Source organism: Sciurus carolinensis, chromosome 12 (assembly GCF_902686445.1).
Source record: "Sciurus carolinensis chromosome 12, mSciCar1.2, whole genome shotgun sequence".
Classification (NCBI taxonomy): Eukaryota; Metazoa; Chordata; class Mammalia; order Rodentia; family Sciuridae; genus Sciurus; species Sciurus carolinensis.
The window spans coordinates 111,467,315-112,620,747 of NC_062224.1; the positions used below are offsets into that span (position 1 = coordinate 111,467,315).

At 43.4% G+C, this 1,153,433-nt stretch overlaps 15 protein-coding genes and 2 long non-coding RNA genes across 48 annotated transcripts in view; 6 read left to right on the forward strand and 11 right to left on the reverse strand.

Moving 5' to 3' along the window:
• Faslg (Fas ligand) overlaps positions 1–5,649 on the reverse strand; it is a 7,702-nt gene extending 2,053 nt beyond the window's left edge. The window contains exons 1-3 of the mRNA XM_047521096.1: positions 5,063–5,649; positions 4,455–4,500; positions 372–428 (exon numbers count right to left, since the gene is read on the reverse strand). Coding sequence (XP_047377052.1) covers positions 372–428; positions 4,455–4,500; positions 5,063–5,398 — 439 coding nt within the window. The 5' untranslated portion in view covers positions 5,399–5,649. The remainder of the gene's footprint in view (positions 1–371; positions 429–4,454; positions 4,501–5,062) is intronic.
• Positions 5,650–34,561: 28,912 nt separating this feature from the next.
• Suco (SUN domain containing ossification factor) lies at positions 34,562–101,096 on the reverse strand. Its single transcript, XM_047520374.1, is given in 26 exon segments — positions 34,562–36,575; positions 37,671–37,726; positions 45,356–45,447; positions 45,943–46,097; positions 47,575–47,679; positions 50,517–50,604; positions 51,827–52,990; positions 55,564–55,654; positions 56,419–56,487; positions 63,199–63,264; positions 64,011–64,102; positions 64,540–64,595; positions 64,796–64,816; positions 66,760–66,865; positions 68,783–68,891; positions 71,973–72,039; positions 72,500–72,624; positions 73,425–73,548; positions 75,724–75,877; positions 76,096–76,109; positions 76,111–76,234; positions 77,890–77,986; positions 77,989–78,043; positions 80,121–80,231; positions 81,756–81,870; positions 100,902–101,096. Coding segments are annotated over 26 exon segments (3,762 nt in total). The 5' UTR covers positions 100,964–101,096; the 3' UTR covers positions 34,562–36,131.
• A 52,769-nt stretch (positions 101,097–153,865) lies between these two features.
• C12H1orf105 (chromosome 12 C1orf105 homolog) lies at positions 153,866–176,600 on the reverse strand. Its single transcript, XM_047520819.1, has 7 exons — positions 175,738–176,600; positions 175,479–175,564; positions 172,105–172,195; positions 164,864–164,938; positions 157,999–158,066; positions 156,879–156,946; positions 153,866–154,011 (listed from the first exon to the last, which is right to left on the reverse strand). The coding sequence occupies exons 1-7, from the start codon at positions 175,741–175,743 to the stop codon at positions 153,866–153,868; spliced, it is 540 nt and encodes a 179-aa protein (XP_047376775.1). The 5' UTR covers positions 175,744–176,600.
• Positions 170,398–178,879, forward strand: Pigc (phosphatidylinositol glycan anchor biosynthesis class C). 5 transcript variants are annotated; one of them, XM_047520818.1, is made up of 2 exons: positions 170,398–170,625; positions 177,477–178,879. In XM_047520818.1, exon 2 carries the CDS (start codon positions 177,696–177,698, stop codon positions 178,587–178,589), a length of 894 nt encoding a protein of 297 aa, XP_047376774.1. In that variant the 5' UTR covers positions 170,398–170,625; positions 177,477–177,695; the 3' UTR covers positions 178,590–178,879. The 5 variants fall into 5 exon arrangements, with proteins under 5 accessions (XP_047376774.1, XP_047376770.1, XP_047376772.1 ...); XM_047520814.1 differs by having other exon boundaries at positions 177,493–178,879; XM_047520816.1 differs by lacking the exon at positions 170,398–170,625 and adding an exon at positions 176,387–176,514 and having other exon boundaries at positions 177,493–178,879.
• Positions 178,880–188,751: 9,872 nt separating this feature from the next.
• Dnm3 (dynamin 3) lies at positions 188,752–661,005 on the reverse strand. Of its 7 annotated transcripts, none has more exons than XM_047520009.1 (22): positions 660,679–661,005; positions 593,450–593,523; positions 530,448–530,597; positions 529,121–529,324; positions 491,515–491,613; positions 490,793–490,953; positions 486,317–486,459; positions 482,282–482,417; positions 480,198–480,265; positions 478,268–478,406; positions 465,593–465,679; positions 460,577–460,647; positions 450,537–450,588; positions 449,675–449,704; positions 421,225–421,338; positions 327,358–327,467; positions 285,714–285,825; positions 279,396–279,407; positions 224,613–224,777; positions 216,817–217,043; positions 216,047–216,283; positions 188,752–188,895 (listed from the first exon to the last, which is right to left on the reverse strand). In XM_047520009.1, exons 1-22 carry the CDS (start codon positions 660,837–660,839, stop codon positions 188,859–188,861), a joined length of 2,589 nt encoding a protein of 862 aa, XP_047375965.1. In that variant the 5' UTR covers positions 660,840–661,005; the 3' UTR covers positions 188,752–188,858. The 7 variants fall into 7 exon arrangements, with proteins under 7 accessions (XP_047375965.1, XP_047375962.1, XP_047375964.1 ...); XM_047520006.1 differs by lacking the exon at positions 188,752–188,895 and adding an exon at positions 193,132–197,861; XM_047520010.1 differs by lacking the exon at positions 188,752–188,895 and adding an exon at positions 211,057–211,350.
• Positions 203,290–221,518, forward strand: LOC124961469 (uncharacterized). Its single transcript, XR_007104248.1, has 4 exons — positions 203,290–203,367; positions 211,088–211,141; positions 220,682–220,806; positions 221,300–221,518. It is a non-coding gene; the product is annotated as an uncharacterized LOC124961469 (long non-coding RNA).
• A 40,504-nt stretch (positions 661,006–701,509) lies between the features above and the next one.
• Mettl13 (methyltransferase 13, eEF1A lysine and N-terminal methyltransferase) lies at positions 701,510–714,808 on the reverse strand. 3 transcript variants are annotated; one of them, XR_007104480.1, is made up of 9 exons: positions 714,382–714,808; positions 712,559–713,318; positions 711,083–711,282; positions 709,457–709,652; positions 707,929–708,096; positions 706,674–706,889; positions 705,108–705,240; positions 704,436–704,567; positions 701,836–701,973 (listed from the first exon to the last, which is right to left on the reverse strand). XR_007104480.1 is itself a non-coding variant. In XM_047521807.1 (8 exons), exons 1-8 carry the CDS (start codon positions 714,532–714,534, stop codon positions 701,699–701,701), a joined length of 1,632 nt encoding a protein of 543 aa, XP_047377763.1. In that variant the 5' UTR covers positions 714,535–714,808; the 3' UTR covers positions 701,510–701,698. The 3 variants fall into 3 exon arrangements, 2 of the variants coding, with proteins under 2 accessions (XP_047377763.1, XP_047377762.1); XM_047521807.1 differs by lacking the exon at positions 705,108–705,240 and having other exon boundaries at positions 701,510–701,973; positions 711,083–711,274; positions 713,019–713,318; XM_047521806.1 differs by lacking the exon at positions 705,108–705,240 and having other exon boundaries at positions 701,510–701,973.
• A 17,468-nt stretch (positions 714,809–732,276) lies between these two features.
• Positions 732,277–764,296, forward strand: Vamp4 (vesicle associated membrane protein 4). Of its 3 annotated transcripts, none has more exons than XM_047520591.1 (8): positions 732,277–732,295; positions 735,831–735,949; positions 741,323–741,369; positions 746,754–746,804; positions 754,437–754,537; positions 755,681–755,760; positions 758,249–758,300; positions 760,226–764,296. In XM_047520591.1, exons 2-8 carry the CDS (start codon positions 735,884–735,886, stop codon positions 760,252–760,254), a joined length of 426 nt encoding a protein of 141 aa, XP_047376547.1. In that variant the 5' UTR covers positions 732,277–732,295; positions 735,831–735,883; the 3' UTR covers positions 760,255–764,296. The 3 variants fall into 3 exon arrangements, with proteins under 3 accessions (XP_047376547.1, XP_047376545.1, XP_047376546.1); XM_047520589.1 differs by lacking the exon at positions 732,277–732,295 and adding an exon at positions 732,661–732,817; XM_047520590.1 differs by lacking the exon at positions 732,277–732,295 and adding an exon at positions 733,181–733,482.
• Positions 764,297–796,253: 31,957 nt separating this feature from the next.
• On the forward strand, positions 796,254–807,489 carry Myoc (myocilin). The gene is made up of 3 exons (XM_047520759.1): positions 796,254–796,942; positions 804,702–804,824; positions 806,202–807,489. The coding sequence occupies exons 1-3, from the start codon at positions 796,381–796,383 to the stop codon at positions 806,984–806,986; spliced, it is 1,470 nt and encodes a 489-aa protein (XP_047376715.1). The 5' UTR covers positions 796,254–796,380; the 3' UTR covers positions 806,987–807,489.
• A 13,809-nt stretch (positions 807,490–821,298) lies between these two features.
• Positions 821,299–906,298, reverse strand: Prrc2c (proline rich coiled-coil 2C). Of its 14 annotated transcripts, XM_047520278.1 has the most exons (36): positions 906,108–906,297; positions 881,036–881,201; positions 879,871–880,048; positions 877,994–878,103; positions 876,832–876,957; positions 875,102–875,325; positions 872,410–872,492; positions 871,254–871,387; positions 871,085–871,172; positions 869,938–870,082; positions 867,493–867,546; positions 864,361–864,976; positions 861,800–861,969; positions 860,850–861,099; positions 859,614–859,824; positions 856,024–858,270; positions 853,941–854,149; positions 850,015–850,169; positions 848,241–849,075; positions 847,773–847,858; positions 843,468–843,656; positions 843,074–843,325; positions 841,559–841,651; positions 838,189–838,290; positions 835,025–835,226; positions 833,060–833,263; positions 831,724–831,836; positions 831,223–831,359; positions 828,792–829,023; positions 828,428–828,550; positions 826,817–827,035; positions 826,301–826,404; positions 825,558–825,684; positions 824,440–824,676; positions 822,868–822,920; positions 822,215–822,431 (listed from the first exon to the last, which is right to left on the reverse strand). In XM_047520278.1, exons 2-36 carry the CDS (start codon positions 881,145–881,147, stop codon positions 822,359–822,361), a joined length of 8,493 nt encoding a protein of 2,830 aa, XP_047376234.1. In that variant the 5' UTR covers positions 881,148–881,201; positions 906,108–906,297; the 3' UTR covers positions 822,215–822,358. The 14 variants fall into 14 exon arrangements, with proteins under 14 accessions (XP_047376227.1, XP_047376230.1, XP_047376226.1 ...); XM_047520271.1 differs by lacking the exon at positions 822,868–822,920 and having other exon boundaries at positions 821,299–822,431; positions 860,850–861,093; positions 906,108–906,298; XM_047520274.1 differs by lacking the exon at positions 822,868–822,920 and having other exon boundaries at positions 821,299–822,431; positions 828,443–828,550; positions 879,871–880,042.
• On the forward strand, positions 833,648–834,014 carry LOC124961558 (40S ribosomal protein S26-like). The gene has a single exon (XM_047520284.1). The coding sequence runs from the start codon at positions 833,667–833,669 to the stop codon at positions 834,012–834,014; it is 348 nt and encodes a 115-aa protein (XP_047376240.1). The 5' UTR covers positions 833,648–833,666.
• Positions 906,299–979,462: 73,164 nt separating the features above from the next.
• Fmo4 (flavin containing dimethylaniline monoxygenase 4) lies at positions 979,463–1,008,665 on the reverse strand. 4 transcript variants are annotated; one of them, XM_047520540.1, is made up of 12 exons: positions 1,008,391–1,008,665; positions 1,001,226–1,001,368; positions 999,109–999,297; positions 998,381–998,543; positions 991,364–991,506; positions 989,996–990,195; positions 987,993–988,342; positions 985,564–985,633; positions 983,453–983,916; positions 982,483–982,660; positions 980,504–980,616; positions 979,489–979,812 (listed from the first exon to the last, which is right to left on the reverse strand). In XM_047520540.1, exons 2-11 carry the CDS (start codon positions 1,001,355–1,001,357, stop codon positions 980,535–980,537), a joined length of 1,971 nt encoding a protein of 656 aa, XP_047376496.1. In that variant the 5' UTR covers positions 1,001,358–1,001,368; positions 1,008,391–1,008,665; the 3' UTR covers positions 979,489–979,812; positions 980,504–980,534. The 4 variants fall into 4 exon arrangements, 3 of the variants coding, with proteins under 3 accessions (XP_047376497.1, XP_047376496.1, XP_047376495.1); XR_007104320.1 differs by lacking the exon at positions 982,483–982,660 and having other exon boundaries at positions 1,008,391–1,008,664; XM_047520541.1 differs by lacking the exon at positions 982,483–982,660 and having other exon boundaries at positions 979,463–980,616; positions 1,008,391–1,008,664.
• Positions 1,008,666–1,027,809: 19,144 nt separating this feature from the next.
• Fmo1 (flavin containing dimethylaniline monoxygenase 1) lies at positions 1,027,810–1,064,903 on the reverse strand. The gene is made up of 10 exons (XM_047520492.1): positions 1,064,768–1,064,903; positions 1,059,278–1,059,362; positions 1,053,134–1,053,271; positions 1,043,377–1,043,565; positions 1,036,315–1,036,477; positions 1,033,243–1,033,385; positions 1,031,469–1,031,668; positions 1,029,706–1,030,061; positions 1,028,668–1,028,740; positions 1,027,810–1,028,335 (listed from the first exon to the last, which is right to left on the reverse strand). Exons 3-10 carry the CDS (start codon positions 1,053,263–1,053,265, stop codon positions 1,027,993–1,027,995), a joined length of 1,599 nt encoding a protein of 532 aa, XP_047376448.1. The 5' UTR covers positions 1,053,266–1,053,271; positions 1,059,278–1,059,362; positions 1,064,768–1,064,903; the 3' UTR covers positions 1,027,810–1,027,992.
• Positions 1,064,904–1,066,324: 1,421 nt separating this feature from the next.
• Positions 1,066,325–1,088,184, reverse strand: Fmo2 (flavin containing dimethylaniline monoxygenase 2). Its single transcript, XM_047520489.1, has 9 exons — positions 1,088,024–1,088,184; positions 1,087,560–1,087,697; positions 1,079,160–1,079,348; positions 1,075,890–1,076,052; positions 1,074,933–1,075,075; positions 1,071,783–1,071,982; positions 1,070,195–1,070,550; positions 1,068,522–1,068,594; positions 1,066,325–1,067,579 (listed from the first exon to the last, which is right to left on the reverse strand). The coding sequence occupies exons 2-9, from the start codon at positions 1,087,692–1,087,694 to the stop codon at positions 1,067,234–1,067,236; spliced, it is 1,605 nt and encodes a 534-aa protein (XP_047376445.1). The 5' UTR covers positions 1,087,695–1,087,697; positions 1,088,024–1,088,184; the 3' UTR covers positions 1,066,325–1,067,233.
• Positions 1,077,613–1,099,627, forward strand: LOC124961644 (uncharacterized). Its single transcript, XR_007104316.1, has 3 exons — positions 1,077,613–1,077,659; positions 1,079,828–1,084,523; positions 1,098,692–1,099,627. It is a non-coding gene; the product is annotated as an uncharacterized LOC124961644 (long non-coding RNA).
• Positions 1,099,628–1,109,872: 10,245 nt separating this feature from the next.
• On the reverse strand, positions 1,109,873–1,135,090 carry LOC124961642 (putative dimethylaniline monooxygenase [N-oxide-forming] 6). 2 transcript variants are annotated; one of them, XM_047520490.1, is made up of 9 exons: positions 1,134,866–1,135,089; positions 1,134,319–1,134,556; positions 1,124,838–1,125,026; positions 1,122,007–1,122,169; positions 1,120,809–1,120,951; positions 1,118,827–1,119,026; positions 1,115,768–1,116,123; positions 1,113,035–1,113,107; positions 1,109,873–1,111,619 (listed from the first exon to the last, which is right to left on the reverse strand). In XM_047520490.1, the coding sequence occupies exons 2-9, from the start codon at positions 1,134,448–1,134,450 to the stop codon at positions 1,111,274–1,111,276; spliced, it is 1,602 nt and encodes a 533-aa protein (XP_047376446.1). In that variant the 5' UTR covers positions 1,134,451–1,134,556; positions 1,134,866–1,135,089; the 3' UTR covers positions 1,109,873–1,111,273. The 2 variants fall into 2 exon arrangements, with proteins under 2 accessions (XP_047376446.1, XP_047376447.1); XM_047520491.1 differs by having other exon boundaries at positions 1,111,481–1,111,619; positions 1,115,764–1,116,123; positions 1,134,866–1,135,090.
• A 14,376-nt stretch (positions 1,135,091–1,149,466) lies between these two features.
• Positions 1,149,467–1,153,433, reverse strand: part of LOC124961814 (dimethylaniline monooxygenase [N-oxide-forming] 3-like) — a 19,958-nt gene continuing 15,991 nt past the window's right edge. Inside the window, exons 8-9 of the mRNA XM_047520831.1 lie at positions 1,151,904–1,151,976; positions 1,149,467–1,151,231 (exon numbers count right to left, since the gene is read on the reverse strand). Coding sequence (XP_047376787.1) covers positions 1,150,889–1,151,231; positions 1,151,904–1,151,976 — 416 coding nt within the window. The 3' untranslated portion in view covers positions 1,149,467–1,150,888. The remainder of the gene's footprint in view (positions 1,151,232–1,151,903; positions 1,151,977–1,153,433) is intronic.

The following is a 1,153,433-nucleotide window of genomic DNA, read 5'->3' on the forward strand; positions in this document are numbered from 1 at the left end:
AAGCCCAGGCCTGGACTGAGTCTGGCTTCTCACTCTACTTCTCCTCTTGGACAAGCAGAGAGAAACCCTTGCAGAAAACCAGGGAAGCACTGCAGTAATCCATCACTCACTCCTCACTCTCCTCTGGGGAAGAATCCCCCCAGGGTCTTTGAAACGGTTGGAGAGTGAGCTCCTTTCAGGCTCCTTTGCTCCCCAGCTCCAGTTTAGGACTTGCCCAGAGCAGGGGATGGGATGGAGCTGACGGGAAGGTTGTTCTTCGGTTCCAAATACCGTCACTGGAAAATGCTTGTCCCCGAGAGCTGGTCATGGAAACCAGTTTGTGTTTTGCCAAAGGCCTTCCCAGCCCCCGCCTGTGGCTTCTAGGTACAGACCTGTTAAATGGGCCACTCTCCTCAGTGCCTTTTTCTCAGAGGGTGAACTGGGGTGGCCTGTATCACAGAGAGAAAAACATACGTCAAAATGAGGTGCCAGCTACCACTACAGTGGGACGCAGTCCCACCTCTGAATAACAGATTTCAGAAGCATAGGTGGCGATATTCTGGTGTGTTCTCACCATGCTAGTCCTAACTGCAAGACTCAGCAGCAGTCTGCATTTCAGACCAAGCCGAATGGGGACAGACAGACATATTCATTATAATGTTACATTGTTGCATAAAGCTGGTGTATCAGTTCCTTCATTTAGAACTTTCCACAACTGTTTGAGGTAGGGATCATTGTCCTGATTTGTCATTGACAAAGTGAGCTTGGAAAATGGGTGACTAGTCCAAAAAGACTTAGCCAAGCAGAGTCACAGGTGGGACAGATGCTCCAGTCTCCTGCCCTAAATCCAGGGCTCTGTTCACTCTGGTTGTGCTGCCCCAAGAACAGGGACTGAAGAAGACTGCTAATGTGTCTCCTGGCTGCCGGGTTTTTTCCTATTGGCTTTACAGTCTGTCCCCACATTAATTATTCTAAGTCCTCAAACAGTCACCCCATGTCACTCTGTGGCTCCCCCTCAGGTGGTCTCGGCCTCACCTCCTCTGCTCGCTCACACTGGACACTACCCCTCGTCCTCTGCCTGAGCCTTCGCTCATGTTGTGCCGTCTGCCTGGATGCCATCCCCGGGGAGATTTCTGTGCCCAACTCCAATCCATTCTCGAAGCTCTATCGAAAACGCCTCCTTCTTTGGGAAACCTTCCAAGACTTAAAGATATGATCTTTCTCTCTTTGGAAACCCAAGACCCCTCCATTTTTACCTATCCTGTCAGTTCCGAATCCCCTTTTCTGAGGGGATACCCCCAATCGATCTCAGTGAAAACTTTTGAGACAATTTAACTCTCTGAAACAAAGATTTTATGATCTTTAGAACTAGAAGCAACACTGCTAAGCTCTGTGGTCCTTCCTTGAAAGGAAAAGCCAAATCCAAGGAATTCTAAAGTTGAGTAGACCTTAGGGATCCTTGCTTAACTGTAAAAATTGTCTTATTTCTCCCTCCCTCAGATAAATGGCAAGTTTCTTACTGTCTGCTAACCTCACCAGAGTAGGCCCCCCAGTCTGTAGCAGAAGGCGTGCCTTCGGGAAATGCTGACCATATTAAAACAAAGGACAATATTTATATTTTCCCAACTAGACACTACTTCTCTGACCTCAAATACTTCAGCCCAGGTAGAAAGTTGCTGTTTACCTAGCGGGTTCAGCTAAGGAAGACATTCAGGAACAACTCACAGGAGAGATGCTTTTCCATCTCAGGCTTGTGATTAACCAATGAAGGTCCCTCCAGGTGTGAAAACAGCCCTGTCCCCTGAAAACATTACCTGAGCAATCGTGATCTCTTAGCCCCCAAGACAAACCACCTGAAGGAGGCACAAGTGAGCAGGAAAGGCAAAACCGAGTCTCCTCTGCATCCCCTTACCTCAGCCTCCATGCAGCCCTGCGGGCATGTGGCCACACACTAACAGGAAATGGAACCGAAAACCACATGTTCGCATCGTTATATCCGCACAGAGCCTGGTATGACGCTGTTCTCATAAAAGGTACTCACGCTAAATATCTGCTGGATAAATTCTAGAAATGTCCCCCGACCTTGGTGGTGACTCCTCCCTGCCCAGGGCTTCGCACACGCCATTGCCAGGGTGGAAGGCCCTCCCCCACCTCGCTCCACACACCGGCACAGCTCCGCACTTGGTGGGCTCCCCATCCCTCAGGCGTTGGCAAAAAATACCCTCACAGGGTCTCTCCGGAGCCCTCCACCTTGGGTCATCCTTAGCGCAGTAAGGAAGCCTGCTTTTTGCTTGCTTTTGTCTACTCCCCAACTTTGCTAAAAGCGCCAGGGGGACAGACCTGCTCTCCTCTCCTATCCTTGATCACCACCCCAGTGCCCAGCCTGACACCCAGGAGGCACGGCAAGACCCTCTGTGGGTGAGCTAGCAGAAAAATGGAAAATGGAAAAAGCAAATGGAGCGTAAATAATCCATTACAGAAGCCCCAGAGAAAGTCGCTGTTAACACACGGGGGTGTAAAACTGTTTAGTTCTTTTCTGAGAATGTAAAAATATGCACAGAAGCTTAAATAGTCAGTATTAAACTAAACACACCCTCAGCATCTTGTCTTTTCACCTAATACAGAGAGATGCCCTCCTCCTCTATCTGCGATCCCCAGGACATCAAGTGTCCCCCTGACCCATGGTCATCCGTTGCTGTGGACTATGTTCTCATCTGAATACACCACAAGGTTTTTAACTAACCTCCTATGAGGCATTTAGGCTTCTTCTGAATGTTTCTTATAAACAGCCTTATGAAAAGGTGATGAATAACCTTGTAAACAAATCTTTGGGTCTAAGTTTGATTATTCCTAAGATAAATTTTCAGTGATGGGATTACAAGGTAAACTAATAGCTTCAGGTCTGTGATCTATATATTCCAAACTGTTCTTCAGCAAAATTCTAGTAATTTCCATGCATGCTGGCTGAAACTAATATTTAAGCTGCTCTCAATCTCTCTTGTCTTTGCATCTTTTACATCTCTTATTAGTAAAGTTACTAATTTGATTTCCATGTGATAATTCACTGATTTCTGGTCCGTCTGGGTTGATTTAGGGAAGATAACTGTTTACTGGGGTAGGCAGACCTGACTCATTTTTTCATTTGACTTTGAAACACCAAAATAACGCCATGAAGTGGGTGAGAGATGAATAACTAGATACTCATTTCACAAGCCACATTCCACTGATTTTCAAAGTGGCCGTACTTTAGAAATCTCCCAAAGTCGTCACTTTTAGCAGATGGTTCCACCCTGCTTGTATGCATCTGGGCTCTCTGACATTTAGGGACTTGGACCCAAACTAGGGACCAGAGCATCCCAATGATGGGGAGCTGATCTGGGTCACGTGCAGAGAGCACATTCTGAGTCTCCACCAGCTGCACTGAATGAAGATGGCCAGGTTCCCTGTTGCCTTCTTTCTGCTAAGTTTCTAAGGGTACGATCTGCCTCTCATCTTTGCAGAGGAATCCTGCTTGGCATCTTTTCCCCAATCCATGGGAATTTCTCTATTTCAGGAGGAGCCGGATCACATCCTGGGAGTAACAAACCATCAGGAGATTTTCATCTAGGCCCAGTTCCATGTCGATAGTCTTGGGCACATTATCTAATTCATTTGTTGCTTCTCCTCTGAAAAATAAGATTATGTAGACCAGAAAAGCTCTCTTCTAACTCAAACCAAATCTAAAACTTCAGTGAATCTGTGTTTACGACAAATGAAGCACATCCTAAACTTCATCCGTCCACAGCTTCCTAAACTCTGCCCTAAAATCTCATGAGGTCGGTGTGTCATCTTCTTCCTGTCCTCAAGGTCATGCAGAGGATTTTCCTTTATTGTCAAAGGTGGCTCATGAGTCCTCTGTGGGTGAAGCTGAACTGTCCTCTGAAGTCTACCCTTGGTCCCCTGGTGACTTCAAAAGAACCACTATTGTAGGCAACTGATTGTCCTCTTTTTAAAATATTCGTTACGTCCTGTAAAATACTTTAAACGAAGCCTAGCTCTAATCACGTCTAGAGAGTTGAAAAGAGGGGAGGGCGTTCCCAGAAACCCCTGTGCCTCCCCATCTCCCTTTCTCTCTCAAGGAGTCACACCCGCGGTCACCTGTGCCAGAACCAGAACACCTGAGGCAGGGCCAGGCCTGGGGCCAGGGTCTGGAGCTGGGGGCAAAGGTCCAGGTCCATTTCTCTTTTCAAAGCGAAGTGGAAGTTAGTTTGAATTATGTGCAGTGCTCAGCTACACTGATTTTGAGCAACTAAATTCACTTAGTATTTTAAAATAGTTCAAGAAACCATATCGACCAGAGCTTCAAAATTAGCCAGAATTCCTCTCACAGTATTCGTAAACCTAAGAATGGGACAAAATTCAAGACATTCCACCAACTTCATTCAGTTCTGAGGATCATCTTTGGGAACTCAAGGTACTTATATAAAAGGACTCACCTATTTGCTTCTCCAAAGATGATTTGGTATCTCTTTGACTGGTGGACTAGCAAAAGAGAAAGAGAAAAGTTGTAGAATAAGTTATTGAAGCAAACGAGGCAGAATTGTCAAATAAATCAAGTCCTGGAAAGAGAATTCAGATACTCAAATTCTTGCCTACCTTAGACTTCAGCCAAGCAATTGTGCCTCCGTGTCCCTCAGTTTTGTGATTTGGAATGGTACCAAGATTGTAAAAAATCTTTCAAGGAAATTTAGTTTGGTCTATGAGTAAATTCACTTCTAAGTAAGACTCGAAATTATTTTAATTCCTTGGATCACTAGGTATGAGGCAGTAAATGACTCAAGAGACTGCCTGACAACTGAGAAAGGAAGAACTGCCTGCCTCTGGCTCCACAAGAAAACATTCCCTTCACTTGTAGAAGCCAACGTCCCCTCGCCATAGAACAGTGACTATGGCCATCCCTTCGCAGACAGGAGAGGAAGGTTGAAAAGCACCTCACAGGTGGTGCAGGGCTCCATCCCTGTGGAGCATAGCCGCCTGCCACCCGCACCGCAGCAGAGCCATCTCGCCGTGACTCCTGGGCACAGCAGCCCACATCCAGGCTTACCTCGCGGAGTTCCGCCAGCTCCTTCTGCAGGTGGAAGAGCTGATACATTCCCAGGCCCAGTCCAACTAGGGCCACCAGCACCATGAAAAATATCACAAGGAGCCACAAGCCTGTGTTGTGGTCCCTGCTCTTCTTTAGGGGCGGTGGCGGCAGTGGGGGCAGCGGTGGCAATGGTGGAGGTGGCAGTGGAGGTGGGGGTGGGGGCCTCCGTTGACCAGGTCTTCTGGGCACAGAGGATGGACAGGCAAACACAGACTCTGGAGGGGCCCAGGGAGAGCTGGCACTGCTGTCCACCCAGTAGATCTGGGGATATGGGTAGTTCAAAGGCTGCTGCATGGCAGCCAGTGGCTCGGGCCAGCCCCAGGGAAGGGTTTTGCTTCTCTCAATCCTGCGGAGGCTGAAGTGTCGAGGTCGGGACTCCTGTTGCTGACTGCTCAGGAGAAGGGAAGCCAGCTCTCTTTATAGCGTTTCCATAACTGAGGGAAACACCTCTCTCTCTTTCTCTTTCTGCTTCTCTGAGAGACACCCACTCGCTTTGCATCTGAAGCTGAAAAGCCTCAAGAAGCTCAGAGTAAACCCCTGGAAGTTTCCGCCCACAAGTTTCTGATGAAAGCCATCAAAGCTCCGCTGCTGTCACCACCTGAGGAGGCTGGGAGGCAAAGCTCGCTCACGGTGCTCGGGTCCAACAGACCCTGAGGGGTGGGACCATGGCGTCACAGCTGGAGAAGCCACTGCACATCTGCACCTTTAGCGCGAGGACATCGCCCCCCCCCCTTTGCTTTCCCACACCTGACACTGCACGTCACCATAATTGACAGGCTAAAACCTGCCCTGCCCACTTCAGAGGCCAGGTCAGAGGTGGTCAGAGGGTCAGGTGGTCAGCTGCCCACAGGCTTTGAGAAGTCCCAGAACTGCTTTGCTTACACTACAGTTTTTTTCTTTCATGAGTCACCCACTTTTAAAACTGACACTGTACACATTAAAATATATTTTTCTATCCTGTTTTGAAATATGAGAATATTGGACAATCTCAAGACCATCTCTGCAAATCCAGGAAGCTGCCCCAGGAATGAGATACAGGTCCTCTGGGTCGCCCTCAGCCATACCACCACCCCACCGTCCTCATGCAGTGGCCTTCCAGGTCCCTGTAGGCATTTCTGTTCACAGCCCTGTTACAGCGGCCAGATGAAATTCATGATGCCCAGTTAACTGAATTTCAGATAAACAATAAATAATTTTTAGGACAAGAATGTCCTAAGCATTGCATGGAATATACTAAAAATTATTCATTGTATATTACAAATTCAAACTTCACTGCGTGTCCTAGTTCTTGCTTTTGACTAAAGCTGGCAATCCTCTTGGGGTAAACCTCGCCCTTTCCTCTGGCCTCACATAACCTTATATGCCAGTAACTTCCAAGTATTCAACCTCAGTTCCAATCAGACTCCCATAGAAACTATGAAGCTCCCATCAATTCTTACTTTCTACTTTATTGGAGAGTTCTTCTTTTGAAATTTCATTAGTTTTTATATGATTTAGGATTTCTCTGGTGTTCATTCTGGCTTTCTCACCTGCAGCAAACCAACACAGGGCCTATTATTTCCCTGCCATGTTCCGCACTCCCAACACAACCCACCTCTCCCGAGGTCATGCCCTCTGGGGACAACTCCAGCTCTTCTCTCTTCCTCTGCCTCAGCATGGGGCTGGCTTCTCAGGTCTGCTGATTTTACAAGTTTCGTGTACCTCCCACTCCCATTTTTCCAACTGCTGTAGCCTCTACTTCAGGCTGGTACCTGCCTGGTTTTCTACGTGCAACTTCCACAGAAACTTCTAGTACTCTCCAATAAGAATGATGCTGTATTTCCTCATCTTCCTCTGCCCTGTGCTTCCTACTGATTCATTCTGTGAGAGAGGAAGCAGAAGCCCCTACCTCCCATGGAGGAGTGGAATTGAAATAGAGACAACCCGGGCAACTTGAAACACTGTCCCCGAGCTTGGTAATGCCAATAAACATCATGTTGGCAAAGTCATGGAATGAACACTCCGACGAACACTAACAGGGGCCCATCACCTTTTGGGGATACCAAAACCTTATTAGGAGACATAATGGTTCAAAATACACCTCAGCTCTGTGATTACTGAGTTTAAGAGATTTGTCCTCAAGAGACACACTTAACAGATGAGCCAAGTAATCAATCAATCAAGGCACCAAGAGGCTGGCACTGGCCCACCACATCCCACACCTGAAAAGCTCAACTCGAGTTCTTCTCCCAGCCCCTCTCCCCTCTTATCTACACCTGCATCTCTCAGATTCCAGAATCAGAGTTCCTGAGGAAGGTAGGAAAAGGATTCACAGCTGCCCATCTGTTTCAGGAGAAGGAAAGTAAGGGCTTACCAGTTGCAGAGAGTCTCAGGGAGCAAATTTTAGTGCAAGACCAAACCAAACTGAATTTCAGATAAACAATAAATAATTTTTATTTATATTTTTATTTATCTATACCTCCTGGTATAGGTTGGTACGACTTCTTAAGTATCTTTTTGCTAGAGGAAAATTCAGATTATTTTTCACTGTGGTCCCTCTAACATTGTAATGTTTCCTTCAGAAATTGTCCTAACCCTCTAGAAACAGGGTTGAAGCATGCTCCCATGGTTTTGTGCGTGAGTCACAGGGAGGCCGGAAGGTCAGAGTAGTGAAGAGAAGGGGTTGCTCTTTCTGTCTGTCAGCCCTGGCAGGGAAGCTGACTCAGCAGACAGTAGGCCAGGCCCCAGGGTTGCTGGGCTGGAGCAGAGTGGCACATCCCCAAAGAGCTGCTGCAAACCCCGCGGACCTGAGAAGACTCCCAAGGGCAGCTGCCAGGTCAGCAGAAAGGCCGGGCCCTGCAGTTGCCTCAGAAGTGAGCAGAGGCCCCAGTGCACTCTGAGCTGCTGTTTGTTTGCAAATGTGAACCCGCAGATTCAATTTCACCAAGTCCTTCCGAGATGCTCATCTGTGTGGTCGACCCCTTGACACCAGCAGCTGCGTGAGGCCTGTCCTGCCCGGTCTTCATCGGCTTCCTGCTGTCCACCTTTCCAGATTTTGCTGAGCATCATGGCTGCAAAGCCCTACCTCTAGGTCTCCTAAACGTCTTCCCTGGGGGTTGTCGTGAGTTTGAAAATCTGGCCATATCCTTGTTGGGCATTCGAGCTTTCCTTCCGTGTCTATTTCCAGTTCATACATCATACCCCTTTTTAAATTTCTCCTTTGTGCTGATTTGGGGAATCTCCTCCTACTTTGTATTTTAGATATAAATCCATAGCCAACTTTGGATATTGAAAATATCTTCTCCCGCACCACTGCACAGTCCCTGTTTAGGTCTTAGTCCCTCTGGAGTTAGCCTTAGCTCATGTGATGAGCAGGAGTGCTTTATTATTTCCCACGTATGAACCAGTTTTCCCAACACAGCCCATCTCTCCTCCACTGAATTCCAGTGGCATATTTATCACCTCTCCAGATTCCACTTAGAGCCGAACCACTTTGCAGACCCTTGTTTCTGTTTCATGCCTGTTTTCTCTATTCTGGTACCAGGGTGGCATAGTCCTTGTAGTTATGGATTGAAAGAACGTCTTGAGAGTTGGCTTGACAAAAATCTTCCCATCTTTGCTCTTCTCCTTTTTAAATTCACTTAGCTATATGGGTATATTTAATGTCCAATATATATTAGAACAAAAAGCTAACCTATTTCTAAAACATTCTGCTGAACGTTTAACTGTAGCTGCAATTGTTAGAGGGCAGTGTCATTACAATGTTTGGTCCTATCTACTTCATATCTGTTTTGTGATCTTTAATTTTTTTCTTCAGAGTGATCTCATACATTCCTAGAGTCGACGCTTGATGCCCTGTAATTTTGTTGTGATTATAAGTGGTGTCTTATTTTCTGGGCCAGGCCCCTCCAAGATGACTCCCACAATCCACCCCCAGTCTCCGTGCACGGGGCTAGACCTACTGACCAGTTTCTAACCAAAAGAAACAGCAGAAGTGATGGGGCATGCTCCTGAGGTTGAGATCCAGGTAGTCATGGCCTCCCTCTCTCCCACAGTCCCCGCCAGGGGAAGCAGGCCTCCGTGCTGTGAGCGGCTGGGCATTGGTTTCTAGGATGAGTTTCCTGTCTTGAGATTCACTGTTGGGCACACCTCTGTGCACAATGTGAGCATGATCATAAAACCAGGATGCTCAAGACCCGCCTGTGAGCAGAAGCCCGGGGAGAGCGGAAGGGCCCACAGCCTGCAGGGCAGTGGGACGTGGGGCACAGCCCAGACACCATCAGCAGGGCTGGAGTGCCTGGCTCTTGTGGGCAGCCCTTTCCGAGCTTGAACTGCTTCACTGCAAAAACACATGTCATGGTGAGTGTGGGAAAGCAGATCCACCCGGGTGCCTTAAATGTCAAAGTCGTTGCTTTTTGTCACCCACTGTTTCCTTTGGTGCCTTTGGTGCCTAGCAGACGCTGGTCAGGGGCATGCAGCTGGATGCCTCGGGAGACTTCTATCCCAGGGTTCCATGAGAAGGCACTGTTAGGCACACTCTGAGTCTGAGGTGTGGCTTGCGGTTTGTCACAGGTCTTGGGACAACAGGAAAAGTATGACCTCAGTCAGTGACTGAGAAGAGCCACAGCTCTTTGCTTCTTTGTCATTTCGTGAGGAAGCTCTCCCCCCAGAGCCTCATTTGCAAACCAGCTACAACACCCTGTCTTCGTCTGCTCTGCTGCCATTCAAGCAATCGTGGAGGCTGGGGGTCTGAGGTCAGGTGTCAGCATGGCGGGGTTCGGCTGAGGACCCGCCTCCTATCTTGCAGTGACCGTCCTCTCTCTGGGTGCTCCCGTGCTGGAGGGGAGCAGGCCTGTCAGACTCAGACCCCACCCTTAGGACCTCCCTGCTTAATTTAATCACCACCTTGAAACTTAGGCTTCCACACGCGAACCTGGGAGGGGACGGTTCCGTCCACAGCCACCCCGTCTACCTGGAAGCTAACATGGCTCTCGAATCCTGACCTTAGATAACGGGGGATCACAGCACCGACACATCCAGCCCTCTCCCTACTTCATGGTTGTAGGCACTGAGCTTCCAGGAGGTGAGCGGGTCCTCCGGCACCACCAATGGAAGAGCTAGGAGGAAGGCCTGGCCTGGCTCCTAGTGCTGCCCACTGCATCCTGAGTGTCTGGAATCGAAACCCGCAGGTTCTGTCTCTGTTCAAGTCCATCCACACGCGTCTTTGGCAGCCAGTGTGCACAGGCATCCGGAGGATGCGAGGATGCGAACCCGTCAGTCACGACTCCTGGAGGAGTCTGGGTCCCGTCCCTGTTGCCTTCACAGTCCCTCAAGTCCACCCACACTGTCTGTCCCTCATAATCAAACCCAGTTCAGTTTTCCTTTGGGATGGGTGGGAAGGAAAGGGGGACAGAAAGATGCATCTGTTGAGTGCCTGCTGGATGCCAGGCACTGTGCACAGATGTTGCTTCCGTTATCTTATGTGGCTCTCAGGCAGCCTTCTAAGGTTAAGTGCTATTCATTATCATTCCCTCTTCACAAGCGGTCCAGAGAAGTTGAGGAATCCCTGAAGAGGCTGAGCCTGGATAAGCTTGGATGTGAGTGGGGTCTCTCCACCAGGCCACACTGCCACTCTTCACATTTTTCCCTCTGCTCACAGCTGCTCTCTCCTCCCTGCTAATTCTCATGTGTCCTTGGGATGCTTTTGACAAATAAGATTCCCTCAACACATAACATCAGAATCCCTACTTACCCTTCCAGAGAACGTGAATTCCAAATTGAAGTTTCTTTCCCACCTTCGGCGCCCCGTTCCTACCCACTCTTCCATGTCTGCTGCTTATTTTCATAAAGAAAACCCAGAGCCACACTCTCAACCACTAGCCACATCTACTGCCCCACATTGACTCTATTCCAAGCACTGAGCTCCCCTCCCCAGCAACAAGACAACCCGGCACCGCTGATTCCTCAGGAGTCTCTGCCCCCCAGCAGGAACCCCAAGAGGAGACCCCAGGGCCACCCTGGGGATCTCGCTCCCCGACCTCACTGCACCACACTGAGTGCTTCCTTCCTGTCCCTGTCCTTTCCATTTCCTCGGGGTCCCACCACAGTTCAAGTCCAGTTCTTGGTTCATCCCCACTGCTCAGAGTGACCCCTGTTTTATTTTATTCTACCTTCCTGGTTTGGACCCCACAACTCCTCAAACCAAAAAGTCTCTTCCTCTTCCAGGCAAACTCTCTCTTTCTAACTCAGCTCCGATGTTACCTCCCCTTGAAGGAGGTTCCCTGTCTCCTAGAATGCCTGCTTACCACGCACCTGGAATCGAAACCCACCAGTTCTGTCTCTGTTCAAGTCCATCCACACGCATCTTTGGCACCTGGTGTGCACAAGGCACCCTGAGGAAGTGAGGATGCAAACCCGTCAGGCACGGCTCCCGGAGGAGTCTGGGGCTCCGAGATTCCAAGTCACTGGAAATCTCTCCTGCTTCCTAAACTCAACCACCTTAACACAGACAATTTCTCACTAATTCTGGAAACTGCAATGTCCAGCCCAAAGGCCTGCACACAGCAAGTGCTCAGTAGGAGTTTGCTGAGCATTCTGGGCCTTGCAGACCTTCCATAGAACTAGAACCCAAGAGTAAATGTTCAGCACCCCTGATTCAGAAAGAGACCTAATGCCATCCCACCCAAGCTGGGATCAAAGCCAACTGACAAAACCAACTCCTCACAGGAAAACCAGGACAAGCCCTCGCTGGCCTGCCCACCTGGGCCCTCTCCCCGTGCTGCAGCCTCCTCAGTTCTGAGTCAACACCCCAGATCTTCAGGCTCCAAATAGCAAAACCTTCAAGGGGAGCCCACCCCTCTGTGGTGACCCATCTCCACACAGCCAACTCTCTCCTTCCCCCAAAACCCACCACACACTACAAGGGGCACCCCTGCAGACCCAGAGCCCCAGCACTGGGACCTGTGTAACTCCCAGGAAGGGGAGGCAGGAGCCCCGAGGCGAGACCACCTTCGCCGTCAGTCCTGGTCCAACCTCATCAATGGCAACCACCCGGTGCCCTGGGAATGTTCACAAGGTCACAGGAGTGCTGGTGTTTCCAGCGCACCCACCATGTCCAGATACGGAATCGCAGCCTTCATACGGATCATCACGTTAGTGCTCAAAATAATCCAGTGGGAGATGTGCTGGAAGTGACCTTCTTAGCAGAAGAGAAGACTGGCTCGGAGAGGTGAAGTAATTTGTTCAAAATTACACACAACTTTCAGGTGACAGCCCAGATCTGAACCCAGGCTGTCCAGCCTCAGGGCCCCAAGCACACTGCCACCCTGGGTGGACTCGTGTTCCCCGTCCAGCTGGTTGGCTGCCACCTGCCTTCCCTCGGAGCCAGGACCTGCCTTCCCCTGCAGTCCTCCCAAGTCCTCCTCCGCCCCAGAATCTCCCTCTCGTGCTGCCTGAGTTCCCTGAGGCAGCCCCCTGACGGATGCCCTGACCCCTCCCAGACACCTTCCTGGCTGTCCTGTCACCTGCCCTGCCGGTGGAGGCAGCCTGCCTGGGTATTGCCACCCTTGGAAACCCACCCCCAGCAGTGAGCCTTCGCCTCCACTGTCCGCGTCTGGTCCACCCTCCCTGGAGCACTCGTTGAGGCCACTCGACCACAAAGAAGGGAGGCCTCAGTCCTGGGCCCCTGGCACTGCTCTGGCGCCAGAGGGAGCAGGAGTGCAGGGCTCCCTCCGTCCCTGAACAGCCCTCCTGGTGGCTCTGCCATTTACTTTTTCCTGCCGGCAAGCACTTCTCTCACACCTGTGTCGCGTGCGCCTGTGTGTGTCCTCCTGCTCCGTCTCCCTGGGCTCAGTGGACCCGCACTGTGTGCCGAGCCACGGAGGGTTGGAGAGGATCAGCAGGCGGAGAAGGAAGACCCGCCACGGACCCAGTTTCCCTGAGCCTCCTCCGGGTGGGTCTGCTCCAGCTCCAGCTCCATGAGCGGGCGTACTGAGGGGTACTGAGGAAGTGGTCAGAGGGGCAGGGGCACTGCCTCTCACGGAAGCCTGTGAGGCCAGAAGCCAAGTGTCATGACCTCTTGGTTGAAAAGTCCCTTCTCCTGCACATGCCCCTTTCCTGGTTCACGGACACCCCTTTTCCGTGCTCTCGATTTTTCCTCGCCTCCCCACCTGCGACGGCTTTCCTTCTGTGTTCAGAACTGGAAGTCCTCCCAGGACTCAGGCAGGTGTCCGCCCTCCATTCGCTTCCTCTCTCTGCAGCCATCATGCACCCCTGGGCAGGCCATGGATGCTGCTCAGCGCAGCCTGGTCACCCGCTCTAACTTTCTCCCCGCCAGGGAATCTGAGCGGCAATGGCCTTCCCAAACCATACTGAGCACCATGGCGGGCAGGTGGCCCGGCACTTCCAACGCTGTCCCGGAACAAATGGGAAAAGATGAAATGTTAAACCTGACGGGTGTAGAGCTTCCATGCACAGGTAGGTCTCCTACCCACCTCGTGTTCTCTGTGCTCCCAGAATTCAGGGGGACAGGACCGTGGCTGGAGGGCAGCTTCATGTCACAAGGTCAGCAGATACTCACAACTGGTGGACAATGCCTCAGAAACTGAGTGTGGGCCACACTGGATCTGAAGACATCACAACGTCCCAGTGACATGTGTTTTTTTTTGGGGGGGGGGGTGCAGGGGATTGAACCTAGGGCTTTGTGCTTGACAGGCAAGCACTCTAAGAACTGAGTTCTATCCCCAGCCCCAGTGACATCTCTTGTCCTGAAGAAAGGGTTAAATGTTATTGTCTCTCGTAATCTCCTCCCTGAGTCAAGTGGAAAGTTGTTGTTTTTTTTTTTTCTTTTTACATTTTACTTAATCCTATGTCACCCAAGCCTCCCCCACCTATGAATGTGGTGGAGCTGAGGCGCAACCCAGATGAGTATGGGTTTTGAGTGTCTGATAAAGATCTAACTGTTTAGAGAGGCCGTGGACGACACAGAGGAGAGTACTGAGACCAAAACATAATACTGAAGATGGGAAAGCTGAGACCCAGAGGAAAGAAGTAGGTTCCTGAGACTCACCCGCCTGCCTGTGTGCTACCACCTCAGCACCCACCCCATCACCACTGCAGGCGAGCCAGGTGGTGCCTGCGGGGCAGAGCGAAACCTCCGTGCCCAGCACTGGCTTGGCCCAGGGCCCCACGGCAGCTCCGAGGACCCTGACGATCCGGAGGTGGGGCCCAAGCCACCTGGAAGTTGGCTTCCCTTCAGGTGACTCTACCTTGTCTTGTCCCCAGCTGACTGGCGGTAGAAACTTTACCTCTGTCCTCAACTGAGGAACAGAGATTGTGCTTCTTGATTTTTCTGGACTGGGGGGAAAAATTAAATGGCATTTGTCCTCTTGATGATTTCCACTGATGACTCTTCAGTGTGAGACTATGAAACTGTTTTTCATGAGGTTTAACCTCTCTGACTCCCACAATGCTTTCCAGGTCCCCAGAAAAAACTGAAGTTAGAGGCACCCCAAAGTGCCTGAATTGGGTTTCTTCACCAGCCACATTTCTCTATTGCTAAACTTTGAGTTTCCTCCGTCTGTAATGGATATCTAGGGCTACACAAGAGAATATTCTATTTTAAAAACAGAACTGGGGGCTGGGGATATAGCTCAGTTGGTAGAGTTCTTGCCTCGCATGCACAAGGCCCTGGGTCCGACTCTCAGCACCACATGGAAATAAATTAACAATAATAATAATAATAAAGGTCCATTGCCAACTAAAAAATGTTTAAAAAAAAAAAAGACCAAAACAAAACCAGCACTGCTTCTATGCAGTATGGAGAGGTGGAAAGCCAGTTTCAGGAGCCCAGCCTTAAACTGAGGTGGAGAGAAGAGTGCGGCCGGAGGACTCTCAGACGCCTCATGGAGTTTCTGTGCCTGCTCATTGTTTTGGGTCATGATGGCTCAGTTGTCTTTGAAGAGCCACTTGTCCTCCCTCTCTGCCCAGGTGGGGTTACAACTAACCCCACATGGACTCCCTCCTACTCAGGCATGGGCAAAGGCCCCTGTGGTTCATTAATGCTATGAACCTTACTAGCCCCGGCGACAGAGTTACAGAAGGCAAGCACCCCAAGCGTGACCATTACCGAGTAGCTCTGGGGCCTCTGCTGCAGCTACTGGGAAACAAGTGTTCTTGTTCCGCTGGGTTTGATAAAAGCAGAGGGGAGCCCCGAACTGCCGTCCATTCACCTATGTGGGAGTGTCTGCAGGTAGCAGAGCTGAGAGACGGGCGAAGATGGGCTCTTGTGGATCTCATCTGGGCATCTGATTCCGACTGGGCTTTAATCTGGGAAATACATCCCTGAATTTTATAAATTGTGCAAATCATACTATTTTCTGTCGGTTTTTCAGTGTAAGCCCGTTCAAGTTGGGTTTTCATTGTCTGCAATCAAGAGACCCACCACAGGGATACTGAGTGGATGCCAAAAGAGAACAAGGGTTTCCATGAAAGAGCAGTGACAATATTTTGGGCAGCTGTCATGAGTTCTGCTGGCTCCCGAGAATAGGAAGGTCGACCCCACCCGAAGGGGTCCTGGCCTAGGCAGGGTGCTCTAGAGGCAGGCAGAGCTCCCTGGAGGGAGAGCTTGTCCTGGGCTGAAGTGCAGTCCCCACCCACCCAACATTCCACTGAGTTTCGGTGGGAAAATATGAAACTGCTTTTGATGAGGTTTTGTCTCTCTGACTCCCACAGTGCTTTCCAGGTCCCCAGAATAAAACTTAATTTAGAGGCACCCCAAAATGCCTCAAATGGGAGTTCTTCAGCCACATTTCTCTATTGCTAAAATCTGAGTTTCCTCCATCTGTAATGGACATCCGGGGCTCAGAGTCCTTCCTTCTCTTTGACGACACTGAAGCTAAGATCTAATGTAACAGCAACTACACCCCAAGACCAACTGTGAAAAACACTTCAGAAGCCTCCAAATTAGACTTGGGTTGAAGAGAAAGCATATTTGGACTGAGGCTAGAGGAATGGACAGAATTGAGAGCTGGGGAAGTATTTCATGGAAGAGGTGGAATTTGAGATGGGGCTTAAAGAATCATGATCTTCATTTATTTTAATTTTATGTCTAAATAAACAGAGAGAAAGACTTTGGCCCATTCCATTGAGAAAAAAAAGTCATATGAAGCAAATAATCGAGTCAAGAGAAGTTGTAAATCTGAAAAGTGACCTGGATTCTCCTTGCTAAATTTGCTCAGAACCTCTGGACACTCCTGACAGCCTGGGTTAGCCCGCTGGCTGGACGGGCCCCCTCTCAGGAGGTAAGACCCACACGGCCATGCCCGTTGGCCGCCATTTCTCCTGGGCCATCTTCCAGGGCACCTCCCAGGCACTCGCTCTTGCCTGAAGCGGCTCCTCTCCTCAAGCAGGGTCAACCCTGGTCACTTTCTTTCAGGGAGGTTCTGACACAGCCTGAAAGTCAGGGTTTCCAGAGATGAGACAGATCAGTGGCTGATCTGCCCACAGCACCTTGTGGTCTGGCTTGAGCGCTCAGGCGTTCCATGCGCAGTGGAAACGTGTGCACTCTGCAGGCAACAGAAAGTCAGCCTCAGCTTGTTCCGCAGGGCGGTGGCACGCGGGCCATGAAGCCCAGCCCCAGGGCTTCTAGAAAACCCTGCCAGGCTCTTGGTATACCCACCAGGGTCCGCAGCACATCAGACGGGGAGGTTTTAGCCAGTGGAAATGCAGACAAGAACCACAGCGCACGAAAGTCAGATGCTGGGCAGAGATAGGGCCGCCTTGGGAGCAGCTTTCCCGTCTGCTGCCTGTCGGTTATAAACCTGTACCCTGCCTGCCACCTGTAGTCACAGAGGACACAGTGAGCATGTGTATGAGGTGTCTGTATAGTCTAGAGAGACTATGTCACTGTCTCACCACCAGGCGAACGTGGTCTGGGCTCCTTTGACAACAAGACAATATTTCACACTCATTAAGAACCTGCCCCCAAAGCGGAGGACACTCACAATGGCCCTCAACCTGGTTTTCCAAATAACCTCATGCACAATTCTGAATTTTGACAGAAAGGGAAAGAACCTTTCTTACTGCAGAAAAGAAAGAAGAAAACTGCCCAGGAGAATTTCTCCCCCACAAGCAGGTCTCTCCCCGAACATCTTCACAAAGAGGATTTTCCTTTGATCAATAAGGATTCACAGAAAACAAGGAAAAACAGAGGCCCTTAAATCACTCGCTGTCTAGTGACAGGAACTTGGAGAACAGTTATGTCCACGTGGGACCAGCAGGCACAAACACCTGGAAAGCAAGAGGAGGGTCACAGATCCCACACTGGAAGAATGAGGCGGGGCAAGACAATATTTCAGAGGTTGTGACACTAAAGTCAAATCCTAAGTGGCAGGTTGGAGGTGGCAACCCGGAAAGGAGAGATTCACTCAAGGTAGGCTGAAGAGCATGGCAGCAAGGATTGCCTGCCACCTGCCACGCTGGAGCTCAGCCTGCTTTGACGTTTTGTTTGACTTTGTTTCATTCTACTATATCTCCAGTACCTAGAACATTCGTGGCACATAGGAGAAATCAACAAATACTTGCCAAATGTATGCATGGTGGATAGACCTGAGAAACGAGGCTGGGTGGTCAGGCAGGAGGGCCCCTGCCGGCCATGAGGGCCCTGTGTCCTGTGCCAAGGAGTGAAGGCATCACCTTAGAGATCTAGAACAGTGCTCACACCCCGGCAGCACGCGGGTCAAACACAGGGGTGTCCTGCCTTAGATTTTCTTACTCATATCACCTGCCTGTTCCAGGTGTGTACATGAGTTTGCAACCTGAAGCCTGCATTCAGGATGTCTGGCTTGAAAACTCACCAAGATAGTGGCCTCCAAAACACCCTCCCAATGAGCCAGGCCTTCAGCATATGTTTATATCCTCCCATGTGAAGCCGAGCTCTTTGTGGTCACCCACTTGCAAGGGAAGGGACAAGGATAGCTCACAAGAAGCCAACTATCACATAAAAAGTCTGACTGCCCTGGGACGTCCATGCTGTAGTGAGGCCCAGGCTACTCATGTGGACAGCCACATACAGAAAAAACATGATGCCCGCTGGTTCCCAAGTGTCTGGCCATTTCATCGATGTCCTGCATGTGAGGCCATCTTGGACACACAGGCCAGTTTCTATCTAACTGCTGCCATATGCAGTTATGGTAGGAGATTCCAAGAGAGGCCTATTCAGCTGAGCAATTGAACCCACGGAACTATGATAAGTAGTAATAAATTGTTTTAAAGCGCTGCATTTTGGGTGACTTGTTAAATAACAGCAGATAACCAAAACACCTACAAACTTAAGATGCATTATGTAGCACCTTTAAGCCTCAATTTCCTCACCTTTCAAATAAGGATAACAATAGAACTGACCATAGGGAGTATTGAAATTCATATTAGATCCCGAATGGAATATACATAGTCTTGAAACTGGAATAAGTACTACAGATAAATCCTAAGTGCTCAATAATTGCTAATCATCATTTAGCTTTGGTTCTCATGATTGTGGTTAAAGCTGGTCCAATGTGTGCATGTCTCAAAATTAAGATGCAGAAAAGGGAGAAGAGGAGAAAATTTCAGGAGAGGTACTGAGGAGCAGATCAGGCTTAAGGGAAGTATACGTGGAGAATTAGGGTCTCAGTGTGGTGTGAATGTCTCAATAGCCCAACTTGGGGTGCCAGGCACTGGCTGTTTACTCCATCTTAGTGCTCTGCACTAAGGATTCTGGAAGTTCCTACCAAGACACAATTTCTTATTTCATAAATCACTCAAAATAGGTATGGAACACAGACTGCATATGGCAGACATTGTTCTATGTGCCAGAGACGAAGCGGCAAATAAAGATCCCTGCCCTCAAGGTGGCTTCATTCTAGTGCTGGGGAAGAGAAAACAAATAATTAAAATATATATTCTGGTGGATGGTGATAAGAATGGTAGAAAAAATAAGCAAGACTGATGGCGAGTGTGGGGTGGAGGAAACTGGTTTGCAATTTATAAGTAGGTCTAGGAATTTCTGTCTGACCTGGCAGAAAGGAAGAGGCACCTGCGTGGGGAAGGATCACTGAGAATGTGCAGGGGAGACCCCAAACGGGAAGGAAGCGGGTACATCGTGAGGCACAAGTACTGGCTCCAGAGCACCCTGAGGGATGGATGTTTCTTCCAGGGACTCTGTAAGGCAAATGCTGTCGTGCAGTATCTTTTTATCCTACTGTGCTCTATTTCTCTATAAGCTACTTTAAATTATTTCGAGAACAAGGCAAGACAACACATTAATTAAACTATGTGAAGTAATAGTGCCAGCATCTCCTGTTTAACCTAGTGAGGTTGTACCTGTTGTTGACCTGGGGTCCATGGTGGCCGGTCTCTGCAGCACCTTCACTCAGGGGCCTGGCTGACTGAGGCCTCCCCACCCCCACAGCCAGTCACTGAAGCAGGGAAGAGGAAGAGGGAAAGTTGGTACCAGCTCTTAAATGTTTCTGGAAGGGACACAAATCACCATCTCTCCTCATATTTCATTAGTTGAACAGGTGTGTGTGATCCTCCCACATCCCTGGAAGAAAGAGGAAGTAGATGTCCACCATGAGGAGGCAGGTGGATAAATAGAAATGATTGACAGATAATAGTAGATGATAGAAAACTGGCTGCAGAAGACAGATAATCAGTAGGTGGTAGATGAGTAGATGAACTGAGGCTTAGACATAGTATATAATTTTCCATTTAACCAGCCATATGTCAAAAGTATTTGAAAACAAAAATTGTGTGAGCATCTGCGGATTTGGGGGTTCTGAAATGAAACATGCAGATCTGGGAACGACTGCACTTCTATTTACCGGTTAATGTATTATAATGTCCTAAAGGATGCATCGTGACATTCCTGGTGAGCAGCCAGAAGAAGTGGTCCAAAGCTGAGGACTGAAAGTGTTCCCAGGGCAGAAGCTCCTGTCCCATGAGGCAGAAGTGCCTCACCCTGGGGCATGCGGATGCTGTCGGCACCTTGTCCTTTAGGGGTTTGATGGGTGTTGCACTACTTAGGCCTCATTGACTACACCATTGGCCATGCACTCCACCACCTCCAGCTCCTCTCCCTCCCCAGCACCTGCTGTCGGACCTTGGTGCTCCTGGCAAACAGACCCCACCCCGAAGTCATCCTGGGCCCAGGTACCAGTCATCTTATCAGCACCCAAGAGACACTCCTCACTCTGGAGATGGCAAAGGGTTTCAGGAGTTGTGTGCTGTGGACCAGGAAAAGATCAAATGTTTATTTCATTACATCACACTTACCTTTCTCAGGCTACCTTTATTCTAGAGTATCCAAAACTTTCAGCTCAATGTGGAGACGACGATTAAATTTCAAGAACTAGAGACTAAAGGGAATATGTGACATCTGAAAAAAAAACACATGTCCTCAAAATTTTGAAAGTTGTGCAACTGAATCGATTCTGGATATTGAAACTGATCATCAACATCTGAATGACTTTTTAAAATTTTGCTTTTTGTTTCACAGAGCTGGGACTTAAACCCAGGACATTGTGCATGCTGGGTAAACACTACTGATTTATAACCCAAGCCCTGAATGATTTTTTAACAGGTGGTGTGTGCATGGTTTTACTTTTGTGAGTTGTACAGATCTGCATTATACATAAATACACAGATCTATATATGTACATACACAGATTATGTATATATGGTACAGACCTGTAATCTCTCTTTCAAAAAGATCTGAGAACTGAGTTTTTCATAACTCATTCAACAGCAAAACCTAAATTTATGTACAGTGTTTAAATGGGGGTATTTAGAGTATTTTTTCCCAATAGCATAAATATTTACACAACAGTCAAAATGGGAATTTTGATAGAATATCAGTTTGATTATAGTTTATCCAGATGGGGGGTATCATACCATAGGCAAGACAGATAAAATAAACTGAATGTTTGTGTTCTGACCCAAATTCATATTTTGAAGCCATTCTTAGATCATGAGAGCAGAGCCCTCACGAAGGGATCAGAGACCTGCTAGCTCACCTGCTTGCCACGTGAGAACACAGCAATGAATCTGCTTCAACAACCGGGAACCGAACCCTGCTAGTCAACTGACTGGCAGAACCTTGAGAAGTATATTTGTTGTGTAAGCCCTCCACTTTGTGGTATTTTGTTACAGAAGTCTTGGCTAAGACATCACTTTGTGTATCAATTGAAACCCAGCAAATGCAGAAGGAAAAAGGACTTTATTCAGGGTCTTGGGAATTGCAATTTGAAAGCCACTGGTTCAGTGAATTCTGAATTGGTTTTCCAAGGAAGTCAGAGAAAGTGGGAGCTTAGGTAGGAAAGTGATTTATGGTAAAAATTCCTTTGTAAGAAACTTCTATTGCAATGTTGAGGAAGAACAGTGTCTAACTGGGTGCTGTGGGGCACACCTGTAATTCCAGTGCCTCAGAGGCAGAGGCAGGGGGATCACGAGTTCAAAGCCAACCTCAGCAATTTAGCAAGGCCCTAAGCAACTCAGCGAGATCCTGTCTCTAAATAAATAAGGTTAAAAAAGGGGAAGCTGGGGACGTGGCTCAGTGGTTCAGTGCCCCTGGGTTTAATCCCTAGTACCAAAAACAAAACAAAACAATCTCTAGTGACTAATAGAAGCAAAAGAATGTATAAACAAAATGGAAATATCCAGGAACCAACCGAGAGTCCGAGAGCCTCTTGACACGTCCCCGGAGCCTCTGGGCACAATGCATTTGGGTCATTTGGTCTTTCCAGATGGCCGTGGTAAAAGCGCCCTTCCAGGCAGAAGCTGGTGACTGCTTCCTGGCGTCCCCCACTTTCAGAAGCTCTTTAATGCTGCTTTTATCATGATTTTTTCTTTGTTTTCACAACCTACCTGAAATGAAAACGATCTAAATGTTTTAAAATTCTGAAACACATTTGGCTCTGGAGGTTTGAATCAGACATCGTGACCTAGATTTTTATCATCTTTCCTGCTGATAAAATTATTCAGACACTGAGGGCTGGAGAGCCACCCCTCCCCTGGTGATGACGTCCTCCTTCCCTCCCAGCCTGAGATGGGGTCTTGACTTTCCCCAATGTCCTTGTCTTTACTCGTTCAGGTTGCTCTAGAGAGAAAGAGGCCCTTGAGGTTAGAGCTACATCCTGGCAAGCTTGGCCTCCTGTTGGCTTTCCTCTGCCCTCGGCCTCTAACACACTCCGTTTGGGGATGAAAGCTCCTGCCTCTGTGCAGTTCTGTTTGCACCTGAGCCAGTGTAGAAATGTGGGCCTCTATAGGTGTCTCCCCATTTCCTCCTCCTTCGGACCATTTGTAATTTATTGCCAGAGTTTTGAAAACAGTCAGATGAGAGGGCTTTGGCTGCTCTCTTCCTGCCTGCAGATCCCTCTTTAAGCACATCGGAAGGAAGCCAGGATTCACAGCACAGTGCATTAAACTGAGGGTCTGAAACCTGTTTGGGAGTGACAAAGCACTTGGCAAAATTGAAGAAAGACTGACCACCATAAGATTCTTAGAAAAGCCTCTAAGAAAAATAAGAATAAATTCAAAATTGTGCATATTATTTCAAGTTTCTCAGTATTTCCTGCCATCCCGGACTCGTGATTCTCAAAGGGGCCCTGGGAGGCCCAGCAGATCCTTGGGTGTTCTCCTCCCAGGTGAGCCCCAGGCACCATCGTCCGAGAAGGCTTCTGACTGGAAGAAATGGGTTCCAAGTGTGCACACTTCCCCACGTGGCAACTCTTTGATCTGAAACCTCTTTTTCTGTAGGAGAGAGTCATTAAAAAAAGAGGGACTTTTCTTAAGATGAATACCTATCAAGACTGATCTTGTGATCCAGATTTCTGAACCCAAACACTCTGGCCATTTCTGACTTTAGTTTTCTCCATGTCTATCTTATTGAAAGCTGAGTTCTTGTATTAACTTTGGATCTTTTTCTGTATGCTCTATGGAGAAAAGCAGTGCAGACAGCCAGGTGGAGATCCACTTCCCTGCATTCCTTGCCCACAGGGGACTGAAATCCCTTGGGTGCCTTTACACTTTAGGAACAGAAGTGAATTCAGCAGATTAGCCCAGGAGAGAATCCACAACCGTGGCCCAAGAGCCGTCCCACACCTACGCCTATGAGGAAGGAGCTAGAGAGCAGACCCCACACCTACTAACCTCTATAAGCAGAAGAGCTCACGATGACAGCTCAGCAGCAGGGGCAGCATATGATGACGGGAAACCAAGAGGACAGGAAAAGTCTGACGACCTCTGCCTGGGTAAGAAACTGAAATCCATCTGGTCAACAGCCAGCTGTCACCCTGCACTTGGTACCTCTGGCCTTCTTTGGGCTCCTTCTAGATAAAATGTCCTCCCAACTCCTACCCTTCCCTGACAATATCCACCACCACAGGTAATGGACTGCCTGGTGAACTCCTACTCACTCATCCTTCAAGACTCAGCTCAAAAGGCAATTCCTCTGTGAATCTGCCCTTCCCAGGAGAATTAAACCCTCCTTGCTTCTTAGACTTGAATCTGGCCACTACTAGAACACTTAAGCATGATACTATATTAGTGGCTGTTTATTTACGTGTCTTAGTCCCCCTCACTAGGCTATGAGGGTCCTAAGATTAGGGACTCTTTAATCTTGTAACCTAACACTCACCAGCTCTGTCTGAAGCATCTGCCTCTGTCTGGGGGAAATGCTGAGGTTTCAACAGAGACCTTAACCAGGACTCATGGGTCAGGAGTTTTAGCTGAACTCTGCACATCTTTTGGCATAATTCTCAGCCTTCACTCTCTCAGGACCCTCCCAGGACTAGTGGGGAGGGGGAGAGACAGACCTTTGAGCAAGCTGTTGTCATTAAAACAGTACAATTAAATGCGACCATAGAGGCACATTTGGGTGGTGCAGAGGATTGGAACGTTTTTCATAAATGTGCTTTAGACAGTCTTTGAAAGTCATGGGCTACCTTCTTGCAAGTCACACCCACATACACAGGCGTGTGTCTGCAAGGACTGGGGAGCAGTGCAAGTGGGGGTGGAAACCGTCTGACCAAGGCTGGGTGGCAGGCGGGCTTGAGTGGCCCATCTCAGGCTGCATCCTGAGGGAAATGGATGAGACCTGACACACCCAGCATGGCCCCCAAGCGCTCTTTACCCCAAGGGCAATTAGGACTCTGTTCTATTGGCCTATGAAGATTTTAAAGGACTGGGGGGTTGAGTGACTGTGGAAAAGTTTTGCAATGGGTCAGGCGAAAAAAGGTTTTCTCTTGAGCACTTTTTTGAACTTGGGGCAATGAGTCAGCTGCCAACAGTTGACAATTATTATTCGATTCCATAGAGAAAGAGCCCTGGAACCTATATGACACATAGTGAAAGTCACCAGATTACAGATGTGGGGAGAATTAACTCACCTAATTAGCAGTGGAAGTTTGTGCACCTGAAATTCCTTAGAGAGTTTTGAAATGTTGTGAGCCATTGATGTTCCTTGGTGAAAATACTGGAGACAATAAATCATTTTGTTAAGCTCCATTTGATGGACACTCTTTTAGCTATACTTACCTTCTTCCATAAATATTGCAGAATGGAAATAAAAATGCACAGCCACTTTTCAAACATGAAAGAATGGGTGATTTCTTTGTCAGAAATAACCATCTGTGAATCACTGTACGCAGTCACCATAAGATCCACTAAAGGTTGCTGAGTTAGCCCCAGGCTTACTTCTGGAAACATGAAAAGACTAAATGTTCACAAATAGCCAGCGAAAGTGGCTCTAAAGGAATCTGCACAAATTAAAGAAAATAAATATTGTAAAATGCCCAGTTTTATTTGATACGACTGTACTCAGGGAGACAACAATGTGCTAGGCCCAGCCTGGGGTAGGCAATATGGGGGTGTGGTCAATTTTTCAGTTATTTCTCAGCAACTTGATAAGCTGAGTCGCTCTGAGCACTGAGACAGGCAGGCCAGATTTAATGAACCCTGAGTGGGCTCCTGGGACTCTTGTGAATGGTGCTTTGGGGCTTTGGGGGGAGATCAGAGAGGAGGAGAAGAGCCACAGCTTCCGTTTTCTGCCGGGGCTGCTAGTTGTTTTTTTAGGGTACAGCCTCTTTGATCTGGTGCATATTAGCATTTCATACTCCCTCAAATCAATATTCTTTTTCATGTGGGGATTCTGAGTCATTTTTGTACTTCCTCTTTTAAAGTTCCATAAACCCCAATAAATATGAATTCTGATTGCCTGCTTCTGGGGAGAGCCAACTTCACTGCTAATATAAAAACTGCTCACTTCTGGCTACTGCCTGGTTCCTAGAATCTGCTGGTGCAGACTTCCTGACCCTTGAGGTTAGGAGAGGTGGCAGCCCACGACCCACCATCCTGTCCGTGAAATACCTGTTTACCTCACTGGACAAAACTCCTGTTTGAAAAGAGGGCCCACACCCTCACCCAAGGACTCCCCACTCCACATGCTCTTGGCACTTTTTTCTAAATTGGATGTCTTTTCCTGAAGAACGTTCTTCAGACTCCCAATTCCCCACACTAGACCTTTTTCTTCTTTTAAAATTTTCCATGAAGAAATTTGGTTCTTTATTGTGTGGCCATTGTTATGTACAACAACAATACACCCATGAAAAATGTGGAAAAAAAAAAAGAAAAAAGAAATTTGGTTCCCATAATTTGTTCAAAGAGCATCCCCCCCTCCAAAGCATGACTAGGAAATAGAGACTTTTTGAACTTTTCTGGTAATTAATTTTTTAAAAAAATAATGCTCAGTACAACAAGAAAGCATGGAGTGTACGTTTAGTGCATTTCTGAGTGCTAGCTCTCACCGGGCTCTTATTTTGACTACAAACTAAGGACTTTATGGGACAAGTTCCTCTAGACCTAATGCCAGAAAGGTGCTGCAAATGGTCCCCCTGAGGAATTCAGGAATGCGGTGACTGGACTCTGAATACTACCCAGAACACTTGAAAGTTGAGAGAAAGGCTGCTCATCACTCTGAGGGCACGAGCAGAGTTGTTACCGTGTCAGGACTGAGTCGCATTCCCCAGGGTTTGTGGGCCAAAGACACATGTTCTCTGGAAACACGGGCCACACAGGTGAACCTTCTGCAGGGGTTGGCTCCAGCGCCCTCCAGGAGCAGTCAGGACTCTTGCACAAGAAGCTGGAGGCCTCGCTGGATCCAGGGAGCTGGGAAAGAACAAGGGATTAGCCAGGACTTTGTTTAGGGAAGACAGGTGAGAAACACCCAGCAGAAGCTTCCTACCGAAACCCTCAACAGTAGCCATCAGAGAAAAAGGAACGCAAATCATCTTGAACTGTCTGCCAGACTCAGCCTGAAGCCCTCTTAAGACACCACCAGGCAAGGAAGAATTTTGTGTCCTTTGTCTTTTCCCCCTAATCCTGCTCCAGAGGTGTCTGAAGCTTAATTAGCAAGTGAGGGAGCAGGACTGGAGAAGGAGAGGTGCCAGCCCCTGCCTGTCACCAGGCTCCTAACTTGCCTCAGGCCTCCCGTGGGAATAGAGTAGCTCAGCACTTAAAGGAAATGGGAGGTTCTGCTTATTATCTGGGACAGAGCATTCTAAATGGTAGCTAGGGACTGTCTGTAACTTACAGCAGGCAGAGCAATAGGAAGCCAGCCTACATTTTTTTAGTCTAGAAGCCAGGGCAGAACTAGTCCCACTGAGGGACTAGTAAACAAATTTGCTGTTCTGATTGCACGTTTAGTCCTGCTTGTTAAGTATACTACCTAAACATAAGAATTCACAATTTTCATAAGAGATGACAGCTAAGAACTTCAAAACTTCCTTCAGTCGCTTAAATAAGCCAGTTCATTGCTACTTCCAGAAAAGGGGTCCCTTTGTGACAGTTGGGACTTAATTCCTTGACAGTTATGAAGGTGAGTGGCCTCCAGAGGACAGTCCCAGAGGTAGCATTTCCCAACTTTTTACTAAAATACCTATAAAGTTATAGGAAAATGTGTGTGTGTGTGTGTGCGTGTGTATATATACGTACACACATGTATCTCTCCCTGGAGTCCAGCATCAGCTTATCTGCTATCTCAGTAACAAATGTATGTTATCTATACACAGAGTCCCCTTACCAGCATCCGCATGGATAGGAATCATTGAAACCCAGATACATGGAGGGAAGGAAGTGGTTGTAATATCTTATAACTCACTCATTTTGTGTGCCCGGCTCAGGTAGAGTCAACACTCTCTGGGCAATAGGACAGGCACCTTTGTCATGCAGGCTGCTTTTTGAGATTGCCAACGACCTTCACACATCTGTTAGAGCACAGAAAACAACTGGACGTGAAGCCCATGATACAGTCCATTCTGGGAGGTAGAGACAGGGAGAGAGCAGGGACAGGAAAACTCTGCAAACGGCGAGTAGTGGAAATGATATTTTTCTCATACTCCATTGGTTCAGAATAATCAGTAGACTTAGGTAACAGAATAAGGAAAGATCCTGTTCAGAGGAAAGCACCAGGTGAACGAGTAATGGGAAAAGGCACAGGCCTGGGAGGTAAGCCCAGCTGTAATTGTAAAAAAAGAATTCAATACCAATAGACAGAAAGAAAGGCCTAACACAATATTAACACTCGAAATGTTAAAATAACTGATTCTGAGTCTATCTTCTCACTTAACGAGAGTTAAGCGGAGTTTCTAATGCTCTGCAGAGGAAGGTAAGGAAAGAGTATCATGAAGATGCATATACAAAATACATCTGTGGAAATCAGGCTGGAAACAATGTCTCCGGAAATTGCACAATACACCCTGGTTTCCATATTGAAACACCCTGCTGACATAAAAAGACAGGCCAAGACGAGGGAGGACCCAAGGAACCTGTAGAGACGACGACGTGCTTATCATGTTCCCTGGCAAGACGGGAGACTGTTTTCCAGATTCTCTTACATTTTGTTGGGACAATGTTACTAACTTTAGCATTGAAATGTGAGTATCAATCATGTGTCCTTCCATATTTGAGGTAGTTAAAACAAGGGAGCCTTTCCTTCTCTCTCTTCCCTTTTCGTGAGGGTCGTGAGCCCATGTTTCCAGATGGCATACATCTTAAGACTACTGAGAAGGGCCAGCAGCTGACATCAGACTTCATGCAAGTGAGAAATAGATTTCATCGCGTTACTCCACCAAGCCTTCAGATTTGATTCCTCATCGAAACACAGTCGATCTAGGCTGACTAATACAAAACCAAAACAATAGCTGATTTGAAAACCAATTGATTTGTTCAAAGAATGCAATCAACAATGGCTGAATATTAGACAATCTATCTTGTGCAACAAAAACTCTTACGTAATTCATTACACAAGACAGATAACAGGAAAATTGCTAACTTGGTAGATGCTCAAAAGGCATTTGATAAAATCCAACAGATTCCAGACTAAGGAAAAAAATTTTAGTAAAATAATTAAAATATCTATCTTAAACAAATAGCTATTACTCTTAATAATGAACCATTGTAACATTTCCTATATTTACAGTCACAACAAGAAAAGGATGCTTGCTAATACCACTAAAACTCAACATTGTGATGGAAGCCCTGGTAGACATAAAAAGAAAAGTGAACGGAACCAGGGGTGTGAGTACAGAAATGAGGATAACAATAACAATAAATATGAGAGATAAACAACACAAGTGACAGCCCCTCAAAGAAGAGGCTTTTAAAACTTCAAAAGTGCCAGACAGTGGCACACACCTGCAATCCCAGACAGGAGGATAGCAAGTTCAAGGCCAGCCTCAGCAACTGAGTGAGGCCCTGTCTCAAAATTTAAAAAAAAAGGGGTGGGGGGGCTGAAGGTGTAACTCAGTGGGAGAGGCATCCCTGGGTTCAACCCTCAGTGCTCGAAAAAAAAAAAAAAGACTTTGGTAAGTGGAGACATATCATAGTCCTGGATAAAAAGATTCAAAATTGTAACAAACATTTCTCCACATACTGATTTGTATAAGGTAAAAGCAAAAATCCAAAGGCAAGCCTGGGGAATTAGACAAGATAATTCTCAATATATTCATACTGACAGAGACTATGTTGAAGAAGGATCCAATTATTAACATACCTGATTCCATCTTGTCTCTCTCTGACCTGTTCCTTTCTGAGTTGATCTTTCCCTCAGTTTATCTTTAACTCGAGGATCACAGGTCTGAAAGATAAACATTCTGCAAACCCATGCCCCAGCAGCAGAAATTTCCTTGTGTCTTTGAGACTGTGTGACCAGGACAATGACCAACCTGATTACCACCTGACCGGGATCTCTGACTACGCAAGCCCCTTCAACTCTCAACTTGTCCTTCCAAGAGTAACCTCAAGGAAACTGCAGAGCCCACCCAAGACAGTTCTTAGCTCTGTCTTCCCAGTTGTGGACTGGGAAGCTGGGCTCTGCTTTGAGAAGAGTTTCAGGCTGTGCCAATCCCCAAGTTACTGCATTTTGTAAAGCACTAGTTTGGCAAGAGTTACTCCATTTTTAGTACAAATGCCACAGTACAATGACTCTATACCTTGTTCATTCAAGTAAACAGCCACCGTCTTTCCAGCATAACCATAAGACACAAATTGATAAATAACTTTTTGTGCCAACTTAGCGAACTAAATCAGGAACACCTGGACACATGGCCATTCCATATCAGAAACACCAGACACAGGAGTCTATCAACCTCCCAGAAATAAACCCCTCACTTAAGACCCGTAAAAATGAGACCCCCAAGAATGGACATAGTAGCACCTAATCCCATCGTCTGGCCACTCATCACAAGCCTTGCCCAGGAAAACCACCACAAGGAAGAGCCTCCAATGACCTCCGGCTTCGGCTCTGGGCAGTTCCTCCTATCCATGATGACATGCATAGCCCACTCCAAACTGACACCTCGAGTTGGCACTCTGACACTGCTGCGTGTCTGGACCCTCACCATGGCAACTCTGCAGAGCTGGTGGGTGTAAACCCTTATCTATCTGCCTTTTGTCCTTGGCACAGCATCTTGTGAACTTGAGACCACCTTAACCCTTTTCTAAGGCTTTCCGCAGACTACATATGCCATTGTGTTAAGTATGATGTGTGGCTTGAGTGTTATAGAAATTAGAATTTAAGATTGCAACGGAACAAAAGAACTTGGCATTTTCCAGTTTACAACTATCAGCTAACCCATCAATAATTGGTGAATAGTGAGCAGGGAAAGTGGTATAGCTTGTGAATTCAATAAACTCTGACGTTGTGGAAAGACACAAACTTGTTTGGTCTATTAATAATATCAGTTGTTTACATCAGGGTGTACCAGAGTGAGAATAAATTCCTTTCCTACCATCAATTTTTCTGTCCTCTTTTCTTATGGGGCAAGTGGCCAAATCTAGTCTGTTGTAACCCCAAGAGTCATTAGGCCTCTGGCATAAAACTTCAGTAACACCATTTTTGAGGAGATAATCAAATGTAGACTTTAAAGAGTGAGCATTGGCTCAGAAAAAGATGGAATAGAAGAGAAAACCTGGAAACTGAGCTATAAAAATGGGAGCAATCAGCATGGAACAGAGTTCCTACAATTGAGCCCTGGGGCACTCCTACATTAAGAGGAGATAAGAACAAAACAGCTAAAGGGAATCACCACTGAACAAGGTAACTGCAGTGTCCCAGAAGCCAAGTACAGACAGTGCAGGTGACCCTTAAACAACATGAGTTTGAAGTGGGGATTTGTTTTTGACATTTGCCATACTTTGAAAAAACTCCCAGATGAACTGCATAGTCTGGAAATATTGAAAAAAAAAAAAAAAAAAAAAAAAAACCCAAAACTTAGGTATGTGACAAGTACAAAACATGTATACAGACAGTGGTCTATTTTATCATTTATTGCCATAAAATATACAAGTATCATAAAAAGTTAAAATTTATCAAAACATACACATGCACGGACACTTACAAACTGTACATGCTGCCAACAGCAGCTGAGTGAAATGTAAACAGGTGTACAGAGGCAGCATTAAATCCTAACGGTATAAAATGAACTGCAGGACCTGTTGTGCTACTGCAATAATTTTGTAGCCACCTCTGGTTGTATTAAAATGCCGAGATGCTAAAATGATCTCTGTGTGAGCAGGGAGGTGGGAGAATGAAATTGGTCACATCATGTTATGTGTATGTGTGAATGTGCCACAATGAAACCTGCTATTGTGTCACTATTATGCACCAATAAAATAGTGATCTCTCACAGTCCTCACATATATTTCACTACAATTACGTATAAAATGTTTATGTTATCAGTAAGGCTTTTGGTCAACAGTAGGCTATCAGTAGTTAAGTTTTGGGGGAATCAAAAGCTAGAGGTGGGCTTTCCACTGTGAGCAGGTTCAGTGCCCCAGCCCGTGTTGCTCAGAGGTCAATTATGCTGCACCAGGCAAACAGTCAGCTGAGTTCAGCGCTCCTGATGGGTCAAGTAAGGGGAGAATGGAGAACTGTTGACCGGTTTTGATGGTCTTCCCAGGAAGTTTCCGTATATTCAGTATTGCCTGACTGGAGTGAGTTCAAGAAAGCATGGCGAGAAAATGGAGATGGACGGGGTGGACGTCTCTTTCAGAGTTTTGCTCTAAAGTGGACACATACATAGGGAGCTAGAGAGGTGGGGTCAGAAGGGTTGGTGATGGGAGGCAGCAATAGCGTATTAGGACCTCCTGGAAGCGGGTCAGGGAAGCAGTTCCAATTACAAGGAGGTGAAGGGGAAGTTAAAGATTTCAAGAAACTTTACTGATTAAAATTAATTTTGAATTCCAGAGGGCACAGTGGAAATGTTTGAGGAATGTAGGGAAGAAGATACATGAATCCAGAAAGGAAGATGTTACAAGCCTAAGAGCTTTAGAATTGGCTCAGAGGCAGAGCACTTGCCTAGCATGTACAAGGCCCTGGGTTTGAACCCCAGCGCTGCTAAATACATAAAACAGGAATCGAATCATATGAAAAGCACCTTCAGGATTTTGAAGCATAATAAAGGTGTGGCGAGGTCTTCCCAAAGCCCCACAGAGTTCTAAGAAGCCCTATTCTTGAGATGGAAACACTAAAGGGTGATCTTTCTCAGAGCACATCTGGCTCAAAGCTCCATGCTGACCTTTCACAGGGGTGTCCACTAAGACTGGAGACAAGGTCTTCCACCACACATAACGAGTCCCTGTCAGGACTGCAGCTGGCAGACGTGTGGAAGCCAGGGATGAGAATCCTGAGCACCCAGACGTAATGCCAAACATGAGCTGGCACTGCATATAGGGATGAGTTATTAGTTCACTGCATCCTCAGAGCCTCTGAAGGTGAGAAACCTGAAGCTCAATGGGATTTCTATTTGTCCAATGCCACACCCAGCAAAAGGCAGAAAGCAAAAATGAAAGTAGGCAGTGTGACTTCTAAGTACGTGCTCTTCAATGGCATCATCAACCACCTCCTAGGTAAATGGCTATTTTGAACCATTCAGGGGCTAAAATTTTCTTTTTATCCCCTATTTATTTTTAAAAAATCACAAAAATTTGCTCAAAAAGGTTTCATAGATGGCACATTTGAATTTTACTATTTAATCTACTTGTCAAAAAAAGAAAAATGAAAGATTTGGTAGTCCAGAGTATATGACTTCAAACCACAAGTGATACTGTCTTGCAAATATTCTGAAGACTAATTTTGAAAGTAATGCTTTAAGTAGAATATAATGCAGGCCATGAACATATGCCTCAACAGGGTATTTTTAAATGTCTCAATGTATACATGAGTACATGTGGTTTGGGATAAAATCTATAGTGATATCACAGCTCACTTAGAAAAGTTTACTTTGGCAGCTCACACAGTGAAACTGAAATGGTTCAGATAAGACAAATGGTTCACGGGAAGACAATGTAGTCATGAAGCAGTCTGCTTTCTAACTGGACTCTGGACCAAAAAAAACAAAACAAAAAGAACACCTATATGTAAGGGCAACTGGGGAAATTTGATTACGAACTACATATCAGATATTATGTAATTATTAATTTTCTTAGGTGTGATACTGGTATTATGGTATTTTCATCATGTAGATGAAAATCCTTTTCCTATATGAAAACACACACTGAAGTATTTAGGGTGCTAAGTCATGATTGTCTCCCAGCTTTCTTTCAACTGGTTCACTCCAAAATGTGCACTACACACACACAAATACGTATTTATGTAATATATAGACACAGGCACACATTTAGACATACATATACACACATGGAAAACAAAGTTAACTGGTGAATCTGGGTTAAGGAACATGAGTTCAAATGCTCTATGGATTTGAAATTTCTTAAATTGGAGAAAGGTATGTGAAGTTTTTAGTAACTATCATTATGAAATATAGTTAAAGAAGCCCTATTACTGAATATACTGATTTTAAGCAGATTTATTTAAGTAGGTTAGCAAATACAAGTTTGTATCTATTTCAAGTTTGTGCCTATATACTGGAATTAGGCCCACATCTAAAACTGGAAAATTGATAAGCAGCATTAAAGGTAAACACAGAATTAAGAGATGCAGAATTGAAAGTGGCTGCTGCTAGGGAGCAAGGAACACTTGGTGGGGCAGGCAGTGGGGGGACGTGGGTAATGTGCAAGGGCACAGAGTGAAGAAGGGCTGTTTTGCAGAACAAGCCTTGTACAACCTCTTTGGGATGCATGTAGATCCTCTAAAACCCCAATTAAAAGAACCGTTTTACTTTGCATCCTACCCTTTCTAATTCTTCAGTTTGGGAAATTTAATGTTGTTTTAAAGCTTTACCTAACATTGAAGAAATAAACAAACGAGGTTGGCCATCAGGGGACACTGAAAACCCATTACACACACACATACACACACACACACACACACACACACACACACACACACACAGGTTGAGTACCCCTTACCAAAAAACTCACAACCAGAAATGATTCAGATTTTAGAGATTTTCAGATTCTGTAACATTTACATGCTTACTGAGTGGACATCCCTAACCTAAAAATCCCAAAAACCAAAGGCTCCAAAAACTGTGCTGTGCTCCAAAATTCTGGATTTTGGTTTAGAGACACTCAACCTATATAGTTTTGTTTCTTGCCAGAAACAAATTTACTATTGGTATAAATTTTCTCTCAAGTTGTTTTATTCCCCCCCTCATGTAGTTATATTCTGAGAGGAAAAAAATAAACCCCAAATTGCAAAATGTTCTGCAACAGAGAAAAGTTAAAACTAGTAGTCTGCACCTAATAAACACACACACATATATTCTACTGAAGATTCAAAACTGTCATTTCAGTGTTTGAAAGGTAAGACTGGGGTTGCCTGGGAACAGATGCTTATGTGAAGAATGATCTGCAGTGGCTGCCATGTGAGCAACAGTTAAAGGATGTTGTTATAATTCACTTTAAAAGTGTCAAAAACCTACAACTATGTTCAGAACTTAGTAACAAATTTGAGCATTTTCTTTCGAAGGATGGAAGAGCCAGTAATTAATAAAGACAAGTGTTCAGATTTATTTGGAAATTCACAGTTTCTAATGGCACTACAGCTCCGTAGTTACAAACTGAAAAGTCCTCTTTCCACAACACAGACGGTGTGACTTCCCACTCTGCCTCTGTTCTCATCTGGACCTTTTTTCAAGGGCTTCTACACAATCTGGCCCTCTTGCTCTGAATGGCTACTTGTGCAGACTGGACAAAAACAATTTAATCTCCTAAAACATACTGATAACGTAAAGCAGCAACTTAAACAAACAAAAAAGGCTTTAAATAAGTCACATTACAAACAATACCCCAAGAAAAAGGTATCAGACGAGTTTAAAAACAGTTATTACTAAAAGTGCTCAATAAGTTATAACTTAAATCTCAAAACACAAATGGTCAATTCTCTCCTTTCAAAAAGAAATGTGTTCCACTTTCACTCATTACTATACAATCACACACTATGAAATCACTTTATTCAAATACAGTCACTGCCAATTATTTTTTAAAGGAAAAAAACACAAATGAAGACAAACATTTTGACATAACATAAACGTATCTCTGCACCTGTGGCCAACACAAAGCAAACATCAAAGAATGACAATCCCCTAGACTTGACCAGCCAGCCCCAGCGGGACAAACCCACTGGCAGCACTGCATGTGTGCGTAGGTGTGCGCACAGTGACTTCATGCCCTAATGCACTTGAATTCAGCTGCCCAATCTGTAATTTCTCATATGTTTGTACAAGTAGAAAACAGTGATGTGAAAATTTGGAGGATTAGTGTTACTGTAATATAGCTAATGAAATCTTCACAAGTAGTTGTGTTTAAAGGCAAATTTATAAAAACATTTGCAAATGCCAGTCATTTGCATGAAAAGAACTTCTTGTTTTTTTCCCTCATTGAGTTAGTAACTAAGGAAAAAATAATCCAGTCCAAATAAGTTAAATGAAAATAACGTCAAGAGCATCACTATTTACCTAAAAGAACAGACTTAAAAGTTCCAGCAAGTGTTTATTTCCAGTGAGTTTGCTAAACAGACCTAGCTGGCAAGTCTTTTAGGCTCTTCACACTGTCTGACCCACATGGCTGAGCTTCAGGCACAGATCACCTTAAAACCTTGTAGTGTTTGCAGCTTCAAAAACCTAAAAAGTTATAAAAGAAATCAAATGACAGAAAAAGTTCTCCCTCCTCTTCCAGTGGCATCATAAATAGACAAAAGGCACATAAATATGGGGAAGGTGCAAGAAATAGGAACGAAGCTAGAGGAAGAGGCTTAGGTTTCATTCCTATCCCACCCAACCAACTGGGCCTCCAAACTGATTTTGTCCCAGTAATTAGTCTGTGAAAAACATCTTTATAAAATGTCTACCATTGTCCTTGTAGGAAGTGATCAGCCTTGTAAAACTGTAGCTCACTAACAAAGATTGACACAATCCCATCTAGTTTTTAAAAAGGCAGAAACCATAATTTCTGAATACTTTTCCCAAGAATATTTCCTCCCCCCAACCCTTCAAATACCACAGACTGTTCCTGAAAGAACAACAAAAAAGTCTTCAGTATGAAAAGTTTGATTAATTTAGATATGTCCCGAAACTGCTGTAACCCCAAATGTTCCCACGGCGAGCTCCTTGTTTCCTTTGATTATGTCGTGAAGGCTCGGCAATGATCCCGACTTAGTCTGTATGAGAGTTTTTATCAATTTCCCTTGGTCTTGGACTTTAGACCGCCTTCGTTTTAAAGCCCTCTTCTCAGTTTTTGTCTTTTGGGACTGTCCATTGCACAGACTTGTACAAGCTGAAATGCCACAAAAATAGGACTCTTCTGACTGTGATGAAGTTTCTGAGCTTCCCTCAGAAGGAGGGCCCTTATAAGAAGAGTGATAAACTTCTCCCATATTAGAAAAATCTCTCTGGTTCGTAAAGGGCCTTCTTCCTTTTATGTCTCCATTGGCTATAGGATGTAATGGATCTGCAGGCTTTATGGTCTCAATTTTTTCAGTTTTGTACTTGCAGCGTTTCTTCTATAACACAAATGAAAGGATAGGAATTAGACCTCCAACAGTTACTGTATTAACACTAGAAGAGTTGAGTTACTGGGGGAAAGTGCCACCACCTGGTGAAAAGTAAAACAGTATTTTACACACACACACATGTTGTGTACAGATACTATCATTACCTTCCCATTCTATTTATACTACTCAAACTTTTAATTGCTTATCTGTCACCTGTGAATACAGATTTAGGGAGTGACAACTAAGATCTGAATATATACTATATGCCAGATATTTTATGTATACCTAATTTATTTGTTTATCCTTGGGTTCCTAAATGAGAAAACCTGCTCAGAGATTTGGCGCCTGCCCAAGTTACACAGTGGCATATGCCCAAGTTAGAACTGAATCTTAAGCTATTTGAGTCTAAAGTCCAAGTTCTTTTACCCAGGGCCAATATTGTCAATTAAAATGAGTATAACCTAATTTGAGACACAGAACGGAAAAGAAGACTTTCTAACCAAAAAATTCTAAGTGCATTCCGAGTTTTGCATCTGAGAAAGACAAAACCTCTTCAATTTGTTTTCTCACTTAGAAGATGGGGGTAATGGTCTGGGAATACGGCTCACTGGTAGTGCTTATCTAGCGTGCTCAAGGCCCTGGGTTCCATCCCCAGCACCAACAACACAACACAAAACAACCCAGTGATATTACCATCTTCACGGTGTTGTGGGGATGGAGGACCAACTGTGCCTGACACGCATTCAATGCTCAGGAAACAATGTCTACCATACAGGGAGTGGCAAACCTTTCCTTTAAAATTTTAAGCTTTGCAAGACACATCACCTCTCTTGCATATTCTTCTTTGTTTTATTTTATAGTTCTTTAAAAATGAGAAAATGCTTCTTGGCTCCCCACTTACACAAAACAGGCCACAATGGCCTGAAGTACATTCAAGGCCACAGAGAGTTTGCTGACCTCTGTAAACATTTATTTACACCATTACCATAAATGAAAATAATCATTAAGTTAAGGACCACCTAAAGGTTCTGTTAAACCTTACATTCTATTTCTTTATTTCCTATCACAAAGATCAACAATAAACTTCAAAAGAAACAATATTACCTTTTTTTCTGGAGAGAACTTGAGGGGCTCTACAATGTACAAATCATTTGGGTCCACTACAAGTAAGAAAAAAAAGCAGTTATAAAATTAAAAAGTAGGTTATCCATGATTAAACCCTAAAAGTATATCATTCCTTAGTGATTATTTTACTAGTAGAATGAGTAGATTTATATTTACACAGCATTTAAAAATCAGTAAATCACAAGAAGCAAGGTAGGAGACGGTACCATTCTTATTGTGGATGTGGTCAAAGTTATTTGAAGGTACCAGACTTCAAATTAAGTTTTTAATTAATAATTTGTTATCAACCAGCAAAGAAAGGATACTCTCTGGGGCCAGCCCCTCTAACCTGATAAAAAATATAACTTAAGGGGTAGGCTAACACCAGGACTATAGGGCATTTTAAACTTTCCTCAAAAGACTAAACTACTGTGTTACACAGGTAGGTTAAAAATGTGCAACAAGCAATTGTGACCACATGCAGAAGCTAGTTAGAGGAATTGATACACAAAAAGAGAGTCAAGAAATACTGTTCTAATTATTACTATGATCACAACTACTAACTCCAAACTTAAAAACAGCTTGCAAAATATATAACACCAAGCAATGAATAAACACTTCTAGCATAGTGAGAAAATTAGATCCAAGTTTTAGACTGAAGTTTGTAAAATTTACTCAAAGCACATTCAAAACACTCCTAATCCACCTCTATAGTGATAAGCATATCTAGAAAAGGGGTTATAAGAAGTTAGTCCTATTCAACCTGTTAAACCATGTTAGGATCTGACAGAGGCAGAACTAAGTTTGTAAGTAGCAAACTTATAACTATAAATCTTCACTTAACAGAAATATATTAACTACATGCAGTAATAACACAGGTCAAATTTACTACATTATTTCCTAGAGATTTGAGACAGTCATTGAAAATGTAAAAATATCCAAACATTCCTCGCAATAGCCATTGCTATCAGACCACTGAACTGATTCAAGGGAAAGTAAAGAGCCCAGACAGCCAAGTGGAATACAAGTCATTTTTGTCCTGAGGCATTTGCCAATGTAAAAATACATAAACTTTGGTTCCCATGGTATCACAAACAAATGAAATCAAGATTCCTGGACCAAATGGAAGTAGTAGTCATGCGGTACCCTCTTCCACTGAGTAGTAGGCTGGGAATAAAAAGTACCATATCTTCAGTTAAAGAATGAACTTGCAGTTTGGATGGCAAGTTCTCAATACCTGGTAGCCCAACAAAACTCAAGCCATGAATGTAAAGTAAACACATGCTACCCCTTAAATTAGCCTGACAAAATCATTTTTCAAAGTGTAGTAGTAGCACACAAAAATAACCAAATACGTGATCAAGACCCTACAAAGTCACTGTGATCAAGAGCCTACAAAGACAACTTAATGAACAGATTCCTAAAGAGTTAATATTAGAATTAGCACACACAGATGATAAAGATTATGCTTACTATATTTAAATAAAAGGGCCACAGGAAATATAAAACAAGAAAATAAGACATATTTTTTAACAAAAGCACTAGAAGAACTCCTAGAAAAATGCAAATGTAGTCACAGAAATTAAAAACCCAATAGAAGAATTTAATAACATTAGATATAACTTAAGACTGTGTGGCCTGCAAGACACATCAGGAAAAAACCCAACCAAAATACAGCTAAAAAGGCAAAAAGATGGATAATTTACATGACAGAAGGTGCAGGGAGAAGTCCTAACACATTTAATTAAATCTGAGAATAAAAGAATGGGGTAGAGGTAATATTTGAGGGGGGGGATTAAAATAATGACTGAGAACTTTCCAACACTGATAAAGGATACCAGTTCAGAGAAACAAAGAGCCCACTAAATCTCAAACAGGATTAAAGGGAAAAAAATGGAGAATAATATTTCAGAGGTTTAAGGGAAAATAATGATAAATGAAAGATCTTAGGCAAAAAGGAGTGAAATTTAAAAAACTTAGAAAATATGTATGTAAATTTAAATGTATATTAAATGTAAAATGCACCAATAACAACTTTAGTTAAAATGGAATTAAAATACTCAAAAATAAACATAAATCAAGTTGGAGATAAATAAGTTTCACAATCTTAGTACTGTTCAGAATGAGTTAAAGATGTTAATTACAGACTATGGTATCTGTAAATACTAGGGCAACCAATAAAGAACAAAAACTGTACAATTTCCAACCTAATGGCAGTAAAAGGGACACAGTCTGCTTCCTCCTCAACATGATGCCATAATGAAGAAGGGCAGCGAAAAGAACAGGTAACAGGTAAAAGAGGGAACACCTCCACGCTCATGCATTTTCATATTTAGAATAAATGGGACAGATTCTCCAAATCTGTAATTCAGAGTGACAAAAAAACCCTAATTCCTATAATGTGAGCTGAAGCCCCAAACTATTCTTAACAAAGAAAATTCTAGAACCACATAACTTTACTGATTCAAAAAGAAATACTTTTAATCCTAAAATCCTGAGAACAGAGCCTTACCCATCTAATGTTTATAAGCCTTACATACCAAAATCCAGCATGAAAAATAAGAAATTACATGTTCATCTTATTCATGAGTAATTGGTGCAAAATCCCAAGTTTCAAATGAAATGATGCTAACTTAACATTACAAAAGTCATATACATATATTCATGGTCAAAGTTGTTTAAGAATGCAAAGTAAGTTCAACATTAGAAAAATCAATTAATATAATCAATGCAATGTCATTTTCATAACCATAAAAAAAGGATCATCTTAAAGGGTGGTAGAAAAAGATACTTGGCAAAAGTAAGCCGAAATTCATAGGGAGGGGAACTACTGGCCAACCAGGAGTAGAGAGGAACTTCCTTAGATAAAGGGCACCTACAAAGCATCTATGATAAATATAATATTTAGTAGTAAATGCTGAAAGCTTTCCTTGGGAACAGGTAAAGATGCCTGCCAACCACTTTCACTTAACACTGCTGCAAATGCCAGCTCCTTAGCCAGGGAAGCAAAGGAAGTGAAGCCAGGAGGACAGTGTGAGGAAACATAATGGTCCTTATTCCCAGAAGATGCACCTGTATTCCCAGAAAACCTATAATAACCTACAGATGAACTATTCTAGCAAAACAACATTGCCATATATAAAAATCAATATATAAAGCCAGGCGTGGTGGCGCACCCCCGTAATTCCAGTTTCTCAGGAGGCTGAGGCAGGAAGATCGCGAGTTCAAAGCCAGTCTCAGCAAATTTGAGGTGCTAAGCAACTCAGTAAGACCCTGCCTCTAAATAAAATACAAAATAGGGCTGGGGATGTGGCTCAGTGGGTTGAGTGCTCTGAGTTCAATCCCTGTTACCAAAAAGAGACAGAGAGAGAAAAAAAATCAGTATAAAAATCTAGGGAACTTTGGTTTCTGGTCCAGCATATAAGAAGCTCAGATGCCACCACTCTGTCCTAACAAGTAAAAAGTTGAACAAATTGAAAAGCCAACAAGTCTTCTTAGATCTGTCAGTGGTCTGAGGTCAGGGAGCAAACAGTACACCCAAACTGGAGAGACAGACAACTAGCCAGAAAAAAGCCTGGGAGCAGAAAGCTCTGAGAATCACTGCAGGGCTATGCATGAAAACTTCAACTGTAACTGATGAACTGCTGAGGGTCTGCTGCAGATAAAACTGAGCTGAGAATTCTAGGAAGTCCCAGTTATGGAGGGGCTCTTACATGTTTATGAATTTTACCTCCAGAAACACTACCAGGTCCTCACCATTTAAAATATACCAGAATATTCAGTATTTCTTACAAGGCCTGCCCAGGAGAAAGTTGTTTTGTTTTGTTTCTGGAGCCTAATCTGTTTTAAGAGAGCCAGACCAAGGAGGAGAGAAGTGGAATCATAAAATACTCAATTAAAACCACAAAGGACAGAAATAGTGTAAAAGACAAAAATGGGAAGAAAGGAAAGGGTAACAATTAGAAAGCAGTAACAAATAATGTAACTTATTAGTTCAATTTTATCAATAATAATTTTAAAAATCAACAGTTTAAATACACTTGTTAAAAAATAAAGTGCATAAGAAAACAAGATTGAACTACATGTCACTTACAAAAAAAGCTCACTTTAAATACAAATCAAAAGAAAGCAAGAGTATGAATTTTACACAGAGCAGACTTTAGACAAAGGTAATGCCTTCCTTTCCCAGGAATAAAGAACATTACATAATGACAAATAGGTCCATACAGAAAGATCCTTTGTGCAAATACACTCAATGACAGAGTATCAAAAGATGTGAGACAAAACTGATAGAAATGCAAAGATAAATTTAAAAATCCACTATTTTAGTAAGAGACTTTAACACACCATTATCAGAAACAGATTTGGCATACATAAGTTTTGTAAGGACATAATAGAACTCAACTGCACCAAAACCTTTTATTTCTATCTACCTACAATGCACACACAGATACCAACAGAGATGCACTGTTGGTTCCCAAAGTGATCTATAGAGCTAAATGAATATCCACATAAAATTTTAAATTGGTACCACTACACCAAACACAAAATACTATTTTCAGGTGAATTAAAGATCTAAAAATCAAAGACAAACATTTAGAACCTTAGACATGAAGTTTAAAAATGTTCAAATAAGAGATGAAGAAGTTACTACCACAGGGAAAAAAAATGAGATTTGATTATAATAAAATTTAAGAGCTTCCTGTCTCTATATTTAAAGACATCATATAAACAAGAGTAAAAAAAAAAATGTGGCACACGCCTGTAATGCCAGCTACTTAGAAGGATGAGGCAAAAGGATCAAAAGTTTGAGGCCAGGCTGGGCAACTCAGACGCTGTCTCAAAATTCAAAACAAAGTGGGGCAGGAACAAGATAAGTCTCGGAATAAAATAAGATACCTACACTACTTATCTGACTGACCAATACAGAGGATCCAAATCCTAAAAACGAATAAAAGCTTGTGAGAAAAAAAAAAAAAAAAATCCAGTAAAAGAATAGGTAAAAATTTTAAAAGGTCCAAGAAAACCAAATGTTGAAAAGGCTCAACTTCTTCAGTGAGATCAGGTAAAAGCAAATTGCAACTGCAATGAAGTTAACAATCACTTTAAAACTTGACAATTTCAAGTGTTAGCAAGAATGTAAAACAACAAAAACTCTCTGTACTGGTAAAAGCATAAACTAACAGAATCACTTTAGAAAAATCTGCCATTATCTCATAACTTGCCAAGAAACACACACTACAACCCAGTCATTTACATCTAGGTAGTATTCCCTAGAGAAACTCGAGCAACTGCATTCCAGTATGCAAACAAAGAAAGGTTTAACAGCAGCATTACCTGTAGCAGTCCAAACCACACACAATGGATACCCTGTGATTTAATTAGTTACTGAAATACTAAATATTATCAGAAAAGGAATGCAACTGTATATATGCAGTAGAGAAATACAATGCAGAATGAAGGAGACAAAAAAAATATAAAAGAGTACACATGATATAATTCTATTTATCAAAACATAGCTCTATGGCAGAGTGCTTTCCTAGACCATGGGAGGCCTTGGACTTGATCCCCAGGGGTGACAGATAGATAGATATTAAAAAAAAAAAAAAAAAAAAAAAAAAAAAACCCTCAAAGCCAGGCAAAGAGCAAATTGTTAAGGAATCCAAAATGTTGATGGTAAAGCTATTAAGAAAATCAAGAATACAGTTATTTCAAAAGTCAAGATACTAGTTACCTCTGGAAGAAGGAATACCAAGGATAGCCATGTGCTATTTCTTGATCAGTATTAGTTACACTTTATAATGTTCACTTTATAATTACTCAGTTGTGCATGTTAGTTTTATGAACTTTTATGTATTTCTCATATTTCCCAATAAAAATGTGGTTTGAAATAAAAATAACTTTGGTTGTTAAGGCTGGGTCAACAAAAGAACCAGTTAAAAATCAAAGTGTAAATTTGCAGAAAACAAAAAAAAAGGGCCCTAAGAGGTTTTATTCAAACAGGTCAAGTAATACGTGATTAATCAATAGCAGATTCAGGATTAAAGTCAGTCTCCCACCTACTCAATTCGACTTTTTTTAAGCCAAGATAACATCACTGTTAAAAACAGAAGTAATTTTAGTATCAGAAGCAAAGGCTCCTCTATTTGGCTTTAAAGAATTAGATATAGAGAAAAAACATGGCCACAGTTTCACTTAATTTAAAATGAGTTTATTCAAAAGACAAAGAAGGAAAATAGCACAATGTATTCCCTAAATGCATGAATACACCTCAAATTTGCAGGAATTCCCACCAGAATGGCTACAAGACACAAATTAATAAACATTTACTAGAATATGAACAAAGGGAAAAGGGAGGAAAAAGGGAAATGGTAGGGAAAGGGAGATGGTAGGGAAAATTAACAAAACACTCTGGAAGACTGTGTGGAAGTATTTACTAAAGCTGAAGACACACATACCACACGACCCACCACTCCCATTTCCAGGTATATACACAGCAGAAATGTATACATGTGTTCACCAAAAGATATATAACAGCCTCAAAATGTAAATGAAAATGTGTGGTCCATTTGTAAAATGGAATACCTCACAGGAATGAGAATAAACAACTACACTCAATGGCACAGTCAAGCTCATAATAGTCAGAAGTCAAATGCTGGCAACCTGGGGCAGAAGAACATAAAGAAGGCTTTGAGGTGCTGGACAATGCTCTGCCTTTTAATCTCATAAGGTTTACACAGGTGTGTTGAATTTATGAAAATACATTAAGCTTTACACATAATTATACTTTCTTATATGTAATATTTCAACTAAAATTTTTACTTAAAAAAAGACATATGAACCACAAAAAGAAAAAAAAAGGCGGGGGTGGGGGGAGCAAGTATGAAGAAGGAAGAGATTTACTAGCCCTAAGTAAAAATACACACAATGGTTAAGCCTGGAAAGCTTTATCAAAACAATAAACTAGTAAAGCTCATGAAGGAGTACTTGAATGAGTCAAACAACTGAAACATGCTGCTCAGTCACTAAAATCTTAAAGAAAGTCATAACAGCCAATGATTAAGAAAGCACTCCTAACTGAAATATATAATTAACTGGTTATTTAATATTGGTATGAAGACAAGTTTCTAAGTTTCTTAATAAGCACTAAATTATAAAGCTAATGAAACAGGAAAACAGCCACTCAGTACACATCCATTCACTTAAACATAAGTACTGAATGTTAGAACCAATTACAAACTCAGGCTATACAGAGAGAGAGAGATCAGCTTTTCTTTTAGAAAGTGCCTCACAGTCCTAAACTAGAGACAAAAGGGGTCCTACCTGTACAGGAAGAGAGGCAGATAAGCACAGGATGCTATGGGAGCACATTCTGGTTTCCATATCTGTTGAACTTTCTCAAACATCCCTTTCTAAAAAGAAATACTTCTAAACAGGAGCATGTGCAAACAAAACTACCAATCGCTAATTAAATAAACTAAACCCCCGCTCCCCACCCTTTGGGCTTTTAAAGGAACGAAGAGACACATGAAAGTGATAAAGTGGTTTTGACACAGCACAAACACAAAGGTTACTCATATTCATTTTTGGTTGCAGGTGGTCATGGACACACTGACATTATATTTATGCCAGAAGTAGCTAGTCTCATGTTTATATATATATAGTACAGATCCACAAAAATCTACCTTCTTTGCCAGTTAACTGCAGAGACTTGGATCTGATGAGTGGAAATGAAGTTCTTCTTTTCAAATTCATATCATCATAGGAAGAGAAACACCTAATACATTAAGAAAAATTAATATTGGGCTCAATGAGTATACTACATACATATAATTTACTCTGTAGTTGAGGTTAAATGGAAGTTACTGAGAACTGCACATACTACATCAGACTAAGTCTAAATTAATATACCAAGTATTGCTAATACAGGTTAAAAATTCTTGTCTTTTAAAAGTTATTATATTAAAAAGAAATAAAGACAAGTTTTAAAAAGAAGTTATATTGAAATATCTAGTCTTCTCCTTTGAATTCCACATCTGAACATTCTTCTTAACCAAAATATTTCAAGGGTTTTATGCATTTACTATTAGTGTTTTTCTCCATTATATTCAGGCACAGGACCATCTCAATACCCTCAATGAGGTTTTCAACATTTCGGTTTCAAGATGATCATGTGGGGAAAGGAATTACCCCAGGGGTCCTTCATTTGCTCAAAATTTCTCAAAAAAATAAAAAATGCAAAGAAAATTGTGAAATATAATGCTGATATTACCTTTTAGGGCTTGGATATTGATTACTTTTAGGAAGTTTTGAAATATAATCTCCATCAAATTGAGAAGTATTTCGACAGCGTTGCATACAAAGCATCAGTCCCAAGACAACACAGAGAACCAAAGATATGACAAGATAGCTTTGTCGATCTGAAACCTGAGATGAGAAGAGGGTTAAAGAATAATAATTACAATAATAAACTATATTATGAAAAATATGGTATAAAATTCAAAGAAGAAATCATTCTTTTCAATGTGCTTCAAAATGATGAACTTTATCTGAAAATGAACTATTACAACAATGGCAGTTCGTTTCTGCTTTCTCCCCACCCAATTCTTTGTCTGAAAATGTAAACCTGTGGTGTAGTTTTTAAAAAAGTATGTACGCTTTCCATCTATATTCAATTATCATTAGCATTTTATTACATTTGGTTTATCCATTTGCATTATCTCTTTCTCAGGGAAGGAAAAAAGACGTGTTTTAATCCAGTCTTTCCCATCATATAAAACGGAATCAGGTATTTAAGTTCAAAATCTAGAAATCATCCTGAATTCCTCTTCCCCACATACCAGTATTTCAGCAAGGTTAATTACTTTTATACATCTTAAATATAGCCTGAATTCAATAACGACACGTTCTTCTCTACATCAAGCCAACATCACCTCTCTCCTTATTGAGACTGGCTCTTAACTGGTTTCCTCCCTGTTCTGCCCCTGCTGTCCTTCAACAGGCAAATGTCCACACTGCAACAAGTGGAGAGTTTCTTTGACATGTCAAGTAACGATCATTGCCATTTCTTTACTCACTACCTTCCAATGAACTGCAATGATTACAATAAAATTTAAACTCTAACTTACCTAAAAAGTTTTACATGACCAGGTTCCTGCCAACATCCTGAATCCATTTCTTAGCCTTGCTTTCCTCAGTCACTCTGCTCCAGCCACACCAGCTTTCTTTATGCCTTTGAATATATCGCACTGTTTCTAATTGTGGGTTCTTTACCCTACTTCTACTAGTACACACTGCTAAGTCTCTTGAGCTCTCAGTTCTAAGGCCACTTCCTTGGATAAGACTTCCAAGAACACCCCAGCTAAAGCAGCGCACCCTGTGACTACCGACTACCACCAGCCCACGCTCCTAAATTTCACTGGCTTCACAGCACTTGTCACAGAGATCCATCACCTGTTTACATACTGACTACACGCATTCTATTCCTTTCCTAGAGAGCAAACCCCGTGAGGCCAGGAACTATTGCACCAACCCAGCACTGTGCAGCACATGCTGTTTACGTATACTGATCACTCAATAAATACCTGTTAAATCAATGAAGATTTTGCTTTATATTAAGCAACTTCATAAACCTTTTTGAAGTATGTGTTGTGACTCATTTTTACAAAATGCCTGCTAGAATAGCACTACACCTATGTTACTGGTAAGATCTAAATCACAAAAGCGATGTTTTACAAGATTATGATAACTAATGTATTCCTAAAACTTTAAATGCTATACTTTGATGTTTTGAAAAAGCTCTCTGTGACAGTTTTGTTATCACATTTATCATGTTTATAAGTCTGTCTTTATTATAACATCCACATGGTGCACTGTGTCTTATAAGACCAACAACAATAATTACCTCCCGTTTTAATTCTGCTACTGTTGTTGATAAATTGGAAACAAGTTGTGTCATGTTGGTCAGTTGTGCCTGTAGCAACTGGATGGCTTCAGTTTGCCGCTGATCCTATGATAAAATATTAAGTATTATTTTTCCTAGTTTGTAATTAACTAACTAAAAATTCAAATAAAACTTGTAATCTGGAAAAAACACCAAGTTCTTAAAAAACATATTAAGAATATCTTAATAAATATTATAAACTTTAACCATAAATTTAAAACAGAACACTTCAAGAATCTGAAACTGTGTTGGACCATCCCCCTCAAAACCCCTTTTGTCACTCACTGCTGCAATGTAGCCTACTGTGTAACAGACATTAACAATCACTTTTCAACCCATGTGGGTTCCTTAAAAGCAGCACATAATAGAAACTGTCACTGCCAAGTGTATTTTTTAGCAAAAAGGTAGCAGAAAGACATGTTGAAATTTTTCTGAAGAAATGTTTCTGTTTTTTTTTTTTTGTTTTGGGGGGGGTGCGGTGATGGTACCAGGGATTGAACTCAGGGGCACTCAACCACTGAGCCACATCCTCAGTCCTATTTTGTATTTTATGTAGAGAAAGGGTCTTGCTGAGTTCCTTAGTGTCTTGTTTTTGCTGAGGCTGGCTCTGAACTCAAAATCTCTTGCCTCAGCCTCCAGAGCCACTGGGATTACAGAAGTGCACCACCACATCTGGCTGAAGAATGTTTCTGGATACAGAGTAAACTCAATACCAAAAGGATTTTTAAATTTCCTTAGATCACACCAATGAAAAGAAGTTCTCAAAATTACCTATCTTTCCATTTTTCAGGCAGTTCCAAATTTAAAAAACTTTTATTATTAACAAGCATGTCCTTAATAAAATATTATCTGCAAGCAAATTTTAGGGAATTATGTATCACATAGTTATGAACCTTTGCTAGGCAGACTACATACAAAATTTGAAGCTATTAAGAATTTGGGGAGGAGGAAAAGAAGGCAGGAAGAAATCAAGGAAATCTAAAACTCTAATTTAATGTCTAATGTATCTATATAACCATACATTATTCTAGACCTTAAGTTTTTCAAATTGATTTTAAGTCTTAGCTGTATATGTGGGGGAGAGGAACATCAAACTACAGGTTTTGGTTTCTTTGCTGTGATCCTACTTTTTTCTTTTTTAAATACTAAACTGATTCATTTAAATAATTTCTTTTGAATTCTGACTCACATATGACACTCATAAGTTCAAGACAGTTATAAACATTTAAAGGTCAAACTCTTTAAATTTAATAAGGTAATTAACAGTTCAAAGCAAGACTTACTTCCAACAGTGTCAATAACACTAAAATCACTAAGACGTACTTATGTAAGTCTTTGAGATACAAGATATAGATGATACATATTAAGCAAAGAGAAAATGGCAGAGGAGGAGAAATCATCATATTACAATTAATGAATACCTAAGGAAATACTGTGTTCATGGGTCAGAGACCTAAGGTTATGATGTCAATTCTCTAGCTGGGTGCAGTGGCACATGTCTAATCCCAGTGATGAGGAAGGTTGAGAAAGGAGGATTGCAAGTTCAAGGTCAGCCTTAGCAACTTAGTGAGGCCCACTAAGGCCCTTAGTGAGACTTAGTGAGAATGTCTCAAAAAATAAATAGGGTTGGGCATACAGCTTAGTGGTAAATGAAAAAAAGTCAATTCTCCAAGTTAATCTATATATTCAACACAATTCCAGTCAAAATCCAGTTTGTTTTGATTTTATCCACATGGAAATATAAAAAAAAAAAATCTGAAACAGTTAACACAATCTCAGAAGAGAAAAAAAATTGGTATAAACATAAAGACAGACAATGGATCAATGGAACAGGAACAAAAACAAGAAAGTAACCTGCATATATATGGTAAATTGATTTCTATCAAAAGTACAAAAAAAATTCAGTGTAGAAAGGACAGACATTTCAGCAAATGCTGCTGGAATAAATGGATATTCATATGTTTTTCTATTCCATCCCCTTTCCCAAAAGAACTTGCAACACATAAAAATTAACTCAAAATGAATCATAAACACAATGTAAAACTAAAAGTATCAAACTTCTAGATGGGAAAGAAATCGTGACTTTGCCTTAGGCAAAGATTTCATAGAGAAACATGAAAACTGATAAATTAGGGTTCAACAAATCAAAACTTCTGCTCCTCAAACCACACTGTACAGAGAATGAGAAGACTAATAACAGGTTTGGAAAGATATTTGCAAAGCACATCTCTGACAAAGAATTTGTAATCAGATGTAAAAATGCTCAAACCTCAATAAGGGGAAAACAAACCAATAAGGGAAGACCACAATTACACTGTTCTGTGAAGAGAGGGCAAAAAGCAAGTGACTAAACTGCAGCCTGCAATCTCCTCGCCTCACCATCCCTCAGTCCCAATCCCTTGGAAGTGAAGTTTTCTAAGTATCACACTTCTTTACTGTGGTAACACACACATCATACTTGAAGGCACGACAGTGTATCCCCTTAAAAATCAACGTTATAGGGAAGTGACCACCATCACCAGTCCTACTCTATTACTATATAGCTCTAGCCAAGAGAGAAGAAAAACATAAAACAGTACGTGAACTAAAAGAAGAAATAAAGCTGTTTTTCTCTGTAGTCAGTAAGATTATCTATATGGAAAACCATGAACCATTTTACAGAGTTTAACAAAGTTGCAGAACAGCTCACTGGACACACAAAATGTAATATGCTACACTCAAGGATACTTTCTCCACAGGAGATAATGATTCTAATGCCCAGATACCTCCCCAAATGCAACATCACATCCAGGCTTAATAGGGAAAGTAAACCAACACTACTTATGCTTTTTACCGGTTATAGGCTATACAAATTCAATGGGTGTTTATATAAAAAGTAAATACAAGATGAAGAAGAAACCAACCTGTTCCTCTGCTATTCTTGAAGTATTCTGAAGTTTTACTATGGTTTTATTGAAAGCCTTCTGCATTTCTTCCATCTGTTTTCGGTATCTACAGAGTAAGAATTGGTTTAAATTTAATTTCTTCTTTAATACTGAAAAGATGCTTCTAATTTTGATAAATGAGATAAATCCATTTTTCTTAAAACAACTCTTTCCTGTCCAGTACAGGAAAACTTACAAAGGTATAATAAAGAGGTTCTCCGAGGTACTGAAGGACTCCCTAAACATCAAATAATTCATATGAATCTCATTGCTAAGTAACATTTAATGATTTCTGTGGTTCCCTTGGGGTGCAGCACTCACGAAGTAACTCCACACACAATATTTGTCATTGATTATATATATATAAATTAGGGAGAATCCTCCTTTAGGATACAAGGACCACTTCACCAACTCTCATCAGTAGCAATTCAATTTAATAGGAACAAGAAAATGTGGTATTTCAAGAACTCTGGACCCTTGGTGCCAAGGTGAGTGTATAATGTTAGAGGAGAAGCCCTGAGGACATTGAACACTTAAGGGATAGAAAAGAGAAACAGTCTGAAAACATGGAGACTGTGCCTGAGTCTTAATCACTGTACAAGTATATTGGCACTGCCTCTGACCCTTACAAGTACAGGGGCATAAATTATTATAATTAGAACTGGTATTCTATGAGCTGTATAAAAGAGTACCAATTGCAAATGTGGCCTAATCATCCAGTTCAGTCCACTTTTGTGTTATGTAAACTCTTAAATTATACCTGGTCAAGTTCCACTAAGGGGTTTAAGGCCTACATATTTTTTTCCATGTAATCTTTGGAAATCAAACAGTAAAAGTTGATGAAGTTAAGCAGTGGAAGAAAGGAGAAAGTGAACTTAGGTGTAGTGATGTGTGTCTGTAGTCCCAGCCACTCAGGAGGTTAAGGCTGAAGAATCACTTGAGTTCAGGAGTTCCAGATTAGCATGGAAAAATAGTAAGACTCTGTCCTCATAAAAAAGAAAGAAAAAAGAAGAGTACACATATATAAAGGAGAAAGTGAATACAGATGACAGAAACTTGTTACCAGCCTAATAATAAAGGTGTTGTTGTCATTGACTATTAATTATAAAACTTAATAAAATCAATTAGGTCACTGATCAGTATCCAAGCAGATTTCTCTCTCCAACTAAAATTGTGTTTACTACTATTATATCATGAGATAATTAAAGACCCTCATGTAACCACAGATCAGACTCTGCTACTAAATTTAACATGTGAAATGGGTCATGCTAATTCACAATAAAGCTTACCTTTGGCTAAGCTCTTCCAGATAGCGACCACTGAGAGACATGTTAACTTCTAAGGCTTTAATACGATTATTAAGTCTCATAAATACTGATTCCTTTTGGTTTGACCCATGTACAAGATTTCCATTAGCATATCCTAGATCTGTAGAATTTTGCAGTTCAGCATAGAAATCTGTAGCTGTCCTCTGTAACCCTCTCAAAAGGGCATCTTCTGGAGACTGTTCTTCCTCTTTTACTTCAGGCAACGAAGAAGAATCTATAACGGGAGTCAAAGTTTGCTTTGGTGTGTCAGCTATGTTCACTTTGTTTTCCCCATCTTCACTGTCAGGCACAATGGCTGTGTTTATAGGTGGTACTATTGTTTCAGATAGCTTTGTGATAATTTGCAAGGAAGCCATGTCTTCTTTTACAATATTATCCATTACCTCATTAACTTTGTTTGCTTCATAGCTAATAGATGACTTTTCTATGTTACTAAAGCTGTCAGACTTCTTTTCTGCTTCATTATCAACCTCAACAGAACTCTCTTGGGGAATCACTTGTGATGGTGTGTGCCCTGCCTCATGTTTAACAGACTCAGATATTTCCATTTTCGATAATGGATTGATTTCTGGAGTAATATCTAAGAGAAGAGACTGAGAAAGAGTTTGAGGATGGCTTGGTTCAAGTTCAATCACACCCACAGTGTGATTCACCAGATCCCCTTGCTGTATACTACTTAAGTCATCAAGAACAGCAGCTTCAACTTCCCTTTCCACACTCTTGGTGTCCAAGTCTCCAGGTGGGGGCTGCAATACTGAAACATCTACTGATTCTTCAGGAAGCAGGAATGATGGTGGGGCTGACATAAGATAATCTTTTCCTCTGCTCACCGCAGTTCTGCTGCGCTGCCGATAAAGCGCAATTCCAACTGAACACCATTTATATACATATTCCGAAAAACTAGAAATACAACAAATTGTGGTAAGTTCACTACAAAATATTTGTGTCTCTGACTCAAACCAGGGTGATGATTCATCCTCTTGTTCACCACTGCCCAGAAGGGTCACTGTGGATGGACTTGTCTCCTCTTCTTCCTCTTGAACTAGTTGTACAATGGGACTCTCTTTTGGAGTTTCAGGTGTTGATGGCTCCGTGTCATATACATGTACTTCAGTAATTACATACCTAGAAATAGATAGAGAATGATTACAAATCACTTTAATTAGAAATCTAAAGCTAAAGTATATTTAAGGAACACAGATGTAACAGACATAATATAAAGGGAAGAAATTCAAACATTTGGATTAAATTTTTTCCTTTAAATAATTTCATTATAAAAAATATTACTCGGAAATGATTACAGCCTACTTATCAAGTGACCAGCCAGGTGACTCAAGTCATCATATTACACTTGACTTTTTAAATCTGTTTAACAACTTTCTGTAAGCACTTCTATTACCTGAATGTACAGTGTACCTTTCTTCCCATAAAAGTTGACAAAATCTTTACAAACCTCGCTACTCTTTACAGATGAGAAATTAAGCTACCCAAAACTATAATCCAGAATTCTTAATATTTACAAATGCACTTTAGGTTTATTTTCAAAAGATGTCAAATTTCTCACAGATATTTTTTCTGTAGATGATATAAGAAATCCACTCACATATGATTATCTGTTTTAGGGAAAAGAAATAGATACTCCCAGGCAAAATAATATCATCTGGACAAATTTTCTATTATTAAAAGCCAAAGGCAAATAATCATTTAATAAAAGTACTGGCTTACCATAAACTAATATAAACACTAGAGTACTGTTAACTTATGTTCATCATTGGGCTCTGGAGTATGTCTGTGGTGTAGGGGGCAGGGAAACAAAGTTGGTGAAAACAGGGTTATAAGCTATAATACCTATGGTTCCTTCCAAGATAAAAATAATTATTTTCTGGGTGCAGCAGCACAGTACAAATGGCACATTCTGAAAAGAATAAGGTAATATGAACAAACCCCCACCCAAAAAAAGAAAAAAAACAATTACTTTCACACACAAATTTTCCTACTTTAAAAAATTATTACCATACCAAACTCCAAATAAAGACTAAGGCCATAATAGCAAAGGTAGAATAAGGTACTAAAATAGGCATTAAAATAGCTAAAAAGTGGATTTCCACTTTGCTGACAGTGAAACAGTAAATGGATCAAACTAAAACATCATTAGGCTAGGCTTCTCTAAATACAAAGATATTTATGGTCAAACACACACGCACAAAGTCACTAATAAATAAGATTTCTTACATATTCACGTGACATACTGCCTATTATCTCCAAAATAAATTGTGACAGAAAGAGGAATTTCTGAAGGGAAAGAAAACCAGAGCAAATCTGGTAAAAATGTATTGTTATATACTACTATATACTCTTATTAGAGTTATACTTAAAAAAAAAAAAAAAAAAAAAAAAAAACAACTTACTCAAACTCAGAAAGTGAGTCAGTTTTTCAAAATGACTTTATAGTAACATCCTATCATGGAATCTTTCATTTTCATCAAAGGATTGCTATATAATCATTAAAAATAATTTAAGATAAACATACATGAGGAAATATTAAGTAAAAAATATAAGGCAAAGATATCTACTAGAAAACTCTGTAACAAAGTAAAACCACTATACTAGCCCAATGTAATTACATTTTCAATAAATATTCTCCGGGTGTATATATAAATGGAATATGATTTAGTTTTGAAAAATAGGACATACATATGTTATTAACTGAAGAAGGCTAGTTACAAAATCAAGAATAGCAATCACAGCTTGACATACTTAGAAACAAACAAGAAATATCAAGATGCCTTAGGTCCTTCTAGGAATCAGTAATACATATGCTATATTTTCTTTCTAACACCCAATAAGCATCTTCAGTTGCTTTCAGGATTAACTCAGGAGAAAGTAAATTTCTCACTATGCTCTTTAAAGTGCAAACATCTTACTTCTGAATCAGTATGGTACTTAAGACTTCAAAGCACACTCAGTGCAGTTCTCATTACCTACTACCTAAACTATTTCAAGTACAAATCTTGTCTTAAGTAGAGAGGCAAAGAGCAAAAGGATTTTCAAAGTTTTATAGGGAGTATATTTTAAAAAATACACATAAATTAAATCTACAATAACCACACCAAATTATCCAAATCAATAAAATCTCACTACCTATTATGGATAAGTAGAAGTATCAAAAAATGTAATCTCTAGTAGAAAAACTAAAAATTGAATATATTTTGTTACCTCTGTATACATCCCTGCCCAAAGTGTCCCACCACAACCTGGGGAAAGACCTGTATAATTCAATTCGTGCAACAAATACATAATTCAAGAACCATTGCTCTAGGTATTTTGTAGCTTTCTAGTGACACCACATATACATAATCATTCTTTTAACAAAAACAGGCCTTCAAAATTTATCCTCAAAGCCTACACTTGCATAGTTATTTGCACTAAGGAAGTATCATTTTCTCAATAAAGAAAAGACTCAACGTGAATAACAAAAGTAATATGTCAAAGCAACAAGCGTATGGTCTGGAATGAAGTGTATTTCTAGTACACGCAAACAATATGACAAGAAGGAATGTAACATGCCACGTTCTAAGTGGCTGCAGAACATCTGTTCTACGGCCCCTTTCACACACAAATCATGAGCCGCGTTCTCTGTAACAGTTCACTTAGCTCTCCATTTTAACAGACGCTATCCATGTTGCAGGAGGACTTACTCAGGTGACGGAACAGGAGCTGAGACAGGAGCTGAGCCAGGCATTTTAGGTGCAGCTGTGGCAGTGGCATTCTCAGATATACTTTTATTTCCTATTTTAAGAAAGATGCCCATGTTGAGTTCAACTTTTAAAAGCTGTACCAAGAAAATATTTTACTTTAACAAATAAAGAACTTGAGTTTCTCAGAGAAGGAAAAAAAGTCAAATACGTTTGCTATTGCAGAATTTTTTTTTTTTTATAAAAATTTCTTTTAGAAATGATCATGTAAGATCACAACTGTAAGTAAAAGCATATTATTTAACTTCTTAGGTAATTAAAGCAAATCAGATAATTGTGAATTTTATATGATCTTGATTAATATGCCTTATCTAATCTGAAAGAGTTATTAAAGTATCTAAAAAGAAAGAAATGGGCCATTTTTAGCATTTGGAGCTAAGCAGTTTTTAAAAAACAGGAAAGCACGATTGCTTCTGCTTGCTAATAATATTCTTACTTGCTATTCCATAAGGAAAAAATGACTTTCTATATATGATACATAAAAGAGAAGCAAACCTGAACTGCTAAGAGGGCATCGAAATCTCAGTGAAGAGATGGGATAAAACCACAGCTGGGACATCAAAAAACAAAATCAAAACACCAACAATTAATGAATTCTGTACAGACAAGATTCTTTTGTAAAAAAGACCTTGTGAAATTCAAATAAACAATGAATAATAACAAGATTTTTAAGTTCCTTAGGATCATTTCTGTATTTCTATAGGAAAATTCAAAATTTCTTGGCTTATTACTTGATTTTCCTACTAGAAGGAACCCAAAGTGCCAGCTATTTCAAAGATCCATAAAATGATTAGGTACCTTCTGTCATGTCTTCAGTTTTTGCTCCCAGAATATTAGCGGCAATATTCACCATATTTAGAATGGCATCTAAAACAAAATTCAATCAGAAAAAAATACCAATACACCTATGTATTCTCATGTAAATCAGTATCAAATAATTAAGGAACCATTAAAATGGTCTTTTGCTTTTTATTTTTTCCTTAACTAGTTACCTTTTATTTACCTGTTTAAGTCCAATGTAGGACCCAAATAAATTTCAGCTATAAACATATGCACAAATCTGAATTTTGATATTCAGGAAGAATTTAAAATTTAAATCGTTATAGAGCCTCCTCACACCTTTTACCAAACACTTAAAACACTTCTTTGGCACATTACAAAATCTGAGTATGATTCAATATAAATTCTACACTGAGACAGGTAGGAAATGCAATGATCAAAGTTCATATTTCAAAATTCAAAATTTGTTTTCTTTAAATGGGTTCTATACTTTTAAGAACAAAAACAAACAAACAAAACTTAATCAAAGGCTTTTCCTGAATGGGTGGTTATCACAGGTAAAAACGAAATGGGGAGATTATTATCCAAAGAAAAGTGGGAAATTTTTATTATTTTTAGCTATGCATGTAATGGCTATTGGTAATATGGTTAAATTCCAAATTGACACTTTATAGAATCAAATTTCTTTGATGACTTAAAAACCCAATGGCCAGAATAACAATGATTTATGTATAATAAAGCACACACTTTTTAAAAAAAATATTTGTGATTAGAATGGGGCAAGTTAATTAGAAGTCAAAGTTATAAGACTGAGTGTTGCAGGTGAACCAAGTTACATACTCGGTAATTCTGCTTTTTTCCAGGGCAGACATTTAGATAATGAAAGAAAGTGGCACAAACCTCCATCTCAATATATTTAGATATATTTAAACATGAGGACCACAAAATGGCAGAACTCCAAAACATGGTGGTACTGTAAACAGGGAGGCTTCCTTCAAGTAATGTGACCTAATTTCAAGGAAAATTAACTTCTACCCCAATCTAATCTTTGAAATTCTATTAGAAGTCAATTCTTCAGTATCAGGTATTTCTTTCCTATTAAAATGCTAAAATCTGACAGGGTCTATACATCAAGTCTCCTAAGTTATTTCCATCTTATTTGGTCTTCTTTCCTAAAAGAAATTCATAGGGTTTTCATCACACTTTCAAAGGAAACCAGAGATGTCACTCGCCTGTAATCATCTCAGTGACTCAGGAGAAGACCCAGTCTCAAAATAGAAAATAAAAAGGGTTGGGGATGTGGCTCAGTAGTAAAACACACCTGCGTTCAAACCCCAGTACCATCCACAATAATAAAAAAACCCCAAAGATGTGAAAAGTAGGAAAGGATGTAAGGGAAGAAAATCTACCCCATGAAGAAGGCTGGGAACAATCTACACACTGTAACATGGACCTGATGATTCTGTTAAATAAAAGCTATAGGGTGAGAGAAAAGTAGTAAGAGATCTTAGATTTAATAAAAGATAACTACTACAGCTGGGGTTGTAAGTTCAGTGGTAGAGCGCTTGCCTAGCACATGTGAGGCCCTGGGTTCGATCCTCAACACCACATAAAAGTAAATAAATGAAATAAAGGTGTTGTGTACATCTGCAACTAAAAAAATTTTTTAGAAGATGATTACTAGTAGACAATTATAATTTTGCTCTTAACAATGACTGTGATTCTATAATATAAAAGACCACAAAGTAGAGATATGTATTTCCAATTATTAGTATAACACAAAAGTTTGACATTTGCCATTTTTAAATGTCTTGCCTTTCAACCTGGCAAAATGGTAAACAGAAAATAGTCCCAGTTCTTACTTGGGCTGAGGAAATGCCTCAGCATGACATAATGATGGGAATGAAAACTCCATATCTCCTCACAAAGAAGAGTAAGAAATGGGAACTTACTCCCTTTCCCTTATAAACCCACTGTTTTCCCCCATTTTTTTTTTTTAAAATTTGTTCCCTTTAGATATACATAACTTCCTATTCTTGTGGTTTTACCTGATGTGGAGTTACAGTTACACTGATCGTGTATTAATATATGAATATAGGAAAATTATGCCCAATTCATTCTGTCTCTTTCCTATTCCCATCTCCCCTCCCTTCCCCTTCATTCCCTTTTGTCTAATCCAAAGAACTTCTACTCTCCACGCCCCCTCACCCCTTATTGTTATGTTAGCATCTGCCTATCAGAGAGAACATTCAGCTTTTGGTATAAACTCACTTTTAATGCCAATCGAAACTGTGCTACCAGATATGATACCTTACTCACACTGCTGCCTGAAGTTCTGTCAAAGCTAACTGCTTTATAAAACCAAATATTGGAATAAGTCTATCCTCACTCTCCTGTGTTTCAAAGTAAGACCTTACCCGAAGATTTCAAATTGGGGGCCCATATTTAAAAATGTAATAAAAGAAAACAGGTTTTAGTCTAATCTGTGTAAAGAAATTAGCTTTGGGGTATTATTTTTTAACTTAAATTTTAATACGAGTCCTATAATAAAGAATATTTACACTATCCACCCTTTAGAATATTATCTCAGGGGATCACTGGTAACAAAAGAAAAATTTGGGAAATTTTTACTTTCTCAGTCTATTTAACCTAAAGAAATAATTTACCTATGTTCACAGAATACTGCCTAACAGTCTTTTTGTTGGTTTGTTTTGTTTTGGTCTTTTTTCAAAGAAAGCAGGATTAGGAATATTCTATTCTGACCATTATCAACTTGGAGCCAAATGCACAACAGCTTGTCATCAAAGTCTTTAGAGTAGACTACAGTAGAAACTTCAGACTGTTAAACTGCATAACTAGCCCCAATTTCTCTTGGAATAGTCAACTCCACTTTGTTGGGCAACTTATTAATTCTCTCTTTCCTCTAGGAATAAAACTCTCGTAGGGATGTTTGTATCTTAACCATTACTCAGTCTCCAGCATATAAAGAAAGACTCGGATAAAGAAAACAATCTCTTGTCCAAGATGCTGAGGCTAAAGAGTTTATATCTATGCTACAACACAAGTCAAACCAACAAAAAAATCTACTAATACATGTAGTTATTATTTGTACTCATCTCCCTCTAAAGTCTACTTCCATTTTTTCTTTTCCTTATAGAATTCTCTACATGTAGTTCTAGAATATATATGTATGAATTCCTAGAAAAAAACCCATATATATATATATATATATATATTCATAAAAAATTATTAAAAAATTCTCTGACTTAAAGCAAAAACTACATTTTGTCTTAATCGCATACCTAGAAATTTCTATCTTTAGCAGAAAGGGCAATTTTAACAAAATGCAGACCACATATCTAAGAGAAAAGGCAGACTTTCATCAAAGTAGAAGTCAGCTGGCAAAACCACATGACAAAGCACCAAGGAAAGCAGAGTATTATGGAGAATTCTTATTGATGTAAAAGATTTAAAGTTTTAGTTCAAGAATGTAAACAAAAGAATCAGACAGAGGAGTTGACAAAATTGGCATATACACAAGCAAGAATGCTTGCTCTAAGATATAGTAGTTACTCCATTTTAGCAGTTAATAACGTAATATCCAGAATATTTAAATATACAGTACATAGGCTCTTTGATAACATCTCATCAGAAGCAAATATATATCTAATGACATATATTTCCTAAAAGATTGAGCATTCCTAATTCAAAAATCTGAAATTCAAAATAATCCAAAATTTTTGAGTACTGACAGGATGCCACAAACAGAAAATTTCACACATAACTTCATGTGATGGGTCTTAATCAAAACATGGGTGCCCTACAAATATTATATATAATTACCTTCAGAATATGTGTATAAGGTACATAGGAAACAAACGTATTTTGGCTTTAATTTGGAACCCATCCCCAAGATATCTCATTATACACATGCAAATATTCCAAATCTATATTCTGAAACACTTTAAGCCCCACAAAGGGATACTCAACCTCCTAAACTCACAACAGAATGAAAAAGGAGTTTCTGAATGTGGTACAGATATACCATGGAATATTAGTCAGCCACAAGGAAGAATAAAATTACGGCATTTGCCAGTAAACAGATGGAACTGGAGACTATCATGCTAAGTGAAATAAGTCAATCCAAAAAAACCAAAGGTTGAATGTTCTCTCTGACAGGTGGATGCTAACACAAAGGAGGGAGGGGATAGAGGTTCACTGGATTAGACAAAGGAAATGAAGGGGAGCATGGGTGGGAAAAGGAAAGACAATGAATTGGACATAACTTTCCTATGTTCACATATGAATACATGACCAGTATAACTTCGCATCAACCACAAGAATGGGAAGTTATACTCCATGTATGTATAATATGTAAAAATACATTCTATTGTCATGTAAACTTTAAAAGAATTTTTTAAAAAAGGAGTTTCTATTAAGATCAAAGTTACAGAGTTCTATCTTGTAGAAATCATACACATGTTAAAAACAAGGAGAAGTTTCAAAACAGGCCCATTTCACCAGGCATGGTGGTGCACACCTCTAATCCCAGCAACTCGGGAGGCTGAGGCAGGAGGATCTCAAGTTCAAAGCCAGCCTCAGCAACTTATCAAGGCCCTAAGAAACTCAGTGAGATCCTACCTCTAAATAAAATATAAAAAGGTCTGGGGACGTGGCTCAATAGTTAAGCATCTCTGGGTTCAATCCCTGGCACCAAACAACAAAAAAAACAAAACAAAACAAAAAACCCACCAGGTCCATTTCAAGCTAATACAGCAATACAGAACTTGGACATTTTAGTGCCAGAGACCAGCTCTTTGGCCTGAGTCCAAGCTTATTATTTACCCACTAAGTGATACCACCTAGAAGGCTGTAGTTAATTTAGGCTCGGAACAGTCCCAAGTTCTTCAGAGATTATAAAGACACAAGTGTAGAAGGCAGAAGTGCAAGTCAGAGTGTGACAGTTTCATAAAAACAAAGTCTTAATACTCAAGTTCCCATTCCTTCTCTTGCTCTGAACCTTCAAGAGATGGAGATCATTTTTAAATCCCATTTTTCATGCTTATGCTCAGCTAACAACCTGCCGCTCATCTGTCTCACTACACAAATGCTTTCAACCATAGGGCACAGGAAGGTCAATGGACTGACTTTACAGAGATCCATTTTTTTAAAAAAAGTGTTACTAAGAAACACACCAACAAAGAGAAAGATTTGAAGAGTAGGATCTAAATAAGATTCTGTTTAATTAATTAAAATAATACATTGGTCAGAGAAGTAATTACAAATAGGGCAATGTCTTCCAATGACATATAGATAGGTATTAATAACATCCAGGATTTAATCTCATAGGAAGAAAGAAAATTAAAACTCAGAATATCAACATATTTTTGGGATGGGACCCAAGTCTACCTCAGGGAGGTAAATAATCCTAAGGTACTCTTCTCCTTTCTGGTAACCACCAGAAGCTAAAGATCTTTTAGATTAGTGCTATTTTCTAACTCATTAAAAAATGATAATTATTCAGTGACTTTAGCATCATTAATTTACTCATAACAGAAAAATGACTGTTATGAAAATTATGACGAACTTAAGAATGCAAAAAAACAATATTAATGTCCAGACAGATAATATAGCATTTTTCATTCCTAAAAACATTACATAGCAATAAAAGAGATACTTATTTTTATATCATCAAACAGATAGCTAGGGATCCTATTTAAAAGTAGTTGCTAAGATCTAAAAAGTCAGAACACTAACAATAAAGTATACTAAAGAGATCTGAAACAAAGTTAACCTAACATGTAATATTTAACCTTCTCCTCTAAGTGTATTTAACATGGCTATCCCCATGCCTCAACAAATTCCAATAACATCCACAATCCTCCATGGAAGAGAAGGAAGAGATGGGAAGAAAAGGAAAAAAGATGAAAAGAAAGAAAAATGACCCTAACTACATACACACGGCTGTGTAAAATATCTACCCACACATATGCACTGGTGATTGAGTATCTAAAGAGTTTTAAAGTCAGTGTTGACACCAAGTTGAGTATTTAAGCCACTCAGCTCGCTAAAGAGTAAAAAAGGAGCTAGTCCTCTATTTTACTAAAAGTTATTTTTATTAAATTCAATTATTAATCTCCAATAGAAAACTCCTTCCAGTTAGTTTTATACTCTTCAAGAATAACCAAAACTAACATTAGACTATACCTACCCACATTCTAACAATAACATAAAATGCCATCTGGGTAAAGGCCTTTCAGTAATCTCCTTAGGCAGCCTATCACTAGGTCCTCATTTTATTTTGGAATGAAACAGTCTAAACCACTAGTTATCTTAGTCATTTCTCTGATTTACAAAAAATAATAATTATTGTTACTTATTATTAAAATGAATATGAACAGCCTTTATATTTTGTAATTAAATAGGAAACTAATCATACCCACAGATCAACAAATCCTCCTCATTCACTAGAACCTCACTGACACACTACCTCTAATGATCCCCCCCCCACAAAATTCATAGCCCTTTCTCCACAGCAAGGAATCTTCCTAAAAATAAGTGCTTGAGTAGAAAAATACCTTTACTATGCTTGCATTTTTAAATCTCCTTTCTTTTCGTCCATTCCTCCTATTTTAAACCACTTTTCAAAAGCTAGTGTCTTCGATTTCAACTTAAAAGTTCAGAATTCAGAGTAGAAAAAACGTAAACTATACCAGAACAGAATGATCTATGTCAGAATGAAAAAAAAAAATTAAGAAATACTTTAACAGAATAAATAAGAAACCCCAAAATACTCACTTGTAGCAGAACCAAGAAGATTTTTTGAAGATTTATCCTCCACAGTATTATAATCCAATGGGTAATCTGTTAAAGAGAAAATGAAAGTAATTATGCTGAGAATGAGTTACATATTTAAAAACTAGTATTATGTTCTGCTAAAATAAATGGACATTTAAAACATTCCATAATATTCTGATTATATATCTTAAACATTCAGAAAACAAAAATGAGATTCAGAAGGCAATTAACAATGTAAGCCAAGGAAAATAGTAGTAATGCCTACCAAATTTTCATTCTTTATAAGACTTTCATTTGAGTTTTCAATATATTTTACCAACCCTTACTTTCTTTTATGGGAAAATGATAGAAGAGAAGATTTACATTATTCAAGTTATGGTTTAAGACACCTTAAAATAAGGAATTGATAAAGCAGAACTGGAGGGGTCAAAGCACTCTCCTCTACTCTCACACCTTCAGGTGTTTCTTAAAGTCTCAGTCTTTAGGATCAGGGCAAATCAAAGGACTTAATGATCATTTGAACTGTTTAAATTACCTGGTGATTTTAACATGTTATGGGCCTGGCAAAAAGATATAATCATAATTTATAGCACTGATGTTCTGAAAGGGAACAACTGACTGATAAACTTGGAAAAGAACATGATTTATAAAGCAATCATAATAGAAGACAGGTTTACGATAAAATTATTAGGGCTAAAACAAAAAGAAAAACTAGTGACACCTGTCACTGATTTAAGTAACATCACCCATGACTGTTAGATTATAAAAAGTAAAAAGATATTCCTAATAGTCACCTATTTAAAACCACCTACCATAGTCCTCATCAAACAGTTCTTGACGTTCTGACTGATACTGGGAATCAGCAATTTCTTCATATTCTTCCACCATGCTAGTGCCAAATACCCTAATAACAATTTCATTAAAATTTTTCATTAAAACAAGTTATTAAGACTCATCTCTTCACAATCTATGATAAACAGCAACTCAGGTAATGTTTCACAGTCCACTTTTGGGTTCTAAAATAATGGCTATTTCTTACATTTCAGTCATCAATTACTTCCATTAAAATGAAAACTGATCTATTTTAGGTACTTAGAAACACAGTGTTCAAGTTTTTCATCATGGTAAAATAACAAGCAAGCTAAATTAAGCATGTAAATGAAGCTTATTTTTTAACAAATTTGACATTTTTCCAAAACGCATTCAAGATAAAGGTTAACTGTTTTTATTTCTATGATAACTTTCATGAGAAAATTATTTCTTCGCTTTAAATATAATAAGATTTTTATAGATCACTTAAAAAGAAACAACACTTAGTAAATGTGTTTTGTTCTGCCTTACCTTATAAGGCTTAATGGACAAAAGTGCTCTGACCCAAAATGTGATACCAACTCAACCTAAAAAATAAAAGCACATGAAATGGGAAGCCAGCAGAGTCCTTTAAGAGTAACAATACACTCAGTTTTTTCATTATAACATTTCTAAATATAAAGTCCTCATTTCCCCAAAATCAATACTTTTAAAGTTTTGATTTTTTTGTAATGCATTAATATGTCATGCCTTGTTATTCAATATTGCAAAAGAGAAGGTTGCTAACCTTTATGTACTTGATGAACATCTGAAGCAAGAGAAAGGAAAAGAAAAAGAAATCAGTTCCAAAGTCCAGATAACATGCTATAAAGCAACTGCAAGTATTTGTAAATCATACTGTATAATTAAAGTATAGAAAGCAATGTACTGTGATGGATAACATTGTAGTACTCTTAATTCTTTGCAGAAATCAAAGCAATGATTTAAATTTTTACCATCACAACTAGAAACTATAATCTTACATAGTAATAAAATTAACTTTAAGCTGATCAAGTTAAATAACCTTTGCTGCTATTTTGTTAAAAGTATTATAAAACGATTAATACTCTAAAAGTCTTATATTACTACAAATATTATCTTATGTCACTTCAAATATTAAAGCTATGTATCATGTATATATCTACGGGTGAATTTACATATTGATACATAGATTAGTATATCATGAAATGTTATTTTTTACTTGTACAATACCATATATAAGACGTTTTAGGGAAAAAGCATTAGATATTCTGTTATTTCAAGTATAACTTATGGAAGTAGAACATATGTATCAATTCAGTTTTTTTTCTTTTATTATTTATTTTTTAATTTTTTACAGACTATATTTGATTCATTGTACACAGATGGGGTACATCATTTCATTTCCATGGTTGTACACAATGTAGATCAAGTCACTTTTAAAATATAAGTTATTAAAAAAGTAATTTGTAGAATTGGGTTTAGTTTTTCTAGGATAAGGGGAAAATTAGATAAACATGTATAACTATATAATGAGAATCAGAGTAAATTTTGATTGCCTGAAACATATCTATCAAACATTTTTTGTAACATGAATCATCAAAATGCTCTGTAGTCTCCTGTCATACAGGGAATGAAGCAGGGAGTTATACGTGGTACTTTTAATGCCACCAATAAATTATTCTATTATTAACAAAATAGATGTTATAAAGAATGATTCTCAGACAATCTGATAACATTTTTAACATCTTTACTTCCAAAATTAAATATAATTCTACCACCTGGCAAATGATTTTTCACATTTTTTTTACAGCATAAAATGTGTGTTATATAAGAAGGTCATTAAATAATCATTTCAGTACTCATTTTAAAAAGAATTGAAAGTGTTCATTTTTCTGAACTCTTAAATTATTAACTGGAAATATCAACTGTATTTTCAAAATAGAATTTAGCAACTTTTATACTGAAACTAGGAATACTACAAGTTTACCCATTTTATAGACATCAACTTGATACAGGTTTTAAAAAGAGACAGTAAAATCCCAGAAGACAAAATTAAGTAGGTGTAAGTTCTCATATTTAAAGAAGAAAGGATAGGAATTAGAACTGCTGCCATTCAAAGGTCATATTATTAACACAATGGTATTTTAAGGTATGGCCATTTTAAAGGAAAAGGGGGCAGGAAGGAAAGGAAAGGAAAAGAAATATCCCCTATTTTGTCCCAATCCAGTTTAAGTGTGATGATTCTACTTGATCAGTTGTTGGAGGAAGCAGTGGGAACACTGTGTTAGCAAGTTTTATTTGAAACTGGTGTCTGCACGTAGAATGTTTCACTTGAATATACCAAAAATGCAAAAGCCATAATGATGTCAAATGATTGGTTATTAAAACTGAAATAATCTAAGAATCATATTCCAAAAAGAAATTAAATTTGCTTTGAAGACTTTAGTGACAGCAATTGATTTGAACTTCTAAACAGAATACTCTGAAGATGACATTTTATATAGAGTCAAAAGAAATTAAGAGTCATGACTTAAAATATTTTAAGGACCACAGATAGAAAGTTGGTCTGGGTTTCCAGTAATACAAAAGGAATGTAGTAGCATTTGTCTCATAAAACAAAACTATTTTCCAAGTAAAACTATTTTATTAAATGGTATACAGCAGTAAATAAAATATGACTAGCACAAATATTTTCATTATAGAACACAAACTTATATGCATAAACATTACCTTCACATATTTTGCATACATCTGTTCATCTAAAGGGAAACTCTGGACATTCCGCTCATCTCTACCATGAAAAGTACCCAGCTTAATCCATTTATTTGTGGGATATCTAGAAAACACAAAATAAATATATCCTGTACTTTTTCTTCCTCTCTAGTTGAATATACAAACATAATATAGTTTAAATACTTTTCCCCCCAACACAATTAATGGGTTCTTTTAGTAGAAAAGAGTAACATACATACATACATACATACATACATACATACATACATACATACATAAATCGATCACCCTACTGACAAATAGAAAGGAAGACAAGGAAAGACAAAAGCAGACAATGACCACTTATTAGGGCTTGGGAGGGTTGTCTGAGGTTTTAAAACAGAAAGTAGCAAAGAGTTTGTCTTAGAAGAAGGAGGCATGACTCTTCACATACTGCGTAATGATGTGAAGTACTGATGAGAGAAAGCAAATCAGGAAAGAAAAAAAAAATATATATATATATTTAAAAATTTTTTTTCATAGATGTTAACAGACCTTTATTTTATTCATTTATTTATATGAGGTGCTGAGAATCAAACCCAGTGCCTCACACATGCTAGGCAAACACTCTACCATTGAGCTACAACCCCAGCCCTTAGTATAATATTTGAATTTGACATCCTAAGTAGCTGAACCTTTTAAAAGGAAATCTAATATAAAAAGTATAAAAGTATTTTTTGTTTGCAGCATTTAGAATCCTCAAATAATGATTTCTCTCTTTCTCTCTCTCTCTCTCTTTTTTTTGTGTGGTACTGGGGATTGAATCCAGGGCCTTGTGCAAGGCAAAGCAAGCACTCTACCAACTGAACTGAATCCCCAGCTCAATTTCTCTCTTTTCCCCTTTAAAAAGAACATACTTTGTAAGAGCTGTATATGTCCATCTGACATATAATAAAACTGCAGTTTAGAGAAAAAGAAGTAATGTGAGCAAGTTTAAGAGCAGAACAACAGACAGAATTCCCAAAAGGTTTTGAGGATTGATTTCAAAAAGTGTGTACATGCAATGCTGAGGGTGAGGTAAGGGAAGAAATGCCATGCAAAATCTTTAATGATCAATGAGAGAAGAATAAATAATAAATGATAGCACCTTACATATCATGGGCACTCAAATGTATTTATGGAATTGCTACCTTCACTGAGGGGAAAATACTAGTACTCATTAAAAATAGTATGTTTAAAAGAAAAGATATTCTCGGGATGTAAGAAGTAAAAAGTAAATATATTTTTAGAATAAATAAATGCATAGAAAAGACTGAAAAGAATATGTTAAAATGCTAACAATAGTTATCTTTGCTTGTGAGAGAATGCTGTTATTTTCCAAATTTTTTATAAAGTTACATCTTTTAATTACACAAACATAAAAAAGGTTTTAGCTGGGTGCAATGTAACATGCCAGTAATTCCAGCTACTTGAGAAGTTGAGGCAAGAGGATCAAAAGTCCAAGGCTAGCCTGGGAAACACAGTGAGACTATGTCTCAATTATTTTTTCCTTTCCTTTTTTAAAGGAACTGCAGAAATATTTGAGTGTAAAGCACCTGCCTAGAATGTACAAGGTCCTGGGTTCAATCCCCAGTATTCACCCCCAACCCCATATACAAAAGGTTTAAAAACATAAAAGAAAGATACTCTCTAAAAACATTTAAAGAAATTCTTGAAATCAATGGAGCATAATGATTCAAAGTAAAGTCTTTAAAGTCACAGAGTCCTAGGTTTGAGTCTTGGTTCTCCAATTAACAAGCCATGCAGCCTGGGCGAGCTACTTAAAACTCCCCTAGTCTTTTTCCTCACCTTATAAGGGAATAATCTGGCTGTGATGTAAGCATTGTATGAGCTAATAAAAGGAATGTGATTAAGAAGAGCTACAACTATTACTACAAACTGACATTAAAAACAAAATGACTAGAGTCAAAAGTGACCCATTTTAAAATTTTTACTCCAGAGATCCAACACAGACCCTATAGAAACCAGCTCTAGAATTTACCTGTCACTGATAGAAACCAGAAAGTCTTTAGGAGTAGAAGAAAATAATTCATAATTTGCAATATCAAGCTGTTTTACTTGAATTGGCTCACAAAGTTCAATAACAAACCTTCAAAAAGAACACAAGACAATTATTTAAACAGTTAAAATATTAGTTCATATTAAACATGGCATAACATTTTTCATAAAACTAGATATCCATTAAAAGTTAGTATAACATAATGAAGGAGTATGTTTTATAATTCAAGTTATCTTTAAGGGAATGCCTCTTTACCAAGCATATCAGTAGTAGGGGGAAAAAAACCATAAAAACAAGACACTGATTTTATCCCATCATATTTTAAGAAATTTTTTAATGACAAAACACATTCTTGGAGAAGGAATGACTTCTATGAACTGTCAGTGATTGCATAAACTGACTAGTCTAGAGGATAATTTGACATACACTGTCTGAAAGGTATCAAAGCCTTGATTTAGCAATACCCTCATAAAATCCTAACTCAATGAGTTTTCAATTCTGTGAATATGTCAACAAAATCAACACAGGTACAATAAAATAGGTTGGAAATCATAACCTAGAGCTTATATACATTTTATATATTTTTCTGTATATATATATATATGTAATACAATACATATATTTTCTGGTACTCTATTTATTACATCAAAAGGATAGAATTAAAAAAAAAACCAATATTATTTAAAAAGTTATCATAAATGGTATATTTCTTACTCAACTTGAGTTTTTATGTGTTCCAGACCTGGGAAGATGAACCTAATAGGTTAAGATCACAAGGCTCCAGATGTCTGTCCTTGTATATATATTTTGCTGATCAAAATTAGGTTTGTAAGAGCAGAGGCAGGTGGGATAAGTCAATGTATCTGGCTCCCAAACCTGAACAATTTCCATAGCACAACAATATCACAGAATGGTTTCATTGATTAACACAAATTAACATAAATGATGGTCTACCCAGACAAAGAAATAGCCAGTATCCGTTAAGACCAGTTAGAAATTATGCATTTCTACAAAATGTAAACTAATTTATAGTAACAGAGGCCTGGCCTATAATTGTGAGAAAAGATGGTTTGAGAAGGAGAAATTGTAAGAAATGTGAGAAAACTTTTGGGAGTGATGAATGTGTTCATTATTTTTACTGTGGTGATATTTTCACAGATGTATAAATGTCAAAATTCATCAAAATACACACTTTGAGATGTTGCACTATATGTCAACTAAATCTCAATTATGCTGTTTTTTAAAGTGATGCTAGTATAGCTTAGTCACAGAGCATGTGCTTAGCATGTGCAAAGCCCTAGGGTTCAATTCCCAGTACTGAATGATGCTAGAGACTGACTGACATGGAAAGATGCCATAAATATTACTGCTAATGAAGAGAGTACAAATATGACTCCATATGCATAAAATAAAACTGCACATAGCATGGTACTTGGGGAAGAGAAATACTTGTGACATTTAGTATTTTATTTTCCTTTAATAAACCATGTATTTGGCTCTAGAACTGGAACATTTTCCACAGCACCATAATATCATATGATGAAGGAAGAGCAAATGGAAATCAGATTCAGACTTTTATTATTTACAATGGGTAAAATAAATCTATACTGAGAAGAAAACAAAAAGAATTGTCTTCTGCTTCTTATTTATTTTTTACATACAATGTTCCTCATTTTTAGGAAGACACATAAAAAATAAGCATTCAGATAAACACATGACCAAGTACAATTTTGATTCACTTGGAACACAAAAGAATTCTAAAATTTGTATGCAACCAATAAATAGCCTCAAAGTATGTAAACAGTAATATAAAAGAAATTACTCTGCATTAAAATTGATTTTAAAATGCCTTTCAATATATCTTTATCCTCATCTCACATGTTTTCTTAGAAACAGAACACAGTATGAAATCAGTAGAACTTTGTATGAAATTAATGTTAAACAATTTCAATATATTTAACTATTTATGAATCAGGAATTTTAAAAGATCATTAAATTTACAGATTTGACTATACCAAGAACCTTGATAAAACACCATGAATCAAAATTTAAGATACAATTAAGGCAGGGCACGGTGGACCATTCCTGTATCCCAGTGGCTCCTGGGAGGCTGAGATAGGAGGATCCAAGTTCAAAGTCAGCCTCAGCAAAAGCAAGCTACTATCTCTAAATAAAAATACAAAATAGGGCTGGGGACGTGGCCAGTAGTTGAGTGCCCCTGAGTTCAATCCCTGGTACCTCCCCAAAAAAATAAAAAGTGCAAGAAGAAAGAAATCAGTTTAAAAATCTTCCCAATTATTTTCAAACAAGTATTAAGACAGTGTATGCATAAGCTCACTAATACTGCTTGCAAAAGATCATAAACAACCCAAATATCCAACAAATGGGGCCTAGTTAAATCTCAGTAAAACCATAAAAATGATTTAATTGGTGCATTATAATTTTATATAATAGTGTGATTCCCTGTGACGTATTTGTAGCACACACACAAAAAATTTAATTTGGTCAATTTTGTTTCCCAGTACTTCCCCCCTCTACTTTCTCTCCTCTCCCCCCTGTCCCTTCTTCTACTAATCTTCCTTCTATTTTAATGTCAGCCCCACCAAGCTCCCCACTTGTTTTTTCCTGGCTTTTTTCTCTCTACCTTCCATGTGAGACAAACTACAACCCTTGACTTTCTGAGTTTGGCTCATTTTCCTACTTGAGGAAAATAACCACCATAATTCTGATCTATTAAAATGAATGAATGAATGATGTGTGTGTATATATATGTATTTAATTTTAGGAGACACTTCTCAAACGCTGAAGATAATATTTTGCTTCTATGTAGTCACTCAGAAGAAATATGCTTCTTTTAAAGCACTGTGACTCTTTGATCTGCCATTTCCTATGAATCATTCCTCTTCCAAGAAGCTAGCCCCCTTGCAGCTACACATCTTCTAATACCCTTTCAGCAATACATTTTATACCAGTTCTTAACTGTTTAACCAAATCTGTCACTGTTTGCTTTTTTTTCCACCTCCTTAAAAGGAAAGGCATTTTGTCCTCAAATTTGACAGTACCAACACTAATCATAAATATTTATTAAAGTAAGATTATAAGTCGATTTAACCTTGATAAAAAAGATTAACATATATAGAAGTTACTTTTAAAAATTTTGTATTCCTTACCAAAATTTTAGTGCTGCAAGGATTCAACATATAAAGGTCCATATTTTCTATGAGAATAGCAGATGTGCTCTATTTCAAAATAGGGAAAGGGAATATATTACTGAAGGAAAAATCATTTCAAAAAAGTATTTCAACTCTAAAGTGTTCTGGTGTTTGTACATTTTTAGATCTCACAATATACCTAAGACTGAAACACACATTTGGGAAGGAAAAGCATAAAACTGACTAAAATTTACTAGTTAAGGCCATAGCATTATATTTATAACAAACCATTTAAAATTCAATGTCTATTACTACAAAGGAAAAATAAATTAGTTATTTTCTTTTAAAATTTCATATAGTTAAAATTTCATAAAGTTAAAATACAACTAATAATTCATAGAAGGCATAATCCTACATTATTAGTGAATCAGGGAAAAAGTTCTCACTAAAATGTAGTCCCCAGCATACTAATACTAATGCCTATTATTTTATTAATAAAGTGAGGAGTCTTTTATATTTATAAAAAAGAAAATTTATACTTAAGTACCTTGGCTTCTGGATTAGCTGCCAAAATTTTGGCACCACATTCTACTGAGGCATAATTATTTCGGTTTTTCTGGACTTTTTTGGTGGCATGTGGCCCTCCATTGGAAGATGGATGCAATGACTGACCTATGGACAAACCTTATTAGAAACATATATATGATGATTATGAATGAAAACACCCCCAGCCAATACAATGATCTCAAAGAAATAGACTGTCTTCTAGAGGACAGGTTTTAATGCTTAAAAGAATCCTTAAGAAATTCAAAATAGCTTTAAAATGTCCCAATAGCTTTAAAAAATAACAGCAGTAAACAAATTAACTACAAAATCTGTGTGTTACTTGATTTATCTCTAAATAATATAACTCAGAAAATGGGCTAGGATTGTGGATCAGTGATACAGCACTTGCCTAGCATGTATGAGGCACTGGGTTGGATTCTCAGAACCACATACAAATAAATATGTTTTAGGTTCATCAATGACTAATAAAAATATTTTAAAAAAAGAAAAAGAAAATGAAGTATGTCCATCAGAATAAAGCTTCTGGCATATATATTTTATTCTACTGAGGATGTAACAATTTTTAACTGAGATTTAATCTACAAAAGCAAGGGGAAAAAAAAGTAAAAGTAATACTTTGCATACATGGTTTAAAGTTTTCTCACTCTGAACTTCCTATGTCTCGATTTTTCTCTTGAAAATTGAGATGAAAATCACTGTTCCTTATCTTATTTAATCCTCAGTTAATAATTTACAAGAATGGATTTTAATTAAGATTAACACTGTTCATAGTTGTACTCAGGGAAATGACATGGTAGCAGCAATTTTGTAAATTTCTCCTTTAAAATGTTTTCAAAAATGTTTTATTTTGCCAATTAAAAAGAAAAAAGCATATTTAAAACAAAAGAATTTCAGTTATTCCTTACTTTTTTCTTTTTCTACTTCCATAACTTTCTTCTTCCATTCATCAAATGTTGGTATATCTTCTGGATCTTTGGGATTTGCTACAGATGTAGGGTCAGTTTCTCCTGGTTTTGTATAATCAGAACTCTATAAGAAATATCAAAATATAAACAGACTTCAACCTTCAAAGACTAGATTAATAAATACAAAGAAAAAACAAATGTTTCTGTCAAAGGCCTAACTTTATAATGAATGCCCCAATAGAAAAGTTTGTGTTTATTTAAAAGCTGAATTTCTCTTGAAAGAACTGTAATTATTTCTAAGTACCATAAGATGTATTCCTTCACATGTTAGTGATATAAGCATAGGTTTTTTTCTTTTATAAAACTGTAATATATCCTGAGCAATTACACACAAACTGTAGAAATAAATTTATACCAGTGTGCATATATCTTAAAATCCAAGCTAAAACACTCATTAAAGGAAGCTACTATCAGATGTAGTATATAGTTTCTACAAAATTTATAACAAGCACCTTCTAGTCCAAAAATTTTAAGACAAAAATCTAAATTAAAAAAAAAAAGATTTCACAATTTAAAAGTAGAGAAAACATCTTTTTGATTCAGGTTGGTAAAAATATTTCACATGATGCAGAATGCATTTTTTAAAAGCTGACACATTTGACTAGATCAAAAATTTAAGAATTTAAAAACATCTTAAGACCATAAATTACATGAAACAATAAGCCACAGACTGAGAGAAGTATGTGCAACACATTCAGCCAACAAAGGGTCACTGCCAACTCCTAAGAATGTGCACAAATCAATAAAAGATTGAATCTCAAAAATCGTGTTAAATAAAATGCTACTTAGGGCAAGAATGATGTTCTATATTATTTCAAAATATGCCAAAAAATAATATGTACTGTTTATGGCTGATTAGAAAGCTCTAAAATAAAATTTCAAAAATCCAACAAATTCAAGATAGTGGTTCCATCAGACTAGAAGGATTTTAACTGGAAAGGGCATATGATCTGTGACTTTTTTTTTTTTTTTTTTTAAACTGAACAATGGATATTATAGCTGTTTGTTATTCAATCCTTTATACCTGGAAGTCTTCAGGTGAAGTATAGTAAGTTGTAAATGCAAATTCACTGAAAATTTATGAAAAGATAAGGTGGAAAAAAGAATGCCTGAAATTAAAAAGATGGGATGTGCAACGTTTGAATTGCTCTTTAACTGCATTTGTTTTAAGTTTATGAAGAAATCTTCTCTTTTACTTAGTTCTTTCTCACCTGAGGGGAGCCTCATCTTCACACTTCTTAAAGAAATGTTATACTGGCCTGTAACTGAAGTCATGGAGATCTCAGAAGGAAAAAGAAAACTGGCTCCACTGTGATAAACTCTCTTATTCTAAGAAGAGTATTCTGAAACGTAGTTGGTCTAACTGTACTTTGCATATAAATAACAAAAAGTAATATGTCTCTTGAAAATAATTCTAGTTGAAGAATATAGTTTGTTTAACCTTTTGTTATTGTGTTAACTGACCATTCTGAAGATTCTCAATTTTTTTTGGTTCCAGGGATTGAACCCTGGGGGTGCTTTATCACTGAGCCACATCCCTAACCTTTTTTATTTGTGAGACAGGATCTCGCTAAATTTCTTAGGGCAAGTTGCTAAGTTGTTGAATCTTGCAATCCTGGATCTTGCAATCCTCCTGCCTCAGCCTCCTGAGTGGTTGGGATTATAGGTATATGCCACCATGCCTGGCTGAAGATTCTTAAATTTAATAGCTATAACTTATAATAGCTCTCTGAGAAACTGGTTAATAAGGTCTTTATGTACATGGCAACAAAGAGTTGATGGTGGCAGAAAAATCATTTAATTATACATAACCAGAGTCCACACACAGAATAACTTAATGTATAAATACCGTACTGGAGCCAGGCATGGTGGCAAAAGCCTTCAAACATAGCTATGCAGGAGGTTGGGACAGGAGGATTCCAAGTTTGAGGCCAGCCTGAGCAACTTAGCAAAACTCCTTCTTAAAAAAGAAGGGTTGGGGATATAGTTTGGTGGTAGAGTGCCCCTAGGTTCAATCCCCAGAACGGCAAAAAAAAAAAAAAAAACAACTGTACTAGAAGTAGCACCATGAAATAACCACTTGCTCTCAGGAAGCACAGTTCCTGTTCCGCTCCACAACTGTCATTAACTACTTGATCTCCCTAATTTGAAACAAATTATGGTTAGCAAATTACTACAAGAGTGGCTAATAACAAGAATACACTTTGTAATAAAGTAAGAGATAGTGAAAGTTATATACCAACCTCGTTTTTAAATTATCTGAAGCACTTAATGGAGATTTTGGATCATCGCTACCCTGTTCTTTTGGTGAAACTTTTGATTCAAATTCCGATTTTGTTATTTTTCCTTTGCCATGTGAAGATGACACATTTTCTATGTGTTGGCCAACAAGGCTATTTGAAACAAACAAACAAACAAAATATATATATATGGATAACCAGTTTTAAACAATCGAAATTGCTATAATTACCGCATTCAAACCAAGAAAAGAACACAAAGATATCAGCTCTCTTTCAGTCATAAAGTAAAAGTAAACATGCACCAAAGTCCATTCAGACATAGCACTGTCATCATTACAGTCATACCAAGGCAAACAAATGCTCATGCCTACCTTTCAGGTGGACCTGACAAAGGAAGGCTGTTCCGCTGTTGCATCTGCATCCAGGGCCTCACCAACTTCACAGTCGGTTTCAGACTGCTCGGTTTCACTTGCCTTGGCTATAGGGTTAGTACCAGCTTTGTCTATTTCACTGTAAGAACACCAACCAGGACAATTTAGTAATTTAATGAACCTAACGAAAGTAAGTTAAAAAAGCTACAAGTGAACCCCAAAACATAATCTAATGTGAAAAAAGAACTTTACAGTTCTGCAGAATGTTTCCAAGAATTGATTTAAGTCATGTAACATCAACTACTAATAAATGTTCCCAACTTAAAAAACTAGTTACCTAATTTTAAAGCAAAACATTACAGGTTAGTATTTGGTGTTATAAAAAATAAGACTTTCACACCTGTAATGCCAGCAGGGCTTGGGAGGTTAAAGCAGGAGGATGGTGAGTTCAAAGCCAGCCTCAGCAAAAGTGAGGCATTAAGCAACTCAGTGAGACCCTGCTTCTAAATAAAACACAAAATGGGGCTGGGGATGTGGCTTAGTGGTCAAGTGCCCCTGAGTTCAATCCCCAGTACCAGCCATCAAACAAAAATATTTTAAAAATTATTTACTCTAAATGTTTTCTCTTTCAAGTTAAATTTGCCCGTTCAGTATGTTAATTCTACTAACATTTCCTGTTACTGTATTAATTCTACTAACATTAGCCTACACTATCAAAATCATCTATTAACTCAAGATAGTTCACTAGAGTTCTAAGGCATTTTTAGAATTTCACTTTAAAAATATATACCCTAATATTTCTCCTGCCTCATCTCCATTTCACTAGAGTCATGCCCAATACATCAGAAAAAGAGGATGCACTATTCAGGCACACGCTATCTAGCCTAAAGTTGTTTCTGAATTAAGAACTTAAAGTTCTTAATTTGAGAATTTATGTAAATGTTCTATTTCTCAACATGTTTTCTGTTCCCTTGTGCCTTACTGGGGAAAGTCACTAAACAATAACTGTAACATCTCTCTGTGTACAACTCCCTGGGCCTGTCCCTTGCATTCCTGAGGAAGACAGGTGTTTTTTTTTTTTTTTGGTACTAGGGACTGAACCCAGGGGCACTCAACCACTGAGCCACATCCCCAGCCCTTTTTGTATTTAATGTAGAGGCAGAGTATTGCTGAGTTGCTAAGTGCCTCACTAAGTTACTGGCTTTAAACTCTTGATCCTCCTGCCTCAGCCTCCCAAGCACCACTGCACCCAGTCAGAAGATGGGTATTTTTAAAGTGCCTGCAACAAAAAATAGTAGTGATGATGATGATAATAATATTATCTGAAAAGTTTATTCTTACTATGTTTCAGACATTCCTCAATATCAATTGATTTGATAAAGAAAATGCTTAATGAAGTATAAAGAGAAGGGCATTGTGTATTGTTCTTGGAGTACTGCTGGAAGGAGTTAGAAGGAATATAATATATAACTGATGTTTAAATTAAGGATCACTTATGCTTAAATATTCTGAGTATTTAATAAGCACTGTGTTTCCTAAGTATAACCTCACTTTGCCTACATTACGTGGAGGTTTCATGGCTGGAATCTAATCTACTTCACTGCATTATGCAACCAAATAAACAAATTTATTATAAATAGTTATATTCAAAACAAACACAAAACACAGGTATTAAAAATTCATTCTGCTAAACAGTCTAAACTTCAAACTGGAGTATCAAGTTGCCATATCCTATTAAATGACCTTTCTAAATTAACTAAGGAGATTTTTCTTTTCTTCTTTACAATGACTTACTCAAGCTTTGAGACTGGAGTGATTTCTGAGGTAGATGAGCTGGAAATATTTTCAGCGTCTTCACTGTTCCCAACTGAACTGGAAGTATCTTCATGTAATCAACTGCAGGGAGTGTCTCAACCACAGGTGGGTTTAACTTTCCTGACTCTGTATGCTGTTTAAAAAAGCCAGTTACATTAAATGTTGAGATTAATAAATTATCTCTTTTGCTGGACAAGAGTGTACAGAAACAAAAAGCAAAAAAATAACCATGTAGGTGTTCACTAAAAAAGTACTTTTATAAAAATAATTCTTCCAACATTACAACACTATGGAATATATTTTATATTAAAATACGGGTTCAACACCACACATTTTCATAAACGAGTATAAAGAGCTTATCTCTTTCTCTGTTCCTACTTCCAATTTCCATTAGGACCTACAAATATTTCCTCTTAACTGTAATTAATGAATGCTAGCAACAACTAAAAAATCATTTTTAAACATACAAAACATTAAAACAAAAAGTTCTTGTCCCCAAGCAGTTTAATAACTAGTGTCTTATCAATAAACAACAATGTGACTACACAAATAACATTACAAAGCAACAAATGATTCTTGCTGTTCCTTCACAGTCCTAAATGCCTTAGGTCAACCACCAGTCCAAAACAAAATCTGAAATATACCCACTACCTGATCATATTTGAAAACTTCTACAGCACTTCTTCTCCTACCCCCACCCTAAAAAGAATTAGCCTTTCCTTTGCTCATACTACCACTGTTTCCTGTAGAGTCTTTACCACAGTATCTGCAAGATCTCAAGTGCCATTATTTATTCTCCCTCTTCTTCAACTATACCGTAAATGCCTGTGTAAGGACCATACTCTCTTGATATTCACATTCCCAGCATTAAAGTATCTAGCACAGTTTGCTTCAAATGCTCGATAAGTGATTAACAAATGAGGAATGCATACTCAATTCAAGGAAAAGAAAACTATGGACTAAAAAGGATTAGAAGATATTGGTCTTTAAGAAAAGGAAAGTACAGGAGGAAAACACAAGACAGAGTCAGGAGAATACAAAGTATAATCATTTGGGTAATTACAAGGAAAAATTCAAAGGAATACAAATGGTTTTGCAATTTACAGTTGAAAAAAGGACTATTACATTAATATCAAACATTGATTATCATTTCAACATGCATTCAGTATTTTAAAAATGAGATATTTCACATTCTTTTTTTCCAACCTAAGCCTTCAAAATTCAATGTGTATTTTTTAAGCTTTAGTAAATCTCAATACGAACTAGTCACATTTCAAGTGCACAAAAGTCACATGTGGGTAACAACTATTGTACTTAAATAGAACAGGTACAGAAGATTTCAAAGTATTTGGGTAAGAGCACATCATGATAAAGACTCCAGAAAACCAATAATGGCAAGACTGTTGAGGACAGTCATACAAATGGAAGGGCTACAAGTAACACTTTTTCTCTTACTCCTTTTCACAAACCTTTGTCAATGTCTTCCAAAATCCAATAAATTGTAACTCACTTATCTCCTTTATATAACCCAGTAAATTTTAAGAGCCCTGGTTAATATTAACAAAAAGGAATTTTCCCACATTCTGAGTTGAAAGTATTCCTTTTTTAAATATGAGAGTTTTTCCTGAGTCCTTCCGCCTTCAGAACAAACAGTCCTGGTTCCTACAACCATTACTGATACTAAGTAATTTCCAGCTGCCTCGAAATTCTGATAGGCCTACAGTGTGTTCACTCCAGCTTTAATATCTTTCATAAAGTCTGATGGAATGGAATGGATTACTCAATGAGATAAAATGAGAAAAACACAATCTAAAACATTTTGTTCATATTCCACATAAATGAAAACATGGGTGTCAAAATACTATGTTCTATACACAATTACTTTCTTTTGTAGTAAATGAAGCAGTTTAGGAAAAAAATATGATATATGAAAATCTGAAAAGACACTATAGACATATTATAATGAACCAATATGGAGCCTAAGAAGAAATGAGGAATTATACTCAAACTTCTACTTCAAAGAGACTAGTCACATTTATTAAATCTGTAAACTTCATTTTCTCAAAAGCAGTATTATTAGCAGTTAAGTAACATTAAGTTCCATTACACAGTACTTCGAAATGAAAAAAATAACACTATAAATATGGTGACCAGAGGTACATTATCTTCTGAATAGGCATATTATTAAAAATCAAAGCAACATGGCTTACTTGTACATCCACAATATAGTCATCTTTGAATTTATTTTCTTCTGGAGGAATGGGTAAATTTGAACCCAATTTTCCCAATAATTCTGCATTTGTAGGTCCCTCTCTTTCATCCTATCACACAACAAAGAAAAACAGACTGATAAGATTGCTTCATTCAACAGTCCTAATGCATATCAAAGACCATCCCTTTCTATATGCTAAACCAAAAGACTGCCTTGTATGCATTTGACACTGCTGTGTACATTCCTGTATCCCCCGTCTCGCCAATACACTTAAAATGTACAATACATGAGTTGAAGACCCTCACTTGATTGCTTGATAAGCACTTTAGTCCTACCACCCAGTGCGGTTAGGCACATAGTAACAGAAATACCTGACAAATGTATGCACCTATAGCTTTTTGTCTCTCTTTTTACTCACATTCAAGTTAGGACTTCCAATACCTTTATGTCTTTAAATGTATTCTCTGCAGTATGAATTTCAAAAAGGTAAAAGCTCATACTCACCTCTGATTATCTGAGTCAATTTGGCACAAATATCTAAATGTTTGCTGTAAGAGTATGTTTCCCCCCCTCAGTGCTGTGATTAAATTCATTTTTATGATATTTTGTCTATAAATATTCCATCATTAAGAAATTAGTCTTAAGTCTTATAAGACTGTGGGAAAAAGAGTAAAATTATAGTTTCTTTTGAGAAGTACTTAGAAAGTCTTCAAAATTTTAAATGTTCATCCAGAAATACATTCTACATAATTCAAAAACTTAATATGTTTCAAATATCATGCCAAAAAGGCCCTAGGCATGTAAATGTAACTGTAAATCTGTGTGTTGACAGACACAAGCACTGTGCATGAGTGCACACATGCACATATGGCTGGGCAACAATGCAGAAACCCATCAGTAAGGAAATGATTAATAGAGTATGGTCTACCTGTGTGACAGAATGAAAATGCAGTCATTCAGAAGAACATGTCAACATGAAAAGGTGACATGTGAAGGAGGATGCAAGTCAATTTGCAGAACATTTACACGACACTTTAATGGAAATAAAAATACTAGCTTTGTGCACATATAAAGATATATCTATATAACAGAAAAAACCTGAACATTTCATGAGAAACAGTCAACTGTAGTTCCTTCGGGGAAAAGAATGATATGTAAACATGAATATTCAGTAGTTAGTATAAATTTAAAATAAATACACTGAAGTTGAGGCAAAAGTCAAATAGTCAATATTCATCTTTTATCATTTAATGAAACAATAAGTGATTTCAAGACCATAAGGGTTTTTTTTTGATTCTATCTATTCACTGTACCCCTAACTACAGAAAAGAAACTACAAAGTTACCAACTTCAAATTGTCTTGTTATACTTATTTCTGACAGTTTTTCATTTATAAGATTGGGGTGTCTTTATAAAACCTTTTAGTATTTAGGGCAGTAAAGAGAGAACACTAGTTTTCAGTTCTCTGAACATGCAGTATTTTTTCTCCTTACTATAGGACCAAGGATGTTTATGAAATTCCAAATACAAGCAACAAATATACATAAATATCTCTGAGCTACCGTAATTTAAAATGTTTGGAGGCAGTCTTAGCTGAACACACAAATTATAATGTCAACTTTACTTAAAGTACCTTTTTCTGGAATTGTACATCTTCATTTTCTAGTGCACAATTGTCATCTTGAGAGTAGTATGATGACGCTGAAGCTGAAGAACTCTCTTTACAACATACATGCCAGCTGGGAAGCCTGGAAAAACATTCAACAAAAGCAACATCAACAACGACAAAAAAAAAAAAAAGAGAGAGAGAGAGAAAAGGAAAAATTAAATCCACATGAAGTTAACAATAGTCCCTATGTAGGGTAAATTTAAGGCAATAAATAGGTTCCTATCCCAACACCCTTAAGATCTCAACAATTTAAAGATGATATTTAATGCCCTAGGAAAAATACGAATAGTATTATCAACATCCCAAGTAACATGCCACGAATCCTATGAAGGTACAAAAGAAGACTTTACAGAAGCAATATCTGATAATTATCATCCTATCAAGGAAGGAACAGAGAAAGTTATCAAAGAATTAACCTACTCAGAAAGTACCAGGTGCCAATATTATTCTAAATTCTGCCAGATATTTAAGAACACATAACTCTAAAAGTTATCTAAACTGTTTCAAATCATAGAAGGAACGCTTACAAATTAATTTTACATAGAGAACAGTGTTTTGAAATTTAATAGTGCACACAGAATACTACACATTTACAGTACCTATGAAATAAAATGCAAAACTTCTAAAGAAAACAATTAAAAAGTCTCTGGGAATATACCAAAGAAGGAATATACCATTGCTGGATCAAGTAGTTTAGCTCTGATATTCAAAACTGGTTTGATATAATAAAATCTGTTTATTTAGTTTGCCATGTATATCAAGGAGAATGTCTTGTGATAAAAATGTCTTGTGATAAATCCACTCCTGTATATCCATCAAGTCTTTAAATCAATAATAAATATATATTTAAGATGGGAAATATGCATAATACATAATCCTAAAAGTCAATATAATATTTAGTGAAGAAACCTAAAAATGCACCTATACAGCTCTAAAACAAGACAAGAATATTCATCATCACTAGTATTACATAGTACAAGAATAAAAGGGATGTAAAATGGAAAGGTATAGGGTAAAATTATTATGAATTACAAATAATGAGTTTATCTGCATTAGTTGCAGATAATGAATTTATAGAAGTGGAAAATTCAAAACACTCTCATACTTAAGGAAGTTCTAAATGTACAGAATTAATACACTAACAAACTCTCAGTACAAACATTACCATCAATTATAAAGTGTAATATAAGAAAGTCTCCATTTACAACAGGAACAATAAAATATCAAGATACAAACAGCAAGAAATCTTCTACTACAAAAAACTGTTTGAAATTGCCAGTACTTGAAAGTTGTTTTACTCAGAAAAAATGTCAATGTCACACAATTCAAAATGGTAATATATAAGGAAATTTTAAAAACCACAGACTGAAGATATAAAGGGAAATGTTATAAAAAGCAAGCCAGATATAGTCAAGAAGATTCTGATATGAGGGAACTAGAACCTACAAGAAACAATAATAATTACAGCATGTGGTACTGAGATGAGAGAGAAATGTAGAGGGCTCGGAATCAGACCTTTTACTTTTAGAACTACAACTTTTAAAACTATGAACAAATTAAAACTAAAAATAACAAAGGGAAAGAGTAAGCCACACATTAATATAGTGAAATGCTACAATGTGTACATTTGTACGTACATAAGTTTCTCTGGAAGAATCTTTTTTTTAAAGTACCACGTTGCCTACATCCAGGGAAAAAACTTGGTGAATGTGTGGTAAGGGAAATAAAATTTTAAATTTTTACTGAATTTTTTATACTATAATATTTACAATATTAATAGGACACAAGATTTGTACATATAGTATCATTTTAAAATACAGTAGTCCTCATCTGTTGTTTCACTTTTGGCAGTATGTTACCCACAGTTAACTGCAGTCCAGAAATATCAAATGGAAAATTCCAGAAATAGTTCATGAGTTTTAAATTACACAACATTCTGAGTAGCATAAGTTGATATCAGTGTGTCCACCCAGAATGTGAATCATCCCTCCGTCTATAGTACTCATCTATATACTCTACCTGCCCATCAGTCACTTAGTAGTCTTCTGAGTCAATCAGATCCACTGTGACGGGAATTCAGTGCTTGGGTTCAAAGAACGCTTATCTTATTTAATAATGGCCCCAAAATGCAAGAGTAATGATGCCAGCAATCTTGGACATGCCCAAGAAAAGCTGTAAGCTTCCTTTAAGCAAACAGGTGAAAGTACAGTTAAGATATTTTGAGAGAAATCACATTTACATAAATTTTATTATAGTATGTTGTTACAACTGTTCTATTCAAAACTATCCAGTTTCAGGCATCCACTGGAGAGTTTTGAACCATATCCCCTATGTATAAGAAGGGAGTACTATACATGTAGTTCAAAAGCAAAATCTGAGTTTTTAGAAATAAACATTTAATTATTGCCATTACTCCAGGTATTTTAGAGGTATCCCTACTGGAAAGGGCAACTTAGCAATTTTCCCTGAGAAAAATAACTTGATATTTATCAATTTTTTGTCCAATTTCTATTTAAGGATAGATGTTAATCAAAGCAAGTACCATTGGTACCATTGTGGGTTTTTTTGTTTTGTTTTGTTTTGTTTTTGCGGGGGGGGGCTTGTTTTTGTTCATTTGTTTAGGTTTAAAAAAAAAGAATCTCCACAGAAGATTTAAAGCTATATAAGATTGTCCTCAAGGGTATCAATTAGGCTCCTGAATGGTATCTATAAGAGAATCCTAACATTCCACATAAGAAAAAATCTTTCATCAACTAATAACAATAAAGAACTTCAAAAAACATCTACAAGCAATCAACACACATATGAAAAAATGTTCACCATCTTTAGTAATAAGAGAAATGTAAATCAAAACTACACTAAGATTCCATCTCACCCCAATTAGAATGGTGATTATCAAGAATACAAACAACAATAGGTGTTGGCGAGGATGTGGGGAAAAAGGTACACTCATACATTGCTGATGGGACTGCAAATTAGTGCAGTCACTCTGGAAAGCAGTGTGGAGATTCCTTAGAAAACTTAGAATGGACCTACCATTTGACCCAGCTATCCCACTCCTCGTCCTATACCCAAAGAACTTAAAATCAGCATACTACAGAGATACAGCCACATCAATGTTCATAGCTGCTCAATTCACAATAGCCAGACTGTGGAACCAACCTAGATGCCCTTCAATTGATGAATGGATAAAGAAACTGTGGTATATATATACAATGGAATATTACTCAGGCATAAAGAATAATAAAATTATGGCATTTGCAGGCAAATGGATGAAATTGGAGAATATCATGTTAAGTGAGATAAGCCAATCTCAAAAATCCAAAAGACGAATGATCCCACTGATAAGCAGATGATGACACAAAATGGGGGGTGGGAGGGGGGCAAGAATGGAGGAAGGAGGGACTGTGTAGAGGGAAAAGAGAAGTGGGAGGGGTGGGGGGGAGAAAAAATAACGGAATGAATCAAACATCATTACCCTATGTAAATGTATGATTATGCAAATGGTATGCTGTTACTCCATGTACAAACAGAAACAACATGTATCCCATTTGTTTACAATAAAAATAAATTAAAAAAAAAAAGAACTTCAAAAAAGTAAAATGAAATATCTCTAACACACTCCAACTCTCCCAATCAAGAATGAATCTCTATCAATGGCTCTTTACTTTTAAAAAGTCCACCTGAGGGAATCAGATATGCACTTCCTGGTTAAGAACCAGAAGATTACAGTATAATAACTTAATGGCACTTTGTTGCATCAAGTCCACAATAAACAGGCCAGATTCCATGATATTTAATCAACTTTCTAAATAGTAGTATGAAAATCCTAAGCCTAATGAAATGAGTTCCTTTCCAGATCTGTGAGCAACTCAGCACCAGAAATTACATCAAGATAAATGGCAGTCTGTGAGCCCCTGACATCTTCCTCTGATTCAAAATAAGTGGCAAGTCCAATGTGACTTACTATTCTTAAATTGATTTGTGCATATACATTCTTTCTTGTACTTAAAAAGTAAATTCCTTGAGAACCAATTCGTAACCAATGTATCACTCCCTAAATAAATCAAAACCTGCAAAGACACCATGCAGAATAAATATAAAATAAATAAGAGTTTTCTGTGGGGAACTGTCCTGTAGCACACAGCAGGAAAGAAATTCAACCATCCTTTTTCCTCTCCCATCATTATCACCACCACTACCACTACTACTCTCCCGGCTCCCCACCATACCCCCTCCCACATGCAAATAAATTTAAAAAGAAAAAGAATCTGGGAGCTAAGAGAATATTTATCCTTTTTATCAACTCTTCCTCATAAATGTGGCATGGATTCACCATTCATACAGAAAGGTGTTAACTTATAGAATATCTGTAACAAAATGTCTTATTTTAAAAATTACATCTGAATACCATTTAGGATACCAAACTTTCACACTTTTTGGTTGAAACAAGTCACTTTCCATCAGGATCATGATTATAGAGATAAGGCAAAGACCTCAAGAGGTCTGACGTTACAATACATTCAATCATGACAATTTACTAGGTGGCCTAGCAAGACAATTAAAAGAATGAGGACTAGAGTTAAACAATCTGTACATTCTTAGTCAAGTTCATTAAACAAACATTTCTATGTGTCTATTTCCTAGCAATAATATCTACTTCATGGAACTGTTCTGAGGATTTGCTGAGACAGCTTAAAATTGCTTAGAACTGTGGACAGCACATAGTAAACACAAAACATTAGCCACTGTAATGCTTATTGAAAAGAAAACATTTTGGATGTTAAGAGAAGGGAAAACTCAGGTGATACTTTTTCCTGAGAACACAGTACAGTGAGAATTATCAACTTAAGTAGACTACTTTGAGTTAAAATAGACTATTTTCTGCAGCACTTTTAGGTTCACAGCAAAACTGTACACAAGGTAAAGACACTTTTCATATGCAGCCTTCCCCATGATCAATATTCTCTACCAGAGTAGTCTATCTGCTACAAGTGATGAACATACATGGATACATCATCATCACCAGGTGTCTATAGTTTAGATCAGGGTTCTCTCTTAGTGTACATTCCTATGACTTTGAAGAATGTATAATGATATATATTTACCATCACAGTATCACACATAATAGTTTACCTGCCCTAAAAGTCCTCTGTGCTCCAACCTTGATCTTTTACTGTCTCCATAGTTTCACCTTTTCCAGATTGTTAAAGAGTTACAATCATATATGTGTAGTATTCTCAAATTGTATTCTTTCGCTTAGCAATAGGCGTTTACATTTCCTCTATGTCTTTTCATGGCTACACAGCTCATTTCTATTTAGCACTGAATAATATTCCATTGTCTGATATACTTTGAAATTAAGTTTAACTTCAAAACTATCCTTGAAGTATTCACTCATCCTCTCACCCACATAAAATTATTGTAAAAAGTCTCTGATACTCAGATTGTACCTTCCTAAAACTTCTACAACATTGAACAAACAGTTCATTTAAAATTTCCTTGTGGATGATTTTTATCTATTTGTACTTGATTACTAGATCAATTGATTATCTTTGCTGAATATTGGGTTTTGGTCTTGGCATGAACAGAAATACACTAAAGAATTTAATTCAGCTGGGTAGTTAGGATAGTACCCTGTACATGGAATTGGCTCTTTCCTCTTCTCCCTCCCGCTCCCCTCTCCTTCCTTCTGGGCCACTAGGAGCTAAGCAGTTTTCCTTCCCCTTGCTCCTCCATCATGATTTTCTGCTTCATCTTAGACCCTGAGCAATGAGACTGGTCAACCATGGACTGAATTTTTAAAACCATGAGACCTAAATAAACTTCCTCTAAGCTGTTCTTGTCAGGTATTTTGGCCACAGTGACAAAAAGCTTAACAAATCAAACATACCACTTATGATTTGTTATCAACTTTAGTAAATGTCAGAATGTCACAATATTTTACTATACCTTTTCTATTGTGATTTTTGTCCATTAACCCAATCATGTTCTTTACAGAATCCTCTTTCCTCCAGTGCAGAACTGAGTTTAGGATCATACCCTGGATTTTTGTGTCTCTTCAACATTGTTGGAACAGTTTGTGCTTATTTTATGTGATCCTCACATTTTTCAAAGATACAGTCCCTTTTCTTCTTAAATAGTATGGTTCTAATATGCAGATGGATGTTTCACCATGACTAGATTAAGGTTATCTACTTTGGGCCAGAGTCCTTCCATAAGTAATGCGTCTTTCTCAGGTCATTATATCCAAAACCATATGATATCCACCTTAGAAGCTGCAATTCCACTTTAAGGTACTTCTCAAGAGAAATGAAAACTGTCCACAAAACATTTGTAGTCTAATAGCCAAAAACTAGAGCAGGCAGTGTATAAATAAACTGCAGTATATTTCTAGAATGTACCACTGTTTGGTAATAAAAAGAAACTAATGACAAAGGAAATGAGAATAAATTCTCAGAAACATTACAATAAACAGAAGTCGTCAAACATGAGGAAAGACCATATTTCATTTAGATGTAGTTCCAGAACTGGCAAAATTAATGGATGGCGATAGAAATCAGATCACTGGCTGCCTTCAGATTTGCTAGAAAAGGGATATAAGAGAACATACTTGCGTGATAAGATGTTCTACATCTTGGTGTGTAGGTTATACTCCCCTGCATTTTCAAAATGGATCAACCTTCTGGTGAAGAAAAGAGCATTATACTGTATGCACATTATCTTAACTTAAAGATATAGGAAACCAAAGTCGATATCAAATATAACTATCAAAATATATGCAGCACCCTACTGGTCTAAATATTATATGAAAAAAATGGTTCAAGAAGAAAAGAACAACAACAACAACAACAAAGGCATGTGATACAACCCTGCCAGATAATTAAGATTACAACCATTCTAATTAGACAATCATAACAGGATAGCAAGACAGACAGCTGGAACATAGTATTTCCAACTGAAAATTGGCAAAAAGACTTTCCTTTGAGGCAGCCTACCTGCCTCGGCAAATACCTTCTGAATGAATGGACGGATGAATGATATCAAGTCTTTCTGAAGGCATATGACAGTTCACTGACTGCTCAGAATTAACTTTGATAATTACATAATTATTTCAGAAACTAAAGGAAAAAAATGTGTTAAGTGGAAGAAAGGAAAAAGGATGAAATTAACAGTAACAGCAGTAGTCTCTCCTTAAGCACCATTTTGCTTTCCACAACTTCAATTGTGCAAGGTCAACCACTGTCTGAAAATATTAAACGAAAAGTTCCAGAAATAAACAATTCATAAATTTTAAGTTGTTCATCATTCTGAGTAGCATGATGAAATCAAATACTGTCTCTTCTCTGTTCTGGACAGATAAGAATCACTCCATGTCCAGAGTGTGCACAATATATACTCCTTCAGCCCTACCGCCCTAAGAGTCATTGGTTTCAATGTGGTAGGAGCTCAGGGCTCCTGTTCAAATAACTTGTTTTACTTAACAATGGCCCCAAGTGCCAAGTGCTAAAGAGAAGCTGTGAAGTGCTGCCTTTAAGTGAAGAAGTGAAAGTTCTCCAATGGAAAGAAAAAACTAACTTGCATTTGCTAACATCTATAGTTAAGAACAAATCTTCTAACCATGAAACTGTGAAGCAAAAGAAATTTTTGCTAGTTAAGCTGTTGCATTTCAAACTACAAATATTACAGACATAATGTAGTAAAAGTTCTTAGTTAAGATGAAAAAAGCATTAAATTATAGGGTTCAGCAGTATCAGAAGTTTTAGGCTTCTACTGAAGTCTTGGAACTTACTGCCACAGACAAGCGATGACTACTATAAATTTGTGTAAAACTGAAAACATAAAACATATTTTCAAAGAAAACATACATCTGAATAAATGCATGGAAGGTGACTAGAAGAACACTCACCATATATAACCAAGTCTAAAAGGCTAAGATGAGAATAGAAGAGTAAGATTTAAGATAGGAAGATAAGAGTGGTTAACAGAAAACAGCAAAAAAGGGAACTCACACAGAAGGCACTGTGGTCCACTTTTACAAATAAAGAAACTAAAGCTCAGAAGTAACTTGCCCAAAATCACCCAATCTTTGCACACTTAGATCTCTCTCTTTCCGTATTGCTCTACTCCAAGTTTAATAATTTTTCAACAGATAAAAGCGAGGAAAACAACACTAATCCATTCACTCAAGAATTGATGATATTAGTAAAGGCCAGTTACAGTGTAATACAAAATTACAAGAACTATCTCACAAAGGAAGAGTGGTGATGTACAAAAATCATGAAGTAGTGCTTTATGACTTTGACAGTGGAAGTGATAATATGAAGGCTGTATAGTATTGTGGCTAGGGGTATAGACTTCAGAGTCAAAAGACTCAAGTTTCATTTTCGAGTTCCCCTCTTATTGTTTATATGGTCTTGATCTAGTTATATGATCTTTAAGAAGTTATAATGTCAATATGCTGCAATATAGATGATGTAAAATGGAGTTACTGTGAGGAAATTAAATAAATGCAAGTGCTCTGCTTAGCCTGGCACAGAATATGCACTCCAGTGTTTGTTGTTTTCAGCCATGATCCCTTCTATCTACTTTCACTTACCAAATTTCAGAACAGTATGTAATTGTAGTCTCAACTTCTTCATTTTCTAACTTAGTGCTCAACCTGCTGAAATCTGATTTCTGCCCTCATCATAATGAAGAAATGTATATGGTAAGGCAAAAATCTACCCTTTTTTTTTATTTCCCAGCTGCATGTGACACCTCTGACTACTGCTTCCACTTGAAATCACCTCTTTCTTTGGCACGTCAAATAATATACCTCTACTTCTCATATCTCTCTCTTGATCTGCTGCTTCTGTTCACTATTTAAATTCTGATGTTCCTGAGTTCTGTTCCGAGTCTTGTCTTTATAATCTACACGAGGGATCCAGCTCTCACAGTTCTTAGCTGATGGCTATCAAAACTTTTGTCTTTAGCCCTTATTATCTTCTCTAGAACAATCCATTTCTTCAAACCCTTTGATGAAAGGCCTATATTCCTGTAGAGAATGAATAAATTTCATTTAAAGGTTGGATTTCTTTCTTCATGTTTCAAGACACGTCAAAAATCTCAAAGACAACCAAATCCAAAATTGAACAAATAATCTCGTTTTTTCCAAATCTCCTCCAACACATGCTATTCATTCAGTTTTCAAATTAGAAACCTGAAAAACATCTGATTACTCCTTTTCCTTCAACTCATTTCAAATTTAATCAATTTCTCAAACTTCATTATGACCACCTAAGCTCAAATCCTCACTTCTTACCTATAGCAATCTTCTAACAGATCTAATTCCTATCTTGTACCTCTTCAAATCAATTCTTCACACCACTGCCAAAAGTCTAATACTGAATAACCAGACTGTCATTCCCCTGCTTAAGAACTTTTATACACTCCATGATCTACATGACAAAATTGAAGCTTCTCTCCATGTGATATTTAAAACTCTCTAAACTTCTGCAACCATGTTAGGGGGGCTTTGTATTTCCTGTCCCTCTGTGTCCTTACTGAACGAATCAATGATGCAGAACCACTGGTAGCTCCATCTTGAACACAAACCCCACCGTCTGATGCTTCCAAACCTCTGGTTCATGCTGTTCCCTCTTCTAAGAATGTTCTGCTCCTGTTCCAGTCTCCACCCTTCAAAACCTGATTAAATCCTTATCGTTTTTCTTTTCTTTGAAGGCAGGTACTGGTGAAGGATGAGGAAACATTTCTGATTTCAACAAGTTGGGGTTTGGTACCCCACCCCCTTCAAATTTTCACAGCTATTCAACTTTCTCTATCTGAGTACTTACTACATACTGTGAACTGAAATTAACTTTATTTTTGTCTCTCACACAAGACTGAGCACCTTTAAGACAATGAATTTTCTGCCCTGTTCTCAGCAGTAATCCACTGTTTTTTGACTATGGATTCGAACAACTTCTGTTAACAGCTTAGAAAAGGAAAAGCCCAGTAATCAGAAGACTTCATGAGAAAGGAACTAAACTGGGCAATGAAGAATTGCTTAAGCATAAATCCAGATCTAATCCCTGTACAGAAACATAGAGTCAGCCATTCAATTAGGGAAGTGTGTCTAAAGAAAATTACAGTTTTTTGAACATTATTGCTTACAAACTTGAAAAAAATCACAGTAATTCTACAGATACGGAGAGACCTATGAGAAACAGGTGAAAAATATGGAAGCCACTTTGGTCAAACATCGATAATAAAGCAAGACCAAGAGATGACTGGGCCTCCGGTACCTTTGCTTAATAAACTTGCTTTTTCTTTCAATCATGATGTTTTTTAAAAGAAGATATTCTTAACCCAGTAACAGTCTATGACTTTCCTGCCTCACCCTCCTGGAACTGAGGATTGAATCTAGGGGTGCTCTACCACTGAGCTGTATTTCCAGCCCTTTTTAATTTTTATTTTGAGACAGGGTCTTGCTAAGTGGCCAAGACTGCCTTGAACTTATGATTCTCTTGCCTCAGCCGCCCAAGTCACTGGGATTACCAGCATGGGCCACCATGCCTGGCAGTTTAGGGGTTCTTTTAAAGTTATTTCTCTTCTGCTTATCTACCTGCTACTAGCTAGGTAAGAGTGCTATGGGTCTCTTTCTCCTTTTATCTTTTATTCTATTACACTGTCTCAGCAATCTAGAGTTAAATCACATGGAACGTACAGCTTAGCTAAAAAAAAAAAACTCTTCTAATACTTGCTTCTAATCAAACCTTTGAATTTCACTCCTTAATATTCACTCTAATGTGGGACTGGTTTTGGACTTTTTATTTTTATTTATTTTCTTGGTACCAGGGACTGAACACAGGGGCACTCAACCACTGAGCCACATCCTCAGTTCTCTTTCATATACTATTCAGAGACAGGGTCTCATTGAGTTGCTGAGGCTGGCTTTGAACTTAGGATCCTTCTGGTTTTGGATTCTCTTAGTTTAAATATTCTATGTTGGGCTGGGGTTGTAGCTCAATGGTAGAGCGCTTACCTAGCATGTGTGAGGCACTGGGTTTGATCCTCGCCACCACATAAAAATAAGTGAATAAAATAAAGGCATTGTGTCCATTCACAACTAAAAATATTTTAAAATAAATAAATAAATATTCTATGTATCAAATTCAATGAGAGAACTGATCACTAAATTGGCCTATAATTTCAATAACATAAGATGCAGAAGCACTTACTGAACAATGTAGTATGCTCTGTTTTTATAACTTACCCTATCATTAAAATTTTGGCCAATACAATTTGTCCCCAAAGCTGCTAGAAATAATCACATACTAAATTTTCTTGAAATGTTATATTTTAATAAACTATGTAAGGTGTATTTATTCCATAAAACTCAAGTCAAAACACTTTTGCTATGTTAATTTTCAATTCAAAACTACAAAGACAGTCCCCAGTAAATTAGTACCAGGTTAATAGGTTAACCAGGCTAACACAGGAAATCTGTAAAAGGAAAAGTGGAAAATACAGACTGCAGGTCTTTAACATCAGGGTTTACATTCTCATTCTTTAGGAAAAAGGGAGTCTTTGAAAAATGTTTCTCAAGGGAATGACATAATTAAAGTTGGGTGTTATTAAGACAAATCTTGTAACCCTATAAAGAAGTACACAACTATGAGGCTACTGTAGTCACTTACCTTTTTTAAATTCCAGTATCCTTTCTCTCTCCTGACTGCCACACAAATATGTGAGAACTCATGCCTACCAGCTCTCCAAAGATCTTTTATTTTCACTCTCAATCAATAACTTCCCTTTCGGAACACAAGATTATTTTACTCAGTTTTCAAGTTCTTCAGCCTTAGTTAACATTTCTATATTGATATTTCTATACTGATGACATTTAAATGACCTCCTAAAACCTCCTTCCATCTGTGTTTTCAGTTTCTGCCTTCCCTTCAGGGCTTTATTTCGCTTGGCACTTTATTTCAATTATCTGCAGAAGTTCAATGTTCTGTCTCGGAAGTCAACATTCTATTTCAAAATGACATCCTCTATTAACACAACTCCAACCCAAATCATATCTGTACACAGGCCTGCATTTGTAAATGTCTATATGATGACTCACCTCCAATTAACAGACCTTCCAGTATCAAATCCTTTGTGCCAACTCTTAAAATTCTTTTTTAACTCAACCTAAATTCTTATAGTTACACAAGTCAGAAACACACAGACTTTTCTTCCTTCTTTAAACTTATTTCACAAATTCCTGATTTTAGATCCTAGGATTTAGTATCTCAACTACAGTATACTCCAAAAAAGCAGCTTCACTTTCTTTTGTCAACCAGAATCCTGCACAGGATGCAACACACAGAAGTTTCAGTAAAAATCCCTTGACACTGAACTGAATGTCAGCACATGCTGAATAAGAGCTGGTTAGAGACAAACTAAAACCCAGTTCTTTTGAATTCTAGCCCAATGCTAGTATCAAGTACACCACATTCAAGATCATTTACTTCCTTAAAATCTCTGCTTGATGCACCTTCCTCATTCCTACTGTTAAGTCCATGTTACAACAAATTTAAATTATGCCAACTGCTTTTAAACATCATTCCTGTAAGTCTCCTCTGAAATACACCTGCACAATGAGGTCAAAACACTACTTCTCTTGCTGGATCTTGATCACCCAGCTCTATGAATTACCTTACAGAATCCATCATAATGTCCAAAATACATCTCTTACTTTCTCCTCAGGCTTGTCTGTTTACTACCACTCCCATGCAGATCAAGTACTTATCTCTCATTCAGACCTTTCTTTCTCATTGACAATTAAGGGCCATCTGCCCATGCAGGCATGTATGCACACACAAATACCCGTTATTCATAATAGCAGCACCAGTACATCGTATTTTAGCTTACAAAGCACTTGCTCTCACAGAAGCAGAGTTTATGAACCATATCATTTCTCTTAAAAAACAAGTCCAGCCCTAATTTTTCCTTTCTTTAAATACCTACCATACAATTCAGCTTTTTGTATCATTCCCTAACATCCTAATTAAATCTTTCAGAATGATGTATAAAAATGGTCTGAGTTCATTTAATAATATACACATTTATGGATTCATATTTCTAAATTCTGACACCTAGGCCATCCTACTTCTACAACGAACTACCAAAGTACCCAGAGTGAATGAATGAGACCTTATAAAACAGCACCTGCTTAAGCAAGGCTTCATTCTAAGCCCTTTATATATTTTCTCCCAATAGATTTCAAATACTATATAACGATACAAAATTAGCTTTGGACCAATGAGCCATGTTAATGCTTTAAAACATTTTCTAACAAAACTAGGTGTCACTTTTATATAAAATAGGAAATCATTTTAATTATCAAGGCATTATAAAAATAAAGTCCTGGGACTGGAGGTATATGTAGTTCAGTGGTACAGTACTTGCCTAGAATGTGGGAGGCCCTGGATTCAATTGTCAGTAAATGGAAGGGAAGGGAGGAAGGAAGGAGAAAAGAAGGAAGGCAAGTCCTAAAAGAAAACAAAACCTTCTTTCAAAAAAAAAAAAAAAAAAGTCTTTAAGAAGCACATCCCATGGGATTAACATTCTTACACTGCAAACACTCAAAACAACTTCCAATTCCCTTGTGACAATTGTAATTTTACTTTTTGAAATTCTTTAAAATATTATCTTGAAAAGCAAAACAAGCAACACACAAACGGCACTAAAGAACAATCTAAAAGATGTAAACAATTAAATATCAAATACACAGCATTTTGTTTCTTCCTAGTTACATATAAACCACTAAAGAGAGTTTAGGATACACATAAATGTTTCTACCAGAAGACAAATTTCTCCTCTTTTCATTAAGTACAAAAATATTAGTTACAGTATCAACTCATTTCTCTACCCAAATTGAGAAAAGCGAAAGAACAATTTACACATCAGGAACCCCCCAAAAATTAAAAAAACAATTCTCAAAAATAAGTTATGAACTGAATCTTTTTTCTTTTTCATTATCTGCCAACCCTATACCTGCTTTCATTCCAATATATCTTCAAATGTTTAATAATCTAAAGGAGCAATATGGACTGCATCCAGCACTTTTAAAAATAATTCAAAAGTTATTATAAAAAACTGTCACCCTTTTTTGGACACAAGTGCAAAAGTTTTACAGGAAGATGTCCTGCCTTTCACAGACTGTTTCCCACGAAGGCAGGCTGACTTCATCTAACTTATCTGAAGGGATCTGACATGCTTCTCTGTGATCCACCACCTCCTGTAAGTACCAAATGCTTTCTTTAGAATGTATATCTTGGTAAACTTTTTTCCAAGGTCTTTCAACATTAAGTTCCACCAAAAAGAAAGAGAGAGAGAGAGTAAAAGAGAGAGAGGGGCCCACGAACCATTTACATTAAAAAGGTCATCAGATGATTTTAAGGTTATTTTATTCTTTTGAATAGTTATTAATTTATTCAGAAAATAGGTTTGTCTTTTAAAAGCAAAATATTTCTCCAGATTTATGACAGAATAAGAATTTTAAATTTTCTATTCATCAAGAAAACTCACATATATTTCTAGTTTCTGATTTTTCTGCTCATTTATACATATTAACAAAACAAGAGACCAGCAAAATTATCAGAGGATAAAGCAAAACAAAGGGGTATAGAACTATAATCACAAACCAAGAAATAAACCTTTTAGTCAGCAGTCAGAAGAAAACATACTTCTAAGGTCAAAAAGGTCAACATCTTGAAATATCTGTCAACCCTGGTATGACCGCCTCCTAGAGTTCCCTGCCCTCAAAATCTGTCCCTTCCAATCCAATCTACCCTCCACAGTAATCTAATTAAATGATCACTGTGACCCCCATTCTCTTCCTCTGTTCATTCTCTGCCAGGTTAAAATCAGAGTTCATCTATAAGAGATACAAATCCCTTTAAAACCTAATTCTAGCCTCCCTTCCATCTCTCTCCAGTGCTGCTATACTCTAGATAACATCACAACACGAATACTCCCTCCGCATGAAACAAAATTCTACCATTTTGAACTGTCCACTCTGAAAACCATTTATGGATGAGAACTGAGGCTCACAGAAATACCTTGTACAAAGGCATACAAACAGTGATAAAACCATAGTTAGAGTACAAATTCTTCCTTTGATGTCCCTTAAGTCCTTGTAAAAGTACTTCTATTATATTTTCAAGCGTGAACTGTTTTAATGTCAAGCTCTTCGCATTAGTGTAAGTATAAATTTCTCCAAGATGATCCTTTGGGGTGCAAGATTCATTTAGTCTAAAAAAATTAATTAAGCTTTACTGAGATTAGTATAAAGATCCATACTTGGTCTGAAGGTCAGCTGCACACACATCAGGAACAGCAGGGACTACAATAAGAAACCCCAGGCAGAGTAGAAGCTCCACAAGCTATGGGTTTACTTCTAGCACGCCAGATTCATCATGGTTTGTGTGTGCCCATGCAAGTGGATTTCGGGATTATTTAGTTTTAACCAAACTGATCCTCATAAATTTCCTGCAATGGTTGCAAAGATATAATAAAACAAGCATAAGCCAAGGAGAAAACAAGGCTTGATGCCTAGCCTGTACAAGTTATTCCTCATCTACCTTATGACTGTAGGTCAATCACATAGCACTCACTAAAAATTATTTCTACTTTGGGTTTAGGGGTGTAGCTCCGTGGTACAGCACTGACCTGACACCTGTTTAATCCCCAGTCACATATACACAAGTCACAACTTTAACGAAAACAAAAGGTACTTTAACAGAAGGTATTCTTTTCTCTCACCTTTCTTAAACATCTAACCTGTGTAGTTTACTATACTAATGTATGGTCATATTAGCACAAGTATGTAATAGATAAACAATTAAGCACACTAAAGTTACACATAGGTTTTACTAACTAGAGGACACACTCAGAATATCAGCTGACTAAAGCATGGATCATGTCTTTTTCCTTTTCATGGTCATGACCAACCTTTCTAGTCTGCCCAAGAATGAGGGAGTATGCAGAATAATGGCCCCCAAAGATGTCCGCATCCCAATCCCTAAATATAGTACATAACACAGTAAAAGAGATTTTGCAGATGTCATTAAAATAAGGATTCTGAGATGGGGAGAGCCAATGTAATCCCAAGAGTCCTTATAAGAGGGAGAGGCAAATCATCAGTCAGTAGACATAAGAACTGAAGCAAGAGGTTGAAGCTGTGTAAGGAAAGAGACAAGAAGCTGAAAAAGTCAAAATAATTCTCTCCTTAGAGTTTCCAGAATAAGCCAGCTCTGTCAACAACTTAACTTTAGCCTGGTTAAATAGTTGGACTTCTGATCCCAGAACTATAAAATAATATGTGTTGTTTTGAGTCTCTAAATTTAAAGTAATTTGTTATAGCAGTAATAGAAAACTAATGGAGGATTACTGGAATATGGGACTTTCTGTATTTAAATCAAGATGATCTGGCCACTCTATCTTTAGGTTTTCAATGATCTTAACATTTGATACACAGTAAGTATGAAAAAAAACTTTGTTGAATGACTTTATAATGAAATAATATATTTTCACTGTTTTACAAAGATCTATTATATGTGTTACCTCATTTCCTTCCCTGTGTAGCATGAATGGCATTCTGAGGATTTAAGAACGATAGTTTGAAGGAGTTATGTAACATGTCCAAGAGCACTTATCTAGTAAGTAATGGCATCATATCTGCAACACAGACCTTCTGATCTATGGTCAAAAGACCACAGCAGTCAGGAGCCTGTACAATGAGTCAGGTTGCTTAGATTCAAATCTAAGCTACAAAATGTAATGGCTACTTAACCCTAACCAAGTTACTTCTCTACTTGCTCATCTGTAAAATGCAAAATGAAGTAAATAAAACCTACCTTATAGGGTTGTTGTAAAGATTAAAGATGCTAAGATACACATCACATGCCTGACCGAGACAGCTATCATTCCTCTACGCTGCAGCTGTAGTGCATTTTTATTTAGAATACTCTATTACAAATTAAGAATCACATCAAGTATACAAAAGAAAAAATAGCAACTGGAATGAATAATGAGATAGAAGTCTGATTTTTCTGTGAAGGCAATCTAAGATGGATAGACAAAAGCAGAAGGGAGACAAATGATCTATTCACTTATGACAAAATAACAAAATACAGTAAAAGTGGTAGATAAGGGAGAAACCTTAGAAACTAGAATATTGTAGTACAAACACAAAATTTTAGGACAATTTCTGAATGACAAAACTGGCTACAAAGAAGAGTTCATCAGGGCTGGGGACTGGCTCAGTGGCAGAGCGCTTGCCTAGCATGTGTGAGGCACTGTGTTCAATCCTCAGCACCACATAAAAATAAATACAAAAAGGTTCATCAACAACTAAAAAAAAAAAAAAAAAAAAGAGCTCATCAACTTTTCTCTAACCTTACAAAAGTACCTATTTCCATCAGGAAGGATATGGATGTTGAGAAATCACAAACCAGACCAAGACTGTAGCAAAAGTTAGACCTCTGGTTAAGTCAGTGGCATAATTTCAATTTTTCAAGGAAAAAGGGTTTAAAAAGAATGAAACGGACCCTTACCAATCATCACCATACAACACCCCTTACTCAATCTCATCATCACCCTTACAAAAAACTCAAGCCTAAATATCCTACTTCAATGCCTTTAAACAGCTTCGCTAAGGAAAAATTAAAATGTCTTTTGATTGGCAAACAAATCCCAAAATATATTAACCCAACTGTTTCTTCAGCTAAAGTTTGTTAAACTTTTCACACTCTTTACTTGAACCCTCAACATCCATTTTTCATTTTGGGAGTTGACAAACTTTACAGATCTCTCTGAATACTAGGCTAACTGATCTTTTCCCCTGACAGGTAGGTCATGACCTCCTCACTACTGCTAATGAATAAAGATGAAATGCATGAGATTAGATTAAACTAAGATAGCAAGAAGTCCCCAACAATATAAGCACGGTTAATTTCAATTTACAAATGATTTCAAGAACCACATTCTAATGTTTGATTTCATTTCCACCATCTAATTGGAAAAAAACCAGGGACGCTTCAAATGAAAAGTGTACCCTCTAACTTTATCAGTCATTTCAGGAAATGCTGGTGAAGTAAAACACGGTCTAAACATGGGCATGATCAAGGACAAAGCTGTTTGCAGAAACAAGCAAGCAATCCCCAGAAAGAGGTGGAAACAAACACAAGGTTCAGTATCTCACCCACAGATCTAAAATTCGTAAAGGGGATTCATCTCTTAGAGACACCTCTTGGTATCCAACATATTAAAAAGGAGAAAAACGAGGGGAATGGCACTGGTTTCACTAAAGGGTAATATGAAAGACGAGGCCAGCCTTATTGTTCTCTAAAACTTGCACCGTCTTTCCAATCAAAACTCAGGCCGGCCAGGGTTCTCAGGAGAGCAACAGCTCTCCACCTCAGTGCTCTGGACTCCATCCGGCACCGACACAATGAGAACACCGCCGCTCTGCAGAGGACGTGAACGGCCAGTCCATGTGGACTTCGGTAAGAGAGCAGATTCCCGCGACTGAGACACCACCTTTGCAGCCACGAAAAGCCGCGCTTCCCTCGAAAATGACAATCCCCTGGGAGACTCTCTTCCAGCACCCTGATGGCAACACTCCCCCGGATGCCAGGTGTTGCCGAGCGGCACAGAAGCTCCGCAAAGCTCGGGGACAAAGCGCGCTCCCTCCCACTGCCGCCGACACGGCGGGACGCGCGACAGCCGAGGCAGCCGCGCCGCCGAGCCAACTGAGGAAGCGCCCCAAAGTTTCCGAGCGGCGGCCCCACGTGCGAGGCGGCCGAAGCGGGAGGACGGGTCCGCCTAGGGCCTGGGGACCGCACGTCGCACCCGCACACCTGACGCGCTCACGCCCTCCGCGGCCGCGCGCCGCCCACCGGGCCTCCCCGCTCCGGCTCCACCGAGGCTCGGCACCCGGCGCCGCCCGCCGCGCGGGGCAAGGCGCGGGGCTCGGCCTGTCCCCGGCCGCGGGCTCCGGAGACCCGCGCCCCGAGGCCCGGGGGTGTGACCGGGCCGCCCCCTCCCACGAAGCTCGGCGCGGCCGCGGCTCCTCACCAGACCAGGGAGCACAGGGAGAGGCAGGAGGCCAGGGCCAGGGCCCGCTGGTACTTCTTCATCTTCTCCTCCTTCTTCCCCCGGCCAGAAGGCGGCACATCCTCCCGGCAGCCGCCACTGCCGAGGCCAAGATGGAGGAGCCGGAGCAGCAGCGCGAGCACGGGCGCGAGAGCGCGAAGGGCCGCGGCGCCGGGGGAGCGTCTGCGCGGCGGCTCGCGTCCCCTCCGAGGGGCCCGCGGCGGCGCCAAGTGGCGTGCTTCACAGGCGGACTCCGGCGACTGCCGCTGCTGCCGCTGCTGCGGCCGACGGCTCGCCCGCGCCCGCCCTCTCCAGCCGCCGCCGCCGCCACCGCCGCCCCATAGCCCCCCCGCCCGCCCCGGCCGGCGCTCCGTGCTGCCGGCGACCAACGGCCGCCGCGTAGTCGCCGCTCAACAGCCAATCGCTGGCGGGGCCGCGACACCTCACACTCCGCTGAGCTGGAAGGAGACGCGTCACCCACGTCCCGCGGAGCCCGCACCCCCACCAGCCTCCGCGCGGGCCACGCCCCCTCGCCGGCGGGCCGCGCAGCCCGAAGGCGAGGACACAAAGCTGAGTCGCCGCCCCCCGCCCCTCCTCCCCCCTCCCCGCGTCGGGTCTCGCCCACTCGCTGGCCGGCGTTCAGGAAGTCCCGTGACGCTCGGCCTGCCGCCTCGCGGCGCCCGCCCCCTCACACTCGCGCTCCTGTCCGCGCAAGGCCTCCTGGGAGTTGTAGTCTGCCTTCCAGAACCCTCCGGTCCCCGTCCCTCCTGGAATCCACGACTTCGATACGGGAATCTACAGTTTCGCTTCTCACAGTTTTGGAAGTGCTCTGCTCGGTTTTCCTTTTTTGGGCACATTTCGTGGATCGGCCTGGAACGACTCGGGGAGGGGCAGAAGAACGCGGCACTAATGAAATTTAAAAGGCGGTTTCCCGGTGTCAAGGGGCCGGCCCCCAAGTCAAGTGCTGATTGGTAGATGTAAGGGGGCGTGGCGGGATCGCCTCTGATCTGATTGGCCGGGGCGGAGAGGCCGGCTTTTCCTCAGAGCCTCCGCGAAAATTCGCCTCCCGCCGGTTGAGGCCGATAGGGCTGCTGGGGTGGTCTTCGTTCTGCAGGTTTCGAGCTTCGGGCTCGCTACCGTGGGACCAAGGGCAGCGGCGGTCCCTGCCAGGGAGCGAGGTAACCTCACACGCTCCAGTTCTGGGGTTCACCCAATGCGATCGGGTGCACCCAAAGAGGGAGCGCTGCTCAGAACTCGGTAGCCTGCTGCGTGCCCACCGCAGTCCTGTACGGCGGGGGTCCCTGCAGAACCTCGCGAAGCTAGACCTGGAGTCCGAAACTCCGGTGGGACCTCTGCTCTGCCCAGGCGCCTCCCACGTACCTTCCTGCTCTCGGAAGGTCGCTGCCGGAGAGCCCCGGGCTCTGCCTTCCACTCGGGAGACGCCGCTTGGCCTCCGGCTAGGGTGCTGCTTCTGCAGAAGCGGTGGCATTCGGCGCAGACCCCGACACGAAGAGGAAAGTCGGTCGTTCCCGCGACATGTTCCTTTTCTTAGCTAGTTCACAAGCATAGCTCTGTGATGCTTCCCTTTTTGTTTCTGTTGTTGGGAGACTCAGAACTACCCGCGCTAGAACTTCTCCAGACAAGCTGGGAGGAAGAGGCCACGGCTATTGTGCCTTGGAACATGCCATAATGTTTAGTGTGAAACATGTCTAACGAGGGTGTCCTTGTTCGTTGGGGGTGGAAAACCCTTCCTTGAAATGCCATAACACAATTTTGAGTCACGGAATTTCTTCATGTACTTTCTGTTACTTATATTCCCAGGGAACTGAAGGGTTTGACCTACTCTGTAATTCTTGGAAGTAAGTCAACTGGATGCTAGAGAAATTCTACGAAGGATGGTAATTTTGGTTTTAGAGGAGTTCACCCTAACCTACTTTTTCTGTCAATGATTAGATAACAGTTCCAATTATCTGTTGATGCCACTCTTAACATGTGACAGCAAAAAACTTCCATCTCTGTTCCCCACTGTAGGAGTCAAGTATGTACCTCAAGAGCGGTATCAAATGATTAATATGCAAGTTAAAAAGCAGGTAGGAGTAAAGAAAGGATGAGAATTACTAGACATTTGCTATCACGTTGGGTATCCTCTTCTTTGTCTTCCAGGAACTGTGCTATTCAGGATAGGGAACAGGTGAGTCCCAGCTAATCCTCAGTAGTTCACTGCCAAAGAAGTTCTGTTAGAATTCATGTGCATCTCAAGCCTGAAAAGTTGTCAAGTTTCCTCTCCCATCTCCTATCCTCATCCCAAATTCACAAGCCCATCAAATTTTTTAAAAAATAGATTTTTATTTTGGATCGACGCAGTAATTGTACATATTTACGGGATACAGTATGCATTTCACTACATGCATACAACATGTAATGATCAGATTGGGGTTACTAATATATCTATCATTGTTTCTTTGTGTTAGGAACATTCAAAGTTCTTTCTACTAGCTAATGTTCAATTAATTGTTGTTGACCATGATTATCCTACTGTGCTATGGAAACACAAGTGATTCCTCATATCCAGCCACATTCTTCTCTATCCCTCCTTCCATCACACCCTTCCCAGGCTCTGGTAACCACTATTCAAAACTTAGAGATCTTTTTAACTTTCACATGTAAGTGAGAAGAACATGTGGTATTTGTGCCTGATTTATTTCACTTAACATAATTTCTTCCAGTTCCATTGATGTTGCTGCAGATGACAGAATTTCATTCGTTTTTGTGACTGAATGGTGCTCCATTATGTGTATATACCATGTTTTCTTTATCCACTTGTCTGCTGATGGACACATACATTGATTTTGTATCTTGACTCTCATGAATACAGCTGCAATAAACTTACAAATTCAGATTCTCTTCAACGTATTGATTTCAATTCCTTTGGATGTATGCTCAGTAGGAAATTGCTGGATCATATAGTAATTTTATTTCTATTATTTTGAGGAAGCTATACACTGTTTTCCTTAATAACTATTAATCTACATTACCACCAACAGTATATGAGGTTCCATTTCTCAGATCCTCACCATATTATTTATTTTTTGTTCCTTGATCCTTTTTAAATTTTTTTTTTCTTAGTTGTAGATGGACACAATACCTTTGTTTTATTTATTTTTATGTGGTGCTGAGGATCAAACCCAGTGCCTCATGCGTGCTAGGCAAGTACTCTACAAGTGAGCTACAACCCCAGCCCCTATTTCTTGATCGTTTTGATAACAGCCATTTTACCTGGAGTGTGAGTGTATATTATTGTAGTTTTGGTTTGCATTTCCCTGATGATTAATGATATTGAGCAATTTTGTATACTTGTTGGACATTTGTATATTCTCTTTTGAGAAATGTCTATTCAGGTCTTTTGCCAATTTTTAATTGGATTACTTGGGGATTTTTTTGTTTGTTGGGGATTGGATTGTTTGAGCTCTTTGTAGGTTCTGGAAATTAATCCCTTGTCAGATAAATAGTTTGCAAATATTTTTTCCCATTCTAAAGGTTGGCTCAATCAACTCTGTTGATGGTTTCCTTTGCTGTACAGAAGCTATTTAGTTTGATGTAATTCTATTTGTCAATTTTTGCTTTTGTTGCCAGTGCTTTAGGGTCATATCTTTTTTTTTTTTTTTTTTTTTTTTTTTTGCGGTGCTGGGGATTGAACCCAGGGCCTTGTACTTGCTGGGCCATATCCCCAGTCCCAGGTCATATCTTTTATAAAAAGAAATCTTTGCTCAGACCAATGACCTGAAGCATTTCTCCTATATTTTTTGCCTGTACTTTCAGGTCTTGGACCCATTTTGAATATCCTACTCCATTCTCTTCAACCAAGTCCCTGAAATGGTTTTTTGGATCATATAACTAGTAGATAAAATTTTATTTATTTATTTTTCTTCTTTCTTAGATTTTTTTCTGTATTTGGAGGGTTTTGTTGCTGTTTGTAGATGGAGCTTTATTAGCACCCCCTGGTACAGTTGCCATTCAATTTTAGCTTTCTCTGTTTCAATCAGTAAATATCATTTATTTTTTATTTTTGCTAGTTTCACATTTATGGTTCCATGTTAAGGTTTAATCCTTTAGTCCTCTAAACTTTTTCATTTTTCTCTTGGGTACTTTAAAATTTCAGTTCTCAACTCTACTGCTGGTTCCCAGGTCTCTATTCCACCTCTTTTCAAGTAGTTCCTGAATACATCTCTTACTTATTCTACTAACACTTGCAACTTTACCTGCATAAAATAAAACTTAACTCCCTTGTAAATTAGTTTCATCACCTGGTTTTCTATTGTCTTCATTCTTCCTTGTTCTAAGACTTCACATAGTGAGAATAGGACAAGTTCCATTGAGCTGACCTTCAAAACTGGTAGAAAAATATCTGTTTTCTCCACATGGCTCATAAAATACAGGAAAAATTAAGAAGGAAAATTGTGGTATAATTCAATAGATAAATATTGTAAGAATTGTACAAATTTAGTATAGATAAATACCACCATACTTAAAAGTAAAACATATACCAAAGAATGGCAAGAAAGAATGTAAAAAAATTAAAACAGGCATAATCTTCAAGACTGAGGCTAAATAACCACCATCTACCACCTCATAACTATTCTATAGTGATTCTCAATGTAGGGCAGTGTGTCCCTCCAGGCTGTATCTACTATGTCTGGACAGTTTAGTTGTCTCACCTGGGCAGTGTCTCTGGCATCTAGTGGGTGGAGATCAGTGATGTCATTCTACATTGTATGGTGCACAAGGCAGTTATGCACAAGGACAAAAAACCATTTGACCCCAAAAGCCAAAAGTGTCAAGGTCAAGACACTCTACCACAATGGAATCTCTCAATTCAATAAAATCTACAACCACTGACCACACACATGATAATTCATGTTCCATCCTTGGGCTATTCTGGAAGTCACAAAGAACTCAACTGCATAATGAATGTGAGTCCTCCCATTCCTAAAAGGTTAACTATACAGAAACTCTGGGCAGCTCAAGTCCCTTCCCTGATAAAGATCAGAAACTAGTTTTGCAGACGGTGAAAAAGAATAAACAGATCTCAGAAAAAGAGCCAACACCTGCTGGCCATCTCCTTTATCCTTTATCTCATATACAAATTATAGTTTTAAAACAACAATAAAAAAAAAACTCTTTGTCTTAGGTAAGTTGGTATTTATTAAGCAAGGTTTGGTAAATTTTGATTTAGTTGAAAAATTACCTGCTCCTTTCAAAATTACAAAATACTGAGATAGTACAAATCTAAGAAGGATTTTAGACATAGCTGTTGCCCAGTGACATGAAGTGTTTCCAAAGCAAAACCCAGTTAGAACAGAAATTCCCTGGAAATCAGTGTGTGTGTGGGGGGGGATATTATGAAACAGAAGAGACTAACAGATGAAGAGAGGGAACGTGGCAGTCAGCACTGAGAATTTTGACTACATAAAAATATAGTATAAACAGAACTTTCTATTTTTCCCACCTCATTTTTTCTCTATTGATAGGTAAATATGAACATAGAATAATTTACACATATGTGTATAGAATAGACACTCTTTTCCTTAAAGCAGCCTAAATTGCCTTGCCAGGCTATGAGCATAGTCCCTTAGGGACAGAGGCTTCACAGAGCACCATGCTGGCTTATACAGTTCTGTTTATATTGCAAATAACAAGAGGTAGGATTTCTGCTTAACAATGTATTTTGTAATCCAAAATCTAATCTTCTCTCATGGGGTTAGAATACAAGTATTTTGAAGATATCTGAATTTAGTAAGCCTGTAATGGAACCAACTAGAGGAAAGGAATGATTGCCTGAGGGTGATGGAGAAGGAAAAATCAAAGATGGTCCAATTTCCAGACGCGTATCATTACATGAATAGCAAAGTCAGGAGTTGCAGGTGTTTTAGTTCACTTTGTAATACCATAGCAGAATACCAAATATGGGTGTTTTATAAACTAAAGAGATTTCTTTTTTTACAGTTCTAGAGGTTCGGAAGTCTGAGACTAAGGGGTACAATCCCTTGCTATGTCATAACATGGTGGAAGAAATTACATGAAGGGAGGGAGGAATGAAGTGGGGGGAAAACTCATCCTCTCATCAGAAACCCACTTTTGCAACCACCTTTTAAAGGTCCCATCCCTCAATACCATTTCACCCTGGATTACGTCTCCAACACATGAACCTTAAACCATATAGCACTGGGTTTGCCGGGAAGAATACTAGTTTGATTTTAGAAACATAGTATTAAGTTTCTGGTGGATGTCCCTAGCAAGAATTGACAAATATAAGACTTCAAATAGGGAGAGAGAAAAGTAGCGATTGAAGACGATATATTGGGTTTTCTGTTATGTCATTTTATCCTTTAGTACCCTCTGTATAGTGACCTCGGGCAAAGCTTCCTCACACATTACCTGTATCTTGTCTTGCTTCAATGCAGAAATCTCCTAGGGGCCTTAAGGATTTATTGAATAAAAGTCCTGCCTCCTTGGGCTGGCACTCATAGCCTTTCATCTTCCAACCCAGCTGATGGTTCAAGCATTCGCCACTGTTTTTTCCTTTCATGACTCAACCTTCTCAGCACGACACATCGCTTGCCATGCCCTGAAATATCTATGCCCTTCTGATGATATTTTCACTTAATGTTCATTGGTTTTTGTTCTGATTCCCCAAGTGGAGTATAGATTCCTTATGAGAAAGGGCATGTGTTTTATATGTAACAGTGCTTTTTTTTCATTTCAGGAACCCAAGAAATGATTTTTTACTCAACTATTCATTTGACTTGTCTAATCATACTGGACTAGAATCTGCTTTGTAGACTTAAATTTCTAGGAATCGCAAGCCCTCAAGATGCAGCAAGTACATGCCATTGATCAGTTTCAAGTCCTAGCCAACTACCACTTTGTCTACAAATTGCCAATTTCACTTTTTAGCACAACACTCTTTTGATTTGTGTCTGACCAGATTTTTCTGGGTTCCAGTTGCCCTTGTGTAACTTGGAGAAATAAAACTGTTCAACAAATATTTATTGAGCCTTTCTTGTATGTGAGGTGCTGAGTCAGATATTTCCCTTCAGGAAATTTTCAATGTTTTGATCTCCCATACTGCACCCTTTTGATAGTCTAGTGAAGCCTGAGGATTCCTTCCCAGAATGTTTCTAAAAGTAGGAAATGAATTATACTGAAATACGCTTATTAAAATATTTCAAAGCAAATTTGTGATATAGTAATTGGACTTTATATGAATGCATAAATAACAGAATCTAGCATCAAGTCTGATAACTCCAAATATTCCAAAGTAGTGATGCTTATAAAGTATATTTCAGGATATCTACAATATGTTTAAAGCTATATGAAAATATCTGTGATTTCTATTGGCAAGAAAGTTATAGATACTGCTAGTACTACCACAGTTTGTAGCTACATTCAAAATAAAATGAAACTCTAAATTCCAGTAAGAAATTAATGAAAATAAAGATGTAACTATTTTTTCACTCAAGTTCATGGGCCAGTAAATCATCTCCAAGATCCCAGATTAAGAAGTTCCACACTGGAGCAATGGTTTTTAATCTGTGGGTCACAATTCACTAGAGATCAGTTTTCAGGGAGTCCAGCAGCACTTTTAAAATGTAAGAGGCTCCGGACACGGTTTCACATGCCCATGATCCAGCCACTCAGGAGCCTGGGGCAGGAGAATCCAAGTTCCAGGGCAACCCCAACAACTTAGTGAGGCCCTAAAAAATAAAAAATAAAAAGCTCTAGGGGTGTAGCTAAGTAGCAAAGCACCGGTGGGTTAAATCCGCAGTACCAAAACTTAATCAAAAGTAAAGACCATCATTATAAACCTCAAAGTATGTGTCAGTAAAGGGAAGTACTTTTCTTTTTTTCAGTGTGTGTGTGTGTGTGTGTGTACTCTATTATATATGTACAAGCAGCTGGGTTGCAGTTTAAAATATCTGTCACAATGTGAGTTGCACTGCACTAGGAGAAATGAGATACATCAGACATATGGAATAAATGTCACCAATGATATAAATAGTGGATGTTACAAAATTTTAGAGGAAAAGGAAATTACTTTTTCTGAGAAAATTATCAGGAAAGATTTAAAGGTGGAAATATCTTTGAGGTGGTCTTTCAAAGATGAACAGGATTTTCAGAGATAAGAGGAAAATCTTTCTTAGGTACAGGGAACTGCACACCCTAGAATCTAATTCAGACCTATTTTAACAATCCACACCACACACCTTCTAATTTTGGTTTGCCTGTTACCTCCCTCATATTCTGTGTTTGAAATAAGCAATGATGGTGTACTCTAATCAAATAAGCAGGTATTTTTGAGTACTCACATAAAATACTTCACCTCAGGTCATGAGAAGATTGGAAAGTCTTAGAGATACCATCCTCTATGAAGCAAGGCACTCAAGGATGTCAAAATAACAAATGCACAAGCACAAAGCAATCCTGGTGAGTTAAAAATAATTAAATTCGGATGATGATAATACATTCGTTTCACATGTGCAATTACTTTTACAAAACCCATAAAACAATAGGAGAGTCTCATTTTTTTTCTTTTAAAGGATGGAAGATCAGATGTGGAACTATAAGAACAAAACCTTGAAACTGAAAGCAGCTAGGAAATGATTCCCTAAAGTGACAATCCTGATTTACCCCTATTAATAATCCTGACACAATCAATAATAGTGCCAACTTTGACTCTTGGTTTGCACAATAAATGATATGTCATGCTCAGCATAGCAGATGTGAGAAAACCGAACACTAGTTCAGCAATAGGAAATGGCAAACTTCGACCCAATGTGGAACAGCATTCCCACCAACCGCATTCAGGATGTAGCACGGTACAGATTAAAGGGTATTTGGTGCTAGTGGTAGTGGGAGGGAATTGCAAATTGAGAAATAGCCAGGTACCCTCCCTCACTCTGCATAGTTAGGCAACTGCCCCTTCCCCACCCCAGTGGAAGTCTAACTTTATTATTAAGGTGAAGATAAGGCCTGGACAGGACACCTGACAAGTTTAAGGTAGAAGTGCCACCAAAAATAACGTCATTTTTATGACACTTAGGGAAACTTGAATGAGGACTGAGTATCAAATGAGAAAAATCATTGTCATTTTTCTTATCTTTAATAATAGCACACGTGGCTCTGTAGGAAATATCCTTAGTCTGAGGAGTTATATGCTGAAAGATTCGACGATACCTTACCCCCAAGGTTCAGAGAGAAAGAGAACAAACATGCAAACTGCTGTTTAACTATTGTTGAATCTAGATGGAAGGGACACAGGTAGCCATTGCACTCATTTTTCTACTTTTCTGTATGTGTGAAATTTTTCGATAGTAAGTTGAAGGGAGGAAATGAATGAACATGTGTTTGATGCTGAGACCCCAGCCATCTTCCTACATCAGCGTCTAGGTAGGAGATTTGGAAGCGTCCTCTGGGAAATCTGATCATTCCAAGAGAAAGAAATGAAAGATGCTGAGTTTTGACTTTTTCCAACCAGTTCATCCTACAGGGAAGATCATGCTCAGTTCCACCATGTACTCAGAGCTTCACTTAGCATTTTCATGCCCAAGTCTTAAAAAGGAGCAGGTAACTAATGAAGACCAGGCAGAAGAAAATGTTCTTACATTAAAAAGACAAAAAAAAAAAAAAAAAGAGAGAGAGAGAGAGAGAGAGCACGAGAGAGAAAATAAAAAACAACAAAAAATAACCAAAAACCCTTGGTGTAGTGGGGAAAGGAAAGGCTGTACAGTAAGAAGAAAACAACGACACTTTTTTTTTTTGTTTAAATCTGAGATTTCTCAATACTGTCACCATAAAATTGAAGCAGGATATAAGAAATGAATCTGTCAAGAACAATAACAATGACAAAAAAGATTTCTTATAAAGCTATGAAAGCAGAAATTTAAAATCTCAATAGAAGAATTAGGATATAAAGTAGAAGAAATTATCCAGAAAGTAGACAAAAAGTCAAAGGACCAATCCAGGAACCCTGCTGTACTTACACTAGAAAGAGAGGGGAGAAAACAGGTGAGGGAATGGACATCTTTCAGGACATCTTCCTAGAGGTGAGGGACATGAGTTCCTAAATTAAAAGTGTCCTCACCTAAAATGCCAGCACAGTGGATAAAAAATGACCAACACTAAGGTACATCACTATGAAATTTGAGAACCCTGGAAGCAAAGACAAGATCACACACATTTTAGAGGTAGGAGAAATACTAGAACATACACAAATATCAGGAATCTGAATGGTTTCAGATTTCTCAACACTTACCCAGGAAATTGAAGGACAGTGGAGCAACATCTCACAAACCCTAAAGAAAGATGATTTCTAACCAAGAACTCTGTGGTCAACCAAACTATCAGTCAAATGTCAGGGAGAAGAAGGACATTGTCAGACAGGCGAGACCTCAAGAATTTTACCTGCTGTGGACCATTCCCCATGAAAGGATATTTTACTCTACCAAAGCAAGGGAGAAAACCAAAAAAGAGGAAGCTGTGTGACACAGGAAACAGGTAGTCCAGCACAGGAAAGAGGTAAAGAGAACACCTCGTGGTCAGCTGTGTCCCGGCCAGCTTGAGGAGTAATTTAGAGAATTGTGAAAAGTTAGAACTACTGAAAAGCACTGTCTTAGTTTGGGCTACTATAACAGAATTGTTATGGGGCGCAACTTAAGAACGGACCGATCACCACTGAGAAGTCCAAATTTGAGTCTTTATTAAGCCGGCCGCTGACTGTCTCACACAATGCCCCAAAAATGGCTATTGGGAGAACAGCCCCGTACATAGGGTTGTAGGAGTTCTTATACCAAAAATCACATTAATCATAAGTGTCTGTTGTTATGATTTGAAATTACACATTAACATCATGAGATCATCGACAGAGGGGGAAGTGGGTCAAAATGACCCTTACCTAGGTACAAACTAAAGAATGGTTGCTAATATCCACACAATCACCATTCACATGGTACATTGTTTAGGAGCAATAGGAATCAAAAGAGAGCAATTCTTTACTACATAGGAGTTGCCATTGCATATTATTAAACATGTCACACCAGGTAACTGATGATGGGCACAGAGGCGGGGTGTTCCCATGGGAGAAGCTTATTTCCTACATAACATGGAGTCTCAGAGCAAAATGGAGTCTGTTTAGTCATTTCCCTTAGAGTCTGGCCTAGAACATTCTCATGGAGTCAGATCTGTCAGCCCATCACAAGAATACCATAAGGTGGGTGGCTTATGAATATAATAGCATCTTCTTGCTGTATCTTCACATGGTGGAAGAAATTATCTCTCTTGGACCTCTTATAAGGGCACTAATCCCAGTCATGACCTAATTACCTCCCAGTGACCCAACTCCAAATATCATCCTCCTTGAAAAGTAGGAGTAAAATATATAATGTATATTAAATTTCAATTTAAATTTGGGGGAGACACAAGCAGTCAGACCATAGCAGAAGCCACTTAGAAAAAAAAAATTTGGAAACAGCTATTCAGGAAAGGTTCATCTGTGAATAGCATTTATATACTCTTATAAATCCTCATATGGTATAGAAAGGATTCTAGGTGTCTATTGGAGGTTATCAGTCAGGGGAAAGGAAAAAGAGCAATTCCTTAGTTTCCATTGCAGAAAGTCAACAATGCCTAAAATGTGAAAAAGTGAAACCAGGAACAATAATGCCTGCTTTTAGAACAGAAGTAAATATCAAAATAACTGACTGTAAGAGTTGGAAGCCGCCATTTTTTAAACAGGGAGAAACGGAAGGACAATGGTAGGAAGCTTTTTCATAAACTTGTTAGAATCATTTGATTTTTATATGTGCATATAACTTTAAACTTTAACTTTTCATTTAAAATGGTATACCTATCAAGATGCTTTTGATCCGTGGCATAATAGATTCATACTTTTCATGGTTTTCCCTGCTTCATTCTGTACCTTGATAGTGAATACGTGGAGCAAGGAAACTATCTGCTATGATGTATAGATTTTGCAATTCTTCCATTAGTCCCTTGACTTCGAAATCTGAAGAGAATGTAAGAAAATAATATACAGCCTTTTGAAAAAGAAGTAGAGATGTGAATCAAATGGAGAGCATTTTGCTAAAGATTATTTTCTATTTTAGAATATCAAAGTGTTATTAAGATGCTCCCTGCAGTACTTATACTCAGAACCATTTATTTAACATTGAAAATGTAAAATTGCCTAAAAATTTCTCCTTCCCTCTGTTATTTATATGTCTAAGTCAGAACTGTTTAATGGTTCTATAAAGTTAAGCATTTACCTGGATAATTGAGGAAAATGTACTTTGCCTTAGTTTATCAGTCAATATCCTGTCCTGAGGCCTGAGTTGTGAAGATCATTATATGGATCAAGTAATTTCTTCTCTTCATTTTGCCCAGGAGATAATGTGATATTCAAGGGTGTCACTCTATAAATTTTTAAAGAATCTGTGTGAGTAGATATTCAAGGTCAACTGGTATGACAGGCCATTACAGTTGCCTTCCATTATACAGCTTTCATTTAGGTATACTTAAATGACTCAAACAATAGAATTGAACTCTTCGGTTTCCACAGGAAAACATTAAGCATTAATTATCTGACATCACCAAATAATTAAAAAGAGAAACAACGGTGCCTCTGGGAGGTGGGTTGTTAACTGTTAAAAATGAAGCAATTTTATAGAAAGTTTTGCAGGTCAGCTCAAAAGCCACTTTCTCCACTGGGTCTTTTCTTCCAGCAGAGGCTCCCCACAAGCCCTCCACTCTGTGAACGTCTGTAACATTTCCTCATCCCACACAGCATTTGGCATTGTCCCTGGCATGAAAGGGGCATTCAACCAAGCCCACCCGTGAGGAGGGTATTGGTGATGGTGGTGATTTATGAAATAGCATGTTTCAATTTCTTGAGCTTCTTCTGTATATGGAGTTAGGGTTTTATGTGCATTCTTTCAGTTCAAAGTTAAAAAAATACTACAGGTGAGCAATATAATCTTCATAATGTTATTTGTGAGATACTAGCATTAAAATCTGACTTTTGAAACATTTTGGCCTTCATTAGGACTGTCAGTAGTTATAGTTCCATTTTCCAAGTTAAAATTGAAAAGCAAAATTGCACTCTAGTTTGGAAGAAAAATGAAATACTTACTTTTGAAGAATAGGGAAGGGAAAGAAAGCAACTTTTAATATCTCAGCAGAATTTAAACTTTGAATCCTAGATTATCTTTAAAATAATTTTGGATAATTTTAAACATTGCATGTTTTTGATTTCACCTTTACAAAAAGCCTAATTATAGGCTGAAAAATGTAATACAATTCATTTGTCTGTATAATTGCAATTAACTATATCCACTTTTCAGTCATAGATTCACATTTGCTGGAAATATCTTGATAAATGGGCAGAATATTTTGAATGAGTTTACTTTTTATCATATTTATCTGCAATGTTGCCAAAGTAGATTTAATGTGTGAGAGGTACATGAAGCATCTAATTTGCTGCGCTTATTGTTTTTTTCCTTTTACTTGTACAAGTAATTTGTGTATTTTCATTCCTCCTTTGTCAATAGAAAATTCTCCTACATTTTCCCAAATTTGTCTTAAAATAGGATTCCCTGTAAAACATAGTTTTCTAAGTCTACCCTATAGAACCACAGAATCAGCATCTCCAGGAGAATGACTCCAGAATCTGTACTTAATTAACAGTGGATTTTCTTATTGGATAAGTTTACAAACTATTGTACAACACTCTTTCCTAGCTCCTAAATCCATTCATATTACAAGAGGAAATAAAACAAGTGTGACTGCAGAGAAACTTGGTAAATAGCATTTCTATTCTAATTTCACACATTTAAGTTCTATCACCATTTTGGTTGACTGACAATTCATATTCTCATTTTAGAGTGAAAAAGTAAAACATATCATGAATTTCATTCTGGGAATTATAACGTCTGATATATTATAACAACTAGAATATCTATTATAGATGCCATAAAGTGATATATCAGATGTTATTGTATCTACTGTGTTTTATTTGTTTGTTTGGGGTTTTTTTTGTTTTTTGTTTTGGTACCAGGACTTGAACGCAGGGGTGCTAACTACTGAGCCACATCCCCAGTCCTTTTTATTTTTTATTTTGAGACAAAGTCTCACCAAGTTGCTTAGGGCCTCGTTAAGTTGCTAAGAGTGAACTTGTGATCCTCCTGTCTCAGCCTCCCAAGCCTCTGGGAATAACAGGCATGAGTCACCACGAATGGTATACTCATTGTATCTTAATGATGATAATATCCAGTTATTCTGCTATGACTCCATCCCTCATCAAGTACATTCTCTGAGGTCAGATTCACACTTTTTATTTCATCTCTGCTTCTCATAGACCTTTAACAGGTGCATAACATGTATAAAATATATATTATGAAATATAATATGATCGAAATAAATCAAACTGAATCACTGACAAAGCCGAAGGTTAATGAGGATTATGTGTGCACAGTCCTTCATTCTGTTATTGTTCCATCTTTAGTCTACCCATCTATTGTCGCTCAGTATTTCTCACTTGCAAAGATGAATGGAAGAAGTTACAAAAGCTCTTTCCACCAACCCTCTCTCCCTCCGTACTCACATTTCTTCTTTGTTCTTTTTCCAAGTTCCCTCGGTTGGCTCTGTTTTTTGCCCTCCACATCCAACTAACGGCTTTTTTCCATATTCATAAAAGGTAATCTAGAATGTAAACTTCAGCGAGGCAGAGACTCTCTCAGCAGAACTTTCTGGTCTTGGTCAGAACATTCGTGAAATGAACAGCAGCTTGCAGGCTCTAAACTGGACCATTTCAATAGTAAAGGGGGGCCTTTCTTTCTCTCGCGGGGAAGCAACCTGCTGCAGATACTTGGCATTACTCATCAAGGGACCATTCTCTACCATCCAAGGTAGCTCTGGGCCTAAAAGCCTGTCGCTCATCAGGCCCTACAGTATCTAATACATATGTAGCCAATTCCAGTATTTGTTCAAAGAAAGGAAAACTGGGAGACAAAGAAGGGAAGAAAGGAAGGAAAGAAGGGAGGGAGGAAGAGGAAGTTTTAATTTCTAATATTTACAATGTTTATGTGAAAGTTCTTTAATCTCCAAACCACAAGTTAACAGTTATCACAAAACTGATAGTTTTGGGTTATAAATCTACATAAGCATGAATATATTAATATCTTTAGAATTTTTATTGCAAGGCCTATAGATTTTCTATGATCACAAAGAAGAAAAATTTCATTTTTCTTTGCTCTTTCAATTTTCTTTCACATTTTATTTGTAGTATATTATGGCTACACTGTAGGCACATGTATATACATGATTAGAATCAAGGTTAAAAAAGAAATAAGTGCACTCGGGGTTGTGTTTGCTATTTGAAGGCTTTGGTGTTTCGCAGAATGCAGGAGACAGGGACTCAATCATGGAGATCTAACATCAAGAACTTAGACCTTTTAGTAAAAGGTGAGGTGGGATGGGAGAAGAGTGTGAGGTACTCCACTTTCTGTTTTGGTCAGGAGGGTACAATATGCAGCACATAAGGGGTCAAAATTAATTTAGCACGTGCTCTCATTTGGATCTGGAATGTGCCTCCGGGGCCTGTGTGTCAAAGGCTGGGTCCTCAGCTTAGCACTATTGGAAGGCAGTGGAAACCTTTAAGAAGTAGAGTCTCATGGGAGACCTTATGTCACAGAGGCCCTCCAAGGGGATATTAGAACCCTGGGCACTCCTCTTCCTTTCTCTTTGCTTCCCAGTTGTCAGGAGGCGAGCAGTTTGCCTCCCATCACGTACTCTGTGTCTTTCCACAGGCCCAAAGAAACAAGGCCTCCCAACGGTGGATGGAGACTTTGGAAACCATGAGCCGAAACAAACCCTTTCAATTTTTAAGTTGATTATCTGAGGTGGTTTGTTATAGTAATGGAAAGTTGACTGACAACAGTGGACATTTTAGCATTTTGAGCATAGGGTGTGTGTGTGTGTGTGTGTGTGTGTGTGTGTGTGTGTGTGTTTGTGTGTGTAGAGGTTTCTCTAAATTGAAAGAAATGTTCTTAAAATAGTGAATTAGAGCTTGAGAGGTCTTGGCAAGTTTCAGCAAGACTAATGGCTGCAGGATAAAAACCGAACAGAGCGAAAGATAATCAGCTGGGGTTGTGGCTCAGTGGTGGAGCACTTGCCTTGCTGTGTGAGGCACTGGATTTGATCCTCAGCACCACATAATAATGAATAAATAAAATAAAGGTATAAAGAAAAGAAAACCAGTGAAAATGGGCTTCTCTAAGATACACGCTCGGGACTGGAAGGTGACACTTCATTTTCATCCCTTCTCTCCAGTGCTCTCTCTATCTGTCACCCGCTCAGCCCCTCTCAGCCCCTCTCAGCCACGCTGTCTTTGGCTTCTTTACCAAGACATGCACGCACACATGAGACTTTCTCAAAGTCTGCTAAACTTCACCAAGAGCATCACATCTGATTTCAGTGCTGGTGTGTCTTCATGGTGGAGATGAACTCTTGCCTGACACAAGGCAAGTGCCACAGGTGTTCAGAAGACACAGGGAGGAGTGGAAGAAGCTGAGCTGCTTCAGGAGAGTCAAGGTGGGCCAGGGACTGGATCCTAAAGGACAGTGTGTTGTCCCTCCAGCAACAAGCACCTGGTGCTTGTTGAGTTGAAGGCCATGGGAGGCTCCCAAACCACTGTGAAGCAGGCCCCATTGACGGTGGGAATAGAAGGCAAATCCATTGGCCTGGAGAAGAGGTTACACAAGTATCTGGGGGTTGTAGAGGTGGGGCTGAAAAAAATAATTGGGGCAGGTTTACAGAAGACCTTGAAAGTCCTGTTAGGATCCCTGGCTCTGTCCCTGTCCCCACCCCCACTAGGACCCCTCTCCTCCCTATGCTGGGACGACACCCCTTCTCCAGCAGGGAACCAGTCCAGATTCTCAGCTTGAATCTTGAGAAAAACACCAATTAATTTCTCACCTCATGAAGCCTAATGGGTGATGACTACACCGGAGAAGAGCTGGTTTGCCTGATAGATGAACAGTTTACTCTTGGAGAAGAAATTAGTCATCAGAGAGCCAGAAAACCTAAAGGAGGCTTCCTCTAAGGTTGTCAGAACGCTTGGATGTCATTTCTTTAATCTTAATATTCTTGTAATATTAGAATCCTGTCCGGATAAAAGGATCTTGGCTGAGAGGGAAGGAGGGAGAATGTGAACAGGGATGGGGAGAGAGAAAAAAGGAGGGGAGGTGGCGGGGAGCGGGGAACACGGGGACTGAACGAGGACGGAGGCCAGGTCCTAGCTCTGTGTCCTGGTATCTCCTGCAGCCACCTGGTCTTCGGGTCAGTCCTAAGGAAAACAACCTCTGAAGGGCCCACCAGTGGTGGAAGGAAGCCTGAACAGAGGACGAGAGAGCAGATCTTTATCCATTTTCATCGCTTTTAGAGGAGCAATGGTTGTAGTTTTTGGTGTAAACTTTTATTCTTTTTTTTTTTTTTTCTTAAGAAAAGGATTCATTTAAAATGTAAAAGCTAGAAACTGAACTGTAATGGAAGCAGAGGGCTGATAAAAACAATGCATCATAGAAACAAGACCAATCCCAGGCCTTCCCGTTGAGGTGGCTTCAGAAACTGAAAATGCACATCAGGAAACCGACCCTGGGTTCTTCCTTTTGCACCAGAAATGGCTGGGGAGAGCTACGGCTAGAGAGAAACACTTCTTCCTTAGCACAGTGCCTTGTTCTTTGTGTGTTTGCTTCACCATCCCAGCACCATCCTGGAGAGCGTGAAAGGACAAACATACCCTGCAATTATACTGCAGGGGGCTACGGTCTGCACAAGAAAGGGCCAGGTCCTCACTAAAACTCCTGCAGACTGCACTGATCTAAGCGATGGACTCTAAAGACACTGCTGTCCCCAGGAAGGGAACACACAAAAGGGAACTTAGCTTTATTATTTGGACAATGTGTTTAGAGATCATTGATTTTTTAAAATTTTTGCTCTTTAATCACTTGATACTTCTATTTTCATTTTCGCTTAAAAATACCAATACGTTTTCATCCTACTTTGACAATCCTTGAAAGAACCTCTCCATTGGTTGAAAGGATATTTTGTAGGCAGCTGGCAAGTAGCCTACCGATCAGGATAGGCTGTGCAGAAGAGACCTTTATCTTTAGGTTGCACTTGGCTACAGGACCTCTGGTATCACCAGCACACAGAGCTTCTCCCAAACACAGCTGCCTTCAAACATGCTATTTAGGGCTTTCAGTGAGCAAATAAAATTCCTGGGGCAGAGAGCCAGTCCACAGTACAGACCCTGCAATTCAAACCTGCTACCTTTTACCTTTCAGTAATGCAGTGATCTTGCTTATACTGCAAAACCCAAACTTTCACATGGGAACGGCCGACACACCAACATGGGAAGGAGCAGGAGACTTGTGTCAGGTTTCATGACTACTCACACTAAGGATTGCTTCATTCTCTATTACTTCTAGACAAGTTACTTAATTTTTGTTTATAAAATTAGAATTAACAAAGAAAGAATATTTTTCTTCCCACCCTCAACCCCACCTCTAAATGTCACTGCTCATTAATGGATGCAGGGGAAGGAACATAGACCATGGTGTCAGAAAAGACCTGGACTGGAATCCTAGAAAGCCAGCTTCCACTCTCCTCTGGTGTCATCTGGGGAAGGTTCTTAATCCCTCAAGTCTGCAAAATGAGTCTGCCAGCGCTCCGGAGATGAACTGAGGCCCAAATGAGGGAAGAGCAGAACTGAGCAGAGGCCCGAATGCAAAGCAGGCCTCTAGCGAGCCGGAGCTAAAACACTGGGCAAGAGAACAGGAGGACACTTGAAAAATATCCACAAGGACTATTTTTAGTCCTAAAAGCAGTTCTGCTCATTGAAGACTGTGTTTGGTGTTTGTGCCTATTAGTCTGGAGATTAGTAGTTAAGTTCCCATGTAGGTTTTTCTCAGCAATGAGTGTTTCAGATATTCCTGAGATCCACACACAACATTAGACATAAATATTATGCTTTGAGTCCAGATTTCCCTCCTTCCATGTACACATGTCTAAGACCTCTCCCTATAATATACGTTCTGATTTACTCCTAAGCATTCAGTAATTACCTTTCCGAATTCCATTAATGAGGAGAAAAATATACTTAAGTTGTGCAAACTCTGGCCATACCTTTAAAATACTTAACGATGAGAGATACCAGTTGAACCTATGATACCTGTATTTTAGAATGTTTAAGCGTCTAACTTCTCCCCTGGGGCACTAGAGGAAGCAAGTCCTCACTTCATGTCAACCATGAGAGATGAGATGATAGTGCGAGGCAGGTTGGGGCCCAGGTGAAGCTGAGGTTCCCTCCTGCTCAGCCCACTCGCTATGACTCTGCAGGTGGGGTTCTCATTGAGGTCACTATGAATCACCCAGATGAAGACAGGCCTGCGGCGAGCAAAGTCTTGCTGGCCCAAGACACATCTGAGTATTCTCCACATGTGAAGAAGGTGGAAACTGAATCTTGAAGATACACCCAGAAGTTTTCTTGAAGATACACTCAGAAGCATGAGCTTCTCATCACACACTTCTGTTTGTCTGCAAAGACAGGAACTGGAGAACAGCAATAATCACACTGAAAGTCAAATCCAATTTTTTTTTTTTTTTTTTTTTTTGCGGTGCTGGGGTTCGAACCCAGGGACTTGTGCTTACAAGGCAATCATTCTACCAACTAAGCTATCTCCCCAGTCCCAAATCCAATTTTTAACACAAAAGTTAGAATCATTTAGCACTGAAACTGGGCAAAGGATCCGTGTCTATCATCAACTCTGATTCCAGATGTACAAGTGATGATGTTTTTGAAGTAGGTTTTCAATATTTGTTTCTGTCCATCACCAGTTTTCCCAGGACGGGTGACCCCACATCCTTCCTGAAGTGTGTCTGTGTTTTTAGTTTTTACCTAAATGTGTTCAAGTTGAGATTCTGACCCTTGAAATTAAAGAATTCCAATTTACAACAGAAGACGAATCCCTCCGAGAAAGGAGCACCATGGATATTTTACATAATCGAGATGGATAAATTGTTTTCATTATCTAATCAGTTTCTAGAAAATAATTAGAAATGACAAGCAATGCTGTTGTTGACTCAACTTGACAGGCTGCATAATCTCATGAAAGGAATGACTGACTCTGTTAGCAACTCACTTCCTATGTGAAATCTAAGTTTTAAAGCTATTTCAAACACAATTATTTCCTAGTCATCAAATCCAGTGACCATTTTCTTCCCTTTCTTCGGTTGCAAGTGAATTTCCCCTGCCTTGTTTGTAATGAGAGCCCTTTCTGTTCCTCGGGAGATTTTATCCCATCAACTGCAAGTTCCCATCAATTAGAACTCATCTTTTTGTGTCTTCCACCTCCATCTCCTCTGCTGTCTTCCCTTTGCTCACACAATATCCTTTTTTCTTCCCTGTTTAATAGGAAAAAGGAGGGAATGGAAAGCTCCCTCAAACCTCATTGTTCTCATGAAACAAAGATAAAACTATTTCCATCCTCTGAAATAAACCTTTCAAAAGAACGAGAGGCACAATAACATAGCCACCAAGAACAGAGCAGATCTGCACTTATGGGTTCCAGTGATGCAATGCAGTGAATTGATGTATGTAATCTACTATCCAGTTTGTGCTACAATTTGCTCCTCTGTAAAACGGAAATAACAATACACTTATTTAATATGGTCCCAGTGAGGAGATTATATATGCCCATGTTTAGCAGAATATTAGATACACAGCTGACTTCCTCAGGAGCGTTATCTACTATCTTTCATCATTGTTATTACAACCCTATCTCCATTTCTTGCTGGCTACCTTTATCCTCAACATACTGTACTCTGTCTCTTCTCATCTCACTCTGCAACTCACCAATTCTAAACAGTTAACCGGATTCTTCTCAGTTCTCTGATGCTGTCTTCAGCATTTGGCTTAGCAGTTCGCCACCTTCATTTTGAATCTCCCTCTTCCTTTGACTTTCCTGGTTCCCTTCCTAACTCTCTGCATCCTTCCTTGTCTACTGACTATTTCTTTTTTCTTCTTTCATGGGGGGCTTTAGTGCAGTTGACTCAATTCTCTTCCTCGGTGGAGAGTAGGGGAATGAAGCAAAGGAATCAGAACCCAAGTGTGGACGGTGTGTATTGGGCAGAGGGAGGTCTGGGTCACAGCTCCTCATCAAAGAAGCCAGCTTCTGCTTGGTGCTCAATGTCACAGAGTGAAGGGATAAATGGAGTCAGAGAAGAAGAAAAGGAGAAGTCTTCACCCATTCAATATTCAATATTATCAGAATTACTCTTGGGCCAAATTACAATTAGATGCTATAAAGATTTCAATTTGATAATGTATTGATTAAAACTTGAGATGCACCTAAGTGTTAGATTCTTACAATCTTTTATTTAGGTTACTTTGACACAATAGTAATTAGTAACATAATTGCTGCAAACTGGATACACAGCTTATTTCTTGAGTCCGTGCCATGACCTGCCATCTTTCTTGCATTACAAATTGCCCTTCTGTTGCCCATTGTTTCTGTTATTTTCCAGAGATCTCTCTGTAATTTTATTTTCATGTATAGTTTATCACAACCTTGATTATTATCTCCCTAAAATCCTTTGAAATCAGAACATGAAAAACCCCACATCTGAGAGTATGCCCAAAGCAGGCAAGGATCTCCACCCTTCTGGGTGGTCTGTAGTTTGACTCTGGAGGAATGAGGCTTGAAGCATCTTGCCCGATGATGAATTATTCAGCTTTTGTTCAAACTTGCCTTGTGATGTTTCTGAATTAATCTTGATCCTGAAACAGTTAACTGATAAAGATCACCTATCCTCCATGGTCCTTTGTGTGAACTCTTCCTTCCTGAAACACCTCCTAAGGGGTCAGTCATCTGCCTTCTGTAATCTTCCTTGAGAGCAAGAACTATGCTGTTTTCATTTTTGAAGCCCAAGGTCTTTTATGAGGTAGATCCTTAATAAAGGTTTGATGTTCTAGGCAGAAGCAGGGAAAAAATGCTATGGGATTCTGGGAGGGGTAAAAGCAAAAAGACAAAAGAATGCTTCTATTGTAACGTAGGCTAGTGGTCCACTGGGGGTCAGGTGTAGGGGGATTGTGAGCCAAAAAAACCTTGAATAATCTCTTCTTCCTCTTCAGTTCAGCAATTCACCTGAGCAAACACCTCCTTCTCCTCACTTCCTCTCCCTGCCCGTGCACTCTGTGCACTGGGATTTGGAAAGTGAACTTGCAATGTTGGGGTATCAGATAAAGACACTACATTCTCAATTCTCATTATCTCATTTGAACACTTATACCACCCAGCGAGACAGTTAAAGTAGATATAACCCCATAACAAAACAAGAAAATTAAAAATGTAAACAGTTCAGCAAAAGTCCACAAGATTTTTTTTGGCCGTAGTTGAAAACTGGTTGGCAGTTAGTCTCCAGATTCATATCAAATCATGTGAAATTGCCACTGTCATAGATTTTTAGGGTATTACTCTATGTTAGATGTAACAATAACAACAGCTGTGTTTTCCTTTCACAAATGTAAAGGTACTTTTGTGTATATTATCTACTTTCAAAACAGGAATAAATTCCAGACCACCAACTCTACTGCTAAGAAACAAGTTTTCTGGTAAGTAGATATGCTTACCTGGTGCATTTATTCCACATCTCAACAATTGCCTCATGGTTTTCCTAAAATTTTAGGTTAACCTGTTTTAATAATGTATTTGCATCCAAACTGCACAGTAGCAATTTGATTCCCCAAGTAGGTAACCTCATGGTTGAATGTATTCTGGTTTGGAATTCCCACTTGAACAACATAGACCTTGCCGGTAGGCTATACCCAGCTCCTTGTGGGTACAGAAATGTCTTATGTGTCTACATCCTTAGCTCCCTTGCACTCTGCCCAGCACAAGTTGCATATTAAATATGTGTTGAATGAATGAATGAGAGAATGAATGATTTCAGTCTTTTACAGAGATCTGTTCTCCATATATCCACCTGCTATCTACCTAATCAACTCCAAGCTTGGAGTTTTATTGCTGCCTATAATCCAGGAGTCCAAAGATAAGATAATCATAATTTACCACAGAAAAGCCCAAGGGAGAATCAGTGGCAAATTTGGGGGTACTAGAGTAGAACACTAGGAAAATTTCGATCTCTAACAAAGCTCATGGCCACAGACACCTTAGGCCCAACTTTGACTAGACACCATGAAATACATCTAAAGTCAAAAATAATCTAGGGATGTACCCATTGATAGGGAAAAATGAAAGAAAAGACAGGCCTACAGCAACTGGCAGCCTCTGAGATGGCTATGTATTTTTCTTCCAGAAAATAATTAGGTGGAAAGCTTAGAGAAGATTTTGGTTCCTTGGAGGCTGTCTTCTAATGTGAGAACCACTGCCTGAGAGACAAGGAGATCTCTGAATTGGCAGCTCTAGTTCAGATTCTACCCCTATAAGCTAGTGGCCAGGGATGGGTTAATAACCTCTTCTCAGGTTTAACTTTTCATCAAAAGCATCCTGTTCTTTCCTCTTACCTCAGCAGAAAACTGCTTCCGACTTGTCCTGAGTCCAGACCTGCTTTCCTGCAATCCCTGCCTGTCTGGGAAGCTTAGCTCAGACTGGGACCACTTGTTTCTGGTGCAAACAGGGCCAAGCTATTTGTCCAAACAAGCCTAGTGGAATGGCCAACTCTGTTAAGCCCTTGGGTGGTGGAGGGCAGGGAGGTTGTTACTGGGAGAAAATATAATTTATCTACATCCATTTCTTCAATGTTTGCTTGACCTGCTTTATATAGTTATTTCACCCAGTAATTCAGCCTCATCTAATCACGCCTAATATTTTTACGACCAAGTTATGAAACATTCTCTTGCAGTTGCCCTTGAATTGTCTTTATACTTCAGGCTGAACTAATCTTCTCAGATGACTATTTTGACCCGAGAAAGAGATACTGAGATTATTGTGTCTGGTTTCAAGCTGGTTGGGATGGCTTCATGGCCATGCATTTATTGATTTATCAAACACATTGTTGAGCACCTACCAGCAGCTCCCACATGCTAGGCACCATGGTAGACATAAGATACAGAGTTGAAGGTGTGGCCCTGCCTTTGAGCTGTACAGCTCATGGGAGTCTGCAGGATGAGTCTGCAGTGGTGAGACCCACAGACTATACTTCAACCCTGCCCCTGCACCCCCAAAACACGTGCAAATGCTAAGCTTCATGTCTCACACCTATGAAAGGGAAATAATAGTCCTACTTCCCAAATGCGGTGTGAGAATGAATGAGGCATGGTACTTGGGACAGGGTGAGTACTCAACAGAGGACATCTGTTGCTGATGTCGTCATCATCCTGGGGGAGTGAGCAGGTGTGACCGTGTTAGATGTGACGTGTGAGGGTGGAGAAGGTATTATGAGAGCACAGTCTGGGGTGCTGAGGAGGAGGAGGACTGACAGGAGGAGGGATGGATACCAAACTGGCCCAAGAAATCAGCCAAAGTCAGAGCTGGGGCAGGCCTTGTACAGAGAGAAAAATCGCATGTGCGAAAGTCAGGGGTGAGAAGCAACGGGCGCCGAAAAGTTGTAGGTAGTTCAGTACGTCTGGGCCTTGGGACACTGTGGGGAAGCCGTGGGACAGCTGGAGGCCCTGTCCTGCTACACTTGCCTGCTGTCTTCCCCATCTAAGTAACCGATGGTCCCATGGCCCTTTGGGCCACCTCCAAGATCAACCTTAGGTTTTAGAGCAATTGGCCGTTTCTTTCAGTTCTCTGTTTCTTCTCACGCCAGCCACTGTAGGCGTGCGAAGAGAGGAGCACACGTGCCTCTGAGGTCATCCTCAGGAGTCTCACAAGAAATGTGACCCTCCTCCACCAGTAGGCCAGTGTGTGAGTTCATTCGACTCCAGAGTTTTCCTACAGGTACAAGGAGGTCCACAGGAGGTCTCGAGGAGAGTTAGAAGAGGAAGGAAGCAGCCTTCAGTGTTCAACTACTGCAGGACCCATCCCTGTGGCTAGTCCCTCTCTTCTCTCTCTCTCTTTCTCTCTCTCTTTCTTTTCCAGTAATGACGTTGACCTATCTTGGAAGGAGAAGCTTTAAACTTGCTGCTGTGTCCTGTAGGCAGTTTCAGTCAAATCAAAGTTGGTAAATGCTGTCAGATGCAGTGGCACACATCTGTAATCCCAGTGACTTTGGAGGATGAGGCAGGAGGATCACAAGTTTGAGGCCAGCCTCAGCAAGTTAGCAAGAACCTATCTCAAAAAAAAAAAAAAAAAAAAAAAAAAAAAAGGCGGGGGGCGGGGGAGTGGGAGTAGTGGTAGAATGGTAGAGTGTCCCTAGGTTCAATCCCCAGTAACAAAAAAAATTTTTTTTTAAGTTGGTAGGTATATTTTGAACATGTATTTTGCATTAACGACTGAAAACCAAGGACTCTAGAGTGCATGCTCTTTCTGATTCATGTCTCTTTGGTGTTACGCCTGGTCAATCTGACTCAGAAGACTACAAGCCATGGGTGGGCATGATGTCACTCCACTTGTGAACTTAATTCACAGCCGATGCTGAAGGGGTCAAAGGTTGCACTCTGGGCATATCAGGAAAACCCCGACCTGCCCTCAGGGTAGGCGAGATGGTCTTCCCGGAGCTCTTAGGAAGGAGATGCAGTCAGCCACATGGGCTGAGAAGAGTCAAAGGCGATAGCTGGGAGTTGAGGGGTTCGCAGGCCATTTGGTTTTTTTCTTTCATAAGATTAGCCAATCAGCGTCTGGGATGAAGTGTCATGTCATACTGATGTTGGGGATGGGGTGAACACGACACAGAGAAAAATTAGTAAGATTGCAAATCAGAAGATTTCAATAGATGCATAGAACAAACCGAAAAATTCACTTTAAGATCCATGTCTCATTTGACTCTGTTACCTTTAGACACAAAGATTTCATTTTAGACATCAATGAGAAAAATCTATAACACTAAAAGAATATACAACTAGCCTATCTTACCAAGAGATAAGGTGGAAAAGTGGTTTTAAACCCAGTCATCGCTGGTTGCCTGGAAGAAATAGGCATCTAAGAGTTCTGCAGACTGAGAACTGGACACTCTGTATACATTAACAAGGAGATTAGCCCAGAAGAGGAAGCCAAAGTGCATCGGCAGCCCTTCAGACCAAGTGCCCCACTCCTCACTTCAGGGATGTGGGGCCAACCACGCCTGCTCTGTAATGGAGAAGCTGCTGCTTCATATACCTGCCTCACAGAATTTCTGAGAAGATGACAACTACATTTTCAACATGCTTCAAGACCTTTGAGGGCTGTGGCTCAGTGGTGGACCACTTGCCTATCACGCGTGAGGCCCTGCATTCCATCCCCAGCACCACATAAAAAACTCAATAAACAAAATAAAGGTATTGTGTCCATCTACAACTAAAAGTGTTTTTTTTTTTTTTTTAAAGACCTTTGAAAGATGCCTGTAAGTGCTGAGCACGATTTTATCATGATCATTGTTGGCTTACCACCTTATCATTACAGGAAAATTGTACTTAGAGAAGTTTTCTGGTCATTTTGATATTAACTTCTGGTCAAGCTCTTTCCATGTGGAGAGGTATTAAGTCAACCTCACCATCCACTCTCTGTCCCTAGTGTAACTTGAGCACCCTGACATTTGATTCTGCTCGTGTTATGCCCCTTTCCAATCTGGCTTTTTCCCTTCCTCCCCATTTCTCCAAATCTGACCCTTTGGTAAGGCCTAACTCAGGCTTCCCCTGCCCTGTGAAGTGACCGCCTCTCCTTCTTACCGGGCACACACCACATCTACAGTATCTGTTGAGATCCTACATAGAGGTAGGCACTGTGGATACAGTCCTGGAAAAGGACACAGTCCCCGTTTTGAGAAGAACATGGCCTAATTCGGTAGGTTTCATAATTTCTTGGAGGTGAAAAAGTAAGAAATGCACTCTATGTCACCATCCATTACACACATCCATTTGTGTGTGCCTGTTTAAAATTACATGTGCATAAAAGTTTCATGATATTTTCCACCTCATTGTAAATAATGCTGGTGTGACTCACTGCTATGATTTCACAATCCACACCAAGTCTTGCCTTACAATTAAAATACTGGTCTTGCTGAGTCGGACAGGGAACAGTCCTGTAAATGTCATCGCACCTTTGTGCTAGAAGCATATACAGTTTTCCTTTCATTGTCCACCACTGTATCTGTAGGGCTCAGGTTACCTCCAGTGAAGGCTCCCTGACCTGTGTTGCTTCGTACCCTTTCTCTGACTCTGATACCGGGCCCGCCACAGAGAATGAAATAAATATATTATTGTTGATGAATAAAAACATGTAACTCTCAATAATTGTGCCAGTTCAGGCCTCCGAGGAGCAGATGTGGGAAAGGATTAGATACGTGAGAGATGTATGGGGTCGATGCCTGCAAAGGACAGCGGGGCCGGAAGAGGGGGAGGTAGGGAGAGCTCGCAGACCACGATGCGGCCCGATGGCTGTGAAGGGCCAGGAGGGGAAGGAGAAAGGGGTCGAAAGGGCCTCGGCCTGCGGCACTGCTGACGAACTGGAAGGATGTCCTCAAGACCAAAGTCGCCTGTTGGAAATGCCCTGTCTTACAGGAACGCCCTGCCTTAATATCCCCCCACGGTTCCGCCTGGGAGCAGCCTGTAGGGAGTGCGATGGGGACTCAGAAGGGCAGCAGCTGGGCTGTCCATTAAAACAGCTCCCTCAGAGGTCTGGTGGCTCACGTTCAAGGCCATCACCCAAACGATAACAGTGCTGTCATAGGCTAGGTTTTCCTTTCAACCAGAAGCCCGTGTTAAAATAGAATAACAGTAATGAAATCCTAGATGAGCATATGTCATTTTTCTGTTTTACCGTGGTGGTTCTTCCCTGGTGACCCTGGTAGGCGGGAAGGATCAGGTCCTCTCCGGCAGACATCATTCCATATCTAGCTGTCCTGCCAGGGGAGAAGCTTCAGGAGTTCCTTTGACATCATTATTCCAGGGCGAGGGGTTCGTGCTCAAGAAAGTAGGTAAAGAACAACCCTTGAGAAAAACTAATACCAGCGAGTCCTACACAAAGAGTGCTATCGTGTGACAACCACCGGAAGTTGGAGGCATTGGGAGGTGGTGGGAACTTTAAGAGGTGGGGCCTAGGGAGAGGTCTTTAAGTTACTGGAGGCTGTGCTTTTGAAGGAGAGTGGGACCCCAGCTTCCCACCCCCACTCTCTATCTTTTGCTTCCTGGTAGTTAGATGAGCACTTTGGTTTTGGCATGTGCTCCCACCATGATGTGCTGTGGGACCAATCAATAAGGAACTGGAACCTCTGAACCTGGAACCTCTCTTTTTAAGTTGATTGTCATAGGTATTTGTTGTAGTAATAGAGAGCTGACTAACACAAAGAAGTTAGCTCCACACCCAGAGACTTAAAATGAATTATTTTCTACTAGTGACTCAATTTCCTTCCTCCTCTTCTTCCCCTCTTTTAAATCTACTGAAGAACAAGCCTGCTAGTGATAAGACCTCTTAATGATCTGAACTTAAATATGGCATAGTTTATATACTCCTCCTCAGAATGTATCCAAAATAATTAAAACCAGCATACTTTAGAGATAGACGTTTATCACAGCATAATTCACAATAGCCAAGTTATGTCACCAAGTTATGTTGGTATCTGTCAACAGGTGAATGGATCAAGAAAATGTGGCCTATCCACAGTGGAGTCTTATGCAGTCATAATGCAATTTTGTCATTTGCAGGAAAATGGATGGGACTGAAGAGCATCATGTGAAGCTGATAAGTCAGACTCACAAAGGGAAGCATGTTTTCCCTCATATATGGAAGCTAGAGAGAAAAAAAAGAAAGAAAGAAAAGGCTGGGTGTCATAAAAGTCAAAGGGAGGCCACTAGAGTAAAGGAAGGAGGCCAGAGGAGGGGAGCACGGGAAGGCAAGGGGAAGTGTTGGAAAGTGAGAGTGATCCAATTATGTCTTATGCGTGTGTGGATATGCCACAGTGAAATCACTCTTCCATATAATTAATGTGCACCAATAAAAATGGCAAGAGGGCACATGGCATAGCTGATTCAGGATGGCCAGAGCAGACTGGCAGGGTCTACATCTGTGACTACTCTTGTGGGCCAGAGGAGCACCTTTGCCTGTTGTGACCCGATGGCTCACAGCTCTTCCCGCTCAGCCTCGTTCTCATGATGTGGCTCCTCACATGTGACCGTTGGGTTGGTCAGCTTACATAACGATGACTCTCCGTGCTCCCTACTCTACTTAGTGGAAACTCTAGCCCTGAACAAGCACGATACCAGTGACTCTCACTACAGTCCTTGAAAAGAGTTGATATGTATAATTTGCTAGTTTGGAGAACGATGACGCTTGCAAATGAAGACAAAATTGCTCAATCAAATGGTGACTTATTGCTAGTTTCATGTAGCACCTGAGAAAAGAGAGGTAGAGCCTCCAAGTGCATCCCACTCAGGCTCCATCTGACTGGCAACTGCTAGACTTTGCTTCAGGTCATTTCCAACATGATCAAACTGAAATATAACCCATACACTCTTCAACTTGCTTTTGATAGAGGATGACTTCCTGTCTTGCTATCTCTGTGCATGAGTCAGAACTGAAACCGCACATAACATGTGCATCATTTTAATCATGATGGGTGACTTTGGGGACATCAGACTTCAGAAGAAGGGTTGATCTTTTGGATATGGGTCAAAGCTGCTTCAGAGTGGAGAGGTTACCTGGAACACCTCTTTCCTGAAGTTGGCCAATACCCTGGTTCACAGTAACTCAAGCAGTCTGCAAGGACCTGTTTTAGTTCAATATGATTAAATATCAACTTGGATTTATGGGAAATAAAGGAATTTAACATTAGTGGGGTGAGAGGCTCTATTCTATTATTCTCTTCTTAAAGTTAGCTTTCCAGTTAATAGTCATTGACTTCCTATAAGAAAAAAAATCCCCGATTTCTAGGAGATTTTCTAGCCTTCTCTCTACACAGGCTGCACCATGCCAGGGGCTTCCCCAGCAGCACCCTCCAGGGCCCCCGGCCCTCATGACCTGTCTCACACCATCCTCTGGGGATCTGTGATTTGGTTCAGGCTCCAGGATGTGGGAACTCTCTTTGGCTTTGCCCACATGTCCGTGAAGCTTCTATGTCTCATCATCTGCACCTGCCCTTCCTCCCCAACCTTTGGGGCCTGACATGGCTGGTGAGGTGATCTTAGACTCTGTTTGGGGGTGGGCTGTGTGGTCGTTTCAGTCACCTTCAAAAGAAGGAGCTTGTGTCTCTGTGTTCATCCTCCTGAAAGGTGCCTCACACCTGTCTGTCACATTCAGAGGAAATCTGCAGCCATTACCCAGAAATGCTAAGAAAGGGTCCCTTCAGCCCACTTTGTATCAAGGACAGATGCAAGTGCTCTTGCATTGGGGAACACCAAGATGTCAGGGGGCCTTCTGGGGTCCATTCTCACTGACATTCCCTCCAGTAACTTAGGAAGCAGTCCTCTGAAAAGACAGGCATCAAGACACGTGAACGAAGTTTAGGCCTTATGACCACATTCTACAGAGGCCTTGGTTTTCTGTCACAGATGGAGAGCATAGATTTGGTACCTGGATTTGGGGGATGGTTACTGACTCCCCTCCTTTCCTCCATCTGCTGAAAGTATAGTTTAAGGAACACAGAGACTAATGAGAAAGTGGCCAAATGGACTGCCCCATTTGGGGGTTTGGGGTGGGGTAGGCTGAGGTAGGCCAAGGCCACTGGAGCTTTAGGAACAGGGTGAGGGGAAATAGCAACAAAGTCAGCAAACAATCCTGTGGTTTCATGAAGAAAGTTAAAATGTAACAGAATTTCCTCAAGAAAAGGGAAGGGGAAGCTGTGGCCCCACGGTGTAACCAAACTGGCTGAACGACTTTCTTTAGCAACTTAATATTCCATGATGTTTCCCCCTGGCTCAGCCTGCAACTTTCCAGAGAGCTATAAGGAGCATTTTCTGTTACTAATGCTGCCATTTATCCAGCATTGCCTGTGCCAGGCACCACTCAGTTGCCTGTATTAATTCTTTCAATTCTCATAGATCTCAGGAATCTTTATTTTCATCCTCCTATTATAGACGATTGAAGGGAATTGAAGCAAAGAAGTAAGTAATTTGCTAAAGGACAAAGAACTACCAAGTGGCGGAGTTGGTTAGAACCCAGACACTGTTTTTACGGAGCAGTCTGCACAGTGCATTTCTGCCCCTTTGGCAGAGTTTGTGTCCCAGGAAAGGAGAGAGTGGCAGGAAGAAAATGATCAAAACACAAGGGCTTCAGATGGCCCCAGGGCCAGAGTGACTCCCCAGCTCTGCCTCAGCCAAGCAGTGCCACATCAGTCTTCTGGACTGGAGTTTGGCACCTCCTGCTTGCTCACCCATCAGGTGACAGTGATACATTCAGGCCTTTGCCAGTCGGCATCCTGACACAGGCACCAAAGTCCAGGCTTCCAGCACTGTGTCACACCAGCTGATGGAGATCAGAGCGCAAGGGGCCCTCGGTTCCTGAAGAGCGTCCCTGGCCACGAGGAGTTGGGCTCTGGCCCTGGCTGCCTCTCCTCCCAGGAGAACACAGGCAGAAGCATGACCCCCTGGCTTGAGCAGGGACGTGGTGCTTCCTGACCGCCTTTTCAGCTGAGGAGGCCAGGTTGGCGGTGTGACTGGTTGTCCCCACCTGTTCCTCCCTTCTCTAGCACACTACAGGAGAATGCCACCAACTCTCCTTCGGGGCATTTCACAAAGGGAGGGAGGACCTTTCTGGCTCTATGGGAGAAGGACATTAAAAGCCCACAGGCTTCCCAGACTTCACAGACTGCTGGCGTATGCCAAAGTTGCCAGGAAGCTGCCAGCTCACCTCTTCTGACAAGTGACCACAGATCATCAAGACAGGGTGGTGCGACTGAAAGCGAATGACCTCGTTTTAAGGAACACAAGGTGTTCCGAGGTGAGGTCAGGTCTCCTTCCTTCCGCAGGTGTGGGCTGTGGGGAGCAAGCCTGGACTCTCACACCTATTTTACAGAGTAGGAAAATTGGATCACCCCTTTCAGGGGAGTTGACTCCTTGAGATGACCTGGGAGCTTGCGGTGAGCACAGGACCGATGACCCTCAACCCTTGAGTACTGTGGATGCTTCTGAACAATGGGGACCCCAACCATGGATCAACTCCATCACCAGGCAATGCTCAGACTTCAATGTCTCTCAGCAGCACGTGCTTTGTCTTCCAGTTTGAAGCCAATTTTAAACATAAATGTGTAGAGCAAAATCATGCTTTTTCCTGTTAGTCAAAAAAAAAAAAAAAAAAAAAAAAAAAAAACCTGGTAAGGATACAAGGGGCCCTTGTTACCCAGACCAAGGTCTGAGGAAACTCTCCTCACCCAGAAGAGGACTCTGGAATCAATGGTCCCCTTTACCAGGACTGCCAGTCTTGGTGAGGGATAGGAAAACTCATAAAAACCCAGGGCTCCTCAGAGTCAGTGCTGTCTTCCAAAGCAAGACCGAGAGCAGCCAAGGTTTCTACTGGCTGTTTCTGCAGCCAGCCTTGTGCTAAGCCCCTGGCAAACTTCCGTCACCAACGTGAGTGAGGGATGTGTGAAGAAAGTCATGTGAAGCACGTGGGAGCCAGGTTCGTGTGAGGCCTCGGTGGACCGCAGGAGAGGAGAGCTGAAAGTCCACACCAGGGCTTCTGGCAACAGGTGTGCCTCAGGGTCACCTGGTCTCACCCCAGAGTTGCCAATTCAGGAGGTCCACAATGGTGTCCAGCTACGTGTACGTCTAACAAGTTCCTAAGAAATGCCGAGGATATTGTGGTAGGAAGCACGTTAAGAGAACCGCCGGCTTACACAAGCCAGAGGGTTCCCTAACTTCTCTCAAGCAACCCCAGAGTCCCTGTTCCTTGTTCCTCCTCAGTTCTTTTGTGGAGTAGAGCAGCTGGGCAGAGAAGGCGCTGCTGGGGTATCTGGAGTTAGTGCCTGGATTTGACTCTTGGCCTCATTTTACAGCTATGTGGTCTTGGTCAAATTACTTAACCTCTCTGCTCAGAGTTTCCACCATAACAAATACTAACATTTCTGAGAGCTCACTCTGTAGTAGGCATGGTTCCAAAGTATTTACTACTTACTCATTGGTCCCCATAAGGTTATGAGGTAGGTATTATTATCCCCAATTTACAGATGAGGAAATTGAGGCAGAGAGGGAGATAATAATGGGAAATACTTCATACGCTTATTGTGGGGATTAAATGAAATGATCCACACTACACATTAGTTTAAGCATCTGTCATTTGCTTTTTTGTGAAAACAAGGACCTGAAGAAGGCCCTCTTCCTTCTATTGAGACTTTGAAGGATGTTCCTAAAAGGATGAGCCATGCTTTCTTCTGAGTTCTATGGGAGGATCCCAGCTACTGCGTAGGCTGAGGCAGGAGGATCACAACTTCAAGACCAACCTTAGCACCTTAGTGAAACCTTGTCTCAAAATAGAAAATAAAATCAATGGGACTATAACTCAGAGGTAGAGCACACCTGAGTTCAATTCCCAGTATTTAAAAAAAAGAAAAGAAAAGAAAAGCCCTCCTACAAGAGATGGGCTCCTCTCTTGCAAACTTTCTGTCTCCAAAGAGTTGCTACAAGTTGCTACAAGGATGCGGGCAGCATGGGAAGACGGCACAATAGCCGTGGTGTTCTTGCGCTTGGTTAAGCAGGGCATCCTGTATGAGACCTGACGGGCAGCTCAAGAGAATGCAGGCAGTTTGCAAGCTCACCAGACCAAAAGAGGAGAGGAGAGAGCTGAGAGAGTGCCCCCAACCCCCAAGCTGTGCCAGCACATTCCAGCGTGACTGACACTTGCCAACGGCCTTTGTTTTTCTACCAGAGCTGGCAAGTAAGGGATAGGGACTAGGCCACAGCTTTTTCTGACCTTGACATATTTTAAGCTTTCTTTTCACAGATGAGAGCAGAGCGTTGGTAAACCTAGGTTGAATGTGGATACTAATTAGTATTTAATCACCATCATTAAACGGAGTGAAAAGCTGATGATTAAACCTTCAGAACTTTCTGGCTATAACTAAAGTATTCTGAGATGCAGGAATCTTCATCCAGTTCCAACCCAGGCTTTCTGTCACTCACGCTGGCTCTGAGCCTCTGTGGTCCCACACCCTGCCCTAGCTCTGAATCAGCAAACACTGTTCAAGCCCTGCTATGCAACCTCCCTTGCTGATGTTCCTTGATTACCCTCCCAACTCCAGCCCTCACCAAGGCTGGATTAGGTGTCCTAGAACCAGCCTCATGGCCCAGTTCCCACGCTGTTTCAGGATGTCTTGTTTAGCTGTCTGCCTCCTCCCTCCAGCAAGAAGTCATAAGCATCTTACTCATCTTTGATTTTCAATGCAAGCACGGTGGCAGGCTGCCCAGAGGCCATCACGACATCGTCCCTGATCGATATGTTGTGCATGCCCACACCCCCTTCTCCCTTCTGTTGACGGCTCTGGGCCTCCACACATGCTAGACCTGATTTCTACACTCAAAGGGAACAGAGGGAGGCAGGAGAAACTCACGGCATCCTTCAGCTTAGCTGTGGTAAACCCTGGGATGAAAGCATATTTGACATGGTCCAACTTAAGCCAGGGGTGAGTTGAGTGAACAAACAAGAGATGTGTACGAAGCGCGAACTGGTCCAGAGTGGGTGGATGAATGAGGTGGGCCTGACCAGAGCTGAAGAGCACGTCTTACCCAGAGGGCCAGCTGCCCTTCTAGAGTCAAGGCAGGAAGGGGCGGGGCCTTTCTTCACCCACCCCAAGGATCATGGCTGATCTCCCACAATAAAGGCAGGTTAACAAGAGAAAGACATGACAAATTTGTGTAGCAAAAGTTGTAAGTGAAATGAGAGCCTGCAGAAATAAGGACCCAAAGCCCAAGAAAATCGCCTGTTTTTATGCTTAGATTTGATAAACAACGGACGGCTGTGTGGACAAGGGATCAGACAAAAGTGGTGTCACCAGACGGTCATAGACTAGGGAGAAACTCTGCACAGTCTGTCTGCTCTGAGTCTTCCTGGCCTTTTTGTGTGACCCTCCTTTCTTCAAGGCATATTCAACTTTTCTGGAATAAGGACCTTAAATCTATCAGATTTGGTGAATAAGAGTTTTATTTTTTTTAATGGTCAACTCATACAGAAATGTAGGGAAAAATCCAAGTAATATTTACACATTTTATGGATGGCTTTGGGGGAGAGGATTTCTAGTTTCTGTGATCTGCTTTGGGAAAAAGAGAATTCTTATTTCTATGCCCTGCCTTGGGGGAGAATAGGGAGCAGCAGGAAGAAGGGCAGGAAAAGGGCAGAAAGAGCCTTTGCTTCTGAGGTCCTTCCAGCGTCCTTCAGTTTGAAGTACTTGGCATGCCAGAGTGCCACGCTTTGTGTATCATTTCCTGATCCCCCATACAGGACACCTCATCCCTTCCAGAGTAACAACTCCCATGAGATAAGCAGGTGCTCTGGAAGACCCGCTTTCCAGAGAGCTTCGCCTTTAGGAGCGTCGGGGCTGGCTAGGCTGTGCATCCAGGGACTTGCCACTGCCCAGAGGTGAGAGCCATTCTAGTCCAAATCTGATCCTCAGAGATCTGGGTTAGAACCCTCCCGCAGCAAACCTCTCTGCACCTGTTTCTCAGTCCTCATAATCGCAGCCTTTCTCTTGTACTCCCATTTATTGGTCCCCAAATGTATAACATTCATAAGGGAACGAGGATCAAGAACTCTCTGGGTGGACAGGGGCATGTTTCCTTGCAAATGGACGAACACCTCAAAGGACCTATTCCAACAGGTCGGTGGGGCCTTTTTCTGTATCAGACAGGCCATGAAGATAATGTTCTAGGTCTGGAAAGCAGAGTCATTTGCCCCGGGGTGAGGGTGCTTACTGTGCCTATGGTAGAGGACTCGGTCACCTCAGAACTCCTGGTGACCACCAGTGCTGTCTGATCCAGTCGCTTCATGTTCCCCCTTCACGGCTGCTGCTGTGCGGATATAGTCTTCTTACAGTGGAGATGTGCTCCTTCAGGGTAGGCTGTGTTCTCTGGAGCAGGCTTTGTTTTAGCACAATTGGAGGCTTGGGGTGAAGGAGAGGGGAAGAAACACTGGCTGAAATGATAGAAACTTCAAGAAAGAAACTGGGCACAAAGATTCATGCCCATCCATTGCACCCAAATTTAGGAGCAGTGCCTTTAAATTTAGTCTCCTGCTCTTATTATTTTATGTACTAAACTTTTAAATGACTATGTGTGCAAAACCTCTGTAACATAGAAATGGCTAGAACAACAGCAGTGAGTTCAATCTGCTGTGGAAACACATAAAATCTTTCCAAGACTGCTGGGAATTCTCCCCTTCCTCTTCCCAAAGACTGCAGAGTTAAGCAAGGTCAGAGCTCCCTCATTATTTTGGAGTGAAATTTGGTCTTCCAGGCATTACTCCTCGGTGAGCAAGACAGCACAAGGGAATCTCACCCCAGGGCCCAGTTCCTTTTTTAAATGCAAACACTAAAATCAGCTTCATTTACCTTTAACTCTTCTAGCTAGAGATCTGACATCCTGAAGCAAATCTCATTATTGTCACAGAAGAACAAATGACAAACTTTTACATTGGACAGGACGGCTGGTGCTGCCTGTTCCTCCTGGGGAGGGGCAGCAGAGCGGAGGCCATGGAGGCTGTTTCACGTCCATGTTGGAAGCATCTTTCCACCAGTTCTAGCCAATGATCTGCTTTTGGGGTTAGTGAGTTCCTCACACTGCAGGCATTTTCAGAATACATAACTTTTCTTTTCTTTATATGTATTTATGTATTTATTTTTTGTACTGTGAATCCAGGGGCGCTCAACCACTGAGCCATATCCCCAATCCTTTTAATTTTTTTTTTTTTTTTTTTTTTTGAGACATGTCCTCACTAAATTGCTGAGGTTGACTTTGAACTTGGGATCCTCCTGCCTTGGCCTCCAAAATTGCTGGGATTACACGCATGCACCACCATGCCGGACTATAACTTACTTTTTAAACAGATCATAACATGCATGGGGACGATATATATTAGTTGTAGGTGGACACGATACCTTTATTATATTTTTATCTGGGGCTGAGGATCGAACCCAGTGCCTCACCTGTGCTAGGTGAGCCCTCTACCACTGAGCCACAATCCCAGCTCAGGGATGATATTTAAAAAGAACACAAAGATATATTATGAAAAGTTTCTCTCCTTCCCACTCCTTCTTTTTGTTCCTGACACTGTTTTTTCTTCCGAAGAGATGACTTTGTTTTCTGGTATTTGATCAAAGACCAAACATCTCTGAGGAACACAGCAGAGGTCCTTGATGAGGACCCTCCCACTCTTCTCTCTCCTCCTTTAAACTTGCAGGTCATAATTCTCCGGATTTTTTCTTTCCACTTTGATCACAAAATGCACATTTTCTGCTCAAGGATTGGGCTGAGGACTGATAACATGACTGGAAATCTCAGGGTGCTCTGAGCAGCCCTGGTGGCCACAGGCAGGTTGCCACAGTCCCAGGCTGAATACCGGAGGGAGCTGGAGAACAGACCCCATGGGAAGTGCATGGGAACCTTTTGCCACAGGGGTCCTCCTCCCCATCTTAAGCTAAAGACGGGAAGAGAGGCAGGGTGACTGGGACCAGAGTTGGGGAAGGAGGTGGGGGACAGGGGGAGGCTGGCTGGGGATGAAGTGGAATGCAAGGGCGAATTGGGGGCTGCTGGGAGGTGATGACAGTGGTCGCTCTGGACAGTGGCCTTTCTCGCCCACTGGGAACCCCTAGCGCCCCTCCTGGTCTTTATCCCCAGCTGCTTCCGCCTTCTTCAGGCTTCTCGATTGCTTCTAATGTCTGTTGTCAAAGAGTCCGAAAGCATGGCTCATCCCCTGCTATGCAGGGTGACACAGGACGGTGTCAACAGGGCCTCCTTCCATGTTGGAACGTTCAAGGGCACATTTGACCTTGAAGGGAAGCTCAAGCCTCTGATCCTGCCAGATGAGTTTGGTCACAGCCTTCAAGGGCACCCAGACCCGACAAATCCTGGTGGCGTCCACCCTATTTCAGAAACATGATTCTTCCCCAGCACAAACGGAGGGAAGTGAAAAGACAGGGCTTTCAAGCAGGAGCCCAAGCTGTCTAGATATGAGAGGTACGAGAGGCCATCTTGCCCATCTCTGGTTCAGCTGTTTAGAGGGAAAATAAACAATAAAACCACTTCATTCCCATCACCATTTCAATGGCCCTTGTTCATTTTAAAGGCCAAGAAGTCAATAGTTATCAAACATAAGTTGAAGAAATGATCTATATTTTCATATCAGCAGTAATAGCAAAGCCTACGGCAAGCAGAATCACAAAGGCCTTAAGGATTTTCTTACCCAAGGCTGACTTGCTGGACATCTCAAGGGGCAGATGACCATGCAGTGCTAGGGCTGGGGCAGGCTTAGCATCTTGTCACATGTGAAACACTTCTCAATGCTCAGTTTAGGGACCTTGGCCATGGGTATCTCTGGAGGTGGAGCCAGCTGGAACTGGCATTGTGGGCATCGCTCAAGGTACCTGACACAAGAGTATACCAGGGTGCGCCTCGGCTGCTAACACCCATTAGAGTATCAAGGACAACATAATGCTGTGAAGAGCTAACATGGTACGTGCCTGCCACAGAGACCTTTGCTAGGAACAAGGCACGTGTGCTTCTATTTTCACCTCAACACTCATAAAATAGGAGCTCAGCAAGCTCGTTTTGCAGATGAGGAAGCTGAGGTTTGGAGAGGTTGACCACTTTCTTAAGGTCATGCAGCCAGCGAGTGGCGGTGGGGGGAGGGTGGTCAGGGTTCAAGGCACAGACCCAGACCACCAAACTTCTCTGATGCTGCTGTTAACTCTTGCTGAACGATAAGAAGTCAATCTAGAGGAAGACAGGGAAACGCGGTAGGGGGATTCCAAAGAATGAGTTTAGAAAAGAAGACAGGGAACAATTGGCAAAGTCAATGGCAGGGAAATGAAATGGAAGCTCAAGTGACATCAAAAGTCAGTTGAGGGGAGTGAACAGAACTAACCCTACAACTGGAGAAACACCCGAGACCTGCTCTCGCCTGAGGCCTCTTCTGTGGCAGAGCAGGGGTGCGCCTTAGAACCTGGCGGCCTGGGCACTTCCCTCCCCCAGCAAGGCTCCCTCCCTGGACAGGGCACAGCTGAGGAGGTCTACGTGCTGGGTGTGGAACCAGGCCCCAGGCAGTCCTGCAACCCTCAACCTGAACCCTGTGGGTCAGGCTCTGTGTCTGCCCACAGGGTATCATGAGTCCATTGTCTGTGTCCAGAATGGAAACTACAGAAAAGCCAGAGAGGTGGACCTAAGTTACATGGCCCCACTGCCCCTGCTGCGGGAGCCGGAGTCAACTCCTGCTCTGCCACTGATCTGCTCAATGACCTTGAGCTATCACTTTCCTAATCAATGGGTAGCAGGATGCTGTTTCCACCCACAGGGCACTTAGAGGATTAACTGGGGCCCACTAGGATACTTAGAAAAGACAGGACAATCGGTTATTATTAATCCCGGGCTGGGCTGCTCCAACAGGCCCGGCATTGTCTCGGGGATGGAAAGCCTTGGATCGTTTACCTTTAAGAATCCTAATCAGCTCTAGAGGGCCTGAGCCTGTGCCTGCTCAGTTTCCTGCTGAGGATCAGGGAGTGCTGTGGTGGCTCACAGGAAAGAAAGCAGGCTCAGGTAACAGCCTCAAAGACTTGGGCCACCAGAGGGGGTGACTCCTGACGTTCTCTTATAGGGAACCTGGAAGCGGAAAATGGAAAGGAAGTGGACTCAGTCCTTCAACGTGAGCGAAGGGGAGGGGGCTCCTCTGTTCCCCTGCATCTCGGGCTTCGGTGGGCTCCTCTGCTGCTCCTTACAGGACACCTCATTCTTAAGCCTCCTGAGTCTTTCTTTTAAAGCTTTTTAAACGTTCCAAGCATTTTTGAAACATGTGCTCTGTGATAACACTGGGGAAACGTTGGAGAAAAAGACGACTTCCTCCCTAAAAGCGTGGCTGTCCAGGAGGGGACAGAGAAGGAACGCACGTCAGTATGTGTCACAGCCAACCCAGCGCGAGGGCCACAGGTGAGAGCCAAGCCGGCCCATCAGCGGGAGCTTCCAGGGAGAGGGGGCATCGCGGCTCGTTGAGGGACAGATGGGTACAGCCAGGCGGCTGAGTGCGGAAGGGTTATTTCCGGCAGAGGGAAGTGAGCGTGCACAGATGGAAGAGAAGGGGCCCTTCCAAGAGCTCTGCGTAGAGCCGCGTTAGAGAGGACTGCCAGGAGAGGAGTAAGAGGCCAGCCCTGGGTGGACCTATGGGCCAGGCTAGGTAGCCCGGTGGACTGGGGAAACAGGAGCCAGGGAGGAGTTTTGAGCAGGGGATGGACTTATTAGAACTGTGATTTGGGGCTGGGGCTGTAGCCCAGTGGCAGAGCGCTTGCCTCGCATGTGAGGCACTGCGCTCGAGCCTCAGCACCACATAAGTAATTAAATGAAGGTATTGTGTCCATCTACAACTAAAGATTAAAAAAAAATTTAAAAAGAATTGTGATTTCAATAACATTTAAGATAATAGTAATAGTGTGTAAGTCAGCTTTTTGTCACTATGACCAAAATGTCTGACAAGAAGAGCCGAGAGGAGGAAAAGTTTATTTTGGCTCAAGGTTTCAGAGATTTAGTCCACAGTGGGCCAACTCCATTGTTCTGGGCCCCGAGTGAGGTAGTACATTATGGCAGAGGGGCACACTGAAGAGCCTGCTCCATTCATGGGGACCAGATGCAGGGGACAGGGGGCGGGGAGGGTGAGGCATCAGGGGAGACGTGCCTTCCAGGACAGCCTCCAGTGACCCACTTCCTCCAGGCGTGCCCCACCTGCCTGCAGTTACCACCCAGACAGTCCATTCAAACTAGGACAGGCCGATTAGGTTACAGCTCTCCGTCCAATCATTTCACCTCGGAATATTCCAGCTTTAACACAGGAGCTCTTGGGGGACAACTCATATCTGCACCACAACAAACAGTAAGATGAAGCTGGGGCGGTGGCACATGCTTGTAATCCCAGTGACTCCGGAGGCTGAGGCAGGAGGATAGTGAGTTCAAAGCCAGCCTCAGCAAAAAGTGAGACCCTGTCTCTAAATAAAATACGAAATAGGACTGGGGATGTGGCTCAGTGGTCGAGTGACCCTGTACCCAATCAATCCCCAGTACCCAAAACAAACAAATAGCAAGATGAGTTAATATTTGTGAGCATTTATTATAAACCAGGCATGTTTTTAGCACTTTCCTTGATATAACATGTTTTGGTCTCACAATAACCTCGCCCCAAAGCCATGTGGTATAGGAAGACATAGGGCCAGGGTAAAAACCCCATTAGGCTGCCACTAGGGGACTTGTGCTCAGTCACTAAGCTATAAACATATCTTACATTGTTCTTTCTCAGTAGTAAATACTAACTCTTGTTGCTTATCTTTTCCTTATTAGTTTTTTTCTTTTTTTGGGGGGAAGGGGTACTAGAAATTAACCCAGGGAGCTTTACCACTGAACTACATCCCTAGCCCTTTTTATTTTTTTTATTTTGAGGCAAGGTCTCACTAATTTGCTGAGGCTGGCCTTGAACTTGTGATCCTCCTACCTCAGCCTCCTTAGCCGCTGGGAGTGTAGGTGTATACCACTGCACCCTGCTCCTTATTGATTTTCAATTTTAAATCAGTGTGCTCTGGCAATTCTCACAGACGAGCTCTGACTTAGTGAAAAACTCTGGATTTCAATTAAATAAGGCCTAGGGGTTTATAAACTACAAAAAATGCAAAAAAAAAAATTCCATATGGATTAGACTTTGGTTTTGCCTTTATGTAACAGTTGTGTGGTCCCTCAATGAAGATAACTGCCAGGGATTTTCCTTTGTTTCAGTCCTGACCTCTGTTTGGAGTCTACGGCAATCCCTAATTTTTAGATGCTGGAATGAGCTATTTCTCCTTCAAAGGGCTATGAGACAGTAAAATAACTTCATCTCTCTTATAGGTAGTTGTTTTGAATCAAATTCCCAGTTAACAGGAAACACAATTCAGAAAAATCAAATCTGAGTTAAATGAAGAATCTTTTAAAAAATTAAAGGTTTCTTTCATTCTTAGCAAAACTTACGTCTTCAGGAAGCTCTAGATGTACATAGCTCCTGAGATATGCTCACAAATATCAATTATCACTTTTATTCAATCAACTAAAATTAACTGAACACCTGCTATGTGCCAGATGCCATACTAGTTAGTGACAGAGACGAATTAAGTTTTAGTTTCTCCCTTCAAGCCTAGTGGAGGAGCTCAACATCACTGATATTCTTTCAATACAAGTGTTTCTTGTCATCTCTTTGGACGTCTCTATTTCCCCCTGACTCTCTGCTTATCGGTAATTCTATAACACTTTTCCCCCTGAAATCCTCAGGTCTGGGAAAGTCCCTCTGATTCAGGGAAAGGAGGTGGCTCCTGACCTGGCTGCTTGGTCAAGCCAGTTCGACTCACTTCCTCACTTCCTCCTGCTTTCCCATTTGACTAACAAACGAGGAGCCATCCTCTGGCCTGTGTTGTAATAAGCCCATTGGGGAGTTAGTGAACTGACCATTTTCTAAGTGAAAAAGTGAGGAATTTTTATTTCAAACCAGGAAAAAATCATTATTACACTAAGGATGGAAAACAGAAATATATGTAAAAGAAATGTGAGTTTTTTCTATTTGGCCACGAGCCAATTCAAGCCCTTCTCCAAGTCTCCTAGTTCTGCCTTAGGATGGTGTAGGTTGTAGAAACCCAAATAATGCTTGAGGACCAGCTGTCACGGAGACAGAGCAAGACGCCCTTCCAACTCGTCATTGCTGTTGCGGGGGAGGTGAGCAGACACGGCCACTGAAGAAAGGATCCAACTGCGACCAGAAAGACCTGGGCCAAGAGCCTTGTCCCTCTGGTGTTTGTCAGGAGCGTCCCTATTTCTCATCTCTAGGTGGAGAACTATGAGGCATAGGGGGTGGAGTTCAAGTTTACATGACCTTCTCTGACTCTGCTCTGCTCTCTCCTCTCTTCTCTGCCTTCCTCCATCTGCTCCTCTCGTTTCTTAACCTCGTCCTGCTCACCTCCAGTGCTGTTACACTGACCTCTTTTCCGGGAGCTGAGAAACCGGTTGTTGCACGTCACCTTCACCTCCACAGTCATCACTAACCCAAGTGACAAGTCAACCTCTTGGACTGGAAAGACAGGATGTGCCTGTGGCTTTTACAAAGAAAACAAGGGCAGCCTTTTCGAAGAGAGCTGCCATTCACAGTTGCTCCTCCAAACAGCAACTCATCCAGACTTTCTGAGATGGACGTTTGCGGCATTTTTATGTAGGGCAGCATGCGGACACCTTGATTCTGTAGGATGAAGGTTTAGTCATCGGCGTCTCACCAGGCCCAACAGGGGCCCGGTCTCAATGCCTATAGGTGGCATTGCCTGCTCAGCCTGCCCACTTTGACAACTGTGTCTCTCCTTGCCACTGCCCTGCCATTATGAAGGCCTTATTTATGCTGTCTGAATGGTCATGACTGGTTGCTTATTGATAGAGCGTGTCAGATGCCTTCTCCTGGATTTTTGGATCTGGAATCAAAAGTGGCCAAAGGCCATAGGGCTTAAAGCTTGGAAGGTGCCTGTGTCAGGTTTTTTACCTTGTGAAACGGGCATCACCAACAGGAGAAAGAGAAAGACACACCCATGCTGGGCACCACATGGGGACGCCTATAATCCCAGCTACGCAGGAGGCAGGGCTGAGGCAGAAGGAACGCAAGTCACAGGCCAGCCTGGGCAATTCACCAAGACCATGTCTCAAAGTAAAGTAAGAAAAGGGCTGGAGCCATTTCTTGGTGGTAGGGTACCTGCCGTGAGCACGTTCAAGGCCCTGAGCTCAATGCCCAGCTAAATACTGAAAAACAAATAAATAAATAAACAGAAGTAAAAGGCAGTGACGGGAAAGAGGGAGACAGACTCCTTCTGGCTCCAGTGGTTCCTGGATCCTGCTGCCTCCCACACTTCTTGTGCATCCTTCCATCTCACGCTTGTTGTTTCCTTAAGGTATGAATTGTGTTCCTGTCCTAGGCGCCCAAGGGATTTCCGACTATTCCTAGTAAATGTTCACAGAACAACGAATGAGTGGTTTTTTCAGAGGCTAACAGACGTTGGAAAGGCCATGTGACTTACCCCTCATTCCAGAGAGTTCCAGCAGCCAAGGAGAAAGTGCCCTTGTCCTTAACGCCCTCTGCAAGGTTTTCTAACCTCCTTTGGTTACTTACCAAAGAAGAGGAGAAAAACATGGAAATTGTAACATCTTGAATCTCTCCTCCCTTAAAAGTCCTGCTGCTTGCTCTTCCTGGTTTTGATGATTTTCCATTTTTCGTGTAAAAAAAGTTTTGAATCTTTACCTCTCATCTCTTTCTATATTTCACATTATCTAAAATCTATTTCTATTTCTCAAGTTTTGGGGGTTTTTTCTTAATATTGCATGTGTCATTGTCCCCTAAAGGTAAGCCTGATCACTTTCTGGAGCACTGGAGAGGCTCACTGTGAAAGGGTGTATAGAGGAGGTACCTTCTTTTATCCAGCAACATTTACTGAGAGCGTGGTGAACGGAGCCTTGTGGTAGGTGCTCAGAGCCGTGACTCAGAAGCGTCAGAGGTGATGGCTCACACAGGGAAGGCCCAGTCTAAACTCACCGTGAGATTTCATTTGTCTGAAATTGAAATGAGCCTCTATATTTTTTCATTGATTCATTCTCTGTTCACTTGTTCAACAAATATTTTTGAGTTTCTGTTTTGGGTCAGGCCCTGCTCTGCTCTGGGTTTACAGAGTTAAAGTCCCTGTTTTCTTGTGGGTGAAGACAGAGAAAAGCTAGTTAACAATTAACTAATAGTTTCGAGCCGTTTTAAACAGTGACAACCACTGAGACTGCTAGATAGAAAAGCCTAGAATTCTACCCTCCCTCACCACCTAGTTCGTATTTTACTATAGTTCCTGTGTTCCTCTTGAGACCTTTACCAGCTTCTGCAATTTCCAGTTAGGGGACTCAGAATCAGTCTAGGAACTCTAGGGAGGTCGGGTCATTACTCAGGACTGATGGCTCTAGCAGCTGACACCTGTATGTAGGAGTGCCATCATGGCACTCAATGAAGCTGCGGTCCAGGAAGGATGAGCCTGAGACGAGATGTTAAACAGAGAGGTTCTGATCTTTCCAGGGAAAAGAAACGGCTCCTGGGAGCAGTCGGTGAGCATCCCAGGGCTGTCTATGGTGAATTTGCTTGAGTATAAGCCTACTTTCTCCACCTGAAGTTTTGGAGTAATCACAGTGCACAATATTGCCCTGATAGTTTAAAACCACAGAAAAGAGCCCATCATCAGCGTCAGCCTCCCTCCACACTGGAGTCTGCAGACAACTAGTGTCTCCTGATTTTATTAGGAATGTCTGAGTTTGATTATTGCTGGGGTATGGGGACATCACTTGGGCAGTGTGGACCTTTGTTCTGAGGATTTATGTTAGCTTCTGCTGGTCACCCTGAGATCATTTCAAATGAACTTCTCAGGTTGAAGAGATTTGCACCACACTGATGGCACGAGCTTAGACCGCCTATGTGAGTGACAGCTTCCTTTTTTATTTTCTGCTTTTCTTCTTTTTTGCAGTGCCAGGGATTGAACTCAGGGTCTCACTCATGCTAGGTATGACCTCTAGTACTGAGCTACACCTTCAGCCTGTGAAAGCCAGCTCCAAGGAACATTTTCCCTTCTCTCGTCACCGGTGCCACAAGGAGCCCTGCAAGGCATTTTGTTTTGTTTTGTTTTCCTGTCCCTCTCTGTGTGGTGGGTTTATTTCTTGTTTGCTTTTGCAGCAAGGCTGCAGCTCTCTGGTGCCTTAGCTTTGTGTAAGGATATCCTGCTAGTTCCTCATCTTGGGTACTTTTCTTCATTACTTCATACTATAATGGCACATGTTTTTGGTGGCATGTTAGATTAGGGATACATGGTGATCAAATGGGGGGCATGGTGCCTTGGGCATGGAGTGCTAGGGGTGATGGAACAGGTACCTCAGCAGGGGAGAAAAGCCACTGAAAAGGGATTGGGAAGCAAAGAGGCGAAATCCAAGTCAGTCAAAAAAGAATAAGGACCTGAGTTGAATGATAAACATCCTAATTATTATAGGTTGCAGGGAGATTTAGAGTCTGAATGGAGACAAGATGGGGTATTACTAGCAAGACCTGTACCTTAGGGTAACACATCAAAACCCCAAACCAGGAGTGGTTCTGGGAGTTTATAAAATGCAACTGAGCTTCAGTGATGTGGCTTCCTGCTCTTTCCCTGGAAAGGAGGGCATCTGGAGTCTTTGCCCACCTTTTTTTTTTTTTGTCTCCCTTACTATGTGTAAATTCCTTAAAGGGACTTTGGTCTCCTTCACAATGTCTTCCAGTGCCTATAACTATCCCTGACTTAAAGCAGAGAATGCTAAGCGGCAGGTCCCAGGGCAGTGCCTCAGCCATGAAGGGGTGCCTCTGGCCTGAGTTTGCAGAGCTGAGGTGATCCTGTTATGAAGCCCAAAAAAATAGTCTGAGGCTCCAGAGCCACTAGAAGTAGGAGCCATCTCAGTGGTGAAGCCAAGTGGGTCAGGAATGAGGGAGCTGCTGTGTCAGGAGGACTGGTCAGGCAGAGGAAAGGAACCTGGAGGAACACCCGGGCCAGGAAGCAACCTTCACTTCAGTCCTCCTGGGTCACTGCAGCCTCTGGTGTGGCCCTGCTGAAGGCAGGGAAAGAGCCAGTGTGAAGTGAGCAGAGAGGTTTCGGGTCACGTGAACAGATGCATTTTTAAAATGCTGTCAAAGGGATTCTTATACCACAAAAATATTTTACAGAACTTCCTAACTGGAAAGCAACTCATAGAAATGGAGCCAGTTTCTAGGCCCTCTGCCCTGAATACATCATTTTAGATGAGTGCTTGGATCTTGACATAAAAAGAGGACCTTATGTGATCCGTCTCCTCTTCTTGGAAGTCACCATCCCACTGGTGCCTACCTGGGAAACTAGAAAGTTAGCTCTTTCATGAGGTAGTCGCTTGTTGTACAGTCAGTTTCTGTCATACTTGGGAGGGTGCCCAAAACATTTTGCACATACCTCTGCTATGACACTTCTCATAGCATAGTGGTATAATGCATTATTTGTCTCTGTCATTAGACTGTGAAAAGTTTTATGTAGAACTCAGCTTTGTAATCTCACCATAAAGCATAGTAGCTGGTATATATGAGGAGCTAAAATATTGATTGAATGAATAAATACGCAAATGCACGAATGAATGAGAGCAAATGTTCAGTCTGGCTGAAAGCTTCTTGCTAATCATGAACTTCTTCTAAAAAGAGAATTTTTAAATTGTTTCTGATTTTAAAAATGATTTCAAACTCATTTCTAACTTGTTAGTCCTTAATAAGTCGCCCTGTTGACGCTAGTCTAATGGTCTACCAGATGTCCAATATGAACTTCTGCCCTTGATGCTTCCAAGTACCCCTGTTCCACCTGTGCTCCTCCACATTGTATGGGCTCCAGGTGCTTACCAGAGCTCCAGAACTGAGGGGTATAAGACATGATCACTGGCCTTGCCTTCCAACCCTCCACCCCATCTCCCAAGCCTTGTCTATCCTCATGGTGAGTATTAAGCCAACCCTCCACTTCCTCCAACCCCTCCCTGAATTCTCATTGCAAAGACATGACACATTCCAATGGGAGTAGCTAACAGGTTGAGAGAACAGAGGCTCTGCCTGCAGCAAGCATGTGGTATTTCCCAGCCTGGGAAAACTCAACACAAGGAATCTCAGTTTTGGTTTGTGACCAGCTTTATCCCTCAGACAGTAGAGGATCCCCAAGTGGGAATTGCTACTTTGGACTTTAACAAGGATGAAGTGATTGGTCAATATAAAGTCTTAGATATTGTATTGTTCCCAAGAAGTGGGTATTCGCAATCAGAGAGGCAAAGTAAGGTAGTGGTAGGAGCTCTAGCTACATATTCAGAAGCACCTAAGTTCACTTCCCAACTCAGGTTGAACCTGGGAAAGGTATTTAACCTTTTGGAGATCTGCTGTCCTGGCTCATATTATAGGAATGATGATACCTATTTTGTAGGGTTATTATAAGGACAGCATGTGAATTGATTAACAGTGTTGGACTAGAGAGCACAGGAAATGAAGACCCTTCAAGGTTAAGTAACAGGAACAAAGCTACATAGTTGTAAAACATTGTGATTTTGGTTTTATCCCTGTGATTGAGTCAACTAATGTGGTAATAGTGTTATCTCTTATTTATCAGAAGCTCTAATTAATAGTTACACATGACTTTATAATTCAAAAGGAAAATTAACAAATGACCCTTATTTGACAAATGACCCTTATTTCATAGCAATATTTAAAATTAACAACATGAAGTGAAGAGGCCTTTGGAATTCTGCAGAAGTTATCTTAGTCTCTTTACCAGTTAATGCCAAAGAAAGTTGAGGTACAATTCTAGAATAAAGGAGGCAAAAACATATTGTGTCAACTTTAACTTGATTTGGCTTTGAACAAGCTGGTCATGTTTGAATGGTGATAACAAACAGAATTGTTATTATTATTAGGGAAGATAATGGCATTATCTATTAAAGTATTTTTGGAGCTATATATTTAACTATTTAGTATAAAATGTCAGAATGCTTTTATTAAAAAAAAATATTTAGCAAAGCAATACAGGTGGAGGAACCATGGTGATGGATTGAGAAGTTTGACTCTGGTGGGAGGATACACAGGAGTTTTGTGCTATTTTTCTACTTTGTATATGTAAATGTTTTCATAATAAAGTATAGTTTACAGATGAGATCTTTGGGAATCCCTGCTCTAAAGAAGGGGCTCTGGAGTTGAGCCATGGGGTCTGCCTCCTGATCCCATTCTTCCCAACAACTGGGTCGAAGACTGAGAGAAAGACAGAAGATCAGGTGATCAAACATGGAAGGACCAGTGAATGTCAGGATCTGGATTCAGAAAGATGGTGGCTGTCTGGAATGCAGCTAGAGGACCCTAACAAAGACATAAGGTCATGCCTAGGGTTTTCAAAGAAGCTTAGCAGCAGGAGGGAAGTTGTCAGAAAGGAAATCCTCACCACAATGATAAGCAGTCTTAGCTGGTTGCAGGTCAATGTGGGAGAATGGGTGGGACTCGGCTGCTGAAAAGGAATGCCGCCTCAGCCCTGTTCAGGCAGTAGGAGATCCAGAACCTGGAGGTTGAGAGTCCCAGGGCCACATCTGGCCAGGTTACATTTGGAGTTTCAGATTTCACTCTAGGTGCCATGTGGGACTGGCTTCAAAGAGGATGACTAGAGCACTGGCCAAAGAACCAAAGAACAAAAACACCATCATCAAGGATTTTGTGCAAGAGGCGCTAGTCCCACAGGCAGCACTATCAAAAAGAAAGCGCTGTGCTGTCCAATAAAATGAAGAATTTTTTCAGAAGTGCCCCAGGGAAGGATTGCAGGCGTCAGATGGAAAGCACCCTGTGAAACATTGTTGCTATCATTTAATGGCAGGAGAACAATGGTACAATTGATGCAGAGAGAGGGGGAAAGAAAGTGAAAGGGCTTTGAAAGTGTGCAGTGCTACAAAAGCAGGAAAGGCTTGTTACTAGGAGCGGGTGCTAGCACTGCAGTGGCAAGACTCCCAAGGGCCAGAGATAAAATGTATGCTTGGGACTGGACACTTGCCTGAACTTTGTAGTAATCAAGGACCACGGTCCTCTGAGTGTCAGGAAGACAGTTACATTGACAGTTTATTGGGTTTCCATTTCCAAAGCTAGATTAGCTTTCTGGCAACTTTTTAAAAAGTTTCTGTTTCATCTTGTTCTGTGTTTGAGTCAGTGAAACATTCAAGGGGTTCAAAATTCAAAGAGCAAGTTAGGGAAGACTGCAAAATCCTCTCTCTGCCAGTTTCTGTGCCACTCTTCAGAGCCAACAAGGGTTACCAAGATCTCTTTCTCGTTTTTATACACATCTTACGCTTTATGCATTTTTATCAAGGTGAGAAACTAGGAAGTCAGGGTTTCCTGACTTTCGAGCTATGTGACATCCCCACAGGATAATCCCTGTTACAGAGGACTAAGTCGAGGGTGACCCCGAGAGGGTTAGGGAGACATTCACCTTGAAACAGCAGACACATGTCTGAGACCAGTTTTGCTTTCCTGCCCTTTGATGGCCAGGTAGTTCAATGTCTTGTTGAAGGCTTTGTAAAGAACAAGAGAAAACATTCTGTGTGGGTAAACATAGCTCTTTCCCCTCTGACCATTTTTCCTGACAAGGTTGCACAATTGCTTCTTTGTTTCTGTCCAGAGAGTTGGAATGTTAGTGATATGGAAAGTGTCACCTCTGTAGTCACCAGTGTTCATTTTGTAACTCATGACTAGTTGCTGTGTGTGTGTGCGTGTGCACACGCACACACATGCAGTTATCCTTCAACTGAAATGACGTCCTTAATGGTAGACTCCTAATATGTCTTAAATAAGCCCTTTGTAGCCTCACAGTCCCAAATTCAGGGATCTTGGTTTGTCGTTTTTCATACTGCTTGGTAAGTCTAAGAATGGACCATTCTTCATTTTAAATGTCTCTCAAGTACAAGCTGGGTGTCTCCTACAGGTTATGGTGTCAGGATGAGATATGGTTCTTGTTCTCATTAAGTTATACTTTTTTTCTTTCCTCAAGAGTTAAAAGTTAACATGCATGAAACGGGGACAGTATTTAATAAAGTGCTAAATTAAGATGGCTTTCAGAGGAACACGGTTGAAATAGGATTTGCCATCCCAGTTTTCTCTAGGGGTTGGTTTAATATCACCCATTCCTATGGTTCCTAATTTAACTTGATTCTTAAGGAATTTGTTTATGGGTTTATTAATAGAAACAGGCCCGGGCTGCTGCTTTCTCTTGGAAATCTCGCATACACTGTTGGGCAAGGCCCTTCTCCTCCCTAAGACCTCCCTCAACCTCAGCAGCTACACCTGAATAAGACATTCTAAACAGGACATTCCTTAGAAAGAAATGGCTCTGGGGAACTTAATGCACTTAGGTTACATGAAGTTGTGCAGTTTCTAGACATATTCAGGATAATGGGAAGCTCCAGTGTGGAACAGCACTGGGCCCGGAGCAACGGGCCGTCAACAGGCCTCTCCTGAGCCTCCCCTGAGTCTCCCTCCCTCCTTCTGTCTTCTTTCTTTTTCTGGAAAGTTGCAGCATGGCTTTCTCCAAACACAGTCTTTCTGTCCATTCCTAACAGTAAAGAGTGACTGACCTAACCTCTCCCTACTCCACCTCCTAAAGGTTCCACCATGTCCCAATAGTGCCACAGGCTGGGCACCATGCCTTCAAACCGCGCTTTGGGAGACATTTAAGAGCTGAACTGTAACACTCCACCATCATACTAGAAAACACCAGGACTTTATTCTTTTTGATGAGATGTTGGAAATTCCTGGTGCACTAGAGGAAACCATCTTAGTGAGATTTAGGAAGCATTCTATCTTACTATGCACATAATAATATTTAGCTTACTGCAAAAGCTCCAAATAGTTGTGTCTGAGGCACGTATTCTCCTTAATGCATGGATCCATACTCCAAATTCATTCACTGGATATATCAATTTGTAAAAACAAATGAAAAAAAAAATCTCAGAAAAAGAAAGAAAGAAACACTGCTAGCTGAGCTATGTCTGTGTCCAGTGATCTGACACAATTTCAGAGTCTGTGGGCCCTGTTGATGGACACCAGCTGAACTGAAAGCAAGAATCAGCCCACCAGGAACATGGGCAATGAAACAAGTTTTCTGCTTTGGTTGGTTTGTTTTTGTGCAAGAATTGAGGTCAATTTAGGCATCAGGTCATTTGTTTAGGATTTCTGAAGTCCATTCTTCAAGTACAGTGGGCACAGAGGTTGATTCTCATGTGTTGGTCCAGCATCCATATAGTCAGGTTTGGGATTTCACAAGGCCATTGCCTCCTAAGGGACGGAAGAGACCTTTTACACAGGAACCTCCTGAAGCTTGGCAGGGAACATGTAAAATCTGTAAGCCTAGAGTTGCTTCTGTCTCTGACACTGCAGACACAGTGACCAGGATAGACATAGACACACACGTGCCCAAATCAAAGTAACCAAATCATAAACCACAGTCCTTGGGGTGGACTTGACAGACAGAGAGTACCTGGACAGCTGATGTCTGCGGCACTGCCGGTGATGTGAGGAGGGCCAGGCCAGGAGTGGCTCTGGGAGCGAGGGCCACAACTGCCAATCGTCGACATTCTCTAGTGATTGCCTCATAGTATCCACTACCATCCATCAGAGCTAACTGATAGAAATAAGGACAGAAGGGCGACTTCCCTTTTTCTCCTTTGTTCTTAATACATAAACTCACAAGGGCCCGAAGAAAGGGGCAAAGGCACTTCCACAGAAAATCCATGTCTTAGAAACACCAGGATGTCATCTATTAAAACAAGACAAGATTCAAACAAAAGGAGAGATCCTCACCAAGTTCTACTTTAATCATTGAATCTTTATAATCCTATACTGTTGTGTCAGTAGGAGAAGTGAGCAAGAAAGGGGCAAGAGCTGACATACCAGCAATTCTTAGGAAGGAAAAGTTGAGTCTTGCTGTTGTTGTTGGAGATAGGAGGGAGGAGGGGGCACCAGGTGGGAGTCTGGCAGTCGAGTCAGGCCAGGAGCGCCCAACACTCACTGTGTCACTGTCCTGCCCCAGGGTGCCTTTCTGGGCACGAAGGAATGTTGATTCTCCTGAAGAGCTTGGTAGGCATCTGACAGCAGATCGTGGAAGACAGCTGTCCTGGGGCCCAGAATGGGCAGTCTGTAGCGAATGCTCTCTGGAGGTTAGTGCAAGGGGGAGGAAGAGCAGAGTTGCTTAGATTCTGTTCTTAAGGAAACTCAAAATAACCAAGGGTCACCAAGAACTTCTGCAACCTTATGAGACAGATTCAACGTGCATATGTTTTGGATTGAATCTGTTTTTTTTTTTTTTTTTTTTAAATGGAACTATCTTATATCTCCAACAACATTTAAGATTTTACAAATCTTGTCAAAGAAGCCAAAAGTAAAAATAAAATCCAAGTGTTAGGAGTCATTGTCAATTAAATTAAAAACGGAAGATAAAACATATCTAGAGCTATAATATTAGTCAAAGGGAAAAGAGCTTTTGATTGTCAGGAGACTTTTCAGGGACCCATGGATAGTTCTGTTCTCTGAAAAAATAACCATGATCTTACAAAAAGGCTACAGTAGGGAGAGAAAGTATTCTGCAGTTCCAAAGGAGACTCCATTTGTAGCATAAGTTATTTTTAGAGCCCTTTGAAATCCTTACATCCTGACCTCTTCTCCAAATATGATTTACTTTATGAAAGTTGGTTAGCATTCAACTTCACATTGCCTGGAGGAAACCATGTCAATGCAAGAAATAACACCTTGCCTCTGGGAATCACTGAATCACCTGCAGAACTGGAGCCCAGAATTCTCTGGAACAAGCTCCTTAGTCAATGCGAGCTAGACATATCACAGGGTCACAAATCTAGGATCCAGTCGAGTCTCATCTTGGAGTGAAGAGGAAGCAGTGTCCAGGGTGACAGGCACAGATGGGCTAAGGACCAGGTCTTAATTCTGCCTCAGTGCTCTTTGTATCATATCACACCACTGTGCCAGATGGTAGGTGTAAATCAGGCAGTTGACATCAATGCTGATGTTTATCAAGATCCAGAGCCTTTGATGTCATGGGACTCTGGTTAAGCCAGAGAAAAATGCACCCAGTAGGAAAGCCACAGCACTTTTGAGATATGTTCTTTCAATCTATTTAGTTCTCAATAAGAGGCACTGATAATATATAAGTTTGGGTCATTCAGAAAAAAGGAGTTAGACAACCCCCGGCACACTATCCACTGGACAAGCTAGCCACCCAGTGTCTGTGGCATGTGCACAGGGAGCACAGCAAGGTGGGTGACAGCCCCGGCAGCCATCCACAGTGCTGTAGCACTGAGGTCCAAGTCGAGTGACACAGGGGGTGGGGGCGGTGCCAGCAGGTTTTCTGGGTTGGTCAAAGGTAAAGGTTTCTGGTGTTGTCTAGCTCTCAGCGGGACAAGAAGCTGTTCTGGTTTTGTGAGAAGGAACATGGAGACCAAACCCACACAGCAAGCCTAGGATCCAGACCCAGGGCCTGGATCCAGACTCTGCTCTGAGGCTCCTGCTAATGCCATGACTTCAGAGAGCACATCAGGATCACAAAAGTCACAGCTAGAGCTGACCGGAGGTCCACAAGTTCCGGGTTTCAGCCAATTCTGCACCCGCTCTCCCTGCAACTCCACCTCCCAGGCTGCTGTCCTGCGTTGCACTCTGGGCAAGAACCAGATCTGCTCGAGAACATAGCAGGCTGGTCCCTGGCACTCCACAGCTAGCCCTTATGTTGCTAATTGAAGTCCACCCTCAGGGCTAATAATTGGTGAAAGCATCTTGTTACATTGTCCTCTAAGGTCAGAAAATAAATATTCTTGCTGAAGGAAGGGCAAGGGGTGTGTGTGTGTGATTTATTCCTTTGTAAGGCAGGTCTGAAAAAATTCCAGGACCAAAGGAACCCCTGAATGAGGGTGTGATTGATGCAGATAACCCTGAAATTACTCTAGCTAGCTGCACACACTCATCACCTGGTGTCCTCTTTATGAGGTGGTCACAGTCCAGAAAACAGCTGAGTGGGGAGTTTCTGGTGGCTGGATGTTCTCAGCTCTAGGTGCTCGGTTCCACTTTGGCTAAATAAGGGCCAGGAACTCAGCCAATGTTTCTGGACACATAAGCAGTGGTTCAGAGGGTCTGGCAGCCTTGCACTGTGCTAGAAGGCAGTGAACTTCGCCAAACACGTCAGCTCTTATTGGGTCTCTGGTCCTCCTTTTTGGCATCCCATTAAGAAATCCCTTTGATCCTCCAATTTCCTTTCTAGATGGTTTCTCAGTTCAGTTCTGCCTCTGGATCCCTGGCAACCTCCCAGGATAGAGCTTAGACGTTCTCTTCTGCATAAAGTAACCTCAGTTTTCCTTACTTCATGTGTCTAGTGGAAGTACAGCTTCAGGTGGTCTAATTTGGGAGTTCACTTGGGAGTAGAGAGCTTGGGCTGCTCCAAATCCTTGAAATATGCTGCCCCCGAGAACAGCCCACGCTGCCTTCACCAGCCCAGTGCTGGTTTTTCCAAAGGATGAGACTTAGGTCAAGGCTGAAGTTGGAGAATTGACAATAAGCAAACATTGGGGAACACTGGGGAGCTCTGGGAGAAGTGGATGTTCAGGGAGGCTGTGGGACAAAATTTGCAGGGCCTTTGTGGGGCCATTTGAGGGCTGTTGGAGACGTGGTTCCCTGTCCACTTAGACTAGTACCCTCAGGACTGCCATGGAGGGACTTACTATGGAACCTACTGTGGAAGTTCTTAAGCAAAGGAATATTGGTCAGAGTCACGTGGTGTGGAGAAGCGTGGGGAAGACCATGATGTAGGGGAGGGCAGGTGAAGTCTGAGGAAGAGACAGGTGGGGTGAAGTGAGAGGAGGAGGCAACCTTCTTCTAGGGCAGCACAAGGCAACAAGTGACAGAGAAAGGGATAGAGGATGTTCAGAAAATGTAGAAATCATCTTAGGAATTAAGCCTTCCATCCTGCCACCCTGGCACACTATGTCTCACCCTGCAAGTTCTCTGAAAAGAGACTAACCTGTTGCGATGTCCTCACGGGAAGGCTTAGGTGCAGTCTGGGCTCTGCGTTGATGAGGGCCCATCATTCTGATTGGAAGAAGCAAGAATGCACATGAGCCACCGGGCAGGGCGCGGTGAGCAGGAGTGTGTCCTTGTGCCTCTTAAACCAGATGGCCTCTGATCCCAGCACCTGTTAGCCTGCTGCTCAAACTGCTTTGCAGCAGCGTGAGGCGCCTGGGTGAAGACCAGCCATTCTCCAGGTCTTTTACTTAGTGATATTTTCACAGGTTTTGAGAAAACTTTCATTTAAAAATATTTCATTCCACTGTCAAAACTCATATAGTCTGAAAATAGAAAGGATTGAGGAAAGGATCCTCCAATCTCCAGAGAAAAAGTAACATTTAAAGATCACAAATTTACCCTTAAACAGCAAAACTGAGAGAACCTTTTGGTTAGAACCTTCTGAATGAACCTTCTGAACCTTCTCTGTATGAGGGGAGAAATTAGATATCGCCACATAGCACATTTAGCTCTCCACTTGTTTGAATGTAAGGGAGCTCTCTGCCGACATCCCAGCCATCTACCCCAAGGCAGTCAACGACGAGGTTTTCAGTAAAATAAAAACTGAATCCTTCTTCATTGTCCAATAATCAAATACAAAAAAAAAATTTTTTTAAACCAACAAACTAGAATTCTGACCGGATGTCATTTCTGTTGTATTTGGTGGTGTTAAGAAAGCAGCAAATTACAACCAAACAGACATAAGAGATCTTAGTTACCAAAAAGTAGCACACTCAGGACAGATTGGGCGTGATCTCCCGTATCTTCTGAATCAGATGTGTTGTCTACACGGAGATTTTATATTGAGTTCTGCCTGAGTTCTCGAAGAACTCTCCTATCCTGTTTTTTAGACTTTTCTAGGGAAGATGTAAAGAAGATCATATTTTCCACAATAGTTTCAATAATTGTCCAAGTGGAAAAAAAAAAGGTGAAATAATGTTATTTAGTCTGGTTTAACAAGAAAATGAAACCAGTTGAGAAGTCTATTCCCTAAACATCCGATTACTCTGCTTTTTAATCCATAGTCCTGTTTCCCAAACGAATACAACCAGAACTAAAGCCACATCTCAAGGTCTTACCTTTGACTCACAAAATTTTCTAAGGATAGTTTCAGATAATCTGGGACCATCACAGTTCTTGTTTGTACCTAAAGAAGAAAGTACCATTTAGAACACTGGCCAGAACTACATTCCGACTGAAATGAACGAAGTGCCCCTTTGGCAAACGAGTTGTATTTGACATCGAAATTGAATTATGCATCATTTCATGGGATGCACACCTGTCCTCGTCTTGGTTCTTTCCTGGTTATGAGACTTGGCAGTTAGATTCCTCAAGATTAGTAAGGCTTCCAAATCTGTGGTTCACACCACCGTTGCACATTCTTCAGGTCTCAGGGGAGCTGGTACTTTCTCAGAGACCACTGGCTCCTAGACTGCTCTGCGTTCTCTTCTCAGGGCTTCCTCGATCAGATGCTCATGAAAGTTTTATTGTATTTATTGTCTGGCTGTCCTGATAGAATTTCAGCTTCAAAGGAGAGAGAACACATCTCTATTTTTGTATTTTAATAGCTTCCAAACTGCTCCTTTAAAACATTTTTGACCAGATTAGTGAACAAATCAGCCCACTTTGAAGCACACTTGAAAATTTTAAGTGTGCCCTTCACACAGGCTAAATCCAATGTGAAATTATGGCATTCCTGGCTAAGAAGCATCTTTCAGTTTTTTTTTTTTTTTTTTTTTTTTTTTTTTTCAAATTTATGACTAACACTAGGTGTTGGTTCTCTTTCAGGGCATGTGTTTTCATTAAGAAGCATTTTTTTCAATATTTCTCCAAAGGGATTGTGGCTATGACAATAATATGATCATCACAAAATGTGGGTGTAGGTGTTCAGCTGGCCGACTCACTGAGTGACCTGCACCAAGTGACTTGAGATTTAAACTTGTGATGCATTGCAAATTACAATGTGTCAAGGAACTCTAGAGGTGCTTGAAAGTAGCAAAAACCTGAATGTCAAGTATACACAAACTCTAATCACCTACTGTATTTAGTCAGAATGTTTTCCTAACTCAATAGCTCAGGGGAGGATGGGGGGCGGGCAGCAAAGGCTTCAGTGAGAACCTAGGGACAGTTTCTAGATAATTCTACATAAAAGGCTAGAGAATATGCCAAAGACAGATTTAGTCATTTCCCAAAATTTCACCTACAGTTGGCTCTGCTTCACGGAAAGATGCAGGCAGCTCCCTCCCTCCTGCTGGATAGCGTGGTCCCTGTGGAAAGCCCCTGAATCCTGCTGGGCACTGCATGCATGACGTGGGCCGCAGGGGCGGAGCCAGGACGAAGCTGCCTAAGATGGGATTTTTGTTTCTGGGAAAAAAAGTGTGTTGTGGGCATTCCTATCTCTTCTTCCACCCATATTGATTTTTTTTCATTTTAACTGTACAAATTTATGGGTCACGTGTCATAATTGTGACTATCGGGTGTAATGATCAAATCAGGGTAGTTAACATTTCCCTCCCCTTAAAAATTAAAAAGATTACTAACATCTAATAATTGTACTCATTTATGTAGTACTGCGTGATGGTTCAACACGGGTAGGCAATAGACCCTGATAGGAGCAGGGTACTAGCGGTCCCTTCTCCTACCGTTCCTTTGGAGCCTTCCAGTGATGGCTGCAGGCACCGACCGTGCTCTAGAGCACTGGAGCTTATTACTTCTGAGTGTGTTTTGGTATCTGTCATCCACCCTCTCACCCTCTAGTCGTTTCTATTATATATTCTAATCAATGTTTTAAAAACAGCCATATACAAGAGACAACTTGTCTTTCTATGACTCACTCATTTCACTGAACACAAAGAACTCCACTTTCACACATTTTTCTGCAAATGGCAGGGTATCATCTTTTTATGGCAGAGTAATATTCCACGGTGTTTATGTGCCACCCTTTCTTTATCCTTTCATCCTTTATGAGCACCAGGGTTGATCCCACATCTTGGCTATTGTGAACAGTACAGTAATAAGCATGGGTGCAGGGTCTCTTTGGTGTGCTGATATCGTTTCTTTTGGATCCACAGCCAGAAGAGGGACAGCTGGATCATTTGGTGGTTCTATTTTTGGTTTTCCGAGGAACCCACATAGTGCTCTCCATAATGGCTGTTCTAGTTTACACTCCCAGCAAGAGTGTATGGACGTGCCCTCTTCTCTACATCCTTGCTGACATTTACCCTTTTTTGACTTTGCAAATGCCATTCAAACTGGAGCAAGGTGATATTTGTGGTGCTTCTGACTTGCATTTCTTTGACAGCTAATGAATTTGAACATTTTCTTCACAAATTTGTTGGCCTTTTGAATATTTTGAGAAGTGATTATTCACATCCTTTGCCTATTTTTAGTTGGATTATTATAATTTTTAGAAGTTTTTTATGTATTCTTGATATTAACCCTTTGTCAGATGAATAGCTTACAGACTTTCCTCCCATTCTGCAGTTTTCTCTTCCCTCTGTTGATTGTACCCTGTGCTGTGTAGATGCTTCTTTGTTAGATATACTGTTGTTTTGTTCCTGTGCTTTTGGGGTCTTGTCCAGATAATCACTGCTTGTACGAACGTCTTAAAGTGGTTCCCCTATGTTTTCTTTAGTAATTTCAGTTTCGTGTCTTACTTTTGGTTCTCTGATCTGCTCTGTTTATTTTTTGTGGACTGAGAGAAGGGTCAAGTTTCAGTCTCCAGCATGTGCGTATCCAGTTTCCCTGGCACCACCCCTGAAGAGACTATCTTTTCTCTAATGCATATTTTCTGTATCTTTGTGGCTAATCAGTTGGATGTAAATTCATGGGTTACTCTATTCTTTTCTATTGGTCTGTGCTTCTCTTCTTATGCCAATATCATGCCGTTTAGATTACTGTAGCTTTGTGGCATGTTTCGAAGTCAGGTAGTATGAGATCTCTAACTTCTGTTTTTGTGGGTGTGTTCTCTTTCTTTCATCACAGTTTGTTATTTCATTGTAGATATCTTTTGCTTCCTTGGTTAAATTTATTTCTGGGCATTTTTTTGTGGCTATTGTGAATGAAATTCCTTTCATGATTTATTTTTCAGCAACCCCATTATTGATGCATAAAGTGCTTCTGATATTTGTATGCTTCTGATGTTGTATCCTGCAACTTCACTGAATTCATTTTTCAGTTCTAATAATCTTTTGATGGAATTTTTAAGGGGTGTGTGTGTCATTTACGAACAGGGACAACCTGACTTCTTCCTCTGTTTGCATGTCCTTTCTTCTTCCGCTGGCCTGACTGCTCTGCTAGGAGTTCAGTAGGATGACGGGAGCGAGCAATGGCGTGGTGTCCTGCCTCACCAGACCTCACAGGAACTGTCCCAGCGGCTGCCCTCAGCACGAGGGCTCTGGGTTTGTCACACTTGGCCTTCATTATGGGGTGCCTTCCTTTATACCTTTGTTCAGAGTTTTTGTCATGAAAGGATGTTGCGTTTTTATCAAGTGCTTTTCTGTACCTCTTGAGATAATCATGTGATTTTTTTCCTTCATTTTGTCCATGTGATGTATCATACTAATGGATTTACATATGTTGAACCGTCCTTGCATCACGGGGATAAATTCAGTTTGATCATGATGAATGGTCTTTTTGACATGCCGTTGGATTCAAATTGCTAGTGTTTTGTTGAGAATTTTTCATTTATATTCATTAGAAGTATTGACCTGTAGTTTTTTTGTTTGTTGTTGCTGTTGTGTGTGTGTGTGTGTGTGTGTGTGTGTCCTTGTTTGATTTCAGTATCAGGCTACACTGGTCTCATAGAAAGAGTGAAGAATTCCCTCAGTTCCAGTTTTCTGGAATAGTCTAAGACGTATTGATATTAGCTCTTAAAAGTCTGGTATGATTTGTAGCACTGAAGGCATCTGGTCCTGGACTCTTCTTTATGGGATACTTTTTATTTCTGATTCAGTCTCATCACTCATTACTGGTCTGTTTGCTCTTTGTATTCGTGGTTCAATTCATACCTGGATGTCCATATCTTTCCAAAGGTTAGGGAAATTCTCATTGACTAGGTGAGGGACTATAGCACCTTGCCTCTTCTCAGTCCCCTGGGCTGCCTATGCCTTAGGTCTCAGAGGAAAATGCCTTTGTACCACCCCCCCCCCCATTTTAAAACACCTATCCCCTATACTTCAGGGGCTTGGGTGCTGGGATCACTTTTGCTCAACTAGGTCAAATTGCATTTGTGAGGTTGCAGTCCCTGTGCTGGTAGGCAGGCATGTCTGCGACTGGGACATGCAAAGATTTCTTACCCTTAGGGCAGTATGAATTCCACAATAATTCCCTTTTCAAGATGGTGCCTGGTATGGAAAGCTGTAGTGCAGACTTAGGATCACTCCCTTAACTGACCTGCAAACCCGTGATGCCTGTGGAACTTTCCCATCGCTCGGATTGCTGGTGGCTGTGCTGGGGCTTGTGGGGCTCTTCAGTTCACCCTCTCCCTTGCTGAGGGGGTGCCCTCCCTGGCTCCGGCCAGGTGTGCTCTGCTCCTCTTTCTATGCTGCTCTCAGGTCTCTGGGCCTTAGAAGTTCTGGTTCCTCCTTGCTGAATTTCAGCGCTCTCCCAGGGTCAGTCACCTTGGAGTGTAGCTGTCCATCTGTTGTTCTGGCTCTTTCTGAGGGAGGAGTTGGTGAGTTCTGGGCACCTCTGTTTGAACATCATGCAATCTATTCATTCCAGAAAATGCTGAGTAGTCTGTTTCTTCCAGGAAAATGTCCCTGATGTTTACTTCCTCTTTACTCCCAACAGGTCTATTCTATTTCTATTCATCATATTTTGTGGTCAACATTTGTTCATCTCTTGGCTTCATAAAGACAGGGCTAATGACTTGTTTTTTTTCTTCATTGTACTTGAGAAAGTAAGAAAGCACCTACTTTGTTCTTCTGTTTCAAGACAGTTTTGGCTATTCTGTGTCTATTGCATTTTATTATGAATTTTAAGATCTGCTTGACAATTTCTGCAAAAGAAAAAAATGGCATCTGCGATTTTGAGAGGGATGACACTGAATCTATAGACAGGTCGGGGAGTATTGCCATCTTTATACCATTAAGTGTTCCAATCCATGAACGTGGGGTCTTTCCATTTATTTAGGTCTTATCTTTCTATGATGTTTTGTTGTTTTTGATATATAGATCTTGTACTTCTTTTGTTAATCTTATTCCTAAGTATTTTCCTATGCTAATGTAAATGAGATTATTTTCTTAATTTCACTTTGGATTGTTCATTGTTAGGATGGAGAAATAAATCAATGTTTGTATATTAATCTTGTATCCTGCAACTCTACTGTGCTCATCTATCGGCTCTGACAGTGTGTGTTATTCCAGGACATTCTGGATATGGGACCACGTCATCAGCAATAGAGACCATTTTCTCCCTCTCCCCCTCCCTCCCTCTCTTAATTGCTCCAGTAGAATGCACAGTACAATGTTGACTAGAAATGGCAAGTGTAGATATCCTTGCCTTGTTCCCGGTCTTAGGGGAAATTATCCAGACTTTCACTATTAAGATCCCTTTTGTTAGGTTGAGGAAGTTCCCTTCTCACCCTGGGGTTTTTTATGCCTTCCCCACACTGCTAAGAAAGGGAGGTGCTGCTGGTTACAGCAACTCAGTTGTCCTGATCCCGAAAGATGCTGAAGAGCCACTGTTTGGCAAGGCAATGGTGCTTCATGCGTGTTTTCTAACACTCTGAGGCTTCCACCAGGTCCCAACAGCAGTGGGAAGTGTCCCTGAGCATCTCTGTGTCTGGAGACCTTCCTTGTGGAAGCTGCAGCAAATGGAGCATTATTTCTGGTATGTGTGTGGTGCTGCTCCTGTCAGGCTGGCAAGGGCAAAGGTCTGAGACGAGGTCTTGAGAAAGAGGACAGCTGCCGAGGCCCCATGCGTGCCCGCTGACCCAGCTGGCGTGGGCCTGGGGTCAGCACATTCTAAATGTGATTCCAGGAACAAGCCCAGGAGCGCCTGTCCAGACTCCAGTCGAGGCTCACATCGGACACTGTGGTCCCATCACAGAAGCGACACAGACTGCAACATTGGCAGCCTCGCAGCCGCGTCAGTTGAACTTCCAGTTCCCACACAACACTCCCGTGAACTGCTGCTCTCTTGCCTGTCCTGCTGGCCTGAGGCACTTTTGCCATGAACTTGGGGAAGGGGCCTCTCTGAAACTCCTGTTTCTTCCATCCCTTTCTCTTCCTCTGACCACACCTGTGGTCCTGCTTTCCTCCCAGGTCCAAGGAGAATTACAGGATATCAGAGCTGAAGAAATCCTTCTCTGCCCGCTGCCCTAAACTTAACCAGGCAGCAAGATTACCTGCAATCCAAGTATATTCCTGCCCCTAACACTAACCCTACCCCTTAAATCAACCCAAGTCCTCACTCTGACCTGGTGTAACTTCCCTTCCGAAACAGGCCTCTTTCTTCAGCAACTCTGACAGGTGGCAGAGGTTTGTCCTTGTTCCCTCCACACCCTCTTGATGTCCTTTTTTCTTTTCCTAATACTCCTCCCCCACCACCAGCTACAGATACAGTGTGAAGGGACATCCCCACTATCTAGAAACTACTGTAGAATCTCCCTGGCTTTTCTTTCGAGGTTCTGGCTAGATTCATGATAAACCCAAAGATTAAGCTGCTTGTTTCATGATCTTCAAGGTGGAAGAGGATTTTGGGTGTGTGTGTGTGTGGTGTGTTGTGTTTGGGAGATGTTAAGAGGGGAGAAGCCCCCATAACCTCTGTAACCACGTGGTGACTTAAAGCCCAAATCAAACTGGCTTATCTCATCAGCTCATCTCTTTCCCCTGGTCCACCTACCTTGGCTCACCTATGGCTTGTTGCAATGCGGAAGGTTTAGCATACTGTGTGACCCCCTTTACACATGCCCATTTCTGTCCCTTGCCCCTTGCCTACCAATTTTATTTCTTGACATGTGGAGCACAGCCTCTTATTTTTGAATGCCATGAGGTCACTCTGGTTCTTCCTGGCCTGGGGGAGAGAAGTAGAGGTAAGTTAATGGTGAGGTACCTGGGGCAGCACAGGAGTGGGAATGGGGCAGAGAGGCAAGAGAAGTAACAGCTTTTCCTTCCATGAAACAGAGCTGGGTGCCCTGGTCTCAGCCCTCCAAGGTAGTTGCTGACATTTGGTAGGCTCAGAGGGCGTGGCCCCAGGTCGGGAGGTGGCCTTGGGCCTGCTAGAGTGGTACAGGCATAAGGACAGTTGGCCCAGGGGCTGGGGCTAGGGGTCTGTTCTCTCCAACCTGAACACCTGTGGCCGAGGAATTGCTTTCTTTATGGGCAGCTCATGCACCCCAGTTTACACGGATTCTCCACCAAATGTTCAGCTGAGGACCTCTTGTCACAGTTTGGATCTGGAAAGCCCCCAAAGTCTCACGTGTTGAGGGCACGGTCCCCGGGGCAGCAATGTTTAGAGTTGGGGCTTCTGAAAGTGATTGGACAAATGGCAGCTCTCACCTCATCCATGAACTAGTTCACTGCGGGATCCAGGGTTGCAGGACTCCCGGGAGGTGGAAGGTAGGAGGTAGGGCCCAGTTGGAGGAAGTGGGAGCTTCCTTTCTCTCTCTCTCCGTGCCCTGGCTGCCATGAGGAAAGCAGCTCTGTTCCAGCTCTGTTCCTGCCCTGATGTTCTGTCTCTCCACAGGCCCAGGATCAGGGTCGCCGAGTGAGCATGGACTGCCACCTCTGAAACTGAGCCTGAACAAATCCTCCCTCCTTCCGTCTTCTCAGGTATTTCGTCACAGCAATGAAAAGCCGACTAACGTACCACTGATGACCTAAGAATGATGGAGACTTCTTTTCTGCGAACCTCCTCACACCAGCCCTTCCCAAGCAGCCTCTACTTTCCTCAGGCCTTACCCCTGGCTCAGTATCAGCTCTCCAGCATCCGTGGCCCAGCCACGTGGGCCATGCTACACCTGCTACATCTCCTGAAAGCCATGCGTTAAGCCACCAGCAGAACCGGAGCTGGCATGTATGACCTGCACCCTCTCACTCCTGGGTGGGAGAGGCTGCTCCAGCCCTGGCAAAGGTGGGGCGCCCTGTCTGCTCACTGCAACCCTTCCTTTCTTTCTGCCTTCATCTCTGTAAGAGGGTGAGAGACAGGACTGTGGGGCATTGGTACCATGAAGCTCTCATTTGCATCTCTGGCAAGAGGTTTGGTTAGGGAGCAAATGGGAACTTGAGGCTAAAGTTACGTTTGGAGCTTCTCTCTCACCCTTCCTCACAGGCATGGACTCGAAAGTTGTGTGGTGGTACATTTCTAGAAGATATAGAATCCAGGAGAGAGGAGGCCACAGTGACAAACAGAGAGTGACAATCACCTGAAGCCTTCTCCTTCCCATCCACCAGCTTGTTGGTCTGTCAGTACATGTGTGCCCTGACCCGTTCCTGCTGCCCTGCGAGGTGTGGCAAACAGGAAGAGGAGGGACATATCTGTGCATCTGGGGGGTGCCTGGGTGTGCTCCAGAGGTGACCTTTGCTAGATTGGTCTGCAAGTAGCTTCATTCTGTGAAAGATAAATGGCACTTGGGGTTTAAGGACTGAACACTCTTGTCAACATTGGGTTCTTTGGATAAATATTTAAAATATGCTTCGTTTTTATAGGGCATTTGAAAAGAATCAACCCAGTATTGCAGTCTTGTGGGTTGGCATGTGAAAGTGTGAGCGCGCATGACTAGATCCATTCATTCAGGAACAAACAAGGCTTGTGAGCCACCCTGTGGAGGGCGCGGCGATGGGGCCACAGGGATGGATAAGACAGTTTCTGGCCCCAAAGACGACAAGAGAATAATATGAATTCACTCAGTACCCTGGGATCAAGAAGACATAGCTTCTGGCCTCCCGCGGTCACCGTCTAGCATCTGTGTGCCTGGAAGTATGAAAGGGTTGAAGGTGCTGTGACAGAAGTATGTGGAGACCACAGTGAGGCTGCCAGCAGGAGCCAGCTCACCTGGGAGCAGGGCAGAGGGAAGGGTCAAGAGAACAGGCGATGCTTGGGTAGGTATGTGCTGGGAGAGGGGAAGGCATTCCGTCTAGGAAACAGAATAACCAGGTCGACCAGCTTCGGGCACCAGAAGGCGGGTTGCATTGGCCAGCAGGTCTGGTGGGAGAAGCAGGGTGTGAAGGGGGCTGGGGAGGGGTCTGTGTGGATGACTCCTCTACTTTGGGCTGATTCAACTCCCTGCCAGGTCTTCCCTGACACTGTGGGGTGGTATCCCTTGCAGCTCAGGCTCCTCCATCCACCCCTCACAGTTTTGAGGTCGGACGCTAAGATACCTCTCTAAAGCTGCCGCCCAAGCAGGAAGCACTAGACAGCTCAGAAGGGGTGACTTGCCTCTGGGCCCTCAGAAAGCAGGGAGACCACTTCTGATTGGAGGACTCAGGAAAGCGCTACTAGAAATGGCACTTATACTTGGTCTGAAAGGACAAGGAAGACCTGGATAGGGTGAGGTGGCCATGGGAGAGTCATCGGATGCACTTGTTTTCGTAGTTATAAGTAGATTGTCATCTTCCCTGCAATTAGTTCCTTCACCATTTCCAGACTCCTGCTTCTGTCTAAAAATACTACTACACCCTGCTGGGCTCAGAGTCAGAGAGTTCACTGCAACCAAGCAATAAACATATTTGCAAGATATTCAAGGTGCACGGCAGGACCTTGCTGTTCGATGACAGCTCTGTGACCACAGACTCCCACAGCCATGCTGGCTTCGTCTCTCGGAACTTACAGGATGAAATGCTTTGCACATTGTCCTCTCTGGCCTTATTGAGTCCTTATCCTTTAAACACAGCCCAGCATTGCTTTCTCAGAAAACCTATCTCCTGCCCCTGCTATCATTTATTACCACTGAACCACAATGCCAGCCCTACTGTAAATTTGTTCCCTCCATCAGGCTGAGAGTTATTTAAAAGCAAGAACCATGCCTTGCACATCTTTGAATTCCTACAACCTGTTGTGGAATCTGGCACACAATAAGTATTCAACAATGCTGGGTGAATGAATGAGTCACTGTAAGCACTTTAAATTAACAGGTATAAATATAGACATAATCAAGATCATGTGTATGTGTGTGTGTACCTAAGGCACAACATGCATATGTGTGCAAAAATCACTTACTATGCCGTCTTCAGAGAAACATTTCGGGACATTGGTGCTGTGGTACAATAAACCCATTCTGGATACGGAGCTGGGGAAGAGCCCTGGCCGGGAGCCCAAGGGCTGCATTCCAGACCTGGCTTTCAGAGTAACTTCAGTGACTTGTCAACAATGCAAATTCTTCGGGCCTCCTCTTCCCTTCAGATGATGCTGGCTGTGGCCCAAAGAGACAGAGGCAGGCCACAATTTGGCTCACTTTTGCAAGTAGAGTGGAAACTAGTCTGATCTGTGGTGCACTCCAGCTCAGCCCTACCCCCAAGAGCAGATACTCCACCCCTGTTTGGAGAGGAGGATGAGGGCCCTGGGGAGCCGAGGAAGGAGCTGTGACAGGCAGGTCCAAGCCTGATGCAAATGGCTTGGGATTCACATTCCATAGGCCTCATTTCCTCATTCTGTCCTTTGCTCCTACCCTGAAGCCTGGTCTGCACCATTCCCATCTCACGCTTGGCTTCCTGAACTGGCTCAGCACCTGCAGCAGCAGTATGGACAGTGAGTGGTCAGGGTCACAGCACAACCTCCTGGCTATGGCGTCTCTCACTTCCCAAGACGGCAGACAGCAGATGCGACGGGAGAGTGGAGGTCCCCTGTTCATGGCCCAGCCCAGGCATGTCATAGGCTGTGGCCAGTCCCCAGAAGGCAAGCCTCGCCCCACTTTCACCACTGGAAATACCCCAGTATTGTGGGACAGTATTTGCTGAGGTTCCTCAGGGCCCACTTGGCCCACGACCTTGGCTTTCTTAAATCCTAGGTGAAGAAGCAGAGACACATTCCTCTCCCTCTCCTTCTCCCTCTCCTATACACACCTGTTCACATAACAAAAACTGAGAATGTAAGCACCAGATGGTGATTTTAAAAATAGGCACCACAGTCGACCGAGGAGCACTGACGATTCGCCCTTGGGCCCTTTATTCCTTGTCTCCTTCCTCCTCCTGACTGAACTGCAAGATTTCACAGGTCGCCTGGTTCAAACCCTCTTGGTGAATCCAACAAGGAAATTATGGCTCAGAAAAGTTAAGAGATTTGTCCAATAACACCTCCATTAAGTTTTAGTCAGTGGGAAAGAAAGTTTTCTGAATAAAAGGGTCAAAGAGATTATCTTTTCTCAGAGGAAGACTGGACTCTTAGAACACATTTGGAGACACAATTATTCTTATACCCCTTAGAGCCAAAAGGTAGTGGTCGAAGAACTATCTTTAATCCTCCAAAAAAATCCTCATAATAAACCTTTCCATCCTATCTGAAAATACCAGTCATTTAATTTAAGAATTAAGAATTCAGCTGAATACAGTTTCAATAATGCTTACTATTTATTCAGAAAAATTTTAAGCATACCCCAATAGTGGACTACCACGCGAGCTCATCAAACCTAGCTCTTACCTCTATCAGCCAATGGTGTTCATTATTCTCTATTAAAATTGCACGTGTAATTATTATGTGTTTGATTAATACAGACAGGAGTATATGAGGTAGTTTCCTTGGCAGTCATGAGCTTTCAAAATGTGGAGTCAGTGAGAGAAATAAGGAAAGAGTTCAACAGGAGGTTGCTGTCCTGTTTTCCAGCGGGACCTCTACTACACCACCTTTTCAGCCAAGGGTTTTGACAAAACCCCTCAAAAAGCACAATAGAAATGTTCTCATCTTTACTCTGACTCATCAGACTGGGACAACAAAGGCTGACCAAAGGGAGCAGACAGTGTGGGGCAGGAGGTGGAAGGGCTGGGACTCCCATCCCCAGCCAGCGGGAGCAGGGGTTGAGGCCCGGCTGCAGGCCTGCAGGTCACCACAGGATTCGGTTCCGCTGCTGGGCATGGCTAAGTCACCTCCTGGCACATGCACCCGACTCACACCTTGCGCCTTCCCATTCTGAGTCAACAGTCGATGCCTGGAAATGGCAGGTAATGACAAAGGTCTAATGGTGTCATTAGTCATGGTGACTAATGACAAAGGTCTCCCCAGTGAAGGTTTAAACCAGATGTTTAGGCTTCATTCAGAATTGTCTTGTTATCTCCGCCTCTCATTTTTTCTCTTTTTTGCCTCCCCACCTCTCTGCAGGTGTCCCTCTTGCTGTCTGTCTCGCTCTTCCTGTCGCTCTCCCTGTTGCTGGGCCTCAGCCTGTTTCCTCTGTGTGCCCCTGAGTGTGCCAGCTGCTCTGGGCACACTGTACCTGGCCCTGCCGCAGGGCAGGAATGCCACTTGGAATGTGAATGTTCAAAGTTCTGCCCTTTGACCGGTGACGTGAAGAGGCAGCGAGCCAGGTGGCAGGGCCTTTGCGCCTGTACTCAGGGTCCAGGGCTCCTGGTGGCCGCAGGGCTGCCCTCGGCTTCTGCCAGGTCCCTGATTCCAAGATAAAGGAAGAGATAGCGTGTTCCGCGGTCCACTCCCGTGAGACCCAGCGTGGTTTCTTCCTAGAAAGGAGAAGCTGCAGGCCGAGCGGGGCTGACCTCGCAGCACGCGCGGGCAGGGGTTCAAGTTCACGGCAGCCTCTGGGTCTTGCCTTGCGACAGGTAAGGCCTGGTCGAGGAATCTGCCCGGTGCCCAACAGAACGGGGATCCCACGTTCCCTTCTTGCTCTTCGGATCTGCAAGAGGGACTCACGCAGAAACCCGCGGCAGGCCGGCCGGGCGAAGAGCCTGCGGGCTGGGCACCCGGCGCGGTGGCCTCCCGCGCGCCGCTCTTGGCCGCCGCCTGGTGGCCGGCCGCGAGTACTGCGGCCGCCGCCCGCGTCCCGCCCTCGGCAGGTGCGCTGGGCCTCGGCCCCTGGGCTCCCGCGCTGCACCGCGACCCCAGCACCGCTGGACCCGCGGCAGAGAGCCTGACGAGCGGGACGCTCAGGGCCGGCGGACTGGACACCTTCTCGCGGCGTCTGCGGCTGCGCCCGGCCAGCCGCCCCTCTAGCTCGGCTCCCGGCTCGGCCCTTGGCCCTCTTGCCTATCCAGGTTGTGGGGGTCTAGCGAGGGGACCTGAGGCACCGCGTGGGCTCCGCTGCCGCGCTGGCTTTCGGTTCTCGGCCCGGGCTGGGCTCACCCGTCCCCTGCTCCGCCGCGCCGTCCCGGACCTCGGGAGCCCGTCCTCGCTGGTCTCCTCCCCTGGACCCGTAGTCTTCTGCTCGCCCTGCGCCCTGGCTCTTCCCTCCCTGGTTAAATCTGGGCTTCCAGACCCGGCGCGGGTCCCCTCCTCCCGTCGCGCCCCTCTGCCTCTCTGCTCGGCCTCCACCTGGAGGTGCCTCCGCCCACCTTCCCCACCTGGGCGGCGCGCTCCTGGCTGTGGCATTTGTCCCACCGCTGGTCGCCACCTCTGCTGAATTAAAGCATCTACGGGCCAAAGCCGGGGGCTCCTCAGTCACGGTCCACATCCTCCGGGCCGGGCGTCCTGGAGGGAGCACCACGCACAGCCTGCGGGGGCCAGCGGGTTTTCAGAAGAACTGCTTTTAGCGTCACATGCTGTCTGTCCACCCCAGGAGGTGCTGCCCCCACGTACCGTACCCCAGAACCACGGCTCCTATGCCTGTTCCCAAGCACCCCAGTACCCGGCCCCCGGGTGCCCTACGGTGCCCCCAGCAGCCGCGGTTGATACCTGCGAGGTGGAGGGAAAAGGAGGAATTTTCCAGGTAAAATTCCACAGGGACTTGTTTGTGGAAGGCATAAGTAATTCGCGGGGAGAGACGTTAGAGACTCAGAAACTAAGATCACCCAGGTGCAGGCTGAGAGCAGCCCGTGACGGGCTTTGGGCAGATTCCTCCATCTCTATTCTGATTTCCCTTTTTGATGTTTCTAACCTATTTCTTTACTCTTAGTTCTGGTGGACTAGGTGCTAAGGCACTTGGGACAGGGTGAGAGGCAGTGCCCATTTGTTCAGCTAGCGCTGACCCAACACTCATAATGTACCGGGTACAGGGCTGTGCTAAGAAGATAGGAAACATGTCCCCATTCCATGATATTCTAGAATTACTGTTGGTTTCCTCTCAGTTTTAAAAACATGAATACCTTAGATGAGACTCCTGGCACTTGAAACAAAACTGGCAGATCCACATCCTTCCAGGCCGAAGTCAGAAAAGTAGTAGAGGAATAAGGAGATCTAAGGAATCAAAACGAGACTAAGTTAGAAAGGCGGTCCCTGGTTTGGAGAGCCAAGCCCTTGGTTGCTTCAGAGAGGACACAGGGACTGTGTCCCTGTGGAGCCACTTAGTGCCCAGTTCTGGAGCATCCTGCCCACTAAGGAGCTCCCAGGAGACGCTTTGCCCCCTAAGGCACTTTACCTTCCCTTTTTTTAAAAAAAAAAAATATTTTTTTTCAGTTATAGATGGACACAGTATCTTTATTTATTTATTTTTATGTGGTACTGAGAATGGAACCCAGTGCCTCACACGTGCTAGGCAAGTGCTCTACCACTGAGTCACAACCCCAGCCCCTGTCCCTTTTGTTTTGAACTAACCAATGATAGTTCTCGAATGTCAGACAGTGTACAAATAAGGCAGGAAAAAGATTATTCATAAAAGCAGAACTGAAAGGAGCGAAATGCACCCCAGGTCTCCTGGAAAGAGTCTGAGCTAATGTTTTCAACATTTAACAAGTGATGGTCTGGCCTGATTTCCTGCAGCTTATGTCTCTGCATGCTGAAATGACAGACTTGCTTCTTCCTACTGAACATCTTCTCCCTTCAACCCTACTTCCTCTGGAACATCCTTTCCAGTTAGAAAGTTACACAGGGATGCTAGTGCCAATACTAGTTCTCTTGCCGGGTGACGCACCTCACTTGCCATCAAAATTCATTTTATCACAGGATAAGGAGCCAATGCCTCGGAGTGGGGGTTGGGCTGGCAGTTGCAAACCGTCCTGTGGGCAGCACTGTGCCTGCCCCTCACATCCAAGAAATGGGAACTTGGAATGCTGGTAGTTTTGCCAAGAACATCTCTCCTCTCTAATGAGAAAAGATTTCATTGTTCATTTAAAGCAAAGGCATGTGAAAGGAGTTTGAGGTTCGTGAAGCATTTACTGTTTCATTTCTCCTCCTCACTTTCCTGGACCCTGTGAGACCCTGGAGGTTTGTCTGACTTGAGCTTTTTTCGGACTATGTGTTAGATATGGGAATAGGCTGCCTTGAACTTGTCACCCAAATGCTGACCAACAGAGACCAGAAGACCAGTTTAGAACTGCTCAGGCATGCAACCTCACACAAACCACTTCAGTTTGACCTCAGGGGCTTTGGAGGCTGTGAGGAGTGTGGCTTCATGGAAGTCAGCCCAACCTGGAAATGGCCTTAGAGGAAGTAGGTCTGGTGCTTTCCATCAGAGCTTGGCTCCACCTCTTCCAACCCCTGGGTATTTCCAGAGCTCAGTGCAGGGTGCCTGCAGCACACTTCACTAAATGTTCTTTTAACTTTTGCAGAACATTCTGTTGGAACTGCTCGCCCAAGACTATGTAATACTCAGGGTACATTGAGAACTGTCCCCAAAGTTCCAAGGCTTTTGCCAAAATGAACAGCTTGGAACCTAGAGCTTTGACCAGATGAGGAGTTTCTAACCCTTAAGAACCGCTGACACATCACCTGTTCTTTCCCTTCAAAAGGCTCTGCATTCCTGTCTTGTCCCCTGAGAGCTCGGACAACCTCCCAGGTACTGTCCATCATCTTAGAATTCCTGGGAAGCGAACAGGCTCTCTACTTGCCTAAACAGGCTGAGATTGCTCCCAATCCTCCCAGCACAGACCTTAGCAGAGCTTTGCTGCCTACTGTAGGGAATCTCTCCTTGCCACTAGGCTTGTTTGGCCAGTGGAAGGAAAAACCACCCCCTCCTTTCCAGCTGGCTGATGATAAACTGTTCTGACACTCAAGGACTTGGCTGTGAAAGTCAACAGGTGGTGTTCTGGACCTGCCTTTCTCAAGTCCTGCCCTGCCCCGGTTCCCCACCTTCTACCAAAGGCTTGTATAATTGGAGAACAAGGGAGTTGGAGTTGGGAGAACCAGACACAGGGATGCTTTGCTCCTGGCTGCAGGGACAGGTCTCACGGGCGTGGGGTTAGCATGGGATGGTGGGAGATTAGCCTATTAGATGTCAAACACTAGCAACTTCACATTTAAAGAATCCAAATTTCTACTTAGAAAATGCAGCAGATTTGGTCACTGGACTCACATACCTTCAGGTGACACTGAATGGAATGGAGGGCAGGCTGTCATCTTTGGTCAGGGGATGATCTCCTATTCATTGCCGTCTTCAATGGCCAGTTCTACTCTTTATGCCACCCCTACTCATTATGTGAGTTTGTGCCTGATACCCAACTGAAAAATGCTAAACTGCCATTACTCACACTGACCTTAATAAGAACTGTATTACATAACACTTTTATTTCCTAAGCAAGCTTCTGGGTTAAATGTACCTTTGACTGCCTATTTTGTATATATTTGAAGTCATATAAAAATAACAGACCCGAGCAATATGCACTTGTGTACTTGCTCTGAAAATACATAAAACTGCTTGCTAAGAATGTGGTGTTTTAAAGCGCAGCAAAGCAAAGGCATGTGCTATTGAGGCTGGGATGTGGAGAGAGTGACAGGATATCCCTCGTGGAAAGTCGCTTATCTGTGGGCAGGATGGTGCATGACATTTACCAACAAGAGTGACATCTCTTTTGGAGAATTTGATCCTTCTGGCTAGCTGCTCCCCATGCCAGGGAGCCAGCCCTGTTTAGTCTGTGATGTGCATGTTAATTGCCTCTGGGCTGCCTTTCCCTGCTTTCTCTCATTTACTCCACATCATCTCACCCACCCTTCCATGTCCCCAGAGCTGGGCTGGATCCCATAACTAGGAACCATTGCAGCAAAATGAGGGAAGAATGAGGAATCCCAGTTATTTCAAGTAGAAGCTGAAATTCTCCCTACACACAAATTCCCCTATGTTGTAAAACACAAATATGCGTTCTGTATCAGTTTGATCAGAAGAGGTGGGGCTGATAAGTTTGGAGGAGTCACTCGCAGTATAAATCCAGGCAGATGCTATTCTAAAAAGATAGGAAATGGTAGTTCTAGACTTCTGAGGTTTAATCTGAAAATTTCAAACTAAAGCAGAGAAGAAGAAAGTGGGGGTGATGAGGAAGATGGGAGGTAGTGTCTAGGGCACACTTCTCTTGCATGTTGAGTGTGGTGATAGAGAAGGAAGTTATTCCAGGTCTCATCTCCTCCACTCAGGCCGATACCCAAACTTCACTTTTGTCTGAGAAATTCAGGGCATTTCTGTTTGTTAAGCACTTGACTTAGTTTCTTGACTGAACAGATGCACCCTTCTGATAATTCTTCCCCCTCCCTGAAAAAAATACATCTGGTGAGACCTTTCTGGAAACCTTTGCCTCAGGTGCTGAGTAGTTACCTTTTGGGGAGGCTGAGCACTAATGGCTTATTCATGAGGCTGGTCTCACTAAGCCAAGGAACTTTATCAAATTTTGGAACAGAAACCTAAAGAGAAACAAAAAAAGATCATTTTGAAGTTTATCAGTTGACCACAGGTGTCATGACAATGGCCAAAGTAAGCTAACAGCGGCCATGTAGCGGTCCACAGTTTACATTTTTATATTTTGTATTTGACTCTCTCGACCATCCCATAAAGTAGAAGAGCAAATAAGTGTCACCTTCATTTTACAGATGAAGACGTAGTCAAAGCTCAGAGAGTGTAAAGTGCCCTGAGTCAGCAGCTAGTAAATGGGTTCATGTTTTCTGACTTGTGTCCACTTTGTATCCCTTTGCTTTGTTCCTATTCCCATCTGTTTAAGAATTCTTCCAAGAAGTCGGCTGAATATGAACAATCTCTTGTGTGGCTATGTTTTCGGACACAGGACTCTCTGCTGTCGTCCCTTTCAGAAGGCCAGGCTTAGGGGAGAACCACGCTTTGAAGCCATATACAACTGAGCATTACTGATCTCGGTTCGTCCACTTCAGCAGCCAGGCTTTGGACAAATCAAAGCCTTTGGTCACCGCAAAGGTGAATGCACAAGAAAGCAAGCCCTGTGGGCGCGGGGATTTTTATCTGTGCGGATCACTGCTGTATCCTCTGCACCAAAACCAGGGCTTGACACCTGCGGGTACTGGATGTCTATCAAGGCAGACGTGGGTGCGCGGGAAATCCCAGGGCGCGGTCCGGACACCAACCGGAGTCGGACTGGTCATTCCCTCTGCACCAGCCCAGCCTCTGCCTCTGGGCTCGGATTCGGCCGCCGGAGGCCCGAGCTTCCGAATTTCCGCGGGTCTCCGGAAAGGAGCAGCAGCCTGGCGGCGCGGGGCGGAGCGCTCTGGCGGCGGGACCGACGAAACCCGGAAGTGCTCGCCGTAGCGCTAGGCGGCGCCCCGGAAGGGGAAGCCGATGGGCGGCCGCCCGACCCGGCCGCGCACCCCTAGGGACGCGCCGGCAGGTGGGTTCCGCGCGGGCTTCCTGCTTTGCGGTCCGCCGCAGGCCCGAGGCGGGGATGCCTGGAGGTGAGCGGGGCGGCCCCGGGGGCACCCCTTCCCACCCTGCACGGCCCTGCGGACCCCTCGGCCCCGCTGCGGTGAGGGGGTCCTGGGTGTCTGGCTTGCGAGGCAAAACCTGTCGTGGTCTTCGCGGCGAAAGTGAGATCCGGCAGTGAGCGCGTCCGGGCTTTGTGAGGAGGCGGTGCTGCCGGGTTTCCCGGCCACAGGGTCTTGCTGGGGCCGCGGAGCCCGCTGCAGAGGAGGGATGAGGGCCCTCCAAGGGGTGCCGCGCCGCGTCAGCGGAGGAGGTTCTGGCTGCCTGCAGGCTGTGCTGGGCAGCGCACTGCGGGGCGCGTGCCTTCCCGGGTGCCCCTCAGGGTCATGCCCCTGACGTACAGCGGGTGCCCCTGCCAACCCGGGAAAAGCCACGCGTGCATTCTGCCCCTGCAAATTGCATTCTGTCCCTGCAAATGTGCATACATTGCACTTACAGGCGTGCAGTGGCACACGCCTGGGTATATGAACCCCTGGGTTAAGGCTGGTGTCCGGGAGGCGATGGGCCGAGGCACTTTGGGGTCAGACTTTGATTTCAGTCCTGGCACCACTGTTTACCGCTCTTGTTACTCTGGGCCATAAATGCCCGAGTGATTTGAATCTCCTGTTTTACTGAAAAGTGGTACTAACACCTTGTGAAGAGTAAGTAAAAGAAGATGCATAAGGCACTTAGCACAGAGTAGGCACTCCAAGCGATGACTAGCTGGTGAATATTATCCAGGGAGTTACAATTTAAAAATCTGAAATGCAGTTTTAATATCCCAGATTATAAAATGGCCACATTCATTTTATGTCGACCTATAGTAAATTGAGTTGGCTTGATTTTATCTCAGTCCTATTCTTCCCTTAGACAACTTTCATATTTTCACAGGTCTCTTTTTTTCTAGGAATTTGACCATGTTGTCCTGTCTCAGAGAACAAACACATCTATTGTGGGCCTAGCCTGGGTTCCTGCCTTTGAAAATAAGGAAAGGTCAGTAGATAACAGCAGAAGAGAAGTCTAATTTCAAGATTTTATGAACAACAAGAACCACATGGACTTCTCTGAGGAAGATTGAACTGGCCTGAGTTTAAGGGAAAGGATCAGGTAATGTGTGCCCAACCTGTAACTAACACCAAGGAGGTCAGGTGGCAGAAGGTCTTGTATGAACGGCAGCCCTTCCCTGATAACTATGTGGACCGGCGGTTCCTGGAAGAGCTCCGGAAAAACATCTATGCCCGAAAATACCAATATTGGGCTGTGGTGTTTGAGTCCAGTGTGGTGATACAACAGCTGTGCAGTGTCTGTGTTTTTGTGGTCATCTGGTGGTATATGGATGAGGGTCTTCTGGCCCCTCACTGGCTCTTTGGAACTGCCCTGGCATCTTCACTGGTGGGTTACATCTTGTTCGATCTTATTGATGGAGGCGAAGGGCGGAGGAAGAGCGGGCGGACCCGGTGGGCTGACCTGAAGAGTGCCCTGGTCTTCATTGCTTTCACTTACGGCTTTTCCCCAGTGCTGAAGACCCTGACAGAGTCCGTTAGCACTGACACCATCTATGCCATGTCAGTCTTCATGCTGTTGGGCCACCTCATCTTCTTCGACTATGGGGCCAATGCCGCCATTGTATCCAGTACACTGTCCTTGAACATGGCCATCTTCGCTTCTGTCTGCCTGGCTTCGCGTCTTCCCCGGTCTGTGCATGCCTTTGTCATGGTGACATTTGCCATCCAGATTTTTGCACTGTGGCCTATGTTACAGAAGAAACTGAAGGCCTGTACTCCCCGCAGCTACGTGGGCGTCACGCTGCTCTTTGCGTTTTCAGCCTTGGGAGGCCTGCTGTCCATCAGTGCTGTGGGAGCCATACTCTTTGCTCTGCTGCTGGTTTCCATCTCATGTCTCTGCCCTTTCTACCTCATTCGCCTGCAGCTTTTCAAAGAAAACATTCATGGACCTTGGGATGAAGCCGAAATCAAAGAAGACTTGTCCAGGTTCCTCAGCTAAGTTAGGGACCCCCGTTACACTATTAAGGCAAGCTGACAGACTGGCATCCTAACCAACATAAAGTTGGAAGGCAGAGCCCATTCTGGAAGCAGCAGCCTGATGATGTGGATGAGAACAGATCAGAAGAAAAATTCAACAAAGGCGTGGGTGGTGAAGGTGCTACCCTTTCTGCCATTTTATGATGAAAACGTTTCCTGGTGCCCTCTTGAATTATTGCCTCTCATCTGTTAGTCACTATAACAGATGAAGTGATATAGTCATTATTAAAAACGTAACAACACATCCATCAAGTTGTCTCATGAATTTTCTGAAAGCAGGAGGAGGATGAAGAGAAAAAAATGTGTGTGTGTGAAGTCATTTCTCTTTAGCTTTTTCAGGGTGCTCATGTTGGTTTTTCTAGTGCTCAAATCCTAGGGCTTGGGATACTGTCCAGATTTGTTGCCCAAGATCACAGAAGTGGTCATTAACCTGGACTCAGAGTTTCTACTTAGTTTTTAATGAGGCATGTGCACTACACTAAGGGAGAGTGAGATTGTCATAATGAACAAAAGAGGCTGGAGGGAAGTTTACCTGTAATTGGAAATACTTACGAGCAGTGGTATCATTTAAACAGTCTCACATGTGAAACTGTCTCACATGTGAAACTTTCACATGCAAAATTATTTTAAAATGTTGTACAAGATGGCCTTCAGGCTATGTGTATAAGGTGTATGTGAGACTAATTTCATGTTTAGACTTGGGTCCCATTCCAAGAACTTACTTATGTTAATAGTCCAAACTGTGAAAATATCAGAACCCAATGCATTTCTAGTCCCAAGCATTTGGTATAAGGGATGCTCTGCTTTTGTTACTGTTACTAAGTTGATGTGCAGGGAAATAGGACAGAGGCCAGGTGCAAAGCGCATCAGGTGCCTGCAGAAGAGCTGGTGCCCTGGAAGTTCCTGTACAGCTGGAATCAATTCAGAATTTTCATCAGGAAGGTGTTATCCTAAGAAGAACTATTTCTATTTTTCTTAACCTAAGATTTTTCAAAAATGAATTGAACAGGATTTTGAACTAGTGTCTTCAGCTGTGTCATCTCAAATTCTTTTTCTGATTTTTTTCTTTAGACAGATGAATATTGTGTTTCAGGATAAAAATGGGCAGTTTTCCCAGAGGTTACTGAAGTCGCTTTCACAAACCCAGCAGCACTGGTGATGGACAGAAGGGACTCAGGTTTATGCAACTGCATCCACATCAGCAGAAAGTTCCCCAAATTTGAATCACTGTCAAGAATAGTTCCTCGGTGGGATGAATGACAGTGCCTGCTGTCATTTTCAGCTCTTTCCTGTCTTCCTGTGTGGCACTGGACGCCACAGTGCCTGGTCTCACTTAGTTTGGAGATTGTACATATTGGGTGTGGAGGCAGATATGAGGGAGAGGCAGCACCCCATCTGGATGGCGAAGTGGTGGCTGTGGGGAGAAGGATCCCCAGCCAGAGGAAACGTACTGCATGAGCCAGAGCACAGGTGAGAGCAGCACAGGGTGAGTCCAGGACGGAGCCGGGGGTCTCTGCCACGTTGCTGTGTTACTGTGCCCTGCAGTCAAATTGAGGGGATGTGCTAAGCGATTACTTGTTTGAAAAACTTTATAAGTATGGACTGAACTAGAGGCTGAGCCAGGAGATCTCTTGTGGCAAAAATGGTGACAAAGGAGGATCTGGATGGGGTGGGGGGCAGTGGCCTGGGGATGAGCATCCTGATGAGGTTTTCAGAGACATTGGCAGCCATGGAGAGAGGAGGAAGAGTAGAGGCCTTCAGCCTGAGTGGGCTCGTTTCCTGTAACTGGTGGGAACAGCAGGTGGCAACCCAGGGGCTTGAGGCTCTGCATGCAGGTGAGGTGTTCCTGTGCAGCCTCTGGGGACGATGGCTCACTCCTCCAAGCGAGATTTAGTAGGGTATTGAGATATAATTAGCACCCAGTGCTTTCGAGCTTGTGTTCTTTGTGTGGAATTGCTTGCCCCACAACTAGGCTGTAATGGAATTAAAATAGGTCACAGAAATGGTAGAAATCAGAGGCTGCCCTATAACGTGGATTCCAGAAGGGAACATAGCCTAGAAGGAAAGCTCAGGGGAGAAAATTTCCCAAGGGTAGGGCTGGGGTGTGGCCCAGTAGTAGAGCATTTGTCTGGCATGTGTGAGACCCTAAGTTAAGTCCCCAGGACAAGGGGAGAAAAAGTTGTAAGGGAGAGAAGAAATATTTGTTTCTTCACCAAAGCATGCCTTATGGGAGAAGACACTGTGAAATTTGAGCAGGATAAGTTTAAGGCAAATATAATTTTATACTTTTTCTGCATGTAACTCCGTGAATTTATAGAGGCCAGGAATATAACTGGAAAAATTGCAAATAAAAAGAAATCATAGTGTTTCGTTAAGACTGTGTTAAGAAATCCTGAGCCCGTGAGTTTCTGTGAGGATGGTGGGCTCGCCCGTGCTTGCCCTGTGGGTTGCTGCTGGCATGGGAATTCAGACCTAGAAAACGATTGGTGTGACCAGGTGAGACAGTGCTGGGAAACCACTCATTCCTAAAGACAATGATCTGGTCAGTCTCTTAAATTGAAGCCACTCTGGAGGAGTGCAAGTAGAATACTAATGATTTAGATTTCTAAAGAACTTTATGGGGTGTGTGTGGGGGGTGGCAGGAAGAAGTCACAGTAATTACATCCTAACCTGCTTGCGTAAGGAGCTGTCGACCCTTCTCTCTGCACCCCCCTCCCCTCACTCTATGGTATGAGTGAGGCTGGAGACTGTGTTGTCCTTAATCTCCAAATCTAACAGTCTCCTGAAGGCCCATGTGTGTAAGCGCCCGTCCCCAGCCTGTGGCACTACTGGCAGGTGGTGGAACTTTTAGGACGTGGCGCCTAGTGGAAGGAAGTTAGGTTAGGAGACATGCCCCGAAGGGGGCACTGAGACCCTGACCCTGTCCGTGCTGCCCGGCTGACTTGAGATGAGTAGCTTCTGGCAGGATGTGCGGCCTTGCCACAGCCTGGAAAGCACCAGAGCCAGCCCACCGTAGCCTGAAGCCTCCAGGACTCTTGAACCAAAAAAAAATCTTTCCTCCTCCACGTTTTATCTCAGGTATTTTGTCAGCGACGGAAAGCTGACTGACATGGGTGCCAAGGGTTGAAATCGCCATGGGGAGGTGTGGAGAGGGAGAGCTTGGGCCCGTGTGTGCCTTGGTGTGCTGACTTCCGATCGGCACGTATCTAAAAGGCGTGTGCATGTCAGCGTGGCCAAGGGAATGGCCTCTGCAGGAGGTCACACAGGTAGCAGGGATGCACCAGGACTGTAAGCCTGAGACGGCCTTCAGGCGGCTGCGGGTTTACACATTCACACATTGCACCTGTGAGGATGCACGTGGAGCCGTCGTTGACCTCTTACAAGCCAGTCTCCAGAACAAGAAAATGGAAAGTCAGCAGAGGGCCTCAGTTGCACAGTGACACGTTTCAAACCACGGAGGCCAGGGAAGCAGGTCTGCGACACAGTGCCATCGTGTGGACATCATTGTATTCCTTGTTAGAATGACATTCAGTAGGAGATTGAAATTCTTGCTGAATTGTGGTTTGGGAAATAACTGTACTGTCTGAGGTCTCCATAAATTCAGGAAGCAAATAGCACCCCGGGGTTGGTAAGTAATAGTCCTTACATCTAAGACACCCAGTGTGCCCCGGGCACTGTGCTTTGCACGTTATACAGACAGTATTTACTTCTCACAGTGATCCTGGGACAGGCATCCTTTCCAGTTTACAGTGGAGGAGATCCACTCCGAGGGGGTGAGGAACTTCGCTCAGGCTGATTGATAGGTCGGACTGATGAAGCTCTGCTTTTTTTGACAGATGGATTTCGTCAAGGGCTACAGACCACTGGGAGGCAGTTGGCTTTTAATGCTTCGTCAAATCCTTCCACATCCACTTTATTCCTATGTTCTCATCCTCAACATCCAACAAAATAGTGTCCGCTCAGACCTACCACTGCTCACTTTCTGCCCTTTGTGCTTGAGCATGTTTGGTTTCAGGAGTTCATTCAGTCAACAAGTGTTTATGGAGCATTTATCATATGACGCATTGTTCTATGTATTTGGGATATATCTATGAATAAAAAGGGTCCAGGTCCTCGACCGGTGGAGCTTACATCCTAGCAGGAGGAGGCAGATGAAAAATACAAATGGAAGGTAAGAGATGCTGTGAAAGAAAAAAGTGGCATAGTAAGACATAAGGAGTTCAGGACAGGCCTCATGGAAGAGATAACCTTTGACCAAGGAGGGAAGGAAGTGAGGGAATAATCCAGAAGCCCTGGAAGAGCATTCCAGGCGGGCCAGAGCTGCCGAAAAGACCTGAGAGTGCTTGACAAGTGTGGGGTTGGCAAGGAATGCCTGCAGTGCGGTGAGGTCAGAGTAACGTGGGAGGTGGTTGGCATCCTGTGACATCGTAGGCTTCCTGAAGGACACTGGCCTCTACTCTGAGACTGCAGCCTCTGGAGAGCTGGGGAGAAAAAGAGGGACATGATCCAACACACTTTGAAAGGATTGTTCCAGTCGCTGTGGGGTAAGAGTAGATTCCGGAAGGAGCACTGAGACACCCTTGCACTAGTCCAGGCAAGAGATGACAGCGGCTCAGAACAGCCTGATGATAGAGGAAGTGGAGACACAGTCACATCCTGGATATAATTTAAGTCCACAGGGCTTCCTGATGTAGTAGACGTAGGATGTGGAAGAGAGAGTTATAAATGAAGATTTTGGACTGGGTGAATTGAAATGTGGATATGCCATCAACTGAGATGGAAGCAGAGACAATGAATGTGGCTGGGAGGTTTTGGGGAGAGAATCTCGAGTTCAGTTTGGGGCATGCGGGGCACGGGAGGTCGTGAGGACATCCGGACTGAGACATTGGGTGGGGAGCAGGATGTGAGTCTGGTGTTTGAGTGTGATCTACGGGATGGAGACGTAAACTTGGAATTTGTTGGTAATAGAAAAGATACCCAATGCTGTGAGACTGAATGAGGTCATGGAGGAAGACAAGAGGAGGATGGACGACTCCAGAGAACAAAGGTCCTGACAGTAAACCACTGAAGCATGAGGAAACCAAGAGTTGCATCCTGGATGTGAGGTGGAGGGTGACCCATGGCAAAGGGGGTGATCAGCTGGGGTCAGATCCAAGTGTAAGTCGAGCAGGACGAAGACAGAACTGACCATTGGATTTCAGAGGAGGAGGTCACTGGCATCCTTGAAAAGAGCAGGTCGTGGTGCAGTGGTGGGAACGACCTACTGCAGAGGGTTTCAGGGAGAACAGAGAGGAACTGGAGCAGCTACTACAGGCAGCTTTCAGGAAGCTTTGCTTCGAGGGGAGCTGGGATAGAGTACAGAAAATGGAAGGAAAGTGGAGGATAAAAACTGGTAGCATGCTTCCGCGGATGGACATGATGAAATGCAGAGTAACAGCTGGTGGTGGGCGAGGAGAGAGTCACTGGGGCGGGGAGAAGCCCAGCGGGAGGGGGATCCAGCGGCGGGGACGGTGGACAGGCAGGGGTGGCTCACTGGGGGGCAACGGGGGACGGAGTGTGTGGCTGAGGTGGGTAAGTGGGTAGATGAGGCCGTGGACTCTGGAAGTTCCCTTCTGATGGCTTCAGTCGTCTCAGGGAAGTGGAGGCAAGGAGTCAGGTGAGGATGACGGGGTGGTGCCGAGCAGAGAGGTGTGAGGAGTTCAGGATGCTGGGAGGAAGCTCCAGACTGCAGGGGAGCGTGCGGGCGGGGTCTGGGCCTTCTCTTCACCTTGAAGGAGTCGTGGCCTGGGAGGAGGGTCTCCCCGCCCCTCGGGTCATCAGGACCACGTGTGGACGGTGCACTAACAGGAGGAGCGTGCCCTTCTGGGTGGTGTGCCTTTCACAATGGCCCTGTGGCGGGAATGAAGCAAACTCGTGGAGAACTGTGCAGGCTCCCACAGCAGGTTCCAGCAAGGTCCGTGGAAGGTGGCCTGAGCAGCACACTCCTTTAGCCACGGGGAGGGCACCTGTTGGGGAGCTAGGTTACACTGGCCACCGGTTGGGCTTTTGTGTTTTTCTCTCACAATTCATGTTGGTTTGTTTACCTTGGGAAATGGCAGCAACTGCCAACAGACCCAACACATTCCCCTTCCAGGGGTGTTGCAGTGACTGCTGGTGGAGGGTCCAGGAGGCCGCCGCTGCCAGCATTGTGACCCACGGGCTGCAACCCTCTTGGCCCTGCCTCCTCCTGCCTGCAGGGTTGCGCAGGAAGGGGCTGGGGAAGCATCCGGGTGGGTCACAGGAGCCCCAGGATCAGCCCGTGGCTTCCTGTCCTAAACCGACTGGCCCTATAGCTGTGTGACCAGGATGCCGGCAGGATGATGAGCAGACTGATTGCAGCAGTGCTGGGGGTCAGGGGAGCATGGTCCCGGGGCCCCTGAGAAAGCTGGCTCAGAGGCTCTGCTTTGCTTTCCCAAGCTCGGCTGGCTCACCCCTGGCCACTCCAGGGTGGGTCTGTGCCCAAGTCACATTTGGACTCTGGTAAGGAGAACACTGTGGACCTCCTGCTGATTTTAAATTGCCACATGTACAGATCTTTTAGGCCTGAGGAAGCGTTTGAGAATGCAGCTGGGAGCATTTTGTCTTTAAAAGGGAAAAGGCAGGCAAGAGCACCGTCCCTGGCTCTCACTTGCCCTCCACTGCCTTCTGAAATATGCCGAGTGAAGAGAGTGGGGCCCGCGGAGCCCGGACCAGGGGGCTCGGCAGTATCACAGCAGCTTCCAGACGCTGCCCCGTCAGCAGCTGTTTTGAGAGGCAGAACCCGGGCCGATGCCTCCTTCGTCACCCTTTGCAGGGTCCTTGGGTCTCTTGCCTCCTGGAGTTTGTGAACTTTTCTTTTTTTTGCTCGGGAGGCACGTTCAGGAGTTTCACTGAACACGTGAACCAGAGCCGAAAACCAGGCCCGATGTAAAGTAGCATGAAATGTGACTAAGAACTGAGGGTGGAGGAAGCAGTTTGTCACCCTGACTATTCCAGTAACCTGCCTGGCACCTGGTCTGATCTCAATGCGTTGGCCATACTGCGACTTACCAGTGAGTCACCTGGAGCCTTAAAGACGTCATCAATAATAAATACGAAACAAGTTGTACCCCATTCGTTTACAACGAATCAAAATAAGTAAATTAAAAAAAATAATAAAGGGCCGGCTGCCCTTCAACAGGAGCACAGTGCTTACTGTCCACAAGTTCAGTGGATTCACTCAGGTGTAGACTCTCATAGTAAGAGAGTTTCAGAAATTGTTTTCTTTTCCAACAATCTTAAATTTCTATGAGTTTCATTAAAAAAAAAAAATGGATTCGTAGTTGGGAAGGTTTAGTTCAGAACACCAGGAAACTGGACTAAAGAATCCGATATCTGTTATCTGAGGAGATTTTCCTATCATACCTAATGTTGAGTTATAGACAAAGTGGCAAGTAGGACATTGTTTCAAACCGCAGGTAAAGATCATTGTGCTGCAAACCCAGTCAAGTCTGCTTGCCTGTAACGAGCAGCAGGTCCTTCCCTACCTGCTCTGGTTTCCAACTTCTAGGGTATGGACAGCAGTCCCCAAGGCTCACAGACGTGTTACCTACCAGGGAAGTCCTGTGAAGAATGGACTGGACATTGTGTTTTTCCTACCTTTAGTTCCCTCTTCTCCATCTCCTCAATGTTCTGGGTTTTTCCAGCTATGGAATGGGGAGCACCAACTCCCCTCCCTGCTGCCAGTGGAAGATGAATCCAGAGTTGCCTTCTTAAATCCAAAGCCTCTTGGTTGGGAGCCAGGGCAAGTTGGCAGACCACGTCACGGTTTGAATAAAATTTTGCCTTTTCCTGAACCAACACCTGTGGGTTTAGAGCCTTTCATTATATATTCTATTAGGAATGGGAAATTTGGTTTTTGACTGGCTGGAATGAGTTCCATTATTTCTTTCTTCATCAGAAGTCACAATCACCATGTTCTGGAACATGAGCCTGTTAGGTCAAGTAGGTCATAAGGCTCTAGAACTCAACAGCTGTGTCAGGGCTGGAGTCAGGAACAGTCCTCCCAGAAAGACCATAGCACTCGGCTGTAATTACTTGTTATTATTTTTTAAATATTATTTTAGTTGTATACAGACACAATACCTTTATTTCTTTTTTTTTTTTTTTAACATAGTGCTGAGGATGGAACCCAGTGGCTCCCACGTGTGAGACAAGTTCTCTACCATTGAGCTACAACCCCAGCCCCTGTAAATACTTTTTAACCCATTTTATAAGATACTTTTATCCTTTAACTTCACTGATATTCCTGGTGACTAGGGCATTATGAGACTTCAAGAATGACAATATTTAGAGACTATTATTTATTCCTTAAAGGTGTAACAGTTCAGTTCTTCCTGACCAGAGTTCTGATCAGCTCTGAAGAATGCAGTACCTTTCCAGTTCTCTGTCACATACAGAGGGTGGAGTGGAAGACAGGGACACCAAGTCACTGGTCGGAGAAGGGCACACTATGAAGCACAGGGACACTACTGGCAACAAACGTGTTGACAAACCTTAGCATAAAGTGTACTGCAGGCTGCTCCCACCTCCTCGATCCCCTTTCTTTTCTTGTCTATAAAATGTGAGGAAGGGAGGCTGGGGGGGTCATCATTTTGTTCTGCTCTGCCTGGAGTTTTCTCATGGTCCGTTAGGTCAGTTTAACTGTGGAAACATCTGAACTGGGCAACACTGCAGAAAAATCAGTCCAAGTTTTAGACAAAGTGTAAAAGTACCAAGCACTTAAAAAGGAGGAATTGGAAAACCCGTCCCCTTGCCAACCCGTTTTTGTGTAGGGAGGTGGTAGGAACGAGCCTGGAAATGCCTTGTGTTGGGGTGAGCACTACGTCTGGTGGGCTGCCTCCCGGGAAGAATGATGATTGAAAACCAAATACCTGGACCGAGGTGGGGCGGGCAAGGGACGGCACGCTGTGCCTCCAGATGCACCGGAGTCAGCTAAGTGCCTTGCTTTGGACCCTTTGAATTTTGACCCTGACGCTACCGGGTCACCACTGAGCCTGAGATACAGTAAATAGGATGTAACATGTGATAGGAAACTTTTAGCCCGAGAAACTGGTTTCACATTCTTGAGTAGAGAATTCAGTTCTCATAAAAATTTTCTAGGTCCAGAGCAAGAGCACAGTTAGTGAGGGGGTCTCCATTTCCCAGCTGGGCGGTCCCACCTACACATCCTCCTGTCTTTCCTTGCCAGAGCTCATGAGGTCAAACATGGATGCAATAAATGCCAGGGATGAATGACTTTTTGACTCTCTTGATGTCAAAAGTGATTTCATCCTAGAAAGTTTACTTTTAAATTCTAATCTGGGCCATGTAAGTCTTTAAGCAGAAAATTTTTATTTCCATTAAAAACCTTTGGGAAGTCTGTTATGTATTTGACAGGTTGGACTGTGTTGTCTTAATGATAAACATTTTATTTGGACAAATATTTGGGACACTTTAATGGCCTAAAATTTCAACGTCAGAATTATCACTTGAGGACTGAGGCATAAAATTGTTTCCTTCCCTCTCACTGTGTAGATTCTGTTTTCCAGTACTTGACTGACGTGGCAAAGCATTCTCAAGATGCCCAACATCCCTCACCTCGTACTTGCATGTGGTTTCTTTACCCATGAATTTGCCAAATAGAATTTGTGAGGTTGTGTGTTTCAGGCCTACAGTTTCTTCCATGATCTTCCATATTTTATCTCCTTCTCTAAGAGTGTTTAGAAAAAATAATAAAAATAAAAAAATATTTTTGGTGCAATATGAATAATGGGAGTCTTGGAGGCAACTAAAATCATTCAGTCTTTGTCTTCTCTAGGCACCTAGAATTTTCCTTCATCCTTTTACTCTTGTGTTGAAGGGGCATTTCAATTGAAGATAATTATTATTCTCTGGCAAGGAGCATCTTAAATCACAGTGTTCCAACAACTTAAATATTACGTTTCTTAAAATATCAAACTATGCAGTCTTCACCTTACCTGCTTTTTGTTGAGACAAAGTCTCATTCTAATTTGAGTTCTTCTTTAGAAAAACAGAACACTTTTCATTTTTTATATAGAATAAAATTTTTTATTATAGACATGGATCAAAAATAAAAGTTTTTATGTACATATGACATACAGTGCAAACAAAAGACTTTTAAATACCATGGATGGATATGTTGTTGGAAACAAAAGGAGATGAATGATGGGGGTTAGGATGGTCGTCCAGGAACAGCAGGAGGGGGTCGCCTAGTGAAAACAAAACAAAGCAAATAACAAAAAGAAAACACAGATGCAGGGGGAGAAAACAATGTTTAAATTATGAAATAAAATAACAGCATGCGGAAATATCCCCCCAAAAAGCCAAATTCAAATCAGACAGAAAACAGGCGGACATGCAGGGACATGTAAGAATGTCCCATGGCCAAGTTAGCAGTTCCCAGAACTCTCCCCGGCTAGAGCAGCGTGCGAGGGGCCAGCCATTGCGCCTGATCCAAAATCTTATTGTTTTGCACCAGAGACCCACAAATCCATGCAATTATATTTAGGAGAACTAAGAAGAGTACCTGGGCTAAATACCTTTATAACTTGTGTATTTGATCCCCAGTCCTGACTTTGTGATGCTATTTCCAAAGACTTAAATGGATACTGGGAAATCTCCGCAGAGGCAGAGGCAGAGGCACTTGATAGAGAAAAACGGCAGGTGAAATTTTTTCTAAAGTGAGGGAAATAGTAAGGTTTTAGGAAATCAAGTGAACTATGCAATCGCAATGCAGAAGAAGTCAGGGGTTAATCTCACAGAAAAGGATTTAGTAACAAGGAGTTGCTGCAGGTGAAGAGTCCTGATGTACGAGAGCCTGGAATCAAGCCTCAGGACACGAGTAGCAGTGACCACAGGGTTTTGTAAATTTCCCGCTGAGAGCTAGGTGCAACTCATATTCGGAGTTATTCTCAAGTGGGTTGGGTCAATCTGGGTTTCTGGATCTTTCTGCACATCCTTAACCTGTCCTGCATCTCATCAGTCCCAGGGATTTTTGAAGTCAGAGTTGTGCTTCATCTTGACGTTGGCCTCTATTTGCCGGGAAGGTGATTTGTAGCAACTGAAGCTACGGTAACCTCTACATTGCAACAAACAGCTCTGTCATGGAGCAGCAAGCAGGCCAAGTAGAGCTTCCCACTGACTTCCAGCAGAAGTCTACTTGTTAGGAGGTCTCTTTCTGACAGAATCGGCAAGGAAGTCAACATTACAGCAAGCCAGAGCACTCTGGGCTATCTCACACCCCACCCTGGGACTTGGCTGTGGCTGCTCATCCAGGTGCAAAAGGCTTCCACCTCAATTTACAAAATGCCAGTGAGTGAGGTGATGAGGTCAATAAAAACAAAACCAAAACAAAAAGTTTTTTTTTTTTTTTTTTTTTTTTTTTTATCTTCTCTGAGATGTTTATAATAGAGTCCAACTGACCAGGCTATTTCTGAGCAGTGATAAAGTCCAAGGCCAATTTTTCTTTGGTCCAATGTAAGCTGGTTATACTGAGGCCTCCATCCATTTCAGTGACGAAGAGCTTGTTAGTAGCACTCACCTTTCAACTGCGGGGGTCGGTAAGCCTTTGGCTGGCGAGGTGCAGGGGATGGGTATCCCTGGTTCTTTCATGAAGAAAGTATAATTGAATTTCTGTCAGGCTCAATGAGATTTATCACCTGCCCAGCAAACAAACTATTCTGGGGCTCTGAAGGGGCTTCAGAACAGTTTAATGACCTCAGCAGGGTGGGGAGGTGAGCCATGAGGCCCGACAGCAAGTCCACAGTGCTGAAGGGACATCAGGGAGCAAGCGCCAGGAGGCTCGCCCGGGGCAGCGGCTGGTGTTCCAATGCAGAGTCGGGATCAGAAACTTGGGGTCTTGAAGTGCATCTCACCAACAGCTGGAATACTTGCTGCAAATTTCAGAGTGACGCCCATCCCCGGGGCTCCTTCCTTTCCACCTTCACTTGCATCTAGCTTTCCTCTCGCTGCCAAAATGCTGTCAGGGTTAACAGAACTTGACCTGTCAGAGTGAGCTGCATCCTGGACCTGGGCAATGAGTCTTTGCTGTCTCTTTTCCAGAATTCTGGATATATTATTTGGATGCAAGAGCTGAGCGTATTTGGGCTCTCCTACATGGAGAGCCACAGAGGTGCCCCTGCTTTCACGCTGTTGCCCCCTGACCCCCTACCCCGCCCTGGCAGCAAGGAAACTGGAAACTGAGTGGCCACGCATCAAACTAGGGTTTGCCATATAAGCAAATCAATCTAATCAAGGTTATAATTTCAAGTTATATTTTCTTAAACATCCTGAAAAATAACTTCATAAGAACTGTTTGGCCAAAGCATCAAGGAGAACCTGTATATGGAGCATGGGCATAATTTATATTTGAGTCGATTTTGAATAAGAATGACAAATTACCCATTATTTTCTCCGGTCTATCTCAACGCTGTGGTTTAGTCTGATGGTGACATTTCCTTTGGCAAGATTCCTGGAACGCTTTTTCCTTTTCTGTGAAAAACCTCACATTTTCTGCTTTCTTTGTTTAGGTAACTTTAAATCCCAGGACAGCGCATGAGCCTGAAGGTTTGGGCAGGTGAGGAAAGAAAGGCAAAAGTGATAGGCATTCTTCTTTGATGATCTTGAACCTTAAATCAGCCTGGATCCTGCCTTCACAATAATCTCATGAAGGTACTGTGACTGATTTAACATTGCTCTTTTGTGGAACATGGGGGAGAATAAGGTAGAAAACTGTCGGAATTCTGTGTGAGGCTCATTAAGGCTTGCCGCATGGATCTCTAGTCTGCTTCCAAGTTTCCTGGACCTGCCTTCTAGGGACTCAGACACAACGGTGATTAGGCACCAGAGGTCCAAGAGGACCGTCCTGACTTGGAAGCTCCTGAGGCCCTTAGACTTGATTTTGTCACTCAGTTGTTTTGGGTAGCCATCCACACTGGGACAGTCACACCCAATGACTTTTTCTCTTGCCTAAAGTCACAGAAGCAGTGTTTCCTACAGCACATACCTCAGAACACTAGTTCTCTGAGATGTTTTATGAATAAAGCTTTTATAGTTAGAAGAGAAACATGGAGACACCACCCCTTCCTTGGATATTCACAATGGGCTCTGATATTTTTTTTTTCCTTCCAGTAAAAATCCATTTAACTTGTAGTCATCATCTCCCAGAGCATATGTGACCAAAGATCTCTCTTGCTGTATGTGTGTGTGAAACTTTAAAAATCTCTTGGGACGCACTTTGGGAAACTTTGAATGAAGGATGTAGTTTCAGCTGCTATCTCTTGCACATGTTCCAATTGTTAGGCTCCCTATGGTGAAAGAACACCCGTATATAACTGAAAAGCTGAGAGCCAGGTGTGCCGGAGTACAGGGGAGCCCGGGCTGAGGCCAACTGACCCAATGCCAGATACGATTCTCAACATGAAATTTAAAGATTCCTGCAGAAGAACCAGAATCTCGAATACAAACCAAGCAGAGATTTATACCATGCCAGAACTGTTTTTAAAAACGCAAATGGAATTTTGCCAAATAAGGCTCTTAGCTTTTGATAAGCTTCCTTAGAAACTTTTCTGCACGTCTCGTCAGCGTACTTTGGATTCGTGCAGTTGAAACACAGTGTGCAGCACGGTTCTCCTCAGAACCCCTCTCCCAGGTGACGCTGTGCCTGAAGGCAGGGGAGCTACATCATGGAAGCAGATGGAACATCATGGAAAGAGACGAGGAATCACCACAGGGTAGGAGGCCCACACCACTGTCTGACTCCTCCACAGCACACGCCTGACTGTGGAGTGAAGATAAGCCACAGCTCCTCCCACCTGTCCCTTCTTGTCCTCTGCATTTGGACAGCACAGGCTGTGGCTGTGTGTGCTGATACAGAACCCATCCTCAAAATTCACAGCAGAGAGCCTTCTCTCTTCTCTGGAAGCTTGATTAGGATCACCTGGGTGGAACTATGGGTCTCAGCACGAGGGAAGTCAGAAGGTAGGTATCCCCCTCTGCCCAGTGAGCCATCAGGCAGGCCGGCTGGTGGCCAGGAGCTCACTGCCTGCTGCAGGGAGTGCCTTGAGCTGACCTAACGTTTAGCCAGAGCATCATCCCTCCTTCAACTCTCCAGGCTCTACACACTAGCAACTGTCTCGGTGCTTCCTGCCAAATGTCATATCATACACTGGAACTGTCTAAAGCTTGGGACCTTCAATCTATTCCAACAATTTCTTCAAATTAGGAAAAAATATATCTCACTCTCCTGCCTTTCCTTTGCCCAACTTGTTTCAATTAAAAATCTCCTTTTCCCCCAAATTAATGACCAAAAAGCAAAATGTTCTTATTCTCCACTTTGGTAATTCTGAACCAACTGGACCAAAACAGCTGTCAGTTGTTAAAAGCCTTGGGTATTACTGAAATGTATAGATGTGATTCCAAGATATGCAAGAATTAGGAAAGAGGAGGTCCTTCAAATGTTATAATTTATTTCAGGTTCAGAAATACAGCTTCACATTTTCACAATAGGTACATGTGACCTTCAAGAATGATACAGGCTTTAGAAATTCATTCACAAATTCCATTCAGAGTCCATATATCAGCAGTAAGAAATCCTGAAAGTGTCAAGGAGACAGTGGAAAGTATTCTGGCTCATGTTAATTAAAGAATCAACAGAGAAAATAAGATTTGCTTTTGTACACTTCATAAAAGAGCAAAACGAGGAAATTGATTCAGAAAAGGGAGAGAGCATGAACGCAGACAAGCAAAGCAAAGGCTGCACACATGAAATAAAACACAAATCGAGTTAACAGGGTGGGATTCCTGGTTGGGAGAAATAATTTTTACAGATTGGCAGCAGTCAATGAAAGAGGGCAGAGTAATCTGGGTCATAATTTTAAAAACATTACAAAATGAGCAAAGTTGAAGGAATTTAAGGGTAAAGGTAAAGAAAAAAAAAATTGACACCTTGAGCTGAGTCACATGTGAATCCCTCTACCAGAGTGAAGTCTCACCAACACACCAGCGTGGGAAGGTCTGAGGACAACAGGGGGCTCCTCCTTGCATTTCCACTCTTGCTCCCTCACACATATCTTGTATATATGCATACACACACACACACACACACACACACACACACACACAAATAGCAAGGCATATGCTAGCACACTTCAAAAATAGACTTAAAGTTTCATACACAGAGCATCACATAATTGTAACCATTTCAGCTAGACAGAAGGACTAAGATCATCGAGGAGAATGTGTGAGCTCTTTAGAAAGGACTGGGTGATCTGGTGACCTATCCATTGCTTCTCTAAGGTCACCTGCCCCGTTCCACACCAAGCTGAGCTCACGACTGGCAATCCTCTTGGTGGAACGATACAAAAGTCAGGGCTCAAGTCTCGTGTGTAATTTTCTTTCAATGAATTCAGCTCAGAAACCTAATTTTTAGATTTTATTCTTAATCATAAGGAGATTCCTGACAATTTTAAGTAATTACACCATTTGCCAAAGGTAAAATGTTTACCTGGGAAAGTGGATCACCTGCCTCCAAGGAATTAAGTAACTTCTTCCCTGCTTTTTTGTTTTTGCAATTTTACTTAGAAAAATCCACTACTTTTATTATGTTGCTGAATAGTGTATAAAAGAGCGGGCTGCATAGAACAACTTATCTTTTTAAGATTCAGCTCAGCAATCCAGAATGAACTTGAAATTTTAACTAGAGATCTAAAGGGAATGTGTCCAGATTTTTCTTTTGAGACTACACTGCTAAAGGTCATTTCTTCTTTGGCAGCGGCGCTGTGGGTTTGCTACAGCTGCCTGTTCTGCTCGTCTGCCTCACTGTGAGCTCCGGGCCTCTTGGAAGGAATGCGGTCTGCAGTCAGGACATTTGGCATACAGCAAACCAGTGTTACCACCTGTGATGGCAGATCCCCCAAACGCCTCTCTTGGATAAGCACGATTTAAAAAATATATTCCTATCCACACATACAGAGCACGTTTATATAGATATTTACACCTGCACATATACACATATGTACAATACACGGAACAGTCACATCCATGCTTGCGGCATTTTGACGAGTGCTTTTAAACCTACTTATTCAAAGGGACACGAAATACATGTACTCACAGAAATTTACTATGCATATACTGTATACGTAGAGACACATGCATAGAAAATGTGTTTGTACACAGACAACATTAACATTTTCACATACTGGTGTTAGGTCCCATTTCATATTTAAGAATTATGGCTACAGTCTACACTAAATAGTCACAAGTCAATCTGTGTGACTACTTTGTAATTCTAAATCCAGAAGGCTTATAATCATATCACAGGAACTGGTTTCCTTATGTTTGGGGGTAGAATGACTTTGCATCTGAACAAAGAGCAAATTTGCTAATAAATAGACCCTACCGCTCTTCTATGTTATGAAACACAGCTAAAAGCAATATTCAGAAGGGTATTATTGGCCAGTGATTTTTGGAAATGTAATATACCTGATCTAAATCAATACTATCTTAATAATCTGTCCACAATTGAGTAAATGATTATTCCAAATGGTCAAGGTGCATGCGAGATTTAGCATGTGACAGTAAAAACTAGATGTACTTATGAAATAAACATACACAGTTCATTTTTTAAAATCCTAAAACCACTGATTCTTAAGATTATGCTAGACAAGATGTAGTTGCGTCTACTGTGTTGACAGCATCAGAGCCCTCGGGAGGAAGTTATGCAACAGATCGGAAAGGGAACAGGAAGCACACCGCTCCTGGGAGTCCAAGTCCCACCCAGGGCCTGATGCACGTGCTGCACCCAGGACCACGAATGTGGCAGAGTCCTTCTCAGTGGCATCTCCCAGCCGATGCAGCAAACTGAGCATATTTTTCAATGTGACTGCTGCAATTCCACGGGGACTGGATTCTATTAGACATAACGTAGGACGGAAAAAGAATACGAATGCGCCCACAAAGGGAGACAACTGGGACAGCGCATACGTGGGACTACAATCTAAAGCAAACACCATTGTTTATGACTGTCTAAGATCAGTGGAAGGAGATTTGGAAAAAAAATCCCCAACTTTCTTTGACATGGTTTGTGCTGATCTGAGAACACACCAGTGGTTGCCCACAATATTTTCCTCTAACAGAAGGAAATTTTTGAAATACGGCAAAATGCAAAACCACATTTAGCACAAAGCCAAACCCTGAAGTGTATGATTCGTTAGCTGCCTGTTTTAGAGAATTCAAAGGAAGAAGCAAAGGGAATCCTAAAAAGAGGGAGTTTTATGAAAAGATCTCACTGCAGATTATTTTACCATGTCTATTTACTTAACATTTTCCCACTTATCTGGGACACTATTTTAAAAATACTACATGTATCTTGCACATTGGTTCCATTCGCAGAAAAAATAAGATACGAGAGGATGAAGGGTGGTAATGTTTTTTCTACAATCACTTGTAATCTTAAAAGTTGAAATGTCCTCTTTGTAAACCTTGCATTCTTTAACTTTTGCCAATTATAAGTAGACTAGCTATAACCCTTAAGGATACATTCAATATAATGCCATTCAACTTGGCAAGTCCTCTTTTTAATAATGGTTAAAAGTCTTAACTTCATACTTTATGGGTATCTGCTTTGGGTATAAACTACACAGGAAATTAAAGTTAAGTTAACATACAAATCATGTCTGCTGCTTTCAAAGGGAGACATTTCAGTTAGTACAACCTGATTTACTTCCGTAGAATATGAAATAATGTCACGGGACGCCACAAGTCAGTGAATACTTGCTCTGCTGTCCGGGAACAGTTAGCAGACAAAATTCCAGTTGGCTTTTGGCTGATTCCTACATGTTAATCATCTGGTTGTAGGTAGTTCAAAACTGAGCCTCAAGACTGAACTATTAACCTCCCGGCTACGCTGCTCTTGTCAATTTTAGAAATTGCAAATTTGCTTTGGATCTGGATGTTTTGGTTCCGTTTTCTGGAATGGTTTGGACAGGGACCCTGGAGTACACCTGTAGAAGGGTGAGCTCTGCCTCACGCCTTGGCCTCACTCGCCAACTTTTCTTTCCATCCCAGGTACCCATCTGCCAATGTGCCTATCTCACAGAAGCCCTCGGGGTTTGTTAAGAAAGCTTAGAGTGAACAGGGCCCTAAACCCGGTTTAAAGGTATTCTTACCAGATTATTAATATGTAAATAATATAAGGGAATTGCAAATTAGCATGGAGAGAAATTTTTTGCTCCAACCAGAGTAACAATAATACACTGGAGTTCATGTAAAAGTATAGTTAGCTATACCCAAAATTAGATCCTCTGGAAAAATCGAACATTTGCCATGTCAGTGTTCATTGTAACCTACCAGGAGACGGTGAATGATGTGAACAAAGAAATTATATTTTTGAGACATCTTTCGAGATGTGGTTTTTTGCTTCTTCCATGAATTCTGAAACTAGTCAAATCTACTAACTGATAATCCCCAAACAGGTTTGATTCGCTGTTGCACATGATTCAAGTGCGAAGCAGAACGCGTGGGCACCAGGTGAAGCTCTCTAGAACAAACAGTGCAGACTTTCCTTTGCAAGGTACTTTGTGCTTCTGGAAAAGCTTTCTTCTTAAGGAATCCTGCAGTCTTATGAAATAAATAAAGGAAGAGGAGCTGACTATTGGGTAGGTGATAGCAGTAATAATATACAAGAAGATTTCTGCCATCCTACATGGGGCGTGGGAAAAGAAGTATGTATGGCTTAGTTCAAGCGCACTATCTCATTTCCGTTAGGAATCATACTTCATGTGCCACCTGGTAGATCGCCTGCAAAACTTGTCGGAAGCCATTTCAAATGGATGTCAGGCTAGGCAAATGGTACCCAAAGTAGGGGACTGCCACACAAACCTACCTTGGTCAGTGTGACAAAGCCTCTCCAGGCAGCAGTTGCGGAGGGTCAAACCCTAGAGGTTTGCCGTACCTTGAGCAACGAGGGTGAGTGACGAGCGCATTAGTAAAACTGGTGACTTGCCTACTGATGTCCACATGCGACTACTCGTGGTTTGCTGCAGCAGCTATCAAGTATGTTGCTTTCGCGTGATCGTTAGTGACTAATTGCCATGCCAGACACTTCATTTAGTCTAACAGGGAGGATTCTAATGGACGGATTATAGTGGGGCGAGTTGGCGATGGGGGTGGTCTCCGGCTAGAAAGAGAGAAAGAGACAGGTAAAGAAACAAGGGGAGCTGAGCGCTGCTCCCAAGGACACCGAGAGAGTGCCACCATGCACATGCTCATGCAGTACATGCCAGAGGGGAGCCACAGCAGGCAAGGACTTTCCTCGCTGCTGCCCGTCATCTGATGGCAGCTCTCCATGAGAATCGGGTATGTTTTCATATTCGAAGATTTCTCAACACCAAAGCCGTCCCTTCCAATGCTGTGAAAACAGGAACCCATCTGAAACACGCTGCACCTTCTCAGGCGACAGCGTAGATTGTGTGGCGAGAGCCGAGCCGGGCTACGCCCGCTCCCGGAACTAACAGGTACAGAGTCGCAGGTAAGGTGTTTGGAAATTTTATGTGAGTTTTTCTTCCTCCCTAGCTCTCTGTCAGGATGTTGGTTCCCACTTCTCACGGCCTGTAGCTGCTCTATATTTTGCTTCTAATTTTCAGGGCACTAGAAAATCAGAAAGTCCAGTTCTCGACAAGCTTTACCAGGCCCAGTGCGAGTGCCTGAGCAAACTGCAGGAGCTGGCTTCCTGTTGGGGGCCCTGCAGGCTTTGCTATTGGTGGAGGTAGTATTGACTGCTTTCTGGTTGGCACTGGGGTTTCTGAGAGCTGAACGTGCTGAGTGAACACATCCCAGATAACTAGATATTACTGCACTTGAAGCTCAACATCATCGAGTAAAGTTATTTGTCCTCTGAACTCCTACGTCTGTTTGCCACGTGTACCGGGTGTGGACCTGGAGAAACTCACGTGCAGAACACTGGGAGTGGCTTTCATGACCCACTCCCCCAATTCAACATATTCTACAAACTGAAACCTTTCTTCTTGATTTTTCCAAAAGACCCCTTCCAGAGTTAAAGTCATGTACCTGTTTTTCTGTCCTTCCTTGGATATGGAGAAGTGAAATAATTATGAAATAGCATTTAAAAATCACATCCCTGCTGTCTAGTGGTTGGAACTGGCGCTGTCTCTGCCATGGCCCAAGCTGACTTGTGTCCTGGTCAGGCACCCACCCCCCACAATCACACACTATAAAGCAGAACTAGATGGCCAAGGAAAAATCAAAGCAGGAGAGAGACTGCTGATCAATGGTGAACACCTGACTGCTTGGCCAGTCTCAGAAGTATCAGTGGGGTTCCTTTTGCCTCCCATCCTTGAAAAACGTCTCAGAGGCTTTAAAGTAAACTTTTTCCACGAAGACATGTTCCAATTTAACATCCTTAAATAGACACTCACGTTTTCATTATTAAATACACACTCAATTTTTAAAAAGAGTGCTTAGAGATATTTTACAGGCACAGTAAAACCTACTTTGGTTACTACTGGTTGTTTAATTTAGTATTGGAACAAGTCCTCTTCCTGCATGAAGGCTACCGTGACCACCTGAAAGGTTTTGGCAACTGGAAAAATCCTCTCATGACTTCCTTTTTATTCACAACTATCCAAAACACCTGCTCTTTTGCTAGTATATGGATCGCTTTGGTTTAAGGTGGCCCTACTTCCTTAACTTGGGTCCTGAATCTTGAACCCATGTGGTTTTCTCACCACGTGGCTTGTTTCGCTGGGGCTCAGCATGGTGTTAGGCTCGATGTATTCTCGGCATCCTTCCTGTTCACCCTCAGGACTCACCTTGGTGAAGCCTGCTTTGTCCTGGTACAGGTGCTTCTGTGGGATCTCAGCATGTCTCGGTCACTAACCATCACCTGGAATTCTGAGTCGGGTTACATGTCTGTCCTCGCTGGTTAGAAAGAGGCTGTGTCTTATTCATCATCAGGTCACTGCAGCGTTTGACTCGCTGTTTATCATTCAGTGAAAGTTTGACAATGGAATGAATGAAAGTCACCTCTGGAGGTCAGGCACCACTTAGGAACGCTCATGATGTTTATTGGTCTTACCATGACACAAAGGTGTTGTTAGTAAGTCAACTACGGGGGAAAAGCAAAAGTAGCATGCAGGGCTGAGACTCTTGGAAATACTACCTATAAAGTATTTGCTCGATTCTTCAGTAGGTGTTTGCATAAATACTGAATAATAGGGCCCCTTGCCCTCGGGGAGTTTGAAAAATAACCAGGTAACCTCTGGAGATACATTCCTAGTGATTAAGCAGTTATGGGGGTAGACAGTTGGCCAGAATTTGACCTTGAAACAGGGAAACTCTACCAGATATTAATAAAATTAATAGACTATTTCATTTGGAAAAAGTAGATCTCAGGCTAGAAATTAGCAAGAGGCAGACTACACTATGGCGTGGTAAACTGGAAATTGTTTTATGCAATGTGACAACTTAGACCAAGGTTTGTCACTGGATAAATGGATGCACATGGGTTCTCTTTTGGTCCTTTTGTTTTGGCTTAAATGTCATTCCTGTCCCTCCAGACCAGCCTGTGATTCCCCACCTCCTCCCACCCATCATGTCATAGGGTAATTTCATAGCATTTAACTCTGCGATCATATATTTAATCATCATTACCTGTGCTCCCCAAAAGGTTCAAGTCCCTTGAGACACCTGTGTTGCATTGGTTATGTATATTAGCATTTAGTACAACGTGGTTAGAGGGCAGCTGACAAATACTTGTTGAATAATGAAGGACTGAGAAGTGCCTAATCAAGACGTGTATCCAGGCTAGCACAGAGGCTAGGTCAAGGTGAGCAGGCCCAAAGAGGCCGGGGATATGACCCTGCCCAGGCAACCATCAGGGCTTACATTGGAGACAGCATGTTTACACAGAAGTCCTGGACTTCAGTAGGAGGATGTGGGTTCTAACTCCGATTGGCAAATTGTGTAGTCATGAACCCAAAACATATCGGTAGGCCTCCGTTTTCTCACCTATAGCACAGGGAACCCAGCCAGATGAGGTCACAGGACTCCTAGTCACATTGCAGGAATGACTCATGGAGCACATGCTATGTGGGCTGCATCGTGCTGGATGGTTTTAAGCAGCTCAGGATCCATTCAGAATGGCGGATGAGTGGAATAAGGCGAATGTGCAAGTGATCTTGCAACAGCACTGCATTTCAATAAGGGAATAATGGGGGCCAGTTCTCTAATCCAGGTCCGAGAGTGTACTCTGAGAAACTTGAAAATAGAATAATGTCCTTAACACAAGGGCGAACATGATTTTGAATGCTGCATATAAAAGTTGGAAGTCGTAAGGGAATGGAGGTCTACGAGTGAAAGAAACTGGAAATGCAGGGACGAGACTGAAAGGGAGGGTTCAATGGTGGGATGGAGAATGGAGAAGCTCAACGCTCTGGTGGCACAGTACATCCTCATCAGCCTCCCGCCAGTCCTGGGCCACACCGATGGGATCACGGCCAACACAGCTGGGGGCTGCGGAAGGCAGAGGACCAGGAGAGTACCCGCTCCTGTTCCTGCCGGGTCTGCTGCTGGCTCTGCTCACCACCCAGAACTTAGCAGGGTCCTTGATTCATAGTAATTTCCCCCCCAAATAAATAAACCAGGAAAATCTCTTCATTTTTGAGTTCTTGAAGGGTGTCCCTAGGGCCTTGTGTTGAAAAAAGGTTCTGATAGCTATCGGGCAACTAAAGACTGGAAGATAAGACAGTTTCCATACTGTTCTCTCAAAATGATGAAGACATCTTTGAAATATGCTGCTTAAGGTTAAAGAACCCACATATGTAATTAGTAGTTAAAAATCCTAAAGAGCCCCCAGCTCGCCCTTCTGGAAGGAATGAGCATTATTTTGTTTCTAAAACAAAAACAGTGATCTATGTGTAAAACTCTACTAGGAAGCAGCTCAAGAGAAGCATTAAGAGGTTCAGGGTGAATTGCCTTAATAAGTAATGCCGAGATGTTTGCCAACTGCAATACCAGAAAAACATTTAAGGTTCACTTTCAAGTTCATTTCATTGGTCCAGCTCTTAACCATTCAAAGAGTTTCCAAAGACAGTCACCTCACAAGACAGTCTGTTTTGGGCAAAGCAAAGTTATTTGTTTTGTACCAAATTTTCCTCAGTTGCTTTGTTTAGTGATGGGCTTCGTTAAGAAAGCCATTATATTACAGTGGAGCATCTTGTATCATTTAGTATTTATTGAAATGCTGTGTTGTGTGTGGGCGGTTTATGGTTACGATAGAAGAGCCCTATTTCTGCTTCCAAATCAAAGGGATAGATGTAATACTGGGAGTTGCATTTGTAGCTGCAGGGATGGACCATTTGGACAGTGACAAATACTCACACAGGGTGGGTGGCATTGTGGGGCAGAAAGTGGCTTCACTGATAAGAGAGAAGTCATCGTTTGCTTTCTTCTCTCATTTTATTGTCTTTAAGAACAGAAGAAGTAAAATTTTCTCTGCTCTTCTTTGGGTTAGTGGGTCTAGAGTGCTCGTGCTATGCGGCCAGTTCCCACAGGGGCTGGGGAAACTTCCATAGGGCAAAGGGCTGTTGGTGCCTCAGCCCGTGGAAGGGCTGGGAACAGCTGTGTGTTTGGTGTCTCCCTTCTGCATTCCAGGTAGCACAACATGGATTTCCAAAATAGCTTGGTCTTTCTGCAGCTGTCTTTATGTCCTCTTAGGATAAGACACGAGAATCATCTGGCTGGGGAATGTGAGGCAGACCACTGCCTACGTGGCTTGGTCACCCTCCCGGGTCTCGTGGCCCACAGGCCAGGATTCATTCTCTCAGGCAGTTCTAGTGGAATGGTTGCGGTGGTGGTTCTCAAAGTGCACCGTGCCTGGGGATTCCCTGGAGGGCTTCTTAAAGCGAGGCTGCTGGGTGCCATCCTGAGTTGCTAAGGGGTGGGACATTTCTGATAAGTTCCCAGCTGACGCTGACGCTGCTGGTCCTGGGACTCTTTTGAGAACCACAGTGGTTTATGAAAACAGTATATACGGCGAGCATGCCTAAGTGTGCGTTTCAGTTCTCACCTTTGGGGGGTATGTTTGAAGCCCAACCTAATTAGTTGACCCCCCCCCCCAATTCAAAGAAGATGCACAAAGGTTGACAATTCCAGAGATGTCTGCCTGAGAGGGCAGTTATTTGTATAAAAAAGATACACAACAGGTTTCTTTTATACAAGTTCTGCTTATTAAATGTGCTCAAAGCTCTAAAATATAACTGTCTCAAAAATTAAAATCAGATTTAATTACACCTAGGATGGTGGGAGAGTTTTACATCCCAGGTTTCTAAACAGCTACTAGAATCTGTTATCGATTGTTCCAATGGGTAGTGAAGAGTTTTCTACTGAACCACTAGAAGTAAGGCACCTCCTTTCTTTTGGCTACATCTGGAGTTTCTTTAAAACCAAAAAACAAACACTAAGTAAAAGTTCCTTGAATTTCAGAAATCAAAAGCCCTCGCTTCTCCATGATTCCTGTGAATTATTTACCCTTGGCACTGTTTTCAAAGTCGGAGGCAAGCATGCATATCTCACCATGCGAACAAGAGTCTGAGCCTGTGTGAACTGAGGCTGCTCCTTACACTGGGTCTTCCCCAGCACCTGCTGAGACCCCTGCCGACCTGCAGGTCAGCGAATGTGCATGAGTGGATGGGCCATGGGTCAGCCGGGCGGGAGCACACCTCTGGGGACAGGGAAAGGTGGCGGAGGCCCACGACTCCTAACTCCTCTTTTGAACGTCTTCTCCAGGAGAACTGGTCACTGTGCTTGTACTTTGCTTCTTATTTTGAGCATTTATTATTTATTGAGCTATGCAAAGAGCTTTTACATATCTAGAAGGCATGAGGTTAAATTCAGAAAAATGGTGATAGTCATGATTTTGTCCATATGGAATATAATATAACTTATTATCGAAAATACATAAGGATGACTTTTGGGGCTTAAGTAATGCCTTCTAAGCCAATGCTTCCCTAGAATATTTTGCAGTAGATGATGGAAAGAATGCAAGGCTTGGAGTCCATTTAAAGGATTGAAGGAATTCTCTACTATGATTCTTGCTGCATATTAAGAGCTGAAATTTCTTTCCTCTGTGAGAATGTACCTCTGATTTTATATTGTACGTCACTGGGAAAATATGAATCAATTCATGGAATTTTAAATAACATAATATGCCATGTCACCTTTTCTTTACTTCATCCTAAATACCCGACCTGCATTTCCCCCAAAGGTAGGGGGACCAGCAGAGCCCGCTTCTGCGACTGGGGCAAAAGGCAGCTTCTGGGGTGATGTGCCACATAAACGCTGCTCAGTTCATGATTTGTAAAAAGAATTTTGCGGTGACATTCGGTCAGGCAAAGTTTTCAATGGAAAAAGAAACGTGTTCACATTGGTGCACGAAGCGTTGGGGCTGAGGCAGAGATAGATTCTGCTTAGCCCTGCAGGTTAGCTAACCCATTTTGTGTCCTTCCTTCCCTCAGGAAGCCTGCACCGTGCTAAGGGTTAGGCAGGCCCTGTCCTGAGGCTGGGGAGAGACAGGTGGGCCGTGGCTCAGGTGGGCCTGTGCTGCGGGAGCGGCAGGCACCCCAGCCTGGAGGGGGAAGGAGGCTGGGCTTACAGGAAGCAGGGGAAGCCACCGGGACTGGCACTCCAGGAAGAGCAGAGGCGTGTGGGGAGGAAAGGAAGAGCAAGGAAAAGCAGGCGCAGTTTGGAAACCCAAATGCTGTGTGTTCTTTTATCTTGAGTACCAACTGACTCTCTTGTCCCAAGTCCTAAAGGAGTCACAGAACAGATAACGGAGAGGACGTTCAGCTGTATGAAAATGGGTGCCGAAAGGTGTTTCTTTGGAGATGTTTTATCTTTTGTCCTCTGCATTGGTGATGGATCGGCTGAGAAAGGACCGAGGGGAAGCAAAGCGGTGGAGGCCAGTGCAGCTGAGAGGACCAGAGAGGGTTTAAAGGGCTTTACCAATTAAGTTAGGCAGTACTCCTTCCAACGGATTTGCTTTCCTCTCTCCTCCTCCCTTCCGGCAGTCCTTCCTGCCTCACCCTCTTTCCTTCTTGCATTCCCTCCTTTCCCCGCAGCTTCTCCCCCGACCCCAGAAGGCCTCTGAGAATTCAAGAGCCACAGACACGAGCTCCCATTGATGGCGGGGGTGGGAGGGCGAGACTTTTTGCTCCTCCTCATCCTCCCCCTCTCCTCCCTTGCTGCCCTCCCATAGGGACCCAGGGAGCGGGTGGCAGAGGCTACCACACCAGGAAGAAGGGCTGAGACCTGTTCCTGGGCAGCTTCCCTTCCAGACGCGCATCCCTTGGTCATCTCAAAGTCAGGAGAAGAAAAGGCGAAGGAGGGAGGAGAAAGGGAACACTCTGAATGTCTGTCAAATGTCTTTGTCATCCCTGTTCCAGGCAGGCACCCTTCAGGCATGAGTGTGTGACTGAGGGCTCACCTCCAGAGGGTAACTGTGTCTACAAATACTGCGAGAAAAGTTAATTCTCCAATTCTTAAAATAAATGAATAAATAAAAATAAAAACACTTGTTTAAAAACCAATTAGAAAAGAGCATGAGGACTTTGAGCACCTGGAGGGGCTGTCTCCCTGGGTTGACTCAGTCCTGCCTGACCCGACTCCTGCTGAACGCGAGGCCAGTTTTAACTGCACCACAGGGTAGTCTTCTCGCCATGTCTATCACTCCAAGTGGCAGAAATGGAGACAAAGAATTACCATGGACTAATCACCATCCAGTGATGAAAAAAAAAAAAAAAAACCAGCAGGAGGAGCTCTAACATGCTTTAGAGCTCAAATTTTAAAAACAAAAAATTTGAAAGCAAACAGGGAAACAGAGAGAGGCGCTGCGCTTGCAACCTGCCAAGTCTGTGAACAAATAAACAACTGAGTCCAACTAGACACTTAGCAAGGAGCCAAGTGACGGTCCCGGTGGGGACTCAGAGCCCCGTTTCTCCCTCCTGGGTCTCCTGCCCTGATGCAGTTCAGCTGGGGCTGGGGCTGCAGAGTTAGCCCTCACAAGAGGGAGCAAAGGCTGGTTTCTGGGCATGACTAGAAGGAATTCTTTTCCTCTGAAAGGATCATATTGTTTCTGAACGAGTCTTTGACACTGGCTCAAAAACCACATCTTAAAACGGAATTTCCATTGTTGGTTCAAGGCACTCTGAAACTCCTAACCGTTAAGTCTCTTTTACTTGGTGGCTTGTTGGGCGCTTTTTTAAAATGAGAAAAATGCTGTGTTTGTAAAAATTGGTGCTAAAAGGGCAAGAAATCATACGTCCCTTGGGCTGTGTAAAGAGTCTGCAAAGAGAATTAGAGCTTTCTAAAACACACCCCCCAACACACACACTCACGCACACAGACTGGGACACAAGAATTTACTCAGAACAACAGTAAGGAATGTATGAATTTAGCAGTTACCGGGTTTTTAGGGCGTGCCTTTCTCTCCACTTTGGACAGCGTTGTGGGGGTGGAGTGGATGAGCGGGCATAGGAGATGATCACAATCACTTAACCTGAAGGAAATTTTCAACCAATCCCTTTTAATCTCTCGCCAATAAGAAGTCAAACTTTTTGCCTTACACCTCAGTGGTATGCCCACATTTTAAGTTTTTATACAAGCTCCTGCCCAAGCTTTAACTAGACCAATTCAGACTAAAAGTCACTAAATAAAGCTAGTCTAGACGGAAAATCTATGGAAACCATATGTCCTTCAGGCATGTGTCTTACAAAGACTGCTGTCGCCCTGGAGAAATCGCTCACAAAATATGCTTTCAGGAAAACACTGTGCCTGCGACCAGGCTGGACTCGGGGAGGCCGGGCCAGAAGATTTGTCCCTGGAAGGCTCCCATCTCCACACACATCCAGCAGTCTGCGAGCAGCTCTGAAAGGGTAGGCTGGGGCAGATATCATTTATGTTTCCATTATTCTAGAAGGGATCAAACACCTTTCCCGTTTTGCTCCTCCAGACTCCTCCAGAACCGTTAGATGGAGGTTTCTCAGAACAACTCTCTTCTCACCCACAGTGAACTGTTTTGAATAATGTTGTCCGTGGATGAGGCCCAAGAACCAGAACGTTTTCTTCTGATTATTACCTCATCCTGCTGCCTGCCAAACACAGCGAGAAGGCAGGTGTCCGACATAAGTAACTTGAGGAAGACTGCTTTCTATACTATAGGGTGCAGGGCCCAGCCAAGCGACAGAGGAACTCAGAAGGATGGGGTACCCAGGAGGGGTGCAGCGCAGTATCAATAAAGGGGGATATTCTAAAATCTTGGTTCCTAACACTGCTCTCTGGAGACAAAAGTGGTATTTTCGTTATTCTAGCTACATATTTTTATATCAAAAACGTTCTTTTACAAGTGGTATGAAATCTATAGGAAAGAACACAGAAATGCAAACTTCAATGACAAAAATAGTAACATTTTCAGTGAAAACTGCAAAACAGTCCATGGAGATTTTGAAAGTATTTATAAATTGCAATGCTTTCAATGTATTTACTCAAACGCCTTGCTCTGTAGGGAAGGGAACTTTGGGAAAATACAGTAGCAATGGTTATTGGCACAAGTGCCCCATGTTGTCCAGTCACTTAGAAGACCAGGAATGACCAATAGATGTGAAAGGAGGAGGACAGAGAAGAAGGAAAAAAAAAAAGGCAAGGAAATCTATAAGATGTAATCATACACCCAAGTTTTAAGCAAAAACAAAGCATGGCTTTAGTGTTTTTATTCAAATAGCGTGCTTAAAAATTAACTTTCAATATATTTACTGGTTTTTGGGCATTAAATATTAAGATGGTGACAGACTAATTTAGAGTGTTGGAAATATTAAAACAAATCAAGCAATTATGTAACATCTTTCATTACAGATTCCTAAAGTGAGCTATAGAAATTTAAATAAGTTCTAAGTCTCCTGGGATTTTTCTGTTCAAGTAATTTCAGTGGTAGGGGCCACTATTAGAGCTAAAATTATAAATCTGCTTTCATGCAAATAATTTGCAGAGCATGGATTTTATTTTGACTTCAGAACTAGATGTTCGGAGGAAAATTACTGCAATGGTTTCTCTAGTTAACACATCCACTAATGTTTCCTTATTTTTTCCACCCGAGAGGCAATAATTAAGATATTATAGAACCTACCTCACATGAAGTGTTATTATTTTAGTTATTAAAATATTTTCCAATACTACTGAGAAGTAAAAAGGAACTCAAGTTATTTTTAAAAAATCAGTAGGCGTCTGCCCAGTTTTTATGACTTTCCCTCAGTGAATGGTGTTCTAATGACAGGGCAGTGGGTAGGTTTTGCATGTCCTTGAGCATAGTACTTAAAGAAAGATTTGCTTGAGGGAAAGGTAGTATTCACTCTTAACACTGCCTTTGAGAACAATCCTAATATAAACTTGAAAAAATACACATGCCACAGAATGTATCTTATATAAATCTTATATAACTATCTATTCCCAAGTGCAATAATTTCATAGTAGACCACCCTCGGGACAGCCCAGCACCTTTAAAAGTGTTTTTGTCATCTCCCGCTCTCATAACGGTCTCGTTCTGTTTGAGAAGCCCCGTAAGCTCTGAGAGAAATGAAATTCTACAAATGCATATTGCGTGTCAGTAAGCAGGTGGAGGACAAAGGGGATCACACCGCCTCACAGAAACCTGAGACCCGCTGCATGCAGCGTTCACAGCCTGGAGGCAAAGCGTGCATTTGACTCCAAAATGCAACCATTTTCCAAATCCTACTCAAAGCTTAAAAGTTGGGGTACTCCTGTGCTGCTGCTTCTGGCCTGTGGTTACCCAGTCTTTCCCTGATTCTCTCAGTGGGTGCGTTAGCCTTTCCAAACAAACAAGAAACAGAGACCCCCACCAAACCCTGGAAAGGAAGGGAACTTATTTAACCTGAGCATTTGCCATTTCCTGGGCTCCTCTGGGGTCAGTGAGAAGAACATTTGCACCTTGTCCTGAGTTCTAGTGTTTAAGTGAATTCTGGGGGGAGGAAGGGGGACTTCATGAAGATCTGGGATCCTCCGAGTCTCTGAAGTTCGGAGGCCCTGACTCGCCACTGATTGTGAGCAGCCGAGTGGTTTGCTGCTTGCCGTTTGGATTAAACATTTTTCCTGGTCCTTGGATGGAATGTGTTCTTCTACGATTCATGTGAGCTGATAATTCTGACTGGAAAACAGGAGTGGACGCTTCTTAGTGCTTATGGGAATAGTTAAAAATAAGAAATCGGAGCACTTGGTATTTGTGGTTTGGCCTGTCACGTGGCCCTGATGCCTGCGAAGCAGCCAGAAAGAAAGGAAAGGGTCACGCTGTGGTGAGGCGGCCTGGGTACCGCATGGTTTTGGACATTGCCCTGTGCAGGAATTCTATTTTGGTCAGAGTTGCCATGTGATCTACACTTCATCTAAATACTTCAGAAATGTGGCATCAATAAACACGCAGATTCCCTCAAACACAAGGCCTCTCCAACACTGCTCTGCGTCGAGAATACTGGCCAGACCGAGTGTCCTGTTATTTTGGCTCCAGTGTTTGGTAGGCCAGATGGAGCTCATTTGGCAACTAAAGGGTGTAAGCGTGTGATGGGTTTAGAGGAGTGGATCCCTCAGACAGTGCTCAAGCTAGGCTGGCACGAGTGAGCTCAAGGATTTCAATGTCGGGCATTTTAAAACTCTGCATTAAAGCCACAATAAAATTATGAATGCAGGCCAAAGTCATCAAACCGTCAGCTGAATGCACATCTTTCTTATATTTCCGGAGGTCGGAATGTATGGCACCTTCTCAGGGAGATATGCAACATTTACATTTTCAGTTTTCATTTCCTGACTTTTGGTGGCGAAGGCCAGTCCAATAACCATGATTTAAATGTCACTTTTAATCTTTCAGAGAAGCTGAGAAGTCAGAGGTAGGGAAAAAGCCCCCTGCAGCCCATTCTTACGATTTGCCACTTGGATTAATTTAAAGGTGAAAGAGCTGGGAATCAGGTGCCACGGACCTCTGAAGCCCCTGAAAGCACCCGTGGAACCAGAACGATCTGACTGTGTGGGTTCCCTATAAAATCAATTTTTTTTTTTTTTTTTTTTTTTTTTTTTTTTTTTTTACAGTGAGGGAAATAACAGATCTCAGTGATGAAATAGAGGTCCTTAGCCTGTGTGTCTACTGGTCTGGGTGTCTGCTTACACTGGTCAATATATATTTTTCCCCCCTTTCTTTGAGCTGACATCAAGCTGTATATAGGAACATTCAGCAGATTCCAACTGGTGACAATTTGCTGCTGACTGCCCACAAGAAGAATAATAGTCATTAGCTGTGCAGTTTTTCGCCAGCTGGTGGCTGCTCTGCCAGACTCCTGCCTTGGCTTTCTTCCCCCATCAATCAGGTGAGAAGGGGCAGGCTGGATACCCTGAAAGCAAAAAGGCTGTCCCTGTAGGGGCTGAGGCCGAACAATTTGGAGCCCCGAAGAGAACAATGACGGAGCTATTTGCTGTTATTTGTCATGGGATGTGAAGCAGTTGTGTTTGGTTAACTTACCGCCAGTTAGCCCTGAGCTAACGGCAGCTCCATGTTAGAGTTACTGCCGTCTGTTTGCATTTCTTTTTGCCTTATGTAGATCCTTTCTCGTTTTCTTCCTTTTCCCTCCTGCAACCTTGGAGGGTTGGAAGAATAAGAGAGGGAAACCCTGACAGCAGAAGGCACACTGGGGTCTCACTTGACCCTGGGCAGCCTCCGCTCCCTCTGACCTTCAGCACACTTGCATTCCGTGTCTGGGCCTCACCCAGACAGGCTGCCAGTCCCCTGGCTGGGGCAGGAGGGAGATGTTTGTGTAGAGGAGACTTAAGTTTGCTAGATCCAAGAGGGAAACCACCAAACTTGTTTTACTTTCACTTAAACCAGATTGAAACCAAGACTGAAGAATGAAAAACTTTGACCTTAACCATGGATTCACCTCAGTGAAGTATTGCATCGCAACCCGAATCACTGTGGAATTGAAATGAGGTTTTGATGGGCTTTCTAATTGAGGGGCTTAAATTAAATGCGACCTTTTCTTCCATGAACAGCATGTGGACAAAATTCCATTTTCACTAAAGTATATTAAGCATCCTGACAGCTCATGTTAAATCTGAAACAAATTATTAATTTGGGGGTTTCAGTGACAAATTTTGTAACATGGTTGCCTCCGAGATGCCTTAAAGTTTTAAGAATCAAGAAGAACAACTCAAAGCTCTTCCCAATTACACTTTTTGAAAAAAATTTTTTTCCTTGATTTTAAATCCAGTTGCCAAAAATAAAAACTGTTCTCTGAAAAATCAGAGTATCTAATTATAGACTTTATTTGTTCTTTAAAGGGGAAGGAGGGCGAGGAAAACAGAGAGCTTGCATCTGACATCATAGATCACAAGGTGAGTTCATCATTTGTTCAAATGACACTCAGCTGGCTAAAAGAAGTCAGGCTTTTAGAGGGCTGCTGTGGAGGGAGACAGGCAGGACGTTTCCAGTACGTGACTGCAGGGCAATCAGACCCAGGCTAGTCACACCGGTTGCTTAATCTCCATGTACACTTAGCCCAGGACTTCAAGGCTCAGCAGCTTCATCCTTCACGGTACCAAACCTTGATATGAGGGATGCAAAGACATACTCATAAGAATGGTGGGTTTGTCCTTACTCAAAATCAGGGGGACTGACTGAAAAAGTGAAAAAACAAGGAGACCTTATTCCCACGTGGAAGGGCATCTGTGTTAACTGTCAATCACATCGACATATAAAATATGTAAAAGAGACCTGACACTGCACACCATCAAGGTCAACATTTTAAACAAAATTGAACTGGATTATAAGGAGAACTAAATGGCTTTTATCTTTGTAAAGAAAAGAACAAGTGCATTGATTGTCTATGAAGAGGAACATGGGAATCTTCGGGTGTGACTGATTTGGTCTAAGTGTTGTAACGTGGGATTGGGACACGACTTCTCACATGTGCCTGTACAGTTGAGAGGTGGACCCAAGTGGGAACTGCTGGGAGAGTCCTGATGCTACCTGGGGGCTCCATACAGTGTGGGGACATCAACCTTCTCCTGGGGCTCACCAGAGACTCTTTCGGTGGGCATTTTATTGGTTTCTATCGGTTTCCATCAGGTAGATGAGTTGGAATAAAAGCCAAATGCTCTTGAATGATTCAATTTTGCCATTTTTAAAAGATGCCATTTGACTTGGTGAACAAGGGTGATTAAAAGAAAGTGCTTCTATTTTTGAACTTCTTTTTGTGTTTTTGGATGGAAGATAGATGAAGTAAATGAAGTTTATTCCTCCTTGGATAGAGACCCTGCCCTCCCACCCTTATTCCCCTTTGACCGTTGCAAAATAACTTTGTCCAAAGAAAGGGGAGAAGACAAATGAGTGAAACAATGCCAGAGTCAGCTACTGCCAGGAAAAACACACTCTGTTTCAGTTAATTTGTTCAGTTAATGTCAAAGACTGTGATTTCCAATTAACTAATTTTAAGAAGCTGTAACTGAAAATAGATACATCAGCTCTAAAGCTAATGTCTGATGAAAATTAGGATCTTCAATTATGAGAACAGGGACCCTAGAGAGGGGTAGAAATGTCTGCTTAAGATCATCTTGCTAAACAAATGCATACCTGGCATGAATTTTCAAACAGGGTTTAGCCCCTTCAGAGAAACTGAATGGAAGTAAGAGGGGAGGGGACCATACAGATATTTTGGCAATAGGCAGCGTTCCACAAATCACAGATCTGTGTATACTCAATTTACAAATGGCAGAAGCATCTATACTAGTGGAACTCTTTGGGCTGGAGATGCTTCTCTGGTTCAGGTGGAATTAATTAAAACAGGCATGCAGTTTGCAATACTGCCTGCCCCTTCCTGAAAGGCTCCGTGCACATAAACCAGAACATCCTGAGCAGCTGAGAAGAGCTGAGCCAACAATGACTCCACCATCTCTCTCCTTTCTCTCCCTGTACATTGGAATGGAAAGACAGAATAATGCTTTCATAAAAGGCAGAACATGGTTTCTGTACAATTGTAAGGGTTTTGATTACTTTTGAACAGGGTTAAAATAAAAGTATATGTGCTCTTCAAAATCAAGATCATAACTTGCTAACAAAGTCACAAAGTATCCAGAAGAAACCTAAGTCTGGGCACACGCTGACTGGCAGAATCTCTGCCTCTAACAGTTCAGTCACTGCCTTTGTAATATTAAAGCTCAATGGGGGGCTGGCGGGACACCTTTTGTGCTGTCTTGTCATGTTATGAGTTTCTGGTTTCAGATAAAAGAGGGGAAAGGTCTCTTAAGAAAGCAAAGAACTTAGAAAAAGAAAATTAAACTCCCTTCTTGGAAAGCCAAGGGTTGTTTTCTTGGAGTTGATGGATAATGACATTTCAACGATTTTAGTTCTTAATAGAGAAAATGGAGCAAATCATGAAAAGAAACAAATGTATAAACAGAAGGAGGTGGCATTTCAATAAGAGCTTTCTTCATCCCCCCATCTTTCTCCCTCTTTTTCTTTCTTTCTTTCTTTCCTTTTTTTTTTTTTTTTTTTTTTTGAAATTTTAAACCACATTTCTGGCTTGCATTTGGTAGGATTCCTGATCTGGGTTTTATTAAAAACAGACTTTATGTGGTCAGAATTCTCCATCTACAGCTAAACTTTAATAGGCATAGGGATCCTGACAGTCTTTCTTGCTTTCTCTCAGGTGACCCCCTGCCAGAGGGATTTCCCTCCCAATGTGCTGAACTGGCACCAAAACTTGAAGGCTCAGCATAGAACCGCCACCGACTTTCTTCTTTGACGCTCTACTCTCATTTGCTTTAAATTTGGGACTCTTTGCAAGGCCAGATCAAGTTAAATCTGGCTCTCACTTGAGAGTATTCTAGAAATTTTGAATAGTGCCACTGTTGCCTTACGAACTTCCCCACTCAGTCTCCCTCAAAGCCCAGGGGTCCCCTATCCAGCGCTGCCACTCAGGTCCGGCCACTGCTTGGGCTGCTGATTCCCGCCTGGCTGCCATATGCGTGTGAGCTCAAAAATACCAAGGGCAACTCCACCCTGCTTAACAAAGCAGCGGAGCAGCCAAAAGCTGATTTTCTAAAGGGTACCGGCAAGCTAGCTTATCTGAAACCAAGAGGCAAAGCAGTCAAGCGAGCAGACATAGCATGCGCAGCCACTCCCAAGGACAGTACACCAGGTTGCTCTGGTTCCTTCTCGTAGTTAATTAGACAAAATAGCAGATTTGGAGGCTTCCCTCCCTCACAATGGCCTCCATACCTTCCTGGCATAATTTCCCAGCCAATTTGAGGTTCACTAAAACAATCATCTTGATCTTGATTCCAGCACGGTTCAATGATGAAATTGGGGTTTGATATGTGGAAGGGAATTTCTCTGGAATACCGTAGTGCAGTGGTTCTTGCGTGGTGCGGAGGGTCTTTGCCCCTCAAAGGGATGCTGGCAATGTGTAAAGCTATTTTCATTGGTCACAACTAGGGGAGTGCACCTGGCAGCTAGTGGGCAGAGGCCAGGGATGATCAACATCACACACTGTATGGACAGCCAGACACAGCAAGGCTGTTAGCAGTGCTGAGGTCGAGACCTCTGGCGTCTTGGCTGAGAACCTGGCTCTGGAATCAAACTCCCTTAGGACCTAAGTGGCCTTGGGCAAGTTTCTTAAACTTGGTGCTTATTTGCCTTTAAAAAAAAATTTTTTTTTTAAATTTTTACACAGGGGCACTTAACCACTGAGCCACATCCTCAGTTCTTTTTATTTTGAGACCAGGTCTCTCTAAGTTGCTGAGGCTGGCCTCCAACTTGTGATCCTCCTGCCTCAGCCTTCTGTGTTGCTGGGATTACAGGTGTGCACCACCCCGCCAAGTCTCAGTGTCTATCTGTAAGAATAATAACTTATCTCACTGGGATGAGCTTGAGACAAAATGTACATGCAAAGTCTTTACGACAATGCCTAACACATATCAAGGGCACTGGTACCACTATCACTAGAACTTCAGCTCAGTTCCAAATAAATTATAAGCCCAGTCTACTGAATTTAGAGAAGAAAATTATAGGACTGAGATTACACACGTGTACTCTTCGATTAGGACCAACATGGTGATCACACCCGTCACAGCCGTAGTTCCTGAAGTTCATTAGGCTTTCAAGGCCTGGCCGCACTGGATCTTGGCCACACTGCTGTTGTTGAATTCCCTTGTCTCATGGATGAGGAGCTCCTGTCTCTGAGTTAAATGAGCCACCCAGGACCTGTGGCAACCTAGGTCTTCTGACTCCAAAGCTCCCACTGTTCCTGCCACAGCCCTGCCTACAAGCTTAGGGTCCCCCTTCTTCTCATCATTACCCCCAACTACCTGAGGACCACAAAGAAATGTAAGTGGCATAATCAGAGGGTGAAGTGACAGCCCTCTGTGGGAGGCAGAAGTCACTTACAGTGAGGCTTTCCCTTATGCAGCCTATGAATATTCTGAGTTTTTCAAAAATCAATTTTACGTATGACCTACTTTTCTTTCCCTTTAAAATTCCTGACTGTGGGGTGGGGAGATCCAGTCATGACTTATTCTTTCAAAATCTCTAATTCTATCCACTGTATCTAGTTTGACTATAAATGTATGAAAGGGAAAATATAATTTAACTCTACAGGTTTCAAGTTCTATTACTGATCAGTCATATTGTTTCAGAGGCCTGAGAATCTGCTTATAATTGTCAAAATGTATTCTTCAAATATATGGTTCTGGCTCATATAGAGTCAGTGAGTGCACACAGCTCTCATTATGTCTGTGTTAAAATGCGTGTGTAGCTTTTAAAACACAATGCAAACCAATCGGCTGCGTTGTACTAATGTTAGCCATGTGACGGTGAGGGTCACAGTTCTGAGGGCGGACAGACCAAGTTCCTCAGGGTGGTGGTTTTCTGGAGTTCTTCTGGTAACAGAGGAGGAGAGGCCTTAGCCCATGAAGTGCTCCGGACCTGTGGAGCACACACTCGCCCTGACCCAGCCACAAAGCCCTGCCACGGTCCGCCAGCAGCTGCCTGAAGGCCATTCGCTGGGACCTGGTTTTCTTTGGTCCCATTCATCTGTGCCAGTTGGCAAGTAGGAGGTTTTAAGGCTGCGTACCGCTTCGGAAAGGGCGTGATAGGCCCAGAAGTTTCCGTGTGCCCTCGCACCCCTGAGCGTGTGCAACATATGGTAATTGTTCACACTTTTCTTTTCAAATGAATTTTGTCTGCTGTACTATGAGAAGAGAACCAAGGAGCATCCCTCCCGGCTTCTGCTAGCGTCTTACCTTGGGACACTGGGCGGGGCCCTCGTGGGCCGCGACGGGACTTGCGGAGGGGCTCCAAATGCGTCGCTGCTGCTGGGGAAAGGAGGTAGGGGGCCTGGACGGAAGGGGACAGGAGGGGCCCCCGAGTGGGGGCCTGGAGAGGGAATGGCGGGAGCCGGGCCTCGGCCAGACGTGGGCCTCGCGAGGGGTGTGCTGAGAGTCGGCCTCCTCTGCGTTGTGGGGCTTGGCGGAGGCGACCTGAGGAGAGACGGAGCATGGTTTGCCCACTCTGATTTTCAGTCTGAATTTATCTTTAAAAAAGTATTATAACTCTATACTTTTTGACCCTGTGGAGATACATTTTATGTAAGTCAAAAGGCTTAAAAGGATACATGGTGACGAGTAGGCTTCCTGCCACTCTGCTCCATGGAGACCACCAGCAGCAGTTACCCCGGTGTCCTGCAAGCTATGTTCTACTGCGGAGCAAGTGTCTGTCTCCTCTCTGTGTACAGGTTGCTTTGTGTACTTCACATTCTGCAACCTCCTTTTGCTAGCTGAACGCTAGCGTGATGATCTTTCCATTTCAGGACTCGGGGGACCTGCCCTTTTTCATGATTGTGGTGAGGTTGCGCCGTGCTGCTTTTGGGAGGAGCTGGTAGAACCTGGCCCTCGCTCCTGCATTTGAGAGCTGGTCCCCTTTTCCTGTAGGGGCACTGATTTGAGGAAGCATTCTCAGAGATGATTCTGGACCAGCCCAAGAGCCCTCGGGTGCTGCAGGGCCAACCCCCTACCTGCGAGAGTGCTGTATCCAGGAGTCATCCACGGGCGGAGGGGCCGGCGTGGACACTGTGGCTGTGTTGATGTCGCCGATGATCACAAGAGCTTCTTTCAGGGCTTGGTACATTCGAAGCATCTCGTCTCGGCGCTGAGCCTGCTCGGCGGATTCCTCCATTAGGGTGTTCTGGTCCTCTGAAGAGTACAGCTGTGCGAGGAGCTCGGAGTTTATGAAGTCCTTCACCTAACCCGCCATCGGAGAGGAAGCAAAGTGGGAATGAACCAAGGCTGGGGGGATGGCATGGCCGTGGCAGCCAGGGGCTGGGCGAGGCCCACAGGGGTCCAGGAGGGGAGGCCCCGTGTCTGTACACTCCTACTTTACTCTTATTCTTATCATTATCCTCCTTCCGCAGCACTAGTCCCAGAAACCCTCTCCCCTCTGTCTTCTGGCTGTCAACTCTGAAGGACAGTCTAGTGGAGAAGAGGCCAAACCCTGCCACCACCAGAACAGGGCCCGGCCCCGCACAGACACTCCACAGCAGTAGCTGATCTGCTTGGCTTGTCGGATGGGGTGGGGTCATAAGCTAAGCAGAAGACTGTGGTGTAGCGGCCTGGGTAGCAACTCAAGTTTTCCATTCCTTGACACTCCCCATCCTTTAGACAGATTTTACCAAACTCACTGGAAAATTAGGATTCTAACTTTTAACATTGTCTCAAAAGGAGACCCAGTACCAATACGGGGACATTGATAAATCTAGACCTATAAATATAACTATGCATTGGTATATAACTATGCAAGTCCATTTTTGTAAAAGAGAAGCATTCTTTTTTTTTTCTAGAAGTTTATGGTAAAGGCCAGTTAACAGGGATGAGGACTGGCATGAGGCTTCAAGTTATAATAGATACGTAAAAACAAACTAAATTATGAATGATACGTATGATTCTCAGGGGAGGGGTGTTTTGTGGAAGGATGAAAGTGGAGAGGGTGTTTATGTCTCACAATCCTAAAGGAAAGACCTGACCATCACATTTCATCAAATCTAGACATCAGCTATTTTAAGATACAACTATTTTGTGTGACACTAAGAAAGAAAGAAAGAAAACAATTAAATCTGAGCAGAATATCAAGATGCTTTAGAATGTAAGGTGTATCATCATCCCAGAAATATTAAAAGTAAAAAAAGTAAATGTGAGAATCAATGAAATATGGTATATTCTGGGGTCTTCATGGGTTTTATGCTTTAATTCTTACCACACGATGATGAAAATGGATTATTCCAAGTTTACAGATGCAGAAACAAGTTCAGAAGTTTAAGTAATTTGTCCAGGTCACATAGCACTACTTTAGATCTACAATCTTCGAACTTAAAGAAGCTCATTCAACATACCCATTCTCTTACTGTGACAGCAAAGACAATTTATGTTTAAGCATCATGATTGTTATTTTTGGTGCTATGGATGGAACCCAGGGCCTTGTGCATGCTAAGCACACACTCTGCCACTGAGCTGTATCCTCAACCTAAGCATCCTAGTTACAGTGTGGCAGCAAGTATGTTAATTAACTTGAACCTACAAAAATAAACAGTCAGAGGCTTTCAGTTTCTCTGTTACATGAGAAGACTAAATCTTATCTAGGGTCACTGGATATAGCCCAGAAAAGCCCAAATCAAGCATATTTAATCATTTTTAAGTTCAGACAGACAACAGAACACCTGTTGGGTGCTCAAGGCTCCTGGGTTAAAGTTATATTTTCAATGCAGAGATGATAAGTGTCTAAAACACAAAGTTTCGTTATTTTTAAGTGCACCAAACATATAAATATTTCTACGAATCAAAAATTCAACTCCACTGTGGCAAAACTAAAAGCGTGCTCCTCACACGCGTTCCGTCAACCAGGAATGATTCAACTGTCAAGTGACCTCATCAACACTGTGCACTCGGGGAACTCTGGTGGGGTAGAGGGTGGTGCAGTGCGGTGGGTCCATTTGGTCAGTGGGGCAGGATGTGAGGCAGTAAGACTAAGGAAGGGGGGGAACTTTACCCAGCTGGCAGCAGGGGTAACGAGAGGCAAGCAAGTGGAACAAGAAAAGAGGGTCTTTGGGAAGTTAACTGGTTATGATGAAAAGGATTCACAAGGGCAGTAGAGAGTAGTAATCCATTAAAAGACTATTGTAGAGCATTATTCATGAGATAGGAGCTTTGGGAAAATAGAAAACCAAATGGAACCCAAGAAAGGCACATTTAGAGGAAAGGCAGTACATTTGGCTTCAGGAATATTTCATTCCCCTGCTGGAAGATTTATTCACTTCTGAACATGCGTGCAGGTACCCAAGGAGGTACAGACTTGCACAAGCCTTCCATTGTTGGGTGTGTGTGCACACTTGGAAACACAGTACAGCTTAGAACTCCAAACCAGACAATTTTCCTGGCATGGACCATCAGTTGGGTTAAGCTCTTTTGAAGCTTTACATCGTGCTGGAATATCACTTAGGATCTATTAAATACAAACGAAAAGAAGATCCTTCCAAGAACAGATTTAAAGCAGATCTGAATTAAGAATCAACTGTCAAACCATGAAATAAAACAGTAAGGGGCTGTTTCAGTGTTCTCATCAAAGATCTGCTTTGAATCTTCCACATCAACATGTTACACACTGAAATTTGCCTACTATCCAAAAGCTTTTGCAATGCCCTGAACGGATGTGTTATTAGCACGAGAGAAAATGGCAATGCAGCACGCGGGTTAAGCCACAGGCTCTGGAAGGAGACAGGTCTGGATGTGCATCCCAGAGCCAATACCTATGGATCTTTGAAACTCAGGTTCATCACCTATAAAAGAGGATTGTGGTAACATCTGCTTTAAGCACTGTGAGGTTGAGGTGAAGAATGTTAAGGTGCCTAGCGGGATGCCTAGCAAACAGTTAGTGCTCAGTAAACAGGAGCCATTATTCTTTTCCTTATGTAGACTAAACGGGCATCAGGTGTGTAAGGGCAGGAGCATGAGAGGACCGGGCAACCATGCCCACATGGAGTCATGGTTAAACACAGCACAGGGGGACATTTTAGTTTGCAGTTAGGCAACATTTTAGAAAGACTCTTCTCTCTTCCTGGTAGCCTAGCTTTGTGATGCTGCAACTGGAGTTTGGAATGAAGACCCGGGTGGGGAGACTTCGGGGAGTTTCCAGACACTTCAGGGACTTTCTGAGTAGTTTGTGTGTCAGTGGTACAAATATTTGGACCAAGGGTTCTGCAAGACAGTCAGAGGCCAAATAGATCCTTTCAGGCGACAGCATTTAGAAGAGACCTCTGAACATAACAAACTAATTGTTCCTTGGATGTGAGGTTTCAAATAATATTTATGCTTTTAATTATAATACCTTATAACCTATACTTCTTTGCATGGCTTGCCAAAGTTCTCACACGAGAAACCTCACTCCAGCTCCGTCGCTGGGCTGGGTAAATAGGCCTCCTGGCACCCGGTCCCACTGCCCAGTGGCCAGGAACGTGAGGTCATTAACAACGCTTTCCTGCTGTAACCCTCCTCTAGCCACCTGTCCTGCGCTGCATCTCGAACCCTCTTTTTATGATGGAGCCCATTTTAACACATTTGCAGAGGAGACATTTCCAGGGGTTGCATACAGATCAGCTGCCAGGGAGACCGGTTCCTTCAAATCTCTGTTTCTGGATGGGCGGGTCACAGTTCTGAGACTGGTGACATCTCTGACATCTCTCACTCACGTAACACACATATAAAAATTTCACTGAGAAGCTTAATTTTGTCCAGTTCCAGGGGCGGGGGGAGGGAGTTGGCTAGACTTTTGTAACTCTTTTGAGATCTCACTCTTCCCCCCATGTCTACTTAACCCTCCTCTCTTTTCTCCAGGGATTCAGCTCTGGTAACTACCAAGGAAGTTTTCCTTCTTTAAAGAGTAGCCTCTGTTGACTCACAAACCTTCTGTGGAGCAACAGAAGAAGCAATGAGTTCAATGATCTGAAGTTCAGAAGCAGGTAAAGCTAGTCTAGGGCATAAGAAATCCAGACAGTGTTACCCTCAGAGGGGACAGGGGGGCACCTGGGCCTTGTCCTGATCTGGTGGTGGACACTTGGCCTGAGGAAACAGATCGGTGGTATAAATACCAGAATAAAGTTCTGGTATTTAAGACGTGTTTTCCACTCAAATAATGAACATTAAAAATAACACTTTATACACATTAAAGTTACAGTAAGTTTTGAAACTAGGACACATGTTACCAATTTTCCACCAAAGTGCCAATGGCCCTGGAGAGGGGATGTGGACCTCCAGGGGTCCCAGGGCACAGGCTGCCCCGTGCATTCCAAGTGCGAAATGCCTCCAGGTTTCATATCTGGGTTTTAAAAAGAATCCATAAAAGCTTTTTACGTTCTACTTTGTATTCTCTGGGTTTATTTGAATGTGAAACAATGTTTTCGATCTTGGAGCATTGTTTCTCATACTCAAACAAATCCTAATTAAATCTTCCAGTGTAACTTCGCCTCTGGGAAGACGGCCCTGTGGAAATGTCCTGTGGGGGCAGATGCCCCAGACTTGAGGGATGAGCTTTCCTGACCTTGTTCTGCATCGTGAGGCCATGAAATGGCACTAGCGCTGGGATGTGAGAGAGAAGACCTGGATTTCAATCTTGACTTCGCCATCCCCCGCTGTTGACCTCTTAGGGACTCAATTTCTTCATGGATAAGCTGGGAAGGTAACAGGTATCCAGGGGTGGCTGTGCCCCTTGGTCATGCACATTTTAGAATAAAGTTGGATTCACTCCCTTGGTCATCTGATGGAGTATTAGAGGCAAGGCCATCAGAAGGGTCTCACTGGGGGTGCCGTGTGTGTGTGTGTGTGTGTGTGTGTGTGTGTGTGTGTGTGTGTGTCGTGTACTTTAGGGTCCTGAACCACTCTGCTGCTGTGGCTGTAGCCTCTCTGGAATGACTGCCCATCATAAACTTGCTATTTCTTTGTGCCTCTGTTACCTGGCATGCTTAAGTAATGAAACAGCTGCTGCATTTCAGTAGACAAAGGCTTACAGTATGTCTGAAGCCAGGCATTTATTGCTGGGCTTTAAACTTCTTAAACAATCCCAGCTGGAGAACTGAGTGGCAGAACGCTTAATGTAAACTTTCAAAGGAAACTGCCCACCAAATTCTGAACCTTATGAAAGCTGGCTGAAACACATTCTTTCTCGGAAGGCTGGGCAGCCATTCCCATTTGGAAGAGGAAAGACCAGAGCTCCGCTTTAGGTAGACAGGAAGAAACAGGGACCCCATTTTAGGTGCTTCCTGGTTCTGGAGGAATAGCTAACTTTCCCACCCAAAGCTGTTTATAGAAGCGCTGGGTTCAGGGGTGGAATTAAGAATGAGCCGTGGAACTAAACTTTCTGGTGATTCTGTTACTGACCCTCTCCTGTGAGGATCTCAATGCAAACGCCCAGCACTACGCAGTGCAGACGTGCTGGGTTTGCTGCGTTTGTCTCCTTGGACTCAATCGGGCACAAATGGAATGAACAAAAAGGCTTCTGCAGAATAAGATGCTGCGAGAATATGAGTGCATTTTCAGAAAGACAAATATAGGTATGGATATAGGTAAATACAGAATTACATATATAATTAAAAATATGGAAAGTATATTAAAGAGATGAAATCACAAATATATTTTTTAAAGCAGGTAAAATAATAGTCATTCTACATACCTAAAACTCATCTCTGGTAGCTATAAAAAGTTATATTTCAAACAGAGACAACCATGATTTCTTAAGAATTCAGCATTACATGATGTTTTAGTCTTTTCCGCATTCTGGTTAGTCTCTGCTTCAAGGTTTGACCTCAGAGATCAGGTCTTAATTGAAGTCTCCTTTCTCATGACTTCTCTGAGGTCTCTCTCAAGACAACTAGCAATGCTCCCCGCTACCCCAGGGCTAATAATCTCCAGGTGAGGTTTGGGCCAGTCCATCAAAGCAAGCACCCTGCAGTGGGGCGGGAGGCCCTGCCTCTCGCTCTGTGTGTGTATGCGGGGTGCCTGTTGTTCTTGAGGAGGTGAAAGGAGAATAGATTTGCTGTAGGATTTCTTTTCCCTTTTAGCTAATTTGCGTCAAGCTGCTCCGCACAGCTCTCGACAGGAAGTGCCATTTCCTGTGCTGATGATTTAATACAGCACAGAGCGAAGCTGCGTTTGAACTGATGGCTGTACTAATGATTCTCCATGAAACAGTGAAAAAGATAAATGATTCTTAATCAGGACAATGTTTAAATAAGCAAGTGCCTGGATGTACCACAACAAAACAACCAAATTCACTTAAGCAAAGCTAAGAGGGTAATTTTAAAAATACACAGACTGTTGGTTTAATGCTTAGATTTTTCTAAATGGCTTATAGTCACTTTTTTTTTTTTTAAATTCTTTATCAGGTCTGTGCAGTACCTCAGTGTTCTGACTGAAGTTTAGAAGTGACTGAGTCCAACTTGGAGGGGCTGAATGATTTGCTTCAGGTCCCACACAGGCCACTGACCAAACCTAACAGTACAACTCATCGTTTCCACATTTCCCGTTGATTGCTCACCTGCTGCTCAGACTTCAAAGCCTCCTGCTAACCTTGCTTGAACACACAAAATGTACGTCAAAATAGCTAAAAGTGAGGGTGTTCACACAAGTGCTGGGGGCTTCTGAAGTCAAGGAATGTAGAGATCATGGTCAATGAATGGATTGTCAGACTCAGACATAACATTTTGAAATGAATCTTGAAACAGGGGTAAGAAGTATTTATAGTCCTTAAACAGCAGCCCTGTATTCATATGCATTGTATTCACATGCACTGCCTTCTGCAGCGATCTCCACATAGGCGATAGCTCCCACGATCAGTATTTTACACGTGGAGGAGACAGGCCAACAGCAGGGACCTGCCTTAGGCCCACGAAGGCTGCAGCAGAAACAGGCCACGAGCCAGGGCCCTCCTGAGCTCTAGTGTGAGGTTCTTTTCACTACCTTACCATCTGATCTTGGTCTCTCTCTAGAAATGCTCCTCTTCTTGGTTTAAATAAAAAGATATCCTTAGAAGACAAGTGTGAGTAAAATTACTGATGCCTTATTGTCAAGATTCAGAAAGTCTGCTACAAAACACCTCATGGTAACCTCCTGTTCTAAAAGATAAATTATCTGATAATTTGTATTATTTGTACTTTAAAAAGTTAACTACTGAAAAAACCAAACTGAACCACATAATTTAAGTATTACCTCCAGGTTGCTAGAAATAACCAGAAAAGCAGAGGTAGGCATTGTCCTTAGAAAAGCAGATCTGAATGACTTTGTATCCAAGGGATAGGGAAAGAAGTCCTTTTCTAGGTTAAAATAGCATTCCATGGTTTATAGAAGATGAAATAATCACACTAACGTGGAGCTACGCACATTGAGAATATACAGGGAAAATTATTTCCTTTGCCTTTGAGAAATTTCCTTTGCCAGGTTAAGAAGCCAGGGCACCTGGTCTCCTTACTGCCTTTGCAATTAATTTATACCATGACCAGGAATATAGTATTTTTGCTCTGCTTTATTATGAGCAAATTCATACCCTTCTAGAAGAGAACCAATGAAGAACTTCTTGGTACTGCAGCTAAAGTTTTAAATTTTCACTCCTAAGTTCTATTCCATTGCTTACCATTTGTAAAGGCAAAAATTACTGACCTGGGCAATGGGTGTTTCAATTATCCAGATAATGTCACAAAGAAACTCAAGAAGTGGTGCTCAGTTTCCAAGGGAGGATGGGTTAGAGGTTAAAAAGAGATGGCTCAGAGTCACTTACATTATTGATCATAAGGTGCATTATCGTCTTTGGAATTAGATCTCGGATGCACTTGTTGATAATGGACATGTAGGAGTCTACGAGGTTGCGAATGGTCTCCACTTGCCTCTCCAGTTGTGGGTCCATGGAAAAGTTCTCTGCTTGGCCATTCTCATCATTTTCGGTCTGGCAGAAAAGAAACAAAACATTAATTGCCTCACATTTGCTCAGAAGAATAAAAACACCAGACATTATCAAATGACCAACTTCTGCTTAGTATGTTTGGAATTTATAGCATTATATGGAAACATCTTTATCTCGCCATTCATCAATTAATTCTGAAAAAGAGATCAGTTACTTTTTAGTCTGCCATGTTTAGAAAGAACAAGTATTCTAATTCTGAATGAATGTTGAGCTGAATAACCAAAATGAACAGTCACCTAACAACATACTTTTAGCAAACAGTCTAATCTTAAGCCACTGGCAAGTTGGCCAAAGAAATGACGCCAAACATAGGATGCAATGTAATCTCCAGGGATGCTACACATTAGAAATAACCTTGATGCTGTTCTGGCACTTCTAGGTCTGCTCTGCATTGGATCAGCATTTGGATCAACCCAGATTCAAAACTAAACCTCCTAGGACTGGCCTGGAGCCAAAATAAGAGATATAGAAGGTGATTCATTCGTCCATGCACTTGCTGGAATTTGTTATGTAAATCCACACTTCTGTCATCACAGCTGAAGGCTGACTCCATTGTGGAAAACTTACCATTTTCACTTCCAACTTGTTATTCTTTGAATAAAACAGAACACATCTATACACAAAGAATTTATTTGTGCAACATGAGAGAAGCATCTGTTTTCTATACTAGAGGAGTTGAGCTAATTAATTTTGGCTTATCCACCAGAGGCTGGGGTGGAATGGCATCTTCGTCATTAAGGGTTGACCTATGGGCTTGGCATTGAAATCAATTTAGAACAAATGGTCTCCATTTCAAGTCAGGTTGAACCGTCTAAGCCCCAAAACATGATACAGATATTGTTTGTGGTCTGGCTACTTTCTAGTATTTGGAAAGATTTAATTATGAATGTAAAAGGGGAGAATAATTTATTGCTTCCAATGTGGACATGAAGGTTTTTTTTTTTTTTTTTTAAATACACACACTTTGATCTGCCAGGTTTTTAACCAACCAATCAGTTCTAGGCAAAACCGTGTGTTAAATGGCTTAACTCGACCTGTATAAGCCTTTCTTTGGAATCAATATGTATGTGTGAAAGACAGTTCACAAAATCAATAACAATACAGAGATTTATAATCATTTATAAGGTTTCTCTCACTCAGAAAGATCTAATACTTTAAAAACATTTAATATATGCTAACTCTTAAAGAACAGTTGCCATTTTTCAAGCTCAAGGGTCTGACCCCGTGCTTCGGGACAGAACAAGGCATTTCTGAGGCCCTGGACTGCTGCAAGAGCCGAGAGAGGATTGGAAGAGTCAAATGACAGCTGTCACCTATCCCACGGGCTTGCATCACTCAAGGAAAGAGTTGAATCAGGTGTCCTGTCATTATTCATTTTTGACAGTTTGTGATGCAGGCACAACAGGGCCTGGGATAGGTAAGCAGAAACTAAGGCCACAGAATGGTAAAGCCATAGAGGAAAGGTCAATCACAGTAATGAAAAAAGCCACTGTGCTCCCAGACTTCTGTGACACAGATGCCACTCCACGTCTGCAAATGGCCTCTGTGCCGCACCCAAATCCTCAAGAGGCAATGGTAATTGCAATGTCATTTTATCTTTTTTTTTTTTTTTTTTTTTTTTGCGGTGCTGGGGATGGAACCCAGGGCCTTGTAGCTTGCAAGGCAAGCTCTCTACCAACTGAGCTATCTCCCCAGCCCAGTGCAATGTCATTTTAAGGATGTTGTACGTGAACATGGAAGTTTTAGGTTCAGATCCAGGCTCTATCACACTGGGTGTGTGGTCACAGTAAGTCACCATTGTGACTGACCCAGCTTCCATATCTTTAAAATGGGGACACACTGACCTGGAAAACTTATGGTAGCTGAATGACACAATGGATACCATACAGCCTGGCCGAGGGCCGCAGAGGTGCTCGATAAATGTGAAGTGTCTTTCCTTTCTGAAAATTCATGTACTAACTGAGAGCGGCTTGACTCTCAACACACATTATGAACTTTAAAGATAAAAGGTTGAAGCATAAAACATGCTTAATTCAAATCTTATTTTAAAAGGCCAAACTACATCTATTTTATACCTCCACGTTTTCTGAAAACAAACCCCCTTGCCTGGGGCCCTCTCTTCTCTCCACACTGCCCACTGTGAAGATCTGTCATCTTTCAAACCTGCTCCACTAACACCTCTCCCCATGCCACAGGGGCCCTTCCCTGCCCCACCCCTCTTACACTTCACCCCCACACTGGCTTTTATTATTTAACGTCCAGCTTAGTCTATGCTTTGCCGCCTACTAGACTCTAAGATCTCCTTTATCTCCCCTTCCTAGAACCTAGCATAGAACTTGGTACTGGGAGGAGGAGAAGGGGGCAGAGTCAATACCACAAGTGGGTTTACCAAAGTCAAGTGCGCCTCAGGGCGTCCAGGAGTGCCTACTTGTTAGAAGAACAGAGACCAGAGAAACCTCAAGTTGATGGATTAGGATCCACCTCTGCTTGAAATAACTAAATAAACTATGAAATAGTTTATTAAATAACTATGAAAACTCTGTCTATACACAAGAATAGATGACCTACAGCTTTGTGAAGAAAATATTTTCTATATAAAGCAATCTAAACTTCTATAATGACTCCTATACAATTCTGTTTATCCCTCTGACCTGAAACATTCTTGAACTTTGCTGTTATGTTCTATAGTAGGGGGTGGTGGAACAATCTACTTCTCCCAGGAACACTTATTGAGCACCTACTGTGTTCATGCTAAACATTTCATATAGAAGATCTGCCCATGATCTTAGGAGGTGGGCATCATGTTCCTGTCAATCTATAGAAAAACACACTGAGGCTCTGAGGTTGAAATTGCTCAACAAATTTGAAATGAATATGAATTTAACCTAATTCCTTTTTTTCTTTAGGTATCAAAAACAGGAAGCCTGAAGTAATGAAATACTTATACATTGAGTCAGGTTTATATATAAAATAAATAAATGTAAAAAGCGTTTCTAGGAGAAAGATGGCACTGAAGTATTGATATTTGCAAGAAGTAAATGCCTGAGCTAAAAGAGAAAAGCAGCATAAATAGAGTATCCCAAATAAACTTCCAGGAAGATGAAGCACCAGGAAAACTGAATCGCCACTCACACTGTTAGATGGAAACACTGAATTTCCCCATTTTACATGACATTGCCTTATTTTTTTGCATATCAAAATGTGCAAGACACTGGCTTTCGCTTTTTGAAATCAGAAGCAACTGAAAAGCAGTGTTGGAGTGAATAAAGAACACTGACTTGATTCTCAACATAAAAAAGAAGATATTTCCAAAATAATGAATAAAACAATTTGAAATTGTCTTTTGCTTTGGGAAATGTTAGCAGACATATGGTCACATGCAGATCTTAACTCTTCTGATATTACAGTGGACATAAATAGGGGGTCACTGAATTCAAAATGCAAATTTGATTTCTGATTTTAGAAAGAAAAAAGCAATAATTGCCCCTTCTAATATGTCTAAGATGAGTGGGGGAAATGTATATAGAAGAAATTTTTCTTTTAACTGAGTAATTGCAGAGAGCTAATGTTCCCTTTTCTCTAACCCCAGCCCTAACCAGATTCTCCATCATGTTCCCTTCTGAATGTATCCTGTGTATGACTATGTATTTTTTCTTTGTTTAAATTATAGGATTGCAATAGGATTCTTTGCAGTCAAAGCACTGAAGTGACAGCTGTTTATCATTATCCTCATCAAGGGAATGTAAAATAAAAATAGTAATTTGTCTCTGATCTTTGAGGCAAAAAAGAATGGTCTGCAAACATTTAACCTTTTATGTGCAGGTTCATTGATGCTGTTTACAAAATGTGAATAATATTGTAGAAACCAGATTTCTTTTGAAAAATACAATGGACAGGCCTTGCAATTATTTTTTTCCTAAATAGCCTTTGAGAAATCTAATTCAATTTCTGCAATAAAAAACAACACTGTAAATGTGAAGTTGTTTATTAAAATGACTACAGCCTTCTTATGAAATTCTGTGCACACTCTTTAAGCATGTACTACTTTAACAGGTGAGGGAATGAAAGGGTCAATTATCAAGCTTGGGTTTGACTGAAAGGCCTCTTTTTTCATGTGTTTCCTTTTGCCTTTTCCCTTTCCTGAGCAAGAAAAATCTCTTATTTAATTATGTCACAGGCTTATTTGAGGACCATGGGAACCATTTTGAATAAGACCGGCGACTTCAGCTCTTTAAAGGTGGGATAATGGAAAGCAAGCAGATCCTGGTGGCAACAAGTACATTAAATGCCTGCAGAACCAAGGGTTCCTTTGCTGCCTCTGCTCCAACCAATGGGGGGCATCAGGCAATAACTACAGGTCTGCTCAAGAGATGTTTCCAGATAACTAACTCTTCCCTGCTTTTAGCCACCTATTATCATTACACAGAATTCTAAAACATAATGTAAAAAAATGCCATTTGGCTTTTTCTTAGCGAGTCTGGTGACCATTATGAAAACACTGTGACTGTGGTAACCCACCTTTGGGCTTTCCGGCTCCATCCCATGGAGAATGTTTTCACTGCAAACCTTTCCCCACTCCCAATCATTCGTTTCTAATTTGCTGAGGCCGGAGAGGTCCACAGCCAACCTGGAAAAGCTGCGTGAGAACCGCGGCCACCAAGCCTCTGCGGGTGGTCCGGGCTGCAGTCTGCACCCCGTGCCAGGTATTTCCCCGATCAACTCAGCAAATATTTATGTAGCGTCTGATGCGGTCTGTGAACGCCACAGAGGAAGTCTAGCAACGCAGGCCTCGCGCTGAGCTTCTGCAGCAGGACGCAAGGGAGACAGGGGTCGGTGAGTTTCAGATGTGCTGAGGGAGCTTTGGGCATGGTGGGCCTGCGGGCACCCTCGGGATGGGGACACGTGAAAAGGACCCTGGAAGTAGGGCGGCATTCAGAAGAAAGACTGGGGCGGGGGACACCTCAGGAGTTTCCCTTAGCACGGGCCCACATACAGTCGGGGCTTAATCCATGTGGTGGGACCAAAGAAGCAGACAAGCAGCACAGGCCATTTCCGGAGGGTTGGCTTTTGTTTCGGAGGGAAGACTGAGCTCCAGAAAGCCCGAGTCTGCTATGAGGGCATGAGGATGATCAGATGCCTCCCGAGACTTTAGCGCTCCTTAGAGGCTATTTTGTTTGTTTTTGTTTTATTCCGCCTTCTTTTTGGCTTGGGTGTAGCAAATGATCACTGCATTCAGCACCACACTTTGATAAAACGATCGTGATGACTAGGCCTGATCATTACTATAGCTTCGAGCTGTGACTGCCGTCAAAATGATGGGCAGCCAGGGGGACATGCACGTGATGAAGCATCCGTGACACAGGAAAAGCCCGGAGTCTGACCTGAGCCAGGCTGCTCGGGGGGACCCTGAGTTCACAGGCGGGACTGAACCTTGTCTGCCTGTGCTGAGTTCAGATCTGCTCTTCCGTGCCCCTCCCCCTTGTCCTTTTATTCTCCATATAACTTTTCATCTTTTTTCTCTAAGTAGCATCATAATTAGCATTATAAAACTATATGATTACTACAAAATTAAGCAGCCATGAAGTCTCAGAATTTTTAAAATGTTGACTTGAATAAAAAAAAAAAACTTTCTCAATTCTGATGTAGTTCTGTATTTTTCTTTTTAACTCTCTTTCAACCCAAAAGCTTCCTAGTGTTCTCTGTTTCTGTGTGGTACCAGCATATATCTAAATTCCTAATAAGTAACTTGGGTGATGACAATGTGAATAACTGAAGTTTGGGAGACAGAAGGGGTGGGGGGCTGGTCTCATATAAACCAGAGTTCATACAATTGCATCTGCATTTAAGATACAATAAAACAATTGCTTTCATCTGAGACATAAAAAATGTGGATATGAGATTTTTTTTAAAAGAAATGTCTGAAAAACTTGTGTCTCCTATCCTGCACTGCTCTTTTAATCTCTCTTAAAGGCCTCTATGTATTGTTTATAGGAATATGAAAAATTCATGTCAAGTGTTTTCAGCACAATATAAGAATATGGCTATTTAAATAATCTTACTGTCAATTTTTTTAAAAATTGTAAATATTTGGGGAAAAATCTCAATCTTTATATACTGAATTGCTTTTCATAAAGAAACAGCCTTTCATCTAAACAGTATATACTTGAAACAAAATAATTTACATAGTTCCTTTAAAAACAACCACTCCTCCATTCTTAGGGTGAAGCTGATGCTCACTCTACACTCAAGAGAGTCTGCAAACACTGCCAGAGAAGGAGGTGTTTCCAAATGTGACCAGGACAGCCACATACGTATGGCCCATGAGAGCAGAACAGCTCTTCAACGTGTTGATCACCATGAAGCTCTTTTGGAGTGATTCCTTTGCTGCTACTAATCTTTAACATCGCCATCACCACAAATCTTCACATATGCAAATAATCAAATATTATTATCACAAGAAAATCTACTGAGGGCACTGAAGCTGATACCGAGAGTGAGAACGACTGGATGAAGATTCTAATTCTCAGGGAATAACCATGCTGTCTGGTTTACTTTCTTCTTGTTACTTCTGCTACGGTTTGAATGTGGTCCCTAAAGTTCATATGTTGGAAACTTCATCCCTAGTGCCACAGTGCTGGGAGGTGGGCCCAAAAGGAGATGGACAGTTGGGGAGGCCCCGTCCTGGTGAACAGATTGAGGTGCTTCGCACAGGAGTGAGTGAGTTATGGAAGGTGGATCTTCAGGAGAGCACGTCTGGCCCCGTCTTGCTCCTTGACCTTGCCCTCCCTTGCCCTCCTTCCTTCTATCATGGGATGATGCAGCACAAGGCCCCCACCAGAGGCCAGCACCAAGCCCTTGGACTTCCCAGTCTCCAGAACCATGAGCCCAATAATTTGTGTTCATTATAAATCTCCCAGCCTCTGACTTAAAATTCTTTGGACATATGCCCAGGAGTGGGATAACTGAGTCAAATGGTAGTTCCACTCCTAGTTTTTTTTTTTTTTTTTTTTTTTGAGGAATCTGCATATTGCTTTCCAGAGAGGTTACACCAACATGCAGTCTCACCAACAGTACATGAGCATTCTCTTTTCCTCAATCCTCACCAACATTTATTTTTACCTTGTTTTCTTGATAACTGCCATTCTGACTGGAGTGAGATGAAATCCAGTGTAGTTTTAATTTGTATTTCTCTAATTGCTATAATGCTGAACATTTTTCATATATTTGTTGACCATTCACATTTCTTCTTTTAAGAGGGGTCTGTTCAGTTCCTTTGTCCATTTATTGATTTTTTTTTTCTGTTAAGTTTTTTTGAATTCTTTGTATATCCTGGAAATTTAAAATCAGCATACTATAATGATGCAGACACATCAATGATTATAGCAGCTCAATTCACAAGAGCTAAGCTATGGAACCAACTAAGATGGCCACCAACAGATGAATGGATAAAGAAACTGTGATATACATGATAACTGTGATAATATACACGGAATATTACTCAGTCATAAAGCTGAATGACTTTATGACATTTGCCAGTAAATGGATGGATCTGGAGAATATCATGCTAAGTGAAATAAGCCAATTCCAAAAAACCAAAGGTGGAATGTTTTCACTGATAAGTGGAAGCAAAACCACAACAAAGTGGTGGTGAGGGGAAGAAGAGAAGTTCAGTAGATTAGACAAAGGGGAATGAAAGGAAGGGAGGGAGATAGGGAGAGGAAAGACAGTAGAGTAAGGCTAACATAATTTTCCTGTGCACATATATGAAAATACCTAAGTGAATCCCACCATGGTGTCCACACAGAAAAAGGGGTCCTAATTAGAATAAGATATTTTCCATGCTTGTATAATTTTATCAAAACAGAGTCTACTGACATGTATAACTAAGAGGAACCAATTTAAAAAAGAGAAAGAAATCCAACTTTAAAAAAATGACCCAGCCTCAGGTATTTTGTTACAGCAATAGGAAACAGATTAAGACATACCTCCTATCCCTCTTTTGAAACTATTTGTGTGTGTGCACACGGGTACTGCCTACTCAACAGTATGGAGACATGAAGTCCAGAAACAAAACTGTCTTTTTGTCACCTTAATGCTGATGTTTGCTTTGGCTATCAAATTTTTCTACAACTTCTCAAGAGTGGTAAAAGTTAAGTGAGGTGACATTGCTTAAAGATCAGGGACTCATAGCTGCATATGTAATATAAATTAAAACTATTTTATAGTACATTTTATAAAAACAAGCAACTATTGTTTGAAAAAAATTCTGTATTGTTTTAAAATATGTAGTACATGAGACTGTCCTGAAGATTGTATTAAGACTTATAAGTAAGACTTGAGGTACAGGAGAGAAAGTTAGTGTAGATTCTTAAAGGCGTTCTTCCCTAGATTGTTTTAAAAATAGTTTAGCAGCAGAAATAAGATTACAACTACTAATATCATATTATAACTACAAATTATGAGTTTGTAATTCTAAATGATCTCTTTTATGACCAGTGTCAAGATTTTGTTTTACAGTCACAAGGTAACTTTAAAGATGAAAATGTTAAGAAAACGCATTACTGCATGTATTCACATTTTTCTCCCCAAGTTTCTCTTTTTCCTTACCATGACTAAAGTTCCTGGATATGTTACTTACTAGTGAATCCTATGGTTTTCCCTCTGCTTATTGTTTGTGTTTATTGAGAACCTATAAATAGTTTCAACTTAGACAAAATCGTTTCTGAATTAGAGAATTTTTTAGTTAAATGAGAGACTTAATAGACTCACTTTTCTTAGAAATTCTCACCACAAAATTTCATAGTACGTTGGCAGTCAAATGAATCAGAGAGACCTGACAACGTGATCTAATTCAATATAATTCCTAGCCGTGTTCCTCACCCACAGCTGGGAATGTGTCTAAAATAGGAAACGCCTCCATCAGATGCATGTCCGCAGTATCCCTGAAGTGCAAGATCAAAACCCACCTGGCTCAGGCGGGACACCTCAAGTGCCCAAGCCCACCTGTCTGAGTGGGATGTAGAAGCTGAGAGAAGGAACAATGGAATCAGACAACATTTATTTACTTCTTGGCCTGGTCACTGCCTAGCTTTGTGAACGTTACGAGTTCACGTTAGGAAGTCACACAGCTCTCCTAGGCCCTGATTCTTGTGCCAGCATGAGAAGCACCTTCTGGTCACATGAGGAAATGTGCAAAGGCACTCACCACGTGCCCACCTGTCCTGGGTGCTCAGGAGACATTAACCATTTTCATCATTTGAGATAAATGATATAAATCTGAGTTTATAAAATTCATAAATATGAGCTTGGGTTAAAAATAAAGAACCCCAAAAGGACCCATTTCCTCCCATCCGTGGGGAGCTGGGAAAGGTCCGGCCTCATCTGAAGCTCCAGGAAAAAGGCTACTGGCAGCCCCAGACCCCACGCCACCTGCACTCACCCACGGGAACCAGGGAGGGTCTCCTCCCCAATCCACAGTCTTGGGACTATGCCTTCTGTTGCCAAAATCCTAGTATCACCTTGCCTGCCCCTTGGGACTTGGGAAGGTCCCAATTGCTTCCCGCAGCTCTAGAAATACACCTACCAGTGCTTCAAACCCTGGGTTTCCTCCCAGGCCATAGCCTTTGGACTCCAGCTGCTGGTGCAAGAAGTCCTGGCTTCTCCTGCACCTATCTTGTGGGTCCTGTGGAAGTTCTGCCCATGCCGTGCAGCTCCAGGACACAGCTACCTGTGCCCCAAATCCAACACTGCCTGCATTTGCCCCACAGGAAAGAGGAAAAGTCTCCTTCCTGGCTCACAGCCTTGGAACTCGAATTTCTGGTGCAGAAAGTTCTGGCATCACCCCAGCTTGTCCCTGGGGACCAGGGGAACGTCCCACCCATATCCTGCTCTTCCAGGACTGTAGGTACCAAGACCACAAGCCCCAGTGCCATCTGTTCTTGACCCGAGAGGCCTAGGGAAGGTCTCCTCCCCAGCCCACAGACTTGGACCACAGTTGCTGATGCCCAAGGTCCGGGCATCACTTGGACTTGTCCTCGGGACTGGAAAGGTATAGCCTGGGTCCCACAGCTCCAGGAAAATGACTGCCAGCTACAAACTCCAGCACCATCTGAAGACCTCATGGTACTAAGGAAGTTCCCCTCTGCATCCCACAAGCTTGAGTATGTGGTCACCAGTGCCACACACCTCAGCACCACCTGTGACTCCAAAACCGTGGCTGCTGGTGCCACAGGCCCGGGCATCTCCAAAGTCCATCCCGAGGGTCCTGGGGAAGGTTCTCTTCACATCTATGGCTCAGGGACTGTGGCTGCTGGTGACACAAAACTTTGGTGTCACCTGTGCTTAGTCCAAAGGACATTGGGACAGCCTTTTCTACATCCTGGGTCACAAACGCTGTGGCAGTTACGTCGCAAGCCCAGTTTCACCGGTGTGTGACTCTGTGGAGCCCTACCACACGTACGTGTGGAAGCGCGTGTCCACTGCGGGCACACAACACTGTCATGGAGACCACAGAGGCACTCACGCTACGCAGATCAAGGAGAGGCAACGAAATCACCCTAACCAAAGTCAAAGTGCCCACCCACCTGACACACTGCATCTCATCTAAATAAAAAATCTTGTCCTATGAAAGCTACTTCATAAAACTGGAAGAGGTGACTGTTGTACGAGATGCACAGATGCTGATGTAGGGAGGCCAGAAACACCACACCTCCAAGGAAACAGTAATGTTCCAGAAAAGGACCCCATCTGAATGAAACGTATGAAAGGACTGAAAAGGAATTTAAAACAGTTATCCTGTGGAAACCCTAAAACAAAAGGACACAGGTAATACACAGAAATGAGAAAAACAATTCAGGATATGAATGAGAAATTCAAAATAGAGTTAGAAATCATAAAAAAAGAACCAATTAGAAATCTTGGAGCTAAAAACTTCAATTAATAAAACCAAAAACACAATGGATGGCTTCAGTAACAGACCAGAATAAGCAGAACAATTTCTGAACAGGGGTTTAGGTCATTAACTAAGAATAAAAACAACAATAGCAACAACAACAAAACCCCAAACCATGAACACAGAAAACAAAACAACAACAACAACAAAAGAATTTAAAAGAGTAAAGAAAGCCTACGAGGCATGGAATACCATTGAGTGAACAAACGTTCACATTATGTGAATCCTAGAAGGTGAAGAAAAGAGTAAAGGCATAGAAAACCTGTCTTAGAAAATAAGCAGAAAATGGCTCAGATCTTACAAATCGATGTGGCCATCCAGATATGAAAACTGCAAAGGACCTCAACTTGATTCTGCCAAAAAGACTGTCACCAAGGCACATTACAGTTGAAATGTCGAAAGCTTAAGACAAGGAGAGAAATCTAGAAACAGCAAGAGAAAGCATCAATTCACATCTAAAGGAATGACCACTAGACACAGCATGTTCCTCAGCAGCAACCTTAGAGGCCAGAGGAGGGTGGGATGAGAGAGCCAAATCCCGAAAGAACAAAGCAGCCAAGAGAGAACACTACAAAGGGCAAAGCAAGCCTTTCCTAGATACGCAGAAGCAGGGAACTCGCCACTACCAGAGCAGTCTTGAAAAAATACTTAAGTCCTACATCAGAAACAAAAGGACAGAAGCCGCCATCATGAAAACACAAAAATGCACGAAGCTCACTAGGAGAACACGCACATGAAGGAAAAAGAAAACTAAACTTTAATGTGACCAAAAACTACCAAATCACAAAGCTAAATAAGAGAGAGGTGGAAAGGAACAAAGAATATTCAAAACTAACAGAAAAGAACTAAAGGATAGGAAGAAGTTCATATCTATCAGTGATGACCTTGAACGTAAGTGGATTAAATTATCAAATACTTTCACTCTCATGTTTTCTGCAGCATTATTCACAATAGCCAAAATATGAAATCTCTATCAGTGGGTGAATGGATCAAGAGAAGGTGCATTATATACACACTGAAACATTAGTCAGCCATAAAAAAGGACGCAGTCCTGTTATTTTTAGTGACATGGATTCAGAAATAAGAATTAAGAGAAATAAGGCAGACACATGTTCTCTTCTGTTTTGGGAAACTTAAAAGTCAATATTGTAGAAGAATGGACTGGAATGAAATAGTGGTCACTAGAAACTGGGAAGGACAGTGGGGAGGGAGATGGCAAGAAACTCAAAACAGGGCACCAAAACACAGAGAGGAGTTGGCTCTGTTTTCCTACAGCCCAGGAGAGTCGCTGCAAGTTAAAATAGTCTATGATACATTTCAAAATAACTTGAACATGAAATCCCCATGGGTCAAGAGGACTAGTGTCTGAGGAGATGGAAGTGTCTGTTACCCTGATCTGACACATTGTGGACATGTACTGAATTACCATAATGCATCCCATAAAGATGTGCAAATACTATGCCTCAAGAAAAAAATAAATGAAACTCAAAAGGGTTTCTTTTAGGTGTTTTCTAAATTAGACAACAAAACTGGGCTATGAACGTACTGATAAATATTCGTGAGGTATTATAACAAATGCATCAGACGCTTTACTGCCTGAGCATGAAAGCATGGCCTTACTCTTTGGAGGCCCTTAGCTCTGACTATAAGAAAAGGAAGGTGTATTTAAGTGCAGTGTAAACAGTCAGAGTTGTTCAGAATGGCATGTGGAAGGAGCCCTTGCTCACTGTGTGCATGTAATTTGCTCTCCATTGTAGAAGAACCCCGAGTGCCGACAAGTGGGAGGGTGGGCTGGGTGAATGGTTTCTGCCAATTCCCCTAGAGATACAGTGTGTCAAACCAGATGCATTTGTGTATTTTAGCTCTGAAATTACCAGGCTGTCAAGGAACATAGATTTGCTGGTCAAAAAGGAAAAATAATGACTTTATTTGTAATAATTCTAGGAACACATCAACTAAACAAACAAGAGATGAAGCTGAAGAGCCTCACACATGATATCTCAGTGGATCCTCGCAGCAGTCTTTGGAAACAGAAGTACAGCGAAGGATAGATCCTGTGGTGTGAAGGTAGACCAGTTGATTCTGCTACACACTAACTGGTTTAATTTAAGTTCTGCGTCCTTCAGTTTTCTATTGAGGAAGCCTACCTGCTACCATAACTACCCATCAAAGGGTAGTTACCTGGCACACAGCAATCAGTCAATAAATGTCAGCCATGATTCTTCTCTCCGTTTTAGGAAGAAGAAATTCAAATACTAGGGAAGGGAGGTCCAAATTGGAGGCTGATCTAATTTTCCTTGGGCATATTTTATGCTTTTTCTCATTAGCATGGGCTCAATAAAACTGAATACTAAAAGGGAAATTAAGTAAAAAGTGACAAATTTATTTACAGTGAGAACTTTTTCTTACTTGTCAACAAGTGATGATACAGTGTTTCAGAATTCCAAGTCTAGCTCTCTCCCATGGAAGATGATGCCAGCCACATTTTTAGCAGCCCATTGAAAAGCAAAAGAGTTGAAGTTCCTTTTCATAACAATTTAAGTGAGTGCATTAAAAATGCTATCATTTCAGCAGTTAACATGGTGCCTCCTCTGAAGTCATACACTAAGCCCTAACCCCAGCCCTTCCACCTGTGCTGTTTGCAGATGGGGTTTTAGCGAGGTCATTAAGTTAAAATGAGGTCTTCGGGCGGACCTTAACCCAGTGCCACTGATACTTGTTACATGAAGAGCAACGTGAACACAGGCACCCAGAGGTGAGGCCAGGGGATGGCACAGGAGGAAAGGGCTCTCCAGGAGCTACGGAGGGAGGACTCAGAAGAAAGCACCCAGTTGCTACCGCATCCTAGACTTCCAGCTTTGAGAATTGTGAGAATACACATTTTATCTTGCTTAAGCCGCTTGGTCCACGGTAATTTGTTCTGGTAATCCTCATACACTAAGGCAACATGCAATCAATGAATCAATATAAAATTATTAATGAGATATTTTACCTCTTTGTTTTAGTACTGAGATTTAAAATCCAGTATGTATTTTACACTCACAGCATGTGGGGAATCTGGGCCACATTCCAAGTGCTCAGTAACCATTTGCAGCTAGTGGCTACCACAGGACCCTCGAGGTACACACCCCAGGATGATTCTTTTTAAAGTTCTAAAGAAATACATGCTCATTACAAAAAAAAAAAAAAGACACCAATAAAGAAAAAGCCACGCTAGGAAAAATGAATTAATTGATGACTTACGAACAATCTTACTCTTAAATTCAAATTCTATCACTAAACAACATTGCTGAATCATTTCAATTAAAAAAATTGCATTAGTTTGATATTCTCCACACAACTACCTGATAAATCCAAGGTTCTCTGGGTGAATGTGCCAAGTTTAATTTCCTGTTGGTTGCAGTGTCCAAATGAGACTTCGAGAGAATATAAAAAGGTGCCGTTAACTTAATCAGTCATGCAGTTCATTTGAACATCTATTGAAATACTGTCAGTAAGAAGATAAAGTCCAAGGAGCATTTATGGTTTTAAGAGGACAGGAGGGAGCAATATACTTTACAGAAATCCACTCAAAATGGGGATGGTGTTGGTGCCGCACTGGTTTCTGGGTCATCCACGAGTGACTTTCCCACTTGGGTTTTTTCGCCCTCCCTGGGTTCCAACATTCATTTACTGCCCCTTCTGTTGGCCATCAGTATCTGCATCATGGACACACTCCTCTCCCACGTCAGATGCATTTGCTAACAATCAATGTTCTGTTGAACAGGCTGTCAGACAGCGAAGGCTGAACTTCCTGATCAAGCTGATGTTGGGAAAGGCCTGCCAGTTTTCGTGTGTTTCTTGGGTTTCTGTTTTGCTGTGTCTCAGCCTGTGGAAGCTTGTTTTACACCTGTCCACTGATGGCTGATGTTCACTGGAATGTGACCAAAACGTTCTTAAAGCCACTACTCTCGTGACAAGCCCTGTGTTTGAGCCCTGTGACCATTCATCGTCAGCACCTCTTCTGGGTGCTCTCCTCCACAGGATGTACAGCTTCGCCTCTCTAGACAACCCTTTAAGGACAGGCGAAGCGCAGGGCAGTCTGCATGACCCACTCAAGGTCTGTTTCTCAATTGGGGGTCCGTGGATGTATTCCTAGGGATAGGAAAAATTTTCAATGACGATTTTCAATGTTTTAAAATTTGCTAAATCTTTTAAACATGTAATGCCCTCAGTGACTACATTGTTACCATTTTATACTTTATCAATTGGTATTTCTTAGACTCCTTTTCAAAAATCATAACCATAACATGATCGTCATGCCGAGAATATTTAACACGAACTGCTTAACATCAATGACCACTTATAAAAATCTTTTTATTTCAGAAATTTAAAATATACGTAAAAGAAGAGTAGAGAGAAGAGCATAAATTAGCCTCTAGGTGCTGCTGACTCAGCTTTTAAAATTCACTGCATGTTCAGCCTTGTTTCCATGTACCCTCCTAAACTCCTGTGAGGCAAACCCCAGATTATCCAGTATCACATGACAGTATTTCAGTAGTGAGTCTGAAAAGGTAAAAGACCTTAGAAAACAGTCACAATACTGCTGTCACTAGATGTCATTAATCCATCTTAAAGTATTGATAGTGATTTTTAACTTTATCACATATTCAGTGTCCTCACTATCTTTCCCCAATTAGCTTTGGAAAAGGTGTTTTTGAGTTTATGTTTACACTGGGATCCAAATAAGTTCATATGCTGTGATTCTAGGTATCTCTCGGGTCTCTTTTAACCTGCAGACGTCTCCCCCATATCTTTCTCTCTCGCTCTCTCTAATTTGTTGTTAAAAAACGCAATCATTTGTCCTGTAGATCACGCCACCTCCCTGCTCCAGCCTGGGTTTGCCTAACAGTCTCCCCAGCTAGCCTCTACTGTGCTCTGAGAGCCTCTGTATTTTCTCTAAGTTGGAGTTTGGGTCTGGAGGCTCAAGGACTTTTTGAGTTAGGAAAAGGGATCTATGTCAAAACTGACAGGCAGACTAGATCCCAGTGTTGTAGAGCAGAAAACGGTCCCCTTACAGACGGACAGCACAGACATGGTTTCCTGCTGTAGAGTCCACCTTGGCCTAAACCAGTTAAGCACCAGATAGTGATTACAGTGAGCCTGTCCTACAACCATCTAACGCCTGATGAGAAAGGTCCTGGGCCCCCCGGAGGTTGAGAGGAATTTGCGCTCCTGGGAAGGTGACCACCTGTTGGGGGAGGAGCTGGTCAACAGGCAGGAGCCACGTGTCCCAGAGACGCTGTGTGGAGAGTTCGGGGCAGTGTGGGAAGGCGTTCTGTGTGGCTGGCTTTGCAGGAGCCCGGAGCCTGGCGGAGGCGGGGCTCCGTGGAGGAGGGGTGAGCCATCTTGGTCGCACTGGGGCATGCAGACACCCAGAAGTCTCCGGGCAAGGGGAACAATGGCATGCGCTGGCCCTGGCCGGTGTGCTTGGGGAAACGCCGGACAAGCCAGGGGAGTCGGGAGACGGGGTGAAGTGTGAAATGAGTGGTTAAGAGGTGAGATGGGACTTGGGGCTGGCGAGGCCACTAGAAAGGATGTGCTCAAGTGACAGTTTAGGAAGTCAGCCTGGCAGCTGTTTTTAGGCTGCACTTATTTAAGGAGGATCCGGCCGGAATTAAGGAGACCAGTTGAGACTTCATTAATTCAGGCAAATAAAGTGAGGCAGGGAAGTCAATTTTCATGGAATTGTTTTTTAAGCCGATTTTGAGTGCAGACCTAGGACATGTAGAATTGCAGACTGCGGGGCCCGAGGTTTCAGCAGGAAGTGTAGAGTTGGAAACCTTTCATAGACGGTAGCGGGAGGGAGCAATAACAATAGAAAATTCACCTAAAAACAACGAGTGTCCAGAGGGCCCAGTTCATCTTTGTGTTTAGCAAGGTCCCTGGCAGAGGCCCGTGGTCAGAGGATGTTTTCTGGGTGAAGAATGAAAAACACGGGAGGGAGGAAAGAGCTTTGGGGGCGGCCGCGGTCAAGGAGAAGTGCTAGGAAGGAGGCCAGGTGGAGGCCAAGAGCAGGGGGGAGGCTGAAGGCCAGGCAGCCGCAGGTGAGAGACTTCCCAGGACCAGGTCAGTGGCGCCAGGCGCCAAGGGCAGTGTGGCCTGGCCAAGGGTCTGTTCTGAAAAGTGTGGGGATCCCTGAGAGAGCTGTCTGTGAACTGAGTAGGGGTCTGGGGGAGAGGCCTGAAGCTGATTGGGGGTCAGGTGGAGAGTGTGGAAAGGGAAGGAGAAGCATCTATAAATCACACTCTGAGAGAAGGCAGGGGCCTGGCATGAGGCCTGTCATGTGTTAGGGCAGGAGAGAGTTGCATACCTGAAGTTGAAAAGGAGCCAGGAGACAGAAGACAGAGCAGCCCGGTAAAAGACAGATGAGGTTCCAAGGACTGGGAAGGAAGAAATCTTGGCAAGCGTCTCCTTCCATGCCGCCTTCAGTCACACAGGCCACCCTCTATTCCAGATCAGACTACCCACATCACAACCTGTGGCCCCTTTGAATTCAAAAAACCCTTTGCCTAATAACTGCTAAAATTTTCCCATCAGTCAAGCCCTAGCCCACATGTCACCGCCGCTGTGATAATCTACTCTAGTTTGATAAATCAGAATTGGTTTCTCCTTCTGATGTACTTAAAGCTTATTAAATTTTTTTCTATCCTTAAGAATTAAAAAAAATTTCCATGCTAATCTCTTCATAAAGATTTTTTCCACTGAATTCGAATGCCCTGCACACTGCTAGTATTTGTCTCAGTCAATTTTCTGATGCTGTAACTGAATACCATGGATGGGGTAATTTATAAAGAAGAGAGGTTTACTTAGTTCAAGGTTCTGGAGGCTGGGAAGTTGGAGAGCATGGTGCTGGCATCTGGTGGGGGCCTTCTGGGTATGTCCCCACCTGACAGAGGTCATCACGTGGAAAGAGAGAGCAGGCACGCTGGCCCATTCTCTCTTCCTCTTCTTAAGAAGCCACGGTGCCATCACGGGCCCCAGCCTCAGGAATTCGTCTAACCCTAACCTGACCCAAAGCCCACCCCCACATAGAAACTTAGAAAGCGGGGATGAAGTTTGGGAAATGTTGGGAGACGCACTGAGACCACAGAGCACGCGACAGTGTGTAATAGGTGCACTTTTTCTTCACAAAGGCCCGGGAAGGGTACCGGAGGATGGTGCGAGGGCACCGGGCAGCTCTTCTGCGTGGCTTGGATATGCTCCCGGGAGGTGACGTGCTTGCCTGGAGGGGCAGTAAGGGTCAGCGGTGGAGGGAGAGCCCTTTGCAGCAGGTGCCGGGCAGGCGGCAGGCGGTGAGCAGGACCCAGGGCAGGTGCGTGAGTGACGGTGTCGTCAGCCGCAATGGCTGGTTTTCAGAGCATGCTTGGTTTTACTGTGTGTCCAGCTGGAGGGACAGGAAAGCAGCCTGGCTGGTGCGGGGAGTCACCACAGTCACTGAGGAACTGTCAGCGTGGGCTGGGCAGGCGTCGCAGAGATGCTGCAGGCAGCGCAGACGCCAGGCAGGGAGCTCGGGTCAAGGGAGACCAGGGCGACCCGCTCTCCACGGCTGCCCGGACAGTCACCTGGGTGGTTTTAAGGAATAAGATACCCAGGTCCTGTTTGCAGGGACTGTGACTTAATTGGTCTGGGTGGGGCCTGGGGCACTGCAGTGTGTGAAGTGGGACAGGTTGAGACGGCCTGTGGCAAGGAGGCTGAGGCCTGTGGCAAGGAGGCTGAGGCCTGTAGCAAGGAGGTTGAGGCCTGTGACAAGGAGGCTGAGGCCTGTGGCAAGGAGGCTGAGGCCTGTGACAAGGAGGCTGAGGCCTGTGGCAAGGAGGCTGAGGCCTGTGACAAGGAGGCTGAGGCCTGTGGCAAGGAGGCTGAGGCCTGTAGCAAGGAGGCTGAGGCCTGTGGCAAGGAGGCTGAGGCCTGTAGCAAGGAGGTTGAGGCCTGTGACAAGGAGGCTGAGGCCTGTAGCAAGGAGGCTGAGGCCTGTGGCAAGGAGGTTGAGGCCTGTGACAAGGAGGCTGAGGCCTGTGGCAAGGAGGCTGAGGCCTGTGGCAAGGAGGCTGAGAAGAGTGGAGTGGGAAAGTGCCTGCCGGCCCCCTGGGAGAGAGGGCAATGGCACAGAAATGCTATCCATGGCCTCAGACCTGAAAATTCCTAGGGGAAAAAACAAGGGTCTGACTTCACCTAAGAGAAGGCATCTGCTTTAAGCTCCAAAGGGGATCTCAGCTGATTTCCACTGGAAGACGTCACCTTTCACTGACGGTCGCGATTGGTACTATGGTGGGCAGATGGGTGAGCAAGAAAGGAAGAGTTAACGGACTCTCTTGTTTTTAAAAAGAACGTTGTCAAGCACAAGGCCCTGGGTTCAATCCCTAGCACGGCAAAAAAAAAAAAAAAAAAGAAGGTTGTCTATCCCAGGACAGGCTCGGGGGTCTTCCTGAGACTCAGTGAGACCGAGGGCAAGCAGAGAGGGGACGCAGAATGCTCGGGAAAGTCCGCTGAGAGCCAGACCCCCCTCCAGAGAGGCCCGGGGGCGGGCGAGGAGCAGTCCTCCGACTCCTGGTGTAAAAGTGAGGCACAGCCCTGGTTTGCTCAGCAGCCATTTATGGTTCTCATTCATAAATTTGGCTAAAAGGTTTCTGAATCCATTTATTTCTCCTGCCAGCACCACCTTTCAGGACTAATGAGTTCCACAAGTTTATAACCCGCTGTGTGAAGTAGATTTCCTTTCATTTGCCCTAAACTTACTTCACTCTGTTTTAAAGAGTGCCCTCCTTGTCCAAGGAAGAAAAAGAAAACAGGATTGGGAGATGAGGACATATTGGCTGAAGTAAGCAGGGCAGAAAAAGAGCCAGGTGTCACAAGGAACCGCAAACTACCTTCAGTCCATGGTATAGTTTAAAAGGCTGGAATGTACGACCTGGAGGGAGCTGGGTGCTGCACACAATGGCTCTGTTGTTCTCCTGCTGGACCCTTCCAGGGGCTCTGCATCCTGTTTGGGGCTCTGCTCGAATGAAAGGGAGAGCTTGAATGTTGAGCAGATATCAAGAAAACTGACGAAACACTGACAGCAGAGCCCAGGAGAAAAATTAAACACATTTGGAATTTTTGTTTCTGATTCCACAAATTCACTCCATACAAAAATATCTAGGAATCTACATATAAAATGGAAAAGAGTTGTTTTACCCCTGAATTAAAAGACAAAGCAAAGAAGTCCAAATCCATCAGGTGGTGATTAAGTTTTGGCATAAGAAAGAACTTTCTGACCCTCACGATTATATATCACACGGAGTGTAGACAAAGAGGTATGCATTTCATTTTTTTTGAAATGAAAGGCCATATTTCCAAAATGATTTGGGGTTCATCCTGCCTTTGTCCATGCTCCAGGGGAATATAAATATGGCTGAGGGAGTGACTCACTCAGCGGGGTATGACCGGACTAGGTGAAGGAATGGAACCCATGACCTGAGCGTCTTACAAAAGAAAGGGTTTGTGATCAAAATGTTCACGTGTGCAATTCTGAAAACTATAAGGAAACAACAAACAGCTTAAAAACATATTAATTTTAGTGGCTGAGTTATGGGACTGAAGTGTCTGCTGCATTTTTTCCTCCACAGTCATAGTATAAAGTTGATTATAGGAAAGTCTTGTGTTTTAATGGAAAATAGGGCAAAGGTTATGTGCAACAGGAATCCAGCCATGTGGAGCTTGCAGAACGCAGGTTAGGCTCATAAAACTGCTCATTAAAATGCTCTGTTCTGAAGCAAAAGCAAATAAATGAGCTCAGGCAAAAGAGCCACAGAAATTGTCTAGAAATATTTCCATGAAAGACTGTGAAAATAGTCCTCCCCAGTCACAAGAAACGTGCAGTTACTGCCTGTACAAATAGCCCACACTTAAAGGACTTTTTAAATACCTTCCCTGCAATGCTGGTTTTGACCTTCTGCCAAAAGCTACTTACTGTTTCTTTCAAAAAAAAAAAAAAAAATCTGAATAGACTGTATGATGAGCAAAAAAACCAAAGGCAGAAACACCAGGAGTTTTTAGAACAGCAAGAAAATGGCTTGGTTATTAACCCCCACCCCAAATTCTAAGTTCAACAGCACATTCCCAAGTCCTACACGGGTTTCAAACACCAATCCCAAATTACAGAGAGGAAGACCAAGAACACATCTTGATGATTTACAGGGTGACAATTCTCTACCCGTCACTATCTTACTATACAGAAAGTAGAACTTGAAGAATTTAAAACTAATAATAGTAATGGCAATATAAGGAGCAGCAATCGGACGTGAAGAAGGCAGCTGGCCCCAGAGCATCCAGACAGACTGCTTACACAGCGCCGGGCCCTTCCACACGGCCACAAGCCAAAAGCAACATCAACAGCCAGCAGCGCCCATCACCTAGAGTGGGAACCGCACAGCTCGGTGCTGATGAAGGATGAGTGTGTGTGTGTGTGTGTGTGTGTGTGTGTGTGTGTGTGTGTGTGTGTCCAGGCCCCGCCCCACGTTAACATAGCTCCAGTGATGCCCCTGGCCCCGTCCGAGGGGCAGCCTGGTGGAGTGGCCCGAGTGGAGCCGAGGGATGCCTGGAGTGGATCTGGCTGGTAGAAAGGAACTGCTTGGGGACACAGTGCCAGCAGCATGGGTCATGTGGTCTGAGCTCACACCCTAGGGCTCCATCTGAGGCTTTTCCTTTCACCATTTCCACAGAGCCCTAGAATGGCGATGAGGGACCAGGGAGGATGTGAGCGTGGAAATGTCTGCTTTTTAAAGTAGGAGGAATTACAGATGGTTGTGTCCCTTTTTGCTTCTTCGGCTTATTTTATCTTAAGAAAAGCAGTCTGGAGCTCGCTTGTGAGAAGCAATGAATCAAACCAAGAGAGACTGCTGCTAAAAGCCACAGGCTTCCTGCCCACGTTTACCCTGCTGCCTGGGGCGGGCGGGTTCCTCCTGGTGGCTGCCCTTCCTGCGTGGGGGGAGGGAACTGACTGGGAGCCTTGCAGAGATTTGGCCAACATCAACATACGGGGCTCTTCGCAAAGCTGGACCCACTCTCACATCCTGTGAGATAGCGGAGACGTTTGACAAACATCTTGGCAACACCAGCTCATCTTCTTGCGAGCTAGCTGTAACAGGGCATTTCCTCATTCACCAGCCTGAGCGAAAATCCCCGTCTCCTCTCGCCCACCGCCCTTTAACAGGCCGTGTTCAGGAGCACGGCCTCCTTTACGTGCTAGATTTCTTGAAGGCTAGCATTGTGCTTTCCAGTTCACACTCACACCCCCTCCCTCTTTCACATTCTCCCCACCCCCACCAGCAGTTAGCAAGATTTAAAGCCTCTCATTTTTTATTCTCGAAGTCCCGTAAGGGAGAGTGCCATTCAGGTGCCAAGGAACACAGCCATTCCTTACTGTTTTTCCTTTCTTTCTCGCTTGTCCCCTCCCTAGGGGAATAAAGACAGTCTGGGCTGTGGGCTAAGAAGGCAGAGGGAGAAGGGGAGCAGGAGGGAGAAAGAGACGGCCTTTGAACAGCCCCTCACAGAGTCCCTGCGGCAGAGACTTGGGCTTCAGACCCAGCCACTTCCTCCCTGTTAAGCCTCCACTTGGCCCATTCTCCCAGAGCCTCACATGGAGGTCCCTGCATAGAACTGGAGAGGAAGGAGGGAACCCGTCAACGGCTTTCAGAGCGAGGCAGGAAGGGGAGGCCTTGGGGAAACATCACAACCCTATCCTTCATGTGCAGAAAAGAAAACTTCAGCCTTATAAAGAGTGTGCAAAGTTAACACAAAGAATTCCCGTGGATCCTTCACCTGCGTTCCCCAGGTGTGGACACCTTCAGAACTACACAGCCGCAGTGGGGATCAGGAGGTGGACTTCCGGGATCCCACCCTGGGCCACCCTTGGCTCTCAGCTGCTCTGCCTCTGTGGCCTCCTAAAGGTGGAGAGACCCCTCTGTCTCACTCCATCTTTCATTACCTCAACACTTTTGAAGAATGCTGACTATTTGTTTCATACAGAGTCCCTCGTTTGAGTTTAATTGATGTTATTGATGTTGCCTTAGTACTAATTTACAGTGTTTTTTTTTTTTTTGCAAGAAAACTACAAAAATGATGTGTCACTCTCAATGCTTTGTACTAAAACATGATGCCGATCTGTCCCATTACTAGTAAATGGGTCATATGGTTAAGATGGCATCTATAAAGTCTGTTTTTTCCCATGTGGAACTGATCAGTAGCTTGTGGGTGATATTTGGAGGCTATGCAAATTTTTTTTTTCTCATTATACTTACACCTACTCATCTTCACATCCATTGATGATTTTTAAGAGAAATAATTATTACTGTGATGCTTTTGCAAACAGTGATTTAATCACTTTTTGTCCTAAATATACTGACTGGGACTATATTGTGAGGAGGAGCTTTGCCTTCACTTTCACTTAATATTTTATTCACTTATTTGCATCAGTATGGTTTCTCATTTTATCCTGTGGATTATAATCCATCATGATCATTATTTCATTGCTAAAATCGTCCTAGATTTAGTCCCTGGGAACCTCCTTCCAGTTGCTTCTTGTGAGCTTTCCACATGCTTCCCATAATTTTCTGAGCACTTCCTTACTTTCTGGCACCAGGAGAAATCCCAGGCTCATCTTGTACGACTCTGTTCCACTCCTGGAAAGCCTCCAAGGACCTTAGTTTCTTTTATTGGAAAGTAACATAAAATAACCTTATCTTCTTCTGTGAGTCACAGGGAGTGCATGACTTTCTGGTGGTAAGAAGTCACCAGCATGTGGGTTGGGAGAAATATGGGCCACGGACTTGCAGTGTCTCCAGGTAAACATTTTCATAATCATAAATTCAAACAAAATACATCTTTCCCACTCACCCTATGCTGGGAATCTCTGCTACATAATGACCTAGAATCACATAATTGAATGTTCAAGATCAATAAGGGAAAGAAGAAACAAAACAAAACCAAGATATCGCTGGATTTTTCAAATTAAAAGCCCACTTAAGTTTTTAATCTTTATCAAAGTGTAACTGGATTAAAATGAGTACATCTTATATTGAAGCATTTAATGTTTTCCCTGATTGCTTTATGAGTCATCAAACGAAAGACGATTACAGCCCTTAAGTGGTGATATTATTGAATTAAATGAATGATAAGCTATTCAGTATTTGTGAGAAAACCGAGTTCCCTGCTCCTAATGCCACTGGTCACCAGGTGGGCATTGCTGCTCTCAGTGTTGCTCAGTTGTGTGAATGTTGACCCATTTCTTTGCCCGCACTCCTTCTGGATCACTTTCCTCTTTCCCAAAGTTCACTTTCTTCTTTCCTTCCTTTTACCTTCAGTGGTGAGACGTCTGTTTTTGTTGCCTGAAAAGGTCTTCATTGGGCCCTCAGCTGAACATGATGAGCTGGACGGCCAGGTCTAGCACGTGCCTCTCTGCACTGAGGATCATTCCATCGTTTCCAGGTTCCACTCTTGCTCTGAAGAGTTGCTCTGCAGTACAGCATCTTTTTCCTCTGGATGCTTGGAAGGCTGTCTGGCTTTGGTGTCCTGCAGTTTCATTACAACGTGTATCTGCATGCTCTGGAGCTCCTGGATCTTAGGATTTACGGTTTTTTATCAATTTTGGAAACATTTTCATCATTCTCCTATTCTCTTCCAGAAAGATGATTAAACACACTGGACCTTCATATCCCATCATTCCTGTCTCATATGCATTTCCCTCTGTTTCTCCACATTGCGTTCTGAGCTGTTTATTTAATAATACATCTAATCTTGTGCAGGAGTTGACTTATCCCACCTCACAGGAACCATCTCTTCCCAATTCTGTGTTCACTGACATTGACCAGCAACTTGAACTCAGTCATAGTGGGTTTATTTATACCATGGAAATTGGCATCTGCTACAAATGGGGCTCTTTCTTCCTCCTGGAGAGCTGGTTAGGAAACCTCCATCTGTGCATCCCTGTGCAGAACCCATTTTACTTAGCCTTTCTTCTGTTGTTAAAAGTTTTAATTTTAATAATTGCATTTTTCATTTCTGAAAGCTCTATTTGGTTATTTAAAACATATGCCTTGTCTTTAAAACAGATAGTGTTCTTAACTCATATTTGTGATTTGTTCTTTTATAGCTTTAAACATTTTAAGCACAGTTCAAAATATTTTCTACTATTTGTTGTTCTCTTGACTTACGATGATTTCTTCGCATTCCTTTGAATGTTGCCTTGTATAAAGCTGCACTTTATTAGTGCCAGTCCTCTCAGGTCGGACCCGAGGGGGCTCGTGCAGAGAGTATTCAGGTTTCTACAGGCTCTCAGACTGCTTCCAGTCCTGTCCCTTTGAAGTCGCTTTCTCAGCTTTAGTCTGCTTGACCATACAAGTGGTATGGAGCTGAAACCCAAATTACACGAGAGACCTATAAAAATGGATTCTCAAGGGCTGAGGCACATGACCTTGGTCCCTTTATCTCCAAGTGGATTTTTCTTTATCTACCATTTTCACTGAAGGTGGGGCCCTGTGAGGGTCCTGGCTTCCTGGAAGGGTCTTTGGTTGCAATTTCTCAACTAGTTCTGGCTGATTCCTTTTCTCTACCCCTATGACTGTGAACCCACAGCTCTTGTATACGGTGGCAGCAAATGTGCCCAGTTCATCTGTGGCTTAGCCCTCTGTTTTCCAGCTCCTCCTTAATTTCCTCGCCCGGGGATATCACATCTTCCATCAGAGATTTGAAAGAGCACTGTCATACTGTCCTCAGTTTTGCTAGGTATTTTGAAGTCAAGAGAGCTAGTCTAAAAACAACCAAGTCTGCGTGTCTTTGGGAATGTCTATGGTTTAGAATAACATTGACTTGGGAACTCTTATGAATATTTTGCCTCTTCTTTTTCTTCAGATACACTAAGTTAAAAATTTCTCATAACACAAACATTTATGTACTGAGAACTACTTGGCATTAGCACTGTTATTAGTTAATTCATAATGGTTATTGATCCTTATAAAACACATTGTAAACCATGAATAAGTGGAATCAGAAGTTGAAGCAGAAAGCAATTTACATCCTAACCACCATTTTGTGGCCAAATCTAATTTGGGTTTCATATACTACAGACTTCTAATTTCCTTTGTTGCCCATAATAATACTGAACACTGCTCATATAAATATACACTTTGTATAAAAGTGGAGGAATACAGTTTTTGTATTATTTTACTAATATAATTTGTTTTGAGGTTTAGACCTACTTTGTGACACAGGTAGAATTAATATTTCATTTTTTAGAAACTTAGAGTCAAAAAATTGCACAATTTTCCCAAGGCCATAATAGTGGAAGAACTAGAATTGAAATTCAGGTTTCCAGACTCTAAGTTCAGTGATCAAGAATACACATTAATCAGGAAGATTGGGCCATTATATCTGGAAGACAGTCCTATTGGAATACAAAAATTTATAAATTACGTCAGGGGGCCATATGGATACATTTCAGTTAGCAGCTCCTCTGTGTAGATTTTGGCTTTCTTTCTTTTTTTTTTTTTTTTTTTTTTTTTGCAACAGATAAAATAAATAAAGCTCAGAAGAAGAAAACTCCTTAGCTTCCTGAATTCTTTAAGTACTTGCCATATAGTTTTAGTCCCTAAATCTTAATTTGTTAATGAGACAGAGACAAGACTGGCATGAGCCTTTGGAATTCTGGGAAAAATGAAGACCGATTGATTATTACTGCTTTATTCTAAAAACTGGTCTTCATTTTGTCTAGAAATAGATTGAGATGGGAATTCAAAAAGAACAGAGTCTCACTTAAGAGGCTCCTCCACTCTGCTGAGTAGGCACACATGGAGCATTTTCAGGGAAGAAAAATGATCAGCTCACTATTGTGTCACTGGTATCTATTGGAAAGGATTTCTGAGACAATTTGGTCTGCATTTATTTAAGTCCTACAAAATACGTGAGTCACTCAAGGTTCAGAGCACAGATAGTACAAAAAGGCCTTCAAGAGTGAGGCAGGAGCAGGTACCTTAGAAGCCAAAGGTGCCAGGTGTTGATGGTTTCTGGCTGTGTCTTCTGAGGGTGCCCCAGAATCACTAAATGAAGGAAGCAATAATTTTCCCTTACCACTGTAACTACAGGAGCTGAGCTCCTTGGTATTTCTACAACCAGAGGTGTATTACCAGCAGCATTCAAATATGGAAAAAGCATTCAATATGCCCAACCTAGCAAACATCACGATTTCCCACCCAGCTCACTCTTTTATCATGAGAGTGACTGGGAGCTGCAGCTTGCTGCAGCTTGCTTCCCCTGCCACAGATCACAGGACGGTATCACACTGCGTATTTCTAACCTGGGAAAACATCAAAATTCAAAGTGTGTTTTCTACTGAATGCATTATCACTCTTGCACCACAGTGAAGTGGAAAATATCATAAGGTCAGACCATGGTTTGGGGGATCCTCAGTTGTCAGCTGTAAATATCAGGACTTTATTCACTGAAATGATTTTTCCATCTTGAACGCATTGGCAATTTTAAGACACAAGCTTTCTGTCTTCCCAGGCACATCCCTGTAAAAAGATAAACTGGAATGCTTCATGAATTCTTACACTCACAGTGACATTCGTAGTGACAGCTTTAGGTTCAAAAGTGCATTCCCGTTCTAAGTGGACTACACAGAATCGACCGTGGATTGAGGTCCAGTATGGCGCACACAGCTGCGCTCTGAGAAGTAATTTTAGACATCAGGGTAATGTACGTCGAGCTGTGCAAAACCACAACCCACCAGTGGATCATGAGGCCTTCTGGCAAACTGCTGTTTGTTGTATTAGTCTCTTCTGGCCTTATGATGATCTGGGAAGCTGAAGGATTGGAATTTGTCACTTAAGCCGTTCATCCTCAGCTGCCAAGAGGTGGACACATTCTGACCTCCGGCATTAAAGCTGGGCAGAGTTCCAGAGACCATCCTCCTAGGAATGCGGTCCTATAGCTCTGATAAAGACATCCTGTTTCAGAAGTACAGTGTGAAGAAAAGTTCTGCACTATGAGATTGTTTAGATATTTCCTGTCCATCTATCTCTCTTCATGGGGCAGAAGTCCACTCTCCTTTTACCCATGTACAAAGTGAAAGGCTGTATTGAAGCTGTATATTAGAACTTTTTTTCCCCAACAGCACTAACTTGAAAACACCAGAACTTATTTTCCTGAATACACAGAAAGACTCCTAAGCTGAGACCTGACATATCGAGTTTCAGCCTGAAGAATTTTTCTGAGCTGATGGTTTATGCTGAAAACGCTGACAGATGCCGAACAGCCACCCAACACAATCCGCCAGAGAGCCCTGGGCGGGCACCATGTGGCTGCTTTGAAAGTGCTAAATTCTCGCTGCCAAACGATTTTCCTTTTAACAAATCCTACCCTTCGTTGTATTAAAATCTTAACAGCTATTTGGAGAACGCCATCCATTACTCTGTAGCTAAGTTTTGGAACTCATTCTTTCCCATTTTGCCTTTCCCTGGAACACAAGAAATTTGATTAGGTTTATTATTCTACAAGGTCAGGTAAGAGCCAGACTTCAGGAATGATGGCCTTCAAAGAATAAGGTAGCCACATAGATTTTATAAACTGTCGTAGGAAGTCCCTGAAACCAAGGGAATCTAGGTGGTAAACATTTGATATATTTCTAGCAGTGAGCTTCCTTTGCTGGGATGCTAAAATATGAATGGGGGATAGAAACAAGACAGGTCTGAGGAACAACTGAACGTTTCTAAGGGGTCTGTGGGGTTGCAGACTTCCCCAGGAGGGTAATAATTTTAAAGGATGTCAGTGGATGCAAATGAATTTCAGTCATAAGAAGGAAGAAGAGGTAAATGGTACTTTTGTCTCTGAGAGACTTTCAATTTTAGACAGGCTCCACTCTGGATAATTCTATTTAGCCTGCCTACATTTCCTAGTGTTGTTTCAGTTGGGAATGAGAGAACGATACTCCCTGTCTCTGCCTTCTGGGCTGCTCAGGGTTCTGTTAACAGCCGCCAGCCTCCACCTATATGCAGATGAACCAGTCTCCTGCTGATATGAAAAAATTTTATGAATTGTGCAAAATCTTTTCACAAACTAGGTATATGAGTAAGAGCTGAAGCCCTTTGTCTTCTCTAGTCTCCTGTAGTCTCAGATATTCCAAAAGTTCTCCAGATAGTTTACTGCATTGGTGAGTTCCTTGGAGAACTGTTTTATGTTACTTTTTCTCCAAAGCTAGCTACTTCCTTTCTTCCTCTCTAGCAGTCACACGTTAGTTAAGCAGTCTTCCAAAAGCCTGAATGCTACATAAATTATCAAGTGGCACAGAGTGGTGGTTTGCAAAAGAAAAAAAAGGAATCCAGCTCCCTAGGTTCACCAGCATATTAATGTGAGCGACTTCCCGATGTTTTTACTGCACCAAAAAGACCTGAAGGATTGAAAGTCCAGGTCAGGGGCCGCTAACCACCCAGAAGGAAGCCTTCCCAGGTAGCTTTAATTTATGCATGTCTTTGTTTTAAATTTAAAAAATAGTTGAAAGGTAGAACATGGCATATTATAAAAATTCCTGCCTATTAGGTCTGTCAAGTGCTACCACTGGAGTAAGAATAGCCACTTCTGTTCTCTGAGGTCTGTCCCCACCCACCCAGCCTCTGCACACACTCCAGGGCACTCGCCACAGGGTGCCAGGGAGTACTGGCTGGGGATGCTTCTTCCGCCGCTTCTCCCCCTTCTTTTGGCCTCAGGTTGAGATGTCTATGGTCAAGAGGATTTGGTGCTTTGGTGTTGCTAAGCCCCTGGCACTACAGCAATCCTCCTGATGTAACACTGTATCATTAAAATGACTTTTTACATAATCACGGAACTCAAAGTACTACATCCCGAGGGCAAAAATACTCTGGTCAAGCTGACCCATTAACACGTTGATTTTAGAAACTTTTGTCTTCATTTTATTCCATCCTAGCAAACTGAACTCAGGGGTGAAAGTTTGAGAATTTAAAAAAAAAATTTCATTCTAGAAAATGAGAATATTTTGTAATGAATTGCTATATTCCTATTGCTGGATATGAAAGTCAGAACATATCACTATTTTCCTCTTAAAATGAGTTAAAATCAATGATAACTATGTCCAAGACTACATCAGACCACAACCAATGGACTAAATAAATCTAGTATTCATTAGGCAAACGAGGAGACACCAGCAAACACCCCTGGCTGTAGGAGCTCTCTACACCTGTAAAGAGTCTAGGAATGGCAGCAGCGTCACAGAGAACTAAGTGCCAGGGACTCAGCTCAGAGCTTTACTGATCACACTGTCTCATTTAATCATTTCAAGGATCCTTGACGGGTGGGTAGTTATCCCAGTTTGCATGTAAGGAAACTGAGGCTCGAACAGCTGTGGTGATTGGTCTAGTAAGTGAACCAGCAAGGATTCAAAACCCCTATAGTATTAGAAAGCGACCAACATCCTTTAAATGGCGGATCAGACCTGGGGTGGAGAAACTGGTAGAGTATCCAAGTGGGAAAGAGGTCTTGAGGCATGGGAAGGATGGGATGATGCTCCTGGTCTGGGCTCTGGGACCCCTGTCAGTGGTATCAGAAGGCTACCACCAAGTGTTCTATCCAGGGGTCACTTAGGCAATATCAATTACATCACCCACTTATTGAGAGTGTCACGGGGAAGATGGTGGGTCAGGCAGTACTGACCGTCTCTCTTCAGAACTTGAATTCACCATTTACCAGCTCTATAAAGTTGGGTTCATTATCCAACCTCCCTCAGCCTGGATCTCTCCTACCACAAAACAGAAATAACGACTTCAACCCATAAATATTTGCTGCAAGAACCGTCTGAGATTTCAAAAGCACCAGCACTACATTTGGCACATATTTAGGAATTAACCAAATGTTAGTTCCCTTGTTTCTTCTGTACCTAAATAAGTTATACTGAATTTTTCTTCTGATATGTTAAACAGATCGCTGCTAACTTTTCTTCCAGCTTTCCAAATTATTGGGCTCCCTCTCATTTTTCTGGTTTGCATTCATTTTAGTGCACAAAATACTCTGTATGTGGATGTGGGATAATATTCGGTGGAATGTTAGAAAGTATATGGGCATAGGAATCAGAAGACAGGGAATGGAGTCCTGGTTCTACCGCTGATCCATTGATTGATCTTATGCAGTTTAACTGATCAACAGTCTAATTCCACTCCTTTGTCAATAATCTATTTTTCTGGCTTCTTTTAAGATCTCATTTTCTCTGGTGTTCTGTAGTTTTTACTCTGATGTGTCTGGATATATCTTCTTGTTATTATTTTAATCTGATTTGGGATTTATTGTGTTTCCTGATTCTGGGAAATGATAGACTTCAGCATTTTTAGAAAACTCTCAGACTTTCTCTTCTACCTCTTCTGTGTACTTCCAGCATACAAAATCAGATTGATCATAACTCTTGATCCTGGCACGCTTTCATCGTTGATCAATGTATGCACCAGGTTTATTTATGTTTTTTAATCATAGTTTTAATATAGATCTGTGAATTCAGTATCAAAAATGAAAGCTTGACCTTTTTGCTGTTGTTGTTTTTTCAGTGCTGGGGATTGGATCCAGGGCCATGGGCATGCACTCTGCCACTGAGCTACACCCCCAGCCCAAGGCCTTTAAAAATAACTTGCATCTACTCCTATGCTATCACCACCACTCCCTGCCTCACCTCTCCCAACCAAGGTGGCCCTCAGAGACAGCGACCGTCTTTCCCTTGTCTTCCCATTACTGTTTCATTTCATTTCTATGTAAACAGTCATTGTGGATTTCATAAAGAGGACACATCATATGCAGTCCTATTAATTTGTATTGCTGTTCATATTCATTGCTGCATGTACTGGCAGTTGTTTGGAATTCTGCATAAAACTCCTGTGTATAAATATGCAATGATTTGTTCATTTGTCCTTCCATGGATGACAGTTTAGGCTAGTGCCAGATTTTCACTGTTATGAGCAGTCCTCTTACAAACATTCTGTTCCTTTTTGAACACTGTCTTTCTTCATTCTTTCTCAAATTTCTTTCTAGAACTCAGATTACAAATGTTGGCCCTCCTTTAACTCAACCCAAGATCTGAATCTATTTCTTCCTCTCTTTTATTCTGGTCTTTCCTGTGGCCAGTGCATTCATATTACTATAGATTTTCCAGTTCATTAATCCTTTATTCATTCATTAAATCTTTGTCAATGCCTCTCCTGAGGGATGTTTTCATTTCAATCTGCCTGCTCTTTCTTGCTTATACTTTGAAGATCCCTTATTTATGTACATAGTAAACATTTTAATTTTATTTCTGTACCTAACATTTCTAACATCTTATCTTCAGAGGTCTGGCTTCACAGTCTATTGCTTCTCCTAGTCTCAGTAGTGACTTGTCTCCTGATGTCCTTCCTTCCTTTGTTTCTTCTTAGATACTCATGTCTTCTGAACTCTATCTGGGAGAGAGAGCGGCCAGGGGTCAGAGAGGGTTTATGTTTGCTTCTGCTAGTTCTTCTGGAGGTACTGCTAACCCAGGAGAATTAAATTCTGCACCTGAGGTGTGAATCCTGACCTTAAACTCAAATGAGGGCAGATTTGCTGTGAAGTTAGACAGAACAGCCAACATGCCCACTCCACGTAGTGCCAAGGTCAGTACCAGGCGATTTCCTCAGCGCAGCCTTCTGGCCGTGGAGTCTATTTGTAACATATTCTTAGACTCAGGTATGATTTGTTTTTTGTTTGTTTATTTGTTTTTTGTATGAAGCTTGTGTTACAGTCTCCTCTTAGTCCCTTTGGAAGTGTCCTGAGCCGTCTACCTGTTTCTGGGCAGCCTTTGGCCGCCATGATGGAGACTCAGTATTTCTAGAGTTAGGGTGAGTTTCTCAGGAGGAAAGTCAATACAGGAAATCACTCCCGCCCCAGGTCTCCTGCTTTATCTTAATTTTCTGTTCCCTGTGGATTCTTCCCACAAACTCATTTTGGCAATACATTTAAAACAATGTTTTCATATTTAATTCAGAATTTTAACTATAGTGGTGGGTGGGGTCTGAGGGCATCCCGTCATTCTGTTGAAGACAGGAGTCTGTCTGTCCCCAGCAACTTTTTGGTCCTTAGTCCCACCCACATCCTTACATATCTGCTCATTCTTAGTGTAACACTCTACCAACATGTAAAGATGTTCACATGTGCTCAGTGGCTCCACAGTTCCCTTAGGATGCCATCTTTTGCCCATCGTACGCAAGGCCCAGCAAGATTAGTTCCTCCTCTGCCTTCCCTGCCACTCGGGCAGTCCTCATCCACACTCCACACAGCCACAGTCACCTCCCCTCAGGTCTCCAAACTTTTACATAGTGTTCCTCTGCCTGGGATCCCCTCCCTGTTCCTCAGACTTCTTCCTGCTTCTTAGACCCTTCAAAAGCCATCTCAAAAGTCCCTTCCTCTCCAAAGCATTTTCTGATCCACATCTTTACTTGCAAGGAAAATACAATTAGATATGTCTCATCTCTATTTCCTAACATAAATATCATCAAAATTATCATTTAAGGTGATGTTAAATGATGTTCTTATCAGTCTATCCTAGTAGGCTGGGAATCTTTTGAGAACGGGGTCTATTTCAGACTGCTTGCTCAGAATCAAACACTGGGCTAGGCACAAAGAAGATGTTAACCAAATGTCTGCAGAGTTAATAAGTGAGCCAAGCAGCACAATTACACGTAAAATTTTGGTAAATATGAGTAAGATATTTATTCTAATGGTTAACTGTGTGCTTTGTGTGTTTTAGATGAGATGAGCTGCTTTTCAAAATCATGCAATTTCCTGACTTCCCATCCATAAAGAAAACCAAGAGCTAATAGAAATTCACTGTCCTATAGATTTTGAAATACTTGACTTTTTATCACCCCACCCCAAATGACTCTGGAGCCAAATTAATAGTGAGAAAAGCGATTAGTTAACTTATGACCTACAGCTGACTGAGAAGTGTTTTGCTTTCTAACATCATTTTCTCTAGCATAATTTCCCTTTCTGAAGGAACTTTAAGAAAGAAAGCAAGATGCAGCTGAGAAAATATGTCTGAAGAAATAAGCATTTTAAAATTTGTGATGAGACTCAAGTTTTCCATTTAATGCTCTCCCATGAAACAGAAAGATAGCTATCAGGATATCAATCTGAGGCCTCCAAATCTTTTAGAAAGACAACTCCGATTTCCTCTAGGAATATAAGTATGTTCCTTTTCCAAGTTATACTTTAAAAAGATGAATTTAACCAAAATTCTGGGCACGTCTTTTTTGGACACGAGACCCTGCACATTAGTTACCAACAGACAACAGAAGAAACGTTGCTTTAAATGTGAAGTATTTCGAAAGCTTCGGTGTGAGTGCACTCAGCGGAACATAATGCAGAGAATGCTAGCACCCCAGGAAACCTGGCGTGGGGTGGGCACGGCACCCTTCTGAGAGCACAGGCATGGGTGTGGGCCCTGCACGCAGAATCGGACGGCCACTTTTCTCAGGATTGGACGCTTCAGCCGTTAGTGTTTTGAAGTCATTCCTCGCTCCTTTCCAGTCTGAGCTGAGTCTCATCATAAAAACACTGAGGGAAAGGAAACAAACTGCATAGATTCCTTCTGGCAAATCAGGGGCCTCCAGATCTGCCTGTGGTTCAGCCTCTGGCGCCATCAGTTGGGCAACTACTCCAAAGCTGTGGAAGGAGGTAATTAGCAGGGACGCTGAGCACTCAGCTGGCAGCGGCAGGCTCCTTAGAGCCACTGGGAAGGTGGGTGGGAGGGGTTCAGAAATGTTCTCTAAAACAACATTTCCACTTCAGGGTGAAGGTGGCAATTACAGGGCTTTTTCATGGAGGAGAGAGGGAAAAAAAAAAACAAAAACAAAAACAAACCTTTAACATTCACGTTGACACATTTGTTAAGGTGTCGGCATTTGATTAGAAAGTTCAGGCCCTACCAAGGACACTCCATTCAGCTTCTTGCTCCATGAGAGGACGAGAGGAGAAAACAGCACTTTCGCCCCACCCGCAAGGGTAACAGGGCAACATAACCTGGGCCTGGTGACCACCGACAATCTTGGCAAAGAAAGGGTGCAATTTCCCACCCCATTAATAGCAGCAGAAATTAAACCGAGGAGACACACTTTGCCAAGGCAATGAAAATGTAATTATGTAGGTCAGATTCAGAGGATGGAGTCTTCTGGATCTTGCCTGGCCACGCTGGTGATTTCGTAAACTTGAGCATTAAACGGAAAGAAATTGGCTACCTTCAAGCTGCTCGATTTAGCTATAGACAGGATCACTTACAGATGAAGGCGAAGCTGTCTCAAAGCGAAGAGAAGATGAGAAGATTGTGTTCCAGATTGACCAGCTGAAGGAAAGTTTATATTTTAAGAAAACAATCACTTGGTCAGTGACTCATAGGGAAAGAATTCTTAAACTTTCTTCAGGGAAACCCCAGTAAATAACATGTATAATAAAATGGAGATGGTGTTGTCTGTTTTGTTGGGGCTGTTTAGTCCGCATAATAAACCTTTTGGCAAAAAAAGGAACATTCTGAACACGAGCATTCTCTCTGGGAAATCCCCACACAGCAAGAACTACTGTGGCTTCCTTACAATTTTACAGAATATTTTGCATCTCAGACTCACATGTGAAATAACAGCTTGGAAGAAATATGGAAAAAGTCTGCTTTTTGTTATAGAGTGGAGGACTTTTCAATCAGTTGCTTCCATGATTCACACTGCACTCCATTCCTGTGAAACTCAAAGCCACGTATCATAAGAAGCAACCATGGCTGGAGTTAATTCTTCCTGCTTAGTCCCTGGGAGAACCACGGGTCCCCCTGTGCCCCACATGACATAGAGAAATGAATGGACCGTTCTTGGCCTGCATTAATTTACTGGAATATGGTGCAAATCACATACTTTCAAAGAGATCTGTTGTTCTATTTTTTTTTTTTTTAATGTGGGGCTGAACAGACATAATCTATAACAGTTTCAGTTCCTCTCTTTTTAATTAGCAAAAGCTTGTGGAATTTTGTTGTTTTTGGTCTCTAAGAACATCATGCAAGGAAAAAAAAAGTTTGAGCATAATAAAACGTACTCTAAATGATTAAAGAAAGCCTTGCTTGCTGGGGATGGGAATGGTCAGAGGCTCCTCCACTCCCCCCAGCCCATAATGCTTTGCTCAAGCCTCACGGTGTCTAATCAGCATGTCTTTAGATTGTATTATGTTAATTAGAATTATGGTTAGTCTCAGAGGTTAATGTATACATGTGCAGGTGGCTTCAAAGACTTCCCAAATTACTGGCTGAGCTACCTTGTCTTGGGCAGAACTGATCTGTGATAAAACTGACCACATTAAACCCCAGTTATTACTGTGGAAGTTTTTTTGTTTTTTGTTTTAAACTCAATGGATAAAACATATTTGCAGGTTTCTGTAAGAATTTCCCAGTTTAAAATATTCTCTCAGAATTCCCAAAAGAAGGTTTAAAAAAAAAAAGAAGAAATTTGAAAGGAACAAAGGAACAGACATATGTCAGATAAAACAGCCTCACAAATTACCGAGAGGCAGTAGATGAGGCACAAACGAGACTATGAATCGTGACTCCTACAAGACGCTTGCTTTTTTAACTGCAGAAACATTGCAATGCGCTGTTTTAATGAGAGCAAATCTCATCCCACAATGAAAAATGGCTAATATGATTTGTTCTAATATATTCTGGTTTATTATTTATTTGTACCATCACACTATAAAGCTCACAGGGAATGCTTGCTATGGTTTCTGTGAGTGTCCCTTGAAAATCCACACATAGGCTTAGTCCCCAGGGTGGTGTTAGGGAGAGGTACTGTGGACCTTTAAGAGGTGGGGCCTAGTGGGAGGGCCTTAGGTCACTAGGGGGTGTGCCCTCAAAGGGATTGTAGGACCCTGGCTCCTCTCTCTCTCTCTCTCTCTCTCTCTCTCTCTCTGTCTCTCTCTCTCTCTCTCTGCCTCCTGGCTGGAAATGTTAGCATTCCTACTGTGCTCCTGCCATTGTCAATCCACTGCCCTCATCAGAGATCAAACCAATGGGCTGCCTGATCTTGAATTTGAATCTCCAAACAGTGAGCTAAGTAAACCCTTTCTCTTTACAAATTAATTTCCTCTGGCATCTCACGAGAGTAACATGAAGCTGTCTAATACAATGCTCCACTATTGTCAGTGGCTATGATCAGGAGAGCTCCAAAGAGTGGTCGGCGTAAACCTCCCATGGTGATAGCATCCGAGCAGTCTTGTAGGACTGGAGTAGGGGCCAGTCTTCGAGATAGGAACAAACAGCAATGGTAATAGAGTGGTTCTTTTCCTGTGGAGGAGAGGCTGTCAACCCGCAATTTATAATGTAGGAGTCTTCCTTATCCCTAGGGGAAATGTTTTAAGGCCTTCTGTGAGTACCTGAAATCAGACAGTACTGAAGCCCATATATACTATGTTTTTCTAATACATACATATGCATACATCAGGCATAGTAAGAAAGTTAACAAAAACCAGTAACAAAATATAACAATTATAACAAATACTATAATAAAAATTATTTAAAGCTTATAAATTATTTATTTCTGGAAATTTCCATTTAATATTTGAACTTCAGTTGAATACAGGTAACTGAAATCGCAGAGAGTAAACCTGCAAACAAGGGGGAGCTACTGTGCAAACGTGCCAACCCAACAGAACCTGACCCAAAAAAGAGGGGAGAGGAACATTTTCCATACGCATCGTCTGTTCCTTGGTTCAGGCCCTCACAGCCTCTGACTTTACAGGATGGTTCCTGGCTCCCATGAGTCCACTTTTCATGCAGCTACTAGACTGATGATCTCAATGCTACGCTAATTGCTTGTGGCTTCTGGAAGGCACAGAATACACTACTTTGGGTGACTTGAACCTGTTTATTGCCCCGGCATGTGTCCCATCATACCTGTCCCCAAGAGGTCACATGATATCCACTGGGATGCCTTTGGCCCATTCCCAGAGCTGCTAGGTAGGTGCTCCTCCTTTATGAGCTACTGAACCCCCAAAACACCTTTTATCACCTCCTGGTGTAAGCTGCTGTTGATTGTTCCTTAAGAACAGAAATCAGGACTGATTTAGTAATCTCTGTGCTCTTAGCACATAATAGGCACTCAGTAAAAACCTGTTGAACTGTGCTGGTGTAAGGCGAGACAAGCATTAAGTGACGTCAGAATCCAAGAGACAGGGTAAGCAGAAGTGATGTCTGAGAGGAGGTGAGCTGTCAGCTGCCTTTACCTGTCAGGCTAGGGAGGCTACCTGGAGAGCCTAGCAAGCACACTGAATCCCCCCACTGGGGGAAGTTTCAGGAATCTGTTACCCTAAAATATGACTGAGTACCCAGTGTTGGCTGCACTGCTGGGTGCTTTTGTCTGTAAGCAAAACGTGACAAAATATGGATCAAACTGCACTGTTTTGGTAGAGTAGATGCCTGAGGCCATCATACCATTGGCTCTAGAGGTGTCTCATGCTAATTCCAAGGGTGGGGCAAGGGTGATTGGCAGAGATGAGATTGCTCAGGTAACCTGGGTTAACTAACGTGCATGTCCTGGAAATAGACGGGTGGAAAAACAGTCAAAGCAGTTTGGGTAAAAGTGTTCAAGAACAGTGTCCTTACCCTGTCCTCTTCCCCAAGGGGCAGAAAATACTGTCAATACTGTCAGAAATCAAGATGAAAATTTAGATAGCTGTGGGTTCTAAAATCATTCTTAGAAAAGTCTCTGACACGTTGAAAAGGAATGACAACACACTGAAAGGTGACCAGATACCTTTGCCTCCCCCTCCAAAGGAATCAAACTTTGTTTTCACTTAGAAAAACAAATGTCAATGAACACCATGGTCAAACCTGGCAGGGTGAAAAAAGCATGGTAATTATATGAGAGAGAGAGAGAGAGAGAGAAGAGAGAGAAAGAAAAGATGAGTTTTTTTTTTTAACAAGTTAGTATTATTCAGTAGAATGATTCCAAAAGGCAAAGAGGTGGAAAGAAAACTCAAACTAGCCATCTGCACAAATGAACTCTCTCCTTATTTACACATGTTGAGTTCAGATGCATGCTCATCCTGGGTTTAAAACCACAGTGCAGTGCTGGTCATGCACTCTGGCCCATCTGAACAACTCCCTGGAAGTTTTCAGAGCGCTTTAGTAGCAGAGTACAAAGAGATATGGTAATGACTTCCCTGAACAAACAAATACTCAGGCAGGACAGAGCTGGCCTGGGTGCCCAGGACACACCCGGTGGCCTGCGGCTGCTCTGATCCTGTGCTGCGAGGAGCTGTGTGAGCCTCCCTGGGTCATCTTCCCAGCCCAGGGACTGCGGCAGACCGTGTCCAGTGATGCAGCGGAACGAGTCCCCACCACCCGTGCTGGGCTGTGAACACAGCCCACTCGCTGGCTCTGGGCTGCTGGCAGAACCATTTGCTACTGCTCATGGCTGACAGGGACGCGGTATGGATGCGATTCAGAAATGATTTTTGATAAGCAGAGACTGAGGGCATGATTTTTACCATCACATCAGTCTGCTGCACAGTAAAAGAAAGGGTTTAAGTCAAATGGGTTCATACTCTTCCTCGCTGGGGGCCGAGGGGACTCCTCGCAGTGTCTGTGACTCTGGCTGCCGTGGGTACCTACAGTAGGAGTTCCAAAGCCTTAGAGATCATAAGAATTACCCTGGAAGCCTGTTTAAAATTCATTTTCTCAGGGGCTATTTCCAGATGTTTGAATTCGTGAGACTTGGGCGTGCCCGGGAGTCTGCATTTTTAACTAGCAATGTGGGTGTATCTGGTGCCAGTACGTGGGCACTTTGAGAAATCCTGATGAGAGGTAGCTTGAGGGCCTCCTGCCTGCTCTGCAAGAGTGCTCCCCTCAACATGCTGACACTGCAAAGTGGGGACAGGTGTTGTTAAAGAAAAGGGGGGTGCAGGGGGCGTCATTTGATGAGTTCAAGAACTGCAGCGTTAAAAAACGTTCATGTTTCTTTATTCCAATACTTTTCAAATTCCTTAAACTGCTCAATATACCGTCTCACCAGAAGGGAGATGTAGAACATGGAGTAACTCAGAGAGTGAGCTGGGCATGCTGCAAACTTCGGGGAAAATCTCTTACCTCCTAGAAAAGTAGAGCGCGGCCAAGGAGGGCAGTCATACGTGATCCCCAGATGGAAACGCCTTGGCTGCACAGGATCTGCCACCCCCACCCAGGGAAGGCGGCAGCAAGGACGCCAGGCTGGGGACAGACTTTGAACATAAAAGCCGCAGCAGCTCAGCAACGCACCGCCTGGTGGAGGCTTCTCAGGCCTAGGCGGACAGTGAGGCCTTGGGGAACAGCAGGTGTGGAGGACAGGTGAAGACGCCGCCCTGGACAGCCAGAGCAGTGACCGAGTTCAGACTCACGGGTGGCACCTTCAGAAGGCTCAAAAGATCATGTAAGGATTAAAAAACAAAAACAAAAACAAAAACCCAAACCCCATGATGTAGAGGATAACCAATGCCATTCTTAACGCCTTTGTTTCTGGCACTATTTTGCGTATTTCACACGTATTAACTCATTCAGTCTCTGTGAGGTACGGGAGGTCTTCAGGACCCACTTAATGGGTGCAGGGAGGGGCTCAGAGGAACTTGCACAGAGTCATCTGGGTACAGGGGCAGAGACGGGCTCTGGCTCAGACTGGCCCTTTAAAACCCTGTGTTCCTTTGTTCCTCTGATGGGACGGGTCTGCAGGTTCCTAGTTAAGGAAGATGACCTCACTGCAGGGACTTTGAAAGGGAAAGGCACATTAGTGAACCAGTGAGAGTTACATAAGAAGGTAAAAGACAGAGTCGCTGAAGGCCACAGTGAGGACTGGGAGCTGGCTTCGGCCCCAAGGAGTCACAGAAGCAAAGCCCACATAGTCAGCACTGATGATCTTAAGAATCACAATTATATAAATTATGGATATAACTATAAACACCCTGTAATTGCTCATTCACTTTGATACGTTCCACTTCTATACATATATCCCAGGGAAATAATCAGAAATGTAGATGAGGAATGATGCACAGAGATGTTCGTTCTGTAGATGACAGTAATCAGACTGAAAGCGAGCGAGTGCGTGGGCATTGTATCCATGCACACGCTTTCCAGAAAACGCAGGCCCTCCAACCTGGGTTTACATGAAATCCTGACGCCGTGGCCTCTGTGATAAGAGACCTTCGGCAGGCTTGCCCAGGTGACCGGCCTCAGGTTCCTTGTTTCTGCACGGAGGCAGTGAGGTCTGCCCTCCTGCACTGCCCTCGCCTCTCCGGGCAGGATCGTTCTTGGCCCTGCGGGGTCGTCCTGTGCTTTCTGGGAGGTTCAGCATCAGCCCCAACCCAATTGCGACGCCAGCCACATCTCCTGATGCTGCCGAATGTTCCTACTGGAGACAAGGCCCCCTGGCGTTGTGGTGAGAATCAAATGAGCTAATTTAAAGATATTTGGTGGAAAAGAAAAAGGAATAAACTATTTATTTAACGGGAAAGCCCGAGAGCATGGAAAGGGGAAATAACCAACAAAGCAGACTCTTAAATCCACCCTGAAGGGCTGACCCAGGAATAGGGCGACCGTGCCTTCCCCTGAGAGCGCAGAGAAGGGATGAAGAAGCAAAAGGATCCCCACGAGTTTTCTCTTTAAGATAATGTTATCCCGATTTTAAGAAAAATAAAATTAAGACATGAGAAGTTTGTTTACCCATGGTATAAAATATATTGATTGGGCTGGGAACAAAGGTCAACAGATTTAGGCTACTCATACTGAAAAAACAAGAAGCTAGTGCCTAGACCTGAGGGACGCGCTAATAGCCTGGCAAGGTAAGAATTCAGGTGTGTGCCAGGAGCTGGCTGGAGTGACTTCAGGTGAATCCATCATGCTGAGCAGGCTAATGGCTGAAGATTCTGGAAGCTACCTCTGTCTCACTGTCACCGCCTTTTCCTTCTCCTTGCTGACTCTTCCTGACCTCTCCTCTGTATGACCACCCATTTGTACCCTCAAAGCTGGGGCTATGTTCTCCATCTGCAGCTCAAGGTTTCTATTATTTGTATCCCTTCTTTGAACTGTTCTGGATATTCCCATTCAATCCCAAGTTCTAGGGACATAACCAGTTAAATTTAGGGGCATCTACTTAGTCTTCAAAGAGTCTCAAGAACAGTTAAGCAGACAGTAAACCAATTACAAACCAATAAATGTAACGCATAGTAGAATAATACACAAATCACCAACACGAAAGATCCCATTATCTGCCAAATCTACTGCTCACATTCCTTGGCTGGCACTCAACTTTTAAATGCTGCCTTCTCACTATCTGGGAGACCTTCCTATTTGTTGAGCAGTTGCAATACGTGGTGTTGTTAAGGACCTATTCTTGGACCACAACTGCCATGCATTTTATAGAACTTATGTTGACATTTAGATGTCGACCTCTTGCAGCCTATAAATCTATACTGCTATAAATTTTATACTTCTGTTCTTCTGCAACTCATCATAATCATGATCCTCTCAGCACTTCACATAAATTGGAAATGTGACATTGTTAATAGCCTTTATAAGACTTGGCTCCTCGAACTGACTTCAGTAATGCTATCTCATTTGAAAGAAATCAAAGTATCAAGGTTTTCACTTCTGTGCTTGAAGTGAGTTGAGCAAGTGGATGTGGGCAGCTTTACCTCTGGGCCTAGCTTCAACCGTCCTGGCTATAATAGAGAGACTTGAAAAAAAATCTTGATAGGCAGACAATATGTCCCATATCTTAGTGAAGCAAGTTTTCTGTGTGACGATTCCTGAGTTGAACTGTTGGGCAATACAGAAAACGGAGAAGTTAACGTTGGAAAACTGGCAACTTGTTTCTTGATAAAGACTCAGACTTCAACCATGCCTTAGAGAGTCTACTTCCCTATCTGGTTCTAATGCTCAAATACCGAAATATTTTATTTTCATGGAAATATTATTTTCATGGAATACCAAATTTTGAGATAGACTTTTAGTGGAAGAACATAAGTTACTGAAATTTACAAAAAATTCAGATCTTCTCACTTAATGAAAGTCATTGGTTCATAAAGAGCCTTGGTAAAGGCAACATTTGGAGTCCTTGACCCTGACCCCTTGCCCAAGTATGTAAGCCTGAGCAGGCAAATCTTTATGGTTACCGTTGTACTTCCCAAGCCAGCAAGTCCAGGGGCAGGGAGTTTTCTCATGGGAAACACATACTGCTCAAGTGCGGTGGGGAATGTGGGCTGTGTATGGTGAACTGGGATTGTTGGTGAGGGTCACAGATCAAACCACAGAGGCTGGGTCTAGGTGGGGAGATCTTGCATACTCCTTCAGGCTAGGCAACGTTTACCAGCTTAACACTAGCAATGCATTCGACCAGATAATTCTTTGCTGTTCAGGATGTCCTGTAAATCATGGGATGTTCAGTAGCATCTCTGACTTCTACCTGCTAGATCCCAATAGTAACTCCCAGTCCCAGTCTGAAAACTGAAAATCTCTCCAGACAGTACCAAATGTTCTCTGGGGACCAAAATTACCCCTGGTTGAGAATAACTGATATCAGTGTGTGCACGTGTGGTGATTTTACACACACAAACATAAACACACGAAACTGATTATATGTATATATATTCAAGTCTTTTGAGGGATTCATTAGAGTGATAGAAGGATTTTAAGCTGATCTTTTCTTTAAAATTCTATTTTGCTCTTTGTATCAAGTTAGTATTTATATAAAACACTTCTTGTCTAATCTCTTAAAGTGTCACCAATCCTATTTGAGGCCAGTGAATGTAAAAATGAGAAATTTTATACAACTAATGGACAATTGCTTCAAAGATGAAAATAAAAATGTCCCAATCAGAACCTTTCTTCAGCTTGGTCAGTAAAAATATTTTATGCTAATAACTATGTGTTGTCATTATGAAAATTGGTCTTCAAAATTCCATTTTGTTTTGTAACCAGATATTCCTAAATTACATTAGCCTTTTCTATTTTAGGACTGAGTCAATGAGTTGGCATGGAACTGAATATGTTTTCTTTTTCTTTTTTTCTTTTTTTGGTACTGGGAATTGAACCCAGGGGTACTTACCCACTGAGCCACATCTCCAGTCCTTTTTATTTTTTTATTTTGAGAAAGGTCTCACTGGGTTGCTTAGACCTCACTAAATTGTTGAACCTGGCTTTGAACCTGTAATCCTCCAACCTCAGCCTCTGGAGCCGCTGGAATTAAGGGCGTACACCACTGTGCCTGGTCTGAACAAGTTTTCTAAGCCCCTATTTCCACTCTTCTGTTTTCTTTTTGCAAATTTGTTTACTAGACTCTCCTTATCCTGATAATTCAGAGAAATACATTCCTAACTCTAGACTAAACCTGTGCATCAGGTTGAGCCAACAAAATGAAAAAGCTTCAGAGAAAGAGCACACTATTAAGATAAAATATGCTAGTCTTCTTGCCTGTAGTTTCTTTTAAAAAATAAAAGCCTAAATAAGTGACGTACTTTAGGCTTCATTCTGAGACCCTGGCTCCTGCCCTGCTCAGATCATTTACTTCCAATGTGCAGGTGTGTGGCCTGTGTTGGTAATTACCACCTCCACCCAAGTTCAGGTGTGTGCCCGTGTGGTCTCAGAGCTTCGCACAAAGTGCCTGGCACTCCCCTAGCCTCCTGAAACATTACTGCTCGCCACCTCCCGACACATCTGTTACATAAACATTTCCCTTACCCTCCTGGATCTCTAAGTTCATAAAAATAATGCACAGCAAGAAATAAATTAATGGATGTCTGGAGAAATTCAAAGTAACCCCTAATTCTACACACCCATTTCCCACACCTTTTTGTATGTTGGTCAAGTGAAACACACACGCGTGAGCATACGCACACACACACACACAGGCACACACGACTGTTCTTCCTCTGCTGTTTCTCCTCTCCTACTGTGATTTTTCAGGATAGAGCATTCTGTCTTGAGCTCTCTTCTTTGGGGTCCCTACGTTTTCTCTTTAGGTGCCAAGATCTTAAATACCCAGAAACTTCCAAAAGTCTGTCTGTAGACTTCTCCCTGGAATTCTAGATTTACATATTTAACTCCCAAGAAGATACTGGCATTTGAATACTAAGATAGTTATGCAGCTATCTGCTTCCTCTTCAGGGCCTTTGGTAAGGCCGTGTCTTCTGTTGATTTGAATTCATGTGTAGACATGTGACTTACTTTACGCAATGAGAGGAGTGTGGAAACGACAGACCACCTTCAGACAGAAGCATTAAGAGCATTAAGTGATCTCTGTCACTGTCCTCTGCCTCAGTGATTGGACAATGATACTATGACCTGGAGGTGAGGATAACTAGGGTCCCAGTCACACAGATGGGTCTGCAGCTCGAGCAAGAAATGAACCTCATAGTTTGGTGTTCCTGAGATGTGGGGGGTTGTTCGTCACAGCAGTTTAACTTCACCTGTCCTGACAACACTACTGTTAGTGGACATCCCAAATTTACCACGGTGAAAACAAAACGATCCATTCTATTTTTTTCCTTTTCTTATCTTATTCATCTAATTAAATGGCACTAATATTCACCAATTGTCCAAGGCCCAAGAATCTTCTTAAATTTTACTCTTTCTCTCACCATATCTAGTCAATCAGTAAATCAAAGAATGGGCTCTAGGACCAAAATATATCCTGAACCCAACTGCTGCAATTGCCAGGTCTGACGTTAACCCAGTTACCATCTACATACTGCTCCCCCCCTTTTTTTTATGTCTTTCTTAATGATTCATAAGTTATTATTTAAACTTTGACAAAAGTAAGATATGTCTGAATATGGGTTGCAAATGTTCTCTTCGAGTGCAACTTTTTTCTTTATGAACCCTGTTTATTGTTGAGAAGTAGCATAAGTCCCTGGCTTTTACGGCCACCGACTGTAATCTTTTGTGCTTAAATACAGACCCCAGGGACCAGACACTGCATATGTCTAAGCGTCCACCCGATGATTCTGACTGGAGGTGTCTGGTGGGGTGCCTAGCATACACACAGGAAGTGGGGCTCAAGGCGAACTTCCTGAAACCAAAAGGAATTCTTCCCTCTAGAGACACATTTCTTAGTAAGACCCCTAATTCTCATCTCGGTACTTCGACTGCCACCCTGCTCTTCAGCTTTCAGGGTTCACAGTATTTTTGCACGAATGGATGGGTTCAAGGGAATGCATCCAAAGTCAAAGTTAAATTTTACAGAATGTAGCCTAACATTATGTTACTGTCTCTAGAGCTCAGTGAAAACTGTAAAGGAGAGGAAGATCAAATGCCAGAAATTAGGCCACAAAAGGGCTTTCTAATAATCCTTGGATAACATGCACTTTACGTAAGATGCAGTTTTTGTGCTTAATGTGCAACACGGTCATGGTGGGTGCAAAGCTGGAATGAAGGAAGTGAGTGGTTCAGGAAGACGGGGGTGGGGGGGGTGCCTGCCACGGACTGTGAGCACTTGAAACAAAGGTGCTATTGAGAGCCCTCGGCCACGAGGGAGTGTGACCACGCAGACTCAGCCTCGTGCCCTTCAGCAGTGCACAAGGCAGCGAGGAAAAGAGCACATTTGCAGAGGCCAGATAAAGGGAAAGGAGTTAAATAGGCGTGACCATTACAAAAATCAAAATAATCAGCATTACATAATCATGAATATTTGTAGAGTCTGAAATGCATAATTTCTACTTCATTTCCACAACTAGCTTCGGCTTTCCAGTAAAAGTTAATCTGTTTTCTTATAAATATTAATCTGTTTCTATGTTACACATTTCCCTCTTGGACATTCAGTTTTCATCTTTTTATGTTTCTACTTCTTTCTCACATCCTTCATTTAAATATTTTCTTCTTTTTCATTTTTTTGGTACATGTTAAAAACTTATTGTAAAAAGTTGCACAGAAGATGAGAAAATGATACAAGAAAGAAGTTTTAAACTTCCCACACTGTTTACATTTTGGCATATATCTTCCCAGAATTTCTTCTTTCTTTTTTGGTACTGGGAATTAAGGTAAGAAGCCAGGGGCACTTTGCCACCAAGTTATATCCTTAGCCCTTTTAAAAAATTTTACTCAGAGACAGGATTTTGCTTAGGTTGGACTTGAACTTGTGACCCTCCTGCCTCGTCTACCAAGTAGTTGGGATTACAGGTGTGTGCCACCATGCACAGCTATCTTCTCAAAATTTCTATATGCAAAAATACATGCATATATTCCAAATAAAATATTTTAAGCAAAATAGGATTATGCTAACCATGGTGGGCAGGTTTTTTTCCCAGTTAATTTCTCATGAAAATTTCTAGTTCGGTTTATATATGCATTTATATATTTATTAATTTACTTCATGGCATTTCATTTCACCAATGATCTATGACAGACATTGATGCTATTTTGAAATACTGGTGATTAGGAACAATGTTTCAAAGTCATTTCCAAACAAATTCCTTTGCACAATTATTGAAGCGGTGGATAAACTGAACTGCCGGACCCCAGGGTCTGCAAATAGACATTGAACACACATAACCAAACGGACCCCAGGGAGGCTGCACACATCTGGCCTCTTGAGTCTCCAAGGCAACCTCCTCCTCCCCATGCCCATTCCTGCCCATTTCTCCTGACCTGAAGGCTCACTGACGACATCTGGTTACCTGTTATGGAGGATTCTTGGTTCCCAGTGAAACTGATACACTTTGTCACACATTTATTACTCCTTTGCATTTTATTGGTCTTAAATGAATGTCCTATTAATTTCATCAGCTTTCTTTTTTCCTAATAGGCAGGACTTTTTTTTTTTCTTTTAAATTTGTTTGGTTTTTTGCTTTTTTTAAATTTAAATTTTAATTTTTTAAATTTAAAAAATTTTATTTTTAATTTTGTTTTTTTGTTTTTAAACAGTGAAATGAAATAATTTTATTTTAAAGATATTTGGTCTCTTGTCATGTATGCTGCAAATATTTTATTAAATTGTCTTTTGCCTTTTAACTGTTTACTATCATCTGTCCCACACAAAAGTTTTAAGTTTGTGGTACTGGGAACTGAACTCAGAGGTAGGTGCTCTACCAGTAGAGCTATACCCCAGCCCTTTTAAGTTTTTTTTTTTTTTAATTTTGAGGCTGGCCTTGAACTTGCAATTCTCTTCCCTCAACCTTCTTCTGAGTCACTGGGATTAGAGGTCTGTGCTACTACACCTGGCCTAAAAGCTTTCAATTTGTATGCAGTTTAAACCTTCATATTTTCTTCTACTATTTTCCAATTAATTAATTTTTACTTTGATCATTATTTTCTTTCTTTCTTTCGAGAGTTTTAGTTGCTCTCTTTCCTCTTCCAATTAATTTACTTCCATTAAAAATAATAATTCCAGGGCTGGGGTTGTAGCTCAGTGGCAGAGTGCTTGCCTAGCATGCGTGAGGCACTGGGTTTGAGTCTCAGCACTGCATATAAATAAATTAAAAAAAAAAAAAGATCCATTGACAACTAAAAAAATATTTTAAAAATTCCATTTAAAATTAATTTTCCTTTCAGCACAGTGCTGCAGTGGTCTGGAACTGAACCTGCATCATCTCTGAGGTGCATCTTTAATCTCTAGTTTTCTATATTTATTAGTTATTTAATATTTTATCTTTCCAGTGCCTCCTTATCCACAGGGGATACATTCTAGGAACCCCAGTGGATACCAGAAATTATAGACAGTATCAAGTCTTATATAGATATTTTTCCTATACATACATACCTATGATAAAGTTTAAGTTATAAGTTAAGCACAGTAAGAAATTAATAACAATAATAAAGTAAGAAAATTGTAACAAAAAATACAGTACAAGTTGTGTGACTGTGGTCTTTCTCTAAGTGTCTTATTATACTGACACTCCCACTTAAAGGGAGCAGTTTATGACTTTTCTTTGGTTTATTTGAATTCCCAGCACCACTACTCTTGTACTTGGAGGCCATTACTAAGTAAAATAAGGGTTACTGGAACAGAAGGATTGCAATATCCCACCAGTTGGTATGATAACTGAGATGGTTACTACATGACTAACGGGCGGGTAGGGTATACCATGTGGATACACTGGAAGAAAGGCTGATTCATGTCCCAGGTAGGACAGAGAATGACTGAATGAGATTTCATCCTGCTTCACAAAAGGGCATGTAATTTAGAAGCTATGAAATGTTTCTGGAATTTTCCATTTTATATTTTTGAACTGTGGTTGATTGAAAATAGTTGACCCTATTGATAAAGGGCCATGATTGATTTTATAACAAGAATTAGTTTTTTATACCAGTCACATCCTTTTGCCTTTTCCCCAGTTGATCATCTGAAGATAGGAGGATTTTAGGCTCTCACTGTTGCTGTGATTCCATATGATTTCACTGTACAGTATTGTAACCACACATAAGTAAGTTCCTACCTTTTGATTAAAATGTTCTCTAAGGGCTTAAGTTTCAAAACAAAGTTTATCAAAATGTAACTTCTAAAATCATATCTAATGATAACAAATTTTCAAAGCAGGTATGAAGAATTGCTTTTATTTTGAGAGCACTGATAGAGCAATTCCATTTAAAAGGACTGTGAAGCATACAAAAAGGAGATTTCTGCAATACCATGAAAGAAAATATGTCAAGACAGCTACATTGCGTTCAGCATCAGGTCTCACTAATGAGAGAGAAGTCACCTCATGTTGGACACACAAAGAAAATAAAAATGCAGAACCAGCCCTAATTTCCCTTCAGAAGCCTCTGTACCATCCACCCTCTCTGAGCCTTCTGGGTAGCAGATCCGTTCTCGCCTACCTACACAGTATCTGGCCATGCCAATCAATTTGGGAACAAAACATAGATTCCAACTCATTTCTCACAGTTTTCCAGACCCAGTTGAAATGTCCTTTCCTCCAAGTGGTTATGATTCAAGTCAGGGGTTCAAAATCCAGGCGTCCCCGATGCTCTTTTTAATGTTGGTTTGCCAAAGAGAACCAAAGACTTTCTGGTGTGGCAGTGGCTGAAAGTGACAATTCAGTCTTAAATACACATGCAACTCGAATAACACTTGGAGGCCGGTGAGGTTCCACCCTTTTAACCTTGATGATGTTCTTCATTGGTCTATGCATAAAGTCAGTCACCCGGATGGGGACTTTCCTCAAGTCCCAGGGAAATACACACAGCTTCTCTAAGAAATTCAGAGAACAGCTTCACAGGATTAAAAAAAAAAAAAAGAAAAAAAAATCCTAATTGCGCTGACCCTACCTAAACTACTCAGCATGCCCCGCCGCTGAGTCACGCTTTCAAACACTCCAGAGGAAGTGCACATTATGACACTGAGCTCTGCCCCTTTCACCAAGCAGGGTCAGGACGAGCATCACCGGTCAGTCGTTTCCAAGGTGGGAGGACGGGCGTTCAGGGCTGCTGCTCCCGTCTCTCACGACCCAGGAGAGTAACGTAAGGTTTGGCGTGAAAAGGCCTAACGAGCATGGATTTAACATCTGTGCTCCTCAAGAGACATTTTGGGCCATTTGTTTTGGCAAACTCTGCCTCTGCAATGACTGCTAGAATCTAGAGGGTGACCAGGAGGAATATTCCAGGTGAAAACCTCCTCTGCTTCCCCCAGATGGAGGCCAACGGGCTCACCGGCCCTGATGAATATGCTGAGAAATCACTAGACAAAGTGTTTAAATGGTGTAAGATCAGAGCTTCAAATCTGATTTTCCTTTCCTTCTTCCCTGAAATATGAAGGCCTTCTAATATTGTAAAATTATTGCATTTAACCTGACTAGATAAAGACTAGTAATTTTACAATTCTGTTTCAGCTTGTTTCTGTTTTATTTCTCCTGTTCAAATGATCCTTCTCTTGAAGCAATCTAGTCAATCTTATACTTCTATGGAGGAAAATATGAGAATCCTCTAATTTAAAAAGAGGAAAAGAGAGTTAAGGGAAAAAACTGTTAAGGAAAGTGTAAATTTCTCTTTCCAAAGATAAAAAAACTAAAGGAAGAGATTAAATGTAGGTTCTTCTATAATTTCAACTTTTTGAAGCATTAATTTTTGATTAGGATTCTTCTTAGTTTTCATTTGTGTCCTGATATCACCATCATTAAGAAATTTGAGAACTTTTGTTACAGAATTTTATCCTGGACTGAGGATGTAGCTCAATGGTAGAGTGCCTACCTAGTGGGTGCGAGGCCCTGGGTTTGATCTCCAACACGTCCAAAAAAGAAACCATGAAAAGGAGGAATTTTATTCCCCGTGTTTTAAGTTTTTCTCTACATTAAATTCGCCTAATCTAACAAAGATATTTAACCAAAACTATTTAATAAAGAAATAAAATTAAAAGTCTATTACATCTCTAGGAAAGTCCACCAGACAGGTCATTCAATTCAAGAAGGAAATTAAAAGGCTTACCTAGGATAAAACATGGAGATTAATTTTTACCTGAAGTTCTCCGGTCTGAAGGAAACACTCTGATTTACACTTGCACTCAAGAAATTAAAAACAAAACCACCTCTCTGTCACTGCATGTATTCGTTCACATTCCCCAAACTGACTCAGGATGTCTGAATTCTGGACTTCTTAATGAAGACCTTGACTTCCATGGCCCACGGAAACCCATCCAAGGAGGAGACAGACTCTATCCCAAGCAATTTCAAATATCACTATGCCAACAGGGAAAGAAAAAAAAAAAAAAACATTTTCAAAAGGAAAAATAAGTAATAGGCCTGAAAGGAAAAATTTCCCTGAGTCACTGTGATTTCCTTACAAGAGGAAAACTTTAAGAAGAAAATGTACATGATAATGTGAGGAGGAATGTGAGCCTTGATACTTTGTCCACCATATGTTCACAATGTGAATCTAAATGTGCATCTATTGTGGAGTTTGTTTTCTTGGGGTGCAGAGGATCGGCTCCCAATCCTGAGAATGACCTAAAGATGGTTTAAGCAGATCAGTGTGGCTATCGAGGAGTAAAGGAGCAGTAGTGGTGGTGTACACACCACAGAGCGTCTACGTGCATCACGGACATGCTGCGTACTAGGGGATGTGGGAAGAGGAAGCCGTCCTGCTCATCCAAGCACACGAGACTTGAGCAGACCACACTTTCTTCGGAGACCGGTTAATATCATAAATAATAAACTTCCATGCGCTGAATGAACAATTAGGCTTTGGAAGTCTGGGATGAGTCATGGTTTACAGCTGGTTCACGTACGTGGCAGGCCACGAGTCAGGTGTGCTGCCTTGGGGACAACTGGGAACACTCATTCCAGCGTGAGAGGGAAGAATGAACCTCGTATTCTCCTCCTGAAGAATCCAGATCTATACTCTGGAGACAGCACAGCTTGTATTCCAGTGTTTTCCATTTATGCTGAAACTCGAAGCTACAGGAAAATAGCACGCAGATGTGATGTTTGTGATTGAGGAGACTTTTTCATGCCAGAGTCTGTGGTCAGCACAATGATCACATTTTATAGTTTTAGCCTTATATTTTCCCACAAACTATCACTTGTGCATAACATAAACAATTAAAAATAAGGCACAGGACGATAAATATCAGCCACTCCTAAGTATCCACTCTTCTATTAAAAATCAGAACAGTAAATGCTCGCACCCTTGAGGCCTTTGACGAGCCAGAGCCCGAGATCCGTCAGCACAGGCGCCAGGTGTTCCTGATGCAGATGGTGACTCTGGGGCCCAGCACCCCAGAGGGCATTCTGCAGCTTCCTGGAAGTGGCCTTGATGAGCCACAGGTTAGGACTTTAGAGTTCTATTGCTTGTTGTGTTTAAACATTTGAAAATCAGTAAACTACACTGAACTGAACATTTTATTACCCAGAACAACTCGATCGAGCAAAACACAACAAACAGACGGCTTCTGCCATGGCAACGTGTTTTCTCTGGGAATTTTATAAATGCTCCTAAGTCAGCAGTGAATCACTAGAGAAAGAGACAAATCACAAATGCCACCCCCCCAGCAGTCTGAGTCAGCACCTCCCGAACGTCAGCAGCTAGTTGCCGGACCTCTCATCTGAACAGGCTTCCTATTAATGCACTCAAAATTAGCCCAGGAAACTTTTTAAGTGTTTATGAGTTTTTCCTGTTTGTTTGTTTTTGTTCTTTACAAACAAGAAATGTAGCACATGAAATTCCAGAGATTCAGTGTAAAGCACATGACCGGTATTAGACATATTTACTATTCAAGAATTGAAATATACTTTAAAAGAACTAAAATACAAGTTTTTATAGCTTATTCAAATGTTTTACCCAAAAGTGGTTGTATGAGCTAGAAACATTATCTTTTACTTTGTAGAAGAAATTTTAGTCATTTTCATGTGACCTGATTTTTTAAGACAATGTACCGTAAGTGGTCTAAGTTCACCTTTTTACTCCTTCACAAACGCCTGTTTGTGCTTTCTGGGTACAGTTTACCTTTTTTAAGTATTACTACCTGGGTCGTAAGCAGTTGGATCAAGATATAAATTTATAAAGTGACACGTTTTCAGGACCAACCATCTCTGTCACTCTACTCCATAACAGCACATTCCATCAGAGTACACTGCAAAGGGCTCCCCACATTTGTTTTCCATTCTATACGTATGGCTTATGAATAGCAACGTTGATGGGTTCCAGCTGGTTTAAACATGCAGGCCAACTCTTAGACAACAGATTCTTTTCAATTCTTATTGTATTTGCTGAGACCCATTCTGAGTGGGCCACCTGGTAGGATAAAGCACTAATATATCTCTGCACAAAAAAATAAGAGAACAAATCACCCTGCCAAACTTAAGACCATCTTCCCCAACTTTATCCCTATTATATTTCCAGCATAAGTGAGGTCTAGTCTTTTGGAAAAGTAGAATTAAAATTTAACCGAACTAGCAACCCTAGGAACTACTAAAATGCTCATTTATCTATTGTAACGACAACGTTAAAATAATTCCCACCACTCACGTGTGTTGCCTGTTTTCATAAACACATTGCGCACGGTTCGCCTCCCCCGCCCCGCACCCTCCCGCTCCATCCAGCTGGAACACATCAAGGGCACAGGAGCCCAGTCAAACGCTGACCCCACCCTCCTCCACTTTAAGGCACCTTCAAAGCTCAGCGCTGATCGAGCTCAGTTGCGCCAACAGAGTCAGCCATGCTTCCATTTAAGACTCCAGCTTGGGGTTTCTATAACTGCAATGTTAACGTGGGGGTTTTGATTCTTTGGTCAAAAACTTCAGCTGTACTGAGTTTCATCAGATGGTTGAACCCTCGCTGTGGAAGGGTCCTCATTATTTAACCTTGGAAATCTTGGCTCTCAGTGCCAGTCTCCTTCTTTATGAGACCGACCTCTCCAAACGGCCCAAGAGCCGACCCTGAGAGCGTCATATATTTCCCTCCCAAAAGGTTGAAACAGAACAGCCACAATGGTCGTCCACACACACACACCTCCCCCCACTGTGCAAACCAGGTAGCTCATGCTGTCACAGACGACGCGTTCCTACGTGCACAGAAACACTCTTGTCAAGACGCATGCAGGAGCAGAGCGGGGGCTGGGGAGGCGGGATCTGCGACAGCACAAAGAACTTACTTTGTTGTTCCCCTGTGCACGTAGCCGCAAGGAGAAAAAAAAAAGGAATATGTTAAACATAAGTTTATTTTAAAATTATGAGGTTTTTCTTACTAGAGCAAAAGCAACACAAATAATTTAACTATTCACATCCAATAGCGTACACCCAGCATCCAGAGCTCGTGGACGAGTCAAAGAATCACTTAGGTTAAGTGAAATCACACGTTTACAACTGCAGGAAGTTACAACGGAGGTTCCCCCTTTCTTTCTGCTGGGAAAACTCGGGGCACGAGTTTGAACTGGCGCAGAGTGTGGCCTGCTCTCCCCTGAAGGCCGGCTGAGGGCCACTTGCCCTCTCCAGCAGCCCCTCCTCCGACACGCCAGGCCCTGGAAAACACCGTCCAGAGCATTTTTAAACCAACACTGCAGTCTTGGTTTCAAACAAGGTGGAATTAAAAAGAAGGGGAAGAGAGCAGAGGAAGGTGCAGGCAGGTCCGGGAGGCAGTGCGCACAAACCAGGCTGCGGCCTCCCTCCACGCACCGTTCCTTTATTTTGTAAATGATGATGAGTTTTGTCCTGGGTTGGCATGGGAAGTGAAGGCTGTGGATCGGGGCTGCTGCCAAAAGCAACACTGGTCCTCGTTCAAGAAAATGGGCCTGGAAAGGTTAGTCACAAAAGTGCAGTCATTTCTGAAAGCCACGCTCTGGATGGAGGTGGAGCAGCCAGCAGCAGTCGGCGGGCAAATGGCTTTCCTGTTTCAAACTGGAGCTGGAGAGTATGATTTATATCTAACAATTTAACTCGCATATGGCTTAAAAAAATAAAATGGTGATTCATCGCTCTCGGGGCAGCCCAAGTCCTCCTGAGGTCAGATCCTGGGGGGAGACGTGAGCAGCTGGGGGCCGGGAACAGATCTGAACTTGCCTTGCGGGGACCCACCAGGAATTCCTCTCAAAGATGCCGGCTGCAGAGCCAGAGCGAAGCGCATGTCTCTGTGGGAGGGACAGCAGAGCACAGCACCGAGGAGCCCGGCCCGAGGCCTGGCCTCGAGCTTTAAGTGAGGCACGGAGGGGAAGGGTGCACAGGGGATGTTCTGGAAGGGCAGCAAGGCCACGGCCCCAGGAGAGAGTTCTGGAAGACAGTACCAACTCTGGGGAAATGCCTCTCCCAGGGGCCATCCTGGCCATCATATTTAAAAGAAAGCCCAAAGGTGCTGATAAACCAGTGTGGAGAAGCTTCTTGACACTGTGACTTGCCAAAATATAACCGTTAACACACCAGTTTATCTGAGACATAAATAATGGTCCAAGAATGAATGAAGTAAAAAAAAAAAAGTGTCCTTTCTAAAGACTATGCCAACTGTTCAATAAGGCAATAAAGATTCCTGCTGGGAATTTTATCATGAGTAAAGGTCTATTTTAGAGAATAATGGGACCTTGGTTCTCCCAAGAAGTGCAATATTGCTGAAAATACCTCAACCAGATGGAGTTTATTGCATTCCACGGCAGTGCAGCTTTTGATCTACCAAATAAGTTTCAGGAGTTCAACCAAGTGTTTTTGCACACGAGGGAATGACTGGCTTCCCCACTCCATGGCAGATGGTTCTGTTTGTAGTGGCAACAGTGATGTCACAGAGTAGGAGGCCGTCATCCCTAAATTCAGGAAACACACAGCCGGGACGTGGTGTGGCCTGGCCACTCCTGGTTTCATTCAGTCCTTTCCCGAGTGTCTGTTCTGCGGGAGGCACAGGCAGCCGTGAATGGGACCCGGGATGGCTCGACGACTGCCTCCCTTCCTCTGGGTGACAGATCTACGACTGACACCCTGAAAGCACTTCCACTGGGGACTGGCTATGACTCCCCAGCTGGCCTTGGAGAGTCTGCGCCGTGCGTGAGGCACTGCTGAAAAAGCTGAGGGTGAGCCTGGTGCAGGGCCGGGGGACGGCCACGTCAGCCTCGTGTGGGCTCCTGGGTGGGCTTTCTGTGAGTGGCCTCCGCCACATCACTGAGCACCCGGAGGCCCACGGCCATCCGCCTCTCCTCCTGGAATGACAGAGTCCCATTCCCCTGTGTTTTATTTGACACAGAGGAAAGTACAGAGGCCAAAGTCCAGAAGGACCTTATTGTAAGATGGTTTCCAACCTGCAAAGCAGTCCCAGAAGGCTCCATGATGGCTGGGAGAGCCTGAGCACCGAGGAAAAGTGAAGTTCCAGTGTCTCCCTTTTTACTCTCTTGCTGTGTGTTTTGCTTTTTGGGGTGCTGGGTTTGAACCCAGAGTTTCACACATGCTAGCAAGTGCTCTACCCTGGACTATGTCTCCAGCCACATGTCATTTAAATCTCTTAATCAATACGCCATCGAGGTACGTATACAGAACATATGAATCTCTTAAAGCCTCACCTGTCTACATACACCTCTTACAAAGTTCTCGGGTGTCTCACTCGCCCAACACGTGAAACTGAATTGATACCAATTTGGGTCCAGGGCATGTGGCAGCCTCAGGTTCCTTCTTTCAGGAAGGTGAGAGCCCGCCTGCCCCTTGGCTCACTTCAGCCTGACCCACGCTGCCTCCAAGGCTGGCTGGTCTCCTCAGGCAGCATCAGGACCTCCTTAGTCAACACGTGGGAAAATGCTCACATGCACAAACCCAACTGATAGTTTCCAAAGAAAAGATAGGGACTAGACTGGGAACAAGAGCTACGGACACTAGTGACTGAATAATAACAATGGCTGTGCGGCATCGAGCACTTGGCCCAGCTGAAGGCTCTGAGCTAGATGTGATGCATGAGGACCTCGGCTAATCCTATCAAATCATGCTGAGGAAGACACTGTTATTTTGAGTTCAGAGAATAAATAACTGGGAGAGTAAATACAAAGGCTGAGCCACATGGCTAATAGATGGCAAGGTCAGGATTTAAAATAGTGAGTGCATTTGACTTAGTCTACCTCATTCCACTGCACACGTTATGTTTCAAAGAATTTGAATTTGGAATTCCTTGGTGTTTATGTATAAATCATGTTGTAAACCAACCTGTGTCAAAAAAGTCTGCTGTTTGTTCTATCACGTTCTTTAGATAATTAATCTAATTCATATTTATTTGTAATCTCATTTACAGGAACAATCTATGTATATGTCAGTAAACAAATCTTTTAACAATTCAATAGTAGCCTCTAACTACACACACACACACACACACACACACACACACACACACACAGATACACAAGTTTGCAGAACATATCACAGAATAAGTCAGGACTTGGAGGTGTCAGTGATTAGGTTAATTTCTTCAAATTTTTCTAAATCGGGAATGACCTAAAACTGTCCTCCCAAATGTGAGAGCATTCACAAAATGGAACCTGTAGGAAAGCATTCTATTTAACTGATTTTAACAGTTAGCTACCATTAAATATCTGCAAACCAAGGAAGCCTTTAATATGTCCCATAAGCCTACATTGTGCATAAAATGCAAATATTGTGTATGATGGAAACCAAGAAAAGCAGTGTTCATGGCACACTGCCAAGTTTAATTTCCTGTCTTGTCTTTGGTATGCAGTAAAAACCTCTGTCTCCTTCTTCAGGCAAGTGTACCAAATGTGTGTTTATAAACAAATGAAAACGTGAAAAGAATCAAAACAGACTGTGGAGGACGTCTCTATATTTGCTTAAAAGTGAATATTCTGATTAAAAACAAAATATTTCTGATTGTCTTCTTGATGTAGAGCTGTCGAAGCATGAAAACCCAGATTTACGAAAACTGGTGCTGGGAAATTTTGCTTTTCCATGATGGTTCTTCTTGCACAAAAAAAACACATTACAAAATTTCTTGAGCAAAAAAAATACATTACAAAATTTCTTAAATAGCAAATTGTTCTAGTGCACTTAAAACAGATTTAGTTTACAAAAGTGATTTAAAACATTTTCATACAACTCTAGCTGCATGTAAGAAAGACACACACACATACACACACACACACGCCATGGATACCCCCCCAACACTGAAATCCTATATCTCTCAAGCATATTTGGAAGATAGAAAAATCGCATAAAGTATTTACAATCCCACTGGGCTACATTTATAATTATTTCTAGCTGTTAAAGTGCTGGAAATGAGTCATGATCATTATCATCACACATGAAACCGGAGTGCTCACTGGGTTGCTCTGCTCAGTCCTTGCACACGTTATCACACTGGACCCCATCAACCACCCGCTAGGGACTGTCATTGTCTTTCTTAAGCGATGAGAACTGTAAAATCTAAGTGGCTAGGGCACCTGCCCAGGGTCTCGCAGCTTGTAAGCAAGCACCTGGGATTCGGCACTACAGCCTGTGCTTGGACCCAGAGGTGCTGCTGCTTCTCATCAGACCCGGCCATCGGGTCTTTCAAGAATGAAAATCTTATCCCGTCAACTAACTGGAGACACCCTTCATTGGTGCTCCCTCCCTCACGATAAAATGCAAAACGCTCACAGGTCCTTTAAAGGCCAGCATCATCTGGTCCTCACCATCCTGGAGACCCTGCAAGTCTGTCCTGCCTCATGGTGCTCCAGACAGACCTTGTTGCTGCTCTGAGATGCTGCATGTGGCTTTGCACTTGCTCTGCCTCTGCTAAAAATCCCCTTCTTCAGACAGTCATAGCATTTAATCCTTCCTTTCTTTGAGAAGCCCGCTCCAAGGCCTGTTACTCAAAGGGGTCTCCTTTGGTTCCCTTTCAAAAAATAAAGCTTACCTGCCCCTCACTCTTGCTGTCCCTTTAACTTATTTAAGTGGGACTTTCCATTATCTTAATGTTGTGTGATGACTGTTACATATGCTCTTGCCCAGTGTCTGTTTTGTGGAGCAGGACCTTGCTCACCTGTCTGATGGTGCTGAGGATGCTAAAAAGCACATGCCCAGAAGGTTACTGTGGAATCGATGAATAAAATATTAAGTATATGTGCATTTTAATATGGAATGTTTGTGGAAGTAAGCACACCACCATCAATGGATACAGAAGAGTAATAAGTAATAATTAGAACTGAAAGCTAAAGTAGAAGTGATACTCCAATTTTTAAAATGATTTCTCCATAGTCTCTAGAGGGGTGTGTTTCTATGCAAATCTGTGCCCACAACAGGATAAAGACTGGATAGCAGTTATGAAAATCATAGATGTGTCTGTACCTTGGTATCACCAGGCAAGTGTCAGGTGTAAGTCCTATGACAGGGCTCATGGCATGATGTGGGAGACTCATTGTTTTAGGTGCCACCGAGACATGTGTAGGATGGAAGGGGGTTAAGGGGTCCAGGTGTGAGCTAAAATAGCAGCAGAAAGAACATTTTGATTCAAATCCTTAACCCTTTAACTCCAAGAACTCTGTTAATTTCCAATGTAAGCCCAGGGATGTGGCCAGGCCTGAAGTTCCACAGAAATGCTACACTTTCCCCACATTGTACCCAACTCTCAGATTTAGCCTGGAAAGACTCTGTTCCTACTGTGAGCCTAGATCAGTACACGATCAGTCCTGTGAACTGATTGAGAGCCAAGTAAGCAGCACAAGGGTCAAACTGGACAAGACCCAGTTGGGCTCTACTTTGATGCTTCCATACTGGGGAGAAACCTGGGTGGGTACAGAGATCACCGAGATCCATTCATCTAGAGCGTGTGTAACGGCACGTGCACAAGACGGGCAGGACTGCTGGAGCGTAAATCCAGATGAGCCTGTGCAATATCACAGTTTCTAAAGCACACAAGGAGAAGGTCTGTTTATTAACTTCAGCGAGAGAAGGGTCTCCAGGACACTCGAAGTGTGATAATAAAGATGAGTGGAATAAGCAACACTGCTTTTTGTTCTTTCACACTCCCAGTGACAATAGCCAGAGTTCAAATACAGATACAACTATGGGTACAAGTAGCACAGACACAAGGAAAGGAGAGAGATTTATGAAAACGAGTATTTTTTAAAGTATGAAATAGTGGTCTTACTACTGATGATATGTTACTTGTATTAATACCGTGGAATAACACAGAGAAAACGTACAATACTTTGGAATAACATATGGGGGAAAATAACATTTTAAAACAAAATCTTTATCTTGGTCTGAGAAAGTGCAGCTCATGTTTTGTGACGGGGAGGGCATTTGCTTCAACAAATACACTGATTAGCTTCTTAATGCAGAAGTCTGATGGAGAAATGCATCATAAAAAGCAATATAAAAAGAACAAAGTATCAGCCAAGAGTATGCCAGATTAGCTAAGTCAGTAAGAAAACTAGTTTCTCTAGCACATGGAATATAGAACTAGCATACTTTCTTAAACCCAGGTAATAATAATTGTTAAATAAGAGAAAGAGCCAACTTACTAAGGACTTATCAGGATACACCCCGGCTCTTAGGAGAGAAGCCTTCCAGCTGTCCACGTCTTCCTGAGAGTCACATGCCAGCTCAAGGAAACGATAGTCTTTGTACACATTCCTGGAGTTAAAAAATAATAATAATAAATAAATAAAAAATCATACTTCTAAACCAAATCAAAAGGGATTCTATGTCCCTGCAGACAGTGACGATATAGATGACAATCCAAGTGGAAAGTTCTCAATCACTAGAGAAAAACAAAACAACCCATTGTATTTAAAAATAATTAGCAAATCGAGATATGTGTTTATGACACAATTATTTCTAAGAACCTCAGAGGAATGAGTTCATTTTATCTGTGCTACTGAGCAATCAAAGGGCAAAGGATACACACACTCCATGCAATGCCCTGGATGACAGCCCACTGGGGGACCCTGAGAAGGAATTTGTGACTCCCCAGTAAGAAAATCGATTTCTAAAGCCAATTTACAAGTCTCATTGACTAAGCAGCTCATAAAAGCTTTAAATGCAGGGGAATAATCTTACAAACCTAAGAGACTGTTTAGATTCAGAACAGAAAGTCTCGTCAAATTGTAAAGGGGAAAGAGAATCAGAGTTTAATAGGGCACGATACCTATAATGTGTCATCTAAAACAGGGATGATACTATGATTTTCCTGATAATAAAAGTACACACAATATAAGAAACCCATGTTGAAAAATTGGAAACCAAATAAAAATATAAAAGCAGCTGTCACACAGGTATCGGTGGTGACAGTAACCTAGGTTCATATACTCTTGTTCCATGTATGTTCATACAGTTTAAACTCCTTCCTGCACCTCCTTTTCTCTCTAGTTCTCTTATTAATTTTATGTCCTGCTTTTTCATTTACTGTTATCACATGACCATTTACTTATACTATTAGATTTTATAAACATAATGGCAGAATAACCATTAATATAAATGATAGTCATTTGCTTAACTTCCTAATATTAATTTCCTTTTTGTTATTCCTATCATAAATCGTACTAAAATGGACAGTATGCATGCATGTTTGCCACATTAACTATTATTATTTTATGAGGAAATATTTCTATAAATAGTTCCAGGATCAAAACTTATGATCATTTTTTAAGACAATGATATACAGTCCCATTGCCTTGGTGTGGGAGGAACCAGTCCAGTTTAGGTAGATGCCAACAGCGTACAAGATCAACGGTCGCCCTCCTCACTCTTCCCCGGGTGTTCTCGCTGGTTCCCAGCAGCTCGGCTTCTGCCCAACCGCAGAGGCTCCTGTGTTCGTCTCCGTGTGACCCGCCCAGAGCCAGGCTGCCGCTTCAGTGGGGGATGCACCGGATGAGAACCGTGAACTGGTGATTTCCAGCTCGGTGGTCTTCCACTGTTCCGGTTTCCCGTTTCGCCGGCGGTGGTGTGCCCTGGATATTCTGGGGTATTTCTGACACTTTTCACTCGTCCCCAACCCTCCTCCGTTTGGTGCCACGATCTTGTCATGGAAGCCTCTCATGGTGTCCCAACATCCCAGCTCCCGTTCCGCTGGTGCTCTGCACTGAATCCTCATGATCTGAGAATGTGACCCAGTCTGAGCCCAGTGGCAACCTGCTTCAGGACCACAGCCACCACCACGGCCTGCAGTCCCGCAGTGCAGCTGGCCATGACCTTCGGCTCTGGCTGCCTCTCACACGTGGCTCCGTCTGCTCCAGCCACACGGCCGACCTCTAGTTCCCAGGTGAGCCCGGTGCCTCGCGGGGCTGCTCGCTGCCTGGCAGTGCTTCCGTTCCCCTCTGCAGTTAGCTCCTCCGGGTGATGGCTTCCCCCAAAGCCTCCCCTGACTTCCCTCCAGGCCAGCTCCTCTCTCCTCCCTTGTTCCCATTGCTATTGACCTTTTCTTCACACCTCTGATCAAGTTGTGATTTCATAATTACCTATGCGTTTCCTTTCTCTGCCCCTTTGCCTTCTCTTCCCCTTCTCTCCCTCCCTCTGTTCTCGCTCGTGCCCCCACCGCCCCCTCATCTATTTGGATGCCTTTACAGTCAGCGGACACACTCCACCAAGACAGTGCACGGATCAAGTATGTGCCCGGGGGATTCTGGGATGACAGTGGCTTAACTGCACTTCCCGCTCAGGTTAATCACACCTTCATTCTCAAAGAAGGCGGACTCAGGATTGGTATCCAGGACCCAGGTAGAGGGTGTGAGTGTCGCAGCTGTAGTACTTCCTTGCTCTGGGTTGGACACGAGCCGTGTGGCCACAGGAGAGTCCTAGGACAGGGCCCAGCATGTGGCACACCCCTGTCAGACTTCCCTCAATGACCACAGGACCCTTTACCGTGCCTGATCCTCTGCCCTCGGGAGGCATGAAGAGACTGAGTTTTTTCCACGCTAATGCAGATGAAAGGCTCCCTCCTGGTGCTTCCATAGGAAAATGGCAACTTGCTGTTGGTGATCCATAATGGCTGAGAGGACTGTGGCTTCCCGTGTGGTGGGACTAGCTGCTTAAAGGGCCAAGTAACTGGAACTAGGCCGTAATGAACAAACAAAAATAAAAGGACACTTAAAGAGGCCGAGCAGCCAGAGAGAGAAAGAACGGAGACAGTAATCACCAAGGCCGTCAATGTGGGAGAACTCAGGGGAGAAGCGGACCAAGACACCCTGGAAGAGCTGCTCGTGCAGGCTTCCGGGAACTAAAACGTCAGATTGTCAAACTCCAACATGGAGTAGACAGGAAGAAAAGTGATCATTGTCAAGAACAGAATTAGCAGCACTGAAGATGCAATAGGAAAAGTGGAAAATACAGAAGGAGAAATAAGAGAAGAAAGACCGAGAACACCTAACTTGAAAATATCTGGGGTCCTAGGAAAAGAAGATGAGAGGGGAAAAAAGAATCATTAAAGAAAAACTATCTTATTTATTTATTTATTTTTTAAAGGAGACTTTCTCTGGGTTTTGCAGAGATAACTCAAATGTGTTCCAGGAGGAACTGATGAGAAAGGATACCACTAGGCATGTAAGTTCTGAAACAAACAGTAAGTTACTTACAAAAGAGGATTAACTGGCTTTCACTGGACTGGACATTCAAAAGGCAGAAGGCTGTGAAATGATACCCATGCACTCTCACCAGGGCTGTGGAGTTGGAGCCCATGGCCATCAGGATGTGATCCCCACACTCAGACTGAGGGGAACCCAGAAGCTGCCTCAGGGCTATTGCAGCACCAAGTGACCCTGCGGAGAGGCCCCGGGGTGAGGAGAGATGAAGAGAGAAAATGGGCCAGCGATAAAACGAGTACCATCCAGAGCCTCATCAAAACAAGTGCGGGAGACCAAGAGTGTACATCATGCGGGCCAGACGTGGACTCTGCATGCACAGGACATACCACACACCCAAAAGAAGTGTTGATCTGGAAGGGGCTGGAAGGCAGCAGAAATGTACCAAGATCTCCTCTGGCAAGTGGAGGGGTGGAGAGAGGGGACACAGAAATAAAGGGATCTTGAAGGTCTTGGGTCCTTGCAGGAAGTGGGTTGGGGAGGAGGAGGAGAAATACCTCTCTCATCTGAGAAATAATTATTGACTTGTCTCATGGAATAACAGGACTATGTATTGACTATGTATTGATAGTAACACATCATTACATATTAAGGAAATAAAAAGTAAAATGGAACTCTAAAATTAAAAGAGAGAAATCAATCTTTTGAGCAAATCAACCAAAAGAGAAAAAGGATAAAATCAGAAAAAGAAAGAAATAAGATGACAGAATAAAATCAAATATATTAAATATTAAATTCATGCAAAGGGACTGAATCCTCTAAACTCAGGCGATTTAGGTTAAAAAACAAAACCCGGTTAGGTATTTATAAAAATAAGAGATGCAAAGAGATGTCAGATAAGAACAAAATAAAGAAAATTTTAAAGTATAAATGGCAATATTAACAGCAGGCAACAGAATTTTAAAGTATGAAACAGAATAAATGATATGAAAAAATGAATAGAAATATTCTGTAATAATATAAAGTATATTTTGTGAAGATTAGAAAATACTCATAAAGCTGTACCAAATAACACAGTAGATAAGTAAATGAAGCAGGTGCTACAAAAATACAACATGAACTCAATTAATTGAAATAGAAGCGCTGGTAATTTTTAGTGCATTAATAGCTATGCATAACAGTGGTGCTTATTTTGCCAAGTTCATAAATGCACGTGACATGGCTTTCTCCATTTCAATCCACAGTGCTTCCTCTTTCCCTCCCCCTTCCCACCAGTACCCTTCCTCTACTAGTGTAGTTACATTTTAATATAACTCTTATCAAATTGGATGGTTATAATGAACAAAAATAAAACACATAAAAGAAATAAGTAGTACAAAGAAGTTCTTCTAATAGAATTTTTATTCCTTGAATAGAAAATTTTTAAAATTATGCACAAAATGTTTATAAAAATCCATTATCCATGTAGGCCAACACTTATGTGCAATATTATCCTTACTGAGCTTTAAAAAGGAGATTATCTACATTATATTCATTGATAATAAAGCAAACAAAAAAGAAGAAAATAATTTCTTAAACAAAAGCGGTAAAAGAAAAACTTGAGAAACACACTCCTAGATAACCCTCGTTTCATGGCAAAATACAAAAGTGCAAATTATTTAGAAAGACAGAAATACAAACTCTTCATATCCCATGGAACAGAGGAAAGGCTGTAGGAAAATGAATGGCTTACATATGTTTACCTCTCAGGGAAGAGGGTAAAAGCCAATGTTTATCTAGAGAAATCATAGATTGATTTATGAAATGAAAAGAGAATTAATGTAGATTAAAACCATAATTAGTGAAATAGGAGATACAAAAATAACATAACAGATAAGCTTACCCACAATGTTTTCCCCTGACCAATACATAATTCACAATTAAAGGGGAGGATGGGAGATGAAAATATATATATGATTACAAATGGGAAAGGATATATAATCACAAACAGAGGAGAGACTGAAAAAATAAAATCGTATATTATACATGAGGCAAGAGTAAAAACCAAGAGTTCAGAAGAAATTAATATCCAAATTATCAAAATTAACTCAAATAATTGGAAAATTCAAGTGCTTGACAAAACACCTCTAGAATTAGTAAGATACTGGGGTTAAAGTGTTAATATTAACGGCATGACCCACAAACTTGGCTGCCTTTCTCAATACTGCCTATATCATAGAAATGGGAAATATCCCATTCACATTAGCAACAAAGTCTATAGAAACAAATGTTTTTGATTAGGAAACAACAAAATCTTCTCGAATAGCATGATCTTAATAAACAGAAAGGCATATTTGGATGAGTGGACTTATTATACTGTACCCGTAGGTCTGACAAAGTGACCAGCACCAGCCGATACACAATATTTATTGAATAATGACTGTTACACTCATATTGAGTATCATTTTTAAAGAAGCTTTAATTTTATAACAAAGTGGTTCTTTAACGTTTTTGTGCACTAAAGACTTCAACATTTTTGTGCTCATTGAAATGATGTTGTTTGTCCTGATTTCATGAACTACAATATTTTTCATACATTAATTCAGTGGCTCCTCTTATTTGTATTTACCTGACATATTTTTGTCTCTTATCTTTTTTTTTACTTTTAACTATTTTACTTTTTGAAAGACCTATGTTATAAGCACCAACAGCATGGCTGGATCTTATATTTATTTTCAATCTAAAAATCATCACCTATGAGTAGGAATGTTTCAATAATGTTTATTTCCTGCCATAGTTATAAGTTTGGTCTTAGTTTTGTCATTCTGAAATGTGCTTTTGTGTATTTTTGGTACTGGTGATTGAACCCAGGTGCGTTTAAGCACTGAGCCATGTCCCCAGCTCCTATTTTGAGACAGGGTCTCACCAAGTTGCTTAGGTCCTCACTAAGTTGCTGAGGCTGGCCTCGAACTTGTGATTCCCCCTGCCTCAGTTTCCCAGGTTGCTGGGATTACAGGCACACACTGCAGCGCCTGACTTGCTTTTATTATTTTTAGTGCTTTTTACGATTTCCTTTGAGAATGAACTGCCTCTTTGACTTCTATGCTTTTCAGTTTATCTTCAAGCTCTTCAAATCATTCTTGAATTCATATCTTGTATGCTCACTTCTTGAACTGAGAAGAATTTGCTTTCTGCCACTTGATCATCAAAACTTGATCATATGAACTTTGTTCATAGATGCAGACATACTGACCCAGATTATTTCTGAATTATGGTTTTCACATCTCTTTTAAGAATTTCCTTGTTTCTTTTTTAAACTTTTGAATTCAATTTTGTTCAAGAAATTATTTGGAAGGAACTCTCTCTGTTTATCTTGAATAAATATTTATCATCAGGCATTTTCATTCTGGATTTCCCCACTTGCGAATTCTCACTTGGATTCTTGTTTGAGTTGGCCTCACTGGAGAGAGCTGGCCATCTGGGTTTTTGGTTGGCACAGCATCTGCTTTCTCAAGGCGACACTGGCGAGATGCAGAAGCAGCTTCTGGTTGTCTTCTTGCTTGCTCTACTTCCAGTAGCCAGGGTGAAGGGTGCCCTGGGCACGGGGGGTTTTCAGTCCAGTTCACTGAGTTACAAACGGTAGACGGACATCCCCACTTTCCAGGGTTGCTGAGACATTCCATGTGCGCCGCGTATGTGAATTCAGGGGTTCAGCAGGGATGTTGAAAGGTGAAAGAGAAACTTTTAACCCTCTTAGAAGAGAAATCATCTGATTAAATCTGCACAGAAACCTTGCAAAGTTGGTAGTTGAGTTATTTCACAGACGAAGAAACAGATTGGAGATTAGGGGACTTTCCCAAGATCGCATGACCAAGAAATGGCACAATTGGGGCTTACCACTGTCCTTGACATATGGCCTCCGTAAAAGCAACAGCTATGAATGGAAGCAAGCAAGAATGAATGAATGAGCCACACAAGGGAATGCAGGGTGCTGATTAACCTGTGACCGGGTCCTTCGCTTCTTGCAGAAGGCCTAAGATATAAAAGCGTCACAAATAGTTGACCGACAGACCACAACAGCACAAAGAATCATTTTAAATAAACAGGTACATATTTAAAGGACATAGTCTCCAAGCATGAGAGTTTACTGCTGGGAATCTGGAAGGGTCACACCTTTGCTGCGGTGCCGAAGGGCTGATGGATCACCTTGACAGAATAGAAACTCGCCAGTCTCTACTTATCTAGTTAGTTCTCTACCAGCTCCCAGCTACCAACCACTTGGGCCGTCCTGGGGCGGCGTCTCCACCGCACAGAACGAGCTCCCGATGAGGTGGAGGTGTGGGGACGGCAAAGCTGGCCCGAGGCCCGGCAGCTGCTGGCCAGCTGGAAAGCTGGAAGAACGAGACGGTGCAGACTTTCCACATTCTCGGAGCAGATCTGAAGAATCCAGCATTGGCCTGTTCCCACTGACCGTTCTCCAGAGTGTTTGCTTTCAGGGGCTCTTCACATGGAAAATCTTAATTTTTTTCCCCTTAAAGGAGAGCCAAATTCTTGAGAGGGAAAATAATTATCTGGTTGAAACATTAGGAGAGGGTCAAAGGCTTCTGGTGGCTTTGGCTGCTTCGTTTCTACCCATTTTCGAAGCCTCCTCTTGGGCTGCGTCTAGACATCAGAGGGAGTTGGATGCAGGTCTAAGACACTGAACTGACTGATTTACTGGAAGTCTCACAGATTCTGTCGATGGAGCTTCCAGGTTCTCACCACACGCTGTGGCCGTGCAGATAACCCGCAGCAATTTGTACTGACTGCATCTTTTTGTTTAGTCTATTTCAGCTGCAATCATGTAGATAGGAGCTTCTGAAGGATTGCTCTGCAAAACCAGACTGACTGGGTTTCACAGTTTGAAGTTTGAATGGCAGTGCTACCCGACAGAAGCAGGCAGGAGGGATTTTGATCCCCGAGGTATAGGACTTTCAGGTTTTTCACTGAAGAGAATAAGACCAGGTGATGAACCCATGTCCTGGTTTTTATGGGTAAATATTGTTCATGTGTAAAAAGCATGCTCTCAGCTGTTAAAAATAGGAAGTTCAATTTCCCTACCTACCATGTCCTCGAACATCTGAAACCAGATACTAAATGATTACGAACAATTTTTCAAAATAATCTTCCAATTCTTCTGTTCCGTTTGTCAAATCACTAGACAAAAATAAATTTTTAGGAGAGGAACCGCTGGGCCACAAGGACTGCACGTGACCATGACATTGAACCAAATGGGCCCAGGGAGGCTGCACACATCTGCCACCTGAGTCTGAGTCCCCAGTACCATCCACGCCCCTTCCTTCTCATGTCTCCTGCTCTGAAAGTTCAGTGTCTGACTGGCTGTTTTCATTGACAAGTCTTGGTTCCTAGTGAAACTGAGCTGTTTCAGATATTTGTTAGGTATTTATTGTTTTTTTTTTTTTTTTTTGCTCCTAAGTGAATGTTCATAAGATATGCATTACGAAATTTCTTTAAATTGCAAACTTGCTGTTTTAGTTAGCTTTTTCACTGCTGTGACTAAATGCTCTGATCAGCACAATCACAGAGGAGGAAAGGTTTATTTGAGGGCTCGTGGTTTCAGAGGTCTTAGTCTATAGAAGGCCGGCTCCATTCCTCGGGGCTCATGGTGAGGCAGAACATCATGGCACAAGAGGGTGGCAGAGGGAAGCAGATCACATCATCAGGAAGCAGAGAGAATCTCCACTCTCCAGTTATAAAATATATGTGCCAAAGCCACGCCCCAATTCCAATCTCCTCCAGCCACACCCTATCACTTCAATTAATCCCATCAGGGATTAATTCACTGGTTGGGTTGACTCTTACAACCCAATCATTTCTCCTTTTGAAACTTCCTGCATTGTCTCACATGTGAGCTTTTGGGGAACACCTCACATCTAAACACTTGCCTATAGGATTTTTAAATAGTCTTAATTTGCAATTAAAAAAATGTCTTGATAAAAATTTTCACAAACGTTATAGATACATGTTAGGAAAATTGTGTGTGTGTGTGTGTGTGTGTGTGTGTGTGTGTGTGTGTGGTCTCTAAGCCAACTCTTCAGCCAGTATCTTCAAATGTTTCTCATGAAGAATTTTCTAGATTTTACAGTTCCTTCTTGGCCTCCCAAGTGTTTGTTCTATTTTAAAAGGATTTTCTGAAAATGAAATGCTAGCAGCTGATTACAAATCTACAGATGTAATATTACACAACTGCAAGGAAAGAGTGTGATGGGATGTTTGCCTTCTTCAAGGAGAGTAAACTTCCACTGACCTAAGCCAAGGAGGATGGAGTGGAGCTCGGTAGAGCAGGACGTCATCAAGGCCATGGAGACCTTGTGCACTCCCCTGCGCACGGATGTTTTACACAATGTTGGGTAAGGCAACCTCCCTGAATCTCTTTATTCATCCATAGAATAAAAATAATGTCTTCCTCAGGCTAACTAGGGTGAAAAACAAGGTTACATTTGGAAGAGCTTGCTTAGCAAATGGTCAGCATAAGGAGAATAAATATATAAGCAAAATACAGAAAATTCTAAAAAAATTATGCATTATTGCCACTACCTGTAGGTCTTCTATATGAGGCTGCGTATAAAACAGGGATTCTTCTGAACTGAATGCATGCGGTCCTTTTTAAACAAGAGACTAAAATTCACAACTAGTAGGTTTTATCTGGCTGGTTTGGGCCCATCATTCCAGCTTGCTGGGGTGTCTGAATGCTGATTCTGGCAGTAGTATCTCCACAACTCTTCCAGTTTGGCTTGGTGAGTATATCTAACGACAGTGTTCTCCTGCCCTCATCAGAGTCGCTGGCAATCCTGCCGTGGCCTACAGCATGATCCATGGCAGAGTCACTTGTTCCTTTCACCTGCTCTCATTGGGCATCAGAAAGATTCACGTAAAGGCACTATGTAGTCATGTTCTTCTGTTTGCCTTCAGATGTATTCCAAAAGACTTCATAAGGTTCAAGGATATTATATTTGCTTAATTCTATTAAAAATTGGAGTTAGTATAGTTCAACTTGTTCTTCATGATTCAAAACAAGTTCCTATTGGCTGTTGATTTACTAAGTAATTAAAAACTTTTTTTTTTATTCATTGATATACCAAGGCATTGGTGATAAAGTCATTTATGACAATTTCCATTTTGTTCTCCTTTTTGAAAATCTGGACAAGGACAACTGCACTGTGGATCCCTGCTGATCACTGATTCCCCAGATTCCCACCCGTCATCTCCCACCTGCATCTCCTCTTCTGTGTGCGTTCAGTAGATCATGTAACCACAACCTCCAGGACTTTACCTCCCTTTCCCCTCTTTCCCTTCACCATTTTACTTGCCTAATAAAACTCCAATTCAGCAATTTTCTTACTCCTCCATCTAAGTTGCTAAAGAATGCAAGAGAAAAAGTCAGACAATTGGTCTGCGGGCATTCACACCACATTTACAATTGCAAATATCAAGCGGCACTCCATGTCTCCAGACCGCCACGCTGTCATCGCGAAGTTCACGTGCTCTTTCACTGGACCCGATGACTCTCAGCTCATACCTTTTCTTCCCTCCAATTTCCAACACTCCCTTGGCCACTGTCACTTGACCAATAATGCTCCATTCTTCACAATGAAAACGCAGAGGAGAATAATCCAGCTCCTTTCCAACGAATCCACCAGATCTACACTTGCAGCCACACACACTGCCTTTCCCGTGAACAATCAAAGGTCAAACCCCAGCTCATATGCTGGGTTCCATTTCTTCTAATGTCCTCATGAACTTCCTTCCTATAATTATTCTTTTTCCCTCTACTTAATAACTTCTCTCTTTGGGTTGTCTGCAGGACAAACCAGCATCTTAACACACACACACACACACAACCCCTCTCTACTCCTAAGAACTCCCATTTCCATTTTCTTTTATAGGAAGACTCCTGAGTCATTGTGACCATCCAGCCTCTCCCCTCTGTGTTCTCCTCAGTGCCCTCCAGTGAGGATGGTGGTCCTGCTACTCCATCACACAACTCTTAGCATTGGCACTGCTGACCTCTGTGACTGCTATCCTGACTCCTGTTTGTCACCAGTGGCTTCGGCTTCTTAACCTCCTTGTCTGTCTCCTCCTCCTTTGTTAAACCTCTGAATTCTGGGATACCCAGGGCTGGGTCCAGGGTCTACCTCTCTACCTTTCCTTAGTGGTCGTCTCTACGTGATGGCCTTAGATATCATTCAAATGTGGATGAGCTACAGATCCCCACGTCCCAGTCGCCGTCCTTTCCCGGGGGATCACTGCAGCTCCTAACCTCTCCTTGATACTCTTCCTGCTCCACTCTCCACCAGGAAGCCACGGTGGTCTTATGTTACCTCGCCACCCTGCTCAGTGTCCTCCAGCGAGCGGGAAGAGTCCAGGCTCTGGGGACACCGACCTGCCTGCCTGCCTGCTTCCGCCCTCTGCTTGCTCGCTCTGCGTGGCCGCACTGGCCTTTCCTGTCTCCAGTCTCTTGCCAGCAGGCTAAGCTCGCTTCCGCCGCAGGGTTTTGCAGTTCCTCCTCTTCTGGCTGGAGCGAAGTTCCACCTCATCACTTGCATCCCTGATTCACAGCCATCCCCCAGGGAAGCCTTGGGCCCAACTGCTGAATCCTACCCTCCCTCACCCCTTCCCATTCATTTCATTTTTGTGTTTTCTCCAAAGCACTTATCTGTATCAAAAATCACATCTGTTAACGATCTGTTGTCTCCTGCCAATTGCAATGTAAATTCACTGAGGGGGGCTTTGAATGTTCGCCAATAGGCCCCCCATATTTACATAAAATAGTAGCTACTCATTAGCATGTTTTTGCCTGACTGACCACTCTCATTGGTCTTTTCTTGGTATCAAACTTCTTCAAAGATTCTCTCCAATGAATGATACAAAGATCCTACATTGCTCTAAATTAAGAATCAAACCTGTAATTTCATTCATATAAATTTAATGAGCTAGCATAATTTTTTATCTTTATATTCCTGATTTCATATATCTATGGTAACAAAACAGAAGTGCAATAAAACTAAATTATGATAAAAAACCAAGCAGAAAAGAACCACCAAACCACTTCAAATAATATAAAACTCCAAAAAAACTTGTGTCAAATAGCAACTCAAAACTATAATCACAGTATTTACAAAACAAACAGAATGGCATTAAACACAGGACTGAAGTTCTGGACATGCAGCCAAAACTCCATTCAGAGACAAAAAAAAAAAAAAAAAAAAATCACACAGCCCTGTATGCCTTATCATAAAAACCAAAAAGCTAAAGCACACACTGTCAGCATTGGATTTAACAAGTTGGAAAATTATAAAACTAAGCTAAGAAGAATACAGGGTTGTATAAAGTCAGGAATTAATTATGGAAAACCAAATATATCATGGTTAAATTTAAGAGCTTGTTCTTTGATGAATCAGACAATGAGACAACACTGTAATATAAGCAATGGGAAAGCAAACAAAATTAGAAACCAGACATATGATTTAACAGGCAGGAGATGAAACTGTCCTAAGAGAGGCTAAGTATACTTTTATGATAGTAAATTTCTAAGTATCAATTATGGATAAAATTTCTAGGAAATACACATAAAATCAAATCGTAAAATCTCTATAGATACCAATATCCACAGGAAAAATAGGAAAAATTTTTATTCAAAATAGTTCTGGTTTCAGTGAGTTTTATAGGTCTTCCCCCCCCCAGATTTTCAGGAAAAGCCTCTTTGTGCAGGAACTCTCGGGAGCATTAAGAGACTAATGCATCTTGTAAATCTCCACTGTGAAGATGCTATGTGGGCTTCTGAGGCTGTTCCATCCCAGAGTCTGTTCCCTTTAAACTTCTCTTAGGACTAGTACCAAAAGGGCCACCCTTCAGATTCCTCACCACAAACCAATGTCACCCATGAGTAAAGCTGCAGAACTCCTAGGAACATATTAGAAAACTGAATTCATGGGAAACGTAGAAGATCCAGTCCTCACCTCCATGTGAGGCTTTGGCTTGCAGATTCTCTGTGCCAGGCCGTCAGGAGGCTGCTGCTTTCAGTGCCATGGGGAGCTGACCACCCCCACACACCAGTCTCCTCCAAGCAACAGTGGTGTTCTTGGTATCTCCAACTTCAACTCCCCACTTCCTCTCAAGTCTCCTCCTCCAAAGTCCCCTCAGGGATGCCTGGGCGTGGTTCTCCACACCTCTCTCTTCCCACCTCGTTTCCCATCGTTCCGTCAACACAGCTCCTTCACCAACCCCTGGCCACTCTGCTGCTCCATCTCCCTAGTCCAGGGGTCATCGCCTCTCATCTGGGTCACAAGGAAAACCTCCTAACTCCAGTAACTGCCCAGCCTACTCTTTATTCTGCAGCCAAGCCTGACGACATGGGAGCCAACAAAGCAACCTCGACGTAGCTTACGGGGTGGCAAACAGCCTGGTCCCTGACTCTTGCTCATCAGGCCCCAGACATCTGCTGCATGAACACACGGAGCTTCTTTCCACCTCAGAACCTTGGGACATGCTGCTCCTCTTTCTAGAATAACCTTCCCCTCCCCTTCACTGAGTCTCTTTCTGCATGTTCCCAAACAACTCCCCAAACAGGTCACCCTGCTGTAAAATTTCACGGATACTGCAGCAAACAGTTTTAATCTCTGCTGGCTGAGAGACTCCCTTGCCCTCCTGCACATTCTGCAAGAGTAGGGGATGACTCTCTTGTTCACAGAACCGAGGCACAGTTCTGATGCTCTGGAAACAATTTTCAACGACTAAATGAGAGACCGAAGCAATCACCAATGACAAAGTTTGCGTGGACCCCCTCATCTCTTAAAACTTTTTTCCTTGTATTCCAAGATCGCCCTCAAAGATCAAGCCAACAATCTTGCACTGGACCCTGCTCATGGCCTTTGACTGACTCAAAGTAGATGATTCACTAACAAAGGGGCAAATTCTTGGGCCTGAGTTGATTTGATACTCAACCTATGCTATTTCCTTTCCTTGAGATAGCAAATTTTTTTTTTTTTTTAAAGAGTGAATCAAAGTTTAAAATAAAATAATTTAAAAAATTGTAGAAACATATTTTAAAATCAAAGTGCCTTGCAAAACACATTTAATGTAAGTGCAGCTGCAGGTGGCTGAGCCGCCAGTCACCCTGACCTGCTGCGACTGCCAAGGCTGTGGTGCCAGGTCTGTGTCAGCATTAATCACGGTCACCAGGAAGAGCTGGAAGCATGAGTTTGTGTTCTAACTGTGGGCCCGTGTTGACCAAGGAAAAGGCCAAGAAGAAGGTGGAGCAGGCCTTCACGGGGGGAGGTCCTCCCAGCGTGGACGGCATGCTTCCTACCTGACACTCTTCCTTGCCCCCACCTGCTGATGTCATCTGATGTCACATGGATGGAGAAGGCATGGAAATGAAAATAAGAAAACCCGGGACTGGTGAGTGAGTGGGAACTTGATCTCCTGGCGTCTAGAAGGTTCTTCGGCTTTTGGCCCCTGTCTGGGGCCTGCGTTGTTTCCTCCCCATGAGGAAGGAGCTTGACTGACTGGATTGGTGAGCTGTGGAGGGGAGGTTGAGCAAGCTCTCCTGCAGCACACAGCCTTGTCCCAGAAGTCCTGCTGAGCCCTGCCCTTGGTCAGGCTCGTGGAGGCTCAGCTGTGGTGGTGAGAGCTGGGAGCTGAAGTCTGAGCAAGACGCTGGCCCCGCTCCCTCCATTTGTCTCAGGCCTTATCTGTTTGTTTCCTAAAAACGGCAACAACTTTAACTAGTAGGGAGAAGAGGGTGTGAGGAAGAAGCACCCCAAGCTCCGAGGTTGGCCTTGAGCCAGTGGGCAAGGGCCAGTGGGCTTCAGAGGGTTAAAGAGGAAGCCACATGGACTTCCAGTGAAAATACCCGATAGGGACTGGAGGTGCAGGGCCGGCGTCTCAGGATGATACACAAGAGCCCCGCTGCATGTGGCTGTGATGCTGGGTGCCATGTGAATTTGTTTATTTTATTTTAATGCAGCTTATTAGCTTCGTTAAGTTATTTTCCCAGAGGAGGACAAGCCAAACAGCCACAGGTCATGTGTCTACTTGGGCATAACCAATAGCAGGCAAATTAGCCAATATTACAATGTCATTAAAAAAAAAGTTGTTGTTGCAATCCAAACTTCATTTAGCCCAAAGCCATGAGAGACTTTAGAAGGGAATAAAAGGCAACTGTGAAGAAAGCGGAGAGAGAACCACAATTATTCTCATCTGTCTCATTTATTAACCTCTCATAAGAGGTTGTGGTAATGGCCTGCTTCAGCTCAGCAGTTTCAGAATCTGAGGAATAAATATGGAGCGGACTTAGGCTGATGCATGCCACGCTTTATCACCTGTGGGGACAAAGTGCCACCCCATCCACTCACCTGGCTGCTTCCCTTTCTCATTCATATGACCTGGGGTCTCTCACTGGAGTTAATGACAAGTAACAATCATGATATTATGTAAATTCAAAATAAAGATTCATTAAAAAGTTCTGAAGACTAAGGTTTATAAAGAACTGCCAAAAAAGGGGAAGCAGTATCTATTCCAGAGGTAGAGCTGATCAAGCCAACAAAACAAAACAAGACCAATCTTGAAGCCACACACAGGTTTGGACAGTAGTGCCTTCCGTCAGACCCGGACACCTAGAGAGAGTTAGATGCGGATCCTCAGAGTCTGGGACTCTGTGAGGATGTCTGTGAGTTTATTGAAATTGAGAGATGGTAAAAAAGCAGGGCAGAGGAACATTTTAAAAGCAGGAGAGGGGCTGGCAGGGTCATTGTGTCCATGGCTTCATACAACGGCTCCCCACAAAATTAGCCTTTCAAATCGTTTTCAAATTATTACGTCAATATTGCTGTTATTTAAAATCATGTCAAGTCCTATCAAAGTCAGCTGCATGAACTCATTTTAGAAGGCTTTTTTTTCTTATGAAAGTTTTTATTACATGGAAAATCAGTCTCCATGACACTGACCTGCCTGAGGCCACAGATGTCCCAGGTGAAATCTGGGCCTTTGCGAACGCACTGCGTGAAGTGTGCTCTAGCCCATATGCCGCAGCCCCACCCAGTGGGTCACCTCCACCTCGGCTCTGCGGCACCGTGGGCCTTTGGCAAGACACCACGGAGTGAACTGCACACACAGGCCTGCAGGAGGGCTGGCTGTCGGGGATGCACGCGCAGAAGCCGCTTCAGGTGCACCCACCTTCTCCACACGAGGGGTGGCTGACTGGGGAAGGAAGTAAACCACACTGTCCGTTTCTGAAAAACCAAGCCCTCCCACGGCAACCTCTGATTTGCACATCAGGGATATTTCAGCAGAGACGATGGTGGTGGTGGCAATGCCTGTGGCCAGGAGCCCCATGACAAGCCCTTTAATCCCTCTGGGCCTGCGTGTGTTCTGCTCCCTCAGCGCCCTGACTCACCCCCCGGGGCACAGCCTCTTCCAGGAGCCACGTCCTCTCTCCCCGGGGCTCCCCAGAGCCTCACTCACACAGCACGGAGCTGAACTCTGACTACTTCTTACTTACAGAATTTATTGCCCCAAGAGTCAGAAAAACAATAGAGCTGATTTACATTAAGCTGTGGATGCAAGACCCTAAATGGACCAACAAAAGCAGCAGACTTTTGAGGTCCGTCTTCGACCTCAGAGTTCCTCTTGGAAGAAGCTTCTGTGCCAGGGTCTCTAGGAGAGGCCAGGAGGACAGACGCAGCGTGCATCTGACTGAGGGGCTCGTCTCCTGTGTGCTGGTTCTTATGGCATCCATCTCATTGACTTGTTTAATAAACATCTGTTGAGAAGCTGCGTGCTGTGGCCTGGTGCTAGGTCCTGAGGGATACGTGTGAATAAGACCGGCCAGGCCCCTATTCTCATAAAGCGTATATTCCGGCATCATGCAGAACAAAATGATGTGAATGGAAAGCCAAGACACAATCATTTATGTAGACCTCGCTGCCAAGGTACCAAGTAAACCCCAGCATCCCCATGACATTTCCCTCTTCCCCAAACAAAACAAAGAACAGACATCTGGTTTATTCCAGTAAGTTTCATCATTTTAACAACTACTCAAAAGTCTGAAAATAATTCATAACCCAGATAAAGGAAATCTTTACAAAGCTCCTAGTGGTTTTTAAAAACTGTTGTTTAAAAATGTACACTACAAAGGAGTTTTTGACTGGACAGCTGTTTCAAAAAACAATGATTTCATGTTTTAAGACTAACTTTAAAAATTGAGATGTCTTTGCCTTCCAGGAAAATTTAGCAGCTGTGAGATTATTTCACTTCTCTTTCTTTCACATTTTGCTGGATTTAATTTTAAGTAAAAAAAATTATAAAAGAGAAAATTTGTATGCAACGCAGAACAAAACCTATTGCAAAACAAGCAACTGCACATTTTTAACCACAAGAACACAAAGGCAGCCTCTTGTAAAAACTCGGCTGAGGAAGGAGCCTGCATAGCACTTTCCCAGTGACATGTACCTCTTCCCTGCCAAGCTTAGAAAATGACCCTCCTACATCTCAATAAAATCAGCACTGTGTTTTCCACAGGCATGCGTGTGCTTAAGGAATGGGTGAGCAAAGCTTCAGGAGGCCGCAACGGGGAATCGGTCACAGATGAAGAACATAAGGAAGCTGCTGGCTTGTGCCCTATCTTGGTCAAGTCCTGACAACCACTGTACCCAGATCTGGGACCCAAATAAAGAGGTGGTGCACATGCCCAGGTAACTGAAGAGGGGACAGATGAGCTAAGAGGTCAGGAGAGGCGGCCTTCAAGCTGCAAGCACCATCTACGGCAGCAGGAAACCCTCGACCACTGGGAGGAAAAACAGGAGGAAGCTGACAAGGTGGCAAAAGGTGTGAAGAGGAACATTCTGGTAACACAAATGCACCTCTGGAACACAGAACTGGGGGACAGTCAGAGCGGCAGCATCAAGCAAGGAAGGATCTGCCGTGGCTGGAATCTGGGAGGCAGAGGCTCTGGAGGGAGGCAGGTGCAGATTGAGGCTGTCCTGGCGGCTGGCTGAAGGCGAGTGAACCTAAGCGGATCCTCAAGTCCAACGCGGTCCCATACGCTGCCCAGGGCCCTGAGCTGGAAAAGTTTATTTTCCTTCTCTCCTCTTATCAGGGATGCAGACGTGTTTCCATAATAGGATGTGTTACCAAAGAAGAGCCACGGACAGTACTGACAAAGTTGGGCTCTGAGATTAACCCAGGGAAGTCCAGCCCAGCACCATGGCGCCCAACAAAGGGGGCCTCTTGGCAGAGTCGGAGCAGCTTGGTGATAGTGCAGGATGTACGTTCCCTCCACCAGGAACGCCCCTGTCTGCCATCCATGTCTCCCCAGCCAGTGGAGGAGCGAACTGGTTATTTCTGGTCATTCCATCCTTCTAAGTCTCGAGAGCTTTTTGTTTCTACAGGAATCAGCTTGAGCTGGTCGAAGGCACATAGGCCTTGACGTCAGAACATTTAAACTTAGTCCTCATTAATTAAGTGTGTTAGTCAGTGGCACTGGGTCCAGTGACTCACATTCTGAGGAGCTCCATTTGCTGTAAAGTGGGGATGATATTAAGAATTGCTTTAACGACTTGAAGTAATACTTGAAAAGCTCTTAGCACGGTGTCTGGTAGTGGCTATTATTAAACTGCAAATGTCCCTGGAGAAAGTCGTTAGCTCACAGGACTGATTTCCAAATGATGGAGCTAACTGAGAAAAGACGATCAAAGGAGGCGGGCAGGAGGAGCAGGAGGACCGGCAGGCAAAGCCGACACACTCTGCTGCCCCGCCCTCGGTGGAGACGCAGGGACGACCAGCCTGGGGAGCAGACACACCAGGCGCCCATCTTGCGAAAATAATTTAGATACGGTTTTGCCTACAGGCGGAACATGACCTCTCTCGGCTCCTTTCGGTCACATAGGTCATACAATTCTGGGATTTCAGGGCCAACAAATGGATCATCAAAAAGTATATATCAAAGGTTTCCAAGTGTCAGTGAGAAAGAAACAAAATACTGTCCAACAAAGAAGCTAACTTTTAAGAACAGAATTATTAATTATAGATTGGGGTCTGTAAAGCAGGTCAAGCCATAAAGAAGATCCTAAAACCAAGTTTGCTACATTTTAAAAACTAGTAGTTACTTATATTAAATGCAGTAGTTATTCATGAAGCAATTTCCAGTGCGAAACGAGGTGTGTTGGTGCACCCGGGGTGCTCCAGGACCCTGCGGGGGACCGGCAGCCTTCTCTCAGCAGGCCTCCGGCACCTTTCCACCACGGAAAGCGAGGTGCGGCTCACAGGCCACCTGGTCTCCACGGAGGTGGCACTGTCCTCCACAGAAGGCCGGTGCAATGATTCATTAGTGGGCCGTGGAGGAAAGAGACGGCTTTCAGGTGGATGGTGCATCTGGAACCCCGCCACCTTCCCATCTCCCGTTACCTGTCTGCAGCCCCAGGGCTCCTCTGTGGCCCCTCACCTCCTGTCAGTGCGCACGGTGTTTCATTAAAAGCACATTCCTCTCCACAGAACGGTCAGCTGCCCTCTGAAGATCCGGAGCCTTGTACCCAGCTTCAAATTTCCCATAACTCCCCGCTGAGCCTCACTTTCCCCAAAGCCTCTCTCACAAGCGCGCGCGCACACACACACTCTCTCTGTCCCTCTCTCTCTCTCTCTCTCTCTCTCTCTATCACATTCAGTTGTCATGACTTGCTGTTGGAAATAGTCTCCGTCCATCAAAGCAAAATGTGCTCTTCCATGAATACAGTTTTCTCCCTTTGGGCCTGAGTTCCCACATTTCAGCCTCCGGATGTGGATTCCACTTCAATCTAGTCCTATCACCCCCTCCACGGTAATATTCAGAAGAGTTTAACTAACACGCCTGACTTGAGCTAATTCTTGTGTGTGCGTGTGCATGCGTGCACACAAAACTTGGATACTACTAATTTTCATAATTGTGAATTTCAGTGACTTTCCTTATAAAATTTTGAGTATTTTTCTCATTCCATCCTATTATTAGCCCAAGATTCCTTTGGATGGTTTCTTTAACACACAGCAAAAATAAAATACGCAAAAGCAGAATGTAAAGTATGAGGTGCTATGTAATGTTCACTACTATTTTTTATATCCTCAGAGAACATGCCGTTATTGTTAAATAAATGTTGGCTAAGACTTAAGATGGGGGGAAAACACACACACACACACACACATACACACACACACACACAGCAAGAAGCAAGGTCCAGGAGAGCTTTAAGCAATACCAAATGCGTCCTCTCACCCGCTCACTCATTTAGTTCTGAACGGCACAACAAGCCAGGTCGACCTCCAGGCACCGGGGACCCAGCAGTGAACAAGTGGGATTTAATTCCTGCCTTCCTCGAACTTATACTCCAATGGAGAAGATAGAAAACAAGCAAAAATGAATAAAAATACCAATAAGTAGTAAGTACACGGACAACATAGAGCAGGATAAAGGGACAGAATGATGGCAGTACCTCTTCAGACAGGGCAGCCAGAAAATCGGGTGCTGACATTCAGAAAGATGTGCACTGAGGGGAGAAGAGGCACAACTCACGAAGAACATTCCTAGCATATGCAAAGGCCCTGAGACAGGGGCAAGCTCGACAGGTTGGAGAAAGAGTGACTAGGCTGGGTGAACAATGGAGAGCGCAGGGAAAGGGACTCAGGGAGCAGCCAGGAGCCAGCTAGCAGAGGGTCATGTAGACTGTGGTAATAGAGTGGCTCTTTCCCTAGCATGAAGGAATTTGAGCAGAGGTGTGAGACACACTTTAGAAATACCTTTTAGTTGCTCTAGAGTGACAAGAACAGAAAGAGGAGACCAAGGAGGAGCAGCCAGGTGAGCGATGAGGATCTGGTGGTGGGCGAGAGATCAAAGAGGCAGAATTCCAAATGCTCCTCCGGGAAGAGCTGTGCATCTCCCGGAGAGCAGTGGTGGACAGAGAGCGTCAGTGTGGACTGAGGGTGGTGCCAGAGCTGGTGGGGGCACCTGGGAAGCTGCAGGAGGATGGCGTCTGGTGGGGATTGAGAGCTCAGGTTCACACCGGGCTAGAGAAGGGAGCGCGGGCACGGTTCAGCTCAGGAGGCCAGAGCGGGAGGTGCTCATCCCACGGCCAGCTTGTAGGGGGAGGGAGTGCAGGCTCTCCAGACTTCCACGGTGACACTGTTGACCGCAGTGCTTAGGTCTCACCAAAAACCAAGACCAAGGCAAGCCTGGAAAATCAAGATCGACAACCGCAATGGAAAGCACCCAAGCTGGTGTGTTTGCTGCTGAGCTTGTGCTGACGTGGGATTACCAGCGGCAGGCACCCGTGCACTGGACACTCTGCCCACACAGACCCACGAGAAGACCTTGCACTGGGCAGACCAGTCTACCAGCCAAATCTACTCAATGAGATGTGTTTGAATTGTGTGTTTCAAATGAATAGCTCTTACCAAAAACATCTGCGTATTAAAAGGAATTTTAAGTGTCCCCAATCGATTTGCCGTCCAACATATAATCACCATTCCCACAAATGCTCAGCACCCCTGAAGGTGGGAACGCATCACCAATCTGCACAACGCACTCTCTCGCTTCCCACGGCCAGAGGAGGAAAACGACCACAGTCTGGCAGGACTCTGTTTATAAAGCTGGACTGCTAACGAAAATAAGCAAAGCAAACTTCAGCAACAGAAAAAAAATCTAAAAAACCCCAGCCTAGCTCCCCGGGTTCAACATGGGGATACTGATGTCATATCCCCAGGAAAGTCACAGTTATGACAGAAACTACAGAAGGGACATTCGAACCTCCCATTAATTCACTGCTGGGTTCCGCACTGGTCAGCACATGCTGGGTTTGCGTGGAAACGAGCAGAGCTGACATTGGGGTACCACCAGACATAGGCTGATGCTCCTGGCTGTTAAGGAGACAAGAGAACGCAGACTGCTCAGGAGAAGGGGTTGGTGAGTCCCAGGGCTCCTCGGAGCATGCAAGGGAGGCTTCCCTGAAGGAGGCTGTAGGCACTGCCTGCCGGGAAGCACTAAGCACTACTCTGCAAGTATCTACCATGAGCAATACTTGGCATTAGTAAAATCAAGAATATGCATATACTATGAACACAGACTTTGGATAAGAAAGGAAGTATTTACACATCATTCCCCATAAGCACGCTGCCATTTAAATTCTTGGGTACTTTGAAAACACTACAAAAATAGTACAATTCTGGGTCCAATCTAGGGTTCACCTTGACTGTATTCCACACACCTGGGAGAAAACAGGCAACACCAGGAAAAGCAAGGAGGTTTTCATTGCAATCATTCTCTGAAATCAGAGAAGCTTTCCTCAGGAAGAGTCTACTTTGTAATACAGTCATAATTTTACATAAATTGCTTGGGAAGTATCTGTACCACCTGTACACCCAGAGCTAATGTCATCTAAGTCTATAATTCACAGAACTTCAGTGCAGCCTGTATTTTCTTTTCTAGGAGTTTACAGTTTTGCGGGGTTGGGGAACCATAGTCGCACAATCTAATGATGTTAACCTGAAAAATCTCTCTCATCTTTTCAGGAGACAAGCCTAATCTTTTCATTATGATCACAAAAAGTTAATTCTCTTATTTTGTCAATTATTTTAATAATAATGTATTGGATCTTTTCTTGCAATTGACTGAAGTTTTTAACAGGCAAGGTTCTAGGTTACAAAACACCACGATTTCATATAAAAGTAGGAGATGCTTTCTATTCTCGATGTTTACTTGACCACATCAACACATTGCACAGATTCTTTCAGGACTAGTCTACAGAGACTCCAAGGTCCTTTTCACACACTGCACTTGACCAGAATCCAAGAGTCTATAAAAAGAGTTTGGATCATTTTCCTCTAAATTTACATGACACTTCGTGTTTTCCCACATTGCAAGTACTCTGCCATTTTTCTGATCTCTCCTCAAGTTCCATGAACTCTTCTAAAGATTATCTTTTCACTGCCCATAGGAACCTGATTTACAAGGCTCGAGTTTTGCAGTGTAGCTTGCTTATTCATATAGATATTAAGACTGGTTTGAGCACTGGGACTCCAGGAAATTAGGATCCTGATGAAACTCATGTGTTATCTTATCCCACTGACAGCAATATCCATTCCTTCCAGTACACAGCAAGAGTCATGAATTCAGAGAAAAGGAGCACTTGTGTACACTCTACCCTACCAAAGACCCTGACACGTGCTCATAGGCTGGGTAGTTCCCATCTTCAACCCGCCTTCTCCAAGGCAGTTTCCTCGCCACTTTTTCTAAAAACAGAAAACACATGGATGTTTTTCAATTCCACAATTCAGATTTGCTAACAAACCTTACAGTAAAACTTTGCCAATTGTAGTTTACCCACTGATCATTCTTTATTGTCACACATATTTAACATCCCAAGTGACCTGTAGAGGAGTCAGGCGTGCTTTTCCTCCAGTGAAACCATCCAGCCTTTTGTACAATTTTTAGTTCTCACGTCCTTTATTATACCTGACACCAGCTCACCCAATAGCACAGTGAGATTCTCCATTCCCGATTCTGGAAATACTCTGATCATTCAGTCCACAGGTAGAATCCCAGAGGCAAGGTGAGAATAATAAATAGTGGTATCGCATTCAAGACTGAAAACTTACAATTAACATGACCTCTCAATCATGGAGGCCAGATGGGAACTGGGTATACACACACACCCCCACACCCCACAAGTGTGTTAAAAGGTGTTTTCTGTGTTTAATTATTGCAAGATAATTTCCATGTTACAAGATTCAAAGGAATTAAAACACAATTTACATGTAAATCTTACCAAGCATAATTTAAAATTCAATGCTTAAAAATTCATTTTGGACTTCACCCGGATTAGGGAACTATAGCAAAATAAGAATCATGAGGAAGTAGCTGTACATAAAGCAAATTTTATATAATCGAGTGGGTATGTACCATAGAGGCCACCTAAGCCAAGATCCCCCACGAGGCAGGGTTCTCCCCGACATCACTCACAGTAGGACTGATCCTTCATCTCTTTTTGCCCATGCAGTCCTGGTTTATTGCCAATTGCAATCCCAGAACAATTATTATTAGTTCCAGTTTCCTCTTGGGAATAATGAATTATGATCACCCTCCTGGAAAGTGGTCTAGTGATGGGAGGCTGGCTAACTTGCAAGCTGCTGACTTCACACTGACTGACTGACTGATCAATTGATTGGTTGCAGTACTGGGATGAACACTATAGCCTTCTACCATTGGGCCCCAGCCACAAGCTGTTTTAAAATTTTAACACAGGGACTAGCTAAGTTATTGAGGCTGGCCTCAAACTTGCCATCATTCTGCCTCAGCCTCCTGAGTCACTGGGATTTCAGGTGTGTGCCGCCATGCCTGGCTGCCTATTTCACTTTGAAAAAGATAAAATGGAAATATAAAACATATAACATGTAGTATGTAAAACACCAAAAGGCTCTTTCTGATGAGTTGATATCTTTTTCTGAGTCCCTTTTATGCTTATGAATTATGACTAATTCACTGAATCAATACAGAGGGGGGTCCTTCCAATTCTGTAAGACAACTTTCAAGCCTTGTGGATTCACCTGATTAAATGCAAGGTGGTTCACTAAGGAAACATCCCTTAAGAAGGATGTAGGGAAATTAAAGTTGCAACACTAGATGATTTTAAGTAACTATGTTGCAGATGTCCACTTGGGAGCCAGGTGACCCAAAGGAGTGAGGGTACCCAGCAGCTTACTGGCTGAGGTCTTCAGGCTGGAGTGTGCTCACTGGATTTCCTTGGGATGGAAAGCAGTATTTGTTTCAAAGAGTTATAGACCAGTCAAGCTGTGCAGAAGGAAAAACGAGCAGTCCTTGGGAAGAGTAAATGGAAGTCATCAGGGCAAGTTAGTTTTAGAAAAGTAGAGCTGAGTTATCAGTTGCTTTTTTCTCAGTAATGATTCAGGGACACACAGAACACTCCAAAGGGTAGACACAGATCATGGCAGTAAAATTCAAATATTTTCCAGGTAGTAGAAGAAAATTAGATTAAGCTGAAAATAATAAGGATAAAATAATTTTAGTGATAGATTGTGAGTCTGCATGTTCTTTATTCTATGAATGCTCATGCAACTGATGGTCTCTTAAACAGAGATGGAGTTAGGTGCAATTCCATCTATCCAATAACTTAATATCATTTGGTGTTTTGTAGGAAAAGACGAAGGTTCTGGATCGTGAGCACTAGCCGGTGAGATGTGAATGGCGTGCAGTTTGAACGATTCTACTGGCTGATCCCCCTCAACTGTAACCAGGTTACTTAGTATCTCAGCCATACTGCCTAGGAATATTTAACCTTGACCCACCCCCTCCACATGTCTGGCAAACTCTGCCTTGTATTTGTGATGGCCAACATCAGAGCAGGGCTTCTGGGTCCAGAACTGTTTGTCAATGGTGTAGAGTGAGCAGTTGGGAGCTATGGAGCAGTGGACCCTGCCATGATATCTGAGCCACCATCGGGGGAACAGCTTTGTGTGGCATGGCTTGGCCGGGTTTGGGTGGCATTGAACTCAAGGCGATCACAGGCAGCACGTGCTGCCCACCACACATGGTGCATTAAGGCCACGTGTTGGTCTGTGAGAGACTGAAAATTAAAAAACCATCCTTCGCTGCAGGTGGCTTGAAGAGCAGAGCTTTGGGAGAATTCTGCTTTAACTTTCTGAAGACTTTGATTCACAAGGAAGGACAGGAAGCAAATAAGCCCTTGCAGGGGTGGAATTTGGCATAAACCTCCTCACCGGAGCTCGTGCTTCTGCTTTGCACCACTTCCTAGACATGGCAGAGGAGGGAAGGAAGGATATGGGGGCATCTTTACCCCAACTATCAAAGTGGCTCTCTCATTTGGGACCAAGGCCTGTTCCCTTCCCCTTTGCACAGAATAAAGAGCAGGGAATGTGTCTATATCCCCAGGGACACGACAACCCTTTGCAGTCGCACCTTCATTTCCACACATGCATCTCAGAAATCGGCCCTTTCCCAGCACCTCCGTCTCCTCCTTCACCCTGAGCTCTTTGGTGATGTCCCTTGCTGGCACCTCACTGCCCAGGGGTAGATGGGGAGGCAAACTCGCTTTGCGAAGCCCACCGCTGTCTGGGTTTTTATTTGGGGGAGGGTGGGAGGGGAATGAGTGGCATGGGTCTGGACAGGTTCCTCTTATGAAATGGGTGATTTCCCAGATGGGCTGGCTTTACCATCTTCTTCAAGGCCATGCATAGGGGACATAGAAAAGTCCAATTTGGTCATCAACGGATTCCTAATGTTTCAAAACTAAGAGAAACAAAAATGGACTCCAGGATGGCATGAAAATCATCCCCAACAAGCTGATGTCACACCCCTAGGGCAGGGCAGGGCATCTTGTGCTGCCCAATTGCCTCTTCATGTCAGCATGGACCAGTGTCCTCAAAGTATGGGACACCTGGGTCCTCGGGGCTCCTCTGAATCTCCAAAACCCTTTCAGGGGCTCTCAGGGTCAAAACTGTTTTCACACACTCGTCTGCCTTTGTTTTCATTCCGTTATGAATGTCCAGGGGCATTTTCCAAAAGCTAAAAGACAGTGGTGACATGATCAGGTGGGCAAATTAATGGAAGGTGATCTTTGTCCTCTTGTGTGTTCTAGGATTTTCAAAAATAGGTGTGTGCATTTTCAGAGATTAGCTCATTCATTCTCAGTACTTCTGCTGGGCTCTTAGTAGCTGTTTTGGTTTGTACTTGGTATGGACTTTGTAACCTCATAATCATTCAGTAAAGGATTATTTGAAATCTTAGTTTTGCTTGTATCCATTTGGAAACACAAAAAGCAATTGAGCTTTCTTGTTTTGCACTACTTCAATTAATTAGTTAATTAATTAATTAGAGAAAAAGTCTAAATTTAAATTTTTTACCTAATACATATTATTTTAGAATTCAGTGATTTTTATTCATTTTGTACAGAGGATTGGACCCAGGGGTGCTTAACCATGGAGTCACATCCCTAGCCCTTTCTTATTTTTACTTTTTAAATTTTAAAACAGCCTCACTAAGTTGCTGAGGCTGATCTTAAAATTTGATCCTCCTGCCTCAGTCTTCCAAGTTGCTGGAATTATAGGTGTGCACCATCGTGCCTGGAAAGAATTTAGTAATTTTAAAATAAAAACTTATTTGGGATATGTTTCTTATGTTTAAGGAGTGCTCATTGGCTTGCAAAAGGAAGATATGAAGATCAACCTTCTCTCTTCTGAGCTATAACAGCTGCATCCAACAATGTGAAGAAGACAAGACAGACATGTCCAAGGAGGACAGGATCTAGGGCACAGAAATGGGACTAATCTATAAATACAAAACAAACGTGGGATGAAGGTTAGCCATCTTGCTCTTGTTTATCCTTGTCTTTAATTTACCTTAGTATCATATGCAACTGAACACTTTTGAATAGCATTATAATGCCAGTTAAAGTATCATTTTGAGACTAATCATTGGACAATTTTTCTAATATTTGAAACATATATATGTTAATGTAAAGACAAACATTGTTTGTTAGAGCTTTTTTTTGGAAATGGAAAAGCCCTGGAAACACCTACAGGGTAAGTCCCTGTGGGGTGTTGCCTGGGGAAATTTGAACAGCAGTTCCCGGGCTAAGGAAGCTCTGTGCAGACTACATTGCCGAGGGTCTGCTGCATGAAAAGATCAGTAAAGAAATTTCCAGTACTTTCTAGTAAACAACTGTTCATTGTCTTAATAAAGATTTAGCTTTCACTATGAAATGTGCATTAATTCCTGCAGAATTGTACTCTGTCTTAAAATGAACAAATCTAAAGAATGACTATGCTCATTTTGATGGTGTTTGTTATCAGTACTAACTTTGAAAATCTTTCTTTATGTGAATGCTTATAAAAAAAACAAGGATCACTGAAATACTCAAAGTACAGAATGATTTTTTTTTTATTTCATAGGGTATTGTATGAGTGTGTTAGCATTTACACTGATGGTGTAAAATCCATGGTGGGTACCACAGCATGAATCAAGGCAATGACACACAGCTGTACCGATGGTCCTTGCTACTCACCGTCCAAAAAAAGGTCAGTCTCACTTAGGGGTATCCTGATGAAAATTTCAATACTATTAGACCCATATATTAAATTTTAATACAGATTGTTATAATCTAGATTATAATTCTCTATGCAAAACATAAATTATTATTATATCCTAGACTGATAAACTGCCATTCTACAGATTAACTTTAATATTCTATGTCGCAGAGTGGGACCTACCACAAGTCCACTTGCTGCAGCCTGAGGGCCATCTCCAGAGAGACCCTGTGAAACTGAACCATTGACTGGACTAGCTAGTTTTTTCATGGGATTCCATTTTCACTTGAAAGACTAATAGTCAATCTGTGGTTATTAAAACTTGAGTTTGGGGCAGATAATTTCTCAAAAATAAACAACATGAGCCTGTCACTTAAAGGAAAACAAATGACACTACTCTTGGTCAATGATAAATTTTGGCACTAAAATTCGGGAAAACTCACATCTACCACCATGGGCTTGACAGCTCCCCTTGTTCTGGTGAGACTTGTGGTGATAGCACTGAATGCGATTTTAAAACACAGTATAATGAAATGTGTAAGCATTTGGAAGATACATAGAAGACTGTCAATCAATATTTTCTAAGTAACAAATGTGTGGTGTTACAAAAATCACTGAGCAAAATATCCACTTAAAGTGTACAACAGAGCACTGGAATAATGCAACCAAATATGAAAAACTCCTTGATGTGATTTCAGATTCCATATTGCAATTAACCTTTAGGAAACTATCCCATGTCAAGTTTTGGTGAGGAAGGAAATCCCACAATGACCTGAAAAAGTTATTCAAAGGGTCTTCTGTTTTCCAACTACCTACTTGTGTGAGGCCAGATTTTCTTCTACATTTCAACCAAAGCAACATATTGCAACAGAGTGAAAACAGGAGCAGATGTGAGAACCCAGCTATTAAGCCACACATTAAAGAGATTTGCAAAACTGTAAACACAACATCACTGTTCTGATTTTTTAAATATTTTTCCATTGAAAAATATACTTCTTACAATAGGAAGTGAGGCTATTCCTGTTCTTTTAAAGTGAATTTAATAAATGAATGCTTTGAATTTTTCTCATTTTTAATCTCTAACAATGGAGATCATTGGTGGAGTACTTTCTTCCTTCTAGAAAGGAAAAGAGATATTTATAGTATTTGCCGTGGTAGATATGCTCTCACTTTGGTCAATTTCAAGCAACAACATGAAGTCAGAAGGCTCATGAAATTCCTGAAACAGTTCACACAAAAGCCCACTGGGGTCTTCAACCATTGGTAGGGGTGGAAAGGGGTCATCAGAGCTGCCCCCCTGCAAATGAGAGCCATTAGCATAGATCTTAGGTGGCCCCATTATTTTTATCTTTATAATGTGGTCATCAAAATGCAGAAATACACTGAAAGAACAACCAAATTGCAGGCCCTGGTCCATTTTCTAAAGTAAATTCATTTTATAATATTAAAGGAGTTCAGGTTCATATCAAATAGTCTAAAACACACAGCATGATGCTTTTGCCTAGAACGTTTCCGTGAGATGTGGATTTGCAGAGGGCAGGGGCAGAACTTGTCTGAACAGTGGAAACTTCTCTTTATATGCCCAGTGCTTTCCCAGATTCCAGGACATAAATATAGGAAGTTCCAACATTAGAAAAAGGAAAGGGGAAAGCTCACTAGACAGACTTCACAAATATTTTCTTTATAAAACCGAGCATCTGCTCAGAGTTAGTTGCAGAGGGTGACTAACATTTTCTACCCAAGCTTGTACTGTGCTGGGTCCCTTTGCTAAGGTTGTGTGTGTTAATTAAAATTAATTACACATGCCAGTAAAAAGTCTCCCTCTGAAGGCAGCAGACTGGAGCAGAATAACGTTTGCAAGGTGTGTAGTTCAAACTTCATAGTTTCTCTCTGCAGGTACAGTCTCTAAGGTCAGCCTTTATGAATAAGTTAGTTCCACCATAACTCTACTGAAGGAAGATAAAATAGATTACACTGGTGTGATAAACCAGGCACACACAAAATCCTGATTAGTAAACCCGTATTTTTCAAAGACAGACTTTCAATGAATGTTCTGGATTGCGTGATATGGGGGAGCCCCATGACCTGCACCCAGCATTCAATATCCAAGTATTTTTCTTTTCAAACTGGAGAAGTCCTGGGCAGGTGCCACTGTTTTAGTCGTGTCGGGATTGTATACGGTGACACCGGGAATAATGGAAAACACCAGGCCTGCCCGAGCGCCAGGGCCACCTTAGTCAATTGTAACTAGATGTGAATCCGCAACCGACGGGAAGAATGACCCTGTTTGTTCTACTGTGTTGTCATTTTTTGATTCAGCCAGCAGATTGTTTTAGAACGTTCTACAGGTCATCTCCAAAACCTCCATCTTTCCAGTAGCCGTTGGCTCCTGCCCTGGTTCCCTCGAGTGTTGTTCGTGGGAGGCCCCTTGGACCGCCAGGGGCATTCGGGTGTCTGGAAGCTCCCTCTCGGCCAGCCCCCCCGAGGGAATTTTCACGGCCCTGCTTCTTCGCCTCTCCCAGTTTGCTGACTGAAACACCTGAATCCCTGGCCCGCTCTCTGCCGGCTCCAGCCTGGGGTTCTCATGCTGTCACAAAGTCAGGTTCGCCAGAAGGAAGCGGCAGCACACAGCTCACTTGATTCCGTCCTCATCACATATAACTAGAATGTAAATTCAGTCTTTAAAAAGCCCGAGACGAGCCAGTTGTAATTTGCATCCACCTTTTTAGAACAACTAATTTTCAGAAAGCTACACTTATAACCAGAACTAGCAACACGACCTTATCTATAGAGCGTCGCATGTTTGACGCCATCGGGCCGTTGGCACCGTCTCTCAAGGTGGAGATACCACCTGTCAGACTCCTTGCCAGCTCTCCACGGCCTCTCCTCTAAGGGCTGTAGAGGACAACGCCTTCGCTTTCCTGCCCTGTGTCTGCTCCCCTGTCGCCAACGAGCAGCACTCTGGCCCCCCAGTGGGGGCACGCTCAGGTCCCAAGGCTCTGTCTGAGGAGGGGAGTGGTGGAAGGGCTGCCCGTCAGCAAAGGCTGTTCCGGGAAATGGGTGGGGAGAGGGCAACACGTTCTGAAATCTGAGAGGAAAAGTAAGCCCGCTGTGAAGGACAGGACTTCTTTTTGGTCTTGAACTTCACACAACCGTGCCCGGCTCATAATCAACACAGTTTTTAGACCAAAACTGCCTGGATATTAATGCCTCAAACACTCAAAATCCTGCTGGCACAGCTGATGGCTAAAGATACAACTCCAGCTTACATCCTTGGGGGAGAGGAACTCAGTCTCAGTTGCTGAGTCTACTCTGCGAATCCCTTGGTTTGAAATAAGGCTCCCAAGGAGAGCAATGCCTAAGTCCCCCACAAAAACAGATATGGATCTGGGTTATGCATAGGTGTTTTAAGCATGAAGAATTCTTCCAAAGCTTTTAATGACATTTGAAAAAGCTGAAAAGCACACACTTGCTATTATTTTTGCCTTCAGAAAAGGCAGAAACAGTCACCCAAGTAGAACACCATATTCCTATTTCATTTCAGAGTTTAATTTCAAAACCAATAAGAGCAGTATTTAAATGGATTGCTTCTAGCCACAGGCATTTCATACCCAGGCAACTATGTGGCCTTTCCTGAGAATTTATCTTAGCTGTGAAATCAATTGTCACAGACTTGGTTTGCAAAAATATCACCAAATCATACTTGATTTCTGTCAGAGTGTATGTAGTTAATGAGTCCAATAAATCAAGTGGGCAGACAATCCTGCTTCTCCATTCCTCCCTCCAGACTCCCCTTTGAAAACATCCCCTCCAGCCCCCGGTGTACCTAGGGTTTCCTAACGAGGCTATTTCACAACCAGAGTGACGCTCACCCAGGGCCGAGATCAGGAGCAGACATTGGGCAACTATTGTAACACTCGGGATCAGAACCATATGGCAGCAAATGTGTGTGCAGGGAGAGGGACAAAGGGCCAGGGCAGACACCAACACAGAGATGTTCTTTTATTGACTGGCTAAATCGGTACTCCCATCCAGCTCCTCGGTAAGGGGAAAGGCAGGGTTTACCTGTGCAGGTGTAGAGAGGGAATAAACGTTACTGTCATGCTGTGAACTCACAACAATAACTCCTCAGAAATCCTCAAATCTCTGTTGACACCATGTGAACTTAATAGTTCTAGAAGAAAACAGAAGGTGAAACTCGGGAAAGGAGAATCAAAATCCTGCCTCTGGCTCCCCTTCTCCCTAACTTTTAAAAGTTCTACAAACAGCAGGAAACCTGAAGTTCGCTACTTCTTTATTTGAGCTAAACAAGTGAAGATTCGGGACGCCAGGCAGAGGGAGCGCTTCTCAATAGCACAAGAGAAAGGACGGGGGCAAGGCTGAGGCCACGCGCAGGGCGACTCCTAAAGACAGGTCGCAGGATTCTGTCCTTTTTAATTCAGACAACTTCCATTTATACAGTTTGTGTAAAACTGAAAGCTCTCAAGTTCTTTGTAAAGGAAAGACTTCCCTTCATTCTCGAATTCTTTCCTCCAAGGGTTCGAATCTTCATTTCCATTCTCACCCCACTTGGATCTGGGCTCTTACGCTTCCAGAGTTGAGCTGCAGAAGGCTTTCCACTAGCGACTGGCTTTCCAGGCACCTTCTCCCTAGGACGGGGCAAGCAGAGCCTCCTTCCATTCACTTGCTCCTGCGGTGGAGCCGCAACTCTCCAGGAACTGGGTTAGGCCCTGGGGATGAAGGAGGGACGGAGCAGTCCCTCCTCATGGGAAGCAGCCTTGCAGCAGAGACCAAGTTCATAATCACAAGTTCATTATATCGTTTTCTTAAAACCAGAAAGAAGTCACGTGCCTAGTAAACACACATGCCTAGTAATCCCCGTTCCTTTTAAGAACACACTGTTCAGGAGATTCTCCCAGAACAATGCTGGCACCGATCACCACCAGTCCACGGATGGTCTCCCCCGTCAGGTGGCCCCATATCTAGAGGAATTCTTGCAATATATACTAGGAATAAAGCCTGAGGAAAACCGAACCTTTGCATCAGACATGGAGTTACAGAAATGGCACAAAGAGCTATGCAGGAGGGCAGGGCAGAGTGTGCACTCTCCAGCAGAGGATCTCCTTCCTTGGAGGGCATCACCAGCACCTGCACCGGGAAGAAGCAGGTGACATAGCATGGCTCAGCCTGCGGGCAGGCTGGTGACCACTGGATCTTCATCTGACCCAGAAAAGCCTTCCTAGATCAGAGTGTCCGCAAGTGGACAATCCCCAGTATCCTAGGAAGCAAGAAACGATGTCTTCAACACTGTTTCAACAAAACATTCCCTAGGAGTCCCGCTTACGCTCCCGACGCAAGCTTGAGGGCACCGTTTGGAATACTGTGCTCATTCCCTAGTCCAGAACACCACATGCCTTCACCTGCTGAAGTCCCGAGAAACACAGGCCCCTGCGCTCCCCATCTGTGGAAGCGGGACTGCTTCCTTTTTAATATAGACTTGACACCCAGCCGCACCCAGCCGAGACACGACCTTTCGGAAAGGCACTGTGCACTACCTTTGGCCCAGCATATTTGTCTAATTAAACACTTTAACAAACAGCTGAAACTCAAGGCGTGTCTCAATATAGAAACATGGCCATAAAGACATATAAAGTGAAAGCCTGATGCCAATTTCTTTCCGACTAATGAGTGGAAAAATACACCGCCCAACAATGAGGATAAAGAGCCATTCTTCTCAGAACACCTAAAGAGCGCACACTAGCTACACTGCGGCACTAGTTGACATTTATTGAGTGTCAGCAAGGTGCTGGGAACAGAGCAGAGTGGTAGAACATCCTAAAATCCCTTTCTATAGGAAAGGGTGGGGGTGAACTGGAACACTTGGTAATGTTGATAAACCGTAGCCTGAACCGAAGGTACGAAGCAGTGTCAAAGAAAGAGAGCTTTATTGTAAAAGAAAACAAAGCCTGGCAACCCCAAGGAGTGCTCAGAAAGCACCATGTGGCTCCCCACAACCCCCCGCACTCGGATCTCTGCCGGCTACCAGGACTGACATACCTGGGACCAAATGGGCCTTAGCATGACCTTCAAACTGAAGGCCTGCCTGGGGAGGGCAGAGACCAGCACAGAGGGCCATTATCTACACAGGCTTCCACCAGAGAGGACGTGGCATTCCTAACAAAATGGAATGGAACAAAAACCTGGGTTCCGGAACATTCCAATCTTTAGACCACACCATGGAGTAGTTCAGGAAATCTTTTAACTTGGATTTAACTTTTAACTTCTAGTGATAGAACAAAGGTAAGAACAAAGCATGGCAACGAGACTGGACCGGTCCCCCCAGGTATCTAAGATGCCATCTTGGGAAGGCCCGGAGGAGGACCCAGAAGTCAGATCCTTACCTGGAGTTCACGTAGGCTGACTCAGCCTGGTGTGAAGTTCACTCTCCCTAAGACTGAGATCGCTGTACTTAGTAACAAATTCTTCCACTTGTAAAAATCTTAGCTCTGAAACACTGTTCAGAATAGCTCAAAAATCTGGTCGCCAGACTTGTAAAGATCATATTTACTCACCAGGACACTGAAGGCTTTTAAAAGAGGATGCTGAATGTACCAAGCCCCGCACACCTGATGGTGGGTGACCACAGTGACCGTCTTTAACTTTACAGTGGAAAGCTGGAACCCGCTGAGCAACAGTGCTGCCGCACACGAAGCAGGTGCAAGAGCAGTTTTTCGGGAACCCTAGCAGGAGCTGGTCAGTTCCATGCAGGGCTTTAAAAATGAGACCAAAAGCATTCCACAGAGATTTGTAAGACCCGACAGTAAACTGAAATGCCCATGCAAGAAGCTAAAAATCTCTTCACTGCCACAAAGATCAGGAGCAATTCCAATTAAATGGAATCCTGCACATTTAATCTTTGCCCATTTAATATTTAGGCCAAGGTATCAGAAGCAGCCCTGCCTCAGGAGGCATTAGGTGTGGGTTCTAGCTCTGACTCTGGTGTGTCTGGGGTCCCAGTGAGCCCTGGAAAACCGTGAGCCCTGGAAAACCGTGAGCCCTGCACCTACGTTGGTGCCAACAGTGAAGTTCTCACAGGAACTCTTGGTCCCAAGTTCATGCACCTCACATGGGCCTGTCAAATGGAAAAATGAACTGATTCAATTGTCATCAGGATAGAAATGAAAAATACAAAGCAACAGGGACATTAAGAAAATTTCTTCTAAATTAACCCATGATAAGTTCCCAGCAAGGGCAGAGAACCCTCTTATTCTTGTGAGATCTTGTCTCAGAAGAAAGAAATATTAGGCAATGACCTAAGAATCAATGTTTAAGTGGTGAAAAGAATATGACTTAAGAATAGTTGATAGAAATATGCTAAGCATATGGACTTTGGAGAGATGCACAGTTTCCTTTTACAAAGAGTATTAAAATGCATAAATTTACATGTGTACATGCAGTTCAATAAACCCCATAGAAACAAAAGAGAAAGTTTTAGTTCTGTCATGAGGGCTCCTTTTGCCTTTGACATTAGCTTCCTCTTATCAAGAAGAGGCTGGCTGCACATGTAGCCACATCGCCCGTTATTTGCTTTGACGGACACCAGACCCTCTGGGTGTGGACCCCCATCTTTCCACACCGTGACCCAATGAGAGTCGCCCACTATGATGCCAACTCTCTTGCTGCAGATGGCTCCTCTGCTCTCTGGAATGGGGTACACCATCACAGAATCCGGGGGAATGTTACGCTACACAGTGTAACATTTGTGTTGTGTATGGCCATCTCCTAACGAGACTCCATTTTTTTCTCTCTTTTATTTCTTCATTGATTTAATTTTCTGTTAAGATCAGAGAAAAATGGATTTGTAGGATGCTCACTGGTGACTACCAATGTCATCAGAATAAAATCGCGTCTTACGTGTGGTGTAGGGCACCAACGCTGATGGGCAGGTTGATGAGGAAGACGTGCTTTGCAGGCACTGTGCAGTGGAGAGCAGGGCAGGTATTCACTGAGAGAAGAAGTGAGGCAACGAGAGGATGGCCATTCTCAATGGCGTGTGGGACACCGTGTCTGACATACCCTGAACCCCAGGCTGGCCCTCCAGGTTCACAGTCTCACCATCCTCATCCCTGGCAGAAGCCAGGAACACAGCTTCATGTCTCTCTGACCTAATGGCAATGAAATGCAGTTTCCTTTCAACTGAAATGGCAAAAGGAAAATATTTAAAACTCCCTCCTACAGACAGCAAGAGTTGACAGGCTTAATTTTAAATATCTCAGCTCTTTTCACAATGAAAGAAATGCCGAGTCTCCCCTCCTCACTCACTCCATCAATAAGTACATCTTCTGTCATTTTTGCCCCTGGATGGCATCAGTTTCAGTAACCATAGACTTAGATTTTAACACCCACAAGAAACAAAATCTTGAAACTGATGTGTGAGTGAGGACCCTCCAAAGGTCATATATTTAGAAAAAGGATAGACTGAAAAAATGTGTCCTGTAACAAAGAGAAATGACTGGCAAGTTTATCCCAGACTGGTCAAATAGGAACAGGATATATTTATGTACTGGGAGATCTTACTAAGAAAATAATCCAAAATGAAGCCATATATATATATATATATATATATATATATATATATATGTGTGTGTGTGTGTGTGTGTGTGTGTGTGTGTGTATATATGTATGGACTAAATATATGAAGAACAGGATAAAAAAATGGTCTAGTATACATCAAACAGGAATTTTAGAAAGAGAACAAGAAAGAGCAGAAAACTAAAGTCAATTTTTTTTTTCAAATTTATGAAAATCATGAATCCTCAGGACTAAGAAGCACAATGAATCCGAAGCAGGACACATGAAGTAACACACACACACATACACAGTTCATGTTGAAGCTTCAAAGACCAAAGAGACCTTAAAATTGGTGACAAAGTACAGATTATCTTTAAAAGGAGCAACAATTAGTCTGAACTGACTTCTCAAGTAGAACTGAAGCCAGGATACAGGAGGAATAAGAACTTCCACACCATGAGGTTAAACAATGATCAATCTATAATTTAACATTCAGTTAAAGCACTATAAGAAAATTAGGACAAAAATAAAATGTTTTCAGGAAAACACACCAAACTGAGAATTAAAACCAAATAGCAATCACTGACGGGATTTCTACTTTAGTGTGAAGAAAATGAACCAAAATCAAATACCATGATGTGAGAAGAAAAGTGAACAAAGAAACTGGTAATCACACCAGTAAATGTAAATAATTAATGCTCATATGAGTTATAATATTGACTAAGGTGGTCAAAAATTGAGATGGGATTCAAATATTCATAACAATAATATGGAAATCAGGAGGAGGTCACTGAAGTTCAAGTGTCTTAGGTCATTTTGGAAAGACTAGAAAGACTGTCTTCCAATTTTAAATCAAGTATGAATGTCACATTAAAATGAAGCCTAAAAGAATAAGAATAGAGTATATAACTACTGACCTAAGGAAAAAATAAACTGAATTAAAGCAAAGAAAGACAGGAATCAAGGGAGGGCAGAAGCAAGTATAGAAAAGGCAAGACCGATGAAGGCTAAAACATGTTAAAATTAAGTTTGAATAAATCAGTAATAAAAAACGCAAATGGGCAAAACTCACTAATCAAAAGAAAAAGAGATCACATTAGTTTAAAACCAAACAAATCCAACCATATGCTATTAGAAGAGAAACACTCAACAAAAAATAAAGGAAGGTTGATAACAAAAAGGAAATAAAAAGATAAAGAGAAAATATAAACCAGAAGACAGTGTAGCTCCATTAACATCGGGAGGGACAGACTCGACGGCAGAGAACGTTACCAGGAATCAAGGGGGTTGTCCAAAAAATCACCCTTTAAAAAATCACCAGGAATTCTAAATTTTTATGAATCTAAAAACACAGATTGGCTTCCAAACATAGACAGCAAAAACTGATAGACTTGCTAGAATATTTAAGCTCATCATCATAAAGAGATATTTTTAACACCTCTCCGATAAAGTAAGATTCTTCATGATTTTTTTCTTTTTTTTCTTTTTCTTTTTTTTGTGGTGCTGGGGATCAAACCCAGGGCCTTGTGCATGACTTTTTAATCTATCTCCACACGAAGGCCCTTCTCTGCAACGTAATCTATAATGTTTGATCTTTTTTGTCTACTTTATTCACAGACATATTTTAAAAACAGAGCATTGCCTAACACACAGCAGTGGCCAGATACCTACTTGTTAAATGTCAAGATGGAAAAAGAGTAACAACAGATCAGATAACACAATTAACAAGCGCAATCAAATTCAGTATCATGGAACCTGCACTCCCAAATTAGCAAATGTGCATTCTTCTCAAACATAAATGGGGTATTTATGAGAATCAGCAGAAACTCTATGCACGATAAAATGCAAAATACACTTCTAAGTAACTCTAAGGTGGGGTGGGGGGACCACAACAAAAATAGGAAACAGAATTGAATGGTAATGAAAATATAACATTTCAAAAATTGTAAACATCTAAAGACTATTTAGAAGGAACCCTACAGATTTATATGCATATATATGCAAAAGGATAAAAAGTGATGAACTGCACATCTAAAGTAAGAATTTTTAAAAACCCAACAAAGTAAACACAAATAAAATACAAGGAAATGAAGAAGATAATAGAAATTAGTGAAATACAAAAAAATACACAGTGAAGGACCAAGAAGCCAAAGCTACTTCTTTGAAAATAGACAAAACTCTGGCAAGAGTGTTCATGGAAAAAAAAAAAAAAAAAAGACAATATTAGGAATAAAACAGGGTCAAATTTCAGATACAGTAAGATTTTTAAAAATAGAATGAGAAATCCTTGATACTAATATAACTAAAAACAAAATGAACAATTTCCTAGAAAAAATATAATTAATCCAAACTGAATCCTGGAAAAATAGAAAATCTGAATAAATCTTTAATCATGAAATACTTCCTAAAAGTCTATTCATCAGTGCTGGGGTTGTGGCTCAGCAGTAGTGCGCTCACCGAGCATGTGTGAGGCACTGGGTTTGATCCTCAGCACCGCATATGAATAAATAAAAGTATTGTGTCCACCTACAACTGAAAAATATATTTCAAAAAAGAGTCAATTCATTAAAAATTGCTTCCAGGCCAGATGATCTTGCTGACGACTTCCGCCAAACATTCAATTAACGGTCCATCTCTGTTTTACATAAACATTTCATAGAAAAAGGAGGATTTATTCCCACCTCTCTTTATGAAGTTAAGAGAACCTGATATTAAAACTAGAGAGAGAGTCCACAGAAGGGTATTTCTATGAGCCAACCTCTGTAATGAACATAAATGCAAAAGCCTGAATAAAATGCTAGCGCACTCACTTAAGCCAGGAATGCATAATAAATAATATTACATCACCAACTAACTGGCTTTCATCCCAGGAGATCAGCTATGGCTTCATATGGGAAGATCCATCCATGTATTTCACCATGTGAACGGATTAAAGAAAAACAGATTTTCTAGATGCAGGTATTGATAAAAGTCAATATGTGTCTATGATTTGGAAATGAAAACAGAAACCTCAGTAACTGGAAGCACGGTGGATCTTCTTTACCTGACATCAGGTAACTATTTAACAGAGTTTAAATTTTAAATGAATCCCCCTTAAAATAAAAAACTGGACAGAGATGTATTCACTACTGAGCCGGAGCACCCAGATGGTACGAACACAATTTAAAGGAATCCAGATTTCAAAGGAAAAAGCTATGGCAATTATGTCTGTGGGGACATACATGTCTCTCGGAGGTCTCAAGAAGCAGCAGAAGAATCCCATACGTCTATGGAAGCCTAGAATTCCAGAACATCTTGAGTTTTCTCATTGTGGTGACTTTCACCCTTTTTAAAATCCACAGGTGTATTTCATCTAAAAAGATGTGCTACCACGGTCTTATCTACTGTACCAAATCTTTTTATAATCTGGACTCTCTGGGTGAATTAGGATTCAACGTAGTCTGACTTCCTTTTTGGAACTTTCCTGTGAGAGTCGACATCCGGGCAAGAAGGCTGACAGTCACCATCTCCTGATCCTCTGCTCCAGGACCTTGTGAACTGTCCTGAGCTTGGCCATAGATGACAGACAGAATCACTACTGCTCTAGGAAGCACTTCTATTTGTCGTTTTTCCATTTTTCTTTCTTTCTTTCTTTCTTTTTTTTTTTTTTTACAAGTTACTCTCAATACTATTTTCTAAAGATTCCATTTCAGTATTTGGTAGAGGAGGAGGAGTTAATTTTCTTTTCCTTGACTCTTTAAATGGCTTGCTCTTGTGGTTTTTCTAAGTATTTTTGTATTATGAGTCACTCTGAGCAACTGACTGGGAATGTAGGAGAAGTCTTCTTCTTTTGCTATTTTGATTAACTGTGTGATTGACCCTGGGCCAGTCATTGAACCTAATCAAGTAACTGTATTCATTGCTAAATAAAGATAAAACACAGCTTGGAAACATGGGTTAAAATTAGACCTTGCCACCTAATGACTCACTCTCTTAATAACTTACTCACATGAATTAGATTTTTCCTGTAACATTTCCACTTGGAAACAACCTCCTTTATGCTGTTTGCCTAGCCGTAGACTAATTGGCTTTCCTATTCTGTTACCGCCCCCTCCCCATTTGCTTGTTTAGCTTGCTGATCAGTCTCCCGTGAACAACCATGACACTCCATGATGATCAGGCCCAACCCAAGGTTTGATATTGAATCTGAGCAACAAAATGACTACAAGAAATATGAGCGGAAGGAAAAGTGGAATCCCGATTCAAGTTCCAGTTCCCCCATGTATTAGTTTTGTGATCTTGGGAAAGTCGGAGAACTTCTCTGAACCTACGCTTACTAATGTGTAAAATGGCAACCGCGCTGCTCCTTTTTATTTATTTATTTTTTAACCTCACAGGCAACTGTTACAAAAACCAGTCAACTAATGTGGACCGAGCTTTAAAAAACTGTAATGTATATTTGGATATTTTAATTCACCTTCCCTGAATAATTCCTTTCACTGAACTTAGTCACAGTTCAGTCTCAAGAAAACTTTAAGGGCTATCCATCCATGTTAGACAGATATGACTTAAAATTATGTTTAATTACTGAGCAATTTGTAAGTGTACACACAGTAAGTCAGGATGGCTTTTTTTTTTTTTTTGCAGTGCTGGGGATTGAACCCAGGGCCTTGTGCACCAACTGAGCTGTATCCCCAGCCCCCAGGAAGGCTTTTAAGGTAATACAATAGAGCTTTAAGATTCTGGTGCCTGCTAGGAAACGAGGAGATAAACTAATTAATACTTGAAGATCTTTTCTATTCCACGTTTTAATGTTTTGAAACCATAACCCAGGGTGAAAGTTAAAACATACAAAATAAATGAGGGAAAGCTGAAGAGCTGGCAAAATTCAAGATGTGAACAAAGGAACCATTGATCTCTGGGTCATGCAGAAATTCAAGGGGGAAAAAATCTGAAGACAGAAAGGACTTCATTTTCTTACCTTTGCTCTGTATTAAAGAGGGCAAAGATGTGCTTGCTAGACATGAAGCTCTTTTCCACATCCCGAACTTTCAGGTTGTCCAAGGGAAGCATGTACTTCTTCTCTTTTTCCTATTTTAACAGAGACAGAGGGGGGACTTTAATAAAAGATCTTGCAGCATGACAATGGCATCACATATCCAGAGTTGATAACACTTCTTGATAACACTATCTCAATACCATCGAACACTATTTTGATACCAGCTACAAAGGAACAGAAGTTGCCTGACACAGGGGACTCAGAGATTCTCAGCACATGGGTTGGAAAAGCAGGGGTGGGGGAGGGGAAGTACACAGGAAGGACTCCAAGATGGAGAAAACACATGGTCCTCGGTCCTTCCCCCTCTCCTGGGTCCCCTTAGATGTTTTTAAATGTTAGTTTGATATTAAGAATTTAGCCATCTGTTAATATTTAGCAAAAATGTTCTGGTCCTAATTCAATGAGAAATGCCAGATGGATTTCATTTCATGTTTTATTTGCAGCCTAAGCAGTTTTGATAGCCAGTGTTGGCAGGGGAGTGGAAGCACAAGGACCCCCGTACGAAACACCCCCGATAAACTACGGTAAAGTACAGAAAATACCTCCCCTAGTTGGGTCTAGAATAAAATTTAAGTCCAGAACAAGAATCATGCCATAATTTCACAGAATTGTTGAGTTCTTTGGGGGAAAAAAGAACCCCTTAGAAGTAGGCTGATATCGACTAGAACAAGTTCTCTTTTAAAACTAACAATTCTTTAGGAAGAGTAGGGACATTGGAGAAGTAGGGCCTGCCAATGGGACCAGACCGACATTAGGAACATGTCGCATACCAAAGAATTACTGGAAACACTGACTTTTAGGGACTGGCCCAAGGGCAATATCATATGTGCAAATGCCTAACAACCAGAACAATAGGAGAGAGCCAAAACTCAGCTTAAGAAACCTAGTAAATACCTATCACCACGGGCATGTTAGCAGAGTCCCTGTTAAATAGCAGTGCTCTGTGTGAGAAGGAGCAGCAGCCGACTCCAGAGGGAAAAGCATGGAGACTCGGCTGTGACTTTTAATGAACAACTATTAACACCAGTGGGAAATATGCCCACCATACAGAAATGTTTGACATGAGCCGTGTTGCTCCTGCACCATGCAGACCACTTCCGTGGAGTCTGTGGCCAGGCTCAGTGGCACCCAGCAAACTCCCTGGTTCCAGTGCCAGGTTGTGGGGGCCACGTTGTGTTTCCGGGAGCATCACTGGCTTTGCCGTTACTTACTCTTAAATTAGTCAGGGAAAAGTCAGGCCAGCAAGCCGGATGAGCGAGAAGCGGGTACTCTACCTGACCACAAAAATAAGGCAGAGTGAAGCAGATGACTTCCTTCCCGTTGGGGGAAGCTGGTTGGGGAACAAAATGGCTGAGCTGGCAGACAAGGTCTTCAAAGAAAAGAAATAAGGAAAAGAAACCAAGTGGGATCAGAGGAACCAAGGAAAAACACAGAGAGCAAGCACTGTGCGAGATCTGCCATATTTCCTCTACGAAAATAATTTATTCACAAACGCAAGGATATTCTAAATGGCAAAATACATAGTTTAAGAACTGAAGTGTCGCAGTTGAGTCCAACTTGCTTAGAACACTTGTGAACCTATTTTAGAGCAGAATTCTAAGAGGCGGGAGTCTAGATTGAATGCAAACCTATCCAATACATAATCAAATGAAAATGTTTGAGACCCAGGGAACATTTTTTTCTTATTGGACGTTTTTCAATGCCCTAAATTTAAGCAGCTGGACTTTTTAAAAGCACCATCCTCTTCAACCTTTTGAAATGATGGATTTGCCTTTTAATGGGAAATCTGCATTTCATTGTAAAGATGGAACACAATGTCCTTGGCTTGTTTTCTGTAGAAGTAGGCTCTTTTTTTGTACTGCATTTTTTAGTGTATAGGGAAGACCCAAAATCCAGCAAGCTTACATCAGATCTTAAACAGGGGAGAAAAAACATCCATCTGTAGACAGGGGCACATGAAAGATGCAGTCTTCATTTCCCAAGTACTAAATGTCATTTAGCCAAGGTTTTTGAGGACACGTTGCTAAATTATTTCATAATCCCAAGTTTCAAGACTGACAAAGAGAGAAAAAAAAATACTCAGAATGATTTGTTCAATTAAAGTTGTAAGTCAAACAGAGAATTAAACCAAGCGGCAGCAACTTCAAGCAAGGGAACAATATATCATGGATATTTCTAAAAATCTTGGTGGTTTTGGAAAAGAATGATTTCCTGCTGAAAAAAGGAAAAATATCTTGAATCTGAAATAACTAAAATAAAAGGCACAGAAAAGGAGGCAGGATATACAGAATTATAATTTCCAAATCGCATTGAGTTTTAGCACCAGCTAAATAAATAAATTTGCTAAATAATCTTTGACAGTTCTATGAACCAGTCTAATAGTGTGATGTCCAACGTGGGAGTCACAGCCACAGGCAGTGACCGAGCACCTGGAACGCAGTCAGTTGGGATACGTGGAATGTAAAATATACACCTAATTGTAAATATTTAGTATTAAACATGAATATAAACTCTCATTAATACTTTTTATATTGATTAGGTGTTGAAAGGATACTCTTTTGAACATGCTGTGGTTAAGTATTACTGAACATAATCTCTCCTCTCTACCTTTTTACCCATTTGAAGTGACTGCTAGACAATTTCCAATGACCATCTCTGGCATGCAGTCCTCCCTGGCCTCCTGTATGACATCCAGACCATGTCACACTGTCTGAAGCAGGTCCTGGCTCTCCTGTTTGAGCCTCCCTCCACATTACTGCAGGTCCTGGCACCTCCCACGCATGATATCACCAGTGGTCTCCTATCTTGTCTTTTAGTCTTCTAAGTTCTCTAGTCTCACCAAAGAGGGCAATACTTTAAAACCATCTGACAAACCCATTATATATATTCAAAGCTTTCAGTAGCTTTATTTATGAAATAAAATCCACTCAACTCCATAATGTGACACTTACAAACACCCATGAACTGGCCCAGTCCTGATTTATCAATAGCTCCCTTTCTCCTCCATAAGGACTCTCCATGTGCACCAAGCCCACCTCTGCCCACGCTCCTTACCCAGCCTGAGTTGCCGTCCAATTCCTCCCTGCCACAATACTGTTACAGTCCAGGCAAGTTCTACTTCCCATTCAAAAATTTTTCTAAGCTTATAAACTGTCTGTCACCTCTCCATCTCTCTTCTATCAATTCATACAATAGGTATTATTTATTCTATTCATTTTGAACAGGTACATCTAGATATCCTCATTTGTGAATGCATTACATTAAAAAATTTTGTGTGAAGGTTATTCACTTGGAACTCAGAATATTCAGTCAATTCTATTGTTCAGGTAGGTTACCTATGCAAAGACAAACAAAAAAGCAGAGAACGGTTTTTTGCAATAAACAAGACACAAGATTTGATATTTTGAACATCCATTTTGGAAGGAGCATGGGTAAAATTCTAGAGTAAGATTTTTTTAATGGTGATTCAAAAAGGTGCTTCTGCTTATTTTGAAAAGCTGCGGAGATGGATGAAACGGTCTGACGCCATTGCTTTGTTTTGTTTTGTTTCCCATATTTAAGTACAATACTCTTCTCAGTAAATGGTGTACAAGAAGCATCCAGGATAACAGAAATTCCTTGACAATCTTTTTTTTTTATTGTAAACAAATGGGATACATGTTGTTTCTGTTTGTACATGGCGTAAAGGCATACCATTTGTGTAATCATAAATTTACATAGGGTAATGCTGTTTGATTCATTCTGTTATTTTTTCCCTTCCCCCACCCCTCCCACCCTCTTTTCCCTCTATACAGTTCCTCCTTCCTCCATTCTTGCCCCCCTCCCTAACCCTAACTCTAACCCTAACACTACCCCTCCCACCCCCATTATGTGTCATCATCCACTTGTTAGCGATATCATTCGCTTGACAATCTTTACTGACATTCAGCTTGCCTCTTCAAGTAGATCGGAAGCTCCTTGAGGTCCAAGATCACAGCCTAATTCTTCTGTGGTTACAGGTAGACACTCACCACAGTGATGCATATACAGCAGGTGCTGATCAAACAGGTCACAAATAGAATTCCAACACAGCCAGTCTACCTATTCCATTATGTTAAAGATGATCCAAACAGGTGTGATATAAAAATTTATTTTTAATGCTTCAAAGATTGATTTTAAATTAATTCATACCATTTTCTTAGTATCATGTAATTTATTAGATGTTTTACTAACCTAGACCAACATAACCTCATGACTTAAACATAAATAGGCTATGACAATCCAATATACTTAAAACAATGTAGACACACAACCATGCAGATCCTGCTCTTCAGCAGATGAATGTGTCAAAAGGTTTTTAAAATGGTAGAACATAAAGATTAAGTTAGAACAAAACTACATGAAAAAGCCAATAATACAAATATAATCAAATATATTTTTAAAATATATTTTATATGCACCAAACACTTTTTAAATATGTGCTGTTTGGTAGATTTTTTTTCGCTGGCTTGCTCAAACATCCTAAAACATTAGAACAACATTTCTTGGGCTTATAAATCATAAGATTAGAAACGGGTCCCATGACAGACGAATGGTGGATCACTACGCTGCCGAGAACAGCTGCGCTCCGTGGGAATGAGGAGTTCGGTCAAAACCAAAGTCGCTCCTCTTCTCACACGTCACAACATCCCACGTGCATTCGCTGCCACTGCGTTTGCCGCATTCTACTTTGCTGAATGCCTCTTCTCCTACTGAGAAACCGATACGTATTTGTCTTCTCTCGGTGCTGCGCCACCGTGCTGGCAACGAATAGCACGTTCCTCAGACAGGCACACAGTGTGTGGACCACATGCGCGGCAGCACGGTGCCAGCCAAAGGAGGAGCGGTTGGATGATTGTCCCACTGAGAACGTGATCCAACGGCAGGGCGGTAGCTCCTAGAATTGTCCAAGTTGCAAGATGCCTCATCCAGGGGCTAGGAATGTCTTTGCAGAATTCTGAAAACTCATGAGATACCAATGGGTATTACATTTTTTTTTTTTTTTTTTTTTTTTTGCTTGTTGCTCAAGAGATGATATTGATCAATATTTTTAAAATAATGTTTTCTTTTTTATCTTGTTGCACTTTGGCCAGAACGTCTGCAAGCAGAGCAACCTGAAGCGTCACCCTGGGTTTCTGGGGGGGACCAGGGCTCCCACACATTCATCCCAGCCTCTCGGTCCTCAGGTGATTGGCACGCAAGTTCTGCTCCGCATGCACACGCAAGCTCCCCAGTCCTACCCTCATTTTTTCAGAGACGCTGTATTTCCTGTCAGAAGAAACTCAAGCTCTTCAGTGTGCCCAGTGCCAGCTGCAGGACCGTTCCGGTCAAGCCTGTGCATTTTCACACAGACACACCCCATCATTTATTCTTACGTCGTCCCCACTTTTTTCTCCACTATAAGTGCTACTCAGCTTCCCTCTGCCTTACAGTTCCGGCAATAGATGATCCCACTGAGTTTATACTTCATTGACATTTAAAAAACAATATTATAGATCTTAAGTTTGTCTTTTCTTTGCCCATCTCACTATAGACTTTTTTTTTTTTCCAAAGAGTGGAATCCTTTAAAGAAAAAGATTCTAACACAGAATCCAATATACTAAGTAGATCTACAAGCAGGGCTCCTCCTGCTGAAGCAAGCGGGGCCCGGAGGAAACCTCCGAGACCTCTCGCCTCTGGGACAGTCTTGAAGTGCCCCGAACGCCTCAGATGACTACGAGCCCTGGATTCCCAGGTGCCCCTTCCAGTCAGGCCACCTGCCGCCTCACTCCCAGTGCCCCCATCTGCCTGGGACCTGCTTTGCCTCTTCTCACGAGGCCCCGCACGCTCGGTAGTTCCATCTGGCTGCCTGGGACCCACAACCAAGCAAACGTGCCCAAGGCCCTCAGGTGAGATCACTCAACACTCCAGCTCACGCTACCCGCAATGCCCTGCCTGCCACCTGACTGGGCACTTGGACATGCTCATGGAAAACTCAAAGAGCACGCAGCTCTCGAGGCCATGGAAGCCACCGAGGTCCCAGGCGCTGTGCTGGGTCTCCTCTCCAGAATCCCCCACTGGCCATCTGACCCCTCGGCAGCCCCTGTGCCCGTGATCTGAACCTCAGTACTTGGTACTTTTGTGTTATTTTCTAAGTGTCCAGATGTTTAGCCTCAGTGTGTGTGTGCTCTGCCCTTCCAGCTAGGAGGTAGCTCCTAAGGGCATGAGCAAATCTGTGCGCGCTACCGACACCACTGCCGACAGTCTTTGTGCCTTATTCCCCTTCACTTGGACTCTGCTGCCAGACCTTCAGCACTGACGGAAGAAACGGCTTCCTTGTTAGTCTTGGCTCCACAGCAGACATTCTGCACACCCTTGCTGAATGAACATAGGAACAGTCCCCTCACGGTCTGGCATAGTATTCGGCCTAGATTAAGGACTCAGATGATGACTGACTTACAAAATAATCAAAGTATCAAAGAAAGAAAGAGAGGCTATAAAAATATTGAGAATACCAGAATACTAGTTCCACATGCTGTTGAAAACTGAAATCTGGTGTTTATTGCTAGTAAGAAGTTACAACTAAGGGAGATGCGCAAGTATGAAGCTCGTAATATAAACTACCCATCTTTTTATTTGGACTTTCATTCCCCGCTTTAATCAGAACTACATTGCATGGTAAACAGCATCTGTCAACCAGCAGGTTGCTAGTAAGTGGTACTGCGTCAGAGTTTCTCTTGGGCACTGAAGAAACTGCTCTCCCAATAGATCCAAGGAAACCCTGTGGCTTCCAGATCATGAGCTTTGTGGTCACCACGGTCCTGACCCATGTCCCTGAAGAGAACTGCTCGAGGCACCTCTCCACGGGGCAGGAGAACTGGTCACACTTGCCACTCCCCCACGGGGAGAATGCCCTTTGCCAGACTCCCGCTCTCACGGCAGAGTCCACCTCCTCCTGGAAGCCCATGTGACCATGAGAGGGCCCCCCTTCTGTTTTCACGGCATTCTTGGTCAACATGACATTTTTTCCCACTTAGCATTAGTATTCTCAGGTACATCTAATATCCTCAAATGTCCCCACCAAAAAAAAGTAGTTTATAATTGAAAGTGAGAACAAATAGATTTTGTCCCCAAATCTTTGTTTAATCTCTATATTAATCCTCATACTTAAAAAAATATTCGCATGTATTTGTACATACAAAATGGGTCATGCACATTGGTAATCAAAAGTACATGACTTGATCATCAGAAGTACATGAAAGAAGCAATTGCTAAGGATGGCAGATTGGCCACATGCATACATCTCATTTCCTCACCCCAAGCCCACTGTGTTCACAGTACGTAAATAGGAGAGGATATTACCTTACAAGGAGAAAGGCAATGGGAGAGGAGCTAACAGTGGACAGGCAATTTTCAAAATGCTTTGGAAGAAAGAAGGCAGACGGTAGAATGTGTGCTGACCTAGCATAAAGAATGGGGTTGTTCCCAGGTACCCTTGGAGGGTGGGAACAGGGAGAAGTCACCCCTTTGGGTTCAGTCCTTGTGTACCTGGTACCCGCACTGGTGAGTGCAGCTGTGGATTGAGGCAGCAGGATCATGCAGAGCAGCTGGTGGGACAGGGTCCTCTCTTTACCCACAGCATCCCACTCTTCCCCCAGCAGGAGATGGAAAACTTCTCTCCCGAGAAATCCTACCAAGGAAGTTCCAGACTTGGAGACCCCAGGCAAGGTGGACAGAAAAGGTGGAGTAAAAACAAGAGAACTTAGTGAAAATCTGCTTTCCCAGAAGTTGTCCCAAAGTCCCCTTTCCGGCTCTGCCCCAAATCACCAGAAGCCAGGTGGATTCTTCTACCCCTACCAGGCAGGACAGTGGACTGGAGAACTCACAGACCAGAGAAAATGCCCCACGTAACAGGAGTTTAATGAAAAAGCCAGCCTGCTGCCTGATCACCTTCCAGGAGGTCCCGTATCTCACAGGCTGCTTCAACACAGAACTTCCAAGGAGCTAAATGGCACCGATTCTTAACACAGAAGATGTGTCAGCACTGTTAGTACTGGAGTGGATTCTGAGGATCCAACACTCGCCCAGCCACCCTGCAATGTGTGAGTTCAAATCAAACTCCCTTTCCCACCCTAATCTTGCTCTTTTGTAGCTCGGGCTCCAGAAGAGAGAGAACTTCAGCCAATCTGATATGCCCTTGCCAGACTTCAATTCTGAAACGAGTCACGAGGGACACGGGCAGGGTGTGCTGCACTTGTTCCGCTGGCCTGGACCTTGGTGGAGGTGGTGTGGCTGTAGATCCTGGGGCAGCTTCTTGAAATGGAGCCTCCAGGTTGGGGCAGCCCCCGTCTAGAATTCAGTTTGGGGAATCATTCCCAGAAACTCAACCTAGTTTTATAATTCTGCCTTCTCAATGGTTCTTGGAACAACTGATCTCCCTTAAAAAATTATTTTCTCTGTAAAGAAGAGTCCAGCACTAGCAATTAAGAACTCTGAGCAGGGCGTGGTGGCACACACCTGTAATCCCAGCAGCTCTGGAGGCTGAGGCAGGAGGATCCACAAGTTCCAGGCCAGCCTCAACAACTTAATGAGACCCTGTCTCAAAACAAAAAATAGAAAGGGCTGGGGATGTGGCTCAGTTAAGCTCAGGGTTAAGCATCCCAGGCAGTGGCAGTATCTGGTCAACTTACTGTCTCAGTAAAAATATATGGATTAAAAAAAGTAGAAAAGCAGCATTCACCAGCAACATTTCATAAACAACTATTAAAAACTTGCATAAAGCAATTATTAGTACTCCTGTTATGTTTACATAGTCTTGAATTTACTGAACTGTTCAAAGAAAGAATTTAACCAGGAAAAACATTATATAAAAATAAACAATATGTATGTGAAATTTTAAATTGCAAATTAAATGTGTGGGTAAGAGGGAGAGTGTTAGAGCAGCTTTGCAAGAAATAAACCAACAGATGAGTGTAGGACAGAAGAATGTCTGGCGGCATACGTGTTCACAGACACACTGCTTCTGTAAGAATGTACTTTGGGGATTAAATTTTCTTTAACAGTAAGCTGAGTACTAAGATTTACTTTGTATTTTGTACCTTTTCAGTTATGAGGCCGAAAGAAAGCTTACTCAGCATGGTGAGGCTGCAAGCACTTTAAGTGAGCATTTTTCAAATGCATATTGGTCACATTTTTTTTTCTTTCTTTGTTCTGAGGCAATGTAACTTATATTTTTAAAGGAGAAACTTTCAAATTTGGAATAGTGACTGGCTTACTTGAAAAGGTGTGTGATTTGATACAGATTCCTGTTATTAAAATGCAAAGAAGAATATCCTTCACCTTTGACTTCTTTGACTGCACATGAAATTACAAAGTGAATTTAAAAGACCTCACACATTGAAATTATGCTTATGTTATAACAGCTTTAAACTGCATATTAATCAAAAAAATTCCACATGCATAGCCCTTTGGGTGTACTTATATTTAAAAGTGTTATTTTGCCTAAGTATACCATACATTTGTAGAAGTTCAACTTAATAAAAGTGCCCTGTTTACAAATGCAGCATAATTTTTACTTCTCTGAGAAAATGGGGGTCAGGAAGGCATTGGACAAATAAAATCCTCTGACAATTCCCAGACCTCGGTAGATGAATGGTTTAAAATATCCCTCCCCCATCATTTGTCACCAAGCTGCAAACAAAAATCAAAGCTGAACTCTCCCTTCTCCCCTGCTATCGTTTCAGCCCGGAAACGCTGAAGAGCAAGCAGCACTGCGGGAAGCCAAGGTCCTGAGCATTGGGCCAAAGTCGCGGCTTTCCCAAAGGACTTCGTGGTGACTGCTGAGCTGCGCTGGTCACTGGCTTTCTTTCTTTTCTCAGTCTGCTGACCTTAACCTATTTCAGAGGTTCCTTCTGAGAGGGGAAAGCAGAGCAGAGAGCCACATCCCTTGGACTCTAGTGAACAGCCCTCCACCCCGAATTCCAGGTTCTGCAGACTCCCAGGAAGGGACAGGGTGGGTGGGGGTCGGGGGGGCCTCCAGGAGCCTTCTGAGACTCAACCCTGGACTCAGGTGACATTTGTTTGGACTGCTCCAAGCACAGCTGGTGGTCTGTGCACCACTTTGACCCAAACATGTCCCCATGAAGAAACAGGGCTCTGGATGAGGGCAAAGGGACTCGAGGTTTCTCCATCAATCCCCATCACGCCATCAATTCTCACACTCACCCACTGCCTCTGGAGAAGTGTGAAACGCATAAAGAACAAGCCAGGGCGGCAGGAGAAAGGAAGGTGCCGGGAAGGAGGGGAGAGCCGGGTGCCTGGTGGGGAGGGATTAAAAGCGCCCAGGACCACGAGTGCTCTGCTTTCCACGCAGGACCAGGTGTCCCATCCATCCTCAGCTTCTGAGAGACAATGGCCACTGGAAAGGACCCTTCTGAGGGGCCGTGCAGTAAGAGGAGGTGGTTTGGAGTTAACCTGCAAGGGGTTCACATCAGAGCTGGGCCTGTGTGAATCTCTGCAAGCTGCTCCCTGCTCTTGTCCCTGAAAGGTGATCACCTGTGCTTTGTAGAAGGACTGAGGATTAAATGAGGTCCCACAGAAGGCTCCCGATAAATATTAGCGGATCCACCATCTCCCCACCCGTAAAACACAGTGAAACCTTCTCCTTCAACATAGTGACAACAGCGGCTTTCTACTTGTGAGCTAAGGAAATACAACAGAGAGCTACGCATCCAGCAGGTAAGCACACACTGGACAGGAACCACCTCAGGCCAGGAGGATGCCAAGCAGCAAAATGACTGCAAACAACGAATTTGAGGCAGGTATGCAAGAAACCAGGAGCTGGGGGACTGTGTGCCGCAGGCTGAGGGGTGGCCTTGCCTACGGTACCCTGTGCAGAAGGATCAGGGAAAGTCCTCAGCGCCGGTGGGAGACAAGGTCCAGAAGAAAAATAAAAATCACATGAGAATCATTTACCTTTTGTGACAGAGATGCTCTTACACTTCAGAAATATATGTAAGCCAGGCTCTCAAGACTGACCAGGAGGCTCCGAAGTGGAAGGGTGTTTCCCACCCCCACCCACTCCCATTCAGGCAGCCTGACTTTTTGCTGCCCACAAAGCCCTCTGGCTTCTTCTCTCATTCCACAGACTCCGCATTGGCGACGGGGACAGTGGGGACCGTGTGTAGATTCCTGACACTAGTAGACACTAATGCACATTGATTTAGGACGATACCCACGCTCTCCTCTGTCTTGTTCCTGGGCTCTGTTTCATGCGTACTTGCAGTTATAATAGATTGATGACTGCAGGAGAATCGGCCACCAATCCTTACTCTTCCCAGGTTAATATACGTATTTAATTTGGGTCCTTCAACTCTTCCTCCTAAACATGACTGTCACTCAAGTGCTTCAGCCAGCTGGTGGGGGAGGCCTTGGCCTGGGCTGCCCTTACAGCCCACCAGCAGTAGCTGCCCAGCCCCGGCTGGACCTGAAAACCCTACTTCTCCAAGTCTTAGATAAAGAGAGACGTTTAGGGCAGTGTTTCTTCAGCTGCAGTCTCCTGGTTCCCAGACTCTGAGTTCTTGTGAGAATTAGAAAGACATTTTGTTTTGGTATTTAACAAAATTAGTTTAAAGGATTTTCTGAATTGTCTGGAGGACCACTTTCTAATTGAACACTAGCGTTTGGTTTCAGTGCCTGTGTTTGTATTTGTGCTAGGCAGCAGAGATTTATTTATCGCATGCTAATGAGAAAGGAGCAGAGACAGACATTGATACGTAGGTTTTGCAGTTTCCTCCACGGCATCCCGGTGGATGGAACTTTCATTCCAGTGCGATAAAGTGGCAAAAGAATAGGGTCACCCAGCCCAGGGCAGTCGGGGCATGGCCGGCTCCAAAGAGCCTCTGCCTGGCAGGCAGGACACATTCCTACTGATTGGCTGATGTTTCCTAGAACACCATTGTTCACATTGATGTTGCTGATCAGCTCCAGTTTCTCGGTAACATGGCTTTGCTTGAATTTGACCTGAGTTCTGGTTTGCTTTTTTGACATAGAACAATGAGCATTCAGTGTTTTTATGTTTGTAGGTCTGTGAAATATATTGATCTAATACATATTTAAGTAATATTATGAATAAAAATAATTTATCTACACAGAATCCCTTCCTCTAAAGGGTATTTGCATATTACCCAAGTTTGAGGAATACTGGGTTAGGAACACTCTATCTGAAATTCTCTTGAAAGGGTGGATGGGTTGAAAATAGGTGTAAGCAAGTGGCTTGACTCAGGCGACTTGGATAGGAGCCTAGGAACTCCTCAGTCTCTCACTGCCCTCAGCAAGACCAGGAGGACAGTGCCCACCCAGCCCGCCGCACCTGGGAGGCCCCGGCTGGTGGGAGCTTGCACTGGGTGTCCTTGGGGTGGGGGACTCTTCCTGCCTGTGCTTCAGTCGCACCATATGTAAAGCAGGGATAATACCCCCTAACCTTGATCCTTAAATTGAAAAAAGAAAACAAATAAACCTGACTTCATGAAACAAAGAGGCTATAGATGTTAAAGCGTTTTCGTCTTTCTAGGGGAAAAAGGGGACTGTTTAAAAGAGGAACTCTTGAAAGCATCTCCACAACATGTGCCTAATTCACACTGACACGTGTAATTGAACCTGTGCTTAATTTTTGCTGCAAATTATCTGCTTCCTTTAAGAGGCCAGATCTGTAAAATGCCGAGTTGTGTGGCTGAAAAACAGATCTGGCAGACTCTGGGACATGGGGGCTTGGGGCTCAACAAGGTCGGGCCTTCCTAAAAGGAGAGACAGGGAGTGAAACGGCAAGAAGAGGGGAGAACTTCTAGAGAACGGTGGTGCCGAGTGCAGAGGAAGGGGCGCCACACCCACGGAGCTTCCGGAAGGGCTGGATGGAGGGAGGGAGAGAGGAACGGAGGAGTCTGCTGAGCTGGGCTGACTGCCCGCTCTTTATCCCAGCCAGTTGCTCCCTCCAGGGCCCCTCACCTTATCTCTGCTGTTGCACTTGGTTCACTATCAGATTCATCTACTTTTATGTCCATCCTCCTCCTTTTCTAATTTTAAGAAAAATATTCCCAGCACCCTCTTTGTACAAGACCCAGGCCCCAAGGTTACTGAGTGAATGGACTGGTGATATGTCTAACTCATTTTCAGTAGTGCTGGGAACAGCAACTGGCTAATGAATAGAAATGGCAATCACTTTTCTTTTTAGGGTTGAAGACTTTAATCAACCTTTCTTCAGCCCGTCTGTTCCCTACCACAACCCTATATGTTTGTCTTGGAGGAAGCTTCAATTATAAATTGCCATCACCAGAATTTACGTTTTATGTTGATCACCTTACATATGGAACTCCATGCATCTCCGTCTTGTAGAAAGGTTGAAGCCATCCTTTTGGGAGGATGATTAGAACAAGAAGGACAAGGTGAACAGAGAGATTCGAAGGCGGGACGTCATGAAAAGTAAAGATGATGAGATGAGAAAGCCTGGGTCTTCGAAGGGCACTCGGGGCAGCTGGCCTGGGAGGGGTGAGAGAAATAAAGGGATCCAGAGTGGACTTTCGGTCTTCAGTCTCCTGTAGAGACGTGATTGAGGCAAAGACGGCATGCGACTTGCAGGTGGAGTTCTGTTTCAAAAAGTCCAGTCTGAGATGCCCACCGGACATCCCAACACACATGCCTGCCGGGCACACAGATGTGGGCACGTGGCAGCTGGCAGCCCGGCTGGCCTTTGGAGCCGAAGATCAGCAGTGGTATTGTGTGAACACGGAACACAGACGGCACTGCGTGCCAGAGAACCGATGAGTTTGGGGACTGTGAGAAGAGGAGGAGGAGGAGGCCTCCCCAACATTTAGAGGTACATGAGAACGGGGAAGAGCTAGACAGTGGAAACCGAGGCAGCAGAGTGAGGAGAACACATGTGCAGGAAGCCAAGGGCAGAGGGTGCCCTGGGACGGAGGGAGCTGCCAGTCACACTTCCACATCTAAGAGACACACGAGGACGCACGTGGAAAGGTCACCGCTGTGTGCACCGTTCGGAGCACAGCCTGGGGCAGGAGAAGCATCCGGATCCTGCCTCACTGGGGTAAAGAGAGAACCAGAGAAAGCGGGGGAAGAGCAAGGACATGGATAGGAAAGAAACCCCCGTGGAGCATTCGACCCTCAGGCCCCAATGAAAACACAGCATGTAAGAAAACAACGTGCACTTAAAGGAGCAGTCTTTTGAAGACACTGCTGATACATTTATTTTTCCTAATTTTCAAACAGTATGTGTCCTCCACGACAGTGGGTGTGGAGTGGGCCAAGGGGTCTTTCCGGAGGTTGACAACCCGGGAGCTCCAGGCAAGCCAGTCGGCCCCTGATGCAGTATCCAAGCTTTTGCAAGCACACGGAGGAGGCGAGAGGCCAGTGTTGGTCAGATTCTCAACGTCTCCTGGTTAAACAGTAACACTATGGACTCCCGCTGTGATGAGGAGGACAGGGCAGAGATTTAGTGGAATTTTCTGTAAGTTACCACATCCATGATTTGACCCAATACAGAAAAACCAGTTTTTAAACTTGTGTCCAAATCAGGAGCTTTTTCCACACAAAATGACAGCCCTGGCTCCTTCTTACGCTGGGCAGAGCGCTGCATGCAGAGGTTCCAGAGTACAGACCAGACCAACACGCCCCGACACAGGGAGCCATCGCCAGAGGAATGGGTTAAACAGGAAGGGGCGGCTTCAGCTCCCGTGTGGAGGAATCGAAAACAAAACTCTTCAGGAGCACGGGAGAGGGAGCTGCCAACCAGAGGGAAAGCAAAACAGCAGAGTTTTCTGCGCGCTGAGATTATGAACTTGCCTAAGAATACTCCCCTGGCAAACGCCTGCAGAGGACGGAATGCAGAGCAGTCACCAGCTCAAGGATGGGAGGAAGCACAGCCTCCGCCCTCTCACTGTGGAGAAGCTACAAGTTCTGGAACTCCAACCTGCGTGCACGGTGTGCGTGTGCGTGTGCGTGTTGTTATAATCCATCTTACTGTAACATAAGTATTGTAGCAACATAATGAAAAGGATGTAGTTTTTATACTCCATGCCATGAACTCCATCTTTCTTCCCAAGTATCTGTTCAGAGTCTAAAAGCTACTGCCAGAGTTACAGCCTGTGCATAGGGTAGATCTAACCTGACGACGAGAGATGTTTCCACAGGTGGAGTGGGAAGAGTTTAAACCAGCCGTGCAGACGCGTGTTTGGCTGGGTTTGCCTGTGGCTAGAGTGCACGTGTGCTGTGCCATGGTGGCATGGACTAGTTCCCTTGGTGCTGCTGATGCAGACGGCCCCCACCTCCCTCTCATTGGGTATTTAATTGCCATTGCGTTGTGAGTTCTTACTGGCTTTGTCGGGTTTAACTGGTTCATAACACGTTCTGATCATCTGTTTCCATATCCGTCTCTCCTTCTAGACATCGAGTCGCTTGGAGTAGGGAGATACTTCTGGTTCTGGGATGCTGAACATAGGAGGTCTCCGTTATTCACTTGTCGAGAACTGTGCTTAGTAGTGTCGACTGGATCTAGATTTGTGTTAACCCCACTGAGTTTGAACACCCACTGATTCCCCAGTTGTGCTTCTTCATTAGGTAAGAGTAGGAAAATAATGAAAGCCCAACTCTCTGGATCATTTACAGCAAGATCTTGGCCAAGCCAGCTTTTTGTGGAGACCACACATAGGTGAGATGTCACCGGGGAATGAGCTGTTGTTACAGGATTCTGTGGTGCAGCTGGAGCTGAGCTGCTTGGGAAAGTTGCGTTCCATCTTGGACGCGGCAGCAGAGGAGGTCTCCAGTGACAACTGTTGATGGAAGATTCTTAGAAATTTATATTCACACTGCAGACTCAACTTGTAGTGTTGTACTCCAAATGGATCATTAAATGATGTAAGGTATTCACTAAAAAATACCTGGGAATAAGCCTAACAGGAAATGGGTAGTGCCTGTAATGAATAAATTCCTAAAAATTATACTGAGAAACAAAACAGAACTGAAATGGAGGAACAGATCTTAGATGGAGTTCTAATATTGAAAAAGTTTCTAATTCTTTTTAGATTAAACAAATAGAATTTCAGGAAGAAAAAAATCAAGATGATTTTGTGAGAGGTAACTTAACAAAAGGATTCAGACTTTCATAAGTAGGTGAGACTAGCCAGGAAAAATATAAAACATAAACAAAAACAACAAAAGCAATCTGGGGGAGTGCACCCTTCAAATAGTGACGCTTGAAGATCACACGGTGTCAGACCTCACGAGCCTGGTATAAAACTCCCCTGGTAGATCCGCCGAATGAACAGGTACAGGAAGAGTGGAACGAGCCCAGAACTGAATCTGTGGTGAAGGCGGGTCACAAGTCAAGTTTTGACAAATTAACTTTAGGACAACTAGTTTCTCAGCTGCTTTCACACCAAAAAAGAAACTGGAGATGAGGCAAAACTCAAAGGCCCCCAGAGTAGAATGGGAGCAACCATTTTGGTAAGACTGTGGATTTTTTTTTCCAACAAAAAAGCTTTTGCAATTTTTACACAAAACATAAAACTACAAAAAGAGTCATGCGAATGAGATGCTTCTTCATGGCAAAACATGGACAAAATTGGACAGATGACAATTTGAGAAAAATTACTGGCAACATCCATGACTGAAAGTTGACAGGTGCCACACTGGGAAAGCCTCTAAAAGTCTGCTTAAATAAAGAGGACCCGGTTTTAGCAGGTCTCAGAAAATGAAGGAGGACGGTCCAAGAACACTGCAGTTACTGAACATCACCAACCAAGAAATGCTCAATAAAACCACAGACCTATGAGACTGATGATGTCGGACGTTGACCAACTGTGGGGAAATGGGTGTTTTCACACGTACTTGGGTTGGAATATTACTTGGCACAGTCTCTCAGAGGAGGGAAGATGTGAAGACATCAAAATTTAAAATATGTTTCTCCTTTGACTCAGTAATTCCCTTTGTAGGAATCCGGACTAAGGAAATATTTTCATGAGTTTAGATATGTAAAATAGTATTTACTCATCACTGTAAAAAACTGAAATGCATGTCTATCAACTGAGGATGAGTCTAAAAAGCATGGTATATAGTAATAATAGCTGATATTTACTAAGAGCTTACTATGCTAAGCATTTTCCCACACACTGGGTCATTTAATCCTCCCACGATATTATGCAGTAGGTACTACCATCATCGCAGTTTTAAGATGAAGGGAATAAGGCAGAGAGGCCAAATGGCACTGGAGGGCATGTGCCCAGTGGCAGGAAGCCAGCTCCTGGGTCCTGGGTTCAGCCATCCTGATCCACTTCCTGTTGTCTGTGTGCACAACACTCTGCAGTGACTAAGGGGATGAGGTGGAGCCACAGGCCTGGTGTGGGAATGTGTCAGGGTCGGGTGCCCAGTTAAAAGTCACGGCTAAGCACGTGAGCCTGTAATCGACTGTCATCAGAGAGAGCACGTATGTTTGTAGATTGATATTGTGCTAAAGGTGTGAAGTCCAGGCGGGGAGTGTTTTGGAGACTGTCTTAATAGTCAGGGAGCCAGAGGAGACTCTGGGACTTGTCCATGTTTTGTTTCAAGCTTTTATTTGTAAGAAGTACTCATTAGAGATATTTTAATTTAAAACCAAGACATCTATGGATCCAGCAATTTCTCTTGTAATCATTTATACTGAGGAGATAATAAAATGCAGGATGTGTGTGCAGTGACATTCACTATGGCATTTTAAAAATAACAGTTAAAACTGGAAATTATCTAAATAATCCTTGATAGAGGGCTCATTAAATTATGATGAATTAACACAAAATAACATCACTTAACAATGAAACAGAGTGACTTATTTGGTAAAAGGACACCATGATTTTTCTTGACTGAAAGCACCAAATTGAAGAACAGTGTGATTCTATTTGTTACATTATGTAAATGTATGCATTCCTATTCTTGATTTTCTTTTTCCATAAAAATATCCTTAAGGTGAAGTAGTTTTCCTCTGGGAAACGTGTAGTTGATAAGCTTTCTGACGTTATAACAAGTGAGCAATTTGGCTCCCAGACTTTAAAAGTCCTGTTCCTGGCAGATCCAAGATGGCGGACTGGAGGGAGGCTGTGTTCCTTGTCGCTCCGTAACTCCGGTTTCAAGCAGAGGATATCTGTTTCTTGGTAAGGCAGTTTTTGCTGCTTATCGATCCCCTGCTGTTTACCCCATTTGTCTGCTGTGATCACCTGCAGTCTGCCAGCATATCGACGCCTTTTTTGAGTGCAGATTGCTCACTGTCAGGCGCCTATCATCCACCATTTGCCTGCCTCTCGCCTGTCCATCGCTTGCCTTACACCTATCCATCACCCAATGCATGAGGGTCACCTCCTGATCGTCTGACAATAGTCAGCAAACTGATCATCGACCACCAGTGGAGCACCAGTTGCCTGCTGTTGCCTGGAAGTTCACTGTGACAGTGCCTGCGGGTTTGATTACACGTGACTGCTGCCATTTTGAGACAACAGCCAGGCCCCACAGGACCCCTGTCGGACTGACTGAGCCCCGTCTCCAGGATCCCTCAGCCCGATCGATCACTCCCTGCCTCTGGGGCCCTCACATCCACTGACTGGTCCCTGCCGCCAGGACCCCCAGACCAATTGACTGCGCCCTATCACCAAGACCCCAGACCGACTGATTGCACCCAGCCTCCAGGATCCCACAACCACACCAAACACACCCGACCTCCAGGACCCCTGCCTGACCAACCACATCCCGTCCCCAGGACCTCCAGCTGACCACGTCCACCCCTGAGCTGCAGCTCCCCATTTGCCAACACATTTCAAAGCCAGAGCGGCCATGTTGGATAATCCTGGAAGCCGGAGCTCCCATCTTTAGGTGGGGCAAATCCCATCCTGAGACGCCTGCTGGAGGCTTGAAGCTCATTGTCAGGTACCTCTCATGCATCAGGCCACTGAACTCTGGGAGGTTTCATTACTATATGACTGTTATACTGTAGATTTTCTTTTTTCTCCTTATTAAAAGTCCTGTTCATCTCCCCTCTTTTTAATTGTGCCTATTCTAGCCTCAAGACGTCATTCTGAGCCTTTTCCTCTTATTTGCCTGTATGGTCCTCAGTTCCCCTGGAGGCCAGGCTGAAACCAAGCCGTCCGGTCTCCAAGTGTTCATGCACATTGGGAGTTAGAGCAGAGAATATGGGGCCTTGGCATTAGCTCTGAGAAGTTCAGAGGGGTTCAGAAAGCCTTTCTGTTCCTGTGTCCTGACACTGAAGAAGAGTTCAGACCAGGGTGAGGTGACCAGGAGAAGGCACCTGCCACTCAGACAGCGGCAGGGAGTACGGAGGAGCTTGGCTGGGAAGGTGGGGAGTCCAGTCCCTCCCCTGGCCTCCCCGGCCTGTGCTGGGATTCTTTGGTGCTCTGTTCCTGCCCTGAACCTGCGTCTTCCCATCAGGAACGGGTGGGTGTCCAGATCCCCGAGTTTGAAACCGAGATCACCAGCACTGTAGGGTCCCTCCAGAGGGGCTTCAGGGGTCGCCACGAAGCTGGGGAGCCCTGAGGCAAGAGAGCTGGGCCCCGGGTGCCCACCCTGCCTTCACCAAGGCAACCCCAGGGTTCTTTCTTCATGTAATGGGATTTCATGGGAGATTTTGATTCAATAAAGGCTTCTAATGCTTAAAAACAAAAACGGAGAGAGGAAAGCTTGAAAACCGCAAACTAAGCTGAAGTCTGAGGCTCCTTATAGCTTTAAGTTCTTGTTTTGAAATTAATCTGTGCCTCAAAATGTATGTGAGTGAGCAGAGCAAAGGCAGTTGCCCTGGAGAGAATTTCCAAGTCACTGAGCACCGACCGCGAGGCGACTCTGCTGCTAACATGTGGCGTGCTCTTTTTTGCTTCCCTCGGGTTAATTTACCATCTGCCTCATCTTCATCAAAACATTAATTTCAGCTTAATCCCCTTTCTTCCTCTCTGGTGGTAAAAGGACCCGGCTCACTTTGAAATAAAACAAATAGAGAAGGGCTATGCTTCCACATGCGTGTGGTTTCCACTTGATTATCACGGAACTCGAGAGTACAGAAAGGAATTCCGGGACTCGGCCCTTCTCTCAGACTCAATGTCTGAAAAACCCACTCGGAGAGAACGTACAGATTCGTGAAATGTACTGGGGAGTTAACAATATGCACGGGAGGGAGCAGGGTGCGTCTGGTAAGTGACCGACACAGGGGCATCTGCCTTCTAGAAGGAGGGGAAGCTCCCCTGTGAGTCTCCAGGACAGCAAGGCATCCTGGGGCCCAGGGGAGGTCAGGAGAGGCTCCAGGGTCTTGCGGGCTGGGCAGGATGTCTGCAGACACAGGTATGGGGAGAGGGTATTTCTGGCGAAGAGAATCCTAAACTAAGAAGTTTGGATTTGATTCAGTAGGTGACTAAGAAGGTGGGAAGATGCAGGGAATGGCCTTTATGACGAGGAAGCTGGAATTACAATACCATGCAAGTAGAAGATGGCAGAGACGGCAGGCTGAGAAGACGACCTGAGTGCCAGGGTGGTGAGGCCAGGGAACAGCGGCGAGCTGGGCGCTGGCCGTGGGGTGGGGGCCGCACTAGGGCGGCTCCGAGGGCGTGGAGACTGGCCAGAACTGCTATGGTCAGGGACGAAGGCCAGGAAGGGGAGGCAGGTGTGAAAACGAGGTAGAAGGTCAAAGTGACGGAGTGAGGGGAGGACAGACGAGGGCGAGGCTCACCCAGAGGAAGCCCAGGGGACACCTGTCCCGGGTGTCCGTTTTGGCTACTGTGAGTCTGAAGCACACGAGTAATAGTGATGGGGAAAGAAGCAGCATGGCGGATGTGGATGTGAGGCTGGGACCTTCTCAGAGGGTGTCACGAGGCACTGGTGAAGGTACAGGCCAGGAATTCCCCGCCCTCAACAGTCTGCCACCGGCCTTGCCTGTCCTCCTGGAAAGGTGGCTCAACGTACAGGAGGAGGTGTCTGTAGGTTCAGCTGATGACTAAACGGAAAGGCAGCTGATACTTACTACGAGGGAACAAGGGAAAGTACATCCCTCCCGAGGTTCTGTGCCTGTGCCGGTCTCAGCCAGTGAGATTTCTGGCGGGTAGAATTTTCTCCCGTGTTGGTGTGTTTAGAACTCCAGTCAGTTCGAGTGGTTCTTTGGCGCCATTGTCAATAATAAAATTCAACAAAACCAAACCCTAAATACGGCTTTGTTTTTCTCTTTTTAAACATAGCTGGTTCTCAGCCCAAACTGAGACCCGGTTATTTCTTCTTATGTGGGAGACGAGCATAAGTGGCTGCCCACCGTTGAAGTCACGTGGCCGGGAGACCCTGTCCTCTTCCTAACCCCCTCTCCGCTCAGCCTCCCACGGCCCTTCCCTCTGCTGTTGGCAGTCACCTTCCTTGATGTGCACCTCTGACCTTTTGCCAAAGTCCTCCTATGTTCTCCTCCTTTTCCAGGGGCAGAGCCCGGAAATCTGTATTTTTAACTAGTGAGCCAAGTTTTTTTTTGAGATTGGGCAAATTTGAGAGAATCGGTGCAGGGCTTCTTCAGGACGCCTGTAGGGGAAGGAGAAAAGCTAGCTGGGCGTGTCCCTTTACCCACCTCCCCAGACTCGGCCAGCAACACGCTCTCTTGCTATGTGGCTTTACAGAAGTTTTGATCCAAAACAATGTCTCTACGTCTCGAGGCTGCAAATCCGTGGCTTTTTCTGACTTTCTTGGTTTGTCTGTCTATCCCCACTCCAATAACCTGCTCACAAACAGCCTAGAATCCCTCAGCCGCTTGATGGTTAAGGATGGAACATTATCGAGGGCCTACTATGTGGTAAGGTCTATTCCACGTGTTGAATGAAACCTACAAAATCGCCGCTCTCATCTGACTTTCCAATGAGGCATTTAAATCATGAACAGGTGAATTTTTTTAGAATTTTAGAAAGCGATGAGCATTCGAGAAAAGTAAAGTCTGAAATGCAGCTGGGGTGACTGGAAGGGACTGCGTATGGTACACGGACGCACACTTTTAAATAGGAAAGCGGGGCTCTCCGGGTGCCCACTGACTGAAGACTTCCAAGAAGCAAGAGGTGCATACCGGACATCTTGGGAGAGGAGCATTTCAGATCCAGGAAATCACGGTTGGCATCCTTTAGGGTGAGGAGAATGAGTGGATGAGAGCATGGGAATGCCGAGCCAAGGTCATTTTGTGCTCTTGGGGCCCTCTTTTCCTCCCATTGTGACCACGATGTCACTTGCTTTAACTAGAATTACCACCTTGACGGTGGTATTCAAATCAAGAACATCCCTCAGGGACAGGGGCAGGACAGACCCAGAACTCGGGTCTTCGGAGTGCCGGCTTCAAGGTCTTTGGTGAAAACATCATCAACACATCGACCAGGCACTGACGGAACGCTCTCCTTACACAAACGCTTCCTTAGTGAGTTCAGACTTACAGAATAACGGCGTGATCGATTCCCATAATAAATTCTTGTACTTTGAATACTACTGTTGAGTTCACACAGCATCGTCAAGGTGAGGACACAAGGGAAGAGAAAGGAAGGGATGAGGAGAGAATGAGTGAAGAGCAACGCGAGGTGATCAGTCGACTCTCACAGAATCCCAACCCCCCTCAACCTCAGTCCTTTCCAATACATTGGAGAATATTTCCAACCTCCCACCAAGAAATGGAATCGTGTACGCATCCGGGAGTGAGAAGTCTGATTTTTCTCGTGCTCTGTGACACAGTGTTACTAAGAGATAAAGGACACACCCGCCCTCATCAACAGTGCAGCTCCAGGTTTGCTGCCTGTGTACCACAGTCCCCCAAACTGGAGACCCCAATCCCACCAGGTCATCCGTCCAGTCTCACTTAAGATACATGCTGTCCCTTCCCATCTTATTGGGAAATGTGATCCTGGTCTCCTCCGCTATTTAATCTTCCCTGGGAAGCGCTGCTGCGTCTGCCATCTGCTCCCTTCCCACCCACCTCTGTGAACTGAGATAAAGACAAGTTTTCAAAAACTACAGAACTCATCTGTCAACTTCTGCCACCTGTCAGGCCTCACTGCCTCTCCCACGGGTACAGTTAACTCTACACTGCCTGGAAGCAGGGCCCGTTGAGCTCTTTGGGAAGTCTCTTCCCTTCTCCGTATTTTTCCCTATTAACTTTTCATGCCTTGCGTTTATTCCCGATGAGTCTGGTCCCTCCCCTCCGCAATCACCGTACCTACAGTCCCATGCCATCACTTTTGCCGTATCAAAAGCCTGCTTTTCAAGAAGCTTCTATCGAGCCCTGGAACACACAGGCTCAACTTTGGGGCTTAACCTATAATCTGGGTGTTTGAAGAGATGCGCCAGCTGCCAGGAGGAGCAGGAAGCAAACCTGGCCTCAACCTGCGTGCTCAGCCCTTCAGGTGCTCGGGTTGGATCAGGGCAGTGCATCCTGGGCACAGGGCTCCCCGGAAACCACCCGTGAGAGACCGAGCCAGCTCGCCTCCTGCAGACGACTCCTGTTTCCCTTTGTGCATTTCGTTCACAGTTGGAAGTCAGCATCACACCCAAGGTCTTTCAAGTGTGGCCTGCTCACAGGCATTCTCTCCTGGTCCTCCACGCTGAGAGTAAAATCAAGACCTGTTTCCCGTGTGACGTGCATCTTGTCTTCTTCCAGCTCTTAACGCCCCCTCTCCGCAGAGACCACCTCTGATGCCTCTGGTTTGCCAGGAAGGCAGGTTGCTTTTCCCCAGCTACAAGGGGGGAACGTGGAAAACTGCGGCTGGCCCGTGGCTTTGCCTCCATCTCCACCTTCCCCTTTCCTGTCTTGGGCTGAGGCCTTTGGGTTCTAACAGGGTCTGCGTTCCGTGAAGACCCGGACTGACCTGCCTCCCCACTGGGGACGGGCCCCACCCACCGCACACACACTTCCTCTCAGGTGGAAGCAGCCGCCACTCCTCTCTCACGAAGCCCGACAGCGCTTCCTGTCTTGTCCTACTCATGGTTCGCTGTTTGCAAATCTATTTTCCCTATCAGAGCTCCTGGAAGTTTTAGGTTTTACATTTCTGGACACACACTAAATAAAATCAAGGTAAATTTGTTGCAATAATTGAAAAGAGGATGGTGAGAAGCAAGCCTCCCACATGCCACCCCTTTGTACTTCAAGACGAAATTTCCTTGAATTTCTCTAGATTTTCTGGTCCACAGCCCTGCAATATACTTGCACCTTTACTTCTTGATTCAACCACTTTAGTGGACACCTACTGGCTCTCCCAATGGAAGAGCAGCCTCTTGGAGTTCTCCTCCCAGAGGTGACAGTTACACAGTTCCATGATTCCTTACCTGAAGTGCCTAGAACTACACTGGCTTCCAAATTTGGAACTTTTTGGCATTTGCAAAGGTAATATTGTGTCTTGTGCTGCAAGACACTTACATAATAGAACATGTGAAAAGTCCCATCAGTGGGCTTTACAGAGATGATTAACACCGCACACTAGTGAAAAATCAGGCTTCAGCAACAAAGAACTTGTCGAGGGTAGCCCTCTACAGCTGGTTCCAACAAACCCATGAGTAGCATCAACAGCTCTGCCCCGCTCCCCTTCCTTGGGTTATGTTAAAATTACCAGAGTAGCAACATTTATAACTCCTTTGCTTTCAGAAGCACTTCTTCATCGACATAATCCAAACCCAAACCACCCAATTACACAGTTTCTGTCAGTCCCACTCTTAGGACTGGGCCGCACAGCTATTTTCTTAGTTGCTTCTATGTGGAAAGAGTCTGACTCATGGGCTAGTGTCCTTCTTCCTCTCTTCCTACCTGATCACGATGTGCCACTGGGAAGCAATCTGCAGGTCAGGGAGAAGTCTTACAAGTGAAAGTACGCCGAACTTTCACATGTAAGTTCCGGGAAGTGAAAGTTCCCGGAACATGCGGGGAAGCATGTTACGGATCAGCAGAAACCCGGATATTACAGCACAGGATCTGTGTCAGCAGGAATAAAAACACTGGAGAAACTTTCCCTGTCTAATTATTCTCAAATATGCTGAGAAAACACAAAATGTTATTCATTACAAAACTAGCAGGTAAGCATTTGGGAAGACCCAGCTGTCGATCACTCTGGTTTAAGACGTGATGGCAGATAGGAAGACAGGTAGTTGGTGTATTTTTTTTTAAAATAAACTCATTGTGATCCTCCCACCTCACCGCCACCATCCCATTCATTTCTTCAAAGAGTTTTGTCTCCTTTTCAGTCTTTTTTTTTTTTTTTTTTTTCTAGAGGGACGTCGACTACAGAATAGTTTGGTTGACGGGCTGTGGGTTGAAAAGCAAGGGAAGAATGGATACTACCTGGCATATAGTTTATAGTACAATGAGATGGATTTCCAGAAATAAAATCAGAAGACGGAAAGAAGGAGAATAGAACCAGCCAATGATGTACCAAGAGGTGGTGAGCAGAACACAGTGTGACACAGTGTGTCCAGGGGGAGGACAGCTCGAGTCCCTTAGGAGCCTGTCCCCTGGAGTCTCCACTCACTACACAGAAGGAGCCATGGGAGCTTTCGCCACCTCGGTGGGCAGCGCCAGGAACACGGGCTTTCGTGGCCCAAACATCCCAGTGCACCGCCTCCAGACGCCATCCTGGCTCGGGAGCTCTCTGAGCACCTTCCCTGGGCTCCCTGAGAGAAGCCAGTGGCCTTCCCAAGCTCCGAGAGACCTCTACCTCTCCCTGAGGGCATGGGGGTGCAGTTAGGGTGGGGTGTGAGGAGGAAGGAGATAATCAGAGCACCCCGAGTTTCACCACCCTGTGGCCGTTGTGGGCTCCAACTCTAGTCCACATGTTATTTTTCTAACCAGCTTTCCATTTCCACTGTAAGACGTAACCATAGTCAATAAGGGGAGATTCTCGCGGAGCTTGCAAATGGCCAAGTGAAGAAAATCAGAGATTATGATTTGCTGACAAGTGAAATCCAAGTTTAAAGTCATCTCCAGGACTCACTGCTACGTGTGTTCAATTACAGAGGGGAAACATGTAGGCATGGAAGCAGGCCTCTCAACCTTGAAACCTCAGTATAAACAAAGGTCACAGAACATCCAACGGATTCTCACAAAGACGTTTACACTCACAGGACATGACGTGTGTCCAATACACTCCCTGCCTGTGCACTGCTCTTCCACACTTGCCTAACAGGGCTTTGACAATCACAGAGAGAAAAACGTTGCACTTCCCAAGGAGTAAATTCTGTTCTTAAGAAAGGAACATATATTAGAAGGGATTAATCATTTTCTCCAATTTGACCTCGAGTATCTCTGGGTAACTTTAACCTTTTGAAAAATTTAGAGACCAACAAGTAGTTATGGTTTCCAGTGTCATCCTGATTCATGGAGGCCTTTCGTTCAGACGTGACTTTAGCAGCCATAACAAATGAGGGAGCCAGGTTTCTGGTTTTGCTCTTTTTAAATGGGAGGGGGCTTTTCCAGAACCAATGCATCAATGCCCAGCGGTTAACACGCCCAATAATCACTGCTGCGGTAGCTCAGGTCTGAGATAAAGTCACTGATGAAGAGTCAGCACACTTAAAGTCTTATGATTTTCTCCAAATATTCTTAGGAATAAATTGTATAAAATATGCATGAATTGTCCAAGGGAATTATATCTTTGGAGAAGTTACTTTGGAATGTGACTTCCCAGTGAATTAAGAGATGATATTCAGATAAGGTCAGGAATTCTGCATCTAGTTTTATAACAAAATGGCTATTTTTCTTGATTCCATTCAGGGTTTCTTATGACTCTGATTTCACTGATAGGTTTGAAAAGTATATGTATGCAACTTTCTGCTCCTACTGACCTCGCCCCTTCTTTCTTACTTTTTGAATATTAGATACCAATTATCAATTGAGTTCTAACATATTTTAGACAAAGTTACTCAAGGTTTCTCATCAAGAGCCAATGCTGTTAAAAATTGGAAGCAAGTCCTGGGATACAGGTTTTGACAAGGCACTTACCTGGTTCAGACTTACAAGCACCTATAGGGACTGAATCCTAGTTCCAGCAAAAGATGACCAATCATTGAGCCCATCTGGTGGGTATGAACAATCTGAAGGGACATTTAGAGATCTGCCTTTCTTTAAAATGTTGATTGTTTTTTTGCTGTCCCATTTGGCTTTATTTCATTTTTGAATCTTCTAAATTTTGCTCTGGTAAAATGAAGTGTCCCTGATGATCAGTTTCTGAATTGCTTCCTAATCTAAAATTCACATAATTAATGAAGACAGAAACTCGAAAACTTTCTTGGGTTTATGTCAGTCTTTGGGTTTATGCACATTCTGAAATCATTCTATTGCCATTAAGCGTGCCTTACATTCTGTACACAATGATGTGTCCACGTGAACCCTGGGACAAACACACATACTACTAATCACTAAGCATTTAAGTTTGCACTCCAAAGAGAAGTTTCCAGACCCAGAATCTCCAGAAGGCATTACAATTTCACATATTCCAAAATCCAATATGGCATTCGAGCTATTACTGAAAGAACAGCACACACAGCCCCTGCCCAATCTGCTCGGGAACGATTACTACCAAAAGAGTCTATGTACCTGTTGCAATAGCACAGTGATCCCAGCAACTTGGGAGGCTGAGGTAGGAGGATTGCAAGTTTGAGGCCAGTCTCAGCAACTCAGTGAGGGCCTAAGCAACTTATCAAGACCTGTCTCAAAATTAGAAAATAAAGGACTAGGGGTGTGGCTCAATGGTAAAGCACCCCTGGTGTCAACCCCTAGTTCAATCCCCAATTCCTAGGTGACCTTGGGCAGCTTAGTTAACCTTTCTAGTCCTTAGTTTCCTTTATCTATGAAAACAGTGGTTACCTATATGCTCTCTAAGGTTTGTTCCAATGCTAAAATGAATGACTTCATACAAAAGGGTGTACAGAAGACAGAGAGGTGTCAGGTCCCAGGAAGCAAACCCTCTGCCCTTCTGCCCTGGTGCACAACTAGACTAGTTTCTCTTTCAGAACCATGTGTTCAGCATTGAGTCAGAATGACCCGCCCGCCCCTGCTGACGGACTCAGGACAGGTGGTGGTGGTTGAGAGCGAATTTCTAAGGCCCGTCAGTTGAAAGGCACACCCTACTTCCTTTTATTCCCTGGCACAAGGGAAAGGACTGTTCTCCTCGAATGGCGCACGCACTTCCTCCTGGGTCCTCGGATACCCGTGAGTGAGGTGCTGTCACTCACGCGTGAACCGCAAAGTGCTCAGGAAATGGAACGTGCTGCCTCCGAATGAGTGGACCGCCCCTGAGGAAGCCCAGTTCAAGGACCAGGAATGGGTTAAGTTTTCTGCAAAGCCCTTTTCCATCACGTGAAATGTGTTCAGTGACTGCACAACAGTAAAAATATACATCAGCTTCTATTTAAGAACTTCTGACAACGGCTCGTATGACTCAGAGTCAGGACGAAGTCTTCCAGCAGCACCCACTGGCCTCGATTTAATGTCCAGCTAGGTGTGACGGAGACCAGGGGCCGAGCAACTTTCCACTTGAAAGCGCTCTGAAAGCAGAACCGGGAACCTCGTAATCAACGTTCCTTCTGTTCTTTCTTTACTCTGATGGTAACATCTGTCCTGCACTTTCCCTTTTCTGATTCGTGACACTTTTCCTACCCGACATTAGAACAGGCCTGGCCATAGCTCTGCTACAATTATTTGTGTTAGGTAGATAAATAAAACCGATCCATTGCCATCAGCTCCAAAGTTCACCCTTTGCTACAGGGCAATGTATAGATGGTGTAATGAACTCGAACAATTTGCTCGTGATTAGGAAAAAGCAAGCCCTTCAACACCCCCCCATCCATCCTCCTCAGGCCTTTTTCTTTCACACTTCCATCTGTCTGTGAAAAGTCATTTCTTCACAGCTATTCTCCCATCTTCCATCAGTTTCTGTAGCAGCAGGAAAACCGGAGCAGAACTCAGGTCTTAGTAATCAGTTTACAGTTCCGTACGTGCAACCTCAGAGATGCAGGGTGTTCCTTCTGCCCTCACCTGACCATCCACTAGATCAAATGTTTTCAACAGGCCACTGCATATCAAACCCGAGAGTTGGAGCCCTCTCCGGTCACATTTAGTCCACAGGAGATAGTTAAGGATGTAATAAAACATAAGAAAAGCATATTTGAGCTGCCTGCTATTTTGAAAAGAAAGGGGGAAAATCCTTTCAGACAGCGCTCAGTTTCACTGTGGTAGAGACTTCTGCAAAATGCATTAAGAAGTTCACGCCTGTGGCAACACTCGCTGCACATATTTTGGAATGTCTCCCAGACTATAAGACTTTTTCCAGACGTCCAGGAGGGACTTCACTGTGACAGAGATCCTGTTCTAGGTCTTAAAAAAATTGCAGAAGGAAAACTTTTTAAGGTTCAGTTTCAGCTGGATTTTGTTTCTTAGACAGCCGAGCTGCCTAGGTTATGGAAAATACTAGTAATTATGGAATGCCGGTAATCAGAAAAGTTCCCCCTTGGTCCTTTCTTTTCTTTTTTTTTTTAATTTAAAGCCTTAATTAATTAGTGAAGGTATTGGTTAAGCAGTAATGCTACTTCGCTTCCTAAATATGTTTATGTGTGGGTAGATTCAATCCGACCTCAGATACTGAAATGGCCAAAAGAACCGTGTATTTTTTGAACATTGGAAAACAATAAAATGTATCTGTTTACTCAACTCCCCTTTGTTGCAACAGCATCTTAAATTTGTTCACAAATTGTGCCCTGAGCAGGGCCAGGGTGGATAGCTGAACTCACTAGATTTAACCATTTCCTTCTCTGTCCTGTGTAGGTGTGAAGTCTTCCTGCCCGTGTGGCTTTTGCTGTGGTTACAGATGAGATCTGAGTATAGAAACCAACTCACTTGTTATCTTAAGGGACGTGCTAATGCCTGTCGGAGCCTTGGATTATCCACCACACACACCATCTGCTTTCTCCGTTCTCAAAGCATAACTTTTTCTGGACATATTTTGCCTCTGTAAGTCTAATTCATCCCACAAATGAAAAAAAATGAGGTTTTCCTAGTCTTCTTGTTTCATATTATATCTGGATTCCCTTTACAGCTCTTCTGATTTGTTCAGCTGTAACTCCATACTCTATTATTCTTTTATTGACTTGATATTCCCTCTTCACTTTTCAGACATCTTCAGCTGCAGCTAGACTTCCGTTTGGTGCCCAATCTATCCAGCTGCCGGAGTTAGGAATGCCGTGCTCCTGGACTCCCCCCATCCCAGTCCTCCTGCAAGGGCTGAAAGTCAGGGGTCCTTCAGGGATGCAAATGCATTGCCCTTAGCTTACAGATTCTGTCACTGCTTTGTTTAGAAAATACCGAAGGAAAAAAAGGCATGTTCTCTCACTGTGTGGGTATACGTACATACATACGTGTGAGTATATATATATGTGTGTGTGTGTATATATATATATATATATAATGTAGATGCACAATATATTCTATGTCCTTTACAAGAGAAGTGGTATAGAAAGAGGACTGGCTTAGGAATCTAAAGAACTAAATTATACTTCACACTTCCAGTTACCAGGGAGTGACTGAGAAATCACTCAACTGTTCTAAGCCTGTTTTCTCATCTGCAAAATGGGGATCGTTCCTGCCTTGCCTAACTCACATTTTTGTAACCAGAGTCAAATGAGAGAATCCATGTCGGAACGGTTCTAGGTGAACGTTGGGAAAGAGCTCTAAGGAAGGGTGTGCGACTCGGGAACACTGCAGTAGCCCTGCCTCATCTGTGGCTTCACTCTTCATGGTCTCAGCTACTCGCTGTCACCACAGTCCATGAATATAAGATGGAAAATTCGAGAAGTAAGTGGCCTGTAAGTTTTAAAGGGTATGCCATTCTAAACAGCATGAGGAGATCTCACACAGTGCCGCTCCGCCCTGCCCCATCCCTCTGCCCAGCGTATCCACGCAGTATACACTACCTGCCTGCTCTTCACCTCCGAGTCCTCTGGGGTGTCAGGTTAACTGTCACAGGATCACAGGGCTTGTGCCTCAGGAACCCTCACAAGATCACCTAACACTGTCACAGCGCCTGCATCCTCCACCTGACTTCCTCTCACCATGCAGGCGTGGGTTCATCTCACACTGGTCACAACACAACAGGCAAGCACACTACAGTGTGAAAGTCAAGAGAGGAAAACCACATAACTGTTACTGCAGCACATTGTTATAACTGCTGTTTTATATTGCTAATTTCTTACTGTGCCTAATTTATAAATTATCATAGTTATATATATGTAGAAAAAACCCTCATAGTACTCTGTGCAGTTTCAGGCTTCCATTGGGGGTCTTGGAACGCATCTGCCACAGATGAAGGGGACTGCTGTGTATTTTTATTGTGTGACTATTCCTGCTAAAACAGCAAACATTGAACACGTAAGGAATCGCTGGCTGGTGTATTTTTGAGGTTACATCATACCGTCTCATAATTTGAAGCCCCTTTAAAAATAATTTCACAAACCATTCAGCTATTTAAACCCAGACATCAGTAACCACATTTCCAGGTGATGGTAAAAGAACTGGCCTGGGGGTGTTTGGCTGAAGCATCGCTGCGCCGTCTGAAAGTCGTCAGTGCCATCCGGCTGGCTGGGGCCTGAGCTGAGCTGGGGTCCCAGTGTAGTTTCCGAGGCTCACGTTGAATTGCAACCGCAGAGGTCGGGAGGTGGGCCTTCATGAGATGGTCAGGACAACCCCCTTCTCCTGGATGGAAGCAGCTCCCTGGAGAGGGGCTGTTGCAAAGCCCCTTTCTGCTTCCTCCATGAGTCGAAGCAGCACCAGCCCCTCCCAGAGGCCAAGCAGACGCCAGCACCGTGCGCTTCAACTCTCAGTTTCCAGAGTCATAAGCCAAAATCAATCTTTATTTGTTATAAATCTCTGGTGTCAGGCATTCTGTTACAGCAACAGAAAGCCCTCTAAGACGAGACGACTTCCTGGAGTGGCAGCGGTGGACTGGCAGGGAACAAGGCAGGAGCGCCCCAGACACGGTCCCACCGATGAAGGCTCTGGGGAGAGGCAGGAGCGTCTCCTCACTGCTTTAAGGCGAATAGCAATAATCACCCTGGCCTCTTTTAGGCTAGGTGGAGGACAGATCACTGGTGTGGCTTCTGGGTGAAAAGAATTATCCAACCCACCAAAATCCTATCCAGCTATTGCGACCTGTTACTTCGTAAGACTATCATCATGAAGTGCCACGGAACCAGGTGATGTCAACAACAGAAATTCTCACGACTTTGGAGATTAAAGTCTGGGATCCGGTTGTCAGCAGGCCTCCTTCCCGGTCTGAGGGTGGCCATCTTCTTGCTGTGACCTCGGAGGTCTCTCCTCTGTGTGTGAAGCCCTGTGTCTCTCTGTCCAGACTTCCTCTTCTCATGAGGACACCAGTCACACAGTATTTGGGCCCACCATAATGGCCTCATTTAAATGTACTCACCGCTTCAAAGGCCCTGTCTCTACATACAGGCACATTCTCGGGTCCCGAGGGTGGGGCTTCACCGTGTGAACCTGGGGAGGCACAGGTCAGTCCCCAGCAGGGTCTTCCTTCCTTCTCTCTCGCTTCCTTTCTGGGTCCACTGTAGCTGAACACAGTTACTCTGCCCTGTGGATCGGTAACATCCTTATTCTGAATACTTCTACAGAAATGATTGGTCATGCACAAAGCTGCAGGTGATTTTGAAATCTGGACTGTGATCTTAGAATGTTACTTATTATGCCCTCTACAGTGTCCAGCAATTAGATTGCTCAGCAATCTCCAGAATGGCAGAGCCAACAGGGTTTGCATACTGGAAGAGATTTATGCTAAAAAAAAAAAAAAAAACTGGCTTATGTGATTGCAGAGGCTGGCCATTCCAAAACCCGCATGGGGGGCCGAAAAGCTGGAGGCCCCAGGAAAGCTGATGCTTCAGGTTCAGAGCTGGAGTCTGAAAGGAGTCAGAGACAGAGTGGTCTCTTTCCTGGGGAGCTCAGTCTGAGCCTTCAGCTGACGGGAGGAGGCCTACCCTCACTGCGGAGAGTTCTTTGCTTAAGTCTGCTGATTTAAATGTTAATCTCATCCAAGGAAATACCTTTACATGACATGTGGCCTGAGCCAAGTGACAGGTGAAATCAAACCATTGCACCAGCATCACGAGATCTAGGTAACAGTGAGGACTAGCTGTGGAAAGACTGGAGGTCCAGGGAGGCCACCTTGAAACCAAACCTCCACTGCTTTGGGCCTTTTCTTCTCAGCCTTGGGAAAGAACTGCAGGTTGCAATGTAGAGCCATTCTCCATTGGAATTCTCACTTGGAACTGTATCAACATTTTTGTACTTGGTCTATCCTTGGACAAGCAAGGATTTTGTTTTTCACTTTCTGCATAAAGCTATACTTAGAAATATTATGGTGTAACTCTGAATAAAAATAAATACAGAGTTTATATTTTTAAAGGTAGGTCACACTAAAAGAAGTGCTTATTTTCTTTGCATCCTGAAATGCCTGAGTCCAATGCAAAGTTTATAATCAATGTTGAGCTACTATGCTATATACTATAAATGATATAACAATGGAGGTGATTTTTTTTTAATTCTAAAAGTCTTGATCTGAACCAAATAACCACCTCAAAACTGCTTTAAACTCTGGAGTGAGGGACACATTCAATGGAAACATCTAGGACAATGTTTATAATCTGTTTTCATCACTAAACCATTCCTTTAAAAGCAAAGAAACAAACAAACAACAACAACAACAAAAAACATTTAACTCTCAAATGTCCAGTAATAAGCAATAAATCTAAAGAGTAAACCCAAATGCCTTCTCCTATTTATCCACTCCATCGACTCGAAGGCAAAGTCCATGTGCTGCCTACCTTTGTATCCTCAGCACCTGCTGCACAGCAAATGCTAAATAAATATTTCTTGGGTAGAAATGGAAACTGAAAAAATATTCAAATAAGGCCTTGTCAACATTATTTAATATGAAACTAGTAGCTGCAAGGGCATCTGCAGTTAGGGCAGAGTTAGCTAACCAACCCCGAGATTTGGGCTGAAGAGTTGGAGGGCATTCTCCACATGCCTGCTGAACAGAAGTGACTTTAGTGCTGTCCCCAACAATGTCGTGAGATCAGTGTCTTAACGCAGCACCACGACCCTAAACACCAGATCAGTACTTCCCAATGCTTGTGTCTGGCATCAAAGAAATGTGAGAAGAACGTCCCTGGCTTGCTGGGAAGACGGAGGTGGAAATTATTCCCCTCCTACCTGGTGGCAGACCCAGGGAGTGACAAAAGCTAGGATATGTAAGTAGAGCAGACACACTGCTATGCTTAATGAATCCTGATCTAGCAGGCACTGAGGGGGTGGCAGAGGAATAACACTCAGCCCCAAACAGGAGAGCCTAACAGAGGAAGGGAAACAGGATGAGGACTATAGTCACAGCAATTCAGAGGGGCAGGGCATTTGAGCTGGGTCTTAGAAAGTGGGTTCCGAGAAGGTACTTGAGGTCTGCAGTTCTCCAAGCGTGGCGCAGATTCCCCGGGGATCAGCAAGAGCTTTTCCCAGGACCCACATGAAAGGCCCATATAAAGATATTTTATAATGATGCTAGTGCACTACTGCCGCTCTCATTGGGTGCATGTTTATACTCAAGGTGCAGAAGTCACGGTGGGTAAAACTGCTGGCGCCTTAGGATGAACCGAGAAAGCAGTGGCATCAAACAGTATTTGTAGCCAGTCTGTGATGCCACGTACTCGTGGTAAAAGAGAAAAAAACCAGTGTTGCCTTGATCAAGCAGCAAAAATGAGTCCTTAACAGTCTGGACCCGTTAGTATGTGCCTCTTGAATATGGGGTGTGCGTAAAGGGGAGCTCACATAGCACTTCTCCGTGTCCAAGTTCAATGGACAGCACCACTTTTAATTGAAAGACTGAAACCTGGTCACTCAAATGTTTCATGTGCCATCAGGCCACTGTTCTACCACCCCGATTCAGTTCTAGTGCACGTCAGGGGAAACGGCTTGACGGTATTGGTTACCCGTTGCAAAGTACAACTTTTAAGTGAAAATTGGAATTCTGTAAAACTTGGCATCTGCCCTAGTTTCAGGCTTACATTACAAATAACCTTTAAGAAACTACCACTTGTTGAGTTTTGGTGTAATATTAAGAAAGAATGTCTATACAATTATTTGAAAGGTTTATCAAAATACTCAATCACTTTCTGACTCCATATCTATTATAGGCTGAATTTTCTTCATTTGCTTCAGCCAAGTTAACATATCACAACAGACTGGATGCAGAGGAAGTTATAAAAATCTGTCTTCTATTAAGCCAGACATTAAAAAGAACTACAAAAGTATAAACTGTCACTCTTCCCAAATTTTTTGTTTGCTTTGGAAAACATACATGTTTTTCGCAAAAAAATATATTACTTAGAATAACATAATGAGTGTATTGTTATCTTAAATAGATTAACAAATATTTGTTAAAACTCCCCATTTTAGTTTCTAGTATGTTACATATCAATGGATATAGTCTACAGTCACAGTCGCATAAACAAAGTCCCTTTGTGGGCTTTCAATACCTTTTAAGAATTAAAAAGACCCTGAGACTGAAAAGTTTGAAAACCGCTAGTTCCATTTAGAGAAACAACCTTGTGTGAAAGCAAAGTTCATACAAGGGAAATATCGTTAGTTCTTACAGTGGAAACAGAGCTAGGCTTCTCTGCATAGTAATAGCTTCTCTGAGAGCAAAAGTTTATCCTGCAATTTGTAAGCCAATCTGCTCTATGTCATGGAGAATGTTTTGCCCACAGAAGAGACATGACTGCATTTGTGCTTTGCAGAGTTGGAACACGGTAAGGGGTGGAACAAGTGGGAGACTGTTCCAGTGGCCCAGAGGAATTCTGGTAAGAATGTAATCTGGGTGGGGGTGGGGGGAGACTTACTCAGAAGAGAAAGGACAATTGTGGTGTGAATATAAGTCGAATGCAGTGTTTTTAGGAAGAGAAAGCCCAATGGCAGAGGAAGCATAACTCAGGAGAGCGATGTGGCTGCTGAGGCCATTGGAGAAGGTGGACCAGGCAGGATCGCAGGCGTGGAGGGGCAGGGAAGGCCAACTGAGCTCTGGTGAGTTTTGGATGGTCAGGGCTTCAGAAGCCTACAAGTTACCCCAGGAGTTCATGTCCATGAAGGGAAAAGAAACTGGAGTCTATTAGGGTGGCTGGAATTCAAGTCTGAAGCAGTCATCTTGGTTCTCCTCACTGACATTTTAGGAAAATTATATTAGTCCTTTTAGTCTGATATTAACACTAGAAAGTGTCTTCTTTTTGAACACAAATAATATACTGTTTATGTAAGTCACATATAGTTCATGCAAAATAGCCAGTGTCCTAGAAGAATTGGTATAACTGAAAACAATGAGGCAATAACAACGACAAAAGACCACATTCCAGTTCTGAGTTTCAAAACAAATTCACAAAGGCCATTCGCTGTGGCATCTCCTCAACATGGCTCAGCTGCACACAAAAGGCAGCACATACATCCTTGTCAGGACGGACCACAGCACCGGGAGATGCTACCTACGACTCAGCAAGCCTTTCTCTTGACAATGAAACCTCAGCGTGCAGAGGGATATAAATACTTCACAAGCGAGAAGTGTTACAGTCACTTCTTTTTGTGCAGAGATCCAGGAGGAAGAACGCAAATGTCCCTAACACGTGAGTGTTAAAGTCAGAGCATTCAGAACGTAGGACACGAACCGCATGCAATTAGTGTCTTTTGAAATGCTCTCACGTCAGACTTAACCTATCATCACTAAATATGTGTTTGATGACAACAGAACACTTGGTACAAGCCATCCTACCTGAAATATAGCATTGATCATTATTTCTATTAAAAGTGTGGCATACAGTTTTTTTTAAATTTTATAATGATGAAATTCAAGAATCAAATTGGTTAAGCAGTCTTGCAAATACCACACACTACACAGATAACCAATTTAGCCATCAAAATTATACTTGAATTTATCCCTTATACCCTGTAGACTTGCAACTAAGGAACCAGAGGCATTTTATTCTGGTACCAACCCATATAGAACACTATTCTCGAATAAAACACTGAGCCAGAACATCTTTTAAGATGTCTGTCTGCAAAAGTGAGGTGCTAAGCAACTCAGTGAGCCCATGTCTCTAAGTAAAACACAAAATAGGGCTGGGGATGTGGCTCAGGGGTTGAGAGCCCCTGAGTTCAATTCTGGTCCCTCCCCTCCAAAAAAACTTAAAGTTAAATGGAAGATGCCTGGTAATGTTATTGTATTATGTATTTTTAAAAACATGCTATTATACAAAAGCAAACTTCATATGTTTCACAAAAGAAATTCAGATAAAAAAATGTGATAAATTCTATGAGAAATAACACAAGAGTCAACTTTACAAGGAAATGGGTTGTTTACTGTAATCACCACAAATCTCGAAAATAGATCCCTATAGTGTTAAACACATGCAGGATGTCTGGGAACAGATATCCTATAAACAGCTTGCTGCTGCTGCTAAAATGTTGTTCCCTAAACCTGGTTGGGCACTTCAGAGACCAAAAGCCGCTCCCGACCTGGACTTCACAGCACATGTTTATGCTTCAGTTTCTCTGAGCAAAGGAGCCCGAACACATCAATGAAAGGCAACACCGAACCTCAGCGGATGTAGCACTTGAGGACTTGGGGAATCTAAACACAAGGTCTGGAGAAAGCAGCTTGCATGTGGCTCATCCTTGGGGGAACACAAGGTACCTCAATTACACAAGAGCAGTTAGCAGATCAGAGCAGAGATTAAAGAGACCCTCCAGCTCATTCTTTTCCCTGAACATGATATTTAATCATAGCCAAAGACTAAGCGCAAGTTTAAATTACAAGTCTAACTTCCTGTTGTGATTTTAATGATCAGGTCACCCCAGTGGAGCTCGGCTATGTGGTTATGGTGTCTATTCAGGTGTGCTCTGTTCTAGGCAACAAATAATTTCTAGAAACTGAGAAGGGGATGAATCACCTTTTTATAATTCTATCAATACTTCCTCCAGTGATAGATGTCATCATTTTGGATTAAATACCCCTGTGAAATTCTATTTCCCTGACTTACTATCAGTCAGCCTTCTCTCACACAAGAATTGCCTGTAGTTCAACGTTAAAATGTGCCCTAGCACCAAACCAGTGGGAAGGTCTCAGTAGTCCCTTGTAAAGTGAAAAAGTTTAGAATGCAAATAATCTCGTGTTCTTCTTATAGTTGTGATATTCTCAGCGTCTTTATTATATCCTGATGATATTTTGGAGCAATTCACTTCTTTTCATTCAATATTCATAGAAATTCCCCAGTCAGTGTGCTAAGTCTTAGGGATACAAAGTTTAAAAATAAGGCCTATACCCCACAAGAATCCCACACTTTAGCAGAAGAAAATGCATATAATAATGCATAAGTAATAGAAGCAATGAACTGTTAAAAATACTATACAAAAAGTAGACACATGGTTCAGAAGTAGAATATTTGAAACAGTGAGTAACCAATTTCTTGAAAGACAAAATCTATCAAAACTTGCACAAATAGAAAAATAATTTGAATAGGCCTCTATTAAATAAAATGAATCAATAATTAATAACACTCAAAAAATAAAGCACCAGGTCCACATGGTTTCATGGATGGATTCTACCAAATATTTAAGGAAGAAGTTATACCAGTTATTTACAATATCCCCGAGAAAATAGAAGCTAAAGGAATGTTCCTTACTTCTTTCTATGAAATGATTTGAGAATGGACTGAATCAAAACCAGCATTAATTTAAACTCAAAACCAGATAAGTTATTACCAAAAAAAGGGGGGGGGGGAGATTGAAGACCACTTTATTCACTGACATAGAGGCAAAAATCCTCAACACAATATTATCAAGTCACATCCAAGAACATATATAGAGGGTTATATACCATGACCAAGCAGGGTGTATTCCAGGTATGCAAGGCTGGCTCATCATGTGAAAATCAATGTAGTCCTTCACATGAACAAGTGAAAAAGCATAAGATCATATCAACAGATGAAGAAAAAGCATTTAACAAAATCCAATAGATATTCATCACAAAAATTCTCAGAGAACTAGAAATAGAAGGAAATTTCAACTTAATAACAAACATCTATCAAAAACATCTAAATCTAACATCACACTTAATGGTGAAAAACTAAATGTTTTCCCCTAAGATTAGAAATGAAGCAAGGATACCCACTCAAAATTCCTATTCATTATCACACTGGAAATCCCAGCTAATGCAATAAGACAAGAAAAGGAAATACAAGGCATATTCAAAAATGAATTTGAATGGATCATAAATTCACATATAAAAATGTAAAATATAAATAAACTTTAGGAAATAACTGAGGAAAAATCTCTAGGTAAACTTGGGGTTGGTAATGAGTTTTTAGATATACCACTAAAAATCACAATCTATGAAAATTGATTTTAGATTTTGTTAAATTAAAACTTATGCTCTGTGAAAGACAATGTAAACAGAATGAAAAGATGAATTGCAGACTAAGGGAAGACATTTGCAAAACACAAATATAATCAAGGACTGGTACTCTTTGCCTTAACCATAAGAAATCAAACAACCCAGTTTAAAAATAGGGTAAAGATCTGAACAGACACCTCACAAAAGAAGATAATACAAATGGCAACTGATCATGTGAATGAAGCTCCACATCATATGTTCAGGAATTTCAAACAAAAACAACAATGAGATACCACTGCATACCTATTAGAATGGCTAAAATCTTAAAAACTGACAATACCAAATATAGAGGATGATGTAGAGCAAAAGGATCACACATTCATTGCTGTCTGGAATGCAAAATGGTACTGCCACTTCTGAAGACAGTCTGGCAGTTACTCACAAAGCTAAACAGTCTTACCACACAACCAAGCAATTGCAGTACTACATACTTACTCAAATGACTTAAAAACTTAAGTGTACACACACAAAAGGCACACAAATGTTTATAGCAGTTGTGTTTGAAATTTCCAAAAAATGGAAACAATCAAGATATCCCTGTATAGGTGACTGGATAAACAAACCATGATACATTCAGACAATGAAATGCTATTCGGTGATAAAAAGAAATAAGCTGCCGCCTCAAGAAGACATTGCTAGTGAAAGCAATTAATCTGACTACATACCATAGGACTCCAACTACTGACACTCTGAAAGGGTGGGACTATCAAGATGGTAACAAGATTTGTGATTGTCAGGGGGAGTGGAAAGACAAGAAAGGATGAATAGGCGGGGCGCGGGGAGTGTGCGGCCACGGAACTCTTCTGTATGGTACTGGACGGTGTGGGCTTTAGTTAATAACAATCGTTGAATGGAACAGATAATCCACAGTAATGCAAGTTGCTAAACTAGGGGCTCTGCAAGAGGTAACGTGTGTGTATGGAAAGTCCATACCATCTGCTCAATTTTCCTATAGATGTAAAACATTCCTAAAATGTTAATGAATTTTTTAAGAACTGTAAATACATGGCTCAGCAGAAGATTCACAAGAGTTATTGGGGTGTGGAGCTCAACAACACAGCGAGACTAACAGAGGCTCCTGAGCAGGATTCTGAAGGGTGAATCAGAGTTTGCTATTCAAGTGGAAAGAATAACAATTGGGCTTTACAATTGAGTAATTACTCCTAAATTTAAAACAACATTTGAAGAAAATTCTGGAACCTTAATGGAAAGCACACCAATGGCAAGTGCCCCTCTACCGCTTATGAGCTGAGTGATTTTAGGTACATTGCTTACCCTCCCTATGTACCGGTTCCCTCATCTGTGAAGATATTAGTTTGTGCCTCAGATTACAATGGTGAGTTAAATTAGTTAAAGTCCTTGGACCTGCACCTGACACATGGTAAGTGCTATAAAAATGAGATATGATCCTTGTCATTATTACTCACATTAATGACTAGCCCTGATTGGGAGTGATCTTTAACCTTCTCAATTTGGGTAACTACACCTATGAGCTACTCTGAGGAGTTGACAGAAGAATTAGTGCCAATCTACCGTGCCCCAAACAACGTCTAGCCCTTCTGCGAGGTTAGCGACCGCTATGCTGAATATCATACTGCAATAGTGCATCTCGGTGGAGCCAGAGGATGCAGCTGATGGTGAAGATGAGTGGAGTTTTTATGCAAAGAAAGCAGGAAGAAAAGCCAGCTCACACCCAAGTCCTGTCTGGAGGAAAACCAGCGGTACCAGGTTGGGAAGTCCCTCTGGGGAGGTGTCCTGACACCTGCGAGGGGAGCACCTGAAGGGAAGAGACTGTTTGCTCTCTACATCAAGGTGACATGGCCAAGGCAGTTTCTCACCTGAAGGCAACAATCTGGGTGGTGATGTTCTCAGAGCTTAGGGACAAGGACATTTGGGGTGATGGTTTGGAGCCAGGATTCAGGAACTGTGCTTAGGGACGAGGACCTTGAGAAATCATTGTGCACGCATGCAGCTCTGGGGAGAAGGCGCGCACTCTTAGGACACTCTCAGGTGCTTACGCAGCTCCCAAGGTGCAGACAGAAAGAGAGTGCCTGGGATTTCCAAAGAACGCCCTCGGGAACTCCCATCAGTAATGATTCTGAGTCTGTCAGCTGGGTTGGCCCTCACTGCAGGGCAAGCAGTCTCCTGGATAAGCAAGAGGTGGCAACTTCAGCTCAAAAGTGGCTGCATGGTCTGCAACCCGACCTCTCCGAAACGGCGACACCGTGCCAATCCCTGTGTCATCTTCATAAAAGGGGGGGGTGGGGCACCGTCCTTCTACATTATTTCCCAGAAAAAAAAAAAAAGTGGAAGAAAATACATTTCATTCTATCTGCAATTGGTATTACCTTAAGGTGCTCAGGAAAGTAAAAAATGTACTTCATCCCAACGAAGTTTTAAAAAAAAACAAAACCCAGGCAGATGTGGGGTGAGCGACGGAGGCTGCATTCCCAAAGCCTCGCTCAGCTCTCTAGGTCGTGTTGTCTTTCTGGTTTGTATCTCCACATTTCTTGGAATTTGTAACCGACACTGAATTAACTCTTAGGCACTCTGCACTTTGAGGTAAAGTCGGTTGTAAGCAAAAACAACTTCAAAAGTCTGCAGTCCTTACTCCCTTTTGGACCCTCTGTGCTCAAAAGACATTTGGTCATCCCCCAACCCTGGAATGTCTTCCCGGAAAGTGAATTTAAGTGACATTTCTGCTTATTCCTGTTTTCACTGTAATTACTGATCATCAACATTTTGTTTCTTGCCTCTTGTGGGTTCTTTTTCCTTTTGCCTTTTTGCCCTGCAAATGAATTTTATTAAGCGGCGGAGCCAATTATAAAATGATGTAAAATTTAACAACTGTTTATAATAAGACTGCTTGGAATTAAAGAACAATTTTTATTTAAGGATGGGCCAAATTCCTCAGACAAAAACATCAAAATACAGCTCCTAAGACATTTCTCAAAGCTTATTAAGATGGTGGAACTAATCAATAAACCTTTCCACGTTATTTTATTTCCAGTTTCAAAACTGGCTATAAAATCAACTTATTTCACTTGATGGAATTATATAGTAGTCTCTCCTATCTAGCCATGAAGCGGTGTTTTGAATACACGTACAATAAAATCTCCTGAAATGGCTCAACAATTACAGAATTCTACAAGAATGATTCCTAAGTGCAGGAACACATGAAAACCTCTTTGTGCAGGCCAGGTTGCTACAGAACTGAGTGCGGTGCGACCTTGCTTCCCTCTGAGACCCTTTGGAATTTGGCTCTCGTTTCCGCCTCTGCTGTGCCAAGCATATAGAATGAATTAGGTGAAGCTGTGCTACACACACGCCCCACCCACGATGCTTTCCAACAGAGGGGTGAGCGCTTTAAACCCACAGCTCGACTCAGACGTAAAAACGGTTCTGCTTTCAAAATTCAGCCCTGCTTCCCTTTGCCTTGGGCTCTCCCCTATTTCCCCTCCATTCCAGTTTTACTTTCCAGTGGAAGAGTGAAATTGGAACAAGTATAAACAGGAAGCTTAGAGTAAACAATCTAAGTGCATATTTGTAGTCTTTTAATTTCAGGTATTTACACACGGAGGGGAGCTCCGTTCAATCTCACGGCCGATGCAAATACTTTTGAAGGCAGTAGGAGCTTCCTGGGATTTTATTTTAGTTTTGTCCACCAAAGACTCTGGAGTACAGAAGAAAACCTGCTGCTTGGCAGGGTCCAGGCCGCTGGGCACAGAGAAGCGGCCCTGCGTGTGGACTGGCAAGGCTGCCCAGCCTCTGCTTTCTGCTCCTGGTCCCTCTCCTACTTCTAGATGCTTAGTGCTCCTGCTGTGCTGGTGCTCGGCTGTCAGGAGCAGAGCAGCTCATCCATTTACTTACTCTCAGGTGTAGTGTGTGCCAGGGAGAGGTCACGGGTTTGCAGGCAGACCACCTGGGGAAAGTCACAAAGCCCTTCCTATAACCGAACACTGCATTTGTACCACAGTGACAACAAGCAAGGAGGATGCACGCAGTGAGTCCACAGCTCGGACCCGCAGTCAATAAATTCTAGGAGGACTTCTCCACGCTCACCTCAGTGCCCAGAAGAATCTGTCTTTTAAAGTAGACAACGAGAAGAGAACCACACCTAACAGAAGCAATGCACTTCCAGAAAAGGGATGCCTAGGCCTCATCACCTGGCCTGGGGAGATGCTTTGGGTACGGCCACGCTCTCCCCATCTGGATGCTGAATACTGGAGAGGGCGACTGTTGAGAAGGGCGAGTGAAACTTTCTCAACTTCTAAACAAAAGTAGCTCTAAGTTCCTCTGTTTCAATCACCAGCTTCCCAACTGCAGAAAAACGGCTGCACCTCTGCAGATGGGTTTTATTTTACGTAGTAGGTATGTATGTCCTAGAAAAGCTGCGGCAATTACATGATTGAAAACCTAAGATTTATTATAGACGTTTCATGACAATTTCCTTTACATTTTTAGTAACTGAGATTGTCTGATGCTAAGTTTAGATGACATATCCAGATTTCATGTCGGCCTGCTCGGGATTGAATTCTTAGACGTTCTTAACGTCCTTTAAAGGGAGGCTCCGAAGATTTTGCAGAGCCACGCAAGTTGCTGGCTCGCTGTGGACGCTTTACGAAGAGACTTGCGCTCTGTTGCTCTGACCCCTGCCCACGACTGCATGGTGTTAGGCCTCAGCACGCCTCCCGGCACTCAGCCTTCTTCTGTCCACTGTACAGGTGCCAGACAGCATTCACTAAGGAGGACGCATTTTCTCTCTCACGGGACAGAACCACCTAGGTAGGAATTTTATACAGACGTGGACAAACACAGATGAATGTACACAAAGAAAGAGAAGATGGCAAGAAAGCCTAGTGCACTTAGGGAGCTTTCTGGTTTCATGGCTGCTTCTCCTCTCCATGCATGAAGGTGCGCCTGTCTACACCAGAGTGAGAGCAGTAATAACGTCCTGGAGTGTTAATGCTCCTTCCAGCCAAGAGATTCTTTAGTCATGACATTGCTTTCCTATGAGTTCTTGAAACATAAATTATTTTCCTTGATCTTTAGAGTCGTTTTTAAAACTCTCTCTGAGCAATGGAATGATTCCAAGCAATGCTTGTTCATGTTTCTTTCTCATTAAGTGGCTGTCAGCTCACTGAGACTGGGGACCAGGGGAAAATGAGCTCGGCCTTCCCAGCACTTGGCACGGTGCCATCCAGCGCTTCTGCGAGCCAGGCTTTATGTGTGTGTCTCCCGAGTCAGTGGTGAACAATAGGAGCCAGCTCCTGGCCTCCTGGGCCTCAGCAGGGAAGATACCCAAACAAATAGGTGACTGTGTCCTGGAGCAAGCTGCCTGCGAGGGAAAGAAGGTGCCGTGAGAGAGGACGGCGAGAGCGGGTTTCTGTCCAGAAGGGGAAGTCGCAAAAACTCACCTCAAAAACACTACATTTTTGTAGGATCCTAAGCTGCGAGGGGAGTAGGCCCTAGAGGAGAAAAGAGCTGGCCAGCGGGAAGGGGCCGGACCTCGGGGGCCCGAGGGAAGACGTGGTCGGTATCCTCAGGGCAGCTAGAGCTGCTGGCAGGTTTCAGGCTTGGGGACAACAAGATCTGACTTATCCTTTTAAAGGACGAGGCCCTGAGGGAAAGAGGGGATGGGGGACGGTGAAAGGACCCTGCTGCCAGAAGATTGCCTGCCTGGGCTGGGAGACGCAAGACTGGGAGAGGGACTGGAAGGTGAGAAATGAGGAGAGGACAAAGATGACCCGTAGGTGTCTGACTTGCATAAAAACACAGGTAACGGTGGGGTTTTGTGTTCTCAGCTGGAAAAGACTTGGGCAGCAGCCACTTTGGGAGAGAGTGGAAGGGACAGGTGGGGGACTTTGGCCTCCAGGGAGGCGATGATAAACATGATGACCTCCACAGCTCGCCAGGTGAGCTGGTCAGAGACCCTGATCCTGCTTCACAGAGAGAGAACCGATCCAAGGCAAACTACCACCAAGTGGCACAACGGTGCCGAGAAGGGGTTTGGCTGTCCCCGCTGTGGTGGCGATGGTTCTGGCCACCACGGCGCTGCTCCTTCTCCCACAAGAAAATGTCTGAATGCATTTGCCAAATAACTGGCAATACTTTTAAGCAGCTGATTAACGTGTCTTGTCATCAGCCATACCGAGCCTACCTCTTGCAGAGTCCCTAGTTTAGCAACTTGCATTATTGTGGATTATCTGTTCCATTCAACGATTGTTATTAACTAAAGCCCACACCGTCCAGTACCATACAGAAGAGTTCCGTGGCCGCACACTCCCCGCGCCCCGCCTATTCATCCTTTGTCTTTCCACTCCCCCTGACAATCACGAATCTTGATAGTCCCACCCCTTCCAGAGAGTCAGAAGGTGGAGTCCTAAGGTCTGTCGTCGGACTAACTGCTTTCCCCTAGCGATGCTGCACTTTGGTTTACACCATGTCTCCTTGGGGTGTAGCAACTTATTTCTTTATTTGTTAATTTTTAGTTGTAGATGAACACATACCTTTATTTTGTTTTTATCTCAGTGTTCGACGTGGCGCTGGGGATCCAACGCAGGCCTCATGCTAGGCCAGCACTCTACCACTGAGCCACAACCCAGCCCCAGCAACTTACGTCTTTGTACACTGAATAGCATTCAAAAAGTCCATGACGCTTCACTGTATTTGGGTTACAAAACCCAGAATCACTGTTTCTCCTTCAAGGCTGAACAAGTCATTCTAGGTCTTTATTTACCAAGTCTTCACTTACAACACCAGCACTGGACTTATGTTAACTGGATTTTTAAAAACACATTGGATAATGTGGACTGTTTTCAATATCAGCATATTCTATCTTCATAAGACATGTAAAACTAATATATTTAATTTTCCTAGAAATTGTGTTTGAAACACAAATGAGCTAACTGAAATATGGCTCTTTGGGGTAATACATGGAGACAACACGGAGACTACCAGGCAGGGCAGAGCTGGTGCTTTGTGGGCGTGTATGAGCCGGTGATCTTCCCGTTCCTTTCCCCTCTCTGGATCCACCCCTCCCTGCACCCTTGACTCCTGGCACAGGACAGACATTTCCCACCCAGTTACCTTAGGCTAAAATAATTCCCTCTTTATCAGTTCTTGGTGAAGGAAATAAGAAAATGTACCCATTCCTTTGGTTGATTTATAGTCATATTAAAATTAAGCTTTAAATCAAGTTACCTACACAACTGAATGGTGCTAAATAGTCACTGATTTTCCTCAAAACACAGAGGTGACACTGTTCTAACACTGAAGTTTTATGAGAGGAATCTGCCACCAACTGTAGGAACGTTAAGGATCTGCAGTCCTTAAATAGGATGAAAGACTGGGCATTCGATTTTTTTCTACTATTGTTTTCTCTCTATAAATAAAAACAGAAATCCATTCTTAGGATTCTGTGCTAATGAAACTCAGAGTTGGAATTCCCAGAAGTCTCTGGGGAGAGCGCAGGCAGGGCGGAGGGAGGGGCGGGCGGCCCGGCGGTCCTCGAGGTCCACATCGGACTGCTTTCAAGCAGGTTCATTGCGATTTCATTTCACCTTTATTTTTGTTCTTATATAGAACAAGAGAAAAGCAAGTTTGCGAAGAAAATTCCTTTACTGAAATGAGTTGGATTTACTGTTGGACTTGCTGGTCCTGTTTGTGAGGACATATTTCCTGGCCCTTAAGAAGGGGAAAGTGTGTCTTTACTTTCCTCTGGCACCTTTCAGGTACACATGATGGTTGAACAAGAACAACCTGCAAAGGTTCTTGCTCAGACCCTCCAGTTTCTCATGGTCAGTGATGCCAGATGAGAAACTCACTTCACGTAAACAGTGTCAACATCATTACCTCCATTTTTGTTTTACTAGTGAGTTAAGCAACGAAAAGAGAAATCTTTTTCCCTCTCCCTAGCTCCCTGGGCTGGTCTGGGATGACTAAAGCAAAACCAAACCAAACAAACCCCATAAAATGCTCTCATGTTCCTTTTTCCTCTTGACTAGAGACCTCACTCCTCATCCTAATGCCTCCCTCTAAACTAGACAATGTAATGCTGCCCATTTCTAACAGTACGACATCATAGCTCATGACAAGCCCAAACTCCAAGACATCAGCACTCACTCTTAAAACTCCTACAGACTCTTTTTCACACGAGGGCTGAAGTTGTGGCCACAGCCACCGAGACGCGCATGAGCAGATCCATCCATCAGCACCCAGTGAGTTAATTAAGGGACAAAGGCACCAGGAAACACAGCGATGGCCAGCCTGGCTTTGCTCACTCAGTTCAGAGACCACAACTCCTTTCAAATAACTCCAGTTTATTTTTGAAAAGAAAGGAAGAAAGGAAGAAAGAGAAAGAAAGAAAGAAAGAAAGAAAGAAAGAAAGAAAGAAAGAAAGAAAGAAAGAAAGAAAGAAAGAAAGAAAGAAAGAAAGAAAGAAAGAAAGAGAATCCCGTCTTCAGACAGGACCGGGGAAGGAGTCAGGGTGATGCTTTACATATGTACATCTGGACGCGGTCCAGTTATTTGCCTTAAACATTCCCCAGTTGTTTCCATTTTGCTCCATGCTTTGGCATTCATAAATTTGTGAGATTAACTGTGTGTCAGCAGTCTGCAGGCCCAGAGCTGGGCACCACTTAAACGGCAAGGCCACTACAGAGCAGCTCTGTGGAGAAATACGTTCACATTTTCTAAAAAGGAAAGCACAGTCACATGGTTCACTTCTGTTTAATATCATGCCAGTGACATCGTGCATAAAGAAGGTAGTGTAATCTTTATATACACCCTACTGGCAAAGTGTGTGTGTGTGTGTGTGTGTGTGTGTGTGTGTGTGTATTATGCTTTTAAAGCATAAGAGAGGATTCATACAGAGGTGCAAGGGAGAATTTGTGCTCCTTGTTTTACTCGAATCATTTTTGAGAAATGTCGACGGGCTGCGTTCTTTGTTCTGGACACGTGCCAAAAATTAAATCACCTTTGCTGAAAAACAAATTTACCTTAAAAGTCGTGGGAAAGGATCTGCGTTTTAAACTATGTTGAGAGGTCTTCACTTTCCAAGCTCCTACATAAAACGGGAAACTCGATGCCACTTGCCCTGATGTTTAGACCCCACAGTCCAGCTCAGGAGTCCAGTTGGGGAAGAGCTCTGTTCCAGAACCCACAAAGTAGCTGCACTGGTACGTGCTCAGTCAATGCTACCTGACAATCACAGAACTGTTTTCTAAATGCTGGTAACCAGAAGACTGATTCTCATTTTAGGTTATCTTTGCATTATATTCACAACTAAAAAACTAGTATCAGATGTCATGACATTTTCCCAAGTAAATGCAACATCCCAAAGTAAGGTAACAGGGAGGGGAGATTTTTTCATGCATGTCCATAACCAAGCTGAGGCTTCTAGATTAAAGTTCTAGGACAAGGAACATCATGATGGGAAAGAACCTGCAGCATCTCCAAGAACCCGCTGCAAAAACACAAAAACATACAGCTGTTGGAAAAGAGTTGAGCGTTCCTTGAGGAAATAATCAGGGTTCAAGTACACGGTACTAACCTTGCAGAACAAGGGCGGGTGGAGCTTCAGAATCTCTTGCTTTTCTTCCTACATGCTGAAAGCTTCACCTAAATCAAACTATAACCTAGCACTAAGTTCCTGGTTACACAAACAACAGGTGATACAGTGATTATTCTTTGAATCCACCTGTTATTGAGCTGTTTATGTATCAGGATCTATTTTAGGTAGAGGTACTGAAGGTTGCCTCAGTCTCCTCTTCTGTAAAATAAGGTAAATAATATCAGCTCCATGGACTCTGCAGGGTGATGGAGAGGATCAAATGAGTGAGAGAAAGTCAAAGCAACCGGTCAACTTAGCACAGGAAACTGGACTCCATGAGATTGCTAATCATTTTATAATCTGCCCATGCTTCCACATGGAAAAGCCCAAGTACAAAAGAATAGCTTATTCTCTACATAATTCACTGATCTGGAGACTAACTGGAATAATGGTAACAAATCCACACAGACTGGACTGATTCCTATGTGGCAAGGCGCCACGCGTCCATGCTAAAGTGAGCCAAGAGCAGCCCGGCAGGGGAAGGCCACGCCGCTGCAGTCAGCACGGGCTGAGCCGGAGAAGAGGCATTTGAAACATGCAAATCGATTTTCATTCTGAGCTCATTCTCTGTTAAAGCTGGCGCTCCCCTCTGCAGATCCAAACCCCTGCTGTGTACGCCTGGGGCAAAGGGAATCCATCTCCACAGCCTCAGTTCCTAAAATACAGAAGGGTGACAACACCTCTGACGAAGTCTCTGTGAAGCTCTGGATGAGATGCATAGTGGCCGCCCGGTACTTACAGGTCGTACCAGATCCCCAAAACTAGGCTGGGCGAAGTCCAGAATTAAATAAGGCTGTAAAGCCCCAACCCCGTCAATCTATCCCCGGGTCCACACTGAAAGCTGCCTGCCATTTCTGCCTTGACCTTCAGAGTGCTTCCCGGGTCTCAAGTAGAAGATCACACACATCCTCTGGTTTTAGGGACTGGGACATAAAGTGACGTAGTCATTCCTTGGAGCTGGAATGACTCTGATTCTACCTCATCTCTCCAAGCGCATGCCTTCACCTCTGCCATCCAGCTTCTGTCCTTCCAGTTAAGTCAACAATGGAATCCTGAAGATGGGGTGAGGGACTCATGCCCAGACCCATGACTAGGACCTGACTTCCTCTCACTGAACCTCTGGATGGGTGTGAAGCTGCCATGAATCAGGTTTGTCCCTCTCCCCATCTTGACCACCACAGCACATAGTGCCATGTCCCCAAAGGCCCCACCTCTCATCCCCACCTCCTTCCTGTGAGTCCCCTTCCAATCATAGCCGCCCGCCCCCCGCCATCTTCACTTGAGCAGGATGTAGATATTATCCACTCTCCCAGAGTTTCACACAGACCCAACACACAGTCAACTAATCAATACATACTGTAAAGTTAGTGACCAAACGATTCCCAACAGAAATACCAACCTCTGGATCTTTCTCGAGGTCTTGGCTTATGTGTCATCACCATTGCTTTGGGCCTGGAACTGGATTTCCATCCGACTATCACATCCACAGAGCACGCTCAGAAACATGGCCCTCCCCCTCCCCCAAGGGAAACCCTAGGCAGCTAATGAGGGCATTTACCAAAGCGCAAAGCCGGGGACACGACACGTGTACGTGGTAGGAAGGGCCAGGGGGCCACTTCTCTCAGGCTGCATCTTTCAGAACCCAAACCACATACCTGTGGGCTTTTCCTCCAGGCTGGCCGCAAGCGCACTCGGAGTCCAAGTGCAGCGAGCTTCACAGCATCCACCCCAGACCTCCAGCGCTGCCCTTCCGCTCTCACCGTCCCTTGCTCAACTCCAACTCTCACTTAAGCCCCCACAGGGCAGATACTGACATCTTTTATCCTCAAGTTCTCTTTAAGCATTTCACTTATCCAACTCCATTTCAGAAAGTAGAAGAAGTCTTTAAAAACAGATTCTACCTGTAAATATCCCATTATCAGAATTATCAGAATTTTTGTTTTCTCTCCAACTTAAAACACACCATCTTTGGCTTTTCATTTTCCCTTTCCTTTGAGTCCATTCAATCCCAAAGTCCTGCTGAGTGTGGGTTGATGGTGTGGGAAGTGTGGGGCCGGAATTCACCTTAAAATCCCTTCAACAGAATAGGACCTTAGTTTCGAGAATATCTCAGCTCCCCTCTCCTCCATGGGCCCTTCTTCCTCCTCCTGGCCCTTGGAGGATTCTTCCTCCTCCTGCCTTTTATCTGTCCTCCCTGTTTACACCACTCACTTTGCCTCACGTCACATGGGCTCCCTATAGACAGGGAAGGTCAAAACGTGAAGGTTCCTCATGCCACACCACGTGGCTCCATGAGGTCCCCACCCATGCGGGACACGCCTCACACCCTCTGCTTTTCCCCAGCCACACACGTAACCATGGTAATGCTCAATCACTGTCAGTCAATACACCATCACCAGCAGGGTTCAAGGCACTAAAATATACGCTTTCCCTGCTACATGGATTTATTTGCAATTGCTCCTAAATATTAAAGAGGAAGTTTGAGGCGCCAATCCAGTGAATTTAGGAGGGCTGCCATTTGAAAATCCCCTGTGATCCAGCAGGAGGGTTGCCTTTTGCTATTCTTGCGGAAGTGGAGGTACCCCTCTGCTGACCCATTCGCCATCCTTGCCCCAACTCAGGAGCCGGTGTGGCAATGAAACGGCAGACTGATGGCAAAAGCAAAATTCCCCCTGCTTGTCTTAGTAGAGAGCTACGTCTGCTTTCACCAGCCAGACTCCACGCAGAGCCGGAAAAATCTTGTATCCATAGTTTAGTGGCCATCCTGCCATGAGAGTGTTTCTTCTTGAAAGATGGAGACGCCTAGGTGAATTAAGGAGTCTTTCCAAACCAACTTGCAAGATCCCATTCAGAGAACGTTCACTGACATTCCCAACAGACTGATTAAAAGCGGCTTTCATGTTAGGGATAAAGCTGAAACCCAGCACCACCCTCGCCATTTGTGAAAACACCTAACAAGAAACAGGATCTCTCACCCTGCACGAGATTCTACTCACAATGGATCAAGGGCCTAGGAATCAGACCAGAGACCCTGCACTAACAGAAGAAAAAGTAGGTCCAAATCTTCATCAATTCAGCTTAGGACCAGACTTCCTTAACATGACTTCCAAAGCACAAGAAATAAAAGCAGGAATCAATAATTGGGATAGATTCGAACTAAAACACTTTTTCTCAGCAAAGGAAACAATCAACAGTGTGAAGAGAGAGCTGACAGAGTGGGAGAAAATCTTTGCCACACACACACTTCAGATAGAGCACTCATCTCCAGAATCTATAAAGAACTCAAAAAACTTCATACCAAGAATACAAATAACCCAATCGATACATGGGCTAAGGAAATGAGCAGATACTTCACAGAAGATCTACAAGCAATCAACAGATATATGAAAAAATGTTCACCATCTCTAGTAATAAGAGAAATGCAAATCAAAACTACCCTAAGATTCCTCCTCACCCCAATTAGAATGGTGATTATCAAGAATACAAGCAACAATAGGTGTTGGCAAGGATGTGGGAAAAAAGGTACACTCATACATTGATGCTGGGGTTGCAAATTGGTGCAGCCACTCTGGAAAGCAGTATGGAGATGCCTTAGAAAACTTAGAATGGAACCACCATTTGACCCAGCTATCCCACTCATTGGCCTATATCCAAAGGACTTAAAATCAGCATATTACAGTGATGCAGCTACATCAATGTTTATAGCAGCTCAATTCACAATAGCTAGATTGTGGAACCAACCTAGATGCCCTTCAGTAGATGAATGGATAAAGAAACTGTGGTATATATATACAATGGAAAATTATTCAGTCATAAAGAAGGATACAATTATGGCATTTGCAGGTAAATGGATGGAGTTGGAGAGTATCATGCTAAGTGAAATAAGCCAATCCCCAAAAAAATAAAGGCCGAATGATTTCTCTGATAAGTGGATGATGATACATAATGGGGGTGGGGAAGAAGTAAGGGAAGAACGGGAGAAGGATGGATTGTGTAGGGGGAAGGAAAGATAATAGAATGAGACAAACATCATTCCCCATGTACACGTATGGTTACGCAAATGGTGTGACTCTACTTCATGTACAACCAGAGAAGTGATAGTTGTGCTCCATTTGTGTACAATGAATCAAAACGAAAATAAATAAAAATAATTTTAAAAATAAAAAATGGCCTTTTGATTTGTGAGAGTCCCACCCAGTCCTGCCTCATGAGACCTGCTGGTACCAGATCCTTCCAAACTCTTGGAAGTAACAAGTAGAACTAAGCAGTAAGCGGAGGAGACACAGACCACCACATGGACTCCAAGCACAACACAAAGGCCTTGGCTCAGCACAGCCAGCCAGGGAAGAGAAGCCCAGGAGCAGCTTGTCCTCACTCCTGACCCCATGGCGGAGATCAAAAGTGGCTACCCGTGTCTCAGATGCCACCAAAGGCAGGAGTCCTTTTTTGTTCTGAAATCTACTGTGATCGCTTATGGACACATTTATTTAAGAACAGAGAACACTCACAGTAGACCCGGAGTTACACAGGAAAGGAACGTAAGCCTTATATCTAAAACTTAAACTTCCCGAAACTCCACTGATTTACATTTGCCCTGACTTGATGGACTCAAACTCAGGAAAAAAGAATTCTTATACTCAAACATCAAATTTGTTTAAGGTCCAACTACAGTAGTTTTAAGAAATATTCCCTAATACTTGAGAGCATAATAGTCTCCATTTTGCAGAAAGCATGTTTTATAAAGCATTGCATCGTTTTAGAGTATTTCTAGTCAGTGAAGGTGACAGAACTAGTTTTCATAGAACACACATCATGGTATCGCCATTGCCTCATCTTGATTTCAAGTTCAACACCTAAGGTGTCAATTTCCTCTCAGGTGTGCAGCCTCCAAATACCCCTGTGCTGGCCTCGTCCTGATCCAGGACCGGCAGACTTGCACTGTAGGTATCTCCGGTTAAGGATAATAAGTTTTATATTCATCTTGTAAATATAAAATTGGAGGCCCAGTAAAATGAATGAATAGCACACTTTTCAAAGGCAAATACAAATGCAACGAATTATCTAAACTGTTAATGCTAAACTTCAATACTTGAAACCACAAGTGTGACGCTAGTTTTATTTCCTTTTTAAATCACACTGAGATCATTCTTTGGACACAGACCTCTCCCTGGCTAGTGGCAGGATTTAAAGCTTTCTTTGGGGCTACATTCTGTTTTCAACTGGACACCTCTGCCTGGAGGGCTCCCGTGTGTGAATCTCAAGCGATCTCAACCTGAAATCACTGGGACCCTGGAAGTCCTCCCCCGGCACCTTCTCCTGGGCTCCCTGGTTGGATTCTGATGCCGCCATTCTGCCCACTTACTTGAACAGACCTGGGCCACCCCTGACTCTTCTCCCTCCCCGTCCCAGTGAGTGCTCGTGGAGTTGGGTCCTGCCCCCTGCACGGCCTCCTTCCCTCCCCCGGGCCTTGGTCCTCAGCACTTGAGTTCTAGCATCCGTCTCCTTTCATACAAGGCACAGCCTCTTCTGCAACGTCCTCCCTGCTCCGGGGGTCAAGCCATCCTGCACCGCTGCACCTGGACCCCATCCCGAGAGCCAGCCTGACACAGCACTCCTCCCTGCTCAACCCCGAGAGCTCTTCACCACTGCAACGGTGAATCGACAGCCTGGCTAATAAGTAGAATGATGAGAGGAAAATTAGTTAAAGTGCCAAGTTTGGAAAAGCTGAAAATGTCTCTGCACTCTTCCACCAGTGGCTCCTGGGCACTGCGTCCCTCCCTACTGAAGAAGGAACACTTTCACCCAAATGGGCCACCTTGCTGACTCGGGTCGTCAGCTCCTCTGATGACCCCTAAATTCTATCCTCCTCCTTTGGTGGTTGGCTTGGCGTTAACAACGCATCTTTCTTCTTACCTCTGGGTTCCAGGGAGCTGTGCCCTTCTCGGTGGGTCATGGAATCCACCAACTGTGGAAGCTCACACCACTGTGTGTGTTTGCTGATGTAACAAAAATGCAGACGTGAAGCCAGCTTCCTCCCTGGGCAGCAGCACCCAGTGAACCACTTATCAGAAGGAGGGCTTCAGCTCTGTGGCAGGCTCTCCCTCTGCTCCCTCCCCAGCCATTCACACCCCAATACAGCTCCCCATGCTTCTCATGGCATCCCGTTTACTCCTTTAACAGTCAATGAACCATAAACCACGAGAATTTCATTCGCCAGGTTCCAGGTCCAGGTACCACACCGTACTCTTCGTGTCTGGGATCCAATTCCTTATCCCCCAATTTCGTCCTTCCTCTATAACTCAAGGACTGCCTGAGTCTTGGGATTGTAACTCAATGGTAGGGCTGCTTGCCTAGAACACACAAGGCCCTGGGTTGGATCCCCACCACCATGAAAGGAAAAAACGAACTGCTGTTTGCAGGACTTGGGGGCACTGTCCTATTTATTTATATCTACCATGGGAGAAGTCAGCACTACACAAGATGCCTACCGGACAAACGGTGGTTAAGTCAACTCAACAAGCACCGCTAGATACTCTCATCAGCCTGACGCTCGTGTCTGAGGTTGACATCACTCACGTGCCAAAGCATCTCTTCACCGGCCACCAGGGCACTGAGGTCCGACAGCTCCTCAACACAACTGTTTTGAGTGGAGAATGCCAAGTGAATCAAAGTTTTAGGTGTAACACACATCCATCCATTTCCCTAAGTACGCAGGTGCCGTCGTGGCTCTGGAAGACAAAGCTTCCCTCAGGAACTTCAGTCTTTCATTCCACTCACTTATTTCTATCGCATGACATTCAATTCTACTTTTTAAATAAAAGGTAATAAATGATTCCACGACTAGATCACAAGGATCAGAAAGAAACCATTCTATTGTTATGTGTTCCCAGAACAACAAAATGGCTGAACTTGAATACAGAAGTTAATACAGAGGATATACGGAAGTAAATGCAAGAGGGGAGAGCTCCCATCGGTAGTGAATCCACACCCGTTATTAACCCTCTTCTGTGTGAAAGCACATGCTGCTCCTCACAGCTTCCTTTAGACTCTAATAGAGCAATTGGAGGTATGTCCTTTGAGGCAAAAAACGAATCAATCTCTATTTTTCAGAAATTATGTTGAAAAGGAATAGAAATACCAGACCAGGATACAGAAAGAGATGATGAATTCAAGAATGTGCAGAAGTTAAAAACACCAGGCTGATGAAAAATAGCTTCACTGTTCCCCAAAGCACAGAAATACCTAATCTGAGTTTTTCCCCCTAATTTTGATTTAGTATAAAATGAAGAGAGAGTTGGCAGGATCCCGCTCTCAGAAACTCAGAAATGCAGTCTTCCTTCTTCATGATTGGTTACAAAAAGGTACAACGCACTAGCCGGTGCAAAGGGCCAACTAGAGGAGGTCACGTGGACAGTGTCCACTCGAATGTTCCCCAGCCCTCCCGGCCAGAAAAACAAAACAAACAAATAATAACCATTCATAAACTCCAAACAAGCGACCCAGATGTGACTGCTTTAGGAAGCACTTTAGGACACCGGTGAACATGGAAGTCTTACTGTATCCCGTTTGCTAAGCTAAGGGCTTTACATACTTTGGAACCCTACTTTCACGCACATTTTACAGACGTGAAACCGAGGGGTCCCTGGGAGATGAAAACCCCGTTTCACAGCTGGTCAGAAGTGGCCTGGCCCCCAAGTCCGCCTAACTCACCCCTGTCCAGTGGTTAAGAGCCCGAGACCCACCCAGCTGTGTTCAAACAGCAGCTTCGCCCTTTGTTAGCTGTGAGACATGGAGTAACTGATGTCTCAAGTCTGTTTCCTTGTCCACCAAATGCCAATGTTAACAGCACCTCCACCGGACTGTGCAGGACTTGAATCTGAACACATCTGACATATGAAAAATGCTCAGTGTAAATGAATTCAAAACATAAACACACAGAACAAAACCCTCTAGTTCTCTTCTTGGGATCCTTCACCTCTGGAAGTGTCGCTGTGGAGGCGAGTGCAGGCCGCAGTGCACAGACTTCTGATTCCTTTCAAGTCTGCTTCCTGAGCACACTTGGCAAAGCCACAGCCTGCGTGTCAGTGGAGCAGAGAAGGACTCCTCACACGCTGCAAAGTCCAACACTCTGCCCTCAGGTCTTTGATGGAATTAAAGCGGAAAGTCAAAATTCACTTCAAATCACAGTCATTTCACAGTTACAGAATCTTGTGTTCGTTTCAACGATATCAACTTCCCCAACAGCGCCCATTCAGCGAAGGGAAACCGCCTACGTCATATTAGCTGCAGAACCACTCTTTCCACTGAGCCGGTCTTATTTGTGAAGTTTCCTCTAAAATCACTAGATCCTTCTCAGGTTTCCTCCTACCTGCAAATTCAGGGACTCAAGTTAATTGGATATTTTTTAGGAGAATCTGATCAAGGCTCGGTGGCATGAGGGGTCACATTTGGAGTTACCAGACACCAGAAAGTCAGGGAAGAGCTCAACCATTTGAAAACTAAATACCTGTAAGGAAAGTCGCTTTCCCTGACACTTAAAGCCCAGAGGAAAAGATTATGATTTCATGGCGATTATAAAATGAATATTTTCCTTCTGAGAAGCGGCAGTCACAGAGATGTGGCCGGGAAGACAAGGCTTGAAGCTTTCAGGAGCTGGAGCGGCAGGTAAGGGAGGGTTTGGAGCATCTGCGTTCAGCTTGCTCGGAATGATGGAAAATTGGAGAAAAGCTTTCTTTTAAAAGTGTCTGGGGGTGGGTGTGTCTTAATAATAGGGCCCTTGCCCAGCACATGTTTGGCCCTGGGTTCAATCCCCAGCACCACCCAAAATAAAAAGGTCTCTAGAGTGAAGGATATGCCACTGGAAGTAGAATTCCATCCCCAACAAACTGTGGGAACAGGGGAGGAGGCTAGGAGGCTAGGAGACTGGGAGGCCGTCTCATCCCAGGAGCTGCAGTGAGGAGAACTGAGGAAGATCGACTACGGCCTTGTTAGAGGAAACCGGAACCGTGTGAATAATCATTTCCAAGACAAAAGCTAATGCATGTATCCAAAGGTGGCAACTACTGCCACCACCCGTAACTTTCTCTCAGTCACTTTGTAAATATTCATGCCTTTGAAAATTCAAATGCAAATAACCATGTTCATCCCCAAATGCCTGCCAAGTTTCATCTCTTGGAACAATTATAAGTTCCTTCTTTGTGGATTCACCCACCTTTGTTTTCGCATTTGGAAGGTAGAACCTGAAACCGTACCTGGTTTTAAATGTTGGAGTCCTCATCAGGGCAAGTTCTCACAAGCAGTAAGACTGCGCGAGGGGCCTGCCTCACGTGGACGGCCCAGGCCACCTCACAAACCCCAGGCCTGACTGAGGGCTTCCTGTGCAGAGACCTGCTGTGCACTTAATACTTGCACTGAGGCAGAGAAAGCAAGAACAGGAAGAGCATACTTTCAACTCAGTCATGTCTCTCAGGGATCCACATACTTCAATTGCCTGGTGGAGCCGAGCCAGGGCGTTTGGTTGCTCATGAGCAATGCTAATCACTCCAGCACCCTGTGTGATCCAGACACATACTTGGAGTTTTTCCAGAGAGCTGTTCTCAATCAGGCAATTGTCTCCATCACAGAACAACTGCAGACTCAGCCCTATTGAAAGCATCTATCCGGCTATGACCACTAAGCCTTTTGCTACAATATATGAACTTCCCTTTTATCTTCAGTATCAGCACATACAGGAAGAAATAAGGGACCATAAGGAGGAAATAGAAGGTGTGCTTCCTTAATTTTCTATTGCAGGGCAGTTAACATTTAAAAAAAACAAAACAAAACAAAAAAAAAAAAACAGAAGAAACGGCAGGTCCGCTGTACTGAACCACTAACAACCAAAGGACGTTCATCATTAAGCCAGTGTCTACCTGGCACCCACCGCAAGCCATCGCAGAGTGAATTATGACCCAGGAAGCTAAGAACACAAGGCCATGCTTGTTTCATTCCGAAACAGAGCAGAGCTGTGCTAATGTCCAGGGAAACGGCGTAATATCCATGAAATGTAAAAAGTATAATTACTGCCGGAGATGGAATGTCCATGTTTCCCCGTTGGAGAAACGTTGGGTCTGAAAGACCCAAACCCTCAAAGCATCAGGAATTAATCTCCACTTTGCAGGAAATTGCCCTTGAAAACAAACAAACAAACAAAACCACCTTGCTGTGGTACTATGACAATTTAAAAACAGAGTTGCTCCACTTCAGCTTCTTAAGATGATACTTGGGAGTAATGTGAGCTAATAATCATAGCTGAATTTAAATTTTCAATACACTGGTTTTGATTAATTCTTTGAAGGTAAATTATATGTACCTGCTTGTTCCAAATAAATAAGGATCCCACTTATGTTTAAAAAAAAACATGAGTTTTTCTAGGTTGGTAAGAATAAGCAATTTTCAGTTCAGTAAGAACACGCTCCTTTGCCATTTACATAGACCTGAAAGCGAACTTCTGGGTGACGTAAGTCGTTGTTGCTCCGCTTTAGCCTCAAGTTCCACTTTTGCCACGTCAGGATTTCAGAGCACAAAGGCAAAGGGGAGAGGCAGGAAATTCAAATCAGTGAGTTCTATTTTTTAGCGGCTCTGATAAAAACAAAAGAGATTTAGAAGAGTAGGGAAAAAAGAAGATGTGGGTGGGGAGGGGAACTGCAACCACTCACATTTTCAATTCCATAAACATTTATTGAGTATATATTATATTCCAGGTACCTTACTTGTGCTAGATACTTGGGATTCAGAAGTGGATTAAAACCCACGTTGGATTATTTGTCTTCAAGGAATTCAGTTCAAATGCTGATGATACCTGTGGCTAGAGGTGACAGAGTTGGCAGCACACATGCATTCCTAGAATTCAAAGTACTCTTGAAGACATACGTGTAGTACCTGCATGTACAGGAAGCACTGCCATGACACATGAACTCACGTCACGGCGTATGTGACAAATGTGTGCGTCACACTGGTAACAGAAAAGGCGGTGAAGACCCCACGTGATGGGAACCCAGAAGAAGAAGAAGAGAGGCCTTCCTAAGAAATCCTGCGTTCTGCTTCATAGCTCCAGCACTTAGTACAGTGCCTGGTACAGAAAAGGGGGTTCCGTGGTGGAGCGCTTGCCTGGCACCTGTGAGGCACTGGGCTCCATCCTCAGCACCACATAAAAATAGATAAGGAAAATAAAGGCACTGTGTCCGTCTACAACTAAAATTTTTTTTTTTTTTTTTTAGAAAAAGGAAACTGTTAAAGGTTTGTGGAATTAATATGTATTTTAGGCAATGTGAAGAATTCAAATAACACATAAGGTCCTAAATTGGAGTAACTTAAATCTCTAGTAGAGAAAAGAGGCAAAAACACATTAAATGGATATTAAAAATAGGGGGTTCTGATAAATACAAGTGCTGGAGGCTTAGACGCAATATTTGCTTTAAGAAGACAGGGAACGAGCTAAGGAAGGTGTCATGGAGAAAGGGGAATCTGAGGCCCTCTTGCAGGGTGGCTGTAGAGTCCCTTAAGATGGATGGAGGGGATCCCATAGGGAGACCCTGTCGCTGGCTGGTGGAGGCCAGTTTGGCTAGAATTTGGAGCAGGGTAATAGGAACCCCGAGAACTGGAAGGGTAGACTGGGACTCACTTAAGAGATTTTAAATTCCAAGGTTAGTGAATTTGAACTGTGCTTCATAAAGTACAGGAAGTCACTAAGTTTTAGGGCCGTGGGGCAGTATCATGTGTACACACACACACACGCATACACGCACGCACACACTGTATATTCAACATTTAGGGAGATCTTTATTCCCTTAAAGACATACACTCTCACACTTTTTTGAAAGAGATTATCATCTTGGTCTTTAAAAAAAAATTCTTATGGGGACACTTTAAGACCTTCCAAAAATTAGGAAAATAGCACCGGGCATTCCTGTCTGCTCCTCACCCAAGAAAGCGGTATTTTTGGAAGACTGACCAGTTAGGTCTTTAACACATACATAAGTACTATGAGATTTGCCAAGATTGCCTCTTTAGATTGAAAACGGATAATCGCTGACACTGGGTCCCGAGGAAGCCTTGTAAGCGTGGCCTGAGGGACAGGGCTGCACCTTTGCTGAGCTCTCAGCCTCGGGACAGAGTTGCAAGAGGGAGGAGGGACGTGCTCTGGGCTCTGAAACCAGCCTAGTGAAACCGCAGTGCAGCTGCAAGCCCTGGGTCCCGGGAGAAAGTGTCCGTCAAGAGCACTCTCCCCGCCTCCCAGAAGAGGAGGTGGCAGGGCGTGGGGGACCACAGGGTTAACAGATCACTCCACAGGCCTGGGGCTCACTCGGGTCCCCTAGGCCCGGACACCGCACTCTCTCGAGTCCTCCTTACGTGTGGCCAGAGTGTGACGAGATGCTGAAGCACAGTCGCGGACCTCGGAATGGAGGGGCCTCCTCTGGCCTGCAGCGATGCAGGCCTGGCTGCTCAGAAGATGCTCGGGACGGGTGGTCTGGTCCCGCCCTCCAGGGTTCCTTGCCCTGGGGTTCGGGGCCAAACACCCAGAAAATGATGAGGTGTTATTCTGCTTTTCTTTTCCACTTTTCCTTCCTCAAAACCACAGGGGGAGTGCTAGCTGTGGACTTGAGGGGACTTGGGTATCTCTGGTCCTCTGGCCATATAATAACTGAGTCATGGCACCCTAATCTGAACACCACCCTTAACACCACCTTTGCCTTAAGTGGTATTTTGTAATCTTGATTTATAGCAAGGTCTACAAAAAGAGGAAGAGGGAAAAAAGCTAATTGTCTCCATTTTCCCTTTATTACTATCAGAACACACAGGGAACTACTGATCAGTAACAGATCGTGCTGATCTCTGGGACTACAGAGTGTGGGATTCGACATGAGGGTGAACTCAGACACCCTCCCACCCATCGGTCTGTTTTTAGCCTTCTTAGTCTCTCTCACCGTGGGATGCCCTCTGTCCTGTTATGATGCAGCAGAAAGCCCCACTAGATGCTGCCCCTCAATCTTGGGCTTACCCAGAATGTAGAATTTTGAGCTAAGTAAACTTTTATTGTTTATGAATTCCCCAGTCGGGAGCATTTTGTTATAGAGGCACAAAAATGGACTAAACACTAACTACTCTTGGCTTATTTGAAAAGCTCCATGAGTTGTTAGTTCACCATAAAGTCCACATCCAGGGCTCCCTGCACCACTCCTCATGGCAGCCAGGCTGGGGAGCATTTCAAGTGTCTGTGGACAGACGGGTGGATAAAGAACACGGCAGGCATTCCACACAGTGGAATATTAGCCAGTCTTCAAAAGGAGGAAATCTTGTCATTCAGGACCACTCGGGCAAACCTTGAGGACAGCAGGCTGAGTGACACATGCCAGACCTAGAGAGACAAACGCTGCCTGCCTGACCTCACTCCTGTTATGGAACGTAAAAGAATTGAACCTACGAAGAAAGAGATCAGAAAGAATTGTTGCCAGGGGTCAGGGGAAAGGAGTGGGAACATAGGGAGATGTGGGTCAAAGGGCACAAACTTTATAAGATGAAGTGAATTCTGGAGACTAATGTAAAGCATGGTGGTGATATTTAATCCTGTGTTGGATACCCGAAATTTGCTGTTTGCCAGGAAAGTAGCCCTCAAGTATGCTCACACACACACACGTGCGCGCGAGGTGATACGTATGGTAAGTAGCTTCGTAGTGGTCACAATTTCACATGGAAGGCTCACAGTAAAACATCATGGTATAAGACATCATTTGTACAATTTTAATTTGTCAACTCTGTGTCGATAAAGCTGGACAAAAGTCAGTCTCAAGGACACCTGCTTTCACGAATAGGCAGACTTCTACCAAACACTTCTGTGGGGTCCTTGAGAAGACGTCGGCTTCCGTACTGATGAGATACAGGGGAGATCTGCGGGACCCTCGTTCTCCAAACACCCCCTGCCCCACTGCTGGCGTCGCCCCATGAGAAACCCCAAAACAGAGTAAAGAGGAACGCTCTCCTGTGATGCTCTGTGTGGAGGTTTGAATGCATTGACTTATGCTGGGAAGTCTGCTTTTTGTTTCAGTTCTAAAAAAGAATTTGTAAATCATTTTGCTTACAAAAACAAACCTGAAGTGATTTTTAAAAGCTTTTCATATGATAATGTAATATTTAAAAACCAGCAATACATGCATCCAGTTCAAAATCCCAAAACTATAAAAAGGTGTGCAAGGGAAAATCATCTTCCTTACTCCTGGATGTCATCTCCCCCTGTTTTAAGAATCTGGTTTGCATGTTTACTTGTGTTTGAGTAATCATCACCATAGCAACACCTGACACTAAGCTACCTCACATTAATCAGAATCGGCTCAGAATTTATTGCCAAATGTCTGGAAAGCAGCCCTTTGTGTATTATTGGGCCCCAAATGATGTTTTCTGACCTTATAAATCATGAGTTCTCAAAGTTGATAATCAAGCAAAAACAATAGATATGCACTAGATTTGGAGGATTTTCATTATATATAACTCCACATAAATAATCAGCAGCAGAGGTCAGGCAAGAAATTATGCATTGTTTTTCAATGGCAGTAATCACACATTGCTATGGTTCCTACCATCATAAAAACATTTACTAATGTAAGTGTGTGTCCAACACATATTTGCTGAACAAATGCCTTAAAGACACAAACACCATGGAATTTAACAAAACAATAAAACTAATTTTTCAATTCCATTAGAAATAGACTTTAGAGAATCACTCTGGTACAAACTAAGATGACCAATCGTCTGAGCCTGATGGATAAATTGCATTTTTTAAGATAATCACTGAGAGAAAGTCCACGGCTTCAGAGATGGCACCTCCTGGCGCTGAACAGCAAGTGGTTTCAGAGTTCTTCTTCTCACTCTTAGTCTGGCAGTGATTTACACTCATTTGTTTTGTTTACTTTGCTTTGGAAGATGAACTAGGGCTGAGCATCCTTCTTACACTGAAATGTAATTTACTTAAAGGGGGTTCCGTCCACGTTAAGCTTCTTCCCCAATCAGAACACCTCTTGCTTCAAATCCCCTGTCACCTCTCCCCACCGCTCACGCGGCCAGGTTCTGGATCCTGTATTGTCTTAGCCATTCACCTGTGAAATACCTCCCCCATTTTTCATAGTTCTCTTAAAATCTGGATGTTAAAAGAGGACCCCATCTCGTTAAGTGAATATGAACAATGCCGAGCAGAAGGGGGCTCGTTCTGGATTGATCCAAAGCACACCCTCTGCTCACCCCCGCAAAGCCTTATCAAATTATCTCACGTCCCAATTGTGTGTTGTGATAAAGTTTTAATAAGAGCCCCACAATGCCAAATGGGGTTAAGCCGAGAAACGGGCTGTGATGAAACAGGTTCGGATCTTGCTTTGCTCTCTTGTTCTTCTGAGCTGCTTTCTATTTCAGATCTCCTGTCTGACTGGAGGGCAGGCAGCACATGGACTCTGGTTAATCCCACTGCCTAATCGAGTGCCACCCAAAGACAAAACACACCTACTCCGACGGCTGTCATAGAAATTACTGAAGGAAAGAATCAACAACCCAGGCCCCCAAGCAAAGCTAGTACGTCCACAGTGTTTTAAATAGTATGGCTCAGCCTATTACCAGGGCAAGCGTTAAGATTTTTTAAGCAACTCACATTTCATAGCACAAACTGGATTAATCACTTTGTATGGTCTTTTAGTGAAAATCTATCGTAGGCATTAGCCGATATTTTGCGTCTATTTCATGGAGATACTCAGGAAACTTGGCAACAGAGGGAGCACACACATTGCCAAATTCCTGTTACAAAATAATAATGAAGCCAGGAATAGAATCGAAAGCTTCCTAACATTCTATCCTGTATCACCATTGATGATCACATCATCTGCTTCCTAAAATAGATTTCATTAAAGCCAACTTAGCACTGAATCTCATTCACTTTGGAAGGTTAAGAAACATTTATACAACTTGCTCAATTTCTAAGCAGGACTAATCTATATCTAAAAAAGAAAAAGTTCAGTTCTGTTTGGGGCAGGCTAGGTTCACCAGGGTAGTCTTTGAAAATAACTCCCTCAGAAACGGACTTACTGTAGCAGAAACAGCTATGCAGGTTGTTTTGTGATGCAAACTTATTTTCAAGGGACAGCCCTTCTTCTGAAGAGATCACACTGAGCAAAGCATGGGCCCAGGAGGGCATCTGAATCCTGACAACCCATGGCTGCCGTCTCGTGGTTCTCCACACTTGCCTCTTCTCCATCCTAGTTTGGTTTTGAAGGGAAAGTTCGAGGCAGAAATTAATCAGTAGTGCTGATGAGCCTCAAGTAGCAAGACAATTTTCCGAAGGAAGGGTGTGGCCCTTTTTTTAGCCTGACTGCCTCACTCTGTACCACCTCTGTGAGCGGCGGCCACAGGGATCGACCAGCAGGCAAAACAACCCTCGTGTGTAAGGCCCGGTGCTGGGTGCGAAGAGGGGCACCCACCAGGACCAGACTCCCAGCATGCCTTTACCAACACCAGGGCCGCTCCTACGGCAGCTTATGATTTAATATTCAAAGCAACATCTATTTTATGAAACCAGGATGCTGGCAGAGCAGAGGGTCAGGAAAACTGTAGTAGTAAACACTTTAAAAAAAAAAAAAAACAAGTATCAGTGTTTTTTCATTGGACGTCAAAATTGCCAACTAATTTTTAATTTACTTCTCTCTGGAAACAAACCTCACAGGATCCTACGGATATGGGCACTTTAAAGGTGGACTTTTAAGATTTTATCATTGGTTTGCTTCTATTGACCAGAAACAGTTACTTTTTAACCAGTAGAAATCAAAACTGCCGAGCTCTAGAGGCCGGCCTTCAGCCAATCCCACTGTTTATCCGGCCCTGCCGGCCTCCTCCCCACGTCCTCTGCTCAGACAGGCAGTCCTGGGTGCTCTCAGGGTCCGTCTCTTGAGAACCACGCTCTTCCCATTGACAGGAACGTCCCCCTTTTCCATGTGCCTCTCCGTGGCCTAACCATTTTCAAGGTTTGCCCTCCCCGCTGAGAAGCCTCTGCTAGTGCGTCCTGGCCCATCTCCATGCCCATCACTGCACCACCCAGGTCACAAGCAGGTCCCTGACTCGGTCCCCACCTCTCCCCATCTCCTCACTTCCTCCATCCTCACTGGCCTCCTGGCAGTCCTCTCTCAGGGCCTTTACATCTGCCTTTCCCCTGCCCTCGCTGCCTGCAAATATCGCCTCAAATATCACTTTTCCTAACTGTCCACCTGCCAGTGAACCCCATTCGGAGATTCCCTATTCCCTGTCCTCGCAATATTTTTTTGTGTGTGCCAGCAGGGATTTCTGTTTTATTCACTGCTGGGTTCCACATGCCTAGAATACTGTCTGGCACTCGGTGCACATTCTAAATAAATAAATTAATTGATTGAACATCCACTGCATCCTAAATGCTCAGTAAGCATCGACGGTTAAATGATTTCACCGAAATGTGTCTCCTAAGTGCTTCATAGGCTGTCTGATCCTCACAACACCCTGAGAGGAAGGGTGGATTATCACTGACATACTGACGTGGCAGATGGTGAAACGCAGCAGAGTGAGTTGACCACCTTTTAGTAAGTGGCAGTGGTGGGAACCAACTCTTGTGGCAATAAAAAGAAGTATCGTTAGTACCTCATGTCCTTTAACTCCCTAAATGCTCTTCTATCCTTACACCAAATAATTGCCCAATTACTGCAAAGAGTGAATTTATTTATAGTGTGTAATCTCTTTTTAAAAAGAATTTGAGATGATTAACTTCAGATACTATTTTTTTTCCTCTTACCAGAAGAAAGAGGAGAATGAATGAATGAGTGAAAGAGTGAGTAGAGGGAGGGAAGAGAAAAAGGAAAAGAAAGCCTACTTTATAACAAGTACCACCCAGCATTAGGGAGAAGAAACAGAAAACCAAGGCTTGGTTCTAGTGCCTTAGTAGAGGCCATTAGTCAAGAGAGACCCTGGATGGCCTAGAACATGGACGTAAGTCTATACTGAGTCTCGGTGCTTAAAACTACCAAGGTTTTTAAAATGCATATTGCAAGCATCTGAAAGCACAGGCTCTGTGAGTTGGATCCTGGCCCAGAGTCTGGGGTCCTGAGATGGGATCGGGTGAGGCATAAGCTGGGGGCAGTTTTCAGAGGCAGTGTGGTCACGTCAGAGTCAGAGAGCCAACCGCAGCACTGCTGGCTCCCCTGTTGTCCTGCAGGTTAACCACCTTGCAAACCATCCCTGGGGCCAGCGTCTACTGCACCACTAACACACACAGGCACTGTGCTGAAGCTCCGCAGGCCGGTCCACAGAATGCTCTTTTTCAGGTGAAAGTCACATGTGACAAGCAGCAAAGGAGGCACAAGAGCTGCCACGCGCCCAGGTCCTCTGGCTCAAATGCACTCCCCACCTGACTTCTGTCCCCCACTGCCTAACAATGGGCCGAGCTTTGCTCGTTTAAACAAAGGCAGCAGCGTTCTCTTTAGATAAACCTGAACATTTGTGCACATTCACATTTATCCAAAAGATCAAGATCTTTATCTCCGTAATCCCAACCAAGCTCCCCGAAGGCATGGAATTCACTTCTGTCTCCCCAGCAGAGTCCCAGTGGTGGGAGGAGTCTGGTAAGGACCCTGGTGTGAGTGAAAGAATAAACGATGGGGTGACTGGAGTTTTATTTTCACATCTCATCTGAAAAATGGTATTTTCCAAAGACCGCAGACCCCTAGACTATGGCTACAGATGTAGACAAATATTATGCATCAATTATTAAATGCAGTCAGCTAAATGTTTCATGTTAGAAATTAAAATAGTAAAAATTAAACAGTCACAAAGTCACCAGACTAAGTAAGAGTACAGACATAATAAGAATACAATGTCCCAGGGGACATTCATCTAAAAAGTTCCTCCTTGAGTGATTTTTAAGCAAGATGGCATCTATTGTTCAGTTTCTCGATCCAGGGAGGAAAAGTTTCAATCTACTTAAGCATATGCTCGATTTTATAATCTTCACAATCTCACTTTTCAAAACATGAGGCCCTCCTGAATTCAGGAACACATGTCTGTCCATCACTCCTAAACATGGGTGTGTGTGATGTGATCGTGTTTACGGAGGGAAAACCACAGTGTGAGAGACGGGCCTTTGTGTTTCAAATGCTCACATTTTTTATTGGTTGCAATGCATTTTATCTTAACGGGGTGTATTCCACTTTAAATGTCAGCCTATGGCATATTTAAACTATATAAGGGCCATTAAACAGTAAACTAAAAAAGAACCTCCAGAATATTTTTCTGAAAATAAAAACAGTTCAACCCTTCTTCTTCCATCTACTCCACCCATACACTTTTTCTTATACAGAGTTTTAAATAGTTATATTAAAATGCTAGGTGAAATTCTCCTATCCCTGAAGGATGATCTAAAAGTCAGGACAAAAAAGCAGGGGGGGGGGTGGGTTTCTGGCTTCCTTTCCTGTCCTTATTCTCAAAATACTGTCTGCCTTCAAAAACCAGAATGGGACTTTCGTTTTAATTTCCACAGAAGCGAACGTTAGGCTTGTGAGCTGGACATCAACAGGAAGCAGGATTACTCAGCCATTCCACGGCGACATCGAAGCATTTGCTTCCTTCTTAAAGGGTCCTGTGTGGGGAGATGAGATCTCACAAGTTCCAGAACACGTTTGTGATACAGGGTTTCTCAGTCGCCTCCGTGGGCCGCTGGCTTCAGTTTACGTGGTGGGTTCAGCTCCTTCCAAGCAGCACGGAACGCAGCGCAGAAATGGAAAGCAGATTTCTTTAAGCAACGAGTCCACGCAGTTTCCACGCTGCTCCTGGCAGCGTTTCCCAGCAGACATTCATCTAAAATTCCTCTTCGAGTGACTTTTAAGTTACAATGGCATCTGGGGCATTTTGTGGCACATTCTAAGCAAACTTGCCAAGGCACCACAGGTGGCCCACACCTCCGAGTGTCCTATGTTGAGGTTTTAGTCTTTATAAAGGTAAATGGAGGTGATGTCACGTCATCTAAATGGAGACGTTGTTTGAGTGGCCTTGATTCTTACTGAAGAAGGAATCGCCTTTGACTTTCCATTCAGGAACATCTCAGAGTGAGAAATTTGTGTTCATTTACCAGATTCCGTTTTGGAACCCGGAAACCTACGCAGAAATCATAGGCATGGCCCCTGTCCTCAAGGAGCTGATAATCAAGTTGGAAGGATAGGATGCAAAACAAGCCCAGCAGCAGTGTAAGAAGAATCTGCCGAATGTGGGCAACAAACTACTGAATGAGTGGAACAGACAGTAAGATCAATAAGAGTTATCTGGAAACATTTGGTATGAAAAAATGATTTCAAATAAAACAGTGCGATCAGCATACACCTCCACCATCCTCTCTTCTCCCTTCTGAAAACATTTAATGTTTTCTTAAAAAGTAAAATAAAAATCCAGGGACTCGTACAGAATCGCTGTGAAGGTCACGTGCAAGGAAGCAACCCAATGTCACACGGGAGCTCTTTGTGTTTAAGCAATGTGTGCCCAGCCTTGAATGTATGTGAGTGAAAATGTAAGGAGAATAAACGAATCTTGAAGACTCTAGCACACACTTTTACTGATAAGTCCATGTTCTGAAGAAGAAATAGAAGGAAAGGGGCTGGGGAAAGAGGGGTGAGCTGCACAGTCTCTCAGCAAGGGGAGGAAACATGGAGAAGGAAGATAGAATGGCGGAAGAGGAGAGCAAAAAGGGAACGAAAGGCATCAATAAGCCTGTCTTCCTGAAGGCCTCTGATCCCCTAGCTGAAGCACAGCGTGGGAAATTCACATCTCTGCCTTTTGACAAAATAACTAGGTGGATTCACATCCTCTGCTCCTCCTCTCTGTGAATGTTCTGGGGGACCACAAGAGTCATCATAGCCACCTGCCCTGAGGTAGTGCCCCAACAATTCTCCAAACTGTTGCCATGAGAATCTTCCAAAGTCTTCTGGCTTGTTTTGTGTGTGTCAATAATCAGGCCTGGGTGTCTTTTTTTTTTTTTTTTATTGTAAACAAATGGGATACATGATGTTTCTCTGTTTGTACATGGCGTAAAGGCATAAGGCCTGGGTGTCTTTACACCACCGAACCATGGAGAAAATGGCGGAGCTGAACTGGGGCCAGTTGATTCTGTCTCTCCTTCTCTACATCTCAGTCGAATCCCCAGAAAGCAGAAGTCTCATTCAGCTTCGCGTAAGTGGAATTTGTTCAAGAAAGATGGGAATTTAAAATTAAATGTAAGCAACTAAATCTGTACAAATACTGAGTCATCAAATGCCTTCAAACAACCAACACACTTGGCTTTACTGTGTTCACTGTGAATGCTAATTCAGAACTTCTAGTTCACGGTCATGCTATACGCTGGCAAGCAAAGGAAGTATGTTATGGAAATTATCCTACATTCTTAAAACAGTTTGTAATGTATCCTTTCTAGACAGTTTCTGCACAAAAAGTCACTGACACTCGCCTATATTGAATGTGAAGGAAACGTGCACCGTGGGAACGGTGGCTTTAAGTGGAGAACTTGATCCGCTCGGTAAGCCCTGCATGTACACACACAGGACAAAGGCACGGAAACCGATATGGCCCAGGAATGCAGCACAAGTGGCAGTCATCTCAGCTCATCTACAAATCAATCCAAACACATCACATTAGACAACAGTAAACCCGGGGGGGCGCGAACTCACACCGGATCCCATCTAACCAGTGTTCCATCCTGGAGTGACCAGCGCCAACTACTTCATGATGCAAAGACTAATGTGGAACTACACTTAAGGCTGATATACCAAACAGGGCAGAATTTATGGGAAAAATCAACTCCCACTAGCTTTCCTACTCTTTGTTAAAGTTTAAAAAAAAAAATGATGGGCTCAACTTCTCAAAAATTAACCAATTGAAATGTGGTTCTGAAAATCTCACAGACTGGTGTCATGAGAAAGGGGAGGGAAGCCCAGGATCCCCAAGGTGACTTTGCTCCTGGAAAAGGCAGGTACTTCTGGAAAAGTCAAAGGATTCCTCTTACACCACTTATCCTTGCTCTTGTTTTCCTTCAGAAAACTTGAAAATAAACAAACAGCAATTAGTGAGTTTCTCAGGAACTGCTTCAAGAGACCCTGGAAAAAACACCAGCGCGGTCAAGCTGGACCTACTCCAGGGCCGGTGGGCCTGGGCCACCCTCAACAATGACCGTGGAGTACAGAGCCTGTAAGGGGAAAAAATTAAACCTGCTAGTTTCTCCAGTTTAAACAAACAAACATAAAACTACAGCAGCAAAAAGCCCTTTATTTCAAGAGCAACCATGATCGATTCTGGTCAATGAAATCCAAGACTAGGACTCTCTTTCAAAACTAAAGGTAAAAAGGAAACGAAGTTAATCACACCAGAGAAAGACATCTTGCTTCAGGGCAGAGACTGTGAGGAAAGGGAGCACTCCCCAAACAGAGCAGGAAGCGTATGTGCGGGTTTGGTGCGCAGTTGGCCACAGCGTCACCTTTGTGGAAACTGATTCCCCTTAAATTGTTGCATTTGCAAAGTTACAAGGGGCTTCTCACCTGGGAAGGTCACCTGTTGACCTTCACCCGCACTGGAAAGCTCCGACAGGCTTTAAAAAAAAAAAAAAAAAAAACTGAAATGTGCACACTAATGAGACTACACAAACACGGCAAAAGTTCTAGACTTTAAAGATCTTACTTTAAAAAGCAAAGGGAATTGATTTTGATGATGCTGATTCTCATACAGAAATGATGTGGCTTACTCTATAAGCGTGCCTGCACTTTCATATGCATATGTATCTTATAAATCTTTGTGATTAATACTCATTTGCAACATTACTATTTTATGCATTTTATATTAGATATATAATGAAAGCAGGTTACTTGACTTTTTAAAGATTCTCCCAAGGGTTGTCCTGAGAAGCCAACTTTCAGAGTGTTTTTAGGGCACCCCTGCTGTCTCTCAGAATCAAGCACCTCCTTCTGGTCTCTTTTTTGCACACCTATGATTTACACCGCAAGCCAATCAACACCCAGGAAAACACCACACTTTCTTCCTGAACAGTGGAACTTGCTTCTGTGGCTGCTGGGGCTGCGGAGTCACAGGACTCGGGTTGGTGACTGGGGGTGGGTACTGGCACAATCTCACAGCAGCACCCCACCTGCACGAGGCCTAACTCTGGGCTTTTCTCACATAGGACTCATTTAATCCTCTGAAAAACCCATTGTGCAGATGAGGAAGCCAGAGCTCAGAAGTGGTAATTTGCCAAGCAGGAACTTGAACTCGTTGTGGTGTGGCCTTGGGACCTCCCACTCTGTGACCTCACTGAACTGCTGTTGCTTCTGTCACCACGGGGAAGTCCTGCCTTTCACGGATGCTGGACTAAATCCCGTCACTGTGCAACGTACTCAGTGTGACACACGAGTATTAAAGAAACAGAACAAACCTCTAACGGTGGAACATAAAGGATTTCTTCTCCTACTGCTTTTGTACTGTACTCCTGAGTGGCAATGAAGTCATATAATCTGATTCCACATGACAAACTGAAGCCATTTTGGGTGGATTAACACTCAAATAATATATGTGCTTATAGAGAGATGTGATTAATACTCACCTACAACATGTAAATAATCTTTGAGCAAGAACGAATCTGCATACCAAGTGCTCTTTTGGTTTATAGAAGTAAAGCAAGTTTTCATGGTGACATGAATAAAAGCATTTCAATATGGTCTCACATGGCCCTGGAAGCTTGAAGAAATTCTCTGGGGACTGAGCAGCATTGAGCAGCCAAGGAACGTGGCTACATGTACACAACTGAACAGATTTACTTTGGGTCAAATCCTTTCAGAAATTCATATAGCTTGTGTTCCCCTCCTGCATATGGCAGAGGATCATAAACCCTAAAACAAAGACATCATACCATGTTGTCTACAAATATGCTTATCATTGCTTAAAGACTTGGAGCTTCTCAAATGGGCCATGCATACGTGCAGATACCCCAAGTAAAGCAGAAAGCTTCCCTTCGCACACAGTTCTTTGCACCCCAGTCTCAGAGAAGGCACTTTCTCTACTGCTGCAGAAAAGTGGTTTCTGGGTCCTTTATGGGATGCACACGCAGATACATTTTCCTTGGGGATGCCAGACTGAGTTGCACTAAGAAAAGAAAATACCAGTGATACCAAAACATATCAGGAGTCAATACCCTAAAATGGTCAGTGACCCCAGAACACCACGTGTCTCTTGTCCAGGCGAGCCAGCGTGCATTGCAAAGTCTGGGTAAGGCGGACTTGACGGGAGTTCACAGCACGTGGCCTTCACAGGAGGGCTGCGTGGGCCCCACTGCGTTCCCCGCACACTCCCACTTAAAACCTGCAGAAAAGGTCAGCAGCGGTCTTCCAGCCTCCCATCTGCCTTCTCCTAAAGATTTTGGGACGATGCTCCAGATCCCGGGGAGTCATAAAGCATGGATCTACCTTCGTGTGAAGGCTCTCCCCACAGCCAGGGCCTCCCGGCCGTCTGCTGGCTGTGTCAGGGTCCTGAAATGGGGGGCGGATGGCGTGCCTGCCAGGGGTGATTGAAACTTGGAGCTGGAGCATCAGCTTTCTCAACTGATGTGAGGAAAGAATGCTCATAAAACATATACTGCTTTTGGTTAGGGGCTGATTTCCAAATAAACAGACTCAGCAAGGGAAATTCTAGAAACAGGGAAAAACAAAACAGGCATTCAGAAAGGTGCGCTTTAAAACTGACCCCCTCACCATCTCCGCCTTTTGCAAGCTTTTCGATGATTGTAAAATCAGTCGCATTTAGTTTAGGTTTGAGGGCTCATTTGACTTCTCTTTAGCTATTGAAAGTGAACCTTAACTTCTCTGGGGTAGCCCTGCTCTATCTAACAGACAACGTGCTTGTCCGCCTGGGAAGGCACTTCGCTGTGGTCATCAGCAGGTAGACATTTGCTTCCAAGTCAGACAGAGGAAGAAAAGTGGAAAGCTTTGCTGTGACAGACCTCATTGCCCTTTGGGCCCTGACAAAACAGGAAATGCTGGGGATCGGAGCACCGGAGCACCGTGCTGCCTCCACGACCAAAAGAGTGCTAATCCGCACACCGCAGTCCGACAGAGTGGGGCTATCTTCCCTAATTTGCAACGAACTGAGGTCAACTAGATTTTTATCTCAGCTGCAAACTGGGAAGGAGAAAACAGCAAGAAAGGAAACACCACCACTTGGTTAGATCCTGCTTTTAACACAAGATTGTATGACCGATTACTGCACAGGATGCTTCCAGAAGATTAGAAGGCCAAAAATAAGCAGGGAAACACGGTTGGCCCTGGCACTCACACTTTTTCAAAAGGAATAGTGCAATCTGGCAGAGAGCCAGGATACACATGTATAAATGTTAAAAATCGCACAATGTTTTCCATTTAGCTTTAATTCTCGAGTGACTTTCAGGATAAAGGTTTGATCAGAAAGCACACAGACACGGTGCGGCTCGTACTTGCTGCTGAAAGGACTAGAGTGGGCAAGTCGAACAAAACAGACCATCTCTACCTTCAGCTAGCTCACATTCTCTCTGGGGGAAAGTCCCAAATATGTGAAATAGCAAACAGCACAGGTAATACTCCAGTACAAAAGTATGCTAGTGCAGCAGACAGTTGACACTTCGATAACAGAAAATATAAGTGCTATAAGAATTCAGTAGGGCAAAGATAGTCTTGGTGAACTGATAATATGAAGTGGGGGAAAATTTTTGAGTTTTGGCACTTACTGTAATTGAGAAGTAATCTACTTAACCTCTCTGAACCTCTCTGAATATCAACAACAAAATGATTATAATCATTATAATACTATAAACACCATATGGTTATCATAGGAACTAATGCATTGTATGTGAAAGGATTCTGTACACTGTAAGAAGCTGTAATATGACCATTGAGAAGCTAGTGAAAGATATCTCACCATTGATTTGGGAAGACAGAAAGGGTGAGAAGGTCAGAAGAGATGGTGATTAGCTTTTGTTTGCACACCTCTCTATTGCTGTAACTTTTGTAATGTTTGTGCATTAATTTTATATCAAAATCATTTTAAAGCTGTATAAATATTAGCAGAAGTATGCATATCTGGATATCACAACAGAACCATAAACCCTAGTACTGGCTCCTCTACAGTCCATAGAAACAAGATTCAGTCCTTGTTTCAATTTGAGAATTTCTAAAGTCACAAAAATTTGCCAAGTTTGGGAATGTCAAATGACTGAAACATTTTCCTTCCCATAATATTTTAAAAATAGAGCCAATTTTGTAGTCACCCAAATGATCCATTGATTCCAGAAAACACTCAATAGCTTTTGAAATTCACAAATTAAGCAGCTTTAGTTCCTCCAGTCTAGTCTTGGTCATGTCTAACTTTGCTTTCTAGGGCCCAACACATTTCAGGCCATCGACTGATAACTGCTTGGACACAGAAAAAGTCTTCAAGCCAATTCCAAGTCCAAAGACTTTCCATAATGGCATGACAAGCTTTAAAGCTTGAACTTGGTCATGAACTAACATTCCTAACTACACCTGCCGAGTCCTTGATGTTGTGACCAGCACAGTGAGTGGACAAGAACAAATACTTCCTGAGCTCTCTGAAGGAAAGACAACCCTAAAGCCCTTCGGTCACCTGAAAACCTGAGGAAACAGGCGTATATGAAACATGGTCTCTACAGTTGTTCCTGGAGAAAATCACTTCAGATGCCCCAGGTGCCTCAAAGATAGGTGTAAATTTAAGTCACTTGATCAAAACTTCATAAAATCTGTATGTGTGCAGGTAGAACCATTTGAGAGGATATCAGTGTATGAAACAAGATGAAATCATAGAGTAGTCGGATCAGAACCACCTTTCATCTGCCTTAATAAAAATTTCCAAGGCCGGTTCCATTGTTGGGAACAGACGTGGGCAGAAGAAAGGCTTTCGGTATTTGTAGCAGAAACCGGGCTATGCCTGGGATGCTGGGTTCCTGGTGGACCACTGGCTGGCTGGCTCATGGCTCAGTGATGCATCAATGTGAGTGAACACGGGGGCTCTTCAAGGAGGATGAAGCTGTATCCACATGCCATAGGCCCGTGGGCCGAAGTTAGTCACTTCACTTCACTTCACTTCCGCGCAACAGTGACAGGAAGTCACTCCAGCCTTGCTCAAACGGTAGGGACAGGGAGCGATTCCTCTGACTTCCAGGGATGGTTCAGCTCTCTGTGAACAGGACACCTAGAGCTGACCTCTTAGTCCAGTCTGAAGCTTCTAGGTGATTCGTTTGTATCCTATTTGACCTCCTTCACAGGTAACCAGGGGTGCCACCACTTTTCAACACTTGGTGGTATGGTTTTTAAGAGACGCCATTCTGTGTAAAGGATCCTTTGTGGCACTTCTCACTTGAAGCATTCTGAAACCTTCAACCCAAATATAGTAAAGATGTATATTTTTCTACCTCTAAGAAGTATCACAGAAGGTCAGGAGAAATTAATTCCTTTGATTATAATTCTTTAAACAGTGCTATGATTCTCAGTTTGGTCAGTCAGATTAAATTTGGAAACTAGGTAGAAATTTTCTCGCATTGTGATCTCTGGAAGGCCAATTAATCAAAATCTGGGGTCAACTCCAACATTAATCAGAATTCTTTGGAAGGAAAGTCAGAGAACTCCATATTCAACAGTATATGTAATTAAAAACAGTAACACAGAGGAAGAAAAGTAGATGGCCTGATATCTTGTAACCTTTGGTCAAGCGATACTTGGCAAATTTCAACAGATTCGCTTAACCAGCGGGTAAAGCTGAGTAGCAGAATACCATGCAAACAAAAGTATTAAGACAGAATCAGGAATTATCAGTGAAAAGCAGTGTTATCCCTAACAGCATGGGTCTCCCAGACACAGCAGGTTAGAAGACCAGAGTCCGTGCATTGTGGATGCCTGCAATGGAAACTTGAAGTCTCCCTAGGTAAAGCTATAGTGCAGCACTCCGAGAGCCAGCCAGCATGGCTGAGGGAAGAGGGAAGGCCACATGTGGAACTCATTACTCACGGAGAGGCCATGACAAAGAACATTTCTCCAGACTTTTCATGGGGCTTCACTTTCAGGAAGTTGCTATAATTACTGCTCAAGTCTAGAGCAGGCTGCAAGCCGCTGACAGATCTAACAGACGAGGAGGAGGAGGGAGAGAGAGGGGGGGAAAAAAACTTATCTGCCCTTTTTGACGAGTGAAATGCCAGAAAATAAAGTACCACAGGAAAGCTCAAAAAAGGTTTCCAAATGAGCACTGCCTTCCTCCCAGCGTCTGACTCTCTGTTTACTATTTTATCTACTCTCTATCTTCAAATTACTTCTCCAGCCTGGATCGGACAGTAAATTTGTACTTCTACTCTTAACTCACTTTCAGTTGGCCACAGCAGAACTGTACATCTTGACTCTTTTTTTTTTTTTTTTTTTTTTTTACAGCTTTTCCATACTGGGGCCCACTTCCTGCCCAGTGGAGGAAAAAAATCTGGCCTGAAGATGAAATGACTGCTTAACGTTACACGAGAACATCTGGTACCATTTTATGCACAGACCCATGTCTGAGAGCAGGCGATTCCAGCGGTCTCTCCAGCGGCACAGCGCATACCCGAACCTCCCCAGGGTGACATCATCCCATATATGGACTCTCCAGCCCAGCCCTCCCCCTTTTCCTGGTCCTAAATTCATTGCCAGTTCCCTAGTCTGCAGCAAATGTGCCACGTCAAGACTGGAAAACACAGCCCTCGAGTGTGTCTCGGTGCGGACGGCAGAAGGCAGGGGAAGCCGAATGCAGCCCCTGGCCCAGGAGGGGAGGCTCTTCCCAGGACTGGGAGAGGATTTTAAGTACATAGATGGAAGCTTCTGGAGATCCTGCTCCGTCGCCCCAGTGTTCAGACTACCTGTTCAGGACAATGCCGTTGTACAGTAGTCTGCACATTGGTTAGACTGGGCAAGGGACAGCAACGCCATGGACTGCTGGGGACCAGATTCGCTGTTTCCAAGGCGAAGACATCCGTTTGCTCCTTTGTTGAATCTCATATCCAGTGTTTTTCTTCACAGGTTTTGCACACTAGGGACCCAAGAATCCCTCGGGGACACTGCTGAGAAAGGACCGCTCCAGGGAAGACGAGCGGGTAAGGCCTTGGTGACTGCTCACCTGGTCTGTGACCACGGGAACCTAGGTAGGGATGCCTCGATTTGCATGGACGTGCGGGGGGGACAGGTATGCGTGCGGCCGAGGGCCATGTGTCTAAGAGAACAATGCCGTGTGGTGGGTAGCGACTCACTGTGTGGTTTCTGAGTTCTAAAGTTTGATAATTCAAGTGTTTTCTTAAATGTAAAGGTATTCCCACTTCGAAATGAAATGTGAAAAAACTCCAGACACTTAAGAATAACGTACTGAGCCTAGTTTTGAATTGTTGAAGTCAAAGATTCAGAGACTTACCACTCCCGTGAGTGGGGGCTGCACGCAAAACTTCTAACGTCCCAGGAGGGAGCGCAGTTCTTGCCCTAAAGAATACTTGCTATTTTCAAAATCCCATGCGAAGAGAGCTCTTTTGAATATTCATTCATATCATAAAAATCCCAGGAATAATAGTACCTAACAACAAAGGAAGAGCGTGTCAAGGTTTGGCACACCAGACAATGCGGGTGGGACTCTGCCCCGAGATGAGGGCCAGCCCACAACCCACTGAGTTGGCCCCGAGTCGCTCGGGGCCTAGAAACTTCTGTCTAGAGATAGCCCAACTTATGCCTCTGAATTAAATGTCTTTAAATGCAAGAATGGTTGATAACTGCTGAGCCCTCCTGCCTGCATTTCACAAGGCTCTAGTTCTTCCAGCATTTAAGATGATAAGGCACTTTGTCTCGAAACCCCCTGATAAAAAAGGAATTTGTAAACGAAGGCCCAAGTTTTCCTTGGTCAGCTTCCAGCTGTCCTGGAGGTGACAGAGGGTGGGAGAGGGGGAAGAAGGTGGGAGGGAAAGCAGCCCTCGAGCTGAATGAAATCCTAATAGAGAAAATAATGGAGAAGGCTGAGTTACAGTCACTCTGTGCTGGCTTTAGCAGTGGGTCCCTTAAAGAAAGTTCTGGAAAAATGTTACTGACTCACCCCTAATGCCTCAACTCCCCCAAGACAAGTGTGTGCAACGAAAATGTCTGTTCTTCTGTAGGTCTTTATGCAGTGACTATAATCTCTTCCTTAAAGTTACAGGGGCTTCTGAACAAATCCTTCTTTAAGTTCACACATTTTGCAACGATTCGGGAATTGACACAAGTTTCCTCTTTTCTAAAACACTTTGCTACAAAAGGTTCTCCAAGTGTCTCTTTGGTCAAAACAATTTATCTAAAAAATTATCCTCTGGCCCTCTCTAAACTGGTGGTACTGAACCTCTAAATTTTCTCATCTGTTCATAATTTTTCATTAAAATACAAATAGCAAGGAGAAACTGAGTTCCTTTTCATTTAGATGACATGGGAAGTCATCCTTTCATTTTCTATTGTGACTTGGAGATTGCCATAGCAATTATTTTTAATAGAACAATTGAGGTTTTAAAAGTCTGTGTAGTTTCTTTTATGTAGAAAAGCTAAAATAAAAACTCTTAAGTGATTTATGGGTTCTTATTTTTTTTAAGAAATGTATTTTTACTAGTTGATTAAATTATTAAAGAGGAAAGACCTACAAGCTACATTTGGCAATGTTTAATAAGAGTTCTCAAATTTTGTAATATTTTTGATGTATAAATGATTGGATTTCATCATTTGCCTTCATTTAATGTATACTTAATTTAAATTTCATCCTTCACATTAAATGACCTTTTTGTCTCAAAGAAACTAACCCTCAATGGTGTATCACCTATTTTCTGCCTGGGGATGACTTTTAGTCTGGAGATGGAAGGACATAATGGTGTCCTTGGCCTAAGTCCAAGGTAAAACGTAAGGACTGCTTTGTAGAGGACAACAGAGGAGTCCCCGCATGTACTCAGCAGAGTCCTAACCACCCGTTTTCCAGGCAAACTTTTAACAAATGAAAAGAAATTATGTTTAATTTCAAATTGCCCCAGTTAATTAAAAAGTAAAAGGTCGCTTTACAAACATGCTGAGCGACGGCAGCATGGCCGTCTGCACGCGGGTTCACTTGCCAACACCGACATACGCACAGTCACAGAAAGTAGCTGCCTTCATTCCAGGATGATTAGGGTGATGCTTAATTATATTTTGATATTACTTTATAAGGAGATATACAAATATTTTAGGGATTGTGCAGTCTAATCCAGAGGAAACTAACCAACAGTGAGCATCTTCAACTAAATCTGTCCTTGGCTGCCGTGGTAAGCATTACAATTGAACACTGCACGTGCTCGTAAAGAGGAAAATGCATGCAGGGTCTGTCCAAACTGTGCTTTACAGAACTTTCATAGTTATTTTCCATTTTGGAGTGTGATGATCGATAAATTAGACTAGGTACTGGGTTGAAAGAATTTCTCAGCCATCTAAGAGAAAGGAAATTCAGTCTCAGCTTCAACACCATCACTGTAATTAATTTGGAAGAGGATCACCATAACATAAAACAGTCTACTAAAGTTTTTAAACCTGTTTTTCTTAAGCCCTAGATCTCAAAATCAAAGCAAGTTTGTTTAGAGTGGGACGGAGTTTCACACTGATGACTTTCCTGCAATTAGTCAATAGGCTTAATATCTTTCCTGCCTGGCATGGTGCTTTGGCCCCAGACAACATGTTTATGTTTTCAAAAGGCCAAAATATACTATCTGCCCCCACCTCTCGCCTGCGGACCACCCAAGCACTTCACTCTGTGGGAAAGAGTTTAGGCATAAAAATCCTAATGAAAGAAGTACCCCCCCCCACCCGTCCTTTTGTTGAAGTCTTAAGCTGTTATAGGAAATGAAAAGAAAGTACAACTTGGTAAAGTAAAAAAAGTCACTCGTCCAAAAATGTCCCTGCTCACTAAAGAGAAGCCAGTATTTTCAGTTACTCCATAAGGGATCTGCTCATTTAAAAAACCAAAAACCAAAAACCAAAAAACGTATTTTACTCTAAAGAGAACACAGCCCACCCATCATAATAACATCCAAATAAAAACTAAGAGACCATCACTCAGAAATCCCAGCTTAAAATAACTGGAAGGTCAGACTTTAACCTGAGACAGGAAATTCCTGAGTTGAGTCTGAGTCTTTCTTACTTCAAATCCCTTTTTAAAATCTTTGGTGTCCTGCAAGTTATATAGCTATAAACATTTAACTCTTTTTCAAAGTCCTCTTATTTAGAATTTTTATCAGTTTTAATAAATAGGGATAATGAAGTAAATTAAGAAAACTAGTTAAATCTTCATTTTCAATTTTCTCACTTCTTGTGAGAGCCAGTTGACTGGAGTTGCTCTGGCTTATCTTTGCTGCCTAAGATTTAGAAGACAATTCTTTTCTTGCATCTTTTTCTTAAGAAATAGGAGACAAAAAGGAAATAAAATGAAATGGCCACACCAAAAAAAATCACACGGCCTGCTAATAATGTAATAGTTCTTTTATAGTTTGACTAGGATTTTAAGTAATAATAATCTAACATACACCCTATAGTTTGGGAGACAGGAAAAAAGTGTTCCATATTTTTAACAAGTTTTGGGGCAGGTTCATCGTAACTATGAAATATGCATATGCCACATGTTTACTGTGACTGTGTCTTAAAAATCTTTCGGAAATAGAAAAAGCCTTATGAATAGAGCAATCATTTTTCTCATTTTTCAGCAAGATGTTTTTCCTCTGAAAAACTGCTATGATATTTCGGACTCAAAAATTTTTAGCTATCTTGGTTTAATAAAACTGTTTCACATTGAAGGATAACGTATGAACTCACAAATATTTCTTTTTATTTTTTCAGGTTGCATGCATCATTCCTTTAATTGAGCAGAGTAAACTGGATCAAATTATTTATGGGAGAGAGGGAAAGCTATACAGAATCATAGTAATTTTTCATTTCTAGCAGGATACTCTTTGTGAGTGAATCACTCTATAATTACTTTCTATTGCACTGAATGCAGGCAACAATAGCAAAATGATACTTTAAGGTCCTTATTTTTCATGTACTCTACCCTTGTACTATTTAAATAGCAGTCAAGTTTATTGATGTTTTTGATTCTGTCAAGACAAAAAAAAAGTTCTGATCTGAAGTGATGGACAGAAACAGAATCAGACATTGATTTCTTGAAGTTAAACACACGCACAGAAAATTGTACTCATCAATTTTTGTTCAAACTTTGGTTGCTACATAAAAGTTTAGAATTGTTGAAAACTGCCATTTTATTTTTCAGTCTCTGAAAAGCATTTTGCTCTCCATAAAGTTTGTTTGTTATTTTCTCAGAATTTTACAATTAAAGGTAAATATCACACTATTTGCTTTCTTTAAAATTCTTTGAAAAAAATCTTAACTATACACTCCTTGGACAATGATGTGGTTATTTGTTGTTGTTAAGTCTCACTTATTAGAATTTTGACTATCTGGATATTTTGCTCTTCAAAGGGGATGGAAGTGGTTACATAGGAATTGATAATTTGTACTATAATAGCCAGAATTATTCTTAACTTGCCAGAATTATATTTTATATCTATATCCATTAATTCTTTCTTATACAAATTGCAAGAAAATCCCAAAGGGTCTGGTTTTAATTTTTGGAAATGAAATGAATTTTCCTCTCCTGTGTTTAAGGTGCTATTTTGTAACCACATTGCACACAGTCTGAGCTTCACTGTAGGTCACACCTCCCTCCGTGTGTGCCCTGGATTCGTGGCATGACCCTGGAGTTAATTAAGAGGTGCATAATTTGAGCCCATGACTGCCTTTTATTTACCTTTCACAACCATACTAAGAAAGTTTGCATTTAAAAGGAAAATGAGAAATTTAAATAAATTCCTGTTGTTTAATATGGTATTGGTAAAAATACACTCCCTTGTAAAAGTCCATTATCAAAGCATCAGATACCAACGTGCATTCTGCCAAATACATTAGGCTCGTGAATTATTTTGAGAATGGCTGCTGTTACCATGTAGATGACAATTTTCTTTTTCACAGGCAAGGTTATGGTACTTATCTACTACAAGAAACATGTATAAACATGGTCTTTATCTTTAACTTCAGCATTAAAATATGCAGAGTTTTCATGAAGAGGAAAAACATCTGGTTCAATTACTCTGAACTCTGACTGCATGTGGGCCAGTAATAATAGGAATTGGATTTAAGAATAAACCTTGTGTTTAATCTTTTTTTTCTTCCTTAAAATTTTAATGTGAGTTTTCTGTTATGCCAATTATCCCTGTTAGCACATTTGGAACAAATGTATATAAGTGTACTTTCTGAATAAAGTCCAAAGTCTAACTTGTTTTTAGTTCCATAATGTTTTAATGTTTAATTCTATTGTGTGTTTTTCTCCCTCCCCCTTTACCCTCCCAAATCACCCAATCTGGAAAACAGGCTGATTGTGTCTGTCCATGAGCAAAGGACACCTGAAGGAACCAAGGGCCTGGCTGGACAGAGTTGTCACGTGTCTGCCTGTCTACACTTGCTGTGCAGAACATCCGCTCACCTGTACAGCAGGCACAGACAGGCAGTCACATGACAACCCAGCCTGAGTGACAACCAGCCATTGAGAGCAAGCAGCCCTCACACCATAGCATCTACACCAAGAGCTGCAACCAAAATGAGGGGCTCGGGCCTGGGGTTTTAATCTGTTGGCTTAATTAATACTTAACTCGTATGTATAATTATTTTATTATTATTATTATTATTTTATTTTGATTCATATATTAAAACCCACCAAAAGTAAAGTGAGTGGTGCCTATGAAATATAATAAAACCCATTTCTGAAAATGTTCCTGTGCTTCCTATAGTTCTCTTTTCCTAACTGTTGTCAGTAAATCACCACCCTTGACACTTATTATACATATCTTTGCAGCATCCCATAAGCAGCATAAAAAAATCAATATATTGGAACAACATAACTTCAGTTTGACGTTTGGCAAAGAATACCTTATTCTAATACTGCTAACCCATAAACTAAGTATTGTTTTCATTTTCTATATCCTATCTTTTTCTTCAGGGGGAGCTGGGGCATGGAGAGGAGAGAAAGGAAAAAAAGGGTAATATTCCAGAGGAGCAAGTATTCTGAATTAAGAAACGGTTACTCTGGTCTGGGAAGGGATAGTGACAAAAAAAAAAAAAAAAAAATTTCCAACATCATTTTCAAATTCATTAAAATAATTGCTTCTCCTCTTGATACATGGAATATCGAAATTGAAACTTCAATATTTACAAGTATTGCGATGCATATAGATCTACTACTGTGTCATTGTTTAGCCAAGAAGCCGCTCACACTACATTCCAGGAGTAGAATAATTCACAGGCCATCCCACTCACTTGGAACACGAGTCTTCCATTCACTCTGAACTCTCTCTCTCTCGAGATGGTTGGGAAATTCGGTATTTTCAAAAGCACAAGGGATAAGGTTGTCGGGTGTGTATTGCTGTTCTCTCATATCTTTTGAGGAGATATCCAACTTCCGTTTATGCACTGTTAACTGGGCAGGCTTTTATACAGGAATAGTTCTAACACTTCAGGGCAAAGAGTGGGAAGATGGGTACAATTCAAAATCTGTCAACTTTGATTTGGTTCATCAAAATGTTTTAGCTTTCAGAATTTAATCTTTCAAGCTTAAATACATCACAAGGCTACTCCAAATTTTCTCTTTTTAAAAATGTAATAATCAAACATTTTAAGTATATATTTTGAAAACTATTTTCCATTCAGATGTTTCATTTTTAAAGTGAAAAGATTTGGTGTGAAGGCTAAAAGCCTCATAAGGTTCAAAATTTCTGAATGTATGACATTTGAATCAAAACTGACAATATAATTTGAGGGAAAAAAATTTTTTAAACCCTGAGTGATAGGCAAAAACAGGACAGAAAGCTAATGTCTTGCATTTAAACAATCTGCACTTAGAGAAACACACCATCTGCTAAAATCCACTGTGCTTTTCCAAGACTCCTTGTCAAGGCAGGATTTTACCTTAAATAAAATGCCCATGACTGGCAGATAAAATCTCAAACAATACTTCACAAAACGTAAAATATAAACAGAAAGACAATGTAAAAGTGCCCCAAGATTTACACAACTCCACCTGATTTTAAATGTAAACATTGCCTACACAAGTTCACACATTGTCATTCTACCGTGCCCTGCAAGGCAGTCCCAGGACATAGCCGGAACACCCTCGACACGACAACCCATGCAGAACCTTAGGAGCCTGCTCCAGACCACCACAACCCACGGAGGGTGGGGAACAGATTTAGCTCAAAGTGAGGCGCTTCTGTATAACGACTTAAGCATTTTTTCCCCTGTGAAACATGAAGTAATATCTTTCTGAAAAGCTTTTTTTAAACTTAGATCTCAAAAAAAAAAAAAAAGAAACTTAAAATAATGTTTCATATACGTTTTAAATTCATTAAGGCACATTTAATTTTTTTTTACTCTTCTGGGAAAGGATACTATAAAAGGTAATAGGGTCCTTCCAGTCTAAACTTTGGAACAAAACAAACAATGCAGATAGAGGAGTGGGTTTGGATCTAAATGCATTTTTAATAAAGTTTAAACAGTATTGGTCATTATGGTTTATTAAATAATACTTTTTTTTCAAAATTGCAAAACTTGGGGTAATACCAGAATGTAGAAATGTTTGCATGAATAATCTGGCATTAAAAAGCATAACACAAGATCGTTTGTGAAAAAAGACAACTATGAAGAATTTTAAGTAATATAAATGAATTAAGTTCAGTATTTATTTGGATTTTTTTTAAATACCTAAATTTGGGCTAAGTAAAACATCTGGAGGAGCAGGAGCATATTCACAGGGAGAAGCTGACCTCCTGCATCCCCGAACACACAGGCCTAGGGGAAGCAGGCACCACCTGGAGAGCTCGTGAAGTCGGGGAGGGGAGAGCCACGTCTCCAAGTCTCGGCCTCAGAACCTGGACCATCCAGGGACAGGGTTCTCACTTTGTTTCCCGTCACTGAAGCAACATTTGTCATCTGTTACACACACAATAAAAACAATACTAAGTAAATCTCCCTATAAGGGAATTATATAATCTCCTTATCAAGCCATCCAAACATTTTGACCCACAAAAATGAGGCCTGCAATTTAAGAGTCCAAAGAATGTCTTATTTTGGTGAAGGTTGTGGATTTTCTTCAATAGTGGAAGGTTAGTACATTCCATGGGAGGCACTTCTGGTCCTTTCTACTCTCTAAGGACTGTTCCAGTATGATCTTAATCTTTACATTAGACCTGGAAAATAGAATATTGACTAAGTGCCTTTATTATGCAAACATTAGCAGTCCCTTCTCTTCGGATATTTTAACTGGTACAATTACACACACACACACACACACACACACACGTATGCATATATTTTATACTCAATTTTTGTTAGATGTTAAAATTTAAGACCCAGGCATGGTGATGCATGCCTGTAAATCAAGTGGTTCAGGAGACTGAGGCAGAAGGATTGCAAGTTCAAAGCCACCCTCAGCAACTTAGCCACGCCCTAAGAAACTTAGCAAGACCCTGTCTCAAAATAGAATATAAAAAGAGTTGGGAATTGGCTCAGTGGTCAAGCACCACTATTATAATCCCTGGTACCAAAAAAAAAAAAAAAAAAAAAAAAAATTAAAGCTCATTTTTCCTTGAATCAAAGTAGCCTATTCCCCTAAAATTTATATTTTAGACCTATTTTTGAAGACAGGCCATTGCTTTGCTCCAATTTTTTGTGTTAAAATATTAATGAAAATTATCCAGACCAAAGATTCTTTTGAAACAACAGGCTCTATTTTATTCCCATGCTTGGCCCTTCTCTAAATTTTCCCCAAGAACTGTGCAACATAGATTTATGTGGGAAAATAACACTGAGAAATTTATTTTTTACTTAAATGATCTTCAATCCAAGAAGTCACATTGATGTAGTCAGAGAAGAAGAAAAAAAAAAAAATCCATCAACCTTCTGTGATGAGAATTAACATGATTCTAAGACAACCTGCTCCAGTGGTAACTCTGCCCAGAATTTGAGATTCAATTCAGGCACTTCACTTGCTAACCGTCTGCGTCTGCTCACCCACGTCTCCACCTCACCTTTACTAGTCAGTATTTACCCACTGTGGGTCCAGGTGCACCAAACCGGCGCTCCTGGGCCCATGAGACTTGCCTTCTGCGCATGTGAAGGATTGTCCTGGAAAACCTGAGTCCCGCCCATTGCAGTCGATTTCCCTGGACTGGCCCCGCCCAACCATCATGGCGGTTTACCAGTAGGTCTGGCGACAGCTTTCATCCAGTTTTGCCCTCTTCATTCAGTTCTCCACGAGACAACCAAGGGAGTCTGTAAAAACTTCAAGTCCGATCATGAGACTCTTCCACTTTAAAAGCTGGAACAGCTCCCCCTCACTCTGGAGTTTAAGTCCTTCATTTCTAGGCCCTGTCTCTCTCTGCTGCAGTCACTCTGGGTTGAATCCAGGTCATCAAGGTCAATCCTGCCCTGGGACACGAACACAAACATTCTCTGACCACTCATCCCGTGATCCCCACCCCAGACATTCTCTGGCTTTATTTTATCTACAGCCTGTAATCAGCCTGATGGATTTTACTGATTTCTGTGCTTTTCCTAATGGAAAACATCCCTCACAAGGGTAGGTACCATGAAATCCTTACTGCCCATTTTATCTTGGGATGAGGATAGGCTGCTACACATAAAATGATTATTGGGAAGTGTTCAGGCAATTAAGAGCATAGCACTGGCACTCGGCTGGCTGAGTCACCCACTCTCTTTGAATTTCTAGAATGGCGAATGTAAATGAAGGACTACCTTAGCTCAGTGCCTGTTAAACTATGAACACTCAAGACTCATGAACTGTTACGAAGACAACCATAGTCCTCACGATCATTGGGCTGAAAGCTGGCCTTCTTGAGTTGTGGAAGTTACAGGGGAAATGCCATTTATGACCACGGCTCTGACCTAGGGGCTTCCTGTCACCTGGAAGGCCATTTGACTTGGTTGAACATTTTTATCTGTTGGGAGTCTGCAGTCAGTGCTGGACGACATGTTGGCAGGTGAGCTGATTTTACATGTATTCATGGAGGAGCCCCTTGAGTGTGGGACTTTCCAGATGGACAGCACTGAGGAGGCAGAGGGGCGGTGAAGAGAAAAACAGAAGTGAGGCTAAAGCTACCAGTGACACACCCAAGTGGGTCCCCACTGGCTAAAGCTGCCATGCAGAGGGGCATATGTTCTAGTGAGGTCATCTGTACTGCTGGGCCTCTCCCTCAACTCCTGGCACAAACATCTTAGGTTATTTACTAGAAATCAAAAGAGCTAAGTACCACCCGCCTCAGCTCAGAGGGGAGACTCATGGACAGGAGGCTGCATGTCTAAGCTCTGTCCTCAACCCACCCTACAGACCCCTTGGGGTACACATACTGGCACTGTGACCTGGGGAAGATGAACCAGAAAGAGACCATGTAACCCCTGGAAATGGGCTCAGAGCCATTTGTGCAGGGATTTTCCAGGTCTGGGGTTCTGCCACATGATCTAGAAATATAACAAGCTTAGATAAATCCTCTCAGTCATCGCTAACCAACTGTTTAACCCTGTGAAAGATGGTGTGCTTCTTTTTGTATTATGGAAAACTCCAATCTTGCAGTAATGTTAAGAGAACAAGAAATAGTCAAGTAGCTAAATTATAGCAATTCTACCTACACTGTGTCATGAAGACAACATGTGAACACTTTCCATCGCCTGGGACGCAGGTAGAAACCTTTCCATTAAGGTCACCTATCACTAACATAACAAATAAGTCAGTGTGTTGTAGAGTACTCAAAACGTCCAGTCCAGATTCTACAAGGGGTTCATGCATTCATCCAAAACTCGAGAGTAGGGTAGATAGATCCAGTCCAGATGGGAAGAGATCAGAAAGATGCTGAGACCTTACCATTACACTCATGCCAATTTTAACTTAAAATTATTACACAGGGTTACCACACCAGCTGCCAGCTTAGGAACAAATGTTAAGATCAGGAGGGGAGACAAGATGGAAAGTCTCAGTGAAAACGTGGGAGCCAAGCTCCCTCCTGTTATGTGACCTTACATCTCCCTGATAAGGAAATCCATATCCTATGCATCCTATCTCACAAAACGAAATGACAACAGTTTGGAAATTGGAAGACACTTGAGTTACGTGGGAGAAGAGCGAGGTGCTACTTTTATGGCAAGAATAAATATACCAGTGTGATACTGGGATGGTTTAGATATGAGGTGCCCCAAAACTCACGTGCAAGAATGTTCAGAGGTGAATGATTAGGTGATGCGAGCCTTCATCTAATCTCCAGATTAGTCCTCTCATTACTGATTGACCAGCTGGCAGCTGTAGGCAGGTAGGGCGTGGCTAGAGGAGGGAGGTCACTGGGGCCCCCTGGGGATTTATATTCTGCCCTGGTCACTAGAGCTCTCTCTCGATCTGCTTCCTGGAGGACATGTCCTGAGCTCTTCCCTCTGTTATGTCCTCCTGCCAGGATGGTCTGTCTCACTTTAGGCCCAGAGCTATGGAGTCAGTCAGCCCCGAACTGAGCCTCTGAAACCCTGAGCCCAAACAAGATTTTCCTCCTCCAAGTTGTTCTTTGTCAGGCCTTTTAGTCATAGTGACACAAAAGTGCACAAAAACAGATGCCAAGAGCACTTATTAACACACGATCGCTCCAAGTCCTACACAGTCCCTTTGGGACATTCTGGTGAGCAGTGGTCAGGGACAACGAAAAGACCTGACCCAGCGCTGGAGCTACTCAGAGTCAACCCACATCCACCAGCACCTTCCTCTCTCCACAGCACTGAAGGACGGTCTCCCGGGTCTGTGTTCAACTGAAGTCATCCTGAAAAACAGTTTGAGCTATCGTTTCTTAATCACCAATGTATTTCATAAGTCATTTATATTTTTCAAAAACCTGTTATAAGCCAAATAAAGCCATATAATTTGTGTGATATGCTGTTTATTAAGAAGCCATTTAGATTTTAATGAAAAGATACCAGTCTAATTACATAAGAGCAAGAGAATGGAACATATAAAAATATTAAAGCACACTATGAGAATTTGAATATAAATTTATCATTGAGTAAATGAACAAGTCTACACCTAACTTAATGACATTTTCCACATCACCTTACTTGACTAATCAACGTAAACTGTCACGTACCAGGATTTCCATTGTGTGAGTGCCCTGGGCACACAGGGACAAAGTATGAACCCTCAACTTACCAAGAAATCAGTTCCCAAAGTGCAATTAGGACTCTGGCTTATTTTCACAATGCAATATTTTAAATTGGGGGTTTTAAAGGTGGTCCACAGAACCATGAGCAATCCACACGCCATGGACTGCAGCAGCAAGACCTTTGTGGAATCCAAGCATCGTTTACTGCTGCCCACGAGCAAGTGTCGCGTGAATTTGAGGCCAGGCAAGGGTCCCTCCTCCACGCTGCCCCGGGACCTCCTGCTGGACTCCTCTCCGGGGCTGGCTCCTGGCAGACCCTCAGAACCGCATGGTGAACCTGGACTCCCCCTCTGCCCGGGCGGCGGGCTCAGAGATGGTCTGCAGGGGCAGGAGAAGCGAACCTTGCAGGGTAGAGAAGGACAGTGGTGGCCACCAAGGAGGGGCGAGCGGGGACTGAGTGTGCCGACGCTGGAGGGCACCGTCACTCTGGAGCCGGGTGCTTGGTTGTGAGACATCCCTGTGCTGTTCCTGGAGCAGACTTCTGAATGTGTGCCTGCCGCTGATGGGCGGAGGCAGCTGTAGGTGTGGCACCCGGAGGGGGAGCGCTGCCGCCTTCTCCACACACACCCCACCCTGCCCACGGCACGGCCCAGCCGCCTCCCGGGTGGATCCCGTCATGTCACGCCCAGCTGGAGCAGGCCGCAGGCCCTGGATCATCCCCGGAATAAAACCCAGGTCCTCTCATGCACTGTCAGCCCCACCTCCAGGGTTTCCAAACTCACTCTTCCCGCTTCTGGAATGTTCCTCAGCAGAACCTGCACGGCTCCCCATGGCGCTCTCACAGACGTTGTCCCTGCAGTCACCCACCTGAAGGCTCTTCCCCTCACTCTCTCCCTCCTTGCCCTGTTTTATTTCTTCCGAGCTCTTAACGTCTGATGCAGCATTATTAGTCTCCGGGTTGTTAGATCCACACAGAAGCAATCTCGTCTGTCATTTCCTCCTTCCTGCCAGGACCTAAATGGAGACAGCGCCCTTCCCTAGAGGGTCTTCATGTAGATCACCCGGTGCTGTGCCAAGGGTCCCCCTCTCCTCCTGTGGCCCTGCCTCCCTCCCCACACACCTACTTATGATAAAGTGCTAGCGGGCACTTGGGCAACGGTACCGCTCCACACGCTCGCCTTTTGTTTGTGGAGTCAGGTAGTGCGAGGGAGGCTCAGTTGCAGCCACTTTGTAGAAGCTGTCCTGCATCTTCAGAGGGGAGGACGAGTGCCCCGAGCTCACCAAGCCCCGGGCTTCCTCCTTCCCCACGGGGAGCGCAGGGCACCTGCCCACAGGCTCTTCCCAGGACCCAGGTGGCCAGACGAGAGCCCTATAGCTGCACTCCTACTGCACTGCCGCCTGGTCCTTGCAGGGCCTGGTGGGAACGCCCAGAACCAGAGGACTCTGAGACACCTGGAGGAGGAACCCCGGGTCTTGGGGGTGAGGCCAACATGGACAGCCCCAGGCAGCTCGGGCTTCTCACCCACCGTGAGGGTCGAGGGCCTAGACTTGCCACCAACTAGGCCTGTGACCTTGGGAAGTGAGCGATCCTTGCCACACTAAATGTTCCACCACGGGAGAAGCTGAGGCCGTAGAGACCACTTCACATAAGGCTGGGTCTGGGGTTCTTCTGTGTTGGTGGTGATGTTTTTGGTTTTGTTTTAGTTTTCTCATTTGAAAAATAGCAGTGATAACAGTACATATCCTCGGGTTAGAATACAGGTTAAATTAATTAATTAATATACACGCAACAAAAACTATTGCTATGATTCCTTACTAACACCTTTTTCTTTTCCTTGGGTAATGGAGAAAGACTCAAGACTGATGATGTATTTAAATGTACACAGACATCGGTCCAAATTGTCGGGGGGAAGTGTATCTAAAAGAACACACCTCAGAGCGACTGAAGAGCAAAGAAGAGAATCTATTACCAATTTCTCCATCTGGGAAATGTCTTAGAACTCCTCAGGCTGTGATCTTTAAAACTAGAGCTTCCCGAAGAATCACAAAATCCCAAAGAATCTCCTGGATGGGAAGCATCCAGGAGGCGGGAGAAGTCACTGTCTGTCCTCACTGCCACCCAGGCCAGTTCCCTTCTCACCGAGATCAGTGACATAAAAATTTGAAGCTAAGGTTTTGAATAGCAATTTTGTTTTCATATGCTATAGAATTTGGGTTACTTTACTGGAGGAAACTTAGGGGCAATTCACTAATCGTCCAGTATTTTCTCAATACACGATTGCACACGAAACCCTTAAAACTTCCCCTCCAAGCACTGACAAAGGTACTGTAAAATATTTTCAAAAGACCCCAAGTCAAGGTAGGAAGGGATTTTAATTCTGAAAGGCAAGCCCTTTATAACCAAATGAAACTGAGGTAACTTCACCTTTATGTGGTTTTGCTATCTGAGTATTCTTAAAAAATGTTTGCTTGCTACAGTATAAAACCAAACCTTCTCCAGTCAGACCAGAGCTATTAAAATTTCCAAAACAGTTTAATTTCCATTCATGCCCTCCCAAATTTAGCTGTATCATTTTATAGCACTTTAGTGGTTCTGTAAGGCTAACACAACATTTCCCTCCTCTATAGTAAGTCACAGGATCAAAATTATTAACATTCAACATGAGCCAGAACACAATTACCATAATTTATCCTTTCACAGAGATATCAAATTCTCAGAGAACGAAATGTGTATAAACAGTGATCAGGAACTCACTTAGAGACTAGTGATGTGAACAAATTCAAAATCTCTTCATTTGAGACAGATGTCAAAGCATCAGCTCCCAAATACTTTACCAACTCTGCGTCGGTGTGAACTGCACTCTTAAGATGTTTCTTGTCTTAGATCTTTCCAACACATTATAAAGAAAACTGCTTTCACGTACATACCGGTGCCTTGAAATTATCATAAAGAAGGAAGTTTCCAATTCCTGACCCCTAGCTGTGTTTCTTCACGTGAGCAAGATATGACCGCACCAAAGAAATAAACAGGAAAAGAAGTCTGAGGAAAACACTGCAGGATTAAAGATCTATGTAGGGAAAACAGTGTGTCTTTAAATAAACATTCCAAGCTAAATCTCACTGAAAGAGAACCTCTGGGGCTGGAAACCGTATGGATCACAATAGCGACTGATTGAAAATCAAACATGCGTTAATAGGAAAACTCCATTCCTCTCGCCAGTGTCGCTTACCTCGTCATCTTTGTACCATGACAGGCTCTCTGCAGTAAGCACGAACCAGTAGCCCTTGGAACCTCCTTTCATGATGCCGATGTTGCTGATGGTGAGCCAGCCCTTCCGGATCACCTGCAGGAGGGCAGACACCAGCACAGGCTTTTAGCGGAACATTGTCAACAGAGGTCAGACTCAGAGAAGTTAGAAACGAGAGAGAAATGGCAGTAAGAGCAGCACTGTTCTCCCAAAGCTCAACTCTACTTGACCACTGGACAGAACTGATCTTCCTCATGTGCAGATGACCAGAGGGAAATCTCCTTCGTGAGTGAATGAAATAAAAATCTCGGGCTCATCTGGATGGCGGGAACAGAGGGACTGAGACAGACGGGAATGGAGTGGGGCCACACGGCAGATGTGCGCCAGGCCTACTCATGGCCCCGCTGCCGCAGCTCATGCTGTGTGGCTGCCGGGATGAATGACAGACTCTCTGTGCCCACTGTACTTCTCCCCTGCAGCCTACCACTCATTTGACTGCCTAGTTTGCAGCTCATTCGGATACACAGCAGAGACTGGCAGCCAGTGGGTGAGAAGCAGAAACAAGCCAACCCATTAGCCCTTTTTAACAGCCGTGAACAGGCTGAGTGAAGGAGAAAGCTGGAATTGCAAACTACAATGGAAAGTGGGGTTGGGTCTATTCATCAACTTCTACTTATTCCCCATGCACAGAACATGTGGCCTCTTCCGAATAATCTTTAAGCAGCTTTCAGATTTTAAGACATTAGCAACCTGGACTACCCACTGGATGGAAAGTGTAAGTGGCATTTAAGGGAAATGCATTTCACAGGGGTTAAAATTTCTTCCCATGTGGCATGGTGCGCCATACCCTCTGCTAGGTAAATTCTGCTGTCAGAGAACCAGAAATGCGATTCTGCATGGAACTGTATGTTGTTGTTCTAAATGTCAATAACTGTCCTGTGCCAAAATCTCCTCAGTATCCTAGAGATCCTGAAATGTCAAAAATTACTTACGGAATGCCAGCTCCTAAAAGATGCAATACTCTTGCGCTCAGACCTTATTGTTACCTTTCTATCAGGTTTCCTAGTGGGGGAGGAAGGCAATCCTGGGGGAAAGGTGGACTCGGCGAGGCACTCTGCCCATCTTCCACACCCCAGGCTCCCAGGCTGCCACCCACGACTCGCTGTTCCAGCACCTCCTGGATACCTGTCCTCTCTAGTGCTCCGTTGCTTTAAAAGACCCCAAAGGACATCCCTCTCAGGTCCAGACTAGGAAGTTTCCTCTGTGGGTGAAAACTGCCCTTCTCGCTCTCTGCTGCGGGAAGAATGAGGTGACGTATTTCAGGGCTACATCTCAAGTGACCTACCTCTATAAAAGTGCAGGTCCCTGGGCCATCGACCACTCCGAATGCACCAGGACATATACATATGAAGCCCAGGAATTTACACCTGAGCTCATTCCCAAGGGGATTCCCACCCACGCTGGAGCTGAAGACCACCAACCACAGGAGCACATCCGACACGTACCAACACAACGTCGCTCCCCTCAAGGCAACCGGTCCCCTCTATGTTTTCAGTCGGAAGGAGACAGTCCAGCTATGTCACACCAGGTAGTCCCCACACGGCCAGAGCTTAATGTCGCGTGTTAATCACAGTGCTCAGGGGAGGCGTGGTAACTATTTGTTTCAATGGCGTCTTTGGATGCACAGGTCTTCCAAGTTCTCCACCGGCGTTTCACCTGCTGCTAGCACAGGTGGGCCCCAGCAAGAGCAGCCAGGGACTGCACCCAAAACCAGTTCCCGGAACCTGCCACCTGTCGTGGTGAGAAGAGCTGATGGCGGTGCTGCCGCCGCCCAGGCTCCCAGAACTCCGGAGGCGGGGCGTGACTCAGTGCAGTCCCACAGGAAGAGCCGGGCGCAAAGGGGGAGGGCGCTCTGCTGTGGTTTGGATGTGAGGTGGCCCCCAGAAGCTCAGTGCAGGAAGGTTCAGAGGAGAAATGGTTGGGTTGTGAGAGTCTTGACCCATCAGTGGGTTGATCCCTGATGGCACTGAGTGGTACCTGAAGTGCTGGGTGTGGCTGGAGGAGGTGGGAACTGGGGTGTGGCTTTGGGGTATGTATTTTGTATCTGGAGAGTGGAGACTGTCTCTCTGTGCTTCCTGATGATGCAAGATGCTTCCCTCTGCCACGCTCTCCAGCCGTGATGCTCTGCCTCACCTCAAGCCCTGAGGAATGGAGCCGGCCTTCTATGGACTAGGACCTCTGACACAGGAGCCCTCAAATACACCTTTCCTCCTCTGTAATCGTGCTGCTCCGAGCATTTACTCACTGCAGCACAAAAGCTGACGAAGACACACCTGCACCAGGTGGGAAGTGGCGACGGACCTGCCTCCAGGAGGTGAGGCCCAAGAGCCTGGAAGAGGCGCAGAGTTTCTCGGGGCATGGAGTCCACCTCTTTGCTTTCCACAGAGGAGGACAAAACAAGAACGAAACATGAAGGAGCCACTCGAGCAGAAATGTGTGGAGGGAGGAAGTGGGGGAGGGCTGGGTGAAAGCCGTGGATCCGTCAGCGAGCCCCTGAAGTGCCATTGCTACAGTCTCAGGTACGCGTTCACCTGTGCTTTACCCGCACAGCGTGAGGACGAAAGTCACCATGCTCTAAAGAGGTTAAAGAGAAATGAGTCTACGGCACATACAGCCGACAGGACTTGGGATGGGACGAGACGGGGGCCATGGAAGGGAAGACCTCCTGGAACAGCGGTGGCCTCCATCCACCAGCCCAATGACCGCGTCCAACGAGATGCATGACAGAAAAAATGCACATTGAATATTGAGACCAAATACAAAATATTTTAAATATCTGATTAATATTTTAATGTGGCTACCAGAAAATTTTCACTTACATACACGGATCACATTTCATTTTTATTGGACAGTGAGGCGTTTCAGAATGATTCTGAGTCTCCCGTCTTCTAGAACCAACCACTCTAAAGCTCCGAAGGAATAAAGGAGGAGGACCACATTTCAGAAAGAAGGAGAGTTGGTGAGGAACTGGCCCCAGGCCACGGTGAATTTGAAGTACCCGCAGGAGACGCAACTCGCCGTGGCCTGACCGCTAGCAAAACAGTCCTTAGGGCTGGAGGTGCAGCTTGGGAGCTCTCAGCATGTGTATGGGGGCAAGGAAAGCTCTCGGCAAACAGCAGAGGCACATGCTGGAGGCCTGGGGACACCAACAGTTAGAAAGAACCCTCAAGAGACTGAAAAGCAGTCAGAGAAATAAGAGCAGCGAGGTCACGGGCTTGCTTTGCTCACCAGGTACTCGAACCAGAGTTCACTGAGAGGCTGTAAGTGACTATCGTCCTCAAGTTGACAGACTGATTTTGGTGATTTTAAATGTGAATACGAATTTGACGTCATATCCTTCTCTGTGAGGGGATTCTGCCGCTGATCCCAATGACTTCCATTATTTTCAATTTTTATTTAGTCTCTCCTATCTCCCCGCTTACTTTCCGTTGTTTTCTTTGATTCCCTCTGAGTCCTTACCTTGGGTTCTAACCATTCTTGCTAATGGTCTGACTTTTCCTCTCATTCCACTGTTTTACCTTCATTTCATGGTTTCTTGCTCCCTCAATCCCCAAGAGGAAAAGTACATCAGGAATAGTTTTGCCTAATTCTTACTTTAAGCCAACTGTCACAGGGGAAAGTTGTCTGTGGCGTGTTTTTCCTCTATTGTAAAAGGAAGGATCAGAGCTTCTTAAACTTGTCACAACAGCATCTCAATTACTGGCAGTGGTCAGGGCCGCACGCATTTCCACGGATGCCCTTGAGGAGGAGGGACAAGAGCACCCTAACATGGAGACATGATGCTCGTCTTTCCCTCTCCACGTTCGATGTCACAAGGTCTGTTGGAGTGCAGAGGTCTATGAGGTCCTAAGGATAATCATGAACCCACTCTAATTCTTTTAATGAAAATCCTTCATAAATATTTCTTTTTCGATGCTGAAGATCAGACCCAGGCCCTTGCACATGGAGGCAACTAACCAGCACATGGAGGCAACTAACCAGCACTTGTTCTAGTTAGTTTTCTGCACACCATGAGAAAGAACGCGTGTCAGGATCTAAGAAATCTGTAAGTTAAGGGCGAATTCAGACTCCAATATCTGGTCAGAACACTGCATCATAAAACTAATACACAGACAAGGGATAAAATTATGGGAAGAAAAACCGTACATTTGGAAAAGTTCCAGCGTGGTCGAGGACTTGAACTTTCTTTGTAAGCAAGGGGTTTTGACCTTGGTCTTGCTTATGGTAGACATGCACATTTTTTTTTCAGCTATGAAGCTGGCTTTTAATTGTGGCAGCCTGAGAGGAGGCTGAAAACCAGAGGCCATTTCATAGTTTGACCTTGGGAGATGATAAAAACTTACTCATGGATTTTCTCAACAGATGAGCAGCTGCTTCTATAAAGACGGTTCACACATTGAAGGGCCTACCTGGGTCAATGCTGGGGAGCTGCAGTCCATCAGAGGCACAGGCCAGGCCTGTCACCCAGGTGAGACCTACCACTGAAAGCAAGACATCCTCAGCACACAAGCCGCCTGTCCTTGAATTTGGCCGCAGAGGTTTTTCCAAGCAGGATGCTTTGAGGCCAGGATTCAGTTACGTGGAGGCTAGTGGGCCTCAGAGGTGAAACTAGATCTAGTACTTTCCTAGCTGAGGTCTGAGGATCTGGGAGCATAAATGGGGCCTGGGACAATTGCTCTAAAGACCAGAGGATCAACTTGTTCCACTGCTTCTGCGGCCAGTGCTGGGACCACCTTTCCTGTCCTGGAGTTGGCTCTATTTATGAAACAAGTGCTGTGGTTTGTAAAAGTGTCCTCCAAAGGTGCCTGTGATAAAGGCTTGGTCCCCAGGGTGGCACCATGGGGAGGTGGTGGGGCCTGGTGGGAGGTCCTTGGATCACAGAAGGAGGGCACCTGACGGAGAATGTGGGACCCCAGCCTCTTCCTCTCCTCTGTTGCTTCCTGGCTCATGAAGCAGATGACCGGCTCTGCATGTGCTCTCATCATGATATGTCCCCTCACCAGAAAACCCAAAGTGTGGGGCTGATCCATCCTGGGCTGGAACCATCAGAATCAGGAGACCGACTTTTCCTATATGAACTGCCTCAAGTATTCTGGTACAGTGCTGAGAATCTGGCTAATGCAGCAAGGAACCAGCGACTACTTCCACATCACAAGCCCAGAAGGAACGTGTTCTGCAGGCCAGTTCAGGGCAGCTGCTGACGGAATCCCAGTGCCATGTGGACAAGAGACCCTCCCTGGCTGCCGCTGTCAGGAGCACAGGTCCTGCGGGACGACGTCCTCTGATGTTCCTCAAGGGCTGAGACCCTGCCAACTCCTTTGCAATTATGATCTTTGGGTTTTAATTCCTGGGAACTTCATAGCCAGAAGGGGTTTATATTCACATGTCTCTTTTGTTGACATTTGGTGATATGATTTTTTAAATAAATTATGTCATCTGAGCATTGCATAATCTCTGATGGGCAACAGAAACAACCTGGCTGAACATCATTTGAAACAAGAAATTAGGGTCCAACGTTTAACCTTAGTCCTGACTGGCCTCAGGGTGGACTTGACCAATGTGCTCTCTGGCCTTTTTCAGAGCCTTCCGTCCACTAATGGTCCCAGCAGATGTGCAGAGGAGCCTTAGCTAGCTTTGGAGGAGTGACTTCAAGAAGAAAGGAGCAGGACTGAGAGATTCCTGATCTCCTCCCCGAAAGGGGCCAGCCAGCAGATGGGCAGTGACGTCCAAGGGAATCACAAGCAGGAGGCTGAGGAAAACCACCCGGGCTGGGGGACAGGGGGGCCTCTCATCACTCCTCACTCATCCCACCCCAAGTGGACACAGACAAGGTGCCTATACAGACCGGAAGGTGCGGACACACAGGGAAGTGCCGTCCAGGGGCATCGTCTCCCACAATCTCACCCATGAGGATAGGAGCGTCAGCCTGTGGCTGCCAGGGACAGGTTCCTCTGAGCGTGTGAAAGTCCTTCTCACCCACAGTACTTGGTGAGTCAGCTGGCCAGCATTTCCTAAGTGCCTGCAATGGACCAGGCACTGTACCAGAGGCGTTGCCCTGGCGATTCCAGGTGAGGGCTGCCATGTCCAGCTGTGTCTTATCAGTGACTTGATATAATGTAAATGATGATGTTTCACATCCAACAAGTTAATTTTATGACTGGGGAAAAGGTGGAGTGAAAGTGAGAAAATCAGGTGAAAGCAAACAGAAAGGTTTAAGGAACCCTCAGAAGAAGATGCTAAATGATCACGTGTTTGAAGAGATGCTTTGCTTTTTCCCCAGACACTGTAAAATCTTTGACTTCTGCTAAGGGTCTGGCTAGGTGACATCTGTGTGTTTGGATTCTCTTCACGGCTTTAACTTCCCAGGAAAACAGTCTCAAAAGTATCCAGAGGAGGCAAGGCTAAGGGTGTAATTTGATTCCTTTTCTAGGAATTCAGGGGTGACAGGGTAGCTGCATTTACTCTGTCCAGGCATTGTGCTACGAATGCCACACACAGTCTTTCCGTCCCTGTGATGGTCCTATGAGGGAGGTGCTGTTTTCCTTATGGGACAGAAGAGGACCTGGAAACCAGGTTCCTGCCTGACAGCCAAGCCCACGAGTGAGCAGCTGAGGCCTCCTCCCGGGAGCTCCCACGCTGGCTGCCATTTTGCTCCACCAGGCCAAGTACCCTGGGAGAATTCAGCCTCTGGGGATTTGAATGAAATAAAATCTCCCTGGTGGCAGCTCCAGCCCTCAACCCACAGCACATATAAGGATGCTGGATTCAGCTTGGTTTCTAATAGCAAGCCACTGGAACGACTTGTTTGTCGAACCGCAAAGCTGGTGAACGGGTCATGCTACAGTCCCACGAGGTTAAGGTCAGCAAAAATACCCAACACAGGACGTGAGCAGAGCATTTTTGCCAGGTGTGCTGACGCTGGGCAGGGCCCTGGAGTCGACTGGGAGTGTCTCCTCACTCCGCACTGGCTACCTGGGCGGCACTGAGGGTCACGCAATCTCCCTTTCCACTATTTCTTCATTTGTAACTTGAGATAATAATAAAACCTGTAACAGCTGCTGTGAGAATCGTGAGTTAAAATGTGGAAAGGACTTAGATCAGTACCTGTGGTTATTATGCATGGTACTCTTTCAGTTATATTTGTCAATGGAAGAGTAGGGGGAAAAAAAAGAGTATAAGAGTATGAAAATGTTCACCATGACTGAAAGTCGGTGGCAAGGTACAAAGTCATGTTTATTTTTTCAATTCCCTGTCCTTTCCCCTACCTTCCTATAATACTGTTATTAAAAACCAAGCTGGCACCATATAATGGCTTGTTTAAAATAGGCAGTTTCTTGAGGCCTCCTGTAACGTGTAGTGAACGACAGTGTTAGAAAACTGAGGCAGATGACTGCCCAGCTGATGGTGAACGAAAGGAGTAACTCTGGAGCAGGCTCTAGGCCTCACCGTGATGGAGGAGGCTGGACTGTTTAAACAAGGAACACATTTGACTGACTGAAACCAGGACAACTGTGCGCCATAAAAGCTGATTGAAAATAAGGAAGCGATATTGAATATTCATATCAAATCTGCTGCCAAAAAGATAACTTTCTGACTTCTCCATAAAAAATTGAACCTGTAATAATACTGGTACAAGTTTAATGGTAGCCACGAAGTTTTGTGAGTTGGAACTCCAAGTTGCTGTTCCCGAGGCAACCTCACCGTGTAACCAAGGCATCCCTGCCCACGATTTCCAGACTCGGAGGACCTCGGAGGACCACCACTAGGGCCCATGGAGGCTCCGATGCCCTTCCTGCTGAGTCTCTTCCAGAACACCAGCCCTTGCTTGCGTAGGGAAGGCAGGTGGCAGGTTTCATGCCTCTGTGGCTCACAAGGCTTTTGTACTATCTCATTTCTCAAGATTATCACCAAACGATTTCTTCCCTTTCTCACTGTGTCCCAGGATTCGCTCAACTGCCGGTTGACACCTTCTCCCTGCCAGATGCACAGCTTTCTGCTGAGGGCACTGAGGGAGCTGTTCCTTCTCAGCGTCTACTCACCTCAACCTCAACAAGATCCAGGCCACTAACCATGATGAAAATCAGCGCTCGCCTTTTTTTTTTTTCCACTTTTTCTCCTGTATCTTTTCCATGTGCAAAGCCTCCTTTGAAGTCAAAGGGCCCTCCATGTGGAAGAGATTGCAAGTGATACAAAACAGAATGAGAGCTAAGCCCGTCATCTATTTCTCACATTCAAGGACAATAATACACATACACAGAGGAAAATATACCCCACAGTCACCAAAGCCTGGATAAAATTTGTATATTTCCCTGAAAAATAATCCAGACAGCTTCTCTGAGACAGAGAGACAGACAGACAGTCAGAGGAAACTAAAAATTAGTTTAATAGAAAATTAGCACCATATATAAATGGTGTAGACTATATATGCACATATATATTTATATATGCATACATATGTACATATATGTGTGTGTGTGTGTGTATGTGTGTGTGTGTGAATGCACACACTGGCAACACAAGAATAAACCAAAACCAAAACCAAAACCAAAACCAAACACAGCCTCCATGGAGCTTACAGATCAAGGGGGAAGAGACACTAAACAAAGGCTCACACAGAGACGTGTAAACTCATGTCGATCCATCTTGGTGCTGCCACAGAACCACTCAGGCTGGGCACTCCGACCGGCTCAGGCCATGAGAAGCGGTACAGAGGGTGCTGGGAGGGCTTTGGGGATGGGGGTTGGCACAGTGTGACCAGGCACGTGCGGCAAAAATGAGCCTCGGGCAAGACCAGTCTGGAAGGGAGGCAAACCAGGCCTGGCCGGGTCACTTATGCCAAGAAATGTGGTCTTCACCCTGGGAGGAATGGAAACCTTTGAAGGGTTTAAAGTAGGGCAGCAGCTAAGATCTGCACCAGGAAAAGCTCTGCTAGCTCTGGTTTGGTGAAGAGATTGGAAAGAGGAGAAAGGATCCAGGGAGATCCGATGGTGGCTGTGGCAGAGTCCCAACCTTCGCCTGGTGACAGCCGGGATGGGAGCGGTGGAAAGGCACACGTGGAGGAGCTGATGGACCCGGGGACCATTCAGGAAGAGAAGTCAGCATGAGGGTAATAAACTGGAGGCGTCAAGATGACTCCCGACCTCTGAGGTCCTGAAACAGATGGCTCGTGCTGGCCTGTGCACAGAGACGCAGTGCCACGCTTAGGAGGGTTCAAGTCCCGAGTCCAGCCTGGACGTGTCCAAGGGAACCTGAGGGGCAGACAGTGGCTCTACAGCAGTCTAGCTCAGACACACGTCTGTGAACTGTTGATGGGAGGTGATGGATAAGAAGAGAGGAGGACCCAGCGCCAAGCCTGGAGGAAAAGCTGTGTGGGCGGGCCGGCTGGCGGCAACCAGCGTGCGGGGGCGGCGGCGCAGGGCTGCGCGCTGAGAGCGCAGAAGTCAGTGGACAGCAGACACAGCTGCCGAGAAGCTCCGAGCACCAGGGCCACCCTGTGTCCTACCCCCGCCAGCTGGCTGAGCAGCCCTCCAGGGCTCATTTCTGCGTCCTGACCATGAGGGGAACAGAGCTGAAGTTTCCCCCAGCTGCTCTGATTGCAGTCAATCAATTCTTTTCCAAAATCTCTTCTAGATGAAAAACAAATTCTTCCAAAAGAAAAGCACCAACTGCCAATAAATAAAACATATATAAAACAGAGGGTCTGTTTTAAAGAAGTTCCTGGAAATTTAGGCCCCTAAAGGCAAGCAACAAGATGTGCTGCCAATCATTCAGGCTAAACCCATAAATCAATTTATCAATGTCCAACGAGGCTTGCCAACATATTTCCAGGTTTTGGGTTTCGATGAGAGTCTAGAAAGATCTACTTATCCTACAGCTCCTCTGAAGCAGAGTACTAATGGTGTTACTAAGGAAACGCTCAACATACTCAGCTGTTAATAAATGTTTTCTATGGAAAAATGTATTCACAGGTCCGAAGTGGAAACCCGGCTTTGAACCTGTTCTGACGGAAGGGAATCAGGCAAGTTGCTTCCTCACGTTTTGGGTGACTGATGGGTCTGTGGGTTTTGGCAGTGCAGGCTGGGGGGACGTCAGCCATCAGTGAGCAGGGATTCCTCCTTGGGAAAAACCAGTCAGCCTGGCTACTCCGTCCCCCAGCCCCGGGTCGCAAGGGCCTCACCACTGCCCCTCTTGGGCACCAGTCTCTTACTCTGACCAGCTGTCTGTCCACCCGTCTGTCCTACAGGGCAGAGATCGCCTCTCACCTCCCTGCCTTGCTTCTCAGAATTCTCTCTTGAGCATTTCTAAGGACATTCCTGCTAGTAATTATGAGGACAGGAACAACCTCTTCCTCCTCCCTTCATTCCACTCTGTGGCTTCCAAAGAAAGACCAAAGATGATACTCGTGGGACTCCAAGTCACAAAAACCAAATGTAAAAGCCACGTACCGATTGAGGAAAATGTCACCATTCCACTGCTGTAAAAAAGAGGGGACAGGCCTCAGGAAGACCTGGAAGCAGGGGACACGGTTAACGTGGGGCTTCCCAAAGTACGTTCTCAGGACCACCGGTGCAGGCAGACACCCACCAAGGCAATTTAAACAACTAGAAGAGTCTTGGGATTCCTGCAATGCCCTGTCCTCTTTTCTCAAGAACAACACATTCTCATATTAAAAATGTCAAGGTGAGCCAGGTCTGTGGCTTTTGGCAGTGCAGGCTGGCCTATAATCCCAGCGGCTCAGGAGGCTGAAGTAGAAGGATCACGAGTTCAAAGCGAGCCTCAACAACTTAGCAAGGCCCTAAGCAACTCAGTGAGGCCCTAAGCAACTCAGTGAGACCCTGTCTCTAAATAAAAGACAAAATTGGACTGGGGATGTGGCTCAGTGGTTAAGCACCCCTGGGTTCAATCCCTGGTACCAAAAAAAAAAAAAAAAAAAACCCTAAGGTGAATGTCCCCCAACATCTGACAAAAACGGTCCAACCTCCAAGAATTGATCTTTAATATACAGTATTAAAAATTTATTTATGAAACAAGTGCTAATTTTCCAGAGCCAAAGACAAGTTGAGTCTAGACTCAGCTAGAGATAGAAGAGCCATCCATCCACGTGTCCACTGAGGAGACAGGGGGAGACTGCTCACTATGTAGAGTACCTGCTATGCGTCTCCAGATGCTAGAACTTATGTCCACATGGTGGGGGTGGGTTGGGGTGGGTGTGGAAGTCAGTAACAGACACTAAACATAATTAAAGTTAAGTGGGATCGAGAATGCTGCAGTTGGTGGGGGAGGAGGATTTTTCATTTGACCAGAAATTTCCTCTGATAAAGTCCTGTTTCAATAGAGACCTAAAGAGACCAGGTGGATATTATTGGGGTGGGGTGGAGAGGGAGGTGGGGAACAATTCCAGCAGGAGGGAACAAGTACCATGATCCTAAGGCAGGACTGGCAAGGAAGCCTGCCGCCTGAGCCACAGTGAGGACCTGGGGCCAGAGATGCCAGGGGGCATAGGCCTAAGTGGGGACAGCAGTGCCTCCTGCTGGAGGGAAAGAGGAAGAGCGCTGATGATGAGCGCCATTTGTATAGGATTAAATGGAGGAGGAAGGAGCTGGCTGTCTTATTCCATCTGTTCTCTTGGCAGACGCCTACATATGTATAGTCCTAGAGATTCTGGCAAGGAGAGAAGCTTACAGGAGCCTGGAAGAGGTGAAAGGAGTCACTAGATCTCGAGGCTCCCGAGGACTCGGCCTGGCCTCCCTCCTCTCCTCTGACCCTGCGCTGTGCTGCGCCAGCCTCTCTTCAGTCTCCACACCCACAGCTCTTCCCAGCAGGCTGGCTTCCTGACCACCACGGGGGCTAACTGGGTCTTGTTCTGAACCCATCTACCTGCTCCCTCCCCAGGGGCCCAGTGTGCCCCTCACCTCCACTCTGCTCACATCAGCCTGCGTTCATTCTCTGCATCCAAAAGCAGACACTTTTTTTCTTGCTCACATGTCTTTCTGTTGTCTGTTTCCTGTCTTAACACAACTAGAATATCAGCCACTTGAGAGCAAGAACATATCGTCTTATCTGCCACTCTAACCCCAGAGGACTGCCTGGCCTGGATCCAAACCACGGGAAATCAAATAGGCAAATAATGCCAAAATCCCTCCAGAAGGCTGTAGTATTTGCCTCTTGACAGAACTAGTGAAGAAGAAAAGATGCCAAGAAATTATTTTTGATTGACATAGATCTATTAGGGAATTAAAATGTGATTAACACCACAAAGCGGATCATTCCCAGGTGTCTCCGCACAACACAGGATGCACTATATGACTTTGTAAAAGCTCTGGACACTTTTTTCAGTGCAAATATTTGATACAAAGGAGGTAAATGTTAACAAAGCATGGACTTGCTGAGTTTCCCTGAGTGCATCTGTTTCTCGATTGTGAGGAGGGAAAGAGGTAGTAAGAGTAGGTACCCTTGTTGTAAAAATTAAATGGGGTGTTCCATGGGACAATACCTGACAGAGAGGGCAGTTAAAGAAATCACTAGCTGGCCTACCATGTGGTTTGGATAAAATTTAAAATAAAATTTGTAGGTTTTAGAGCTTAATTTTGTCTTCTTTCCACATCTCAATAAAACAATTCCTTTGCTAGGGAAACCTTTTCCCCGCTTACTCATCCAACTGCACACTCAGTAAGTACCTCGCATTCTGTGAATGAGTAGTTCATACCCAGGGCACCACTTCACACGCGAGTATTATTAGAGGAGCCAAGGGAAAAACTGACTCAGTTTAAAAGTTTTGTGATAAAATTTTAGGAATTCAAAAGGACAACTTTATTAATTATAATAAAAAAGACTGCTAACTCTTAATATTTGCTGTGAAGAGTGCACTTTACAGGGGTCACCTCACTAGTCTTGCCAGTGACCCTGAGGTGCGTGCAGCTGTTCTTCTGATTCTGCCTTCACGCTGTGAGGCACAGAGACACTGGATTGTGTGATGGAACTCTTCCAACGACTAAGTGGGGACCGAACGCTTCTTGGGTTCCAAGTCGAGGCTCTTAACCTCCCTATTCAAAAACCAAAAGAGAGACATTGCTATCCATCTGCTTTCTCATCGAATAAAAGCTGATCTTCAACCCGTGGGAATTCATCACATTTTCTTAAATTGCCCCCGTGAGGAAACAGGAAGCCTGCAGAGGTTCAGGGCCAGAGCTGCTCTGACGAGCCACTCAGATTTCAAATTCCAACCTGCACGAGGCCAGGACTGCGCAGCTGACTCCCAGCTCCACACCAGGCTTGGGGGAACCCCGAAGCCCCTGGGCCTGTTTGTGGGAAGCCAGCAGTGTGGCTGCCCGGCTGCAGGGCAGGCCTGCCTGGGTTCACATGCTGGATACGTCACCTGGGGCAGGCTACTGAACCTCTCTGTGCCCCTCACAGAAATGCTGCTCTCCAGGCTACAAGAACAACGCGAGGTTAAAGAAATAACAAAGGTCAAGCGTGTGGAAGACATTCTTAATACATATTAGCGATCTTTAATGTTATCCATCGAAATGGAGAGAATGGTGTGTACCCTGCAAGGGGGTTTTGAAGGGCAAAGCACCTACCACCCTGAACAAGACACACTCTTGAGCTGTTATTATGACCATGAGTATTAAAAATAAAACACTCTGGAGAACGATGTCAACACGGCTAGCAGTTTCTGGGGCATGGAGCCGTCTTCAGTGATGCTATTTTCAGGAATTATAAAGGTGCTCCAGTGGCCCGTGTGGCCTTCCCTGCACTCAGCGTCCGCTGCTCTCTGCTCCTGCATCATCTTGTTCTAACTTACTTGTAAGCCTGTGTGCTGGGCCCTACTCGGCTGGCTGGAAGCATGACCCTTCTGTGTCTGCCATTTCCTTGCTCAGTGAACTTGGGGAAATTATGTCACCTAGCCAAGCTTTTTTTTTTTTTTTTAATCTGAGAATTGGAACTAATAATCCTGTCTTCAAATAGATGTTCTGAGCAGACAGTGTAATGGACATACATGAAGTACTCAGTAAAGTGCCTGGCGTCTGGTGAGTGCTCAGTAAATCACAGGTATCACTGTCCAGCAAAGGCCAACTCTGCTTCATGCTCCTTTGGAATTCTAATATCTTCCCTAGTGCGCGGGGTTGGCCACAGACTTGTCGGTGCGATGGTTCTAGACCAGAACATAGCGACACCAAGGGTCACTGGCGAAGGTGCAGCAGGTACATGGCAGGTCACCAAGTCTGAGTGGGGGCCAGCCCTCCCAGCTAAAACACGTGGCACGTCACCATGTCTGAGTGGGGGCCAGCCCTCCCAGCTAAAACGACAGGCTTAAACCAGTTTCACTGGACACTGGAATTTACTAGACGCAGAGTCACATTTTCAGAGCTACACACAATGACCCCTGGAGTGATGTGTTTCGGTGGGAAACTCAGTCACCATAAGCAAGCTTAAAATGACGACTGTGGGTAACAATTAATTTCAAAAATCAATTTGTTTCCTCTGGATGAAAGAACAATGGTGAGAACTAATAAGCAGTTCGATGGCGTTCTAGACCTTCCCTGGTCGATGCTGGCATTGCCGTCATTTTACAGACATTAATTCCATTTAATTCCAGATTTTACATCAGGCCAGTTCAGTCCAGATTTTAAAATCCTTACTTCACTCATTCTACAGTTACGTGGTGGCTATTCGTTATGAGCAGATTCTACATGAGGCGTCGAGGACAGAGCGGTGGAAGTGGCGCTGCTGGTCCTGATCTTACAGAGCACGCAGAAAGTGCGAGGGAGACGGACAGGAAGCGAGGAGCTACCTAAGACTGGGGTGAAGAAGGCACAGGATCCCGTGGGAACTCAGGGGAGGGCTGCCAATAGTACAGACATCGGGAAAGGACCCCTGAAGATTTGCCATTTCAAATGAGACACTGACTCAGATGCTGTTCAGGTAAAAACAGAAACAAGCACTCCAGAAAGGAGCACACGAAAATCCCAGCGGAGGCCGGGCACAGGGGCCCACGCTTGCAATTCCAGCAACTCAGGAGGCTGAGGCAGGAGGACCGTGAGTTCCAAGCCAGTGTCGGCAACTTTGCGACAAAATCAAATAAAATATAAAGGGTGAAGGAGTGTAGTGCAGCGGCAGAGCACATGCCCAGCATATGTGAAGCCCTGGATTCCATCCCCAGTACTGCAAAAAAATAAAGAGCAATTAAAAAAAAAAAGAATCCCAGCCGGGAAAAGGCTTGCACCACTGAAGAAGCTGCTGGAGCACAGAACCCAGAAGTTCTGGGGCACGGGAAGGAACAGGAAGCAGTCAGGGAAGCGGGGTGGGGGGTGGGGGTGGGGCGGCAGATGTTAAGAAACTGGACTTCACCCCAAAACTGGAGAAACGTTTCTGAATGATTGAAGCCAAGGAGTACCACGTTGATGTCTTTGTTTGTATCAAAACAAAGCAAAATGCATCAGATGTTCCCCTCGTCTGTGATTTTAGCAAAAGCCTTTTAGGGGAGAGTGTTGGAACTTCTGGTTAAACTCAGTCTTTCAATTACTTGAGGATTTTAATCACCCATATCCTTCCTGACCTCCTTAATCATTGTTAATTGAAAACTGGCTGTAACTCAAGAGACTCCATGAGGAAACTGAACAAAGCACGTAGCAGATGAAGTCTTGGTTTCCACTGAAGGCTGAAGAACACATAAGTAACAGGCATTCTGATTTCTCTGGGAAATGGAGAGGCCCTGGTAAATATCCGTCATCCAGAGCAGCTATTTTGTTAATCCCCTAAACTAGTTGCAGATGTTGGCTCCAACAGCTAGGCTTTGCATCTGTAATTTTAAAATTGTCTCGTATTTCTAAAACCTGACTCCGCATGCACCGGAAATCAGTGACATGAATTATGACCTTCAGGAAGAAATTCCAGAAGTGATGGGAGAGAATATTCAGACTGTGATCGGCTCTGTGCACAGGACGGGTGAAGGATGACACGGGTCTTCCTCCAGGACACGGACCTGCACCAAGCATTTGAAAACGAAACCCTGCAAGGGGCTGTACCCAGCAAGAGGAAGTCATTTATAGATAGTCGGGTTCTCGAAAACAAATCCTCCTTTCCCGGTCCCCTCCTACTTTCCAGCGGGTCAACAGGAAGACCAGAGTGCCGGAAAAGGAAAAGACTTTGGAAGAAGGAGATAAAAAAACGAGACACAAATGTACACTAAAAATTCCTTACCTTAATTAAGAAGATCATTTTTAGTAAACTGGGGCAGGAGGCAAGAAAATGACTTGCTATTAAACTGATGTTCTAGTTACGATTGTGCTTTTTCATAAAAGATGCGAGTCATTAGAGACTCAAATGAACACTTAAAAAAGTGGCTGGAGAGGATAGAACCCCACGGTTAAAGAATTATATTGCAAACAAGAGTGATCATAGGCATTAAAAATAATTTAAGTTATGATGATGGCTGTATTTAGTCTCAATATTTGTATTTCTCAAGCTCATAGCTGTGTGCACTGTTTTCAAAGGATTCCTCCATCCATCCAGGCAGTACAAATGGCAGCACATCGAATACTCTGCTCACAGGGGCCATCCATCACAGGCTGTGTGTAAATAACCTCACTGGGAACCAGGGCACAAACTCCAGCCAATTATTTGGTAAGAAGGAGCACAGCACAAAGCTTCAAGGAACTGAGACTCGATTATGAAACCAGGACACTCATTTCCTGGATGGGAAACATTCATCCTGTAGAATTCAGCTAATGGAATTCCCTGTGGTGGGGAAGGGTCTGGTTGCTGAGTCAAAGAAATTGCCTAGTAACTTTAGGGATAATTTTTGCAGTAACTTTAGGGATTCATTCCTTAGTCCAGCTAAAGCTCTACATGTTCACATTTTGTTCTAAAGATTATCTTTAAGTTTTTATTTTTTGTACTTATATAATTGGGCAATACATACTTTCAGGCAAATAAGCCACTTTGAATGTTTCAGATAAATTTGAGAACAGCATTATCTCTTTCGCTCTATGAAGACTATTCCAATTAAATAAAAAATCTTGCTGGACTACTCCAAAAAAAAAAAAAAAGTCTTGCAAACTACTCCCAAGAGAAAGTAAAAATGATTCCATAGAAACTATGAGGGACTTGTATATCTGGGGCAAGGAGAGAAGAAGGGCCTCCACACAGGGGTGGGGATTATAGCAAATAGGATTTTAAGCTGCCGTGTACAGCAACTCTCTGGGGCATCAAAAGCCCTAAGATTAGAATATACATACCTTATCTGAGGGTAAAAAATTGCATTGCTTTCAAACGAGATTATCCAAGTAGGAATAACATTTTAAAATTTATGACAAAGTGTCCAAACAACTTACACTAATGCCAGCATCAGTGCACTGATATTTTAGGGACCTTGACCCTGACATAGCACAGAGCACTGGACCCCAGCTAAGTGAAGTCCACAGCACTAACCTCCGGATCCCACGCCTGGCTGGGATGCTCAGCACGAGCTTTCTTCTCTATGAACATCGACTGCAGGATTCTCATTAAAACATTAAGGATATATAAAGATGTCTCTGTTTTGAGCATTCTAAGTTAAACATTCTGACTCAGGAGAAGTTTCTATGATGTTATTTTCCTGGGTACAAAGAAATCCGTGCCCCAGGGACAGAAACTGCAATTTGCCTTGGTCATGGTGAATTTGGGACATATTCATGATCTATGGATTTGATTTCAATATGGGCAGCAATAAACAAAATGAATAAAAGAGCTCTACAGGAGATAAATATAAGAATGTCTCAGCTCCAAATGACATTTATTTTCACTGTGGTAATAAACTAGGGGCATCCTTTCGGAAGGACCTTCCGGTACAGAATATGGACATCACCCCTGAAAGAGATCCCATAGCACCTTTATAGTCAATGAGACCTTATAATTTGTCCTTTGTCAACCCCACGCATTGCTAAATTGAAAGGACCTGGGTCCTCTGAGGATAATAGAGAAACTGGCCCCCCTGTGGAGGAGTCTGCCTGTGCCCTGGTGACCCAGCACCAGAAAAGCCTCCTGCTTCCTTTTCGCTCCGCTGGACACCACCCTGGGTTTCAGTCTTCTCAGGGCCTCCGTTCAACGCTTACTCCCCGCAGCAAGTCAGCCAGCCCTGTCCTGCCCAGCAAACGGAGACAGATAATCCGGCATAAAGTGCACGGTTTCTGTGACATTTCTCGTCTAGTGAGAAATGTAATAGCATTCCATATTTATTCTTTTTTTTTGTTTTTTGCGGTGCTGGGGCTTGAACCCAGGGCCTTGTGCTTGAGAGGCAAGCACTCTACCAACTGAGCTATCTCCCCAGCCCTTATTCTTCTATTTACAAAGAAAAAATTCATTTCAAGGGCAAAGTAAATGAACTTTTCTAATTGAACTTGAACAATTAGAAAATTCATTCAATGGCAAAACATTTACCGCCAATAGCCAAAGAGGGCTGATGCCAGAAGAGCCAGGACTGTTAATAAATATGACAACGAATTTCAGTCTGCTCAGTAGGTAAGACCGAGAACATGTCAATGAACTTACGTTCAAGCAACGGGGGTCTCCCGTGAAGAATATCTTTATCGCAACAAATACATTTTAACTCAAAACCCAACAACAAAACTAGGCTAAAAACATTCTCATTAAAATAAAAAACAACTACAAAAATCCATTTTATACTGACTCAAAAGGAATAATATGTGAAAGTAGAAATAGAAGATGCAACTACGCCAAGAGTTCAGAAAAAAAATTATAATTACATAGAAAACTACTAAAGAATCCAATAAATTCCACTGATACAAATTCCTAAAACCAAAAGTTTTCACATAGCAATAAGTAGTCAGAAAACATATGAAAAAGACATTCAATTTGCAATTACAACATAAGGGTATTTCTAGTTATTTTATATGAGTTTAAGAAAGTTAGGTGAACACCTAGGAAATCATAATAAATGGAATGAACAACTGTCTGGATGGGAAAGCAGGATATGAAAAGATGAAACATCCTTCCAGATGTATAAAATATCGACTGAAATAGAAATAAAGCTCACCGCAATATGACAAGATTTTAATCTTCAACTAAAAGAAGGAGTGATCTATAAATGCCAAAGGCATTTTTATAAAAGAAGGGTAATGAAAGAAAACAGCCTAGCCGACCTTCACAGGTGTTAGCACGGTCATCCAACAGTGTGTCATCCAACAGGAGGGGAAGGGCGCAGCAACCGCAGTACACGCCCTGGGTTCAGAACTCAGCTGGACCGGGACTGGGCCCGAACCCTGCCACCTCCCCACTGAGAGACCCGGGGTGAACTGCTTGGCTTCACTAAGCGTCAGTTACATCACTAGCAAAGCAGGAGAAACCGTGGAGTGATTTCATAGGGTGGGTGTGGAACCCCGGGCAGCAGCGAGCCACGGTGCAAGCGTTTAAGGAAGGCGAGTGGCCATGGTCGTTACCCACTTGCAGCTGAGATTCCTGTATGATGAAGCATTGCAAAGCCTGTGTATGACTGTACTCATACATTCGCTCCTTTGGATGATGACGAGGACGACGATGATGATGAACGGCCAAGGGAACCGAGCAGCTACATGTGCACTGCGTGGGTCCCTGTGCCTTCGTAACCGAAGGGGTTCCATCCTCACAACAGCCCTAAGACTCAGACACTATCGCCACATCTCTTCTGCAAATAAAGAAGCAGTGGCACAGAGGTGCCAACAGCTTTCCCGTGGCTGGCAAGGGGCGGAGCCAGACGCTGCAGGCTGGCAGGCAGGGCCCAGATTCCAGGCTCCTAAGCTTCATGCTCAGCTTCCCAGGTCAGGCCTCGCTTCGCACCCTGTGCCCTGATCAATCCTAGATGGACCCTGGAGACAGGCGCCAATGCTCACCTCGTGGACATGGTAGAGACACAGGGGCAGACACTGAGCTGCTCTGGAGGCAGGCCCACCCTTCTACACGTAAATGTGGTGGAAGGAGCCAGAGCAAAGGAGCGGTGCTCAAACTGACCTCAAAGCAGGAGAGGACGGAACAGTGGTACCCAGAAGGCTGCGGGGAAGGTGTGAAGGAGGGAGGATGGCCAGCGGCGCAGGCACAGCTGGACAGGAGGAGTGATGCTCTGCAGCAGCGGAGGGCGGCTGCGGCTGACAACAGGCCATCATCTCAAAACAGCTAACGGGAGTATTTTGAGTGTTCCCAAGAAAAGCAACCGTCTATGTCTAGGTGAAAAATGTGCCCATGTTGCCCGCCTGGTCGCTACACAATGTACACCCGCACTGGTCTCCACACTGTGCCCCTCGATGTGTGTGATCACGACGTGGCAGTTACCATGGAAAAACACTGGAAAATTTACCTCATGAACCTTACCAATAAAATTATACATAAGAAAGTGAGGAAAAGACTTGCTAGGGAATATGACAAAAGATCAATAACATCATTACATCAATATTCTGCTATGGACCAACACAAGTAAAAAATTCCAGGAAGAATATGGATAAAGGCATGAATAGTTCATTCAGAAAAGGTGTCAATAAGCAAGAAAAAGGCTCCTCCTTATTAGAAAATTATAAGTGACTACCGCTGAGAGGACAGAAGTATGTGAAAGGCAGCGAAATGACCTTATTTTCCCATCAGTGATTTTTAAAATCCATAAAAATGATTGGAAGAATATAAAATATAAATGCCACAAATTTTTTAATTGTCTAAATCAACAAAATTAGAACCTTTTGTCTTATGATATACAATAAAATAAACAGATGAGCAGAAAATGTTAATTTTATATATAATACCCACAAAATACAGGATATTAAGAAATCCTCAAACACAACACTCCCCTACAATTGGGCAAAAGACACATCAGACTGTCCATAGGAGAGGGAATACACACTTTTATAAATACATGTAAGGCTGCTCCATAATTTGCAGTAAGCTAAATGCAAATAAAAACAGCAGTGGACATTCTCTGCATTAGATTACCAAAAATTATGTAAAACACAACTCTCAGTGCTGGGAACTAAGGTACTTACACATGCAGCTGCTGGTCTGTACACTGGTTCAACCACTTTGGAAAGGAAGGAAACAACACAAGCATGAATCCGCAGAGGGATGTTAAATGGCTGGTACATCACACCTTGGGACACGGTCACACTGCCGCCACCAGAGAGGCTTGTTCATCTTCTGCGTGTTTTGCAGGGAAAGATGGCTAAGATCCAGCATCGGGCGGACACAGTGAGTTTGTCCTCAGGTATGTTTACTGAGCACCTACTAAACATCAGGTTAGGGATAGATGAGTGAGCACAAGATACGAAATCCTTGCCTTTGTGGTGCCTCCAACTCTGCATAAATGTGCACACTAAGTACCCATTTATAGTTTTTTGGAATCCCAAAGGCAGTATCTTTGCATGTCTGTATGCATACATGTTTCTGCATGTGTACGTGTGTGCGTGTGATAACAGTGGTGATACCCACAGGGTGAGTGGGACCGGGTGTGGGTCAAGGCTCTGCTTATCTGCATTACTGTTTTACAATGAAAATGTGTTCAATTATTTCTTGTGTAACTTAAATGAAAATTACAGCCTCAAAATTACTTGTTGCATTGATAATCTGTGCTGAAAGGAGCTACACCTTGCCCCAAAGGGTGCAGGGTGACTTCTGCTTTTCCTAGGGTAGCAAACCTCATAACAAGTCTCTGCAGACAAGGACGACGGAGAACAAGAGAGTTGGTGAGGGAAGGGGATGCTAGGGATCCCACCACCTGGAGGTTGCAGGTGCCTGGGTGGCCAGCAGCACTCCCCCTGGACAGAGCAGTTGGGGTAGGTGAGGTTGGAGGAGCCTCCTCAGAGGGAGAGGGCACCCTAGGCAGGGTCGGAGACAGGTAAATCCCCACGTCCATAGTCACAAACAGAAAGATGTCAGAATGTCACTGGCCTACTAGTTCAGGTCTCGAATTACAGAGATCAATAAAATAATAGCTTCTCTAGTGAGAGATGCTAAACGTTAAAAATGGTGTAAAAATTCTGGAGAATTTTTGAACCAGTGGCCTTCCACTTACTTGAGATCAAACATTGTAGAAATAAAAAGCACACTTCTGGAAATAAAGGTACAATCACAGAGGACAGCAAAGGCAGGAAGGGGTGCTGCAGACACAGGACAGAGCCGGGAGAGAACCTGTGCTGAGCCAGTGGCTCTTCCCCAGGTCAGCAGAGACAGGAAGACCACAGCTGAGGCGGGGGGCGGGGTTCTGCCTTGAGAGCGTTCTCGAGGCAATCTCCAATACGTAGGATCTGTCTCCTCGCTGATTCATAAGCTCTAACCCATCAATTAAGGTGCAACTTGGCTATAAAAATAGTACACACATCTGTATAATTTCTGGAACACAAAACAGAAGTGGCATACAGGAAGTGCTATTCCAAATCAAACTTCAGATTTCTAAGATGCAGACCAAACCTCAGGCTATACCTTGACTACGCGTGGCTTTTATGGGCTCCATTCTCTATTTTAATGAAATAATGATTGCTCCGTTTTATAAGCTATCAATTGGCCCCTTTGGAGATATCGTCATAGAATTAAGGGATAAAAGAGAAACAAATTCAATCAGCTAGTATCATCTTGTGCTGTTAAGTAGAATAACTGATATAAACCTAACTTATTCTTTTCAGAAACTGAGAGCACTGGTGTAAGAAAAATTTTAAGAACGTAATTATAACAAAAGCAAGTGAGTTTAAATGATGTCACTTGCCATAATTGAGGCTATGAAATAAACTAACCACAACATTTATAAGGAATTAAGCATGTCACACGTGGAAGAATCCTGTCATCCACATTCAATGGTTCTCTCTTCCAGCACCTGTCCTGACTTTCAACAACTCCAGCAGGTGGACAGGGCCCATCCCCACTTGTGGGCCATGTGATCTGGTGAGGGGCCGGCCGTGCCCAGCTGGATCTGGTCTAAGCCCATCAGGATGCCCGTCTTCCAGCCGTGGTGACTGACTGCAGGAGCATGTGACCGAAGCCAGGCCAATCACTGTAACCTCAGAGTTCTCCTCAAAGTCCTGGGCAGGCAGCCTTATTTCTATGGGGTTCAAACAGGGAAGGAAAGTCCCCGGGGAGTGATGGACATTGTCCTGCAATGCTCTGTGGCTTGAGAACAGCCCACCAGCAAAGGGGCAGAGACGGAAAAGTGCAAGGAAGGGAACCAGCGCATCGAGGCAGTTTGAGCCAGGGACTGAACGGTGTTCGTTCCACTCCTGAAGTCCTCAGTGACAAACTAACGGGTTCCCTTTTTTCCCCAAGGTCACTGGAGTTTTCTGAAATTTATGTCTGAAAGAATACTGGTACCAGGGAGTCAGGTGAGGGTGGCGCTCAAAGGAGCTCCTGGCTGAGGTAGCAGAGGCGCAGCAGGCGCTGCCAGGAGCCCTCTCCTTCATTAGGAGGCGGGCAGTGCCGATAACCCCTGGTGCCCTCAAACAACTGATTAACCTCTCACCACTATCAACCCTGACCTGAAGCACGCATTCGCCAGGGCTGAAGAACCAGGGGACCCGGTGGGAAATTCTCAGGATGCTGGGGACACTGATGATTTTCTGAGACCCACAGGTGCTTCTGTCTCTTCTAAAACGATTTTTCAGAATGAAAGGCGGGAGAATCCCTGCTGAGACAGGAAGGAAGGACCCTTTCTGCCTGCAGCCTACACCTCGGAAGGTTGGGACCCCAGTCACTGGGAGATCCGCAGGCCTGGGAAAGCCACATCTCCCACTCTGGTCAGTCATGGGCACTGATGGCAGACGTACAGACGTGCAGGGGCTCGTGCAAGCACCTGGGGACAGTCTACTCGGACACCCCACCGCAGTGGAGGCTGAAGGAACGAACACTCAGTCACGCAAATGCCACGTAGATCCTCCTCACCCAACACACTCACCCGTTTCCCTCCAGCCACCCACACCTTCTGCAAAAAAAATACCTGCCGCCCTCATGCCGGCTCCTCCTGCACGTCTGTGCTCATCCTGTGACCCCGCTGGCCTCCAGGAGGCACGCCTGGCCTCTCAAACCTTCAGAGACTGACAGCTCACCACCGCAGCCTCCCTTCCCTCTCCTCACCCTGCACACGTCTTCTCTGACTTCCCGAAACCCCCAGGGCCCTGGCTCATCTATTTCAACTTTCAGTCAACACCGTCTTCTGTCTCCTCTTCGTTCTGTCTGCCTGGCAGTTAGGGAAATGCACATGGCGGAGCTCTGGTCAGGGAATGTAAACGGAGTGATGTGGGCCACTCGGACTGATCTCTAAAAATCTCCCCCACCCAGGCTTCCCATGTACTAAAAGGCAGGGCAGGACTCAGCCTGCCACTGAAGCAGGGTGCTCCTCTCTGGACTGGTAGAATAGGGAGGACTCAACCTTGACTGTGCTCAGGGACGGAACTCTGGGGTGCTCTCTGGTGGGCCTGTCCTGACTTACGTGAGGGTCAGACCCGTTCAGATTTGAACAGGCCTTTCCCCAACTCTCTCTCTTCAGTCTGCTGTGCTCTGGGTTGGATGCTGCCTTCCAGTCATGGGCTACAAGAGCAGTCCCCGGACCCAGAGGTCACTGTCAGTGGACCTCGGACGGTCCCCAACACCACACAGAACCGCCCCGGTCCAACCCCTGGACACTTTGCCCAAGTTTCTTGAGCTTGAGAAACACCTACTACTGACCATGCCCTCCTTGAAACGTCCTCCCTGCTGGTTTTTCGTTCAACCCCTCTCCAAGTTGTCCCTCCTCTTTTGTCACGTCTTGGTCTCCATTTCAGTTCCTCAAACTTCTCCAGTCCTTTCTCCATCGTCCGTTAAACCCTGTACTTCCATCCGTGTTCGTTGGAACACTGTGTTAATCTGCCCTGAGGCTTTGACAAACACTGCACAACAGACAACCGGAAAACTCACGTGCTTAATCTATACGGACCAGAACCTCAAACCCCAGGGATGTTTCCAAGGTGCAAACACATCAGCGCCTTCTTCTCCCGTCCTCCCTGACGCTGCTGCTTTCCTCCTCTTCTCCCTTTGTCCGTGGATCCCCGTGGCATAAGCCTGGAATGATGACTCAATGCTCCAACAACCACCTATAACCCAATGCTAGGCCCTACGTGTGTTTTTAATCTGTCCCTTCTACAAACTTATGGATTCCAACATTTGTAATCTTCTCACCTGAATTACTTAAAAAAATCCTCATCAGTTTCCTTATCTGTATTTTCTCTCCTTCACTCCATTCCATATGGTTGACATGCAGAGCTTCCCATGGTAAAATCAGTAGGTGTCCCTTCCCTACTGGAACCTTCACTGGCTCTCCAACACCTGAGAAATAGTTCTGTCTCTTCTGAACACGAGAATGCTTTATCTCACTTCCCACTAGATATTTTACTGTCATCTCCCACAGCCACTCACACTCAAAGCCACTCTTCCCAACTCTAGACCCAAATTTGACCTCTTCCCTCTGTTCCTAACTCCATGAAAAGCACAAGCACCATCTTTCCTGTGCCTAAAACAGTCTCTGGCCCTCTCCCAGCATCCAGCTCAACGCAGAGCCTTAATCTCTCTCAAGTTCATCAGCCTCTCCTCACAGCCTCCCAATGTCTGAACCCAGACCACCACAATATCTTATCCACAGCAGCCTCCTAACCAGTCTCCTTTCCATGTCTTGTCTCTCCTTCAAAGTCTCTCTCCATTTCACAGGCAGAATGATCCTTCCAAAATGTTGACAGGCTTGAGCTTAAAAGCTTGCAATGATAGTCTGCTGCCTTCAGCAACACAAAAGTACCTTTGATGGGACCAAAATCCTCATAAAGGAAGACAAAAAATAATAAATACGTAAGACTGTTTCAAATAATAAAATATGATGGTGTAAGACTGGGAAAGTGGGGTAACCAGATCCAGTGGTCAGCCTCTTGCCCTGACAGACCAAAGCTGCTGGCCTTGGTAAGGAGGTGAAGCGGTTTCCATGTGCTGGCTCACCAGCACCCACACCGGGCTGAGAGCTCCCAGGTGCCCAGGACTGGATCACTGACTGCTCTCGACAGCACCATGGACTCAGCACACCCAGGACTGGATCACTGACTGCTCTCGACAGCACCATGGACTCAGCACACCCAGGACTGGATCACTGACTGCTCTCGACACCACCATGGACTTCGCACACCCAGGTGTGAACTACATGTGTGATGAGGACAGGGCTGAGTGAAGTTAAACTTCAGATCTGAAGAGTCCAACTTTAGATGAATTGGGTGCTCGTTTTGGCATGCATGCGTTTGGTGGCGTCAACTTGTGGCGCTATTAAAATTTCTAGGCAGAAAACAAGGAGTGGGATTTGGACTCTGAAGAGGAGTTTTTCACTTTCCTTAAGTCCTTCCAAAACATTTCAGAAAAGATGCTACACAGGAATCTCTTACAACCAGGAGACCTAAGAGGACAGAAGAATAGGTGGCTCACTTGCTAGGCTCCCACGGGGCTTTTAGCTTTACCAGCTGTAATCGCCAGCACCGATCCGAGGCTGGGCTCCGCCGGGGTTTCCGGGCTTTGAGCCTCTTGACAGGCACAACCATTTTCACTCAACCCTAGGTTAACATTAGATATTCAGATTCACAAAGAAAACAATTCCAAGTCATTATGGGTCATTTCAACTAAATAGAAAAACTATAAAATACCCCCCAAAATGTATGCTAATGTGTGTAAATTATTGGCTTTGATTCTGGAAGATAAGATATTTAGATTCATAATCCCATAGTTGAAAATTGGCAGATTTTTAAACAAATTAGCAGTCAAATCTGACCTGATATAAGAGGATTTGTATCTTTCATTGGGTCTGCTTGGTGTGACTCTTCATTTGTTTCACTTTAGAAATAGAACGTTTGACTTCAGGGCACTGTCTTAACCCCACAGGGATGCTGGGCAGTATATGACATAGGAAATGCATGGTTTTCCTAAAGTGCAAATGATTCTGACCTTCAATCCTCTCTGGTCCCAAGGATTTTGGAAAAGGGATCTATACTCTGTGCTAACACCCACCAAAATTCCACTGTCTTGGATTAGAAAGCTTCCACAACGTGTGAAGTACTCAGCAAAAGCAAAATCGCAGACACACAGTTTGTGTAACTTTAGCATTTTGAAGTTCCATGACAGAAAGCTGCTCTGAGTTTCCTTGCAGATCTGATTTAAAGCACACAGGAGCCGTTACACTACTGCCTGTCCTACATGTGCATCATTTGTGAGCTAGAGATGCTTCTGACCACGAGGAGACCTTTACAGTAAAGCCTTTACACCACACCCAGTTATAATCCAGGAATCGTGGGCAGCAGAATAATTTGTCATACCTTCTAATTTTTCCCAGTATTCCAGTTTTCTCCTTTTATAACTCTCAAGAGTTTTTGTACATTTAATATTTTTTCTCCTGGAAGTTCCAAGAAGCAGTACCTACCTCCAGGGAGCAAATTTTCCATTCTTTATAGGGCAGAGTTGGTAATGGCTGCAACTTCATTGCATATATTTCTGATTCTCACAATCACCCTGCAGAGGCATTTTCTACTCTTCCTATGACACAAGTCAACAAACTCAGGCTCAATTCATCCAAAGCTACATGGCTCCTAAGTAGTAGAATGGAAGTTGAACCCAGGAATGTCTAGGTCCAAAGCTCGTGTCTTCCAAAGCACCAAGGGACAAATAACTGACCCATGTTCCAATCTCATTCTCAACTTGTACTGAGTGGGAGGGGTAAGTCGGCTTCATCCACAGAAGAAAATGGGAGGTAATTTTATTCTAAATTCCTATGCTAATCACTTGAAAGTATCTTTGTCATTCCAGAAAATAAAGATAGAGGACACGTTTTAAAAGATTCAACTCTAGAGTCACATAAATTTCAATGTAGTTTTCATTTTGTTATTTAAAAAACAAATAATTGGAAACATAAAGGCTTATTGGCAAATACAGCAAAAATCAGATGTTCGATTTTCACCCACCTTTTAGAAGCATCATCTATATTTATTGAAAGTATTATCACACAGGGATAGAGCAAGGCTTGTGCCTCAAACAACAAAGCATGGAAGGACAGAGGTGAAGATCATTAATGATTTTAATCATTTTAAGGCCCATTAAAATTAGAGAAATATCAAAGCACCCACGATGTTAAGGGTTTATGATTACAGCATTTTAGAGTCTACTAGTTCATACCTTTCAATCACAGCAAGTCATTAGCAGTGAAGGGATGAACCCTCTGAAGAGGATCTTTATCTCAGTGATAGGGTGTTATGAACAAGACAACCTGAGTTTAAAAAAATTAGTAGCAAGCGCTAGTTTAGTTAATCAGTTAAAGACAAACTGTGCCCTTGGAAAGCTAAATGAAAAAGCAACAGTAAAGCTTACAGAACTTAGCTCGTACAATTTGCCTTGAAGGCGGAAGATTGGTTCCCTGAAATAGCAAAGAATTATATGCTTTAGTTCAGAAAAAAAGTTTTTAAAATAAAGTCTGTTATTACCTCTTCTCCGTTCAAAACAATGGAAAAAAAAATCTAGAGCAGAGGTTTCAATTTGTTCAATAATTGCACCTCTGAATTTAAAAAAAAAAAAAACAACTAAAAAAATCATCATTGTTTTGACTTGAAAAGAAATAACAATGCAAATATTCATTATCACATAAAACATAAAGAAACAGCAAACTGTGGGAGTTAATACAATCTCTGCAGAGCGCTATTAGTCAGAGACAGCTGGTCAGCCCCCAAACACAAAAACTCAAAAGATCAGATCTCCTTGGAATTCACGTCTCCGTTTACCAACAGGAATTTAGGGTGGCAGAGATCGAACCCAGCCACTGCCTTCTCTATGAGCTGTCCCTTCACTGTTTCCAAGCTGTGCGAACGTGTGAACTAGTCGGCAGCACCAGAAAGCTCATGCAGTTATTCACCAAGTCTCAACCTTGAACCAACCCACAAATCCAATGTTAAGTTTCAGGGTAATGTAAGCAAGCAAAAGGAGGATGGAAAGAGTCAAAATTGAAACGCAGAGCGAGTAGCAGGAAAGTTATTTAAAATAAATCCATACGGTTAACTGCGTAAAATAGCCAAAAAGAAGTGCGATTCACTCCAAAACTTTTAGAAGCAGAAGTCAAACAAAACAAAAAGCTGCATTTCAAGCAAAACTTGCACGATTAATTTGCACTTAAAAAAAACCATCAATCAAGCGATTTAGTTCAAATTCCTGGGGTGGGGGGCGTGCATGCACTGATTCTCTTGCACAATTCCTACCTGATTCCCAATTGTGGTTTTCTTGTGGACCTGACTGCTCCTCTGCTGAGCACTGAGAAAAGCAAAGGAAAGCAGCGCTGAAGAAACGCAGGTTTTCTGAACAGTAACGACACTACAATAAACACAGGCTGCAAAATAAACAGGACAACCGAGGCAGAGCTGGTATGGAATATCCAGGTCAGTGTAGTTCCGGAAGCAAAATCAAATCAATGGACTTCTAACGGCAATTAACAATCATGAGTCTCCAGCTGGCAAAACCTTCATTGTGTTCCTGACAATGTGAGTTGATGCGTGTGTGACATCCCACAGGTAGGAAGAAGCGTGTAACGAAAATTAAGTGAATGCTTGTTGAGTGCACACATGTCCTAAGTGCTTTATGGACAATAGTGATTTAAAGTCGTACAACAACCCTGCAAGGTACTCACTCTTACTATGCTTGCTTGACAGACAGGAAGTCTAACCCCTGCCCCTGCCTCTTTAGCTCATGTCCTCCCTCCCTGGAGAGTTCCAGGCCTCTGGACCCTGCTCTCTGCCCCCACACTCCCACCCCAGAGGCTTGGGTAGGCGTGCGACCTTGGGGCTGCTTCCGGGGCATCTGCACAGCCCTGTTGGGAAGGGCGTCCGCCCTCTCCTCCTGGACCCTCACCCCTCGCTCCGCTCTGTTTTTCTCCGTGCCACACTCTCACCGCCAAGCTTGCTCTACAGTTTCCTTGGGGACTTGTTGGCCCACCTCCCTCCATCAGATTGCAAGCCGCTGGGAGTGTTGTGTCACTGCTGTGCCCCCAGGCCACAGAGGACCTGGCAGACAGCTGCTTCAACACACACCGAGTGGAAGGAAGGGCCGAGGAGGCTGATGCCATGGCCCCCACCTGACCCGCAGGCTCAGGGGTCGAAAGCCAGACTGACTTGGTCGTTTACCCCAAAGCTCACAGGTGGGTACGTCACTTCATCCCTCAAAAGAATGCAGGCTTTCCCTCGGTGGACCCATGGATCTACCTAAGGACATAAGGACCCAACACGGGCTCTTCGGGAACACTAGCCATACTCAACCCTGGGTCCGTCCTCTGGGAAGCCCTCTGGCTTAATAGTTGACAGTAGCTGTTTTGGAGAACAATGGGGGTGGGGGGTGATGGACTCTGGCCATCAGGAAGCCTCTAGAGGGACGATGTCACACAGGAGAGCAGCCCTCCCGCCGCTGGGCTGTAGGCAGGGCATCTCTCCTCCTCTCCCTTGCCTGGACTCCAACTCCCGGGAGCCCAGGGCGCTCAGGTGAGGGTGCGTGGTGGCAGTGCGACCACTCTGCTTGGTTGCTAGAGAGGTTTCCTGTGATTTGGGTGGTTCAGATTCTAATCTACTAAGGCCACCTTCTTCCTTCCTTGTCACTTGTCAGAGTTCTAAGTTTTTAAAAGCTTAATTCCCTGCATCACTATGAAATCCATCTCTTCAGTCTTCCCTCTGCATGATCTAATTCTACAGTTCTGGGGTTTTTTAGGTGAGGGCGGCCGGAGGCCAAGCTTCTGCCTGGCCAGCCTCTCGTTCGCCCACCCGCCTGGCTGTCCGTGACGCCCAGGCACAGCCAGAGGCTCAGCAGCGACCCTCCAGGCCCTGGGTTCCTTTCCAGAGTGCTCCAGAATTGCTCTCCTCCAGGGATAACTGGGAAAACGACTTTATAATGTGACCGGCTTCTCCAGGGCCACTGGGCCTCTTCACGGCACCGTGACTGTTTCAGGGTTTCTTTAAGGGGAAGTGTTTTCAAAAATCCCTGATTTGTGGTGATAAATTCAAAATGCCTAAGAGACCCAAGGGTCTTTATTTTGGACCATTTATGGGGTCCTGCATAAGGCAAAAGCAGCTGAACACGGGCCCAGAGCACGGTGCCTCCGTATGCAGAGGCAGTCTGACCAGAGGAACCCCACTTTCCTGGCTGCAAAGTGTGTGGGGGCCGGGGCGGGTAAGAGAGGGACAGAGAAGGCAGGAGGAAGCGGCGGGGCTGCACCGCTGTGTCCTGGGCTTTCTTTCAGTACTGGGACAGAACCCAGGGCTTCACGCCTGTGAGGCAAGCAGGCTGCCCCTGAGCTGCTCCCAGCCCTTAGGTTCCTTCCAGGTCCAAGACTCCCTGATCGGCCACTTGTAAGACCGTGCCGAAAGAAAATGATTTATTTTGTGCGCCAATCTCAAATATTAAAACAAACACTAAACTGCCATTATTTTCCACCTAAAGAATCATCTTTTGGCAGCAACTGGCCCATATGTTCAAACATAAGGTTGTTAGTGGCGTATTTAGGTACCTAACGTTATTTTGGAAATCACTTAATGAGCTGTCTACTTAGAAAATATTCTTTATCATAATTCTTCTGTATACTATGATAACTGAACAAAAATTATTCTGAAGTACTTATTTAAGAACGTGTTCATGAGAAAAGCTGTAAGTTAATTTAAGCCCTTGGACATATTCTTGGATGTAGGTAATTAACTGGTTACTTAGCAATATTATAAAATATACCAAGGCATAATGTTTTAATTTGAAATAAGTCCAAAATTTTAGTGCAACAACTTAGAAGAAGATGGAAACATGAACAATATCTACTCCTTGTAATCACAGGTCCACAAGTTATCTAGTACAGGTAAAGACATAGACACAAAACACAAAGAGCAAACAGAGGTTAAAACTATTAAATCAAAGGTGAGGATGTAATAGAAAGAAAAAAGGTACTTTGTTTCAAATATAGGATTATAGTTATCTTCATGGGTGTGTTTAAGTTTCTACTGTGTACAAGTTATCATGGAAGAGACCATGATCAACAGGAGAACACAAAACCAAAATAGGTTTATGCTTAGAACATGGTGATTCTGAAAGTATACAACAGGAAGTTCAAAATTTTTATAAAAATAAGAGTACATTATTTTGCTTAGCATGATATCCTCCAGTTCCATCCATTTACCAGCAAATTCCATAATTTCTTTCTTTAAGACTGAGTAGTATTCCATTGTGTATATATACCACATGATTTTTAATCCATTCATCTGTTGAAGGTCACCTAAGTTGGTTCCATAGTTTAGCTATTGTGAATTGAGCTGCTATAAACATTGATGTGGCTGCACTAATGTAATATGCTGATTTTAAGTCCTTTGGGTATAAACTGAGAAGTGGGATAGCTGGGTCAAATGGTGGTTCCATTCCAAGCTTTCTGAGGAATCTCCATACTGCTTTCCACAATGACTGCACCAATTTGCATTCCCACCAGCAATGTATAAGTGTTCCTTTTTCCCCACATCCTCGCCAACACTTATTGTTGTTTGTATTCTTGGTAACTGCCAGTCTGACTGGGGTGAGATGAAATCTTAGAGTAATTATCATTGGCATTTCTCTAATTGCTAAAGATGTTGAATATTTTTCCTTATATTTGTAGATCAATTGTAGGCTAATTCACAATGGGAGGCTAGGGAAGAATAGTTATTTTTAGATTAGGTAGAGGGGACTGAAGGGAGGGAAGGGGATATGATGATATGAAAAATTGTAAAATGAATCAGACATTATCACCTGTGTATATATATAACTATATGATTCTGGGATTCTACATCATGTATAACAAGAATGAGAAATTATACTCCATTGTGTATGATGTATCAAAGTGCATTCGATTATAATATATAACTAACTGAAGCAAATAAAAACTTTAAAAAGAATAAGAGCACATTAATAGACAGTCCAAGAAAAAGTCACAATGCTAACTATGCTCAATTTTTTTTGCATATTCTCTTCTATCCTTTCCTATGTGCATCTATAATAAAAGGCACAGAAAACAAACAAAAAAGCGTGCCAAGGAGAACGTGTGGTCATTTATCAACAAGTCCTGTACATAGTACAGAAGCAGCTGCTTTGACTGTTCAAACACAAAAAATTCCATTTCAGTTTGATGTGACCTGAGATTTTTACAGAAAACTTATAAGATAAATTTTAATAGAAGACAACAAACAGCTGAATTTAAAAAGACTGATATTCATGCAGTCGGAAGATGAGGCATGTAGGGAATTTGTGGAGAGCGAAACCACAGAGGCAGAACCACGTCACCACGGGCAGGGCTGTCAGTGACATCACAGCCATTGAACACAGCAAGGGTGTGCGGGGCCAAGGAACAGAATCCGGCCGGGTGGCCGACAGCACGCTATCAGAGCTCACCTGCCAAGGAAAGTTGGAGGAGTTGGAGAGGGCGGGGCGGGGTGCTGAGGCAGGGGCATGCTGTTTAAGGATCAGGTACGAGTGGGATGCAGTGGACGGAGGGCGATGAAGGGGCTGAGGAGGCCGGCAGGGGCACTCGGGCCAGGAAGTCCTGTCCAGGAGTTTACTCTAGAAGCAATAAGGCATCCGGAAGGAAGGAGAAAGGACGTGCCAGGAGCAAGACCGTGCAGCACGCGGAGGGAGAGGACCGACTTTGGTGGAGCCCACGATGACATAAAGAACACACTCCAGAAGTGTGACGGAGAAGGGATCGAAGGACCCAGTGAAGACGAAGGGAGGGGTGGGCAAAGGAGAGCAGAGCGACATCCGGCTTCGGCTCTGGGCCCCGGGAGGTACCGTCTGCGGAGTGGAAACCAGGGAAGAGAGGGGGTGCCAAAGCAGGCGGTAACTGATCTGGCAACGCTGGGCAGAGGCTTCTGCAGATGCACAACAGAGAGGCCCGTGGGCAGCTGACTGCGGTGCAGAGTCCGGGAGCAAGGTCTGGGATGGAGAGCCAGCCCCAGAGGTGTCAGAGAGGGGTGAGGCTGGCCAGGCAGGGAGCCGGGAGTGAGGAAGAAGGGCCCAGGAGGATGCGATGAACACCACCCTTCAGCAGAGGACGAGGGGCTCCAGGAGGAGCCTGCCGAGTGGAGGCCACAGAGCAAAGGAGACCCAGGAAGAGCAGAGGCTGCTGACACGAGGCCCAGACCCCTTCAACAAGCGTGGCTGACAGGCCAAGGAAGGGCTCAGCTGTCCGCTGGTCAACTCTCTTTCCTGGACAGAAGATCTCAGCAGAGGGGCGTGGGGGAAACTGGACTCGCAGGCTGCAGGTAGGAGAGGCGGGAGAGGCGGGAGCAGGCTTTCGGCCGCTCCAAGGGGCTCGACGGACCGTGGAAACAGCCCGAGACGCAGATTTCACAGCAAACATCAGGGTCTGCTCCTCCCTCCACCACTGCGCCTCCTTTGGACAGGAGACTTGGAAACGGCAGAAACTTCAGTAAAACCATGGTGGAGAAAATACCAGCAAAACAGCAACTTGCAACCCGAGGGACGGGGCAGAGGGAGGAAAAGGCCCATCCTGCACTGCACCTAAAGGGTGACCGTGCATCCGTGAGAGCTGGGCTTGGGCCGCAGGAGTGAGAGACCCTGCTCCATTTCCTCTTGCAGAGGCCCGGCTGTAGGTCGCAGACCCAGGGCCCTCTAGGGAAGGACCCTGAGCAGCCACCTGCAGTCACCACCCTGCAGAGCCATGCTGGCCCACAGAGCATGACACCCGGGTGTAGCAACTAATTTGAGACTTTGGTTGACTTAAACTGAAGACTCACAGCCTCCACTTCACCAGCCACATTTCAGTCACTCCCTCGCCAAATGCAGCCTGTGGCGCGGGTTATGAAGTATTTCCATTATTTCAAAAAGTTCTACTGGGTATAGTTGATCAGAGTAAAGAACTCTTTAGGAAAGTTCTCTTTTATTACCCCAAGAAAGATGAACTCTTGAGGACCCCAAGAACACAACCCATCACAGGCAGGTCTACCCCCATCCTATCAAACTGCAACAAAGAGGGAAGAAGTTAGGGAAGTCTTGGGCTAAACACTATGAGAGAAGACCTCACGGGACCGGAGGCCTATGAAGAAAGGATCTCTCGGCTCTGCAGACTCATTTTAAGCATGAGGTGTGAAGGTGGGCGTCTGTTTGTTTTAGAATGGTGCTTGGAACTTTGGAATTCATAACTTGGACAAGTGATACCAGTATGTCCTTTCAGGCTGCTGGTGCCTGTATCGCTACCTGGTAACAATCCTGGTAAGCAACCGTGCATGTAATTCCTAAATGTGGATGGGTCAAAAGAAGGATCCTGTATACTCTAATGCCCAAGTTTCTATTTCATAAGAGAGAGAAGAGCCTCATGTATGAAAAGAGCTACCAATGCCATTATGATAGAATATCATTTTGTGTCAGGGAAATATTAAAGAAGAATGTAAAGGGGGAAATCAAGTTTGCTCTGGAATTTGGTGGCAAGGTTCAAATACATGACCTTTGGTGAAAGGGCAACAGAGGCATTCCGGAGGATCAGGGGGAGAATACTTGTATGAACACTATCCCCCCAGCATTTTCATGGTGCTCGCATAACAAGAACTGAAATATGCGCGCTGTATCATTTCCACTGTGAGAAAACAGGTGTGGAGACCTACTCAGCAGACCTCAGCCCGCCGCTCATGGGGTTAGAGGTTTATTTTAAGAGCTCAAAGTTGGGGCCCCTCTTGCTTCTAAACCACTGGACAGCACACACTCGGTAATTCAGGAGGCAAACAGTGTCATGCACAAATGAAGAAGAGCATCGGAATTTGAAATTTCACTTCCCAAGGCACTTAGCTAATGAGCTCTGCCCTTCTGCCCAAAGAGCAGCACTGCTGAGAGACTCTGGGAAGTGGATGAAGGAATAATCGGACCACTTATTTTCTTAAATCACAAATATATTGTGTCAGAAAATATGATGTAGGGATTTTCTTCTCAATAAGAAGGAATGGCAATGCCCTTAAGTCGTGAGGCAAGTTCATTTTTTTTCCCCAAAATAATAGACTTATTTACATTCATACTATAGGTGAAAGGTCAAGTTTAGAAGCCAGGAAATTCCAAAGCAAGCCTACCCCAGACCCTGCTTGGACACGGTACACATGGTACCTATTTTACGGTTCATGTTTAACAAACAACTGGGAGATGGAAAAGAAGTCCCATATATTCAACATGGCAGAATAAATTCACAATAGTAGGAAGAAGAATTTTGAGATGCTCTGAATACTACTCTGAAACTAAATATTCTATTAACCTAAGTTTAGAAATTTATTTTCCTTCCTGAAAAAAATTTAGTACAAAAAAAGTCAGGAAGTTGAAAAAAAATTACATGTGTGAAATACTCTGTAGGGCACCATCCTATAAATAAATCTGAGGGGTGGCCCCCGCTTTTTAGGCAACTCCCTAAAAATCTCATGAAACAAATGCTGTTTTCTCAACCCCAGACCTTAATTTTCTATCTTTGGAACTTGAAAATACTTACATAATTGTCTTCAAATATGGCTTGACTTCTCTTCCTTGATGGAAACAGCATCTCTGCCAACTTTAAAATTTATAGCTACAACCATATTTTTTTAATTTTTAAAAGCACAGAAAATACCACAACCCCTCAAAGTGATTTTGAAATGAACATTTCTTCATCTTTGTAATTATTCCACGTCACACTGAAACGTACGCCAAGTCAGCGCACAAATGGAAAGAACATTCACCTCCGAGTCTCAATGGACAACCCTGCCCCTGGTAAGGGACCATGAGGGGCATGGGGCCAGATTGGAGCAATATTTGCTGTTTGCACAGCTGAAATGCCCCAATGATCCCCCATTAAAATGCACAACTGATACATGTTAATGAAAAATAAGACACTGTCTTTGGAAACAATGGTATTAGCAACTAGAAAATATTTCAGTGGCAACCACACCTGAGTCACCATAGAATTCATTACAATACAAAATGGAAATCCAGGGATGGGATTCACATGGGGGGAAAGAATTTCCACGTCACTCATTAATTTGATCTTCTAACAGTCTTAAAAGGTATACAACACAGGGATTGTTTATTATTCCATTTGATGGATCAGTAAACTGAGGCACAGAAAGGCTCCAAGGGCCTTGTCAAACCCTGGAGGTGCAGCCAGGACTGCTGACGCTCAGGCAGAGCCTTTAAAAGAAGATCTAGGGGAAACGAGAACTATGCAAATTTGCCAGATTTTAACAAAGCGGTTTTAACAAAGCAGCTTTCTCTCTCCCCAACATTATAAAGGTTCACAATCTTCTCGTTGCCGGGGGAAAAAAAATCACCTGAATTGCAGAGAGGCTTGAAAGTGCTTGAAAGTATCAAATTTGAAAAATTATATGCCTTTGGTGACTTAGAAATCAACATAACATTGAAATACAACTAACTGCCTTTGAGGTCGAAAATACCAAAAATCAATAGGAAGAAATTAGTGGGAAGAAATTCTTTTTCTTTCTTTCAAAACAGATGGGTTACAAAGAAAAAGAAGAGATAATCTAGGGGAAAAAAGTTTCAAGAATAATATAGGGGTGAAATTTAAATTATAGCAATGGTTGCGTAATACCTTCAAAACCTGAATCTTTCCAAAGGTGTGTGACCCCCCCGGCTCCCCTGGGTCCAAGCTGCCACCAGGATGCACAGCAAGGTCCTCTTCCCTGTCCAGCTACCTTGTCGAGTTCGCATTCCCATCCGCTATGCTTCTATTAGAACCTAGCTGGCACTTGTCATCTGTAACAATCAACATTAAAGGCAGCAGTCTTCTTCCAAATGACTTGAGGACTTGTCTTTTAAACTCCTCAAAGCAGCAAGTGAAGAAAATGGAGAACGTGCCAATTCAAATTTTCACACGTGTTCAGGCTGACTCCTGAAAAGCACCAACTTTTTTGTTTTTTCTCTTTCTTTACTTTCCCCCATTGAACCCTGGGAGTCTGCTGACCATGAGGAGACCTGGGGGAAATTCTCAGCTGCACCTTGCAGACTTGGGAACAAGGATGCTGACAGTTGGGTGACTGCAGAAGTGCCCAGGGTGTGAGCTTAGGGACAGAGCTCTGTGAAATGGCTGTGTAGGAAACGCCCATGTAGAGCCAGGGGCGGGCAGTGTGGCTGGAAAGACCACTGGACCAGAAAACACACTTCTGGCCACACTTCTAGCAAGTTCACCCACATTACATAGAGAAACTAATTACCACTCCATAGTCATCGCCGCTGGATGCAAAATATATTTACCCATTAGCTAGACCATCCTAACTGCAGGCTGAATTTTCAAATGGGGTAATTTCCTGTTGGGTAACTGGGAATTTTCTCCCTAAAACATGCCTGTAAATTTCTCAGGCCCCTGTTTAGTTCAGGTCACATGGTCTGTGTCTTCCAAGTCAGGGTGTAATAAAATAAATTAGTTTGACATTATGTTGTGTTTTATTTTTTATTTGTCCCTGTTCTTGAACATGCAGTTCAAGTAAAAGGACATAGACTTTTATTTTACATTTTATATAAAAATGGGAGTGTTTTATATACTTGAATTTGGAACCACTTGATGTCATGAACATATTTTAGAGTTAGAATCAAAGTTCTTTAAATCAAATGAAAACTAAATCTATTAATAAGCAAGAATAAACAGTGAATTCTGGGTCTTAAAAGTATTACATGATGAATAGTCAGCCCTGGGTAATTAACCATACTGTCCACACAACAGCAATTTACAGACATGCATGTGTAAATTATATATATTATATAAAAAAAATAAAGAATGTTCATCCAACTCAGATCATGTCTAAGTTCCCAAAGAACAGTTGTGCAGGTGTTTTGTTGTTGCTGTTATTTTTTTTTTTAAGAAAAGACCTCTATATTTTATTTAGGGAATTCCAAATAGTTTGCATCCTGTGACTTTTAGTTGATATTTCAAACTAAAGTGAGGAAGTGTTTCCAAATTTTAAATGTGCATCTGTTATGGCTTACCTATGGGAATTCAAGGAAAACCTGCAGGCCATCATCCAAAAATGATGAACAACTAAAATACACATGAATTCTGATTCTGCATAACAGAGTCCACTACAGTACTTGATAGTAGAGCAGTATACACCCCTGCTCATGGACCTCAGCCCTCCTAAGTAGGTGGGCCCAGAGGGCATCTTGATACAGACTATACTCTCAAAGGTGAGGAGCTGCAGTGGAAATTCACAGTGTGTGCTCTGGCCAAATCAGCAGGAAAACCAGGTGACAACCACATGTTTTACTCACGTACTTTGCGAAGCCAATGAAGTCTTCATGGTTGGTGTTGATGTAGGAGACTTGGATGTCAATTAATAGCAGTACCTGCAAATCAAAAGGGAAACACGTCAGTGGAACCAAGCCCCCAAACTCTCATATGTTAAATTCAATTATTGCCTGCCATTTATTTGTCCGTATTGAATTTTTAAAGGAACCTTTCAATGAGAGAGGAATGGTACATTAATTTTTTTCACTTGACTCATAATTTTGCAAGGTAAAAATCTACATTAAGGAAATGGGAAGGGAGACCAACAGAGTAGAAGAAGGGGCTGGAGGGTGGGGGACATGGGGGAGAATTGGGGAAGGAAGTCGACCAAAGTTTGCTGCGTCCATGCATGAATGCGCCACCATGAACCTACTTACATATGGTTATAATGCACATCCAAATACCAATAATGGAAGGGAGATCAGTGGAGGAGAACAAGCAGGTGGGGAGGGAGGGAGGAGGGAGAGAAAAGGTGCTGGGGAATGAGGCTGAGCAATCTGGGCTCTGTGCGTGCAAGAGTACGGCACAACGAATCCCTGCTTTGGCATGATGTGGGATCTACCTGAAAGGGTCCCGAGTAGCACTGGAAGAGAGTGACATAAAGTTCAGACATGTGCCTTCTGCTACCTTAACAGACTAGAACTGTTCTAGTCCCTGAACTAGGCACAATGGAGAGAAGAAAGGCAAGTGTGTGTCCACCACTCCACCTCTGGGTCTTTCTCTTCTTCAAACTCCCTCTAGGTGATCAGAAGTATGTCTTCAACCAACTCAGAAGGGCTATAATATCCAGGTAAACCCACAGCCTCTTGGAGGTCAACAGGCTTCATGATCAAACCCAAGTGCCAGCCAGGCCTCTGCCACACTATCTCCCATGGCGGGTCTTCTCTGCCCTTTCCACCTGAACTGCACTCTTTGCACCCTGTCTTTGCTGTGCCCCATCTTATTTTCCTCCGTAGCATTACCACCAGCTGTCAGCGGGTTTTCCTGTATTTGGTATGCAGACCTCAGCTGCTGGTGCATCCCCTAGGTCTAGGTCAACATCTGCAACATCCAGTGACCCATCAGCATGTGTGAGGGACCTACTGAAGTAGGACCCAGGAAACACGAACACACTCTGATCCTAAGACCCATCAGTTCTCAGTCAGAGATGTGAAAGGTCCTCCGTGGGCAGACAAGGACCAACAGAGAACCACAGGGAAACGGAGGAACTGGAAACCGTCAGCGGGAGGGCATGCTGGTTAACAGGGGAACACGTAGCAACCCCAACCAGGCACCTCCAGAGCTCCCGGAGCTTGTGCAAGCTGCCTCCTTTCCTGAAGGGCGCCCGCGCAGGCATGGGGTGACGGTTCTCTCTACAGAATGCTCCGGAGAATGCTCCAGGGGCCGTTCCCAGGGCGTCTTCCCTGCTCCTTCCCAAGACCTCTGCCTCTCCGTCACACACCCCAGTTAAGTAAGACACATGTAGGCTGCCCCCTGTGCTCTCTATTTTTGGTATTTACCAAAATGTGATTAATTACTTACACATTTCTTGGTTCCATGCATGTCTTCCCCACAGGACCATAAGCACCATACAAACAGGAATTATGTTGGTCTTTTTCACTATGTTAATCCTAAACCTAGCGTGATATGTGCAATAGGTGCCCAATAAATGTTTGTGGCTTTAGTTTCATAGTTATCCACCAAGACTGAAGAACAGTTTGTTTTGAAGGGAGCAATTTATTCCCATATAATTAGTATGTGGCTACTTCCTACTGCTTCCAACTCTGCACCCAGTGTATGGGCTCTGAGGCTTTGCCTTTGTAATGAATCTCAGTTGGTCATCTGACCAAATCCTACTAGAATTATAAGGGATCTGCCAAAAACAGATGAAAAGATTACTCTGAATCCACTCCCAATGCTAAAAAATAAAGTCAAGGCACAGGATTGATCAATAACCTCACACATGTATGAAAAAGCTTCATATCATTGGATATAGTTTTGTTTTATCCCTTGAAGAAAATTGAAGAGTTAGGAGGAAATAAGCCAATCCCCAAAATCCAAAGGCCGAATGTTTTCCCTGATAAATGCATGATGATAGATAGTGGGGGATGGGGGGACAGTAAGAGAAGAATGGAGGAACTTTGGATTATGTAGAGGGAAATGGGGAGAGAGGGGGTCAGGGAAGGAAAGATTGTGGACTGAGACAGACGTCACTACCCTATGCACACGTATGCACACGAATGGTGTGAATCTACATTGTGTACAACCAAAGAAATGAAAAGTTGCACTCCATTTGTGTATAATGAATCAAAATACAGTCTGTAAAAAATAAAAATTAAATTTTTTTTTAAAAAATAGGAGGAACAGTTATTACATTAAGTCTAGTATTGCCTCAGAGTCTGTGAAATATCATATTCCCAAACCTGTTTGGCAATAAGTAGTATTATTTAAGGGCAAATAAGTCACTGTCACCCTAAGGAACAAATACCTATGCAATTCTCAACACAACCAAAGGCTGCCATGAGCGTCTTGGACTTTCACACACACCGACTTGGACAGCAGTGTAGGAAAAAAGTGGAAAACATAAAAGCTATGAATGTTCTCATCCATATTCCTGGAAACTGGGAATCTGTGTTCAGCCCAGGGAAAGGGCCAGGTTGCATGTGGGGGAGGAAAAGGAAAACTGAATTTTTTTCTCATTTTTTCACTTTCTCCAAGTTTCTCACTGTGCCTCCCCCCGCAGTTATTGAAGGTCTCGCTGAAGAAGTGGAGTGACTCCCGTGGGAGCAGCCACCACAAACTCCAGTGCTGCCACAGGCGGCTGCCCACGGGGAGACCCCAGCGTAGCTGGCACATATCGGGCTGCCCAAAACCTTCGCTTAGGAAAACACCTCACGGAAGAACTCGTGGTTTCCATCTGCTTGCTTTTGAAGATTTTCCCCCACAAATGTTCCCGAATAGAGGTAGTTAATCATTTTATTTAAAAATTAAAAAAAAGACAGAAAGAAAACTGTACAAGTGCCTCAACGTAATTCAGGTGCAGAGGCTGCAGGAAACAGGCCACTCTCTGTCCACTACTTCAAAAGAACACATGGCCCAACGCCACATGGAGTCCCGAATTCAAAAAGTCCACCCACCCCTGCCTGGCTCTGGTACTAGCTTCAGACAAGCCGGTGCCTCCTGTCACTTTTGTCCTGACTGTACAAGCGCCCTTCCTCTGACCCAGGTCACAGGGATCCACCTGGTCTTGCTGACACCTGGACCACAAGTCATCTGTCCCTAAGTTCGCTCTGGACCATGCTTGGTGCAACCCTGCCACCTCTCTCTTCCATCTCATGGCACCTGGGGACCACTTCTTGTGCCCTGGGATCTGGCTGTTCCAAGAAAAAATGCTACATTTGAGGATGTTGTTTTAGTAAAAGGAAACCTCGGAAACACAAAACAAGAAGTAGTCAAGGATGGACACTTAGTTGTGATCTTGAAGAGGGTTAAAATAATAACTGCACTCTTTCCTCAATATTCCTTGTACATAGGGTCTCTGAATTATAATATACCCTTAAGTGGGATATATTATAATTTGAATATTGTAGACTAAAGATATTAAATTTCAACAGGTATATAGTTGCTTTTTAAGCACTCAAGGTTTCTTGGTCCAGCAGTGGCCAAGACATGAAATGGGGGCAGGGGACAGAACCTCTAGCAGGGGTTATAAGTTGGGTGCCATGCTTGATCTCACCAACTTATAGGATAGCGACTTGGTCACCTCCAGGAAGTGGCACGACCTATCCTGCTCACGCTGGGCTACTGCAGCCGCCTAACAGTGTGGAAGGTGGTTAATGAACTTTCAAAGCACAGTGATGGAAGGGCAGCCGCGGGTCCCCCAGCTCAAGCAGAGAACCGGTGCTCAGGGGCTCCCCCAGGGACCCCGCGCCTTCCCCGCCTAAGCGCCCCAGGCCCTGCCTGTGCCCTGCTTCCTATTTTGCCTGCTCCCTTTCCCCAGTCCTCCTCTCCTCCTTCCAACTCACCTAAAAGCCACAACGCCTTGCACTGCTAACTTACAGAGGTGTCCAGAGACCACACAGACCCCAGACCAGCACCCCGCGCCCTACGTGGAGGCGCCAGGGAAGGGCTTGCAGAAGGCGCGCTGGGGAAGACGGACTGCCCCGCAGGTGCCAGCAGGCGCACCTGCCACTGCGCATGCGGGGAAAGGTGTTGAACCCTCGGATTCCCCTTTATATCATGTTATGAATCACTAAGAACCCATTTAATCTTGAAGATTTTTTTCCCCACAAAGTTTCCTGAGCAGAGGTAGTTAGTAATTCTATTTTTTTTTCCAAACAGAACTTGTTATTTTCATATAGTCCTTCACTGTCTTAAGGCTGAAAAACTACCTTTCCAAATCACAGAGCTCGGAGTAGAAGACAATTTCAAGGTCACTCCTGACAAACCATATTCATTTACAAATAGTTAGAAATGTCTAAAAGAGCAGTTCTTAAATGTTTTATTCTTTTCCAATCATAGTTTCCATGGGTAAATTGATAAAAAGCCAAGACTATTCTTGGTTTAAAAAAAAAATGAATATTTGGCATCATACCTTAGACATTTATGAATATCCTGGGGCCCGTCTGTGGGTCCACTCAGAACTAAGAAACTCTGTCTCAAAAAAAAAAAAAAAAAAAAAAATGTGGTACATTCTGCACTAGTGGTTTTCAGAGTGGGATGTGTATGTCCCTGGGATGCCCATGACCATCACTGAGTGCTGAGGGGCAAAAAGAGCAACTCCTATTACTGTTTTCAAATTTCTTTCTTCTGCAGTCATTATATTTGCTTATATTTTTAACATGCTTAAGATACGAGTAGAGTTAAAACTTGTATAAAATTCACAATAGAAATAAATATCACGAGGCTAGGCGCACTACTGCTTTTCCCGTCACAGCTAGGCCAGCTGTCAGAGACCCCCAGACAACTGGGCAGAGGCCCTGCGCTCCCACAGGGCCCTGCCCACCACCGTAGGCTTCTCCTCACCTGGTCTTTCGTCTTCCCTTCTCGCTCGCGGATGTGGTTAGCAACGATCCTCTCTGTTTCCTCACAAAGTCTGGGGAAGTTCGCCAGCTGTCACGAGAAACAAGTCGGGGTGTTAATACAGTCCTCGAGAAGCCATGCCACCAAAACAGTAGAGGGAGGTGAGGCCGTCTTTGAGAGAGATGCTCATTTCGGATTCTGGAAGCAACAGTGAAATAGCATGATCCCTGCAGAAGAAAGGCACAGCCACAGAAGAGGCCCCGCAAACCACAACGGGAGGCCACCGGGGCATCAGAGAGCACAGAGTCCAGCCATTTCCTAGAGAGAAGGCAGAAGCCTAGACACTAGCTTGCACTGTGCCCTGCAGAGGTGGATGAAGAGGACAGAAGAGAAGAGGAAAAGGACAATGGCTAACATCTCCCCAGTGCTCACCACACACCAGGCTCCGTGCTGAGCATTTCAATGGTCAGAATGACCTTAAGAAACAGATCAAATTCTTAGGTCCGTCATGTAGAGGAGGAAAATGAAGCACGGAGAGGTTAAGTAACTGACCCAAGACCAAAACAGTGGGTCCAGGGTTTCAACTCAAGTCACCAGAGTTTTATATTTTTGTCCATTAACTTTGAATAGCAGAGAGACTTTAACTTAAAAACTATAAAAAAAATTCTCCCCTAATATATGTGCATGTGTGCATAGATTTTTGTAAAACTGCAGAAATAATGCATGTCAATCACTTACATCATCTAAATTATGCAGGTCAGTTGTTCAAAGGACAGTTTTCAAAGGCAAATCTATTTTTTTTTATTGTAAACAAATGGAATATATGTTGTTTCTCTGTACATGGAGGAAAGGCATACCATTTGTGTAATCATACATTTACATAGGGTAATGTTGTTTGATTCATTCTGTTACTTTTTCCCTTCCCCCACCCCTCCCACCCCTCTTTTCCCTCTATACAGTTCCTCCTTCCTCCATTCTTGCCCCCCTCTCACCCCCCATTATGTGTCATCATCCACTTATCAGCAAGATCATTCGTCCTTTGGTTTTTTGAGATTGGCTTATCTCACTTAGCACGATATTCTCCAATTTCATCCATTTGCCTGCAAATGCCATAATTTTATCATTCTTCATGGTGGAGTAATATTCCATTGTATATATATATATATATACCACAGTTTCTTTATCCATTCATCAATTGAAGGACATCTAGGTTGGTTCCACAATCTAGCTATTGTGAATTGAGCAGCTATGAACATTGATGTGGTTGTATCTCTGTAGTATGCTGATTTTAAGTCCTTTGGGTATAGGCCAAGGAGTGGGATAGCTGGGTCAAATGGTGGTTCCATTCCAGGCTTTCTGAGGAACCTCCATACTGCTTTCCAGAGTGGCTGCACTAATTTGCAACCCTACCAGCAATGTATGAGTGTACCTTTTTCCCCAAATCCTCTCCAACACCTATTGTTGCTTGTGTTCTTGATAATTGCCATTCTAATTGGGGTGAGATGGAATCTTAGGGTAGTTTTGATTTGCATTTCTCTTATTACTAGAGATGTTGAACATTTTTTCATATATCTGTTGATTGCTTGTAGATCTTCTTCTGTGAAGTGTCTGTTCATATCCTCAGCCCATTTGTTGATTGGGTTATTTGTATTCTTGGTATAGAGTTTTTTGAGTTCTTCATATATTCTGAAAATTGGTACTCTATCTGAAGTATGAGTGGCAAAGAAGGCAAATCTATTAATTATGGTTTTCAATATAAGAAAGAGATGTTTAAGGAGCTCTGATCTAGAAGGAGGGCTGGACCAGGCCAAGGTGTGTGAAGCAGAGTTCAGATGGAGCTTGCCAGGCACAGGAACAGGCATGAAGCCATGGGGACAAAGAGGGAGGGAAGTAGAGGCAGGGTACAAGGAGACTGGGGCCAACCAGGCAGCTCACTGCAGGCCTGTTAGGAACTCTGGCTAGTGGATCAAGGCAAGCAGGAAATGAGGGTGGATGGAGATGGCAACCTTGGAAATAGAGAAAAATGGGCACAAGTGTGGCTTATGCTAGGCAAGTGATCAGTTCCAACTGTGATAAGAAAGCGTGTGCATGCCAATACCACTAACATCTCCATAACACAGGCAAGAATATGACTTACTAAGAATGTGAAGGTCAATAAGAAGAAAACCCAAAGCTGCACAAGTGATCAAAGTCACACAAAGAAAGTCACTATGAGGTTGGCACCTTGCTGCTGTTCCTTTCAAGAGGTCTGCTACAGGTGAAGGTACACTAAAACTACAAGTTTCAACCGGCTGAGGGAACGTCTATGAGAATAACCTGGAAAGCAATCTGTCAATATGTGTCAATCATCTCAAACACAAGCGGGGCTACAGCTCAGGGGTAGAGTGCTTGCCCAGCAGGTCTAAGGCCCGGGGTTCAATCCTTAGAACCACAAAGGAAAAAAATCTTGACTCCCCAACACACACACACACTACACACACACACACACACTTCAACTTATGGACATTTATCACAGCATTAGTTAGAATAGCAACAATAAGAAACAAAAACTACAAACCACGTAAGTATCTGGTGATGTTAAACTAAGGTAGATCCATTTATGAAAATTCCGGAATGTGGCCATTTCAAATATTTTGAATGATATCAAATGATTACATATCCATACACACAAACACACCTTACCACGCACCCTCCATCTTTTTCAAAAATACAGCCCCCAAACCTGGCAACCCTAAAGGTCTTGAGCAATACTGGAGCACACATTTCCCAAAATTTCAAGAGGTTAGAATTGGGCCTCTCGGCAAGACAACAAACTGCAGAACTCCACAGAAAAGTCGCCATAGCAAGATCACCTGATCTACCAGTGCTGCAAATCTGTTGTCTGTGCACAGAAAAATATCTGCACAAGTTCCACAAAACGTTAACAGTGACAACTCTTTGAAGTACGCACACTCGTAGTCCTCGCTGTTTCTCAAGTGGCTGTCAAGTACCTCCCTAGTAATGCCATGAACACACAAAAACCCAGCTGTCTGGGAGGCCCCAGCCCCTCACCCTAAGATGACAGCTGGCTGAGAGCTGAATCCTGCCACGCGTACTCACTGGGGACTTTATTTCATGAATTATCACAAAATGCAAATTCTGGAAGCACTCCCCAGAAAAATCCTGCCACCTCAGACCTCTTTTGGTGCTCTGAGCATCCTGCAGATGATCTTCTGTGGGGCCTGGGAAAGTCCTCGGGGTGAGGGAGGCGACCGATCGACACTAGTCCGTCTTGCCGAGTGCAGGCCTGAGTGGCACATCGGACACCAACCGTCAGCCTGCTGGGGCCCCAGGGCAGCGGCTGCTCCTCTGCACTCGGATGCCATTCCAGGTGTTCCTGGGACGCCTGCGCTTCAGTAATAGCCGCACTGTTACGGAGTCGCGGGGAAGTAAGTACCTGAGGAGCACAATCCACTGAGGAGCCGGTACCTTCGATACTTAGGAACTGGACTGCAGAAGGCTCTTATTAAAACCGCCAAAGAGCGGCAGTGTGAACACCTATGCAGAGACCATAGTTGACAACCGAAGGACCCCAGGCCAGAACATCAACCTCATTAAGTCAGGAAAGGCCAAAAGGACAGGGGTGTCCCATGAAGTAGTCACTAAGAATGCCTCCAGCCTCCTGGGATTGATGTGTGAGTGTGTGTGTGTGTGTGTGTGTGTGTGTGCACGCACGTGCATGTGTGTACAAGTGCACACACACACACACACACACACACACACACACACCTCCTCTTCTCTGCAAGTTTAAGACCCATGGACTCAGTTTCACCAGGAAAAGAATCTGCCCAAGTCCATAATTCTGTACTTCCCACTGAACAATTTAAAGTCGGTAAATCTAAATTCTAAGAGGAGCAACAGAGAGAAGAGACCAGAACTGCCCTCGTGGAGGACGAACACCCAAGACGACCCGAGGTCATGTGAGACGTGGCATCGCTGAAAGGCAGCCAGGGAGCTGTATGGACCTTGCTGTCTGCTCTGGAAAGGCTCATGGGAGGGTAAAATTCAAAAACGCTGGTTTTGATGGCTGGCTGTCAAGCATGAAGCCCAATTCTTCTTAAGACACACACAGGAAGAGGGGTGAGGGTCCCACTGACAGGCACGGGCTTCCTGCCACTTGTTTCAGTAGTTTCTTCGACAGGAGGCCCTGCTCACCTGTGCGGCTTTGCTGTTGGTTACGGTGGTTTTTATTCCTAAATTTATAGCCCACCAGTCACTCACTGGGTAACTGCTACCGGCCAGCTCTAGGCTCAAGTATGTCACATAACCTGATATTAAAATAAATGGTGGAGTGAGACAGACATCACGACCCTATGTACATGTATGATTACATGAACGGTGTGAACCTACATCGTGCACAACCACAGAAACGAACTGATGTTCCCCATTTGTGTACAATGACTCAAAATGGAGTCTGTAAAAATTAAAAAATTAAAAATAAATTAAAAATATATAAAATGCTACGTACAACAATAAATAAATAAATAAAAGGAAAATAGTAGAATAAAAGAAGGGAATTAGTGAGGGAATGAAATGGAGCAAGTTGTTATATATATCTATGAATATGTTACAGTGAACCACACTATTATGTAAAACTATGATGCACTATTAAAAACATGTAAAAATTAAAAATTAAAAAAAATTTTAAAAGCCTTACAGGATTGAACAGCATATGGATTATTCAGATGAATAGTCATACACGAGAAGTAGATTTTCGAAAAACTCAAGAAATGAATGGCTAAACCTGCCCCAAGAAGGCCTGGTGGGATTTATGCTCACCCAGTGATTGAGACAGGCTCAAACTGTATATCTGTTAAATGGAAAAATTACTTCTAAAAAGTTTATTGTTTGAATCACTTGAATATTCTTAAATAATGAGGAAGATTCAATGGTGAAGCAATGTAATACATATGACTTTTGGAGTCACAACCCTAAATATTTAATTCTGGGAGGAAAATTTAATGATGTATATTCTGAGAGAAGGCAACACTGTAACAAATGTTAATTATGTTCAATATTTTAAGTGTTACTGAGGGTAGAGTAGAATTATTTCGGTGGGACTTCAATATAAAAATTGAAGCATGACCACATTTTTCCATGGAGAAAAAACAGTTACTTCAAAGATATTTCTATCCAATAAAACAAAATTTACACACTTTTAAAATATACTATTAATTGAATCATAAGAGCCAAGCTATTAGGTTTCTCCTGGAACAGGCCTGAGCCCAGGCAAGATTTCCTCAGCTTCCAGAGTAACGAGTTCAGTGCCTCAAGCAACCACTCAGGCAAGCAGGTCACCTCTGCTCATAGGTCAACACCAGATGTCACTGAGAGAGGGGACTACAACCAGGACAAAACTGCTGCCAGTCACCAGACCTAGTGTGACTGGCCTGGCTAACCTGAAGACAGGGGCTGTTTCAGCAGAAAGCTGTAAATCTTCCAGTGTTGCCTACTTGCTGCCAACTGAGTGACAATGCCTGTAACGCTCTTACAGGCATACAAGTGATTTTATTCCTCTTGCCGTGAACTGGAGCCTCCCAGACCCCCAGGAATTGCTCGTGTGGGGGCGTGACGCTGGGTTTCTTCAGGAGATGAGAAAACACTCACTGGGCAAAGCACTTCTGCCACAAATAGGAAGCACACGTGCACCAGGTTCACCGGGGTGATGGCGGGCAAGGAGCCTCAGCCCAGCGCCAGCCACAGTGGCGCATTCTGAATCACACAGGGGTGGCGTGGGGTGCCCGAGAGACCTTGGTGAGGTCGGCAGAGAGCGGGGAGCCAGGTCCCTGCGAGACAGGCTTGGGTAAAGGAAGAAAGAATGTCAGTCCTCCTCCTCCAAGTGGCAAATCCCAAACCTCCAAACCTCGGATCTTTTCTACAACTGCTGGGAGGAGACGAGGCACATGATGGAAAAACTTATAAACGGTCATGAAGAGAGCCTGGTACTGCTCAGCACGTGCTGAGGAGGAAAAACAAAGAGTCCAGCTTCGGGTGAAACAAAACCGAGAGCTGGTCACAGGGGGCAGTCTCTTCTTAGGTGATTCAGAAAGCATCCAGAGAGGTTAGGGTGGCTCGACACTGGCCAGAACAGCACCTGGAGGCCCTGGCCAGGTTTCCACCTCCTCTCCCTTCCCAAGGGACCTCTGGTAGACACATTAATGGGCAGTCAGAATGGAAAAAGACAAATCCAAACAGAGGGTAGGAAGAAAAACAGAGGCCATGGTGCATTATAAATTAAGAATTAATTATACAGCCCTTTAATGAACTGTGAGATTAAAAGGTGAGACTTAAAGTTCCTTTCAAGTCAAGTCCCGGGCCTAAATTTCTGGCAGTACCCAATAAAAAGCTCAAATATTAATAAGCAGCCTGATTTACAGGCTCTGACATGAGGCAGTGACTGCACACAAAGCGAGCCCAGCACCCAGCCCGTCTGACTAGGCAGCATGGTGGGTTGTGGGGGGCACATCCTATGAAAGTCACCTCTTAGTGAAGAGCCAGCACTTCAACGAGGACCTTCCAACAGAGCCTATCTGAGCAGATGCGAGGCGGCCATCCTCTGTCCCTCGCCCCACACTCACTGCCGAGTCAATGAGACCAGAGTCACAGAGGCTCTCAACTGCTCATTCAGTCATCAACCTTGAACACCGGGCCCTTCGGGGGTGCAGAGAGCGCCCCGAGCTTAACGAGCCAACCCCTCCTTTCTGGGAGCTGACCCCCTCCCAGTCCCTGTCCTGTCCAGCAGCAACGGCGGCAAGAGAGACATAGGATCGTGCACAGAGCCCAACAGGCCACAAAGAAAAGTCCAGTTTGGCGAGTAGATGGAGCGTGGTCTGCTCGTGTGGGTTTGGGGAGAGGGGCAGGTGACTTCCGGTGGAAGTGAGAGGACTCAGATGGGGGGCACCCGAGCAGGGACCTGAAGGAAGCAAGGGGGTAGCCCTGCTGGCATCTTCCAGCACTACAGAAGAGGAGTGTGGATTTCTCCTGCAGTGCCTTTCCCGTGGAAGAAGCAAGGACAGCAGCGCAGTTGGAACGCACGGGAGGGAGGGAGGAGGAAGAGACAGGAGAGAAGAGGCGGGAGCTCACGGGGCCCTGAAAGTCACGCGGGGATCTGGACCGGCTTGCTTGCTGGGTGTATCCAGGGCGACTTCTACGAAACAGCATTCCCTCTAGCAGCTCTTTTTAATAGAAAATCCTTGCCTGTATTTCTAAGAGCTAAGGTATCTTTATTTTTTTTTTCCTTGCAAAACTTTTTTTTTTTTTCTAAGCAGGGGGAAAAATATTAATTAATTGGTATCACTGCAGTCCATGAATGTGGTTTCCCAAGAGGCCAATAAATGGCACAGTTGCTAAACTGTGGTTAAAAAAAAAAAAAAAAGATGCTCCTCCCTGTGCTTCCTTAAAGGAACTTCAGGACCCTGTGATGATGTACTGGAGAAGAGGACGTAAAGAAAAGCAGCTGAAAACTGATGCCCACCAGAAAAATTCCAAAGTCGAGATGTCCCTGAAGTGAAGCCAAAGAGCTCGTAAAGCTCTAACCCTCGTGTCCTGTCCTCCAGCACCCCAGAGACAGCAGTGAGAAAACGTCTGAGAAGAAATGCATTCCCCCGGGTTAGAAGTCTCGCTTTGTGCTTTGTTATTTGAACACACATAAATCCCATATGTTTTTCCCTGATGTTTATTTATATGGCTTAAGGAAAAAAACATTTAAAGATTTTACACATAAGGCATTCAACATGAGCTGTAAATCAAAACAATGTTTCAACTACGTGTGTGTGATTGTATGTGTGTTTGTATGTTTGTGAGAGAGAGAGAGAGAAATTACAATACAGCTGGAATAATCATACATTTTCCCATTGCCTGGGGAAGTCTTGATTTACTCTTCTTATGCCAGTGAAAGTATTAATAGCACTCCCTTTAAGTGTCAAAAAATGTTGCCTTGGACAACAAATTGTATGATCACCTTCTCTATGGACTGTCCAGAAAATGTCAAATAATGAACCTTGCCATCCTCAACACTAATCAGAATATTTTGCTTTGCAAAACATTTTCATTAGACCAGTTTTAAAAGTTAAAGGTTGCCTTGGTGAGGCCCAAACCAAGAACCTCAAAATGAGGAATAAGAAATGGCAGATGCCTAGAGGAGAATTTGCCTCAACGTTACTGTTATTGAGTGACTAAAGTACTCTTTAAAACCAAGTGGGTGCTGCTTTGGCATCAGGGTAGCTCAGGACACTATGCCCCCTACGCGGGGCTGGTCCTGTGCCGGGAGCTGGGGTGAGAAGGTCAAAGCCTCGGCTCTTCTTTGAAGGGAGCTTATGATAAGCTGAAGGAGGCACACAAAGAGGCCAACACGGTGACAGCCACGCCCCAGAGTGAGACAGACAGTACGATTGCAGCGCAGAGAAGGGAGGACGAGCAGAGAGCAGGCAGGGCGCACAGAGGAAAAGATGGCAACCGCCCCTCGGCTTTCAAAATGAGACTGGATGGCAGGGGACGACAGGAGGGAAGGGACACCCTCCAAAGGGGAGTCACGCGTGCAAATGCAACAGGCATGGAAATTGGGGAGCCCAGAGTTTAGAGGGAGGTAAGAGAGGACAACCTCTAGGACAAAGTGGAGGTGTCATCAAGAAAAAAAGAGCTGACCAAGGGAATACTGAGAGTTCCCGAGGGATGTGCAGATCAGGAACTGACTGAGCTTGGCCAAAATGACTTCCATAAAGTGATGGACCGACTGGAGGCCAGGTTACGGTTGAGGAGTTAACTGGAGAAGGGGCCGTGAAGACAGCAGGTGCTGTGGTTTGGATATGGACCGACCCCGAAGGCTGGTGACGCTCAGAGGTGGGACTTGGGAAGGGCCTGATCACGCGGGCTCTGACCTGGTCGGGATTAATCCGCTGAGCGCTGAATGAACTACAGGGAGATGGCAGAAACGGTGGGTGGTGGGGCATGACTGGAGGAAGCAGCTCGCTGGGGGCATACCCTGGAAGGGTATTTCCTGTCCCCAGTCCCTTGCTGTCTGTCTCACGGCTGCCGTGGATGGAGCAGCTTTCCTCGGCCACACCCTCCCACATGGTGTTTCTGCCTCGGAGCCAGCCAACCCCGGACGGCAGCCTCTCAAACCGTGAGGCAGAATACATCTTCCCCAGCAAGCTGCTTTTCTCGGGTCCTCTGCCTCAGTGATGCACAGCTGACAGCAAGCATGAACTACTTTTTCCCCCAAGAAGTCTGTCCATGCAAAGGGAAGGCATGGGCGACAGACAGGGGTCTGGTCATTGTTTCTCTTTAAATAAGGAGAGGCATAAATAAATTTAAATGCTCGTTGTTAAAATGGGACTAGAGTTCAGTGGCATAGCACTTGCCGAGCACACAAGAGACCACACACGGGATGGAGGAGGCAACAAGGCAGGAAATGGAAGGACCAAAAGGGTAAGTTATTGAAGGAAGTGGGAATACAGGATGGAGTCCGTCGTGGTCAGGGATACGGAAAGGGAATCTCAGGGATCAGAAGACAAGACATTAATGTGCCCACTTTCAGTCAATGAAGCCATGACCAAGAGAGGAGGAAAGTTATAAGTGACTTGAAGAGAAAATTGAAAGTTTAGCATTACCATGGTGAAGAACAGAGGAAGTCCTTAATTACTAGTACCTTGAACAGTGGAGCCGGCAGATCCAGGGAGAGGGAGGGAAGGTACTTGGGAATGAGAGCTATCCGGCGATGTGTGCATGTACAAATACGGCAGGATGAACCCCACCACGATGGATGATTATAAGGCACCCCAGAAATAACACACTGCAGCATCACTGAGCAGCCCCTAAGATTAGACTAAGGTCGACTGTGGGTACACTGTGGCACCAATCCACACAAATGCGATCATTAGCCTCGATTCTTCAGGCATCTGGGGGAAAGACAAAAGAAATGACAAGTTTTACCACTCTCAGTGTTTCAACAGGTGGCCAAGTTAATTCAAGCAGATGGAAATACTAGATCAGGAAAGTAAAGGTGCTCCCCCCTCCAACTCTCTCCACCGTGGTGGGCTCTAAGGTTCGCTCCTGGAAGAAGCAAATCCCAGTGTCAGGTGGGCACTAAAGTTCAAACTTCCTCTGGGTTCTTCCATCAATTGTCCAATCAGCTTCAACTCCAAAGAAGGCAGGAAGGAGTGGTGAGCCACCTGCGAACCCGAGGTCCAGAGTCTACCACTTCTGGGTAAAACGTGCTGATAAGGACAAGGGCCAGAAGAGGTCATGGACGTGCACTGCAACGTGGACTGAAGAGAGACCACGAGAGTCAAAGATCTCCAAGAGTGGCGCCGGGTGCGATCTCTCCATGGGCACTGACGTCTTCCATACTGAAGGTGAACTTGGGACGGAGAGGGAAAACGCAAGCCAGGTTCTAAACATCCTGAGGGACACGTAGAATAGCCAGGATTGATGGAGACAGGGCAGCTGAAGGAAAGGGGTGGAGGAGCTGGTGCCAACCAGGCCTCAGGGAAGACTTTGTCAAGAAGCTGATGAAATTACATTTGGAGTCCACAGAAGGAGAAGTAGCAAATGTTTTGCCTGATTCAGACTCTTAAATGTTTTAGGTCTGGGCCTTCGATGAAGGAAGTTACAGGGTAAACAATAATCTGAGAGAAAGTTAGGTTTTACTTTATTTAGGGCAGACTATAGAGTGTTTTGAGAAAACAGAAAAAATATTCAGGAGGTTGATCCAGAAAGAATAATGGAAAGGGGAGTTCAAAGGCTGGAGAGCAAGAACAAAGCCGTTAGTGTCCAGGAACAGGCTGTCACAACCCATGCCGACTGCTGATTTTCCAGTAAGTCGGATAAAATAGGAAATGATAAAAAAAAAAAAGATTCATACATACCATAAACACTTTAATATAACTTAAAACATAAATGTACACACATGTGCCAATCTTTTGATGTAAGGCCAGGGCCTGTTCTCTGCACATGGGCCGCTGTTTGGAGTTATGCATCTTCTGTCTTACATGAACCACAGCCTTCATCTAGGATTCCCAGTCCTGCTTTCTTTAAAGTAGGAGAACCGCAACAAACTGATGAAATAAGCTGAATGCAAAACCTACCTGGATTTTTATAACCGCCAACTTATTCTTTTACCATTATCCTGCCTTTGCCTGACTAATAATGAAGTTTTATAGCGAACATTTATCAAGACTTTCCAAAGCAAAGTTTTGTTTTCCTAGAATCAAAACTCAGCCTTTTTTTTTTTTTTTTTGCATTTGATCACTTTATTCACTGTTCATTTAAAGTACATAACTAAAATAAATAGAGCTGGCTAACTAGGTTTGAGAACAAACTCAATACGATCGACCCTTGGAAAGAAGGCAGGTTAACTGCTGGAAGCAAGCGTACACAGACAACCTGGAGGCTTCTGTCTGAACATGTCTGTGGGCCACAGGTGACAGTCCCTGTGGTCTCTGGAAAGCAGCACTGGTCGATCCTACAAATCGGTTAAGAGAGCAACAGAGAGAGCTTTAAAGACGCAGGAGACAGGACAGGTTGCATTTTGCAGAGTGGGCAAAAAGCAAGGAGTGGGGTGCGGCTGACTTCTGGTTTCCAAACCAAGTGCCGGATAGAGTGCTTTTCTCTCCCGTGTGCTCTCTCCTGCCTGCTGCCTCCCTCAGTCCCTTATCTCCTGGGGCTTTTCCTATTTTGGGAAAGAGAGGCTGGGAGTTGAGAAGCATGAGCAAGGGCAGTCAGAGCTCCAGGGCAGGAATCTGAACCTCCAGAGTTGCCCGTGAGTCCCAGCCTCCCGCCATGTCCTCCTTCTCCTTCAGCCTCCACACCTGGGAATTCAGCCTGCCTGCCTCTCCCCTGAGCTTTTCAGTCCAGTTACAGGACCAATGTTCATGTTCACGTGGTCATTTGTTCTCTTCCTCTTTCTTCCCGCTAGTTTTTCAGGGCGGTGACTCCCAGTAACCATATAAGGGAAGGTAACAAAAGGAGCGAGAACAGCTGGGAGAGGTGGTGCATCCTGTATCCCCAGTGGCTCAGGAGACGGAGGCAGGAGGATTGCGAGTTCACAGCCAGCCTCAGCAACTTAGCCAGAGTAGGTGTCCGTAGGTTTCAGGCATCACCTCCTCAGTCCTCGCTCAGGTGACATTATCAAGGTAAACCCAGTCCACAGATAAATGAGCAAGACCAGAGGGGTTAAGAATGATGCCTGAGGTCACAGAGAACCTAGGTAAGTGGGCCTCAAAGGCGAACCGTAAACACACTGCCCCTTCTCAAATGCCCAGCTCAAGTGGAATCATTCGTGATATACAAGCGTTTTCTTACTGATACGCAATATCAATGATTCCACCACTTACAATTACCTCCTGCCACACACCATAGTGAAATCAGTGTAGGGCCCTCATCCCTTTGTTCTGATGTGCTGCTCGCCTGTTCAAGACAATGTAGGAAAATGAGCTGACTCAAGTGCACTCCTTGCGCCTGACCGGCCTTTGGAATGGGCTGAGAGAAGCAAGCATCTGCTCATCGCCAAAGCCCTTCCCACTCAACACCTGCCACAGTCCCTCCATGGACAGACACAAAATGTCCATGACAAAGTAGGGGGGGAGGTCGGGGAGTGAGACCATGCAACGGAATAGGAGCAGTGGGTAAGCCCCAACTCACTTTCTTGGTGCACTTCTTGACAGTGTTGATCAACTCCTGCATCACCAGGTCTACGCTCTTCAACGAGGGCCCTTTCAGCTTCACGATCTGCTTCTTGACAATCGCCTCAAATGCCATGTCTGGAGTAAACAGCCCTGTCCTGCAGGCAGGGAAGAAAGGAGCGCATTAGATCTCAGCACTGGATGTGGTGCCCAGTCATCTTGGAGGGGTGTTTAAGTTGACATGTCACTTAAAGTAAGCACGTGTTAGACCACCTTAGAAGTCATGTAGCAGTTTGTTCTATCCACAGCACCACTACAATAACGTCTTTAATAGCACTAAACCATAATCAGTGCCAATCTACAGGAGATTAACAATGACCTAAAAACAAGGCTTAAGGGCTGGGGACATAGCTCAATGGAACAGCACTTGCCCAGGACATGACACCGCATAGCACGTGCGCACGCACACACACGCCCAATGCTTTCACGACTTAACATGTGAGCTTTAACTAATGTTTAAGGGTCATGTGGGCCCTTCATGTTGCCAGATTACACCTGTGTAGATTCAATAGTTGCTAACTGAAAATATTCAGAGAAAAATTACATCTCTACTGAGCATGTACATACTTATTTCTTGTCACCTGTCTAAAAACTACAATGATTTACATAGCATTTACATAGAATTAGGTATTATAAGTCATCTAGATCTAAAATACAGGGAGGCTGTGTTGTATTACCTTGAATTCAGGTTGCTTCTATTTAACTCATGCTCATTAAATTATGCTTAGCCTTTGTACAAGAACTCCAGAAATGTGTCTCAAAATACTTTCGTAGTTCTTCGAAGAAAGTGCTGAGGACTGAATGTATGTGTCCCCTAGAAATTCTTCCTCAGTGGGACGGTGTCAGGAGGTGGAGCTTCTGGGAGGCACTAGGTCACTAAGCGTGGAATCCTAATGGATGGGATCAGTGCCTTATGGGAGGGGTCGTGGAGCCAGCCAGCTCTTTCTTCCAGGTGAGGACACGGGGAAGCTGGCAGCCTGCAAACCAGAGGAAGGCTCTCCCAGGGGCCCCTGTGCTGGAACCCTGAGCTTGGACTTCCACCCTGCACAACTGTGAGACATTGATTGTCACTGGTTGTAAGTCACTCAATTTACGATAATTTGTTATATTAGCCTAAAAAAAACCAAAGAAAGTAACTTAGAACATTCTCACTCTACACATGGGAAATTCAGGCCCAAGGCCACCCCACACACCCTGCCAGCTCCAGGCCCTCTGCTCTCCAATCCACCTTCCTCAGACCAGCCACATGTGAAGCCTTTGCCCCTGAAACCTGCTGCACCTTCCTAACTCTGCCCTCATCTGGCACTGCTTCCTCTGGGAGCCCTTCCCACCCTCCAGCCTGGGCCACCCCAGGCCCTCTGCAGCTCCAGTACCGCACAGTCACTAGCAGATGTCCACCTCACGTGCAGACACAAGCAAACGTCTGCACACAGGGCCCCTTGGCTGCCTGACATCGTCCTCGGAACAGGCAGGGTTCCACTCAGAAGTGTCTCTCATCCTCTTTCCCAGTCTTTCTCCACAACTCAGTTAAAATGAACCAGGGTCTTTTCTGTGTGGGTGACATGTGCTTAGGAGCTCACGGGGCCTCCTTCACCGAAACCCGGGGCTGTCGAGAGCAGGGTCTTAGCCATCTTTGCATCTCCCACTGTGCGGAGCACAGGCCACCAGTGCGGAAGGTAGCTTTGCTTTGTTTCATTTTGTTTTCATTGGAAAAAACTGGCTGACACTATAGGACATTACCCCGGGCCCAGACCAGGATGCCTGTTTCTTCCTCTACCTCTGCACCCGCCTCTGTCCAGAGGATGGGAAGCCTGCGTCTCTAGCCCTCCACAAACACTCCCTTTCTTTTGGAAGCTTGAACTGAACACAGGCAAACGCCAGTCACTTGCCTGATCCCGTGTATGTTTTTGATTGCATAGCTGATTTCCCTTCGCAGTTCCTTCTCATTGAACTCCATCTGCAGATGCAAAATGAGCCACAGTTATGACACTTAATGCCTTTGAATAATAATACTGTTGAATATTGCAGAATGAAAATAACTCAACGGAGTTATTAATAAATGGATATTCATGTCTCTCCTAAGCTAAACCCAGATGGTCAAAACATCTGCTTATGTAAAGTTCAAGGCAACATAGAACACGAGGGATTTCTGGGAGTTATAGTGCAGCAGATTTTAACTTCATTATATATAAGCAGTGCTTGGGCATAAAGGATGACTTTTTAGAAATTAAGCTGGCCACTCGTTGGAAGTGTCATTCCTCATTCCTCATTCTGCATCGAGTGACTCTGAGGGCATGGTGGGTGCGTAAAGGAGAGTGTCGTCTGCCGGGCAGCAGCATAGCTGACCCGAGGTTAACGATGGCTTCTTTTCCCCCTGGTGACTTCAACCACCTGCACTCAAGGCCTCTTTATAAAAGGAAATTAATAATATTTTGCCAAGCCAACATAGGACAGATTGCTGTATAAACATTTCCCAGAAGTCCTGGGTACCATAAATCTACTTGGAAGCAGGATCAAAGTGTCACAGAGCTGAGCCCTGGGAGGGAGATCCAGAGAACACAGGCTCACCCATCTCTGGGATTCGGCCTCTCCGGTCCTGCTTCCTGTCCATTCCTCCCTCCTGCTTTATGCCCTGGCCCAATGACTTGCCTAGGTCTCCACCAAACCCTGTGGCCACACGGCTGGGAGCCTTTGTCCTCCCCGCGGCCCCCTGCCACCTCCATCTAGCTGCCCATCCTGCCATGCTCTGCTCAGAAGCCTGGTTGCTTCTTGAGGACCTGGGCTGGGATCCACATCTGGGGCCGTTTCTGGAGCACCCTGTGCTGAAGCTTATCACTCGGCACATTTTAATAAAACTATCCACTTACCCATCTGCTTCCCACAGCAAGACAGAGGCACCCACCTCTTTGGATGTGAGCAAGTAGCTCAGTCCCGGAAATGACTTAGCTGCCTTCCAGGTGTTTCTCACTTGGCTAGTGCACAACAGAACCCGATGCACGCCTCCAAGCTGGGCACCATCGCTCAGCTTGAAAGCCAAAGCCCCAGCGTCCTATCAAGTCTTCCTTGTCTTCCAGCCCCCATGTCAATCCAAGCCCTACCGACCTCACCACTAAAATACCAAAAGGCATCCATTATCCCTCTATCCTGTCTTGCCAGGTCATTGACTGGGACACTAGAGAAATTTTAAGTTCTAGAGTCTCCCGTGCACAGACCTCTTCCAATACGCTGTGCCTCGCTGTGTGTTTATGACTTCACATCTTTCTTGAGGGGCCTCTGGGATGGTGGACAGTGGACCCACCTTTGGCCTGGCCCCTCTTTTCCTTACCTTACCTATCTCTTGCCCTTTACAGGCCAGCAGGTCCAGTGTTCTTCTAGAATCATCAGACAAAGCAGTCACACCCCAGCTCACATCCCCCCACGGCCTCCCCTATTAGGTGTGGACACCTTACTCCACCCTGGGAGGCCTGTGTGAACTGGGCACCTTCCTCCCCTGGTCCTCCTCTGCCAGCTCTTCACCTCCACGGGGCTTTGCTCCTTGTGGTTCTGGCTGTGGTTTAATGTCCCTCATCAAAGAGAACTTGCCTGAATGTCCCATTGAAAGTGGTCAAAGTACCACTTTTTTCCTGCTGTGTGTTTTGTCTGTTTTCTGTCCTTCCCCATTAGACCAATTAAAATGTCCTCTGTCATCGCTGGCCCCTAGAACTTGGACTCATACCAGGGGCCTGAGAAATACTTATTTATTTGGACAACATCTCAACCAGTTTTATTGAAATGATTTGGAATGTCGTTAAATTTCCAATACATAAAATCAGAAAGAAAAAAAAATTCTCTCCCGAGTGTCATGACCTGAGTACGAAGGTTTTGTTCCAAGAACTCCCCTGACCCGCACCCCTCAGGTAGTGTGGCCGCAAGAGGTTTGTGAAACAGAAGGTGGAGGGGAAGCAGCTCAAGGGGAAAGGGCGGCAGTACCGACCTTCACGATCTCAAAAGGGAAGCGCTCGTGGAAAATGCGGTTGATCTTAGCGCCACCGGAGAGCTCCAGGGTGTCCACTTGGTCCCCCGACCCTTCGATTCTCTTCTCAAAGTCCACGGCGAACTGCTGAACCATCCTAGAGTCATCAAAGAGACAGTGGCAGAGTCACAGGCGCCTGGCTTCGAGCCCTCCCGACTCTGCGGGCCTGCCGGCCTCTCCCGGGGTTCTTAGTGGCGCCTCCTGGTGCAGTCACGGGCGCTTCGTTGGGCTTTCTGAACTTTATCACCCGAAACACACGTCGTTAAGATTTATTTTAGACAATTAACTAGAGTACACATCTTAAATATCTTTGCCGTTAAATGCATTCTGTCCACTTGGCTGCAACGGTGAAATGATATTGAAAGAATACCTGACATGAAAATTCAAGTTACACAGTAAAACTTGGACAGTCCAGTGGAGCTCGGCGCCTGTGACCTCCCCCTTGCCAGAGTCCCAGCTGCTCCGCTAAACCCTCACACGGGTGAGCTACTCTCCCTTCCTCCAGTATCGCAGCCTCCTCATGCTCTAAATTTGTCCCAGATGATCTTGAGGGTGGCCATAGCTTCAAGGGTTATCAAGAAACTAGTTTCTCCAACCCTCAGGGCTAGCCCCTGCTTCCTGGGGGTCACTGGCCCATACACCCAACTGCCTGCTGGACAATGATTATCTCTCGGCTGCCCTGAACTCAATGCAACTAAAACTTGAATTGCTCAGCATCTCTCACTCCCAACTGCTGATTCTCCTGCTCTGACTTTCTCCTCGGTGGAAGGCATCAGCCTCAAGGCAGGGACGTGGGGCACCTGGACCACTCCCACCTGGCCTTTCCAGGTAGCCACCAACTGTTGATCACTCTAGCTCCTTCCATCCCACAGACAAGAGACTCTTCCTCTTCACACCTGACCCTGCCTGGGTTCAGCCCTCAGCAACTCTGCCCAGGGTTCCCGAAGCCACTCTAGATGACCGTCCTGCGTCTAGGTGTATCTTTGTCAAGACAGACCTCGCCCTGCCACAAGAGCACAAATCAGACCATCAGGCCCTGCCACAACTAACCTGGTCTTGTTTGTCAACATTTTGATATTAAGATTGTTGTGGAGTGGACGCACAGAGTCCCCCAAAAGCTCCCGTGTTAATGTGGAATATTCAGAGGTGCACGACTGGGTTGTGGTTTGACTGACTGACTGGAGGTAACTGGAGCAGGAGGGGCACGGGTGGAGCAGGAGGGGCACGGGTAGAGCAGGAGGTGGGTCGCTGGGGCACGCACTGGCGAGGTGCATCGTCCCCGCGACCCCTTCCTCTGCTTCCTGGTCGCCACGTGCCGAGCACCTTGCCTGGGCCACACCCTTCCGCCATGGTGTGCTGCCCAACATCAGGCTTGGAGTGATGGAACCCGCCAGCCAAGAACTGAGACCTCTGAACCGGTGAGCTCAGAAGTTTTCCTTCTCGAAGTCGTTCTGGTTACATATCATAGTCACCAGCAATGAAATGCTGGCTCACACAAAAATCAGAACTCCTTAGCCGGACGCCCAAGATTCTTCATGGTCTGGCTCTGGCCGCCCCTCGAGCGGTCTCCCGCCGCTCCTCCATGCTTACCTTCTAAACCCCAGGGAGGACACTGCCAGCAGTGCCCACACCTCCTCACCCACCAGGCCAGGCCCCTCCTCCACTCCCCGGCCTGTTTCCAGCACAGCAGGGAGTGGCCCACCCCGCCACGGCCTGTCCATCCATCCGCCCCTCTCCTCAGGGCCCAGGCTGTGCATTCCATCTATCTCCCTGCACCTCAGCACATTACGGATATTCAGCAAATATTTGTTCATTGAAGGAATGAATGATCTTAAGGTGGCTGGTTAAAACGAAGAAGAAAGATGGGGCTGGGGTTGTGGCTCAGCGGTAGAGCGCTCGCCTACCATGTGTGAGGCCCTGGGTTCGATCCTCAGCACCACATAAAAGTAAAATAAAGGTATCGTGTCCACCCACAACTAAAATATATATATATATGTATACATATATATATATAAAAAGAAAGAGGAAACAACTCTTTCTAGATCACTAAGTTTAGAAAGTCTAATTTTGATATATTAGAACTACGTAAAAATCTAATGAAAAATTCAAAATCCAAGAGGAAAAAAAATACATCTAAAACTTATATCTTTTAATTCTCTTTCATCAATACTGTGGGTGAATTAAATAACCACAAATTCTTTCAGCCAGAAAAACTAGAACATGATTGGGCTTAGCTCTGTTCATGCACGTGCTATTACTTTTCAAACACCTAGAAAGGTATAATGTGACATGTGCTTTCAAACACTGGAGAACATTAGAAAATTCATCTGTGGCTACTCTTTGCCCACCTGGGCCACTGGCCGATCCTAGACCACGTTGTGCCGAAGTTCACATATCTCTGGCCTCCTCCTTCTCTGGACAACTTCTCTCCTACTTCAGGGTCTCAAGTACTATTTTCTCTGTGAGCTCACGCCTTTCCTCAAGTGTAACCGCTTCCTTGCATGGGCTCCTAACATTTCACACTTCCCAGAAACACAGCATTATCAGCTTCTATGTCCACAGGATTAATAGCTTCTATGTCTGTATCCCGCGCTCCATGCAGACCTCTTCTGGAGAGCAACAGAGGTATTCATTGTTGAATCCCTGGTGGACAACGCAGAGCCAGACTCTGAGCGCAGCACACAGAGAGATCAGAGGAAGGAGGGAGGAAAAGAGGCAGGAAGGCAGGAGGGAGGGAGGGAGGGAAGAAATAGGCCAGCAGATAGAGGCCTCCGGAGGCAAGAGGCACTCAGTCCGCCTCCCCAAGTCAACCAGACAGCTGGGAAATGCTGTAACCTGAGCCCCAGGAAGTCAGAGGCAAGACCCAGAATTTGCATCCTAGTTTCAGTGGCGTGATAAGCAAATGACCAGCGCCTGAGCAGAAATGGCTTTCCAAGTTCTTAACCAAACCCAAGAATAAACAGCAAGAGTATTAGGGAAGAACTAGAGCTTATCAACTTTTAAATGAGGAAACAGGAAGCATTTAAGATGGTATTTAAGTCATTTACACATTTGAAAATCTCCCCTCAAAGAAAGGAATTCTACTGTGCGTTTTAAATGCCAAATTAAGGGTGTTTTGATTTCGAGACTGCAATGGGGATAATAGTGCCATAGAGGTGTCCAACGGCATCTTGGAGAGGACCTCAGGGTCCCAGGCTGTAAGTTCAGTGGAGAGGGACCTGACCGAGTAGTGCACAGGGATGAGGGAACAGAGGGGCCAGAAGTCGTCAAGAGAGAGGATCCTGGGCGAGACGCAGCGCCTGGCGATGCTCCTGCAACTGACACCTGCCCTGGGCAGCTCCGGTAAGTCTGCCAGCCGCAGGGTAAGATGGGAGGACTGCGCAGGAGCAGAAGAGGCTGGGAAGTTTGCACATTTGTATTGTTAAAATGCTACATTAAAATTATTATCAGAAAGGAAAATAACTAAAATGTGACCTTATTATCTGTGTGTGTGTGTGTATATATATACATATATATATATATATATATATATATATATATATATATTTTTTTTTTTTTTTTAGGTAACTTCCAGGTTCTTATCCCACTGAAAAGTGCACACAGATAAATCACATGAAATAAGGGAAATAAAAAGACAACATGGACAATGGACATCGATGTCTGCAGTTAGTTGTAAAAGGCAGGTAACATTTTCATTTGTATTCACTCATTTCTAAGACTAAGGACAAAAGTAGCCTGTGGGTTATCACTACTGGCTTTACCCCTGAATTCTGTGTCAGAAAGATAACCGGGGATGCACCGTTGGTTAAATTCGTAACAACAGAATTAGATGAAAAATTATTTCCAGAAAACATAAAAGCTCAAGGGCCACAATGTAACACAGAGCCTCGGCCCACTTAGTTGCTCCTGTTAAACCTAAAAAACAATGTGAAATAGACCCTGGCCAAGAACCCGGGGACCTGAGCTTCAGGTGAGCAAGGGAGGAGGGCCACCTACTGCAGCAGGGCCTTGGTCTTCCGGGTGGGGTCTTCGGGCTTGAAGTTCCTGTAGGCTTCCACTTCATGCTCGATGGACAGCAGCTGCCCCTGCAGCTTGTTCCTGAAGTTTGGCAGGGTATCTCGAATGTGGTTCGTAAGTTGCTAAAGGAAACAAAACAAAATCATGCATGTACACAGAAGATGGAGAAGATTAACTCACAAAACAAAAACCAGCCTCCACTGTTTTTTTTTTATGCGCTCCACCACTGAGCCACATCCTCAGTTCTTTTTAATTTTTTTATTTTTACAGACTGCATTTTGATTCATTGTTCACAAATGGGGTGCAACTTTTTGTATCTATGGTTGTATGTGATGTAGAACACACCATTTGTGTAATCATACCTGTACATAGGGTAGTGATGTCTGTCTCATTCCACCATCTTTCATACCACCGCCCCCTCCCACCTCTCAGTTCCCGCACATAATCCAAAGTTCTTCCATTCTTCTCTCTCCCCCCACCCCCATTATCATCATCCACTTATCAGGGAAAATATTCAGCCTTTGGTTTTTTAGGATTGCCTTATTTCACTTAGCATGATATTCTCCAATTCCAATCATTTGCCTGCAGATGCCATAATTTTATTCTTCTTTATGGCTGAATAATATTCCATTGTGAATATATACCACAGTTTCTTTATCCATTCCTTCATCTATTGAAGGACATCTAGATTGGTTCCACAATCTAGCTATTGTGAAGTGAGCTGCTCTAAACATTGTTGTGGCTGCATCACTGTAGTATGCTGATTTTAAGTCCTTTGTGTATAAACCAATGAATGTTGGTGTGGATGTAGGGGGAAAGGCACACTCATACATTCCTGGTGGAGTTGCAAATTGGTGCAGCCACTCTGGAAAGCAGTGTGGAGATTTCTCAGAAAACTTGGAATGGATCCACCATTTGACCCAGTTATTCTACTGTTTTCCTGATCATTCACAACCTTAGAAATGACACAGACATCAGAGGTCACATAGGTAGAGCGAGACAAAGCACCAACTCTTTCCTCCACTGCCCTTGGAGATGCTGATTCCTCCGTTGAGCGTCACTCCTTTGGTTATCTCTGTTAACACATAGTGCTACGGTTGCGCTGCCTGATAACATGGCCACCTGGACGACCCATCGCATCGCCTGCCTCATAGAAAGGAACCTAACGTCAGGCCGTGGTGGAAATGACGCCAGCCACGGGCTGCAGGTGCTGCCGAAGCTTCCAAGGCCAAATGGTCCAGCGCCCTGGGGAGCTCAGGTGGCCAGGGAGCCAGGCTTTTCTGCACTCTGCAGCTCAGGCGGCGCTTCCTGGCTCCTCTACCTCTAGGCCCCGGGCAGCTCTGGTTGGTGCCTTCAAGAGACTGAGCATAAAATTCCATGACTGAGGGAGGGAAAGCTCTCTGCTGTTGACAAGTCCACCTGAATGGTGAATGGCATTTCCTCTGGGCTCAGCTGCCATCTCAAACTCAATACAGTGAAAACTTCTCCAAGAAACTGTCTGAGCATGAGTCGTAAAGAACCAAGTTGGGACAGGGTGGACAGGGTGGGGTGGCACACACCTATAATCCCAGCAACTCAGGAGGCTGGGGCAGGAGGATGGCAAGCTGGAGGCCAGTCTGGCAACTTCATGAGACCCTCAGCAACTGAGAGAGACCCTGTCTCAAAATAAAAAGTAAAAAGGCCTGGGGATGTAGCTCACTGGTACAGCACCCCTGCATTCAATCTCTAATATGGAAAAAAAAATAGGAGGAAGAAGAAAAAAGATTGTTCAGCTCTCTGTCTTATGTTCTCTCTGTAATGCAGTGACAGAAAATTCTGAAAACAATGATCTTCCTGATCTGCTTAGTAATAAACTTAGAATTGAAAGAGATGAACTTCACAGAAATGCAGCAAAAGTCATTCAAAGGGAAAATCAGTACACCCAGACAGACTAGAGAAATGACTTTAAATCAGCATAAAGATGACTTAGGTGCATCGAGTTTACCTGAATACACCTATTCAATAAGCCTGCAGTTAATTAGCCATCGATACTCTGTACCGGTCCTCCGCCCACAGTACGGCTTGCTGCTGCTGCAGCTGTGAATCAGGAAACCAGAGAACAGAGGACTGGATTCCCAGCAGCAATGTCCAAAGACACAGGACCCAAATCCAAGAGTACCAGCCACCACAAAAGCCAGCGAGGGCCAATGGCCGTGTGAGCTGGGACATGATAAAGACCCTGGGTTTCCACTCTGCTGCTCAGACACCTCCCTGGTCGGGCAAGACCGTGGCCCGTTCTTCACCTGCTAGAATACTTCCTCCTTTAACGCCTCCTGCTCCTTGCAGGCCTGGGAGCATTAAAATTCCTCAAACCCGGGTCTGAGGCCTCCTCTAGCTCCCTGCCCGCCCTCCTGCAGCAATCTCAATCTCATCCACCTGTGGCTCCAGTAAGCCCACAAACACCTGCCGCTGCTGCAGAGTTAACTCGCAGCAGGACTCACCTCTGCTGCGGGCATGCTCCTGACCACCGAGTGACTTCTCCTCTGGGCGTGTCAGTGACACCTCAGCCTCAGCTTGTCCCCAGGGAGCCCCTGATCTCTCCTCGGGGGCTCCCTACAGTGCTGCCTGCAGATCAGCATGGAAGCTGGCAGGTTGTCCTCCACTCCTTACCTCTGTCACCCATAGTGCTAATCTGTCACCAAGGTCTCAATTTTCCTAAGCACTCCTCAAATCTCCCTCAGTCACTTCCGGCTGGTCCTACGTGAGACCGAGCTACTGTAACTTTCATCATTTTTAGTTACCTGCCCCTCCTGGTTTTACTCCTCACTGGCTGCTCTCCTCCTCCTCATCCCACACAGTACCATATTCTTTTCTAAAAATCGCGGATCTGATCCTGTCGTCCCGCCTCAGAGCTCCAAAATAACTCCCCACGGCCCCTCGGGTGACAGCCAGATCTTTAATTTGATCTAAGAACATTCCAGGACCCCACCACTGCCCACTCTCCTCGGGCCCCCATCACGGCTGGCCCGTCCTTCTCTGCCTTGTAGCCACGGTGGTGTTTCCTTCAGTTCCTCACAATTTTTATAGCTTTGTCCAGATTGTCCACAGAAATGGGACCTCAGGGTCAGAAGCACTGGTTCACATAGAATTAGCAATAAAGTTATTCTAGTTTCAAATATAATATGGAAACCTTGGAAACAAAGTGATTATGCAGAAGAGATGTTCAGTATTAAACGCATTCAACCTTCGGTCGGCACAATCCAGTTGTGTCAAAACTTGGGGACCACCTGTATGACATATTGGTCAATCATCTCCTATTTTTTTAAAATGCAAAATCTAATTTATTTCCAACTTTCTCTTTCTAATCATATTAGTGATTTTCCTGTAAGATTTTTACAGGTTGAAAGCAGTAGTCTCACAGAAGCTTTACCGTGCTGACTGTGGTGTGAGAATATCACGGTTCTTGTATGACAAACCACGGGTCCTTCTCAACTGCATTCATATTCTTAAAATGATACTACCAAGTGCTGCCTCTGAGCTTCCAAGTGCTCTTTGAGCCCTAAGTAAAAGTACGAACTTCACGGAAGTCTGTACTGTGTCACTTCACGTACAAGCATACCTCTGCTTTCTATTTTCTAAAACCTCCTCAGTTTTATCTCAATGGTTGAGATGCAACGTCCTTACCTGTGGGCACCTCCGCTTACCCTTGGAGAAGCTGACGTCCATCACTGCCTGACCATGCTCAGAGATAAAGGAGGAAAGCGTAACTAATGGGCATGCTTGTGAGGAAAGCTGCTCATCATAAAAGTCACTGTCATCAAAACTCAGGAAGGGCAACCCAGGCACAAGGGAACTGGTCATGGTGCTCGACCACAGCAGGGGAAGTAACCTCTGCCCCGGAGGAAGTGCGCTGAGGCTTTATGGAAGAAGTGTGTGCGGTGGGGCGGGGCAGGGAGTCAGAGGCCCAGTCAGATCCTGTTTACTTGGGGAAAATGGGTTATCTGGGAAAGTGTTTTAGATTAGTGGCAATCAATGATAACTTCATCAGGATTTGTTGTTTTGAAGATTTTAAATAAAGGAACAAATCAATCCCAAACAAAACCATGAAGAAAGTCTAACCTAACCATCACATCTTGGAACTCCACAAACAGATCACAGGAGATCCACTTTTCAGAGCTACACAAGTCTAACTGCTCAGGGGAACTACACGTGGGGAGAGAACGCATGCTCAAATGTACACTGGGTGCCCCATTCCTCAACAGGCATGTGTTTCTGTTGGAGCACAGCCCCTTGACAGTCCCTCCGCTACGGTGAGCTCAGCTCCCTGGGACAGTAGCACTCTCAGTCACTATCTAAACTCCTACCATTTAAAGTGGAGGTCTTGCTTTGAACAGAGAAATTTAAAAGTAAGAAATATGTATCTCAATGGTCTACACATTTCATAATGTTTCTTGTTGCTTAAAAGAATTTCCTTACCTGATTCAGGACCTTCTGAAGGTGTGGGGTCCCCATACGATCAGCAATATGTCTGTAAGCCGGATGTGAAAGAAAAAATTTCCTTTCTGCCAACATGGCTGCTTTAATGTCCTTCTTCCCGTCTATGTCCTTCTGGCTTCTGTTGACCACCCCCACGTAACCTGAAACAAAACACCACAACACAGCCCTATGGGGCTTGGCACCCTCCTGTAACTATTCTCGGGAGATGTCAGGGCTCCCAAACAGGCTGAGTAAGAAGGCAGAATGGGTGAGGGGCCTGAAAACAGGGTCCCTTTACAAAACTGAGTCTGAGACGATTGCATTTTAACAAAGACCATTAACTTGACTAAAGATGATTTTTGACATCAATAGAATAATACCCCTCACATTTAAAAGTGTTGTACATTTTAAGAGAGAATGTCTCTTAGTTATGTCGTGTTGCAGGAACATAAATACCACACTTAACAACAGAATGGTATATACTTGTGTAGTCTGTGGTGAATACTCACTCTCCTCTAAACCCCTTCTTTTTCCTGCTTTCTTACCCCTGTTATTTTGAGAAACAGTTCTCCTTTTGGACCATTTTTAATACATCCTATGGGAATACACTGCCATTCCATAAAAAGTAGAGTTGATAATAAATCCATGCCTTAGGACAGGGAAGCCACTAAAACCACGCTGACATAATGTCAAGAAAGTCCCGTGTAGACCAAGTACATTACCCCTGCGAAGAGGCAGCAGCTTGTTCTCCAGAACATCCCGGGCATCTGTTCCTTCATCCATAAGATCCAGTTTGGTGATGACTCCAATGGTTCTCAGGCCTGCATCGTAAATAAACCCGTTAGGACACCATCTGAAGACCAGCCAACTTCAGAGGCCACGTGTCTCCACACAGAGGGGGTGGCTCTTATTCTCAGTCCTTTATTCTTAGTCTTCTTACTTACTTCTATCCACTGCCACCCCAGTCTGGTCAATTTCTACATGAGGAAGGGAGTTTTGAAATCAACCATCTGTATCCATAAGATGACTTTCCATTGAAGAGAAAAATAGCCACACCACATGGATACTTCCAACAGTCACACATCACTTAACCATGGGGACATTTTCTGAGAAATGCACCCTTACTAGGTGTCACCACTGTGCGAACACCACAGGGTGTACCTGCTTAAACCTGAATCACGTAGGTCCCTCTGCATATGATCTCTCAATGCTTTCAGGTGAACGTGAGAGATGGAAGGGACACCAGTGGAGGCCAGCAGACTGTATTACAGTCAACTTTTTATGGTTGTGGTATCCTCTTAAAATAGTACATAAATAAGCTAGTAACACATTTATCATCAAGTGCTACACTTTCGTACCAGCAGCACGGTAGGTTTGTTTACACCAACATCACAACAACACGGGAGCACACGTTGCCTACAGTGTTATGAGAGCTGTGACATCACCAGGCAATATGAACTTCCAGCTCCATTACAGCCTTATCGGACCACGGCTATATATCCAGTCTGTCACTGGCCAAAATGTCATTATGCAGCACATGACCCTATATGAATTTATTTTTGAACCATGCATGAATGGAAACCACACATTTTAGCTTTCTGCCCAAGTATCCCACCTGATGTGGATTTTTAAAAATTTATTCTTATTAATAAACAAATAGGCTATGGATGAACCAGTGATGAGCGTGTGCTGTAAACCAAGACCATCACTGATCCAGTTCTGAGCACTTGCTGTTAAAGAAATAAAAATTAAAGAGGCGGACTGGGCTGTGGCCCAGGGGTGGAGCGCTTGCCTAGCATGTGTGAGGCACTGGGTTCCATCCTCAGCACCACATATAAGTAAATAAAATAAAGGTGAGCTGACAGAAGAAAAAATGAGAAAGTCAAAGAAAATCGGGTACAGAATAGTGATATCACCAAAACACTGACAAGTCACACAGCACTGTTTCTTAGAAAAGGCAATACGATTAAATGGAAAGAAGACTGAACCGGAAATCGTGAGGCTTGGGTTTTAGCCTGAAGGCAAGTCACTACTCTCTCCAGTCTTAGTTTTCCTCATTTGTAAAACAGAGTTGGAGAATGTGATCTCTAAGGTTCCCTCCAGTGAGCACTCAGGACCCAGAGATTTTCCCAGCACATCAGATGCGTGGCATTTCTTCATGGTGTGGACACTACCTGCCCAACAATTCGTATTAAGTTTGCTTCTCTGGGTTTCCAGTTACACGTGGTTACTCGGGACACACAGATTTCTTTTACTTGAAACTACTCCAAAATAATAATGGCTAGTATTTATTAAGCCAGCTATGGATTTAAATGGCTCATTTATCTTAAATCTTCTAATTCTTAAAAAAAAAAAAAAGAAAACCCACCTACAGATTTTTGAAGATGAGGAAAAGAAAGCAGAAAGCGAGAGCGACTCACCTGGCAATGAGTCCAAGCGTCTGGGTTGAGAGCCCACGTGCCAGCAGGTGAGAGACCAGAGGAAGCCCAGAGCGTGACTGCTGGCTCAACAGACCAGCAAACGCAGGAAACGCAATTCAAGAAAACCAACAGCAGGAGAAGGCCAGAGCTGACCGTTTATTCTACAGCATTTGAGAAAGCCTCAAGACTGAGAGGTCCACAGCTCTGAAGATAGTGGAGAGGGGCTGACAGGTGGGCTGAAAATAGGAGCCATGGACAAATGAGGGCAGATTTTCACAGCTGATGAGGCTTGGGAGCAGCCCCGTCTACGCTAGCAGGACTCTGTAGGTTGTTCTCTGGGAAGAATGAGTGAGAGAGGCCTCTGCATTCAAGGCACTTGGGGGATCAGGTATTGAAAGAAGGTCATTAACTGAGTCTCTACATACCGAATGGTAAGATCTGCTCTCCCCAGTCCAGCTCCCTAGTCTGGCTCCAAGAAAGAGCAGGATGGCAGAAAATCAAAGAAGGTGAGGAACATTCCAGAAAAGCAAAGAAGGTGAGGAACATTCCAGAAAACCAATGAAAAAGAAGAATAGAAAAAACATCTTTAAAAGCTAAAGAGATGATTATAATATTGGATGATTATTCCAATATATGAATAACTGGCATGGCAGGAAGAAAAGATCAAATAGAAAAAGTGACAAGGAAGGAGAGATCCTACTCAGAAAATATTCTGCAAGTCAAAGATATAAACCGAATGAACTCAGCAGGCCTCTGATACAATATAAACACACACACAGCTCTTTACATCAGTACGAAAGTTCACAACACTAGGAACGGGTAAAAGATGCTAGAGAGCTCCCAGATACATTTTAAAAACCGATCAATGTTTTCAAAATTCCAAGGGAGGTTTTTTCCTCCTGCATCCGCCATTGCTGCCATTCCACACTAGGATTCACTTTCACTTTTGTAATCCCTGGTTGCTCTGCTGTGGTGGTGCCGTAGATCCCCAGGGAGCAGGCCTGGTTTTTGAGCCCCAGGAAATGGGGCGGGCCAAGATGGCGGCCTAGAGGGCGGCTGCATTTCACGTTGCTCCAGGACGCAAGATTCAAAAGAGGAGATAGTGAGAGACTTGGGACCAACTCAAAGCCGCCGGGTGAGTCTCTCCCGTTGGGGAGGCGTCCCGGATGGGGCAGTAGCCCCGGAACGCAGGGAATCTGTGAAGTGGAGTTGCTCGGCGAGATGCCCCTCCCCCCGCTGGAGCGGTGAACACGGACAACTGGGATCATCGTAGAGGCGGCGGCTCAGCACAGCGCTTGGACTCGAGCAGCCACTGGGGCTCCGGGCAGCTGCCTGAGGAGGAGCTGCGTGGCGAGCTGTTTAGACCCAGAACGACCGCTTCTGAACACCGGGGGGTTGCCCAGAGGAAGAGGAGAAGCTCGGCGGGTCACTTGGTCTAGGAGTGACTGCATCAGAGCCACAGGCGGTTGCCAGAGGAGGAGCTGTGTGGTGAGCTGTTTGAACTCAGAGCGAGCGCTCCTGAACACCGGGGGACTGCCCGGAGGAAGAGGAGGAGCACGGCGGGACGCTTGGTCTAGGAGTGACTGCATCAGAGCCACAGGCAGTTGCCAGAGGTGGAGCTGCGTGGCGAGCTGTTTGATCTCAGAACAACTGCTCCAGAACACTGGTGGCCTGCCTGGAGGAGGAGAGCGATGGGACACTTGGTCTAGGAGTGACTGCATCAGAGCCATAGGTGGTTGCCAGAGGAGGAGGAGAGTGGTGAGTTCATTGGACTAAAAGCAACCACTCCTGAACACCGGTGGCCTGCCTGGAGGAGGAGCATGGTGAGTCACTTGGTCTCGGAGCCACCGCTCCTGAACACCCGGGGGGCTACCCCAAGGAGGAGGAGGAGGAACAGGGCGGGTCACTTGGACTTGGAGTGACTGCCTAGGGCTACGGGTGGTTGGCGGGAGGAGGAGACCCGAAGTGAGTTGCTTGGACTCCTAGTGACTGCGTCGGAAACCGGGCGGCTGTTCGGAGGAGGAGGTGTGTGGCGGGTCTCTGGGTCTCGGAGCTATTGTACGGGGCTCCAGGTGGTGGCTCAGAGGAGGGGCTGCATAGCCAGGCGATTGGTGCAGAGCAGGGTCCCAGGAGCTAGGTGGCTTCTTGCTGGAAGAGCCGCACAGAGACACGCCTAGGGGCGGAGCGAAGTTTCCAGGGCTGTGGGCAGATTCTCTGGGAGAGGCAGCCTAAGGAGACTCGCCTGCGAAGGGTGAGGCTCCCAGGCCCAGACATAGGTCCGGGCCCCTGGGATCGTTGCAGAGGAAGACAGCCCAGCCCAGGTGGTAGTTGTAGATTGAGGGGAACCTCTAGGAGGGCAACTGACCAGCGAGACGTCCCCACCGAGTGAGTCTTCCCGGCCGGGGAAGGTTTTCCCACAGGGACGGTAAAACCAGAGACACAGGCACAAACAGGCCTTGCTTCAGCCCGCAGTCTAGTTCCCCATTGGATGACCATTGGTCAACAAGTGGAGGCACCTCTGCTCACTAGCAGGGAATATACGCCACCTGAGGGTCGCCACCCGTAGAGAGGCAGCTTCCTCGTGGAGCTCTGCATTATCAACCTCCTCCAAGACTTCAGGCTACTGAAGGATAAGAGGGGATATACTAGCAATCTTCAGGGACATTATAAGTTGATAGAGGAAATCTGCAATATCTTAATGACCCACTGACTCCTGAACAATATGAGAAAACAAGGGAAGAAAATGCCCCAAACAAATCTAGATGTTACATCAATAAAACCCAACGACAGCATGGCAGAAGACATGACAGAAAGGGAGTTCAGAATGTACATAATTAAAATGATTAGGGAAGCAAACGATGAGATGAAAGAGCAAATGCAGGCATTGAACGATCACACCAATCGACAGTTAACAGAGCAAATTCAGGAAGCAAAAGAGCATTTCAATAAAGAGTTAGAGATATTGAAAAAAAAACCAAACAGAAATCCTTGAAATGAAGGAAACAATAAACCAAATTAAGAACTCTATAGAAAGCATAACCAATAGGATAGAACAGCTGGAAGACAGAACTTCAGATATTGAAGACAAAATATTTAACCTCGAAAACAAAGTTGAACAAACAGAGAAGATGGTGAGAAATCATGAACAGAATCTCCAAGAACTATGGGATATCATGAAAAGGCCAAATTTGAGAATTATTGGGATTGAGGAAGGCTTAGAGAAACAAACCAAAGGAATGAACAATCTATTTGAAGAAATAATATCAGAAAATTTCCCAAATCTGAAGAATGAAATGGAAAATCAAGTCCAAGAGGCTTATAGGACTCCAAATATACAAAATTACAACAGACCCACACCAAGGCACATTATAATGAAAATACCTAACATACAAAATAAAGACAGAATTTTAAAGGCTGTGAGAGAAAAGAACCAAATTACATTCAGGGGGAAGCCAATACGGGTATCAGCAGATTTTTCAATCCAGACCCTAAAAGCTAGAAGGGCCTGGAACAACATTTTTCAAGCTCTGAAAGAAAATGGATGCCAACCAAGAATCTTATACCCAGCAAAACTTACCTTCAAATTTGACAATGAAATAAAATCATTCCATGATAAACAAAAGCTAAAAGAATTTACAAAAAGAAAGCCAGCATTACAGAACATTCTCGGCAAAATATTTCATGAGGAAGAGATAAAAAACAAAGAAGCAAATCAGCAAAGGGAGGAATTATCCTAAAGGAACTGTCAAATAAAGGAGGAACCAAGATGTGTCAAAAATTTTAAATATGAACCAAATGACTGGGAATACAAATCATATCTCAATAATAACCCTGAATGTTATGGCCTGAATTCATCAATCAAAAGACATAGACTGGCAGATTGGATTAAAAAGAAAGATCCAATAATATGTTGCCTGCAAGAGACTCACCTCATAGAAAGAGATACCCATAGACTAAAGGTGAAAGGATGGGGAAAAACATACCATGCACATGGAGTCAGCAAAAAAGCTGGAGTATCCATCCTCATTTCAGATAATGTGGACTTCAAGCCAATGTCAGTCAGAAGGGATAAAGAAGGACATTTCATACTGCTTAAGGGAAGCATAAATCAGCAAGATATAACAATCATAAACATCTATGCCCCAAACAGTGGCTCATCCATGTATGTTAAACAAATCCTTCTCAATTTTAGAAACCAAATAGACCATAACACAATAATACTAGGTGATTTCAACACGCCTCTTTCACCACTGGACAGATCTTCCAAACAAAAATTGAACAAAGAAACCATAGATCTCAATAACACTATCAATAATTTAGACTTAACAGACATTTATAGAATATACCATCCAACCAAGAGCGAATACACTTTCTTCTCAGCAGCACCTGGATCCTTCTCTAAAATAGACCATATATTATGCCACAAAGCTAATGTCAGCAAATACAAGAAGATAGAGACACTACCTTGTATTCTATCAGATCATAATGGATTGAAGTTACAAATTAATGAAAGAGTAAAAAACAGAAACTACTCCAACACCTGGAGATTAAACAATATGCTACTATATGATGAATGGATAACAGAAGATATTAGGAAGGAAATTAAAAAATTCTTAGAGGTAAACGAGAACAAAGAAACATCATATCAAAATCTCTGGGACACTATGAAAGCAGTACTTAGAGGAAGATTTATTTCATGGAGCGCATTTAATAAAAGAAGTACAACTCAAAAAATAAATGACCTAACACTACAGCTCAAAGCCCTAGAAAAAGAAGAACAGACCAACACCAAAAGTAGTAGAAGACAGGAAATAGTTAAACTCAGAGCTGAAATCAACGAAATTGAAACGAAAGAAACAATACAAAAAATTGACAAAATAAATAGTTGGTTCTTCGAAAAAATAAACAAAATTGATAAACCTTTAGCCACACTAACAAAGAGAAGACTAGAGAAAACCCAAATCACTAAAATTCGGAATGAACAAGGAAATATCACAACAGACATGACTGAAATACAAAACATAATTAGAAGCTATTTTGAAAATCTATACTCCAACAAAATAGAAAATTTCGAAGACATCAACAGGTTTCTAGAGACATATGAATTGCCTAAACTGAACGAGGAGGACATACACAATTTAAATAGACCAATTTCAAGTAATGAAATAGAAGAAGTCATCAAAAGCCTTCCAACAAAGAAAAGTCCAGGACCAGATGGGTTCTCAGCCGAGTTCTACAAAACTTTTAAAGAAGAGCTCATTCCAATACTTCTCAAAGTATTCCAGAAAATAGAAGAGGAGGGAACCCTCCCAAACTCATTCTATGAAGCCAATATTACCCTGATTCCTAAACCAGACAGAGACACATCAAGGAAAGAAAATTTCAGACCAATATCCTTAATGAACATCGACGCAAAAATTCTCAACAAAATTTTAGCAAATCGCATACAAAAACATATTAAAAAGATAGTGCACCATGATCAAGTGGGTTTCATCCCAGGGATGCAAGGTTGGTTCAACATCAGGAAATCAATAAATGTAATTCACCATATCAATAGACTTAAAGTCAAGAATCACATGATTATTTCGATAGACGCAGAAAAAGCATTTGATAAAATACAGCACCCCTTCATGCTCAAAACACTAGAAAAAATAGGGATAGTGGGAACATTCCTTAACATTGTAAAGGCCATCTACACTAAGCCCATGGCTAATATCATTCTAAATGGTGAAAAACTGAAAGCATTCCCTCTAAAAACTGGAACAAGGCAGGGATGCCCTCTTTCACCACTTCTATTCAGTATCGTCCTTGAAACTCTAGCCAGAGCAATTAGACAGACCAAAAAAATTAAAGGGATACGAATAGGAAAAGAAGAACTCAAACTATCCCTATTTGCTGATGATATGATGGTATACTTAGAGGAACCAGGAAATTCCACCAGAAAACTTTTAGATCTCATAAGTGAATTCAGTAAAGTAGCGGGATATAAGATCAATGCACATAAATCTAAGGCATCTTTATACATAAGCGATGAATCTTCAGAAAGAGAAATCAGGAAAACTACCCCATTCACAATAGCTTCGAAAAAAATAAAATACTTGGGAATCAATCTCACAAAAGAGGTGAAAGACCTCTACAATGAGAACTACAGAACACTAAAGAAAGAAATTCAAGAAAACCTTAGAAGATGGAAAGATCTCCCATGTTCTTGGATGGGAAGAATTAATATTGTCAAAATGGCCATACTACCAAAAGTGCTATACAGATTCAATGCAATTCCAATGAAAATCCCAATGATGTACCTTACAGAAATAGAGCAAGCAATTATGAAATTCATCTGGAAGAATAAAAAACCCAGAATAGCTAAAGCAATCCTTGGCACAAAGAGTGAAGCAGGGGGTATCGCAATACTAGATCTTCAACTCTACTACAAAGCAATAGTAACAAAAACGGCATGGTATTGGTACCAAAATAGAAAGGTGGATCAATGGTACAGAATAGAGGACACGGACACAAACCCAAATAAATACAATTTTCTCATACTAGACAAAGGGGCCAAAAATATGCAATGGAGAAAAGATAGCCTCTTCAACAAATGGTGCTGGGAGAATTGGAAATCCATATGCAACAGAATGAAACTAAACCCATATCTCTCACCATGCACGAAACTAAACTCAAAATGGATCAAGGACCTCGGAATCAGACCAGAGACCTTGCATCTTATAGAAGAAAAAGTAGGTCCAGAGCTTCAACATGTCGGCTTAGGACCAGACTTCCTCAACAGGACTCCCATAGCACAAGAAATAAAAGCAAGAATCAATAACTGGGATAGATTCAAACTAAAAAGCTTTCTCTCAGCAAAGGAAACTATCAGCAATGCGAAGAAAGAGCCTACAGAGTGGGAGAAAATCTTTGCCAATCATACTTCAGATAGAGCGCTAATCTCCAGAATCTATAAAGAACTCAAAAAACTCTACACCAAGAATGTAAATAATCCAATTGACAAATGGGCTAAAGAAATGAATAGACACTTCACAGAAGAGGATATACAAGCAATCAACAAACATATGGAAAAATGTTCAACATCTCTAGTAATAAGAGAAATGCAAATCAAAACCACTCTAAGATTCCATCTCACCCCAATTAGAATGGCGATTATCAAGAATACAAGCAACAACAGGTGTTGGCGAGGATGTGGGGAGAAAGGTACACTCTTACATTGCTGGTGGGGCTGCAAATTAGTGCAGCCACTCTGGAAAGCAGTGTGGAGATTCCTTAGAAAACTTGGAATGGAACCACCATTTGATCCAGCTATCCCACTCCTTGGCCTATACCCAAAGGACTTAAAATCAGCATATTACAGAGATACAGCCACATCAATGTTCATAGCTGCTCAATTCACAATAGCCAGATTGTGGAACCAACCTAGATGTCCTTCAATTGATGAATGGATAAAGAAAATGTGGTATATATATACAATGGAATATTACTCAGCCATAAAGAATGATAAAATTATGGCATTTGCAGGCAAATGGATGAAACTGGAGAATATCATGCTAAGTGAGATAAGCCAATCTCAAAAAAACCAAAGGAAGAATGATATCACTAATAAGTGGATGATGACACATAATGGGGGGTGGGAAGGGTTAGTGTTGGGGTTGAAGTTGGGTTTAGGGAGGGGGGCAGGAATGGAGGAAGGAAGGACTGTATAGATGGAGGGGAGGGGTGGGAGGGGTGGGGGGGAAGGGAAAAAATGGCAGAAAGAATCAAACAACATTACCCTATGTAAATTTATGATTACACAAATGGTATGCCTTTACGCCATGTACAGACAGAGAAACAACATGTATCCTATTTGTTTACAATAAAAAAATAAATTAATTAATTAAAAAAAAAATTCCAAGGGAAAAAAAAAGAATTATAAATTATCAATAAATGTGACAGTAGAAAAAGATACTTTCAGATTTGCAAGATCCCAAAAGGTGTTACCTCCCTTTCTCATTTTCTTTGGTGGAGATTAAAAGATGTGTCCACAAAACAAAGGAATAAATCAACAAAGAGGAAGACGTGCGCTCCGGAATCAGGATACGACTAGAACAGGGGGTGCGCAGGATGCTGCAGACCCCAGAAGGAAGCCCAGGAGGCAGCCGGCACAGCTGCACGGAGAGCACGGCGTCTGAGGCGGACGCCTTCCACAGCCTGGCACACGTCCGTGATGCCCCATGAACCGAGAGACTGGTCGGCTGTCGGTGAGGCTGGAAAGCTGGATTCTAGAGACCATGCAAACGAGCAGAGGCGATCATCCAGCTCAAGACAGCATCATGCAAGAAATGGAGACCTAATCAATGCACCCCACGGCTCTGCCATGAATTACGTTTTCAGAATAAAGAATATTCTCTGAATGTGAGGATGCCATCCTGTCAGAATGGAGGATGTCGAATGCCCACGTGTGTGTAAGTACGGGAAAGGGAAGCAGGAAGCAGGACAGCTAATGCCCCTCCACACCAGGGACTCAAACACAACCAGTAAAATCAAGAAAGAGCAACGCATCACATAGACACAGAGCAGTAGATCCCAGAAGAAAGAGCTGAAGACTTGACGGTGGCTGGTCGGGATCAGGCACCAGAAGCCAGGAGGGATGGGCAGGGGACTGACGGTCTTTACTAAAAGGCTTTGGGACTGACTTTTTAAGAGGTTATATGTAGTTATGGCTTTAATACAAATAAAAGCTGACTCTGCCTGTGTTCTCCTTACCGCTCCCTCACTTCTGAGAAGGCAGCCGATCCACGCTCAGTGGGGCACGAGAAATGGGGAAGAGGACTATTTTCTTTTTCACATTTAGTTACACGAATAGGCAACTTAAAATAATCACTGACCTCCCTGCTGGCAGACTCTGGAGCCGCCTCAACGGACCTCAGAAAGTCACTGTCAGAAGGGATCTCAAAGCTCTGAGAGTCCCCTGGAAACAGAAGACCTGGACAACTCAGAGCACATCGCTGAGCCCTGATTATACGCCAGCCTCATTAAGGACCCAAATGAAAACCAGATGAGGTAGGTACTTTTATTTTTTCGATTATACATATTGAGAAAAGTGAGTGTTGGGAAGGAAAAACACACTCGCCTCAGGGGAAACAGCCTGTGCAGCACGAGCTGGCGCTCAGACCCAGCAACCACGCCATCCTTAATCGCTGCGTTTTCCAGCCCGGCCCCACGTTAGAGTCCATAGGTGATTAACTGTCTCCTTGGCAGCCTAGTCACATCGTCGAGGCCGGTTCGGCCACAGAACTAAAAGTTTGCTGGACATCTCTTTCTAGTCCAGAATTTGGGAAGGGCAACCACATCCGGATTTAAAGGTGGTTATGGACACCAATAATTAGGGAAGAACTTACCTCTCTACTAAAGGGAAAATACGAGCAATTAACGAAAAGTTGACTAAAATTATGATAATGTGCTTTGTGTTCCTCCTCAGTGAAGAAACGCCACAAGGTTGAGCATCAACGAACCCTGGTTGATGGAAGACTTCAATACAACACACAAGCACTTCCACCATCTGACACTACACAGCAGGGGTAAGTGCAGACCATGCCCCTGAGGAGTGCTGACACTAGTTTCCTCCCTGGTAGGAAACGGCCTCCATGGGGTAAGCACATCACAGTCATGCTTGCTGTCCTGGGATAATGATTAACCATATTCCCTTTAACTCTCAAAAGAATGCCTTTCTGAGGGACAAATCATATGCTCACTATAACTCATTAAGAAAATAACACGGCTTTGATTTAAAATTGAATGGCAGGACTCTAGTCTGGCGTGTAAGGAGCTTGGATGTCACCACTCCATCCTAACAACATGTAAAAAGATGGGCAAACCAAAAACCCAACAGCTCTTTGTAGATCAGTCAGAGAAATGAGCTCACAGGGTAAACTGCTACCAAAAAATGATTTGGAGAGATGGGTGAATGCAGAGGATCACAACTTACCAGAGCAGAAGTCCATGAGCAGAAACTTCTATGTCAATGCCAAAGTAGAAAAATGTATTTGGCATTGCTGGAGGTAATCAATCTGCCCTACGAAAAGGCAATCTTCTGAGGGTTCAAGGGAGGCACTAATTATCACCTCAGGACAGCAAACACACACTGTGGTAGATGGTGGTCCCACTCTGTGGTTTCCTCCTGAGGAAGCTAACGCCTCGATGTTGGGGTAGGAAAATCTAAATTACAGTTGCTGGATAAACTGCCAAAGGCTCAGTGTGAACAACTCAGAGAGTTAAACCCAGGTTTTTTTGGGAGTCCCCACATTTTTCTGAGTTTTGCTTCCAGAAGCTCAAGCAGGTTCTCATAGTGAATACTGGAGAAAAGAACTCCTCATGTTTCTGGCACTGAGAGGAGAAAAGTGACCAGTTTGAAATATGCCAATGCATTCTGTTCCTTGAAATATGGTCTGCACTCAGGAGAAACTAGTTAGCCAGGCCCCAATCTATGAGGGTCTCTTCAAGGCTAACCAAATCTGAGGGAAGGATTAGCCTTCTCTAGACTCCCACGTGAAGAAAGAGAAATACCCAACTCCAGCACATTCTAGCCATTCTGTCTTGTCTAAGGGTGGGCAGTGGAGACTTTGAGCTACACTCCAAAGGCACAGGCTCCCTAAAATGCTGTGACCTACTCATAGGACTACAGAATGCTTCCTCCCACTCCATACCTTCCCACCACAGTACTGAAGGTCTATTTTCCATAGTTCCTTATGTACAGCACATCACATATTGAGAAAAATATTACAAGGCATACTAAAAGGCAAAACTAAATAAATAAAATATAAAAAAGGAAGAAACTCAGATATAGCCAGGGTATTGAAATTATCAGACTGGGAATTTAAAACAACTGTGATTAATATCCTAAGGGCTATAATGAATGATATATATAGCTTCCAAGAACAGATGGGCAATGAAAACAGGGAGGTCAAGTGCTAAGAAAAAAAATCAGAGAAGGGCTCAAGATCAAAAACACTGTAACAGAAATGAAGAATGCCTTGGATAGATTCAATAGGAGACTGGACACAGCTGAGGAAAGAATAACTGAGCTTGAGGATACCTCTTCAGAAACTTCCAAAATGGAAAAACAAAGGAAAATTCAAATTAAAAAAAAAAAGCAGAATAGAATATGCAAGAGCTTGGGACATCTACAAAAGGTGCAATATTTGCATAACAGGAATACTAGAAGGAGAAGAAAGGGAGAAAGGAACAGATAATTGAAGCAATGATGACCAATATTTACCCCAAAATGAATGTCAGAACCAAATCTCAGACCTAGGAAACTTAGAAGACACTTAGCAGTATAAGTGCACCAAAAACCTATACGTTATCTAGACATATTTTGTTCAAATGTGAGAAAAGAAGAATCTTGAAACGGCCAGAGGGAGTAAAAACAAAACAAACAAAACAAAAAAAACTATGGATGATTAAAAATAAGAAATACATCCAACTTCTCCTCAAAAACTATGCAAGCAAGATAACAGTGGAGTGAAATATTCTAAATGCTGAGAGAGAGAGAGAGAGAAAACCCACCCACCTAGAATTATGTATCCTGTGAAAGTATCCCTCAAAAGTTGAGAAATAAAAACTTTCTCAGACTAACAAAAATTGAGGAACTGTGTCGCCAGTAAATCTGCTATTCAAGAAATGTTTAAAGAAATTCTTTAGCGGGAAAATGATGTAAGTCAGAAACTTGCATTTCCATAAAGAAAGGAATAGCACTGGAGAAAGAAGGTGGTAAAATTTTGTTATTCTTAATTGATCTAACAGGTAACAGTTTGTTTAAAATAATAGCAATAATCTATTTGATTATTATTCTTATTCAAATGCTTGTATAATAACAGTGAAACAAGAGTTAGAGAAGAATTAGGATTATTATGTTATTACAAGGTACTCACATTACTCATAAAGCAGTATCGCAGATTTGAAAGTGGATTTGAATTGGTTATAAGTATACACTGCAAACTCTAGAGCAATCACTTAAAAGGTTTTTAAAAAGTACAATTGATACATTAAAAGAAGACAGAAAATCAAATCATAAAATGCTGAATTAAAAGAAAAACTGGCACAAAAAGAGTGGAAAACAAAAACAGAACCAAGAGGACTGGGGTTGTAGCTCAGAGGCAGAGTGCTTGCCTAGCATGTATGAGGCACTGGGTTTGATTCTCAGCACTGTATATAAATAAATGAATATAATAAAGGTCTATTAACAACTTTAAAAGTTTTTTTAAAAAATAGAACAAAGAACAAAGAAATAGAAAACAATAAAAAATGATAGATATTAACCAAATTATACCAGTGGTCACTCTGAAGCCAATGGTCAATGTACCAATTAAAAGATGGATTGTAGCCAGGCATGATGGTGCACCCCTATAATACCAGAGACTCAGGAGTCTGAGGCAGGAGGATTGTAAGTTCAAAGCCAGCCTCAGCAAAAGTAAGGCACTAAGCAACTCAGTGAGACCCTGTCTCTAAATAAAATACAAAATAGGACTGTGGCTGTGACTCAGGGGTCAAGTGCCCCAGAATTTAATCCCTTGTACCCACCCCAAATAAAAGAGATTGTCAGAGTAGATTTTAAAAGACCCTTTAAAAAAAGACACAATGATAATGTTATCTACAAAATTCTACTTGAAATGTAAGAACACACATAGATTAAAATAATGGACATGTATCATGCTAGCATTAATCAAAAAAATTGGAGTAGCTCTAACTTTGCACAGGTATAAAAGTTCTGCTCAGCAAAAAACAATACTAAGAAAGACAAGTCACAGAAATGAAAACAATATTTCTCATGCATGCACATCTGATAAAGGATTGTTATCCAAAATATAGGAAGAACTCTTAAAACTCAAGAGGAAAACAAACAACTGAATTAAAAAATTGGGAAAACCCCTGAACAGATTCCTCAGTAACAGAGATAAGCATATTGCAATGAGTGTGTGGAAAGGTGTTCAACATCACATGTCATTAGGAAACAACCATGACAGTGAGACACCACCACATACCTATCAGAATGACCAAAATCCACAAGCCAGCACCACCAAATGTTGGCAAGGAAACAAAGGACAGAACCCTCTGCCATCATTGGTGGGAATGGAAAATGGTACAGCAACTTTGGAAGATGGTTTGGTGGTTTCAAGCAAAACTAAACATGTCATTACCACATGATCTGGCAATTGTGCTCCTTTGTATTTACTTAAGTGAGTTGAAAACTTTGGTCCACACAAAAACCTACACGTAGATGTTTATAACAGATTTATTTATAATTGCCAAAATTTGGAAGCAATGAAGATGTCCATCACAGGTGAATGGATGAACTATACTGCATCAGACAATGGGATATTATTTAGTGCTAAAAAGAAAAGAGTCATAAAAAGACACGGAGCAAACATACATTACTAAGTGAAGAAGCCATTCTAAGAAAGGTTACATACTGTGCAATTTCAACTACATGTCATTCTAGAGAAGGTAAAACTTGAACTGGGGAGATAGCTCAGCTGGTAGAGTGCTTGCTTTGCAAGCACAAGGCCCTGAGTTCGATCCCCAGTACCGAAAAAAAAAAAGAAAAGGCGAAACTATGTCAACAGTAAGATCAGTAACCCACCAGTGGTTGCAGGGGGGAATGAAGAGGCAGAAGACAGAGAATTTTCAAGGCATAAAACAATCCTATGCAACACTACAATGGCAGATGTATGTCATTACACACTTGTTGAAACCCACTGACTGTACAACACCCAGAGGGAACCCTAGCATGAACCATGGGCTCTGGGTGAGGATGAGGTCCACATAAGTTCAGTACCACTCTGGTGTGAGAGTGGGAAGGCTACACCTGGTATGGATGGGACTATATGGAAACTCTCTGTACCTTTTGTTTAATTTTGCTGTGTACCTAAAACTACTCTAAAAATAAAGTTTGTAAATTTTAAATTAAGTAACACAGCACCTGTGAAGTACATGAAGCATAAAACCACTCAGTAAGTGAAGGTTGTGACCTCGCCAGTCCGTTTCTCACCAACACCTACATCCTGCCCTGACTCTAACCCCCGCCAAGCCCCTGACTTCCAGTTTTCCATGTGACCTTTATTCTGGTCCCCCCACCTTCGCCATGCTGCCCGTGAGCTTCACACAACCTGACCTTCTGTTCTTTACTTGGTTGACCTCTATCCATCCTCAGGAACTCATCTCAGGCCCTCCTGCGGGCACTGGACTAGGCTCCCACAGGTGTAACCCGGGGCCCTTTCTCTGGATCCCCAAAGCTCCACATGTACACCAAAAGCATAGCTCTTACACAACACTGGAGTATGCTTATATGTCTGTCTTGCCCGTTAGGCCGTGACGTCTTCAAGGACAGGACCTACATATAATCTACTTACTCTAAGTCATTCACATAGGTGCCAAACACAGTGGGAATTCAGTAAATGCTTATTTATTAAGTGATTAAAGGAATGAAAAATATAAGCTTATGTGTTTTTCTTAGGAAATCACAAGACTTGAAATCCAAATTCCAGAGGAGATGCATGATCTCGCTCTTCCACATTACCTGGGCCTTCCGTTGGTACACAGTGATTTTCTTATAAGAACTCTGCCATTTCTTCCATTTCTATGTGCAACTAAATTATAAGTAGTGTGTTTTTTCCTCTAATTAAGAAATGGGGCAAATCCAAGCCATGAACCACGTTATCAGTTGCCAGAAAAGTAATCTGGAACACTGTACACACTGAAACAACAGCAGCAAAAAAAATCAGTGTAGACTTAATGTGAAAATATATACATGAAATTAAAAACAGACTTAGGAAATTAGATGTCCTTCAGCTAATGCGTTTTTTTGTTTTGGGTTCTGGTGGGATGGGGGATTTGAAGTAAATGTTATTCTTTCTGTTTGGCAAAGATTATGGAATGTTTTATTTCTGAAAGCAATCAGTGACAAATACAAAGAGTTTCGTCTTTTTTTCCTATAGGTTTTCCATGAATATTACTTACTTGTTACCTCCAACTATTCTGTTTGTTCTTGCTTTTTGGTACTGGGAATTGATTGAACCCAGTTACCTCCAACTATTCTGAATAACACAGTTTTTATCTTCAAAATCATCAGGTAGTATAATTTCCTGTGATGCTAAGTAAAATATTAAGTAAATAAAAGAGAATGCAAAAGTTACAGTCACTAAGGCAGCAGAGACTATTTTGCTCACTAATATATCCAGAGTCTAGCAAAGTACTTGGAAGATGTGATATTTGTGAAAGGAGGGAGGGAAAGAAAAGGGAAGAGAAGGAGGCAAGAAGAGAAAGAATTACTTCAAAAATAAAAAAACCTAGGCATAAAGTGGGTCTTCACTAAAAAATCAAACTCCAAATGAGACTAAGGTATGAAGACACAAAAGGAAAAAAGATCCACATGCTTGTCTCTGGAACCATTTCCCTCTTTGGCACCCAGCTAAATCAGACTTCCAATCTCATTTACAACCGAGTGAGCCTAACATCGTGCCTGAGGTTGAGTTCCAGCCAGCGGAACAGGCGCACGAGCGACAGGTGCTGCGCCCAGGGTTGGACTCAGTGTCTTCCCACACCTGATCCTGCACACACCTTTGCCCTCCACTTGCCGGATCTAACCAGAGTGAGTCCCTCAGAGGACAGGGGAAGGAGCCTGGGCGTCTGAATGACATCACAGAGAAGCAGCTGCACACCACCTGGGACTGCTGTGTGCACCACTGCATGTTTGAGCCCCTTACTGCTATACATTAACAAACAGCGGCTGTTTGAAAGAGGGAGCTGCCATAGTGAGAAGCTGGCACAGCAAGGTTAATTGGCAAGGAAGCAAATTCCGTGAGTTAGAAAGATGGATCATGTAACACACATTGCTTATTTTGTAAACCTGAGGCATACGATCATTTTGAAGGTAACCAAGTATCTGCTAAAAGGAAAATCTGTTAGAGAGTCACAATTTTAGTTTATTGTAATTGTTCTTTGCTGCAAAGTAGTTCAGAAACATTTTAGTTCATACAAAAATCTTACCATTTTTTAAGTTATAAGAAATTTGAATCTATTCATCTTGAAAAAGCCAACTGTTCTTATGACTCAAACTATAGAAAAGACTTGAAAAGGTTCTAAGCAACAAAGTCCACTAATAATTTTCCCCCAATGGCAAAGGATTCAGTAATTTCTCTTCAAGCAATAAGAGAGTAACAGAATTTGGACATAAATTTCTTCTGTAAGCTCCTAGAAAAGTGGGTGTGAAATATGAAATAATTGTTTTCTAACATTAAACAACAGGTCACACAAGACTATGAAAAGTGAAAGACAAGGAACAATTTAAGTAAGCTGTGCAATTGCCCACTTTATGTTTGGAGACAAATTTCTGGACTACAGTGTAAGGAGGAAAATTTCAAGATAACACCAGTCATGCTGAGTTGAGAAGAGAAAGATTTAGAATTGAGCAGAGTGCAGTGGCACATGCCCGTAATCCCAGCAGCTTGAAAGGCTGAGGCAGGAGGATTTCAAGTTCAAAGTCAGTCTCAGCAACTTAGCAAGGCCCTAAACAACTCAGTGAGACCCTGTCTTAAAAAATTAATTAATTAATTAATTAAAATATAAAAAAGGGTTGGGGATATTACTCAGTGGTTATGCATCCCTCAGTTTAATATTCAGTACTAAAAAAAAAAAAAAAAAGATGAGAGTTGAAGGAGACCAAGGCACTAGATTTTGCAGAATAATGTATTAGATAAAAGGGAGTCAAGAAAAGAAAGGGCCCCAGAAATTTTCACAGGGGTCTATGAGTCTTTGAATACGTCCACACATAAAATAAAATGCCACACAGTAGTCAAGACAACTTCCAGGTTACTTTAAGTCAAATAATACCCAGAGTTCACATAGTAATGGGAATCATTAAAGTTCCCACCAACTAGAATAGAGGAGAGTTGTTGAATATGGAATATTTATTAGGAACATCAGAAGAGTCAAATCTGAGTAAACCCCTACTGCAAACCCACCCTTTAGAAAAAAAAATAAAAATGCACATTAAAAAAAAATCAAACTTACCTTCAAATTATGTTACTAGGTGCAAAGACAAAATCATCACTTTTTTTCAAAGAATATAGTAAAATTCAGAATATCCAATATTTAGACAAAAACCACTAGATACATGAAGTAGAAAGAAAATCTGACTCACAGTTGATAAAAAAGAAGAAATCTGTCAATAGACTCTCACCTAAAATCAATAAAATTCAAAAATAGCATTAAAACATTACTAAAAATATGCACAAAATGGTCAAGGATATAAAAGAAACATGAACATAGAAAGTAAATATAAAAAATAACTAAAAGATGTAGTTGATGAAAACTATGATTTACATACATCCTAAAGCTCAAATAGCATCAACCACATGAAGATCACATGAAGCCATATTAAACTGCTGATACCAGTGACTTTTGTCACTGGTGTATTAAATGCAGTTCCAAAGTCACATAGAGTGAGATCAATTAAAAACAGAAGATACAATGATCAACTGTAGACTTCTCATCTAAAACTATGAAATAAAGAGAACATTAGAAGATATATTTTAAGTGCTAACAGAAAATAATAAAAACTGTAACTTGAAAATCTATATCCAGTAAAAATACCTTTCAAATGATGATTTTTTTTTCAAAGAAACAAGAGCCAAGATAATTTATTGCTGTAAGAACTGTAGTATAAGAAATATAAATGAAGTTCAGCTTGAAAAACTTAAGAACCTAAATTCTTCATCTACCTGAAGAACTGAAGGAAAGTAATAGAAGCTAAAAACTTAGATATACACAAAGGTATAAGAATCTCTGGAAATGTTAAGTACAGAATATTTCTCATCTTTAAATCTTTAAAAAATAATCAGTTAAAATAATGATGCATGCACTCTGGGTGTCATTTATAACGTATAGAAAGTTTATAGTGTGTCACAGACAAATAGCAAGACAACTTAAATGCAAAGATATTGAAGGTTATAGTTTATGAAAATGACCTAGATACTACAATTAAAAGGCAGAGATTGGAAATGTAGATTTAAAAAAAAAAAAAAACTTTACTAGAACTAAAGGGAGAAATTGATGAACCCACAAATGCCAATGGAGGTATCAGTTATTGAAAGAATAAATAGAAAAAAAGACCAAGAGATACAAGATGTAAATAATAAGATCAACAAATGATGCCTAAAGTATATTTATAGAACACATCACTCAATAACAAGAGCATATACATTTTTTCCAAGTACATATTGGTCATTCATCAAGGTGGAACATTTATAGGACCCCCATACAAATCTCAATAAATTAAAAGGAGTAAAATCACACAAAAATTAACATCACAAAGTTACCTGTAAAATCTCAAAGTATTTGGAAATCAAAGAACATATATCTAAATAACCACAGATCAAAAAGGAAGTCAGAGGGAAATTTTAAAATACAAACAGTCTTCAACCTACTGTAGTTCAATGTATGCTTTTCAACTTTATGATGGTGGAGAAGCAATATGCAGTTAGTGGAAATCATACCCTTTGAACTTTGACCTTTTCTTGGACTACCAAGATATGGTCCAATATACTCTCTTATGATGCTGGGCAGCAGCAGTAAGGCAGAGCCCAGGATAGCCGCGCAATTCCAGCAGTAAACAACAGACACTTCACGGCATAGGGTACTGCTAAACTAGGACGTTGGTTGACTCTTGTATTAAATGCAGTGCCAACTTAAGATATTTTCAATTTACAATGGGCCTATCAGGACATAACACCAACATACATCAAAGAACATCTGCATTTTAATCTGAATAAAATAAAAGTTCACCATATCAAAAATGTGTGGTGTACAGCTAAACGGCTTACAATGAAAGACATAGGCTGGGTGTGGTGGCATGTCTGTAATCCCAGGGACTCAGAAGGTTGAGGTAGGAGGATTGCAAGTTTGAGACCAGCCTCAGCAACTTAGTAGGGTCCTAAAGCAATTTATGGAGACTCTGTCTCTAAAAAAGGGCTGGGGATGTTGTTGCTCAGTGGTTAAGGGCATCTGGGTTGGTTCAATCCTCGGGACCAAAAGAACAAAACAAACAAAAAACAAACAAAAAAAAAAAAACAGAGGAGGAAGAAAAGTGTAACTTTAATATGCTGTTATGCTGTTACCAGATTAGAAAGAGTTAAAACCAATGATCTCAGCTTCCATCTTAAGCACAAGAGAGAGAATAACAAATCAAATCCAAAGTAGTATAAATAATAGCGGTTGTGAATGAGATAGAATACGAATAAGCAACAGATACAAAAATTAAGCCAATTAATTATTCTTTGAAAAGATTGATATAATTATCTACTCTCACTCATTAACTCAACTTTATACTGGAAATTCTTGACCAAGCAAGAAAAATAAATCAAATGGATATTGTAAAGAAAAGAGTAAATCTTTCTAAACCTAAAACACATAATTATGTGTGTAGAATATTTCGAAGAACCTACAAAAGGCTACCAGAACTAATGCACGAGTTTACTAAGGTCATAGAATATAAGGCCAAAATACAAAAATAAATTCAAATACTGGCAACAAACAAGTAGAAATCAAAATTTTTCTTATAATAATATTTATAATCACATATAAAAAATGTAAAATACACAGGATACATTTAATAAAGTACATGCAAGATACATAAACTGGAAACTTAAAACACACTGGAAATGGAAAGAAATTAAATAAATGGAAAGAAATACCATGTTCATCGACTGGATCATTTATACTGTGAAGTCAGTTCTACAAATTGATCTACAGTAGTGCTGTCAAATATAACTTATTGCAACAAGGGGAATCCAATGCACATAAGCTTTCCCATGCATGTTTAATGTACATTATATCTATATTTAATAATATGGTGACCGTGACTTCGAAATGTTTTAATTAAATTAATTCAAATTTTAATGGCCACATGTGGATGCAGGTTAGCATACTGAGCAATAAGAGGCATAGATTTAATGTAATTCCAAACAAAATTTCATTAAGCTTCTCAAGTTGACTAAAATCTTTAAATAAAAAGACAAGAATATCTATTATAAGTAATAATGAAAAAACAAATACACTGTGTTTCAAGACTTACTCTAAAGCTATAGTAATTAAGACAATATGGTATAGGCATAGGGATATAGAACAATGGAACAAAATAGTGAGTCCAAAATTATAAATATAGATATAATGTATATTAAACATAACATAAATATGCACACACATTCACAGATAGCTGGTTCTAGATAAAGATGCCCATGTAATTCAATGAAGAGAGGGGAGTCCATCCAAAATAAGTGGTTTAGGAATAACTGCATCTTCAAATATAAAACAGTGAATTCCACCTCTTCAGCACATGCCCAGAAGGATCACAGACCTAAATGTGGAGCTAAAACTACAACACTCCTGGGTGAAAGCAACGTATCTTCCCAACTTGGATTAGGCAAAGACTTCTAAGAGGATTTGAAAAAAGAAAAAAAAAGGAACTATGTAAGCAAAGTTGATAAAATGGACATCACTGGAATTAAAACTTAATTCTTCAAAAGATATGGTTAAAGAATATGAGAAAATAAGCTATAAACTGAGAAAATATTAGCAATATATATCAAAAGACAAGAATATATTTTTAAAGACTCATAACTTAACACTAAGAAGTTAAGCAACACAACTGAAAACAGGCAAAGGGGGCTGGGGGTGCAGCTCAGTGGTAGAGAGCTGAGCACATTCAAGGCCCTTTAGGTTTGATCACCAGCACTGCGCACACGTATGCACAGTAATGATAATGATGATGATGATGATGATCACGAAGTCAGCAAAAGTTTCCAGTCGACATTTCAGAAAGGACTCACCAGCAATGCAAAGGAACACCACCATACAGACAAAGTAAAACCAACCATGCAAGTGCTGGTGAGCACGCATACAGCTGAACACTCACAAGCCCCTTCTGAGTCTCATACCACCACGGTGGAGAACGGTTTACTAATTCCTTCAAAAATTTTAACCTGCATTTGCCCAGGAGTTCCACTCTGAGGTATATTTCCAAGTGGAATAAAACATGAAGATAGAAAACTGATACACTATTACATATGGCACCTTTATTTGTAATAAACTCAAACTGGAAATAAACTAAAGATCTATCAAGAGGTAAAGAGATTGACATAACCCAGCATATTCACACAATGAAGCAGAGGTCACCAGTTTCAAAGAATGAGCGGCTAAAGCACACAGCAGTAACCGTGGATCTCAGAGGCGAGCCGAGCTAAAGACGCCAGGCACAAAGAGTGCCTATGTGTGGCTCCATTTCCATGACACTCTAGAAAAGACAAATCTAATTTATCGTGACAGAAAACAGTTCAGTGTTCTCCTGGAGCCAGGAGTGGGGTAGGGGGTAGGCCCTGCCTGGGAGGCAGCACAAGGGGGCCTTTATGGGTGACGCAAACTTTCTGCTCCTTGCTGTGGTGGTGGTGCACGGACGTACATTTGTCAAAACTCATCACACTCTCTGCCTGTGATGTGTGCCCCCAATCCCAGGCTCCGGTTTCCAGTGGCCTCAACATAACCACCCAAGTCAGAAAGGAGCCGGGTGGGGGAGGGTACTGGTTGCAGGGAAACAAGGAAATAAAAGACTGAAGACGTGTGTCTAGGAAAAACCTCTGGGTGCAGTTGTTTATACGTGGAAGTAACTAGCAGATAGTTGAGAAGCTGATGGAGTTTCTAGAGTAATTGAATTTACAAAGAAACAAAGAGTCTGACCTGGAAAAATCCTTTGAGTCTTACAACCACTTTCAGGACCCCGAGTTTTTACAAGAAAAAAAGCAGACTTTGAAAGCCGTTGCTCTCAAGGAGGCCATGACCCCCACTTCTCCTTCAGATGTGGCCCAGAGGGTAGATAATGGACAAGGAAGACTCCTCCAGAGGCTGGAGCTCGGGAAGAACGTGGGCAGCAGGCCAGGGTGTCCCTCCCAGACAGCACACTCAGCCTTCACATGCGCAGAGCCCGCCGCTGCTGGGCCCTGGGCTGCCAAGCCTTCCCACACCGACTCCTCACACCGAGGTCCACAGTGCAGACAATCACTAAGCACTCTCCGCACACTGCAATCTGTTTGGAATCCGGAACGGATACCCAGTCTACTGCCTGCTGACCACAAAATACCCTTGCCCAGAACACCATGCAAGGACTCTGTCAGGAACAGCAGGAAAACTCCTTTAACTAGTTTCAGCTGGTTAACTTGTGACTAGTTGATGCCACCAGATCTCTCTCTCTCAATATCATACTTTACTTCCAAACTAAATCCAAGCTCCTCAGGTCACTTGTGCTTCCCCGAGAGGAATATCTCTGACAGGAGAAGTTTCCATCAAGTCAAGTCAGGCTCTGCTGGAACCTACTCAACAGAGGACATGATTTGCACTATGCAGAGCACGACAGGCACCATGACCAGAAACTGCCTTTAAAAAAGTCAGCACACACACACACACACACACACACACATGCACACACACTTGCACAGGTATACAACTGCCTTCTGAAAGGTGACTCTGGTCTTGTGCGTAAGAATGGGTCACATAGGTGATACCCCATCAGTGTGCAAGGAGTTTTGCACTGGTGATGGTGTTGGCAGCCCTAAGAAAGAAGGAAATATAGAACAAAGGTTAACTTTGCTGGGACTAAAGTTTAATAGCTATGTGCTTCCTGAAACTGTAATTACTACGTTTTTAAAAGTCTTTATAACCGAAATCCCTGCTGGAAAAATCTGAAACCCGGAGCCACAAGTCTGAAACCCGGAGCCACAAACCCACTTTCCACCCAACGGAGCTGATCATTTTTATGTGACACTCTTACATAGCTCAAGCGCTGAGCACTTTTCTAAGTACTTGGCAGACACTAGTTCATTTAATATCATAAATGATCCCATAAGGAAGGGGTTATTTTACCCCCATTTTATAGATGAGGAAACTGAGGTACAGAAAGATTAAGAAATTTGCCAAAGATCACATAGCTAGTAAGTGGTAGAGCCACACTTCAAACTCTGGCAGTGTGGCTCCAGCGTTTATGCTATTAATCACTAGGCTGCACTGTTTCCAAATGTGATATTCACGTTTGGGGTTTTATGAATGTAAATTCTTACACGGGCAGTGCTACTTGGGCAAGTTTTCCCCTCTTTTCAGCAGAACAGCTTGTCCTTCTCTCCACCGGGCTGCCTGCTTCCCCTCGTGCCCGTCTGCCAATCGTTTCTACTGTGCCATCTGCAATCACCCTTATTGTCACCAGACTACTCCAACACTCCCATGCTCTGGTCTCAATAAGGACACTCACTTCCTTGCTTCACTTAAACCCCGTTCTCTTCTTCAGGCCACAGAGTTGTATTATAGCCCAGGGGTCCCCAAACCAAAACCTTCCACCTCCCCATGACAAACTTGCTCTGGAGCCTGACGTCATGCGGTGGTTGCAGCCTCCCGTGTTCCTCTTCAGTGCTGCCCTCTACCGAATGTGGCGCACGCGCACACGCACACACACATACACACACACACACACACACACACAAGCAGGGTGTCCTCACCGCCCGAGGTCCACCATTATCAGGCAGCATCAGTGTGAAAGAGGAGGAAGGACCAGTCCCCAGCTCTTCCGTTCCTGTCCCTTCCAGCCAGTGACTTTTCACCTGCGTGCCCGCTCGCAATTTCCTCCATGGCCACATCCTGGACGTGGAGAACCCGGACTTGCTTGTTCTAGCTGTAGGTTACAAACTCTAATATTCTACTCTCCACCACAAATTCCTACTCTCCGATTCCTCTGTTTTCTTCATAAAACTCTTCAGCCTCATCGAGAGCCCCAGCCCGGAAGCCTCCCACTTCCCCCAAACTCACAAGTCCTTCTTGGCTTTGCTTTCTTCCTTCTGAGGACTTCCCAGGCCACCTTTCTGGTTATTCTGCCTCAACTCTTTTGCCCGCTTAGACGTCCATCCCACCTACCATGCAAAACCCTGCCCCAAGGCAGTCGGCTCTTGGCATCCCTGACGCCCCCAAGCCAGTGTTTCTGGGAATCACAGTCACAATGCTGGTGCAGCTGGGCTCTGGTCAACATCCTCCAGCAATGCCCAGTCTCTCCTGCCTCCCTCCACAGTGGCTCTTCAAAATACACTTCTCGAACATCTACACCCCGGCCCCTCTCTCCTCCTCTTTACCCTCTTCCACCCCCAGTTCTTTCTCAACTGATAGCCTCGCTTCGGTTACCAGGAACAAAACCCCGATCAACAGGCAGTCAGTTCTTCCAAGGCCTCTCCAGGTCGGGTGGCCGCCAAGAGGTCCCTGCCCATGTGCTCACTGTCTTACTTCACTCTTGTCTCCGTGGAAGAACGAGTTTCGCTTCTATCCAAGGTACGAGGCAAGCTCTCAAGACAGGTGGGACAGAAGGACAGGAGAGAGGAGAGAGGGAGGGAGGAGGACAGTGAAGGAGGAGGAAAGAAAGGGATCCGAAAGGCAGCCGGGAAATGCAGACATGTAGGAGCGTCTGTGTGTTGCTTCTGTAGTAGACATGCTTTATTTATACTGCCCACAAAATAACTGTGGATGGAGTTTGGTTTTACACTCTGGAGATGGCCGGCAGAGAGTTTTCACAGCGACCCTAGAAGCTCACGGTCATGCTGGAACCCAACAGTGAGGCTTAATTGCACAGGCAGCTATTAATTACGTTTTAAATTTGAATTTTGGAGAAGGAATGAGAATTACTTAAACTAAAGCCATTTGAAAGAAACACTTTGACCTTGACTAGTACAGCCACGCTTACTCATATTAATATACACTTAGTTCCTGGGGAAATATTCATAGTAATTCGCAATTAAATTCACAGAGCAAGAAGTGCTTTATGCTTTCTTACTTTTTAAAATTTCCCCATGAATAGTGTTTCTCTCCTACATGAAATTTCTAACCTCAAACTCCACAAAAAGCAACTCCAGGAAGGGTTGAGCTTGTTCGAGCGGCGTCTTCACAGTGACCCCCAGTGGCAAAGGGAAAGAACGTGTTTCAGTAGCACTGTGGCCTTCCAAGTTCCATCCTATGGCACATTCACTGTCAGAGGGCCTTGACCCGAGCCTCTTCTGTTTCTGTTTAAAGGGTAATCCCGATCTCAGCCGCAGACACACACAGCCACGTTCACACCACGTTCCAGGCATGCTCTTTGTTCTTGCATAGGCACTACTAAGACGGCCACCTTACCACTTAAAGTAGCAGAGCCAGGAGCCCCTGCCTTTAGTACAAGCTTTTCAGGTGAATATTTTATTTTTGCTTTCACATTTCAGATTTAAATAAGACTCAACTTTCTCTTTCAAAGTTTGCGATGGAAGTTCTTCACTCCCCTTGGGCAAGCCTATTTACCCAGGTACTCTCTCTGCAGATGGGCTGATTTATAACATATAATTTAACTTATATGAGTTGTACATGCACAGAAACTTTAAAATGTACAAATATAAATACAAAAGCTGTGTGCATCTGAAACATAAGTGTGATGCCCAGACTCAGGAAGTCACACACCTCTTGTCAAGTTGTAGGCACAGGGGACTGAAGGACATGCACACCTGTGACCCTTTCTTTACAGTGCACACCTACCTCTTTCCCCGTTCAATTCGACACCCAATTTAAGAATTGAAATGAGAAGTTGAACAGAACTGACAAAAACAATTTTCCCAGGGACCATGACTCTCTTAACTTTAGCCACTGTTCTTAGCACGTTCTTCATTGGAAAAAGGAAAACGCACCGTTGATTTTATGGGTCTCACTCATATTAGATGTAAGCTCAAAATCACATAACAAGGAGTCAAAACATAGCTTACATGAGTCGCACACTAAATTGCTCTCCAATAGGATATTTTCATGCAATTAACTGATTCAGTGAACAGCAAGCACACTAATGGATACACACTCTTGATAAATTATTTAACATCTATTAAGTTTCTTAATTCAGTCAAATACTAAGCTAATAATTTCAAGGAAAAACAGGAATCCCACTGGAGTGAAGGACAAGCACAGAAGCTACGTAGTGCCCAGAAAGCAGGTCTCCTCCACAAACTGCCCGGTTGGCAGGCTGTAGCTCATTCACTCCTTCCTGAGTGGTGGCTGAATGGATGCAGGGAACTGAGGAGCCCCTCTCTCTGACCAGAGAGAGGCTTCATGAGCCCAGGGGCAGGGAGCCTCAGTTAACATCACCCTGGGACGCTGACTTTTCCAGATTAAAGAGGGACACATCAAAAGGCAAAAGCTGGAGGAGGCAGCAGGGACGCACCTCCACCAACTCAGGTCCCCCCAGCTTCGGGCCCCCTGTCCTCTGTCTCCAGAGGAAATGGTGCCCTTTCCCAGCCAGAGGTCTCACATTCCTCGGGGGGCGATTTTGTCCTCCAGGAAGACCTCTGGTCACGCTAGCTTTAGAAATGAAATTCATTTGCTGTGAAATAAATCACCGTGAAAGGAATTTCCAGACACATGTGCCTCCCTAGTGAGGCCTTTGAAAGCGCCCTCTGTGGCAGACAAGTTCAAGGGTAATGCTAAAACACTAGGAGGAAAGGCTCAGAGGCAGACAACACGCCCACACAGCCACAGCCTCCGCGTTCCCTGCAGACAAAGCGAGTGTCTCTGTGTGACAAACTGCTCGGCTAAGGCAGAACACATCTGTAGAGCACGCAGACTCAGCTCGGAACACCCCACAGGCAGTGTGATCACTGCAGGAGCACCGGAGCCTGTCGGGATACGTGTGCACAGAGCCATCAGAAACACACTCACCGTGACAGAGGGCATTTCCCCACCAACCGACCAGTGGCTAGCCTCATCCATATCCATTTCCTCTGGTTTCCTGTTGTCAAAATCAAGAATAATAAAATCCTGTCCATGGTCTGGGCCCAGACAAGGAGTCTGCCTGATCCCCAGTCCCGAGTCAAGGCTTTTTCTCATTGATTCGGACTTTATCCTGCTCTGCACTTATCCCATCTCTGTCGTCTGTCACTAACTTCGTCTCTCTTCTAGATCATTCCCATCAACACATATCCATGTTTGAACAGCTCCCATCTTTCAAAAGGATTTTCCTAATCCTACAATTGCAGTGCCCCATATCCCTGCCCCTCTCTACAGGCAAACTCCACAATGCTGTCTGGAATCCTGTCCCTATTTCTGCCAAACCCTCTGATCAAAGTCACTGGTGACTTTCGTGTGCCACTCTTGTCTCCATTGGATGATCACCTAAGATCTGGTTTAGGTACAGAGACTGGAGGCGATGACAACTCAAACCCAGTTCACTCTTACTCTCCTCCTCCTCCATACCACTGGGTCCTCTGCCAGGGGGTCCCCGGGTGAGAATGCCAGTGAGCCCAAGTTCGCAGAGGAACCCGAGTTTGAAATTGAACAAAGCCAGCGAGGAACAGAGAAAGTCATCAACCCATAGGAGCAAAGGAACGTGGGTGCATTCTGTCACGCTGTAAGGGCAGTCTCACTACCCAGCAGTCACCACCTGCCCTGTTCATGGCTGTTTGGGCTTCCTCAGTTTCCACAGCAGGCCTGGTGACCGTCCATGCCCCCGTCTTCCTCTCGGCAGCACCTGGCAGAGCCAACGGCAGCGTCCTCCTGGAAGCCCTCTTGTCTCTGGGTTCCTGAAACACCACCCTCACCTGGTTCTCCGTGGCTTCTCCACCAGCTCTGCTTTCTCTCCACCCCAGGCTCCTTCTCTTTCCTGATTCATTCCTGAGGGCTGCTGTAGGGAACCGCTGGCTGGCTTAGAGTCCGGTAGAGTCCGGCAGCCAGCTGTCCACACCCAGGGTGTCCACCCCAGGGTGTCCACACCTCCACCCCAAGGGCTCTGGGGAGGACCTTTCTGGTCTCTCCCAAGTTCTGGGGCTCGGGTATTCTGTCCTGTGGCATCGTGACGCTGATCTCACCTCCATCTTCACATGGCCTCTGCCCATGTCACTCCGTGTCTCAAATAGCCCTCTCCCTTCCCTCATGAGAGGCGATGGCTGGATTCCAGGGCCCACTCTCAATCCAGGATCACCTCATCTCAAGACCCTTGATTACATCTGCAGAGATTCTGTTTCCAAATAAGGACATATTCACAGGTACAGGAGGCAGGGTGGAGGCCTTAGACGGATCTTTTAAGGGAATACAATTCAACTCACCACACCACTAAAGGCTGACAGCTCCCCGATCCAGAACTCCAGCCTGGAACTCTCCCCTGAACACCAGTCTCATATCTAACATCGTCACTGAGGTCTAACAAGCATCTCAAAGTCTGCATGTTTAAAATAAACTCATGATCCCTGCTAAGCAGCTTCCTCTCTTAACGTTCCAAACAGCAGTAAGCGACATCACCGTGGAATCTGTTCCTTTGGTTAAAACCCTTGGCATCATCCTTGACTTCTTTCTTTTATACACAAAGCAAGCCACCAGTCAACTCTGTTGGCTCCACTCTCAAAATACACCTTGACCCTGACAAGCTCCCGCACACCACCACTCTCTCATTCAAACCACATCTCTCTGCCCGTCAGAACCCTCTGACAGAACCACCCGTGGGTCTCCTTGCTTCTGCCTTCGTCCCTCTTCAGTCTTGTCTTCTCACAGAAGCCACACTGACCTGTGAACACACATCGGATCTTGTCTCTCTGCACACAAAGCCCTTCAGTAGCTGCCCATCCCACTGTGGACAAAGGACAAAGCCCCTGTCGTGGCGGGGAGGGCCCCACCTGATCTGGGCTCTGAACCTCTCTGATGGCAGAACCTGCCACTTCCTTCAGCTCACTGAGCTCCAGCCCTGCTGGTCTCTCGATTTCTCCCACTGTCCATCTAGTTCCAGTCCTTGTCTTGCTGTCCCCTTTGCCTGTCCACTCCAGACACTCACCAGACTTGTTCCCTGACCTCATCAGTTCCTCTTTGAAGGCTGCCTCCTCAGACCTCCTGTGTTCCCAGTCACTCTTAGTGACTCAGGGCACCTGACACTGCACTTATCCTTTATCGGTTCTCTGTCTGCTTCCCCCATTCCAGTAAGACCCCCAGAAGGTCAAGAATGTTGTTTTGTCCACCACTATATTCATGACATCGGGAACGGTACCTGGCACTTAGGAGGCACTCCTTTGTTAGTTGCCTAATAAATAACTAGATTTTTTAAAAACTAGATAAAGCAGTATATCCATATTATAAACTGATATACAAATTTTCAAATCATACTAAACCAATAGAAGATAGTACTCCTGAGCATTTGGGACACAATCAAGAGGCATTCCTGTAAGAATGTCATTATGAATTCTTCTAACCCAACGAGTTTTCCAGCACTGACAATACCTGCTCTAGAAGTTGTCAAAGGATCTGTTTCTTACGCAGATGTGTGTAGGGATATTCTGATGCACTGCGCCTCACAAGAGAACAGTGGCAAAGCAGAGCCCCCATACTGTAACTGACGGCGCTTCACCAAACTGAGTCCCACAGAATTTCACTCAGCTTCACCAAGACTTTTTAAAATTCTAAAATGTTTTCAGGATTATCCCCAAATAAAGTGTTCAAAACAGAGTTGGTGTGAGAGAGAAGATGTAAGGTACAGAATTGGCACCACTGGCATCTGAGACATGGGGCTCATATTAGACTCCCATCACTTACCAGTGGGAGCAAATTCCCCGAGCTCTCTAAGCTCAGCTCCACATACATAAACTGGGGTGAGACCCCCTGGTTGGCAGGATACTTGCGATTATAAGATACGACACAGCTCATTTCCCTTGAATTAATGTAAGCTATAGGCCAAATCGCAATCCCCTAAAAAATGAAAATGTTCATCTCATAAAGCTGATTGTCTGGGGTCTTCTATGGCCTCACACATCAGAAAAGATGACATATTAACAAAGGGCTTATTTTTTCAAATGGGGAAGAGTCAAGAAAATAATTAAATATGTACTGAGCTCCAATCTAATCTAGTGTCTTTCTAGGTAGTTCAGCAGATAGAATTAATGCTACTTACTGAAGTACTTACTTACTTACCATGAACATTTTGCTGGTTCAACAAATGCCTGATAACTGTCTATTGAACAGCAAATTAATGAACTGGCTAACAAAAGGAGTGGTTGAATTATTAGTGTATAGGAGTAGGAATTCTAAATAGCTAGAGGACTTATTCTTTGACAAAGCACTCAATGTCATCTGCGTGGTGAGACTGTGCCTCCCTCACGCCAAACCTCTGACCAGCCACCAGCACAAGGCCTAAAACACATCAAGCCAAGATGAGGACACTTCCTTCCAGCCTCCCCCGGCCCCAACCCACCTGAGGCCGTTAATCTACAATGTGCAGATGAATCTGAAATCATTTTAATTTTTATCACACATTACTAAAACATTCAAAATGAATCCCATTATAGTTCTATGTTTAAGTGTTATCAAGCCTGATTAATTTGAATTGGCATGGGTACCAGTTTGGATTACACAAGTTTACGAAACTATGAATTATGTACAATAAATAAAATCTAACCGGTAGAATTCCCTTTGAATCTTTTTAAGAGGAAGATAATTGCTGGCATTTGTCAGCCAGTTCTAATTAGAGATGTATTTATTCTTATATTTATAAAGATTTATCTCATTTAATGATCACAACAACCTGCTGAGGTAAGTTTTACCATAATCTCACTTAATTTTAGAGATGAGGGAACATGGCTCCAAGAAGTCGACACACAACCAGGATGTAAACCGTGTGCTTCCCAACCCTGAACTCCTCCATCTGAATCACTTAATAAGGAAACTAACAGAGGAGGGCCTGCTGATGTAGCAGGAGCCAGAGACCAGGAGGGAAGGGCTGCTGGTAACAGGGTTTGTATGGAGCTTCTTGGCTCCTGTGTCCTTATGAAAGAAGAATTCAAGCAACACATACAATACAGTGAAAGTACAGCAAAGTTCCTTAGAGGATAGAGGAAAATACTCTCAAGGCAGAGAGTGGGTCATCTCAGAGAGGAGACTGACCCTGCACTCCTTTTGTCCCTGGTTTTACTGAGATTTTAGGGAAGTTCCTAGAGTCCCACCTAGGTACTACCGCTTGACTTTTGATAAATAGCAGGATTACACTAGATGTCAAGCCCTTACTGAGCACCCAATCGAAACCCACAGGAGGAGAAAATTTACAAATACAATGAGATTAAAATGACATGCTAAAGATCTAAAGGTAACCCTTGGTCACCTTGGGCCCCTCTGTCTGGTTCTAACTAGAACTTGTTTTTACAGATTTTTATGGCCGGTGGCCTTTGCTACTAATTATCCCATTTTTCTAAGTCTTGGAATGTGTGGTCTGTGTACAGGTCAGAAAGGTCCCCTTTTCATCTTGATAGGACCCAGGTCAGGGTAACTTGAGTTTTTACTGGTAGAGGAGTCTCTAGACTTGCATTCCACATCACTGAGGATAACACTACCACACACACACACACACACACACACACACACACACACACAATGTGTTTGCCAAATTGTGTAAGAGCATTTTGAAAAGATCAATATATAGAGAAAAATATATGAAAATCTTATACAATTCTGATGACTTGGTGTTTGACTTTCAAATAGTATAGCCATTTCCCTTGACACTTTACTACAAATTCTCATTTACTCAGTAAAAACAATCTTCACAAATGATACAGAAGCTTGAGTCTTGTCTAGCCTAAAGTTTGTAACATTTTACATGTATTGGATAAGTAACTTCATCAAGAAACTAATTTGAATATAAACATAAATTAATATATCCCAGCATAATAGTAATATTTTTAATATTATGCACAACATTTATAATTAACTTATCAACATAAACTTCCTCCCCAGGAATACATTCAAAGACACTCAAGTCCTGCTTAGGTAAAAATGGGCTACCAGTGTCAAAGAGGCTTAATTTAGTACAAAGTAGCCACTGCCTAAAATAGACTACCCCTCAGAAAACTGTATAATTATGTACCTTGGTAGATAAGATTCTAATTCAGATACCTTAAATAAAGAATAGTCCTCTGATCTAAATAGGTCATCTCCTTTAGCCAAGGGCAATACTTCAGGAAAAATGTACACGAGGTGAGAAGAGCCCCTTACATAGCCAGCCAAATCAATCCTGAAACCAACAGGGTAACAGATGTCACAACCAGATTGCCCTCACCATCCCAATTCAAATGACTTCCACGTGGCAAGTCCCTGGTTATTACAGTGCTATGAGAACAGGATGAGAAATGTCAGTGGGAACGCTAGAAGGAGCACCTCGGAAAGGTCCTCTTCTCCATAAAGGCAATCAAGAAAGAACACAGCAAAAAATAGTCAAAGTCAACTTTTCCAGAGCTATGGAATTAACCAAAACTTGCAAAGATCTTTAGGGAATTTATCCAAGAAAAACAGTTGAATCTGACTTGGAACAATAAGTCATATGGTGTCTGAATTTGCACTATTTCCATCCCCCTAGCTCTACCATAGTCTCGAAAACTGAAAATCCCACAACCGTGGTGAAAGTGTACAACCTAGTAACCTTGAAGAGAACAGGATGAGGTTGGGGAACACCAAAACCACCATTTCCAAAGAATTATCTAACCTGTCGTGTGGTTCCCTAAAAGCCCCTATACATGGAGTTTTTCTTTATTTGACCTGACAGAGCTTACTTGGTGTGAACAGCCTCTTTCTTGAGAAAGCATTTGTCAGAAACAATCAGTGGCAATTGTTTAACATTGCTGCTACCTCGGGCAACGAGAACAATGGGGACAAAAAACACAAGTTGACCAAAAGAAACCTTAAAAAGAAAAGCTTGGGACTGACCATGAAGATCTTTGACAATTTTGTATGTATGTGCAATCTGGAATCTTAAGACTCACATTCTGAGCTTTGTGTATGCTCAGAAGACCAGGAAAAGCCCCGGATTTCCACCTCTAGATAACCCCAAGCTTCAGCATACACAGAAGGTGAAGGTTAAGGCATAGTTGCAAATTATCTGCCTGACCTGAGTGTAGAAGCCATGGCCCAAACGCACAGGGAGACCATAGGTCAATGCTGAGAGATTACAGCGCTCTGGTATTGAAGGGAATCTCTGTCTAACCATTAGTCAACCACTAAGTGGCAACACCCACTTTATAGACTTTATAGAATTGGTTCAGGAAAACTACTAAGCAAATAGCAGTAACAACTATAAACAGCAACAAAACAAGCCATGTGGGGGAGCAGAATCTGATTTCCAGTGTTGTCATTCTGTGTTACTTAAATGTCCAATTGTTCATGAAAAATCACAAGACATGCAAAGAATTACCAACCAAACACAAGAAAATAAGCAATCAACGGACATTATCCCTGAAGAAGCCCAGGCATTAAAATTTGTAGACAGAGACTTTACACATTCAACAAACTCAAGAAACTCCCAGTAAGATAAACTCAACTAAAAAGTTTCTTCTCCACAAAGGAAATAATCAATAACACGAAGAGAGAGCCTACAGAGTGGGAGAAAATCTTTGCCACGAATAGAGCACTAACCTCCAGAATATATATAAAGAACTCAAAAGACAACACCAAACAAATAAAACCCGAATAACCTAATCAATAAATAGGCAAAGGAATTGAACAGACACTTCACATGACAAAGAAATACAATTGCTCAATATACATATAAAAAAGTGTTCACCATCTCTAGCAATTAGAAAAATGCAAATCAAAACTACTCTAAGCTTTCATCTCACTCCACACAGAATGGTAATTATCAAGAATACAAGCAATAAGAAGTGTTGGCGAGGATGTGGAGAAAAAGGTACACTCATACAGACTGCAGTGGGACTACAGATTGGAGCAACCACTAAGGAAAGCCGTATGAAAGATTCCTCAGAAAACTTGGAATGGAACCACCATTTGACCCAGCTGTCCCACCCTCAGTTTATACTCAAAGGACCTAAAATCAGCATACTGATGTGACACAGCCACATCAATGTTTATAGAAGCTCAATTCACAATAGTGAAACTATGGAACCAATGTAGATGTCCTTCAACAGATGAATGGATAAAGAAAATATGGTACATATATACACAATGGGATATTACTCAGCCTTAATGAAGAATGAAATTATGGCATTTGGAGGTAAACGGATGAAACTAGAGAATGTCATACTAAGCGAAAGAAGCCAATCCCCAAAAAACCAAAGGCTGAATGTTTGTTCCCATAAGCAGATGCCGATCCATGGTTAAGGGGATTTGGGAAGGACAGTAAAATAAGACTGACATTATTACCCTATATACATGTATGGTTACACTATCAGTATGACTCATAATACAGCTAGAGGAATGAGAAGTTATGCTCCATTTGTGTACAATGTGTCAAAAGGCATTCTACTGTCATGTACAACTAATTCGAAATGATAAAAAATAAATTTTTAAAAAGCGTACATACTGAAGAGTGAGAACCGTCCCTCCCTACACCCACCAAGTCCATTCTTTCTCTTGGTTCCGAGAGGAACAAGTCTGGACATCAGACTTCTACCAGAGACGCTCAAGAAGAAATATTCATAGAATGCAGCAGCTGAGGAAGCCTGGTAAAACCGCCAGCGCCCAACCCAGCAGCCTGCGGGAAGCCCACCGGCCAGTGAAGCCCAGCCACGCACATGCTTGGGCTTCTTACTGCTCCAGCCTCATCTATGCACAAGCAGTGAAAGGTCATCGGACATTTGCAAAAAGGCCTTTACCATCAAAGGCACAGGCTAAACAACCAACCAGTAAGGAACAAGTCCAGAAACAAGGTACATCTCAAAAGGGAAGCCTCCGGAAGCCCTGGGGACCACCTCGCAGAAGACGCTGCCATTGGGAAACCGGAGCAGTGTGCCATCTTAAGAAATAAAAATCACACCACCAAAATTTTAAAAAATTCTGTTGGCATTTAAAAAACGATATCAGAAATGAAAAACTAGGCTTCAGAATGTAGCTCAGTGGTAGAGCACGTGTCTAGCATGTGGGAGACCCTGGGTTCAATCCCCAGCACTGCAAGCAAACAAATCAGTAACTCAATACCAAGAGAAAATTCAACATGCAGTACAAAGTTACAAAGAGAAGAAAAGTGGCTGTGAATCACTATACAAAGTAAAACTGCGAACTGAAGAGCAGGCATGTCATATTGAAAGAATGCCTCGCTGAGGGTCCCTCCAGAGTTAATTCAGACGGACACACTGAGGCCCCTCACTGGGCCTCTGCACCAGGAGGAGACTTTTCTGGTTTCTGACATGCCACTGACAGATAAACCCATGATCTTATTTTTTATGAATTGTACATATAAATGAACATATATATGAATTATATATGTGAATAAAATAATTACAAGCTAAATAATATCTTTAAGACATTAAAAGAGCTTTTTTAAAATATAAAGAAACAAAGCAAAAAACACAGGAAGGCACCTCTTTGAGAGTACATTCAGTTAACTGTTTTTTTTTAAGTTGGTGATGGACCTTTATTTTATTTATTTATTTATTTATTTATTTATTTATTTATTTATTTATATGCAGTGCTGAGAATTGAACCCAGTGCTTCACACATGCTAGGCAAGTGCTCTACCACTGACATACAACCCCAGTCCCTCAGTGAACTCTTATAATAACCAACTAGACTGTCTGAATTCTGCTATTAGCAGTTTATTTCATTGACTTTATAAATAAGTAGTCCATGAGTCTTGTGTTTATTTTCTTAGATCTCAGTTACCTCACATTTATGTATATGGAATTTTGCTATATTCGCTGGTGATTTTTCCTTTAGTCGCATAATACAAAAAAATTTACCAACATTAATCACGTTGTATTTTATTAACGATGCAATCAAGTCACGAGAATGTGTCACCTTTAAATATACCCAAACTCCTGACATCTTAAAATGATCCCTGTCATCTGAAGGGCCACACGCTCACCTTGAGGATCAACTTCTTTGGCTAGCTTCAGTGCGTCTGAGTTGGCCAGGTCAGTATTGGCTGGAGTGACCGCCAGAACCAGGCAGTTCTCCCTGGTGATGAACTGCATGATCATCTCTCGGATCTGATGCTCGATGTCTGGGGGCTGGTCTCCCACAGGCACCTTCGTTATTCCAGGTAGGTCGATGAGGGTCAGGTTCAACACTGCGTGGAAAGGGAAAGAGTCTCACCAGTACCTTCAATGCTCAAAGACATCCACAATGCAGAACCAGCTGTGCCTTAAGTCAGCGTTCTGCACTGTGCCTCTGAACGACTCCAGCCCAAGCATGTAGGAAGAAAAGCACAGAAAGGAAAATGGTTTTGCTCATTTTCTCTATTTTTGTATGATTGTGCTGAGCCAGATGATCATTTTCACATCATTTGAAAGGCACTGATCTGCATGCCGAACAGTTTGCTCAGGGAGCTGCCACTGCCTGGCTGTGTAACTCGGGGGCTGTAATTAAAACACTGAACAATAGATGCATATGCTGTCTGCCAGTCTGGTACCTCGCCTACGAGTTGTGCAGAAACTCCCAGGGTAAGGCTGGCCCTTCCCTTCGAGAGCCTCCGATGTTCTTCACGGAAGGTCAGCCCTGTGGCCTGCAGGGAAGCTGTCAGCCATCTGTGGCGCCCTGCATGCCTCCAGCGGGCCGGGCAAGCAGTCAGCGGCAACGGGACTCCAGCCCAGCCTGGCCATCGTCCGCCCCCTGGGTGCCAGCACCAAGTCCCTGTGGGAAGTCACAACTGACACTCTGCTCTAAAGGGAGCAGAGCTAGGTAGAGAGAGAGAAATGAAGATTGGTTCCCTCTAAAAGTTTATTCAGAACAGAGGCTATTTCCCATCACTTATCATGAACTGGTTATCTAAATTTTAAGTTTCTGCTGACAGTCTGGGGATAAAAATCAGTTTATTCCTCAGGAAGAAAACAGAAATAGCCACAGCTCCACAGAAACCAACAGGGAAGACTCGGCCATGACACCACACACTCCAAAGATTTTTGCAAATACCAAAGATAATAAAAATGGAAGTTTTCACATATATCTCTTTCAAATTCTGAAATTTCATCATGAAAATAAAGAAAAAGTATAAATGCCTAGCTCAATTCTCATCTCTAAAAGATCATCTCCTCTTGCCTCGCTAAAAATCTTCTGAGTCTCTGAGCCATACCAGTTACAGCAGCATCTGAAAATGCTAGAAAATCAGCACTGTGTGTATCTTCCACACAAATAATGCATGTTACTTAATGTATTAAAAATTGAGGAGAAGAATTTGAAATTTTAATACTTACCATGTGGAGAATAGACTCGTAAATTAATGGGTATAGGGGAAATGCCTTTATTCATTCCAGTCACTCGATCTGTTTCTGCTTCAATTTCATGGCGAACTTCATCGAAATCTATAAATTTTTTTCCTTTGCAATGTAGGAATTCAGCATATTCTAAAAAAAAAAAAAACCCCACAAATTAATACAACCTCAAAGTATACATTCTTGACCACAATTATAAGGAAATATTTCCTTAATTACAAGTCAAAATATTCAATGTTGTCTCCTTGGCCATCATATGGCAGAGAACACTATGTTTACAAAGAATCACAGATAAGATTCTAGAAATATCAAATAGTAGACATGCTGTGGTTGCTGAATATGATCATTTTAGGTAAGCAATTGAGCTCTACAAACCCCTGAACCATCCAGCATATCTTGGCTGTCTGAATGACGAAACAAAAACCAGCACCAGATAAAGAAATTAGATCTGGAGCTGCATCTCCTAATCCTGCCAGGGTCTCCCGTCTCAACAGTAAGCTAAGTTATCGAAACGCATTTTCCCAAGGTAAGGCAATTTAGAAACAAAATTTGCTTAATTCTTTAAAAATCAATAACATGTCGAATACTTTAGTTTAAGAACATACTGCTCAAAATACGAACTGTATATCAACTTGTATAGACATTTTCTCGGGGAGAGAAAGAGTATCACATTAAAGAAAATATTTACCTTCAATATAAATTTAAAAAAATCAGTACCCAGGCAGAAAGACTAATCCTAAAACAACTAATAACCAAAACAACTTTTTAAAAAATTTCAGTAACATCTTACCAACTCTTGTGCCATCAGTTTCCATACCAATTTCCAGAGATACTAGGTAAGTGAAAAATAACACAACTCAGAAGGGAATCTAGCTACTATTCGATTTAAAAAAATGATTATAGTTTTGACAAGGGAACAAAGCTTAACAAATATTTTGGTTTCTCTAGTATCCAACTCAAGAACAGCTACACCCAACTCAGACCAAGGCTAAGCACCTTGGGCAGAGATGCCAGCTGAAGCATCCATCAGTAGCCTTTGCACCTTCCCCACCAAAACAGTCTCCACCCATGACGATGATGGGGGTGAGGTGGGGGCAGACCCGAGACACAGCCCACCTCCAAGGAGCTCAGCACTGACTGAGGAGCTCCAGATGTCTCACAGGGGAAAAGAAAGTTAACAGAGACAGCCTGAAATAAGCACCGATCTGCACTTAAATGACAGGAAAGGCAGATGGAAGAGGTGGTATCCAGCCTCCAGGGCCGAACAGAAAGTGGAGTCTGGAGGAGTACTGGACTGTGGGGAGGCAGACAGGCCTTTCAGAGAACCAGAGGATCCTGGGAACTTCCAGGAACCCTGGCAGCGTGACGTCCAGGCTCTGCTCCTGTCCATCCACTGATGGGGAACTCTCCTTGGGAAAAAAACGCCTGCTGCAAAGTGCTTCGTGTTGGTATGAGATCTGCTTTCTCCTCTTACATTGGCCCCGCTGTCGCCCTCTGCTACTACTTTGTCTTCTCCCACACAAAAGGCTGGGACCGATCTGCATGTGAGCACCAGAGTTCCTCTCCCGTGGACCTTCTCCCCACCTCCTTTACTCAGGTCTCCTGGGAGCAGACAGAGATTCCCAGCTCCACCTATCTGCTGGGGACTGGAAAGGTCAGAGACCCCAGCGTGGACCTACCAGTTTCTGCTTAAATGCACTCAGGTACTGAAATGACCGAGCTTTTCCAGTTTTAGAACAGTAGTCCAAGACAGACAATTTGTCTTTCCTGCCAGCATGCGTGGACATGGATATTTGTCTTCGCTTCTCCACACGATGACCTGTGCCCCTTCCCGGAAAACGGCCTGCTAAGTCTTCTGCCTTCATTCCTCTGATGGAGGTGTGCACACAAACCCCAAAGGTTCCACAGGCTCCAGGAGAAGTTCCTGCTCTTCCACGGCTGCCCTAGTTGGAGCAAGACAGAGCCTCATCTCGTCAACTACTCCTCAATCCCTCGGCTGGCACCATGGGACTGAAAGGGTTCAAAGGTGGAGAACAAAACAGTCCTTACAATGGAGAGCAAGGAAGGGAGTCAGATCCCAGGAAGAAAACAGGAATTAGCAAGTAGAGCGAGCCAGGAGTAGCTGAGAAGCAGAACTTCGCGCTGCTCCATTCGTCTCTTCTGAGGACCTGGGCTCTCCTATGACCCCGCTCGCAGAGTTGAAGCTCCTGGACCTAGGGCTGGTCTCCAGTGTCCTCAGTACAGATGTGGGCTTCTGTTACCACTAGATGGCGCCTGGTTGCTTTCTCTGTAGGAAACGAACGTCCTTCCTGAAGGTTGAAACATCAAGGCAATCTTCATATTTAATTCAGTTCCTGGACTCCTGAACGTGCTTCCGTGTTGGAACCAAGAGCTCCTAACTGTGCAGGACCATTTCAGACCTCTGGGTCTTTTCAAGGATAGGGTTCCCTAGATGAGATTCAGAGAAGTCTGTATCCATTTGGTGTTCCACTGGCATTTATTGAGATCCCACAGGATTGTCAAGGACTGTTTGAAAATTTGGGATGTAATCAAGGGGAAGAAAGAAGCCCCCTGCCTTACAAGGTTAAGCCTCAATGAAGCAGAACAGTGAGCAGCGTGTGCCCATCACCAGTGCGATGGAGACAGTAAAACGGGGGTCAGAGGCTGGGGGTGGTCTTACTAGTTTGCGGAGGAAGGCTTCTCTGATGTGCTGAAGTGACAGTTACACCGGGAGCGAGCCATGCTCCCTGTTACTGCAGCCGGCAGAGCGCCCAAGCACATGCACGCGGGCGCGCTGGGGGAGCCAGACCAGCAACGTGGCTGGGGAGGCGGCCAGGCCTGGGTGGAGGGCTGTGGGCCAAGTTAAGGAGTCTGACTTTTCCCCTAAGTCGGCCGACTACCTGAAGGGTTTGGGGTAGAGGGCAAACTAGGCGACTGAATCTGAGACGAATGATCCCAGCCGCTCCGTTGAGACAGACAATGGAGAGGGAAGGTAGACTGACATGGAAATCATCTGGTGGGACTTGGACCAGGGTGGCCACGCTGAGGTACTGAGAAGTGGCTGAATTCATCATGTGTTTACTTATTTATGGTGTTGGGGTTGGAACTCAGGGCGCCACACATGCGAGGCGAGCCCTCTGCCCCTGAGCTCTGTTCCCAGCTCCCAAATTCTAATGTATTTTGAAGGAAAAACACACAGGATTTGTGATGGATCCAAAGCGGAGTGTGGGAGAGGGGTGTCAAGGATAAATTTAAGGAGCCTCATGCCTCATTAAACAGAAGAATTCTGAAATAAAACTGGGACGGGGTGGGATGGGGGCTGGGAAGAGGGGTTCGGTTGGGGACCACAGGACTGCACGCTGCTGATACCTCAGCTGGGCATCATCTGAGAGCCATCTGCTCACTCTGAAAACCTTCCAGAAGATGGCAGTCAAGTGCCTGCACAGAGGGCAGGAGAGAGGCCGTGGGCTTGACGCAGGGCCTTCAGTCCAGGGGGCCGTCCAAGCTGGAGAAGCAGTGAGATGCTCCGAAATCCCCACCAAGTGGGAGAGTAGGATGGGGAAGGCTCAGGCCAGAAGGCCCTGGACGGAGAAGCAAAGCCAAGACTGAGGAGGTTCAGAACCCAGGAGAGAGAGGCAGGCCAGAGTCGCCCCAATGGCCCAGCAGGTCTGAGGACTGATCAGACTCCAGCACCTCAGGGACCTGCAGGAGCTGGTGAGAGCGGCCTGGGACAGGTGGCAAGGGAGTGAGAAGAGGGGAAGCAAGACTGGCCGCAGACCCGTCTTCTAAGGGTCCCCTCGTGGAGGAAGGGAGACGGGTGGAGGCAGCTAGAGACAGAGAGCTTTGTAAACAAAAGCAGAACTGCTGGCATGTTTGCCTGCTGAAGCTGAGGACTCAGCGGGCGCAGCAGAAGCTGAGGACTCAGCAGGCGCAGCAGAAGCGAGGACCAGTGCTGAGGCACAGGGATGGGAGGCCGAAGAGGAGGGCAGCCTGCCCGAGCACCCAGGGGAGTGGCAGGGAGCACGGCAGTGAGACGGGACAGCACAAACAGGGCTGAGGGCGGCCGAGTGTGGGGGATCCACCAGGGACAGGGGGTTCTGCAGGTTTGTCTGAAGTCATTTCCTATCTTAAAAAAGTGTTTGTGTATGTCCTCACTGTTTAAAGCACGCACGCAAAGCCTCCTGGAGACTCGGGAGGCTGAGGCAGGAGGAGTGAGTTCAAAGCAAGCCTGGGTAACCTGGCAACACCCTCTCGAAAAGGGAAAAATGTTTCAAATGGAGCTGGGAATGCAACTCAGTGGTAAAGCCTCCCTGGGTTCCATCCCCTGACACAGAACGGTCCTAAATGAGTGACTGAAGAGTAGCCACAGCAGGGACATCGACTTGGGTTTAAGCGATTTCCACTGCTGGCACTCAGACCTGCCCAGCACGTCAGGCAAACTAGTGGGGAAGGGGCCGTAGGGTGCTTCTTCTTATGGGGCCAAAGAGCTTTGTGAGAAGGAACTGATGCTACAGGACAGAATATTCAGGAAGACCAGCTGACTTGCATGGTCAGAGAGGGCTACTGACCATCTGTCCTGAACTACCCTGGAGCCTTACAGGTCTGGGGCCCTTCATGTCTAACAGCACATGATGATGGTCAGGCCAGGCATCCGACTCATTAGGAAAACATGGCACCCGTAACTGCAATTCAGCACCACAGGAGATAAGCTGACTGCTAATAAGCTGAGTCCCACTGGCCACAGGTATGCCCTGTGGTCCTGCTACCGGCTGCCTGCACCCCCGCGGGCCAACATGGATAGATGGCATGGGAGTTTTTATATGGCAGCTGAGCAGAATCATCAGTGGGCTTGCATCACACAATCCTGAATAAGCCCTTGTCAGCGAGGCTGGGTTCTGAGGACCACGGCTTTAGCTCCCCATGGTATGGTATGGGTGGGAGTCCTGGCAAGAACCATCACCAGTCCACGTGTTTCTGACCACACCCACCTCTGGGACAGAGGCACTGCCTGGGTCCAGCCACGAAGGAAATTCCAACATCCAAGCCAAACTGCACAGAACAGGTTCTGTGGGCCACTCGATGGCTAGACTTCGGAAGGCCTGCTAAATGCACCTCTTCTGAGACTTTCATACCATGGGGAAACTAAGATGCCCGAATGTGTGCAGAGCTCGTCTAAGGGTTGAAATAGTCTTTATGATTTCTAGTCACATGAGCTCTTGACATGTCCTTAGCGTTCCTTTCATTCCAAGTGCTGTTCCATGAAACGGTCTGCTTCTCAAAGCCAGGCTCCAGCCCAGGATGGATCTGGACAGACAGCACATTCAAGCTCCTGACCATGAGCTCCCCCTGGGACCGGGGTCACCTGTGTGTAAAAGCAAGCATGGAGCCCTGACAACGGATCCATGGAACTCCACTTTGTGGCTGTACAACCTGTCTTGCTGACACTGGTACATGTTTTCATTTCACAAAATGAAACTCCTAGTTTAAATGTCTTTCCTGTTTTCTCATTGTTAAAAATAACCTACATTGGAGGCAAAGGTTAAGATACATTTTTATATTAAACCAAGATGGGGGAAAAGAATATTCAGATAACAGAACTTATAACCACTTTATTTGTATTTCCCTGTAAAACATTTTAGCACTGTCATTTCTACTGGTCATGAAAAACAAATTATGCTAGGTTAAGCAACTGACAAATTGTTTGGGAGAAGGATGAGATGGTTTATGCCTGGGCAACCTTCCAAATATTGGTAAAAAGCACAGCATGACAATAAGAATTTATTTCCAATATGCCCCTTCCATGGGGAAAAGATGCATATGTTTCCTCTAATCGAGGTCAAGTAGAAAGCAAGAATTAGGGAATACTAGCCTATAACTGCTTGCCAGTTTTTATCCTAAGGTCTGTGGTCCTCAATATTTTAGCTGAAGTCTTGCTCTAAAATGTCTCAAAAGTGGTATTTTGTGAGCACAGGGCTCCAGCGAAAATAGGCACAAGGATCACAGAAGCGAGGAACAGTTTTCAGTGCAACCAGCCGAATCCGCCGATTGCAAAGAGCATCTTCCTATGGCTATATTTAACAACATATTTCCTCAAAGCCAGAGGGCTTCATTTTATACTTCTGTGTTTCTCCCATGCCTATGATATTTAGGGTACAGAATATCTGTAGATTTCTTTCTTCCTTAAAGCAGTCTACTTTGCACATACCATTGAGTAATGCCAGTTTAAAAAGCATTGCTTCCGTCCAATCTTGAAGTAATTCCAAATTGAAGGCAAGATCCTAGAGTGGTAGTTTAGTTAGAAATAAATTAAATAGGACCCAGAAATAAAGTAGGACTCAATTTTATTGTTACGGTAATCAGGGAAAGTCTAGCAAACAGGGAAAAAATAATCTCAAGAAGCAAACCATCTCCGTGGTGGGTGAAAGGCAGAGGTCTCAGCAGACTACAGACAATGGGGTAGGGGAGTAACAGGGGCCCAACTTTCATGGCAGAAAAACCTGGGGACCAAGCTGGTATCAGGGAGCAGACACAGAGACTGGGGTTTGGGGTCCAGCTTCAGGACTCTCAGAGGCAGAGGAAGAAATGGAAATAGAACCCCAGGCCCAAACGAGCCAGATGGTACCAGGCAGAAGACCAAGATGTGAACTCAGTCATGACATGGAAGGCAAAGCTTTTCTCCCAAGATAGGAAGCCAGCTGCAGGGTACTCAGGATCAAGAGAGATCAGCATCAAGTGCCTTGACAAGTATGCTTTAAAGGGACCTCTACAGCTCTCTGCCTGAGGGCTGGCTGTCCTGGAGCCTGGGTGGGGCCGAGACAAACAATCAGATAATGGGCAGTTTATACCCACTCTCTGAGTTGAGCTCTGTGTTTTTCCAAAGAAGTTTAAAGCAGACAACAAAAATCAACTCTATTTCAGACTCACAGTATCCATGTAAAACACAAAAGACAAACTATGTTCCAAATACAGAAACCAAATAAGCACACCAAGCAACTGGACCAAAATCACAAAGTAGACAGTTGTTCTAAGCCACAACAGCATCCGGCAAGATTTTCCTCCTCTAACTTGAAACATTCTCCACTGACTTTCATTTTCCCACGTTCCTGGCTTTCCTCCTCCTTCCCTGATGGCTCCTTCTCCGCATCCTTCACCCACATACCTTCTCTTCCGTGCTGCCAAGTACGGGGATCCCAGGCCTCCCCCAGAACTTCTTCTATTCTTTGTCATCTCTATCCTCTCTCTAGGTGACCTCATGACCTTCACATTTTTTAAATATCCCCAAATCCACGTTTCAGGTCCTCATCCTCCTCTGAACTCTAGGCATGACTATATCTAATTCTAATGTTTGACGCTTCCACTTGAATGTCTAACGTAAAAGTATTTCTCAAAATTGGCCAAGTGGACTTTTGAGCCACCAGAAGAATGGATCTGGAGTTTAGCACAGGATAGCAATGCTTTGCTTCCTCAGAGGAGACACATGGAGGAATGAAGAGAAGGAATACCAGGAATACTTGGCAGCATGGTAGAGAAACCAAAGGAAAGGAGTAAATTTCAAGGTAAGAAGCAGCTGTGGAAAGGCTGCTAAAAGGACAAGCAAAGTAGAGCTTAGCACTGGAGTTGACAGAAACTGAGCATGTTAGTTTCCTATGTCCTTGAAAACGTTCCAGGCACACTTGCAACATTTACTATTTTAATTAGTTTTGCCACAGATTACTTTTTAGTTGTAGATGGACACAATTCCTTTATTTTATTTATTTTTACATGGCGCTGAGGGTCGAACCCAGGGCCTCACATGTGCTAAGCAAGGGCTGTACCACTGAGCCACAATACCAGCCCCATAGATTGCTTTTTTTTTGCCTAAAAATTGTTTAAGGTGCTTATTTTATGCAACTTTACCCCTCGTTTCTCATCCTTTGCTTTTTGGGGTTATATACCTGTTACTTCTTGCCGTGGGATATAGTTCAGTTTTTTAAGTGTTACTCCCAATCTAACATAGAGCTTGTTATTTTACTCTAGGTTGAGAAATCCAGTAACCCCGTATTTGGTCTGAATCTGAAATAAGAACTGGGAAGTCCAGAGTAAGAACAAGGTCCTAAAACTCATGGGCGTTAGGTCCCAGACTCTGCAATACCACCTTTAGCTCCGAATGGCTCTTCTTGTTCTTCCTCTTGATAGTCGGCTAAGCTTGGAAATGGAAAATACCAAAAAGAGGCTCTGAACACGTTATTACAGTGCTATTTAAGAATAATCCAATGTATGAATTCAGAAGCAGCAAGTGAGTCAATGTCATTCCTTGTCTGAATAACACAAAAATTAAAATGATCTGCCAAGCAAAAACGTATAAAGTAATTAAAAGTGAAGTAAGACTTTGCCATGAAAATTTAATTGGCCTTCAATACAGAAAATACCATAGAAAATCTAAGATGAAAATATTATTTCCCCACCAAATCTTAGATGTGAATGAAGTTCAAAAATGAGATTTAAATAGTAATCATATCAGAACTATATTATATAAATATGTAACCAAAACCTACTTTCAAGGAAAACAGTTACAGTATGCTGGATACAGTATTGGTGGATATATTAGATACAGTATACAGTATTGGTGGATATATTAGAATATCTCAACTGCTTGAAAAACTAAATAAATAAAACCATGAGTATGCACTTCAATGCACAAATTGCCACCATTATTTCATCTAAATATCTAGAGATCTTCAGCACAGTTGATTAGCTCCTCAGATGTCTTCATGATAACTTCCTGGAAGTTGTTATGAGCTGGAAATAAAGTCAACTTCATTTCTGCAACTCGTGAAAGCTATGGAGGAAGCTCATTTTTGTAAATGTCTCCCCTTTCCCAGGACCATTTGTTGGAAAGTCCAGTATTTTCTCCCTGATCACCTTTGCACCCTTGGTTGAATGTCTGCTGTCTAGAATTCCATGGATCTACTTATGTTTATGCCAATGTCTTTGATTACTATAGTTTTATTAGTCGTGAAATCAGGTAGTGTTCATTTTCCAACTTTGATGTTAATTATCAAAGTTGTTTTGGCTATTCTGGGTCCTTTGCATTTCCATGTGAATTTTAGAATCATCTTGTCAATTTCTACAAAACAACTGTATTTTTGAATCTTTGTCTACAGCATCCTCTGTAATATCATTTGGAAAAAGTTCCTCTGCCCCAAGGTTACACACACAGCATGTTTAGACAAAAGTGTAAGAATTTCTTCATGAACGCTCGCTCTGATAAGCGCATCAGACTTTAACAAAAAGTAAAGATCCTTATAACTCCTCCAAACTCTGTCCCAAAGAGCAATCACGGCAGTGTCGCCGAGGCTTCCAAAAACGATCATCATCCATCGTGGACAAGCACCATCCAACCAGTCAGTATGGCACGACTTGGTAAAGAGAGAACATACTTTTAAAATAAAAAGTGGAAACACAGATTTTATCTTGTGAATGGCATAGAAATTCTTAAGCATGATAGTCACAAGTGATCATGGACAACTGAAATGCTGAGCAACTTCCTCAGACAAAATGCATTTGCTTCTGACTCAGACAAGAGACTCAGCCTATTTCTGAAAAAGTTTTAAAAAAAGGAAAAAAAACACTAAATATTGTCCCAATTAGAGGAGATAAATAAAATATGTTAAGGTCTCCCTTCGTTCTTTTTTCTAAGCGAATCTTGTAAGAATATCCCACACTTAGAAAAATCTATAGTGAGGCATCTAAAAAAAAGAAAATACTTGTGATCTGAAATGCAGTATTGTGTTTTTTTTTTAATCTCAATCTGCATGTAAATTAGTCCATAGCTTCAATAGTCACCAATTTTCTTATCAGAAGCCTAATTAATAGAAAACTCTCACAAGGACACTCACCTCCTTTAAAAGGGACCCAAAAGTAGAAAGTAATCCATTTTGTAAAATAGAAAAAATTATGGGAGTTGGAAAAAGGGGAAAGTGGAAAATATATGAGAAAAAAAAGTCACCTTGTTTGAAAAACGAGTGTCTCCTGTGTCACAAGGCAAAATGCCCCCTGGATGAGAAGGAGGCTCCCGTGGGGTCATCTGCTGGGTCGCGTGCCAACACCTGGGCTGAAGACACTCTCCTACTTCACGACCCCTCTCAGCAGCTGAACGAGGCTGGCAAGAGCCCTTCCTCCACCTTCCACCACCCGCGCTCCACACATGGGTCCCGGGAAGTCCCCCTTCAAGGAGGGCCTTCCCCTGCTGACGCTGGCACAGCCGGCCACGCCCTGTCCCCCCTCCTGAGTCGCGAGTGCCCGCTCCGGGCTCCGCAGTCAGGCCTGTATTGGAAGGTCTCCCTTCCTCCTCACAGGACTTGGGAAGTCACTCCACTCCCCGCCCACAGTCCCTCCTCTGCAGAATGAGGGGTCTCTCCAGGGCTGTGTGAGCACCAGACGGCGGCCACGTCTGCCTCCCCACCAGTTATCCCAGAGACTAGTCAAGCAGCCTCACTAGGTATCCCAGAGACTAGTCAAGCAGCCTCACTAGGTATCCCAGAGACTAGTCAAGCAGGCTCACTAGTTACCCCAGCACTAGTCAAGTGAGCTTACCAGTTACCACAGCAACTAGTCAAGCAGGCTCATCAGTCACCACAGCAACTAGTCAAGCGGGTTCATCAGTTATCCCAGCGACTAGTCAAGTGGGCTGGAGAAATTTGTATCACACCCAACAATAAATGATTGGAGACACTTAACGCAGTAAACCCTTACCTTTAAAAAAAGAAATTTTAAATGAACATGGAACCATCTGGGTAGCGAGGACCTCACTTAGTCACTTGCGCCTGAGGTGGCGCAAGGAAGGGTGGCCCCCAAGGTTCCAATCCAGACAGACCGACTCCACCCCACGCTTCCCCCCACCTTCAAGCTCTGCCCTGGATGAGCTCTGAAGCCCCAGCTCCTCGCAACTTCTCTCCTCTCCACTGTTCTACCTTCTACCCGCCAGTCCTCCTCCAAACAGGGACGTTTCCCAGGGTGCGGATGGCGGCTGCTTCCCTCTGCACCATGGCGCATGCTCCTAGGTCATGGACCACTGAGACCAGGCCGTGGAACTTCCCCCCAAGGAAATGTACAAACAATTTCAGGGTGTTCACAGATGATTCCACTCCACCAGCTTCCCTGCAGGAATATATCATTATCACGATTGTAATCCGTGCCTATCAAAATATAACCTAATGAGGGCCCACTCAGATATCATTTCCACCCAAGGACTTTCTCTGATCACCCACTGTGAGTAACGCTTTTCTGCTCTATTTTTTAGGGCCTCGTAAATGTACTACTTCTGTGATTAGGTAGCCGAAGTCTCTAACAAAGCCAATGCTCTCGTTTTATAGATAAGGAAATCAAAGCCCAGAAGGCCGAGTAGCAGATCAAAAATATTCATATAACATGTGTGACACATTCCACAGCAGCCACGTGCACAGGTCCTGTTGCCGATGTGGTAATGAACGTGTTCACAGGGTCGGACTGACTTTCCCACATCAACTCAGCACTCCTGAGGGGTCTGGGAAGGGCCAAGGGAGTAGGAGGGTGAATGATTCCAAGCTAAAGCTGGACTGCTTCTTCCAGTTGAGATGCTGAGGTCTCAAATGCTCCTCCAGTGTTCCACAAATGCTCCTCCAGTGTTCCACAACTGCCTTTGTTTCTCTTGCCATGTGAAACAAGGTCATTTTCTGAGACCTTCCTTTAAGAGGCCTTTTTCAGGATCTTTTCACGAGCCCCCTCTCCCCTTCAGGTCTAATCAGTTGTAGAGACTAGCTCAGGATAAGGCTCTCGTACGCCATGTCTCCTGGACCTCATTTTAGTAAAAAGCTCAATGCCACAAACATATTGTCAGTCTTCCCGAACCTGTCCCGGCTTCTGCAATAAGATTATCTATTTCTTTGGTGAGTAAGCCTTCAATCACGCACCGTGCTTCTTAGGGTACAAAATTCAGACACCCTCCGTTCCGTAATATAAAGCATCGTTTCAGAAGAGTCAAGTGTTCTGGCCAAATGCAAAAGCACCAAAAAGAAATAGTAAAAGGGAATCGGGTACAAACCAACCAGGTAAACAGCAATATCCAACCTAAAAACTGTGTTTGGGGGATGAATGACTGAGAGCACAAAACATTTACAGAGGAATGCAAGAGGACGCACCCTCTGTGGCTGAATGTTATGAGATAACGCATCTACATAATCAGCACGTGTTCTCATAGGAAGAACATAAAAATGTAGATTGTTGTTTATGAACGATCAACATAAAAGTAATGGCTGAAAGTTGACAAGAACTTCATTTTGTTTTTAAAACCTGTTTTGAAAAAGATTTCCACAAAAAACAAAACCGAATTCTGATAAGAGCTACTTGATTCTTCTCTATCAGCACTAAAGAGCTAATTAGGGGTTGTGGGTAGAGCTCAGTGGTACAGTGCTTGCCAGCATGCAGGAGGCCCTGGGTTCAAACCTTAAGAAAGGAAGGAGAAGCTAATTGATGGCTACTGCCAAACAAAGGCCAGTGGAAAGTCAGAAAGAACGACAGTTATACACACGACTTCATCTGTGCAATACAGCCCTGTGGCCCCAACGTGGAATGTGACTATACCTCCGATTTTAAAATACAGTACCTACGTAAGATAAAACTGTATGTATGTGAAAATGTATATCCAACCCAAAGATCATTTTGAGGGTAATTTATGTTTTACCAAAACTCTTTTCATTTTTCATATTTCAAATCAAACTGGAATCCAAAAACATTTTATACACATATTCTTTTTCTGTGACATATTTTGTGGCATAGGTCAGAATATAAATTAACACATATTAGTTCCTTTCAATGCTCACCAAAACCTTGGAAAATAACTATTATTGTCCTGGTTAATGTATAACTTCTCTGTGCCCCAGTTTCTGTGTAAAATGGGAATCCTTAATAATTTCTCAAATAGCTAATAAAGTCGAGGTTTCCTAAAAGTATTATCTTTAAATTTTTGATTATATATATAGTCTTACCTTTATTACGCTAATAATTTTGAGCTTGCCATTGGATTACTTAAAAATTATTTCAAGGAAAGATTTCTTTTGTGATTTACAATTGTTCATCAATAAAGCGAGTCTAGGAGGAGGCAGAAGAAATGATCTATGCTAAGGGCTTATTTTTATCTGTTTTCACACAAACCCGTGACTTTGTCCAAATGCAAGTTCCAAAGTCAGCTGACTTCTACAATTACTGACTCTTCACCTTTAGAGTAAATTTAAAATGACTTGAAATCTTTTACACACCAGGCTTTTATTCACAGACACATTACCTCATGCTAAGACCCACAGAAACCCTGAGGGGTGGGTGCTGTTTACTATCCTGGGTCAACGGTAGCTTTACTATGCCTGTTGCTCTGGGTCAAACAAGACAAACAGCAGCAAGGCTAAGGTCACCTCCCTCAGGACCGCTGTCACCTACACAGAGACAAGGGTCTGCCTGGAGTTAACCATGATGGCAGCAACGGAGACTACCAGGCTTTTCCAGAAGCGAAGCAGCACATCCGCTCCATCGAGGGCAGACTTGGAGACACTCCAGCAGCGCCGGCTGCCACCGGCAAGGCTCACAGGCAGACAACACAGCAGCCCGGCTGCATGTGGTCTTTGAAATTGACCTCGATGTTGTGACCTTTTTATTTGTTCCAACGGGGGAAAAAATCAAAAACTATAAACTTACTCCCATTTTTAACTCAGTACAGTTCAGGAAACAAACATGATATAAGAAAAGACTTCCTTCCACCCCTGTTAAAAAAAATCCCTGGAGACCAACATGTGCAGCGTCGGGACCAAAAAGGCGAGCTCTGGGCTTCTGCGGTCACGAAATGACACTTCCACAGCAGAGGAAGCCTCTGTGAGCTCTGCCCACGGGTTCAGCCTTCACTGGACCACTGCCCTCCATCTTCAAACCACTTCAGGGAGAGGGATCGTCAAGGAGAAGACATGATTTCTCCACAAAGTCACAAGGCCAGGAGGTGGCAACGTGGGAACTCAGGACTGCACCGGGCCAAGCTGCCTCCTCAGGGAACCCTCGTACAGACGTAGCAAGGAAACGCCTCGGGACCCCTACTGTGCACATCCTGGCCCCCTCACACTGCACATAGCGATGAAAGGCTCAGCACCACAGTGTTTCTGGCTGTTCTTCAAAGTCACAGCCTCCTGCCCTCCAGCTCTGCCTTCTCACCAGCATCTTCGTCTCTCCTCCCTGGCACCATTATCCCTCCATCTCGTCCTCCAAGCAAAGCCCCAACGGTAGAAGTCACTTTTCTTTTCTATGATACTCATGAGTCTCAGTGCTATCTAGAGATATCTCCCATCAGTGGAGCCGATTTTCAGTACGAATTAACAGTTTCCATTCCAAACTCAGCTGGGTCCTGGGCACCAAATGTCAATTATAGGTGGTGTCTGGTCAGCTTCCTGATCCTCAGTAACTATTCCAAACCTTTACTCCTACTTCTTACTCAACTTTCTGTCTACGCTCATCCTTGGCAGACCTTACCTTTTAAAAGAAAATTAATGTCATATAAGAAGCTCTTTCTTAACTTTCTATTCTCTTACCTGCTAACTTGACTGTTGTCTCACCCCACCTTGTCTTCTCTCTTCCCACCAGAGTAAAAGCCAAGTAACTCTGGCTGGGCTTTCGAGTTCCTGTGCTCTTGGGGCCTCCAGAATCCTGCTCCACCAAACTTTCTCCTTTAGCTCATCTTTCCCATTCTCCCAACTCCTTCCCTTATCCTGGAAATGTACTAAGTCTCGACTGTCCTACAAAAAGTGGAGCTCGCTCTTTACCTGACCACACGCTAGCTGTCATTTGTCATGTTCCGTTTCCTGGGTCTCCCATAACAAATATTTCAGTCTGGGTGGCTTCAAACAACACATTCCATTCTCACAGCTCTGCAGTCTAGAAGTCCCAGGTCAAGGTGCTAGCTGGACCTCCCTCTCTCTGAAGGCTTTCGGGAACAATCTATGCCACACTGTCCCCTCGCCTCCGGCTGGTCGCCAGCAGTTCCTGGTGTCCTGTGGCTTATGGCACATCACTCCGGTCTCTGCCTCTGCAGTCACATGGCACTCTCCCTGTGTCTGTATCACGTGGCACTCCCCCTGTGTCTGTGCCCCATCTGCAGTCACGTGACACTCTCCCCGTGTCTGTGTCCCATCTGCGGTCACGTGACACTCTCCCTGTGTCTGTGTCCCACCTGCAGTCACGTGGCACTCTCCCTGTATCTGTATCAGGTGACACTCTCCCTGTGTCTGTGTCCCATCTGCGGTCACGTGGCACTCTCCCTGTGTCTGTGTCCCATCTGCGGTCACGTGACACTCTCCCTGTGTCAGTGTCCCACCTGTGGTCACGTGGCACTCTCCCTGTGTCTGTATCACGTGGCACTCTCCCCGTGTCTGTGCCCCATCTGCGGTCACGTGACAATCTCCCCGTGTCTGTGCCCCATCTGCGGTCACGTGACACTCTCCCTGTGTTGTGTCCCATCTGTGGTCACGTGACACTCTCCCTGTGTCTGTGTCCCATCTGTGGTCACGTGACACTCTCCCTGTGTTGTGTCCCATCTGCAGTCACATGACACTCTCCCTGTGTCTGTGTCCCATCTGTGGTCACGTGACACTCTCCCTGTGTTGTGTCCCATCTGTGGTCACGTGGCACTCTCCCCGTGTCTGTGTCCCATCTGTGGTCACGTGACACTCTCCCTGTGTCTGTGTCCCATCTGTGGTCACGTGACACTCTCCCTGTGTCGTGTCCCATCTGTGGTCACGTGGCACTCTCCCTGTGTTGTGTCCCATCTGTGGTCATGTGACACTCTCCCTGTGTCTGTGTTCCATCTGCAGTCACGTGACACTCTCCCCGTATCTCTGTCCCATCTGTGGTCACGTGGCATTCTCCCTGTGTTGTGTCCCATCTGTGGTCACGTGACACTCTCCCTGTGTCTGTGTCCCATCTGTGGTCACGTGACACTCTCCCTGTGTTGTGTCCCATCTGCAGTCACGTGGCACTCTCCCTGTGTTGTGTCCCATCTGTGGTCACGTGACACTCTCCCTGTGTTGTGTCCCATCTGCAGTCACGTGGCACTCTCCCTGTGTTGTGTCCCATCTGTGGTCACGTGACACTCTCCCTGTGTCTGTGTCCCATCTGTGGTCACGTGGCACTCTCCCTGTGTTGTGTCCCATCTGTGGTCACGTGACACTCTCCCCGTGTCTGTGCCCCATCTGCGGTCACGTGACACTCTCCCTGTGTTGTGTCCCATCTGCAGTCACGTGACACTCTCCCTGTGTTGTGTCCCATCTGTGGTCACGTGACACTCTCCCTGTGTTGTGTCCCATCTGCAGTCACGTGGCACTCTCCCTGTGTTGTGTCCCATCTGTGGTCACGTGACACTCTCCCTGTGTTGTGTCCCATCTGTGGTCATGTGGCACTCTCCCTGTGTCTGTGTCCCATCTGTGGTCACGTGACACTCTCCCTGTGTTGTGTCCCATCTGCAGTCACGTGACACTCTCCCTGTGTCTGTGTCCCATCTGCGGTCATGTGGCACTCTCCCTGTGTCTGTGTCCCATCTGTGGTCACGTGACACTCTCCCTGTGTTGTGTCCCATCTGCGGTCATGTGACACTCTCCCTGTGTTGTGTCCCATCTGCAGTCACGTGGCACTCTCCCTGTGTTGTGTCCCATCTGTGGTCACGTGACACTCTCCCTGTGTTGTGTCCCATCTGTGGTCACGTGACACTCTCCCTGTGTTGTGTCCCATCTGTGGTCACATGACACTCTCCCTGTGTTGTGTCCCATCTGTGGTCACATGACACTCTCCCTGTGTTGTGTCCCATCTGCAGTCACGTGGCACTCTCCCCGTGTCTGTGTCCCATCTGCGGTCACGTGACACTCTCCCCGTGTCTGTGTCCCATCTGTGGTCACGTGACACTCTCCCTGTGTCTGTGTCCCATCTGTGGTCACATGACACTCTCCCTGTGTCTGTGTCCCATCTGTGGTCACGTGACACTCTCCCTGTGTCTGTGTCCCATCTGCAGTCACGTGACACTCTCCCTGTGTTGTGTCCCATCTGTGGTCACGTGACAATCTCCCTATGTTGTGTCCCATCTGTGGTCACGTGACACTCTCCCTGTGTTGTGTCCCATCTGTGGTCACATGACACTCTCCCTGTGTTGTGTCCCATCTGTGGTCACGTGACACTCTCCCTATGTTGTGTCCCATCTGTGGTCACGTGACACTCTCCCTGTGTCTGTGTCCCATCTGTGGTCACATGACACTCGCCCTGTGTCTGTGTCCCATCTGTGGTCACGTGACACTCTCCCTGTGTTGTGTCCCATCTGTGGTCACGTGACACTCTCCCTGTGTTGTGTCCCATCTGTGGTCACGTGGCACTCTCCCTGTGTCTGTGTCCCATCTGTGGTCACGTGACACTCTCCCCGTGTCTGTGTCCCATCTGTGGTCACATGACACTCTCCCTGTGTCTGTGTCCCATCTGTGGTCACGTGACACTCTCCCTGTGTTGTGTCCCATCTGCAGTCACGTGACACTCTCCCTGTGTTGTGTCCCATCTGCAGTCACATGACACTCTCCCTGTGTCTGTGTCCCATCTGTGGTCACGTGGCACTCTCCCTGTGTCTGTGTCCCATCTGTGGTCACGTGGCACTCTCCCTGTGTCTGTGTCCCATCTGTGGTCACGTGACACTCTCCCTGTGTCTGTGTCCCATCTGTGGTCACGTGACACTCTCCCTGTGTCTGTGTCCCATCTGTGGTCACGTGACACTCTCCCTGTGTCTGTGTCCCATCTGTGGTCACGTGACACTCTCCCTGTGTTGTGTCCCATCTGTGGTCACGTGACACTCTCCCTGTGTCTGTGTCCCATCTGTGGTCACGTGGCACTCTCCCCGTGTCTGTGTCCCATCTGCGGTCACGTGACACTCTCCCCGTGTCTGTGTCCCATCTGTGGTCACGTGACACTCTCCCTGTGTCTGTGTCCCATCTGTGGTCACGTGACACTCTCCCTGTGTTGTGTCCCATCTGTGGTCATGTGACACTCTCCCTGTGTTGTGTCCCATCTGCAGTCACGTGACACTCTCCCTGTGTCTGTGTCCCATCTGCGGTCATGTGACACTCTCCCTGTGTTGTGTCCCATCTGTGGTCACGTGACACTCTCCCTGTGTTGTGTCCCATCTGTGGTCACGTGACACTCTCCCTGTGTTGTGTCCCATCTGCGGTCACGTGACACTCTCCCTGTGTTGTGTCCCATCTGTGGTCACGTGACAATCTCCCTGTGTTGTGTCCCATCTGTGGTCACGTGGCACTCTCCCTGTGTTGTGTCCCATCTGTGGTCACATGACACTCTCCCTGTGTTGTGTCCCATCTGTGGTCAAATGACACTCTCCCTGTGTTGTGTCCCATCTGCAGTCACGTGACACTCTCCCTGTGTTGTGTCCCACCTGTGGTCCCGTGACACTCTCCCTATGTTGTGTCCCATCTGTGGTCACGTGACACTCTCCCTGTGTTGTGTCCCATCTGTGGTCACGTGACACTCTCCCTGTGTCTGTGTCCCATCTGCGGTCACGTGACACTCTCCCTGTGTCTGTGTCCCATCTGCAGTCACGTGACACTCTCCCTGTGTCTGTGTCCCATCTGTGGTCACGTGACACTCTCCCTATGTTGTGTCCCATCTGCGGTCACGTGACACTCTCCCTGTGTTGTGTCCCATCTGCGGTCACGTGACACTCTCCCTGTGTCTGTGTCCCATCTGTGGTCACGTGACACTCTCCCTGTGTTGTGTCCCATCTGTGGTCACGTGACACTCTCCCTGTGTCTGTGTCCCATCTGTGGTCACGTGACACTCTCCCTGTGTCTGTGTCCCATCTGTGGTCACGTGACACTCTCCCTCTGTCTGTGTGCCATCTGTGGTCACGTGACACTCTCCCTGTGTCTGTGTCCCATCTGTGGTCACGTGACACTCTCCCTGTGTTGTGTCCCATCTGTGGTCACATGACACTCTCCCCATGTTGTGTCCCATCTGTGGTCACGTGGCACTCTCCCTGTGTCTGTGTCCCATCTGTGGTCACGTGACACTCTCCCTGTGTCTGTGTCCCATCTGTGGTCATGTGACACTCTCCCTGTGTTGTGTCCCATCTGTGGTCCCGTGACACTCTCCCTGTGTCTGTGTCCCATCTGTGGTCACGTGACACTCTCCCTGTGTCTGTGTCCCATCTGTGGTCACGTGACACTCTCCCTGTGTCTGTGTCCCATCTGTGGTCACGTGACACTCTCCCTGTGTTGTGTCCCATCTGTGGTCACATGACACTCTCCCTGTGTTGTGTCCCATCTGCAGTCACGTGACACTCTCCCTGTGTTGTGTCCCATCTGTGGTCCCGTGACACTCTCCCTATGTTGTGTCCCATCTGTGGTCACGTGACACTCTCCCTGTGTTGTGTCCCATCTGTGGTCACGTGACACTCTCCCTGTGTCTGTGTCCCATCTGCGGTCACGTGACACTCTCCCTGTGTCTGTGTCCCATCTGCAGTCACGTGACACTCTCCCTGTGTCTGTGTCCCATCTGTGGTCACGTGACACTCTCCCTATGTTGTGTCCCATCTGTGGTCACGTGACACTCTCCCTGTGTTGTGTCCCATCTGCGGTCACGTGACACTCTCCCTGTGTCTGTGTCCCATCTGTGGTCACGTGACACTCTCCCTGTGTTGTGTCCCATCTGTGGTCACGTGACACTCTCCCTGTGTCTGTGTCCCATCTGTGGTCACGTGACACTCTCCCTGTGTCTGTGTCCCATCTGTGGTCACGTGACACTCTCCCTCTGTCTGTGTGCCATCTGTGGTCACGTGACACTCTCCCTGTGTCTGTGTCCCATCTGTGGTCACGTGACACTCTCCCTGTGTTGTGTCCCATCTGTGGTCACATGACACTCTCCCCATGTTGTGTCCCATCTGTGGTCACGTGGCACTCTCCCTGTGTCTGTGTCCCATCTGTGGTCACGTGACACTCTCCCTGTGTCTGTGTCCCATCTGTGGTCATGTGACACTCTCCCTGTGTCTGTGTCCCATCTGTGGTCCCGTGACACTCTCCCTGTGTCTGTGTCCCATCTGTGGTCACGTGACACTCTCCCTGTGTCTGTGTGCCATCTGTGGTCACGTGGCACTCTCCCTGTGTTGTGTCCCATCTGTGGTCACATGACACTCTCCCCATGTTGTGTCCCATCTGTGGTCACGTGACACTCTCCCTGTGTCTGTGTCCCATCTGTGGTCACATGACACTCTCCCTGTGTCTGTGTCCCATCTGTGGTCACATGACACTCTCCCTGTGTTGTGTCCCATCTGTGGTCACGTGGCACTCTCCCTATGTTGTGTCCCATCTGTGGTCACGTGACACTCTCCCTGTGTTGTGTCCCATCTGTGGTCACATGACACTCTCCCTGTGTCTGTGTCCCATCTGTGGTCACGTGACACTCTCCCTGTGTTGTGTCCCATCTGTGGTCACGTGACACTCTCCCTGTGTTGTGTCCCATCTGTGGTCACGTGACACTCTCCCTGTGTTGTGTCCCATCTGTGGTCACGTGACACTCTCCCTGTGTTGTGTCCCATCTGCGGTCACGTGACACTCTCCCTGTGTTGTGTCCCATCTGCAGTCACGTGACACTCTCCCTGTGTCTGTGTCCCATCTGTGGTCACGTGACACTCTCCCTGTGTCTGTGTCCCATCTGCAGTCACGTGACACTCTCCCTGTGTTGTGTCCCATCTGTGGTCACGTGACACTCTCCCTGTGTTGTGTCCCATCTGTGGTCACGTGACACTCTCCCTGTGTTGTGTCCCATCTGCGGTCACGTGACACTCTCCCTGTGTTGTGTCCCATCTGCAGTCACGTGACACTCTCCCTGTGTCTGTGTCCCATCTGTGGTCACGTGACACTCTCCCTGTGTCTGTGTCCCATCTGTGGTCACGTGACACTCTCCCTGTGTTGTGTCCCATCTGTGGTCACTGACACTCTCCCTGTGTTGTGTCCCATCTGTGGTCACGTGACACTCTCCCTGTGTTGTGTCCCATCTGTGGTCACGTGACATTCTCCCTGTGTTGTGTCCCATCTGTGGTCACGTGACACTCTCCCTGTGTTGTGTCCCACCTGTGGTCACGTGACACTCTCCCTGTGTTGTGTCCCACCTGTGGTCACGTGGCACTCTCCCTGTGTTGTGTCCCACCTGTGGTCACGTGGCACTCTCCCTGTGTCTGTGTCCCATCTGTGGTCACGTGACACTCTCCCTGTGTCTGTGTCCCATCTGTGGTCACGTGACACTCTCCCTGTGTTGTGTCCCATCTGTGGTCACGTGACACTCTCCCTGTGTCTGTGTCCCATCTGTGGTCACGTGACACTCTCCCTGTGTTGTGTCCCATCTGTGGTCACGTGACACTCTCCCTGTGTCTGTGTCCCATCTGCAGTCACGTGGCACTCTCCCTGTGTTGTGTCCCATCTGTGGTCACGTGACACTCTCCCTGTGTTGTGTCCCATCTGTGGTCACGTGACACTCTCCCTGTGTTGTGTCCCATCTGTGGTCACGTGGCACTCTCCCTGTGTCTGTGTCCCATCTGTGGTCACGTGACACTCTCCCTGTGTTGTGTCCCATCTGTGGTCACATGACACTCTCCCTATGTTGTGTCCCATCTGCAGTCACGTGACACTCTCCCTGTGTCTGTGTCCCACCTGTGGTCACGTGACACTCTCCCTGTGCTGTGTCCCATCTGCGGTCACGTGACACTCTCCCTGTGTTGTGTCCCATCTGCAGTCACGTGACACTCTCCCTGTGTTGTGTCCCATCTGTGGTCACGTGACACTCTCCCTATGTTGTGTCCCACCTGTGGTCATGTGACACTCTCCCTGTGTTGTGTCCCACCTGTGGTCACGTGACACTCTCCCTGTGTTGTGTCCCATCTGTGGTCACGTGACACTCTCCATGTGTTGTGTCCCATCTGTGGTCACGTGACACTCTCCCTATGTTGTGTCCCATCTGTGGTCATGTGACACTCTCCCTGTGTTGTGTCCCACCTGTGGTCACGTGACACTCTCCCTGTGTTGTGTCCCATCTGTGGTCACGTGACACTCTCCCTGTGTTGTGTCCCATCTGCAGTCACGTGACACTCTCCCTGTGTCTGTGTCCCATCTGTGGTCACGTGACACTCTCCCTGTGTCTGTGTCCCATCTGTGGTCACGTGACACTCTCCCTGTGTTGTGTCCCATCTGTGGTCACGTGACACTCTCCCTGTGTTGTGTCCCATCTGTGGTCACGTGACACTCTCCCTATGTTGTGTCCCATCTGTGGTCACGTGACACTCTCCCTGTGTTGTGTCCCACCTGTGGTCACGTGACACTCTCCCTGTGTTGTGTCCCACCTGTGGTCACGTGGCACTCTCCCTGTGTTGTGTCCCACCTGTGGTCACGTGGCACTCTCCCTGTGTCTGTGTCCCATCTGTGGTCACGTGACACTCTCCCTGTGTCTGTGTCCCATCTGTGGTCACGTGACACTCTCCCTGTGTTGTGTCCCATCTGTGGTCACGTGACACTCTCCCTGTGTTGTGTCCCATCTGTGGTCACGTGACACTCTCCCTGTGTTGTGTCCCATCTGTGGTCACGTGACACTCTCCCTGTGTTGTGTCCCATCTGTGGTCACGTGACACTCTCCCTGTGTTGTGTCCCATCTGCAGTCACGTGACACTCTCCCTATGTTGTGTCCCATCTGCAGTCACGTGACACTCTCCCTGTGTCTGTGTCCCATCTGTGGTCACGTGACACTCTCCCTGTGTCTGTGTCCCATCTGCAGTCACGTGACACTCTCCCTGTGTTGTGTCCCATCTGCGGTCACGTGACACTCTCCCTGTGTTGTGTCCCATCTGTGGTCACATGACACTCTCCCTATGTTGTGTCCCATCTGTGGACACATGGCACTCTCCCTATGTTGTGTCCCATCTGTGGTCACGTGACACTCTCCCTGTGTTGTGTCCCATCTGTGGTCACGTGACACTCTCCCTGTGTTGTGTCCCATCTGCGGTCACGTGACACTCTCCCTGTGTTGTGTCCCATCTGCGGTCACGTGACACTCTCCCTGTGTCTGTGTCCCATCTGTGGTCACGTGACACTCTCCCTGTGTCTGTGTCCCATCTGTGGTCACGTGGCACTCTCCCTGTGTTGTGTCCCATCTGTGGTCACTGACACTCTCCCTGTGTTGTGTCCCATCTGTGGTCACGTGACACTCTCCCTGTGTTGTGTCCCATCTGTGGTCACGTGACACTCTCCCTGTGTTGTGTCCCATCTGTGGTCACGTGACACTCTCCCTGTGTTGTGTCCCACCTGTGGTCACGTGGCACTCTCCCTGTGTTGTGTCCCACCTGTGGTCACGTGGCACTCTCCCTGTGTCTGTGTCCCATCTGTGGTCACGTGACACTCTCCCTGTGTCTGTGTCCCATCTGTGGTCACGTGACACTCTCCCTGTGTTGTGTCCCATCTGTGGTCACGTGACACTCTCCCTGTGTCTGTGTCCCATCTGTGGTCACGTGACACTCTCCCTGTGTTGTGTCCCATCTGTGGTCACGTGACACTCTCCCTGTGTCTGTGTCCCATCTGCAGTCACGTGGCACTCTCCCTGTGTTGTGTCCCATCTGTGGTCACGTGACACTCTCCCTGTGTTGTGTCCCATCTGTGGTCACGTGACACTCTCCCTGTGTTGTGTCCCATCTGTGGTCACGTGGCACTCTCCCTGTGTCTGTGTCCCATCTGTGGTCACGTGACACTCTCCCTGTGTTGTGTCCCATCTGCAGTCACGTGACACTCTCCCTGTGTCTGTGTCCCATCTGTGGTCACGTGACACTCTCCCTGTGTTGTGTCCCATCTGCAGTCACGTGACACTCTCCCTGTGTCTGTGTCCCATCTGCAGTCACGTGACACTCTCCCTATGTTGTGTCCCATCTGTGGTCACGTGGCACTCTCCCCATGTTGTGTCCCATCTGTGGTCACGTGGCACTCTCCCTGTGTCTGTGTCCCATCTGTGGTCACGTGACACTCTCCCTATGTTGTGTCCCATCTGTGGTCACGTGACACTCTCCCTGTGTTGTGTCCCATCTGCGGTCACGTGACACTCTCCCTGTGTTGTGTCCCATCTGCGGTCACGTGACACTCTCCCTGTGTCTGTGTCCCATCTGTGGTCACGTGACACTCTCCCTGTGTCTGTGTCCCATCTGTGGTCACGTGACACTCTCCCTGTGTTGTGTCCCATCTGTGGTCACTGACACTCTCCCTGTGTTGTGTCCCATCTGTGGTCACGTGACACTCTCCCTGTGTTGTGTCCCATCTGTGGTCACGTGACACTCTCCCTGTGTTGTGTCCCATCTGTGGTCACGTGACACTCTCCCTGTGTTGTGTCCCACCTGTGGTCACGTGACACTCTCCCTGTGTTGTGTCCCACCTGTGGTCACGTGGCACTCTCCCTGTGTTGTGTCCCACCTGTGGTCACGTGGCACTCTCCCTGTGTCTGTGTCCCATCTGTGGTCACGTGACACTCTCCCTGTGTCTGTGTCCCATCTGTGGTCACGTGACACTCTCCCTGTGTTGTGTCCCATCTGTGGTCACGTGACACTCTCCCTGTGTCTGTGTCCCATCTGTGGTCACGTGACACTCTCCCTGTGTTGTGTCCCATCTGTGGTCACGTGACACTCTCCCTGTGTCTGTGTCCCATCTGCAGTCACGTGGCACTCTCCCTGTGTTGTGTCCCATCTGTGGTCACGTGACACTCTCCCTGTGTTGTGTCCCATCTGTGGTCACGTGACACTCTCCCTGTGTTGTGTCCCATCTGTGGTCACGTGGCACTCTCCCTGTGTCTGTGTCCCATCTGTGGTCACGTGACACTCTCCCTGTGTTGTGTCCCATCTGTGGTCACATGACACTCTCCCTATGTTGTGTCCCATCTGCAGTCACGTGACACTCTCCCTGTGTCTGTGTCCCACCTGTGGTCACGTGACACTCTCCCTGTGCTGTGTCCCATCTGCGGTCACGTGACACTCTCCCTGTGTTGTGTCCAATCTGCGGTCACGTGACACTCTCCCTGTGTTGTGTCCCATCTGTGGTCACGTGACACTCTCCCTATGTTGTGTCCCACCTGTGGTCATGTGACACTCTCCCTGTGTTGTGTCCCACCTGTGGTCACGTGACACTCTCCCTGTGTTGTGTCCCATCTGTGGTCACGTGACACTCTCCATGTGTTGTGTCCCATCTGTGGTCACGTGACACTCTCCCTATGTTGTGTCCCATCTGTGGTCATGTGACACTCTCCCTGTGTTGTGTCCCACCTGTGGTCACGTGACACTCTCCCTGTGTTGTGTCCCATCTGTGGTCACGTGACACTCTCCCTGTGTTGTGTCCCATCTGCAGTCACGTGACACTCTCCCTGTGTCTGTGTCCCATCTGTGGTCACGTGACACTCTCCCTGTGTCTGTGTCCCATCTGTGGTCACGTGACACTCTCCCTGTGTTGTGTCCCATCTGTGGTCACGTGACACTCTCCCTGTGTTGTGTCCCATCTGTGGTCACGTGACACTCTCCCTATGTTGTGTCCCATCTGTGGTCACGTGACACTCTCCCTGTGTTGTGTCCCATCTGTGGTCACGTGACACTCTCCCTGTGTTGTGTCCCACCTGTGGTCACGTGGCACTCTCCCTGTGTTGTGTCCCACCTGTGGTCACGTGGCACTCTCCCTGTGTCTGTGTCCCATCTGTGGTCACGTGACACTCTCCCTGTGTCTGTGTCCCATCTGTGGTCACGTGACACTCTCCCTGTGTTGTGTCCCATCTGTGGTCACGTGACACTCTCCCTGTGTTGTGTCCCATCTGTGGTCACGTGACACTCTCCCTGTGTTGTGTCCCATCTGTGGTCACGTGACACTCTCCCTGTGTTGTGTCCCATCTGCAGTCACGTGACACTCTCCCTATGTTGTGTCCCATCTGCAGTCACGTGACACTCTCCCTGTGTCTGTGTCCCATCTGTGGTCACGTGACACTCTCCCTGTGTCTGTGTCCCATCTGCAGTCACGTGACACTCTCCCTGTGTTGTGTCCCATCTGCGGTCACGTGACACTCTCCCTGTGTTGTGTCCCATCTGTGGTCACATGACACTCTCCCTATGTTGTGTCCCATCTGTGGACACATGGCACTCTCCCTATGTTGTGTCCCATCTGTGGTCACGTGACACTCTCCCTGTGTTGTGTCCCATCTGTGGTCACGTGACACTCTCCCTGTGTTGTGTCCCATCTGCGGTCACGTGACACTCTCCCTGTGTTGTGTCCCATCTGCGGTCACGTGACACTCTCCCTGTGTCTGTGTCCCATCTGTGGTCACGTGACACTCTCCCTGTGTCTGTGTCCCATCTGTGGTCACGTGGCACTCTCCCTGTGTTGTGTCCCATCTGTGGTCACTGACACTCTCCCTGTGTTGTGTCCCATCTGTGGTCACGTGACACTCTCCCTGTGTTGTGTCCCATCTGTGGTCACGTGACACTCTCCCTGTGTTGTGTCCCATCTGTGGTCACGTGACACTCTCCCTGTGTTGTGTCCCACCTGTGGTCACGTGGCACTCTCCCTGTGTTGTGTCCCACCTGTGGTCACGTGGCACTCTCCCTGTGTCTGTGTCCCATCTGTGGTCACGTGACACTCTCCCTGTGTCTGTGTCCCATCTGTGGTCACGTGACACTCTCCCTGTGTTGTGTCCCATCTGTGGTCACGTGACACTCTCCCTGTGTCTGTGTCCCATCTGTGGTCACGTGACACTCTCCCTGTGTTGTGTCCCATCTGTGGTCACGTGACACTCTCCCTGTGTCTGTGTCCCATCTGCAGTCACGTGGCACTCTCCCTGTGTTGTGTCCCATCAGTGGTCACGTGACACTCTCCCTGTGTTGTGTCCCATCTGTGGTCACGTGACACTCTCCCTGTGTTGTGTCCCATCTGTGGTCACGTGGCACTCTCCCTGTGTCTGTGTCCCATCTGTGGTCACGTGACACTCTCCCTGTGTTGTGTCCCATCTGCAGTCACGTGACACTCTCCCTGTGTCTGTGTCCCATCTGTGGTCACGTGACACTCTCCCTGTGTTGTGTCCCATCTGCAGTCACGTGACACTCTCCCTGTGTCTGTGTCCCATCTGCAGTCACGTGACACTCTCCCTATGTTGTGTCCCATCTGTGGTCACGTGGCACTCTCCCCATGTTGTGTCCCATCTGTGGTCACGTGGCACTCTCCCTGTGTCTGTGTCCCATCTGTGGTCACGTGACACTCTCCCTATGTTGTGTCCCATCTGTGGTCACGTGACACTCTCCCTGTGTTGTGTCCCATCTGTGGTCACGTGACACTCTCCCTGTGTTGTGTCCCACCTGTGGTCACGTGGCACTCTCCCTGTGTTGTGTCCCACCTGTGGTCACGTGGCACTCTCCCTGTGTCTGTGTCCCATCTGTGGTCACGTGACACTCTCCCTGTGTCTGTGTCCCATCTGTGGTCACGTGACACTCTCCCTGTGTTGTGTCCCATCTGTGGTCACGTGACACTCTCCCTGTGTTGTGTCCCATCTGTGGACACATGGCACTCTCCCTATGTTGTGTCCCATCTGTGGTCACGTGACACTCTCCCTGTGTTGTGTCCCATCTGTGGTCACGTGACACTCTCCCTGTGTTGTGTCCCATCTGCGGTCACGTGACACTCTCCCTGTGTTGTGTCCCATCTGCGGTCACGTGACACTCTCCCTGTGTCTGTGTCCCATCTGTGGTCACGTGACACTCTCCCTGTGTCTGTGTCCCATCTGTGGTCACGTGGCACTCTCCCTGTGTTGTGTCCCATCTGTGGTCACTGACACTCTCCCTGTGTTGTGTCCCATCTGTGGTCACGTGACACTCTCCCTGTGTTGTGTCCCATCTGTGGTCACGTGACACTCTCCCTGTGTTGTGTCCCATCTGTGGTCACGTGACACTCTCCCTGTGTTGTGTCCCACCTGTGGTCACGTGGCACTCTCCCTGTGTTGTGTCCCACCTGTGGTCACGTGGCACTCTCCCTGTGTCTGTGTCCCATCTGTGGTCACGTGACACTCTCCCTGTGTCTGTGTCCCATCTGTGGTCACGTGACACTCTCCCTGTGTTGTGTCCCATCTGTGGTCACGTGACACTCTCCCTGTGTCTGTGTCCCATCTGTGGTCACGTGACACTCTCCCTGTGTTGTGTCCCATCTGTGGTCACGTGACACTCTCCCTGTGTCTGTGTCCCATCTGCAGTCACGTGGCACTCTCCCTGTGTTGTGTCCCATCTGTGGTCACGTGACACTCTCCCTGTGTTGTGTCCCATCTGTGGTCACGTGACACTCTCCCTGTGTTGTGTCCCATCTGTGGTCACGTGGCACTCTCCCTGTGTCTGTGTCCCATCTGTGGTCACGTGACACTCTCCCTGTGTTGTGTCCCATCTGCAGTCACGTGACACTCTCCCTGTGTCTGTGTCCCATCTGTGGTCACGTGACACTCTCCCTGTGTTGTGTCCCATCTGCAGTCACGTGACACTCTCCCTGTGTCTGTGTCCCATCTGCAGTCACGTGACACTCTCCCTATGTTGTGTCCCATCTGTGGTCACGTGGCACTCTCCCCATGTTGTGTCCCATCTGTGGTCACGTGGCACTCTCCCTGTGTCTGTGTCCCATCTGTGGTCACGTGACACTCTCCCTATGTTGTGTCCCATCTGTGGTCACGTGACACTCTCCCTGTGTTGTGTCCCATCTGTGGTCACGTGACACTCTCCCTGTGTTGTGTCCCACCTGTGGTCACGTGGCACTCTCCCTGTGTTGTGTCCCACCTGTGGTCACGTGGCACTCTCCCTGTGTCTGTGTCCCATCTGTGGTCACGTGACACTCTCCCTGTGTCTGTGTCCCATCTGTGGTCACGTGACACTCTCCCTGTGTTGTGTCCCATCTGTGGTCACGTGACACTCTCCCTGTGTTGTGTCCCATCTGTGGTCACGTGACACTCTCCCTGTGTCTGTGTCCCATCTGTGGTCACGTGACACTCTCCCTATGTTGTGTCCCATCTGTGGTCACGTGACACTCTCCCTGTGTTGTGTCCCATCTGTGGTCACGTGACACTCTCCCTATGTTGTGTCCCATCTGTGGTCACGTGACACTCTCCCTGTGTTGTGTCCCATCTGTGGTCACGTGACACTCTCCCTGTGTTGTGTCCCATCTGTGGTCACGTGGCACTCTCCCTATGTTGTGTCCCATCTGTGGTCACGTGGCACTCTCCCTGTGTTGTGTCCCATCTGTGGTCACGTGGCACTCTCCCTGTGTCTGTGTCCCATCTGCAGTCACGTGGCACTCTCCCTGTGTTGTGTCCCATCTGCTGTCACGTGACACTCTCCCTGTGTCTGTGTCCCATCTGTGGTCACGTGACACTCTCCCTGTGTCTGTGTCCCATCTGTGGTCACATGACACTCTCCCTGTGTCTGTGTCCCATCTGTGGTCACGTGACACTCTCCCTGTGTTGTGTCCCATCTGCAGTCACGTGACACTCTCCCTGTGTCTGTGTCCCATCTGTGGTCACGTGACACTCTCCCTGTGTCTGTGTCCCATCTGTGGTCACGTGACACTCTCCCTGTGTCTGTGTCCCATCTGTGGTCACGTGACACTCTCCCTGTGTCTGTGTCCCATCTGTGGTCATGTGGCACTCTCCCTATGTTGTGTCCCATCTGTGGTCACGTGGCACTCTCCCTGTGTAGGGTCCCATCTCACTTTGTTGGGAGGATCCCTGCCAATCGATGTATTTGGACCCAAAGGTATCTGGTCTTGATTCCTCATCTTAACTTGATACCTTCCAAGACCCTATTTCCAAACGAGGTCCGATTCTGATGTGCCAGGAGGACAGCAACTTGGGGAAGACACTGTTCCACCGGCACACTTACCTCTGCAAACGTGCCTTCCACTCTCTGCACCCAGGGTCCCGCTTTCCAGCTCACCTCTGCCACTTGTCTCTGGCCCCACTGCACAGAAAGGAGTTCCCCAAAGTCGGGGCGAGCTCCCCAACTCCAGGTCTCACTTTGCTAGATGGTCCGCTGCGTCTGACATGGTCACCAGAGCTCTTGGGGAAAGTCCGCCCCTCCTCTCCTCTCCTCTCCTTCGATGCTGCTCTCAGTTTTCCTCCTGCCTTTCTGTCCATCCCTCCTCTGCGTGGGTTTCTCTCCTCGCACTTCGGAGCTGGTTTTCCCCAAGATTTCCATGGCGGCTTCGTTTTCGTGCATTCCTGCTGCTGACCTTCACCCCCTCGCTGGTCTGAGGGACAACTGTATTTTCATGACTTCGCGATCTGCATTTCCAGCCTAGATTTCCCTGCAAGTTGCCGGCTTGCATAACCATCTGCTTGGCTGCACTGCCAGCGCTTCAAGCACCTCAACGCATCCTTATCCCCCAAGAACCTTCAGATTTCTCTTTTTAATAAACACCCATCTAGCAACCCGAGCTAGAAAGTAGGGTGTGGTTTGCCCTCATTTCTACTTGTTTTCCTTGATTTTCTTTTTAAGATAGTTAATAACACGAAGGAGTACATTGGTACACACAATGAATCATGGCAAGACCAGCCCCAGGAACGCAGCACAAACACGAGAACCGTCCCATCCACTGCGGTCTCCCTCCTCTGATCTCTCCCTCACCTCCCTTTCCATGGTGGTTAGCCACCTCCTCAACGCTGATTCCATGATCTCCTTTTCAGTACTCTTACTGCCTGTGCCTCTACACAGCTCATTGTCTTGGTTCGCCCCTTCTTGGACCGTATGAAACGAAGTCCTTCTCCTGGGCTTTGCTGTGACCGCTCAGCATTTCACTTCTAAGACGCATCTCTGTGGGGGCACAATTCTACGGCTATGTGACATGCCACCACGAGAAAACCACTGCAAAACCATTGTTAAAAAATATAATCTGAAGTATTAAGAGAAACCAGGTAGTACCTAGAAACAAGCATAGTCAACAATATATAAGACAGGTCTATCTGTCTGGACTTGGCTTTCTAAAACCTCCTCCACTCCCTCTGACTCTCCACCAAGGCCCCGGCGCGCTCCGAGGCTATCACCCCACAGTCACGTCCTGGGTCTGGCTCTGTTCCATCTGTCCTCCCAGTTGTCATCACAGTCACCCACCAGTACACGAAGACAACTATGCCACCCCTTGCTCCCACACCGTGGATGGCCTCCTGGCCCCTGGGGATTGCCTGCCCCACTGTGCGTCCACCAGACAAGCCACATGCTCCAGGCCTCACCTGCAAGCTTTTAGCTCTACTCACTTCCAGGAATATCCCTTCCATTTTTCCTATTCTCCCAAACACAGAGACACCAACACACACGCGTGCGCACGCGTGCACACGCACACACACACGCCCTGATCTGGCTAACTTCTACTCATTAAGATTCAACTTCCGGAGCTCCTCGGCAGGAACTTCACCTCACCTACAGCCCTGCTCTCTCCTCCGCGGTCCGTCACAGATGCAGCTACAACTATGGTTATCATGTTTCTCGCCATGGGAACGTGCACGGGTGTGCGCATGGAGGCGCAGTGACCCCAAGTCTGCGACGGCCCCTCTGGCCTATGAGCTCCTCCAGGGTCAACAGCATCTCGTGTTCCCCTCTGATTCCCAGGTACCTGCACTGCACTCAAGACTCAGAACACACCTGATAAACACTGGAAGAAAGTCACTCCATCGTTGCTCTAGGCAACCAGGAAGGGTAGGACCTCATTTTAGAAAGGGGTGTGTTTTGACACGATCGGGTTCATGTTTGATGAGTGGATACTCGTCACGCCTGCTGGACACAGCTGCACACGGCCCTCGTGCAGGCAGCACGTTATGGGACCCCTGTCTGGCTACACTGATTCATGAGAGGGGGAGAGGCCAGAGCCACCGTCTGGAACCCAAGGTCGACAGCGGCTATCTCACTGCGGTACCTCCCATGGAATTACCTCGAGTTTTTAGTTTAACTTGCTGAGCCCGGTGTTTTTTTAAAAAGGCAGTATCAGTTTAAGCTGTTCGAGTGGAACTTCTCTACCTTCAAAACTGTGGTGACATTAGTAAGTTAAATATCCCTCATCAGAGCAGAACTGCTTAGCATCAAACCACTGTAATTCACTAATTCTCTGCTGAAGACGTATTTTTAGCTTTCCCAGGAAAATTACATAACGAAGTGCTGACCCAGTTTCCTCAGCTCCATCACCGTACTGGAAATGTCACCACGCGAACATGCGTCCGTGACAGATCACCCATCCTGGGGTGGTGCTGTCTGTGGGTGTGGCCGGCAGTTTCTGGACTCCCCACGGAGGACTGAGCCTCCCCCTGCAGGGATGAGCAGGCGCGCTAACGGAAGTGGAATGTGATCCGATGCAAGGTGCCACTGCCCCAGACGGAACTGCGTGTCACCGTGCGGACTGGGCCTCGGAGCCCAAGCACTGGGGCTGACAACCACTTTGCTGTCTCAGTAGGATTTCATTTTCCTTGTGACATCAATGTCCCACGCACCCAGAAATCAAAGAAGGGGGAAAATGTGAGAGAATGGAGAGCGTCTTCCTGCTGCTCAGAAGCCCCTGGCCCGTCAGCCCAGCAAATGGGACCAGGTTAGGTGGTGAGTTTATTATAACTACAAAGGAGGAACTGCAAAGAAGTGGGAAAAGAGAATCAGGACCACAATTATCTCAACAGGGTGGAAAATCATTCCAATTTAACTAATCTCAGTAAATTTAGCATTAACTATGCTCACAAAAGCAAAGTCTCATTTTTTAATAACACTGGTAAAGGATCTAGGCAAGGTACAAAATGAAAAAAGACCTGGCCGTCTCAGTTGGCCACAAGTTCATTATAAACCAATAATAAACTACAATGACTGAAAAGCTAATGGGACGGGCGGCCTCACTGACTGCAGGTTGATGTCAGAACACAAGGGACAGTGGCCCTCTGAGTTACGCACTGGGAGCAGCCCACGTGGTTGGCATGCAGTTTTGGATGGCATGCTAGAGGAGCTCTGCTGACAAACCTGGAGTATGTGAGAAAGGACAATGGGGACAAGAGAGGACACTCATCCCACATCCCATACTTGGCTAACGCACAGTAAAAGCATAATGGGGGGGACTCTACCCTGCTTCAGTCTGAAGACATTAACCTTCCTCTTCATTCCTGTTAGCAATCCCCTGGTTGAAAATGCTTAATTAAAAACGAAAAATGATGCAGGAAGTTCCTGTAAATAAAACTGAAGCACATCCTGAGTGCTTCCCCACGTCTCATCTCCTACAGCTCCAACACCTGGCGTCACTGGAAGTGCAAGACACTTGTGCCCAGCTTTCTAAAACCATAGGTGATTGTCACAACTGAATGTGTATGTGGCATTTAATTACTGAAGGAAACCTAACAGCCGAGTTGTGACCTGTCGATGACAGCAAATACCACACCCGGCTAGCACATGGGGTTTGAAGGGAAAAGATCTGCAGGAACGAGACATGAGCATGAAGACATAAATATCTGATTCCTCTAGCTACCTTCATTTAATACAGATTAAATAAGCAGGTCATCTTTTATGTGAAAAGCTTCTATCAGTATTTCTAGTTTATAGAATAACTGTACATATGTGTAGGCTGCAGAGTCACAGTGTGCACATACAACGTGTAATGATCCAGAAAGGGTCATCTGCATTTCCAGCTCCTTAAACACTTATCATGTCTTTGTGTTGAGAACCTTCAAACTCCTCTCTTCTAGCTCTTCATAAAATACATAACAAGTGCTTATAACTACAGTCACCCTGAGGTGCTGTGAAATATTAGCACTTATTCCTAGCTAACTGGGTTTTGGTACCCCTTATCCAGCATCCTTCTATCCCTACCCCCATGTGAAAATTTTTAGTCGATTACAATTTGAGTATTTTAAAGTTCTGAAGTCCTTCCTCTCCTCATAAAAAAGTTATCATGTAAATGCCCAGAATCATCAACCTCTCTTACCAAAACTATGATATAATAACTGAGATATAAAAACAATGTAAAAGGGAGAGTTTTATTCATATGTTGGCAGTAAAATCAGTGCTATTATTAAAGAGAAATACCAATTACCAGCTCTCTAAGAGCGACATTACTTGAAAATTTGAAGGTACTACTTTTTCCAGTCATAGAAAGCCCTTTGATCCCTACAGCAACATAGAAGCAGCTGTGTAAGTCATTTGATGATTCACATTGTAAAATGACTGTTTTTAAAAATAGCCAATAAATTCACTAGTCCATCCCTTTAAGTTCTATGTGAAATTTCCATGCCATTCAATTTTCATGGAATATAAATGTCCACTACACTTGCACTCGGTGAAGTTCAAACAGGGCAGGATTTCCAAAGATCTCAAACGCTGCCCTTGTGGGGGGGTCTGGGGAGGGACCCATTCATTCAAGCAAGAAGTATTTCTACAAATGCTTACGGTTCTCCCAAGGTACACCTTACAGCAGGGCCCTGCCCTCCAGCAGCTCACAGACTTGTAGAAGAAAGGACTGGACCAAGACCTACATACCCCGAGACAGGTGGCAGAGAAGCCTGCAGCAAGCACCCTGGAGCACCCTGAAGGACACAGGGTGAGGAGACATCAGAGGCCTGCAGCCCAGGTGTGTCGGGGACAGAGGGAATTTCGGACGGAGAGAGAAGCCTGAGAAGTGCCACATTTGCTGCTGCTAAGATCAAGGGTCAACTGGAGGTACCAGCAAGGAACAAGTCAGAGGATCCTCTGGGGAAAGTACTGCCTGTGGATTCAAACCGTCAGATCACGGCGCTTCGCTTAGTCTTCTGGCGCCTGGATTTCAAAGAACAGAAAACACACGCGGCGTACGCCAGGCACTGGCCAGGCTGCCCCGTAAACGGCAGCACCGTTTCCTTGTGCTCAGCTTCGCAGTCTGAGCAGATCTGCCTCTTCTAACATACTATTCGGAGATAAATTAAACCTTTAAAAAATGAAAATGCTTTTGCCAACTAAAGCACAGTTGGGAACAAAAAGGTGCACAAAAAATAAAGCTTGTCTGGTGCAAAGCAGCACGTGTAACGGATTTCCGAGTCTGGCTTCTACTTGGGCACTCATGCTACCGGATAGCCAAGCAGGCTCCAAGTCCTACGCTCACCAAGGGGAAGCTCCGGAAAGGAGATTGGCAATATGTGCCCACTCTGAGATCAAAATGTGAATTCTATCAAAGCTACGATCAGGCTGTAATCAGAGAACAGGGCACATCGACCACCAGGACCACTAGAACGGATCCTTTACCGGGTTTTCTTATTTGAACTAAGGGCCCAACAAAGCAGCAGCTAGTGGAGATGACAACATCTTTGAGAGAACTTAACCTCAGGAAAATGTGTATGTGACTTGTCGTGAGTTTATGACCTACTGTCTTTGGCAAACCCAGACTATAGACACCGAAGCATCACCGAGCGGATGATGCAGCACTCCATCCCCTCTCCAAAAACACTGATGTGCTTTCCACAAATTTCATTTTCTAGAATTCTACATGAAACTAAGCATATGACATGCACTTTTTTATTGTTTATTTAGTGTACATGACAGCAGAATGCATTTTGATTCATTGTACACAAATGGAGTACAACTTTTCATTTCTCTGGTTTTACATGATGTAGAGTCACACCATTCGTGTAATCATACATGTACACGGAGTAGTGATGTCTGTCTCATTCTACCCTCTTACCCATCCCCTCCCCCCCCATTTCCCTGAGCACAATACAAAGTTCCTCCATTCTTCCCATCCCCCCACCCAACTCCTGTTATATATCAGCATCCACTTATCAGAGAAAACATTTGACCTTTGGTTTTTGGGGGATTGGCTTATCTCACTTAGCATGATATTCTCCAACTCCATCCATTTACCTGTAAAGGTTGTAATTTCATTCTTCTTCATGGCTGAGGAATAATCCATTGTGGTACATGTATATATACCACAGTTTCTTTATCCATTCATCTATTGAAGGGCAACTAGGTTCCATAGTTTGGTTATCGTGAGTTGATTGATGTGGCTGTGTAATTAAAATATGCTGATTTTAAGTCCTTTGGGTATAAACCGAGGAGTGGGATAGCTGGGTCAAATGATGGTTCCCTTCCAAGCTTTCAGAGGAACCTCCATACCACTTTCCATAATGGTCACCATCAATCTGCATTCCCACCAGCAATGCATGAGTGCACCTTCTCCCCACATCCTCACCAACATCTATGGTTGCTTGTATTCTTGATAATTGCCATTCTAATTGGAGTGAGATGAAATCTTAGGGTAGGTTTGATTTGAGCATACACTTTTTTAAAAAATCTGGCTTCTTTCAATCTGCACAATCATTTTGAATCTATCAACTCATTGACACTATCTTCCTTTTTACATTTTTCATTTGTTTTTAATTTTTTTCTTTTTGCAGTACTGGGGATTGGATCAAGGCCTCATGCATGTTAGGCAGACATCCCCAGTCTTATTTTGAGACAGGGTCTTACTCAGCTGCCCAGGCTGGCCTCAGTCTTGTGATCCTCCTGCTTCGGCCTCCCAGTTCCTGGGGATTCGAGGTGTGCATCACAGCACTCGGCTCAGTCATTATTACCAAGGGGTGTTCCATGGTGTGGATGTTCCACGATTTGCTGTCCATCCCCCTGCTGATGATCATTTGGGTTGTTTGCAGTCAGGGCTATTTGCATATAAGGTTTTGTGAGGGCAAATGCATCCGTTTCTCTTGGGTAAATACCCAGAAGTGGACAGGTGAGGGCCGGTGGTAGGAATACATGTAGCTTTTTAAGAAAGTGCCAAGCTGCTTTCCAAAGTGGTGGTGCTGCTGCCCCCTGATGCCAACCATGGATGTGTTGCCATTCCTCCACGTTCTAGCCCAAACTTGCTGTGATCCGGCCTCCTCACCTTAGACCTTCCAGGAGGGGCATGGTAAGAGCACTGTGGTTTGCGTTTCCCGAAATCCCACCCACGTCCAGCACCTTCTACTGTGCTCGGTGCCATCCTCCCCAGCTCCGCCTCCCCACCCTACCCCTGGTGCCCTCCTGACCCTAGAGAACACTCCTAACGTTCCCACTCATACATTTAGCTGGAACTAGAAGCTGACACTAGTAGGATGAGATGTCTCCATTTCTGGAACATTAATTAATAATACTTTACCTAAAATATTTGAAATATGCTCCACATTTTCCCATATTAGCAACACTATTTTAACAACGGGGAAGCTTTTTATTATATGATCAGTAAATTCCTAAGGTTTCACTGTAATTCAAAAAATACATACGATTCCATTTTTTAATAATGTTGATGTTTTGGAAAATCATAATAGATAAGACTATTCTTTTAATCTGAAAATCAGATGAAATCTGAGCCAGTCATATTTTCATTTCCTAGCCAATATAGCTAAACAAATCACATCATCGAGGAAGTCACATAATTGCTCTCCTTTCAGAACCCTTGCATATCTGAATACTAGGAAATAGAATGGTTTCCATGATTTAACGGGAGCCCACAGATCTTGACCTTGGGACTTCCTCTATCTGGATGCCGCTTGGACCGCCGGAGTCCTCTGGCCAGGCTGCATTTAGGAGTTGGCTCCTCCAGGAAACTGCTGTGCGAGGAAGCGTGTCAGCGGGTCCCCGCGGAACCAGCGGGTGCTGCTTGTTTTCCCTGGCAGAGCTTCTATCCATGGCGTCTTATCAGAGAAGCGCCGCCTTCCTTTCTCTCCAAGGTGATCTGATCAGTGAGGGGCTCACCCATCTGCAAAAATGCCAATGCCGGCCTCGGCCACGCTGCTGACTCTAGATCCCCTCTTCCATGCTCAAGCACCCAGGCCCCAAAATTAAAATAACGCCTGAACTCCCTCCGACACTCACAAACCAGCATCCTCAAGCCAGCTCATTCTTCCAACACCTCAGTACTAGCTCCTCCTGCTTTCCTTATCCATTATAAATTAGAACCGCGATTAAAAATTTAGTGAAACTACTCGAATTGTCAGGTCTTAAGCAATTTACCAAAAAAACACTTCCATTTGTATAATGCATTGATACTTCTCAACGTGTTTTTCAAATATGTTATTTTTCTTCTCTAAATGTTGCATCGGTCTCATCGACTGTCAGACAGACTGGATTGCTATCTGTTCAATGCAAGCAGAGTGCTTTAAAGATCAGAAATAATTTATAAAGCACTCTGAACTTAGAGAAGATGGAATTACCAGAGGCGCTAAGCTTGGGCAGAAGCAGAACTACCGCCACCTAAGTGGTGTGATTTGAGGAGCATGAAAAAGCTCCTCGAATTAAAAACAGATGAGTGACACTTAGAATCCCCATCCCAACAGAAAACTCCACTGGGAGAGATCAGTCTCTAGGTATGCGAGGCTTCTCATTTGCTTCTGCTAAAATGCAAAGAGGTTCGGGATAGAAACACTTTAACCCATATCAGTTACTTGTATCTGCGTGTAAATGAACTTCTCAGACGCTCTGGCAAAGGCCGGCAAGGTGCACAGGGAACAGGAAGCCCTGGGCGCCTGGAGCGAGGACAGACGGAGAGGAAGCAGGGGGCAGAAACAGCAGGTTAGGGTCCAAGGAAACACACTCATCTGCTTAACCTCTTTATTACTTTCCTTAATCCTGAAGTTCTCCAACAATACGAAGGGACACTGTTGCTACTAATATTCCTAAAATCATTATTGATAAACTTTTGAGAGTGAAGTAAAACAACTTGAGTATTTGCTGTGAAGGACTCACCCGCCGCCCCCTGGCCTGTTGGGATGAAACTGTAAAACTTTAAACTACGAGTAGTATTTTTTAAAAATATCGAAGTCCTGTCCAGTTAGAAACCTTGATGAATACGGCACACCCCCTTCCTCATCAGACAGCAACACGAAACCTGCCTAGGAAAGCCGCCCAGGGACAGCACGTCCACGGAGTCGTCCCACCAATAAACAATGCCTCTGCAACTGGAGGTGAGTCCAGAGGCACACAGAGAGGGTGAAGCCTGGGAGGTGAGTCCAGAGGCACACAGAGAGGGCGGAGCCTGGGAGGTGAGTCCAGAGGCACACAGCGAGGGCGGAGCCTGGGAGGTGAGTCCAGAGGCACACAGCGAGGGCGGAGCCTGGGAGGTGAGTCCAGAGGCACACAGCGAGGGCGGAGCCTGGGGGGTGAGTCCAGAGGCACACAGCGAGGGCGGAGCCTGGGGGGGTGAGTCCAGAGGCACACAGCGAGGGCGGAGCCTGGGGGGTGAGTCCAGAGGCACACAGCGAGGGCGGAGCCTGGGGGGTGAGTCCAGAGGCACACAGCGAGGGCGGAGCCTGGGGGGGTGAGTCCAGAGGCACACAGCGAGGGCGGAGCCTGGGGGGTGAGTCCAGAGGCACACAGCGAGGGCGGAGCCTGGGGGGTGAGTCCAGAGGCACACAGCGAGGGCGGAGCCTGGGGGGGTGAGTCCAGAGGCACACAGCGAGGGCGGAGCCTCGGAGGTGAGTCCAGAGGCACACAGCGAGGGCGGAGCCTGGGGGGTGAGTCCAGAGGCACACAGCGAGGGCGGAGCCTGGATCCACGCAGGAGCCCAACTGACACCCCACTGCCCCGCACGGCGCGGCCGCCAGAGCAACCGCCCTCTTCCCGTCTCACTTCAGACAGCCGCCACTGGATTGTCATCTCACCCCTGCCACCAATTGAAAGGGACCTGTGACGAGAGTCCACCAAACTGCACAGCGTTGAGCAAGATCAAACCCGCACGAGTCTCAAGCTCAGAATCAGTGTCATCCAGCCAGTGACAAGTCACCAGGGACAGTCGGCCCCAGCTCAGGGACCCCAGTCCCCTTCCACCGCGTGGAGGCGCAGGGCAGGAGCCTCAGGCATCAGGGACACTCCTGGGTGCTCTTGTCAGACTCAAAGGCCACCCTCTTGCTCCCTTGGCTAGTTGGTTATTTAGTTAAAGATACTTAAAATCATTGAACGTTAAACCTGAAATCCTAGGTCTAAACCACAGATTCACATAAAGGGTTTGCGCCTTTAGACAACTACTCATGTGAGATGCTCAGCCCTGACGGTGTCCAACACGGAGCATTTACCCCAAGTAGAAAAACTGAGGGCAAGGCTATCGTTCCAGGAATATGTACGCCTACAGAGAGAAGAAGGAACGGTGAACTCATCTAGGTTTTTCTGCCACTGCTGCCATTATTCCTTGGAAGACCAGTGTTGGAATGGGCTCTCCAATGGCTCCAGTCTGACAAAGCAATGATAAATAGACCTGAGAGTCCTCCAGCCTGATCTCCCACCACCCCCGGTCACCACCCTGGACGGGTGAGGTAGATCCTACGGTGGGGCTCTAAACTTGACAGCTACAAACCCAGGTCCTCTTTCAACTCAGAGCCTCTGTTGATCAACCTCCAGAAGCACCCCTAGAGTTGGCTAATCTGACATTTCAAACTTGGAGAAAATGATTCACACATCTGGCATTCTGTGGTGCTTTGGAAGCATCTAGAAGTGAATATATTACCCCCATATACACAGGACGAAAACAGAGGAGGAGAAGCAGTGACAAACAACTCAAAGTACATTCTTTACCTGAGAAGAATAATTATATGATTTTCTTCATCATCTCAGCACAAACCAATGTCCAAAAATGGCCCTTGCAACATTTTCATGAGGGGTGAAAACCAACACGTTCCTCAGTGTTGATCATTAACAGTGTTAAAGGTTAACTGAATCTCACCGCCACTTTCAGCATGGTGAACTGTCAGAAATGGGGGCATCTACCCGCTCATCCTAAATCATTACCAGACAGGACTGGATACACAAAAGATCAGTGTTCAGGCAAGGGACAACAGGTGACGCAAGACAGCAACTCCTGAAAGAAGGAAAACCTGGTGGCGACTTCTGCTCCAGCTCACGCCTGGACACATGTCAGTGTCGCAGTGCAGGAAGAGAGCACCCAGCAGACCCCAGGCATCGTGTGCAGAGGAGGAGGTGGGCTTCAAAGAGGACAAGACAGCCAGGATGCAACAAAATGAAGAAAAGGGAGCTGTCCGCAGAGGAGGCTCCAGAGACCAGCACAGGGGTCCCCTGAGCACCCATCTGCATGCAGAGAGTGCGCCTGAGGCTGGGAAAGGACCCCTAGGAAGGGGTCAGAGGAACAGTCCCAGAGAAGGCTTAGAATGGCCGGTGTTCCGATGAGCCACGAAGAAGTATCTGCTAATACAGGGGCTTCGAAAACAGAGTCAACATGGTCAAAGTTGCCCTCAAGGAAAAACTGCTCTTAGGAATTTCAGAAGTTGTTCTTAAAGAGATCAAACTGATGCCTGTTAACTGCATTTCAGAGAAATGATTAAAATAAAATCCAGCACAATGTAGAATTCACAATGTCTAATATCTAATCAAAATCACCAGGGTTCAAAGGAGGGAAGTATGACCTATAGCCATGATATAACTCAATCGGGAGGAACCCACACAGAAACTACAGAGGAAGTAATTAGCACACAAGAATTTTTTTAAAAAACTGTTTTATATATATACACACACACCAGTGCAGCACATAAAGACACTTTGGTCAATGACAGACTACATGTAGAAGGTAGTCCCACGAGATTACATCATAGGTGACACACAGGCATCTCATTATATATGTGGGTGCACTCAATGATGTTCACACGACCATGAAATAACCTAATATGCACTTTTCAAAGTACCAAGCGACACATCACTAGAGATGCATACACACATACATACACATTTTTTCAAGAAAAAGGACAAAATTACAAAATTGGTGAGAGAAAAAATGGAAGATACAAAGAAAACACAAATTGAACTACCAGGGATTACAAATACAGTATACATAGGAAAAGACTCAGCAGATTAGACACTATAATGGAAAAGATCAATTGTCAGGGACCAAGAAGTTCTCATTCTGAGAACATTCTGACCTTTACAATAAGCAGCAGCGCCCCTCCCCCCTCCTGGCTGATAATTCTGACAGTATGGCGCCTATGGTGCCGTCCCTGCTTCTCTTCCGGGACTTCACCTTCCCGCCGTTGCGAACCTCACCTTCCCGCCGGCGCAAACTTGCAGCCTATCAGGAGCCCAATAGAAGAACACAGCCAACCAGGCTGCACCTCGTCATACCCCTCATTCCCTGAGCATATAAATACCCCTGTGTGAACAATAAAAATTTGCAGCTTGATCAGAATTCCTGTCTTGCTGCCTCTCCCTGCGTCTCTTGTCCCTTCATTCCTTCTCTCTTAGGTTTGCCGTTCCGCGTTGATGTCCCGCGGGTCGGGACAATCAATGAACTTGAAAACATAGAAATAGAAAACATTCCAAATAAAACAAAGTAAAAAAGTACTTTGATAACACATATGAAAATACAAAACTCAAATAGTATGTATATATATATATATATGTGTGTGTATATATATATATATGAAATACATGAAAGAAGTGAGTGTGAACAGGAAAATATATGAAGAAATAATGGCTAAAATTTTTCCAAATTTGACTAGCCCTATAAATCAACAGGTCTTTCTGCTTTCACTTGGGTGAAGGAGTCCACAACCTACCACCGTAGCATAAAAGTTACCTGGGGAAGATGGCATTTGAGTTTCTAAAATCTCTTTTGTCTGTACAAAAGCAAAGCCTCTGAAAAGAACGCAAAAAACTCAATTATCATATTTCTCCTTCCTGGGAATAATCAGGGAAGATGATTCTTAACACAAGGGATGAGAAGTCTCCACATCATACTCAAATAAACACTGCCACTAAAACCATCTTATTTCCCAAAGGCTCATTCATCTTCCCCAAAAGTCATTTGTCCTCCCACGAGCACCCAAGTTCTAACCTCCCCTTAAGCCCCATTTTGTGTGAACTGCCATACATACATGGATAAAACATCTTTTCTCTTGCTGACTTATGTCAGTTTAATATACAGGCCCCCATCACTAGACCTAAGAGATTAAAAGAAGAGTTTCCCTTACCAACAGTTACTTCCTTACAATACAGTCTTTGCAAAGCAGAGAAATCCACTTAAAATGTAAATCAGTGTATGCCGGAGTTTGCTTTAGGTCCTTGAGAGAAAAAAATTTAAACTCAAATCTTACAAGATATTCCACCGCTTTCTCCCCAGTCCCCAAAGATGCCTCACACCTTTATTCTCACTAGGACCAGTTATCTGGGCCTTCTTTAGGTTCCTACAGCAAGCTAAGCTCTGTCATACCTTTGGACATCTACGCTTGCCAATTCCCTCTCTTTAGAACATTCTTTCCCACTGTCTTGGTGATTACTACTTTTAATTGTTATGATTAGACCCTAAATGCCAACTCCTTAGATAATATTTTATTGATACATAATTATACATATTTTATTGGGCATAATGTGACCATTTGATACGTGTATAGAGTGTGTAACGATCAAGTTGGGGTAGTTAGCATTAAGTAATTAAACATTTATCATTTCTTTGTGTTGGGAACCCTCAAACGTCTCAGAAAGGACTTTTGGTCACCTTAAGTGAAGAAGTTGTCTGCCATCTCACTGCCAATCCCCATTATTATCGTCTTATTTCAAAGCAACAGGAAAACAAAAATTTTAGGAGCATATTTTTTAGGAACTATCTAACCACTAAAAACCTCAGTCCATCAACTCAACTCTTACCAGTTCTTCCTCTTTGCCTCTTCTGTTGACTTCCTCCATTTCCCCTTTGTTGAAAAAGGTACACGACAGATTTACTATTTTTTGAGGTAACCTCTCATAATTACTTGCTAAGCAAAGTATTTAAGAAATCAGCCTCTTTTAAAAATTATTTTTATTTGTTCTAATTATGAGTTGCAAAAAACATGGTTATGTTTCACTTTCTCAAATTCTCCTTTATGAAACATTTGAATTTGTCATTTTATCAGATTGACCACTTTCTCCAATAATTAATTCTTCTCCTGAACTCTATGCTGTGTATTATCTATTCAACAAACTCTTACTTAAGTGAAACCCTAAGAACCAAGAAATGCAAATAAAAATGCATATTTTCTCAATTTTGCATCATTCATTTTGAAAAATATGTGTATGTATAAATATACATATATACAGTAATAAAACATACTCTTAGGAGATTAGAACTTTAATATACAATAATAAGTGACTCTTGGCTTAATATTCTCAGGCACTGTAAAATACTGTATTATTTGTGAATTAATAAAATTGTGTTTTAAACCAAGGGTTGGTAAATTATGCTCTCAGGGCCAAATTTAACCCATCATCTGTTTCTGTACAACCCCTAAATTGAGAATGCTTTCCAGTTTTGAAATGACCAAGTTCCCACTGGTAGCATATCATTGAGTCTTGTTTTTGTATCCTTTAAGTTTATATCTCGATTGAGGAATCTAGTCCATCTACATTCAAGGTTATTACTGATAATACTATTGATAATATTAGGACTTCTGTTGTTTTTGTCAAATTTTTTCATTTGTTTTGGATATCATTTGCTCTATTCCTCTTCTGTTCATCTTTGCTGTCTGGTGGCTTATTGTATTGATAAAGTTTGATCGTTTCCTTTTTCTCTTTTGTGTCTACTTTACTAGTGGGTTTTATACTTTCGTGTGTCTTCAATATAATAGTTTTGTTTTGGTTTCTGGATACAGGACTCCGTTAAACACCTTTTGTAAAACCATTCTCAAGGTGGGGAATTTCCATCAGTTTTCTATTGTCTTGAGAAGCCTTTATTTCTTCTTTATTTCTCAAGGAGAGCTTTGTTGGGAAAAGTATCTGTGGTTATTTTCTTTCAGATTTTGGAACATGTCATTCTATTTTCTTCTGGCCTGTAAGGTTTCTTCTGATAAATCTGTTGTTAATCTAATAAGGGTTCCTTTAATGCAACTTTGTGTTTTCTCTTTCAGTTTGTCTTGTATATTTTAGAGTTTGATTATAATAAGATAAAGTGAAGATCTTTTCTGGTCATGTTCATTTGGGGTCCTATGGAACTCCTCTACCTGGGTAGCCATATTTTTCTCAAGATTAGAAAAGTTTTCAGCTATTATTTTACTGAATAAGTTTTCTATACCTTTCCCTTTTTCTTCTCCCTTCTCCCTTGAGTGCCACAAAAATAAGTGTGAATACTTGTTCACTTATTGGTGTCCCAAAGGTCTCAGAGCTGTCTCCATTTTTTTTTTAAGTTCAGATCTTCTTTTGCTTGATTTGGTCTGTTATTGAAGATGTCAACTGTGGAGTCATATAGAATAAGAAATATATCCCCATTGGTGCAAAATACAAAACTCTCAAATGATTGGTGGTTCTAGGAGACTAAATGATTGGTGACTTCGAGTGGTGTGACACGCTGATTGACGCGCTGATTGGATAGGTACTCAATAAAAGAAGAAGAAGCTTCTGCAGTAAAGGAGTCAGCAGCTACAAGCTCACCTGCTCTTACCTGGCTCCGGTGTCTGTGTGGTTATTGATACTGCACCCTTCACCCCCCATTACATGAGCCCCAGTGGTATACAATAGTCAATTGTACTTTTATTTGACTTATTTAGTTCTTCATTTCCAAGATTTCTGTTTGGTTCTTTCTTGCTGAATTTCATATTCATATTATATGCTATTTTCCTGATTTCATGCCTGACTGTATTCTCTTGAATCTGAGTTTCTTTACAGTAATTCTTTTATTTTTATTGAGCATTTCATCACATTGTTTTCTTTGGGACCTATTGCTAGAGTTATTGTGTTTCATAGGTGCTGTAGTTTAGATCTATAAATGCTTCCTGGAAAGCTTATGTTTTGGAAGCATGGTCCCCAACACAGCAAGGATCAGAGGTGGGACTTTGAGGTAATGATGAGACCTAACCCACATAATTAGTAATTTGAAAGAACTAGTGTACTGGATGCTCATCTTAGGCAGGAGGGGTATGGCTAGAGGACCTGTCACTGGGAACATGCCCTTGGGGACTGTATTTTGTCCCTGGGCCCTTGCTTACGTGAACATGTATTCTCTCCCTCTCTTCTTTCCTCTACCACAGCCTTCTGCCATGATGAGCCACCTCCCCTTTGGCCCAGAGCAATGCAGTCAGCCAACTATGGACTGAGTCTCTCAGACTGTGAGCCCCAAATAAACTTTTCTGCCTATAAGGTGTTTTTGTCAGATATTCTGACCACAGTGACACAAAGCTAACACATGAGGTGTCATGTTATCTTGTTCTTTCATGTCTCTTGTGCTCCAATGTTGAAATTTATGCATCTGGTTCATCAGTTATTTCTAGTACTTAGGCACAGAAAGATAAGGGCCGCGTAATCTCGCTCATGTGGAATATAAAAACATTGATCATACCAAAGTTGAACCTGGAACAGTGGTTACCAGAGTCTGGGGAGGGGGAGGGAACTATTCATTAGTGGATACTAAGTTCCAGTTAGATGGGAGTGGGCAGCTCAGGTGTACTACTGCACAGTAGGTTGACTATAGAAAACAATTATGCAGTATATATCTTAAAAAGCTAGGAGAAAGGTTATTGAATGTTTTCACTATAAAGAGATAATAGATGACTGAGAATACATATATGTTTAACCTAACTTAATTACACAATATAACAGGCATCAAAACATCACAGATATCCCAGTAATATGTGTTTGATTTTATCAGTTTAAAAAAAACCTAATAAAATGACTGACAATATTTTTTAAAGAATAGTATTTCTTAGCATATAAAGACTGCATGAAATTCAAATTTAATAGTCCATCAAGTTTATCGTAACTTCCCTGTACTCTTATATACACATATTGCCTATAACTGCTTTCACAGTACAACAGAGAGGAGTAGTTGGGACAGGGAACACATGTCCTGCAAAGCCTAAAACATTTGACACTTTACAGAAAAAGCTTGATACTCCTGTTTTTAATCATGTTTTCTTAAAATATACTTTATTGAAATTTTTCTTTGAAAAAAATCAACAATACATTTATGAAACATGTATTTTGCTCCCTGTTATTGCTCCCTGTTAGCCAATATAATCACAATACTCTAAACTTCAATCATTGCATATGAAAACAAGAATTTCCTACGATTACCAGCAGGTCACACTGGTCTCCCTGCTTTCCCTCGGTGAGTCGGTCATAGAACACCTCGGGGCTCCTGCTTCAACCGAGAACGCTCTTCCTCAAGATACCCACTCGGATGGAACTCTCAGCGCCTCAAGAACCACCTCATGATGCCACCTGGCACTCCAGTCCCTACTCTGATCTTTTTTACTGCATATCACTTAACACAATCTAATATACCATGTAAATTACTGAGTCTTGTTTATTGTGTGTCTTACCCCATAAAATCACTTTTGCCCATTTTGATCATCATGTAGCTGTCCACAGAAGTTCCCAATAAATATCTGTAGAATGAACAAAATCTTCAACTAACCTCTAACTACCCAGTATCTCCCCTTGCCTTGGTGCCACTGTCATTTCTTTGAGGATGTATTGTTTAAATAAGTGTTTTAGCTTTGCACTTTGTTTGTCCAATTGTTGGCTGGATACTTCTACCACTTTCATTTGGCAACTAATGACCAGGACCTGACATGTGGCTCCTGGAAGAGGCTTTAACTCCATGCCAGCAACTGGAGGGCAGGCACGTGCAGACCACAGCAGAGGTCCTACTGCAAACAAAAGTGCTGTCAGCTGACTCGAGCCCTTTAAAGCAAAACAAAACAACATCAAGCGAGCAGCATTTCAAAGTATTTTGGACCAAAGGCACCAAATATCTTTCCCTAACAGCTTACTCAAAAATTATGCAAGCCGCTTTTGCTAAATGCACTGTGTGTTTATTCTGTTGATCTTCTACCTATCCCTCCTCCACTCAAACATACAGATAAAACACAAACACACAGCCACCCAAGAAATACAAGGAAACATGTCCCTGCCAATGTAAAGGAAAGCAAAATGCAAATTACAGTAAATGAGCCCTAAACATAAAATCCCCCCTTTTGCAAAAATGTGTGTAGGTAAGTATTCATTTCTATAGACTTCCTCTAACCACAGAAACTCAGTTTTGCTATACATACATATGACAAGTCACTGACCCTGGAGATAGAAGAAGACAGCCTGACAGGAGGAGGGGAATGTGGGTTGGTGAGGGATTCGCTCAACAGAGTCATTTTGCTTCCTGAATCACATGTGGGCAAAACAAAGAACGCACCAGGTCCAGCTGCTATGAATGAGGATGTCCAGCGCCACACGGTGGGTCTCTGCCCTGGAGAGGAGATACCCGATGGGACGGACACAGCTCCACCAGCAAAGGGTTCCCTGAAGTGCCCTCTGATGGACAGCTAGGTCAGGGCTGGAGCCACAGTCAGGAGGGGAGCGGCGGCCTGCCTTTCCTGGGGAGCTGTCTCTGAGCCCTGCACGCACCTCCATGGTGCAACTGCCGAAGAGTGTCTTCCACAGCCAGATTCCTTCATGTCCCTCTGTGGCTTTTACACTCTGCTATTTTATTATTAAGGAAGCATTTAAGGGTGTGGCAAACCACAAAAAGAACTAATCCGTAGCATCCAATGTATTAAAAAAAAAATTACCCAAGCCACCTTGGCTAAGTCCATGGTGCTTAAGTCCATGGTGTCTGGTGAGTCCTTTCCCATCCTCCTCAATTCAAAACTTCCTCCCGTGTTGGAGACTAGGTATAACCCTTTTAGTGCAGGGTCTGTGCCCTGTATGTATGGATGCACAGCCTCAAATAGCTAGAGAAATAGTTTCTGCATGAGTAAAGATCATCAGTGCACATCTCTTAAAGGCTCTCTATGTATTTACCTTGATGAACACCCCAAACCTCAATAGTACAATACAAAATAATTGGAAGATTTACTCAAAAAGCAAACAAGGACTGAGGACATAGTTCAGTGGTGGAGCACTTGCCCACTATGCATAAGGCCCTATGTTTGAGCCCTCAGGATGCAAAAAATAAAATAATAAACAAAAATGTAGACAATAATGAACAATTTAGACAACTTTTCAAGACTACGTGTACCTTGTAAGTAAAAATTGTATTATATTTAAATTTATTTCTTCATTATGAATTCTCCACTAATACCTAATCAATGAAAAGCCTACAGAAAATATTAAAATAGTATAATGACCAAGAGTAAGATATATTGTACATAAGTCAAGAAAAAGTATTTGGAAGGCAAGGAAAAACAAAGGAAAGTAAAAATGGAAATCAGAGTTGGCATGCTTTCCTTTAAAGTCCCTCCCAAGAACAGACTCTCAGCTTGCATTTGTCTCGCCTTAGAGAAATGTTCTCCCTAAGTCCTATTTCTTATAATGCTTATTAAGTATTGCATAACCCCCATTCCTATATAATGGAACAATAAAAATGGAAGCTAAGGAGACAATGCTATCCAGGGTGTTACTGAGGTAGAGGTGTTGAAAACAATTCAGTCTCGTGTACAATGAGTCAAAAATAATAATAAAAAAATAAAGTAGAAACAATTCAGTCTCTTTAACTATTAACCAAGATGAAATAATAGGAAAACAACTGAAACTTGGCTTGGGGGACATAAGCTGGCAACTTCTCTGCAGCATGGCACACTGCACACATTCAAACTCTGTTCGTGAACAAATGAATGAGTAAGTGAATGAATGAAGTCAAAAGCATTAAGATAAAAATTATAAAACACACATACTTTGGGAAAACAGTGAGAAAAAAAATTCCACCAGGCTTGTAGGAGACAGTTAATATTAAACATAATTAGGTGAAAAGTACTGAATATGAATAGTTCCTTTGAAAAATAAACACCCGAATTAGTAAAAAACTACCTTGCAAACCAACAGAATAACTGAACTGCAGTCTGCTCTTAAATTGTTCAGACAACCTAACAATCAGTTGCTTAAACCTGCAGCCCATCATTCAGCAGCAGGTGAAATGACTATGTGCAGGTCAAGTGACTATGGTCAGGGTTTCATGGGGAGGAAGGTGCAGCTGTGACAGCAGAAAGGTAAGATTCCCCTCCCCCAAGAAAGGCAAGGCCAAGAAAATGCACTTCAGACTACTCCAACACAGCCCCCAAACAAATACAGGGGACATTCGTGATCTATGATGTCTGCGTTGGAGACCCAAGGAGAAATGAGAGTGGGACGGAAGAGGCAGCAATAATGATTGTTGGCCGACTGTGGTCACAGCACTGATGTAAGACAAGACTATTCATCTTCTTACTATCAGAAAACCACCTCCCAGGTTTACACAGACCTTAACAGCACTGCAATTGCTTATTCAGTCCTCTTCAATATCAATTATTTCAAGACAAAGTATTTTAGAGAGGGAGCAAAGGAAAGGTTACCAAGAAGGAGAAGTCCTAAATTTAGGACTTGCAGCCAACCCTTCAAGAATTCTGGAGGAAACAATACATGGATCAAAGGGGTCCACCACCAGAGACATGTAATTCACCTTGAGTTTGGAAGCTCAAGGTGGCTACAAACCTCAGCGCCTTCCCCCACGATAGAGTAGGCCAACAGACCCAGGAACAACTCAACACCAGCTGCAGAGCTGCCTCAACCTCAACCATGAGCTGTGGTTCCACGAAATATACGATGCCTTCATTTTCTTTGGAGGGAATGTAGTACCTCTGGTCATTTCCTCATAAATGAAAATGCAAGTTTTATAGGGAAGTCATCTAGATGTAAAGAAATAAAATTCATATTGATGTCTCATAATGACCTTTGAGAAAATTTCAAGAGCTGAGTGAATATTGCTTTTGATTTTATCTTGCAAGGTACACAGCTGAGCTGCTAGAGATTCTAAGTCTATCATCAGTGTAGAGCCAATGCTTCGGCCAAGAAAAACTGGTGACAAGAGAGAGTGGGGGGAGTAACAGTGTCAGACTGTCGCTGGAAGCAAAGGAAAGGAAGAGAGTCAGTAATCCACAGGGGGATTCTAAGCACGAACTAAAGTCAAGTTGAATTTCTTCAGTTACACACATGTGCAAAGAGCAGTGACCTGGAAATCACTATTGAACCACATCTGCATGAGAGGCCCACAGAGCACCAACTACCTTTTCCATTTCAAAAACAAGGCTCGTTAGAGTGCTGAAAGAGAACGTTTTTGACCTCTCTGTGAAGTAGGTTGTAAATGAGAAAACATTTGGATAAAGTCTTACCTTAGTATATGTGTAGCGTTTGTGCCTCTATCCAGTTAACAAGCATGTTGTTCTACCTAGGACCTTTGGAAGTTCATTATCACACTGCATCCAATGTTCAAGGGGGAAAAAAAGCCCAAATCAGCCCCTGGAAAACTGAATACCTTTGACCCCTTCGATGCCAGTGACCCTCCAATCTTTTGCAAAATCCAACATTCCATTTGTCAATGCCCCACCAACACCAGAAATTTTCTAATTAATTTTTGTTATTTCCACTTCCCAGAATTTAAGTTGTGTGTTTGGTAACTCTGACATTCCATGGCGTCACTGGACCTGTCACTATCGAGGAGGAGAAGCCCTTCTGCATTAATGCCTGGAAGGCGAATTCTTTATGTACCAAACAAAAGTTGGTGTTATTAGAATCTCCACCTGCGGTAGTCAGCTGAGATCCTCAGGCTCTTGAAATACTGGGGCCAGGGCACTGGAGTCTGAGCTAGAAGACCACCCAGCTGGGGGGCAAACTGCAGGAAAGGATGAGTGCCTGGTGTGCTCCGGACTCCTCAACAGACTCCGTGACCAGACACAATTACTGGTCATATCCCAACAGAAAGATCCTGTTAAGAGGAAGAGGGAAAAGCTTCTAGAAAAGGAAAGATGACAGAGTGGAAGAATTAGAGGAGACTATTGTTGATGCTTCTCAAAATGTGATTCAAAGACCCACATCCTGGGCTGGGGAGATAGCTCAGTCGGTAGAGTGCTTGCCTTGCAAGCACAAGGCCCTGGGTTCGATCCCCAGCACCGCAAAAAAAAAAAAAAAAAAAAAAAAAGACCCACATCCTTCAAAGCACCTGGCAGTAGATGCCTGGGCCTACCCATACCCAATGCAGCCAATCAAATCTATGAGTGATGCCCAGGATCCTTCATCTTTACGACATCACAGCACAGGGTATCCCATCACATTAAGATTTAAGAGTAACTATATTCAAGGGACTTCAAACTACCAATCTATAACCTGCACTTTACATGGAAAACAACAGGGAACGTGCACGGAAGCAGAACAAGGTCAAAGCTAAGAAAGAATGTTTTCACAAACACATTTGTTTTTGTCATGAGGTTACTTTGTTATAGTGAAAATAAAACAAACATTTAAACGATTGCAAAAGCAGACTGCAATGAAATATGAATTTTATTAACTTCAGGTATTTAAATGTAAATCAAAATGACATGTAGTTTTAAAATGTTTTCAGTGTTGTTATGCAAAATAATAGGGGAAGGGAAAGTGGCAGTATGAAGGATTGAAATGGAGCAAATTATATTCCATGCATGTATGAATACATAAAAATGAACTCCATTATTATGCATAACTATGATGCACTAGTAAAAATATTTTTTTAAAAGAAAGAATTTGTATTTTAAAAATCTTCCAAGCTGGGTACAGTGGTGCATGCCTGTAATCCCAGTGACTTAGGAGGTTGAGCCAGGAGGATTACAAGTTCAAGGCCAGCCTCAGCAATTTCAAAAGGCCCTCAGCAACTTAGTGAGATCGTGTCTCAAAATAAAAAATAATAGCTCAATTATAAAGCACCCCTGGATTAAATCCCCAGTATCAATAATAAAAAATAAAAATCTTCTGAAAATGAAAATGGAAACAACATATCAAAACCTATTGAAAAACAATATCTGACTATTTCCAGCCAGCAGCAACCTAGTTTATGAAACCAGAAAACAAGTTTGTTGTACAAAAGTCAGGATTTCAAGTCTAGTCTCCACAGGTCTTTAAAATATCTTATCTGTAAAAAGTGGAGCTTTATCTCTCAGTCAAGGTTACTGTACCCAGCAAAGTTCAGTTTAAAATTCAAGGGGGAAATAAAAAACTTTCCATGGCAAGAATAAACTAAAAGAATTCATGAGCACCAAGCCAGCACTACTAAGAATACTCAGTGATGCACTGTATGCTGAGGACTAAGAAATTCCAAAGCTCCCAAATAGAGGAAGATCAATAGAAGAGTAATCCCTGAGCAAAAATCAAGATGATATTAAGTTTAGCAAAACATCAAAATGGCAGGAAACCACACACATCCATACTAACACAATGTTAATGGTCTCAACTCCCCAATTAAAAGGCATAGCAGAATGGATTCATTAGCAGGATGAATTAAAATACAAGATTCACTATATGCTGTTTACAAAAGACTCTTAGGTATAGACACCTACAGGCTGAAAGTAAATGTATGGAAAAAATATTACAAGCAAATGGACTCCAAAAGCAAGCATGAGTAGGTATTTTTCTATCTGACATAGCAGATTTCAAGCCTAAATTCGAAGAAATAAAGAAGACCACTGCATCCTGATAAAGGGAACATCCACTGAGAAGATATAATGATGCTAAATATTTATCTGCCCCAATGTCAGCACACCGAATTACATTAAAAAAATACTCCATGACATTAAATTCCAGATAGACCCAACACAATAATACTAGGTGATTTCAACACATCCTTATTACCAATAGACAGGTCATCAAAACATAAAATCAATAAAGATACTTCCACCTTAAAGTCCTATAAGTCAAATGGATCTAATAGAGTCTACAGAATATTTCACCCCAAAATAGCTGTATTATCTTCTTATCAGCAGTTCATGGAACTTTTGCAAAAAAAGACCATATTCTAGGTCATGAAGTAATCTTAGCAAATATAAAATAATTAATATAATTCCACATATCCTGTCAGCTCATAATGGAATAAACCAGAAATTAGCATCAAGAAAAATAATAAAACCATATAACCACATGGAGAATGAATACTCTCAAATAAAGAATGGATCAAAAAAGAAATGAGAATAGAAATCAAGTACTTCTTAAAAATGAAGGAGAACAGATACAACATATCAAAACCTCTAGTACAGTATGACATTATTCTTAAGAGGAAAATTTATACCTCTGAGCGCCTACATTAAATATCAGAGAGATCCCAAATAAATAAGCTTATGCTCCACCTCTAGGTCTTAGAAAAAGAACACACTAACTCAAAAACCAGCGGAAGACAGGAAATAATTAAGATCAGAGCCAAAATTAATGAAATTGGAAATTTAAAAAATACATGGGATCAGTGCTATGGAGAGTTTGTTCTTAGAAAACATAAAAACAAATGAGCTTTTTCCCTAGACTTCGCTAGGGAATGCAGATTCCACCTTCACATTCCTGGGGTGTCTTCAATCTGCTGCTGCCTGAACTCTGTCTCTGTTGGGGGCTACGCCATGCGAACTCGCCGAAGATGGCACCTGGCAGCCAGCCAGAAGCTGTTTTGATCACATTGGAGGTACCTGTGCACAGGTGTTCTCAAGTGCTCCTGCTTGCGCCTGCTCCTGATTGGGCAGCTGGCTCCCCGCCTGATCTCAACTGGAGTGGCTCCGCCCTCCGCCTCTTGGAGGGAATATAAGTGGACAGTAGGTAAGGGTAAAGAACAGCAGCGAGTAAGGAGCCACAGTAAGAGCAGCTAGCGGGAAAGAAGCAGAGAAGCCATTAGCAGAAAGGAAGAAGAAGCAGATAGAAACAGCGAGTAGGAGCAGTGGCGGAAGGCAGATCACAGAGCGGAGAACTGAGAACACATCTTTAGGTTGCAGATCACAGATCGCAGTACACGGGATACATCACTAAAGCACCTTAGGTAGACGCACCCTTAGTTCACAGGATGCAGGACGCACCTTTAAGAAGAAGCAGCAGAACTAAGAAGATAAGATTTCTGAAAGTGTAGTCTCTCTCTCTTAAGCAAAGTCTCTTTCTCTCCGATAAGCAAAGCCTCTCTCTCTCTCTCTCTCTCTCTCTCCTCTCAAAGCAAGTAAACCTCATTTCCTCTATCCTCCATAAACAAGCAAGCAAGGAAGGAAGTAGCTCAGAGATAGAGGTAGCTCAGTTTCCAGTCCACCACCTATAGAGACCCGTGCAAAGTGTTGCTGCAGGCGGTGACAAATACCTGTGGAATTGGCACCGCAAAGAGCCAGCGACATGTCTCCACATCAGCTTGTTAGTTAACTAGTGCCTCCAAAACAGTTCTTTTGATTTCTGTTACTAGGTATCTTTCTTCATTAAAATGATCATTTATAACAACTCTTACAAAGAATTCAAAATACTGAATGATAAACACGAATGAATCACAAGTCATCTACAATTTTTTCAAACACAGACACTTGACATTATGCAGTAGATGCAGCATGAAGGCTGGTAAATTCTGATGAATTAATAACATACTTGGCATGCACGGAAGCAGGAAGCAGCAAGGAAACCTTTCACAAAACAGAATGTTCTGTACTTTGAACCACTGCTCTTAACCATTTTGCAATTTCTTATTTTAAGTATCTTCCTTTCTTATACTAATTTCACTGAAATAAATCAGAGTAAACAACATAATAGTATTTTGAGAAATATTTTAAAATTGAAAAGTTCTCCAGAAGACAAGATCATTCATCTTCAACCATGACCTACAGGATTTGTTTCATCGGTACCGAAGAGTAACTTTTAGCCCAGGTACAGTGGCACACGTCTGTAATCCCTTCAAGAGGATAAGGCAGAAGGATCACAAGTTCAAAGCCAGCCTCAGCAACCTAGCAAGGCCCTGAGCACCTTAGCGAGATCCTGACTCAAAATAAAATATAAAAGGGCTGGGGATTGGCTCAGTGGTTGAACACCCTTGGATTCAATTCCCAGTACCAAAAAAAAAAAAAAAGTAGTAATTTTTAATGCAGAATGATTTGAATTCCAATGTCATCTTAAAAAATCTTCTTTTTCAGGGGGCACATCAACTTCCAAATAATTCATTTATTAAGCAATAATTTAATATGTTGATCAAATAAATATCATACTCAGATATATTTGTTTCCTGTTGACATTTGATTTAACCAGTAAACAGATCGAGTGTTGAGGAGACCAGTCGTGCACTGGTAAGAGCTCAGGAACTGGTGCCCTAGAGGGGGAGAAGTCCGGGTTTGCAGCACTGGACAATTTCCATAGCACAAACCCTCCCAGCTAGACCAGCTTGCAGCTACCACCACCACCTCACTGAACACAGGGGTAAGAAGAGAAGCACATAGTCAGACCTTGGGAGCCGGCGTCAGGCAGTTCAGCATGACACTGGAAGGAGCCACCAAGCTGTCCCATGGACTCACAGTGACCTCTGCCTGCTCCCTGGCTCTGAGCACTGCAGTCCTCGCCCAATGCCTCTGCAGTGCTTTGTCCAGCTCTGTCCTCCCACGCCACATCAGCAGGAACCCACAAGCCTATCAATTGTTTTCCTTTGCAAATGAGAGGAATAAGAGAGGTAGTGATTTTTCTCACCTTCCTCACAATACCACATGGTTTCTTGGAATGCTCCTCTGTGGTGAGCACAAAATGTCCTAAAACGAATCATATAGATTAAGGCTCAGGGCCTCTCACTGGCTCCTTGGTTAAGTAACTAATACAGCAGCAGGTGGAGACCATCACTACATGGACATTATGCTGGAAATTAGATGGCAATTATGAACTAGGCCCGTAACTCCTAGATTTGCTATTCACATATTTAAAATTTACATATTAAAAAGACCCTATAAAATGTACATTATGTTCTGCAATATAAAAGCAAGCGGAAAGAGGTGCCTATTTTACAAATACAGTATCCTACACACACCGGTAACAATCTCCACTCCTGCCAACAGTGTGGCTTTGGACAAATTGCTTTGCTTTGCTAGGTCTCTTTCTAAAGTGAGAACCATGGTAGGTACCTCAGAATTCTGAGAAGGACTAAATGAAAACACCATCGGCTATCCCATGCTGAGTGCTGCTTAGCGTCCACAGGACAGTAGCTACTTGTCTTTATCGTTTCTACCTGTGCTGCGCCCACCTAGCCCTTCATAAGGGTTTCCATTGCTGGGGTGGGAAAACTGCTGACTGGGACACAGGGAGCCCCGCGGTTCGGAGTGCCCCCAGGTGCTCTACCGCCCCACGCTCTGGGCCCAGGACCAGCAGAGCCCTGAGTCCGCCCTGCCTTACCCTCTCACTGCCTGTGGTTGCTTGCTGAACCCCAGGCAAGGCGAGGATCCCCAGCCTCAGGCTCTGTCCTTTCTGTGGCATTTGGTGGCACCCACCCAGCCCAGCTCCCTGTGCCACACCACCTGCTGACCAGCGCTGTTTGCAACACCAGCTGTCCCCCACGCCCTCTCCTCTTCACTCGCTGCACCTCAGCCCTGCTGGTCTCCTGGTCTGACTTCAAAGCTGACATAAGCAGCTCCCACCCTCCCAGCTTCGACCTTCCCTCTTCCCACACGCTTAGCAGCCTGTCACAAACGCTCACCGTCCTGATCACCTAATATCCCATGTGCTCATTTTGCTTCTTTTGTGGTTGCTCCCCAGCTACAGAGTAAGCTCTCCAATGACTGACATTTGCCTGGCACGCAGCAAGTCCTCCCTTAACAAATATTTGCTGACTGAATCCATCAAGAGAAAGCTGTATTTTTGGAATTGGCCCCAATTAAGACCTGGAGGCACCAGTGAACCACATGAGCAGTGGCCATGTGTTATGCCTTAAATATTAGGTGTCCTCCAAAAGCTTATGCGTGAGACAACGCAAGAAAGTGTAGAGGCAAAATGATTGTGTTATGAGCACCTTAATCCAATCAGTGCATTGATCCTCTCAGATGGGTTAGCTGAGAGGTCACTGGAGGCAGGTGGAGTACGGCTGGAGGAGGCAGGCACTGCAGACGTGCCTTTGGGGTGTATATACTTTGGTTCTGGTGAGGAAAGCCATCTCTGCTTCCTGAGCTGCTTTCCACACCCTTCCCCATGATGACCTGCATCACCTTGGGCCCAGAGCAATGGAGTCGGCCTACTATAGACAGACCTCTGGGCACCAGATAAACTTTTCCTCCTCTAGTTGTTCCTATCAGGTCTTTTGCTTACAGTGATGGAAAAGCTGACTAAAACAACGCATCCCTGCCTGCTCCTTCCCAGCACTGGTGAGCCCTCCACCAATCGAAGCCTGTGGTCACACAAGATCACCCTATGAATACGTAGGGTGAAATAAAAATGGAGCCTGGTTCTCAGCTGGTACCAGCTGGAGAAGAGCAGCCCAGAAGCTCCCCTTGGGGTCCATGAGGGGAGCAATGTCTAGTTCATTTTGCACCAACAGAGACATGGAGTGGGTGGTGCAGTACAGTCCTCACTGAACAGCGGGGCCAAGGAAAGAACAGTCAGAACCTGGAGGGATGGGGGGAGTGGTAGCAGAAGGGTGGGTGAGAGGCCCGTGCTGCCCTTCGGAGGATCTGTGGTGGGAGATGATTTCCCCTTCTCGATGCTCACAGGGGATCCCCAGAGGTAGGGAAGCTTGTTTATATTCTGGTCAGTAGGGGTCTTTTCTCAGCCTAAGAAGTATTAAGTAAATTCAAAATGTAGATTAAATATGTTGGTATATAGCCAGCATATCTGAGAATCAATTAAAAATATTTTCATCTATAGCCAACTGTATACTAAGATGGTTAATTTAAAAATTGAAATTAACAAAGCATCAGCTTTTACACAGATCAGCAAATGGGCATTTAAAAATATAATCGGAAAAAATATTTAAACCTTGAGAGCAACAAAAAGTAAATATGAATCCCTAACTGGAAATACATGGACACTATGCAAAGACCATCGAAAAAATTTTCTAATACAAAAGAAGCTTTGAGGAAACAAAAGCATATGTAGCATCACCCTTGGATTAGAAAAAAAACATAAGGAATATCTCTGATGTATCAATTATTCCCTAATGAATCTATTGGTTTAAAACAATTCTAGCAACATTAGGTTTGTGTTCACAAAATTTTCTAGACCTTGCCACACAAATAGAAAAGAACTCCTAAACATAAATAAGAAATGGGGGAGGGCCATCCCTGACAGATGATATGAAAGCAAGTCATAAACCCACAAGAAGAAACCCCTGACGCTGGCACAATGACGCAGAAACGGAGGGAGCCACTACAAGAATGCAGTCACCCTGGGAGCCTGGGGAATTATTTCAATATACGTGAAAGTAAATTTAAGACAAAGAACTAATAATTTCAAAAAATAAACAGTATGGAATGGGCTGGGGTGTGGCTCAGGGGCAGAGCACGTGCTGGCAGGGCCCGAAGCCTGGGTTCTATTCCCAGTACCGAAAACAGAACATAAAAATGAAGAAAACTGCACCAAATATAAACTTTTCTTTAAATATAAGTATATTAACTGGAAAGTCAGTCACCAGAAGAATGGGGAGACTCGCTCACTACTCCATCTTCAGAGCCTCCAATGCAGCCTAGAACACGGTGAGTTTGCAAGAAATTCACTTTTTTGAAATGATAGCAGTTGAGTCCATTCCTTTGAATCAAACCTCATAAACAGTTTTTAAACATTAAAAAAGGTTCAAATCCTTACCAAGCAGTCAACGGGGATTTTTTTTGACAAGGACTGAATAGAGTTCATTGGTCTATTTGGGGAGTATTTCCATTTAACATTGTTAAATCTTCCCATCAATGAACATGGGGTGATTTCCCAATTTTTTTAGATCTGCTCTAATTTCTTTCAATAACACCTTGTAGTCCATTCTGCATTTCTTTGGTTAAATTTATTCCTAACCAGTGTATTCTTTTTGATGTTGTTGTAAATGGAATCATTTTCTGAATTCCATTTTCAGACTGTTCATTGCAAGTACATTGAAATACAACTGATCTTTATATATTGATCTTGTACGCTGCCATCGTTCTGAAATCGTTTACTGGTTCTGGTAGTCTCTGAGTGAATTCCTTCAGTTTCTCTATCTGCATAAACATGCTACCTGCAACTGACGCTTAGGACAACGGGAAGAGCAGCCAGAAGAGCAGACATGCTTGTTCTGCTCCTGATCTTGGAGGGAGAGCGTCCGGCCTCTCGCCACCCCGTGTGCTAGCGGGCTTTTCGTATCGCCCTCCGTCAGGCTGAGGACCTTCCCCTCCCTTCCAAGTGCACTACAAGTTTTCATCAGGAATGGGTGTGGGATCTTGTGAAAAGTTTTTTTGGTTTTTTTTGTTTTGTTTTTGTGAGATAACTGTGACTTTTGTTTTTCACTCCGTTAATATAATTGTGTTAGCTTTCATTGCTGTGACAAAACGCCCAATGAGAACAATTCAGAGGAGGAAAAGTTTATTTTCACTAATGGTTTCAGAGGTTTGGTCCAGGGTGAGCTGAATCCATTACCCAAGGTGAGGTAAAATATCGATGGTGGAAGGGCGTGGTGGAGGAAACCACTCTGGTCAAGGCAGCCAGGAAGCAGGGAGGGTTGCGGGGCCTACAGGGAAGGAGAACCCTTCCAGGACACACCCCCAGCGACCAGCCATGCCCCACTGCCTGCTATTACCACCAGGGAGTCCATTCAAACTAGGATGGGCTGATTAGGTCATAGTTCTCTGAACCCATTCATTTCACCTCTGAACTATATTCCACGCATGTATAGTTATATCAAAATGAACCCCTCTAATATGCATACCTACAGTCCACTAATATTATTTTTAATTAACTCAAAATGGATCAAAGGCCTAAATGTAAAAGCAAAATCATAAAACTTTTAGAAGAAAACATAAGGCAAACCTTTAGGACCTCAATTTTGGCAAAGGAGTCTTAGATATCACACCAAAAGCATGAGCAATGGATAAAAAAAACAATTATTGGAATTTACAAAAATTTTCAAAAACTTTGTGCTTCAAAGGACACTATCAAGTGAAACGACAGTCCCTTAGAATAGGAGCGATCTTGGCAAATCACATCTGATAAGGGACTTGGATCTAGAATATATAAAGAATTCTTCAACTCAACAACACAAAGACAATCCAATTTTAAAATGAGATGAACAGACATTTCTCCAGTCAAAATACACGAATGACCAATAAGCCTGCGAAAAGATACTCAGCATGATTAGTGATTAGAGATCACATGTCAGACATCAAAATGAAATAGGGTTCACAGCACGGGGCTAGCAGGGATGCGGGGGAGCCAGGGCCCTCGTGCACGACTGGAGGGGAGGGGAGGTGGAGCAGCAGCTTTGGTCAACAGCCTGTCGATTCTGTGAGTTACCACATAACCCAACCACATACACTCCCAGGTGTATTTCCAAGAGAAATGGAAACACATGTCCTCATCAAAATGTGTACCTGAGGGTTTATGGCAGCATTCCTCCTAAAGGCCAAAGGACAGAAGCAACTTATGAATGAATAATCAAAATATGGTAGGGTCCATGCCCATACAATGGAATATTACTGAGTCATAAAAAAGGAATGAAGTCCTAACACATGCTACAGGACAGAAGAAGCAATCACAAAAGATACTGTGTATCTGCTTTCATATGCAATGTCCCGAGTAGGAGACAGAGGGAGCAGAGATAAGTAGTTGCTTAGGGCTCGGGTGGTTGAGAAAAGGTGGGAGGTAAGGTGTGAGGGTTGCTAAATTCAGGGTTTCTTCTGAGAGACGAAACTGCTCTGCCATTGTGATGAGGGTTACAGATCCTCGAACCCTGGAATTGGCAGAATTATGCGGTATGTGAGCCACGTCTCAAAGAAGCTCTTAAAATTATGTGCAGTTTGAGACATGATGCTTGTGACTGCTTAAATTTTAAGATATTGATAGGAAAACAGTAAAATCCTCCAAAAGATAGGCAAAATGATTAAAAGTAGCCAATTCACAATGAAGGAAATGCAGATGGCAAATGACGATAAAAGGTCACCATTACTAGTTTCTGAAATAAAATGAAAACGAGTAACAAAAACAAAAACAAGCCATCATTTGTCTATCGAGCTATCAGGGTGTTAAGGAGAGGGGCAGGCACAGCACCTCACGTGTAGATACAGGCACAGAAATGAATATAGTCACACACAGCGCTATTGGAGAGTTGAATTCTGTGACACCCCACACACATATAGCAGAAAGGAAGTACACCACAGGAGCACTTGTTATTGTACTGTACTATGGGACCACAAAGGTGGATTATGATGGGCTGTGGGGAACTGTCTGTGTCTAGCAGAATCTGGCTTGGCTGGACCATGGGATACGGAAGCCTGACTCCCAGGAACTGGAGGTCATGGGAGACTGTTCCAGACCCCGGGGGAGTAGGTGACCCTATGTGGGAGTGGCTTACCAGCTGGGGATGTGCTAATTCCCTAAGCAAATGGCTTCCCTAGCTCCACCCCATCCTGTTCCTCACAAAAGAAGCCCCTCCTGCTCTGGGCCCCTTTACCTGTGTAACTGTAAACAAAAGTGAAGGTGGGGTTCTCCATCTTGTTAGAGGCCAGATCTGGTATGGCCCAATCGGTGACGCCCCTTTCCTTTTGAAACGGTATTGGCTCTTGTGTATTTATTGATAAGTTGATTGGTAATTAACTGATTTACTGCCAGCACCACCGTCCTCAGTCAACCCCTCCCTTATCCATGCTGGACGTGGCTGAAACCCCTGCAATGGGCAAATATTTTTTCTAGGTATAAAAATGTCTAACTAAGTGTTGAAAAGTCTATAAGCGAGCCAGGCGGGTGACTTGCACCTGTGGTCTCAGGTGCTCAGGGGGCCAAGACAGGAAGACAGCTTGAGCCCAGGAATTGAAGGTCAGTGTGGGCAACGCAGCAAGATCCAGTCTCAAAAAACCAACAAACTCTCTGTGTGAATCAGTTTCCCATTAATGTAGCCAGAGGAATCAGAGCCACGAGAAAGGGAGCATTCTGCAGAGAAAAGCAGGCAGCTGCCCACAGCAGCGTGGTCCCCAAAACACTGCCAGCGCCCAACCCAGCACCCGGCAGTGAAGACACAGGTGCCAGGGGACATCCTGCTCCTTACCTGCTTTAGAAGTGACCAGCTGCAGGACCAGAGGTCGTCTCGTAACGATGCCTGAGCCTCGAGGAAGGAAGTCCCTAGAACAGTAAGAACAAAATAGAGTCAGGCACTCGGGAATTCCGATCACTGTGCACTTGTAAGTTCCACGTTCATTCTCTAATTCCCAACTTTTCGATGTATTCCCTCCCTAAAGCAAGGAGGGAGGAGGGGAGGGAAAGGGGAAATACTGGGGAGTGATACTGGCCAAATTATACTGCTCATTGTGTGCATGTATGAATATGTAACAAGAAAGCCCACCAGCAGGTACAATTCTAACGCACCAATAAAAATATGGAAAAAAAGCAGCGTTTGCAAGGTTAAAAAAGCGGGGCGGATCTTACATTGACCATTAATCTATTATCTTAATGACCTCACTGGAAAATGTCTTTCTTACATTGAGCCTGAAATTAATCAAAGCTTGCATTAAGTTTTGGTGTGTTCGCAATCCACTTTCATTTTCAGAGGATCAACATTAACAAGAACATTTGAGGCTAAAATTATTCCTTAAACTCTTTTGATGATTAAAAAGACATCAAGACTGACTCTGGCTAGACAATCAATGTTAGCATCATGGAATCCTGACCATTACTAAGAGGGTAGAGTAGACTGTCTTCTAAGTACCCTGAAATTTTTCCTCAATAAAAGGACTCATGGAATATGGGATCAAGTGGAGGTAAATATTGTTTCCATAGAACTTAACACCAGAAAGAATATGGTACCCTGAGTTTTCTTTTCATTCATTCCTGATAAATGGGATTTTGTGATAAATTAATATCATGTTGAAAATGGCATGTTAATATACCCTAGACCAACAAAACAGCAGCAAAGAAAGCATGGCGTAAGACCACATCAACAGTGCCACAGAAATCGCTGATCCTGTGATGTCAGTGAGTCACACAGATACAGATGTATGCTTCCAGTAGTATTTCAACACACTTACAATGCCTCCCAACTTTTGGGAGGACCATCACAGAATCCCATGCAAAATACACTTTTGACTCGGTGTGTCCTGCAAAGTGGTTCCAAGCCTGCAGCGCGGTGCTGTAGCCCCCGACACCAGAACTCATTCTGAACCTTCCAATGCATGACACTCTGGGCAAGGTGTGCCCTCTGTCCTAACAAGCTTGGGGACTGAGAGCCAGGGGTGTCAGGTAGGGTGACAGCCACACAGGGCACACTCCAAAGGGATAGTTAAGCAAAATATTCCCAGGGCTAATGTTTGTAGGTGGATATTTTGAGAGGAAACAGCAGCACACAGCCTCAAAACTAAGCTCATGACTACCTCGACTCCACGGGCCGGCTGGGTTCTCTTACAATGTCACTGTATGTGGGTAGAATAGTGAAACAAACCTGTGTTTGCTCTAAAAAAAAAAAAAAATACCACCTGAAATAAACAATACGATTTATTCATTATTTAAAACAAAACAAACTCACTGAGAGACTCAGCAATGCTGGAGAGCTACCTGGGCACGGTTGGAATTTGAAATGCCAAGGAAAGACGAGGCACATGCACAGAACAGCACTCAGAAGGGACAGAGTGGGGGGCACGCTGGTGCTCGAACGGGGGAGGGCGATGCGCACCTGGGGTGTTTTGAACCTACCTAACTAAATATGCCTTCGATATTCTCCAGGAGTGCACTAAGACGATGACTGGTTGGGAAGGTTTTAATGATCATTTGTCATTTAATCAAAATGAACAAAGCGTCTACTCCCTGCCTACAGCCAAAAGGAAGAGGCTAATTCGAAAAACAAAGTGAACAAAGGAAAAGCCCAACTCCAGAGTCAAGAGGAGGAGGGCCTCTCTTTGAGCTGCGAGGGGCCAGGGACGAGGATTTAGAACATATAGATGCCAAAGAGAAATAGGCAGGTCTTAGATGCTTGAGTAGCGCCACTTAACAATGAAATGTTTTCTGAGGAGGTGAAAAAGCAGAAGGAGGAGGAGGCAGCAAGGAAAGAAGAAAAAAGGAGATTTAGTCACTTTCAACCTTTATGCTGGGACCCATTTCAACTCAGCTGTGTTAAGTGTACATTTACAATGTAGATCTGAACATCATTAAAGCAAAACAATATATCTATCGTTTTACTTATCAAATAATTACCCTGTGTTTGGATGAAAAGCAAACCCACAAATTCAGTCAATAGTTTTCCCTATTGTTTTTTTAATTAAGCAAGCAGAACTTTGCATTGAGAGTAATGAATGGATTCAGGCACCCAACCCTGCTCTTGATAACTCACCTCTGTGGCTCCCAGGAGTCTTCCCTCCAACACATACACTTTCACCGGAAATAAAAGATTGGATAACCAAATCTTGCCATGTGAAGTTCTCTCCTCCTTCACAGGAGTCTCAAAATGCAATGAAGCACCAGAGAGTAATGTCTCTCCAATGCAGAGTGAGCAGTTAGTTTGGCATCCTGAAAACACATCTCATTCTGTTGACCCAGCAAAATACAAACCCCTGCCCAACACACTCCTGCTGTGAGCTAAGGTCACAATGAACCCTCACGTGGGAGACAGAGACCCTTGCTTTGAACTCCTGACTGGGTTAAACCTCTCTAACCCTGAGGGGTTTTACTCTTAAACTCAGTGATCCTAAGGACAGTCCAGGTTATATGGCTCAAACTGAGCACATATGACAGCATTTTAAAACGCAAGCCCTACAGAACAACATGTTAATCTTGCTCTGATTGTTGGTGCAGCAGAGCCGCAGGGTGCTTTTCCTGACACGGAAGAATTCTCTTCCCTAAAAACCCCTCAACCTCTCCACATGGCATATTCACATTTAGTGAATGGAATTTGGACGTGATGAGACACCACCCCACCTGAACCACCTTCTTGGTGTTGACCAGCTGCGATGGTTTGGAGAACTCAGTTCCTTATCCCTGCCTCTACCCATACAAAGCCAAGGCACTGGGCAGACAATCTGAGTAATTCATTAGCTGTGCAATTGGTACTTGGTTTCTTCCAGAGAGCACCCTGCACGGCTTATCCATATGTTAGTTTAGGAGAAATGGTGGCCATACTTGTAGCATTACTTTAGACCATACCTTTTCTTTAAATGTGTGGCCTAATTCATATGTGCATATGGAGATGAGCCACAGACACCCATCTGAACCCATATTTTCCCCTAAATGAGTGAGAAGAGTAATCTGAAGACTGGACAATATCAAGCTGGCTCTAGTCTTGCCCAGTGCCTCTCCGATGGTTACTCTGCACAGGACAAAGGGAGTGCCTCCCTCTCTGTGCCACCAAGAGTTGCAACTCAAATGTCATCTTCTCCCTGAACCCACCAAATAAAGCTCAAGTCTACTCTTGACAGCTCTTCTTCATGCAGTACGTTGGTGTTCCTTCATACCTTCCAGACTCCTAGACAAAAAGTAGAGAACAGTTCCCACACTATGATCTTAGAACAGTCTCAATAGCATTTCTTATCGGCTCTTCCAGAAACTTTGTTACCAAGAAATATTGTTATAGTTTCACTAGGAAATGGCTGGACTTTGGAAGCCAGAAGAAACACACTGGCTGTATCAACAAAGCTAAAAGGAATCTGCCCCTTTAGCAGCCAATAAAGTAACTGCAGAGATGGCTTTCTTCAATATCAATGTAAACGATCATTAAAGCAGATGCTCGTGTAATAAACAGCTAACAATTGCCTGTAACTGAAGATGGGAGCACACTGCTGCTCTTCCAGAAGCTAATTCAAGCAACTGATTCGCTCGGAGACAAATGAGTGCAGTCTTGGAGGACAGTGACATGCAGGTGACTTTTGAGTTCGACAGGTGCTGTGGGTAAGCGCCACAAAGGCGCAGTGGACACAGAACAAGGAGCTTCTACTCTGGATGACCTGCCAGCAGGAACTGTAGAGAAGAAACAGGAGGTGGGAGGCTCTGGACATGGAATCCTCACGTCCAGAGACATGGAAAACCGAGGCAGCAGAGGACGTGAAGACACAGGAAGGAGAGAGAGCAGGTGAGGACCCTGAAGCCCTCACTCAGCGTTGACGGTTCCCGTGAGATCAGGAAGGCACTGGAGAGTGTTCAGCGATCAGGTTTGCATTTTAGAAAACTTACTGCCGGTTAACTAGAGAATGCAGGAAAAGGGGAAGATGGAAGAAACAGGTCACTAGCCCGTCAAGGTGGCTTGGGAAGAAAACAAACGTCCAGTCCAAGGCAGTATTGGTGGAGATGGAAAGAAAAATCAGGGAATTAATGGTTGTCTTGCAGATATGGAAGAGTTAGGGTAAACCTCACATTCCTGATTTGGTAGCTGGATAAACGTGGTCCATTAACCCAGAAAGGAAATAAAGGAAAATCTACCTTCAGTTGATATTTATGTAGTGCTTACCATGCACCAGCACCAATCCATTTCACAAAGGGTGGGGGGAGAGAAAATTTGACCTTGTAACAACCCTGTGAGGTAATGACTTATTATCATCACCTCACAGATGAGGAAACAGGCACAGAAAAGTCACATAATTTGTGCATAGTCACAATGCTAGTAAGTGACATCTGGGACTCGGATCTAGAAAGTATAGCCATTAGACTATGCTGGTGATCATTAGACTATGGTATGTTTTAAAAGAAATGGGGGAAGAACATGAGGGGAACATATTTGGACTAGTTGATCTTTAGGTGCCTGTGAATACCCAGATGGAGTTCAGCTAAAGGGTTGGAACTCGGAATAAGAGTCCTGAGTGGAGGTAATAACTTGGCAGTCGTGGACAGAGCAGGAAGTAAGCTAAGAGACTAGATGAGTAGGAAACAACATATTTTTAAAAATTAGTCCTTAGAAACAGAAAAGGCTCTTCTTAAAACTTCATTTTCAAAGTAATAAAATTTTTGTTGTTATACCATAACACTTCAAAATAATAATACAACAAAAAAAGAGTCGGGGGAGAAGGGAGACAGGGAAAGAGGAAGGGGGATGGAGAGCGAGAGAAAGACAGATCACGACCGAATGCTGCCCACCCCTCTCCAAGCAGCACTGAGGTCAGGCTTTGATTCCAGCCCCAACACAATGGCGCTGTCAGAGGGGCCTTGAGCTTGTGTGCCCTGACGCCAGAGCCTGCCAACCACTGCAAGGCCACTTTAATTACTGAAGGAAGTCATTATGCCAAAATCCACAGATTTAATTGGAAATTTTCCACTGTTGTTTCCTTCTTCCTCCCTAAGTTATTGGCACACATTAAGAATATTATCGCACGCAGACTTGTAAAAGATCACAGTTTTGGTGCCAGTTACTCTGTCATTTAAAGCATTCAACACCAACGTCATCTGGGTTCTGAAAACGTAGTTAAAAGACCCATTGCGGAAAGAATTTTGTTTATTACCATCTGAAATATTTCAATTTTCACGTTCTAGTCACAAAACTTTAAAGTCCTAAGCAATATATTCTTCTTAAATCTAATTAATCAATAATTAACCGTTTCCACTGAAGCATTTAGAATGCAAAAGTCCCTCAGTCAGAGATGTGTGAAGAAAAGGGAGACATTTCTCGGTTCTTGATCACCGCGCACTCTCCGGCCAGGGAACACTGTGGAGAACCCAGTGCCTTGGTATCTCATCCATTTTACTTGCTTATTCACAAAGTCAATTTGTCCAAGAATCTGAAGCACTGGATTAAAGAGTCTGGGCACCCACAGAAGCTCTTAGCCCTCACTCTTCCAAATCACAGGCTCTACCTCACCTTGGCCAGCTGCCTCCTGGGCGGCAGAGCACGCCACCATAAGACTGCCAGGTGTCTGCCCAACATCCTTTACCTGTCTTATCACCAGAATCCAACCGTCGTTAGGAATGGCAGTGTGCCCAACTCTAATAGAAAAATAAACCAGCCCGTGTTTCCCAGGCTCCCTTGTACATGGGTGTCCACGCGGCTAAGTTCTGGACAGCAAGGTGTCGTTATGGGCTGCTGAGTGCCATCCACGGTTCCTTCGAGAGTCTAAGCCGTTGGGTACGTTTCTCTGCTCCTCTCCATGCCGTCACCACGATAGCAGAGGGCAGCAGCCACCTTGCATGCCACGGTTGTGCAGGCTGAAGCTGCCTGCAAGAGAGGAGGAGACGAGGAGCCCACGCGAGCGGTGACACTGGGTCCCCCAGGGGACCATTCTACCAGGGAGGGAAGCAGGGAGCAGGAGGGCAGGCGGAGAGACACCAAGTTGCTGCCGCCATGTCCCACCTCCTGTTCCTTATTGCCCCCTAAAAGTTTTATTTCATATTTTCTATATCAAAATTACCCTCTGTTAAATATATCATCACAGATATACAGTTTACCAGTACATGTGTTGTGTACTTGTGCATTAAAAATGAAAAGAATAAGATGCTTTTTGTCCCCTAAGAACCAGTTTTTGTCACTGGGGGCACTAGTTCGCCCTCGGAGAATGTGTTATAGATTAACAAAAAGCAAGAGAACTCAGAATGCTAACGGTCCAGTCCGCCAGCCACAGCTTCCTGTGGAGTTTCTAAAAGAGATACATATGGAAAAGAAAGTCAGAGGGCTTTTGCCTCAATCCCCCATTAAAGAACCCCCTTTCTGAGGCTGGAAGCATGGGCAGGCCCACGTAAGATCTGGCGCCCGAGAGGCTGAGAGGCCTCCCCTGTCATGGTCTGGATGTGAAGTGTCCCCAAAGGCCCCTGTGTTCAAGGCTCGGTCCCCAGTGCTACAAGGTTCAGAGGTGGGACTATGTGAACATGGCAGTTGTGGATCAGTAAAGCTCTGACCTCATCAGTGGATTAATTCTTGGAGGATTCATGATTTTTTTCGCAGAGGCAGGTACTGGGGATTGAACTCGGAGGCGCTCGACCAGAGCCGCATCCCCAGCCCTGTTTTGTATTTCATTTAGAGACAGGGTCTCACTGAGTTGCTTAGCACCTCGTTTTTGCTGAAACTGGCTTTGAACTCGAGATCCTCCTGCTTCAGCCTCCTGAGTCGCCGGGATTACAGGCCGCACACATCACCCACCGCACCCGGCATAATTTTAAGGCATTATTAGGAGGTCATGGAGGCTTATGAGGTGTGACCTGATTAGAAGAGGTGGGTCACTGGGGACATGCCCTGGTAGGATATATCTTTTCCCCGATCCCTTTCCTTTTCCTCTGTCTCATGACAATCACCACCTCATCAGCTTTCTTCCACCATGACCTTCCACCATGATGTTCTGCCTCATGTCAGACCCAAAGCAATGAAGTCAGCTGACCATGGACTGATATCTCTGAAACCATGAGCCAAAATAAACTTTTCTTCCTTTAAGCTGTTTTGTCAGTTGTTTGATCACAGCAACAAAAAGCTAACACACTTCTGTTCCCTCTTTTCCATGCAGCCCACACGTGAGTCTCACCTGTGTACCTTGACACTCTGTGGCTGGGGAAGGCCCACCTGTGGAAGACCAGGTCAGCCAGAAGAGGAAAGAGCACGAGAACACCTAACAAATGACAGGCAGGACCAGGTAGCCTCCTTCAGCCCCTCCCCTACAAAGACTTCAAAAGAAGAAATGGGACCCAGTTACTGTCCTTGGTCCTGAATATTATGACCATTTTTTTGACGGGGAACTAGAAGGGAAGAGTGTGGATACCAGACACAGCTTCCGGTAACCCTGTGCTGTTCTATGTTCACTTTTTCTGACATTGGGAGGGAAATAAGATACACGTTGGAATCCACAAAGTCTAGGTTTGTTTCTCCACTAAAACAGAACAGAGCACCATAGCCATGCTGTTTGTTAAAAGGAATGGAAATCTGACATCCCCATTAACTTGGAGGCACTTAAGTGGATCCTGGATCCAGCTCCTCCCTAACTCCAGAAGCCTCATCCACTATTCCCCCCAGCAAACTTTCTATTCCTAAAACATCTGGCTGGTGACCAGTGATTTCACCCCAATTTCAGGCTTCAGGATTAACTGCTCTGAAGGCCTCTCCAAAGCCCCGCTTTACCCAACTTGCTCTTGAGATAGACGCTGGCACAGCTTCCTGTGGGGAGCATTTCCAGATGAGCTGGTGTATTCAGATGCTCTTCTTTATCCCCAGAGTCCCGAGCCCCAGTCATACGCCCTCCCCAGGTATGCTCTCTTGGGACAGGACTGTCCTGCTCATCCCTGAAAGGCTAGTGTTTGGCACAGCACCTGGCACAAAGAAGCCACTTGATGATGACTTACTGAAAAACAAACTCAGCACTCTAGGAATTGCCAATTTGTTGGTAAATTCTATGAGGTGATTCTTTAAATACATAAATTCTTAATTAAAGATAAACGTATCGTGTGTATGTTCTATTACTTTCTTACCTAAAAAAGCATTTTCCTTGTTTATTTAGTGGATTTTCTCTCATGGTATTATACCATTGACTTTTCATATTTTAAAGAACAAAGGAGTAAAGAAGAAAAACCACTTGATAATCTAATTCACACACTCTCTTAAATAGATATACACGTTATAAGTATGTAGCTATTTCTCAACTTAAAAGTTACTCCAGAAACTATATTCTCTGTGACAGTTTAGGGAAAACATTTTTAATAGCTTCAAGTCCCAAAATGTACTAACAGTAGCTGGTAGAAAAAAATAACAGAATTCTCTAACTTCTTACTTACCACTAAATAAATTCTGCTGACTAAAGAAGGCATATTAATGAGTCAACCTAACAATTATTTTCTGAGTCTACACTTTAGACTACATGACAAATTTGTATTTATCAGGAATAATACTTAAACAACATGTCCACTGGTAATTGGTAAACTGACCACATGTGTCAAAGGTGACAATTTTGTTAAGTCCCAGGATGGACAGTCAATCCTGCCTGGTGGTCTCCCTGTGTGCGTGGAGCACCTTCACGGGAGCACCTGGGCCTCGCCTACCTCAGCAGCAGCCTTGGTTCTTTCTCCCAAGAGCCAATAGCACGCTTTAGAATTCAGCACGAAAGCTTGTGAACTCTCAAGAAATCCAAAGGAGAGCAGACCATTGGGTTAAAGATGGAACAATCCGTTCTGGCAAAACTTGCTGATAAACCCATGTGAACCCATGTCCATTTGTGTTTAAGATGTTGTTTAACATGGGAAACTGAGAACAGATAAAAGGGAATGATTCTATTCAAATCAGAATTTCTGTGACTAGAGTTTTATTAGATAGCAGTTTTAAATTTCTGTGAAATGCTTTCAAACACTTCTTTTTAAGACTGCATAGAGTGATGTTTTAGAGCAGATTCTAGCACTAAAATGCCTGGGTTTAAAAGCAGGGTGCACTACTTGTAACTTGGTTTCCTCACCTGTAAACTGGAAGGAGGGGGAGGGACAGTAAAAGTCTACCTGCTGAGGACAGATGTGATAGGAAACCAAGACTTCCCTGATTTTAGGGAAGTAAAATGATGCACAACACCACATCAGAGTCTGCAGAAGCATTCAGAATCAAACACACTAGCATTTCTCTAGCAGAACAAATGAATGCTCACTGAGAGAGAAAAATGCCAACTGTGAACAACCTCAGTCAGTTGAGGTCAGGTTTCCTAGTAAACAAGTGTAAGTCAAAGTAAGTTTTGCCAGGTGAGTTATAATTGGTTTTCAGAGAACTTTGAGGTTGGGGGAAAGGACTGAAATCCTTCCAGGTAGGCCTAGCACAGAGTAAGGAGTCAAGGCCCGTTAGCTACCACCAGAACGGTCAATATCGTCACCATCATCATTTTTAGAAGTAGTGGTATGTTATCCTGAAATTCACTTAGTAATTATTTATACAAACTTGCTTCTGGATCGCATAGGTTCATATAAAGAAGTAGAGCCAGTCTTTTGCTAGCTATAGGCATTTGGGTTAGGGTAAGCTACGCCAGTCTTGTCACGCCATCTGGATTTTGGGGTGTGTCAGAAGGAACATGCCTCAACATAAACAATGTCTCTTTAACCTTTTAATTGGTTAGTACAGTCTGATGGCTGTACTTCTGCCTCCCACAGAAGGCTAATGCACATCCTGGAATGGACTCTTAAACCAACCAAGAGTCAACACACATTCCAGCCACAGGGCACTCCATTCAAACAGAATGAAGTGAACCCCTGGCATCTAGAGCATTCCACACGCGTGTGGCAAGTGTTATTTCTAGCCACTTAAAGCACCAGTGAAAAGAAGTCCAATACTTAGAAAAGATCTGCGTTCCCATGAGGAGAGGCCTTTATTAGCCCTTAATGGCCTCTTTCATTGCCTTTCCACTGACGCATCGTGAATTGTTCCAATTATAATTTCAAGTAACAAAACCAGCAATGGTAAAGGTCTGTAGTTCAGTGTGCGCATTCTGAAAAGAGGTCTTTAACCACACAAACCTCATATAAAAGCATGTGACAACGTGGGGTCTGGCCCGGTGGCGGGGGGATAAAGAGGGAGCAGGCAGCGTAAGCACACCCTGGTCAGGCACCGACTTAGGTTCCAGCTGCGACTCGCCATGTCCTTCCTCAGTGAGACTCAGTTTCCATCTTTGGAGTATGAGGACTTAACCAACGTCCTCTAGTGCCCCTGTTTATCTCCTGCTCTCTCAGCCTCTGACGCTGCACAGCCATCGGGCTGCACAGAATCTGCTCTGCCTCCGGCTCGCTGAGCCATCTTCCAGCTGACGGGGAGGTTAGCGCTCAGTTCTGTGAGTGCAGGCATGACGTCATGCGCTTTCCCTCCACCACCACTGGTGGCCACAGCAGGTGCTGAACGGTATTCATGAGAGGGAAGGGCAAAGGGAGCGGGAGGGACAGGGGGAGGCAGGAAAGTGGAAGGAAGAAAGAAGGGCAAGGGGAAGGAAAGAGGGAGGGAGGACAAAGGGAACCATTCAGGACGGCTGGAGCAGTGCACAGACACTGGTAAAGAGATCACAGCAGGAAGACTCAAATGTGTAGAATATGCTATATTAGAGATTGTTACACAGATGCAACTCAGCATTTTCTGTGCTGAGAAATTAAAATACTAAAAAAATTTAAAGGTACAATAATCTATAGAACATGAATATGATGATGCTTTAAAGTCATGAACCACCATTTTTTCCATAATTGAATTTTTTCTTCATTGTTAGCATGTAATATCAATGTAGATAGAAAATAAACAATTCACTGAATTAAAATATTGAAATCTGTCAGGAAAGAAGAAAGGGAAAGAAACCTCCTCACCCGCTGGATTAAAAAAAGGCATTTTGAATGCAAGAGTTTGAACATCAACAAATAAAGTGAATAAAATAGGAACCCGTTATTTAACTGCATAATCTATACCACCTCTGTTATGAATGTGAACCTCCATGTTTCACTGAGTCACATGCCAATAACTCAAAGGTAGAAATGAATTCTCAGTCATCTTTCTTCAAGGTCTGTTTTCAAGAAGTTAACACATAAGATTCATATCTCATTTCCTGAGTTAACAGTATTTAAAGAGTGAGAGTTTGATCATTTTTAAATCATGGGCTATAACCGATAAGTGAGTTTGACAGCAACTTTGTAGATCATGATCTACTTTTTTTTTTTTTTTTTTTTAACAATGGAATTGAAAGGTATGGAACTGGAAAGAAAATATCTGAGCATATCACACTCAGAAGTATTCGGAAACACTTTGCTCTCTATTGTATATGCACACACTGGGTCACAGGGTAGAACGCAGTTCTTGCGGTAAGATACAGTCAGTGACTAGAAAACACTGAGTCTTTATTCTCCGTGAACATACATGTCTGTGGTGTGTTAGAGGTACTCCAGTTTTGTACTTCAACATTGAAAAAGTCATCACTGAACATGGAAGGAGAGAATTTGAGAGATGTAAAGCATTTTATCAGAGGTTTAAAAATCCTGAACGATGACATGTAGGTCTGCCTTGGAGTTGCAGTTTAAAGCAGTGGGTCAAGGCCAGCCTCACTGAGAAAATGTGACCCAAGCAGCCTTGGAGGGGTGAGTGCACTGGCCACACAGATCCTGGGAGCCTGGGCTTCGCACGCCAGGGAGGAATTGGCAAGAGGAAGAGAGACTGGGGGAGGACATCACGGGACTCTGGCTTTCTCTGTATGAAATGGGGGTTGGAGGGCCTGTTGAAAGACTGTGCAGACATGTCACATGACCTGGCTTGCAGTTATAAAGGATCACATCAGCTATTAAGATTGAGCTTTGGTGTCCAAGACAGAAGCAGGTAAAGCAAGTAGGAGACGTGAGGGCAATCTAGGCAACACGTCCAGCCTTGGACCAGGGTGGGGCCGCCGAGGTGGTCAGGTTTGGGGTGTATCTGAAAACAGCCCCCACCTGCAATTATTTCTGCCTTGCAGCACAATGTGGTGGGACAAGGACAACAGGTTCCAGAAAGGCCTGGGTCCACCTCTCATGGAGTCTGTTACATTGGCTACATTTTACATCCTCTCTCTAAATCTCATGGTCTGGATCTATGAAATGAAGCAGTGTCCCTTACTCTGAAGGTTCACTGACCTTGCAACTAAGTAACAGGCATCAAGCACACAATGGAACCTCCATCAACATGACTTTCTTTTCCTCCCTTAGGATTATCTGTTAGACATAAGTGAAATACAAAAGGCCCAGGAAATCAGAGCTCACAGACATTCCCTGGAAGTCAAGAATCTCTGATGAAAATAACCTTGTTTCCAAAGCCAATCAGTATCTGAAACACAGAAAAGATGAATGCATTTTAATTTGAAAGAGTAGTAGATTCAGAATTATGTCAGACTTTAAGTATACTATCATCAAGATTCTGTGCAAAACTTTCTGGTTCATCGCGTGTCATAAGACTAGTTAATGGTGGCACATGCAGACTGACTCTCAGGTGCAAGAGTCCGTGGGCCTTTGTAATGGCCACAAAGAAATAGACAGGAGGCAGGAATTAAGATGTTTTTTACCAAGTGAAACTCAACGACAATTAAAAATACGAATGCATAACAAGCTACTTCATTCATTTCTTCATCTTCTCTTTGAGGATTACAAAGTACAGGTATTGAGACGACATCCCATAACCCAGTACCAGTCCCCTGCCTTTTATAACTTGTAGTCCCAGACCTCCATCCTCCACCCCAAACCCCATTCCATGCAGTAGCGGGCTGCCTCCCAGAACTGAAAACTTCTTCCAAAACAGCCCATCGTATTTTCCATCTTGAACTGTGCTCTGGAGGCTGCTCCTGGTTTTTACCCTTAGCCTCCTATCTCCAAGGTGATGTTCCTGTCTGGCTGACCTCTTCACCCTTCAATAAGGTTGATTTTTGTGTGCTACTCTCAAATTAAGCCTACTCAAAATTCCAATTTGAGATCCTCCCCAAGTCCAACCTTACACAAGGTAAGCATCTTCTCATTTCCCAGCCGTGCTCCTCGCCACATTTGTAAACACCACAGACCTTGGGACCAAACTTCTAGGCCCTCCCCTTATGCAAGCCAAATCCCTCTCTTCCATGATTTTGCCACTACAGCTCTCTCTCTCTCTCAATGTAAGTCATTTCATTCCATCCCTAACCAGCCTGTGATTTAAGCAAGGCAGGCGATTCTCTATATTGCTAATTAGGAAGCCAAGAATTATTTTTAGACTCCCTAATCTCTGCTTATTCAAAAAGGAGAAATACTATTTGACATGAATTTTGAATGATGAGTAAGCATTTTCCAGGTTGTCAAATGAAGATGAAGATATTTGGGGATGGACATACCCACGCCAGGGAGGTAGGAAAGAGAAATGTGCACACATTAACATCCCCCTGCGTGCAAGCAGGAATGTGTGCACAAGCCATCAACTACTCCCCAGACCTGACATGCAAGCAACATCTTTGTTTCTCAAAATCAATTCCATTCAGACTTCAAGGTAAAGATGCAGCCCATGATTAAGTCTAATATCAGACACGGACAAAGGCTCTCCTCTGGCTCCTGGAGTTGTATCAAGACCTGAAGGGGATATAATAAAAAAAAAAAAAATGCAAGCCAAAACCTATAGTCCCCAGTCCAAGACAACCCCCTGGAGACTCATGGTCTACACCCTGGGACTCTGCTGAAGGTGACAGCTCCGTTGGTAACTTCACTGCTGACCCCTCTATGTGGCCTCCACCAAGTTAGCAATGAGGATCTCCACCACGGATGTCAAAGTCATCATCTGTCTGTCCTCCCTAGCACCCACGTGACCACACCCACTTCAGAACCTCCAGGCCACCACTTCAGTAGAGTACCAGCTTTAGCCACCCCCAGAAAATAGACCACCCTGGAACAGAGGACACCACGTCAGGTGGAATAAGCCAGGTACAGAAAAACAAGTGCTGCATGGTCTCACTCATACATGGAGCCTGAGAAAGCAGATTTTATAAAGTAGAGAGAAGAACAGTGGTTGTTAGAGGGTAGGAAGGGAGAAGAGAGGGAGACCAGTTAACAGGTGCCAGGATCCAGTTAGCTGGAGGAATGAGTACTCGTGTCCTATAGCACAGGAGGGTGACTATAGCTTATACTTTTTTTTTCCTTTTTTTTTTTTTTTCTCCTTTGGTATCAGCCAGGGGCTCTTAACCACTGAGCCATATCCCAGCCCTTTTTTATTTTAAGACAGTGTTTCGCTAAGTTACTTAGGCCCTGACTTGCTGAGACTGGCTTCACACTCGCGATCCTTCTGCCTCAGCCCCCGAGGAGCTGGGAGTACCAGCATGCGCCGACCACACCTAGCCGTTACATATTTTATAAAGAATCAAAACAGAATTCAAAGGTTCCCCTTAATAAAATATGATAAACGCTTAAAGAGAGAAATGCAAACTATCCTGATCCAATCCCTACACATTGTATATGTATACCAAATTATCACACTGTACCCCGTAAGTGTATACAAAAATAATAACAATTTTGAGTGAAAAAAATCACACTATCTTCAATTTCCTCTCCTTAGGAAATTCCTTCAGAGAAAGACCGGCCTATCTTCAGAAGACAGCAGGCCTTTCTTCCCAGTCTCTTCCCACAGTGATGTGCTTAGCTGCCCTCCCAAAGGCTTTAGATGCACACTGGTCCTAAAAGCCTGACTGGACCAAGGACCTGGAGACACCAACGGGCTGCTTGCATCCCTTCATTAAGGTGCAGTTTCCTATCTTGCTACAGTGAACTCTGGAGAAGGTGCCCTGTTATACATGTAAGTAAGTCTTCCTTCTCCAGCTGGATCACAGGTGGCTCAGAATAACTGTCACAGCAGGCACTTACATATGTTCATAATGTACTTTAGTTGATTATATAAACTCATACTCTTGACATATGGCAAACCAAACTGTGCCTTAAAATATAGCTTGGTGAGCCTTGGTGGCACATGCCAATAATCCCAGCTCCTCAGGAGGTTGCAGTAGAAGGATCACAAACCTGAGACCACCCTAGGTAACTTAGCAAGACCCTGACTCAAAATAAAACAGAGCCCTTGCCTAGCATGTGTCAGGCCCTGGGTTCCATCCCCACCACTATAAGAATACTTTTCACTTTATATATCACACACACACAGTGCTAGGTGCAACAGATGTAGCAAAGCTTACAGAGATAAGGATACATATCCTTTCATCCCAGCATTTGTAGGGGTCACAGTATCCATAAGCACAAATCCAATCTGCATCTCAACAGATTCTCAACTTGGTCAATAATATTCTCCCCAATTCAGTACCAGTTGTCTACAAAGAACACAGTGCTCATGGTTAGTAGAGAATGAATTCTAGCTATGTGCTTACTTTGTCCATAACAGAACATTTTAAACAGTTTTTAAGCAAAAATGTAAAATGTTCAAGGTCTACACACAATTTCCAGCTATTACCTCTTTCTAGTTAGACACCCTTTTCTAAGAGTAAAGTGTCTACAAGTTAAAGTTTCAAGTTCCAAGCTTAGTTAAAACCTCCAGCAAATCTTTTTCAATCAATTCCCATATTAACAATGCGGGGTCATTAAAAGAATACAGACTACAGGAGAAAATTTGGTCCTGACACTGCTATGGGACTTAAGTTACTAAACTAATGCTACTGAACCTCTTACATGTTCTCTCATTTGTACAACAGCAACAATATTCTTGCCTTCCTCCTATGTGCCTGTGTCCTGTGTAATAAATCAGACAGCCCTTAGGAAAGGTCTCTAAAAACTGCATTATGTAAAAAGTATCTAGGCGCTATTATGGTTAATGTTTATCTTGGAGCTCAGAGTCTAAATTAAAATATAAAAAGTTACACCCACGAAAATAAAATCCAAATGGTAGTACTAAATTCAAAATAGAGGTCTATAATAAAGTCATTTTTGAAGTCGTATGCTTTGCTACTCTCCATTCTATGACATCGAACTACACCTATAAAACATTTTTAAAGAACCAGACACATTTTTATCTTCTCAATTAGAAATTTTCCTCACACTCTCACCCCTTCCTCACCCCTCATTCATGCTTTTACAAACCTCTTCTCCACTTTGCTGTCGTAGAGCACAAAATAACACAATGGTTTTTACCAGTGCCAGGACTCTCCTGGGGTCCACTGGAGTCCCCCATCCCTAACGAGCACCTGACAGCCCCTCACCACTCCAGGTGAGGCAGCCGCCAGACTCTGTGGCTTCTGCTACAAGGACTTTGTCTCAAGCAAATTTCAGTATGAAAGACAGTGGAGAGAATCCACTGAGCCCTTGGGGGGTAAAATAATAATTCGGAGTTAAGCCTTTGATCAGTTAAAAGAAAAAAAACAACCCTAACAAAGATCATCACTCCCAAACACGTTTCTACAGCTCAACAACCTCGGGCCACCACTTTGATTTTAAGCCATTGTCCAGATTTCAGACTCTTGATTTAAAAGGACAGAAATACTTTTCAAGTTGGGGATTTGAGGTCCTAGAAGGTTTCAAGGTTCACACTTCTGAATGCCAACGGGGCTGCCAAAATTCAATCATGAGCAGTTTACTTTCATTTTAGGGAAGTCTGCTTTTGTTCATTGGCAATTCCCAAAGAACGATTAAAAACTACCTTTAGGGTTAGGACTATAGCTCACTGGTAGACTGACTGCCTTGACCATGTGGGGCACTGGGTTTGATCCTCAGCACCACGTGAAAATAAATGAATAAACAAAGATATTGTGTCCATCTATAACTAAAAAAAATTTTTTAAATACTACCTTTAACTGGTAAAAGAAATGGACCTTTCATATTTCATTTTCAATAATTTTTACTGTATAGGATACTGTTTCAATTAAAGACACTGAAAGGAAATAATACCCTACCTTAGAATAAAAAAAGAGGAGCATTTACTATTCTGAAGCTAAAGTTGCATTCTGCAGGGTCAGAACATAGTTTGGGATAGAGTTGTTTTCTTGTTGAAAAAAATCTCACCTTATTAACCTTTTATGATCCCATAGGGTAATATAGACTTAAAGTGACTATTTTTAAAATATGCCATGGGAGTAAAAACTCAAGCTGATATGTAAAGCTCCCTGGGCTCCCTTCCTCTGTAACCAGGTTTCTATACTTTCTATTCATCGCAGTAGGCCTATTTCTCAGAAATTTATGTGTTTTAGTCAGCTTTTTCACTGGTATGACTGAAGACTTGAAAAGAGCAACTTTAGAGGAGGAAAAGTTTATTTGGGGGCTCAGAGTTTCAGAGGTCTCAGTCCATAGACAGCCACTCCATTCCTCAGGGCCTAAGGTGAGGCAGGACATCACGGTGGAAGAGTGTGGCGGAGGGAAGCAGTTCATACCATGATCAGGAAGGAGAGAGAGATTCCACTTGCCAGATATAAAATATAAACCCCAAAGGCAGGCATCCCAGGGACCCACCTCCTCCAGCCACACCTTACCTGCCTTCAGTTTCCACTCAGCTAATTCCGTCAGGGGATTAATTCACTGATTGGGTTAAGACTCTCATAACCCAATCATATTCCCTTTAAACCTTCTTGCATTGTCTCACACATGAGCTTTTGGGGAATACTTCACATCCAAACCATGACAGTATGCAAGAAGCACTAACCCTTGTTCACAATAAAAAATAAAAAAAATAAAAAAAAAAAGTAAAAAAAAAAAAAAACAATTTAAAATGTAAAAAAAAAAAAAAAAAAAAAAAAAGATTTCACAACTATCTCTCGTTATATCATCCCCATATGCCCAAAGAAAAAAACTGATTATTATATTTTTTTAAAAAACATTTAAATGAATTTAAGTTAATCTTAAAAAAAAAAAAAAAAAAGAAGCACTAACCCTCAGGCATCTTACAAACAAATAAAAATAGCGACACCTTTGGGGAAGGCCAGAGCTGACCTTTAACTAAAACTAAAAAGTGCCGCTTCATGTTTTCCTGTTGGTGTTCTTAAGGAACAGCATACCAAGCATCCGGCAGCCCTTGACAGGACCTTTCTGACCAACCGTCCATCACCCAAAGGTGATCTACCCGCTCTCTGCCCCACTGCCTACTGCTCAGAGCCTATACCTCCACCATCTCTCAGGGCTGTCTTGGGTTATCCAGGAAAAAAAAAAATCAAGGATGTGAAAATGCTTTCTACAATGCAATGTGTGCTGTTCTTACTGTCAAAATTACAGGGGATCAATAAATTGGGGGATGTCCGCACTCGGACCAGGTGAGATCTGACTACCATAACATCGTCTTCCCTGTGCGCTGACCTGGCCCATCTCAAACACGGACAGCGCGTGTCTCGTCCACGTTCGCTCCCTGGACAGTAAAGGAGACACGTGTCGTCATGCTCGGTGTGCTCCTGCTAGAAGTGGGGAGAGACGAGGAGGGTTAAAGGACCACCCTCTGCCACAGTTCATTAGCGGCAGAGCGGGGGCTCCTGAAGTTCTCATTTCCAGTCCTTACTTTTTCAAAGGAACAAAGAACTGCCTCACGAAGACATCGCCTCCCACCTCAAGTTCCTTGTCCAGGATCCACTGCAGCCAACAGCCTGCCGCTGAGGCCAGCGCGTGGACACTGGGGAAATGGTGCTTCGCTCACTGGTTAAACTAGTCAACCCCAAGCGAGTTAAGCCTCATTTGGGATGAGGTCTGAGTGCCCGCATGCGACAGCAGCGTCACTCTGAGGATGATGGAAGAAGATCTCAGCGCCTTCGAGCATCTGGGCTTGGAATCCTCCCTCTGGCCCCTCTGAGAACCTCCCCAGCTCTGCACCCTCTGGACTCCAGTCTATGGGGCCAACCTCCTCCCTCCAGGGGTTCCCGCTCCAGTCCTCTGGCTTGCCATCCTTGGGGAATGAAACACGCGACCGAACACCACATCTCCGCGCCTCCTGGTTTCCCACTCCCGCCTGCTGCGGCCCCTCACCCTGTCCTCCAGTCAGGTTTCCCCGGGGCGGATTCCTAAACTGTGCCTTCCTGACCTCAACACACTTCGAGCAGGGAAATCCAGGTCAGTGTCCTACTTCACCCTGGAGCCGCCCTCGCCGAGATCGCTAGTGACCTTCTTACCTCTGAACACCAGAAGGACTCCCAGAATTTATCCTACTTCTTGCAACAAAACTTGATGTTGCTCCTCCTCTCCGTTCCTGATGCTCTTCCTCCCCCTCTGCTCAGTTGTCTGCTCCTTCTTGTTTTCTTTTGGTTTTCCAGCATCTTTGCACACTCCACACCCCCATCCACTCCCTGCTGTGGCCCCCATTCAAGACGCTCCCGTCTCTCCTCCCGGTCGATACATCGGAAGCATCCCAGCCTCATCACGTCCTAACCTGAACCCACTGCGGTGCTCTGATCTGCTGCTCCCTGCTGCCTGTAATTGGGAATGGCACCACCAACCACTCCATCAAGTGGACTCCGGGATCCTCCTCTGCCACAGGATCCTTCCCCTTGGCCCACTTGTCCTTCGGGACTCGGCTCGGGTGTCACGCCCTCGGAAAGGCTGGGTCTCGCGTCCTGCTCTGAGCTCACCTACTGTCTGTAGGAACCTTTACTCCCATGCCCACTGCCTATGCTTGTCGATGGCCACCTTCCCAGCCTGACCGATGACTCCCGCCAAGCAGCAGCAGCACCTCGCTCCTCCCTGGGTACCCGGAGCCTGCCTGGGATGACTCCAGATGCGGCACAGACCTGTGGCGGATGCTTGCTGAATGCGCGGACAAGCCGCCGGGGTTCTGTGCTTCCTCCTGTCTGCCGTGCTGTCCACCTTCAGATCCAACCCCGCCCCAGCTGCATGGCTCGCCTCCCCATCTGCTGAGAGGCGAAAGCCCAGCCCTCTGCTCGTGAGGAACACCTGAAGTGCACAGGCTCCTGGGAATATCACAGCCAGACAGAGCGGACATACCACCCAAGGGCATGTTGCACCTGCACTAAAAATGCAGTGGTGGAATAGTAAACATGGAAAAAATTCAGTGTCTACTATTACGTGAAAAAGGAGATGAACCCAAATGTACTTGCTCTCTAGACACACACACACACACACACACACACACAATTATTTACACTTTAAAATCATGTACCATAACAGTACAATAGAACATGGCATCAATCTATGCTAGAATGTTAAAAGTGGTTGACTTTTATAGGTCACTGGATTATAGGTGATTTTCTTTTTTTTTTTTACCCATGCTTTCAAAACATCCTTTAGTGAACATGGATTTAAGAAAAAAAGATAGTTTGAAAAAAATGAAATGGTTCTTGGTTAAATTCCATAGATCTCTAAGACTTCATAAATATATTCAATTTTTATTTGTATCCTGTTTTAAAATAATTTTATCAGTCTTAGTGATTCTTACAGGAGCTGGAACAAGATTTGCAGACTCACTAGGTCAGCGAAGTGATATCTTGGGCTGCTCAATAAAATGCTTACTTGTGAAACTAGGTTACACATGAACGTAATAAGAGTTCTGCTCATTTTAAACAAATTTCCTAAGGAAATATCTAAGACAAACTCAGAGAATCAAGAATAAATTTAACTGGCCAATTAAAATAAAGGTCCCATATTCATTATTTTCATTTACAAAACGCAGAAATTAGATTATTAACATTAAATGGAGTTCTCACCAGAGACAACGTAACTCCAGATACATTCCTCAAGACGTGGCCTCGTGTCCTGACCTAGCCACTGCTGGACAGGACACTCCTCTGCTACTTAACTCCTGAAAACATAATGGACGGAACAGTAACCTCAGGAGGGAAGTTTCTGCACAAATACAAATAGGAATCTGAAAAAAATGAGCTTCAAACCCAGAAGTTTCATTAGTCTTTCTCAATAGCAGTCTCAGACTAAACAACTTGGTCCAAACTTAAACAGTTAACTGTCTTTTTCTAAGTCATGTAATTGGTTTCACAAGCCAGTAGGAACAGAGATAGTATTAAAAATCCAGGCGTAGAGACAAATGAGGGAAGTAACCACAAAGGAGAACTCAGTAAGCGATTATTTCATGGAGTGCCGTGCAATCGACACGATGGATTCTATACCTTCACACTAAAGAATGAGATGGCGGGAAGCTTCTTTTTTAATTTATTTAGAAGGTATTCATTAGGCATTCGCAGTGATGTGACATGATCTGGGTTCTCAACCAAAGAAGCAATTCTGCACAGCACATCCCTCGCCTCTAACCCAACACTGACAAGAGAAAGATGCCCATTCGCTACTGCTGACCCCGGCATCCCTTGTACTCACTAAAGGTCTGCCCCTGACGGCGGGTAATAGCTAAAGCTGTCTAAGGAAGGAAGCTTCAAATCAAAGTGAGTTAGGAAACAATTCTACTTAAGCCATTCTACTTAAAGTACATAGAATAAAACTTAGACTAGACATCTGGAAGAGGCAAAACAAATCCCGCCTGACAAATTTTATTTGGCTGTTCAAATTTACCATCCAGACAAGTAAAAATCAAAAGGTGGCAACTTGATATCCATTACCATTTTTCTCAACCAGCCTGTAAAATCCAGCAGTGTGCGAGCCCCTGTGTCGAGAGCATCCCAGCCACTCAAAAGGAGGCTGACCTTGGAATCAAGGTCCAAGGTGGTGAATTTGGAATTCTGTCCCTGATGCAAGGTCACATGTTCAGAAGACACTCAGAAAAGGCCAGATGAGTGAAGAAAGACAACCCCATTTCATGTAGATTCGAGTGGCTGGGGGACCACTTTAAGACGCTCCAGAAGACCTCAGGCATTAAGAGTTTTCAAAATCAAGACCACAGAGGCAGCAATGCACTCAGTGCAATGAAGTTAGGTTGCCCTCGAGAGTACAATTTCCCTCCCTAGAAAGCACAATATTTTAGTTATTGGTGAACCTTTTATTTATTTGTATGCCATGCTGAGAATCGAACCCAGTGCCTCACACATGCTAGACAAGTGCTCTGCCACTGAGTCACAACCCCAGACCCCTGCCCACTAATGTTTAATTCACTGTTAGTTAACACTACCTAAAACTCTAACAGTGAGTAGGATATATTTGAATTAATCTGTTTTCTTTTTTAAAGATGTAAATAATCTGGAGAGGATTAAGACCTGTAACCATTTAACATAATTTTATCAGAAAAATTGCAGGAATTTTTGTCATAGTTTTTACTAAGTATACAAAATATAACTATGTAATTAAGATTATGAGATCTTTATAAAAATTTAGGAATTTCATGTAAATAATGCAATGCTTGTAAATGATACAATGGTTTACATTTCAAGTGATATGAGATAAAATCATCCAAAATTGCTAGATTTTTTTGGTCAAAAAACAGTCAATTAAAAATTATTTTTATTATATGTTATTGTAATAGTGAATATGTGGCAATATGCATTGTCAAAACCCATAAAACTTTACAGCACAAGTGAACCTCAATGCACGCAATTAAAAAAAAAATCAAGGATAGCAGAGTATCCCAGAATGGGGTACAGAATATGACAAAATAAAACAGGCAAATTCATGTAATAATCTCATGTAAGGAATTGGAGTGGGTGGGTGTGCCTCTATCGCTGGAAAGGAATGGAATCTCTAAGACGAAAGGCCAAAGGAGCTGACCATAACCAAGTACAGTAGCTGACGTGCCCTGGAGGTACGAGTCCACAGTCCTGATATGGTTATAAATGTTCAGAGGAATGAACAATTAAGCAAATAAATGGTGGATAGTAGCAGCCAAATTTGTCTCTGTTAGAGTGGCAAGTTATAGGTAAGCAAGGGGAGGTGGGCAGAATTATCCAAGTGTTAATGTATTAGAGTTGAACTCATAGTTAGCATCAGAGATACAATGTGACCTGCAGAAATAGTTATTGTTATGCCTATGTACACAGGTAAGTGCCAGCTGAGAGTGCCTAGAGGCAATCTCACCCCAGGACCAGTAAGTACACCCAGCACCCAGATGTTGGTCTCTAACACCATTTCCAAAAACAGGAACCAGGACCCTGTGGAGAAGCAGCTGATTCTAGAACTAGGATAGGAAATAGAAATGATGGACCTGGAGCACCTTGTGCTGACAGAAGTTTGGAAGAGCTCAAAACACACGCATACAAAACAATGGCAGTGTGTCAAAGGGGCACCGGAGCCAACGGAAAGGAAACCAGGGATGGCTGAAGCAACGGGCACTAAGCATCATGGTTTCTAACCCCAAGGACAAATTAAATATCATGAGTCTACACTGATTGATGAGTTATTGAATAAATAAATGAAGAACAGACAAATCTCCCCTAAAGACGAAAACCAAGTAATGTCCGTAGATAACGGAGCTTCAGGGAGGAAGGTTAACTCCACTCCCAAGCGTGACTTCTTTCCACAGCACAGAGTGAAGGGGAACCTGGCAGACTGCCCGGCCATGGAGGACGGTCACCATCAACAAGGAGAAGTCACCCTGACGGTATGTTACCCCACGAGAAAAACATCAGACAAGTCTCCATGAAGAGGCATTCCACCACGCTCCTGATCGGGGCTCCTGGAAACTTCAGAAGGACCTCAACAAGGCAAGGCTGCGAAACCCTCACGACCGGAGTACCCTGAAGAGACGAGATGACGAGGACGATGCAGCAGCCTGGACGTGATCCTAGAAGAGGAAAGGCCAGCAGGCTGGAACTCAGGGGACCTGAATAAAACGTGTGCTTCAATTAAGGAAAACGCGTCTCACTGACGGCAGCAGACCTGCCATTCCCGTGTGAGAGTCCAACAACAGGTGAAGCCGGGAGGGCACGTGGGGACCGCCTGCGCCAGCTCTTCGTGTCCCTGCAGATCTAAAGCCCTTCTAAAAGAAAGCGGGTCTTCCAATCTAGGAGAGCTGCGCCCCTTCCGTCATACCACGACTGCCAAGTTCACGCCACCCGCCCTTCCCAGACCCAGACCTGATGCACTGGTCACCTCGACCTTTCCACCACGGTGCTCCTGCCCTCTTGGGTGAGCCGTACTACCCACCCCCAACAATTTGGCTGCAGAACCCTCCAAGGCATTTACATGAGGGATGCTCAGGACCAACGATTATTAAGAGCAGACTTTCTAATAATTGCACGGAGTGACACTCAGGAACACGTCCAGTGTCATCTTACCTTCAGTTCAGGGTGGGTGACTGTTTGCTTTTTTGCTGCTGTGATTGGTCACTGATAATCAATACCTAAAAAGAGATATTCTCTCCTAGAGGGTATATACTCCATGTGCCCCCCCAGAACTGAGCATTATCCCTACACTGCCATGAATTATGTCATCTTAATAATCCTCAAATACACTTGTAGGAGCAGGATCAAAGGACTGTTTAAAAGGACCAACTTAGTATCTCTTCCCAATGGAAGTTGCTCATAATTCAATTCAATTAACATCTAAAACTTCATATGCATTCCTTCTCATTCAGTGCGGGAGGGAGTAGCTAGCAGCCCTACCTCTGAAATATGTTCAGTTCATATTCTAAAATTGACTTTACACAGGGAAGTCGCTGACTCGATTTTAAATAAATTTGATTATGTTTTATCTCTAGGAAAGCATCTGGTAGTTTTCTAGGAAAATGAACCAACTAGTCATTTTTTTTCCTCCTTGGCCAGAAATGCTACTTCTATATAAACTCACAGAAAGAGTGCTTCCACACAGGGATGGAGAGCTTTAAAAAGCCAAGTCTGAAAATAAAACCAGAAAACAGATTCACTATGAATATTATTCTTAGCACCCTTCTTATAGTACAATGAACAGACTAAGATTAAATATGTCCTCACAAAAGGGTTGCTGCCCAGGCCCAGTTCTTTATGTGAGCTGTGAAGAATATGAACAGAAGTCTTGAGGGAGAATGCACAGCAGAGACGGTTCACTTTAAAGCCCATTCTTGGCTGCGGAAGGAAGGTTTGGTAAGGGGCTCCCAGGCAAGCTCCGAGGTGCCTTTACTGTTCAACTACATTATATCTGAACAATACCCACGCCCTTCTTCTGATACATTGATCCTGCTATCAATAACTACAATAGAGAGAAATGAGGCCTGTACTCTTATTTTTCCTCAACAATTTTTCTGTGCACCCTAATTCTTGGCATTCCATATCTACAAATCTGAAAAATCTGGCTGCTAAGTCCCAATCAGCAACACAATATGAGGCCTGAACTCAGATGGAGATGGCTACCTAGACCCCATGCATGCACTGCAGCTGCAATAAATAAATTAGATATTAGCCCAAGAAATAGACACTCGAAGCCCAATCCTTCACCCTCTATAATTAGCCCTGATGAATGTTCCATTAGTCTCTGCTAATGTGTTTCCAGCAAAGAATCATTTGAAGAATGCTTTTCCATCTTCCTTAACCAAGGGCCTTATCCCCTCTGTCTTCCAGGAAGAACTTTAATTTTTTAAATTTAGGAGAGGAAAAGAAAATAAGAAAAAGAAAAAGCCCTCTTGGGCCTGCTTTAGCCTGTTCTTGATTATTTGCTTGCCTTAACCTTTTCATAAACTTAGCTAATTCTCAGTTCCAAAGCCCTGACGTTATCCTACCTGAAACCTTCAGATGATTTACTTTTTCTTTCCAAGGGAAATAGAGTACCTAGCAGTCATTCTTCTAATTTTGAAGCTTATTCCACTAAATGGATGCATTAAAGCCAACTCTTCCACCGGAAAGTCACCCACTCCACTGAAAATAAATGCTACTCCTGCATTTTTCCTTAGTCACACGCCCTTCCCTGATATCTTGAATCTGTGACACTACTTCTTGGAGATCAAGCCACGTTGCCCACATGCCTTTCTCTGTTTAGTTCACCCATTAGCTAATGACCAGAACTTCATGCGTCATTATCTGCCACCCACCTGAGTCACAGCCTATTAGAATGTCTACTTTTTCTCTAAGCTTCTTAAAATCTAGTTTTAAAAAAGGTCTGCCTTTTCCTGACAGCATAGACTCCAGTACCGACTCAAGATAGTCACCTTTTCCCAGAATTCCTCCTTAGACCATATCACCAAGGCATCTGGTAGTCCTTCAGGACACAGACTTGTTCTCTCCTCTGCTCGCTCCACCTCGGAGAGCCACCGCAGGCACCATGGCACAGGATGGCATGAGGGATGCTCTGGCTCTGGGCCCACTCCTGTCTACACAGCACTGTTGAACCACCACCTTTGACTCTCACAGTAACCTTACAAGTTGGGAAAGATGAGTATTATTATCCCAAGGCTGAAAACAGGGAAATGATTTACTCAAGGGCAGGAGGTCCAGTGAGTGGATATTGGGACCCAGTGGCCATCTTTCCCATATACTGCCTTCCTCTTCTAGCAGAATCAGACTTCCGGCCGATGTCAGAATGCAACACAGTCCCGTGGCCATTTGGGTATCTATGCCAGTTTTATATTATATTTATTTATATCAGGAGCTCTTTTAAGTGTTCTTAATAGCTTGAGTTGGTTCTCTAGGGCAGAGACGTGATTTCCCAATTCTCAGGAATGAATCCCATTTGACCTTGATTTTATTTCCAGTTCCACTATCTTTTCATTGTACAGTCTAGGATCTGTCTTCGAAACTCTGCTATAAATATAACATTACCTTCCTACTTCATACTTCACAAGAAAATGATAAATAAAAACAAAATTTTCAGCTATTTAACATTTCCTGTATTCTTAGTACATAATGGCAATGACAAGCTGATTTCCAACTACAGGTTGGAAAGAAAAAAAGAGGTGAAGAAAAAAAATGCATACAAAAAAAGAAATCTTTAAGAGAAAACCAAGCACTTTGGCCAAATGTGTATTAAGATACTAGACAGGTTCAGAGAGTATAATGGAATCACAATCCTTTCTGACTTTCAAAAATCAATCAAATTTTCACGAATAAGGAGTTTTGCATGTATTCTGAAGATCCTATCCATTTGTACTGAGAAAAAAAGTCAGTGGGAAAAAAACTACATGCCAAATGATACCTTAAAATAATTTAACAATTTGGTCAAAATAAATTAACAATGAATTAAATAAGTCCCTCATCTCTTCCCAGGCTGACAGGTGTGTATACATACTTATGCATAGACAGGTTGCATAAATATGCTTATAAATTAGTAAAGAAATGTTAAGACACAGCGGAGGTTTTTTTTGTTTTTTTTTTTGTTTTTTTTTTTTTTTTGGACTCTTGGGAAAGAATTACCTATTTAACAAAGTAAACCAAATATAGATTTTAAGGTTTCCACAAAACATCAGAAAAGAGCCACAAAGAAAGAGGTGACCACTGGGCATGGTGGCGCATACCTATGAAACGCTGAGGTAGAAGGATTGCAAGTTTGGGGCCAGCCTCAGCAACTTAGCGAGTCCCCGTCTCAGAAAAATAAAGGGGGAGCTGGGGCTGTGGCTCTGTGGTTAAGTGCCCCTGAGTTCAGTCCCTGGCACAGAAAAATAATGGGGTCATTTTGTTACTCTGAAATATTTTGGCAGAAACAATAGCAAGTCAAAGAAACTATAAACAGGTCAAGAATTGGCTTTATAGTTTATGCATCCATGAAAACTATGGACAACTTTTTAAGTAACTCTGCCCTGAGGATGTCTACGCTATGAACAAAGAGGAGACTCCACCTGTTTTGAGAAGCAGAACAACATCTTAGGTTCTGATTCCAGCCAATGACTATAGTGGGACCCTGGATGGGAGAACTTCCACCTCAGCATCCTTACATTTTAGATGAGGATATGGGGCTGGGGATTTTCCACGGTTTTTCTATTTCTGTAATCCTGTGATTCTATGAACAAGAAAGAGCAGAAGGGCTGGGGAGATGCTCAGTCGGTAGAGTGCTTGCCTTGCAAGCACAAGGCCTTGGGTTCGATCCCCAGCACTGCAAAAAAAAAAAAGAAAGAAAGAAAGAGCAGAAGACTTCTGGCCAGAGTCTCCTCAGGACCTAGGAAGTGCTTTGTCTACAACCCACAGGTAATTGGTTTTCCTGCACAGTAATGGTATCTCTAGTAATTCAAGTGCCTGATAAATCTACCTTCCTCTGCCTTTGTGTTTTATGATAATATGTTATTATCTAATCATATCACATTAAAATATAATTCTACTACAACTAAAGGGAAATAGCATTCTAGAAAGGAGATGCATAATGGCTCTTTCAAACATTAAACTAGAAAAGATGGAGATGATTCTGTGACTCACTCACAAAATAAAAAAAATTAAAAAAATAAAAATAGACTTTAGGAGAGTTGCGTGCATCTGAAGCAATGTTTGAAGTGGAATCAAATGCCTTGTAAATGAAATTGCTAGACACATCTATCACTAATGACTTCTTAACCTAATCCCTGCTGAAGCTTGTATTTCTGTTCTTTCCTATTTCAAATTCAAGCTGCAGCCAGCAAACAATGAGCTTTAATCCTAACTCCTAAGGACTCCCACATCATTCTCAAACTCCTAAAAGCATAATGTAAATAACAAAGGCAAAGGTAATTTTCCAGGTCTGGCAGTGACTGGCCATGGAGATTCTTTTAAAAGCAGAGGAGGAGCGTGGATACAAGAAAAGAATCACGACAATGTCCACGGTAACACCAGGACCCCTCAAATTTTTCTTATATTTGCTTCACCCTTAAGATTCCCATCTGACTCTTAAAACTATTTTAAATGCCTTATTATTAACCTCTGTCATCATACTTCTATATCCAATTAAATTGCCAATTTATAGACAAGCGTTACCATCACAATCACAAGATTCAATTTACCAACTGTGAGGGTCTTTAGAAAAATCATTAAGGCCACAAATCAAAGATACTACTGTTTATGGAGAGCTTAACAACTTGACAGGTTTCTTAAAAGAGATTACCATCTGTTTTCCCCTGATTAACAAGGACCAATATTTCACTTTCTAATCTCCCAAAAGAGGCACCAAATCAATTTGCCGCCCTACGATGGAGGAAGATAAATGCACATTCAGTAGTTTTTAGCCCATTGCATTCCAGAAATCATTCTTATTTTAGCAAAACTCCCAGAATTCAAGTTGAGAAAAGCTGGCCACTGCTCCTCTGGAAGATTCTATTACAGTCGCCAGCCTGTGAGATCCCTGACCAGGTCAGCCCCAGCCTTCGCATTCCGGGGCAGAGTGGCCCCAAACTTGTGGTCACGGTCTCTTAACGTCTCAGCCCACTTCCAGCTCCACCCCGCACACACGCAGGGCCCTCCAGCAAGGCTGTGGGCACTCCAACCCAAGGTCCAGGGTCCACCTGTTCTCTGACCACGCTGTGCCCTTGGCCAGTCCTGGGCCTGGAAGGGCGCACACTGGTAGGGTCTGCCTTTAGGAGAAGAGCAGAGACCTGCACAGGTCCTGAGACCACCGTGAGACCACTTAGGCAGAAAACCAGCTGGGACATGGTCTAGAGGGAGGGAGGGTGTGAACTCTAGATGGGCACATCTGTGACGCCCCCAGGACCTCACCACCTGAGGAGGGCGAAGCCAGAGGAAAGAGCGTGAGGCCCTCTGAACGCTGAGGCCCAGGACAGAGGCACACATGGAACGGTCTACGAAGTCCTGTTGCTCCGGGTCATTAGAAACTTCAAAGAAGTCTGCGGAGGTCTTGGATCTGAGGATATGCGACCCAGACCACACAAGGCTGCGTGTTCTCTCCCTTTGTGTTCACGGAATAAAACCACATTAAAATGAATATCAGGAGCATCATTTCAAAGAAAAATGAAGGTATGACAAATGTTTTTGCCTAGGGGATGAGGACTTCCTGATTGTACTTTTATTGAGAGTCAGACCCACGCTCCACAGACTTGCCCATCGGCAGCCAGCAACAGAGCACCTCAGAGCTCAGCACCCCTCGGCCAGGCCCATGAGGTCCACTCTGTGCCCTAGAGGTGACCCAAGTTTAGGGGGTGCTCCAGGGGTCACACGACTGTACAGGTCAAGCCCTCACACTGTTGCAAACACCACAGAGGAGCTGGCATAGAAAGGTGGGCAGGACGCAGCCCTGCCACCAATGGACATGAAGGGGACTCAAGTGTCCCCACACCCCTTGGTACTACCACTCAGTGTGACAGTGCCCTCTCACACTGGCTCTGGGCTTGGCCATAGGATTTGCTCTGGACAATGGGACAGGCGCAGAAATTCGAAAAGTTCTTGCACATCAGAGGATTTGCCCTCTCGTTGCTCTTAAGAACCCGTTGACATCACGTAAACACGTCTGAGCCAGGAGAATAACCGGGGGTGCCCCAGCCATCAGTCAGCCACCCCCTCTGACCCAGCAGCTGCCATATGAGTGAGTTCCAGCAGAAATCAGCTGAGCCCTGCTGAGCCCAGCCCAAATTGCTGACCCCACAGAATGTGAGCCAAGTGAATGGTTGCTGTTGTAAGCCACTAAGTTTGGGGGTGATTTGTTCCAGAGCAAACAGCTCCAACAGGCAGAAAACTGAAAGCCTTCCAGGGAAGCTAGACGTACGTGCAATTAATTGTGTGCAGTTCGCACAAGGGTAGTAATCACATCGACAATGACTCCAAAGAGACGGTCATCAACCCTCGCGTCCAGGATGGAGGAGTGGGCAGGAGTGTCCGGGAGACACCAGAGAGGAGGTGACGCAGTTTTCATTCAGGGAGAGAACCGCTCCTGGAGGCAACAGGTACAGGTGCTGCTTCCACCACGGTACCCATCTCCAAAGGGAATGCTGGAACCAAGCCCCAGCCCAGGGGCCACTGTTCCCACTGCACACCAGGAGATGGAGATTCCTTCAACCAGAGCTCGCTTCCCGGAGCCCAGGAAGTTTCGTCAGCACAGGAACCAGGCAGGACTTGAACACGCACCCTAGGTGCACACCTGTCTGCTCAGCTGCACTCAGCTCCCTGTGACCTCTGGCAGGTGGGCGAGAAGAGGTCAGCACAATGACACTACAGACGCTGCGACAGCACAGAGCAGAGGCAAACCAGGAAAACCAAACCCTCATGTGGCAAGAGGTCCAGAGGTCAGACTGGGGAGCGCCCTTCACTTCTGCACACGCATACCAAAACTAATAATTCATTTCTCATCAAGTACACCATGAAAAGTTCTTAACTTGTTCAATCTACATGTGCTTAACTTTAAGGGGAAAAAAAGGGAACCAAAATCCAATTTATGAATTAAAGGCATTCATTCACCCAGTGTTGTTTTTTACAGAAAATAGTTGCCCAACAATAGGGGAATATTTACATACATGGCACCATAACTCCAACAGTGTGAAGGAATTATGTTTTCAGAGAGCATTAAATGAGATTGGAAATAGGTCTTAATGTCCACCTAATGTATCCTTGGGTAACCAGATCAAAAATGAATTCTGGGGCTGGGGTTGTAGCTCAGTGGTACAGCACTTGCCTAGCATGTGTGAGGCACTGGGTTGGATCCTCAGCACCACACAAAAATAAAAAATAAAGGTTTATCAACAACTAAAATAATATTTTTTTAAAAAGTGAATGCTTCCTCCAATTTCATTCATTTTACTTGCAAATGCCATAATTTTATTCTTCTTTATGGCTGAATAATACTCCATTGTGTATATATATATACCACAGTTTTTTATCCATTCATCTGTTGAAGGGCACCTAGGCATCTAGGTTGGTTCCACAATCTAGCTATTGTGAATTAAACAGCCATTGATATGGCTGTGTTACTGTAGTATGGTGATTTTAAGTCCTTTGAGCATAAACCGAGGAGTAGGATAACTAGGTCAAAAGGTGGGTCCATTCCAAGTGTTCTGAGGAATCTCCATACTGCTCTCCAGAGTGGCGGCACCAATTTGCAACTCCACCAGCTAAGTGAAATAAGCCAATCCCAAAAAACCAAAGGTCAAATGTTTTCCCTAATAAGTGGATGATGATACATAATAGGGGGTGGGGTGGGGGTAAAAGAAGAATGAAGGAACTTTAGAATATGTAGAGGGAAATGAGGAGACAGACATCATGACCCTATGTACATGTATGATTACACAAATGGTGTGAATCTACATCTTGCACAACCATAGAAACAAAATGATGTACCCCATTTGTATACAATGAATCAAAATGCAGTCTGTAAAAATAAAAAAAAGAAGTGAATGCTTTCTTACTGATATATTTCCCTGTTTTTCAACTTAAATTTTGATCATTCATTTAAAAAAAAAAATTGAACCAGACAAACCAAAATTAAGGGTTAGTCTGTACAACAAGGGCCTATGCACTCTTTAACAATGTCAATGTCATGAGGGAAAATGAGAGGCCAGGGATTATTCCAGAATGAAGGCGATTAAAGGGCATGACAGTTAAATGTAGCATGTTTTCCTGGTTTCCTCAGCCACGGGAAGCGGTCTCGAAAGGCTGTGGGGAGAATAGGCGCGTTTTGAATGCGGACTGTGTATGTATGTGCCGTGTAAGAAAATGTCCCTGTCCTTAGGAAACATGCTGACAGGTTCAGTGGCAAAGTGGCCGATACTGGGCACTTCTCACATGGTCCACATTCGTGTGTCTGCAGAGAAACTGGAGAGAGAAATGGAGGGGAGACCAGGAGACCAGGAGCACACACAGCCAAGCACTGACAGCTTCTAGGCAGGGGTTTTTAACAGTATTCTGGCAACTCTTCTTAAAGTGGAAATTATGTCAAAATTGGTAATTCTACATCTGGGAAAAAATCCATTTTAAAAAGAAGAATCTTCAATAATTATTATAAATGAACTGCTTTGAAGGAAGTCTTAAGATTTCGTTCTGGAAATGTTACGAAACATATTCATGCCAATTAGCAAAAGCTTCTTGAGGAAACTGAGGTCGGATGGGGCAAATCCCCTCCTGAGCCCTGTTCTCTGCTCAAAGAGGTCGTTCTTGGCCTGGGCTGCCGTCTCCGCCACTCAGCACCCGCGGAGGCCAGAGGTGCTGGCCAGGCATCAAAGGCTGGCTCTATGCTGGGTGAGGAGCCTGCCATTTCTGCAGAATACCCGGAACAAGGTCCTACCCAGCACCCTCTTCCAGACTCCCCAGTGCTCTGCCCCTAGCCCTTGGCCTTGCTTTTCTATATGATCTCATCTGAAAAGTTCCCAGTCCTTAAAATGTTCTCAAGCCTAACTGATGGCCACACCCTCAGGCTCCCTGCAGAGGTCTAACAGGAAAAGAATTTTCCTATTAAATAGCATCATACACCATCCATTTCCTTAAATTTCAAGTTACTGAAAAAAGTGGCAATATCTTAAGTGTATTCTACATTATACTTATTGTATATTCAATATCACGGCCACATTAAGAATTGTAGCTGTGTCCCGAAAAGGCCACATCACTAAGAATTAATTCCAATTTAGCTGGGCATGGCAGCACACGCCTGTAATCCCAGCAACCCAGGAGGCTGAGGCAGGAGGATCGCAAGTTCAGGGCCAGCCTCAGCAACTCTGGGAGGCCCTAAGCAACTCAGCAAAACTGTTTCAAAATAAAAATTTTAAAAGGCTGAGGGTGTAGATCAGCATTAAAGCACCCCTGGATTCAATTCCCAGTACCAAAACCAAAACAAAAAAAAAGGAATTCCATCTTATCTATGAGTGTTATTTGTAGCTGATTTGACATCTCAGTGGACCAAACAATTGTTTTATATGGTGTTTTATATGGAATTAATCACAAAGGTACATAGATTGATTTAACATGAATATTATTGTTACGGAATTAGGAAAAGCCACGTGATGCTTTCACAACTGTCCTCACAAAAATAATTATTCCTACACCCTTGGAAACACCAACAAAATAAATTTACTCACAATCATAAGATACTTATTGATAAATTATCCACAAAATAATTATTCTGGATGTATCTCTGGTGAGCAAAACTCAGGAGAAAGGTTTGATGAGCATTTTCTTATAATACAAGTACTGTGTGCTCATTGGATTAGAAATAGAACAATACAAATAAACCAAAGAGTCAACTCTAAGGACACTGCAATAACCAGTGTTGGTGTCTAATCTTAGACGTTTCCAGACACACACACATTTTCATGAGAACACCACCATGCTCCACAGGCTGCTTTGTGACTTGCTTTTTCACTTAGCAGTGTGATGCTAGGTCTTGGTAATGAATGTCCCTCTTCGGCGTCGGGTCTACAGGCTGAATTTTGTCTCTTTTGAGATGCACCCAATGGTCAACTTGGAGCTCGCTTCCATTCCTTCAAATATGCACAACTCTCTTAGCAAAGCCAGATGCTAGCATCACTGATTATTTGCAAGGACAGTCTGAGGATAATGGTCCCTCTTAGAGTCACAGAGCCCCCACAGCAGGAGCATGGGCCCACTGCCGGTCACTCCGTGGTCATTAGACAACCATCGTCACCGCACTACGCGGCAGCACCAGGGGGCCACTGGCAACAGGGACCTTATTTCTCAGGATAAAACAGGGAGCACTTGGCCCATGAAAGCATTCTTCCCCTCTCATTTGTGAGTCTCTATACATAGCAAGTTTTATAAAAGTATAGGATGAACTCAATATTTGATAAATTTTGTTTATAGGGAAAAATAAAATATTGACTCATTGATGTATGGTCCCCATCATTAAGCACATATTATCAATTCCAACTTGCCTGGATTAAGGAAACTTTTGCCCTTCAAATGAGTGAAATAATGGAATAGTTACCTTGCTCAACAGAACAGACTGCAGGAAACTCTTAAAACCACATGCAACTCACCTAACCAAAATGCAGAAAGAAATAAGATTCTGATGAGCACCAGGAGAGTATTTCAGTCCAGTCAACAGAACAGGTCCCAGGGAAGAGGGAGGCATCTTTAGGGAAGGAAGCCTCGGGGGCCCCCGCCCCAGACCTGAGAATCGGGTAGCAGATCCATCTGAAGCCACGGAGTGAGCAAGATGTGCAAGAAACAGCCTCGGAGGCCAGGCCTGGATTAGGCTAGTGGTCCGGTCCTGACAGCAGGCACCACAGAAAGGGAAATTCAGATCACAGGCATCTGGGAGCCAGTGAGCTCACCTTTGCGGACCCAGCACGACGTGACTGATGCGCCACTCGATCTACTTAATGTTCACTGTGCCAAAAAATGATCTCAATTAAACACACCAGCACAATCACCAGTGGGAAAAGTGTAATTTCCAAGCAGCCAAGTTTTAAGGAGAAGACATGTGGAATGCAAGCTATCAACACAGCCACCTGACTCTTCCAGCTGGCCCGTCCAACTGTGTCATTGCTGATTAGGAGATGCTACTCTGGAGACCAGATAATGTCAACAAAAAGTCTACCCTACAACCTCCGCGAAGACCCACTCGCAACACCCAAGTCTCATATCTGGAAATTGTTTCCTTGGCTATTCCTACTTGGCAGCCACCGCAGGGAATTTCGGAGAGCAGACCGGCCAGCCCGGCTTCTTCCACCTCCTGGTCTGCCCTCCTGCGCTCCCCAGGTTGGGGTGCCAAGCACCTCATTTCCCGCCCTGTGAGCAGCCTTCCTGGTGGACTTAGGTTTCACCTCTGCAGCCACTTCCCCCAAAAGGAGTTCAGAGCCACATGCCGTGGGAGAAGCGGCCACCGAGGCTCAGTGCTGCTGGTGCAGACCCATCAGGTGGCACGACACGCTGTAGCCCTTGGGGATCTTGTCCTGAGTCACAGCTAAGGCAGAAGGTTCCAGAAGACAGCAGTTGCTTCCTGACTCCTGGCCATGAGCCTGAAGTGAGCACTAGCATGCAGAGGTCCCGGTCCCCCACCCCCACAGCCTCAAGGTGGCCAAGACAGCCGTCCCTCCGACAGTGGCTCAACAGCATGCCTCTGGGAGCCGTTTTTGGAGGCCCAGCCTAGAACCTAAGCCTCTGACCTTTCCAAACACTAGGCTGGTAAGCACCTGATCCCGTATGGTAAACTCTTTCGGTTTCATTATTCTGTTTTTTTTCTTACATAGCTACAGCAGTGTCCATTATCTGCAAAAGACCTCTGAGTGATAGAATATTCCGATAATTACTAGCAACATTCAATGACCTGAACACTTTCGTGCTTTCAAACACTCAAAGTAATCTAAAGTGGCCTCAATTTTCTGCAGACAGCACTGACTAAAGTACATTATATAATTCTCAGTTCTTTTCCCTGAGCATTAGCAGAAAGAACCCTAGACTTCAAAAGCACAGCACTCAACAGAGAAAGTCATTTTTCACTCACTCACGATGACTGGATATTTAAAAATGGCAGCAAAGGAAGAATATTCTAACTATTTCCAGCCCCGTGCTTCCTTCAACAAGCAAAACACCACCTTTCCCTTACATCCACGTTAGCTGGACTGAGCTTTGGCAAGATAACAGATGAGTGAAGCTGATAGACAAGCCCAAAGCATGTTAGCTTTAAATTGGGAAGAGCAGGCTCAGTCCTGAGGATGTTCACAAAAAGTGACTGTGATTACAAATTCACCTCCTCTCACAACTGTACACACTCTGACAGAAAACACAGGGGACTGTCTGAATTTTAGAAATCTTCTAGAAAGGTTGGAATAATGAAGCAACTTCCCACAAGGACAGAGGATCTGATCAGATGGGTCATCTCCTCAGCAAGTTTGTTTTTTCATATATTTATGCTTTTTATGATCAAGATGGAAAAAGAAACTTGACCTTAAGAGTCAGAAGTATGGAGGCGATGGATTCTGCCTGGTGAAGGTCCCAAGAGCACCCAAGCAGCTCTGGGGATCCACAGGATGCTCTTCTCCCTGGACTACTAATGACACACCTTCTCAGAGTGTGAAAACATAAAAGGGCACAAGCCATGGCGACTGTGCTCTCACCTGGACAGTGGAACGTCCAGTTCAGACCCGCATGGAACCGCAGTGGGACAGCCTGGGGCACTACTCCCTGTCACCCAGCACTGCCTGCTCCCCAGCTCCTGGGGGACAGAGGGGTTCAGCAGACGCTCCCACCAGGAACACACGGGGTGTGGGAGAAAAGTCTGCTTGTAGCGTTTTTTCATGAATAAATTCCCACTGTCCAAGTCAAGAGATAAAAGGTCCATTTCCCAACAGATTTGAGTTTTTCCTCAACTTCCAAAAGAAATTAAAGGAATTTTAATATTATAACATTTCTGGATTATTCATATTGTGCACAGCCCTTTATCAATTGCCATGGAGAAGTAGAACAGAATAGGAAAGGCTCCTGTCCCTGAGGAGCTGGGATTTCAAAGGAGAAAAGATCTCACACCCCTTTATTTTAAATGTATGTCAAAGAGGATTTCATTAAAGCTTCTGCAAACTTAGTAATTTCCGTTTGGTGAAGTTGCTGGACATTTCATCTTTACTACCTACTCCTTTATTCTTCTTAATAATTGTGTCATTTTTGGTTTTTTTTTTTCCTTTTTTGGTGGAGTTGGATATCGGGGATTGAACTCAGGGGCGCTCGACCGCTGAGCCACACCTCCAGAAATATTTTGTATTTTATTTAGAGACAGGGTCTCACTGACTTGCCTAGCACCTTGCTTTTGCTGAGGCTGGCTTTGAACTCATGATCCTCCTGCCTCAGCCTCCCCAGCGACTGGAATCACAGGTGTGCAGCACCACACCCAGCTCAGTGTCATATATTTAAATGAAAAATTCACTTTATTTCCAAAGTCCCTCCGAACCACATTAGTTGGCCAAAGACAAAGCAGGCTGTGTCGCCATGGCTGTGTTCAGAATCTGTCCTAAGTGCTGAAAAACTGCAGGAGTGTGGCACAGAGGAGCCTAGCAAGCAGTCACAGTGGAGACACCCACTCCCGGGCAGCCTGCTCACACACACAGGCGCCCGGCCCAAAACTTAACTGGGACTTGAGCCTTGCAGATATGAACGGGCCATTCGTGCCCTGGGAATCTGAATTCTTCAGCGCGGTAACTAAAGGTCAAGGAATCGGGTCCATCAAAACGTGACTCAGGGGTGGCAAGGGAGCAGGCAGTGCAGGACCAAGCAGATCTTCCCCGCTCTGCTGCTAGTGAGGAAGCCAGGCAGTGGAGCATCAGGCCGCACAGCCCTGTGCCTCACTTGGGCCTTGATTAACTGGCCATAGATCACCTAGCTCTTCTGCAGCTGTTTGCTTCTAGCACCATCTCTTACCTTTTTCTGGTAACGGGCACCTCCACGGAGAAAGGAGTAGATTGAAGCCCGCCTCAGGGTGGCCCAGCCTCCCCTCTTGGCTGTAAGTTCAGCAGAACAGATTTATCAAGGAGAAAAGACTAACAGAAAGGAGCCTGCACCTTGGGTGAGTTCATCATACAAACACACAGACTGACAAAGCAGATAGACGAGACATTCCTCAGAATTCCTTGCTTCAAAATAGGCTTTGCTTCGTAATGTTTAATAGACAAAAGTCCTCAGGTTTAAAATATTCCTTAACTTGCCAAAAAGGAGTCACAGGTGATGTTTCCAGAACAACCTCTAAGTTATGGAAGAGCAAAATGGCTACCGTTATAGTTATTCCCATTTATTCCTTTGGTCTAGGGCCTATTCTGAAGTAAAGCAAAGTTCCGAGATTTAGGCCTATAACACTACAACACACTGAGACTCTTCTTTGCATCGTTAAACTCTGTAAGTGTGGAAAAAATAATGTGGGTCCACAAATTGTTTTTCTAATCTCAGTTTATGTAACCATAAAATTGAAAAAAAAGTATTTATGCCCATTCAAATCCTCCATATGCCAATTAGATGGATATTTCTATAACTCGGCTAATAACCTGGAAAAACATGAACCTTCTAAATGAAATCCTTGCAAAGGAAAGGAATGTTCCAAATGGCAGAAAATGTCAAGGTAAAGCTTAGAACTACCCACTCCAAAACCTGAAAAACCATCCCTCATCCAAAACCACTATACATTAGTGATAACTGTGACACAAAGAAAGGTTTCTTTCTCTTTCCAGATTATAGTCAGCAAATGACTTATGATCTACAAAGGTTTGAGGGGCACCTACTGTGTGCAAGCTGGGAATTATAAAATGATTCCAGTCTATGTGGCGATTAAGCCCAGAAGAAGAAGAAACTGTCAAGGGAAGAACTAGGAACCACAGGTGTGCACACAGTCCCAGCGGGGGTCAAAGCCTCTGCAAGTCAGAGGAGCAGGGAGGAGGCTGGACTGTGGAGGGCTTCTTGCCAGGTGCATTTGAACCAGACTAAAAGATAGAAATGCTGTGACAGACTCGGATGGGGGAGGAGCAAACACAAGGAAAGAAAATTAGGAGTAAACTGTTGTTTTAGCTTTATATCTGGAAATTTTAGCTTATAAAAGGAAAGACTGTGGTGTAAGAAGTCCACGTGTTTCTGTAGACAACTTCGAAAATCACCAGCCCAGGCACAAGCAACTCGATTCCTCTCCTTTCACCCACGCCCACGTTCCCCTCTCCTGCCAGATTATTTTCAAACAAATCCCAGATGTCCCATCATTTCATCAGTAAAAATTTATGTATGTGTAAAAAATGAAAATTCTTTTTTAGACTTGCATGGTATTTTTATATCATTTAATAAACTCTGTCCAAAGTGCTTTACAAATATCAACTCATTTAATCCTCAAAACAATCCTATGAGGTAGGTACTCTTATGCTTATCATTTCGCAGATGAGGAAACAAACACCTAGAAGCTGAGTTACTTGCCCCACCCCCCCACAACTGCCCAGCTGGGAAGTGGCCAGGCAGAATGGGAACTGGGTATTTAGGCTCGGGGGATGCTTCCGAATACTACTGAATACTCTTCTGCAAGTAAATACTTGGTTGACTTCATCATAGGCGAAGCATAACCCACCTGTCAGTTTTATGCTGTATATTACAACCTGTCTTCAAAAGAGATGCCAGTAATCCTTCAGTCAAGAAAAAAAGGTTCAATTGTGCACTTATCCTAAGGAAGCAAAACTGACCTTTGAAGTAGCCTGAGTGGACAGTTCAGACAAAGCAGCAAGGAACTCGAGAAGGAGCTGACTGTGGACAAGAACAGCAAGTCATCCAGGCTCACTGATCATCCCTGTGCATCCACCAGGTAATAGCCGTGTGAACTCGAGTGGTTTCAAGTGCATTTTTAAAACCCAATTCCATCATCTTCCCACTGCTTTCCCCTACCACATCTAAACAGAACTACCCTAACCACCACTACAATGCTGAAGTATTTTGGTTTACAAGAATGCCACAAGTAATTTAATTTTATGATATTTTTAACTAATAAGGTCTACTGGTTAGGAGTAAGCTACTTTATCTCAATTTTTCAAATGAGATAATTAATCACTAAAATATGTACGTGTGCATAAATATTCTATATATATAAATAGATGTCTGTACATATATTAATGGCATCCAATTTTAATATCTGAAAACCTAGGTATCTGAAAAATATGCATATGTCTGTGTGAATATATAAAATATGTACATAAAATATGCACATATGGCTATAGGATCCCATTTAAAAATAAAGAGAAGTTACCATCTGACTAGGAATTTTAAAAATTCAGTTCGCCTAAGTTTCCTAATGAGTTCCAGGAGAAGAACCGTCCACCATTGGCTAAGTAACGTCCTCTGAGAGACACTCAGCCACACCAAGAGGCCCTCTCACATTCCTTCTCTCTGGTTGAGCGACACTCAGAAGAAAAAGACAAACGGCGACTTTGGAAACCACTCACAGTCATGACGTCACTAGGGAAAGGCTCTGTTGGGGGCAGAGCTAAGTCCACCAGGCAGTCAAGTTAAAGTGCTCCTAAGAGAAGACGCCGCCCCTGGGGCTGGGGCGGGGCTCAGGGTTAGGGCGTGGCTCAGGGATGGGGCGGGGCTCAGGGATGGGGCGGGGCTCAGGGCTAGGGCGGGGCTCAGGTGTGGAGCACGGCCTTGCACAGGGGAGGCGGTGGTTCCATCCCCAACACCACATAAAAACGATAAACGAATAAAATGAAGTTTAAAAAAAAATTAAAAAGACAAGACGTGGCCCTGTCATTAGGAATGCTGATTTTACTGTCCTTGACAGGAAAGGTAAAGAGACAGTTGCCTTCTTACTTTTCTGGAGAAAAACACAACAAAACTCCTCGTGTTTGGAGCCTAGCAGTTAAAGACACCAGATGGTTCCGCACCTTCTGGAGCTCATCACAGAGCTCAGTGGCCGCTTCTCTATAACATGGCAGCTTCTCCTTCCGAAAGCTGCATGTCCTGCCTCTGAGACCAACTCCCCCCACCACGTCAATCATCCCACCCTCTGAAATGCCGGTTCTCGACCAAGGAGGGGAGACACGCTGGGTCTCCCCTGCGACCTCCCATACAACTCACCGATTCACTGTGCTCATTATTACTCATCTCCCCAGTTGGCATGTCAGTACCTCATGGGTAGGCCTTTGTTCGCTTATAGACTTGATCCTCCACCTCTGACAATAGTGCCTGGCACATAGTAGGTGTTCAGTAAAAATCTGAATTCAAGGTTTTAAATAACCTCTTAAACAGCAGGAGTTCTTTATAAAGGATAACGTTTATGGAGCTGAAGCAGCTACTACGCTGTGTCCTTCAAACCCATTAAAGAAACTCATAAGCACCCTGGACACACAAGCCACTCTGCTGAGGAGAGAGAGATCACTTCGATTAGGTAACTGCGCAGCATGCAGCTCATTCAAGATCTCTTCATCTTGTGTGATTCGCCTCAACTTCAAGGACTGACACTATTTCATGTTCCAAACCCATCTGTTAACCTCATCAGTGAAAGGCGAGTTCACAAAGCCGATCCAGTGCCTTTGCCGGCTATGCTGAGCACACAAATCCCAAGAGTAGTAGCGGGTTTATTCCTGCTCCTGCCTGCTATGACCTGTACTCCCCTCTAGATCTTAATAACCAGTGAGTGATCATTTTTGTAATACTTTATAGTTCATAACATTTTAAAATTAATAAATTTGATTGCGACTATTTTAAGAATGCATCTATAACCTGCTCTTCATCTGATTCAAAAAAAAAAAAAAAGGAAAGAATATCTTGTCCAAATTGGACCCAAATGAGAAACATTCCGAAAGAGGGCTCTTTCGAGTGCAGATTTCTGTAACTTCCAGAGCGAACACTCGCTTCTCTTATTTTTTACCCAAAGTAATCCACCAGGAGAAGAGCAACATAATTCTACGCACTGAGACAGCACAACTGCAGTCTGGTCAGTTCTGCAGCAGACTATTATAGCAGAGGCTATTACTCTATATAATAGCAGGGGCTATTACTCCTCCCTGCCCCCTGGGGCATCCTCATCCCCAACACCCTGACTTCACTTTTCCTAGGAAATGTTAACAGAGAAAGAAATGAATAGAAACAATGTGAAACTGAGCTACTCATTCCTACATGCATTGTTTTGATGGTATCTAAGATCCAACAGGCTCAGCACCATGGGAGATCTAGTGAACTGCAAGTTTAATTCTTATCCTCATAAACTAGTTGGAAGACCAGATATAAATATGTAAACAAAAAAATTAACTGAGGAAAGAGAAACAGCTTTGGGGCAGAGGATAGTCCCCACCAGAAAAATCATCACAAGAATACCAGGCATTTGGTAACTCATGGCAAAGTCTGTATAAATAGAATTTAAAAGTCATTTCCAATTCAACTTTGTTATAAAACAGTGGACTCCCAAAATTCAGTTATAATTGCCCTGAAAGATCTAACTCAAGGTGATCCCAGCCGTTTCCCCTGGTCCTCTGCTGTGCTTTGCCGCACATCTTATCAGACGCCTTTGCTGATCAGGTATTGTCAGCTATGTGACCCAGAGGCGTTGTTTGCACCTGAATGGTGCCTGGCAGCTGGCAGAGGCTTGGTAACTTCTGGCTAAATGAAAAGAAATAAAGACTTCACTAACCCTAAAGCCCATTGGATCCATCTTCCTAGAAGAGGATACATGGCTTCTACATTCGAAATGTCCTATTTGGCAGATTAAAAAACACCAGAAGTTTTAACAACAACAACAACCAAAGTAAATTAGGATATGTAACTGACAAAGTAACTGATACTGCAGTAGGGCAGTTTGTGGGGCTGGGGATGACTTAGAAATCTGTGGGGATGTCTCACAGTGGAGACCAGAAATGTTAAACATCCTGCAATTCTCAGGAGAGTCCTGTGCACTGAACGATTATCCCACATCCTGCATGATTTTCCAATATTTGGCTGCATGTAGGGGAAGTTATCCAAGTAGAAACCTAATTCTATTTTCTATATGTCAACGCCAAGGATTCGGGCAGTACGATGAATTTTCTGGGAACACAGTCATCATGTAAGCTGAGAGAAACCTGTACTGTGCTGTGTCTGAAAAGTTCGCAGGACTTACCCATTCTGAACCACATGTGCTGGGTCCTCCCGGGTGTCCCTCTCTGCCCAACATCTCTGACAGTGCCCATTGCAAACTTGTGACTTAACCATCTGAGGTCCTTTGGAATCTTGCTTCCTTAATGCTCAACCCTGGGCCTAGCCGATTCCCTGCAGCTCCAAGCTCTCTCCTCTTTGAGCCCTTCCTCCTCGGACACACCTTCCACCTTCCATCTTCCCAGCCCATAAGTAACGCTTCTCCCTTCACAGACTCTTCTTAGGTACACCTTCCAGTGTGGATCATTTCCCTTGGTATTTCCTGTGACAAGTGTGGACCCTGTTTGGCACCTGATGATGCTCGGTGTTTTATTTTTACTGCCTTTTGCTGTTTTATAGTTGTTTCATATCTTTCCTCAAAAGAATATAATCTTGAGTGCAAAGAACATTCAACACTTCTTTTTGATGTGTAATCTATTTTGCAAAGTGACAAGCATGTAAGTGTTCAATAAAAAGCTATTTGACTGAAGAACAACTCTTCACTTTTTATTTCAGGGACCTCAGATAAGTTTTCCAGAGCATAAAATAGTACTTGAGAGAGACTTCATAGGTCCCAGAAGAGAAAGGCTTCCTAGCCAGTGGATCCTGATGAAAATATAAACATATTAGTTTGTAACTGGTCTCACCTAAAATTTATGTTTAGTAATGTTTTATTGATGAGAATATAATGATATTCCAAAAAATAATATTAGTAACCAATTTTATTCTAAATATAAAGGGTGATTCACAAACAGATGGTTGTTTAATAATATTTTCAGAAAGGAAAACTAGCAGATGAGCTAGTATTTCAACAGGTCCTGAAGCAAGTTATCAGGCCCAGTTAAAGCCCATTCTTTTTTTTTTTTTTTTTTTTTTTTTTTTTTTTTGCAGTGCTGGGGATCAAACCCAGGGCCTTGTGTTTGCAAGGCAAGCACTCTACCAACCGAGCTATCTCCCCAGCCCAAAGCCCATTCTTATATGAGTTCTTTAATGGCAAGTTCTTCAGGGGGCTTTTATGTAACCCTGGCCATTACATCTGCACTGGCAGTAACTTCCATCAATGCTGCCCAACTATGACTTTATGACTCAAATAAATAATAAAGACAAGAGTCAAATATGTGCCACAGTAATTAAAATGGTAGGAAATGTTAGAGCTTCCTAAACTTAGAAACTAACTTGATTCCGTGTAAGCCTTATCAGTCTTCACCCGTAAGTGGATGAAGGTTAAATTAAGCTGAAAGTAATTGGTAATAAGTTCATTTCTCTATTGAGGCAGCATGAAGTACTTACTGCCCACAAGCATTACTTTTAATTTTCGATCAATACCATTAAAGCAGGGCAGCGAATTATTTTAGCAGCAATAACCCAGCATCATACCTCAATGAGAACTAATGATTCTCAGTCATGACATTAATCCATTTGTAGTTAAATAAATGGAAAAAGGGAAATCAGCAATCAGAAAATTACAGGTCAAGAGTTTAAGTTTCAGGCTAGGGATATGACTCAGTAGGTAGAGTGCCTGCCTCGTATGCACAAGGCCCTGGGTTCAATCCCCAGCACCGCAAAAAAAAACAACAAAAAAAAGAGTTTAAGTTTCTAAGTGGATTTGAGTACAGCCGAGGAGGAATTCTAGGGTAAAAGCAGCTCCACATGACACTGACTGACAGACAGAAGGGCCTGCCTCCTTGTGCCTCTCAGTAGACAAACTCAAGCATGAGTGCAAGTCATGCTGGGAATCCTAGGACATTTGAACCCTGCCAAGAGTCTACGTGACCAAGCTGTGAGCAAGTAAAGGACGTATCCTCGGGAATGTGGAGGGGCACCAGACGGGGAAGGCAAAGGCCATGGCACCTGAATTCAATGGGGAAAGCCATGGTCTCTGCCCAAAAGCATGCACAAGATGCTGATCTCCACAAGACCAAACATACCATGTTCAGGTGCACATCTCAGAAAAGCTCATGCAAGTACAGTTTCCCCGCAATTGAAGTTTAAGACATTATACAAAGGACACCAACGAGCATCTTTTGTTCCTTCTCACACTGTAATTTCTCCATCAATGTTAGAGAAAATAAAAAATTAATTTCTTCAATGGAGAGTAGTTATTCCTTGCTCAATAAAGCAAGCCTGAGTTGCCAAGAAGCACTAACTTAGAAGAGAACTCATTCTCCTTTCTTTCTGCCTGAAAAATTGCCAAGGTCATGACATTTCCAATCAGTTATGCAAGGCTGTGAAGATACCACAAAATAGGTGGATTTTAGTATTTTGAATATATCTGGCATGAAGCTATTTCTTGCTCTAAAATTTCCATTCATTCACACAATGTGCACATTTCTGTATCAGGGCTGAAAACAGGAAAAATCACTTGGCTTGATACCGAGTATTTTCAGAGCAATTCAGTTTCTGCCCCTTTGCCTGAGCAGACCACAGAGAAGACGGATGCCTGGCATGTCACGAACTATGCTCAGGACACTACTCAACACCCACATCGGGGAAGGGGGACCCAGAGCGTGACCAAGAATTCCCACACTGCTCAGCTCTGCAAAACCTAGCTCTTTAGGAAATAACACAACCCTTGCTCGGGCAAGAAGCACCCTTTCAAAGAAGCAATTCACCACCAGCATTGTTAATAGCCTGGGGAATCATACTGGGTGGAAACATATCAATTGTGAGTTGAAGGTTAATTCACAAGAGTTGGACTCAGAGTGAAGATTTTCAGGGAATAATTCACTAATTGGTTTCATTTACATCTTAGAGTTTTTATGTTTGTATATGAGTAGCAAATGATTTTAAACATTTTTAAAGTCTGAGAGCTTTTCAAAAAATATGAAACAAAAATTTTAACTAATAAGGAAACATTGTGTCAGTTTAATTGACAGTGATTTTTTTCAACTGTATATAAAATAATGCTGCATCTTAAAACTGTGGCATCTTTTGATAAAACATGGTAGGTTATGGTAAGTACAAATAGATGAACACAGGTATGCAATAGAGGTACCATGGAAGTAAAGCCCACAAGTGGCAAATACCAGGATGACAAGGGTGCCCTCTGATACCCAGGCATCTAAATTCAAGGCCTGCTCACCATTTCCAAAGAGGATTTAAAAAATAAGATGTACATACTACTCCAAGAAGAGATCAGGTTTCAATAAAAGTAGATTTAAAATAAAAAAAAATTGAGTGGTAATACCATAAATATATGAAAAGTAGTTTGGGTGTATCTTAGTACAGAATTAGTATCTACAGATAAATACACTAAAGGAAAACCACGGACCACCTCTCCCCGTGGCGTGTTACTTGGCTTAGTTCATGGACTGGATACACTCAGGATGTGACCTACTACTTTGAGATTTGAAGCATGTCAAAACACAAGCTTTTAGTGAACTAGAGCAACCCTGGTAGGGACAGGGAAGGAGCATTGGTCAGCTGCTTAACTAGTAGCCACGTGCAGAATGGACTAACCAGACCCGTCACACTCACAATCACCTCTCACGTGGATGAGTGTCCACACCCCCTCAAAGCCTGCCCTTCGACTCCTGCGCCCTTTGGGCTGGGGGCCTACCCCACAGGTGCACCTGTGCCTGCCCTGTCGCTCAGGGTCTTCACACAAGCTGTGGCCCTCCTCCTGACCTCAAAGGCCGCACTCCACGTAGTTACACACATCACGGAAAACTGAAAGCAGTGGGCCTTTACTAGAATCTTCCATGCACCTAAGCTTTTAAAATAAGACCTAAAAGCAGCCTCTACAGCTACACACAAAAGTCAATGTGGATGTTTGGACAATATCCACGTCTCATGAATCAGCCACATACGGATACAGCCCTACAAAAGTGCTGATGTTATAAAAGTGAAGTATTGGTAATGCGGAGCATAGACGCCTATGACATAACAAGACATAGCAAACGCTGAGCACGGGGGATGTCGCGAGTGCCGCTGGAAAAGGCAAGAATGAAAGAAAGGAAAAGCAACTGCAGCTGGGAAATCAGAAGAGGAAGCAACACGTGAGCTTCACCTCACCACTTCCTCCAAGTCCACTGGTGAGCTCTTTGAAGGGTAAGCACCCTCGTCCCCGTACAATCCAGAGGCACACTGGAAGAACCGGGCTACCTAATCATCTGTGGCAATCCATCAGGCAAGAGGAAAGTGAGCCGACACGCGGTAAAGACTTGATGGAGAGAATTAAAATGGGACGGACCGAAGAGCCCAAGCATTCTAGATGGAAGAGAAGCAGCACCAGCAATGACACCCAAAGGAGAAAGGATAGGGAACGTTCTGGAGAATGGCACCTACCAAGCAAGTGGGAGAGCAATGGAAGAGGACCCAGAGCAAGGAGAGCCTTCGACGCCATGCCCAGAGCTCAGGTCCTGTCGTGCAAGGACATGATTCGAGTCGAGCCTCAAGAGAACTCTGCAGGCATCCCTGTGCACTACGCTCTTGCAATAAGTCGGGCCTGAGGAAAGCAAGCTCTGAATTGGGACAGCAGGAGGGTCGTGGAAAGGCACCAGCACAGCCGGAGGGCACCCCGTAAGCAGAACACAGCACCCTGGAGATGTGAGAGGTGACACGGAAACGGGGCGCCTCAAGGCTGGCCAAGCTGGGGCCCTGCAGAGCCAGCACCCAACCGCAATAGGAGATGGCTATTTGGGCAAGGCGTGAGTCCCTGCATCAAACAGATGGGTATTTAAACTGCAATCTCTACATGCATCTGCAGTGGCGGGAAAGGGACCCAGCTCAAGGTCTCAAAGTCACCCCAAGTCAAGCCCGGATGCTGGGTGAGGTCAGAGAGAATGGAAGCTACTATACTTTTCATTACAAAATCTAAGAAACCCTTTGCCTCACCTGTCAAGGAAGCTGTATGGAAATGTGTGTTGGACTGCCTCACTTCTCTTTTACCTTCTGTTTCATTTTTTGCACCCAGTACCTCAAGTAGTTGTTTAAAAAAATGAATGAGTACGATTTGTAGGGAGCCACCTCAAATCCTTTGCAAAAAAAAAAAAAAAAAAAAAAGCAGATAAATTTAAAATTAAAATTAAATTCCTTTGTAGGAAAGACAGCTAAGTTCTTATGAATTATAAGAATGTTCCTTGCCAATTAAGAAACCTGCTAGATTTTAAATGAGTATTTTAAAAGGCAAATTAAGGAATGATTAATTTCATCACAAAACAATTTAGCCTTACAAAAAAAGATTCTCACTCTGAATTAGAAACTCTAAGCTATCCGATTAAAAAGGAAATTTAAGAATCAGAAACTCTTGGCAAGCAAAACTGAAAATTAATGCATCTCTAATATAATGCAAATCAGTAAGAAAACACTATTTACAAATATTTAGTTGATACAATTTTTAAAGGAGAGAAGCCACTGAATAAGCAAGCCACACAGACAACTTGGTAGTAAACGTTGCACCCCGTTCCAAAGAGAGGTGTCTGTTCAATGTACATAGACGGATCTCTTTGTGCCTCTCTTGGTCGCAGCCCCATAGGGAAGCCCTTTTCTAAGTCGGGGGGCCTTCACTCAACACACCGCAAGTCCTGTCTGTTCTGCACGCAACTGGGAGCCCGTGATCCGGCCTGGCAGTCCTCCCTCCAGCTCGGCGGGCTCCCTTCAACAGTGACCAGGTCGAGTCCTCCTCTGGCACAGCTCCTCCACGCTCAGGCAGCTGGAGACCTTAATGGGAAATGTGCAAGGTGGATGCGAAGACACCTACTTCCCTTCCATACCAGATGGGTCCTTGCCTTCAGCACCCACAGGTCCAAACCAGGAAATCTGCAGGTCATTCAGAAAAAAATATTACCTTTCAGAAAAAAAAAAAAAAATGTCTTCGGTTATAGGGTTTCATCATTTGTCTTAAATACATCAAAAAATGCAGCCTTTTGAATAGAGCCAGGTCCCTGCAACCCTGCAATGGAGCCAATCTCTCCGGCATGTTTTGCTATGCGTAAATCTTTGCTCTGGTGCTACTTTTTAAACTATCACTTATCAAGGACTGCACGTTCTATACATTCACTTTTTAGACTCTGCAAAGGGAATTAAGATAATGTATATTATCTCATTCAGCAGGTAAGAAAATAAACTCAGAAAGCCACACAAGTTCAAAAGCCCTTGGCTTTTTGCACATACACTGTTGTCTCTCTGGATAATTCTGCATTCAAAAAGTTCACTGGTTCAACAAGACTCATGCATCAAGCAAATATCAGCTACCTGTGGACTTGGGGAAGAGTCCACAGGTATTTCTTGGAAGTTAAATTGGGTGAAGGAGAACCCAAAGAGCCTTTGAGGTACAGCAAACCTGTATGGCACCATGGAGACCAGACTTGCTGTGTCCTTGGAACTAGAGAGGCTCAGCCGTCACAGTGGAGGGGAGGAGAAGGAGCAGAGAATGAACCGAGGTAGAGAATAGATCAAGGAGGAGGCAGCAGGGCAGGCTAAGAACCTGGGTGATGAGCACTTGAGCAGCTTGATGAAACCTGTCTCGAGAGGTCCATTTGACTGCTGTTGACTTGTGAACATTTATTTTGAATATTTTTCTGATCTCCCCAGATATTCCTTGCATACCTTTTCCTCTCTTGTTCTTTCTATCGCTCCCTCCTCTTTACCCTGCCACCAGCTGACAACATGCTGCCCAAACTGGAATTCCCCTTTCCTCTCCGCCATGGTCAACATGCCCACCTCATCTGCACCAGCCTCTGGGCCTCTCAGGCACCCTGAGTGAGCATCCCTCCTCCTCTCCTTCTAGGTCATTCCTACTAGCACACAAAACGCTCTAACATCCCCTGGGCTGGGGGCAGCTCCTCCCTTTGCCCTAGACCCTCTTCCAACTTCTCGTCAGAAGAGTGGACCAAACACTCTGTCCCATTCACCCACCTCCCAATTCCTCCACGCCCACCACGCCAGTAAAACTGCCTTTCCCTCCAGCTGCTGTTCCCTGGCCTTCCCTGCAGGGCGGTTCTCCCGCCTCAATCCTCTTCTCTTTCCTTTCTTTCCCATCCTCTCTTGCCAAGCAATTCAACCCAGTTCTAAGGTTTGCCTTCAATTGAGATGTGATTCAAATGCCATCCACTCACCCTTGAGAAATATACGGTTCAGTGGTTTTAGTATATTTGTGATATTGAACACAGAACATTTTCATCACCCCAAAAAGAAACCCCATGCTCATTAGCAATATCCTCCAGTCCGGCCTCTCCCTGGCCCTAGCCACCACTTTCTGTATGGGTCTGCATATTCCAGACATTTCATAAAAATGGACTCATACAGTACATGCCCTTTGCATCTGACTTTTCACTCAGATGATCTTTTAAAAGGTTCATTTATATTGCAGCATGTATCCACACTGCAAACCTTCTGATGACCGAGTAATACTCCATAGTACGATTATGCATTATTTTGTGTATTCATTCATCATTGGATGGGCTTTTTTTCTACCTTGGGGTTGAAATGAAGAAGGCTGCCAGGAACACATTTGGACAAGCCTTTGTGTACACATACTTGTTTTCATTTTTATTTTTTAGTGCACACCTGGAAGTTGAATTGCTGAATATTATAGCAACTACATTTAACTTGAGCAACTGCCAAACTGTTTTCCAAAGTGACCTCACAATTTTACACGTTCACCAGCAATGCACTCGAGGGCACGTGGATTTCCTCACATCCTCACTGACCCCTTACTGTGCACCCTTTTTATTACAGCCGTCCTAGTTGGGGTGAAGTGATAGCTCATTGTGGATTAGTTTTCCCACGACAGTGGTGCATCTTTTCACGTGCACTTTAGCCACTTATGTACTCCTTGATGAAGCATCTATTCAAGTCCTTTGCCTATTTTTTAATTGAGTCATCCTTTACTGTTGATTCTAAGAGTTTTTTTCATATTCTGGACACTCATCCCTTATTAGGTACATGATTTGAGAATTTTTTTTCCTGTGCTCTGGTTTGTCTTTTCAGGTTCTTCTTAGTGCTTTGTAAAGCACAGAGACCTTATAAGACATGAATACTAATATTGATCTAGTCCAATATAACTTTCTTTTGTCACTTGTGCTTTTGGCACCATAGCAAAACCATTGCCTAAGCCAAAGTCACCAATATTTACACCTGTGCTGTCTTCTTAGACTTTTGTAGTTTCAGTTTTTCTATTTAGGTCTTTTGATCTATTTTTAGTAAGCTTTTGAATGTGGGTGTGAGGTAGGGATTGGTCCAAATGCATTCTTTTGCATGAGGATATCCTGCTGTCCCCACGCCATTTGTTGAAAAAGCTACTCTTTCCCTCATTGAATTGTCTTGGTGCCCTTGTCAAAAAAACCAACCAATCAATTCATTGTAAATGTAGTTCACTTCTGTACTCTCAAGTCCACTCCGTTCATCCATTTGTCTATTCTATGACACTTCTGTAGTGTGGTTTTTTTTTTTTTGGTGAGGGGGTCCTTTTGTGCTGGGGATGGAATCCAGAGCTTTTTTGCATGCAAAGCACACACTCCACCACTAAGCTATACCCCCAGCCCTATGACACTGTTCTGTAGCAAGTTTTAGAACTAGGAAGTATAAATCTTCTGACTCTGTTGTTGTTGTTGTTGCTGCTGCTGCTACTATTTTTCAATATATTTCTGGCTATTCTGAATTCCTGCAAAGTCCATAAGAATTGTAAAATCAGCTTGTCAATTTCTGCAAAAATAGCATCCAGAATTTTGAGAGTTGTTGTATTGAATCTAAAAATGATTTGAGGTATATCATCATCTTATAAATCTTTATGTCTTCCAATGTATGAATGCAGAATGTCTTTCCATGTAATTTGGGTGCAAGCATAACATCTATTATCCCAGTGACTCAGGAGACTGAGGCAGGAAATAAAGACTGGGGATGGAGCTTACTGACGAAGTGACCCTGGGATCAATATGCACCCCCACCCCAAAAAAAAGACATTTTGTAGTTTGAGAAGTATAGTCTTAAGATGGTAAATATCCATGACATACTAGAAACTACTATCTTCAGTAAACCCTCCTCTGTGTCTCTGTGTCTCTGCATGTCTTACATGTCCAAATCCATATTCTCAATGTCTAGCTCCCAACTCTCCCTCATTCTTTCCATTGTAGGAAATGCCAGCACTGTCCATTGGTCACACATTAAGAGGCTGAGAGCCATTCTTTACTCTCCTCTTCCCTGCTTAATCATCAGCAAGTCATGATTACTGTGCTCCCTAAAGGCATGCAGAGTCCTTTCCTTCCCTTCCCATGCCACTCCCTGACTGGACAGGCCATATCACCATCTAGACACTGCAGGAGATTCAAGCCCATCTCTCTGCTGCTGCATTGCCTGCCCCCAACCCGGTGTCCTCACACCATCTAGGGGACTATAGCAGGAGCCACATACTAGCCACCACACGCAAAGCAAAAACAAGTAAAAATAAATCTAACACATTCATTTAAACTACCTTCTCCAAAATATAATTATTTTTAATATGTAAGCAATACTAAAACCATTAAGAGAGTTTGGTTTTTTTTTCAAAGAAAATCTTTGAAATATGGTATGTATTTTTGTACTTAGAACACATCTCAATTTGGATGCTAACTTTTCATCAGAAATACCCGATCCATCTTCAAAGTTCATAAAATATATTGTCAAAAAAGCAGCTTTATGTATTAAATCACCTGTTTCTCAACCAAATATATTAGTTTGTTTCAAGAAATTAAAATTACATAAAATTGAAAAATCCCATTTCTTGAAACATAAGGTACAATAACTATATGGGGTGGTGGTGCCTGCCTTAAGTAGCACTGCCCTAGACAGATCTAAAGTGTCAGTCGGGTAATGTCATACCCCAATTGAAGTCTCTCCTTCCGTCCATCACCATGGCACTCCAGATCACCCTCTAGGGTGACTTTTGACACCAGCAAAGTCTGCCTACCTCCCCTCTGCTCCCCTTCCTTGCCACACATCTCCTACCAGGCTCCAGTGACCGTGTCTTACCTTAATTCCACAACACGCAGCTCTGGGACACCCAGAACCCTCCCACACGGAAGAGGAATGCTTTTTTCTAGCTCTTCCTGTGGACGATTCATCTAAAACATCACCCCATCCAATAAATACACCACCACCTCTGCCTACAAATACGTCCCTCTTCATCACTCTGCATTGCCACGCCTGCTCATTTCTGTCGTGCATCTAGGCTGATTGGTAATTGCACTGGTTATTTGCCGGCTATAGGTCTCCACTGGACAGCAAGTTCCCTGATGACAAGGATGGTAATTTTTTTTCTCACTTATGTCTTTCTGGTGCCCAAAACAGTGCCTGGCACTCAGTGATGTGCAATGAGCATCATCAGGAATGACAAAGACTGGAAACTCTCCACTAACTTGATTAATTCAATTTTATTCAGAAGTTGCTCTGTATGAGGATAAGCAAAACAGACTCTGCCCTTAAAACCGAGGCTTAATTGTAGAAGCAGATAAGATAATTTAATGCAATTTAGCAAGTATGCCATTAGAGGAATGCTCAGAGAATTATGGGTGCCCGGAAGAGAGACAAATAACCATGGAGAGATGAGCATGTGGGAGGTGGGGGCCTTCCTGGAGGAGAACAGACCAGAGTCCATGTGGACAAGGGGGAATAAAACTGGTGAGTGTTCAGAACATGATATGTGGCTGGAATAAACAACAGGTAACCTGGAAGCATTAGGCCACGCAGAGCCTTGGGTGACACACCAAGAACCTAGATTTTATGCCATTGGCAACAGGAGCTGAAAAACTTTCACCATAACAGTGATGTCATTTAATTTGAATTTCATATTTTGTGACTCAAGTTGCCATCACTGTGACAAAATACCTGAGATAAATCGACTTAAAAGCAGAATGGTTTACTCTCACAGTTTCAGAGGCTTTGGTCCACGGTCTCTTGGACTCATGGATTGTGGGGCCCGTGGCAGGACAACATGTCATGGCGGAAGCACGAGGTAGAGGAAAACTGCTTACCTCATGGTGGCCAGGAAGCAAAGAGAGAGGAAGAAGCTGGGATCGCAACATCCCCTCCACGGGATGGCCCCTGTGACTTCACTTCCTTCCCTATGACCCACTCCTAAGGGTTCCTCTGCCTCCCAATAACATCGCAGGTTGGCAACCAAGCCATTAATACATGGTCTTTGAGGGACATGCAAGATCCAAACTGTGGCAAGTCTCAGTCCTGTTATGGGTGTGTGGAAGTCATAGTGGAGAATAGAGAGGAGAAACCATTGTGAATGCATTGCTATAGTCCAGAAGATAAAGGATAACCTGAACTCAGGGGCTGTAGGAATTAGGACTTCGCCTTGGTGATCAGTCTCGGGCACACTTGGAAAGCAAGTTGAGCTGCTTGGAGACCATCAGTGACCCTGGCAAGGGCAGTTCCAGAGAACCAATGGGAACGGAAGACACGTCGCCTCCCTTATCCACAGCTGCAGACATAATGGGAACTGTGGAAGTGGTGATCAGTAGCTCCCGTATCTGGCTGCTTGTCAGCAGCACGAGGAGAGCTCTGGAGAAACAGATCATGCTGGCTAAGCTCCAGTCCCAGTCCCAGCCTCCACGAGTGGAACTCAGGAGCCTCCGGTGACTAACACTGGTCATCACTCACCTGCTTTGGAAGATACAGGGATGGACCAGTCTCAAATACCTTTGTCCCTTTTAATTCACATCTGTTTGGTTCCCAAGCTGAGAGAGTTGTGCGATGATCATGAAGGGAAGGACGCTAAGCCAACTGCCGGAGCAGGCGGGGGCGAAGGCAGGAGACCCCTGAGGAGGTGTGTATCGTTGGGAGAATGGAGAGAGCAGCACGGGCAAGAGAAGGGATGGCCAAAGCCAAGGCACGAGCGTGAGGACACCAGTCGCTCAAGAGCGTGAGTGTGTCAGTCCATTTTTTCTGGTAAGTGTAAAAATAAATCACTTGACACCAAGAACCCCACTGTCAGGGTCAACCCACCTAAGTCAGATCAACAATTTAATTAGTGAAAACACAATAAAAATTAAGTACCTGTGTTAGTCTACTCATGCTCCCACAACAAAACACCACAGACGGGAGCCTGAAACAACACATTTATGCCTCAGTTCTGGAACCTAGAGATTCAAGCTCAAGTTCCAGCCAACTCTTTCTGCTGGGGATTCTCTTCCTGGTTTATAAATGACTGCTTCTCCTCTTCGTGCCCACAGAAAAGTGGGCTCTTCTATGTCTTCTTACGAGGACACTGACCCTGTTGGATGAGGGCCCCAGCCATAGGCTCCTGTGAATCTTACTTTCTATGGGCGCTCTCTCCAAACAGGGTCACATCGGGGATTAGGATTTCAACATATGAACTTTGGGGAGATGTAAACATTCAGTCTCTAACAGATCTAAAATAATATTGCTCAAGATGCTGTGGAGAGTACTAATGAGATGTTTGCAGTTCACCTTGTCAAAAACTAGTGTTCATTAGTCAGAAACATTCAAGTGCTGAACAGAGTAGAGTCGACCATAAATCCTAAGGACGCTGCAGAAGGTCAGATGGCACAGACAGGATATCAAGTGGGTGCTTCGGGGATGACGTGGTGTGGTGGAGTGGAAAACCCGGCTAGTGGAAGAGAAGGGAGGATGAATTCCTTCCTGCTCCCAATTAACTTATTTCTATGAATTTTACTGCTGTTCCTCCAGGGGCCCACTCAGAGTCTGGAATTCTTTTGGACTTCTTTCTCTGTCTCCCTTACCCACCATTGGTAATCAGGGACTGCCTCTCTGAAATACCCTTTTTCCATTTCCATCAGTAAACCTCCTGGATGGAGACCTGTCGCCATGAGGTCATTTCCCAATGGTATCCCAGGCATCTTCCTTCATCTCCATACGTGTATTACAGCGAGCGTGTGGCAACTCAGTCTTCCTTAAACCGGACTCCACGCTTGCCAGAACGTCTTACAAACCTTCAGAGCTCCTCACCGCTTCATGAATTAGGTACCAGTTCCTCATCCTGGCAATTCCACACGGGGCCCATTCCCTGCTGGCTCTGTCCCCCTCCAATCCTCTTCCAGGTCCTCGACCAGATGGAAAAGTCTCTGCTAAAGCATCTCAAGCCATCGCATCCTTACTCTTTAAAGTCCATCTCAAGATTTTAATAGAATCCTCCTTGGACTCTCCAAAGAGATGTGCTCTTTTTCTTTGATGATCCAGAACACTCTGTACCTCTAGAGGCCCCTCCTCGGTAATAGTTATCAACAAGTAATCATTGCTGTGCAACAGACGCTGTCCTACGTGCTTCACGTGTACTCACCTGTGTGATGGGAAGCTGAGGCACAGAGAGGCCAGGTCATTTTCTAAGACCACAGAGCTGTGAAGAGGCAGAGCTAGGATGTGGATTCAGGCCCTCTGGCTCCACAGAGCCCAGGTGTTCCTTCTCGACAGTCTACCGGGCCTAGAGGACACTCCAGGCCAGGCTTCATCTGACTCTGCTGAGGGAAACTTCTTTCATCTGCCTTTTCATCCCCAGTCTTTCACAAAGTAGGCACTTGCACTTGGGTTGATGATAGAGCTCTTTTGGATCACAAAATAGCATGCTCTGCTCAGGCCCTGCTTGTCCCTATGTCCCCAGAAATGACTGCTGCATGTACAGAAAAGATGAGCACAGTGACCTCTTCCCACTGCGCCACGCCAGGCAGCCAGGCATCAGGGACCCTCCGTCTCCGCCCAGGGAGATGGAGCATGTCCTGCCTCACGGGCGCCCCGCTCCGTTTGTCACTGTTCTTTTGTGCAGCCACCAAAGCTTAAATCTGTCTCATGACTTTCTTTGCTCTGTCTTCTGAGGACACAGTCTTCAACACCCTCTCCAACTAACAGCTCCTCAAATACTGGGAGACAGCATCACAGCCCTGCCAACTGTGGTAATGAACGTCCCTCCTCAGAACTGTGGGCCTGGTCACCCTGATAACAGCAGCAGCATGCAGAGCAGATCCTACTGGGTCACCAGATTCTTGGCAGGAGCGGCTGTACACACCGAGCCTCCGATTCTGGCACACAGAGGACTCTCAGAATGATTCTTTGTATAGGACTCGGTGAACAAATAAACCCATCTGCTGAAAAAATTATCAAACATCTTTTGTAATTGGTTTTATCATCTCCCTCCAAACAAGTGTATTGAACTCTCTGCTCTCAAACATCAAATAAATTCCATATAATGAAAATAACACTCAGAAGTTATCTGGCAAGAACGGGGGTAAACAAAGCACCTTAGGAAACCTCAGGGGGGAAAAGACTATTTTATACTGTAGACACTTTGGGAATGTCTTAATTTTTATCACATATACATATTACTTTTTTGATTAAAGGACAGTTAATTCAACAAAGGAAAATAAAATTATGTCTAAGTTAACCCATCCTACAATAGTATGAAATAGTGTGAATTGTGTCTGCTATGATGACAAGATATGCCCTACCATTTAAACGTAGAATCAAATAAATGATTAGAAATATATTAGATTTGATCTAGTCCAGAGACATTCAACAATTTAAGGATAACCCTTAGTAAGAAATATACTTTATACCGCAGCCTAGTATGCATATACAAATCCACAGCTAGATTTCATGAGACTTGTCATTTCTCCGTGGGATATTGTCTATCTTTCCCCCCCCCCCAAGGCTGTCACAACAAACTCAACTGATATCAGGGTCCAGTACGGACCCGGCACACAGCTTGCAAAGCTCTGATCTCATCCGCCCCCCACACACCCATTCTCAACCAACTTATCAATGAAGAAGGTATGATCAGCTTGAATAAATGGCTTGCACAGAACCACATCTCAAATCCGTTCATTTTGCTCCTGCCGAAACCTGCTACGGAACGTGACAGAGGCGGCACAGCTTCCAGTTTCGTGGAAGCTGCAAATAGCTGGGCAGAAGGACAAGGCCACCTACTCTACAGCAACATCCCAGTGCAGCGAAGCAAGGACAAGAGTGACTGAGCAGGGGCCTCAATGTCAGTGAGCGCAGAGGAGGATCAACCCGCGATGGCAGAGACTAGACTGACCAGCTCTGCCCCACCACGCGCCTTGGCTCACTGGAGGCTTCCTTCCAACAGTGTCCAGGCAGCACCTACCAGGGTGCGAACAGACCCACCACTTACTCACCCCCGGCAGCCCTGACTCTCCCTGCAGCGGACTCCATCCGTCTTGGTCTTCTGCTCTCCCTATAGTCTCACCGTCCAGTAAGTGAAGCTCTGTTCCTTGACCTCCCATCTCACATTTCAGGCAAGACAATCATGATCCTTCTGCCATGAAGGATCTTCTTCTGCCAAAGAAGTTCATGAGAAAAATGTAATTTCGAAGTACGTAATTCAAGTAAAGCAGTCTCCTCTCAGTTTCACATGGAATTTCTTTTTCTGAGTAAGTAAAGAGACTCAGTAACATTTCTTAAATTGAATCAAGGACTGCCATTCTCTGATAGTTCTCAGTATTTCTAGACAAGAGAACGCAATGGCTACTGCCCAGGTAGTAGGACTCATGAGCACTATGCAGGCTTTCTCCCCAGTTTTACTAACCAGGAAACATACAGACCCACATCAAGTCCTGACCTCCACCCAGTGAGACTTCTACGAAGCTTCCAGGGCACACCTAACAAACACAAAGTGCTGTGATTCCAGATGAAGCCAGTTAAGGAGCCCAGAGCTAAAATTGATAGTTAACACATTGTAGGAATGTCAATCAAGACAGAATAGGAATCTCCTCATTGAAAATAGAATAATTGATATTTATTTCTAAATCCACTACAAAAATATTGGTACTTTCACCCGCTAATAGCTTGCCTCTTGCTCCTCGGGCTGAGCCCATACCACCAAGCAACCTTCCCCAGCTGGACTTCCTCTGTTGCGTCCCCCTTCCATGCCATCATCTAATGCTTCCAGAAGAAAAAGATCTGCTACGCATGGTTTACTTCACATCACAAAATGAAATGCCTCCTTTAAATCTACTCTCTAGAACTTCTGAAAATAATGTCAGCAAAATTCATTCATCCTGTTCTCTATTATCAAGTCTATTATGTTCATTATCTTTAGTATTGACCATGTGACTCCTAGCATATCACTTAAATTTTCTAGTTTAATACTTTTCATTTATAAATTAAAATAAGATATGTTCTTACTATCCTCTCAGGGAAACTGTGAGGATTAATGAAATGAAAAATTTCTTTGGAACTCTTGGGAGGGAAGAATATTCAAACTGGACTTATGTTGTGTATACATGGAAAGAAAAAATGCATTGTGATAATGCTAAATATGGGCAGTGTGTTCTTTGAAGCATGTTCAAATACACAGTAAGTTATACTCTAAGTTGGCCTGATCTAAAAGTATTTTAAAGCAACTGTAATTATCCAACATTCACAAAAAGAAGACTTTGCAAATACAAATGAGCATCTATTGTTGTTCCTAAGTTTACTTTTGTTTTTCTGAAATATTTAGAAAATATGTAGTCTAAATGGAAGATTAGACTAATGAGCATTATGTGCTGAATGCATGTTTTGGATCAGACATTTGATATCTTTCTTAGACCTCACACACACCATTTTTTAAAAATGAAGTCTTTTATCACTGTTTTGCAGATGAGAAAACCAAGGCCCAGTGCAGTTAAATCCCTTACTGCAAAATTCAGAGGTGGGACTCAAACACCAGACAGCAGAGCCTGCACTCGATCATCACAACCAGCTGGTGCCTTTCAAAGGAGGAAATGAGAAAACCTGCACCATGAACGCCATTAGCCACCCATCCAATGGCTTTAGATGGAGGAGGCTTTTCAGGCCCAAGTCACAAAACAGCAGACAAAGGGGCCTTGGTAGCCATGCACGTTTCCAACATGGTTGCAGATGCTGCACACGGTCGTATCATAACTAAAGGAGTGGGAAATGAAAGTGACAAGCTGTTACAGAGGTACCAAGGCACCCTCCAAAGTCCCTGGAAACAGGGGCTTTCAGCAAGGATGTTGGAAAAAGAAAAAAATAAAAAATAAAAAATAAAAAAAGCTCTAAATTAACTGTACCATTCATATATCAGGAATTAAATATCATCATTTTCCCCAACAACTCCTGCCTTTATTACTGGTTAGCATTAAGCATCTAGCCCAATGGAGAGCATACAGCTCTCCAGAAGCTAGCCCCGGTCTAAGCAAAGCCCACCCGTGACCAGCACAAACTAAGGCCCCCTTCGCAGATACATTTTAGTAATATGTGAAAACATCCAGCTTCTCCTTTGGTCTTTTCCTGGGCCCGTCTGGTCCTTAAAACTCACACTTCCTTCAAGAGTGTCTCATCTCAGAAGATCACCTTGTCCAAGTCTGAAAAAATCCTGCTCCCTGGCTCCACCCACTATTTTGTATAGAAAAGAACAAGGCAGTGTCCCTGCGGGTCTGCCCCCCCAGGAGCGGAGCAGGGAGTCTCTAGAAGACTGGTCCCACAGCACAGAGGATGGGAAGAGGAGGCTGCAGTGGGGCGAGGGTGAGAGGGAGGCGCCCGGAAACGACCGGAGGAGGAAGGGATGCTGACCAACTGACCCGGGCTCCCAGTCCTGAACACCGAGTTCCAAACCCAGCTAGGGCTTTTACTGACCTTGGACAAATCTCATGGTTTCTCTGTATCCTAATGCTGCTCCAGGAAGTTAGCAACAATTAAGCCAGAGGGAAGTTTCTTAGAGCAGCCGAGTGAAATGCCAGTCCTTGCTTCTGCCAGAAGTGGCTTAAGCCACTGAGGACCACAGACTCACAAAACTCATTCATGTGCTGTTATCGAGCCTGCTAAGTTTGTTAAAAGATGCTTTTCACTTATGAAATTCACTACATTCAGTGCCAATCCCTCTTTTGGCTCTTCTGCTTCCTAAACAACACATTCTGTTTTCAGGTTTGCATTTGGCACATTTTTCCTGACATTTTTGTCTTCAATTTATTCCACCACTTTAACTTAATGCATTGCTCCTTAAGAAGAAAGTAGAGTCTACCTCCCTTAAGTCTTAGTGCCTTGAGGTGCTTATAAAGCACTACTTTCAGTTCACCTCACTGCATCTACTTATGTTTTGTTTTTTTTTTTTTTTTTCTTATTTTCTTTCTCTTTTTGCAGTGCCAGGCATTGAACCCAGGGCCCTGTGCATGCTAGGCAGGTGCTCTACCATTGAGCTACATTTCCACCCACAACTGTATTTTTAATCTCTCCAGTCTCTTTTCCTTCTCGCTACTCTTTTCTAAGGCCCTTTTCAACATATAGTATCTCTTTGTGATAAAGTGACAGTCTCAGTTCAATGGAGCATTGTCAAGACAGACACTGAGACACAGATCACCACCTCCCAGCTCTGACACTGATACTTCAGTACGTGTAGCCTTGAGCCAAAACGATGCCAGCTGCCAAGTGACACTGGAAACTCATATTGTCTACTATCTTCTTATATCCCAGTTCAATTTCAGAACTGTAGTTTTCCAGGGTTCTGTGTTTTATAAAAAGCAAATCGATACGTTGTAAATTTTTATCCCTGCTAATTTGCAGCAAACTCGGTCTTCATCTTACATGTCCCTCTGCAAGTTGTGGCCTCACACTTTGTCCTTCTGGTTCTCTTTTCACGCAGATGTCAGCTTCTCTGCCTTCATCCCTCCTGGTAGTCTTACCTGTATACTTACCTGCATACATGCTCACTGAGGCTCCAGGACCTTATTTCTCAAGAGTTCCTATAAGAGCGACATCAAAGACTAAATCCCAGCGCAGTCACTTACAGGCCATGTGATCCAGAGCAAATGACATGTTAGATTTTATGACCCTATTGGCATGGGAATGTACAAAAAGTCAGGATAGGGACCATGCGTAACAGAGCTCATGCCTGCCACCCAGGAAAGGCCAGGCCTCAAGGGCCCCCTTCTTCCCTCCACTATACAGAGATGTGTCTGATGTAACAGTCCTTTAGGGTTTTAACAATCAATGCTGAGAGTGTAAGAAATTGCCAGGCAGACTTGGGGAAAGGGCAAAATTTTGAGTAAGCAGAGAATTAACTTGGATTATTCTTACATTAGTTTGGGGCTCTTTTAGCTTTGGTAGGAGAAGGTAAGAAATCATCTAACTGCTTGCAGTCCTCTTAAAATTTATTAAGATCATAATCATAAGTAAAACCTCATAATTTAACTCCACTTAATGGCCCTGACAAAAGGTACTAGCTAAGAAAAACACCAATATACTGCTATAGATTGGATGTGGTTTGTGCCTTGAGTCACGTGTCCTGGAAACTTGGTCCTCAGTGTGGCAATGTTAAGAGGTGGTGGGACCTTTAAGAGGTGGGACCAAGTGCAAGATGGTTAGAGTCAGGGGGAGCTCCGCCCCTAAAAGGAATTGATATAGTTCTCATGGAAACCTGGTTAGTTCTCTAGAGAGTGTTGTTATGAAAAGAAGACCTAACGTATTTAGGTTTATTCCACAGAAATATCTTCCTGGTTTCAGGTTCTGCCAATTCATTGTTCAGTGAAGAATAGTTCACATTTTTGATACTTCATTGAATAGACCTTTGGGAATCCCAAAAACATGATTTTCAATAATTATCACATTTTAATTGTTAGCATCCATTAATGTAACAACTATAATGCTCAGAAGCAATATCTTGAAAAAAGTCACTAATTTTAGATGTTTTTATAGTTTAACAAAATCCTTTTAGTACAAACCTATTTCTGAAATAAGAAGTTTCACTGATAGGAATGCTTCTGCGCCTAATCTCATTTGCAGTTAGAGGACTCTCACCTACTCAATTTTTAAATGCTTTCTTGAAACCAAAGGATTTGAGACTATACATGACTTGGGCTGGGCTTGTGGCTCAGTGATGGAGTGCCAGCCTAGCATGTGTGAAGTACTGGGTTCGCTCTTCAACACCACATATAAATAAATAAAATAAAGGTCCATCAACAACTAAAAAAAAAAGAGACTATACATGACTTGCAGATTTTCAAAAATTATCTGATCATGACAACAGCAGCATCACATGGCTCACTTTAAGGTTCTCCCTCAAAACAACCTTAATTTGATAATCAATATATTTATAAACTTCTCAAATAAGCATGCATTTGAACATCTGCACATTGAAAAATTCCCAGAAGAATAATCATTGTTCAAAAATCTTTCACTTGGTCCCCATAAACCATAAAACCATCTCAGTTTGGTAAATAGACATCCAATTCTGCACAATCAGGCTAGAATAAAATAATATGGAAACTTCCACCTATCTAATTGGCATTGAAGAACTGTATCGAATAAGTATATCATTAAACCTTTTTTTCACATTAACAACTGGTTCGGTTTTCACTTAGCACCTCTATCAACAAGTTATATGCACTCTGAACAGATAGCTAAATCAACTGCCCAATCACATTTTAAAGCTCTCTTTAGGAGCATCTGATAGAGTCAAGAAAAATACTCATCTTTAATGTTTCTGCCTAAAGGGATCCTCAACTCCTCTGCAAAATGAGGCAAGGTGGACATGTAAAAATAAATACAAACAGAATTACTACTAAGACAGCCTCAGATTCACACATGCAGTGTTTACATAGGCAGTAAAAAAGAAGTCGAAAGCATTTACTGAGGAACTGATACCCCTCGATATTGTGGGGCAACATGGTAGAGGTGTTAGAGCGTGGATCGTGGAGTTCAGCACCTCAAGGTGAGTCCTCAACCCACCGTTTTCTATGTTAGCCATGACTCAGTTCTCAAACTCCCTACATTTTCATTTCCTTTTCAGTAACATGGAACAGTAGGAGTACCTACCTCTCTCGACTTTTATGAGGATTAAGTGAGATTATCCATGTAAAAGGATTCAGAACAGAACCTGCCTGTAGCAAACACTCAGTAGGGGTTAGTCCTCCCTATCACATGGCCCTGTAAATATAAGCATGTGTGTATGCACACTACACACAGATACCAAGACAGCTCTTCCATACACAAACCAGACAATGAACTGCCAAGGAGTGAACCCCTACAGTCAAACCACAGGGCGCAGCTTCTTTCATTAGACCTTAAGCTGCTTCTCACTGCCAGCGTATATCTCATCCTGCACAACCAAAAGAACAATCTGGTTACTCACGCTATATCACATTAATATGTAAATTCATCACTTCAGCAAGAAATCACAAACAAGCAGTTCATTCATGACTCATTTTATTCATAACAGTCTCAAGCTTGCCACCCAAAAATCAGTTTTTACAGCTAGAGTGAAATAAACACATTCACATCCAAATTCATTCCATTGTGCCCAAAAAACTAGTATAAGCAAACTTAGAGGAAAAGATATGGTTAGTCCACTAAACGTGAATTGCTGGACATTGGGAGGATACATCATTATTTTGAAGACAACAAGCTGAAATCTTGAGCAAACAATTTGTACAAGGAATGACCCTGGTTTTATGACTGCATTCAATGACTGCACAATTGGTCAGGGTCCTAAAAATGAGAAATCAGATCTAAAAAGTAGACGTTGTATTTTTAAAGATAAGGACCTCATGTTTATTGCAAAATTCCTGAATAAAAAGAAAATTTTAAAGGGTACGGTGGAATGTGAATACTGTTCTTTCTGTCTAGGCTGAATCTCTTATTGAAATGGAGAACTTCATTTTCCCTAAGGTTGGGTTATAATTAGAAACTAGATTCCTCAATAATTCAATGACCGAAATCTTTATTAAAGTCAAATGACCTTTCTAATTAAGTTTTCTCCTTACTCTATAAGCTGTTAGATGCCACCTCTACAGATAATAAAGATTTCACATATTTACTAAATGAGCTTTTTCCCATGTTCATCCTTTTCCTTTTCTTTATCTTCTAACAGTAATTATTGGTGAAACTTAAAAATACAAATTACTAGTACATTCTGATAGATGCTCTGATTTGTTCAATATTTGCAATGTCCCTATTTTTCATTCTATCATTAAAAAATGTTTTAAGCTTACATATTTTATTCTTCTGTATCTTTACATTTTTGTTATAAAAGAATACAGTTAGTGTGGGGAAATGTGCACCATATTATTAAGGCATTGAGAAGGCATTGGGATCCACACATCTAGACAGAATTGAGATGTGCATAAAATTTACAGTAAGTCCAAGAGCTCTGGCCACAAATGCTGCACTTACAATATGTGCTCATCCTAGTACATAGATGAAAGAGCAGAAAACTGTGGTAATTGCATTTGACGTAATTTTAAAGTATTTGTTTAAGAAACAAGTGCAATTAAACAACTCCATCGCTTCACCAAAAATCCAAAATGACGTAGGCAGTAATGCTAATGCTTTACCACCACTTTTCTCATTTATCAAAATAAATTCTGAAATGAGTGATTAGGTTGATACTCAGGGATAGCAGCCAATTGTTAGCAATTTTACTTTTCTATTGGGTTTCTTATTTTTCTAGTTCACATAAAAAGAGAAAAAAAAATCATCTGAGAGATATCATCTGAGAGTATCATCTGAGAGAGGGAACATCACCTGAGAGAAAAGAACATGCACTTTATGAATATTAACACTGCAAAGGAGATGTGGCAATACCAGCTCTACATTTTACACATCATCAAGCTCTTAAAAAAAAAAAAAAAAAAAAAAAAAGACAGGAACCTTCTGAGTTGCAAGTCACTCGTGAGTCGAATCAGAAGACTAAAGCCCAATCTCTGGATTGTCCCCTCCAACCCACTCTTTTGTGTTATACACAGTTCTACCTGATTTACTACTAGGAAACAGATTTCAGCTCTCATAAGAACTCAAATGGGCTTTTCTTAGCAAATGTCTGCACTCCTCAGGCGAGGCCATTAAGGTAACTCAATCCCTCAGGAATTGCTCAGCGGAAGAAATGTCGATTCCCGATTCAAAAATTAATTCTTTCGCTTTTTCTGTAATAAGTCATGAAAGTCATAAAAATTAGGATTCCGAATGTTATCCTGAAGACTGGCAGGACAAATAAGAGGTGAAGGAACGAAAGATGATGCTGGGGGAGGGGAGCACAGAGAGTGCGAGAAAGACGCTGGTCAGTTCGGAGATGATGCGGGCATGACATGGCACCTGCACAACACGAGTTGTTGTTGCATCCACCCCCGGCCAGTCTAAGCCTGGAGCTGGGCATAGGTGCACACGCAAACGCACCACCTTTTATTCTTCGACTTCCAGGGAGGAGCATGGTGGGGAAGCGTCTCTGGATAAAGCTTCAACACAAGGAGCGATTCCTTTCTCCTCGCACCCCGCCTTCCCAGCTAAGGACAGGCGACGTTCTCTCCCAGTGTAGACAGCGGAGAGGATGGGAGAACCAGGGTGAGAGCGAAAGCATCTCGGGGGGTGGGAGGCAGGGGCGGGGGATTCGGAAGCATAAAACCCCACAGCCTCGGAGAGCACTTCGGGGAGAGTCAGGAGGAAAGAGGAGGATGCTGAGACCGGGTAGCAGAGAGGGGGCTGGCAAGCACCGGGGCACTGTGCATCCAGGCTGCGCCCGGGGCTGGCGCGCAACGCGCAGGGGGAAGTCGATCCTGGGGCGGACCCCCGCCCCGACTCCCAACGGGAGGACAGGGAGGAAACGGCTTTGTATCACAGGATGAAAGGCAGACCCGGCCGCCACGCAGGGGGCGGGGACGGAGGATGCCCGGAGCCAGGGAACCCCACCCGCCCCACGGAGAGCAAGGTTCTGCCCCCCATTCCGCCACAGCCCCTGGTCCACGACCTGGCTCTCGCCGCCCGTCGGTGTTCCAACCGCCTCGAGCAGGGTCGCCCCTTGCCGCGCCCCCGCCCAGTGCCCTGCGCGCCTCACCTGCCCACGAAGTTCTCGAGCACCGAGCTCTTGCCTGCGCTCTGGCCGCCCACCACGGCGATCTGCGGCAGCTCCAGCAGGCAGCTCTGTCCCAGCGCCGAGAAGGCGTCCTGCAGTCGGTTCACCAGCGGGATCAGCTCCTCCATCTCCCGGTTCCCCATCTTGCTTGCGCACCCAGTTGCCCACTGGTCCTTGCTTGCCTCTGCGACCTGGCCTGGAGCCGAGGCGCACCGCCCTCACCGATGTTGCTGCGCTGGGATCAGACGGCTGATCCTGGCGCAGACGCGGGGTCCCGCTGCCCGCCCGCCGGTTCCTGACAGCTAACGGCCCCGCAGCGCGCTTGCGCAGGCCAAAGGGGCGTGGCCCGCCTCGGAGACGGCCCCGCCCCTCTGCGCTCCGCCCAGCGTTCCCAGTGCGCGCCAGCACTGCCGCCCAGCTGCGACCAGATGCCACCGCCGCTGCCTCCCTCTGCCTAGGCCAAAGGACAGTGACAGCGCTGGTTGGGGAATGGCCTGAAACCATGAGCCGGCTGCTCGGTTCCTTTTCCAGCAGCTTCCGTGACAAAGCCCAGTGGAAGGGCACAGCATCCAGCATCGTCACCAGCAGCGGCGGCGGCCCCTCCCCCCCACACCAGCGGCGCTGCCTCGGGAACCACTTCCCAGGAGGAAATCTCAAGGGTCACGCCCAGCGCCAGAACCCGCGAGGGCTCCTCGGGGATCGCTGGGCTGTTGCAGTCGGTTTTCTTCAGATTGACATCCACCTGAAGTCCTGAGTAGTCTGACCTTACCTCACTGTTCATTTTTACTGACTTGTCCTCCCCAGCCTCGTGGAAGCAAAGATGGGGTCCCTCGGGTTTACCTGTCCTCCACGCTTCTATCTACCACATTTATTCTGAGCATTGAGACTCCTATGCCATGAGTCCTCCCGATGCATTTCCTGGGTCGGGATAGGAGATAGATTGTGGGGTCTATCAATGACCGGTACTCTGCGCCCATTCTATTAAATTTAGCACATTGAGAAGTGACCACATGTCAGATCCTGTCCCTAGTAACTGAGACACAAAGACAAATGGCAAGCTTCTCTTCCAATAAGGACAACCTCAGCAGTTAGTATACTGGCGTTTTCTTGCCTCACCCTTCATGCTACGCCTGAAGATTCCCTGGACTGTAACTCAAAAGATTAAAGAAATCTAAATTGCTAGACCATGACTCTTTCCTGCACCTTAGACTGTATCCCATCTGGATCCCAGACCTCACTACAAGAACCTCAGGCTCAGCTTATTCAAAACTGAACTTGTCTTTTCTAATCTCAGCATTTAATGCTGTAAATTACTCTCTAATCCTAAAAGACTTGTATAAGAAGGTTCATAATAATTTTAAAAACGGCAAATAACCCACATGTCCATCAACAGATGAACAAATGTAATCAAATGTGATACATGCCTACAGTGGAGTATTCGCAGCACACACATGCAAAAGGGACTTTTGATAAAGCAACACCACAGTTGAAACCCATATACATTAGGCAGAAGGAAAAGGCAGACAAAGAGTACATGTTGTTTAATTCCCTTTATTTGGAATTCTACAACAGGCAAAACTGTAAAAATCAGAACTGTGGTTGCCTTCGAAGGGTGAAGCCTGTGAGAGGCATGAGGAAACCTTCTGGAAAAAGAACTGTTGTAGATCTTGATTGGGGTGTGGGTATTTTTGTGTCAAAACATCCAACTAAGCATTTAAACTCTGAATTTCCAAAGAGTCATCCTCACTGAGATAGAAAAGGAGTGCTGGAAAGATGTCCTGAGTGGTCATGAAGAGAGAGGGCACCAAGGAAGACCAATGGGGCCCTGGCCATAGTTGTGTACACCAGAATGGACAAGTGTCAAGCTGCACCCATCAAAGCCCTTTCCTGGGAATAAGGAATTGAGAGAATTGGTTTGAACTGCAGATGAGGAAGAAAATCTGCAGCTATGCTTAGTAATATTTTCACCAACAGAAGGGAGATGCAGAAGATGCTGGTCTTTAGAGGAAAAGGAACACAAAGAGGAGCAGAGATAAGTCCTGCTGGTACTTGTATCCTCCTTCAAGTTCATTTCTGATCCCAGCTACAATCCTGCCTCGAGTACCATGAACCAGAATTCCCCCCTGAACTTACAAATTCCCATGTGCCTAACCTAATTACAATTCTGATTTTTACTTGCCAAAGAATCCTCGTGGACACATCCTCAAGCACGTTCCCTATCTCAGCAAAAGGACTGCTCAGTCCCAAGCTGGAATCTGGGAATGATCCTAATTGCCTATGTGTCTCCCTCATCCCCTGTATGCCAACTGGTCCCCAAATCAGGTCCAGTCTACCTCCTGGAACCCATCTCCTCCATTCTCTCCTTAGTCACATGGTGCCAGTCCCTCCGTCGTGACTGACATTTGTCGCACAACCATTTTCCTGTAGGCTTCCCACGTACATGGGGCCTAAATAGATTTTCATTATTGCACTCATCACATTAAGTGTCCTCCACTAATAGGCAAAGCAATGACCCTCCTAAAATGTCCATGTTCTAAGTCCTAGTACCTGTGTTACCTGAAGTGATAAATGGGACTTAACCGCACCTATAGAGTTAAGGACCATGGAATGCGAAGATTTTTCTAGATAATCCCACAGGCCCAGTCTAATCACATGGCTCCGTAAGAGCAGAGACCTTTCTGAGCTGTATCAAAGAAGGTGTGACTATGGAAGGGTGGTCACAGAGGTGCCACTCTGCAGGCTTTGATGAGAGGACATCTCAAGGTATCACAAGCCAAGGACTGTAGGCATCCTCCAGAAACTGGGAAACGCAAGGGAACATGGCTACCCTAGAGCCTCCCAAGGAGCTTGACCTTGTTGACACTGATTTTCATCCAGTGAGACTGGGCCAGACTGCTAACACAATACGACAGGGAAATACATCTGCATTGTTCTTTTCTTTATTTGTTCTAATTAGTTATACATGACAGTAGAAAGCATTTATATATTTTGATAAATCATACACAAATGGAGTATATAACTTCTCATTTTTGATTGTACATTTGTAGGATCACATCAGTCATGCAGTCATACATGTACATGAGGTAATAATGTCTGTTTCACTCAATTATCCTTCCTACCCCCATGTCCCTTCCCATCCCTTCACTCCCCTCTACCTAATGTAAAATAACTATTCTTCCCTCCCCACCCCACCCTTATTGTGAATTAGCATCCGCATATCAGAGAAAACATTTGGCCTTTGGTTTTTTGGGTTCGGTTTATTTCACGTAGCATGATTTTCTGTACTCTTAAACATTCTGTCTGTGGTAATTTGTTACAGCAGCGATAGAAAACTGATACAAGCTCCTTGAGGACAGGATTCATCTTTGAGATTTTCAATACTTAGGCCAGGGCTCAGCACCTTAGGAAACTTGTAGTCTACTAGAGACTGATATAAACAGGTTATTACAATACAGTGTGTTCCAGTATACAATGGACTGAATTGTGCCTCCCCAAAAGCACTTCATGGGTTGAAGTACTGACCCACAATGTGACTGTATTTGGAGTAAGGAAGTAATTAATGTTAAATGGAGTCATGAGCCAGGAAGAGAGCCCTCACTAGGAACCAAATCAACTAGTGCCTTGATTTTAAACATCCTAGCCTCCAGAACTGTGAGAAATGAATGTTCTTTCAGCCACCCAATCTATGGTATTTTGTTATAGCAGTCCAAGCTGAGATGCAGGACTTGTTAGAGGGAACATGAGAGGGACATCAGGGATGAAAATTCTGTCTGGAGAGGGTCACAGAATGCTTTAGAGAAGAGATGGGCCTTAACGAGTGGATCCTGCCCTCAGCTACCTGCTGTGTGGGACACAAAAACAGAGACTAACCCTTGCCTGAGTATTTGGCATTCTAATATAGAAGACCATGCTACTGTGCATTAGGCACAAAACCTGACCGTTAACGTTCACGTTGACTGAAGCATGCGCGCCATCTCTGGTCTCTAGAACCTAAGTAGTCCCATCTGCCTCTTTCTAGAAGCCATCCTGAACTACTCCTGCCAGTTGCTTTCTTTCTTTACGTCCCATTTCCGGAATCAGTCCGATAGCAAAACAACCAAGAGAAACCTCACATGCAGAAACTCTCAACTTGACGTCCTTCAGGGATGCAGAGCTTTCCTCATCAAAGATCCACGTGAACAGAAAAGGATGATCCGAAGGGACATTCTGACAGGAAGACCACCTTCACCTGTGAGGACGTGTACGACAGGGGGTGTGTGCCCCATTCTTCACCGGTTGCCTTAAGGCAGCAAAATGACTCTGGAAGAACCCCGCCCTCCAGTCTCCTACTCCAGTCACTTCTGTCCATTTGAGCTGTGACAGATGGAAACCCACTGGTGGTCTCATCAAAGCATGACACGCAAGCATGGCAGGAAACAGTGGTAGGCAAGCTTCAGGTGCTAAGAAGGAGGGGTTAGGAAGAACTCTACACCACCGATGTCCAGCTCAGCAGTGGATTTGGGCTTCCTTCCATCAAATAGGTACAGCTGTGTTCTGCTGTGAGCATCCGTACACACTGAAGGAAATCGGGAAGCCCTTCGTCCCTTCCAAAGGGAGGATTCCCTAGTGCTTTCCCAATCTCATTTCTTAAATTATTAAGCTACACGTGTATACAAATACATAAAATATATCTCTACATACATAATACATCTGTATTAGGTAAGCAATAAATGCCCATTTAAAATTACATTTATAAAATTCCCAATGGCATAGAGAAATGCCAGGAATAAAAGATTTTTAAAAGGTGCACTTTCTATATAGTATCTTTATGTAAAAAACGACTAAGAAACTGAAAGTAAATGTACAAAAACTTAATATTCTCCATGAGTTAATATGGAGTTTTATTATCCTTTTCCTTTTATTCCTCATTCTATAATAAGCATATGTTACTTTTATAATTTACAAAACTGAATAAATGCCACTTGATTGAACTGTAATTGGTTTACACACCAGCTTATCAACAACAAAAGTGTCATGTAAGGTGAAGTGAAAATGACTTTTCGGATATGAACAGGGCCCACGGGGTCCCTTCCCCCCAAGCCTTAGCCACTCACTAGTGGCCGATATCTGCCTAAAGATAATCAAGGTTTTTAAATGAGAAACATTTCTTTCTGACTCAAAGAGCAGAAATGCCCCACGCCTAAGCCACCATGGTCATGTGGACTATTGTTAGTCAAGAGTCCACTCAGGATGCTAAACTGCAGACTAGCCACAAATGCATAGTTCCTACAGAAACTAGGCACGTGAGCTGAATTGCATTGTTTGAGCATATGTCATAACCTATAGCACCAATAAGCCAGACACAAAAGATTTTAAATTATATGAACCTATTTATGACATTCTAGAAAAAGCAGAACTAGTTTATAACAGAAAGCAGTCTGGGGCCAAGAGCAGGGACAGGGGATTGACTATAAAGGGACACGTGGAAGCTCTGTTGTGACTGGTGGTGGTAGCATAGTCGAACACATTCATCAAAACTCACTAAACTGTTCACTTTCAATGGAATATTTTGTTCTGTGTAAGTTATGCTTTAAAATAATTATGACACTTCTATGACACATACAATAGCAATACAGAATGTTACAGTCTCAGAATAGGGACAAACTTGGTAATAGGAGCCATTATCATTCTGTGTTTTGAGAGGTTAAAAATTTTTAAAATACCTATCCTCCAAGGAGATTGCAATGACTCCAAAATTCCACCAGACAGTCCTAATGGGCTCTCTGAGCATTCTGTTAATGGAAAAACAATTTGGAGAATGAAAAAGTAAGACCTCAGGCCATTATCAGCCGTCTCTCAGAAATGACTTTCCTGCTTTTCCAGCTATGCAAGGAGGGCCTGGGAGGGAGCAGGAGGACATGGTGGTGAGGGCTGGCACACACCAAGAGGGACAGCATCCCAAGACCAACACTGCCCTTCACAAGGTCCCCCGTTGCCTTTTGCAGGAGAAATACGAACCGAGAGCAGCTCCCCTGAGCATGCGTGTGGAGCCCCTTCCCTTTCTCCTGCACTGTGGACCATGGGTGCTGGTGATATGCGTCAGCAGCTTCTGGATGCTGCTCACATCCACAGATCATGTCAGGCCAGTCCTTTCACCAGATCACCGCAGCCACCTTTGAAGTGACCAATAGGAGGATGGCACAAATATTGCCGTTCTACTTACAAATCAGGTTACGGGACGAGTCTTGCAGCTGAGAACCAGAGATCCCCCAGACATGCCTCATCTGGGCCGTACCAGGCTCATGTCCAGGAAAACCATGAGCCTAGTAGCATGTAGTACCTATGCTGGCCAACCTATCACATGGAGAATGGGAAATGGGAAATTACTGTCCTGAAAGTGTTCCTGAACAAGAGCAGCTTTTATCTTTATAAACTATTTCAGTTTCCTTGACAGACTCAGCAGACTAGGACTCCGGCTTCCACAGTCTCTGTGCTTCACTCTCCTAAGCCTTAGTTTAATCTGTAAAATGGGTACATGAATGTCTAGTCTTAACTCACAGAACTGTTGTGAAATCAAATAATGAATACTAAAATATTCCATTTACTGCATGGAATTTAATGATTAAAATTATCCAAACCTACACAGGGATTGTAAATATACATTACCAATTACCAAAATATTTTTCTAGATTAAATATAATTTTTAAATGACTTCCATGCTAAAGATCTATGTGACAAATATTTTCAAGTAACTTACTGTCCGTGTATTGAAATTTCAAAATTTCTTTCACCCGGTAAATTAGAATTGTGGAATATATCACTTAAAGGTAGAGCCCTGGAAATACCAGAGTGCCATTGAAAGTACCAGTTCTCCAGGAATCAAGCTGGATACGATGACAGAAAGCACATCCAGCGGCTGTGAGGTAGAGGAAGCCAAAATGGACAAAGACTGACTGTGACAGAAAAATAATTAGAATGGATTCCATTATAGTTTTTGCTGTTCTTCATGTATGGCAGAAAAGAGCTTAAAGTAACTCAAAGCAGTGGCCAGGGACAAGTGTAACTTCCAGATTCTCAGGCAAACTGGGTACAGGAACACGGCATCTCTGGAGCCGAGAATCTCCAGGACGCCCACTCCTTGCAGAGTCCCCTGTAGCCTTCCCTGCAGCAGAGTACTCCCCCGCAGGTCCCCTTAGACTGCCCTCACCTTGGAAAGGCATTTGCAGATCCAAGAAATAGTCCTTTTCCAAGTTTTCCAAAGAGCAACTCATTGTGGGAAGTCCATCTCCCAAGGTCTCATAGCTGAACCAGGAAACCCTGAAAACTGGAGGCCCCAAATGTTACTGCCACGCTGTGTGCGCATGCCGCTCTGTTTCATACGACAGTCCCCATTCTCCCTTTATGGCCCTCAAAATCTCTTCTTGCTAGAGTAGGTTGAAGAAATTATTTTCTTTTTTTTCCTCTGTCTCCACATAACTTTATCTTAGAAGTACAAATGTTGGCAGATGTGTGCCGAGAGAATAGAAAGAAAATTCACATAAAAGGTGACAGGCCAGTTCGACCCTGTCTTCCTCCAACACAATTTTTTTAATTGGTTAAAATTGTCAAAAAAAGGAAACCCTGTTACTGAAGAAATATGTTCTGAAAAACACAAACTCCACTATGCAGACAACTCTCCAAATCCAGTGGTAGGACACCTCCAGTTCCATTAGGGTGTTCTCTGCTCGTGCCCCAGGACAGAATGGTTACTTGTCCTCCAGACACACTGTGCTAGTCGGCTTGTCATTACAAAATACCTAGCACAGCCTACTGATGAAGAAAAGGTTAATTTTAGAGTTTCAGAGTCCAAGCTCGGGTGGGATCCCATTGGTTCTGCCCCTGGTGAAGGTGGTGGATGTTGGCACATCGTGGCTGAAGCAAGTAACCACATCTCCAACAGGAAGAGGATGGGAGGGGCCTGTCTTGCTTCTTTTATAACAATCCTCTCTCAAGAGCTACCAAGGGTCACATGATAACTACTTCACACTTCCAACCACCTCTTAAATGCCCACACTACCTCCCATTACCACCACCCGGGGAAACAAGTTCCCTACACCTGTACCTTTGGGAGGGGGAAGCAGCTTTTCATCACCGTGACCAAAATACCTGATGAGAACAACTTAAAGAAGGAAAAGTTTATTTTGAGCTCAGAGTTTCAGAGATTCAGTCCATGGTCAGCTGGCTCCAAGGCAGAAACATCCCAACAGAAGGGCATGGCAGAGGGAGGCTACTCAGTTCACAGCAGCCAGGACACAGAGAAAGAGTGGTGGGGCAGGAGAGTCAGGAACAAGAGATAATCCCCAAGAGCATTGCCCAGAGACCTACTTTCATGTCCCACCTGCTGTTATTTACCGCCGAGTAGCCCATTCAAATTATTAATCAATCAAATGAATTAATCCATCAAATGATGAAGTGGTAGCCATCAAATGGATTAATCCGCTAATGAGATTAGAGTCCTCATAATCATCTCACTTCTGAATATCCTGCATTAACACATGAGCTTTTCAGGAAATACCTCATATCCACACCATAACACCACAATACACACACCCATTGAGAGTCCCCCGCGTCAGGCCACTGGTATTGGCTCCCCCGTGCAGGCCATGAGAGCAGCAAGGAAACAATTGTTTTGAGTTGAAATGTGCACCTGGCTGATGGCCAGTTTGTCTCCTAATAAGAATTCATTTCCTTTTTCCTTTTAAAACTAGTTTCCAGGCAGCTGGTTGGAGAAGAGTCTAGCTGGAGTGTTGGTGTTGGCCTCCCCTCCATGGACACCATGTCCCCTCACAGCCAAAAGGGCTGGGCACTGCACTGGAGGGACAAGTTTCCTATTGCCCAGTTTCCTCTTGTCCAGTTGAGGATGGCTCATCATGGATTCTTTCCTACTCCAAAGGGACCCAAATGTCTTGATCCAATGATGAGGAGGAAAATCAGAATTCTCTTTCTGGGCAATGAGCTGAGGGCTGACTGGCGGCTAGGTTTACTCCTGCAGCATTGTGAGGGATCCTTTATTACTTTCTTCTTCTGTTTGTTCCAGGGGCTAGCTCTATTTCAGAGAGAAGAGAACTAGGACCCATGACTTGCCACAGCCAGAGGCCTGATTTAGGGAAAAGGACATCAGAAAAGGGCAACAGGAAGAATTTTCTCCTACCATCATTAACCTGTACCATATATGTGGGAACTTCTCATTTTAAGGCTCTGCTGAGCATCTGTCATGAGGCCCTGCCTCTTCTCTCCCCATCCCCCTACTGAAATCTCTCCATTGTGCCTCTGTATCCCACAGTCCATTCAGAGAAAAATCTCTCTATTATCGACTTTTACCCAAAAGTCAGTAATGAAAACTGGTTCTCCCCAAGACCCTGCTTCTATGAGAAAAAGGATGAAGTGGTAGCCATTCTATCTCTTGCCTCCTAAGCTACTAGGCCTAAAATTGGGGTCGGACCCCACTCTTTTACAAATCATCTCTTTCCCTAAAATTTTCCATCTTTCAATCTGCACATCAGTCTGTCACCACCCCTGCCTCTCCCTGCTGTAGCTACTTACCAAGCCCTTGGCCATTCCCCCTCGTGTTTCAAAGACTTTAGCTCCTGACTTGCTGCCGCTCTCTCTAGCAACATGCCCAGTTCTTGGAAATTTCAGTGCCATACTGATGACACTTGTAACACTGAGGGTGTTGTTCTTTGCTCTCCTAGATTCCAGTGATCTCAGCCTCTCCCTGCCTCAGCCAGTCTTCCAGGGTCATCTCTAGTCCTTGTCATTCCCAGTCTTAACCAGTTGTCATCTCAGATTCCAACATCTCCCCTCAGCTTTCTATCCCCTCCTTCTAGTTGACCTCCTGCAGTGCCCATCTGCAACATCCTTCAGCCCCACAGTGACCTGCATCCACTGACTCTGTCATCTTCTTGCTGTCCCTTCCCCCTCCATGTTCTCACCTCCTGATGCTCTTTAAGTGCCAGCCGTCATGAAAACTCTTGCATGCCACCTCTGTCTTGTGTTTATCTCTCCGTTCATCATACTTGCTTAGCACTCCTCACCCCAATGCATCACCACGCATGCTGGCAGGAATCATTTTATGTCAGTAACCAAAGCTCACGTGGATCTGGCAAAACTGTTGTATTTCCATATTCCACTCCATCTCCCTCTCGTAGATGGTAATTTCATACTCTTTCCTCTCCGCAGACCTCCAATGTCTCTTCCTTCAATCTTATCCTCAAATAAAATAGAAAAATCAGAAGAATTCTATTATCCCATCATCTCAAATGCTAACTTACCAGCTTCTTCACCACATTCTCGTTTCCTAGTGTTTCTATAGGTGGACCACCCAACTCCTAAGACTAACATCTTCACATGTGAACTAGATCCTGCTCTCCTCTTTAATCAATTGCCGTGACACACTCTACATCATTCAGTCTTCTCCCTACTGCATCATTCCATCGGCATGCACACTATTCACCCCCCAGTATTTGATCTATCATGTTTTTCTATGTGTCCCAATTGATAGAAGCCATTTTTCCAGTGGGTCAAGCCAAAACACATGGACATTCTTGACTTTTCTCTCTCACACCACATGTATAGCCCAATCAAAAAATCCTGTGGGAGCTACCTTCAAAATCTGGTTACTTTTCACCCTTTCTGCTATTGTACCCTGTGCTAGGCGAATGGTGTCTAGAGTATCCCGGTGACCTCCTATCTGGTCTTCCTACATCCACCATATCCTGCTAGTAACTATTCCCAATGTAGCAACTGAAGTGGTTCTCATAAACGTAAGACCCTAATGCTCTCCGGTGGTTTCTTGTCTTGGACGACCCGTGGCAGGGCAGGGCAGAGCATGGCGGCATGAAGAGCCTGGCGGAGCAGAGTGGCTCACCTCAGAGCAGTGGGGGAACAACAGAGGAGAGGGGAGGGGCTCGGGACTAGAGGCAGCCCCCAGGGCATGCCCAAGGACTTTCTCCCTCCAGGTAGATTTCCATCACCTCCAACAGTCCACTCGAATCATGACCCATCAGTGGGTCCATCCACTGATGAGGTCGAGCCCTCATGATCCGATCATTTTCCAAGAGCCCCACCTCTGAACACGGAGCACTGGGAACCCAGCCTTCAACTGGGGAGCCTCTGGGAAACATTCCAGATCCAAGCAAATGTGCAGGGGTGTAAGTCTAGCGTCCTGATGATCAGAATCATGACACCTACTTTCCCCGCTTCCCTCTACAGCATGATTCGAAACGATGGCTTCCATATTAAATGCCCATTAGATTGATATGTTATAAATGTTATCCTGATCACCTAGCCCTCCCCAAATTCCTGACCCACAAAACCTGAGAGGGATAATAAAATGCTGTTTTAAAACACTAGGTTTTAGAGTTATTTGTTACACAATAAGAGCCTATCGGGACACTCCTACAGTGTTTCTTTCAGAAGTAATAATTTCTGTCTCATTAAGTTAGCTGTCCCAAGCTAAGATTCCTCTCTAGTAGTTTAGCTACCCATAGAATGGTTTAATCCTACTGCATATCTTTATTGGTTAAGTAGGCTACTCAACAAACATATAGATACCAAAATGCAAAACAACTCAAAAGCAATAAAATGCACATTTTTGCTTAGGTAACAGTAGAGGGAAAGTGAGCGAATTGGCAGAGTAGTCTTCCTCCAGCAGTCGGGTCTAACAGACACATTACTATCTTCAACTTGCGGCTTCCAAAGTCACCCCGAAAGTCCTCCCCGCTCTAACCCAAAGAAAGAACACGCAGAAGCACACAGGGGAGGTTTTTGCAGGCCAGTCCTAGATGGGGACACTCACTTTGACAGTCATTCCTCAGCCAGAACTCCATCACGCAGACACACCCACCTGCAAGGGGCAGTGGGAGGCGTAGGCTAGCTCAATACCCAGAGTGCAGGGTTGCCAGAGTTAGGGGAAATGAAAAACAGGAAGGACGCCCCACATTTATCCAGGAATCCTACCAGAAAGAATAAGGTAACGTTTCTGTGGAAAGGATAAATATCCAGATAAGAAGGAGTGAGATCTTGCGACTTTGTCTTCCTCTATACCTCTCCTTTCATAGCAGCTGGTATGGTTTCAGTATGTCCCCCAGAGTTCCTGTGCTGGAAACAGAGTTCATGAGTTAATCCCCAGAGCAAGTGTTGAAAGGTGAGACTTCTAGGTGACTGTCCTGCAGGCGGAGCCCTTGTGAATGGATCAATGCAGTCAGGGGAGCGGGTTTGTCATCCCGAGACTGTCTTATGAAAGCGAGCGGGCCCTCTCGCCACCTGGCCTCCTGCCTGAGGGTGAAGCAGCAAGAAGGCCCTCATCAGATGGTGGCACCTGACGTTGGACTTCCCGCCTCCAGGACTGAGAAACTAGCTTCTGTCGCGTCTTGTTACCCAGGCCACGTCTTCTGTTACAGCAGCACAAAGCAGGTTGAGAAAGCGGCTCTCAGAACGCTCAGCACCAGCTTGCAACAACTCCAGTTCAGCACGGTTGCAGGTTTGCCCATGTGGACTAAGGGGTGGCGAGATCCACCTATGAGAACGTGGAGGCAGGCCACTGCAGAGAGCGGGAACGGTGAGCTCTGCCGTCCAGCTGAAGAGCAGGCCGCCCCTGGAAGGACCCTGTGGCCCATTCACAGGAAGACAGCACGTAAGCAGAGCTATCAAGTGACTATTTATTGACCATTTCTCTGGCAAAACACTTGACCTTATATGTTACTAACAGGAAACAGAAGGTAGAAGGGCAACTGCAGACTTTAGGAACCTTCTTGTGACCTTCCACCTGGAAGCTGCCAACCCTTCCTCGCCGTCTTCTCCCCCTACCAAGATAATAATCTCAGCAGAACTTTACCTCCAGGAAGCACAATTATTCTGACAATTTCCATTCATACATGTACCTCCCGGCCTACCAGAGGCTTCCTGCTAGGCCCCGTAACTAGGTGATTAAACAGCATGAACGGCAGGGCCAGAAAAGTCATTTTTGAGAATAGGACTTTTTTTGTATAGAGGTTTAGTCTCAGCACTCAAAACCATTTCAGAATGTTCCAAATCTTCAGAGGAAATGTTAAATATTAGGGAAGGGAGATTGAATTCTAGCAGTAACTGGAAAAAAAAAAAATCACCAGCATGCAAAACTTAATCAGGGCCCAACTACAGACTTCTCCCAGGTAACTGAGCCAACACAAGGGCATGTGAACACTTGATTTTGCATTAATTTTCTAACTCTTCTATAATCATTTTAGAGAGCTAAACTACTTATTTAATATGTCTCCTATTTTCAGATCTTTTTCCACATTTCTCTTAAATATAAATCTATTTTTGTAGGAGAAAAAAACATCTGATGTGAAGCTACTCAGGGGACGCTCAGTTATCTTTCTGTCTAACAAGATACATAAATTACCCTGCCCCTTTGCCTTGAGAAGTTGGCATCAGAAAGAGGCATTGGCCCCAGTGAAAGAGATATCCAGTCAAAGTCAGAGATGCTGAGATGAATGGCCCCCTTGAGCAGATCCTCAGGAGCTCATCGTCATGAGTCCATCTGGGGCTTTCTTCCTGGAAGAGCTTGTCCTCACCATACTTGAGCTGATGGGAGTGAAGCACAGAGGGACATCTCAACTAGAAGACAGAGGTCACTCAGCAATACAGGCAGGACAAACTGATGGGTTTGGGTCATTTGGGTTCAAGAGACACTCAAGCCCACAAAGTGGGGGATTTGCTATTTGCCCCATTTGTTTTTTTAGGGTAGATTTTAAAATAAAATTTCAGAACAAAAAAAATTAATGTTTCATCAACTAGCATTGTTTTAATAAATATTTCCTCTGAAAAAGAAATCCTTCATCTTTTTCCATACCCACGCCATCAGCTGGGAGTGTTTTTCATGCTGTTTGCAAATGGCAGCCTGCTACGTGTGACTCAGAACAAAATCTACATGTGAGAATTTACCATTTAAATGCTGCTACAGATCTACTCAAAGGCAAGAGGATGTCAATTTAGAATACGTCAGCTGGAATGAAAAGATGCCCCAGGTGTTCAGTCTCCAAGGAAATGCAAATCAAAACTACGATGAGATACCATTTCACATATGCCAGGATGGCTAAAAGTATTCTAAAAATGGGAAATGAGCATTAATGAAGCCATAGAGAAATTGAGACCCTCATCCATTGCTGGTAGAAAGGTACTACTATAATACTCTCACTATGAAGCACACTTTGGTGTTCTCAATAAGATAAAATATTATCATGCAATGTGACAATTCTACTCCTGGGCATACACCTAAGGAAAATAGGTCTTCTGTTTATTTCTTGAGGCAGGGTCTAAGTTGCCCTGACTGGCCTCAAACTTGCAATCTCCCTGCCTCAGGCTCCCAAGAACCTGGAATTACAAGCATGGGAATAAACGCATCATGCTGAATTAGGTTTATACCCAAAAGAATTGTGAACTGGGATTCAATCTTATTCACAAATGGTCATAGCAGTACTATTTACAGCCAAAAGATAGAAACAATCCAAATTTCCATGAACAATAAATTAATAAACAAAATGTGACATTGAAAACATTGTGGTAAGTAAAAAAAAATAAATAAGAGGTAAAGGATCAGATATTATATGATTCCATTCATAGGAGATATCCAGAACAGGTAACATGGGCAGCGATGGGGAATGTCTACTCAGTGGGAATGGGGATTTCCTCTTGGGGGATGGATACATCCGAGACAAGATGAGGATACGGCTGCAGCATACTGTGACAGTACTACATGCCACTGAATCACACCCTTTAAAATGGTTCACTCTGTCATGAAATTTACCTCAAATAATACATCAATGGGGGAAAAATCCAACAGAAAAGGCCCAGCTAGGCAAGCACAGCCAGCACCTGAAGCCCCTGGCCGGGGCTTGGCAGGCCTTTGCTTTAGCTTGCCTTTAGGTTGCCTTAGGGCACCACTGCTCCGTGGTCCCTGGAGGTCTGAGCTCAGCCTTGCACACCTGCAGTCCTGAGGCTGGGGAGAGTCCCCTGGGAAAAAGCACTGTGCCATCCTTCTAAATGGTCCTGTTCCCTTCTTCCTTCTGCAGGGAGCGCATGGCAGACGTGGGCACATTTTCCTTCAATCAGTTCCAAGAGCGCCTACCTACTGCAGGCTTATCTCAAAGAACCAGCAGCCCAGAGGCTGCTCCAAGGTTCTCTGTGCGGTGCCCCTGGGCTCGGGGCCAGAGCTCCCAGCACCCACAGCAATGCCTTGGAGCATGCCACAGAGTGGCGTTGCTACTGAAGTCCACCAGCGACATCTGGGAGATGTTCCTTTCCCTTTCCTGGTCACATCTGAGTCCTGCACTGAGCCTCCATGCAACCTCCAAGCGCGTGGGTGCTGGACGCCGTTTCTGAGCTTTGCAGTAACCTGTCCGTAGACTCGTGAGACTGTCACCAGTAACACTCATCATCCCCTTTGGCTGAGCTCCAGAAGGAAGAGCAGCAGCAAGCCTGGCGTGTCGTAGGCGCCTAATGAAGGCACGTCTCCTCGAGAGCAGTCATTTTCTGCCTTGGGATTTCTAAGCCTGCCGTCGGTGCACACACCGATCTCACGTACATCATATCAAAGGCACAAGCTAAGCTCACTCACTGGAATTCCTTTTTCAATCAGCGTATTTCACAGACCACCAGAAAATGTCTCGTAGAGCCCAAGGCCACAGGCAGGCTGCGTTATACATATTCTCTTCTCAACAAGCGACACAACTATTTTTTTTAACCGATTCATTTAACAAACACTTTTGAGGAACTTCAGAATACAACACCCAGCACTGAACATAAAAACAATAAAAAAGATAAACTCAAGAACCCAAATAGCTTACTCTCTTTCTGAAAAAGTCCACTTCTAACCCTAGAGAGAGAATAAGAACCCCAACAGGCCAGTGGATGGGTCAGTCAACCCCAGGTTCCAGGGCCAAGCCCATTCTGCGAACGCCCTTTCCCACTGTCCCTGCCCATCTCTGTCCCTGTCCTACCTGCACTCTCGTATGCGGCTGCAGTCCTGTTGACAGACACGCTTTCCTACCTTGCCTACCTCTCACGTGGATAAAGGAACACACAAACAGGTACCTACGAAGCCTCACGTCTCCCACGGGCGTTCGAGGGAGTCGTGACCTTGCCTCGTGCTGGTCACCTCGCCTTCCACGGCCCACCCTTCTCTGCACCCCAGGCTCCCCTTACCCTCAGGCACGGCCTGTGTACTTGGCAAGGTCTGGAGAAGCTGAGCCCGAGGGGAAGGAAGCGCGGGTCTTGGCGACAGCACACTCCCCTTCCAGGAGACCAGCACTTCAGCCACTTCAGCCTCCGCACCTGCACAGCCTTCCGAGCTCCCTCAAACCCTCTTCCCTACGTGACCTCATTCCATTCCCACCCTCCAAAGCAGGCAGGTGGAGTGGTTTTCCCACTCCAGTGACGAGCCAGACTGAGAACCAGCCGTAACTGACCTGTCTAGCTGCTGTCTAGCTGTGTCCCCGAGGGCCACACTCCCCCTTCCCCATCCCTGTCTCCTCCCCAGGAGCCTGGCCTGCCCCGCTCTCTGGCTTCCAGTGAGGTTTGGCCAGTGGAGGGACCTCTCCCCTCCACGCTGGCTCTCTCTGACCCTGTGCCAACCTGCTGCTTTCCCAGAACCCCGCCCACACCTGTATGAAGAATCCTTCCACTGCGTGCCCCGCGATGGCCCCTGGTGGAGGCATCATGTGTCCTGACGGGATCCTGAGTGACAGGCCAGTCCCGTTCCCACCTTCTAGCCACTCATCCCTTAGCTCCCAACTCCGAACACTTGCTAATCCTGATTTCACATCAGGGAGAAGAGCATCCTCCTCAGGCATGCGGGGCCTACCCTCCGGAGGCCCGACTATGAGTGCAAAGTCTCCCGTCCAGCCTGCTGGGCCCTGCCTGCCAGGCTGGCACTTAGGAGTCTGTACCTGCCGCAGCTGGCACTTTCTCTCAGTAAACAAGTCAGCTCCAGCTGCTGGGCGGTGAGTGCAGGCAAGACCATGACTCATCAGAGAAGCTGACCCCCTGTGACTCAGACACAACAGGGCACTGAGCTGAATCAAAATGGAGTACACCGAAGCTTTGCCTCCGAGTCCCTGCCAATCGAGGAGTTAAAAAGCACTGGAAATACTGGCCCATTCGGTCTTTCGCCCAATTATCCCTCCTGTAAGTCCTCCAAGCTCCCTTTGTTATCCCTCTTCCCTCCCCACCAAAAAAATAAAAATAAAAGAGGGCAACTGAGAAGGAAGCAGAGAGATGCAGGAGGCTGCACTCTTGCGATAACAGCCAGGCCGCCAGCCAGCCATGCACTCTGCTGTAATCACTCTCTGGTCTCGGTGTCCCCCGCGCCAGAGCCCTGCTTCTCCCGACCTTCAGTTCTAGCTTTAACAAGAAATTGAATTTGAGAGGCGAGTGCCCTCAGCTGACTGGCAGCGTCTGAGCTCCTCTCTCCCCTCATGCCTTCCTCTTGGTTGAAGTTCCTTCTGCTTTTGTAGGTTTAAGGCCGGTACCACTGAGCCGGACTCGCGAGTGCTTGAACACAAGAGCCAGATAACACGTTCAAAGCACGCTGAGCAAGGACCAGAAGCCGACTTGAGTCAAGGCCGTCACTTCCCTTTCTCCATTCAGTTACTTAATAACCAGGGCAGATCCTGTGGGTGTCTGTTTTTGTTTATCTTTTTACAAATGAGGACAGGCCCAGATAAGTGTTAGCTATGCTCACACAGGTAATAATGAAAAAGGAATTTAAATCCGAGTCTACCTGTCCCCAATTCCATACTTTTAACCTTTATCCTTATTTCTGTGTATATTTAATCACTTTCTTTTCAAAATTCAGAATTCTTTGAATCCAAGCAAAAAACTCCCAAGAAAGCAAAATATGCCCTGTTGCTTTTTGCAGTTAAGATTAGCATTCATTTACTGAACACATTCTATGCACTGGGTACTATGAAAGGTATGAGGGGCACAAAGGAGAAAAGATAGTCTCCACTTTTGAAGAGTTCCCAATCTAAGTAGAGGAGCAGCTTCTGAACTTCCTTCAAGGATCCTGGATTCTCTTTGGTCTTGGGATTACGTAAAAATGAATTTTTACCTTTGTTTAATGTCAACATCAAGGCTGATGGGCTTCTGCTTCTTATTCAACAACTATGAGATGAGAATAGGAGAACAGTTTTGTGAATATTTTTGGGCAAAAAGGGGGAAGGATCAGTACATTGGCTCCACTGGTGATTAGGGAACAAAAGACAAATGTTTGAAATCAGAACAGTTTCCAAAAGTCCATAGCATAACGTCACTCCAGCTACCAGCAAAGTCATGGAGCAAACATTTCCTCAACACTTCCAAGCTACACACTGTGCCAAGCACTCAGACTCTAGTGGGTGGAAAGACATGTCGATCAGCAGTTACAGCTCAATGGGAGAAAACCCAGCTGCCTGTCCTACCTCCCATGAGAAAACAGAGAAGAGTCTAATGGAGGAGGGGTGCAGGGAAGAAGAGGGCAGGGTATCAGTAAGAGGAAAGAAGTGATACTGGAGTCAAGACCTGAAGCAGGGGGAAGCCAACGGGAAGGCTGGAGAATTCCAGAAAATGCATGGGTCACACAAAGGCACGGGGATGAAGGACCTCAGCACTTTGAGTGGGAGCCGTTGAACTCCTACCTGAAGTTCACACCATTAAAGTCATCCAGGTTTTTTTAAATTCTGTTTTTAAATAGGTAATACAGTCATGATTTGAAAATTAAGCCACATGAAAGGAAATCCATGAAAAAATCTTGTTCCCGTGCCCATCTCTATGCCCCCAACCCCCTCTTCGCATCCCCACCCAGAGGTAATGATTGGTAACAGGACTTTGTATAGCCTTCCACCACATCTTCAAGCGAACACAAGCTAAAACAACTTTGTACGCAGTTCGAGTCTTCCTGAATACTCGAAGGTTTTACTGTTCTCCTTAGGGGGAGTAAAAAATTCATTTTGTCAACTTGATCATTTTTCTCTAATTACCCTCACTCTTCACGAATGAGCACCTCCTGCGCACCATCACATTAATGGGCACAACTCCGTTTTACACACCAAGGGAAACAGGACTTAGAAAGGTCCAGTAGCCTGTCAAGTTTGAACACAGAAGCAGGAGGTTGTCCCCCCTTCAGAATCCGTTTCAGAGAAACAGCCCTGCCATTCACCCAACTCCTGGGGCTAGAAACCGGAATCTTCCTTGGGCCCCTCACACCCAGCCGGTTACCTGTCTTACTGATGTGACTCCGTCCCCTGCTCTCCCCCGCCAGCACGGCTCCTTCTGTGCCCTCATCTTCTCAACCTGATCAGTAACACTGGCATCCTGGGTCTCTCAAGGCTGGTGCCGCTTCCCATCTATTCTCCTTCCTGTTGCTGGTGACCCTTCTAACCCACAGGCCCATGGCGTCTCTCCACCTCAGAGGCCCCGTGGCTCTCAGTTGCTCAGTCTGAAGCCCATTCCCTTCCTGGTGGGGCACCAGCCACACTTCCTGACGGTGCTGCCACATACCACTTGCTGCACAGACGTCAGGCCACACCAGGTTGGAGGAACCCGCCAGCTCCTTCCTGCTCTGGGAAGTCCTAGCCAAGACCCTCTTAGAACATCTCCTGGTCCTTCAGCTCCCATGATGCTGGTTCTGGAGGCTGTTCTTTGTCTCCCCCAGGCAGCCCTGGACCACCCTCTCCTGTGATTTTCGCTCAGTTTTTCTACTATGGTTTGACTGTGTTCCCCAGAAGTCACATATTGAGAGCTTGATCCTTGAATACCCTCAAGTGGTCTTTGGTCTAGAACTCTGGGAGGGGATCGGTTCATCAGGGCAGGGCCCTCGGGAATGGATGATGGGTTAATGAGCTATGGAAGGAGTGGCTTTGTCATAAAAACCTGCTCTCTGGCATGCTTGCTCTGCCCATGCAGTGACCTGAGCCACCACTTCAGAGCTCTGCAGAGACCCCCACCCGCCGCAAGCAAGAACAGATGTGGCCCCTTGACCTTAGACTTGCCAGTCTTGAGAAAGGTAGAAAATAAACCTCTTTTGTTACCCATCGCCAGGCATTCTGTTACAGTAACAGAAAAGGGACTAACAGAATACCAACACCTAAGCAGCCATCTAACAGTAATGAATGGTGTGTGTTTCTCTACATCAATCTTAAGTTTTCCAAGTAAAAACTGCTTTCCTTCTCACTTCACATCCACCAGCCCTAGCACGATGCCTACACCTAAGACTTCCACATGTGTTTGAGTGTTCATTATATGAATGACCCCAAATCTTAAGCTCTTTATGTATTATTCCAGAATGTCTCCCTAAGCAGGCCAGTGTCACCAAGTGTAGTTCATGAGGAACAGGACTGTATGGAATTGCTTGCACTGTGGGCACACAATCCAATCCCAGGAGTGTCGGGCTCCTTATTGAGGGCACTGTGGGCCTGTAGGAAGGGGACGACGTGGTGACTCTGAAGGAAGGAGGTCACGAAGGCAGATTCTCACTACTCCCTAATTTTGCTTCTTTCAGCAGGTCCAGATTCAGACAGATGTATATGCACTTCGGACTCAATAAGTTGCATTAATCATCAGTTGACCAGTCTTATGCTTCCATATGCAGTCAAGAGCCAACATAAATATTAAGGGCCCAGGATTCCAGAAGAAATTGGCACCACAAGTTCTGGAAATGTAAAGAGCAATTCCTTTAATTGTTGGTTCAAAATCTTGGGTGAAACTAAGAATCATTTCACCAGTTTGTTTTTATTCTGTGTTGGGGGCCTCACTACACTGCTGCCGTTTGAGTTGCCCAGAAGTTTCCTTTTCTAACAAGCAGCCTAAGTGATAACAGTGTAGGTGGTTTGAAGTGGTCTTCAAACCTTTTATCATATATGCCTTGTGTTCAATTTTTACATGTCTATAACATGTACTCAAAAATTTAAAGATGAAAATAAATCTACATAGAATTTCTAATATTGTCTTCCTACATATCAATGTATCATACCAAGTGTCTCTCAATGTTCATCCTGAGTATGAAGGTTTCCTCTCAATAAAATTAGTATCAGCTTAATAATCTTGAGGGTTTCATTCAGGGAGACATACAAATTCAAAAGTTAAACATCTATTGAAGTCTTTCTGTGTGCAGGTACTGTGCTAGGCCATTTCAATTATATTATCTCATTTAACCTTCCCAATAGCCCTATAAGAAAGGCATTATTAATACCCAATGCATCAAATGTGATCCCCAAAGTTTCCATATTGGAAATTCAATCCTCAGTGCAATTGTATTAGGAGGTGGGAAATTGAAAGGGTGATTAGATCTTGGGGGCTCTACACTCACAAATGAATTTGTGTTATTATTGTGAGAGTGGGGTTAGTTAGCACATGGAGTAGGTTATGATGAAAGAGTTTGGCCTCCTTCCTCCCTGCCATCTTGTGCGCTTCTGCCTTTCCATCTCCTGCCTTGGGGTGACACAACAGGAAGACCTTTACCAGACACCAGTGCATGCTCCGAGTCTTCACAGCCTCCAGAACAGTGAGCCAAAGAAATTTCTGCTGTTTATGAAGTACCTGGTCCATCACATTCTATTAGAGCAACACAAATCAGACTAGAAAATTTTGTACCAAGGAGCAGGGCTGTGGCTATTCCAACCAACCAAAAACACAGCTTTAGAACTAGGTAATGGGTAAAGGTTTGAAGAATATGGAGAAATGGCTGGAAAAAGCCTGGATCGCAATGAGTGGAGTGTTCAAGATGACTCTGTCGAGGGCTCAGAAGAAGAAATACAGGCACAGCCTGGAGCTCCTTGGAGATAGCAGGTGTCGGGGGCAGAATGTCGGCAGAAGTCTGGGCAACAGCAGCCATTCTATGGGGGTGTCAGGTGGTGAAGAAGGCTGCGGGATGGGAATGAGTACAGACCACCCGAGAACTGGGCAAAACTGTCTGTGCCCTAGAGTTTCACGGGAGGCAGGTTAGAGACGAATGAACTAGGATACCTGGCAGAAGAAATTTCTAGGCAAAACAGCACAGCAGCCACGTGATGGCTTCCAACCACAGTGAGCCGTGAGTGGAAAGAGCGTTGAAAGACGGAACTCAGCATTAAAAGGAAAATGGGGCAGGAAATATGGAAAATTTACAGCCTGGCGAGGGAGAGAGTGAAAAGGTGTGTTTAGGAAAGCAAAGCCAGGGTGTGGCCAAGCGGCCCTGAGTACAGAGATCGCTGTGTCTAGAGGGGAGACAGAGCACTCTCATCCACACCCGGAAGGCACGGCAGCCTCTACCTGGATTTCGGAGGATTTTGCAATCTGGAAACACAGGCAGAAATTTGCCACAGCGGGGGAGCCACCACAGAGTCCCCACCAAGGCAATGTCTCCTGGGGCAGTCGAAGAGGGCTGCCTCAGAGACCTGTGTCTACCACCGTGTAGCACTGGCCTACGAGAGCTAAAGTCAGGACACTCCACACCAAGACAGCTGAGGCTGGGAGCGCTATCAACAGCACAGGAAAGTGTTATTAACATCAATTGCAGATGAGGATCTTGAAACTCAGAGCTGCATAACTTGCCTAACGTCTCATGGATAACAAGTGAGGAAAAAGGCATTTGAATCCGGCTCTTTTGGTTTTCACTATATTGCGTACATCAGTTGAAGAGTATATATATATATACTCGGAGGGGGGGGTGGTTTCCGGGATTGAACTCAGGGACACTCGACCACTGAGCCACATCCCCAGTCCTATTCTGTATTTTATTTAGAGACAGGGTCTCACTGAGTTGCTTAGCACCTCACCTTGCTGAGGCCAGCTTTGAACTCAAGATCCTCCTGTCTCAGCCTCTGGAGCCACTGGGATTATAGGAGTACACCACCATTCCCGGCAAGAGTATTTGACTGCAAGTGACAGAAATCCAATTACAATGATTTAACTAAATAGTGGCTTATTTTTTCATATAACAACAACAACAAAAACCCATGTATGAAATCCAGGCTGACAAAGAAGCTTGACCATGGCTCTCCAGGGACACAGATCCTTTCTCTTTTCTGGACCCGCCATCCTTAGCAAGTGGCTTTCATCATGAAATGACCATCCTGCCTCCAGGCATCATAACCACCTTCCTAATAGAAAATAAAAATGGGAGAAAGTACAAAAGGCAAAGATGAAAGCCATAGGGCCTTCCCAGATAGCCAGGCCTGTTCAGGCTTCTGTCCCGGAAGGCCCACCTGGTTACTCCATCCTGCATCTTATTGGCCTAAACTGTGCCACAGGCCACCCATAGTTGCAGGTTGTGTATTTTAAAGTGGAAAAGAATTTTTTAGGAAAGAGGGTGCATGTGGGGAGGCACAAGGAACATCGGCCACATCACTTCCACCTCCCCACACTTGACCCCAACATCGAGGCTGCTCCAGGAACTACAGGCTCAGCATCCCTGAAGAGTGTTTTCAGTCAGACAGTCCAAACCCCATGCAAGGCAAGCGTCTAGCCCCAACCCTGACCAGGGGCTGCAGGGGCATCCGGAATTCCATCCAATGCTTGACAAAGATCCTCTGGAGGATGTTTGCAAAGGCTCATCCTAAAGGGAATTGCCGGATGTTTTGCTCCAGAGCATGGTGTTTTTTCTGCTATGTTTTTCTGATAATATATTACTCATTTCAGTCTGAACAGATTGCTTAAGGGGACGAGGGGAATACAACAAAAATTCCAGAAAATATTACCTACAATCTGAAAAACAATGGGTCTTTACCACTAACAAAGTCAAAAATAATTTTGCAACCGTGCAATGAGTCCCTGAAAGCCTCTGGAGAAAATAGATATAGATCTGCCTTTGTCTCCAACAGGCTGGTTAAATTCTAAGGATGGTTTTGTTTATGTGTGGTGAGGTAAAAGAATAAGGTTTCACAACATTCCTTCCTTCCTACAAAGAATAGGTCACCCCTATAATAAACGTTGATACACAATAACCACTGCGACCACTGCCCTCCTGTAGCCCTTAACTCAGCAATTTAGATATTAACCAGATGGACCTAGTAGAGATGGTCACATGAGATTACTTGTCTATCGCTTTAACCGTGAGAGTAATAAGAATAGTCTTAGGTCACATAGAGTTTGGATATTAAGGAAATAAACATTGTATTAGCTCATTGACGTAGTTAGATATTCTTAAAACAATTGTGATTAGGTAAGGATAATCTGTAAGGTTACTGTTTTCTGCCTATGCTTTGGAAACTTCTTTAATATTAACCACAAGACTGCCATTATAGCCTGAAGAAAAATGTATATAAACCCAGCCTTCCCCAGAATAAAGTGGGAGTGATTGCACCAGAATTAGAGTCTGTCTTTCATTCTCCATCCATCGCCGACGCTGTCTCCCCGCGCCCCGTTTACCTGTGTGGAACCCATGGACTCCTGCTAGGGTTGGACCCCGGCAAGAGGCTCATCTGGCGCATGCTTAAAACTGCAAGGAAAGGGAAGCTCACGATTTGACTGAAATCTAGTTCACTTTAATTGTTGGAATTTTTCATAATAATCCCTACCTATCACGTGCACATTTTTCTTTAGCTGCTTAGGACTGGGGCTGTTATTCATCTCTGTACCTGGCACGGCTGACATGAAAGAATGACCCAAGAAAAGATTCAAGCAATCAATGGAGACATTTTTTTTCACACTGAGATTAAATGATTCTTCTATTCATTTAAAAAAAAAATCTTTTCTCTCTCCCAGACCCATCCCATTCGACTGTGCCATTGTGTTCCATTAATAAGTAGTCTGAAGTGGAATATTGGGGTCACATCCCAGGAGATGGCCCAAACGCACGAGGCCCTGCAAATGAGCACTGATCAGGAAGAAGCGTGTGCTTCAGAGCGACTGGCGCTCTTGACCCACACCGCTGAGAAGAAATGGGGCTCCCGCAGGGCCGTCCCCAGTCCACAGGTCACCACGTTCCCTCCAGTGCCCGCCAATCTGTGTTCCCATCGCCGTCTCTGGAAAACGTATGCTGCCGTGACCCAGGGGAGCAAAGAAAACGGAGTGTGGCTGTTCTCAAATGATGGTCTTTCTGGAATAGGGCCTTTCCGCGACTTTCTCTAGGGTCACAACCTCCCAAACCCGGCTGCTGTCACTACCTCCTGGTTTGTTTACATACACTACTTAGTTTTCACTCCCAAGTGTACAGCTGGAGACACGTTCTCAAGGTTCAAGATGGTGGAGCTTAGCGCTGAAGCCAAGAGCCCCGGTGGGGCAGGACAGGTCTATCTTGTGACGGCTTCGTTTTCCAGGATTTGGCTGCTTACTCGTAAGGTAAGGAGAGCAGGGTTCCCTCCTCAGACGTCCCACTGAATGCACCTGACCCCCACCACCGAATACCATTCACTCAGGAATTTGGGGATTTCGTTCCCAGTACATGAACTTTGGAGGCCACATCAGCAATTTTTTTGTACTTTCCAACCCTCCCCCATTCTGGACTCAAATCTCAAAGATGCAATAGTGGTCAGAATTGAGCTCAAGTGTGTCCAGTGAAATAGAGAATAATATCGGTACTTGACTATGGATTCTAATTGCCTATTAAAATTCACACTTGCTGTTTAATATGTGTCAGTCACCTTCAGGTTTAGTCATTTCACCTTCATAATAGTCTCCTCAGATAGACGTGAGCAAACTGAAAGGGTTAAGAAAATTACCCAATCCTTTAGGAACTAGTGAAAGCAACCCATTAGCTTACCCTAGTTCAGTCTGCCCTTCCCTCAATAGGCTCTTTATGGGCCAGGGACATTTGCTTTAGCTACTGTCTTTACCTGTCAGTAGTAAGCAGCGCTGGTAGCAGAACAAACACCAACTTTGTCATTAGAAAACCTGATTTTGAATCCTGGATCGATCACTTACAGTATTTGTGACTTTGGGCAGACTCCTTAGCCTCTCTGACCCTTAGCTTCTTTATCCATGACCTGAGAACCCAAGTGTCTGCCTTCCAGGGCTGTTGCTTTGAAGATTCTGAGCAATCGTACGTGCCTGGCACATGGACTATGTGGGCGTTTCCACTAGTCAGATGCAATCCACTGTTTTCACAGTGCAGCCTTCTTACTCCACTTGAAGCTCCTGCTCCAGAAAAGCTTCCCTTACTTCAGACTTCCTGAACCTACCTTCTCTCTAAATTACTTGGTTATTTGCAGCTTCTGCTGTCTAATCTAACAATGTCTTGTTTTATATTCTCAATCCTCAGTCCCTGACCAGACAGGAAATTTGGGAGGACGTTAGGCAGGTCTTAGATCTCAGTATGTTTTATGGTGTTGACTGCATTCCAGACATGAGATACACACTTGATGGAGCGAGATGGTGTACACAACCACACCCAGCATCCAAACAGATGACAGGCCTGCCAACCAGACAAAATCATTCAGAATGAGAGGGAAAAAGCAGACACAGGACACACATGATAGAATCAGTAGAAAAAGGACATCAAAACAACTGTTAGAACTATTTCAACTTTTAAGAAGCTAAAGGAGGGGCTGGGGTTGTGGCTCAGTGGTACAGCACTTGCCCAGCATGCGTGAGGCACTGGGTTGGATCCTCTGCACCACATAAAAATAAAAGCATTGTGTTCATCCACAACTAAAATATTTTTTAAAAGTTAAAGGAAAGAGTATGAGATTTATGACATAAAAAGACCCAAATCGAACTTCTAAATGTGAAAACTATAATGCCCAAGATAAAAAAATACAAGAGATGGGATTAAAGACAGATTAAACATTGCACAATAAAATCTGAGTAACTTTAGAGACATAATGGAAATTATCTGAAATGACCATGGGGGAAAAAGAATGAAGAGAAAAAATGAAGGGAACAGAAGTGAAATAAGCTGTGAGACAATCTCAAGAACCCTAAGATGTGCCACCAAAGGAGAAGGACGGGGGAAGAAGGGACAGAACATATCTGGGGGAAAAAGGGCCAAATATTTCTTATCTGGTGAAAATTTTAAATGCTCATGCAGATGCTCCTCAACCTACCTAATGTGACGTCCTGATGATCCTGTGAGCTGATATTGTAAACTGAAAGTGCATCTCACACCTCCTGTGCCCCTAACATCACAGTCCGGCAGCACAGTACCCGCGTTGGTAGGTGACGCTTGCGACTGCGTGGTTGACCAGACCAGCGTTTTCAAAGAGTATGTCACTGTTTATCCCTAGCCCAGGAAAAGATCATAACTCCAACTCTGAAGTATAGCTTCCACTGAATGTACATGGCTTCTGCATTCATTGTAAAGAACAAAAATTGTAAGCTGCTCCACTGTCAGGCAGGGACTATGTAAAAAGTTCAATATTCCCAAGCAAAATGACACCAAAGCGCATTGTAATCATGTTGCTCAAAACTGTGGTAAAGAGAAAAACCTTTGAATTAGCAAAGGAAAAATAAAATCACATAAAAGGAGAAAGATAAAGATAACAGGTTTCTGGTTAGAAACAACATCAACCAAAAGATTTAAAAAAAAAAAAATGATAGTGGAGTAAAAGCTTTAAAAATATTGAAATAAAAGAAGCAGGTAACTTAAAATTCTATACCCAGTGAAAACACCTTCAAAAAACAAAAGCAAAATAAATATTTTTCACACATTAAAAAGCTGAAGTTATTTAAGGAAAATCTTCTACAAAAATATGCTAAAGTTCTTCAGGCAAAAGAATGACGTCGAAGGATAACAGACACCAGACAGAGATCTCAGTCCACACCAGAGTAGAGAGCATCGCAAATGCTGACTTGGGTTGATAAAATTTGTCTACTTCAGTCCGTTTGAAAGTAATTTGCTGTTTAAAGAGAAATTGATTTTTTTAAAAAGTGCCATTTCTATAACATATGCCAAAATAAAACACATGGCCAACAGCATGAAGGCTGGGGGTCAGCTCACTGGGCGCTTCCGACAGCACAGGCTACATACTGCAGCGTCACCCGAGCGTGGGCTGAAACTGAAGAGTGCCCCAGCATCCTACTGCGGCCACAGCTTCGACTTCTCATTGCTGACGGCATCAGGTCAGAAAGGCACTTTCTACCCCAAGCCCACTAAGAATTTCTCTTCTTTTTATATCAGAAATGGATGTTGCATTGTGTCAAATACTTTGTCTGCATTTATTCTGTGTGACCTTGGGGTTGGCCTTGGATCTTGGATATGGATCAAAACCATAAAAGAATAAACTGATAAACTGGATTTTATCAAATAAGGACATGTCTGCTCTTCAGAAGACACTGCTAAGAACATTAAAAGATCACAGACCAAGAGAAAACATGTGCAAATATGTGTGCTAAAGACAAGCTGACTCGCAAAATTCAACAGAAAGTAAACCCGATTTTACAATGGACAGAGGATTTGAGCACACATTTTTCAAACAACAGCAAATGAACAAGAGAAGATGCTCAAGATGATTAGTTATTGTGACTGCACAACCATTAGGATATCCAAAAAGAGGCCCACACCAAGCGTGGGCAGCAGGGGCTCTCTCACACCCTGCTGGTGGCAACGTAACGTGCTACAACCACTTTGTGAAACAGTTTGGTAATGTCTTGCAAAGCTAAATAGATGCCTCCCCTAAGACACATTCATGCCACAGTTAGGTGCTCATCCATTCAATGGGTGAATCCATTCATCCATATGTCCATTCAAAAACTTGGCCACTGCTGTTCATAGCAGATTTACTTGTGATAACCAAAATCTGCATGTGGTGTATCCAAAGCATGGACTATTCCTAGCAATTATCATCAATGAACTATTGATATACACAACATGGCAAATCGCTAAATAATTATACTGAGTGAGAACAGTGCAAGAAAGAGTACATACCACACAATTTTATGAAAACATTCTAGAAAGTGTAAATTAATCTCTAGTGTCAGAAAGCAAGGTATCAGTTGCCTAAGGACAGGCGGGTGGGAGACATGAGACAAAGTGATCAGCAGGGAACCTGAGGTAACTTTTGGAGGTGATGGATACATTCGTCTTGGCTGTGGTGACGATTTCATGGATGGACACCCATGTTAAAGCTTCTCAAATTTCACTACTAGACGCAGAGTTTGTTATGTCACTTAAAACTCAATAAAGCTGCTTTTTATTTTATTACCCAACTGTTTTTATTTTATTTATTTATTTTTCTTCATAGTTGTAGATGGACAGCATATCTTTATTTTTGTGTGGTGCTCAGGATCGAACCCAGTCCCTCACACATGCGAGGCAAGCATTCTGTCACTGAGTCACAGCCCCAGGCCCAATAAAGCTGCTTTTAAAAGTTACATATTGAATGAAGCAGGAGGTATCACAATACCAGACCTTAATCTATACTACAGAGCAATAGTAACAAAAACGGCGTGGTATTGGCACCAAAATAGACAGGTAGACCAATGGTACAGAATAGAAAACACAGACAAATCCGTGTAAATACAGTCACCTCATACTAGACAAAGGAGCCAAAAACATACAATGGAGAAAAGATAGCCTGTTCAACAAATGTGCTGGGAAAACTGGAAATCCATATGAAGTAAACCTCTATCTCTCACCCTGCACAAAACTCAACTCAAAATGGATCAAGGACTTAGGAATTAGACCAGAGACCCTGGACCAAATAGAAGAAAAAGTAGGCCCAAATCTTCATCACGTTGGCTTAGGATCAGACTTCCTTAACAAGACCCCCAGAGTGCAAAAAATCAAAGGAAGAATCAATAAATGGGATGGATTCAAACTAAAAAGATTTTTCTCAGCAACGGATACAATCAATAATCAATAATGTGAAAAGAGAACCTACAGAATAGGAGAAAATCTTTTCCACATGCACTTCAGATAGAGCACTAATTTCCAAAATTTATAAAGAACTTACAAAACTTTACACCAAAAATACAAAAAGCCCAATCAACAAATTCGCCAAGGAACTGTACACACTTCACAGAAGATATACAGGTGATTAATAAATATATGAAAAAGTGTTCAACATCTCTAGTAATTAGAGAAATGCAAATTAAAACAACTGTAAGATTTCATCTAACTCTACTTAGAATGGCTATTATCAAGAACACAAACAATAATAGGTGTTGGCGTGGATGTGGGGAAAAAGGCACACTCATACATTGCTGGTGGAGTTGCAAATTGGTACAGCCACTCTGGAAAGCAGTGTGGGGAATCCTCAGAAAACTTGGAATGGACCCACCTTTTGACCCAGCTATCCCACTCCTCGGTTTATACCCAAAGAACTTAAAATCAGCAAACTACAGTAAAGCAGCCACATCAATCTTTATTGCAGCTCAATTCACAATAGCTAGATTGTGGAACCAACCTAGATGCCCTTCAGCCATAAAGAATAATAATATTATGACATTTGCAGATAAATGGATGGAATTGGAGAATATCATGCTAAGTGAAATAAGTCAATCCCCAAAAACCAAAGGACGAATGTTTTCCCTGATAAGTGGATGATGATATATAATGGGGGTGGGGGGGTGGAGGTGAGAGAAGAATGGAGGAACTTTAGATTTCGTAGAGGGAAATGAGAGGGAGGAGCACAGGGGTATGAAAGATGGTGGAATGAGACAGACATCATGACCCTAGGTACAGGTATGATCACACGAATGGTGTGAATCTACATGTGTACAACTATAGAAACGAAAAGTTGTACCCCATCTGTGTACAATGAATCAAAATGCAGTCTGTAAAAAAAGTTACATATTTCTATAGTCCCTCTCACATATCAGGTCCTCATATATTCTTCTGTTAACAGCTATTTTTCACAACCATCAACTAATAGGATCTTAATTCCTGATTTGGAGGACTCTTTCTTGCCAGAGAAGTGTAGGAGAGCTTTTTGAGGGCTCAAGTGCTCAGTCACCTCCGCTTCTCAGATTCCCCGAGCCTGGCAGCCTTCTCTATCAACAAGGACCCTGAAGGCAGCGCGAGGCAGACCGCCGGGCCGCAGTCTCCCCCCCCCTTGTCCCCCGTAGCCGTCACCTTCACATCTTAACCCAACCTGTGGGCTCATCAGAAAGCACGATTCTTGATTGTTATACTGTCTGCGTGCAGCGCCTGCTACATGACTAGTGCTTAACAGAGGCTGAAGGAGGGAAGGCATGAAGGGAAGGATCAGTTTCTGTCTTTGTGTCTGGGTGACTGCAAGGTGACCTCCAGCCCCTGCAAGTAGTGAAGGCACAGCGCCGTCTCGATGAAAGGCCGTGAGCCAAAGTGCACCTGATAAAGGCATGGAGCGCACGACCCAGAGACACAGCTTCACTGGTCAGCGGAGGGTGAAGATCCTTCAGGGCACAGCTGGTGCAGGGTCAGGGGGACGTGGATGAGACCCTGAGAGGACTGTCCCGGTCTCGTCCCCAAGCATTCTCTTAGAAGATGAGGAAGTACAGCTCAGGACAGGAGGGAGCTGGGACTCCTCCCCAGGTCTGCACAGAGTCCAGAGACTAGTACCCAGAGGATGGGGCAATGCATCTCTAATTTGGCATCTGGAGTGTTTTGCAGTTCAGTGACCGCCAAGAGATGGAACCAGTGCTCACAGGGAGGGACAGAACACGGGCTATCATCAACTGACAAGACAGAGGCCAGAGCAGAAGGTGGAGAAGCATGCTAAACAGCAAGACTGATGGGTGAGCAAAAGTCAGGAAAGTCATCATTAATGGGGCCCTGTTTGTACCCACAGATGAGTGTGAAAGGAAATCTGGTTACATCCATGAGAAAATGATCTCATCCCCAGGAGTAAGCTGGAACAATTATCTGTAAGCATTCTTATCTCTACGAGTGTAAGACCCTGTGTTAGGAAAATACAGAAAGTATCTTGTGAGCTGATGGCTGCTCACAACTTTTCTGAGTATTGACCTCTCATCTTGTCACTTTCAGACACACAATAATAGTAAGATTATCTATGGATTCTTGGTGTTTCTCTAAACCCTTAATCTCAAAACGGCTCCAAAGCCTAAGAGGTCACGTAGGTAGTCAGTCCACTCCAACCATCTGACTGAGGGTGGTCCTCAGGAAAACCCTGAAGGACTGACTTTAAGAAAGAAGAAAACCCTTGATAGGCTGTTTGGAAGCCTTAGCTACAGGGACTGGACCCTTCTGACTGGCAGCTGCAGAGCCCAGTTGGCTCTGAGTCTTGGTGAAGCCCACAACCTCATGCCAGCGCATCGCCATGACTGCTTAGCCTCTTGGACTTCCCGAGACGTTGTGTGCTCAAGCACCACAATCGCTCCCAGGCCCTCCCTCGACCTCACTTTGCCAGCAAAACGGCAATTATACTTTAAGACATTTATTTTCCTGGGGTTCCCAAATCTTATGTCCAGTTAAGTAGGTTGGCACGTGAGGCAGAAAGAACTGGGCTGGACGCCTAAACACATGTTCTTGAGCTGACGCTGCCCTTTCTTAAGTGAAGGCTCTGGAATCCACTCACTCTGTCCTTGGCACTCCTTGGCCAGCCTTCGCTACCTAGACTGTGCTGTGCTAAGAGAACACGCCACCGGCACTGCGTTGGGGTAAGATCTTGATCTGCCTGTGATAACCAGAAAGTGGGCTAGGTGGTCTCACAATAGCCAAAGGGGATTTTGTAGGAAATTTTTCTGTTGCTCAGTTTCTAAATGGTCCAAGGCTAGGAAAATAGTTCTTGTAAGGAGATCACTAGGTATCTAAACACACAGTTAGTGGTACCCTTGACATTTGACTTGAAAGTTGTACCTCACAGATTCTGTGAACTAAAAGCATTTCAAAGGGAAGTCAGCTTAGAACATGTTGGTATAGGTACCTTTAAAATTAATAAATTTATACCACATAAGAGACATACTTTCTAAAGCACCCACCACACATAAATGAAATCATCCTTACACTTTTCATCAAATTTAAGGCTCATATGACTAAGGCCTTTATTTTTATTTTCACTTATTGCAGCATTTCTAGTGCAACAGAACACTATAGAAAACACAGTAGACTCCCACATACTTACCATACAAAAGAATCTTGGCCTGTAATCCCAGTGACTCAGGAGCCTGAGGCAGGTAGATTGTGAATTCAAAGCCAGCCTCAGCAAAAACGAGGCACTAAGCAACTCAGTGAGACTCTGTCTCTAAATAAAATAGAAAATAGGGCTGGGGATGTGGCTCAGTGGTCAAGTGCCCCGAAGTTCAATCCCTGGTACCCACCTCCCCACACACAAAAAAGAATAAGGCCTATGAGACTTATGGGAAACTATCAAGTGAACAAACAGTTCACATTATAAGAATTCAAGACTGTGAAGAGAAGGGCGAAGGTATGAAAAACTTTTTTCACGAAGTAGCTGAAAACTTCCCAAATCTTCAGAGATATGGACAAGAAGCTCAAAGCATCCCAAACTGGATTAAACTTTAAAAGATCTTCTCCAAGGCACATTTTAATTAAAATGTCAAAAGTACAAGGATAGAATTCTAAAAATCGTAACAGAAAAGCATCAAGCCAGATTTAAGGGAACACCCACAGATTTTGATACGTACTTTTTTTCTAAAAATTTATTTCCCTTTTAATTTTTCTTAATGCCCATTGGTCATTTTGGAGTACTTAACTTCTATGTATTTGTATATTTTCTTATTATTTACTTGTAGTTTTATTCCCTTGTAGCCTGAGATAAATAATATGATTTTAATTTATTAAAATTTATTAAAACTTGATTTGTGGCCTAACATATACTCTATTTGCTAATGGTAAGAATGTATCAGCTGCTGTTGGATGAAAGTCTGTAATATCTTTTGAGTACATGTGATTTATGTAATGGTTCAACTCTGATGTTTCTATATTGATTTTCTGTCTGGATGTTCTTTCATTGAGAAAGAGGGATGTTAAAGTTCCCAACCATTATGGTCTATCTTTCTGTTTAGTTCTAATTGTATTTGCTTCTTATATCTTGGTTGTTCAGTGTTGTGTGCTTATATATTTATAATTACTATATCTTCTTGCCAATTCATCTTTTTTGTCACTCTATAATGGCCTTTTTTATCTCTTTTTATAGTTTTGGACTTAAAGTCTTCTTTTTATAATGGGAATATAGCTACTCCTTCTGGCTTTTGGTTCCCATTTGCATAGTACCTTTTTCCAAACCTTCACTTTCGGTCCATTTATATATTTTCCAGTGAATTTTTCATAATATAATTAGGTATCTTTTTTTAATCCATGCATCCATCTTATGTATTTTGATTGATGAACTTAATCCATTCAAGGTGATTATTGATAGGTATAAACTTCTGTCATTTTGTTAATTGTTCTCTGCATATTTTACAAAAGCAGTACTGAGAAGGAAGTTTACAGCAATAAATGCATACCTTAAAAAGTAGAAAAATCTCAAATAACTTAACAATATACCTCAAGTATTTAAAAAAGAACAAAACCCCAAATTAGAAGGAAAGACATAAGATCAAAGCAATAAAGATCAATGAAACATGGGGTGGGGACGGTCAAAAGAAGAATGGAGGAACTTTGATGGTGTAGAGGAAAATGGGGCGGGAGGCGGTGGGGGAAGGAAAGATAGTAGAATAAGACAGACAGTATTACCCTCTGTATATGTATGATTACATGAATGGTATGAATCTACATTGTGTACAACCATAGAAATGAAAACTTGTACCCCATTTGTATACAATGAATCAAAATGCAGTCTGTAAAAATAAAAATTTTAAAAAAGGGGAAAAAAAGATTAAGGACTCATTATTTGAAAAGATGAAATTTACAAACCTTTAACCGAACTAACCAAGAAAAAATAAAAGACCCATATAAATAAGATCAGATGAAAAAATGAGGCATTATAACTGATCACAGAAATACAAAACTTCCTAATAAATTGCTGTGAGCAAATACAGGCTAAAAAAAAACTGAAAAATCTGGAAGAAATGAATTCCTGAACCTACACAACCTATCAAAATTTAGTCAGGAAGAAATAGAAAATCTAAAAAGACCAATAACGACCAATAAGATTGAAGCAGTAATTAAAACTCTCCCATCTAAACAAAGTCCAGGCCAGGAATGGTGGTGCACACCCATAATTCCAGCAACTCAGGAGGTCAAGATAGGAGAATCAAGTTTGAGGTCAACCTTAGCAACTCAGCAAGACCCTGTCTCAAAAAAAAAAAAAAAAAAAAAAAAAGTTGAATTCTACAGAATAAAGAAGAACCAATTCTGGTTCTTCTTAAACTATTCAAAAAAAAAAGTGGAAGGAGTCCCATCAAAATTTTTTTTTACAAAACCAGAATTATTAAAGATGTGAAAGAAAGAAAAAATCATGGACCCAAATTCCTGATGAACATGAATGCAAAAAATTCTCAAAAAATGCTAGCAAACCAAAACCAAATTCAATAGCACCTCAAAAAAGTCATACACCACGATCCAGGGATACAAGAATGGTTCTGCAAATGCAAATCACTAAACATGATACGACACATCAACAGAATGAAGGACAAAAAGCATAATCATCTCAACAGATGCAGAGAAAGCATTCATTAAGATTCAATATCTTTGTTATAAACCTCAACAAATTACATAGAGAAGGAACACACTCAAAATACTAGAGGCCATATATGTGAAAAGCCCACTGCCAACTTCACACTGAATGGAGAAAAATTGAAAGTGCTTCTACTGTTTAATATAATATTGGAAGTCTTAGCAAGAACAATGAGGCAGTTAAAGAATGTATCCAAACTGGAAAGGAAGACATTAAGATGCCCAGGATTGCAGTTGACATTATTTTACAATAGAAAAACCTAAATACTCCATCAAAAAACTGATAAGTTCAGTAAAGTTTCAGGATACAAAAAAGAAAAAAGAAAACATACAAAAACAGCATTTGTATATACCAATAATGAATTTCTGAAAAGGAAATCAAGAAAACAATCCTATTTACAATAACTATAAAAATATTTAGGAATAAACTAAGGAAGCAAAAGATCTGTACATTGAAAATTGTAAAACACTGGTGAAAGAAATCACAGGAGACAAAAAATTGGAAAGTTACCCCACATTCTTGGATTGGAAGAATTAGTATTGTTAAGATGACCGTACTACCCAAAGTGATCTGTAGACTCAATGTGATTCCCATCAAAATACAATGTCTTTCTTTACAAAAATTGGAAAAAAAAAAAAAAAAAACCTGAAGTTCCTGTGGAAGTACAAAATACCCCAATTGCCAAATTGCTCAAGAGAAAAAAAAATTTAAATCAGAAAGCATCACAATACCTAATTTCAAAACAAACTACAAACCCATAGTAACCAAAACAGTTGGTACTAGTATAGAAACCAACACAGGCCAAAGGAATATAGAACCCAAAACAAATCTATGTACATACAGCCATCTGATTTTTGACCGAGTTGCCAAGAAGGTACAGTGGAGAAGGGAAATGGTACCAGCAAAACCGGGTAACACATGCAGATGAAAACACATCCCTCCTCTCCTTGTGCACAAAAATCAGGTCAAATTGGACCAGAGGGCTAAATGTAAAACCTGATGCTATTCAGTCACTGCAAGGACACAGGACAAAGACTTCAAGACATTGGTGTAGATGATGATTCGATTTTTTTTTTTAGGACCCCAAAGGAATAGGCAACGAAAGTAAAAATAGACAAATGTGATTATATCATATTAAGAAGTTTCTACACAGCAAAGGAAATAATCGACAGTTAAGAAACAACCTAAAGAATGGGAGAAAATATTGGCAAACAAATCACCAACAAAGGCTTAATATCCAAGGTGCATAAGGAACTCAAAAATCTGAACCCCAAAATACTAAATAATACTAATAATACTAAATAATACTAAATTAAAAAGCAGGTGATTAAAAACATACAAATAGCCAAAAAGTGTGTGAAAAACGTTTCATCTCACTTAGGAGATTCCTCATTTCCCTGCTGAGGAAGGTGCAAATCAAAACTGCACCAAGAGAGCTGGGGTTGTGGCTCAATGGTAGAGCACTCACCTAGCACATGGGAGGCCCTGGGTTCGATCCTCAGCACCACATAAAAAACAAATAAAATAAAGGTATTGTGTCCACCTACAACTAAAAAAAATTAAAACTACTCCAAGATATCATCTCACACCAGCTAGAATGGCTCTCATCAGAAGGACAAACAATAATGAACCCTGGCAAAGCTGCAGAGAACGGGGGAATTTCACCCAGGGTTGGAAGGAATGCATATTAGCACAGTCATTATGGAACACAGTATGGAGTTTCCTTTAAAAACTACAACTACCATGTGATCCTGCAGTTCCTCTACTGACTATGTATTCGAAAACAAAGTCAATATACCAAAAGACCTGCATGTTCATTTATTTTTATTTTTATTTTTTTTAGTTGTCAATGGAACTTAATTTTCTGTATTTATATGTGGTGCTGAGGATCGAACCCAGGGCCTGACACATGCCAGGCAAGAGCTCTACCACTGAGCCACAACCCCAGCCCTGCACATCCATTTTAATTGAAGCATTATTCAACAATGCTAGAAAATCAAGTTAGATGCCCAAAAGTCATTAGTGGATAAAGAAAATGTGGCATGCATACGCAGGGAATATTATTTAGCCATAAACATGAATGAAATCCTGCCAGCAAATGAATGGAACCTGAGATTGTTAGGTCAAGTGAAATTCACCCAACAGAGGAAGACAAAAACTACGTGTTCTCACCCTTTAGTGGGGACTGAAAAGTCGACCTTGTGAGAGAATGGAGTGGAACAGCGGTCACTAGGGACTGGGAAGTGGAGACAGAAAATTGGACAATCAAGGGCACCGGAACACAGGAGGACTTTGCTCTGGTTTTCACATCACAGCAGGGGAATGACTAGGTAAAACTATTTCAAAGTGATTGGAAGAGTACAAAGTTCCAGCACACCTTCACAATCAGCGTTTGAAGAGATGGAAGTGTGTGCTACCCTTGATTATCCCACTTTGTGTACGTGCATGGAGTTGCCACAATGTACCCCACAAAGATGCACAAATACTGTGGCTCAATTCAAGAAATAGAAAAAGGTGACCTATCTTGGCAGAAAACAGGAGAGGCACCAGCTGGGGCCCAGGTCTGAGTTGCCAGGCTTTGCTTTGTTCTAGCTTTAAGCTCCAACATATCTTCCTAGCATCAGCCCGCTGCTCACTTACAGCCCTCATCTCTAAAGACCAGGATGAGGAGCAAAGGGACGGTGGCCTCCTGTGCAGATTCACCACTGATGGGGAAAATAGGGAAGGAAAGCAGAGTGGGCAGGGTACCCGGTGAAGCAAGAGAGAAACAAGCAGAGTAGGAGTCTGTCTTCACAGGAAGGGAGACTTGGCAACAGCAGAGTCCGCTCTTACAGGGTGTTCCAGCCACTGTGGGGCTTAGGAGGGGTTTCTAGCGCCACCTACTGGGAAGTATGGGAACCAGCACAGACCCGAGCTAGGAAAACTACAAAATCGGCCTGCAGCCACCAGGAGGGCAGGGTTTTGGGGGGATTTTTTGTTTGTTTTGTTGAGACTGGACCATTGGATGCCTCCTAGCCAGGATCTAGGAAGACTCTTGACGCGTATCTGACCATATTCTGTCCTGCCCTCTCCCTTCCTGCACCAGTGATTCCAGAACTCAAGAGTGTGCAGCAGTCTGTCTGTTCCCTGTCACCCCTGAGAACTGGCAAGCAGGAGCTGTGTGCTTTCAAATCCTCAACTGACGCAGTATCGGTCACAGAATAGCCTCTCCAGAAACTGCCTATGGCATATGAAAAAAGAAAACCCAACTTAAGGCATGACTGACCATTAGCTGTTAATAAATTCACAGGAATCAAACGGCAAGACAGTCTCAAAAGGGAAATTGAGTTGCGTACAGTTTACTAGAGTCTTTGAGCTTCATTAAGTCGACTGAGGATGCACACTCTGGGCTCAGTGACGGTGGGGAGCGGGCAGCTCTGTTCCACCAAGGAACTTACTCTCTGGCTCCTGCTCATGTTACCCAAAGGTAAAGAGTTAAGGGGCAGCCAGCGTGTGGGCGTGAAGAGAGCCGTGTTCTCATTACTGTGATTGCGGCTGCTTGTCTCAGCGCTAAGCCGGCACAACAGCATCACCCAGAAAGCTCTTTCAGATTCTGGGGCATGGGCTGCACCCCAGACCAAAGAATCGCTACTCTGGGAAGGCCTCACTGTCCTTTACGGTTTCCCACGTTTTAGTTTCCCAGGGCTGCTCTAACCAGTTACCACAGACACGCAAACTGATTATCCAGTAGTTCCACAGCCCAAAATGAGTCTCACTGGGCTAAAATTAAATTGTTGGCAGAGGCGCACTCCTTGCCGGAGGCTCTAGGGAGAACCTTTTCTCTAGAAACGCCGAGTTTTCTTACCTTTTCCAGCTCCTAGAGGCTGACGACCTCAGCTAGTGCACGCCAAGGACAGCGACAACTGACAGGGTCTTCACCACGCTGCTGCACTGAGGCCTCTGCTGCCCTCCTCCGTATTTAAAGACTGCCCACCCCAGCAGCCCAGGATACTCTATATCGAAGGCAGCTGATGAGTAGCATCAAAACCATCTGCTACATTGAGGGAGGTAATACATTCACAGTTGCTGGGATTGTGGAATGGACACCTGTGGCCACATTTCTCGGGTCACTAGTGCCTCCTAAGATTCTGGAGAACTGCTTTTCATTCTGGTAAATTCCCTAGCTTGGCTGTGCCCGCAAGACTGCTCCAGACTGCACAGCCCCAGAGGGTGATCTGACCACAGAAAGGCAGATCAGGTCCTGACCTGCAGCCTGGGCCAGAACCGAGCCCAGCGTAGCATGACCTTAGCGATTAGGAAGTGATGGACGCCTCGCCAAGCTGCAGCCTTTGGGGTGCTGGAACATGACAAAAAGGAAACCTTCCCCTACATGGTGCCAGAGGGAGACCCCTCCCCAAAGAGCACCACCTATTTCTAAAAGAGACCTCAGCACACTACTCTGCACTCTCACCCCTTAACTGGTTGTGAAGACAAGCTAGCATCGAAACATGCCTCACCTCAAGAGCCTGGAGTCCATTTTAAGGACCGCGTGGGCGGTGGGTGGTGACAATGTCTACAAGGCACTACTCATTAAATGAGCCCTGGGATAATTAGGAGATGAAATTCAAGCCAATATTGGAACAGCTGGTATAACAGTACATACTACATCAGACCGATGCTTCTGGCTCAAGTGATTTGGTCTAGATGCACCTTGGGTTGAGGTATCCTTTATCTCAGATTGCGTGAGATGGTATCTGTGAACTACTGAGAAGAGTGCCTGGAACACACCGACTTTCACGACTGACCATGTTTTCTGGCTGTTCTTAAACATCTACTTCCACTACAGCTCTTTACAAGGTTCTGGCATGTAGCTGTCACTCAGTAAATACTGCCCTAAATACCAGGTGCTGGGTCTCTGACACACGCCCTCCACTGAGAGCAGAGGAAGCACGGCTTCAGCAACAAGGTCAGGACACTCAAGGAGAGCTTTTAAACAGTGGAGCAGATAAGCAGATTCCTAAACTCTGGGACAACTTTAGCAATAGCCCCATCTGCAGGGAGACGGCAGATGCGCTCCGATTTGTCTCAGGTCCACAGAGTCCCTACTGCTCAGTGTTCTGCTGTCCCACTTGAGATCACTCCTGCAGAGCCGACAGAGGGCAAAGCAAGCAACCACTCCAGCGGTTGTGATGACCATCAGAGGTGAGGAAAATCACACGGGGCAAGGCCCAGGCCCCTCGGTGATGGCCGTCACCACAGGGCAGGGCCCAGGCCCCTCAGCATGCACAGTGTGTGCAAGCAGCTCCAAGGAGCCCTGCACAGGACACGTGTGGGAACAGATGGAGCCCAGCGACAATGAGGAGAACAGATGGGAAGGCCTTTATTTTCCAGATCTTCAGGCAACCTCACCAAGCTGGGCTGCACGTAGCTGAGAGTAAAACCAAGAAAAGCACAAGGCTTGAAAATACCGTGCACTGCGTTTCTTCAACCCTGGCAGGTTGCGAGTCCCAGGCCATCGGGACAGGAAGCCTAAGGACTGCCTGGCAGCGGCGTCACACAATCTTCACCGTCTTGAGCATATCTGACAGGACGTAGCTGTCGTCCCAGCCCCGCCCAGGCTTCCTCAGGGTCCGCTCCAAGGCCTGAGCCTTTTCCAGGAGCTCTGGTGTGGCAAGTTTCTGCCCAGCATGCAGCCGACAGAACAGGATCTCATTCACTTCTCCCTCGATCCGCCTGACATACAGCACAGGGAACACCGCCTTCAGCCCAGCCAGCACGGAGTCCTTCAGCGCCGCGTCTCTGCACACGAGGTTGAGGATGAAGACACCTGAAGGAAGAGGAGGTGGAAGAGACACCTGAAGAGGGGAAGCGAAGGGCAGAGTGGCACAGATCAGGAGGCATGCGGGACACAAGGGCCAGCTCCAGGAGAGGGCCAAGCTCTGTTCCAGGGAGGCCCAGGGACTCAGGAACACAGAGGACAGCAGCGAACTTGCAGAGGACACACACCCAGGCACAGAGAAAAGCAGGGGCGTGGGAATCACGGAGGTGGCAGCTCACTTCTGGTTCTTCTCTGGGGCTACACATTACCATCTGCCATGCCTCAGTTTCTCAAAGAACTGTTTTAAGAAAGAAGTGATTGATATCCCCAAGAAAGAAAGCTTCACCACGCCTCAGGGACGTTATGTCCTCGATATCTCCATCAGTTATTAACCAACAAGAAGGCCAAGATCCTGACAATTAAGGTTCTAAATCAACCCACTTAGCCAGAGAACCTTAGTCCAAAGCAGAACACCTACGGGCTTTCAAGTGACAAGGACCTGGGCTGGTGCCCCACTGTTACTGTCACCTTAGTAAAGTCTTTCAACCTCAGTTTCCTCAACTGACAGGGGCTGCTATGGAGAGTAAATGGCACAATGCCAAGCCCAGGCGTAAGAGAAGCATCCAGGCGTAGCCAAGGCCTTCATGCCAGAGGGAGTATGAAACTCCACAACACAGGGAAGACTGTGAGGTAGCACGTCTGCAGCCATCTGATCCTGAACGTGCCACGCACAGGAGAAAAGTCAGCCTTTTCACAAATGGTGCTGGGAGAACTGGTCATGCACATGTAGAAGAATGAACTAGACCACTACCTCTCACCCACACAAAAATCCACTCAGAAGGGACAGAGACCTCAGAATTAGACCAGAAACCATGCAACCCCTAAAAGAAAACACAGGGTCGACACTCCAGCTTTTAGGGAAAGGCAATGACTTTCTGACTCGGACCACCCAGAGCTCAGGAAATAACGTCAAGAGTTAGTGAGTGGGTGGCATCAAATAAAAGGTTTCTGTACAGCAAACAATTAGGAATGTGAAGAGAGGACCTACAGAATGAGAGAAAAATCTTTGCTACTCTTTTGACAGAGGACTAATATCCAGAATATATAAAGAACTCAAAGAAAAAAAAAAAAACCAGTAAAAAATCAAATAACCCAATTAATAAATGGGCAAATAAAGACACTGCTCAAAAAAAGAAATACAAATGGCCAAAAAAATATGAAAAAATGTCCAACATCATTACCAATTAGGGAAATGCAAATCAAAACTACACTGAGATTTCATTTCACACCAGTCAAAATGGCAGTCATCACGAATACAAATAATAATAAATGCTGGAGAGGATGTAGAGAAAAAGGAACACTTCTACACTGTTGATGGGACTGTAAGTTAGTACAACCACTATGGAAATCAGTATGAGGGTTTCTCAAAAGACTAGGCATTGAACATGCCTCAGCTGTACCACCTCTCGGTATTTACCCACCCTGAAGAATTACTCATCTTACTACAGTGATACATGCAGATCTATGTTTATAGATCTCAATTCATAACAGAACCAGCCGCGGTATCCATCAACAGATGAATGCATAAAGAAAATGTGGTATACATACACAATGGAGCTTTATTCAGTCATAAAGAAAAATGATGTCATCTGCAGGGAAACAGATGGAACTTGAGAACATTATGTTAAGTGAAACAAGCCAAACTCAGAAGGCCAAGGGTTGCATGTTTTCTTTTGTATGTGGAAGCTAGAGAGGAAAAAGGAAAGAAACATGGGGGTGGGGGTAGGGGTGAAATCTCACAGCAGAGGAAAATGACCCGGGGTGGGAAGAGGGGAGGGACAGGGGAAGTGCTGGGGAGCAATACTGGCCAAATTACACTGTTACATTGTGTGCATACATGAATATGTAGCAACAAATCCCATCTTCACTTACAACTAAAATGCACCAATAAAAAATGTGGAAAACAAAACAAAACAGAATGTGTGGTGGGATCCACGAAAGCCAGACATCCATGGATCACAATGTAGCAGTTACAGCTCTCTGTATACCCAAGGGGCCTACAAACGTATTTCATCAAGCAGCATATGATAGAATGTCAATGGCAGCACTATTTGTAATACCCCCCAACAGGAGGCGCCCCAAACCAGCAACAGTCATGGAGAAATGAATCACGGCATATTCACATGATACCAAAGGCAATAAAAATGAACAGTGTAAACAACACTGTGGCTAAATCTCACAAAGACGTGGAGAGAAAGCAAGCAGACAAAGATTATTACGCGACTCCAACTACATAAAGAACAAAACCCAGCAGGGCAAGCTAAGGGGACAGAGTTAGTGTCGTGGTTACCTTTGGAGGACAAACAAGTTACTGAAAGCAGGTAACAGGCGGACTTCCGAGGTGCTGAAAATGTGTTCAGTGCTGGCAAATGGTGTATTCAATTCAAGGAAACTGCATTTAATTCTCCTACCTTCATGAGTCAGGATGTTTCTGACCTTCTGCAGAAAAGGCTGGTCCACAAACGTTGGCGGTGGACAACTCATTCCCAGCGTTGGGTCCTTACTGTCCACATCGAACATGATGATGTCGTAGAGGGGCGGCGCTGAGGAGAGAAGCAAACGAGCCGTTGGCTTTGCTGGAAACAACATCGCACCTGCCATGAGAGGTGCCAAGAGCTGGCTGGCCAAGCGGGGATGACACGAGGATGTGGTCTGCCTGCCAAGGGCACGGATGCCACCATCTTTTCAGCAGAGTTTAACCTCCCCACCTGAAGTACCTCCCAGAGGCGCACACATGGAGCAGGCCTGCTCCAGCGTGAAGACTACTTGGTCAGGAGCACTCATGGAGCAGGCCTGCTCCAGCGTGAAGACTACTTGGTCAGGAGCACTCATGGAGCAGGCCTGCTCCAGCGTGAAGACTACTTGGTCAGGAGTACTCAAGGAGCAGGCCTGCTCCAGCATGAAGACTACTTGGTTAGGAGCACTCCCTGGGAAGCTGCTGATACTCAGGAGAAGGTGGGCCTCGCTCCCAGCCAGCTGAGTCAAAACCCCACCTGGCAGGAAGTAGATGGAGGCGGGAGGCCTCCAGTTTCCCGCCAGTCCCCAGGTAATTCTGAAGGCAGTCAGAGCTGAGAAGCACTGACCTAGACAAAGCAGCTGAGCAGGTTGCCAACCTGCAAACTGCAGCTGACGAATTCTGGAAACAGCAGGAGTTCTCTTGCAGGAGAAAATGTTCCCAACATTTGAGTTTATCTTTTCTGGTTACTTGGACACGAGCTGGCTCAAGAAAGAGATGATTTGACTAAATGAGAGGAAGAACTGATGATGAATGGTCTGCTGCTTCCCACAGTGCTAAGTCGTTTTTACACAGAGAAGGCCGGCAATGCCTCTGGTGTGCTTCCAGGAAATTCTCAGACTGCACTAGCAGTCTTGCAGTAATTAGCAGCTATTTGCTTAGGAGCACCGTGTGCCTATCAGTACTCACAGCAGAGACTGACTGTTTTCTTGTCTTTTGTCTTGCCTCACACATGCAAGGCAAGCACTCTGCTACTGAGCTACACTACCAGCCCCGATTTTGGTTTCTTCCCAAGAAAACATTCTTGGCTTAGCAAAGTCTAAGGAAAAGGTTGCCGCCTCAAACCACCCAATAATTTGAAAAGTTGTAGTGACTAAAGGAAATGACTAAAGGACTGTTCTGAACTGATTCATAGACAACAGCAGCACCCTTGCGGACTGAGCATCTACTGGCCCTGTGGTAAAGGTTTCACTGCATTAGCCACCTTGGCTGGCCCACAAACTGACCTTAGTGAGGGAACCGGTAAAGCTGTTATGGCTAGGTTCAGTTCGCAATTAAAATCAAGATGTCACTTGTACATCCCAGTTCCAAAATACTCCCTCCAGGCTTCCATACCCTTCCCAGAAAACATTCCAATCCAGGAAGAACCAGAGTATCTGCCAGAGAATAAGCAGACCAGGGAAAGGCAACCTGAACTCCTCAGAAAAGGGAGCTACTGTCTCCAGCATCCTGAATAAAATTAGTATGACTTTCACCCTAAGTCTAGGGTGCAAATTATTGCACCAAAATGGAATCTTAATCACAGTAGCAGGAGGGCTATCAAATTCCCGCTAAGTGACACCTGCATCAGAATTTCTCAGCCTTGGCACTGTGGACATTTTGACAGGATAATTCTTCATCATCAGTGGTTGGCTTATGCAAAGCGGAACGTTCAGCAGCATCTTTGGCCTCTACCCACAAGGTGCCAGTAGCACCAACAGCCCCCACTGTGTGACAACCAGAAGACACTGACCAATGTCCCTGGGCCTGACCTCATTAGTACTCTTCCCTTTCTTTCTGACTGCCTCCAGCTGCAGGGTTTATATGAAACCCCTCCAAAACACGCCCGATCTTTTCTTCCCTTTTTCTTCAACCAGCTTCTTGGACTGGTGAGGCAGAGGCAAGGTCACAGGGTCAGAGGAGGCCAACTGGTCTGTTAATGCCCAAGAGTAGAAACGGTCCGTCTGTCTTGCTGCCAGGCCCAACCCGAGCACCACACTGAGGACACAGCTGGCACTTCAATTCACAGAACCGACAAATAAACCAGGAAAGCTGGAGCACGGCTGATGCCACCAGCAGAGAGGAACCCTAGCGGCCGCGGGCTGGCACCTGGGGCCACCTTCCCTGTGCCCTCCCAAGGCTCCCCGGGCAGCACCTTCTCCTCCCGCCAGGCTGCTGATGTAGTCCAGGCCGTCAGCGATGTGCACCTTCATCCGTTCACTCTGGGCAAAGCCAAACCACCGGGTGGCCACTTCTAACATGGAGGGGTCAATCTCCACAGCGTCGACGCGGGACTTCGGGAAGTGATCATGGACAAACAGGGGGAGGCTGCCCCCACCCAGGCCTACCACCAGTAGCGCCAGTGGAGTCTCTGTAATCAAAGAAGAGAGCATCGTTTGTCCTCTGCTCATTGTGAAGTTTTGAACCAGCTCAGGGAAGACAAAAGGGGAAGTCAGACTGTTGGATCTGCCTAGGGATCCAAGATTCAAAGACCTGGCCTCCCTGTCTCATCCCAGGGATTCAGGAGCCAACAGATATTCAAAAACTCAACTTTAACTTCATTGCACTAGATATAGAAGAACCAGTGTGATGCTATTATAGTCCCTTAAAGATCCCTAAGTGCTCAGCTGGCAGTATCTAGAGTCCCATCAGAGGATGCACCCTACATCCCAGGAAATGGTGGGACACTGGCCACACGATCTTATTCATGATCCTAAGGCAGCACAGGCACCACGCCCCTCACCTGGCTCCTGATTGAAAGGCCATTATAATTGCCTTCTCAGGTATCCCAACCAAACGAGGGTGACCTACCCCAGTTCCCAGGCCAACAAAGGCCCAAATCCTGACCCTAGGTAGAGAAACTGGGAGGAGGAGGGAAGACAAGAAACAAAAGAATCACTAAAAGGAGACAGACTCTGGAATTAATTCTAAGAACTACAATTCTAGGGACACATGTTAACATCAACAAGGGCCAAAAATAGGGTGCTTCAATAAGGAATGCTCGGGGGCCTGGGATAGAGATGGGTCACAGAGGTAGAAAGAAACACGACGTGTTTGCCAAGGTGGCCAAATCCCAACTGGTTATTAGTGATAAGGCCATCACTGCACTGTGATGTGCTATCTAGTTACATGGGTATATACACAAGGATATGTTCAAGCTGAACAACTTAAATCTGTGATACATACCTCACTGAATGTTTTACTAATTTTAAAAGCAAATGATCAGAAGAAAACAAAATGTGGACTACACTGTATCATTACAAGCTGAGTCTGAGGCACAGCTAGCTGGATGCTCATCAACGCAGAAGATAGCAGGGATGAAGACAGACGTGAACGCACGTGCCATGTAACCATGGTCCTGAGCAACACGGCAGCTCACCAGCTTGAGTAAACTCAGTACCACCGCTCACCTAGGAGCAGCTCAGGGTTTCTCAGCAGGGCAAGGCCGGCGATCATGGCTTTATGGTGTTCACAACAGAGGTAACTCTTGTCGATGGACTGCCCTGGGGCTGGAGGGAGGTCCTCAGGAGTATCAGCAGGCCGCTGCTTCTTCTTGTCCTTTTTCCGTTTCTTCTGGGCTAAGTGAGAGATTTGGATTAATGAAGTTCTATGCTTCTTCCACTAGTCCTCGGAAAGCAAGGGATCCCGGCAGCAGTGTGCGGCAGCTGGCTTGAACAGACTGGAGAGTCAACTGCCAAATATGTAAGAATCGTGCAAACTGGTTGATTCCATACAGATAGTCTGAAATTGGCCACTGACAGAGCATTTAAATCACAGAAATTGGAGAACTACGAATGCGGGCATCCCTCCCCCAAACTGAAAGATGGTTATTTTAACATTCAACACACACCACTAAGCCCCAGGGCATTGGAAAGTAGCAAGGGTGACCAAATGAGAGGCAGGAGGCCAACAAACATGCACTTGGCCAGGGGGACCCTAAAGAAGCCATTCTGAGGGTACTTGACCAGGGAAAATCCACGGCCTCAAGAGCTTGTGTTCGCTCGCCACCCTCTTCCAGATGCTCTGCTGTGAGGACAGTCTGTCAAGCAAAGGGAGTGGCTGAGGATCCTACCTGAACATCTGGGACTCAGAAAGAAGCTGTCCCAGAGCAGGGAGGGCAGGAGCATTCACCTTTTACCCTACACGTTTGATTTTGTTCACAAAACTACAAACATACATACCCAGCAAAGGAAACAGGCAAAACAAACCACTGACCCCATCAGTAAGTGCATCTGCACAGGATTTGGGAGCCCAGGTAGGGGCAGGAGAGGAGGTCCAGATCACTCTGCTCCACACTGTAGCCACACTATCTGTGGCCACTTTAAATGCAAATTAACCAAGATTAAAGTTGTCACCCCGTGTCACACCAGCCACCTGCATGCTCAGCAGCCATTTACAGCTAGTGGCCTCCGCTCTGGGAACTCAGCGGTAAGCACTTCCTTCATCACATCCCATTCTACTGAACAGCGCTAGGCTCAATGGCTTCTGAGGCACCAGTGAACTCTAAAGCCCTCTGGCGCACATGCTGGGGTCACACTATGGAGGGCGGGCTCACCTGCAACCTCCAGGTTTCTGGCTCACCTCAAGGAGTTCTACTGAGATAACAGACAGACACATGCGGCCACTGGCACAACTGATGCCCTTTAAACCAAGGCACTGAAGCAATCATCACGTTTATTTTGCTTCCCCACCCCTGCTCACCACTTCAGAGCCAGGCTTTGCTCAAGAACAAAATAAACACCTCTGTCCTACCTATCCCTACCAGCACCTTGTGAGCCACCAGGTAGGACAGGACAGCCTGCAGAGCCATGTGCCTCTGGTCACAGGTACCCAGGCTGTCCTATATCTCACCAAGTTCCCAGGTCCTTCAGACCACCCCACAGTAAGAGTCCATGCCATGCCCACCCGGGTCCCACCACCATGTCCATGACACCTCACCTCGGTGAGACACCTCCTTCAGCAACCTGGCTTCAGACTGCACCACATTCCTGTTGCTGAGGAAGATCAGTCGCCGAAAGTACCGCCTGTCATCCCCTTGCACGTCCTCGATGACATAGTCGCCGCTCAAGGGGCTGCGGTCCTGGTGCTGAACAGTCCGGACCCCGATATCCCCACCTACAGACAGGAAGGGCACCTGAAGGTACAGCCAGAGAGGTGGTCAAGACACATGAGACGTGAGAATCCCTCCCATGTGTGAATGTGAGGAATCCGCATATCAAGGTTCTGGCCAGCAACAACTCCCAAGATTGCCATGCAGCTAAAGTACTTTGGGGAGCCTTTTCACAGACCTCAAGAGATCTAATTCACCTTTTGAAAATCAACTGAACACGTAAGATCTCTGATACCACTATTGTGATGCAGTTGGTTTTTTCCAAGAAAAATATCATAATTTCTCATCAGTAACCCTAAAAGAACCCTCCATAGTCCAGGGTAATGAAAGCTACCAGGAACCCTTAGGAAGGGGCTGTAGTTATTTTGTGATTTTTTTTTTTTTTTTTAAATGCAGTACTGGAGATTGAACCCAGGACTTCACACATACTAGGCATGCGCTTTACCACTAAGCTACATCCCTAAAGTCCCAGAAAGAGGCTATAGGTTTAAGAAGGAATCTGGAGAAGAATAAAAACAACAAAATCCAAGAAGGAAACAATCATTCTAAATTTGAAGATATTTCTCCCTTCCCCGAGTTAGTCTCATCTTCCTGCCCCACTTTTCTAAACCTTAAGAGAAAAATACATTTTCTCTCAACCTGTTCCCCTCCTCCACCATCTTTTCATCTATTCTTTTTAAAAAACCTGTTGGAGTATTTAACAATCACTAGGAATTCCTGACCTTTCAGACTCCAGCACTGGTGACAAAAGGTCACAGGTGAAACTCCCAGAGGATCTGGGCCTCCCTGAATCAGTCTGATGGAAACCAGTCTGAGTTGGCCAGTGGCAGGCCCACAGGCTGGATCCTAGGACCTGGGATTTGCTTTTCTAGATCTGTTACCATTGCACCAGGCCTCCAAGTACCATGGCTTTCCCATCTATCAAGAAGGACACAAGTTCTCATGATAAAGTCACCCATCAGTTACTCACGGTGACCAGGAAGGCACAAGACTGATTTTTGTTTATTTCCCAGACAAACACCAGACCAGCCAATGCTCATATCCTGAAAATTAGGTTAAGCTGCTTTGGCCCTTTCTTTCTTGCACCCTCAGATCATGATAGTAACAAGAAGCAAAATGGACAAAGAAGTTCTCAGAAGTGGGAACAAGGAAACATATAGCCAAAGCAATCTGCTGTAAAGCTGGGCTGCAAACAGAAGAGCACTTCTTTCCAGCCCCTCTGTGGAGTGCAGGCCCCTCTCAGGCTACTGTGGTTCTAGGCAGGGCAACTGCTCACCCTCCCCTCTGCCTGGAGCAAGGGAAAGTGTGTTTCTGTCCATTTAACTCTTAAGATCAGAATGGGGTCACAGACTCTAGTCCTGGCTCCTTCCAAGGCTCCTTAAGGCTCCCACTGCCTCCTTGGCTGCTAATATGACTAGAGAGACCAGTGAAAGCTGCTGCCAAAGCTTCGGTACCTGCTGCTGGGGAGGCATCCCGGCCGGGGCCAGCTCCATGACTCTGGTGGACAGCTCAGCCTGAACACTGTCCATGCCATCGTACTGCTGACCTCGATGAAGAGCCACTGTGATCAGCCTCCTGAAGCCTGCGCTGGCTGCCAGCTGCTTCCGGCCCTCCTCCATGCCAAAGAGCCACTCAGTCTCCCGACCCTGGGGAACTAGAAAAGAAGGACTTGGTTACAGGGATTTCAACCCCCACAACCAACAATCCACATGGCAGAGTGCCAGCACCAGCCCCTGCCCAAAACAGCATCCTTCCTATGACCCACTGAGGCACGACAACTCCCTGGTGCCCAACACCAGGACAAAGCAGCCCATCAGTCATGAAGCAAGATCAGGGGTGGATAAGAGCGTGGGCACATCTGTAAGGGGAGGGAGGCAGGCACCCAGTGCAAGAAAAGAGCAGTGACACCAATGCTCACCGCACGCCAGGCACGATGCCACACAGTTACAAACACAAACTGATGTGCCTCACCACAGCCAAGGGGCAGGTGGCACTATTATTCTCATTTTTCCAAATAAGAAAAACACGGCACAAAAGTGACATCCTTTGCTCGGGTTCAAATGGCCAAAAAAATGACAAAACTGGGACTCAGACCCAGGCAATCTAGCCCTAGCCTCCACACTCACATTCACTGGACTACTTACTCCCACAGGTGGACAGTCAAGGTTATAGAAGGGTTGGGAAAATGGCTCAGTAGTAAGGAAACAATCCAGCAAGGCCATAATGCCTTGTATTTGTCTAGATTTTTCTACTTTCCGAAAGTACTTCCTTATCTCGAGTCTTATTAAAGTAAATGCAGGATCCGTTGCACCTCTCGATGATAACAGTTATCATTTATGATGTAATTATCACGTGCCAGGTACCATTTCTCAGAGCTTTTACACTTCTCACAATTATACCAGAGTTACAATTTCATTTAACAGATGAGGAAACTGAAGCACAAAAAGAAAAGTAACTTGTTCAGTGACTAAGCCACAATTGGAACCCAAAGAGCATGGTTCCAGAGCTGATTATTTTAGCTGACTTTGCACTGCCTCCTGGATTCTGCAGAGAAGCACAGTGACTTTCCCAGGTCCAGCAGCCCCCAGTTATAAAGCTGAAACCCACGGCTGGGGTCATCGGCCAGTGTTGCTCCTTCACTGCACACTCCAGTAACTGTCTAAATTCACCTCCACTCTCTCTGCTCCTATCAACCCCATCCTTGCACTTCATCAAGCCTCTGCAATCAGATGGGAGGGAATAAGCCTCACATTGAAGCAGACTGCTAGAGAGCAATCACTCCTCCTTTATCATGCCTCCACTAGCCTAACCCTCTGGAAATACCACCCTCTAAGAGAAAAAGGTCAAGACATACCCATCCACCAAAGCCCCAGCCCCAGCCCCTGTGAGCCAGCCCCTCCAGGGGAAGAGAGGGAGCAATCCCAACTCACTGATGAAAATGGCAAAATGATTGTCCCGCGATGGTTTCACAGTGGGGCTGTCCACCACGTGCAGGGTGTAGCGTGGCTCCCCCGTGTCCCCACTGCACAAGTCCAGGGACACACTCCCCAGCCCGGCCTTGCGGCGCAGCTGGCTGCACAGCCAGGCATACTGCTGCCGCTCCCGCACCGCCTCGGCCAGCCGCTCGGCACTCTCCAGCCGCACAGGCTTGCCCTGCTCCTGAGCACACAGCTCAAAGATCTGAAGGGCAGAGCCAGGGACTGGCCTGAACTTGGTCATGATGAAGGCAAAGACAGGCAGGGAGAACCGAGGCTCTGCTTCCAACACCTCGTCCTGGCTGCTGGCCACTTGGTGCACCCTCACCATCCACCCCTCCCGAGAGAAGTGACCCACTGCTTTCTTCAGGATGTGAGCCTGAGCCAGGGAGATGCAGAGGTAGCGACCGCCCACCTGCAGGACCCGGCCAACCTCAGCCAGCATCCTGTCCACCTGCTGCAGGGTCTTCTCCTCCTCATCTGTCAGAACAGCGTCCAGGGTGCCCTTGTCCAACACCACCTGAAAGGAGGCATCAGGAAACTCCATCTGTGTCATGTCCATCTTCAAGAAGCTCATCTGGGGCCGCCGGCTGGCATTGCGTTCCTTCATTTGCTTGATGACGGCCTCACTTATGTCGATGTTCACTATATCCTGATAGCCCACATCATACAGCTGCTCACTTAACTCTGAGTTGCCACACCCAATTACCAGCACCTGGGGGGAAATCATGATAACGGTGATTAAGGCAAAGGAATGTGTTTCAGATACCTCAAGGAAGCAAGTGTCACCTGGCTGTTACTTGTTTTCAGAAGGCAGAGATGCTCTGGTCATGAGGGAGCAACATTATACATATTTTCTCCATTCATTCATGCCTTTGGCTTCACCAAACAATAATCTACATTTTGTGCAAATTCAAATCTTACTCTCATCAGAGATTACGTCTCATGATATTTGGTTATTTTTCTGCAGCCAAACTTAAATACAGATCATTGCCTCCCTATGAAGCAATTTCTCACATCCTTCAAATTCTGCTCCAATGTCACCATCTCTGGCAAAGCAAGATTCAATGAGAAATGCACAAGTTTTGGAGCCAGACAGGTCTCGTTCAAATCTTCTTGTGACCACTTAGAACATGCATGATCTCTGACATCCTAGTCCATAAAATAAGTGCATGGCCATTCACCTGAGTTTACAATGAGATCTAAAAGACTGCATGTGTAGGAAAACAGCACCTCGCTAAGGCTTACCAGGTAAACTTCCTCCACAAATTTAAGTCTTCTTCCCCACCTCCAATACAACCCCATCTCTACCAAACCTATTACTATACCTATCACTTTTCACTGCCGGAATGTGGGCAAGATTTGTGTCCTAAATTCTTGTAGTTTAAGGGCCGAGTACAGCGCGGAGAACTCTGAGCACCTGACAACTACTTCTTAAGCAGACCTCAGTGAAGCCACACACGTAGCCTATTACACAGGGATGCAGAAACAGCGTGGCACACACTCAGTGTCTGGCTACTAAAAGAAACTATTCCAAGAAGGACTGTTAACTAAAGGATGCGTTGGGGTGGGAGGTGTTTTAAATGAGAACCTTAAAGAGACTAAACCCAGGCTCTGCATTAAAAAAAAAAAGTTTATCTTTTAGCTAGAATGATGCACGGAATCCTGAAAGTGTGGTCCAAGCAGGGCCTTCACGCCTGTCCGCCCAGTGCAGGACTGCTGTCATTAGTTCCCACCTTCCCGAATGCACACACAGGGCTGCAGGCCGCGCTCCTTACCCTTTCCCTGGGCTTGATGTATTTGTGCAGCACCCCGCATAGTTCCAGGTAGGTTCCATACCACTCGAAAGCTTTCTTTCCTCGCTGCTGGAAGAACTTCTCCCAATAGTCAACAGAGCCAAACTCCTTGGAGCTTTTAGGTAAGAGGTTCATGTTCCCGCTGCCCGAGCTGAAGACCACTTACTCCCCGCGAGGAACCATCTGAGGGGCTTCCCTCCAGGCCGGGTCCGGACTCTGCAGTGGCAATCCTATCCACCGCCAACCCTCACAATGATTTGTTTCCCCGACTCCAAACCCAAAAGGCCGACGCTTACACCGCAAAGCACGCGCGAGACGCCGAACTCGACACACGCCACTTGTCCCGGCGCGCTCGGCGCCGCCCACGTGCAGAGCCCCTCACACTTTCCCCCAGCAGCTCTCGGAACCCAGCAACCACATCCGGGTGCGAGGCCTCATGATTGGCCAGCTGCCGGACCGTCCCAGCAGCTCATTGGCCACTGCTTTTCAAATCTGACGCCCCATTGGCTGAGGCGCGGGCGCCTTGCACTCTCTGGGAATGAGGAGGAAGGGGGCGGGACCTAGGGGCCAGGCAGGGCGGAAGGGCGGCCGCGCCAGCCAATCGCGTTCGGACGCTGCGGGGCGCGAGGTCACCGCTCGGGTCCGCGTCCTGCAGAGCTGGCTTCCTCGCGCGCTCAGACGGTGGTCTGTGCGGGGCCGAGTGCTGCAGGAAGAGCCCCGAGAGAAACCCCAAGTTCCGGGGAGCAGACGAGGACTGCGCGGCCTGGCCACGTCCTCTGCTCCGCCCTCTCCGCCGCACTTGCATAATTTCGGTCTCATTTGCCGCGAAATGGCGCCTGGCTGTGTTTTTTCTGCACTGTAACACAGGGCTTCTCTACCCAGGGTGTAATAGGCGACATCCAGGAGGAAAGAGTAACAGCTGGCTGTTCACAGCGGCCTCAGTTCTCGCCCCAAAGCGCAGGACACGAGACGCGGCCTCCTTGAGTGGCCCATCTCCTGCTAACTCTTGCCTCTTGGTTGTGTTTGATGGACGTGTTCTGCGTGTTCGTTTTATGCCAATGTGAGGAAGTTCGTTGTTGACAAAGAAGACTTTTTAAAAGGTTAAATACGTGTGTCCTTGTGCCTTTCACAGCAAAATAAAATCGGAGGAGGAATATACTGATGGAGGGGGCAGATACACTTGGAATTGAGCCCCTGTAGTCTGCGTGCTTCACAAACACTCTGGGCGCAAACTTTCCTAATAGTTAACGTGGGTTTTAAAGTGCAGACTTAAATTTAGTTTAGGTGTGCACCAGAATCACCTGGAGGACTTCTTTAAAAACGGATCGCTGGGTCGGAAGTGAGATCCAGGTGTTTGTTTCTAACAAGCTGCCGTTGGGCCACACTTTGAGAAGCAGTGTTTCAAAGTACAATTAAGGGATAAGTCAAAATGGATATGGTTCTAGCTTCACAATTTTAAAAGGTTACCCTAAAAGCCCTCCACAAGTAGCATCAAAGAAAAGGTTTCACGCTCCCTCACCGAGTTCATGTTGTGTCCTCTCCACTCAAGTAGCACTGGAAGGAGACTTGAGCGACTTCAGCATTACATTGTGCGCAGTTCCTAAAGAGGAAGACTCGGTCCTGTCACTCACTTGTGCTTGAAGTGCTACATAATACCAGAGACCATGGCCTCCCCAGTGCTTCTTTCAATTCAACAAATATTTGAAGTGTCTGATATGGCTGCGGAGGAAGTTCAGGGTGTGGATGCAGTGATAAGCAGCAATGCAGGTACACGGAAGACACAGTAAACATTTACCAAGAAAAAGTCTGAAATGGGTTCACGTGCCATCGAGGAGAAATGTAAGATTCCATGCTGGCAGAGACCTTTGAGACCTCTCCTGATCTAGGGAACGGTCAGAAGAAAGCTTCCCTGAGGAAGAGACAAAAAGATTCCGTACTCTGAGTGCTTTGATGGAACCTGCACACCTGATTTTTTTTTTTTTTTTTTTTTTTTTTTTTTCAGTGCTGGGGATGGAACCCAGGGCCCTGTGTTTGTAAGGCAAGCACTTTACCAACTGTTTACCAACTGAGCTATCTCCCCAGCCCAGCACACCCGATCTTGCTCTAATAAAATCAGCATGGCACAGTTAAGGAACCAAGAAGCAGCTCACCTCTGGTGACCTCAAGAGAACTTTGAGTTGCTGCTTTTCCTGCTTTTCTTTTTGTCTTCATTGTCCTTCCTGTTAAGGGCATGTTATTGAAAAAGACACTAGTCATGTACCACCACACCCAACAGAAGTGATTTCTATCACATCCCAGGCTTTGGCCCCGTATGTAATGCCCTAAAAACATAATTTCTGTTTGCAGTAGGTTTCACAGCAAGAAGGTAACTTACCTTTCTCCATCAGTGCCTACCTCCCTTCTTTGAGCTTAAGAAAGTAGAAAACAGAACCCTTTAAACTGCTAGAAGTTTTCTAAAATTGTACAAATCACTCACACAAATATTTTAGAGGGAGGTACTGGGGAACAAAATTGACCAAATTTTATTTTTCTATTGTGTGCATGTACAAATGCATAACAAGCCCACTATAATATGTAATTGTAATGCACCAAAAATAAATAGATATATAATTATTTTATTAGTAACATTAGATTCTGGCACTAGTCTTTTCAAATACTTATTTGAAACATTTCTCTCCAAGGTTATGAAATACAATTGATAGGGATAAATTATCATTAGTAGACTTGCCATAAGCCAATTGGATGTTAAAATGCTTTGTTTTATTAGGATTCTCAGAGCCTTTATCTATATGATTTAAAATACAGACTGAGTTCAGATAAAGCATTCAGCACTATAGAGTTTATTTCTAAAAATATAAATCCAGACCCCTCGATATGTAATTTGTGGATTAGTGTTTCTTAATTAAAACATAAACATGGTTTTGGTAACATTCAGTTAGTTGGTTGTGCTAAGATTAACTGTGAAATATGAAATAGGAAATTAAAAGCACTGTTCACCATCTTGGGGGCAAAGGATGGAAGAGAACATGTGATAGGTGGAATATTCCTCCATTTCTAATCCTCAGAACCTGTGAATAGGTTACATAGCAAAATGAAATTAAGGTTTACATGCAATTAAGGTTGCTAATCAGCTGATATTAAAATAGGAAAGCAGCCTACATTTTCCAAATGAGACCAATATAATCACAAGTGTCCTTTAACGTGGAAGAGGGACAATCAGAGAGATGGTAGCATGCAAAGGACTTGGCCTGGCATTGCTGGTTTTGAGAAGGGAGGAAGGAGCCCATGAATCAAGGAAAGCAGGCAGCCTCTGGAAGCCGGAAAAGGAAAGGAAATGGATTCTCCTATAAGTCTCCAGAAGGAACACACCCCGACACCTTGATTGTCCAGTGAGACCCTTCTCAGACTTAATGACCTCCAGAACTGTAAGGTATTAAATTTACATTGTTTATGGCACAAAGTTTTTGGTGATCTATTACAATAGCAATAGAAAACTAATAGAACATAAACATAAGGGGGAAAAGCAACATGTATAGTCAGGGAAGAATTTTACAGTGGGAGAAAAGCAGAGTTTTTTTATTGGTTTTTATTTTTTAGTTATATGTGACAGTAGAATTTATTTTGATATAACTTATAAAGGCAAGGAATATACCTTGTTCTAGTTCAGACCCCATTACCTCTCCTTCCCATTCCGTTCCCTCTATTGATCTTCCTGCCATTTATCCATAGTTTATTTTTTTAATTTCTTGTGGATATGCAAGATGGTGAGACTGTATATTCATGTAGGTACATAGGAAAATTATGTCAGATTCTTCCCACTGTCTTCCTTTTCTCATCCCCCTCCTTCCTCTTCATTCCCCTTTGTCTACTCCACAGAATTTCTCCCCTTATTGTGGGTGAGTTTCCACATATAAGAAAATATTTGACCTTTGATTTGGGGGGGATTCGTTTATTTCTGTTAGCATGATAGTCTCCAGATCTATCCATATACTGGCAAATGTCATGAAGTCATCCTTTTTGGCTGAGTAATACTCCATTGTGTGTGTGTGCATTTTATTTATCCATTTATCTGTTGAAGGGCATCTAGGTTGGTGCCATAGCTTAGCTATTGTGCATTGTGCTGCTATAAACATTGATGTGACTTTGTCACTGTAGTATGCTGATTTTAAATCCTTTGGATATATACTGAGGAGTGGGATAACTGGGTCAAATGGTGGTTCCAGTCCAATTTTCTGAGGAATCTTCATAGTAGGAAAGCAGAATTTCTAAAAGGACAGGTTTTGAAAGGGTCTTCTGTTCTGGGCATTTAGCTTAATCCTATCAGACCACCAGAAGCCAAGAGATCCAGGGTCATGATAACTGAGAAGATATTGTGTAAGACATGTTCTTAGGAAGGATTGATGTGTTTGGTGAATTGAATATAAGGAATAAAAGACTAAGGGACTCAAAATGGTTCCCACATTGGCCACCAGATGACTTGAGAAATTATGTATAGAAAGAACCAGGGAAAGAGAAAAGGCATAATCTGTAGAACTATTGCTTTAAAGGAATGTAGAGGTCATGGTACCAGTGAAACCCAGGGCCAGAGCGAGCAGCCAGCCTCCACACCCTGCATGCCTATCCTGGGGCTCATACCCTTCTCACATTCTCCAGTGGCGTCCAGTTGAAGTTATGGTCCAAGACCAGAAAATACTTCAGGGGTGGGAATAAATTTGGGTAAAGGGAAGCTCTCCTTGGTGTACAGGGAGTGGCTCATATAATACTGGAAACTATTTCATCCTGGCAATCTTGGCAAATAGTTTGTTTTCCACATTTGGAAAGTTCAGAAAGGAATGGTCTCCTGTGTCTTGGAATAACAGAAGGCAGGCATAACAACCTGGGGTAATTTTATACCCTTTTATTAGCTGGGTGTCAACACTTTCTTGAGATATTGTTGAACTAAGAAGTAATCCTCAAGCTTATATTGAATTACTAAGATTGGAATAACAGTAATAAGAATTTTTTAGTCTGCATCACATTTGTGATTTGATAAGAATTTTTCTCATACATTACTTTGAGTTCATGGGAAGGAGATTCAGAGCTGCAGTGTTAATTTTTACATTGGCAGATATGACCCTTTGATTGGAAGAATATATCAGTCTTATAAAAGACTAGTTAAGTTAGTATCATCCTAGGAGATGACCACATACTAGTTTCTTAAATGTGTGTGTGTCTATGTGTGTATATGTGTGCACATATATATAATTTTCACATGCACACAAGAGCACACACCACTGAGGTAAAACTCAAGTTGACTGAAAATAAATGGAGAAATTATATTGATGACCGATTGAGTGAATTCAGTCACAACCACCTCTGGCATTGTATTCGACTCCCAGGAGTCTCCTGGTCACTGGCGACATCTGAAGGTGCGCTGGTTTCCATGTGTGTGGACTGCAGATTCTTGTATCCCCTCTGGTGAAGGAAAGTGAAGGACAGATCATACACAGCAAGTTGCCTTTGGGCCTGAGGGCAACACCACTTTGAAAATGGGAAAGCCAGGGGAGACGAGGAAATGACACCAAGGTTGATGGCCTGGGCCCGGGACACTCGACCCCTCCATGAAGGGGCTCAGAAGGCCTCCTTTTGGATCCCACGTGCAGCCTGACTACTGGGGAAGATTATTAGATGAACAATTAAAATTTTTCTCCATAATTTTATTCTAAAATGAAGTTCCTTTGCAGAGAAAGAAAACTTGAAAAACAACTTGTTTTTCTCTTAAACTCTAGCTCTCAGCACACTCAACCATGACCATCTCATGTGTCCCATATTTTTGGATGATCTCTGTCCTTAGCCCATAACAAAATATTTTTCTGACACCAAGGGAATGAATTTTAAGACAGAATTTCATAAATAAAATTCATTTAAGTACTCCACCCAACACATTTATTTTAGCATTCAGATCCAGAATCCTCAAAGAAACAAGGAGAACAAAATTCCCTTTAGTCCAGTAAAGTTGTTATATGCGATCTTTCTCTAAAACTAAAGCTGTTTCCTTGCCATGGGGATTCAAGAAAGTTCTTTTCATAAGAAGAATCTCAAATTATGGTGCCAAAGTTTTTACCGTCCTTAATGCATTTCATATTTGAAAAGCAATTTTTATCCTCCTTGCTGTCACACATGGTAGAAAAAGTTTTTCCCTGTGTAAGGAAGTTACATCCAACTTGCAGCTCTACTGGTCTAAGACTCAACAGAGAAATGTTCTGTGGATAGTCCTGCAGATAAATGGCAGGACAGGAGTCCCTTGGTCAAAATTCCTATAGCACATAGGTTAAGAACATGGTATGTAGAATCAGAAAGACCTGCTTCTTTCTCAGTATGTGAATTTGGTCAAAATTCATGACTGTGGGATCATGTCTAATGACCTTTGCTTTCTGTCTTGCCCACCACAATCCATTTACCACACAACAGCCAAAGTGGTTTTTCAAAAGTATAGCGTTTTTAAAATTGAGATATAATCCACATAACATAAAATTAATCATTTAAAATCACTTCAGTGGTTTTGGGGATGTTTATGATGCTTTGCAACAATCACTACGACTTGATTTCAGGACATTTCCATAACCCAAAATGAAATTATCTATCAGCAGTTACTCCTAATTTCCCCTCCCCTTCCTGCTCTATCTACTTTCTTTCTCTATAGGTTTGTACATTCTGGGTGCTTCATACAGATACAAGTATGTGGTATGTGGTCTTTTGTTATTGGCTTCTTTCCCTGAGCATATTTTCAAAGTTCATTCATCATGTAGCATGTAACAGTACTCCATTCCATTTTATAGCTGAATAATATTTCATTGCATGAATAAAAAGTCTGGTGGTATATCCATTCATCAAGAGATGGACACGGAGGTGTTTCCACTTTGGGGCTATTATAAATAATGCTGCTATGAACATTCATGTCCGAGTGTTTGTGTGAACAGGTGTTGTTGTTTATCTAAGATAAATACATAAGAATGAGTATGCTGGATCAGATGGCAATCCTCTGTTTAACTTTTGAGGAACACAATCATTTAAAAGTACATTCCATTAGTTTCCCAGTGCACTGAGAATAAAATCTAGAATCTTGGCATGCACTAGAGTTCCTTCATGACCCAGTCTCACATTCTACCATTCCCCCTGCTTACCAAGCTCCAGGCAACTGACTTGCCCCTTCTTTCTCAAAAATACCAAACTGTGGGAAAACTGGAATAAAAACATGTCATACAATGAGTTAGACCCTTACCTTACACCATATGCAAAAATTAACTCAAAGTGGAATAAGGACCTAAAACTACAATATTCCTAGAAGAGAACCAAGGGAGAAACCTCATGACATTGAATATGGCAGTAGTTTCTAGGATTACTCTAAGCATTGGTAACAAAAACAAAAATAGTCAAATAGGATTATATCAAACTTGAAAACTGTACATGATGGGAAATAATAAAGTAGAAAGACAATCTACAGGGTAGGATAAAAAATCTTATAAATCATATCTGATAAGGGATTAATATGCATAATATATAAACAGCTCCTACAACTTAATACCAACAAAGTATTTTTTAAAAATAGACTACTAAGGCTTGAATATACATTTCTCCAAATAAGATACATAAATGTTCAACATCATTATGAAATGGTGTTCAACATCATGAGCCATTAAAGAAATGCAAACTAAAACAACAATAAGATACTACTTCACACCCATTAGGATGGCTATTAAAAAAAAATAGCAAATAACAACTGTTGTTTAGGTTGTGGAGGAACCTGTGCACTGTTAGTAGGAATATAAAATGGAGCAGTCAGAAGGAGGTTCCTCAGAATACTAAAAATTGAGTTACTACAAGATCCTGCAAGCCCACTTCTGGTTGTGTATCCAAAAGAATTGAAAGGAGAACCTTGAAGAGATATTTACACATTTACACACGTTCACAGCTGCATCATTTACCATAGGCAAGAGGTAGAAGCAACCCAAATGTCCATCAACAGAGTGAAGTGTAAACAAAATGTAGCACATACATACAATGGACTATTGAATAAATGGCAAAATATATGCATTCTAGAGACTGGTGGTATATACATACTACAGAATGTTATTCAGCCTTAAAAAAAGAAAATCCGGTCTCATGCTACAACATGGATGAACCTTAAAGACATGCAATGGGCAGTAAGCCAATTGCAAACAGACAGAACCTGAGCTGGGCATGGTGGTGCATGCCTGTAATCCCAGAAGCTTGGGAGGCTGAGGCAGGAGGATCACAAGTTCAAAGCCAGCCTCAGCAACTTAGCAAGGCTCTAAGCAACTTAGTGAGACCCTATCTCAAAATAAAAAATTTTAAAAAAGGGCTGGACATGTGGCTCAGTGATAAAGCACCCCTGGGTTCAATCCCCAGTACAAAAAAAAATTAATACTAATAAATGAAAGACAGACACTGCATGACTCCACTTACTCAAGGTATCCAGAGTGATCAGCTACATAGACACGGGCAGAATCGTGACTGCCAGGGGCTGGAGACATGGGGAGCTGCTTTTCAACAGGTGTAGAGTTTCAGTTTTGAAAGATAAAGAAGTGCTAAAGATCTGTTGCATGACGACCATGAATGGAGTTAACATTATTAAATTGCACACTTAAAAATAGTTAAGCTGTTAAATCTTACGTGGTTTAATACAATTTTTAAAATAATGATTTGTTTTTTTTAAATGCCAGCTTCTTTCCTGCCTAGTTGCCTTTGCTCTTTCTCCTCTTACTGTCTGGAACAATCTTTCCCTTGCCTACTGCATGAGTGGCTCTTTTCAAACTTCTAGTTTCAGCTTTAACGCTTTCTCAGAGGTATCTCCCTTGACAATCCTGTTGTTTGAAATAGGCCCCCCTTGAGTCTTAGTCTCAGTCACTTATTTATTCTTTTTGAAGAAATACTTATCACATTTTGTTATAATTTATTTTTGTCTTTCTTGCTAGAATGTAAAGTCTATATATGAAGATAACTATTGCCTGTATTTTGAACAGCACACCTGTCTTAGAAACAGACATGCTATAGATATCCAATATATTTTTTCTGAATGATCAAATAAGTCTTTGTAAACCAGGAAGAGTAACATTTGTGTCTTGGGGTTGCTTGGAGAGCCAGATACAGTCACATATGGCACAAGCCCTGACACATGATAAGAACTTGGTCATATGTTTAACACAGGGGTTTCTTATTCACTGTTTCTGGGAATGGATTAAATGTGAGGTGTCCCCCAAAAGCTCACGTGTGAGACAGAAAGAATTTTCAGAGGTGAAATGATTAGATTCTGAGCGTTATAACCTAATTGGTTGGTTAATCCACTGATATGGCTACACTGAGTGGGAGATGATAGGTCACTGGGGTGGGGGAGCGGGTCTTTGAGGTTTTTATTTTATCCCTGGTGAGCGGAGGGCTCTGCTTCCTGGTGCCACTCCTGAGCTGCTTTCCTCCATGCCCTTCCACCAGAGCTTTGGAGTTGGTCCTCTATGGATTGAGACCGCTGAAACTGAGTCCAGAAATAGACCTCTCCTCCTCTACATTTTTCTTGACAGAACTTTTTGGTCACAGCAATGGACAAGCTGCCTAAAACAGAACCCCAGCACATGCTAAGCACACGCTCCACAACTGAGCCACATGCTGGCTCCAGGGTATTTCTGTTGTACCAGAAGATCTTAAATGTCAGTTCAGCCCCAGGATTCTCAGGAATGATGTACAATTGGGTGAGAACTAGTAAGCAGAGTACCTGCATTCTAAGGAAGTAAACCTTCTCAACAAGTAGAATCTTTCACACCAGGAACTTATAGATGCTGAAGTCATTGTCCCAGTTACCCTCAGGACTGTCTACCCCTTGTGGAAAACAGTGGTGAACCTAGGGGCCTCTTGAGGAGCCATGGATAGAATTCAAAGCTTCTGTGAACTTGGATGGGGAAAAAAAAATGACATTTTTATTGTCACTAAAATCTAATAAAAATTTAGCATTTCTTTCTATTATACATGTAACTCCCCCTCAAAAAAATTAAAAGCCCTCAGTAGTACTAGCCATATCTACAATTTTGTTACCAATAGGAATCACTAAGATTTTCATATAATCATAGCTGCCTTGTGATATTTTTATGTTCATTACTAATTCAAAATTATGATCAATATCACTGTGTGAAAAAAAAACAGCTCGGAAGTCTTTATTTTCTTTTTTGAGACAGAGTCTCACTAGGTTGCTTAGACTGTCCTGTAACTTATGATCCATCTGACTCAGCCTCCAGAGTCACTGGGATTACAGGCAAGTGCACCAAGCCTGGCTCAAAAGACATTAATGACTAGTCCTTATCTTGTACTACTTCACCCATATATTTCCACACATCCTACTCAAACCTAGTTAAAAAGAAAAACTACCAAAAATTAGTTTGAAGTTCTAAATGACTTTTTCTAGAGCGGTCCGGAAGTTTTCTCAGAGGGCTCACACACTTCTATGAGGCCTCTTCTGCAATGGAGTGATGTGAACCTCCAAGTTTTTGGAAAACTGGCACATCCCCAAATTTGATAACATGGCAGCTAGCTCCAATAACTCCATTCTCCTTTGGTCAGTCCAAAGTCCTGTAGGTTGGTTACCAAGTTATCTTATTTCCTTAGAGTCAAACCTGTTTTCAGGAGATCCCAGTGCATGAAAATATTAATAAATGCTATTTTCTTTTCCCCTGAAAAACAACAATAGCCAATGTCAGGCCTAAAATAGATGTTGTTTAATAAGCCAATAAAATGCACATGTCTTAGTAGATTACAAATTTCGTTTTAAAAATGTTTGAAAACATGATGTCAATATAATCGTGTTACTTTGTGATTCTGTTTTATATTAATGCATTCAGGAATGTTCTAAGAAATCAAAAGACTTCATCAGGTTGTCAAAAGGGTTCTTGGTCCATAAGTGATAACTATACACAGTGCTTGTCACATAATAGGGTTTCTGAGAGTGATTCTTCATGGTCCTAAGAATCCATATAAGATATACTATACCTTGGGTTCTACCTTGAATCTGTACTTATATGAAGAATAAAGCAGACAGGCCATTTTGGTCCTTAGGGAAAACTACTTCACCACAGGCCACAAGCAGTGGGCCAACCACGGACTGAGACTCCAAAATTGTGAGCAAAAATAAACGTTTCCCTTTTTTAACCTGATTACTTACCTTAGATATTTTGTTACAGTGGTGAAAAGCTGAGTCACACAAATCCCTAACACAAAAGAAAAACAAAGGAGGGAGGGAGATGGAGACAGAGAGATGGAGACGGGGGCGGGGAAAGGGACAGAAGCAAAGCAGAGGGAGAGCCAAGGCTTAGCTGCAAGTGTGATGGAGTAGATTGAAGCAGTCTATCTCTAAGATAAAACCGAAAAGCCAGATAAGTACCAGATATATCTTTATAAAGTAATCAGAGAGCCACTGAAACAACAGATGAAGACCAAGATTCCAGAGGAGGGACCGAGTAAAGGTGAGCTGACCTTGACTGCCCATCTTTAACTGCTTACTTTCTGGGGGCTCTTGTAGGGCAGGATCTGGGCTTTGCCTTGGCTACAGCTCATCACTAGGGTACAAAAATAGTGAAATTGAATTCTAGGACTGGAGAGACAAAACTGGAGTGTTAGCCAAGATCCCAGGGACGAGGGAAGAGTGAAAAACTGAGACTAGCTCAGATGGCTTCTCCTCAAATCATTTGTGAATTCTGAAGCTAAATAGGGTAGAAGGTAAAGATGAATCATCCCTGTTTTTCAGAGGCTTCAGCTTAGTGCCTTGATTTTCTTAGCAGAGGAAAGAGGGATTCTTCTTTGGAAAAGGATACCATCACATGGATGTTCTTTCTTATACTCAACATTTTATGCTTAATTTTTAATACGCAACTATTAATACTTAATATTTTATATATAATACTCAATGTTGAATGAATGTCAGATGTTATCAGGCATGCCAAGAGAGAGCCATAAAACCCAAAACCAAGAAAACTAATAGACAACAGCAACGAGCCCACAGGTAATTCAGGTATTACGTTAGCAGAAAAGGCCTTTGATTAAAATGTTCAAGGAAATAGAGGAAAAGATGGAGAATTTCACCAATTGGAATCCATTTTATAATTTTTTCTAAGAAACTCCTTAAAAGAATATGTTTAAAACATAGAAACTGTGGAACCAAAAAAAAAATGCAGTAACGTAAATTAAGAGTAGCCTGGGAAATCAGGTGAGGTGACAACAAGGACAGGCAGATAGGGACGGTGGCCAGGCGTGTGGATGCTGACGACAGCACATCGCTGGCTGCATCTGTCTGGAGCCCTGGGTCAGAACCACGAGAAGCATGCAGAGCCAAAGGGCTGTACACACGTGAAGAAAGAAAAAGCACTTAAAACGTAGACTTGAACATCCTCAAGAGTAAACTCTCAATACTGTGCTGCAGGATTAAATGGGTTCCAAGACCCAAAGATGGGTCTGTCAAACATAATTCTTCATAATTATTCTAAGCACAGGTATGTTTTTAAATTTACTATCAGGGGGCTGGGGAGATAGCTCAGTAGGTAGAGTGCTTGCCTTGCAAGCACAAGGCCCTGAGTTCTGATCCCCAGCACCCAAAAAAAAAAAAAAAATTACTATCAGGGCAATTTAGAAAACAGTGGGAACATCTCTTATTCTTCTATTTGTAAAGGATTGGGAAATAAAAGGCACCACGATTGCTAAAAAGCTTTACATTATTCTGTACATTATTCCACAGGGATGGTGGCCACTGAGGACAGACAGATTTCCTACAGTTAACCTCACAGTCTATGTTTCAGGCTAGACTGCTAATATTATGAATTCAGAACACCCCAAAATCATATGAAGTTTTCTAGTTAAATAATTCCCTTTTTTAATAAGAGGGAGTCGATGTTACAGCAAACAACAAAACCAGAGCCATAGGGAAACTGGTTTATTATGAATGGTGAAAGGCAGACACGATTGTCTGTCTAGCACTACAGAGGGGACAACTGGGTATACAACCTGGCAAGCCATGCGTTAGAAAACTGTCTTCCAGTTAACACTGTTTAAAAAACACTTTATAAAATACAAAAAGGAAGTAAAGGACCTCCAGAAATAGATTATGAAATTAAAATGTAACTTCACATATACTGATAAGGTGGAATGACTGTATTGAGTCCCAATACAAATATTTACTTAAAGAAAATGATATGGACTGAGTTTTAAAGTAGTCAAACTACCTCTCTGTTTCCTTTTATTCTTCATTTTATTTTTGTAAGGCACAAATTTTCATTGCTCATATTCTTATTTCCTCTGCTATTGTCTTAAAATGCCAAAAAGAAAAAAAAAAATCAATACCAACAGGCCAGACACTTGCTAACCAATCTATAATAATAATAATAAAACAGTGCAGAGAAGAGAAGCAAATCCACAAAAATGAGGAAATTCTATATCATCTTGTTTATAAGATGACTAGAAGAGTATGCAAATATTTTATAAGAGCTTGTGATATTCTTAGACAAGAAACAGGCAGAGACTGTTCCTCCCCTTTTGTTGCCTGAGAAATGAAACCAGTGTTGAATGTCACTCTGTCAAAGTCATTGAGTAAAGTGCTTCTAGGCATCCCGTGCTCTGGGAGTGCTAAAACACCCTCTTTGCCTCTCACTTCCTTAGTTTCTTGTTCTCTTTTTCTTTCAGAAAAAAACTAAATAAAATTGATTCAACAAATATTTATTATGTGCTTGATCTGTGCCAGGTGCCGTGGCGGCTTAAAAGGAGTCCAAGTCAGAGCCCTTGATTTAGAGAAGCAGTTAAAACCACCCAGGAAATCCAACTTGAAGCCTCTTCCGTGTTTCCTTATTTCCCATTTCCATTTCGAAATCTCCCATTACTAGTCTCCTTCTCTCTTGCCTCCAAGAAGGCGTCCACCCTGCCCAGAGCTCACTCTTGCTTTCTCAAGCCCCCATACTCTCACGGCTGCGGAGGTGGCACCAGACACTGCTTCTTAGTTTTTGATTTGCATTTACAATCTCACTCTCCCCCTGTCCCCTTCCTCTTCCCTAGTAAATGACTTGCTAATTTCCGATGGCACCTGAACAGCACTCCCACTACAACACACAGCATTCGAGGTCTTTCCCCCTTATCATTCAATTTCTTGAAAAAGAAACCTGTGATTCCAGTAAAAATGAAACCTTGACAACATGGATTCCACGTCTGTGATGTTACTGAAACACTTCTGGAAGATCTATCCTGGCCTGTCAGTCAGTCAATCAAAAGGCTTTTTCTAGTCTCTGATCCCACCTTCCCCATTTCTCTGCAGTCTGTGATACTAATGATCGCTCTCTCCCCTCATCTTCTTCCACACTGCCCCATCCTCATTGCTCTCCACCACTGCTCAGCCATCAACTGCTCATCCTCTCACTCCTAAGAGCCAAGACCTTCCCCTAATTCCTGCCCTCTTTCTTTGCTACACTTTGGGTATGATCAGTGTGTCCCCAAGGGCTCCTCTGTTGGAAGCTTGATGCTCAGTGTGGCACGGAATCTTTAAAGAGGTGGAGCTTTGTGTAAGGTCATTGCATTATTCAGGCTGCTGCCCTTGGAAGGGATTGATACTAGTCTCATGGAATGAATTATTACAAAAGAGCAAGATTGGCCCCTTCCTGTTCTGGCTTCCTGTCTTGTCATGTGATTTCTTCCACTCAGGCATACTCCCAACATGGTAACATTTACCATATGTTGTAGCCAAGGGGGCCTTCACAAGAGGTCAAAATAACAGGGCTGCTTGATCTTGGACTTTCAATCTCCAAAACTAAAGAGCTAAATGAACATCTTTTCTTTATAAAGCATCCAGATTCCAGTATTTTGCTAGAGCAATGGAAAACAAACCAATACCTTCACGTATATATTGTTCCTTGGCTTCCTCTTTCTAGAGATGATAGTTGGGAGGATTTCCAAGATCTGAAAACACGAAATCACTGTCTTCAAAGAAAATGGCAGAAAAAGAACAGGGCAGACCACTATCTTGCTTTCCATCTTCCATTACAGTTCACTTAGTTGGCAAGAGTAGTGGGAAGAGAAAGGTCAGGGCAGTGTTAACAAGGGCTGCATCCTCTCAGTCTTTCTCCTACAGCCATGACTCTTGCTTTGTTCTATTGACCCTACGCTTGCAGCAACAGGGTGATGCCTGGGAGTTGTAATGGCTTCCTCCTATTGCTTATCCCAAGGTACAGTAGCATTCCTATTTGATTCCATGTGTAGTTTTATTTATTGTCAAACACCAACAAGTATAATCCTTCCATAGTTCATTTGACTCTAAAATTGACCTCATTAAATTTCAATAGTTTATTAGTCTTAATGTTGGCTTTTCATCACAGAGACAAAATAACTGGAAAAAAAACAACTTAAAGGAGGAAAGATTTATTGGTTCACAGTTTTAGAGGTTTCAGTCCATGATCTGCTTGCGCCATCACGTTGGGTTGAGGCAGAGGGCGTGGCAGAGCAAAGCCGCTCACCTCATGTCAGCAGAGGAGCAGGGGTGGGATGGGGGGGTCCAGGGACAATACCTAACCTTCCAAGGCTTACTTCCTCCCACTGGGTCCCACGCCCGATAGCCCACACTGCCATGAGTTCATCAGTGGGTTAGTCCGCTGATGAGGTTGGCACCCTTATGACCCAGTCACCCCCCTGAAGCCCCACACTGCTGCACTGGGGACCAAGCCTTCAATACATTAACCTTTGGGGAACGTTCCAGATCTAAACCGTCATAGTGCTCTCATTTGGATCTTAAATGCCCTCTAAACATCCATGTGTCAGAGGCTTGGTCCTCAGCCAGGGGTGCTATCGGGAGACAGTAGAGGCTTTACTAGGTGGGGCCTACTTGGAGGTCTTAGGTCACTGTGAAGGTATCCTAAAAGGGTCTGGGACCTCAGTCTCTTCCACTGTCTTTGTTTCCTAGCCACCATAAGGTGAGCAGCTTGATCTACCACAGGCTCCCTGTCATGATATGCAGCTCTGCCATAGACCCAAAAGCAACAGGGTCAAGCAATTGATCCTGACTGAAACCTCTGAAATTGTCAGTCAAAATATACCTCCTCTTTTTTATGTTGATTTCTCAGACTTTTTTTTTTTTTTTTTTTTTTTTTCAGTACAAGGGATTGACCCCAGGGGCATTTAACCACTGAGCCACATCCCCAGACATTTTAAAAAATATTTTATCTAGAGATAGGGTCTTGCTGAGTTGCTCAGTGCCTCAATAAATTGCTGAGGCTGGCTTTGAACTCGCCACCCTCCTCCTCAGTCCCCCCAAGCTGCTGGGATTACAGGCATGTGCCACCTCACCCAGCAATTATCTCAGATTTTTTATTCCAGTAACAGCAAACTAACATATTAGACTTGTGTTTCTGTGTAAAATTGTTTTTGGAGGACACCAAACACATTTTAACATCTTTGTATCCCTAGACTTAAACAGAATACCTGTCATGCACATCTGATGAACTGATTCATTTTGACATACCATCCAAGATTAACAGTACCACCTTCTGCAAGAAATTGAAGTTTAGTTGACCTTCAGACTAAAGCCTCCTAAATCAAATGAGATCATTATAAGACATTAAATTTGATAGATCCCACCTATATGATGCTTTAAAAACCAACTAATTTCTATTTTAGGGCACAGCATTTGACCCATTTAGATAAAATATTTATCTTGCCTTAATTTAAGCATATAGCTGTGCAGTATTTACTAATGTGTCATTCTTTAACCTTGGACAAATTACATAATGCCATCTTGGAACCTTGGTTTTTGAATCAATAAAATGAGGAAAATGATAACATCAGAGGGTTGTTGTGAAGAAATACAATAACACATGCTAATCTTTAAGATAATGCTCTAAAAGGGGCATTTGATAAATGGTGACCATTTTTAACTTTCAGAGAAATAGTAAAATAAATTCATAACACAATTAAAGCATATTACTACACAGGTCTCCGTGATGTCACCATCTTTGTGAGAGACCATTTTTCCAAGATAATACATATTGCAATGAATCATTATATCAATAAACAAGAAGAGTTAGGAAAGAAAGCACCTTATAGGTCCATCTCACAATGTCCTATCTAATGTTTTACAAGGAAGGTATCAGAGTACACCTTATCCTTATATTTTTTAAGAAAAATTAAACTATAATCAAACCTGTCTTTAAAGAACAGATTCCACTTGACCATTTGCTCTTTTACTCATTATTCTCCATAACTGAGACACTGGCAAACTTTGATGCTTTATTACAAAGAATTAATGTGTCAATGTCGAATTTTCTGAATTTGACAATCGAATCTTAGTCATGAAGATGTTCTTAGGACACACCTGCTGAGTACTGAGGAACAGAGGCGTGAGGTCCATAACTCTCAAATAACTGGTGGGGGAGAGTGTACATTTAGAGGAGCAGAGATAAACAAATGATGCAAAATGTTAAGAAAGTCACAGGAACTCTCTGGCCCTTAGTCTTCGTGTTAAGAGAAAAAGAAAGCTCTTCTATTTACACTGTGAGTCATGTACCCAGCTACAGGTTAAGGTCAGCATTTAAAAAAAAAAAAGTGAGTCCGGCTACAGGGTTCTTTGTACTCATCCTTCAGAAACTCGAGATTGTCTCAAGATGAAGACTCAAACCCTTCCCAAAGCCCCAGCCCGCGGCTGGCCACGTGGTGCCCAGGAGCTTCCTCCCCAAATCACAGCGCTGGGAGCTTCCAAGAGCCGGTTTGCGCGTGCACCCTAAACATCTGCGCCTCGAAGGGTCTAAGTGTTTGAACTAATTAACATACAGCTATTGTTTCATGAAAATTTAATCCATAAAAGTGAGCTACGAAACTGCTACAGAGCTAGACATAGGTAAGACAAATCTGCACAGCTCCGGGAAAACTGTCCCAACTCCAGATTGCTCGCACCACGACTTGAAAGGCGTTCACGATTTTATTCTACAGTTTCTAATGGCACCGGAAGTGCTAAGACAGGCAATTCACCACAAAGGCAAATGCACGCTGGATCCAAGGTCGCCTCGCCCGGCCCGGGCCTTTGGAGCGCCACTCCTCGTCTCCGCACGCCCGACCCCCGCGACCCCGGCGACCCCGCGGCATCTCACGAGACCACGCAACCCCGAGACTGCGGACCCAACGGCGCGGGCGGGGCGCCGGGGCACAGGAGCGGCGGGATCGACTCGCTCGGCGGTCTCCGGCCCCGCCCCCCCCCGCCCGCGCCGCCGCCGAGCGCCGATCGGCTCGATGAGCGGGAGCGCAGCGGCCGAGGCGGTCGGCGCCGCGGCCTCCCCTCCCACCTGGCTCTTCCCCGCGCTGCCTTCCCTTTTCCCCGCCCGGCGCAGCTGCCGGGAGCGCTGCGGAGCTCCCCGGCTCGCAGGTACCGGCCTGCCCCGCGGGGGCGGGCGGGCGGAGGCCGGGAGGAGGCGACGCCCCCGCGCCGGCGCCCAACGTCGCGGGCCTGGGGTCGGGCGCCCCGGGGCGGGGCCGGAGGGCGGTTGAGAGGACCCGGGGGCCGCGGGGTGCAGGGCGGCGGAGGGGCGGCCGGGAACGCGGGGGTCCCTGCCTTCGGGGAACCGCCGCCGCCGCGCTGCGGGCGAGGAGCCGCACCGGGGGCGCGCCGGGCTGGACGGCCTCCGCCCAGGTCCGGCTCTGGGCGAAACGGAACTCGGCGGGCGGGGTGGCTTGTAAGGGAAAAAAAAAAAAAAGCCGGCGTTTGGGAAACGACGGGGTAGAAGTTGCCGCGCAGAGCCCGCGGGGAGGCCGGCGGCCGCGGCTGCCTACGTGACGTGCGGAGCGTGTCCCGCGGCGCTCGGCCCGGCGGCCGCTGTCCTCTTCGACGTGCAGGCCGCGCGGCGACGCTCGCCCTCCCGACCGGCGGGCTTTCTGGGGTCTTGGGCAGGATGCGGGCGGTCCCTGAGCGCGGCCGGTGCCTCCGGGTGGTGGGCGCGGAGTCGCCCTGCCTGCTGCCCTGCTGTCCGACCTGCGTGCTTGCAGCTCTGCGCCGGTCCAGTGGCCCCGGCGACGGGTCTGCCCCTCGTTAAGGTCAGCTTTGCCGTGCGTCCAAGACTTCGTGCGAGTCGGACGGCTGTCCGCTTGGTGCTGTCGAAGCTCCTTTTGCAGGATTTAAAGTACGATTGAAAGAAAGGCTCAGATTCTCCGATTATTTGCTGTCATCTGTTTTCCCACGCAGTCTGTGACATTTCTGCGTGAATGACTTATTCAGAAATCAAAGTACGAGCCATAAAATGGGCCAGATGTATATGACAGAAATATCGCGCAACGAGAAACTCTGGAGCTGTTGTTACTTTATGAGAGTTTGGTTAGGTTACAGAAGGTTGAGTTTCTGGCATGGAAACATTCCTTATCGAAAAAAGTATGTTGATTTGTTTTGACTGGAAGGTGACTTAAAATATTACTTTGAAAATGAAGTTATACCCTGGTTTTGTTTATTTTTTTAGTGTATAATAATTAAACAAACTAACGTCTAACTATACTTAAAGATCTCGGATGTTTCTTCTTGAAGAGGATGTAGGGCTACTGGGTTGTTATAGGGAAGTCTGTCTGTCTAGAACAGAACTGTGTGATCTGATGGCAACCAGTTGAATAAATGCTAAAACTGATAACGCACGATCATTGATTTTAGATCTGTGTCTCTGCTATTTCAATGAGTGAAGTGACTAACACTTTTTTACTAAGTGTTCCTCTTAGTTTCTTGGTTCTTACCTCAAAGGTATGCATAAAAAATAAAAGAGGACATGCAGGTGTAACTCAGCACTGTACAGAAAACATTCTGTACATCTCAGCTATTCTGAGTTCTTAGTTATTCAGCCATTATCTGGTCCAAAAATATTTAAAATTCATATTTGCATAGGAGAGCTTTTTCTCAAAAATTTCTGTTTTTCCAAATACATTTTTTCTTGGAAATTCAGGGTACTTATTAGCATGCAAAAAGCTGTGAGGTGATTCTATAAAAAAGAAATCTTACTTTGTTTAACTCAGTTGTTTTGTTATGTGAGAAACAAACTCAGTTTCTCCTACTTTCACAGCACATACATTTCTGTAATCCCCAAAACATGGAGATTTTTCTCAATCAGAAAGCAAGCAATTTTGCATCTTATTCTCTAGCACATACCATCTGGGTGTGCTCTAATCAGTTCATTTCTAACACTATCTGGAGATAGTAGTCCATCCCACAAGTTGAGGGTTAAGTCCCATGAGATGACACCCCCCTGCCTGCCAGTCACAAGCTCCAGGTTGTTATACCTGTGTTTATGATTGATCAGCTATAAACTGGGGCAACCGTAATCCCTTTTGGGGTTAAACTGATTTGCTGGAGTGGCTCACAGAACTCAGGGAAACCCTTTACTTACGTTTACCAGTTCTTTATAAAGATTATTAGGAAGGATACAGATGAATAGTCAGATGGAATAGAGGTATAGAACAAGGTATGGAGAAGGAACCAGGAGCTTCCATGGACCCTCAGTCATGCCACTTTCTAGAAACTTCATGTGTCCAACCATCTGGAAACCGGAACCCTGTCCTGTTGGATTTTTACATTAGGCAGAATAGACTACATTACTGGCTGTTGATGATCCACTCAACTTTCACAACCCTTAGCCCTTCTGCCCTCCCCAGAGTGCAGCTGCAACATCCCAACCTTTTAATCACACCTTGCTCTTTCCTATAACTACCTTTCTGCCTTTCTGAAGCTACCTAGTCATCCCGTTAGCATACAAAAAACACACTTGGCATTCTCTTAGATTCTGAGGGTATGAGGAACTATCTTAGGAAATAGGATGAAGACCTCAGGCATATGTATCTTAAGTTCTTTGTGTATGTGTGTGTGTGTGTGTGTGTAAAGTATCACATCAAAACTTATGAAACAACCCTTTTCATGGACTACCAGTGGGATACTATATCGTTTACAAATTTTTTGCATGTATTATCTGATAAAACCACCCCAATTCCATGCAGAATCATAGAAATTACTATTTTACAGATGAGGAAACGATCATTGCTTAAGCAACTAATAAATTTGAGAGAACTAGCAGTATACTGCTGTCTCCTGACTCCAAGTTAAAACCATAAAGCATTTTAAGATTTTCAAGGAACTACTTTCTATTTTTCCCCTCTTACTGTCTGCACTTTCATTTTATAAAATCCTTAATTGATTCGTGTCCACACTTTTTCTTTGGGAAGCTACTTAATTTTATCATGGTTTTAACTGTTGCCTATGTGTTGAGGTGTAACAGTCACTAGAGTAGAGCAGGTGAGAGGGGAATACCTGAAGCCACAAAAATGAGGGGGCCCTCTGTCATACAGGCCTTCTATCTGCTCTAAGTACTTTAGCTTGCATCCAAAAGTCTAATGAATTTTTTTTCCTCCTTAAGGTGGTGAATATTTTATTCTGCTGGGAAATAGAAGAGTACTTTGAGTAAAAAATATGCCTCCCAAGTTCAAGCGCCACCTAAATGATGATGATGTCACGGGTTCAGTGAAAAGTGAAAGGGTAAGTTTAGAATCTTAAGCTTTAAAAACAAGAGTTACCATGTTTTCACTCCCTTTGTAAATCATGAAAAAGAATCTAAAGTTTATTGCTACTGTAGGGGCAGAAAAGGCGGTGATCCCTTTCATGCTCGTACTGAAAGGTTGTGGCTGATACCTGATAACAAAAGGCAGGTTAACAAGAGGAATGTTTATCAAATTTATATGGTCATAGTTCTGTATGTGTCAACAGGACCCAAAGACCCAGAGTGAACTATGCATTTTATGCCCAGGTTTGATGAAGCAAGGGCAGCCATGTAGAAATATGATTGAACAAAAGGGTGTGATCTAACAGTAATAGACTCAGAGGAGGGAAGGGGCCAGCAAGGCCTGTCTGCACACTCTCTCCGTGGCCTCTGTGCAGCAGTCCTTCCTTTTGAGTATGGAACAGTCAAACAAGGTAGGCTAGAGAACCGTTTTATGGCCAACTTTTGCATAGAAAAGGAAAGATTAGGTTAATATTTTTAAGTTTTATGACAGACTTTGGGGAAGGGAACTCTGCTTTCTGTGGCTTTTCTTAGGGGAAAATGAGAGAATCACAGCGGGTGGTCAGAGAGAAACCTTGCTATAAGGCTGCTTCTGAGGCTTTTACTTCAGGGTGTCATTTTCTGAACCCAATCACCACCATACTCTATTCTTTCTTCCTTCATAGTAAATATATTGAAAAATATATGCTGCTTAGATTGATGACTCAACTGAATTCAGTTTCCATTATTGATCAAATTATGCTCACAATTTATAGTATTTCAAGGAAAATTTTATACAACTACATAATATCTTATTCAGTATTCTGGAGCCAAAAATATTTGAAATTTAGAATTTTTCAGTTTTAAGAAAGATAGTTAAGTGCATATTGTGTAATAGCCTTTTTGAGGTCTGGACTAGCACCTCCAAAAATTAATATTTTGTAGTGACATGTGTGGTTATCTACATAAATAAAATGTATAAATGAATTAGCTAATGTCAATTCAGATCAGGTTTTCCTCCAAATGAGTTTTGACACCAACTTAGCAAAACTTTTTGACTTATAGAACTTTTTAGATTTTGAAATTTATACATACTAGATTCTGGACCTGTGATTGTCTCATATAGTCTAGAATGCCTTGTAAATAATGCTTCAATTTCTAGTTCATTTTAGAAATATTCTATATAAATATGTATAAATCTGACAATTAGGGATTGAGAGTAGAGCTCAATGGTAAAATGCTTGCCTAGGATGTGTGAGACCCCTGCATCAATCCACAGCACTACAAATAAGAGAGAAGGTGGTGGGATAAATAAATAATAAGTCAGGGTATTGTGCAGCATCTTGAAAGATAGCTTATCAAGTGATTATTATAGATAGACTACTTTTAGAATAAGTATACTATTAATATTTATTGAGGGAAGGAAATCATGTTCTTTTTCTTTTTTAATCCAGTAAACTAAAACCTCCCTTACTTTTATACTTCTTGTCCTTCCATTTACTGATTAATTCAACAAGTATTTATTAACCACCTACTGTGTGTTAGGCATGGCGCTAAAACCTGGAGGGCTTAGACACTGTCCTTAAGAGTTCTTGATCTGTTTGACTTTGTTTTATATGCTCCTTTTTTGCATAACCTTGGAACTTTGTATTAATCACTCTCCTCAATATTTTATGATTTAGAACTATCTTTATTACAATATGAAAAACATTTGTCCTTTCTTAATCTGTTTGTTTTTGTTTGTATTTTTGATAGGGAGTAGAATCTACCCAAAGACTAATTACTATTTAGCTTTTTTAAATGAGCTGAATGTATATATTTAAAAATATAAAATGTGCAGTCTCAATCAGCTCTACTACTGAGACTGTAACTATGTGACTTTCACTTTAAATTGTGGGTTATTTCCAAAATTGACTATAAAAATAGGATTTTGAAAACCAGAACTGAATAAAATCAGCTGTTTAAATAGAGCCTCCCTTTGGATATTTATGAGATTACGAAGTTTGATAACTGATTGGTTCTAATAATTTTTAAATTTTTTAAAATTTTGTTCCTCTTTCCTATTACAACTTTTGACAGCTTTATTGTACAACTCACCCATTTAAAGGATACAATTTGTGGGTTTTGGTGTATTCACAAAGTTGTCAGCCATTACCACAATCTAGTTTAGGACATTTTCACCCTCTCTAAAAGAAACCCTATGCCCTTCAGCAGTCATCCCCATTCCCTCAGCCTCAGGCCACTAAACACCTATAGGTTTACTTATTGGGAACCTTTTATTGTATCAGGGATTGAACCCAGGGGTACTAAACCACTGAGCTATATCCCCACCCCTTTTTGTTTTTTATTTTGAGACAGGGTCTCACTGAGTTGCTGAGGCTGGCCCTGAACTTGCATCCTCCTGCCTCCCAAACAGCTGGGATTATAGGCATGCACCACTGCACTGGCTATTCTGGACCTTTTACATAAATGAAATCATAGAATATGTAGCTTTATGTGACTGGCTTCTTTGACTTCCATTATGTTTTCAAGATTTGTCAATGTGATAGTACATATCAGTACTTTATTCCTTTTAATTAACTGAATAATGTTTCATTGTATGGGTGTACTATGTTTAGTTATCCATCAGTTGATGGACATTTGGGGCTTTTTCTCCACATTTTGGCTATTATGAATATTACTTTTATGAATATTAGAATACAAGTTTTGTTGAACACGTTTTCATTTCTCATAGGTACATACCTAGGAGTGGAATTACTGGGTGTTAGAGTAACTCTAATGTTCCACTTTTTGAAGAATGGCCAGACTGTTTTCCACAGTGATTGCAGTTTTTTACATCCCACCAGCACTTGTGAAGGTCCCAGTCCCTCCACCCCTCACCTGTTGTCTGCCTGCTGGGTGTAGTGGCATCGCATCCTGTCCCCAGCACTCATGTTTGTTCAGTGAATATGTAAAAGCATTGGTTTCCATGTGTGTTTCCAGCGTTCAGCTGTGACAAACATGACATTATATCCTGTCTTCTAAGCCAGATAAACTGCATCGTAAACCATGTTTTATACTTTGATCAGCTTTTGTCTTGTATATTTTGAAGCTATATTGTTAGGTATGTAAACTCATTGCTGTTAAATTCTTCTTCGTGCTTTGTGTATTTTATAATTACAAAATTTCTTATTTGATTGTTTAATACTCTGTCCTAAAATTTCCATTTAGGTTACTAACTCTGACATTCTTTTGATAGAATTTGCTGATGTATCTTTTCTACCTCCTTTTTTCCCCCATTTTTTGAGGTCTGTTGTAGGTAATTTTGTTGAAAACAGATACTTGCTGGAATTTTTTGAACTCTAATCATATATAGTTTTTGTTTTTGAACAGGTCCACTCAAACCATTCACGTTGATTCTGATAACCAAAACGTTTGGACTTTTCCTGTGCCAGGGAGTCCTTCAGCCTGCATTGACTGCTCTTTACCCTGATCTCAGCTTAAATTTCAACTTTTGAGAATGATTTTCAGTGTCCACCTAACCTCATGTTGTTAGACTATCACTTTCTGTCCTATCACTGATTTAGTTTTCTGCATAGTATTTATCACAGTCACATTTTTCTATGAGCACTCAGACCTTGTCTGTGTCATTCAAAGCTAGTCTGGATCTTAAAACAGTGCCAAGCACATGGAAAATGCTCAAAAATGTTAACGTCAAATATATCTTTCTTTCATTGTTTTACTCTTTGTTATATATTATTTATTTTACATATATATGATGATGGTCTTTGTATTCTATTTCATAAATTTTCCCTTATACCTTTTGCTAGATTGCTTCTTTTTCCTTATCTCTCTCCTTGCCCCTGGAACCACTAGGCAGTTGAGAAATTTTACTTCCTCTCTCCCTCCATCTCTCTCTGTTATTAACTTTATATTTTAACAGTAATGTTTAAATCTGTGTTCTCCGTCAGCTTACTAGCAACTGTGACCTTCCGTTGTGTTATCTTTCACTCTAGCCCTGTTCCCCAGCCCCTTCCTTCCTTCCACTTCCTCTCGGAACAAGAGTGTTAGTGAGTTTTCATGTCCTCACTTCACACTCCAAGTCCTAGCCTCAGAGCTTTGTTAGAAAAGTTTTAGGCTCTTTTTAAGCTTTTCCTTATGTTATGCCTTTTCCTTTTCAGTAATTTTCAGAGATCACTATCACATTACCATCAGACATTTAAATCTGGCCACACATTCGATTCTTTGATGATCTCTATCCATCTTAAGAATTTTGTTCTTATTTAATTTTCTTTTTGGCTGGTATGGTTTCTTGAGTAATTTCCTAAAAAAAAAGATACAGGAGTAGTATATTGGTTTCCTATTGCTGCTTTAAAACTACAAATATAAGGCACAAAACTATGATCTTGTATTTCTGATGATGTGAAGTCCAATGTGAGTCTTATGGAGTTAAAATCAAGGTGCCAGTGGGGCTGTTTTCTGTCCAGAGACCCTAGGGCAGAAATTGATTTTTTGCCTTTCCAAGTTCCTAGAGGTTCCCGCCCGTCTTGGCTCACCATGCCCTTCTACCATCTTCAGATTTCAGTCTGTCTCTATCTCCTGCTTCCATTTTATAAGAACCCTTGTGATTAGTTTTGACCCACATGAATTTGCCCCTTTCAAGACCTTTAGTCACTTCTGCCAAGTTCCTTCTGCCACCCTCACTCGAACATTCACAGGCTTTGGTGGTTAGGATGTGGGCCTTCTTGGGGAGCCATTATTTTGCCTACAAGCAATATTCTGTTTGAATTGTCTGAAAGGTCTGGGTTTTGCTCTTCTATAGCCTCCTTTTCGGACTTCATGTCTTCCCATTTAGGGGAGAGGGAGAGACCATCTTTGTTTTATGAAGATCATCCTATCTGGTGAGGTAAAAAATATGTTTGTTTTTGTTTGGGTTCAGATTTGTGTAGAGTGCTGTTTGTGGACTTAGCAGCTAGAAGGTGGACCAAGCCAATTACTAGGCTTTTGCTCTCAGCTCAAGTTACCCTCCTGTCCTCCTCCATTGCTACAGGTGAACTCCACAAACTGCATTCCTTCTCTGCTGTGTGGTTCCCTGTTAATTTCTGCCAATAGAGAGACACTAGGAGGAATGAGAAGGGGCTTCTTCCTAACCTCCTGCAGTGTCAATTATAGAATTCTGGAATTATAAGCATTTTCTTTGGAAGGTCTGCAAACATTTTTCCATATCATTTAGCTTCTAGTGAAGCAAATGTGATTATTCTTCCCTCTGTAAGCTTGGAGTTAAGAAATTCACTAGTATAGAACTTGTTTCATTACTTCTCCTGGACATTTATAAACCCTCTGAATCTGAAAAGTCTTTTTCTTTCTTTCTTTCCTCCTTTTCTTTTTGACAGAGAAATCTTTTGGAAGATGATTCAGATGAAGAAGAGGACTTTTTTCTGTAAGTTTTTTAAAACAACTTTTTCAGAGTATAATTGACAATCAAATGCATATATTTAAAGTGTACAATGAGTTTTAATATACAAACAGAAATCATCACCAAAATTAAACAATAAATGTAGCCATCACCCTAAAAGTTTCCACATACCCCTTGATAATCTATTGCTCTCCCAGTCCCTAGGCAACCACTGATCTGCTTTCTGTCACTGTAGTATGTATTGTCTAGAATTTTATGTAAATTAAATCATAGAGTATGCCCCCCTTTTTTACTGGCTTCATTTACTCAGCATGATTGTTTTGAGGTTCAACCATGTATCAATAATTGGGTTTCTTTTTTTCTGAGTAGTGATCCACTGCAGAATATACTGCAATTATCTGTATGGATATCTGGGTTGTTTCTAGTTAGGGGACATTACAGATAAAGCTGCTATAAACATTTGTGTTTAGGTTTTAGTGTGAAACATACACTTTTATTTTTTTTCTCTTGAATAAATACCTAAGAGTAAAATATTTAGTTAACATTTAAAACTGTTTTCCAAAGTGTTTATCCTATTTTATATTCTTATCAGTACTATATGAGAGTTTTAATTGCTTCAGATTGTTAGCAACCCTATATTTTGTCAGTCTTTATTATTTTAGATATTCTAGTGGGTGTGTAGAAGTATCTCAATGTGTTGTGTTTCCCTGATGAAAACTGATGTTGAACATCATTTAGTGTGTTTATTTTCCATCATTATGCCTTCTTTGGTGTGTGTGTGTGTGTGTGTGTGTTGCTGTGATTGAATCAAACCCAGGGTCTTGTACATCTAAGGCAAGCAACTATACCACCACCCTCAACCCTTTCCTATTCCTTTCCTGTTTTTAAATTTATCTTAAGTTGTAAGAGATTTTTATATATTCAAGATACAAGTTCTTTGTCATAAAAGCTTTGCAGATATTTGCTCCAAATCTTTAACTTAATGTTATTTTTAGAATAGTAGCATTTGAAGACTAAAGTTTGGTTTTGATGAAATCAGTTTGTTTAATTTTCTGTATTTTTCTTTCTTTGTATCTTATTAAAAATATCTTTCCCAAACATATTGTATTAGTATTTTCACCTGTGTCTTTCCAAGGCATTTTATAGTTCGACTTTAAATTTAGGCCTATAATCCATTTTCAGTTAATTTTTATACATGGCTGAGGTGAGGATGAAGGGTTTATTTTGGGGGCGGTATAAGCCATCTAATTATTTCAGAACCATTTGATGAAAGGATTATTCTTTCCGCATTGAATTACCGTGGTTCCTTACTGAAAATTTATTGACCTGACCTATCCTTTTAGTTTTAATTGGAAATCACTCTCATGCAGGTCTAGATTTGTGTGAAGTCAAGAAGGACAGTGTTGTAAGTCTTCTCTGGGAATTGATGTAGAAGGGATATCTGAGGGGAAGCATTTACCTCCTATTTCATTAAAATATTGTGACTTTTTTGTGAAGGCTGAGTTTTGATGAAAACATTTTATAAAAATCAGTTGAAACCCATGAAGCAATGGATAAGAGCTTAGAGGATAGAAAGCAAATCCAATAAAAGGGAATAGTATTATTTTTAGCAGGAATATTATATGATATTGGGATATAATTTCCTACAGGTGACAAGATTTTCATAAACTACTTGCCTACACTTCCACTTATGGTAATAAGCCTTAGATGAAAGTAATAGTTACCAGGAACTCAATGTTGAAAAGAACGCCAGATGCTTTGGATAAATAAGCAATTTCCTGAACGTAAGGTAGATGCCCTTGTGAGAAATAACAACTCTTTAGGCCAAACGTGTACTGACGTCCACTCCCAAATAATGCTGTAGCCTCCCAAAGGGCCTAACACCCTAAGTGGCACACCCACTTCCTATCTGGCTTCCATACCTGGGTTCTGTCTACGTGTTGAAAGGGAGACCAAATTCTCAAAATAATTTAAAATATAACTTAACACCAATGTTTATAGCAGCAGTATTAACAATAGAAAAAAGGTGGAAACATCCTAAGTGTCCATCACCAGATGAATGTATAAGCAAAATATGGAATATACATAAATGAAATATTGAGTGTCAAAAAGGAAGGAAATTCTGATGTCTGCTGCAACACGAGTGGACGCTAAGTGAAAGGAGCCCATCACAAAGGGAAATGCATTGCATGACGCCACTCAGAGGAGGTACCTGGAATGTAGTCGGGCTCATAGAGAATGTGGTCGCCGGAGCTGTGAGGAGAGGAGAATGGGGAGTTCATGTGCAGTTGGAAAGATGAAAACTTTCTAGAGATAAATGGTGGTGATGGTTACAGAATGATGTGAACATACTTAATGCCACAGACCTTTACATTTAAAAATGATTAAAATGACACATTTTGTTATGTGTTTGCCCTAATTTTAAAAACTGACAAAAACATTGACCATATATGTATGGCACTATTTCTAGACTCTCTTCATTTCCATTGATCTGTGTGTCCATCTTACATCAATATCACCACTATCACTTTTTAATAAGTTAAAAGGTAGTGTAGTGTACGTCCTCCAACTTTGCACTTCCTTTTTAATGTTCTTTTGGCTAATTAGGATTTACAATTTTTAATGTAAATTTTAGAATCATTTATCTGCTTCCACAAAAATTCATGCTGGAATCTGGGTTGAGGCATTGAATCAGTAGACCAATTTGGGGAGAATTAATATCTTACCAATATTGGGTTTTCTGACTCATGGACATTGCATATTTTTGTAATTATTAAGGCCCTTAATTTCTCTTAGCAATGTCTTATAGTTTTCAGTGTTCAATCTTGTATATATATATATATATATATTTTTTTTTTTTTTTTTTTTGGTCAAACTCATCCTTAAGTATTTTATGCTTTTTTTTTTCTTTTCACATTTTTTCTTGGTGCACTATAGTTAGGCATAACAGTAGGATTTGTTGTTACATATTCGTACATGCACACAATATAACAATGTGATTTAGCCAACATCACTCCCCAGCACTTTACCCCTCCCTCTGCTTCCCATCTTCCAGTCCCTTCCTCTACTGATCTCCTTTTCATTTTTATCAGATCCTTACCCCCAACCTTCCTTTAACATTTTCCTCTAGCTTCCACATGAGAGAAAACAAAGTATTTCATACTTCCCAATGCTATTAAAAATGGCATTTAAATTTTTAAAAATTTCTTATTATTCATTGCTAGTATATAGACATAGAATAAATTAATGCTAAACCTTGCTAAGTTCACTTATTAATTTCAGTAGTATTTTTAAAAATTCCTTTGGATTTTCCACATAGACAATTATATTGTCTCTAAATAAAGACAATTTTACTTCCTCCTATATGTATGCCTTTTATTTTCTGTCTTGCCTTTTTGCTCTGACAAGAACCTCTAGTACAATATTGAATAGAAGTGATGAGAAAGAATGTTCTTTCTTCCTGAGCTCCCTTTTAGGGTAAAGCATTCCTTCTTTCACCATTAAGTTTTGATTTCATTTCAGGTTTTTTTTTTTTGAAGATGCTTTTTATGCCTAATTGCTAAGAAATAGATGATGTCATTTATCATCAATTTTGAAATTTCAAACCAACATTGCATTTATGGAATAAATCCTATGTAGTCCTCATGTATTATTCCTTTAAACCATTGTTGGCATCAGTTTTTTAAGATTTTGTGAAGAATTTTTGCCTCTATATGTACATTAGAGGTGTTCATCATAGTTCATATATTGACTTGGGAAATGTTCTGTATTTAGTTTTCCAAAAGAGTTTGTGTAATATTGTTATTGTGTCTACATTAAATGGTAGAATTTATTATTGAACTCATCTAGTCCTGGAATGTTTTTGTATGAGTTTTTACTCATGTTTGTATAATAATTATAGATTTACAGAAGGGTTAGGTGGGTAGTGCAGAGAGTTGCCACGGGTTCTTCACTTAGCTTTCTGCAGTAATTCCTATATAACCATGGTGCATCTGTCTATAGTGATATCCCACCTTGCTTCTCTCTCCCTACTGCCCTCTCTGTTTGTCCTGAATGATCTGGCCAGATGTTTATCAAAGAACCAGGTTTGAGTTTTTTGGGGGATTTTTTTCCCAGTAACATTTTAAAGTTTTGTGTTAATGTAATAAGTGAAAACAAATGCAGCCACTGCTGTAGTTGGAATAATTTTAATCTAATAATTTTCAGTTGACTGTCTCATTTTGTGGTTTCTTCATTGAATGATTGTTTTATGCTTTTCAGTTGACCCATTTGTAGTACCTCCGGTTCAGAATATTAGTTTTCTTTATGGAATTCAACATTTAACTTGTGCTCTGGGATGGGATACTCGTCCAGTATTCTAAGGCTTAATTGCAGTTTTAAATACTTTGAGGAAGAACTTAGAGGAGTTAAGGCAAGATGATGTTTTCATGTTTATAAATTATGTAAATACATTTTAATAGACTGTTTGATTTTTTTCTTCAAAATGTTTTTGTCTTCACGAACTGGATTTTTTTTTTCACCTCCTTTAGAAGTTCTCTGTCTAGGAATATAAGAACCTTGTTTCCTTTGAATTTATGGTTTATACCTTATTTGTTACCTTCAGAAAAATGATAATTAAAATACTTAAAATATCTAAAAGTTTCCATTTTGAGAATGCTAAAATGGATTAAGGTTATATACCCTTGGCTTTAATAAAGATAATAATTTAAGAAATGTTATTTTTTTGATTGTTGTATTTCCCCTTTTCTATGTTTTTAAAAAATATTTTTCTGTGTTTTCTATGTTTTTATAAAATATTTTTTTAGTTGTAGATGGACACAGTACATTTACTTTATTTTTATGTGGTGCTGAGGATTGAACCCAGTGCCTCACTCTTGTGAGGCAAGCGCTCCACCACTGAGCCACAACCCCAGCCTCTATGGCAGTAGGTTTAAGATAAGTAATCGAAATACATAATTAAAATTTTCAGTGTTTTGAGTGAATAGTTCTCGCTATCCATCTCTCAGCATTCCTAATTAGCAGTAACCTAAATTCAAGTTGATTTGCACTTTTAGTTGTTTAAGATTTGATTATAAAGGTATTCATAGTCACTGGCAGTTTAGTTTTATTATCTCAGAGTTTAATGATTAGGAGAAAACTGCATTACTAAGGGTTATATAAGCCCTACTTTCTCAGAAAGTTTTAACACTTCAAAGAATTCAGGTAATTGTGGCCAATGGTAACTACCAATGAAGTAAAGACCAGATCTTGTATCATGGAATTCACCAATACTCATAAAATGTTATTCCTTTTGAAAAATGACTGACCCATGTTTATCCCACATGATTGCATGTATGGATGTGTGTTTTCTGGCTTTGTTTTTGTTTGATATAACCATTACTAATATATACTGGCTGTTTTATTTTCAGAAGGGGGCCATCTGGACCAAGATTTGGACCCAGAAATGATAAAATTAAGCAGTAAGTTCCTGAAATACTCATTTGTTTAAATGATTGCCATATTTCTATGTGAACTGGGGATGTTTTTGTAAACAAAGTTTTATTGGAATGCAGCCACGCCCATTTGTTTTTATATTGTCTGTAGCTGCCTCCTAGCTGTAATGGTGAAGTTAAGTAGTTGTGACAAAGGGTTGTGATAAAGAGTTACCTTATGACCCACAAAATCTAAACTATCTCGACCCCGAATGCAGACAATATAACTACTCGGTTATAGAAACCTAATTCTGTATATTTTCACAAAGTTACTTCTGAATTATAACTCAGCAAATGCAAAATTGATGGTTTCTCTTGGTTACTTTATGTCAAATCCATTGATTTAGCATAATCCAAAGGTCTCTCAGTTTTTTAATTTAAACTTGATTCCCATTATCAGAATCATAAAAGAGAATAGATTTTTTATGTATAGCAGCTTTTATTTACTTCCAAAAGTTTTTCATCTCTGTTACTTAAGCTAATCCATAAATTATCTTAGCTTTATGACTAGTTTTTAGTTTAAAACCTTTTCATGTATTCCTTGATAATAGAAGTATAACATGAATAACATGCTGTAATGAATGTATCTAATGTTAGAAAGATGTGGGCCTTGATGAATGGGAGAGGAAGGGATAGACCAGTGAGTCACTTGAGGCCAGGTCCTGGAAACTGACCACCCTGAAAGACCAAAGTGAATGACTCGGGTTCAGTATCTGAGAAAGGATAATAGCCACTGCCCTAATTCTGGTTATAGTTGAGAAGGTACCAAATGGAGTCTCTAAGTATTGGTGAAACAGTTGGACTTTAATCAGGTACCATTGATGTAAAGATATATATCCATACTTAGCCTAATTCTGACCTTACTGGGTTCTAAGATATAGAACCAAGGTACAAGCTAAGTATCCCTTATCTGAAATGCTTGGGTTCTGAAAGTTTCAGATTTCAGATTATTTCTAAATTTTGGAACAGTCGCATGTACTTAATGAAATATACTGAGAACAGAACTCAGGTCTAAACATGAAGTTAATTTGTATTTCTTACATACATAGTCTGAAGGTAATTTTATGCACTACATCTAGTGTGACTATTTTGACTACAACCCCTCACAGGAGGTAAGGAGGAATTTCCCACATGTGGCGTTATGTCAGCACTCCAGAAGCACTCTAAAGAGTTTGGAACACTTTGGATTTGAGATTTTCAGAATCATAGAATAGATTTTATATTTTTTAATGTATAGCAGCTTTTATTTATTAGGGATATTCAACCTGTACCAACATATTGAAAAGAGTAACAGACTGGTTGTATTAACTTTCTGTTGCTGTGTAACAAAATATGAAGAGCTTAGAAGCTTAAAACAACACATTTACCATCTCACAGTCTCCATGAGTCAGGAGTTCTTAGGTGTCCTCTGCTGTGGATTTCATAGCCTGCCATCAAGCCATCATTAGGTGTGTAGCTCACTTGAAGCTTATGACCAAGCTCAGGTGGTTATTGACAGAATTCACTTCCTTGCAGCTGTAAAACTCATGGTACTTGCTGCTTCTGGACCAGCAGAAGAGAGAATGTTTACTGCTTCCAGTCTCTGATTTGCCAGTAAAGATACAAGCTGCTTTTGGATTCAGGCCATTGATTACTTACGCAATAAGAAAGAGTAGCCAAAAATACCAGCTTCCAGGGTCATTGCCTCACACACCAAAAATGATACCAAACAAGAGGAGCTAGTGGCTGCAATACCATTTGTAGTATACCCTATTGCAAAGGAGCTATTTCTACACTGCAAGTAAGTGGTTTTTATAGTCTGCAGATAGAACCTGCAGAAAGTTTACGTCATCAGTTCCTGGGAATGATAAGAAACTCTTACAACAGTCCCCTAAGGCAGACATGGAGGTGAATGGGCGATGGCTTCATGAACCATTCAGTCAGGGTTCCAGGGGATTCACAAGTCATTCTGCCAAGACTCAGATGAACTGTGGTTCAAGCATAGGTGGCATATGTGGATGCTGCAAGGATGTCATTGTGCAATGGCTGAGCCATTGCCCTACACAGAGCCAGAGTGACTTTTGCGTCCACCCCCATGGTCGTGTTCTTTGTCCTGTTCTTTGTTCCCAGGGTGATTTCCTTTCACAGAGGATTATCCTTGTGCAGAATATGGCTCTTGGGTCTTTTGAGTATGATTTTCCAGCTGAACCCTAAAACCATTGTTATGTTAGTAACTATACCAAACACACATATATATTTAAACTACCACAATAACTGGGGATCACAGAATTATAGAACCAGATTTAGTTAGAAGTCAGTTTTGAAATGCATAGTAAACCTTGATGACCCAACATCATGAATGGGACATGACTCACCAGTGTGTCCAAGGTGGTGGACACAGCTTGACACACTGCTTACCCAAGAAAAATGCCCTGGTATTAGTTTAGCATCCAGAATTAGTCAGTCTTTAAAGATATGTAATCACCACTTAATTTGTAACATTTAGGGCATTTCTTGACTATATACATCAGCAACATTGTTGCTTTATTTGAATTTGGCCACTAATTATTAATGTTGATTGTAGATTAATACCATAAGAACTATAATGGTCATTTTTTAGGGAATATTTTTTGGGGAAAGATTTTTAAATATTCATGTCTATATAAAATTGCATTCTCTTTGGAATGTTTCCTTTGCTTTTAAATTCAATAATAACACTTCAAATGCTATTTTAGTGAATTGTAATTCTCTGTTACCTGTAGGGAATCTCCCAACTAGAGCCTTGGTCTAGCCAGCTTAACTTTTCTAAGATCCCCAGAGAATGGTTCCATGATATAATAGTTATATATATATGTAGTTACAAAAAATACAACATAATTTTAAAACTTCTTTTGTCAATAATACCTTAAAAGGCCACAAGATGGGGATGTTACTATGAAAATAAATATTTACAAAATAAGGGATGTGTGTGTGTGTGTGTGTGTGTGTGTGTGTGCGCGTGTACGTGCATGCGGCAGAGTGCAAATTTTTTTTCTTAATGGAAGAGCAGTGGCATTCATCACGCTTATGCAAGCAAGACAGATTATCATCTTCATTTTAAAGAAATACAAGGCTAAATACAAGAAAATACAAGGCTAAAGAGGCTTGCGAGGTGACTTCCACAGTCACATGCATAGCAAATGACAAGTTGAATTGCCAACTCAATTCTGAATGACTATAAAACCCACCATCTCTAGACTATACCACTACCGTCCCTGCTGATGATTAGATGAGAGAACACTTCAGGAATGCTGGTACTATCAGACTTGAAGGTTTAAAACAATATAAAGAACGGTTTTTCCTCTCTGTACCTCATCTTTTCCTGGATGTGTTCTCTTTTGGGTCCTTTCTTCTACAATATGACCCTACAGCCATGATGTAAGTCTCCTGCCTTTCTTTACAAACTTGCTTTTCCTTGAATTTGTGTTTCTTAATTTTGTGTTTCACCCACATCCAGTTAATCACTTAGTACTTAAAATATTCCCTCCTTTTAAATATAGTCCTTTAGCCTAGAACTTTCCCACTTTCTACCACCTTCTTTCCAGGGCATTCTTTGTACCTCAGGACTCAGCACCAGGATCCTGATGTCATCTCTGACTCAAGCTGAATTCTTCTAGGCTACATTAGTGATACTAAAGGTTTCCTTCCTTTATAGCACTTAATACGCGTTGGTATAATCACGGATGTCCGCTTTCCCCATTGAATTGTTATCATCCAAAGATAAGGCTCATGACCTTCCTGTGGGTATTCTTGAGGGAAAGCATGCCTTTTGAATAAATGTTTTTTGAATGAATGAAATATTTAGATTAGAAAGTATTTGTCAAATGCTTACTTTGTACCAGGTACATTTCACATGAGCTAGGAAATGAAAAGAGGAGCTGAGCAGTGTCTGCTTTTCTAGGATTTACAGCATATCGGAAAAAGTCCAATGTAAATAAGATAGAGGTTCATAACCAGCATGGAAACATAAGCAGTCTTGGGGAAGTGTTTTATCGCTGTTTTGCTAAAAATTATCCTTCATATTAAATAGTATTTTCTCCTACAAAAATTGTGTTCTATGTATGAAGGCATCTTGAAATATAGAAACACATGAGATTTTTCCAACCCTGAATAAAGGTTGCACAGTTTCTACATTTAGAGTGAGATTTATACCAGTGGATAGTAATCTATGAAGAAGAAAATATTCATTGATCACTTAATAAAATAGTTAAAATGTTAGAATAGTCCCATTAGAGTTGTATTACATGTATGCCATGTTCTTGAGGTAAGACTCCTAGGTAATCTAAGAATTAACCCAGAATTTTATGGGTTCTGTTCCAATTCTAATTCATCTGTGTGTCTGTGGAGTCTTTTACTTATGGAGATCCTGGGACCATAGCTTTTTCTTCAGGTTTTTGGTTTTATTTTAAAAACAAAAACGTGTAGTGTAGGTATATTAATATCCATAATAGCAATAATCTGTTCATTCCATCTCTCCACACTGCCTTACTTTACCCTGTTAACTATCATTGCTTGTTTTAAGATAGGAAAACAAAAATACCTGGGAGTTTCAAGATTGGTCCATGAAGAACATTGGATTTGCTTCAATTTTATAGTTAATTGTAATCACTGCTTTATATCTCTTTTCAAATAACTAGGTATGCTTTGCAAGATTCATACTCAAATTATGCACTTACTCAGCAAATATTTACTCTACCCCAAGCACCATTGTAGGTACTGTGGTTATGTAAGTGGACAAAACAGTCAAGGTCCCTGTATTCTTTGAGCTTGCCTTACAGTGGGGAGAGGCAGAAAATAAGCATGTACGGAAGTAGGTACATGCACTTACTGTTAAATGCTGTAAATAAAACAAGAGTAATGGGATTGAGCAGGCTGTTTGAATGCACTGCCTTCATTGCCCATTTAAACATAAATTCTCTGAGGGACAGAATTGTTTTGTTCTTTGTTGTTTTCTCAGTACCTAAAATAGTAACATAATAGGTGCTCATTAATTATTTGTTGAGTAACTTGATTCATTGTGTAAGTATGCCATTGTTATTCTATAAGATACGCATCTTTAGCTCTCTGCTTAGATAATTAGGAGTTGCATCAAGACATCTAAGAGACTGGGGGCTTTTTCAGATCTGTTTGGGCAGAAGAGAATTCTTCATGTCCCTGCTTGATTGAGCTTCAGCCTTACAGCCTTCAGTGGAATATTGTGCGGGAGGCACAGAACTTTGGGAAGCTGAGTGCTTCCTGAAGCCTGTGCGAGGATAATCAGTGGCTCACACAACACTCCACATGGGAAGGAGGTAGTCTTCCGGCATAAAGAGTTCCTTCGAATACACCTGTGTCTAAATGGGCCTTCATTCTGTTTTTAAAGTGAATGTTTTAAAGAAATATTTAAGTGTTAGGGAAAGGCTGGAACTCTTAAAAATTACACATGACCATGCCTCACCCCAACTCTCATTTAGTTTGGAGGATAGAGTCGGGTAGACAGAAGACAAGTGTTTTGTGAAAATTTTTCAGAAGTTCCCCAGGTAGATAACTTATTATTCATATGTAGTGGAAAACTGATTATTCATATGTAGAATGAGACTATATATATCCTTATTTCTCACCTTGCATAAAAGTCAACCCAAAATGGATCAAAGACCTAGGAATTAACAAACTATGTAACTCCTAGAAGCAAATGTAAAGTCAGCACTCCAGGATATAGGCATAGGCAAGAACTTTCTCAGTAAGATCCCTAAAGCTCAGGAAACAATGCCAAGAGTTAATAAATGGGATGCCATCAAATTAAAAAGCTTCTGCGCAGCAAAGGAAATAAGAAAATGAAGAGAGAAACTACAGAATGGGAGAAAAATCTTTGCTACCTACTCTTCTGACAGGATTGATATCCAGAATATAAGAAAACTCAAAAAACTTAACACCAAAAAATATATATAAATGGGCAAATGAATTAAACAGATACTTCTCAAAATAAATAAATGGCCAACGAATATATGAAAAATGTTTCAACATTATTAACAGTTAAGGAAATGTAAATCAAAACTACACTGGGATTTCATCTCCAGTCAGAATGGCAGTCATCAATAATCCAATAACGTTGAAGAAGATGTGGAGAAAAAGGAACACTTACACACTGTTGGTGGCATTGTAAGTTAGTACAACCACTGTGGAAATCAATTATGATGTTCCTCAGGAGACTAGAAAAGGAGCCGCTACATGACCCAGCCATATCACTCTTCAGTATTGATCCTAAAGAATTTAAGTCAGCGTACTATAGTGACACATGCATAGCCATGTTTATAGCAGTGCAGTTCACAATAACCAAACTATGGAACTAGCCTAGGTGTCCATTAGTAGAAACAGGTTTTATTCAACCATAGAGAAGAATGAAATTATGTAATTTGCAGGAAAATGGTTGGAACTTGGGGACATTGTTTGGCAAAATAAGCCAAACTAAGAAAGTGAAGTGTCATGTATTCTCTCATATGTGAAAGCTAGAGAGAAGGGGGAAATATGTTGGGGGAAGGGATCTTATGAAAATGGAAGGGAGATCTTGAGAACAGAGGAAAGGGACCAGCGGAAGGGAGAAGGGACGAGAAATGATACTAGGTAAATTATATTGTTTTATTTTATGCATGTGCTTATATGTAATAACAAATCCCACTGTTATATACAACTATAATGCACCAGTTAAAAAAAAAATGGAAAGTTCCCATTCTCCAACTGGAAACACAATTACATTTCCTTATTTAAATATACATATTAAATACTTAGTTGATAATAATCTAATGCACTTTAAACAATTTTTGAGTTATAAGAGCCATCAGTTCACTTTATTTCTCCTTTTAAATATTTCATTGTCATGACATTTCATAAATTAAGATAATGCTTTGTCTAGTGGTTGGAGCACTGAGTGATAGTAGGTTGTTGACTATTCTTAAAGTTAACTTTTAAGTTGGGTTTTCAGTTGAAATTAGGTTAGAATAGGCCCCTATCACCTACTATAAAGAAGGAAAACATTTTTGTTTTGAGGAGACACAAAGAAATTTTCATTTTTGCTTTCTGGTGAGTGCTTCAGAACATTCCTGGGTATCCACAATTGTCTTAAACCCTGTTACATTTTAAAGAAACTGATGAGCAGTGAAGTGTTACATTCATTGAGCAGCAGTATCTCCTAGGGTATACCTTTCATTTCCATTTTGGAAACTTCTAACACACCTGGGCAAACACCTTTGTCAGCCTTTGTGTATGAAACACAGCAAAGGTAGGTTATGACTATGTTTACATGCTGCTTCAGCAGAAAATGAAACCTTAGAGTCAAGCTGTTTGGTTAAGTTTTGCAGTTAATGTGCATTCTGACAGTACATTTAATTTGCTTATAGATTACATTATTAGTCAAAGGAATGGCTAAACGCTCAGTTAAATATCACTTTAATTTATATCATGATTTCGTTAATTATCTGCATACTTAAGGCCACAGAGGAAAGAGCATTGCTTACTAAAATTTTATAGTGAAAATAATTCTCTTAGAATGTGCTATTCTCTGTTGTCTAATACAAGTTTCAAAACTATAAACATTCTTAAAAGAATATTTATCTTTTTTTAAACTAGTGTTCAGAATCAAGTGGATGAAGTTATTGATGTCATGCAAGAAAATATTACAAAGGTAATTGAAAGAGGGGAGAGACTAGATGAACTGCAGGACAAATCAGGTACAGCTACTTCATATTTCCTGGTATTATTGATCTGTGTTTTACCAATTTTTGTCTTTCCCCTCTAGTCTAGCCAGTATTTAGGAATCTTGGCTTAGGAATTGGTGTTTGAATTTTAGAAGTATGACCTTTGTGGTTTAATTTTTGCTCCCTTTACTTTGAATCATCTCATCTTATTGTATTATTTCCTTACTGTTCAGTTGAGAATGGAGAATTTAAAATTCTTGTTGAAACCTGAAGAGTTGAGCTACATTTTTCTTTTGCCCCAGTATGTGGATATGCTTTGTTTCTCATAATCTCAAGGCATAAAGATCTGATCACTTTTTTCCAACACTTTTTCAAACTTATCTGATGTTTTTATTTTATGGTAACTTAGTAACCTTTACTGACAGATGTTACCTCCATCCTAACAGTTCCTAGCACACACTAGGCTCTCAAATATTGTTTGGTGAATAGCAGAATACCTGGTTATTTATGCCTTCTCTGGTAACTTAGTAGCCTTTCTTTACTGACAGATGTTAGTCTTTGTACTTCTAACAGTTCCTGGCACATTAGTCACTGAAGTTGTTTGGTGAATGGCTGGATACCTAATTAATTATTGACAGACTTGCTTGACCAAAAGACTTGCTTAGTTACTTTAAAATTTATATCATTTTCCCTCAAAATCAATCACTTTTCTACAAATCTTTCTTCATTTGTAATTTTTTCTTAGAGATGCGACAAGTGTTTTTTGTTTTGTTTTGATTTTTCTGGTGCTGGGGATTGAGCCTGGGGCCTTATGAATGCCAAGCAGGTGGGTGCTCTACCACTGAGCTGTATCCGCAATGCCTAGTATTTGTTTTCTTAAGGAGTATTTTCTCACCAGAATTTATAGATTTTTTTTATAAGCATCTGGTCCCTGGGAAAGCTTTTCTCATCTCATAGTAAAAATAAATTGAGCTAACCAACCTGCAACTATGTTTTGCTTTTTAGTTTTGTTTTAACTAAGGAGAACGGTGGAATTTGTGGGTGGAGGATGTTTTCATGCTTAAAAGGGAACAAATTTACAGAAGTAGAAATTAATATTTTCTTGTCTTTGTGTGACTAGATAAAAGAATCCTGTTATGTCGTTTAATCCTTCTCTCCATCCTCTGTGTGATATAGAAAGCTTATCGGATAATGCAACTGCTTTTAGCAACAGAGCCAAACAACTTCGAAGGCAAATGTGGTGGCGTGGATGCAAAGTAAGTGAATTAGAAGACACTGGCCAGACTGGCCAGCCTCCCAAGTGGTAGTCCAAGACAGGAAGGAGAGGGGCCTGTGCAGGCTGAGCTCTGTGAGGACAGGGACTGTAACTGTCTCGCTTATTACTGTTCATCTGAACCTGGACATGGAAGGAACTTGGTAAATATTGCTGAATCAATGAATTCTTTGGGGGCAGGGAATAAGTAAAGGAATCAAGCAGTATCTACAAGGATGTTTTCATAGATTTCTTCATGAAAATAATCTACATTTTATTAATAATTAACTACCTCTAAACTTAATTATAACATTTTCTCATAATTTATTATTAGTGCTTTTTGGAGCAACCTGTAGCATTATGTAGATATTATAAAAATAAAATGGAAGCAGAAAAAAATACGATTTTTTGAGAAGAGGAAAAACTAAAAGGGGTTTATCAGAATCTCTCACAACAAATGGGATTAAGGAAAGAAAACCCCATTATTCAAAGAAATAAGAATAAAGAAAATTTTCTTAAATGTTCAGCCATGTCCTGGGAAGCAACATATGACTCGAAGTCAGACAACCTATTTTGTTTGCCTTTCTTCCACTTACAAGCATGTAGCTTAGCCCTGTGACCCTAGCCCCTTAACCTGGGACAATGGGACAGTGATGACTTATTCTTAAAATGGGGCATGATAAACATGGCCAGGATACTTCCTTCCTCCCTGGATAAACAAATAACAACAAAAAAATTTAACAAGGAAAAGACTGGAATCCCTATATACTATTATATTCCTGCAGATCATTTTATAGAAGTGAATTCACCTCTTAAGAAAGGCTACTACTTAATGAACAGAAAACTGTTCATTTAGGTGTTTTAAAAATCAGTATCAATATTTCCATTTAAAATTTTTTCTAAAGTTAACTAAGCCTAACTTACATTTATATTAACAGGGCAAATTAATGAGTATTTTGGGCAAAGTGGAAAAACTACCAATAAAATTCCAAATTTCTTTAGAAAATTTTTCAGGTTAGATACAGGATTAAAACACTTTTTGGGCCAGGGGTTGTGGCTCAGAGGTAGAATGCTTGCCTAGCATGCGTGAGACACTGGGTTCAATCCTTATCACCCCATAAAAATAAATAAATAAATTATTGTAGCATTCCATTATTGTGTCCATTTACAGCTGAAAACAATATTAAAAAAAAAAAAAAACTTTAGTTTTTAGTACAGTGTGGACCCAGATACCTGCTGAAAATATAGTTCCTATCTCCATTAGTTCTGAATCTGTTTCTACATTTTTTGGTTATTATAATGAATAATTTTAATAGGCACTGATCTCCAAATTGCTGAGCCATGTATTCCCTGGTTCACTTTGTTTACTGTCATGAATGGAATGCCACAGACATGTCACCATTAATTCTATTTTTAGAAACATTATCTCTGTTTCTATTTGTGATACTCATTGGACTGTTTATCTGTTTATGATAACTGGGTGTCTTCTTTCTGAGTGAACCGTTTTTAATCAACTATTTATAAAAATGATAAAAATAAGAGTTCATCAAAGAAATGAAATTTAAAATTTATGCATTTTAGGATTAAATGATGAACTTGACAGTTTTATATAGAAAGATAACATGAGCTTCAAGTGTCAAGTAGCTGACTGGGAATTGATTTAAGGTTTCTCCTCTTGATTGTGAAACTGATACCAAATACTCTTAGGCTGTTCATGAAGAATCTATTTTCTTTGAAATAGAAATTAAGGCACCATGAAGAAAGTGAGGGAAGATAACACCAATGGTACTCACCTATACTTTGAGAATATGTACTGTAAATATACTGCTTTCCAAAATTCCAGTTACCCACAGTCAGCTGTGGTCCAAAAATGTTAACATTTGTCTCAACTCTTTCAAGAGAGAGATACTGAATTCACATGACTTTTACTACAAATAAATTGTTTATAGTTCTGTTTTTTAATTGGTTTTTTTAGTTGTTAATCTCTTACTGTACTCATGCATACTTAGGTTTGCATGTTTAGGAGAAAACAGTGTATCTAGGACTGACTCTCCATGGTTTCAGGCATCCAGTGGGATCACATTCACAAGAACGTATTCCCCTCAGATAAGGGAAGACCACTGGTTATTGACTGTCCGTGCTGGCTGTCACATCCTGACTCTCGGACAGAGTTGCTAAAATATCGTACGCTTTTCCTGGCCTCATTAGAGACAAGCATGTGACACATAGACAGAGGGTCCAGACCCTGTATATTGTGCAGCACAGCCTTGAAAAATATAAAAGCCTTCAGATTTGGGGGAACTCAAATTATTTATCAAAGAATGCAAAACAGCCATCAAGTTCATGTTAGAAACAAATTAAAATCTTTCAAGAAATGTGCCTGTTCCTTAATGAGTTAGAGTAACATGGCAGATAACAGAACATAGTCCTGGCTTTTAGGCTTTATAAATGAATCAGACAGTATCTTTCATGTGTCTTTTTGTGTGTTATAGATAAAAGCCATCATGGCTTTGGTTGCTGTCATCCTTTTGCTAGTGATTATCAGTAAGTATTTACTAGATTATTACTTCTTGGGGTTATTATTTGTTTTGAAGGTCAATTAATTCCCTTTTATTTTCAGTTTACCTAGTGTGTCTAATGTCAGGACTGAGTGATTTGCTTAACTGAGTCCTTATCTGTGAATCTCTAAAAATGTTCTAATGTGTTTGTGAATATACAGATGTACATTTCTACAGGGAGAGAGGCAGAGTCTCAAAGGGAAGCCCTCTCTGACCCCTCATTACCACCCCAACATGCAGGGCTGAGTGACTTGTTCAAGGCCAGGTCTGGTTCCTGTTCACTTAGGATGAAATCATCACCTTCTGTTTACTGTTAGCTTTCAGGTATGTCAGTTAGCAGCTGGCAGTTGTTTTTAAAGGATAGATCCAGTTAAATTCTCCAGATGATGCATCTTTAGTTTTGTTTGGTTGTGGATTTGAACTGAACTACAGTCCGTAAAGCATAACTCCTTTTGCTCCTTTTTTCCTTAATACTGTTTTTAAGGTCAAGTCATTTTTTAGTATCTACTTTTCTTTAAGCCCTCTTTACCTATGTTCACAGAGATTTTATTAAGATTTTATTCAGTAGGTCTTGAAAGTACCTCAGAATAAACATGTGAAAATGTTAATGAGGCTATTCTCCTTTTAAACAGAAAAAAACTTTTGTTACTAAGAAATACAGTTGTCTCATCTCTCCTGTTGGTGCAGCCCTGTAATTGCAACTGAAGCAGGAGGATCAAGTTCAAAGCCAGCCTTAGCAATTTAGACCTTCAGCAACTTAGTGAGACCCTGTCTCAAAATAAAAAGGGCTGAGGATGTAACTTAGTGGTAAAGTACCCAGGGTTAAATCCCCAGGACCAAAAAAAGAAAAGAAAATACAGTTTTCTCTTTAGTTGTGAATTCTGGGTTTGTGCAATAAGCTGAAACTTATTTGTGATCCCCAAATCAATGCTCATGTTGCTTTTTTACTGTCATTAGCAGATATTTTCTTTGAATCTTCTGCATGAGGGTCTCCAACTGAGGTCAGACGAGGCCATCTCTTCTGCCTTCTTTCAACTTTCATTACATAATAAGTAGCCTTTCTATACTCTACAAGTGCCCCATTTTTCACATTTTTGTGCTTTTTGTTGGTGGTTTTGTGGTTTTAAATGCCCCTGGCCCCAGTTCTGAAGTACTCGCTAGTATAGTAAGTACATGAAGGCCATACTGTGCCCCAAGAGAAAGCCACATGTTGGGCAGTCTTTGTTCAGCATGATCTGGTGCTGTCAGCCTTGAGTTCAGTGTCATTGGATCAACAATGCATAATAAATGTCTTTCTACAGAAAACAAGGTGATGTATCAGTTTGTTGACAAAAATGTAGCCAGAGCCTCATAAGAACTTGGGACTGTGTTTTCCCTGGGAGCTGTGATTCAGTGTTCACTAATTCAGTGTTTATGTTAACTTTATAGAACATCACTGTATCAAATAGCAAGAGTCAGCCACATATGGTAATCAACGTGTAAAATGAGGAATAATGTAAAGAAGGAAATAAAATAATCTTAACCACACAGAGATAGCTACTTATTACTAAAACTATAGTATATATTTCTGATCTTTTCCTATTTATGTAAGCATGTTCTTCAGAAACTCAGATATTGTAAATATTTCCTAATAAATATACTGTGAACATTTTCCCATGTCATTAAATATGTTTGTGATATTTTGGCAGCAGCATGCTATTATTATGCCATAATTTGATCAAAATGCTTGTGTTGGACATTTGGGTTATTTTGTGATATTCTTGTATTTTATTTCTTATTATTTGTTAACTTGGATAAAAGTTCAGCCCTTGTTTACCCCTTTCTGAAAGTAGACGTAACTACATTTAGGAATATTGCTTCTAATAACATATGAAACTGATTTTGATCTTTTTTTATTTCTTTCTCTTACAGTTCTTATAGTTGTGAAATACCGTACTTGATTTGATGGCAGAGATCTTCATTAAACAAGATCTGGGACAATAATAATAATAATAAAAGATCGCTGTATAATTTAAATGAAATATATGTATATAACTTCCAAAACTTCTTTCCAAGAAACTAAGAGGCAGGTATCACTTCAAATTGGAGCATTGAGAATGTTGAATTAACTTCTTCCCTTCTAACAAAATGTGCTTATAATAATTATGTGTAACACAAAGTAACTATATTCTAAGGATCTAATTTGAAACTCGATACTTGCCAGTTCATTATTTGTGTATATAGTTAAATACTGATGGCAGTGTTTCATACTAGTGTTTTAGTGGCACAAGGACTTGGATTAGTGCATGGAGATGAGGTCAGGAAGCCTGTGTAGCATACCAGACTAATAAGCTAAGAGATGCACAACCATCAACATTTGCAAGAATATCATTCTTTTCATATTACAGTTGCTTTGAAAGCAGTTTCCACATGTTTACGGGTGTTAACAAAAGCTAAATGTTGTAAATGTTTCTGCCTTCAGCTATAACTAAGAACATTCCAGTAAACCTACTTCCAGTTGTACAAGGGAATGGATTATGGAAATGGAAGTTTTAAACAGGAAAGAGCATAGTATGGCACCATAATCTGGAGACAATAAAATTATTGAAGAATGTTGTTGAAGTGTTTGAAAATGACCAATATTTATAGCTTTGAGTCATGGTCCAGTCAGTTGTAAAACTCCAGTAAGAAGGGACCAGTCCTAGTATGGGTAAATAAAATCCACAGGTAACTTTTTCCTTAATTTTACTTCTTTTAGTTTTTCTCTTTAACTTTTACCCTTTTGCCTGAAATGCTAAGCTTAGCCCAGTCCCTGTTCTGGCTTTCATGTCTGTGTTCTCTGATTATACTCGCAGAGCCAGACCTTGCACAGTCTAGTGTCAGAACAGGGTAAGTAGTAAAAACTGGGGGAACAGGTTCCTCTGTAGACTGCCAGTCGGCAACCAAGTGCTGCGGCATCACCATTAACCTCGCCTGTTCTTATGGTGGTTAAATATATTAATTTTAAAATGCACTGACTTCCTTGTACTGTTTAAACAGGTGAAGAGAAGATGCATGCACATGGGCGTCCTTGGTTGGAGGGGGCAGAAATAGGTTCATGGAAATGACCAGTATTTAAAGGGGGAAGTAATGATCTGGTTTAACAGATTTCATTTCTTTGGTCATTTTAATTCAAAATGTCCCAAACATAGAATGTATTTGTTTGATTAATTCTACATTATTAGTACCAGGAGGCAAAATATTCTATTTAGAATAGAAAGAAATTTGGAGAAAGTAGATTAAAAAATACTCAGGACACTTTCAAGTTACAAAGATCTCAATATAATTGCTAAATTTCATAATTTTCATAGAACATTGGAAAAGAGATCTAGTCTTACAGACTGCTGGGTGTTGTCTCTGGGGTCTCCTTCTCTAGGTGTCAATTATATAAACAACATCTGAACTGCTAGTACATTCTTTGACAAAGGAGGGTACCCAAAAAATGAGCATTTTTAGACTTTCAGTAGCTAATAGTTCAGGAATGGAAATGTTTTAACTGAATTGGCAGAATCAGTCCTGATATATGTATGTATGTTTTTTATTTAGATTGGAACATACTTATAAATGGTTAATTTTCCATTAGTTGGTGTAGAAATCTGATTTCTTTAGAATATATATTGGCAAAGATGAAGATTATTTCTTAAAAAGACCACATTTCTAGTGTTTCTTTTGGTAAAGTATGCCACTTTCAAAGAAATAATTATTAAAATAAAATTATTTTTAAGATTTTTAAACAAAAATAAAGGAAATATTTATATGACAATATTGTATATATGCAGTTGTCTTTGTATTTAAATATATTGCTGCTGGGAATACCGGTGGTAGACATGTGACTCTGGGAACTTGGCAGTATAGAGGCTTGGTTCACAATTTATCATTTTGTCTGTCCTGGTGTTGATTAATCCTGAAACCCTAAAAAGCCTGGCATGTTTGTGACATTTTTATGGTAACATTGGAAACAGAGCTGTTTTAAGATCAAAAAACAAAACAGTTCAAATTGATGTCAGACCTACCTTCATTCCTGCCCTTAATCACTCTTTTTCTCATTCAGCTCAGATCATCTTGTACTTGAAAAAATGAAGTTTTACCACCATCAAAACTGTCATTATTTAAAACAGTGAAGATCAACAGAAAAATTCAAATAGCTTTGTAAAAAGTGGTTGATACCCAGTGAAGTCAGGTCGCAGTTTTTGTGTGTGAAACATGCCCTTGTGACCTGTGTTTAACTGCAGAATTGTCTTTCAGCAGTTTTGTGATCATAGTACTCACGGGTCCTTGTCCTGATTTTCAGTCGGTAATAGATGTGGACTTTCGACTCCTCTGTCCTAGCAGAGTTCACTAGGAAATGCCCTAAGATGTTACAGACCGGGAGATGGCTTTGTTAAAGGGACGTTCAATTGTGAAACCATGGAAGGAGGCCACTTAGTACACACCGGGATGGAAGTACCTCGCAGTAGCTCCCTGTACTCCTGCTGGTGCAGTCTTTCTGTGCATTTCTGTATGCTGCATTAGAAAATTATAGTGTTGCCATTTTTATTAACAAAAATTGGCATCTTCGAATCCTGTGTGGCATGCGTGTCCTTTGAGTGCTTCTGTGTGCATAGACCAAGCTCTCGCGTTGCCAGCACCTTCTTCAGCTGGCTCCATGTGCTGTCAGCATTGTCACCCACCCCTGCTCTGAGTCCATGTCTGTATCTACACGGTGGTTGAAAATATGCAAGAAATTGTGTTTCCATGTTGAGAACATGTGCCACTAAATGGCTTTAATTGTATCGTATCCGAGTCTCATTCAGTCCTGTTCTGGTAATCTGATTTTGTCTTCACACGGAAATGTGCTTGGAGGCTGTGATCACGTCAGTGCCGGAAATGGCCACAAAGCAATTCAAAGACAGTGGCTCCTCAGAGGCTGACGGGTGCTGTACGCCGTGATCCCTGCGTAGGTGCTTTGTCTATGTTATAGACAGAATGACCCCACCCCTTAGGATGCAGGGTGTGGGCAGGCAGGTTTGTGTTTTGGTTTTGGTTTGTTCTTTTGAGGTGGGGTCTTGCTACGTTGCCCACACTAGGCTCAGACTCTTGCCTGAGCCTCCAGAGTAGCCAGGACTATGGATCTGTGCCACATACCTGGCTTTCTGAGTTTAATGTTAGTCTTACTCCATCTTTGCTTTTGTTTTTCCTGGTTTTCTTGTTTTTCTGTTTTCTGTCCCCCTAGGAATCAGTTAGAATGAGGAACATGGACATGAACTCTGATTCTAGCTGCTTAGAACACATGAGTAGGAATTAAAAGGAAAGCCTGACCGACCCAGTGTTAGTGGATCAACAAGCTAGAGAGCAGGGACCACACCCTGCTCCTGTCCCCAGCCCTCCACACAGTGCTGTGTGCCTGGCAGGGGCTGGAGGACTGTGTTGCATGGATATGCCTTGAAAGTCACGAAGACCCCAGCATGCTGGTGTGTAAGTGAGAGCCGACTTCCCCAGGTTCACTGGAGAGGGGACGTGGTTGACGTAATGGGACCTTCAGCTTTACCTAGAAGTCATAGTTCTTAACACTGACTGAGTATAGAAAATTCTGATTTTACAATATTCTGTTAGATTCTTTTCATTTGAAATCAAGTCACGTATTAATTACTGTATGGCTACAAAGTAAATTGCATAAATCAAGAGATTTTAGTCAGTAAAATGTCAAAAACCAAACTAAGAAAATTGAAGCACTTAATCTTGTACCTGGGTGTATGTCATCATTTACCTTCCACACTCTGTAACTTACTCATTTGCTAAGTGCCTTTGACATTTAAGATGCATGCTGGGAGACAAGCAGATGTAAACGTCGTGTGCCCTGCTCTTGAGCCTCTTGATTCCTCATAACCATTTTTTCCCAGTGTTGCAAAGTTTGGTCCTGTGTGCGCTTATAAGATATGTATTTGTAGCCTCTCCCTAGTGAACAGTGAAATAAACTATTTCATAGAAAATGAAATTAAACACTTTGACTTATTCAGTGTGTTACCTGTTATTTTAAAGCACAGCTTATTTAGCGGTAACATCTGCAATAATCACCCCTGGCTTCGTTCATCCTGATTTCCCAATAAAATACATGGAGGAAAATTAAGAAAAAGAAGAGATATTCTTTCACCAAAAACTATGCCCAGCGTACAACCTAATAATGAAATCTAGGAGGAATTTCTCAGTGTAGTCACTGAGTCTCAATTGTGGGGGCAGAAATTGACGGAATACTCAAGCTTTATCTCATGACATCTATTTGAAAGAGGAGAAGGTGGACAAACTTATCTTAAATGTATATGTCCCAAGCAGAAAACTTGGCACCTGTCCCTCAGCTGCATAGTTCTGCTTTCAAAATAAGCCAGAAATTACTCATTCCCTCCAACCTCCCTCTGTGTCTTTTTAGTACTTCAAAAGAGCATAGGGGGTGATATCGGGGCACATTGTATGAGGTGTACAGTCTCTACAAAATGCTGTGGGCAGGACTGGAGACAAGGAGGCACACATAAGTGCGTTCTGAGTGCTAATATTAAGTCACAGGCAGCCGTTGAGCATGCAAAAGAACGGCCATTCCAGATCCTCCTACACCCAGCAGATGGCACAGAGGAAATGTCATTAAGTGCCAGAAACCGCTGGGGAGCGTGGGCATGAGGTTCTTGACTAGTAGCCACATGCATGGCTGAGCAAGGCCAGGGTGGGGCCCTTGCTCCGTTGAGTAACAGGCTAGACCTTGTCTGAGAGTGTCTGAGAGGATGCACTTGGGGCCCGTGAGTGACACTGAGAACCAGGAAGGAGCACACCCGGTCCCTTGTCGGCCTCATCTTTGCCTGTCCCAGCGTTGGTGCAGCGGTTCCTCTCCTGTTCACACATGCTTCTGGGGCTCTGTTTCTTCCTCTCTTGGTAGTCGTTTCTTTTCTCTGAAACCTTGGAATTTCCCGGATTCTGCTCATGGTCCCCTCTAAGCACACATTCCCTAAGATTGTCACCTAAACAGCATCTTTGTGCTGACAAGCCCAAGTTTATGTCTCCTGCTTGAATTCCCTTGAATTTAGACTCAAATATTCTATTTTGGCATCTTCGTCTTACTCTGTTCAGGTTTAGCATCCCCAAAACAAGATTCCTCTCTGTTCTTGGAGACTATTCCACCTGCCTTCTATCCCACCTCTGTTGATGGCAGCTGAGTCCCTCCAGTTGCCCAGGCCGGAAACCTTGGAGTCGTACTAACTCCTTCATTTCTCCGAAAACCTGCGTCTAATTCACCAGGAAAGACTGTTCTGCCTTTCAGCTCTAAGATCTGAGCAGCTCTGTGCCTCCATGGGCCGCCTTCCTGTACACTGCTTTTCTAACTGGTCTCCTGCTTCTCCCCTTACCCTGCTTCCCATAATCCATTCTCAACAAAATAGTGAAAAGAGTACTTTCAAAATACAACCAGATTCTGCCATTCCTTGGCTTAAACTCTCCTGTGAAAAAAGCGGAAGGCATGACGTTGTGCACCTGATGTCCCAGCACCCAGGAGGCTGAGGCAGGAGGATCATTTGAGCTCAGCAGTGAGACACAGTGGGATCCCTGTGCCTGCCCCCTGAAAAACTCCACAGCCTTCCCATCTTCCCTAGAATGAAAGCCAAAGCCCCTTTGTGACCTACTGGGTCTCATGTCTACCTGAGGCCCTTTGTGACCCTGTCTGTCCCCTGGCTGTGCTGCAGCTGCACTGGCCTCAGACACGAAATGTGCTCCTACTTCAAGGCCTCACCTGCCGTGCCTTGGACCAGTTTCCCCGAATACCCTCACGACCTGGTCAGATTTCACCTTGTCAGTGCCGTCTCCCCGAGTACATGCGGTCCCTTCCTGCTGCCTTCCCGGGACACTTAACGCTTGTGACACCCGACAATACCTAGTGGTGAACTTCCCGCCAAGAGCGATGTGTCTCTTGTTCTCTGAGACCTACCCCAAACCACTCACCAAACTGCAAGTGTCACAGTGAGTGCTCAGGTAGTTACATGAATGGGTCCATTATCCTGAGATACAAAGGGAGACCATGATCCTGAAAATGACATGCTGTAGGGACCAAGCTGACTGGGCATGTGTCAGCACCTGCAGTGGGATTAAAGGCATGGCCTCCATGACTCAGGAAGGCAGAAAAGTGAAGGTCAAAGCACAATTAGTGCATCAGGAAGACAATTTAGGTCAGAGAAAAGGAGGACAAGTCAAAATAATTTGCCAGGAAGCAGACTTCAGCGAACAGTGAGCCCTTCACTGAAGCAGCAAGCAGTGGAATTGCTAGAAGGACCCAGAGATGGAGGAGAGGGGCTCAGGAGGCTGCCACAGAGTGGAGGGGAGGTTGCCCTGGAAGTGAAGAGGGTTAAGATAGAAGTAGGAGGGAGTATAGAATAGAAGATGCAGATAACATCCTGACAACGGTGCCCAAAACACACAATGGAGAAAAGACAGCCTCTCCAACAAACAGTGCTGGGAAAACTGGAAATCCACATGCAGCAAAATGAAATTAAACCTCTATCTCTCACCCTGCACCACACTCAACTCAAAATGAATCAAGGACCTAGGAATGAGACTAGAGACCCTGCACAAATAGAAAAAGTAGCACAAATAGAAAAAGTAGGCCCGAATCTTCATGTCGGCATAGGACCAGACTTCCTTAACAAACTCCCAAAGTGCAAGAAATAAAAGCAAGAATCAATAAAGGGGATGGATTCAAACTATAAAGCTTTTTTCTCAGCAAAGGAAACAATGTGAAGAGGGAGCCTATAGAGTGGGAGCAAATCTTTACCACGCACACTTCAGATGGAGCACTAATCTCCAGAATTTATAAAGAACTCAAAAAACAAATAACCCAATCAATAAATGGGCTAAGGAATTGAAGAGACAGTTCACAGAAGATATACAATTGACCAACAAATATATGAAAATGAAAAATGTTCAACATCTCTTGTATTTAGAGAAATGCAAATCAAAATTACCCTAAGTTTTCATCTCACTCCAATTAGAATGGCAATCATTAAGAATACAAGCTGGCTGGGGATATAGCTCAGTTGATAGAGTGCTTGCCTAGCAAGCATAAGGCCCTGGGTTTGATTCCCAGCACTGAAAAAAATAAAAATAAATAAATAAATAAATATGGGTGCATCCCGTCCCCAGCACCAAGGGGAGTATCCTGAAAGCACTGAGCCTGGTTACCTCCAAGGCAGCAAAAGCTGGAAGACTGACAGTCTTCTCCATCACCAGACTACAGAACACTAAGCCGCATCTAGAAAATGGAGATGTAAATAAGACTAAAGAATTTCACACCCAACCAGTTATCACTCACCCATGAGAACCACAATGTTCTTAAAAATATGAGGGTTCAGAAAATATAACATTCTGTCTCTTCCCTCAATGGAAAATTACTGGGAAATTGACACAGTACAGTCAGCCAAGAGAGAAACTGAGTGATCAAAACAATCAGATCATCTCATTCTTAAAACCCCATGATGGATTCTCATTGCCCTTGCAGTAAAAACTAAACTTCTTGACTCCTGACCGGTTCTGTCCTGACCTGATTCTAGGACTCCCCATTTTAAACCCAACTAGAAACCAAAGGGAAGGAATCCCAGTTGCCGGGGTCCAACCCTAGCAGGTGTTGGGGGTCCTAGGTGGATGGGAGGCTCAGCGCGGTGGAGAAACAGCAGACAGAGCCACCAAGTGTTCTGAGGCTGAGGCTGAATCTTTATCGTTCACAGAATCTTTTTGTATGTTTTTTCTTTGGTATTGATTACATCATTTCATGGTTAATACAAGGGAATATTAAGTAAAAATCTTTAAGAGTATAATGAATGATCTTATTTGAGAAACATGTTCTTACTGTATTTAGTTTTAATTTCCCTGAAAGAATACATCATTAAGTTTCTATAGAAGTTACCCCTTCCAAGAATTCTAATGTTAGTTATTAACAGTGGAAAGTTTTTGTTATTACTAACAGAGAATAGAGGAATCAGCTTATAGTTAATATTTATTCTATTTCATGTACTCAATGGCGGACTAAAATTCTATTTTATCTTTAAAGAACTAGACATAGGAAGAATACAAATTGTACTTATGATCAATCTATTTATTTTTTATTAAGTGGGGAAAATATCCTTAAACTTAAACACTAAGAAAGCAATGAGGACCAAACACCACATCAAAGCTCAGAGGAATACACTCTCATATACCTATATATAACTTTTAGAGAATTTGTATACTCAAAGAAATCACAGGCTCCTTACAAATGTGAGCGAATCATAATTGCTTATTTATGATTTCATCTAAGTATTAATATTAAGCTTTATTGTATGTTATTTTGTGTCCCAGCACAATGGAATCTCCCCAGTATTCTCTATAATCTGAATCTAAGGATATATTGATTATCAGTATTAAAAGCAACTGCACATGGAGACATGCCACGCCTATGGCCCCCAAGAGGAAGGATGATCTTTCGACAGAACCGTGTCAGGTGTCGGAGTGGCAGGAGATAGATGCAGCACCCGGTGATCTATGTAGTCCATGCTGGTCATATTCCAAAAGCAGGGTCAGAAGGGCCTCTGATACAACCAGAGAAATGAAAAGTTGTACCCCATTTGTGTACAAAGAATCAGAAAATAGAAAAATAAAATAAATTAAGAGAAGCACATCTGATGCCCAGACACCATCTGCAGGTTTTCTAGATGTTGCTAATGGCTCCCAGTTGCCTCCTTCTCTGAGAACTGCTCTCAGCCAAAGGGAACATTCACCTAGGAACTCTATCCATCCCCTGGGGGACCCTGGAGCCAAAGACTAGCCAATACTGGGGCCCAAAAGACTGAGCCCCTGGTCTCAAGGTGGGATAACTCATCATACAAGTGTCAGAGGCCACACCCACCCCTGGACTACCTAGACAACCACATCCTTTCTTGGCTATTTCCCTCCGTGTCCTGCATTCCTTCATTCCTCAGAGATGTTGAGCATCCCCACAATGAATCACACACCTCTATATCACTGTATCAGACTGTTCCTGAGGAACTCAGCATGGTTGTTACCAGAGGTGGTTGATCCTAGAAAACCAATTCTAAGACAGGGATTCTGGAATCGATCGCCCTCTGATGGGAGGGTCGTAAGGATTGAATCACAGGACATTTGAACATGAAGTTCCCCCACAGGAGTCCCTGTTAATCGGGGATGTTCAGAGGTGAGATGATTAGATCGTGAGAGCTGTAACCTGCTTGGTCCCTCCTAGTTTGAATGGACTGACCGGGTGGTAACTGTAGGCAGGAGGGTGTGGCTGGAGGAGGTGGGCCACTCAGGGGGACTGTCTTAGAAGGGTGTATCTTCCCTGAGGCCCCTTCCTGCCCTCCTTCCTGATCCGCTGCAAGCTGAGCAGCTCTTCTCCATTGGCCCGTCCCCCATGATGTGCCCCCTTATCTAGGGCCTAGAGCCATGGAGTCAGCCATCTATGGACTGAGACCATTGAGTCTGTGAGCCCCAAATAAGCTCATCCTCCTCTAAGTTGTTCTTGTCAGGTGTGTGGTCACAGCAACATGAAAGATGACACTGGTGCCTATGTTGAGTACTGATACCACTGGTCTCTGACACACAGTAACAGTGCAGTTGGTAAAATGTTCACTTCCAGTGAAGTGGGAGGGACCAAGGGGAGGGGATGCACAGAGTAAGCAGCATGGCGTGCATTTGGAAGGAACAGGAGACACAGTAATTGTAAGGATTTGGAAGGAGACAGCTGCTGCCGAATACCAGAGCTTTGAAAACGGAAAGTGACAGGTGCAAGCAATTGCCAGGAATTTAAAGAAAAATGTGAGAATTAGAAAAACTCATTGGAAGTATTTAAAGAGACCTTCATTTCCTGAAGCTGGAGGACAGAGAGCTGAAGGTCAGACCCAGGCTTGAGTGTAAGGCAGCTGACATTGGAAAAAGGATGACTTCTCAGCCTCAGCAGGTCTCCTCAGCCAAATTCCAGGCCCTGGTCAGGATGGAATAGCACCTGGAGATGGGATGGGGGTGTCTGGTAGGTACACTTGAGAACCCTGAGTCCTCAGGTTTCCCAGAGCCCTCTGGTCTGCGGAAGTGAAGTACCCGTGTTGAAAGGCAAAGTCCTGTTTCCCCTGCAAGCTTTAAAGCCATGCTGTGGCTTCAAAAAAATAAGGCCAGTGCCTTCCAAGATAATACTGGCCCACCCTGGGACCTGTCCCACCTCCCTACCTGGACACCAGACCCACCACCCACTGCAATCAAGGCTCAAAAGAGGTTTGACAGTTTGCCTGGCACTTACACAGTTGGTGTGTGACGAGGTGAAGCTGAAACCCAGAAAGTAGCCACCAGGTCAGTTCCCCTTTAAATAAATCCCCCAACTTTCACTGAGTCTGTTTTTCAATGTCCAGTCAGCATAGATAGGAAAGAGGTGACCAGGACTTCCTTAGAGAGAAGCCTCATCAACCTGGGTCCGCCAAAGCCCTTGACATGTTATCCCCACCTGCCCATCAGCAGAGCTGGCTCCATGATTTCCAAGACCCAGTGCAGAATTATAATGTGGGGGCACTTGTTCAGAAAGCAGTAAGACTTTAAGGCATTTTTTCCCTTCAAAACTAATTTCCTTTCAAAAGCATAGAAAAAAAGTAGAAAGCATAACAGCATCATGGAATGGCACTTCACATCCGTTAGGTGGGTACTGTAAAAAATAATAACAAGTGCTGGTGAGGGTGAGGAGAAACTGAAACCCTTTGCCCGCTGGCAGAAGTGTAAGCGGGTACAGCCATTATGGAAACTGAATGCTGGTTCCTCAAAAAGTTAAAAATAGAACTGCCGTATGATCCACAAAGTCTACTTCCCTGTACAGACCAAAAAACATGGAAAACAGCAACTCATGTTTGCTACCCAGGGTCCCAGCAGCACTGTCACAATAGCCAAGGACTGGTAGCAACTTGAGTGTCCATGGATGCTTGTGAATGGCTAAGCAAAATGTGGAACATATATACCGTGGAATATTATCCCCAGCCCTAAAGAAGGGGAGGAATTCTAACACACTGCAACCCTGATGGATCCTGAGGACATGATGTAAGGAAATAAGCCAGTCACAGGAAGACAAGCCTGTGTGAGTCGCTCCTACAAGGCACGCAGAACTGTGATGCCAGCAGCCCGAGCGAGGGAGATTGGGGAGTTAACAATTAACCGGAGAAATTCAGTTTTGCAAGATGAAAGAGTTCTGGATATGGACGGTAGTGATGGCTGCACAGTAACATTCTTGACGCCACAGAGCTAGGCACGTCAGAAGGTGTAAGATGGTAAAATTGACCGTCTTAAAAAGTTTTTTAAAGCTTTATAGAAGCAATGATTCTAAGCAAAGAAAATTCTAAACATTTAATCATTACAATAAACTGCATTATGCATTCAACCTGCATTCCGCAATCCCAGTGTTAAGTACTCATCACAAGAGCTTTGTTCTCGTACTTCCTAGCTCATGGGTGCTAGCGGTGAGGTGGCACAAACTTCTCTGTTCCACTTTGGGTCACGCAGGCAGTCTCCCAACTCGGGCTCTGGCTCACTGACGACGAGGAAGGACTCGTTCCTTATAAAGGACAACGTGAAGGGCGCAGTTCTGCCCCGCTCTCCTGTGTCAGCATGAGTGGTGGGTCACGCACGGGGGTACGTGCCGAAGGAGGGCTGCCCGGGCTCCCCGCGGGGTGGACGTGTTCACCTGGGCACACCTCGCGTGTCACACACACGGAGCACCATGGACGGAGCCTGGGCGGACGAGGGGCGTTCACGGGGGACAGGCGCTGGGGACACGCAGAGCCGGTGCCGCGTGCTGGGCAGCGGGGCAGCGCTCCTAAGCGCCAGGGGCACGCGCACAGCAAGGCGAGGCACACGGGCTGGCGGCTGCTCTGCTCGCCGTGGGTTCCGTGTCCCCTTAGGAGTCCCTTGCACATCGCAAGCCCCGGGACAACCAGGAAGAATTCCAGGTTCCGTGTCCCCTTAGGAGTCCCTTGCACATCGCAAGCCCCGGGACAACCAGGAAGAATTCCAGGTTCCGTGTCCCCTTAGGAGTCCCTTGCACATCGCAAGCCCCGGGACAACCAGGAAGAATTCCAGGTTCCGTGTCCCCTTAGGAGTCCCTTGCACATCGCAAGCCCCGGGACAACCAGGAAGAATTCCAGGTTCCGTGTCCCCTTAGGAGTCCCTTGCACATCGCAAGCCCCGGGACAACCAGGAAGAATTCCAGGTTCCGTGTCCCCTTAGGAGTCCCTTGCACATCGCAAGCCCCGGGACAACCAGGAAGAATTCCAGGTTCCGTGTCCCCTTAGGAGTCCCTTGCACATCGCAAGCCCCGGGATAACCAGGAAGAATTCCAGGTTCCGTGTCCCCTTAGGAGTCCCTTGCACATAGCAAGCCCCGGGATAACCAGGAAGAATTCCAGGAGGCGGCAGAGCCTTTAACCGCCACGCCCGCGACTCCGCTGGGCTCTGAGCACCCAGCGCGGCCGCACCTGCCAGACGCCATGAATTCTCCAAGCCGCCCAGCAGCGGGGCGGGGCTGCGTTCCATGGGGCGGGTAGGTGGGCGGGGCTGCGCTCCGTGGGGGGGTTGGTGGGCGGGGCAGCAAGAAGGGCCGGTGGGCGGGCCGGTGGCGCCCAGTCTGCGGAGCTTGGTGGTTGTACTTCTGCGGACGCCGTTGTCATGGCAGCGCTGTTAATTCCAGACCTTTCCGTGGTCCATCAACGCCTTGCTGCAGATGTTCCTCCTTTCCCACCCGGTTCCCCTCTGAGTCGATGCAGTCCCTGGTTGGTAAGACCATGTTTGAGTCACTTCGTGCCCAGCTCAGACCTGACCCAGAGCTGCTGCTTTACATGTGCTGCATTGGTTGATTATTATTTAATGGTCACAAAAACAAACACCTTGAGGCTGTACCTCTACTTGTCATTTATTGATCCAGTCACAAATAATTATGGAACTCCCCTTGGCCAGAGGCTCTCTCCCTTCTCCTGGGCGCCTCCTTCTCCTTTCTCCTCTCCCCTTCTCTTTGGATCAAGGATGAGGAAAGGTGGCAATGATCACCAAGGCCAGGTGCACAGAAAGTTCAACCATATTTCCACTCCGCTGCTCTTAATCTCTTCCTGCCTTCAGCAGCCATTTAACCCATATGATTGGCAAGTTGGTCCTCTTATTCCACCTCCCTGGGGTGGCCTGCAGGCCCGATGAGTTCTCTGTAGAACTCAGTCATTAGCCAAAAACATTAAAAGCACTCACCCAAGGCAGGGTAATGGCCAAAGTCTTAAAACTGGCACAGCAAGGAGCGGGGAGAATTGGGCGTGGGGCAGCCACTGTTTACCAAGAGAAGGCACTAGTTCAACTAAAATAAAATCGGTGTCGCTGTGCTCACAAATACCCAACTGGCTGATATCAGCCTGGCCCCAGGCAAGGTCTACTGCCACCCCTGAGGGTCCCTCACTTTCTGTGATGAAGGACCAGCTGAGTGGTGGTACTCAGTGCTGCAGCCAGATTCCAAGTAGCACTCCATCCACAGCCTCTGGGGCTCTGGCTCCTTCCGCAGGACAAGCAAGAAGCAGCTGTCACTGACAGGTCCCAGCAACCAAGGAGGGGGGAAAAAGGAGGAAAGCGAGTGCTCTGGAGAGTTTCAAGTGTGCAAGTTCATGAGCAGCAGCTCTGGACTGGCAGAAAGAGCCACGGAAGAAGACCTGCGCTCCCCCGTCAGAATAACCTGAGCTATCCTGGACAGCTCGCTTGTCTTCGCCGAGTCTCATGTTTTCCCTTTAAATGTGTAGGACAAGGATGACCTCAGGAGACCTTGCTGTCACTGTAATAAAGCTGACCCGAGTGTCACAGCTGGCAGTGCCGAGTGCCTCACTCCAATTAAATATTTGCTGAATCTGTGCAAAATGGGTGCGGACTTCATTAAGTCTAAGTGCAATGTGAGGAAGTCTCAAGTATCACCACATCGGTGAATAGCATGACATCTTCTTTCTCTAGATCTGTCCTGGAAATAAATTCTGTTTTGTCTGATGGGCGTGTACTTTTTACGAAGCCAAGTCTATATTAATTGCTACCAGAAGATGCTTGTGGATAGGGAAGTTAAACCTTGGAATAACTGGAATCAGAAAACCCAGTATTTGATGAAAAACCCTTCAAATCCCCCCATGTGGCTGCTTCCCTCTGCCCTGCCTCCTCCCTGGTCACAAGCCAGCAGTGTGGAATGAGAGACAGCTGAGCCCACACACCTCCCAGCGTGGGAACGCAGCACGTATCCTGTCCCTCTCACTTTGCTCTGCCTTCCTTCCTGATGGTCCTAGCCCTTCTTCATGTCACCTTCAAAGTCACCATCATCATATCATCGTCATCATCAATATGGTCTTTGTAAGTGATACCGCCGTTTACCGGTGACGAGTCCTGCTCCTTCTAATGTTGAAGATTGAACACTAGAGAAGCACACCAAGGCAAGCATATTAAGCAGGTTTTATTTAAAGGTAATAATACAGACTTCTCCCAGCAGGAAGAAGGGGGCCATGGCTGATGTTCTAAAGTCCCAAGAAGTGAGCGCGCCCTACATCTTTTATAGGTTAAAGTCTCTTTTGTTCTCCAGTTCTCTCCCCCTAATCTCTCCTTCCTGCCTACGTGACTAAGCCTGGTTTTTCATTAAGTGAGAAGCCATGGGCAGTGGGAGGGCCAGGGTGATTCAGGCAGATAAGGGCCCAGGGGGCACCAATTAACAGCTCCTTGTTTGCAGTCCTTGATAAAGGCAGGTAAATTTGGTGACATTCCATTCTTCCAGGGGCAGTCTCCAACTTCCAGAGGCAGATGGCTTTAGGGCCTCCATTTCCTCGATTTGACCTGATCCCCTATTTCTACACTAACTACCTGTCCTTAATTCTGGCTTCATAAGTACTGCAGGCCTGCCAGGCACAGTCTGGGTGCTTATTGTGTGTTATCTGGACATCATAAAACCCTCTATTATTGATTGTATTTAGGAAATGAACAAAGTTACTTTCTTTCTCCTGTGACAGAAGGTGAATCTGAAGTAGTTCCTCTTAACACTATTAAAATAAGCCAGTGGCAGCCAGGTGTGGTGGTACACACCTGTAATCCCAGTGGCTTGGGAGGCAGAGGCAGGAGGATTTTGAGTTCAAAGCCAGCCTCAGCAACCTAGTGAGGCCCTAAGCAAGTCAGTTGAAACTCTATCTCTAAATTAAAATACAAAATAGAGCTGGGGATGTAGCTCAGTGGGTTCAATCCCCGGTACCAAAAGAAAAAGAAAAGAAAGAAAGATAAGCCAGTGGCTCACAGGACTTTTGTCTTGAGGAGTCATTATTTTTGGTCCTCGTAGCTAATGGTGGGACACTGTTGGAGTCTGGTTGGGGAAGCACTAAATGCCTCACAGTGCACATAGCACCCGACTCCAAAGAACAGTCTGACCCACAGTGCTCAGGGGACTGTGGTCCATCAACCTTGAGATGCACTAATCTCTTGTAGGGATGAGAAGCACTGGACCACTGAGAAAAACCCAGTTACCACTCACTCTTTTATATCAAATCTTATAGATTTTAAAATATCATTAATTTAAACACCTTGCTGCAATCATCAGAACCATGTTTCAAAGCATTTTAGCTCCAAGTCAAAGTACTTTTTTAAAAATATTTTTTTAGTTGTCAGTGGACCTTGAATTTACTTATTTATATGCGGTGCCAAGAATCGAAACCAGTGCCTCACTCATGTCAGGCAATTTGATCTCGGTAAAATGAAGAACAAAAAAGTAGATCCTTCAGCACCATGAAAAATAGTTTTTTTCTTAATGAAACAAAAATGTTACTAACTAGCTCAGTGAACAATGGCTTCTTGTTGACGGAAACTGGGGAAAGAACATTTTTTTGCAACTGTATTCCTTTAACCATCAATCTACTGACAGGCACTGCACTGAACCTATTCACCTTGCGGGGGAACTTCTGGTTGTCATTTCACCTTCCTTGAGTTCAGGGGCTTCTTCAGCATTGTAAAGGTGACTTAGAAGTGTGGAAGTCCCCATTTCAAACAGGCATCAGCCAATAGCAACAAAGGGGCAGCCATGCCCCATGTTCTCTCCTCTCTGTTCAGACTCAGGTTCTCTATCTGCTATGTTCCTTGGGGATTTTCTTGTCTGTACTTTTCCTTCAAAAGTAGTGTCAGTTTTTTCCTGGCTTTCTTAAAAAGCTTGTCCTCCCCCAGAAGTTTACAGTTCCCCCAAGCTCATGCCGTCGTCTGTGACCAGGCTGTGTGGCCAGAGCCCAATCCCCACTCCTGGGTTTTTACACTCAGTTCTTCAAGTGCTTGGGCAGAGTGACTTAGTACTACATGTGCCTCTACCCAGAGAAACGCTAGTGCCAGAACAAAACCAGGCATTTGAACCTCATTAGGAGCTCCTCTTCCCTTCCCTTTGCCCCTGTTTCCAAACCAAACCAGCCTTCAAGACAGAACTCATTCTAGAGACACAAAGTCTTGTTTATCCTAGAAACTTGGCGGCAGCTTTTGAATCCTGAACGATACGCCCTACATGGGGCGGGGTGGGGGTGCTTAGTGGGAAAGAAAATAGCTTTCCCAGAAGCAGGCAGCTGATGTTCCAATGGGTCTACTTTTAAAATCTGGAATGATTTCTTCTTCTCTATTATATTGGAAGGGCTGGTTGATGGCCACCGTGGCTTGATTCTATCCAGCCCGTTTCTGTTAACGGGTTGGCTCTTGCTAACAGCCCTGTTCTCTCGTCCTTCTGTCTCCTGCCTCTGTCTGTCCATCGGGGTGCATGTTATTTCTGAAGGCGCTCTGAGGAGATGCCTGCTGGACGGCATTAATCAGAGGCACAGGCCAGCCCTGAAGAGCGATGGCTTCCTGCTTGGCGCTCCGCTGGTGATCGCAGTCGATATTACCAAGTAAATATTGAATCCTTGTCTCTGGCAACAGCCCCCAGTGGCAAATTCAATCCAGATGTGACTGAAAGTCAGAAGTATGATTCAACAATAAAAAGTTTAAACATGAATGTAACTTTCCCCATCACTATTTTGCTATTTTAAAAAAATTGGAAAGAAGACAAAGAAATATAACCACCTAGGCCGAGCTAGGCTCTCTTCTCCTCTTCAATCCAAGCATTAAGTATCACCACTTAACTCTTATTTTTTCCATCCTTCCAGAAAGATGTTTAGAAGCTTCTGCTCAGGGCTGGGGTACGGAGATCTGCCTGTCCTAACCATCTGCACTGTGTTGTGCAGCTGGTCACTTTGCTGCTAGTTCTCATTCTCTAATGAAAGGCTCCCATGGGGTCACACTGTGACAGTCCCAAAGTCTCCGTGTAATTTTTTTTTAAGTCAGTAACTTTGTGTATTTGTTCGCAGTGCTGAGGATCCAACCCTAGGCCTCAAGCATGCTAGGCAAGGGCTCTACCACCGAGCTGCACCCCGCCTCTGTGACTTTCTTTTTTAGCTCAGAAAGCAGAGAAAACTAAAAAAACACTTCCTGCCCTAGGAATCTCCTTCCCACTAGGAGAAAAACCGCTCAGGCCACAGCTCAGAGGCGCCTGCCAGCTCTCCCACAGGTCCTCTGCCTAGCACGCTGCCTGTCCCTCTTCTCTAAGATGCAGTCCTGTCCTGGACCTTGAACTACCTTTTTCAGACATTTTTAAAAATCTGCTTTTTCTTTCTTTTCTTCTTCTTTATTTCTTTTTTTTTTTTTCTCATGTCCCTTCTTATCTCTTTAACATGCGATTTCCTGTTTTTCTTATAAACCAAGATTTGCTTTGAAAGTCACTTTGTTCTCATTTCCAACTATCTAGTGCTTATCTTTCCACAACAAAACAACTTAGCTGACATTTGGGGAGAAAATACTTCATACCACATAAAAAAACTTAACTCAAATGGACCTACCTATAAAACTTAACATATACAACTTTTAGAAGACAGAAGGAAAAATCTCTGTGTGTCCAGTTAGGCAAATATTTCCATAAGACACAAAAGCCAGGTGTAGTGGCACAAATCTGTAATCCCAGCAATTCAAGAGGCTGAGGCAGGAGGATCACAAGTTCAAGGCCAGCCTCAGCAGCTTAGTGAGGCCCTCTCTCAAAATAAAAAATTAAAAGGATTGGGGTTGTTACTCAGTGGTAGAGCACCCCTGAGTTTAATCCCCAGTTCCAGGAAATAGAAAGACACAAAAAGCATAAACAAAAAAAGTTTAAAGAATATAAATTGAACTTTATCAAAATTTTAATCTTCTGATTTTTCAAAAGGTACTCAATAAAATAAAAAGACAGGCTACAGACTGCTCGAAAGTATTTACAAATCATGTTTGCTAAGGGACTTGTATCCAAAATATATAAAGAACTCTCATGATTCACCAATAAGAAAATCAGCAACCCAATTTAAAAAATGGGAAAAAGTAGACACCTCACCAAAGTTCCAGGTGATAAGTAGCATCATTAGTCTTTAGAGAGACAAATGCAATTAAAATCACAAGATGGCAACACAACCTGTTAGAGCAACGACAGGTTTTATAAACCTGACCACACCATCCTACCAGCTCTTGGCCAGGACGGAGAGGACAGGCGCTCCCACACATGGCCGCTGGGAACACAGAGCAGCACATCTGTTCTGGCTCTTTCTTGTAGAGTTAAACATACTATCCATGACCCATTGATTCTACTCCTGCTTATTACGCAAGAGAAAACGTGCAACTGCACAAAGACTTAATTGCAAATGTTTGCCACACTTTTACTATTATTATGAATGGAATCAAACCCCTAACCCAATTAATATGCTGAAGTCCTGACCCCCAGGATCTCAGAAGGTGGCACTATTTGAAAATAGGTGGTTGCGGATGTAATTAATTAAGACAAAGTCAGGGTGGAGACGGGGGTCCTCCATCCAATATGACCAGTGCCTTATAAAAGGGGGAATTCGGACACAGGCACGAATGCCAGGAGAAGGCCACGAGAGCATAAAAATGGCCACTTACGAGTCAGACAGAGACCTGGAGCAGATCCCTCCCTCACAGCCCTGGGAAGAACCAGCCCTGCTGTCACCTCCATTTGGACTTCTAGCCTTCAGAGCCATTAGACAACACATTTCTGTTGGCTTAGCCCCGTGGTTTGTGCTCCTTAGTTATGGCAGCCTAGAAAAACTAGTACATTCTTATTAGGCCAAGACTGGAAACAGCCCAAAGGTCCACCCACTGATAAAAATACAAACATATTCTGGTCCATCCATGCCGAATGCTGCTCATCAATCAACAGGAACTATTTGAAAACAGAACAACAGGGATGAACCTCAAGAGCACTGAAGCTAATTGATAAAAGCCAGAAATGAAAGGTTGCCTGCTGTATACTTTCATTTATATATCATTCCCGGAAAGGCAAAAAGAGTAAGACGGAAATCAGATCAGTGGTAGCCGAGGACCAAGGACCAGGGGGAGCAGTCTCTTGGGCAGAGGAAATGCGCCTGACAGACGCCCTTCGACTGACCACGGGGCACATTCCAACAGGCCCAGCAGAGGCCGCAAGTGCATTTAGCACGCCAACCTACCGCGCTAGCCTCACAGGCCAGCAACACCCAGCAGTGTGTCACCATTCACCCTGTGACCACAGGATCTGCAGCCATGACTAGCTGACACGGCCCAGCATGACGCAGGAGCGTCCACTGCCAACGCTAGCCCTGGAATAAACAAAGACAAAGGCTCCAGGTGGTTTCCACAGAGTGCCCGTCACTTTGATGATCGTAAAGTTGAAAAATTATAAGTGGAAACATTGCAAGTTGGGGCCATCTATATTTAGACTGTAATATGTAACTATATGTATTGGTCATATATGGAAAGATACTGAACTTTGCTGTATGCAAATTATACTCCAAATAAACCTATTAAAACTTATATTACAAAAACTTTCAAAGATGGAAGTCAAAGTGTCATGATTCTCATCACCTAAATATAATCACTGAACATTTTTGCCATCCTTACATCTAGATTTTATAAATAAAATATATGTTAAAATATGGAGGGTAACATTTCCTTATTTTACTTATTGATTCACTTATTTATTTATTTATTTTTTGGGGGGTGCGGGGGATCGAACCCAGGGCCTTGTGCTTGCAAGGTGAGCACTCTACCAACTGAGCTATCTCCCCAGCCCCTCACTTATTTATTTAATGAGATATTTTAAATGATGTTATTCTTCTGAAACTTTATTTCTGACTATCCTACCTTATGATACATGCTACAGTTTTTTTGACCAATCTCTTATGGTTTAAAAATAAAGGTTTCCCTGCAGAGTTTTGCAATTAAATAGTGCCTAATCAATATTTTAAAACTTAGTTGTTGTTCACATGTATGAACTTGCAGATGGAATAATAATTATTTTATTAAACAACAATGATAAAATACTAATTGAAATTACTGGTTTAAAAAGTGCCGCACTTAGAATACACCCCCTTTGCTGTCTGTTTTTGTCCCCTTCCTGATCTGTGGCACCATGCAGAGAGGCTGAGCACTCTGTACAGTAGAATCACCGCAGGGACTGGACACAGACCTGGGTTTGTGCTCCAGCTCTGCCCCTTGGTGGCTGAGTAGTTACAAGAAACACACTTGCTTTTTCATCTGTAAATTGGGGAGTGTGTCTTTTGCTCACCTCTCCCATAGATCTACGACTGGAAGAGCTAACTGACTGATTTCTCACCTTTCTTTGCAAATAGGATGGCTGAAGAAAGGCCCGTGGGCACAGCTTTGGTGTTCTGGTGAGAGCAGAGCAGTTGCTGGTGCCTGCTCCTTCCTCCCTCCTTCTCCAGCCTTGAACACAGAAGTGGCATGGCTCACAATCATGAGGTGACTTTGATGAGGATGAGAGGCCAGAGGATGGGAATGGGGAAAGAGGAGGTCCAAGGAACCTGGATTTGAGGCCACTGTTGGGCTCCTGCACGGTGCCCAGGCCTCTTGTTAATGAAAGGAACCACCTCCCCTATTTACACTAGGTCCACTGTCCCTTGAGAGTGAGCAAGGACTGCCAGAAGGCCTGTGGGATGGTGCTTTACAAAATAGGACCCAGCAAGTGCATTTCAGGTGAATGACATGCTCAGCATCTTCCCCTGGTGATCTCTGCACTCCAAGCTTCTCGTTGGTCGAGAGTTTACATGGCCTTTCCTAGCTTCTTCCAACGTTTTTTTCTATTTGTACTGATTATTTTGAAAAATGTGTATCATGAAACCAAAGTATTGTGTGCATCATAATTTTTAAAAAATTACAAAAATGCAGTTGCCTCGTTCAGTGAGTGAGTGTTGTGTAGGACCGGGCCTGCCTCATGGAAGAGGAACCAGACTCCATCATCAAAAGCCGGGAGTAACTGCCAGATCCGCAGGGTCCCGGGAGGCTTCAGGAGGGTGGTAGGGACCTGAGCCACGGCTCCCAGGAGGCAGCTTTCCTGAGCTCCGAGCTCGCTCCTCCCTGATGAGAAGCGGTGGAAACAAGGCTGAGGGAGGCGAGGAGGACTCCCCTGCGCCTTGATTCAAGGTAAGCGCGAGGGCTCGAGGGCTCGGAGGGAGGATGCAGGCCTTGGGCAGGTCACTAGCCGCGCCTCCCATTTAAAACGGTGCAGCACACACCCTCCGACAGCACGAGGGGCACTCAGAGCCCGATTCTGAGGCCCCAGTCCTCCTTGATCTTGGACACGGCCTCACCTTCCTCATCTGCAAAGAATCAAGGTAACCGCAGCACTTGCTTCACCACTGTGTTGCGGAAGGCCAGCGGGATCCTGGGGCGGTGCTCCAGGCAGCGGGCTCCTGGCACGCGGATCCGCCTGGTCATGCCAGCTATCCTTACTCTGGTGGCTCTTTTCCTTTAGCATATAAACACAGTAAGTTTTTTCCATCTTAAAAAATAATAGGCCTTGGGTATTGGCTTTTATTTGCTTTTCCCCTTCAATTTATTTTTTTCTCTACTCCACTTTGCCTTTGGCCGCATACACACAGCCTGGGACAATGCCTAAGGACTCAGTAATGCCCACTTGGCCACAGTCCAGCTCCAATGGCAGGGACAAGGCCAGTACCTGGTGCAGAAGAGGAATGAGAGGTTAAGAGCCAGAGCTGGGTCTGTCTCAACCCTTGGCTCCACAGCTTTCTAGGCGCATGCCCTTGGCCAGATTTCTTGTCCCGGATTGAATCTCAGTTTCTTTTCCAACAAGCTGAGGCTGAAGACATCTGCCTTCAGACAGCAGCAAGGTGAAGGCAGACAGTGCACAAAGTTCACAGCTGAGGGTCTGGTGCACAGCAGGCAATGCACCGTAAGAACCATTGTCACAGAACTAGGCAACTCCTACCAGGAAACCTAGGGCCAGCATCCCAGCTTGCAGGCCCAGGAGGTGACTTCCTGAAGCTCAGGAGATGATGCCAAGAGAGAGTAAGTGGGTGGCATCAAAAGAAAAAGCTTTTGCACAGCAAAGGAAACAATTAGGAATGTGAAGAGGGGACCTAAAGAAGGGGAGAGAATCTGCTATGCTTTTGACAGAGGATTAATATGCAGAATATAGAGAGCTTAAAGAACTTAATAACCAAGAGTCAAGTAACCCGGTTAACAAATGGGTAAAAGGACTAAAGAGTCACTTCTCAAAAGGAGAAACACAAATGGCCAAAAATATACGAAAAAAACATTGAACATCATTAGCAGTCAGGAAAATGCAAATCAGAACTACACTGAGATTTCATCTCACTCCAGTCAGACGGCAGCCATCAAGAACACAAACAATAACAAACACCAGAGAGGATGTGGAGAAAAAGGAACGCCACGGCACTGTTGGTGGGCTTGTGAGTGAGTTCGACTGCTGTGGAAATCAGTACGGAGGCTCCTCAAAAGACAGGCAAGGAACCACCATATGACCCAGCTGTACCACTGCTCAGTATTTACCCTGAAGGATCAAAGTCATCACACTAGAGTGACACATGCATAACTGTGTTCATAGCAGCACAACTCACCACAGGCAAACTATGGAACCCGCCTCAGTGTCCATCAACAGAAGGGTAGGTAAAGAAAATGTGGTGTGTGTATATGGAGTTTTGTTCAGCCATAAAGAAAAATGACTTACGTCATTTGCAGGAAGTTGGATGAAGATACAGATCATCATGTTTAAGTGAAGTAAGTCAAACTCTTCAAGGGTCACATGTTTTCTCTCATATGCAGAAGCTAGAGAGGAAAAAGGAAAAGAAAGGTGGGAGAGGATACATGAAAAACCAGTGGAGAACTGTAGAGGAATCGACCCAAGGGGCAGGAAACGGGGAGGGCGGGGGAAGTCGTGGGGAGTGGTATTGGCCAATTCTGTTGCTATAGCGAACACAGGTACAAATGTGCAACAACAATCCCACCATAAGGAACCAATAAAAATGTGGAAAAAAAGAAATGGCCATCACCTAAGACACAGTGCATTACAACTTGCCAACTAGCTGAGAGGAGAAGGCGCTACACTAAGCGGGGGTCCTCTGCCACCATCCTTAAGGAGGAATGCGTATGCCGACTCCTTCTCATAAATGTTCCTAGACTGAGCTGAACAGTGGGCAAGGGCTGGACGGAGGAGGGGAGACGCTGGGAGCAGGACGGTGGGCTTGCCTGGTCCAGGGTGCTGGGGAGCTGATGGAGCTAAGGACCTCAGGCTGCTGCGGAGGGGCTTTGCATCACTCTCGTCTGACTTCATACCCTGTGCAGTGGACGGCGAGGGGCTATCTTTCACAACAGAGAAAATGAGAAGCAGAGAGTTCACGTAAGGTGCCTACTGAAGTGGCAGAGATGGGACTCCCAGGGTCTCTGCCGCCAAGTGCTTTTTGGGGAACCAGGGCTGGGATCACTGTCTAAGCAACAGGGATCCACAGTGGCCTTTGTGAGTGGGAGGGATGGCTGGTTTGGTAGCCGTGTGTAGGATCAGGGGACAGACAGAGACCAGAGCTAAGGAGAGCTGGGGGGGGGAGGCAGTGCTGCCATTGGACGTGGGGTGCTGGGGAGGAGGGACTTAACCAGAGCTGCGGGAACAGGACCAGATCTGAGAAGATGGAGGCTTTGATTTGGGCAGGATACTCAGGAGGCTGTGAATCTGGGAGGAACCCAGAATGAGAGATTAAATTTGGAAGGTGTAGTTGAAGACACGAGAACAGATGGGTGTTTCGTCTATTGTTAGCTAACAAATTACCCCACACTTGGCAGATTAAAACAAGCATTCTCCTGCCTCACGAGCTCTGTGGTCTCCCTCCAGGTAAAGTCATGGTAATGGGGCTGCAGGGATTCCCTACCCTGCTCACTCATGTTGCTTTGGCAGGAGGCCTTAGTTCCTTGCTAGGTCACCCCCTCCCAAGTGAATAAGCAGGAGGGGAAGAAAAGCCTCAGGCCCAAGAAGGGAGCCACCGACATTTACAGTCTAACCTCAAAAGTGACATGTCATCAGTTCTGCTAGAGACCAGGCGAGCACAACGTGGGAGGAGAGTCTCCCAGTCTCCTATGTCCTGCACACTGAGGGAGCAGATACCTGAATGGAGGTTGTGAGCCAGCTGAGAAAATAAAAGTCTTAGGAAATACTAAGAAATGAAGAACAAAGACACAAAAATAGCTTAAAAGCCAGGGCCTGGTGGGTGGATCAGGCCTGATGGGTCTGATTCCTAACAAAGGGAAAAAAACCATGAACCTTTACTTTATAGGCAATCACATCAATGGATTAATTGTGAGAAAGAGTCCTTCAAGGTAAATAAAAAGTAAAGTTGAGCAGGAACAGGCTAAGTGGGGCTTATCTACTCATGTGAGGTCTTCCCTTGCTCTGGACAGCAAGCACCCCAGAGCTATGGAGCACACCCGTACTGCTTTCACCCCAGGGGAGCAAGCATCTGAATCCAAAGCTGTGGAACCAATAAATTCCACACCAGGCATGGAATCTGCCCCGTTAAGAGCAGCCACCTGCAAATGGGCGTGTCCTTCAGCATCATTGCACCCAGAGATTCTCAGAGAGTCTCACTGTCCAAGGCTGTGGAGTTCAAAGCAATGATTTATTTGCTACTCCTGGCCTCACAGGGGCGTGGATACCAGAGTGTAGGCCTTTGAGGGCGATCTTGGAGGCTGGAGACCACAGACAATCTCTCTAAGCAATTGTGCCTATCATGAGGAAGGTAGGGATCCATAGGTAGAGCACCAGAGCACCCACAGACAAGGACCAGAAGGAAAAGAGAACCCAGCCAAGATGGAGGAGCCAGCAGAGGGGCGGCCAGGAGTGTCAGTGTGGCCATGAGAGCAAAGCAAGATTCTGGAAAGAGCGCAGCATCAGCATGAAACACTACCATGATAGAAAAGTATATAAACTGTAAACAAACAAACAAAAAATTTTAATTAAAACACCCAAAGTCATATTTAACTTGGGCTGCATTATCATATTCTTGGGTTTTATTTGGTTTTAGCCGATTTGCCTTTTTAATTCAGTCCTACTGGTGCTAATAGTAAAATTCTGAGTTCCCTGACCCCAGAGTGGCCAGATGCTGTGGCCGAGTGGCCTGGGACACTGGGAGCTTGCAGGGAGCCAGCTGGACCAGGCACAGCCACAGATGACCTGCACATACCTCCCCAGGGGACGCTCAGGGATCGCTGACATAGACCTCTGGTTTTCCACATCGGAAGCGTTCCCACTTCTACATGGGCCAGAAAGCCACAGAGATAACTCTTTCTGTTGGATCATTTCCTCCCCCTGAGCATAGAGACGTAACCTCCCAGAACGGGCTTTTGAAAGGACAAGCTGTTCCCTCTCCAAGCCGCACGGCCGAGTCCCAGAGCATGCACCTGCCTCCTTCACATTCTCTCATCCCTGATTTTGCTGCTCGGAGGTCACCGCTCCTCTTCAAAAATAAAACACACTGTAATGCTTTCTTAATTAAAAACCCTTTGAGTCATGCTCTCTGAAATCTGTTACATGGATTTAACTGATCTGCAGGGAAGAGATTTTCTGTTCTCTGTGGAATTAAAGAACTAAGAAGAAAGGAAATGAATAGATGAAAATGTCCCAGCAATGAAATCCCTCTCTCCAATAACACATGTCCCACCGAGGTGTTGTCTACTGGTAACTGAGCTTCAGTGGAAGGAAGAAGTAATGAGTCACGCAGAGAGTCGGCCCTGGGATTGAGACTCAGGAACGTCCCTGCTTCCTAGTCCCTTAGGGAAAAATACTCACCATCCAGGATGGTGGCTGAAAGATGTTGAGACTGTGTAAAGTACCCAGTGTTCAACTGGAACACAATAAACGGTGGCTCTTTCATCAGGGGAAACTGAGGCCCATGGGTCAAAGTGCCCTTGGTGACACAGGGAGGGAATAATTAGATTATTAGTGAGCAGAGTTGTCCGGGCCCATCTTTCTGCTGAATCTACTGACTGCCAATAAAGCAGATAGAGAAGAAACAAGGAAAAGACTGGAAGAACCAAATGAAAACTTAAGACATTGACTATTCACTTAAAGCTGTTTCAGGTTGGTACTGTTAGCACAAAAAGACCAGGCAGGAAGCAAACCTCACAAGTCATCTCAGCTGTTTATTCGGGAACAGTTTCACACACGAACAGGGGATGCAGGGATGAAATGGCCACAGTGGACCCACCTTCCTGGTGGGAAATGAGCCACCGAACAAAGAAAGGGCCTGGGTTCATTTAGGTTGTTTTGAGGGGTGGTCCAGTGAGCCTGTTTCCTTGGGCATTCAGGAATTGGAGCTTTTGGGGGGTCAGTCTGTGGACAGTGTCTGTAGAGGATCTACTTTGAAGGAGCTCAACGCCTCCTAGAGATGGTTCCTTCAGAGGTGATAAAACACCTCCCGCTGTCTGCAGCCTGCACCTGGGAAACCTTTGTCTTGGGAGATGACAGCCCCAGGCCACACAATCTTGGGGATTTTTCATTCTCCATATCCATTAGGTATTAGCATAATTATTTAGATTATTACTAATTTTACCCTCAGACTAAAAACAATAAAAAGGGGACGTGTAAACAAAAATCCATTACTTTCTATGGAAAATATTCACTTTTCTGTAAAATGTTCATAAATGCCATTCTGAAAATCAGGTTTATACTAATTCTCTTCTAGGAAAAATCAGTATGAACTTCATAGAGTTCAGAGATTAAAGTTTTAAACTTTCAGATTGTTTTGCTGAGGTAGAAGAGGAGGTGAGTGGCGTTGTGGGAGGGAGGGAGGGAGATGCCTCGGGGGAGTGACAGACTCTGTGGGTTGACGAGTCACTCATTGCCAGTTTCCTTCTTTGTGAAGTGAGTTTAATGGCACTTAGCGCTCAAGGTTGCCATATATTAAATTGGGTCAGTAAAACTGGTGTGTAAGCCAGGCATGGTGGTACACACCTTTAATCCCAAATACTCAGGAGGCTGAGGCAGGAGGATCGCAAGTTTTAGGCCAGACTCAGCATTTAGTGAGACCCTGAGCATCTTATTGAGACTCTGTCTCAAAATAAAAAAAATAAAGAAGGGCTAGAGATGTAGATCAGTGGTAAAGCAACCCTGAATTCAACCCCTAAATGTGTTCTGGTACAAAAGACTATTCAAACAGATAAAACCACATTTTCTTGATGTGTGAACTTTCTCAAAAGCCAAAAGTGTTTGTTCATGTTTTTGCACATGGAAGCTCAGACCACAGCTCTGGTGTTGGGTGTATATTCCCATGTGTTGTCCTTGTGACCTGGGATTTTCTGAGGCTCTGTCCCTCTACAGGTTACTGGCCATTTAATTAACAAAAGATTAAGGGTAATCCTGATTTGGTACCAGAGATTCTGAGTGGGTTGTTCTGGATAGTCACGTGCACACTTTAACGTATCGGAAGTACTGTAAAAACGTAAGCATTTCACAGACCCCCACTCAAACAGCTCCTGGGCTGTGAATACGTACTGACAGAGACAACCACAATCAACACGCACGCCTGGGCTCCTGAGCAGTGCGGGCCCGGGTCTGCCACCCGCTTGGCCAGAATGACTCATCCTGTTCCTCCAACTTCAACCGTCTTTGACTTTCTTCAAGGAAAAAACTATTGTTTACTTCTTTGATGTCATGACAAACATTTTCCCAAAGAAAGGTATAAATAGCAAGTAGAGTCCCAGAAAAACCCGTGACAGTCTCTTTCACCCGTGTTGTGACCACAACATAACGCAGCATGCACACTACTTCATTTTTCCTATGTGTGGGTGAGAAGGGAAACCTAAGTTGTCAGGAAAATGACTCCCTCATTTTCTTATCTCTTTCCACCCCACAGCCTTAACTTTGAAATCTCTTTCCCATGCCTAACACAGTGCCAGGCACACAGAAGGCCCTAGAATAGTGAGTGAATGTCCCACACTTTCCCCTCGTTGGTAAGGAACATATTATGATGGTTTGGATCTAGACTTGTGTGTTGAGAACTTGGTTCTCAATGCAGTCATGTTCAAAGGTGGCGCTCTTGGGAAGCAGTGGATTCATTAGTGTTCGGGGCTCAAGGATGGACTTAGCTATTGATGGTTTCAGAGTTGAATGGACTATCGGGAGATGGTGGAAACCGTAGAAGGTGGGACCCAGTTGAAGGAAGGAGGCTCCTGGAGATGTGCCCTTGAAGACTATATCTTGTCCCGGCCTCTTTTCTCTCTCTTTCTCTGTTTCCTGGTCATCATGAGGTGAGTAGTTTTGTTGTCACGCCATGATGGCATGACACCGTGATGGTCTTCCTGCCTCAGTCCTAAAGTAATGGAACCAGTTGACCATGGACGGAAACCTCTGAAACTCAACCAAAATAAATCTTTCCTCTATGTTTTCTTGGGGGCTAGGTTGTAGCTCAGTGGTAGAGCACTTGCCTAGCATGCATGAGGCACTGGGTTTGATTCTTAGCACCACATATAAATAAATAAGACAAAGGTCCATTGACAACTAAAAAAAATTTTTTTAAAGTTGTTTTTCTTGGGTATTTTGTCATAGCAACAGAAAGTTGACTAAATGTAGTTTCTAAAGAAGGTAAGAAGGGCTGGGGAGATAGCTCACTCGGTAGAGTGCTTGCCTTGTAAGCACAAGGTCCTGAGTTCAATCCCCAGCACCAAAAAAAAAAAAAAAAAGAAAGTAAGGAAGAGATTGCTTTGGGTCGCTGATTATCTTTTGCAAACTCACATTTTCTAAGGGCATCTTCTTTGCCCAGGGCCTCTCTGTTCTCCACAGGCCCTCAGCCCCCTCTGAAAAGATAATCTCAGCTGCCTATGGGACAACCTCCAACTACGGTGGCACCTTGAGGGCAGCAGCGCAGCTGATCAGGTCTCTCTCAGTAGGTGCTTCGGGAAAAAGAGGAAGTTGGCTGGACGGCGTGTGCTGGGAGCCGGGCTCAGGGCAGGGTGGCCATAAGGGACCAGACTAACACCGAAGCCAACAGAGGGAGGTGGGTAAAGCAGAGGACGGGGTCGACACGGCCCCCTGGAGTGAGAGGCCAGGCCCTCCGCAGTGGGGAGCGCAGTGGACTTGGCTTTTATCACAAGGCCATCTCCGGTTTCAGTTCAGGAGACGACCCAGCGCCCACGCGTCCACCCGCCCTTCCTCCTTGGAAACTGGATGAGAACCTGCACCTCGGAACTAGGGCCTAAAAGGACGTGTACTCCAGCCCCTCGCAGCCTCGGGCGAGGCCTGGCGGCACTCGGGATTCGTCCAAGGGTGCCCTGTGCCGTCACGGTTCCCCCAGCAGCGCCCACCATCTCTGCTGTGGCCCTGCACAGAGTGGGACACAGCATCTCTCTGTGGGGTGACCCCAAAGCAGACGTCCAGCACACCCCTGGGCAAACACAGGACTCGAGTAGCTAGTCAAGATCCTGGGCAAGAGGAAGCTCGGGAGGGCCTTCCTGCCAGAGGGAACGCGGAGACCTGACGGGAGACCTGACGGAGTTGGCGGCCGCTCTCAGCTGACCGCCCGCTCCCTGCACAGCTGCGTCCACACACAGAGCCTTCCGGCTGTGTCACAAGGAATGACCGGCACTCACCCTGCTCTCCAGGTCTTTGTTAAAGGGGAATTTTGGTCTTTGCACGGTATACCTCAGAGCTACTGTGAAAATGAAAGGAGTCCTGAAATGGAAAATTATGTCCTGCAAGCTTTCAGCCCCGATTCAGATGTGTCTTTGGCAGGATGACAGAAACTCAGGCAGAAGGACTCTCGGCACTGGGGAAGTGCTGGGCTGAGTCTGCTTGGGTTTTAGTGGTGACGTGGCTCCCAACAGAGCTGTCCTTCAGGACAGGTGCGCTCCATGTGAGTCCCCGGGAGGGGCAAGATACAGGGACAAGAGGGGCTTCTCCAAGAGAGAGGCGGGCAGCTGTGAAGAAAGGAAGCCTTCCCCTGTGTTTAATTTCAGGAAAAAACGATGAGAACCCAGAGTCAACAAGCCAGGGGAAGGACAATGAAGACTGTCCCTCAGGAAGGCCCTTCTGTGTGAGCCTCAAGGAAGGATGGGGAAACACGAGGAGCACGGTGAGATCAACCCCACAGCGGATCATTATTTAAAAAACAGGACAGCCTCACTGCGGGGAGCTCAGGAAGTCCAGGCCAGCAACACAGAACAGCAGCAGGAAACTAGGGGCGGGAGCGCTGGAACAGCAGAGGGTGCCGACATGGTTGTGTGTGCTCGGTACACCTGTGTCTGCCCAGCCGTCCAGAGGGCCGGGTGAAGTCTGGGTTTTTTGTTTTGTTTTGTTTTGTTTTGTTTGGTACCAGGGATTCAACCCTGAGCCACATCCCCAACCCTTCTTATATTTTTTATTTAGAGACAGGGCCTAAGTTGCTGAGGCTGGCTTTGAACTCATGATCCTCCTGCCCAGCCTCCCGAGCCACTGGGATTACAGGCATGCGCCACTGCACCCGCCTGAAGCCTGGTTTTTAAGGGAAAGACAGAAAGTAAGACAAAAGGCTTGGTTAGACAGCAACCAGAAATTGTGTCTGTGCAAATCAACAGGGCCCGTCAGCAAGGACCCCGAGGCCTTTACCTTTGGTGGTTCAGTTTTCCTAAAAAGTCTTTAGAGATTCTTGAAAGATAATTAATTTTGATCATTTTAAGTATAAAAGAAATATGACCCATAATCAGTGCAAACCAGACACAGGTAACAATTTTGCAATGTCCTGAGGATACTGATTCCGTGTCCCAGCTCCCGGAGCTCGTGAGCAACCGCTATCCTCTCCACCCTCCTCGTCCAGGCTGATCCATCACCGCCCTCATGCACTGGCCTGACACTCTTCTTCAAAATCAGCCACCCTCTTGGTTTTAAGTGGGAGGTTTCGCTTTTTCTTTGTGATCCCGCAGTGGCCTGGGTGCAGTCCCATCTGTGGATGGAGGAAAATCGGTCTAACATGCTGTGTCTTGAGACGTTGCTCAGGTGAGTGGTGGAACCTGTGGGCCTAAGATTGCCGGCCGTGTCATCACAATGTCCGTGTGATTTGACTTTGTTAGACGCTAGCATGACTTCGGAGCCTTCTGGGTTCCCTTGAGAGTGTGGTCACTATACCCGTTTGGCCCCATGAAACCCTTTCTCCCTGGGCAAGCAGGCATGTGCTGTCACCGACCCTTGGAAGTCACTTGTCCCTGGGGGCGGCCCAGGGCCCAGGACCAGCACCTGCCCCCTGAACAGTGCTGGATGACTCCCGCTCAAGCCCTGGATGGAGGAGGCCTTTGGCGTGAGACCCCCTTCCCCGCTGCTTTGGGCCAATGGGTGTCGCAGGATGGCAGGAAGCAGCAAGGAAGGAGCCACCGCGTTCGATCTGAAAGGGAGCGTGCATTTCTTGATCCCAGACGCAATGTAAATGTGAGGGACCCAGGACAGGCGGGCCCGGAACCATGTCTGCAACCCGAGTCCTCCGTATCACCTCAATAGGTCCCAGTACAAGGGCCACCTCCCCTGTGACATCCGTCCTGTGCCAGGGTTGTCTCCCTGCTGTAGACTTACGAGATGTCACAGCTGCAGCGCTGGGGTCTGTGTCTCACACCTTTGAGCTTGTTCCCCAGCCCTGGCACAGAGTGGGTGTTTGGTGGTGGATAATTTGAATGATTTGCTAAGCCAGCAGGGAATCCCTGGGTGCGCTGCCGGTGGAGAAGGGTGCCGTGGGCTCGTGACTGTGCTCTCCTCCGTCCCCTCAGGGCCTGCACTTTCATGCCATTAGTTTACCCTTCTATCCCCCGTGTTTCTGCAGCAAGCCTCCGTCTCCTCCGTAGTGAAGTAAAGGCATGCAGAGAATCCTTCCACGGGGGCTGTGTGTTTGCAGAAGACTGTGCACCCAAGACAGGCCTCCTGAAGCCGCAGCAGAGGGTTCCCCTCCAGCCGGGAGGGCCCTGCAAGCAGCACCAGGCAGGTGTCCCGAGGCCCCCAAGCAGCCCGCAAGCCACTGCCGCTGGCTGCTCTGCTCTCGTTCTTAGAGCCCTTTGTTTTCTATTTCTGGATGACACTCCCATCCATCGAAGCTTCCAGTGGAATTTATTGAGCACTTACACCCACCAGACACTGGAACAAAATGGTGAGCAAAGCAATCCCAGCCCTGCCTTCCTGGCACTAAGTCCGTCATAGATCTGCAAAAGAAATCCAGTCGCCGACCAGCCTGCACCCAGTGCTAACAGCGAGGAAATAAACGCTGCCTTGAGCAATTACTCACCAAGCACCTTCACGCTCCTGCTCCCTAGCGACCCCTGCTGCCTCCTTCCTCCCAGGCCTGCCGTCCAAACCGGCTCCACAGATAACATCACAGGCTGGTCTGACTCCCCGTGAGCATCTTCCTGGTGCGTCTGACCTGGAGACTCCCTGGCTCCAGGCTCCAGGCTCCAGAGAGGAAATGGAGATGGAACTAGTCTGAATGGGAATCTGAGGTGATCAATGTTTCCTAAGAGGGAAAAGGTTCTCCATGTGCAGAATTCCCGGCGGTGGGACTGCAGGGAGGGGGCGCTGGCCTGGAGAGAGTGCTGAAAGGCAGGAAGGTGAAAAGGGCAGGCTAAAGCGGACCAGATGTCGGTTGCTGACCGTGGAGCTGGGAGTTTCCTGCTTTGTCCAGTGAGCCGATTTTTCTGCTTTGAGAAGAATAATTGTTTCACAAAAGGAGGCCTCTACCTAAAACCAGCTCTGAAAACCTCCATAGTGTGCCCGGGTCTACCTCCACTGAAGGCCCTTTCGGAGTGGGAGCAGAGGGAGCGAGCTCGCTTCCTCGAGCACTGAGTCACAGAGGAAGTGACTGGAACCACCGGGCCTTCCGGGCAAGTGGTGCAGTGGCCTGTGCAAGACAGTGGGAAACCCGTCACCTAGGACACTCAGTGTCTCCTGATTCTGCCATTCATGGGCTGCATGACCCTGAGCAAATCCCTCTCCTTCCCCGGCCCTAGTTTCCTCATCTGTGGGGAGCTGGGGGCCCCAATATTCTAGGAACATCTCCCCGCATCGTATCTGGGAACGGGATGCTGGGAGCTGGCGGGATGCAAGCCCACGCAGCCAAGCAATAGTGGGGTGGCAACAGCAGGCCAGGAAGGGAGGCAGAAGGTGGGGCTCCTTCAGTCCTGACCTACCATCAGACTCCAGCAGGGACAGAAGACCACCCTGAGGCACATGATCCAGGGAAGCTCGGCAGAGCAAACAACCCTGTTTTCTGTCCCTGACTGTACACAGTGGTTGAGATGACCAGGCTGCTTTGCCTTGCACTCAAAAACTGGGCCAGACCAAGTGGAAATGCCGGAGATTGCTAAGCTTTATGCCCCGAGCAGCACCAACATGCAGGACGATGACCGCGACACTGAGGACGGCGGGTCTGCAGTAAAGAGGAGGGACTGGGCACTGGAGGAGAGAGAGAGATCATAAAGCACAGAGGGCACTGACGGCCACGGCCACGGCCATTACATGGACCATTACAGGGCCAGCATGGACCTGGGTGACAGGGAGCAGGCTGCGCTGCAGAAAGAAAAGCAGTTCAAGACACCAGGACACTGATTTCTAGAACTACGCTCCTCGTTTACCACCCAGGAACCCCCAGGATGTCACTAAGTGCAAACTGGAAGGAGTAAGACCACGTCCACTCCTCATGGGAAAGCCTTTCCTCCAGAGCGGGCGTCTCGGGAATGAGCTTCGTCCTTTCAACACAAAGAAAAGCTTCCTAAGAGTAAAACCAAACGCATCCAAACCTCTTTCTTGCAAACTATTTTTTTTTTTGAAAAAATCATTTTGGTGATGTTTACGATCTGCTTCAGGAATTGAGACTCATACCCTTGATTCAGCTGTGAATGGATACCACTTGTAAATGCCTCAAGTTCAGGTTTAACTTCAGAACCACTTGAATAAGAATAGACTCTTTAGAGCAAACTGTGTTTTTCCAGTCTTCAGGTGGGTCTGCCAGGACCCTTGAGGTATTCACTGCACACATCCGGGAGATGCTGTAGGTGTCTGACAACATGCAGTTGCTTGAATGCTACCATAACTTCTGGCCCCTTTTGAGGCTACCACATGCATGCTGATTTGCATGAACTTCCTACAGTTCCTGGTACATTCGGGAGTTTTTTCCATTTGCTTTATTGGTGTGTGTGTGTTTTGATTTTTATTGTAAACAAATGGGATACATGTTGTTTCTCTGTACATGGAGTAAAGGCATTCCATTTGTGTAGTCATGCATTTACATAGGGTAATGGTGTTTGATTCATTCTGTTATTTTTTCCTTTGCCCCCATCCCTCCCACCCCTCTTTTTCCTCTATACAGTCCCTCCTTCCTCCATTCTTGCCCCCCTCCCACCCCCCATTATGTGTCGTCATCCGCTTGTCAGCGAGTGGTTTTTGTTTTTTTCAGGTAGAGTCTTACTACCAGGCTGACCTTGAATGCCTGGATTCAAATGATCCTTGTGCCTCAATCTCCTGAGTAACTGAGACTCCAGGCCTACACCGCCACCCCTGGCTCTCTTTGCGTTTATTAACATAAATCAGGGATTATTAATCTTCAGCCCCAAAAGCCCATGACTCTGGATGGGACAGTAAATTACGTTTTTATTTTCATTACCTACTAACTAAATTTAACATTCATTCCATAATAGATAGAGCCACAAACCCAGAGTTGTGTTAATGGTAGTTGTAATTTTGTTTCTACCAAGAAAAATCACAGGCATTTTATACTCTATTACAGTTGTTGAAGATAGCATGAAATACTGCCTACATTCAAAACTACTTCTACTAGATCTTAATCTTAATGTAATAATCGCAAGTATTATTCAAATTTTTTAATATTTTGACATTTATCAGAATGCAATATCACGTTTTCTTTATGATCTCATACGTCTGACACATGAAACATTTTCTGAGAAGTGTTCCACAGGTTTTACCAGCAAAGACCACGATGAAGCACACACAGACACACACGCTCTCTCTCCACCCGCGTTTGTTTTAAAACTAGGGGCAAGGGAAGAAATATGCTTTCAGTCGCTTCGGCAAGATGCCTGACACCCAGTGGGTGCTGTCCTTGTGTTCTGGTTGGCAGTTACTCATCTCTCCCCCGATACAGGGCCAGAACTGTCACAGGCATCTGTATTCTGAGTTCCTTGCATGGAGCCTGGCACAAAGTGGATTGTGGAGCGGATGGAAATGCAAACTAGAAATAGGTCCCTGTTCACATAGCTCACAAGTCTTCCGCTGGAAGAGGCAGATATGCATAAGTGTGAGTGTGAGCTCTCACACCCAAATAATAGTGTCGACACATAGGGGCGACTATTGGAGTGTAGGGTGCATGCGGTGGGACATTTTTTTCAAAGAAATTAAAAACAGACTTCTGGAAGATTATTGTCTAAGAATCTTACTGGCAGTGTGGAAACAACCCCCTGGGCTGGCCCCACCCGGCCTCACGTGGCCACCTCTCCACACCCCCCCATGCAGGGCTGGCTCCCCAGGATACATAAGCCTCTCTGGAGCTCAGGCATGAGCCAGCAGGGCCACCCATCCAGCCACCTCACGGGGCAGCAGAGTTTCCAGAGGAAGCCTCACACAGCCTCTGCACGCAGGTCCTCCTGCACAATTGCTGCAGCTGTGGGTCCAAGATGCCTGCTCTCCAGATGCTACTTCTGGCCTGCCTGGTGTGGGGAACGGGGGCCAGGACAGCCCAGCTCCGGAAGGCCAACGATCGCAGTGGCCGATGCCAGTACACCTTCAGTGTGGCCAGCCCCAGTGAATCCAGCTGCCCGGAGCAGGGCCAGGCCATGTCAGCCATCCAGGAGCTACAGAGAGACAGCAGCACCCAGCGTGCAGACCTGGAGTCCGCCATAGCCCGGCTCAGCTCCCTGGAGAGTCTCCTCAACCGACTGACCCTGGGCCAGGCTGCTGGGCCCCAGGAGACCCAGGGGGGGCTGCAGAGAGAGTTGGGCACCCTGAGGAAGGAGCGAGACCAGCTGGAGACCCAATCCAGGGAGCTGGAGGTGGCCTACAGCAACCTCCTCCGAGACAAGTCAGCTCTAGAGGAAGAGAAGAGGCGACTGGTGCAGGAGAATGAGGATCTGGCCAGGAGATTGGAAAGCAGCAGCCAAGAAGTAGCCAGGCTGAGTCGGGGCCAATGTCCCCAGACCCGGGACACCCCTCGGGACGCACTGCCAGACTCCAGGGAAGGTAAGGCTGTGGGTGCGGGTCTGCCTGGTGCAGCAGGTGACGTGCTCATGGGGCCCTGTTAAAGGTGTCTCAGGCTTCTTCTCCCAGAGACCACACTCCCAGCGCACACAGCTGTGTCAAGAGGACACAGCAGGTACTTCCACATATTTCCAGCAATTTGGCTCCTGAGAGCTGGTTTGGCTGGTGGCTCTGAGCTGGTGACTACCCAGGACAGAGGTTTCATCCCCCGTAGCAAAACAAGAAAGCAGGATCAGGGGAGACATGCATGGTATGTGATCAGGAGGAAGCTCCCCACTGAGTTTTTTGGGAAAACTATCCTTCTTTGAATCTGCTCAGAGATCAGTATTCCCACCTTTTGGTGCTGGAAGGGTCCCTGTCTGAGAAGGCAGCTCGTAAATGAAATAGCAAGTGGTAAGTTTTTGTTTGTCCGGCAGCACTTTGGTTTTCCCCTCAAAGGTTGTTTTGGAAGTTTTCCTAGTCTCTGCTCCTCTGAGAACCTCTGCTTTGAATTCACCAACTTCCAGAGGTGGCTTTTCTAACTGAGCTGCCCTCTGTCCACCTGGCCCATGTTTGCTTGGGGAGGGGTCTGTGTGTGTCAGGGGACAGACACACTCTCCCCGTCAGCAGGGAAGACAGTATTTGTATCACTTTTTGTGAAAGTTGTGCTCCTAAATGTTCACTGTGAAGCAAGTTTTCCCACCATGAGGAAGCGAGAAGCAATCCAGTTGGGGCAGTCTGGATACTTCATCAAGGAAGAAAGAAAAGGGGCTGGGGGAAGGGCAGGCTTGGACTAAAGGGGACTAAGAGACGAGGTCACCAAATGGAGTGTGTGACTCCTGACTGGCTCTTGCATCGATGGAGAGAAAGCCACAAGGGACAGGTTTAGGAACTTTGAGGAAATTTAAACATGGACTGCATATGCCACCCTATTAATGAACACGTTCCTGGGAGAGACAAGAGCATCACAGATATGAAGGAAATTATCCTTGTTCCAAGAAAATGCATGCTCAAGGATTTGGGCTGCAGGGGCAGGATGCCTGCAAGTTGCTGTCGGAGGGTTCAGCAACGATTAGTTATAGAGAATAGGAGGAAGAAAGCCAAGCCGACGTGGCAGAAGGTTAACCCACAGTGACTCTGAGTGCAGAGTACATGGGGGCTTTCTTAGTATCATTCAGCCTTTCTACAGGTTTGAAAATCTTCAAAATCACTTGACGGGAAAACATTTTCCATACAAAGCTTTCTACAGGAAAGGCAAGACCAGCAGAGGGGCGAAGCTAGAAAACCAAGGGTCAGCTATTTAACTCTGTACCTGCGTTCACATCCGTGACTCGACAAGACTGCTGTGAAGGTTCAAATGAAATGACTCTAAGGTGTAAGGGGTTATTTAAACCCCGACATGGTTAGAATCGGAAGAGATTCCACCCTGATTCTTACCACTAAGGAAAGAGCTCTTGAGATGTTCAAGGGTTCAAGGTGGCACAAGCCGTCAACGCACAGAAGAACTGACTTGCACTAGAGTCTGGGAGGACAACAGGGAGTTGCTAGTGGACGGAGTAAGAGGCATTAGCAATTTCAGAGCGTTCATGGAATGAAGTTACGCTCTCAGCACAAACCGTAGCGTGTGGGCAGAGTGTGCGCATATGTGAAAATACAGCAACGTTCTGTCTTTCTTATTGTCTTGTGTCCATTCAAAGTCTTGGAATTTCTTAGCTGTGTCCTCTGATTTTATATTTCTTTTTTTCTGTTTTCCAACTGCTCTGCTTTTGAAATAGGGTAACAGCCCATTGGAATGAACTCCAAACCTGGAAGTCCTTTTCTAGTAGTGGATCGTTTACCTGGCAGGAAATCCCATTAGTGCAAGAATGTGGGACTCCAAGGGGACCCCGCAGGCCCCAGTGCCACCGACTCATTCTTGCAAATGTGGAAACTGAGGCCACCCATAGTCCTGATCATTACTGCCACTTTATGATGCAATTCTCACATAGAAAAAAGCTCTCCTAAGAATGTGTCTCTCCGTGCACACCTGCATACGAGAGAAAACGTTTCAGGACACGCACACACCTGCGCACAAGCCTGCACGCATCTATAAATGGAAGACCGAGGTAGGGGAAAACACAATTTACCCTGAAGGGAACTTACAGGCATTTTACCATCACAAGCGGAGAGACACTCTCCTCTGCTTAGCCTCTGCTTTAGATGGGTCCCCCCAAAAACGAGAGCCTGGATGGGGGCTTGTGTGCAGGCGGTTTGTTGTGGGCTTACTCTGGGAAGAGAGGGAGGGGCAGGGGAGGGCACTTCAGGGAAGGAATTAAGGTGGCAGGGGCTTCTCAATGGTCACCAGGGTGAACACAGCTCACCCTGTGAGCTGTGAATCCCGGCCAGGACCGATGGGGGGTTTGGGGGGTGGACCGTGTTCAACGTGACAGATGTAGGGAACATTTATCTGTGACTCTGATGAGGGCTATGGTGAGGGCCTCGCTCATCCACGACACGTGAACATGGGCAACCGGGCGTTCTGGCAGACTTCCCAGTCAGAGAGCTGGGCAGGGTGGCGAGGCCAGGTCCTGGCAGGTGACACCTGAGAGGCAGGCCACCGCCAGATGGCTGGGGAAGGACGGGGCATGGGCACCGGGAGCGTTCAGCCCCAGTGCTGAGGATTCCCTCTCCTGGCCCACAGGATTGGGACAGTGACCCAGGATTGGAGGTAACTTGGGTCAGCATCCAGCCCACTTGGCAGGGGGCCACCCAGTAGGTGGACTGCCACCACAAAGGGCTTCTTCTGCTCGAGTTCCATCACCATCAACGTAAGGACAGCGTTTCTGTAACACACACTGATTCTTGAGACAGCTCCCTGGAAAAGGGCTGGGGACGAGTCCACTAGCTGAGCTTCAGTTTTCTCAAGTATGTGTGACACTTGTGGGCACTCTTCTTTTTTGTCATTCTTTTCATTTAAATTTCATAAATATATTTATGTATTCATTTGTATTTTTGCTCCAGTGCTGGGGCTTTAACCCAGTCACTGGGCTGCTCTATCACTGACCTACACACCAGTGCTGTTTTGAAATTTTGAGACAGTCTCCCAAATTGCCCAGGTTGGCCCCCGATTGATTTGCAATCCTCCTGCCTCATGCCTCCTGAGTAGCTGGGATGACAGGTGGTTAACAATACTGACTGGCCAGGCCTGCTGGTGCACACCTGGAAGGTGGACACAGGATGGCCAGCAGCAGGGAACAGTGGTTGGCCTCAGTAACTTGGGGAGGCCCAGACTCAGAGTAAAAAAAAATCAAAGGGGCTGGGAATGCAGTGGAAAAGCACCCTGATTTCAATCCTTGGAACCACAAACACACATGCACGCGCACGCACACACACGGACTGAACTTTTCAAGCAGTGATATTAAATATTTATAAAAGTCATTACAATATCATTTGCAAGCTTATGCAAAAGAGTTAATGAGCTCAGTTTCTAGGTCCAGCTTCCTAGGATGAGTTTAGCAGAGGAGGTTAGGGCAGAATATACAGAAAACATTCAAAATTTTATAATGCATATGAACCTTGAAACCACAGAAGGACTGAATTTTTATTTATTTTTTTTTATTTTTTATTTGGGTGCTGGGGATCAAAACCAGGGTCTTGTGCTTACAAGGCAAACACTCTACCAACTGAGCTATCTCCTCAGCCCCTTGATTTTTTTTTTAAAGTCAGAAAACTTTAACCCCAACTCAATTCAGTTGCTAACATTTTCATAATCTGTTTATTCTTTGCATTCAGAAGGAAATATTAGTGACTGAAATATTCCAGGAAAATCTTTATTGAGGACAATTTCACTGATAGTATCTTACATAATCCTCATAACAACCTAATTCAATTGTGCAGTTCAGAGACTGGGACTCAGAGAAATTGAACCATCTGCCCAAAGTCACACAGCTGGAACTTGGCAGGACTGAACTAGGAATCTACAACTTCTGGCTCAGTCCAGGCCCCTTCACACAAATGCTTCCCGCCTTGGGTCCTCGTGCCAGATGGCTCTACACTGGGGTCTGAATGCTGCCAGATGCTCCTGGCTGACAGGACCAAGCAGCAGCCAGTGGGCTCCCAATCCAGCCACCCTATCTGCCAGCTGGGAGCCGGCCTTGTGGTCTTTCTGGAAGCCATTCCCTGACATTGTTTTGCTGTGGTTCTTGTTTACCCCAATGAGAGCTGTGAGGTGTGGTTCCTGCAAATAGCAAGGAAGAGCTGGGCAGAGAGCTCAGGCTGCAGGGCTCGCTAGCCCGCAGGCGCAGTGCTGGGACCAGGATGGGACGCGGCTCCAGCCAGGTGCACCTGTGCCGGCTCTTCCCTGGCAATAGGGAGGAGAGCCGGTGGGTGGCAGTGCTCCCCAGGTGAGCAGCCCCAGAGCTGTGACTTCACTGTGGAGCCCACGGGCCCTGGGCTCGGCCCCAGAGCAGCTTTTGTAGAGCCTCCAAGGGTATCCTGGGCCCAGCGAGGAGTAGGGCCCACGGAAGGTAAACCAGGGTCGTTCGACACCGAGACTGACCATGATGAAAGGCCACTGTAAGACAGATCAAACTCCACATGGCTCCCCAGGGCCAAGGGCGGGGACCGAAGGCTGGACGAACTTGGAAGACCTCATCGGATACAGTGTGCTCAGTCCATGAGAGAGAGGAGGTGGCTGGTTGGCCCAGGCTTGGCAGGTCTGCAGCTGCCACAGGCCTCTTCCTAAGTGCAGGGTGCAGGTGGGCAGAGATCAGCCTGTGGCCTAGGCACAGGGGAATGAGGAACAGAGCTGGCAGGGGCCTTCAGAGAACTCCAGTCCCCATGGAGTGCTGGCTTCTTTGTGGGAGGGCTACAGAAAGCCTCTGGCCAGGCCAGGCCAAGGCTGCAAGGTCACAGAAGAGCAGCTGGGGAGGGCTCTCTTGCATTCCACACACAGGGACCCAACAGCCTAGTGTTCCTCTAGCGCCCTCTACTGGGATGGGTCAACACTCACTTTACAGAAGGGCACCTTGGCATTCCCAAGGCAGGTGTGGAAGGGCAGGTGTGACACCCTGAGAGGCTCGCGACTGCTACTGCCCACGCCCACCACGGGGTGCAAGGGTTCGCAACTGCCATGGTTTTGGAAGACATGGTCCAAGTTCCAGCCCCACTGCTGACCAGCTGTGTGTCCCTGGGCAAGTTACTCAACCCCTTTGAAGCCTGCTGTCCTCATTTGCAGATGGGGATAATAGGGTTCACTTTCAGAACTGTTTTTTGTTTGGTTTTGTTTGTTCTTTGGAGGTTTGAGTATTGAACCCAGGAACACTCCACTTCTGAGCTACATTACTAGCACACCAACCCCTCCCTTTTAAAAATATATATATATTTTTAAGTTGTAGGTGGCCACAATGCCTCTATTTTATTTTTTATGTGGTACTGGGAATCGAACCCAGGGCCTCTCGCATGCTGGTTGGGCACTCCACCACTGAGCCACAACCCCGGCGCTCTCCCTGCCTTTTCTGAGACAATATCTAAGTTGCCAGGCTGGCCTGGAACTTGCGTCCTCCTGCCTCAGCCTCCCGAGTTGCTGGGATTACAAGCGTGAGCCTCTGGGCCTGGCTGGCCTTCAGGACCGCTATGTGAAATGGAGGAATTAGCCAGCACCAGCACGTGCCTGGCTCACAGAAGCACTTAAGTGACAGCCACGACCAAGTGTCATTAGGTGCAGATGGCAGCCCCACAGCCTGGTTCTTTCTCCCTGAAACTTTGAAGGCACCCCCATCCCCTACTACTGCAGCCTCCTGTGAGGCTCCCCGTGTGCCACCCCTCCCTCTGCAGGCTGGCGTTTCTCCTCTTCCTGGGACCAAACACACGGCCACTCACATTGGAGGCACACACTCCACGTTCCCAGCCCTTGAATTATTCCTTTTTTTGTAGTAATGGGATTGAACTCAGGGGTGCTCTATTACTGAGCTGTATCCCCAGCCCTTTTTATCTTCGAGATAGTCTAAGTGCAATCCTCCTGCCTCAGCCTCCCAAGCAACTGGGATAATGGACCACAGCCCAGCATGCAATTCCCTGGTGATCTGTTGGCCTTACGGTACCTGTAAAATAATCAAGCCTACAGTTTAAAGCAGTCATGCCCATTTTAAATGTTCATTGTGGCCATTGCTTCAACCTTGGAATCAAGAATTGCTTTGGTGGGGCTGGAGTTGTGGCTCAGTGGCAAAGCGCTTGCCTAGCATGTGTGAGGCACTGGGTTCGATTCTCAGCACCGCATATAAATAAAAGAATAAAATAAAGATCTGTCAACGTCTAAAAACATTTTTAAAAAAGAATTGTTTTGAGATCAGAATCCTAAGCAAAGGTAGGACCCACAGTGACAATGACCAAATGTCAACCAGGCTCACCCAAGCTCTTCCCTTCTCCACAGCTCACAGGGTCCCTAGTTCTCACGGAACTAGACACACTCATCCTTACGCAGTGTGACCTCAGAGTCGGACATTTCAGCCATGCGAAGCTTGATAACGTTACCAATAATTGCATATTTCAAAATCACTAGAGAGGATTTTGAATGTTCCCAACACACAGAAATAATTGTCTAGGTGGTAAACATGCCAATTACCATGAGCTGATCTATTGAAATGTCACTCCAGACCCCACTGATCTATGTATCAATAAAGATATATTTTAAAAATAAAATGATGAGCTGAGTGTAGTGACTCATGCCCATAATCAGGGCAGGGGGGGCTACAAGGTCAAGGCCAGCCTCAACAATTTAGCAAGAACCTGTCTTTAAAAAAAAAAATAAATAAATAAAAATAAAAATACTGGGGATGTAGCTTAGTGGTAAAGTTCCCCTGGGTTAAATCCCCAGTACCAGAAGAGGGAACAGGAGAAAGGAGAGAGAGAGAGAGAGAGAGGGAGAGAGAGAGAGGGAGAGATTGGGGGAGAGAGAGAGAGGGGGAGGGGGGAGGCGGGGAGGGGGGGGAGAGAGGGGGAGAGAGATCCTCAGCACCAGGAGAGAGGGGGAGGGAGAGGGGGAGGGAGAGGGGGAGGGAGAGGGGGAGGGAGAGGGGGAGGGAGAGGGGGAGGGAGAGGGGGAGGGAGAGGGGGAGGGAGATCCTCAGCACCAGGAGAGAGAGGGAGGGAGGGGAGGGAGGGAGGGAGGGAAATGAAATGAGTATCAGGTGAGGTGGCACACGCCTGTAATCCCAGGGACTCAGGAGACTGAAGCAGGAGCTTCATAAGTTTGAGGCTGGCCTCAGCAACTTAGCAAGAGCCTGTCTTAAAAGAAAAAGAGACTAGGAAGGTAGCTCAGTGATAAAGCTCCCCTGGGTTAAATCCCCAGACACATACACACGAAGAAAAAGAAAAAATCTTGATGTTTCTTATTAGAAGGTACTTTTATATGACAAGGAAAACCGCTAAGTCACACATCAAATTTTTTTGATCTTCAGATACCTAACTGCTTAGTGTCTTAGTATTCCTGAAATCGCACCTCATGTACTAATAAGCCTGCCCTTCCGTTGGAAAGTATTTTAATTGTGCAAAATCTTAAATATCCAGCTCTGTGCTAAATAATTTCATTGCTACTGTAATTAGGTAAGCTTTTTAATTATGGGATTTTTCAAATAGTTACAAAAGAGAACGAGCCCAGTGCAGCTGAGCCCAGCCCGCAGTCCCCGCCTGGTCCCCCACCACCGCTCAGGAGCCTCTCAACCCTCCTCCGCACTCAGCCCTGGACCGTCTTCTCACGGCACCTTCCGACTTTCTCTTAATACAGCTTCTCAGTGGAATTTGGACACTCTGACCTTCCAGGAACTGAAGTCGGAGTTGACCAAGGTCCCGGCTTCCCAGATCTTGGAGAGTCCCTCTGGCCGTCCCAGGAGTGAAGAGGGAGATGATGGTATGAAGTTGGGTTTCTTCCCTGCTGAGCCCACAGGGCCCGCCATGCCTAGTTGTGGGTTCAGATTTGGAAATTAAATGCCACTGGCCGAACTGAGTAACCCCCCTGGGAGCAGAGATGGGGAGGGACTGAGAACAAGAACCCACTCTTTCCTCTCGCCAGCCAGTCTTCCCCCGAAGAGCCCGTCTCCTGCCACCCACGCTGCGAAGCAAGGGCTGCACAGGAGCGAGCAAGGCTTATTTAGCCCACTTGGTTGTTGCGTTGAATTAGTTGCACCTGGGAAATCACAGCCCTCAGTAGCTCCTTCATGCCTTTAACCTGAGGGCCAGGTAGACACCATGTACCATCTAGCAGTGTTAGTAAAGATATTTCTGCTGACCTTGGGCCACCTAGGAAAAGCACGATTGTCCCTCTCCTAAGTGTTCCCTGAAAGAATGATTTTCAGAAGCTTTGCCTGTGTTACTTACAATGACTGCAGGCACCATGGGATGGGGTAATGGAATATTCAAAGCATGATTCAGTCATCAGTACCCACCTTCTACGTTGAAATTGAAGGTGATTGCTAAAGCACAGAAATTTGTCTCGATTCTGCTAAATCTAAATTTTCAACCACCTCTACTGGGGGCGGTGCTGGGGATTGAACCCAGGAATGTGCTACACCCCCACCCTCTTGATTTTTTGAGAAAAGTTCTTCCAAGTTGCCATGGCTGGCTTTGACCTGCCTCAGCCTCCTGGATAGCTGGAATTACAGGTGTCCACCACACCCAACTAGAAATTATTCTTATAATGAGCTTATTTTCACTCTTCTTAAATGACAAAGCAACTTGAAAGTCATAAGAAGTAATCTAGGGCTGGGAAGATAGCTCAGTTGGTAGAGTGCTTGCCTTGCAAACACAAAGCCCTGGGTTCGATCCCCAGCACCGGAAAAAAAAAAAAAAAAAAAAAAAAAAAAAAGAAGTAATCTAATGAACACCTCAGGGTCCCTGCCAAACTCAAGTCGAGTGTTGCAGATACAGTTGAAGTCAGCTACGTAGCCTTCATCTTTACAAGGCCAGGAGTAGAATTCACCTCACAGACACATTTGCTGTGCATTCTCTCTATCTGCACTTAACATGTCTAATTACATCTAAAATTTAAAACAGCCCTGCTACCCAAAACAGTGCTGTTCTCCCTGGTTGCACAGGAAGATGTAGTCCTTGCAGAGCTGAGGACCTTACTGAAAAGCCAATTAGCAAAACCTAGATTTAAGCAGAGACAGACCGACCCAGGCCTTTACTTCTGCCTGCTCTGCTAGTTCCCACTGTCGCTGTCTGCATTTGGAGGGATCATGGATACAGGGCGTTTTTCTTTTTCTTTTTCTTTTTTTTTATCCACCAGGATGTGGAGAACTGGTTTGGGTAGGAGAGCCTGTCACCCTGAGGACCGCGGAAACAATCACGGGCAAGTACGGAGTGTGGATGAGAGACCCCAGGCCCGCCTTCCCGCACACGCGGGAGACCACGTGGAGGGTGGACACCGTGGGCACAGACATCCACCAGGTTTTCGAGTACAGCCTCATCAGCCAGTTCGTGCAGGGCTACCCTTCCAAGGTGTACGTGCTGCCCCGGGCCCTGGAAAGCACGGGCGCGGTGGTGTACGCGGGGAGCCTCTACTTCCAGGGGGCGGAGTCCAGAACCGTGATCAGGTACGAGCTGAACACCGAGGCAGTGAAGGCGGAGAAGGACATCCCTGGAGCCGGCTACCATGGACAGTTCCCGTACTCCTGGGGCGGATACACAGACATCGACTTGGCTGTGGACGAGACCGGCCTGTGGGTCATTTACAGCACCGAGGAGGCCAAAGGAGCCATCGTCCTCTCCAGAATGAACCCAGAGAGCCTGGAGCTTGAACAGACCTGGGAGACCAACATCCGTAAGCAGTCGGTCGCCAACGCCTTCATCATCTGCGGCACCCTGTACACGGTCAGCAGCTATTCCTCGGCCGATGCCACGGTCAACTTTGCTTATGACACAGGCACAGGGGTCAGCAAGACCCTGACCATCCCATTCAAGAACCGCTACAAGTACAGCAGCATGATCGACTACAACCCCCTGGAGAGGAAGCTCTTTGCCTGGGACAACTTCAACATGGTAACCTACGACATCAAGCTCTCCAGGATGTGAGAGGCCCCAAGCCCTACCAGCAAAGGCAGGAGGAGATACGGTTCAGGACATCAGAGGGATGTGGGCTGCGGGGACCCTGACCCAGCAGCTCCTCCCGCTTTCCTCCTCAATGCAGAGGAACGTGCGCAGTCGCCATGGTGAGCAGGGACAACCATCTGAGGGCTGGGACAGCTTTGTAGTAGGATAGATATTCTTCTCTTCTGTCAGCTTTTAAAGGGATGCTTGTCCAGGATAGTTCAAGGTTCCGTAAATCTGGGGCAAGAGCTAAAGGCCTGGTGGTTTCTTCATAAAACCATCACTCTTGCAAGTTGCTCAGCTCCCATGAGCCACGACAAGAGCAGCAGTTCTGAAGGAAGAGAAGAGCCCCCTGGCCTGCACTGAGCTTCCACAGGAAACGTTTAGCGATGTTCTCTACCACGGGCTTCTAATGCTTCAGGAAGAATTCAGTTGCGTATCATATAACCCTTTGCCTCAGAAAATAAAATAATCATATATGACCTTATCTTCCCTGAACTTTGTGAGACTCTTTGCTTAAGAGAAGCATGCAGATTCCAACAAGCAGATGATTCCTCTGGGCTGGGAGGTGTGATTGTGAAGTGAGGTGTGTGTGTGTGTGTGTGTGGCTTGTGCTTGGTTTTAAGGTTGCACCAGGTCACATAGTGAGTGGAATCCATGCCTCCCTCTCCTGGTATTGCTGGCCCTTCCGGAAGCACATCCCCATTTCTCCCTCTACTCAACCTCAGTGCCCTTTGGTTTTTAGCTGCTGTCCTGTTCATAAGCCATAATCTCAGGTGAGCAAACCTCACAGTATTTTTCTCCAGTTCTTAAAATCATGATAAAATGCACCTAACACTTACTATGCTTTGGCACAGTGCTGGATAAACCCAGGGCCTCGGGCATGTCAGGCAAGTGCACTACCACTCAGCTTCTCGCAGCCTGAGCTTTTATTTAACTTTAATGAACTTAAATTGAAGCCGCCACACATGGCTGGTGGCCATCCTATTGGACAGTGCTGGTCAGCTTCCTCATTCGACTGAGACCAAGACTTGGTCATGAGCACTGCCCGGTGATGACGGGTTAGTGCAGGCCCCTCCTGCTCCGTGCTGCTGCAGATGTCCCAGAGGCCTGCTGACCACATGATCAGAGGACCAGTGCACCTTTGTAAGGCTCGGTCTGCAGAAAATACCCAGAAGGACTCTAGGAAGACATGAGGCAAAAGAGGGCGCGGAAGGACATTTTCCTATGTGCATCTGAATTACCCCACTTCCGCTGCCTTCTGACCAGTCAGGGGAGCCCTAGAATCCTTCAGGGTGCTCTGGGGTCTGCTGAGGGGCTTGAGCAGTGGACCCGAGAAATATAATTCACCCCACTAAGCCATTCTTCACGTGGTCACTTTTCAGAGTAGGGTTTTCAGTTAGAGTTTTTCAACCGTCTGGAAGTAAACTTTGAAACTGTTGTTACTGATAAATGTCAAAGTCAACCACCCTACACCAGCACAGGGTGTGGCATGCAGCTCAGTTACCGTCATATCAAAGGGTCGCTCAACAGTGATGTCCTGGCCTGAGTTTTGAAAACCCGAACACCCCAGGGTTCTCTGGACCTCAGATCCTTTAGTCAATGTCTCAGAGAGCGGACTTTTCACTGATTCGGATTTCATAACAAACAAGACCTGGTGGTTTTTTAAAATTCAAGTACAGCTGACTATCTGCCGCAAGTGTTCTATAGCACAGCAAAAATTAAAATCAAATCGATACATGTCATGTCAGACTCAGCTTGAAAACAAAATCCCTCTCAGTGCATCAGCTGTGATAAGCAGAGCTCAACAGTGGATCTGAGAAAAGAAAAAGAGGAAAGACTTCCAAGTCAGTCTTCAAGGACAAACTCAGGAACGCAGCTAATGCTGTTTGCTGGGGGTTTATATAAGAATCCATTGCAAAATAATTTAAGTCATACTCGGTTGGGAGATGGTGGGATCCTCGACTGGAGAAGGAGGCGGAGCGGGTGGTACTGTGAGGTAGGTCCTGCCGGGAGAAGGCGTCTGTTCTGCACCCACATAGGAGAGCATCTCCTCAGCTTCATCACCTTTTTGGGTAATCGTCTCCTCTCTAGAGGGAAAGGCCCGTTCAGTGTTATTCCAATAGCCAGATGCAGTGGTGCACACCTGTAGTCCTAGCAACAGGGGAGGCTGGGGCTAGTTCAAGTTCAAGGCCAGCCTGGACAACTTGGCAAGACCCTGGGCAATTTAGAGACCCTGTCTCAAAACAAAACAAAAAAACTGCTGGGGATGTAGCTCAACGGTAGCGCACTCTTGGGTTCAATCCCCAGTACCAAAAAAAGAAAATAGGTTTTCAAATAAAGAGAGGATGCAAAGAGAGACTGAAACACCCAGATGTCAGCACCTGCAGGGGACCAGCTCACATTTTAGGGGACTTTCTCCCAGACTTTTCTGTCCTCCATTTAATTCTGAGTCAGCTCTTCTCAGAGTGAGCCCAACTGTCTCCCTGGGTCCCACAGAACCAGTGGAGCTGGGATCCAAGTTCCCATCCCCAAGGGTCATCTCCCCAGGGCTGGGCACTCTCCCTGCAGACTGCCCGCTGTGGGCACTGCAGCCTGGGGCGGACTCCCCCGCAAGGGCTCCTGTGCATTGCAGCTGGTCCAGGCCTGAGCTTCGCCTCACACCTCCCTTCAGCCTAACTCTTCCGACCCAGCCCCCAGCTCTCCCCTCCGAAGGAGCCGGGGCTTTGCCACCCTGCTCGGGGCTGGGCAACCCTGCCTGGAGGGGTAGGAGCAGAATGTCAAGCTGGTAGGGATTCAATTTCATTTGATCCCAAACCCTTACTGCGCCCTTGGGTCTGAAGATTAGCTAAAACCAGAAGCCAATGACTTGCTGATTCTCAGTCACACCCCGCGGAGCCTGAGGGAGCTGGGACAGAGGTGTCCACATAGGACATGTGGCCAGTAAAAGGCAGAACAGGGGTCCAAACTCAGGTGTGGGAAGCAGCCGCCGGGAACTGGCGTCCACCACTCACACAATGGACATACACTCATGCGTGTCATGGCCCCGAAGGGCCCGGGAGCGGTTCTGTTTCCCACGGTGGGTGATAAAGGTTCCCAGCAGCACAGGAATCAAGGTAGGCAACAAGTGCCATCTGCGGTTTCGGGCACCTGCTGGGGCTCATCCACTACTCCCTATCCCAACCCGACAGCATCCAGAGGAGGGCTTTCAGGTACCTCCTGTCCATGGAGTCTCGGCGCCTGGTCACCTCGGAGGCCAGGTCTCTATAGGGGAGCTCAGCGCTCAGGTCCTCAGGGGTCTGGGCCATGGCCTGCTCTCAGTGTGGAGGGACTCTGACGCCCCGCACCTGCGAAGCTGGAACACAAGCATCAGAACCAGGCTTCAGGCTGCTGGGCTGTCGCAGCTCTGTCCAGCGTGGCTGCAGAGGGTCTTCCCTCACCTTCCGCACTGTCAGGAGCCCAGGGACAGGAGCCGACTCTCCCCAGATGCACAGCGGGCCCCGTCTCGTGCCGCCTGCCTCTGACGGTGCCTGTCAGGACTCTTGGGCACGTGCAGAGTTTTCTTCCCAGAGCCCTTACCTTCCACAGGACAGGACAGGAGCACAGACAGCAAGAGCTTGGGCCGGTCCACTTACCCAAATGTGCACCTGGCACATGGGTTCGTATTAATAACAGAAGAAATGGCCTTCACCCATTTAGTGCCGGCCACCACGGGGCATCTAGTGTATTACGACTTGCGTGAACAAATGGGGAAACTGAGCAGCAGAGAAGCGAGGCAGCCTCCACGGAAAGCAGAGCCGGAATCTGAACTGGGTCTGGCTGGCTTCAAGGACGAGGCTCTCTCCACCCTCAAGTCCTGCCTCGGGACCACTTCTCCTCCAAAGAAACGAGGGATGCACCCCCGTTCCTGCTCACCGGGCCACACTGCCCCTGTTAGAGCACCAGTTGCAAGGGCCCGCACGCATCAGCCGAATCCTCTGGCTGGAAAGTTCATTCTCATGAGGATGCCCCCCGACTTACCTATCAACCCAGGTCAGCCTAGAGTGCAGTCTCTTCCTCACTCCAACAGCTGGTGTGGCCAAGAAAAGCTCTTGTTACCCTCCGGACCCACATACCAGCTTCCCCCCTCCTCGGAGACGGGAAGGAACAGGAACGGCCACTAACCCCACTTCCTCTCTTTTATCCTCTGGAGTCAGTCTCTCTCAGGAACTTGAGTTAATGGGATTGATCTGCGCCCTTGGAAGGTAGCAGCTGATACAAATTATCCCTGCCAACGTGGCCTTGGGAAATCTCCACAGCGCAAGAGAAGCCAGGTCTCCCGTGCAGAGAACGAGAAGGCAGCACTCTGTCACTCAGGCAAGGGAGAGACTGGCTTAGACCCTAGTGGACATGACACCTTGTCTGTGTTGACTGCATCTTAGAGAGCAAATACGTCAGCTCCCTCCTCCGGAAGCCATGGTGCTCACCGTCCCTCCCACCCCGATAGCTCTGCACCTCTGCCCAGAAGGAAGGCAGCTGTTTCAGCTTCGGAATCAAAGGAGTCCATTGCGTAGCTGCTGCTTTCGCGTTAAATGATCCTGGGCTGGTAATTGAACGTCTGTGAGATGACTTTCTTATCTGTAAGCGAATCTTTCTTCTAGGGTAACTGTGGAGATTGGGAAAATATTCGCAGAAATTCCTAATTCAGTCTCTCTCCCATTTGTAAATGTTTAAATATATGCATTTATCCCAGGAATGACTATGTGTATGAATGTATGTAGGGATATAGGTGTTTCCCCTCCTATACTGCCTGGTCCTCCCAAGTCCAGTTATATACATTTCGAGAGCCGGAGCCCACTTCCTCTTCCCTCCTAGCTCAGGGCTTGGCAGGGCTGAGGTCCTGGTGGAAGCCAAGCGACCACCTACCCTGAAGCAGAATCTTCAGCAGCATTGTCTTCCCTTCTGTTTCCTTCAGCCATGGGATTCCAGAAGCCTGAGGGGTTTTCAAGCATAGGCCGATTTTTGCATTTGTGAAAAGCAATTAGCATTTGCAGATTTTCAAAAGGGAGCAGAGACTGCTGGTTGCTTAATGTTCTGTGTATGTTGGTTGCTGTTTGGGTTCAATGGCTTTGGAGAAGGAAGCCTGAGACAGGAAAGCTCAAGAGTTGGCTGTGGTTGGGCCACACCTCCAGTGATCACCGGCAACCCGAACCTGGAAGATCCACTTCCTCCTACACCATCCATCCTCTAGGATGTGTGCTACGCATCGAAAACGCGTCCCTGATGCTGACATGACATGCAAACATGAAGTTCACATTTCACGAAGGAGAGGCTCTGGCCACGGAGCAGAGCGTGCGCGCTTTTCCACTGATCGCGAAGAAGCCAGAGAGAAGGGACTTGATGCTGGGAGGGCACGCGGCATTCAGAACAGAGCCCACTGGACACCAAGGTCCACCGGTTCTGCTTCACCTACAACAGAAAGCAGGCCACTTCAAGCCATGTCGATGAAACAGGGGCCCCGACGCTTCTCAGATCCTCTCAAGTCGCTTGGAAAATAGACGAGGAGACCTCGCGAGAGAGTGGCTTCCTGTTGAGTGTAGTCCTGGCAAAAAGAGAGAAAGGGTTCTTCCAGAGAAAAAAGGTGGCGTCCCTCCTGGGCCAGAGGCACCCTAGGGACACACTCTTGTCACCCCTCCCCAGCAAAACTTCGTAACTCCTGCGCTGGACTGCGAATTCCCGTATTCGGTTATCGCCCATCTCTGGGAGGCCCCTTAGGCCAGTAGAGTTCTTACAGACATTTGCATGATGGCAGGCGGGCAGTTAGCACCAGGCCAGGACCTCGGGCCCTCCCGTGTCTTCTCAGCATCGGGACCCACTCACGAGCGTCTGAACGCGCTTGGCCAAGTGCCAGCCCCAGTTGAGTTCACCCGTCCACCTTCTCGGTGCTGGTACCTGTGCAGCTGTGTGTGGCTACAGAGGAACATGCGCTCTCCGTGGCCAGTTGCCCTTTCAGTTCATGGCGGCCACTCCCAGTGAGCGCTCTCCCTGGGTCTGGACAGCTTCTCTGCACTCCTGTGACCCCGACACACCTGCCCGATTCCCCGCTGAGGACAGCTGACCCATCACCAGGGACGTTCACGCCCCGCACATCCGCCCGCCTCCCAGCTTCTGTGTCCCCATTGTTGCTGAGGTGGACCTGGGGCTCTGAACCCCGTTCCTCCTCTCAGCCATCATTCCTACAGTCTCTCCATTATCAAATTTCCCTCCCCTAGGATCTTATCAGCGTGCAACACACACATCAGTGTACGACCGAGCCCACCCGAAACCTCCTCCTGACCTCCCCTCCTGGTTTGGTTTTTTTTTGGTACTGGAGACGAACCAAGGGGCCACATCCCCAGCTGGGTCAGCTGAGGCCGGCACGGGACTGCTGGAGAAGTAGCCGCAGCTCATGGCCACCAGTGCCAGCCGGGTGTGTCTGCGGGTCTGTGTGGACGGACTGGATCTGGGTGGCTCCGGGAACGCTCTCCCTTGACACTGCCCCGCAAGGACCTGTGGGAAGTGCTCACACACTGCTCCCAGGGCTCTTGGAAACACGGGGTAAGGGACGCTCCACATTAATGAAGCAGAAGCCCCACAGCAGATGGCAGAAGGGGACAGAAGGCTCAGCATTGGGCATTCCAGCCTGGACATGCCACATGAGGGCTGAAGACCCGGCGGTGGTGTGTTCTGTGGGTGAGCCCAGGGGGACACTCCCTTCACCGGGAACAAGGGATGCACGGCTAACAAGGGCTCCGGTGTCACTGGGGAGCTCGGGGTAGTTGTCCTCCGTGGCAGGTGCTGTCTTGGGAACTGGCCTTGCTTGTGGCAGCAGCAGAGTCAGCAAGCTCAGCAAGGCATGAGGTGGTGCTTGGTGACCAGGAACAAGGTGAGCAGGATTTGACAGGGAGGGGCTGCAGTGGCTCCCAGAACAGATGGGGGTTAGCAGAGCAAGGCTTCCCTGGAGCCATGAAGAGCCAACAAGCAGTACTCAGCCTCAGGAGCAGCGACGGAGGGGAGGCCCAGGGCAGCCGCCTCCCTGAAAGCCATGATCTCTTGGCTCAGTTTCTGGCTAAAAGAGAAACTAGGTCCCGCAGGAGGATGGATCATAGAATACCAGGGCAAACGTATAGTCAGGATTCTCCACGGGGACCTCAGGTCATTTGCTCAAGTCACCATGTGCTGGGCACAGGAAGACCTGTGCATTTTGGAGATTGTTGGACAGAGGATTCAAGATGGTGTCAACATGGCTGGGCGCGTAGCTCAGTAGCTGAGCGCTTGTCTAGCATGCACAAGGCCCTCAGGTCGGTCCCCAGCACTGCAGAAAAACAAAACAAGCCCCCAGACTAAACCTCACCAAGTGGGGTTTAGAGTGGAAGGCACAGGGAGGCCAGGAAAGAGTGTCCTGGCCCAGGTGTGTAGTGAGTGCACTGAGTGACACGAGTCTGCTAACTTGGAGCAGGTTCTAGGGCAGGGAAGGACTGTAAGCTCCGGACAGTGGGGCCACCTGGCCACTTGGAAGACATGCCATCCGAGGTTTTGATGATGGAAAAGATGTGTTGTGGAAAGTGTCAGCAGGAAAACTAGGCACAAGTCCATCTGCTGATGGAGCTTTGTACAGGGTTCCTGAACAGGACACCAGAACTCAGGATGTGCAGTGACCGAGCCACCATAACAGCCCCTCTTGCATGGCTCTGTTAGATTTGTGAGACTGCATGGGGACAGCTGGGGACTCCCATATCATTACTATTCTTGCACCAGCACCCGTCCTAGCTCATTCCTACATCTTCTCCAGTCTCAGGTTGGCCCTGAATGAGAGCAACAAGTTCCCAAGGTTGGTTTCAGGCCACACATTTGGTCATCTGCTTCGTGTGGAGAAAAATAGCCCAAGGCAAGAACATATGCAAACTCATGAGCAGTAACTGGGCCCTAGAGGGAAAACTGGAAGACCACCCAATTGCTTGATGATGAGACTCGACATCTATTTGATGTTTGGGTTACATACAATAACCCTGTGCAACAGGCAGAACCTACCTCAGCTCACAGCACTAGGAGAGGCTCACAGGACTCTGGCCTCGTGGGGTCCTGCATAACAGCTCATGGGACCAAGGAACACACATCACATCAAAAAAGACGTGGCAGTGGTGCATTACCAAGGGACCCACTTTCACATTCTGTACCACCTAGAAGCTGCCAGCTTGATGGCATAATGGAATGGCCCTTTGAAGATAAAATTGAGGTGCCAACTTGGAAATTGTACCCTGTAAAGATGGCGTGGTAGGCAGCCTCTAAGACCTCATCCATCCTCGCCTCCTGTCGTTCACACCTGTGCATAATCTCCGTAAGTGGGGATGTACCGACTGCCTTCTGAGGAACAGAATATGGCAGAAAGGATAGGAGTCACTTCTGACACTAAGGTGTGGAACACGGTGACTTCTGTCTTGGATGTCTAGGTTGGAAACCAGCAGTTACAATGCAAGGCAGCCCGTGGACAGGCATGTGGGGGGGCTGGGACTGAGCCACAAGCATGTGGGTGACCTTGGAGGATGATCCCCCCATTTGAGCCTTACAGTGAGACTGCAACTTGGTCAACAACTTGACAATGAAGTCCATCTGGAGGGTCTGGAGCCCTAGGTATCCGCTAAGCTGCATATACTCTTGGCCCACAGAAACTGAGATGCTTGCAGAAGCTACTGTTTTGGGGTAATTTGTTACACAGCAACAGAGGATTAAAGATGGATTGCCCTTCGGGGACCACAGGTGGAATGAAGTATTTCACTCAGCAGACCCACGCAGGAAATCTTTCATCTCTGCCAACTCTGGGCGTGTGGGTTGAGGCTCTTGTTCACAGAGAAAAGATACATCCACCAAAGACAAAGGAGGGAGGAGCTATTGCTTGGGGATTATATTGCCAAGAGACCAACAGGTAAGGAAAGAAGTTATAAAGCAGGAGAACCTGACCCGAGTCTTCAGAAGACAGGCAGCTTTTATACCACAGGATCTAGGGAGCGCATTTGACATCAGGGTCTCAGTCCTTACTTGGAGCAGAGGGCAGGACCTTGTTCAGTCACCTAGACCAGAGGTGCTGGCTGAGGGTGAGGGAGCGCTAGAGTGAGCAGGAGAGATGACCGGTTGTGGCCTCGGGAGAGTTGCAACACAGTTCTACCTTTACCTATTTCTCCAGGTAGAGACTAGCCAGAACCTGCAGCAGCTCCTGCCAGACCTGCTCATGGAAGTCAGCATGTCTGAGCAAAGGGAGGAGCACAGTGGATGGTGGGGTACGCTACCTGGGCTCCATTTTGAACCAAGAACTTGCTTTATCCAACTGCTGGGAGCATTAGCTCGGTTTGCCCCGGGTGGTTTTTTCCAGAAATTGCTTTCACCTGACATTCCCTCCTCTCCCGCCCTGAGGCGGTAACTGAATGAGAGCCCAAGTCCCTTCTTCAAGGCCTGCTGACTTTGTCCACAGCCTCTTTTGCATTTTAGAGACAGGGTGGGTCTCACTGAGTTGCTCAGCGCCTCCCACGCTGCTGGGATTACAGCGGTAGCCCACCACACCCAGCTTAAACTTATTTTTTAACGAGAATCACTTCTGAAGTTAAATCTTCTGATACCTCAATACACAGATGGGTTTTATTTTAGTGTGAAACAGTCTAGGGAACCTTGAACCCCTCAGTATAGTCTGAAGACAGGAAGAAACAGTAACGTAAAGCTCATATTTACAGCAGCTACTTAACTCTAGGGAGTTCCGGGGTTCTGAGGAGCACAGATGCGAGTTTGAACTCACCACATATACACAACCAGGCGGTTAAGTTCATCACATTTCCAAACACCAGGGCCTGGGAGCCTCTTGTGCGGTGCTGTGGACCCACCGCATCCCGGCACGTGCCAGGCAAGCGCTTTAACCGCTGCACCACTCGGTGGCCCAGCATGATACACGGTTTTTAAGCCTCCTCAGGAAGAGTGATTTTGCTCAGGCTGCCACCTGCACCCTCAGTTTATTCAGTAGGAAGCGCTCATGATGGAGAACCAGACTGGCCCACAGCTTCCTCTTCCCCTCACTTCGCGCCTGGGCATGACAGGGGGTCCCTCAAGGCAGCGCTTGCTCTTCTAATGTAGGAGCAGCTGGGGAAGCACATGGTGGCTGCAGCATCTCCACGTGCTGTCACCAGCTTCCTGAGATCCCTGGCTGACACCCACTCGGGAGGAACCTTTGTAGTGAGGGGTGTGAACTTGCAGAGACCAGGCTCAGTGGGCAGGCATGAGTGGCCAGGAACTGACCCCGAAAGGTGATGCTACTGTCACATCACTCCTCTGGCTCCTGAACTCAACCGTGCACTCCTAGAAGGGTGCATCATGGTTTTGGCTTTGAACACTTGGGACCTGACAAGAAAGCCTGCCCCGTGCCTTGTCCCTTATGGGAGGCCTCCTCAGAAGCCAGCTGACGCTTCTTGCCTGCATGTCCTCTCTCCCCGCCTCCTCCAACATGCCAGGAAAGTGCTCCACACTGGGCTGCATCCCTGGCCCTCCTAATGGCATCGCAATGCACCTCTGGGAGGCAGGCACAAACTTCCAGTGCCCGGATCATCCCGTCTGAACTGCTGGGGGTAGAGGCGGGGGAGTGATGGTTCAGCAGTGATTGTCTTGCCTGAAGCTTTATGCTAGAGACAAAACTCTGGCAACCGAGCCACTGTAACAGGAAACTTTCTAACACCTGGTTACATTCCCGGGTTAAGAGAAATTCAAGGCTCAAGCAAGTTCGATGGCAGGCATCGCCAGCAGATCCCAGTTGGGTATCTATGCTTTGGGGGCAGCATTCTTTCCACTGGCTCGGTGAAGACCCTTATAGGTCAGCTTTATTTAAATTAATTTGTTCTAAAGTCTTTGACTTCTTGAGTAAAATTTTAAAGTGAAATGGAATGGTGTATTTCCAAGTTGAAAACTAGTAACTAAAGCAAGAGATACCATTGTACACTCAAGTTCTGAAACTAACAATTGAACATTTTGCCTCTTAATCTAACTCCAGAGGGTTGGAATACATCTTGTTCTGTACTTGGAACTGACACTACCCTCAGGGTCTATAGGTTCTACTTAATGAAATTCCCTCAGCGTATTCTGCACTAGAGAGAAATCACATTTTGGGACTCTTTTTTTTTTTTTTTTTTGGGGTGCTGGGGATCAAACCCAGGGCCTTGTGCTTATAAGGCAAGCACTCTACCGACTGAGCTATCTCCCCAGCCCCTTGGGACTCTCTCCATTTCAGATGAGGAAACTACCACTTTCTGGGTTCATAAAACCAGTAAGACCCCAATCTGTGTAACTCCTGGACTTACTAGCTAGTGTCAAACACTGGTGAGAAACAAGGCCAAATCAGGACTGCCTGGAGACCTCTGTAAGATTTAGATCATGTTTTAAAAGTAGTATTAATACGAATGGGGTGTGAGGGCTTAGATCAGAAAATGGCTTGATGGATGCATGCAAAACAGAGGCTAGTGGTCAGGGATGAAAACCAAGACCACGCCAAGCTGTCCCGCGTACCTTCACCTCCTTCACTCGGCCGTGTTAGTGGCCTTCTACATTCCCCGCATGGAACCCAGCCACACTTGACTGACTCATGCCAGTCTTGTCTCTTGCTCAGGTTGCCTTCCTTCTCCCATTGCACATTATTTGTCAAAGGAAATAAAAACAAAAAACCAAAAAATTACATTGGAATACAGAAATTAATGGTTCTTAGACAAGTTATAACTACTGTTAGCTAACACATATAGCTAACAGCAGTTAAGTCTAAGACTATTTGGTTTCTACACTTTACACTCCAAGAACTGTTGAACTAGGAAAGGGAGAACTTGGAAGACTGAAGGAAAGGATAAAAACTCATGGGAATTCTCTATTTGGATTGCTTTCTTCAATCATGCCACTTTACAGATGAAGCCTAAAACCACAGGTGTGTATGTAGAAGATTCCAGTTAGCAGACATCTAAAAAATGGCACAGCCTTACACGAAAAGATTAGAGAGTATATACCTAGAATCGAACAACTAGAATACCGATGCTTTTCAGTTTCCTACTTTAACTAACCTTACTCACGAGTCCAGAAAGATCTGAGGGCTTCAACTTTTGAATCCAAATGACACAGATCAGTTCCAATTACCAAAAAAAAACAAAACAAACAAACAAAAAAAAAAAAAAAACCAAAAAAACAAACAGACAAAAAAAAAAAAAAAAAAAAAAAACAAGCTTCTATTCATTACACCCCAGGAAGTGCTGAAAATCCATAATGCTCTGGTCTAAAATCTGTTGCTACTGTAGTTCTCTGGGTATTTCAGGAAAAAAAAGAGTTCCTGCTCTGAGCTCCAACCATGATGGTATGAATGAAAACCAGCATGTGAGGAAGGAAAAGGAGCCAAGGAAACACTTCTCTGGGGATTTAAGAGCAACAAGTACATGCTAAGGTGGGCCAATGTAACACTGTAACATCATTGTCTTGTTCTTTTCTACTTCATTTCACAGACATTTTACTGTTGATATTTCTAAAGCACCTAAAGCTATTTCTTAGACCTCACCTAAGACACACTAAAAATGCTTTATATTGCTGGGCGTGGTGGTACACACCCACAATCCCAGCAGATTGGGAGGCTGAGGCAGGAGGATCTCGAGTTCAAAGCCAGCCTCAGCAAAAGAGAGATGCTAAGCAACTCAGTGAGACCCTGTATCTGAAAAACAAAAACCAAAACAAACAAAATAGGCTGGGGATGTGGCTCAGTGGTTGAGTGCCCAAGTTCAATCCCCAGTACACCCCCAAAAGATAAAGAAAAGAATGTCAGTCTTTGAGCAGGAGATGACGTTTATAAACGTGTTAACAAAATGTGAAAACCACAAATGTAAATACTCAGATCTGGTCTTTCAACTTCTGTCCATAGGAGTGTGGTAACTTTTCTTTTTCTTTGGGTTGGGGGGTTGTTACTGGGGATTGAACCCAGGGGTCTTAACCACTGAGTTACTTACCCAGCCCTTTTTAATATTTTATCTAGAGACAGGGTTTCACTGAGTTGCTGAGGCCGGCTTTGAACTTGTGATCCTCTTGTCTCAGTCTCCTGAGCAGCTGGGATTACAAGTGTGCACTGCCACGCTCTGCGGTGACTCTCTTTTATAGTCGATATTTTGCATCATTAAGAATTCCTCCTTGACACACTTGTTTTCAATTCAAAGTGTGACCACCCTGACAACCAGGGCCACACTATTTTCCCCCACAACGCTGACTCTGAATGAGCTTTGGAGTCTCTGAAGGGCAGAAGCCGAGTCTCTGGATAACAATCTGAGCCTTGAGCATAATACTGCTCTCTTGTTCAACACTTTGGTACGTGACAGGCCTTGCTCAGGATTTCAGGAATGGAATAGAAGATCCCAGATTCATTATTTAGAGAATACTTTATTAGTTTCTGTAATCAAACCCACGTAGATAAGACCTTACATATTTAATACAGTGCGTTACCCCTGTACAAATGGAAAAAAATTAAGTTTAACGTTTCTAGACCAATATGGCTGTTAATTTCTGTACAATGCCAACTCAACACGGTAAACTGGGATACTTTTTCCAAAGTTGACAGCACAGCTAAAGTTTCCAAAAATTCAAATTATATATATATGTATATATATATATATTTATATTTATATAAAAAGACCAATAATAGCAGTATGTTATGCATCAATAGCAGCAACAGCTTTTCCAGGTTCTGCAGTCATCTGAACAAAATTATAGAGACATCCAGCACACTCCATTAAAAAAAGGGGCGGGGGGGTAAAAAAACAAAAACAAAACAAAACCCGAGAAAACAGCAAAATTCTGTTACTGTTGTGATACCTGGCACCATTTTTTTTTTATTAGCTTCTCAATCATCATCTGAAAAGAAAACATTCTAGAGTAACATCATTAAAAACAGCTCTGATAAAGCACGGTCACTACTACGTATCATAAAGCAGGTACAAGAGGTTTTACATTCACAGAGTATGATACAGTACTGTCCTACATCTATAATACTAGAGGATACAATTAAAAAGGCAATTATTTGAGACTTGATTCTACTTTTCCAGCAGAGGGCCCAAAGGATGGCATGACACAGCTCTGTAAAGAAATGTACTTCCTTAGGATTTCCTTTCATTGGCGGCACAGTTCCAAGTACTCACTCTCTTCATGAACATCAGCTAAAAACTGTTATATATATATATATATATATGTATATATATATATATGTATTTAAAAAAAAAAAAAAAAAAAAAAGGCCAGGAAAAAAACCAAAAAAACAAAAAGCAAAACAAAACCATTGGATTCATACACAGGTGACCAAGTGGAGGCAAGCAAGACTCAACCTAACCAGCATTTTGCCAAATCTGTCCTGTTTGAATGGTGAGCGCTCCATGGAAGAAAGGAGAGGCCAAGCAGCGCTCTGAAGCCCCAGACCACAATCAAAACACAGCATCATTTCAACAGAGGCAGCTGCCAAACACTGCTCATTCGGATACGCTCCAGGATGCTGGTGTCAATATTTAATCATCTGCTCACTCATTCAGGAAGAAGGGGAGATCAGTTACTACTGTACTTTGATTGTGTTCAACTCAATCATCATGTTACAAAAATAGCAAGCTGCCATAATAAAAATAAGGCTCCTCTCTCCAGCACCAGTTACCTTCAGTTCTTCACCTCCAAGCCTGCAAACGCCATAACCGTATCCAACGAACATAAGGGAGCAAAGAAACCACATGAGATCTACTGGCCGGGTCTGCCACACTCTTCAGGCTGAGCTATTCCTCTGTGGTGTTATTCTCTCCTATTTCTGATGTTTCATCTAACCGTAAAGATTTTTAGTTCTAAATTATATGCACTTAAGGAATATGTGCACATATTCATATATAGATTCTGATTGAAGATGCACGGCCATCAACTGAGCCAAAGTTATACAGTAGGTGCAAGCTTGCAAAGCCTGGTTGTAACTGGTGCAGCAGCTGGGTGTCAGAGCAAATCACTCTTATGTCCTTGTGCATCTCCAAGTTCTAGACAGGATCATGTCCCAGACCATTTTAACCTGGTGGCTACTGGCATTATCTGACTTCATTCTGTTTCCCCTCCCCCTCCCTCAATACCCTGCAATAAACCATAGCCTTTAAGATTTCGTTTCTTCGGTTTTGATTGCTTGAGGTTTGATTGGTCCAGTTCTAACAGGTTTGGTGGCTATGGTGGGTGCAGGGGGCGGCTTTTCTTCTACTTTTTCCTGACAGACACCAGGAGGGTCGGTCAGTGTTTCAGGAGGTTTACTTGAATCACTGTCCACTTTCTGGGTTTTGCCTCCTATCTGTTTGCTCTGTTGCTGTTCAGAGAAGAACCGTTGCGTGGACTGAAGAACCTCTGCTCTCTGCTTTGCCTTAAAAAGTGAGAAACAGAAATTGAAAATGCTGCAGCATCACCAAAGCCTGTCAAATCAATCTCAGTTCAAATTCTTTTACCAATCACAAATCAGTTTTCCCCAAGTTGGTTTGGCCTAAACCAAAGGTACCTCATTGATCTTTCAGTTTTTAGTGCATAGACTTCTTCCTATCTTTGAAAACATTTCATGTGATTTTTTTAAACATTTGAAACAAGACCACCTCCCACCATCTTTTCAGAGTCTGCCCTCTTATAAACAATAAACATATATTGCTAGTGGTCTGACTCTTTTCTGGAACAGCTTATTGATATCAAATTTTATTTAGGGAGGCTGCTTGCAAGTATGAAAACATACATGTAACACTTAAAACTTCTAGTTATCAATATGTGGTCTACAATAAAATGAAAAGGAAGCACTTATATTGTGGCATTACCAACACCTAGGACCAAATGTCTTGTGGCTGAGTCCTCTTCCCACAGCTCTCTTCTGCAGGGGAAGAGCATCAGAAATTAGTAACTACAACTTCACTTGATCACTAAGTTCTGATAGCTCCTACCACATTCTGAGCTGGTAAAATAACTTCTTAGTTTTATTGACTATGCGTCCCAAAGAATATACTTACGTCAACCTGTAAACTATCCTCTGTAACATACACAATTCAAACTTAAGTCTCTATACCTCTTGCATTTAACAAAAAAATCCTTCATGTTCTACAGGTGATATCTGTACTAGCCAAAGATCTAAAAGTAATTTTCAAGAAATCTGTATTCTCTCCCACCCCATTAAGGTTATTAAGCTCTACGGTCATTTCTAACAAGAGAATGTGTGAAAGTAAATGCCAAGGAGCCAAACTGGAAATCAAGGCCAAATAAACTCCAAAGCTTTTTATGTGTATTAGTATTTTTAGTAGAAACAGACGAAAATCGTAGGCACACTTGGTCTAATAAAAGTGGATAATATTTAACAAGCTTTACTGCAGGGCAGTCTTTACATTTTATTACTGGGCATCAGAAACACAAAGGATGTCAATACAGAAAGGAACTTTAGTCCACCAATTGAACTCTAACAAGGCCATCACAAACATGTTTCTAATTCAGAGTAAGAGCATCACTATGCACTCATCCCAGGCTGCAAGCAATAACTTTTCTTTGTTCCAATCTAATCTACATAGTATAAAACAGATGAAATAACTAAGACCTCCAAGGTGAAAAAACTTCCTCTGGCTGTACAGGCAGACAGGTAAGGGCTATACTACAAAAGCTGTCCCCACACAGACTCCTAAAGGCACGCCTCTGCTTCAGCAAACCTCATGTTTACTAGTGCCTTTCATCATGAAGGATCCCAAAGTGCTTTTCTGAGTTCTTCATCTATAACTGCACAATCCATTGCAGAACATGCCCACCTCAAGGGGCAGGCAAAAAAGGATGTGAGAATGGTTTGAGAAGAAAATTGTACTGGAATGATTCATGAAGGAAGAAAAATCAAGATAGGTAACATGTCTTACCCATTCCAGAATTTTTATATAACCATGATTACATAATAGGCTGGATGGGGGATGAAGGAGGGAGAGAGGGAAGGAAGGGAAAAAAAAAAAAAACAAAGCAAAAAATGAAAGAAAATGGGGAAGGCTAAAATAATCCATAATTACTTTTTTGCTATTTCAAAAATATAGCATACGAACTCAGATCTCCCTCAAATACTTGTTTTATAAGCAGTTCAACTGACCAGAGTTTAAAATGTTATTTTTTGACTATAGTTGTAAAAAAACAAAACACAAAAATAAAAAACAAAAACAAAACAAAAAAAAAAAAAAGTAAAAAAAAGAAAAGGAAAATGGTGGGGGTGAGAGGGAAAAATAGGGCAGCAGGTAGGGAGAGATGAGTAAAAGTAGCTTGGTCAAGTCTCTAGATAATAAATGCCTGGATATGTGGTTATGGTCCAGAGGCATCTTAGACATGGTTCAGAGACAGATTCTTGCTCTGCTGGCTGTTAACACTGTACTAACCTTCATGTCTTGTTCAGCCTTCAACGCAGCCTGGGCCTGATTACCTCTGACTCCAGAGAGTGATCCACAAGGACCCCTGGCTACATGTGGCAACCGAGCATGGCTCATGAGGCCTGTGGTCAGCGGAGGAGGCATCTGACTGGCCAGTGCCATTGGTGGCCTCTGAACAGGCGCTGGGAAGGTGTTAGTATGTGGGGCTCTTACCAATGGAGGGACCAGGTTAGGCTGAGAGAGAATCTGAGTGAAAAAAACAAAACATACAACATTGAACTGTTAAAAAAAAAAAAAAAAAAAAAAAAAAAAAAAAAAAAAGCCAACTAGACCAGGTTGGCTTATCCCAGAATAAATCTGTGCCCATCCTGCCAGTGAAAGGAAGCTTATGGATTGTGCCGTTTCATTAACAAAGACAAAGAACAAACAAGACATGCTAGGAGAATTTAACAGAAAAATAAGGTAAAGCATGCTACGGCATGTCAGTTGATTCTAGCACTTCAGTTGCAAATTCCAGAGGGGGATAGAAAGGCTATTCATTAAGATATCTTTTAAAAAGGTACACCTGCAGAAAAGGCATACCTACACCAAACTTAACCTGAAGATAATCTCAGAAACCCATTCTAGTTTGTGAGAACTGTTATCATTTTTCAGTCCTATGATTAGCAAAGGGAAGTTAACTTTTTATACATTTATTTAAAACACCTATTTGAAAATTTTACTTAAACTGCACATAGATTAAAAAAAAAAAAAAAACAAAAAAAACATAATAAGGAAAAAGCCCACTTTGAACCTAGAAAACTTCAAGCACTGGGACCTTCACTGAAAAGTCAACTTTCTCCAAAAAAGATAAATGGAACAGGACTCAAACGATCAGAGCTGTGTGGGGAACCTTTGAAATATTTCTATTGTCTGCTTTAAAACTAAACCATTACTATTGGAATCTAGCTATAAATTGCAAAGAATATATTTGAATATCATCAATTTATTGTTAAAATCAAACTTTTCACTTAAAACTGTACTTATTAAACTGGTTAACATTCAGTAAGATTATAAAATCAGAGATTTAATAAGATCAGCAATTTTATGCAAGTAAATAATACTCATTCTTACTTATATCTGCCTACCTGGGGTGCAAACTGTGTAGGAAATGGCTGTGTCATTCTCACGGTGGCGGGGGCTGACTGGAACTGCTTCTGATAGACAATGCTGCTCATTTTGCTGGACTGGCTGTTTGGACTTGTTGAAGTAGCCCTTGGAGAGAAGCCATTGCTGGTCAGACAGTACTGCCATGTAAATGCTGCTAGATTTTTATAGGCATTTTTTCTTGGTATTTTCATCATATTTGACAGTTGATGAAAATTGATCAAACATTGTGCTATGAGCCACTGGAAAGGCAGAGGTGAGAAAGAAAGAGTAGCTACTTTTGCCCTGCATTAAAAGAATCTTCTTTCTTTATGCGGTATTGGATTGACCAGGGTCTCACACAGGTTAGGCAAAGCATTCTGCCACTGAATTACATGCACTACTGTTTTAAGACAGACTCCTAGCTAAGTAAGTTGCCTGGAACTTGTGATTTTCCTGCCTCAGCCTTCTGGGTAGCTGGGATGATAGAGGTGAGCCTCTGTGCCCAGTTTTCTTTTCTTTTTTTTTTTTTTTCCCCAGTGCTGGGGATTGAACCCAGGGCCTTGTGCTTGTGAGGGAAGCACTCTACCAACTGAGCTATATCCCCAGCCTCCCTGAGTTTTCTTAAAATACATTTTAACATTTTAGATAAAATCATCAAGACTGTTGACATATAATAATTTAACAAACAAAAGGTGATCAATTACTCTGAAATGTCATAAACAAATTTAAATATGCATTTTACCGGAAAGGACTAGATGTTGGTGTGGTGCTTCTACCACCGATTGGAGGTGTGCCTGGTTTTATATCAATGCCACTTCCAAAGGCTTTTAGTTCCATTTCGGACATCTGAGAAAAAGCATAAAGTAGACTTAACACTCCTTCAATTCCATAAACTAGGTGATATGTTTAATGTCCTGTATATGAAGGCTTCATGTAGGAAAAGACGAAGAACCTCAACACAAAACTCTTATTGCCAGGCTAAACAGACTAAAAATCAATGTAATTAAACAAGCCTAAGACACTCTGGATCGGTTCATCCAATTCTTCCACAAAATTTTTAATCTTTGTTTTAGGTAAAAGCGAGAGGGAGCACACATTGATAATAGTAACAAAGAGTAAGTAATATAGAAGTTTGAGATTTTCTGCAGGGTGGTAAAAAACTGATACTTACACACACACACACACACACACACACACACACACTCTCATCTGAACATATGGGCTTCAGTTTTCTCGTAAGTGCCTACATTTCACTTACTTTTCCTGTGGTTGCGATCATGCTGTGCTGTGTCCCAGCAGGGATCAGTCCTCTGAAGGGTTGGCTTACTTGTGCAGGACGGCTCAGGCTCTGAGCCTGAGCTTGTGGGGTAGTGTGCTGTAAAGGGGGCTGAAGAGTCTGAGGCAAAGCAATCAGAGGCTGCCCTGTAGATCCAAAATTAGGCAAGGACAGCTGGGATGCTGGTAAAGGAACTGTAACCTGAAAACAAGCAGGTGGACACTGTAATCATCTGCTTATGACTTCGGTGTGCGTATCCCTGTAAGGATACACCACCCTTCAAATACTTCTGAGTAAGACTTTAAATAGAATACATTGGTCTATAAATACACTTCATATACAGATTTTTGCTTAGTGACTATCCCATTCTTTTCTTAAAAGTGTATCAACAAAATATAGTCATTTTGGGAAATTGGGCAATTTCATCATCATGTGCACATCACAGATGGTCCTTCTATAAACTAACCTAGCTAGGACTGATCTCTCTTAGAAGAGGTCTTGCAATGTGTCCACACTGGTCTCAAATTTGTGGGTTCAAGGAATACCCCTGCCCCTTACCTCAATCTCCTGAGCAGTTGTGTGCTTGACTGTGGTTTTGTTAATGTTGTGTGTAGTCAAGAGACTATATAACTGAAATACTTTGACCAGTTTTGAAATTCATAGTATATGTCAAATAACCACAAAATACATACTACAATTTAAGAAAGTAGTCATGAGTTCCCAAATAGATATTTGTAGTGTTTTCTGTTCTGGTTAAAAAAAGCTTCAATAAGAAAAACAAAGAACCTTTAAGTTCTCAAACACTATAATCTTAATGTCAATGACATGACATTACAGCTATAAGCTGTTGCTCCTTAAAATAACAACCCAAAAGAGTCATGACAAAATAACTAATGACTTGCCTACTATCACATAAAACCAATTAGAAAAAAAACCCAAAAAACAAAAACAAAAAATTAATGACTTGCTCTTCTCCAGACTTCCACCTACTTTGTAAAAAGATGATTAATGATGCTTTTAGGGGAGACATTAAAAAAATCATAAATTTTTCACTGAAAAATATTTTTGCACTCATTAGAAAGGTGATGGTCACTTACACACTTGCTGTTCTGTACTACACCACCCAATGTGTTACACTAAGCTGTTGGTAAGAGTCTCCCTTCACCTCTAACACCACCTACCACACATTTATATGCCTGAAAAATGGTTTTCAAACTTTCACATTCTTAAGAGTGTGTGGCTAAAATAAACTATGTCATATGGAAACTCAGTTCAAAAAAAAAAAAAAGGTGGGATGTTGTGATGTTGTGAATATAGTTCAGTGATACATGTGTGAGGACTTGGGTCCAATCACTAATACAGGGTGAGAGGGGACCCAGAAATGATTAAAGTGGGGAGTTAGCAGGGAGAGTCAGGAGAAGGGTACTATGGGATTGAGAAAAGCACCTTCAACCTGCCAGTGAACTCAATGGAATTCCCAGAATACCTGAGGGAAGTTTGAAAACCATACTGATACTGCCCATCTTATTTCTATATAAATTCCCAGACAATAACAAAATCAATAAAAATAATAATAAAATTGAGGAAATTTACCATGCCATAGTTTACCTGCTGGAGAGCACTTGGTGATTGGGCAGTGTTATAAAAATTTGTTTGTCCAGGCTGTTGTACTTGTCCAGAATAAAGATTTGAGGCCTGAGTCAGATTGGCTCTAGCCTAGAAAAAAATTTTTATAAGAAAACAGTTAGAGGCTATCTTCAAAGCAATCTCTAGCAATACTAGTATTACATAAAAAGGAAAAGGTAGATCATCATTATTTTTGCAATGTGTCGTATCACACTTTTTTCTTAAAAACAAAAACAAAAAACACAAAACACAAGTTTCCTTAACATAATCTGGATTTTTAAAAATCGGAAAATACAATCATGATAGTGCATAATGCTGGCCCCCGCCTTACCTGGAGAAGATGTGTATCAATCAGTTGGGAACCTCCCAGTCCTGATGCCTGCCCTAGCTGGTGTTCATACAATATAGGAATAGGCTGAGTATTTGAAGTTTGTTGAAAGGCAAGACCTGATTGTGCCTTGGCAAGTTCCTGGTGCTGGACAGCTGGGAAGTTGTGGATAGCAGTACCAGAAAGCACCACAGATGGTTGGGATAGACTGCTTTGCATAAAGGCTGGCTGAGATCTATGTAAATATTAAAGAGGAGAAGGTTGTGTTACAAAGTAACTCAATAATAAAATATCTCAAATCTGAAAATCCTAAGAAGGAATACCACAAATCACCAAGTACTCTAGTGCTTAGAGGAAAAACTGCTTTCAAAATCTAAACTGTGTCTTCCAATACAGTAGCCTCTAGCCATAATTACATACAGGTGTCTCACTACATTTTGGTTGAACCAGTCTGATCTTAAAGCCCATCTTTCAAGACAATTTGTTGACATAGGGATTATAAACATGAAGAGTCAGTGCATCGCTCCTCACCTTCTCAAGGCTGTGTGGACAGTACTAACTGATCACACAGAGCTGGAGAGTGGCCTCAAACTCTCCAACATTGCTTCAAGCAGACAACATAAATTAAAAGAAGACTGGTCTGGGGCTGGGGGTATGCATAGCTCAGTGGCAGAAGATTTGCCTAGCATGCACAAGGCCTTGGCTTTGACTGCCAGCACTGGAAAAAAAAAAAAAAAAAAAAGACTGGCTTGTGAGAGTAAATTTCTGTTATTCCTGGATTAGAATAAGTTTTATTTCATTTATTCATTCATTCATTTTCCTGCAGTGCTGAAGATAGAACCCAGGGCCTTACACATGCTAGGAAGTGCTCTATCACTGAGCAAGACCACTAGCTCTATAAAATTTCATTTTTAAAAGAAATTTCAAGATATCCCAAATTTTAAAAAAACAAACAACACACACACACACACACTTTCTCTCTCTCTCTACCTCTAACTTCTAGCTCAAGTAAATAGTTTTATAACTAATTGGAAGATAATTTCATGAAACAATCAAACTACATGTCAGAAGACTTAAAACTAGGAAATACTATGTGTGTAATGACACAGACACACAAAATCTACTGAAGAATCATCAAAAAGCACAAAAGTCATATTTATCAAGTTTACTAATGATTCTGTTCTCTTTTAAGAAAATTCAATTAGTTGAACCTGGCTTCTTTATGAATATAAGTTATGGTAATCTAAAAGAAATAAGCTGTATTATTTGATGCAGAGTTTAACTTACTAATTATAGGAAATATATCTGTCCTCCCCCACCACCCGGGAGACACAACCCTGGCCCTTTCTATTTTTTAAAATAATTTGAGACAGGTTCTCACTAAGTTGCTTAGGGCCTTGCTTTGTTGCTGAGGCTGGTTTTGTACTTAACAATCCTCCTGCCTCAGCCTCCCAAGCTGCTGGGACTGTGCCTGGATGGAACTACTTTTATAAAACACATTTCTAAAAGTAAATGTATTGCTTTCTAATTTTCCTAAGCCAAATGTCCTGAATGCAATTTATTTTTCTTTCTGATCATCAGGGATGTTACTAAGAATATGGACAGTAGCTAAGGTACCAAGCACTGGTTTTGCCATCTGGCTATTCCCAACCCCCTGTCCTCTTATGGTGGAGACCAAAGACACCCAGGGTTGAATCAAGTTTGGGCCTCTTATTTATACTGTGGACCTCAGGTTAAAACAACAACAAACCATTATCTCCTGAAGTTCTAACTTCCTCATGTCAAATGGGAATAACTTAATTTACTCTGCAGTTAGATGAGAACTACGTTAAATGTAGTCAACGTATGTGAAAGGCTAAATAGCTATCACAGATAAACGAAGTTCAACAAAAACCAGTTTGTATTATTTTCCTAAATGTAAAAGTAAGGTACACTGCATCTGAGTGAATCCATATAGAGAACTCTCTTCTGCACGTGTACATAACAAAAGCTTGTCATCATTACTATCCCTGCTTCTATTCTTTATCTGAAACTCCATCCTCTCTTCTGTTATCCTCTCTACCTTGTTCTCCACCGCTAACACACTATGGTTTTGCCATGCCTTAGCTCTTCACGCAGAGGACGCTTGGATTTATGTTGTTAGCAGCCACATGGCACGTGTAGTTTCAGGTTCTGTTAGCAGCTAGTATTATCTGTGAACTCTGTTATGGGGCTGTTGTCGCTGACTTCATTAAGAAGTTCTGAGGCTTGACTTTCTTTCAAGTCTGTTGAAATGACCAGAGACTGAGGTTCACGACATATAATCAATACGTTTAACTATTTAAGTAGTCATGGTCATTCTAGCTTTGTGGAGGAAGGAAGAGGCAATAGGAATTCTGATAAGGAGGATCAGCATTTTCATTAGTTTTGACATGAAGATATTTGAAGCAATTACCTATATGGCTGAAGTGAAGAACTGAACAATTCTTGAGCCTGGGAAACAGCAGGTCCAGCCCCCAAACTCAGCTGGGCTTGATGCTGCCCTTGCAGTGGTGCATAAATAGGGATTGGAATTTGCTGAACTGAAGCTGGCTGCAGTGCAATGAAAAAAATAAAAACATTCATTTAAATGTATATGAGCACCATACATATGAATCAAAACACCGGGAAAAATAACCTGAGACACAGAAAGAAAAAAGATTAGTATATATCAGCTCCCTTTTAAAACAAAACCAAATGTAAACATTTAAATTTTCTTTTCAACAAATCACTTCTACACTGTAGCTATCAAACTCTGGTAAATTTCAGAAAGTTTAAAAATTTTGCCAGTACCCTATCAAGGTAATCTTGGGTATGATATAACTTTAGGAAGTCTATCTTGTAGTCTAAGGTTAACTATTACAACCATAAAAATGGCAAGAAATAATACAGGATGGAAGAAGTCTTTGATATTTACCTGAGAGAGACCTGGCTGGAAGCCCTGTTGCTGAGCCAGGGATGGTGGAGCCAATCGTGCATGCTGGGTATTGAATAGATGACTTGTATCCATATAGAAAGCTGGAATTTGAGCTGTAGGCCACCAGGAAAAATAAGCAATAATGTCTAAATTTCAGAAGTTTCCAAATAATAAGTAAAACTAAGTTTTGTGGATTTCTAAGTGAGCGCTCTCAAAATTAATCAAGTCATAGAAAAACTAGAAATGTGAAAAAGATACAAATGCACCCCCAAAAAAGCAAAAACAAAAGCAAAATACTTCCACAAAACCCAAAACCAACCATCCAATCAACCAAACAAAAAACCCCTCCCAAAACTTCTAGTACAAAGGTGTATGTACATTAAAAGTGTAATTAGTATTTATGAGGTTATGGAAAATAAACACTCTCCTGGCTAAAATTTATTGGTAAAATTTCACATAAATATTGAACATAAACCACCCACTGAACCAGCAAATCCATTCCAATTTTACATCTACTTACTAGAATTTAACAAAATATATATCAAAAGAATGAATATTTAATAATTTAAAAAGTTCAGTATAGACTCTTGACACATTTCTATGTATTACACATACTAAATTGTGACTGGCTGTTTTCCAAAATAGTATATTCTGGAGACCTACCTATATTTCTAACTTGTCCCTATTACAAACGTATAAATACCCTCAAAATTTGTTAAAAGATTCCTAGCTACGAAATTGTTACCACAGTATGTATATGTGAATTTTCTAAGGAACTTTTCAAAAAGAATTATGTTAACTTATACCTGACATCTCTATAGACACTGGATATTAACAGATGCTAATTATTAATTTTTTCCTCAAAGGTAAGAAATAGCATCATTGTTTATTTTTAACTTAAATCTTCAGTGAGTTTAAATATTTTTTAGATGTTTCAGATACACACTGTGGTTTTCGTTAGGATCAGCTACGCACCACCACCACCATATAATTTTCCTTCTATTTTTATATTTAGTTCTTCCTCTTCTCCAAATTATTACCTATTGTTAAATGTTCTGTAATGTGATTGGAACAGTGACACATGCATAAATAATTCTCCTAATTATCACACACCAATTTATTATAATTGGTAATCATATAAATGAAACAATTGCCCTGAGTCTTGGAATTCTTGTCGAGGAGAGAGAGTATTTAACTCTAGAGGGGGACATATTTGCAAAGCACATCAAAAAATATTTAAAGTTGAAAAAGTGTTAACAAAGGAAAGAAAAAAAACCCAGGCATTTAAAAAAGTTTTCATTTTCTAAATTCTTTATATTCGAGCATACACTATTACCTGCTGCAGACTGAGACACATAAACTTGTGGACTCTGTTGTTGCTGGGCAATAAGGGAAGGCATACAGCTTAACTGTGAGAAATGACTTGCAGAAGGCAGGCTGCTGGTCTGTAACTGCTGGGGCTTCACTTTACAAATATTAGGAGGGTCTGACGTGGTGGTAGACTTTGTACTCAAAGAAGAGGTAGTGTATGTACCAGCTCCTGAAATTGGGGGAGGGATAGAGTCAGGGGAAAATATTGCACATCTGAAAGTGCCACTGTTGTTGACAGTACCAAACAGGAACAAAAAGATTGATGTTTATACCCATTATGTACAGTAGGCCCTCTGTACCTGTGGGTTCAACATTTGAGTATCCAAGCAACCACAGGTTAAAAATATTGGGGGTGAGGGGGAAGCATCTGAATACAGTTTTCATTATTATTTTTCCTAAACTATACAGTATAACGTTTATACTGTTAGGAGTTAAAAGTGGTGTGAATCTACATTGTGTACAACCATAGAAATGAAAAGTTGTACTCCATTTGTGTACAATGAATCAAAATGTATTTGTAAAATAAAAAATATTAAAAAAAAAAAGCGCTCTCTCGGGTCCTTGCTTCCAAGATGACCAAAAAAAGAAGGAATAATGGTCGTGCCAAAAAGGGCTGCGGCCATGTGCACCCTATTCGTTGCACGAACTGTGCTAGGTGCGTGCCCAAGGACAAGGCCATTAAGAAGTTCGTCATTCAAAACACTGTAGAGGCTGCAGCCATCAGGGACATTTCTGAAGCAAGTGTTTTGGATGCTCATGTGCTTCCCAAGCTCTATGTGAAGCTGCATTACTGTGGGAGTTGTGCCGTTCATAGCAGGGTGGTCAGCAAACAATCTCGTGAAGCCAGGAAGGACCGAACACCCCCACCCCATTTTAGACCTGCTGGTACTGCCCCAAGACCTCCACCAAAGCCTATGTAAGGAGCTGGGTCCTTAATGAGTGAAGAAAAGCAATCTTCTGGAAAAAAAAAATAAAATGGGAATTATAATTCATTAAAAAAAAAAAGTGATCTAGGGATGATTCAAAGCATACCAGAAGATACAGATAGGCTACGTATATGCAAACATTACATCATTTTATATAAGGGACTTAGGCCAGGTATGGTGGCCCATGCCTGTAATCCTAGTCACTCAGGAGACTGAAGCAGGAGCACTGCAAATTAAGGCCAGTCAGGGAAACCTAATGAGAGCCTGTCTCAAAGTAAATAATGAAAGGGGGTGGAGATTTAGCTCAGAAGTAGAGCACCCCTGGGCTCAATCCCCAGTACCACACACCCAAACAAAACCCCACCAAACCAAACCCATAAACCGATGGATTTCATCTCTCAAACAGCAGAAGTTGGAAATTCTATACACCTAAATTTTCACCAGAAAATTAAAGTTAACCCACTTGGCTTAGGCCAATTAAACTTAAATTAGATACAGATTGCAAAACATTTAAAAGCTGAGTGATTATTATTTCTGAGCTGATCAAATTAGCAAATAACTATATACAGATAAAATATATTAAAAGGTAAAACTTCATGGAAAATGTAGAAGAAAAATTTTTTCTTCAGTTAATTCTTTAGCATCTGTACTGTGCATGTTGGGGATGGGGACGGGAGGGTCCGCAAAAACTGTTTCAGTTAGCCTTCAATGAATATTTGCCAAAATAACTAAAATTCTGAGAGCAAAGAGGAGGAAGGGTTAAGTGAAGTCAGAAGTCTTACAGAAGAGCTGATAACTCTCTCACATCTTTTGTACACCATGCTTTGGGGGATGTTATACAAAGACTGTAAGATTTTAAACAATTCAAGATATTTAAGCTGGGGATGTAGCTCAGTGGTAGGATGCCTAATATTCCTAAGGCTCTGGGTTCAATCCCCAGCACTGATCACCTGAGTGTGCGTACACACCCAAAGGTGTTTAAGGAAAGATGCAAAAAGTTCTACCTGATAGTGATGTTGTAGGAGTGACTGAAGCAACAGGAATCTGAGGCACTGATGCACTGGAGAATGAACTGTAATTGGCAGTGCTGGGTCCACTGGCACTACTGCTGACTCCACTTGCAATTGGAGGTGCTGTGGAAGTTACTGGAGACCCCTTTTCCCGTATACTTGGAGAATTCTCCCATGCTTTTCGTGCAGACTCCATCTGTAAAAAGGAGGACATTTGTTAAAGCAAAAACAAAAAATGAAATACAGAAAAAGTGTATTGTTATGGTTTGGATATGAAGAGTTTCCTACAGACTCGTGTTGAAAGCTTGGTCCCTACTGCAGTCATGTTCAGTGGGGGCGCTATGGGAAGTGACTGGATCCTGAGGGCTTGGATCTCCTCAGTTACTAATTTGATGGCATTATCGGGAGTTAGTGATACTGTAGGAGGGTGGGACCTACTGGAAGGAGTAGGTCTTTGGCGACTATATCCTATTTCTCTCTGGCCCCTTCCTCTTTCTCTGCTGCCTAGCAGCTATGAATGAATGGCTTTGCTCCACCAAGCTCTTCTGTCATGATGTTTGGCTTCATCTCAGGTTCAAAAGCAAGGGAGCCAGTTGACTGTGAACTGATAACTCTGAAAATATGATCCAAGATGGATCTTTCCTCCTTTACGTAGTTTGTCAAGTATTCTGGTTACAGTGGTGAAAAGTTGACTAATGTGCATATATCTATCTGTCTAGATATATTTATGCACACACACATATGTATATGTATATATATCTATCAATAATTAAATTCAAACACAATGTTGAAAACTACACAAACCAGAGAAAATCTATGGATTTCAAATTTTTCACTTGCCCCTTTATCTTTGCTCCTTTACTCAAATTGAGATTATGGGGGGTGGGTGGGGTTTAATTACATTTCTACAGAGAACTTGTTAATGGCTTTGGGAAACATGTCGATGAACTAAAGTTACGGCTGTTGTGCCATATACTATGAACCCCGCACCCCCCGCCAGTGTAGAATAAGAAAAGGAACCAAGATGTTCCTTTAGAATGACTTAAGGCTCTGCCTATGATTGCAGAGATTCTTAGGAAATACCTATTCTCCACATTTTTTTCTTTAAAGCTAGTGCTTATCAAATGCAAGGTATGTTTTGGTTGTCTGTTTCATGTTCACAGTGTCTTAAAAAGGCAAAATATAATTAGAAAAGTTTTTAGGCTTTGATGCAGTTTAGACACTTCCTGTTTCACATCCAGACCTCTTTAAGCATTTTAGGTACTGGCTGTAGCCATTTCAATTTGTGGTTCTGGATTTAATTGTAGTCTTCTAATTTGTTAAAAGCAGAAACAGGTCTTTTTTTCAATCTGTTTAGAGCAGCATTGTTCAACAATGTGCAAAAGATATTACATAAAGTCACATATGTAATTGGATCCTGAATACATTATCTTGAAGCTACTTTACTAAGTAGAACAGATACATAGATTTTGAAGTTTAACATTTTTAATACCACTGTTGGGAAGCTTGTGGGTCCTTGAGGTACCAATTTCTAAAATTTTAATGTACTTTAAGAATGTGAAAGAGCCAACAAGTTCACTGTGGAAATATAATTAAACCCAAGGGCCCCCACCTGCATCCCTTTTAAAACACATAGTCCTCATATCACCTTGTCTTAATGACTACTTGCCACCGTTGTACATTCAGAATGTAGGATGCCTATGTGCTTGGGAAGTCTTTAATTTTTCTCACAATTACCTTGTGGGGGGTTAATCAAAAAACAATTTGGATGTACATTGTCTTTCACACCAGTTTTGCTGAGGAAACAAATTTTAGCAAATCAACACTGCATAATATATAGGCCATATGTATTTGACTTAATCTCATTTATTAGGCAGGAAGAAAACTTGAAATTTCTATTTTTGGAACTACAAGGAAACTAAAACTACAATTGTTTAACAATACACACTCTCAGCAACATCTATATAGAAATTTCTTTATTTCATTTATTGCTCAAAAAGTGATGTCAGAAACAACAAAACTAGAGAAAGCTTTGTGTCTTATGCAATTTAATTTCAACTAATCGTATATTATTTCTTCTTGGAATGATAAAACATGAGTGAAAGGCAAAGATGAACAATATCCTTAAGAATTAACTACTGGCTTAAAAAATAAAGACAAATTGTTTATGTGAAGTTAGATTACTGTCTTGGATAGCATAATGATAAAAATTATATAAATTATTAGACAAAGTAAAGAACACAGACTGAGATAGTCATTTAAGTGAAAAGAAACAGCAAAGGCCTAACAGGAACTGGCAGTAAATAGTACAGATTGGTAAGGATGATATAAAGCATGGGTAGCTATTTTCTAAAATTTTATAACTTTGAACATATTTACTAATAAGCCTCTTATAAGAAGAGGGTCAGGGAGAGAAGTGATCAGGAGGCTGGGGACTTGAGTTGAATGAGTCCAGAAATGAACACAGACCACATGATAAAACAATGTAGGTTTCCTCTCCTCTTTCTAAACACCGTCAAAGATATTCACTGTCAACCAGTGAATTAACCAGATGCTAATTACTGCAGTTGCCCAGATTATGAACAAAGAGCAATAGTGAGATAAGTACACTTAAAAAAGAGAGAGAAAAAAGAAATCATCACATAATTCCATTTTTTTAAAAAGAAGGCTAATAAATCTAAGGTACACAACAGATTACAAGTTGTCTCAAATAACTCAGTTGTGAAAAAATAAATATAGCTCAAAATTATAAATAAGAGATAAAAATAAGCCTAAACTGCTTGACATTAAAAAGTGCTAAATCTGTTTTGTAAACTTAAATCAAAATCCCCTGATGTTTTTTATTAAGGAATACTCATGTTAATTAACTACCTTTCTATAAAATATTTTTAATGACTAAATTGCGTTCACTCACTTCACACTTGAGCAGGAAAGACAAAATACAAAATTACAAGCATAAAAGGCCTCACTTAAAACATGAGGATATCAATTCACTGCTAATTGGTATTAAAAGCTAGTGAAGTTTTAAGGAATAATTTCACATCTCCATTTCCTCAGCTTGGTATTGTTGCTTACCACATAAAACTAGTAGAGATACCAAAAGAACATGTCCCCTTGCATGCAATAATGAAGGACCCTTAGAGATGGAATGTACATACCTTGAAGGTGAGGCTGAAAGTAGTGGGAGGAACTGAAGTGAGGCTGGAGCTCGCTTGTATAGTCTCCCTCTTAGGGAGGGGTAGGGTGTTAGGCAGGGGCACCTGAAAAGGCAGGCAACACATATCATAATCTAACTAAGTCTGCTACAAAAGCCCCATTAATGACAGCACTAAAGCACTCCAAGTGTGGTATTTACTTTTCATCAGAGGCAACAGGGAGATTTGATTACTTAAGAATTTTACTGTTTACAGTAGTTGATATTATGCAATCAGGTAATTTGGAGGGGGGGAAGACACTATCTTTTTATGCACAGATCACAAGAAAAAGAGCCTGCCCCAAACATAAGGTGCATGCTTAAAGGCAGCACATTTTTGTCTGCACGGGCGTCACCTGGGCTGTGTTAAAAACATATTCTGATTCAACTGCTCTGGGTTACTCCCAGATAATGCTAATATTGTTGGTTCAAGGTCCACATGTTATGTAGCAAAGCTTTAAGGAAACCAACTTTTACCATATAGGAGGAACCACAGATTTCAACCAGAGAAGTACTTAATATGACAATGAAAATGTAAGAAATTAACCTCTTTTCGATAAGAGTCAACTTTCTTATAACTAAACTCAAGCAAGTAAGATCTGGGGCAAAGTATGGAATATTACTCATACTGTAATACACCAAACGATTTTGCTGTAATAATAAAACGATTATGGCAAATATTGCTAGAAACAGGCTACCATACCTTTTTTCTTCCCATTTTAAGGCTCTGGATCTTAGGATTCTATTAAATACTACTGAATGTTCACTTCTGATGGTTCATTTAGTAGTTTGGCTAAAAATGGCTGGGAAGGTTAGGGGTTTTAAGATAATCACTGTTATATGGACTAATGGAGATCTATCAGCATGAATTATTTAATGGAGACACTTTTATAAATCTTGCAAGTAGCTGTGGTTTTTACTTAAAATCCTTAGGACATTCAAAATATTCAGTGACTATAGGGGCTGAGGTTGTGGCTCAGTGGTAGAGGGCTTGCCTAACACATGGAGGCACTGGCTTCAATCCTCAGCACCACATAAAAATAGGATATTGTGTCCATGTACAACTAAACAAAAATAGTGATTACAATACTGGATCACACTAATAAGAAATAATCAGTCAGTAAAAAAATGGTAGTAAGTCTCAATAAGAGAAATAGGGCTAAACTGTGTTCTTTAAAAAAAGAAGTAGGTTCTATGTATAAAATGGATTCCCAGATTTTTTTTTTTTAAAGAGAACATATTAAAAGGCCCTAAAAATATAGGACATTTGTTTTCAATACTACATTAAGATCAAATCAATAGGAAACCATTCCAAACTAATGATTTTTTATTAAGCTCCTTTACTAAAAATGATCTCTCTGCTTGCTTTCACACACACACTGGATACACTGCTAATATACTCTTCACTTCTACAGAAGACTGTTTCTTATCAGTGTATGAGTTACCACACTACCCTTAGAGATCACAGAGACCATTAAGATGCTAATCTGGATATTTCTGATGACAAAATTTAAGTTTTTTTTTTTTTTTTTTACAGTGTTGTGGATTGAACTCAGAGCACTCTACCAACTGAGCTATACCCCCAGCCCAAATGTTAAGGTTTCTAAGAATGATTTTTCCATATTCACATTTCATAAATTGTATTTTCAGAGGATAGACTTTCCAAAACCATCATTTACTTTCTTGAAAACATCTTAGAAATAACTATATTTTTTTAAAAGGAGAAAAGACACCATAGTTAAAGAATAATCATACTCTACTGAGACTGCAGTGAGTCACTATATGATTAGACAGTGACATGAGAATTAAACTGAGAGGCAGTAATTTTCTCTTTCCCAAATGCTCTATTAAACAGGAAGTAAACACTCTTAGAAAGGTAGGAGGAGGGAAGGATTTGACGTATGAAGTGAAATTTTTTAACATTAGTTAAAATTAACATTAAACAGGACAAATTACACTATCAGATCCTAGAGAGCTCTTATCACCTAAAGAAAAGAGTTTACTCCTCATTCCTCTCTATTGCTCTTCCTCAGCTACCCAGTACAAGTCCTTCAAATGGACTATAACATTTGGATTAGCTGATACCTAATGTAGCTCACCTTTCTAAAATTCCATATACTTGATGCTAGAGAGAAAAATAGACAAGGGGAAAAAATACCAGAAGACAAAAATCAAAATGATAGTCAAAGTCCTTGTGAGAAACATTTAAATATTTATTTGTAAAAGACATTTCTAAAAGGAACAATCACCATTTTAGCTGGATAGCCTTTGATTTATAGAGAGGCTACATTTACAAAGGAGAGCAAATGACCAAATGCTTACCACACCTGCCCTTTGAAACAAGAAACAAAAAACAAATAAAAAAACTTAAAACAACAAAAAAAAAGTTCTTCTAAATTATGTAGTGACCACAGTAAGTCACCTAACATTTTTATTAAGCTTACAATTTTTCATCTGTCAGAAAGCTGAGCAAAAAGATGGATTATACTGACTTCTAATATAATTTTTTTTTTTTAAAGTACTGGAGATTGAACCTAGAGGGGGTTAACCACTGAGCCAAATCCTCAATTCTTTTTATTTTGAGACAGGGTTTTGATAATTTGCTTATTAGGGCCTCACTCAATTGCTGAGGCTGGCCTCAAACTTGTGAGCCTCCTTCTTCAACCTTCCAAGTCACTGGGATTACAGGCATGCACCAGTACACCTGGCTCTAACTCCATCTTGAATTACAAGAACACTGCTTTGGGAAACCGGGGCTTGATTCACAATATGACTTCACATCATTTAATATTAGAACCTTCAAAGAATTTTTGAAATATTTGCCTACACATTATTGTTCAACGTTCACAAAAAGAATGTTGGTAAGGTAGACGATGTATGTACAGACATATTTCTCAATTAAAAAAGAAATATTTGATTCCTGGAAAACACTATAGTTGCCTTTTATTGTCTTAGATAAGGTTTCAGTGTGTGGTACAAAGACTTCATTTGTGAACAAAATCACCAATCAAATAAAACACTAATGTAGAATGTGAGTTAAGAACCAAAATTCTTACTAAAATGAGGTTAATAGGATTAGTACTTATGAAATCAATCCTAAGCACCACAAGCCGTGAATTTAAATGGAAAGCTGATGACTTTCAGTCAAAAAACCTTGGTGGATTTTTGCTAGTTATACTACAAAAACAGTATGTCTAAAAAAACAAATTTACTATCAACTCTCTGATAAACATTAAATATTGGTCCTTATAGTAAGGAAAACAAAAGATGGTACAAACAGATAACAATAGCCAGGTTCCTATCAAAACTTGCCATATCTTGTATTGATTACTTACATTATTAACCAAAGTATCCTCCATCTTTGCATTATTAGTAGCCACAGTGTTAGGCAGAGAGGAAGAAGGTGTAGTATAGTCTGTTACAGACTCCTGTGGAGGAGTAATAGAAAAAGGAAACTAATTAAACTAATTAAAGGATTACTTCCTTATGATAGCCTAACAGTTGTAAAGTTGTTTCAGAAGAAAGCAGGAAGGGAGAACAGATCTTAAGAATCAACTCACTAAAATCTAAATTCACTCAGGAACAGGAAGCTAATACAACAAGGATCCATCATTAAAGTAATATTTCAACTATTGATGAGCTCCTGTACTTATTTAAAAATGCATCGTATAGTAGCAGGAGGTAGTCAACAGTACCAAATATTTATCTCTGTAGATGATTAAAAGAACTTTTTAGGTGTTTGACATACTCGATTTATAGATTACTATCATCAATTTTTGTTATTCTCTTCAAAATAAAAGAATGTAGATAAGTGAATATGAAAATATTAGTTGTCACAATAAATTAGATTTTAGGATGATGTTCCTTGTTTAATGTCATGAATCTCTTCTTTCAGTATGGTACAGCTGGACCACTCTACTGAATTACTTATATGAATGTAGCTGTATGAGTTCTTTTTTTTTGGTTGTTTGTTTTTGGTACTGAAAATTTAATTCAGGCACTGGACCACTGAGCCATATCCCCAGCCCTATTTTGTATTTATTTAGAAACAGGGTCTCACTGAGTTGCTTAGTGCCTTGCTTTTTGCTGAGGCTCACTTTGAATTCCCGATCCTCCCCACCTCAGTTTCCCGAGCCACTAGGATTATAGGTGTGCGCCACCAAGCCCGGCTGCAGAGTTCTTTTTTGACTCACGGCAAATACCAAAATCTGTGGATGCTAAAGACTCCCTCATACAGATGGTATAGTATTTTATATAACCTATGCATATTCTTTGTCATACTTTAAAAATCAGTCTCTGGGCTGGGGTTGTGGCTCAGTGGCAGAGCACTTGTCTAGCTCGTGCAAGGCATTGGGTTCGATTCTCAGCACCACATATAAATAAATAAAGGCTCAATGCCAACTTAAACTAAAAGTTTGCCCACTTTCTAACTTTAGAATCTCACTAGTAGGTAAGATAAGGTTCCAGTATAAATCTATTAGCAGAATAAAAGTAGCACAGAACTATTTTTGAAAAGCCTCCAATGTTGTGTAGATGTTTTCTACTCTAAGTTACTCAAACAGTTCAGAATTAAGAGTCAATTTCCAGAAAAAGCAGTATAATTTACTCTAAAGGATTTTTTTACATCACATATACATAACATGAAATAAAGTCTCCTCTGCAGAAACAATAACTATAGAATTAAATGCCTCCGCAAAAATAGAAACAAACAAACAAAAAAGTAACTGATGCATGTGAGACCCTGGGTTTGACTGGCAGCACCATAAAAGGAAACAAGAGAACGGTGCTGCTGTTCTTCATTTTAGACAGGGTTTGTGCATGGACAAGCGGGCAGCCACCGCACTGCTTACCTTGGCATTAGTGCCATAGTCTGCGGATGACACTGAGATCATCGATCCTATTTCCGTAGACATTTCTGAGACTGCTTTGGGTTCTTTTACTGTGACGGGATCTGTGCTTCTGACTGTTGCAGGACTTGGCTTCTCTTGTCCTTCTGGCTCCACCTGTTGGGCATCTTTTACTTTTCTATTTTTTAATGAACGTTCTTTCCCAATGGGACCAGGTTTATGTTCTTTGTTTTCTACTGGACTCAAATCTGGAAGCTAAAGTCAACATTTATGACAAAACTAGATGACAATGAAAGACATTCACTAAAAACTAAATTCAATTTTAAAACTATTTGTTCTCTATAAATGTTAGTGGTTTTCTTTTAAAATTATGCTGCGGATTATGAATTATGTTTACCTTCTGGGCTTTGATGGGTCCTGCCCGTGGTTGTTTTTGCCGTTGTTCTTTAGGTTCGGGTATTTTATCAGTAGACTTTTCCGAAAGTACAGGAACAACTTCATTTTCGTTCCCATTTGAAGCTGGAGCACCAAACTGAATTGTGTCAATTCCCATTTCAACACCACTCTCTTGACCATTCTTTGTTCCCTAGTTAAGAAGAGTATGTAAAACTTGCTATCAAACCAGAGTTCAGATTTGACCAAATATTTAGGTAGCAAATTAGAAGATTTAAAGTAATCTACACATTCATTAACTGCAATTGACCATGATTACATTTTAGGAGAACTTTTCCTTAAGTGCTCATTATCTGCAATTAGAAAACAACTGATAAGACGAAAATTAGGAAGACACTTAAGTTTAAGATGTTAAAGCTGTAAAAGAAAGCTGTGATCATGGGCATATCATAGCCTCAAACTGCCTCATCATTTGAAACAAATGTAAAAGCAACAAACACACAGACACTAAAACAGATGAATGAATGAGAAAGGAAAGTAATACCAGTGTCACTCACTCCTTGGAAAGTCTACTTTAAAAATAAAATCTAAAAATAATAGGGGGCTGGGGATATAGCTCAGTGGGTAGTGTGCTTGCCTTGTAAGAACAAGGCCCTGGGTTCAATCCCCAGCACAACAAGAAAAAAAAAAAAAAAAAAAAAAAAAGAAAAGGAAAGAAAAGAAAAAAAAATCTTAAAATAACATTAAAGTAGTGTATGACTGGTAAAGTGGCATACATACAAGAAATCAATTCAGCAGTCAGCCAGCTAATATACCAAGTAAGTACAGTATCTGTGCTAGGCGATCTAGTTTGCATTCTAAAAAAAAAAAATAAATTAAAAAAAAAAAAAAAAAAAAAAAGAGAAAACTGAAAAGTCATGTAAGGGACATACAGAAATCAAATTAGGGTTAATGAATGAGACACTTTAGAATGGTAGACAAAGAAAGTGATTCAGAAAAAGCTAACATGTAGTGTACAGGTCAAGAACAAAACAGGCCAGCAAGGCTGGGGCACAGCAACTTTGGAAGGAGTGGAGGAAGATGGACAAGTAGGAGACTGAATGGCATGGGACTTGGTTGTAACAACTTATTTTATTCATGGAAAAAGAAACAAAAAACTAATGAGAATTAGGGAAAAAGCTCAACTACAGCTTTGGTCTAATAACTGAATCACAACTTCATATTACATCCTGGAGTTTAGTATTACTTATACTGCATACTGGTAACTGTTAAATTTCACTATAATAATGTTATTTTATATTCACCTTCAAATACAAAGTGATAAAAATTAGAATAAAAATTTCCATTTGCTTTAGTCAGTGCTAAAATTCTGTATACATGTCAAGTATACATGTACAAATAGTATTAAGAGAACAGAATATTGCTATTTTATTTAATCACTGTGAAGGCCATTAATTACATATAAAAATAATTAAGAACTCTACATAATTGAATAGGAAAAGATTGATGGTTAGAAAATGTCAAGTTTTAAGATTATACCCTTTGTACAAAAAATGTTTATAAAGTATACATAATACAAACAATGATAATAAGTTCTCTCTTTCACTGGAGTCATCTTCTCACCAGAAAATTCTTCCCATCCTTGGAAGTATCAACTTTGCAAATTTAAAATTTCACGATGGGAAAAGAACATTTACATAAAACCTAACCTTCTCTCCAGAAAATGTAAAACAAAAACAAAAACACAATGAGAATGAAGAAACCATTGTGAGATAAAACTGAGATACCACCAAAATACCTAGATTCCCCACTGACTGAAGGTGAAGACATGTACACACCCCTCTTTCACATTCTATAGTGTAAGGCCTTTGAGAAAAACCTTAAAGCTATGAAAAAAAAATATGTAACACATACTTTTCACTTTGTCCCTCATATCAGCATGAAAGATCTTCAAACTTTGTGTTTAAGTGCTCCTTATAATTAATCATAATGCCAATACCAACAGGCAACAACAAAAAAATTAAACAAAGACTCTTTGAATCCTATCAAGATCAAGTAGGGTTGTATGAAGAGTTCTCAAAGAACTTTATCATTAAAAGTGATGATGAGGACTCCTCCAGTCCTACTATTAAAGTGGTATGTGGAATAAATGGGAAACTTCCTCAAAAACACAAACAGAAAACCAAATGAAAAAACCTCAACTATGTCTTCATTTACTGCCCCATTTCTCTGAACACTTTAAAAGCACAAAATTCATAAATTGCTTTACAACAGGGTACATTCTGAGAGTTGTGTTAAGATGACTTTTTCACAGAATGTCTTTATATAGACTGCCATGAGGTCGATAAGTGATCTAACCTTAGAGAACCGCCACGGCATCTTGACAGAAGTGTCAGGCAGCTGTCAGGCAGCGTAGGAGTATCCTCTGGGGTTTGCTATGCTTGTCCTTATGCCCATTTTCACTCTAACCAAGCTTTCATGAGCCCATTTCTCCACTAATACTGCTCTCAAAGTCATCAATCAGTGACTTCCTTAACGTCAACTGAAGCTGTTAACTCAGTGCCTCTATAGCTTGACCTACAGCAGCATTTGACGTACTTCATCTATCCCTTCTTATTTTTATTTGGCTTTTAAGACACTTCAATCACTTAGCTTCCCCATGTCCAGCATTTTCCCAAGCAGGGAAGTCCCTTAATTTTCTCTTCTCCTTCCTGATCCTTCTGTAGCTTCTCAAGTTCAGCAGATGGGAGTTTTATCCTTCCTACTGCTACTCAAGCCAAAAGCTCTGAAGCTAACTTTAACTGCTCTTTTTTCCAACACTCCACATTTAACTCACATCAGCTTGATCTTCACATACCCAGAAATTAACCATTTCTCATGACCTTCAATGCCATTTCCCTGATTTGTTATTAAATGACTACTACAATAGCATTCTGCTCTTACGTTGCCCCCATAGACTATTCTTAACAAAAAAACCTTTCAAGGCAGATTCTGATACTCCTTTGCTCAACCCTCCAATGGCTTCCTACCCCTCCAGAGTTCCAACAGGACATACCCTTCCTCTTCAATTTCATCTATTTTCTCCCTGTCTCCCATTTTGCTCTAGTTACGTGGGTCTCTCCCTGAACTTTCTCAAATATATCAAATGTTCCTGTCTCATGGTTTTCCTAACAGCTATTCTCTGAATTTGAAATTCATTTTCCCCAAACATTTAAATAAACATTTAAATGTGCACTCTTAACTTCTTAAAAACTTTAATTCAAATGCTACTCAATTCCTGTCATTGTAACTACTCTAGAGGCTGAGGCAGGAGAATTGCAAGTTTGAGGTCAGCCTGTGTAACATGGTGAGTCCCCATCTCACAACAAATACACAAACACTGTGATCTAAGTAGGGTTTTCTGACCACCACCCTAAATTGTCACCATACTCCTCGGGAAATTCCTTAGGTACCTTCCCTGATCTGCTTTTATCCTCAGCTCTCATCACCATGAAGCATACTACATCTGATCTCCAGCACCACAAAAAGAAAAAAAACTACTATCATTTATTTTGACTGTCCGTCACACTACAGTGGAAACCCTAGGAGGAGACTGTCCTTTTTAAGGTTTTTAAGTTTATAAGTTAGAACAGTATAATAACAAGTGTCTGATAAACATTAGTTCATTTAACAATAACTTAGATGGGTGCATTGGGGCATGCCTGTAATCCCAGCAACTTGTGAGCTGAGGCAGGAAGTTTCCAGTTCAGGGACTGCCTCAGCAATTTAGCAAGACCCTGTCTCCAAATAAAATAAAAAGGTCCAGGGATGTGGCTCAGTGGTTAAGCACCCCTGGGTTCAATCCCTGGTACTAAAGCAAACCATACCCAAACCAAAAACCAATGACCTAAATAGTCATTTTCCAATAAAGTACATGCTTGAGAAACTATGTTGAAACAATACCTTGTAAGAGGTTTCTAATTATTCAAGCTAGAAACATGATAGAAAATTCAGAAAATAGTAATTGCACTTATATGTTCTGTTCCATAAGGTCTTTTTTAATGACTAGAAAGAAAACAAATACTTAACCTTAATAAGTGTGGGGGTGAGAAGTAGCTTATAAATGTAGAAGTCTGGCAACATTAAACATCACTTGGGAATTTATTAGAAACATACTCAGGTCCCAACCCAATGAACCAGAAACTTTGAACAGACTCAGCAATCTCTCTTAATAGGTTTTTTGGTGATTTTTCAGGCATACTAAGATTTGAATGATTTTAAAAAAAATCTGTCATACTAACACTACCAATGCCAAGAAGCCTATTCCCACCTCTGATGAAGTAGCTGATCCAAAAGATGTTAAGGGTTTATTCCATGCACTGACTGCAGGTGGCTGTGGTGGACTAATGGGACCTACTAAAAAGAAGACAAAGAAAATATGATCATTCAAATGGAGAAGCCGATAATTTCTAGACCATTTAACTTTCTCATAATGATAGCCAGACAATAAAACAATGACTTCTCATGTCACAGATTCTTACTTGCCAAAATAAAAAGTCCCCCTAAAAATTGTATGTTATTTTTTAAATCAACACAAACTTGTGTCCATAAGATACAATATAGTTGTTAATTATATTTTAGAAATAAGGACTTTAAGAAAGAAAGCTACAAAAGAACTATTACTGCTTCTTACTATGAAGAATGAGATTAGAAAAAACATTGATATAAATAAAATGGAAAACCAACTTCAGTATTCCTGTGCCACACCATCTACCTTACCTCTCTGGTGCAAACTTACATTTCTTAGAGATGTCATTCAGCACAGTTGGGGAGGACACCTTGTTATCCCATAATTCAGCTGTAAGAGTGCTATGTGACTGTGGAGTCTGGATGGACTTCCCTGTGGCTACATAATCTGTGCCATTAGGTGTCTGAGCTGAAGGTAGCCTAATTGAAGGTGGTGGCTGTTTTGAAGGCTGTGTTGAAGTCTGTAGTGGATTCTGGACTGGTTTGTGGGTCTGTGCCTGAGTCTGGGCTGGAGTGGTAGGGGCTGGAGCTGGGGTTGGGGTTGCAGCTGAGGCTGGGGCAAGTGGGACTGGGGCTGCTGGGGCTGAGACAGGTGGAGCTGAGACAGCTGGTGCAGTTGGGGCTGTGACAGTTGGGGCTACAGTTGGAGTTGAAGCTGGTGCTAGGGCTGAAGCAAGGATGGGAATTGAAGCTGAGGCCAGAATGGGGACGGAAGCTGGGGTTGACACTGAGGCAAGGATGGGGGCTGAAGTTGGAGCTGAGATTGAAGCTGAAGAAGAAGCTGTGACTGTAGCAGAAGTGGAGGCTGGAACTGGGGCTGAGGTTGGAACCGAAGTTGAGGCTGAGGTTAGAACTGGAGCTGGGGCTGAGACTGGAATTAGAGCTGTGGGTGATGCTAGAACGAGAGTTGTGGTTGAGGCTGGAACTGGAACTGTGGGTGGTATCAGAACTGGAGCTGAGGTTGAGGTTGGAGCTGGTGCTGAAGCGAGAGTTGAGGCCGGAGACTGGCTCTGTGGGGTCCCTGTAGCCTGCTTTTTTGCAAACCTTGGAGGAAGCTTAGAAGTCTGACTTCTTCCTTTATCATTTGTGTTCTTTTTGTTCCAGACCTTTAAAAAATGGTGGAAATTGTTTTGTCAATAACACAGCTGGAAGCAACAGTTCACACATGTACAGTCTTTTTTTTATGGTACTGGGGACTGAACCCAGGGACGCTTTACCACTGAGTTGTAGTCCCAACCCTTTTGAGACAAATTTTGCTAATTTGCTGAGGCTGGCCTTGAATTTGGATCCTCTCCTCTCAGTCTCCTGAGTCACTTGGATTACAGGTGTGCACCACAGTGCCCAGGCTCATGCATGTAATTAATAACAAAATAAACTACCGATAACTTAGATCTTTTACTTTACCAAAGAGGCAACCACAGAGCAAGGCTGTAAGACAAACATTGTACACTTTTGATATATAGCTCCACAAATTTTTTTCCACAGTTCTGAAATTAAATTTATTTGGCAGCCATACCCGACCTGAGCAGACGAAAGACTACTTAGTACCTCATTCAACTAGTGTGTTTGTCAAAAAAACATTAATTTTGGGAGTGTGGTTGGCCATAGAGGGCACACACACTACTTTACCTTCAGTCTAGCAAGAATAAATGACTACTGAAAATATCTGACTCCAAGGGTTGTTGGCTCAGTTAAACTCAATAATTATTCTTTTCATCCTGTGCATTTAAATAAACTAATTTAGATTATAATAGGAACTTTTCTAGGCTAAGAATTTATAATCTGTTGGATCAAGGCATTTGTGTTCATTAGATTTTCATGGTCACTTAAAATTAACAATACTATGAGGGAAATAACATGACAATGTGAACATATAAACACACTGCTGAATTTAATTAAAGATGGTATACAATGATTATATTGTAAAATTTACCCTAAATAATAAAACACAGGCTTGACTTTCCCAGTAGACAGAAACCTTGATTTGCTAACATACTTTGGGCAGCAATTTAAGTAAGTAGTGAGAAACTGAAACAAGTTTAAACCTGTATGACTTGTTCTTCCTTCTTTCGGCGTTCCTCATCCTGTAAACGTTTTTGCTGCTTTTTGGATACCACTTCAGTAAAACCATCATCATTCAAATTTGACTGGGGGTCTTCAACTACTGTTACTTCAGGATGATCATCAATTATAACAACACCTGGAATTGTGAAAAGAGATTTAAATAATATTTTCCTTGTTTCAAATCAAAGAACAGAAATATTGTCTAGTAATGCAGTAATGGGGGGGGAGGGAAGAGGGGGGGGGGGGGGGGAGGGAGGGAAGGAACGCACAAGTGAAAAGAAGAAAAGAGATTTGGCTGTTTTAATTTATAGGATAATCTATTCCCCATCCTATAAGATGGCCATGCATAAGATTTAAAAGATTTCATAAGAAAGGTTAAAAGTAAAAATCCTCAAACTGTACACTTTGAATGACATGATTTTTGTTCTCTGTAAGCAATATAAATACTAATGCCTTAAAAAAAATCATAATTATTCTATGACTTACTAACTCCTACCTCTTGACCTCAGATGTGCAGTGATTTAACAGTACTTTACCTCATTTGCATTCCCCCACTCTAAAAGGTGGCTATTGCTATTATTTTCCTTTTCCAAAGGATGAAAGAAGCTCTGAAAAGCTGATCTGTTAAAGATGAGGCTTGCATTGTTGATCTTCTGACTCTTAATGCCCTATTTCACAGACACCCTGTCTACAATGTGTAGTTGTTAAAACAAATGAAATTAACATGAATGTAAAGCAGCCAAAAGGTATAAACATCAAAATCACCTAGTTGACGATCTCATGTATTTTCAACTTCTTGTCCAAGTAACCATTATTTAGCCCACCTTAAATTTTGTATCTTAAAGAGTATATGAACTCTAAATCTATTAAATGGCAATTCAAATAAAACAAATTAGTTCAGGTGATGTGGTTTTTAGTTATAGATGTAACTGTTCATGAATAAGTTCACAGGCAATCTACAGATAATTCTTTTAAAATAGATTAAAAACCAGCATTTAAAATTAATGATTACACAAATGGTACGCCTTTACTCCGTGTACAGAGAAATAACATGTATCCCATTTGTTTACAATAAATAAAAACAAAGCAAAACAAAATAAAACCAGCATTTATGTAAAGACTTATAGGGAAAATGAAAAATGAATACTGAGACTGGTTTTTGCTCATTAGAAAATGATTGTTACTGCTTTTCCAATAAAAAACTTGATTTCGAAAGTAAAGAACTCAACTCATTTTGAATGATCTAAGACACTTTTATTTAAGATATTAGTAACTGTAAAAATGAAGCATGCGCCCATTTCAATTAAAGGTCTTTGTCAATTGTTTTAAAGGATGTCAATGCAAGGTGAGGAGGCCTCTTAATTCTAAATTCACCTTACTTTTCAATTAGTGGTCCTGTCCTTCCTAACCCACAGTTTTACTCTCCAAGTTTCAGTAACCAACAGTTAACTGTCTACAAATATTAAACGAAAAAGTCAGAAGTAAATAATCAGTAAGTTATAAGTTGCATGCCATTCTGAATAGTGTGATGAAACCTTGTGCCATCCTGCCCAGGCATAAATCATTCCTTTGGCCAGTGTACCCCTGCTACCTGCCCATGAGTCACTCAGTAGCCTGTTACCAGATCAGATACGGAGGTATCACAGTGTTCAATCAAATAATTCTTCTTTAGTGACTAATGCTACATTATTCATGATTCACTTCACTTCATCTCATCATTTAGATGTTCTATCATCACATATCACAAAAAAGGTGGGTACAAGATAGTATTTTGAGACCACATTCACACAATTTTTATTACACTACTGTTATAACTATAATTGTTCTTCTTTATTATTAGTTATAATTGTTAATCTTTTACTGTGACTAATTTATATATTAAATTTTATCTACAATTTCAGGTATCTTCAGTGGGTGAGGGAGACGACTATATATCATAGTGTGCATGTGAGAGAAGTCTCTCTTCACAGCTATGCCATAACTTATTATTTTAACTTTCTTGAGTAGGAGCTTCTTTAAATCTTCTGCAAAGTTATTTTGGCATTTACGTATAGTTGAGCAAACTTTCTGTTATTTTCAATACCTGTTCTTGGCTGGTACTTTACTATACTTTATGCTATTCAATCAGTGTTATCAGGAAAACAATCTAAAGATGACTAACTCTTAAATATAATTTTAATAAATCAAAATGAACAGTCCAATCTTTATTATCCATTCAGAAATACACAGAGCTCTTGTCTCTTTTTATTATATCTTAATCCAACAATAAGATACTTTGAGAAATTTCTATCCAAAACTTCTTTGGAAGAAGGAAAATTGGTAAACAAATCTGGAAAGATAAACCTGCTGGGTTCCATGGACTTTGAGTAATGTTCACTTATTCTTCCAAAGCTTGGTAATCAAGTTCCTCAAGATTTCTCAACTTAAGTATTATTAATATTTGGGCTGGCTGTCCTGTGCGCTATAGGATGTTTAGTAGTATCTCTAGCCTCTACTCACTAGATGTAAGTAGTACCCCACCCCAGGTGGGAAAGTTAAAAATCCCTCTAGAGCTGGGTGTGGCAGTACACATGTGTAATTCCAGCAATTCAGGAGGCTGAGGTAAGAGGATTCCAAGTTCAAAGGTAATCCTGGCAATTTAGTGAGACCCTTTCTCAAAATTACAAAAAACCAAAGAGGACTAATGATGTAGTTCAGTGATAAAGCACCCTTGAATTTAATTCCCAGCACTGCAGAAAAACAAAACAAAATCTCTCACAACTCCAGAGACAGACAAATATCCCCTAAGGTGCAAAATCACTCATGTTGAGAATCACTACTCTAAATGATCTAACTAGAAATCCTTAAACATAAAATGAAGATCAGTTTACTTTTCCATATAGATTTTAAAATGGTAATTTAGAACTGTGATTCTCAAACTTTACCACACACTGGAATAACCTGAAAAACAGATTGCAGCCACCTACTCTCAGATTTGATTTACTAGGTTTAGGGTGGACAAGAATTTGCATTTCCCACAAACTTCCAGATGATGTTGATAGTCTGGAAAGTAAATTTAAAGACTCACTGGTCTAGAAATAAGGGCCAATACCTGGGCCCAAACTGGGATTTAGTATGTATAAATCACCATGACTGAGATGAAAGAAGAACCCACCTATACCTTTTAAAACTGGAATAACTACCTAACCTAACCTTCTCATTACGACTATCTGCTCTTAGTAAATCTCTCACCGTTTTCGTTTTCAGCTTCGGTTTCATCTCAGTGAATAACAGTGCACTTTCGCATTTTAAATGTCTCTTTGGATATTATTATTATTAGTGTCCTCCTCCTATTCTCTTCATGTGTCATTTTCCACACTGGCCACTCATGATTTCACAGCTCCCTTAAGGCATTTCTCCATAGCAACAAACTCTTGTGTAGTATCACCTATTCCTAACTTCCCAGGTCTTAAAAAAACAACCTTGCCAAGGTTATTACTCATTAACATTTTTTCCTTATGTTTTTAGAGAAATAGAACTTGCATACATCAAGATAAGCATCTTCACTGAGTACCTGTATGGCAAGGTAAGGTGCATTAATCAGTTGTCTCCTTTATTAGGAACAAAAGTAAAACCCTGATGGATTATCTTTAACAAAATTTTTTTTTTTTTTTTGGTACTGGGGACCAAACTCAGGGCCTTGTGCTTGTGAGGCAAGCACTCTACCAGCTGAGCTATCTCCCCAGCCCTCTTTAACAAAATTTTTATAAAGCATTTAAAGTTAGGCTAAAAGTTGGTGTTATTTTACTTTAAATCAGTATTTCAGTCACCCTCTTATCTCTACCCTAAACATTTCTTTCCTTCTCTGATGACTTCTTTATAACATCAACTTAAATGTAACAAATAAAATGAAAAGTCGATGACATACTTGCATAATTGTTGAGATCAAACTGTGACAGAGCATCTACTTTCTCCTTGGGCTTCTTAGGGCCTGGCTTTGCATCCTCTCGTTTCTTCCCAGTAGAATCCTTGGAGTTCTTTTGTCCTGCACCATTAGGTGCTCCCTCCGGGTGGTGTGCAGAGCTGTTACTGGCAGGGTCAACACCTGCTATGCCTGAAGACTGGTCATCAAATGGCCTACAAAAATAATTTGAAATATTACTACCTTCACACCCCCAAGCAAAATAAAAATACTCTTATGGGCAGTTTACCAAGTTTAAGAACAGCAATGGGATAGAAGACTCTAAAGCCAATCCAATAAAGTCTGAATCACCTTTGAGAGAACTTCTTCACCAAAACTGAGCCTCCCAATCAAAGTAGACTAGAGATTTTCCCCAGCAATGAAGTTTCAGAATTCTAATCATCCCCAGAAGGCTTTTACTGTGCTCATGTCTATCCTAGCATAAATGAGCCACTTAATATTATTTATAACAGAAAAATCCCAATATTAAGATCAAAGTATTCATGACAGATTCTTTTCCAATGTGGGCATCTCATAAAAAATTTAAGAAGCAGCCTATATTTATACTATACGTGATATACATATAAAGTTTAATCAGATTTATAAATCAATGTAAACATATTAAAAAATCTTTAACATGAAAATACTTCACTTCATAAATCAAAATATATTCCTAGTTTTGGTTTCCTAACAACGTATAGGTTTATTTTTAAAAAAATTTCCAAAAGACAAGAGTATGGAAAAAGGGCTTATTAATTCATTTTCACGTTAGCCTAAAGTATTACGCAAAATGAAAGCTTACCAAGTGCCTGACACGACCTCAAGCACTTGAAGAATGAACTCATTTCCTCTAAATAGGACTCTAGTAAAACATCTGTGTTACCTATAATCAGTCACTGCTATTTCTGCAGGCTCCAAGTAGTTGCTATCTACAAGGCACAAAAATCAGATCGAGAGTTCCCTTGAATCATATTATTTGAAATCTAATAATTCAGTTACAGTTGAGGAATTATTTGGTTCAGCATTTTTGTTATTCTGATCTCTTGGTCTATAAAGGGAAATTCACATTATGAGTTAAGCAGGCACTAAGGAAACAAAACTGGCTACATAATTCCCCTGGAATCTTTTCTAATGATCTGGAAAGCAAAAGAATTTTCTCTTACTAGAATAGTAACCTGAAATATTAAGTATGAAAATAAGGAATTCAGATTAATGCAATATTGCCAAATAAATTCTTATTAACAGGCTGCAACTCTGGAAATCTGGTTTAATAATGGGGCACACACTCATAATGGCTGATTACTACATATTAAGTGTTAAGTGCATTACAAATGTTATCTTAGTAATTATCACACACTGAACGCTATTACTTTCTCTCCATTTTACTGGTGAGGAACCAACTAGGAAGTACTAGAGCCTTGATTTGACCCAGGTATTCTGAACCTTAATTGCTACCTGATACTAAAATCGATACTAATGTATTATTATTAAAGAACTAGACCAAGTTTGGCATAATTTAGAAAGTTTTTTTTTTTTTTTTTAATCCATTTCTATGGCATTTATGTTATTGGTAGCCTTGGAGGTTGGGCAGAGATTTTTTTTGGGGTCTCTTTCTAGTTGGATCAACTAAATTCAAATAGTTTTGCAAATTCAGGGGGGAATATAATTATCTTTAAGGTTCAACATGATTCTTGAGAAACTGGTGTACAGTGACAAGAGTATACAGTTGCAACATAGTAATTTAAATATCAGAACTGTATAGCACCAGTTTTGCAAGGAGAAATTAATAGAGGAGGGCTACCCACCAGCAATAAGATGACTTAACAAATAAAGATGCTGCACATGTCCCTCCATGGGAGCTACACCCTTCTAAGAGGACTTAGCATGTGAAGCCTTCTAAGTGGCATTACCCTGTTCTTCAAGCTCCTTTGGGGAATACAATGTCTTGGTCTTCTATTCTAGATTGGCTCTTTGCATGATTCAAACCAAGAATTCTACTTTCAGCTTCTTTTAAGGCACATACATCTTTTATGGATAAAAAAGTACTCACCCTCTCTTTCCACTTTTTGATGGTGGGCCACTTCTTCTTTCATTCCTTGGACCTGAGAAATTCCTTCCTGATTTGGGTGGACCACTGTTGCCACGTCGATTCTGCCGATCTACCCCAGGTCTCTGACTGGAGAAGCTTCTCTTTGCTATTTCTCTCTTCGGGGGCAAGGTATTCTCACCAGCCTTGACAACTGCTTGTGCATTCAAATCAGCATTTTTTTTTTCATCCCTTTCCCGCCTCTCATTGAAATCGCTGCTTTCAGAGGCTGTTTCCCACTCTTCATTTGCCTGATCTGAAGAGTTCTGGTTAGATAAATCTGGTGTCTTATTCCCAGGAATATCCCCAGCAGTACTGGCTGGTTCTTGGACCATATTGTTAACGGTGCCATTTGTGGCCACTGGCGCCTCATTTGTTTTTGAAGCAGCTTCCCTCTCTCTCAGCCTTCTAAACCGAGGAGGCTTATCTTGCCTTGGTGGTCGGGTAGGACGCTGCCTTCGGGGCCTCTCTCTGGCTGGGTCAAATTTTCGTTCAAATTTTGGAGGCCTTTTATCTGCTGGTATAGGAACAAACTGCTCATGTCTTCTTGGTGGCTCTCCATCTTCTGGTTTAGGAGCTTCTGTCTGCCTTGGGTTCCACTGATTGTCCCGATAAGCAGGTCTTCGTAAGGTAGAAGGACGTGATGGGCGGCCTCCAGGATCTCTTCCACCCCGCCTAAAAGTCCCCCCTCTGCCTCGCCTTGTAGGCTCTCCTTTAGGGAGGAAGCCTGGTTTTGACTTATCATCATCCCTAACATAAGGCTTTTCAAGTGGTCGATTATCTATCCGGACATGGTTTTCAGGCTTGAAAGAAGACTGAGGCTTTATGGGTTTTTTGTTTTCAGACCGATCCTCTCTTTTGGGGAGTTTGCCTTTGCTTAAACTATCCTTGTCACTTGCACTTTCATGAACTTCACTGTCTGTGTCAGTCTCTGAACCCCGCTGACGTCTTCTTTTGGGGACGACTTCAAAATCAGAACTCTCACTTCGTGTCTCACTTTCTTCTCGCTGTCTCGGAGGGCCTGAAGGCATGTGCTCTGTTCTTGGCTTGTTGTCTCTATACTGAGGATAATCCCGAGTGTGTCCTCTTCCACCCCTGCCACGCCCTCCATAAGAGCCTCTGTAGCTTCGACCCCTGGAGTAATATTCACCTCGGCCCCGGCCTCGGTATCCTTGATCTGGAAACCAGTCTCGATCTCTAGCTTCTTTCCAGTATGTCCTGGGGGGTAAAGTTGATTCTTTTTTAACTGCTGGTCTTGAATCTGGTCGAGGTCTCTCTATACCAACATCTTTGCTGATAACTTTCTCAGGCTGTTTTTCTTCTTTGACTGTTGGTGCTGCAATAGTTTGCTGGTTTACAATTTTCACTGCAGGCTCCACCTGAACACTACTTACAGTTTCCACGGGCTTCTCAGTATCTTGAGATGGCTTGTGAGCAACAACTGAAGTTTCTGTTGAAGGAAGTTTCTCTGATTCTGGCTGCACTGGTGGTGGAACTGACTGTGGCTGAATTGGTGCTGGAGATGGTGGTGGGGGAGGAAGAAGATCTTTCTTTTCTGTCTTTTCAGGTTTTACAACTTTCTCAGTGACCTTTTCAACCTTTTCTCCTTCTTTCTCTTTCCTTTGCTCCCGTTCCTCTTTCATATCTCTAAGTACAGGTTTTTTAATGGGACCTGATCTTCTCACAGGTCTATCATTACCTTCTTCTCTTCTGTTGGAGCTTGGTCTTGGGCCCCAACGAGTTTCTGATTTAGATTTATACACCTTTTCAGGTTTTGGTCCTTCAGAAGAACGTAGAAAGCCATCTTTTCTTGGTTTCTCCTCTGGCCTTTCTATGTCTTTGGAATCAATGCATCTACCTGTTACTTTAGGAATGCTTCCAGAGGGCTCATTTCTTTGCTCCTCTGATTTCTGAGTATGATTAGATCCATGGGAAACACTTCTTTTCCGGGAAGGCTGACTTTCTAGAGCTGAAATTCGCTCTTCTGGAGGAGTGGACAAGGTCTTTGGATCAGGTACATCAAAACAAGCAGACTGATTATTTTTATCAGTATGGTGAGGTCTAATGTCTTCCACAGATCTGCTTAAAAACTTCTGTACTTCTGTCTCACTTGATTCTCTGACAAAGTCTGCTTTTGGATGAGTTTCCAACTGACTGTGTTCTACAGGATAAGCAGTGGTAATCTGTTCCTGCTCCAATGCAGCTTCAGGCCTACAATGATGGAAGTTCAAAGGCATAACCAACAAAGCAATCTTTCCCACATGTCTGTGTACAGCAAAAATAACCTAATTTAAAAATATTAACTGTGGACCATGTGAATCATAAAGAGCATCTTTATCTCCTTATAAAAAGTTCAGTGCATCATTATCCACAATGACCAAGATGGGGATAGCCTAATATCTATCCTGAATGAGTAAATATTATTTAGTAGAATATTATTCAGAAATAAAAAGGGAAATACTACAACATGGATAAACCTTTGAGCCAGTCAGGACAAATACATGATTCTGCTTATAGGAGGTATCTAAAGTAATCAGATGCATCAAGTCAGAAAGCAGAGTGGTGGCTGCAAGGGGCTGAGGGTAGTGGAGAAATGGGAAGATGCTGCTTTGATGGTAAAAGTGTCAGTTACACAAAATGAAGCAGTTCTGAAGCTCTGCTATAAAAGACTGTGCTTGTAACAGAAGCACAGTCTTGTACAGCAGAGGTCCCCCCTCCTGCTACTTACTGGGCACTGAACCTAGGACTTCACATATGTTAGACAACTGCTCTTATCACTGAGCTACAACTACCCTTTTAAAATATTAACAACATCTTGGTGGTTGCCCAGGCTGAACTCAAACTTGTAATCTTCCTACCTCAGTTTCCTGAGGCATGTATTACAATACCTGGCTAATATTATACTGTACACTTAAAAATTTTAAGTGGGTAGATCTAATGTTATGTGGGGCTTTTTAAAACTATGATTAAAATCTAAGGAAAACAAAACAGATGTTTAGGCCATGTGGTGTCAACTGCTAATACATCAAGATTAATAATTTTCAACTAGAATGAAAGACTACAGAGTGAATCCATAGGTTCTAATTATAAAACATGATCATAAAAAAAGCCCCATAAAAGAGGAGAAGTTCTAACTATATTGTTAAGATTATTAGAGGTCCCACCAATTGTTTGCCTCTTTAAAGAAGCCTCATAAATTAATATTTCTCCTTACCTTGGTCTTAGAAATTTTCCAAGTTACTAATAATCAAATGTTTACAATTTTTCACTCTAAGATTTATTTCAGTACTTTTACCCAGATGACATAAACATGGTAGATAAAAAACTTGCCAATTTTATTATCTAATGTTCACGTTTCAGCAATTAAGTTCCTAGAACTAGCTTACAAAATGTCATTCTCCATACAGCAATGTCATTAAAAAGAAATCGTGTCTAAAAATGAAATTAAGTGTGCTAAAAAAGGAAATCATATTTGTGATCTTCAATACACTAAACAGTTTTTTTTCTACCACATTACTCCATCTGGGTTATTAATAATTTTAACGATTTATTACCTCGCACCCTCAGGTTCTTCAGCTGCCTTGGGAGCAGTTGCCTGCTGAAGCTCCGCATGAGGATAGGGATCTGATCCCCACATCACACGAGGCTCCGGAAGGGAAATTGCATGATCTCTTGCAGATCTAGCTATGTGCTCGAATGACTCAGAACTGTTTGGTGACCCTTCCATCTGTTCTCTTCTCATTAATGGTTTAGGGGGAATCATTCCTGTAACAAAGATTTAGAAATAGATGAAATTTCAATTATAAGAAGTGAAAGAAACAAAATAATACAGATTACTAATTAACATTCAGAATTCTCTATACTTAAATTTTTTCCTGAGAAAAATGGAAATCATAAGATAGTTGTTCTGTAAATGGTATTTCATTATTGTTAAAACAGACTTGTAAGCACAAGGCCCTGGGTTCGATCCCCAGCACCCCCAAAAAAACCCAAAAAACAAAAACAAAAACAAAAACAGACTTCATTAAGAATTAAGGAAGCAAAACAAGCAAAATCACGAACAGCAGACTATTTTAAAGCAAAACAGTATTATATTTATAAAAAGCAGGCAAACACTGTGATTCCAAGCATATTAACACAAAGATCATGAGAATCATACCAAGTGACAAATTTCAGAGAAAAACATTTCCTATGGCAACTTCCACTAACCTACCATTAATATGTTCTAAAACATGCTGCTTAAACTTCAAAACATCACTGGAAACGTTAATATCAACATGTGGTTCTGATTGTTTTTTATCACCCCAAAATTATCCTCAATACATTTTGATAAAGGATTATCTGGACTTATTACAATGGACTGCATAAAAGACTGCCTATTTATTTGTTTTTTGGTAAATCTATGAATAAATTCCAATGTTAGTGTGGTAAATATATATGAAATTAAAATGCTGGCTTATGTATTATATAGACAAAATTCAAATGTTGAAGTACTTGAAGAATAAAAATAATTAATCAATAATAGATACTAATAGAGTAAATACTTTCCATCTCCAAAAATTTAAGCGATATTTACAGAGGAGAAAAGAACTATTATTTTGGTTGGTACAAGTATCTGGTATTTACTCTATGCTGAAAGAAAGCTATAATCTTATGATTAAAACCTAGAGTGTCTATTAAAATTAATACTACAACTATCAAGGAATAAAGACTAAAAAAGTGGGGAGGGAAGGAGCACACCAAAATGACTGATTCAGCAAAACTGCAAATGAGTCACAAGAAAATGTTACCAGGGTGAATGGGCGGAATCTCCATAGCAGGTCTTCCTGACATCATTCGAGGATCCATGTAGGACTGCATCATGAGCCACCGTGGATCAAAACCCATGGAAGCCAGATGCTGGGGGTGAGGCTGCATAGGCTGGTAAAGAGGCCTGTGTGGTGGAGGAGGGACAGTACTGCTGGATGGTTGTGAAGGAACAGTTTGTGCAAGGACACCTTGTTGCTGCTGCTGCTGCCACTGCTGTTGTTTCATCTGTTCCTGAAAAGCAAGGCCTCACAGGTAGAGACTGTGGTTCCACATGATAAATACTATAGTCAACCATGTCAGAAAGTAAAGCCTGCTTTTTAATCCTTGAGGGAAGAGACACTTAACCGTGAGAGTTGGCAAGACAAAAGAACAAATGATTTTGTACTACCTTTGACTTAAGCACCTAATCACTCACTTATGAGGCAGACTATATAATGGAATGACCCAGGTCAAGGTAAGACTCTCATCAATAAACACTCATTAAAAAAGAGGAAAACAAGGGCTGGGGTTGTAGCTCAGTGGGAGAGTGCTTGCCACGCACGTGTGAGACACTGGGTTCCATCCTCAGAACCACATAAAAGAATAAACAAAGGTCTTGTATCCATCTACAACTTAAAATATTTTCAAAAAAAGAAAATTTTGCCACCTATAATCCTAGAAACCTGTGAAGCTGAGGCAAGAGACCACAAGTTTCAGATCAGCCTGGGAAACTTAGGAAAAACGTCTTAAAAAAAAAGTAAGTGGGTAGTTTTGAGGGTGTAACACAGTAGCAGAGTGTGACTGAGTTCAATCCTCAGTACTGTGGAGGGGGGGATTTCAAGGGAAATTTCTGTGCTTTAAGTATTTTAGGTTTTATGTCAAGTTAATTTCTCAGACCACTGAACAAAAACCTCTTGAACACACAAACATAATGAGACGTTTTTACCATTACCTGTTGCCGCTGGAATCGTGGTGGTAATGATTTCTGAAATTGCTTGAAATAGCCAGATAACACAGCAGGTCGAGGTTGAGACCCTGACTCTGGTTCTGCTTCGTGGACCACTTGTGCGGTTTCCTTTTCACTTCGATTGCTGTCTTGCCTAGTGAAAACTGGTTCCTCCTCTGCCCAAAGAGAAAGCGTAAGATAATGTTATTAAGCACACAACTTCCATAGCATATTGAAATTATTAGATTGAAATTGTAAATTTAAAGGGGGAAAGTTTCCTCAGTACTGCAAAACACTGTTTTGTATTCTAATTAACTATAAATCATACTATAATCAAGGTAACAGATTGTCCAAAACCTTAGATTTCCATAAAGCTGGATTCTTTTTTTTTTGGTACTGGGGAATGAACTCAGAAGTGCTTCACCACTGAGTTACATCCCAGCCCATTTTCTTTTTTATTTTGAGTCAGGGTCTCAGTAAGTCATTGAGGTTGGCCTCAAACTTACGATCATACTGCTCTGGCAACCAGAGTTCTTAGGATCACATAGGTGTGTGCCACTGAACCTGGCAGGATTCTTAAGAGAGATCACAGACTCAAATGCTTCATCACACAAAAATCTATATTTGATTTTGTGATAAGACATTTCAAATTCTATTTCCCCTATTTTCAACATATTTCAATACACTACTCACTAGGGCATGTATGAAAACAAATGGCCTATACATATATAAAAGTAGAAGAGATTAGTTTGTTTATTTACTTATTGGAGCAAGAGGCTATTATCTATAAAGAAAACCACTGGAGTTTAAGTATGAAGACAACAGAGTAATCACCAGTTATCTTTAAACACATAAATCATTCTGCAAATAAAAGGCACCTGTCAAGTGTGCTACACTAAAAGGAAAGCCACACACACGCACAAAAGTTTTCATCTCAAGAAAAACCAGAGGTGTTCATTTGAGTATGTCATTAGTAAAAATTATAAAACCATGTTTGTTAAAATTTTTCTCAGATGAATAGGGATGAATTTTAAAAGGAAATTTCTTTTACTAATGTAAAAGTATGTTGTAAAGAATTACAAAACACATTTGTCTTGTCTGTACTACATTCAACCTTAAGAATGTTGTGAAAGGAAAAATAAAGTTTTAGAAAAAAGAGCGAAGGCAAGTTACATAATAAATGGGAACATTTCACTGATAAAACCTAGCTAAAAATAAAGTACCAGTAAATACAGAATATTAGAAACAAAAGTGGCGTATATACATTAACCAATGCTAAATTAACTCATCAGTCAACATATATATTCAGTGGCACTAGAACTAAACCATGAATGTCCTTATTTCTAATCTATATTTTTATTAGATTCCAAAGGTTATCTTAGTATTCTTTCTAATAAAAAGTATTGATCCATATTAACATATAACAACATTACTCATTTTGGATGTGAGAGAACTTATTTTGCATTTTTTGGTGTTGTGAGTAATCTTAAGTGCTTTTGATATGTAACAGGAGACTAATATCAATAACAGTCTCTTAAGACTGATTAATACAGAGAAAATGTATGAAATCTGTTCATCTTAACAGAAAAAACAATCAATGTGGCCTTATCTCATTTAAAAAAATTGAGATAAAATATTCTTTTCAGTTTTGTTATTTTCAGTGCTAGGGATAGAATCCAGGGCCTTTAACATGCTAGGCAAGTGCTCCACCACTGAGCTACATCATGTTGAAGGTGACCCTGAGTAAAAAGTAAACTAATAAAAAAAAAAAAAAAGAAAGAAGAAGAAAAGAAAATCTTATAATTTTAACAAACAGGGTATTGTAGAAAAGAAATAAAATCTGTGGTTACAAAAAAAGAGTTGTAGTTGTTCCACATCAGAATACCTAATGAAATAAAACTATTTCTATCTGAATTTGAGTTGTTCATAAGAAATGAAACTTTACTATAAGTTAGCTAAGGTTTTACACTGTATTTGAATTCCATTAACTAGTGTACAGGACAATTTGGAAAAGAACCAAAAAGTTCATAAGATCTGGAAAAGTATTTTTATATAAATATAATCATTTCAGGAGATGATAAATTATAATCTAATAGCATTATGAACTACACAGTGGAAGGCTGTACAATTAAACTGGTAGGAAAAAAATTTGAAATTGTGAACTGGCACAGTCATCTATGGCCATCCAACATTCCCACTGAGGTCTATTACAGTTTAGCTTCAGAAGTATGAATGTATATGAATATATGAAATTTTTTTTTGCTAAATGTCTTTCAGTGAGAAAAAAACTAGGGGAAAAAAATCAGTGTATATAATTATAAAGCCAATAAATATCTGCAGGCAAAACAGAATTGAGGCTTATTGAGTAACTCTGAGAAACACTTTGGCGCTGTTTATTCATATATAAAGTGAGAAAGCATGGCTCTAGTCTATATTTTGTACTGTAAATGCTACTGTAAAATGATGACTTTTGATTGTTTACATTAAAAATACGTGAATGCCCACACTGTAACTAACACGAAATCCTTGTGTAGTTAGTTATGTAAGAAGGAACAAGACTCTCATACCTTTATTACAGTTGTTTTCACTTTCTTGTTTTTCTGTCACAGGCTCTAAAACAGGTTCTGTGGGTTCTGTTTTTCCCTCCACTTTCTCCCTTTCCTTCTTTGACTCACATTCTTTTTCCTGCTCTTTTACCTTCTGCAGTTCTTTTTCCTTTTCCCTCTGTCGTTCTAATTCTTTCTCTTTTTCCTGCTTTCTTTCCTTCTCCATTTCTCTTTGTTTCTCCTGCTCCTTCTCCAGCTCTTTCTCCTTTTCTTGCTGCCTCTCCCTTTCTTTTTCCCTCTCTTTCTCTCGCTCTTGTTCTTTTTCAAGTTCTTTCTCTCGCTCTCGTTCCTTCTCTCTCTCCCTTTCCCTGATTTCCTCTGGAGACGGTTGTTTTTCCACAATGCCAAGCTTCTCATCCAGTCGTTTCAATTTCTCCGCGCAGGCTGCCTTCCTCTGTTCCTCCATTCTTCGCTCTTCCTCTTCACGCCGCTTACGAGCTCGTTCCACTGCTGCAGAAATTTCAGACTGCTGTCTTCGTCTTTGCTTCCATATTTCATCCTCGTCTGGTACTTGCTGCTTCGGGGGGAAAGGGCCTGGTCTTCCAGGTACTGCCTGTCGATCTGGAGGTGGAGGATGCTGAAACATTATCAGATGAGTGTGAGAACTCTATTTCTGACCAACATCGGGCACCAGAGGCACTAGGAAGTAGGGGAGAAAACACCCCATAAAAATAACAGGGAAAATTAATCTAGATAATTCACCAAATTAAGACAAGAACAATTAAATAGGCCATTCGATATTGACTGTATACCTATTTATTGTGCCAGACATTAGTGCTCACTCAATATTTGAGTGAAATAAAAAATATAACACCCAAAAAAGAATTTTAGAGAGAATCCTTTAGTAGCACCTGCCAGAGAAGAAATGACAAAGGTTCAAAATATCCAAACTGGCAGCATGTGAGATATGTGACGATTAAAGGACAACAGGAAAAAAGCAAAGGGCCAAAGAAACAAAATGAAGACGAACAGTGTAGAAGGAGACAATGCTGCCGATGACACCCTAAAGAAGAAGGAATTCCTAGCCTCAGCATGGGTAGAGACAATTCTGTCTCTAGGCTGAAAGAGCAGAGAAGGATACCTAGAATCTAAAGTGAAGAGAGAGAGAAGATCACCAGAGAAATTCAAGTTTCAATGGCTTCATCTTCACTACTGTATTAGAAAATAATAGTTATGAAGTTTAAAATGACTGTCAACAACTATGTAGAAATAAGCAGGATGAAAAAGGCACAAAGGGCTGAAACATAAAGGAAAAAAAAATTAATGCAGACTGTCTTTTATTACCAGTGCTGAATTATCAAGTACACAATCTCTCTGGTGCAGTTTCTTCATCTACAGCTCAAAGACAAGCTGAAAAGTCAAAATAATTATATAGAAGTCCCTAATTTACATAGTAAGCTTTTAAACACTTTTTTGTTTGTTTATTTGTTTTGTGGTGCTGGGGCTTGAACTCTGGGCCTTGCACATTCAAGGTAAGCATTCTACCAACTGAGCTATATATATATCCCAGCCCCTTTAAACATTTTTTAAAAGCAATTTCATTGAAGTATAATTCATACAGAATGCGATACATGTATTTTAGGTGTAGTCTGATGAGTTTGGACAAATGTGTAATTACCTGTGTAATTGAGACATACATTTTTATCACTACTTCACCCCTTCCCCTGGGATGCCAAGGACCCTTAACCTTAACCTTGAGTAGCTGTGTCTGTCCTACAATGTCACATAAATGGATCAAGGCACAGTACCTTTTGTGCCTTGCTTTTTTTGCTCAGTGTAATGGTTCTGAGGTTATCTGGTGTACTAGCAGTTTGTTCCACTTCATTACTGGATAGAATTACATTACAGGTACATCTTTTTATCTATGGAGGACATGTGGACTGCTTCCAGATTTTTAACTATGAATAAACAACTATGAATATTTACACACACAGTCTTGTGTAAACATCATTTCTCTTGATAGGAGTGAAACTCCCATGCAGTATGTAAATGTTTCATCTTGTAATTAAGAGCAACACTGTTTTCCAGACAGTTTCACAACAATGTGTAAGAATGCCAGTGGCGCCACATCTTTGCGGCACGCATGGGTGTGTAGTAAATCTCATGGTGGTTTTACTTTGCAATTCCCAGCTGACTTTCCATGTGTTCAGTGGGCATTCCTATATTTTCTTTTGTGAAGAGAAAGTTCAAATCATTTTGTTGAGCTATTTGTCTTCTTAAGGTGTTTTATTTTTGTTTAAATATAGCCCAGTTAAGTCCTCTGTCAGATGTATTAGGAATATTCCTAATTTATCTTTGCATTTTTGGAAGATGTTATTCCAAGTCCAACTAACCAATTTCTCTTCCTTCTAATTCATGCCTTTTGGGTGGGTCTTATTTAATCTTTCTTAGACTGAAGTTCAGAAAGTTTCTTCTACATGTTTTAATTCTGGCTTCTAGGTATAGAGAACTGCTACAATGGGAATACAAGTAGTAAAGAGGAGAGGGGCTGGCAGAGATGGTAGGTGCAGATATCACACTAGGTTGACCAGGGAGACCTGTGGAGGTAATATCTGAGTAGTGACTGTGATCACATTATGATCCCAGGATTAGAGCTTCAGATGACAAGAAAGACCAAGTGAACACTCTTGAGGAAGGAATAAAGAAGGTTAGAATAAATAAGAATAGAAAACAAGGTTTCTGTGTTGAGACACAGGGAGAATAACAGATTAAAAGTAAACAGATACCTGAAAGATAATGGTAAAGACCAGAGTAAGAAATAATTGATGTAGCTGGAAAAGATCACAGTAGTTATAGAATTTATGAGAGTGGCAGGTGAGCAGGCAGCATAAGAGGTAAGCGAGATCTGTTAAAAACCTATTTCGGGACAGGTGTGGGGGTGCACACCTGCAATCCAGTGGGTCAGGAGGCTGAGGCAGGAGGATTGCATGTTCAAAGCCAGCCTCAGCAATTAATCGAGGACCTGAATAACCCAGTGAGAACCTATGTCTAAAGAAAATACAAAAAAGGGCTGGAAATGTGGCTCAATGGTTAAGTGATCCTTCCATCACAACAAAACATGTACCATAAACCAACATGTAGTTAAATATTTACCTGCTGTGCAAGCAACTTTGGAGGTGGTGGCAGGTGTGAAGATGGTCCACGTTCCTATTATAAAGGAAGAATTACTAAAAAGTAGCCAGATAAGAAAAAAAGATACCTACTGGAGATATTCTGAATACAGAGTACTGATATTCTCAATGATACACGATTGTTAAGCCCATCTATCCTTTACTCTTTTTTAATAAAAGCACATCACTCACCACAATATTACTTTCTACAGAATTGCTCTAGATTTTAATTAGACTAGATTGCAAATGCACTTTGAAAATGCAGAATTTTAGTGTGCCAATTCTCACCTGGCTAGGTAGAGGTATACCTCTATTCAATTTTATTTATATAAGCCCAATTCTTTTCTTAGGTGTTTTTTCTAATGGCAAACTTAACATATGAGATTTAGCCAAAGGGGAAAAAACATGTAAAACATATTGGAACTAGCTATGATACAGATATAACATGTGGAATAGTTACTTGTTAATATACACCAACATCACAAAATTTTAAAAAATTTATATTCCCTTAGTCTTCCATAAAGATATTACCATTCTCCATCATGCCAATGAATTCAAACAAACATACAAAATTAAATTATTATTTGAGCTGGGCATGATGGCATATGCCAATAATCCCCACTAACTCGGGTGACTGAGGCAGAAGGATCACAAATTAACCAGGCTCAGCAACTTACAGAGACCCACAAAAACCTAAAGAGATGCTTTCTCAAAACCAAAAAAATAAAGGTCTGCAGATGTATCTCAGTGGTAAAGCACCCCTGGTTTTGATCCCTAGTACTAATGAATGAATGAATAAAAATTACTTGAAAATTCACAGTAGCCAAGCTATGGAACCAACCTAGGTTGCCCTTCAACAGATGAATGGATGGATAAAGAGAAGGTGGTATTACAGATAATTTCATTCTTCTTTAAGAAGTAAATGGATGGAGCTAGAGAATATTATGGTAAGTGAAATAAGCCAGTCCCCAAAAACCAAAGGCCAAATATTCTCTCGTTTTTGTGGATGCTAACCCACAACAATAGAGGGTAGGGAGGGGAAGAATACAAGTTCACTGGGTTAGATAAAGGGGAATGAAGAGAAGGGAGTGGTGATGGGAACAGCAAAGACAATAAAATAAACGGGATATAACTTTCCTTTGCTCATACATGAACACACAACCAGTGTAAGTCCACATTATGTACAGTTACAAGAATGGGATCTAACTGGAATGGGTTGAATTCCATGTATGAATAATTTGTCAACAAAACAAAACAAAACAAAACACTCTACTGTCTTGTATATCTAAAAGAATTTTAAAAAATTACAGCAGTGGGCTGAAGTTGTGGCTCAATGGTGGAGTGCTTGCCTAGCACATGTGAGGCCCTGGGTTTGATCCTCAGTACCACATAAAAACAAATGATATAAAGGTATTGTTTCCATCTACAACAACAACAACAAAAATTACAGCACTATTCCTGGTCAACATACATGCAAAAATCCTCAATAAAATTCATGCAAACTGAATTCAACAGCACATTAAAAAGATTATATACTGTGAAAAAAATTATTTGAAAAAGTCTTCATTTTCAGGGAAATTATGATTTATTCTTTGATGGCTCACCAAAATGCCTTTAAAATAAAATCCAAAACTCCCTTTTATTGCATGTAAGACTTTACAAGTGGTTCCTTTGTTGTTGCTTTTTTGAGGTTCTGGGGATTGATCCTAGGGCCTAGTGCATGCTAGGTTAAGAGCTCTACCACTGAGTTATATCCCTAGCCCTAATGAGTGGTTCATACACATTTAGCTTTCTTTTTTCTTTTCAAAAAGAGGTTATCAGCCATCTCTTTTGAATTCCCTGAAGGAACATGTTCTTCTTTCTGTTTTGTATGAATGCAACAAATATATGTCAGCCATATTATGATTCCCAAGGAAGAGTTAAGTGGTGCTCTGAAGGTACATCTGTTCTCCCAGGGTACAATGCAGCTCTAGCTACCCTTAACCATCTCAGAAGTGACAGCAAGTGTGCCTGTTGCCTATATACCTCTCTTCCTTCACAATATTCTTCAAAATGATCAGGTTTCTTAGCTTCATACTATGTGTGATTCCGTACAAAGATGGTGCTGTATTTCATACATAAGGGTTAAGATTTATAGTTTTCAGTAAATGATAAAGCACATCAAAAATGTGGCTTTTACTTTTGAAGAACAGCATTATCTGTCCATTTTGACATGACTGACTAATTATAAGGGGAAAAAAAGGCAAACCTTCTATTTTTGTATGATAATTTTAGCTACTATATTGGTAATCCCTGTTAATATGGAGTAAAAACTATGATAGGGGTTCAGGGCTACTTTAAAAAATGTAGTTCCCTTTTCTTAAGTCCCCTCCCACCCCTGTAAGAATAATTCACCCAACTATCAGTACTGGCATGGAACCCAACAAACCTGATTAAATGGAGGCCCTTTCCCATAGGAGCCTTTTGCTACTGGTGGCTGAGCAGGTGTCTGAGAAGATGACTTAGTATTGCAAACTTCATCTGCTTCTTTTCGGTTTTCAGTGCTTTCAGAGGCTTTTAAACCTTGATCCTCACTAAAGAGTCAGAATACAGAGGAAAAAGATTGTATCATAAGTAAATATATTTTCCATATGTTAAAAAATGATTCCTGTACAGTTTTGGGGAGAAACATACCAAAAAAGGAGACTGGTTTGGAACACAGTTATGCTAATTCATTCATTCAATAAATATAGACTCTACAGGCTGGGGAATGGATTGTCTAGATTATCACTTGAGGTATAAAGTACAATACAGTAGTTGCAAATTTGGACACTTGTACCTGACAAAAAAGAATGTAAGTCCATCATTTTGAATCTCCTCCACCCTAAAAAGCTTATCTGAACTCAACTAAGTAATACTGGAAATACTATATAACTGTATCATAATTAATTCTGATTTAATGAAAAAGATAAATCAAGCTATAGTATCTTCAATATTTCAAGTCACAGGCATCTCATAAATGACAATGAAACTATAGTGTATCACAAGTCTATGGCTGAGAAATTATACCAAAATTTGTATGCAAATGCCTGTGTAGTTAAAAACTTAATTTATGATATATTACTCATATATTCCTGACTGATGCCCTTGTATTTTAGAAGATACAAAAATCTCCTATTCCTATGGTCCTCACGCTTGCCAAGCTTACAAGCTTTAAAAGAAAAAAAAAAAAAAAAAAAAAAAAAAAAAAATCAAGGCCTTGAAGCCGTTTCAGTAACCAAAAGAATCTTCTCCAATTTTGTAAATATGAAGCAGGTCAAGCAAGCAACATTCTAAGATGGTACTTACTAATGCTGACTCTTGAAATAACTTCAATTAGATGTTGAGCATCTAAATATCCCTTTTTTTTTTAAATGTTATTCCTTGAGAAATATCAAACCTTAACTCCTTGATTAGCTACACTGTATTAATTTGGCTCATTAATCACTCTAATTCAGTAACCTTGAAGAATAAAGAAATTATGAAATTCTACTCATAAATAGCTGATGTTCAACAAATGCATACTGTTATTAGTAAAAGATACCCAAACAACTTACCTGTTATTCTCTTTAGGACTACTACTTCCTTGCTCATCATCATCACTGAAATTCAACTGTTCTGTATAATCTACTTCCATTTGTGCACCTGTAAGATTAAGGAAAACTCAGAAAGACTGCTTTAAAAGCATCTAAAAATTTTAAGTGTTGAAGCAATTTTATCTCTTACCTGCCCAACCTTCATCAGCTTCAGCATCCAAGTTATCAAATTTATCAAGCTCCTTTAGTTCAGAAGCACTGAGAATGGATGGGCGCTCGGGCTCAGAGGCCCATGAAGGAGGAGGACCTCTTCCCCTAAGGCCTCTATTGAAAAGGAGGTCACAAAAGAAAAAGATGAAGTTTTAATGATACTAAATTGGCAGAATATGAAAAGACCGCAATTAGGTCATTTTAATTCAACATGAATGTTTTCAACATCAAGACCAAAATGTTTGGCAATGATATGAGTATGAAGAAATTAATACTGATACATCAACAGAAGAATTTTTAAACACATAATTCTTACATAATAGCTAAAATGATTGACTACAATAATTTTATTAACTTTAGTGAAAAATATTTAAAAACTCCTTTCATACATTTATATAGGGTAAATGTCTGTCTCTATCATAAAATGATTCTTAAAAATTCTTAAATATTTAAAATAAATATCCTAAAATATGATTAAAACAAATTCCAAAATACATAACTTATAGAAAAACCATTATTCGCCAACACTGGGGGGGAAGGGAAAAAAAAGAAACATCATTACCCTATGTAAACGTAAAAAAATAAATTAAAAAAAAAAAAAAGAAAAACCATTATTCAAAAAGAATGGTCAAGTCTCATTCGGCAAAAAGGAAATAGAAATGGGGAGTGATTAACATCATGAAAAGAAAAAGGGGAGAACAAGTATCAATTTTAGGGCTATGATTTCCTGTTACCAAGAATTTTAAATTAAATGGGGGGGGGGGGGGGGGGGGGGGGGGTTTGCACTGGGTACAGAACCCAGGGGCTCTTAACCACTGAAACACAGCCCCAGTCCTATTTATTTTGAGACAGGGCCTTATTAAGGTTAGCTCTGAACTTGAGAATCTCCTGTCTCAGTTTCCCTGAGTTGTTGGGATTACAGGCATGCACTGCCACACTCAGCTCAATTAAATTTTTAAAGAATAAAGTACTTGTGTTCTGTCTTATAAGAGCAAGTCAATTGTGTTTTAGTGGCAATTTGTACTTTGGGAACAGGAAAAACAAATAAACAAAAAACCTCAATCATCATAATTGTTCCAAAATTCAAAAATATCTTTATGAGCATATATATTCTTTGTAGACTTTAACAGTCTTACTTGTTTGTTTCAGATAAAGAAGGTGGGAACCTCATGGGACCATGAAGAGGAGGATATGCCATCCTTGGATACTGTTGAAACATCTGAGAAGAAAACAAAACCACTAATTTTAGCAATTTTATTTAAAAAAGAAAAAAAATCACTCTGATTAGGCCTGAAAGTATAACTTAGAGAATGAATGATTAAAATAAATAGTATTATTAATAAGGCAATTCATCTCTGAATTGCCCTCATCATTTGCCCTCAATAACAAGCCATTGGTAACTATTGCCTCTAGTAAACCAAGTCTTTACAAAGACAGTAACTAGGGTACATTCTGAGTAACTTCAGTATCCTATTAAAATTACAGAAAAAAAACTGTGCAATGACATGAAAAATTTAAAAAGAAAACATTTATAATACATGTACTCCAGAAAACTGCAATTTATCCAAGTGAGAATAATGAATGGGAAATAACGTGAGCTCTCACTCAAAAGCAGATATACACTGATGGGAGGTGAAATTACTGAAGAAAAGGAACTCAAATCAGATTAAAGCCAGAGAAAATTCATATCCCAAGGAATTGAGGGCAATAGGGAACTACTTGGAGATTTTTTACAGATAAGGAACAGAAAATAGATTCTAAATCAAGTTACTGCAGAGGTGAAAATTACAAATCAAGGCCCAAATAGGTCAAGAGGATGCACTCTTTGGGAACTAGATTGAGAAGCTAAAGAGAGATTATGAAGGCATTAATATCAAGGGATTCAGTCCATAATTTAGAAGGGAACAAGTGCCAAGGAGTGCTTGGTCATTTACTATTTGCTTATATTCAGGTCAAATTAGGTAAATATGAAATTGTATTTCCTTAAACACTTAATTTATATCCTGTAACAAGATTAGTTAAAAAAAAAAAAAAAGGACAATTGTGAGTTAGAGGAGGAAACTACCTTATACTTGAAGAAGGCTATGTTGATTTGATTATGTTACTTAAGAAGAAATTTCTCCTAGATAGGAAGGGAGCAAAATTAATTAAGTAGCAGTTGAAACTCAACTAGAGAAGCTTTCTGTTTGGGGAATACTCCGGAGAATTTCTGGTTCCATCACAAGTCTCTAATGAAGTTATTAAGTACAAATATTCATAGGTAAAGTTACATTAAATCCTCCTTCCAATCAAAGATTAACTTTATGTGGCCTAAAATGCGTAAAATTTAGGAATTTGCTGCAAAATTAAAATGGTACTCTTTAAATTCTCAATTGATAGTAGTGATTTTAAAATGTTTCATTTTTGATATTTAGTGGAACACTATTCAAATAATCACTGAAGCCTAGTTGATTGCCTCTTTCCTCTGTCACAACCTATAGCCATGCCTGGAAGTTCAGAATTCTTAGAACATTATTAGGAGATAAAGAGTTGGGTATAAATCATTTTCAAGGAAAGGTCAGTATAGGATTCTTGTCATACTCCCAAAATTCTTATTAGAGCTAGGGACTGAACCAGGACCTTGTACATAAAAAAAAACGTGCTCTATCACTGGGCAATATCCCCAGACCCTAGAAAATATTTAACAAGTAATTTCATTAATTTATTTCTCTCTGCTACTCTAGGATGGTTAAAAAATAACATAAAGAAGGAATAGAAAATATGAGGAATACTTAGAAGTTAACTTACAAATTTAGTACTAAATTTCTCTTTATGAGTACTGCAGCTTCTGGAAAATGTAAATGTAGCTACCTAGAAAGATGTAACTTACTGTAGAACTTCACGGTAGACTGAAAGCAAACAAAAGAATGAGGGCACCAAAGTTAATCATTAGTCCATGGGAAACGGGTCAGAAGTACTTATGAAATGTACACATACAGGTAGAATCAGCAAAAGCTAGACTCTCAGAAACTCCTAAGGATAACAATTTAAACAGATAAGCTTTGAAAACAAGAGAGAGTGGTACCCATAGATAACAAGATTTACTTTCTCAAGTAAAGGATCACAATTAGGGAAACTGGGACAATGACATATTTCAGAATCACAAGGAATTAGTTTTCTTCTTAGATGTAATAATGGCACTGTGCATTCCCCCCCCAAGTTTTTACACTTTTTGATACTGGGGATTGAACCCAGATGTGGTCTACCAGTGAGTTACATCCCTAGCCCTTTTTATTTTTTGAGACATGGTCTTGCTTGGCTGGCTCTGAACTTGTGATCCTCCTTCTTCTGCCCTCTTGAGTTTCTAGGATTGCAAGAATGTGCCACCCTTCCCAGCTACTATAGGTATTCTTAACCTGTTTTGTGCCTTAGGCGGTTTGCTAAATCCAATGGAATTCTTCTCAGAAAAGTATTTTAAATGTGTAATCTAAAATACATAATAACACAAAGAACAATTATACTAAAATTCTATTATATTTTAAAAAGAAATTTAAGATATGGTATGTATATGCTTGTTATTAAATGATAAGTGGTCTTCCCATTGGTCTAATAACTATTTTTAAGTCATGTTGACTGTAATGTGGTAAGAATATATCTGTGATTCCTATAAATGATAAACATATCTGATATTCTTATGATTTTTTCTCCTACAGTTATAATGGAAGAAAATGCTAATTTTTGTCAGATGTTAATGAAAACAAAGATTTAAACCTTTTCCTCATTCCAATTCTCTTTGGATCCCAGAACAAAACCCCTTACTTGGGTGCTTGCTTATTTAGCAATACTCACATAAGGAGGCATCATGGCTCGACACTGGGAAGCAAGGGCAGGCTGTTGTCCATTCAACTTAGCCTGTGGAGGGCCACAAGCTATCCTCTTTTCCACCACTTTGAGGATGTCATTTTGTTCTGAGGTCACAGCTGTGCCTTCATCTTGGCCAAGAAGTTTCTCATCCTGATCAGATGAAGAGGGTGAGCCAGCAGACTTTCCACCATCTCTCCAACAAGCAACATCTGGTATGGAGAGACAGAAATAAAGAGATAAGGAAAAAAACAACAACCTGGAAATGGAACAATGAAACCAACCCAGGCATACTTCAAGAAGACGTAAGCGAGTAGTGCAGTACAGGAGCAGGGACGGTTCAGAGCAGTGGCAATCCAAAGCAGGTGTTTTCAGAGGTCATCCTTACAAACCAATACAGGAATGAGGGTCTGGGGATACATGTGTGTGTGGTGGATATTAGATTCTCTATAAGGACTGATCCATATTTGACTTGGTGCCTATGCCAGATGGACATGTTTCAGGATAAGGTATGTGAGTTTTCCTCAGGAAAGGTGGACAGTGAGGCTCTCATTTGTTTTCAGTCAGTCACTGTTAGTGACATATGCACTGGCGAACAGATTTAGTGAGATTATCTAGAAAACGAAATGAATTAACCGAATGAAAACATTACGTTGTTTTGCCAGGAAACCCTGTTGGCCTGCCTCCAAAATGGCTAAAATGGTCTCTATCTCCCGGTATTCACCTCTCTGTAAAGTCACATCAAGTAGTTTAGCAGGCTGGTCTATGCAGCCAGTAGATTATGGCAGAAGTGATAGCATATCCTTTCAAGATGAGGTTATAAAAGACTGTGGGCTGCTTTTTCAGGTAGGGGACATAAGTGCCCTTTTCTCATTACTTATTTTGGGGAAGCCATAAAGTAAGCAGCCCCAGTCAAAATTGTGTCAGCTGACAGCTTAGTTCACTGCAACCTTGGCTATATCCCCCAACTATTTTGGATGCCTTACCCTCAGATACTGTAGGAAATCATACATCTGGTTGGTGTGTTGTCTTACATTGCCAAATTTTTACTCAGCAATAAATATTGGATGAAAATTTAACCAAAGAAGAAAACAGTGGAGCTCCTAATTTGAACTTGTTGGCCACATTATGAAAATTAAAAAAATAAAAGATTTTTTTTTTCAGAATTGGAAAAAAAAAAGTCAAAAGAAATGTAAATGTAAGAGGGGTATAATAAAAAAAACCAGATTTATAAACATTATTGTCATAGGAAAACTTCATGTGTATATAGTCTTTTCAGAATTTTGTAATGATGACACAAAGTTAACACAGTAAGATATCTAAATTCCCTCTGTCCCTCACTACCAAAATGATTTGTTTCCTTAGTTCGAGTTCAGAAAGCAAGTGATCAGTGAATATTAAAGGCAGTAACAAATGGATATAATTCACAAATAAATAGCTGTATACTGGGGGTTGCTCAAAAACTTTACTATAAAAAAGACCAAATATTAGTGTACAAAGTAGTCATCAGGGTTTCTTGGCAAAGTGTAGATTTTGATTATACATTTCTAACATGTTGTCATGAAGTTACAGTGATGCAGTTGGTATAGAAGTCACATTTGAATAGCAAGTGAATGTAGCACTAGTCTCTTTTCAAACTAGGCAAGCCATAAATGTTTAAGAGCATTGTGCAGTTATTATCTCATTTTATATTTTTATTAAACAGAAGATTCTCTTACTCGGTGGTCGTAAACTGGGTCCAGGTCCATAGTTGTCATCATTTCCTTCTTTTTCTTTTTTTTCCTGATCCCCAGCTGCCTGCAGGCTGGGAAATTCCTGCTGAAATTGACTATTCACCTGGATTCCTATGGATTTAAAAAAAAAAGAGTAACTTTTACACTTAAGATAATTCAAACAACTCTCCCAGGACAGGGTTCTTTTCTGCATCTTTCTGATAAATTGTTCCACATTTTAGAAACTGTTTATATTCATAAATCTTCTAAAATTTATCTTGAATCCTTTGAAAAGTTAATGAACAGCCACGAGGAGATAACAATCTAAGAAAGGAACCTGCCAGATGTCCCAGAAGATTCATTTAAGGTGAGGAACAATAAGGAAAAGTTTCACTTCTGTTTTTTTTTTTTATTGTGAGTCCTTATACTTCCAAAATAAGTCAAATTCCTTTGCTAAAAACTTTTAAGAACTAGTTTAAACTGTATTATTGAAATAAACTTTTATGAATAAGTACTGCTAAATACCAAAGGTTAAAATTAAAATATCTTCATTTACTTTACTGCCTTTATTTTATTTACTGCTAAGAAACTAACTGCACCTCACTATTCACCCATCTACCAATCTACTTTTTATGCTTCTATAAATTAAAGAGCTAATTTTATTAGTTCTACAGTGCAAGTGGAAAAATTAAATTCTGCTGGGGATTTCATGACTCCTTAGGGGCAGGAGAATAACACAGCAACTGTGCCTTATGGCTACCTCTAGCTCTTCTCCATGTAGGAAATCACAACAGCACGACTGAAATGGAGAAATTTGGTGGGCAGGGAAGGAAATGAATACAGTTTTAACAGTCTACACAATGTTGGGAGTACATTTATGTGTCAAAGTTGGAGGTACAAGCTTTGGACACCATAGGGGTAAAGATAAAAAATGTGACACAATGGATAGTATACAGACTCCCTTTTTAAATACTATCATTAGGATGATAGCTCTTGACATTGAAATTTAACTAGCCCAAGAGATTTTTAAAAGATCTTTTCTAAGGATTTAAATGTATTTTTTTTGACAAAGCTTCCCATCCCTACCAAACCAGTCTGACCCTTATCTCCTGCATGGCTGCTCAGTAACATCAAACCTGACCAGGTTTCCCAGCTAACGTCCACTTACCATCTCCTTGCCCACCTTGCTTGTTACTGGCCCATGATTTGGGAGCAGGTGCTACTTCTGGGGGAGCTGAAACCCCAGGTTTTGGTTGTGCTGGTGACACTTCTGGTGCTCTTAAAAAAAATATGAATCCATTATTTCAGATATTGCATATTTACATAAAATCACTATTACATGTAAGGTAAATCTGTATAGAAATTAATTTGGTTACATTTTTACTTACAGATGCATCTCCCAAAAGTGTTTTCCCTCTACAAAATCCTTTTAAATGAATTAGGCTATTTTTATACCCATTCATTTCTACCTTTGAATAACACAATGAGATGACAGCATTGCTTGTTTGGGCAAGGTAGCATACAGCTGTAATCCCAGAAAATTGGGAGGCTGAGGTAAGAGGACTTTCAGTTTTAGCAACTTAACGAGACCCTATCTCAAAAAATAAAAAAGAGCTGGGGATGTAGCTTAGTGGTAAAGTGCTCTGGCTTCAACACCCTGCTCCAACAAAATTGAGTACAGTTACCAAAATGATGTTTAAGAAGTGAACACTTTTTAAATAATTTTTTCAGTTGTTGATGGACCTTTATTTTATTCATTTCTTTATATGCAGTGCTGAGAGTCAAACCCGGTGCCCCACACATGCGAGGCAAGCACTCTACCACTAAGCCACAACTCCAGCCCCAAAGTGAACATTTATAAATATAAGTATATGCATACATACAGTTGGACTGGTATAATAAGCAGGGAGCTAAGGCTAGGAAAGTTCTCCATCTGGCAGTCAACAGTTTCATCACTGCACTTATTACTACAGTTTCAAACAGGTAACAGCAACGTGTCTGATCTACTTCCTTGAGTAAAAGGTGTTTTAAAAGAGTATATAGCTGGGCACAGTGGCACATGCCTGTAATCCCAGCAGCGTGGGAGGCTGAGGTAGGAGGATTGTGAGTTCACAGTCCGCCCTCAGCAAAAGTGAGGCACTAAGCAACTCAGTGAGACCCTGTCTCTAAATAAATACAAAATAGGGCTGGGGATGTGGTTCAGTGGTTGAGTGCCCCTGAGTTCAATCCCTGGTACCCAAAAAAACAGGCAGGTATACAGTTTTATTATTCAATCCTTGTAAGGTGGTAATGCTTAAAAATGAAAAAGTAGTTTAAGAGGATTAATAAATGACAATACATTACTGGTACACCTAGACCTATACTATTTTATTAGTATAAAATAGTTCTATTTCAACTAATAATCACAGACCAGAAGTTCACTCAAGCTTCTGAGTAGTTGAATTTACTATATAAAGCTCTGCACACAGGAGTATAAAAATTTGACAATAGATACTGAACACCCCAAAACTCATGCTAGTTTCAAAATTACTACTATGTAGCTTGGTCAATTAACTGAAAGCCTGGTGTGATCTCCGACACATAGAAGACTATCTGTTGAATGACTGATGATTAAGAAAGACACTCCTAATTCGATCCCAGCTGTCTTGCTAATTCTTTGTTCATCCAATAATGAGAGCCAATGAGACACCAGGCAAAGTTTCAATCTTGGAGAAACCAAGCAGATAGAAATCTTTAGCATCCTAGAATTTAGGTCAAAACCAGTTCTCATTCATTAGAAAGACTCTCTGATTTGGTTAAGGGAGGGAGAGGAGGAAGTGTGGCAGGCTATGACCTAAAGTTGTGAACAGCAATTCTGGCATTTCTTTCATCTTGACAAATATAAATACCACCACTAGTCTCACTCATGAAGAAAATCAATCAAAAGCATCAAAAAGGCATGAAATATGCAATATAGGAAGCACACCACTTGGCACACAGCTGGTACTCAAACATAATTTCTCTACAAAGGGGCAATGTTTCATTCTTTAACAGACATAGACTCACTTTTCTTCTTCATGCTGTTCTTGTTTTGATGCCCATCCTGTGCCATCTTTAGGCACAATATTCACATTAGGATCATTGCCTTTGTTTTCCGCTTTGAGACTTGGAAGGTTAGCAGGTGGGGGCATGCGCCGTGAAATACCAACTTTTCCAAGACTTTGTAACCCATGTCGAGCTGCAACTAAAAGATCAATAACATCAATTTTCTTAGAACATCTATTTTATAGCCTACTTTATTCATCAAATGATACAAAAAAACCCAAGAATTAATGTAATCTTAGAGTGATTCCATTCATACTTGCAACATAATTCAATGTAGCAATATTAAACAATCAAATCATTTAACAGAAAGGTTAAAAATTTTAACAATGCAGTTGAGAATGGTGAAATATCCCTGAAGTACCAGCTACTTAGGAGGCTGAAACAGGAAGATCACTTGAGCTCAGGAGTTCAAGGTCAGCCTGGAAATAGTGAGATCCCATCGCAAATAAAACACACACACACCAATTCAAAACCAAGATTCTAACAATGCAACCCAATGTGCTATGAAAAGCAAAACAAAACAAAGAACAAAAAAACCTGTTGATTATGCTAGACTTGGAATTTTTTCAGGAAATGTATTTCACACTAAAAAACTTAGAATATTACAGAATGAATATGTTGATTATGTCTAATAATACTGCTAATATACCACAAATGGTACAATTTTCACTGTATACAATGGGCTCAAGGAATAAAAAAATTAAAGAAAAACAAAACTTTAATACTTAATAAATGTATGATCTAATATACAGCTCTATGCCTATTAATTTCATGGATTACAAATTCCCTTTGAAATCAAATTGCTCAACATATTTTCTGTTAACAAAGAGGAAAGAAAAAAGAACCCAGGACCTTGTGCATGCAAGGTAAGCACTCTACCGACTAAGCTATATCCCCAGACCCAGGAAAAATTATTTTAAAGGGTTCTATAAAAGTACAAATTTTCAACTGTCAGATATTTAATTCATGTCCCCTAAAAATGTGTGCATAGGCCAAAGTAAAGAAGGTTCAATCAATTGGGCTAGTCCCAGTTTCTAACAGCAGCAGTTCTGGTATGTGATCTACATTAAACAATACATTAAGAAAACAAAACCATAAAAAACAAATGCTCCTTGATTTTACTCACCTGTAGTTTTCTGAGTTTCCAGTGATTTCCCCTTGTAAGTATTAAATAAACTGAGTGTTGCATATTTTTTCCCATCCTTTGCTTTTGTGCTCTGGCCTGACTTCTCCGACATTTCGGTGGAAACTCATCGAGTCCAAAACCTCCTGCCACACCCTTTAAAATCAGTCTTTAAAATGGACATAAGAATGAAACATAAGGAGGAAAATTTTAAAATGAGTTGACTAAAAACCTTAACAAATTCAAATGTTATTAATGTTTTTAAAAACTGCGAAAGATATATTCAGTAAATCACACCAACAATATAGCCAATGTGATAAGTTAATCACAATAAACTTACCATGCACTTGGCAAATATATTATTTATGGCTTATAACAGCTTAACAGCATCACAGAGAATGAGGGTCATAATTCATGCTAAGAAAAACAGTTCAAATATAATGAATTTATGAAGACTATTTAATTGATGTATTATTCAACCTAAAAGCCTTGAAACGACTGGCATCACTGTCCTAGATGTAGGGGACTCAAACAGAATAGGAAGACATTATCATTTTCCTAAATGTGCAGGACGAATAGAAGTTAGTCTATTAATAAATAGGAGAAAAAGAACAGATTCTCTTTCATACTACTTCCCTTCAAATTTAAGGTGGTAGGAACACAAATCAATCTAAGGGATCTTTCTGAATGTGTTAGGGTAGAAGGTAGCTAACCACACCAGAGCTAAAAACATTGAGAACAGAAGCAAAAGAGCGAAACTTAGCGCACCTTTCCATATATACATTTATAAATTACCTTCCATGAGACAGAATGGAAAGGATTCATTAGCAAGTAAAAGAGCTACACTAATACACAATTTACTATCATGTAGAAAAATATATACAATTAACTGTATCTTAAGAGTGCTAGTAATAATGATGTCACGGAAGATAGGTGTACTTTCACAATCTATCCTATGGCCAAATTTTTACCAATAACATGGACAACGACATGGAAAAACCACATATGGTGACGAAAGAGGGATAGCAAATATTTACACTATATGGCAAAATTAACATTCAACGAGACTTTCATCAGGTGAAAAAAAGGAACTGATGTATCAAGAAAAAGTCAACTTGTGCTTTGGTCCCCATTTGATGGTTAACATCTAAGCACCTTCAAATCCTGATCCTCCTGTAACACCTACTCAAGTAACACTTTTGGCAGAGTCTTCCTCCACCTCTATGAGAAAGAGACGTGGTAAGAAAGGAACGCCCTAAACTTCTTAGAAGCCAACCTATACGTCTACTTGCAGCTACACCCATCCTTTTCTTTTTTCACCTATTATTAAAGATGTTCTCAGCATCGTCTGGAAACTTCTTGGAAATGAAATTCTCTGGTCGCATTCAAAACTACTGAATCAAACTTTGAGGGTAGGGCCCAGTCCCATGTGTTAAGTCCTCCAGATTAATTCCAAGACAAAAGTTCAAAACTTACTGTAAACAGAAATACTCCAAACAGTGATTCACAATCTTCACTACACGTTAGTATCATCTGGGGATTTAAAATATATCAATATGGGAGGAGGAAGCTGAGCGTCAATTGTTATTTTTGAAAAATTCCTCAGAAGACTCTGAGTAGTTTAAGAATCATTGTACACCCCTCCCCCATCCCACTTCCATCTAAAGTCAATCCTTGCTTTGGGCTCTCTACCTTGTCTTCCAATTTTCTTCTCATCTAGGCTCTTCTCTGTAAGGAATCTCATCTACTCCTATGGCTTCATTTACTAACTGATCATCTCAAATTATCATCTCCAGCCCAACACTCTGTGGGCCTGAAGAATGTACCTCACTGCTTATTTACGTTTCTCTGTTTAGACTACAGTTATGACTTTTACTAGAACACAGGCCAACTATTTCATAGCAAGGCTTTAAGAAAACAAACCTATCAACATTCTGCTTAAGAGGGGCATAGTAGTTAAAAATTGAGAGGTCACAAAGAAAGTATCTCTACATTTGAATGAAAAAATATGTATACACACACACACACACACAAGAGTACTAAAACAACAAACTGAAGAAGCCGTAATAGTAAGGCTATGATATGAAGAGACCACTTATCACAGAAATAAGGCTAGTAAGCAAATGTATTAAAATGTTCAATTTCACAACTCAAGAAAACAATGCAACATCACAATTTAACCAAAGGGCTACAAAATATTTGCTTTCATTCCAGTCAGCACAGAAAGTTAGTTGTTTGAAAGGAATCATAAAGTGAATTTTAATTTCCCTAAAAAAGCAAAACCAATTAATATGAACAGTTCTTAAACTCTTAAAGTATAGGGTATATTTTCAAACTCATTTTCTGAGAACAGCACCATGTTGATATCTTATGGTATCTGTCTGATACCATAAGAAAGCTACAAGTCAATATCTCTGATGAATAAAGATAAGAAAATCCTCAATAAAATAACAGTAATCTGAATTCAACACATGAAGACTATATATGCCATGATCCAATATAATTTATCTCAGAGATATGAGGTTGGTTGAACAAATATAAACCAATTAATGTTATATACCACATTAACATAAAGATAAAAACATTTCATCATCTCAATAAATGCAGATGCATTTGATGAAGTTCAGAGTACTTTCATAATACAAATCCTCAACACAAGAGGGACAAGACGGAAGAAAGGTTCCTCAAGTATAAAGATCATCTATTTAAATTCTAAAGCTAACACTGGAATCAATGAAGAAAAAAAAAAAAAAAGAAAGAAAAAAACTCAAAGCTTTCTTTTTAAGGTCTGGTGCAAGAACAGGATGTCCATTCTCACTACTTCTATTTGACAGAGTACTGAAGTACTAGCTATAATATCACATGGAGATTTAAAATATACCAGAAAAATAAGTCACCCAAATCAGAAAGGAAGAAGTAAAATTATCCATTTGCAGATTGTATAATACTTTTTGTAGAAAATCCTAAAGACTTCACAAAAAAAACTACCATATGACCTTGTAATCCTCTCCCGAGGAAATGAATTATCACCTCAAAGATATTGTTCCCATATTCATTGTAGCATCATTCACAATAGCTAAGTGGGGAAACAATCTAAATGCTAAGTGTTTATGAACAGAAGATGGATAAAGAAATGAGATATGTATGGGCAGGTACACATATACATAGAATATTTTTCAGCTTTAAGAAAGCAGACACTGGGCTAGGAATGTAGCTCAATGGCAGAGTGCTTTCCTATCATGTGCAAGGCACTAGGTTCAATCCCAGAAAAAAAGATGATAAAGGAGATACTGCCATTTGCGACCACATGGAGGAACCTGATGGATATCACCCTAAGTGAAATAAGCCAGACACGGGTGCACACTGCAAACACAACACAGTCTCACAGGTGGAATCCTGGTGGGTGGGTGGAGCTCACATACAAGGAAACAGTAGAACGGTGACTGCAAGGGGTGGGGTGGGGGAGAAGAAATAAGAAGTAGGTCAAAGGGGTACTACTGCCTTGCAGTTACTTAGGACGAACAGGCCTGGAGATCCAGTGCACAGCCTGAGGATTCAGTTAACAGCCGAGTACTGGATATTAAAATTTCCTAAGAGTAGCTTTGGGTGTTGCGAACACTCACAAATGAAGGTAACTATGGAGGTGTGGTAGGTTAATTTACTTAGTTTTGTAGTCATTTTTAAAAAGTTTATCAAAGCAGCAAGTTATATACCTTAAATATACAGTATAAAAACGAAAAACAAACTTAAAAAGCAAAACAAAAACCTTCTCTATAAATTATAAGTAATTTCCAAATATGGAACCCACCACACAATTGTTCCTGAAAATGAAGAGGGTTCATATGGCCAAAGCAAAAGCTCCTACAAATACATTCTAAGATTCATATTAGAATACGAATAGCTCTTTACAGTTCAAAACTCTAGAAGTTTTTCCTTCCACTAGGAATAAACTGTCTATACATGTCCTTAAGTACATGTTCTTTCACAATAAAAGGTAAACAAAATACACAGTGGGTATACTGTCTGAGGTAAGAAAGGTGGACACTCAGCTATCAGTTACTCAGAGTACTAAAACAGAGGAAACTGGCGCCTACAGAAGTTTATAAGTCTCTATGTTTCATAGTACTTACTATGCCAGGAAAACAGGTCAATCATAAACAGTGCACGACTGCAGTGTAAATGCAATCAAAGTATAATTCAATCCAAGAGAAAGAGAAACGATGACTTACAGCACCTACTACTAAAAGAATATACACTTCTAAACGTAGAGGATCTGCAGCCATAAAGAACAGGTCTGGATGAGTAAGAAAGAGCAACTGCACTACACTGGCTTGCCAGTCAATCATGGGAACCTTCGTTCTAAACTTAACCCATATGCTTTCTGTTGTCTTGCTGCTGAAAGGACAGATACCCTTGAAACTTGAAGCTACATATATGTCAGAGAAATGCCAGCGATGTGTTAAAAAATGCAGACTGCTTAAAAAGGACAAAATGTCAAAGAATCCAAATAATTCAGAAAAGGTACCATCATCAAGAGAGTTTCATTTTGTATAATTTAAGATTTTTAAAAATTTAATTTGTTTGGAGGCCTAAAATGAATCAAAGAAACATGGCTACATAAGAATTTTCTAAGAAGTAATGATCAAGACTAAAGTGTATGTCTGTAATCCCAGTGGTTTTGGAGGCTGAGGCAGGAGGATCTTGAGTTCAAAACCAGTTTTGGCAACTTAGTGAGGCCTTTTCTCAAAATAAAATATAAAGAGAGCTGGGGACGTGGCTCAGAGGTTAAGCACCCCTGGGTTCAATTCCTGGATCAAAAAAAAGACTAACAGGCCTAAGTTTTCAATTAAGATGAGTAATGGGAACTAGAATTACCTTCTTTTCTGAAACTAAAAAGCTGAACCTGTGTGTACAGTCACACATGTGTGCATGCATATGCAAACAACAACAGATTGCATTAGGCCAAGAGGACAGGCATTCCAGATATTTGGGAACTGAACTGCCTGAACTATGGAGAACTCCCATGCCCTAGCACAGAGCTGAGCATTCAGGGAGACCAAATACCTAGGATATTCTACTGGAAAGAAAAGAACTACACAAAGGGAAAATGCTACAGATCTGCAGAAAAATTACCCTACCTGTGCATGTGAGGAATCTACCCAAAGCCAGGAATGAACCACTGGTGAAAACCAGAACACAGTGCCTGGAGCTCAAAAAGGGCTGAGAATAACACATTGTGAAGCTGGGCACAGTGGCACACACTTATAATCCCAACTACTGGGGAGGCTGAAGAGCAAAAGTTGTTGGCCAGCCTAGGCAACTTAGCAAGATTGTAACAAAAAAAAAAAAAAAAAAAAAAAAAGAAAGAAAGAAAGAAAGAAAGAAAGAGAAAGAAAGAAAGAAAGAAAGAAAGAAAGAAAGAAAGAAAGAAAGAAAGAAAGAAAGAAAGAAAGAAAGAATGGAATATAGCTTAGGGGTATAGTAGTTGCCCTAGCATGTACTATGCCCTGGTTTCAAATCTCACCACAGGGGGAAAAAAGAAAAAGACACCACGACTCAGTATGTAAAATACTCAGTGCCTCCATAGTTGCAAAAAAACCACTGTAAAGTAAAAACTGTTGTTATCTTATCTAACAATTTTAAAGCAACACTCAAAAAGACCAAATTGTTTCCCAGTAAAGAGAAAAATCAATCAACTGAAATTAAAACAGTATTGTTGCAGATGTTAGTGGACCAGGTTAGTTATTCTACAACTGCATTCAATGTCCAGCAAACTAAAGATGGAATACAGAAACATGAAGCATATAAAAACATCCAAACTTATAGATATGAAAGATACACTAGATAGGTTTAGCAGCATTTTAGACATTGTTGAAGGAAAAAACTGAACTTAAAGCCACCATAAAACTATTCAAAATAAGACCAAAGAACCTTAAAAAAACAAACAAACCCAACCAGCAAATAAAAAACAGTACGCATGAGCCTCAGCCAACACCATTCAGCCTAATCTATGTGTAACTATACTGAATAAAGAGGGGGTTCTGACTGAAAAAATAATGGCCAAAAATGCTACATGTGATGATAACTATATACCCAGATCCAAAAGATTCAACAAAGCCCAAGCATAAGAATCAAACAAAAGTCACACTATTCAAAACAAATGATAAAAAGCTAAAAGCCAACAAAAGAAAAAGGTACTTTATGTGTAGAAAAACAAACATAATAGCAGAAGCCAGGTTAGAAATGACGTAAGAAGGAAAAAGGGAGGAATACACTTAAAGTACTGAAAACAGAAAAACCTAGGATCCTATATGTAGCAAAAATATTTAAAAATGAAGGCAAAACACTTTGTCAGATGAAACTAGCAGACCTGTGCTACAGAAGTGTTAGAAGTCCTTCATACAGAAGGAAAACAACACTGGGCTAAAATCTGGGTCTACAAAAGAATTGACAGCATGAGAATGGCGTTAGTACCAGAAATTGAACTAAACAGATAATATGTAAGATGTTAAAAAAAAAAAAAAAAAAAAAAATATATATATATATATATATACATAACAAATACTCCAACAAAAGCCAATGCCCATTCCTGATAAAAAATGCTTAGTTAAGTGGAAATAGAGGGGAACACCACACTCAGTTAAAGACTGAATATTTAACTGCTATGTCCTCTCAAAGATTAGGAATAAGGGAAGGCTATCCACTCTTATTACATCTATTCGACATTGAAATAAAAGTTCTAGCCAGTAGTATAAGTCAAGAAAAAGAATTCAGACTAGCAAAGATGAAGTGAAAGTGAATTTGTTGATAACATGATCATGTATGTAGAAAATGGGATCAAAACCGGGAAAAGGTACTGGAGGAAGTTTAGCAAGACTGCACACAAGATGAATATACAAAAATCACTGGTATTTGTACACAGCAGCAACAAACAATAAAACTGAACACCTAGGCAAGGTACCATTTATAATGGAAATAAGAATACTTAGGGATATATCCAAAGAAAGGGTAAAAAACCTGGACAATTAAAACCATAAACAGTCAGGTACAGTGGCACACGCCTGTAATCCCAGCAGCCCCGGAGGCCAAGGCAGGAGGATAGGGAGTTCAAAGCGAGCCTCAGCAAAATCGAAGTGCTAAGCAACTCAGTGAGACCCTGTCTCTAACCAAAATACAAAACAGGGCTGGGGATGTGGCTCAATGGTCAAGTGCCTGAGTTCAATCCTGGTACAAAAAATAAACACACAAACAAACCATAAAACATTAAAGAAAGCCTGCATAAATGGATGTATACCACTTTGTTAACAGATCATAAGACCTGTAATTAAGCTATCAATTCTTACTGGATAGATCTATAAGACTCAAAGCAATCCCAATAAAATCTCAGTCACTTTTTTTAGAAAGGCAGAATTTGTCAAACCGGTTATAAAAGCCATGACAAAATGGACAGACCTAGACTAGCTAAATGAAAAGATGAAAATCTGAAGGTGAACAGGACCTGATTTCAAGACTCAAAGCAGGAAAGACAGTGTGGCTCTAGTGTAAAACTAAGACAAATAGATAATGAAACAGAATAGTGCCTATAAATAAAAATACCTGGTTTTTGACAAACACAAAATTTAGTGGCTATTTCACAACAAACATTAATGGAGCAATTCAGCACATATAATATAAAGAATTAATTTTGAATGCCTAATACTAAACAAAACTCAAATGCACCACAGACAAAATGCAAAATATAGCCAGGTAAGGTGGTGCACACCTGTAATCCCAGCAGCTCAGGAGGCTGAAGCAGAAGTATCTCGAATTCAAAGTCAGCCTCAGCAACGTGGTGAAGCCCTAAGCAACTCAGCGAGACACTGTCTCTAAATAAAATATAAAAAAGGGCTGGGGATGTGGCTCAGTGGTTAAGCACCCTGCGTTCAATCCTCAGTAGCAAAAACAACACAAGATAAAACCTAAAACTGAAAAACTGACAGAGAAAACATAAAGACGAAAATTTTGTGAGCCTGGGTTACATAAGGCCTTCCAAGAAACAACACTGAAACAATCTATGAAAGTTTACAAACAGGACTTTGTTTTGATTTTTTAAAGACACCACAGAGAACAAATGGACAAGCTACGATTTGGGGACAAAAATTTTCAAATTATACTTCTGCTAAAGGACTTTTTTTCTTTTTTGAGGTAATGGGGATCCAACCCAGGACCTTGTGCACCCTTTCTAATCAAGAACTCTACCACTGGGCTAATTCCCAGTACTCATAAAGAACTTTTATTCAGAATATATACAGAATTCTCAGAATTCAAAGATGGGTAGGGGAGAAAGACAAAAACCAATTTTAAAAAATGAACATGATCCAAACAGACAGTTCACCAGAAACACACAAGTGGCAAAAACCAGATGATGATTTTCAGCATCATTTTTGTCTGGGAAACTGAGATCACGATAAAATACCTCCACGCATCCAACAGAATGGTTAAAATTACAGACTAATTCTACCAGGTACTGCTAAAGATGTGGAAGAACTAGAACTCTCACACATGCTGATAGGAATGAAGCATGGCACTGCCCAATCATTATGAAGAACAATCTGGCAGTTTCTTAAAAAAGGTCCCATTCCACTTCTAGCATTTAGCCAAGAGAAATAAGAACATATGTTCATATAAAGACCTGGACTTATAGTATGGTTGATAGTAGTTCTATTTGTTAACAGCCCCAAACTGGAAACAAATCAACTATCCATCAAATGACTGGACAATCAAATTATGGCATAGCCATACAATGAACTAACCAAGCACTACAGAAGCTAGGACACCCCCTCCAATAGATGCTATGCTGTGCATGCAAATATATCAACAAAAATTGTTAAAAAAAACAGATCAAAAAGTCCTACATGTTTTGCTAACAAAGTTTCACCATTCAAATCTGTTAGAGCAAACTGAGGCAGAGAAAAAGATGACCAAGGGACTAGAAGTGAGGTCAAAACAGCATATCAGAGATACACAAAGTTAGTGTAAAAGGACAGGAAACTACAAGGGAAAATGGGTAATGGCAGGAAGAGAAACAGGCTAGCAAGACATGAAAAGAGCAGTCCCGTGACAAGGAATAACAAAAACAATGCATTAGCAGTCAACATCAAGAAAGGGGGGAAAAAAAAAATCCCAGAACACATTAAGTAAGGAATCAACAAATGTTTTGTTTCTGGAATTGATAAGAATAAGAAAAAAGTTTAAGATTCTTGTGGTTATAAGACTAACCACTATACAGAACTATAAATGTAGAAGATAATCAATTTAAAATTAAATCTTTTGATAAAAGAGGAAGCCACCACCAAAACCAAAATTGCAAAACCATCTAATACAGAAAATGCTTCATATCAAAACAAAGTATACAATTATATACTTCAGAGGAAAGTACTGTCTTAATTTTTACATTACCATACAAAACAAATTAAAAACTTGCCCAACAAAAGCAGGACAGAAGTCAGAAGTTAAATTAGCTAGGCATGGTGGTGCAAATGTGCCTAGAACCCCAGAGGCTCTGGAGGCTGAGGCAGGAGGATCCAGAGTTCAAAGCCAGACTCAGCAAGGCCCTAGGCAACTTACTGAGACTCTGTTTCAAAATAACATATAAAAAATAAAAAGGGCTGGGGATGTGGCTCAGTGGTTAAGCAGCCCTGGTTAATCCTTGGTGCAACCCCCCCAAAAAAACAGAAACAAAACAAAAAAACCTCTGAATAAATTTAAAAAAACCCCATAAATAAAAAATAATAATAAATTAGAAAATAAGGCAACAAAACTGATAAATTCAAGAGCTAGTTCTTTTGTGGGTTTGGGATGGGAAGCTAACTGGGTATTACAGATCAGTGGTAGAGCATGTGCTTTACCAAGTACAAGGTCCTGGGTTCGGTCAGTTCCCAACGTGAAAGAAAATAAAAAGTACGAATATGTATAAATGCCACTATTATGTTCAACTATAATGCATCAACAACAACAACAAAAAAAGCAAAACACAGGGGAAAAAGAAAAAGAGCATGCACATTAGCCAAATGACTATTTTTTAAACCTAAATCTAAGAACTACACAGATGATAAAAAAGACAAAGAAAAGATCTGAGAAATAAGGCTTTCTAAAAAAGAAATATGTCATCAAATTTGATCAAAATAAACAGATAAAAACAATGGAAGAAAATAAAAGCTGTCAAACAGATGCCTACCTAGAAAAAATGTTTGGCTCAAGCTGTCTAACAGGAATTCCATTATCATTAACAGACAATTCCCATGCTGCTCACACTGAACTAATAATAATCTGAGCTTGGCAAACTAAAGCCTGTCCAAATCTGGCCTATGGTCTGATCTGTATGATCTGTGAACTGAGAATGGTTTTTATATATATTTTTTCATTTTTTATTTGTTCTAATTTATTATACATGAATGACAGTAGAATGCACGTATACAATTTGATAGATCATAAACAAATAGTTTTTATATTTTTAAAGGACTGCTTTTAGTAAGAATTATGACAGAGACTGTATGTGGAAAGCTTAAACAGATGACTATCTCATTCTCTGCAGAAAAATTTTGCAAGACCAGGCCCAAAGGAAACAGTCTAATACTGTCACAGAAACAACAAATACACATATACATGCACACGAAATATAGAAACCAATTTCCACTAACCCAAAAATCTCCCAAGCATCGTAAAGAGAATCCAATGATATATAATTTAAAAGAAAAAAGTCTAAGAATTTATCCTAAAGAAATATCAGCATATGTGTGCAAAATACACATAATTAGGATGTGTGCAATCTTTGAAAAATGCTATGTGATAAAAATTTATAACATAAGCCAGCCATTAAATGATCCATATTTGGAAACAAGCTTATTGAACATTCACTACAGGAGCCCCCAACCACCTGTGGTTTCACTTTGTGCGCTTGTTACCTGCAGTCAACTATGGTCTAAAAATGCTAAAATGGAAAAAATGTAAAAATAAACAATTTAAGTGCTCAACTGTGTGCCATTCTGAATAGCGTGGATGCAAACTCAAGCCATCCTGCTCTGTATTGCCCAGGACTTTTTAAAATCATCTTTTGTCCAGCAGATCCATAATGTCACACTGACACATTAGTCACTGGTAGTTGTTTAAGTGAAAAAACAAAAACACATGGGGAGGTTTCTAAAATTCTATATTCAGAACTACTCTTAAGAACCATGAAATTGTAAAGAATAAAGAAACTCATGCTAGTTTTACTTCTTACCCTGAACTGCAAGTTAAAGCCTCAGTGCATGATACACAAAATTCATTATTAAAATTACAAGTCTGGTACCATCCAAGTTTTCCTGTGGGTCTTAGGACTGTATCCCAGTGGGTAAGAGGGGACCTACTGTTATATACACTTTTATGAACTGGGAATATAAGACTGCCTTAAATATTAATTCTAGTGTGGTGACTTTAAATAAATAAGATTTTTTTTTAGATGCTGACAGTATGAGAGAAAGTATGATAGAATTTACATGAATTGATCACTAAAGTCTTCTGCTTTGGATTTGAAGGGAGAAAGAGACAACTTTAAAGATGAAGGAAAAGTAAATACAAAGGCCCTAAGGCCCTGATAGGCTAGGTATTAAAACCAGAAATGCTAAAGAGAAGTTAGTAAGAAAAAGTTCAAAGGCGGCAATACAGAAGAATTATGAATTTTATCTTGAAGCAATGTGAAACCACTGAATTCTGAAGAGAGGCTTGTTGTTTTATTAAAAAAACAAAACAACAACAAAAAAACCACTCTGGCAACAATGTGAAGAATGAACTGTAGGAGACCAAGGGTGAAACAAAGCCTTTGGTCATGTTTAGTTTGAGATAGACATAAAGACAACAGGAGATCTGTAAAGAAAGATAAAAAAGGAAAAAGGATAGTACAATATAATTTTTAAGATTTTTTATATGTTGATAGACCTTTACTTTATTCACTTATTTATATATAGTGCTGAGAACTGAACCCAGTGCCTCACACATGCTATGCAAGCCCTCTACCACTGAGCCACAATCCCACTCCACAATATGATTTTTAAACACACACACACACACACACACACATATATTAAGTAGGAAAACCAGAAAACATGCCAAGTATGAAAAGGTCTAGAACACACCACAAAAAATCTGTGATACTACTGATCAGAAGGGACTTTGCCTTTCTTTGAGATATCTAAATCTAAACAACAGGCACACATTGCTTTTTTTGTTGGGTGACAGGAAAAGGGGTGCTGGGGACTGACCTAGGCTCCCATGGGTGCTAGACAGATAGCTCTACTGTTGAGCGACATCCCACCAAACAGATACTGCTTTAGTTAACAGAAAGCCAGAAAAAATAACAGGTGTTTTCAGGAAGCAGTGATTTAAAACGAAAAGGCTAGTTTCAAAACCATTTAAAAAAGAAAAGGTATGAGTTTAAAAAAACAAGGACAATTCAAATCTATCCTCACTGGCATTTCAAAAGTATCTAAGATATAAAACAAAGACTTCACACGAACATAAAAAAGGCAGGTGATGAGTAAGCGTCCTTTTAACTTCTCATGTGCCCTGTAGTTTATGCAATAGATAAAAATTAGAAAAAGTAACCCAAGAACACATATGTGATTACTGAAACATGCATTACACAGCATTAACTCTCCTCCCATTGAAGGGGTATAAACCTCTAATGTTTATACACTTGCTTGGGAGGCTAACGCGTATCAATAACATGGTTTCCAAGGGGTAATATACATACTTTTCCACTGCTTGCATTTACTCTTGCACAGTAGAACCTTGAATAATAAAATATATTTTCATAACTTCTGGAGTAAATGAATATATTTTTAAAATTATAATTTACCAAAGCTAGTTTATACAGATAGGAAACCTTCTCAAAATACCTAATACTGAGAACTAATAACCATCAAATGTTATTTTAGATTTTAAGATATATCATGAGATGTATCTTAAATGATACTTTTGCCATCATGGGGAAAAAAATGGTAAGCAATTTCTACATCTGTAATATAGATTAGCCATGGTCTTAAACTCCTCCAGCACCCCAAGTTGTAAGATTTTAGTTTCCAATATTTAAGTTATATTTAAAATGTTATATTTGGAAGAATAAACTCTATGCTTTAGCAAACTGCACGCTGCCAAACTTGAATAACACAATTATCTCTGTGGCCAGGAGTGTTTCTAAATATCCAAACTGTTCACCATTTTGTCCTCATTATTATTATGGTGACAGATTAGTTTGCTTGGAAAACAATGCAATGTTCCACAGATTTAAATAACATTAAAAATAATCTGTAACCATTTCCAAAGAAATACACTATAGGTGCTTAATAAACATTTCATTGAAAAAAAAAAATCAAGAAATAATGTAATTAGCTGTTGATAAAAACCAAGTATCAAACACAAATATCAAAGGTAAACAGCATCAGTATCAACCATTTTCTTTGGTTTCTGTTTGACACCTTTCAGTCTCACAGTCCTCTGACCCTGACCATATATCCCTTTCTGCCATCTCGCCTTTCTTCTTTGGTTCACTGCTTCAAGTATGAAGAATTAAGGTTAATTTCCCAGAACTGTTCATCAAGAAACAATTTTTTTTTTTTTTTGGATCAGGGATTGAACCCTGGGGCGCTTAACCACTGAGTCCGTTCCCAGCTCTTTTTTGTATTTTATTTGGAAGCAGGGTCTTGCTGAGTTGCTTAGGGCCTTGGAAAGTTGCTGAGACTGGCTTTGAACTCGTGATCCTCCTGCCTCAGACTACAGGCCTGAGCCACTGTGCCCAGCTCAAGCTACCATCTTTCTCTCTCTCTCTCTCTCTCTTTCTTCTTTTTTTGATAACAGGGAATGAACTCAAGGGCACTTAACCACTCAATGACATCCACAACCCTTTTTATATTTTATTTAGAGACAGGGTCTTGCTGAGTTGCTGAGGCTGGCTTTGAACTTGCAATCCTCTTGCTCAGCCTCTTGGGATTATAGGCCTGCACCACGGCACCTGGCTTCAAGCTACAATCTTCAGACGGACATTTTCAATTGTCTGTAGCCCAAAACATCATTTAACTTACTTGACAGAACTTCAAACTCAAAATGTTTATTCACTCGTACAAAATATTTACTTGGGGTCTACCATATACCAAGCCCTGCTGGGAAAAGATTAACAAGAAATGTGCTATCCTCATCCATTGAGCAGAGGTACAGATTGGAAATCTGAGGTTGGGAGAATGGGAAAGACAAGCAACTAGGAAAACAAGGCATTAGCAAGCAGCACTGAAAACTTGGTAGAAGCAGGGATATACAATATCCCCAAGCCTGCACAGTAAAGTATCTGTCCAATGGCCAGCAGCAGCACATCCTGGGAGAGGAGAGTGGTGGGAACCACAAAAGCTGCTGGACTGAATCAGATTAGCATTGTGCTGGATGTGGGTCAAGAGAAGGAAGGAGTATGAGGACACTGCTGTGAGAAGTGCTGAAGTCTACCAGGAGAGTGAAAGAGGATGCCATGGTTGGAGGTTTTTGTCCCATCCAACACTTGTTTTGAAATGTAAGCCCCAATGAAACAGTATTAAGAGGCAGGGTTTTTAAGGGGTGATCAGGCCAAGAGGATAAGATTAGTGCCTCATTAGGGTTGAGAGAAACTAACTAGGCTTCTTTCTACTTTTCTGTTCTTTCCTCCAAGTGAGGACACAGTGTTCAAGGTGCCATCTTGAAAGCTAAAACCCTAGCACTCAACAAATACCTTGATCATGCCTTGATCTTGATCTGGCCCCAGCCTCCAGAACTGTGAAAAATAACACCTGTGTCTTAGGTATTCTGTTACAGCAGAGATGAGGAAGGAAGAAGGGAGCACATGGCACTGATGATCTCAGCAACACCAACTAATACACGTTGTCTATGACAACAGAACTTACAACGAGGCAAGCTTACTACAGGCTGTTTTGTTCACTTACCAAAAAGAGTGAGAAAAAATGTAGTTAGTGAGAAAACTGGAGGCCTAAGAGCTTATGATCTCCATTTTAGGTTTCCAGAGATGACAGTCATGGGAACAAGCGAAGTGGCCACCAGGGAAGGAGAGAGAAGAAGGGAAGAAAGCCCTCACAGAACTGGACCATGCTGGCATCTTATCTCGGACTTCCAGCTTTGAGAAATAAATTTGTTTTAGCTACATAGTTTATAGTATTTTGATATGGCAGACCAGGCTAAGGCGGGGGGTATGGAGAGAACTATTGATGTATTAACTTCAGAAGAAAGCAATTTATCACCCAATTTTGGTTGCCCATTTAAAATTTAAAAACCAAAACATTAACCATACTCCTAGTTTTAAGCCATTTAGCATTCACAAATATAAACCATTAAAAAATGTTGACTCAAAAAGTTCCTTCCTGCCCCTGCTTTATTTTTTTAAAACAGATTAATCAAAGTAATAGTCTTCTCACACAAACAAATGAGAATAAGACTATTTGAAGTTGAAAATCATTTTTTTATTTAAAGAAAGTGGAGGATTAAAGTACAGTCAGTCTTCTGTACCTGCAAGTTCCACATTCACAGATTCAACCAATTGTGAATAGAAAATATTTGAAAAAATATACATAAAATAACAATAAGAAATACAAATTAGAAACCAATACAGTTTAACAACTGTTCAACAGCACTTCCATTTGTTTTGGGCATTACAAGCAATCTAGGGATGACTGCAAGTACGTGGGAGGATGTGCATAAGCCAACTATATACTCATAATATGTCATTTTATGTAAGGGACTGGAGAATTCCTGGATTTTGGTATGGGGGGTGGTGGTTTTAGAACCAATCCCTTCAGGATACTGAGGGATGACTAAAGTGGCCTGAATAACTGATATGTTGGACCCAGTCCTTTTTCAATGTCCTCTGTCAGTAACTTGGATAAAGACCTGGAACGGAGACAGCGTTTCTCAAATAATGTAAACATCTTAAAGAGCAACAATGCAGTAAATGTCTTAAGATTTAAAAAGGTCTTGGAATACTAGGCAGAATTAAATAATAATTACACAGTTGTAATTCAAACATTAAATTTCATGAAGGTATGCGGGGGAAGAAGCCTACAGTCCCTGCTACTGTGGAGGAGGCTGAGGCGGAAGGACTGCTTGAGCTCAGGAGTTCAAGATCAGCTGGACATCACAGCAAGAGACTGTCTCCAAACCAATTCAAAACAAAATAGAAACACCAAAAAAACAAAAAAACCTGAATTTCCTAAGTGCAGAACACAGACTCAGCCTGCTGACATGAAAAGGTTCTAGCTGCTACAGTTAGTAGTACAGTTAGCAGTTAGCACTGCTTTATAAAAACTGCCACTTTCACAGACACTGAAATCACAGGTCTGGAATTAAAACAATTCCACTCAGTTTGCATTCACCACATCACGTTTAGAGTACCTCGCTTTGTTACAGGCTTCACTAAGATAAGCAGTAACAAACTCAGGCTGAATATAAAGAAAAAAACTTTCTAACTATTGTTACCCATAAATGGAAATAACTCATCTTAAAAGAAAACCGACAGCATTCTCCACTTTTATACAATTTGCCAGACAACCCAAAGAACAGTGAAATGATTTTTTATTTCGTGGAAGCACAAAATTTGCATCCAATGCCATGTGGTATTCTTCTAGAAAGGTTTTTCTAGGAAACAGCCAGATATTTCTCCCCACTCCGATTGCTGGGCCCTTGTCCTCTAGGGTTCTTGTTTTCTCATTTGGGGACACAATAAGTATTGTGAATAGATATGAAGAGATACAGAAGTTTCTTTGTAAGAAAAAAGAACTCTGAAGCCAGGCAGGGTGGCACATGCCCATAATTCTGGTGACTTGGGAGGCTGAAGCAGAAGGTTTGCAAGTTTGAGGCCAGCCTGGGCAACTTAAGAGAGACCCTGTCTGAAAACAAGAAAAAAACGGGCTGGGGATGTAGCTCAGTGGCAGAGTACCCCCAGTACCAGGGTGGGCTCCGAAAAGAAATGATGGCAGATACAGAAAAAACGTAGAGGTGTGAATGCTACTATGGTATTTACAAATTCAGAAATTTGGAAGACCTTAGAATACATATACTCTGTGATAAGGACTGACTATACTGACCTCATGATCATGAGCTGCATCCAGACAAAAGCAAGGTACCCCTGTCAGAAACATAACTCAGGCTAGGGATATTATTTCAGTGGCAGAGCACTTGCAGACAGCAAAAGGGTATTAAGAAACACTTTATTTTTAATTAACACAGAATAACTGCACATATTTAGAGGTACAGTGCAGTATTTTGATAAATGTATACAATATGTAACAATCAGATCAGTTATTGGCATATCCACCACCTCAGACATTACCATTTCTTTGCATAGGGACCATCAATGGTTTTAAGACTACATTTGTTGCTATAATAGTAAATCTAAGAATAAAACCATATGTTGAATGCCTTCACTACAAATAGCATTAGAGCAAAACATAAAAAATTGTCATTTCTTAAAAAACTAAGTGTAATATAAATAAATCTGTTAGCATTCTAATCAGAATGGTAGAAGGGTGAGCTGGGGATGTAGCTCAGTGATAGTTCCTGCCTAGCATGAATGAGGCCCTGAGTTCAATTCTCAACACTGAGGAGGGGGGGAAATCCAGTAATGCAGCTATCCAAATTCTGTATGGAAAATCACCGGTCTAGAAAAGTAAAGCGGCAGTGCCTACCATTTACTTGAGGTGACTGCCAGGGCACCCTTGCTGACAACTTGAAATATTTTTAATTGTTCATACTACACAACTAATTCTCTTAAAATGAATTGTGTTTAAATTCCTGCTTGGACATTCAGTAGCTAGGCAACCAAAGGCAAATTACTTAATCTCAACAAATTTATTTTCCTCACCTGTGGACTATAATACCCACTCTAATACAATTTTAAGATTTAATTAACGAGGCATGTATATAAAGTTCTTAGAATAGTGTGTACCACATAAGACCTTATTAAATGGTAATTAATATTTCCAAAACTAATATATTATAAATGAAAACCAAAGAATAAAGTTTCTTAGGCAAGAATGTTGGATGTTATGATGGAATAGTAAGTATTCTAAGATGCTCATCAAGAATCATGAATTATTCTAAGCTGGGACTGGTGGTACATGCCTGTAATCCCAGTGGCTTGGGAGGCTGAGGAGTTCAAAGCCAGCTTCAGCAATTTAGTGAGGTTCTAAGCAACTCAGTGAGACTTCCATCTCTAAATAAAATACAAAAAAAAAAAAAAAAAAAGAAGGGCTAGGATGTGCTAAAGAATTACCTTTATGAGCTAGAAATTTAAGTTTAAACTTATTTGAAGTGCAGAGAGTTCCTTTTCCCAAGCAACTGACTAGTTCTATCAATGGAATGTTGGTTTTATTATTATAAACCTATCCCTCTCTTTCTACCACTTTCAACTTTCATTTTCATGTTCAAGTTTTTCATAAATATAACTATACTCAAAATATAATTTATTATTTTAGGTTAGAAAACCAATCAGCACATGCAAGGAATTTTTGGCTTCTTCTGTCCTTGTTCCACAATTCATCATCACAAAAACTACTTTCCCTGCCTCCAAAATGCCAGAAGATTCTTGTCACTAGTTGGAGGATACTATATCTTTCTGCAATCTGTGTCCTAATTGTGATGGGATCAATGCAAATCTATATGTATTACAACTCGCAGAATCACATACCAAAACAAAAACAAAAATTCATGTAGCAATATAAGCATCTATTAAAAGCTTCATTTCAATGTTCTTCTCCTATTTAACTAAGTCTTCTCTCTCTGTTCCATTGCCCTAAACTTCTAATTTTGTACCTCTCATACTGTACTTTCTCAATTCTATATAAAATTTTTTAAACTAAATAAAAAATTTAAATCTAACATTAGAACAGTTAAAGACCAAGCTCAAAGGCTATATTATCAAAAATCTAAATTTCAGTTATTACTGTAAAATTATTTCAAGGATTAAACAGCATTAAATATAATTTTCCTCTATGTTCTCACCCATCTGAAATTTGATAAATGTATGGTATTTAATATATCATTTCTCATATATTAAATGTATTTAACAAGCTATAATTCTCTTTAAAATACATTGGAAGTCTGGTGTGGTAGTGATGCATGTCTGTAATTCTAGCTGCTCAGGAAGCTGAAGCCGGAGGATCACAAGTTCAAGGCCCACCTGGGTAAATTATGGAGAAATCCTGCGTTAAAATGAAAGGGGCAGGGGATGTAATTCAGTGGCAGACTATCACTGGGTTCGATTTCTAGAATTGCAAAAGTAAGTTAATTAAAATAAAATACATAAGAAAAATGGGAATCCTCTACTTGCCCATTCATTTAGCTCCTCACAGTAAAAGTTCAAAGCTTTCTATTCCTTTGTGACCATTTCTCCAATATCCCAATTGTTTCTGATGATATTCTAAATGTATCCTTAATAAGTTTCCCTAAGGAGCTTTTCAGAGCATCCACTTGCTTCCAAAGAACCTCTGTGCAAATAGAAAAATATATCCTTCTGGGAACATATGATTATTATTCTTGGTAAGGTGCTGACATCTTGGAGGAGAGAAAGGCCAGCCACAGCACAGAACTCTTCAAGCAGAACATGTGCTGAATTTTCAGTTCTAGTTGCCTCCTTTATTCTATGCCTTTGTGTAGTACACAAACCATACGACCACATAAAGCAAGCTGCCTGTACTTTCGGATTATCAACTGGGAAAGACAAAGTAAGGAAGATCACTGATAACTTCTCTCGATAACCATACTTAACCACACAGGCATTCATCTCTTTCTTGTAGTCTCAAAGTTTGGAGGAACCTTCCAACCTCAGTTTTCCCCTTTCCTTGTGGTTCTCTTTTCTCCTTAAATATGGTCAAGACTCCTATCTTGATATCACATGATAGCAAACAATACTGAATTCAAAAGAAATAGAGAAACATACTTAACGTGGTTCAAGGCTTCTGAGATATGTCAAACAGGTATTATCCTTATTTCACAGATGCACGTATCTAAAACTTAGACACCGAGATTTGCCTCAAAGTCAACAGCTGTCACAAATTGACAAAAACAACTAAATCTAAGTTTTTTAACTTCTAGTCCAGAGTTAATTTTGAGTATTCGACACAAAATCAAGTCTCACTACTTAACCTTCTGCTCTGTGCTTAACCTTTTATCTTCATTACTTGACCTAAAATTCTTTTAGGATTATCAAGGATCTCTCAATAAAATCCAAAGGCCACTTCTTACATATTTTCCTGAACTCCGTTTATGCTACGTTTGGTTTCAGTGATCCTACTCTTAACGTTATTCTCTTCTATCTTGATTTCTATAACGACTTCCTTCTTCACATATTCGTTCTTGTTCTTCTCTTGTCATAGATTATCCTAGACATCCCATTACATTTCTTTACCTAAAGAAACCTATTCCTTTGCAGTTAATCATGAAAATGGTTATTCCACGTATGTAGTTAAGACTTGAATTTATATCCCTATTTCTGTAATGCTGCCATTTTCTGTTTGATGAATCTATTCCATTCTAGGCTTTCATCACTTCCGGACTTCATTAATTCCAACTGTTGCCTCATCCTATGCAGTATTCATTTCTCTTGGCAGCCATGTTCCAAAGAAGACAATGCAAAAAACTGGTGGTATAATAGGTGATTTTATGTGGTCAAGGAGTATTTAAGACTATATATTTATTTTAAAACACATTAAAGGGTTTTTAAAAATAGTAACACCAAACAATCATGATTTGAAAAAATACCCCCTAAAATATTCTTAGCTCAGTGCTTGGTACAGTGAAAGGCTCAACAAATACTAAAAATTACAATTATTCTTGCTCTTCTCAGTCATCATGCCTTCACCTGCAGTCTCCTAGGCACTTGATCCTTACTACAGATAGCTTTTTGAATATGGAGTTTCTACACTCATTTTTCCTTATCTTCTGATACACCTTTGTTTTCATATTCTGGCATGAACCCAAGATTAAAACCTTTCTTTCTTTCTTTCTTTCTTTTTTTTTTTTTTTGCAGAGGACTGAACCCAATCCTTTACACATGCTAGATAAGCACTCTACCCCTGACATGTTCTCAACCCTAAGGGATCTCTTCACATTAATCCTTAAGTTCATAGGCAGTAGGAAACAAAAGTCATTCTTCTGATTCACTGGACCTTACAAAATTAAAAGAATCCTTAATTTTGCTGAATAAAACTGAAAATTAAGGAAAATATGATGCAAATGAAATCTTGCAAAGCATATTATATAAACAAACTCTTTGAAGGAGATCTGTGACATTATTCTTCTAATGGGTCAACAAAGAGGGGAAAAATTGATAGGATATATTCCTTTGCTTTAGCAAGATATTCATCATTTAACCTTAGTTGTGGATCTATTCTTTGGTGTTTCCAACCCTCAATCACTTAATAATGTATAATAAACTCTATACATGCCATCCACCACACAAAGTGATGAGGCTGTGGAAATACTCCACTAAAGGAAAACAGACTAATATGGGAACACAGAAGGTAAACAGAAAAATTAATAGCAGCATGCTACAAAATACCTAGCAGAGCTTTTTTTTTTTGTACCAGACATGCTCCACAAGTAATGATTATATCTCATCCTCCTTTAAAAGTATGGGCATACAGCAGCGCCACACAGGGTGCATCACATGAGCAGTAATAATTTCAGACTTTTCATGCCACAAATGTCTTCCAGCAAGACGGAAGTTTGTGATTGAAACTTAGCACTCCTTTGTATTTGCCAGCAAATAAATGGAGGTGATGGCCCCCCAAATATGACTGGCATTACATTAATTTGGAGGAAAATAAGGACTAGAACTGTAACTGGAAAAAGAGGTTTATATTTAGCTCTTCTGGGGGAAAAACAGTAGAAAATTTACTCTCTATAGAAACTTTGATCCACAAAGATGTTCTGACTGATGCTTCAGTGGTATTACTGAAGAATTTTAAATGCTCTGACTCAGAAAACTAACATTACCTCTCAAGACTTCTAGGTATCCCACTCCTTGGCCTATACCCAAAGGACTTAAAATCAGCATACTACAGAGATACAGCCTCATCAATGTTCACTGCTGCTCAATTCACCATAGCCAGATTGTGGAACCAACCTAGATGCCCTTCAGTTGATGAATGGATAAAGAAACTGTGGCATATATATACAATGGAATATTACTCCGCAATGAAGAATGATAAAATTATGACATTTACAGGCAAATGGATGAAATTGGAGAATATCATGCTAAGTGAGATAAGCCAATCTCAAAAAACTAAAGGACGAATGATCTCGCTATAAGCGGATGAGGACATATAATGGGGGGTGGGAGGGGTTAGCATTAGGTTTAGGGTTAGGTTTAGGGTTAGGGATAAGGAGAGTGGTAAGAATGAAGGAAAGAAGGACTATATAGAGGGGAAAGAGGGGGGGGAGGGGGGGGGGGGAAGGAAAAAAAATAAACATCATTGCCCTATGTAAACGTATGATTACACAAATGGTATGCCTTGACTTTATGTACAAATAGAGAAACAACATGTATCCTATTTGTATACAATTAAAAAAAAAAAAGACTTCTAGGCAACAATTAACAGACTGAGATAAGTTTTCATTGTCTTACACTATTCATAAGATGACAAGCCTTGTTTGACTGAAATGAAAGTATGTTAGTCATAACCAGTCAGACACAACTTTGGATCTTTATAAGAACAATTCTGTACAAATTTATGTAATTAATTTACCAATTTTATCAACCATCAATCCTTGTTTATCACAGTAAGACATAAATGGGATAAATACATGAGTTACCTACTTACAAGCCGAAGCAGCACTTGGGGGAGGCACTCAGGGGTATTATAAAATCTTGACATTTTACTAATAAGGTGGGGGTAAAAGAGGAGAATGGAATGAGGCAGAAATTCTGCATTTTCATTTTTAGCAAGATACCCAATATCCTAGGGATATTTACTATAGAGCATGAAGAAATTAAGTTCAGTATATAAATGTAAAGAAAAGGAGAGAAAAACAAAAACATGTATGTACCCAAAGAAATATACATGCCACGCTGCTTGGAAGACAGATCCTACCAATACTCTATCCTTTTCCCTCCACTATTACTAAGTACAGTAATAAATCCCTTTACATAGAGTATCTTTTAAAATTCAACAAAGTCTGTGAGAGGTGCTATTTTCATCATTCCCATTTACAGATGAAGGTATATTCTACCAAAAATAGCTCAATACTTAAAAATTACATGTGATAATTTAGAGCAAAAATTATCTCTAGGCACTGGACAGGACTTTAAACAGTAAAGGACACAAAAAATTTGGCTTCTACCACCCACTAATCCATTTTTAACACCTTGCAACACTTTAACCTTCACATGCAACAATGTTCACATACTGAAGTCAAGCTAAAGAAAAATCACCAGCTAACAGTTCTGTCTTATTTAGTTACTTCAGATTACAATTTTGCAAGGAACACGGAGGCATGTGATGCCTTAGAGCATCCCCTTTGGGTTTATAGTATGGGCTTGAAATTATACACAGTACCACCAGTAACTGCTGTATGTATGACCTTTGTGAAATTCCTTTGAATCTCTCAGATTTCATTTCCTCACCTGCAAATTTAGGATAAGAGCACCTCCCTCCATGATTTTTAAGAATTAAAAAAAAAATGCATATAAAATGCTTATTACTGTGTTCCGTACGTTGTAAAAGGTTAACTGATGGTGAAGGGGGAACAGTAGCACATAAGTTCACCAGATCTCCCACACTCTCAAATCCGTAAAGCCTATACTCTGAAAATTCCATTATAAAAAAGGAGAGTCTGTTTTACCACAGGCAAAAAACACGACTCAATTCAATCTATTCCTAATTTTTTAGGGTATCAATGCATTTGGGGCGAGCCAGAAAAGATGCTGCAGTGCATCTGTGACACACACCTAAAAATGGCTCCAGTCAAAGCAGCATCTTAATTACCAACATAGGAGGTCAAATCTACTTTTTTAAAATGTTAGGAGTTGAGACTTAGTAGGCGCTTAATATCACCCTCTTTTTATTTGCAGGAGTAAACCATCAAGCACTTAATCAAGAATCCATCGATTCTTCTGGTGCATTCCAAATGAAAATCTTACAGCAGAGCCGCCTCCTGTACAATTCCCAAGTACCCTGTCGGGGTACGAATCTATGAACCTAGGCTGAAGACCGGCCAATGCGGAAATCCAGGTAGCTTCTGAAGCCCGGAGGCAGTAGATATGCCGGACCCTTAAAAGATCTTAGTTAAAACACGTATACGTCCCTTAAAAGTAACTGGACAGGCTCGCTTGTGCAAAGGAACAACCCATCGACGTCCTCCTTAGCCCGCACGCTCTCTTCTTCGATCCGTAAGTGGCGCCTTTACCCTAACAACAATAGTATCGATGCTATCTCAACGACAGGAAGCAGGCGATGGGATTCACCACGCAAATTAGGGGGATGGAGCGGCCTAACGCGAGAAAGGACAACCCGAGCCCTGCCAGGGAGCGGGGCTGCACGGCCCTGGCGGAAGTAGGGCTGGCGCGGGCTCCCCGAGGGGCCTCTCACCGAACAGGGTCTGGAACCCGGACTGCCACCCCGCTGTCTGCACAGCCCACCGTCGCTACCCGCGAAGACACCGTGCAGGCCCTGGGCGAGCCCTTGAGCTGCTCCGGGGACGGGCGGAGGTCGACCGCGCGGCCGGCAGCCCGGCGGGCTGGAAAGCCCCTGCGCCTACCCGCAAGGCGCGCATTCCCGCAGGGCCCGGGCCGGGGCGGGGAGGGAGCGCGGCCGGCAGCGCTCCCGCTGCGGACCGCGTGGGGCGGGTCTGGCTCCGGTTTCCCGCTCCGCGAGCAGGCCGACCTCCGCGAACGCGGAGGCGACGGTCTCCGAGGGGAAAGCGGGTGCCCGCGGCCAGGTCTGGATGCGCTCCCACGCCCCGGGCCGCCCCACGCCGGCCCTTCCCGGCGGGCCCTCGTTGATCGCGGCCCCGCCGCCCTCGCCTTCCTTACCCGCCAGGGTGAGTGTCAAGGTAGCGCTCTCCGAGGGGCCGCCGAGCTCCGATCGAGGGGAGGGGAGGGGGCCCTGGGTTGCGGGGGGGGGGCCGGAAAGGCCGCGGGGCTGCGAAAGCCGAGGCTGCGGATGGACAAACCGCCAAAGCACTTTCGCTCCTTCCCGAGAGGGAGAGAGCGAGCGAGAAAAAGAAGCAAGATGGCGGCCAGCCAGCCCCTACGTGCTACGTCATGACGCTACGTACGTAAGGCAACTCGCAAGACCGCCCTCCGGCGCAGAGGAGGTCGGATCACGTGACGCCTCCGTGGCGACCCAACCCTGGCGGAGTGCAACGGCGCCTCCTTCTGGACGGAGGGAGTTCCTGCAATTGCAGGATCTCTAACCTGGGACGATTCCCGAAGTCGAGTAGACCACAATCACAAAGGTGCCTCAGTGAAACGCCCCTGTGGTATCTTGAGGATAGGTGCGTAGCTTGGGCCAACCAGCGTTATGGCAGAATGCTCCCGCGAGTGCTGGGAGTTTACGGAGAGCGGGAAAAGTAACCTCAGTGCTAGGCACCAGGAGGTCCCGAGAGCGCCGCTGGCGTGTGTGGTGACGGACGTGAAAACGCGCCTCGGCTTCCTGGGACGACTTCTCTGGAGAGCTGCGGAGAGGATGGACAGTAGTGTTCACCATGCTGGGTTTTGCCCGGCGGGTGCGATGTGGGGAGACGAGCGTACCTGGAAGTGACCGTAGAGATGATAATGCCGTATCTGGAGCTGCGGGCGCAGTTAGTGGCGGGCACTTCCCTGGCATGCCTGAGGCCCTGGGTTCATCTCAGCTAGCGCCACCCTCCCGGGGCGCGGGAGGGAATATATGATGGACGTGCACTATTTGTCCACCTTATAAACTGAACTGTCTTTGATATATTTTAAGTCCAGGGACTCCTTACCACCTATCCTGTTCTGAGCCGTCTTCCTCACCAGTAACTGGTGTATGTTCATGGGACTGTCACGGTAGCAACGATAGAATAAAGAAAATAACGGGTAAATATTGATATTGATGATGATTTGGGTTTTTTGTGTGGTGCTGGGGATTACACCCAGGGCTTTGCTAGAAAATAGCTAGGCAAGCGTTAGCACTATTCCTCTTCCTCTTTAGTGAGCGTTTGAAATGGAAGAGTTTGGCTGATTGACATCAGCAGGAGTAGGCCTGCCGGCTATCCCCAGCAGTACCCATAAGCATTGTATAGGTGAATTTCCTACAGTCTTATAAGATATGGTCTAGAATATCCTGGTCTTGAGATGTCTTTCTTGAGTAATATAGAACACCTCCAACAATCAACTGACCTTACATTAGCCAAGGTCATGAGATGGACATACACAAGCAGAGTATTAATATCTTAAGTTCCAAGAGCTATAATTTATGTAGCTGAGTACTCACAGTTGCAAAGTCAGTGCATTTTCTGTACAGCCAAACATGCTCAGGAATTGAAACACATGATTGAAGGTGCTTGATGAACACAGATTCACAACAAGTACAATTGTATGTATAGACTCTTCTTGATTCATCTACCGAATGATTTTGCCCTGAAAGTAGAGATGTGCACTCAATTTCCGGTGGTTGCAATTGTCTACATCGATCTCCAATATACTAGGGACATCCTGCTATGCTCTTCATTTAGGCTTCTCCTCTCCTTGACAGCACTTGACGGGCTACCACCCCTGAAGTGCCCCTGTGTGTTCCTTCTTCCGTTTCCATAGCTACCTCTTAGCACTGATCTTTCAATAAAAATCAAGTTAAAGTTAAGTCAGGCAAGCTTGTGTTTGAAAAGTGACTTTGCTTATTTCTACTCTTAGCCATTATATGTAATCTTAAAGTTTAACTCTCAGAGAGCAGTCTTGTTCCTCTTATTTCTAACTTCTTGGGCAAAAAAATCTAACAGCAATTTCCATGTATTGGTACAATGTCCAAAGCCAAACAATACATTTTTTTTTCTGGTACCAGGGATTGAACCCAGGGGCACTTTACCACTGAGCCACATTCCTGGCCCTTTCTTATATTTTTTTATTTAGAGACAGGGTCTTATTGAGTTGCTCACGTTGACTTTGAACTCTAGATCCTCCTGCCTCAGCCTCCTGAGTCGCTGGCATTACAAACATGTACCATCATGCCTGGCTCCAAACAATACTTTTTTTAAAAATGTACTTTGTCTTGGATTTTTTGTGCCACTGCTAACACCCCATGAGTGTAGGTAAAATTGTCAACAAAAGTATTTGCCTAACAGATTAAATGAAAATGTCTTCTAATTTCCAGTACAGTTTTTTAAATGATAATTTTAGGGTAACATGATCAATTGGTGGTATGCAGTCAGGCAAATTAGTTTCTTACTGAAAAACAAATTGATTCTACAAATACTATGACCTGTGCGTGAGAAAGAGAGAGATTGCCGTTGATTGTGATTGCCTGGTTTTATTTGCTAATGGTTTTATTAACTTTCTTTCTCGTAGAGATTGATTGCATAAACCTGTAAGCACTGAAGATTTATGGGATAGTAGGCTAAAAAGAGTCAATGAGGGATCATACTTTATTAGTAACAGTGTTTCTTAAATGTTCATGCATGTGTGACAATTTTGGTTTGTTTTTACCAATGACCCAGCAAATAATATTCAATAAAAAACTGAAACACGATAAGACTGAAGTAATGAAATCCATAATACCCAAATGCAGCATGGAAATGTAACCTAATTTTATAAACATCAACAGATGTTGTGAACTTGCAAATGAAGATAAGAACAATGTTTTCATTGCTTCAAAAAACTACCTTTTGCCAACTTTTAAGAAGCTATATGCCAAATAGATTGCAATACATATGTTATATATATATATAAAATTTTACACTACATATAAAGTAGGATAAATACTTTTATCTACCAGTCTATTAATTGACTCAGCAAACTCTTTTTGTAATTGAATAAAAGGTACATATGGGCTAAAAGTCATTCATCTCCTATGCAAGTGATAAGTTAATAAAGTCTAAATTAGCTGGGATTTACTGTCCACCCAAAATTTCCCTGGAATTTTCTTATCTGAGAGAAGTTTTTGAACCTAGGGGTCCTGAGTCAAGAGTGGGTAGTGTTAGTGAGCTAGAACATTATCTGGAATATTTAGTCACAGGGAGCTGGAGGAGGAAGGGAGGAAGGAGATGGAGAAACACCTTGGTGGTTCACAGCTTTGCCTTAGGCTGTGAGTTTAGTTCCTGAGTCAGGAAGTGAGTAATAGAGGTGCAGATCAGGAGGGAAAGGTCCCACAGGGAGAGGTGTCCCTCCAGCAAATTCAGAGCAGAAAAAGATTACGAAGAAAAATGTCCAGGAGGTAATGGGTAGTAAGGGAACAGTGATTTCCTAATTTTTTTCAGACCAGAAAATAGAAACGCGAGATAATGCTGATGGCTATGAGAATAGCGCAGCTTATCTACTTCTGAAACTGCATTCTGCCTTCTGCTTGCAGAATTTCCCAAAGAAAAGGTGCTTTTTCTGTACTTATTGCCCTACCAATTGTGTATGCAATATTTAAATGAGACTATCCAGTTTTAGATCTTTTATTCAGAGTAATTAAGAGAAGTAAGGTTGATAGTACTTTTTTTTTGTAAACACTGGAAATTGTGTATTTTGAATAAGGTCTAATGGAAGATTTTTGTGTGTGTGTGTTAAAAGTAATCCACAGCCATGCCTAGTTCAGTTTTTTTTGTTTGTTTATTGCTTGTATTCTCCATTCTTTTTTCTGCTGGGGTTAATTAAACAGTTTTCAGAGAGATTTCTTTGAGATGCTGAGAGTCTCAGTAAGATAATTGCTTCACTTGGGAATTAGTACAATACTCTCTGGCCTAGAGCATTGTTAACTTCATACAACACACACACATATTGGTAGAAAGAAGAGAGAAAAGGAAGAGTAACTGAAAAAATCAAGGAAAAGAATCTCGCAGGCTTGGTGGTGCATGCCTATAATGCCATGACTTGGAAGGCTAAGGCAGGAGGATCACAAGTTTGAGGCCAGCCTCAACAACTTAGTGAGACACTGTCTTAAAATAAAATAAAATTAAAAAGTGCTGGGGGTATTGTAAAGCACCCTGGGTTCAAAACCCAGTGCTACAAAAAAACCAAACAAACAGTGCCCCTCCAAAAAAACTCAAGTATTTATCAGCCTGGGTTAATTGAAGTACAATTAAATTCTTAATTTTAATATTCAGTACTACTGGTGCGAAACTTTTGATTGGAAAGGGTCAGTCACTTAATGATTATAGTAAAATAGTGCCATCTGTTAGGTTACGTGTGACCACGCCACCTGCTCAACCTTGAGAGTATGCAGCACAGAGACCAACCACTCTGTTTTCTCTTGGGTCTGCCCTGGTTTGCCGTGAAGGTGCCTTGACCCAGGAAACTTCTGTCTGGGGCAAAACTGGACATTTGGCCCCCTGCGGTGCTACAGTGCAGTGGAGACAGGATCCTGGTCTCTGTCATTAGAATCTCCTTTTGTGTTGACTGTCTGCCTGAGAAACGCTCTTGCTGGAGACCACTGACAGGCAGGGAACCTCTTCTGACCAAGGGGTAAGTCAGGCTGCAGGGGAGTGAGAACTGAGGCTTGAGGAGCCCCCTGGCCACAACGGGACACGCTGCTGCGGTGCTTCCCTCAGCTGTAGTTTCTGTATTAGCTCCTTCTACCTTGTTATAACTGACTGTGTGTGTGTGTGTGTGTGTGTGTGTGTGTGTGTGTGTGTGTGTGTGTGGTTCTGGGGATCAAACTCAGGGCCTCCCACGTGCTAAGCAAGTGCTCTATCACTGAGCTGCACCACCAGCCCAGCTACTAGTTATCAAATGCTTGTTGGGGTCAGCTCTGTGCTATGTATTTTACACAGCAACTCGTAATACACATTTTAAAACTGAGGCTCAGAGAGGTTAAATGACTTGCCTGGAGCTGCTAGCTCTAATCAGCATTGGAGCTGGGGTTTGACTTGAAGCCAGCTTCACATGAAGCTGAGGCCTTTATCCACTGTCCAGTCTCTGAGGTGTCTGCACACTCTCTCTGACTTGTCACTCAGGGAGTGCACATCTTCCTTGCTTGCTCTGTGACATGGAGCTACAATGACTGATGCTTAGACCATGCTCTTTCTTTACCTGTAGAGTAATATGTCTTATGACCTGTACTTGTGAAATCTGTTAGTCAGATTCTGTTACCATAACAAAATACTTGAGATAATCACCTGAAAAAGAGGACAGGTTTATATTGGCTCAGGGTTTGGGAGGTTTCAGGTTCTGATCAGTTGACCTGTTGATTTTGGGATTGAGATGGGATAGTATATCATGATACCAGCTCATGGCCAAGAAAACCCTCACTTTGGACCAGAAGTGAAAAAGAAGAGCAAGAGGGTGGGCTCCTAATATCCTCTTCCAGGACACATTCCCATGACTGAAAGCTCCCACTAAGCCCCACCTGCTAACGGTTCCACCACCTGTCAATAGCACCAAGCTGGGGACCAAGCCTTTAATACATGTGCCACTGGGGACATTTATACAAACCGAGGCAGTGTCTCAGTGACAACACAATTTTGATGTGTTTGTTTAAAAAGCACAAAAAGAATAGATGTGAGTAGCTGGGCATAGTGGTACATACCTCTAATCCTAGTGACTCAGTAGTCTGAGGCAGGAGGATCATAAGTTCAGGAAAATCACAAGTTCAAGGACAGCCTTAGTGTTATGGTTTGGATGTGAGGTGTCCCCTAAAAGCTCATGTGTGAGACAATTCAAGAAGGTTTAGAGGAGAAATGATTGGATTATGAGAACCTTAACCCAATCAGTGAATTAATCCCCTGATGGGATTAACTGAGTGGTTACTGAAGGCAGGTAGGGTGTGGGTGGAGAAGGCGGGCATTAGGGGTGTGCCTTTGGGGTTATACATTTTGTATCTGGTGAGTGGAGTCTCTCTCTGCTTTCTGATTATCTTGTGAGCTGCTTCCCTCTGCCACACTCCTCCTCCATGATGTCCTGCCTCACCTCGAGTCCCCAGGAATGGAGCTAGCTCTCTGTGAACTGACACCTCTGAAACTGTGAGCCCCCAAATAAACTTTTTCCTCTCCTTAAATTATTCTTGTCAGGTCTTTTAGTCAGAGCAGTGAAAAAACTGACAAAAACACTTGACAACTTAGTGAAACACTGTTTCCCCAAAAAGGGGAATTGCTTGGGACGCAGCTGAGGGTTGGAGCACCCCTGGGTTCAATCCCCAGTACTTCAAAAATAAATAAACAAATAATCATGAATAAATAAAATCCTTTGTTAAAAGGCCAACCCCCAAACAAGTGATATTTCAAAAAGTACTGTTGCTTGAAATGTTTAAAGAATCACGAGGAAGTTGGTCTGGCTTTTGATACTATGAAAAACACTACAGCAACTACATTACTAATTTGGAGAGTGAAGTCAGTCACTTAAAATTCAAACTGAATCAGCAATTCAGCAATGCGTTAATAATTTATCCTGCTTCATCAGTGTTGTGAAATGAGGGGATGATGAGAAGGAATTTAAGTTTGCGTGGTGCCTTACAAATGTTAGTTCTCATTACTTATTTGACATCTTGATCTTTATCTAAAGCCAAAGACAAAAGAAAAATTTGGTCTCAAAAAGACAATGATAAAGATTATTTCTTCTTCAGCATCCAGACTTGTAAATAGCGAGCCTTCCCAGGAATCAAGAACAGTGCCCTCGATGAACAGGCATCCTGGCCTGTCTCTAGCAGTGGGCTGCTGGGCCACCCTCGGTACTAACTGAGGGTTACTAGGATGCAGAGCGCCATCTCGTATAGGAGACTTTCCCTTAAATCACCTGGGGGCAATTTGGCTTAAAGACTGCATCAGTCTTACAAGTGATTTTGCATAGAACGTTATTAAGTTGCAAAGGTGACTAATGACAGAAGAGTACCACCTTTTAAAAGTAGATCACAGAAAATGAATAGAATGGAAATTCTTAATTCTTTTTTTTTTGGTACCAGGGATTGAACCCAGGGGCATTCAACCACTGAGCCACATCCCCAGCCTTTTTTTTTTTTTTTTTTTTTTTTTTTGAAGTGCTGGGGATTGAACCCAGGGCCTCAGGCTTGCAAGGCAAGCACTCTACCAACTGAGCTATATCCCCAACCCTACCCAGCCTTTTTTTAAAAAAAATATTTATATCGAGACAGGGTCTCACTGAATTGCTTAGTGTCTTGCTAAGTTGCTGAGGCTGTCCTTGAACTTGTGATCCTCCTACCTCAGCCTCCCAAGCCTCTGGGATTATAGGCATGTGCCACTGTACCTGTCTTCTTAATAAATTCTTTGAACTATGTATTTGCTATTTGTAAATGTTGTATGTCATAAATCCTTTTGTTGGTTTTATTTTTAATATGGGGTATTGGTTTTATATTTAATATGGGGCATTTAACTTAATAGGTGTTATACCTAAATTATTTTTTCTTTCAACAATTATTTATTTGGGAGCTTTGTAATATGAGGCACTGTGCTGGCTAAACAAGACAAAAATGGGTGGGATAGGCTGAGTAGTTTTGCTGAGGAGTTTGTAGTCAAGGAGTTGGGAGTGGGTGAGGTAAAAAATTACTAGTAATTATGAATAAAACTGATGCAGTAGTGTTTTCCAGAGAAGCAAACCAATAGGAAGGGTGTGTGTGTGTGTGTGTAGTGGGGAGGGGAGAGATTGGGTTTGAGGAACTGGCTCATGTAGTTTATGGTGGCTGACCCGTCCAAAATTTGCAGGTAGGCCATCAGCTGAAGATCCACAGAGGGACCAGTGTTATAGTTCAAGTCCAAAGGCCACTAGGCCAGAGAATTTCTTCTTAGGAAAAGTCATTTTTCTATTAAGATCAGACCCAAGTGGGCATGGTGGCACACTCCTGTAACCCCAGTGGCTTTTGAGGCTGAGGCAGGAGGATTCCAACTTCAAAGCCAGCCTCAGCAATGTAGTGAGGTCCTAAGCAACTTAGTGAGACCCTGTCTCAAAACATAAAAAAGGCTGGAAATGTGGCTTGTGGTTAAGTGCCCCTGGGCACTTAAAGAAGCACTTTCCAGAATAATTTTTTTTTAAATTTTTTATACCAAGGATTGAACCCAGGGGTGCTTAAACACTGTGCCAAGCCACCTCCCCCAGCATTTTTATTTTTTGTTTTGAGATAGGGTCTTGCTAAGTTGCTTTTAGGGCCCTGCTGAATCACTGGGGCTGGCCTTGAATTTATGATCCTCCTGCCTCAACCTCCAGAGCCTTTGGAATTACAGGCATGTGCCACCACACCCATCCAGAATAGTGTTTGATCAAATATCTGGACGCTGTAGTCCAACCAGATTGATATATAAAATTAACCATCAAAGTTGAAAACTTATCAACAAACCCCAAGGCAAAGCCCCTAACCCAGATGTTCAGGGAGGAAGGTGGTCAGGGAGAGGAGCAGGAACAGCTCATAGGAATCAGGTGCACACCAGTGGGTATTTGCATGCAGATACAGCAGGATGTGGCAGGGCAGCATTTGGGGGAAAGGAAGGCAATTGCTTTTCATATACAGAGGGGTGAGGAATTTCCAGCGGCATTGTGTGGAAAGACCCCCAGAAAGCCAAAGTGGACATGGCATGTTGGACTGTTTTAAAACATCTGGCTACTTCTGTGTGGCTTAGAGAGTGGAAGAGAAGAGGGAGAAGGGGATAAACAGCAAAACCTCAAAGGCAGTCAGAAACCAGATTCCAAAACGGCTGATACTGCTTTTGTATTTAATCCCAAGGGTGAGAGGAGCCTATTTCAGATAGGTTTAAACTGGGGTGTTGTGTAGGCTGGGTAGAGTTTGTGAGTTCTGTTGAGATCACATATGAAATGCAGCTTAATTTGTATTGTTCCTCAGTGGTTTTTTCCCAACAGGTATCAATCAAGCCCGACCTGGGGCATTAGGAGCTGTGGGAGCTGCGGGAGACACAAGGCTACTGTGTGAGGTGCTTCTTTCCTGCATCAAGGAGAATGGGTGGCTGAAAACGGAGCCTCTCTGGTTGCAGGCTCTTCTGCTGATGAGAGGACTGGCGAGGTGGACGCTGCAGCCAGAGTGGAGAGCAGAAAGCAGAGCCGTCTTCCGCACACCGTTTTTACATCGGCAGAAACTTCCTCTCTACCACTTAAAGAAACTGGGGAGTTATTCTTGTGACTTCAGAAGTCAAGGTTTCTGAAGCACTTCTGGAGGTATCAGACTTAAAACTTCAGCAACACGCTAGCACAGAGCTTGACTCACACCTTTATAACCTGTAGTTATTAGCAACCTGAGAAATAAGCATTCCTGTCTCAGGGAGAGGGTCTCCAGATTCTGGGGACACTGCCGTGCTGCCCAGATAGATCTTCCTCTGTGAAGGAATGGCTGATGTTACTAGCTCCTGGGAGTGCTGGCCAGGAACAGCCCTCAGATATGAGCCCCTTCAGAGTTTTTTGTTTTTTTTTAATAGCTGCCCAGGGTCACGGCTGCTCCCAGAGGCATGTTCTGTCCAGGGACTGATCTGTGCGGGAGTAATTGCTGGGCCTTTCACCTGTCTGAGGAGCATTCTGAAGCACTGTCTCAGTTTTGGAGCTCCACGCAGGGTGAGCCAGACCATCGCTGGGACCATGTCAGATATCAGGCACTATGTCTAGCACTTCTTTCCTTCCTGGTGAACCCAAGTGCACAGTGCAGTTCTCGCTGGTCCACAGGGAACTCAGCCTGTGACACCGTCATCGACACATTTACTCAAGTCAGAAACTGGAGGACCCCCCACTCCATGCTCCCCTTTACCCTGAGCAGCCTCCATATCCCATAGATTCTCAAGTCCTTGCTTTCCAGTCCAATTGCCACAGCTTTACTCCAAGTCACCAAGGTCTGTCATCCAAGGTAACTGGTAAGGTAGCTGCTTCTCTGTCTTCCTGTCTTTACCTTTGTCTCTATCAAAGTGACTGTCTTCTTATAATTTTACTACACTTAATGGACTTATTGAGGTATATTTGAAGTAAAGTATACTGCATATATTTAAAATGTACAAGTTGATAGATTTTGACTTGTGTACAACTGTGAAACTAGTACAACAATCAAAATGATAAATATCCATTAGTGAGTGTATTTTTAAATTATAAGAACTATGTTAACTAGTTGAATATATATATTCATAGATTTTGTATATATGTTATGTATTTGGTTACACACACACACACACACACACACACACACACACACACCAAGTAAAAACAGAAATTTTCTCTGCCCTTCCTTGGTATAATCTTAAAATTCAAACCAGACAGGTTTCTTTCTTGTGTTAAATGAATTTCAGTTACCTCTACATAAGAAAAGAGCTATTTGCTCAGAGGCGTGGTGTGTCTGCCACCCATCTGTGTGGATGAACCCCAAAACCAAATCATGTGAGGCCTTGTCTTGGCCTCTGAGCCTTTGCTGTGCTCTTTTTTTGCTTCTCTTGCTCTTTTCCACCTTGAATTTTCTTTAGGCCTGATATTTGATTTGAATATTTTAATTTAATGCTTCTTAAATATGAGTATTTTAATAATTACTAGTTAATGATTATTGAGAACTTGCTTTTTGTTGGTTGTGCACTTTACATACTCTGTCTCTCTTAACCCTCATAAAATCTATAGTTGGCATGGTGACCCTTATGTGAAGATGGCAACCGTTACCTCCCCCAGATCATGCAGCTATCAAGTGGACTTGCTGGCTTTAGGACACAACTACCCCCTGAAACCTTAGACTAGCTGACTCTCTTCTTTCACCAAAATTTTAGTCAAGTTCTGCATCCACTGCTCGAATAGACTTAACCTTGGGCTTTCATCTCTGTCTTTGTAAAATCAGTTTGAGCAAGAATTCCCCTTTTTAGCAAACCCCCACCCCTGCTTTGATATATGACCACCCACAACATCTTGTCCCCTTGGCCTGCCTTCAGCAGTACAGGAACACTATCAAGGTGGTTTAGCAGAAACTCCCTTTTCCTTGATGTTTCCTTTCCATCAGTTTCCATCTTCTCCCTGCTCACCCTTGATCCTTGGTTAGGAGTCTGCACTTTTCCTTGTTGGAATCTGAATGGAGTCTAGTTTCTCTCCCACAAGACCGACTGACATTGCAATGGTTCCTTTACCTATCACCATGACCTGCCTCATCATCTTTAAAAAGTACCCAAGTAATTTCCTCTTTGACCGACCAAAGCAAGTTAATTATTATGGGCTTCCATCTGTAATGACCTGCAGTTTTCCTTTGTCATAGTCTTTGCTCTCACTATTGGATATCCAACTTCCCAGGGAAAGCAGAAGCTGTATGAAGACGGAGACTGTTGTGCTGGGCATCTGTGTCAGCACCTAGTGCATGGCCAGTGGGTTTTATATACTTCTTGAGTGAATGGATGGACAGTAACCTCCATTGCACTTGCGAGTAGGTTAGTAGCAGTAGTTGGGATTCCTGAGTCATAAAGAAAGCTCGGATCCAAATTCTTCCAGTATATAACCTTTACTGGGCTTCAACTTCTGAGCCTCCTTTCCTTCATTTGTGTAATAGAGATGATAGTACTTTTCTCCTTACAGAATTGTTGGAGAATGATAAAGTGATGTGGACCAAGTTCCTGGCACAGGATAGGATACATCTTTTTGTTTTTCTATCATGGAATATAAAGTATATCAAACCTTGTTATCATTTTTAATCCTCTACTGTGTCTATGCAAATTATATGGTAGTCAAATAAGTAGTGACTATTGTTTTAATTAGAACCTTTTTTATTAACCCGTATTAATTGCACATCTGAAGAGGGTTCAGTGTGATATTTCAACACATACATACAAGCATGCATGGGTGAAATCAGTGTAATTCTCACTTCTCTCTCCTTATACTTTATTTGGAGACACTCTGCTCTTCCAGGTCATTCATAAAATACATAATATGTTATTGTGAACTATAGTCATCTTGTCACTGCACAGGGGTCCAAGCAGGTTTCCAACAGCAGAGGAGACCTTTACTATGAACTTCCAGGTTGTTATCCACGTCACCGAAAGGAATTTAAGGATGCATTAGGTGGAAAAGCAAGAGTTTTTTTTTTTTTTAAATAAAGGAGCAGTGCACACTCGAGAATGGAGTGCAGGTGATCTCAAGAGGAAGTGAGTTGCCTCACCTTGGTCTGGGGCTTAACATTCATCAAGGGAACAGCAGCAAGGGGGCTGCCCTGGAGTGGAGTCAGAGCAATGTTATCCAACTTCATGCCAGTTTTCCTTGCACTTGCACGTGGCCCTACCTGTGTTAATCAGGCTGCTTCCTATGTTGCGTGTCCATTGATGCCTTCACTCTCCCCCAGGGCTGTGTCTTACTGTTACAGTGAGAATGGGTCATTTCCCTGTAACTGAGGTCTTTACTACTCTCATGGTAGTGTTTTCTTCAGATGCCTGTGGTCTGCCTGTGGTTCTGTTGTGTTTTCAGCTGACTGGCAAGCTGTGGGCAAGATGCGGGTGCAAGGCTAGTTGCTCCCGAGTTGTTTGTTCTGCATTCTTGTGGCTTGTGGGCATTTCTCTTTTGAGACTCAGTGCTCTCCTTGTATTCCTAAATTCCTATCTCAATCTGTTTGCACTTCAGAACACCAGAACTTGTTCCTTCTAACTGTGTTTTGGTACCCATTATTCAATTTCCTTTCAACCCCCCACAACCCTTCCCAGCTTCTGGTAGTTCCTGTCCTATGTTCCAGTCAACTCTTTTTGCTTCCTTATACAGTAATTGGCTTTCTGTTTGTGGCTTGTTTTCCTTAACATAATGTCCTGCAGGTCCATCCATTTTGCTGCAAATGACAGGATTTCATTCTTGTTATTTTTTAATTTTTTTTGCAGGACTTCATTCTTTTTTATGGCTGAATAATATTGCATTATGTGTGGGGCACCTAGGTCAGTTCCACTTCTTGGCAGTGTGAACCGTGCCTCATAGCCACAGAAGTGCAGGAGTCTCTGACATGCTGTTTTCATTTGCTGTGGTTATATACCTAGAAGGAGGACAGCTGAATCATGTGGTAGGCCTATTTTTACTTTAGTTACTACTGTTAAAGGATAAACAGCACATTAAAAATTTACCAGGTTTAGTTGAGCTTCCAGTGATTCGTGCATCAGACGGGCCCAGACTGCAGCCAGCCCAGCGCTCCACAGAGGCGCACCCAGGAAACTTTCAGAAGGCCTCCGAGCAAGCCAGACAAAGAAAACGTTCCATTAAAGTGGAGGAGGTGGCTTGGCAAAGCCTTTAGCTAGAGTCAGTGTCTTCTAATCGATGGAGCTTGAGTTTCATTTTCTGAGCTTAAGTTTCATTTTCCTGTTTATGTGGTGTTGGGCTTCAGCTTGCTTATGTAGGAACTCAAGGTGCTGGAGCTCTCTCAGCTCATGGCCTCCAGATTAATTATTTTAAGTGTATTAGTGCCAGGAAACATTTCTGTGGGACTCAGGCGATGATTTCAGTCTCTTTACAAGTTAAGGGATAAATAAGGCAAAGTTCTTTTAATCTCCATTTCTCAGCAGAGGTGAGTTATTTCTGGCTGCTCAGGAATGGAGTGGAGCCAGCATCCACCCTGCCCAGATGACACGGGGTTCATGCTGCTCAGAAGGTGCATACATCCACAGACCTGGGGTGTGGTCATGGTTCATTGAGTTGTAGTTTCCAGTTTTGCCTCATTTATTATATGAATGATCAAATGTCATATGGAATCACTCTACCTAGAGAGCTGCTTCTGGTACCTCGGGCAGTGATTCTCTACCTTGCTGACAGAAATAACATCTGAGGAACTGTTAAGATGATGGGTTCTTTGGCCCCACCCTCCAAAATTTCTGACATGGATCTGGGGTGTTCCCCAAATCTTGCGTTTTCAAACCATTCTTCATGAGATTCCGATGTGTGAACATTCCAAAGGTGCTGTCCCCGTTCACAAAGGTGACAAGGAAAACTGAGTCAATCTCTTATTTGTTTGATTTTGGCTCTGAGTAATATGAATTTATTTGCCATTATCAGCTGTCCTGCTCTATTCAGCCTATGGCTCTGTGGAGAGGGCCCAGTGATGCTTTACACATGCTGATGCTTTTGGGAGTGAACCTGGGCTGGTATAAAAATATGTGTGCTGGTGGAATATGTTTGTATACAAGCCTGTGTGTGATCAGAAGCACATGTGATAGCATAAGCCTTTGGCCTGCAGGATTCCCAGCCAAGAAAGGGTGAAATATAATTGTTTGGCAGATAGTTTATCAAGTATGCTGTCCGTAGAGAACTGTCAGTACTTTTCTGATGTGCAAAGAAAAAGACTTGATAGGTGTCTTCCTGTACAGAGAGTGGCCCTGTTGTCACCTGCCCTGTGGGCAGGCCTCTGACTTCTTTGAAACAGGGAATGGTGGTAGAATAGAGATAGTGGGTATCTCCTCTCACCCAAACACAGATACAGCATGAATCCTGCCATAGTTTGGTTCTCATCTGTTCCCTACAGGCCAAAGCTTTACCAGCCTACAGCACTGTTGGTAGATGGTGGAACCTCTAAGAGGTGGGGTCTAGTAGGAGGAAGTCAGGTTACTGAGGGTGTGCCCTGGAAGGAGATATTGGGATCCTGGCCCCTCCTCTTTCTCTTTTTTGCTTCCTGGCTGCCATAAGATGAATAGTTTCCTCTAGCACGTGCTCTTGCCATGATGTACTGCCTTGCACAGAACCAAAAGTGACAGGGTCAGCTGATCATGGATGAAAACTCTCAAACCAAGAGCCAAAATAAACCTTTTCTCTTTAGAAGTTATCTTGGGTATTTTGTCACAGTAATGGAAAGCTGACTAATAAAAATACTAAATACAGATGTGCAGATTTGTAATAGCAGGAATGCACTGAATGCAGAACAAAAGTATATGTGATAAAGATCTTTTCTCCTACTCATTTGGGGATGTGTAATAATACATATCCATTGCATTTAGTGTAATTGGGAATTTAATGAATGTTATGTTGGAAAATTTTGGTTCCAACATTAAATCCAATTAGTAAATATTATTGAGTACCTGTTGTGTATACAAGAGTCTTTCTAAATATCCAATGGAAATAAAAACATTGGTACTTTACTTTGATTCTAAGTACATCAAAACCAAATGCTTTAAGCTAAAGTTTTCTCATATTTCTGTTGTTAGTGTCTACTTTTAGTTCAGAGGGTACTGTGACCTGTTGCTCATCTGTCAGTTATGTTTTCTAATTTTTTGCATTTATAGGTGTGACTTTTTTTTGAGGATGCTCTGTACTGTGGCAGAGGATTGAGTCATAGGATGGGCTGTTATGTATGATTAAGCACCTCATGGAAAGGCATGGTTTCAGGCTCTGACACCCCCCCTCCACCCCTTTAGCTTTAAATTTATCTTTTGATTGATTTTTTTCATGACTGATATGAAACATTTTTCCCTGAAAAAAATTATTAAACTGATGCTGAGTTAAAATATCAAGAAGAAACAGATAACTAAAAATAACAGGATATGGTCAACAGTTTTGATTCATAGCCTATTTTTATCCTCTTTTGGAATCCAAGTACCCAGATTTGTATTTGCAGAGAAATGTAAGAAAAAATGAGATTGCAGTTTTCAGTTTGGAAGTTCTTTTCTTTTTAATTTTTAGCCTTTTTGAAAGATGGTCACTTGAGTACTTGATCCATTAGTGTCTATTCTCATGAAGTCATTTCTCCTGGCTAGTCACTGTCTTAAAGACTCATGGTCATGGTCTTATGGGGCATCAATAAAGTTATTGTTGTTATGTTTAAAAAGTTTCCATCTCTTACAGCTACTTGTGGAAATATTTATAGGCAAAATGATACAATGTCTTGATTTTGCTTTTAAGAAATTCCACCAAATCAAACCAAACAAAGCAAAAGGAAAAGAAAGAGGGAGACATGATAATCAGATGGCGGAATACTGGTGATTGTTTAAAGTGGGCTGTGGGTACATAGGATTCATTGTATTCTCTCATTTCACGAATTTTTCAAGATTTTCACAGCAAAATGTTTTTAAAAGGTTTTTCTCCATGACACACTCTACACCGTATTTTTGTTCACCCTCTTTTAGAAATCTTTCTTTGGACAAACCTTCTGTCTTGGTTGGCTCCGCCTGCTAAAATACAATACCATAGGGCGGCTGAAACAACAGACACTTACTTCTCACAGTTCTGGAGGCTGGAAGCACAAGATCAGGGTGCTGGCCAATTCAGTTCCTGGCAAAGGCTTCTTCCCCAGCTTGGAGAGAGAGACAGAGGGATGTCACATCTCCTTATAAGGCACTAATCAAATCATGGAGGCTCCCATGACCTCATCTAAACCTAATTACCTCCTGGCAGTCCACCTCCTAATACTATCACATGTGAATTTTGGTAAGAGCAAACACTCAGTGCTTAACGCTTGTTCCAGATGCACATCTTGAGTGTACATAGTGGTGATACCCTCTTGTTCTTTGTTCAAACATAAATCCAGCACCCTTTGTTGAATAATGTATGCTTAGTGTGTGGTGAAGTCCTTGCCACCACAAGGGGAGCACATGATCTAGTCTATCAGCAAGTCACTTTTCCAAGATTTTTCATTGTTTTTGCAGTGCTGAGGATAGACACCTGGGCCTGTGCTTTGCTACTAGGCGAGTGCTTTGCTACTGAGCTACCCCAGCCCCAAGGCACATTTCTGACCTTCAGTTTCCTTGTTGGAAAATGAGCAGACTGGACTCATTGACCTCAACAGTCCTCTTCCAGTTCCAGGCTTCTTTGAGTCTAGCTTCTTGGGAAAAGGACTATAATGCAACATAACTGAAATTGAGTTACTGTCCTGTATTGCTGGTGAGAGTGTGAACTGCTGCAGCCACTCTGGAGAACAACCTGGCACTATTTATTCAAACTAAGTTTTGCATGTGTCTAACCTGGCCAGCAGTTCTGTTCCAAAGGAATTGTCCTATGGCTATGTAACAGGACATAGAAGGGAATGCTCACTGTTTTCTTTCTTTCTTTTTATCTAGTAGTGAGGGATTGTATCAACTGGGTGTTCATCACTGGATGCTTGGATGAATGGTAGCGGGATGCACACTCTTTAGTACTATCTAGCACTTGCAATAGCAGACTACATATACTGCAATCTTTGGATACATTTTAAGACCAAAGAAGAAAAAGAAGAATGAAATATGTGACACATTACCACTTAATTAAAAATAGATGCTCCTTTATAAGAACACATCCAAACAATATCAAACATGAATGTGTATAGTAGGACTTAAAGGGGATGGGCGAGAATATGAAGATGAAAAGGGAATAAATAATTGGGCAGGTTTGTATGGACAAAAATGATAATGTCATTTAGTAAAATGTCTTTAAAGTTTATCCATGCTGTAGCCTGTATCAGAATGTCCTTTCATTTTAAGGCTGAATAAGTTTCTATTGTATATACATGCCACATTTTGTTTATTTATTCGTGTGTTGCTGGCTACTTGAATTGTTCCCACTTTGGGGTATTGTGGATCATGCTGCTGTGAGCATTGGTGTGCAAACCAGTTATTTCTGTGTTTTACTATTGTGTTCCTTATGCTTTGCATGATTTTCAGAAGACTCAGCATGCATTTTTACACTGCTGTGATCATTTCAGTAGGTCTTTTGAAGTGTGGTGCATATAAACAGGTTGGATACATAAAAGCCACTTCTATTAACCCTCATCTGTCAGAGGTGCTCCTGCTTCTGTGAATCACTATGCAGGCAGAGAGAGGATGAAAGAGAGGGCTAAAATTGTCTAATTCCCTTTCCAGGCTGACTGTATCTTAGGAAAATCCCTCTTAGGCTCTGCTGTCAAGGATGCCAAGCTTGGCTCAGCACCTCTGTGCACCTGCTGATGCCCATATTGGGTAACTCATTCCATGTCAGAGTAGCTGTTGGTTCTTGATAACATTGTAACTTAACTTGTAAAAATTTCCAGGAGTCAGCAGTTAGTCTAAACTCATCCCTGGTGAATGTTTTAGATTTGTATCAAGGGAATAATGTGAGAACTTGGAGGAATAAGTTTGATGCCATAAGCAAACTCAAGCCGTGGGAACATCTTTCAGGCAATTTGCTAGTGAACTGCTGTGTGATCTCCTTAAAACAATGCAGTGGGTCGGGGAAAGCAGCACAAGATTTTATGACAGGAGAGATGTACCCAGGTGGCTTTATGGAGGGAGGAAAAAATGTGTGGTCAGCTGATGGTGCATTTTTATTCACTCACAAACATTTACTGAGCTGCTATTATGTTCTAAACACAGTGGATAAAGCAGAGGAAAAGTCAGACATGTCCTTGGGGGTATGAGCTTTCATTCTGGTGTGGGAAACAGATGATAAAGAAGTGGACAAATGTAAATGTATTTTGTGATAGGAGATTACAAAGCACCAGCTAGACCTAATTAAATACTGTTGCCCCTCCATACCTGTGGTTTCTGCATCCATGTGTTTAGCCAATTTGGGATTAAAAATATTGGGAGAGAAAAATTACATTGGTATGGAACACATAGGATTTTTTCTTTTCATTCCTTAAACAGTCCAATGTGACAGCTATTTACATAGCATTTGCATCATGTTGAGTATTATAAAAAGTTTAGAGTTGATCTGAAGAATATGGGAGGATGTGCATGGGTTGTATGGGAAGATGACCATTTTATATAAGGGACTTGAGTGTCTTCAGATTGTGGCACTATTCAGGGGTCCTGGAACCAATCCCCCAAGGGTACCAAGAGATGATAGTACTTGGTGATTGTTTACATTCCTTGTAAGATTTCTGTAGATGGTTAGGGTCAATGGTTTATTTCAGTCATGTTCTTAGCTATAAAAATATAATTCACAAGCAGATCTTCCTGGAATTCAGTTACTGTGCAAAGTAATGTCCACCTCTTTCTTAAAAACTGAAGTGTGTGAATGTTCATGGGGAAAGAGAACTGATGGACCAGTTGACAATGTAGTGACGTGTACATTGGTGCACAGAAGTCCTAAGGTCAGGCCTGTTCATGTGCGAGCAAGCTATTCCGTGGGCGTGGGCTCTGAAGGCTTGGGAGATTTTACATTCCCACACAGGTTTCAGACTTCACCCACGATTTCTTAAATTGGCTTACCCACTTGTTCACTTTCTTCAGCGTTTCATCTCTCAGAAGGGAGTGGGAGGTGAGAACAGGAGGAGGGTGTTGTGTGCTTCCAGTGGGCTGCATCACGATGGCTGCTGGGAACGTCAGGGTGGTGCTTGTGTCTGACTGGGAAGCCAGGAGTTGATTTTAATGATTGTTCGGGAAAATATACAAAGGAAGATTCCTGAATGCGAGAGGTCCTTCATTATCCATACCATTCCGTGGAAAACCTTGGTGCCGTTCTTGGACGTGACAGACCCCGCCAGGCATGAAACATGGATCCTCTGGCTCTGCCTGAGCTGGCTAAGAGCCTGGATGTGTTTCCTTCACGGGCTGTTTCTGACCACAAGATTTGGGAAGGTTGTATTCCCAAAATATTCACTGAAAGAATGACCAATTCCAGAAAAGACAGTGCTGCCTAAAATTTTAAAAAGGGACTCAACCTGACAGAGGAGAAGCATAGAAAATTGAATAGTATAAATCAAAGACTGTGAAATAAAATCATCCAGTCAGGCAAGATATCATTCAGTATGAACTATCCATTTTCAGATGACATTTTCCCTAAATAATGTATAAACATAAATGAATTCTTCTTTTGATTATGTCAATGGGAAATTTTGGGAATTGTGTGTGTCTCTGTGAGTGTGTGTGTGTGTGTGTGTGTGTGTGTGTGTGTGCGCGTGTGTGTATGGCTTGCAAGCTTATATCTTTTTTTTTTTTAATTTTTGTTGGTGCTGGGAATTCAACCCAGGGCCTTGCATATGCTAGGCTAGGCAAGTACTCTACTACTGAGCCACATCCCCAATCCCTCTTACTTCCTTTTTAAACAAACTTTTATCTTTCAAACATTAATTTATTTGAAGGGACATGAAAAAACATCTAGAAAATGGGAACCCAGATCCAAATTTTACACAATTATAAAAATTGACTTGGTTTTTATGGCATTCACATTTATGTTGGACAACAAGGATTGCATTTTCCCTATAAAAGAATTTATAAATAAGAGAAAAACATGTAACAGTTCGCCAAATGTTGTCAAGTACGTTGTTATCTGTTTACATAATAAAATCCCAAGTGGGGCAGGGGATGTAGCTCAGTGCCTAGCATATGCTTCGGGGCCTGGATTCAATCCCCAGCCCTGAGAAAAGAAAAAAAAGGGGGGGGGGTGTGTATGGGAAATAAGTGCACATAGGTTCTCTGTCCCTGCTGGACTGAAGCAATCGGCCTGGAAGCTCGTGTTTAGAAAGGACCAGTTCCCAGACACTTGCCTCCTTGCATGCCTGTTCATAAAGGCTGTTTTTCTTCCCCATTGTGGGAAACTGCTGCCAACCAACACTATTTAAATCTCTCAGTAAAGTTTAGAAGAAGTTGAAAAGAGGGGAACAAACACCCTTTTTTTACATAGGTTAAAATCTAACTATTAATTATACAAATAGTTTAAAATCAAGCTTAAGATTTTCACTTTCAACCTTTAAAAATATGATTTAAAGTCAGGTGGTTCACAAAATTTTCCTTTTCTTTTATCATTAAGTGTTGCTCAGCACTGAACCAATCAAAATTGACTTTTGCTTGTTGATAACATTAAGTGTTTTTAGGCTAATGTTTTTATGTCTTTCTTTCTCTTAGCACTTTGCTTGGATATGTGACCATGTTTTCTTTTTACATTTTGTTTTATCATTACGTAAAACTGTTAATCTTGAGATACGTAGTAAATTCTCTTTACCTGAGAGTTTGCCACTGAAGCTTACTATGATGAAAGTCCATAATCTGTGAGTTAGAGGCTTTTCTATGTATCATTTAGGATGCTTTCTCCTGAAATAGTTGAAAAAACTTTTAAGAATGGGGACCATCTTAAAATGAGTTGCTCTGGGGAGGAAAGTCTGCTTCATTAAGAGAAACATTGGAGGATGTGTTGGCATGCTAGCAGGAGTACAATGAGCCTAGAAATTTCATAGCATTGAGGAGATTAGCAGTACATTAAATGACCTGGTATTATTAGCCTGAAATGTGTACACTGTGATTTTCTCCACAGTCTTAACTACTTTCCCCCTGATCCTCCTCCTCCTTTTTGTCTTCTCAACTCCATATAGTTGAAAGAACTTAGTCATTCTTTCAACACATTCTTCTTGAGTGCCTGTGTGCCAGGTACTCTTCTTGGCTTTGGAAGCATAACAGTGAACAAAACCTATGAAATTCTCTTTCTTGAGGAACCTGCTGAATGCCTTTGGTCAAAATAGTCAGGATAACTTTATTAACACTGGAGCAAACAAGAATCATCTGCCTCTTGATATGAGGACATACCACTGAGGACATACCACTTCTGTGGCACTCCTGCCAAGAATGCATGATCTGAGTTCCATCACAGGGAATGATCAGACAAACCCAACCAATGGGCAGCTACAGAACATCTGGACTGAGCTCTTAACAAATGTCGAGGTGGAGGAAAACAAAAAAGATTGAGGAGCTATTCCAGATTAAAGATGCATACTACCAAAACAGCACATGATCCTGGATTGGGTCCTGATTAGAAAAAAAAGTCAGAAAAGACACATTGGGATGACGTTTGATATGGACTGTGAATTAGATGATAGTATGACATAAACATTGTATTTCCAGATTTGGATAGTTATATATTACAATTATTTACATCTATCTATCTATCTATCTATCTATATATATATATATATACACACACACAACTATGTTTATAATATCTATAATAAATACATGATATATAGAAAGAATATATGAATAGAGATAGACACACATGAGACACAGAGGGAGGAAGGGAAGAAGAGAAAAAGAGAAAGTTAAAGCAGATGGGACCAAAGAATATAATAGAAACAACTGATGAGTCTAGGTAAAGGATATGTAGCAATTCCTTGAACACACATCATGCCAAAGAGGAAGTACAGATGGCAAATACACTGTGACATATGTCATCAGGGCACTGCACTTAAAATGAGATCCCACTACATACTTGTAGAAAGTTCAGAGTTCCAGTAGTTCTCTCAAAAACAAAAACACTATGTCCATATTACTAATGTCTTGTATTAGTGGGATCATTTGTGCAATTGATGAATAAATACTGATATATCATTATTAACCAAAGTCCTTCATTTTCATTAGGGTTCACTCTCCCATTGTATAGTTTAATGGATTTTGCCAAACGCATAATGTCATTTATCCACTATTGTACTATCCTATGGAATAGTTTCACTGCTTTAAAATTCCTTTTCTCTACCTAGTCATCTCTCCCTTCCTTTGAACCATTGATAACCATTGATCTTTTTTTTTTTTTTTTTTTAACTATTTCTGTACTTTTGCCTTTTCCAGAATGTCATACAGCTGGAATCATTCAGCCTGTAGCCTGTCAGACTGGTTTCCTTAATTTAGAAATAGGCATTAACGTTTCCTCTATAGCATTTGTAGCTTGATAGCTTGTTCCTTTTGGTTACTGAGTACTATTGCATTATACAAATATACCTCAGTTTGTTTATCCATTTACCTATTGAAAAACATCTTGGATGCTTCTAAGTTTTGGTGGTTATGAATAAAGCTGCTATAAACATTCATGTGCAGGTTGTAGTGTAGACATGTTTTCAGCTCCTTTGCAAAAATAACCAGGAGCGCAATTGCGGCTCATATGAGACGTGTGCTTAGCTTTGTAGTTGTCTGTCTCCCAAAGTGGCAGCACCTTTCTGCAGTTCCCCCAGCAATGAGCTAAAGTTCCTCTCGCTCTGAACCTTACCAGCATTTGCTGCTGTCCAGAACATGGAAATTTAATTGAATTTTGATTTTAGCTATCCTGACAGGTATGTAGTGGGATCTCATTTTAAGTGCAGTGCCCTGATGACATATGTCACAGTGTATTTGCCATCTGTACTTCCTCTTTGGCATGATGTGTGTTCAGGTCTTTTTCTCGTCTTGTCTGGATATTTTGCTTACTTGAGGATTATAATTTTAAGTAGTGTATCAGGAAAGGTCTTATTAAAACTTTCGAATAAAGATCTGTGATAGGTGAGGGAACAAGCTGTTTGAACTCTAGGGAAAGAATATTCCAGACAGAAGGAAAGACACCTGCAAACGCTCTTAGTCAAGGGTGTGCTTGATGTGTTCCAGGATAGCAGGTGACCACTGTGACATGAGGAAGTGGCCAGGGGAGAGCACTGAGAGGTAAGGCTAGAGAGGCCTCAAGGGGGGATTGTCCAGCTCACGTGGCCTCATGGACCCTAAGCCTTTGCTTTCATTGGATGAAGTGGGAAGCCAGAGGATCTTAAGCAGAACTTGATGCAATCTCACTTTTGTTTCATGGGATCATCCTGGTTGCTGATTGCCAGTGGACCAAAGGCAGGCAGGTGAAAAAGCAAAGACTGGAATATCAAGCAAGCCGTAAAGGTGACGAAGTCCAGAGTAGTACTGATAGAAAAGATTAGAAATGCCTGCATTCTGCATGTATGTGGAAATGAGGGATTCGCTCATGGACTGAATGTGGCCTGAGAGAGACCACAAAGAAATCAAGGATAGTTCAGTTTTTGTTTCCCCCTAAGCAACTGAAAGAAATACATTGATCACATTCTGTCCTCACAGATTGGTATAAGGCCCTCTTTTTCCCCCTTTCTCTTCATTCCTGATTCCTATTCTCCTGTCTTCTATCTCTCTCATTGGCATCTACCTGAATCCTTGAAAACTATGCTGCTTAAGGTGTTTTAAGTTTACATTGGCACTGTGCTATACATTTTGTTTCTTATATTTTTTTTCGTTTTGACACCATGCCTTCAATAACTAATCATATAACTGATTGTGTATGTTCATTAATTTCGACTGCTGCCTGGTTTTCCACTGAATTCATGTACCACATCTGACAAAGTTATATCCCTGATTATGAAGCCCTAAGCTACTTCCAACTTCCTGCTATTGCAAACAATGCTGAAATGCACATCCTCATTTGTATTCCCATAAAGACTTGCATGCAAACTTCTCTAGAGTTCATTCCTAGGAGTGAGTGGGATTGCTGGGACATATTTAGTTGTGTAAATATAGCCATCCCTTGTTATCTGTGGGAAGCTGGTTGCAGGACCCTCTGTAGATACCAAAGTCCACAGATGCTCATGTCCCTGAGATAAATGTCACAGTATTTGCATATCACCTACACATCCTCCCATATATTCTAAATTATCTCCCGATTACTTACAATACCTAATACAATGTAAATGCTATATAAATGTTAAATGTCTGCATATATATCTACACATGGAAGTATATATGTTGTTTAGGGAATAATGACAGTGACAAAAAACCTAAGACATGATTCCTTTAAAATGGTTTTGAGTCATGGCTGGGTCACCCATAGATGTGGAGCCCACATGAAGAGGGCTGGCCATGTGGGAATTTGCTTTCCTGTATGGCTTCATCACCTCAGTTCAAGATGAGCAGTACTTGAGAGCACCCTTTCCCCCAACTCCCTACCAATTCCTTTTTTTTTTCAGTCCTGGAAATTGAACCCGGGGGTGCTTAAGCACTGAACCACATACCCAGCCCTTTTTTTACATTTTACATAGAGACACGGTCTTGCTGAGTTGCTTAGGGCCTCACGCAGTTGCTGAGGCTGGTTTTGAAATTGCTATCTTCCTGCCTCAGCCTCCCAAGCAGCTGGGATTACAGGTGTGCACCGTGGCCGTCCCCGTCCCCTACCAATTCTTGATATTGTTGAAACTTTATATGTTTGTGAATCAGTATTTAACTGTTATTTTAATTTGCATTTTTTGATTACTGGAGAGCTTAAACATTTTTTCTTAGATTAATGATACATTCAGATTCTTTCTTCTGTGATTGGTCATTTTGTCCTTTGTATAGTTTTCTATTGGATTTCCTGCCTTTCATTTATTGATATAAAGAAATTGTCTGTATTTTTGGTGTAATAATTCCAGAGCTATGGAGGTGATGAATATATTCTCCTTGGTGGTTACCTGTCTGCTGTCCATGGCATCCTCCTTGGGGAGCCCCGTGCCCGGAGTCTAAAGCCACAGCCCTCTCCCCTCATGGTGTGCTCCTCAGACTTTCTTCCCAGCTCCTGTATTCCAAGGTCACAGAGGCTGCTCCCAGCCTTCTCTCATCTCCACAGGCCTCCACTACAGATTGAAGTGTGCCATCCATTATGATCTGTAGTTGATGAGATGAAGTAGGGATCCAGCTGGGTTTTCTCCAGGTACCAGTTTTCCAGGTGCCATTGTTCAAGGGATGATGTGTCCTTTCTTCACAGGCAAGGTGCAACCTCCTTCAGATGTGTGCTTCTGTGTACTTGTGGGTCTGCTTTGGGGCTTCCTGTTCTGCTCCAGTGATCTGTTTGTTGCTGTTCCAGTTTGATTATTTTCTTTGCTGTGGCTTTGTGGTTTGTCTTAATATCTAGCAGTGAAAGTCTTTCATTTCTTCTCATTTATCATCAAGATTATCTTAGCTATTGAGTTTGTCACATTTCCCTCAAAAGATCTGCTAGAAGTTTGGCTGAAAATATATTACAAATATATGTTATTTTTAGAAGAACCTACAGATTTTTACTATTAAGCAGTTTCACATGAACGTGGTGTATCTACCTTTTCTGGTTTATTTTATGTCTTGAATAGGGTCTTTAATAGGTCAGACTATATTTAGGATCCTTGAATATGGAAATGATTAGATATGTGTTTAAAGAATTATTTCCAAATGTGAAAGTCACCGGGGTCCACAGCCAGCTTCTTGGAGCAGGCCCGCCCAGTGGGAGCTTTTCCACACAGAGCCAACCCCAAACCCTGAACCCAGCAGCGGGCCCCGGCCCACAGGCGGCTTCTGGGACCAGGTCAGGACAGGGAGAGGCTTTCCCCGAGCAGCCTGGCTCCCTCAGGCGGGGACAGGCCCTGTCTATAGCCAGCTTCTAGGAGCAGGACTGCCCAGTGAGAGGATTTCCACGCAGAACCAGCCCCCAGCCCTGGACCCACTAGCGGTCTAGGGGCAGCTTTCTTCAGAATCACTGCATTATCAAGTTCCTCCAAGACTTCAGGCTACTGAAGTCTGGGAGGTGATATACTGGAAATCTGCAGGGACACTATAAGCCAATAGAGGAAATCTGCAATATCTTAGAGTCCCACTGATATCTGACCAATATGAGAAAACAAGGGAAGAAAATGTCCCAAACAAACCTAGATACTATATCAATAAAACCCAATGACAGCACAGCAAAAGAGATGTCATAAAGGGAGTTCAAAATGTACATAATTAAAACAATCAGGGAAGTAAACGAGGAGATGAAAGAGCAAATGAGGGCATTGAAGGAAGAGATGAAAGAGCAAATGCAGGCATTAATTGATCGCACCAATCAACAGTTAAAAGAGCAAATACGGGAAGCAAAAGATCATTTCAATAAAGAGTTAGAGATACTGAAAAAACAAAAAAAATAACAAACAAACAGAAATCCTTGAAATGAAGGAAACAATAAGCCAAGTTAAAAACTCCATAGAAAGCATAACCAATAGGATAGAACACCTGGAAGACAGAACCTCAGACATTGAAGACAAAATATTTAATTTTGAAAACAAAATTGACCAAACAGAGAAGATGGTAAGAAATCATGAACAGAATCTATAAGAATTATGGGATATCATGAAAAGGCCAAATTTAAGAATTATTGGGATTGAGGAAGGCTTAGAGAAACAAACCAAAGGAATGAACAATCTATTCAATGAAATAATATCAGAAAATTCTCCAAATCTGAAGAATGAAATGGAAAACCAGGTACAAGAGGCTTATAGGACTCCAAATATACAAAATTACAACAGACCTACACCAAGGCACATTATTATGAAAATATCTAATATACAAAATAAAGACAGAATTTTAAAGCCTGCGAGAGAAAAGAATCAAATTACATTCAGAGGGAAACCAATAAGGATATCAGCAGATTTTTCAATCCAGACCCTAAAAGTTAGAAGGGCCTGGAACAACATTTACCAAGCCCTGAAAGAAAACGAATGCCAACCAAGAATCTTATACCCAGCAAAACTTACTTTCAGATTTGATGACGAAATAAAATCCTTCCATGATAAACAAAAGCTAAAAGAATTTACAAAAAGAAAGCTGGCATTACAGAACATTCTCAGCAAAATATTCCATGAGGAAGAGATGAAAAACAATGATGTAAATCAGCAATGGGAGGAGCTAGCCTAAAGGAATAGCCAAATAAAGGAGAAACCAAATCATGTCAAAAAACAAAAATGAGTTAAATGACTGGGAATACAAATCATATCGCAGTAATAACCCTGAATGTTAATGGCCTGAACTTATCAATCAAAAAACATAGACTGGCAGATTGGATTAAAAAGAAAGATCCAACAATATGTTGCCTGCAAGAGACTCATCTCATGAAAAGAGATACCCACAGACTAAAGGTGAAAGGATGGGAAAAAACATACCATGCACATGGACACAGCAAAAAAGCTGGAGTATCCATCCTCATTTCAGATAATGTGGACTTCAAACCAAAACTAATCAGAAGGGATAAAGAAGGACATTTCATACTGCTTAATGGAAGCATAAATCAGCAAGACATAACAATCATAAATATCTATGTCCCAAACATTGGCTCATCCATGTACATCAAACAAATCCTTCTCAATTCCAGAAACCAAATAGACCACAGCACAATAATTCTAGGCGATTTTAACACACCTCTCTCACCACTGGATAGATCTTCCAAACAAAAATTGAATAAAGAAACCATAGATCTCAATAACACAATCAACAATTTAGACTTAATGGACATATATAGAATATACCATCCAACAAAGAACGAATACACTTTCTTCTCAGCAGCACATGGATCCTTCTCTAAAATAGACCATATTTTATGCTACAAAGCTACTGTTAGCAAATACAAAAAGATAGAGATACTACCTTGTATTCTATCAGATCATAATGGATTGAAATTAGAAATACATGACAGTATAAAAAACAGAAACTTCTCCAATACCTGGAGATTAAATAATACACTATTATATGATGAATGGATAACAGAAGACATCAGGAGGGAAATAAAAAAATTCTTAGAAGTAAACGAGAACAAAGACACATCATATCAAAATCTCTGGGACACTATGAAAGCAGTACTTAGAGGAAGATTTATTTCATGGAGTGCATTCAACAAAAGAAGTAAAAATCAACAAATAAACGACTTAACACTACAGCTCAAAGCCCTAGAAAAAGAAGCACAGACCAACACCAAAAGTAGTAGAAGACAGGAAATAGTTAAAAATCAGAGCCGAAATCAATGAAATTGAAACAAAAGAGACAATAAAAAAAATTAACAAAATAAAGAAAAAATAAACAAAATTGATAAACCCTTAGCCACACTAACAAAGAGAAAGAGAGAAAAAACTCAAATTACTAAAATTCGGAATGAACAAGGTAATATCACTACAGACACAAGAGAAATACAAAACATAATTAGAAGCTTTTTTGAAAATATATACTCCAACAAAACAGAAAACCTCGAAGACATCAACAAGTTTCTAGAGACATATGAATTACCTAAACTGAACCAGGAGGGCATACACAACTTAAATAAATCAATTTCAAGCAATGAAATAGAAGAGGTCATCAAAAGCATACCAACAAAGAAAAGTCTGGGACCAGATGGGTTCTCAGCCGAGTTCTATAAAACCTTTAAAGAAGAGCTCATTCCAATACTTCTCAAAGTATTCCATGAAATAGAAGAGGAGGGAACCCTCCCAAACTCATTCTATGAAGCCAATATCACCCTGATACCTAAAGCAGACAGAGACACATCGAGGAAAGAAAATTTCAGACCAATATCCTTAATGAACATTGACACAAAAATTCTCAACAAAATTTTAGCAAATCGCATACAAAAATATATTAAAAATATAGTGCACCACGATCAAGTGGGTTTTATCCCAGGGATGCAAGGTTGGTTCAACATCAGGAAATCAATAAATGTAATTCACCATATCAACAGACCTAAAGTTAAGAATCACATGATTATTTCGATAGAGGCAGAAAAAGCATTCCATAAAATACAGCATCCCTTCATGCTCAAAACACTAGAAAAAATAGGGATAGTGGGAACATTCCTTAACATTGTAAAGGCCATCTACACTAAGCCCATGGCCAATATTATTCTAAATGGTGAAAAACTGAAAGCATTCCCCCTAAAAACTGGAACAAGGCAGTTTCACCACTTCTATTCAACTTTGTCCTTGAAACTCTAGCTAGAGCAATTAGACAAGCCAAAGAAATTAAAGGGACACGAATAGGAAAAGAAGAACTCAAGCTATCCCTGTTTGCTGATGACATGATTATATATTTAGAGGAACCCGGAAATTCTACCAGAAAACTTTTAGAACTCATAAGTGAATTCAGTAAAGTAGTAGGTTACAAGATCAATGCACATAAATCTAAGGCATTTTTATACATAAGCGATGAATCTTCAGAAAGAGAAATTAGGAAAACTACCCCATTCACAATAGCCTCGAAAAAAATAAAATACTTGGGAATCAATCTCACAAAAGAGGTCAAAGACCTCTACAATGAGAACTACAGAACACTAAAGAAAGAAATTAAAGAAAACCTTAGAAGATGGAAAGATCTCCCATGTTCTTGGATAGGCAGAATTAATATTGTCAAAATGGCCATACTACCAAAAGTGCAATACAGATTCAATGCAATTCCAATTAAAATCCCAATGACATACCTTACAGAAATAGAGCAAGCAATTATGAAATTCATCTGGAAGAATAAGAAACCCAGAATAGCTAAAGCAATACTTAGCAGAAAAAGCAATGCAGGGGGTATCACAATACCAGATCTTCAACTCTACTACAAAGCAATAGTAACAAAAATGGCATGGTATTGGTATCAAAATAGAGAGGTACAGAATAGAGGACATGGACATAAACCCAAATAAATACAATTTTCTCATATTAGACAAAGGTGCCAAAAATATGCAATGGAGCAAAGATAGCCTCTTCAACAAATGGTGCTGGGAAAACTGGAAATCCATATGCAACAGAATGAAATTAAACCCCTATCTCTCACCCTGCACAAAACTCAAAATGGATCAAGGACCTTGGAATCAGACCAGAGACCCTTCATCTTATAGAAGAAAAAGTAGGTCCAAATCTTCAACATGTCGGCTTAGGATCAGACTTCCTCAACAGGACTCCCATAGCACAAGGAATAAAAGCAAGAATCAACAACTGGGATAGATTCAAACTAAAAAGTTCTCTCAGCAAAGGAAACTATCAGTAATGTGAAGAGAGAGCCTACAGAGTGGGAGAAAATCTTTGCCACTCATACTTCAGATAGAGCACTAATTTCCAGAATCTATAAAGAACTCAAAAAACTGTACACCAAGAATACAAATAATCCAATCAACAAATGGGCTAAGGAAATGAACAGACACTTCACAGAAGAAGATGTACAAGCAATCAACAGATATATGAAAAAATGTTCAACATCTCTAGTAATAAGAGAAATGCAAATCAAAACTACCCTAAGATTCCATCTCACCCCAATTAGAATGGCAATTATCAAGAACACAAGCAATAATAGGTGCTAGAGAGGATGTGGGGAAAATGTACACTCATATGTTGCTGGTGGGGTTGCAAATTAGTGCAGCCACTCTGGAAAGCAGTATGGAGATTCCTCAGAAAGCTTGGAATGGAACCACTATTTGACCCAGCTATCCCACTCCTTGGCCTATACCCAAAGGACTTAAAATCAGAGATACAGCCACATCAATGTGATACTACAGAGATACAGCCACATCAATGTTCATAGCTGCTCAATTCACAATAGCCAGACTGTGGAACCAACCTAGATGTCCTTCAATTGATGAATGGATAAAGAAACTGTGGTATATATATATATACATACATATATACATATATATATACAATGTAATATTACTTTGCCATAAAGAATGATAAAATTATGGCATTTGCAGGCAAATCGATGAAATTGGAGAACATCATGCTAAGTGAGATAAGCCAATCTCAAAAACCCAAAGGACGATTGATCTTGCTGATAAGTGGATGATGACACATAATGGGGGGTGGGAGGGGTTAGTGTTAGGGTTAGGTTTAGGGTTAGGGTTAGGGAGGAGGGCAAGAACAGAGGAAGGAAGGACTGTATAGAGGGAAAAGAGGGGTGGGAGGGGTGGGGGGGAAGGGAAAAAATAACAGAATGAATCAAACAACATTACCTTATGTAAATTTATGATTACACAAATGGTATGCCTTTACTCCATTACAGAGAAACAACATGTATTCCATTTGTTTACAATTAAAAAAAAAATAGAAAGTCACATTAAAATCATGCTTGCTTTGATTCTTTGGTACATGAGAACACATTATTGCTATACTGTTGTAATAGTCAGTGAAATTATAAGGGTTAAAGTCTATATTATAATTTTGAGTATATCCCATATTTTCTGAAGTGAACATACTCTATTTTTATAATTCTGTTTTTCTTTACAGAAATGGTTGGAAGCAAGGTTTGTGTTTGTTTTCTGTCTCTGTACAGGAACTTTGGGAGAATCATCTAATGAACTCACCAAGGAATGCATGAAAACTCATATGCAAATTCCCTAGCTGACTAGCAACTCTTCCATCTGCTGGACTCCTCACGTTACGTAGGCCCTCAGAGTCAACTAAGCATGAGTAAAGGTAATTTCACAATTTGCTTTTTCATGGAACAAATATTTGATGATCTGCTTCTATGTTCGGAGCACTCTGCTAGAGGTATCAAAGATAAGGGAATGAGCCCAGTGCGGTGATGCACACCTGTAAGCCCAGTGGCACCGAAGGCTGAGGCAGGAGGGTCCGGAGTTCAAGGCAAGTCTCAGCAACAGCGAGGCAATCAGCAACTCACTGAGACCCTGTCTCTAAATGAAATACAAAATAGGGCTGTGGGTGTGGCTCAGTGGTGGAGTGCCCCTGAGTTCAATCCCTGATACCCCCCCCCAACAACAACAACAACAACAACACAACATAAAGGAATGAAGAAAACCGCCTCTGCCCTGAAGGTGCTTGGTATAACACAGAGCAGGATTTGACCTTAGGCTCACTTGAGCTGACTTCAATATTTCTGAACTCCAGCTATCCTAGAATTTATTTTCAGTTTTCTCATGCTGGTCCCTCACTTGGGATTCCTGTTCCTCCTTATCCACCTGCTGCCTCTTCCTCACAGTTATGCGCGACGTCTCTGGTCCTTTTACTTCCTCTAACATTCCACCAGCACTTTAAATATAGCTCAGACTTGGCATGCGCTTAGTGCTGCTTTGTATTTTCAGTCATTTTTCCAAAAGCAAAGGTGGTAGCATGACTACTGTCATGCATTCGGTACTGTGCGTTTCTGATCTTAATGGACAGGAAAAATGGATATTCAAACTATATAAATGCTTATTTATATATATGTTTTTCAAATGCTTATATTTTAAGACAACACACTCCACAACATTCGCAACATTGGTCAGCAAGCAGAAGCCTTGGGGGAAGTCATCCTGACAGCCTTGGGCAAGCGCAGGCCCCACCTGTGACCATTTACAAGTTCCTATTAAAGAGATTTTCTGGTTTCATTGAGGCTGAAGAGCTCAATGACTTTAGGAATTAACAGATAGTAATAACGTGGAGACCTAAGCAGTAAACTCATCAAGAGCTGAACCATCAGGGCTCAGAAGGATGCCTGTGGGCTGTGCCCTGGGCTCTGTCCACTTGCAGGATCGTGCAGTTCTCTTCCACAGGGTGCCCTCCAGGCACCGTGCTTTGCATGAAGATGCTGGGTAGGCCCCAGCTAACCCTGGGAGCAGACAGGCTCCGTTTCCTCCCAGACTCCCCCTTCGGATTCCTGTCACCTCCCATGATGAAGAAAAGGTGAGCAGAGTGAGGGGGCAGGCACATCCTTCCTTGCTTCTCCCTGCCAGTGTCAGGGGACAGTCCCATGAGGACGGCAGAACGGGGTGAAGAGAATAGTTCCGTCCGGTGGATGCACTGTGCTGATCCCCACGTGCTTTCTTTGCCAAAAGACAATTCACCTGCAGCCCTGCCTGGCCTAAGTGGGCAGGGTATGTCACTGTCCTCAGCAAACAGGCAGGGGCAAAGGTCAGGCAGTCAGCGTAGGTAGTGAGTGATGGGGGTCCAAAGTGGTGACTGATTAGAAAAGAGAGAACACGGGTTGCTAAGTGTTAATCTCCATGATCTTGCTCCTCGGCACTGTGGGGTGCTAACAATCAACCTCCTTGCTCCTGTTCCTAGTCACATATACGGGGAAGAAAGAGAAGACAGTGAATAAGGAGGGGGTTCTGGGGTCCAAGAGAAAGCAAATCCCACCTCCTCCCATGGGCTTTCAGCTCCGAGGCCCCCAGCTCTCCAGGGGAGTCTGTCTCTACCACTCTCTTAAATGAAACTTGTTTGCCTCTCTATGCTTCAACACCAGGGAGCAAGAGCTTGTTCCTGGTCTCCAGTGGGCCCTTAACACAGGAGTATGGGGTTGAGACCCTCCGCACCTTCCCCTTTAAGGAAAGTGGAATCCCCACACTCCTTGGTGGTGTGGAAATTTATAAATGTGATAAATTGTGGTGAGAAAATGGAGACAGCAAGGATTGATCATTTCTGAAATACCGGATGAAAAGAGGAGAAAAATTCTGAGATGCAAACTCAGGAACTTTCATTTATTTTGGGGGAGAGACTTGAACTTCTTTATAGGACATTAGTTCTCAACCTTGAATGGGTATTAGAATCACCTGGAGGTCTAGTTAGATACTGGTTACTGGACTGCTCGCCCAATTTCTGATTCAGCAGTTCTGAGTGGGTCAGGAAAATTCTCCTTTTTAACACATTCCTATATCTGCTGCTGCTGCTGGGCCCACCCTCTGGGAAACTTCACTATTAGTGAAGACAGAGGGTAGCAAAATATAGTCTGCTGCCTGTTTTTGTCACTTGTTTGCTAAGAATGGTTTTTGCATTTTTAAATGATTTTTTAAAATGAAAGCATTTTGTTAACATGAAATGTAAAATTCAGGTTTCACTGTCTACAAATAAAGTTTTTTTTGGAACACAGCTACACTTATTATCTATCGTCTACAGCTGCTTTTGCACTATAACAGTAGAGTTGAACAATTGTGACAGAGCATGGCCAGAGAACCTAAAGTGATTACTAACAGGTCCCTAAGAGAAAAAGGTTGACCCCTCTGGGCCTAGGTAACAGAACAGTGGTGATGAAGGGTTGGTAGTCTAAGAGAGGCTGAAGGAGCAGCGCTGTGCAGGGGGCCGTAGGAAATGCAGTTAGGGATGAGGGATGGCTCACCCTCTGAAATTGGAGGGAGGTCGCAGAGGATTAGATTGAATCTAGGTAAAATTGTTGGTGTGCTGTTTGGCTGGAATCGAAAAAGATCATTTGGTTTAGTAGAAGTGAGGAGGATGGGAAATTGACAAAATTGGCTGAGGTTTAGAATAATATTTAAGGGGGAATAAGAGACATTGTAGAAGGCTAGGTGAAGGTTGATGATTGTTGGCTGCCCGGAGGTCTGCTGCGGAGTGCCTGCTGGTTTGGTCGCACATGTCTGCCTTCATCTTGGGATGCTGGCCATGCCAGGGTGCCAGCCGGTTTGCACCACCACCATCTTGGGGCACAGCTGCCTCTGGGGACACCTGCCAGGACCTGGAGGCCAGTGTCGGGTGTCTGCAGGTTTGGCTGCACCTGGGGTCTTCCTGTTGGGAGTGCTGGTGACCACCATCTTGCTGCCTTTTCCCTGGTCACTCCTCCGTGTGACTGCATCCCCGGTGATCTCTCTGAAAATTGGAATGGCATCAAGATCTTGGAACTGCAATGTGGCCAAGCCTGGGGTATCTGGGATAGTGACTGGGTCTGCATGGACTGGTCTGGGCCTGGCAATCCCAGGAAAATTTGGAAACAGGACTGAGAAACTTTTGAACACTAACGGAAACAGTTGTTCAATTTTCTATGGATTTTCTTTTCTTCCGTAGCATCTCTGCCATATTTGACACCAGGTATTTTTCATGCATCAGTTTATTGATGACTATGATATATGAATGGTATTTTGCAGTTTTATTGGGTATTCTTATTTTTTAGATTTTTTTCTTTATATGCATTTTTTCTCTCACTTGTCTGTGTTCCTGGATTCTCGTTCTATCTTTTCTCCTGCCAGTGGTCAATCTCTATGAATTCTTCTTCCACTCTTCCTATGGGTTTTCACTTCTGGCTTCTCTCCTCCTCCTCCCTCATGGACATCACATCCTACACCACTTCTATTCTCTTTTTGTCCACCATTTAGAATTGTAAACACTTTTAGCATATTGTAGACGATAATTGAATTCATTATATCTGTTTATTGTGAGAAAACTGTGGACATTGTAATAGAAACTAGAGAACTTGGGGCTGTATGATGTTTTTGTTGGGTGTTGTTGATATTGGTCTCCCCCTTACTAGGTACTGGAAACCTTCAGGGACACTATAAGCCTGCAGCGTAGAATCTGTGCTGCCTCAGATCCATACTGCTATGTGGGAAAACACATGAACAACAAGGAACAAAGTGCCCCAAACAAACCAAGATGCTCTAATAACAGAATCCACTGACAACACAGTAGAAGAAATGTCAGAGAAGGAGTTTAGAATGTACATAGTTAAACTGATCTGCAAAGTAAAGGATAGCATAAGGAGTGAAATCAAAGAGAAAATACAGGAAGTGAAAGATCACTTCACTAAAGTGCTAGAGAGCTGGGCACAGTGGCACATGCCTGTAATCCCAGTGGTTTGGGAGGCTGAGGCAGGAGGATGGCAAGTTCAAAGCCAGTCTCAGCAACTTGGCAAGGTCCTTAGCAACTCAGCAAGACCCTGTCTCTGATAAAATATTTAAAAAGGGCTGGGGATGTGGCTCAGTGGTTGAGCACCCCTGGTTTTAACTCTTAGCACCAAAAATAAATAAATAGATAGCAAGAGATTGTGAGAAAAAAAAAACAAGCAGAAATCCTCAAAATGAAGAAATTAATAAACTAAATTATAAATTCAATGGATAGCATCATCAACAGACTATTGGGATAGATGAAGGAGCAGAGATACAAACCAAAGGAATGCACAATCTTTTCAGTGACATAAGAAAATTTCCCAAACACAAAGAATGAAATGGAAAATCAAATACAAGAGGCGTATAGAATGCCAGATGTACAAAATTATTGCAGACCCACACCAAGACACATTGTACTGAGAATGACTAATACACAGGATAAAAATCTTAACGGCTGTGAGAGAAAAAAAATTAAATTATGTACAGGGGGAAACCAATTCAGATCGCAACTGATTTCTCGACCCAGACCCTCAAAGCTAGGAGGTCCTGGAATAACATATATCAAGTTCTGAAAGAAAATGGATATAAACCAAGAATTTTATATCCAAAAATATTAAATTTCAGATTTGAAGATGCAACAAAAACCTTCCATGATAAACAAAAGTTAAAAGAATTCCCAACTTAGAAAGCCTGCACTATAGAACATTCTCAAAATATCCAGGAGGAGGAAAAAAAAAAAAAAAGGTGAAAACCAGCAAAGGGAAGAACTACACTAAAGGAATAGTCAGTCAAAGAAGAAATTAAGTCAATTTAAAAGCCAGAAATAAACCAAAATATCCGGGAATACAAATCATATCTCAATAATAACCTTGAATGTTAATGGCCTAAACTCATCAATCAAAAGACATAGACTGGCAGATTGGATTAAAAACCAAGACCCAACAATATGGTGTCTCCAATAAACTCACTTCATAGGTAAATATATCCACAGACAAAAGATGAAAGGATGGAAAAAAACATATCACTCATCTGAATCATGTAAACAAGCAGGGGTTTCCATCCTTTTATCAGATAAAGTGGACTTCAAACCAAAGTTAATCAGAAGGGACAAAGAAGGACATTTCATACTGCTTAAAGGAACTATTCATCAACAAGGCATAACAATAGTAAATATTTATGCCCCAAACAATGGAGCATCTATGTACATCAAACAAACCCTTCTCAATTTCAAGAATCAAATAGACCACAACACAATAATACTTTAACACACCTCTCTCATTATTGGACAGATCTTCTAAACAAAAACTAAACAAAGAAACCATAGAACTAAATAATGCAATCAATAATTTAGACTTAACAGACATATACAGAATATTTCATCCCTCAATGTGGGAGTACACTTTCTACTTAAAAGCACACAGACCCTTATCTTAAATAGACCATATCTTATGCCACAAAGCAACTCTTAGTAAATAAAAAAAAAATGGAGATAATACCCTGAGTTCTGTCAAATTATAATGGAATGAAATTAAAAATCAATGATAGAATTAAAAAAGAAGGTACTCTTAACACCTGGAGACTAAATAATATACTATTGAATGACAGATGGATAGTAGAAGAATCAAGGATGAAATAAAAAATACTTAGAGGTAAGTGAGAATACTGATACAACATATCAAAATCTCTGGGACACTATGAAGGCAGTACTAATAGGAAAGTTCGTTGCATTGAGCTCATTCATTAAACACATAAAAAGTCAATGACCTAACATTACATCTCAAAGCCCTAGAAAAAGAAGAACAAATCAACATCAAAAACAGTAGAAGACAGGAAATAATTAAAATCAGAGGTGAAATCAATGAAATTGAAACAAAAGAAACAATTAAAAAAATTGACAATACAAAAAGTTGGTTCTTTGAAACAATAAATAAAATTGATAAACCCTGAGCCATGCTAATTAAGAGAAAAAGAGAAAACTCAAATTATTAAAATACATGATGAAAAATGAAATATCACAACAGACATGACTGAAATACAGAAGATAATTACAAACTATATTGAAAATTTGTACTCCAAAAAAATAGAAAATCTTGAAGACATCAACAAATTTCTAGAGATGTATGACCTACCCAAACTGAATCAGGAGGACATACATGATATAACAGATCAATTATGAATAATGAAATAGAAAATGCCGTCAAAAACCTACCAGTCAAGAAAAGCCCAGGACCAGACAGACTCGGCCAGGTTCTATAAGACCTTCAAAGAAGCATTAATACCTAAGAGAAATGCAAATCAAAACTACCCTAAGATTCCATCTCACCCCAATTAGAATGGCAATTATCAAGAATACAAGCAACAATAGGTGTTGGCGAGGATGTGGGGGAAAAGGTACACTCATACATTGCTGGTGGGGCTACAAATTAGTGCAGCCACTCTGGAAAGCAGTATGGAGATTCCTTAGAAAACTTGGAATGGAACCACCATTTGACCCAGTTATCCCACTCCTTGGCCTATACCCAAAGGACTTAAAATCAGCATACTACAGAGATACAGCCACATCAATGTTCATAGCTGCTCAATTCACAATAGCCAGACTGTGGAACCAATCTAGATGTCCTTCAATTGATGAATGGATAAAGAAACTGTGATATATATATATATATATATATATATATATATATATATATATATACAATGGAATAATTCTCAGCTATAAAGAATAATAAAATTATGGCATTTGCAGGTAAATGGATGAAATTGGAGAACATCATGCTAAGTGAGATAAGCCAATCTCAAAAATCCAAAGGATGAATGATCTCGCTGATAAGTGGATGATGACACATAATGGGGGGTGGAAGGGGTGCAAGAATGGAGGAAGGAGGGACTGTATAGTGGGTAAAGAGGGGTGGGAGGGGTGGGGGGAAGGAAAAAATAACAGAATGATTCAAACATCATTACCCTATGTAAATGTATGATTATGCAAATGGTATGCTGTTACTCCATGTACAAACAGAAACAACATGTATCCCATTTGTTTACAATAAAAATAAAGAAAATGTGGCATATTGGTATGATGAAATATTTTTATAATAAAAAGGAATACAGCACTGATAGATGCTATTACATGAATGAACCTTGAAAACATTGTTAGGTGAAGGAAGTCAGTGTGCATATTGTAATTCCATATTTATACAATGCCTACTGGTTATCTAGGACTGCTAATAATAGGTACAGAATTTCTCTTTGGGGTGACAAAACATTCCAAAATTCCAATAATCTCAAGAAAAAAAATACTTGGGAACCAATCTAACAAGAGGTGAAAGACCTCTACAATGAAACTATAGAACACTAAAGAAAGAAATTGAAGAAGACATTAGAAGATGGAAAGACCTCCCGTGCTTCTAGGTGGCAGAGTTAATATTGTCAAAATGGCCATACTACCAAAAGTGTTAGATGGATTTAATGCAATTCCTATTAAAATCCCAATGACATTCTTCATAGAACTAGAAAAAGCAATCATGAAATTCATTTAGAGACATGAGACCCAGAATAGCCAAAGCAATCCTTAAAAGGAGAGTGAAGTAGGAGGCATCACAAGACCAGACCTTAAACTATACTACAGAGCCATAGTAACAAAAACAGTGTAGTATTGACACCAAAACAATGGTACAGAATAGAAGATAGACAAACCCACATAAATACAGTTATCTCAAAAGGCACCAAACACATTCACTGGAGAAAAGTTAGCCTCTTCAGCAAATGGTGCTGGGAAAATTGGAAATCCATATGTAACAAAATGAAATTAAGTTCCTATCTCTCACTCTGCATGAAACTCAACTCAGAATGGATAAAGACTTAAGCACTAGAACAGAGACCCTGAGACTAAGAGAAGAAAAAGTAAGCCCAAGTCTTCACCTTGTCAACCTAGGATCTGACTTCCTTAACAAGACTCCTAAAGCCCAAGAAATAATAAATGGGATGGATTCAAACTTAAAAGCTTCTTTTCAGCAAAGGAAACAATAATGTAAAGAGAGAGCCTACAGAGTAGGAGAAAACCCTTACCACATGCACCTCAGAGCACTAATCTCTAGGATATATAAAGAACTCAAAAAACTTAACCCCCCAAAACCAAATAACCCAATCAATAAATGGGCTAAGGAACTAAACAGACACTTCACAGAAGAAGATATATAATCGATCAACAAATATATGAAAAAATGTTCAGTATCTTTATCAATTAGAGAAATGCAAATCAAAACTACTCTTAAGATTTCATCTCCCAGTCAGAACGGCAATTATCAAGAATACAAGCAGCAGTAAATGTTGGCGAGGATGTGGGGAAAAAGGTATACTCATACATTGCTGGTGTAAAGCAGCATGGAAAGCAGTATGGAGATTCCTCAGAAAACTTGGATTGGAACTACCATTTGACCCAGTTATCCCATTCCTTGGTTTATGCCCAGAGGACTTAAAATCTGCATATTACACTTATGCAGCCTCATCCATGTTTATAGCAGCTCAACTCACAACAGCTAAACTATGGAAACAACTTAGGTGACCTTCAACAGATGAATAAAGAAATGTGAAATATATGTTATATTATATATATATATATATATATATACATACATACATACATAACACACACAATGGAATATTACTCAGCCTTAAAGAAGAATGAAATTATGGCATTTGGCAGTAAATGGATGGAACTGAAGAATAGTATGCTAAGCAGAATAAGCCAATTCCAAAAAACCAAGGGCTGGTGTTTTCTCTGATATGCAGGTGCTAATACATAATAAGGGGAGGCTAGGGAAGAATAGAGTTATTTTAGATTAGATAGAGGGGAGGGGAGGGAGAGGAGGGGTACGGGGGTAGGAAGAATAATAGAATGAATCAGACATTATTACCTCTATCCCACTGGTTATATATCATGTAACTTTAAGACCAGTGGGATTCTGTATCGTGTACAACCAGAAGAATGAGAAATTATACTCCATCTATGTATGATGTATCAAAGTGCATTCTACTGTCATGTATAACTAATTAGGACAAATTAAAGGTTGAAGATTATTAATTTGTAGTGGTGCTATTTACATGTGTATCATTTATCCAGTTTGTTCATAGTCCCCATGTAGGAAGAGAGAATGTACACCTATCCAGAATGTAAAAATAGGTGCCTTGGAAATGAGGTTGTTCATGAATGAATTATGCATATGATTAAACATGTAAGAGTATCCTGGGTTTAGAAGAAAAAAAGTTCCAGAGAAGGTTGGGAGAAATGAAAGAATCAAGAAGGAGAAGGGCCAGGTGCCCTTTACTCACACCTGTAATCCCAGTGACTCAGGAGACTGAGGCAGGAGGATCGGGAGTTCAAAGCCAGCTTTAGCAATTTAGTGAAAACCTAAGCAACTCAGTGAGACGCTGTCTCTAAATAAAATATGTATTAAAAAAGGGCTGGGGATGGGTTCAGTGGTTAAGTGCCCTGGGTTCAATCCCTGGTACCAAACAAACAAACAAACAAAAAACCCAAACAACAAAAACCCCAAAGAAGGACTGTCAGCTAGGAGACAGAGGGTGCTTGAAAGACCATGGGAGCTTCAAAGAGCAGAGTCATCAGGCGGAAGAAGAGTCACGCTAGCGTAAAATTCAGTCAGTGGAGCCATTTCACAGGATGACAGGTTCCAGGTGGGCTCGTAAGAAGGGACCGCTGAAGCAGGTCAAAATCGTCAGCACTGAATTTGGGGGCTTCGAGAGGCCAGCGAACTACCGTTGTTAGGAGGTAGTGTCACAGGGACGTGCGGGAGGCCAGATGTGCTGCCAGCTCTCCAGCTTCTCCATGATGCGAGCACGTGATGTCCGCAGATGCCAGGCTCAGATGGCCCTCAAAAGGACCGCGGTGCTTCAGAGAGAGAAGTGGTATGCAAGGAATTGGGGGTGGGGGATCTCAACCTTGCCACCCACCCTGGGTGTCCTGGGGAGGTGGGCCGTCACCTCCAGTAGGCTGCCTGGGGCCTGCTGGTGGGCCGGAGCTGGGTCCCAGCTTTGAGTAGGGATTGAGGTCATATTCTGTGAGCTAGGGATGCACGGGGGCTGGAGGCGTGGGACAGGGAGAAATAATGGAGCAGTACGGGGTGAGAGTAGAGGAGAAGGTGACCCTGGGCTGCCACAGTCACATCTGGCGTGATGGAATGGCTGTAGGGGCCCCGGGCGGTGTGGCGAGCTGGACAGTGAGGCCCTGCTGCGGGTAGAGGTGTTACATCTGTTAGCTGCAGACTTTGTCTCTTAAGAACTTGAGGCTGATGCAGTGACGGTGAGTGAAACGTCTTATCGTGAGGAATTTCTTACCCATTGAACAAATTATTATCGAATGGTCTTTATGTTTCCGGCGGCGCGATGCTCCTGAATACAGAGGGATCGCTGTTTGGTGTAGGTCAAGTGCTCAGTGTGAGCGTGTGAGAAAGAACACAGCGTGGTGTCAGCAGTGCCACCGAGAGGCACGCGTGCCATTGGAGAGGACCAGGAAGTGTCCTGATTCACCCAGGCTCAAGGGGTGATTTGGACTCAGTTCAGGCTGGGTGACATGACGAGCTGAGTACTCAGGAAGAAGGGACGTCAAGCAGAACAAAAGCACAGACGCCGGAGGCCTTGAAAACAGGCGTCTGCAAATAGCTGGGAAAGGCAGGGGGACGGCCCATGGCTGGCGTCCACCTGGGAGGAGGTGCCCTGTGAGCCAGCTCTGGCCCTTCTCCAGGTGAGTCCTGCATGCTGAGCTGCTTTATAAATGAGATGGCCATGGTAGGAGGTTCATTTTGGTGGCAGTGTGGAGAACGGAGGGAACTCTCTCCTCCCTAACAACCCACGATAACTGCACTTTAATTGTAGCACTTTTTCTGTCCGATTTTCTCTTAGATGTTTTGTGTGACCTTCTGTTTTGGAAGCTCCCAGATGTCAGGGAGCCTGTCGTATTCAACAGCAGATTCTCTCCTCCCATCCTTGAGGGTTCTTGAAGCTAATCGGTTCTCCGCAGGGTGACAGGGTGGCCAGCACCCTGACAGAGCAGGTTCCTGCTCAGGAGGTGTGAGCCACCTGAGAAAATGATAGTCTGAAATAGTCAGTAAGAGACTAAAGTCAAAGGTTAGATTTAAGAAGCAGAGCTCCTGATGGGTCTTCCAGTCCCCATAGGAGCTGGCACTGAACCACTGAGAAAGGCCCTGTATTCAAGGGGGCGGACATCAGAGGCAGGGATGAGGCCTCGGTGGGAGAAGTTTTCTTTGGGTGCTCGGCTCCAGCGTGGCAGGAGGTTGCAGTAAACAGGTTGATTGGAGTTGGCATGCTCCACCTTTCTCCAGGAGGCTGTGCTCACAATGGGGCAGTGAGCAGGTAAGGGTGCCAGCATGAAGTGGGCCTTCTCAAACCAGCGATTTCCACCTGGCAGTTCCTAAGACGGTGACCTCTCTGCTCAGTTCCCACCCGTGGTTCAGAGATGGCTCCCAGCAGGAATGTGGTGTGAATATCAATATATATTGTCCTGTAGACAGCAGTCTTTCACGTTGGATCCTTGCTTCGCTTTTTCCTGGTCCTCTGTTCACTCCCTGTGAAATCTGCACCATTTCTTCTCAATATGGGAACCAAAACCAGGACTGGTAATTTAACAAAAGAAGTTTTTCTTACATTTTAAATTTATGTGTATAAAAAGTCTGTGAAAAGTAAGTTACATTTGGCTAGATATTTTTGCTTTCATCAAAAAGGGGACTATTTGCCAGGCATGGAGTCACACACCTATAGTCTCAGTTACTGGAGAGACTGAGGTAGAAGGATCAGGAGTTCAAGGGAAATGGGGGGGGCAGGGGGAGATAGGAGAGGGGAAGAGGAGGGTAGGGAGGGAAAGAGGAAGGAGGGAGGGAAGGAAGGAAGGAAGGTGGAGGAAGAGCCCATGAAATGGAGACTGCTGTGGAAACTCTGGATAGATGGTTCTAGTGCTTTTACTTACCCAGCAGGTGCTGGGAGAGTGGAAGAGGGTTACTATTTTGTGCGAGGCACTGCTTGGTGAACCACATTCCCTGAAAGAAGCTGACTGTTAACCTTCTAGGCTATTATCTTTGGAGACCGTTTTGTACTAGAGTGGTCCCTGACTCCTCTGAACAACTGAGCAGAGGAAAAGAGAAGTCGACAGTGCTGTGTATGGACTTTGGCCCTGTGTGCCTTCTTGGTTCAGAAAGCCTGTTCTCAGAGCCCTTTTCGACTGTATCACGTAGGATGTCCTAGCTGGCCTAGTCATCTCTCGTCAAGAGCAGTATTCAGGCTTGAAAAGCATGGTGGACGTGGAGCCCTGCCCCATAGAGCCCTTAGTTCTTTTATGCTCCACCGTGTACCCAAGTGGGAGCCCAGAGAGTGAGGCTTTGACCTTGAAGAACACCCCCAGCTCCTCTGTTGACAGGACAGACAGAATTCCCCCTCTGCCCTTTCCTGGTTTCTCTCTTATGACTTGCCACAGATTTCTGTTTTCTAGTTTTCTGTAAGTTTCTTATTTTCTCTGTCAGATCGTCAGCTCTGTGAAGCCACAATCTCGTGTGTGTGTGTGTGTGTGTGTGTGTGTGTGTGTGTGTTAGGTATTGCTAAATATGAACTTAACTGAAATTACCTGTGTGTGGTCAGGCAAAGAAGATCAACTATAGGCTAATCTAAAGTTTGTTAAAAATGTTTGCTTCCATTTATCCTGACCTAGGAAAATACTCTCCCTCCTGTCCTCTCAGTTGGGCTGAGTTCTGTAAGACTGGCCATGGCCAAAGGAAAAGGAAAAAATGGAGTTGGAAAGTGAAGTTGTTAGTGAAAAGAGATAAGAAGGGAGTAATGAAATGGCTCCTGCAGGACCTGGAAGCTCTTTCCTGGAGGACAGAAGGGAGTGTCAAAAGAAGAAAACGGCTACAGTTTAGTTTAGAGGTCTTGCCTGGTGTTCTTTCTGATTCTCGCATTTTGACAACACCACGTTACATCAAATAGTGTCCCCATGTCCAGCAAAGGAGGTTGCTTCTTTGTTTTCTTGCTTTTTTCTTTGGTCCTGGGTATTGAACCCCAAATGCTCCATTACTGAACTACATCCCCAACCCTTTTTCTTTTGAGACAGGATCTCACTAAGTTGTCAAGGCTGTCCACAAACTTGCAATTCTCCCGGATCTCAGCCTCCAGAGTCGTTGGGATTACAAGGCACCGTCGTGCCTGGCAAGATGGTTTTATAGACTGAGAAGGGATTTTACAAAGCAGAAACAAAACCAAAAAGCAGACTGGTCATTTTAAAGTTACTTTGCTTGGAAGGCAGCGACAGGGGACCTAACAATATCAAAATAAGTGATTAGTTAGCATCAAGCTGCTGCTTTTGTGTAATAATTGAAGAAGAGGAGCTTTATTATCATGTCAACAGAAACTGGCCTGTTAGGGAAACTGGGAATCTCTCTAATCCTGATTTCTTGGAAGGTCGAATAAACAGCTTAGTATTAGCTTGGTGATGTGGAACTTCAGTGTGAACGACTGTTTTAATTTTCAGCCTCATCTATGCAGGAGCCTGGTCACAAACAATGACTTCTTGTAATTTTTACTTTACCAAAGGGAGGCTGAACACTGTATCCCAAAGGCAGTTCTCCAGTGGGAAAGAAAGGGGGAGATTTTAATCAGAACTTCAGTGGTGCTGGAGAGGGCAGGTAGACCTGGGGACATCTCTTTAACTTTCACTCTTTAGGAGAGAATTAGAGATGGAGCCCGAAAGTACCTCCTGGAGGGCCCACTCCCTGGAAAGGCTCCCAGGAGGAGAACAGATCTGTGAGAGGCCTGGAGCTGGAGACCGGAGGGTGGGGACACCAGATGGAGGAAGACTAGCATGCTGAGGTGGTCCCTCAGGTCTCAAATAAACTTACTCATGTTACAAAATCACAGTGCTGACCAAATGCCTGCAGGAAAGGGCTTAAATGTTGAGGAGCTGGACTAATACAGGATGGTGAGGACTATAGTTTTAGCATGAGCCCCAGAGGAGAGCTTGTTACCGAAAGCTCAGTCCTTGTCCCCAATGCCAACCCAGTAATGAGGACATGGTTTTGATTTTTTTTTTTTTTTTTTTTTCCCGTTGGTACTAGGAATTGAACCCAGGGGTGATTAACCACTGAGCCATATCCCCAGTCCTTTTTAATATTTTATTTAGAGACAGGGTCTCACTGAGTTGCTAAGTACCTTGCTAATCTACTGAGGCTGGCTTTGAACTTGTGGTCCTCCTGCCTCAGCCTCTTGAGTTGCCACTGCACCCGGTGAGGACGTGGTTTTGAGAAAAAGGAAAAAAAGTGTATTGCTTTGCTAGCAAAGGAGAAATATAGGGGACTCTTATCTCAGAGGCTGTGATTCTGCCCATCAGCAGGAACAGGGTTTTGTTTTTAAAGTATTTTTTAGATGTTGATAGACCTTTATTTTATTCATTTATTTATATGTGGTGCTGAAAATCAAACCCAGTGCCTCACACATGCTAGGCAAGCACTCCACCACTGAGCCACAACCCCATCCCAAGGAACAGGGGATTTTTAAAGAGGTGATTCAAAGGCTGCATTCCACGTGTTCTCCGTTGCAGTTGTAATTCACTTGTTCACTCGGGAGATAGTCATTCCTGAGATCTTCTGGTACCACCCCCAAAGTCTGGATCACTTTGTTCCTATGGTGGGTGTGTACTCAAGGACATAGAAATCTGCCTAAAATGGGGAAGAAAGGTAGTCATGTATCCCCTGAGATTAGGGAGGAGCAGGGAGAGAGGAAGAGAAAGAAATATGTCCGTTTAAAAAATAAGTTGCAGTGGCGGAGCAGCAAGGGCTGTGTTCAAAGCTTCCAGGGGACCCGTTACAAGCTGATGGTTCCATTCTGAAAGTGCATCTGCTCAGAGAGACTGGGAGGTCAGCTGAGGGAGGGACAGACGCTGTTCACCCCAGGGTTGTGGCAGGGGTGCTAAAGTGATTTGGTGTGGGTTTGTTGGGCCTCAGGAAGAAAGAAAGGAATGGATTCTCTTGATTTCTCTCTCTCTCTCTCAACACTTCTGTGGCGTGCCGGCTAGGAATTCCCCACCCCATACTAAGCGGCTTCCCGGCAGAGACCAACTGGGTGTCCTGTGACCATCAGTCCAAACCTGAACCCTGCAGAAGTGAAAAGGGCGCTTCCTGGGGCCTGAGGAATTGCCCTGGGAAGCCGCAGGTTCAGATGCTCGCAATCAGTGCTTGCAGACGGGCTGTCTGTTCAGCTGGTGCAGGGCCACGTGATTGCCAGAAGGTAAAGAAAGGGAAGCGTGTGCAGAACGGGAATGTCCAGTAACTCTTGGTGTCCATCTGGAGCCTCTGGGCACATCGTGTTGTCCAGTGGTTCCCGAAGCCTGGGGTCAGAGGTGGAAGTGACCAAAGCTCAGGGCCCCAGGCAGCAGCCAGGGTGGTGCGTGAGTCCTGCCCCCTTCACAACCTTTGACTCTGTTTTGAAAGCTCTTTCAGTGTGGCTTTCATTGCAATTTCCCTTTAGTTTTTGCACCTATAATTCCATTCAGTTTCGACACTTTCTGCCCGAGATAGTGTCGGATCCCAAGGGTCAAGGCTTCAGATGCCAATTCAAGTCCCAGGTTGTGACCTGCGCTTCTAACAGACCTGCCGTAAGTTGGGGTTCCCACAGCCCTTGCCTCGGGTTTGCTTGATTAGCTAGAGCAGTTCACAGAACTCAGGGAAACAATCTGCATTTACTGACTCACTGAAAGTTCTTGTGAGAAATAGGAAGTCTGGTGGTCCATTTTCAGAGTATGGTGTTGAGCCCCAAGTGGAAAATTACCCAGGATGTAAGAAGTCAGCTGAAGAGGAAATCGAACTCCTGGCCATCCGTCAACCCCTGAGTGTGACAAAGTCACAGCCCCTTGACAAACAGGAGGTGAGGGGGAAGGAGCATGACCAAGAAAGGTGCCAGAAGGCACCCATCCCAGAAGGGCCTTCCTGGCCCCCAGAGGACACGGGGGGCGGGCAACTACAGGTAAGTTCCTTAAATAACCCGCCAGCAGGCAGTGCGCCCTAGGTGACACTGTACCCACAGTACTCAGCCAGGGAGGAGGGGAGGGGCCTCGCGCTCCAGGGTAAATGCTGATGGAACAGCCCCCGTGTGCCTGCTCCCGACACCCATCTTGCCAGCTTGCGTGGGATCCTGGTGTCTCTCAGGTGGCTCTTTGGGTTTGGGCAGATAAGTCGTCTCTCACACTCTGGTAGAAGCTACAGATGAACTGCCAGTTGAAGAGAGGGTGAGGTGTCCCACCTCCCTCCCAGAGCCCCCTTTCCTGGAAAGAAGTGGAAACTCGGCCCTCTACCCCTCTGGCCACTTGTATTTTCAGGTGACAGCCCCGTCCTGAGGCTAAGGGGCCCTTAAGTCACCTCATGAGCATAAACTCAGATGTCACGCAGAGGGTTCCTCGTAAATAACAAGAGGCATTCCCAGGTGTTGGAAATTCCAGGGGTTCTTAGGCGCTCCTGTACAGCAACCAAGTATTATAAGAAAATATACTTCCATTACCCTTATCACGCAGGAAATTACAAGGGATTTAGGAATTCTGTAATTCTGGTCAGGAACTTGATATGACCAAAAAATAGACACATCAGTGTGTATCAGGGGACTTCACAGGTAATACTGGATCAAAAGTGGTTTTTAAAAAATCGTGTCTGCCCTCATCCATGTACAGATTTTTTTGTCATTATCTCTGAACAACATCATAGCAACTGTATATGTAGCATTTACATTGTAGAGATAATTGTAAGCCATATGGAAATTATTTAAGATATATATGCAAGAATGTACATGGGTTGTTTGCAAATACTGTGCCATTTTATATGAGGGAAAAGCATCCCCAGGTTTTGGTATCTGTAGGGGTGGGATGGGCAGTCCTGGAACCAATCTCCACAGGAGAGCAAAGAGCTGCTGGAGATCCCCTGAAGGGTCCTGGGAAACAGCTCTGTCTCTGCCTTAGAAAGGGGTGGGGCTACTGGGTGCGGTGGTGCCCACTTGTAATCCCAGGGACTTGGGAGGCTGAGGTAGGAGGGTCACAAGTTTGAGGCCAGCCTCGGCAATTTAGCAAGGCCCTAAGCAACTCAGTGAGATCCTATCTCTAAATAAAATACAAAAAAGGGCTGGGGATGTGGCTCAGTGGTTAAGTGTACCTAGGTTTAATTCCTGGTACCAAAATCAATCAATCAATCAATCAATCAATCAATCCATACAAAAAGGGGTGGGGCACAGCAGCAATACACACAACTAGTGACAGAATGTAGGGTAGGGAATGGGCAGAAGCGGAGTGGGGCTGGGTAAGTGGTGAGGGTAGCGTGCGGAGACTCCGTCACAGGCCATTTGTAGTGACTGAGAAACTGCAGGACATGCTTGAGGTCACTCGAATGGGGGCGACACCCCTGTCACTTAGACTCCCCTTTCCTCCAGGACAGAAGGAAGGGCTAGGTGGGAAGTTCCCAGAGTGTGGGAGGGATGCAGCGGGTAGGGAAGGGGTGCTGGAAACAATCTCAAACTTCCTGACCGAGTTTTCATGTGCCGTTACACTATCAGCAGTTAGAACAGAAGAAACTAGGGTTAGGGCTGTTTGTTTCTGACTTGGATTTTATCACTTACTTGCTATTTGTGCTTCATTTCCCTGTACGTGCCAGTGTGCAGTTCTTCCTACAGTCTCATACTTAGAGAGACATGTAGTTATTTTTTTTTTTTTTGTGGTGCTGGGGATTGAACCCAGGGCCTTGTACTTATGAGGCAAGTGAAGAGAGGTATGCACTGGCTTCTAGAATTACGATTTTAATATTAATAACTGCTGGCATTTATTTAGCACTTACTGTGTGCTAGACATCACATTTATCAAAAGAGCCCTCATGTGAGTGCTCCTGTTCCATTTTACAAGAAACTCAGGCTCAATTTATTAACAGCTTGGAAGTGTTCACTTAAGATTGCAGCCCCAAGCTGTGGGTCTCTGGGGACCGTGCTCCCATCTGCTGGCTGTTGGTTCCTTGGTGTTTGTACGCTAAGGGCTCATAGCTGCGCATGCCTGCCCTGCCTCGGGAGTCTGCTGCTGTGAAGGGCACCCAGGCTTGGGAGAAAGTTTTCCCTGGCTTCTCAGGTAGGAAAGGGAGGGGCTGGGGTCGACTCAACAGAGGGCTTGGGTAGCCTTCCTTGCGGGATCCAGTTCCTCTGCTGATGTCAAGGGGCTTGGAGGAAATGTGAGGGTTCTGAGAGGAAAGACCGAGAAGACCCCAGGTTGTAATTTGGTGAGTGCTCTCCCTGTCAGCGGTGTTTTTATAAAGTCTCCAATTCCTAGCTGAGCGCAAGGGCACACGCCTGCCATCCCAGCTACCTGAGACTAAGGCAGGAGGATCTCAAGTTCAAGGACAGCATGGGCAACTCAGCAAGTTCCTGTCTCAGATACAAAATAAAAAGGGGTGGGAATATAGCTCAGTGGTAGAGAGCACCCCTGGGTTCAAACCCCAGTGCCAGAAAAAAAAAAAAAAAACAAAAACCCAAAACTTTGATTCTGTATCATCCCTAAATGTTGATGGAGGGTATTGGGTAAAATGGGAAGGCACTGAAGAATTTTAAGCAGAGAGTTTAAAGTGTTATATTTTAAAATGATCACTCTCGCAGGCTGGTGAAGAGCCGCTTAAGTTTTCTTATAACCAGCTCTGTTTCCATCCTGATTCAGGGGTGAGGGTAGAGAGAGAGTTCAGCACCTCTTTCCTCTCTCTGGACCCTGGAAGGTCCAGGATTTCCCAGAATGCATCTCTTCCTGTTCTCAGGAACAAGGTACCTGACCCACTCTGATCATTCTGGGACGGAGCTGAGTTTACCTTTACTGTGCCCCACGAGGGCTCCTTCCACTGTAACAGAGGGCTCAGTGCAAAGCTAAGGCCTTCATTGTGTAGAGGTGCGTGTCTTCTTAATTCGTTGAACGTTCACTTCATCAAAGGTTGCTTCACTGTGCCCGGGGTTTCCTGCATCTATTGAGAGGTGGCATGATTCTCGTCTCCCGTTCTGTTGACGTGATGTGCCGTGTACTGGCTGTGCATGTCGAGCCGTCCTCGCGTGACTCATGCTGTGAAACGTCTCTCCTCGAAGCTGTGTTCTTTAAGTGTGCCTAGCATACATGACAGATCAAGCTAGCGTCACCCTTGGTGTATTAAAGAACATGGATGATCAGTTCGTCTGTTGCCTCTTTTGCTGGTTTGGACTCGGGCCGTTTCTAGAGGTTTGAAGTGGGAGGACCTTTCCCAGCAGGAGCCGACCATGAGCCATCCCGCCTTCAGGCTCCTCCCAGCACGCTGTGTAGCAGGTGGTACCCTGACTCTGTCCTCTCCTGGTTACATTCTCCTTTGCCAGCAGCATCCTTAGAATGTTTCTTAGAACAGAATTTGGTTTTCTGAATGTGGACTGGGAAGTACAAAGTGCCCTTAACTTGTCACCACCTTTGATTTAGGTCTCTTCTTACATTCATCCACCTGGTTTTGCTCCTGAATCTATGGTAAAACAATGATCCTGGTACATTTTCCCCCCTCAGGAACTGCCAGTGTGCAGTTCTTCCTACAGTCTCATACTTAGAGAGACATGTAGTTATTTTTTTTTTTTTTTTTTTTTTTTTTTTTTTTTTTTTTGTGGTGCTGGGGATTGAACCCAGGGCCTTGTACTTATGAGGCAAGCACTCTACCAACTGAGCTATCTCCCCAGCCCAGACATGTAGTTTTTGAGCAAGGCTGGTCCATGATATCATTCAATGTAATCTATTTTATAGATGGGAAGCAAAGTTTCTGCTAGGACAAATAATGAGTATGATTTGATAGCTCGAATTGAATATTTGGCTGGTTTAGAAAAGCGGAGGATTAATGAAATCACTTGTAACTAGTTTCAGTTTAGGGGTGTGAATTCAAACCTCCTCCTCTTTGTCAAGTTTGGGCTACTTTGCAGGGCAAAGAGACGTTCTCCTGGTCCTGGTGGGCTTTGTCTTTACATAGGGAATTTACTTCCTTCCTGATGGCTCAGGGCCCTGCCCTGGAATTGCTCAGCTATTTATGGAAGCTGATCTGCCTTGGCATTTTGCTTTATTTCCTCAACTCTCTGAATTTTTATCTAATAGACAGTCCTGGTTTTCATTTTGTGTTTTAAAAATCATTCCCCTTCACAAAATATTTCTTTTTCCACCCACAACAGCCTCTAGCATGTATAGACAGATACCTCAGGCACACTCTTGAGTGTTGTCCCCTGCACCAACCCTTTTAACCCAACAAGCTCACTTCAGCTGATCTGGTTAAAACTTACAGCTGTGTCGGTTGCTTGCAGGACCACACAACCAAGCCACATACCTTTAAATAAGATCACATGCTTCAAGGAAACTTAATGTAATCTGTACCAACATAAACTAAAGTTTATTCTCTGTTCACTATAATATGGGAAGAAAAAGATCTATTTTCCAATTATAGTTTAAACTAAATTGAGGCATTTGTGGTGAAAATTTTGACCAAATTGTCAACTTAGACTGTTATAATGAGCTGGCCTTTTGTTGTATAAGAGGGGAAAACAAATTAAAAAATCACCTAATTACGAAGAATGGACTTGGTAGAGCAAGCACCACAGCTATAGGATGATTCATTTACCTGGGTATATCAAATATAAATATTGCTTCCTGTCATTTCTCTCTAGATAGATATATATCAGATCTCATTTACGGTGGGTTGCTTGCGGCACAATGCTGACACCCGCTGAGCTGGCATGCTTTGCTCTAGTGCGACTGCCTTCCCTGCTCTGAGTTGGATGGCATAGCAGTTCAAAGCGTGAACTCTGAGTCAGTTGGAATTAGATTTGAATCATGGCCATGTTGTAGGTGAGTTCTGTCATCTAACTGAGTCCCAGTTTTCTCATCTGCAAAAGGCAGATACTTTTTAAGAGGGTTGTTGTAACTGTTAGCAAGAACAGACATGTAAGCCAGGTGCGGTAGTGCGCGCCTGTAATTCCAACAGCTCAGGAGGCTGAGGCAGGAGGATGGCGAGTTCAAGGCCAGGTTTAGCAATAGTGAGGTGCTAAGTAACTCAGGGAGACCCTGTCTCTAAATAAAATACAAAAAAGGACTGGGATGTGGCTCAGTGATTTTATTACCAGGAACTAATTACTGTAGTGTCTTACTGTACTTTGTTCTTACTGATAAAAAGAATGTCTTAGATCAACTTTAGAGAATCCATCAACACTGGTGTTGAATCCTGAGTTCAATCCACAGTACCTCCCCACCCCAAACCAAACCAAATAAAAAAAAAAAAAAAAAGATATGTAACATTTAGGATGCTGATATACACAAAAAGTGGCTCAATAATTGGTAGCTATTTTGATACCATGGATTTTGAGTGGAAGGTATCTAGTAAATTTCTCAGGTTTGAATGAGATCTCTAGAAGAACTAACTCAGCTCACTTCTAGCTCTTATTTTACTAGAAATGTAGCTGCAGGAGAAAACACATAAGGAAACTGACCACAGACCTTTTTCTGCCTGAGTCTGAGAACACTCTCATGTAGCATGCAATGAAGGTTCTGATGGAAAGCTCCTGCCTCTTGGATACTCAAGGCTTGGAGTAATTTTGGTTTCTGATTGGCAGCACTTGCTGCAGTTTTAACTCCATTAAGATGGTCCCATCTTGTGGGATGTACAGTATGGTTTCTTCCATGTTTTAAGGTTAACTTTCCATTCCTAACAGACCTTAGACCCTGATCAGTATGTGTATATCTAAATTGCTTGCTTGCAAGTTCCCTGCTGGACACATTTCTGTTGAGTTAGGTAGTCTTCAGGAAGAGCAGGAGAGGTCTTCCACTATTGACCATAGTCTTGTTCTTGTGTCACTGTGTGAAGAGATCTCTCAGAAACAACATGAACATGCAGATTTTATTGATGCTTCATTGGTATTTAACTCTGTGGTCAGGGGTCTGTTCTGGACTTAGCTATTTGCTTTCACACAGCCCCAGAGCTGCTGAGGCTAATGTAAACCTGTACCCTAATATCATTGTGAAGATCTGAGTCACTGGAGATTTCCTTTAGTTGAAAGTAGAGTATAATGTGATGTAGTCTACCCTCTTTTTAAAGCAACCATTGCCGAGTGGTTTGACATTATCTCTGAGCTGGGTTCATGACCCCTTGCTGGAAAGATAAGCACACAAATGCCGATATCGTGATTTTATTACCAGGAACTAATTACTGTAGTGTCTTACTGTATTTTTTTTCTTACTGAAAGAAAGAATGTCTTAGATCAACTTTTGGGAATCTATCAACACTGGTGTTTCTATCCATGAAAAGTTAGTATATTAACAGTGGCAGCTCAAATCAACGTGAGTATGCAGTGAGGTAGTCAATAAATTCTACTGAGAAAATCAGTTATTAGAAAGACAAGAAAACTCATTCCTATCTCATAACGTGCATTATGTAAATTTTAAATTGTTTGGAGGCCGAAGTCTAAGAATCCATTCTCCAGTGTGCTAAGCCAAAACAGAGTTTTTCTTAGTGCTCTCGGGGAGGGGAAGGAACAAGCAAAAGACCCAACTCGGAAGCCACAGAGCAACAGGTGAGCAGGTGTGCTGTCCTGAAGCTACCAGAGCTTCCTGACCTTAAACGGAGTAAGACCAGTGGTGACCTGGGGTGTTGGGGGCTGTGCCAGCCAGCACGGCGCCTGATCTCATCGGCAGTGAGGAGGTTAATTGACATAAGCGCACTCAGGTGATTTATCACTGGCCGTATTCAGTTAAGTCCACGTGCACAACGGGTGCACAGGTGTTCCCGAGCCCGCCTGCTCGGGCCTGCTGGTTTTAACCCTTGCGGTGATGGGGCAGCTGGCGTGGCCCCGCCCTCCGCCTCCTGGAGGGAATACAAGCGGGCGGTGGGCGGGGGCGCGAGAGTAAGGAGCAGCAGCAAGCAGAGTAGCAGCTAGCAGAAAGAAGCGGAGAAGCCATTAGCAGAAAGGAAGAAGAAGAAGCGGCAAGGAGATAGAAGCAGCGAGTAGGGGCAGCGGCAGAAGGCAGATCACAGAGCTGAGAACTGAGAACACATCTTTAGGTTGCAGATCACAGATCGCAGTACGCGGGACACATCACTAAAGCACCTTAGGTAGACGCACCCTTAGTTCACAGGATGCAGGATGCACCTTTAAGAAGAAGCAGCAGAACTAAGAAGATAAGATTTCTGAAAGTGTAGTCTCTCTCTCTTAAGCAAAGTCTCTTTCTCTCCGATAAGCAAAGCCTCTCTCTCTCTCTTCTCTCAAAGCAAGTAAACCTCATTTCCTCTATCCTCCATAAACAAGCAAGCAAGGAAGGAAGCAGCTCAGAAATAGAAGTGGCTCAGTTTCCAGTCTACTACCCATAAAGACCTGTGCAAATTGTTGCTGCAGGTGGTGACAAATACCCATGGGCTTGTCACCATAAAGAGCCAGTGACACTAGGGGACAATGCACACCACCTATAGCAGACGAAGGCTCATATTCCCACAGCATGAAGAGCTCTCATCATCATTTAACGCTGTCAGACGATGGGCCGCGTGAAGCCACAGGGTGGTCAGAAAGCGCTGAGCCAGCGGTCAGGAAATGTGAATCAGAACAAGGTTGTGTTTTCCACACTTATTTACAAATTGCAGCGTACGAGGTTGAAACTATATGAGTGCTGCTGAAAAAGAGTGGCGTGACCTAGATTTGGTGAGGGCATGAGGGGAAGGCACTGAGAAGATCAGGAGCATAAATCATAACGGCAACTTGGCGGTTTCCATCACAATCCTGTCCATGGGCCCAACAAGCCCACTTCTAGGAATCCATCCACAGAGTTATTTACACATATTATATATGTATATATTATGATATATGTAAATTTTTGTCTGTCTTTGAACTCTAGATCCTCATTTCCATTTCCAGCTAGTTACTGGATGTCTCACAAAGATCTCAAAACCACATCTCTATCTTTCCTTTCTTTTTTCTTTTTTTTGAGGGGGGCATTGGGTGAAACCCAGGGTGTTTACCACTAAACTACCTCTCTAAACGTTGTTTAATTTTTTAAAATTTCAAAATAGTCTAAGTTGCTCAGAGTGGCCTCAAACTTATCCTCCTGCCACAGCCTCCCGAGGTGCTGGGATTATTACAGGTGTGTTCCACCCTGCATGCCAGTTCCCATCATTTTTTGTTGTTTCTTTTCTTCTGCTGCTGCTTTATTTTTTTGTACTGGGGATTGAACTCAGGGGCACTTAACCACTGAGCCACATCCCCAACCCTTTGTCATATTTTATTTAGAGATAGGAGTTCACTAAATTGCTTAGGGTCTTGCCAAGTTGCTGAGGCTGGTTTTGAACTTACAGTCCTCCTGCCTCAGCCTCCTGAGCTGCTGGGATTACAGCGTGTGCCACCGCACCTGGCTACCTTAAACTCAACTTTTGACCTTCCCACTTTCATTCTGATTTTCATCCTGTCTTCCTCATGTCAGAGAATGATGCATATATCCACATATCCAGCCTTTCTCACACCAGTAAACCAGGCATCTCTCTCTCTCTCTCTCTTTTTTTTTAGGCGTATCTTTGACACCTTCTTTGCATTGAATGTTCAGTTCATTTCCAAGTCCTATAGATTAGACCTTCAAAATATGTCTGAAATCTGTCGTTTCTTCTCCATCTTCACAGCACCTATTTTTGAAACATCTTTGACCTATAAAGAGCAATAGCTTTATAACTTGCAAAATTGTTAAGTATTTTTTATTGAGATAATATTTTTACATTTTTATGGGGTATAAAAATGATAATCTGATATATATATAATGTATAATGGTCAAATTAGGGTATTAAGTTCTTCTATCTCCTCAAATTATAAGAATTTCAATGTGTTGAGAACTTTTGTATTCTTCTAGTTATTTTGAAATATAGATTGCTGTAAATAGTGGTTACTCTACTGTGTTGCAGAAAACCAGAACTAATTCTTCCCATCTAATAGTGTTCTGGTGTCCCTTATCTACATGCTTTCCATTCTCCTCCCCTTCCCTCACGTTCACTAGTTTCTGGTTTCAGCACCCTGACACCCCACAATGAGGACCAAGTCTCCGTACGTTCTTCTATGATATCAGCATTTTAGTTTCCACAAAAGAGTGAGAACATCGAGTAAAAGTTTGTCTTTCTGTGTCTGACTTATTGTACTTAGCTTAATGACCTCCAGTTCCATCCGCATTGCCACAAATGATAGTACTCTATTGTTTTTTATGGCCAAATAGTATTCCATTGTATTGATGTTCCACATTTTCTTGATCCATTCATCAGTTGATGCACATTTAGTTTATTTCCCGTTCTTAACTATTGGGAATGGTGCCACAGTGAACATGGGACTATGGATGTCTTGTCAACATATCGACTTCATTTCCTATGGAGATATACCTAGTAGTGGGATTTCTGGAACATATGGTAGCTATATTTTTAGTTTTTGAAGGGCTCTGCATTCTGTTTTCCATAATGGCTGTAATAATTTACTTGATTGGCTGATTCCATTGTTCCTGGGCCTGAGGTGAGAGAGAGCATCATGGCAGAGGGTACGGCAGAGGAAAACTATGGCAACTGGGGAAGGTGGGGGAGGGAGGGAGAGGGTGAGAGAGAGAAAAGGAGAAGAGGAGGAGGGAAGGGAGGTGAGGGGAAGAGAAGTCAGCCATGGACAAGATCTAATCTTCAAGGGCATGCTCCCAGTGACTTACTTCCTCCCATGTCTGTAGTTACCACCCAGTAGTCCATTCAGATTATTAATCCATCAAATGGATTAATCTACTGATAAGGGTACATGTTCATCATTGCCTAAATGCCCTACCTCTGAACCTTTCTGTACTGGGGAATCATGCTTTCAAAACATGAGATTTTGGGGGGACATTTCTAGATCCAAACCATAACGGTGTTCATAACCACCATAACAATGTTCATAGTAGCTTTATCCATAATAGCCCACATCTGGATACAATCCAACTGTTCATCATTTGGAATGGATAAACAGTATGTATTATATGTATATGGTGGGATGCGTTAAAAAAAATCACTAGTACATACAACAACATTGATGATCCTCAAAAACACTGTGGTATATCAAATAAGCCATACACAAAAGTGTATGAATCCATCTATATAATATTTCTAGAAAGGACAAAACTATAGTGTCTTCATTAGTTTTCTATTGCTATAACAAAATGCATGAGGCTGGCTACTTTAAAAAGATTGAGTTTGGTTTTTTTTGGCTTGCAGTTCTGGAGGTTCAGGAATATGAAACTGACCTCTGCTTGGCTCTAGTGAGGGCCTCATGGCAGATGGCAGTGCTGTGGCAGGCCTGTGTGCAGAAGAGATCCCGAGCTGGGACAGGAAGTAAGAGACCAGGGAGGGGCTGGGCTCACTCCATAACGTTCTCCTCTTGGGAACTAAGCCACTCCTACCAGACCTGACCCACTCCTGAGAGACATTCACCAGGGCGGTGCCTCCATGACCTAACTGCCTTCCAGGAGACCCCACCTCAGCACCCTGCACTGCGGCCCGAGCCTCTAGCATGAGAACCGTAGTATACAGAGACAGACATCAATTCGTGGTCGCCTGGGGCCGGGCGTGGGAGCAAAAGGCACAAATGGGCACAAGGGGACTTTTTTGGGTGACTGCAGTGATGGTCATTAAGTATGTAAACTCACTGAAATGTATCCAGCTGCAGTATGCTTGAAGTGGTGGAGAGTGTGGTCATTTGTACCGCAGCGGGGTGTGAAGGAGCCCCGGTAGTACTTTAAGGTTCTAGAAACAGGGCCGAGTCGTGTGGCCTTTTGCTTGCAGCGCCTGCTCCAGGGAAAGCCTGACGTGGGCTGTGCGGCCTTGGTGTGCGGGCTCCTTTGGCGGCTGCACTCCTCTCCTGCAGTGTCCTCGCCCCTCAGCAGTGTGGTGTCCCCCCACCCCTCAGGGACCTGCTGTCCTCCACTCTTCATCCAGAGGCTGGTACCAGCACTTTCTGTCTTGGCTTGAACTTCGCCTCCTCATTGAGATCTCGACACTCTCCTGACACCCTCCTCAGGGCTTACGTTAGGTCCCTCTCTCCCTCCTTGAAAGCATTTCCCACCATCTGTAGCCGTGTATTTAGTTTGATGATTTGCATGATTTCCATCTTTCCAATGAGTCTAAACTCTATGCGAGGAGGGACTGTACTGATTTTATGGATCCATTTTCAGTAGGTGTCTTCTGACATTGTGTTGGTATATAAAGTGAACTGCAGGTTGATTCATTTGATTACCCAGGATTACTACCTGCTGCAGTTAGAATATCTAAAAGGGTTCCCCACTATGTACACTGCTACAATCAAACATCAAAACACTTCATTTGTATGTTTTGGGATTTTTTTTTCCCATTTTCTTTTCACCAGTTGAAGCAACTGATAACATGAGCTCAGAGAATCTTCCAAGCTAAAATTATTGCAAGCAGGCTGTATGGGACAGAAGTCTGGGTTCTCATAATTGTCCAGGCGTCTCTGTGCACGAGGGCAGGACTGACTGTCCTGTGCGGAGACACTCCCTTGATTGACCCGTACCTGTGGGGAGCTCAACTCTTCCACAAGCTCGCTTGAGAAGAGTAATGTAGGAGGAGATTTCTAAAGGATGTGCATTCCCTTCAGAACGTCAGGGGCATATTGCTTGCCCTGGGCTATTTGGGTCCTTCCTGGAATTGCTTTTAGAGACTTCAGTTAATGCACAGAACAACATCATAAGACGACTGCTGTTATGAGCGGATTGTAGCAACACGGTGTTCCGTACCACCTGGTGCTCTCTTCATGAGAACCTCTGTCTCTCGAGAGCTGCAGATTTGAATGGCCAGCCATCTGCTGGGCAGTCTCCTCCTGGATGCAGTACCAGGGCTGAGAGCGAACAAGATGACTGACTTTAGCGATTGTGTATAGAATCCCTTTCTTTTGGGGTTGGTAGAAATAAGCAGCTTACAAACCTTCAGCGGAGTATCATTTTCCCCTATAAAATATTACTCGGTATGTAAAACATAAAAAACAGGAGTGTGAGTCAGGTTGGAGAAGAGCCCTACTGTCACTTTTCCTTTTAGTCAAGTGTCCTTGGTCCCTTGAGGTATATCTGGAATAACCACTGAGCTTGTCTATTTGTTTGGCACTGCTGCGACCCCTGCTGAGAACCAGAAGCACAACTCATTTAATGACATGCAGAATTTGTAGGGGGTAGAGAGGTTCCCTCTGCTCCCTTGTCCCTTATTTCTTTCTTCCTTCCTTTCTTTTTGTGTGGTACTTGGGGATAGAGTTCAGAAAATTATGCATCCCCGTGAGCTACATCCCCAACCCTTTTCCCCTAAGTTTCCCAGGCTGGCCTGTGACATGTTGTCCTCCTGCCTCGGTCCCCAAGTCACTGGGATTACAGGTGTCACCACCATACCTGGCCTGCCTTGTTTCTGATGTGGGATCTCTGGATGATGTCAGGAGTCAAATTAATACAAGAGCTGATTAACAAGAAAGAGCATACAAGTTTTATTAATTTACATAAACATGGGAATCTTTACAAGAGAGTCAAGGCTAAAGAAATGACCAAACCATGATGCTTTCAGACTTTTTAGATGAAGAATAAATCTGTGAAGACATGACTGGACAGATGGGCCTCTGCATTAGGGTAGAAAGTTCAGGGACGTTACTGGAGAGGTGTGGGTGGGGTGTGGAAGTCAGTGGAGATGAGGGTTTCTCCAAGTGAGTCTGTTTATCCAGGTTCATTGGAGCCCCAATGCCCAGTCTCTGGTGATCAGGTAATCAGGGTTATTTTCCAGTCATGGTATGTGAAGAGAAAGCCTCCAAAAAGAAACCTTTTTTTTTTTCTTTTGTACCAGGTATTGAGCCCAGGGATGCTTAATCATGGAGACACATCCCCAATCCATTTATTTTATTTTATTAGTTTTTAAAAATTTTTTAAAATTTTAAAACATTTTTTATTTTTATTTTATTTTTAAATTTAATTTATTTTTAAATTTATTTCATTTTAATTTTAAAAAATTTATTTAATTAAAAAAAATTTTTTTTATTTGATTTGATTCTGAGACAGGGTGTCGCTAAGTCACTTAGGGCTTTGCTAAGTTGTTGAGGCTGGCTTTGAACTTGCAATCCTGAGCTGTTAGGATTACAGACGTGCTCTACTGCACCTGGCCCAGAAGAATCCTTGTGGTTTGTTTTCTGTAGGAAAAGACAGACTACATGGCCTCTCTGAAGTTCCAGTTCCTTAAGTGATTCCGTCTTGAGTTCATTTACTAATTCCTCCTGTTTTGAGTTGCTATGTCCTTATCTCCCTCACATTGTAGAGGGCTGCTCAGAATGACAGAATGGAAAATTTCCTGAAGTCCTTAGCAGAACATTGGTACGGCCACAGGAGGCTACGAGGGATGAACGTGTTTGCTTGTTTGTTTGTTACTGGGGATTGAACCCAGGGGCACTTAGCCACTGAGCCACATGTGGAATAAACATTGTGAGCAGGACTAGTGAGTGTTCCAGGAGGTTTCTCAGAGGTGTCCTGCTTGTCCATGAATCCAGTCTCCAGATTTTCAAAAACTTCTTTAAACACCAGCTCAGCAGGGGGAGCTGTTTGCTAATGTTCCTGTGTTTTGGGTAGGGATCCTGGTGCTTTCTGCCAGAACAGTGGTGTGTGTGTGTGTGTGTGTGTGTGTGGCTAGGGATGGAACCCAGGGCCTCATGCATGCAAAGCACACACTTTTCCATTGAGCTACATCCCTAGTTCCAGAACTGTTGATGAATTATTGTCAAAGTCTGGGCAGCCCTGGGTACTGAGCGAATTACTTTTTTGGGGGTTGGGGGTGGAGGAGCATCTGGAAACAGAGTCCAAGATGGGCTCAATTTCTTTGAAGTCTCCTGATTTATCTAAAATAATCAATGCAAATACTGTTTTCTGCTCCATAAAATATCCATCTTTATTTTAGTGCCAAAACAGTACTGAAATGACGAATATCCCGCATCTCTCACCATCCCACCCACTCCGACTCTAATCTTCAAAAGTGTGCAGTTCTTATTAAGGCACAGGGCATTCCATCGCACAGGGCCCAGTGAGCAGTTCTCTCCTGGGCAGCAGTGCCCCCCATCCTGAGGGGATGTGGTCTAAGATGTTCCCTGGGTGCCCCAAACCGTGATAATACCTACCTCTGTATGCAATTGTCCCTTCGTATCCTTGGGACTGTTTCCAGGACAACCCAGCAATCCCTCACAGTTACTGAAATCTGTGGATGCTCAAGTCCCTCAGAGTAAAATGGAATGGTATTTGCATACAACCCATGCAACCTCCTGGATGCTTTAACCATCTTAGTCAATGCAGTGCAAATGCTGTGGAAATAGTTCTTGTATTGTTTAAAGAGGGATGATAAGGAAAAAATTCTGGATGATAAGGAGAAAATGCTGGACACGTTTACTACAGACACAATATTTTTCTGGGTATTTTGGATCCACAGTTAGTTGGAATCATGGTTGTGGAACATGTGGACACAGAGGACCAACTGCATACTTTGTTTTTCCTATATGCACACACCTGTGATAAATTATTTATCAATTAGGCACAAGAAGAGATTAACAATAATACCTAGTAAAAAATAGAACAAATATAACAATACTGTAATAAAAGTTATTTAAAACTTAAAAATTATTTGCTTCTGGAATTTTTCCATTTAAATATTTTCAGGTTGTGTTTGCCTGTGGGTTACTGAAGCCTGGAAAGTAAGACTGTGGATAATGGGGACCACTGCACCCCTCTGTCCTCATCCTGGTAGCCCATGACACAGTTGACTACACCTTCCTTCCTCAGGGTCTGTCTCTCTTGTCCCCTGGGGCATCACAGTTACCTGATCATCTCTCATCTACTCTGCTACCTGTTCCTCTTCCTCCCCATCTCGTCTCTGAGCCCTAATCTCTTTCCACTTTCTTGACCTCTGTTTTTCTTTTCCTTTCCCCTTTTCTACCTCCATAGGTTATTTTATTCAGCATTTTGGTTTCAGTTACTTTTATATATAAATACTCCCAAATTATATTTCTTTTCTTTTTTTTTTTTGGGTGGGGAGGGGTGCTGGGGATCGAACACAGGGCCTTGTGCTTACAAGGCAAGCACTCTACCGACTGAGCTATCTCCCCAGCCCCCTCAAATTATATTTCTAACCTGAACTTTTCCACATAATATGAGCTCTGGCCTCATATTTATTTACATGATATTTTCACTGGTATTTGCAACAGGCCACCTAAACTTAATGTGTCTATCACAGAACTTCATAGTGTCTTTCTTTGAGGCTTTTTGATTCATTGTGCGGAGTGCTCAGTGAACCATTGCAGTCTGGGTTTTCAGGGCTTTGGAGAAAAAGATATTATCTCTTTGATAATTTTATCTTGCTTATTGATTTTTCCTTTGAAAGTTCTCTTATTAGATGATCAGTTACCTAGATGTGTACTTAATTTTCTTTTTTTTCTTTTTAATATTTTTTAGTTGTAAATGGACACAATGCCTTCATTTTTATTTATTTATTTTTATGTGGTTCTGAGGATTGAACCCAGTGCCCCATACATGCTAAGCAAGTGCTCTACCACTGAGCTACTTCCCCAGCTCCCTAATTTTCTAAATTTTTATATTCGTCATTTTATCTTTTTGTATGTGAGAATTCCTGAACTTTGTTTCATTCCTGTTTTTATTTTTCTGCAAGCCCATTCTTGTTCTATTTTTCCTTTTATAATAGCATCTGTTCTTGTTTCATGAATGAAATACTACTTTGTCTCCTATAGGACATAGATTATAGATCTTTTGATGTGACCTCACAGTATTTTTATTCGGTGGTGTTCTCAAGGGTTGTTGAGAGTCATTTAATTATTTCTTATGATCTGGAGGCCTCTAAATTTCTAGGTGGAATTTCTGTCTCTCCCTATCTTCCCTCTTGGTTCCTCCTCTTTTCTTTTTTTGTCTATGATTATTTTTTGCTACTGCCATTGGCACATTACACCACTATCTTTTTGAACTATTGTTCACCTGTCATGTGCTTGAAAAATAATTGAGTGGTTGGGGAGACCAGATTGCCTGATATAAGTAAAATAAGCTCAAATGAACTCTATGCAAGTATAAACGTGGGTATGTTTCTGTCTCTCTCCTGCACAGTGAATGGCAGGTATCATGATTACTATTCCCATGGGAACTCAAGAGTCAGTTTGAACAGTTTGGATCTGGAATAGTTCCCCGAAGCTCATGTGTTGAGAGCATGGTCCCATTGTGGCAAAGTTCAGAGGTGAAGCTTTTCTATTTATTTATTTTTTAAGATGTTGATAGACCTTTATTTTATTCATTTATTTACAAGTGGTGCTGAGGATCGAACCCAGTGCCTCACACATGCTAGGCAAGTGCTCTGCCACTGAGCCACAACCCCAGCCTGGAGGTGAGGTTTTTAGATGATGACTGATCACGCTCTGCCACTGAGTCACAACCCCAGCCTGGAGGTGAGGCTTTTAGATGATGACTGATCACGAGGGCTCTGACCTCACAGTGGATTAATCCATGGGTAGCTGGATAGACTACTGAGAGCTGGTGGCCCTGGTTGGAGGAAGTAGGTCACTGGGGTGTGCTCTGGAGGGGTCCATCTTCCCTTTGACCCTCTCTCCCCCCTTTCTTTTTTTTTTTTTTTGGGTGCTGGGGATCGAACCCAGGGCCTTGTGCTTGCAAGGCAAGCACTCTACCGACTGAGCTATCTCCCCAACCCCTCTCTCCCCCCTTTCTGACTGCCAGGAGCTCAGCAGATTTCCTCTGTCATCATGTCCACCATGATGATCTCTCTCACCTCAGGTTGAGAGCCATAGGAGCCCACCAGCATGGACTAAATCCTCTGAAACTGTGAACCAAAATAAATCTTTCCTCCTCAGCTGTTCTTGTCATGTATTTGTCTCAGCAATGAACAACTAGTACAAACACAGCGGCACCGTTTGGAAGGTCCATGTGTTAGAACACACATGCGTAAGGGTAATCCAAGTAGAAACAATGCTTGTGAACTTTATTTTTTCTTAACTTCTATGTATTATTATTAACTTGGAAAGTGCAGTGTCTGAAGCTTAGCCTTTTTAAAAAAATGATTATTCTTTCACTTGAAGTGTTTCCTTTCCAGGAGATGAATGATCAGAAATTGTGTAACAGGAGTAGAAGTATGTACTTATAAAGCTGAGCTTTGAACACATTTTAGTATTGAGCAAGAGACTTTCACAGCTGGTTTATTTTTATTTTTTGTGGTGCTGGGAATCAAAAGCAGGGCCTCTCGTGCTAGATCAGCATACTGCTACGAGTCACATGCCTGGCCTGTGTTTTCAGTATTAACCAGGGAAGTGGAAAGATGCCGTGGCTGCTGGAACTGTGTCAACTTCTGCTTGAAACGATCCCTTATAAATGCCCAAGACCAGGCCCAGGATGGATTTTCCAGTCACCCCTCCCCCGTGGACGGTACCCACAGGGGCTCAGCTTGCTGCACTTGATTGGTCCCCCCTGTCAGACACACTTCATCACTAAGAGTCAGCTAGGCCGAGCTGATTTTCTCTAAGCGGAACTCACTTCTCTGCTGTTAAGATTAAAGGGTTCCTGAATTGGGTCCTGAGCTGCACTGCAAGCTTAGGTAGGCAGCACTTGGCCTGCAGGTCAGACTTGGCTTATAATTGTGCTAAATGGTTTAAGATTCAGAAATTTGCCAGAAAGGATTCTGTAGTGCAGATGGAAAATTTAAGAAGTCTGTGAATGTGACGATTCACCCTTACCTTTTCACCTAGGTGACTCGCAGGCATACCTGACCCCCTATTTTAGTTGTTTTTATTTTTTATTTTTTGGGCTAGGTCTTGAATGTAGGGCCTCACGCATTAAGCATGTGTGCTGTCATTGAGCTACTTCCCTAACCTGTTTACATTTTGATGTCCTTTCTCCCAGATTTGTATAACTTAAAGCCCATTGCATACGGAGATATGAATAAAGAGACCTCTTAGGTCCTGTTTTAGTCAGGTTTTCTTGATGCTGTAACTAAAGGACCTGACCAGAACAATTGTAAAGGAGGAGAGTTTTATTTAGGGCTCACAGTCTCAGAGGTCTTAGTCCATAGAAGGCCAGCTTCATTCCTTGGGGCTCAGGGTGAGGCAGAACATCATGGCAGAAGAGTGTGGCCAAGGGGGCCAGCTCATATGGTGATCAGGAAGCAGAGAGAGACTCCACTCACAGGATACAAATATATACCCCATAGTCACACCCCCAGTGAACCATTTCCTCCAGTCACATCCCACCTGCCTCCAGGTACCACTCAGTTAATCCCATAAGAGTTTAATTCACTGATTAGGTTAAAGCTATAACTCAATTATTTCTCCTCCAAACCTTCTTGCATCGTCTCACATGTGAGCTGTGGGGGGACACCACATCTAAACCAGAACAAGTCTCTAGTGAATAGTAATAATATCTCACATATTTTAAAATTCACCAGAAAAAGTAAATCTTTAGATAGCAGAGATGCTGATTCTGACTATGAGAAAATATTTCTAGTTATAAATAATAAGTTATTTCCCAGGAAGAGTCAAGCCTCATGAGAATTTTGATCTTAGTCTGTAACTTGGACAGAAGGCATTATGTAACAGTAGTGGTATGAAACATATGCAGAAGAAAACAAAGTTGGTATGTGGATCCAAGTTCCAAAGCAGACCTTGGGGATTTGTCTTGATTGTAGAGGCCAAGTTTTGAGGCACAGTGCCTGGATTGCAGGCTCACTCAACTGAAGCAGTAGTTAGCATTGGAATTTCGAATTCACTGATGGAATTCAACCCTGAAGAGCAAAGTGACATACAGTCCTTGGAATTCACATGACTGACATTCAGGAAATCTGCCCCTGTGCTATGATCTCCAGCCATCAGAAAATAGTTAACTTATAAATAGGATTTGAGCAGGTTTGTTCCAGAGAGTTCAAGGGAGAACTGAGCACTAGATAAAAACTTAGACAAGTGGCCTCACAGAATTTGGGAGAGAGACAAAATTCCAACCAACCATCTATCCATCCATCCACCCACCTACCTTTCCATCTTCAGTTGCTTGTTTGCTTCATCAGTTTAATACGTAGTTATCGAGTCCCATCCCATCTTAGTGCATTGAATTAGGCTCTGGGGATGTACTGGAGAGAACAGATCTGGTCTCTGTCTTCATGGCACTTGCAGTCTAATAGTTGTGATAAAGTGATTAATGATTATGGATTTTGAGAAGGGTTTTGAAGTAAATGTACAGATGGCTGTGAGAAAAAAAAATGGGACATTTGACCTGTTAAGGGGATTGGGGCAACTCTGCAATGAAGGGGCGTTTGAGGTGCGATCTGAAAGGGGAGGAGCAACCAGGTGGAGGATGGGAGAAGGAGCAGCTTTCACAGGCTCTCAAGAGATGGTTGTGTACGCTTCTTCCCAACTGAGTCTGGCAGGAGGTTGGAAGCAGGCGTGGTGGGAGGATCTGTACCCTGGGAATCTGCACGCACCACACGCAAGGCCCTCATTTGAAAAGCTGGCTCATAAGCATTTGCCAGCAACCTGCTGAGAGAAAGAGAAGGTGACTGAGCACCTGCTAGGAGCCGGTACCATGTTAAATACTGGATGCATGACTTCACTGATCTGACGCTAACCCATGTGGTGGAAACACTTGTCCTCCACATAGGCATAGAGCAAAACTTAGAGAAAAGGAGTGTATCACTCCAGGTTAAGCTGGGAGTAGACACGGTCCTATCTGAACCCAGGTCTGTCTGGCTTGACAGCTTGTCCTGTTCTCTGCATGATGCTGCCTGTGACTTTGGAGCAGTTGTAGGCATTAAACATATGCTTCTCCCCAGATGTCTTGGTCCACTTTCTGTTGCTGTAACAAAATAGCTGAGGCTGGGCAGCCAAAGACCTGAAATTTGTTTAGCTCACAGCACCAAACAACACAGTGCTGGCTCTGGCTAGTTCTGCCGAGGGCCTGATAGCAGATGGCATCACAATGGTGGGAAACCTTGGAAGAGGGAAGGAGATCTCATGTTGAGACAGGAAGTCAGAGAGCAGGGAGGGGCCAAACTTGCTCTTCCGTAACAACCAGGGTCTCCCGAGAACCAGATTAATTCCTTTAGAGAGAGGGCAGTCCCTCCAGTGACCTAATTATTTCCCACTGACCCTGCCTCTCCAAAGGTCCTTTTACCGAAAATAGCTGAGGCTATTTTAGGTACACACTTAAGCCAGTTCCAAACCATAGCACTAGATTTAATTGGGAAAAAGATGTATCATAAGGGTTCTTGTGGGTAATTTACTCACTTTTAGGGCATAAAAGTCTAATTTTCAGAAGCTTAAAAACAAGGTTTTTGTTTGCAAATACAGAATTACCACTGTCAAAATTTTATCATCTGAATAATCTGGGGGGTTGGTTACTGGATATTGAAGCCAGAGGCACTTAACTACTGAGCCACATCCCCAGCCCTTTTTATATTTTATTTAGAGACAGGGCCTCACTAAATTGCTGAGGCTGATTTTGAACTTGAGATCCTCCTGCCTCAGTTTTCTGAGCCACTGGGATTACAGGCCCAGCATCTCATTAATTACTGAGACAGTGTGATGCTGAAGTTGTTTTGAAGAGCATTTGAGGGTATTTATAGACAATTTAATAGGAAATGTTAGAATAAGTTTTCTTGATTGGCAACAAAGCTGATTAACATCTAATAGGGTGAACCACACACTCCTGATATATCTCCTACTGTGTATCTATTGATCATAAATCTACAAGTCAGAGTAGCTTCACAGAGTTCCTAATTAAAAATAAGAAGAAAAGTGTCAGATGATGGCCACTTCCCCTAATAAGAAGAAATAATCCTTGGGAGGACAGCCGAGCAGAGACCTGATGTCCGTGTTCTGTGGCTTTGCTCTTGGGCAGTCTGAGCGGGCAAACTTCGTTCTAACCTGTACCATCTGTGACGCTCTGGCTCTGGGGTGGTGCGCAGTGCGCTATGTGGTTACGTGCAGGGACTCCAGAGTGAAGCTCTGCCCCAGGTGGATCTTGCTTCCGTTCTCAGTATCTATGTGACCTTCCTAAATCAGATAATCTCTTAATTTTCTCATCTGTAAGGGGAGGGTAACTATAACACTTCTTTTTTAAAAATATTTTTACTTTTTACAGACTACATTTTGATTCATTGTACACAAATGGAGTATATCATTTTGTTTCTATGGTTGTACATGATGTAGATTCATACCATTCATGTATGAATCACACATGTACATAGGGTCATGATGTCTGCCTCATTTTTCATACCCCCCTCCCTCTCATTTCCTTCTACCTAATCTAAAGTCCCTCCATTCTTCTCTTACTCCCACCCCCCCACCCCTATTATATATCATCATCCACTTATCAGGGAAAACATTCAGCTTTGGCTTTTTGGGATCGGCATATTTCACTGAGCATGATATTCTATAACACTTCTTTCAAAGGTTGCTGTTAGGATTAGGTGAGCTGTGCATCAAGTGCATAGGGCCAAGTCTACCACACGGTAAGAGCTGTATCTGAGTATCATTTGGGAAATCTGTTATGATACAGAGTGTTCAGGATGTCCAGGACAGAAGTTCAGGACATTTTAATCCTCCAACCCAGGTTTCTTGATGAAGGCCAGTGCTGCTGTGTGCCTTGTCTTCCGACTGGCCCAGGAAGCTGAGAGGGGGTCTGCGTGCAGGAGGGGAGTGGAGGCAGGGGCACCTGGGGAGGGGCTGTGTGGCCCAGACAGGACTCATCAAGAATGGGCTTTAGTATAACCAATTAAAACAAATAAAAAGAATGGACTTTAGAGGGAACTGGGGACTCAGGAAGTGCTCAGCGAGCTTATCAATGAGAGCAAACTGTGCTTTCCTTCCACCAGTGGTACCAGGTCAGCCATTCAAGATGGCAGAGGGTGATACAAAACACACATACAGACTTTCTTGGAGCAGTGCCTTGGAGCCACACTTGAAATACTTGATAATCATTTTCAAACATACTAAGCACACTTCTCAATGGTCACAGAGGAAGACAGATTGTATGTGTTGAAAATTGTCTTGAAATTGGAAGAGAACAAAGTGGCAACTATTGAATGTCAGCCATCGTGACTTAGGACAAAGACAGTGTGGAAGGATGTTACAAAACAGGCGTGCAGGACACCAACAGGCAATGGGAGGAAACCAGCTCAGTCAGTAGAGTGAAGCAGGGCTAATCTGGGTTATCCAGCAACAGAGTAATCACATGAGTGCTGATAGCACGGGGCACTAAGTCTCTGCAGACATTCTGACTGGGACAAGGGTTTATTCAGTTTTCTTCTCTAACTGCACAGTTTTGATCAGCTAGACTTGAAGGGAGAAGATCTCCTGATCCAGAGAAAGGCTACCTAGTTGCAGCTGGACATGCAAAGATCAGAAATCTTGGATGTGGATGGAATAAAGGAGTGTAGATTCCTAAGACAGTTGTAGATTCCTAAGATCAGCACAGTAAGATATATGAATAAAACAATTTTTTTGACTGTGTGCAGAGTAGATTGAAAGACTATATATAGAGAAACAGATTTAGACAGCAATATAGAAACTAAGCGTTCTTCTTAGACTTCAATATTGGTGGTATTTAAAAAAATATTTGTTTTGAGTAATTCACACAATAGGTTGATTATCCATTGCTGTTTTTGTACGTGGCCTCTATGTTTGAAAAGAAAAGCCATCTTCCCTCCCTCAGTCTTATGCATTAAACATTATTTTTGGTGGAGTTCATTATCTGTGCTCAATCAGTTACTGGCATCCTTGTTATCTGTGCAGAATGAATGATTCACTAAGTCAGTCAGCTAAAGTGGTGACCAACCTGCATTTGGGACCATGTTACAACCATTTTGGACTCCACAGAAGGACTTATTCTGATTAGGGAGTCAACCAAGACACCGGGAGGTCATATAAAGGGGGAATCTAGAATGGTGTCCAGCTACTGCAGGGAAGGTCTCTTGGGGCTTCTGTAGAACATGTGTTTTAGGAATCAGTAAAAATGCCAATTGTAGGAGGTATGTGGAACCTCTTAGTCATGTCCTTGTCTCAGAAATGATATATTATTCATTCATTTATTCTTCCTTTGATAAATATTTACTGGGGAATTTCTGTGTGCCTGACACTGTTAGGAAGCAAACTAGGAATAGCAATGAATAAAACAGACAAGTTCTTGTATGGCTTACTATGTGGGGGGTAGAATAAATGACCAAGTTAAGAAAAGAACACAGGGATAGTTCCATAATGTTAAGTGGTGTGAAGGAAGGAAACAAATGCAAGGATGAGGTCCTCATGGGGCAGTGTGGAGAAAGAGTCTGCTTAAATAGCTCATCAGAGAAGACCCCTTTTCTCCTCATTGGAGAAGACCCCTGAGGCTTGTAAGCCGAGCCCTGAAGAATGAAAAGGAACCCACCGAAGGTAAATAGAAGGATGTCTACCAGGGGGAGAGTTGTACGGGATTGGACCAGTAGGCTGAACTTTGTAGGCCATATAATGAACTTGGCTGTTGTTGGAAGTGCAACGGGAAGGTTTTAAGTACGGACACAATGTGCTATGAAAAGATGATTGTGTCATGGAGAATAAATGGGTAGAGGCTGGTTAGAATAGAAGTTGGGAGACTCGTGTGCAGTTATCTATGTGAGAAGTAACAGAGCGTGGATTAGGCTAGAACATGTGGACTTGTCAGCTTTTACTGTGGGCTGATAATGTAAAGGTAGAGGGAGTACAGCTCTTGGCTAATGTGTGTTGATGACACTTTGGGGTAGGAAGCTGACAAACAGCAAGCCAGCAGACAGAAGAGAAGGAATGGAGTCGAAAGGGAGGATTTTTTTAAGGATGCTTTTGTTGGGCCTTTTGTGCATGTGTGTGTACGAACACGTGTGCACATGGGCATGCATGCTGGTGAGAGAACCCAGGGCCTTGCACATGCTGAGTGCTCACTCTACTCCTGAGCTATGTCCCCAGCCCCTTTATTGGGCATGTTCATGGTATACTAATAAATATTGATTCCAAAGGAAAAGCTAGGAGATGGGAGTTAGAGGTACAATTCAGTGACAAGTTAACAGTAGGTAATGTTGAGTCTTTGTGTGCTTGCTCCCTAATTGGTACCTCTCTTCCTTGTCTGGTCTGGAAGCTTATAGGATAAAACAGAGTAAAGATTAAGTCAAGAATATTCATTATTGATAGAGCCAAGACAGCATATGTGGGCCTGCTGGCTAAACATGGGCATTAGGAGACTCCCTGCCTGTGAGCCTCTGCGGGCAGGCTCATTCCCGCCAGCAAGACAGTGGAGTTTGTGGGGAGCGGTTATTCACCACAGATGCACCTGTCAGATAATCACTGCACCTTGCAGCATGCAGAAGCACCGTGAAGAAAGGACTGGAGAGAGCCCAGGGCCACATTCATTGAGGTCCTTTCACAGGAAGGGTGCATCTGGAGTAGGGAAGTATACTTGGAAAACCCAGGAGGCGGAGAGGGAGGGGTACATTTCATAGAGCGAGGCAGAAACCTTGTGAACTGCCTCCAACTCTCAGTTTAACTACGAACAATATTGTGAGTGAAAACAACTACTTTGGACCCGGTTTGGAAAAGTGAGAATTTAGTCTTATCTGCTCTACTGGGTAGGGAGGACTTTTAGAATATAAGGATTTCGGAGATTTAATGGTGCATTCCTCGTTCACAGAGACACAGGTGTTAGAACTACTGAGAGCCCCGAAGCCCTGACCCGTAGCTCGAACATGAGACTTTCCCAGGACCTGATCCAGCCCGGAGATGTTCAGGAGCCAGTTGGCCTGGAGAAACGCAGGTCCGCGCGGTGAGCAGCTTCACTGAACTGCCTTTCTGTCACTCTGCTCTCCATTCCTGCCCTCGAAGAGTGCAGTACCAAGGAGAGGTGTGAAGAAATGAGCACGAGGAGACAGCCCAGCATCTGCATTTCTAAAGTCACCAGCCGTGTGGGGAGCACAACTGTCATATGCGAGCATACGCACGCACGCATGGAGGCGCTCCTAGTGCTCACCGTTTCCCTTCACTCCCTTGCCTTCCTCCCCTCCCTTGGATTCGGCTTCCCAGCCCCTGTGCCATCAGGTTGGCAGGTGGGGTCCGGGGAAGCTGGAACCCCTGAGCAGCACGTGTAGGCTCTGCACGGCCCCAGGAGGAGCGTGGGTGTTGAGCCCTGCAGTTCATGCTTCTCCAGGAGGCTCCATCGAAAAGGTCAAAAAGCTGCTGTACCACCTGGGCGTCCCTATTAGCAGGACCTACAGACAATGAGGGCGCCTGGTGGCGATGGCGGGTGGGTGTTTGTGTTGGGGAGCAGGGGCTGTGAGGGGAAGTGGCCTGGAATTCCCGTCTTCACATAGAGTAACGATTCCGTTCTCTTGGCCAAGCGCCTTCAGGGCTGGTGCGCAGACCAGTGAGCTCCTCTTACTACTAAAGCTTGATCTCGTCTGAATTGCTTGTTCTGGAAGTTTGATGGGACCTGGATCCATTCTCATAACACAAAAAACTTTCAATGGTACCTTTATTGATGAAAGAAAGTATTTCAACCGTTTTAATTTTTCTGAATGGCCGTGAAATGGTTTTACATGATCTTCACACCAACCTGTAATAACATAAAGAGATCATGGTTTAAGAATCCTATTTAGGAGTTAATGTAGAATTTCAAGTATAAGATATGATAGAAAACCCCCCGAAATGAATTCAAGTTTTAACTAAAACCTGTGAAGTTTTATTTGCAAGTATATCATAAATTCTGTATTTAATATTTCCCCTGAAATGTCGCTATTTTTTGGCTTAAGTAATTTACTTCAGTATGAAAAGGGAATTTTCCCTGTGCCCACATAGATCACACTTCTCTAGTTTGTCACAGTGTGGCTCACAAAGACTGTCCTCGTTTTCCGTGCACGTCACGGTGTGGACGAGGCTGGCAGCTGCTGTCCTGACATGCCTGCCACAAGGCCTTCCTACTGATTCCTACCCTTCCATGAAACTGTCCCCGGGGCCACGCTGTCCCTTGACGCAGCTTTCCCTGGGATCACTTCGAGTGTCACCTCTTCAGAAAGGCTTTGTCTGAGCATCCCAGCTGGCTCCCCCTTTGTCTCCCAAGCCTGCGTGGTTGATACTGGAGGCAGTTGTCACTATTTCCTGCCTGTCACAGTGGCGCAGAGTTCTGTGAAGTCAAGGACTTTCTCTGTATTCACCATGTTTCCCCACGATGTCGCACGGTGCTTAGAACATAGTAAGTGCTCAGTACATATTTGTTGAGTTAACGAATGAATTATCCGATCACTTACAATTTATTTTCTCTAAAACCCACACCCCTCTTCAACCAGACAGCCTCTTCTGGATGCTGTGGTCACCAATGTCTTTGTGGTCAGTCTCTGATGATTGTCTGATCATGCAGACTCTACAAAGCAAATCATTGACAGAGTGACATTACATGTCTTGCAAAATAAGAAGGATTTCAAAAAATTGCTGAAGGTGATATTAGAGAACTGCTAAGCCACAGGCAACTCTGGCTGTAGCAGCATTAAACCAGGAAGACATTTTAAGAATGGCATAGAGATGATTGGCATGTGTGATGACAAGAGATTTGTGTAAATACGAGAGAATTGAAATTTTAGTTACTTGGCAAAATCATGAAAACTTTGAATATTAAAAAGTTGCTAACTTATAATCTAGTTTTGAAAGTCGAAAAGAAGTCAGAGTTGTTTTATCTTGCTGTCATATAAATTCTCACAACTAGGCAATTACTTTTAGCAGATGGTTCCAGTTGGAATTCAAATTTGACTAAATGAAAGGCCAAGCAAGCTTATTTTCATAATTCTGGTCTTATTGAGCAATGAAGTCTTGATCAAAACTAATGTTTTCCCCTAACATTTACTATGAAATTTTGATTCTCATTTAAAATGGATTTACTTCCAAAGGTCTTTTCCTGGTAACAGGTGTTCTTTGAGAACTAGAGTCATGGACATGCTAAATACAATGCTTAAATTCTGTTCAGAATGTAGAGGCAGCACAGAGAGGCAGGAGCCAGCAGGCAGGCAGGTGCAGCTTCCTGGAGGAAGAGGTGGAAAAGGTCAGGGCTTCACTGACTAATGAGGGGATTTGAGGCAGGTAGGGGAATTCCCTCCTGAGGCAGCTAGTGGCTTTAGGGTTGCATGTTTGGTTTAAAGCCCTATCTCCTCCTTGCTGTGCAAACCAGGGTAAATTACTTCTGTAAGTCTTCGACTTCTTATTTGAAAATTCAAGCATTGAAAATATTGCACATTACAGGTTTAAGTTATGATGAACTAATAGGACATCTCAGTTCTGCTCTCTCCCTCAAGAGCTCGTGTGTAGTTAGATTAAACAGTATATTTTTCCTGCTGGTCAGCTTTAGTGGGGTTTTAAGTCCAATGAGGAGTTGTCAGTTAAAACCAGACACATTGGCTGGTCATTTCAGGATGGTCATTTATAGCCCACGAGAACAGTTTTTCTTTACTGTTTTTTACCTGCTGCATTCAGGAGCGTCCATCTGAGGGTGCAGGGGCACAAGGACAAAAGAGTGACCGAGTGGTACAGGCCAGGCCTCCTGATTATACAACAACCCCTTAATGCAGAGAACAGAAAACATCTGTCTATTCTGTAGCACTTAGCAGCCAATTTGCTCTGCACAAAAGACCCTGCCCTCCCTCCCTCACTGTTCATGCTGCGGTTGGTGCTATTACCCCCATTGTCCAGATGAGGACACTGAGGCTTGGAGAGGCTAAGTGACTTGGCCAGGTCCTCATGGCTGATGCCAGAACTAAGGTGGCAACCCAGGTCTCCTTCTCCAGGGAGTGACCTTAACCAGTAGTCTTGGCGCCCAGTCACTGTGTGGTGGTCGTCTGATTGCCACACGGACTGTCTTTGACTTATCATATTAGCTTTTGGTGGCTGTCTTTGTTCATTTGCAATGCTGGGTTCATTTGGGTAATTTGTCATGTTGGAAGAAGAAAAGATGTGGTGCAGGAGGGCAGATAAGGAGTGCCAGCCAGTGAAGCCACTGTTAATTCATCAAGTATTTACTCAGCAGTGCTTGGTGTCAGGCAGTGTTTTGAATGAACAGCAGATGGCTCTTTTTAGGAGCTAACCCTTTATTAGGAGACACCACGGAGAGAAAAGAACAAGGAGTGTGGCAGTGCGTGGAGTGTGGGCGTTACCCGGGGATGGTCGACTCTGTTCAGGGAAGTCTGCACAGAGCAAGGTGAACCTGGAGGCTGACCTCCTGGACAACAACTGGCACACCCACCTTCTGGCTCTTGGTTGGATTTGGAGGTGATACGAGGGAAGGAAGAGATTCCCGCTGTGGGGGCCACCAGGCACTGCCTTTCTCACGCAGCTGAAAGTCATTGCCCTGTTGCTGGACCTCCGACATAGCTCCTTCTTCCTCTCTTTAGCAATTCCCTTCCTTCTTGGCCTAACTGGGTCTAGGGATAGTAAAGCCACCTTATTGTAGTCCGAGGGCATTTTATTATTCCTTCAATTTCCCAGCAATGTGCAAATATTTTTGAATAATCTCTATATTAAAATTTCCATGAATTATGCAGTTTGAGTATCATCTTATTCTTTTCAGGACCCTGATAGAAATGATGATCATATTTAAATTTTAGGCAATAATGATCATATTTTTATGTTAGGCAATAATGATCACACTATTATTTTAGGATAGCTGCTTAGATAGCAGGGTAGAATGTGCACTAGAAAGGGACACAAGAAAGAAGGCACTGAGACCAAAGAATGAACACAATATAATAATTCTGCTAAGAGATGACTGGGCCTAAACTTGGATTATAGACATTCTGGTGGAAGGAGAGAAGGGATACACAAGATCCTTGAAGATAGAATTATGGCTTGATTTAAACCTTGAAACCAATAAGATTCGTCCTCACCAAATGCTAGTGTATTAGTCCATTTTCCATTGTTATAATAGAAGACCTGAGATTAGTAATGTATCAAGAAAGTAAGTTCATTTGGCTCGTGGTTCTGGAGGCTGGGAAGTCAAAGGGCATGGGGCAACTCCTGGTGAAAACTTCGTGCTTTCATAACATGTTGGAAAGGGGGAAGGTTTACTTTTCCAAGCAGTGGCTTGGAAAGGAGACAGAACAAGGGCAGACCACCTCATCACAACTTCATGGACACTAGTCCAGTTCTGTGAGTGGCATTAACCCATCTCTAAGGATAGAGTCCGCATGACCCCAGTCCCTCCCATTAGTCCTCACCTCTCAGTGCTGCCAGCTGGAGACCAGTCTGCCTGCCCATGAATTTCCAGGGGGCACACCCAAACCACAGCCCTAGGTGAGGGGAGATTCTATCTCGAATCAACTTGGGAAGTGGAGATTTATAGATGAGTAGGAGGAAGGCAAGCAGGAGAGGTCCCCCCAGAGCTCCCAAGCAGTGTGACGTGGAGGCAGGTTTGGGAGGGTCAGGAGCGACTCGGGTTTTGAGAGGCTTCAGCGTCCTGTCCCACTGGGTCAGGATGGCATTTCTGGCTCCATCCCATCTTCCAGGGCCCACCAGGCGGTATTGGTAAGGGGTACATGGTCCAAAGAAAACTTCCCAAGCTAGTCTGGGGTCCCTGAGGAACAGAAGTGGGATGCTGGGCTTCACGCCTATGGATGCAGCGAGCTCGTCCATGTAGAGAATGTAGTTGAGCTTGTTCTGGCCCGCGTCTCCGAGCACACCCCTGTGGGGAGAAGAGACACACGATTCGCAGGGTCCTCCTGGCCCCACGTTCCTCGTGTTATGAGACCCTCCCTCCTCCTGCTGGGGCCTTACTTCCTTTTCAGAATCAAGCCATGCTTTGGAGATGTGTTTCTACACTGGGAAGAAAAGGCAAAAGGAATTCTCTTCAGAGGGCAATCGCCTGTTGAAGGAGGTGGTGGAAGGAGGTATTTGAAGAGAAGCTTTTGGTCCTTGAGTCTGATGTGAGGATCAAGTCTGATGGGTCCAAATGCAGCAGCGGCCGACGAATGAAGAGGATGGGAGGCGCACACAGGAGCGCCTCCTCTTCTGTTCATGTGACCGAGCACAGAGGCTGCGCTTGGCTTACAGGATGGAACTGGACACATGCGCCTGGCGTCATGTGAAACCTTCATCTGTGCCCGTGTCTGCTGTTAAGCCTTCATAAGGTTCCATGTCATTCCATTAGTCAATCAATCAATCAGACATTCCAGGCACCATTCTAGGTGCTGGGGCCCAACCGTGAGCAAGGCCGGAGCTCACTCTGATGGGGGAGCGACAGACCCTACGCGGCTCAGTCCAGCAGACATGGGACGTGCCGGGTGGCAGGGGGTGTTCTGAGAGACAGAAGCAGGGCAGGGGGAGGTGGCGCGAGTGTGGAGGGCGGTTGCAGTTTTATACAACGTTGTCAAGAAGACTTCTCTCATGGGGTCACGTTTAGCAGTGAGCCATGCAGGTGTCTGGGGGAGAGACTTCCAGGCAGAAGGAAGGCTAACTGCGAGGGCTCAGGGGGGTGAGGAGGCCGACACCACGGGGCAGGGCGCCCTCCGGGAAGGGAGGCAGCCTGAGGGTTTGAACAGGAGCAGCGTGGCCCGGCTCAGAGCAGAGAGTGGGGGACAGGTGAGGGTGGCGACAAGCGTCCCAGTGGCCTGGTCTGAGGTGTGGGCAGCAGGGGCTGTGAGAAGGGTCTGAGTGCGGGATTCCTGTGGAAGGCAGAAGCTGACAGTGTGTGCTGACACAGGGTCCGAGAGGACACGAGGAGAGGGCTTCTCCAGTGCCACTCGGCTTGAACCAGAGGCCTGCCTGGGGGAGAAGCCTGGGCACGTCTGACAGGGCAGGCAGTGAGAGGGCCCTAGGAGTCTGCTTGCAAGCTGGCATGGCGGTCATGCCTGCAGTCCCAGGACTCGGAGCCTAGGGAAGAGGACTATTGTCGTCCAGGAGTTCAAGGCCAGAAGGCCAGCCTGACAGCAAGACCTCATCTCAAAAAAAAAGAGCGAGTTCACGTTTAGACATATGACATTTGAGAAGCCTGTAACCATGGAAGGGGGCTGCCCAGAGGGACTGGAGCAGGGGTCTGGGGCGCTGCGGAAAGGCTCGGGTTAAAGACCACTTGGAGGCGCAGGATGTGAAGCGGTCACAGGGCACGAGGCCCTGAGGCGTGAGGACTAGCTCTGGGCTCCAGGCGCTTCAGGAGTGAGCCAGAGGAGACGCCAGCAAATACAGAAAGAGCAGCCCGGGAAGTGGAAGGAGAGGAGAGAGTGGATTCCGGTGCCCAGCCAGAGCAGGACTGTGGCCACGGAGAAGACCCTTTCAGCCACCGAGGATCCGGAATTTATTGGCAAGTTTTCCCTGTGGCAACCTCTTTTCATACCTTTTAATGAGCTCCTCCTTTTTAGTAGCCTCAGCCATCAACTTCTGGGGTGGCGGTATCCTACAGAGCCCTGGGGGAAGAATCAGAAACACACTGAGGCCCACCGGATCCCCCTACCTAAGTCCTCCTGCTTCTGGCCTCCCGCCGCGCTGCCCTGGAATAGGACAGCGAGGGCCGACTGGAGCGGGCGCGCAGAGGACGCTCCGGGGAGCCCCTTCCTGCTTGCGAGCCAGGAGACACGCCGCCAGTCTCGGCCTGGGCCTGCCCCACACCGGAGAGCCGCTGCCCGCCACGCCCCTCCAGCGGCTCCCGTGCTCAGCTCACGCCTCCACGCATACGCGTGTCGGTGTTGGAGCTGTTACTTGCTCTAGCGGGAGCACGACGACCCCACTTCATAACGGCTCTGGCACACGGTTGGTTGTTACATGGGGAGCCTCGGGTGTGACAGGGGCCTGAGTCCCATGGAGGCTCTGCCTGCTTGAGCTGGGCGAGGACCAGCCTGTGCTCAGCCTCCCCTCTGGACAGTGTCAGCAGCGGGCCTTGGTTTTGCCTTCACAGCGTGGACTCTGGCCTACCTCTGCGGTTGCCCAGCGTCCATGCCTGCGCTGTGAACCTCCTCCCACTGGGCTCACCCTGCCCACCGTCCCACTTTGGCCAGTCCTGCCCTGCCAGGCCAACCCCAGGGTGTGGGCTTCCAGTCCAGGTGAGAGGTTTGACACAGCTTGGGGTGCACTTCCTACTAGGGTCACTTTCCTGAAGCACTAGCAAGACTTGGTGTTCCTGGAAGCCGACTGTTGAGCCTGCAGCTGCCCCTGCATCAGCCTTACCATTCTAATAAGCAGTTTGGAGCTCATTATGAACTACTTCCAAAAACCAGGCACTTAAGTCTGCTATGGTCTTCATTTAATTGGATAGTGCTGTGAAAGCATTGCAGTGGTCTTAAAGAAATACAAATTTGTGGTAACTTAATGAAGGCTTGGGAATTTTTTTCTGTAATATAAATAAGGTGAAAATCTTCTAAACACCTCCTCTCCCATTCAGATAGCATGTGTGTCAATCTAGGAGCACACAGGTCTTTTGTTTTCTTTTTTGTGGTACTGAGAGTTGAACCCAGAGCCTTGTGCATGCCAGGCAAGTGCTCTGCCACTGAGTTACAACCCTAGCCCTTTCAATTTCATTAATTAATTAATTTTTGGTACCAGGGATTGAACCCAGGAGTGCTTAACCACTGAGCCACAACTCCAGCCCTTTTTATTTTTTATTTTGAGACAGGGTCTCGCTAAGTTGCTGAGGCTGGCTTTGAACTTGTTATCCTCCTGCCTCAGTTTCCCAAATTGCTGGGATTATAGGCATGCACCACTACACCTGGTCCCCTAGCTCTTTTAAAGAAAAAAATATATTTTGAGACAGGGTCGCACTAATTTGCCCAGGCTGGCCTCAGAACTTGTGATCCTTCTGCTTCAGCCTTCTGAGTAGCTGGAATTAGGAGCTTATACCACCATGTCCAGCCGAGAGCACAGGTTTTTAGGTGTGGTTAATATCTATTTGCATTTGTACAGTGGGCTAGAAGTCATCACTACTTAATACTGTATTTATATGCTACTTGTAAATTATTGGTTGTTGTTTTTATTCATTAAGGACAGCTGGTTGTCCCAACTGCGAATGCTATTTATATTTAAAGATAATGCACTGCAGTTCTTTAGAATGCTCACTAGTCTAAATCCTGCACTCTTGTAGCAGGCACACTGAGAAGGGCAAGAGGAGGCAACAGTGGTCACTTAATGAGCCTCTCCTGTGTCAAGTATGCCACTTGAGGCTTGGCAGACGTAAATTTTTAACAAGTCCTGAGAAAGAAGGTCTTCCATCCTGGCTTTACAGACAAAGCGGTTAGGTGCAAAGGGTCCTTGCCCAGTTAGCTCTGGACCTCACCAGCCCTGGATCCAGCATGTGTGCTGTCATGGTGGGATCCGGCAGGAAGCCGTGTCCAGTGTCTATAATATTGTGATGAGCATTTGTAAAGGTTACTATCTCTTCATATCTCAGTTTTATCCACAGTATGCATTATTCCAGTATCTTTTAAAGCAATATAAAATTCTACTTCTAGTAATAAATGGAAAGACAGGAGTAAACAGACTGGACTAGAATAAAATAGGCTCTTGAAGCTTCCAATCAATTCAGTTCATCTGAGAAATATGATTACATTCTGTTCAAATTTGTCCCATCTACAGAGTCAGAAACTCTTCTGCTCATTCAGATGGAGTGACACACACTCATTATACTACTACACATATGTATGATTAATTGCTCATTTAATTTCTTGTAATATTTATATCACTTTAGCGCAGGTCTGTTTGATTTTTAGCTAAATGGCAGGGAGATAATTTTAAGATTCAGCTGACCATACAGGGCTTTAAATAGAGTCAAGGTACCTTTGAATACTCTTGTGGCCCACCGTGCTTGGAGCTCTGTGCCTGCTAAGATGGACCCCGTAAGGCTGATAAGGCCAATGATGGCTAAAGTTGCTCTCTCCAGGCCTGGGGGAAAGACCTGCTTATATAGGAACGTCTTTGTACAAAGGCTTTGGAGAGTTTCTTCAAGAAAAGGAAAAGAAAATTTATATCCTGTAGTAAAGATCACAGTATCAATGTTGGCTTCCACTGTCCCATCTTCAAAGATAGCAGAGGTCTCTGTGAATCTCTTCACACTGGTTTTCATAGTGACCAGCCCACACAGGATGCAGGTTGGCAGCTCATCATTCACAATAAATTTCGGATTTTTCCTTTGACACAGAAGAGAAAAATATTCACTGTGGTTATAGCTATGAGATACTCTAGCCAATGATTTATTCAGTCAATTGAGGGAAATTATCTGCCAAGCCAAGGAAGTGAATGTCTAATTAGTCATCGGTCATGATGTCTAATTCAAAGTTGTCTGGCTTACTGTTTATAATGTGTTTTCTTTCCATGTTCTCAGTAGAAGACCCATGGAAAATGTTGAACCCCACTCTTTCCTGACTCAATTGCCAATTCTCTATCTTTTGTAATTAATTTGTGGAGCTTCACTTTTCTTGAAGTGTCAGCACTAAGTATACGACAAATCACTGGATGACCAGTTTGGGGTTTCATGTCACCTATGCTTCCAGGAATGACATCAGTCAAGGGGGCCATTAGGAAGAAACTCTTTGAATGCCAAATCTGGATCTGCTTATGCTGATAAGTATTTTCATTGTGAGCATCATTCTGCCTAATCATCAGACATGCTGTCTTTATTAGGTTTACACATTCTACCATCCTTTGCCATTAGTTTTTTAAATAAGTTGAAATATATTTTACCAAAGAATATTTGGGTCAAGCACATAATAAAAACCACATTTTAATGATCTTATATGCATTTCAAAGTTTTTCTTTTCCTTGCCAGTGTGCAATTCTATGCAGAGTTATATCACAATAGATCACTTCAGGAAATGCTATTGTAAATTCAGACCTCCTTCTCATTCAGTCAGAATATTTATTATAGACCGCAAAAATAGACCAGCTGCACACACTGATGCTCAACACTGTATTTTTTACATGGTAGCAGTTTTGAGAGTCCTCAGGGCCAAATTTCCTGACTTTCAAGCTGCAAATGACAACATCCATCATTTTCTTGAATCACTACTTTTGTTATTGAACATTTTGAGTTCTGAATAATACAGAATGAAAAATATTGATTTAAAAATTTTCCCATGAGAAATTCAAATCAAAACTACGAGATACCATCTCATCCCAGTTAGAATGACTAAAATTAAAAAAAAAAAAAGTCAAATGCTGGTGAGGTTACTGAGAAAAAGGAGCTTTTATATACTGTTGGTGAGAATGTAAATGAGTACAGCCATTGTGGAGAAGAATATAAAAGGTCCTCAAAAAGCTAAAAATAGATCTACCACATATGCTCCAGCTAATCCCAGTTGTGGATATATATTCAAAGGACATACCCATTTATTTTGGCATTATTCACAGTAGCTGAGGTATGGAGTAAACCTAGGTGTTCATCATTAGAAGAATGGATAAAGAAATGTGGTATATATGTATACAGTTGAGTACTATTCAGTCATAAAGAAGAACAAAATGCTGTCATTTGAAATGGATGGAACTGGAAGACATTGTGTTAAGTGAAATGAGTCAGACACAGAATGACAAGAACCATATGTTCTCATATGTGGAAGCTACAAAAAGTCATCCTGAAAGTAGAATATTGATTCTAAGAGATTGGGAAGAGTGTGTGTGTGTGGCAGGGGAAGGTGGAAAAAGGATGGATTTGATCAGTGCAATATATATATATATTTGGAAATATCACAGTGAACCCCATTAGCATTACAGTTAATGCATGTTAATAAAAAATAAAGAATATAAATAAATAAAAATTTTCCTATGAAATAAAAAAATTGAAGTACCCCTTTGTGATACTTAATCCATAAATCTCATGGTTTAGTCTTTTTTGCATTTTCCTCTCTTGAATCCAGTTTAGGAAACATGGAGGCAGCAGTTGGTGAATTAAATTATAGCATCTTCTGGTAATCATCATGTTCAAAGGGTAGCCCCTATCTGAAGAGCGGCTGAGAACCCAAGTGCCAGTTCTGGTGCTGAGAAGTACCTAGAAAGTAAGGCAAAAAGGATAAATACATGCCCATCATTTTGTAGTCTTTTTATTTAATTGTGTGTTAAATAGTCTTACAGCATTCTGGTCTTCTAACAGAGTTTTTGTAAATTTGTTCATAGATCTACACATGAATGCATATTCTTGTTGTCAGTGTTCTGAAAAGCACTTTACCTGATTTATATATGTTAAGAATTTTCTTATGCTTATAGAATTCTAAGAACAGGATTATAATGTTTGTAGGTATATGGTATTAACCTAGAAATTTTTAATATGTAAAGAATATAAAAATTTAGATGAGGGTTTGGAAAAGCAATTTTAACTGAATTAAATACCAACATATTCTTTCTAGATCTAATCATTATCCTATAATTTATGCTGAAGAGGAATAGATTTAAAACAGAATAGATTTAGATTTTTGTGATTTTATGTTTGATCTTTCTAAAATCATTATATATACTTCTTAGGCAAGAAGTGTTGCTTTTATCTTAAACTAAGCTACAAATCTGGTTTCTAGTAGAAAACTTGGAGATATTTAGAAAACAACCTCCCCTTTCTATTCTTTTTTTTTTCTTTTGAAATTTTTTAAATTATTATTTTTATTTAGCTTTTAATTTTTTAGACTGCATTTTGATTCATTGTACACAAATGAGGTACATAATTTCGTTTTTATGGTTGTGCACAATGTAGATTCATACCATTCGTATAATATTAATATTCGTGTAACATACATGTACATAGGGTAATGATGTCTGTCTCATTCCATCATTTTTCATACCTCCCTCCCTCTCATTTTCTTCAACATATTCTAAAGTTCCCCCTCTATTCTTACATGGGGTTTTTCCAGAATTGCAAAGGGTGAGTGTGAAAAAAGATAATGCGTGGGATGGGGCATTCTGCCCACTTGGTTTTGTTCCTGAAGGAGCACTTCTGAAAAATGTCTGTGGTCTGGTGTTGACACCCTTCTTAGATTCTTTGGAGATGGTTCAATTCTGTTGAGTGGCTTCTTAAATAGTGGCCTTGAAGATTTTCGGGAGTGTTTTCACTTACCCCATGTCAGCACAAATAGGAATTGGCCAGCAGGCTTTCTGGTCCTGAGTGCCTGTCTCTAGACACCATTTGTGAAGATGGGAGTAGGCCCCTGATTCAGATGGGAGTAGTGTACCTGAGCCGCTATTCGACTGAGCTCCACCGCAATGTCTCCTCCTGTGTTCCCAAGGCCAATCACTAAGACACGTTTGCCCTGAAAGGCTTCTGGGCTCCTGTACTCTTGACTGTGCAGGATTTGGCCTTTAAAATTATGGATTCCTGAGAAGAGGAAAGGATCAGACAGTTTGAAACATCCAAGGCTATAATTCCCCAGCAGGCAGGGACAGGGTTTGTGGAAAAAGGAAGTTCCAGAAATACGGCAGCCCTTTGCTCCTGCCACTAGGTGCAGGAAGTAAAACAAGCTTATGATGTTCCTCTCTTCCTGGGATGCGGTGAGCCCAGATAGACATTTAGTGCAACCTACCTGGTTAGAAATGCAGGGCACCATATATTGCATGTGTACATTCCCTTTCAAAGCAATTTAGGAAATAAAACTCATTGCAGATAGTAAGAAACATCACACGCACTATCCTGAATGTCCTAAGGAAGAAGTAGATTATTTCTAGTCCCAAATTATGATATCCCATCTACATTATTGTATTCAACTATGATCTATCTCTCCCATGACTACACTCATATTCAAATATGTAATTGACATCTTCTTCTTTAGGATTCTGGATAAGCATCTCAAACTTTAAAAAAAGGTAGGTTGTTGATATATGTTATTTTACCTAATAGATATATTCTAAAGGACTGTGATTTTAAATACTGTACTGAGCAAAGCCATCCCTTAGAAATTAAAGAGAGGTAAAGACATTCCCAAACAAGAGAGTTTATCACCACTAGATCTGTCCTAAAGAAATGCTAAGGTGAGTTCTTTAAACTGAAAGGAGATGCTAATGAGCAAGCAGAAAACATTAGAAACACACTGATAAGAGTAATTGTGATGGCAAATATAGAATGCTCTAATAAACAGTGCACAAACCATCCATATCTTTCTTATGAAGACTAAAAGCCAAAATAAATAAAAATAATAACTACATTAATACGTTAAGAAATAGGCAACATAGACAGGAAATAGGATAACAAAAATTTAAAATGTAGGGGAGAATGGAGTGCAGTGATAGTTTTTAATTAATACTTCTCCCCTATTTTTGTTTCTTTCCCTATTTTTATGATCAATGTTAAGTTACTATCATTTCAAAATAGCTTGTTATCATAAAAAGATTTTTTAAACCTCACTGTAATAACAAAGCAAAAATCTACTACAGTGTATCAAAAATAATAAGAAAGGAATCTAAACACACTACTAGAGTAGATCACTTAAACCCAAAGAAAGACTGTAAGAAAGGGAGGGAGAAAGAAAGGAACTGAAATAAAATTAGAAAACAATGGCAGTAGTAAGACCTTATCTATTATTAATTACCTTAAGTGGAAATGGCTAAATTCTCCAATTAAAAGACAAGATCCAATTATATGCTGCTTACAAGAAACTCCACATGTAAGGACACATACACATAGACTAAAAGTGAAGGGATGGAAAAAGATATTGCATGATAATCCAAAAGAGAGCAGGAATGGTTATACTAATTTCACATAAAATAGACCTTAAAAAGTAGTAAAAAGATCAAAGAAGGCCATATATAATGATATAATGATAAAAGGGTCAATTGAGTAAGAGGAAATAATTATAAATCTATGTGCACCACATATTGTATACACTACATATATAAAGCAACATATTAAATATATAAAGTAAGCACTAAATATATAAAGCAAGTATTAACAGACATAAACTCCAATACAGTAATAGTAGAGGACTTTAACATTCCCTCTTTCATCAATGGACAGATCAACCAGACAGAAAATTGATAAAGAAATAGCAGAGTTAAACTGTACCCTAGACCAAGTAGATCTAATAGACCAAGTAATCTACAGGACATTCTATCGACTAATGAGTAAACATTCTTCTCAACATCACATGGAACATTCTGTAGAATAGATCATATGCTAGGTACCAAGAAAAATCTCAACAAATTTAAAGAATTGAAATCTTTAATGAAAGTATCTTTTTTTTTTTTTTACTATGATGCAGTAAAACTTGAATAACAAGAAAAACTTTGGTGGTTCACTCCTGTAATCCTAGTGACTTGGGAGGCTGAGGTAGGAAGATCACAAGTTTGAGGCTAGCCTCAGAAACTCAATGAAACCCTGTTACAAAATAAAAGGGATGGGAGTGTAGCTCAGTTGTAAAGCACCCCTGGGTTCAATCCCCAGTAGCAAAAGAAAGAAAGATAGATCTCATATAAATAACCTATCATTGTACTCTAAGGAAGTAGAAAAACAAGGAAAAACTAAATCCAAAATTAATAGAATGAAAGCAATGATAAAGATCAGAACAGATTAAAGGGAGACTAAAAATTTTAAATGATCAGTGAAATGAAGCACTGGTTTTTCAAAGGAATAATTAACAAATTCTTAGCTTGACTAAAAAACAAAAGAGAAGACTCATAATATCAGAGAAATTACAACTGATCATACAAATAAAAAGCTATCCATCAACAAATTTGTTAACCTAGAAGAAATGGACAAATGTGTTGACACATAAACCTTATTAAGACTGAATCATGAAGAAATAGTAAACCTGAACTGACAAATTCCCAGGTACATGTACCTTACCAAGACTGAAAGATAAAGAAATAAAAAACTTGAACAGACCAGTAAGAAGTAACAAGACTGACTCAATAATAAATGGTCTCCCACCACAAATAGTTGAGGACAAGATGGCTTCACTGCTGAATGCTATCAGACATTTAAAGGAGAATGAATACTAACTCTTGTTTAAACCATTCCAAAAAACTAAAGAGAGGGAATTCTTCTAAACTAATTCTGTGAGGCCCCATGTCAAACTGGAGAAGTCACAACAAAAGAAGGAGGCTAATAGGTCAATATCCCTGATGAATAGATGAGCAAAGGCACAAATCCTCAATAAAATGATAGCAAACTGAATTCAGCAGCACATTAAAGATTTTATTGACTATAATCAAGCAGCATTTGCCCCAGGAATGCAAGGAAAGCTCAATATATGCAAATCAATAAATGCAATACAAACACATGATCAGGAACAAAGAACAAAAAATATATAATTATCTAAATAGATGTAGAAAGACTTCTGATAAAATTCAGTATCCCTTCATGATAAAATCATTAAACAAATTAGGTAGAGAAGGAACATGCCTGAACATAATAGAGGCCATATATAAGAAGCCAATGATTAACATCATGCTGAAGAGGGAAAAGCTGAGGGCCTCTAAAATCTGACACAAGACAAGGATGCCACTTTCACCACTTTTATTCAACACTGTACTAGAAATCCTTGTCAGGACAATTGGGAAAGAGAAAGAAATAAAGTCATCCAGTCTGGAAAGGTGGAAGTAATATTGTCACCATTTGCAGATGACATGACATGTGTGTGTGTGTGTGTATACATATATATATATATATATATATATGAAAAAAAACCCCAAAGACTTCACAGAAAAACTATTGGAAATAATAAATGAATTCCACAAAGTTGGAGGATACAAAATCAACATATAAAAACAGTAGCATTGCTATATGCCAATGGCAAATACTCTGAAATAGAAATCAAGAAAGCAATCCCATTACCACACCTACAGAATATGATACCTAGAAATAAATTTAACCAGAGAGGTGAAAGATCTCTACAATGAAAACTTTAAAACACCAATTAAAGAGATTGAAGAGGACATTAAAAAAAAAAAGGAGGAAAACATGCCATGTTCATCGATTGAAATGTCAATCTTGCCAAAATGTCCATAATCCTGAAAGCAACCTGCAGAGTCAGTGCAATCCCCATCAAAACACCAATGACATTCTTCATAGAACTAGAAAATACTTCTAAAACTCATTTGGAACCACCAAAATTCTCAATTAACCAGAGCAATCTTAGAAACAAAAACTAAACAAAGCAAGTGTCATCATATACCTGACTTCAAAACATACCACAAATCTGATTTAGTCATCAAAATAGCAGGGTTGGCATTGGCATAAAAACAGACATAGACCAATGGAACAGAATAGGGTCTAGAAGTAAACCCACACGTCCACAGGCAACTGTCTTCAACAGAGACACTGAAAAGACACACTGGAGAGCCAGGTAGTCCTCAGTGAATGGTGCTGAGGAGATTCTGCATGGATACTTACATGCAGAAGAATGGAACTAGACCACTATTTCTCACCATACCAAAACAAATCAGAACGGAGAGAAGACTTAAAAGATCTGAAACCATGAAAGTACTAGAAGGAAACAAAGGGGGAAAGCTTTAGAACATTGAAGTGGGCAAGGATTTTTTTTGGATAAAGCCCCAGAAGCATAGGCAACACAAGTAAAAATGTACAAATCAAACTAAAATGCTGTGCAGGGCAAAAGACAGAATAGAGTGAAAGTTAACTTACAGGATGGGACAAAGATTTGCAATACATACATCTGACAAGAGTTAGTATCCAGAATATATAAGGAACTTCTTCACTCAGTAGCAAAAACAAACAAACAAAACCAAATAATCTGATTTTTTTTTAAAAAAGGGCCATACACTAAACATCTATCAAACGAATGGCCGATTTCTGGAAAGAAATTCTCAGGATCATTGACCATGAGGAATGTATGTCAAACCACAGTGAGATCTCACTTCCCTGCAGTTAGGAGGGCTGTGATAAAGAAGGCCAGCAACACATACTGGTGAGGGTGTGGAGGACAGGGTGCCTGGCCACCATTGTGGCTGTCCTGCCAATGTGAAGTTTCCTCAGAAGGTGAGGAGTAGAGCTGCCCTGTGATCTGGCAGGCCCTCTGCTGCGTGTGTATCAGAGGAAACAAGATCAATTTACTGTAGAGACATTGCACTGGCATGTTTAGTGCAACCGATTCACAATAGTCAAGGACTGGAAACAGCCCAGCGTCCATCAGTTGATGAGTGGACAAAGAAAACGTGGCACATATACATGAGGGCGGGTACCACTCAGCCACAGAGCAGGTGGATCCTGTCATGTGCAGAAATATGGCTGGGCCTGGGGGTCCTCATGGTAAGTGGAAGTAAGTCAGGCACAAAGAGACAAGTACTGCATGACTTCACTCGGAGGTGGGATCTAAGAACAGTTGGTCTCCTAGATTTTGGGAGAAGAAATAGTGGCTAACCAAGGCAAGAGAGTAGGGGGAGGCATGGGAAAAGGTTGCTCAGTGGGTTCTAAGTTATATAAGTGAAATAAGTTCTGATGTTCTGTTGCACACAAGGTAATTATAAATAACAATAATATTTTATATATTTCAAAAAAGCTAAAAGAAAGAATTTTGAATTTTTTTTTACCACAAAATAGTAACAAATGCTGGAAGAGATAAGTATGTTTACCCATATGGAACATTATATGTTGCACGCATTTATCAGAACATCATGTTACCCCCGCAAATATGTACACTTTTATGCGTTGATTAAAAATAAACATTTTAAAAAGAATGTGATTTGTGTACATGAAATGTTTACACATTAATTTTTTTTTCCTTTTGCAATACTGGGGTTTGAACCCAGGGCCTATGCATGCTCGGAAAGCACTCTACCTCTGAGCTACATCCCCAAATCTTTTTAATTTTATTTTGAGCCAGGGTCCTGCTAAGTTGTCCAGGCTGGACTTGAACCTGTGATCCTCTTGCCTTTGCCTCCCATATTTCATGTGACCAGATGATGGCCTTTGGGAGCACACCAGTCTGATGGAATTGAAAGGGACTTTGTACCACATGAACAGCCCTGAGATTTTTTTTTTTTTTTTTTTTTTTTTTTTTTTGCTGTGCTGGAGATTGAACGCAGGGCCTTATGCTTGTGAGGCAAGCCCTCTACCAACTGAGCTATCTCCCCAGCCCTAGCCCTGAGATTCATAATAGATTGTCCGGCACTTGTCACACGTTTGGAAGCATTGTTATAAGAGGTGGTTATGTATTCTTTCAGCCTCCAGACCCATCCAAGTCTGAAGCCACAGGTTACAATTCTGCTTCATGAAAAACTGTGCCTTGAATTCTCACTTGATTCCTAAGGATATTCTGTTTACTTGTGATTACTTTTGTAATATTTATATTTCATTTTTTTTGTTGCCAAGGCTGACAAGTTTTATTGTTAATACCCTTCCTTTCCTTCTATGTTGTTTCACTCCCTCAAAAAATTTCAATACTTCACTTATTCAGTTGTCTCTAGGGCCACTAGTAAGTGACGGAAGAGTAGCTATACAACATTTTAGTAATTCTCATTTGATTAACTTTATTTTATAAACCTGATTCTGAATAGATTTGGGCTTTCCAAATAATCAGTTTTGACCAGAAAAGATGGAGGTTTGAGATAGAGATTTGTCGATCATAAGTATATTAAGAATGTGCTGTTGAAGTCAAAAGCATTTCCAAAAAGGAGTTTCAAAATCTCCTTTACATGGATGGCCCTAACCTAAGAGGTATAATGAATGGATTATTATTGTGGTGATTTTTGCTGGGTGAATAGATTCCTCTTCAGTATAATTTTTGGGTTGTTTCCTTTTCAAACAATCTGTCAAAATTCCTGATACTCACTTTAAATTCTTGAGTTATAGGGCAGTCTTGATTTAAATATCCTATAATTCAACCCCCAAAAGCAAAGACTGCTTTTTTTTTATGACAGATTTTATAGTCTAGAACCTTATTTAATCATTGAACTTGAATTAGAGAGGCATGATAAGGTTTAAACAATAACATTTATGTTAATAAGTAAATAATAAGACCTGACATCCGCACAGTACTTTGTATCTTTCAAAGTAATTTTGTACACATTTTTTGAGAGTAAATAGAAAGTTGAATATAATCATGTCAATTTCAATTATGAATCAATAATGTTTCTTCTAAAAGAACCCAAAAGAATAGGCATGCTCTAGGGCTGGGGAGATAGCTCAGCTGGTAGAGTGCTTGCCTTGCAAGCACAAGGCCCTGAGTTTGATCCCCAGTACTGCAAAAAAAAAAAAAAAAAAAAAAGAATAGGCATGGTCTAGGGTAAAAATGACTCACCAGGAAAGGATTCCAAAGGTAAATGGGGACTCAGGAAGTGTCCCGTGCACACCATGACAGCATCAAAGACCACTCTGTCCTGCTTGCCCTCCGTCTCCGTGACCACATCCCACTGACCCGTTTCAGAGAAGTCCAGACGCTTTGTTACACTGCACACGGTGGTCTACGAGTGACAGACAAACGGTGGTTTCCTACCCCAGCCTCTGAGCTCGGGGGGATGCCTGCGAGGCACCCAGCCTGTTGTTTGAAGGAGACCACGCCCTCCCCTAGGAGGTCTGTAAATATGAATGGAGAAGTGAGGCAACTCATGCAGACTCTTGCAAGTGGTAGCACACAGACCCAGACCCAAGACCTCTGGGTGCTTTCATTGGAAGTTTTTATTCCTGGTGAGAAGGAAATGAACCGTAATACCTGGTGCAGTGGAAAGATTTAGGAAAATGAGATTTGCTCCATTATAATTTCTGTGGTTCAGACTTTTTAGTCATTTCTTCCTAATGGGTTTAATGAACGAAATTACTTTCCTTTTCTTCCCAGAAAAAAAAAATTAATTTTATCCCAAATGAGAGTTCAGCATTTAGAGGAAATGATCTGAGTGGAACATGAGCTGCAGGAGGAGACTGTATTATCTGCCTTATTCATACAGAGATTAAAATCAAGAAAAAGTTTATTTAAACATCCCATGAGAGAACTTCCCATTGGTTAAACTTGCATAATCCAAAATATCTTACCTTAAATCGAATGTATTTCAGGAGGTCGAAGTGCTCAACAAATTCTTGTAGATAGTCCCAAAATTTCTCTTGGTTCATGAAATTGGGATAATCTTCTCGGAAAGGGAAGTCACTGTAACATGACATTTCCTTGCAGACATTTGTCACTAGCGACCGATAGACCCTGGTCATCCCGTCTTTGGACTCTTCCTGTGGTGAAGGCATAGTTAGTCTGACAGAAGGAAGTAGAAAGGTGGGAGAGAACAGAGGTCTTGGTGGCTCCTGCCAGCCCAGGTGGGAGGGTTTCACAGCAGTTACTGTTCTACTCGTCATTTTGAAGAGTTCCAGGAAACTCAGCCTTGGGTCCCCAACCATAATGATGAGAAACCAAGAGTGGGACTGGAGTAACCAAATATAAGCATCTTCCTCAACCTGCAGAGAAGCTGTAACAGGGCTCCCAAGACACACGTCATCCTTAAGGGCGAGGCCTGTGGTCTGCTCGGGTTCTGTTCCTTCTTGGCCATGGCTACTGCTTGCACACCTGCTGAGTTTGCTCACTACTGTCTGTGTATACTTCCAATCGCCCTCTCTTTATTGGTTCCTTCCCATCAGCACAGAACAGCCTGTGTCCCTTTGCAGCCCCACCTCTCTCCATCCCATCTCTGCAGGAAAGACCATCGTATGCTGGTAACCTCTGTGCTCTCCGTGTCCCTCAGCTTGTCTGCTCTCAGTCTTCATCACTCAGCAAAACAAAAAGGTCTAAAGACACCAGTGGGTTTCTTGTGGCTGAAGCCCACCTGCATTTCTCCCTCCGGTCTCTCCTTAACTGTCTCTCTGCCTAAGAAGTCTCCTCTGCTTCTAACACAGAACAGGTCACACCATGTTGCAATGATCTGTTTGCTGTTTCTATTCCCACTTGAGTATAAGGAGGGCAAAGTTTCCATCTGTCTTGTGTACCATGGTGTCCTGGTGGAAGGACATTATCAGTACCTGTCAAATGGATGAAAATTAATCTTATCATTGTGATTTGAAGAATAACATTGTAATTTTGATAGTGCTGACATGTGGGTATTATTACTATATTCTATTTGTATTTTTCCTTTTGTTCGACTCAATATTATTTTTAAAAAAATTAATCGGTATTACTTTAGGAGAAAGAAATCAAATCAGTTGTGGGTCAAATGAGAAGCTGCACAAACCAGACCACACTGGCATTTGGTGGCCTGCTGAGGCTCACACTGTATGAGCTGTTGTTGTTGCTGCTGCTGCTGTTCTGCTTTTCCCCCTGCTACATCATTCCCCTAGGTTTGGCCCACTCCTGCTACATTTCTGTTTTCTCAGCCATCTATCAAAGATTGAGCAAATGCCATCTCTTCCACCAAGGTTTCCTCATCCAGAGCAGTTGAATGGATGTTGCTCTTGCTTTTCCCCCAAAATGTTGAGTACTTGGCCCTGATTGGATCCCATCTTCTGACCCCTCCTTATTCTCCCTCAGGACCTGTTGAACACCCTGCTACTCCCAGTAACCAGGATCACTCCTGGCCCAAGGCAGGTATTTAGCCACATCCAGACCCACTTTCTGATGCTCAAGCCACCTAACAGCTGGCCTGCCTCGAGCACGGCTCTGTAGGCTGCATACTCTACTTGTGAGGTGGACAGGTCAGCTCCCAGGTTCCTTCTGTTCTGTAATGTGGAAGCTATTCCCTCCCCACTAGACCCTCCAAGGTCTGGGATCCTGCCTCACGCTTGCAGGTTTTCTTCCCAGAGACCTGAAAACCACCTGGGCTGGCATCTCCACTCCCCGACGCCGGTTCCTTCCCCAGAAGGTGGTGTGGCCCATGTCCCCCAGTGCTGCTCTGCTTACTTGATGTGACACTCTTCTATGGTCCAGAAATCCTCCAATGCCTATCAGACTTCTCTCCTCCCTCCTCCATGGCCCCAGCCACACTCTGCTGCACTCCGAGCTCCTCTTTGAGACTCCGTCCTGCAGCCTTGACCCCTGCACCAACCCAGATCTGTGGTTGGAGTGAGTGACTCCCTCGTGATCACCAAGGCAGGCAAGAGCCACTGTGTCTGACCAGAAACAAAGCCCGTGGCCAGAGAATGACTGACGGAGATGGGAGGATCTGGCCACTCACAGAAAACTTCCACAGTCCCCCGAAGTTGTCACTCCTCTCAAAGCAGGTGGGCTCCAGGTCCTCATCCAGGCAGCACTTGATGGAGGACAGGCCACTCACACCAGCTCCGATCACGGCGACTCTCTTGGCCATGGTGGGCTCTGCTAGAGGAAGTCAAGCAGAGCTCTTCAAGTGACAAGGTTGAAAGGGAGCCCCTGACACAGGACTTTTCTAGTGCTAGAAATACTCTTTTTACAGCTTTGAGTGAAGGCAGAATAACATTTTGATTAAAAATGCAGACACTAAAATCAGGCTGCTTTGGGCTGCCTCCTGGCTTCACCGCTTGTTATCTGTGTGACCCTGGGCTGAGTGTTACCTTCTCTGTGCCTTTTCTCATCTGTGAAATGGGGCTAATAGTAAAACACTCACAGGCTAATGTTGAGTGCCTGCTCCCTGTGGCTGAGCCCTGGTGTGACCCTGGTGGACAAGGACTACCTCCTCTTCCCCTCCCCCAACCTTGGGCAGCATGGCTATCACTAGGCCAGTGCTCACATATGGGGCTCCAGAACTGACCTGGCAGCAGGAGAGAACTGAGCCTGGTAGGATTGACGCACATTTTGGCCTCTGTCACCATCCACGGTGGCAAGTGCTTTAGTGTACCTCTGGGTCGTGCAGGGTCTTGTGACTGAGACTCAGTCATGGCCAACTGAGCATCAGCCCAGGTGGCCAAGGGACCACATTCACCAGCACCACCCCAGCCCTGAGCAGCACGGGTGGGGCCAGACTCCATTCAGTGGGAGGCAGGTGGTAAGCACAGGACTTAACCCTGGGACCTGGTGCTTGTTGGACTGGTGAAGTTAACACTGGCAGGTCCTAATGGTCCCTTATGGCCCAGCTATGAATGGCGCCTCTGGCACAGCTGATGCCAGGGGAAGACACAGAGTCCCATTCTACTGGGCTTCTAGCTGGCGTCAGCTGTGGCCGATTGTTGGAGTCTTGTCCTCCTCATGTTGTGCTAGTCTTGGTGGGCAGTGGGCTCGTAGTCTGACAGAGCTTGGTGGCTCTGATGGCCATTGGTGTGAAAGGAGCCTGGGCTCTTCTATCCATGGTGCCTCTGCCCAGAACTTGGCGGAATCCTGCAGTGTCTGACCATAGGCCAGTCCCTGTGGACAAAGCATCAGGCCAACCCCAACCCCTCCTGGGGGAGGGGCTTGTGGGGACAGACTCCTCTCTCTAGGTGCTTGCCTGCTTCTTTCTGAACAACACACCAACAGGGTATTCGGGTTAAACCTGGGCTTGGATTGCTTGGACTTTCTTGAAAGATAGGCACAAACAAAGCAAGATTAGGAAGACCAGAATAAATATCTGATCTTCAATGCCTGGATGATTCCACAAACTAAAAGCATCAAGAGCTTTCAGAAAACCATGACCTCACCTGGTGCTAGAAACATACCAGGCAGTAACCAGTATGGAGGAACTCTCAGAGAATTTTAAACAGCTGTTTTAAGGGAGTTCAATGAGCTTGAAGAAACATTTTGGTATTCTGAGAAACCTAACAAAGAGCTGAAAGCAACTTTTAAAAAATCAAATTATTGAGCTGAAAAATTATACTCAGTGAAGTTAAAAATGTGATAGAAGGTATCAATAGAAGGATAGAACAAACTGAAGAAAGAATTAGTTCAAAGACAGCCCCTTTGAAAATATGCAGTTGAAGGAGAAAAAAGAAAAAAATGATGAGCAACCAGGAAAGCTTATACTCTGGGACAGCATTAAAACAGCAAATATTAGGGTTATTGAGATTCAGGGAGGACTTGAGAATGCCCTTCTAGAAATATCCTACAGGAAGTTTATTTAAAGAAATATTAAGAGAAAACTTCCCAAACCCAGAGAAGGCTACAATTGTTCAGCAACAGGAAGGTCAAAGGCCACCAGTCAAATTTAACTCACCCAAGTCTATCCCAAGACATTTTATAATCAAGCCCTCACAAATAAAAGCTAAATAGAAGCTTCTCAAGACTGCCAGAGAAAAGAAACAACACAGAGGGGCACCCCAGTTCATCTGACAGATGACTTCTCAGCAGAAACCTTACAGGCCAGGAGCTAGTGGCATGATATTTCATGTACTGAAGGAAAAAAAACCCCAGAAAACCAAAATAAACAAACCCCCAAAACCGTCAACCAAGAATACTGTAACCAGCTAAGCTATCCTTTAGAAATGAAGGTTAGATAAAAACTTGCTCAAACAAAAGCTGAGTGTTTATCTCCTCCAGAGCTTTGCTACAAGAAACACTTAGGGATGTTCTTCAAACTGATAGATGTTAATCAGTAAGAAAAAAAATAGGAAGGCATAAAACTTACTGGCAAGTAATTATACAAACTTAGAGTGCTCTAGTATTGCAAATGTAGTACATAAATCATTAATATCTTTAATATGAAGACTCAAAACAAATGATTAAAAATATTCACATTAATATGTTAAAGTATAGGCAATATAGAAAGATATAAAATGGTATATCAAAAATTCACGATGTGAGAAGGAATGGAACATAACTAGAGAGTTTTCTTATGAAAAATTAGAAGGAAAGAAATAATAAAGATCAAAGCAGAAACAAATGAATCAAAGACTAAAAAGCAATACATAAGATTAACAAAACAAAAAGCTAACCCTTCAAAAATAAATTAGACAAACCCTCAGCTACGCTAAGAAAAGGAAAGGAACTCAAAATCAGTGATGAAAAGGGGAAACATTACAGCTGACACAACAGAAATACAAAAGATCATTAGTGATTTTTAAGAACATTATATGCCAACAAATTCAATAATCTAGAAGAAATGAACAAATTCCTAGGAAAATATATCTTACCAAGACTGAAACATGAAGAAATACAAAACCTGAACAAACCAATAACAAGAAATGAGATTGTATCAATAATACAAAGCCTCTCATCAAGGAAAAGCCCAGGACCAGATGGCTTTGTTACTATTTTTTTTTTTTTTTTTTTGGCACTGGGTATTTAACTCAGGGGTGCTTAACCACTGAACCATATTCCCAGCCCATTTTTAACATTTTTTTGAGACAGGGTCTTGCTGAGTTGCTTAGAGTCTCCCTAAATTGCTGAGGCTGACTTTGAACTTGTGATCCTCCTGCCACAGCCTCCTGAGCCTGAGATTATAGGCATGTGCCACTGCACCCAGCTTCACTGCTGAATTCCACCAAACATTTAAAGAGGAACTAATACCAATTCTCTGTAAGTTGTGTGTGTGTACACATCTATATATCTATATGTATATATATATGTAGATAGATAGATAGATAGATAGATAGGAAGATGTAGAACAATAGAAGAAGAAAGACTTCTTCCAAAGACATTTGATATTAGGATTATCCTGATACCAAAACCTGATAAGGACACAACAATAATAACTACCACCGTTACCACCACCACTACCCCCCAAAAGAAAAAAAAGCTACATGCCAGTGTCCTTGGTGACCATATAAGCAAAAATCTTCAATGAAATACTAGCAAACCAATCCAACAGCACATTAAAAAGATTATTTACCATGATCAAGTGGGATTAATCCCTGGAATGCAAGGATGGTTCATTTTATTAAAATCAATAAATGTGATGATAATATCAACACAATAAAGGATAAGAACCATATGTTATCTCAGTTGATGCAGAAAAGGGCTCAGTAAAATTCAACATCTCTTCATGATAAAAATGCTAAATGGATTAGGCATATAAGGAATGAACCTCTGCACAATAAAGCCCATTTATCATAAGCCAACAGTTGACATCATATTGAATGGGGGAAAGACAAAAAGCTTTCTAAGTGGAACAAGACAAGAATGCTTGCTTTCACCATTCCTCTTCAACATAGTGCTGGAAGTCCAAGCCAGGGCAATCAGGCAAGAGAAAAAAATAAAGGGCACCCAGGTTGGAAAAATGTCAAATTATCACTGTTTGCAGATGACATGATTTTATATACCAAAAACTCCAAAAACTCCACCAAAAATGATCACAACTAATAAATGAATTCACTAAAGTTATAGGATATAAAATCATACACAAAAATCATTAGTGTTACTATATGCCAATGCCAAATTATTTGATACAGAAATCAAGAAAACCACCCACCCAATTTACAATAGCTGCAAAAAGAAATCAAATACTAGGAATACATTTAACCAGAGGTAAAAGACCCTATGATGACAATTATAAAACCTTGATGAAAGTAACTGAAGGGGACAGAAAAAAGTGGAAAGATAGCCCATGTTCATGGATTGAAAGAATCAATAATATTAAAATGTCCATATTACCCAAAGTGATTTACAAAGCAATGAAATTCATATTAAAATACCAATGATTTTAGGCATTGTGGCATACACCTGTGATCCCAGTGGCTTGGGAGGCTGAAGCAGGAGGATGGCAATTTTAAGGCCAACCTCAGCAACTTAGTGAGACCCTGTCTAAAAATAAATGAGAAGGGCTGGCTTAACTGTTCATGCCCCACCTGATAGAGAACAAGGACGTTGTGTTCCTTCTCCCAACTTCGCCCCCTTTCAGCAGGAAGCAGTTTGGAGATGTTGTGGCCCATTCTTCCATAGAAATGGAATGTAGAAATTGATAGTGGGGAAATGTAACAGGGGTCCACTTTATGCTTTGAATATAACCCTTCCTGCTCTGCCACTGCAACTTATTTTAAAAAATGGACATGTTTCTTTCTCTTCCTGCTCTTCCCTAATTTCTCCCCCTCCCTAATCTCAGGGGAAACAGGATTACCTTTCTTCCCCATCCTAGGCAGAGTTATCTGTCCCTGAGTACACCCACCATAGGAACACAGTAATCCAGACTTTGGGGATAGTACAGCATAACCAAAGGCTGTCTGCTAAGGAGAGGCAGAGTCCACTCTGAACACGGGTCTCTGTCTCTGAGGCCAGGAAGTGCATGTGTTATTGGTCAAGAGCCTTGGGCGCCGTGTGATTCCTTCACTAACCCTCTTCTTCCACCTGTGCTCAGGTTTGCTGCTGATGTTTGTTGCTGCTGACATTTGGGATGGGCCAGGAGGAATTTGCCCCTGTGGCTTTTTATCTTACCTTCTAATCAGATCTGAAGCCCTGGGCACAGAAGCAGAGAGCAGGGAAGGTTCCTGGGCCCTTAGACCTCAGACTCAACTGATTCTGGCAGATTCATGGACTCCCTAGGGCTGCCTGTTACAAATTTATTTGCTGTACTGCCCTTCATAAGGTTGAGATCCCCATACCTGGCTCATTATCTGTTGGAAAACTTATTCCTCTTTTAGATTCTTGGCTTCTTCGGGAGAACCAAGTAGGCTGCAAGGAGAGTGGTCTTTCAAAGTCAGCAAGATGGGTCTGAATTTTGTCTCTGCTACTGACTTGACACATGGCTCCAAAAAACTACTGAATCACTTTTAGATGTATTATTTGTAAATTAGGAAAAATACCTATGCTAAAGAAACTGTGTATTAGAGAAGGCAATATTATTCACACAAAAGTGCCTAGCATAAAATATTTACTCAGTGTTCATTCTTATCTCCCTCCCTCCCTCCTTTCTCCCTAAAAACGACAGCTCAGACAGATGAAACTCATCAACACATCTGGAAACAAGTAGGCAAACATGCTGTGGTTCCCTTTGGGTCCAGCCAGCTTCTAATGGGAAATAAATGGCCCCCACCAACAAGAAACTTAACTTCTAGGCCACTGGGTGAAGGTCTGGCAGGGGCAGATGCTGTTGTGCTCTGTCATTGTAACAAAACACAAAAAGTGGTTGTTCATGGAACTTGTAAAGTGAAAAGTAAACTGACTTGAACAGCCTGGTGGCAAAGGAATTAATTCAACAGGTGTGCCCTGGGGACCCTAAGGTCTTGAGCCAAGAGTGGGGCCAAAGACAGGGAGAACTCAGTGACTATTATATAAAAGCAATAAAGTCCTATAAATTTAAATACAAAACAAAACAAACAAAAAACCAAAACAAAACAAAAAAAAAAAAATAAAAAAGGACACAGTGACAGGCCTAATGGACATGCTGCTAGGTGGGGAGAGGGTGACTTAGGACACCCAGGAAAGTCCCGTGATAGCCACATGCTGCGGGTACAAATGCATGCAGACCCTTTGGCTCTGTCTAGAGTGGGCCCTGGGATAAAACCGGCGGGGCAAAAACATCTTGTCCGTGAAAGGCCGATTAGAGGATGTGCTGATGGTAAAAACAACTGGGGATGTGTGTTCTAAAATTAATCCATATTTACAGACTACAAAATTTTGAGTGGGGGCAGTCCTTTCAGAACATGCTTTAGGTCAGTGAGGGAAGGTCACGAGCAAACCGGAAATTGAGAGGTCTGAATTCTAATTCTGCTTCTGCCTCTAACCAGCGGATGTGACCTTGGGCAAAACACCAGAAAAGAAATCTGTGCCATGGTTTCCACATGCGTAAAACAGTTAAAAGTAGTTTTCTCTTTCTTCCTTTCCAGCTTGAAAGAATTGTTTTTTTTTGTGTGTGTGTATCAGAAAACCAGGTAATCCAAAAAACCTAACTGAAAACAAAACCGGATGTGAACTCAAAGGGAGGGAGGACCACAGGCTGGAGAGCAGAACCTGAGACCTGCAGCTCCTTTTCCATAACGTGGGCCGCAGACAGGCATGCTTTGTTGCTCAAAGGTTGCTTCTCCTTTGGCAGAAAGCAGCCCTGCTTCGGGGAGTGGACCTTTGTGCAGCAGGAATCTCTGCCGGGTACCTGGCCCACCAGCACCCGCTTTGGGACACGCAGGTGTGGGTGGGTTGCAAGCCGTGTCCTCGCGGACAAGGTGTGGGATTTCGTGGGCGGACCCTCCTCGGCACCACGCTCTCCTGTGTTACAGAGGTCTTGGTTTCCCAGTGCCTGGCGCTCCTGTCTCCTTCCCAAGATGGAATCAGAGGCGACACTGGAGTCAGGCAGCCCCAGGGTTCTGTCACTCTCAGGGACCCCCTGTCCCCGGGCCTTCCCCGCGCCACGTGACAGCTTCCTTAGCACTTCCCTTTGCTTCCTGACTTCCCAGCTCTGTTGCTTTGACCCGAATCAAGAGGCTCCAGTCGCTGTCCTCCTGCAGGCATGGGCTCCGCCAGAGCGCGTCCTCTGCGAGCGCGCTTTCTGGGAACACTTCCCCTAAGACAAGTCCCAGGACTCTTACCTGTTAGCACAGAGCAGGCACTCTGAGATTTATTCTCAAAGCCGAATGGCCAAGGATAGAGTTTCTCTTTCTTCTAAGTTTGAAACCCCAATGATGGGTCCTAAAATACTAAACCGATTACTGGCTTTGATCACAGTCCTCTCCTGTCCACAAGCAAAGCGACTCGCCTCTTCTGCCAGGCTGGTGACAGCAGGAAGCGTTCTCTCTAAAAAGTTGGACATAGACCCGAGCTCGGGCCTGCGCGGTCCGGGGAGGGCTGGGTGACGAGTGGAGAGCGGCCTTCCGATTGGAGGGACGTGCACCCTCCCTCGGCGCTGCGCCGGCTGACCGCGCGCTTCCCGGGACACTAGCGGGGAGGCAGGCGCGCTGTGCCGCGGGCGCCGGCAGAGGGCGCCAGACCCGCCTTCCCCGCCCAACCCACTGGGAAGCACCTTCTGACCCTGACTCCTAACCTGGCCTCTTGACCCATCAAGGTGCTGTCCAAAAAGAGAAGGCAATTTAGGGGATTCTTCGTGTGTCCAGGTCTTCCACGGCTGGCGCTTCCGACCTCCCTACGTGTGGTTTTAAAACTCAGGGTTTACAAGGAATTCAAGCAGGATCATCCTTCAGATGCGGTCAGCAGAGGGAGCTGGTAAAATGTGTTTGAGAAAGACACTCCCCGAAGGCTCCAGAAGAGCCATCCCAGAACAGGAGGAGTGAAATGACGTTAGGTGCCCCTCCTTCTCATTCTCTCCACCGAGGGCGGAGAAGCTAACATGCAGACCATCTTAGGTTTTGTGTTTGGGGACATTTTCCGACAGAGTTCACTGGAAGTTTCTGAACCAGGAGTCACAAATTGCAAACGTCTACAGGAAGGCAGGAAGTGGGTCAGATAAAATCTGACTGGAAGCAGCACCTGTGGATTTACTTTAGATAAATGTTGCCAATATCACAAGGCTTTAGGCTCAACAGAAGCTGCAGATCCAGATGTTAATCCGTTGGTGACAAATTAATGTTTTCCTTTTGAAAAATATGAACAGACAGTTGAAACTGTTGAAGAAACAGTTTCATTCGTGAACAACAATGTATAAAAGAGGTTTCCACCCCCACAGCTCTCCCCCACCCGCTTGTTTTTGCCAAACCATCTGAAAATAACCTGCGGACATCAGATGCCATCAGGAACTTCAGCGTGCATCGCACTGCTGAGGGCATGTCCCCTGCCAATCACCTTAGTAGTTCCACACCTCATGTAAGAATGTCCCCATGCATTTAATTAGAGTTCAACATATAGTCTACTTTAAAATTTCCCTACTTTGTTCAAAATGTCCTAGTGGTGCGCTGGATTGACTTGTGGTGAGAGAAAGGACGCACCTCTTCCGACTCTGAGTTCAATATTACCCAGAGACTTTGATCATGGTCAGAAAATTTACACAATGAAAACTGGCAAGTGGCATGGTTGCCTTCCTGCACTCTGAGCCACTTATTAAACATTTACCAGCACTCCCATTTTTTTTTTGAAAAAATAACTTTATCAAAGTATAATTGATATACAAAACCCTGAGCACATTTAAAGTACACAATTTGATAAGTCCACTGGTACTGAATACAACCAGGAAACCACCAGCACAACAAAGGTAGTAAACATATCCAGCACCTTCAAAAGCTTCCTCTGTGTGTGTGTGTGTGGGGGGGGGGAGGGTTAAGAAAACATAACATGAGATCTTCCATCTTAATACAGTAGCGTTAGCTACATGCTGTGTTCTACAGCTGATCTCCTGAGGCTTTTCATCTTTCATGTTTGAAGCTTTGTTGTCTGACAACTCCCCATTCCCTCCCACTCTCAGCCCCTGGCAACTGCCATTCCTCTCTCTGCCTCTATGAATTCGACTCTGTTAGATAGTTTATGTAGGTAGAATCATGCTGTGTCTGTCTTTCTGGACTAGCTGATTTTGCCTAGCATAATATCCTCAGGCTCATCCATGTGCTACATATGGCAGGATTTCCCTTTTCTCAGACTGAATAATATTCCATGGTATGTATATTCCACATTTTCTTTACCTACCCATTTGTTGATGGACATTTAGGTTGTTTCCATATTTGGCCATTGTGAACAATGTACAAGGAAGGGGAGAGTGGAGGTGAGACCCTGGTTTCAACTTTTCTGCATGTACACCCCAGAGTAGCATTGCTGCATCATATGGCAGTTCTACTCTCGTTTTTTTGAGGACTCTTCGTACTGTTTTCCGTAACTTACCATTTTGTATTCCTACCAACAGTGCGCCAGTCTTCACATCCTCCCCGATGTGTGTTTAGTGGCATTGAGCACCTTTGTGGTCATTTGCATGTTTTCTTTGAAGGAATATTAGGTCCTTTGCCAATTTTAAAATCAGTTATTTGATTTGCTTGCTACTCACCCCTAAGCAGATATGTGTTTGCAGTGTTTTCTCCCCTCCACAGGCTACCTTTCCACTCTGTTGTTTGTTTCCTTTGTAGTATACAAGACTTTGCGTTTGATGGAGTTCCACTTGTCTGTTTCTGCTTTTGCTGCCTGTACTTTTGGTGTCTACTATGGTTTGGATGTGAGGTGTTTCCTAAAAGCTCCTGTGAATGCAGGATACTCAGAAGTGAAATGATTGGACTGTAAGAGCTGTAACCTAATCAGTCCACCCAGTTTGAAAGGGCTGACTGGTGGTAACTGTAGGCAGGTGGGTCATGGCTAGAGGAGGTGAGTCACTGGGGGCATGACCTGGAAGTGCTTCTTCCCTGTGGCCCTTTGCACCGCTGCCTCCTGAACCCACCATGGACTGAACTCCTCTACTGGGTTCTTGGGCCCAGAGCAATGGCGTTGGCCGTCTATGGACTGAGACCTCTGAAACCATGAGCCCCAAATCAACTTTTCCTCCTCTAACTTGTTCTTTTCAGGTATTTTGGTTTCAGCAATGCCAAAGCTGACTAAAACGGTATCATAACCCAAATTTCATTGCCAAGACCAATGTCAAGAAGGATATAATGAAAAGATGGCTGTTTGCATGTAGATTGTTTGGGGCAGCATGGATATTTTAGCAATAGTAAGTCTTCTAATTCATATTTACATTTAACTATTTAATCTATTTTAATTGATGTTTGTGTATGGTGTAAGATAAAGGCATTCTTTTGCATGTGTATATCCAGTTTCTTAGCCTTATTTACTAAAGAGACTCTTTCCCCATTGTATATGCTTGGCACTCTTATCAGTTGACCATATTTTTGTGGATATGTTTGTGGAATCTCCATTCTGTTCTGTTGGTCTTTATGTCTGTCTTTATGCCAGTACCACATTGTTTTAATTACTATAGTGTTGTAATATCATTTAAAAGCAGGAAGTATGATATCTTCAGTTTCATTCTTTCTCAAGACTGCCTTGGCTATTTGGAGCCTTTTGTGGGTCCATAGAATTTTAGATTTGTTTTTCTTTTCTCTCTGTAAGCCAGGAGGAGTGTCTCACCGTTAGGCAGTAGTTTGATAATGAACAGTGAAACATGAACCAATAGCACAGCAGGGTCAGGGGTCTTCTTTGAATGGCCTGTAGTTAAACATCTGACAGGTAAAGGCTGCAGAAGGTGGACCCAGTTCTCCCGTAAGCACCAGACAGTTTTCGGTTTGGAAGCAGCATGGTTCCCTGTCATCCTCTGCTTGGAGACTACGTACTCTCCCTCCCGAGAGTGCTCTCTGCTGAAGCCTTACTTTAAGTTCGCTCGCAATAAAATCCTCTTGCTCAATTTTCAAGTTTGACTTTAAGTTTTCTTTTTGAGGAACTCAAGAACTGAGGTTTGAATGGTCAGCTCCCCACTCTACTGACACGCTGGTGGGGCTGTGACTCAGACTGACAGCGCCACCTGCAGGACAGGTGTTTGTAGTTCACCTTGTTCACCTCCGGCTTTGGTTGAGATGATGCCCAGCCTGGCCTCCCGTACCCTCCTTTTACCTTGGTCTTCTCTGTGTACTGATTCCTGGCCAAAATTTCCTCCATATGTCACACCCAAGTTCTGTCTGCCTTGTGTCATCTGGTTGCATTATTCAACTTTATGTGTAAGCAGTAAGCACATTGGCACCTTGTCCTTTCCAGCTCGCAAACTTATTATACTCTCTTTACTCTCCATCTCCTTTTTTCCTTTTTTATCGGTGGCATCTTTTTGAGCACGGCCACTGCAGTGGCACTTAGTCCACCTCCACCACTGTGGTCATTGTCTTACGGCATCACCTGACTCACTTAGCATTATACCATTTCCTTTTAGAGGCTAAATGCAGAATTTGGAGGGTGATTAAATTACCATTTTTTTTTTAAACTAATGAATTGTCTCACTGGGTGCTAAAGATATCTTACAGCTGCTCAACCTTTTCTCGGTTAGTATTCATTCCTTCACCAAAACTGTAGTTTTTGTCCTTACTGTATAGTGATCCCCTCCTGTCTGTCATTCAAAGGGAAAGCTGAGCAACACTATGATCCTTGCTCTTTTTTGAATGATTTATCCTGTTGTTCTTTTCGGAATTGATATGTTTCCAACCTAGTGACACCAAAACCTCTGCTCCCCTCCAATTTTTTGACATCAGGCCTATGCTACTCTTAAAATTCTATATAAAAAGAATAAGGGTCACTTCCCCAAATTGTATCAATTGGCTGGGATGAAGTTATTGAAGAGGTTTCTTGAATTAGACTCTAAGCTTGAGTGATGAAGTCTGAGAAGCCACAGGTGTGGAACTTGGAGAGGCATGCGACGCCTAGATCTCGGGAACCATGCAGGGCTGCCTCCCAGCTCTGGGTTTAGAACAGAATGTACGGGAGGCACATCTTCATACATCCGTCTCTCTTGGACGTCAGTACTACTGAGAGACACCTGGGGTATTGACAGGCCAGAGCCTTATTTGTTTGGTAGATGGTAAATCAATATTGGTATTGACTACCTCTCCATTGGGGTGTATCCTGAGAAACTGGGACTGTTTTGACCCAGAGACCTTTAAGAAGAGACTGGTTTTCTTTTGTAATGTTGTGTGACCTCAGTGAGTTGGGGGATAAAGAAAAATGGCCTATCAATGGAGTCTGAACTGCACTGCTATTTTCTAAGTAGGTTTATCATGCAGAAAGGAAGGGAAATGGTCAGAGGTCTGCTATGTACAGGCTTTTTTACTGATAAGGGACCAAAAAGATTTGTGCACTAAGTGTGGCTTCGATAATGACCTGTCAGCAATGATGAGTCAAGAAATTGCTGCTCTAGGGAACCCCCAAAACCACACCTTCCTCCCTTTCAACAATGTACTTCACACTCAGATGGGGCCAACCTGAATTCTTCCACTTCTGCTCTTCTGCTGTTACCTACCGCTCCCACACCCCTGTCCTGGTTCACCTCCTCTCTACCTGTCTCTACTGGTCCGTTTCCCGATCTTGCCTACTACGAGAGACAATAGGAGGAGCTGGGTCAGTCAAAATACAGGTGCCCTTTTCTATGCAGGACCTACAACAAATCAAACAAATGTGGGGTAGATTTCTGATGACCCTGATGAACATATGGGGATTCCAGTGTTTAACCCAGGCTTTTGATCTAACCTGGAGAGATATAATGGTAATTTTGAGTCAAATTCTAACATACAGAGCAACCTCAGATGCCAGAAGCAGCTAGGGCTTTTTGGAGTGATTTACATGCTACTCACTCTTTATACTGTGTTAAGAACTCTTCAGCTGTCCCAATTGAGGACCCTCAGTGAAATTATGAGGAGTCTACTGGCAGGTGTCATAGGGATCACATGATTATTTGTCTCAAGGCAGGACTTAAAAAGAATAGGAAGAAACCTACTAACTATATGAAATTGACAATTATTGATGGGATTGGAAGAAAACCCCACAGCTTTTCTAGAAAGAGTGAAAGAAGCTTTCATAAAATATAACCCTAAGATCTTACATTTCTTAAAGGGCAACTTATTTTAAAAGGTAACTTCATTATTCAAATCCTTCCAGATATTAGAGAAAATTACAAATATTGGCAGTGGATGCTGGGACTTCTGGCCACCTGCCTCCCAGGTCTTTTCTAACCAAGACCATGAGGCAACCTAAAGGGAGCGGTGAAAGGAGAACAGGAGGAACGAGAGACAGGATCGACTCTTGACTGAGGCTCCCGGGTCACCCCTTTCCTCCCGCACAGGACCCTTGACCTCTGAGGACATCTGCCCACACAAGGGCAGGCCTCCAAAGTCTGCATTGTCCTTCATGTGGCAGGAGAGGCCCCTGGAGAAGTCACTGCCCGAGGGCCGTAGGGGCTGCTGGTGAGAAGTTCTCTAATGGTGGCCCATGGATGAGGAGGCCTTCAGGATCAGCTGGCACCCCCAAACAGTTGCCGTCAGTGAGGCTGCACCCAGGTTAACTCTGGAGGCAGGACCTGGGGCCACTCAATCCCTTCTGGATACCTTGTTCCCTGAACACCTCTCAGCTGTCGCTGCCGGTGGTGGGAGCTGATCCGATGCCTGTGGTAAGAAATTCGTCCTCCTCGGTGCTGCGGTTGGGAAGAGAGAATCCTCCCATTCTTTGTGGGTGATAATGGTATGTCCAACTCCATTACTGGATCATGATATCTTAACAAAGTTGGGAACTCGTCTCATTTTCCACCAAGGCACCTAGATCTTCTCTTTTGATGTCACCAGTAGTTAAACAGTCAGAACAATTTTCTGATGCCACCTTGTTGGGTTTCTCCCTACCAGAGAATGATGATGAAATTACAGTCCTTCATGCTGGAGAAAACCACTTCTCATGCAGATGTTACATTATACTCTATAAATGGGACTTTGTTACACCCCAGTCATAAGGAAAAGCTTCCCTTTAGAGGATACTAACTTCCAGCTTTCGTAGCCATGATGCCACCTTCGAGTCCATCTCCTCATTTACCTCAGTCAGTGCCAGAATGTCAAAAATATAAGGATCGTTGCTGTCAAATTTGGGAAAAATGCACATGGCTTACACCTGTCATAGGACATCTAAATCCAAGAACCCCAGTCTGTTGGAAATAGCCTAACCACACTTAAGATAAATGACCTAACTCCATCCAAGACTTGGGATGAACCCCAGAATCTCAAGGTCAACATGTTGTGATTTTACAGGCTAATGACTGGTTGGGACTAATTGGTTAGTCTCAGAATTTAATGGCCAGCACCTAATAGGACACTCTGGATATTTAGGACCAATTTATGGCCCTGTTTCCTACAGCCTGGTTGTCAATGTGTACTGTAGGGTACCCATGGATGCAAGAGAGGTGGACCCAAAAATAAACCATGTCCTCACCAACCTTATTATGGGAACAACTCTGATTCATGGCTTTCTGGCTCTTCTGGGTGAAGGAAATTGCTGGTGTCCATGGTCTTTATACTCACTGGTGTATTCAAGGTTGCTGTGTCTACTGTCGCAGTAATCTTACTCTGATAGTTATGCCCCTCCTGTTCTTATCATAGGACATCCATCCCCCACATGGTTTTACAATCTACTTCTACTGAATCCAAGATACTGTGACCCTTAGGTAACCAAAGCCTTACTCACAACCAAAGCACCTTACAGCTAGCAAGGACTGGAGATATCTGCCTCAAAGACCTGTGATCCTAATCAGCAGGAGGTAGGTCCTGACTTTATTTTATCACCCTTGTTCCCTATATAATTTAGGGTCTCCAATCCTTAAGCCAGTAAATGTTAGGTAGTAGTTAATAACGAGCAGTGTGAACCAATAGCACAGCAGGGTCACAGGGTTTCTTTGAATCCACTTTAGTTAACATCTGACAGGTAAAGGCTGCAGAAGGTGGACCCCATTCTCCATAAGGTGGACCCCATTCTCCATAAGGTGGACCCCATTCTCCAGGCAAACACCAGACAGTTATAATTTGGGAGCAGCTTTGTTTCTTGGTGGTTCTCTGCTTGGAGATGAGCCACTCTCTCTGGAGAGGGCTCTCTCCTTGAGCCCTACTTTACTTTCACTTTTCGTTCACTCATAATAGAATTCTCCTCCTCGATTTTCATGTCTGACTTTAAGTTTTCTATCTTGGGACACAAGAAGTGAGACTTGGGGCCTCAGCTCCCCACTCTGCTGTGACATCTCCAGACACTGAGCCAGTTGGTGCCTTGATCTTGGACTTCCCAGCCTCCAGATCTGAGAGAAATAAATGTTTCTGTGTAAGCCTCTCGGCCTGTGGCGACCACTTCCGTGACCCTGAACTGAGGTCATGAAGGTGGTGTCCTCAGAAAGGGGATGATTCCTTTATAAACAAAGGTCTGAAGGAGCTCTTGTCCCTCTTTAAGGACATATGGATGGCACCTCCTATGAAGAAGGGGCCTTCAACAGACATAGCATCCGCTGGCCCCTGAATCTTGACTTCAGACTGTGAGCAATGGATTTCTGTTGTTTATAAATTGCCCAGACTAAGGTGTTTTCTTGTAGCAGCGAGAATGGACTAAAGCAGGATTGTTTTCCTTAATATCCTTTTTGAATAATTCATTAGTAGTAGGTGGAAATGCAGCTGATTTTTGTTGGTCTTGTATCCTACAACTTTACTGAATTTGTTTATTAGTTCTAACTGTTTTCTTTTGGTGAACTCTTTGGGGCTCTCTACATATAAGATCTTGTCATTGGGGAGATCCAAGATGGCAGACTAGAAGGAGGCTGCGTTCCTTGTTGCTCCATAACTTGGGTTTCAAGCAGAGGATATCTGTTTCTTGGTGAGGCAGTTTTTGCTGCTTATCGATCCACTACTCTTTACCCCATTTGTCTACAGCGATCACCTGCAGTCTGCCAGCATATCAACTACTTTTGAGTGCAGATTGCTCACAGTCTGGCACCTACCATCTGCCATTTGCCTGCCTCTTGCCTGTCCATCACCTGCCTTTCACCTATCCATCACCCACTGCCCGAGGTTCACCTGCTGATAGTCCAACAGTATCCAGCTGACTGACTACAGACTGCCAATGGAGCACCAGTTGCCTGCTGTTGCCTGGAAGTTCACTGTCACAGTACCTGCAGGTTTGGTTACACGTGGCTGCCACCATTTTGTGAAAATGGCCAGGACCTGTAGGACCCTGGCCAGACTGACTGAGCCCCATCTCCAGGACCCCTTAACCCTACTGACCACTCCCTGCCTCCAGGGCCCTCAGATGGACTGACTGCACCCTGCCACCAGGACCCCCAGGCCTACTGATTGCACCCCGCCTCCAGGATCCTGCAACCAGACCAAATGCACCCCACCTCCAGGACCCCTGCCTGACCAACTGCACTCAGCCTCCAGGACCTCTAGCCAACCACGTGTGTTGCAGCTCCCCATTTGCCAACACATTTGGAAGTCAGAGAGGCCATCTTGGATAATCCTGGAAGCTGTATCTCCCATCTTTAGGCGGGGCAAATATCATCCTGAGACGCCTGCTGGAGACTGGAAGCTCATTGTCAGGTACCTCTCATGCATCAGGCTACTGAAGACTGGGAGATTCGAATGCTATATGACTGTTATAGTGTAGATTTTTTTCTCCTTATTGAAAAATTTTAAGTTTTTATTTCTTTACTTTTTTCACTCTGTTTTTCTTTTGTTTACCTGTTCCCTCAGAGTCTCTTTCTCCCTTTTCACATGCTAACAACCAACTTCTTTTGATTATACTTTCACTCTTCCTATGATCTAGAACTTCTGTATATTCTTTTCTTATCCCATTAACAGCTACATCCTACACCCCTTCCCATCCTCTTTGTCCTCCATTAGAAACTGCAGACCTTATTGAAGATCTATTTGTTATACTGTAGATAATGATTAAACTCATTCTGTTTATTATGACAATCTTGTTAACATCCTCATAGGGCCTATTTGGTTTAGGGTTGCCCATTGTCTGTACTGGTCACTGCTAGTATTGACCTCCCCCTTAAAGAAAAAGATTTGGAAACCTATAGGGTCACTATAAGCCTATAGGGGGGAAACTGCAATACCCCAGATCTGCACTGCTAGAGGGGAAGATACATGAACAACATGAAAAAACAAGGGAAGAAAATGATCCAAACAAATCTAGATTCTATATTAATAGAATCCAGTGACAGTATGGTAGAAGAAATGTCAGAAAAGGAGTTCAGAATATACATAATTAAAATGATTTGTGAAGCAAAGGATGAGATAAGAGAGCAAATGCAGGCAATGAATGATCACACCAATAAGCAGTTGAAAGAGCAACTGCAGGAAGCAAAAGATCATTTCAACAAAGAGATAGAGATTTTCAATAAAAACCAAATGGAAATCCTTGAAATGGAGGAAACAATAAACCAAATTAAAAACTCAATGGAAAGCATCACCAAAAGACTAGACCACTTGGAAGACAGAACCTCAGACAATGAAGACAAAATATTTAATCTTGAAAATAAAGTTGTCCAAACAGAGAAGATGGTAAGAAATCATGAACAGAATCTCCAAGAACTATACGACACATGAAAAGACCAAATTTAAGAATTATTGGGATTGAGAAAGGCACAGAGATACAAAGCAAAAGAATGAACAACCTACTCAATGAAATAATATCAGAAAATTTCCCAAACCTGAAGAATGAAATGGAAAATCAAATACAAGAGGCTTACAGAACACCAAATGCACAAAGTCACAACAGATGCACACCAAGGCACATTATAATGAAAATGTCTAACATGCAAAATAAAGATAGGATTTTGAAGGTTGTAAGAAAAAAGCATCAGATTACATATAGGGGGAAACCAATACAGATATCAGCAGATTTCTCAGCCCAGACTCTAAAAACTAAAAGGACCTGGAACAACATATTTCAAGCCCCAAAAGAACATAGTTGCCAACCAAGAATCTTAAACCCAGAAAAACTAACCTTCAGATTTGAAGACAAAATAAAACCCTTCCATGATAAACAAAAGTTAAAAGAATTTACAAATAGAAAGTCTGCACTACAGAATATCTCAACAAAATATTCCAAGAGGAGGATATGAAAAAAAAAATGTATGTCAGCAAAGGGAGGAACTATTTTAAAGAAAAAACCAATCAAAGGAGAAACCAAGTCAAGTTAAAAGCCAAAAATAAGCCCAAATGACTGGGAATACAAATCATAATAACCCTGAATGTTAAATGGCCTAAACTCATCAATCAAAAGACATAGACTGGAAGAATGGATTAAAAAGAAAGATGCAACAATATGCTGCCTTCAAGAGACTCATCTCATAGATAAGGACATCTACAGACTAAAGGTGAAAGGATGGGAAATAAACCTACCATGCACATGGACTCAGTAAAAAGGGGGGTTTCCATTCTTATTTCAGATAAAGGGGACTTCAAGCCAAAGTTAGTCAGAAAGGATAAAGAAGGACATTTCATACTGCTTAAGGGAACCATAAATCAGGAAGAATAACAATCATAAATATTTATGCCCCAAACAACAATGTATTCATGTACATCAAACAAATCCTTCTCAATGCCAGGAATCAAATAGACCACAACACAATAATTCTGGGTGACTTTAAACACCACTGTCACCACTGGATAGATCTTCCAAACAAAAACTAAAAAAGAAACCATATAACTCAATAGCACAATCAATAACTTAGACTTAATAGCCATATATAGAATATTCCATCCATCGACGAGCAAATTCACTTTCTTCTCTGTAGCACATGGAACCTTCTTGAAAGTAGACCATATGTTATGCCACAAAGCAGCCCTTAGGAAATGCAAAAAAAAAAAAAAATTACCTTGTGTTCTATCAGATCATAATGGAATGAAATTAGAAATCAATGACAAAATAAAAAACAGAAATTACTCCACACCTGGAGACTAAATAATGTGCTATTGAATGAAACATGGAAAACAGAAAACATCAGGGAGGAGTTAAAAAAAATTCTTAGAGGTCAATGAGAATGACAATACAACATATCATAATCTCTGGGACACTATGAAAGCAGTACTAAGAGGAAAATTCATTGCCTGGAGTGTATTCAAGAAAAGAGTAAAAAGTCAACAACTAAATGACCTAACATTACAGCTAAAAGTTCTAGAAAAAGAAGAACATAACAACACCAAAAGTAGTAGAAAACGGGAAATAATTAAAATCAGAGTTGAAATCAATGAAATTGAAACAAAAGAAAAAATTCAAAAAATTGACAAAACAAAAAGTTGGTTCTTTGAAAAAGTAAACCAAATAGATAAACCATTAGCTACACTAACAGAGAAGGAGAGAGAAAACTCAAATTACTAAATTGTGATGAAAAAGGAAATATCACAACAGACACCACTGAAATACATAACATAATGAGAAGCTACTTTGAAAATCTATATTCCAAAAAAAAATAGAAAATACTGAAGACATCAACAAATTTCTAGAGACATATGATCCTCCCAAACTGATCCAGGAGGACATACACAATTTAAACAGATCAATATCTAGCAGTGAAATAGAAGAAGCCATCAAAAGCCTACCAACCAAGAAAAGCCCAGGACCAGACAGATTCTGAGACGAGTTCTACAAGACCTTCAAAGAAGAACTCATTCTAATACTTTTCAAAGTATTTCATGAAATAGAAAAGGAGGGAACCCTACCAAACTCATTCTATGAAGCAAATATCACCCTCATAACCAAACCAGACAAAGACACATCAAGGAAAGAAAATTTTAGACCAATATCCTTGATGAATATAGATGCAAAAATTCCTGACAAAATCCTGGCAAACCGCATCCAAAACCATACTAAGAAGATAGTGCGCCACAATCAAGTGGGGTTCATCCTGGGAATGCAAGGTTATTTCAACATCCATAAATCAATAAATGTAATCCATCATATCAATAGACTTAAGAATAAGAATCATATGGTTATTTCAATTGATGCAGAAAAAGTGTTGGACAAAATACAACACCACTTCATGCTCAAAACACTAGAACAAATAGGGATAGTAGGAACATACCTCAATATTGTAAAGGCTATTTATGCTAAGCCCACGGCCAACATGATGCAGAGAATGATGGGACCCCTCTCTGAGCCCTACAAGTCTGGTGAGTCTCCCAATCTGCTGATTAGCGAGATTAAGAGGACCCTAGAGGACAGAAAGCCAACCAGTGCACATTCCATAAAGAGGAGGGTCACTGGAGATAGAAATGTCCCTGATGCTTTCGAGAGAAGCCACATATGGTCAGACAGACCCTGAGCCATCCTGGCAAGTGGCGCCACTGTTAGAGGAAAGTTAAAGGAGCCAGGAGGCTTTGCACATGTCCCCAAGAGTGATCTCTGAGGAATCTTAGCTGATTCTTAAGAGTAGATAGGAACAAGGTCAGTTTTTTAAAATTATTATTTTTTATTTGTTCTAATTAGTTGCACATCACAGTAGAATGCATTTATACATTTTGGTAGATCACACAGAAATGGAGTGTAATTTCTCATTTTTCTGATTGTACATATTGTAGGATCACATTGGTTGTGCAGTCAGATAGGCACTTGAGGTTTCTGATCAACTTGGTCTTAAACACCTGGCAGGAGAGTATAGCCTGAGCACAGTCCTACATGGACACTCAGAAACAATGGTTTTTAATGTAACTTAAGATGTGTCAGTCCTACCAAAATTAAGTAAAGCTGGAGGCTATAACAGAAGGGTTCTTGTGTGAAAGTGCCTAATAATGACAAGAGTTGTTAATTTGTCCTGGAGTTAAATTGAGTCTGATTTCATAGATCTACAAATCTTCCTAACCCCCTACATTGATGAATTTGGTCTGATTTTCACTGATAAGATTATGAGTTACTGTCCTCATGGTTTTCAGAGACTGGTGGAAATACTAATTGTTTTTGTGCTAATTATTTACTTTGCTTTGCTTTGTTATTTAATTATGTCTTATTCATTGTGACTTAGCATGATCCTGCCCTATGTGTGCCTTGTCCTGTCACCTGCCATCTTGCCACTGTGGACCTCTGGACTGCTCTGAGGTTGAATGCCCTTTACTGTCCACACTCCACGTGACGGAGAATAAGGACTTTGGGGTACTTCCCCTAACTTCACCCCCTTTCAGAAGGAAGTAGCTTGGAGATGTCATCACCCACTTTACATAGAAATGGAAGCTAGAAATTGACAGTGGGAAAATGTAACAGGGGTTCACTTGATGATTTGACTATACACCTTGTCACTTTGAAACTTATATGGTTTTTCTTTTTCCCAAACCTTTCCCTGAACTTTCCCCTGATCTTCTTTTCCGTAACCTTCTCCTCCCTGATCTTCTTTTCCCTGATCTTCTCCTTCCTGATCTCTCCTTCCTAATCTTATTCTCTCTGAATCACCTCTGTAAAAGTCCCCTGTTCCTGCTGATGGGCAGAAGGGCAGAATCACAGCCTTTGGGACAAGAGTCCGTATGTTTCTCCTTTGCTAGAAAAGCAATAAACCATCTTTTTCCTTTTTCTCAAAACCCTGTCCTTGTTAATGGATTGGCATCAGGGACAAGGACTGAGCTTTTGGCAACATTTTAATTAAAGGCCTTATTCCCATGTGTTCCCCTATAATTCATTCTCCATAATGATCTTTCTAAATTGTAAATTAGAGTTCAGCCCTCTGACATATAAAATGTCAGAGAGAGTTTTCAAAAAATGAGAAATATAGAGCATATTTATATCCTGTAGAGAACGATCCAGTAGAACAGGGAAAGTCAGCTTGAGAGGACAATTATCTGAGCAAAGTTCTTGGGAAGTGTAGAAGGATGGGGTTGTAGCATGAGGGCAGGGATGGGTCTTGGGGACACAGATGTCTGTCCTTACTAACAGGAGCGTATGGGCACAGCAGCAGGTGGACCTGGAGATGTGGAGGTGGAACTCTCTTGAAGCTCTCTGCTAACTGTTGCTGTGTGCCCCTCTGAGAGAGGGGTGGGGAGGGAGTGGTGGAGGTGAGTGAGAGAGGAGATGAGACCCGAGAGTGAAGGGATTAGGGAAACCTGGCAGGATTTGCAGCAGGATAGACTAGAGTCAAAGAGTGACCAGTTATGGTGCTGAGTACTTTTCCTCTACCTAGGGTCAGATGCTCAGATGGAGGTTTGAAGACACTGGAAAGGTGGATTTTGACCAGAGCTGGAGTTCTGACATGCAAATATGAATGAATGAAAAGAGACAATCCATAGTTGGGAGGGCATTTGGCATTAGCTGAACTGAGGGCCATCTCTCTGAGACGGCTGGCCCCATCCTCAGCTCCAAGTGTAGGTGTTTTGGTCTAAGGTGGGTCCCAGCTCCCTTGCAAATAATTGCCTTAGGAGGAGACATTGATGCAGTTGAGGATGCAAGATGCAAGGAGAGATTCACTGGAGACTTCACAATGTGTGTGTGTGTAAAAGCGGAGCTGATGTAACCCCCTAAATACAATGGCTCAAATAAGATAAAAATTCCTTCTATCATGCAACAGCTTGACTAGTCTACAATGATAAGACCACTTTGCAACCTCGGTTTGCCAAAAGTTCAGTCCTTGTCCCCCATGCCAATCCAATAACAAGGACATAGTTTTGAGAAAAAGGAAGAAGGTTTATTGCTTTGCTAGCAAAGGAGAAACACAGGGAACTCCTATCCCAACTGTGATTCTGCCCATCAGCAGGAACAGGGGGATTTTAAAGAGGTGACTCAAAGGCTACACTCCACATGTTCTCTATTGGAGTTGTAATTCACTTGTTCATTTGGAAGATAGTCCTTCCTGAGATCTTCTGGTAGCACCCCAAAGTCTGGATTACTGTGTTCCTATGGTGGGTGTGTACTCAGGGACAGATAACTCTGCCTAGGATGGGGAAGTGCCGGGGTCCAGCCCTAGCAGGAGTCCATGGGTTCCACACCGGTAAACGGGGCGTGGGGAGACAGCGTCGGCGATGGATGGAGAATGAAAGACACAGACTCTAGTTCTGGTGCAATCACTCCCACTTTATTCTGGGGAAGGCTGGGTTTATATACATTTTTCTTCAGGCTATAATAACAATCTTGTGGTTAATATTAAAGAAGTTTTCAAAGCATAGGCAGAAATTGTTTTTAATTTTCTCAGAAAATTATGAGAAAACAGTAACCTTACAGATTATCCTTACCTAATCACAATTGTTTTAAGAATATCTAACTACATCGGTGAATTAAAGATAGACAAGTAATCTCATGTGACCATCTCTACTAGGTCCATCTGGTTAATATCTGAATTGCTGAGTTAAGGGGTACAGTAGGGCAGCGGTCCCAATTGTAATTGTGTACCAACGTTTATTATAGGGGTGACATATTCTTTGTAGGAAGGAAGGAATGTTATAAAACCTTATTCTTTTACCTCACCACCACACATGAACAAAACCATTGTTAAAATTTAACCAGCCTGTTGGAGAAAAAGGCAGATCTACAACTATTTTCTCCAGAGGCTTTCAGGGACTCATTGTACGGTTGCAAAATTATTTTTAATTTTGTTAGTGGTAAAGACCCATTGTTTTTCAGATGGTAGGTAATATTTTCTGGAATTTTTGTTGTATTCCCTTCATCCCCTTAAGCAATCCGTTCAGACTGAAATGAGTAATATATTATCAGAGAAAACACCATGCTTCGGAGCAAAGCATCCGGCAATTCCTTTTAGGATGAGCCTTTGCAATCATCCTCCAGAGGATCTTTGTCAAGCACTGGATGGAATTCCGGACGCCTCCGCAGGGAAGAAAGGTAATCCTGTTTCCCCTGAGCTTAGGGAGGGGGAGAAGTTAGGAAGGAGCAGGAAGAGTGGAAGAGAAAGAAACATGTCCATTTTAAAAATAAGTTGCAGTGGCAGAGCAGGAAGGGTTATTTTCAAAGCATAAAGTGGACCCCTGTTACAGGCTGTTCAGGAAAAACTTGTTCCTTCTATTTTGTTGCTTTGTCATCTTTTAGGATTTTGTCCTTTTCTTTATGGCTGAAACTGGATTGCTGCCATGACCATGATTTCGCTCACATAGAAGAGAAAGTAAGCAATTCCAGAGAAAGCGGCTTCCTTTTCAGTTAAGAAGGGCTGTATTACATACCTTGTCTCCATTCACGGTCTGTTTGCAAGACTGGGGTCACATGACCCTACTGGTGCAAAGAAGGCTGAGAAATGTAGTCACTAACTAGGTGCACGTGACCAGGAGGAAGGGATAAACAGACCTTTGGATACAAGTGGTCCTCTGCCAGCTTGTCCTGGGAGAGCTCTAGAAGTTCTCTCTCCCCCTTCTGTCGATTATGGTCTGGAATTTGGGAAGCTGTCCTCTTGTGCTGAGGATGGTACTGCTCCAGGGACAAGGACAGATCCATGGGAATCACGGAAGCCACTGGTTAAGTCGACCCTGGAGCTCGGTGAGGCAGGATGTGCTGGACTTCCGTGTCGTAGAGGGGAACATGTGCCTTGGTCAAGTCACACAGATAGCAGTGGCAGAGGGCATGACCCTGAGCTCTGGGCCTGGCTGTCCAGCACCCTCCCGCGGGGCACACTGAGGTTCAGAGCACAGGTCTACAACAGGATAGGAAGCTGTGTCAAAGACTGGTCCCGCAGGGGTTCTGCTTGTATGCGTTAAAAAGAATTTCAGAAAATAGAAAATTATCCTTGGAGACAAAATGCCTCAGAAGCCTTTCTGATTTGAAGGCCGTGCAAGAAATTCTGCAAAGCCAAGTTGTTTTATATATTTCTCTTGTTAGATTTCTTGGAACTAAGTAATTTGTGTTTTTTTCTTTCTGTGATTTTTTTTTTTTTTTTAATTTAAAATTGGAATGGTTTTGCAGTGCTGGGGAGTAAACCCAGGGCCTCGTGCAAGCTGGGCAAGCACTCTACCACTGAGCTGCCCCTCTGGGCTTGTAGCATTTTTCTGAAAGGGAAAAAAAGGATACTGTTTCCTAATATGAAAAATGGAATAATTTCTAGGCTAGGAATTTGTTTTTATTGAGTTTGTTTTATCCTTTGGCCATAAAGTAGGACTAGCATAATCATAATCAGGAAAAGGGAGGGAGAAACAGGAAAAGATGTATGTGAAGATTCAGAAACACATAGATGTATATAAAGAGGAAGCTGTGAAATCCTGGATACAGTGGGGAAAGCACACTGAGAGAGAGAGAGAGGGACGGGCACGTCCGCACACACTCAGGGCAGGAAATGAGAGAGATGGGTGCTTCCGTGGACTTTCATGAGGTCACTGCTAAGTCTTCTGAAGTAATTTGTCTTCAAAGACGGAGAGCCCTGGGTGTGTGTTCTGGAGATTGATGTCCTGACTCAGCCACTTATTACCTCTGTTTTCTTGGACAAATCAACCGACAGCTTCTTGTCTGAGTTTCCTTACTTGTTAAGTTTTGTAAGATACTTGCCTTCCCAACCACGTAATTATTATTGTGAAGATTAAATGAGAGAATGGATGGTATTTATTAATTTTAGAGTATTATGGCTTAAAATGGGCAACATTATAATTACCCCTGCAGTGTTTAGGGGTTTTACTCCTTTATAGAAGGAAATAAATGAGGACAGAGCTTGCTCTAGTATGATATCCAGCCCGTCTCTAGTGTTTGGCATAGATTCAAAGGTGGGCAGAAGAGGTGGCATAATGAATAGGCAGGGCTTCTGACATCTTCTCCTGGAGGTAGCTGGCATGGGGTGGCTCAGCAGAAGTGAGGCGGAGAAGAGGGCATTTTCGCATGGTGAGTCTCTGTGCCCTGAAGTGAAATATGTCAGAGGCAACAACACTGAGCTAGTGAAACCAAAATGATAGGTAATTGGGTCCAATCGAGGAATGGAGGCCATCAGAGTCTGGGAAGTTGGAGACCACCCCTGGGAGATTGGAATGTCAGTGTCTCCAGAGCCCTTTTGATCACCAAGGTTACCTGCCTATACTGCCCCTCCCAAAAGGCTGCAGATGGAGTTGCTAATTAACGCCCCCTGGGCCCCTACCTGCCTGAGTCACTCAGTTTGGCCCTCCCCCTGCCCTTCTGCTTCTCACCTTTTTGCCATCTCACTGGCATCTCCTGGGCCTAGTCATGTAGGCAGGAAGGAGAGAAGCAGGGAGAGAGCAGGAGAACAAAGGAGACCCTAATCTATAAAGATGCAGGGCACACTCACTTCTTGGGATTCTAGAACATCAGCCATGGCTCCCTTCTACCTCTGGGGAGAAGTCTGTGTTACTACCTTTAAATAAAACCTGCTTCATATGCAGGCGTGCTTCTCTGGTGTTACGCTTCAACATCTGAGGAAGCAGAACTTGGCACGTATAAATGGCAGTGTCACTATCAGAGCACACCTTCATCAGACGTAACCTGAGCTGGGCAGGGACTAGTTTAGCAAAGCTCGGGCGGGGTGTTTGCTTTTGCTCCTCTTTTTCTTTCCCTGCTTGCTCTCAATCCAAGGTTGCTTGGCTGTGTTCTTTCTCTAATGGATTCCAACAGGATTTGGTTGACTATAAAGAGGAGGCAGCGCCCTTTTCTGTAAAAAGAGAACAAAAGACCACTTAAGACCAGTTTCTAGGGTTATTTCTTTGTTTTTATTCAACCCCTGGGGCCAGCTGGGGAGGAGGGTGGTAGGCTTCAGAGTCAGGACTGGGCTCAGGACTGGGCTGTAACTGTGAAGGCAGGAACCAAAAGCTGTAACCTGCTCTCTGCATCAGAAGAGCCTTTTGGAAGATCTTTCCTTATAGAAAAATCAGGAAAAGAGCTACAAGTAAAGCCAGAAAGCTGAGTAGTTTAAGGAAACTTTCAAAGGAAGGCGGGGATTCTTGGACAGTCCGAGTTTTGGTGGCCTTGAGCGTTCGGTCCCACTGTGTCAGGATGGCGTTTCTGGCTCCCTCCCATTTCCCTGGGCCTGTGAGGCGGAACTGGTACGAGGAGCAGGGACCAAAGAAGATGGCCAAAGCCAAGCGTGGGTCCGTCAGGAGCAGAGCGAAGAGACGGGGCTTTGCGTTGATGCCGGTCAGGAGTTCGTCCACGTATGCGATATAATCTGATTGTAAAGCCTTGCAGTAGCACAGACCAAACCTTTATAAAGGAAGATGGGGGAGGACAAAACGATAACACGATGACAGTCTTAGAACGAAAAGCTGCGGCCTCATGCTATCTTTTAAAACCCAGTTCTTCCTGCCTCTGCATGCGGGGAAAGGCCACGGCCTCCGTGGGGCGGAATCTCGGCAATGCCGGCGGGCCCAGGCTGCCTCTGCAGAGGCCTGCGGGTGGGCTTCCCACCTCCACCGCTCCTCTTTCCTCAGCCTGCAGTCCTCTCCCGGGCTGCTTTCTCCGTGTCACTGGCACCTCTGCTCTTGTCCCACCAGTCTCCCGAGGATTCGGAAAGCATGCCTGAGCAGTCCACTCACCCGCTGGGCTTGTTTTGTTTCCTTTCCTCAACTTCCTTTACCCTGAGGCTGGGCGGGGGCAATGTGTTCAGACCTGCACAGACACAGGACAAAGCAGTTTGACTTTTGTTAGGTCGGAAATGAGGCGACTGTAGGGGGCAAAACTGAGCAGCTAGAACAAAGACCAGCCCACCAAAGGTGACCAGAAAGTTCGCAGCAAGGTGGATGGAAAGTTCCACTGACCCTTCACACCCACCTGTCACTCAACAAGACCCCCTCCCATCCTAGTCTATAAAAACCCTGGGCAGCCAGGGCCATGTGCGATTTTCTCCGGGTCCCTATATCCCGGGGGTCTGGGAATTTCACCCCAGAGCCAAATTCCAATAAAGCTTACTTCACCCACTTTTCTGTCCCATTTTATTTGGCTGCTAACTGTGCCCGCCGAGACCCGCCGAGTTTACATTTGGTCCCGCCGCTGAACCCGCCGAGCTTACAACTTTGGTGTCTACTTGTGGAAAAAGGCACTTCCCTCTCCCATCCTTCAAGTCCAGTACTCTGTGACTCATCTGCTGCGGGGACAATGTCCTGGCCTGAGCTGATGGTGGTGTGCTCCTGGCCACACTGTCACCGTGGGAAGGCACGGGCACCCCTTCATCTCACTACTTCATACAGCAGAACTTCACAGGGGGTTCAAACTTGTCACTCAGTTGACCAAACTTTTACATTTTAATGGAGCCAGTCAATGCAGTCAAAATAACAGGAAGGTGGAGTTTATGTTTTTGATAACCGATGTATCACTTGTGCTGGTCATGGTCCAAGTCACCATGACAGCTAATCCAGGGAACGATAGAATGGATCCTGCTTTTAAAGATTCTGTGGTTTTAAATGAGGGCTGGGTAATCATCTCAAAACGCCGGGCATGCAGAGTCCGGCTTTCCCACACACTTACCTTTTTTTTTTTTTTTTTTTTGGGTGCTGGGGATCGAACCCAGGTCCTTGTGCTTACCAGGCAAGCACTCTACCGACTGAGCTATCTCACCAGCCCCCCCACACACTTACCTTTCAGAACTTGCACAGCCCATCGAGCCTGTACCTCTCCTGTGGGTATCATGGAGCCGAAGGGCTTGATGAGGCCAATGACCGCCAGGGTTGGCTTTTGCAGATGCGCAGGGAAGACATACTTGTAGAGGGACGCCTGGCCAGCTTCCACTTTCACGACAGATTCATCCAGGAAGGGGAAAGCAAAGGTGTACCCCGTGGCAAAGACGATGATGTCGATGGGCTCCTCCCTCGGGGCGTGGCTGAAGAGCACGGAGTTCTCCCTCACCTCCCTGATGCTCGGCTTGATCTGCACCCTGCCCGTGATGATGCAGCCCGGGAGGTCATCGTTTATCACAGGCTCCCTTAACTGCACCCTAAACCAAAACACAGACAGGCAGGGAAGAGCCCTGAGGCAAGTGGCTTGCCTCACCCACTGCCCTTCCTCTCCATTCTGGGCTCTGTCCAGCTGGACAAGAGTTGCCAGTCTTGGGAGAAGCTCCCTCTGTGGGAGGGATTCACGGAGGTCCAAGGCCTACCACTGATTAGGGGTGGGAGCCCAGGAGGACCCAGGGCATTCTCAGCCTCTGTTCCTCTCCCTCTTTTAGCAGTCAGCCATCACTGCCATTCTAGAGATTTCTGAGCGCTGAGGGGCTATGAGGGGCTCGCCCGTATCCAATGAGCACTGCTGGAAGCCCTAGACAGATCCTTCGCTTCCAGAAAGCAGTTGTGCAAGAAAAATGCACGTGTTCAAAAGGCACCAGGCCAGAGCCACATTTTATGGGTATGCCTTCGAAATCGTAAGAGTAGAGCTTGTGAGTTGCTGTTGGATAAGCAGTTTTTGGCTCATGGCTAAGGCACAGAAAGAGATGGTGTGTCGAGACGGGGCCGAAAATGGTGGTAAGGGTAGTTCCTTTCCCAACTGCTTCTACCTAGCAGAGCGTGGCAAGCCTTCTAGCCCCTATGGGCTTCTTCTATTCACCAACAGTGGGGACAGTGACACTTGCCTAGCCACCATCCAGGCTAGACAGTTTGCGGTGGCAAGACTCCAAGCCCCTGAGATGCCTGGAGGCAGAGGAGAGGAGATAAGAAATACAGGGGAGGGGGTGGGATGGGACAATGGAGAGAAGGGCAAGGGGAAAGCAGAAGCATAGGCTGGCGTGGGGTGGGCTGCAGGCCCCGTGGTGGCTGGGACCACCCATCCGTGTCGGTCCAGACTGAGGTCTGGAGGGAGGCCAGACAGGACCTCCCGCTGCAGAGTCAGCGGTGGTGGCTTCCCACCGCGTAAACCTAACAAGTGAAACTCTTGGCTCTTGCTGGGGGATAATTGAGGTGGTAACTGACCCCAGGGTCATCTCTGCCACTGGAAAGGCAGTGAAGGGCAGCAATCGGTTTCAGTTTTTCCAGAATAATGAAGCAAGGCAAGGATGTTCTTTTGTCAGCAAAGTCCGTTTGCTGCCACTGAGGCCCATTCAGCTTGCTGAGGCCATAGAGCCCACTCACTGCTAAATCAGCTTGTGCAAGTGACTGTATTTTGCTGTGCCTCCATTTTCCCCAATAATAAGGAGGTGATGATAACTCTTACCTTAAAGAGCCGTTTGCAGTACATCATTTCACCTACTGATCACTTACGGACAGCTAGCTATTATCCTCAGGGGAATTCGAATGAAGTTTTGGTTTGTTTGTTTTTATATCTGGTCATGTTGCCATTTCCTTGCCTGGTTTGCATAGGCCATTGGAGAGACTCAGACTCTGATAGCCCTGGGCAGGTAGATTATATTTACCTGTCTTCTGGTACTAAGCCATAATTTGCATGATTGAACCAGCTATTCATCTTTCTTGCCAGCAACCAACTCGCAACTGGAGTTGGGAGAGCATTTCTGAGCATGTTCCGGAATCGTGTTGTGAACACCATGTCCCAGGGGTTCCCAGAGTCAGAGATTCTGCTCATCACCCATGCCCCTCCAGTGGTGCTGAGGAACACCTGGAAGCAATCAGAGATTCGCGCTGTATCACGACTCAAAGGCACCATGTATCTGTCACCCTCAAAATGCACACCTAACAAGACAGTCTTGGATCTTCTAACCACTATTTTAAAGTTATTCTTTTGGGGTAATATTTGAGTATTTGGATATGTAGAGTATTAAAATGCCTCAGGACATATTATTGAGCATTATTAACTGCCAGGCCTGAGGTAGTGTGGCGAGCCATGGGGACCTTGACCTGTCCAGTGGGAAGCTGCCGGACAGGCGATTGCAATGGCCTGTTCCAATTCCAGTTGTGTGCAATGAGAACAGGCTAGGGAAGGGACTGGTGCTGTCTGCAAAGGTAATTTCTACACAAACCACTGTTTTGATTGGCAGTATAATTCGGTAATACAACTAGTCTTTTTTTTTTTTTTTTTTTAACCAGACTGGCTGGCCGAGTTTACAAGCTCAGTTCACTAAGCTAATTGTTATCTTGTTTTGTTTACACAATAAGGCATTTCCTGTAAAATTTTTCATACACAAAAAATTAGTTAACTTATCAGTTATTTTGTTAATAGAAAACAACTGATTTAACAATGTTTTTCTCCCACCCAACTGGGGCATGAAGGCCACAGCCACAGTGCCAGGGCTTCCGTTTGACTTTATGATGTGGAGTGACATACAGATCTGCACACAGCCTGGCAAGCGCCTCAGGTTGCTGCCACTGGGACCCTGCCTGTGCCCGGAACCTGCATCTGGCATGACGCAGAATCAGATGCGAACTTTCTGTGAATAGGAATTCTGTCCCAAGCTAAGGGGGCTTCTTTGCTGATGTGGGAATGATAAGATGCATGCCAAAGCACGTTTTCTGATTGAAGAAATTTCCAAATGGTTAGTGAAACAGAGATAACGATATGTCACCACCCTCACGAGGTGGGCACGGTGGATGTCCCCATGTTAATGTTCCTTTGAGGAACTCCTTTCACTTTCTTCAGGATAATGCCACCAAACTGCTAAGTTCCTTCAAACAAACTGATCAACCTGTCCATCAGTGAAGCAATCATCAAGCCCTTGGTCTCCTCTGCTGCATGCAGGGATACCAAAGGCACCTAGTTCAGTGGCTTGTTTGATGACTAAGTAGTCACGTGGGGCTTGGCCGAGTCATCCCAACCAGCAGTAACTATGTCCACACCACAGTTAGGAGCACATGGCCATGGGCCTGCGGGGGGCAGCATGGACTCCATGAGGGTGGTGGCAATGAGTAGGAAAGATGGGGCAAACGGGAGGCCTGAGCCAGAAACAGGTGCCAGGACCTTCTGACTTCTGGGACTGAATGGAGAAGAGGTGTGTCCCCTCACTCTTGGTTGACTGGAAAACAACACACGTAAGAAGTCAGAGAAGTTGGTTTTGGAGGGGAAAAGTCAACTGGATTTCACAGCAAAACTTACGAACACTCAACAAAAATACTTTAAGAACCCGTTGTGTGTGTTGGGCACTTGTGTTCCCTTAACATTTGTCATGGGGGTCAGACGCTCCCTGAGACACGCCTCTTATGAGAAAGCTCTTCATGAAGTCACATGGAGAACGGTACCTTCTTTGCCACGTGACTGGCCTCCACAGCAATGTCTGTGCCGGAATTTCCCATTCCAACCACAAGGACTCTCTTGTCCTTAAACATGTCTGGATATTTATACTGTCGGCTGTGAAAGTACTGGCCTTTAAAAGTATGTATGCCTAGAGACAAAATAAGGTCAGATAGAGGATTTGTAAGTCAGTGAATAAAGCTCAATTCTTTTTCAGCTGATAGCACCCTTTGACAGGTGATTCAGGCTGTCTTTACTAATACATTCTATTTTGAGGAAATCAGAAATGCAAATTCAGGACTTTATAAAATATTGGCAGGGAATGATTCCATGAGATGGTTCACTCCTTCGCTGAAACACTGTGGCATGAAAACATGTTAAGCAAAAGTGTTAGGAGTCATTACCACGTAAAGGCTGATGGAAGTCAGGGGATGATATTCTGCTCACTTCTATTTGATTTGTACAGACTGCACGGCTGTTCACAGACAAGGAACAGGAGTAAGAGGTTAAAGTGAACCAGAACCAGTGCCTCTACTCTGGGACATCAGCTGTGTGCCTGGGACTGTGCTAGATGATTTGGGGGAAATGCGACGAATTCACCAAGACCGGCTAAGTTTGAGAAGTTCACTGGTAGTTCACCTTGGCAACTGTCTGTAACCCGGCTGGGTTTGCTGAGTCATCCAGAGATGGCCCAGAGAAAAAAGGGTTGTTGCTGACACCAGGATTACTGGGCTAGCTGAGCCTCAGGTGGTCAGTGCCAAACCTTATTGAGACATCAAATGCTAATGGAGACTCTGTGAAAGTTCTCTCAAGGCCGTGTTACACAATCAGAAGTAATTTGCGCTGAACAAAGAACCAGCTGATAAGATACCTAGATTCTGTGGGATAAGGTAGCGGCCTTGTCAAGATCGGGCAACCTTGAATCTTTAGGAATTTAACTTGAGTCCTGGTTAAAACCTGAACACAATCCAAAGCTTTTAGAATATAGCCTGGATGCAAACAAGCTCAAATATTAATACAGTACAAGAAACCCAACAGGGACTCTGAGAGGGGAAAGCTGAAAAGAATTATCCCTAGATCTTTAGGTTACCTTACATTCTCCCTGGAGAAGGCTATTTGGGTCACAAAGAGACAAAACTGAGACTTCATTTGACTGAGTCTCCGATAGACTAATATTTTGCTTTCTTACTTCACAGGGGATAAAGTAAGAACTTATATTAGGTAATGTGGCTGTGTTAGTGAACACCAGACTGTAGCTAAGTGAATAATAATAGTCATTTTGGGACATTCTGTATTTATTTTAATTTTGACATCTATTATTTTCACTAAGACTGTTTGAAATACCTCCTTTGGAGTGTCTCCAGAATTTGTGACATGTGTTTTAAATGTCTTCAGTGAATTCGGATTTTTGTCAGGGTTAACTACCACCCAGGGCATATGTGCAGACCAGGGCAGTGTGCTGTTAGAAGGACCCTAGGGGACTGTGGAGCTTGGGGGCTCCATTTCAAGTTCAGATCACAGACTCATGGGGTGCAAAGGCTCTGTGACATTGTTAGCAGGGATCTCAGATTGGCAGTGTGTGGTAAGTCTCAGAGCCTCCTTGCCTGATGGGTGATGCATGCTGTTGGGTGAGGTGCTCCGCACTCTGTGGTTTAAGGAGGAAAAACAGTGGAAGGCAAAATACCATAAGCTGTAGTTAGTTATGTAGCTTAGAATTTATGCCTTCGGGATCCCAAGCTCATCCTATTCAAACTGAGCATATCGGCTTATGTGCATTCAGGGTGTGCTTTATCCTAACTGACATGACTTCTGATGTGGCTTCTAGGGCAGATCTAGGACCATGGGAGGTACCTGAGTTTACTGAATTTGTGTACTGGTATCACTCCAGGTCATATATAGACCGAGTCCTCCACTGGACTCCCATAACACTCGATTCATACCTTCAGTACAGACTACGTGATGTCTTGTTCTCTTCTGTATTGCTAGCACCTTGTGTAATTTACCAAAGGTAATGAATCAATCCAGTTTCCTCTAGGTAATGGAACTTTCTGGATTCTTGGGATGACCTATGCTAGGCACACTTTCCTGTGAGATTGGAGTTAATGGCTGCTCCAGGCTTTGCTCTGCAGTTGAGAACTTGGAGTCTTGTGGGTGGAGAAAGTTCATCACTGGATGTGCTGAAGCAAAACCTGTTGAACACTCAGCTCCTGGAACCTGAAGGACCATTTGCTACATTGGGAAGAAGACTGAACTTGGTTGTTTTCAATCCAATGATTCTGTTCTATGGCAGTTTTTAGGATGTGCTTTATACTGATTGGACCTGACTTAAGTGGCCTCTGGGGAAGATTCAGAACCATAGGAGGAGCATGAGTTTACTGTTTAAGATAAGTCTTGGGATCACTCCAGGCCATATTGAGATAATCTTGATTTCTCAAGTTTTAACATTTTGAATGCTTACTGCAGGTGAAAACACACCAAACTATTGTGTTTTTTATTCCTTGCAGTTGAAGTCCAACTGAAATTTGTTACAGATTAACATGAATCATCACTGCAAAAGCCAGATAAAAAACTGAGACGCAAAGATGTCCGAACTTGTCTCCAAGTTTCATTTCTCTGTTGACTAATGATCCACTGCCATAAACCTCTAATCTAGCTAATTGCCATGGTGCATATAAAACAAACAAACAAAAAAATAGAATTGCTCTTTCCTCTATTCGCAGATTGACTATTGTGGCCTCTAAACTCAGCTCTTGGCATCATGCAGCTGCTGCTGAGGTGAGCGACTTGTCCAAGCGCCCCAAGTTTCAGAAAACTCTCTTAGTGCTGTGCATCACTTAAGGAGGGAAGGGAACCTCAGTGACGTAAAGTTGCTCACTGAGTTATCCAGCATTCTCTTCCAGGCTCATAGGTTGTTTGAAAGCCAAAAATTGGCTAGTAAGAAGAAGGGCCAGTTAGAAAAACTGTTACCTCACAACTTGGACTATTTAATGGGAGAGCCATAGGAATACATCCCCAGGCCAATCAAATTTCAGGATGGGTCCCATGAAACAATTTAAGGTCATGTGCCAAAAGTACTGTACCTGGAAAGGAGTCCAGTGGCAGATAAGGAGTGGTGAGATAACCGGTGCAGACCATGACAGCATCAAAGATGGCGGAGCTTTGTTTCCCTTCATGCAGTGTAACCACTTCCCACTGGCCAGAGGTGGCAAAATCTGGGCATTTTGTTACACTGCAGACTGTGGTCTGAAAAAAGAATCACAGACATGATTAGCCGTTGTCAAGGTACCATTAATGACTTGCTGGCGAATGTGCCAGTTGACATTTCAAAAGTTCTAGAGCACAGATTAAACATAATTAATAAGAATATCATTCAGATTGAATCAGGCTATCAGACTAATCATGATTTCTTGGATGGAATACTCTAAGCTTGGGGTCATGGAGGGGTACCCAAAGATTTTAAGGGACTTGCTCAAATTCTCACGGCAACGATAGAGCCAAGGTTATTAGCAAGGTCTGGCATCTCTTTGTTTTTTGTTTCTGTTGTGTGATCGCTCTCACAGAGCCCTAACAACCGGTTCCTTTAATAGAGACAAAAATGGATCATTGAAGACATAAATTTGGTCCCAAGTATCTTAGCTAATGGAAGGTCTTATAGAGTATGTTGCTGAAATTTTCCCTGCTTTTTCAAAAAAAGAGCTTTTGAAAATTGCTAAGCTTATGGCATGAATATTTTGGGAGTAGTATAAATTCAAATAGCTTATTTTTTGTTCTCATCAAGTACATACATGTCCGTGAGTACTAGGATTTAGGAAATTTATTTACTTATTTGCAGTACTAGGGATTGAACACAGTCTTATGCGTGCTAGGCAAATGAGTCTACCTTCAGCTCCAGGAAATATATTTATATTAAACCTAATACAAGTCAGATTTAAAAGCAAAAATGTTTACCAACCAAGACATGTTGCTGTTTTTTTGTTCTTTTCAAAATTTTTAAGGAAGGTGGGCTTCTCAAGTCTTCCTAGTGGGTTTACTGCTTGATTCATACTATTCAAAATGCTTACTGAGGAGTCACTTGGACTAGGAGGGACTGCACGGGGGCTCCAGGTGGCTGCTCAGAGGAGGAGCCCCACAGCCAGACGATTAGGTGCAGAGCAGGATCCCAGGACCTGGGCGGCTTCTTGGTGGAAGAGCCGCACAGAGAGATGCTTAGGGGCGGAGTGAAGGATCCAGGACTGCGGGCAGCTTCTCTGAGGAGAGGCAGCCTAAGGAGACTCTTTGGCACAGGGCGAGGCTCCCAGGCCCAGGAGGTAGGTCCGGGCCTCTGGGAACGTTGCAGAGGAAGGCTACCCAGCCCAGGCGGTAGTTGTGGATTGAGGGGAACTTCTAGGAGGGGAGCTGACCATCGAGATGTCCCCACCGGGTGAGTCTTCCCTGCTGGGCGAGTTTTCCCACAAGGACAGTAAAACCAGAGACACAGGCACAAACAGGCCTTGCCTCAACCCGCAGCCTAGTTCCCCTTAGGATGGCCATTGGTCAACAAGTGGAGGCGCCTCTGCCCACTAGCAGGAAATATACCCCACCTGAAGGCCATCACCCCAAGAGAGTCAGCTTCCTTATGGAGCACTGCATTATCAACTTCCTCCAAGACTTCAGGCTACTGAAGGCTAGGAGGTGATATACTAGTCATCTTCAGGGACACTATAAGTCAATAGAGTAAATCTGCAATATCTCAGCGATCCACTGATACCTGAACAATATGAGAAAACAAGGGAAGAAAATGCCCCAAACAAATCTAGATGTTACATCAATAAAATCCAATGACAGCATGACAGAAGAAATGACAGAAAGGGAGTTCAGAATGTACATAATTAAAATGATCAGGGAAGCAAATGATGAGATGAAAGAGCAAATGCAGGCATTGAATGATCGCACCAATCGATAGTTAAAAGAGCAAATACAGGAAGCAAAAGATCATTTCAATAAAGAGTTAGAGATACTGAAAAAACAAACAAACAAACAGAGATCCTTAAAATGAAGGAAACAATAAACCAAATTAAGAACTCCATAGAAAGCATAACCAATAGGATAGAATACCTGGAAGACAGAACCTCAGATATTGAAGACAAAATATTTAATCTTGAAAATGAAGTTGACCAAACAGAGAAGATGGTAAGAAATCATGAATAGAATCTACAAGAATTATGGGATATCATGAAAAGGCCAAATTTAAGAATTATTGGGATTGAGGAAGGCTTACAGAAACAAACCAAAGGAATGAACAATCTATTCAATGAAACAATATCAGAAAATTTCCCAAATCTGAAGAATGAAATGGAAAGTCAAGTAGTACAAGAGGCTTATAGGACTCCAAATACACAAAATTACAACAGACCCACACTAAGGCACATGAAAATACATAACATACAAAATAAAGACAGAATTTTAAAGGCTGTGAGAGAAAAGAACCAAATTACATTCATGGGGAAACCAATACGGATATCAGCAGATTTTAAAATCCAGACCCTAAAAGCTAGAAGGGCCTGGAACAACATTTTTCAAGCCCTGAAAGAAAACAGATGCCAACCAAGAATCTTATACCCAGCAAAACTTACCTTCAGATTTGATGATGAAATAAAATCCTTCCAGGATAAACAAAAGCTAACAGAATTTACGAAAAGAAAGCCAGCATTACAGAACATTCTCAGCAAAATATTCCATGAGGAAGAGATGAAAAACAACGATACAAATCAGCAAAGGGAGGAACTATCCTAAAGGAATAGTCAAATAAAGAAGAAACAAAGTCATGTCAAAAAAAAAAAAAATGAGCCAAATGACTGGGAATACAAATCATATCTCAATAACAACCCTGAATATTAATGGCCTGAACTCATCAATCAAAATACAGACTGGCAGATTGGATTAAAAAGAAAGATACAACAATATGTTGCCTGCAAGAGACTCATCTCATAGAAAGAGATACCCACAGACTAAAGGTGAAAGGATGGGGAAAAACATATCATGCACATGGACTCAGCAAAAAAAGCTGGAGTATCCATCCTCATTTCAGATAATGTGGACTTCAAGCCAAAACTAGTCAGAAGGGATAAAGAAGGACATTTCATGCTGCTTAAGGGAAGCATAAATCAGCAAGACATAACAATCATAAATATCTATGCCCCGAACATTGGCTCATCCATGTATGTCAAACAAATCCTTTTCAATTTCAGAAACCAAATAGACCACAACACAATAATACTAGGTGATTTTAATACACTTCTCTCACCACTGGACAGATCTTCCAAACAAAAATTGAACAAAGAAACCATGGATCTCAATAACACAATCAATAATTTAGACTTAACGGTTGTTTATAGAATATACCATCCAACAAAGAGTGAATACACTTTCTTCTCAGCAGCACATGAATCCTTCTCTAAAATAGACCATATATTATGTCACAAACCTAATGTTAGCAAATACAAGAAGATAGAGATACTACCTTGTATTCTATCAGATCATAATGGATTGAAATTAGAAATAAATGACAGAGTAAAACACAGAAACTACTTCAACACCTGGAGATTAAATAATACACTATTATATGATGAATGGATAACAGAAGATATCAGGAAGGAAATTTAAAAATTCTTAGAGGTAAATGAGAACAAAGAAACATCATATCAAAATCTCTGGGACAGGGCTGGGGATATAGTTCAGTTGGTAGAGTGCTTGCCTTGCAAGCACAAGGCCCTAGGTTCAATCCCCAGCACTGCAAAAAAAAAAAAAAAAAATCTCTGGGACACCATGAAAGCAGTACTTAGAGGAAAATTTATTTCATGGAGTGCATTCATTAAAAGAAGTAAAACTCAACAAATAAACAACCTAACACTACAGCTCAAAGTCCTAGAAAAAGAAGAGCAGACCAACACCAAAAGTAGTAGAAGACAGGAAATAGTTAAAATCAGAACTGAAATCAACAAAATTGAAAAAAAGAAACAATTGAAAAAATTGACAAAATAAATAGTTGGTTCTTTGAAAAAATAAACAAAATTGATAAGCCCTTAGCCACACTAACAAAAAGAAGGAGAGAGAAAACTCAAATTACTAAAATTTGGAATGAGCTAGGAAATAACATGACAGACACGAAGGAAATACAAAACATAATTAGAAACTATTTTGAAAATCTCTACTCCAACAAAATAGAAAATCTCAAAGATATCAATAGGTTTCTAGGACATACGAATTACCTAAATTGAATCAGGAGGAGATACACAATTTAAATAGACCAATTTCAAGTAATGAAATAGAAGTCATCAAAAGCCTACCAACAAAGACAAGTCCAGGACCAGATGGGTTCTCAGCCGAGTTCTACAAAACCTTTAAAGAAGAGCTCATTGCAATACTTCTCAAAGTATTTCATGAAATAGAAGAGGAGGGAACCCTCCCAAACTCATTCTATGAAGCCAATATCACCCTGATACCTAAACCAGACAGAGACACATCGAGGAAAGAAAATTTCAGACCAATATCCCTAATGAACATCGACGCAAAAATTCTAAACAAAATTTTAGCAAATTGCATACAAAACATATTAAAAAGATAGTGCACCATGATCAAGTGGGTTTCATCCCAGGGATGCAAGGTTGGTTCAACATCAGGAAATCAATAAATGTAATTCACCATATCAATAGACTTAAAGTCAAGAATCACATGATTATTTCAATAGATGCAGAAAAAGCATTTGATAAAATACAGCACCCCTTCATGCTCAAAACACTAGAAAAAATAGGGATAGTGGGAACATTCCTTAACATTGTAAAGGCTATCTATGCTAAGCCCATGGTTAATATCATTCTAAATGGTGAAAAACTGAAAGCATTCCCCCTAAAAACTGGAACAAGGCAGGGATGCCCTCTTTCACCACTTCTATTCAACATTGTCCTTGAAACTGTAGCCAGAGCAATTAGACAGACCAAAGAAGTTAAAGGGATATGAATAGAAAAAGAAGAACTCAAACTATCCCTGTTTGCTGATGACATGATTACATACTTAGAGGAACCAGGAAATTCTACCAGAAAACTTTTAGAACTCATAAGTGAATTCAGTAAAGTAGCAAGCTATAAGATCAAGGCTCATAAATCTAATGCATTTTTATACATAAGTGATGAATCTTTGGAAAGAGAAATTAGGAAAACTACCCCATTCACAATAGCTTCGAAAAAAATAAAATACTTGGGAATCAATCTCACAAAAGAGGTGAAAGACCTCTACAATGAGAACTACAGAACACTAAAGAAAGAAATTCAAGAAAACCTTAGAAGATGGAAAGATCTTCCATGTTCTTGGATGGGCAGAATTAATATTGTCACAATGGCTGTACTACCAAAAGTGCTATACAGATTCAATGCAATTCCAATTAAAATCCCAATGATGTACCTTACAGATATAGAGCAAGCAATCATGAAATTCATCTGGAAGAATAAAAAACCCAGAATAGCTAAAGCAATCCTCAGCAGGAAGAGTGAAGCAGGGGGTATCGCAATACCAGATCTTCAACTCTACTACAAAGCAATAGTAACAAAAACAGCATGGTATTGGCACCAAAATAGACAGGTAAATCAATGGTACAGAATAGAGGACATGGACACACACCCAAATAAATACAATTTTCTCATACTAGACAAAAGGGCCAAAAATATGCAATGGAGAAAAGATAGCCTCTTCAACAAATGGTGCTGAGAAAACTGGAAATCCATATGCAACAGAATGAAACTAAACCCCTATCTCTCACCCTGCACAAAACTCGACTCAAAATGGATCAAGGACCTTGGAATCAGACCAGAGACCCTGCATATTATAAAAGAAAAAGTAGGTCCAAATCTTCAACATGTTGACTTAGGATCAGACTTCCTCAACAGGACTCCCATAGCACAAGAAATAAAAGCAAGAATCAACAACTGGGATAGATTCAAACTAAAAAGCTTTCTCTCAGCAAAGGAAACTATCAGCAATGTTAAGATAGAGCCTACAGAGCAGGAGAAAATCTTTGCCAATCATACTTCAGATAGAGCACTAATCTCCAGAATCTATAAAGAACTCAAAAAACTCTACACCAAGAATACAAATAACTCAATCAACAAATGGACTAAGGAAATGAACAGACACTTTACGGAAGAAGATCTACAATCAACAGATATATGAAAAAATGTTCAACATCTCTAGTAATAAGAGAAATGCAAATCAAAACCACCCTAAGATTCCATCTCACCCCAATTAGAATGGCGATTATCAAGAATACAAGCAACAACAGGTGTTGGCGAGGATGTGGGGAAAAAGGTACACCCATACATTACTGGTGGGGCTGCAAATTAGTGCAGCCACTTTGGAAAGCAGTATAAAGATTCCTTGGAAAACTTGGAATGGAACCACCATTTGACCCAGCTATCCCACTCCTCGGCCTATACCCAAAGGACTTAAAATCAGCATACTACAGAGATACAGCCACATCAAAGTTCATAACTGCTCAATTCACAATAGCCAGATTGTGGAACCAACCTAGATGCCCTTCAATTGATGAATGGATAAAGAAACTGTGGTATATATAATACAATGAAATATTACTCAGTCATAAAGAATGATAAAATTATGGCATTTGCAGGCAAATGGATGAAATTAGAGAATATCATGCTAAGTGAGATAAGCCAATCTCAAAAATCCAAAGGATGAATGATCTCATTGATCAGTGAATGATGACACATAGTGGGGGATGGGAAGGAGGTAAGAATGGAGGAAAGAGGAACTGTATAGAGGGAAAAGAGGGGTGGGAGGGGTGGAGGGGGGAAGGAAAAAATAATAGAATGAATCAAACACTATTATTTTATGTAAATACACAAATGGTATGCCTTTACTTCATGTAGAAACAGAGAAACAGTATGTATTCCATTTGTGTACAATAAAAATAAATTTTAAAAAATGCTTACTGAATTTCTACATTTGTATTAGCAACTCTGTCTTAGAAATGGTGTCTTTGTTCTTGCGAGTTCAGCTTCTTATTTATGGAATCCAGAGCTGTGCTATAAAGAAGTAATAGAAAACAGACAGGAGAACTCTTTCTGACTACCATCTGAAGTTTTGTGTCTTACCTCGAACTGAATGCATTTCAGAAGGTTGAACCGGTTTGCATACATTTTGAGATATTCTAGGAACTGAGAATTTGGCACATAGTTTGGGTAATCTTCTGGGAAGGGAAAGTCTGAGTAACAAGACATCTCCTTGCAGCTGTTGGAAACCACAGACTTGTAGAGGCTGGCTCTACCCTCTTCAACATGTTCCTGTAGAAAGAGTACACATGCGTGAGCAGGTATGTGTTCATGCACACACGGAAAATGGATGTTAATCTTCTAGAAATGTCAACATTGACCAGGCTTAAGGTGATCCAGATGACACAAGCTGCTGGCCACCTTTCTAAGAGGATTTGCTATTCTGCATCGAGGGGATGACATTGGTCCCCAGTATCATAGCATGATCAGAATTACTCTTTCATTTTTACATGCTAAAAAATAAATCCAGGAGAAACTTGCTTGTCCAAATTCACGCAGTATCATTGCAAAGAACAGGAGAATGGAGAAATAGAGGACAGCCCGGGAACAGTTTCTGGACAATGAACATTTGTTAGCTCCTTTGGTTTCAGTGAGTATTCTTGAAATGATTATGGAGAAGTGGGGTTCAGATTATGAAGGTTTTATATCCAGAGTTAGGGGATGTGGATTTTTATGGCAAGGTCACGGCCATCCACTGAAAATTTTGAACATGGAAGTGATTTATATTAAATTTTTGGAAAGTAATGCTGAATTTACAAAAGCTGGATAAAAAGGGCTGGAAAAAACGAAAGGAGGTAGTTAAGAGCCTGAAACACAAATATATGATTGCCAGTGAGGACCTGAGCAGAGGTAGTGACCGTTGGAACCTGGGAATCTGGCACTTGTGAGCTGGTGGTAAGGTAGAATTCACAGGATTGCAGGAACAGTTGGATACAGGGACCAGGGCAGAAACAGCTACCAGTTTCCAGATTGAACAACTGTGTGCATGGTGCACACTGACCAATTTTCTACCCTCAGTTTTGACTGGAGCAACTAGAAAACATCAGCCTCTCATGAGAGTACCCCAGGAAGTTTTAGTCATGTCTACGTTGTGTCTGTCTTTGGATGGTATGTGGAGGACTGTGCTCCTGATTTCAGTGGCAAGGTCCCTATATTTCAACATTATTTGCTATCTTGGATATGTGTAGTTTCTTTTTCCAGTGAAGTCAAAATTACTTTATTTACATGAATAAGTGAACATGAACCTCGCGTATGTAGAGGACTTACTCTGTGCCTCTAAAGGGTATAAATCTAGATCTGCATGAAATGTACAGTGATAATAATGTAATACAAAGCCGGTACCCCGCCCATTCAGGTGCAGCCATTTCTCCCCGCCTCCCAACCATTTGTCAATCTGTGCTCCACCCGCCTCTTACATTACAGGAATTTCCGGCCTATGCTGAAGTCATTTCCTGCTTCCCACCTTCCATCCTAGCTTGTCAGTCTGAACATGCTAGCTAGCTATTGGTTCACCAGTCAGCTTGCAAGTATTCTCCTCCGCTATTGGTTCCCTCCAACCCAGGAGATTCCAATATCTGGGAGAAGTGACCACGCCATCTCTCTTTTTTTCCCCCTTTTCAACCCCAGAGTGGACGCGCTAGTTGTGTGCATAATAAAGTCTTGCGTGAGGCCCTGTGTCCCTCGTGGATTTCTGGGAACTATTGTTGAGCTGCAACTGAGACCCGGCATACGGAGGGCCAGTTCCGTTGGAGGGGCTGGAGCTACCGCAGGTCCCGAGCTGAGCTGCATTTTTCCTTACAATAATAGAGACTAAAATGAAAAGATAAATACCTCCGTGGTTTAAATTAACATTACTGATCTCGTTAGTTGATTTGAGTTGACTATAAGCCGCTTCTCTGTGACTCCATCTCTGACAGCCTGATTTCTCTAGAACGCAGCTAGAAATTTGGAGGCTAAAAGGCTTCTGAGAAAGGTGACTCTTTCATTCACTGGAATTCCTAAAGCAACACGAATCCAGTGCAGTCCCTGGAGCAATGTCAACTGGTCACCACTCGTCTGTGAGGAGACACATCTGGACATGGAGCGTTCAGAACCCTTCACAGCAACACCTGGCCACCACTGGGCACCCAGGCTCCTTCACTGCCCTGGGAGGCGCAGGACGTGACGGGCCTGTTTCCTCCAGCTTGTGTGGAGAGTTGTGTGGCGTCCGGGCTGGGCTCCAGTCGCATGCCTAGAACTGCCTTAGGATGTGTGGTGTTCGAGCTCAGTTTGAAACTGTCATTCCTGAGTGCATAACATCTGGAATCATTTCATTTCACTGAAAAATAACTTATCTTCAAATATAAACTTACGGAACAAATTGTTTGAACTGGCTCCTGATTAAGGATTGAAGATAGATCTTAAGAGCACAGATCTTCAAATATAAACTTACGGAACAAATTGTTTGAACTGGCTCCTGATTAAGGATTGAAGATAGATCTTAAGAGCACAGCACTATTTGCTTCACTTCATGCAGCAGTTTTATTATTTTTTTTAAGAAAGAATTCCTTGTGCTTGTTGAGACTGAATTAAAACCTCTTCCTCATTCCAGTCAACTCCTGAGCCTTGTTTTTCCACCCTGAGTACTATGAAGCAAGACTTAGTGTAGCTTTACATTACTCCCTGCAAAGATCATCTCCGTCCATCCAATTTAGATTAGGTACATTGATAAGCAAGAAGCAAGACTGGCACATCTACAGCCTTAAATGTTAATATAAAAAGTGTGTATTCAGTGTGTCAACAGGTGTTTAATATGAAAAACTGCTCTTTCATGCAAGTGTCTTGTTTGGTTGAAGGTACAAGTGTAATAGTGGTTGTCTGTATTAATTACCTATGTGCACACTTTGAAGGAACAATGTGTCCTTTTTTGTAATTATTTTCTCTTTATTCTATTTGTATGTTTACTGATCTTTATGAGAGTTAATTTTATGACTTCTGACTCAATACAATTTTTAATTCATTGTTTTTCATACATTGTTGTCTGTGTCCTTTTCAATTTTTCCAAAACTTTATTTTTATTACATTTGACAAATAATAACCTATAGTTAATTGGAGATGAAGAAAAACTGGTTGTTCTCTACAGTTTGAGAAGCACAGCTATCCAACCCAGTGCCTCTGAATGTTGCTGAGGTTTGCCTGGGAAAATCTTACTAAAGTGTAGATTCTGACCCAGTAGGCCTGGGTGAGCCTCGGATTCTGCATTTTAACAGGCTCCAAGACACATTTACATCTTTTATTTATGTGTTACTGGTCCATGGATGATGCTTTGGGTAAAAGGCTTTACAAAAGCTCTGCCCAGAAGGAATATGATAGAAGCCACATATGAGGTTTTAAATTCTCTGGTGGCCACATTTCTTAAAAAAGTAAAAAGAAACAAGAGGATTAATTTTAAAAGTATATTTTACTTGACTCAAGATATTTAAAATATTATGATTTTAAGATGTAATCAATAAAAGACTTTTTTGAAGAGTTTTATACTCTTTTCTCATCCTGCCTCCAGGATACGATGTGAATTTTGTAGGTAGGCAGTCAAATGCTAGATTTTCTCTAGAAAAAGTGGACTCACCCATGTTGATCCAAAGACACTTAGAAGTCCTACAATAACTAACTGAATTGAGTTTAAAATTGAAATCAATTGAGATAAATCAGTTCCTGAGTCACAATGAAGCCAGAATTGGGGACAGGCAGTTAGTGAAGAAATAGGGGATCGGGTCAGATGGAGGAAATGGGGGCCACGAAAGCATCTGCCTCTGGAAGTTGGAGACCACCCTGGGAGATGGAACCTAAGGACCTGCAGAGCCCACTGATAACCAAATTTACCTGTCCTTGTCAGGGACCACAGGCAGGAAGATGCTAATTGATGCCCCTTGGGCCCTTATCTGCCACTTCTCACTTTACGCAAAACTGGGCCTAATCACATAGGCAGGAAGGAAAGAGATAAGGGGGAAAGAACGGGAGAATAAAACCTATAAAAAGGACAAGATTTGCTCAATCCGATGGATTCCGCCTTTGGGTCCACTTCTTCCACATGGGAGAAGTCTGCTTTTACTTTTCTTTAATAAAGCTTCTTACTTTCTACTCTACACTTGCCTCGGCGTGCTTCTCTGGTGTTATACTTCAACACCTGAGGAAGCAGGACTCGTCACTGGTCAACGGCGGTATCAACACAAGCTACATTTCAAGTGTCCCATGGCTCTTTGTGGCTAGGGGCCACTGTGTTCCATAGCTTGGTGTTAGGACATCCTGCCACCTGAAGGTGGGCATGAGAACCAAATGCGAAGTTGGTTTGCTTTCATCTGAACGGCAATCGGGAATAGGAATAAGGAGAGTAGCTCTGAAGGGCTGTAAGACTGAGAAGTCAGGCACACAGCAAGGGAAGACACTGCAGAGTGGGGGAGCCACACGGCAGGAGCACCGGGGGCCAGGAGTGCAGGGCCGAGTTCCCACGATGCTCTGGCTTCCGAGCCACAGAGCAAATACTGTACTGTTAATGCAGGCAATTTTTGGTTAGTGATAGTACAAGGCTAACACACTCTCACACCCAGAAAGTTTAAGGAGGTCGAGGTATAGGAAGTACTTTGTCAAGATTTACATGACAGTAACTCAAACATTGAAAGCATTTTGTAATGGCTTGTTTTAGCGTCAGAAGGTAATAGGGACTCACTGGAGCTGATAAGTCAGGGAACTTTGTATTTTATGGGATCTTAAAGCAAATGGAAATAAAAAGTGAAACAAAACAGAAGGGAAAGAACCCTCTGCTTGCATAACTTAGGAGGGAATTGTGAAGACAGGGAGAAGAGGGCTTGGTGGACAGACGCTGACGCCTGGCGCCTGTGGAGGGGTAATGTGTCAAGATGCAGTGGCCAGGGCAGCCAGGGGTGTGGGTTGGAAGAAATCCAGCCCTTAGGGTGGAATCCAAGTCAGCTCTGCTCCCTCCCCTCTTGCCTCCCACTCACTGTTTCTCCTAGAAAAGTCCAAGTCTGGGTAGTGAGCACAGGGAGCAGGTGGTGTGTGTGATCCTGGGCTCCCTGCTGCTCGGGGACTGTGGCCTCAGGACGTCGCCTGCCTTGGCTGCAGACACTCTTGGGAGTTGACCCCACGTGGGTCTGCTGTTGCCACTGCACGCTGGGTGTGGGAGCTCATGGCCCCCGAGAACCAACGGGCTAGGAGGGGAAGATCTTTGGTCTTGAGAAGGGAGAAATGAATGAGAGGGGAGCCGGGCTGCAGAGGGTCAGAGCAGCTGGGCCGGGTTTCTGGCCTTCCGGTGCCTGTGGCTCTGCAGGACAAGGGAAGGCAGCCTCCCCCCCAGGCCTCCGTGGGACGCTGCCACGGTCAGGATCGACTGGTTTTGTGCTGGAAGTGCATGGAGTGAAGACCTTCAGGTCTCACGGGCAGATTGTCCCAGGGTGTTTAAAGCTCCACATTTCTAGCTGGAGTTCAGTTGGGAATTTTCTGAACCTCTCGGTCCCAGTCTCCTCCCCTCTGGGAACAGCAGTGGTACCCACCCTGCATGACCTGAAGCCACAGGGACAGTGTTAGAGCAGGGCCCCGGAGCTCTCCACAGAGGTGGGCCCTCACCCGGTCTCTCTGCCACAGAGGCTTATTTTGTTAAGCTTCGTGTCCTTCTTGGAGGACTCTGCAATGGGCAGGGGTTGAGAGGCCAAAGGTCTTTGCTTGGTCACTTAAAAACAGATGTAAAGTGGAAGGAAAACTCCTGACCAGAGACCTCTGGCACCTGTGGCATTGACACCTCCTGTTCTTCAAGAATAATCATTCTCTTCTTCTGAGAGGGGCAGCCCCCTTGGCTGTTGCCTGTCCTCCCTGGGAGGACAGCGTTCAGCAGGAGAGCTGTGGGAACCCCCCCGACGTGGGCTGCGTGAGGGAGGGGCCGACAGGCATACCCCAGCGCGACACCAGGCGTCCAGCAAGGTTTGCTGAACAGAGGGATAAGGGGAGGCCTAACCAGGTGACTCAGAACGAGGCTGTGCACGGAGAGAGTAGGCAGGAGTCCGGCCCACCAAGTGAGGGAAGCCCGGGAGCAGCCCCTCCATGATGTGAGGGTGAGGCTGGTCGCAGGGTGCCATCTGTCACATAAGGCACACAGTAGGCCATCAGTAAGTGTCAAGTAAGGGACAGGACGCGTGTGCAGGACAGACCTCGAGGAAGGGCGAGGAGTTGGAGGGTGAGGAGGCCCGGGAGGCACCTGGGCGTGAGACGGAGCGGGAGCGGAGTGCCCGCTGGTCTGAGCCGCGGCGGAGCGGGCTCTTTCCCAGGCCCCTTCTCCCGCGACACAATGATGCCCCGCGACACAATGATGCCGTATTGCCTTTTGGTGACAGGATCCCTCCAGGTCTGGTTCCTGCAGTCCTGACGGATGGGCCTGCAGCGCCCTGTCCCAAGCCTCTGGTGGGAAGGCAGGTGGTGGCGCCGGTGCCGCTTCCTCCTCTGGAGTCCATGGCGCGCCCTTTCCCAGCGTGAGCCCCGCTTTCCAGGTCGCTGCCCTCCCCCTGCCCTGCCCTGCTGTCCTTGCTCTTCCATTGTGGCCTCTCTGCAGCCTCTTCCAGAGGGCTGTGGTGGCTGGCAGAAGGTCGTGCCCCGCCGTTGGCAGTGTGCCATTGAGGGCGGTCACTTGTGATTTGGAAATGGAACTGTCCGCCTGTCTGTTCTGTTGGTTGCTGAGGTTTGCCTCTCTAGTTTTGCTTTATAACTTTTCCTTCTCCTCCTCCTCCTCCTCCTCCTCCTTCTTCTTCCTCTCTCTCTTTCTCTCTCTTTCTCTCTCTCTCTGGTACCAGGGATTGAACCCAGGGACACTTAACCTCTGAGCCACATCCTCAGCCCTTTTAAAAATATGTTATCTAGAGAAAAGATCTCGCTGCGTTGCTTAGGGCCTTGCTGAGTTGCCGAGGCTGGCTTTGAACTTATGAACCTCCTGCCTCGGCCTCCCCAGCAGCTGGGATTACAGGCACGTGCCACTCTGCCCAGCTAGCTCCTTCTGTTTCTAATGGGCACTAAGGTCCCCTCCGTGTGCACCTCCTGGCAAGCGCAGCCGTTGCTGGAGCAGGGGCTTTCCTCCTGCCGACTTAAACGGCTACTTAATATGTCGCCGTCCATCCCACCATTGTCAAACATAATGCTCCAATAAAACATTTTCAAACAATGGGTTACTTACTCTGCCCAGACACCTCTATTTGCTTTTCTGTAGTGTGGTGTGGTGTGGTGTGTGTGTGTGTGTGTGTGTGTGTGTGCTGGGGAAGGAGAAGAAGGGTGTCTCTGAAAGACGCAGGAGACTCAGTGTGCTCGAGTTGGAAAGCACCTTTTAGAACACCTAGTTTAGGGACCCTCAAAGTACGGCAAAGCTTCTTCCAGAGACCCGGGTATCAAGAGAAGGCTTCTAGTGAAGGTCGGGTAGATTTTCCTACTTCCTGGGCCACTGATAATTCAGCACTTGTCTTTTTTCCAAACTGCTCCCACGTTTTCGTCTTGTGAGGCGACAGAGGCGGAACAGCTTGGTGACGGGCACCGTTTCACCCTGCCCCCTGCTGCACGAGCCTCTGGTGTCCCGCCAGGTTCCCCGCGGCATTTCCTCATGATCTCCTCTGTGTCCCTACTTCTCCAATCCTGTCTGCCGCCCTGCATCCTCTTCACCCCCGACAGCTGCCGTGTTTTCCAGAAGAATCTGAGGCCTCTGGCCTTGCTCCTGCATCCGCTCTCCCTTTCCCTCAGGTTCCTGGTCTCTCTGCCTCCACAGGCCTACAGGTCCCCTCCTTTTGTCTGCCAGGCTCTTGTCCCCGTGTGGACTTGCACGTTCAATGTTCAGTGGCTTCCTGCTGCCCGTAGATTTTCTCTTTACCTACGGACATCTCCAGGTTTTCCCATCATGCACACAAAACAACAAGAACAACCACAACCAGGACTCCTGGATTTTGTTCCTCACCCACTGCTTTTTAAGTTGAATTTGGACTTCTGGCCAGCCACCCTCTTCCCTCCCATTACTCCTCTACACCAAGAGTCTGCTTTTACCTCCTGAACACGCCTGGCTCTGTCTCTTTGCTGGTTCCCTCCCTGGCACCTGCGGTTCCACCTCTTCTGCCTCCATCAGAGGCACCATCGAGTCTCCCTTCCCCCGAGCCTCCCCTGGCTTCCCGCGAGCCACCCGTCTCCCCCACGTAACCGCCCAGGCGCGGTTTCTGACTGGCAGGACCAGGCTTCTTCCATCTGCCTGACACCTCCCGGGGTGGGAACCCCTCTCCTGTTGGTGTTCCCCATGGTGCCCTCTGCATGGATGTTCCATCTGCACAAGTCACACAGCCAGCTGGCCTCAGTTGGCTTGAGACCTGTTTCTCTTGATTCTTAGCTGAGTGAGTTGTAGTGTAAAGAACTAGGTGTCTGTGACCTAAATAAGGAGGATTTTTGTCTGGTGTCCCAGGACGCTAAGTACAGCTTTTAGTCTTTGGACTCAGTTTTGCCTTGACCTTAGACAAATAACTCTGCTAATTGGGCAGTTTTACCTTTCAGCCAACTCCCAGCTCTGATTAGTTGTGTCTGGAATACTGTGTCAGGAAGGAATCTGAGGGTCCGCAGAGGAGAGGGTGATTGCTTCATTAGTACTGTCCTTGGTGGCCCCGGGGCGGGGGAGTTTGGCTCAGGTCTCGGGTTCTGCCTCCTGCTGAGCACATGCAGTGTGAATCTTGGGAGCAGAAGCGCTCCTTCGCGGGCGTTCGGAAGGTCTGCCTGCCTGGGTGATGGCACACGGAGGCTGGGCCCGTTTTCAGATGCCCAGTTCTGTACGTGAGCCACGCTGGGCTGTGCTGGAGGACGGGCCTGAACCGGCAGCCCCAGCCTCTCTGACGCTTTGTGCCCTGGATTATAAAACTATTCACTCCAGTTCCAAGTCCTACAGGTCTATAAGGAGGAGTGCTAAGTTCTTCCTTGCACTTCTCAGGGCCCCGCAGGCCATCTGACACCTTGTTCTTTTCACGATTCCTGACAACTTTCCTCTTCACAGATTTAAAGCTCATAGGAAATGTTTTTACCCTGCAGGAGCAAAAGCAGGAGCTGCGGGGAGCTCTGCCGTGGTGTCCCCAGTGGAGCACGGGTCTCACACGATCCTGTCTGCTTGGCTGCTGGGCGTCCCCTGGGCTCCGGGCCAGTTAGGGTAAGGGTTAGGGTCCCCTCTCCCACGGAGCCTGCAGCCCTACTGAAATTTGAGAATATTGTTTCTCTTTTGCTCAGGGAACAAAAAAGTCTCCAAACTACATTCTGACTTCTGCTTGTCCTCTGCCTGGGCTGGGTTGCTTGGCCCAGGACCTTGACTTGGGGCTCATCGGCACTGAGCCCGGTGCCACTCGAATGCAGATGAGCGGGGCTGGGACAGGGGTAGTAAAGCCGGGGTCTTGCCGCGGAGGCTGGAGTTCTTGCCGTTACCCCAGCGCTGCAGGCTCGGGGCTGCTTCAGACCCCTGGCTCTGTGCCCGCTCCCCTGGTCCTGCCTTTCCTGGCTCGTCCAGTTTCCCCAGCTCTTCCAAGCTTTGGGGGCTTCTTTGCAAACCTTTCTTCCTCCAGGCCCCGGACGGAGCCCTGAGGCTGCGGGCGCACCTCCCTCCAGCCCTCCAGCCCAGAGCCCGTTTCCTCCTGTGACGCTTTCAGCAGCCCCTGGTCCCCCGTCCAGGAGATGCTTTAGCCTTTTCCAGGGCAACCAGCCCCGGGGAAGGAAACGGTCTCCGCACGGTCAAGCCGTCTCCCACAGACAGGACCCCACTTACGGTGAATCTCCACAGCCCCCCGAGGTCGTGGCTCCTCTCGAAGCAGGTGGGCTGCAGCCCCTCCTCCAGGCAGCACTTGATGGAGGCCAGGCCACTGACCCCGGCACCCACGACGGCCACTCGCCTGGCCATGCTCTCCTGCGAGGGGAAAAGGCAGAGGCTGAGCTTTTTATTCACAGGAGCCCCACCCTTGCAGCCCAGAGGACCAGGAAAGAGAATTTGGAGGATTATGGGATTTTCTCAGTCCGGTCCCCCATGGCGTCCGGTGTGTGTGCACAGGGAGCTGCGGCCGCTGGGTTCTCCGCCCCCCTTGGCTGCAACTGCACCCGAGGTTTGTGCCCCCGTGACTGAGGGTGCGGCAGGGCCGTCGATAGCGGACTCTGCACTGGGCAGGTGCCTGCCTTCCGGAGATGCTGCCCCAGCTTCCCTCCTCCAGCCCGAGAGTGGGGCAGCCGCAGGCCAGGGTCACCTTCTCTTCCTCCGGGTGACGCGAGCTGCGGGACATTGTGCAGAGCCACGCGGCAGCTGGCCGGGTGGGTGGGGCCAGGAGCCAAGACACGCGTGGCCACACGGGTGCTGCCCTGCACTGCCTGGTGCCCAGTGCTGGCACGTCACCAGGGCCGCTGTGCTTCTGGCTTAGGCTTCTTTCCCCAGTCACTGGTGCATGGCCACTAGTGCAAGAGGGAGCGTGGCTGCCAGTGAGAACGTGCGGTGGAAAGGCAGGCACGGAAGACCCCGTCCTATTGCAGCTGGACACTCTTCACCTCTGGGGCACATGTCTCCGTCACCGTCAGCACAGACCACGAGTTAATAGCACATACTTGTAAGAATGCGGAGAGGCAATATGGCAGGTTGATTAAGCAACTGACTGTCAATTATTGCTGTGTGACCTCGGGTAGATTACTTAATCTCTCTGGTCATCATACAAATGGAGACACGAAAAGTATCTTAGAACAGTTCCTGGCCCATCCTGAGTACTCAAAACATGCGAGCTGTTGTAACTATAAAGACATTTCCAAAATCAGTTCCTGCTTTTGGCTTCGTCACCACTGGGTCCCTGTCCTTTTATTTCTGTTCAATAGTGTACACATTTAGCACTAAGTCAAAGGATGTTTCCTAATTTGTGTTTGAGACATTTTTTTTCTCCTCAAGTTCGTGAATTTTAAAAGCACAAGGGAAGACCCCCAAGACATAGTTTTCCTGGACATTCGCTCTTTTCTTTCTTCACAGATGGACTCAACTCAAAACTGGATAGGCGTCTTTCTGTGTTTTTAGGATTGGGAACGTGAGAGAAGCAGGTCCGCTTTAGAGATGGCACCGATTTTATTCTTTCCTGTGCCTCCCATGTTCAAGGGCAGCTCTTGGAATATGATATAACAGAGGCTTAATAAATATTTATTGAACGAAAAGGTCCTTCTGGTGCCTGGCTGTGCTTTCCCGGAGAGGACCTGGTACGTTCCTGTGGGGGGAGGTCGTACTTGAGGCCCCGATGGGTCTGCAGCACCGAGACCTTCTGTGGTTCCCCCTGCCTGGCACGAGGGGAGAGTGACCCGCACTGACAGAGGCAGCTGAGCCTGGCAGCTGGGTGCAGGCGTGGGCTTCAGATCCCTGCTCCTCAGGAATCAGCGTGGTGACAGGAGAAGGGCTCACCTCTCGGGACCTCGGCTTCCTCATTTGCAGGATAGGACACAATGCAGGCCATTTTCCTGGGACGTAACCGGCACCTACTGAGAATAGTCACTTCAGTGACTCAGGGAGCCAAGACGGAACGGCGGGCGTGAGAGGTGTTTGCAGCTGTGTGCTGAAGCCCGGCCCGTCCAGCAGGGTGGTCAGAGCAGACCCGGCTGCTCGTGGCAGGGCAGCAGGAAACAAAGCCAGTCTCTCTAGGGAGGGCGAGGAGCCACTTCAAGAACCAGGCTGGGCAAGAGGGTGAGGCCCTTTTCCTCATGCGGCTTCTCTGAACTGGGAGGCGGGCCTCAGGGGGAGGCGTGGCTTCCCGGGGGAGAGGCCAGCGTATCCGTCCTGCCCCTGCGCCCAGGGCTGGCCTGGACAGGAGCCCATTGCTCCTTGCCTAGGCTGCTGCAGGCTCAGGTGGACACCTGCTGACGGGTGGAAGGAATGCATCTACTCCAGATGTGGGTCTGGGCGCAGAGAGGCCCTGGGTTCTGGGCGCAGAGAGGCCCGGGGGGACCTGGGTCTGCAATGAGCCAACGTGGAGGCTTTGGGTGGGGAACGGAACTGCCCTGGGCTCACTCTGCCAAAGAGCTTTCAGGTAGTGACTCCTAACCCAAGGACCGGAGGCTACCATGTAAGCATCTGCCTTTGCATCCCAGAGAAGCAGCCTCGTGGCCGGTGGGACCCCAGAGGCGATTTGAGCTCAACACAAGCACCTTCCAATACTTCATAATCTAAAAGTGGCTTTATTCAGGCTGTCGGGATGGCGGGTTATGGGAGATGGTCTAAAGAGGCGAATAATGGTTCCTGTAGAGTTGGAATCAAATGCCCCTTAGGGTCCTCTGTTTAGATTCTGTGATTTGTTCTCTGATTAATTCAGGCATCAAACACTCAGTGAGTGGCTTCTACGTGACCAAGTCTGAGGCTTGGTATTAGGGTGCAAAAGACAAGTAGGTATGATGCCTTCTCTAGAGTGGAAGTTTGGTGGGAAAGTCAGACCAGAAATTAATATTAATATTAATTAATATTCATATTCATATTCTGTATTAAGTGCCACAACAGAGGTGTGCCCATGTACACATTGCTGTAAGCACAGAGGGGCACCAACACTGACTTTGGGGTGCTGGGAAAGCAACAGAGAGGAATTCTATTGCTCCAGGTTCTGAAGGAATGAATGGGACTCCAGTGGGGGGGACACGTGGCTGCAGAGAAGGGACACGTGGCTGCAGAGAAGGGGACACGTGGCTGCAGACTCGGGAGCTGTGGTGTAAGCCTGGAGGTTGTCCCCCGAGGCGAGCGTGACTGTTGGCTGCACCTGTCCCAGAAGAGGGGACTGTGTTGTGTTGTGATTAACTCCTTCCCATCTGTTGGACTTCTCTCTGCATAAAGTTATTTCCCCAAAACAGCATTTTCTTTTTCTTGATTCTTATTTTTCCACAGCACCTAGTGGCTTGCTTGGGCTATAATAGCTGCCACATAAATATTTGGCAATGGATTGATTTCTTGTTGGGTAGATGAACTCATCCTTCACCTTATATGCTTTTCAATTAAAAAGTTAATTGAGCAAATATTTGCTGGTAGCTAATTTCCTGGGTCGGAGATTCCTGCCTCAAAATGACCTTTTATCAAAGATGCAACATGTAGAAATTCTCTCCCCACAGAGTCAGCTCTCCAAGCAGTAACTCTTCATAGGGCTTTTTCTGGGTCGTTTAGGGGGAGGTTATAAATCAGAGGCCTGGGTATGAAATTCAGAGCTGGTTGATTATCAGTGACATGAATTAAGTGACTTAATGTTTGTATGTGTCTCAGTTTCCTTCTTTTTAGTCTGAAGTTAGAAATATAACTGGTCTTAGACACTGTTAAAATTAATTGACTGAGGAATAAAAAGAACTTATCACAGTACTTGGGCCAGCAACCCCCACCATAAATGTTATTTTCATTTCTTCATGAGATTTTTTCTTTGATATTTTGTTGACATCTGCCTTAACAAATGTGGGTTTATTTTAAAACATTACTGAATATTTGGAATCAGAGTCACTGGGAAAAAATGAAAATATATGTGTGAAAAGATGTAGAAAATGAAAGAGAAGAGCAGGGAATATAGGAATGAAGACAGAAGAAAGGCAGAGAGAGGCAGAGAGGAGGCCCCCACAGACTCCGGCCCCCAAGGTCTTCCCTTTCTTCTTTTGACTCTTCTTACTCGACCTTCATGGGTGGGCACCAGGACTCCACAGGGCTAGTCCCACTTTTGGAAAAGCAAACACCAGAAAATGTGAGACACAGGTGGAGGATGGGCACATCGCCCCTCGGAATCAGCGCTTCTGACTCCCCTTCAAGGTGCCCTTCAACAGATGAATGGATAAAGAAAATGTGGTATATATATATGGAATATTACTCAGCCTTAAAGAAGAATGAAATTCTGACATTTGCTGGTAAATGAATGGAGTTGGAGAATATCATGCTAAGTGAAATAAGCCAAATCCAAAAAACCCAAGGCCGAATATTTTCTCTGATATGTGGATGCTAATTCACAATAAGCGGGGGTTGTGGGGGATAGGGAAGAATAAAGTTACTTTATATTAGGTAGAGAGGAGTGAAGAGAGGGGAAGGGGTATGGAGGTAAGAAGGATAGTAGAGTGAGTCAGACATGATTACCTCATGTACATATATGACTGTGTAACTGATATGATCCTATGATATGTACAATCAGAAAAATGAGAAATTATACTTCATTTATGTATGATTTATCAAAATGTATAAATGCATCCTACTGTCATATACAACTACTTAGAACAAATAAAAAATTAATTAAAAAAGTACACCATTATCTTGCTGAATATTGGAGTGCTTTTTCACAGGCAAAGGCAAATGTAAATATTTCAATCTTATTGTTCCTCTATGGATATTCAATAAAATTTGGCCACTTCTTTCTTGGAATTTTTAAAAGAAATATATTATTAATTTATACATTTATTTTATTTTTTTAATTCTAATTTTTTGTTTTTACAGACTGCATTGTACACAAATGGGGTACATCATTTGGTTCTATGGTTGTGCACAATGTAGATTCATACCATTCGTGTAATCATACATGTACATAGGATAATGATGTCTGTCTCACTCCACCATTTTTCATACCCCCCCATTTCCCTCTATGTAATCTAAAGTTCCTCCATTCTTCTTTTAACCCCCCCTATATTATTATTTTAATGAAGGTAACATCATCAAAGCTGACTAAATAGGAAATGATAAAAGTTAAGAAAATATAACTAAACTGCTAAGGTAGGTGTCACTGAGTGAAAGCAAATTTACATACAAAAAATAACAAGTAAAATGCTTCAGCCACTCAGAATTGCTAAATAAGCTGGAAAGTTATGGTTGGTTGCACAAATTACCAATTTTTAACCATAAGGTTAACAGTTTCTGTTTTTCCCATGGATTTTATTTTGGGTCCCCTACCCCAGGGAGGTAAAATGGAAATATGTATTTTACTGAAGTCAGATGGAGTGCCCACTTCAATTAATTGAGATAATATGGGACAGAGTGTTGGAATGCAAGGCGAGGCTTTCATTACCGAACTGTAGATGGGACTTGAGTAATTTTATATTTTCAAGAAAAGCCCATGCGATTCTGCCAAGAACTAATTAGATCAAGGCATTTCACAGTTTTAACAGGCGACGGGGCTGTGTTCTATCAATGACATCATATTTTTGCAAAGCGGGTCTTTGGCAGTTGCTACTGATAAAAAGCCATTGCAGGAAAATCGTGGTGGAACAAGAGAGGAAGGGGTCGTGTCCTTGTATTCCAAGGTTTGAGAACTTGTACAGGGCTCAGCAGGTACCCAAATCCCAGTGTTAAATAATCGTGATTAAGAGTGAAATAAAAGGGCTGGGTTTGGAACTCAATGGCAGAGCGCTTGCCTAACGTGGGTGAGGCGCTGGGTTCAATCCTCAGCACCGCATAAAACACAAACAAATAAAAAATAAAGGTTAAGTTCTTAGAAACAGAGTGAAATCAAAATATTATTATGCAAAACAAACAAACAAATGACAATAGGCCAGCCTAAGTTAGTCACATTTCACGGGTAGCCTGCTCCTGGCTTGCTGTGCTCAGTACCAGCCCTAACCGTTGTCACAGACTATGCTGGAGGCTGATGGTAGAAGCCCAAGGAAAAGGACCCGCTTCCCTTTGTATTACAAATCCAAGCCTCCCCTGCACAGCCACGACTGGAGGATCTACCCAGCACGAACTTCCAGCACACACAGACGGCTCGGCAGTCTCTGACTCCACCTCCCCTTACAGAGCCCCAGCACACCCGGTTCCTTGCTTTGGAACAGGGTGTGGCTGGATAGCTCCTGCAGGGTCACGGCAGAGGGAGCCGACACCTCTGCCCCAAAGCACAACAAAACAGGAAAACTCCCAGCCCCACCTTCGGGTCCACAGGAATCCGGGATTGTACCTGGTACTTACTTGATGTACTTGTGATTCCTTGTGACGGTCAGGACTTTGGAGCTGGCAGAAATCCAACAGCCGGAACCAGCGTTGCCCTGGGAGTCTAAGAAATGGGAATGTTATGCAAAATCTGGAACCTAAGGCTAGCTGTTGCTTACATTTTAACTCGTTGGCTCGTTGCATCAGTGAAATGCCAAGAAAAACAGTCTGTTGATGTGCACTTTAGACTCATTCTTCTGCCTGCGAGCCCTGAGTACCACTGAGAGTTACAGCACCATCCCGTCGCCCATCCACCTCACTTTTTAAAGGGACAAGAATAAAGCAGGACGATGGTTCTAATAGCCGCAACAACAGAACTTCACTTCTAAGAGTTTTGGTCCATTTCATACTTAGACAAAATTATTAAAAAAAAATCACATGTCACATTTTTTCTCTTTTAAAAAGTTTATTTATTTTTTTTAGATAGACATGGCAGTAAGAGTGTATTTTGGCATATTATGCATACATGGAGTATCACTTCCCATTCTTCTTGTTGCACACAATGTGGAGTTTCATTGGTCAGGTGTTCATATGTGGACATGGGAAAGTTCTGTCCAATTCATCCTACTGTCTCTTCTATTCCCACCTCCTCCCTTCCCTTCAAGAATAGAAGTTCAGTGGATGTCACTCACATTTTTAAGCTCAAATTTTTAAAACTCTTTTAATTGCAGATGATTGCCCACACCCTTAGGAAATACTAGGCAGATATCTTGGGAAGAGTGTGACTTTTGAAGTCACAAGCCCTGGGGTCCATATTGTGTTCACCAACTATTATAATAATTATTATAATAATCTTGGAAAAATTTCTCAGCTCTATTTTCCTAATGTAAAATAGGTGTAATGTTTGGCCAGTTAGTTCAGTTGATTAGAATATGGTGCTAATAAAATAGGCATCATAATACCTGACTCAAGTAAAGGCAGTGGTTAGATGAAGTCATCTCTGTCAGGAGACTTGCATGTAGTGAATTCTGTGTATGACAGTGATGGTGGTGATGATGTCATTGTTAGATCAGATGATTGACAACTGAGGCATAAATGCCTCCTCCAGGCATGGAGAGTGAACTCTAGGAGATGTTGGTGGGCTGAGACAGGGAGAGGGCTCTGGAAGAATGGATCTCATCTCTTGATCCTAATACTGTGTGACCACAGCCTCTGGCTGTGCATCTGGAGGCCTTGTAAACCACTGAGCATGTTGCTAGCCCATTGGGTTCACACCTGGCCTGGTTTCTGGCTTATTATGTCCTTGGCAAGCAGACCGCTTGCTAGGGTTTTAGTTTCAGCCACCTTCCTGCAGCTCTGAAGATGGCAATAATCGGAATGACTTCAAACCTAATTTTTACCCAGAAAGTGTGCCTTCAAGACTAGTATTAGTGCAAATGTGTTCTTGAAAATCAAAATATGTGTCATTGAGTTGGGAATACCTGGAGAGTTATGGCCACCATCCATGTTCCAAAGCCACTAATAATTAAGCACTTACCATGATGTATACATAGCACACACCAAGGAGATCCCTAGGCCTTGCTGGACATGAGGGGTATCAAAGGAATTTAAAGTGTTGGCTGAGCACAATCATGATTGCTTTACCCTAATTAGCTAGAGACTTGTATTAAAGAAAAAGATTGCCTTTCAGTGGCACCTTCATGTTTTGCTATTTTTAGGACTTGTTAGTTGAACTTTAGCCCACAGGATGCGGAAATCTCTGGATCCTCTCATTCAAGTGGCCATAGACCCTGAGAAGCCAGATCTACAGTCCAGCTCAGGTTAGGAAATAAGCACTTTGCTTTCTGGAAACGTGGTAGGATTGTACTTTGTGACCCCCCTAGTGGTCAGCTGGGAATGTGTGATTAGGTAGCTCAAGGAACTGTGAGCCCAAGTAATGTGTTGTTTCTGGGCAGGAGCATTAAATTGCCAGAACAAGATTCCATAGGACTTTCTTTTCTTCAGTGTGTTGACTAGCAACTTAAGATAGCTTTCTATTAGCTTGCATTCGTGAGTGACTATGGAGAGCAGAGCTGACCCCTAAAGGACACATACATCAAAGAGAAGGAATCTGCATTGTCTAAAGGTATTGAGACTTGGGGATTACTTGTTACTGCATTGTACCTAGCTTCTACTGACTTAAGCAGTGGAGAGATGTTTCCTGGCTCCTTCATTGTATTTCTAAATCATCTTAAATCTCTCTTTCTTTCTTCCCTCCTCTGATGCATATTTAGAGCCATGTAATTTTAGAGCTGAAAGAGAGCATAGAATTTACTTAGTTTTATTCCTGATTGTAAATTAGATCTACCTAGTGCAACTTTTTTCTTTATCCCTGAACAAAACAAGGTTCAAAGAATTGTAGCTCCCTTCCTCTCAAACCCTCCACACAATTCACTAATAGGCTCCCTTTTTGCACAGGCTTCTCCATAAACACCTCTCTGTGCAGCATTTTATTAAAAAAGCACCCTTACTAACCGGAGGTAGTTCCCCAAGTCCCTTACCTGTTGAGACTGCTCCTTTTCTTTTTGTGAGCATGCACCTGCAGAGTGGAAATACCAAAGCCCTGTACAGGGAACCCCAAGCCTATTCAAGGCCAGTTATTGTGCTTGAAATATGTCTCATCCCTGCGAGTCAGAGATCCAAATCTCCATGGTCTGAGGACTGGAACTAACAGCAGTCATTCTTTAAGAATTCCTTTACAGGTCTTTATGGCTTGGTGAGAATTTTATGGGTGTTTTAGTCTACTTTTTTGCTGCTGTGTATAAAAGACCTGATGAGAGAACAATTTGAGAGGAGGAAAAGTTTATTTCTGAGCTCACAGTTTCAGAGGTCTCAGTCCATGGACAGCTGGCTTCATTCCTTGGGGCTCAAGGTGAGGCAGAACATCATGGTGGAAGAGTGTGGTGGTGGGAAGTGGCTCACATGATGATCAGGAAGCACAGAGAGACTCCACTCACCAGATCAAATATATACCCCAAACGTATGACCCCAGGGACTAGCCTCTCCCGCCACACCCTACTTGCCTTCAGTTACCACTCAGTTAATCCCCATGAGGGGATTAATCCACTGATTGGGTTAAATCTCATATACCGATCATTTCTTCTCGAAATCTTCTTGCATTGTCTCACACATGAGCTTTTGGGGGGCACCTCACATCCATACCATAACAATGGGAAAGCATACAATAGAGTTACAAACTATCACATCACTTTGGGTTTGGTCCTGAGTCTGCTCAAGGAGTTTGCAATTACTGGGAAATGCTAAGATGGCAAATGTAGAATGGAAGAGTGTAGTGGGGAGAAGCAGAGAGGACACTGGCAAGCAAGCAATCAGAGTACCTTAGTATTCTTATTCCATAATCACCTTGTGTCAACATGCAAAGCTGTGGCAAGGTTTAGGTGAGATGATATTTGTAGAAACTCTTTGTATATGCTTCATAAATCAATTAACTAAACCTCAATAGTTTATATTTGTTTTTTCTTGTTCATCTTCATATCCCCAGACACAGTACAGTGCTTAATCCATGTTGAAGGAATGGATGAATTGCTGCCCAGATGGCTTTGCTCATGGGGGATATCTAGGTTTCTCCACGATGTTATGAATCTTGTAGAAGTCAGGACTCTGAGGCAGTCTCTTGTGTGATGTACACACCCTTTTATGAAACCTTTCTAAGCTTAGGCAAACTGAGAACTTATTTGAAATACACGTACCTTGGATAACAGTTATCGGATCCCTGACCCTGGGCACATGCCCTTGATTTGACAGCTCTCCCAGGACTTCTGTTGACTTCTCCAACGTTTTTCCTTTGTCTGTGCTCTCACTGTTTGAGCCACACCTATTTAAGTAAAGAACTTGGATTCTCCTGTATTCTACAAAAAAGTCTACTTTCACCAAATATTTCTTGTGTTTAATAACTGTACTGAATATTCAGAGTGCCACCCGGAGAAGTCCTTTTGCACCCTACACAGCCTCCGCCCTCCCACTGGCTCTGTTCTTTCTCTTCATTCTTTTTTCTTTCTCTTTCTTCCTTTTTTAAATAACTTGAACTCTTGTTTCTCTCTTTGCTCCTGAAGACCACCCGGGTTGCTCAAAGTACCACCTTTTCCTTTCCACGCATTTGTGATGACATTTTTTCCCCCAAGCAAATGCAGTTCCCGTTCCTTTTCAGGAAACCTTAGTACCTAAGTTCATATGATGTCTAGTGACCTCAATATGATTTTATCTTGTGTTGTTAGACACAAACTTATTAAAATTTTTTTGAATTTTGCTTGACAACTTGTATTTCATCAACCTTTTAGTTGTGCTGGGATCATTTCTATATTTGGTGCATACAGACGGAGCAAAACTGATTAAGGTGATAATCCATCTTGGGTATAAGATAGACATTGGAAAAGGTAGAAACGGTCATGAATTTTACTGAGTCTCAGTTTCCTGATGCATAACATGTTAGAATTAAATATTAGTACATACAATTGAATTGTTTCTATCTAGTCACTTTTAGTATTGTATCCAGCTGGCTTAGGTTGCTAAAGCTTGAAAGAAGTCCAGCTTCAAGAGAAATGGATGCTTTTATACACTCAACCATTTTCTACTGGCCAACAGCTCCAAGTCTAGAGATGTCTAACAATAAAAACTCTTTGTATCAGTCATAATTAAAATCCCTCCGCCAGAATATGTAGCACATATAGATGGACATCTTAGTAGGGAAACACAAGTTGTAGATAGACACATGGCATCCACACGGGTAGGGCAGCCGTCCTTGCAGGGGTTGGACTGAACTGGCGGTGGAGGAAGTACCAGCTCCTCTGTCTCTCCGATGGCTTTTCAGCTCCTCCGTGGTTCTGCTGAATTTTCTTTGATTGCACGGCGGTCTAAGCTGCGTTCACCCAGTCTTCGCTCCTTCTCTCCTTCGCCAGGATCAGACTTGCATTTGGCCTGACGACTCTTCCTGCCTTTCCTACTCTCTTCCTATTTCCTCTCCCACAGTTACTTTCCTCAAGGAAACCCTTACAAGTTTAGTCTCATTTTGTCCTGTAAGTTGGGTTAGGTAAGATCTAACCTTAGAAGCCTTTTTCTTAGTTTCCTGGATCTGTTCCCTGGTCCTGTGGCAGGGTGGACAGAGAGTGGTTTCCGGGCAGCATGAGCCCATCCCACCTGTTGGAAACAGTCCCACATTGCAGGTCCAGGCAGCCTCTTCCAGGACCAAAGCCTGGTTTCAAGGAAGAGGCTTCCTCTGGGTTAAGCTTTTGAAATTTTTATTATCTGAAATTATTGCTTGAAATTTTATTATCATCATGTTCCTAATAGTTTATTTTAAAATGTCTTTGTTTTTCTACATTGAAGAAATGTGACATGTTTGGCTTTTGATAAGGAAAATCAAGGAGCTGTCTATCATACAGAGAAGGAGAGTTGAAATGAAAGGTTAGGAAAGAACTCCTGCAAGGAGAGGTTTGGGAGGAGGTGGAGACAGGAGAGGGAAAACACTGTTACCTGCAGCACGAGGCTTCCGAAGCTTCCAAGGGGACACAGGAGGAATTCAGCTCCGGGAATTGGAAACTGTCAAGGAATGATCTCTGAAAGCAGCTGTTTTGGAGAGATCCCAGGTCTAATGTGCACAGGAACCTTCTGGGGAGCTTATCAGACTGCAGACTGCAGCGGGGTTCTGACGCAGCCGTTCTGGGTTATTGTGACTTTTGCCTTTGGACCCTGCCCTGCTGTGAGTTCCCCAGGTATTCTGATGTAGGTGGTCTGAGGAGCAGAGCTGGGAGTGAGCTACCCTAGGCATTTAGTCTGGGCTGGTTCCACCTGCAGGATGTATGGATGCAGGAAGGTGGACGGATTGGCCTTAGGCGTCGTTTGGTGTCAGAATCAGGACAAGACCCAGGCTACTCCAGAGAAGTGAAGAAATCAGGCAAGCTGTGTGGGACAGCTGGAGCCACGCTGGCATATTGTAAGGCAGGAGCTGGCAGGCTTTTCCTGCAAAGGGTCCCATGGTAAACATTCCAGTCTTGTGAGCCACATGTTTTTTAGGCAGTGACCCAACTCTGCCATTGTAGCACAAAAGCAGCCACAGACAATCAATGAACAGGCCCGCTGAGCTCCTTGAGACCATGTGCCAAATCAGGCACTTGACTGGATGGGCCCACAGGCTGTAGTTGCTGAACTTTGCTATTAAGGTATATAATCTTTAATCATTGGCAGAGTAATCTGTTTTTAATCAAGAATTACATATATATACCTTCTGTGAGTAAATAAAAGGAATTTGCTTATAAGAGCAATGAAAAAAAAAATCACATGTAAATGCTGGTGTCGTTTCAACGAATTTGAAAGGAAGCTTCCACTGATGGAGGTTGCCTTCACATTGCTGGAGGCCCTTCAGGGAGAAACCCAGGCCAAAATTAAGAACCGCATCCCCCAAGGCTTTGGAGGAATAACGAGGAGAAATTTGCCTAGGTCGTCAACACGACAGCCCTTTGCACCCTGGGTCTGGGCTCATGGCTTTGCTTATCTGCCAAAGCGCAGTTCATGGAAGAGCCTCTGCAGCAAATGTTCCATAGCCAAATGTTTGCCATGTTGCTCAACGTTCATTGACCCTGAACTGATTGTGTGTCTTTTAGGCTGAAGTTCCAAGAAAATGTTTGTCTCTCCTAACTAACTGATGGCTTCCTCTTATCAGATGACAAGGGTTCTGTGTAGTTCAATATTTTGCCTCGGTGATTGGTAAGGTCAGCGCCAGACTCAAGGCTTGACCATTGCAAAGCTTTCCATCTACCTGGGAGATGCGCTGTTACTTTTCTTCCTTGATTTCTACTTTTCCAAAATGTTAATGATTATCTTAGGCTATTGCATAGGTTTCTTTCACTGTACAGAATTTCCTTTAAATGCTTTTTAAAATCTGTCCTTGTTAGATATAATCAAATGTTTTTAGCTGAAACATAAACTAAACATTGTAAATCAAATTAATCCGATCATATCTGCAAGGGGAATACTGTTGTTCATGTAAAGGTCCCCCAAACTAACATGGATAGTGTAATAAATAGCATGAAATATTGGTAAGTCCTTTATTAGGTTTTTGTTAATAAATACATTGTAGGCTGAGATCAGGACCTTCAGTTCAAAGTCCAACAAACCTGGGCTGCGATTTGAGCTGTGTGGTCTTGGGCAGGTTATACAACTGCTCTGAGTCTTAGTTTCATCATCTGTAAAATGGGGTAGCATAGCTTTCCCCATCTCAGAATTGTTGTGAGAATTAAATAAAACAATATATACGCAGTGCACACAGTGCAATTTCTGGTCTATGATGAGTACTTTTAGCTAGCTGTTAAGGCAAGCTTATTTTTATTTTCATAGCTGTTTTGCTGTCAGATACAGGGGATGGGGCCATTTGGTTAGCTTTTAATTTGAAGCTCAACAGTCTCTCTGAGCATTGTGTGCTTTTCTGTCTGTCCTCTTATTTTTGCCCCACGTATTTTTGAGTGATTTCTGCACCAAGCAAATGGAGCCTGACCTAGCATCTGAGAACTCTTGTACCAAACTGGGCCCATGCAGGAACACCGTCACGTGTCTCTGCGGGAGTCGTGAATGTTGACCACGGTTTCCGTCGTTCAGTTATTCAAGCCAGGGAGCTGCTTTGCAGCCTGTGTAATTTCTACACTGCTCCACATAACTCAGACCTCACCAAGGCTAGCAGCTCTATCTACTTGGGGAACAGCGTTTTTAAATTGTACTCTTTGGAGCCTGGTGAACTTGAGGAGAGGGTGGGCTGGCAAGGAGATTTCCTGCCATGACCTTGGTTTTATGTATGGACCTAATTCTCCTCCTTCCCCACAGTTCCCCTGCTAACTTATTCCTCCTAACTCTAAATCTAAATAATATTTTTCTCTTAGTTTTGGTTTTCTTTAAGAGGCACTGACTGACAAGAAGCTAGAGCTGAAGTGTTTTGCTGATAGATCAGAACTACTGAATTTGGAAGAAAAGGGCCATGAGGATGGCCAGAAGCCCCAGCAGGGTCAGCAGCAGGGGAGCGGGGAGAGCAGACGCCGCCTTCAGAGACCGGGTCTTCAGAGGCTTCAGGATCCTTTGCTTCTGGGTGAGGATGGCCCTCCTGGCTCCTTCCCACTGCCCAGGCCCAGCCAGGCGGTACTGATAGGAGTTGCAGGGCCCAAAGTAGAGTTTCACAGCCAGCTTGGGGTCTTGGAACAAAAGGGAGACCAAGTCTGGCTTCGCGCCTATATCCGAGGCGAGCTCGTCCAGGTAGTCGATGTAATTGGTCTGCAGTATCTGGCTCTGGCTTGTTCCAAACCTTAATGAAGACAGTGAAAAGGACAGATTCACAGATTGTTCTAGGTCATGTAAGAATATGTGTTCGCTAGCTGTTGAAAGAAGGAAGGAATGAGTGGACGAATGAATGGGTTTTGGATGAATCACTGGTAGAAAGTGAGTTTATCCCAGCAGGAAACCTACAGCTCGGAACGAGAGTAGGCCATAACTAAGCAGCCATGAATCCTTGGGGACTCTGGGAAGGTGACAGAGTGACCGTGACCCTCATTTAGGGTTTATTGGGCAGCTGCCATTCTCCAGGTCAGGATGTACTGGTCAGGGTTTCTGCAGAGTCATGAGATGACATGTGCAAAAGCCAAGACACTCACTGCTTGCTTGTTAAGTTACTAACGTACCTGGAAGTCTGACTGGCGTGTCATAGACGCTCAATAATTGTTAGGTAAGGAGATGACCCCTTAAATCAGAGGTACGGCCCCTGAGACAACTTTCCCAGGAAGCTCTATCACTGTTGAATCCCATTCCACCTCAACAAAAGTGACTAACCCTTGACTGTCACACCCGAATCACTTCCTGGTTTATTTTGATCGGTACCCCAGCTAACTTTCAGGAGATCTTCAGGCTGTTGTCACCACCCCATCCTGTTCCCTCCCTATCTGGGATATGGGTGGCCTGAGAAGATATGGGATCTCACATGTTCATCATATAAACATGCCAAAGAAAATGATTCTGATTTGGCAAAATTTCTAAGGAAGTGGTTCTTAAACTAGTATGTCCAATAATCTAGAAAGAACATAAAATTGCAAATTTCCAGTCTTTTCCACAGAGCTTCTGATTTGGTTGGACTGGGTTGCAGCCCAGCAATATGCACTTTTATCAGACAGCTAGGTGGTTTTGAGGGTAGTCAGACACCATACCTTGAGAAACAGTGGTCTAGGTAAACATTTTTTTTCAAAAACATGCTTACAGGTCGATTCTTTTTTCATTCCTTTTGACAATGTCCTCCATCATGGCCTTCTGTGAGGGCAAGCTGCACAAGCCTAGAAAATAAAAGGTGGGTTTGAGTTTGGGCACAACGCAGCATCATTGCTTTATCTAGCGGTTGGCTCATGAGTTAGCTTCAGGCCATTTCACCAAGTCAGACCAGACAGGGCTGCTGTGCTGCTGGACTCAGGGATGAAGCTGCTGTGACGTTCTGTGTGACGCTGCTCGAGGGGCACAATCCGAAGCGTGAACCAAGAGGGGACAGTGCTACGAGAAGCCATGGAGGGTAGGCCTGTCCCAGGAGCCTGGCCCGGGGGCCCAGGGGCGTGCGCTCTCTTCTGGGGGTGAGAGGACACTGGGGAGTTTGCTGCGTGGCGGGACCACGTCAGCCTTGCCTTTTGGAAGGATCCATCTGGCTGCTGCTTTTGGGGAAATGGGCTCACGGGAGGTGAGCCTACAGTTTGAGAGACCAGGAAATGGCATTAAAGCCAGGCTGGCGGAGAGATGAGAGCGGCCCCACCGAACGAAGGGCAGTGGGCAGGGAAGGTAGGTCAGGGCGGGACTCCGGTCATGTGTTTGGGATTCCAACCTGTCCACAGGTGTCCCCTGAGCTTCATGGGTATTGCAAAGTGGTCCAGTCCCTGCATGTGGCCAGCCATCTCACACTTAGGTTCAGGAAGTCAAAACCGAGCTGGTCCTCGACGCCCTCCTGTTCAGACTTGCGTCTCCTTCCGCTTGCCCGTCTGTCCCCAGCACCCTGTCCACCCAGCTTCCAGTGCTGGCTTCTGCAAGCCAGCCTCAGTTCCTCTCTCTTCCCCCAATGAACCAACCCTTCATTCTGCTGGTTTCACCCTTCGTGAGTTCCCAGGTTTCCATCCTCTGCGCAGCGTGGTGCTCTGGCTCTGGCACAGCGGACTTCAGCAGGGAGGACTGCAGTGTCCTTGCTGGGCTCGGAGGCCCCATTCCTTCCCCCTTTCCTTTCTCTACTCCACACCACTGCTGGAATAATCTACCTTCAGTGCCTGTTCTTTGCCTACACCTCTTCGCTGGCGTCTCTGGCTCAAGAGCTTCCTAAGACACAGATTCTAGGTCCACAGGCCGAGCTTCCTCAGTAAGGGTCCTGAAGGGTCCACCAGAGGGTCTCATGTGCAGCCAGATCTGGGAAGAACCCACTTACTCCTTGTGACCCAGGAGCCCCAGCATGGTGCAGTTTGCTTCCTGTCCCCTTTGTCTCTCCACGGTCATCTCAGCCCTCTCCACCTCGCCCACTGTGCTCTGGGAATGCCAAGGCGCCTGCAGCTCGCGGGCACAGAGCCTTTGGCTTTCTCAGGTGACTCCTTTTCTGCCCTAGAATTGTAGGCCCCCAGGACGTCTTCCATAGCCATGTGCCTCCCCTTGTCCCACACCCCTGGGAACCTGTGTCCTCCCAGCTCTGGTGTGTTCCTCTACCGAAGCATTTGTCGTCTATGTTAAAATGATTTGTGTAGGTTTCTCTCTGTGCCCCCAGTCCCAGCCCAGGTGTTCAGTGAGGTTTTTGTTAGAGTTGACCCTGGAGGCAGGGGAATGGGCGCCCGAGGAGGGTGAGAGCCGCCCCTGCCCGGGAGAACCTTGCCGTCCAGTACCCCTGCAGGGAGGTAGGTCAGGCTGCCCACTCACCTTTGAACACTCGGGTCGCCCACCGTGCCTGGAGTTCGACGGTTGGGAAAATGGACCCCAGGGGCTGGATGAGACCGATGCACGCAAGGGTGGCCTTCTCCAGCTGCGGGGGGAACATGTATTTATACAGCGAGACCCCGATATCCTCCACCTCGACAAGCGACTCTTCAAGGAAAGGAAAAGCGAAGGTGTATCCTGTTGCAAAGACGATGACATCGATGTCCTCCTCCACTGTCTCATCCTCAAACATGGCCGAGGTTTCTGTGAGCCCCGTCACCCTGGGTTTCACCTTGATCGCTCCGCAGAGTAGACGGCTTGGGAGGTCGTCGTTCAGGACAGGTTCCTTCAGGAGGTATCTGGGACACAGAGAGAAACACTCAGGAGGCCCTTTCACTGAGGAATCTTGGACCCTCTTGGCATTTTTTGGTGGTAGCTCTGAAAACAAAGGGGTTTCTCAGGTATTGTGACTCTAACTTGACTAGTTGGCCTGCCTCAGCCTGTGTTATCTGACTTTATTCTCATGCCCCAAATCCTTGGCTTCAATAAATAAAAGAAAACATGTAGGTGATGTGAGTAAAAGACATTTCCAAGAAGAAAGCACCCCCCAGGGCTGAGAGAAAACGCCAGCACTGAGGCTAATCCCTGGGAGGGCAGGCGACTATTACCCAATTGGTGCTTCCGACTTTTTTGTTATCCAGCTTTATTTTGCTGTTTCATTTAACTCCGACCTGATTAGAAGTAAGGAAGAGGAGATTTCATTTAATTAGCAATGAAACCTACCGTGGGATTAGTGTGAACATTAGCTTGTAAAACAGGTTCCGTGGTATCGGTTGATCCCCAGTAGCTGTGGACTCTATTTGTGGCAGCACGGATGGTGGAGAGAATTGTTTCTGCAGTTCTATTTTTTTTCCTTTTTGTAGATTTGAGAACCATTTTCTTTTCTTTCTTTTTTTTAAGTTAGATGACACATGCACATGTGTCAGATCTCAGAGTACAGCAGTTGCCTGGTGTTCGTTAAGGTTCTAAAGATCTGTTTTATTTTATTTTTTTAAATGGAAGGAGTCTGTTATCCACTAAAGAAAAATAAACATCCACAATGTTTGCTCGTGCTTACGATATCAATGATGTATAATTCTGAGATCAACCAATATTTGCCTTGGCACAGAGAAAGGAATATGCTCTCCAGAGCTGCCCGTGGGAGAGCCCTCGAGGCGCACCACATTGACCCAGCAGGCTATCGGGTGGGGAGCTCCAGGCTTCCCACCACGTCCCTTGGAAAAAAGGTTGGGGTTCTCTTGAAGTAACCCTCTCTAGTGCAGATAACTTGGGTGCTAGAAAGTTCTTTCCATCAGTGCTAATTCTGCTTTCTGGAGCAGCTTCTGACATGTCTATATCATCTTCTGAAATATATTTTTTAAGACATACAGAACAAATTTGGAGTTCAAACTGCAGAACCTGTATGCTACACATCCTGCTAGTTATGGCTCAAATTACCTGGTGAGCAACATGGATCTTTGTAAAGAGGGGCACCTTCAGACACCCTGACTTACTAATGAGTATAATCATAAAAAAAGGAAAATAACTCTACTTGTTCTGAGGCTGCAGACCGTAATTTTCATGGTTGAACCACCGATTCATCTGTTGCTCCATCATCCACTTGACAATGGTTCGTGGCAGAACATTCCTGAGCATGGAGCTGAACCGGGTGTGGAACACCATGTCCCAAGGATAGCCTTCTTCTGAGATTCGGCTCATGACCCAGGAGCCTTTTCTGGTGCTGATAAATACCTGGGAAAGAAAAGGAGTGCAGTTTAAGTCAGAAGGCTGTACCCCAGGAGAAAACTGGGTAGGTGCTCTAACATGTTTGGGGTCCTTTTGTGAAGACTGAGTCTATTGTGAGGGTACCTTGCCCACCAAGTGAACTCCTCCTACTTTTCACTGTTTGTCAACTTTATCATCAAAGGGGGTCCCAGTGGCTTAAATACCTTCCGAGGACTGTGTTGGATCCACCATCTCTGCCATGTCTACGGTCGTGGTTTTCAGCTTGTGGTTGATCCACTCAACTTGTCCCTCCCCACCATTTCTTTCCGGGTGCAGGTGAATGGTTACAATCCTTGGAAATGTGTGACTATGGCCTGATGACTACACAGCAAAATGTGTGATCTGCACACCCTGGAGGGAGTGTCAGGAGGGAAACGGCGTTCTGTGCTGGAAAGAACTTGGTCATGTGTTTTAAAAGTTAAAAACTCTGGATGTTAAAAAACTGATGTTGCGGGCCTCTTCAAGTACACACCTGGGTCCCTTTCAGCTGTATTCCTTACCTTGCATACTAAGATTGCCCTGGTTTTCAAAACGTGCACTTAAATCTCTTTTCAAATATATGGGTTTTCCTTATTGATGGTTACTCTCCCCATCTCCAAATGTGCATTTAAACTGCTTCTCAGATTTTCACTTGTCATTTTGGGTTCTATTGTTTAAGGCTGTCCTTGGTCAATGACTCACTTAAGAAGTTAGATCATGAACTCTGGATCCAGACTGCCTGGATCTGAATCCCAGACCCACTGCTTACTTAGCTGTGTTGCCTCCCTATGCCTTGGTGTCTCTCTCTATAACATGGGGGTAATGCCGGCATTCAGATTAATGGGGTGCTACCTGTAAAGTACTATCCGGCAAGCCAGAAGACTGCTGGCTGTTACTATTTTGTAGATTCAGGCTGGAGGAGCTGGTTTCGTACAGTGAGTTACATCTGGATTGAGCTAGAATGTGGAGACACATTTTGTGGCAAAGGGCCTCCATCGTTGGGCTGTTGTGCTGTTGGTGTGTGTGGTCGTAGGTTTCTGGCCCAGTATGTTGCTGTTCTTGCTTTTAGGCTGACTTGGCAGTACCCTAATGAGGTTCTAGACCCAGTCCTTCCGTATCTCCACTCCTTGGGGCGGATTCCTGTGTCATACCAGATGTCCTGCCTCTTCTCTTTGTTCCTTTCTGCTGTGATCCTGCCTACAGCCGGCAGCTGGAGCTGGCTGGCCCTGCCAGTCCTGGAGCACGAGGTATTTAGGGTCTAGGCTCGGCGGCTTTCTATGAGACATGCTTCAGGATGAGGGCAGAGCTCTGGTGTTTGGAGGGAGCGTGTGGATGACCCAGCACCCTTCCATGGTGTCCTGAGTGGTGCTCCTGGACTCTGCAGTGAGACCGAATCCTGGAAACAGGACCTTCTTTCAACAGATCAGGGCTCACAGAGGAGTTTTGTTATTCAGCTGTACTTTTAAGCCCTGCGGATGCTTCTAGTTCTGTCTATTTTGTTCACAGCTCATGTAAAATCTCTAATAAGTTTTCTCGCAGAAGATTTGAGAATACATTATTCTGAATAGAGGTTTTCTAACTATAGAGTTATGAGATTAATCAATATTGAAGAGACTGTGGGAAAGACGATTGAGTTGTAAAGCTCACATATGTGGCCAAGGTGGTTTTGTAGCATTGAATCTGGCATCACAGCAGGCTTTGTACATGGCATGACCCATGTGAAGACTCGGCTCTACCCAAGACTTGATATCTTCAGAGCATCTGTCCTGAGTGCAAGCCCCTGGCCTGGCGACCTGCAGCGGTCAAGGGTGCTCTTCACTTGGTCAATGGCTGAGTCAGCTCAGCTGCGTTCACCTCGCTGCGACATATGCCCTTCTTCCTGCCGTAGAGGCGTCCCCAGCATGAGGAAGATGGGCAGGGGGCCCCTATTCCCCTGCTCTGCTTGTGCCTTAGATTTCCTGCCTTCACATTTGTTCTCGAGGCTTTGGAAAGTGAAAGGTGAGGACTTAGGTCTAGTAGGTGATTTTCTGGTTTTAGCAACCTGCTGTGTCCCCAGGTGGGCACTGACCAACTCTGACTGAGGGGTGACTCTGAAAGGTTCCATCGTAACCCCTTCATTAACCTGCTGGGGAAACGCCATGTGTATCGATCACCTTTGCTACTGGGCTTCTAAAGTGTTGAATGTGTAAGACTCAGGATGAGAAAGTTTTATAGGGCAGAAAGTCAAGGCCATGGCAAACCCTGTGCAGCCAGACTGCAGCAGGGCGGCCCAGTGTTGAGTGACGGCTCCTGCTCAGGCCGGTCCAGAGGGGACCCTGGGGAGAGAACCCTTAGCTGTTCCTCTGTCTTTGCTTGGGTCTGTCCTTCTAGAAGGGATTTATTCTCTGCCACTCCTGCCATCTCTGTTGACACTATCCACATCTTGTAACGTTTGACTGGTGGTCGGCTGGTGTCCTTCCTTCCTGCGTGGAAGTTTGGAGAGCACCCAAGCAGCTCTGACCCTGGGCAGGAGGCTGGCTATCGAGTTAATCTTTCATGGTATTTGGGTAACTGAGGATCATTTGTATTTCTAATATGGATCACATAACCCCTGAATTTCTAAAAGGCACACCCCAAAATATGAACAGGTCAGTTTCTCAGTGAGAAAGTTTCTCCCTTGGGAGAAACTAGGCTTCTTATGCTGAAAATCATCTAGTTGAAACTTCCCATTTTAAGAATGAGGGAACCACAACCGGAAGTGAAACCACCCACTCTAGGGTGCATGGCTGGCTAGGGGCAGGGCTAGGAGGCCAACTCTGGCTTCTGGTCATCTAGATTTTCTGATAGCACACTGGACAACCAAGCAATGAGCGAGCAATGACTTTCATTGTGCCGCTGGAGTGTGCGGTGCCTCTCCTCCCTGGTCTCCCCAAGGCGCCGGGTCTGCAGAGTGTCACACCTGCGCAGCCTCCTTGCTCAGCTCCACGGCAATGTCCGAGGCCGAGTTTCCTATTCCAATCACCAGGATGCGTTTCCCCTCAAATCCAGCTGGGCGCTTGTATTGCCGGCTGTGGAAATACTGGCCTTTGAACTTCTCGATACCTTCGGGGGAGAGGAGAGAAGGCTGTGAACGTCCAAGGGTGCAAGTAGGTCAAGCTCATTTCAGTGAAACTGCGTTGTCGGCTTCGCCTTCCCAGGGTCAGCCATTCGTCCTTCTTTGTCCCCTTATGGGAGTTACAACCGCAAGTCAATTGGCAAACGCAAAGTGGAAAGAAGAAAGGTACCTTGCTTCTGGTACAGAGCCATAGACCGACTGAAACAAGAGGCCACAGCACACATATTTATCAGACAAAAAGTGGTTTTGATGAACAGAGCAATGAGGTGCTGGCTTCTGACTGCCCATTATTGATTGGGGCCTCTCCCAGGACACCCGCACTACAGATATTCCTTTAAATAGCTTTTAAATATGTCATGAAATGTAATTATTTTGATTGTATAACAATTAGAACATTTATTAATCTGATTTTGCAAATGCAAATAAAAACTAAAATAAGCCCAAACGCAGCGTGCAGATGCTGACTGTGGGCACAGCTCTGTGGCTGGGGCTCCAGAGATACAGCAAGCCCACGTGCATTAGGGAGGGCAGACCAAGGCCACAGTAGGCACAGGGCTAACAGGGCCTCTCTAGCAGAGAGCCAGTCTGTGTGAGAATTCTCTGGAATTCTGGGAAGCCTTGTGACTTTAAAAGACGTTAGTGTGATGAAGACCCAATGAGGTTGACACAGCGATGGTGTTTGATCTTTCCAGCTCCATCCTAATCCTTCCGTGACTCCTGGCAGCAAACCTGGCCTGTTACCGAACTGCCTATGAAGTTCCTGGACACCTGCTCCCCCCACTGAGAATCCTGGGGCCTCACCTGGAAAGGACTGCAGGGGGATGTGAGGCAGGATGTGATGACCACTGCAAACCATAACTGCGTCAAAGACGGCGCTTTGCTCCTTGCCTGCGCTCTGGGTGACAACCTCCCATTGGCCGGAGGACGAGAAGTCTGGGCGCCTTTTCACCTTGAGGACAGTCGTCTTGAACAAACAGAGGAGGCGTCATTTGAGAATTGCTCGGCATGACGGGGCCTTCCCCAGGGGCCTGGGAGTGGGGACGGGCAGGCGTGATGGATAACCCAGGTAGCTCTCTTCCAAGCCCCCTGCAGACCCCTCCCCGCAGGCCCCTAGGCGAGGACTGCTGAGCGTGCCCCCACCTCTGACAGGCAGCACCGGGATGTGCTGCTCTCTGCACAAGGCCCGGCAGCAGTGGGGCCCCTGTGCTGAGGGTGCCACATGCTGAGGACTTGAGTGAGAAAAGAGAAGGAAGGAAAGGTCTGCTCATGCCACTCAAGTGTCACAGTGAGCCCTTGTCAAGAAGCATTGCGCCCCCGCCTGCGGGCTCCGCCTGAGCAGAGAGATTTCACGTAGAGCACTCTGCAGAGAGCCTCATGTTGTCAGCCTCCTTCGAGGGCTACTTGTTATAGTTCATTAGATTTCAGAGCATGACGTGCTCGCTGTGCAGTTCAAGATCTCATCTGCATGAGATAATTTATTGGTTCACTAATTCTTTTTAGTAAGCCCACTGCCTGCAAGCCTAGTAGTTTAAAAAAGTGTTCGTAAGTGTTTCATGCCAGAAACAATTAAGAAACAAATGGAAGCAAAGCTTGCCACACTTCTAGACAAATGGCACGCTTTAACTCTTGTTTGCAAGTATTTGAGTCTCCTACATACATGCGGTGGCTCCATAAGTGTCCCAGAGGCCCTTGCATTAAGGGCCTGGTCTCCAGCTCACGGCCCTACTGGGAAGTGGTGGAGCCTTTAGAAGGTGGGGCCTAGCAGGAGGAAGTTTGGACACGGTGGGTGTGCCCCCGCAAGGGGACACTGAGACTCAGTCCCTTCTTGTCTTTGTCCCCCATATGCCTTGACATCAGTAGCTTTGCTCCACCACATGTTGCCTTCCACAACTACTGCCTTGCCACAGGCCCAAAGGCAGCGGGTCAAGGGACCGTTGAGACTTCTGCAACCATGAATCAAAACAAACCTTTCCTTAGGTTGATTACCACAATATTGTTTAAAAAAAATTTCAGATATTTTCCAAAATACTGGGTCAGTGACTTTTAAAGCTGTCTCAATTTAAAGATGGGCAGGGGATACGGATGGAAAACTTGTGGAAGAGCTTTACCACATGTGGGTAGTTTGCCGCTGAGTGAAGCTTTCAGATGCGTAGCTCAGAGCGGCCCATTAACAAAAGCCCTGCAAATCCTTGCTACTCCAGGTGTGATCTAAGGACTAGGACCTTCAGGTGGCCCAGGAGCATGGAGGACATGCAGAATCCAAGATGTCACTGGGGGCCTGTTTCACCAGAGTCCCCACTTTGACGGGCTCTCTGTGTGGTTCACCTGCACAGTGAACTTGAGAAGGCTGTGGCTCAGCAGTGGGCTGTTCACGGTTAACCTACTTCTATTTCTTTAATTTTAATTTTTTAGATTTTGGGTACCAGGGCCGCTTTACCACTGAGTTACATCCCCAACCCTTGCGGTTTTTTTTTTTTTTTTTTAATTTTGAGACCAGATCTAACTAATTTCCTGAGACTGGCTTGAAACTTGTAATCCTCCTGCTTTCGCCTCCAGTTGCTGGGATGACAGGTGTGTACCACCTTTTTTTTCTTTATTGAGGTGACATTCACATTATTAATTTTTGATGCAGCATAGACTAGAACGTGAATAAGCATCAAGGAAGGGCAAGATGTTTTTCATGTAGCATTTGTTTCACTACCTCTGAACTGTGTTATCTATCGCTTCTTGAGTTTAGTCCTAACAGTGACAGGTCAGCAATGAGACCAACCAACAGAAATCTCCACCCTCCAGAAAACAATGGCAGCAGTAACATGATAAGCGGGAGAAACAGCTCCCTTGTAACTTCACCATGATCTTTAGAAGGACAGATAATATAAAGTACATTTTATAAGAGGGTGATAAATTTGTTATGTAGATTGATAGCTAGCTGGACAAACCTACTGTAAAGCTTCTGATATAAAGACTCTGTCATAAGATAAAAGAACCAGGAATTGAGATAAAACTGAATTAGGTAAAACTGCACATTGAACAGTGTTTACAAATATAGACTTCCATCAAATTATAAACTAATATGATACAAGCCTGGGACATGTAAAAGTAGAATTACTAAGAAAATGAGATGTCTCAAAACAAATATGCCTCACGGTTATCCAGAAATGTAATCTAAAATTCATTTTTGATCATTTAAAATTCATTTTCTATATAGTTACTAATTCTCAGAGTATATGTTATTGATAGCAATGTGTGTTGAATGACAATATTGTGTTGAATGTGTGTTGAATGACAATATTGCATTTTTGTTATTGTTGTGATTATTTGTTTTCGAGAAAACATAGGAAAAGGTGACTTCAAATGTATTTCAATATGATGCTGGTGCAGTAGTGCACGCCTGTAATCCCAGAGGGTTGGTAGGCTGAGGCATGTGGATCGAGAGTTCAAAACCACCCTCAGCAAAAGTGAGGCACTGAGCAACTCAGTGAGATCGTCTCTAAATAAAATACAAATTAGGACTGGGATGTGGCTCAGTGGTCGAGTGCCCCTGAGTTCAGTTCCCAGTACCAAAAAAAAAAAAAAAAAAAAAAAAAAATCTGCCATCAATATGTTGCTAGAGGTTGTGTCTAGGAGAAATGAAATTAGTAGGAATAGTTCCTACAGGCTTCTGAGAAAAGTGGAGATTAGCAAGTTTATTTCACACAAATGAAGAAATCCCATTAGAGAGGAGTTGAAAAAAAAAGTGATCTGATTTTTTTCATATATCCTTTCAAGGGAAATGAAGCTAGGAACATTTAAAGGTAATGGATATTAGTTTAAATGCAGTTTTATCATCAATATTATCATCATTCAAATGTTTAATCTTAACAGTTGTTTTTCTTCTTCTGTTAATGTATACAATCTACAAAATCAGGGCAACGACACTATTTTGAGGGTTTGGTATCATGCTCTGACCTTTAACGAAGAGTCGGAGTGGGATGGTTTACTCGCAATTTCTTCTAGCATCAGGGTAACTTTTCTATTTAGAGGTGATCTGAACTAATGTAGAGAAACCCATTTTCCCCCAAAATACAGTACCTGGAACTGAATGTATTTTAGAAGATCAAACTTTTTGGCAAAAATTCTGAAATATTCCAGAAGTTTGGAATTGTGTAGGAAGTTTGGGAAATCTTCAGGCATTGGAAAGTCACTGAAACAGGACATTTCCTTGCTGGTGTTGGTGATGACAGATCGGTAGATACTTGCTCGGCCATCTTCCACATTTTCCTGGAGGATGGAGTAAAATAATTAGGGGTGACCACGTGCTGGAGCAATCCCTGGTTTCCCACTTTCCTCGCTCCCCTGCGCCACGGGACTCTTTCCTTGTGGCAGCAGGATCAGAATGCCTGGGTGGCGAGGTGCAGGGCCTCTGGGCTACCATTCCCCATGCTGGGGCCCGTGTGCTGCTGCAGCGTTGCTGAATGGGGTGCTGCTGGGTGGGTGTGGCGGGGACCATTCTTTTGGCACAATGCAGGATATTTAGTGTCCCGGCTCTCTACCTATTTAATGTCAGTTTCTGGGAACCAGTTAATTTCTAAATTTGCTCTAGAGGGACTTCACCCAGCCTTTACCTCTTTAGGAACCAATAGATGCTGGGACATTGGACAGCAAACAAGGCAGAGAATTTAAAGTAAAGTGAGCACATTTGGGAGTGGGGAGTTTTCACATCTTGATTTGACTCTGCCCGTCTTCACTTTGTGCTTCAGGCAACTCATCCTTCCTCCAGTGATTCAGGGGACAGCGCTGACACCGATCCGACCTTCACCCCGAGTTCTAATGTTAGCAGAGTGCTTTGGCAAAGCCTGAAGCAGCCATGCCTCAGTCGGGTCTGTGATCTCTAAGCGGTGCTCTGCAGAATGCCCTGCCTGGGGAATCCTGAAAAGCACCGAGTATGGTGAGTCAAAGTCCGTGAGATCAGCACCTGGTCAAAGAGCCTTTATCGGGAAATTTAAATGACGCTACCCAAGAAGAGGGTCTGCAAAGGCACAGACTGAGGCAAAATGCAGAGCCAGAGCACTTGCTGCTTTAGTCCAGCCATAAGGTGGGTCTGAAGACATGGAAAGCCTGTGGGATGCATTAACTGGAAGAAGTGACGGACTTCCTGAGACGGTCCCACAGGGTCTCCCACAGCGTGTGAAAGAGGAAAGCAAATTTGCCTCTAATGCAGCCCCATGCTGTATCAGTTGCACGTGTTCTTTCTCATCATTGTTCACACAAAACATTCCTTTCCTGCCCAATCTTTAGGAGGTGGTTAGTCTGGACTAGCAGAAGGGCATTGGTTCTTAGAGTTGGATGTGAGTTTGAATCCACATCCTTCAGACTGTGTGAGCCTGGGCCCGTGAGTGCCCTGAGTTCCAGCCCCCTCTTCCATGCACAGGGATGGTGCACAGCAGTGCACAGCAGTGGCGGCCATCCTTAGTGAGGAAGCCAGAGGCTTCAGACAGCCATCAGTCATGGCTCACAGCACACTGCAGCACCGAAGTCCACCAGGGTGGCTGCCCTGACTGGCACAAATAACTGGCACAGGCACTCACTGTCACACACCTGAACTTCCTAAAATTTTCTGTTCAGAGATTAAACTAGATCTCAAAGAGTTCAAAAAGAGTAAACTTACAGGATCTCGTCTCCTAAGTGAAAACCTGTCTGTCCTGAACTTCATGAGTCCTAATTTCAGGGGTATTGGTGCCAATGTGGGTCCAAAGCTAAAATGATGTAGAATCCTTGCTAAATATAGGTTGTTCATAAATGTCTTCTGCCCTCTTTCCTTTCTCTGTCTTCTCATTCACTCACTGACCATCCATTTCATTCCTCCTACTTACCACAGGTCTGTTTTTAAGAGTATGTGTTAACTTTCCTTGACAGAATCAAAACTTGGAGATGCATTTGTCATGATTGCATGATTTGTCATGATGAAGCGAGTCAGAGGTGGGTAGGCCAGCTTCCTGGGAGGTCAGAGTTGACAGTGGTGTTATTGCTAACTGTATGGAAGTATTGGAATCCTAAGGGGGTTACAATAGAGTATGGAGGGGCTTCTGACGCAGGGATATAATGAGCTAAACTGGATTAATAACCAATGGTATTTTTATTTTCAAACACTGGCTTCAAATTGCATAATGCTAAAGACAAACTGGTGTTTGACTGAACACAATGTCCTTGGCAGGACTGAGTGTCTGAGCTTCTTATCCAACCAAGTGCTCAAAATGGGAAATATTTCATTAAGAAAAAAAAAAAAAAAAAAAGACAATTTTTAAGACCAGATAATTTTGTGGGTAACATAATCAGAGTGACTTTCTGAATCAGACTGACTGGACTGATACCCCAGTTCCACCACCTCTAAAGGTTTGGTGATCATGGACAAGTAACATAAGCCAGTCTCCTCATTGTTCCCCGTGGAGTGGGACTCACTGATAACTCTAGCACAGTGAAGCACTTGCCACAATGCCTGGCTCAAGACATGTCCTGAGTCAATGTTTACCTCTTTTGCTATTATTACATACTACTGGAGTAAACTTTAAAAGCAACCATAGATTAAAATCAGTCAAACTGAGACTGTTCAGCTATATAGCCAGGATATTAGTTGTTTGTTTTAAACTTTCAATAAATTTGCTTTAATGTGGTTGAATTTTCTGTCAGGCCAATTTTAAGGGAAATTTGAGAGGTGAGATCTGGTTCTGGTGCCTGAGCCCACGGCCTTAAGCCAGGGCAAGGTCTCCTCTAGGGTTGTGCCTACGCAGTTCATCAGCAAATGATGATCACGTTAGGATTCTTACCTGAAGATCAAGTGTTAATCTTTATGATCATGTTCATTGATAGATAATAGTTTAAAAAAGAATCTTTGTTGGACTGGGGGTGTAGTAAAATGGTAAAAGCACTTCCTAGCATGTATGAAGCCCTGGACCCTAACCCCAGCACTGCAAAAAACAAAACAGAATAAAAAAAATAATTTTAAAGAATGTTATTTTTTCTTACATTTAGTTGACTGAAGTACATTTGTTTGGATAAACCTAGGTAAAATGGTATTGTTTTCCCAGGGGAAAGGGAAGATGATTAATATTGACTTCCTAAACAGATACACATCAAGTGTTTATCCTGCCCAGCCCTGAGTTTGGACTTAGGGATGAGATGCAAACAGCTCATGGTTTGTATCTGAGCTTATTATTCTATTGAATTAAAATGCATTAGGACTTTGGGGACATGAAGTGAAGATTCAACGAGAAGGGAGGTTTTGGGGTTAACCAAGACAAAGACAGGGAGATGCAGATTCCAAAACAGACAAATGAATGCACATATTTACTTCAAATACAAGCACTTCCTAAAAATGGTATGTATGCACACTGGATTTATGGGTTGAATTTGTTGCAGTTTATTTAGTTGAGACAAATGATCATATGAAGATTTTCCTCATTCAGAACTTTCAGAATGTCAGAAGACCGTATTTCAAAACTAAATTAGTTCAGGTAGCACTGATTTTGAATTTATCTTCTTTTGAGCATGGACTGGATTAAAGTTATTTTTGGCTTTTTGAAAATAGAACTCTTGTCAAAACTAAGGAAGATTACAAGGGGAACAGGTAAGTTTCTCAAGGGAGAGAATTTATAAAGCAAAAATAGATTCGCTTGTTATGAAGATGATTATACAAAACCTACACGTTAGCCTTTTTTTGGTGAGACATCATCATATGGACTTTACCAATCAATACTTTGTTCTCATGGACAGTTACTCTACAAAGTTGGAAATAGTAAAATTGCTTTTCTTTAAAAGCTTTCTATCCTGCTATCTCTTCTCTCTTTTGGATGGATCTTACAACTATCTACTGTACTCCATGAATATGTTTGAAACTTTTTACTTTTTTGACTACTAGAGACAAAACTATGGTTTCCAAAAGCATTGATGGACCAGTTTTGGGGATCTCTGAAAAACCCCAGGTGTGAGTTGGTCTGAGTTGTGCCCAGATGCATGTGCTTTGGAAGAGCTCCCTAGCTTCTTGGATGTGAGGGGAATCGGGGAGCTGCATAGCATCACTGCCTGCTCCCATCTTGCCACTAGGCTGGAATCTCCCTGTACCATTGGCCTGGATCCCTCAGAGTCTTCTCATTCAACTTCCTGGCCCAGGTGTTGATGTGGGACACAGTCTCCTCCTGACGGACCCTGTTCGATCTCTGGAGCCTCAAAAGCTGCCGCTCCTCCACCTGCATCCTGCTCACCAGCTGTGCGGTGACTCTGTGTTCTCTAAGTACCCTGGTCTCTCAAGCTTCCGTACTTCTGCATATGCTGTCTGCTCTGCCTGGAACTCTGTATCTCCATGTTCACAGGCCCCATCCCTAGTTATTGTCAAGACATAAAGCATCACACCTCCTGGAAGCCTGTTGCCTGCTGAGTGAGGGTCTGTGATTCTCAGGTATCAGCCCTTATAAAACTGCACTCTGAAAGGGATTTTCTTGTGTGTTCCTTCCTGAGGCACAAGCCCCTTGACAGTGAGGACAGTGCACCTCTGTATTTTTAGCACTTGGTATGGGTCTAGAGTATAGGAGGGCTCGGTCAATATGTTCAAGTAATACAAACCAGGAGCCTTTTTCTAGCACTGCAAAAGGACTTGTTGATATTAAAATGGGCAGTCACTACTGCACTCTCAACTTTGTTCTGTTCTATGCGTAAAACACTGGTTTTTCTAATAATATACTATAAACCTCTTTCTATTTTATTATACTTTAAACATTATATCTTTAAACATGTTAGGAAAATTAAATCTTAGACCACTGGCGAAGAGAACTAAGGGATCATTGTGTTGCATGTTCGGTTGCCTGGAGAGTTACATGTATTTAACATTTTAAATTTGGTTCTGTGAAATGGGCGGCAGAATGCAAAAACCTGTTATAGCAAATTATGATGTGATAAATTTATCTACGAGAAACTTCACAAGAAACATGAGGGTAAGACTGTTACCTCTTCTGTAAAGGAGATGGCGCTTTGCTGTAGCTCATCCAGATAAGGCGATACTCCCAGCAAAGAGACTGCGAGGCTAACAGACACACGCCAACCTAAAGGAGGCCAGCTGCCAGGGGAAGGAGGGCGGGCGGAACGCGTGCGTGGGCCTGGGAGAGGGCGTAGCCCAGGCCACGGCTTCTCATTTTTATCTTTTCATGATCTACAGATTAATCAGTAACTTTGATGGAGACAAACACAGATGGTCAGAGTTGTGAAGACCCAAAGCAGACCCGACAGATGACTGATGTCAAATAGACTTCTCAGCCAAGGATCAGCCAACTAAGCAATGTTTAATATACACAATGAGAATTCTTCTAAGTAGCGGTAAAACATCAGCCTCACAAGAATAGGATAATAGTGACTTGGATCATCAGTTGCTAAAATGGAAAAGACCCCAGGGTTTTAACCGATCCCAAGGTCAGTGTGAGTCCTGTATGAGAAGCAGTGCAGTGCTGGACCCTTGCATGCTTATTCTCAGTGACGTGGCTGTGTCTGAGGACTGTCGCCCCTTAGTTATATGGGCAAGTCGCTTACCCTTGACTTTCTTATGGTTAAATTGGGGTTAATAGTGAATAATGTTGAAGGTTATTGTGAGTATAAAATGAGATAATGCATGTGAACATAATTATACCAACGTGAGCTTTTATTTCGCAAATGCCATCAAAGCCAATGCCACATTGAGGTGCTTTAGTGGAGGGTGCCGTGCGGGCCGTGTGCAATGCAGGCCCAGTGTGTGACATCAGGCCGGGCGATCGCCAATGTGCCAAGCGCAGCACTTGTGTCTGCTTTGTTCCCCACTGTCTGAGGCAGTGCCCTGCACCTATTTGACCCTGAAAAATGTATCTGGAGAAAATAAATCTGTTGGAATATTAGACCTAGTGGGGAGCGGTGTTCTGAGAGACAAAGTGATGTTTCAGATTGACTCTTGAGGAAAGAACCCAGGACATCTGGAGACTGTTACATGAAAATTAATTGGAAGAGCTGGGCACATACCCCGGGCTGGGGGGGGTGCTGTGTGCAACAGGAAAACCGGGTGCACAGGTTACTTCCCCATGACTACAGGTGTCAGGGATGGGCAGAGAAGGCTGATGGCTCTTTTGGTACCCCAGTGAGGTTGTTAACTGCGAAGGTTCTGGAATCGTCCAGACCTTTGTTTGAGTTCTTTTCCATCAACTATGTTCCCTTGGGTGTTATTTATCCAAATCCTGAATTTCCAGTTCAGATATCAGTGAAGACAATCCCAAGACCTTCTTCCGACCGGCATGGTGAAGGGAGAGGCATGCTAAGTGCTTCTGTGCTGGGAAAAGTGCTAAATACGCGTGAACTCCCACACTGCCTGTGCTCCCAAGATGCCACTAGGGGGTGCTGGAGAAACTTCTGGAAGAACTCAGCACCAAAGCTGGGCTTGGGAGGGATTTTACATTTTTTGTTTTTTAATAAACTTGTCACCACTACATGAGTGGAGTGATCTCTGAAGAATTGTGTGTAAACAGAGAAATTAGTGAAAAACTCATTTTAAAAACAATTCAGGGTGTGGAGGGGATCTCATGAAAATAGAAGGGAAACCAGTAGAATAGGGATAGAGGTCCAAGGGGAGGGGGGAGGAGGAGGAGGGAAAGGGAAGTCCTGGGGAACGAAAGGGACACATCGTATTGTGTGCAGGTACGCATGCGTGACGACGGGGGCCACTACGTATAACTATAATGCACTGCTAAATACATGGGAAAAAGAAAAGGTCCTGGGTGGGAGAGCTGTGAAGAGGCCTTCCCCCCAGCAGGGGGCTCCCAGCACCCTTCCCAGTGGCCCCCTTGGCAGTCCCGTCTCCAGGTAAGCAAGACCCTTGCAGGCCAGGGGCCAGGGGCAGCCTGTGACGTTTGATTACTATCCCCCTACAGGGAGGTAGTATATCTTTGGTCACGACAGGAATGACCAAATTTCATATCACCTCCTCAGGACCAGCTATAATAGTCTAAAGACCAGTTAGTAAGGAATGAACGTGATTCAGGCTGGTTTTCCAGCTTCCTTCTCGGCGAAGCCACCTGTCTCACCTAGGAATCCATCTCGCCATCAAGCCAAGCAATATTTCCCACTCGTTATCTGTGCAGCCCCGGCCAGACTTGTCTCGTCACAGTATTCATTGGAAATCGTACTAACCATCCCCAGGACACCCTGATTCTGTAGGTCTGCTAATCAGGATCTTTAAGAAACCCAATAGGTGTTTCTTGGATCAGATACCTTTGAGAAACCTAATGACAGAAGCATCCCTTTTGGGGTGAGGTTGAATTGGCAAAGCACATATGCTGGGTGACCGTGCCATGCCCCTAGCTGGCCAGCCTGGAGGAAGAGCCCTCGAGATGGCTGCTGCTGACATGGTTACCTCCGTTCGGCACGGATTCCAACGTTTTGCTCCTGTCTGAAGTGTTCTCGTGTGGCTCGAAACCTCGGTTGGATATGCCTGATACCTAACTCTTAAGTTGCTGCTGCTGTGTTATGAACTTGAACTTCTGTTTTACCTTTCTGAGTGGGAACATGAGTTGGGGGCATGGTGATCAGTAGGTGCTCAGCTGCCGGGGACTGAGCTGCGTGGCCATAGGCAACCACTAGACCTCTCTCCTTGTCTTAGCTCGTCCATCAGCTTTGTTACTGTTAGTAGGTGACACAGAGCTCTGTGGTGAGTCAGGACTGTTCTGAGTTCTCGTGTGAGCGATCTCCCCTCATCCTCAAAACAGCACTGTGAGATCATTCCACGTCACTGTTATTATCCCCAGTGTCACCGAGTACCCTGAAGCACAGGGATGTAATCACTGGCCCAAGATGTCACAGCTAGGAGGTGGCAAGTCAGTACATTTTCAAAAGCTTGTTGGACGGAATAATCATGTGCCTTTCAGATTTCAGTACAAATCCTGAGTGAGGGCTAGCAGTGTCACTATTGGGATTTGGTGAGCAGAAAGAATTTAAGTAATATGAATATTTGATGAAGAGATTCACAGCAGTTACACTAGCACATAATCTGTAGCTCAGAGAAACAAACATGGTTTATTTGTTGGAGAAATGTTGGAAGTGCTGGGGCGCATTCTCTGAAGAAGCATTTGGCTCCGTGATTGAAAAAGAAGTAAATAGTGCCCTGAAAAGAATTCCTGTTGCTGTTATTTTGTAAGCTGTTCTCCGATGTTAGTTTACTCCCTAACTAGTACATCAGAGAGTGACAAAAATATGGGCCATGAGATAACTGCTGGGTAAAGGATGCATGCCTGGTTGGCAGCTGGCTTGGCATAGTGTGGACCCGGGGAGAGATGCCAGCCTGTTACCCAGGTTCCTATGTAGCTGCTAGATAAATAACAATAAACCGGATCAAAGTTGCCCATAAAATCTCACCACAAGGGCCACACGTAGCTGTGATTCACCCTGAAAGAGCAGCACCACCCGTTCAAGCAGCAGGAAGAGCTCACTTACTTGGAATCGCCACAGCCCTCCGATATCCCCCGTCCTCTCAAAGCAGGTGGGCTCCAGCCCCTCGTCCACACAGCATTTCAGCGAGACCAGGCCGCTGACCCCCGCTCCAATCACTGCCACCTTCTTTGCCATCATGTCCTGCCAAGGAGTCAACCAGTCATTACTGCTTAGCTCAGAGGGGCCTTGCGGTGGGTCAGGTAGCTGGTTTTCCAGAGTCTCGTGGTAACTCAGTAAGCAGCACTAATTGAATGAAATGCCTGGCCAGTCAAATCCCAGTCTCCTTTTCCCTTGAGAGATGCTGAATTGTCTTGGTGGCAAGGCTTGTTTATGTGTCTTGGTTTAACATTAAAAAGCAACCCATTTAACAAAGACAAAGAATCCAGTAACGCGGGGCGTGGATGTGAGCCAAGGCTCGCCTGTGAGCCCCAGGGGTCTGAGTGCCCGGTCTAGACTCTCACGCTTACCTCTCTTTCCCTCTGAGCGCTGCCCTTCCACGGAAGACTTTTCCCGTTGTTTGTGTGCTGGGAGACAGAGTCTTAAGAATCAGAGGTGCTGGGAGAGGAGAGGCGGGAGGAGGCTTCCTGCTCCTCCTCCCGCCCTCTGCAGCTGAATCTCCAGGAGAGCCGGGGTTGAACCAGAGCTCAGGTCCCCCAGGCAGGGGCAGTGACCGAGTGCCAAGGCATACACCTAGCATGCCGTGCAGGTGGTTTAGAAGTTCGTCTTATCATGGATGTTACAAATGCGTACTGAGTTGATAAGATGAATAAATAAAAAGAAGTTAAAACCATCCCTAATCTAACCAGGCAGAGGTCACCGTGACTGCTGTTAACATTTTTCTGGGTTCTTGCACCTGCTTATGTATACACAAAATGGGATTGTACTCCACGTTTGATTTCCAACTTGAGTTGGAACTTGCAAACACCAGTCACCTCACACATGTGGGCGCGTGGCTAATGGTGTGTGAATTCCACTTGGTTGATGGCACAGTCTCTCCTGACCAGGTCTCATTTCTGTGTGGGAGGCACCTTTTCTGGCACATCACTGAGCCCAGGTGAGCAGACAGAGCGTGTCCCTGATCTCCTGGATGGACATTCTTGTTCTGACCTTGTGCCCTTGGACTTGATGCTTCTGGGTCCCAGCATACTGTGGTTGCCTGTTCCCAGCTTGCTCGCCCTGCCCAGACCTGCATCTCATCCGGGTTTCTCTGCTTGTATGAATGTTGGCTTGCATGAACCTACAGGGATTTCTAAGCTCTTCCAACCCACGCCCCTCGTTTTGGCTTGCAAGAGAACTGGGTAACTTGTCTTTTGCTTACACTCTTGGTTATAAGCATGAACATTTAGTAGAAGACTAAGCCAGGGGGCTGTAGAGCCCTTGCATACCTCAGATGTAGTCAAAATGATGAAGGTAAGGGATTTTCTTCTGCAGCCCGGCAAGACCAGTGGCTCTAAGCACCTGAGCTGTTTCGCATCAATTCCTTAGATTAACATTGACACTTACTAGGTGCCTGACACTGTCCAAGTGCTGCAGCTATAGCAACAAACAAAAGAGCAAACCCCTGCCCCGTGGACTTTGCTTTCTAGTGGAGAGAGCAGCCACCAACACCATAAGACAAGAGGTAGGTGGAGAGGAGAGCTGGGGAGAGGACAGAACGGAGGGACTGAAGGGCGGGAGGAAGGCGGTCTGTCAGGTTGGAGGTCAGGGAGCCTCTTGCCTGAAATTCCCTGAACCGAATTTGGCCACAGCGAGAGAGACTTTCTTGTCCAATGAATAGAATGACTGGATGACAAGATGGCAACAACAATGACTAAGACACAAAAGAAAGAGCTGAGCACATTTCTCAGTTAGGAAGGAAAAATCCAGTTACTTCATTGTCAGTCGGGCCACAGATTCTGTAAATAGCCCACAAACAATTCTCCAGTTATGTCCTGGTTGTCCCCTCTCCGGTTGGTCCTGACCTCCTGGAAGCCCTGCTGGCAGTGACCATTCTTTCCGCCCACACAGAGAGGAAGCACATGGGTATGCCAGCAGGCGTGTGAGCGACACACTGGGGGCACGACCCAGGAGATGGCTGCTGTGGAGCCCTGCACGCCCTGCCCCACTGCGCACGCCCCTGTGTCCACCGCACAGGGACTAACCAGGCGCGGGCGCCAGCCGAGGAGCTGCTGGCAAGTGCTTCTCAGGCGCGCCAGGCACCAGCTGCCCCCAGGCCAAGGCTGCGGGTGGATCTCCTCTTAGGAGACCCTTAGGTCCTACTACGGTTCTGCTCTTGCTAGAACGAGTGTGCCTTGCGCCTCTCTTCCACACGGACCTAGTCACTGTCCTGGTATGGGTACCTGAAAGGGCCTGCTGAGTGGAGCTGCGCCGTGTTAAGTCTCCAGGGCTCCTCGGACTTTAGCACGCACAGGAATCGCTTGAAGACCCCGCCAAAACGTGGGTGGGCATTCGGTAGGTCAGGGGTGGCCCTGAGGTCACTTCCAGCGAGCTCCTGGGTGATCCCAGGGGTGTGCTGTCACATCTTGAGTTGTGTTTCCACTGGGCTTTGCAGAGCTGCCTTCCAGGAAGCAGGAACATTTAATAGCATTTTATGTTCACAAAGTGTTTTAAGTCGTAAAAATCGTCTCACACACATCGTTTCATTTTGCTAGTTCAGGATCACAAGCATTACCCCCCAGTCCGACGCTGCGGATGCGGAAACGGGCGTGGCTTTCCTACCCCTCCCCGTTACCAGATTGCTTAAGAACAACCAGGTGGCAACAAATTTCTTGGAACCTGGTCACATCAGGGGTCCCTGAAGAAGGGCTTGGCATTTAGATTCACTGCTAACCTTAAGTTTGGGTCTGAAAGTTCCCAGTTCCCGTAGTGGGCTGCGGGGCCGTTGGCCTTATTCCCCGCTCCACGTGGCTCCAGTCACCCCTAGACTCTTCCTGGAAGGGTCCAAGTTCCCTTCATTGGGACGCTCGAGTGAGAACGGGCATGTCGCAGCCCTGTTACCTCTAACTCCTTCATTTTAACTGTGACAAATCTTGACAGGAAACTTCTTAAAACCTTATCTTACTTCCTAGGGTCAAAGAGCTGGGAGGACAAGTTCTAAAGGACTAAGTTGCTCTAGACCTTAGGTAAATAGCAAGACAAACTCGTTTTAGTGTTCCTTTCAGACAAACCCGTCTGTGTTTCCTGTATGATGCATGTGGTCCTCTTGCTTTGTGCCCTATATTGATTTTCTGGGCAGTTCTCTTTAAAAATAATCCCTCTGGAGCTTCTGGATCAAGAGAGTGAGCTGAAAATACAAGAAGATAGAGACACTACCTATGATTCCATCAGATCATAATGGATTGAAGTTAGAAATAAATGAAAGAGTAAAAAACAGAAACTACTCCAACACCTGGAGATTAAACAATATGCTATTATATGATGAATGGATAACAGAAGATATTAGAAAGGAAATTAAAAAATTCTTAGAGGTAAACGAGAACAAAGAAACATCATATCAAAATCTCTGGGACACTATGAAAGCAGTACTTAGAGGAAGATTTATTTCATGGAGTGCATTTAATAAAAGAAGTAAAACTCAAAAAATAAATGACCTAACACTACAGCTCAAAGCCCTAGAAAAAGAAGAACAGACCAACACCAAAAGTAGTAGAAGACAGGAAATAGTTAAACTGAGAGCTGAAATCAACGAAATTGAAACAAAAGAAACAATACAAAAAATTGACAAAATAAATAGTTGGTTCTTTGAAAAAATAAACAAAATTGATAAACCTTTAGCCACACTAACAAAGAGAAGACGAGAGAAAACCCAAATCACTAAAATTCGAAATGAACAAGGAAATATCACAACAGACACGACTGAAATACAAAACATAATTAGAAGCTATTTCGAAAACCTATACTCCAACAAAATAGAAAATTTCGAAGACATCAACAGGTTTCTAGAGACATATGAATTGCCTAAACTGAACGAGGAGGACGTACACAATTTAAATAGACCAATTTCAAGTAATGAAATAGATGAAGTCATCAAAAGCCTACCAATAAAGAAAAGTCCAGGACCAAATGGGTTCTTAGCTGAGTGCTACAAAACCTTTAAAGAAGAGCTCATTCCAATACTTCTCAAAATATTCCATAAAATAGAAGAGGAGGGAACCCTCCCAAACTCATTCTATGAAGCCAATATCACCCTGATTCCTAAACCAGACAGAGACACATCAAGGAAAGAAAATTTCAGACCAATATCCTTAATGAACATCGACGCAAAAATTCTAAACAAAATTTTAGCAAATTGCATACAAAAACATATTAAAAAGATAGTGCACCATGATCAAGTGGGTTTCATCCCAGGGATGCAAGGTTGGTTCAACATCAGGAAATCAATAAATGTAATTCACCATATCAATAGACTTAAAGTCAAGAATCACATGATTATTTCGATAGATGCAGAAAAAGCATTTGATAAAATACAGCACCCCTTCATGCTCAAAACACTAGAAAAAATAGGGATAGTGGGAACATTCCTTAACATTGTAAAGGCCATCTACGCTAAACCCATGGCTAATATCATTCTAAATGGTGAAAAACTGAAAGCATTCCCTCTAAAAACTGGAACAAGGCAGGGATGCCCTCTTTCACCACTTCTATTCAATATCGTCCTTGAAACTCTAGCCAGAGCAATTAGACAGACCAAAGAAATTAAAGGGATACGAATAGGAAAAGAAGAACTCAAACTATCCCTATTTGCTGATGATATGATTGTATACTTAGAGGAACCAGGAAATTCCACCAGAAAACTTTTAGATCTCATAAGTGAATTCAGTAAAGTAGCGGGATATAAGATCAATGCACATAAATCTAAGGCATTTTTATACATAAGCGATGAATCTTCAGAAAGAGAAATTAGGAAAACTACCCCATTCACAATAGCCTTGAAAAAAATAAAATATTTGGGAATCAATCTCACAAAAGAGGTGAAAGACCTCTACAACGAGAACTACAGAACACTAAAGAAAGAAATTAAAGAAAACCTTAGAAGATGGAAAGATCTCCCATGTTCTTGGATAGGAAGAATTAATATTGTCAAAATGGCCATACTACCAAAAGTGCTATACAGATTTAATGCAATTCCAATTAAAATCCCAATGATGTACCTTACAGAAATAGAGCAAAAAATTATGAAATTCATCTGGAAGAATAAAAAACCCAGAATAGCTAAAGCAATCCTTGGCAGAAAGAGTGAAGCAGGGGGTATCACAATACCAGATCTTCAACTCTACTACAAAGCAATAGTAACAAAAACGGCATGGTATTGGTACCAAAATAGAAAGGTGGATCAATGGTACAGAATTGAGGACACAGACACAAACCCAAATAAATACAATTTTCTCATATTAGACAAAGGTGCCAAAAATATGCAATGGAGAAAAGATAGCCTCTTCAACAAATGGTGCTGGCAGAACTGGAAATCCATATGCAACAGAAGGAAACTAAACCCCTATCTCTCACCATGCACGAAACTAAACTCAAAATGGATTCAGGATCTCGGAATCAGACCAGAGACCCTGCATATTATAGAAGAAAAAGTAGGTCCAGAGCTTCAACATGTCGGCTTAGGACCAGACTTCCTCAACAGGACTCCCATAGCACAAGAAATAAAAGCAAGAATTAATAACTGGGATAGAGTCAAACTAAAAAGTTTTCTCTCAGCAAAGGAAACTATCAGCAATGCGAAGAAAGAGCCTACAGAGTGGGAGAAAATCTTTGCCAATCATACTTTAGATAGAGCACTAATCTCCAGAATCTATAAAGAACTCAAAAAACTCTACACCAAGAATGCAAATAATCCAATCAACAAATGGGCTAAGGAAATGAATAGACACTTCACAGAAGAAGATCTACAAGCAATCAACAAACATATGGAAAAATGTTCAACATCTCTAGTAATAAGAGAAATGCAAATCAAAACCACCCTAAGATTCCATCTCACCCCAATTAGAATGGCGATTATCAAGAATACAAGCAACAACAGGTGTTGGCGAGGATGTAGGGAGAAAGGTACACTCATACATTGCTGGTGGGGCTGCAAATTAGTGCAGCCACTCTGGAAAGCAGTATGGAGACTCCTTAGAAAACTTGGAATGGAACCACCATTTGACCCAGCTATCCCACTACTTGGCCTATACCCAAAGGACTTAAAATCAGAATATTACAGAGATACAGCCACATCAATGTTCATAGCTGCTCAGTTCACAATAGCCAGACTGTGGAACCAACCTAGATGTCCTTCAATTGATGAATGGATAAAGAAAATGTGGTATATATATACAATGGAATATTACTCAGCCATAAAGAATGATAAAATTATGGCATTTGCAGGCAAATGGATGAAACTGGAGAATATCATGCTAAGTGAGATAAGCCAATCTCAAAAAACCAAAGGAAGAATGATATCGCTAATAAGTGGATGATGACACATAATGGGGGGTGGGAGGGGTTAGTGTTGGGGTTGGAGTTGGGTTTAGGGAGGGGTGCAGGAATGGAGGAAGGAAGGACTGTATAGAGGGAGGGGTGGGGGGGAAGGGAAAAAATGGCAGAATGAATCAAACAACATTACCCTATGTAAATTTATGATTACACAAATGGTATGCCTTTACGCCATGTACAGACAGAGAAACAACATGTATACCATTTGTTTACAATAATAAAAAAAAAATCAATGGGCACATACTATATAGTAGATATTTTTCTTAGTTTTGTGATACTTCAACTAAAAAACAAAATAACAATAAGAAAACATGACGATGTCTCCTTTCATACAGTTTCCTTTCCATGAGAAAAAAAAAAAAAAAACAAGAAAAATATATAGTGTATTTGAGGAGTAAACTTACTATAGAAAAAAGAAAAAAATGGGGTAAGGTAAAATTGTTTGGGAGTAGACAGTTCCAGTGGAATTAAACTACAAATTTAAAAAAAAAAAGAGAGTGAGCTGAGCAAGTACCTTCACTTCCCTTTAACACCTGATGGAAGAGTTAAGAAAGTCATACAGAGGCGCGAATCTGTGGCAGAACCAAGGAAGGATTGCGTTCCCTGGACCAGATTGCAAAAAAAAAAAAAACTATTTACTGAAAGATAATTCATATACTAAAATGCATCCATTTACAGGTCTGCCTGTACTGAACGTTGTGTATGACTGGGATCGTGCAAAATATGATTTTCTGGTGATGAGTAAAGGGCAGTGGTTTTAAATTCAGGGCACAGAGTTGTGCAGTCATCACCACGATCAAGTTTAGAACAAACTCGTTCCCCTCCCCAAAGAACTCCCGTGTCTATCAGCAGTTATTCTCCATTTCTTCCACTAAGTTTCCTCCCCCGGCCGTAGGCAACTACTCATTCTCTCTCCATCGCTATAGGTCTGCCTGTACTGAACGTTGCGTATGACTGGGATCGTGCAAAATATGATTTTCTGGTGATGAGTTTCTTTTACTTAGCAAAGCATCTTCAAAGTTCATCCACTTTGTAGCATGTATCAGTACTTTACTCCTTGTTCTGGTTGAATAGTATTCCACCATATGGGTACCACATTTCATCTGTCCATTCAACAGTTGACAGACGTTTGAATTGTCTCTACTTTCTGACTATCATGAATAATGCTGCTATATACATTCATTGCAAGCGTTCAACATAGCTTTCATTTCTCCTGGGTATATACCTAAGGAGTGAAATAGCTAAGTCACGGGGTCATTCTGTGTTTGGCACTTTGAGGTACTCCTGTGTGTCCTTTATGGTGATAGCCGTCCTAGTAGGTCTGAGGTAGAATCTCACTGTGGTTTTGATTTGCATTTTCCTAATGACTAAAGTTGACCATCTTTTGATGTACTTGGCCATTTGTATGTCTTTTTTGGAGAAATACCTACTCAGATATTTTCCCCATTTTGTCTTCTTACTATGGGGCTGAGACGTCGTTATATATTCTAGATACAAATCTCATCAGATGTGTGATTTGCAAACATTTTCTCACTCTGATGGTTGTCTTTTAACTTTCATGATGGTGTCCTTGGCAGCACAGAAGTTCTACTTTTGATAAAGTATAATTTATTTTGATGATATTTCTGAAAAACAAAATTTACACAGGGTCATCTTGACAAACCAGAGTAGAAGCCTTGGCCCAGGACAGCGGGGAGAACCCTGGGGCAGAGACAAGGGTGCCTCCCCAGGGGAGACAGGAGAGGCCCACAGTGCTCACCGCTCACAGCATTGGCCATAACCAGACGTGACTGCAGTTCTACTTGGCTTCACTTGATCCATACCACAATCCCATGAGCGAGTGAATCCTGTTAACCTCAGCTCTTGAGTGAACATGTTGCTACATAGAAGGAGGAAGCAAAATGCTGAAGGTTGCTCCAGGGTCTCTGAATCCAGGCCGCCCATTCCACGGGACGTGCTTGTCAAGACACTCAGGAAGCGTGTGGGGAGAGGCGCACGTTGCAGGATGTTCATTAAGATAATTAATTAAACAAGCATCCTTGGAATTGCTGGGCTACTCCTTCTTTCATTCTTCCACTCGTCATCTCCCACAGAGATTGGGAACAGTGGTATTTGCCTCCAGGATTAATTCTAATTAAGAGCAGCAACAACAAAAATCCAGTTTTTAAAATGGATGGTCTTTCATTCTCGTGATGTACCACCTTAGCATCTCCCGCACACTTCCTCCCACCTGACTTTTCACCATTCCTTCAAATTTGCCCACCTATAAAGGGTCTTGCAGCCATTCCTTTAAAAATGCAGTCTGGCAATTTTTCTCATTAATCGAAATATTTAACTTGTTCGCATTTAATCTGTAAATCTGTCCTTTTACCACTTATGTTCTATTTGCTTCACCTGTCCTATTTTCTTTTTCTTTTCACCTACTTTTGGATTGATAAATACTTCTATTCATTTCCATCATTAACTTGTTTCCTACTGTTCTTTTCGGGGCATCCCTAGGTATTGAAATATGCAAATTTGTGCTTTTAAAGTGTCAGATATATTTGTATTTTTACCAATTCCAAGACAGTGACTGGTGTCTCTAACACTTTATATTTATTACCCTCACAACTTTTGTAGTAGTATGGTTTTGTATATTTAATTATTCTTGCACTTACCACCTCACAAGACATTTTGGTTATTGCCTCATGCAATCACTATTCACTTAAATGTACATACATTTATATCCCTTCATGTATAGTATTTCTATGCTTCCATTCAGGATCGTTTTCAATTTTCTAAAACAAATCTAATACTTCCTTTAGTGTGAGTCTGCTGGTGACTATTTTAGTTTATTTTTTGAGTATTAATTATTTGACCTTTATTTTTGAAGGATATTTTCAGAAGGTATAGAACTCTGAATTGGTAGTATTGTAAATACGGCACTTAGATGATATTTCATTGCTTTCTGACTTCCATCATTTCAGTTGAGAAGTTGGCTGTAAATCTTACTGTTGTGTCTTCAAAAGTAACAATTCCTTTTTTACAACTTTACGGTTTATCTTAAAACATGATCCTTGTATTTGGTTTTGATTGGTTTTACTACAAGGGCATAGGTTATCTTTCTGGGATGTTCTGGAAGGCTGGGTTGGGCTGATTAAAAATCTTTTATGGGTTGCAATAAAGGGCCTGGGGTTATTTTCCAGTTTTACCCTTCTTGAACTTGAAATTTTGCCTTCGTACCCCTGGGGATCTGCAAAAGTCCAGCCTCTCAGTTGTTTCTTTCTAAATGGTACAGGTATCAAACAAAAGACTGCGCTGAGGTCTCTGGCTCATCTCTGGAGGCTTTCTGGTTTTAGGATCTTGGTTCTTGCTCCCTTGGTATTTCTCTGATAATTAAAGCAAATAATCAGCTATACCACTCCTCAGTGTCTATCCAATAGAATTAAAGTCAGCATAGTTTAGAGGCAGATGCACTCCCATATTTATAACTGCACAATTCACAATAACCAAATATGGAACCAGCTTGGGTATCAGTCAAAAGATGAATGGATAAAGAAAATGTGGTGTATATTTATATACAATGGTGTTTTATTCAGGCCTAAAGAAGAATAAAATTATATCATTTGTAGGAAAATTGATGGAACTGGAGAGTATTGTTAAGGGAAATAAGCCAGACAAGGACTGTACATTTTCTCTCATATGTGGGAACTAAAGGGAAAAAAGGAAAAAAGAAAAGGAGCTCGTAGAGGTAGAAGGGAGACCATTGGAATAGAGAAAGGGGATCAGGGGAAGAAAGAGGGGAGGGCCGGGAGAGGTACTAGGGAATGACATTGATCAAGTTCGTTGTATGCATGTATGCCTCAGTGAAATCCACTATTCTGAATAATTAATATGCACAGTAAAATAGATTGCATATCTTCAGCTTCACTAGATACTGACCAACTGTTCTCCACAACGTGTGTACCAACTTGTGCTCCCTCCAGCAGTGAAGGATTCCCCTCCTCCTCTTCCTGACACTTGATATTTTCAGATTTTAATTTATTTTTTGCTGATATTAGCATTTTGAAGTGCTACTTTCTTATAATTTTAAGTTGTATTTCTTTGATTACTAGTCAATGCTGTGAGTTAATAAAAGTTTGGGGATATTTTAATGTATGACTTACAGTTGATACTGGAATTAGCTTCTCTTAAAGTCCGTATACCAAATGATACAGTCTCAACTTCTTGCTTAGTTTTGTCAAGGGGAAAAACATAAAAATGGAGTAGCCTTGGTTCAGGGCACTTAGAAGGGAGTTGAGAAACCACTCTTAATATGATCTCGGATGCCTCTGCAGCTGAACCCTTGAACTACCCCTCCCCTCTGTCATGCAAGTTGACCTTTGGAACATTATTAACCTCTGCTGAATACTGGATCCTTTCCCCCAAACTACCCTGAGCCAGAGACTCTATCCAATCTCTTTCTCACAAGACAGCTTAACTTCTGCCAGCACCAACTACACTTCCTGACAAACAAATGTAATTTCCAACCCACTTGTGTTTTTACAACTATAAACACAGCTGCTGTTTTGTAAGACCTCAGCGCACATTTTTGAGACTGCTTGAATCTGTTTTTCCAGATCATAATCTTTAATTAGTCCCCAATTAATGTAGTTTTCTTTGTTCTTAAATAGGTTGGTTTTAATTTCTGTGGACAGTTTCTAGCAGGTGCTAGAAAGGAAGGAACCTTCCAAGAACGCATCATCTAGTAACTACATCTGCACAAGCCTGCATCTGACCAACCACCTGGAATAGTGAGGACCGGTGGGGCTACATAGCAACCCATCTCCCAGGATCTCCTTATCAGGTGACTTGAAACAACTAGGAGGAAGAATAAATTTCTCACCAAAACATGCCCCCTGTTGACTCGAAGACAGAGAAAGACAAAACTGCATAGTAATTGAGAAAACAAGGAAAATCCCTCAGTCAGTGTGTGGTCTCACTCGGCCACCCCTCCCCACTTAGCTGTAAGAATTTTTAGGGACAGACCAAGAAAAGCAGCATGAAAGAAAGAAGAGGGAGACTGGCGAAGGGTGAGTTAAGCAAGCCCTAGACTGACTAAATGCACCATATGTTAGAAAATCAGAACAAGCATCTAAGCAGATCAGGGCACAGAGCACTGAAGAGGAATTTCAAGTACTAGCAACTTCAAGGACCAAGCACCCCTGCAAGGATTGTCCAATATTAAAGGGACAGAGGGACAGGTGTAATTTAACAGGATAAGCTACATTTAAAGAGGATCTTTGCAATCTGTGACTTTAGGAGGAAATGGGACAAAAGGAAGGCAGACACACCATTTGGTAATTTGTCAATGAAGGGGAAAAGAAGAAAGAAAGGGAAAAATTTAGAGTCCTATAAGATAAAAGAGAACTATAAAATTGGAGGGCTCAAAACCCTTCCCACATCATTAAACAGAGAGAAAACAGTTAACTACCTGAACTTTTCTGTTCTTTCAGAAGAGGGCAACATTAAGTGAGGAATCTAGTGAAACACCCAATGTAGAAACAAAGATGAAGTAGAGATGTTCAGGTAGATAAATGGAAGGAGGAAGGAAAAAAGGGAAGGAGGGAAGGAGGAAGGGAGGAAGCCAGGCAGGTACTCAGGAGAAACTCCTGAACAGGTGCATAAGTAAACGAGTATAAGAATGTGAATAGAAGTATTGTTTGTATTAAGAAAAAATAAAACAGAAGTTATCCAAACACTGATCAATGAGAAATAAATGAAGTTGCTTATATCAAAAGCATGTATCCCACAAAGACATCATTCAGCAGAAAAAGCAAATAATGATTGAGAAAGTCCAACTAGTTTTGAACTTATGGTACTTCATTAATTTAAGGCAAAGAGATCAGTGTTTACATTGTAGGGTATCAGTGTAAATTGGTGAAAAATTTTAATAATAATTTATTCTTAAATGAAGCACAACTATTTTTGAGCGTGATAAGGACCTGGGTGTGCATTTTCTAAGCAGAGATATATATTTATATTTGTCATAATTCTTATTTTTATGGATTTTGTGTTACACTAGTACCTGAATGCATTTTTTTCCTTAGGTAGGTTAAAAATTCCCCTTTGAAATTGTGTTTACTTTATTCATTTGTTTTTCAAACTTAGAAACAGAAGCCAGAGCTGGGGGAGGCGTGGGAAAGGTGGTGATCCCTTTTCTGTCCATTATAAAGGATCATGGCTGATGTGCCTATAGCAAAAAAACAGGTTAACAAGAGAAAGGCATACACATTTATTTGGTCTAGTTTTATGTGACTCTGGAGCCCTGAGATGGAAGACCCAGGGACCCAGGTTGAACCGTGCCATCTTTTTGCTTGGTTTCCATGGAGCATGAACATAAATATAATTGGGCAAAAGGGTGTGACTCACCGTTACAGACTCAGGCGAGGGAAGGAGACCGGCAAGGCCTGTCTGCTCAGCCTCTCCTTGGCCTCTGTGCAGTAGTCCTTTCTTCTGGGTGGGGGGCAGGACCCTTTCTGGAATGAGGGTCTGATGACCTACAGTCAACAAGGTAAGCCAGAGGATTGCTCCGTGATCAACTGTTACGCAGAAATGTGGGACATAGTTAGAACTTTTTTGGGGTTTTATGGCTGTCTTTAGGGATCATGGGCTCTGGTTTCCATGACCTACCTTGAGGAAGGGGAATTCTAGCTAGCTCACCTTGGAGGAGAATGGGGAGTGAGAGACAGGAAGGAGGAGAAGCTCAGTGAGAAGCTGAGCTTCCGAGACCTTCACTTTGGGATAGCATTTTCTGAGTCCCAACACAAACAAAAGTAAACTTTGACTCACACTTTATCCACAGTATAATTAACTTTTACAGAGATCTAGTGAGTTCCCTGGAAGATTATTCTCTGAAAGGAAGAGACTGAGTTTCTCTTTATTGCTCATTCTTTTTTCAGGTGTTTTCATTATCAAGGAGTTTTTTTTTTTTTTTTTTTTTTTTTTTTTAAACTAAGGTTGAACCAAGTCCTCTTTCATGCTGGGCAAGCTCTATATCCCAGCCATCAGCAAGTTCTTTATTATGTTTTACCAATCCTTCAAATACCTTTAATAACACACCTCCAATATGACTAATGTTTAAGATAACCAATGACTTGGAATTTTGCTGGTGTTCTTCTCTGAGGATATTTCCATAACTTCTAATTCTACTGTATTTTATGTAATTTAAAGCTATATAATTTGTAAGCCAAGGATCGTTTCTTGTCTATTTACAAATATTTTAAAATATTTTTGCACTAAGATTGCAGCTCATTTTATGGATAGAAGACCTGATGTGTAGTAACTGGTGGTGAGGTGGGTGGTGAAGCCAGTCAACTGTTGTAAAGCCAGAATGAGGGCTATTTTTAGAGAAATGAGGAATGTGTTATTAAGTAAATGTTTATTGATTATGTAGTATGTACCAGCTATTTCACATTCTTGAGCTACTGAACAAATGGTTACCTGATGAAAGTCTTCCAAAAGTAAATAATGGTTTTTAATGACTCAATAATCATGGGAATGTGATTACTTCCAAAGTACTAAGGATATCTGATAGTATATTACAGTTCAAGCTTTTTCATACAGTTCTTTTTATACTATTAAATGTTCATGAACCGCTTCCTGAACAGGTAAAAAGAAGGGGCACTTCAGTCATATTTATTGCAATCGTTGTAACTTTTGAATTACTGAAATAAGAGCAAGATTATTACAACGGTTTTCTAATTCTTCTGGTTTCTACTCTTTTTACTTACCATTGTTAAATACAAATTACTCGAGGCCATTGTTTTGGACTAAACTCCTGTACTGAGTCTCAAGTGATCAGACTAAAAATAAAAATGGAGTCACGGGTGCTCAAGGTCTAAGTTGCCAAGTTGAAACTCTACTGTTCATTTGATCTGAGAAATCAAGATTCATTGATATGATAATGAAGCTCCCTCTGTCTTAATACTTACACAACACAGCTAACCTGGAGTAACCTGATGCGAACCTTTCATTTATTTTTCTATCGTTCTGCCCTCTCATCCCCACCTTATGAGGGAAGTAACTTTGAAAGGACCAATTCACTTTTTTGGCTTTTGTTTGTGCTTTACTGTTTCTTTATCTACAAACCAACTTCCCTCACTCTGTCCACTGGAACACTCATTCTCTCATGGAACCAAGAGTTGCCCAGTTCTAGAGTAGAAAATAAAGCCAGTTTAGATCTTTAAATTAAACTGTCATGATTTTATTCTTTGACACAGTAAATTTTCTGCCCTGATGCTAGGTTATTCTCTCATATTGCTAATTTGTACCCCTTCCCAGCTTAATGCCCCTCTCCCATCATTTTCCCGTTTTTAAGAACATTTTGAGTCTTCTAATGAATTGGCAAGGAAAAATGTTTGTCTACCCTTTATAAGTTCTGAGGCCTGGGGATGTAGCTCATGGATAGAGCAGTTGCCTAGCATGCATGAGGCCCTGGATTCAATTCCCAGTGCTGAAAAAATATGAATGAAAAAAAAATTAAGTTGGGAAAGATCCTGTAACAAAAGACAGATTAATAGGAGAAGAACTAGCGGAAGTTTAATAACACATACAACCATGTTGTTGGGTAAACAACTAGGTAGTGTGTAGGGAAGTTCGCAGTGAGATAAGAAGACTTTAAAGAGTATGATTAAGAAGGCAACAGAGAGCTGGCTACTTCTCTTATCTCCAGTCTTCAGGTAAGGATGAAAACAGAGTGGCCTTACTTGAGGAGTAAAAGAATGTACTCATAAAACTTCTGAAGAACGACATCTATGCCGTGTCCATGCAACCTACCCGATATATTGCCCTGCTTGTAGATGTGGGGTGGCTCTTCATTGTATCCCAATCTGCCCACCCCTGACACGAGGAGTGAGAAATGAAAGATCCAAAGCCTCTATTGAGTCTTCCAAGTTCTTTCTTTGGTATGGGAGTGTTCTTAGCCCTGGGGCTGAGAAGTGTGTTGCATAGAAGATAAAGGCATGCAGGAGGAACACATATGTCTTGGGGTGGCATCTTCCCTGTCCTGTTCCCACAGATTTTAGATCTTGTGACCTGCTAGCTACAAATATAAAAGGAGAGACTACAAAGATAATTTGTAAGATTTTAATTTGTGTGGACCATCATATACCAGGAGCAAGAGTAGCCTTTTGGAATCCACTTTTAGAGTCAGTGCTAGCATATCTAAGAGGGGTGTAAGACTAGACTTTCATAAGAACAGAGGTGGTAGTTATGGCGGAGAGAAGGAAACTCACTCCAGAATGAGCATTTGGACCTACTAAGGTCATACTTAGGAGAAGGCCATTACCTCAGATGTGTGACTGGGGAGAGGTGGGAGACCCGGGCAGAAGAAGCCTTCTCCACTTGCTGCTGGACACCTGCAGTCCTGCTCCTGGTGTTTACTTGGTTCATTTAGGGGAAGACTTGAATCCTGCTTCCCTTCTGTGGCATCAACGGAGAACCTCACAGAGTTGTCACCAACTTGATTAAATCAGATGCTCTGGGAAGAGGAATGCCAGATAAAACATGAATACTGCAGAGGCTATGCATACTTTAAAATTATTCATTGTTTGTCTGAAATTTAAATATAATAGGGTATTCTGCATTTCCGTGTCTAAATCTGACCACACTGTCTAGAAAGGCTCTCACCTATGTTAGCAGATGTCAATCATTTAAAATTCAATGTAAATTAGTTTGTCAGATTTTGTTTTTCAGTAAAGTAGGCTTTTATCAAAAGGGTGGCTCTGTGGGATAAGTGAGAGCCAAAGAAGGTGAGAACGATGGTTTGCAGGAAAAGTCGCCATGGAAAGAGAATAAATCACAATGAACAGGAGTTATCCAAGATGGCGGTGGTGAGGTGTGTGAGTTGATGGCAGGCATCTGTGACAAAGGCAATAGCATATATTGGGACAAAGAGGTAAGGGTCATTGTGGGTTGATATTCAGAGTCCAATATTCCTGAGTATTAACAAGACGAAGGGAGAAGTAAGAATAAGTAAGACTAGCCAGATCATGGAAGATCTGTCTGCTCTGGAGCTTGGATGTTATCCAAAAGGTGATAAAAAGCCTTTGAAGGGTTTTGAGGAGGCCATGCCATAGCCAGGCCTTTACCAGGGTGGAGGAGAGAGAAGGGGCAGCTGGGCATTGTCAAAACCTGTGGTCATCTTGTTCCAGATCTTAGCATTTGTCTGGGTGATCCAGTAGGCAACATCTGTTGTGTAAGTTACCTGGGGACATTGATGATTCCATTTTCTTACCTCTCTCACTTACAGGGCAAAGCACCCGGCCACTGTTGTCCTGGGAAAGTCCAGCCCTGGAGTATTTATCCACAGGGCAAGCTTTGTGAGTTTACTTTTGTTCGTGGCCTGGGCTTGACCTTTTGTTAACTTGTCCACAACTGTGTGTTCTGATAAAGTGCATTCCAGGGAGTCCATAATTCACTAGCCACAGCCTTCTCCAGCAGTAACACAATAACTACTGTTATATAATGCAAAAAAATCCCCATCATCAGACACAGGGAGTGGTAATGTGATACATGGGATAAAGTAATACCATTGAGGAAGCAGGAAAACGGTTTGCATTTGAAGCTGTCATTCATACACCAAATCTCTCTCATCTTCGCGAGACGTGCCACTCAGGCATCTCCGGCGTGGGAGCCTTCTAGTCCAAAGGATGCCTCTTTTCAAAATAATGCTTAAGAAGTAGCAACAAGTCACATATGAAAACATCCCCATTGAAAACTTCAATACAAAAGCGAATGCCTCTCCCTCTCACTCCCAGAACCACTCCAATCTTCAGGGAAAACACTGGTGACAACTAGTTTTCAGGTATTTCCTTCTGTGGATACTTAACATTTACATCCACATAGATACAAATGTGTAATTACATTAATGAGAAAATATTGTGTGTGTGTGTGTGTGTGTGTGTATTTAGTTACCTGCCTTTTCACTGAACGATGTATTTTAGAAAGTATTCTGTCAGTATGCATAAATTGGCTTATATTTTACTGCATATCATTTCACACTAGAGTGGGTATTTGAGGTGTTTTCACGATTATAAAGGAAACTGTAAATCATGTCTTTGTGCATTTGTGCACTTTCAATATTCTATTACGTGATTAAGACTCTAGAATAAATCTGAGGCTGCGGTTCTGGTTGGTGAGCAGGGGATAGGTCTCCTGTGTTGAAACCTGGCACTCACAGGACCCTCTGGGGTCTACCTCTGTGAGTGAACTGTGACCACACCCTGGTAAATGTAGGGGTGTCACTTCTCTGAAAGTGGCTCCCGAGGGCAATGAACGGATTATGTGTCTGAGGAGGCATCAAAGAGGAGGCAGATGATGTAGGGACGATGCAAGTGTCAGCCAGCCAAGGTCGGCTAGGAGAGCTTTCAACTCCCTCTGAACTTGGCATTGGAAGGTGAAATATAGATCGTTCTCACGGAAGTAAGGACAAGGCCTTGGACTGTGAGCACTTGGACTGAAACCTGCCCTTGTTGAGTTTCTTCTGCTCCATCCGAGGCTTAAATGTGTTCAAAAAAAATTAACTGCTGAACATTAAAAATCTCAGAAATAGCAGATAAAAGTATCAATATCAAGCTCCTCTGAAACACTTTTAGGAAATCTGACTGTACAGGCCTGCGCCTTCCTTCACGGAGGCAGAGAACGATTCCTCTGTTGAACTTGGCAAGGGAATGACGGCCTGCCTTACTCGCTCACCTGTCAGTCTGGTCCCCGAGGGCATCTGGGTTTGGCTGCCGAGGACGGAGCGAAAGGCCACGGAGCTTAAGGATCTCCTTGAAGCACATGCAAGTCACACACGTAATGTGGGTCCGCCCTTCCCAGGGCCAGAACTCATCAGATGATGAGCAGGGTGGGATAGTGAAGAATCTGTGACACGTTAGTGCTCCAAATACCTGAGATGACAATTTCTTTTCTTAGAAAGGGGAGATTCACAAACCCAGGCTTTAGGACTCTGGTTTTAGTTCTTCTTTTATTATAAGAGGAGGTTGTCATGGAGGCTATACCTTGTTATTCTAAGCAGAGGACAGTTGAAAGCCTAGGTCACTGCAGTTCAGTTTAAGATAGAACTTTTAAATATAGTTGACCCTAACATCACAGGAATTAGGGGCACTGACTCCTTTCCTATCTCATTTGTAATCTTGATCAAATTTTTACTGTGTATCATACATACTAAGTTTATGCATTATGTGTATATATACACACACACATACACATACACATGTAATATTCTTCCTATATGAAGTAGATAGTACTCCCCATGGATATGATGCAGTACATAGTGCCCATTTTGTGTAGATATGTGCATGTATACAATAATGCACCCATACACACATAGATGTGTGCCTACACACATGAACATGTGTATGTATGTATATATCACTGTACATACATAAATAAAATGGGCACAGTGCATTGACGCATATCTACGAAGTACACCCCCTCTCTACACAGGAGAATGTTACATGGGTGGTGACAGGAACATGTCCTTTCAGCTCTCAGTACCCTCATGTGCTGTTTAGAGGAAATGGCAGTCGAGCAGCTTCTGGAAAGAACTTGGGATTAGGGTGCAAGAGGCTTGGCTTTGCCATTAATCCTCATGCTACCTCAAAGCTTCATTTCCTCATTGTAAAGTAGGGCAGGGTGAGGTTAACAGAGGAATGCCAAAAAGACTATTGAAGAACTGTTTGTAGAAGATTCAGGCATGACACAGGACAGAAACGTAACAGAGAGAAGAGAAGCACATTAATGAGCCTCTGTGACCAAGCACCGTGTCTGTCATTTCATTTGATGTGCTGATGGATGCTCACATTTCAGAAGCAACGCATGGCGTGAAAAGTGCAGTTTTGTTTGTGTCATTACACAAAGCAGGGCAGTCTCTAGCCTGCCGGGCTTTCTACCAGTCTGCCTGGAAATGGGTGGTCATCGTGGATAATGAATGGTATGAAGAGTTTTACTTATTGCTAATGACCTTGTTTGGTACACTCCTTACACTAGATTCAAGCCACACACAAACATCTCACAGTGGATCAGCTGAGTCCCAATCAGAAGAATGATGTGGAATAATTTGAGGCACATTGGTGTTAATTCTTCTTTGAAAATACACTACAGTGTGTTATTTTTAAATATTTTGAGTTGATTGCTATATATTATACACATGTAAAAAAAATCACACTGTGACCCACAAATATGTATAATTAGTATGTCAATTAAAAATTCATTCGTTAGTTAAAACACCAAAAAAAAAAAGAAGAAGAATGGTGTGTCCTTGGGATTGGAATGCTTCCTGGCTCCTTCTTCCTCCTGTGACCCCTTGTTCTCTTCTTCTTTCACATGGGTGGTAAAGATGGTGGGAAGGGCTACGTTGATGTCCACTAGTATACATGACCAAGCACACAGAGCTTGCAAGTAGCTTTCTGTCCAATTTAGTTGAATAAAAATATTATGCATATGATTGCAGAAAACATTGAGTCTCATTTTCCAAAGAAGTTTCCAGTTGGCCCTAAGAGCCTTAAGTCTGAAGGACCCAACACCACACTTCCACCGACCCACACTTCCACCAAAGCCTGGGAGTGAATGCCCTTCCACGACCAGATCTGAGCAGGGAAGGAGGCTCTCGCATCCCGCATTCTGCAGCAGGTGACATCATGGACGCCCCGCTTGGAGTGGATTTTTTCCCCCAGGACTCTGCATTTCAGATCACCCTTCATCTGTGGCCCCAGGTGAAATGGAGGAATAACAGAGGTGTGGGCAGAGGACCCTTGGAATCACCCTCCAGTTCTTATGGGCTCTTTTCTGTTACAAAGTCTAGTATACAAAACACATGCCATGCACACACACACACACACACACACACACACACACACAGAACACTTTGGAGTTGCATCTGGTTTGAAGCCAATTTGATTACTAGGATAAAATTTGTGTATCCCAAAAATAAACTGGCATATATTGGTATGATTTTTTTCTTCTCAACTCTGAACTTCCCCACTATGTCTTATTTCTCCAGTTTGACAGGTTCATCCTGTTTTATTAAATACTAACTTAATATAGATGTAGGTATCAATATACTAACTATTTTCTTTCCTAAGGGAATAACTATTCTTAATTTTGATGAAGTACAATTTATAATTTTTTAAATGGACTGTGCATTTGGCATGGAATCTCAAATGTCTTTGACTAATCCAAAGATTTTCTCTTATGTTTTCTTCCTGAAATTGTGTTATGTTGTCTTTTTGTTCTTTTGCTTTTTGTTTTGTTTTTAGTTCTGTGATATGTTTTGAGTTAGTTTTGAGTTTTGAGTTTTTTTAGTTTTGATGTTTTGCAAGTTACAACAAGATGTTGTCAACAATCTTTTTCTCCTATCACACGAACATCCAGTGCTTCCAGGAGCACTGACAACTGTTCTAGCTCCCTGACTGGTCTTTCACTTTGGTCTATGTCTATGTGGTCTACATGGTTCTCTTTCTGGATAGTCTTTTCTTTTCTATTGGCCTAGTGGTTTATTTTTATCCCAATAACACTGTCTTATTCCTGTTACTTCATAGAATAGTAAATTTTGAAATAAGGGAAGATGAGCATTCCAAATTAGTTCTTTTTTTTCTTCAAAATTGTTTTGGCAATTTAGGTCTGTTACTGTCGCCGCCCATGGCAATTTGTCACCGCCTGCAGCAATACTTTGTGCGGGTATAGAGGATAGAGGAACTGAGATTTGATTGCTTTGAGAGAAGAGAGAAAGAGAGAGAGAGAGGGAGAGAGAGAGAGAGAGAGAGAGAGAGAGGCTTTGCATAAGAGAGAAAGACTTTGCTTAAGAGAGAGAAAGACTACACTTTCAGAAATCCATGTCTTCTCAGTTTTGCTGCTGCTTCTTAAAGGTGCGTCCTGCATCCTGTGAACTAAGGGTCTATCTACCTAAGGTGCTTTAGGGATGTGTCCCGCATACTGCAATCTGTGATCTGCAACCTAAAGATGTGTTCTCAGTTCTCCGCTCTCCGCTCTGCGATCTATCTTCCACCGCTGCCCCTACTCGCTGTTTCTATCTGCTTGCCGTTTCTTCTTCTTCCCTTCTGCTAATGGCTTCTACTGTTTCTTTCTGCTAGCTGCTCCTCTTACTGTCGCTCCTTACTCCTTGTCACTTTTCTCTGCCTGCTGCTGCTCCTTGTCACTTTTCTCTGCATGCTGCTGCTCCTTGTCACTTTTCTCTGCATGCTGCTGCTCCTTGTCACTTTTCTCTGCATGCTGCTGCTCTTTGTCACTTTTCTCTGCATGCTGCTGCTCCTTACTCCTTATCACTTCTCTCTGCCTGCTGCTGCTCTTTCTCTACTACCTACTGTCTGCTTATATTCCCTCCAAGAGGCGGAGGGCGGAGCCACGCCAGTTGAGATCAGGCGAGGAGCCAGCAGCTCAATCATGAGCAGGCGCAAGCAGGAGCACTTGAGAACACCTGTGCACGCGTACCTTCAATGTGATCAAAACAGCTTCTGGCTAGCTGCCAGGCGCCATCTTCGGCGAGTTTGCATGGCATAGCCCCCAACATGTTACATTCCTTATAAACTTTAGAATCAGCTTTTAATTTCTTAAAAAGACTGTGGGGGGATTTCATTAGTATTGCACTGAACATCTAGGTCAGTTTCGGGAGAACTGACATGACAGCGATGCCGAGTCTTCTAGCCCAGTACACCTCTATTCTGTACACCTCTATTTTGATCTTTAATTTCTATGACCAGTGCTTTGTGGTCCTTAGTGTATAGGTCTTACCTAACTTATGCTGGATATATCTGGAATATTCATAATTTTGGAGTTTTTTTTATAAAATGATAGTTTAAAAAATTTCAGTTTGTTATTGTTTATTGTTAGTATATGGAAATGCAACCAATTTTCCTGTGAATACACTACAGTGAAACTCCACATCATGTAAAACCACAAGAATGGGATCTCAATTAGAATAAGTTATACTCCATGCATGTGTAATAAGTCAAAAACACTGTCACATATATCTAAAAAGAACAAGTAAAAAATGAATAATAATAAAAAGAAATGCACACATTTGTTTTTGTACTTTTCAGTAGATTTCACAATTTCTACATAGACAATCATGCTAAGGGTCAAGAGTTCCACTCCTCCCATACAGTTTGGCTGTCCTTCATTTCCTCTGCTTGCCTTGTGGAACGTGCTAGAAGCTCCAGTACATTACTGAACAGGAGTGGGGAGGGCAGGTCCATCCCTCTTTCCTGATCTTAGGAACACAGCATTCTGTCCTTCACCATCTGGTGAGATACTAGCTGGAGCTTCTCAACAGACACCCTTTATCAAGTTAGGATGCTTCTTTTTGACTCTTATTTGCTAAGACTTTTCATCAGGAGTGGACGTTGGTTTTCGTCAGATGTTTTTCTGTGCATGTGGTTTTTCATTTTTAGCTTATTAATATGGTGACTTACATTGACTATTAAACCAACATTGCATTCCTGAAATAAATCCTACAGGGCTATGATATATTACCCATTCTATGTACTGGGTTATATGTTGCATTTATTAAGAATTTGTATGTATGTCTAAGAGGGATATGGATCATATTGATCTGAGTTTTAGTTTTCTGTAATGTTCTTGCTTTGTATCAGGGTGTGATGCTCTCACGATGAGTTTGCATGTGATTGGCAGTGTTGCATTCTCACATCCAGCGGCTTGCCTAGTGGAGCTCCCCAGTGGGTGTTCTTTCTGCTTTGCAGCCCGGGGGATGGAACCCAGGACCCATGTGTGCGAGGCAAGTGCTCCAGGCCTGCTGCCCGTCCTCTTCAAGCAACTTCTTTTTCATTTTATCTCAGTTGTTATAGTGTCATAAACCTTTAAATTGATTTATTGTCAAACACTTAATATTGTGGGAAAGACATTGGTTGATATTCTATAATCGACAGGATAAAACATTTTATAAAGCTTACTAAACTTACTCTAGCAGGAAAATCTGCGTATAGCTATTCAACTTCCCATCCTTCTCCTTGTCTCAAACATCCTAATGCTTATTCAGCATGAGAAAAGCCTTTTTAGAGAACAGATTCTCCTCAGCAACAGAGCAGCTGGGTATTTCCTGTTTTATTTCTACTTTGATTCAAGCGCGACATCTGAGGGAAGAAGGGAAGGAGGTCTACGTGGTGCTGGCGTGTCTCTGTGTCTTATTCGGGGATTGAAATCCTGGGCTGAACTCTGAGGCCCAGAAGATCTTATCATGAGTAAAATGTGAGCCAAAGAGCCAGAAGGAGCCCCGGGAAAGAGAGCATTTTAAGCAGATTGTAGAAGTGATGGGGCCGCTGCGCTTCGCTGACGGCTCTTGTCCTGGTTGGTCTCACTGTGCGGTTCCACTGGGTCAGGATGGCATTCCTGGCCCCCTCCCACTTCCCTGGTCCCATCAGCCGAAACTGGTAAGGACTGCAGGGGCCAAAGAAGACCTCCAGGGCCAGCAGGGGATCAGTCAGGAAGAGCCAGGGAATGTTAGGCTTGGCCCCGATGAAGGAGCCCAGCTCATCCATGTAGGTGATATAATCTGTCTGCAAGGTGTGGCTCTGGCCAAACCTGAGGAGAGAAAAGAACATGCTGGACTAGGAGTCCCAGCTGCCAACAGAAGCACGATTTTTTATTCTATTTCTCAGAATAATAGCACTTTAGTCAGCACCTCTAGTCATACCCCACCCCAACCTTTTCCTATAAAGTTGGAGTAAAGTTTGTTCTGTGGCTAAGTGAGTTTTTTCTTTCTTTCTTCTTCCTAATCTCTGCGTTTGACTCCAGCCCAACTCAGGTTACTCTTTAACGCAATTATTCTATGCATGACATTGTGTAGAATCTGCCCAAGGTTTGATTTTTATATTAGTTTGTTTAAAATTGGGTTTATGAACAGTTAATATTGCTGTCTTTATTAATGTGAATTATTTCATACTTTAGTGGGAGTGTGGCCTCATCCTTAAGGAAACCTGAAGAGTAGTTTGTCATTTAAGTAATAAGATTGACGCGTAGACCTTTCTTTTTCTTTTTCTTTCTTTTTCTTCCTCTATTTTCTTGTTGGCCTCTAAGGGAAAGGATGTCAAGCTACATGAATCATGGCCTTTGGAGTGCCTGCCTCTGTGACTCCTCTGAGAGTCCCAGGAGGTCATGTAGGGAGGTTGTATTCAATCTGAGGATTCTGTTCTTCTCTAGGCCCCGCGCAGTCGCCTATCTTGGGGCGTTTGAGGAATAACACATCCAGACTTGAAAGAGGAAAGAAACTTCCCACGTGGTTGCCTATTCATACCACTGTGCCTAATTATCTTTTCAACAGATTTTGATAAACCATTGGAAAAATATTTTCTGTTATGGAAGTGATGAACATGGAAAGCACACTTAAATAGATGAGGTCTGAACACCTAAATGACTTTCTAAAATCTCCCTGGTGTTAGGTTTGAAAACACATGTGGACGGATCAGAAGCCAAACTCTGTTGGAAGAAAACACTAGAACATGGAAGCCTGACCCAAGTTTTACTTGACTTTCTTATGATTGCAGACTAGACGCCACTGCACGATTTGTGGCTAGCTAACTTGCTGGCAGACAGGCTGATGGAGTAGGAGCATTTGGGTAAAGCTGTGGAGTCATTCCTCAGCAGTGCTATTCTCATTTGTGCTGGATGCTTCTTTGGTGTGGTGGATTGTGCTCTGCATTAGAGGGTGCTCAACAGCATCTCGGCCTCTTCCCATAGAAGGCCAGTAGTATGCTGTTTCTGCTTGCAATGACCAGGTTTTGCCAAATGTTCCCTGGAGGGCAAAATTCTTCCTATTAGAGAATTTTTGTTTCAGAGTTATATTGAGATTTAGTGACTGATTACCCACTAATAAGCTTGATTATAGAAAGTATTCAAAAAACATGAACTCAGACGGGTGGCGAATTACAGACTGCGGGTGCTTTGCTAGGTACAGAGACAACTTTGGGACTATGTCATTAGCGAGTGCTAGCACTCACCACTTGAGTTTCTTCCCCATTTTCTCATCGATGTCATCCATCATTTCATTTGCGGTTGGCAGGGTACACGAGTCTGAAAAAGAAATGAGGAGAAAAATATTGAAAAGGCCAAGAAATCAGAAATATGCAGTGACACATGATGGAATTCACTCAGTACTTATGAACTGTATCCTTAAAACGTTTCTATTGAGAAGAGCTGTTTTTGGTATCCTTAGCTGACTAATGATTCAGACACAAAGACCTGAGAAGTTGATGAACTTTCTCAGGGAATGGTGAAGCAGCCCTGCAGGGAGGTGGTGATGGTAGAGATGTTTGTAGCTACAAATCACCCAGTCTCCGATTTCCATAATGCCACAGAGGGCCTGATCCTCAATATACCTCAGGTGTACCTCACGCATGTAACAGCTTCTTGTTTCTTCAAATTTCTTGTCTATATCCTCTTATTAAAAATACATGAAAAATGTTCAACATCTCTAGCAATCAGGGAAATGCAAATCAAAACTACACTAAGATTTCATCTCACTCCAGTTAGAATGGTGATTATCAAGAACACAAACAATAATAGATGCTGGTGAGATGCGGGGGGAAACATAAGCTTGTACATTGCTGGTGGGACTGCAGACTAGGACAGACACTCTGGAAAGCAGGATGGAGATTCCTCCAAAAAACTAGGAATGGAGCCACCATATGACCCAGGTATCCCACTTCTTGGTATTTACCCAAAAGAGCTAAAATTAGCGTACTGTAATGATGCAGGCACATCGATGTTCATAGCAGCACAAGTCACAATAGCCAAATTATGGAATTAACCCAGATATGCCTGTCCATAGATGAATGCATTAATAAATTGTGCTATGTATATACAATGATGTTTCACTCAGCCATGAAGAAGAATGAAATTATGTCATTTGCTGATAGATGGTTGGAAATGGAGAACATCATGTTTAGGGAAGTAAGCCAGTCTCTGAAAATCAAGGGTCGAATGTTTTCTCTCACATGTGGAAGTGAGAGAAAAATAAAGAAGAAGGGGAGGATGGGATATCATAGGGCAGATCTGTGGAGTGGAAGGAGGAGATGGAGAGGGAGAGAGGAGGGATGGGGAAGGGAGGCAATGTGGAATGAATTTTTAAAATATCAGTCTCTGTGTATATATAAATCTCTCAGGGAATTTCACCTTTATGTGTAAGCAGAAAAAAACCAATAAAAAATAGATAGATGGGGCTGGGGAGATAGTTCAGTTGGTAGAGTGCTTGCCTTGCAAGCACAAGGCCCTGGGTTCAAGCCCCAGCACCGCAAAAAAAAAAAAAAAAAAAAAAAAAAAAATAGACAGATGAGTGAAAGGGAGTCCACGATCAGGAGAGCAGAGAAGGGAGAGTTGGGGAGGAGGAGGAGAGAAGGAGGAGCATGAACTGAAACCGGACTCCATGAATGTTCAGGTTCATCAGCAGCCAGGGAGGATGTTTTAAGGGAAAGCAGATGAGTTTCAGTGCTTGCAAATTTCACCACCTCCACGGGCCTTCGCAACGAGGGAGGAGGTTGGCAGACGCTTGCGGGGCAGGGGCAGGAGCGCGCCCTGGGCATTGCTAGCGCCTTTCCTCTGCCGCCATCTTTCACTGTGTGCGCCCCTGGAAAGGAGGGGTCAGATTCTGGGAGGTCTTTGTTTCATGTTGTGTCCTGAGTGCAAGACAGAGCCGACATATAGTAGGTTTGCAAGAAATATTTGCTAAATGAATAAAAGACACCTTTTGTTTCATGCAAATATCCTAGGTTTATGAACTATGTCCAGGCTTCCCATAAAACCCGAGGCTCTGGGCACTGTCCTGCCTTTCAAGAGACAAGGACCATACAAGGATTTTACAGGGAGGACCTTTGTAAGAGATTTCATGACAGCATTCATTTAAATAATCATCCTTCGAGGTGCATTTGAAAGAGGAATGTAAGCATCCACAAAATTTTTAGAAAACAAATGTAAAAAGCAGTCTATTATTGTATTGGCTTCTTCATTCCTTATAGCATAAGTTTTTATGAACATTATTAGGTAAGTTGTATTTATATTGATTGAGATTTTTGAATCCTTGAATAAAAGGACACGTTCAATATTAATGATAATCGGTGTCACTGGAGTAATTAAATCCATGTATTGAGACTTTCTCCATGTAATCCTCATTTTCTTGATCTCCTCACATAAGAATTCTTGCAGCCCCTGGAGCTCCTGGGCCTAAGTCCGGGAAGGGGGAGGAGAAGACCGTCATGGAGTCAGAGTGATACCGCCAGGCCCTCCTCACCTTGGCGACACACCTGGGATTGCAGTGACCCCACTGCTGTCCTCTCTCACATGAACCCTTGCAAAGGCCGCTGAGTGAAGATCAAGTTCCTCTTTATACTCTTCTTGCCCCGGGTGACCTATCACCTCCCTCCATCCCTGGCTACTCCCCTGCCTCTGCTTCATGTTCCCTTGCACTGGAGGGCTTCTCTTCCTCATGCCAGGTCGCTCTTCCCCCTGGTGCCTTTCCTGTGCTGTTCTGTGGAGTGACTGACTGTCCAGCTTCCCTCCCCAGACGACCCCATAGCTTCCCCAGTGTGGCATCCCCCATAGCCTATTCCAAGCCCTGGGAAGTCAAGGAGCACCTGCCTGTCTTGCTTCCTTGGATTCCTAGCACAGTTCTTGGCATACAGGAGGTGCTCCATAAATGCTCATTGACCAAACGACTGAAATACGGATGGCCCACCTACTTGCAAACACTTTAGCAGCCCAGCGGGCCTGCAGGTCAGCTGTGGGGATGGCAGCCCCCAGGGACTGGACAAGGCCAATCACGGCCAAGGTCGGCATCTCCAGGAGCGGTGGAAAGATGCCTTTGTACAAGGTGACCTCGTTGTTTCTGCTTCTGATGATGGAGTCGTCTAGGAAGGGGTAGGCATATCCGTAGCCTGTGGCGAAGATGACGGAGTCCACGGCCTCAAACACCGTCCCATCCTCAAAAATGGCTGAGGTTTCTGTGAACTTCTTCACCCCAGGCCTGATGGACACGGTGCCACACAGGATGCGGGATGGCAGCTCGTCGTTGAACACGGGCTCTTTCCTCAGGGGCCTGCAGAAACGAGAGCAGACAGTCTTGCCTTCCTCTTGAAACACCTCAGCTCCAAAGAACAGCGGAAGTTGTGTTTCAAGCGCTGTGTTTACGCACAAGGAAAGAAAAAAATGAATCAAAGTGTGAGATAATCCAATCGCTAGCTTTGTGAGCAATGGTTGATTAGTAATTTTGTGAATAGTTACCTGTAATTATTTAATAAGGCCATGGTGACATTTTTAAATGAATAAATATGCTTATAAGGCATGAAAAAGTTCCTTATAACCAGTAGAAAAGCGATCTGACATGCACAGCATATCTGAGACGCTTGAAAACTTCAAAACCATTGCCTATGAGAACTATGATTCTCAGTTCAAGCTAGTCACCTAGAAATTTTTTTTGAAGTGTTGGGGAGTGATATTGGCCAAATTGAATTGTGTGTATATTGTGTGCACATATGAATATGTAACGATAAGCCCCATCAATATGTACAACTCTCATGCACCAATATTGTGGAACATTAAAAAAAATACCTCGTTTCCAAGAAATATCTGCAGCTGCTCACAGAACCGTAACCAAACTTGATCTGCTAACGATTGGCATGAAGGGCACAGAGGTCACTTGCGAAATTCCTTTCCTACTGTCTGTGATAATTCTTAAGAATTTTTGTTGGAGCTTCCTCTTTTGACCCTTGAAATTTGAGCATTCTCTTATGGGTATTTTTATTACTTGGAGATTGACCAGATAGATGAGAATAAAACCAATTCTAGACACAACACAGTGGTTGAGTGTGAATGCTGAAGCAGGTGGCCCAAGTGCTCCGTCTCTTTCTGGCTGTTGCTTCTCCTTGTTTCCTTGTGTGTACGATGGGGAGAATCTTGGAATCTCCTTCACAGGGCTCTTGTGGGAACTAAAAGAACAATTATCTATAAAGCACTTTCAGAGGCACCCAGCACATGCAGTGCCATGATTGTAAGTGAACTATTATTTTTTAAGGTCTTGTGTTGGGAAGACTTTAAAGATTTGTGGTGAGTGTTTTATTGCCATGTTTGGTTTTCTTCCATCAGTTCTGGTCACAAAAGAAAAATAACAACTTAGATACTGCATTTTGGTTGCCAAAATTCTAGGAATGATATTTTTTATGACAACATATTTCATGTTGACTTAAGTTTCCTTCAGGGATTTTGGAATTTCCTCTAAGTCTCTCATATACAAAGAAACTTTGTAAATGTTAAAATTTGTCTTTATATATTTCCACACTTTTCTACCTCTGTAACTCTGTAACCTCTTATTGCCTTATACAAAAAAAAAAAAGTAGGTCACAGCAAAGCCTGATTTTCTGATCCTGTTCTCCTTCACCCCAAGCAAAGGAGGAGTGAAAAGGTTTCACTGGCAAATGATACCTAGAACCTTTTCTAAGAGGGAGTTTAGTTTGTAGAATGAATGGATTTCCAAAACTGTGTATTAACTGTCTAAATGGAGAAATTAGGTATCTCCCCGAAGCTCATGTGTGAGACATTGCAAGAATTTTAGAGGTGAAGTATTGAGGATATGAGAACCTTAATCTAATCAGTGCATAAATCCACAGATAGGTATTAACTGGGTGGTAATTCTTGAATGTCATGTCCTGAGCTGCTTTCCTCCACCACACCATATGGTTTGTAGTTACTTTTATCAGACAAAAAATATTACCCAGCTCAAGCTTTGGAACATTTATTATGTCAAACATACCTATTTTAAGGGTGTAAAATCAACATTAATTTTTCTTTAGGGATAGAGCAGTCTGTGAGACTGGATAGGACAAATGCTTTGCATCAAGGTTTCATTCCTAAACCTGTTACTTGGTGTGCCGATTTATAGTTGCGCCTCCTTTTTCCTTAACTAGTTTCTCTACACACAGTGAAACTTTTTGGCTAGCATGGTCAGCAAGTCAGGCTTCTTAGTGAGCCTCTCTTTTCTTATCCACTTAAAAGTTCCCTTCTCCCACAACTCATATACCGATCCCTCTAACCAGAACGCCTTCCTCACTAGTGAGCTTTGGGTTCTTTCTCCAGAAGAAGTCAGTAAATGAGTCTCAGTAATTCACAGGCCACATCAGCCCTGTGGACCTTCACTGCTTTACAGGTCCCCTGTCTCCTGACTGTCTTACAAATTAGTGACGATACCAGGGGTGGAGGAAGTGTTCACTATTGCTCTGAGATTTCCTACTGACTGAGACAATGTTGATTGACACTCTTCTGTTAAATGTGCCTTAGAAGCACATCAGAACCCTGAGGCTAAGAGCTGATATTTATAATGCTCCACAGCTTACAAAACCATTTTTATCTTTCTTGTCCCACTGAATAGGACAACAGTCTTGGGAAGCAGATGTTATTGATAACTCATTCACACATAAGCATGGACAAGATATTCTTCAAAAGAAGTCTGTTTGGCCCTCCATGCTCTGTGCTGTGGCTCGTAGCTACTCTGGATGAGCCCTGCTCTTCAGGACGACTTGGATGCCAGCTCCATGCCCATTTGGATTCATCTGTACACCTTTTCCAGACTGATCTCAACCAGATTTCCAGCCCATACATGATCATATAGCATGTGGTGTCATCTGTGCCGTTTTTAATTTAATCCCACCTGACTCAATGAGACAATGGTAGTGGGATCTAGACAGAAAGACTTCGCCGGAACTATGCCCCACGTTTTGACCAATGAAATACATACTATTCGTAGTACCGATTTAGAGGCACCAGGCCATAGTTCTCGTGCTTAAACCACGTGTTCATCTTCTTGACGTATAACCAGTCAGAGACAAATGACGGAAGGATGTTCCGGAGGAAGGAGGCAAAGCGGGTGACATACACCATGTCCCAAGGGTAGCCATCATCCCAAACTCGACTCATGACCCAGGAACCACTTCTGGTGCTGATAATGACCTGGCAGGGAAAGGCAACACAGATTAGTATCACTTTGTAAGAAATAAGCAAACATGACTCAATTCTCTGGACCCTTCTATATATTTCCCTCAATATTTAGGTAGGAACACCTTCTGTTATGGTTTAGAAATTAGGTCTCTCCCCAAAGTGTGAGACAACGCAAGAAATTTCAGAGGAGACGTGTTCAGGATATGAAAGCCTCAATCTAATCAGTGCATAAATCCACAGATAGGGATTAACTGGACGGTAATTCCTGATTGTCATATCCTGAGCTGCTTTCCTCCACCACACCACCTACCATAATGTCCTACCTCACCTCAGGCCAAGAGCAACAGAGTTGGCCGTTTATGGGCTGAGACCTCTCAAACCATGAGCACCAAATAAACTTTTCCTATTCTAAAATTGTTCTGGCCAGGTCTTTTGGTCACAGAAACAAAAATAAAAACAAACAAGAAAAACCAAACCAAAACCAAAGAAAACTGACTAAAACCTTTCAAAGGTGAGGTCTGGATGAAGAGTCCATAATTGAAAGTAGGTAGAGGCAGGATTCCCCTCTCACTACCCTGAGGTGCTGGTAATAGCCATTGAAATAATGAGAACCATACCTCTTGGAACAAGAAGACCATTCAACTACGGCAGGCTTACTCTTATGTGCTCAGAGACTAAGATGGTGGTTATGGTGGGACCAGCCCATCCAGTGAGCCGCTGGAGGGTGGGTAGTGGAAGGAGGTGAGGGAAGAAGCAGTTAAATCTCTAGATGGAGGGAGGCTAAGGAGACACCAGATTAATTCTGTTCTCTGTCCCCATCTCCTTTCCTGTCCTCCCGGTGTACACGAGGCAGGAATTCCAAACAATGGCAGCTGCCTCAGCCCCCAGGCAAGTCTGGCTTCTGGTCTATTCTAACATCTTTGTGATAACTTGAGGGAATTTTAAGTTTTAAAAAACTATAGGTTTTCTTTACAACCATTTAAAATTTATTTATTGATTATTTGTCTCAAAAATAATTTGGGGGGGCTAGTGTTGTGGCACAGTGGTAAAATGCTTGCCTAGCACCACATACAAATAAGTAAGACCCACTGACAGTTAATGAAAAAATATTTTAAAAAAATACTTGGTTTCTTCAGGGCCAGGCCACGTGTGGGTCCCTGGTTTCCTACAGCTCAGCCTGGAGTCGCTTTTTGTGTGCTGCCGTTGCCACACCTAATCCCACTGGGAGACTCATGCTTCCTCTCATGATGCTTCACGCGCCTCCCATGCCCTCTCCACCCATCCATTGGGCCTGAAGTCAGGAACTTATGTCCGTAGTTTTAGCATAGCACAGTTTTGATACATAAGAAGGACCCGGTATAAACTGAACACTTGCTGTTGACTGAATGCATACACAAAGCAAAGTCGTGTGCGTGTTCCAGAACTTCAGAGCAGACACAGTACCTTTCGTGTGGTAGGTGATGGGAAATAGCATGAAACAGATAAAGATAGAGCCCGATTGGGAACCGACTGACTTGGAAGTTATCAGAACACAGAATTAACGCATGCACAAAAAATACAGATACACTCACTGGTATAACTACGTTTGAACACTCACTTCAGTTTCCGTGGAAGGAACTTTCTTTCTGCCCTGGGCCACGTGACTTTTCTGCACATGCAGATGTCTCGAGGCCTCCTTGACTTTAAGGGCTTATCAACAGGTGGTACCACATGGCCAACACCATCGCCAGCACCCAGGCTGTTGATTTAGTAGAACAATCTATGTGTTCTTCCCAAACCTTTTAGGTCCTGTACCTGTGCGGCCAGACGACTGAGCTCAACAGCGATGTCCGATCCTGAGTTCCCCAGGCCAATCACAAGGACCCTCTTCCCCTTGAAGGCTTCGGGGCCCTTGTAGTCCCGGCTGTGGAGGTAGCTGCCTTGGAACTGCTGGAGGCCTGGGAGCAATGGGGAGTGGTTTGAGTGATTTTTGGAAACCACGAAGACTCAGTTTTTCTGTATTTTTTAAGCCTATTATTGGCCTTAATTTAAAAAGTTCCTGAGTTGAAATGCATTTCTCCACTTAAGTTTTTGATATTAAGCCCACAAATAATTACTTCAAGGGCCTTAAAATCTTCAGGTATTAGAATTCTGCTGTGACGATGGTACAACAGTGGCTAATACGTATGCAGTGTGTACTGTGGGGGATCCTCTGCTAAGTGCGCGTCCTGTTTTTTAACAACTGGCTTTTGATGGCACCCCTGAGTGGCAGCCTTGTTTTCTCTCTTTTAAAAGATGAAGAAATTGGGACAAATAGCCTCAGTGGTCAGGAGCCGGAGGAACAGGGAGTGAAGCCCAGGTGCTCTGACCTCATACCCTGAGTGCTGCACCTACTGCCAAGGAGCGTTCACCGCTGGGCCTTCTATTCTTCCTCAGTCGCCACTCTGCCTCGGCCTGTGGACCTCATGCCTGGAGAGGGGACTCTTTGAGTGCACTGCTTCTTCTGCAGAGTAGGAAAGAAGGGTGGCAGAAGGAGGGAGGCTGGGTGTGCGTCTCATTTGGGGGAGGTTTGCACTTGGGATGGCCGTGGAGTCCGCTTCCACACACACACTCCCAAATCACAGGGATGACAAAAGCCAATCGCAAATGGTGGGTGAAGATGAAGTTAGAGTCAGGTTTTTCCTAGGAATTAGAAAACGTGCCTTTGTTTAAATCATTTGCTAGCTGGACTCCACTGTTTTGAATGCGCTCCACTCAGAGGCCCCCTGTGTGGTCAGGACTTGTACTGAGTCACTGTCTGTGGAATAAGAACTCGTGTCACCTTTGATTCTCCTAACACGGGGGGTTTAGAGGGCAATTTATTATTATGCTTAGCCTATCATCAGACTTAAACTGTTTTTCTTCTGAAATCTCTTGTAACTTAAGAACAATTACATATCATCTATTCAAAGACCTGTTTCAACCCTGATGTTTGCATATGAGGCCCAGATTATTATACATTTTTCACACTTACCAGGAAAAGAATCCACAGGCAGATTGGGGTACACGTGGTGTCCTGAACAAATCATCACAGCATCAAAAATAGTGGATTCCTGCCTCCCGTCCTTCTCAGTAACAACCATCCACTGGCCAGTGACTAAGAAGCCAGGACATTTCTTTACACTGGAAACCAGGGTCTTAAAGAAAACCAGAAAAGTTCCTTCTATTTGTGATTCTATTTTTTTTTCTTTCTTGAGTATTTTCTGTGGAAAACATCATTGCTGTGAGCTGTCCTGGTCGTTGGGAAATGTATGGAAAGATACCAAAATAGGAGTCACAGCACATCTTCAGTGAGTCTTCCAATGGCATAGGGAAGATTGCTCACTGGATTTCCTTCTTTCTGACATCTGGCTAGTTGATTGGGGTAAATGACCTGCTGTGAATGGGCCCTCCCCTGACCTGGCTCCCTCCCCTCCCTGGCTCCCAGCTGCGTGGCACAGATGGCCTGACCTGGGCGTGTCCTTGGCCTCTCTGGCTGGGGGCAGAGGCTCTCCCGGAAACGTGAGCAGCTCCCATGGGCTGAGCACACACACGTCCCGCCATGGGCTCCTTTCTGCCATCCCATCTAGCTCGACCTCTCCATCTGGAAGGTCACCTGATGTGTTTTTGTGAGTGATCTACCAGTTTCTCCCCAAGTGGCTTCCATGTTCCTATTTGAAGAAGACAGGAGCCTGCCAGCCACCCGGGTTCCGCCCCCAGCCTGTTCTGCGTGGTATTTCTTCATCTTGCTCCACACCACACACACCTTTATCTCAACTCTCACTCTTTTTCCCTGTTTTCACGACTGCTGGCCAGGCCTTGGGTTCCGTGCTGGCAGCCCCTGGCGCAGAAGGCTGCAAGAGTCTCAGGAGCCTGTCCCCAGCCCTCATCGCCACGGGCCTGCTGGTCAGAACCATCTTCCTGCAAGACCTCATTGATTCTGTCTCCTGCTCGAAATTGTTTCAGTTCCTTCCCAGTATCTAGGATTTAGTCTACACAGCTGGTGCCATAATTAAAAGTCCATATGATTTTGTTCCAATTTACTTTTTTGGTCTTATTTTCCAATATTCCCACACTGCTAATGGCTTCCTCAGTATCTGTTCCCCTCCTCCCTTATTAACTGAATCCTGATTTTGTTTGGAGTGACCACATACCAGGCAAAAGGACACACTTCTCAGGCTCTAAAGTACAGGAGACAGCCCTGTACAGGGGAGTTTGTGAAGGGCACCAATTGAGCTCGAGAGCATTCTCTTGCCCCTCATCCCCTCTTTTTTCTTGCCTAGAAGGTGGATGTGATGACTTTAGCTCCAGCAGCTGTTTTGGATGGTGAGGCGAACTTGATACTGTAGACTCATGCTAAGAAGGGTGAAGCCGACATTGATGACTGTGGTACCATCACCCCATCTCAGGATAGACCACCCAGATTTGATTTACATGGCTGCACAGTCACCCTCATTGTTTTTAAAGCCACAGACCACACAGGTTTACTGGTGCCTGTGGCCCTACCTTGTCCTAGCTGATATGACCTCCCTCTTGGCCAATCTGGTTTAGTCACTGTTCTCCATAAGAGTGGGACCTATTTCCCCTCTGTAATTTTACTCATGTCACTCACTTACCCACTGAAATGCAACTCAAGTTTTATCTTTTCTAGAAGAGTTCCTTCCCAAGTGTACTCTTTTTGGTACGGGGAGTCGAACCTAGAAGTGCTTTACCACTGAGCCACATTCTCAGTCCTTTTTAATTTTGTATCTGGAGGCAGGGTCTCACTAAATTGCTTAGGGCTTCTTTTAGTTTCTGTGGCTGGCCTTGAACTTGTGATCCTCCTTCCTCAGCCTCCCTAGTCGCTGGGATTACAGGCATGTGCCACCATGCCTGGCCCCAAAGAATACTCTTGCTTCATCATTTCCATAGCATTATTTTCTTTATGAACTGTAGACAGTTTTTTAAACTTTCTTCTTTTGATTTAAATTGTTACTTAAATCTTATATTGTTACTTAGGCTAAATGTTCACATTTACGTATTTATTTTGATCCCCAAATAGATTAGAGCTTCTTGAGGGCTGAGTCTCTGACTTCTCAAACAACAAACAGCACAGTGCAAAGCCCATATTGGGAACTTTGTTAATGTGTGTCAAAATCACCATCATAAAGCGAGGCACTTCCTGCATTTGGAATATCATAAACACCTGAAGTTAGTGAGGACAATGAGAACTGGAAAGCTTTATTTTAGCTGTCCGGACAACTCCAGGTAGATTCTTATGGAAATAAGACCCCAACTCATAATTTTGCTCACTCTATGTGTATGCACTTAACAGTAGTAATTAAGGCTAAGGATTCCAAATAAGTGCAAAAGATGATCATCACAGGAACGCTTGATGACCCTTTAAGGAGGAATGCAGTGAACTAAGTGGGTGAAGGATGGGCTGTGACTCTGTCAAGTCACCCTTTTCAAAATGTCAGAATTCCTAGCAAATGCCACGTTTCTTTGAACCGCAGCTTATTGACGTTGAACCCACAGAAGTTGAAATACCAGCTAGAGAAGTTCAGGTTATTTCCCAAACATCAGAGCATGAGGGTGGGAATGGTACTATCATGGGATCACGGCCTCCAGCATTTTCTAAGGTATTTTGAAAGCTCTGAGACTAGTGCAGAATGAACCTAGCAGGAAAAAACCTAGGACGTGAGGATTTTATAGTTGGAACCAACAACTGATTGGTGAGCTTTACAAGAATCCAGCCCTGATTTCTACAGCAGGTGCTGTCCCCTGATTTCTTCTCTAGCTTGTCCACATCACTAACAGCAGCAGAGAAAGTCACGAGGGCCCCACCTCAAACTGAATGTGCCGTAGGAGGTTCTTGGTGTGAGCGAAGGTCCTGATGTATTCCTGGAGCTTGCTGTGGTGCATGTAGTTGGGGTAGTCGTCGGGGTACGGGAAGTCCGGGAAGCACATCATTTCTTTGGAAGAGTTGGTGAACACAGACCGGTAGATGCTGGCTCTGCCTTCCTCTGCATGCTCCTGGGAACAGCAACAAAGCTTTAAAAGGAAACCAAGGACGGTGTTCCCCTCCGAGAATATTCTACTCTTAGTTAACTACAATCTTTTGAATATTAAAAAAAAAAAAAAAAAAGTAAGAGTTGAAAGTTCTCTGTCCGAGGTGGACTGGAGAGCCCTGCACATAGAACCTGGCCCAGGACCAGGTTCCCTTGCCACAGTAACCTTCATATTCCAATTGCCTTGATATCAGCTCTGCTTTTCCAGTCCCTTGGCCTTCCTTTTCTAATCTTGCACCACCACTGGTTCTGATCTCATTCTTATGTTAAAAACAACATTGAAACAATCCAAAGGAGGCTGTGACTTTTTGCCTTTTCGGTTGCTACACGGAGTGTCCAGCAGACTCTTCACTGGCAACAGAACCCTATGCTGAAGCGGTTTGTCAAGGTCAATGTAATGGAGTCACCTGGAGGACTGACACCTTGGAACAGGCTCCTGGTCCCACTGTAACGTATAAAGCTGCTCCCCTGCCCTTTCTGGTGCAGCCATTTTCTCCGCCTCCCAACCACTTGTCAATCTGTGAACATCCTGGCTAGCTATTGGTTCATCAGTCAGCTTGCAAGTGTCCTTCTCCGATTGGTCCCCTGTTAGCCCGGTGGAATTCAGCCGCCATCTTTCTCTCTTGCTTCTCTCTCACTTCTCTCTCCTACACACTTGCTTTTCCTCCTCCTTGCTTTCCACTCTCTCTAGTGCGCCCTTTCTCTTTCCTTTCTCTTTTCCTCTCATTTTCTCTCTTACCCTGCAGGGAGACACTCTGTTTGCTTAATAAACTCCCTTATGTGATTTCCCGTGTCCGGCGTGGTTCCGCGGGATTTCCTTACATTGGTGCTGTGACTTGGATAGGATCTTCCACTGTCTCTTAAGCGAGTGGAACCCCATCTAAGCCCCAGTGTCACCGGACACAGCCCCACCTTCCATTCTGCCTGGACGCTCTGCTCTGCATCCATCACCGGACTTTAGGTTGGTGAGTCCCCTAGGCGGGTTCCCCTAGGCCAGTTTATCTGGGACCCTCGAGGCTGCTGAGGGGTGGGGGTACCCCAGCCACAACTTTTATAGTTACGGCTGTCCCCTTAGTCGGTCTTATCTGCCGGGTGGATTCCTGATTTTATGGTGGAGATTCTCTCAGGGTTGAGACTCATCTCGTGCTCGCATTCGCACTCGAAAACCCTGATATCAGGTCCTCAACTCTTCTCGGCTTTTGCCCAGCACACACATTGGTGCTTGTGTGACGACACAATCAATGTGCTGCCCCTCATCTCCAGCCCAGTACTCTGGCCTGGGGATGCCCTGGCCACAGACTCGGCTGTATCAGTACCCACCATGGAATCTGGGTCCTCCAATCTGGCAAATTCCACCCTGGGAACCCTTTGCCCGACCCCCGGTACTTAAAGCCATCAAAATCCATTTGTGAAATGGCACACAGCTTCCGTGAGCAAGTGGGCAGATGGAAAGGGATCCCTTATCTTCAAGTCTCTTCTTTCTCACTTCTTGGCTCTTCCTGCAGGCTCAGGTACCTCCAGACCCTGCTTCTCCATCTTCCCCTGCTCCCCCATGTAATATAAACAGCCCCATTCCCCACAAGTAGTGGGAGATAATTGTTTGACAATTTAATGCGTCCAAACCTAAATTAATTATTAACCAGGAAAAAGGGTTAAAAGGACCTAAGCATCAAGTTTCTGCTAGAACATTTTAGCCCTTTCGGATTCAGATCTCAGTCAAGGCTTATATTGAAATGTAAATGGAGGAAGGCTCAGTGGGAGACCAGTCTCAAACCCAAGGAAAAAAAAGTGTCCATTTTAAATTTCTCCTGGGCTACAACTCAGAATACTTTTCTCCCTTTCACCTTTTCTCTCCTCATTTTCTCATGCTTTAATTAATGACCATTATCATTTTTCTTCTAGGACTTTGTTTTTCTTAAATACTATATTTTTGAGCTCACAATTTTGATCCTACACACCTAGGTTAATAATTTTTGATCAGTTCTTTTTATCCAACTCTTGAGTTATTTTTGAACATCCGTTACATTGCAATGGAGATAAGCATTACAAGGCCTTTGCTTTTGTGTTAAATTTAAGTGTGCATAAAAATTAAAATTTTAAAAATGGATCCAAATATTTTTAATTCACATGATTTAAAAAGGTTCAATTTAAATTGGGTAAACTAATAGAAGTAAAATGTCCTTAAAATTAACTCACAAGTCTCTAAGTGGTCAAACTACTAAAATGTTGATGTTTACAAAATGTCTAACATCAACTTTTATAGGACTTTCCTTCAACAGGAAAGAGATAGCAAATAGTGTTTATACTTGTCTGACATCTTGTTTTTTTACACTTGTCTGATATCTTGGTTTTTTACAATAAGATGAATGAATTAGAGTTGACATGTATGGGATTACTCAAACATGTTTGTTGGAGACATCTGATTAATTTACAAAGTTATTCCATGGGGTAACATACTTAAACATTATTCTTTATATATTAAATGTGTTCATATTTTCCAGGTATACAAGCCTTTAAAGCAGAAAATTTATCAAGCTGCTATTCTCCAAATTAAACTTGTCTGTAATGGTATACCTATCATTTAATGTTCTATTATAGGACCTGCTATCAATAGGGTATATATAAAATTTGTTAAGTGTATTTCTAAAAATTATTGAGAGCCTGATTTGTTTAAAGGTTAAGCATGAAAGCCTTTTACCACTTTGCCACACAAAAGGAAACTTAAAAGCTCTCTCAGCCTTTCTTTAATTCATGTTTTAGACATAATGTTAAATTGTGTTAACTAATGTTCATATAGACTCAGGAGTCAATATATGTAAACTTCTTAAAATGACATTTAAGAAAGAGTGTAATGCTCAGTAGCAAAAATGGGACAAAAGTGACTGAGATTGGGGTCTCTGATGACCTCATGGCTGTGGCATGCCTGGTGCCTGGGAGTGCTCCTGTGCAGGGGCACAAGATGCCTAACTGCTGTGGCAGTACATTGATCTCAGGCACACAGCTCTTGGGCAGAAAGGAATTCTTTTGCTAGATAACCAGTGTTTCATCAGCTCCCTTCTTTGGTTCCTGTCCACCTTACAGTAACTTTGGAACCTAACATTGCACATATATAAAGATTGCTGACATAACTCTTTAGATCCGTGTTTCCATCAGAGAACAGAGCTCCATCTGATCTCAGCTTAATCTTCAAAATCTGTGTTTATAACCCTTTATTTTCTAATACTCCTTTGCCCCTCATTGAACTTGAGAATTTGGTCATGCTGGTCATGGCAAAAGAGGAAAAATTAGCTTCAAGATTAGAACATTTTACCTAAGATTTGTGAAAAGCCCCACCTTACCTGAGATAAGGCTCTGCCTCACAACCCTGCTGCATGTCAAAATGGCTCCAAAGTAAGCCAGACTTTAACTCATTTAAAGTTGTGTTCAAAAGTTCGATGTTTGTTGTAAAGATTACTGTGATCTCAAACGGGAACTCAGCCAAAATTCAAGATAGCTATTGCACAAACTGAATGTTTTACTGTTGGTGATTCCATTTTGTATTTTCCTTGTAAACTATAATTGTTTCCTAATCAATATTTTGCAGAAGTACTGCTTCAAGAGTGAACACCATAAATTAACTTGGAATAGTAAGCCGTCACCTATAGGACAGATAATGTAAACCCCAATTAGATAAAAGGGGGTAAATAACTGTAAAGTCATAGACATTGAAGTTAAAGTTCAGTACTCTTGCTCTATGACTGGTGAAACTGACTTGCTTGATGGTTAAGATTAAACTTAGAGATTGAGATTAAATACAGAGGTCAAGAAAAGTCCATATTTAGGTCTTGCCCTCAAAGTCAGCCTGAACCCAGGGAACAAGAGGACTTCTCTAAGGAGGTTTGCAACTCTGGGTCACACAACCTCCTGATCAAGGAGATTGATGAGGCCACTAGAGGAAAAGCCACTCAGTGCACCTGCTGCAGAGGAGGGTCAAGGAAAAAGGGAGACATCCCTGGTGCTTTCAAGGGAAGCCATCTCATCGAGGAGACCCTGCGTAACCAATGGCACTAATGGAGCTAAGAAGCTGCTCTTAAGTTCTCTATGAGTGACCCCTGTGGGAACTCAGCTGACTCTTTAACAGACAGGAAGAGGTCACTTTGACCAGCTTGATCTTAAACACCTAGCAAAACAGTTAAAACCAAAATATAGCCATTCTTGGGCATTTAAAAGAAATAATACTTAAAAGGAACTTAAGAGGTACACTTGTGTTAGCCCACTAGAATAAAGACTAAAAGCTACAAAAGAGATTCTTAGGCAAATGTGCCTGATAACTATCAAGAGAAACTACCAGAGTCAGAAGTTTTAGTCAGTTTAAAGCCTATAGGTAGGCTTAATCTATGTTTGCTAGAAACAGAAGTATAGAGATCTCTACTAAATGTTGTGTTTACATTCCTGATAACCTGAACAATGTTAAAGTTCCCAAATAAAGGCCTTGTCCTCTCCAGTCTTTGCTAGGCCTTGTTATGGGAACAACTTCTCAGTTCTTCCACCCCCTGGTGAGGGATTATTGACTGTCATCTTCATGATATGCATTGGCATGTTCCAGATTCTGCAACATTTATATTGTATCAATCTCATATCAGTACTCATGTCTTTTTGTTCTTCTCTCATAGAAGCACCCATCCCCAGATGCCTTTACAACCTGCTCTTCCCAACCGGACTTCTACCATGGACCCCTCAATTGACCCGATTTCTAAAAAGGTAACTCCAAAAGGTAACTCCCACGCTGCCCCTTTCCAGCTTGAAGAAGCCAGATGGGTCATCACCCCCTTTCCCTACAGCAGTGAAGGAGTTCCTAGAATTAGAGGGGTAAATGAAGTCAGAATTGAGGACAGGCAGTTAGTGTAGAAATAGGGGATTGTCAAATCGAGGAAATGAAGTCCATGAAAACCATCTGCCTTTGGAAGTCTGGAAGGAGAATGAACTTTTTACATCTCACCTGCAAAACCAGCCCCAGTCACTTAGGCAGGAAGGAGAGAGAAGGCTTCAAAAAGAACTGGAGAGCAAAAGATTTTCTTATAAAAACAGAAACGGGGGAATGTAATGTATAAAGCTGCTCCCCCGCTCATCCCGCTGCAGCCATTTCCCCGCCTCCCAACCACTTGTCAGTCTGTGGACATCCTGGCTAGCTATTGGTTCATCATTCAGCTTGCAAGTATCCTTCTCCGATATTGGTCGCCTGTTAGCCTGGTGGAATTCAACCGCCATCTTTCTCTCTTGCTTCTCTCTCCTACACACTTGCTTTTCCTCCTCCTTTCTTTCCACTCTCTCTAGCGTGCCCTTTCTCTTTCCCTCTCTTTTCCTCTCTTACTCTAAAGGGAGACACTGTTTGCTTAATAAACTCCCTTACGTGATTTCCCGTGTCTGGCGTGGTTCCGTGGGATTTCCTTAACCCACCACCGGCATTTCAGAGCTAGTGCCTCCGAGGCAGGGCCTGGGAATGAGCATGTCTAAGAAGTTCCAGGAGCTGCCATGTTGCTGGCCCAGGAGGCACAGTCTGAGAACCACTGCGCACTGCAGGTGAGCTCTGTGCTTGAAGAGGTCTTTAACGCACCTGTTATCGGTAGTCACTCTTCACCGAGGAAGCACAGGAAACCAGAGGCTTAGAACACGTGTTAAATCTCGGCACTTCATTTTAAAGACACTGTGTAATTGAAAAGCGGCTTCTGGTTGAGAGACAGTCTACGGCTCGGCTTTGAATAAACATTTCCTCTCTGTGCAAGGACAGGATAAAAGTGTACACAGTGTACTGCCTTGAAACCCATCAAGAAGCTGGCAGCCTCGGTGTCCCCAAGGCCCGAAGGAATTCTCGTGCAGTGGGGGAGAGGGAGGGAGGTGGGGCTGCTCTCTCGTTCTCCCACCTCAGCTGACCTCTGGGAGACGAGACCAAGTGCTGGAAGAGGTTGAGAGGACTGTCTCCGGGAGGGAGGGGCTGCCTGTGTTTCTCCTGGAGTTGGAACCACAAGCTTTCTCTGCCGTGGCTGCTGTGCATCTCAGACACTTCTAACTGTAGGGATTTTCACCTTTTTAGTCTCACTTAGAAATTTCGTGGAGGTCAGGGGGCAAAAGGCAAAGGCTCCTGCCCCAGGGCTCGGTCTGAGTGCTTCCTGTTTGCTCTCAGAGTGTCTCCGGCCCTGGCTGGGGGAAGAGGCCGGAAGGAGGCTCCTCAGATGCCCCTGGACGGGCGGGCGGGAGGGCGGAGTCCTGGGCTGGGGACTGGACCGGAGGACTCTGCTCTGGGAAAGAGGCCTAAGGCTGGGATTATTTTCATCTTAATGACTCTGCTTTCATCCCTTGACCCCAGCCAATCTTACCACAAAGAGAAAAGAGTTTGGAATTCACCCCAAACGACTGATCTTCAAACAGAGGAAAAGAAAACACGTTACATAACAACAGCGCTCCAGGGCCTGCGTTTCATGATTTCAGTATGTGGAGAGGACGCGAGGCTGCCTCGAGGCCCGGAGGCTGTGCCCTGGAGGTCAGAGGTCAAGCCACTACTGGCACGTTGTCACTGTGGGTCTTGGACCCTGTGTTCCTTCCCCTTCTTCTGGAGAACATAAGTAACTCAAGGGCAAGGGCAAGGCTGACGGGAGCCGAGCCTTCCCCTCAGCATCTCCCCTGCTTTTCTCTCCCACTCCGTCTCTGCCTACCTGTCCTCTTCTGCTGACCTAAGTGCACCCCGAGCTCCAACCCCAAATTCCCTCCCTCCTCCTGCTTCCTTCCCTCTCACCAGCAGCTGAGCCTTCTCCACCTCAGCCCTTGGCTTTCAGCTGTATTCACTCGTGTTATTTTAACCCTGGTTTTCTCTCTACTCTTACGATGCTGGCTGCCTGGTGCAACTGCAGCCAGACAACACCCGGCACGTGGTGCACTCAGTACATATTTGATGGGTGGATTAATTAATTAGTGGGAAAAAATGTCCACATAGGCCTGGTTCTATTGTCTTCCCTTTTTGCAATCAAAATGACCCTGATCTGTTGCACGTTGAACAAGGTCTTACTGCAGTATCAATAAAACCTTTTGAGGCCCCGAGGCCCTGCCTAGGAGTGTATGAAACTTAAAACTTTCTCACACCCAGGCTGCTGGTGTGTAAACCCCACGTGGTTTCCATTTCTCGGAAAAGCACGTAGTGGAAGGTTCAGTATCATCAGGTTTCTGTCTTTCCGCACACCTTGTGTGAGGTTTGCAGGATTAAAGCTTATGTAACACAGTTTTAAAAAATCCCTTTTGCATCAGATGTTGTGCCAAGCTGCTTTCCTCAGAAAAGAGAGAAGGGCTGGGTGTGTCGAGGAGGCTAAAGTTTCAAGTATTTGCATGTGTTTACATCCCCGCTGGGCCTCTGAGTAGGACTTTGCAAGTACAGTGGATCACCAGAGTCTGACTCTGCATCTCACTGATCTGTCACTTGCTGCTCCCATAAATGTGAACCTGGCAATACCAGTTAACACGCGGGCTCTCCCTGGACACAGGGAGTTGGTGCCTTCTCTGTGCCTTTCAGGGACTGTTGATCCCTGTGGCACCAGGGTAGGCTCACTGCTGCTGAGCGGGTGGTGTCCTGGTGGGAAAGGTATCTTATCCTGGTCCTTCACTTCCTGTGCCTGAGGACAACCTTCAAGGTGCAGCTAAGCTCTGCCTGGAGGGATTCTCCTCCGACCCACCAAGATTTCAGAGGAACACTTCTGAAGCCCGCGGGTTGACAGTCACCCGGGTTATCTTGTTGTTGTGAGGTTCTATTACCTTTTATTTGAAACTCTTAGGGCCAAATCGATTTTGCAATGTGTACATTTTGGGTGTTTGCTCCAAAATGCTCCGGGGTTTCAACCTGTGATTTAATGTGTTAAAATTTCTGCCACATCACACAAAGCGGGACAGCCTTGTGTCAATTCAACTCGTGTTTTTGGACCAATGACTTTCAAGAAATGTTTTGCCAATCAAGTGAGTTTTTTCCATTGGTTTTCAAAGAACTGTGGCCTTATGTCATAGCTTGCTTCCTAGGACCATTTAAGTAGCGGGCTCATGCCACAAGTTTGCTCTCAGTCCCTGACACAAAACCCTGCCGGGACAGAGGCTCCTTCAGCATTTAGATGTTACTGATGAGACGGTGGAGAGTCACTTCATGATTTAGTTTAAGCCAATTGAGCAAACGCAAATATGAGAAAATGGAATTTTTGAAAAAAATTAACTTTTGATTATTCTCTAATGGAAAACAAAATTAGGGACTCGTCTAATACTTTTGATGAAAGGGGACCAAAAATGTAAAACAAAAACAAAATAAAAACAAAAACCACCCAACTTTGAGATGAATGCAAATGTGTTCTGAATTAGCCCTGATGGACTCTATCTGAGGAGCCTATGGGTGCAGGCTGGACAGTAACTAACATGGAAGATGGTTATAGGACCAAGGATGTGGGTACAATGTCTTCAAGTCAAGCACATACCATTTGCATCCAGTTACAATGGGGAGAGTCAGGACAGAAAGCCTCGAAGTTTCTCCAAACCTGGCTTTTGAAATTTCAAAATTGCATTTATGTATACTATTTTCTGTTTATATTATTTCTACAACAATCAAATAGCAAAGACCATCGTTTTTCTCTCTGGATTTGAAATCAATAACCAATAGTCACTTACATAATCAGCATTTATAACCATCTGTATCTCATCATAGATGTGAATTAATTGTAGACTCATCCTATTAGAAATGGGAAACCCATTCCAGGTTCCCATTCCAGGGAACCTATCTTCCAACTTCTGCATTAGACAAATGAGTATTCAAGGTCCAAAAAAAAGCAATTTGTCTCAGAAAACTTGAGAGCTGAGACCAGAACTCAGGTTTCTGGCCTTAGCCCGGATTTGTTTACCTTTTTTTCAACCATTTCTTAAGATTTAAGAGCAGCGACTGACAGAAGCCTTCCAGTGACATGGGAAGGTGGTGGTGTGTTTTTACCTCATTGATGACACCAGTATCCTTTGCAGGCTGGAGGCCTAGACTCCCCCATGTGGGGTGTTGCCTGAGGAACTAGCGCCGCTTCTTCGGGATAAGTCCTGCTGCTTTGCAGTAGTTTTGAGTGGTCATATATGAGTGTGACAGGAGAGGTAAGATTTTACTTTCTAGACCTGGAGCTTTTGTGATCTGCTGTCTGACTCTGAATTAGATCAGATGTGATTTGCACTGGGAACCCATCTCCCTTCCTCTAGTGTCCCAGAGATGTGCCACTCACCGAGAACTTCCACAGCCCTCCGATGTCATTGCTCCTCTCAAAGCAGGTGGGCTCCAGCCCCTCCTCGAGACAGCACCGAATGGCAGCCAAGCCGCTGACGCCAGCTCCGATGATGGCCACCCTCTTGGCCATGGTTGCCTGTAGCAGAGTCTGGAAAGAACTTCAGAAGAATGTCCGTTGCTAGTTAGGGTTTCTCAGTAGGAATTACCAGCTGAGGTTTATGTGTCGGGATCCTTACCTTAGCATAAGAAGGCATGTTTATAGTCGATGCTCATTATTTATACCATTTGCTATAATAAGATAGGCAATTTGGCATCACCTGATATACAATATGCTAAAAAAAATAGCAGCCAGTGAATGCTACACAGGAAGAAGGTCACCAATCCTGTGCTCTCAATTGCAAAGGAAGCTTTGACACCTTGAGACTAAAAATTCTTCAAGGTTTTAGAGCTAACAAATGAAGGAGTCAGAACTAGAGAGCAAACCTGCCCCAAATCCACTATGCCAATCACCTCCATGTAGGACGAATGCCTGAGAGAGGCCTTACCTTCTGATCAGCCTCCCGCCTCCCAGGAGGACCAGCAGTTCTCTAAATGTGGAAGGGAGGCTTTTAGCAAAGTCTTCTGATGGACAAATTGAGAAAGGGGGAGGAGTTATTGCTCTTAAAGTAAAAACCCCTCTTTCTTTGTATCCTTCATGGTGTGGGTCCTTGGGAAAATCTGGAAGAGAAGGACTGAGAATGGCAGGAACAGAGGAGAACAGGGGAGGTGAGAGGGGAGCCAAGGAAGAAAAGGCTGGGGAGAGGGCTGAGGGAGGGCCCTGGTCCTGGTTCCAAAGAACAGAACAGTGACTGATATGCTCCCCAGAGCTGCAAGGTAAATCCCTAGGAGATTAAGGAACAATGAGTCTTTTATTTATTTTTGCTTTGAAACTCTTGAATATGTAAACAAACTACGCACCTGGACTAGTTTTGTTGCACCAACAGCTCAGCTCAGATTTCTGGAAACATAGGAAGGTCTGAACATGAGGAGCTGAGCTAACAATCTCGTCTCTAGCTGCCTCCCTTTTCCATCCCTGCTGTTCACCCTCATCTTCCTCCCGCCTGCCTCCCTTCCACCGTTCCTTCCACCATGGGGAGTGCCTACCACTTGTCAAGCATTCACCAGTGCCTCGGGGGTTCAGGGGCCGCAGACAGCTTCCCCCTGGAACACACTAAGAGCCAGAGAAGGTAAGTGTGGCAGTGAGCTCTGTTCAGGGCCGGGCCAGCGCTCCGAAGGAGAAGAACAAGAATGACTTTCAGAGGAAGTGAGAAGAGGCAAGGGTGGAAGGAAGAACAAAAACCTCCCAGTCGGAGGAGCAAGAAGCAAACAGCAGGGCAGGGAGAGAAATACGCCAATGCTCAAACAAGAGAATGTGACCCAGCGAGCTGCACGTGGCCCAGGCTTGTTGGACTCCAGGCGACAGGAGCGGCAGAAGCTGAGGTAGACAGGAGATCACAGGTCTGGAGGGCACTGAGCGCCTCACACGAGGGTTTGTATACCATCTTCGAGGGTTCAGGAAGTTCTAAGCATGGAAGTGATACGGTCCGACAAGATCAGAGTTGCATGGAGGCTGGAGCGGATGGCGATTAGAACCAAGGAGGACAAACCCAGGAAGGTGTTTCAACAGCATAGGCCAGAGACGCCCAGGCAGTGACAGGCACCGATAGGAGAGGATGCAGGACATCAGGACATCACGCTCCCTGCTCGCTTGGGCCTCTGACACTGTGGGTGGGGTTCTCCCCACCATTCTGTCTGTGTGGGACCTGTGCATGCATCAGGATCCTGACCCAGCCTCCTGCCCCTCTGGGAGGCTTCCTAGCACTTCCGTGCTTTGGCTAAGTTTCCTCAGATCAAACACTGTGCCCCAAGCCACCGGGCTTGGAGCTCTCCTGAGTTGTCTCAGAAGCGCTCAATATTATCCAGTGGACAGGTTCCCCACTTGCTGGCAGAGGCTGTCATGTCTGCTTTTATTACCTTCCTTGACCCCAACGGAGAGCTGAGAGCATCCAGTAGACCCTCCATGAGTATGTGTGGCTTTAACTTGACAACCCTTTTAAAACTTTCTTTTTTCTGTAAAGATTATTTGTATCACTGCTGCAGAGATGGGTGCAAAAATTATTTTTATTACTTTTAATTTAATTTTGTTATCTATTTTTATTTTTAAAAATTTTGAGTTTATTTTTTTCTCTTCAGATTCATTAAGGTATAATTAACAAATAAAACTACATGTAATTAACAAATAAAAATACACTTGTATGTTGAAACATGTTTTAACATACATGCATATCCCCGAATCATAACAAGCTAGTCGGGGTCTCTGTCACTTCACAAAGGCACCATCATTCTTTGTGCCTTCAGACCTACTCTTAACAAATGTCACGTTACTCATCCGGCATCAACTGAGCCTTTATGCTTTGACCACCGAGCTCCCATCCCTCCCAGCCCAAATCACGGCACCTGTCCTTTTACTCCCTCTTCTGCCTTTTAAGACTGCACACGCAGGGCGGGTGTGTGGTATTTATATCGCTATGCCTGTCTGATTTCACTTAGCACAGTTGCCTTCCGGCTCACCCTTGTCATTGTGAAAGACGAGATTTGCTTTTCTTAAGGCTGAATAATGTTCTGCTGCAGGTGCAATGCAGTACCTTATGCATCTGCTGATGATGTTCAGGCCAATGCCGCGTCTCAGTTATTGTGAATAGTGATACCGCCGTTTATCGGCGACAAGCTCTGCTTCCTCGGATGTTGAAGCGCAACACCAGAGAAGCACGCCGAGGCGAGCATATGAAGCAGGTTTTATTTAAAGGTAGTAATACAGACTTCTCCCAGAGGTAGAAGGGAGCCATGGCTGATGTTCTAGAATCCCAAGAAGTGAGTGTGCCCTGCATCTTTATAGATTAGGGTCTCCTTTGTTCTCTTATTCCTTTGCCGCCTTTACCATTCTTTATCTTCGACTTCTAGAATTTGATTCTAAAGTGTCTTAATGAATGTCCTTATGTTTAATCTGCCTGCAGTTATTTCGTGTTCATGGATCTGTTTCCTTTTCCTGGTTTGCAAAATTTTCTGTCATCATTTCTTCACATAAGTTTTCTACCTCTCTCTGTCCCTCTGCTTCATATCAGACTCCCATAATGTCTGTGCATTGTTTTGATTTATGGTGTCTCATCGGTCTCGTGGACTTTCTTCACTCTTTTTCAAGCACTCTTCTTTTTGTTTGCCTGTGTAAGTTTTATATCATGTATAGCCAGAAAAATGAGAAATTGTACTCCATCATATATGATGTATCAAAGTGCATTCTACTGTCATGTATAACTAATGAAAACAAATACAAAATTTTAAAAATAGATTTTTATATAAAAGGGGAAATGTCAGGGTCTTAAGCCCCCTTGCTCTTCTCAGCCAGCGACATGGGAAGGGGACACTCCCCAACAAGGTCAGACCAGGATAGGTAGGGCCGACTGACTGCCCGCTCCCAGCCCTCCTGGCGGAGGACAATCAGACGCGTCAGGGAGACCCATCACAGCAGGAACTTGTTTATTGAGGAAGTCACACAGCTTTTATGTAGGGTGGGGGCTAGGCAGGAACCAATCAGCTTAAAGTTCAGCAAGGCATGGGAGGTTCACGCAGGCGAGAGTCCCATTGGACTACATGGTAAGCACGAGCTGATCACGTTCACGGAACTGTTGTTAACCAATCCCTGACAGTGGTCCGGTTTATCGTCATTAACTATTAAAACCGCCTTTGAGCCTTGATCTTGCTCACTCGCCAGGGAGTAAGGAGTCAGCCTGAGTTAGTTAACATCTCATTAGTCCCAACAGGGGAACACTTTTAATACCTATCATTTAAATGATACTGGAAGTGCCCCTAGGAAGTGACCTGATACACAATTAGTAGTCAATAGACTCGGGCTACTGTCATTATTGGCATTCTAACTATGGAACTCCTTACTCATCTTATGATTTAATAATAAAGCAAAGTATAGCAACAACAAAAAAAGTGAGATCTCGGACCTCATTGTCTTTTTTCTGCCTGACTGAGTCTGCTGTTGAAGTGCTCTATGAAATTTTTCATTTCTGTAAAACCGTGTTCTACTACTCCAGAATTTCTGTGTGGTTATGTTTTCTGGTTATGTTTTCTGGTTTCTATCTCTTTGTTGAACTTCCGATTTTGTTCACGCATTGGTTTTGCGTGTTCTGTTTTAGCTCACTGAACTTCTTTAAGGCCCCTCTCCTGTGTTCTTTGCCAAGCACTCATAGCTCTCCGTGTCTTTAGGGTCAATCGCTAATGCTTCATTTTGTTCCTTTGCTGGAGTCACGTTTTCCAGGTTACTTGTGATCCTGTGGCCTTGTGTTGGGGTCTACGCACTTTAAGAAGCAGGCACTTTTCCAGTCTTTACAGACTGACTTTTGCAGGGCAGGCCTTCCCTGTAGCCCGGTGGAGCTTGGTGTGCTGGCTGGAGTCTGTGGCTGGTTTGAGGCTGCAGCCTTCAGCTGGGCTGAGCTGGTGCCTAGGTTAGTGTGTGGGTGGCCACCTTGCCGCCTGTGTGTGTGGGGACAGACCTGGAACTGTTAGGGTCCCATTCCGACTAATCCCCGGAGAGTCAAAGTGAACACACGGTAATGCAAATCACACAACGAGGTTTTATTAAAGCAAGCTCGAGCTTGGACCGCAACCAGCTCCTCAGACCGATACAATGGCTGGGGGTGAAGCGGCCCCGAGTGGCGAGAAAGCGCTCTATTTAAGAGCTTTTTCCAGCATTCATACACAAGGACCTGTACATTATTGGTTAAAATTCAGACAGCTAATTTTTTGTCTCTTTTGGTTTGGTCCCTCCACTTTATTTGAACCTTATTGGGTCCCGCCAAAACTGAACGGTCCTGGAGGGAGCAGGGAGGAGGGAAGGAGTGAATTATGAGGGAGAGGGGTCAGGGTTGGGTTCCCCTGTCCTTGATAGATGGGGTCTCCGGACAGCTGCACATTCCTCAGATAGATATCTCTGAGCAGCCTTGATAAGCCCGGGCCCCAGCACATCCCATTTGACTTGTATTGGCCCTCGAAGGCGCCGCTGTGGCTGCCGGCATTCTCGGTGCTCGCACGCCCTTTTCCTGGGGCCCAGTTCACGAAACAGCTTGTTTATACAAGAGGGCTGCACGGATGGCACCCCGTTCTCAACAGAACCTGGGTCAGCTGGGAGGACCGAGACTGCATCCACGTGGGCAGGCCCAGTTGCCGACATGTCTGCAGAGGCCAGCCTGGTTCTGTGGTCCACTCTAATGGCCCTGATGCCTGTGTGTATTGGGACAGTCCGGAAGCCAGTGTCCACAGCAGCACACTTAGCACTAGGGCAAGCCTTGGGTCAGGGTCTACAGGGGCAAACCCGAAGCCTGGGTCCCTGAGGATGGCTCTGGCTCTGTGCCCAGGGGCAGCCCCCAATACTGCGATCACACGGCTGGACCTGGTGCTTGGGAGCCTAGGTGCAGCCTGGAGCCTGGCCTGTGGGGGCCATCCTGCTTCTAGCGGGCTGGACCCTGGGGCTGCAGTGGCCAGCTTGGTTCCTGGAGCCTCAGGCAGGTCTGGCAGCTTGGTCTTCGGGGGTCGGCCTGGAGCTGGGGGCCAGGGCTGGCCTGGTACTGGGGTGAGCCTGACACCAGAGCCTGCCCGATGCTGGGGTATCACCCCAGTCTCTCTCTGCGTGGAGGGCAGGGCTCTGCCGCCGAGCTGCCTGGGCTGGAGGGCGGGGTGTGCATGAGAGAACCGGTGCGCTGCCCTTTCCTCATCTCTCCATTCCCGTGCCCGCCGGCTCTGTGATCTCTCACTTGGATCCCCAGCTCTTGCAAAGGCGTTTCCACGTGCAGCTGGTTGTTAAGGTCGATGTTACCGCGAGGGAATCCGCCTCGGTAGCGCCTGTTTTCCGGTCTAGCCCACGTCCTTTAAGAATTTCCTTATTAACAGCGTCGGCGGTGATTGCTCTGCGGCGTGTTTTAGGCGCTCTGCTTCCCCGGGACTGGGAAGGGGGCGTCGTCCTTTGTTTTGTGTTAACACACTGTGTTTGTCTTTTCGGAAGGCTGTGCCAAACAGTTTTTTTGGTCTTTAGTACAGATTGCGGAACACGTTCTCTGTATTCGTTGCTATGGAAAAGCGGCTTTAGGTTTTGGATGTACGTTGGTGGGGGGATTTTGGCACACACCCCTATTTGACCTGGTCAGGGGAAGGAGAGAGGAAGGCAGTGAATTAGATCCTGGGTTTGAGGTTCATTTACTCACTCTAAGAAAAGGATTCTGTTGTTTCCTTCAAGGACATAAGGGTCAACCACAGCATTTTCAGTTCAGAATCCCAAAACATCGCTCCCCTGACTTCCCCCAACTGACCTTCAATTCAGTTCAATTCATTCACAAACACATTTAGTCATTCACTACACACACACACACACACACACACACACACACATCTAGGGTCAGTTCTAGGCACTGGGGACCCAGCAATGAACAAAGTGAACACAAAGTTGTTGAGAAGCCAAAGGAGACACAGAGGAAAATGAGCCACTTTGCAGGCGTCCCGGGTCCTCTAACACGCGAGTCGGAGCGGGGAAGGTGGCGGTGGAGAGGGAAGCCCTAACGCAGGCACAGGCCCACGCACTGACTGAAGGAGGGGCACACAAGGGCGTGGGCAGGTTCGGGAAGCCTCTGCGGGTTGGGGTTTGAGTGGGTTTGACCAATGCTTGCCGACAGAGTCACCGTCTCCCAACCTCAAGCCTGTCTTTATGCGCTCGGCTCTCTGATGCCAGGCAGCAAACCTCATCTTCTCAGGGCTCTCGAAGGCTGAAGAAGAAGGGACTTGCTTCTTCCAGCTGCTTCCTGACGCTGTGGCATGGCAGCAGCCTGACTCCACCCTGGCTGCCGTGCGGTGCTGTGAGTTCTGGTGCCCAGCCGCTCGGCACCTCAGCCAGGTCCTTCACGCTGCCTTGGGGACACGGGTGCCAACCAGCTGGCACCCTGCTCACAGAACTCTGTGCCCAGCTTTGGACTGGGAACTCCCTGTGGCCTGGCCTGGCCTTCCGCAGAGTGCTTGGTGGCCTAGGACACCTTGGCCCAGCTCTCCTCCCCTCTCTCCTGTGCTTGGGGCCAAGCCGGATCCCCGCCAGTGGCTCCCTTGTCCTTTCCACACACAACCCCACCACCATTATCTTCTACAGGCAGTCTCCTAATTAAGTCCTCACGCCATGTCTTGGTATATACTTCTCGGAAGGTTCTCTTCTTAGTGAGCACACTTGTTCTCTCTGGCTTGACTTTTACCTTCTTTGTCTTTTAAATCACAGCTTGAACCCTGTTCTGATCCCCGGGCTACTTGATGGGGACGCTGACACTCTGGTATCATCTGGTTCTAATCAGAACTCCTTTCCAGTTAGAAGCTGGATTCTTTTCTAAGTCGCCTATTTCTAGCTGGACTATTACTCAAATTGGTGGACCATCTAGAACCACTGTGTTCTTCTGGAACCATCTGCAGGACTTTGATTGTTGCTCTAACCTAGACACTCATCACCTTTTATCATTGTTGCTACACACCAGAAACCAGGAAGCTCACTCCCTGTCCCTGCTCTTGGAAATCAGCTATGCCTTCAAGAATTTGGACCCTGCAATTTTTACAACTGCCCACCTATGAATGGTCCTCACTCTGGAGTGAGCAGGAAGTGGCATAAGCCTGTGGGCTGTGTGATTCCGAACCTTGTTCCCAGCCTGCAGTTGAGGTCACAGCTTCCCACATATCAAGAGTAGCAAGAATCAAAGTGCCGGTCACCTATGTGAGTGCACTGCCTCGGTCATTTTTAGTGGAAGTGAGTCGCAGATCCTTTATTGAGGTCAGTGTGAAAGTGGAAGAGATGCAGAGGCAGTGGATATTTGAGGGACGTGAAAAATATGCCGAGGGGACAGAAGCAGGAGAAGCTGCTACCTCTGAAGTAGCCCCCGTTGCCTCCTCCGCTCCCCCAGTGTTGGCAGGGCCTTGGGCTTCCTACGTGCCTGACCCATGCCTCACTCCTTACTTGTCAGATACCCACATGGTCACACAACCAGCATGAGGCTGTAATTTCCAGGTGGGGAGTAGTATCACAACTCAGTCCTCTGGCAACTTCCCACAGATGGGCAAGTACACTGACCAGCCTGTGTTTCCAACAGACAAAGCCCTTATTTTTGTTCTTTATTCATAGTCAAAGCTGCTCACTGAGTCGGTGAACAGGAGTTATCAATAGTGCTGGTACAAGAGTCTGTAGGAAAAGGTTTGGCTAGCAAAGTACCACCTCAGAGTCAGCAGGAGGTGGTCAGCATCTCCTCTGCCAAGCCAAGGGGACTGTCATCAGGAGCTGAGCATTTAGATTACAGGTGCTTCCTGCCTGTTCTCTGCCATGAGACTGTCCAGTAGCCTGTGAGGCTGGGGAGTAACGTGGGTCTCCCACAGACCCTTAGTGTGTTTATTTTCTCATCTGTGATAGGGGCATAGAGAATTTCCTGGTAAACTTGCTGCTATTTTTGAAAGAGGATGATGAAATCAATAAGAAAGTACTTGCAGAAGAATGTGTTCCACAAACACAAGGTTCTGCTGTGTGTGTGGAGATGGCGATAATAGATCACCTGGGCACCACACACCTCTGACTGCAGGGAGAGTCGCCTCATGGCTCAGTGGCATTGGTTTCTTTTCATTACTTAATGATTAAAAGTTGATGATTAAACCTAAAATATTTAGCTTTAAAATTACAAATGTTCTTGTGCCTCAATCCGTTTGGGCTGACAGAATGAAATACCACGAAGCTGACGGCTTAACGAGACATACGTTTCTTACAGTTCTGCGGGTTGAAGTCTGACCAAGTGCCCTTGCGGTCATCTTCTTGAGGAGGGCTCTTGTCCTGGGCCAGACAGCCGTCTGCTCGTGCTGTTTCATGGCAGGAGGAGTTGGCTAGCGCTGGCCTCTCTTTAGGGCACTAACCCCCACGAGGGCTCTACCCTCATGTTCTCATGACCTCCCAGGGACCCCACCTCCAAATACCATCACACTGGAATTAGGGCTTCAACACGTAGGTTGAAGGTTAGGGTTAGGGTTAGGGTCCATTACATGTTGACCCGGGTGACTGTTTAACAAAAGTGGTTGTTTCCAGAATCTGACTTCCTTTGTCCTTCAAGTCTTCCTTGCTTTTGTCACGTGAACGTGTCACATACAGGAGTGAGTTAGACTCAGCCTGTTCCATCACCTGGCCTCTTTTAAAGATCTTTTCAAGAAGAGGAGACTGGTTATTAGCAGGTTTTACTTAAGAAAACATAAAATGTTTATCGATTTAATATTAATTAATACTAATTATTGATATAATCTGCTATGATTTTTAATACTAGGCTCCTTTATAAAAGCTAACTGTATCATTAGAGGCTATAAAAGTAAGTTTATGTTATATTATCTGAATGTCAATGGACAGATCATTTTCCATAATGAATATGTCACAATTTGAGATTAAGTAATGAACCAGATTATTTTAATGAATAAGAATGATGAATGTTCCCACAATGTATACATGTATCAAAACATCACATGACAGCCCCAAAAGTGCATCCTTTTTATATTTTATCTGGTAGTTAAAAAATGTAATTTAAATTTAAAAAATAAATATGTTAGGGAATTCTATTTAAATGCATGTAGGTTAAGAAGGTGTAAGACTGCATATAAAATGCATATATGAAAGGCAGTTCACATAGGCAAATTTATTTACTAATTTGATGAATTTTATTGAGTGTCTACTTAACTGCACATTGAAGCAAATGAGGATGGGATGGAAAATAAGACAGGCAGAATTCATGATCATTTTCTAGTTGGAGATGAGAAAGAGGGAATAGATAATAAAGTGGTAAACAAAAATAATTGGAGAAAAAGTACCAAGAAGATTTGAAATAAGAAGGGGTGAGGCAGGGTTATCCTGATGTAAAATCGACAGCCAGGTCGGAAGCCTCCCCTCTGGAACCGTCCTGTGTAGGCAGAGATCTGCATGTAAGAAAGGAAGAGCAACACTCACTGTCCTCCGTTGGGGATGGGTTAGGGGAAGGAAGGTGTCCCATCCCGAGGGAATGTAGAGTGGAAGGAGCAGGTAGGAGATGAGGTTGAAAGGCAGAGAGGGACCTTGCAGTTCTTGTGGGACTTTGCATCTTATTCTAGTCTCAGTGGTTAACCACTGTATGGGCTTACGCATAAGGGTGGCCAGATCCTATTTGTGTTTGAGAAAGATCACTCAGATTGATGCACAGAAACAATAAGGAGCAAGACTGGCATCAGACCCTCAGGGGTCCCTTGGGGTAGCAGCTTGGATGAGGGTGGAGGCTGGAGGCTGAGCTCAGGCAGGTGTGGTGGCATAACAGGCTGAGTTATGTTCCAGATCTTCACTCCTAGAACCTCAGAATGTGACCATTTGACGTAGCACCTTGAAAGAGGTAAGCAGCTGAGATAAGTAGCGTAGGTCCTAACGAATATGACTGTGTCTTCAGGAGAGGCAGGACACAGGCACACACGTGCAGGAGACCCTGTGAGACACAGAAGGGAGAAGATTCCATCTTGAAGCCAGCAGGAGGCCTCGGGAGAACCAGCCCTCATTGTAGCTTGACTCCATGACGACTCCAGAACTGCGAAAATTACGTTGATGCTGTTTAAGCCCCCAGTCCCTGGGCACTTTATCATAGCAGCACCGACTGACCGATGAGTGAGATAAAGAAAGGAATCACCAATCATATATAGGTTTTTGGCTTGAGAAATAGGATGTGTAGAGGTCTCATTACCTGCGTGAGTAAGACTGAGCAAGGAACAGGTTTGGGGTAACACGGGGGTGTTGGTGATGGGGGTAATTAAGAAGCACATTTGGAAAATGTATCCATTTATGTACAAATGATTCACGTACATGAACTTACACGTTTCCGTCCGTCCCCAGTCACTTGAGAACGTAAATGCCAAGGGCCACCAGCTGCAGGTGTCACTTCTCAGCCTCAGCAGCTTGGACTCTTGTTTTGTACGGAAGGGAACCATGTGCTGCATGATTTCTGTCTCTAAAAGTCAACAGAGCATGGATGGACACAGAAGGGTCAAGTGTCACCTTGAGAAGCCACTCCAAATTAGGAGGTAGTTGCGACATTCTGAAAACATTTACTGGATGGGAGGTCAAGAGATGTGGCTTTGCATCTGAACGCCGTTCTTTCTGGGTGAGTGTAATGTTGGAGTATAATCTCAGAATCACATTTTTTGTGCATTTTATAAGGAACTCTTAACAGAATTCATTATAAATTTCCCTCCCCACTTAGGGTACTTTGGGAATTTGTTTTTGTTGTTGCCCCATTGGGGAGCACTGGTTATGATAGGTCCCACAAAGTCCTGCACAAGAATTACCCCATATTTCAAACTAATTTTGAAACCCACTGGGTGTGGTATTTGTAGTTGCAAAGCCTGAAGAGGTTCTACACATCACAACCAGGGCAATGGTGATTGTGTGTGTGTGTGTGTGTGTGTGCGCACATGCGCGCGTACCCATGTACCCTATTGGCATATGTCTATGTATGACATGTGGATAGAGTACTATAAAATACTTGCTATTACCAGGGAGCCTTGTATCAAATTGTGTTGAAACACTGACCTACGTTATTTTGTTAAGTGCTGTCAGGAAGAACTTGGCCCAGGACATATTCCTAGAGGGACTCACATTTATACTTTTTCTATTATCTCCAAACAAGATTGTACATGTGGTTAGATTCACAATGATAGGACTGAGAGATATCTGTCTTAAAACTGTAGTCTGCAGTTCTCTCTACCTCTAGGGTATTATGAATTCCTGTTTTTGTAATAAAATCCATAATTACCTTGTAAATATATATGCAATATTGCATTGTAATTGTTTGCTTTAAAATTTTTGTTCATATGAACACTTAAAATAAATGAAAGTTTTTCCATCATTTCTTCATTAAAAACATATACTTAGTAGGAAAATTGAAGAGCTATCTCAGGCCTCAGTTCCTGACCTTTGAGAAGCCTCTGATAAGACCCACCTCAAAGATTATTCTGAGAATTAATTAAGCCTGAATATTTAAATTAAACTCTGATACTCTACCTTGTGCTGGCAATTTCTGAAAGTCTTGGGCAACTGAAAGTGCAGAGACTGGATTTCTTTTATAAAATTATTATTATTTAAATTGATATATAATAATTGTACATGTTTACAAGGTATAATGTGACACATTGATACATTGATGCATGTGTACAGTGCAGAAGGTGAGTTCTATAAAAATGTTTTGGCTTGTCACAGCAAAGCTAAGAGTTTTTTCAGTTCCCTGCTACACTTGGGGCTGTAGCTAACAGAACAGGGACAGCACGCAGCTCGGCTCTCATCTAACCACCGAACAAGGGAGCTTGGCTATGCTAGGCTATCACTTAATGTCTGATACTGGCAAAGACAACTTATTAGTAGAATACTATCAATCTTTTGTTGAATTGTTGCTGAGAACAATAGCTAATGGGCTTCAAAAAATAAAATGCTACATGTTATCAAGACTGTCTCTAGATTGCAGCATATTAATAACGATAAACAGCATTATGCACTGATCCACAGGCATGGAGAATCCGACAGAAGATTTATTTGAGGAGAAAGAAAGAGATAGCTAAGAATAACAACTGCTTATCCCTCCAATGTGCGGGCTGCCTGAGAGAAGGAAATGGAAGGATCCGCTTGTTCACTTCCTGGGCAGAAATCTCCATGGAGGTAGAGAGAAGGGGTTTACCACCAGCAACGGGCCCTGCGTGTAAAAAGAGCTTCGTGAACGCTTTGCGTGCATGCGTTTTAGACAGTTACTACTGCTTTCTTTTTAAACGACACATCTTGGCCCGAGGCTCCTTCCTGGAGTTGGCAACCACAGTAATTCAAGCAGTTACTCAGAGGGCAGAGGGCAATGCTCCGGGGCTGTGGGAGGCGCAGGGGACATTCATTTCTTGTTAGAGATGTTGGACTGTTTCTAACTTTTTGTTTTTATAAACACTGTACAAGAGGCAAAATTTAATGGAAGTTAAATTTAATGGAAGTTAAACATTTTAATGAATTAAAATGTTTGAAAAAATTCTGAACGAAAGGACTTCATGTATCTTTTTTTTTTCATGAATCTTATTTGCGGAGATGGAAGTTAATTTTATGGATTAAAGTGCTTACATCCACATCAATTTGCCAAATGTATTGAAGTCTAAATATTACCTGTATGTGAAAGGTCAGTGGTAACAATGTTTCCTTTTCATTGTTTTGAGCAGACGCTTTTTCACTCAGTCTCCTGGATGATGGACAGCGAACCTCCTAGACTGGCCACAGGACTGCTGTGGCCCTCTGGCGGCCTGTGTGGTCACGCTAGGCTCCGGCCAGTTGGCTTCACTGCCTCTCTTTGACCCCTGTCTTTGGCTTCTTTTGTTTTTCCCTTCCCTCGTGTAGAGTCTGACCCCTTCTTCTTTTCGCCCCAGAGGTCACTGGATCATGTCTTTTTCTTCTAAATTTATTTATTTATTTTTAATAGACAAATGGTTATTTTATACATTTGTGGGATGCACTTGTGATATTCTGATCTATGTATGCAGTGTGGCATGATTACAGCAAGCTAATTAATGCATCCGTTTCCTCACTTCAGGTGTCATTTTTGTGGTGAGACAGGCAGTGTGGACTCTGGCCAGGGAGCCAAGCCTGGAAAGCCCAGGGCACCCGTATCTGGAGCTTGAAGCGGCGCGGGTTTCAGCACACAGAGCAGCCGCCGAGACTGCTGTGAGCCCCACCCCTTCTCTTCCGGGGCCCAGGCAGTCTAGCCTAGATGGTACTCCCCGTGTTTCCCCTGGGACAGGAGAGGTGGTGGCCTCCCGTGAAAGGCTGGGGTGACACAGAAGCCAAATGTCCACCTGCACTTCCCTTTTTCCATGCGTGAACCTGCTCTCCAGGTGGCAGTGTCAGCTTGTGGGGGAGGTGGCAAGCCCACAGGGAACTGCTCCTCTCAGCAGCTGCTCAGAGCTTTTCTTGGTTCTGTGGTCCAGCGGGGTGTCTCGGCCTCACTGTTGAATTCTGGCCTATTCAAGAGGCTATCCTTGCTTGTGTTATTTGGTGGTTGGTTTCTGTTGCAGGGGGTGGAACCGGAGAATATCTATTTTACTCTCTTGCTGACACACTTTCATTCTGTTTTTGATACTCTCACATGTTGGGACTTAAGGGCTCTGTCTTCCTCCCAGGCTGAAAACTGTGTGGGCAGAGAATATGTGCATCTCCTAGCATAAAACCCAGCACACGGAAACAGCTTCATAAATACATATTGCACACATGAATTAAAATCATAGTCCCTTGGAAGACTAGCTAATTCCCAAAGAACAAATGGCTCACCTGCTGAGTTTGCCTGTCTACAAGCCAAAGACCCAGAGCCCATACCCCAGCCACTTCTTTTATTGTGTTCTCACACTCCGAGAAACTATCCCTCTGCCCAAATCACTCCAGAGCCAAGTATGGGACAACTGGGGACAAACCTGTGCCTCAGAGGCTGCTCGCACATTAAAACTCGCGCATTCACCTGCCCTGCCCATTCCTTCCCTCGGAACCACACTGAAAGCCTTTGCCTGTTTTTCTCCGTCTCTCTCCCAACTGCCTTACCCTGGTGCTTGTCTGTGAGTGTGACACTGGGATGTCCCCTGTGCTTGTCTGTGAGTGTGACACTGTCTTCGGTCACAGTGGTCTACTGATCTGTGGACCTCACCATTCCTGAACAGGGTCCCTGAAGTAGTAGCGTAGCTCAATACTCAAAGCAGCTCCCAGGTGGGGACTTCAAGAGCACAGTACTGGATTGGCTCAGTTCTGGCTGCATCGCATCATGGCGGACAGCGAGGGTGGAAATGCGAGAAGGAGCAAGCAGGGATGACATCCCCACTGGAGTGGAGGAGATTCTGGCCCCACGAGCTCCGTGCCCCAGGGTCCAAGGCCCTTCCACTAGGCACCACCCTCAAAGGTTCCACCACCTCCCAAAGAGCCACCCTGGGACCAACCACATTCAAACTTCAGCAATGATAAAAGTAGAAGACTGAGCAAACCTCAGTTTCAGCAAGACTAGCAGAGATTTATTGGCTGGAGACTAGATTCCAGGTACTGTTCCAGGCACCAGGGATTCAGAGACAGAGAAAACATTCAAGGTCTTACAGAGTTTACATTCCAATGAGGATACACAGATGATTCATAAATAAATATAGGCCATGTCAGATGCCATGAAGCAAAAGGACGGGGGTTAGAGAGTCACAGGGCATTTCATTTCTAATAGGATGATGAAGAAGTTGACGTCTGAGCAGAGACTTGATTCGATTACTTGTAAAATTGAATTTGGTCAAGTATTGGCCTCTGGGGGAAGGTGCTCACTTGTGGGGAGACAGTTTGGGGAGTGCCTCTGGGACATCTCAGAAGATCCAAGAGTCCTCCGGAGTGGATACTCTCCTCTTCCATCATCTCTGATGAAGCAGAAGGGAAAGGAAATAGGCAAAAATGAGAAAAAAGAAGACAGAAGTAGCAAGAGGAAGAAGAGGAGGAGGAGCCCTTTGACAACCAGTGATGTAGACCATCTATTTTATCCAGTATATAGTATCAGACTTTAAAGATTATAATTATCAAATTTTTAATAAAATGTATCAAGTTTCACTTTTTAAAATAAAAACTTAGGATTATCATGTTATCTAGAAGTTCAATTTATAAGGGTTGTGTTATACTTGGGTTACAGTTTTGGCAAAATAGTTTTTAAAAAACCTTTCAACTAAAGGGTGTATGTGGTACTGTAATTGCTGTTATTATTTTGTTGCTACATTTTGGAGAGTTTGTTTCCTTGTTGAGAATGTGAATAAAATGAGCTACTTTGTGGTAACTTAGTATATTGTATTGGCCAGGTCTCTGCTATTTCTTGACCAGGAAACAGGAGGTATTGTCCAGAGCTGGTTGCATGAAATAAAAATAGAACATAATACCCAGACCACCCCTAGGTCCTGCAAATGATGGAGGTGGTCGGGCAATACCTATGATAACTATGATTCTGCTTGATTTGTTCTTTGCTTCCATGTGAACCGTATATTTCAAGCATTGTTTAAAGAAGGAAAGGAATTGTGTCAAAATGTTTCAGGAGGGGGCTGGGGATATAGCTCAGTTGGTAGAGTGCTTGCTTTGCAGTTCCCCGCACCACCAAAAAAAAAAAAGTGTTTCAGGAGATGATTTAGGTGAGATGCAAAGAATCCCATTCTGATCATGAAGTGTTAGTGGAACCAAAGGAGAAGTGGCTAATGATCTGTTTAGGCCGTGACGTGATTCTGAAAGGGATTGTTTAAGAAAGCTTAGGAAGCACGCTGGCTCAATGGCCAGTGTCCACAGGTGCTGCGAGTGATCCCGAACAGGAACACAGGATGTGTGAAATCTTAATTTTAAACAGCAAAGTTCCTACTGGGGTTTTGTCAGTAACTTTCAGAGACTCTGGTGGGAATGGTGGTTAGATCCACACAAGGAAAAGAGCAAGAAGCAGAACGGGAAGAGCCAGGAACTTGAAGAGCTGAGCCGGCACGTGAGGCTTCTGTATCTCTCCCACTGTGCGTGTCCTCGTGGGCTTCAGCGTCCGGTCCCACTGGGTCAGGATGGCGTTCCTGGCTCCTGGCCACTTCCCTGGGCCCACCAGCCTGAATTGGTAGGGGCTGCAGGGGCCGAAGAAAACTTCTGTGGCCAATCTGGGATCTGTGAGGAACAGCCACGGGATGCTGGGCTTCACCCCAATAAAGGAGGCCAGTTCATCCATGTAAATGATGTAGTCCGTCTGTATGGTCTCGCTTTGGCCAAACCTGGAGGCGGGAGGAGAAACATCACCGTGGGTGACCAAAGCCAAACCCGATGTAGAACAAGAACAGGGAGACAGCCACAAGAGGCTGGGGGACACCGGCATCAACCTCCACCTGCTTGTTTAGCCTACACTCGCTTTTTTCACAGAACTCGCACATTGACCTCGTTTGGACATTCCCCAACGCTGCAGGGCAGTTGAGAAGAACATTGTTTTTATCCCTGTTACTAAACAGAAAATTGTCCCCTGCTCAAGCTGATCAGGGGCAGAGCGGGGAGGGGGGCATTTTCCAGATCCATCCCCATGTTGGGGAGTAATTTCTATCAGGAGCATCTGAGGTGTCATCTCCACCTTGAAGCGGGCATGGGCCAGGGGACAGAGCTGCACAGCTGGGTGCTCCCAAACACCTTTATTTCTGATCATCTCTGGGCCCCTTTCTGTGAGGTATTGCCGGAGACCCAGGGGGGACAACTGACCTTAACCTGCAGCCTCCCCTTCTGCTATTCACCCTGGGTCTACATTTAATGGTAGATTTTCACCAGCACTTCTACTTGTGAGATGGATGGCTCTAGCTCATAGCTGTCACCCTGATGACTTCGTTTAGGACCATTTGAGACAAAACAAGTCCCACAGAGTCACACATCCCTGGCCCTCCGTTAACAACAGACGCTCTTACCATTTGAGCTTTTTCCCCATTTTCTCATCAATGTCACTCATCATGTCTTTCACAGAAGGCAAAGTGCAAGTTCCTGAGGGAGACGGAAAGAAAAGATAATGGGAGACCGAGTCTGGCATAGCAAGAGCCTCCCACTTTCCCTTTTTAACCAGTTATGAGTCACATTAGTTATTTCCCTTTTTTTTTTTTCCAGTATAGCAGAATAACATGCTGAACAAATGAATAGTAATTATTTTGACACAGACACATGATCCACTCCTAGTCTTCCCAGGACTGATATGCATCACAATAATTAAAAACCCTGTCTGAATAACTTCTTCTTTACTCTTAAACTGATTACCAGATGTTTCATATCAGGTTCAGGGATTATATTCTACTTTTCAGTCGTATTTTTAAGAAACTTACCCATAACCAAACAGAGGTGAATCCACAGGATTTTTTTTTTTTCCAAGATTTAAAAAAACCCAAACAAAACTCCATAGGAAATAATCCTGCTTTGGTAGAAGAGGGTATTTCCAGCAGATAAGATACAGAATTTAGTGAGGCCTCAGGGCTCTCTGGGGGCCATCCACAGGTCTTAGTTAAGATGAAGAACATGCACTGTCCCCAAGTCTCTAAGGACATGGAGGAACCTCCGAAGACAAGATCTGATTTAGTGCTGCTCACAAAGGTTTACAGAGTTCTCTGAAACAGACCACAATGGTTTTCTGTCCAGAGACACATCCTATTTAGGATGATTTCTTTGCAATCTTGGATCCCTTTGGATGGGATTAGAACTCCTAGCTCAGGTACAGTTGCTTAGGTCGGTTGCTACAGGCACTAGCTATTTCCCCCTTCCTACACTCCTGAGAGGTGGGGTCACTGAACAGCTTCTTCCAGACCTTGGAACCTGTCTTGTCCTTGGGCAAGAAGAAATTTGGAGAGAAACTGACTGTTCATGGCCCACCAGCTGCTGCCATTGGGCTCCTTCTCACCGGCCCCTCTGTCTTGGTCCTCTGGTTCCCCCAAAAGAGGTTGCTTGCTTTATTTCCTGCCTACCCTAAGTCTGAGCGTTCCCTTTTCTCTAGAGTCCAAGTTATGGCTCTTGTTCTCACAGGGAGCGAGTGTCCACCCTTCCTTAGGTTCCAGTCTCTCTGGGCCTGAGCCCTGAGTGGCACCGAGTGCAATCTCAAGCCATCGCGTTCCTGTCTCCTGCCTCCTGAGGGACATCAGTCTCTGGGAAGCAGCACTCTCTGCCCTGGGGTGCAGGGGAGTCAAGCAGGTGCAGGGAGATCACTGGTGTGTGGGAGTGGCCTGATGTGGATGGCAGCCTGGTGGTGAAAGGTGGGCCAGGATGGGTAGTAGCAGCCTCTCTGTTCCAGTGAGTAGAAGAATCGTCAAGACCCAGCAGGTCATGGTAGAACTGGAACCTCAGATCTGGCTGTAAAAGGCAGACTTCCTCATCCAGAAATTTTTTAGCTCAAGGCTCAACTCAGCTTTGTGCAATGAGTTTTGACGTCCTTTTTCCTCCCCTTTTAGTATGACCCTAGC

What these genes read in the sequence shown, in the direction of transcription:
- Vamp4 (XM_047520591.1), top strand. Translation starts at nt 735,884, where the DNA reads ATGCCTCCCAAGTTCAAGCGCCACCTAAATGATGATGATGTCACGGGT. An exon ending in GTTCAGTGAAAAGTGAAAGG is followed by an intron (nt 735,950 to 741,322) that starts GTAAGTTTAGAA and finishes TCTTTTTGACAG; the next exon opens with AGAAATCTTTTGGAAGATGA. An exon ending in TGAACTGCAGGACAAATCAG is followed by an intron (nt 754,538 to 755,680) that starts GTACAGCTACTT and finishes TGTGTGATATAG; the next exon opens with AAAGCTTATCGGATAATGCA.
- Fmo4 (XM_047520539.1), bottom strand. Translation starts at nt 1,001,357, where the DNA reads ATGGCCAAGAGAGTCGCCGTGATCGGAGCTGGTGTGAGTGGCCTGTCC. An exon ending in ACCTTTGGAATCCTTTCCTG is followed by an intron (nt 991,507 to 998,380) that starts GTGAGTCATTTT and finishes TCCTCTTCTCAG; the next exon opens with GAATCCATAATTTTAAAGGC. An exon ending in GGCCACAAGAGTATTCAAAG is followed by an intron (nt 985,634 to 987,992) that starts GTACCTTGACTC and finishes TTCTTCCCCCAG; the next exon opens with GGCTCTGTAGGATACCGCCA.
- Myoc (XM_047520759.1), top strand. Translation starts at nt 796,381, where the DNA reads ATGCCTGCTCTCCAGATGCTACTTCTGGCCTGCCTGGTGTGGGGAACG. An exon ending in ACTGCCAGACTCCAGGGAAG is followed by an intron (nt 796,943 to 804,701) that starts GTAAGGCTGTGG and finishes CTCTTAATACAG; the next exon opens with CTTCTCAGTGGAATTTGGAC. An exon ending in GAGTGAAGAGGGAGATGATG is followed by an intron (nt 804,825 to 806,201) that starts GTATGAAGTTGG and finishes TTTATCCACCAG; the next exon opens with GATGTGGAGAACTGGTTTGG.
- C12H1orf105 (XM_047520819.1), bottom strand. An exon ending in TGCCAGGAGTCTCATCTAAG is followed by an intron (nt 164,939 to 172,104) that starts GTATTCATGTTT and finishes TCTCTCCCCCAG; the next exon opens with GCCAGGAAGAACCAGAGTGA. An exon ending in GAAAATTTTGTGAGTCAAAG is followed by an intron (nt 156,947 to 157,998) that starts GTAAGACCTTGA and finishes TCTTCCAATCAG; the next exon opens with AATGATGGGCCCTCATCAAC.
- LOC124961558 (XM_047520284.1), top strand. Translation starts at nt 833,667, where the DNA reads ATGACCAAAAAAAGAAGGAATAATGGTCGTGCCAAAAAGGGCTGCGGC.
- Mettl13 (XM_047521806.1), bottom strand. Translation starts at nt 714,534, where the DNA reads ATGAACCTCTTACCTAAAAGCTCCAAGGAGTTTGGCTCTGTTGACTAT. An exon ending in ACATCAAGCCCAGGGAAAGG is followed by an intron (nt 713,319 to 714,381) that starts GTAAGGAGCGCG and finishes ATTTCCCCCCAG; the next exon opens with GTGCTGGTAATTGGGTGTGG. An exon ending in GGATGCCTCCCCAGCAGCAG is followed by an intron (nt 709,653 to 711,082) that starts GTACCGAAGCTT and finishes CTGTACCTTCAG; the next exon opens with GTGCCCTTCCTGTCTGTAGG.
- Prrc2c (XM_047520269.1), bottom strand. Translation starts at nt 881,147, where the DNA reads ATGTCGGAGAAGTCAGGCCAGAGCACAAAAGCAAAGGATGGGAAAAAA. An exon ending in TTGATACACATCTTCTCCAG is followed by an intron (nt 828,551 to 828,791) that starts GTAAGGCGGGGG and finishes ATTTTTTTCTAG; the next exon opens with GCTAGAGCCAATCTGACTCA. An exon ending in TGATCGCAACCACAGGAAAA is followed by an intron (nt 826,405 to 826,816) that starts GTAAGTGAAATG and finishes GCTTTTTCTCAG; the next exon opens with ATGTCCGAAATGGAACTAAA.
- LOC124961642 (XM_047520490.1), bottom strand. Translation starts at nt 1,134,450, where the DNA reads ATGGCCAAGAGGGTGGCCATCATCGGAGCTGGCGTCAGCGGCTTGGCT. An exon ending in GAGGGCTGTGGAAGTTCTCG is followed by an intron (nt 1,125,027 to 1,134,318) that starts GTGAGTGGCACA and finishes TGCTGTTCCCAG; the next exon opens with GAGCATGCAGAGGAAGGCAG. An exon ending in ATGGGGAAGAAACTCAAGTG is followed by an intron (nt 1,111,620 to 1,113,034) that starts GTGAGTGCTAGC and finishes TTCTCTCCTCAG; the next exon opens with GTTTGGCCAGAGCCACACCT.
- Dnm3 (XM_047520006.1), bottom strand. Translation starts at nt 660,839, where the DNA reads ATGGGGAACCGGGAGATGGAGGAGCTGATCCCGCTGGTGAACCGACTG. An exon ending in AAGACCAAGGCCCTGCTGCA is followed by an intron (nt 482,418 to 486,316) that starts GTAGGTGGCCCT and finishes TGATGACTCTAG; the next exon opens with GATGGTTCAGCAGTTCGCCG. An exon ending in CTCTTTAATACAGAGCAAAG is followed by an intron (nt 285,826 to 327,357) that starts GTAAGAAAATGA and finishes TTTTAACTCCAG; the next exon opens with GAATGTGTACAAAGACTATC.
- Fmo2 (XM_047520489.1), bottom strand. Translation starts at nt 1,087,694, where the DNA reads ATGATGGCAAAGAAGGTGGCAGTGATTGGAGCGGGGGTCAGCGGCCTG. An exon ending in CCCCCTGCAGTCCTTTCCAG is followed by an intron (nt 1,075,076 to 1,075,889) that starts GTGAGGCCCCAG and finishes TCTCCCCCGAAG; the next exon opens with GTATCGAGAAGTTCAAAGGC. An exon ending in GGCGACCCGAGTGTTCAAAG is followed by an intron (nt 1,068,595 to 1,070,194) that starts GTGAGTGGGCAG and finishes TTTATTTTCTAG; the next exon opens with GCTTGTGCAGCTTGCCCTCA.
- Pigc (XM_047520818.1), top strand. Translation starts at nt 177,696, where the DNA reads ATGTGTGCCCAACCTGTAACTAACACCAAGGAGGTCAGGTGGCAGAAG.
- Fmo1 (XM_047520492.1), bottom strand. Translation starts at nt 1,053,265, where the DNA reads ATGGCCAGGCGAGTGGCCGTCGTGGGTGCCGGGGTCAGTGGCCTGGCC. An exon ending in GGCTTAGTACCAGAAGACAG is followed by an intron (nt 1,030,062 to 1,031,468) that starts GTAAATATAATC and finishes GTTTTGGTTTAG; the next exon opens with GGTGCAGTTAAGGGAGCCTG. An exon ending in AAACAAAACAAGCCCAGCGG is followed by an intron (nt 1,028,336 to 1,028,667) that starts GTGAGTGGACTG and finishes TCCTTTATAAAG; the next exon opens with GTTTGGTCTGTGCTACTGCA.